Raw genomic sequence first — 1153433 nt, 5'->3', positions numbered from 1 at the left:
GGTGTTTTGCTTGGCAGTGTTTCTTAACTTCCTACCAGACTTCAGTTAGATCCTGTCCATCCAGTCAATTTTAATAAAGATTATATACTTGGCCTTTAAATCATTGGAACTTTTCAATATTTTTTTTGTCTGCTACTTGTCCTACAAAACTTGGGATTTATTACATTGGCCTGAAGAACCATACACATGGGGCAACCCAGAGAAGAGATCCTGTGTGCCATATGGCAAGTAATGTTTTCTTAGCCCTTCATTCCTCTTGGCAAAAGTAATTTTCTGGGATGAATATCCTGTACCTTGCTCATCTTGAATGTCTTCATGTACAATGAAATGTAGAACTTGACTGGCTTTTATTGTGGGGATCTTTGGGGCCTTTAGCATCAGTGCTGAACAAGAAAAATTGTTCTGAATTTGAAAGGTCTGAGGAACTGCAGCACACAGAGCGTTGCTGTTTGAGAGGCAATTGCTTGGAACAGCTTTGTTGTGATACACAAATGGATAATGGGTCTGGTAGTGCTCCAGTGCTAATGATTTATCAGTATCTGTGTGGAAAGTTTGTCTAGGCTTAGTCAGTCAGTATGGCCCAAGATACTGAGTCATAAGAGCAATGATCTGTATTTAATGACCCTGATATTGGTAGAATATCCAGTAAGGTTTATTACGGCTTATGTTAGGAAACAAAGCACTCTGATGCTTCAGTCCCTTCTGTGACCTCTGTGGGGCTCCCAGAATATGAAGAAATTGTTGCAATATAGTTCAGGCAAAGCTGTATGCAATGATTTTTGCCTTCTGACAGACTACCCGAGCTACTGTGCAGATTTTACTCTGCAAGAACTTGTCATTAAAAATGCATTTAGTAGGCTGAGACATATGGAAGCTATAATACATCTGGTCCCTAAAGCCAAATTGTGTATGAAGCACTACTGGTCTCTTTTTTTCATTCCTAAGTGTTCTCTACTCTGATGGTAGATTAAATGGTTTGTAATGCTTCCCAATATGTTGATGTTCTTGTAAATCAACACATAATCTATCAGCATTGTATCCTTTTATATAGTGATATTTCTCATTATTGATTTTAGTATAGGATTGAATGCAGACTGCTGACGAAGTGACTACTTTAGTTACACCACACATAGTTTTAAAACGTGAGATAATTTTGATGAATGTTATTTTTGGTTTAAAAACTCCATCCCCCAAAACAACAGCTGACAGTTGTCTTAATGAAGACTTAAGATTGAGGATATGAGTACTTGCACATGTGTAAAAGGTACTTGATGATGTATTATAATGTTCCTTGAGCAAAGCATTACCAAGAAGTAAAAGAGAATCATAAAGTAAGAGATAAACATGAAAGACGTTAAAGAGAATTCACAAACAATATATAGGTATACACTTCCTCCCACCCGAGGCAATCTACTAAGTGTAACACTGAGTAATTGTACTACTTCTGTTCTCAGAAAAGGTGATATTAGTAATTAGCTTACATTTCAGAAACATATTCCTACCTCTCGTCGAACTCTAGAAAGCAGACTTGAAGCAGTTTAAAACTGCAGTGGCAGATTCCTCCTGAACAAGTGAACACTTGCAGGTCTCTCCTGAGCTAACAGTAAACACCTGTAGACCTAAAATGCAGTGTGGCTGGAGCAAGAGGATGTAGCAGAAGTTCTGTCACACAATGAGAGGGCTTCTGATGCAGAAATGTAAAATGTTTCTTAGCCCTCATGACAGTGACAGATTCTGACCTTGTTAGAAATGTCTAACATTTGCCTACAGTGTCTGCTTAAGAGCAGGTGTAGCACATTAGGATCTGAGCTTGTTGTCAGTGTAGGATCTTACTGACAATATGGGTTTCCATCTCTGAAAGAGGAATTGTTTAATTCTTCTGTTAATTAAATCAAGATTAGTTATTTTAGTGAAAAGGCTGCCATTTGATGTTGTAAAATGTTCTGCAAGGATCAAATTGATGTTGCTGCTCCTTGCTGCCCATTGCTACTGTCATCAATTCAGCTATACTGGCAGAAATCCTGGTGTGGGCAGTGCAGTGACCAAATTAGGGCACTGACCTAGCTGACAAACAACCCAGTGAAATGAAACGGTGTTCCCTGTTTTTGTAATTTCTAATATCCAACAAGGCTATCTCCTCAATCTTGTGTGTCCTCATGGAAAGTTAAGAAATTACGAGAGGCAGGATGACACAGCCGGTGGAGATTTTAGGAGTAGGATTTTGTGATAACAGACCACAGCTACAGATGGCAGGGGCTACAGAGCTTTATTCCTCACTCTTCCATGAAATAGTTGAGTGACTTTGAATTTATCATTTTCCTGCTGTTTGTAACTCTTCTAAGCTTCTACTGAAAGCTGAAGGAAGTAATTTTTCATTGGAAGATGCTAGTTCAGAAGTGCAAGCATTTCAGTTCTACCAGACTAATGCCAGAGCATGTGCTTTGCTGCAGTGTCTGGTGTGCTAAATGATGACTGTGGTCTTCCTTGACTTTGCTTACTGCCTGGAAGTCATCACCACTTGATCTTAAATACAGTTCCCTCAAGCTTTTGCATCTCTCTTTGACATTGGAAGCAGCCTGAGAATGCTAGGAATTGCAAGAGTTTTTCAGAAATTCTCTGCCATTTCCCTTTTCCACCAGGGAGAGTCAAGGCTGTTTGGTGGTCTTGTCAGTCAGAGTAATTTTTTTCTTAAATTGGAGGTTTCTAGTATTCAGCTGACTAGAGAAGAGACTTCTTTCACAATATTTGACTTCTGGCAACAGAAATTCTGTATTTTGATCACCCCTTTTTATGGTTTTGCTTGAGGCATTTATCTGGTGCAAGTATGCTTTCTCAATTTTTTAGCATTCTTTCGTGGAGTTTTTTAGCATGCTTTCATATAAAAATCAGTTCTCTAGCAGTACATCTGAGCAATCTTCTTTCATCATCCTAGGAAATGGAGTCCTTTTGGGTCATCACTGGAGTCCTTCCTTTCCTTTAGATGACATTGACATGCATTAATCTCTTTACAATATATATTCGTTGCAAACAAAATAAAAATAAACAAAACAAAATAATTTTTCTCTCAGAAGCTCATTTTCATGTTTTGTGATATTCTTCTAGCTAGATTTTTTTATTGAGGAATTCTTTAATATTTTAAATAGATAACTGCAACCACATTTGACAGACAAAAGCTTTTGTATGCCGTATATTTGGAAAAAAAAAAGAATTGTATGCTCAACATAATGTTTTTAATTTTGTCTGTCTGATTTAGTGCATCTACACAGTGATTTAGTAAACTTCATATGAAAGGAAGGTTGTGAATAGGCTTTGGCTGTGCCTGTATGGAGATATTGGACCCTGTCATGCTTCGCAATGGCGTGGGGGTCACCCTGAATGTTCTTACTCTGGAGCAGAGCATTAAGATGGAGATAAAAGACCATGGAGGTAAAAGACCATGGAACTGATCTTGTGGCTGAACATACTCATGTCCAGTGCTTGTTTCTTAGCTCTGGCATCCCAGCTGAAATGTAGCATTTGATTTTGAAGCTTCTGTGGTCTGTCTTAGGCCAAGGTGAAACAAGTCCTGACTGCTGTTGTCCTGCTAGGATATTTATCAGTGTTTTGCAGCAGTCTAAAAATACTAGTCCATTTTGTGTGGTTTAAAAAGCTTCTCTTCATCATTTCTCAACTGTTGGTTGACCTTCCTGCTGAAATAAGAGGTGCTGTGGACCCATGGTACACTAGCAAGTGAACGGAAGATCGATGCAGTAGGAGTTTGCCAGGGAGAAGGCTGAGGTACAGTGTGTATTTGGGTAGGCTTACACAGAGATTTTCCTGCTTTTTAGAGCTTGTTTTTCTAGGAAAGAGCTAATATTTTTCTTGTCTGGATTTTAGTGGGTTTATCTTTGAAAAGTCTCTATATGTAACAGCTACCAGCGTAAACTTGACGTTGATTTACTCTGCTTGCTAACTGTGAGGCATGGGAAGTTCTTTCTGTGCAGAATAGGTTATGTGAAGGCTATGAAAGGGACACAGATTCTCTGTGCAAAGTGTTAGGATAATTGTCCAGGCCCTTCTGGGCAATGATTGAACCTGTGCTAGTTTCATAGAATCATAGAGTGCTTCAGTTTGGAAGGTACCTTAAAGATCATCTAGTTCCACCCCTCCCCACCATGGACAGGAACATCTCCCACTAGACCAGGTTGCTTAAAGCCCCATGCAACCTGGCCTTGAACATTTCATGGTGGGGTAGTTTATCCCTTTGGTTGGAGAAGTGGACTTTTTTTTGTTTTGGTGTGGGGTTTTTTTTAAATTTTTTTTTGGGGGGGGGGGGGGGCAGGGGGTGACGTATGTGTGGGTTTTTTTGTTTGGTTGGGTTTTGTTTGTTTTTTTTAATCCACACATAACTCAAAACTAACTCTACTGTGAATTGTCAAATGTTATAATCTTACTTCCATCAACATTACCTGGGCTGTATTGGACTCACCCTTCAATAATAAATCCTGTGTGGCCAGTTGAGCCTGACTGATGATGTCTCAACCACAACAAGAGTAATAGCTACATATAACTGCACAAGAATTTGTTCAGTGTTGAAAACAGTAAGAAGGTGGGTATGCATAGTGTATGTAGATGCTTTTCTGTGGACTGCTAATGCTGAATTTATCGCTGTTCCAGTTCACTTTATGGTATTGAAATCACAAATAAATTTGATTTACCACTTTATTATTTAGTAGAGTAGTATTTAAGATACCTGAATACACTCATGTCTGGTTTTATTACTATTACTATAGATTTTTACTTGAAGGGAAAAATTATGTTAGTAAATTCTCCTTTTCTCCCTGTTCTCCATCAGTTGACTCCACCTGTCTGTGACAGACTATTCCCAGTATTCCCTTTATGCAATTTTTCCTATTTTTACTCTTTGTTATCTAGCATCACCAGCATATGGCTTTACATTTCTGCTGAATGGCTTCCAGGTAGTCATATATATTTACAAGGAATATTTATGATGTAACTTCAATTTTAAAAAGCAATCTTACTCTGATATAAGATCCCACAAAGTACTTTATTCCCCTCTATATATGTTCATTTTGTGAAATAATGATTGTATCTGGATGCTTTAGTTTATTAAAACAAACAAACAAAGAAAACAAAACAAACGAAAAAAGAAAAACAAAACAAAACAAAAAACCCACCCCACCAAGATGAAGAACAAAGATTGTCCTGCTTTTGGCTATCCAAAACTAAGAGTGAGGCGTAACTGAAAGAAAAGAGCTGGATTTTGTTCATTTTTGGTATATTATTTTTTCATATTTATAGATGCAATTTCTCTTTGTGCAAAATCTTTGCAGAGTCTTTGATTGGGCTGGTGAAGGAGAGAATGCAGTTTGAAGATGATGAAATTGCTAGACAGCCACTCTAGAGTATCATTTTTGGAGATGTGTTTCCTTTTATTGCTAATGCTAATTAGTAATGAAAGAAAGGAACAGCCATTCTCTATAAGATACTGAGATGAACTGGAGGATCTGGTGCTTAGTTTTGAACAAATGCTGTGTTCTTAAGAGGCAGCAAACACAGAATCCCACCCCTCATGCCATTGTTTGAGACTTCATTTGGGAAGTGCACTTCTGGACATAGTACCACAAACAAAACTGGACATCCTGTAGAGATCAGTAGAAGTGTAAATTCCCTGAACTGAGGTTTAAGCACTGGAAGCTCCTCTTTGGCAGGATTCTTAACTCTGTGAGATCTTACATTGTGATTGTTCTCCTTGTTTTTAAAGGTGAGGATATTTATTTATTTGTTTTACTTGAAGCTTTGAGCTAGGCAGCCTGGTGTTTTCTCTAAGCTTCATTGCTTATAATTTTAAAGACCTTATGAGGCCTGGAACAGAGAGCTTATGTTTTCTGAAGCTAAGCATACAGCCAGTTTGTTTAATCTTTTTCGTTTTTAAGCTGCTCTGCAGTTGGACCCTTGGTTTCCCTGACTTCAAAACTTCCTGCTTTCTTCTGAGGTGAACAAGCTATCAGTGGATTGGGATAAAACTGTTCCTAGCTTTCTGTATAACTAGAATGGACTTCTAAGTTTAACTTCGATCAATTGCTTTTCTGGCATCTTGCAGGTTGCTTTTGCTTTCAGGTGATTTTTTTAGCTTCCCAGCCAAGTTAGCAATACAGCCTCAAACCTTTCTCCGCATCTGAACCCACTTGCTGCTTCTGAAGTTGTTGAATTAGTGCTCTGTACGAAAGTGTCTCTGTAGTGCTTTTAAATTTAAGTGTCAGTCTGTAACTATAAGAAAAGCACTTTTGTGCCTGCCTATGCAAAAGATGGGCAGATTTAATACTTCACTGATTGCTGTGAAAGGCTGGATAAAAAGCTTCTATTATCACAGACTGGTTTGAGGTGGAAGGGACCTTAAAGATCATCTGGTTCCAACCCCCCTGAATGAGCAGGTACAGCTCCCACCACACCAGGTTGCTCCAAGCCCCATCCAACCTGGCTGCGAACACTGCCGGGGAGGGGGCAGCCACAACTTCCCTGGGCTGTCTCTCACCTTCCCTGTGCGTCCTCACCACCCTCACACTAAGAAATTTCTTTCTAATTTCTAACGTAAGTCTCCCTTCTACCAGTTTCAAACCATTCCCCCTTGCTGTATCACTACACACCCTTGTAAAAAGTCTCTCCCTTCTATAAATTATCTTCCTTACCATTTCCCTTCTTCCCTGGCCAATGCTAACAACATAATTGCTGATCCATTGGACACAGGCTGAGATTACACCAAGTAACTGGAGTGATCTAATGGTTTGCTACTGCTGAGAGTGCCTTTCATGCATCCTGGGTCTCTTGCCAGGAGTTGTGTTCTTCCTGGCACTGGTGCTCATCTGATCCTTGATGAAATATCTCAGTTCATTGCACTGATTAGAAAATTAATCTACAGAAAGAGGGAAAAAAGGTGAATTTTTTCCCCCCCGATTTAAAAGTTTGGACCAGCTTACTCGAGAGGACTGGGCCCAGGAGAAATCCTAACTGCATGTCTGGGAACTGACGAGCACCAGGAAAGGATGCAGCACCCCTGTCAGTGACTATGAGCTATATTTGATCACCACTATAGTTTAGCCTTGCTCTTCCTCAGCAGGTGCTTAGCATGGCTGCTATGTCAAGATAGTCCAGGACATTTATCAGGCACTTGGCGGGTTTGGCACAGTACTTACAGTAGCATTCCTACTTGCCTAATTTACTCTAATTGTAGAAAAAACAGACCTATGACTGTAATTTGAGCACACAAAATCACTGTCTCCTAGCAGAGTGGGTTGGAGCCCAGAACACTGTGCTTCACCTGTTTAGTGAGAATATACTCTTTGGGGGCAAACATGCCATCTCTTTGAGATTAGCCAGTAAAAACTGGCAGCGGTCTAAAGTGCACTAGGCAATTTTTTAACAATTTTCACCCTTGGTGGTAAAAATCCAGAGTTCCGTTATGTGACAGTAAAATACCATTTTCTGTTTCACTAAAGGAACAGTGCAGGACTTCTTCCTGCTGGGAGGTGGGGGGTGGGAAAGAAAACCATCACCTGAAAACTTTAGGCCAAAAAAATTTTAAAATAAAATGTTTTGCTTCTTAATATTATGTACCAATGCTGTGGTGTAGTGTAGAACTCCCTCTACTTTCTCTCTACTTCGTTCTTTAGTTTCTCAGAAGCGCTTCCTTAATTTGTAATACTCTGGTGTTATAATCTAGGTTTAAGAATTTTTTAATGTTTTTATCATAACAGACATTATCATTCCCTCTATCTGCCTCCTCTAATAAAGAGACCAAAGACCAGTTATTTCTGTCAGCTCTGTGTAATCCTACCAGTAACTTTTCTAACAGTGTGACTTGCAGGCTGTCAACCAGATGATCATCACTGAAATCTTTGGCTCATTTTAACTCCAGGAGCTCAGTCTACTGTATTTTGATGTACTGCTGGTGTTAAACTGCTGGGATTAACCCTATTTACCCCGTGGACTGAAGCAGAGGTTTTAACATTCCTGTCTGCAGCTCTGTGATTTTGGTGTCTGTTCAGCATATGCTAGCTCCATATGTGGGAGAGAGGTGTTAGCTTTTCCTTTCCCTCTCTGCATAACCTGAGAAGCTGTGGGTGATGCCTTGCATACGTGTGAGGAGCACCGACTTCAAACCATGTTTGATCATAGCAGGCTGAAGTTTCATGCTGCAGTTTCGCAGCCGTGTAGACGGCTGGTTAAGAGTCCAGCCTTACCAGCTTCTTCCTGATTGAAGGTGGCATTTAAAAACCATTCATGCATTCAAGGGAGGTTTTCTTGGGGTTTTTAAGTTCATTAAACTGTGTGTTCGAGCTGTTTGTGTTAACTGCATGGTGCTCTTTTGTTCATATGTAAGTGGCTGAGAAATCAATCTGTAACGATTCAAAACAGGCATCCTTCAGAGTTCCTTTTATGATCCGTCATAGATGGAATTAGGGCAATAAAGAACATTTTTCTTTAACTGAGATAGTGATGTAGAAGAGAGAATGAGCTGTGGGGGTGAGAGGGGGAGAAGGATGGTGGAGGGAACGAAGCTGCTTCAGCAGGCATTGCCAAAAGAAATGTCTGTGTGCTGCTCTGAGCATCCCTGAAGTAGATCACCCATTTGCTTTGCAGGTTGCTGGCACTTAATGAAAAAAGTTGACAAAGGTGTGAAAGGGCCATTATGGTGTCATCAGCAATGAAAATCTATCACTCACAGGGGGAACAAGGAATTCAGCTTTTAAACTGGTTTTTGAAGTCTTGAAATTCTTCTCACCTCATCTCTCCCTGTTGCCACTGCTAGAGGAGCAGGGGACTTTTTAATTTTGGCCATTTGGTTGATAAGTTGTCAAAATACTTAAAGAAAAAAAAAAGATCTAACAGAAGGCATACTTTCTTTTAGCGGTTCCTTCCCTTGCTAAGATGCAGGTAGAAAAGGAAGTATGAAAGATGGCTTCTGACAGTAGAGACCAAAATGGGACTCACAAGATAGAAGAGAACACTTAGGGTATGGTGCTGTTATATGTGCGCTTATTTCTTCCCCTTGATCTTTGTGCAGGCTTTTAGGTGTAACCATAGGTACATGTAAAGTTAATGTTTGACAATCTTTGCTTGTTGTAACAGCTCTTAATTCCAGGAACTGCATAGTTGCACTGTGGTTACCCTTTTTTTTTTTTTTTTTTTTTTTTTTTTTAGCTAAACTTACATGATCTAACAGGCAAAGTATATCAAGTATTACTGTTTAAATGTCTTTGGTTTTCCTACATTACCAGGCTTAAGTGCAAATAATCCTTGGAAAAGTATGTAGTAAAGTTTCCTTCAAGTAGGCCTTATAAATGATTTGGCAAGAAAACCTCTCTCTCTGTACCATGGAAACTCTTGACTTCTTTCAGTGAAATCTGTAAAATTATTATAAATATCTGGGACATTTTGGCTGTACCATAAGTGAATGGTAGTGTCACCTCACAAGTAATTTTAATTTCAAGCTGATGGTGGTCTTTATAGACAAGAGTATATCTATACCACACAATGCATATATGTAGACATGCATATACATATATCTATTATAACTCCTAAAATCTGAAATAATTGAGAAAAGTCTGTTGTGTCTTGGGAGAAAAAAAAAACAACAAAACATGTCTGTTCTCAAGGTAACTTAGATCCCAATGAAAACATTTTTACATTCTTAACAATCCCTTTAGATTCTTAGAAGTCAAAGAAAAACTTGATAGAAATATTTTAGTGGGAGGGAGCCATGATAAAAAGAAGACAGTTTGGATAAAAAAGGCAATGGAAGTCTTATGAGAGTATAAGAATGGAAGAAACTATGAAGTCTAAGAAGAACAGAGTATCACAGCAGAAAGACTTAAAAATTTTATATTTATATATATATATATTTAAAGTGGTTTATATTTTTGAATTTTGGACCAGACTAAAGTATGAAAAGACATATCCCATGGCATTCTAAATTCTAATAAAATCTTGGAGTCATTGGGACTTCTGGAACTTTTAAAAGTTTGTTTAGATTCTAATGTGCTATATATGTAACTTGTGTGTTCTCTGGTGCTCCCATTACATCTGAAGCTGAGTGGAGGCCATTGTAGAGCAGATAATTATATTAAACCAAAACCGTTGCTGATCTAAATATGTAAAGAGCTATCTAAAAGCTTTTGAAATTAATGGGAAGATTTGCACTGGCTGTGTACTGTGGATCAGATGCTTTGGGAATTCTTCCTTTCTTATATCATTTTGTATATTTAAATAGTTACTATTCCTCAGTTATTTACCTTCCTCTTATTCATCTCCCTTAGAGGGCCAAGAATGTACTTTTTTGGCCCTTAACATGCAATAAAATGAGAGTGGTTTTTCTGAATAGGCTGTTCTTTGACACAGGTGTGTAGAAATTCATAAAGATTTTGAAAATATGGTTTAATGTGAACCTTTAAGTATCAGCAGGGATTTTATGTACTTTCTCTAGAATAGTATAAATTATTTATTAGTAAACTATAATAAAATTGCAGTCTGTAGGCTGTAAAAACAACGCTTGTCACCTGCTGGTTCTGGAAACTTTTCACTGGTAGCTATTTTTCACTTTTGTTCTTCCATCACAAGAGAAGGTCATATGAGTTACGAAGAAATGTGAGCTACATCTAAAACTCAAAAGAAGGAAAAAAATAGGGAAAATAAAACTTGTACAACTGTCTTGCTAAATCTGGGAAGTTTTCTTAAATAATGTTTCTATGAAAATTTAAAAACGATTTTGGGCTTTTCTGTTTTAATTGTGGGAGGATGTGATGTTCACACGTGGTTCCTATGGTGCGTGATCATGATTTGATTGTCTCCCTTTCATGTTTCCATTTATTTTTTCTCTACTTTTGTGAGATCTGTTTTTTTAGTAATTTATTTTTGTATCTTTTGGTAGTGTGTTCTTTTTCTCGCTTTACTTATTATTTCATTCATCTTCCCATGCAGAATGAAAAAACCTGTCAGTTTTTTAGTAGAAAAGAAAAAAAAAAGGTTCAGTTTGGGGAGATACCCTGATGATCAAGGAGAGATGGGATCTGTGAACCGTGGAAGATAAGAACTCAGAAACCTATGAAATTCATAGCCCTGTTGTATGTAGAATGAATAAGGTACCGTTAGACACATCTACTTTCCAATCAAAAGCTAAAAGTACATTTTAGCAAAACATTATTCAGCAAGTAAAAGACAATTTTAAAAGAAATAATCTATTTGGTGATAAGGAGTTAAAAATTTCTAAAGTTGATACCTTTTATGCATTTTAAGTGGGTTCAAGTGTCACATTTGTGATTCTGTAGAGTGAACATCAACAGCGTATTGTTATTCATACAGGTTTAGATATGAAATGATTTTTTTGCAGTTTATAATGTGTTCCTTATGATTCAGACTGCTTTGTAAGCAACATGAAAAGCATCCTTTTGTAGATGTCAGTCTTCAACAAAGTGTTGTTTACACCATGGATCAAATATGCAACATTAAAATGCATTATAGGCATATTACTGACTCTCATTATATGACAGAAGTGTGTCAGTGAAATTAACAGCAACAAAAAAGACAGAATTTCTTACCTCTTAGTTGGAAGGTAGCAGCTGTTTAAGCAATTCCACAGAGAGGTAACAATGACCAACTGACTTGCACGTTTTAAAGAAAAAATGATATCAAATCCTTTGAGGATGCCATATGTTCTGTGCTTTGAGGCAGGCTGCGTATGGTATCGTAGCAATTAGACAGACTGGAGCCTCCACTAAATTTCTATCTGAAATGCCAGCAGAGGAGAATATCTTGGGGCTTTTTGATTGTGAAGAGAGTCTTAACTGTGCTCCCATTATTTTTTACAAAATAAGTTAGGTAAGGTGAAGATATTTTCTCCCAGTCCTTTCCAGTACAGAGCTGGTTGGTGTGGGGTTTTTTTTGTTTGTTTTGTGTTTTTATTATTGTTGAATTTTTTGATGTTGTGTTTATCTTTTGCTTACAGAGAGACTGAAATAATGATATAAGAATGCTTAGAATAATGTTAACTTCTTTTGTCATTTGTGAATGAGGTATGAAGGATGCCAAGTATTCTAAAGCAGCATTGGTACTTGCCACTGGAACTCAGCCTCTTTGGCTTATGACTGCATCCAGCTATCTGTTCTGTAATTTGGTATTCAACATCTGTAGCTTGATATAACTTCTTGCTAGACCTGTTCTGATTCAAGGAAGCACGAATTGACTTCTTTCCCAAACTTGGCACATACAAATAATCTGTGCTGATTTTTCCGAGATCAGTCACTCACCAAACTTCAGCTGGATTAAAAGCAAGAGCCTTGTATCACAAAAGATGTATTTGGAGCCATTAGGAAGGAGAAAGGCCTATTAGCTGAAACTGCTACAAAGATGTTTTTGGTCTATGCAACCCAGACTCTAGAGACCTGCCAGGACATATAACCCCCTGTTAACAAGCTGAGAGATGGTTTGTCTGTGGATACCCATATATACTGTGAGCTATTATATCTATTTTGAAGCAAGGCCTTTTCTGCTGTGCAGGTCGTATTATTTCTTTGCCTAATAACTGACAGCAATGTCCACAGTGGTACTTGACTGTTTTTCAGTGTCTTGGCTCTGTCTGGCAGTTCACAAAGAGCATGTCTGACCCTCTAGTCATTTTGGCATTCAGCTTTTCTTTTATTTAAAGCACATTCCTTGTACCTTGCAAAAAAGGTCCCTCTCACTTTATAATTCCTGCTCGCAGGTACTGTGGTTCTCAGGCCCCCTTGTAGCTCCTCTCGTACCTTTCTTTCCCCCAAGTCCTCATCCAGAAATACATTGAATCTCCAAATTGCTCTCTGAAGTCAATTGAATTATATAGCTTTACTGTTTGATGAAATTAAGGACTAGGAGGAGAGCCATGTAGCCAAACACTTGCATAAGAGGCAGTTGCTAAACTGCAGACATGTAGTGTTGAGGGGTTTAAGGTCTGGGATTTTGTAATTTGGTAGATCTGACATCAGGAAGAGCAAAGTAAGGGATATTGTCTGCAATACAATTTGTCTGCGATACAATTAAAAAATATAAAACTTTGAATTACTATTTACCATCCAAACCTAAAGGCATTGCACTTTGATAGGTTGTATATGTATTTGAGAATAAAAAGAGATCTTTTTTCTGAATGCTTTAGCATTTGTTTTTATTTTTGTGGGGCTTTTTTCCCCATAGAGACAAATGTTTGAAGCTATGAAGCTTGCTATCACAGAACTAGTATTCATCAATATAAAACAGCATGTTATTCATAAGCAAAGTGGTCAGAGGTATGTGGTGAGTAGAGTTTTAAACATACTTTTGTATTTTATCATGCTTGGTCTGGTACATGTGCACATTTACATGGACTTCAGAAGCTGAATAAGTAATTAAAAGAAGATACATAAATGAGTTATGACCTTGGTATTGTACACCTAAGTATTTACCTGATGTAAAGGGAGGAAAGTTCTTTCCCTTTATTTTTATGTTAGGTGCTTCTGCATTTTCTTTCCTGCTTCTCAGATGTTGTGAGCATTGACATTTCTGATGGAAGCTACAAACTGACTGGGAGTCTGTGACAATCTCTGCATCTGTCTTTGTGGCTGTGCTATCAATTCTTCAGGGCTCCTAACAGCCAGTCAAGGTGAATCAAGAAATCTGCTGTTAATGGCCATTCCTTTGAAATGCCTTTCCTGCTGCTGCAGAAAAAAAAGACAGGGATGCAAGGCAGTCCTGGAGCACTGGCATTGCTGTTGCTTGCTTTAACGAGCCATGGCAACCATGAGGAGGGGATCCTGGGGCATCTCAGCTCCGAGGGTGCCATCTGCCACGTCTCAGCTGAAAAATCTCTCATCTCCAATGGGAAGGTGGCGGGTGGATGTGTTTGCTCTTGGGGAAAAATGCAGTCCCAGAGGGAAGGGGGGAATTAAGAACCTCACTGAGACAGGGGCCTCATGAAGTGGGAGGATTGTTTAACAAAGGGATTTGTTTGGTTTTAAGGAGAGAGTATTGCTGTTTGTGGCAATGATGTGGTAGTGGACTGTCTTCACTTTTTGCTTAAGGTGTTATAATGCTGTTGTCAGTCATTTGTATCTCCTGAAAATCAGTTGCTGTCACTTTCTACTCCAAGCCATAAAGCCAAAGCAATGTGGGGCAATCTGGTAAAAAGGATTAAGTACATCTATTGTAGTATCTTCTTTGTTACATTGAGAGGTCTTTCCTGCTGAAATTAAATGTCCCTTGAAGTTGCTGCCTGGATACCTTGCAAGCACTGTGAAGAAGAAATAGCCTGCAGCCTCCAGAAATAGCTGGAAGAAATAGCCTGCAGCACTCCTGTTAAAGGTGTTGCATGGAGAAGTTTTGATAGTAGGGTCTGTTCAGAGCCAGGACCTAAAGGGCTACTAGCTAACTGAATTCAGTGGGATCCTTCGCTTCATCATTGTCTACCCTCATGCTTAACTCCTGATTTGAAGGACAAAAAATAGCCCAGCATCCTTAAAAGGTGTCTGGCCTTTAAGAGACTCATCAAGTAAGCACATAAAAGGGATTATTGTCTCCCTTTTTACCCAGTGACCTAGACAGAAGCCTGAGTACCTGACAGAGTACCTGAAAAGGGCCTTCCATAGCAGGTCTAGTAAATCCAAGGGAATAGTAGATTGTTGTTGGTACAGGAGTAGGGGACAGCATGGAACTGGGCAAATGCAGAGTGAAGTGCCACCGTAGCACAGCAGCTGGTCGACTTCCAGTACTTTAAAAATGTTGCCCCTTTGTCAGTGGAGTAAAATGAACCCATAATGAATCAGATATAAGTACACAAAAAGAGTACAACATTGGTATGAGTTGTAATTGTTAATGTAGAGAGTGTTGGACCTGTACAAATTTAGGTGCAGGTGTAGTGGGTATAGTATATAGGTAATACTACTTAGGAAGCTGTGATTTTCATTACATTGTTAATGATGGTAAGGTATATACAAGAGGTAAGGTTTCAGTACAACATTGGGGGTCTTACACATTTGCAAGATTCTTCTTTTCCTTAGAATTTTTAATACTGTTTTACTCTTACTCTGTACATCTGCTGATTTAATTTCCATGGCAGTTTATGGTTTTTATAAAAGCACTAACCATTTTTTTGCTACTACAGTGTGTTTGATATTGACTTTGTACATGCTTCTCTATGTAAAAAAAAAAAATAAATCAGATATTGTAATATGTCAATAGAAAACAGTTAAAAAAGCAGACTAATTAGTAAAGGGTCTAGTGTTTTGGCATTTCTGGATACCATTTCATTTTATCTCACTGTGAATTGACAGATGTCAGGCAGCTGGGATGAGAACACAGTTCAAGTTCTTTTGTGCTCCTGAAATCTCTTTTAAGGGGTAAAATACTTTAATTAAAAAGCTGGAATATTAGCTCTAATTTTCCTTGCTTTATCAGATTTTTGTGTTGCGGTCTTAACCATAAATATTTTTCTCTTCATAGTAGATGTCTGTGTTACAAGCCAATTTTTTTCATTAAAAATATAGTTTAAAATTTTTTTCCTTGTGGAGATTAGGTTTAGCTTACTGATCTTAGGAAGCAAAATATGTCAGTACCAATTCCCTGAGTAGCTGGTTTATGTTTGAAATTGCAGCTAGCTTAAATTAGGCTTTCTGCTGCACAGACAAAGATTAAACATCACACTATTTTTGTATTGTAGCTGGATATGACTGGTGCAAGCCTTGATCAACATTTTGTAAAATTTTCATATAAAATAGAAGGTTTATTAAAGAAGTTGATTTTTTTTTTTAAGTAGGTTAAACCAATTAATTTAAAACCTATCTTTTAGTTATTCCGTGCTTGGATGTCATATTTGAATTTCTGTCTCTCAGAATATTATTTTTTAACTGTTCTTTTGTTACAGGACAGGTAGCCAGGGCACTTAGCACTATAGATCATCCTCTATGTGTAATCTACTGAGGACCATGTCAGGGCTCTTTTCTCTCAGTGTCTAGATTGATCCTTTTCTCAGGTCACCCATCATCTTTCTCTTGATGTATGTCTGAGAAACAAAAGGAGTGGGGGGAAATCCCCCCCCAGGCAAAAGAGGAGTAAAAAGTCCAACACCAAAGTGAGGGAGTGGGTGGAAGGGCAATGAGAAAAGCAGAGTAGGATTCTGATAGTCTGTCCTATGAGCTGGTCAGGACACTTGAATGCCAAAAAATTGGTGTCCAGATTTTAGTGTTTGGCTTTCCAAGTCACCATTCATTGCATAATCTCCTGCCAGGCAGTGGCCTTCTCATCCCTGTAAAGAGACCTGGGGCCATGTGCTTAGCTGCCTCCCTATCTGGACTTGGGTCCAACAACAAATAAAAAGTAGTGACCATGTGCAGACCATCACTGTTATTTTCAGTGAAGATCTTTCCTTTAACAAGGGCTGCTACTGGGTTTGTGGATCAAAGCTCAGCTACCCACGTTCTGTCATTTTGCCAGCTCTTTGTGTTGAAGGAGAGAACTGAGTCTGAAGGAGGCAGCTCAGGCATCAGAAAAAAATGACACTGGTGACAGAATTGCTTCAGCTGCATTGGAAAAGATCATTCTACTGTGTTTTGAAAGCTACAAGAACAAAGTGCTCTTTCCCTGTAATAAGGCCTGTGGCTCCTGCATTCCTCTGCACATCATCACATAAGGTCAGGCAAGACAATGCAGTGGTTACTTCTCTTGGTCTTTGATAGTTCTGTCACCTTGGTTTCTAGAAATTGATAAGTCTGTCAGCTTGTTCATTTCTGGACACTTTAAAAGACACTGAACATTTGTTTCAGTGCCCTGGACTTCAAAATCTTAGGTGACTTTTGAAGGTGACTACAAGAAAGATGAGTAGAGTTGCTTCATGCAGCAGAGTTTTTCAGCTGTTGCTGCCTTTAATAGCAAGAAGACACTGCCTTTGTACATGAATTCTTTCCTTTTGCAGGTGAGAAGACAGTAGTATTGCCAGCTTCCAGCTTCCTCTTGAACATTTGGAACTTTTTATTTTGAGCTGATAAAAGTCTGTATCCCCTGGATATTCTCTGTGCTAGTAGTCTTGCAATTAAAAAAGAATTAGAAAATAAAAAGAGAGGTTAACTTCTCAAAGCTTTCAGGGCCCTGTTTTTCATCCAGGGATGCCAGTGTGGGAGCCTTGCTTTGGTTTCAAATTCCCAGGCAACTCTCAATTGAGAATGCTCTGCAACTTTTTAAAGCAGCATAGCAACTCTAATTTTCTTGTAGCAACAGACTTAAAAACTTCAAAGCTATAGTAATTCCCCCTTTCCTTTTTCCCGAGATTATTTTCCTTTTCAAAAATTTAATGAGTAGCTTTACTTTGCTCAATAATTTTGGCCAAGATTTGCTCTGAACTTGGACCCATCTTACTCTCTTCATTCTGTGCCAGTAACTGCTGCTGCTGCTACTTCTCTTGAAGGCTTTATCTCCTGATTGTTTTCTTGGAAATATTTTTGGTTGATGGCCACAGTAAAGCTGACTCAAATGAGAAGTTACTGTTGCTAGATTATTGTGTGTACAAAGGAAGGTTGTAAAGATGTTGCTATTGGACGTCCTTTAATAACAGGCTAGATAGCCTCTGGCTGGGGAAAGGTTTGGTGTAGATAACTCTGCCTTGAGGCAAGGGAAGGACTGAATGTGCTCCCAAGACTCCTCCTTGTGACTGCCATGCCTTTCTGTGGGTTTGTCCTGTGTTGCTTGGGATCAGGCTTCCTGGGCTGTTGGCTTGTCTGCCAGCATAGTTCAGTGATAGTAATGAGCATGAAGCCTGTATCTCTAAGTTATTAACTAAATCTGATGACTTTTTATGAGCTTGAAGAGGGCTGATAAAAAGAAGCATAATCAGCAAGTCAAGGGAGGTGATTATTCTGCTCTTATGAGACCCCACCTGGAGTACCGTGTCTGTTCCAGAGCCCCAAACACAAACAGGACACGGAGCTGAACTCCAAGAGTCCACAGGAGAGCCACAGAGATGATCAGAGTGCTGGAGCACCTCTCCTATAAAGACAGGCTGAGAGAATTGGGGTTGTTCAGCCTGGAGAAGAGAAGGCTCTGGGGAGACCTTACACCAGCCTCCCAGTACCCAAAGGGGCCCTACAGGACAGCTGAGGAGGGACTTTTCACAAGGATGTGTAGTGATAAGGCAAGGGGTAATGACTTAAAACTCGAAGGTGCTAGATTTAGATTAAACATTAGGAGGAAATTCTTTCCTGTAAGGGTCGTGAGACACTGGCACAGGTTGCCCAGAGAGTCTGTGGAGGAAAGAGAGGGAGCAGAGGGCTGAGGGTGTACATGCATTAGGAAAATGATTTCAAAACTGTGTTGTCTCTGTGCTTCCTGATAGATGGCACCATATTGCTAACTCTCCGAACTGCTTGTCTTTGGGGGGGAGAAGAGCAGACTATGACAAACAACTAGTGGAAAGTAATTTTTCTTTGTGTCAGTAAAATTGAATAATAGAGCAGCGTGCAGAAGCATAGCAGCAGATCCTTTTGTAAGTGGTCAGCTTCTAATGTGTATTTGTCATTTTAATTGAGTAACGCCTTTTTTTCAGCATTAACAAAACCTGAAAGATCCTGACTATGTCCTGGAGAAGCATAAAGAGAGACAAACTGATTAATCTTAATCTTGTCCAGTGTGAAAGATTTTCTATATAGTCACTATGATCTCTACTCTGACTTTTTAATCTGGGGTCCTGGGAGCTGAATGGCAATTTTAACTGTGCCAGAATGCTTCTGCAAATCCCTATTCAGGCATCTTTTGCAAAGCTTCCTTTGGACCCCCCCCCGACAGACCTCTTTAAGTCTTTGACCTGCACAGTACCATCTCTGAGCTACCTATAGTAGATGCTGGCATTGTCTGCATTTAGAATTGTGTGATAAAAATGTAAGGAATGGGATTATGGACTCCCCTTGTGTTTTAGGGCATATGTCCTATTCCCTTGAGTTTTGTAAGCAAGGGGGGGTGTTGTTTTGGGGCTTTTAATTTATTTTTATTTTATTTTATTTAATAATTCAGTATAACTATAGAGTCTACTCAGTCTCCATTTGATGATTCCATGGAGGGCAGAATCTGTAGTTTCTGAAGTCTGTAAGTTAACCAGAAGCATCCCAATTTCCTGTGGCTGTATTAACCTAGGACCTACATGGGTTCCTTGTAAATGCTGTGTCATTTCTATTGATACAAGTCAGGGATCTGTTTCTTCTACATTCATTAGCTCCTTTTACATTAGCTTTTAAGAAACTTTACCAGATGGAAGGGAAGAAGGAAGGAAAATATGTAATATCTTTCTTGATTTATCTCACCATCTACAGGGGAAGCAGGATCATGGATTTAATTTCACCGATTCTGAATGCTTAAATCTGTGCCTTGGTTTGATTGAGATTGTTAAGATTTGTTTGCTAAGCTCTCCAGCTGAGTGCGGGGATAATTCTCATATGATACAGGAAAACAATTTGGTTCTTTTTCTAGGATAGAAAAGGGAGATATAAACATTAGAAAGCCCATGAAACAGATGGTGATTTAACTGGCAAAGTTATTACAGATAACATGGCAGTCATTCAGACAGAAGATGTGCAAATCATGATAGCTTTTCAGGTGCATATGCATGATATGAGCTGTGTTACAGAGCAGGTCAAGCAATCAGTTTTACATTCATATCCTGAGCTTCAGTCATTTTTGTTAGATCACTCCCCTGTGAGTAGCTTATTCCGTCAGGGCATGGAAATCTATTCTCAGATGAAGAATGTTTGTTTGGTGTAAAAGGCAGGGAATTCATAGTGGTTTGACCTGTTTTTAGATGACCAAGATAAAATTACTTTTAGTCTGGTTGGGATATGGTGATGACTTACTGAGTTTTTAACTTTAGGAAGGTAACAAAAATATTGTGGGTATAGAAAAGAATAGCCTTAATATTTTTCCACTGTTCTTTCATTTTTATATAGTGCTTTTCAGTAGAAAAATCCTAATTCATTTTTTAAGCTTTTCTGCATAGGTGTAGATCAGCCTATTTTGTGATCCTTTATACAAACTATTCATCAGCACGAAGTCATGCAGATGATTCTTAAAAGGTCTTTGAATAAAGAAAGAAAAGGAACATTTCCAAATATTGAGTTAAGTATAAATTAATGTACCAGAATCTCCTTGGAAGCGCAGAAAGGCTGCAACAAGAACTTTGCTCTTTTAGACTGTTCTGGTTATCTCTTTGGAGTGTCAGCATTCAGACTGTGTGATGAAAATGTCAGTGGCAATGTTACCCATTTTTGTGGTGATCACTTCCACAGACGTGTTCAGTAGCTGAGTGTATTTCTCAATTCCAAGTCATTTTTGAAACACTTTCATCCTTTTTTCCGTGCAACTGCCAAAATTTCTTCCTCCAACAATTACATTGATCATGCAATCTCAAAACAAAATATACCTATTTACCTATTTAATCTGAAATGTAAAGCAGGTGTGATTACACATTTTCATACGAAGTTCTGCCTCATTAAAAAAAAGATGATGAGAAGTGCTTTCTGTGGTGGGAGGATGGAAGGAAAGTAAATTAATATAATGGAATATTTTACTGACTGTCTCACAAACTCACATATAGTTTGTTAGTATTTGTCAGGATCTACAGAAGTACTTCCAACTGGTAAACTATGACAGTATGTCACGGTTTAGCCCAAACCAGGACACAGTAATAGAATATGTTGATGAAAAAAAAAATAAACAAATCTATGGCTGCCAATTTTGTAGCAGGAACTATTTAGCTAAGTTAAGCATCAGGACTGACAGATGGGACCATTGTCCAATCTGTTTTTTAAGTAGAGGATGATCTAGAAAACCTGAGCAAGACTGAGGAGCGGGGACACATGCACGTGCCTCTAACATAAATGCATGGCTGCTTAAATGCCAGCCTCTGGTAGCATTTTCCTAGTGCTTCTGGGTTCGACACAGTGCAGACACGTGGGAGTAATGTAACCAAGAACAGCTTCCTTGCTTGTGAAATGCCTCTGTCATATCTCAGAGGGTTGGAAGAGCAGAGCATTCAGGAGCTCCAGCACCCTTGGTTGTGCTGTGGTGCTGCTCTGGCTCCCACCTGTACCCACCTGCAGAGAGGGGAAGAGAAAGATGTGCTAAAGGAGGTGTAGGTGGGTTAGCAAAATGATGAAGACTTTAATCCCAAACAAAATAAGTAACTGTGGAGGTGGCTATATGAGCAAAAGTGACAAAGGAGATGGGACTGGTTATGTAGCTTCCTATTACATAAGTGGAAATTATCAGTCTGGGCATGTGCGTGAAAGTCAGCAGAGCCAAGGTGAAAATTAACTGGTTTTTTTCCTCAAAGATTGCAGAATTTCCATCCTAGACTTTGGAAAAGAACTAGTACATGTTATTGTAGGACCAATAAGAAAGGTATTTGGGAGCATCATGTACATTCTGAAAAAAAACCCAAACCCAATACAAAACCAAATAAAAGCTCAGCAAGACAATAAAACACATTTTCTATGAAGTATTATTATTTCAGGCTTGATGATAATGTAAAGACTAACTAATGTTGCAGGTGTTTACTAAAGTTACAATATGCCAGGCACAGAGAATTTCTTTCTTTGCTAAAAAGAATTAATTTCTAGACCAAGGACGTGTGGTTGATGTAACCTGTCTGCACTGGATACCTGGAAATTAATATCTGGATAGTAATAGTCAAAACTGGAAAACTGGGGATCAGTATAAGTAAAATACATGATTATCTAAATGAGAGACAGAACTAGGTACTGCTGAATAAGAAAGTGTGAGGTTGTGCAGGTGTCACTAAATGTTCCTGGAGTATGTGTCTTGTAGTCTGTCTTAAATTTTTCCTCAAGTGATTTAGATATTAAATATGAGAGCAAGTTGATGAAATTTACCAATTTGAAGGAAAAGGGGGTTGGGTCAATTAGGTGATCACTAAATTACGAAGTCACTATTATTATCAATCAGATGGAAAAGGAAATTAAAAAGGATGGGATAGATTTGAATTTGATTTTGTACAGAAAGAAGAAGTATTTGTTATTATTCAGCACAATGGAGGTGTCTTTTAGAAGTACTAATTAACAATTTCATCTACTTGACAGGAAAAAAAACATAAAATTGATTTAGCAAACTCTTTGAAGAACTCAAATGTTCTTTTTTTTATTATTATTCCAGGGGAAAGCATGATTCATTTAATCTAAAAATGAGACTAACACATGAACAGGTTGGTGTAACCTGAATGTGATAAATTTGGAACAAACCTGGAAATCAGGTTTCTAAAAACAAAGTAGGGAAGTTTTACCTTCTCATCAATGCAAGAGAATGAAATAGTTTGAAGGTTTTGTTGGAAGAAAAGTTTATGAAAAAAATTATGGCAAATGTTACGCCCAAAGCAGAGAACTGGCTAGGTAAAAGCCTAAGAGATTCTGGGCCACCAAGATTCATTGACCTACTTACAAAAGGTGAAAATATGAACATGGTTGGATAAGTAAATTCTTCTCTTTCAAGAAAACTGGCAGTTTCTGTTTCCCTGTTCTGCCAGAGTTATCTGGAAGGCAAGAAGAAAAGGAAGGAAGGCAACTCTCATCCATTTTTGGTTGCGATAGGTATTATAATTGAATTAGGAATTATCTAGAAGAGGTGTTTTGTTAAATGGTAAATATGGCACATATGTGTAACATTTGTCCCCTGTGATGACCCTGATTATACTGAGAGCTGGCAAACATAAATCTAGGCAGCTGGAGTCAGTGTCTTGGCCTCCTGAAGTAACATGACTAGAGTAGTTGGACTGATGTTGGAGGCCCACAGTTTGGCTTGTGTGTTGCTATGTAGTTATTAGGTATGTGACTTCTGTTAGATAAAGCACAGCTAGACAGTTGTTATGAAGAAAACCATGTAACTGGCAGAAATACCAGAACTAAACTTTCACAAGAATATTCAACTTGCTACACTAATCATGAGCTGCAGCTCAGATCAGTTACCACCCAGAAAGGTCGGCCAACCTGGGAGATGTTCTCTGTTTCATAAAACTCATCCATCTGAGCATGGTCACCTTGGGAACATCTGATCATGGAGGGTAATAACCTGCTCCTACCAACTTGTGACAGTCACTGCTTCTCCAAGCAAGGAGAGGGGACTCAGAGATACACATCTCTTAAGGTATAACAGTGGGCTGTCAATTAAATGACAGATGCTCTTCATTAAAACCTTGTCCCTTCCCAGAAAGGGAAAGGAAAGGGAGAGAGACTTACGAGTTGGAAACTAATGATGAAAAGGAAAATAATGAAGTATGTACAAATATGTACAAAACCAGTATTGTGCTCCCTCCCCTACCTTAATCCCTCTGCCCTGAATAACAAACATATTATTGTGGGAGAGTCTCAGTCTGGACTCCTGAACTCAGTGGCAGATCGCATGAAGGAAGTCACAGATTCAGGAGCACACCGATCAAGATCAAAGGCAGAAGAATGGATGGAGTCCTACCAGGATGCCAGCCATGGAAGAAAAGAAGAGGGCTTCACACTCATGATCCCTCAGATTTATACTGAGCATGATGCCTGTGGGATGGCAGTTTTGATTACCTGTCCTGTCCACCCCTACCCACAGGAAGGTGCCAGGTGTGACCTGCTTTCCTCCCTTTTGTTTCTGGTGCATAAGAAGTTTAGCAGAACTAAGCAGTGACCTTGGTTCTGCATACAGCATTCTCCAGCAGTAACTATGAACATCATCCAGCATCAAGCATTTTCACTCCTAGAAGTGGATACTGATTGGAAATATGCTGTTAATTTCAGCATGTGCAGTTACTTAGGAAAGACTTAGCTGAAAAATAAAATTACTAGAGGAAATTGATTCTGTCCTCACTCAAACCAGGATACATCATTTCTACAGTTTTATGTTGTTCTCCACATTACTAATTGGTCCACCAAAAGGACAGCAAGCATCTAAAATGTTTCATATGTATCCAGCTATTTTGTAGTAGTCAATACTTGTGTTTGGTTTGTTGTTAATCTAAACTGCAGCAGTTAGGCTCAGAGTTGTAACTGATAAAAACCTGACAGGTATGCACAGTGATAGCTCAGCTACTTGGCTGTACATGGAGATGAGCCCAATAATGCAGAAATATGAGGAAAAAAGGGCAAGAAAATTGGTGTTTTAGGATACTGCCCTGTGTGTCTGTTGGTATGAAGCAAGGATTCTTCTGCAAATTAAGCCGACTACCATTAGATTTGACAAAGTACTGAATGGTGGTTTGCAATGCAGGCTTGCACCCCTCAGCAAACTGAAGCAGAACATTCCTCCTGTAGAATCAATTTGTGAGAACAGATCAGAGAGAACTGGAAATGATACAAAGGAGAGATCAAGAGAAGGGTGGTGCAGATGAGAGAGAGAAAGCAGACTATCAGAAAGATGGGAGGAGGAAAAGGACAAAGATAAGGAAGAATAAGGGATACACAAAGTGGGGGGAGGACGTAGAGGAGAGGGATGGGGATGTGGGGGGCTGACAAAAAGAGAAGAGGATGAAGGGAAACAAGCAGCCAGAAAAGGGTGTGCACGAGTGCCTGTAGGAGTTGCTGGGAAAAGGCTCCTGTGCACAGCAGAGGCAGAGGAAGATGCAGGATGGAGACAGGCACTGGGGGAGGGGAAGAGGCAGTGAATACACACAGCAGGAGGGAGGAGAGAGATAGATGGCAAACATGCATATAGGAGTGGCGGGGAGAAATAGTGGATGTACACAGCAGGGAGAGAGCAAGTGAGAGAGGCACGCAGCAGATGCACACAGCAGGGGGGAGAAATGCATAGAATGGGGAAGGGAGAGTAGTGCAGGGCAAGTATCAAGAAGTGGCATCAAAATTAAAAGAAAATAAATTTAAAAAATTATTTCTTCAGTTTGAATTGTTCAAAAATTTGAACATTTATCATTGTTTAACACAGGAAATCAAGACAATTTACATTACTTAAAAATGTTTAGCACTTCACATTTTAGTAGTGCTTGGTTTGGAATAAGACTACTTTAGTTAATGAATTCCTCTTTGCATTTGCAGCGAAGCAGATGTCTGCTTTCTGTGTCTGACAGGAGACCAAATCTATTGCTTTTTGATGTGACGAGAACTGTGGCTTTTTCAAGGGCACGCATTTATCTTGTCGACGCAGCCAGCCTGGCTTCTCTGCACTGGTATTGCACAGGTGAGGACATGGGGTAAGAAGAGTCATCACCTAAAGTTTTTGGTATCTAACAGCTGTTGGATGCCTTTTTGTGGTCTTATGCACGTTTGGGCACTGATCCCCATTAATCAGTGCAGCACCCAGCTGTGGGGAGGCCGCAGTGATCTGCCTCAGTGTGACTTGTAGAGGTACCTGGCACCAGGTCAGTGGCATGGAGAGTGTTAGACCACCTTGATGGTAAGTATAAAGCAGCATAAATAACCGACTAGTCAAACTGTAAGGTTGGTAAAAAGACTTTATGGGCTTATGGAGGATTTCCTTTTTCTTCCCAGTTTCTGTGGAAATACACAAGAACACTGCAACAGTTTTTATGAGTGTAACATAAACTCCACTGCTATGCACAAAAAGGAAACACTGGCATTGGAGTGATTTTTTTCTTGCAACTGTTCACAAACTTGTGCCTCTGTGAGTGAGCTGAAAATTTAATAGATGATCTATAAGGGAATGAAATAGCATTGGAAAAGTGACTCCAAGAGATACACTTTGAACAGAAAATTTCAGCAAAGGCATAGAAACTGAAGACTGAAGAAGCTGTTTCTCAACAAAGTAGAGTTTCCTCAAGAGGAGAGAGGGGCTTCTGCATGGAAGAAGTAAGGTGTTGCTGGAAAACTTGGTCTCCTACCACTGTTCTTATGGGTGTAATTACAGGAATATACTAAAATTGGGCAGCAGTGTGGGCTGTTAGGAAAGTTTCTCTCTTCCAAATGCTTTATAGTTTCTAAAATAATCAATTCCCATTGGTGTATGGAAGGCTCTGCATAGAGTTGGTTGCAGGGTTTTGAAGGGAGTGTCTAAATCTGTGGGACAAAGTGAGTACAGCCAGGGTATCCATGCAGGCCTGCACCTTTGATCAGGAATGGGCATGTGAAGCTTCTACAGATTCAGAAGTGGAAAGTAGAAGTATGACAACCAGATTAGTCTAAAATGGAAATACAGCAAAAGGAAGATGAGGGAAAGACTAGGAAGGAAAAGAGTAGGGAAAATGCAGTCTTTGGAAGGAAACTAGAGACTTGCTCATGCTGGAAATGGAAAAGGCTGAAGTACTCAATGACCATTTTGCCTCAGCCTTCGCCAACAAGGGCTCTCATTACACCCCCAAGCTGCAGAAGGTAAAGGCAAGGACTGGGAAAAGGAAGATTCCCCCCCACTGTGAGAGAAAAGAAGGTTTGACACCACCTAAGGTAATCTGGGGGTTCACAAGTCCATGGGACCCAGCGGGGTGCATCTGTGGCTCTTGAAGGAAGTAGCAGATGAAGCTGCAAAGCCACTTTCCATCATATTTGAAAAGTTGTGCCTGTCAGTTCACTGACTGAAAAAGGGGAAGCGTAACCCCCTTCAAAAAGGGAAGTAAGGCAGATCCAAGAAGCCAGATCCAAGGCCAATCTGTCTCACCTCACTTCCAAGATCATGGAGCAGATCCACCTAAATGTTCTGCAAAGGCACATGTAAAATAAAGAGGTAATTGGTGGCAGCCAACATGGCTTCACAGGGAGCAAATCCTACCAGACAAACTTGGTGGCCTTTTACAATGGAGTCACTGTGTTGGAGGACAAAGGGAGAGCAACTGATGTCATCTACCTGAACTTGTGCAGAGCATTTGACACAATCCTGTTTGACATTCTGGTATCTAAACTGGAACAATATATACTTGGTAGATGGATAAGGAACTGGCTGGATGATCACACTCAAAAGATCACTGGCTGGATGATCACACTCAGGGGACCTACAGGAAAGCTGGGGAGAGACTTTTTACAAGAGTGTGTAGTAATAGGACAAGGATAATGGTTTTACATTAGAAGAGGGTAGATTTAGATTAGACATTAGAAAGAAATTCTTTCCTGTGAGGGTGTTGAGCACTGGAGCAGGTTGCCCAGAGAGGCCATGGGTGCCCACTCCCTAGAAGTGTTCAAGGTCAGGTTGGATGGGGCTTTGAGCAACCTGGTCTAGTGGGAGGTGTTCCTGCCCATGGCAGGAATGTCGGAACTAGATAACTATGAAGTCCTTTCCAACCCAAACCATTTTGTGGTTCTATAAAAGACATGCTCAAAATGCAGTTAAGTGTTCTTAATCATATTGCAGTTTTCCTCCCTTTTGAATTCTTACTTGTACTTTCTCAGAGAGAGGTTTTAAGTTCACTTTTCTTTTAACCTCTGCAATATGTTCAGTGGTTGCTGCTGTCCTTCTACAGTGTAAGGGGTTTCAGGGAGTGCTAAGCAGACTCAGCAAAAAGGAGAAAAAGTGGGTGAAATATATGGGTTTCAAGTGACAAGTCGTATACATCAGGTACTAATTTCAAGATGGCAATACTATAGGCCATACTGAGAAACTAGAAAACCCTAGAAGCAGCTGTTAGTCTCTTGTCCATACTTGGAAAGATCTCCACTTCTGTTTTCTTCTACCAGAGTGAAATCTGTATGATTTGACAAGTAATGTGGAAAAGTAAGGAGGGAGAGATTCCTGCTGTGAGAACAAACCAGAAATACATGTGGAGAAAAGTGGTGGGACTGTTTTATTCAATTAGATTTTAATGCATCTGAAAGGGTAGCTCAGAGACAAGCTGGTCCTTTTACTTTTCTACTACCTGCTGCCAGGGTCCATTATTGCTCTTAACGTAAGTGCTATATGCATTTGTTGCCTCTAAACAAGCTTCCCTCAAACCCCTCCTAGATCTGCATTGTGAGTTTCCTCTCCTTTTTTTTGAACTGGATGCCTAGGAGGATTTGCTATGACATTAATAGAGAGGGGAGAGCTTTGGTCTGAACTACAGTGATGGCCAACTCCATCCTCAGAGGCTCTGTTCTCTGGTAGCATCAGCCTGGGTTTTTGTCACTGTGCTCTTACACTGTTTGGAACACTGTGTGTGAACACATTGCTGAGTAGTTTGAATTAACAAAGCAAATGCTGATGAGGGAAAGCACTCTCTTCTGCATACGTGCAGCTGCATTTTGGGGATACTGCTGTGGTTAAGACAGAGAGATGGCTTTGCACTGCTTCCATGGGCCCTGTGCAAAGCCTCCTGAAGCTTATGTGAACATTAATCTTCAAGCTGGGCCCTGTATATAGAAAAGTAATTGCTTTTGAATGCTAATTATAGCAGAGGTATTAATATTATCACTTTCCATGTTGCTATAAGAAGTTTTGTCTCTCTTCTTTGATGCTTTAGATTTCTACATGATATTCAACAGGAAAAAACCTGTTAGTCCAGATACTTGAATAGGACTTGGAAAAAATCTCCCTTTGCATTCCGATAGTTATATTTTGTAACCAAAGGAAGCCTGGGAAAGCAAGGTTTATCTTGGACAATACAAGTGTGAAAGATGAGCCAAATGTTATTATTAGAAAGAAAAAAAGAGAGACTAAAATACAAGAAAATGAGTAAATGGTGGTGTTTTGAAAATCTGATAGTTACAGTGTCAGTGGTCCTGTTGTAAAAGAAAAAGCTTAGCTGTGAGTTTCAGATGAATTTGAGGTGATAACTCTGTGAAGCAAACATTGCTGCTGAACAGAACCCCCTCTGTATGAGTGTGGCAGTATCAAGATTGCTTTGGAGTTCCCTGGTGAAATCTTTGCTTTTCAGTCTTTTAATTTTTTAAAGATATGCTTATATGTTAATAGGACAACCATGTGTACTTTGAAATATATTTGAACGCATGCATACCCACCACCTTGTTAAAAAAAAACCCACCTTGTTTATAAGTGGCTGCTATGAAGAATCAATTCTGGAGGGACAAGCTTTAGAAACACCTATAAAATGCTAAAACCTTTCTGTTTTTCATCAGCTGCTCTACTGAAATTAATTTTACAGAATATCAAATTAGATGCTGTTTGTTTAACTACTTGAACTGTAGGGGTTACATGCCAGATAAAGAAAAATGTTTAGAATATAAAATAGTTCAAAATGAAGTCATTTTAAAATGGGAATGAATACTGTGAGAAAAGCTCAGTCCCCTTCAGCTCTGATTAGTGACTGTGTGATACTTAAAGGGATAGACTTGAATATTAATATGGGTGATATGTCCTATCTCAAATCTATTCTGTAAAAATTAGAATTAGACATAGAGCCTAAGTCACATTTCATTCTGTCTTTTCATAGCAAATTTTGGGGGGGGGGGCGTCGTGTATTTTTTGTTAGGAGGGATGTTGTTTGTTTTTAATTTCAGCACTGTCAGTGCTGTGATTTAAATTATACTTCATATTCAGAAAGAAATTAGAGGATCTTATCTGGATGTTGATTGCAATTGTGTTGATTTTTGTTCAGGACCATGTAGTCCACAGATGATATACCCTCTTTTTTTCCCATCAACAAACAGAAGGAAAAAACCCACTGAATTCTCACATGTGATGAAAGTCTGGAAGAAAGAGACAGAGAGAAAGAGAGTAAAAAGTATAAGAGCAGATAGGAGAAGAGATTGGTGAAATGCAGCTGAATTTCTCTGCATTTATGCATCACAAACTGGGACACTGCAGCAACGTGACAAAAATGTCAATTATAACCATATCACTGCATATCACTACTAAAAGGAAAGGCCTGCTCAGCTGCTATGTTTCTTGATATATAGCAATGTATTGCATGCCCAATGCCTTGATTTCAGTTGTGTTATCAAAGCTGATTTTAGTTAATGTCATAGTTGCAAATATATTACAAAGAAAAACAAAAAGTTAATATATGCTTTTAGACCTGTCTGACCTTCCACATCCCACTTGGGAATTGAAAATAGTTAAAGCATACCATGCAATTTTTAGAATTTTTAATGCTGGATACTTATTTATTTATTGTATATTCATATCAGTTAATGGTACAAGGGTGGGTTTTTTTGTTTTGTTTTTGTTATTTTTTCCCTTCCAGTATTAATATTGATTACATATTCTGAGAATTTTTCTCTGTTCTGTTTTAATTTCTTCTTCACCTAGTCATTGTATTAAATCAGTAAGAACCTTCATTTCTCATGTCTTTGTGTCTAGGGGCTTAGCATAAGAGGACATGGTGACACAATTCAGAACATCTTCTTTATTTATTATTTCTCTTATGGCAAGTCTTCATCAGAATCTAGAGATAATAAGTGTATTTGAAAAGAAAAAAAAAAAGACTTCCTTCCCCATACGATTCTTTTTAGAAAATGGTTGCAATGTTCACTTTCTGCAATACACTTAACAGGAAAAAGACATTGTTAAGCTCTAAGAATTGTATGGGATATATGTGATCTGCACTGGATTGGAGTAGTATGGTAGCAATAGGTAGTAATTTATTGCTCAATTAATTAATTACACCATATTAATAAATCATATTCAGTTCTGATAATTTCAGCTTTCCTGATTTCCTAAATATACTGCCATTCATTGAAAGAATTAAAAATAAACATTATAGTTATAGATAAAATCTGAAACTGAGTAAATTCAGAAAAGTATATTATAAAAAAACCCACAATATAGTGTTGCAAAGGCCTTATTTAAATATTTGAACATCATGTTGGTCAATTTTAGAGCTCTCTCTCTCAGAAAGAACTTTCAAATTAGAAATTTAAGGGAATATTATGTGCCAGGTTTTCCGAACAACTCTTGATTTTTCTCTTAGAAATGCTTCTAAAATTTAAGCCTTCCTTCTACAAATTGAATCTTATCCAATTGTAACTGATGAAAGTATTGATGCATTATTGGTAACTATGCATAGTCATAATTTCTTTTATATGAGGAGACAAAATATATTTGTTTTTAAAGGGGAAGTATATTCATATGCTTGAAATTGCAAAAGAGGTCAGCGCAACTGAGAAGATGTAACATAGTGTTTTGTATATTTATTTTGGTTTTATTATTGAAAGCTACAGAATGAAGGAACGGGAATCCATCTTGAGTGTTCAGTGGCCAGTTAAAACATATTTAAAAACAAACCCTCAAGACCTCATGGTATAATCCAATTAGTCAGCTAAGAAAATGATAATGGGGCAAATTGCCTCATTCCTCCTTGCAAAGTCAAGGGCCTTTGCTTCATAGTTCATGTATTTCATAATTCAGCAAGCCACTACTTTGTCTTTAGTGTCCTGTTTTGGATATATGATGTTATTCACAGCAAAATAGATGAAGATTTTTATTGGATGGCAATGAAGTAATCTGTCTGTTGAGAGAAGTTCTTTGTACCCAGTTGACAGTAACCTTCTTGCCTCCTCTCTTGAAAGACACTCTTGATGATCTGGGGAAAAAAAAAAAGGCCCAGTGAAGTTCCTGGCTTCTATAAAAAGGTGACCTGTGTAGCAGATGAGGTAAAGGCTGTGAATTTTATCTACCTAGACTTTAGTAAAACCTTTAAAACAATTTCCCACAAGATTCTTTTGGAGAAACTGGCTGCTCATGGTGTAGACAGTGATACACTTTGCTGGGGGAAATACTGGCCAGGCCCAGAGGTGTGGTGGATGTAGTTAAATCTCACTGGTGGCCAGGCACAAGTGGTGTTCTCCAGAGCTGTGGCCAGTTATGTTTAATGTCTTTATTAATGATCTGGACAAGGGGATTGAGTTCACCCTCTGTAGATCTGCAGATGACACTGGACTAGGTGGGAGTGTTTGATCTACCTGAGGATAGAAAGGCTCTGCAGGGGGACCTGGACAGTCTGGATCAATGGGCTGAGACCAATAATGTGAGTTTCAACAACCTGGCCAAGTGCCAGGTTCTGCACTTGGGTCACAACATCCCCATGCAGCTTTCCAGGCTTGCAGAAAAGTGGCTGGAAAGCTGCCCAGCAGAAAAGGACCTGGGGGTGTTGATCAGGAGCCACTGAGTATGAGCCAGCAGTATGCCCAGGTTTCCAAGAAGGCCAACAGCATCCTGGCCTATGACAGAAATAGTGTGGCCAGCAGGAGTAGGGAAATTATTATCTCTCTGTATCTGACCTGGTGAGTCAGTGTCACTGTGTTCAGTTTTGGGCCTCTAACAAGATGAAAGACATTGAGCTGCTGGACCGTGTCCAGAGAAGGGCAATGAAGGGTCTGGAGAGAACAAGTCTTACAAGGAGTGGCTGAGGGAACTGGGATTGTTTAGCTTGGAGAAAAGGAGGCTGAGGGGAGACCTGATTGCTCTCTACAACTACCTGAAAGGAGGTTGCAGTGAGGTGGCTGTTGGTGTCTTCTCCCAAGTTAAAAATGATAGAACAAGAGGAAATGGCCTCAAGTTGTGCCAGGGGAGGTTTAAACTGGGTATTAGGAAAAATGTCTTTACAGAAAGTGCCATCAGGCACTGGAACAGGTTTCCCTGTGTCAAGTCACCATCGCCAGATGTATTTATTTAAAAGACAGGTAGATGTAGTGCTTAGGGACATGGTTTAGTGGTGGACTGGGCAGTGTGCTAACTTAATGGTTGGACTTGATGATTTAAAGGTCTTCTCCAATCCAAATGATTCTGTGATGTCTTTTGGCATTCAACTCTTCAAACTAAATTTATTTGATAAAAATAAGTATTTCTTTTCAAGAGGCAAAAATGCATTAATACATTAAAATATTTTTTTGTGTGAGGGGGTGGGAAGAGTTATCCACTCATGTTTTCTCTCTTCACTCTATGTCTATTTATCTACTTACTTACTTATTTTTACATATGGAAACTCATAAGTTAGTAAGCTCCTCACCAACTGTGAGGTCTCAAGTAGAACGAATGAAAGCTTCACGTTCTGTATTCTGTGCTGTTTGCTTTTTGCTATCAGTCACTGCAGGCCCATTTTTAATTTTAGGTTTTTAGAATCTAATTCTGGGGTGAAGAGTCATAGATACAAGCGTAAGACTTAAGGAATGGGAATAAAGAAGGCAAAACCTGTTAGTATGCCTTTCTAAATGAGTGGTAGGAGTGATGTTTGAAATACTTTGCAATGCTGTATCAACGTGTTTCACATAAAGATTCTGGTAAGAATATGGAAAAATTTGAGCATGAAACCCAATTTTAAAAGGAGAAATAGAAAGACTGAAATAATCTTGTCTTCAAAAGATGATTTTGGTAGTTCTTGTTAGCCTTTTTTTTCATAATGACAGAATATTCAGTATACCAGTAATGTAATATATTACAAATTTTTTATTTTTTTTTTCTTCTGAAGTGCTGCTGTGGTATAGTACTGGAAAGAATTCAAATTAATGAAATGTGTTGTAGTGGGGAATAGCTAGCACAACTTAGCTTTTGAAGTGGGAAACAGTTCCAGTTTACTTTGAATATCAGCGCATTTTTTAAATCAAGTTCTTTCTCAAATGGTCTGAAGAAAAATCCCAAGAAAGTTTACCTACATGGCTTTCTTTATGAGGGCAAACTGAACAGGCTGGAGTTTTTAGGCATAGAAGAGGCACATATGTGGGTAGTGCCATGGTAGAGGTGACTACAAAGATGATTGCTGCAGAGAGGATAAGTAGAGACTTCCTGTTCATCATCTTTGGTAAGAACCAGGGGAATCCAGTGTAATTATGACCTACTAGGCTTAAACAAACCACACCTGACTACAGAATTTAAACTGTGAAATGCATGTTTACTCTTTTTGGAAGGTCAAATGTACAAACTGATTTAAAGTGTACAAACTGTACAAACTGGAGAATCAACAGAGAACTGGCTAATGGGTAGCCACTAAAGACAATGGTGTGGATGCAACCTGTAACTCAGGAGATATTATCCTCATTTACTTAATGACAGGTATTTTGCGCTTCCCTCCATAGTAACAGCTATGGAGATGGGCTGCATGCTATATGGATTCATGTACTGATCTACAGTTGCATTTCCTCTATTTCTAATTTGTATATGGCTATATGTACAAAAATCCTTGCTTTAATCTTTTTATCCAGAGCCTAGTAAAAATCGAAAATAATTTTCTGTATCATATTCCCATAAGATGCTCTGCATAAAGTACAGGTTGCTGTGCTGTTTATTGATACCAGTTTTCTGCTGGATAAAGGTTTATTGCAACCTCAAGATCAAAGGTGATAGGGTTTTGCTGCTAAACTGGGTAGGTACAATAATATTAAAAATTGTTCTTGCACTGAAAAATACTTTACAATGTTATGAGGAGGAATATTTTGAAAAGTCAGCTTTCTGTATCTTAAGGGGCACTTATATTAAAGTTTCTAGTGGCAATTACTCTCCTGTTACAATCTGCCTGGCTACTATTGATTGCATTACTGAGGGATGATTGAACCTCTGGAAGTGCTATAATGTATATACTGTTGGCACGAGACATGGTAGAAAGCAATATCCTTCTATATCCCAGTTCAGGACTGAGGAAATAAATGAGCAGTTTTAAGTAATTACTTGCACCCTGTTCATGTCTCTGCAATTTATTTAAACATAAACAACTCTCTGGTTGCCTCCAACACTTTGTTTTTTCTCTTTGAAATTTGTTGGCAGAAAAATGTTTCTCCTCTCTTGGAAGTGTTTAGTTGCTTGTCAGCCTATCAAGCCTGTCATTCTCTGAGACCCTGGCTCGGCAGCACTTGAAAGAGAAGCCTGCTGGTTGGAGGCTTTCTGCACATTTAGCTAGAAATGAAAGGAAGGTGCAATTTGTAGCCACTGATTATTATTTTTTTTACTAACAATATTTTGCCTTATTTGAATAAAATACTTATTAACTTATTTTTAATTTTAGCTGTTTAAATGTAAAAAGGAGGTTAATCCAACAATTCATACAGAGACTCAAATACATCTTTGTAAAAAGTAAATATTATAAAGTATAAATATTATCAAGTGTAGAAACAGTGAATAAAAAATATTTCTTAGGATATGGATCTGATCCTTCAGAAAAAAAAGACCTGCTTGGGAAATGCTAGTGAATTTATACTGGGAAATAAATGAAAAGCTTGAGAGGTTACCTGTTGGTTATGCATAACAAGTAACACAGTTGTCTGCTATGTATGACTTCAGTTTTGCAGCAGAGCTGAAGATCATGGGTTTGCCCACTTGTATCAGCAGAACACTTAGAGTTATATTGAATTTTAAGTACATACTTATATTTCATTGGCTTCTGAAGTGAAAGTGAAGTGCCTATGTGGTTTGCTGAATAGTGGTGGACCCCAGGACACTTGAGTGTTTTTTGTGTGCTTAGGCCTAATCAAGAAGTGTGTCTGGAATGCAGGATGTTTCTAGCAGAGTCTAGCAGTTTGACAGGTCTCAAATTCAGCTTCTTTTTAGCACAAAAGTGTGTTTGTGCTGGAGCAGTGTGATTTGGCTTGTAGAGTTTTATGCTTGTGTAAGGACTGTATTGTATGCTCTTTTAAAAGTAATACTAAACTAATTTAAAAAGAAAAACAACAACAAAGCCATAAGCCAAAAGAGGAACAGCTGCAGAACTCTTAAGGGAAGAGCTGTGCTTTGCTCCAAGGTTAAAAAGGGAAATTGAAACAAAAGAAGGACCAGTTAATAGTGTGCAGGCTGTTAAGGTAAAATGAAGTCAAGCTTAATCTATGATGAAGAAGGTACCTAATGTCTAGCAAGCACAGTCTGAAAAAGACATAATAACTAATAACTTATCTGTACCTGCGTTATTAGGATAAATCTGCAGATAAAGATATGTGTATAATGGAAACTTCAAAAGCTGAAAATCAGATGTGATAAATGATTCCAAGTACAACACATTAGCTTAGATTTTAATGTTTGTAAAATGAATGAAACAATACATCTATATGCCAAAGCCATATTATCATAAACATATTTGCCAAAATATAAGACATAAATTGCACTTAAATTTAGTAATCGCTGATGGTATGCTTGAATGTATCTTCATGATTAAATGTGAACAATTGCTCCTTTAAGGTAAAGGTCTGTGTATGTGCTATTAATCAGATTGAAATGACAGGGCGGACAGCTCCTGCCATGCCTAGTTATCAGAGTGATTGATTTTAGTCGATGCTGCTGGATGAAAAAATATCTGTTAATAACTACAGCTGCAAAACCCCTGATGTCACTGATAGCACAAATCGCTTCTTACATTCTGTATTATCTGGCTCATTTGCAGATACGGAGCCTACAAACTGATCGACTGGAACGCAAAATTATAACGTACAGATTTATGTAAGAGGGATGACTGCAAAATGCATTGCATGAGTAGTGTAAGAAGCTGAAAATTGCTGCTGTTGTAGCTGTCAGAGACTCGTTATTTTATTTGGTATGTGTGGAGTTTTTCCTGTCAGGCTTTTATCCTGCAGATTTTTTGTGCTGTCTCTCTCTCTGGTTAAAATAGAAAACCAGTCGCTGAACCTGGATGCTATTAAGGGTTCTTAGAATAGTTCTTAACTAAGTTGGTTGTTTTGCACTTCCTGATGAAAAAACATTTGGTTGTTTATTGCAGGCTCTGAACAAACATGTTGTTCCAAAAATGAACAAATAAGATTACAAAGTGCATTGCATCAACAGAATTGTTTGCAATAAGTATATTCGTTGCCATATAATATTTATCTGTTTAGTTCGTATGGTTTTGTTTTGAAAGACCTGTAGATTATCTTCATCAAATGTGTCTTATCTGCATTTTGCAGGGTTTAACAGGAAATGTGTGTGTCATATGAAGCCCTGAGGAGGACAACAAACAATCTTGCATGCTATGTAGGGTGCCCTGTCCTTGCATTCTCTCTATTTACTGCTGCATGTAAGAGTCTTCCCTACCCTCTTCATTTATACTGTTTCCTTTTCTCCCTTATCCCATCTGTTCCTGGTGCTTAGCACCTCAAGGGGGATGAACACAGGACTGAGAGAAGTGGAAATCCTTTTACATTAGTGTTAACTGCTTCTTCCTACCCTCCCCAACCCCTCTGAAATTCATCATCTTATGCTGACTTTAGCCCCTTATCCAGCCTTATTTTCCTCTGCCACTCCTCACTGGCCCAAACCAACACATTTCATATTCCTCCAAACACAAACATTTTTGCAGGTTCTTATAGTCTCCTGTCTCCCCAGAATTAGCAAATTCATCTGTTTCTGGAACCACATAGAATGGTGGTCAAAAATGCTGGGGTTCTTGATTTCTTGGAATAATAAAGAATTTGTCCTTTGTTCTTTCAAGCTTCTTTTTTTCTGCTTCATAGTTAAGTTCTTTAACTCTTTTATTATGTATGTTTTGTATATTCATATTTGTATACTGATATAAAAAATTCTGTACTCGTTGAATGAGTAGGCTATTTCATCATGCTGCTTTGCAATTATGGCTGGTATTCTACAGGTGACCAGAGCATGGTCATAGTGACACAAGTCAACATTTTATGAATGTAAATGATAGGGTAAAAATGTTAAGTTACAAGAAAGTAGAGATGATTCTTACTTATTAGGGTATTAAAGCATTACTGTTGTCATTATTTGTTCTTATTTCTCCAGAGGACCTTGGTCTTGATTATGATTCTGTTGTAGTAAGTGCCTCTATCAATCACAGTGATTTCAAGTTCTTGCCTGAAGGGATGCATATAAAGATATCCCATACAGAAGCATGCCCTGAAGGAGCTAGGTGGTAATTTCCTAGGTGCCAAATATACTAATGTGAGTTCAGGTAGACTGGCATGTTTTTAAAATCTGAGGTACTTAAAGATTAAAATTTTTATTTAGTTAGTTTAATTATTCCTATGATTCTTTCAGGAATAACTGTTGCAGAAACAAAAGCTGCTGCCTTTCAGATCTGCAACCTTCTGCATTTTGAATGATATATATATCTGGCATATAAAAGTATGACTTTGTTTAATAATTTTCAACATATTTTTTATAAATATTAACAACATAACCCTCAACATTAACAACATAACCCTCAACAACCCTGTTGGTATTGTCCTTTTATATGTTGAGAAGGGATGTATGGGAGTTCTCTATGAGATGCTTTCATCGAAGGAATGGAAAACTGAAGATGAATCCTTGCCACTAGTGCAATTTACTTAGGAATTTACTGAGGAAACATCCCTTAATCTAAAATTCATAACATTTTAAATAAAAGACTTTTATTATCTAGAATGGACCCAGCCACGCTCAAAGCAGCAACTAATTTTGAAATGCTGTTGGCCACTAGTACCCATAAACTACCTTCCCTCACTTTCCTTCCATACAATTAATGAACATTGCACTAAGATGCAAATATGCATTCATCTTTTTTCAAACAGAAGAGGAAGAGTTGACTTTAAGCATGCTCATGTGTGTGTGGTGTTCCTGAATTCACTGCTTGATTTGTTTGAAGATACACCAGTGAGAACTGAGATTTATTTAAAATACCTCCAGTTGGTTTTATGTGGAAAAAAAATTCCAGGCATGAAGGAATCTGAACTAGGAGCACGAGATGAGACTTCTTGGCCATGATCTTTTTCTAACATTAGTAAGCCAATGCTTTGGCCATAAGGTTGAATGAAGATGCATCACCCAAGGAATTTTAGATAGAAGATCGTAGTTTGGCAGAGTAGAGGGCATGCATATGCATCTTGCTCTGTCTCCAGGCAGGGCTGCAGGACTCTTCATGTATTAATAAATACCCTGGTGTAAAACAGATTATATTCCTCAGATATCAATCACTGGTAAATATCGTGTTTCTACTGACGGTGTAAGAATACTAAATGGAAACTCATGAAGATTTCAGATTGCCATTATATTTATAGTCCTGAGGGTTACTGCTGAGAATTATTGGATATCTTTGCCTCTGACTATGGGCTGAAAGCTGCAATGGGTTGCACATTCCCAGTTTGCCTCTTAGACTTTCAAACTGACATTAATCTTATTTCTTACAACTCTACCTCTAAATCACTGTAAATAATGCAAAAAGCTACCAGTTTGGCTCAGCAAGGAAAAAAAAAAAAAAACCAAACCCAATCTTTTCTGATTCCATGTCTGGCGGATTGTTTGGACCAAAGTGTTCTGGGTATTGTGTGATTACAGGGACTGACTGCAGTGAGGAAGAAGCAGAGGATGAAGCTTGAAGCTTTGCAGTGCCTTCTAATAGCTGCATGATGAAAGGGCAATTGTTTCAATCCCCTTCCTTCTACTTGGTCATTAGCTCTTTTCTGTCAGCAGTCAGACACCCCCCATGTCCAGCTGCAAGTAGCATCCCTCCTTGTGCTGGCATCAAGAGGCAGGGCTGCTTCAGCACTAAATTATTGCCATCATTCTGTAGCAGTGATTCCTATTGTTTGACAGTCTGTTCACATGCTTCTTTTACCAACCCCTCTTCTCCACTAGTTGAAGCAAAAGTGAGAGATTGCTTACAAAATCCAGGAGTTGCTGAGGGAGTGTGCTGGGGACTGTCAGTGTTCAGAAAGAAGCTGCTGCTGGGTGTTTTGGGTCTAGATTTTGATGTTTTTTAATATAAATGCAGCTGCTGTTTGATTCCTTATGAATTTTTGGTTATTAAAAAATAATTCAGCTATCTTATTCTAAGAGGACAAAGTACAGTCAGAATAGGGATATTTTTTTCCTCATTTAGTATATTGATAGATAAGCAGCTTGTGATCTTTTTAGATGAACTGTCAGGATAAGAAGAAACTCAAAGCTTTGTAAATGCTCTTTTAGTCATTCTTGGTAGCAGTGAATGCATAAAGCTAGATGGTTATTTGTTACCCTTTTCCTTCTGGATAAAATTGCTTGTATTTTAGGGTTGGATTTTTTGTAGATGAGCAGCGTCCTTGTTTGATAACTAAAGGACAGTCACAAACAAAAGAGTAGCCTGGCCATGGAACAGTGTCAGCAGAGTAAAAACCATCTTGGTCAACCTGGCAGCTAAGAGGAGTGCACAGCACTTCTTTGACCTGGTTTTGTTCAGGTATCCTGGAAGTAACCCCAAGGAGGCTACCTAGCCAAGCCAGGTAAGCTGGTAAGAGAATCAGAGCACCTTGGTGTAACCAGCTTCATCCTCAGTGAGTTTTGATATGGAACAATAGAATTCAGGCTGACCAAAATTTTGATCTGTGTTGAGGGATGATTATTTTCAACTGGGCTTCCTGAATTTTCTGAGAAAATGGCTTCAGCGTGGGGGAAAAATGACTATTTTGCTGTCAGTTTGTATTACAGAGTAAAAGATATCCAGGTAAGAAGTGATTTGGCTTACTACAAAAATCTAATAGCATTTTCAAATGTAGAAAATGGAAGCTTATTTTTACTAGTTCTAAAAAACACTCACCTGGAAGAAAGCCTTTTTGGATTGAGAAAGGGAGGTAAGGACATTTTAGAGGTATATTAAACCAGTTCTAATTCTCTTACATTATCTTAGGTATTTTCAAGCATTTTTTTTCAGTATATTAATATTTCAGACAGTATTTCTGACAATCTAGTTTATGCTTCATTGACAACAAGGTATGAAATTCCAGTCCATATTGATGCAGTAGTGCCAAATTTGTAGTGATAAATGGATAACTCTTTTTTTTAAGTAGGTCTCTGGTGTTTGGGAACTGCAATTTTTTTTTCAGTTCATTACTTCTGCTAATTTTCCATCTAGGAAAAAGTGATCAAAAGAGACAGAGGGTCCAACATGGAATATTGCCTTAGACTTCTTTTTCTTTGTATAAAAGAAAAAGAAGAAAGAGAATGTCCAAGGAAGGGTAGATATAGCATGTGTTAGTTTTTCTTGATCAGAATAAATTTTATAATTTTCTGACTTAATTCTTTTTGTTGACAAGTGAAAGATGATATTTTTCATGGTGACAGTTTTTTCTATCCCAATATTGCTACCCTTGGAAATGGGTTTAAAATGTGCAACTGATGAATCATAATTGGGTAACATGCTTGCTAATGCTATTTTCATAGGCAAAGATCTTTTATTTAGGTCTACTATGAATCACATTTCTTGGAGCTTCAACAGCATGGTAGTGTTGCTAAATTGCAACCTCCTATACTAAAAGCCATAATACCTCCCACCATTATTTAAGCATGTTAATACTATACAATTATAAGGAGGAGAAAGCTCAAGAGGATAGGAAGCACTGAGCAACTGCTTCTATTTTATTATGCTCTCTATTATTTTTTATCCATTCTACAACAAACTACATCTCCTCATAAGTGGATCTTGAATCCAAAGAGTCAACTTGTGTTATTTGCCTAACACTACAGAGTTTCACATTTTTAATTTCTCATGTAAGATTTTCCTGATCTCGGTCTTCAAAGCTGTGTAAATTTTTTTTTTCATGTTTTCCTCACCCTTAACTTCTCCTCATCTACAAAATGAAATATTTTGAATAAATTCTAACAAACAAACAAAATTTAATATTTCAAAACATAAAATCTTTTAGGCATCTTCCTTGAGTAGGAGATGGAAGTCTTCAGAGGACAACTAGTTCTAAATAAATATATTAATATTTTTAGAAAATTATGAGAAACTAATTGCCCAACTGCCTTGTCAGATACCTACTGTAGCATGGATATTTAAAATCTCTACGTTACTTTATTTATTCATATTTTATGTCTGATTAAATTTTTGTTGTTTTTTGTTTTTTCTTTAAATTGGCGGAAAATTTTCTTATATTCCCCTGTGCTGTAATAGCTGGCAGAGTTCACCTTTTATATAGAATACAATAAAATAGAGAGGACACCGAGTGTGATTACAGGATGTTAGGAGGGCAAGGAAGGGAGTTTCCTACCTGAGGCCAATGAATAGCTTGAGAAAACTGAACAGTATTATGCTATATCAAAGGCAATGCAGGAAAGTAACTGATCCTTATGGTGGAAAGAAAAGTGCTTTCTTAACTGGTGAGTGACAATTTAAAGGCACACTGTGCTGAGGAATAGGACTAATTTTGCTCTCCGTTATTTATTTGTGTCTGTGGCTTGTACACACTTAGATGTGTTACATTTCCATATGTATATTTTATGCTGTGAACTGTTAAAATGCCTGGGGGGGATTGTGTATATTGAACCTACATGTTTATTTTTAAGAGGAAAATCCATTATTTCCACTATTACTATAAGCTATTATTTTCACTTTTCCTGGAACCCGTGATAGTTACCTATTTTTTAAATATTTGTTGTTGTTGTCACATTTCAGCTTCCTTTTGCAGTTGTTTAAAAAATCTGATTGTTTCTAGAAATGAAGTGTTACATTACTACACAAACAGAAGATCATTTGTTTAAGAAAAGAGGAAATGTTTAAACTGGCACATATGCATGTGTGTATCTATATCTGGTTATGTATGAATATATACATATTCATACACATTCATGTATTCAGTATATTTATATATTCATTTTTTATTTATTCATTTATTCATTTTTATATATATTTTTATATATATATAAATATATATATAAATATATATATAAATATATATATTTATATATTTTTATATATTCATATATTCAGTATATTTATATGTGCAAAATTCAGTTTTATGTATATTATACTTATAACATCAATAACTCAAAAATGTAACTGTGATCATACACTAAAGCTTGAATAGAGATTTTGGAATACCCAGGTGAATTTTTGTCTTTAAAATTCTTCTCTTTATTGTTACAATTTCAGTAAAACTGCTTTCCATTAAAAGAAAGAAAGTGGTGAAAATAGAAGTTATTTCTACAGAAAACCTTAGCTTTGGGATTTTTTTGACAGGGCTTACTGTTGGATTTCAGCAGGCTGTACATTTTTTTTGGTTTGTATTCTCACGTGTGTTCACTGTGCTTACCACAGTAAGCTACAGAAATCATAAAATACTTCTAGTATTGTTTAGACTTGACATCATTATCCCACTCCCAGATATGCTGGAACTTGGCCAACAAGCTAAAAAAAAAATCACTGTATCTAGAAAAAGGATGATCTCATTGAGTGAAACTTCTTCAGAAACCAGGCCAAAATAGTGTTAAAAGAAGACAAAAAGATACAGTTCTCGTAATAAGAAAATGTAGAAATATTTTTACTATTTAGATTGGTGTTTTGAAAGGGAACAAAGACTTTTTTCTTGGGGTGGGAGTGGGGATTTGTTACTGACTGATCTCATATATAATTCATCAGTCTTCTCCATTTATTTTGATACCTGTGAATTTGTAACATGAGCGATGACTCTTTAAAATGAAACACTTCTCCTCCTCTTCTTTTCTCACTGATTTTGTTTAACTTAAACTGTGTTGACAGAAAGGAGTTGGAAGGAAGGGAGCTTGGATGAATTTATCTCTGTCAGAAGGAAAGTCACACTTCTGAAAGAGAAAAAAAATTCCAAGGAAGAATTTCTAGTGTTTTAGCATGTATCAGAATATTAATAGACAATTATTACAATTAACTTAAAAATTCTGACTTCTAAGTAATGTGCCAATTTTCAGAACCAAAGTATCTCACGTTTTCTCTTACTTTAGGGATATGAATAGAATACTCCTACTGAAACTGGGAAATGCTAAAGCACATATTCTATTGATCATGCCGTATCCATCTATTTCTCTTTTCTCTTATTGAAAATGCAGGTTAGTCTAAGACTTATAATTGTTAATTTTCTGCTCTCTGTCTTTACTTGGGTCTCCTCTGTTCTCATGTGCAGTCAAAGAAGCATTGAGTATAAGCTTCCATGCTGTGCGCGTAAATAACTCCTCTAGCAAATGGTAAGAATTAAAACATGGCATTAGCTGTGATAGCTGCATTAGCTGGAATGGTTTACCCAGAATGCATTAACTAATAAACTTGTATCTATTTAAGAAAGATATAATTAGGACACTTTTGTTACATAAACCAAACCACATTGTTTATTGTAATAAAACCTACATAAGATAATGACTAGAACATCTATTTTATAATTTTATTCAAATGAGATGACTTGGAGGTAATTTCCACTTTTTACGCATTTAGTTTCATGGCATTCCCTTGCAATTGACTGGCTATAATCCTTCAAATATTTGCCATTATTAAGAGACATATAATGCTAGATGAAATCAATCATATTTTATAAGGAAAAAATATATCCTTTCAGGTGCTTTCCAATGGCTTTATGCCTGTAATTCTGTGCTTCTTCATAAACATAAGATAGTTGTTATTAGGATATTGCACTTCTGCCACATCCTTCTGTTTTGGGAGAGTCAGTAGCAAAACACTCTAAAGATTGTTTGAATTTTTATTCCAAATTCAGCTAGGAAAATTTTAGAAGTTTCTTCTCTCTCCTTACGTCTCAGCAGCCTTTGGGGTTAAGTTATGGCTGTTCCCAAATGACTGAAGGGCTGTTCCCAAGTGTCTGAAGGACTGTCCTCGACCCTTCATAACATGCTTTGTGTCTGGCACTGGGAGAGGCAGGTCCTGCAGCCTCCTTGTTTTGTCAGGAGCAACCTGAAAACCACTGTGATGTATATCATGTTGGTTTCTTCCATAGTAAAAAACTTGTGTTATGCTGTCTAAATGATGGTGTGTGTTTTCGAGGGGATGTGGATTGGAGGTGCTTGTCCTCAGTACATGCAATCATCTTTTGAACTGTATCAGAGTTTATGGATTTAGTTTTAGGGTTTATGGTTTTATGCATTTATGGATTTAGTTTTGCCTCCTAGGGAAGATGGGGTTTGCACCATGATAGCCCCTCAAGTGTAAGGCAGATTGCTCTGCTTAAATTGAGCCAGTGGCAGGGAACTACTATAGAGATTCTAGCAGAGGCCAACTGAGATGACTAGGGGATTGGGGCATCTCATGACAAAAGACTGAGAGAGCTGAGACTCTTTAGCCTGGAGAAGAGAAGGCTGAAGGGAGACCTTTTTAGTGCCCACACTTATTTAAAGGGTGGGTGCAAGGAGGTGCAACTACTCTTCTCAGTAGTTTCTGGTGACAGGATGAGAGGCAACAGGCACAAGCAGGAACATAGGAAGTTTCTTTTAAATATGAGAAAAAACTTTACTATGAGGATGACAAAGCACTGGAACATGCTGCACAGGGAGGTTGTCCTCTTCCTTGGAAATATTCAAAACCTGTCTGGATGCAGTAAGGTGCTCTAGGTGATCCTTCTTTAGCATGAGTTGGACTCTAGGATCTCTAGAGGTCCCTTCCAACTCTGACAATTCTGTGATTATATGATTCAGTGAAGGGGAAGGGGCAGAAGAAACTGAATTTCACTTTTAAAGGACTCTAGTGGCAGGATTGCTACAAATATACATATTGTAACTTTTAAACACGTGGTTTAAGAAGAAAAAAAAGTGGACCTTTTGAAGAGATGAGCCATATTGTACAGAGTTTAGTAGTCAAGGAACTGCATACCAGCTACTGCTGGCACATTAGACCCATGTCCTTTTTGGCTAATAACCTCCTTTTATGACCAGAACAGCAGGTCCCAAAATTTCCCTCTCAGGAGCTCATGACACGTATCTTGGATTGAGATTCATTATCTCATGGGCTAGTGACCCCATTTTTAAGCACATCCTATCTTACAGCATGTGGACCCTCTCTGAGGAACTGCTGATGTGGACCATGCACAGGAGCTGGATGAGAGCAGCAGCAGCAGAAGTGGCAGCCGGGTGTGGAGCTTCATAAAGAATGGTCACAATTTTAGAAAGAAACAGCACACAGATTTTTGGTAAGGTATGTCTGCTGTGGGCTTTAAAGATGTTCTTCATGATAGAACATCAGTAAGCCTGAAGGAAGCAAAGTATCTGCTCTGTAACCTGCACAATTCATTTATTCTCTGGCTATCTGATGACAAAACAGAGCTCTGTACTTGTTCTGTTGTGATCATACATTAAGCAAATTTCTTTCAGTGACTTAAAATAGAAATAATACTAGTCAAGAGAGGAGAGGAATATTTCATGGAACCATTTAAAACTGTATAACTGAATAGAATGAGCAGTATTTTTTTTTTTTTATAACTTTATTTTCTAGTTTAGTTCAATCTGCTCTATTCCACAAAGTTTCGCACATTTGTAAATTCTGTTAAGTCTTTATTTGTTTACAGGCAATATTGTTCTTCACTTAAAAGTTTGATTTGCTTCCTATGAGATTTCTTGATATATGATATGAGTGTAATTATAACTTAAACTTGAAAAATCCCACCCTCCAAGTGCATGTATGTGAAGATGCTATAAATCAATAGGGGTATTCCTCTATATGTTGTCTATATATATGTCTATATGTTTCTGGCTTTGCAGGGGGCCAGTGCTGGTGGAACAAACATAAGTGAGAAACTTCATATAAGACAGGATCACTGAAATCTTCCTTGAAATTTGCCATTTTTCAGTGTTCAAAAAACTTATGTGTAGAAACACCTAAAATGCAACAGCTTTCCTTTTAACACAAATTTTAAGAAATATAAGGGTCTAAAATAATAAAATAAAAATATTTCTTCTTATGTTGAGCATGGGATTCTAATTCTTCTAAAGTAGTTGTAGCTGTATACTTTGCAGTTATTTTTAAAATATATTCTATTTTCAAATAGTTATGGAGTCCCCTTAGTTATGTCTACTAATACAAGCAGAAGTTGTCATTCAATGTAAAAGGCTACTATTAATTTGTATATGAAAGAACGATGACTGCTTTTTTTATTCTGCTTTTTTTGGCAAAGAGGAGTTGGAAGGAAAGACAGAACTGGGTGGCTTTTTAATGAAAAGGGTTGCTGTTTAATGAAAAACAGTTACAAAGTCAACAGTAAGACAGGATATATTTCCTTTCAGCACATACAAAAGAAATAAAAAATTGTTTACAATACCTTCCTTTTATCATTTACCAGCCCTCATTTGCTACATGACAAATACAGTATTTCTTATGTAAGAAGACAGTTTCTCTTTGTCCTACACCCTGCAAAAATAATAGAAGCAATTAGTTCCTTGGGCACTAGTACTAATGAAGTCTCTTCTACTGATTTGATCCTGTGGTTAATTTTACTTGGAGCTTTAGAAAGATGCAAAGATGGAAACTATGCACAGGTGTTGTGTGCGAGCTCTTCCCTACAGCGCATCTGTTCATTCGGGAGCGTGTGCTGGAGGTCTCTCCCTTTCACCAGAGTCTCCTTTGACAATACCTATGGGAAGAGTGTTTTTAGCCCCTCCGCCCCCAAGTTAAATATCAGCAAAAGTAACAGTTCAGAAAGTGATTAATGAGAGTGGTAAGAAGGCTGGCAGAGCGGATACCGTAGACTGTGTAACCTGTTTAGCTAGGAAACTGGGTCAAAAAGCCCATACAAAAACGAATGTAACCTATAATGCTTCCTTATCATGTGTTACAAAAAGTGGGAGTAACTCACAGGAAGTTACAGTTCCAAGGAAAATGTATGCCATTATGGTAAGTGTGCTATAAATATATAGGCACGCTGGCTTTCACTGCTGCTTACTGCTAAGTCATGGAACAGCCCCAGATTGCCTCTACTGTAGTGATTCATAGGCAATTTCTTGTAACAAAGAAGTTTCTTGCAAAACTCTGGTGGAACTTGAATTCTGATAGTATAGCTTGTTTTCAAATCACTCCTGTATTTCTTTCAGGAAGATAGTAAAAGCTGAATCTAAAGCATGAGCAGACGTTTCTTGCCTTTGTCCTTCAAATTCTTTTGGAAAGAACACATTTGATTCTCGTTTTATAGAAATATGGCAGGACAGCTGTTTTCTCTCTGGTTTCGGTCCCTATCTTAATTATTCAGAAAAACAGGGGAAATACTTCGTTTGGTATGTTCTCTGAGCCAGAAGTTGGGGTTAGCATTCTCATGTGTGGTGATGCTTGTCTGCATCATATAAGAGAAACAAATAAAATTGGGAGAGCTCATCACTTTTTGGATTAGTTTTTCTAGTACAAGTAAGGTTTTGTTGACACTCTGAAGTTAGGAAATGAAAATGTGAATGCTCTCATAATAGCACTAACTCAGATGCTTTACGCAAATATAACTTTTAAAAAATGTTTTTTGTGGATTTCTAATATTTATTATATTACCATTTGTTTTGCTCTGCATGGAAGAAATTGCCTTTCTTCCAAGGTATACATTGTCTTCTCTACACTGTCAATAACTAAACAGTACTGATAGCAATGATTAAAGGGTGGGATGTACAGTTTGGGTGAGTTTAATTAGAGGATGTAGGTTTTCATTTCCTGAGTCTTGATTGCCGATAATATTGGTGTAAACTTAATTTAATTGTGTATATGTTTTGAAATGTAAATATAAACCAGCACATCCAAAAATGTCATCAAGCATAAGTAAAATATGCTAGATGGCGTATCCCTCCAACGCAAAATACAAAAAGCAAGAGAGTAAGCATGTAAGTCATTCAATATGCTGTGCTTCACTCAGGTTTGCATCTCAGCTGTATCTTCCTCCCTCCCATCCCACACAGCTCACCTGTCTTTACCCCCCCATGCAAGTCTTTTTTTGTCACCTGCAATTTTAATTTGCCAACAAAATTAATAGAAATGACAGAGCTGAAGTTTATAAATCAAAAGTGTCACATTGCTCAACTGCTCTCGGTGCATTTCTGCTCATGAGTTGCAATGGCTGGTGCAGCTAGACAATGGGATCATGTAGCAGGGCTTTTTAAAGTGAGTCTCTATTTTTCTGCACTTTTGAGGACTAAAGAGGTAGCCTCAGCATTGAGTGTGCTGCCCTCTGCTGCTGCTTCCCCTTCTTCCTCTAGCCTCTGTTCATGGTGAACACAGCATCATAGAATCAGTTTGGTTAGAAAAGACTTTTAAAATCATCAGGTCCAACCATTAATCTAGCTCACTGTCAAGTCCACCACTAAACCATGTCCCTAAGCACTACATCTGGGTGTCTCCTAAATACATTCGGGGATGGTGAGTTGACCGCTCCTCTGGGAAACCTGTTCCAGTGCCTGATGGCACTTCTGTAAAGACATTTTTCCTAATATCCAGTTTAAACCTCCCCTGGCACAACTTGAGGCCATTTCCTCTTGTTCTATCATTTTTAACTTGGGAGAAGACACCAACAGCCACCTCACTGCAACCTCCTTTCAGGTGGTTGTAGAGAGCAATCAGGTCTCCCCTCAGCCTCCTTTTTTCCAAGCTAAACAATCCCAGTTCCCTCAGCCACTCCTTGTAAGACTTGTTCTCTCCAGACCCTTCGTTGCCCTTCTCTGGACATGGTCCAGCAGCTCAAAACTGAACACGGTACTCAAGGTGCAGCCTCACCAGGGTCAAATACAGAGGGATAATCACTGTCCTTGTCCTGCTGGCCCTACCTTGGCTATCAGTCTATTTGTCAGATCATGGCTGGTGGAGGCAAGGTCCAGCAAAGACCAGTGAGTGAGGATCAGCAAGGTGCAGGTACCTACATCAGTACCTCCTGAGCAGAGAAGCAGAGTGAGGTTTCTCACTGTCTTCTGCAACAGCAAATCCAAAGTTATCCAGCAGCAGAATTATTGGAGTTGGCCTTCTCTACAGCATCTGAAGCCCAGGAGGGGTGGGGGAAGGGCTGCAGGGTGCCTCTGCAGCTCACTTGAGGGTCTGAAATAACTTGGCTCTATGGGGAGGGTGCAACTCTGTAGAGTTTAATGGCCATCTCTGCATTCAGTGGTGATAAATGGTGTGCGAGCCAGACCAGAACACAAGGAATTGGCAGAAATGGGAAGTTCTTGCAAAGAACTTCTGACTCTATTGGCCACCTATGAAACCTGTACAGTGAGACTTCAGCAGAGAAAGTTTGGATCTGAGGACTGCAGATGATGATTCTAATCCTAGTGACTGATGCTTACAGGGGAGGTGGAGAAGCTGATACCTTATGTGGGATACTGGAAACTAGAGGTCAAGGAAAAACTGAGCAGGAAAAAAGTCTACTTCTAAGAATGCCAGAAGATACTCAAATTCTTGTCATAGACTTATTGTAACTCTAAAACTTTCACTTGATTTTCAGAAGAAAACCTCCTATCCAGTATTTGACACTTTTGCTGCTCTCTGGAACAGTGATATTTCCCTTCTGGTTTTAAGCTTCATAAACTGCAATAAAGCACTTAAATGTTTCACCTTTCTTTTGTTATCTGTTTTCTGTAGGAGTTGGGAAGATGTGTTGTTTAACATATGAAGAGTGAACAATTGAGAGACCTTGCTTCCTTCCTCATGGATGTGAAGGCCAACTGTAGGTATTGATGCATTTGTTGATTTTTGTGAAGCAACGCAAGAAAGAAAGGAGAAAAGTGCTTTTGTCTTCTGTTTCCATTGGAAAAAGAACAGCAAATAGTCTGCAATGTATCATTATTAATATTGGTTATGAGAGAGGATATTTTTCAACAAAATAATTCCAGAGGATCAAATAAGATTGGCTATCTGAAGGTCAGTTAGCTAAAAAATGTGCCCTATGGACTCTTTTTGTTACTCAGGTTCATCAGATGGAATGGTTACTTTTGGTTTTTCTCAATATGAGTAAGGTGGTCCATTTTATTTCCTAAAACTGGGTAAAAGATGGTGAACTTTCCTTTTTAAAGAGGGATACCTTTTTGTCAGCAAGAAAATAGACAAAATATTAGAAGAGGACAGGTCCAAAATTATTCCTTGGGTATCTTTCAGTCTGTGAGGAGGACCTCTTCGGTGTTACTGTTAGACACATTTATACACTGTCTTTTTCATCTTTTCTTGGATATCTAAATTTCAGTAGTTAAAACTTCTTCCTTTCAGATATAGCAATAGAGAATTTTAAAGCCAAGGAAATAATTTGGCTTGAATTTAAATGCATGTCTCCAGGGATTATAAACTCAAATCAAACTATTTTCTACCCAAAAGATTCTGCAGGCAATGCAGTATAATTTTGAAATTTTTGCAGAGTCAACCTTGCCTGATCTCCCACCCCACAGATTTGGAGTAGGGGGAGAGAAGACCTTAGTACTCCAGACAGAAAGTTACAGCTCCTTGTATTATTCCTTCTTTTTCATCCAACATCAGCTTGCCAACTGGTGCTCATTTCCATCTACCCCATACACCAGCTTGCTCATAACTGTCAAGGTTTCATGGTAAACACTTAAGCTACAACTTTCCTTCCTTTGATTTGGCTTGTGTGCTTTAGAATTCTTGAAGTGTTTTCATTTGAGAAGAAGAGGTCTCAGTAAAAACATAGACAAGTCATCCCAAATTGATGCTGCATGACTGTGTCATTGGCTATGAATCCTCTGAGTAACTCTAACACTAGGGCTGTATATGTGTTGTATATCTCTGTATATTAAGGAATACAGAGACCAATGTCCTTGTGCATTTAATTCTCATTTTGATTCTGACAGTGTTGTGCATACGTTGTGTTCCCCTCAGGAAAAAGATTTCTGTAGCATTGGCTGGTGTTAGATGTCAGACAGAAGGTGGCCCTGACAGGTGCTCCTGTTCCTCAGAAAGCTAATGTTCTGGAAGAAGTTTTGCTCAGCCTTCCAGCTGCAGCATCACAGCAGTCATGCAACACTTCCAAGGACTGGAATACTGTGGAGAGTACAAGTTAAAATGCTTATGAGATTGACATATAAACATAACTGGCTGAAAGCAATTAATAATTTCTTTTTACGTAGGCTGGAAAAAAGCAGGATAAGAGAGCAATTCAGCCCATCATGGAGAACATGACCATAATACAGCATTTTAACAACCCAGAGAACTCATCCTATCCAAATCTTCCCCTGAGCCACAGTATGCAATATTTTTTTATCCAGCACACAGATTAAAAAGGAACAGAAAGTACACAAAACCCACAAACCTTCAAGGTCAGTCAGTCCCAGTAATGACAGGCAATACAAATGCATTTTTATACATAAACAGAAAAGGAGTGGGCAAGCTCTTTCTCATTATGCCAACTAGCAGTCTGGCTATGATTTAATGCATTTGAAATTAAGTCTGTCTCTTCAGCTGTACATTTTTACTGGATCTGCAGAACAGACTGGCAGACAGTGAGAGCAGATGCTTCTGGTTGGATCAGCCATAGGAGATGAAGGATAAGTTTCTTTGTGCTGGCTTTTCAGTCTGTTATCCTTTGAATCTTTGTGCAGGACATCAGCATCAGTGAACTTTAGCTGTTTTTCAGATGAGGTGTTGGACCAAATGAGTTTACTGGTGTATCATCACAGGGAGTCTGTAAAGGCAGCTTCCTTTTAAAGACCTCTGCTTACTGTGTAAGTAAAGAACAATTATGACTCCATGTGAAACTATTATCTTTCTTCTTCTTTTTCCATCTCCTTATGGCTCCTTAAAAAATAATATTTAGAGAATTCTTGTTATATTTTCAGCAGTTAGTGCAACACCTCGTACTTCTGGTTTAGCCTGAAATAAACACATTATATCATAAGTAACCCAGGGAAAAGGAGATTGTGGTTTGGAGTTTTTTTCCTTCAGTAACAGAAGTAGTAGTAACCTACTTTTTTCCTCCTGATGCTTTATGTGCGTGGGTGTTCCTGGACGGTTCTAGTGGGACAGTGCTCATCAACAGTCAAGCTCATGGTGTCAGTTTCCAAGAGAAGGCCCTCTCTCTAGTAATCTTTTCCTGAAGAGTATGGAAAACATATCTTGCCTACCATTATGCACCACCACCGATCTTAATACAATATATACATATGAACAAGCACCTCCAGAACGATGTGAGATACAGTGTAGCTTAAAACGTCTTTGGAATTATGACTGAGTGTCATTGAAAAAAGAACAAGTATGATTTTTTTTAGGTGTGTTGCTCAATAGCTCTAAGTTTTGCTTTTAAACAGAAGATAATCTAGAGTTTCTGAAAAATGATTATGCATGCTTAAAAATAAAAATAAATTGCATTTGATGGAAAGGAACTAAAAAAAAACAAAGGAAGAGTTAAAAAATGCACTTCTTGATAGTTACCTATATTCGTTATTTCGATTTTTTGTTTTTTGTTTTTCTGGGGTTTTTTCTACTTAGAAGCTTTGTTATCTGGATCTTTAGTTCTTCCTGCTTCTTTCATATCTTAGCTGCTCTTTCAGCAAGAGTTGATGGCCTGAAAGCCAATTGCCTTTTTCTTCTTTAATTATGTAAGTTGAAGGCCACTTAGTCTGCCCTGAGTGCTTAATTGAAAGAGGACCATGCATGCCTTTTTGTTCCTGCCTAGCCTGCCAAGAGTATGGTGCACTTTATAGAAGGGACAACAGATTCTTTTCTGCTGGCATCCTGGAGCAAGGGGGGAGCCAATAAGGAGATTTTAGCACTATATCTCTTATACAGGAAGGATTGTGATGTCCTAGTCTAGATTCAGTAGGCGTGGAATGTTCAGTTTACCTTTTATGTTGGCATGAGAAATGGAAAAGTTGTTTGGTTTTTTTGTTTTGTGGGTTTGTTTTGTTTTGTTTGGGGTTTTTTGTTTGTTTTTTAAAGGATGGCATTTAACATCTCTTTCATATCTTCTCCTTACAAAAAGGGGAAAGAGTTTTTATTTACAAAGAAATGCCCTTCTTTCTACCCTTTCATCGCTATTATTTTTCTCAATAATTTATTTTGGAAGAAATGTTTGTACCATCACTGCAGGCTGGCTGCTTGGTCTTTTATGTGCCACCCCTGTGAATTAGACAGAATGTGACTTTGAACAATTATTATCTCTCTCTGAGTTTTCATCTTTATTTACCCTTGTTTAGTGTATTTGCCCAATTTGATATACAAGCGAGTCATTGTTTTGTAAGAGGCATGTCTTTAAATAAGATTGTTAAATATGCTGATAAGATTTCTAAGCAGAGAAACATATTTGATTTGTTCGTACAGTATTTATGCTAAAATGACAATCAGACACTCCAGTTCTGCCCTGAGATACTTGTTAAAATGTTAGTGGGATTGAGCTCTGACTTTTCAGAACATGCAGATCTTATGAATGAGTCATGAAGGGTGAAGTGTCATATATCAAAGCTTAATTATTGAATAAGTTTATCCTTCAACTGTTCTTCTCTGATCTTCTCATACAAAAAATCAAGTATTTCCTGTTGTGATGTATTTTATTTTCCTAGGAACAAATCTAGTGATGCCAAAGGAAGCTAAGGTTGCACTTTACTGACAGAATACAAAAAGGCATATGGTGATTAGGTTATATTATGAATATTGGTTATAAATTATGTTTTCTCATGTAAGCACTTGAGGGTTCTGTCATCTTTTTCATTCTACTGCATCATTTTTACACAATATTGGAAGCTTGTCTGTGTGCAGAGATTTTCTTATCTAAGGGTACCAGCTGTTTACTGGATGTTGAAACTAGTTGTTCCTTTCTCAATCAGTGTCTGTCACAAGGAAACAAAAATGTGTGTATGACTTTCATGATTTGGTTTCATAACAATGAATGTAGTTTAGTTGGGAAATTGATTACAAAAATAGAAACCAGCCTTTGAGAAGCAATTTCAAGATATGGTGTAAATCTGTTATGATCATTTTAAGGATAATGAGTATATTTCATTTATATAGTTTTTTACGTGTTAATGTGGGGAGCCAGTATTGAGAGTAGGATGTATACTTTGCTGATAGGCACCCAAATTATATACTATTCAATGCATTATTTCCTTGGAAGGAATACATAGAATGCAAGTGCAATATAAAGTTGAGGCAATAAGCTTTGTCAGAATGTACAAGTATCAGCATAAAAGTGCAATAAGCTCACTTAAGATTTCTTCAAATAATGTTGAGGAAGGATTTTTAATCATACTGGGTTAGAGGCATGAGCAACAGTTTGAGAGTCAGGTTCTCTCAGATTCAGGCTATCCTTGAACCATGTTTCAAATCCGAGTCTTGAAATATTAGAAAGTCTAGGCCAATAAAAATCCTCCTTGTATCAAGGCAGTATTGTCTTCAGATGACCCAGGGCCTGGGCTCTTGTGTTTTGCTGTCCCTTCATTCCTTCCAGTGATCAGTATTGCCCCCTGTTACTCTTTATTATCTCTGACCAAAATAAGGGGGCATCCTCTTTGTAGGTATGGAAGAACTTTACCCCTAGATATCAACAAACTATGTATTTATTCTACAAATTCTGTGGATGTTGCCTTGGCAGGCCAGTTAGTTCAAAAGCTGTCAAGGCTTTGATTATGTTTTCTGTGCCTTGCTGTCTTTGATAGTACTCCCACTAAATGAGGAAACAGAGCAGCTGTCATTAAGAAAAAAAAGTGTATGAAAAAAGTAAAATTTTAACATGCTAAAACTGTAAACTTTTAAGTTCAGTTGGTTCAGTCTGGCCTTTATACACACTCATCTGTGGTTATTTTTCTCTCCTGACAATTAGGGAGGCGAGAGAGACAGTGACTGTAGCCCTAAGGAGGTGGCAGGTAAACTTTATGATGATTCTTGCTTTCTCTGATTTGTTTTAATCAAAATCGGTATGGAAATGCCTGTGTTTCCACTTTGAGCTTTATTAGCCCATGATGAACTTTGCCATTTAATTTCTTTCCTTTGCCTAAAATTAATAAATGTTGTAGCAACTCAATGAAGAAGGCATAACAAATGAATCTTCATATCTTTAGCAGAAGAAGTGTAGATTCTTAAAAGATCCAATTTTTCTTTAGAAGAAAACAGGCTATGTCTTCTTGATTCTAAATCCTAAGTATATGGGAATACACTGGAAGAATTACTGTTTTACTTAGTTGACATCAATGGAATGCTTATGTGTACTTTGCAGCTTAAGACTTTCATTTTAAGAAGACCCCAAGATTTTGGTGTCTGCATTTCTTGGCTAATGCCATCTCATCCTTAAAGGCGCTTTTTTGAGATACTTTCATACAACCTGTGCAAACTGGACACGTAAGACCTGAGACACCTTGTGGCTTTGTTTTGGCTTTTTTTGTTTCCAATTCTAGTCTTGGTCCTGTTTTGCCAGGCTGAGCATAAGACTGCATTGGATGATGGGAGATGAGGGTGGCTAAAGGTAGAGTCAGAGTTGATTGTTCATGTTTTCTTAAACGCCAGTTCTTGGAGTTCTTCTACATAATGATGCCTCCAAGACATGGTGGAGAATTTAGCTAACCTTACTATGTTTAGCTTTGCATGCAGGTGGAGATCTGGTTATGTATAGAAGAACTTTCACAGAGTTGTCACACTAGCATCTAAATCTTTTCTTTCCACCACTGTGGGTGTGTTACATAAATTGCCACAATGGGGAGTGTATTTCAGATCTGTCAGCTCAGGGTCCATCTGTCACTGAAAGTTGTGCATTCCCTCTCTCTTCACTCCGGCAGCAGTGTGTGTGCTAGACGGGGAACATCCAGATGAAGTTAACAAACAGGAGGAGCTCTTCATACAGCTGAGTTTGGAAAGACTTAGTAGTCAAGTCACTCTTTCAGATGGGAGCAAACACCACAAATAGATTGCTCTTTCTATTCAAGAGAACACCGAGTGCTTTCCACTTTGCTGCAGAAAAGAGCAAACTTGTTCCCTGAAAGATATTTTTCTACTCAGTAGAATCCAGCATCACCTCTGTGGGCATTTCTCTACCATGCCTGACCTGCAGGTAAACAAAGAAATCTAATGAGAAAAATGTCCTCAAGTCCTTGGATAGATCTAAAGGGGATTCAGAATTTTTATTATTTTCAATACTTTTCTATGTCTCCCTACTTCTCTTCCACCTTTGTATTTCCTTGAATTCAGAGGAAGTGGAAGTAAGCCAAAGCATAATGTTGATGACTTGTCCTAATATTATTTGTCTGGGGTGTATTTTGGCTTGAGAATATGTTTACATTTCTCTGTCTAACTTTTCTTTGTTCCATGTTCAATTAAAAGTGTGTAATTTGTTGAAGGAAGAACTTGACAGTATGAATGTATGCTGACAATTTGCTCAAAGAATTCTAACTATGGGTCAGAGATTTTTCTTTCCAATCAGTGACAATGTACACAACATTTCTGTCTACTTTTAATGTTCCTGTCTGTAAAACGAGTTTTACTTGCCTGCCTCACAGGCATATTGAAGCTTAATTAGTGTGGGTAATAAAAGCTAAGTATTACTTTTAAAGATCTATTGCATTCTAAAATGATCAAGTTTGGATCTTAATTCACAGCTTCATGGGGTAAATTTCAGTGTTGGTTACCTTAGATTTTCACAAAGCCTCTCATGAATTTAATAAGAGATTTAACAAAATAATTCTTGAAAACATGATATGTCATAATAAAAATCTAACTTGTACTTGCAAAAAGCTAGTCAAACTTTGCAAGTAATCGGTTTTCTTGAATGACATAGTCTTTGAAATGCAAATGTTGTACAGGTCTTCCCTTTCTGAAGAATATATGCCTGTTAGTCTATTAAATAATGTAAAATCTTTTTCTTCAGATATTTTTTGAAGGTGTGTTCTTCAGGCTTCAGTATAAAGGCAGAACATAATTTAAAATCACACTCATTTGGCATTCTTTCACTATTTCATAAATAAAACCAAATTACACAGTAAAAATGAGATCCATCTTTCTCGAGTAATATGACAAAGAATAAAATGTTGGAGTTTTGAGGTGCCAGACTTTGTGCTGCATCATGTTTGATCACACAATTAGCAGTAGCAATTATGAAAGACTGTAGGTCTGAGATCCTTTTCTTAGTGTTTCTTGGAAGGTGAGTGTTGCAGTTCTTTGTTTTTCTTCTTGTTTCAGATGTGCTGCAGAGATCATATTTTTTAAAAACCAATAGTACTACTGGAAAATTCCATCAATAGGATTAAAAAAGATGCAGCATAGAAATAAAGAACAATAGATGTTCTTCAAAGTTTAGAGGACTCTAGAAGGAGCTTTCTTGGCACTAGAAAGTGCAGGTACTTCATCTATGTCTATTGTAAAGTTAGCTGTATCTTTCTGTGCGTGTTCTGAATGTGATTGTCCTTTTTCTCTAAACGCTGTTCTTCTTGTACTTCTTCTTGAGAAAACATTTTGCAATTGTGGTATATAATGAAAATTAACCTTAATTTAGTTGGGATTCCAAGCAAGTTCCTCCCATTGATTCTTTTAATCAAAAGGTTGCCTAGAGCTCCAAAATGAAGATGTGATTGAAAGCTGCTGCAATGTAAGCTTCTTTGCTATTGTGAAAAACCATCTCTGTAGAACACAGAACATTCTTGGGGGAAGTGTCAAGGTTCTGGGTTTCTCTCAGGAGCTAAGAATAAGTCTTATTTTAGTCTCTGCTTTCATTGGTAGGAATATTTTTGACCTTGCCTGTGTAAGTGCACATGAATATATAGAAAACAATAAAAAAATTTATAACAAACAAATAAAAAAGCAAAACGAAAAACAACCCAACCCGAAAGAAACAAGCAAACAAACAAAACAACAGACAAATGCCAACTGATGCCTTCATCTTAAGCCCCCAAACATTCTTCTCAGATCAAGAGGAAAAGAGTAACAAATATACCAGGTATTAATTATATTGCTGGATGCTCTTTTAAAAAGTGCTCAAGGGTTTTTAAGGCAAGGGTTTAATGTGGTTTTGCTGATGTGCCAAAATAGGTGTTTGTTGGCTTTAATGCATACACTGTAATAACTACAGATAGTTGCAGTCACAGATGTGGTAGATAGATACACATAAGTAGTAGTGCAAAAGCACATTCCCATGTAAAGTGTACATAGATATGGCTTAGAAAGGATCTATCTCTTGGTGATTAGTCGATTTCCAATGATGAGAGGGCACTCTTTTGTCCTGGTGCAGTTGTTAGGTACTCCAGTAATGGAATTCAGGTTAGTTGTCTTTTAGCAAACATTTGCAATGTCTGAAAAGAGTCTTTTTACAATGAATGGATAAACCATGTTGGGGGACTTTCTGTATAGCACGGTTACATCTCTCCATCTACGTGAAGGGAAAAATATGAGTGCAAGTTTTTTACTGAACTGGCATAAGGCAGTTAATTATGTCCTTGATTCAGAACTGGCACTCTTCTAGATAAATCTGATGCTTTCATTCATTAAGGAAGATTTCCAGCAAACAGTTTTATATCTGCATATTTTAGCAACTTGAGATGTCACTGAAAACAAAGAAGTAAAGAAATTCTTTATTCTGCAACACTAGCCCAAATAGTGTTTAACTGTTCTTTAGAAGCTTAGAACTAGCTCACAATGACTAGTCTGACACTTCAGCCTCCACCTCCTGTACTTTAGTAATTTCTTTTCCTGTTAGGAAGCAAGTGACTTCTTAGATTCCACTTACTGTACAAGAGAAATGTCTTTGTGATCCTGGAGACATATGTATTTCAGGATCTCAGTGGAGAGCTCTGGTTGTTCTGTCTTGGGAAATAGCTGATACCTTTGACAGGGTATTCTTGACTATGTGTAAGTCACTGGCTTTGGCTCCGGCTGGTAGGGAATAGACTACTGACTTCTAGAGCTGGTAGGTTCATTTGGATCCAAGGAAATGGAGTGGAGATGCCTCAAGGGAAGTTCAGATTGAACATTAAGAAAAGGTTCTTCACTAGCTGAATGGCTAACCACTGGAATAGGCTCTCTAGGGACAGTACTGACCCTGTCAGAGTTCAGGGAGTGTCTGAACTATGCTCTTAGTCATATGGTTTAGTTTTAGGTAGTCCTGTAAAGAGCAGGGAGTTGGGCTTGTATGATCCTTACAAGGATATAAGGGGTCCCTTATGGGTCCCTTCCAACTAGAGATACTCTGTGATCTAAGACTGCAGAGTTTTTGGCTGATTGAACTAGGACTGCAAATTTTAAAACATTTTGTAGCTAATGCCTCCTGATAGGTTTCAGATTTTTTGGTCTTTAAATAAACACAATTGGTATAGAGGAAGTCTACATTGGAAATCTGAGAAAGTAACAACTTTCTTTCCTGGGAAGAAAGAATTAAGAAAACACTAGGTTATTGTAAAAAGGACTTCTTTTTTTAAAGGAGAATACGTTCCCTCACTATGTGTCTAAGAATGAAACTAGAAAAGTATTATTAATTTCTTCTGTGGGGTAGTTCACAGGGTGATATGGGAAATCAGTGATAATATCGACTGTTTCTTTGGCTACCTGGGCTGTTCCCCTCTCCTCTTTCCCCTAGCATGGAGGATGAGGAGATAGATCTCATTGCTGAAAAACAGTTGAGGAAGCAGAATTCTCTTTAGGTTTTTTGTTACTGGGGTTTTTTGTTGTTGGTTAGTTTTGAGGTTTTTCCTGTTTATTTGTTTTTGTTTTTTTGTTTGTTGTTTTTTTATTATTATTGCATACTGTAATGAAAAAACCATGAGATCTAAAAGTATTAATCTCTTCTGCCTAAGCTAAAAGACAAACAGTGTCTGCATGGGGTCTACCTGTGTAGCATATAGGGGGAAGGACTGTCACACTGAGCTTGACCTATTTTTCTTATTTGGTGAAGAGAAGGAGTGGATGTCCTGGAAGCTGTCAGCTGCATGACTGAAGAAATATTTGTGTTTAAAGAGATTTAACTAAAAGTATATAGCAGCAAATATTTACTTCCTTTGTTTAGTACATTCCTGCTGTATTTAAGAATGTTCTCCAAGGAGAATATTCAAGCCGTGTGTAAAGGACCACAAAATTCTTTTTTAGCTTAGACTGTTAGTCAGCTCTTCATTTTAAATGCTCTGTTTAGTCCCTAATGGTTAAAAAATACTTGGTTTGTGTTTTGCTTCTCTAGAAGTAATTTCCTGAGGGTTCTCTGGCTTAGAGAAAGATGGTGGGTAAATTCAGCAGTTTTATACAATTCCCAGAAATGCAGTTGCCTTGTGACTCTTGCAGGAATCATTTGAACACCCTGTATATGTGAAGTTTAGAAAGAAAATCCTGTGAGAACATGATTTAGCATTCCTAGGTAGGATGAAACTGCCTTCCATGATTTTTGTATTGTAAGAGACAGATTTTTCATCCTTACTTTTCTAGGACAAAAACTTTCCATGTTTTTTTATTGATGAGATATTTTTAAGCAATGTTTTCTCATGTTGCATAGAAATTCTTCTAGAGTGATTCATGTTCATGTTGAGGTATGTGTGCATGCAGATTTTTAAAATAAATGTAATGTTTAAAAACAGGAGTGTGAAAATTCATAATCGTATTGGAAAGTCTAATCACTAATGTTTAGCATGGTGTTTTGTTTTGTTTGTTTTTTTTAGCAGTGCATGAAAAAGTGAACAAAGGCAATATTTATAATCATGTCAGATGGCGTTCATTACTTGAATACAGTGCTTAATTGGCTCATTAAATGATTCTTGAGATGGTTGTGGTGGAAAATAGGTATGAAAAGTAGGTCCAGATTGTGTCAGTTTGCTACAAGTGAATCTGGTGGCTTACTGAGGGGTAACAGGACCTTTGGAAGCTTGGCTACCCCACCCGTATTGATTCTGTCCAGGACCACTTATGGAATATGTCAGTAATCAACATGATCCCAATAACTGCCTGCTTTTTATTTTAAATCTCTGTTGGTAATCAATTTACATTTAGTTCTTCACACACGCCATTCTGCAAGCTCTTTTTTCCAATAAATATTATTGACAGTATGTATTAGTATACTTTGTGCTCACAGTTATCACGTGTTTAATGGATGTCAGTGCCTAACAGTTGATTTTAATATCCCAACAGCAAAAGCCAGTTGTAATATTCTCCCCATAAACAGATCACAATAAAATAGGGAGTCTGATCATTTTCCATAGATAATTGGTTTGGAAAGAAAAAAAATTATTTTCATATCAGATAGAAAATTGCCTGGTCTTAATATTTTTTCTTTTTCTTTTTCTGAATTAAAATATGTTTAACTGTACTATATTCTGTAGCCTTTAAAAATATTTGTTCCTGTGAACTTCGCATTAACTTTGCCAGTTTTATATGAAATGAATTTTTATAATCACCTGGAAAATCTCCAGCTCTAGGAGTTTTTGTAGTATGTTTATCACTGCCTGGTATGAATTCAGGATTTTTAAGAAGTTAGAGCATTTATGACTTAAAAGAATAGAAACTCTCATGAAACTCATGAAACTGGAGCAACTGGCTGGGGTTAACCATGCACCCACTTTCTTTTAAGCCAGTTGAAAGAAGGGAACTGTGCTTGCATTCTGCAATCTAAAGACTGCATTTCTAAAGGCATGATAACTGAATAAAAAAATGTTTACTTAGCTGAGTTCTGTTTTGTTGAGGAGGCGATGGTCTCATTTGTTTAGCAAGGGGTTAAACAAAACCTAATCCTTTGGGCTTACTTTGAAAGGTGGTTATCTTTCCAGCAAGAGAGAGCATTGTTTGCTTTGCCAGAAACAGTGTAATTGTTCCTTAAACCATTATGTTCTCTAAAAGAACAAACTTATTAGGAAGAGAAAAATACCATTGGCATAATCATTGTCTTTAAAAGATTAAAAAAAAAATTAGTGAAAGTGCTTTCAGTTATATCTAATAAGCATAGGCATTTTGCATGATCTAAGCTGTATTAAAGCTTTTGTGAAGAGATTATTTTTTGTGTGAAGAGTGCTTTAATGGAAGTATCATAGGTTATGGGAAAAGGAACAGTAGTATGGTTGGCTCAAGTTAATTATGTTTACTTAGGTGAAATACTGTTGTACTGTGCTCTTCAGGACAAGCAGAGAAAATACCAAAACCCTTTTTATCCAGCATTTATCTATTTCAATTATTTTTGACAGTGTGTGTTGCATGTGTGCTTTAGCTACAGTGCCTTTATATCGACAGTTGGTAGCACAAGCCTTTTAAAGCACAAAGGGTAGCAGTACTTCAGCCAATCTGTGATAAAGGGGAAAAAATGAAATCACTATGGAAACTGCAGGAAGAATCTAAAAGCTTTCTTTATAAAGTAAACGTCTGATGTTTGTGTCTGCGGGGGCAAAAAATTCATAAATCTGTACGATGCTATCATTTCTGATTTGTTATCGCAGCAAATGCCAAGTCTAAGCAGTCTGACCTTAGCCTTATTAAGTGCTTTCTTTTCAGATACAGTTATTATTCGACAATAGAGAGACTGCAGTGCTGCAAGGGGGAAAACTAATATATTTAAAGTGTGTGTGTGTCTGTGTGTCTGTGTGTGTGTATATATATATATATAACTATCCATCTTTTTTTCCATGCGACACGTATGGTGTTGGGAATTTGAGAACTCAGGGACTACTATTCTGAGCACAATTGAGAAAACTGTGTTTTGTCCCATTGCATGTGCCTGTCTTTGATCTCAAATTGAAAATCTCTGAGCCTGTTCCTCCAATCCAAAAGCAAGTACTGAGAGAAAGAACCCTCTCTCCTCTCAGCACACTGGGCCTCCATGACTGAAAAATGAAGGTGAATGGGAGAGCTCTGATGAACCTGTTTGGACAAGAGACAGCAACAAATGCCTGTCTTGGTGGAGGAGTTTAAGAGCACTGCAGAGATCCTCAGACAGTACAGACTATCTTGGCTCACACAGGCCACTCTCTTTATCTCAAAACAATACCAGCCAAGCTCCTCCGTACCTACAACTGAAGAGCTGCAGGAACAGGAGAACAGGAACCAATACAGCTTTTAAATTTGAATCTCCTTGTCTTATTTGGAAAAAAAAAAAAAAAAAAAAAAAAAAAAAGAGATGCATTCTAAGCAAGATGAGGTATCTGGTAAGTATTGTTATTGCATTTGATTGCTTGAAGTTGAAGATTATTTTTACTTATATATATATCTGCTATAAACAGAGCTAAGGCTTGTATGACTGAAGGTTTTTTGTTAAGTTTTTTAATTATGGAAAAATGCAATGCCTATTTCTTTGTGTTTCCAACTTTGATAGCTTTTGCAGTTCTTTGTTTTGTTGCTCTGCTGTAACTAGTGTATAAGCTTTGCAGGTCTGATGTTTCAAGATGCTCAAAAGAGCACTGTTGTTCCTAGGCTCTTTGAATACATGCTCAGAGGTAATTCATGTTATTTTATATTATATACATACAATAACAGGCTCTAATATTTGTTTTAATATAGCAATTTTAAAATATACTGATAATGACCGAGGACAGGAGGCAAGTACTTTCCAACTAAGTGTTTTAAGCTTTCATAACAGTGTGAATGTTTTAACTCTTGTTGAACAAGTTTCTAAGTGAAGTTTTAATCTATGACAGATGACAGCATGAAGTTATTTTACTGTAAGTGTGAGAGGCCAGAAAAATTCCTGATTACATTCAGATTTCATAGTTCATTGGTGTAGTGCTATACTGTGTGTTTATGTTATTAAAATGTTATGTTATTAAAAGATTTCAGGTTAGCAGTGGTAAAACAGAAACAATTCAATTCTTGCAAAAGCAGATCAGTCTTTCAGTAATAAATATAAATCCTAAAAAATATATAATTCGACATACTGGCTTCATTTCAGCTTTTTATACATATAATGAAAACGCGTTATCTGTGGAGAAAATTTGACTTTGTGGAATGGAATTAAATTGCTTTTTAAAGGCTTCCTTAAACAGTATTAGCTGGAGGGAAGTCCAGTAACATTTTTAGCTCTGAATTGTGATGACTTTGACATATTAATAAATCGTGGCATTTCTTACTTTTATCAAAAGATTCCAGGGATGAAAACTATACACAGCAGGATGAAGCTGACTGGTTTTTCTCCATCCAGCTACTTTACTTATGGCCCTTCAGAACCAGCAGTCCGTGTGGATCAGCACTTAGAGCAGTAGGTACAAATCCATTCAAGCTGAAGAAAACTATTGATAAATATAAATTCCTGCTAACAAGTGAATTGTCAGGCTGTAATGTATCCTTGCCACTGAAATCACTGTTTTTAAAGAACCAAGGGGGAAAATTCTATTCATGTTCATCACATTTTATGAAGAGAGTGTTGTTTAGAGGGGTTAGGGTGTTTTTTGTGTTTTTGTGGTTTTTGATTAATCGGTTGCTTTTAATAAGGAAAAACATTGTTCTGTTTATTCTTTTTATCTGTTGTCTTGGTATGGAACTTGTTAAAAGATTTTTACTTTTCAAAAGTAAACTTTTTGAAAAGAGAGTGTTTAATTTACTCAGCAAGGTGTGAATATGTTGCTTTAATTCGGGTACTGCCAGTTAGCTGGGTAAGTGTTTGGGCTCAGTGTTGAATGTAAGAAGGTTTAGTAAAGTATGTATTTGGGATTCACACACTGAATTTTTATAAAAAGAAAAACATTTGAACAGTGGTTTGGTCTGCCAATGTTAGTTCTAAAGTAATTGTGGAAGGAAAAAAAAGATACTGTCAAATCCTACTTATTTTTCCCAACAGATCAAGTATCAAAAGTGTAATCTGTGAGAGGAAGGTGAAGTGGTGAAATGTATCTCCTTTGCTGGTTACCTATGTTATTATGTAGAATGCTTGTAATTTCCTTGCTGAGTTGTAATCCTTGATGTTTGCTTTCACAAGGCATCTAGTGGAGAATGCAATACCCCAATTATGTTTCTGAGAGTTGAGGGGAAAAAAAGTATTGCTCTTCAGTGCAGCATTATAAAGAAAAGCTATTTCACTGACAGTACATATATCTCAAACTTTTAGAAAGCTAGGGATACTTACTCAACTGTAATTCCTGGTTGTTTTGTATGCAGTGTACAAGCATAGTTGAGGGTATGTCAATCATCCGTCCTTCTCTAAACTGCATGCTGTACTTGCCTACATCCTAAGCACAACAGGCACTGGCTCCATTCTAAACATTTTTATATCTTTATATTTGGTATCTTACATTTTTGAATATTTTATGAGATAAATAAAGCCTGTTTACCACATTTTGAATAAATATAATGTTTTTTACAGAAATGATCAGTACTTTCTTATATGATGCTTTACAGTATATTAAGAAAATGAAGATCAAGATTAACAGGAAGTTAAATTTGAATTACAGCTCCTGAAGATCTCCTCAAATTATGTTCTTTTGTGTAGGGAACTAGCCACAAATAATGTGAAGTTGTAAAACTGATTTTTGATCACAGGGAGAGTTCACTTTTTGAGGACAGGTTTGTATACAAACTGAGGCAAAAGGTTAATTGAGGTTACATCCTTGGCTACGTTATGTCCATTTCACCTCTCTAACACAGTTCCTTACTGAAAAAGTGGGTTTTTTTACATCTGCTGTGAGTAATTTCTAAATACAAAGCTATTTACTAAAGATTAATTCAGATGGAATCTCCAAAGGAAAGTGGATATGTGATACTGGCATGTGGCTTTGTTCAGCAAAGTGAGGCTCTGTGGGTTAGCTGGAAGAAATGGCTCCAGCAGTCTCTTCTCAAGCAAAATGCTCAGGTGCAGCATTATTGTACAGGACATACCTGGCTTTCTTTATGCTCTGCTTTTGGGAAGTCAGTTCAAACTGCTCAAATATCCTGTTACACAAGATGAGGTATCCAATATTGTGCCCATCATGCCTGCTGTTACTAAATGCTGTTACTACAACTGAAAAAAAAAAAAATAGCACCAGTTAGTATAAACAAACATCATCCTTTATAGAAATCCCATAATTTGTACTTCATAGGAAGGTGTCTGTTACCAGTGGTTTGCACCAGGCTTGGCTGGGGAGATGTGCAATCTTAATACTCAGAGGCCACCTTCAGAGAGTGCAGGAATTCTTTGGGTAGAATACTTTTATTCACTCTTGTCTCAAAAGCTGAAGGAAATTGTTCCCCTCATGGATGTAAGCTGGGGATTGCTCCAGTAAAAGCAGAGAGACTTTCTGAGGAGAAGATCATGCCTTCATAGTGTCAATTTCTCCATCTTCCTGCGAGGTGCTGAGATGTGTTGCGAGGTAACTGCAGAAAGTTTTCCTTTTCATTGTCCCGTAAACTCCTGGCTTTTTAAGGCTGTGTTTCTTTTTTAATGCCATGTGTGGTCGTGGAGATACCAAGCCTACTCTAGCAGAGTAGGCTTGATACTCTGATGAGAACATACCATGATTATACAGCACTGGAAGATGTGTGGGAGACTCAGCTCAGGGTTAAATATCCCAAGATATTGCACTGAGCAAGGCCTAACCAGAGACAGAAATCATATATGACCATGCTGAGAAGCTCATCGCATGGACCTCAGGTGGGCTTCAGACCTCTCTTTTCCCAGTGCGGAGCCAGTGTTCTCCGTACTGCAGTGGACCACATATGCTGGGTAGCGCAAGCATTCCCAGGTAGTCATGTCTGCTCCACTGCCCTTTGGGGTGAAGGTTGCATGGCAGATTCTCACTTGCAAGGGGCTGGCATGGTTCCTGCACACTCTACACCAGCATCAGGTCTGTCTGGTATATAATCTCCCCAGGAATTTTTAATTACATTTTTGGTTTTAGGGGCATCAGTTTTTTACCAGTTTGCTCAAAGCACAAAGGAAATGAGTGCAGAATGCTTCAGAATTTGTAGTACATTAATCTTTCTAACAACACTGTTTATTACTAAATGTATTTATAATTGGAAGCTTTTTCCTACCTAGTGCTGGGCATTACATAAGCTGATGATAGAAAAAGTACAGTCTAATGGATGACTCTGTTCTTAAAGACTGATCATTCCATTGGTGTGAACAAGGTATGCTGGAATTATACAGCAGCGTTTGTGAGTGTGGAGTCCTGGTTCTTTAAAACATGTTAGGTAGTCTAGAGGTATACACACTATAAAGTAACCATTGACAATTTTTAAAATAAATCATGTGCAGTCACTGAACATGTTGTTTTGAAGTTATTGATAAAATAATTGTTTGTGTAATGCGTAGGGAAACTTCTCTGAATTGATAGGTTCTGCCAAGTTAAAATACTGGGTTTGATGTCATGCCTCTAATTTGCACCTTAGTTAGCAGTCTGAATAACAAAAAACCCCAAATGGCCTACCCCCCTGCATTTTATAACCCCTCAACCCTTACAACTTAAAACTGTCCTAAACCAATCCAACCAACCCACGCAAAAGCAAGTATACCCAGGCACAATCACATCCTATTGTAACCTGCTTGAAATTAAGATTGTCTTCTAGGAAAACAGAGGAGGAGAGGAGAGGAAAAGAAAGAGAAAGAGAAAGAGAAAGAGAAAGAGAAAGAGAAAGAGAAAGAGAAAGAGAAAGAGAAAGAGAAAGAGAAAGAGAAAGAGAAAGAGAAAGAGAAAGAGAAAGAGAAAGAGAAAGAGAAAGAGAAAGAGAAAGAGAAAGAGAAAGGAGTGTTTTAAAGCTGAAGTATACACCTGGGCTGAACTTTTACAATATTTATACAGAATGCAAAATCATTAGCTTTTCATATAATAATGCATTACTTCCTAAAAGTCAAACACAGAGTGTAAATGTCAGGATATTTTTTCTAACAGCTTCATTGACTGCATATTCATGAATAAATTCTTAAGCTCCATGTCATAGAAAATTAAGTAAACCCCAACTTTTTGTGCAAGTAAAATCTTCTTATTGAAATATAAAACTGCTGCAAAGCTGAAATAAATATCTGCTTCTTCTTATGCCAAGTAATTAGCTAACTATCTACTTGCTTTTGCACAGTTTTTTGTCGGAGTCCTAACTTCATTTCAAGTCAACAATGAAAACTGATTTCTAGTGGAAAACTGCTGAAGCGTATACACTAAATTGCTCTCTTCCTTAGTAACTAGAATATGTGTGTAAAGATGCATGCTATCTATTCAAACTGTTTTATTTTCCTATGAATTATGAGAATTCAGAGGAAGGGAGAGCAGGAGTTATTTGCTTTACAGAACTGGAATCCTGTTTTGTGCTGATGTGTGCTGTTGCTGTGTTGTCTGACACCAGACTAGATGAGATTTCAAAATTAAAATCAATACTCCTAAATTTGTATAAGATTGTTGCCTATGTATGTGAAACCTTGAAAGATTATTCTTCACAAAATCAGAACAGTTTGCTGATTTTTGGGGGGGGTTTTTTTTGTTGTTGTTTTTTGTTTCTTTTTTTGTTGCCTGCCCCTCCCTCTCCAGAGGAAAAGGAGCTCCTTGTAAAAAGTAAAGCTCTAGTAAACAAAGAGTTAAACTGAAGGCAGGCTCACTGGTTTGTTGAGATCTGTCAGAGTCTGAGTGGCTGGCTACATATCTGTCTCCCGAACAATAGCTACCTGTATTCTGCATGGACTGCTGGGCAGGCACTAGCAATCTGGGGAAGGTCTGCCTCTGTTAGAGGCTTTTTAGTGGGAATCCCTAATGACAGCCCTACTTCTCATTGGGGGGAGGGAGGACGGGGGGTGGGGGGAGAAATCTTGTCTAGTCTGTTGATGAGGGACAGAGCTTTGATCATTTTTACTCAGCCTTGACTTGGCCTGAGGTTTAGGTTCCCAGTCCTGAAGTCAGCAGGCTCTCTTTTCTCAGGGATGCAGGCATAGACACTCACTCCTCACTCACTCACACGCAGACACACACGCACCCCTTTGCTGGTCTGTGCAGGCAGATTAGTGTCACGGCTGTAACTGAGGCACAGAGCAATAAACATAGCAGAACCAATCTCCATGGTGGCAAGAGGGGGCACTGGAGGTGACAACAATGGAGAAGGATCTTTCTTCTGACAAGTTTTAGGTAAGAGAGAATATTTATACCCTCAGCCAAGTATTTATAGCCTTCTAAATAAGTTTGAAATTGTTAGGTTGCAAACGTGCCTTGTTATAGAAATATTTTAGTTCACTGCCGTATCCAGGCTGTTACTAGCTTTAAACCTGTAATTGCCGTGCTTTGTGTTACCAGAATGTTTGCAGAAAGCAGGCAGGGTTTCTCCATGGAAGTGGTGGCTACTAATGTTACATTCTTAAAAATATTTTATTTCTGATATTTGCATTTCTAAAATTTACCAGGAAGCTTCATTTTGGCTATGTTAAAATTACGCTCAGCTATAATAAATACCCATACTCAATAAAATGTTTTGTAGCTAGCTGATAGAGCATACAAGATTAAGACAGTGCTCCCTCAACCCTAATTTGTAATTATTTTTACACTCTTAACTGCACTGGGGTCAGAGAGTTTTAAAAATTAATGAGATTCCCTGCTGAGTTCAGATAGTATAATCTACAGGAGTTGTTGCTGTGGCAGGTTGAGATTATTTCTGCATATTTTTAATTAGGCGTAGAATTTTTGTTTCTATATATTGCTTTCAAGCACTTTCCTTTAAATGTCAGTTTATGCAACCTGCAGGAAGGAAGGAATGATGATCCATTTTTAATAATGACAGTTTGAGTACGGGAGATGCAGGGCATGTGGGGAGAATGTAAAGCAAAAAATTGCTGGATATGTTTTCTGATTTCATGTGTTAGATCTGTGTTAGATTCCTGCAGCTGTGATCAGCTTCCCCTATTTACAAATAACTGCTGCTCTAGGAAGAGGAAAAACAGCAATACCTAGTGCTTTGTGTGAGATTGAAGTAATAGGTTACCCCATGTGTTTGAAATGTTAAAAAGAGCTGTTGAAGTGCTTGAAAATATTTATAAAAAGAGAATAGCAACAGTGAGGAAAGAGGCAGTAAAAATGAAATAGTGTCCTATCCCTTTTCCTGGAAGAGGTAGACAGATAATATCATCAGCACTCCTGGAAAGTAGAATTTACTGAATATCCTCAAATGGAAAGACTGGAAAGAAAAAGGGGAGGGAGCTGCTTACTATGAAATTTCCATATTGAAATAATGACAAAGTTTCATACCTCAAAATTTAAGGCATCGTTTATTATTTCTTATAAACTGAGGTATGTTATGCTTAAATAGTAAGCATTTTAAAGCTGAATATAGTTTAATCATGCTGAAGATATGTTGTACTCTGCCTTCCATTTGCAAGACCCACTCTGAGCTTCCTGTGATATATTGTTATGTAAATAAGGTGCAGCAAGGGAAAGCAGCCCTATGGAGATTCAATTTACTTTGAAAGTTGTTCATTATGGAAGGGATGAATGTTATTTATTTGATGTGAATCAAAGACTAGAAATGACTTTTTCACTGTGAAGTCTATTGTGATGGGTGCAGCGTGATCTAATCTTTTTAATTTTGGCTTTCACACCAGTGGAGATGAAAAGAGATCTCAGCTCATTTATTGGTTGCTAAGTCTTACTGGAGGCCTAAGTACCATTCTTGGTTGCTATGGCCAATCTGACCTCAATCTATGCAGTTTTAGGGACTTAAGCAATCCCTTTTTTATTTAGGAGCATGTACCTTGATTTATGTCCAAAATTGTGCCCAAATGTCTTTGTCTACCAGTGATAAATGGTGGTGTGCAATTCATCAGTTCTTACAAGTAAACACTGCTGTCCCACTAAAAATATGTTTTGTTCTGAGTTAATGGTATGGAACAAGCCAGTCTCCACAAAAAGCTATCTTTTATTGTAGAGAGCCACTGAAACTTGGAGCAAAGTGAAGGAAACTGGCATTCATCTTCTCTGCCATTAGCATCTCATTTGTGCTCTCTGGAGATGAGACTGTGTGTCTGTTGACAATGGAAGGCTAGCGTTGTCCTTCCTTGCTTGAATATGTAATTGATCAATTATGAATTTATTTATTCCATATAGATATTAAAGTCAGGAATACAATTTCTTATGTTGTTTGCCTGCCACTTCATTCTTACTAACAATACAAGTATTTGCAGTCAAGTAAACTGTGGCTTGGCTGTAGGAAATTCCCAGCTTCGTAGGTAAGTTCCCTGTATTGAAGTAATATCAGATATTTATTACGACCAGACATATACTACTGTGGTTCTTAATGGTGCTTACTCTTTCATATATGTTAGGATTTCTTCCAGTAGGAGCTGTTCTAAGAGGTAATTGAGAATATAAAGTGTTTTTAATAATATGAGCAGTAATAATTTTGCTGCGTTAAAATTGCTGGTAGTCACTCATGATGTACATACACGTGATACTGAATACACAATAGTAGAAACTGGGATTTTTTGGGATTTTTTTTGTGGGGTTTAGTTTGGTGTTGTTTTGTAATGATAGAGTAATAATAATAAAACTATATGAAGCTGAATGTCAATATGGCTTCCACTAAATTGACTACCATAGATTTACTAGTCCATAGAGAGAAAAGTCAGATCAATTTTTGATCTTAGTACTTGACAGTATGCTTGATATGTAATTAATAATTTTATACATATATAGTACTTGAATGTATTGCTTACAATCCCCTCAAACTTGCTTTTTAAAAATGTAAGGAATAGCTTGCTGTAATTAAGTTCAGAAAAGCTGAGCACATGTGGAGAAAATACAGGTTTTCAATCCTATGTGTGTTGCAGCTAGTGTACTTGAAATAAAAGTGGTATTTCCTGAAGCCTGATTTTTTCATAGCTTATTTTCAGTAATAGGCTACAGTGAGCCTTAGTGTTTTAATTGAGCCCATTGAGCCAATTTTTAGTCTTCCTGAGGTGAATTTTTAAAATTTGAATCTACAGTGGTGACAGATTCTCCCAATTATCATCTGTAGATGGTAATTGCTAGTGGAATAAATTCTCAAATAGATGGAATTTACAAAGGTTTTTGGAGCTGCTGCGCTGCTTTCAGCATCAGATTGATAGAATTTGCAGAGGCTGTTCCTTGGGGTTAGTTCACAATAGTGCTGCTGCTTCAGGGCTTTTAAAAGTAGCAGTTATTAGTAGCTATTGCTAAAAAATCATCTGAGATCCTAGTTACAGAACTAACCTGGATGTTCTTGTAAAAGTGCTTTGTTATAGTCCGATGCTATATATATAAAGTATAACTGCTTTATACAATAAGAAGCTGTTAAACCAGTCCTGCACACTTGGACGTGGACTTTTTGATATATATATTTTTTAAAAATGTAAGCACTACCAGTTAAAGTCCTTTTTTTGGTTTTTTTGTGTTTGGTTTTTTTTTTTTTTTTTTTTTGAAAGACGAATTTCTTAGAAAAACATTTAAAACTACTAATTGAAAGTAATTTATTGTGGCTATGATGGTATTTCAGGGTTCACTATTTGTTTCTACAAATGTAAGGAAAAATAGTTCTTTAATCTTATGAAAAAAAAAATGTTTGATAGCACCATGATTAGCATGATATAGCACCCTTGCTGGACGGTGCATATCTTTGTGGTTTTTTTCACACCTGTATTTAAGTTAACTGGTTTCTGCATGCAAAGGCAGAAATTGCTTTTGGAGTAATATATTATAGGATCAGGACACAGTGTATCCTTGTTCTTGTTACATGTTGTTCTTCTTAATTGCAAGTATAATAATTGGGATACTTGCCTCAGAGTTCCAGAATTATACTTAAAGGAAGAGGATACAGACATTATGTCTTTGTATTTCATTAGTGCATAATGCAACAGTGTTGACTAACTAGCAAAAATGTCACTACCACCTCAGTGAAGTACAAAAGTGAAAGAAAAAAGCATCATTGCATTTTTTGAGACTCTCTTCAACTTATGAAACCAGTTTCCTTTACTGACCTTGCAGTATTAATTTCTGTAGAAGACTTGCCATTTATGAAACCTTATATTAAATAAGGTCCATCAGTTTGCAAATTGTGCAAGAAAATAGGAAATATTTATAAGCTTATTTTAGTTAGTGGTCATCTGTGAATAGATTTTCTTTTTTTTCAAAAGCTGCCTTATTGGCTAAGCTATAGTTCAGCATTTCAAATAAAGTTATAACCTTTGAAATAAGTCTTCAAAGTATACCTCAAAAGGTGTGACAAGAGAAACCTCTATTATTGCTCTATAAAATGCATGATTTTGCATGTAGTCTTGACAATAAAATGTACATATTTTGGATATATTCACTGTGGAATCCTTTAACAGAATTAACTAATATTTTTTATCTTTTGGAAGAGAAGAGTAAATCATAGTACAGTGTGTACATTGGTGAATTGGTGCTTTATGATAAATCTTGGGTCTATCCCCTCCCTTGTGTTTTTCATGAGGCATATGCATGTTCTCTTACATGTACGCAGGGTGTGCAAGCTGAGATGTGTAAAACCAATTCCCATGACTGTTTGAATTTTGGATGAAGCCAAAATTGTGTATGAACAAATTTCTGGAAGATACATAGTTTTTACTAATTTTTTTACACCGTACCAGGTTACAGTTGGCCACACACAGGTAAAATTGAGCACAGAGAAATTTATAAAGACTTAATTTTTTTACCTTTGAATTTTCTGGCAGCTTTGGCACAGATCATGTGTCAAGGACACCAAATGAGGTAGCTCTCAGATGAGGTGTGGCTTATCCAGCTTGGTCTTGCCCCTGGTGGCATGTGGCTAGTGAGGTATCTGTGGTTCATTGGGGGAAATGTCCTTGGCTCATGTTCCTGCACCTGGGACAACTGAGTCAGCCCGTGAGCACAGGCTGGGGAAAATCCTCTCTCACAAGTGGACACCATGTATTTGTCTCTATCACTGTCATTGTTTCTCATCAGACATGCATTTGTGCTTACCTAATGCGTCTAAGGCCCAACATTTACTTGTATTCATAATTTCCTTTTATAATTTGCCCTATCTCAGTGTCTGACTGTCTGCAAGACTTTATGCTCTTGTCTCTCTCTTGAGACATCTCATTGACTAGAGCCTCCTGAAGGGTGGAAGCAGAAGAGGACTTCTAGGTTTGATGCTGATTGGTAATAGCACAAGCCCTTTTAGCATCTGATGGTTGACACAGGTATCATTAGTATGTCATCTCTATTCTTCACTGGATGTATTCCCCATCTTTTGTATTGTCTGTGTCTCCCTTTGCAGCCTGAGGAAGTTTGAGAGGAACATAATTTGGATGAAACAGTCTGGTATTCAGTAACAGCCTTCTCCCACATTTAATCAGCTAGCAGCCCTGTCAAAAAAAAAAAAAAAAAAAAAAAAAAAAAAAAAAGTTGTACAATGAAATGCAACATTATAAGCTCCAGTTTCTTAATTAATGGCAAGCCTTTATTTTGGTACCTCTTCTATTGTTTAATAAATTTGCACCCTTTGTCATAATCTTTAACATTAATCTATGTGTGTTAATATCTATGGGTAAATTGTGTGTGTGGTGTCAGTTCACAGTTTGTAAGAATTACAGTTTTGTCAACTTAAAGTGACACCGAAGATAAACTCTCGAGTTTGTCTGAATATTGTTTCCCATAATGTTTTGTTTGCTGTAAATCAGTAGATTCTGCCAGAGCCTGGCTGAGCGAGAGCAGTTTGCTTTTTGTCTCTCTCTATGAATTTCATCATCTCCAATCATCCTGGTGATACTATTGACCAATTCTATAAAATATTTTCAGGTCCCAAACATAGGCTGATATATTCTGTCTGCAGAGTAGACAAAGAAGAAGTAGTTATCATCCATTCAGCTGGAGATCTTTTGGGTCAGCTGTTTGGTAATTTGCACAAACTGGGAGCTAAGCTGCCCTCCACTAAACTAAATATGTGCTTATATAAGGGGGGGATCACTGGGTTCAGGATTTCCTGCTTAGTAGTAGGATGGTTGTGTGGATGAAGAAGAGAGCAAGAGCTTTGGAAGCATCTTAGCTGACCTGGGCCTGTGATGCCACCGAAAGCCTCCTCTTTGTGACAGAAATTACTTCGAAAGCTTCCTGATCAACTCAAAAACTGATCTTCCTTTCCTGTTCCTGGAAGGGTTAGTTTTCAGTCAGATCCCATCACCTGACCCAGCAGACTCTATGGCTGCTCAGGCACAGGTGCCAGCAGTAGAGAGGCCGCTGTCAGACGGGACGAGGCTGGGCCTGGAGGGATGCGGCCGGCCCATGCTATGGAGGCAGCGCTGGGGCTCCAGAAGGTGTATGAGGGAGTTTGTGGAAAAGCAGCTCTGGTGCACTGTTGCTGTCCCTCTTGCTTCTGAGCTTTCTGGAGCAAAAGCCACCTGCCTCGTTGATTCTGAGTGCCAAATAGTGTAGTGTTTAGGATGCTTTTCTTCTCTGCACTCGCACCTGGAAAGGGATTTGATAGCATGTTTCTTGCTCTGGGCTGGTAGCATTGTTCCTCGCAAAAAACCCAAAACATCTGAATCAGTCTATAGGTCAGTCTCTTAGACAAAGATTTGATTCCCTTAAACCTGAATGAGAATGGAGTCCTCCTTGGATTCCACAATCAATTCTCAATGCTCTCAATGTGCCATCCTGTGATTAAATTGCAAGTGCACTACAGAAATAGATAGGTTTTGTCTTCCAGTGGTGTCTCTTACCTCTGAGGGTTTTTTCTCTAGCTTGTCAAGGTGTTTTCTTTAGCTTCTTTTTCTTTTTCTTTTTCTTTTTCTTTTTCTTTTTCTTTTTCTTTTTCTTTTTCTTTTTCTTTTTCTTTTTCTTTTTCTTTTTCTTTTTTTTTTTTTTCAGTTATTGATTACATGGGTTCCATCCCTCTCCTTTAAAGAAGTAGAAGTTTGCTCTTTTCATTGCTTGCTAGTAATTCCTCAAGCTGTTCTACAAAATCTTTATCTTCAGTTGAAGTTGTCATCTTCCTCTGGGCATGCAGCACCAAAAAATGGTGGCAGTGTGTTCATTGTTGATGGCATTGACTTCAATCTGAGTAAATCAATTTTTGTAGTGTTATTCTCATCTTTTGGAATCAAATTTTTTAAGTTTTGAAATCAGCTATACTACATAGTTATACTATATATGTGATCTCTACAAATAACTTCTGTAGCAATCCTATTTTCATCTTTCATGTCTTTTTATATTCTTAAAAATCCTAATTCCTGTTACTGTAACAGGGCCTTTGCATCTGGGAATGGAGAACCGAGGCCTCTAAGACTTTTCTGTGGCCATCAGCTGAAAACTGTAGATTTTCCCAACTCATTGTTGGAAACTTAAACAGCCTTCATTTTATTGTTTAACCATAGCACTAGCCTTGGTTTCTGTCACTGCTGATCCATGGCGAAAAAAGAGAATGTGGCTGGGGCACATGTAAATCTCTCTGTCAAATGAAATGATCAGCTTGGCGTGTCTGGGTAGGGTTGTTGTATTGACCCCGATAGAAATTGTACTGTTCTGTATCAGGAATGTTGGTTTGAGCAGACTGTATTCTTCGTTCGATGATGAGAACCCAAATTCACACCATTCAGTGTAATGCAACACATACTAACACAAAAATAAAATCCGTAATACTGAGTATAATTGTCCCATAAATTATACCTTTGAAAAGTTTTATTGGAAAACAAATTATTTACTAGTAGGTTGAAGTGCACAATTTTAGAAAATTGCTTTCTGGAAGAAGTAAGTGGTTTGAGCACAAAATTCTGCAAATGTAAATAAATTTGCACTGATATTGTAGAAAATAACAGTCTTCTTCAGAAGTACCTGGAGATCATTGTGCTCTGTGTTCAGCATATTGGTTAAAAAATGTTATTGCACAAAATGGACATTTTTCCTTTCATTCATCACCTTCTGTTAAAACCTAAATATTTGTCCTAGTTATGTTCCTTATGTTTAGAAATTCTTCACAACTCTAGATGTAATAAAAGCTAAACATGCAAATGCATTCTTGCACCACTGTATGCATTTGGATTGTCAGTTTACTTTAGCATTTGATGAAAAGCAGTAGATATGGATTATCTATAACTTAAGCATCATGAGTGAATATTCATATATATTTGCATGTTCATCATGCTTATTGTATAACCCATGGACCTCCTCACACCCAACAAAACTTCAAATCTGTTCTGTAATGCATGGCTTGATTTTCATAATTTTCAAATGTTTTGTATAGAGGTTGAGTCTTTAATACACTGGAAAAATAATAATTAAAAAATCAGTTATACAGCTTCTGCATTGTAAGATCTGCCACACTGTGGGAACATCTCTTTAATAGAAACTGTTTCTGGGGCCTAATAGGTACAAAAAAGAGGAACCATGTTCAGGTATTATTGCAGTAGTTCTCAGATTTATAAGGATAGCCCTTCCTTTCTTGAGATTTCCACAAGATAGATTTTGCCACTACTTACTACGCATTGATTATCTCTCTAGGCTCCCTTGTTGGTAGTAAGTTGGTAGTAGTCTTTATGGTGTATTTGTTTCCACAGTCCATGTTCCCCTGTCATGGTGTGCCTGAGAGAAGGTGAGATTTATTTTAAGAACAATTTACTCAAACTAAAATGAGATTAACTGGGGTTGGCAGAGGAAGCCACTGGACATGCTTCGTCCTTTTGATCAGAGGAACTCACCATTCTGGGGTGTTCTGTAGTCCTCTCGGGCAGTCTGTAGAGAGTAGTACTTTTTCTTGCCTTTGACTGGTCCATTTTGATCACCTGATGACTCACGATTTTCCTCACAAAAAGTCATGTTTTGGGTGTATTTCAACTGGCATAAAGGAGATGGAGAAGCTGCAGCAGGTTAAAAAATATAATATAGCTAATTATCAATTTACAAACCATTAAAATAAATAAATAAATGAAAATTAATTGCCTGCGCCTTCTCTCTATAAAACTAATTATTGATACAACCAGGAGCATTCTTCATCCTAGATGAACTAAAGTGGACAAACGGCTTTCCAGGTGTGTTTTTCCACGTACAAGTATTGTTACAACGTGCTTCTGAATATTCAGACTGATAATATTTTTTTCTGAATCCATTTCCTGACACTGTCCACTACACTTTTCTAGATGCAGAGATAAGGGAGTAAGAATTTGAGAGGCCCCCTGCTTTGCAGCTGTGTAACTTTTGCTGTGCTGATTATGTAGATCAATACCCCTCCATTTCACTGGTTTTCCAACTTCTGTGGGCTTTCATTTATGAGGACTGAGATGTGTTTTTCATCACAGTCCATGTATGCATCTGTCTGGGGGGGATATGAAGAACAGAGAGGAGCTGGGATTTGGTTGAATCTCCTGCCCCAGTCTGCAGTGTGGTGAAGGTGGCTTCTCTGTTTTACATACATGGTCTCTGTGTGATGGGAGGCCAGGAACGTGGACCTCAGCACTGAAGGAGTGCTGCCATTAGCCTCTGGCTTGCCCAGTCAGGTTTGGCATCGACTGGATCTGAAGACTTTCAGGATGGTGAGGCAGGTGATGCAGCTGTGAGGTTTCTATGGAAACAGAAGTGGGAGATGAGAGGCAACTAATAAGAGCTCAACTCAGCCAGCTCTTGGATGCTGATTTAAAAATACAGACTTTTAAAAATAACCTTCTACCTTATTTCCCCCCACCTAATCTTTGTTTCTGAAGAAAGGGATCAGAAAGGCAGTGGGTTGCTAGCAGCAATGAATGAGAGCTCTCACTCACCACTTTCATCTGTTGGCTGTGATGTAAGAGCTGTAAGTAGCAGTTTACTAAAACTGGCTGCAGGCTTATAAAGTGTGCAATAATTGTAATTTTGGACTGGAAGAGAACATGAAATGCATTCTAAAGGTGTTCTTCCACTCCCGTTTTCATCCTTTTGAATGGCACAAAGGTGCTTTCTAAACTATAAACTTACACTAGGTATTAATTCTGTTAGAGTGTATGTGAATTTCATGTGAATGCCATGAAAAATACCATTTGGCATATTTTGCCCATATTGCAAATAGGATTTAAGTCTGTTATACATTTTAATCTATTAATTTCTCTTCATCTTTCCAGGAGTTGTCCCTGCACCGGTAAGTTCTGATTTTGTAGACCTAAAATGCTTCGAGAAAAATTTTGTGAAGTTTTTTCCAAGCAAGATAGATCCTGTGTGTTATTTAAATGGCTTAGATATTTTCTTTTTCCCCTCAAAGGATTTAGGGGGTGGAAAATTGTGATTGTACAGGTTTCTTTTATAAAATTGAAAAATTATACCTGTAGTCATTGCTGTTCAGGCTGAATTTATTCATTCTAGTTCATTCATTCATTCTAAGGCTGTCATTTTAAACCTGGATTGCTTTTTGCTGTTGTTAAGTTAATGGGATTCTTGGATGCTTGTATTAATCTTTGGAATACAGAAACTAGTTCAGATTGTGAGTCAACTACTTAGTCATTTTTTAAAAAAATCAGTTGAGTATCTATATAAAAAAAAATAAAAATAGGGACTTTCATGAGAGTTGGGACCTCCACACCTTAGTGTTACATGGTAGTTCCCATTCATGCAGATGCTAAACCAGAGTGAGAGAATCAGCTAGCTGGTGGTGTTGTGTATCTGCTTGCCTCTCCTGAGAATCAGCTATCCCGTCCTATCCGTCTGGCTGATGTCTTTGGGATACTAGGAAGCCTGGAGCAGAAGCAGCAGGACACTGCTTTCTCTGCCTTTAACCTGTGTATAGGAATATTCCTACTCTCCGTACTGTGCCCAGAGTCTGATTTGCTTCCCAAGGCCAGTTGTGCATCTTATAGGAATGTCTGCAACCTTGTGGTTGTGTGGTGCTGCTGACAAAACTCTCCAGGGAAATGAAGTAGTGATGAATACCAGAAATGAAAAGTTTGTGGAAACTGAGAGCTCTGTTGTGTGATCCAGTTCTGTGGATCAAGGGATAAACTCCTGCACTTCATGCCTCACTTAAGAGGCACTTCCAAAATTTTAAAGAAAAAAATCTACTTGTGTGGATAAATGGCTGTTTAAGTAATGGGAGAAAAGGTACTTGGCTGGAAATGGCCATATGTACAAGGGAGTCGTAATTTTTTTTTCTTTGTGCATTTTTAAAATATTTTTTCTAAACTTTCACATGGAAAATTCAATTACTTTTAGAAAAAAAGTTACCAAAACTGAAGTTCCGCTATAGAGTAAACCCAAGGAATTTTACTTTACCTATGAATGCAAATTGTTGAAGGCTGTTTAAGTTTCCATCACACTGACATTTCAGTTTTTCTCAGTCCTTTCTGGGGAGTGGGAAGAGGAAAGAGAGTAGGGAGCAGGGGAAGGAGTGGCTAAGGCTTATTTTCATTAATAGTGATTTAAATATGAGCAGTTTTCAGCATCCTAGAATTTTTTTCCAGAAGAGAGGCATTACTATCTACTATGTTTTATTTCTCCCTTTGATGTACTCTGCATTCCTCCTGTTGATTATAACATACTTAACAGTTGTGCTTGCAAACTTGCAGATGTAATGTGTTGATTTGTCCTCCCAGAGGCTTGGTATGCCATTTGGCATGCAACTTTGAAAAACTGTATTTGTCATTGTTGGAAATCTTCTAAGACTCAAAACATTATTAGTTCATAATAAAAAAACCCAAACCACATCAATTGCTATAGCTTATTGTGTTCATATATATAAACAGGTATATGATACTCAGAAAAAATATCGAGTATTGCAATGATAATATGTAAAACCACTTTTCAGTAGGTTTTTCTGCTGTAAAATAATCAGTCTGTTCATTATAGCTGTTTTCCTCATCACTGTGCTGACAAGGACTTGTTATTTTGAGTATCTCTCAGACATGCCAGGATAAAAGTAGGATTATACTGCTGGCAGGATGGAGAGCAAGCCACTTTCCAGGGACAGTCAATGAAATTTATCCTTGTGAGTGTGGAAGTTCCCCTTGGAATGTGATCAAGGTACTTAAGCACTTCTTAATTTTTACAGCAAATCATAGACTTTCCTGGATTGCCTTTTAAATCTTCTACCAAGTGACAGCAATTGAAGTGCTGCCAGCAGAACTGGTAGACATACCAATCCATTTGTGGAAAATAACTGAGACTGTATGTAAGTCTTGGTGTTCCTAGGGTAGCACCCGTCACCACAGCCTCTGAGCATGATTTGTTAAAACATTGTTTTTTCTTTTTGTCTTGTTAACTATCCCTGCTGGCATGAGTTAAGCTTATATGTAATATATTTAATAATGTTTAATAATATTTAGACTAGTCCAGCTGGCATGAGTCACACTGAGGAAAGAAAAGATAACAGTTTTGATATAATTTGCTTAGATCCTTGTTCAGGAGGTCCTAACAATCCCGTAGAAATGAACAGCAGTAACTTGTGATAGTGCTTTTGCGGTACTTTTTCAGGGTGTGGGGAGCAAATATTAGCATTTTCTCTGAATGTTTCTTTTCAAAGAAAGAGTTAGGAAGCAATTTTAGAGCCTTGGTTCTGCTTCTGTGTAGGGTTTTTGTTTAATCCACCCTTATGAGGTTTCTCTCTACTATTTTACCAGTGTCATTGTTCTTCTGGAATGTCACCTTCATGCAAGATAGTGCCTGCGGAGGCAGAGAATCAGAGAGAGAAGAGGGCTTTTAAGAAACTTGAGCTAATCCCATTCATCCCTCAAATTATCCCTGTTTCACAGGAGCCATTTACTCTATGAGTGTATGATAGCCATCCATCAGCAGTTCCAACTCTGTACAGGTTGTTTCAGGCTGAAGTCAAGTTTGTACAGCATTTGTTAAACACTGATACTGCATGTGGAAAGTAACCTGTTAGAAGGTCTATTTAAGTTTTATTTCTGTTTTTTCCTCCTTGTGTGTAATTATATCTTTACTTGTTTTTTTTATCTTTTAGCTTGCAGTGTTCTCAGAAATGTAACCTGTAGTGACAAGAGTTTCTTCGCTTAACGAATCTCATTAGCTAATGGTGTTTTCTACTTTTCAGTCCTAATTTTTTCCCTTTTAATGTCATCTCATTAAAGCTACCTCACCTCCTGCACCACACTGAGTGATTTACTGAATCTGGTGAAATACAGATTTGTTCAGGCCAAATAGCTCAGTTAACAGCAGCTCTCTCTCTGTTACAGATATTGTGTATTCTTTTTAAACTTTATTGTCCTCCATCACTCTCCGTTTCCTCCATTTTATTCTTTTTGGTAGGGCTCAGAATAAACACACTTCGCCTCTGAGGAGTTTTTTTACCACTTTTGAACAAGTCCCTGGGCCTCCGGGGCTGGTTAAACATATATTAAACTAAAGGAATCAGATGGCAGGCCAGGGGACTTTGCTGAACAGTTGTTTTAAAGCTAACAAATATTATGGCTGATTTAGGTACAGCCATAACTACATATATCTCTCAGCTCAGGAACAGAGCTACTGAAAGACTCACGGACCAGAGTTGACTGGTGGAACAGTCATGAGTCTCCTGGCAGGAGTGTGCTGGAAGAAGAAAGGGAGTTTCTTTGAAGAGGAAATTTACTGCTGGGTTCACAATAGGGTGAACAAGTTGATAGAAAAACTGGGGAAAGTGGCAGGGTGGAAAAGTCTGTCTCTCTCTCTTATGGTACAATTAGTCCAGAGCTGGCTCTGCTTCCACCAGCATGTGTGAGGACAAGGTGACCAGAGAATAACTAGTTAATGTTTCTTCTGTCTGCCCAGTAAAAGTAAGTTTTAAAACCTTTCCTGGCAGTGTGGAGCTGGGTTGTAGAACTCGGTGCCAGAGGAAATTAAGGAGGACAAAGGTATAATGAGTTAAAAATGGAATTAGGAAGGTTCATCGAAGATAGTCTCCGTGGTGGCTATAAAGCAAAACTGTCCTGATGGAGTCTGCTCATTCAGGTTCACTTTAAATCTCCAATTTAATAGAAATATGGGGAGGAATACGTCCTAGTTTAGGACTCTTCCTTAACTGCCTACTCTGAGCCCTGGTCAAGGACAGTGTTTAGGGTACTGGCAAGACTATTCTTGCAGGTTAGAGGCCTTAGATTTTTAAATCTAGAGATAGCACATATTAATTCAGTGAATATGTCTGGTTTTTAGTTTGTTTTTATTTTTTAAATGCTGCACTGAAAATACGTTTTCAAATTATATTATTCAGGCTTTGCTCTGACTTGGGAAAAGGAGGTAATACATAGATGTTCGTTAGGAACCTGAAGGGATCTGGAAGGCTGAGTCTTTTACTAGGCTCTTGTACTCTTTAAGCAACTCTGAAGGTCTTGGGTAGAAACTGAATTATGTATTTATTACTGCACACTCAGCTTACAGAATGGATCCAACTGATGTTTCATATTTCAATATTTCATATTTCTAGAAACCGCATGCTGCAGTGCTCTATACTACTTTTGTGATGGCTTGTATCCTTTAAAATTATATCACAAGCAGCTTCATTGTGTGTCAGTCAAGATAGATTTTTACATCATACACATAATTGTGTGTCAAGCAAGATAGATTTACTAGATTCCGACTCTCTGGTTATTTTTTTTTCTTTTTAATTTCATAGTGGTACAGATAGAGGACTTTGGTTGAATACAGTCTATTTGGAATTTGATTTCAGATAATTAGAGAAGAAACAAATACCAGAAATTACTTCTTACCCGAATTGTTTTATTCTGAAGCTTTTTGATATGTGGCAATCGTTGGCATTTTTTGAATCAGTTCAAAAGAGTATTTGAGACTTACATTCCAGGCTTATGGTAGCATGCTGATTATTTCTGAAAAAAATGTGTCTGGCACATAGTGAATTATACTGTTGAGTTCTTCAGGATTGAAACAAATATTTACAAGTGTATCTCAGTCCATTCTCCATGTGACTTTTCTGTTCTCTGTTCCTGTAAGATAAGACTGAGGAGCTGGTGGGGATGGGCTGGGGTGAGTGGGAGAGAGATTCTCAGTACTGAAAGGAGATAACTATTTGACTTTAGATATTTCAAATTTCTGCTTGGAAATCTAGTCTTTTTAGTAAAGAAAAAAAAAATTGCTTATGTCATTAGTATTTTCCTGTATGGATAATCTTATTTTAAGTCATCTTCCCAAGAGTAGTTTTAGTGTTGGTGGTATTAACTCCAGGAGAAGAGAAAGTAAAGATTGCTTTTAGATTGGTTGTTGAGAATTTACTTAAACATGAATCCCTGAAGAGCAGAACCACTTGAGTTCTGTTTAGCTCTACCTTAATTGTGTTGAAATGTTTCAGGAGATAGTTATTATATGAAATATCATCCATCACTTAGGAAATGATGTGAAATTATTTTAGAGTATGAATTGTCAGAGTTACTGGAGTTACTAGTACAGAATTGTGAACTGTGAAAAAAAAAAATCCATAAATTTTGGGATGAACATTAGTTCTGTTGGTAACCAGCTGAACTATATTGAAGTGTATATAGATAGTACTATATCTAAACAGTATAGCAACATTTGGTACAGTTACCCTAGGTGTGATACCTCTACCAGGAGACCATCCTGAACTGCTGGAAAACATTTTCTTGTAATGTTGAAGTGTATAGAGATACAGATTACTAAAGCCTAGGGGGGCCTGTATTATATCTTTATTGCAAAACTTGTCATGCAAGTGCATATGGCAAGACATGTATCCTTTGTTTTCTAGAAATCCAGAAACCAATGAGCACTGTTAGGTTTTGTTGTTATAATCCGCATTTTGTATCCGTTTATGAAGCAAAATTTAAATTACTGAAGTCTACATAAGGTTTCTTAAGGTATATAAGCTTATATTTAAGATTTTCTTCCTGAGAATATGTCCTTCTCTTGGAAGAAAATCTGAGAGGATGTGCATTGGTCAGAAATATGCACAAGTTTCCAAGCCCTCAAGATCTTAGTATTTCGTAGCTCTTCCCAGCTGGGTTTCAACCTAATTTGGCACATAAATCGTAGTTGACCTCAGACAGAATAATTCAGATGTTTGAACCTCTTAGATGTATAGCCAAAAGCGAATTGTCTTGTTGCATGTATTTTTAAACATCTGCAAGTGGAGCTGGAAAGCAGAGAGCAGATTGTAGGACTTGAAAATACCTGTGAAGTTACAAAAAACTCTTTGGGATTATGGGAAGTCCTGAAGCCTGCAAACCTGTGGAGTTTTTCCATGCACTGTCTATTTGAAATTTTTAATATTTGTTTTAATTTCTAGTAACTCAAGAACAAATTACAATAGAAGCTCATCAATAATTTAGTAGTAAATGTACAATCTGAGAGAATACCTTTTACTGACCCTTTTGATATTCATAGACTGGAGGATTGTTTTCTGCAGTTTGTATTTCTTCTGTATTTGAATACATTAGAAATGTGTTGTTCAGGTATGACAAAAAAGTTTTATGTTGTATCTGGTTAACACTAGCAGAACTGTTGTTTCAGTAATGCTCTTTTACTCAGGTAGATACCAGTACTTAGGCAAATGAGATTTCCAATAGACTACAGAGGATTTCCCATGCCACTTAGTGAGGAGTAGGAAGGGGCTAACTTCTCAGCTCATGATGGTTTTTGTATTTAGGTGGGGAGGTTTGAGTTAGCACTTTGAAACTGTTGACTAATATAAAGATGCAGGAATTATTTTAGCTTGATTAAATGTTTGTGCCTTAGTTTCATTATACAGTAGTTTTTACTTGAGACAGTCCATTCTCTGATCATGTTTCTTGAAGAGCAGTGTGGGAAAGCCTGCATTGCAGTAGGATGTCTTACATTCACCTGTTGGCCTCTGAGGGAGAATGGTATCTAAGCACTGATTTTTGAAGTACTTACATTTTGAAATACTTACATTTCATGATTCTAATGGTGAAATACACCATTATAAAGCCTTTAGTATGAGTTTTGTTGATATTTTTTCTGTAGAGATTGTTCTGATAAACACCTATAATCCAGGATTCTCTCAGCTACAAAAACACATCAATGCTCTTTTTTTTCTAATGGTAAGCTCCCACTTTTGGCCAAACTCCTGTTTAGTCATAAGCTTATAACTTACACCCACCTTCTTCTACCAGCCATCCTGGATGAAGCTGCATTTCAGTGGTTGGTGAAATGACTTGTCTGTCTTGTGATATATATGATGCTCTCAAGTCTTTGAAAAGTTGCAGTCTGTTTTCAGAAATACTATGAGCATTTCTTGCAGTAAGGAATGGGTAGATGACTTTGTCACATGCTCAAAACAAGACGAATTCATTAGTTACAAAATTTTCCTTAGGCTTGCTTAGTTCCATTCTGTAAAGTCTTTTGTTGTTAAATCTGTTGTTTTATGAAAGAGAAGACAACAAACTACATGTGTCATCCCCCACCCCCCTCAAGATTCTGAGTTTATTTGGCATCCCCATGCAGGATCTGATGCCAGTCTGCATCCACAGATGGGACCAAATATGCTGTCGTCTCTCCACAGCAATGCCTTTTCATCTGAAAATATTGGTTTTTAAAAATAGACAAATATGTTAGTCTGGGATAATGTTTTCTACCCTTTGAGCTTCAGTAGGAAAATGGAGCAGACTGTGTGAGAAAGCAGTAGAAATTGTGGTGTTTCATATAATATTGGAGTCGTATTTGCCTCCTCATCTTCAATAATGAGGCATACAGGAGCTGCTTTTCTGAATAGTCCCCTCACTGATCTTATTTGACTTGACAATATCTAATGTCATGGCAGTGATAACTGAGAGAGGTTTATTTTCCCTGCTGTAAGGGAAGGTGAGGAGCTGTGATTATTATCTATTTCCCATCTGTGCCATGGAAATTAGCTTTTTTTCTTGTGTACCTTAGTAAAATTTTGGTCTTGATCTTTGGAAGATTGAGGTGGTGAAAAAGGAGAGAAATAGCTGAACTCCATTCCATAAAGCAAAATATCCAGGGACAATATCCATGTGATAATTCAGTGTATTTCTCAGTACTACAGTCAACATACATAGTAACCATGATTTGGCACATCAGCAACCAAAAGTAGGAAATAGCCTTAGCTGGTATAATTTCAACTGAGGCTGATAGACTATAATAATCTTCTAACTACATATATCATATCATGTTGGTATGCAAATACATGATCCTGAAAAACATGTTAGAACTGCACTCTTATATACTAAGTGCCTTTATATGTATATATAAAAATATATATATGTAATATGTAGCATGTAACATAAACATAAAATATAACAACATAATAGATAATATGTAATGTATACTATACACTATACACTATATAATATATAAATATATAATACATAATCAATACGTAACATATATAGTAAATGAAATATGTAATATATATAATGTATATACTATATGTAATGTATATAATATAGAATATATTATATATAGATAATATATATATCTCTCTCTCTAAAAAAGACATGTTGAGCTGGGAAAAAGCTGCCTGAGCAGTTTCAGGAGAATGGAAGCAAGGAGGGACACATGCTACAGCTGGTTTGCAGAGAAAAATAGTGCACTGTGGTTTTCTTGGGCTTTCTTCATTCACAACTGTGACACTTCTGATTAACTCTGAAGTTCTTGGTGGTGTCTCATTATGAAGTAAACTGAAGTACAGAGCCTGTTAAAGAATTATGGAGTAAAAAGAGGCTTAATGTATAATGAACTTGAAAGGAAGCCCTGTTCTTTGGAAAAAAATACTCATCAGGAGGTATCAAGTCAAACCTTTATGTCACTTTAAGTGTATTTGGTAGGATGTCTTTCCTCTAGGTTTCTTTCTGTTACTCCTTAACACCAGGCTTGACAGATAGCAACTCCAACCGTGTCATTTCAAACTAGGATGTCACCTATATTGTTGAAAGCAACGTTTATTCTTTCTGTTTCTCGGGATTTGCTAACAGAGCAGCAAGGTTACCAGAAATCATCTCTGTCTCACCTTGTGCTTTCACTCCACAGATGCCAGGGGCTCACTGAGCTTTCTCCAACCCTGGGCAGTGAGGCTGTGCTGGGCAGGAGGGCTGCAGCAAATGTCTTCCCACAGCCTGGGGGAGCCGGGAGGCGACTGCGGCAAAACCCTCCGGGATAGTACCACAGGTGTGTGAGAAACATTGGGAACATGGCTCGTTATTGATTTTGCATTAATGTTTGACACACAGAGCAGGGATAATATTCCAGTGGCAATTACCCTCAAGACATTCAACATTATACAAAATAAATGTCAGCTCTTGCTTTCTGTGGTGCACACAGCCTGCTAACGCGCACACATGCACACATGCTGCTGATTTTTGAACATCTTGAATTTTTAGGTTGTCCAGTCCTCTATCCTATCAGACCACAGTTTGTCTATCCTGAAACAATTGTTAAAAAAAATAATTGCTGTTGTTCTGTGGAATCGTAGAGCTTGCCTACAAGGAGAAGTGCTCAGGTCTGATCTATCCAGTTTTCTCCTACTCTCTGCTGCACCTTTCTGTATCTCCCTCAACCTTTCTGATGCCTTAGTAAACTTCTTAGCCCAGTTTCAGTTAGTCAGTAGTGGACAGCATAGAGAAAGAGTACTAATGTTGAGTATAGATTAATTTCTGATAAGTCACAGATAAGTGTTTTATTAAAGTCAGTTTCTGATAAAACATGCATCAAGCCTTGTATTTGAAAATACAGTGGTTCGTTGGGGGTCTTAACAATTGAAATATTTTTTTCCTTGGATGTTCATTTCTAAATTATTACAATTGCACTAGGGTGAAAGCTGAAGCTTTTGTGATTTTAGGGTCAGTTAAAGGTGCATGTTTCATAGGCAAAGACTGAAATCAACTATTCTTTTAGTCAAACCATGGTGCATAAAAGAAGGGAAAGAAAGACTGCTGCACTCTGTTTTATGTGTTAACACTGCGATTTACAGGGGAAAGTTGTGTTCATTTTTTTTTGGTTCTCTGCTGAGAACGGAAACTGTAAATGTCACTGTGGAGAACACAGTCCACTGATACATGGAGAGAAACATGTAATTAATGTATTTTATTACATGATAACTAATTTTAGTAAAGTGAAATAATAATTTGCTACGCTGAACTTGAAGACAGGACTGGGAAAGTCCAGGGTGTAAGCCTTCCATGTGACTGGAATCATCCAGACTGGCAGGAGCAGTGCATCTTGAGCATGGAACTGGTACATTCTGGGATGAGAACTCGATTTTTACTTTAAATTTTCTGGAGCTATGTGCTCCTTTCGGTGGTCTCTAATCCCTTACAGGAAAAAAAAATATAATATCTCTAAATTATCATGTTTTTATGTTTTACTAAAGGATGCGTAAAAGCATACTCATAAAAACATACTTAAAAACATGCTTCATAAAAACAAGTCTTTAGAAAAAGTCTTTTCTTTTGGGAAAACAAAGGATTGTGTATTTCTCACTTTCTGTTTTCTCTGTGATTTATGAGAACAAAAAAACCCATGTTGGGCTATGATGATGTATTGCCTGTTTCATCATTAAAAGTGTAACTTTGTTAAGTTATTCAAAAGTACTAAGAGACAGTAGAGGTACCAAATTAGATGCTTAAAATAAATGAATTTTTTTTAGACAACACAGTCTTGCAGTCTCTTTCCTGGGCAGGTAATAGATTCAAAGCTTAAACAAAAAACCGCAAGCTTCAAATATCTTCTCTTTTTATATTCTTTAGACTTACTGTGCATTAATCTATGTAGTAGCTTCTGTTGCTCTCTTAATGACTACCTACTTTTCTTGCTGTTTTCTTGCATAGGATCACAGGATGACCATAAAATACCACTTTTGACTGTGTACCATATTCAGTGGTGTTTGATTCACAAATATTTTCATTTCCTCCCTAAGTAATCTGCCATATCTAGAAAAATAAATGTTATTATTCAAAATAAGTTATTGTGCATGTTTCTTATGGATATGATGATTAAAGTATTAATTCTTACTGGCAATATATTTTCCAAGGATAAATGTAAATGGTATACCAAGTTAATTGAGCAATATCTTTATATTACTTACCCTGTCAAGCACATAAGCTTCTTCCAATGAAACAGAAAATGTATTTCAACTTCCAGTTAGGCAGAAAGACTCTCATTCAATTTTTATTTAATGAATTTTCTTAAAAAAAGAAAATAAGTTTTCTTTTATTCAATGTTTTCAAAGAAAAAAGTGAGGAATATTTAATGTTTATTCACCAAAGGAAACAATACTGATAACAACAGAAACTGTTTATCTGGAGTTTAAAGCATTTCCCTGCTCTTAGGGAGATCTTTTTGAGATGCAGTGTAGACAGTAAGCCTGTAATAGTTCATTATTTTGGGAATTTCCATTGCTCGTTCCTATTGTGCAGGTAATGATTTTGGGGACGGAGAGTGAAATGAAATTCCCTTTTCCCTCTAAATTCCCATATAAACCAGTTGATAGTGAGAACCTCTCCTAGTTTTCAACCTTTGACTCAAGATGAGTGAGGTAACCACATGGCTCGCATTGCCTCCAAACAAAAAGCTCTTCTTCATAAAGAGTGGTTGAAAGACTATTGCTGCATTATTAATAAAAAAATAGAGGTGGCACAAAATCTCTGATGTCTCAGGATAATGAGTGAGACTTTGAATTGTCCCATAGGAAACAGTTTTATGTTACTTATTTTCTCCCAACAAGTTTTGCATTTCCTTTGTTGCCACAGGCAGCGGTAATGCTTTCAGGTATAGAGTGCAAAATGCAAATAGCAACTCTACAGCTGATAAAGTAGTTGGAAATGTGTAGTGCCACTGCATGGTAAACTTGCCTGGAATGTGTTATCTCATACATGTATTTCTATTTTGTAGTATATTTTCTAAGGCTTCCTGGGTACCTTTGACTAGTAAGAAACAATGCACAGGGATGCTCATGCTCTGCTAATGTTATAGTGCTGAAGATATGTTATGGTAAAATAGTTAGGGCAAGCATCTAAAGAGAATAGTATTGCTTCAGGGAAAAAGTAATCACTGTTGTTAATCACTGGTGATAGACTTTGAATTCGTTAAGGGTATGTAGTCAGAGGTTCATTGTTTCATTAGCGGCTGGTGACATCACTCAATGGTGTAATTTAAAATTAAAACTTAGCAAGGAATCAACTGTGCTTAACACGTACTATCATCACTTTTATTTTGATTATTTAGGCTCTGTGCTCCAGCAGCCCTGCCTTGGGGACACTGGTTAGCAAGTTTGGCTTGTCATGTTTAACAGGAGCCAGGGGAGCAATGACATCTCACCTGTGTGAGATACGAGGAGCAAGGGAATCCCACTGACCTAGTACATCCCTGTTGCTTACAGTTCCCCATCAGTTGTACCTCTTTCAAAAGGAACCTTTTCTCTTCATAATACATGGCACCTACTTACATTTTTTACTTAATGGAAGTAACTTTGTTCAGGTGAATGAACACATGATGTTAATTCTTCTGCTCCCTGTTTTTGAATAGGAACACAGAATAGGTGTATATGGAATGTCTATCAACCTACTAAGTACTTAGGTAATGAAACAATACATTTTAAAACCAATGCACATTGGATAAGTGATGTAATATTCAAGGACAAGTCAAACCACAAAACAGGTGCAAAATTTAAACTAATTATGTTTGAGGTTTTGCTTTCTTTTTGGTTTTGCTTTGTTCAAATGATTTTGCATTAGGCGGGTATTTGGTTTTATTGCCTATTTGACAGTTTTATTAGTAAAAGCTGCTGAGGGACAGTTTTAGTTTAAAAACAGCAGCACTTGGCAAGTGTTAATAGTAGGAGGAATGTGCCCGGTTTGGCAGTGAGGAAGAGAAGGCTGTGGAAGTTAACTGGTTGCAATTTCATATCATACTTTAGTTGGTCCATGACTTTCATGCAAGTCCAAAGAAAACTGACCATAAGAGTCATCATTGTAGAGGACTTTGGCAAAAAACAAAATTTGAAAGAGTCAGTTGAAGAAAATATTTAATATTTAAATTAAGATACATGAAAGGTTGCTGCAAAGAGGAAATTAATAAACTATTCTCTTTGCAGGAAACTGGATAAGAATCATAGTGCACTTAAATTGTAGTCAGAGAGATCAGGGAAACCTTTATAAATGTAAGATTAGTGAAGGGCAGCAGCTGATTGATTTGATATGCAGCAGCATCTCTTGGAGATTTTGGAGATGAGTTGGGCAAGCATCTGTTGGAGGCAGTTGAGTGTTCCCTGTTGGGATCTGAAGGCTGGGCAAGATGGCTCCCTGACATCACTTCCCACTTCCCATGCCTGGCCCAGGCATGGTTAATGACATTCTTGGGACCCAGTAAGGTTGGAAGCTCTGAAATAAAAAAGCTTTTTTACTCTAAACTATTTTATTGCTCTGTGTCTTATTTTGCACTTGTTAGGTTATAAGATAAAGCTTTAATATACTTTTCACCAGCAAATTTCTATAGCTTTCTTTTCCCAAGAAGGGTATCAAAAGCATAGTCAAATCCAAACAAGATTTGGTTTTGACTTGTGAAAATGCAGCATCGCTATTTAGTACTATTTGAACTCTGCCTTTGTTTTATTTGGTAGTATTCTTTGTGCATATGTTGTGAATGAAGTGTTTTTCTAATAGATTGAAACAACTCGTGTATTTTAGGTAAAACTGAACCTCAGAAATTTGTGCTTTCAATTCCCCTTTTATTTAAAGAAGATTTGATGAAAATAATTAAAAATGGGGTTGCAAAATGCCCTTCTGTTTCTTTGGATGTAGGAGCATAAAAAATAAATTCCCTTCTATTCCGAGTCTCGGTGCCATTACACGATTTTCAGGATCAGTTTAAACTTCTCTAGAGAAGTTGCTATTTACAGTAAAATCCTATGCTATACAAAGTAATATAATATAGAATCACAGAATCACAGGATACGGTGAGTTTGGAAGGGATCTATTAGGATTATCAAGCCCCAAATCTGTCCCTGTTCAGGGCACCTCCAGAAGCACACCATGTGCCTGAGAGCATCATCCAAACACTTCTTAAACTCAGGCATGTCTGGTCTCAGTTGATTGTTTTCTAGAATGGATACTAAATTTCATCAGAGGACTGAGAAGAATGTTCTTGGTATCTCATACGTGGGTACATCTAGACACTTGAATCATCAACAGATTAGAGTGGCCGCCTGTAACAATACCAGTGTTGGTGATGTGAAAATAGCAATATTTCATGCTCATCATTATCTGCCTTCCCCATTTCTCTTAGCATCTGATCTTTCTTGCTTAGGTAGTAATTTACCCTTCTTGTGGTTTGTCTTTCCATTTTGTCTTTTTGTTTCGGGTCAACAGCTAGAAGGGAGAAGTATTGGAACTCTATTGATGTATTTTCATTGAACAATAATAGATTTCAACCAACTCATATTTTGCAGTCCAAAGTAATTTTATTTACAGCATTCTAACAGAAATCAAACCATTGTTATGCACAAATGATTATTCCAGCATGCTCTTAGATTTGGAGAAAGATCAATGCAAAGTTCTATCGATATTTTTTAATTAGGAAACATTTTAATTGTTGTCTCAGACTTCAAATAGATCTGAGGTCTTTCTGAGAACAAAAATAGTAGCATATGTGGTTCCTGCTTCTCTTAAGTCTCTTCTTTGAAAAGCACAATTAAAGGTGTATTTTTTCTGCTACTGCTACATTAATTCTATAGCAATTTTAAAGGGGGAGTTTGCTTTGAGTCCAACAGGATGGGGCTGAAACGCTACACATGAGAGAGCCTATATTCTAGTGGGTTTTTAATAGATTTTATAAAAAAAGCACTGTTTGTCTTACAGAAACAAGTAAAGGGCCTCCTGTGACACATAAGATTTTGTAAGCACACTGAACTGGCAATCAGCTAATCTCCAGTGTCAGAATGATATCAGTAATTGGATCCCTTATGAAACAGCAGGAGTCAGTGGTGGGTGGATTGTTTCTTTGCAGTGCGGTGCAGGCAGCTGAGTTCTCCGTGCTCAGCTGTGAGGTTGTGGGAGCATGATTGCCACAGTACCAGGAGAATTGAGGCAGGTTTTTAATTACTGCTTTATTGAATTATTTGGTATTATTTCTTGCAAGTGCGCAATAAAGCACCATGTGAGAATTCTAATTTCTACTCGGTTAATCATGGGTGGTAGCACATCTTCTGCATGCTTGTAGCTGGCTTCTGTGGTTTGGTTTTATATTAATCATGAGAGATGCCACTTTTACATTTCTGTAGTTAACTTAGGTAATTTTTTTTGAGTCAGAAATAACATTATCAATGTGCTTCTGATATTATGATGTGAAGTCACAGGAGAGATTTCAGCTCTACATCATGGAAGTAGCTTGTTGTGAATAAAGCCAACCTGAACTGTAGAAGGCAGAAGCGAGAAAGTGTCTTCTTTTCTGTTGTTTGTAATACGTAGGCCTGTTTTGACTCAACTAATTATCAGAGGTCCCTGTTCTGCTGTATTTCCACCAAGAGCAATAACTCCTACAAGACAGATGTCCTGATATTTTGAAGGAGTAGTTTAAATATGTATGTGTATGGGGTTTTGCATCTATTTGATGATTAAATTAATTTTATAGACAGCCATGGATGTAAGATGCTCTTTCTCTTTTGACTGCCTCAGTCCATACTTCTGTGAAATAGTACAGCATATTTTTCAAGCCATTCAGGGCCCTAAAAGGCTAACTTCTTACTGACTAAAGTGCCAAATAAAGCCAAGCCTTTGAAACTGTATAAAGAACTGTTAGTGTCACATAATGTATTTAGAATGCCTTGAACAACAGCTTCAATCTTTTGAAGTTGATTTTTTTCCGTCTTTGACATACTTTTCCCTACCTCATTACCTGCAATTGTTACTCATGCTTGAATGAGTCAAAATACTTGGAATCTGTTTTCCTATCATATGCTAAATCTGGAAGACCTCAAAGTCAGTCCCTATTCAGATGATTTCCACTGAACTGGGAATACAGAATGTCACTGTGGGGAATGTATATACATGGGGAATAGGAAATATAGAGGCAGAGGAATACATGGAGGGAGGATTTTAAGTTGCATTTTATTATAATAGATGTCTCTGTTCTACGTTTGTACTGTATTTTAATAACTCTTTAAGAAGTCAGCTTAGTTTCATCCCCTATCCACAGTATAGCTTTATTTGTTACCTTGTGGATCAGAACCAGGCAAATAGGAAGAGTTTTAATAACTTCTCAGAGAAAGGCAAATTTTATCTGAGTGAATATAGAAAAGCAGGGAGTTTTTTCAAGATATCATCACAAAGAGAAATCAACAGTTGTGGTGGTTATTCAACCCCATCATTTGTCCTTTTTACTTTGTAGAGTGTATTTTTTCTCTTTCAAAGTAATTGTTTTCTCTTCCATAATATCGCAGAACTGCTTCATAAAAATTAGTTCTTTAAGTGAAAGTAATTACTAATGTTGAGCTCAAATCAGTTTTTACTTTCCTTCCCTCAGTGGCTAAATAAAAAACCTCTGCAAACCTAAAGGTATTTTGGCCTCGTTTTATTATTTGCCTAATGAATGCTGCACACAGAAGTCAATTCTCCTCTTGCAGACTTCTTAAATATCTGATTATCACCTCCTGAAATATCTAAATATTTCTTGCTAGAATATCCATAGTCTTAATGTTTTTTCCCTTCCTTACTTTAAGCAAGTTTTCTGTGAGAAGGCATTATGTGTAGGATTTTGCTGCAGCCGCTTCTCACATTTACTGAGTTCTGCTTTTCCAGCTTATTTTGGCGGATAGAGCAAAGTGATAAGATCGCTTTGTAAGAAAGCTGGACAAATACATGAACGCTGTGCTTGGCACTGGTATTTTTCTAAATACCCATTTTCTTTTTTGTCATTTTCATATTGCCTGTAATCCCAGCATCACAGTTTCAGCTTCTTAATCAGATACCAGGTTGGTGGTTAGCGCTTTGCTTTCAATACAATGTTTTTCAACAATGTTGTGCAATAGATTGTGTTCTTCCCTTTATTTTCTTTATGTGAGAAACTCCACTTAGATTTTACTTTGCTGAAATTATGCATTTTTTTGCACCTGCTGTCCCTGTGGCTCCGTGTGCAGTGAGAAAGCTTCTTGGTTTGCAGTGCTGGCTTGCTGTGACAGGCTGCGTTGACTAATTGGTCTCTGCCATTTTCTTGATCTTTGTCTTCTTTCTCTTGCTTTCCCAGTTAGAGCAGAGCCTCACTGAGAAGAGCCCACAGGAAAGCGCTGTCCCTGAGCTTCTGAAAACCACCCCATCTCTCACCTGGTGCTATTATTAACGAAACAAAATCAGAAGTTCTCATACGGGCTTCTTGCAAGTAGCGAGGTGCCAAACTGTGAATTAAACATCTTTTGCCTACTTTGTGGCTAAGAAAGAAACAGCTGAGTGATGTTTCTGAACTACAGATTGATAGGCTTTTTAAGAACACCAGAGAGACTAGCTCTGAAGTTTTTTGTATTACGTTCAGTTTCTTTTAAAAGAAAAAAAAACCACAACGTAACGGAATAGTACAATGTCACATTTAGAAGGGCAATAGTGTTAAGAACTGACTCAGAATTATAAATATAATACTCCATTCTCACACACTATATATAACTTTTAGCATCTTTCTGCTATTCAAATTGAGTAAATCCATACAGAAATGGATAGCGCTGCCAGTGTTCAGAGAAAGGAAGGAAATTAAAGCTGTGATTTAATCTTGTGTTTACCTGCTTCACTAGAATTTTAATTTGGGTTGGAAAGTGTAGAGAAGCTTTCCATTAATGGTGTTTTGTGTTATTTTAAAACATTTTCTCATGAACTGATGCCATTTTAGAGCAGAACAATCAGCTCTGGGGAATTTTCAACAAATACAGGGGTACAGAACCTTTGATGTATTCAGTTTTAAAGTTGCACTTAAAAAAAAAAAAGTGCACTTAGAAGAATACAGAAATATACAAAAATTGCAGCATCTAGACTGCCTTGATGCCTCAAAATGCCCTGTACGTATAATATGATTGTTTATAAAAAGTTCCAGCATGCGTGATTGTTGAGAAATTAATAGCAGTTCGACTGTTTTTTCACATATTTTATTTTTCCTCGCAACAGATAAGTGTTCCAAAGCTACGTCTTTTATACCATCTTATGTTTTTCCCCGTTTAACTTTAAATTCCTTAATAATTTAAAAACATTTTCTGCATTAATTATACCTCTACAAAATTATCTGTTTAATGAATGCAAATCAGAAATCCAAAAGTACAGTGTATTTTTTTATAAATGCTGGTAGACTAAATGGCTTTAAACAGCTTGTATTGGAGTAGATTACCGAAAGTAACTTCAGCATTTTGCCAGTAATATGCAATGCAAAAGTTTTCTTTCAATGAAATCTACTGTGTTGTGGCTTTCTCAGTCATCCTTGTGTTTAAGGAAAGAGATAAGACCTGAAATCACTTGCTTGGGAAAGTGAGAGATATTATCACTTATGACCTATTGCTGCACCTGTTTTTATTACCTCAGTCTTGTAGTTTCATGCTACAAGGCTGTAACACTGGGTAGAAAAAGGCTGATACTGCTGCCCCATTCCCTCCTCTTCCTCCAGTGAAACTGGAAATAGTTTATGTGCTTCCCAACACTCTGAATGTTGTGAGAGGGACATGTGGGATCCAGAGGCAAAGTAGGGAGCTCCAAGAGGACCAGCGGTGGTGTCACTCACCCATCTGTGGTTCGGAGGAGCTGAGGTCCTATTGATTCTCCTTAGTGGGCACACAGAGGGAGCGGATAAAATCTCTGCAGCTTGTCCCTTCTGTTTCCTGGGGGTGATGGTCTCTTCCTGGTGGTGTCTGGAGAGCCAGGCCCTTCACTTATTCTACTTTTGAGTTAGTGGGAGCAGAGCAGGACATGGTGTTAGGAAAAGGCAGGCCTGGACTTGGCAATAAACACCTTTTTAAGTCTTTGACTGATGAATACAAGCTTAGGGAGGAGATGGGAGTATTGCCTAGAACATTTTGGTTGATGTCAGTTGCCTCTCTGCACTTCTAACTAGTTAGTACTGGCATTTTCCTTAAAAATCAAAGTGGTCAGAATTCTGGTGTATGTGCAGCTGTCATGGCTTAACCACACAAGTTTCAGGACCCTTTGACTTGAAATCTTTTGACTGAGTTGACAATAGAAAATAAGAAGAATAAGCACACTTCATCAGGAATAGCAAAATAGACCTGGGACCACTTATTCTTTGCTAGATCTTGTCACTGCTGCCTTTAATTGCTAATAGATATGGGCACATAGAAGCATGGAATCCTTTTGGTTGGGAAAGACCTTTAAAATCATTAAATCCAACTGTTAACCCAGCACTGCCAAGCCCCCCAGCAAACTGTATCTCTAAGTGCCACATCTGCACATCTTTTAAATGCCTCCAGTGATGGTGACTCAACCACTTCCCTGGGCAACCTGTTCCAATGCCTGACAACCATTTTGTGAAGAAATTTATCCTAATCCAATCTAAATCCTCCTTGGCTCTTGGTCCTTGAGGCTATTTCTTCCTGTTCTATCAAGTCCAACCCTTGAACCACCGTTGCGGTTGCTAGACCATGGCACTGAGTGCCACATCCAGTCTCTTTTTAAATATCTCCAGGGACGGAGAATCCACTACTTCCCTGGGCAGCCCATTCCAATGGCTGATCACCCTCTCCGTAAAGAAATTCTTTTTAATATCTAACCTAAGTTTCCCCTGGCACAACTTAAGACCATGCCCTCTTGTCTTGTTGAAAGTTGTCTAGCAAAAGACTTGTTACTTGGGAGAGAATACCAACACTCACCTTGAGACAAACTCCTTCCAGGTAGCTGCAGAAAGCTAAAAAATCTTTTGTGAGACCTTACCATCCTTATGAGCAACACCAAATCCCCCAGCCATTCCTCCTAAGACTTGTGCTCTAGACCCTTCAAAGCTTTGTTGTCCTTTGGCTATGTGACCACCTTTTCTTTGCTGTTATTCTGTAGGTAACTTTAAGGTAATGATGCTCACATGGCGAAAAAAAAAAAAGAAATAGATACTAAATGAGAAAAACCTTTCGACTTTTCTGAAAACTCAATCGTGTCATTTTTAAAGCATATGTTGTGTAAAGTCCCTATCATAATTGTTGCAAATGAGGGCGAGATTGTCAAAAGGAATTAGAATATTGTTTATATTAGTTGTGGGGTTTTATTCTAGACTGTATGTACCCTTGTCTGATGATTGTTTAAGTTCATTTGCAAATATGAAGGGGAACAAGATTATTCAGAGAAAAACTATGATATAAAGCCTTCTATTACATAATAGAACTATAAATGTAAACTCAAGTAGCAGTGATTCAGGAGTTAGCTGTTTACATTTGGTCAATAGCAAAATGAGAAATCAGGATGATACCAACTGAGTATTTTTGAAGAACTCTTTTCCATCTGAAGCAAAATGTTTTTGCTGATGCTAATGGTGTTGTACAGGGAATGAAGCTGGAGGCATTTTCTAAGTCATCCTATATTTAATGGTCGCGACTGGTACTTGCTGTACCTGAGAGCAGATGTTAGAGAGAAAGTCCTCTGTTTTGGCTGCTTTTTGGTATTTTTTTTCCTAGCCTTTCTTCCTATGATGTTTGTGCCAGTATAGACTTTTTATTAACTTCAATGGCTGTGGCACCATGGCCTTACGTCATAATTTTATTGAATCTTATTGGAAAAAATGTTCTCATAGACCTGAAAATGTTTTATATTTCAGAGGAAACAGACTACATTAAGGTTGTATTCAGAGAATGAGGAGAAAACCTAAAAGTAGACTATAATTCCTTCAGATGGTACTTTCATTAATAACAAGTGCTAGAAATGCCTTTGTGGTTTAGTTCTCACTTGATGACTGAAGAGAACAGTAAAGAAGGAAAGCATTTCTTTGCCAGGGCTGTTACTTGCTGGTCTTGTTCTATGAGTACAGCAAAATTTCTGGCTGGTCCTATAGAAATGACTGAAAAATGTCTGTTAAATTAAGAAATCTAATTTTAATATAGGCTCCAGGTTCAAATTTACATTCCTTTGTCAGTAAGTTAATATGAATGAGGGAAATAGCTTTTACCCTGTTCCTCAGTGGGACTGTGCTTTCAAACCTGTTCAAATTCATCATCAGTCTTGTACAAATTATCTTAGAAAGCCCAAGGAAAAATCAATGGGAATATTTCCCTCAGGGTCCAGCATGTTGATTGTAAAAATATCCATACTTAATACTGAGTTTATGCTTATATATTCACAACTGAACATGAAACAGAATTAGTGTATGCATTCATATGGAGCTGATGATGTTGCAAATGCTTGGGGTGCTGGTAAATTTGTAGAGATTTGCATTTACACCAAACTGTGCTTTGCACTTCTGACGAAGAAAATGTATGTAACTTCCAGGGAATAGCATGTGTGCTCATTTTCTCACCACATGCAAGAAGGCTCTGGGGGAGACCTTATTGCAGCCTCTCAGTACTTAAAGGGTTGCTATAAGAGAGATGGGAACAGACTTTTTAGTAGGGTCTGTTGCAACAGGACAAGGGGTAATCGTTTTAAACTAAGAAGAAATTTGTTACACTCTCACAGGTTGACAATCTCACAGGATGCCCCATCCCTGGAAGCCTTCAAGGTCAGGTTGGATGGAGGTCTGAGCAACCTGATCTATTTGAAGATGCCCCTGCTCTCTGCAAGGGGTTGAACTGGAGGGCCTTTAAAGTTTTCTTACAACCCAAACTATTCTATGATTATATCTGTCAATCTGATGCACCAGACTGGACAGAGTCTTTTGGATCTCTTGGTTTGAACTAGCTCTACTAACACTCTCATCTACTCTAATAACCCCTTAACTTTCATAGGGTAAGTTACAAATGTTCGCAGTGATGCAAAGTATAAATTTAAATGTTGACTGTGTCATGCAACAGTGACTTCTTGTCATTTTCACCACCTGCGTGGTCTTATAATGTACAATAACAGCTGGAACTCAGTTGTGAAATAAAGACTATACAGTTGGCTTTTGTGGAGCCCTGTGTAAGTGTTGCCAAATTGTAATGTATGACATTTTACTGGCTGGGTTTTTTTCTGTTTTTTTTTTTAAAGAATGTCAAGCTTTTGCAAATAGTGTTACCATTTGCCTTCAACTAGGCTTAAAAATCGACAACGATAATGTTTCAATAGAAGTTTATTCTCCTTTAATTGTTTAACTTAAATTTTACTGTGGTGGAAACTTGGCCTGAATTATATCAGGCTGAAGGTCAAATTCTTTTACAAAGGAAGATGAAATTGGATTAAGTTCCCTATTTTTGGAGAACCTTAGTAATGTTAACAGTCCTCTGCTTCCCACAGCAATTTCTGATGGCTATAAATTTGTTCAGTCCCATCACCACTGCTGTCAGGAAGGAGTGCAGCAGTGGCAGGAGGGACTTCTAATTTGCATATGTAGTTTTAAATACATGACAGAATGGTGAAGACAGTAGAAGATACAGATTTTTCACAATGTCCACCTTGTTATAGACTTTTGTTGCCTGGTCTTATTTCAGCCTTACAGGCACAGAGGTGTTGAATTTTGTCACTTTGAACATAGGTGTTTGGTTGTTCAGAAGCTATGTAAAATTAATGACTTCTTTAGGGTCTCTTCCTTTTGGCCAAGGCTGCTATTTTGCACATGATGAAAAAACTATTTGCATTCCAAACAGCGTTCATGTAGCAGGCTCATGTGCTGAATCTTTGAAACCATAGCACAGTTGTTTTACCACAAAGCAATCAGTCGGTTGCCTTCTTAGGCTTTTAGAGACATGTTAGCTACTCTTTGACCTGCTGAGTATCTTAGGTATTAAAATTCATGCCATTAGAGCTTGGTGGGAGATGCAGACAGGTCCCTGAAAAGGATGTCCTGTTTGTATCCAACCAGAATTAGGGAAATTTCTTAGGAAGAATGCAGTTTAGAATTGGCAGCCTTGCAACAGAAATCCCAAACTGGGTGTCTTGTGCTTTTGTTGCTGTGGCCAGGGTGATGTCTCTGTGGTCGGAGGTGCTGATGCCCTCCAGAAGGGATTGGTAACTGCAACTCGCCTGTCATGGATGCTGTGTCTGTTGAGCCCTGCAACTCCAAAGCATTGTTTATCAAACCAACCAAACAAGGGAATTAAAGAGATTATAGGCTTATCGTTGAGCAAGTGAAAAGCAGAAAGAGTGTAATTGGAAAGAGGAATGTTTTGACAGCTTCTGCAGGTGGCAGCAGACAGAAGGGAGGATTCTATTCCTAAAGTGTAACTTTTTATTAATAAGGATCAAAAAATTCTAGCAGCACTTTTGAGGATTTGTCATGAGTGGTATGACTGGATTTCTTTCTAAATATTGGCTATGACAGTTTTACTTGTGGATTTTTTTTTCGTTTGTTTGGGGTTTTTTGTTTGGTTGTTTGTTTTGGTTTTTTTATGATCCAGAACACATTCTGAGCAATGCCATTGTGCAAATTATGTACTAATTTTCGAAGCAGCACTGATCTGTTTTGTAATTCTGTGTTCCTTGGAAGGATCAGGAGATTGGTATTGTCTCAGAGATTTTGCACTGTTGTATCACTCAGCAGTGTTTTCATATTCAGTATCATGTCTGAAACAAAATATTTAAATGGAAGATTGTTTTAGAAAACTTGTTTTTTAGAAACATATGTGAACATAAAAATAATACAGTGAAGAATGTATTTTTACATGCTCTTGGCTTTTGGCTTTTACAAACTAAAAGAATTTCCTTCGGGATTCGCTTGTCTAAATCCATTTTCTCTCCAGCATATGAAATGACAGGCTATACAAAATGCCCAAATATTAATTTTTGTGGCATGTTTGTATATTCATCTGTCAACCTTCAGTGAATTTTCTGGTTTTCTATTAGCTTGCCCCAAACTGCTGGCAAGCTGAATTTCTCTAACAGGCATCAATTCACTGCATTAAATGCCTGTTCTGCCCTGCAAGATATATTGATTATTTTTTTCTCAGCAAAGTGACAAATACCATTTTCATGACAATAATAGAGATTGATTACAATTTTATGGAACAGAGAAGGAGCTGATATTGCTGAGAGAACCTTGGGGCTTATAAAAAATTGAAAAAAAAATCATTTGAATTAATAAGGAAATTAATGAATTCATCTGTTGCTGATGAAGCTGAAGCATTTTTGGTACAATGAAAACTACAGTAAATGCTTTGCTGAAGTGAGGCAAGTTTAAATATATTTATGGCATCTGGTGTCTGAAATTACTTGGAGATGTGCTAGTAATCCATTTTGAAGAGCTCAGACTCTGAAGTCTGAGAATTTAAGGTAAATTTTCGATAAGCTTAGGTATGAATGATCATATACAGCTGAATATTTCAGTACTTCTCTTAATTAGTTGAAACTCTAAAATTTTCTACTGTATTCTTTTGCTGCAAAAGTTATTTCAAGAGTGTATCTAAAACTATCCAGCGGTATTTAAAGGAAGAGAAAGTGAGATTATGCCTTCATTAGAAAAAAGAATGGCTATGACCTTTTAAATGACAGCTGTAGTGCCCAAACATCTGGCAGACAGGTTGAAATTTTTCAAGGTGGCAGCTCTCTCTCTAGGGAAATGTCTTTGAAATGTCTCTATGAAAATGGTTGTGATTTTGTCTGAGGGTATTGTTATTTTCCCATGGGCAGTAAAATTTTAGTAATAGAATATCCACAAGGTAACTTGGAAGAGCAATTGGCCTACTCTGTTTACGGATCTTCTGTGAGTTTTACAGGACGTGCACCTGGGATTTGCTGGTGTCCTGATTTCACTGGCTGTTGGCTGTAAATGATGGGCTTCCTCTTGACTGATTTGTAGTGTGCTAACAAGCATGTTTCTGCTCCAAGAGGTCAGGAAATTTGTACCGCTAAAGATTTTGGGCACAGTATTGGTTTCCTTAAGTTTTCTTCTCCTAAGAACTCTGTTAAGGCTGTGATTACCCTTCGGCAGAGCTGAAGAGGACCCTGAGAGTCCTTAGACCAGCCCCAGTGTGTGGCTCTGCCACTGGTGTCTGCTTTAATCCATGAGTAGGTGGGACCACAGTTGTGGTATAGCACCAGCCTTCAGCCCTTTAGGACCCAAATTAGTGTTACATAGAAACAGTGGAGAAGCCTCAGAGCAGTAGTTCCTGAAGGAGCCAGAGTGGCAGAGGAGTAGCAGGGACACCATTGTGTCCTGCAACATACCTTGACCTTGCTACTTAAACCAGGGTCAATGTGGGCTCTGTGGTGAACGTGGGCATGGCGATCCCTCCACAGAACTAACCAGGTGGCCTTCCACAGAGTACTTTGGCATCTGATTTAGGCCATGCCCACAGCAGTGCTGTCTGGAAGCAGCATCTTCAATGATGTATGCCAATCCTGTTGTCCATTAAAAAATGTACAGAGGAGTTCCATCAGCACTCAGTGGGTCCTTAACAGTACTGTGCTTCCACACCATTTTGTAAAGTGGTAAAGTTCAGTGGGCATAAAATGGCGTCAGAAAATAAAAGTTAAAATACACTCTGTGACTTTTTGCTGAAACAGAAAATTAGCCTGATTTGTTTATAGCGTATTAATTCTGTTTGACTGCTCAAGGCTAGGCAAGTGTTTTGAAAAGTTATTTTAAATATTATCCACAGCTTGAACATATGGAATCAGGAAGTAATGTATTACAGTGTAACAACACATAAAATTCCTCAGAGAAATGCTTGCTGAATTTTGTTTTATTGTTCTCATTTTGGCTTGATGTACCGAAAGAAGTGCTGTAGAAATTCTGCTTAAAACTGTGCTACACAGATTCACATTTGCAACTAATTTGGAAATATTGTGAAAATGCTTCTTCTTCATTTTAATTTCCATTTTAAAGTATACATTCCTTTTAAATCACCAAAACTAAATATAATGATTGCATGTGATTGATAAATTAAATTATCATTGCAGTTGCTGATTTTTTAATACCTTGGGTTTGTAGTGAAGTCTTTAAGAATCTAGCCAGATTAGGAGCTGTGGGATGAAGCCCTACTTTCATGTAATAGGTGAAGGACTCTTAAATCAGTTCCTGGAGTCATTTAACGGTTACCAATTACTCCTGCATTGTAAACAATCAAAGTGCTTGTATCTGCAGGCAGTAGATAACCTGAAAATCAAATATATCAGCTCTGCCCAGATCGTTGAAGAGATTGTCCTATCAACCAAAAAAAGAATAAAAGATGTGATTATAAATAACATTCATGGGACAAGCAGGTTAGTAACATTCATTTAAAAAATAAATAAAGAGCCACCTGTAGCAGGCAGTTGACGTTAATTGAACATCTAGCAGAAAGCAAAGCCTTAAGAAACTTGCAAGCATGTACACATACAGTTGGCTTTGTTCACGGTTTCTTTTAGGTTACGGTTTGCCATCTTCTGATGCAAAGATTTCCTTTATCCATTCCTTGCAAGAGGGCATAGCCCTTAACACCAATTTTTTCGCAGGTTTTCGAAACCTCTGCAGTTCAGCTCCTTTCAGTAGTGGAATGACTCCTAGCACTTTTTTTCTTTTTTTTTTTTTTAATTTTTTTTTTATGTAGCGGTTATGTTTATGGCTAAATGCATACCATAGGGATTTTAATACAAGAACTAATTGAATTAATTACTTGAACTGAATAGTGTTTCCTACCTGTTATTAACAGCTCTTTTTCTGATGTTGTTCCTTGAAGAAACAAAAAGGAAACTGCTCCATACCTATAATTCTTGATTGTTGCAATATTTCCTTGTATATCTAAAGACTAGACAAGAAAAGTGAAGATTTATATATATAACATTATTTAAAATGGCATCAGAATACTATCAATTTTAGTCACTGTCAGACTTACTTAATTCTGCAGCACTGAAGTTGCTAGAGCTTTGACCATTTAACACCTATGCTAGAGCAGAACAACAGATTCCAAACCAGAAATATTGCAACAGATACTTTCTCTGAGAATCCTATGCTGACCCTGCTATGTATGAACGTCTGTGGTCACACTTTAAGTATGCTCTAAGCTTTTTTTCTTTTATTTCAAGGGAATGAGTCATTTTTGGTGGAAATACTTGGTAAATAAACTAAATGGAGAGGAAAGAGCAAATCTGTTTGCTGCTGTTTTCTTGTGTCGACTCTTTTTGTTATTCTCCTAAAGATAGCTATTTAGTCCATCAGTGGATTTCTTTCTCCTTCCAGGCTGGCTTCCTGGAGGTTTCACTGTGGAGTAGCAGGTGTACAATTCCAAAGTGTCTTTACAAGTGGCTCAGCAGGGCTTCCTGTGCCGTACATTCACTGGAGACAGCTCATCTGTTTAATCCTTATGTTTTAGTCAACCTTTCTTATTATGCGGACAGGGCTCCCATGCTCAGCTGGATTTTGACTCTCAGAATGAATTGATGGAGCTCTTTGATCTTCACTGTGTATTGCATCTGTTTCATCTTTCATCTTAATGCATGATCTTCCTAACTCCTAGCTAGTGCTTTATTTTATTTGTTTTATTTATTTTTTCTAGAACCCATCAATTTTACTTTGTTCATTTTGGCATGCCTTTTTATGTGCAATGAACTTGATTGCACAACTTTAGCATAATGATAATGGACTTGGTACGGGTCTTTAAAAACACAAGCAAAGACTCAGACAGCCACGTTTCCTAAGGGTTGGCACTTAGTGTTTTAAAACCTTGACCAGAATCCTTAAATGGGATCTGTGTGATTCTTTACAAACTTGCAGATTTCTGTACCTGGTGTTTGTGATAAATAGGTGAAATACCAAAGAATCACAGGATGTGACAGCTTGTATGTTTGGAGTAGCCTGCATCTGAGTATCGACACTTAGACTGCAGCCTAACACTTCAGGGGCCTAACACTGGAGCATGTATTGAAGTAAATACCTTCTAAATTCTTGTTCAAAATTAAGCACCTTAGGTGCTGTTAAGCAGCAGTACTTTTCCTTAGCTGTAGGTTTATTCTGCTATGGGCAGTTTTGATTAAAGACACTTGGAAGTTCTATGTTTTAGCTCGATTAAATAGGGAGTTAAAGTCAGGTTTTTTTGTTTTGCTTTGTTTTGTTACTAAATTTAAATATGAAAACCAGAAAGAGATGATTAGTTTTTCAAATGAGAACAACAAAGAAAAAATTTTGACTTTTTAGTTGAAACTCTGAGTAGAACATTTTATACTGGCATATTTGATTCCTGTGCTTACAAAATATAGTTTAAATTCCCCTCTCAAAGTTTTAAATCAGTGTTCAGTATTAAGTAGGAGTGGCAATTTAATTTTTCTGGTGATCATTAACACTAGTTACAAGAGCATTTTCAAGTGATCAAAGAGATTTTTGTTTGCAACTGCTAAAATCTTAAGGAGACTTTGCTCACAAAGGGTTTCACTGCAGTCCAGCATCTTTCATACATGGCATACTCAGAAAGTATTTCATATTTTGCTCCATATGCTGGTCATGTGTTTGTCTTAGAAACCCTTTTGGAATAGGTGTCATCTGGATGATTTTTGTGGGCATTTCTTTTCTTATTTCTCAGGAGAGGGGTCCTTGTGCAGAACTTGGAACTCCTGATCGGGTGTGCTGAGGCCTGGGCAAGGGGGTTGTTACATGGTGGGGAGCCCCCAAGTACAGCTGGAGAGGGATCCTTGAGTGATGCTTTGGTCAACTACATGTGATGTGTTCAGTCATATTACATTGGAATCTTTTAATATCTTCATGAAAACGCCATGTTTAAAAGAAAAAAAAAAAAGCATAAACTTCTAATTTGGGGGAAATAACATTTTTCCTTTTGAACTTGTTGGGCTTTGTTTAAAAGGAATATTTGGAAGGTTTGAGTACCCCTGTTGTTTCCATAGATTTTAAAATATATAACACATATATAATACATTACATATAAGACAGTTGTGTACTTCTCACAAGAATTTTTGATGTGCATGTTTGAAATTGGCCTCACAAAATGACTAATGTTAGGTTTGATTTCACTGTGGCGTAGGTTGATACCACTATTCCTAGCAGTAATTTCTATAATGAAAAAGTAAAAGGGGATCAATCTGATGTGATGAAATATCAGTGATACTGTTAAAAAAGGATAATTTGATAATTTATTCATGGTATAATAAATATCTCCCCCTTCCTTCCCCCAGTCAAAGCTGTGTAAGCCGTAAACCTTCCCCCAATCAAAGTAGTAAGCTTCTCTTACTGTTGGACCTCTTTTTTGGTACAACTTGACATTAGACTCTGTAAGAGCCTACTGCCCCCTCCAACACTGAAAATACTAGGTAACAGCCATTAATGTAGAATTTTAATGTATGTAATGTAGAGTTTCAGAGTATATAAAAAAAGAAATTTAGATTTGGAAAAAAAAATATTACTGGCTCGGTCTCCTTGTTCTTTTTTTTTTTTTTTTCTTTTAATTTGCCTTAGGAGCTATTGCCTTTTAACTGCTCTGAAATTAATCAGGTGTAAAGTATTATCTGTCAAGAGATTAACTAATTGTATTGAAAGAAGCTCATTAAGTCAATCTGGAAAATTATTAAAATCCTGAATGTCTGTGTTGGGCAGTTTCACAATTTGAGACCTACCTTTGGAGAATCCAGACCCAACAAAATATAACTACATTCACTCTTTTATGTTTCATTTAAAGAGTGTATTATAAGCAGATGATTTTAGTTTCTTGGGTTGCTGCTTTGGTTTTTTTTTTTCCAATTTTGTTCTGGGTTTTATTTTTGTTTGTATTTTTGTTTTTTAATTTCCTGTTAGTTAAGTCTTCGAGTTTAAGTTGCTTTGGTTGTATTGCAGTTACAACTTTAGTATTGAATCACATACCAGGGTTTGCTTCTGCCACATTTTAGTGTTTTACTTGCTTCACTCTTTTTACAGACAAAATGTATTATTTTAGGAGGGGCTGCATTAGTGCTAAGTCCTTTTTTTTGGGGGGGAGGAGTGAGGGGTGGGGGAAAGAAAGTACTATATAGTCCAAAGAGCTACTAACAGGCCAGTATATTTTCCACAACATATTTTATGATCAGTGTCTTCAGAATAAATATCTGTTTAATTCAGTTATCATTTAATTCTGTATGTGCATGTATCTGTCTGCCATTGCAGTTACAGTGATGTGCAGATAGCAACTTTCAGATAGGAGAAACCTCTGTTTGGGAATGAATTTCTGCACATTATTTTCTTGCCAAATGTTGCAAAACCTGTCTTTAGGGAAAAGCTATTGCTGGCTCCTGGAGTCACAGTTCTCAAATGTCTCACTTGACCTCGTGAGGGTCTCTCTGAGATGGTGCTTTATATAGGAAAAATGTTAAGACCATGCAAGGTTTTTATTGTCTCATTTTTGCAGAATGGTGCAAACAAAACTGAAACTCAGAATTCTAAGTAGTCTGAAAGCAACTGAAGGGCTTGCCATTTTTGTTGTTATTGTAAATTGAGATAGATTTTTTTTTTTAGATTTCAGCTAATTTTTAGTTCCCCTGTTCACGTTGAACTTAATTTATATCACAGAACCATTGTCAGTTACTTACCTGTGCAGTCTTGCTACCAATTTTTGTCATTCTGCAACACAGGAGAACTGTACTGAAAACTTGTCTAATGCATTGCATTAGGCCATCCTAACATGTCAGATACTAAGTAAACTTTCATGCCATATGAGAGCAAAGTTTAGTAGAGTATGCTAGGAAAAAATGGCTTAGTGCTTGCCCCTGTTTCTTTCCCTGGACACCTGCTACTGGACATCATTAAAGGGAGGGTGGCTGGATTTTCTGAAGCCATTGTATATATTCTTGCTGATCAGTTTAAAAAGACTTCTGTATTATGTCTAGTTATAGAGAATAACACAATACTGGTGCAAGGAAAATGGAGTGGTAAGGAAAAAAATTTTTGCCAGTTTTTCAGGCTCACCTTCAGCAATTCACAGCAGAATAGTAGAACAAAAATCCTTTAGTTCACATGTACTAACAAACAGTGTTACAGCAGGATAAACAGGAAGCTGCTTATAATGGTGCAGGAGGAAAAATGGTGTTTCTTTTTTCTTTTTTTTTTGACACTTTCTAGACTGCAAGCAACATTGGTTTCTTGCAATGCCATTAATATTTCACCTCTATTCAGTCTGTGCTAAGAATTGACGCAACATGTGGCTCTTCACATCTGCCTTGTGGCACTTCCTCCTCAAGAGCTATGGCGTGACCTTGCAGACATTGTTCTGCACTATGAAACCTTTATGGCTTCTGTCTTTTCAGTGGAGTATACATGCAGTTTATGATGCAGGCTAATTTCTCGATTTGCACTGCTAAAATAAAATCCTAAAAACCCCCACCAGCTATGACATTTTTAATGTATATGATGTGCCAGAAGGAGAAAACTATACCATAAGCTGTCTGTAGCTATGTATGCTCTTGGGACGAGAGGGGAATCAGTGAGTGAAGAGGGTCAGTGTGGTTGCCAAAGCCTTCAAAGTTCCTTATGTCAGAAGGAGGCTCATCACAGAAGGGACGGTGCTGCTCGGATCCAGGCGCTGCCACATGTGCCCCCCTAAACCTGCTGGCTGGCATCTCTGCACCATCCTGCACTGGCTCTGTGTCCTTGTGTTGCTTCCTTCCTTCTCCTTGTTTGTGTGTTGTAGCATAGTCAAACAAGGAGGCTCCTTATTAATTGGCAGCCACTGAACATTAGAAGTTAATTTAAAAGCCCACTGGATTACAAATGTGAAGAGTATTCCTTTCATTACATTCCCCATTATTTTAAATGTACAATTTACATATATTATTGCTTAATTTCACTTAGTTTTTTGTAATGAGGTACTGAATGGAAGATTTACAGGTTTTAATAGAGTACAAATGCAAGGTTTATTGAGGCAGGCATACTTAAGGTTAAGCTTATGATGAATAGGTAGGCATAATTAAAAGTAAATGCATTTGTATCAGGCTCGGGTTGTGAAATACAATTGTGGCTATTGATCAAAACGTTTTCGATTTATTTTTTTTTTTAAAACCCTTTTTATGTGCTTCCTTTAAAGGTTTGGTTTAGGGTTTTTTTGTTAGCATTTCTCTATGTCCAGTGAATACAGAAAGTATTGTGGAAATCCTGGAGTAATCTTGTCTTTACCAGAATAAACCTCTACTCTGAGCCAGGACCACCATTATTATGGTCGTGGATAGTGCTATTTTAAACTTCATGTGCTTTAGGGTAATTGTGGCCTATCCTTTGCTATGCCTCACTCCCTGTTAAGGAAGTTTTACTTTTATCTGACCCTCAGTTTACTCATCCTTTACTGCTCACTTTCCTTTTCTCTTCATATGTCAGGTGTGTTGTTTAGTTGCCTCCTCAGAGGTACTTCCTTCTTTGTGTATTCCCTTTGATACTTCCTTTTCTCTGACCCTCTTATAGAGATAATTTGGCAATTCTTCTCCTTTTGTCTCAGTGTAGGGGTGGAAAAAAGCAAAAAAATGGTTCATTTTTCAGAAGGTTAGCAAGGTGAGAGCCAGACCACCCAGAGGAGCTGCCTTACCTTACTGAAAGAATTACACATGTAATTCATGTAGCTGAGTGAATATCATGACTTTTAGTACTTTTCTTGCTGTTGCCTTAGCCAGCTCATAGATCAATGGAATAATTCAAGTTGGAAGAGATGACAGGAGGTCAGCTAGTCCAACCTCCAACTCCAAGACAGGTTAAAACTGGATTCAGACCAGTTTTGTAGTCTCCATGACAGCCAACAGACAGAGCAGTACATCCGTTGGACGAGTCATTCCACCAATATCTAACTATAGGTATAATAATTCATGCTTAGCAGATCCCTGTTGTACACTCCTTCATCCTGGTGGTGACAGAGAAGAGCATAGCAGACCAGCCTAGTTGCCTTTTTTAATAGCTGACAGTGGGTGAGATTAATTCTGTATTTTTCCACAGTGAGCTCTGAAGTAATGAAAAAGTGTGAGAGAAACACCTGACGTATTTATTGAAAATGGACAAATGCAAGTGCTTCTAGGTACCAAGTTTGATCTTTCGTTCCTTTTACTCTTGAATAACTTTTAATCTGTACCTGTCAGAGACTATCCTGTTTGTTTTCCAGGTCTGCCAGCTCAAATCTGACAGCTTAGAGACCTGGTCAGTTCTATGCTGGTGGCTGACTGGAGATGCTGTGTACATGGATAGCCATATGTATCTGATGTTTTGGTTCCCCCTTTAGAAAACTGAATCAGATGTTTCAGCAGACCCCTATTTTTGTGTCCTTCTCAAGTCCCTCAGTCGTTTTCTGTGCACAGTTATTTCCTCATCTTAAAACTGTGTTAGGATTTAGACTAGTTCTTTCATCTTAAAACTGTGTTAGGATTTAGACTAGTTCTTCATATTAATGAAAAAAAAAAAAATGTGACTCAAGTATAGTAATAGGAATGAGAAGAAAATAATGCACAAAGGCTTTCTTAACTTCCAAGTAAACTCCTCGTGCCAGCAGATGTTTTAATACAGAGAATTAGTAATTTTAGTTGGGCTAGAACTGAGTTTTCTAACAGCGTGTCTGCCACTGTGTCGGTGACAATATGGTGTGGAAGTACTTGAGCTAAGTCTCAACTTGTTAACAGTTTGGATGTGGGTAGCAGAAACTGTGCAGGACAGAACCAGTGCATTCTTCAATATCTGCCTGAGAAGCTCTGTGAATACTTGATCAGTCATCCAAAATGTCTGGTGTGATGACATTACAGGAAGTAATTTATTTTCCTGCCATCATCCTTTCCAACAAATACCAGAAAGCAATTAGTTGTGTTTTGACAACAGTGAACACCATAACGATTCCTGTATTTGGCCTTGTAACTTCCCGAAGGAGACAGTTACATAAAAGAAAAATTTGACTTCTGAAAGCAAAGCAGGTTCTTTGGTACTGTATTTTTAAGAGAGTGAGGTCAGGGTTATTTGTACTCCTCAAGGTGCTGTTTTGTAACTGCCACAGTTTTCGGTTGGATTGTGAAAATATTTTGATTGTTTGGACTTGGAAAGTGTGAAAAATTTATCTGAATTGTGTGTGAAAATTCTGAAGGAAAAAAAAGCATTAGTTTCAGTGGGCTTAGTAAGAGGGCTTATTTTATGCTACCAAGTCCAGAGCATATTTTTGTTCAAGACTGAGTATTGTTGTATGCTAACTTCAATATTAAACCAGCTTTAAATTATGTTGAAGTAAACATAAGATCACACTTTCCGAAAAGATGTGGTTTTGGAAAAGCAGTCATTACTCCAAGTGCTAAGGCAGCCAGTGTGTGAATCCATCAATCCAAAAAATGGTCTTTAATGCTTTTCCATGTATAATAAGTTAAGAGGAACTGTCAGTGGGCATTTTGAAATGTAGCAAGTTTTTGGTTGTTTGGGGTTTTTTTATTTAGTTGGTTTGGGTTTTTTCATTTTGTTTTTTGGTTTTTGTTTTTGGATTTTTTACCAGAATGAATTATTAGGATGGCATTTATTCTATTGTAACCTTTCTTTCTACTTTATATGAACTACCTTCCCGTACTTTGCAGTGTATTTGGCTTGTAAAAAAAATGTGTTATTGCAGGAGCCCAAGATTGTCCAATGCTGCCGTAAGTGAAAAGTGGTCCAATGTTGCTGTAAATGAAGGACTGCCATAAATGAAAAGCTGAAATACATTATTGGCTTCTAGGATGAGGCTAAAATTAACTATTAACTCAAATTTTGTTAGGATGCTTTTATATTGGGCTATATAATGTATTTTTGTGTTTAACCTTCTCAAAGTGTAGTCTTCACTAGTTGGGATTTATAGATGATCAGGCTAGTTGAGAGGAAGATGTATACAGAGAGAAGCCCTAATGGTAGCTAACTGCTTCTGTGGGCCCAATTAAGACTATCCAACTGTGAAACACAGTCCCCTGAGTAACAGTGAGTGAAGTCAGCTTGCCTGGGATTTTTGAGGTGGGGGGAAGTAGGCCTGAAAGAAGAGAATAGCCAGTGGAGCTGTGAAGAAATCAAATATTAAAGTACGAAATTTCTCAAATTGTGCTCATAAAAGGAAAAAAAAACAAAACAAAACAAACAAACCAAAGAAAAAGACACCCCCCCCCCAAAAAGAAGCGACCCTTAAACTTTTGGTATGCAGCATTAATAGAGGTTGAGGTCAGCTTTCGTATGCACCACTTTCTAGACTTGATACCGTAGTAGCTGTGCCTGAGATCTGGATGTGTTGTTGGTCCAAAATCAATCTTGTCTCTCCTCAGAAGGCAATGAGAGATAATAAGTACTATTCACCTGATTGCCTTCCTGTTCGGAGACAGCTGGTGACGCTTGTCTTCCTGATAACCAGGAGTTTCAGATCTAAGGCAGGGATAAAGAAAAGCTGGGAGCTTGCTGAATCTAAATTTGACAGTCGATGGCTGTGTAGAGGGTCGGAAGGGATAGAATCTGTGACACGTATAAGAAAGGAACAAAATTTATCTGCTCTGGTTTCAATGATTAGATGTCTCTTTGTCTGGCTTTCTTACAGTGGATGATTGATTGTACCCGCCAGCTGGCTAATATCATAATTAACGAAGTTGCTACCATGTCTGAGAAGTTTAATCGAAAAAATTGCTGGCAGTATGATGCCATTGTCACAGAGATCACAAGCGCTGCAGTGTCGACTTTTGTACTGGTGGAGCTGCAGAACGATGATAGTAATGTGCTGAGAAGTCGTTCGCTGGGATAACTAAAGGTATGTTTCTCTCCCCATACATTTCTCCACTGTTTGTTCTTTTGAAAAATGAACAGATGGTCCTTTGATGGTATCTTTGATTCCAGGCTGCCACGTGACAAGTGATTCTCTCGTATCTTAAAGCAGTTGCAATAGCAATCTGGAAATATGCTTTATCAATTGCATCAAAAGGTGAATAATTAAAACCGTAGTTCAGCGCTACTCACCCTTAATAAGTGGGTCTTCACTGTCTTGCCAGGTGTTTTTGTCAAAAAGTGGTGTTTTTTCATAGGTGATTTTCTCAGTTGGATGAACTGCAAACTGCTGTTGACAGTCTGTATCTAGGAACTCATAGTCAGTTTGGGTTTATGTTTTGTAAATTTTTTTTTCATTCATTACTTCAAGTTAGATGTAATTTAAAAAGGAAAACCAAAAAAACCAAGAAAGCATCCCAGGGAAAACTCCATATTCTTGCGTTCTCAATTCAGCATTAAAAATTTCTTGCTAAAATTACTTTTATGTATGCAGTATTTGTGTCTGTGTGTGTGTGAAGTGGAAGCAGCATCAGTGCTGTTAGCTGGAGAGTCACTTCCCAGCACCTTTGTAAAATATCGCCTGAGAATCTCACTTACTCCTTTTGTACGTTTACCTAGTTTTCCAAGTTAAAAATGATTCTGCTGAGCTCTTCTTCTCTGCAGTTGTATTTTTACCTGTGTGTGTGTGCTCTGTGTGCTAGTTCAGTTATGCTCTGGAGTATGTGTTGAAAATGCCAGCCTGACATATTGCTAATGAGTGTGCATATTGACAGTGACGGGGGCGTGTGTCTGTCTGTGTGCCATATATTAAAACAAAAAGAGGAGAGAGACGGAGACAGAGGGAGACAGAGAAACAGAGGAGGAAATATTGAGATGGGAAAGAACAGTTTATTTACATTACGGTATGTCAAAATGTTATTATGGCTAAAAAATCCATTTTAAATAGACATGTGATGGCAGACGGTTCCTTCTCTTTCTTTCAGGAGCTAATATGGCCATGGTAGGGGAATAAGGGATCCCCATTTATTTTGGTGGCATTAGTATTTTTCTGCCCAAGTAATTTTGACTTTTTGGTACCAGTTTCTAAAATTTGGGAAATGAATTGTTTGCATTATGCTTCTGTTCTGCAATTCTCTCCCTGGGTTTTCTGTAGCTCTTCTTCTCTGTATCTTTACAGGTAAAATAGTTCTGAGCATTCAGGTGAAATTGTTACAGTAGACTTTTGAAGGAAGGAATGTATTGCTGTATAGGTAGCACAGCTGATCTTTATTTAAAAACAACAAATTTGTGTGATGCGCTCTTTTCTACTTTACAATTTTCTGTTTAGAGTTAAATAACTGTATTGTTTTGAGCTGATATTGTTGAAATGTTAATTTGAAACTAATCCTAACTTGAATTTTTTTCAGAGAGATTTTGCAGTTCTCAGTCAGTTAAATAGCAGAAAAATTATTTTTCATTTGCAAACCAAATTGGAAGTACCAACTAAAATACTGTTTTTCTTTATATCTTGTATTTGCTAACAGACTATGCCTCAAAAGAAACTTCTGTTTTGTGAGGCCAGAAAAATATTCCTAGCATCATTATTATTCCTATTGTCAGTAACCAATTCTAGGTTTTAACATATGCTTGTAAATCTATTGCTATTCAAGGGCTGCTAAGCAAAATTAACAATCTATATTTTGTTTTGAATAGAAAATGCTGTGCAGAGGGGCAAAATAGATTAGTATTGTGATTGCAGACAATAGGGAAGATTAAGTAACTAAACCAGTATATTGTTGTTATAAACTAAACCCTGTAATATTTTGTGTAATTGAGACTTTGTGCATTGTTAGAACTCGGTTGGAGTATCAAACGGTTGTGAGGATTAGAGCAGACAACTAAAGCAATGTCACAGTAGATATGGCTGGTTTTTAACAGGATTATCTTCCGAGATGTGTAGAAACAAGCTCTTGTAATAGTTTCAGAGGAATTAATAATTTTAGTAAAATGTTAATGGCAAATGTGCTAATATAAAGAGTTACAAGATTAGTGATGCATTCTTTTGCATGGAAATAAGAATATAATAAATGTCCTGCAGGTGACTGAAGCTACTGCATTTTTATTGGAGATTAAAGTTTGATTGACCTTTGCTGAGGTGATTAACCCTTCTGAAATTAAAAGCCAGTGGTAAATTATTCTGTCCAATTTAAATGCAAACACAGAACGGTATGCTGTGTCATTCAAGTGTAAGAGGAAAAAAAAAAAAACTTTTAATTTTCCTTTTGCACTCAGTGAGATGTGATTGCAGACGGCGCAACTGGGCTCTGGTAGAACTGGCCAGTGGCAACCTGCCTTTGCTCTACTTGTCACTGCTGGAGCAGCTGTGCCAGGGGAATGCCAAACTTGGGAGCAGTAACAAGCCCTCACATGGAGGAATGTCAGCAGGAATGCACGGAGGCACATCAGCCAGGTAAGCAGTGAAAATCACGGTGGATATGCTTTGTCTGGTAGCATAGACCTTGAGTCGGCTGAAGGGTGCAGGAGCGGGCAGCATCACTCAGGTGAGGATCCCTGTTCCCCCTCGCTGGAGCTGTATTGCTTGTCTTGATCTTTTGCAGAGTTAGAAGTAAAGCTATGTGTGTTGCTCTTTCTGCTGTTTTTTCCCCTCTCCCTAACACTTAAAAAGTCAGGTTTATCAGCCTGCAGAATTGTACTTTTTGTCTGGCAGAGCACTTCCTCAGGAATGGGCTAAGTGCAGGTGTGCAAATTGTTGCTCAGCTTAAATGCTGCAATTCCAGCCCTTCCTTCTAAATGTGTGCAAGGAGCTTATTAGATTGGAGCCGGTACGTCATGCTGGATGGGTAGGATCAGGGCACAATCTTAGCAGTTGACTAAAACCCTTGGGGTTACTTGCATATGTGAAGTCATGCAGGTCGTCCTCAGAGCCACTGTGCCTGCTGTGTTACTGAGTGGCCTTTGTAAAACTAGGAAGTTAATTTCCAGTAGATTTATAATTCTGTTTCACGTTACAGTTGGTATCTGTGTGTGTAAACTTTATTTATTAATATTAAACTGGAAAGATCTCAGCGATATGGTTGCTGCATTTTTTATGAATCTTTCATTAAAAGTGGAACACTTAGATATTCCTCCCAGAGTATCTGCCTCACTCTGGGTTTTTTTAAAAGAGAAATGAATGTCAGGGCACTGGTTTATTTTGTAATGAATTACACTTAATTTTCCCAGATTTAGGAGATCAGTGTGCTCTTATAAAAGAGCATACTGTCTAAAAGCAGTTCTAGAGGAATGTAGTGACTCTGAGGGCTTAACTTTATACTGTCTAGAACCATTACAATTGATTCCATTTTAAATTCACATATTTGTTTGCTTTTCATAAAAAATGATGTATTTGTTAAAAGCCTTGCACCAAATTAGCAGTAAATTAAAAGTAGTTTAGTGACGAGATTGGTTCAGTTTGCACCAACAAGCTCTTGAAGCATTGCTGTCTCTTTCTTTCATCTGCTGGTCCAGGGAGGGGGGGCAAGTGGGTCAGTTCTGCACCCAAGGTTTTTTGGATCAAACTACCAGTTTGGGTTTTTTTCTTCCTCTCTCTGAGTCCACCTCTCTGTGACCACCCCCTGAGTCCACCTCTCAGACCACCCGAGAAGAGATAAAAAGCTATTTGCAGCTTTTTCCTTGCATGCAGCATCAGTAGTGTTGGGAACTGGGCTGAAGGGCAGAAGGGCTGCTGCAACTCTCTGGCCTTGAGTGTGCTTCCTGCTGAGAAAATTTCTTACTCTTTCATGCAGCTGCAAAGCATTAAGATGATAATGAATGTGCTATCTGCATTCCATATTCAGTTTTCCTCACTGTTCATCAAGGAAGACTTCCTATTGCATCTGTCAAGGTAGGGAAGTCCAAGGAATTGCAGTTCAGAAACTGAGGACCCTGAGGTAGTGGCTCACTTCTGTCTTGTCTATTCATTTACACATTAAACAGCCTTCAGAGAAATGGGCTGCTGCTTCTGGGACCTAGTGAAGAAAGTGAGGTAATAGATAAAAGCTAAACTTGTGGTGGAGTGACCTAAATGGAGCAGCTGGCAAAAGTATAGAGAGGATCCTCCAGGGTACTGAATTATACCTTCAGGCTTGGATTAGTAGCATGTTTAACAAAGAGATCCATTTGCCAAAAAGATCTCTGCCTGATTTTTAATTATTGGACTACCACTTCCTGCAACATTTGTAAATTACTGAGCTTTTTTTGTTCTTGTAAGGTACTTTTTCGTACACTTGTAACAGTACTAATTGTTGGCTGTGGGCTCTAGCTGCTGCTTTTCTCAAACTAAAATCTGCATGTTCTTGATGTGACCCTGTGAGTACTAGGGACATGAAACATTTCAACAGTTTATAGGCTATGAATAATGAGAGTCATGCTCTATAGATAAAATAAATACAAACTCTAAAAATCTTTTGGTTTGCTTATAATCCTAGAATGCTTTTGACTGCTTGGAATTGGATGAAACTTTAAATTGAGGAAAATTGTATTTATACAATCTTTTTAGTCATACATGTCTATGGTACTTTAGCTAACAACATGTATGTAGCACCCAACTTTCTTTTTTCTTTTTCAGTTTTACAGTGGTCTACATCCCATTGCATATTTTACATTAGAGCAATGAAAGAGAGGGAAAAATAGTGGGACTGCATATGTGAGAAATTCCTGTTGTGCCAGCCAACTTTCATATAACATTCTTTTTTGAGATTTCTGTTATGCACTTGTCTGTTATCAACCAGGATTACTGCATATTTATTAAATCTCAACACACACACAAAAAATTCCAAATTGCAAGAAATACTGATGCTCTAGCATGATGTAAGGTTTTCAAATGAGTGTTGCGTCAGGACAATTCATGTTGAAATAGTGTGTGCTATGTATGAAGAGGTGCTCTTAAATGTGTCTGTTTGTATTTAATGATATAGTCAAAACAGATAGGACAGCATAGTAAAGTCTTTCTGGAAAGTCTGTTGGAATACTTACTATATCTGACTGCTTTAGGCAAAAAAGTTCTCAGAAGGTGCATGTGTGTGTGAGGCTGGGATGTTGCCACTGTACTCACTCCCTACAGAATATAACATCTAAAATAAAGACTGCTGGTCACTATATCTTCTATTTTGCTTTGTCAAAAAAGTGTTTACCAAGCAGGAAAAATTATTTCAGACAGGTGACATAATATTGTTTTAATGATACTCACTGTAGGTTGATGTTCAGAAGCCATATGAGAGATTGGACAGCTGCTTAGTGTGTGGTGTGATGCATAGCTGAGTCTCTCTTGCAACAGAAAAATGGAAAAAAATGGAAAAAGGTGAAATTATAATGTCATTTACCACAGACCCCAGTAAGGAAGGCATAGGGAACTGCACAAAGTTGGTCTGTCAGTGTGTTAGAAATGGTCTTGTTCAGCATTCTAACATTGCACTCTGTTAGCAATGTTCATTGTGATTATTTGAACAGAAAATACTTCAAAATTTTAATTCTTCCACAAAATTTTTTTTTTTCGGAATTCTCTGCCAGTATTCTCTCAGTACTCTACTCTGTCAATAGATAAACAAAAGTTGGAGATTTGATACCCTTTAAACTACAGAATATGTTCAGCAATTTTCCTTTATTTTTTCATAATAGAACAATCACGGTTTTGTATACAAACAAAACTTTCTCAATAGTGGTACACATACTGCACTGTGTAGGACTGCAAAATCCAGTGCAGGTTCAATAGGTATAGAGAGTGAGACCTAGGAAATTTTTATTCTTTACATTTGAAGCTCTCAGCAAAATCTATGTATTCCATGTTGCAAATCTACACATGATGAAAATGCATTGTTTATCCCTCCCCAAGAGCTATCCTGAAATCAGGGCAGAAGACGCATCCTGTCTAGTCTGACTAAATGTATTATACTAGTTAGGAAGTAAAATTATCTTGTCTTACTTGTTTGCTTGTGAAGAATAAATGAACTGGAAATAGGCAAAAAGGGTAGATTCATTCTAGTCTTATGTTAAAAATCAGTAATTGCCTAGACATTTTTTTGTGTCAGTCTTACAATTTATGGAAGATTAGCTACAAGTCGATAACTGCCTTCTTCTGTCTATCATCAGACTTACGTGGTTTTTTGAAAGAGTGCATAAGAGAGAACTGAATTTGAATGACTTGAATAGCTGCATATGAAAACTCTTGGAGTATAACCTTACAATGAACATTTCTTCTTTCTGTTTCAATAGGAATGTTTTGGGGGTTTTATGAATGTGAAGCTTCTTGCACTGATTAAATGTTTTTCATAGGTTTTAGAAGGCTTCAAATTCTGTTTTGGGGATGAGGGGAAGGAAAGAAAAGGATGTGAAACTTGCAGTTCTGGTAAAACTTCACAGGTGAAGGTGGAATGTTTTTGAAATATTTACTACTTTGTATTCTCAAAATGGATGGTGGGAGAAATTTCTAGAAGCCTTTCTTTAGAGTAAACTAAAATATGCCTTCTTTAAAGAAATTAAATTGAAAATGAAGTCAGGGCATTTTCATTAAAAACTGCCTGACTGGAAATGAGAACAAACTGGACCATTATGTTCAACAGTTCAAAAAGTGCTTGAAGAAACATTAACTTTTAAAGTCCTATTTGAATAATCACTAAACCTTTAGTCAGAAATGAATCCACTTTTCCATGTGGAAACAGTGAGGAAAACATTTATATGGAAAAGTATAGTCCAATTTCTGAAAATACAGACCAATTAGTGAGACTTAATTTAGGTATTTGTCACTGAGTATGCATCATGTATATATGTTAGAGCTGATTTACCATTATTTCCTTGTCTTATTTGCAAAAAGAGACTCCTACTTATTGAAATATTACTGAAGAATCTAGCTTTCCCCACAAATTACACACTTTTTGCATAAATGTGCCTAATTACCTGAATTCAGTTTTGATTAGCAGTGTTAATTGATGCAGCTGTGGATGGGCTCTGTTTACCTAAATTACCATGTGCAAACAGCAATACGTCTGAAAGTGAATATGCTAAACTGAAAATACTAATTAGCAAAGACAGATTGTTATTCAAGTCACATCTCAGAGCTTTTTAATGAAAGCCTGAATGTGTCAGGGCTTTATGATATTCAGACAGAAATGTCTATATTACATATGATTTCTAAATTTAATTCCTGGGAACAGATGGGATGTCGGCCGGGGTTCTTCTCCATCGCTTCCAGTATTAATGTGAATATTTTACTCTACTGGAGATGTTTTTGACTGTGTGTATGTGAAAGAGAAAGTGTGTGAGAGAGAGAGGAGGGAGAAACTCATTGTATGCATTGACAATGTGCCAGCCAAGCATCTAACTGGTCTATTTTTGACCGACATATTTGCAAATTATAGCCACCTACTTTCCCAGAAGGAAGATAAACAAACTATATTGCAAATCTAATAAAGCCGGATAGTAAGTATTATAGGACCAAGTAACAGAAAGGTTAAACAGATCTCAGTAATGAAGAGATCTTTCACAACAACAGAGATTTTTTTGTTTTGCAACTAATAAAAAAATATGTCAATTTTTTATTTAAAAGGAGGATTGGGCTTCATATTTCAAATCATTGTAGAAAGGACTGTAATTACATTAAGCTGTGTTGTGAAATACAAATACAGATTACTTTTTCAGGCTTATTTAGAACATATTTAGGTTTTCAGATAGTGCACTTAATCCGTCTTTATAATTCTTTGAGGCAAAACTGTAAATAAGTTTGAAAGTAGTATAAAAGAGTATCTAGAGCATTTGCATTGACTTAAGTGTTCTTAATATAGATCAGCAGCTGTACCATATATACCCAGTGCTCAATCCATTTATTCTTTGCTTCAGAGCTTAAATATTCAGAGGTCAGCTCCCATGTGAAATTCAGTAATTCCAACAGAAGCTTTTCCCACAATGTCCTGTCAAAATGCAAAGCAAGGATTATAAGTACTGTGCCTAACTATTTATACTAAAATAAGAGTTACAGTCATAATGTTCTAATTTTCCTATTTGGACAGTTCTTGTATAGATGTTCTCAAGATATCTGTTGCAGTCTTAAGCAGCTATGGTTACATCTACATAAAGTGTCAGATCTTTTGACATAAATTCGTCAGAATCTATTTTCTTGTATGTGTGTGTGGGAGACTCCTTTGGCTCTTATTCCACAGTTATGTTGAACATGGTGAATAGAATTTGTGCTGCTTACTTCCTTTGGGGAACATAATACTAATTTTTCAAAAGGTTCAATAGATCTGTTTTCATCTAAGTTGGCATGTAGAGCTCATGCTATTTTCTGCAATTATCTAAGCTCCTAAGCTTTATACCTGAATCCTTTAGTCGTGCCCTCTTGTACTTCATTGGTGTGGGCTTTTCAGATGGAATATATTCCTAAATAAATCCACCACAGATGCCCTCATTGTTCAGCTGGCAATTAACTCAGGCAAAGGAGTAGAACAGCAGTGGTGCGAGTCAGGTTTGGACCTCTGTGGTGAAAGGATCACTTCATTCCTATTACATTTGCAAAATATGACTGATCCTGTATAATCAACTGTCTCTTCAGTCCTGACATATGACCTAGTAAAGAGCTTTTATCCTAAATAAATCCTATTTATCAGGAGTCCCGAGTCATAAAATGTTATGCTAGACCATTTAATGACAAGTACTCCACCACCCTCAATAGAGCTTGACTTCCTTATGCAAGGTGTATCTGAAAGAGTAAATGAGAAAATGAACGATCACCTTGTAGAGCACAGAAGTGGGAAAGAGGCAGACAAACAAAACCAAACTTGTTGTAAGATGGAGTTAAAAAAAATAATGAGAAATTGCATCTGATGACTGCTTTCATGAATAATATCTGGGATAAATGATTCAAATCCAAGCTCTTCTGTGAAGGTGATGCTCTTTAAGTAGACTAGTAGATGAAAGGTTAATCCATTGTTTAAAAGAATCTACCAATGCTTATTTTTCAAAAAAGATAGTGTAGCAATATCCACATAAAGGTCTCAAGAAAGCCAGCAACTGATGCACACAATCTCTCCAAAATTTGACCTTTACTCACTCATCATTTTGAGAACAAAATCAGTGAGAACCAAGTGCCTCTGTGGTATTGGCTTTTTGCTTTCAAAATAGTTCAGGCCAAAATCTTAGCGGCAACTAGCAGGTGAATAGAAAACATACAAAACCCAAATCGTCTTTCTAGCTCCCTGTAACTTTTAATTCAGTCAGATCAGCTGTTCCTTGGACCTCTACATGATACAGCTACAAAAGTTGGCTTAGCATTGCAATGGCTTCTGGTTTCCACCTAGCAGACTAAAGGTGTTCTTGACATCTTCTGTCACCTGCTGGGTCCAACTTATGCATTCTACAATTTATGCTTGTGATTGCTTAGTAAAGAAGTGTGATAACTTAAATAAGGTTGTAAGAATTTTCAGCAATAACACTGAGAGGTCATCATAATCCTATGGAAAATAGATCACTTTTGGTCTACTGGAACTGAAGTGCTTTAAACCAGAAGACATGAAAGCTACAGATGTGAGCACAATACCACGAACATCCTAAGTATACAGATTTGGTTCTGATGAAATGCATGTAACAAAAACTGCAGATGTGAACCAAGGAGGAAGAAAAGAAAAAGGAAATTCTAGCTCATCTTCACTCAGCACTACCTTTGCAGGGCTTGCATCTCCCCATCATTCAGTGACAGCAGCTCTGTTTAGGGGGAAATCTAAGAGTACAAGTGAGTTCTAGCACTCCTGTATGTATCGTTGTTTTCAACTCATCTGTGTCACTCCTTCTTCAGTTCATGTTGAATTTCATTTTACTTTTCTTCAGCAGAAAGTCCATCTCTCTCCTCATTTTCTCCTTAAATGGTTTTTTGCTGCATGTGATCTGCGTTGTTGTCATTCTTGTCATATGGAGGTGACTTAGAAGGAAAGATGAGACATTGGACTCCGTGAATGAGATGAGTGACCGTACACATTCATCCCCTCTGTTCTGATCTTTCCACTGGATTCAAGGTTCTTGCTGTTCCCAAGTCAGTGCCATGTTTCTGGTCTTCAGAGAAATTGATGTGCCAGTGTTGGCTCTCTTGGCTACTTCTTTGACTTGCCAAGGTACTTTGCAAAACAAGGAGCATATTATTGGTGAGAAATCTCTTAATAGACTGAAAGTTGAAAACCATCTTACTTCTGGTTTTTAAATAATATTTTATGGGTTTTTTTAATCTATCCTAACGTAATATGTTGAATTTCCAAGATCTGGTCTGTGTGTGCTCTGAAATAGTCTTTATTTTAATAAGTTTACAGGAATAGCTTGCAGTTCACTTACAGGAAAGCACTTGCAGTTAAGTTACTCACCTGAGCTTTTCTTTAAGTGACTTTTAGTCTACATCTGTTGCACATTTTCTTGCTGCAAAACTAAGTGAACATGTTTATTTTCTGATGATTGAATACAATTTAAATAACTTGTTTTCTATTTTGAAGTTAATTGTATAACATTATGCAGTTCACAGTCCCCCAAAATAAGACGAACATTTATAACAACTATTTTCTCTTAATAGTCACATTCTGTTTCCAAGTATCTACTGGTGTGAAAGGTCCTTTTATTAAAAACCCTTCAAGATCCTGTCGAAAGTGGAGTCCTGTAGTCTCTTCCAGGGTTTCTGTGTCCCCCTTCTCCAGGCTCCTTTTTTCTTATAGTCTTTGACTTCTTTCTGTACCATGACTAAATCTTACCTCATCATTTACCCTGATCTTCTTTTCTTTCTGTCCTTTTATCCTTATGTTACATACACAATCTGAGTAATTTTGATTTCTTCTGTTGGACGTATTTCCCTTCCTCTTTCGCATCTTTAGGCTCACCCGTTTTTTTTTGGCTAGTCTTCTATAGTAAAGTTAACTGTTTCTTTCTAAAAGCATATAAATAATGCTATGCATCAGAAAAAAAGATCTTTTACCCTTGTTTGGAAAAACAACAGTGTGTTAATCTAGTATGCTCCTGTAGACATCCAGATGTAATGTCACCAATTGTGAATAATTTATTGTAAGAGTCTTGTGTCAGCATAAAATTTAAAAAGCCTTGCAAACTCCTACTTAATCAGCTGTTTCTGTTTAATGTGTTCAATCACACTCACTTTGCATGTGAACTTTTCAAAATGGTTTTCTCTGCTAGGCACTGTCTCTTTTCTGCTTAGATTCAGCAGCTACACCTACTTGTAAACTAAATGTCCTAAATTTCTCTCTGTTCTTTAATACATTCTATATTGTTTCTGTGCATGAATTACAATACAATCTGCTTTTAATCTAAAATGACTTTCAGGTGTGTAGAACAATTTAAGGCAGTAAGAGAAGTAAAAGTAGAGTGAGTCAGTACCAACTTCTCTGTCAGAGGGAATGCTCAGAAAGGAAGTCTCAAGTTATGTAAATAACTCTATTAAGTCCCTTGTCAATCACATTAATTTGAAAGTTCTTGTCTTCACGTAGGCCTTGCATGGCTCCACTCTTTCTACATCTCCCCCAGTATTCTTTCATTTACTACTGTGTTTTCTCCATCTGCTCTGGCCATTGATAATTAAACCAATGCTGCTACAGCCTTCTCTTCTAGACAATGTTGTGAATTTGTATTTTTATGTGTGCACATATGTAAATATATGATACATCTCAGGACAGTTTCTATTTCAGAAAAAAACTGTCATTAAGTAAATAAGGCCTCAGCATAAGACAGTAAGTTTTCTTATATTTTAGTATCTATTAATGAACTATTTCAGATGTCAATTGTCAGCTGTGCAAACTGAGAAGCAGAATAACCACTATGCATATTTGCATTAAGTTTAATTCTTTCCCAAGTGTCTATAAATGCACTGGTGTCTATAAATGCACTGATGCTTGCAGGTATGGTAGCTGTGAACCAATCTGTGTGGTTCGTAAACTTTTGGCATTTCATTTGAGTGAGCATCTACTTTGAGTTACATGATTTTTGAATGATGTATTTTTCAAGCTTACAAATTCTCAGAAGGAAAATTTCATGACCCAATAATGATTGCCTAAGTGCATTTAGACTAGGGAAAAGACCTGTCTGAAAAGTTATGTTTCTATCTGTATTTGGTGTGCTAATATGCGTGGCCCATCAGAATGGCTGCAAAGAACACACAGAAAATTAATGAAAACTCTTACCAGATCACTGAGTGTCCATCGTTCCAAGATTTGGAGGTTTTTCCAACAGTTATCAGTGTCTTTTTGCATGTATCCTGCCAAAAAAGAAGAAGTTCTTTTTCTCTTAGATGCAAATTTACCATATGCTTATTAGTCTCCAGAGTATTAGCAGACCATGTTTAAATCAGAGACTATTTTTATGTTAATTTTCTCTCTGGGAATGAGAATGGAAATTGTACTTCTGGAAAGAAGGAGAAATCATCAACCAGTTCCCAGTGGAACAGAATATCTCCTTCCAGTCACATGAGCTCTCAGATGTGTAAACCAAAATCTTGATATTAGCATTATCTAGCTTTTATTTCAGTTAGATTCTGTAATTTTAAAGTGGTTTTGCCATGATTATCTTTTTTCTTTTGGAACTATTCAACTTGCATCTCCCTTACACAATGTCAGTGTGTAATAAAATGTTACATACAATCTTAATTCTTTACCCATTTCCTCATTATAGTACAAAATTTGATTCCTTCTACAATTTATTTCTCTGTAAGCTATCTTTCATCTCTTTAAAAAGGTGTGTGCCCATGCATGTGTGGAAGAGGTATATGTGGACGTTTTTAGGCTAATTACTTTGTTTCTATTTCTATTTCATTTTCAACTTCTGTTTCATCTTCCTACAAGGCCTCTGAGCATGTAAGGTGAAGAACATCATTTGTTCTGATGCTGCAATGTTGGGCTCTCAGCTGGGGGCTCCATTCACTATTGCAATGCAACTAATTAAAAATAATAATCCATTCGTACAAATAGCATGTATGCTCATGGAAGAGATGCATAAATATTAACAGTACCTTCTTATTGTTGTGCTTGTTTGTCAGCGACAAATGTACTGCAGGTGAACAAATAATGTCGCAAGATTATCACAAACATCTAAAAATAATCAAAACACCATAGTTTTGAACTTAACATAGCTGTCTTCGGGGTAACAGGCATATCCACTCTTGCTTGTAGAGTACATAGTAAAGTCACTCCTTGGTCCTGACCATTCACGCTAGGCCTTATTTGTGATTTAAATCTTGCATATTTATAGATTCCATACTTATGCACACATATTAGATAATTTAAGTGTTGGTTTCACTTGACAAAAAAAAAAAAAAAAAAAAAAAAGAAAAAGGGAACTTAACAAAAAGAAAAAGTGAATTACCAGTTGGCTGTGTAGCTCTGATGTGGCTGGGCCTGTGCTCAGTCAGCTTAGAAAGCTAAGAGCAGCTGACCCTATTTGTGCTGAGAATCCTAAAGTAACAGTAGACATTAAAGAAATGTCTAGCCTAGCCTAGCCTTAAAAAGAAGTTTTCTTATCATGGCTAGTAGGTATGAATGTTTTTAGAGCTAAATTTTTTTAGTAGAAGGCACAGACCAGGATCTTCGCTGGGAATGAAGTCTGAATCCTGAAAAAGACATGCACACTTTAGCAATAAAAAATTTGAAAAAGAAACCTGTATTGTCTATGTTGCATAACATAAACTTTACATTGCTTGATGAGATGATGAAGAGCTGAGAACCTTGGATGCATCTCCACTATATTTTTGTAGGGCAGCCAAGCAGTTTACTCACCCATATGTTCTGGGTTCCAAAATCAGTTCTAATAACAAACAACAAAAAAACCAGGTACAAAAATGAGGATTCAGTTTTCTTAAATAATTATTGATAGTGTGTGCAACTTGGAGAGGATCCAACAATACACTGCAGAAAGATTCTTTCTGGTTGTTGATATAAGTATTACTCTTTAAAAAATTCCTGAAAGGTTTAAAGTTTTAAACATAATCCCCAAATCATTAAGGACTGTGTTTTCAAGAATAATTTTAAAACCACTGCTAATTGGAACAATGTATTCACTTTTCATCTTAGACAGACAGAAGAATTCATACAATAGCAGTTTTTGATGATGCAAGTATTAGGGTTTGTGTTCTCCATGTGATCAACCAACACTGAAATGGTAGTTGAAATGCTGAGAGAAAAAATCAGTTATAAATACTTCCTGTACTTATGTGTACACACTTATATGTATTTTTAGAGATCCCTTTATCAGTGAATTTAGTAACAAGAAAATATTTTCTCCTTTCTAATATGCATATTATGTTACCTGGTTCTGCTGCAGTACATACAGCTTTTTAATTGCGTTTCATTGTTCCCAAACCTAATTTGTTGGACGTTAATTTTAATGATGTTAGAGCTGAGAGCTGAATCAGAGTTCGCATAAATGTGGCAAGATGGACTCTGATGCATAGTAAATCCACAAGTTGAGATTTTTTTGCTCATATCTTTAAGAAGATCTAATTTATTTTAATGAGTTAGTATTTGAGGAATAAACACTATATCTAATAAGTGTGCTATAGCCTTTTTTGTGAGTCTTTTAATTCTTCTGTGTAGAAAAAAGATGAAAAATTTTGTGCATCACAGACTGGCTTTTATGATGTAGAAAATGGTTAGTAAATATTTAACTGACATAGAATCATTAAGGCTAGAAAGGAGAGAAGTGTGCTTTCTGCACCTAACCAAACAACTTTTAGTTGAGCTGCAAGAATGGTGTTTAAAAATAAACCCTGATTACAACTAACTGAAAATTTCTCAACATTCTGAACAGTCGGTTTCACTGGTTAACTAATCTTATTGTTACAGTAAGAGTTAGTTTTGTAATTTTACCATCATGGCAAATAAAAGCCACACATGGGAGGAAAACAGTCATATGAAAAGGGGGATAGTGTTTATGGCAATGTGTGAGGGTTAGATAGTATCAGCTTGGCTCTCTCTGGGTGAATCATAGAATTACAGAATGTTTTAGGTTGGAAGCAACCTTAGAGATCATCTATTCCAACCTCCCTGCCATAGGGAGGGAGGGATGCCTCTCATCTAGACAAGGTTGCTCAAAGCCTCAATCAGGAAATGAAGGATCATCACGAGATGCTTGTCTAATCAAAGTCCTAGTTTCTCCCTCATGTTTTTTGGTTCAGAGAGAGTGAGAAGGATGTCACACCGAAAATCTTGGCACTCTCTCCATTCTTTAAATGGTTTTTGAATCCTGGATTTGAGAGCGAGGACAATAGGCAAGGTCATGCAGCTTCACTTCCAAAAAGCTAGATAAAATGTGCTGTGGTGGTGGTTTTTTTTTTTTCTCTCCTTGCTGATAATTTCTTAGCACTGGCATGGCTCTTCCTTTTTCCATGGGAACTAGGGCTGTTGAATCTAAAGCCAAGCCAGCATGTCCTTACTGGTGTTACTTGGGCCCTCCAGACATTGGACTCTTCTAATAGTGCAACAGAAGTGCTGTCACTCTTGCAGTCCTTCCCTTCTACATCTGGTACAATGTGTCAGGATTTCATTTTCTTGTCTAACATGTTCTGTTCTTGAGAAGACAGGGAGAAAAAAGTAGACAGGAGAGAGGGTATTGCAAAGATGGAATGAGGTGGCCTCACATTACTGTGGGTAAATGGCATAAAAATCTGTTACACTAATATTCTTTGAAAAATTAATTCTCTTAAAATAAATGTTTGTCTTGAACATTCCATATTTTCATGATGAATAACAGAATTTTCATCAAAAAGTTTCCTAGGGTTTATCAGTTCATCTTTGAGCTTAGATCAGTAGGATGATGGAAAGTCTCTATCTCTTCTTCCATTGGAAAAAAAATAGAGGAATGAAAATCACAATGTTGTCATGTTGCTACAGAAACTGGAGGGTTCCTCTGTAGTTACACATCTGTGATCTTAAAAACCTAAAATCCTGTTGTGTTTCAACATCATCCTAAAGCTGACAGTGGGAGTCTGACTTAAAAAAGAGTATTAAAGGATAAACCAATTGTTATCATCTAGTGTATGATTACCTCTCCCCACCCACCTTTGTATGTATGCAAGTGCATGTCTTCATTTAGAAGCTTCCTAATTGTTGAAGAAAATACTATGTTTAAATGGTCCACGTATCTTTTCCATTGGGCAACAGTCCCATCTTAACTAGAAGGATCAGCTTCCATTAGCAGAACAATTTCCCATTCTTTGTTCCTCTCTACTATGAAACTGTAACAATTTCCTGTCAGAGCTATAAAGTTCTAGAGGAATGGATGTATATGCAACTCTGCTGCTGCAATTTTTTGTTGCTCTGTGAATGTACAGGGCTTGATAGGAGGGAATATGACCATATGGAAACAGCTTTCTCATCCAAGTGGAAACAGTTTTTGTCAGCTTTCAGACAGGCTCCATAAACAAAATGCAGTAGAAGAACCCTGAGAGCTGTAATCTAATGGCCAATAAAATTGACTCTGTCGTGCATTCAGATCCAGAATACAGTGAATACAGATGTTTGTATTAATAATGGCAGACAAATATCTTCTGAGAAAAAAAAGAAAATTTTATATTAATTAAACTTTTCCAGGGGTTGGGGTGGATAGCTCTGCTTTTGTGTTGTTAAATCTCCTTTGATTTAATTGCATGACAAAAAAAATTGGCTTGAAGTGTAATGTTAACAAATGTTCATATTTGATTACAAGCATTTGTGTGTGCTAAGTCAAAGAATTTGATGCTTTTAATTGTGATGGGGTTAGGTTCTCAGATTTTTTGTTTGTTGTGGTTTTTGTTTTGGTGTGGTTTTGCTTTTTGTATGTTTTGTTGGTATTTTTTCCAGGACAGCTACATTGATAACAAAACTTGTACTGTAAGTGTGTTGAAGGTCATTTTTATAATCTGTTCAGTGAGAAGTGCTCCCCTTAGGTGAAAAGAAAAATCAACTGAGCATACCTGAAATTGTCTAGAAAATCCTATTACATTTACCGAATTTCAGTTATATATTTCAGATTCACATGGAATTCAATAAAGGCTCTAATATGAAAAATTGTAGCAAGTTCCCAATGATATGCACAGGTTTTTTTCCCCCTTTTGTGCTTAACTTAGAGAAACAAGGCACTTCCTTCTCAGAGATGGCAAAGGGTAAACTGAAGTGATTAACATTAAAACATACCTAATACTAAGATATGTTTTAAAACTGGAAACAAAGGTAGGATTTGTCTTCTCCATCTGTCTTACCTCCCTGTGCATCTGTCTGTCTCTGTAGAGCAAGTCAATAAAAATGATTAGAGCTGGCATCTCACAAATGTACACCCTTAAACCATGGAGCAATAATACTGTGGAGGAAATTTTTTTCCTGACCTTTTCAAATTACATCCAACTGTCTAGGGAATTTCTCAGTGACTAGAGGTAATAAGGTTCAATCCGTTTTGCTGGTTGGCTTCAAATTTAGCTCCTCAGAAGCCCTAACTTATCTATTCTTTTTATCTTGGCCTTGGCATCTATTCAGTACAGTAATCCATGCATCTAATCTTTTTTTCTATTTTTTTCTCCCCTCTCAGGTTTAGCTGGTGGATCACATTGTGAAATCTGCAGCCCTGAAAGGCCTTCCATTTACTGCACCCTTCAAAACGAAATATTAGCATGGGAGGTTAAGCTGGTATGTTGCCTTTGAGAGGCTCTTGTTGAATTTAATTAGCTTTTAGATTTCATCTCCATCTCACATCTCGGCTTTCACTATTGTATGTGATTTAGGCTTCAGTGACTTTCATTATTTAAAACTTTTCCAACTTAGCCATGCCACTTTAGAATACTGTAGGGGAAAATAAAGTTTAAAGTTCATTGTCTTAAATTGATTTTTGTTCAGTTTTTATGATGTGAGCTCAGAAAAAATTGAGACACAGCCTCCCAGTGAATCATTCAAGTGAGAAAGGCAAACGGGCATTTGTGCATGGCTTGTTTCTCGTTGTACTCCATGTAGTGAAACTGGAGGCAAGTGAAGAATATTTCTAGCAAAATACTTATTAGAGTATTTTGATGTAAAATATTTTATATCTCAGAGAAAATGCTTTCTTTTCAACTCAATTGGATGTATTGTTCCATTTTTGTGACTTATGCAGGGAATTTATGGATCAGTGGCTTCAAGTTCTGTTTCACAAGTAACTCCAGGACAACACAAGGAGAGCTGACAATAAGAAATGGTAAGCTCTCAGCTGTTAACTTTCTCCCCATATGGTTAGGACCTAGAGATTGGTTTCATTTCAAGCAGAGGAAAGTCATAAAAATTGGCTTTTGCTGCTGTTTAGTTTATTTATATCCAATGTGCTATTGAATGAACAACAGAATATTGAAAATGCATGTAAAACACATCTGTAAAATGCTTTTAATCATGCAAAAAATATATTGGAAGACATATGCAGGTAACTTACCCATAGTTTCAAGGCAAAGCAGTGGCTACCAAGAGGCTGGTAAAGATATGTAGTGGGTCTTTTTAGATTTTCCTGAAGTAATGTTTATTTTGATCTGGCCTTCTGAAGTGTAGGGAAATATAGTTAGATGGATAAGCTACAAAGCTTGGAGTTCATAGATCTTGTCACTATATCTAAGTAGACCTCTACTAGGGCTTTACCATTTGTTGAGTCACTTAGTCTTTTTATAGCCTAACCTTGGCTTCTGTGAAAAGCTGTTTGTTAGTCCTCAGAGAGGATGAACACAGGGTGCAACCTGACTATTTCATTATCTTTGATTGATTCAGCTGAAAAAAAATAAGTTCATTTTAAATAAAAATATACTGCACATCATTGCTATCAGCAACATTACAAGTGGGCTACTCAATAATCCAAGGCCAGTTATATGCCTGGATGTTGGCCACAAAATTGTTGAAACTGTCTTTAATTCTGAAATTAATCTAGGGAAAACAGGACCCCATATTGGCAAACCTCACATTTCTTTGGTGTTCTTACTTTCACATGGTGAAAAAAAGTGTTGCTATAAGGACAGAACCAGATTTTAAACAAATAAGGAATAAACACTTCAAAAATCTTATGATTTTACTACAAAAGATGACATACCTATATTGGCAGTATGCTAGACATCATCCCTGTTTCAGAGATAATATGAAAGGATAGGTATTTACTGTATATGAACACACAGGTTGGTACTCAAACAAAGTGTAATAAGTTGGATGAATATATTTGTAGATGGGTTCATTTACTCTCACATGTTTGGAGCTCCACTGATACATGTAGAGTAATTTCTTAGTTGAAGAGTTGCGCTGTTCTGAATTCTACATAAGCCATGCTGCTTCAGGCACTCTAGCATCCAGATTGTCCTCCAAATATGGAGACCAGCAACCCAAAAAGGATCTATAGTTTGCCAAATGTATCAAAGGACTGAGAAATGCCTCATGGAAGGAGAAAGATTTAGCACCTCAAAACAGTGATACTGTTGTTGGCTGTACATATATAGCTTCTTACAGTAGGTGCTTGAAACATGACGTACCCCTCTCATAATATCTCAGACAGAAATACATAGGGATGGGATTATTTTGAATGCAAGAAGGGTATTAATATGGGGGAATTGTGAGTTTTGCTTCAATTAGCAAATTAGTGTTTCCAGGATTCTTTCTAATTTGTAATCCTGAATGCTTGACAGAAGCAGTTTTGTTGAGAGGTTTTTCTACCATGCTGCATACATGCATTTTCTTCCATAGATGATTTTCAGCTCACAAGTATTGGGAGTGAATTGTAACTAATAAGAAGAAAGGATATGTTGTATTCCTTTAATTTAAATTCAGTTCATCACAATATATGTTGCATAAAAGTAACTATGTGGGCATATTTAAATGTTTACATTTTGCTTATTGGAGTGTTTGTGTACCAGTTGCTCCATGCTACGGAAAATAGTTGACCTAATGTGTTTTCCACTTGGAATGTAGTTGAGTATCTTTTCCTCTGTCAAAACCAAGCATTTTAGATCACTGAAATTCCTGAAACCTCAGATCTGGTGTTCGGTATATAGATCAAACTCTTGGCTGCAAACTAAGCCATCCTTGAAAGTAGCTGGTTAAAAAAAAAACAAAAAAACCCCCCAACATCCCAGACAACTATTTTTCAAATCTCACATGCTAAATAATGTATTATAGTGGGACAAAGTAGTGGATCCAGTTTGTTAATATCTTTCTAGCTTTACCTTCTGTTCTGTCATTCCTGATTTTTCTAAATTGAAAGTCTGACAAACATGAAAACAAAATGGGTGCCAGGGATAGGTAGATGAAAAAAGGAGTTTCAGCTTCGCTGGTTTTCCTCAGTCCTTAAAAAATATCCAGTCTAACAAGTCTGTTTTATTAGAAGAAAATTCAGAGTCAAGGTAACTCCTGTTCATGCATCAGTGGTGTTAAAATGGGTGATTGCATTGTGCACATCAAAGGGATTGTGTGAATGCTATTGATACACCATTCTTAATTGTTCTGTTATTTATATTTTCATCATTAGTCTATAAAGTCTTAATAATTAGCTTTCTAATTTTCCAGAGAGAGCATGTTAATTTATTGAACTGGCTGAAAGAAAAAAAAAACCAACAAAACAACTGATCAATCTGGCATCATTAGTTAATAGTATAGAACAAAGAGTAGTCATAATTAGTTGAGAAAAGGACTTTCCTTGTTCATTCCAGTTTATAATAAAAAGTCCCTTGCCAAAGTGACTTAGAAAATAATGCATTCAGACTGAGCAGAATTACTGCCTAGCAGATTCTATTTATCTGTAGCTTAAAAAGCAGCTGCGTTTTTGTAAAAAGCAATGAATGTGGCAGTCCTACTTAAAGGTAGAAGAAAAAGAACACCCCTTGTTTTGTAATAAGGGGATTTTCAATTTAAAAGAGAGAGAGAGCCTGTTGTGTGAAGTATGGTTATTACATTCACTGTATTCTATCTCGCCCACCAGGAGGCTAATAACGAAGGAGTCAGTGAAGGAGACCAATGCCACGAGGGTTATCTCGCAGCCCCAGATGCTGGATAAGTTGAAGGAGGCAGAATCGCTTTTGGATGACATTCAGGGAGGCCTAGAATAATTATTCAGTGAAGAAAAGACTATTCTTTCCAAGGTAAACAGTCTGTTTCATCTGTCTGCTGTCAGTGTTGGTGTAAAATGTGTTTATATAAATACCTCTAAAGTTCATTTTTTATCGTCTTTCAGGTGTTTTCTCTCAGTGCAGCAATGATCTCTCAGGAATCCTTTTTGAGACAAAGGACGCACTCCATGTCCAACCACACCTAAGGAAATGCTTTGAAGGAATTGCCAAGCTACTTTTAATCACGAGAAAGAAATTACCCACATGGAGTCAGCAGAAAATGAAAAAGTAGAGCTCGTGCTGCGAATAATTCCAGCAAGTGCCAAGGGGCTAGTTGAGAAATGGCTTCATGAGGTGAATATCTTTAGCTCTTACTTAGGGTTTAGTTACTGTATAATCATTTTCTCTTTTAGGAGCAATGAATATCATAAGCATATTTCCTAACTAAATGGTTCTCTGAATGTTTTCAAGATGTTGACAGATTTCAGCCGTATTGTTGTTATTTATTGCAGCTAATTTAGCATCTACAAACATGTGGAAATTAATTTGAATGAAAAGCTCTCAGAGTCAGGCTGTCAGCAGAAGTGAATCTGTGTCTGATACTGTATTTGTGAATATATGTTTGAGTCTACATGTATGTGTTTTTTGTGCTTTCATGGTGTAATGTCTATAGCTTAGGAGAATAACATTTCAAAAAATAATCAGAGAAATGTAAGATTTTTAATGCTTCCTACCCTGCAGAAAGTGCGTCCCATTGTGTTGGAGAGTTTTGATTTCCAATCGTTTCAAAAAAGGGAAGAGAAATTATGTCACTGATAACAACCTAACCTTTCCCCTTTGGGCCTCTCATCCAAATTCATTGCTTGCAGTATGAAATTAGTTTGGTGACCTTCTTTTGTTTGCTTTATTTACCCTTCCTCTGACAGCAGAGGAAAGGGACTGGGCCCTTTCCTTGTTTTCTGTTTCTGGGCCAAAACCCCATATCCTTCCTGCCTTTTCTCCTGGGGCAGGATGAGCTCCAGGAGCACCACATCCCCTTCACCCACTGAGGCAGGTGGTGGTCATCCTCAGTGGCTTGTCCTCAGGAACCAGCACCCCAGCCCCAGCAGGAGAGGGAAGGGGGTGCCAGGAACCACACTTTTTATACCCAGTAATCCAGTGGAGGCTGAGGGGAATCCCTGGGCAGCAAAAAACCAGAGCAGGCTGTGGGCCGGAGGCGTTTGCCCCATTTTGTGTTGAGTTTCTGCCAGTTGGATGAGCAAAGTTGAACTGCTTAAATCCTCTGGTGAGTCCTCATTACACATGCAATGGAGCCATTCAGCAGCAACACACCAGCTTCAGGCTGAGCCCCTTTTAGAAGTGACTGCACACAGTTTAAAATGGCTCCATCTGCAGCATCATTCAGGGTAGAGAAGGAGGAAAACAGGGCAGGATTTAGACAAGCCCAAACATCATCCACCCTCTCCTACCCTTTTCTTTCTGTTGAGTTGCTAGCTTGGGTTTTGTGCTACTTTTCAGCACAAAATTACCTTAGTCCAAAAACAAAACAAAACAAAACAAAACAAAACAAAACAAAAAGGCTAAGTTGCAGTCCTGATGTGTCAAAAAAAAGCTGGATTCTCAGTATGCCAAACCTTTGATTTACTTTTATACTTTTTAGTTTTCACTTTCTCCAACAAATCAAGCAGGGTTGGAGAAGGTGAGCAGCTGTGTTTATTTTAATACATCTCATTTAACTCTCACCTAAAAACAAATTGGAAGGTTTGGGAGTGCATTAATCTGGACCCAATTAGTTTCTCTTTCTCCCTCAAAAGTGCAACCTGAGATTAATGAATATAAACTAGAGTTTCATATGCAGTCTTTAAATCATTTGCATGTTTTATGCATGATAATTGAATTTATTTATGCACTTCCTTTCATTTAATGATTTCTTGCTCTTTTCTATGCTATCAACATTATATTATGCAAGAAATAGGATTTGGTAGGCAAGAGAGGATAGCAGTATATAAATCAAATCCGAGTAAATTTTTAGTTCTAGTGTCAATAGTATATTAGAATTAATATTGGTACCATTCCAGTGGGGTTACATGGCTGGAAAAATGTAAAATATTTTTTGTCAAGCGGAGGCTTTTAGCTTAACAAGACATTTCTGATGCAGCTTAGTTTGCTTGCAAGTGTACAAGCAAAATTATTTTCAAATGGCAGTTAAATTATTGTATTGACTTTTCGATGACCCTGGAGGCTTGTGTTTCGACTTGGCCAATTAGTAGTAATAAGAAGATGAATAGTAATTGCATTAATAAATAACTGTTTTCAGACCTGGACCTTGGTATCATAGTCTGTCTTAGAAAATAAGGGTACATTATAATTTGTCTCATTTGGTATTTCATCAGGAGAACTGTGGACTTTGGAACTATAGTAAATTTATCATAGCCAAGACGATAGAAGTTTTAAGGATGAGTGAGTCATATTAGGTACCAGCTCTGTGGTAGTAGCTGTTTCAGTGTCATAAGCAGGGTATTTTGCTTTGTTTCTCTAATTAAGCTCAGGTGTCTTAAAGATGTCTTAGTGATGGAGTCTGATTTTTTTTTTATAGTGCATGCCAGGAAGCCACTATGGAGAATAGTTTTTAAAAGATGCTGCTGGTGGTGCCTTCATAGCTTTTATCTATATCAGTTTCTTTGTGTCTTTTGTCTTTCCTCGTGTGTTGAAAGATGTATGTGGAAGTGATATTTTTCCGTGGTGTCCTGTCTTTTATCAGTGAATTAAATGGTTGTGTCTTGTGCTTGTTTCTCGATACTCCTAGGTAGGAATGTGTTTTTAAAGGCTATAGTTCTATTAATTTGTGATGTAACCATTGCAGTGTCTTTCTTGTCATTGAAATGTAGTTTAAAATGTTCAGTAATGTAGCATGAAATCATTGGTTAGTTTTGGAATGGTGGTGAAATCATGTGAAGAAAATAAGTATTGCATCTGATCAAGATAAATTCACTCTAGTGTTTTATGGCTTTTTATTCCTATGTGATAGTAATAAAGTCTCATGTAGGGATGGAAGCCATGAAATACATTGTGAAAAATCATCAACTCAGATGGGGCCATCAGGATAGCATGCTGTAGTTTTAGAGTTATTGAGAATGATTAGAAGATGATTTAGTATGACACCATGTTGACTACCATGTTTTTGAATTTTGTTTCTCCATTGTTCACCCACATAGTTTGATGAGAGGAAATCAGTCTGTAATGAGCTGAGCCATCTTGACATCAGTGTTCAGTGTTTAAATTGCTCATACATCTTTTAGTTTCTACCAAAGATAACACTGTATATGAAACGCTAAGCTAAGAATTTAATATACCTAATAAACACATGCCAAAATGAATAAAAAGAAAAGCCAATGAATTCTTAAATACTTGAAAATTAAGAAGGAATCAAAGCGAGGTCTACCCTCTTAGCAAGTGGTCCAGGTTCTTTATTTCCATGTTTGAGAGCAAATCTGAGAGGTGATCTGGAGATTCTTTTTCCCCCTTACATGTCTTTCTGAAAGTGCTTGATCTTTCCTCTCTCTAGAAATGAGATAAAGGCTGACAGTGTTGGGGACAGAAAACGATTTCTGACAATTCCCTTACAGTGCTGCTGTTCCACATATTGCCTTAATGCTCTGGCTGCTTTGTTCTTTGGTACCAGTTTCCTTTGGGGATATTTTGGGGAATGTTTTTTTAATTCTGCTACAACTATTTATGCTTTTCCTTCTGTATTCTTTGTCTGAAGGATATTGTTAATAAAACATGATTGATATTTTGATACTTTGACTCCTCTATTATTTCTCTCAGGTGTGAATTTTTTGTCTGCTAAAAAATACTTTCTCATTATTGTAACTAAGGGCCATCTCCTGGTGCAAAGCCCCAGAAATAATTGGGCAGGAGGTATATTTCCTGTTCTATTATAAATTTAGATTTCTGGCTTAAATAGACACAGAGAATTCAACCTTGATTAAATTTGCAGATGTTATGTAGCAATTATTTCAGTCTTACTTCAGCTTACAAAGATACCAGTTTGCACCAATGCTGCCATGTGAAGAAAAAAATTCTAAAAAATCTGTAAAGTTGCCTTCAACTTTAAAAGGCAAAGTATTTTCCTATAGTTCTACACTATTGCTCCCAAGAGTATCTACTGAACTTATTTTTTAACCGTTTGTCTAAGATAAAATTAATCTTAATCATTTGCTCCTCAATGTTTGCAATATATACTTTGGAAATTGCTCTTCAGAAACCTGGGATGGAGTTCTTGAAATAGTTCCAAATAGGCTCCTGTACTTTTTTTCCCTGCATTTCACCCAATTTAAAGTTGTTAGTCCTAAACAATATGCACTTTGTCTTTACTGCAGGCTGTACTTTGAAAAGTAGGCTAGTCCCAATTGTAGAGTGTGTTTTTAGTACTGTATTTTGTCTCCAAATTACTTCCAGAGTCAGATGTACTCCAGGTTGAAGTACTTCTGTTGAATGCCAAGCCAAATGGTGGAACGTGGGATCTTAATCCCATAGATCTATGATTCTGTGATTACAGGAAAGCAGAGCTCTTTTCATGTATGTTTGAAAGAACCAAAAATTAAGTCGTCAGTTTAAGCAGTACCGACCCATTAATCTTTCTAGATTACTTCCTTTGCAATGCCGGTGTTTTCCATAAACTTACACAGGTGTGACTGGAGCTTGTTAAATAGTTTATTAATTGTTAACCATTGAGAAGAATGCAGCTCATTCTTTTATAGTGGTTCTGGTTCTACAGTGGTCAAAGGAAGCTAACAAATACTGGGCATTTTAGTAGAAAATGCACTGAAAATGCAATGTACATAGTTCCTGAATATGTTGCTTCTCTTTTTAAGCCCTCAGGTAAGCTGTTACAGTTTGAGGCATTTTATTACCATACTTGACTGTGCAAATGATTGCCCTTGCCTTGGCTAATAGTAAGGATTAAAGGAGAGAACTCAGAATTGAGTTTTGAAGGACAGGTTTTGTCACTGGGGCCATTGTTATACCTGTATTATTTGTGGGGGACATCTAATAGTACAAAACATTTGCTCAGGGAATGATACACATGTTCTCTATAATCTGGAGGAGATTTGGCCAGTAAATAAAATTTTATCACCTCCCCCCACTAAATTATATATACTTAGTCACTGATGTAGACTTACTCTGCCTGAAAATACAAGATTTGGCTCTGTATTATCCTGATGCAGCTACTCTGCTTTGTGTTCACTGACAGGAAACATTTTTTCTTGGAGCACGAGCAGGACCAGTTCACATCTGCTGTAACAAGATCTTTCAGCACACCTGTAGGAGGTTCCATCTTGCCAACTTTACCTGTCCCATTGGCCTAATGAAATATAGGATAAGACTGAAAACTTAAGCTGGGCTTTTGATAACTGCCTAATTAAAGTCAGTGCTCTGGGTTTCCAAACAGAAGTCACAAAGTAGTGCACTAAGACACATGGAGGCAGATGCCAGGAAATTTACAATCCTCTAAAGTAATATTAGAGGTGAATATATCTCTGTATACTAAGTGCTAGAATGGAATTAAAGTGTTGTTGCACTTTAAGACCTGTCTTCATAGAATGTCTGGTGATGTAACTACTGACTTCACTTCATAACCAGCCCCAAAGTGCCATGGATGTTCAAGTCCAGGAGTTAGCAACTAATAACCTGTCCTGGAGTAGTCACACTGTTATACACATTATGTGTTTTTCTTTTTTTTTTTTTGGAAGAGAGATCGTCAGCTTATGATTTCTTTTTTCTTTGTAGTAGTGATTCACCCATGCAGATTGTAGATGCCTTCTTGAGTTGATTCTTTCCTGAACAACTATTATTTCCACCATAATTATTTTCCTTTCCTCCTGCCTCCAGGTTGAGCCTGATCTGTTTATTTACTTTTTTTTTGTTTTCTGAGCGAGGAATATGCTTTCTTATGAATTCTGCAACATGACATCAGAAATACCTCTGAATTATGAGTTATAAGAACTTGAAAATCAAAAATTTTAAGTGGCATCTTGCTGTGATGGTGAACGGAGTGTTTTTCTTGTCAGTGTCAATCTGAGTAAAAAGTGCGTGCACTTATGTTTAAAATGTAGTCACTTGTCAGAAAAAAAGCTAGGAGTTTTTACATTACATTACAAGACCATTACAAGATCTTGTCACACAGACAAAATGTTAAAGTTACCACTTTGCTTAACATTTTGTAAATGTCCATATTGTGTGCATTCTTTATTTATTAACAGCCTGAGTCATGAGCATGTCAAAACCTTACTTATGCCTTCAAAATATTGCCCTAGGTATGCCAGCTTTGAGGAGAGGCCATCTCAGATCCAAGGAGGATTTCATCAGTATTTCTAGGACAATACAAATGGCTTAAGTGTCACCTGTGAAAGGCCACGAATCTCAGAAAAGAAGTGTAATGTGTTTTCCAAGGCTGGGAATATAAAATGAAGGACAGTTGTTTTCCTCTGGAGCTGGTGCTTTAAACCAGTCTTCAAGGGCAGCATCATGGAGGATAAATAACTCTTGGGGAGGGCCACACAACTGCTGGGAGAAGAGAGGTTTGCATTAGCTATGAAAACACAACACTGGAAAGATTATTTTTGGAGACTGGCATTTACCTGTTCTTCAAATGCATACGGGGATGCATACATTTTTCCGATCAATTATTTTTCAGTATTATTTGAATTCTTCAGATTAGTTTGAAGGTTGCTTTGCCAGCCTGGTGCTTTTACTACCCTTTACAATATTTAATGTGTATTCTAATTGTCTTTTTTGATCTTGATTCCTTAAAAATAAATTATATACAGTATATTACTTTTCCATACACTTTTTAATTACAAGCTGTCACCCAGAAATCGACTGCACAATAAATATTACATGGGTTTTGGTATTTCTCTCTACATTGTCAACAGAGAGGGCATTTGTTTCTGGTTTTAGACTCTTCAACAGTTAGTCCTAATATAAGAGTAGCATTTTCTTTCCATGGAAAAAAGCACATATTACCAGAATTGTGCTAATTTTCCCATCTCAATCTGATGATATTACATATCCTTAGAAACTTAATTCTCAGTATGTCATTACCCATATTCCTGGTAGAACTCATGGTACCTGTTCCTAGGTATTTGCTTGAGCAACTGAACTTTCTGAGAGGATTTGTTTTTTCAAGTTTGAAACCAAACACTTTGGCTGGACCTAGGTTTTCAGTAGATTTGGATAACCTGAAATGGCATTTTGAATGGGTGGGGTGGTTAGTTTTGGAACCCCAGCAAGTAGGGAACCTCCAAGAATCATTACAAAAAACATAGTTATCTCATAAGCTTATTTGGATTTTTTTTTATTTCAATTATGCTTCCTTCTTCCGGAAAATTTTTTTTACTGTAAGGGTGACAGAGCCCTGGAACAGGCTGCCCAGGGGGGTCGTGGAGTCTCCTTCACTGGAGACATTCAAAACCCGCCTGGACACGTTCCTATGCGAAGTGCTCTAGGTGGCCCTGCTCTGGCAGGGGGGGTTGGACTAGATGATCTTTCGAGGTCCCTTCCAACCCCTAGGATTCTATGATTCTATGATTCTATGATTCTATGATTCTTTGTAAATTATTTTTTTTCCACTCCCAGAAAAAACAAACAAACAAACAAACAAACAAACAAACAGAAAAACAATGTGGAGGGTTTCTCCTTGGTTCTTCACATCTGGAAGTACTTGTGCTACTGAAGGACATAGGAAGGGAAGGTGTGAGGAGTCAGCCTAGTCTGATAAAATCTGGAGAATAGCAATACTCAAAGTTTGTACAAATCTGGTGCTTACTCTTGGGACAATATTCTTGAATTTTCTGAAGACGTTTTTGAGGGCAAGTTTTAGTCACACCGAAGAGCTTATGGCCCATTTCAATTATTTTCTGTAGGATACTTTTTCTAACTTCTTTGTAGTCTTTGTCCATAGGAAATGAGGCTGGTCTAGGAAACAAGATGCAGGGGGCAGGGAGAGGTAGGTAGCCAGTGGAGATGGGGAGCCAAAGAAAGGATCAGTGGGTTAGTGAAAGCTGCAGGACTCTGGATTCATTCCAGCCCTCCTCTGCACAGAGGCTTTTGTGAAGCTCTCTGTGGCTGCTGAAAGGAAGGTCCCTATTCATCCGACCACTGAAGGAGATCATGCTAATAGGCTCCAGGATCACAAAGGCTCTGACCACCTGCTGCCATGCATGCAGGTCAGGGTTTGTTTGCTGGAATAAATCCTTTTTTTCTTTAAAAAATGAAGTGAAGGTATATATTTTATAGCTTACAATTCTTTTTGTGTCAGAATTTCATTTTTTAAAAGGGGGAAAACCGGATATTGTTCATATTGTTACAGGCAGGGAGTGCATCTCTGGACACCGAGACAAGGCAGAGTTCAGAAGAAAGTCCTGGGAATCTTTATGCAAGTATGCAGTTAAGAGAACAAAATCCAAAATAACCTGATTTAAAGTTAAGGCTTATTAAATTTAAGCTGAACTTCATAACTTTTATTGAACAGAAATGAACTATTTTGACAGACAACATAAGTATTGTCAAGTTTTCTCAAGTAATGGTTTACATCTTAATCCTCCTCAAGCTTTTTACTTTAATGAAACATTTGTATTTAATTTCACATTAGCAAAACGGATCTGTAATTATATTAGGCTTATTAGAAGCAAAAATCTACATCTGTAACTAGTATATAAAATTTGTCCTTTGAGGGACATAGGAAATAGTCTAAAAATAATACTATGTAGCCTGTTTTATATTTCCAGAATTTAATTCATGAAAATCCAGAATTCTTGAGAGTATTAAACTCTGAAAGAAATCACCAAATTTGAAATGTAAACATCTTAAACAATCTGTATATGAAATTATAGAGGTTTTGGTATTTGTGTCAGAGGCATGTAATGAGTCTTACACGTGATTCAACAGACAGTGTCTTCCTTTTCTTACATGAGCTTATGAACACCCATTTTAAGAAATCAATTTGTCTGCATGTTCAGATAATAGGAACTGTTTGAAGGATATAGTGTGATAAAAATTAAATTAAAGCAGTGCTTGAAGCAACAAATGTAAACATCTCCTGAGGTATTGCATGCTGTATCCCAATAAGAGCACAGCTGCAAATAATTTGAAAACTAAATTGTATTTTTACATCAACACAGTTAGACAAAAATTACTTATTAAGTAATTGCTATTGTGACATAAGCTTTATGCAGTAGCTGAATTACTTGGCACAGCTAAAACCTCAAACTACCTTGGGAATTTACCACATTCTTTAATTTTCTGATTGATTAAATGGATTATTTGACATTTTGGCAGAGCTTTGAAATCACGGCATAACAAAGAGTCCTTTCATTGCTCATTATTTGCTCTCTTCAGGCTTAGCAGAGATTCTTTGAAATGAAAGCTTTAAGGTGCTTCTTTCTAAGGTAATTTTTGTTCCAGCTCACTTTTTTATGAGTAGTGTCATATTCCCCACTAAAATTCCTCTACTGTGTAAATGCAGTTCCTTATAATGACAGTATAGACTATGGATATGTGTAATCTTGGAAAACACTTTTGTATCCCTCGCAATAGTGTGGCTGAAGAATTCAGCATGTCTCCTTTTCTATCTTAACCCTTACAGCACTGGCATTTTCTGAAGCTCAGGAAGCTGGGTGAATTGGTGGGTGTCTTTGTTCAGGTTGTGACAATGCTCAGTTTTCTGCTACCCCAGATGGCTGCAGACAACACTGTACAGCAATCTGGGGGGACAGGTCAGAGAGATCCTGGTAGCTTGGAGGTCATTTGCCATGATGAACTTGATACCAGTGAGCAAGTGCATTAGCTGTCTGAACTTAATGTCATTAATAAGCAGTAGCCCGAAAAAAATAAGCCAATTTGCAATGTAACTTCATAGTTCTCTCTGTTGAAAAAAAGCTCATGAGAATATCTATTGTGTTGTTGGCTGTACTGCTCCACGTTTCTTCTCAAACAAAAGTCTGGTGGAGCTGGGCAGCAAGTAAATAGATGAAACGGGACCTTCAGTATCTTCTACCCATACATTTTAATGGTAGAAATCCTTGGCAGTAATGGGTAGGAGGCTCCTGATTTCAAGGCTGTGTCTTTTCTAAAACTATTAATATAATTGAGTCAAATTGCTTCAGCAGTTGCCCTCAGGGGCGTCTGTCTGTTCCCCCTCACAACTGTGGTCAACAGTATGGGGCCACACAAATGTGAGGACAAGGCTACAGCAATGTCATTGTTGTGGCAAGATTTCTATTTTTAAAAAATCCTATCCACATGACTGCAGTGGTAACAGAGCATAACTCTCTAGGCTACTTCTGACATAGTGTAAAGTATTCTAAACAGGCTTCTGTGAGCTCCAGATAGACCTTCTGAGCCTTGGTGGGTTCACCATCAGTTGGGACTGTACAAACTGCTTACTCTACTGTCCAGAGGAGAGCCACAAAGATTATCGTAGGAGTGGATCAGCTCCCCTGTGAAGATAGGCTGAGGAAGTTATGGTTGTTTAAACTGCAGGACACTCTAAGATGATCTTAAGCAGCTTTGCAATACATGAAGAGGGCCTAGAAGAAAGCTGGGGTAGGACTTTTGCATGAGTGTGTAATGAAAGGGCAAGAGTCAATGGTTTAAAACTTGAAGAAGGAAGATGTAGGTTTAGATATCAGGAGGAAATTCTTTACTATGAGGGTGGTAAGGCACTGAAACAGGTTGCCAAAGGAAGTTTTGGCTGCCTCCTTGGAAGTGTTCAAGTCCAGGTTGGATGGGGCTTTGAGCAACTTGTTCGAGTGGTAGGTGGGCAGGGGGCGGTTGGAACTTCAAGGTCCCTTCCAACCCAAACCATTCTATGAGTCTGTGTTTCTGTTCTTCAAACAAAACTTCACCTATAAACCATCATTTCTAATGCTCCATCTACATCTCTTGTGCTTTTCTAGTCAGACAAATGTCCTACATAGGGAAAACTGAGGGTTCAAAACCTTACAAAATGAAGATACCATTTTTTTCATTTTCCCATTCCAAGGGAAGAAGAAAGGCTAAGGTCCTATTCAGGCTGCAGGCACTTACAGATGTGTCTCCAAGGCATGGAGTCCTACTTGTGTGTCTAAGAATCCAAGTTTGTTTCCAGTCATTATGAGTGGTTCAGAGGTGAGTCTTTTACCTGTCACACTTCCCTTCCTGAGAATGGGAGCAGTAATTAGCAAGCTTTTTCTAAAGTTATACCTTGCATTGGAAGTTGTATGGTAGCCAAGTCTGTCCTGACTTTGACAATTTTTCTAGCTGAGGTAAAGCCAATATTTCTGATAGTCCTCTTGTCATAAGACAGTTTAAGGATGAAAAGCACTGCTTAAGTCTATATAGGATTGTAATTTTATTAATCACAAGTAGTGGTTCTTTTGCTATGTTTCAGTCTTCAATAGCTTTTCCAGGCTGGAATTTTCTATGCCTGAAGTCTTCTTCATGCAAATATATAAAAAAAACAAAAACAAAGAAAAAAAAAGAGACCTAAACCAAAACCAATGCCCCTGGACTACAAGACCTTATAGAGAAAAGAAAGTTTAAACATTGCTGTCCTAGTTTGAGTTGAAGATCTATGCACTGAATATAATCCTTCCAGCAATAGGAATGAACCATGTTTGGTTCATATAATGGAATTTGTGGTTTAAAACTTAGGAAATATAGTATGCTAAATCAAAGGAGAAAATCAATGTGTCCATTTCTACGTTTGGGAATGTAAGAACCTGCAAATCTAAAAAGAAGGGAGATTCAGTCTTTTATATTTATTTTCATCAAGTATTTATTCATACATTAATTGTACATCCCAATCTGCTTAATATACCCAGTACAAACTGGTGCTCAGATCCTAGCCTTTCCCATTGCTAAAAAGAAAGGCAATGTTTCACTTGATGTGAAACAACTTCATTTGGAAAGACTGAGGAATTCCCACTGCAGATATCCCACCTCAAATATCTGATATGGGTTCAAGAGATCTTCAGCAAAGTCGTGAGCACCTATTAACTCGTTGGCTGCATAAAAAAATATGACCACCACCTGTATCACCTCTGGGATGTATATTTTTGAAAGGTCAGAAGGGTTTAAGGCTGAAACATCTCAGAGGGAAGCAGCTAGTGCATGAAGTTAGGAATTAGTAGCCTGCTAGGGCCAGAAAAATGAAACCCATTTCCATGCCTAATTCCTGGGAAGTCATGTAAATGGAAGTAAGATTTCTGGGGGGAAAGTGTGATTGTACAACTTATAAATGGCAAGGGAGTCTGTGGATAAAGCATTGTATATCACAGAATCATAGACTCATAGAGTGCTTTGGGTTGAAAGGGACCTTAAAGATCACCTAGTTTCAACTGCTCTGCCATGGGCAAGGACACCTCAAAGACTCATCCAACCTGCACTTGAGCCCTTCCCGGGAGGGGGCATCCACAACTTTTTCACATGTTCAAACTGTTGAGGTTTTAGGTGCCCTTGAGCTGTAACTGAGGTTGCTGCAGAAGGAATGTTTGTGGTGTTCTAGCTGTCCAATCTACTTTTAGTGTGCTGCAAATAGAGGAAATATGGCTTGGTACTTACACATCTCACCTCAACCAGTTCTGTTTGCATTTACTGAGGGATGGCAGAAGTCACTGCAGCTCAGATGGGGTGTGCCAGTTGGATGATGGAGCTGAAGTGAAGTATCAAATGTGTGCATGAATCCTGCATATGGAGCAGGTTTAGCTGTGACAAAATCATTACTGACTTGATTGAAAATCACAAAAAACAAAACTCAAAAATATTTTCCATCTTACAATGTGAGATCATACAGTAGTTACATTTAGCATAAAGCTATTTAAGCCATGGCTCTAGAACTAAAGTCATATCTATATGGGGACATATGTATATGATTTATATATATTTTTATATATATATTTGGTTATATATATAACCAAAATTCAGTTTCAGAATGAACGGAGTGCAGCATGTAATTCCGGTCTTATTTTAAAATGGTGTTGTATTTTGCATTGTGTTTTTATTTAAGTGTGAAAGCTTGATGGGTTAGTTCTAGCCAAAGTAAGTGGTAGTTAATGAAACCTTTTATTAATAAAGTTTAGATGATTACCTGTGTAATTGCACAGACAAATAATTTGGTAATTTGAAATGATATATTGTGTGCATAATGGCACTTTGCTCCCTTTAAGTGTAGCTGAGCATGTTAATTACAGACACTCAAGGGACTTTAAGAAAGTTATTTATTAAGAAAATGATCACATGTTATTAATTCTCCAGGGACACTGTTTTTTTGGAACAGCACCTGCAGAGAGATTAAAGCAGAGAGCCAACAAGGATTATAGGCATTTAAAGATTTAAAAAAAAAAAAAGAAAGGAAAAAAAAAAAGAAAGAAAGAAAATCCAATCTCCGTGGTAGTTTGGGGCTCTTTTTGGTTTTGTTTTTTGGTTTTGTTTTGCTGGTTGGTTGGTTTGGTTTGGTTTTTTCATGTAGTGTTGAGGCCACTTCAGTTCTCTTTACAACAAGGTAGATGCTAAGTGTCGTTTAGGAGCACTTATCAGGACATAGTAATCCTGGTGTGAAAGTACACCATGTCGTTTGATCCTATCTTCCCTTGTAAGCTGCTGTTCTTCAAGTTCTTTTGGCTACAGCTACCTACCAAAGATAACAGATGTCTCAATTTTGCAGATCAATAATGTTAATTTGTACCACTGCTTTAGTCTCTGATGGCATCTTTTACATTTTGTCCAAATGTAGAATATAGGAGTCATGCAAGCTCTTGTTCAATGAATGCAACATAATGTATCTGTCTGATCCAGGGCTGGGTATAAGAACATCTCTCCTGTGACATCAGAACTATTGCTGTCTGACAAAAACAACAACATATTGTACTGAAGGGATTAGGTGGGAGATTTTTTGCATTTTGTTTTGTTTCGGGTTTCATTGGGGTTTTGATTTGCTGGGGGGTTTATGGTGTTTTTTTCTTATTTTGGGGTGGGCTTTATTTTGGGAGCCTTTTTGTTTGGTTAGACTTTTTTGTTTGTTTTGGGTTGTTGGTTTTGGTTTTTTGGGTTGTTTTTTTGTTTTTTTTTTTTTTTTTTTGTGATTTTATGGGTTTTTTTGAAATCTCTATTTAATGAAAAGCAGAATTTCCTTAAACCTGACTCATCCCTGATGGCATGCTGGAAATGGCACAGTTAGAAGGATTGTTGTCTCTGGCAAGGTTGGGTGCAATGGAGCTGTTGTCCAGAGGCATTCATCTCACTGGGGTAAACGTGCTTTTTCACTCTTCATATTATCACAGCATGGGTTCATCCATTTTGATGAAAATTCCAGCTCCTCTGCATAAAAATATGCAGTTCCAAAAAGGAATGTATGTTTTAAAACTTCTAAAAAGCCTGTTTGTTTTGCACTTTACACAATTGTAAAGAAGATTCAGCATAATGTAGCAAAGATGAAGGGATTCCAGAAAGTGCAGAGAAGGCAGTGACATTAGAAGACTTTTCAAAAGGTGCAGCAAGAACATTAAGCAGTAGCATAACGTGTTATTTATTAAGTAAATATATAGATCACTATTCAATGGCATTAAAAATGTGCGAAACTGAGAATGTGTGCTGTACTTACATTATTAGAGAAACTTAGTAAGCTTCTATATAGTGATTCATTCAGGATTATCCCAGGCATGTGGATATTTATCATGATATTAGAAGAGAAAGGCACACAGAAGAGATGTATATCAGATTAAGCAAGGACAGCCTTTCAAAGCTGATACTTTATCTTTAGGGCAATAACTCAAGGGAGCCTCTCTAGCCAAGCATAAAAGTCCAGACACTAGAACTTGTGCAGCAACAATATTGATCTCTCAAACTTATGTGGGGTGGGAAAAACTACAGAAAAGTAGAAAATATGCAGAGACAGGAATTTGGTCAAGTTTCCAAATTCTTGCTTACATAGACTTCCCAAATAGATCTGGTGGCATTAATTGGCAGAGTGTTAATTCCTGAATCAAATTCAACTTTCATTTGGTTTGAGAAAACAAACAGAAAAAATAACCAAAAAAAGTGAACAAAGAAAGAGTAAAATACCATTTCTAATATTTCTAAAGTGTTTCTCTGAATACAAGATCTCACTTATGGGACTATGCTACAAACTGCCAGCAGCAGAGGTTGTCCAGAGCCTGCTCCTAGACTCTCTATTCCTGTGGCTCACCTGTTTTTCCCCTCCTGGTGTTGAGGGTGCCTTCAGCAGTGGGAACTGGATACAGAGCATTGAAATAAGGAATAAATAATGATCATCGTGAACTTATGCCACAGCAGGTCACAAAATAAAAGGTGAAACTAATTCAAGAGCTTATGTGTAGAAGAGGAAAAAAAAAATCTCAAAATAAACTTGGGATGCAAAATAAGCAACATCTTCTAAAAGTTATATTATATATATATATGGGCACTTAGCATAAAGGTTTATTTAATTACTGAACTGTGGTATTTTCTCAAGAATCTTTTAGGCAATGCATATTGGATTGGAAAAGAGGAAAGAAAAAAAAAAGCAGCTTCTTTTAGGCATTTTTCTTCTCTAGACCTCATTTTGTCTCTCATAATTTTTAGTCTCCCCCTGCAATTGCTTCCAAATCAGCGACAACTTGTAGGAGATTGCTTAAAGCAGTAGAAGTGCACAGCCAAATAAAAACTCTAAAGAAAGTGTTGCTTTGGAAAATGATATTCTTATTGAAAGCCTCTCAAATTAGATTTCCTTAAAAAACAATTTTGAAAACAATAAAAATAAATAAATAAATAAAAAGAACATACCTTTTTCTCTTGTGTTTGGCAAATTACCTTCAGGCAGTCTGCTCAACAGAAAAAGAACTTTTTACTGAAAACTCAGAAGAGGAGTTACTTGCTGGCTAGTTTACCCATAAAGCTATTAGTTCTTCTGACCTTGAAGAAGAAATAAGCATCTGACATTTAAGGAACATTTCTTCTTTTAGTACATGGAAACTTAATTTTATTCTTATAAAAATTTATATCCAACTGTAACTTTTAGCTGAGTGTCTTACTGAGTGTGACCTGTGCATTAAAATGTTTTGAAAAGGGATCGAAGTGTTAGGAAGTCCTTCTGATGGGCAGCTGCAGAGTCATTCCTTGTCTGCCTTGCATGAGGCACCGTAATGCTCTTAGGGCTCCAAGAGATACAAAACAAGCACTCACAAAGCACTTCCTTTGCATCTTCCTGATAAGAATTTCTGCCAGAACAACCCATTTTTGCTGGTCACATTTATACCCAAATATTTGCATGGTGAATGCTACTTTTCTGGTCACGTATTTTCACAATTGGAGTAATTTAAAAAAGCCAGTGGCTCAGTTGGTTAATACCTTCTGTAAATGTTATTATTGAACTTGTCTGTACTTTTTTTCTTTTCTGCTATCCATGTTGGAACTTCAGTTGCTATCTCTTTTTGTAAGGCAGCTTCCCCCTCATGGGATAGTGGGGCTTTTTTGGTGAATATTACAGTCGAGTGCTAGGAAGAGGTTAATGAAAGCCAAATAATTTTTTCATAGCTATACAACCTCATTCAGCCACATCTTTAAACCAATCTGTCTCATATGAGCAGTGCTAAGGCAAAGATTTGTGAATGAAGACAGCAGCATGGACACACTGGTAGACCCCAGGCTGTTCTTGCTCCCACCTGGCTGTGCCCTGCACACTGCTCTGCCACCAGCCTTCTGGAATAGAAAAGCACAGGAAATGCACACACAGGGATGCAGCTTCTCATGTTTCTGCTCCTCTTTTGCCTGCAAGTTGCTGAGAAACCTCAGGTCTTTAGCGCAGTGGTTCTATGGTCTGATGTGTGCATCTCATTGTGTGCTTCTTCGCATCTCATTGACATTATGATGCTATTCTGCTTTTTGGTATTGGATTTAACTAATCCAGACATCATTCAAAACTATTCTGAGAAAATTGGAGATAGAACCTATGTTCTACTGTGGCAGGTTTGAGCTATTGTTTCCAACTGAGAGTACTAAATGTTCATCCTTATTTCTTTTGTCTTGTACTTAGTGAACAACAGTCTTCTCCCTGGTTCCCAGCTGACCAGCAGATTGCCATGTAGGCACTGTTTTAGAGAGTTTGTCCTGAGATAGTGGCCTTTGCTAAGGGAGAGGTTTCCCCTGAGCTTAGCTACAGAGCTAGCTGTGTTTGCAGACAGCGTGGCTCCCCTTTGGATCCAGGCAGCAACAAACAGCAGTTGCAGACCAGAGAGAAAGTCACCATCCAGGACACGCATGAAGACCTTTGCTTCTACAAATGCTTTATGCTAGTAGAAAGGCAGGAACTAATCACACAAAGTTTATATTCCAGAGATTTCTCAGCAGCAAAGATTTGTGTAGCAAAGCTGCCATCTGTGGGATCCTTCTCAATATCTCAGTCAGGAGGAGCAAGCCCACAGGAGGGACTACACTGAGCAGAGGAACAAGCTGAGGTGAAGCTTCAGCACCCATCATACTTAAAGTCCTTTTGGCTATTTAGGCTGCTTCAGGCTCTGAAACCAGTCTTGGCTTAAGATGGTAATCGAGTAGTTTAATCTGTAGCAGCGTCTACCTCATGTCTGGCATGGCATGGGATAGCATCTTGCCTCAAGACCCGTCATTGTGACTGCAGTATAAACCTGCCTGGTACCAACAGCCTGATCACAAAGAAGAAAGGCAAATGTATTTTTGAATATAGCGGCAAATGGGAATCAGAGGAAAGGTGGCCTCTTGCTCTCATTCTTGCCCTTAGACATTGCTGCCGTATGTGTTGCACACGTGTGGCAAAGCCCAGGGTAGAGGAAATAAAGCTCTTCCCACAGGTATGTGAACCCTTTTTTTCCCCATCTCTGGAAATTTTGGCATTTTCAGGTGGGGAAACATTGTAAATGGTGGGGATAGGGTGGGAGGTGAGGGGGAGTGGTGGTGGTATAGAGGGGAGTGGAGGGGATTTCCCAGCCATGATGCAAGGACTGATCTTCCTGAGTGATAATTGAATGTGGTGAAAGCTGTATTGGCTTTCTGTCATAAAGCCCAAAGGATAAAAATTACTTGCTTTCTGAAATACCTGAAAATTGAAGTTGTTCTTCCAGAGGAAGTTAGCCACATCGTGTTGTTCTTGTGAAAATACCTTAAAATAAGGTTTTAATAAACAGCAATTCTACCTGAAAAAGACCACAGACTTGAACATGGTTCGTCTCTTTGCTGCAGAAATTTAGATGAGACTTAAAAGCCACAGTAATTTATGAGCTGTACTTAGAAACCATAAAGAGATATCTCAGATTCAGAATTGTTTCATTCCTGATGTGATTTAGAAGATTAAACTGTCATACTTTAGCACAGATAGATCGCCATCATTGCTATAATTAATCAAGTACAATAAATTATATTATTTAGAAGCTACTTCATATAAAAGTTGAAAATATTTTTTATATAATGCACAGTGAAGTAGATTAGCTAAGCCTTATAATTATGTTTTGTAGATATATGTTGATTTGTTTCATATGCAGAGGCTATTTACTTCACAAAATAATCCAATATACTGAATGCATCCTGCGAAACAATACAGTAATGGAGTGTTTGCTAATGACTTCAATTTAAGGACAGCCTGCCTAATAGCTGAGATAAGATGCTACTAAAACAGTGCTAATGATTTGAAAATTACTACCAAAATTGTGTTCAGTCTACAACGGGTTGCCAGCATAATTGTGCTAATAACTATCCAAGTCAGCCTTGATTTTCAAGCTCATATCATGATTACTATGAGTTTTAGAAATCAGACGGGGCTAAATCATGCTGTTGTGCTCACATGAATAGCCTCTTTGGTGGCACCTCTTATTTGAGTAAAAAGAGCAAGCACACTCTTGCTAGACAGGAATGCATTAAACATTCATAACTGACTGGTCTCAGTTGCTTAACTCTGCATGTTCCTTGAAATTTTCTCTCTGGAAATTTGGTCTATATACTATTCTGAATATGAGTTTATATGCTGATATATAGAATTGTAAATTTTGGCAAGAGTAGGATTCCATTCCTGTCTTAACTCTAAACCATAGTGTGTGTACTGGTGTCACTGCCACCCTTTTATATGTTGCTTAGGTGTTCAAAGTGCTCACCTAGGACAAGGGAGACCTGAGTTCAGTTTTCTTCTCTGTCTGCATGGCACTAGAGTTGAATCTTCCAGCTGCTAAGAAAATCCTCTAAAAAGCACAAGGTATTCCAGATGGTAAATCATAGTTCCTTATGGAAGGTGTAAGTGTGTCAGTTTGTCCAGCAGCTTGGTGAATCTGTTTGATTTCTGATCTCTAATATGAGCTCCTTAGGTGGTTTACCTTAAATAAAAAGAGAATAAAATATATTAAATAGACCCATAATTTACTGAAATTGAACTATATTTCATTTTTTTCATTGAATCAGCTTCAGTGTGGTACTACCCCAGAGGATTCTTCAATTTGGCAATCAGCTTGTGAGAAGAGGGCTTTATGTTTGTGCCCTCTGATGAGGTATGAGCATGAGATGGGGCTAGAGCTGGACTGTCTTAGCAGTACCAAGGTATTTCTCTGAGTTGCCCAAGTGAAAACCACACAAAGCCAAAGCAGATGTTTGGGTAGCTATAGGACTATTTCACAGCAGGAACAACAGTTTATATATTAGAATTCTGAGTCTATGTGTGAAAACCTCCATGATTTTCTATTTCAGTGCTGATAAAATTTCAGTCTGTGGTCTTCCAAAAAAAAAAAAACAAAAACCCACCAAAAAAACCTGGGGCTCTGTCACACTGAATTTATTATTTTTTTTCATTCAGAAATAGAATGAAAAACCTGTGCACAGCCACTTGTAAGATGCAACACTTGTAAGTGTTAGTTGAAAACTGAAGATGTGAAAAACAGTTTGTCCTCCAGTTTTCTAATGAGGCAGGGATTGTGTGTTCCTTCCTCTGCCCGCTATAAGGTGAGGCAGCGAACCAGGTAACTCATGGCTGTGTCCCCACCCCCCATGCCCCCCTTGCTGAAAAGTGGTGGCTGAGGATGTCTCCTAAATTGCTTGATTATTATAGGCCAGATTAGGATAGTCCTGTATCTCTAGACCTCATCCCTGGAGATATTCAAGGTAAGGCTTGACAAGGCTCTGAGCAACCTGATCTGGTTGAGGATGTCCCTGCTTACTGCAGTGAGGGTTGGACTAAGTGACCTTTAGAGGTCCCTTCCAACCCAAATTATTCTATGATTCTGTGAGTGCTTTATGAGTACGGTCAGAGGTGTGCTCTGGCACGGCCTCAGAGGTGAGCTGGGAGGATGCCAGAGAAGGCAGATGCAGCTTTAAAAGAGCAGGTGAAGGGGCAGCCCCATGGTGTACCTGCCTTGGCAGTGCAAATTCCCTGCTCCCCACCAGAGGAGAGTTAAGAGGCTCCTGGCAGGCTTGGAGCCATGCAGCTGCAAGCTGTGAGGAGTCGAGGTAAAAGTCTGTATTCAGCTGTAGGTCAGGGAATGAAAAGCGAGGCTAAGCAAGGAACGTGGGAGGCTTAATTCACTTGGCTGCTTCCCTTCCCATTGCAGCTGTTCTACTTCAGGTTATTTACCAGGCCTGAATTCTTTCTTTATTCATAATTGTTGACTGTAGTTAGCTTGCTTTGGGGTTGAAAGGAGCTAAGAGTCAATTATGTGTCTGAGAGCTTCTGAATGTCTTAAGTGTGGTAGATGGCTGCAACCCCTACTGCTCACATCTAATGAGGCAAGGCAGACAGCTGCTGGCCTCCGGTCCAGTGTGGGCCCATGGAAATGTTCCAAACAGCTAGACAAAAGCAAATGGGAAGGGAGGGAACCATATCTGTGGGGGTTTGCAGGGCGTCTGCAGCTACAGCACCATTTGCTCTGGAGCTGCCCCGGTGCTCTTGGGGTGAGGGTGTTGCCCCGTTTTCAGTGCTGCCTGATGCAGGTGGACTTTCTGCAGGTGGCTTAAGGCTACTGGCAAGGTCTGTGTGAGTGACATGCTGGGCTGCAGAGATGGTGCTATGTCAGATCTCCAGCTACTGCTCATCCTGTCTGGCACTGCTGGCTACATGCTTATTCTCCAGGCTACAGCTTGCCTCTCCTCATGAACGCTTGAGCTAACACAACAGTGGTTTACTGGTGTATACTTTACAGCATCATTTACCTCACCTCTGCTTCTAGTTCCCAATCTGCTGGAGTTAGCCCAGAGAGTTCACTTCGCTGTTCACCTCCTCTGACTCCTCTGCCTTGTATCTTAGTTAATTATCTGTAGACAAAGCCATACTTGATGCCTTATCAACTGGAAAGACTGAATTAATCAGCTTTGTTAGGCAAAGGTTATAGCAAGGGGGTGACCATCCTATCCATCTGTTCACTCTTCTCCTGAAGAGTAACCATAACAGAACTCTTAAAAATCCTATTAATGGATTATAGGTCAATAGCCTAGACACTCAGATAGCACTGCAAGAAACTATGTACAAAATGTCTGGGATTAATGGATTTTCTGAAGACTTTTATAAGGTCTTTTATAGATGTTTCCCTCTCAAATGCTAATATGTTCTGCAAGTAGAAAGAAAATGGCTTTTTACCACTGTATTCCCTTGATGTGTCTAGGCAAAGCAGGGAGGTACCTTAAACTATGTAAAATGCATTGACTTGATCAATTCATATGTAAAGTTCAAGGAGGAAACTTTGGCCTTTTGCCTTCAGAAGTAATCATCCAGGTCACAGAATTATCTCATCCTGACGCAGGAGGAGTCTCAGGCATTGAAAATCAAAAGTTCACCCAATTTACTTCTGGTGATCAAATTGGCAAAATGTACTGGGGAAGCATGAGAAAATTCACTGTGCAGCATACCATGCTGTGGTGAATGCTGTCTCCCTCGAATTCTGTCTTTTGGAAAAGTATTACACAAGTAGGCTAAGAAACTCTGTCAACTTCTTTATCCTTTAATTACAGAAACTTTCATTCAGAGGGCTGTTGTAACCTATTCAAATGTTAAGGCTCTAAATACCTTGTTTGTGCTTAGTTTGCAGTAAGCATGGCTGGGGGACAGGGTGACCATTTATCTCTGTTCTTTTTTTGCCTTGACAGCAATACCTGACATCTCGAATCACTTCAGTGTACACTCACATCCAGAACCAGGCCCAAAGGGTGCAGGACTGTTTTTATCCAGTTTTTTCTTCCTTATGTCCATTAATGTGTGGTGTTTAAAGAAAATCACTCAATAAAATATGGGAAACAGAATATTTATACCATAGCTAGGCTTTTGCTACTATTATATACAGTGCTAAAATATAATTTAAGTTTTTCATCTTTTCCCTATTGTTCCTCGGGAAGGGAGGGATCTGCAAGGTCTGAGGATGATTGGGCTTTGGTCCCAAATAGTACATACAATAAATACAAAATCCACATCATTTCTGGAAGAGCTGGTAATTGCATGTGTTTAAATTATTATATTTATGGACTGGAAACAAAAAAATGGGGGGGGTTCTGTCTAAAATTTTTTATATTTGGGGGACATCAAGACTTCTGACTATAAGCAGAGCAAATTCAGCTGTTCACTAGGTCTACTAGTTTCCCAGATCTTCCTTGCATTTCTTCCAAGCTCTCAGAAAAGGATCTGGTATTATGTCATGCGCTTCGTTCTCTCCAGGTGAAGGTTTGGGCTCTGATGGAGAAATATTTTCTCCTCCTGCTGAGGCATATCCCAAAGAAAAGTGGTGCTAAGATTCTCTCCTCTCACAGGGCTCGAGCTCTACAATGAGCTAAGCTTCCAAGGTTGCTGAGATTTCTCCTGCCACCCACAGAGAAAAAGAGAGTTAACAGAACAGCCCTCTTCCCATCACTCCAAAGCAGAGAGGTCTAGAGGAGCCTGGGAAGTTGGCCAGGAAAAGCAAGCTCCTCTTCCTCACCCTGAAGCAGAAAGCCCTGAAGAGAGAGCATCAGAGAATGTATTTTCTTTTTCAGGAGTGGTCCTGAAAGAAGTTGGCAAGTGAAGCTGGAATCTGACTGAGAAAGTGGGGACGCATGCCTGAAGTGGCAAAGGTCCCACTCAATAGCAGTAGCAAAACCAGGGCAGCCACTGTCTCTCAGCACCACTCTCCCAAGGTATTTCTGAAGGTGTCTGACCCAGGAACTGATCAAGACTACTTTGAGGTGTGAAAAGCTCTCAGCATGAGCTCATAGGGCTGCACTTCAGTCAAGGTTCAAACAAGGAGCTGTACAGTGCTGGCAGGTTGTGCTTACTTACTGCCCTAGCTTAAATGACTGCTTAGTCAGATAGGCACTTAATTCTCTTCATGTCACATGTTGCTTTAAAGCAAAAAAAAAAAAAAAAAAAAAAAAAAAAAGGAACAAAAGAAAGAAAAAACCCAAAACCTCACCACAACTTGCAAATGTTTGGACATCTTTATGAAGGTCAGGATTTGCACACGAATTGACGAATTGTCTCTGGAGATCACAAATTCCTTCCTGCCTTCTCATTTCTGGGAAAGCAGATGTAAAGCCTAAGGGATGAACAATAAAGGTGTTGTCTGAAAAGTTCAATGTAAATCTTCCTTGACCAATTCCCTAAAAATTGTGTCAGTGAGATGTTTTGTTTTGTCAAGGTTTCATTTATAATGTGAACCCTCTGATCTGAACTGATGTTTTTTCTGCTTTCACATCTTTGCTATCGTCTGTCACACATTTCGTCTGGAAGCATATGAGTAACAGTTTGGCTAGAGAGTAGGACAGAGAGAGAAACCTGCTTGTAAAGAAAGATACTTGACACAGTAAAAGTTCAGGCCAAATCCCTTCCACAAACAGTCTCACCAGTCTGTGTGACTGGTTGTGTGAATAAGGCAAACAGGATTTGGCTCTTGATGCAGTCCCAGCCACCTTTTATCATTGGAGAGAGAGAAAAACACCATAAAATTAAATAGGTATCATCCTCCCCACATTCCTAGTGTAACTATTTTAACTGGAATGCCTCATAAACAGATAAAGGCACTCCTGAGCTTTGGGATGATCATTTTTTAAATGACCATTTAGGGCTGGATTATGGTTTTACATTTTCACCTTGGAGCTTTTAAGGGCTGTTTGGGACATTAAGCACTAACCTATCAAAGCCTAAACTGAAAGGCAATGTTGCTTGCGGTCATACAGCCTACTGAAATAATATAGTTTTGCTGCTGTTAATAGGTAAATACTTTCATTTGTGGAAGGAAAATGGTAATTTAAAGATGTTTGATGCCCCTAAAACTCTCACAGCAGCTGGATATTTTACATTGGTTTCTATAATATTCTTATGATAACGCTCCTGTCCTGCAGGGGTCTGCTTGAATATCAGAGCACTCATCTTTTTTAAGTTTCGCATAATGCGAGATATTAAAATTAGGGCTGTTGTTTACTGTTCAGTTCTTACACACATATTCCACATTCACAGCTAGATATTATTTCCCTTGGAAATGCTTTCTGTCCCCGCCAGTTACTGAATGCAATCAGATAGCTTTGCATGGGCCAGCATACCAATTAACTCCCAAGCCTGGGATGTGCATGGTTTCCTCCATCAACAGCTCAATGGTTCATTGGCAAGTGAGCCACGTATATTGATAAGGAGAAAGCCTGACTTCACAATGGAGGCAGAATCTATTTCTTGAAAATGCTTTCATCAGGCGGTTGGAGGAGGGAAGGGGAAAGGGGGCAGGCGACACGTAAAATGGCTGGAAAAATGAAGCAGGATGAAAGATTAATGGAAGCGGGATCAGAAAAATATTCAATTAGAACTCACAGGCCTGGACACATTATTCTGTTACTGTACATCTTGTCATTATCCAAATCTGTTGCTAAACTGTTGGCATTTGTCTTCATTATACAGTAAAATGGTATAATGAATAGGTTGCAAATATGATGGAGGAAATGCCCTGGAATTATCACAATGCCTGAAAATGAAAAATACTTTAATTTAAATTTGGTGTGCAGCATTTGAAAAGTGCACAGACAGATGTGAAGAGTGGAATGTGATTTTGTTCTGATACTGCCTTCAAAGTTTCTGTTTCACTTCAAAGGGGTTTTCAGGCTGAATCTTTCCCTGGAAGCCAATGTCAGGGATATGATACAAGACAGCAGCATTTGACAAGTTTCTTGGCTGCAAGGAACCACAGCTTGATATCTTAGGTCAGGTTTTGGAGGTTTCTGCAAGCAGCACTCCTCCCATTTCAGGTGGGGAGCTGGTTAATGTACAGGTTATGACTTTTAACAATGAAATGAAATATGAGGTGGGAAAAAAGCTACTATCTCAGCCTAATTAATTAGACATAATTTAGTCTTCAAAAATTGCACTGATTCATACCACAGTGTTACCTTTCAAGCTCGATTTTACGTTTGACTGATTATTATCTTCTAGAAAGAAGTTTTCAGGGTATTTAAATCGAACACTTGGCCTACTTCAAAACTGTCAGAGTCTGAAAATCGGTACCACTACATAATAAAGAATTTTATATTAGGATCAGGATATGAAGGAATATTTTACTAAAAGTTCAAATAAAACTTTAAATAATATTCAAGTACAAGTAGCCCAGTCTGGAGGATAGTCTTTCCCTTCCTAGAAGTTTATTAACTTTTATAGAGCTTCCTAAGAAATGCAGGACTACCCACGTAATCAGGAGTCTAAGCTTCCAAACTCTTCAGGAATTACGTGTCCTAAAAATAACGTGTACCTTCTAGGAGGGGGATGAGAAATCACATAGTCATCCATCAAGAATTTAAACCTGGAGCTGGTGGAAATCTTTCAGGTTAGCCCTGTGCTAGAGATTCTTTGTGTGATCTTCATCAGTTCTTGGTAGTTTTCTGGACTTCCTTTTACCACCTGAAAAACGGGCATAAGGAGGGAGTGAAGAATAAAGGCTGAAAGGGCTATCCTAGCAGGAAGTCCTTAATAAAGCTTTATCTTGTGTTGATCTTAGTCTCAATTTACATTTGTTACTTTGACATCAGATCAAATATTTGAATGAGATTTCACCTCTCTATGAGCATTATTTTATATTGCATTCGATTTAATGACATACAGCTGTCTGCTTCATTGTGAATGGTAGACATATTTTAAAGGCATAAAATACTGAAGCCGATAGGACTGGATCTATCATTTCGAGGATAATTCTAGTCTTAAACTTCATAAATGCTGTTAGAGTCTTCATGGTAATGTTTCAGTGCTGAATTGCACATTTAGAACCAGATGGCACAGAAAATTGATAAGATGATACCAAATCTCTCACCTCTCAGTCACTGTTGGGTTGAATCCAGCCCTGGTTCAGAGTAACCAAAAGTTGCTTCCATCTGACAGCTGTTTTGTGGCTTAGATATTTCCAAGTGGACAGGTGTCCAGAACAGATAAAAATTATTTAAAAATCACCTACATAAATAGAGAATTGCAGCAGAGGAGAGTTTATGGGCACTAAAAGCAGAGTCACTTCTCTGATCATTTGATACGTGTGTTGCAAAATGGAATCTACACCTCTTTCTGGAGATGCCTAAAATGTCTCAATTCTGCTGTACTGCACATTAGTGTCTGTCAGTAAGCTTGTGTAGCTTCTTTCATGAGTTATAAATTCACCTAAGTGCACATAAGATGAAACACTATAATGTTTTCCCTCCCTTTGAAATAAAGCTCTGATCTTTACAGCTTACAAGCAAGCTCCCTGATGAACAAACAGTTCATTACAGAACCTGTATAATGGTTACTGTGTAGAAGTATATTTATAATGATGTGGGGATGCCAGGACTAAAGATGCAAGATGATCTCCATGTTTTTTTAATCATTATTTCTTAGCATAGCGTGACTGGTACAAAAGCAAAATAATAGTCCCCATTCTACAAATAGGGCCAGAGGGGACCATCTATCATTCATAGCAATTAGATGTATATTTACAAGAAGTATGCATAGTATGAGATGTAAAACAGTGATTCTGACTACTTATCATTAATGCCAGGGGGAAACTTAATACAGTAATTCATGTTTTAGCCTGAAACACTGGAGGCACATGTCCTTTTGCTGCTTTTTCCCAGACAGTTTTTTTGTGTGTGTGTCTTTGGTCTAGTTCCTGTGTTTTCATTTCCTTAATGCAGATGAGGGAGTATATTGCTCCCATTCCTAAATGCAGCAGTGTGACTTCAGCTTATTTAGGTCTGTGTGTGAGTGCCTTGTGATGGGGACCAACAGAGACAGCTCCCATTGGACCTCTTAGGAAAGAAAAGATGAGCCTGCCTGTTTGCTTTGCATTAGTATTTTTATTTCTATTTTTCTTTCTCACATGTCTGTGTTGATCCTGCACAGCTTAACAGTGGTATTCCCAACTTGCAGGTGCAACCAGCTGTCCAAAGAAGAGCTGTGAAGCTGGTGCAGGGTCTAGAGCACAAGTATTATGAGGAGCAGCTGAGGGAAATGGAGAAAAGGAGCCTGAGATGAGACCTTATCACTCTCTACAGCTACCTGAAAGAAGCTGTAGCAAGGTATGTGGCAATCTTTTCTCCCAAGTAACAAACAGTAGAACAAGAGGAAATTACCTAAAGTTGTGCCAGGGTAGGTTTACACTGGATATTAGGAACAATTTTTTTACTGAAAGGGTTTTCAGGCACTAGGACAGGCTGTCCAGGGAAGGGGTTGAGTCCTCATCCTTGGAGGTATTAAAAAAAATGTGTAGATGTGGTGCTTAGGGACATGGTTTAGTGATGGACTTGGCTGTGTGAGGTTAACTGTTCAACTTGATAATCTTAACTATCTTTTCCAACTAAAGACATTCCATGATTTTATGATTCTGTGACCGCCATACACTGCACTGCCTCATTAGCCAGTAATGCCCCAGCCTGAGCTGGGGTCATGAGCCTCCTCTGGGGAGGAGCTATGAGCAGGGATGTGTTCTTTGGTTCCTGGTGTTGCCCTCTGTCACCTGGAGCCAGAGACATGGTAGCCAATAGACGAGGTGCTGCAACTGAGAAAAGAATGGGCATGGGCAACAGCAGCCTGATCTGCAAGTTCAACATGGCATTCTCTCTCAGAGGGAAAGCATGACTTTTGTACTCAGCACTGCCAGTGGAGTGAGTATCTGTGGTAAATGTGGCATGAAGGAAAAAGTTGCACAGTTGCCACCCATTTGAGGATAATTATGTACTGATTAGTTGAGGAAAATGGCATCTGACACTGTCAGTTTTCTGAAGTGCCACATATTAGACCCCAAAAAGCAAACGAGTCACATATTCATTTTAATTTAAATGTTATCAAGAAGTGCTGTTGACTAAGAAGCCCATTAACAATAATCTGCTTTTGGAACAAGTGAGTGAGTCAATTTATTGAACTGGACTAAAAAGCAAACCGGGTAACAACTGTCCACTGAGCAAGTATTTGATCTTTTAGCTTTCTCTGATTAGCAGAGGGAGGCATTCCCTGAATGCTTCAGACTTCTATCTCCTTTCTCACCACCTCATGGTTACTTGTAAAAACTGTCTCCATGGTGCAATCGGCATTTGCTCATCAAACTTAAAAGGGAGCTTTGCTAGCAGATTCAACTTGAAAGAAAACATTTATAGAGAGATCAGTTGCCAGGTACCATTATTTTCTTTTGTGCCTCAGCTGTTAAAATCTTTGCACAGGATGGGCTGTTTTCCTTGGAGATCTGGCTATTTTACACAAAGAGCCTACTGAGCAAGATTTGGGGGTTGCAGGACAAGCTACTTGCAATAAAAAATTACGTAGTTGCACAAATTTACCTTTTAAAGTTAAATAAATTAAATACACTCTTTTGGATGGATTGCTGTGTGCTAAGGAGCATTAAACTGTCCAGGGATTTCCTGAGAAGTATTATGCCTTTATAGGAGGTCTCAATATGGGCACAAAGCTGGCAATGACCACTTAGCTACTGCTTGTACAGGTTTGATGTGCTACATTTTGCTTTGCTCGCAGCATCAGAAATCAAACTAGCCCTGATGCAGCCCTAACCTCTCTCTGGGCTGTTTTGAGGAGCCACATCTGGCTGCACCCTGTGGCCTTGCATTGCTTTGACTGCACAATGGTGCTGATGGTCATTTAGCCTGACAGAATTTTCAAAATCCCTTCTCCTCTTCCTTTTATTATTTGCTGGTGAAAAAGGCTAAACCCTTTGCTATGTGGGTGATAGGCATGGAAATGCCTTATCATTCCAGAAAAAGACTTTTTTCTTTTTTTTTTTCTTTCTTTTTTTCTTTTTTTTTTTTCTGAAATACATTATATCACACAAATAAAACAAACTGGACTTATTCTTATACATCCAAATGACAGTACCAAAGGGATACTTGTCTTTTCCCAGTCAGGAGTGCAAAGCTTTGGTTTTCTCCTGAATCCATCAGCAAGCAAAATGTGTCTACTTTCTTGGAAGCAGAACAGCGTACCAGGTCCAGAAGCCCTCCAGATGTCTTTCTAAAAGTTCTGCTTTAACGGTTGTGATCCAAGAAGGAATTTCTATAGCAATTCTGCCAACTTCTGTCTGACAGAACATTTTAGGTGGGAAAATGAATCCTGTCAAAAAGGCACTGATGCCTTTTAAGTCCTACTGTGGACAATAGACACATCTGTCACTTACTGTTCAGGGGGCATGGCATGTTGAGCAAAACTGAAAGTCAATGAGATTTAGTGTACTTCAGTCATTCTGAAAACAATATCCAGTGACTACTGGTCCAGAAGTTCACCCATGAGTGTATTTAGGGTGGAAAGAGCAGCAGCTGCTACTGAAAGGGGAATGATTGATGCTAAAACTGTTTTCCAGGTTTTTTAATTGTTCACATTTGGTCAGTCAATATTCTTTTTAGGAATCTAAATGTTCATGAAGATTAAGTTTAATTATAAAAATATCATCCACTCTGCAAACAGAATCTGGAGGATTCTTCTTGCATTTTATTGTGAAACATTTTGGAAGATTAGGCTGGAAAGAAAGTAGTGAAAAACTAGAGGAACGACTAAAGAAAACTTTAAAATATCTTTTTAAAAACTTAACTTCAGCATAAAATTTTCTTATCTTTGGCAATTTAAAAGTACTTGTATTGGTATCAGAACATTTGTAATTATTTCCAGTGGAGGTATTGCAGTCAGTAGTGGAACTCTCAAAAGAATTAATGTAATGTAATCCCATTATGTCTTATCTGCAGTCCATCATCAGGGAAGACTGTTGACTCTTATTATAAGAGTATTTTCCCTGCTAAGTGTAACCACATCTTCAAATGTTAAATGCTATGATAAAATAGCATCTAGAAATCTATGTTACTTTCCTTACTCTCTCCTTCATTTGGTGAGACACTAGTGACTTTTCAGTTGCATGTACTGAAGTCTTTTGGTTGTCCTTTTAAAAAAGATGTGATATTTTAGTGGGTTTTAAGTGGTTGTGTTTGATTTTTGTTTTGAATTTGTGTTTCTTGATGTTAATTTCCATGGAAGTCCCAATCCAATTCCACTGACCAGTGCATTTCCTCATACATGCATCTTTTTTTTAAGACCAATGAGTGTTTTCTTGCACGGGATGCTGGAACAGCATCAACCCAGCATGCCATCACCTCCTCTTCAGCTTACAGGGATGGGGATTCAGCCCAGAACTAAAACCCTTTATCTTCACTAGAATAAGCAATAGATATGAGTGCCCAGCAGCCCTGAAAGAGGCTGATTTCTGGTGCAGTGATGCCTCCATACCCAGTCTACATGGTGATAGGGGGAAGAGTGAGATAATCTGAGTTACAGGCTGTGATCACTGCAGTCACTCCCAGCACAGGACAGGAGTTGCTTTACAGATGGGTTTTTCCTCCTGCTCTCAAGAAAGGAAGGCATGCTTAAACCTGCCTGGTTATCACTTGGAAATGATAAGCAGAAATAGAGCTCAATGAGGATGCAGATCATTTATTTATTTTTTCTGTATATTTCTGTGATAACTCAGCTAGCATTTTGCAAAAACTCATAGGAATTAATTTGGCCTGTTGCTAATAATCGATGACTGGCAACAAGAGATGCAAAACCTGCAAAATATACTGAGCACGGGAGAAGCTACAGCCTGTGATAGATAGATAGATAGATAGATAGATACAGCATTTATGGGCTAGATTTTTAAATCTTAGTAATTTCTTAGTATTGCAAGAGTGGGGAACATGGTGTCTCAGCCAGTCATTCAGAATGTAGGTGCTATAGATAGCAAACTCACAAATAGACTTTAAGGTCCAGGAAAAGATCCTGCCTTTAGAAGATCATCTAGTCCTTTTTTTTTTTTTTTTTTTTTTTTTAATATATATAGCATAATACAATTTTAATAACATGAATCAGTGTGTTTGGACTTAAGAGGAATCTTTCCCTCTTAATGCATAAGAAATTGATTAGCCATCCTAATTAAGTAGCAGGGACATCATCGAATATTATTTTCTGCTGAGTCTCTTTAGGAGGAATGTACCTCTGGAGTTCTGTTTGCTTGTTGGCTTTGGTTTGGTTTGTTTTTTAAGTGGATAAGAAAGCAAAATGCAGAGGATAAATGGACTTCAAAATGATCCTATCCCAATGAAGCTCCTAAGTGTGCATGGAGGAGGAGATGAGACCATAGAGAATGAGGACTAAAAATTTACTGGAAGGACTTTGAAGAGTGTTGCTCTTGTCCCTGCCCCCAGGCACATCATCACTGTGATAGAAACCCTATTCTTCACCTCAGTCCTGAGCACTAATTACAGCAATGTGTCTCTGGTCATGCACCTGTTTGCACTGTAGCAGCATGATGACTGGTGTTGCCACATGAAAGATTTTTTTTGGAATTGATAAAGGTGACCAGGCATGGACAAAATTTTTTTTAAATCTTGTGCTTTTTTTTTTTTTTTTTCTTTAATTCCCCCCAAAATTGAAGGTGTCAGTAAGGATAGGTAATCTGTATGTGAAGCCAGGTATAGGTTTCCAGATCCTCTCTGGGGAACCAGCTGCCCACCAGACTATAATGAATAAAACCAGCCAATACCCATAAACTCCATTTTTTTACAATAAGTTGTACCAACACCCAAAATGACAGCAAATGTAAAAGTGTCAAAATTCCCCATCATTCTTGCAGGCAGTGGCAAGAAAATATGGATTGTAACCATGATGAAATCAACATTACCAAAATAACTGGAATTTACTCATTACCTGCTTGAGTGCAGCTATTACAGTAACATACAGAGTATTACAGAGTATAGCTGGAGATGTAGACATATTTTGAATGCACAGAACAGCTTCAAGACCAAGGATCTTGCAAATATACTTCTGAAAACTGCTTCTTTTTGTTTTGTCTTGACATATGAGTACTTTAGTCTGTCCCCTTCAGAAGAACTCATTTCTTTTAGCAAAAGTAAATTTTAGGAAAAAAGAAAACAGATTCTCAACTGGATATGGCACCAGATGTGTAAATGCTGGGTTCCACCTACCTTTGGGAACAACAAGGAAAGTTAACAGTGGAAAGTGCACTTTAGAGTGTTACATTTTGCTACAGAGCATGAGAGTCAAACTATCATCTGGAGGTGAATTAAAAACTAAAGAAAACTTAACTGTGTGTCACAGAAATGTTTTCTGATGTTTCTGAAACATGAATTAAAGAGTATGCAACTTCTCCCCTTAAAAGAGAATGTATTATCTATACTTGATAGAGCAATTAGCACGATTTCATTTTCCTTTGAAAGTAAAAATTCCTTTGACTATGCTCTTTAACAAGTAGCTTTTTGTTGAATTTGATGCTATCTGTCACCAAGGTTAAAAAAGGGAAACACTCCCTACTGGTAATACAATAGAAAGCTTTAACCTAAAATCAATATTATTTTAAAGACAATTTGCTTTAATTAGACTGAGATGGTAACATGACTGATCTCTCAAGAAGTAAATTAGCCTTCTGTATATATGTAGAAGTTTAGTAAATGTTTCATTAAAACTGGGAACTCACCTCAGATCAAGCAATACAAGCTGAAAAAATTGAGTTTGCTGCTGGCTGATCTGGTGATACCAACAGTAGAGTTTCGCATTTGCAAAGAATCTCGTTCTTCCCTGGTCTTCTGTTTGTTTATGTCAGTGATTTAGCATAAAACATAATCTGATACCAAGGAAAAAGAATGAGTCAGTGCAGTGAAGTTACTGTCAATGTGTGTTTTGTCCTTGATGCATGTCTGGGCTGAAGAAGACTGTGGGGTTTTTTATGGTTGTTCAAATTAATGTGATATAAAATAACATTGGCATAGTATTGACTTTAACTTGTAGCGGTCTATCTGAAGGAGGACACTGGAATCTATCAGCAGGAGGTTTTTTTCTTTGGATATTCACTTTGGATAAAACCTTTGTATTATGGTGGAAGTAAAGTGACAGGTGAAGACATGATTTGTATGGATGAGTGATGAAGATGGAGTAAAACACATGCATTTTGTAGATGTTTCTGGTGCATTAACACAAAGATTCCTTTACTTATGTGTTTCTGGAAAAAAAAGAAGAGGGCAAGCTGCTTCAATTCAAGGACACAGATATCACCAAGATTAGTGCTTTTCTGAGGTAAACAGAATTTTTTTTTTTTTCTCTACAAGCTATTAACTCACAAGCAGAGAAAACTATCAAAAGTCCTGCCCAAAGCCTACTGGGATGATGGCATCAGAAACTGTGCTTCAAAAGAAGGACACAGTTTTCTTGTCATTTGTACTAGAGGTAACCTAGATTTATTAGCCAAAGTCATTGACTGACTTGCCAAAAATGGATCCATTTTAAATCATTCCTATGCTGACATAACTACTTATAGTACCACAGGTATGTTCTCAGTCCTCCTCTAAGGCACAGGAGTGCTTTGTGATCTAGAGTTATTTTTTTTCAGAAAAATACTTTTTGTTTTCCATGATCACATGTGGAATGTGACACTGAAAGTCATTAGTTTTAGTCAGATGTAAAAGGCAGTGCTCAAAGTTGAATGTATCTATGTATCAAACATTCAGTCAATGAAAGAAAAAGCAGTGTGTGATTGCTCACAACATGGGGGAAAGGACATGGCTGAATTTGTTGTCTGAAAGTTCTATTTGTGTTAGTGATTGAGTTTCGGTAGCCAGTGATTGTTGAGCATGCCTTAATAATCAGCTCTTGGATTTCCACAAATATACTAAAAATCATTGTCACATTTATGTATGTAGATTTTTTACTAGATAGTAAATAGGCCATGAAACTGATCAAAACAAAGGCTTGATGGAGAAAATATATGGAGGTTTTCCTGAGATTTTAGTGAACATTACATTGGAACCTAAGCATCTTTTCAGACTCCCTTGGGCCAGAGTCTGAGAATCAATATAAAATATGACTTCTGAGAAATGAGGTGAAAAGGGCAGCAATGAAACTGACTTAAAAATCAAATTGCTATAGCATTTAGAGATATCGATAGCTTGCTTGCTAATACTCCAACAATAAAAAAGCAGATAAGTGGTGCCAACCCTTCCTGTCTTTTCTGTGCCATCAAGTAAATCAAGAAATTTTGTTACCTCACTGGGTATTTAAATTGCTGAGGCATTCATGGATAAACCCAGAAACCGGTGTGTAGGTGACACTCATGGTGGAAAATAGGCAACTGAAACAAAGCTTTGGCAGGAAAAAAGATTTTGCAGGACACCCAGCTGTTTTTATTTATTTATTTATTATACTTTAATTCTTCCCAAACCTTTTTAGGTTAACAAGTATTTGCATCACTTCATGTTAATATTGTTGTGGAATTCATCTGCTTTAACATTGCTGCAGTGTAGCATTCATAAGAGTCAGCTTGGAACATCAAATGAAATGATGCCACTGAAATGTCTGATAACTCTTTCAGCATTCACTCCAGACCTGTGGGTGAGGAGGGATCACCTTCAAAACTGCAAATGGATCAGATCCTGCTCTGCTGGTTGATTTGGTTGACCTCAGGGATAACTAATCCCCAGATGGAAGTTAGATTTGTAATGCACCTTTTTTTGCTGTGCTGCCTTCAGGCTGTCTGATTTAGGAATTTTAAAATAATAGCAGCTGCCAATGTAACTCCCAGTCTTTGGGTTCAGCCTCTATGACACTTGGTCTGTGTGACCTTGGACGTTCACTTAATCTCTCTGTGCATTATCCTTTTCCTTGCTTTTCTCAGTTCTGATTGTACTGTCTCCAGGGCAGAGGACCCTGTTGCTTATCACAGTACGAGGGTATCCAGCCACTATTGTTATGCAAACTTAATTATGAAGTGAAGCTATTAACACTAAATGACTCATAATGGTGGAAATCTACTTTTAATAACTCTTCTCTGTTTAAAAATAGGCTTCCTACCCAGGCATTTCCAAGTGAAAGAGCATGGACTTGAAACTGTGTTGGGGGAAGAACAATGGCACCTGCTGGGATTTTCAGAAGGTTATAGGTTGGGTTTGTGCCCTTGTAAGATTGACCCTAAAAGTTTTGCTGCCTAAATTAGGCTTAAGTGGTGTCTCAGCTATTTACATGAAGTTACACCATGGTGATAAAACAGCCAAATGGTGCCTCCAAGTTCACCTCTCATTCTGGTAAAGAAGCAGCTCATTGGGTCATTGCCACTTTCTCAGCTATCAGAAAAAGCTGCTCTCCTCTTCCAGGTATCTTTCCCTGAACCTCTGACAAAACTTGACTCTGTTTACAAAATATGTCTCTCTGCTTGTTCTGTTTCCCTGAGCCCATATCCATAGAGACCAGAAAAAAATCTGAAAATGAAAGTACTTTTTACAGGTGCAGATTCTTGTATGGTGGTAGAGGAGAACTTCACTGGAGCTGGAGCTTGGATAAGTGACTTTTCCATGGTTGGATTTTTCCCTGCATGTCCCTGCTGTTTTCCTCATTTCCCTTTTGTACAGCAGAATATACTGCTATGCAATTATTGACAAACAAATGAGACAGATTTTAAGAAAATATCAATCTCAATATTTGATGAAGTAAATGAGCATCTAAGTGAAATTTCCTGAGGCATTAAAAAAAAATTCCTAGTGCAGTGAAAAATACAGGACACGTTACTTCTAAAGCCTACTACTGATGTTTACATCCTGTAACTACCTTGTCAGCATAAGAAATGGTGGTGGGGATGAACAACTGCTGGCCAGAGCTTCCTCTGGCATTGAGATGCACATTGAAAATCATGCACCTTTTGATATAACCCACTTAAAGTTTTCATATCTTTGATTAATAAATCTTATAAATCTGAACTCTTAATAACTTTCTCCTGCCAGTATCTCCTGGCCTGCCAGCAGATGCACACAGCAAGAAGGCCATTGTCTACTTTGCAAGTGTGATTTAGCCATGTCTTTTTGAAAGTTAGCCACAGATTTTTCTTGGGTTTTTAGTACAGGTGTTTTTAATGTGCTTTCTGCAATGTAGCCATGTCTCGCTGGCAGTCAGAAGTGTCTGTAAGCTGCTTTTTTTCCTCTTTTTGTTCAAGTATTCATTCTGCATCTGGCATCTCAGCAACAGGGACTGTCCAGTTTGCGAGTGGGCACTGTTCCATCACAACAGACGGGGAGGAGTGGAGACAGACAAAAGATCATATGGAGTAGTCAGCTAGAAAGTGAGGTGGTGAACCGGATCAAGTGGCATGGATTTTTCTTAATTGTGTTTCTGGGTTTGGTTGTTTTTTTTTTTAACAAATCCTCACAAATTCCTTTACAGGGCAGCCATTGCCATAACTGAGAGTGACACCGTACCCTGAGTGAATGTAAGGTTTGAAACTGAGTTTCACCCCCCTTCCCAGCCTCTGAATTCTTGTTACAGGGGATTAAAAAAAGACCACTCTATTTTCTGTACTTGGTTTCCATGCCCGTGTCTGCAGTGTATTCAGAAGAACTCTTTTAAGTGGTTTTGACATAAGATCTTATACATCAGTATGAAGAACTGATGTCTAACTCTGTAACTCTTCAAAGTGGTGAAAAGCTTCCAAATTTTAAGCTAGTTACATGGCTGATTAGATTGGAGTCTAACAGGTAATTTAAAAACCAACAGCCTCTGCTTATGTTACCCAAATGCCATCTGGGCACAGAGTTTGTAAAAATGTTTTGCTCTGGGCACAGAGTTTATAAAAATGTTTTATCTGGAGCTGGGTTTTTTCCTTTGTTTCACAGTATTTGTTCTGAGCTTTTCCAAAGCCCCTTCTGTTATAAGTTGCAGTGTTAAGTGTCATAGGGTACAGAAGGTTTTAAAAAATAACCCAACTTCTATTTCTTACCTTTTTCATTTCCTTGCTTTTCTTTTCAGTCCTTGCCAGTTCCATCTCCTCTTTCCTTTGCCCTTCACTAAGCAAGCACAATTTAATCAGATTTGTAGAGAGATAGGAAAGCAGAAATTGAGAAACAGAGAAGAAAAGCAATTCAGCATGCTTACAGGTTACTAGTGCACCTTACAGGCAATGTGAGCACATTTTGAGGGGCTTGTATTTCCTCTTGTAATCCAGTGGACCACTCTAAATTGTTATGTCAAGCAAAGTTTTGGGTGGACAAATATTTTCCTTCTTGGGTTTTTTTTGTTTGTTTGGTTGGTTTGGTTTGGTTTTTGGTTTTTGGTTTTTTTTTTTGTGGGTTTGTTTTGGTTTGGTTTGGTTTTTTTGTTAATTGTTTGCTCTGTCTTTGCAGAACTTTTGGAAGCTATGTGGTTCTTGATGGTCTAAAACCCCCTCCATTTTGGTAGGTTGTAATGACCTAAATTTGCATGTTTTGCAAAGAGTTTATATTCCAAACAAAAAAAAATATTAAAACCCTCTCTTCTCTAAATTTGACTACTCTATACAATTTTTGCTCCTTATCAGTGTATCCATCTGATCACTGATAAATATGACAGGCTGTGTTTTTTATTATTTTTAGCAATGCATAACTTCTATTCAGAAAGGTTGCTGGCGAAAATTACCTATCTGGGATGAAGAGAATTTATCCCCATGAAACATCCTGTCTTAGCAAGATGGATAGTAGAATTTGGAGCTGATTTTTAAGCTCCAGTATGCATTTTAAGTGCATACCAGGTAAATAGAGGGGCTCCTTTACCATCCCACAAAATTACTTTTCTTGAACCTAAACTTCAGCTTTTTATTTTACAGAGTTAATTTCTAACCTGTTATTTAGAACACACAAACAAAAAGAAAACCAAACACCCTTCAAACAAAAAATTTTAAAAAATCAAACACAACTCCCCAGCACCCCACAAAAAGAAAATAAACAAACAAAACAATAACAAAAAAATTAAAACAAAATAAAACAAAAACCAAAACAAACAAAACAAACAAAAAACCCAGTTTCAGCAGAGCTGACAATTCTTGACCCTTCCCTTCTGCTAAAGCTTTTAAACTAGGTGGATTTTGACAGCCCTGAACTGTGGAAGTGTTGCCTTACTATGCGTCTCAAATGTGGAATATTTCAAAGTTCCAGCTCTGAGCCTCTTTATTTTTTTTAAATGAGAATCCCAAATATTCTCAAATATTCAAATATATCTCAATATAATCTCATATAATTTTTTATCTCTTCCACAGGGAAAAAAAGTATAACTAGAATGCATCTTGCAGGCTTTAGAACCTGATATGCAAATAAAATAAACCTAAAAGCTTTTAAGAAACCTGACAGGCTGGTATCCATACTCTGTTGAAATCAAATCTGCCATCTACTTCTCTGAGAAAAAGTCTTCAACTCAGATGTTTAAGCTGAATTTATAACCCCAAAGATCATGAATTTGTGTGTCATTTTTGAATGCTTGGAGCTGACATGTCCATAGTTTCTCTAAAAATTTTCCTTTGTGTTTTCATCCAGCTGGAAAGAGAATTTGCCGACCATAATGGAATGTAAGAAAATATGTTACATGTAGATAGTGACCCTTAGCTTCTCCATACTCTTCTCATTTTATATGGCTTTGGGGAAGCTGTTGCAAAAGGTGGTTAAATACCTTCTTTTTTTACAGATGTAGATTGGAGAGTCTTCCTCTTGCGAGTGGAAGAAGGCTTTTTGGCTTTAGCATCTGGTGACTTTACTGAGCTCTTGAGCCTTTCATCTCAGTTTCTCAGGAGAGCTTTACAGCTGCCATTTGTAATTCTGACTGACCCTGTTTTGCATTTGGAACTCTATTGATTCCATGGCTTTTGAACAGCCACCATGAAAAGTGATATGCAGGGACCATTAATGGCATTAATGTAGGTTTGAAATCTTGAAATTATGTAGCATACCAAGCACAGCTGGTTTCAGGTTTAGACTTATTCATCTCAGCTGCTGCATCCCTCCTATCAATAACCATGTGACTTCAAGGAAGAAGTGGCTTTCTTATGTGTATCCTGGTGCATTTTTTTTCCTTCCTTGATCTTTCCAGAAGTCCTGCAGTGGTAATTTGGAGTTTATGGAGTGTGTGTTGGGTGTTTTTTCCCTCAATGGGGGAACAAAACAATGTAGTTTTCAACTTGCATGATAAACCATACAGTTCTGCAGCAGTATCTCCAGGTAACTCAGAATACATCTGGTAACAGTCTCATTTGTTAGAAATATGTGAGCTGTATCTGTTGCTATGCAGAGATATCAATAGTTTCATATATATATAACTATATATAAAAAAAAATATAGAGGCAGTTACTACAGGTGATTTTTAAAAAAACTTCGTTGTGACTTTTATTCCAGAAAGAAGTTTAGCAGAGAAGATCAAAATATTTTTGCAGCCTTACTGATACATTACCCCAGAAGTCCTGCCCCCTGAAGAGTGATTTTGATATGTTCATTGTATATGTTAATTAACATAATCTTCCAGGCCAGCAGTGACAATGGAGGAAGACAAATCCTTGGTGCCTTGGGAATTGCACAGGTACTGTCATTCTGGTGAGCACTAGGCTTGCTCTGCATGGCAGGGAATATGCTGTAGCTGCTGCTTTGTCTGGATCAGAAAGGTGCAGCTAAAATCTGTTGGTTCACAGGTATGAAAGGGTGGACTTGTAAACACCCTTCCCTTGTGTGACATTTTCTGTATCAAAACATGCTGGAGAAAAGCAGCAAGATGCTTCATTAGTTCATAATACAAACAGGATTTTTGTTTTCAGAGTACAGTACTTGTGTTTGCAGAGATGTTTTCAGAAGAGCAGGGGGTGGTTTGGGGCAAGGAGCCAGATGTTCTGGTAACTGCTTGTTTCTATGCAAAGCCACTGCCACCCTGCAGCAATATTGGGTGGATGTTCAGTAGTCAGTGGCAGTCATGGAGAAGAAACTGAGCTGAATTTGAGCTCTTTGCACACTGAGAATAGCAAGCTGAGGTGTCAGGAGTATTTCATGGGTCACAGTTGTGTACTATTTAGGGCTGTTTGTTGAGCACTGCACTTGACAGAAAGCTACTTTGGTTACTAGAGATCTGGTAGTGACTTCAGCAGCACACAGCAGTGGCCTTGGTGTGGGCTGGTATGGTTTCAGATGGTGTTTTGGATGGGGCTTCGCAGTCTTGGCAGAGGAAGGGAGAAAAAAAAACTATGTCCTAGCTGAGAGTATGTTGAAAGCAAGCTCTTCACTAAAGGAAGAGAAATAGCTACAGTAAGAAAGTTTTAGTTCATGATGATTTTGATGCATGTGAAGAGTATAGTAACTTCCATCACATGTCTTGGAATAGCAGCGATTTTATTTTCACTGTAAAAATGACCTAAAAAAGCGCTGGAGGCTCTTTGGAGGCACTAATACAATGATGTAAATATGCTTTACTTTTACTTTTATTTTACTTTTTAAATTATTATATTTATATTCCCTTTATTTGAGGGGCAAGAGATCACCAGGTCACAGGATGTCTGGGCACATCATTGTGGGGTTTACCCATTGGCCCTCAGCCTCTTTAAGTGTCAATTACAGGGTTATAGGGAAGAGCATGGTGCTGGCTCTGGATAATTTCATGTGAATGATGGGAGATTGCGTGCCATCATTGAGAAGCAGACAAGGGTGGAAGAGAGTAAGAATTTCAGACAAAGAAGAAGGTACACAAAAAGAGGGCATCCCAGGACAAAATCTGTTGCCACTGCAGAAAATGGAAGAAGCACTGCTACCCTGCACAGAGAATGCTCTTTTTAGAGTATGGTCAGTTGGATGGTGCATAAATTTTTAAAGATTTGAAAATACACTGATCTGATAATACTGCAGAAGACAGTTACTATGACTGTGATTAGAGAAGAATTAACAATATGGAAGTACCACAGGAATTATCAAAGAAAAACAAAGGGCTATGTTTAGCAGCTGGTGTATAATGCTGCTTATGGTTCAGGAGGTGATTTTGTTATCTAGTACCCTAAAATCAGATCAAGAGGAGGCATCTTCTGATAATGCTTATTGAGAAAGGAATTTCTTAGGCTTTCCCTGCTGCACCCTGGTGTTTAGCACAGTTAGTAGACAATGTTCTCTTCATTTTCTAATGGACGTTGTTGGAGACCGTCAGAGAGCTGAAACTAGGAGGTTGGAATGGAGGTTGGCAGTGGAGCTATACAGAAGAAAGATGACCTATGCAGGATAAGTTGCTGCCTACACAGCTCCCAGATACAACCCTTCCTCTAGAATCCCAGGGCAAAGTGTTCAGTCATTTAAATAGAAACATGATCTGTACACACTTTTAGTGCCTTATATATGATTTGGCTAACATTCTGTTAATGTTTCAGTCCAGCTAATAAGAGCAGCTTTGACAATAGAACTTCTGAATTGTAATCTACCTCTTTTTTATGTGCAGTAAAAAGGAGCTAGAGATTATTTAGTATTACTTGTAAATAAAACTCTTATGTTTCATCTTTGTAATCAGGGTTTGCCAGGTAATGGCGATACCTTTGAAAACATACTAGCTCCACAAACATAAGTGGTAATCATAAAAGCACTTTCAGATTCCAGTTATTCCCATTCTTACAATTTATGACCTGAAAAGGCAATTGCTGAATAGGTTGGAGAAGCAGCTGAATAACCTCTAAGTCTAGTCATGTTTCTCCTGCATATTCCTTTTTTTTTTTTCTTTTTTTTTCTTTTTTTTTTTTTTAAGGTACAGCTATTAAACAGAGCTTTATTTCCTCAAATGCTACTTTCTAGGTAATAAAAAGAATGGTATCATTTGTCCATTTGCAGAGGATAGTGTAAGCAGCAAAAGCCTGGATGCAAAACATTTTTTGAATTTATGTAAGTAGAGGTTGTGTTTTGTTTGTGAAATCTATATGGAGCAAATTGTTTCTCAGTTTGAATTAATGTACCTTATAATTCCCCACCTGCCTACACTGGATTGTCCCCTCTTCAGGACGCACAGAGAAATAAAATTGGTGCTGTTTATACTTGTTTATCTGCAGGGCTAATTCACTAATTCCTTTTTCTCTTTCAGGTTATGTTCTTTCTTGATATAGGCTCTTTTGGGTCATCCTGCCCCATACTGCAGTGTGAGCCCCATCTTGCACCTGGACTAGGAATACAAAAAGTGGAAAAATACATAGTTTCATGCTCCTATGTATACTAAATCTTTTTGCCTTTCTCAGGCACCTGAGATTATTCATTCTTCATTTTACATCTTCTGGCTACTGATTTTTTATTTTATTTTTTTCAAAGAAAAAGGAGATGTAGTCGTCTCCAGAAGAAGCAGTTTAGGAGATTTTCTATTTCTAAAAAATTTCTAAAAATTTCTAAAAGTTCTAAAAAAAAAATTAGATTTTTTTTCCTTTTTCCTTTTAAATCAAAATTCCAAACAACCCCAACTATGGTACCCAAACTGAACGAGAGATATGGCATTTTAATGACTTTTTGTGGTGAATTTCAGAAACCTTAGAGGCTTTACAAATATCTTTGCTAGCAGTTTTGACCCTTTTGACCCTCTAGTTCTGCAGAAGGAAGGTTTTGCTGCTTCCAGCTAGGCTCTATGCCTTCCTGAGGAACAGCTTCAGGCAGGTGAGTCCCTCCCTTGTTTGCTATAGAAGTGATACCAACACAGTTTCCTTTAAGCTGAGCTGGCTTACATTGCATTGAAACACCACCTGAGGACTCAAAAAGCCTAATTCAGGTTTTGCAGAGGAAGCAGGAGAGGGAAGCATCGCCTGCCAGCTGTTCCCAGAGCAGGCTGCAGCCAAGGCAAAGGTGCACTGGGAACCTCTCTGGGCAGAGCCTCAACACCTAAAGTGGGACTATACCTGCAGGATACTCCAATGAATGGTCATCCAGGAGTGAAAACCATAAGTACCTAGGCAGACTGGCAAACGTTTTCTACTACCCTGGTCTTCCTTGGCACCATTGCTTGGATGGTGGTGGCTTGAAGGTGTATATCATGCCTTAAAGCCTGTTCAAGGAAACAGTGGAAGCAGCATCAAGTGCCAAGAGGAGGCCAGTTTTACCTCGGAGCCAGAGGGTGAGAAGGGGTGCCTGTGGGGGTAGTAAATCAGAGTGCTTCAATCAGACATTCCAAATAGTACTGATGATATTCAGTCCATCTTCTGCCATTATAATGCAAAGGTTAATCATTTTGAATGTTAGAACTGTTCTTATTTTCCAGCCAATATCTTTCAAATATGTGGTGCTCTTATCATCATCCAGGGTTAACAACATGACAAGTTTGAACTTCTAAAAGCAAGACACCTTGTAGTCATTGGAGAACGGAAAAAGGTCACAATACTTTGTACAAATAAGAGCCATGTAGATTTCCAGGCCCATAATTTCCCTGCTTTTCTAAATAATTTCTAAAGAAGAGAATAAATGGGCCAAATTGGTTAGAAGAAGGCCTGTTCTGCTCGTATGAACAGCGTAAGAGGTGACCAGATAAAAAGAATTATCCATATAGGCTGACTCTTGCAGCCTTGTTCCAGTTGGCACAACATCATGATTTCATTGCTTCCTAAGAACGAAAACACACTGGGACCAATTCAACATTCTGCCTGACTCTCTCTACTCTTTTGGCTAGAAGTTATTTTTTGATTGCAAAGAATAGTTGGGAATGGGAAAATGTATTGGTGTCAGTGTTCCCTTGATCACTATACTGCAAAGGAAAACTCAAGTATTTACTTTTCTGCTGTGCCTGCTATTGTCCTTGGGGACAGCTGAAACTTTAAATCAGAGCCCTAATTGACACTTGGATAACCATGAAATACCAAAAGCTTCAAAAGGAGCTTAAGAGAGTAGTTGTTGACTTTTCCCTGCTCTGTCCTGTGCTATTCACAGCACACATATAACAAGGATTTGGGAGGTAGAATTATCAGCATTAAATCTTGGTGTGTGACTAGCTCAGACTTCATAAGACCAGGTACCCCTGAGCAGGGAGCTGACACCAAAGTCATAAACACAGAGCAAATTACAGTGTGCAAGTAAGTGATTGGAAGCGTGACAAGATTTGCCCTGACTCATCCATTGGTGTTTTTGCTTTTCTTCAGGTAAGCCTTTAGTGCTTGTGAGAGTTGTGTTGTCATTTACAGCTTTTAAAAACTAAGATAGCCTGCCAGATGTTTACCGGTTTATGGGCCCACAGCCATTGCAGTCAGAAAGAATGGAAGAGCAGCTAAATGGATGAGTGCCACTTCTGTGAGACTGGAGGCAGAGAGGGTACCAACTTGTCTGGTACTATGGCACATCTCAGAGCAATTTGGTTGACTAACAGCTGCCTCCACTGCTCCCCCCTTTCTGTACATATTTTGAACATATTCACAGAATGGTTCAGGCTGGAAGGGACCTCAAAGATCATCTAGTTCCAACGCCCTGCATGGGGAGGGACACCTCCCACTGGAGCAGGTTGCTCAAAGCCCCATCCAACCTGGCCTTGAACACTGCCTGGGGGGTGTCCACAATTCCCCTGGGGAACCTGTGCCAGTGTCTCATCACCCTCATAGTGAAGAATTTCTTCCTAATGTCCAACCTAAAACTACCCTCTTTCAGTTTTAAACTGTTCCCCCTTGCCCTATCACTAAATCCCCTTGTAAAAAGTCTCTCCCCAGCTTTCCTATAGGCCGCTTCAGGTACTGGAAAGTTGCTATAAGGTCTCCCTGGAGCCTGATCTTCTCCAGGCTGGACAAGCCCAGCTCTCTCAGACTGTCTTCATTGAAGAAGTGCTCCAGCACCCTGATCATCTTTGAGGCTCTCCTCTGGACACAACTGTTCCATGTCCTTCTCATGTTAGGTCCCCAGAAGTGGACACAGTAATCCAGTCAGGGTGTTATGTGAGCATATTGTATCATTTTGCAAGGAAAAACAATACCATTACATAGAATTATTTATATGCCATTGAACCTGGACTGAACCTATACTGTTTGGAGTGTACTGTTTGGGTTATAGGGTTGTTTTCTTATAGCTGTTTAGCTAGCCTCGTGTCCATTTAGAGAGGCTGATTCTTCAAGAGGTATGCCATTGAAAAGGTATCTATAGAGGGAGATCCATGTATTATGGAAGAGCAGGGAGTGCAGCTTTACAAGGTCATTTCCCTTCCTGTATGGGAGTGTCCATTTAGGGAGTTCCCATACCCTCCGGAAAACTACTACTCTGCAGAGCTTAGAGCAGTGCTGAGAGATCCTGCAGTCCTGCTCCCATAACACCACTGTCATGATCTGCAAGCTCTTCAGCTTTGTCTTCAAACTCTTTCTTCATCCTCTCCTGTGTCTACGTATTCAGGTACATACAGAAATAATATCAGCAAACATAAAGATAAAATAATTAACACAGCAATAGCAAAAAATAGCGGTGTGAACTACTTTCTAACATGGATTAAGTCCCTTGTGAGTTCCAAAGTATCTGTATTTTACTAACTGTATTTTAGTAACTTGTTCTCTGAAAATGTACTTGAAGTAGATTCTGGTTTGTTTGGGGGTTTTTTGCGCTTGTTTAATCTCATGTGCAATATTTTCAGCCTGTATCCATTGACAGGTATTTTTCATTTACTTTTAAGATGCAGAAATTCAGCATAAAGTTTGAGTTAGGCTCAGTTTTTCTGAGTCATGGCTGCTATCATCAGTTTGGATGACAAAGGACAGTGACAGGTGGGCAACCTCACTGGCATCCAGGGTTTGCCCAAGTCTGGAATCTGGCAAGCAATTCAGGTGGCAATGTGGTGTGTTATGGCAACTAGAAAGCCTACCCATTCCTCTATCTGTCTGTCTGTCTCTTTCCATGACGGGACTTTGAGGAAAGTGCCCTTTTAGTTTGTGTAAGTGGAAAGTGCCCGTTTTGCATAGTTATATCCTGAGAATGGCATTTTGATGACAGATTGCTTTTGATGACTGATTCCTAATCAGTGTTGTGTTTTGGGGGTAACGGGACTTAAACATTGTAGATTTATTAATTTAACTAGTTAGTTTGTTGTTGTATATCTATGTGTGTATCCATATGTTATGCAGGAGTAACTTAGGAAGTAGTGGACTCTCCGTCCCTGGAGATATTTAAAAAGAGACTGAATGTGGCACTCAGTGCCATGGTCTGGTCACCGCAGCGGTAGTGGATCAAGGGTTGGACTTGATGATCTCTGAGGTCCCTTCCAACCCAGCCAATTCTATGATTCTATGATTCTGTGATTCTATTTCCATTTTTTTTTTTAACTGAAAACTTATAAGCCACACTGTGCAGCTGGAATGAAGAGTAGCTTCAAATTATTCATTACCTTGGTAACATCAAGAAAAATATATGCCATCTTTTGTGTTAGTACAATACCTTAGAATGAGTAACAATATGACAAATATTATTATGACAAATAAAAGAAACAGCATTTTGCAACATTTATAACAAACACAAAATTTTGTATTATGTTAAAAAATATGTTTTAGACTAGCAAATGCATTCATTTACTGGAAACTTTGTTAAATACTTTGTGTTCGTTGGCACAGACTGTTGTCTGCTGCTTTGTTAGAAGATCACAGCCACTTCAACTTTTGATGCTGCTCTTCTTTTAATCCCCCAAATGTTATTGGCAGGGTTCTTTACCTTGAATCAAGGTTATTATTATAAGAATTCCACTATTCTGCAAATGAGAATGAGATAGTAAGCTATCTTGGCAGGCTAATTTAGGTAACTTTTCAGGTATGCTTATTTAAACAAGAGATGCATGAGAAATGTGAAAAATGCTAGCACTTATCGGAAATGCAAATGTGGCATTTGTTCAGCTTAATATGAATGTCTCTGCACCAGGCAACAACACCAGAAGTGCCAATTAGGATGCAGTCATGGTTCCAAAAATTCACCCTTTCTTTTCAGCTAATATGACATTTATGTGTTGGGTCTCTCTCTTTCAAAGAGTCGCTGAATTTCAACATACCTGCATAAAAATGCCAGACATGCTTGAATTTTGTTTTACCTAAAAACTTGTTATTGTGCCAGGCATCAATACAGAACTATTATGCCTGTAATGTGTTTTATTATGGCTAGAATTTAAAGAACTGTGCCATATAGGTCAATCAGTGTTACGAATGACAGCAGTTGTTATCTGCTAGTGAGGACAGCAGTATAATAATAATGTTTATTGCACATCATTTTTCAATGATTTTATGCTATCATTTAGGAGATGAATGAAATGGCTCTCTAGCAGATATGAATGTAAATAAATTAAACATTAAGAACCAGTGAGTTCTAATCATCTTTCTTTAAGATTGCACTAAATGGTTGCAATCAGTGAAATAGATGAGAGATTGCATTAAATTGCTCTTCCAGATACTATATCATGCCAGCTCAAACAAGGTTCACATGCATTACAAAACAGCTCAGGTTGAAGGAGCAGCTGGAATGCCTCATAGGCATGCATTAGCTGAGAGTAATGCACTGCTCGTATACCCCTGCTTACGGTCGTTTTTATTAACATACACGGAGTGACAAAGAGAAACTCAAACATAAACAAGGGAAAAGCTGTACTGTTTTGTTCCATGGTTTCACTCTTATTCTCTTCTTATAGATTTGTATTAATATATGACAGGGCTTAAGGGATTATGCAGGAGCATAACATAGGCTGTGGTATTCTCTCAGCTCTTTCATTCAGCCTCCGCCGGTTTTTTAGGACGTTACTGGAAATTCACAGGGCGAAAAGATGACAGGTTGGAGAATGGAGGGAGGTTTCTCACTGCTGGGAGGAGAGAATACAGGCACTGTGATACAGGTAGCAGATAGGCAATATCTGAGAAGCTGTCAACAGGATATGTTAAGGCTGGGTTTTCAGGAGCTGACCTCTTATTCTGCCGGCACAAAACCGCAAATTAAATTGTGTGAGCAGTTAGGTCACAGAGAGGGAGAGGCTTCTGTATCTGTCTGACCTAAAGTACACGCATGAAAGTGAACCTGAAATAGGGAGGGCCTCAGGGTCAACAAAGACAGATTGGAAATTCGTCTTTTCAAGTCTTTAAATCACAGCGTGGTGAGCACAATTAAAATTGTGATTATCCAGGTGCTCTGCTCCCAACAGCAGGAGTGGTGTCCCTTGTCATTTAAAGGTAATACAGACCCAAGTTGTTTTGTTACTGATGGTGTGCTAGTCCCTGGCTGTGTGACACTGCCTTGATAGGACACCCCACCACCCCTCCAGCAGCTGCTGCAGAGCCAGCCGAACCACAAGACTGTGCTGGGAAGAAAAAGAGAATATGACATTTCCCAATTTCTGAGGTTGAAGTCCTGTTGGAGAGTTGTCCTATTACATATAAAAGAACCCAATCTGTGTTACTAGATTTCCTTCCCTTCCTCCCCTGTTACCTGCTGTTGACCAAATATTACTCACTATGACCCCCTCAGCCTTCAGAGCAGGAATTTTCCCCAGCTCTGTTTAATGTCTGCTTCAAGAGGATTTTCCCATAGTACAGAAAGGAGAGCAGGAGTTAGCAATGTACTAACCACACAAGGTTTGGCATTCACCTCTTCCTCAAATCAAGCCTTGAACTTGCTCTCATGCTCTGCTGCTGTCTCTGAGGCCTATTGACTGCATCCTGGACAGAAATACTCCTTCTGGGGAGGTTAAAAGCTGGCATTTCAGGTTGTCCCATTTGCAACATCTTCACCTTGGTCTGTAGTTTCAGACCAACCTCTGAATCCAGATGACCTGGCACTCAGGTGTTTGAAAATACAACCTGAGGCTTCTTCAAGTATAGAAAAAAATTTTAATATTCCTGTAGTGTTTGTCGTAGTGTTTATTCATAGATTTGTGTTTTCCCTTTAACAAGAAAGGAGCAGAAGTCTGGGTACAAAGGAAACATTTCTTGAGACATTTTTTTGTGAATGAGATGTAAATATCTCATTCTTAAATGAGAATGGTTGGGAACACCTAAAACCTGCTTGACACCCCGCTAGAAAAACATTTTACCTTTTTTTTCATCATTGTGGTCTTTGTTTTCAATGCTTTTGCAGTTTTTACTCTAATATGTCTCACTAACATTTTGATCTATCTGGGTGAGTTTGCTTGAAACCTGTGTCATTGGGAGACGTAAAGAAATTACTGGACTATCTTGCAAGGACACATCTACTGCATTTTGTAAGTAACATCTGAACGTGTCTCCTACTGAGCAACATATACTGTCACTTCCATGTATGAGGTGAAATTTCCAGTGCTGCAGAAAGCTTCTGACTCCAGCCTCTAAAATCATAATTTTAAGACCCTGCAATTCTCACTGAGCTAAATGGAAGATGTGAGAAACCTGTACTTAAAACTATAAAAATTCTGGTACCCAAGGGCTGCTGGGACTTCTGTAACCTTTCCATTACACTTTCCTATTAACCTTTCCTATTACACTTGGGTGACCTGCTGTCCTCTAGTTTATTTAACTATTTAATATTTTAATTTACAGGCAAAAATTATGCTTGAGTCCCAAGCTTGAGAGCTGGCAACTTAACCAGTACCACTTGACTTCTGTAGACCACAGACAGCTGTCTGCTGAAGGAAGGCAGGACAAATAATCATAACTAAGGTTGTTTATTCTGGGGAATAGGAAACTGAGAGACCTTCTCACTCTCCACAATGACCTCAAAAGAGGTTGTTGAAAGGTGGGTGTTGGTCTCTTCTACCAAGTTACAAGTGATAGAACAAGAGGAAACGTGCCAGGGGAGGTTTAAATTGGATATTAGGAACAGTTTTGTTACTGAAAGGGTTGTCAGCTACCTGAGCAGGTTGGCTAGGGAAAGGGTCAAGTCACCATCTCTAGAAATATTTAAAGGACATGCAGATGGAGTGCTTAGGGGCATGGTTTAGTGGTGAACTTGGCAGAGCTAGGTTTACAGTTGGACTTAAAGATATCAAAGGCCTTTTCCAACCAAAAGTATTCTATGATTCTTAAACCTTTAATTTTTTTTTCTTCAGAATTTCACTGCAAAAGTTAGAGGCCTCATCCCAGCAGGTATAGCTAGCACTGCTCAACTATAACTTTTGCTGCTGTTTCTGAAGTAATTTCTCACAGTCTATCTAATTTCAGATGTTTATTGCTTTAATCACTGATGAGATAAATGAGCTCAAAGCTAGAACAATAGTGTGGTAATTCCAAAATTATTCAGTTCAAATTTTTAGCAAATATTTGAGATAATGGCTGTAGTCCAAAGCAGCAGGATACAACACTGAGTTGATGGATGTTGTGACAAAGACTGAGATTCAGACTCTGTGGCTGTTAAAGTTTTCAACAGACCCTGTAAAAGAAGCAAGAACTTCGGTTTCACAGCATAGTTAAGAGCATTCTGTCTTTCTTAATTTCCATGTTGCTTATTTTGGAAGTCTTATGCTTTTGTTGTTGAAGTTTGTCATTGTTTGAATGGTTATCGTTAAAACCTACCTAGGTCAACTGTGATGCTGGCCACCCAGGTTCCCAAAGTTAACAATCTGAAGTTAGTGCCTGTGGTCTGCAAGGGGAGCTTTTTTTTTTCTGAGGGAGGAGTGCACTGAAAATTATGGAGACCACCTCAGCAAGATAAGACAGGTCGTTTTTCTTTTGCCTACATAACATACAGGATGAGAGCTGGAAGAATCAATGATATTGCCAGGGTGTCATAGTGGAAGTTATTTTAAAAAGTAAACTGTGCTTAAACTACAACAGAGGAGTAGAAAAAGGGCAGGTCTATCTTGAAAGTACGTCTGAGTTTTGCTGACATATTCTAAAAGCATCCTGGTACACATCCAGGTACTTGAGACTGTACCTTAACAAGTGAAAGGAAATGTGTAAAAAGCATATACAAGATCTGTCTCCTTTTCAAAGCAGGTGTAGAGCACTGAAATGTGATGTGGTGATGAAAACATGTTTTTACTCTTAAAGAACTTGAACTTTGGTGGTGGCATGATACTTAGCGTGGAAATGGAAGTAGGTCCAAGACTGGTTGGAAAGAGAGACTAGCAATGCATTTATACAATGCATCAAAATGATGATGGGCACAAGGCAGCATCACAGCTTATTGCTTCACAGTGCAAAACTTTTGCTAACAAACTAGGATAATGCCCCTCAAAGGGACCGTTGTCCTCTCCAGCACTGCCAGCTCAATTTCTTGCATGTGACAGCTCTGTGAGTTGAGGCAAAGGACCCCACAACTTTATCTTCCTCTTCATTTCTGGGTTAATTTTTCAACCAATTAACCCTCAGGCTGGTTTGCTGTGTGGTACAGAAACAGCTGTGCTGATAATGCTTAAAATGTGCATGTGTGATTAGGCTGGGGGGTGGCCAGAAGAGCTGCCACTGTCTTTCAGGGTGTTGGCACCAGTCGTCTTCCCTTGTGCAGTCCCAGCTGTCCTGAGGTCCACAAAAGCAAAACGTCACCAGCTTTTGTCTATGTGTATTGCTTGTGTTGTTCTAGGCTTCTGCTTGATTGCAGTTTTTTAATTGCTGTAACTCTCTGATAGGAGTGTGAGATTTTTGTCTCTCAAAGTTGTAACTCCAAGCATGGAGCATAACTACTAGACCAGCACTGCAGTACCTTCTGCCAGTACAGCTTATTGCACCGTGGAAAGGAAAGCCAAAAGAATTTGTGCTGGTAAAAGCATTTTCTGTAGTTGCATATGTGTTCATGTCCAGTTTTGATTCTGGTGTACTAAGATCACACACATCAGGGCCATATCCCCAGATGACCTTCAGGTTGCCTCAGACTGATGGGAAACTGCATTAAGCATTCATGGTGAAAAGACCAGACCCTGGCAGTGGCACAAGTGGTAGATGATACCTGCTGGGAATGCTGTTTTCACAGTGAGCCTAGTGCCAATATTGAGACCCAGGTGAACTGTGACTGCTAAAGAAGATGCAATTGTAATGTTGATACCATACTCTGAGTTGACCAGTCCAGGCATATTAGAAGTGCAACTGTTGCAACTGCAACTGAGACTGATGTCCTGAGGGATAATGCCACAAGGACCATTGCCATTCCTCACAATTCATCATAGAACATCAGGAACCCTGATTTTCTAAGGTTTCTACAACCTCCTGCATCTGCAAATGCCCCATATCTGGGGCGTATCACAACAAAGGAAAGGCCTTGGAGGCTGCATACTTAACCTGAAAAAGTTTCATGTCTCAGGCTGTTTGCAGAGTAGCAGAAATCAAGGCTAAAACCAGTGAAGGATATTCTGGATGGAAAACCAGCAAGGGTTTGGTACTCTCAGTACCAAAACAATGTTACTGCTAACCCAGGTAAACTACAGTTGTAAGCACCCCAAAACCGTCATCATGGCTACTAAACATCCCCGTCATTTTTTGAAAAAACGTTATTCGAATGGGTCAAATTCAGCCCAGTGACTTCAGAACAATTTACTGATTGTAATTAACTAAAATACCAAATTTTCTTTCAGGTATCTCTTGCTTCTAAAATTTGTTTATCTTAAAAACAGAGCGAGAGCAAGAAAGAAAGAAATACTTTCCACTGTTTCATGGGATGGAGGTTCTTGCAGGTAATTGCTTCATTGACTAATTGTATATTTACCAAGGGATTTTTGTTGACAGTAATATTTTACATGCAAGGAATGTGAAATATACTGCTAAATCACTAGCTTTACTGTTGTATTGTACCAGTACTGGGAAATGATGTTGAATGGGTGTTGGAAGATATATTTTGAAGTAATCGTTCTATAAAGGAAGTGAAGCTTTAAGCTGTCAAAGGTGTTTCTCTCTACTGCTTTCTAAAGAATAAAAGGTGGGAACTGGAAGCTTGAAAAGTCAGCTGGAATTATCTTCCTGGAGATCCAGGACAAAATAGAAGTCTGTGGGCAAGACAGCTTCTAACACACCTGAATAGTAAGAGCTCAGTGAACAGGAGATTTTTCTTGCTGGTAAAAATGTTTTCTTCTAAAAGAGTTTTATTTCATCATCTCTTGTTCCTGACTTTTCCCTTGGTTGAGCAGGTATTTTTCAAGGAGCAAATGAGAATATACTGGTCTTTCACTTTGCTTTGATAATGGTTATCTTTACTGAACAATTATCTGTGTGTAGTGGTAATATAAAGGTTTTAAAACATTTTACTCCTAAATTAATAAAAAGAATAAGGAAAATTATTGGGGCAGGCAATCAAAATGACTGAAGGATTATATCCTTCAAGTTATATCCTTTCCTTCCCTATAAGCCATTGTGAGGCTTTTGAGAATATGTTGGTAAACCTCAGTTGAGGATTACAGAAATGCAATATTTTAAAGGGGGGGGGGGTATTTAAAGGGAGTACTAAAGGGGGTAATGTTTTTGGTATTTTAAATTTTTTACACAGAGTGGAAGGGCTGTGATGGTAATTTGACTTAATTTCAGTGAAATCTTGAGTGGAGTCAAGTTACATGGAGCAGATGAACAGAGGCTGATGCTGGACTGGGAGAGTTGACTCTCCTGCCCTGCTTTGGGACTACGCTTTTGGATACCAACAGCAAAAGTACTGATGCAATGAAGGATATAAGAAAATTCTTAATGGCTTGACCTTTCAGAAGACTGTATCTATGTGACTTTTGCCCTTTTCATTGTCACCATCCAATAGCTTTTCCCTAAGAAAAAAGAAAAAAAAAAAATAAAAGGAAAAAATAAACTGGGACAAAACAAACAAGCCCTGATTTAATTAATGTGAATATGTCAAGCTATAGGGTGATCTTCTGGGAGCCAGGCAGAAAGATGGCTGGGATTTTGAAGCATCTTGCTTGCATGTATAAAATGACATTTCTGCACAGCTGTCATCATTGCACATGATGGACTTTGTATCCAGGCTTAATGAGATTGTGCATTACTTTTGTGTTTGTTGGTTTCTGGTTTTTTTCGGTTTTTATTTTGCAGAAACAGTATAAGTAATAGAGGGAATAAATGAGCAACAAAGAAAGAAAAACCAGAACCCAACTCCTTAAGAAACAGAACGTGAACGGAGTCCTTACCAACTTCAGCTCTGGGCTTTTGTAATACCCAAAAGTAGACTCACATAGTCTGACTCAAATCTGTGTCTTAGGATTTCATCACACACATCATTCCTCTCTGAGCATTTGGAATGAGAACAAGCACAGCAGGACAGACTTCAGCCTAGAGCTTTTGCTAGCGTAGAAGGATAGGCCAGCCAAAACCCAACTAAATTCCTCTAAAATCTTTCCGATGTTTAGTATTATTCAGATGCTTGTAAAAAAATGTAAACCTAGTGGATCCTCTGTGGAGTTCTCTTAATAAAAGCAACCAGCAGTGAAGACATATATCCTATAAGTATATATTCTACAAAATACAGTATGGGACTCTGACGGGTGATGTAGCTAAACTCCTGAAAAATGGGCTGCAGGCTGGCAGCAGGAAAATCAGTTGTGGTACTCAGCAGGCAGCAGGACGAGAGATGTAGTGTGAGAGGTGTTGACAAGGTTTGATGTAGTACTTGGCATACCTGAGCACCAAGAGAAGGAAACAATTGATTATGACATTAAAAAAGGTCAGTAATTCTATGGAATATGGAGCTGGGAGATTCTGGCTGAGTCCTTGTAAATGCTGATTCTAGCAGCTGCATCAGATCAGGGAATGATCCTAGAAGTGTAGGATCACTGTTTTGTGGGCCATTTACAGCTACAGGCACTTGGCACTATAGAATCAAATACAGATTTCTATACAGTAGTTACCTTTTTGTTTCAGTTATTAACTCTGAGACCCAAGATTACCTACAACCTGAGCTTTTCTCTGATACTAAATCAGTTTTCCTTTGCTTTGTTGTAATCATCAGTTCTTAATAGCTTCTGAAATCTCCACTTTCAGAATGAAACTCTTGATACAAATACATATACAAGTACATGAAACAATTCCTTCATTAGTGTCGACTATCCAAAGAGACATTTTCATGGAAACTTCTACATCTTGACCGGTTATTTTTCTAGGACTGGAATAATCTTAATTATGAGCAAATGATACTATAAATAAATAATATATGTGTATATAAATAATGAGCAAAATATTCTCTTACTAGAGAGGGGGAATCATTTACCTGTAGAGTCAGCAGTGACTTTACCCCTAAGTGGTATTAAAACTGTTAAACCCAAGTATTGAGTAATTTCTCAGCTAGGAAACCTTTTCTGAACCTTTCCCTGTATTAGTTTCCATGCTTTGAATTACTGTTTGTTAAATATATTATGATATACCATTTACCACAGACCACTGCTTTGAGACCTTTGCATGGATATGTCCCCTAAGAATTTCATAAATAAATCACTAATAACTAGACATATGCTTCAATCCTTTTTGCTGTATTTTTTTGTCTTCTGCATGGTATCTTCTTTGGCTTGGATGAAACCAGGTTTATTGATGTAGCTTTATCAATTGCTAAGGGCTGTGACTTGCTGAAGGGGAATGTAGACATTGCTTCTTAGCATGTATGGTTTTAGACCATAAAGCTAATATTCCAGCTGAAGGTAAAAAGAAAAAATTTTAAAATGAGAAAATGAGGAAAAAAAAAAGAGAGGTGAAGAAAGTCACTTATTATTCAAGACAGCCAAGCAAATTGAAAACTCCTGGTTCATCTGAAAACCTCTACTGGACTTTCCTCCAGCAGGAAAATTAATGAAATTCTGCTTGACTATTTGGCTTTTTATGCATTATATTTTGACATTAATTTGATCTGAAATTTCATCTTGACTAGTAGTCAGCACCTTAATATTCATATTGCTTTGGTGGCCAGGTCTGCACACTCAAGGATTTACTGTTGAAATAGCAGTGTTTTGTAAAAGTCAGGGTTTTTCCAAGAATTGGTCCATTACTGGTTGTACATTTCATTCTGAATCAGTGAGAGCTGTAGGCGTTCAGTATTTCTCATTATTGAACTGTACAAATAAGGAGGCACCTTGGAGTGGCTCATGCAGCCTTTTGAAAAGAAAAAAAAATATCAATTTCCTCATTCTGAGCAGCTCTACTCAAATCTTTCTGCTTATCCTTCAGGCATCATCCATTCAATAATGTAGCCTTATCATACATTTAAGTGCATATCTAATGGAACCTTAATTCCCACTTTGTTGAAGTACTGCATATGGATAGGACTAAAGAATGCAGTTTTAGATCTTGTTGATGAAGCATATGAGAGTGCCATATAACTAAGGCTCAGAGCAGTGCTAACAAATATCCAGGCTTTCTTTCTTACTGTCCTGGGACCAACTGCTGTCACCCTGTCCTGTAAAATGCATTCCCTGTCCTTATTTTGTTTAAATCCAATATGAAGCCTTTGGCAAAGCTTTTGTCATATTCATTTTGTAAGCGGAACAAAAATGTTTTATCTGGGTGGGCTGTTTTTTCCTGCCCTGTTAAATAGCCAGCTGCAAAAAAAAATCACTTTAGAAATTATATTTACTTCTGTAATAAATTTAAATGTGATCCTTATCTACTATTATTGGGTTTTAGTCATGCATCATGCTACAGACCTCTTTAGCTATACCTGTGTGTAGAGTCTTTGGTTATATTTATATATATGTGTATGTGTATTTCAGCTATACTGAAGTAGAAGTTTCTAAGTTGTTCCAATTCTTGTTTCATAAAATTGACTAATTTTTGTGTGTATGTTTGGGAAGCTCACTTTGTAAACCATCTTACTGTATTGTTACCTTGTATATTTCAGCAGAAGTCATACCAAAGTACCTGGGGCTGTAGTGAACTGAGGTCAGCCATCCATTTATGAAGTCCTCTCCTGGCATTTAGGAGCAGTATCCATTCTGCAAGAGCAGCAATGTGTGAAAAACTGTAGGCAGGAACATAAACAATAGTTTATCCATTTGAAACACAGAGTCACTGATTTGTAAATAGGATGTAACTTAGATGTAACTAATGTACTACAATTTGGATGCTATTCTGCCGTAAAACCAGCTAACTTTTTCCTTGTCTGAGATGTGTCACAAAACGTGTCACCTGCTTCGTAATCTGTACATGGTGGATTATCTTTGGTGATTGTTGAGAAATTAATGATTAGATCTAAAGGGCTTTATAATATTAGATAAATTGTCAAGCTGAAATAGAACACCTCTAGTGTATCTCTCTCTGTCTTGGGCCCTCTGAGTTCCCTCTCAAACAATAAATATCCTATTTACTACTAATTACAAATAAGTGATGTGTATTTGCATCAACCTTTGTTTATTCTGTGCCACTGGAGGAAGTAAATTAGTGGCACTGAGACTATAACCTTTATTAAACAGTGTAGCTGACTTATCTGCTATAATCTTAGTTCAAAGCTGTTAAAAGGTGTTCATGGAAACTTGCTGAGATTTCGTAACTTAACAGTAGAGAATTAAGCTTTTTGTGTGCTGTGGAATAATTTGTCTTGTAATTTAGCTTTAATTCACATTTTCACAATTAATTAAACATCAACCTAATCATTATACACATAAGCATTTAAATTGATGTATGAAGAATGATGGGGAATGAATAATGCTTTGAAGATCCATTTCAAATTAGTTGTTTGATTAATGAATATTCCACAAGGGCATTTGTGTGATGACCTCTGTTGATGACTTAAGGAAAGGCATGTCTGTTTAGATAATGAGAAGACAAAGTGAGTGAGAGTTATCTCTGTGAGTAAGCAGTGTTGAATTACCAGGATTAATCTATAGGAAGCATATTACTTATTTGCATTGCTTGTAAGAGATAAAATAGAACTGTGAGTTCAGTGAACAAGTTTGGTGTTTGAAAGATGCTGCTTGATGATAAAATGCCCTAGCCATGTGTGCCAGTTGTCTTTCCCTGGTTGTGGGAGATGATAGTGGGGAGCTGCTCTCTCTTCCTAAGCCCATGACAAACCTCCACAGTACCTGACCTTTAGTTTCTTGCATGCAACAAAAGTAAAATGTTTCACACCGTAGCTCATTCACTTCCCATTGCTTCTATAGTTATAAAAATGAAATACAAATGTTTTTAGCTCGTAACCTTACTTAATAGACTTAATTGGATTTCCAGCTGGTTTACTTCCCCTGTGTACAAAATGTATGCATAAAAGTAGTGGTAGTCTTATATATCAGTAACACACCATACTTTGGCATCCAGGAGAGTTTCTGTGTTGTAGGGTTGCTGCCCTTGGCTCAGCATACTCCAAGCTGATGGCTCTTTGAGGCAGAATACAGCACTGGAGGGGCCAAGCAGGTGTACATTCTGTCCATGCCTTCATACTACATGTCTTCCCACAGCAATGATTATTCTGGGAAGAAAGTGTTGCTGGGTTTGACCCCTTCTTATGTTTATTACAAGCAATGAAACATTTCCAAATGAAACATTTTGTAAATATCTTGGGCAAGCAGTTAGATGTGTCTCTGCTCCCTGCATTCAGATTTTAGTGCTGGGCCAGTGTAGGCACAATATAGTCCTTTGGGGAACATTCTGGCAAGTGCCTGAGCCTGTGGAGCTCTTCAACAAAGCAGGGGCACATGCTGGGTACCCTGCCATGGCCACCACTTCCCAGGTGATGTTGGGGCCACTTGCTACGACTGCAGCTGCTTTTGGTGATCTTACAGTAAGTGTAATTTGGGCATAAAATCCAGTGGTTTCAGCTTTTTGCCTTACTTTCCCTTTCTCTAGGCTGTCCTAACTGTAAAAACAAGGTGCTGTTTATATGTAAAAGTTCAGCAGGGTTGAGAAAAATCCAGTCCTGCCCTTCTTGGGGATGTCTCTGAGTCCACTCAGCTGAGTAAAATGTGGGTGTTAGATCGGGTCATGAGTCTTTTGAGAAAGCACTTTCTTACTGTAAAATGCAGATGTTATTAAGTAGAAGTTGTGTGGGTTTGTTTGTTTGTTTGTTTGTTTTCTGCATGGCTAGGCAAGATTTATCAATCAAATTTATTAAGTTTTTTCAGACATATTTTTCAGGTCCAGAATGAAGCCTGTGGTCCACCCCTGACACCCTAAGAATGCCAAAAAGGACACAATGTGTGAGATCAATGTACTCCCAATCTAATAGTCTGTCTCCAGTAATGGTTAGTGAAGGATGAAGGGAATGCCAAACAAATAGCTCACACTGCCTGAGCTTCCAGTAGGCTAGAGATTTCCTTCAGCAGAGGTGATCTCTTAGTGTTTAAAAAGATACATAGTCTGCTCATTCCAGTCAGGGAGTAGGATGAGGTCTCCCATATCCCAGTCAACAGTATGTGTATCCAGACTTCCCTTTGGTTCAGGGAATATTGGGTTCAAAAGAAAGGCAGAATAATTTTCATGCAGACTGAGCTAGAACAGAGGTGTGAATGCCGGTTTCAGACACCTTCTCTGACTGTTTTTTCCCATTCCATAAGTCCCTTTCTTCTGATATTTTTTGTTCTCTTAGTTGTCGTCACAGCAAAAACTGGAAAAAAAATTATTCTTGTGTTTCATCTTAACCCAGGCAGTTGTGGAGCAGCCAGGCTTACTGTCATCTCTTTCCCCTGAAGTAGGGAGAACAGCCAGCACAACATAGCACCCGATCTGCTCTCCAGCTCATTCAAGCTTAAGCTGACAGTTTGGGGAAGTTGTTTCAAATTTGCTGTCAAACATAACACTTTTTCCTCAACCTGTCTGATTTCAAGGGCCACATCTGAGAAACTTAAGGGGGCTGTGAAGGGTGGAGACCAAGACAGACCCTGAGTGCTCATGGATTGAACATCCACAGATTTCTAAATGGTCAGAGAAAAATCCCATCTTTATCAGGTGCTTATCCTCTCTACTTCCTCAGCACAAGTGTAAACTTTTTGAATATGGACTTGTTTGGAGGTAATATTTCAAACAACAGTTAATCCTGCTTGGATGACTTCCTATATATCAGATGGGATCTAAGGTGATGCATTAAATCAAGACAGACCCCGTACCTTTTCCCTTTGCATGTCTCCTGCCTGCTGGCATCTCTGCCTTCTCAGGTCTGAGCAGGAGGAATTGCTGCAAATTCTGAGTACAGAGAGAGTAAGAATTAACATTTTCTCAGATTAAATGTTAACAAAATCACTAGAAGGTAAACTAATACAGAATTGAAATAACAGATAATGCATGGGAAATGGTGAAATAAATTTAGAAATAGAGAATATCAGCACGCAGATGTCAATCACAGCAGGATAAACTGCAGTTTACACAAGAGAAATCAGAATCATACTCACTGTCTGCCAATCTGATTCTTTGAAAAGGCATTGTCTATAGCACAGTACTTTTACCACCAATAAGAGCCCATAAATATAAGCACTTAAAATGTAGAATACTTTTGCAGTCATAAATGGATAATCATGATTTGAAGTCTAAGCCCCTAGAAGTTTTCTTTAAGCTTTGTCATTACTTGTTGCTATATTTTTAAATTTTGATGTTGATATAATTTATTCTGTCTTGTTACTGCAGTGAATAAGAGAGAATGACAGAAAAATAAACTTATTAATTAGGTCTTTTAAAATAAAATTTATAATCAATAAATGCAGATGAAGCTGAACTTCCATGTAACATTAAGCTGTTACCAGAGAAAGGTTTAAAAATAATTTTAAAAATAGTGTCACATAATTTGTTCACTGCTAATATTCACTTTGCATTGGGCAATATATATAAGGTATTCATAGAATCATAGAATCATAGAATTGGCTGGGTTGGAAGGGACCTCAGAGATCATTGAGTCCAACCCTTGAACCACCGTTGCGGTTGCTAGACCATGGCACTGAGTGCCACATCCAGTCTTTTTTTAAATATCTCCAGGGACGGAGAATCCACCACTTCAGTGGGCAGCCCATTCCAATGACGGATCACTCTTTCCGTAAAGAAATTCTTTCTAATATCTAACCTAAACTTCCCCTGGCACAACTTAAGTCCATGCCCTCTTGTCTTGTTGAAAGTCGTTTGGCAAAAGAGACCAACCCCCCCCTGGCTACCCCCTCCTTTCAGGTAGTTGTAGAGAGCGATGAGGTCTCCCCTGAGCCGCCTCTTCTTTAGGCTGAACAACCCCAGTTCTCTCAGCCTCTCCTCGTAGGGTCTATGCTCGAGTCCCTTCACCAGCCTGGTTGCCCTCCTTTGGACCTGCTCCAGGACCTCGATATCCTTCCTGAACTGGGGGGCCCAGAACTGGACACAGTACTCAAGGTGTGGCCTCACGAGGGCTGAGTACAGGGGCAGAATCACTTCCTTGGACCTGCTGGCAATGCTGTTCCGGATACAGGCCAGGATGCCATTGGCTTTCTTGGCCACCTGGGCCATTCAGATACATCTTAATCTACATTGCAATACAATGAGCACATAAAAGCTTATGACTGACTTTTGGTGAGACCTAAGGGCATACAGAATAAATGTCTTTTGAAAATGAAACCTAAAATTGTAAGTTAGTTATTAACTTTAATCTTTACATGTATTAATATAGAGTCCCTAAACAACACTTAGAAAGTTACTAAATTGTGACAATTAACAAAGGCACCTACAATGAGATGCCAGTGAGTGCATGTGTTATGCAAGGGAAATACTATTTCTTAATCCATGTTGAAGTGCTAATACCATCTAGTATAATGTATGGCCTGTCACGTGGTATTGATTAGATTAAAACTGTGTTACTAGTTAAATAAAATATCTTTAAAGCATTCTGTATAATTAGTTCATTTCTAATGATCCATGCAGCCTACAGGAAAAAACCTAGGAAAGAAATAAGGAATCTTCTCCCTCAAGAAAAGAGAAAGTGAGTGCCCTGCTCACAGTCCTCAGTGGATGTAAATCAGTGACCTCCACTGACTTCACTGCTCAGGGATTTGTCGCATTATGTATTTGTCTTTGCTTTTGGTATAGCTGAAGTGAAAAGGTGGCAATTGTTTATCTCTAAGCTTCTTATCTTGGGAACAAAATGCTTCTACGTGTGTGTGCATAGGTAGAGATTCAAAGTTACCACTGGAGCAATGAAACTACCATAAAACAGAGAAGACTGTAATATAACCTTAAGACCCCCCCTCCCTGCTAAAAAAACAGCTCAACACCCACTGTTTCTAAAGCCCCATGTTAGAAGAGGGAAAATCAATTGGAAGTTTTCACCTCCCAGTGCCCAGAAGCAGCAGCTGACTGCCCCACACAAATTACTCTTCCCATCTGCCCAAAAGAAAGTTCTACCAGGAGTGCTTGGAGTGACCTGATTTGGCTCACCTGGCATCCTGATGTAAAAGGGAACTAACATTAATATGCCTTCACTGGAGGCAGCCTCATAGTTGCTCTGTGGTTTCTTTGCCACCTGAGTACATCCTTTTTTTTTTTTTTTTTTTTTTTTTTAATCTAGTCAGGCTTCTCCTCATTATTGTTCTAGAAATAAATAGCCTTTCTGTGAAAATAAAATGTCTAAACTCTACTTCCAAGTAGGTGCCATTCCACCCTTGCATTTTCCAGCAGTGAAGACTGGTTGTTATATCTACAGCCAAACCCTTCAAAATCTTGAGCTTATTGAAAGAAAAGGGGTCAATTCTGAAATTGTGAAAGAAAAAAAACCAAAAAACAAAATGACCCCCCCCCCCAAAAAAAAACAAAACTGAGAGCAAATATTCAGTGGCAAAGTATCCAGCTGTGCAAAGATGTTTGGAGGAGAAAGCTGCTTCCTTTATTCTTGAATGGCACAATTCAGAGAGCTTTTAGAGCACTAAAATCACACCTTTGGCAATCATGGGGCATAATTTCTGCACAGAAGTGTTGCAATGTAATAGCCTAGGTGAGGGACCTTGAGCTTGTTTTCCCAGTCTTCCTTGAGGGATCTGAGCTGTTGTTTATGCATCGCTGTCCTGGTTCTCCAAATATACCCACAGCAGCCATTCATTTCCAAAGAAGAGGAAGGTTCATCACCTGCCTGGAGGTCCACTTATGATCTACTTTGCAAACTCTGGTACAAACAAATATTTAGCTTTCCAGGCAGGTGGATTCCTGAATTCTTGTCCGAACTTTCACTGTGTTTATGGGTTTAAGCAAAGAAAATATAATTCAGCAAAGCAAGGGCATTATTTTTCTGGTGTCAGTTGAAAACTGCATGGACCACAAGGCAAGAGGTCCATCAGGTACTTCTCTCTCAGAAAAAAAGAAACTGTAGTTCCTATGTAACACTGTGGCAGTTCAAGTAAAGATTAATGTTAAACTGTCCTGAGACGAGATATTGTAATTGTATTTAGCAAACTATGTAACTTCTGCAATAATAAGTTGGATAAACCCAAACTAGGCCAATCTGTTTCATTTTTATGTTCCACACTAGAAATTGAAACATGACAGAAAATTTTCAGTTCTTCAAAATTTGTTTTCTATTAAACCAAAGTCTCCCCCCACCTCTAATTCTCTAATAACGTCTCAACTGACATGTCATATTTACTTTTCCCTGCTCATGGCTGAAAGCCAACTCCAAGGTTACTGTTTGCAAAATCCTTTTGCTGGATGGAAGACATGCAAAGATCAAAGCTGTCCCTGAACTGACTGGCTTAATCGGGAAAAGGTGCCACTCCAGCTCATCAAAACATACACTGTAAAAATGGGCAAACAGCTCTAAATAAATATTATACGATGATTTCACTCAAAGGGGCAGGTTTGGGGTTGTAGCCACGCTGCCATGAACATGGACAGCTTTCAGTCAGCTTGGGCAGCAGGTTAATCATGCTTGCTTTTGTTTGCAGTGAAATGAGCTGTTCTAAAGAATCACAAGCCAGTAAATTCAACAGCAGGAAGGAGAGACTGGGAATCATGGAGTCATTGCACAAGGACCAGTAGTTGCTGCTTGCTGGTGAGAGCCATTCCAGACCTTATGCTTGTAATTGGCACTCTAAGATGCTTTTGCTTTTTATGCTTCCAAGTGAGCCATTCAGCTAACACTAATTTCATTCAATGGCAATAAAGGTGAAATCTCTCTAAAAATAATTCTCTTCCTTTGCACCAAGATAGATCCCTAAGTAAACAGGCTTTAATTAATGGCAGATAATATCCTGTCAGCAAGCAACACTCCCTTCCTCTGTGGAGCTACACTGAATTTATGGAGCTTTTAAAATGTCTCCTCAGACACAGCATCACTGTTTCTCTTTCATCCTACTGCCCAACACCCCTCTCTGCAGTGAGACACAATGGTTTTGAGCTATACAATACAAAAATAGCACCTAAGCAGCAGTACTAAGTCAGTATGCTGTGCAGTTAGAAAGGAGAAAACCTTTCAGTTTGCTTTGTGGAGGTTCATGTGGTGGCATTTCAATATTTTTTAAAAAACCTCTCACCTTCTTGTATGCCTGTGCTGGGAGGCAATAGTCTAGCGAACATGCATAGCATCAGCAGCTTTGTCTAGGAGGTATCCTTCCCAGACATCAGGGAAAAAGGTTGTTCTGATGAGCCAGATTAGATAAAATAGTGTTGTACTTTTCATCAGATGTGGGTTGCTTCTGTTTTGCCTTGGTGCTGCAGACACCAGAGAGACAGGGGAAGGGTCACCTTAGTCCTCAGAAGTATTTGGCAGCAACTTGCTCCTGCCTGAATTATCTGACTTCCAATCCCCTTTCCCTCCCTGGTGTGCCTGTGAGTTGGGTAGTGCAGACACTGGTGTTTCCAAGCATTTTCTCACCACTTGCAATTCACTCAAATCAGCTCTCTCTGCTGTCAATAATTTTAAACTGAATCCTTGGCTGCCTGCCACTTAGTGTGTTCAACTTGCCTTGCAACATGTGTCTGGACGGGTCCTTTCTGTCCATACTGAAGGAACCAATCCATGCAGCTCCTCTCTGCCATGGAGGGCCCAGGTGAAGCAAAGGAAAAGGCTTTGGGAAGCAGTGCATTGCTGAAAACTTCAACATCCCCCCTCTGTCACCTCTGTCAGGGCACCTCATTGACAACCTGCATGTGTTACCTGCTGGCAAGATTGAACCTTACCCAGTGCCAGAAGACTGCTTAATGATCATTCAGATTAATTTCCAAATGTCCTTGTGAGACCTCTCAGGGAGGAAGACAAACAGTGGGATTGTTATATTTAACTGAGTTTTGTGAGAAGTTTGTTTTGCTCGTAGATCGCATCAGTGAAGAAGAAATGTTTGCCAGAAGTTATGACCTTATTGATGCCATTGACCAGACAGAAGGACAGCTATTTCTGCTGACCAGCCTGGATGGGTGCTGGCACTTTTCCCTCTGCACAGAGAAATAGAGGCATTAGTGGGAAGTGGAGCTTAAGTCTTTACACTCTAAGAAATTGCTTGCTGAGAAATAGGAGGATGGAGACAGAACTTCAATTAGAGAGGGGATGATGACAATCAAACAGGAAGCAGGCAGGGTGCTGTGGGCACAGAGTACTGAACAGCTTTTCCATGGCCACACCAGTGCAAGCAGCAGCTGCCCCTAGTGTTGGCCCTTTCCCCACATTTCATGCTTCTCCCTTCATCTCGCAGTCCCTTCCTGGCACAGCTTGCTTTAGCTTGCTATTTTTTTTCTTTTTCTTTTTCCTTTCCAGAAAGCAGTGAAGCAGGCTGGAACATAACACTTTACTTTTACACTTTACTGGAATGTAAACACTTGCTTATTTTCTTCCAGAGATCATTTTTCAAATTCCTCCAGCCTACCTGACCACATACACAAATGCTGCATCAGGGACACCAAACACCAGACAGAAGCTTTGGGTCAGGCAGTATCATGGAAATGCTCTGTCTTTTGATTTAACATGCAAAACTTACAAAGCAGAAATTATGCCAGTTCACTCACTGGATTTCTGGACAGGAGCATCAGTTGTATTTTAGCAGCTTTAATCATACAGTCAAAGGGACATATACACATAGTTTTGTCTCTCCTGTATCTTTTTCCAGCAAAGAATCAATATGGTTGCTGCAGATTTTCAAAGAAAAAATATAAGCCTGTGGCAAATGGTTGCTTGTAAAAATGTTTTATGGTGGTTCTTGCCTTTCTTGACCATGATGAATAAGAAAGCCATAGTTCTTGCCTTTCTTGGCTATTATGAGTGAGGTAGAGATGTCTCCAACACACCCTGTTAACTGGGAAATTCTCCAGTTGCAGGCACACTCCTGGTCTGGTTCCCCCCTGCATGCTGCAGGGAGCATCCTCTCATCCCCCAGCTGCATTAGGGCTGCTGGCCAGAGGTCAGGACAGAGGGCTGTGAGGAAAAAAATGAGATCTCCTTACTCTCAAGCCAGGTTAGCAGTTGGGAAATAGGATTGTTTTAAACAAAACCTAAATATTAAATGAAAGCTAGCCATAAAAATGTCTCTTTTTCTACCTTTGTAGAGAAGACTACAAAGGAGTTTAAATGGGTCATTCACAGATGGCACAATCACAAAGTGGTAAAATAAACCAAAAATTGCAGCTTTAATATCAGAGCTATAATCAAAATTTGGCCTACTTGTTGCACATTTTGTTTTATAGGCAGAAGTTACGGGTTTATGTACTGGAACTCTCTTTATAACAGCTTATCAAAGTGCTTCACATGAACATATGTTTTCCCATGGTTGTGTTTTCTGAGCATGCTGAACGATTTAGTAATACCAGCTAATGATGCAAAATGGGTTTCAGTAGCAATTTTAGTGGCTAAATGAATCATACTTAGATAAGGGAAATCTGAAACATTCCAATTTATGCAAAATTGCTAAATGACCTACCCAACACATCTCTGAGGAGAAGTTAACACAGGGTGGTGCATGGAACTGGAAAAATACGGCAGTGTTTTCTCCTTTACAAATGAATGGCATTTTAAAGAGAACTTTAAAGTGCAATGCCAACTATTTTCTTGATGCTTGTTATCTTTAAAAAAGATTTGTGTAAGTCTTTGGAGATGGATTCTTTTCTTCCTTTTTGTATGTAATCTGCTGCAGTGGTGGTTTATTGTCTTTTTTTTTCTTTTTCCTGTGAGTTCTGTGTCATTTTCCCCTTATTCTTTCTTATTAGCTATTAATACACAGAGGAAAACAGAAAAATAGAAGTGATGTGACTAGGCAAACTAATGCCATAGTGCATATTTTATCCTACTTTATTTTATGCGCCTATCAAGTGAGGTGGTTTTCTCCAAAAAGAGTTTTTCAAATCTGCTTAGAAAATATGAGAAGATTTCTTACACAGTTTGGGACATGCCAGAACTGATTAACAAATACATTCATATTTGTGCAACTAAAATCAAATTATCATAAAAGCTACTGAAAAGAAAAATGGAATTAGCTGGGATTCATGCCATGATTTGTGTCAGAAAATTACTTGGACTATCCATCTGCTTTCTATTTTTCTTAGGTGCCTATCTAGAAGAGGTGATCTACCTGCTTGTGTGGGAAAGCAAGAAAGAAGGAAGGGACAGTAAACGAATGGAAGATTTTGGCATAATAAAAGTTAAGCTATCCAGAAAAGTAAGTGTTTCTCTTGAGACACTAATCACTAAAGATGTTCATGCTTTGTGAATTTCCTTCAGTCTTCCATATCAGTAGGTTGTATTTCTGAAAACTGTGCCTGAAAAAGTCCTTTATTAAGGAAGCATATGATATTTACTGCAGCACTGGGTAGCATTTTATATTGCAAAACACTTCTTAACTTCTAAATAAATTTTATCCCTGGTGACAAGTTAATAGATATCACACTAGGCTATTTGCTGTGAATTGATTTATGTTTGTTGTAGGCAGAAACGGTAGCCTTCTTATTCTGAGAGAAAATTGGGAGTGGGATGTGGAGGAGGAAGTAGAGGAAAAATGAATTTTATAGTGATCTTAATTAGAAAAGTATTACAGAACCAGGGTCACAAAAAGGGAGTGAAGCATTGTTTTACTTTATGGTAGAAAGATTGATAGATTCTGCCTAGGATTTGTGGCAAAAGCCCATGGTAAATTGACATAAACAACAAATAAAAATTACAGACAGAAACAATTTTTTACTCAACTGACCTGCGTAGTCAGGATTATTATTTTCTTTTTTTAAGATATGTCATACAGTCCTATCTATAAACACTCTGTATTTTCAAAACAATCTCTTTTGAGACATGAAATATCAATGGATTACAGGACTTAAAATGAGTCTATGTGGGTAAGTTATCCTCAGTGCACAAAATGAGAAAAATAGAATATTTGAAGTTGATGTTGACCATTTTTAATTATGTATCTGCTTCTCAGACACTGAAACATGAAGTTTGGGACCAGCAGCACCGAGAAGGTGTCCCTTCAATAATCTGGAAGTGTAAGTGTGTTCAGGGACTCCATTCAAGTGTAAAGGAACATTATATGGTGGCACAATAACTGATAGAAGATTACAGACTGTGATTAAATTACGGTAAGCCAAAAGAAAAGGGAAAATAGCTCAAGAAATTAATTTACAGAAAAATTGGTCTTGAAATGTTCTCAAGCAGCACTAATTTAAGCTTTTCATTGCTTTGAAGAAATGGTGTTACGTGAAACTCTGAAAATATTTCAGAGGCCTTCAAAACCCTATAGAGGCTAAAATTATTTTCAAATCACAGGCCTTCCTGTCTCTTTTTTCATATCACTAAGGAGCCTGGTGGAAAGGAGGAGGTCGGCTTCAGGAAAAGATTCAAACTCTTATTGTGCCTGGGAAACAAAAAAAAATAATTCTAGAAATCTCTGAGCCCTGGACCTAGGCATGTCAAGTAATACTGTCAATTATTAAATCTGACTGCCAGATGAGCAAACAAATGCTAGCAAATAGTTTCATGACAGGAAAATTAATCAATTTCATTATTTTTGTGGGCTTCAAGTCTTTATTTTTTTGTCAGACCTGCAACTTACATTACTTCAACCGTGACATACCCAGGCCAGATCCTTGTTTTGTTCAGTGTACCTCCAAGAGACACGCTCACACTCCTAGTCTCTTCAATTTGTCTTTAAGAAAAGGGCATCACAAATGGCAGTTAATTTAAGAGGATCATGTTCTGAGGTAGTGGATAACTTAAGTGTACTATAGATGGAAATGCAACCAGCACAAATTCAGTTTCCTGCATTTAAAGACCTAATTTTATATGGCTAATTGTTACCAGCTGCTTCTATAGGATGGGTAGGGATTACTTCCTGAGGCAGGCATGGGATATTCTGAGCTAATAATTTCCCTGCCTGCTTTCAACTGCTGTGGGCTGATTTCCACCTTGAAGCCTATTCCTTGCTTCCAAGATGCCTTTTTATTTTTCAAGTCTTCTATAGGTTAAATGTTCATTCTGTGGAAAGGATCTCTTCTTGAATTTATGATATTTGATGTTATCACAATCCCAGGCTTTCTTCTCTTTGTCACTATTTTAATACCCGAAACACAGAAGCTCACAGGTTATTTCAGTGATTCTCTATCAATATGTTTCCAGAGAAAAAGGAAACTGTTTGGCTGTCAAAACAGAATTTGAGAGACAGTAGAATATACTTCAATGTCAATCTAATGACTAGTTCTCAAGGCAGGAATTAATTATATTTCTTAAGAAACAGATTTACAATGTCATTAATAGCTAATTGTACAGTGTTTATACTCCTACTCTCTTAAAGCAAAATGTTTTCCTTAACTTTTTTTTTTTTAAGTCTCAAAGAAGCATCTGTCTAAAAACAAGGCTCACATTTCATTTGAAAATTAATTCTGGGCATAGCAAATATTAGAAAGATGATAAAAAGTAAGATCGCATCACTTTTTTTTTTCTTCTTAGTGTAAAATTATACAAATGACATTACAACATATCAGAGTGTTTTTTATAAATAATTTTCACTTACACTGAATATTTGCACATTAATAACTTGAGGATTTTGTCATTTTCAGTGTACTCTTTCATGAACACTGTGTGATTACTCATAATGAGCAGCCAGTGTCTTTGAAAGTACCGTAGACTGTGCAAGTAAGATAAAAAAAATATTATTTTTGTAGTGACTGCAAATGAAAGACCTCATTAATCAACTAGATTCCATTTAAACATTAGCATTAGAAACTTCAGTATGTCATCATTATATGTTTAACACCTTAAATGCTGTGGCCCTCAAAGTCACTCCCTGGGACAGTGATGTTCAGGGAATATGTACAGGGAGCCAAGGAAATGTGTGCTCCAGACAAAGGGCAGAGTTGAAGTGTCCTCCTGGATGCATTCTCAGGATTCCTGCTGCCTTTACTAAAAACATTATTTGAGCACTGATGGGAGAAACAGCTCCCTTTCCAAAGTATTTGAGTGGGTTAGGAAACTGCTGATTCCCCAATAAAAGGAATTTATGAAGCTAATATGGATGACTTTCTGTATTATAAAGTTAGGCCAGTAATGCTGACTGCATTTGCCTTCCTCTGTGTGTATTAACATCCCATTTTATAACCCTTTGAAGAAATATTTGAAGTATTATAGAAATGTCCCACTTTTCTCTGAGGAAGCTACTGAGGTACTTGCTGCAGTCCATGGTCAAAGCTGACATGCATATTTTATTTATTAGCCATTCAGCCCCTGTTAATTCTGAATGTATATTTTGGGACCATATTCAGAAACACTGTGAGAAAAAGGGAAAGCAGCCCTACACTGTATCTCTCAGCTCAGTTTTATCAGGAGATAGGGATATAAACCACAAAGTTTCATGTTTTCAAATTGTTACAGGATGTCAACAGATTGCTTGCTGTATTTTTTGTTTGTTTTGGTTTTTGTGGTTTGTTTTTTGTTTGATTTTTTGTTGTTGTTTGGGGGGGGGTTTGTTTTGTTTTGTTTTTTTAAAGATGAAAGTAAATGCTTCTAGGTTTGGTTTTTTTTTTTCCCATTTGTTGTCTTGTATCCGTGTACATTATACTCATCTGTTTTTTCCTGAACACTGCCCCACTGGATTCAAGGTTGGAATTTTACAGCCATTGTATCCCTACAACAGGCAGATAATTCAGGGGACCAAGGGCTCAGAGGTCATCAAGCTCATAACTTGGCTTCTGCTTGGTTAGGGCTCTTAGGAAAAGAGCGGGGACCTCAGACACTGTCAGGCTGAAGAAACATTTACTACCAGTTAGGTGGCCACTTCCAGCACTTCAGTACTGGGTTAGACTCATCCATCTGAGCAAAGTTGTGGCTTCCCTAAAGACCTGAGTACTTTTAAGCCCTGAGAATCAATGGGATGAATGGGTGGTTACTAGGACATGCACTTTATATACGCTAATATAAGATTCGTGTGGGGTTCCAAGGTGCTGTTTGTAAGCTAGATTCTCCTAAAATCTTTTATTTATAGTAACTTCTACTGGACTCCACATCAGAGAAACTGCTGGGCAGAGAAGTCCCTGGTCCCAAGGCAACCCATAAGCCATGCTACTTGCACTGGAGTAGGTGGAAGCTGGGGCAAACACTGTCTTCACGTCCTCCCCAAAGGATCACTCTTACCTGCATTGCCCATGCAGTGGCATTTCCTCCCCTGCATTAGCTTCCCGCATTATGAAACAACAGGACTGTCCATGCAGACAATCAGCTTGTGCTTGATTTATTGTCACTGATACTGACACAAGTAATAAATTCAAGGGAAGACGAAAATTGCTTAGCAAGAATCGTTCAAATAACACCTGCCTTCCTAGGCAAAGGAGCACTTATTTGCTTCTCTTCCACTAACAACATATTCAATGACCTTTACAGGAATGGTGGAAACTGCACACATGCCAAAATTTTAAAAATTAATGCCTTATTATACCTTGTCTCTAAACAAAGATAAAGGAAAGAGCAGAATCTGTACACTGGCACTTATCACAATGCAAAAATATGAAGAATAACTCTCCTACCAACAAAGGGTAGAAGTCCTACTTATTTATCAAAATATTAAAGATGTATTACAATGATGTAGAAGATGTATCAATCCTGAAAGGCTCAAGAATATTTTGAAATTAGGTGTTGAGTAAGTGTTTTTTGTAACAGCCAGCACTCTCAGAAAATGCCAATAGAAGTTTCTGCTCACATAAAGGTGCAAGTTGCGATTCTCCCAAGTGAATGAAATGAAGATGTGAAGTTGAAGAGCAATTTGCATCTTAAAACCACTACATCTCATTGAGCACAGCTGATAGTAGCATGCATTCTGCCTATTTGCATGCCTTCTGGGTTTCAAAACAAGAAATAGTTGTTGAAATGTAGCATGTCTTGCTGGATCATTATAGCAGGAGATACTCATATATAAAAAGATAGACAAATACTCTTTTACACCCAAAATGTAGAAGTATCTACATGCCAGGACTTTAAAACCCAAGTTGAGAAGGCCTTCAGTATCTGTCCCTCACTGGACCTCCTTATGAGTGGGAGGCTGTTGCAGAAGACCTCTGGAGGTCCCTTCCAGATACTTTGTCCTGTAAGTCTCCAAACCATTTTGTGCTTCCTTACAGTTCTTTCAACAGTTGCATTAAGAATCATGTGATTTCTGGAGGAGTTAAAGGACTAATAGATGATGCAAAGGAGGGGCGGGGGAAAGGTCAAAGGCAAAGATTTGTTAGGGTTAGGGCTGTCAGCACTTCTAATATCTCTCTACCCCCTTTTTTAATTAGGGCCAAATTCTGGAACTGAACATCTCCAAGAGAGTGAGGAACAGTGTTGTATAAAAAGTGTAATATGGTTATATAAAGTTCTCTTCAGGATAGTGCTGTTGGTAGGACGTGCTTATCTTCTGGTCTTCTGGACTGGTCTTACTAAAAGTCCAGTAGAGGCAAAGGAGCAGTTATCATACATCCTAGAGCCATACTTTGAGGAGTGAGATTACCAAGTATGGCTGAGAGGATGGTCTGAGAGAGTGATATGCTTCAGACATTAAAAGGTTTGTCTAGTAGTTTCATTTCCTCTTACAATGACTATGTCTCTAAGTGTGTTTTTACAACACAGATTTGTTTAAGATGGACTTTTTAAATGCAGATTGTCTGGAATTTTTCTTTCTTTTCCTGTTTTTTCACCTCCCAGGATTTAGGTCACAACAGTGATCATAATGTACAAACTTTTTAGCAATTAGCACCAAGTGCATTTTTAAAATAAGTTGGTTTATGTTGGCTTAAGATAGAAGGACCAGTGCAGAGACATTCTGGTATGGGTGGTACTAACCACAACTCAAAAGAGTTCTTGTCTATTGTATGATTAGATAATCCTATTTGAGGGAAATGTGTGTAATTTCATCTCTACCCCATTCAGCTGTGAGAGCCTGAGGTGACTAGAGCACCAAAATGGTAAGAAAAAGGCTACCATCTCTCCAGTCCCAATAGGAATGGAGATGAACAACTCTTCACAAAGCTACAGCTTCACACCAGACACATGCATTCCTTCATTGAGCACCTGAGACTGACAGAACCTGGAGTCTGATGGACGACTCTGTGTGTGAGTGTAAAAGTTCTTTATCATAATTTGCTCTGTGCTGTTTGGTCAACTTCTGTTACAGATGTCTCCTAGGAGGACAGATAACCCATAACGTTTGAGTCACCCAATATTCCTTCCCAAACTAAGTAAAGGAAGAAAAGATCTTAAAATATTAATAACAAAACCCTGCATATCAAGTTAGATAACCTCAGTTCAGAAATGAAGTCATAAATCCTCATTTTTCTTGTGTAATTTTGGACATTTTGGTATGAGTCTGGCACAGTTTATAACCCATGGGTTTCAGAGTAGGATGCTGTAAGCTGTGACTGTGGGACCAAGAGGTAGGAATAGCCTTTAGAGTGTGAGTAATAGACAGAAATGTTTTCTACAATGACCAAATATTATTTTTCATCAGCCCTCTAAAAAGTTTCAACCTGTCCTAATTTTCTCTGTTGAATCTAATAGAACTGGATTAAACTACAGGGGAGATGAGAACATAAATTTGATTCCTTTCATTCCATGTAATATTAGGGTTTGTATTCTTTCAAGCTGTAATAACCTCTAGACTCCAGCAAAATTGAAAACCTTTAAATAGCCTTTCACAACCTTTCAGCGTAGTAATGAAGTTTTAAGTGCTCACTAGGGATTTTCAGTTCAGAAAAATCCAAGCAGCAGTAGATATTAAAATCTAATGTTTACTTCAAGTCTTTTACAGCCTAATGGGTTTTTCTGACAGTGTAATTTTTAAAAGGTTGGGTTTCATTTATTAATATACTACACTCACCCTGGAAATCTTTCTTCTTTAAGGACTCTGGTGGGAGCCTTATACTAATACTTAGTTGGAGCACCTGAAAAGCCAGCTAGAACAGGGAAAAGAGAAACTTCCGAAGACTTGACTAGAACAACAAGCAAGTTAAAAAAAAAAAAAAAAAAAAAAAAAAAGAAAAAAGGAAGAAAAAAAAAAAGCCTCATGATTTAAACACCACAGGAGGCCAAAAACAAATTAAGGATGTAGATTCCCTGTGTGCACATAATTACAAGTATGTGAGTCACTGGAGTCAGCACGGTTGCTCATCTACCTAAAGACCTAGAGAGGATGTCTGGCTGCACTCAACTTGGGGAGTAGCTAAACACATTTTATTTATTTATTTATTAAGCTGCTGCTCAAGGGGGTAGCGGTGGGGAGAGAAAATTGCAGGGTGAATTTACACTGATTAAAGAAACACAGTCTGTGTATACAGGCATTTCTGAGGCACAGTATGGGATTGGAAGGATTCTGGGTTTGTGTGCTGCTAAATTAGTGGAGGAAAGAGAATCTGAATTTCATTGAGATAATAACAGTATAAGTCTCAGAGAGATATTTTTCATTGCTGTGTAAGTCTACATACAATGTTTTATAAATACAGATTTTTATTATGCATACAAACAGATTTAGTTATTTCTGGGAAAATATAGTGATGTGACTGGGAGCTTTTCTTTCTTTTATAATAATGCATTCTGACAGCACTTAGATATCTTTTGTTGATAGTTTTTCATGTTCTTAAATCATAAAATAAAAGTGGAAGGAAATCCAGAAATAAGGACACAAGGAAATTATCTAAAATTCTTGCATCTGACAGATGAAAGTCCAGAGCTTCTAAAGCAACAAATTACAGTATCTATTCATTAAGAAAATAAACATGTAGGAGAGGGAGGATTTGCTTATGAATATCTCTTAAGTACATAAACACATGCAAATGAAAAGAAACAGGTCCCAACATATCCATATATATAATAGCAAAACATCCCGGGGCTGGTTTCTAATTTCCAGCTAATTTTGACTCATCAGTGTGTGCTTAAATTTAAGAGCATGTTTCTTTCTATTGGCTAAACAAAACACTATCAGGCTAATTACCAGTGCAGTGTCCCAAGCCACCTGCTGAAATCCCTGTTATAAGTCCTCGCTTACCCATTCAGGCCAGTGCTTGGAAATGAGCTTCCTGACTGGATGCTCCACTGTTGCTCTCAGCCTGCACTTCATGGAGAAATGTGAGGAGATTCAGAGCTTGGTGGTGGAAAGTAAGACCTAAAAACTGTTCCTGAAGAACAGGACTGTCTGTACTCAGCAACTTGCTCTTCCAGTTGCTGGCAGACGTACTTCAACTGCTCAGCACTCCTTGCTCAACAGCAGCAAAGTGTTAACATCTCAGAGTATGTCAATTGTTGAGCAGTGCAAAATGGAACAGCTCTTCAACTGTCTTGAGCTAAGATACTAGGCACAGTAGTTAAAGGGAAAAACTAAGAAGCCAGAGAAGTATTCACAATACAGAGAGAAAAGTCTGAGAGAGAGAGAGAGAGAGAGAGAGAAAACATCTACTGAAAGGTTTGAGAGAGATATTACTGGTTCAGGAAATGCACTCATATGAATGTTGCAGAGAATCGTACTTCATGAGACAGTCTAAGAGACTAAAATATGGAATTTCCCATTTTGTGTGTCATATGCTGCTCAAGATTTCATACTTTGGTTGGTTTAGACATTTCCAGTGAGTCATTTGAGCCCCATCATGAGTATGGTTGGTACTGCCACTGCTGAAAATCTCTAGTCAGTTTGCTTCCCTCTCTCCAGACAGATGAAATCTCTGACCATGTGAACGCAGCTTTCCGTAGCACATACGGTATAGAAATGCAGTGCCAGTCAAGCAGATCACTTGCATTTAGTCTTAGCAGACAAAAGTCCATTCTAATAGCTTTCTCACAGATTTATTTGAATCGGTCTTGGGCAGACAGCAGAAGGAAGAAAAAGAAAAATTAGAAGCAAAGGAAAATGGTAACAGAGAAGGAAAGCAGGTTAGAAAGAATACTTGAGACCTAGAAGAGAAAATGACAAAAAGGGTTACTCATTCCTCTTTTGGCACACAGTAACAGAAGGAATCAGGGGAATGAAGAAAAGAGAAAATGCAATGCAAAGAAATGATAGATGAGGGATACAAAAAGCTCAGAACAGCTGCTAACAAATGCTGGACTACATCCCTCACATGATGTGAGGGTAACTACACTGATTTTGTAGGTATTTGGAAGTGGCTTTCCCAGCCCAGACATGTGTGTCAGACCCACAGAGGGGAGCAAACCCAGGTCTACTTCTAGAGAAGTGAAGGTGATGTCCTGGCCTTTCCCTAGGGTTAAGGGATTGATCCCCACACTTGGGAGATTCATGTACCTCTGCAGTTCACCACTGTTCTCCAGCCTTGTGCCTGATGGAGCAAAGCATGAAATACAGGCAGACCCAAATGAAAGCACCAGGCAGCACAGTGGTAAATGAAAACAGTGCTTATGAAGACAAACTAATGGACTTCAGAGAGAATAAGCTGAGGTATTCATGCACACTGCTGCTTTGAAATTAGCTGTAACCACTAATGAAAAAGACCTGAATATTACTGTGGACAGGTCACTGTAAACCTCTGCTTAATATGAAAATGGAAAGCAGTTGATTAAGAAGATACCCAGGCAAAATTATTATCTGGGGACCTGGATACAGAATAATACTGAAAACTTTGACAGTGATACGATTTTAAAAGACATCCTTTTCCTTCTAACTGTTGCTCAGCTCAATAAACTCTGTCTTGGAAAGGTTTAACAAGATGGAGGAGGATCTTCAAAAGACAAATTTCTGACACAGTTTAAGACAGTGTGAGATTTTGGGTTGACCAAATGATCCTTCAAGATCCAATTTTGAAAATTTACTTTTGAAAAGAGAAGAGGCTGAAAAATATCAGGACTGCAATATATAGATTGGGCATTGCCCAGAAATTATTTTACTCCTGTGTCTCTTTCTGCTTACCAACATATGTGAGAAGACAGCTGAAAAACCATGAGCTTAAAAAAAAATTATATGTATTTTTTAAGAAGTATATCCAGTCACTAAAGATACTGACAGGTCCCAGGAGCTGAAACAAGAACCGAGCATTTGCATGGGGAATGAAAGCCTCCATCCTATCTCCAGAAAGGATGCTCTTCTTACACAGTTCTTACTAATTTGGTTTATACAACCTGAAGTTGTTGGACACAGACCAATTGCCAGAGACATGTCTGCATTGCAGGAGGGAATGCTGTGCATATACAACAGAATTAACTGAGCAAGAGGTGGGTAGATATCTCACCCAGAATTGCACTCTCTGTCACTCCAGGCACTTGAGATTACTATGTTTATAGAGAGTTTAGGTTATGTCTTCATGGCACTGCATTTGTGTCTGCTGCCTTGGAAGTGACAATGCTAGATATAAACTTCTCTAGTAAGAGATTGCCTCGTATGTCTTGCACCCTTCTCTGGTTTTAGAATCATGTAAAAAGACAGACTGAGGAAAGAGTTCAAGATCATCCTAGGCTGTCACTCCCTGACAGAGCCATGTGTCCTCATACACATTTGCCTGTCTGTGAGACCAAAGCATGGATATTCCACAGCCTGCTTATCCATCATTCTCACAAAAATTAAAAATTATTTTCTTTGGTTTTAAAGAACCCTTTTTTTTGTTGCTTGCTGTTGTCTCTTCCAGTCTAATGAGATGTTCCACTGTATAACATTCCTATTCATATTTCCAGATGCTCTCCAAGAGTTTACAGCTTTCTTAAGTTTCCTCAAAACTCAGCATGGCATTTTAGCTGAAGATTCTTCAGTGCTGGCTGATTATTTTGTGAGCATCTCTCTGTGCTTCTTGACCTCTCATGACAGCATTTTTGAAACAGCAGGGTTTTGGTTATTCACATTAGTAAGGTGGTGTGCTTTTTAAGTTTTACACTCTGTTCCATCATGCAGGTGGCTAATGGAAATATCAGATAACAGCAGACTCAGGTGCAATGCACTGCAGAGCTCTGCTTGATGTAGCCCTCTGTTTGATAATCAGCCTCTGGAAGCTACATTTAAACTATACTTTTTCCAGCCTGAAATAATTTCCTCCAGAACAGATTTTTCCTAGCTTTCTCATGAGATGGTGTCAAAAGCCTTGCTGAGCAGAAGGTGTGTGACATCTACTCCAGCTTCAACATTCACAAGTCATTCTCCTGTCACAGGAAGAAATTAGATTGTTTTGATGTGTTTGTTCCTGAAAAATTGACTCAGACAATTGCATATCTTGTTTTCTTTACATGGCTTGTGAAAAGTCCTTTATTTAATTGTTTATTTCCACTGCTTTTGGGGGACTTGAAGTTGAGTTGGTAATTCTCTGACTCCTTTATAAATATCAGCTTTCTGTTGGACCTTCCTAGTTTTCTGATAGCTCTGTAGTCACTCATGAATCCTCAAAGATAGTGGGTAATAATTTTAACATTGCTTCAGCCAGATCTTTAAATACAATAACTGAGTTAATTACTTTTTAGCCTCTTATTTGCATGCATTTATCTGAGATATTACCCCACTGTCACTGGTTTTGCTGGCTACCATACTGTAGCTGACCTCTGTAGTAAAGATACAAAAAAAATCACAAAGCTTTGGTCTCTGAAACACTACCTGTTAATAATGTTTCCTTTGCAATTTGTATTGCAACACATTTTTTCATTTCTTGGTATTCCAACATTCTGGATGATTTCTAGTTATGCACCATGTCACTTCATAGTTGTATCTTATTTCATGCTTTTCTGAGTCAATCTCTATCATTTTTTGCTATTTCTGTAAGCCTGTATGAAAGCTGGCATAATTTTTGTCTGCTGGATGTCTTTGAGTATTCCTAGTAAGTGAAAAGATTATTGTTCACTAAACTCTGGTAGTTTGTCCTTATTATAGTATGTTCTCGTGTCCACAGTACAGTCATGTTGAGGAACAGCCATTTAGCCTTGGGTATTTTTCCCTTTCAGCTTTGATCCTCTAATGCTGAGTGGACAATTTTTTGAGGTTATCCATATCTTGAAGTCCATTGGGTTCAGTTTTGCTGTTATTTTTCCACAGTGATTCTCACTTGAGTTATTTTCTGTGTTCAGGTTTTTCAAAATACTCATGCCATTGGTATAAAATATAGAGATATTTTGTTTCTGGAGGTATCTCTGCCATCTGTATTGATTAGCAGTTGCCAAAGCATCTGAAGAAGAATGGGAATCTGTGTCCCAGTGTTTCCAGTTTCCATTAGCCACCTGTGTAGCTGAAATTCTTGAGTGCCATCAGGTCCTGTACATGATTCTGCTTATTGCTTATAAAAACCTCTTCCACAAGATCATCCTGTTTTGATGATCTTAATCATTACTTAAGAGTTCTTCAGGTGTTCAAAAGCCCTCTGCATTATGGAATCTCAGAACAAATAAACATGTCCTTAATATTTGAAATATCGGATCTTTCTTTTTTCATATACTTGTATTTCTTGAGCAATTCTCTTATCACCTTGCACACTAGTTCTTACTTTGGCCAAATAAGCAATAATTTTGATTATGTATGAAGACTTAAATCTTTTCTCTTGTTTATTCCACCTACTTGTGTATTGGTAAGCAGATGTCCAAGATAATAAATAAATTTGATCCATTATTTTCTTCCTTGCCTTGAATCAGATCCTATTTTGCATAGGTTGATCCTCCCAAAATATTGTGGCCTTACCAGATAACTCCTGGGAATACCCAGTCAAGTTGTCTAGCTTGCCTTGTCACCTCCTCCTCTCAGTCCTGAGGAAGGCTCTGGTGGGTGGCATTATTGACCTTACTGGCTCATGTGCAAAGATTGACCTCTGGTGGAACAGAAGGGCTACTAGTGTGACCCACTTGGGCTGGTTTTGTGTCTCCTACACTTCTATATTCTTCAAAGGTGAGGTTCCAAAGAATGACAGGGAAGATCCCAATTGGTGCTTTGTGCCTCTGTGTAAGATGGAGCCTGATTGTCCACAGGTGATCCATCTGTCATTCTATTTTCCTTGTCTTGAAATATAAACCTGAGAGTTTTAGATATGCTTTATTTATAAATGTATATATAGAAATATACCTATAAATGACATATATATGTGCATAGTCTGGGGACAGAAGTGCAGCAAGTAGGAAGCCATGAGAAAATAACTTCTTTGCAGTGGGTGTCCTTCTGCATTACTCATTTACCTACTCAAAAGCTGTGGTTACTTGTGGAAGAGCTTGTGAGCTGCTATCTGGAAATCACAACATGGTCTTGAATTTGTGATGCAGATTTAGAAAAAAAATTTCCTCTTAATATCCCTTTTCTGTGGAAACATTTGAGAATTCTATTCTGGACAGTATATGTCCAAGCAAATACTATGTCTTACTCTAGACTACACTGTGTGTTGTCAAATTAGCTTTGACACTGGTGGTACAGCATTCACCTTTTCACTTTCTGCACTTTTCAGCCCAGGTACAGGAGCACAACAAGTGTGTGTCCAGCACCAGTGTAAATCAACATGTTTATTTTTAGATGCTTTAATGCCTTATGTCTTTGTTTTCAAAGTTATTTTGATTTTCATAAAACATCATTGGTCGGCAGTGTTTTCTCCTGCTTGGTCTTAAGGAGATTGTGCATATTGATTTCCAGGATGGTATAAAGAACATGGAGCAAAACCAATGGCTTGCAAAATTGAGAAAAACACCTCACTTGCTATACTGCTGGTGTTTTTTTCTGAAAAAAATTAATTTTTTTTTAAAGGGATGCTGAGAAACATATTTAAGTGCAGGAGCTGGGTGGATATGAAACTGCTGTTCTTCCTCTTTTAACTTTATCTGCCTGACATTAGAGATTTATTTTTTTAAATTGTGTGTAAATGCTGCTGTGAAAGATGGAGTAAGTTAACAAGTGCATGAGTTGTTCTTATATTACAGACTTAGACTGGATAAATAAGGGAAAATTCCAGAGTTTGGGAGTAGTGGTGGGGGAGAATAAATTTTAGGCAGTACATGTTGCCAAATCCTATACTTTTTAAACAACAAAGCCCGATCTTTTCAAACTCTTTTCTTTTGGCAGTGCATTGTGTTGAACTGTTGTGATGGACGAGACTACAAAGCCATGGGGAAATTCTTCAAAGGTCTGGCACAATCTGGAGCCTTAGTGTGCCTTGATGAATTTAATCGTATAGAGCTTGAGGTAATTGTAGTTCCAGTTTCTTAGCAAAGTTGGTATTCAACGAAAGTGACAAGCTTGACAACTTCATTAACAGTACTGACATTAAACAATATTGACTGAACCTTACTCTTAAATGAAAAAAATATATACAATTTGAGTACATTTTAATCAAACTCAGCTGGTTGCCTGTGCCAAATTTGCCCTTGTGATTTTTTTTTTATGGTTCCTGCATTCTCTACTGTGAATTTAGCCGGAGAAATATTGCTGTTTCAACCTTCTGAGCACAGTGACAGAGGGAGGTTTGTGGGGAGACATTGTATTTTGCTCATGATAGATTAGCGGCGAGATTTCTCTTCTGCACTGGTATGCAACCTGCCACTCACAGTGTTTTGAAAGACAGGAGTTAACTTTCATCTACAGAAAGCTCACAGCCAGAGAGAGAGACTGCTTTAATACCGCATTTATTAGCTTGTTGGGAAGGGGGAGACAACAAAAAACAAGAAGCAACCCTGCAAAGAGGGGTCTGCAACAAATGAGTGCTCTGAGTTCTGGTCTTTTTCATTATTCATAATGGGATTTAAGAAGGTCATTTATTATACTTGCACAAAGCATAATTAAATGTCCATATAGGGAAATGCTGCATAATCTATTTTCTTGTATAAACTGAAGTGATCTGGTTGATCTTTTGTAGGTCCTGCATTTTTCTTACCTTTGTTACTTTCTTTCTTTTAAAATTACAGCTACTGGCAACCCTTGGTAGAAGGTATTGACATTGGATTAGGTTATAACCATTCATCTATATTTCTGCTTCTGAGATAGCACAGAAACAGCCTTTAAAAAACAATATGCTTGCTATATTTTCCATTACCTTGCATTAGACCATTAGAGATACATAACTATATCTGGAAGATGCTGTGGCTTTAGCATTTTCATTCATTTAGCAGCTTACCATTTGATGCATAGGGAATTTTCCAGTGCATTGGGCAATTTATTAGCTCAGGAGAGTGATGTATTTTTGGTTTTCTCACCTCTAGTAGAACATTAAAACATCATTTTTCAGTTTAAAAAAAATGTACTGGTGTTTTCAAGCTAAAAGTGTGTCCAAGAGCTTGATTTGCTCTTCACTTCAATGCTCCTTGCAGCTCTTCAGCAAATGTTAACCCTTCAAACACCAGGTCTGAGCAGGTGCAGGTATGTCTGGACTCCCCCCTCACTGTGTTTAGTATCAGCAATTTGGTCGGGCTGGAGGAGTGGAGCTATCAAAGAGTTCAAAAGGAACAATGGTATAAGAACTTTACTAGGGTGGATGAAATAATAGGATCATTTTTTCCTCATCTCTGTTTGCTCCTTTGCTAGACTTCAGAAATATTTTCTCCCTAGACTGCAGTACCATGAAGGGCTACTATGTCTGCATTGGTTCTTTTTCAATAAAAGGCAGCGTGCACATCTTTTTATGTGCAGCAGACACCAAGTAAATGCTTGAGTGAAATCTCTTTTGCCTTTGTGCACTTTTCTCCTTTGCCCACTGACAGGAGATCCCTCAAGACCAGCTCTAAGCTCCTCTTCATTAGAACCCAGTTTTCAATTTAAATTTTAATTAGAATAGATGACTGGAATACTTACCATTCGCTGTAATTTCTGCATACCACTAATCAACAACTAGAAGTATATTCTTGGTTTTATTTCTAAAAACAGAGTTCTTTTTCTATAAAAGGTTTATTGCTGGCAGTTGAAATTATTTTAGCTTATTCCATACAATTACCTTTTTGAATGGGATTCATGCTTGTGAAGGGACATTTCTTTTTCATCCTTTTACTATAAGGTCACCTGCAACCTGCATTCTTACATTAACTTAGGGGTGGGGTACAGTTAAGGTTAGGGTTAAACTGCATACATCTGCAGTCCTAAATGTGCTTTTTAGCACTTTTATGATCCATTATGATAAATTACATTATGTTGTGTTAAGATATTATCATACACTCATTGCAATGATACATAATTGATGAGACTCAGCTGGAGGATTAAACATCTGCAGTGTGGACTTTTCTTGCCTTTTTATCATTATTTTTTGTTTGTTTTTCTTCTGAGACCCAGCTTAAATTCTAGGTATCTTCAAACTGGAATATAAACCATTAAGAGTTTAAAATATCGCCTATGTGGTATTTCTGGTCCTCACATCTCTAAAGAAATGTATTTTACAATGATTTATTTTATTTTTTTTTTTAATCTAACCAAAAGGCAGTATACCTGACTAAGGAATTCTTAAGCCTCTGGCAGCCAGAGGCTGCCATACAGAATGAGCTGGTACACAATAACCTTGGAAGAGGCCACCCAGACATCTGAATGGTCTGATATCACTTGAAATCTTTTATAGCATAGTTAGATCAGTGCCTGGAAATCCAGCTGGTATCTTTTTCTGGTTCAGGTTTCTGGTCAGTCCCCACAATCCTTCCCACTGACCGCTCATTATCCCAGAAACTGCCTGGCAGTGAGATCTTTGGGTCTGTGCTGTAGCACTCACATCAGAGCTGTGAGTCAGGAAAGATTCTGGGCTTCCTGAGGTTTTTTCATGTCCTTCAAAGAGCTCAGATCTAACTCAAATCTTAGTCTGTAGACTTCAATTGCAAAAAAAGATCATCTTTACAACATGTCTGGTTTCTTCCCTCAGTCCAACACTGTGACACTGGTCTCATCTGCACAAGATCAGCTAAGCCACTGTCATCCACTCTTGAATCTAGAAATTCACAGTTATTCTTTCCTCTGTTAAGTGTCAAAATGGATGAGATAAAAGCACAGAGCCTGTATATGTCCTGTAGGGACAACTGTTGGGAATTCCACTGGGAATTTGCCATTAAAGTGAGCAGAACCAAGATTTTGGTTCATGATCTTGAATGTCCCTTCAAACTCTCTAGTCACACTCTTCATTTTGTATGAGTATTTGCAACACGAACATTCAGAATACACAGTGGTTTTTTTTAAACTTCTAAACATCTTTAGAGTCACAAAATTGAAAATATTTGTAATGACACCATGTAGTAAAGAACAAATGGCAGAAATGGGAAATAAAATATTCCCTTAGAATTTTGAGTGCATTCACCACGTATGCATTACAGGGCCTGAAACTGTGTCACAGGTGTAAGTATTTACAAGAATTTCAGGCAGTAGAAGAAACTAGCTACTAAGCCCCTGCATTAGGCCAGATATTGCATTACAACAGATCACACAATTCAAATAACTTCTCTCATTTCATAGACAGATATTATGCTGCTTCTGCTTGCTTAAAGAAAGTACACTTTGACACAGCTGTAATCACAAGAAAAGTAATACTCTAAGAGGAAAATGAAATAGGACATTATCATGCTGGTAGATAGCAAAAGAAGTGAACTCATCTTTTCTGCAAGTACAGTCCCCAAACTAGAGATAAAAATAGTGATTTAATTTATGTAATAAATATTCTAAGAGAGAAATTCAATCTCTTGCTTTCTGACCCCAACAATACTTGTTATTAATAATAAAGTGTTTGGATTACTAGCCTCAGCTATTTTTCCCTTTTTTTCTTTTATTTGGTCCTTTGTGCTCTGTCATGTTTTCGGGTTTTGTTTTGTTCTGTTTTGTTTTGTTTTGTTTTTTACAGTGCCTGAATAGGTAACAACATTCCAAGTGTGGAAACAGCAGTTATGAAGGAGCTGTAGAGAAATAAGCCATACAGCCTTATACAATGTATATCAACAGTATTTCTTTGTCACTTTCCTTCTGGAGCTCCCATAAGATGCCACCCACCCTAAGGGTGTCACCCACCCATGTGCTCACCATGAAGACAGTGCACCTGGATGAATCTGACTTTCTCCAGATAGGCAGCAGAAATAGAGAGTCTGTGAAACTCTTTCACACACACTAAAGTGCAAAGATGGTCATGTTAGAAGGTATTCTTGAAGAAGATGGCATCCATCAGTGCAAAAATTTCTTCATCGTGTCAGTCAGCTAGTGTCTGGTCTCAATTTATTGAATATATGCTTTATTATAGGAATTTATAAATAGTAGAAACTGGTGGAATTACCTTGAAGCAGGGCTTTATTCCCTATTCACATCAAGTAAACCAGGAAATAAGCCTATTTTTTTTAGCCACCCTACATCTGATTGATTTGAACCTCAGCATGTGCTTTCCCTCACTGACAATTTTTGTATCCCTATAACCAGCAGCACCTTTCTCTTCCAGCTTCCTAACCTCACCTGCCCAGTCTGTGTCTGCTTGAGTCCAGTCTGGGTTTCTTATTTTTTATTATTTTGTAGAAGCTAAAGCTTGCACACAGGTTCAGAATTACCACTGTCTTCATAGCCATGTACTCTACTCTGGGACAATGACAGAAATGTTAATTTGAAGTTTAAGTGTCTTCAGAAGACAGTTTTCACTGTTTCCTCCAACATCTGAAGACAAGGAGATTCTTCCTCCTCTCTCAGTTGCCCTGGGGAAACTGCTTTCAGGGGTGAGATTCAACCTGTCACACTGATGTCTACAAGAGTGACCTGTGTTGCATGCAAAGACTTTTGTAGTACAAGATTAACTCTCACTTCTGGAAAAAAATTAAGTTTTGGAAAAACAAATTCATTTTACTGGAAGGTGCTCTCCTGTGTCTTCCAAACTAAAATCAAGAGGAGAAACATTTCTTGTTACTTGTATTCCTTACTTTGCTGCAGCAGAGGTAAAGGAAGATCCATCCTGCTCTCAAATGTGTTTTCCTGATCTGTAACCAGTTCACTCTGGCACATTGATCTTTGTCCCTTTGAGATACTGGTACAATAGATTCCAGTAGCACCCTCAGTTTGTCCATCATCCAGAAAAGATGTGGTACCCTCCAAGTATAGGATGGGGCTAACTGGAGGCACTGAGCTGAGCAGGCAGAGGGATAAGGTGATTTTGTACCATACACATACACTTATCATTACTGGTCCTGTAAATTTTGTGCAGGAATTCTTTCAAAAATGTGCTTTTCCCACCAGTCAAACATTGTCTGCTGTGTCTTTGTATATCAGAAATGGTCGTCTATTTTTGTTTATTTTACAAAATTTGTTTCTTCTGTGTTACCTTGCAAGGCTGTTCAATTTTCACTGCTGTTATTTGACATTCTCTTGTGCTAGGTACCATTTTGCTATCATTCTTTTTTTTTTTTTTTTTTTTTTCATGCACATGTGTTCACACAGCAACCTTGAGAACAGCATGCTGTGATCATTTTTCCTTATAAATGGAGAGAATACCTGACTTTTCCTACTCCTTTTCCAAATGTCACTTCATAAATTTGGCTGATGTGTAATCACTGGAATCATTCTAGGTCAGTTCTGCTGCTTACTGATTTCTATAAACAAACTCTTCTAATAATTACAATACTCTTCCTTTGAAAGCTTCAAAGACCATGCAAGGTAATTAGTTTAAATGCTGAAATAACTTTTTGGTTTCTGTCACCAGATTGTCTTGATATTCATGATTATGGAGAGGAAACATTGGCTATTTGTAGATTTTTTTTCAAAAAAATGAAGGAAAATAGCTACTCAGTTTGGTTTATTTGACTGAGGCTTGGATTTGTGAAGGTTTCATAACGTAGAGAATATATCTGCTTTTGCATTTATTTTTCCCTTGTGACTGTACTCTATAGAACAGTGAATCTTCATTGAACAGTTTTTTTGTTTAGGACAATGGTCTTATCTTTAAGTGAACAATTTCAACATCATGGTAGTATTTTCTTCATGGATATGCTGCCAGATTTATACTCAAGTATTTACATTTCCCAAATTGATGGCCACACATCTGTGTATGTATTTCATCCTGGTGTAATGTTGCAATATTTTCCTCTAAGAAAATACATCCCATACTTACTTTCCTCATGAAGTTAATGTTGAGAGAGGTAGTGGGGTTTTTGTGTTTGTTTTGTTGGGAGTTTTTTTTCTTTGTTGTTTTTTCCCTTTTTGTGTGTGCATTTTTTTAAATTAAAGGCTCAAGTGAATGTTTATTTTCTTATTTATTTTTTTAAAAGAAGGGGTAGGTTGCTATTCCTGAGTGAATGGAAAAACAAGCTTCTTGTTAACTCGAATATTTGAAAGGATTTCTTCCGAAAAGCTGTATTCTTCTGTTGGAATTTTATATTTCCTTATCTTCAGCCAGGCCAGACTTTAAAGGCATGAAAGCAGCTCCCATTGATTTTTCTGAAAGTCCCTAATCAAGTATCCAAGAAAGAAATTTGACCCTAAATAGGGATTTCTAGGGCAAGGGGGATTTGTCTGGGCAGTCTGCTTCTGAAGGAAGAAAGCTATATTCTTTCCTCTCTTGAAAGGCAGTTGATGAAAGAAACATAAGGAACGGCCTGGAAAACAAAAAGGTTCTAAACTGCAGGTAGAAACAATATATCTTTTGATAAAGCTAATGTTGCTTTGTGTTAAAAGCAGAGTTCAGATTGCCGGGAGTCACACTCGTTGTGCAATGATTTCCTACCTCGCACCATCAAAGACTCACAAGCACCGCGTTGAATAAACTACCACTCAAAAAGAAAACCAGGGAGGGAAAAAAAAAAACACCCTGAAGGTACAAGATGATGAACAGGTGTTGCACTGTCTTTTACAGAGGGACGGCTGCAGATCTTGAAGAGTGAGGAGGTGGGGGCAGAGACATGGTGGGGTGGCCTGTCACAGCCACTGCAGCACCTTGCCTCTGAACAGAAAAACACCACACCTTTGCAATTAGAATCTGATTTTCAAGCAATAGGCCCTAAAAACATCGTTATCCCAGAGTGAAAGAAGTGTTTGGACTTGGATTTTTGTGCAGAACAAGGATGGACTTTACCCAGACCCAGCCAGAAACAGCCTCTAGAGTGGCTGTCCTGCCCCAGGGGGCTGTACCCCCCAAACCAGGCAGGGGATGAGCCCTTTTCCCCCACCTCTGGGCAGGATGGCTTTGGAGGAGACACTTTGCCCTGGTGGGTGCCTTCTCTACAGCATGGAGGCAGCCACTGTCATTAGTACCAGGTAGAGGAAAATCATCCTAAAAGCAGGGGGTGGAAAGTGTGATATTGCACTGGAGGCTGTAGAGGTGCATCTGGAGAGATACTCCAACCCTATGTCCGTTCTCTTTAATGGTTGTTTCCTGTTGGGTTTTTTGTTTTGGCTTGCTTTGTTTTTAATTTTCATCTTTTTTTTAAACCATGTTCCTAACCAAAATAGTCTGTGAGGTAAAATCAACTAAAGATATTTCAAACTTCTGAATAAATTTTCCATCTGCTACCCCCACTTCATTAAGTTAATAGTTCCATTTCAACCAAGTCATCTATTTTTGCCCATTATGGTTTTAAGGAATAAGTTATATTTAGCGTGCTTATATTAAAAAGGGGCTGTTTATCTATGTTCTTTTTAATAGAACATGGGGAAAGTGATTAAAAGTCAAAATAAAATGGAATATTTATCATTTTGCCCATCTGTTAGTTACATTTGCTTTTTACATCCCTGGACAGAGTGGAAAATAAGTGTGCATTAATTAATTAAAGCAATTCTCTGTTATACTATCTAACCTTGACGTCTAACATTTGCAGCCAATTTCAGCTTTCAAAAAGAGTGAAGGGGAAAGGTATAGATATATTTGAACAGGTATAGTGATAACTTAAAAGGAAATCCTTTAAGGGGGGCAGGTGTTGTGATTTGGGGTTGGTTTTTTGGTATCATTTTGGTGTTGGTTTTATGTTTCCTAGTGCCATTACCTTCATACATACAAACACAAAAAAATTCCTGTAAAAATAGTCACTGAACTTCCCTGTTCCTATCTGCAGTTAAGTTGGAAACAATGCATTCCCTGTACTTTTTGCCCCTGCCCTGTCTGACAGCACTATAGCTTTGATGCTAGATTTCCAGTAGGTAACCTTGTTACTTTGATGAAAAGTCTTTGAGAACTGGGTTCACAGTAGAGAGTACACTAGTCTTACTGTCATAAGATGAGAATTTTAAAAGAAACAACAGGAATGTAAGCTGCTTGCTCTTAGTGTTTAGGGAAGGCTTTTTTTGTCTCTCCCCAAAGCCTGATGTTTTCATACATAACTCAGAAAGAAATTATTTTCCCATTAACTTTTCTCCTGATTCTTTTATTATTTTATTTTATTTTATTTTATTTTATTTTATTTTATTTTATTTTATTTTATTTTATTTTTCTGGCTTGTTTAAGAGCTGTATCCAGTAGCCCAGTACAGAGAGCAAGGCAAATCACCACTTCTCTCCATGTGTTTCTGCGACTCTCTAGGTTTGAAGGAGAAAAGGACCCAGTACGGCTCCTACCAATTCCCAGTAAGATGTCAGGTTGATCTACTGGTGAGGGTCAAAGATGTGGGAGTCAGCAGCGTGCTAGCAGTTATTGGAAACAAAGCCATCACTTCATTACTGGATTTTTGGCACCCTAACAGCTTTTCTTTTTAGAAGTCAACTTTGCTATTGAACTGTGGAAAAGCAAAATCTTTCAGAAAGCAAAATTGTCATTTAAACCGAATTGTCTCTGATAAATAATTTTTTTAATGTAATTGTCTCGAGGTTTACCATTATATTCAGAAGAGATTTGTGCAACCTTTTTCTTGTTTCCATGTGTAATTTTAGAAACTTCAACCAGTGAAATATTTTTACAGCTAAATAAGTTGCTTAGCTTCACTGAAGTGTAGGGTACAGAGACTGCAAGCATTGACAGTTTTGCTGAGGCAGTTTCATGGCCCTCCAGCACAAAGTGATGAGCAATAAAAACACCAACTCTTGATTGAAAAGAAGCCCTTGATTGAAGAAGAAAGTTATTTAACATTCTTGCTTTTAATATCAATTTAGCCTTCAAGTAGCCAGCGTGAAAGCAGATGCAACTTTTCATGGCCTGGTCCTATGCATTAAGCCCTTGAATGCTTTCATTTTAATTTGGAGCTGAAGTTTGACCTAATTTAAAATTTTCTTGTCTTATAATTATAAATTGCATGTATTCCAATGGCCAGTGTTATATCAATATACTTTAAAAATAAGTAAATAAGTTCCAGATTTTTAGTTCTTGTCACAAGATCTGTCTTTGCCACCCATGGGTGACAAGAGTGAAATCTGTCTTCATCCTCACTGGAAATCTGAAAGTTAATTTCCAGGCATAGGAAGTGTTGGTTCAATGAGCAATGTCAGCTTGCAAAAATTAACTCTCATGATGGTGGCAGAGGGAATTTTTCGTGGAGATGTCCATTTTATACTAATATTCCCTATCTTCTGCTTGTTACTGGGAGGAACTGGTGGGATGACCAAGCCAACTTCCTTCTGCCCTGCTGCCGAAATGCTTTCCCGACCACTATGTTAAAAATAGCTCTGTGAAACTATTTCAGCACATTCAGTCACAGCATATCAGCTACCTCTTGACCATATTCCTTGAAAATTTATGTTGTGTTTTTCAATTGCAAACCAGCTTCCTTTTTACACATGTATTCTTCCATTTAGATTAAAACTACTCCTCTGCAGATGGTTGAGGGTTTCCAGGGTGCCTTGCTGGGAGGTGAGAAGGAAATGCCCCTCCAGCAGGAGCACTGAGCACCTCCTCACCTGCTGCTCAGGGGCAAGAAGCACTTCTTGGAACTAAGCCCCCGACACAAGCACAAAGCAATATGTATGTTTAAAATCAGAATCAAACCAAAGGCCCTGACAAAACTGAGCGCTCCACTGCACTCCCTGCTCTCCCTCCTGAGAGAAGAGCAGAAAGGAAATAAAACATAACGTGGCTGGATGGTATGCCTAAAATAGTTATATGTTTATTGATGAGTATAAATACACAGTACACAATAAAATTATATACATACATACCTATTAACAATATGTTTGATTTCTATTTATGCTATGCAGCAGTATTATTGTTAAACAACTAGACTGATGTGTTGTTTAGAAACTGAAAGTAGGCACATTTTGTCAGGATGATTTAAGACACTATACAATAAAAATAATCTATCATAGGGAGGAATTAAACTTTGTCTGAAGACTAGCATGTGATCATCAGGGGTTAAGTACTGGCAGTGTAATGTGTTACCACCTGTCAGAGGAGGTTCCCTAATTGGTCCTGGGTGCAGGGTGAGCCTGGATGAACTGGGAGGTGAAGTGGGTTAGTCCAAACCTCACTAAAATAGGCTGAGGCTAATGCAGTTAGGAAGGAGGTTCAGCCTCTGCATTTTGGCCCATGGTTGAGGAAGGCTCTGTCAAATCAAAGCTGGGGTTTGGTTGCTCAGCAGAGAGGCAGTAAATTATTTAGCTGTTGTAATTCAGTCTTGGTCACTTGAGAGCTTGCGTCTGCCAGTACCACTGGATAGGAACTGACTCGCCAGTCCTGTGGATGCTGAGCATGACACTGGTGTGCAATCCTGACATATCTTGCAGCCCACTGACTTGTATAAGTCTTCTTGTCCCTTTTTTTTCCTTTCCTTTTGTTTTGGTTTGGTTTTTTTATTTGTTTTACCAGTTTTGGTTTTCTACACAAGCTTTTCTGGGAGGAGAACCATCCTAGCAATTCACTTGGTAAAAAAGATGCCTCTTAGATGAGCCTTAGCCCAAACTGGTATTTCCACTATGCTTATACAAGCTATGGTCTCTATGTATCAGGAATAACACCTCAGGGGAGACTTTATCAGATGTACTCAGTATGGCCATTATGCCTGTCAACATGACCCTCTAAATCAAAATTATTTTAGGAGATTCTGTTGCTAGAAATGAAAAGTGATATATTCTGAATGGGCTTTTAAACTAGGGAGATAAAAAACTCATAGTTTCATTGTTGGATTTGGAAATTCTCCAAGGAAAGTTTTTTTAAAGTTTATATCTTGTTTATAGTGTGTTATGTTTTCTTAGCTTAACAATTACGGAGGAAAAAGTTTAACAAACAACCTAGCAGAGGAATTTACAAAAAACAATATCCAGGAGGACAGAGAAGCCAGTTCTATTCAAGATGAATGGTGTAGCTCATCAAAGTAGAAGCGTTTCATTTTACTTATTTTTAGTATCATTTGGGTGTAAATTCATGAAGCTCACACCAAGTTTGAATTCAGTTCATTTTGTCTTATCTTTTTTTATGACAAGAAAATGATAACAAAGCCATTAATATCTCTGGTTCATATTTTCCCCAGGTTATAATGACATACCAGGAGACTCATAAGAACTAGAAATAAATGCCTGCGAAAAAAGCACTGTGTTCTTTCTCTTCTTAGCAGGCAGTTGTACAATCAGAGTTGACTTTTAACTTCAATTGGAGTATGAAAAAAACACTGTATAAAACATTGAAGATCTGATTCTAAAATCAATCAAGCATTTTCTCTACATGAAACCCTCAGTTCAGATCCACCTTATGTTGTAAGTGATAAAGCAGGAGCAATTTCACTCTCTAGTTATAGTTTTGAAAATAAATGTGAACTGTATGCAGTAATTTTAGCACCTATATTCTGAAGGTGGAATCCTACAAAAGTAGCAATTTGCCAAGCTTGAGCAATTTTTATTTTTTTTAATACAATGGTTTTTGTTTGTTTTGCAGTCATAAAGTGAGAGATGAAAATGATGGTGGAAGCACTGTCCTTTTAATTGTAACTGTACTGTATCTACAAAGCCTTCTAAAACCAGTATGTACAGAGACATATTTTCAACCACTATTAAAAATTGCTAGTGAGTGGCCAACAACTACCACATCAACCTGCAGATTAGAAAGTAGGCAGGGACTGAAAACAAATATGGGGTTCATGGAAAAGGCAGAGAAATATCCAAAGGATTCTTATTCCTCTCACATGTCACCAGACTTGAGTGCGTGCATAATAAACTGTGTCTGGTTCTGGAATCTCTTTGGTAGTATTAATTCCTTCTTTGTAATGTGATTGCTAGGTTAAATATGGCCTTTTTTGTATCTGTTTGGTATCTATAGAACTGTAAATTCTATTTACAAATACATGGCTTCTGGATGGTTTTAGTTGGGCCAGATTTGGAAAGGTGTCTTTTTGGCCAAGGACAGCAGGCACAATATTCTCAGTAAAAGTACCTAGAAGATTTTTTGACACAATGCCTTTTTAAATCCTTGCAGATTTTTAAGGTGAGACTTTGCAAGGAGGCCCTATTTATAAACAGATTATAATAGATTAAGGGCTTCTTTTACTTAGTGGGTAAGCATATCTTACATCATACCTCATGACAGGTTACTTATGCTAATTCTGCTTACGTCCTCGTGACCATTTGTACTTTGCATCTGCCTTTTTCTTCACCTCCTAAACATGAGGGATGTGTTACAGTCATGCATCAAGTACACTGAACTGGTAAACCCTCCAGTAATCTCTTCTGATTTGTATATAAAAATGGGATCATGATAAACTCTGGATATACCAAACCCCCTGAGATTCACCCTATATTGTCCTGTGGTAATAATAGAGTTATGAATACCCTCCTATACATAATTTATAACAAAATCTCTGATTTTGAAATATACTGAAAATGCTATATTCAGTATTAGAAACATTTTAAATGAAGATAACATTTCTTTAAAAAGAAAAACTGCTTTCAAACACTATACAAATCAAGTGTCTGTTCTGTGAAATGCTCTCAAAATTTTCCATATGAGGAAATCATCATTCAGTTAACTAGACAGCAGTGTTGAAGCACAAAAATTATAAACATAAATTGTGTATGGACTTCTTAAGGAAATGGCTGTTTCTCCATTTTGAACTGTGGAAGAGAAAGAACAGTCTAGTAGCCCAGTAGGGCTTGAAAAGATGAGATCTTTTTCCCAGTACTGCTCTTAAGGTAAATCACTTAGACTGGTCTACATTCCAGATGACTCTGATCTAATATTAAGATGTCTAAGTTTGAGGTGATGACTTTGCATTGCCCTGGCAGGAGAGGTAGAGACAGGGACATTTCTAGAGGGCTATTCGGTGGATGAGCCTGGGGTGACATGAAGCTTTAGCTACTCAAATTAGGGCAGACAAACATTGTGCTTTGTTTCTCTGACTCATAGGATAATGCTATGGAGAGGCTGGGCAGTAAACATGTTTGGTGCAGAGAGATACTTGGGAAGGCTGCTGTTGCTGGCAATATCAAAATCTCAAATGGATAGACAGACAGATTTTACCAGGACATTTCCAGACAGGAGAGCACTTCCAGGGGCTCCGGGTTTTGTTTTCCTTTATTTTTAGGCTCTGTTTCTTCAAAGTATGAGTGAGGCTTTAATTGAGTGGGAACTTGGGAGAATAAAGCCCTTTGGTAAGATAATTAACATTACTGTAATTAATTTTGAGTAATTAATGTAACTTTAAACTTGAGTGAGAGAAAATAGATTTCTTTCTCATGCCCTAATTATGAATCTATCACTTTTGTGGGAACTTTAAAGAAATGTTCACAATTTCATTAACAAGGTATGTCTGAAGCTGCTGAGCTGTTGTGGACCAGGTTACCTGGAAGCAGGGGAAATAAATCAGTAGCATCGGGTTCACACTGATCTGACTCTTCTTTGTATTTCACATGCCTAATCAGTTTATGAAGTTCCCACGCTACAGTCGAAGAAAGCTCTTTAGAAGACTTGTTACCAGGTTTATAATAACTGAAAGCAGATTGCAATATTCACAGAAGGCTAGGATTTTAATTTTAGATATATATTAAATACAAATACAGAGTCTATCATTTAACCTTTCTGTTTGTATACTTTTTTCTATCACCATTTTTTCAACAGTTGTGATATCCCCATGAATCTGTTCCAAGAAAAACCTACCTTTCAGTCAAAGTTCATTTTTCTTCTTGATTTGTATAGTAAGCGGCATAGTTACTTGTATTGAACATGAGTATTCATAGCAACAGATTGCAGTTTTGCAAGGAAATTCCAAGTAGCTATAGAGAACTTTATTGTGATCTACTTTAAATTCTGAGGAGGGCACTATCTAGTCTGGAGCACAGTTTAGTTATTCTGGAAAATAAATTGATACAAATAAATTAAAAGTTAACTGACTTTTATTTAATTACCATGTCGCTAAAGTTTTAAATGGCAGATGTCACTTGGAATAGATACTATTCTCCAAAATCAAAATAATCAATAAAATATATTCGCTTCAATGCTCTCTCTGCATGTGGAAAATAGAAATTATGTCTCTAGTCTACAATGTGAAGCTTCTGATTCTTATATTAAAAGTGTTGTTTTCCATGGTGAAAATTAAGAAGAAGAGAACATTTTCTACCTAACCAGCTATTTGAGCCTGCTCCAAAGAACTGGCTAGAACCAGCATTTTCTGCATAGATGCAGATAGTGATAGTCACATGGCTCCATAAGAGCTGCTGCTCAGTTTTGGGGGCAGTTCTGGCCACACTCAGGCTGTGATTTTTTTCTGTGCAACAGCCTTGTCCTTTATCACCTATATAAATCCCAGAAGGAGTAAGAAGGGAGAGGGGCATGCACATGCAGGTTTTGATGGGAATAGCAACCATTTCTATACTATCTGTCTTAAAATGGAGACCAGTCAGGGTTTGCTCATTCTACAGAGAGGTAATTTTCTGCTTGAGATCCTGCAAATTAATTGCCAAGTGTCTCAGCTATCCCAGGAGACAGCAGTGGAAGGTGTATTGATAGCACCTGCAGATAGCCGGGAGAGACAAGCAGTTAATGGGATTCACCAAGTCCCTCCCGGGCAGGGGAACTCACTTCTGGCCTTAACTTAAAAACCAAATGCACCCACTGGAGAAGCTCTCTGGCTCTGCAGGCTGAGAGTTTCTCTCCCATCCAGGATTTTTAGGCTTAACCACTTGATTTCTGCACAAAGATGAAGTGAACGCTTGGTCAGACCTTGTCCCTGTCACCAGTGCCAGTCCCTGGAGAGTGCCCTGCTGTAGCTTCTTCCTGACCTAGTCCTGGGGATGTAGTTTGGGAAGGAGTGGGAAAGTTCCCTGTGGTGATGATACATGCTGTGAAAGATGGACTTCACCAAGTACACGTTTCAGAGCTACCTAAGCAACGTGCAGCACTGCTCCCAGCTGCACCAAAGGAAGCACTGCCCTCTCTGCCCTGTGCTGCTGCCAGGGGTGGGAGTGCTGCCTCTATTCCTCACCCAAGAATATATCAATTAAAAGTGATGAAACTACCATCTCATGAGACTTTAGTGGTGAGGCTTGCAAAGTGAATAAAGGAGCATCTCCCATTTTAAAACGCTGGTGCCTGTGAAATCTGTGACCCCTTAAGAATCAGGGTAATTCAGCTTGGCCTCTGCCCCACTAGGCTGTGGGAATAATTCCCCACATGCATAAGCCCTGTGCCACTGCAGGCTTCAGCAGATTCCAATGGCAGGGTCAGACAATTTGGGAAGGTTTGAAGAGCAGTGAAAGCATCTGCATATAGGCAGGGCCAGTGAAAATACAACAAAATAAGATGCTGAAACACCTGCAGGTTGTATTCAGCAGTACCATTCAGTAGAGAGAAGCCTGGGGAAGTTCAGCAGACCATGTAGGAAGGAAGTCTGGAGCATTCGGGTGAAGCATGTGCACCTGGGCAGGTAAGTCCATGCAGCAATGATTTAAGTGAAAATGTAAGTGTGCTACAGCTTCCTTGTTCACAGATTATACTTGTGAAACCAAGGTCACTGCCAACAGCTAATTCCAGCAGAATGTAAGTCTTAAGAATTAAGAAATCAACTTTATTTCTTGGATAACAAATAAGAGACTCTTCTCATCTTAATATTTTTATTAATGCCAATGAAATTGGATGTCTGAGGCTGAGAAAGGGGGGTGATAGGCAGTAGATTGGATCAGCTGAACATAGAGAGAGAAATGCTGCAAATCAATTTTCCTTAATACATAGGCATGTATACCAAGTACTATAAGATTGCTGCCTGAAATGAGTGCTGTAAAGCTTAGCATTCCACAGTTATCTGTGTGTGTGGATGCCCAATGTGTCTGATGAAATAAGAAATGTTACAAGCTCTAATCTGCAAGTGAAAATGAAGAAAAGTCTTTGTCAGGTTTGAAAAGTTCAGTCCTATGAATTTTTCAAGTCATCGTTGCCTTTTCAAATCATTCTGCACTGTCTGGGAAGGGGGAGTAAGAACATTTACCATCTCAAAATTAAGCCTGTTTACATGAGATTTAAGGTTGGTCTTGCAGGTCCAAGGGGCTCAACTAATCACCTGGACCATGTAGTGAAACGACCTCCAAACTGTCAGAAGTTCACTAATTGCTACTCAGCAGAGAAACTAATTGGTACAACCATGTCTTTGCTTGCAGCTGGGGACGGGGCAGCTGTAGTTGGCTCTGTGATACATTTCATACTGTGCCAGGCACAATGGGGTCCGTACATCAGACTCTCCAAATCCCCTGCTAAACTTTTCTCTCTGCTTCCAGCCACCTTCCTTGCCTGCTCTCTCAGCTCTTCCCAGTTTCTACTTCCAGTTCCGAGGCTGTTGTTACTCCCAGCTGGGGGACTCCACACCTCACGGGCCCCAGCCAGCATGTTGTAATTACTAAAACTAACAGATTATTTAACACATTTCCCAATTATGATGCCCAAAGATGTCGCACAAAATAACTCCTGAACTCTGTAAAAGTTTTGCTTTTACAGAAATAAAAGTAGAAGCAAGAAGCAGCAAAGAGGATGTAGAAAGGAGGCTGACAGGAGAGGTGTGAAGGGATGGAGCAGGACTGTACATCTGATCTGACTAGCCTTGTATCATGGCTGGGCTGTGCAAGGCGTATAAGTGCCACTTCTTTCTATCAGCCACTCCAGCAGCTGCTTCCTGGATATGTGTGTGGCTAGGAGGACATTTTAGATGTCTCAGCCTATTTCTTGCATGGAAAAGGAATATATTTTTAAAATTTAAGATCAGGTATCTGAAGAACCTTAGAATCATAGAATCATAGAATCATAGAATTAGCCGGGTTGGAAGGGACCTCAGAGATCATCTAGTCCAACCCTTGACCCACCGGAGCAGTTGCTAGACCATGGCACTGAGAGCCGCATCCAGTCTTTTTTTAAATGTCTCCAGGGACGGAGAATCTACCACCTCACTGGGCAGTCCATTCCAATGCCTGATCACCCTCTCCGTGAAGAAATTCTTTCTAATATCTAACCTAAACCTCCCCTGAACCTTGCTAGCTTCTTCCCTAATCACCTGCTTTAACACTCATCTCGTTCAGAAACCCCTTTGTATTTGGACATTCCCAGTCAAAAGGTTAAGGATGGAATTATCTATATATTTGGTAAATAAAGGCATGATTGCCATCGCATCAGGGAGCGCAGGCTGTGGCTCCAGAGAAATTTACCTGCTTGATACAAAAGGCTTGGGAGGAAACAGTGGGAAGGAGGAATTTCTGCTGGGCTTAGCCACATCTTCTGTCAAAGAGTATATAAGTATAATGAAGTACAGAAAAGGAATCTAATGCTTGGCCAATTTGAAGGTGAAGTTCCTTGGAATAATGGGAAATCAAGCAGGATGAATTTAGACAAGTAAAACAGGTCTGTACTAATGAATCCTTAATATACCTCCCCAAAAGATGAACAGGACAATCAGTTTCCTTGCTCAGACATTTATTGTCTATGTCTACGTACATATACATATAGTCAAAGCTTTATAACCTACCATACCATGGTTTCCTAATACAATTGCCTAGTACTGCCCTACCGAATTCCTTTCTCCAGCTCCTGCTCTCTTCTCTCCCTGGGAAATATGGATTTGCAATGTCTGCCAGGTCCACGTTGACCTTAATAGAATTACTTCCAATCTATGCCAGCATCGATGAGAGGGACATCTTGTCCTTTGCTGTGCCCACTGTCAGCAAAAAATCATTCTTTCATAGTTGCTACAATATGTGGATGGAGAGTGTCTATTGCAGATATTGGGAACTGAAAAAGTGAAAGTGTTTTACCTATGTGAATCCAGTTAGTCGAATCTATAAGAGAAACAGAACATAGAATTTCTTTGCTGATCAAACTTAATTACATTAGCTAATGTGTCATGGAAAAGCAATGCATCCATTTTCCTGTCTGGCCAGACAGCTCCTGCTAGGTGTTGCTGATGCCACCAAATGAAGGCGACTGCTGAGAGCACAAAACTAGTTAAAGAGGAAGTGAATACTGATGGCCTCATTGCAAATCTTGTTCTCTGTGCTGTAGACATCTGTAGCTTCTTTTTATGAAGTATGATATCTGTGCTGGGAGCCTTCTCCAGTGATAAGCCTTAATTTAAGAAGCATGCTGTCACACGAGAACGGAGTGAATAGGAAATTGCTATGGATATTCTCTTTTTCCTAAAACAAGAGGTATTCTTACTGTGAGAGAGACATAAATCACAGCAGCAAAATTGGCCAACTAAACTACCAGAGGGCTAGGTCTGGGGAAGAATTAATGTTAGTCTCTATCACATCCCTTGTGAAGATCCAACATTTGAGATGCAGCTACAAGGATGGCAACTTCACATCTCCTGCACCCAAAGCTGCAACGAGCTGCTCCTGGATCCCTTTGGAAATGCAGGCTGCCCCAAAGTCTTACTACCCCAAGGTGTGCCAGCCCACCCCCCCATCACAACACCCCCTCCTGAGGTTCCCTGCCTGCTGGGACAGAAAGTCAGGTCCCAAGGGCACCTCCAAGGCCACTTTTGCAAGGCAAAACAATTTTCCATGAATCCTGCAGCTCACAATGCCTACAGCCTGCTGCTGCCAGAGCCATGGAACAAAAAAATGGAAAAGTTTATTTTCTACACAATCAGCCAGAGTCCTAAAGAAAGATATTTTACCTTTTTGTGATCTTGCACAGAAGGAGATGACTTGCAAATATGTCCCTCTATGCTAGATTCCATATCTTTATTTCCATGGTGTTCTGCATTGTGTATTTGCCAAATAATTCCAGGTTGTAATTCATTCAAAACAAAAGGGTTTGTGTGGTGTTTATTCTTTAATGATTGGACAGTGGATTAGAGCAGACTTTTGGCAGAAATCCTTCAAACTTGTTTACACTTCCATCTGTCTCTGCATCTTCTTGAGGGTTTTCAGGTTATTGTGCATGTGCCTTATTTCATATTCCTGAGAGGAACAGGCATTTTAAAAATAGAAGTAAATTAGATATTTCAGGTTTTGAAATTTCACACTTAGGTATTCCTCAGTGTCTAACAGGCAGTTTTTTAGTTGCCTTAGAATTCTGAACACTTTTGTTTCTTCTACAACTAATTTATTATGCCTTCCTTGAGAAAACCAGATTGCTTGGGTTTTAGCCTTTAAATTCTTTGGTATAGCTTTTAGCCGTTGTCTTGCATTAATGCGGTGGATCTATAGTTAAAGAGACTAAGAAATATTTCACTTTCATGTCTTAGCTTCAACACTTTGAAAAATAGATCTTAGACCTGGTGTTTCATATTCATTTCCATTTTGCTTTTGAACACACATGGAAAAGTGACATGGTAATTTAAATTGTTTTAGGAGGGAATTTGCTAGTAGCCTTTACTCCTTGAAATGCATACAGAAATGCCTTTTTATTGTTTGAAAAATCTCAAAGTGTCATTAAAGCCATGTAGAGTTATTAAATATATATTTTAATGGAAGCTGTTTTCCCTTGGAAGCACATGTTTACGTGAGTGGGGGGATTGACAGGCTTTTCCTCTGGAAGTTTTCATTCTCCTTGTTGATCTGAATTATGTTTATGGTGTAATAAATTTCCTTTTTTTATGGTATGAAACCTCCCTTTGGTATGTTTATACTGCCTTGCAGCATCTTGAGTGTTTTAAATGTCATAGTGAGCAGTTTAGTTCAAGGTATCTATGCAACTTAATCAGAGTGTAGTTCTCAACTGTTTCTTTTGGGCATGATGGCAACCTAATCTCTGACAGGACTAAAGGTACGCTGACGAACGAGATAAGTTTTGCCTTTTGAAATCTGGATTTTAGAGACTTTTGTATCTTGAGGTAATACACTATTTGTGCTCTTAGGAATACAAGTAATGTCATTTTTGCATACTTTATCTGAAACTGTAGCATTCTTTCAAACTATCAGTTTGTGAAACCCAGTCTAACTCTGCTAGTTTAAGAGGGGAGACCGAATTAGGACATCTCAGAAAGCTAATTGTTCAAATCAGGTCTATTTAAATGACAGCAGAAACAATTGTCTGTTGAGAGCCTTAAGCATGTCTACCCAACATAAAATATGCACATTGTTTTGCTTTTTGTCCTTGCATATGAATGTACATCACATATAAGAGACACACAGCATACACATTTATATTGCAGTGAGAGAAAAAAGAGATATAAATGCCTATTCAGGCACTCCTCTGAAAACCAACAGCTTGCCCCTGCCACTCATATTCCATAGCTGCAATATCATCACTAAAGGATCCTTGGCTTGTCCAATGCTCTCAGGAGAGACCCTGCTAGGGGTCTGTGCAAGCAGCTGTCGGCAGGAGCAAGCCTCCACTCCCATTTCCCACCTTGACTTCATTCCAGTGCTGTAATGGAGGACCAAAAGAGGAGGAGGCTGGAAACCAAAGAGCAGAAACAGGCATTGTCATAGCTTAACCAAAGACGTTCTTTGCTTGGATTCAGGTATCATATCATCTGCTTTCAAAGCTACTGGGGAAATCCCTCCAAAATGCAAACAGACATTTTCTGGTTCAGTTTCAAACACACTGTTGAAGAGAGATGGGGAAGTGCTTTACTGAGTGGACTGAGCCAGAGTAGTTGTTATTTTCCTCAGTGCATACATCTATCTCTACATATACATATATATATATATATATATACACATATATATATACATATACATACACACATACATATATATCTATCTACTCTTATGTTAAAATACATGTCCTAAACATCTCAAGGTAGCACCACTGTTTAGTCTGGAGGTCATTCTGACAGAAGTATATGAAGTATATAAATATATCTTATGGAGGGGAAAAAAGACAAGCTTTTAGAAGCACAAGTTCTCTTCTGCTTCAGAAACAGAATCAGGAAAGGGTCTTTTTTACACCTATTGCTGTTGTTAAGCTCTTTGACCTGGGTTACATTTTTTAATGTATTCTCTCCAGTGGTGGAAGAGGTAGTTCTGGCTATACAGCAAATTAAAAACCACCAATCAGATCAAAAGGAGATGCATAGAGAATACTGGAAAGTATTTTCTTTCCTATGCAGGGATGCACCAGCTCCTTGGCAGGGCTTGTTCCGCTCTTCATTGCCTCACCTGGCAGCTGGGAGGGAAGAAAAAAAGTAGCGATTCAGTGATTTTCTGCTAGAACTGACTGCATTCCCTCTGCTCCCAGTTCTCTGGTTTGGGCCAGCGAGGGTCTGTGTCCCACTGATAGAGGAAAGGTACACAAGCTCTGCTTTCCTGACCACATCAGGCTCCTCTCTATGTATTAAACAGGACTTTGTTTAGCCATCCAGAGCCATTTTGTGTCAATTTCATGTGAGCATATCTCACCTGGCTCTAAAAGGATGCAAAATACATGTATGCACAGTTTCTTTGTTGTTTTGCTATTGTTGTCATTGCTGTTATGGGAGTCCATGCTTAATGTTAATTGGAGGTTTCCCTGCACATTTTACTTCCATCCTTCCATGTATCCAGCATGTCTGAAACTGCTGGATATGAGAAAGATAATCTCTGCTCTTTTAATGGATTATCTTTATTTTAAATGGAAAACTATTTTCCAAAATAGATGGGAATACGCCCTTTGATGCCAGGTCAGTATACCACCAAGTATCATCTTAGCTTATATCTTTGCTACTCTGTGGTGGAATTTTGACAATAAACTGTTCATTTTTGGCAATTTTTTAGCTTGTCACCCTCAGAGATGTTTGAAAGAGACTTTTGATTCACAAAGTTTTATATATATTTTAGATGATGAAAGGCCAGAATTTTACTTTTATGTTTCAGCAATAAATGTGAAACACTCTGAACATTTTTTAAATAGCAAATCTTATTAATTGTAGATGAAGGATTAAAGGAGACTTAAATAAGAGAAGCTGAAATGATTACGTTAGTGGTGGCTCTGGACACATTCCTTATCTCTCTGGGTTTTTTTTAATTTTCTGTGCCTGTCCCACAGCATTCTGTTCTCTGTTAACATCATTTCTGTCCTCTTCCCAGTGATTGTTTTGCCAGCCTCTGACTGTGGCATCCTGAATGTATCCATCTGTGAAACCACACAGAAAATGATTCTGCAGCTAGTTCCCTGGTTCATTGGTTAGATAATACAAACCAGGACACCTTTCTATTTAATACTTTAAAATGTAAATGCAGGATACTCTGGTTTAAGAAAGTAATGAGAAATCATTTCAGTGGAATCACACGTAGCCTTTCACATCTTAAAATGTTACTGTTTTGAGCTACGCATACATGGTGTTTCAGCAAGCTGATAAATGGACCTCCAGGGCAAAAGCTTTAGAAATGAAAAAGTGTATCTCTGGAGAAAGCCAACCTTTCCTTTAAATCCACCCACCTATCCTTCCATCTCCAATATCCCACTCTCTTTATTTAGGAAAGGTGTTATGTATTCCTTAGTGGATCTAATCCCCTTGTATATTTTTTCATAAATTGAATTGATTTTATATATTGCATGTTATAACTTTAGGACTGTAATAGCAATCCTTCTGCATCTGCCATTAGAAATCAACAAAGCAGACTTTTTTTTAGAACAGAATATAAATCTTGTATTCTTGGATGGGAAATTTAGACTATGCATGGTAACTTCTGTCACAGAAAACTGAATGATCTCTTGGCTAATGACTTCATCTCCGTAAACTAAAGTGATATTTTGTCTTTGAAAGGTCTGTGAACAAGTAGTTGTTTGGTACAGTTTTATGTTGGTGGGAAACCCTCTAGGATGTAAAAAGCTCTGTTTTGAAAGTACTTGATAAGTTCTTGAACAGTAAGGACAGGGTCTAATAAATGAACACAGAGCAAGGCACGTTTTTGTGTGCCCAAGAACTACCGCTGGAGCAGTTTATAGTGGATTGGATCCAATTTTGCATGAATGGAGCAATGGATGGTGTTTCAGACAGCAGAATAGGGCTCCAGTAGTGAAAACTACTAGCCACTTTAATTATATTTTCATGTGTGGCCCATTTTATAGCGCAATTTTCCTGAAAAGCTTACAATTTGATTTCTTACACTCAAGAGATTAGTTTGGTCAGGGTTTTCTTTGAAAACCAACGGACACCTGGCAAGCTGCTTGCTTTATTTTACTTATTTATTTATTTACCTTCCTGTGTGAACATATGTTAAAAAAAAGCCTTACAAATAAACCTCTAAAAATATTTTTAAATATGATAATGAGTAAAAGACCAGTCTTAATCAGCAGTGTTCAATAGAATCACAGAATAGAATCATTGAATCGGCTGGGTTGGAAGGGACCTCAGAGATCATCAAGTCCAACCCTTGAACCACCGCTGCAGTTACCAGACCATGGCACTGAGTGCCACATCCAATCTCTTTTTAAATATCTCCAGACACGGAGAATCCACTACTTCCCTGGGCAGCCCATTCCAATGTCTGATAACCCTCTCCGTAAAGAAATTCTTTCTAATATCCTAAACCTCCCCTGGCTCAACTTGAGACTTATGTGAATAAGTGAACTGAAAAAGACTGAGGAGTTGATTGTGATGAAGTCCATGGCTACTGTTAACCTGGCTCAGACACTGTCTTTGCAGTGCAGGACTTAAGTAGACAGCTTAAGTGGATGGCTGGAAGCATGCATATGCATCATATGCATATCTGTCTGTCTGCAGAGCAATAACCTGGCCTTTCTGGCAGGTTCCTGCTCTGACTTTTGGGCTGGCATGTCCCTGACTAATAGCACAGCTAAGAGAGCTGAAGATTTGAACAAGATTCTGCTATGGGGTAAAGAATTCATTCTAAGCTCATGTTTCTGACTATATAAATATTGGTGGAAAAACTGTTATGGACTCACTCTGTTTAGAGAACGCATCTTCCTTTGAGTAGAGTCTCTGTTAGTATTTGAAGCGAATTGGGTAGTATAAAGAGATTATTTTGCAGTATAGTTTAATCTGTTTCTGAAACAAACTGTCATGAGGGAACACAATGTAGAAGCTGTCCAGAGATATCAAAAAGAAAGACATTTAGCCAACATAATTTTCCAAAAGGAAAACAAAATTGTGTCTTGAATCAGCAGTACATAATCATGAGGTCCTTGAAACAAATCTGCTGTATGAGATTAAAATGTAACAATAACGATAGTGTGGTAAATGCAATGCAACAATCTACTTCAGTAGAACCTGGATCCAGGAACCTGAGACAAAGCTAAATAACAATATTAACATATAAAATGATATCGCTGTGAGAAAGGAGAAGGAATTAAGGACTGCAAGGAAGGGAACATGTTGCCAGCAGTGAATTGAAGTGAGATAGGAAATGGGTGAGATGGATGGTACAGGAAGAAGTTTCTCACAGATGGTGAAAGCATGGAGGGGAGAGGGTGAATGCTCCTGAGAGCAGCAGGTGTTTCAGGAAAGGGGAGATGGCAGTGCCAGCAAAACAGCAGAAAACAGTTCCATATTCTATCATATGCATGTTAACAAACTGGCTCTGGTGTAATTTTGTGGCATTCCTGTGCATTCAGTAATGAAGTTTCAGTTTTGCAGGGGCAGCTGCCCAGGCTCTCAGTAGTTCTCCCACACGTGGATTGGCTGCTCACAAAGAACTCCAGATAGTACATATATTTTGGTCATATTTTCAGGAAGATAAAAATCTATGGACAACACGTTTATTTATTTTAACGAGGTGACAGGTTTTTCCAGTGAGAATGCAATGAGACATTTCTGGCATGAAACGGTTTGTTTGGTGTGGGTCATTTTTTTCTGCCTGACTCCTTACCTGCTATTTGTTCTTCAGACAGCTAGGACTTCATTACCTACTCCCATACTGCTGGCCAAAGTGCCTAACTTTTTCTATTACTGTGTTTCAGGACACTCAACATGTCCCTTCAGCTTCAGTTTAGTGGAGCAGCCCCCATGTTTTGTGCTGCCAGCCTCTGTAGATAGGACCTGACAAAGTTACTGATGTACAGAAGCAGTCTGTCCATTGCCTGCTGCAGTTTGCTCTGGACTATCTTACCCTGCCACCATGAGCACTTCTCCCTGACAAGCAAATGGACGTATCTTAGACCTCTGGTCTTTAAGTGACTTGATTAAAGTTTACTCAAGAGTATGTATATGAAACTAAAATTGCCTTTTGTATCTCTGATCCCACCTTCAAAACTCCCACCCCCAAAAAATCCCAAAAACCCAGTAACTTGTTCTTACTTTGAGGAATCCATTCCTTTCTTCTCCTATACAATCTTCTCAACTATCATTGAGATGTGTGATTTTAGTGAATGTACAACACAGATGCAGTTGGAGTAGATATCAGCAAGAAGGTTTCAAAGAATGTTAGATTGTATATAGTGAAGTAGACACTGGAACATCTTGCCAAGGGAAGCAGTGGAAGCCCCATCCCTGGCAGTATTCATGTATTCAAAAGCCCCAGGTTGGATGGGGCTTTAAACAACCTGATCTAGTGGTAAGTGTTCCCGCCCATGGCAGGAGGGTTGGATCTAGATGATCTTTAGGGTCCCTTTCAATCCAAACCATTCTATGATTTTACGATTCTATGACACAATGAGAGAAAGAAAAGACAATTCAGAAACGGCAAGAAAAATTAAAAGCAATTCAAAGGAAGAGGAGACCCCAAAAATGAAGTGGAAGCCTCATAGCCAGTTTTTTTCATGCAAGGAAAATCTTAATAAAGAGAACTAAAATATGCAAATACTTCCATGACGTGTCTATTTTGCACACACAGTTAGTGCAAGTGCTCCAGGGATGTTGTGTAATCATGACTGGGAGGCTGAGAAGGAGGGTGATCACTCTATTAGAATGTGGCCCACACTGTGAGAAAATAATAAATGGGTTGCTGCATCTTCAACTCTTAATTTAATTTAATTTAATTGCATTTAATTAATATGATTTTTTAATCAAGAAGCAAAATCTAATGTGTGATAATAACTCTGCTCTTCAGGAGAGCCTGTGAAAATCATGCATCTTATTTGTAGATGTTACCAAAAGCTACTTAGCCTGAGGGACAGATGCCTTATATTTCAAGGATATTGAGTTCTAACCCTATGTAGTTTGTACTTTCATTAAAATTTATATTGACTTTTTCTGTTGGTATAGGACATATGATTTAATTCTTTCTATTTTTTTTCAAAGCAGAAACTGGTATATAAGCTAACTTATTTCTCATTTAAGACAGATAAATTAACTAAGAGGCAAAGTAACCGTTCATCAGCTAGTGAAGATCTTTGTGTCATTTTGGCAATTTATTCGTTTATTTTCAATATTCAGATTTCTTATAATACATAAACAATTCTTTAAACCACTCAGAAAAGCTAAGATCTGATTTACATGTAGCTCTGCTTTTTATTTTCTTATGCTATAAAGTCCACAGCTCCACATTTGTATAAATGGATGTATAACAGGCTCCCATGAGGCGTCCAATGTCTAAGCTGAAATGCTGTAACGCTGAACAAATAGCTTCACTTCATAACCTGGAACAGGATGGACTGTCAGTGAATATTCTGTCTTTTTTCCTTGAACACAGCAAAATGAGAAACCCTCTGAGTGCTAATAAAGTCTTGCTGCATTTGCTGACACCAAACTGTGACTTTTCATTACCACGGGGCAAATGCCAAGTCCACTGTTGTGAAGGTCTTTTCTGTCTGTGTAGATGAGCATTCTGGTGGGGACAATTTGGCCTACAGCACCCACAACACACTTTAGATTTCTCTTCCATATGGCCCAGTTGCCTGGAGGTAAAATATCAATATACAGCTGGATTATGTCTTGTCCAGATGAAAAGGGTGTTACTAACATATTAGAAGATTAATAATAACTAAGAACTCAGTGCTGAGACAGCTCTCCTTGTATACTATGCATAACTTTTTATTATTGTTGATATTTAAAAATGCACCTCTCAGGCTCAGTTCTCATTCCATTTGTCACACTGCTGGTTTTCAAGCTCTCTTTTTCCTACACTGATGTATTATTCTCCAGTCTGAAAAGTAATTGCAAGTCCTTGAGGCTCATAAGGGATTTGAATCCTGTGCTGACTAAGGATGCAATTTAAATAAATGCTCATCATTAGGCAGGTATGTAGAAGCTGTGTTATGCTGTAATCTCAACGTGCTCTAAGTGGATTTTGTTACTAATAAGCACAAAGATATTTTTCATAAAAAGACCCTTCCTTGAAAATTCTCACATGTAAGAATAAGAAACTGAACTTTCTGACCAATCCTCCCTCTGTCTTCTCACTCTCTTCATCTTGAAAAGAGGAGACACAATTACCATTTTATTCTACTGGAACAAAAAGAAATGGCTACACTCGTCTTGATTTCTCTGGATATGGCAGGCCAGTGGTACATGCGCCTTCAGAGCACACATATGTCTGAGGACCTGCACAGTCAGGGAGACATTTGACCACTTATTACGCCTTCAGGTCACAGTTACCTTCTCTGAATAAGTGCAGAAATGGTTTGTGGGTTGGCCAGCCTTTTCTTACTAGACATAAACAAGGGTGGTAGTGGCTGTTGTTATATTTTTTTATTATTGCTTTATTTTTTTATTTTCTGTAGTTGTTATTATTATTAAGCTTTCCACCACCCCACACCCTTCACACCTTGTTTTTTCCTCTTGCCTCTAGAGCTTTCCAAAACTGTCAGCAGCAATTTTTGGTCATCTGTGGAGAGATCACCACTTTATGTACGTCATCAGGTGAAGTAAACTGCAAAAAAAAATGTCCTTCACAACAGCTTTGTTGACAAAAAAATGTTCCTTATTGTTCTAAACACAGGAAGGGGTGTTTGGTGTGCAAAAAAAGAGGAGCCAACCATATATTCATGCACTGTATCTCTTTCTCATATTTGATGACTGGCATTGCTCCTTTCTTTTCTGTCTGCAGGGCAGAGAAGTGGCAAAGGAGTCCAGTTGCAGATTTACCAGGTCTTTCCCTCTTTGTCCCTGCAGTAGCAGCTGCTCAAAGAACTGGGTCCTCAATGTCCACAGTGCTCATCCCTCTACATCCCCTATGTTCTCCTCCTTCCCATGTTAAATCCTTGGCTCACCTCACAGTGCTCAAATCCCAACTTTGCTTTTGCTTGGAAAGACATTAACCAGCCTCTGAGCACTCACCTGATAGGTAGCCAAGCATCTGTGAAATGCAAAAAAGTGCTAAATGCTGAACCTCTATGGGAGTCATTGCTATTTCCAGTGGGCTCAGCAAAGTCAACGGAAGGACCCTGGTGGGCAAGTCCTCCTTGGTGTCAGGCTGTGGGAAGTCAAGAGGTCTGGGACTGTAATTGCCCATGTTAAACAGATTGGAGCAGAGCAATGTCCCATAGTAACTTACAGGCTCTCTGAATCGTCTCATTGTACCTTTCAGTTTTCTTTCAGATGCTTGGCTCTAAGACATTTAAATCACCTAAATGTCTTGACGTACTCTGCTGCTATAGTGCCAGCCACCACAGCTGTTGGACCCTGAGCCATTGGGTGGAAGCATGAGGTTATCAGCTGCAAGGCAGTATGGATCTCAAGTGAGGTTTCTCCATTTGGACACTAAACTGGTGCTGGTGTTTTCAGGAGTAACTGTTCAGCATGTTTAATTTTTAGATTTAATTTCAAGATGCCTGAGCTAATACAAATATCCATAATCTGAAGTAATTTCTGCTTTCCCTTCAGGGAAGTTAGTGCTGCAAGGTTATAGAGTTTTCTTTCAGTATTTAGTGCCCTCAGACTTAAAAGTTCTTGGTGATGTTCCAGTGACCAATAGCTGAAGGAGACTGTGGGACAGGCATGGACTATGTGATTTGTATCTAGATCATTAAACTATCTCCTTCCCAGTACTTTTAATGCATCCCAAAGATTCTCTAGGCCAATGATACCTTGACCCTGGTTTCCTTCAGAAACAAGATTTCTGTGATGCTCTCTGTATGTTTCTGTCTAAAGACTTGTGAACTGATCAGTCAGTGTCAATCAGATCTGCCATAGAGGCACAGGGAGCAGAGATCACATTCACAGACAGATTCACACTTCCCTGCCTACGCATGGAACAGTTTGACCTGTGATCCTAGTACAAGAATGGGAATTCAGCTTCCCTCCCTCCATACAAATTTAATTTCTGAGCCCAGGTTATGTCCTGGCAAATGGCATGCTTGTACCAGAGACCAAGAAGAGCTTCTGTATTCATAGCCCAGCTAGGTAAAAAATAATCTTAAAGTTTTATGCAAATAGAAGAAGCAGGAGTGGACCAAAATTTCTGGAGTGGTTAACACTGGAGGGAAGGCTAAAATTCATATAAGTAAGGGCCCTGGCATCATTCCATACACTTATGAGCCTCCCAGCTATAGGGGAAGCCCCACTGGCAGCTTGAGCTTTGGTGGCCACTGGGCAGACCAAGCAGAACACATGAATTAGTTGGAAACTCGTCTTTGTTAGTTCACAATATACCTGTCTGAAGGAATAAAAGGACAAAAACTGTTTCCTTCCTTGCCTCTCGAGGAAGGAATTTTACCTTCTCACTGTGCTATATTTTGCAATATTTTGTTAGAGACTGTAATTGTTTTAGAGGCTGAGAGTCAAGAGATCTGGAGATTTAATGTTAAGCAATGTTTTCTTAGGAAAGGGGAGACTGTCCAAAGGGCTGAACGAACACCAGATTTAGACCTTGGAAGTTAAATTTATTGAACTATTATATACAAAAAATCATCCTAGTAACTTCTATACATTTTCTCTCAAGGACTATAAAATAGTATTTGGAGTATTAAAACATCTTTTGTTTTATAAGTAAGCAGGTGGAAAACAGTGTATTTAAAATGCAATTATTAAAAAAAATTCTGAAACTGGTAATCTATAAAATATGTGGTGTATTTAAAAATATATTACTAACAAATGATGTGTCAGTCTAGAAACTGGCACAGCAAGCCAAGGGTACCTTAGCTGGGGCTACAACTAAGAACAGTAAGGTCAAAAGTTGGGGACACTTCAGGATAAATTTGTGCCCTGCCAGAAAGCTGCTAGGCAGACATTTTCTCTGAGTGAGTTGCTAACAACAGATTCCACCCCTTGAAATACAGAAAATTCCCAGTTTGATACTGCTGACAAAAAACCCAAACAAACAACAACAAAAAAACTCAAGCCTCCCAAAAACCCATAAAGCCCTGTCTGATATTTGCATTTTAAGTTTACCACCCAAACAAACCCCACAAGAGGAAGCTCATGAGAAAGTAAATATACAGACACCTGCAGTAGCTTTTAAACTGGCTTGAAGTCATTCTTACTCTTGTTTGCTTATGTGGACAGAAAGACCATATTCTGCTATCCCCTGTCATATGCCAATTTAAATACAGAAAACAGTAAATATATGTGTGTATAGATGTGGCAAAAAGAACATAAAAGTTTTAAAGTCCATTGAAAAGTTAGGCAATGTCAGATTGAATTTCTCAAGGCGTCCTTAATTTTGCCTCCTGGTGAATATGCATTATGATACAGTTTTAATTACAAGGTTGCATACTATTACTTTTCCCCAGGACACCTGCTTCAGCAGGGCACAGGATGGATGGTGCTCACTTAATGAGCAGCTATTCAATATGTTCTTTTATCCTCATTGCTTGGCGTTTGGCCCCAGGCCTTATTTACTGCATACTTCTCAGACACGGTTCTAAAGACAGAATTATTCATTTCCTACTCAACTGTCCCTCAGTTCTTCTCACTGTCTGAACACGTTACAAACTTTAATGAATCTTTACAATATCCTAGGAAGAGCAGAGCCAGTTGACCCCCTCTTATAGGCAGGGACCTGCAACGTTTCCACTTATCTTTGTGTCTGCATTCATTTGAATTGGTTTCACCTCACTCTTTTCAAGAGAAACCTTTATTTCAAGATGGGCAAAAAAGTCTTCTCCCCACGTCTTATTTGATGAATGTTGTGGCCAAAAAATTTAAAAAATAAAAAAGTTCAATCTGAGGTAGAAATTTCCACACGGAAAACTTTGGTCCCTTTGACAGAGCAATAAATAAGGTCTGTGAAAACATAGTGCTGTCTCTACAAGACACAAGTGTGACAGCTGCCACTCTCAGTTACAGAAACCCTGACTGACCTCTTCTATCGTATGTATACAGCTGGGAATGTATGTTCATTCGTGGGAGATGCAGGATTCCATGAAGAGGGATAGACATGGAAAACCTTATACACAGAGAAACAAAGAGAGTATTTACAAGAAAAAGGTTGAACCTTTCCTCAAGTAACCATTGCCTGGGCTTCAGAGCAGATTTGCCACATCCCTCCAGCTGAGAACCTGGTCAGTGACTTCATGGCTGCTTCCTTAACCATAAAATGAATTAATTTGCTTACAAAACCTAAACCTGGTAAATTATATTTATTTTAAACCCTGGACTTTTTTCCTGCATACTAGACTCTAAAGCCTTCTGCATCACGTCAAGTAACACATATAGTTTTAAACCATCTTTTTCTAAAAACAAAAGGAAACTGAACACAAAAATGGGATCTTCCCTTTCTTTGCTTAACCTGTCCTGTTTACCACATAAAAACAGTGAGTTAAAATAAAGACCTGGTGATCTTCTGTTCTGGGCCACTGAAATCCAATATCCAATATCTCTGGGTGGATTTTTTGCCTTAGGAAGGTGGCAGTTTGCAGGTGCTTCAGAGAGATTAGCCTGTCCAGGAATCACAAAGAAGATATGACAGAATTGATAGCAAAAAGAATCTCTTTGGTGTGCAGCTGGAAGATGATTAAAACATTGACAAATTACTAAGCACAGATCTATTTATTTTTTACTTATATATATATACCATTACAGGCCATTGAGTATGTTATTATACAAGCTTTTTTATCTGAATATGCTTGTGGAAGTTCTGCAGAAAACTCAGCCAAATTGAGATTAGCTGGTGGATTACTGACATGCTAGGTGAGAACCCCTGACCCTCAAAAAAAAAGGGTAACAAGTTTAATATTCAGGTCAACAGGCATAAGGTTCAAAGCCAGCTTCTCCTTGCCATTTTTCCATTTTCCTTTTTTGCCTTTTGGCTGCTCAGAGTATTGAAGAACTCTGAAAACTCAGATCCATCTTTTCTGTGTTCATCATGCCAGTCTGGCTCTATGCTTTCAAGTAGACCATTCTCATTTATTGTTTGCTGAATGTTATTCACTGTAAAAAATAATTACTTTTTCTAGACTGTATGAATCTACCTAGTAGGAGAGGCATATCCATGAGGTTGTGGAACAGTATCTGCAGCTAAACTTTTTCATCGTCCATGAATGCCCATATCTGATGCTGAACTTCTGAGTATCTGAGTTCAGATATGAAATAAGATCTTTCCAGGTTTTGATTTAGGGCATATGAGTTTTGGAAACCAAGATTTGTTTCAATTTCACAAAAGCATTCCTGGAGAGAGGACTTTAAAACAACCCTACCCTCCATGGCCTTTGTGCAATAATTTTGTAATCTCTTTGGTTTTCCAGTGGAAGACCTCTCCACTTCTCTTTTGGCACTGAGGATACAATGACATTTTTTTTTAGCTTTGACAACTAATGAACACTGTCTTCTGAAATGCCATAAGATCAAGGAAAGAACTCTGGGTGGACTAGATTAATCAGGATTGTGTTGTTTTTCCCTTTTCCAGTTCACAGCATATTCTCATTTAGTTCACAGTTTACAGTGCAAGATAAATGGGCAAAATACAATTACAGGAGACTGAATTTGCTTTCTTCTCCTGCCTGGTGTTTATTGTATGTACATTCTCTTCCTCTCTGTCCTGCTCCTAGGCTTAAAGAGAAATTGAATCTTTCCTGGGGGACACATGAGAAAAGGAAAATGTGTTCTTCTTCAAAAGAAATTACATTCAAAGATTTTATTGACAGATTTTTAGACTGTAATTACAATTTAAAATAATCTGTAGAATATCTAATTTGATTTTCAGATGATTTGGACTGCCAGATGGAACAAGAGTTTCAGATGTGCTCCATCATCTTCTGTTGTGTCCCATTCCATAGAAATCTTTCTTTGGTGATCTGATGGCCTACTTTTCTGAATGGTGGCCCAGACATGTTTCGCTTTTACTTGCCTGTTTTCCTTTTCCCCTTGGAATCTTAGTAGAACATTTTACTCTTTTTTAAATTATGGGGTTTGTAACTTGGTTAGAAGTTAGAACAACCCTAGTTTGGATACTAATGTAATTTGCAGAGTCTCCACCATTAATTATAATCTCACTGTAGTGAGAAAAAGGGCTTTTGCTCCATAAGACATCCTGGCTTTTCATTGTCCTTCTCCATCAAAGATCCAGTTAGTTCAGCTACCAAGGAAATGGCAAAATAGAGGAATAGTGATTGACAGGAAACTGGAAATAAAAAGGCAACTTCATTGGGCAGGTACTTCACTGCTCTGCTCTTCATGTGACAAGCCTTAGCAAGTAAGAGTCTCCAAAGGCAAGAGGTTATCGCTCCTCTACTTTTGTCACTGTTGAAATGTTTCGTATATGTGCTAAGAGAGCACAGACTTTGCCATAAGTTTTCATCAGACTCCATTGGCAAGGAACTCAAATCTGTTTTCTGTGATTAATATTATGCTTATACCAAGCATGGCTGGTTTTTTTATTTGGAAGGGGGTTACATTAATCTGTCTTAATACTTCTTTTTCACATAAGCAATGAGAAAAAGGCAGACTCTGAGAAGGAATGGGAAAAGTTCCTGTTCCTGTACCTCCCCCCCTGGGGATGCTCTAAGCAACAAGATTTAAAAGATACTCTCAAAAATCCAGCAAATTCAACATCAATTATCTTCCTTTGTTTTGTTTTGGTTTTTTTTCCCCATCCTAGTGACTGGTGGTTCCAGAAAGTCATCAGTCTGGCAGCTGGGGTGGTTTTGTTTTGTTTTGGTTTGGTTTGGTTTGTTTTGTATTGCTTTGCTTTGCTTTTCTAGCAATGATCCAGTAAATATTTGCTGGGCCATTTGTACCATCTGCCATGCAAATGTTAGTCCAAGGAAGAATGGCAGACATAAGGGAATATCTATGTTAAAGCATCATTTAAAGTGGAAATGCTGATGCCAGTGACAGAAAACTTTGCAAACAAAAAAGATGAGCAAGAAATGCATGAAAGAAGGGGACACAGCCTCTGCAGCTTTTTAGACAATCTGCTTCCCAGCACCTCTGACCAAAAGTAGGGACCAGAGATTTAACCTGATCCTCTTTCACTGGGACACTATGAACATGGAAAACCAAGGACCTGCATGTGAATGGCTTGGCAGTAGGAGAGGTCAAAGTGGTTTGGCTCAATTAGAAAACAAACTGAGCCTTTGTCCAATATCTGCAACTAAAAATACAAATTTATGTGGCTCAAAATCACTTTGGTTTCTGTCTGTTGCTCGGGGGCTGATATCTGAGTCAGAGGATGGAAGAAGTGTGATTTAAAGCCAAGTGAGGATCATCTTGAGATATGGCATTGTCGTAAGAAACAAAATGCCAAGAGATGCACTGATGTAATGAAAAGCCCATGTTGCCTCCGGCCAGAGGAGAACTTGTGATATTCTTGTGATAAGTAGCTGGGTTTTGTACCCTTCCTCAACTGTGTGAGTCAGCTCTGCATTTAATAGATTAAAAACTCACCATGTTGGTGAATGCTTTTCCTCTTAATGGAACTGGCTTCCTTTTGAGTCTCTTGGATACACGCTGGATCAGTGGAGAAGTACTCTCAAGAAGAAGAAAATACTCCTTCCCTTTGTTTGACCTGTGCTACAGAGAAAGGGGAAAGGACCATGATATCGATTTTCAGATGATGAGTACCTCACCACAGGTCAAGACAGTTTACGGTAAAACACAAGGATCTGTGTAACACAAAGGGAAACAACAAAAGGTGATTTCCTGGGCATCAGCCACTCGCTGTTATTGTTGCTGCAGCCATACAAACCTCTGTGTACTTCTGATGCTTGACCTTCAATCACTGTAACAATGACATGTGGTTATGAAAGCTCTGAATTTCACTTTCTTCCATTGTAGCGTTCTCCACTGGCATTTGTGATAGGAATGATTGCTGTCATAGAAAATGAGGTGTCAAGATGCTTGGACAAAGCCTCACAAACATCCATGGTGTTAGGAAATGACAAACAAACCAACGATGTCATGACCAGTGTACATTAATGGAAGAATGATTGTTTCAGCAGTAGGAAATAAAAACAACCTTCAAAACAGAAAACGTCTTTCTCCTTGTGATGTGTGATTGAAGTGATTACCAGTGTCATTTCTCTTATTAACGACTACTGTTTCTATATTTTCAGCTAGTGTTTGGTGCATTTTTTCAACCTGGTGCTATTTCTGGTAGAAACACAAGCATATGTCTGTCTAACAAAATGAGAAGTACCAACCTTCTAGCTCAGCTCAAGTCATGGTGAGAGTTCATACACAAAGGGAACTCAAACAAACCTGCAATTTTTTGATGTTTCAATGGAAAGTAAAACCAAAACAATCCTTCCTGGAAGGAAGAAAGTATAACAAATCAGAATTTGGAAAACTAGGATTGAATGAACTTATTTCCTTTAATTATATAAAAAGTAATATTGTTTTCCATGTGCTTGATTGCACTGAGTTGTTATTTCTCATTTTGTATGCGCACAACAATGAGATTTTTAATTTTTTCCTTCCCGTCCATTTTCTCAGTGAATTCACTGACTCTTTCAGATCTGAAAAACACAGATTATACTGTCAGGAGATAAATCAGCATGCCATTTCTTGCCTCCAGATTTACTTTGCTGCCATGGAAGTTCTGCTTGCCTGTGTTAGAATGGGGAGCTTTATACACTGCAGCGGTGATGGAGCTGTGGTTGTGGATTTGCAAAAGGACAGTGATGTGAGTGAATCTGAAATTGTCATTTTTGTATTGTTTGGTGAGACAAAAGATAAGTTTTAACTCAGTCCCATGTGTCATTCACACAAATTCAGCATTCTCTGCAGCACCATCCATCTGCCAACTCCACCCAACCTAAGGACTGGGAACCCCACCTCTAGTAAGTGGAAAGCATACATTAAAAATAATGAGCACTGTTTTTGCAGTGTTCTAGAGAATTCTTTTCACTCATGTATATGTGCAGGCTTATTCATTTCAGTTAAATTTTATTTCTGTTGTTTGAGTTTCATAAGAGATATACCAGCTATCAAGCATTAATTGGTTCATCATAGATGTATTGATTAATCACAGACACTGAAGAAGGTCAGTGCTCAGCTGGTTTGAATTTTAATTCCAAGTGATGCTTTTTACCATCTTGATTTAGTGGGCTCTCACTGTATTCAGTTCTTTGTGTCTTGCTATGAGAGGGATGCATCTTTCTTTCCTTTCAAGCTGACTGACAGGCAGGAGATAGCAGCTGCAGCAAATGCACATTCTTGTCTTCCTTGTTTGCCCCAAGTGAGATGAAACTATATAAAGGAAGTTTATTCTCTGAGATCACTAACGCTGAGACTTGGGGCACTATTCTCTCATGTGTCACATGTGCCACAGGGCTGCCATAGATAAACCCTACAGTTTTCTAAGACAAAATTCCGCATGCTTTTCTGAAAGACATTTAAAGTTTTGGAAAGATGAAATGTATTTCTAAAAGTGCCTGTCTAATGACCAGATCTAGGACGATGACTTTCATAAAGGGCATGTTGTTATGTTACGATTTGCAATGTCATTGCTACTGGGACATTATAGATACATGAAGTGTTTTAAAGGGCCCACATAGTTTGGCAGCTCACGTATATTGTATGTCTCAGAGAAATTGCCTGTTGCCTGGGGGGAGGAGAAATTTATATATTAAGAATAAATATGATCTGTAATAATGTTTAAATGTAAACTCATATTTTCATGTTACCTTTAATTTTTTTTTTTCTGAACGGGGCACCCTGAAGGTAATAATTATTTACAAAGAATGGCTGGACACCAGGAGTGACTTTATGAAATTCTAAGGCATCCTCTGACATTAAAAGTCTTCTGGTTTGTGGTGCCTAAATATACCTGGTTTTCATTTCCTCACTTCTTGTGGTTCTCTAAGTTGGGTATGAGCTGAACGATATGGTATCAGCTGCAGACACACACAAGGTGCCAGAGCATCAGAGCATTTAACCTTGTCAAAGTGAGACCTATGGTGGGAAAGAAAGCACTGTGAGGATCAGGTAGGGTGTTTAGCATTCATTCTATGCCTATGCCTGTGCCACTTCTGTGTGCTTGTTTTGCCTTTCAAACAGATGGACTTCAGCACAGCTTCATTTAGGCCAGGCTCCAAAGTTTATATTCTGCAGGTAGGTTCTCACACTCTGTAATCCTCATCTTGGGACTTGGGAAAGGTCATTGCACTACCCTTATTAGCAACAGGAATAGCTGAGGAAGCAGCAGGGTTTCCCCTGTTCTAAGAGTACCCTATCCATCAATATCATGGAGTTTCTGTAGGTGTGTATGCTCGCCTTCTCTGGTCAGGTGACGCAGCAAAGTAATCTCTTCCCAAAGGAGTGGACCTTTGGCTCAGTGCTGATCTATGACTTTTTCTGTCAATTTGAAAGGCAGAATGAGAGACGTGCAGGACTTCTGGCTCCATTCCCTAGAGGGAAAACTCAGGGACTAGGGCTGATATGCCAGAACCTGATGGGGCTTTCTATACAAGATGCTAACGCAAAAGGAAAAGATAATTAGTATTAAGTCTTCAGGAAGTAAGCTAACCCAGTTAGGTGATATAGTAGTATTTGTCAGACTGTTTTTTTTTTTCTTGATAGCAATCAAACACAATTATCATTACATAAATATTATAATTATGCAGGAAGATAAAGATACATGAATTGCATGTAACTGAAAACTTTTTTCTGAAACATTTCTTGATAAATATGTCCTTTTCCTAATGTGTTAGGTTGTGGTTTTTTTCTTGAAATCAGTTTTCATTTGTGTCCGAGAAGCATCTAAAATAATTTTTGATGGTTTTTCTTTTATTCAGTACTTTTGCCTTGATTAAGTCTAGTCAGTGAGCAAGCCACAGGTGACTCAGAGCCTGGCTGTATGGAAATGGATGCTGTTGCTGGGAGGAAGTGTTTCTGAGGCATGGGGGGATGGGAATCTCTTGTAAGTACAACCATTCACATCCTTGTGTCTTTGAAGCTCTGGGCTTCAGTCCGTTACATATTGCAACCTGCAAGGCAGATCATTTAGCAACTGATGGAATTTGTTAGAGTAGAACAATGATGACATTTGTATTGGCAGCTGTCTAGCAGCAAATATTTTAGTTTCATGCTAAGCATGATCAAGCCAAACAGGAATTGATTATAAACCCAAGTCAATATTTTGCTGGCAAAAGCAAAGTATTCAGTGAGAAAAAAAGTGGCCAGTTTTCAGAGAAACTTATTGTAATGTATTATTAATACAAAGATGATCAGATAAAAACTGGAACTTGGCAAGCTGTCAAAAACTCAGAGTGAATCAAAAATTTATAAAATGCTATTGAGTTATAACAATCCTATTATAGATCCCAGCAATCATTTTTGCTGAAGCACGCTCCTTAGATGATTTTACTGTTAAGACACTAGGATACAAGGATTTAAGGCTTTGAAGCTTCATTCTCTCATTCACTCTCTTTCCTTTTGGAATAGCATAAAGTTAAAAATGAAATTTACACAGTAAATTATTTAGCTTCTGTTCACATTTGGATTGAATAAGAACAATAGTGTTTAAAATAATGGCAGTATTTTTCCTTTATGGATTGTATTTTGCTGACTTACGTGAAAAATTACTGCTATTACATTCAAGCAGAATGAATTGCTTTATGAAATCTGTAAACTTAATTTGTGCATGCACTCAACCACTAGCTGCAGACATCAGGCTTTGGGAAAAAAAAATAACCCTGGTGAAATGCTTCTTCTTCTATGGATTTTCTCTGCCTGTGAATGTTTTAAATTTTTATTACCTCTGCCTTTCTTATATATGAGATCCATTCTTTCCAAATGCTGGGCAGTGACATTCGGTGGATATATTCTGGAATGAGTGCCAGTAACCATCCCTGTCTCTGAGTGTCTGCCCTTTTTCATACAGGGATTTCTAAAGTGCCTATATCACTCTTGTATTTAAGCTTCATTTTTCTTGCAGATGGCTCAAAGCAAGAAATGTCTTGAAACATCAGTTCTCCTGCTACATTTCAGCTTTGCCTGTGTAACTTAGGGCTACGCAATTTTTGTTCCCTAAAAGTAAGGCCCCCCCCCCGGAGGTTTGCTAGTTTAAAGCAATGTAGTTCTAAAATAAGGGTAAAACTTCATTTTCTGTCTTCACACAGGTGTCTCAGTGACTGTTCCAGCTTTCCCACACTGGACACAGGCTCCCAGCATTCCTCACTGGGTAATGCAGACCCTGCAGGCTTAGACTGCAAGCAGAGCCCACCACCATTTGTTCTGCCCACCCCCAAACCCCTGTTTTTCAGTCTATCTTGTGTTCTCTATTTAGGAACATGGGGAAAAAAGGAAGACTCTGTAGGTATTTGAATAATTAATAGTCTTAAAATGGAATAGATTAAGCTTTTCTTCACTTACCATCTCACCTGATGTCTGAATGCCAGAGCAGCTTTCATCAGCTCACAGACACAACGCACTGAAACCAGCTGATACCATGACCCATGAATTGTTATTTTTAACTTGACATTTCTTTCACGTCACTGCAGATTTTTTGAGGAATAGAAAATAAATGAAATTACTAGGTTCTTTTGAATTAACAGTCTACTGTCAGGTTTATCATGTTACAGTGGTAACAGCAATTGCCTTAAGTGATTTTTAATGGATAACAGTACATATCAAGTTATGATCTTGAAAGACTGAAAACTACCCAGGGTTACGTTTCAATATTTGAATAGGAAACTAAACAAAATGCTGAGGGATAAGGAAATCTAGGAGAACAAGAGGTTATTAGGAAAAGAAAAAAACAGAAAAGTGTAATCCAATTAATTAAAATTAATTGGCCATACTGTTTAAAAAAAAATTAATGTGATTGCAGCTGTTCATGCAAAATACAGATGATTACTTTGTAATTAAGAAGAACTGAAATTTGATAAACACAGTCACAATTACTTCATTTACATACATGTGTGTATATATATGGCTTCATAATCTCCAGTCTGACACATGCCAGGTGAAGATGTCACATTGCAATTCTTAGTGTACATACCATGAAAAGCCAAGTTCTGCTGTAACATCCTATAGGATCTAATATGTAACCAGCAGCTTAAAATCAGAATATAAACTTATATTTTGATATAGTCCTAAAAAACCCAGTTTGTTCCTGGATCCCATTATTGCTAGATTCTGGCAAATATTTTAAAAAAACAAAACACCTATCCCTAGCTTTTCCAGTCAGAGGCAAAAGGACTGGAGAGAGATGGTACAAACAAAGAAACAAGAAGCGGAATTAGCTTCTCCTAATTTAAATGAATTACTATTTTACTCATTTTTAACTAGAATGGTTAAGGGTAAGAGAAAAAGGGCAGCAACAAAGGAGAAGATAAATAGTCCCAGAGCATGACATTCAGTTTAAAATACCTAAATTTAGATGGCTAAAGTGTCTCTTCATCTGCTCTTCATGTCTAAGCTCCTGCTGTGTTCAGTGGAGATTTAGCTGAGCCAAGGGAATCAAAAGAGCCATTCAGTTCACATACCTACTGGTTTATCAACCAGATTGCTCTCAGAGACAGTGCTACAGGCATGGAAAGCAACCTACCCCTGCACCCCTGCACTGGAAGGAACATAATCTTCCAGTAAACCATTATAGTCTGTATAGTAATCACCCTTCTAGCTGAATGCATTGCTTCCTAACATTTAAAATGCCCATAATTTATTATGTTGAGGCAATTTTTTGATTTGAGGCAATACTTGTATTAGGGAATTTCTATGGTATGGCTGCAGTATCACAAAGGCTTTCCTCTGAGCTATAAGATGAAAGAGATCCAGCTCAGACGTATCAATCTTCCTGTACTCTTCCACAGCTCAGGTGTGATTTTCAGTTTTGGATGTAACTGTTCATTTTTTATTGATTTGATCTTTATTTTGTCTTATTTGAGCTGCTCACTTGAATGCCACTCCACACATGTAAATTTAAACAGGCGTTTTTTTATTTGGGCTTTTCAAAAACACTCTGCTCTCAATATTCTAACTCAGCACCCATGCAGAGCGAGTGATCAAGAAACAATCTCCTGGAGTCATTTTAAGAGCCTTTCTGTAAATGATGTTGCACCAGTTACCTAACAGTGCATGAAAGCAACATAAAACCAGAGCTGCTCTTACCAATGTTTCTGTGTAATCACAGCATTAGGACATCAACTCTTTGGGCTTGAACTTTTGAGTGGCACAGTACAGCTCAAGTATCACTTGATGCTCAGGCCTGAGTCACCTCCCTTCTACACAGTAAGTGGCTTTGAAGTCGTGGTGGGACTGTAGTTGGTGTTTTTCTCAGATGCTGTTTCAGCATCATGAGTCAGATTTTTATCAGGAGAGAGGAGCCGTAGCACAGCCAGAACCTTCTGAGGTTAATCTTGGTTCTCTCCACTTTCTATGTGCATTGTGGATAAAGTGAATTGTTCCAGAGGTACTGTCTCCACACAAGGATGCCAACAGACATGTACTTATTTCTGAGTTACATAGAACTCAATTGTAGTTTCTTGAATTACCTTGCTGGGCTTTCTGCCTTCTTTCCTGCTCTGCTCCCTTCTGTACTATTTGGATATAATTTGCTGCTCTGGGCTGTAGAAGGGGAATACCATGGGACTTATGAGTAGTTTTCAGCTTATTATTATCTCAGCCAGTAAAGCATCTGATTCCATAAGGGCTTATCAATAAAGCTAAAGGAAGGTCTTTACTGTGTTAGTTTCTGCTCAGCTATTTGTAAGTGTTGTCCAGTCTATCAGCAACAAGAACTACCAGCTGCATTTGAAGCCTCAGTACTTTACAAGTCTTCAAAATTTCTCCAACGTGTATGGTGACCTATTATCTCAAATAAGCTCATTCCAAATACAGTGTTTGGTGACTATTGCCTCAGTATGATTCACTAGAGTGCTGACTAATGTGTTACTTACTTATGTTAGTTTCAAAAGAACAACTGTAATAATCAATTATCAGCGGGCGGTGGTTTCCTCCATGTTCAGATACATCAATTGCCAGTTGCTGCCAAGCTCTGCTGGGTGCATCACAAATTGCCATAGCCTCCCAGTGCTTCTGTCTATGGTACTTTGCACAGTGGCAATGATTTCTGACCATTTTTACTGTCTGCACATTCATGTTGGCCCAATAAAGTCTGCTTGTTGCCCAGTCTTTTGCATAACACCATCTGAGATGTCCTCATGAATCTTTTTCAGACTCTCTTAGTGCATTTTAATTGGAGTCTCTGCTTTCACCTCTTCCTGCACTTTCTTATTCCCTCAGTCACCTCTGGGTTTTTTCCATTCCAAAAGTCTTTGGTAGTCAAGGGAACTAGTTTCTGTGCAGCCCAGTCTGAGCTTATTATTTCTTTTAAAGGACTCATTGCATTGTCACTCGCAGTTTCTCTCTGTTTTTCAGCTCACATGTTTTGCAGATCAGGTAGCCACTATGGCAGTGCATGAGATTTTTCTTCCAAATACTTTTCTTTGCCTTTTTGTTTAATTTTGTTTTGTTCAGCATTTTGTTCTCCTCTGAAATGAATCAGTTTTCTATTTCACATTTGAAGTGTACTTTAATAACGCTAGCACTGAGCATGAAAATCACTGTGGCACAAAAGACTAACGTTTGTCAAGAATGTCCTTGTATTCCTGTTAAATAATATGAGAGCAGCCAGACTTGATTGTGCAAAGGTCTACTCACCCTAGTATCTTACCATGGCACTGTCTCACAGCAGATGCCAAAGGATGAGTTTGAAAGAGCTATTGGATTTCTATTTTTGACTGAAATATTCTTCAAGTATCTACAAGTTGCAGGTCAGTGGTTTCCTAAACCAACATACTGGGGGGTTGGGTTGATTTATTTTACTTTTAATTACCCTCTAACATTTTTTCCTCTCTTAATTGGGCAGTTGAAGTATAAGCTATGAGAAGAACAACTAGCTTGCTTTTCTTTTTTTCCTTATAAACCTACCACCTAGCACCAGTTGATGCTTACTTGTTCTTGTTCAGGAATAGATGGCAAAAAATTCCTTCTTTACAATTTTGTAATCTTCTATTCTATGCCTCCCTGTCATTGTTTTTCAAAGTATAATGCTGTTTTCTGTTTTGTTCTGTGTGATTTTCCTGATAATTCTTTATGTTGGCTTTTAATTCTTTTTAACCATACCTCCACACCTTATCAACATTTTCAAGGAATTTTCTACTTACCTGTTTTAAGTCTAGAATCTTGGTTCTGAATGGTAATATCAGATAAAAATTCACTGTTATTTATCAGAAGCTTTTCCTCATTTTCCTCATTGTACATTTCTCTACATCGAGGTCTGATGTCCAGTCATTCAGCTTTAAGAGGTCCTCATACAGTTTCCTACTGTTGGTCTTCAACTTTCCTACCCCAAATGACCCAGTACTCTCTGTAAACTTTGTCACTTCACTGCCCACCCTCTGTTTCACAGCATTTAAAAATATGCTGAACAGCATGAATCCCGGCACAGTCCCTGTGGTACTCCATTGGTGGCCTCCCTCCACTGTGAAAATTGGCCACTTACTCTTTACCATTTCTTCCAATTGTTTAATCAATTATTTATTCATGCAATGACCTTCCTTTTTATCCTATGTCTGTTTAGTTACTTTAGGAGCCTTTGTAGAAGGACCTTGCTGAATGTCTTTTGGAAATCCATGTCGACTGTATCAGACAGATCTCTTTTATCCACATGAATGAAATAAGCAGTTTTTAAAGTGTGCATAATCGACCTATTTCCAGTCACCTACATCAGGACAAAATAAAGTAACCCTTGGAGTGTTTATTCACTCCACTGAGTTGAGAGGGAATCCAGATCTACAGCCATTGACTTCAGTGAGCTTTCCACTAGACACCAGGGGTATCCCTGCATTTCTTTATAAAATTTTTAAGGAGATATGTCTACAATTTTCTGGCCCACAAATCATTTATCCTTTTTCATTTATCCTTATCATTTATCCTTATCATTTATCCAATTTCTGAGGTAGCTTTTGCTCCATCATCCCTCTATTTGTTCTCCTCTTCCACTTGGTATACAAATTTTGCCTTTTTTCTGACATTACTTTGCTCTGAATGCTCATTAAAACGGAAAATTCAAAGTGGGACAGGGGAAAGTAATACAGAAATTTTAATAAGGATTTATTCACTCTTACCAGCTCAGATCCATGCAACTGGACATGGCTACCAAGCTGGATACCAAGACACTTCCTTTGCGCACTCCAAGGTTTCCACCTGGCAGCTTGTCACATAATGCTGCCCAAACACAAGTGCCTTCCATTATGTAATATGGTTTTATTAAAAGCTGTGGGACCTGGTTTTAAATTGTTTTTCTTTAGTTTCTTTAACTTTCCTTTTTTTGCAGTCTAATTTTCTTTCAGTTACCCTTTTCCATGAATGAAAATGTACACATTAACGTATTCAATGTCTAACTGAAATATTTCATTTGCTTATATAAATTGAGAGAAATATTGATGTATTTGACAGATATCTTTATTGTAACAGAGAAATAACCATTCAATTCATTAAAGTGCTATAGCAACTATTACTATTTAACCTTGAGAATTTGTTTCTGTCAATGCTTGTCATTTAATTCAAAGGTTTCAAATGGTATTTAGCATTAACCCAATCAGTTTTCCTTCATCTTAATGATATTAATTATTAGGACTCATATACATATGCTTTGCTATCTGTATCAGAATACCAGTTCAGATTTATGTAACAATTTGGTTGGCTGTATTTCCACAGATAATGAATTTCTGTGGAATAGCTTCTTGGTCCTTCTAGTCCAGTGTCTTTCATGTTTTCAGTTTCCTAACAGTGCCTGCTTGTTTACATTTTCTTTTCCTTAATCTGCTGAGTTTATATTATTAATTCTGAAGTAGTTTCTTCCCTATCTCAGATCATGTAGTAGTACCTATTTCAAAATCTTTCTGGCAGTTTGTGATTAAGTAATTTTAGTCTCAATGAGCTTAAAGTCTTATATGTTATTCTTTGGCAACAACTACAACTGTCTTTCTTGATTTAGAGTAAATGCCTATAATTCTATAGCTAATTAAATTAAATCTTTGAATGCCCTATCTCTAGACTTAAATATCAGACTACTTTAGAAATATGAATATTTTAGGGGGTTAAAATTAGATGATTTATACTAATGTATCTGGGGATTTTATTACGCCTCCTTTGAAATACATAACATTATTTAATTCCAGATTAATATGTCTAGCAGCAAGTCCCTTGGTATTTCTGACTTGTTCTTCACAAGCCCTTGTTCTAACATCTGGCTACTGTTGCTCCTGCCCATGCTCTCAGGCCAGGCCATTCAAGTGTCACTTACTTTTTGTCCTCAGCCTCACACTCTTTCATAGTGGTATATGTTCCTCACATATTTGAATTATAATGTTAGGGCATGTCTTCTGCTTTTTAAGCCTCAGGAAGAGGTCTGGAGCCTGTGTCTTCTGCTGAAACATGTGTGACATGGGCACCTTCTTGCAGGGACAGACATCAGCGCAGAGCTCAAGCTTCCAGCAGGACTTTCCTTGTCAGACTCAACCCTGGGGTACCTGTGAGTTTCTGCCACGTGCACTCCTACACACAGAGGACATTGTGCTCAATCCCACCACAGTGCCTCAGCTTCAGAGGGTGATTTCCCAGCTCAGGAACACTCCTCACCGACAGAAGGGCCATACTGTGATAGAAGTCTGTAGTGAAATGAGGCAACCAGGTGCCACTAATTCCCAGGGAGTGGCATGAGCTTGTGTTAAGCCCACCTGTGCCTGATTAGGGCAGGCCCTCACTGCGCATGAGCAGGATTAGGGGGCCAATAAAAGGTCACCCTGCCTCACCAAGCCTCACCCTGGGAATTAGTGGCACCTGCTTGCCTCATTTCACTACAGAAGTCTATACACGCACCCTGTCACATCCCATTTTCCACCCGTTTGACAAACTAGGCAAAGGCTGGTTGCTGCCATGTGTGTCAGGGGGCAGGCAGAGTCATGGAGAGAAGAATTTATTTCCTCACTATTGCATGGGTAGAATGTGGCCTTGTGGGGAGTTAAAACCAGAGCTCCCAGCTGCCCCAAAGTGCCTTAGCTGTAAGACTGAATGTCTCCACTGTGATGACGACCTGTTTTTCAGATGAGTTGCAAAGCAGTGAGCTTGATCTTCTGCAGTCATTAAAGATCCCAAGATTTCTTTGCATGAGTTTCCAGTAGTGTTACTTAGCAGAGTGTCCTGGCTAACTGCAGACTTCATCACTTCATCATTTCATCTGTGGAACATGAACTGTCCTAACACATCACTCAGCACTGCTGATGCTACTCAGAAGTTACACAAGCTTGCTCTGTGTCCACTATAAAGCCATGAAGTGAAGCAATCTTCTAATGTAAATGCTGTATGGAAAGCATAGTCTGTTTGTCTGTCCAAATTTCCAGTGCATGGAATTTCTCATTGGTTTTGCTGTCATAATTGTCATCAGGGAAATTCATGTGTAATCTCATGGACTAAGGAGCTCTAGGAAATGGCAATCTCTTGCCCTGAATTTCCTATATATATAGAAATCAAGGTCGTCTTACAAGAACAGGTTTTTTTTAAGCAATGGACACAAAGAGAGAGGGATGGATAACTGTGGATGCTCATCAGACTCTTGGGAAGAACCCTCAGAAACTTCTGAGCACCTCTTGGGAACTTTTTCTTCATTTTGATATTGAAACACCCATGAGGTGTGAGTTAATCTTCCTTTTCTGCCCTCTGGTCTTCTCCAGACACACAATGACAATATTAATGAAGCTCCATGGATGTGATCCTGGGACATTCAGATCCATTAGATCTGTTGTGTAGTTTCCTAGGTTTGACTGGAATGTCTAAACACAAGGTCTAGCCACATGTTCAGTGACTCTCATTTTTTCATTCTTTGCCCCTGAAACGAGACCGTTTACAACACTTTTCCTTCTTAGGGAGTTAGTGCAGTAAACCCAACACTGGGTACAAGGTCCTTGGCTATAATTAAGTGCCTAATGCCAGCACTTAAAAATTGCTTGCAAATTGTTTCCTAGAACATGTTAAAAGTTTTGCATTTGTTTGTAGTTTTATACATTTTTAAAATACATCATGCTATTTTTGTAAAAGTATTGCACTGACTCCATCCGCTTTACGTAGAATCATGGCATCAGAGAATAGTCTGCTCTTAAGAACCAGTAAGATATTTGTCAGCCATCTTCAGAATTTTTTCCCATTTTCCATAGAGACTTTTGCCTCCCTCTGCTTTAAATAGTATTCAGGTTCAGCTTGGGTTTCTTCCATGGATTTTTCCACTGTTCTATTTTTATGTACTAATTTAAAAGACGGTATAGTTCTTTTTCAGATATGTAGAGAGAGCAAAAAATTCTCCAAGCACAACAGCATCAATAGATTTCTGTTGTTTGCCTTCTTTCCAGCTAAGTATGTCTAGCATGTCAACACCAGCTTTGGATGTACAGCCCCATGCATTTCAAGTTGGTTTAGATTATCTGGTTTTATTGCCTTCATTTCTTTCAGATTCTAATCCCTTATAACAATGCTATATGATATGACTGAGATATCATGTTAACACTTGATTGGAATATTAGTTGTCCCTAAGAGTTATTTCTTTTCTGGGACAAAGATTTTTAAACTTTTCTGCGTAAGAACAGATAGTTATTTTTTCTTATTATCCTATTCCAATTGTATTTCTTACATTAGTTAGAAGTGTGAGTTAATACTTGAGACTTCTCTATTAGGTCTTTTCACTTTGTAGAACCCTAACAAAGGTTCCACAGGATTGTCAGCCTGCCTTTTTGTTACACATCCTTTGAAAATTTGCTAAAAATATCAATTCCTGCTAAATGAAATCCAACATTCATTATAGATATTCATAGAAATGTGATCTAGAAATTGAAAAATATGACCAGTGTGAGGAAATGAAATGCATCACCACCTCATCCACTAGGTTTAAAGGAAAAAAAAGCTGCTAAAAAGAAAGGCCCAGAAAATCAAAACGTAAATTTCCCCTTGTCATGTTCCTGTGTTATTGGCAGATGCCCCAGACCACTGCTTTCTCTGTGTCAGAAAGTGAAAACTATTACCCTAGAATGCAAGGTCTGAAGAGCTCTTGGAGCTCAAATAAACCCTAGGGAAGGAGACCAGGTAAACAGGGATAAGGGATGATGAGGACAAGGATTTCCAAATCCCGTCAGCTGCAGTTCTCTTTTATTGGAAGCCTGAATGCTTGGGTGCATGCTTCAGTTTCAGTATTTTCTCCCCAAAGAGGGTAATGAGCTATTCAGGGCCGTTAACACAACCAGCTCGGTCTGTCCTTTTGAGCTGTTTGTCCTCCCAGCAGAAGGAGACACTCTCAAAGCTAGGGATAAGCATGGGCCTTTGTGCCAAGTAATGGCAATAATTTGCTGTTAACACTGCATTTCTCCCATCCACTCCTTATGCTTTGTCCTTCCAAGAATACAGGCCTGCTTTCTTCAATCCATCTGCGGTAATTTGTGATGACACCAGATACCATATGGGGGGAGCAAGCGTGACCCTACCGCAGGACCCTGGCTCCTGCCTAGCAACAGCATCCATCGGTGCCCTGGTGGGGAGCTCTTCCTCCCCTCACTAGAAAAACAAATGCTAATCTTCTTCATATGTAACTCCAGAAACTGAATAATAGGAGCTGACCTGACCAGAAATGCCAGGATCACAAAGTCTCAGGAGTTTAGTTGCTAGCATAATGCATCATTACACTGGTGAACCAAACTCCTTTCTTGCTGTTTACAGCCACATTAAATATAAATAAGAGAACTAAATAAACCATTGAAAAATAGTCTAATTAAATTGTGCAGCGAGATAGGCCCGTGGCTTTTAGTGCTTTTAATTCCACATAAAAAAATAAAAGTGTATTCTCTTTCTCTCTTTTTCATGACACTTGTTCCCACGCAGAAGGATAAAAGCAGATGGTGTTGGCTTCCTTTAATAAAGGAATCTCTTCTGCAAACCCTCCTGCAAGTGACTTTACAGGGTCAAGCAAAGCATCTGCATGACCAAAACAAGACTTAAATCAACAGTGAATATGATGAAATTTTTTTTTTTTTTGCTCATTGATCTCCTCTGCAGAATAACCCAGGTGTCTGAAGAGGTCCTTTGGTTTCTATCTTGAAGAAGGAGGGGAGTCAAGGGCACAGCACATCATAGTGTGGCATGGCATGGCATGGCATGGCATGGCATGGCATGGCATGGCACACAGATAGGTTCCACATCCTCTTCTCTGCCCACTGAAAACCATGTCCATCTGTAAGCACATCCTTTGGGACTCAGCCTTACTACTCACAGGCTGAAAGATGAGCAGGTGTCTAAGTGCTGTGTAAACCAGGGTCTAATTGAGAGTACTTGTGTCTTCCCTGTATGAGGTGCTACCTTCACAAGTTGTGCAATGGTTAAAAGTGAGTCTCCTTAAGTAGCACTTAGAGCCTTGTACTTTTCAGTGCTCCTCTCTACTTGAAGTAATTGTAAAAAAACTTTCTTCACCTCTGACTGTCTGCACTTCTCCATGAAGAAGTATCTATTAAACTTTTTATTATGTGTAAACAAGTACATTTCCTTTAAAAATGACAGGGTTTTTTCTGAAACAATGCCCCAGTCCCTGGATTTACCTCCAGAGAGGTATTTAATGGAAAATACCTTCCAGTCACTCCACTTCTGACTACAATAGCAGATCTGAAAAATGGCCACTTGCCACGTAGTCCTCCAAGTACTCGTAATATCCTCCTTCTCCCAGATCAAACACATTTGAATTTCTTTGCCTTATAGAATCCAGCAGGTTTTTTGGGTGAGGAAAAACACGTATTCTGGAAAATGAGAGACAGAATATTTCCCTCTGGATTCAGGTTGATAAATATTAAAGAACAGCAGCAGCTCTGATTCGTAGAGAAGAAAAGAGACAGTACTCCAATCTCCTGAGCCATATTGGAAAGCTTATTTTATTTAGCAAAGAGTGCGATGAAAATTGCACTGGAGACGTCAACACTTTGGTAGCCCTGAAGCATTTTGGCACTCTCTGATCTCAGGAATTGAACTGAGAGAGACTGCCCCATTGCTGTGCTCGCTGCCTGTCCTAACAGGTGTATCAGGGAATGTTTGCCAAAAAGGTGGAGAATTGTGCATTTCTGATGAGCCAGTGGATGCCATTTGGCCAGAGAAGTAGCTTGATCATAATAATATGTAAAAACAGAAGCAAAACATAACCTTGTGTGAATCTGAGTGCTGGTTTATTTGTTGTTGGGTTTTTTCCCTGCAGTTTGTAGCCTGTTGAAAATACTAGGATTAGGCAATGTATTCTAAATCACATTAACAGCCATTTTTAGAAAAGAACATGCTGTCTGGGTGCTACAACTCACCCATCACATAAAATAAAATAGGCTACAAACACCCAAACTTAACCCGTCTTTTGGACCTTCATCAAAATATATAGCATTATGAAATTCTCTAGCAACAGTGTTTTAAAAATAGGCATTTAGGCTATCAGCGCAGTTTTCTTCTAACCTTTTCAAGTGTTTGCAAATGACAAAAGTCTTCCTATTGTAATTAATGGCATTATGTTGAGGAATATTGGGGAAATGTACCTAAAGGCTCTGACAATAATTTTGTTACTAATATATTCCCCTGGTTTGCCATTGAACTTTGTCATTCCTTGCCTTGCAGCTGTGTTTAATGAGTGGTGAGATTATTCAAATGAGCCCACAGCAGAACATTGTTTTCTTAGTTCCTCAATCTTGAGAAGACATCTCCTGCCACAATCACTAGGCAAAACCTGAATCACAACCTTAGCATCGAACTCAATTTTATGCTTAAGGGTTTGTAAGTACCTTTGTACCCTATAAATATAATTGTGCTCAGTTGTGATGGAGCTGATCTCTACTTACAGCAGCTGCCAATGAGCCAGCAATAAAACAAAGGGAGAAAGAGCTCAGCCTGTCATTGATGAGTGAGAAGCCAAACGTGACTCTGTTTATGCTGTGGCATACTGGCTTTCGAAAGTAGGGCTTATAGGATGCTCAGATGTGGTGGATTTGTATATGGGAGCTTGTTGCCATCTGTTATTTCCCATTCTCAGCCACTAGGTTTAGTCCCTGGGAGAGAGAGGGGAGAAAGAAATTTAATTCTGAGCAGAGATCTATTGCATGAGAGACATTTTCCAGCACGGGGAAAAAAAAATTAATAAGGTCCAATTTAAAACTGATAAATAGTCAATTCAGTGTGGTAGGATTAAGGATTTTTCCTAAGAAATTTACGGAGAGATAAGCATCTCATGAATAAATAAATTCAGCTGCAGCACTCTAATGTATTTATTGATTCGCAAGCCATTTGTTTGAGAGTTTGCCCCTGAGGAGCAGAAGCCATCCTATTATTATTGATAATATAAAAGTTACAGTTATATTCAGAAATGACAAACTGCATTTAAATGATGTCTCGGGGTTAGAACAAGAACCCACCACGGCCAGGAAATTTGAAGTTAAGTCTGATGCTATGTCAAGCTGCATGATGTCAGGAAAAATGAAGGTTGTGTCTTTGCATATCTTGGCTTCTGTGGTTTATACCTCAGTTTTAATGACATGGAAGTTATAACATTGCCCTCTAAATTAATTTTTCTTTTACTTTATCATAAATAAATAAAAAAGCAGTCCGGGACTGTGAACATGGAAAAAGGCCACAATAACTGTCCTGAGGTAATACTTGCCGGTGATAGAAATGCACCTCTTTACAGTTTGTCTAAAGACCTACTTTCCAAACTGATTATTATTTAGTTGCATGTTTGCCTGATTAAACAATTTATGGGTAACTTTTGCAGGCAAATCTAAAGACAAAATACCTGGCGAAGAAGCCTACAGAGAAGACGTGCAACAATAAAACAAGGCTTGTAGGAGGCAAGAAAATCACACCAGTGTGGCTCTGAATGGTGCTGGGATTTTGGGCTTTTTTCAAAGACAAAAAGGTGTGGAAACATACTGACCATATTCACCAAGGAGCATGGACCTTCACCTGGGAACTCTCACAGAGAAATCTTGTGGGAGATACTTCATAATCCACAACCTTGAAGGAACAGGAGGATCTCCTGCCTAAGTACTCACTAGAAGTGCCATATGTATAATTTCCTTATGGGTAGAAAAGGTTTAGCTAAAATTATGCTTTCATAGGTAGGGAAAAACCCATATGTGCCTTTATTGTACCCTGGAAGGCTGCTCACCAAACTTAAATTGTAATTTGTAGGAATATGCTATGCTTCTAATCCTCTTTATTTGTGCAGCTAACCGGGGCCTCCCAGGTTACACAAACTTTTACCCTTCTGTATCTTAGCTTCTGAATCCAAACAGGGAACCTAGAGCTGTTTAGACAGTGAACTTGCTGCATTTTGTAGAGGACACTGCATCTGTTCATGAATGGAAGGTTTATATTCACATATCAATATAGTCATAGAAATTAAATAGATTACAGTCCAGGTTAAATTCTGAGCTGCAAGTGGGGAATCCATACTTTAGGGATTATGGTTGAGGAATGCGAGATTATGGAAAGGGCTGACATTAGTGTTCCATAGACTGGTTTTCACTTCTATGACAAAACTTCAAACCTAGAACATTTCCTTATGTATTTCAGTGCAGTAAAAATATAAGGTAGACACATGAGTGAAGAGCCTATGTTTGAATATGAGGCCAAATAATTAAATATCCCCTGAGGGTATTTTGCCACCAAACCAAAAAAAATTTTCCCCCCCAGTTGGCAAACTTGTAGGCAGCATCTCTTCTGAGTTATTTATTTTGATAAAAATCCATCATAGTAATAATTAGGTTTTTCTCAAAGGTTGAATAACTAAAGCCACAGATGTGATGAATGTCAGGTGGCCACTAATAGTTTAAACTTGACTAAGTTACAAAACTGCCAGAAATTCTCACCAAGAAATAAGAAAAGCTGGTGCAAGTGAGATCTGTTTGATCCATTTATTGGAAGCAGGGTGGGAGATAATGTTCTTTGAAGACAATTTTACAAATAATTCTTACTTTCTTAGACTTGGTCAGCATTTCAACATCTGACTAATAATGAGACTCTTGGACAGGGCCTTCTTTTTCTTTATCCTTGATACCCTTACAGTAGTAGTCATGCATCTTGTCAGTTGTTAGAAAGATAAAGACAAATGTTCTCCATTGCTGTACTGTCAGCGCATTTCAGTACGAGCAGAGGAGTAGCACAGCACACCTGTAGATGCATGGAATATACCATTTGTCTTGTCACAGCCACAGAATCAGGTGTGCCCTGAGATGACAGGATCTTCTGCTCAGGAAAAATTTAGATCTGCTCTTTGCGTTGACGTTGACCATTCTGCTGCCATCTTCTCTCCTCCTCAAGGCTCTTTAATAAATTAGGAGATAAGGAGTGAGATTCTCTCCAAAACTGCTACTTTTCACATGCAGAAAAAAACCCAAACCCTTGCCTTTTAACTTGGCACAAATCATATAGAAAACCAGTGAGCTATACATTCATTATTAAATACCTACAGTGCGATTTGGAGGCAGAAGTTCATGATTGTGATCTTTCCTTCTTTATTACATTCAGCTTTTGAAGAAACAGATGGGATTTAGCTTAACTGTTATCAAAAATTGCCATATGGAACAAAACACAGCTGATTATTATATTAACACAGATTTTAATAAGTTTCATGATGTTATTTAGCTCCAGTTGTGCTATTCTGTTCAGTATATTCATTCAGGATATTTAATGTTGTATCTTACAAATTGAGATCCTATTACAAACATATGGTATATAAATAGATTTTGCCACCTGGTGACTGTTAAAAATCTGTAAGGAAGAGATTGCCACAGTGTTAACTCCTCCCTGCTGGAAGTCAATTTTCCAATGGCAGATATATCTAAAGAAATTGTAAGAGGTGGAAACTCTTGATTTGCTGCTGTGACAAAGGGTTAATTGTGCTAATTGCATTGTAATACCTGCTCAGTTTAAAGTCTTTCCCTGTTGTGATTGTCTTGGGAGTCAAATTGTTTTTAAATTGGTTTGTCACTTGAATGCATTTGGAACTTTGTGATTAAGGTTGTGGAAATGGAGATAATGTCTAAGTTATATAACAGTTCCTTCTGTAATCAATCACTGTCTCATTTTAGATCTACCTAAGAAGGTTCCTGCACACATGGGAATATGCCAATTGAGGTAATGGATGAGGTAAGCTAGCTGGTTGCTGGCTGTGAATGCTTGCATTTCTTTCCACTGGCAAGTGCTGTATGGAATATTTGTGGGCTTTCTGCTTTCTAGAGTCAGCCCCATGACCTCCATGAGTTATAGTACACCATGAAATGAGCAGTTAAAAAAAAAATCTTTGTCTAAACCTTAAGAACATTTGCTTAATAGGAGTTCCCTTGTCTGCTCTAACAAACAAAGAAATAAGGCAGCAGACTCTATTCATTGACCACTCAAGTCAAGAGACCAATTTTTATGGGCTGTGCACCAGGCCTGGAGATGTGGCGATCTGCAAAGCAGGTGAGGAGCATTGTTACTCATGACAGCCTGGTCACTTGTGAGTGGAAGCAAAGGGCTACAAATACAAGTCCCGAGGACTTGCTCCTTTGTTTATAGATTGGTAAAGGCTTTGAAATGTATCTATGAGGTAGTGAGAAAGCAATGAGGCTGCTGGTAAGAATATCTAATTAATGGGCTGAGTTTTAAGGAAGTGGCTCCAATGGTAATGGGTGATCTTGGGAAGGTAAGGGTGCCAGTGCTTTGTAATGACCTGAGCACCATAAACACTGAAGATAGATGGGTAGGTTTGATAGGAATACAGTTACTCCAATGGTGTTACAGAGGGCAAGTAAAGGGCAAGTAATTCCCTAGGGAAGAAACTGATAAAAGGCATCAGGGTAGATTGATGGAAAGAACAAGAAATGGGTTAGCTGAAATTTATTGAGAATTAAGGCAGTGCTTGCTTTGATAGAGTGGAAATATGAAAGAGAATTGAGTGGCAATAGCAGACAAAGTGGAAGCAGCTAGCAGGGAAAGGAGACTGAAGAGGGCATTCAGATACTGGATGGAGAAAGATGTATATGAGGGAGCCAGGTGCACAAAATGCATGTGTGGGAGTTTGAGACAGGGGGTGGCAGCAAAAAAGGGAATGATGATGAAAGGGAACAGTAAGCAGTACTGGGAGCAGTCTGAATATGGTAGGGGCAGAGGGGTGCACCGAAACCTGTACCATCCTTAGCTGGCTGGGGACAAGGGGTAGGAAACACTGTCTCTTAGACCTATGTGCAGATCTGAGGTGATAGGGTCTTTGCCGATGGCACTGGTGCCTAATAAAAGGTCATTGGCTTAGGTACAGACTCCTGAAAACATGGGGATTGTCAACCACAAAAGATAAAGCAGTAGCAACACCGACACAAAGAAATTAATTCTCTCCACTGCAAATCCTTGATTCACTGCACAGTCAGTCTCCTTAAGCCAGCTGTGCCAGGCAACCAACAGGAGGACTATGTAAAAATTACAGAAGTCTTTTGTATCCAAAGCAAGTATCAGAGGTGCTATCAGGGCTGGAAAAAGAAAATCAATACGACACAAAGGAATTATCAGGCCATTCATGTGTCCCACTCCAAAGCATTTGCATCCAGTTGCTGCATCACAGCAACTTCTGGTTACCCAGAGATCCTTGTTACCCAGTGATGCATGTTCACTGGGTTTATTTGGCTCTAAATCCACAAGTGAAGGGAAAACCTAAAGATGTGGTCATCACCAGAATTTTTCTTAACTTCTGAATAATCAGATCTCTGTTTATTTTCATTTTTCTATGAATATTCTAATATTCTAATTTTTACTACGGAGAGCTTTTTTATTTATTCATTTTATTACTTGCTCATTTTCCCTTGTCTTATACTTTGCTAAAAATAGGAGCAAGTTTCTGCTGTGAACTTCTGTTTTCCCTACTCGTGCTCAGTTGTTTTCCAGTAAAAATGCTCAAATCTCTACAATAACTACTAAGTTGTTAATGATGAAAATATTTACGGCATATGATATCAGAACAATCACATAGAATTTTACAGTCAACCTAAATTATTGTCAGCATTCTTTCTTATATTTTTTGTCAGATATAAAGTGCACATAGCACAACTTACTAGTGAGACAGAAATGTAGTATATCAAGCCACTGTTCTGTCGTTTCTAAATGACTTTAGATCACATTGTATCCGATAATTACTAATTCTCCATTAAAGATCGGAAAGGCAATTTATTAGGAGCTCCCAAAAGTCTTCTTTAAGCAGTGCAATCTGTGTTTGGTTAAAAGTTTACACAAAATCAATACAAAATTATAGCAGCATAAATAGTTAAATAGGTCTAAGTTAATACTCGAATACTCGAATCTGTTCTGCTCAACAACTTGGAAAACATAGAGGAAATGTATCTGACATCTCAGGGTAGGAATATGCAGATTATTTTGCTCTTCTGAATGCCATTTAGAATAGAAGAACATCAATCTATTACCTGCCACTGATATTTTTGTAGCTTATTTTTTATGTCCTGGAGGAAGCTTGAAAGTGGCATCAAAATAATAGCAAGAGGAAGTTTTTACTGCATTCTGGTTATTGCTAGCAAAATGTTTAATATGATTCTGTGGTAAGAAGTAATTCCAGTTTTAATTAAGGTCCAAATCATCTCCTCTCTACACAAAAATCAGAACCATAAAGCAGCAGGTGCTGAGGCTGGGGAATAAGTGTTTCATCCCTTAAAATAAAATTGAGGACAAAAAAACCCTCCAAAGAAACCACAAGTGAAAAATAAACTAAGGAAAATTACTTTCACCTACACCTACTCTGCCAATTTATTCACTAGGATATTCTTTACCTCTGCCTAAAAGTCTTATAACCTTAGGAGAACAAAACAAAATAAAAACCAGCTAAACCACTCAACGATTTTCCAACCATGCAAGGTAATTTCAGCTCCTTGATTATGAATTGAATGTATGTTCTACTTGCTGAACCAAAGCAATGGATTAGTCATAGCTGGTGTCCAAAGATGTTTTTGTTTACAAACTGGTGGTGTTGGGTATATCTAAAGAAAGACTCCCAAAAGTCGCATTTATACTGCAAGCTTATAGTTCAAACCTCAAGCTGGAAACATACATATCAATTCCCTTTCTCTTCTTGGCAAGTAATGTAAAAGGAATAATCTTGAAAGGGAGTTCAGGGAACTGCTGTTAAGAGGGAAATAAAAATTGCACAAAGCAGAGCAGGGGCAGAGGTGGATAGTCTGTTGATTCCCATTGTATTACTCAAGGATAAAGGAAGGCTGGTTAGAACCTGAGTTGGAAAGGCATCACTAGCAAAGCTCTTGCTTAAACAATGCTCCATTTGTATCCCATTTATTTCTCTAGCTGGGTTTTTGAAAGCTACCACTGGTTGGGCTTTGAGAAACCCAGGCAAAAGAGCTGCCATTAGGGCTTTCCATCCCAATCAAAAGCAAAGTGACCTGTGACTTTGCTCCACAGCAAGTTTCTGTAAGTATTTTCATGTGAAGAACTTCTCTTGCCTTTCAGTACTCTAGACAACCCAGACATGCAATTTTATGGCAAGTGGAAGACAGGCTGTTTGGCAAAAGTGTTGCTTTTCTGGTAAAGCAGACTGAAAGCTATGGTGTAATGAACTTGCTTGGCTTATCACACATCAGCCTTAGGAAGGAAGTTTTACATTTAGGATTCGTGGGGGGAAAAAAGCAGTCCTCCCCTACCTGAACATCTTATTTGGCTTAGACAGAAAATCTAATTTCTTAATGAGGGTATACGTGAATCTTATCAACCTGCAGTTAATGATAAAAGCAAATTTTATAAACAGGCAGACTTTAAATAACACATTAAAGCTTATCACTGATGATATCTTTAATTATAGTAAAGCAAATTGTAAGACAGTCTAATGGGAAATACAAATTACTTGTTAAAATTATTAACAGAGTTAATGTGCTTACATTTGTTTATGTGTACAGGAATCATTTCAAATATTTGACTGCAATGACAATATATGTAAAGATCAATTAAAAGTCAGGAAGATGAGATATTGGATTTTCAGACCTTAATAGGATTTCATCTGCACTTGTTATATTATGTTATCCACTTATAATTGAGCTCCCATCATATCATAGAATCTGTCACTTCACCAATTTATATTTCTAACCTCTAATGAAACTTCTATTTGCTAAGGAGAATTTTTGAAAGCCATGATCCTGGTGGAGCTGTCTGGTACAAGCATTAATCTGCCCCACTCTGAGGTTAGGGTTTCAGGCTGTTGACATGAAAAATGTAGCAGATGCAATGCCTAGGTAGTCTCCTAATTCACAAGCATTCCTGCCCTTACGAGATGATATAATAAATAGCTTAAGTGGAATAAAAGGTAGTTTCCTGCATAACAAGCAAGGTAAATTGATAAGATGAAAATTGCCAAGAGTCTGTCTAATTTTAGTTTATTGAATTCAGCAGAATGAAAATAACTACCATAAATGCAACTGAAATACTTATGTTTACTACTCTGTTGAGTCAGTCCTGGCCCAGCTGAGGCTTTGACCTAAGCTGAGGCTTTGGATGGGTATGTGATAATTTTTCAGCACCATTTTGGGGGTCCACTTGGAGCTGCTCAAACTCCCTGGTCATTTCCAGAAATGTGACCTTGATGGGCATCCCCCACAAGCCATCGCCACGGCACCATTTCATCCAGCCCTGCCTGTTCTTTGCTTAGCTCCAGTGGAGTGATCTTCTGACACACTGACTGGGGACATGTGAATGCTAGAATAAATCCCTTGTTAAATGAACACAGGCTCAAAAAAAGTGTAAAGACAGGATCTTTCACTGTTCTCAGACTGCAGCTATTGTAAACAAGAGTGATTGCTCTAAACAAATTTCATAGTAATTAATTTAGCTTACCTTTTCTTCTAGTTTCCATGCAGTATTCCAAGACAGTAATTTCTGCATAAAGTGGACCTTGGCCAAGGAATTTCTAAAGAGAGCTAATATTTTAGCAGTGCTTTATTGTAACATCAAGCTTTGCCTTGAAACCAACAGATGTTGCTTTGAAATGATCTGATGTGAGGTAGTCTGTAGAGCCAAGCTTAGATGATAATGAAGGGAAAAACACCAGACATAGAGGATAAACTGATGCTGTGTATGAAAGCACCTATCCATATTAAATTTTCTGACCAAACAATATGAATATATTTTTAAAAAACATTTAAGAGAGCAGAAGAATTTGAGATTTTCCTGACCCTTGGTTAAACTCTCCACTGCTAGTGGTTGCCTCAACTGATTACACATGGGACATTACTTAATGTGCTATAAAGATGCCACATTTCACCCTGTCTTCTCTGATATTTTATACAGCTGCTTGAAATAAATAAATACTATTGGGGAAAAAAGCAGAAGGGGGGCGAAATATAAAGGGAAAGAATATGAAAGAATATATGACAGGTTCTCTGGTGGTATAAACCAGTGTTGCTCCTAGTCTAGCCTCAGGTTTATTTACAGAGGCAAATACTGTTGCTGAGCTGATTTTTAATGACATGAGAAAAAGCTGAATAGAAATAGACTTGCAAAAATAAGCCAAGCCACATATGATTAAGACGACAACAACATTCAGGAAAACAAGTTTCAAACCATGGGTTGTCCACACTGGGCAGTGAGCACTCCCCTGGTCACCAGCTGTATTGCTGTTACCCATCAGAACAGTAACCCTATTTTAAATACTAAACATAGAGTAGAAAACACTTTTGTATGAGCACATGCAGCTGCAAGAGGCAATTGTGTGCATTAGCATCCCTTAGCAAACCAGGTCAGGGAGGGCTCTGAAAGGCAGCAGGAGCACCCAAGACCACCTGGACGCTTCACGGTGCTCTGATTTAGGCCTGTCCTCTCTGGAATACTGGCATCCCCATTCCCAGCTGAGTGTCCTGAGCACCCCAGTTGCTCTCTGGGGTTGGCGACAGCTCACTGGGATGGTTCGCACCAGCCTGGGTGGGTACCTTGCAGCAGACCAGGTCAGGAATTGTTTAAGCATCTGTGGCATAGATCCTTGTTCCAGGGATCACCCTTCTGGAAACACAATATATCCTAAACTGGAAGGCTTGGGATGTCCTCTTCTTGTCCGCCATCTTTTTCAGGCAACGCAGTCTCACCATGAAAGTTGTCACAGTTTCAGGTGTTGAATTTTCCTCAGGCACCAAATGACAGTTCATGTTTCAAGCACGGGGCTCTGATTTTCACTGATTTTCACCCCTTCTCTATTCCTTTTGTTGATTTCACCCTAAATGACTTAATTGCTTTAGAAATTCCAAGCTGTTTATCCATGTCTGTTTCCGCAAGAATCTGTTATTGAAAAGTTCCTCATTGGTTTTTTGCATTGAAATTTCCAGATTTGGTGTGTTTTGCTCTTTTGCCATAGTTCTCTTTTAATAAGGTATTTTAAGTGGAGCTCTGTAGTTTTTTAGAAAAAGAGAAAAACCATTTCCACTCATTACAGACCTAGGTTCTGGGTGATGCTCAAACACCAACCTCACATGGCATGGGGCTCACTGAGGCAATTGCTCCTATACTCTGAATGCTAAAAATAATCTCATGGGGGGGAATGAGGATCCTGAAGATCAGGTATGTTGCAGTTGTAGGCTTAACCAGAGATGCCTCAGAGTGTACAAGCTGTTGAACTTTCAGAACCAATAGGCTGAAATGTGTAGTTTCCCCCTTAAAAACAAGGAACTGCTTTCATTATTTTATTTGCTGGCTTGTTACTATGGCAACATTTATCTGAATAATTCATTCTTTCTTCAACTTTATCTTAACAAAGTCAAAGACTGCATCCTAAGTATCAAAGCAGACCAAACTCTTTTTTTTCCATCCACTTTTTCCAGCTAAAATGGCATTGCTATCCTTTAGTATCATTATGCCTGTGCCAGCTTTATTCTCAGTTATTATCATTTTATCATTCGTGGCCTGGAATTATTAAGCATTCAGTCCGTTCCATGATGCTTGTACTTAGAGATTATTTTAGTCTGTTCTTTTTCTTAATTAATCTCCCTAAGTCAAAACACTTTTTTCTAAAAATATATGTGTGCTATTAGCATTTAAAAACCCTAAATTTCTCTGAGTTGTTTTTCTTCTGCTGATATTTACTAATTTGAGGAGAAAGACTAGCCAGCCATATAGTCATTGAAAGCCTCAAATTTCATTTTGACTGTGGAAAACATCCCTGAATCTGCCCTGAAACTGCTGAAGGTGTCCGGTGGCAGCTGCTGCCTTTGATCACACCAAGCTGGCCAGGAGAGGTGCACAACAAAAAACTCCAGGTACTGCAAAAAGCTACAAGGATCTGGCCAGCAGCCAAAGAGAAAAAAATTCTGCAGCAGAAGTGAATATTTTGGCAGAGGACTTGACGGTGTGACTGGCATCAGAAAGGCAAAAGGTTTAATGAATAGCAAGAGAGTTTTCCCCAGAGACCAGTCGGTGGGTGACCACTGCAGTGAGGCCACAGCACAGAGGTAGGAGGCAGGTGATATCACAGCAGTGGTTGCAGAAATCCACTGGCCTGGTTATCCCCTTGGGTTGAGCTTTGTCAACATCCTAAATTTTCTGTTGGCTTTCATTTACTGACTGTTTTGACAATAAAACCCACAAGATTGCTATGAAAGCCCTTTGCCTCCTATTAAAATATTTCAAAGCCACTCATACCTACAGGTGGAGGAGAAATGTGAACAGTTCAGATTGCATTTTGGAGAATATTTTTACTGTTGAAGGGATGGGGCATTGTTTCAAAGATATTTTGAGTGATTTCCAGTGTCTCAAAAATTTTGTTTTAATTTAGTAGGTCTTTGAAAATAAGCAATTCACTTGATGACTCTTCAGCTGCTCCACTTTTCATCCCATTTCCTCTGCATATAGCCTGATATTGACTTAAAATCATACACACACACACAAATTATTTGCAGAACCTTCCCAGAATTGCAAATGAGAAAACCTGTCAATACTTTTCACAAGCTAGAAAAAAGCCACTTAGGGATAGCTGACTTTTTCCAAAATCAAAGCAATTGTTTTGCTATATTTTTAAAGATTTGGACAACTCCTGAAAAGAAAAATGGGAAAAAGTGCATCTGATTCTGAGTGAATACAGATTTTTTTAATGACATTCTCAGTCAATTTCCTATGTAATATGAATGATCAGCAAGCAGAGTTGTCTGATTTTTTTGTCATATTTATTAATGATGTACAATACTAGCAGGGTACCCTGGGCAAGTTATAAGCTGATTAGTTTTCAGCCATGTCAGCTAGTACTTTGATCCTATCTGAACTGATATGCTAAGCAAGGAGAAAGTAAATCATTGCTTAGGTGAGAAGCCTATATTAATACCAGAGGCTTCTTAGCAAGGCAGGAGAGGAAGAGCATATAGCTCATCTAGGCTGTCTCTTATACTCCAACCATCCCAGCCAGGGCTGGCTCAGGTACACTGAGCACTGCCAGCTTGTGCTGCATAAGCTTATACAGGAAAAGTCTCAGTGCTGCAGAAAACACTAATGAGCATTTGGTTAAGTCCAGGCCAAGTCCATACCCAGTCCAAATGGCAGCAGAGACTGTGCTGCTCAAAATCCTGTGGTTTAACTTGGCCACAAAGCTGAGGGTCTCCCCACCTCTATGCACTGCAGACAGCTTTGTCTTTAAGCCTCTGACTATTAATCCTGATGGCTTTGCCAAGTCTCCATTTGTAACTGGTTTGAATCTTGCAGCTCCCCCAGTAGCTAAGCCCCCAGTTTCTTAAAATTAATGTTCATGACTGCACGCCATTAGATAGTTGCAAGATTTCACTCTCCAAAGGTCATGTTTTATCAGTAGACAGGGCACTGCTGTTGACAGCTTGAGTTAGGCAACGTGTGTCTGCACATCTGGGCATGCATATGTCTGTGATGAAGTGCCCTGAGCAAGATGTAACCATAATGCTGGGCAAAGGTTCAAAAAGCTGCTTTTCCTCCATTAGGTCAAAGCAACACTGTCCTTCAGTGTAGCACTATAAAAGTGTGACACAGATAACTAGATTAAGAATCAGAACTTGAAGCTAACTACTGTAATTAAATATCTTTATGAATTATGATAGTGTGAAGATGCATACCATGTCTTGTGACAGAAAAGAGAAAGGCTTTAATAGTTTCTGTTTAACAGCTGCAACACATCCTACAATTTGACTCTTCTCATTGTGGCTTTTATTTCAATGCACTGTACAATATTTTACTGTGAGGGATCTGTATATCTGTGTGCATGAAGTAAGGTGATGGCTTTACAAATATCTCATTCTGGCAGCATCCTGCAAATCATTGTGCAGGGAGGGAAGAAAGAGGGAGCAGGTGAGTTGCATGGGGAATGACGGTGGAGAGTAATCTTTTAAAGCACCTTGTCACAGAGGCACAGTTAGGACCATATTGATTGCAAAACTCCCTAGCTTGTAGGAATGATGCAGGATATGCTTAGGCATTGCAAACAACGGGCAAGGAAACTTCCCATTCCTTATTAGACAAATGGATTTATTGTTCTTTAATGCCTTGTGGATAACAAATAGACCTTTTTGTCAGGGTGGAAAAAGAAGACAAAACAAAGCACATTGCATTCTCATTACCAGATTCTCAAGACCAATCTGTATTCACTCATTACCAGAGAGCATTATGTTTATTTCTTTTATTTTATGTGTTACAGTTTCAGTCTGCTGGCACTTTCTCTGCTCAGAGGGCAGATCCAAAATGAATCTGATCATGCTTGACATTAAGTATGAAAGCCTTTGATATATTTCCTTGCTGTATTGGGGGGGATTTTAAATTTTTATTATTTTTTTTTTTGCCATCTATGTTGTACACAAGACTCCAAATTCTTACTCAGAAAGTCATATAGGCATGTACCTTAATCAGCAGGATTTCAAGTAGGCTTTAAAATAAGTCTATAATAGTGTAGTCCTAGAGAGCAACATAAATGGATTTAAGTATACACTTAAATATATTCCTGAGCTAAAAATATGATTCACATGAGAAATCTCTTAGAAGACTCGTAAGCTCTCAGCTGCAGTTATGTCCTCTGTAAAATGCGAGTAATTGTACTGATAGCATGAGCCTTTTGGGAACTCTATGATATAATATTGAAACCAGCTTGCATACAGCAGCTTCCCAAGGGACATGATTGCCTCTGCTGCCAGAGTGAAAGATGTGCTTCTGAGGTACTCACAACACTGTGGGTTGCACATGAGGATATGAACATATACAATGCAGAACTGGGACACAGAGCAAAGGATCTTGGCTTTGAGAATCATCAAAAAGAAGGTAGAAATTTTTTGCCAGCAGTGGTCCCAGAGTTGCCCTCCCTGCCATTTTTAACCACGACTGCTTCCCAAGCCTCCTTATCAGACACAGCTTCCACTGAATGGAGGGAGGGCCACCAACTTTCCCTTTTGTTTGCTTGGCTTGCTTGAGGCTTGGGTTATTCACTGAGAAGTTGTGGTCGAGTAAATGGTAAAGGAGGTGTAATTACAAATTTCCTGCTCAGTGGGAGGAATCACTTCCCCAGATTCATCTCATCTTCAGCAGCTGGAGCAGGAAATATCTGCTGCAGGGATTCAGTCTCCTGGTTCCTGAATGTCATATGTACCAGCAGGAGTAGGCAGGGACACTGTGGAGGTCAAAATGAGCTGTTACATCAACCTCTTTCAAGTGGGGTGTTGCTTGCCTGGCAGGCATGTTATCTGTGAAGAAATCCATAGACTTAAAGTTTTGCTGACAGGTCTTCTTGATAACTTTGAAATTGAATCTTGAAGCTATATCTTGAATATGGATTCTGTTATTATTGTTTAGGAAATAATTAGTATCCCAGATACAATATTTTTCACAATGAGGGAACCCCTAGGTTCAAACACAATGTCGGAGGGGCCTAAATGGGATGCCCATGGGATAGGCTAGTAACAGCACTGTTGTATATATATGCATATAGAGACAAGGAAAAAAATTATACCTTTTCCAGACAATTTACACGTAATTTTCAATTCCTCCGTGACCATGCTGACTCTATCACTTTTTCTTCATAAACAAATCAAAATATATTAGTGAAAGCAGTTGCAAAGAGTTCATGTAGCTGACAGGAATCCCCAGAAATAGGTTATACAGCATTCATCTCCCAGGAGGCCTTAAATAACAATCTAAAATATATGGGACAGTGATCACTGGATTTGTTACTGCCATTTCAGCTTGATATTTTGCAATGTATGATTTCCTGATAAATTGGAATCCATTCAGCTGGTTCACATTATGCGGGACTGTAGAACTGCCTATGTTACACTGAAGGAATAAAGTGAGATGCAAATGAGCTGAAGGTGTCTAATGACTTATCTTAGCAAATTAATATAGATCTGAAATAATCCCTACCCCATTAGAAGGAATAAGAGGCTGCAAAACATCAACATGCAGACAGTGTATTAGGTCAGGGTGTCTCTCCACTCCAAGAGGACATTCCAGCCCCTATTTTAAAGATTTCCCACTTGAGTGTTTGAAATTATTGCCTTAGGCTAAAACTTGTATTTGTAAAACAAGGTTTCAGGTTGGTGATATATTATTTTCCAGTCACGTTTTTAACGTTGCAGAAGCAGGTGGGGGTTGAAAATCAAGTTGTCATTCAATTTGTAATGCTCTGGGACCATAAAAAGGAATATTTGCCATTTGAAATGTACTTTTCTCTCCTAATTAGTTTCTGGATGTTAGTAAAAATCTGATTTTTTCATTAAGGAATTCCACTGGTACAAGTGGACATACTATGAAACGTTTGCAAAATATTTTGGAAGGTTATGCTTCTCAAGCCAGAATCATTGAGACTCCTAAAAATTGAACATGGATTGATGCCTTGAGAAAAGTTTGTTAAAAAACAGGAGTGGACAAAGTCGTTCTGTCTGAAAATCAATCTACTACATCCTAGTGATAATTTTCTTCCAATATTATATACTTACGGATCCCACTTGTTCAATATGGAAGTTTTTGCAGAATGTAACTGTTTATCTGCCATCATCAAAGGGTTCACAGAGTTTCTCTCTGCAGAAAGAACTCCTTCCCTGATCCATGTTCCCTGATCCCCAGCACTCAACACTGTAGCAGTGACTTCTAGGTGTCACATTTGGGGCATCCTGCTGTTGGAGCAACTGACTGTAACTATAATTCCATTTTGTTCTCCTTTGCTCAGCCACAACATTGAAAATCCATTTGGCTGCTTTCCTGCAGAAGTCATGTGGACAAAACCCATCCAGCAGCTGGCAAGCTGTTGGCCATCATTTGCAGCAGAGGAGCATTTTCTGTAGATTTTTCTGCTTGGTTATTTTTAATTTAGATCATTTCAGTAACCTGTTTTACAACTGGCTGCAAAAAGAGTTGTGCAAAGACAGCCCTGGAGCAGGGCTGGAAGAGCTGGCTGCCTTCCTGGGAGTAGAGGGAGGGCAGCAAGAGATCTGCCTTTAGACCATGGAACTTAAGTATAGCTAAGCTAGAGCACCTTCAGTTCCCCAAACCATGTACCATGTGGAGATTTCAAATCTCCAGTACCATCCATTTTGTTCTACAGGTCTGGTTTAATTCCAAAAGTCAGCAATTTTGGGTGCAGCCAACAGCAAGTTTTAGCTGCTGTTATTGAGAAAAAAGATGAAAATGCTGAAAAAATTTACTCCTTTGAAAGGAAGTGCTATGCCACTCAGTTGAAGTGTCCAACTGGTCTTGCCATGATGCTTTTGCAGAACTGGGATATTGCTAGTGACAGCACACTACCCATGAAGCTCTGATGGAGTAAAAAGCAATGTGAGTGTTTGTTGTGAGTTGGTGAGTGTTGTTGGTGAGTGTTTTTCTTATTTAGAGATGAACTTACTAGAAACCTCCTTCAGTGCTTCTGTAATGATTCGTCTGTTTTCCTGCAGCCTCTTTATGCAGCAGTGCATTCCTGGCTAGCATCATTCAGATGACAGAGACAGGATACAGGACTTGGGATAGATGTAAAGATGCCCCACTCGCAGGACTCTCACATAAAGTAGAAGATGAGGTCAAGGCCATTTCCCTTCTTCCTGTTTTATCCGCTCCCCAGCGTGAAGGAGGTCACTCCCCCTTCATCTTCTCCATACAATTCATGTCTCCGTAGGCTTTAATCTTACCACTCCTCAGCCGACTCTCTTCCAAGCTGAGGAATTCTCATCTATTCTTCTCTTCTTGAAAGGATGCCATAGCCTGGCTCTCTGTTTTCTTCTTCCTTCTTGTGTTTGCCAGTTCTCTCACATTGCTTCTGAGGTGACTAAAATCTCACAGACTCATAAAAATTGTCTGTGTGCTCTGAATTCATAAGTGACTTAAGGTCTTTTCTGTCTTGCTCTGATAACTTTTCCAATAACGTTGAATATTTGATTTGCCTTTTTTACCCATCATTGTGTCAAGGTGCCTGCAAACCCAGTATCTCTTTCTGAGTAATAATTGCTCATCCCTTTACTTGAATAGTTTGGGTTATTTTCCACACATATACTCTGCTTCATATTTATTACCGCAGAATATAATTCAGCATTTTATCCGTTAGCCACACAATGTCAGGAGATCCTGCTCTAATTATTCACAATCAACTACAGTCTGCAAATGTGGTCTCTTCATTCCCATTTATAGCTCAGTTCTAAATAGGCTGAAGAGCACAGAAGTACCCGGGACCTTATAGTAACATTCCTACACTGTGAAAACTGGGCATCTGTACTTCCCTTTAGGAGTCTGTTTCCTCATGCTAACCTTACCTTTTAGTCTCAGATAATCATCTGCAGCAATATTAAAGCAATTTAATGGCAGAATGATCGTAGATCCTTGCTTCCAGTTTGGAAGGCTGGGTCTGGGACTTCTGCCTGTGTTTTCCTGAATTCCTCTCAAAAGTTTCAAAAGTTTCAAGAAGTTTTCAAAAGTTCAAAAGTTTTCTGGTGTTTGTTTGAAGTTCTAATGCTGAGTTGGGATTTCTTAATGCTTTCTGCCTAGCTACATTTTTATAAAAAAAAGGCAGAAAGTAGTTTTTGCACTTTTGTGATGCAATGTATAAGTATAATATTTATTGTTTTTCTAATATTATTATCATCATTATAAGTAGTTCCATGGCTTGCAGAAATCACACAGCTGCTTTTTTTGTAGATTCTCCTAGGTTTAATAAGGATTAATATTAGTCTTTTAGTGGGATCGCTGCTAACACTTCCTTCTGCATAGCTATTTATCTTCGCAAACCCTGTGGGAGATTAAAAACCTCCTCTTTCATGTCCTTGTCAAATTTGGTTGCAAGTGGGTTCGAAAGTTGCGTGGAAAAGACAGACACACGGACATGTGCATGCAGAGTAACAGCATTAGCCCTTTCCTTAGGCACCTAGGCTAAAAGCAAAGTACAGAGGGTGTACTCTGAATTCTCCTGCAGTCTTGCATGCTCACACCATTGCCATGCATCTGGTTCTTTGTGGTCGTTGTCAGAAGTCTGACATCTATGTGGATGCATAATGCATATTTTAAGAAAAGACAGAAACTACACTGCTATGTATACAGGCATATAATAACAGGGATACATTAATTGCTTTCTGAGCTTCTGGAAGTATTTCTATAATGTCAACTAATGGTGAATGGAATAATGTGAGTTTAAGCAAAAGCAGTTTCCATGGTTACACTGGAGGTATTCTAAATATAGCAGATGATGTAATCAGTTACAGGGACTAGATTCAACATTGCTGCGTATTTCAGTAAGAAGTTTCTTCTCTGGAGCTACCTGTGAGAAAGTGTCCACATTACTTGAGGATTCTATTTTTCAAATTATTTCTGTTGTCCCATGATTTTCTGCTCCTCAGAGCCTTTCCATTTCTCCATTTACAGGCTGGTAGCTTCTTTATAGTTATTATAAATCATATACATCAGATCACTCTAATGCTTTTACAGAATTTTTGACACTAAATGTAACATTCCAGAAAATAGTTGCCATGCTGGGCCAGAGGAAGATTGTAGTTTTTGTAATCTCTTCTATCCCATATATTAAAACCCTGTTATCAGCATCTGTCATATCTGCCTGTCCATCTATCTTTGCTCCTATTGCTGTCATGTCTTCGCTGATCTGATTTTATCCGCAGAAAAAAAGAATGGCTTAATGATCTGAATACTTCTCCTTTGCAAAGATGTGCAATAAAACATTCCCTTTCCTCACCCCCAAGTGAGGAATTATTTCCCAATGGAACAAAATTCACCTCTTGAAATTTGGACTAGCTACTTAGCACTCAATACACAAGAATGAGTAAATAGGTAGAATGAAAATTTGCTGTCACCCAGGGGAGGAAAACGGGTCAGGAGAAAATATTCAGGGAATTTATTCACAATTGTCTGTCCAGCTTCCCTTTGTGTTGCCTTTCTGGCCCTACTGAGCCTTGCTGAAATTCTGTTTTCTCTCTGAGAGCATAGTTCATACTAAGTGCTAAGGGAAAGTAAGTCACTTGCTATAGACAGAGAAGTTTTCTTGACAGCAAGAATTTTTAGTATACCTCTTTTCAGTCTTTTTTCTTTTAATCAAGAATTCCTTTCCACTCTGACTGTTTCTTTGACTGTTCTACTCCATTTCAACCTTAATTCATTTTTTAAATGACACACTACATTTTGGGAGTGCTAGCAAAAAATATGGTAGGTTAGATAAAATGGAAAAAAAGTTCTTCCCAGAAAGCATTGCTATACTCTAATTTAGAGTTTCTTTGCTTATTAATAGCAACAGATCAACAATTACTTGTCTTCTCAGAGCAGAGGTTTGTGAATGTGCCACGTTTCCAGTATCAGCAGAAACAGTATTCCAGCATTTCTGCAGCTAAAGAATGCCAGCGTATGTAAAATGCTGCATTGACAGCTAGAGGCTAAAAATCATGCATCCTATTGCATTTCCATCCTTTCCAATAAACCCATTATTAATCTTAGTTCCTAAACACTTTTTTTCTGGTGCAGATAGCCTGAAGATGATGATGTGACAGTGACGAAAGACTGCAATAAAGGACAACTAAAACTTTTGGGGAGAGGTTTCTACTGGCACAAGGCAACAAGCAGTGGCAGCATTCAATGAACAGAAATGAATTTTATTTTCAAAATATGAAAGTTCATAGAATTATAGAAATTATGGAAGCAAAAGATATATGGGGTCATCTTTTCCACACTGGAGGCTGCAGCAGATTTGTCCCTTCCTTATAAGGTATTTTCTAAGTCTAGGTTTAAGGTCTCAGGAGATGGGGCTTAGTGGCTTACTATGAAATACTGTTCTATATAGCAAGTTTCATTATCAAACCTTGGTTTTATATTTAGCTGTGAATGTATCATTTCTGAAAACACAGTACTACTATTGCTCCCATTTTTACCTGCAATACCATTCTAACCAATTCTTTTCCATCCTTAGTGTTCAGGTGTTTCTGATATTTCTGGAGGGTTCATATGCCCTCTCACTCCTACTTGGTGCTGGGCCAACCTGGCCATACTTAGGGTTCTCACCTTCTCATGTAATTCAGGCCCTCTGATTGTCACTTAACCTTTCTTGGCAAATGTCTCTTCTTCCACACAGGTTATTGATGCAGTTAAGTAAGATTTTTACTTGAGAGTCAAATTGTTTCTGCAATAGAGTTAACCATGTTAAAGGCTGCAGCTGGTGCCATATTCCTGACTCGAAGCTGACAATAGCAGATTTGAGGAGAATGAAATGTAAAATCCATCTGAGTATGGTAAATGTCAATTAAACTGACTCACTGACTGAAGTCCAAGTGCTCCTGAAGTCAAAGCTATGCTGCGACCAGCTGCAATGTCTTTTTGCACTTGTAATCAAAGCAGACCTGTCCCTGATGACTCTTTTTTTTTTTCCAACAAGGTTGTTTGATCAAGTCCAGATTAGTTTTGTTAGGTGAGGACCTATCTTCCACTGAAGTCTTTCAGAAATAATAATATCTTTTTCTTTTGCCTATTCTTTTGAAGGCTTCCTGATCCTGTCTCTCTGTAGGTGTCAAAATGCCCTATTTGGCACATGGGAGAGAGGGGAGGATGAACAACATGGATGGAAAACTTTCAAAGGTGGTTCTCCCTGATGGAACAAAGACTTCCTCCAGCAGCTACTAATTTGCCCTAGAAAACTCCCAATGCAAACAATCAAATTCATCCTTTTCCCTCCCCCATGGGATCTCTGTATTCCTCCTGTACCTGTGCCAGTTCAGCAGTTTATGTGATTGAACTCTGAAGGGACAAACAGAATACCTGTAATTTTTCTGTTTTGTGGGTTTTTGGTTTTTTTCAGTTGTGCCTAGCAGGCAAAATTAACAACCCTAGTGTAGGTTAACTCACTTGGTTCTCTTACAGTACATGTACTTGATTCAAAACCAGTGGGACCCATTTAGAGGCTTGTAACCTAGCAGTGATTTGTCTAAAACTTACCTATGGCTCCCACATGTGGAGTTTTGGCACTAATTTCTGTAGGGTAATCATGCACCCTACTGCGTGTCAGTTGGGTGAATTCTCTCAATCTGGAGTCTGTGTAGAGAGGGTAATCAGAGTCATTGAACAAATCTATACTAGAAATGGCCCAGGAACCCTCTAAATGGACTGGCCATATGAGAATTAGGTGAGAATGAAATTGGGTACCTCATCCTTTCTGCCCAGCCAGCACATCTTTACAACAGCCAGCAAGGAATTTCGGAACGTATTATCAGCCTTGGCAGGGAACTGAGAAACAGAATCATCCTTCCCCTCTAGGATTTTATAGTTTCGTAGTCTCAGGACAAGATGAAGATACCCATGTTTTAAGTAGGAAGTTTATTATCATCCCTCATCATCAGTAAGCAACCCAGGAATGACTCTACACTATAGGTCAGCCATCCCCCTTTATTAATTTCATCCAGTTTGAGGTCTGCTGCATTGACTCTTCAGGCATCACACAGATCTGGTTTTGTTATCCCATTTTCCTCTCTTGAATGACCTAACAAGCTGGAGAGAAGTGGTTTTCTTCTTGCTTGGAAAGCAGAGTAAAAGAGTTTAGCATGGGGCAGGAATCTACCTGTGGTGAGGCAGAGGAACAAGAAAGGAAGAGAAATCTATGTTATGCTCAGGTGAAATTCTTGAAATAGCAATGAACAGGGGTTTGCAATTGAAGCAAGCCAATGGCATTTAGAGTCATGGAGTCTCCAGAATGTCCTCCTGCTATTCACAGCAATAGGTAGGGGTCTCACCAAGCAATGGAGATATTTCTTTGCTCAGTGTGTTCCCCTAGTCCTCACCTGTATGGGGTCTCCATCAGCAAAAAGTCAACACAGACCTCAACTACCCACAGGCCAATGGTGAAGCTGTTGAACTAAAACTACTTTTATGCTACCACATGTGTGGCTTGGGATGCTCCAGAAGGCAATGCTGAGCCTCTTCTCTCTGAAGATGGGGGCATGAAACTGCTCAGAATCCTCTGAAGATGCAGAGTCATGCAAGCCGCTGCAGGTCCATAGGACTAAATACTCATCCTCCTGGCACAAAACATCCTTTCAGTATGAAGGGAATGAACTGGGCTAATACCTGAGAGCAAGGGCTGTGAGAAATACTGCTTTCCATTTCCTGCAGATCAAGGACTGAAGGTACATGAAGGCACTGGTGTGTGTGAAGACAGGCATGCTGAGAAGTCTTAGCTTGTCTCTGATCTTATGCAACATATCTATTTGCAGTCCAACCCTAACCCTGCCTAATGTACTCCTGAATGCACGCAAATTTCTAGTTCTGGGATATTGTAACCATCTCCTACATTTCCCTATCAAACATTTCCTACAGCTACCCCACCTAAACCAAACCAGTGGCTCTCATAAAAGTTCCTGTAGCTGCAGGATCATTCTCCTTCTCTTACTTTCCCATCTGCTGTGGGTTTCAACACAAGGCTTGATCTGGGAGGCATTTTTCTGTTGACAGCAAAGCCTGTGCCACAGTTTTGGAAGTCTCAAGTTGCTGTAGTTATGGTTGGGCACAACTAATAAAATATGAAGTACAGTGTTAATGTCCAAGATGGGAGCCAGATGTACAGAAGTGGAGGGCAGACCACAAGAGGCAAGGGTCTGGTCCATCCTCCTTGCTTTTGCAGAAATAAAATGTGTGAACTCAAAACAGGTGTAAGGATTTTGCATGGTTCGGTGTCCACCTGCATCTGACAGGCAAGTTATGATACTGAGAGTGTCCTTCCCATGTGTTACTACCAGATAAGCAGCCCAAACACTGCTCTTCTGGCAGCTAGGGTGAATGGAGCTCAGACAACAGCTATCCCAGTTATCTTCTGGATCAGGGCTGTGTATAAAAAGGAATGCCAGAAAGCTGGAAGGGACCTTCTTCAGAAGGAAAATAATGGGAAGGGCAGTTCATGTAAAAAATGTATTTCCAGAGGAGAAGAATGAAGTGGAAAATTCCAAGTGGTTTTACTGTTTTTACCCATCAGCTTCCTTCTTCTGTTTCATCCATGGGTTATTTTTCTTTTCTATATGCCCTTTGCTGTTTCTGACTCCTTAAAGCCTATCTCTCTGTTCTGCTGTGCAAAGTATCAGGGATGCATGGCAAGTTGATTATCCTCATGAAGCTGCAACCATAACACTGAGATTCAGGCATTTTCTTTATCATTAGCCTAACAAAGCATATAGAGTTGTAGCTAACTGGAAAGATACAGTACATTATTATTGTTATTATTTCTATTTTTGAAAACCAGGACACGGTGCTGTGAAGAAAGGGGGAGGGGGGGGGGCTGCATCAGTGCACAGACAGACAGTCATTTAATCTGAAATGGAGAGCAAAATGTAATTGGTAGGCTTAGACTCATTAGTATGCTGCAGCCTGGATCTATGATTCCTATTAGAAAAAATATTAAAGGGCCTCTGTTCAGGGAATTGGAGGTGGCACAAACAATTTAGTGGAGTTTTTCTTCAATACCTTGCAGAGGGCTTACACCTTTTTGAGTTTGAAGACTAGAATGCAATATTTAAGGAGAATGTTCTCCCATCAGCTGTACTTGCAACAGAGCACACCATGCTTTGAAATATAAATCTTTTGAAAACAGAATAATTTCTATGTTAGTCTTCAGTCCATATCGTTGGGCTTGAATTGTTATTTGGGCTTTTGGTTTTATATGGTTTCTGTGCACCAAAATAAAACACAAAATAAAAAGACAAAGGGACAATGCCATTCATGTTCTTACAATCAGACAGAAATAAACATTTAAAAATCAGGATCAGTATGTTTCTTTTACGTACTTCTAATCACAAAGCAGGGTGAATTACAATCTTTTCATTAAAATAGTGGTGCAAAGAAAACATGGTTTCAGAAAAAATGAAACATCTTTCTAAACATATTAAGTATTTATAATAATTGAATTATTTATGTGTTATTTGTAGTCAATAGTTCAATTTTTAATTGTGACTGAATTGTTAGATTTGTTGCCAAAGATAATGATGAGCCCTTTAACATGAGGTGTTTTCTCAGAGTGCTAGAAATTATTCCAAACTCCCTGCTCTAATGAAAAAAATAAGCATATACAAAACTTTACCTAGATGACAGTAGTGGAGATTTATGATACTCAAACACTTCACTGAACTGATGTTAAAAGGTAAGATTGTTTTAATACAACAGGGTATGACTTAAAAGAAAGGAAATTTTAAAATTCTCTTTTAAGTCCCCAAAGATAGAATGTACCCATGCCAAAAGTCGCAGTTCAGAAGCTCTAAAAGGATGGCATAATTTCTTCCCTATTAATTATTTACATGTTTTAATAAAGCTTTATTTGGAAGAAATCCCTTCCAGTTTTCCAAAACTACCACATACACACGTGCTAAAATATGTCTTAGAAACCCTCACACAAACAGGAACTAAAGAATCACCCTAATTCCTTTCTAATAAAGAGATGCCAGCAGAGATATTTTAATGCATTACATTTAATCACAATATTGTAATCCATTCACCTAGAAATTCATTAATCATAATTCACGCTGCAAGAAAGTATATTAAAATACAGTGACAGTGGGCAATCAGATCTGTGTTCAGAGCAGTGTTATTTATACAACTGTATACACTTGTAGTTATGCAATTAACCTGCAGTAATAATCTTTGTTATCACTATTATACACACCTCATCTGGAAGATGGCCTAAGCTGGCAGTATGAATATCACTGAACTAATGATTTTACCTCAGCTGGTACATTATTTCTCCCCTGGAAATTGAACAGACACCTTTTGGGGACTCCTGAACTCTTCATGTTTAGGCAGAGTTTTGGTCTGACACATTTCACACTGTTACCTGGAACCTGAAACAGGAGCATTTAAGGCCTATGAGTAGGAGATTCAGATTTGTTAGAACGAAGGATACTTTTGCTTCTTTTGATTTCTGTTTTCTCTTCTCTTTTTATGGTGTTTTCCATGTAGCATGGATGAAGCTTCTATCTGCCTTTTTATCTAGCAATTATGAATGGTATTGTCATGCCATTAGGAACATTATAAATTACTTATATAGCATGCACAGGGTGTAAGACATTTTACATGTGCACAATCAGACAACTCCCCATTCCTAAAGTCAGGAGTTGTTACTGAGGAGTTACTACCAATAACCAAGAGGAGTCTGGGAGAGGAGACAAGCATACAAACCCATAACTGAGCTATTTGTTGTTAATTCTGTAGTCTTTTTCCTTTTGTCTTTTACATTAGTCTCTGTCATTTCCCCATCCTGGACAATTTCACAACCAATTTCACAACAACCCCATACTCGGTAAAAGCAGCCAGTGAATCCCATAGCAGTGCATTGCTAATCCTACCTCTTTACGGGGCTTTTAAGGCAAAAAGGTTCTTCTGAGGTGTTCCGTGGGAGGAAAAGTTTTTACCAAACATAATCTTTTTGGTCAGGAGATACTGAGGTAGTTCAGATCATCGTGCTGGAGCCAGGAGTTGAGACTGTGCCTAGAGGATCCATCATCTCCTCCACTCATTTCCATCAGTGAATCCCATAGCAAAGCCTAGAGGAACACCTTTATGGAGGGTCTACCACAGCATCCAACTCACATGAGGCCTTGCTCTGCATGTCAACCACACCACTGTGGGCTGAGGCTGAAGTCCACTACAAACAGGTCCTGTGAAAAGAGGAGGCGAAGTAATGCCACTGTCACACTAAAGGTATTGGTTGATGCTCAGGTCTGGAGTCTCGAGGACCTGAGGTAGCTCCCAGCACTTAGGCAGGAGCTGGTTACTCTGAGAGAAGTGCAAAAAGCTGGTTGTCTTGGTAAGGTGAAAAATTAGGCTTGTGCCTCTCACAGAAACTGTATGCTAGTAGGGTGGTTGACATTTAGTTTATTTGCAGGGACAAACTTTTTGCTGCCGCTGGTCAATGAGACACACTTCAAATGCTGTCTGTAGACCCTGGAGCTGTTTTGTAATAGGTGACTCCTGTAAAAAAAAGTCAGAAAACTCGTTTGCTGACAGCTGTGGGAAAAGAGGTTTTAAACAGAACAGCAGTTTCCCAACACATTGCTTACCAAGTGATTCCTCTGTGATTATTATTTACAGTCAAGGAAACCAGCATTCAGCCTTTAGCTGAACATGGGAGGGGGGAAGAGCTGTCTTTTCATCAGTCTGGTTCAGCCTTGGCCATGAGGCAGCACGGCAGGCCTAAGAGTGAGGTAAACAGGAGATGCCAAAAGATTAGGGTTGGCTTTTTTGCACCAGTCATCCACAAAAAGCCTTCCACAAATATGAGTGCCAAAACTCTGTATATTATATAAAAAACAACACATTCTGGGAATGTATATGTGGGTATAGGTGTGGAGGTGACACAGGTGTGCTACCCAATGTTTTATTTGTGCAAGCTTGCAGGAAATGTCAGACCTTGTTAGGGTACAACCCTTAGAGCACTGTAAGGCCAGTCCCACCACCCCAGCCTGGAGTGGGGCAGCTGGGGGACACTGGAGCAGCCCCAACCCTGGGCATTGGGCACTGTCCTGGGGACAGGTTGAGGTCTGGCCAGGACATCAGCCTGGGTGTGTGGGTCATGGTTCTGTGCTCAGACACAGGTCCAGGATGGCTGCAGAGGACCAAAGGGAAGGGACAGGGACAGGCTGGTCAGAGCAGCGCTATGGGGAGATGAAGACCGGCAGCATTGCATCTCCCAGCAGGGGCTGATGTCCCTGGGGTGCTGAAATAGACTCCTGGAATACTGGGCAGGGTGAGAGGAATCCTGAGGATTCAGACAGGGACAGTCAGGGCTGGTTAGGAGGTACCCACAGGGTGATGGCAGTAGCCACTCGCAGGTTCTCTCTGTGTAGGCAAATGAAGGTGTGTGTGTGTGTAAGCAGCCAGTCTCTAGTTACAAACCAGACCTCAGAAGTATGAAGCACAAAGAGGTAATGATATGGTGGGGAAGTCACCATTTGCTGCTATTTAGTCCTCTCTCTCTTCCCTGGAAAGCACCTATTTGGACTGTGAGAGTAATATCTGTGCTAATGTTTGACGGAAGAGACACCTTGAGTGTACGTGTGCTGTTTAGATAGCTTATACATAAAAGCTTGTGATTCAAAGAACTGACTGTCTCGTTGAGATAGGCAGTACTAGAAGAAGCAGTATTAAACTGAGAGATGAGATAGCATGCCACAATGCAAAGGGAGACAAGCAAAATCCTCTTGGCAAGTGTATGCTGTAGGTGCAGATGCTGCAGCATTAAGCTTACACTTCCCAGGTTTCTTTACATATGGGCTGATAGATGAGTCTGGCACTGCAGTGATAGCAGAGATTGTCCAGGGAATGGGAAATTGTGCTGGCTGGAAGGACCTGAACCGTAACCACAAGACTACCGTGCCCAATGGAAAACAGAAGATATTCAGTCCACAAAAAAAAGCACTGTTAGCAGCAGCCCAGGCATCACAAATAGGAAGGTGAGTAAGAACCAATAACTGATAAAATATTATGACTGCAAAGTTGCAGAGATGGAGACAAGGGCTGTGGGCAGGGAGTAAAAATAGAGAGCCCAGAAGGGAAGGCTGAGACATCTGACGTAGAGTGATCTCTCAGGGACTGAAGCAGAAGACTGCAGTTCCCTGGATGTCTGACTTACAGACAGGAGATAGTCACTTGCAAACAGTAGATTTTGTGGTCGGCTGTCAAAATGAATATCAGCTTTGCTAAGAAAGGAAAGAAGGGTCAGTGAGAAAAAAAAAATCTGCAGCAGATGTTATTATGAGGATGACCTGGTATCTAAGTACCTGAAATAGGATACAAAGGAGGAAAAGAAAGAAAAATACATGAGGGATATAGTCTCCTTCAAAACAGGGAGAACCAGCCTGGTGGAATCTGCAGCTAAAACCAGAGAAATACACAGCAGGTCAAACAGGCTGAGAAAGCTGGCAAAAGAACACCACCATATTTAAACTTCAAAGAAAAAAAAAAAAAAACCCCAAACAGCTGTAAATGTGCTTTTGACAGTTGATTTAGATGCTCACTTTTAGTTATATTTTATCATTTGAAGTGAAATGTATTCCTTTGAAATATTCTACCCACGTAGCTTGTAGCATTTCTACCAATTACATTACAAGTTATATTACAAGTTTTAGTGAACTCTGTTGTTGCTAATTCATCTCCCTTTTATTTTGACAGTGTGACTTTTGTTTACAATTAGTACAGCTAACTTTATGCAGGGTCGTGTGGGTCAAAAGAAGAAGATTTTTATTCAACAAGGTGAGAAAACAAATGAGTCCTCCTTTCCTCTGGAGTACTTGTTAGTTTTGGTTTGTTTTGTTTTTAATGAAGAAAAATCTCCCAGAAATAGATCTTCTGGTAGGACTTAATCAAACTTGATCATCTGATTCCAAAAGATACCTCTGAAAACTCCCCTTCACTGAGACATACCTCTGGAAGTACCTAAGCTCTATAGGTACTGTGGATTTTTGTCTAATTTCTTAAAGAAGTAAGACTGATATGATCATCCAGTATACATTTGTTTTACCTACAGATTGACTTCAAGTACACTTTGAACTCATTATGTAGTTTCACCAGATCTGAAAGTGGAATGGCAGTCTTAAATATATTTAAATTCCTCACATTTGATGAAAATAAATAGCTGTGTAGAGAAGTAGGAATTTAATTAGCGTGCCGACTATGAAAAAGCCTGCAGCATGAGTGTAATCCATATCAGACACTGAAGACTATGAAAGAGAGAGGGAGGGAATAAAAAATCCAGTCTGTGGTCTCAGAAATCTCCAGTTAGAACTCATATTCTCTTAGAGAGCAGATAATCCAAGAAAGACTAGAACTAGCTTTTGGATTTATCGCTTAAAGAAATTTTCCTTTTACTCTATTATTAGTGTAATTAGTTATTTTATACATTTGATTCTGAAAATGCCTAAAACCTACTTGATCATTATCAACTTGCTCTAGTTTTGAAAGAGCTGAGCAGCCCGTCCTCATCCTGGGATCACACCCAAAGGAAATCTTCCTTCTGAAAAAGAGTCATCTACTGACCATCCTAACCAGCTTTGGAGACCATGGGCAACCAGATGAGGCTCACTGGGGAGGTGAACCCAGCTGTGTTCTCCTTCAGAACAGTTCTGAGAGGATCTCCCTCCTCTTTTCCTTAGTGTATGACCTTTGCTTGTGGTTACTGTGCTGATTTGCCAAGTGGTTGATTTACCACTGCTCATCTCTGCTTTGCCTGATGGGCCCTCCCAAATGCTTTAACCTTCAGGCTCAGGACCGGCCAGTGTGCTCTGAACAACTTCAGAGATGATGTAGTAGACAGTGTATAATGCTGTAGACTGTACTGGTTCAGAAGCTTGCTTGGGATGACAAACACTACACCTTGGTCCCTTTTTGTGGGTTGCTGGTACTGGAATACACGTCTCTTTTCACAGTGAGCATCCTTTCATGAAGCTCTGGGGTTTAGATTATCTTGAAGTTTGCTCTTTAAACATCTATCAGCCCCGTCTTCCTGGTTCCTGTGCCTGTCTTGCATTATTTTTATATATAGTGGCACACCTTCCACTCAAGGACTGCTTAGCATCGTTTCCCAAGCTTGCCTACAGCTTCCTGGCTTGTCTTTGTGTAAAGAGTAAGTAGAATAGTAAATAATAAGAATTACCTCGGCAGCAGAATCAACATCAATATCCTGCTCAGGCCTTCGGAAGAAAGAAACAGAGTGCAGATGTCAGTCTTCGAGAGAGAGTTCTGTTGGTGACTTCTGCCTGAGGGACAGAACTTAAGAAAACTTATTGCTGTCATTAGCTACATGTGTCATTTAGCTCTTGGCAGCCTCCTGCCCAGCATGCAGGGTCACTGTGAGCTCATGTTGCATATGACAATGCCTGGGTGATGCACAGTTCTGTGGTACCACTGGAGATGAGTCTGGACACACTGTCAGCTGGGGAATTGGTGATGTGTGTCATGCTGTTAGGGTGTAGTTACTGCACAGGGTGCTCCATGGCCAACTGAGTCTCCACAGTGCTGAATCAGATCTGGAACTGTTGTTCAGCCACTGTAGTGCAGAAATGGTGTAGCTTATGCCAATTTGCCTTCTTTGTTAAGGCTGCTTCTAATTCTGGAGATAGCTGGACTAAACTTTGCATGGTGTTGCCTTGCGGGGCAATGACATATAAAATCACCTATGCCAGCAACATTTTGGTTTGCATGAGGGATCAGGAATCTCAGTGGGAGAAGACAGCTAAGATATCAGCACTGTAGGATCTGGCTTTTAGCCCATTTTATTTTGAACCTAAGTTTTAGTTTTTTAGTCTGTCTTTTCATTAATTATTTTGGGTGTTATGAAACCCTATATTCTGTCTGCCTTTGTAGTTCTATAATGAATTTAAACCTCCTGTAATTCAACCTGAAGTACTATAAATAGATTTTGCTTTGGGCTGCCTTTCAATTTCAACAAACCCAGTATCTGTGGCTAAGTGATTGCTGTCTCCCTATTTGCATTTTTTACCTCTGGATATAATCAAGTAGCTACCACGTTCTCACTCCCTTATTGTTTCTGCATTCCCACAAAAGGAGAAGATTTTGCTCTAGTGCAAATTATAGCAGTGAATCTTGTTCTCTGGCATGCTGCTGCCCATTCAGAAATGCATGGGTCATAAAGACCTACAGCATCACCTCATGGGTCACGTATGTGTAGAGGCCAGGCAAGCTGCTGAGCTCCTTTAGTTTCTGCAGGAGCCCTAGTGTTAAAATGTGACTAGAATGGGGAGCTGGCACTTCAACAGAGTCCCAGGGTAAATAAAAAACACAAAGAGCACAAGTATGTGGCTTTTCAAAGCTCTTCTGGATGATGTGAGAGGCTGATGAATTTAATCTTCTTCTCTTTAATGTTCAGTTATCCTTGGCACAAAAATCTTCTCAGGCCTATGGCATCATGGAAGTGTCTGACTCAAAACAGTGAATGGCATGAAAAATGCAGTGCTCACAACTTTTTTTTTATGCATTCATGCAGAGGAGGTACCTTTAGATTCCTCTTGCGTCTGGTGAAATCTAAACGTGAAACAGTTTCTGTCTTTGATAAAGTCAAATATCAGACTCCTGAACTGAGATCAGACTCTGCAGCAGAACAATTAAATGTAGGCACACACAACTTTGTTTGTTGTATCTTCTCTCTCAGGAAAAAAGAGATGAACAGCAGTTTCAAACTGAGCATAACTTTTAATTGCTTACTTGTTTGCTAGGAGGTAGTAGTCACTAATATGTGACTGCACTGTACAAATTACTTCTGTAAAGTAAACTGGTATTTTTACAGGAACGTGAATGAGATGCTCAAGCTGTATTTGAATAGAATTTGAGCAGCTGACTCCTTAAATCCCTTGAGAAAAGCATGGGCATAGCCTATTACCACTGTACCCGTGCATGTTTGGAACTCTAAGGATTGGGATTTTTTTTAGAACCTGAATACCATTAAGTTTGAACCATTTCCCATTCTGTGGCAGCAAAACAGATTAATTGTATCTTGGGTTCCATTTTCAGTATGTTTGTCACCAGATTGGGTGAATAGGATCATAATCCTTCTATTCAGCTGAACTGCAGCTTACTGCATGACCTTTTCAACAAATGTATTTTAATTAGCTGTATGTTCACATTCTTCCTACTGCTGAAAGCAGGAAAAATGGATTATTGACAGTATGGAGTATTATATATTTAACCTTTTAGGCTGAGAATTTGGGCTGGAGTAAAACCAATCTGTAAGGACATCTACCAATGTTGTACAGGTCAAACTGTGTCTAATTCACAGCTTAATTGTATACACTCAGGTGTATACCTTGTATATCTCTGGAGTGACAAAGCATCTCTAGTAATTGAATAATTTTTGGAGTTTTCTGTTCTTCCTTGATACCTCTCTTTCCTCTATGGCAGCTTCAAGCTCTCCATTTAAAGAACACAACAAAGGGTCCCTGGTATGTGATTTGTGCGAGGGTGAGGCAACAGTGAAAATGCTTGCCCATCAGCAAGGGGCAACAACCAGGGCCAGCTTCTGATCAGGGAGGGGGCTGATTAGTGCAACAGTACTTCAGGACACCCTGAGGCCAACTGCTTCCTGTTCAAACTGCAGCTCCAAAGGTTTCTCATTAAAATAAAAAGGATATTGATAGATCCCTACCCACTGAAGTATTTTGTATATTTGGCCATGCCTCTCTGTTAATGTTATAGACATCCTCACTAGAGGGTAGTGGATGTTATCCACACTGCTGTTCATAGAATCATAGAATCATAGAATCATAGAATTGGCTGGGTCGGAAGGGACCTCAGAGATCATCAAGTCCAACCCTTGATTCACTACCACTGCAGTTACCAGACCATGGCACTGAGTGCCACATCCAGTCTCTTTTTAAATATCTCCAGGGATAGAGAATCCACTACTTCCTGGGGCAGCCCATTCCAATTCCCATTCCAGCCCACTCCCCACAGCATCCTGCTGGAAGAGACTCTGGAGCCAGATTTTTTTGTCCCAGAATCCCTATTTTGACCCTGGGACATCACTCCAACTCTCTGACTTCCCCTCCCAGCTTGCATCTGCCTTGTCTGCTCATAGCATAGGCTCATGCAGAGGGAAGGTTCCCTTTACTTCTGTGTCTGCATGCTGCCTAGCAAAATGTGGCTGCACACAACATAGCTGCTGTGGTGCAAATGCATTGCCAGTGCTAATCCAGGACAAACAAGGGAAGGTGATCAAAAAGAGACTTCACATGAAACACAGAGAACACACGAACACATTACAAGACAGGTTTGGTTTTTTTCTTCAGTCCTCTGCATTTCTACACCTTTACTTAAATTACTGTACCAGAGCCCATGGTGTCTGCTTAGAGGTTTGGTGGCTGAGGTGGGTGGAGAGCCACAGACCACATATGGGTGGGTGGTGGACTCACTGCTCTGCATGCTGCCCAAGACAGACACAGCAAATTAAGCAGTCACAGCCATGGCTGCTCAAAACACAGCTTGGACACCAGTAGAGGGGACTGTGAATAGCTTCTGGTTTTCAGGAAACATAAGTGACAAGCTATCAACCCCAGCAATTGGTTTCTATCAGTTTATATTGGTTACATTTTCAAAGCTATGTTCAAAAGGAAAAGGGCAGGAAACATAATGCTTCTATGATACTGCCATTTGCTAGATTCCCTTAATAAGCCAGCTGTGAATAGATGAAATTGCTTTGTGAACCTGCTGCATGAAGCACACGTTCCTTGTAGCTTTCTCATGCAGAGGAACAGCTGCTGAGGTTAGAAAAAGCCCCATGGGTCAGTAGAGCAATTCTGCTGCCAGTACCCCAAGTTAAGGTAACTCCTTTGGAAGGGTGCAGAGGTGGAGTGCATGCAGCAGGGTCATTCTGACCTCGCTCCAGCCAGATGCACTCACCTATAGCAGCGATGGGGCAGGAGGATAACCCAGATAAGGGGGAACAAAATAAGCGCCAGTTTGATGTACGAGTACACACCAAGCTTTAAGCCTGGCTCCTGCCCTTTTCTGTGTGTAATAAATGAAATGACCTTCCAGTTAAAGTGTAAGAGATTGGAAAAGACAAAGCAGAGCAGAGAGGCCCTTTTTCCCAGTGTATACCTGCATTAGAATTCTGCTCTCTCACTCCTGCAAAGGAAAACTGTAGCTTGAAGAGAAAACAAGGTAGCATTAAGCCATCCTGGTGTCAAATATTGTAAAAGAAACCCGTTAACGACACTGCATTCTCATTACCAGCTTTGGGTATAATAGCCTCCCTCAATACCAAACAGGATTTCTTAGTGCTCTTTTGTGCTTAAGTCTCCAACTTGGCAATTCCACCCAGCCCGCTGCTCATAAACTGTAACTCCTTTGTCATTCCCAGGTATTTTCTGTGGTTTGTGCTTTTATTGTGACTCGAGACTCTTTTTATGACCAAATTCTATAGTTGTTCTGTGTACAGTGGGTAATGAAACACCTTTATCTGCATCTTTTGGTTCTTTCTTTTATTCTCCCAGCTTAATGACATTACTGTGAGCACCACTGGGACTGTTATGCAGATGTACTGCATACTGGAGAAGATGCTGCTTCAGGATAAGCCATTACTTTTTGTTGCCCCCACAGGCCTGGGAAAGATAGCTATTACAAACAACTTCCTGCGACAGTTACCTCATGAAAAATATGTTGTATGTCAAATTAACTTCTCAGCACAGGCCTCAGCTAATCATACCCAGGACATCTTCCTAACGAAACTCGAAAGGTATGCGGAGTTTTAATTATAATCAAATATGTAATTGTGCTTGGTTTATTCTACAGAGATTATCCACAAAATAATATGAAGTGCTCTTCTTCTATTTCTGACAGAATAATGAAAGCTGATTTGTTTCTCCATGTAATGTTTATTACCAAGGAAACTATACTTTAATTGATGTTGACAAATATTCTGATTTATGGGGTATATAGAACAGCACATAGTCTGGAAAGCAAAGGAGTCACTCTATAGTCTTGCTCTAGGAGAATGAATCAGCTGCCTGTCCCTGGATATTCTTCAGTCTAAAGCATATTAAAGGGAATCACCAGATTGGGTCCCTACTAGTAAAGAGAGCCATCTGTCAGGGAAAGATCTGTGCAGTAGGGTATATATGGTACTCGCCAACACATGGAGGGCAAAAAGATCAACTGGAAGAATGGCAGCATCCAGGGGATTATATCTAGAAAATGGTTAGCTCTCCAGCATCCCAATCATGCATTTTTAATTCATCACATGGCAGGCAAACAAGTCAAACAGTAATTGGCATGATAAAAGGAGCTCATACCATATTCTACACCTTTCAATAGAGAGAACTTTGCTTGCCAGCCAGCCTAGACAAAACCTGGGACTTTTTATTTGCAAGCACCAGAAATGAGATCTGAGCAACATCCTACATCAATTCATGCAATAAATTAAGGTCAAGAGAAAGTACTGAAAGCACTCAGTGCAGGCATGAGTTATTAAGAACAATACGGGTTTTATTTTTGGTGTTAAAACTTATTGTAATAATTGCAGCTTCCCTGTGCAAAAAAACCTAAGAATTTGACTCAGCTGTAGCATAAGTAGTTCAACTATGTAAAGAATACATTTTAGTGCACACTGAAGTTTGAGTAATGCTATCATAAAACTGACAGCCTCCAGAGAATGGAGAAATATATCCTACAACTGTAAAAGTCCTAGAAAATGCCATGAAGGTATTTGCTGAGGGGCTTTCAAGTCATGATAATTTTCATCTCTAGATAGTCAAGATAAAGCAAGCTTCTCAATGGATTTTTGTTTTACATTTATATTTTTCTTTAAGCTGTGTTCTCAAACTTTGGTCATTAAGGAAAATTTTAAGGTAATCTAGGCAGAACATTTGACATAACTAGACATCCAAAAATGATCAGTCACAGTCCTGGCAACATAACCATATATTTGTCCTCTCTGAGTTAGGCAGCTGCACTGTTTTAGCCCATGCTAAAATAGGAATTTATTCTCAAATGAGGAAAATGCTCAGGAGGGGACCTTTTTCAATTTATATAAAGCACATATGCAATGCCACGAGAAAGCCAATCTAACTAGAGTTTACCTTATGTTAAATAATAGCATGCAAAAAGGATTGACAAGCTTTGAGATTTAAAAAAAAAAAAAAAAAAAGCCTAGCATGGATACATGAAAAAACGGTTTGCTTCCTTCCAGCACCTTCTCCCTTGGGTCTTGTCCTTGTGCTTCCCATTGCACACACACACTGAATGCCTTGTTCATGACCCAGCATATTCCTAAGTAAGGATGCTAATGAGATATCTTATAGGGCTCTGTATAGTCTACCCCTGTGAGATAGGTTATAAATACAATGCTTAAATACAATACTTGAGCAGACTCTAGGAAAGTGATATTTCAACACAGGGAAGGTAAAAAATTGCCAATTTTTTATTACTCATATTTTGATTTTCCAATTCAAAAAATTATTTGAAAAGTTTTATAATTTGTTTGAGTGATGAATTGCAATTAAATGAGTGAGAACATGTAGATTCTGAAAAATATGATACATGTCTGGAAAAACTTTAATATTTTGAAAAAAGTGCCTCTCGTTCTCTTATATCTACTTCTGAGCCAAACGCTGCTGATGAACCTGAAATGTGATGTTCCAAAACAATATGAAAGAAATGTACTTCTTTTGAATAAGAAACACCATCCGTCCAGCTTAGATATTTTTATGGATTAGATGAAGTTTTTTCCCTGATAATACCTGTCCAGGACCACTCCAGGAGGCCAAGATTACAGGATTACAAGGTACAACTTGCAGCATCACTTCCCAGAGTTACTTTGGCCCCTGCACTGAAGCAGACAGTGAACATTTCAGAAACATTTACCCAGAGCAAATCTTTAATGTATGCATCTATAAGCATTTCCTGGGAATGAAATCGAACTGTAGTACAGATGTTGCAGAGTTTCATTTTAATGTTTCCAGTTGATCACAGAGACTTGTAAAAGTACAGAATGGAGAAACTACTCTTGTAAGAATGGTCATTGTTTGTATTTTATTAACTTTTTAATTACTAAACATCTGCCACTAAATTGGAAGACCTAGTACAAAGCATGTTGCATTTTATGTACAAATCAACACAATCTAGCATAATAAAAGCAAGTAATGGAATGATACAGCACCAGCTTAGTCCACGTGGTATAGGTGGCTGTTGTCTGGAGGTGGGTGCTGTGAAAGTTAGGTGTGTGGAAACATGGGTATTAATGTGGGAAATGCAGCCTAGCTATTCAGAGAAGGCTGGGGGTGGTTGTGGCATCAGAGAAACCCCTGCAAAACATCGATGAAGACATTCAGAGGTAAAGACCAAGGGGAGACTGGCCAGGGTGCAAGCCTCTCCTGGGGGCACAGAGGTACTGGAGTAAGGTGAAGGAAGCCAAATGAATACAGGTCCCTTCTGACAGTCATTGGCTGAGTCTAGTGAGGAGGAAGATGATGGCTCTAGAGGAGGGAGGAGGAGAAAGTCAGTCACATGTGGTTTTCAGGCAGAGTGGAGGCAGCAGGAGGCTGTGACAGAATTGCATGGTGTACCTGCAGTGTAACAAATTCTGCCGAACTGCCTGATCAAAGAGGTGCTTAACATACATACAACATCATGCAACTTTCTGGTCTATAAAGAAATCAGTTAAAGGAGAACCCATCCTGTATCTGTCAGAGTGATTCAGACAGTGATTATTTCAGTGGAGTATTTGATCAAATGACTTAAACTTCCAAGCATTTTGTCAACTGACTGAAAATGAACACCAGACCACATACTGAAATCACGTACTGAATTAAGCAGTCAAATAAATAAGAGGGCTAACAGTTAGTGCACAGTGTGTTCTCAAAAATTTCCTTCATCCCCTGATGACAAGGTTAGGCTGCCCTTCTTTAAACTGGTGAAGGAAGAAGGACACCCTGTACTCCTTTGACTGTGTCTGCTTGGCTTGTAACTTGTCCAAACCCTCTGCTAAAGGACAGTGAGGTATAGGCAAGGGCTCAGTGTAGCCTCCTCTGTGACAGTCAAAATATTCTGGCCTGGAACATGATGTGGAGAAACAAGGTCTCCTCAGGGGATGGAGAGGCAACATCATCTTCTTCCACGGAGCTTTTCTTGCACTGCTTCTCTCTCAGAGCAAATTGCACCTGCTGGAGCAAATGTGAGTTGAGTGATTTTCATAGTTTGATTACAGCTTCTGTTTTGAAGTTTTTTCCCTGAGCTGTTTCACCTTTCCTTGATGACCACATTTAATTAATTCTTGGAAGGAAAAAAAAATAAAATAAGAAAGGGAGATCTTTGCCAAGTAACTTCTCTCACAGACAAGGTCTTTTCAGGGTGTACATTTAGGCCCCTAAATGGAAACTTATCTGCTTGCAGCAATATTTTCCATCACAGCATATATGCAGGTTGCACTGTTAAGCACATCACTTCACGCCTGCTTGGGGAATGTGAAGTGCTGTACTGAAAGGCAAGGAGTGAACTAGCACTTTTCCATGCTTGTCTGCACAGACCTCTGGTGAGCAAAGGGAACTCCAGATCTGAGTTGTCCCTGGAGAGCTAGTGATTAATGCAAACCTTTCCTGTGCTTCCTCCAGGAGAAGCATGAAGAAAAAAGTGACTGTCCTTACCAGCATCACTGGGCACATCAGGCATTGCTGGAGCTGATGCGTGCTCCTGGCCCTGAGATTCAGCCTTACAAGAGATTACAATATAGAGAGGAGCTTTGTGGAGGATGTCCCAAGATGTAAAACCCTAAAAAGGTACTTTGTGAACTGAAAATAAAACATGTCTGTATTTGGCTTTGCTTATCTAAACATATTCCTGTTAATTTGTTTTGTGCTCAGCTTCAATCAGGAAACAACTCTGAGGAGCCCTCTGAGGCTCCCAATCCCCCTGCCATCTCCTGAGAATCCATGTCTGTCCAGCATGTTCTACATGGAGGAAAAGTTACCTGCTCCAAGTACTGTAAGGGATTCCCTTCACTGCCAGAGAGAAACACTTCACAAATGGCATCCTGTTGGTATTTCTGCAGGACTCCCTCATCCAGAAAGTTTCAGAGCAGATCTTACTCATCTAGATGAGTTACCACTTCCATTTATTCCAGGCCAGAGGCCAAAGTTAAAATGGAAATAGATGTATTTGTTAACTTCTATCTCATTTATGTTTGTTAGCTTTTCTCTTATGTACCGTGTATATTACAATGAATTTAAAAATTATAATAGGTAATTGCAGGCTGGCAGGGATTTCTAATGGATTTAATTTTCCTCTGTCATGCTTACATGTAATCTCTGATATTCAGTGTTTTATGGGCTTTCTGTTCCTCTAGTAGTGCCTGCAGAGTGTGCCCGGAGTGCATGCAGAATAACTGCAAGAAATACAAGGTCCCCCAACACCAGCAGTTGCTGGTTCCCATACCCTAGCCAAGCAGCACATGTCCTGTGTCTGGGTGACTAGTGTAGTGTGATTCACATTGTAGGGGTTTTTGTCTTTCCCACAATCATTTCAAGGGAGCATTTAATGAATGACTTACACCACATAATCGGTATAATCGGTGGGTGTCCTGGAAACAGGCTCAGCCTTGGCCCTTGAACTGCCCTTGTTGTGCTGAAGCTGACAGACTCTGGGTGCTTTTCATCAAAATGAAAGGTGGCTACCTTTCATTGCATTGTGACATATTACATATGAAATTATGATATTATTACACGTGAATCAGTAGGACCTGAGCGTTGCCTACATGGGTATGAGTGATGTACATTTCAGCTGCTCAGTGGATCAGGACCGGCTGGGATTCATCACTCTCCCCACATAGGTCCTGCCACTGCCTGGAGGGGATATTTAGGTTTTGCCACTTAGCTTCTTTTTATAAGGCATGAATCCATTGTAATGCTCCAAAATAGTGAGGACTGTTGGTCCGTGCAGTGCAGGAAGAACTGTTTCTATGGTAACCAGTGCTGTATCACTTTTTTGTGTGTGTGTTTCTGTAATAAAAAACAATATATATGTGTATGTGTGTCTTACTTTTATTAGATTATTTTGCCTTCAAAAAGCATTGCTCAGCTTTTTACCTCAGATTCAACAGTTTAATTTCAGACCAGGTCGGTACCTAAATGATGATCGTTATTATTCCAGATGCTTTTTTGGTGGCCTTTGTGAATTTGCTGATGGTCCCAGCTCAATAGATAGTGACAGGTGTCTACACTATTAGTGTCTACTACAATTAGCACTAATTGGTACCTCTATTGGCAGTGGAGGTTGGATGGGGATATAATGGAGATGAGAGATGAACACTCTCTCTCTGTATTCTTCCCTCCTTTCCCCAAATACAGAGCAGAACACATCTGAAACAAGTCCTTGTGGTCAAAGTAGAGAAGAGAGAAAGTTTCAATATTTATTACTTGGTTCATTCCTGAGTTGTGGCTTAATGGAAGCATTCAATCTCTGAGAGTTCCAATTTGGCACTTTCCAGGTGAAATTTTTATTACTAGCCTAATTTTTTCCAGGTGCACTTCTGCAGCTGCGATGTATTGTGCCATAATTTAGCACCTGCAGTTCTTTCTAACAGAAAGAATTTCCAACCAGGAAAACAAAGGTTGAGTCCAGCCCTGATTTAAATAAATAAAATTTTAAAAAGCAACCCTATCATGAAAAGAGCAACAACAAGCTGTTTTTAAAGAAGGTTTAATCAAGCAAAAATGTTAGTGATACAATACTCTTTGCTGATAAGCATTAACAAAGAGAAAGGAATCTCTGCATTTTGCATTTAAAGGAATTTCTACAAGACTGTTCATTTGCTAATTGTTACTTCCCTTTGTAGAAAAAAATATCTCCCATTTGTTAATTTGTTTCTTTTCTTTTTATGCCTGACAAACAGTTCTAACCGTGTTAAATTGTTCACTTGTGATAGGGGAAAGGGCTTTTTTTATTTATGCCTGCGAAGCTAGTTGAAAGTCTTAGAAATATGAAATTTATAGCAAGTTCAAAACAGGTGAATTACACTCCAAGTAAGTGTTGGCAGCTCTTTATCTTTTCCTTGTTTTCCATTTTTAATTCCACCCTTGAAAGATGGAATATGCATCATTTCCCCATTGTCTTTCTCTGGTTCACATTGAGTGAAGTGTTTTGAATTAATTATGTTAAATTATTAATAGCTCAAGATTTGAAAACATTACGGGATTTGAGTAATGTTTCACCAGACGGTAGCTGCATGACGATTTTGATGTTTTCATGCAGTAGATTACACTTCCAACTGATAGGTAAAAAATTAAAACTATGTTGGAAACACTAAATTCAGTTCATTGTGAAGCATAATAAAGTACTGAACATTTAAGCCGCATACTGCAAAAACACTCCTGTTAATGAGTAGTCGCAGGGAGAAACAGTGAAAACAGCATTTTTTGGGTCATGTAAACTGAACCATACAGAAATATATACTGCAAAATAGCTCCATATTGGTAAGGACATAAATGACATGAGGCCTTTTCTGCCTCAATTTCTGTGATCAGAGAATCAATTTCTGTGATTCTCTGATATAAAATGCTATCTGATACATCATCTTGATCAATCAGTAATTAACTGATGGTAAACTAACAGTTCATTTATCAGGGAAAAGGAAAAAACCTGTTAACACTAGCCCCTCAAAACAAGGCATTGTACTGCTAGAATTCTTCTAGCATAAAGGGCCAAATACAAAGTTTATCTTCTGTTAAATCTCCCCAACGTTTTAACTAGCACTATTAAATAAATTATCATCTAAATCAAGCTGTATTAATTTCAAGAATTATTTTGAATCTGTTTTATGGCACTACAACCATCCAGCAGCATTTAAGGGAGAGGTGAGACAGCTGACAAAAGACTCGAGATTAGTTCTGTAATTATTTGCAGAGGGAAAATGATTCTTTACATGTTCAGCCCACAGTGTAGTTCTTGATGCATTTCATTGGCCTCCTCTAATAAACCCTGTGGAGGAATTAAAGAGTCAGGAAATACGGGTTAAACTCACAAGACAGACACTGGCACTTGCCACTCATTTCAGCTCCGTGGCATTTGCAGCCCACCCCCTGCTCTACCTCCAGCTCCGCACCTCCCTGCACTTCCCTGGGTGGAAACCAAGGACCTCTCCACCTGGGCAGGAATTGATGCCATTTCTCAGGAGAGCTGCCCTACCCAGGACAATAGCAATGTGCTAATACATATGCTGATGAGAAATGAGAGCAGAGAGATACCTAAACTCTCCTTCAAAAAGTGGGATTTCACTTTGCTCTGATGCTGGAAGTCTCCTGGTGTATAAGGTCTTTGGATGGTGGTGTTAGCAGGCAGTGGCTCTGAACATGTTCTTCTCTCAACTCAACAGAGAAACTTCAAGCGTCCAGTCTGGGGCTATGGTTTCCTTCAGAAGGCAGAGTACCTAGAAGCAACATGATCTAAATCTTTCCTGTGGATCTAGACCCATCTGAGTAACAAGCCTAGGTGTAAGAGACAAAATATGTGTATATCTGTCCTTATGTGTGTAACAATAAAGGGTTCTATTTCCTCAGGTATTTAGACATCTATTGAGTCATGTAACTGCTAGAGTGATTTTCAAATGTATCTTAGTAGGTTTGACAGCGAGTTCTTATTTCAAAGAGTTATTTAGACAGACAGCAAGATTTTCAAAGTGTTTATCTATTTCTCTGAATATTGTACATCTACTGAAAACCCAGCCCACAATCTTTTGCAAAGAGAAGCATGATGCTGTTCATATTCATCTGAAACATTAAGAAACCTATTCCTGACCATTTTATGACACATTACAAAAGCCTTGGCACCTGAATTCAGTGCTCACAAGAATTCTTTCAGGACTGGGCTTACCAAGATCATCTTCATCTTCTCCAAAAGAAGCAAATACTTTACTCCTTGTCCACCCAGGATATTTTCAGGTTGTCTCACCTCTTTCACTATTGGTAGCTGGTATCTCAACATTGTTTCCTCTCCTTGCATTGGCTGACCCTCCTGTCTCTTAGCTACGTTAGATCCCAGGGACACACCATGACAAATCCAGCTTGAGCAGAAGCAGAACTAATGTCTTATTTTTTATTACTTGTCTTTCCTAGTACCCACACTGGAGTACAGTATCCTTTTGCTGACAGTCCAGCCAGTTACTTCTAAAGGGAAAAAAAAAAAAAAAAAAAAAAGGGGAGGGGGGGGAAATTCTTGCAAGGCCTATAATTAAAATTCATTGTCATAAACATGCTGAAATGCTGGATGTCATATCTCAGCTCTCTTCCATTTATGTTGTTATTTCCCAGTGACACAAGCTCTCATGGTGTAATCAGGATACAGACTGGCAGAACCGAAGCAATCTGCTCTGTAGTTGCCTTTAGTTCAAGTTCTCATTGTCTTGTAATTAGCTGGAGTGAATGCAGCTCCCCAGCAGCACGCTGTGCAACCTGACAGGCTTTGGAATGACGTGCAGGGCTGGAAATAAAAGCGTTTCACTCAGGGTGCCAAAGTGCCTACTGTAGGTGCAACACCGAAATTTGCTTATTATAATTTGCTTGCCTAATTAATTCCATTGATAGCCATTCACGTTAATCACAGATTTGTTGACAGTCCTTAACAGGGATTCTTTTTTCTTTTTTTTTTTCTCTTTTTTTCTTTTTTTTTTTTTTTTTTTTTTGTTTAAACTGGGATAGTTTTATTAGCTTGTTTACTTCAGAACAACGTGCCACCTTTGATTAAACTCCATAGGGATTTATAACTATGTCTTCCCCATGTTTCTGTGACCTTTACGGCACATCTGATAAAAATAAAAGGTCATGGATTCCGAAAGAACTGGTTCTAATAATAATGTCAGGCAGACTCCCCTGAAAGTGTGTGATTTCCTTTCCTTCTTTCTTCTCTTCTTTTCTTCTCTTCCTCTCTCTCTCTTTTTTCTGTGGTTTCAAAGTAAGATGAAAATTAACATGAATAAAATTAATGGTTTAATTTTGCAGGAGAAAGAAGAGGGTTTATAGTGTTCCACTGGGGAAAAGGGCTTTTTTTTGTCTTTGTTGATGACCTAAACATGCCTGCCAAGGAGAAATATGGTGCCCAGCCTCCCATTGAACTGCTGCAGCAATGGATTGACCATGGCTACTGGTTTGACAGGTGCAATAAATATTAATTAGTGTGCTTGGCTACAGAGGAGTAATGATATACACTGTTTCTCTGAAGCGTTAAATTGTAGTGTTAGTCTTTTATAATTCCTCATCTTCTCAGTCACAACAGGAAAACACTCCGAGTTACATGACTCCCTGTATAGGGAAAGGAATAAAGGCTTATATGTTGCAGTGAATTACAGCATGAGAAAGGCATGCCTGAATGGGAGAGAGACACAAAATGTATTTTCCTGTTTTTGAGAAAACAGCGTAAGTATTTAAGCCAGAACAAAACAACTTCAAATAAATTTTTAGTTCTTGGTTGTTAGGGAGTAAAACAAAATCATTTGTTTTTCAGCAAATGACTTTGAGGTTAAAATGCAGTTGAAGATGCTTTTCTAAGATGCAGTCAGTGTTTAGAGGCAGAGTTTGTGATAGAAGCAGTCACTTTCCTTCATGATTCATGTTAATACTGGTTCTTAGAAAGACTTCAGATTCTCCCTTGTTTATGTCTCATATGTCTGAATCTAAAAGAAGTTTCTGGCTTTTAAGAATAAGCCTAGTTAACCTGCAACTTTAAAAAAAATCTGGATTTCGATAGGAAAAGTAAAATAGCACCTAGTTGTTGATATTACATTTCAGTGCTCCATTATTAGACTAATGTAACCATACTTTATGATACACTTAATTATATAAACGTGAGGTTTAAGCTGCACTTTTACCAAAAGAATGGGCCATTAATTAAGAACTGGTACTTTTTGTACATTTTATTATTACTATGGTTCACAATTATGCTTGAACCAATCATTACACACATTACTGTATTGAAGACCTTGTTTTCTAGTAACTCATGTTTAACAATGTATTACAACTTTACATGGCAATCTCAGCCTGTGTTCTTTCTGCACTTTTCAAAAGAGAGGCATGAAAGTTGGCAGGTAGAGTCTGCATTTCAATTGAAACTCTTACCTTTCTCTTTACTCTTAACCAAATAAAATAAAGGCTTCAGCTTTTCTGCAGTACGATATAAAAGAGCGAGGAAATAAAAGAGGAAAAATGTGGGTGTTTTCAAGTCTGATGTTTTCTGAAAACTATAGACTATTTCTTAATATTTTCAAAGTGAAATTGCACTAGAAACTTTAAGTATTTGGTAGAATCTTTTTGTCATTTTATAGTGAACTGAGGACAGAGTGATTGAAACGCCTGGAATTTTCCTGCTTCAAAATCCCTCATTTTCTACTGAATACAGCAGTTTCTTTCCATTTAGGAACAATAAGGCTTTTCATTGTCAGAAATGTTCGAACTACCCTACCCTCTGTATAAACCATGAGATGGAGGTTGGGATGAAGCAAGTGGGGACAATGAGAAAACAAACTCATGCCATTTTAAATACAAAGGTTTCGCTTCTTTATATACTCAGAATTACTTCTGCTTGTGGGTGCAGCTTGTCACTTGTCAGCCTGTCTGAACAATATACACAGAAAGAACAAGGAAGATGGTCTTCACTGGATAAACAATAAAGCATTAGTTACCTGGAAGGCAAGAAGACTGGCATGTTTTTTCCCCCAATGACAGTCTATAACAAGCAAATATTTGCTAATAATGTCTGACAATATAGCCACAGGAAGAAGCAGCTGAGGTAATTCAAGGTAGTATCCTTTACTGTCAGAGGGATCCATGGCTTTTCTAAGGTGATTAAACTGTTGGCAGCAAAGCCATTGAGGATGCTAAATAGGAAAGAAATGCTAGTAAAAGACCCACTCCTTCCTCAGAGCCTTTCTATCTGCGTGGTTATTGCGGACAACAAAATAGGTTTTTGATTTCATGCAGGTGAGAAAGCCCAAGGAAATTGTGCTCTTGTGTTTGCCTTGTCCGTCAGCCCCTGCTCCCTGTTAACTCAATTTTGACACAGATTTTGCATTCTCAGAGACATAAGAGCATCTTAAGCAGACAGGTCTGGCCCCACTGAGGAAAGGACAAGCCCAACTTGTAGTGTGTGCTGGAGTATCGGGGTGGGAGGGCTGTGAGGGACATGCTAGAGAACATGAAGCTGTAGTGCTGTGTGAGTGGGTAAAAGCTCCCTTGACTTCCCAGTCTGTGAAGCAAGTTCTTTTTTACAACAAGTAATCAGAAGAGCTTTGCAACTACTTTCTGGACAATCTGCTTTATGGCACATTTTCATTTCCCTACTGTCCAAGGGCTTCTATAAATTTCAGTCCCCTAAAGATCCTTATCCAGACTGCTGGAGCCCAACGTGGCAAGCTCTGCACTCGGACTACTTTGAACATGCCCAAATACCTGTGTTAGAGGGAAAAACAGATGGTGTTAACTCATTTATACTAAAAATTACCCCACATGAAGGCTCCTTAAAGAATTCCCAGCTGGCTGTGAGTGACTCCATTATTTTGTACTACCCAAGCAGAGTGAAGGAGCAGGAGACAGGAGCAAATATCTGGCCTCTGGAATAGCTCTATCTGGCAGAAAACCCCAGTTGAGAGTCCTTTGATGAAGTTCCCTTCACAGCACGATGAACACAGCACCCTTTAGAGCAGATCATGAACTGTCAGAAGCAGTAACAAATAAGACTCACTTTCTTACAAACAAAGCTGTTATGACTTTCAATCTCCTTCCTGGGAATTTGTTTAAAACCTTTTGTGAACCCATGAGGTATACTTCTGTTTGCTCATGTAGGTTTGTTTGCATCTGAGTGTACTGCTTTCAGATATCTTGAATATGCTAATGAACTGCTTTGAGGAACACAGAGATGTCCTGTGCAAATGATGTGTGGAAGGGGGAATAACAAGTGCACTAATGAGGAAGGAACTAAGCTGAGTTTTGGACAAGAAAGCCTCTCTGGCTGGAGCTGCATGTATCACCAGCAGAAGACAGGTGTACTCCACAGGAGAAGCAAAATAAATCTGATTGTGAGCAGTATCATCATCACTTTGTATCGACAGGATATTCATCCCTTTGTTTATTTGTACATCTGTTGTATACTTAGGTCGTTTTACTCCAACAAGCCTTAAGTTATGTAAGGAGTTGCACGTCTGCACCTAATAGACCATATGTTACAAAATGGCTCTGAGGTGGCAAAATAACGATGGGCTCACCATGAAGCAGAAAGCCTAACTGTTCTTGGAGTGGAGACACAGAAGGACATGTAGCAATAAACAGGAACAAATCCTGCCTTAAGATAGATACAGTGAGGTGAGTAGCTTTCCCCATGTTGGCATAACCCTGCTATTTTCTGATGCAAGGGAAAAAAAGTATTATCACTCATGTGCATCTCTCTCTTCCTCTCTCCATTGTCATCCTCCACAGACATGGGCATCGGCTGCTGTCCCTTTGGAAAGACTGTACTAAAACGGTTAATTTAAAATGCAGTACAACTCAGTCTGCTTTCTTTCAGAAGCAGGTCCTGCAGCCAGTGTTTGGCCAGATATTCTTCTGTCCTGGATTTACATCACTTTAAAACTATGGCTTTTCAGTGGTGCAATACTAGTGATCAATGAGAAACTTAGCAGATATGTTTTTTAGATTTATCAGTACTGATCTGGGAATTTCATCAAGCAGGACCTGACCTTTGAACTTGGTGTGAAGGAATAAATAATGGGAGAATTTTATAAAAAAGGATGAGATGTGTTCACTTGGTCCTTTGTAGATTATATGGATGGTTGAATTGCTGGGCTGTTTGACTCAACCGATCTGAGATAATCATGTTTTGCTCCAGGTAGAGTAAGAACCTCTGCTCCCTTACAGGGCAGACAAACAGATGGGCAGAAGTTCTTGCTGGGGATGAGCAAAAGGATGCATGTCAGCCAGGCAAAGACTTCCATCCAGGTATTCCATAAGACCCAGAAGATATTACACATTTAATAAAGGTCAGAAGTCTGGCACGTTTTGCGCAGTGTCTTCTGTTCCTGTAAATATCATGCATTTCCTGGTTTAATCAAGAACCAGCTGCTTCATCTGTCCACTACTTATTTCTAACCACTTTAAGGAGAAAGGCACATGTATCTCTCTCTCTATCTCTCTATCTCTCTGTCTACCTACCTACTTCTGCACCTCTATATCTGTGTTTGCATGTACATTTCTATCTATATGTATGCATATCTGGGAATATAGTTGATATAATATGGTACAGATAGTAAGTAGATCTTGTGGGTAATTATGCCATTTTATGCAGATATGAACACAATAGGGAAGCAGTCCATCAAGTTGTGCTTTCCATCATAAGACTTATGCATCAGATTAGCATATTTTCTTTAATTTACCTCATTAGGAAAAGTCTCTGCTGCCTCCATGTCCATCACTCAAGAATCCTGTGACTTGGGCTGTTTGAATTCTGAAAACTTCCATGAAGTCTACCCCAGATACCACTGTAGTCTGCTTCCTTTTGTAAGAGATGGAAAAATGCTAACACCAGCCATGCTGGATGAGGACATGAGGTCTAAAGCATTGTAGTTTTCATTACAGACTCATGCAACTGCACTCTGGAGCTTCAGGCAAGTGCTGCTCTTGCACTTGCTGCTGCCAGGGCTGATTCTAAGGGCTGACTGCCTGGGACAGCCCCACCAGTGTTCCCTTGAAGTAGCTTGAAGCTAATGGAAGGGCTATAAGGGCAACACAGGGCTTTGCATGAGCTGCAAATCCTGTCTGAAAATCTGTGCAAGTGCTCAGCTGTGTGCATTTGTTGTCTGTCTTGTTTGTCCTGTCCCAGTTAAATAGCATTACCCAAACTAACTCATTTAACAGGGTTCAAGCATAACTCTGGAGGCTGTACTCACAGCAGTGTCTGTGGAGCAGAGATATCCTAAGGATGAACACATCTGGGGTTTGGGGTTTCAGGTCTGCTAATGAACAAAAAATATCATGAAATATGGAAAACTTGGGTGGAGATTGTCTAGGTCCCCTGCAACTTTTCATCTCACATGTCCTGTCCCTATGCTCATTGCTCTTCTGTTCCTATACTGTCAGTTTGTCCCTTTCCTCCTTCCCATCCTGCATTTTTTTAAGTCAACATCCTTGAGTCACAGTTTTTCAATTTTAGATATAACATTTCATACTCTTCTATCTCAGGCAGTTCTAATAAGTCACAGAAATGTGAAACCAACAACATTTGGTACCTGCCAATTGTCCCTACCTTCTCCAGGCTGAATTCAGCCCAACGTGTTAAATCCCCAATGCGAACAGAGAAAATGAGTTGAGCTACCTGCAAAAGGACTATTGCAAAAGGTTTGGCTTCTGTGTAAGGCACAGAAGATGAGAAAACATCCTCCCCTTATTCCTCAGGTGATAAATAGTATGAAACTTGCGACTGCAATAAAATATTCTGGCAGCATCTGAAGCTGCATTGCAGAGTGTATAATTTATTGTTTCTTCATACAGTCATACTTATCATGAGATTATAAAGTTAAATTTATGTATATCATATTTTTTAAATTACCAAAGCCAACTGTGTGGGCTATTTATACTTGATCTATTAATGACAGAACTCACTTGGCAGGCACAAAATAAGAAAAGAAAAACATGTTTCAGTCCTGTAGATTTTGGGGAATATTTACATGTAGAAAAGTTTCAGAGCTTTAATGTTTTTATTTCTCCCTCAACTGAAGTGTGTACTTTAGAAGGACAGGAGGGAAGAGAATGCATTGTTCTTCTGTTAATCACCACCCTCCACCCACCACCACCCCCTTAAGAAAGATTTTCCAAACTGCCTACATGATAGGAACAAGGAAGACAAGAGTCAGCTCAGAAATGCCTTTCTATCTCTTGATGTGGACTTCACCATCACATTTACAAAGTCTTTGTGTACATCACACAGAACATGTCTGAGAGGAAACCATATAACAGAAACACATGCATCTCTGTGGATTCCCAAACTGGTGATTTACAGAAGGTTTGAATCTATTTGTCTATCACTGCCTGTCATGATAGAGTTCATATAGACCGTATAAGATTAACCCACATTTTACTTCTGCCCCTCTTTTCAGTGGCCTTAACCTACATAAACCCTTCCTAACATGATGCAAGGTGACTTCCTTTCTATGTACTGCCTTGTTTGATTCTTTAGGTCACTAACACAGATTACCAGGCAGTTACCAGCCTAAAGGGCCCCTTGGTGCTTCACACATTTGCACAAAATGCAAAACTTCCTCTGGAGCCTAGGTAAGAATCCTAGCTGTACTTCTCTCCTCTTGATCTCAAAGTTTCTGTAACATGCTACACTGACCAGTCCCTGAATGACAGTTTCTTCCTATGAATATCTTACCACCACTCCACAATTTGGAAAAGACTCCTGAGGGTCTCTGATAAATCAGAAGAATTTAGAAGTTATGTGTAAATCCAGAACTGCAGTTTTTGAAATGCAATCAAGTGTTAATCTAACACTTTGAGAGCGTTGCTATTTCTACTCCTTATATCATGGCTCTCAGAAAATAGCATATGCGTTTAACAGTTACTCCTAGAAAAGTGAGATATGCAAACAAGAACATATCTTTGGCCCTCGCACAATTATTTTAGTTCTATTACTCACATTTTGGATCAGGGCCTTGTTTACATTCTCCAGGGTGCTTTTATCTTCAGCTTGGGAAAATTTCAGAGACAAAGAATGGGAATGACTATGGAGAAATGTTGCACTCCAATAACTTTCTTTTTAAAGTAAGTATTCTTGGTCAGGGGGTTGTCAGCTTAAAAAAGCCAGATCACTTAAAGCCTCATGACATGGTGGGAGATTTGAATGAGCCTTCCTAGCAACGAAGGAGCCCAATGGTAAGCCATGAAAGACAGGTTTATTTCACATTCCAAGAAAAGCCCAAGCAGGACGAGCCCCAAAGATGGAGAAGAAGATGCCTCCTGAATATTTTAATGAGTCTGATAGTTTAGGTTGACAAGGAAACTGCATGAGACAAAAGAAGGTAAGAGTTTGTCTATTTTGCACATATTTATTTCTGGTACAGTCTTGATGTATGACAGCAGTGGTATTAGAAACCTCTGCAAACCTTATTGGACTTTCTGATTATTATGTATTTATGGACAATCAAACAGCAAAGCAAAGAGTTTCCAAGGCTTGAACAGTGAAATCTTGGGTTGAGCAGTGAAGAGGCTATCAGTGTCCCTGAGAGCACAGCACTCACATCCTGGATCCCTACCTATGCAAGCGACCCTGACAAGGAATCAGAGGACAGGGAATTGTCAAATGTAGTCAAAGCAGGAATAAACATTTCTATTCGTTTTAGTTTTAAATTCTCCCCTGCTTATAATAGTAATTTTCAGGGGAAGAATAATTGTGTGACAAACACCGAAAATTGGGACTCCTGTGTGTCAGTGAAGAAAGAAACATTGCTCTCTCACCCTCATTCAGGTTTTGCTGCCCTTCCCTCACTGCTCTCTGCCTCTTGTCCTGGCAGGCTGGGGTGACATTCAGACTGTCAGTGGCATCAGGTAGCTCGGTGCTTCAGATCACAGCAGCGACCAGCTCTGTCTTCTGCTTTTTCTGATGAGTGAATAGTGCCATGCAATTCCCTCTCAGCAAGCCATAAAGAAGCTGAACTACCAGATGGACTGATCTAGCACCAGTCACGCAGCACTTTTCTAAGGCTCAGGCTTCATCCACTTCTGCCCCCCAGCCCAATGCCCCTTGGGTTGTAGCTTTATGAACTGGAACAAAAATGTGACGAGGCTTTCAAGCCTTCTGATGCTGCACTCCAGGTTCTTTCCTTACCCTCTGCATATTTTTGGTTGAAATTTAGCAGCAGTTTTTTTGAGATGTGTGACATGGACTTGTTTCGATGACAAGGTGGGCAGCAGATTGCTACTGTGGCAGCAGGGAGAAAGGACCACAAAAAGAAAAGTTGCAGAGAGGAAAGAGACGGTGAGTTGACAGAATTACTGCCGAGGCTGTTTAAAGAAAATAAAAGAAGCAAGTAAAACAGACATAAGGCAGAAGCACTGATTTTCAAGAGTCTGTGAACTATTAGCAAACCAGGGATTATTCCTCTGTTCTGTTGGTCTGGTGTAGCTGTGGGCACCTAAGCGAAGTTCCAGAGGAAGGAGTCAATGGAGCACATAAGCAGAGGAAAGAGGGCTGCTGGGCTAGTGAAAACACTGGGGAAATACTGAATGTACAGGCTGTCCCCTGTAACCATTAATGGATGTTGCAAAAGAGAGGCCTTTTTTGGGGGGAACAGCACCCATCTTAGAGGACAAACCTGGTCCAAAGCATGTTCTCCTGGGGCATTGGGTCTGGCTGTCTGGAGGCAGGCAGGGAGACTGCAGACAGCAATTTATTCATGTAATGTTTTTCCTCTGCCTGATTGGCAGACCAAAGATTAGGCCTGTTCCAGTAATTTCTCTGAGAATGCAAATCTTAATTTGCTGTTTGTTAAATGCTTAACTAAAGTCTGAGGTCATTATTAAACTCAAACTGTTAGAGTAAACAGTCAGACATCCACTTGCTTTAGCAAATAGCTGTTTCTGACAGCAGCAGAGAGGCAGATAGTTACCTTTTAATACCAGGCTGTGAAAAGCTCGCTCCCGAGCCCAGCCCCACCACTTTCATTCTCAGTAAACAGCACAACCTGTCCTTATTTTGTGCTATGCCTCTACTCTGCTTTCTAAGGTGCACTTAATAGCAGAGAGATGGCGTGGGGTGCTTGATGCTCCCCATTAAAGAGAGTTTGTGGAGGGAGAGCAGGCAAATTCATTGGGCTTGGGCGTTTGGCAACCACATGAAAAACAAAAAATTAAGTCATTTTTGGGTTCGATGTAGGAAGTGGGGGGTGTGGTAGAGATCAAGGACATGCTTTTGGTTGCAGCTATGGCCCCTCCTGGTGGTGGAAGGCATGCGGAGAGTCCTCAGGCTCCCTGTCGTTTTTTGATGTAATCTTCACAAATTCCTTCCCTAACGAAAACAGAACAAGTATCTTTCCATGAGGAGCTGACTGAGCATTTTGATGTGGCATTTAACGCTTTTCTGAAATCATATCCAAGCTTAAAAGCTTAGTAACTATGTATCTTGCCTGCCGTGACTGTATTGACAGCACTATGAGCCAAATCCTACGTCAAGGATTTCTACCCCAAGGAAGTGAATGGGACTTTCACATTTGCCTAGAAGGGAGAAAACCACTATGATTACAACATTTTTCCAATAAAAGCAACTATAAGCCCTAGTATTCATTCATTAAAATAAATTCTCAGTGGTTTTCAGGGCTCTAAGTCATGTGTTAGCCATTTCCTACATTTGTATCAGAACCAAGGCCTGTTTAATTGCTCAGTTCCATATCCAAAAGTAACTAAGACCAAGTGTCTTGATAAAAAGGGGTAAGGCTCTCACTGTAGGGAAATGCAGTGTGTCCAGCTAAGCTCTCAGCTAACTTAATATATATCCCTGTTCACGAAAAGGGAATTGTCACTAAATTGTTGCCTTATTTTACCCTTCAGTAGGAATAAAATTGGCCTATAAGAATGAAAAATTTTAATACATCTCTATTACAATTCACTCTCTTAATTGGTATCGATCTTCCCCGTGGTACCTCAAATGCAAGAAATTATTTCAGTGAGATTTAAGCTAACACAAATGGGAAATGGAGAGGAAGATTGATACCAAAGGTGGTGGGAAAGGGTAGGGTCTAGTAGAACTTAGGTCTTAAAGCAGCAAATAAAGGAAATGCTTTGTATAAGGGGGAGAAAGTATAAAACAGCCTGAGATTGAAACTGAAATGATAAATAGCTTTACTAGGGAAGAAACAGGATAAAGTATGGAGCAAGGAAAAAAATTAAGAGTCTCTAAAGAGGAAGGACATCTTTTCAGTGAGCTAGCTAGGTGAAGAAGCTCCAGGAATGGGTTTAGTTGGGAATGTAGTGAGATAAGTGAGATGCAACAACTCCCTGTTGGCAGGTCAGAGGCTCAGGAAAGCAGCCAGAACCAGAACCCTGCCAAGAAACACGTCTGAAGGTGGCAGTGTCCTACAAAGAGGTAGGATTAAAGGAATTCCTGAGCTCAGCTGAAGCGCATACATCTTGAGATTTTTCAGTAGTTGCATCCCCTTCAGTTTACAAAGTTCAAATTATCCTAAACTCCATTGGGCCAAACAAGCAAGACTCTCCTCGAATAGAAGCAGTGTTTAGCAATCCAATGGACCACATACAAGATAACGTTGAGTGTTAACTCCAATTGTGTTTATCTTGCAACAGCGTACCAGGTAAATAATTAATTAAAAAGTTGATACATACAACTTTCTTAAAATGGAGAACAGCATTAGTTCTGAAATGTAAGATTTGTAATTTAGTGAAGATATTCAGCATTCTGTGGAAAGCCTGGTTAATCACAGTTTTCAAAAGTGTAATCCCATCCTCATAAACAAAACAGAGTAATAATGAGGCTCTCTGTCACTGTGTCATAATAGAGCAAGGAGGGCAAAACTTCATTACACTCTTTTTGACTCACCTTCCATCAACGTGAGAGAGATAAACACAGGGGCCCAAAATATTCCATCAGTTTCCAGATGTGTAATTTATATCCTTGATGGAAAGTTCTTCATTCTTCTCCCGCAAGTGTCAGGGAAACCACTGAGACAATTTAACCCTGAAGCCTGAGCAAGATGGGTAGTACGTAATTTTTCACAAAGTGCTTTTCAGCTTTGAAGTGCAGGTTTTAAACAACTTTAATGAGCTGCATTTTTTTCCTCTTTAATCTTACTTGCATGCATTCATCCATATTCTTTTGCAGTTGTGCAGTTACTTGGAAAATGATTCTCCAGCTAGAATACAGGTGCTGAGTTTTGTCTCTGAAACTTTCCCGGTTGAATTTGGGCACAGCCCAAAATTACAAGAGTAAATTCAGTTTTCAGCCTTCATTCAGTATTCAGCTGCATTACAACATGAAAGGTCTCAATTATTTCTCTTCTTTGCCAGATAAACTTCAAACACTCTCAATTATTTCTGACTGACATGAATGTAAAGGAAGGGAAAGCAATTCTGGCATGCATATTCAAAAAGGATAAATCATATTTTGCAAAGAGTTCAAAATTATACAATTCATTTTCCTGTGATGTTCAACTGTAACACTGTACTTTAGGCCATCATCTGAGAGCTAACTCTTCCCAGAGCATCTTTTTTCTTTTGTTTTTGGTCCAGTTTGGTCTTTTTTTTTTTTTTTTTTTTTTTTTTCCAAAAATCAAGGCAATCCTTGGCTTTGCAAGTCCTTGTTTTGGGGTGCTGACATCCAGCCAACAGAGGGAGCACTAGTTTAATTAACAAACCCAATTTCCAGCACTGCCAATGTTGCTGCTGGCTGCACAGATAAGGAGGTTATTATGGAAAAGCTGTGCAAGCCTTTTCCCTGAAGAATGGGTGGAGGACAAAACGATTGCCCATAGTACAAAAAGGCAACCTAGTGAGGAATCATGCTCAAGCCGTTGTGTGAATTTGACCAAAAAAAATTATGAAGCATAACCCACGAAAACAACAGGCATCTCCCAGGGTGCAACCCAGTGCTGGGGTTCAGCTGCTACCCGTGAACAAGCAGAGCCCTCTGAGCCAGTGCAACCTTGAATTGAATCTTGGGCCATCTGTCACCTCATTTATTAGAAGTGGCTAAAAAAAAGATTAAATTCTTTGCAAAGAGTCCTGCTGGTGATTTTTGGCATTTTTTTCAATGAGGACTTAGTTGAAAATCTTATTTATCCAGTATACAAATCTACTACTCTCTGTTTACATGGTAATATGGCAGAACATTGCTACTGTGAGCTGGAAAAAAATACCAAGCCAAATGAAGTTCTGCATGCTTCTTTGTTTACTTCTTTCTAAAAAAGGCTCCTGGCATTTTTTGATAGGGAGTTATATACAAAGATTTGCTCTCCCTTAATATTTTCTCATGTTAAGGGTTCATTTGCCTATATCTTTAAAGCCACGGTTATTCCTTCCAAAGCTCTGAAGAAATTAAATACATCAAATCTGTAGTAAAAAATTTATATCTATGCATACATGTGTTTATACCTGTATCTCCTAAAGACTGTGGTTGCATGAAACTGAGAACTTTTAACAAGGCAAACTCTCCGGTCCTGAATCCTACTGTGGAAATGAATAGGGAAACTTTTCACAAAGGAGCCCCAACACTTATATCAAAAGAGATTAAAGTTTCACAGAGAGAAACACACTTACATCAAAAGAGCCCTGTGGACAGTCTGCTTGCCTGGCTTTTCTTGTGGTGCAGGACACTGCACAGAATAACCCAAGTAGGAGAATAAGGCCCTGAGATAATAAGATGACTGCAAATTTCCAACCCCAAAGAACAGTTAGGTTTTATTTGGATTTTCAGTCTTTTTCTTCAGAAAAACATCCCCTCCTGCTGATTAAAGGCTTAAATCTCTGGCTTCTCCAGTATACCTTTACCAGACTTTTCTGGATGTAGAGGTTGGTAGAGCCCATAAAAATACCTGTAAAGCCTCAAATGAGAAGGAAAAAAGGGCAAGATGCAAACAGAGGCTTTGGTAATATAGGAAGCAATACCAAAGAGCAATGAAAATAGCAGAAAAAGCCAAGAATAACTTAAAAAGATAAAGTAGTCATCACATTATTTTTTTATTTCTTTTTATTATTTACTTCCTCAAACTGATTCCCTTTCTCTTGCATTCTGATTAAATCCGTGTTTAGTCCTGTTATCTGATCCAACTTACAGTTTCTCTGGCTTGATCGTCCAGAACCATGATCCAAGGGCAGATGTTTATAACTCTGGAAATTTTCTTTTCACACAAGTTTATAGATCTCCTTGGAGGCCAAGGACATGGGAAATGCAGACAACGTCCAAGCTCACTTTATCATCAAAGGTTTTCTATGAAGTGCACACGCTCACAAACAAGATTTGGCTAAACTCTTGACTGGCAGGCTAGAGCTGCTGTTTGATACCTGTGTATTCAGCTTCCTGCTGATAAACCTGAGCTCTAATGTGCTCCTTTGAAACATCAATATTGGTGCACTTTCACAAATTTTTATTTTATTTTATTTTTAAAGTTTTTTCCTATTTAATTTCTCACCTTGCCTCTACTGCACAACACTTCCAGGAAACAATATACATGAATCACCAAGCTCTGGCTAATATTTAAGTAAGTCTTCTTATACCCTCCCTAGAAGGGATTTTTAGCATACTTTCTGGGTAAAATGTTGTAAAATGTTGAAATAGCTAAATGTAATCCATGTGTTTTTGTGAATCTGTAAAGATGTAAGTAGAAATTTGTATTAAAAAAATGTGAGCATAGTTGAAAGGATGAAATTGCAGAGCAGTTTAGAGGTCCATTTTAAGTTATGCTTCACTAGCATATAAAGGACTGGGTTTCTGAGGGTGTCTTGCCATACTTAGGGTGATATTCCATACTTAGGAAATGGTCAAGGGTGAGGAAGGTCAAGGCTGTGTACCTGGTCTTTCAGGCTTATACATCAATGAAATAGAAAGTAAGAACACCAGAAACTGAGGGTGGACATGAACAAGGAGTGGTGGAATTGTAAAAACATATTTTTGTGCCAGCCACCCTTATCTCTCATAATTTCAAGCTGCAAACTTCTTGTTACTCCCTTTGTAGGAAAGAGAATGGATGTGAGCATGGAACTCAGAGTGATTGCTGAGAAAGATTTGAAGACATCCAGTCATAGCCTGCACACATCTCAGATTCAGGAAACTTCTCTATTTGAAAAAGTTGTACAGTTACATGAAAATTATTTGATATCTGGGAGACTGAAGACTACAGGCTTCTTAAAAACACATGACATCAATGTATTATTAGGAAGCAGTGCATTCCCTAGAGCACCCACCAGCCAGCTTCCTAATTCGACTGAAAAATGTTGTGAAAGAACACCCCAGCCTTTCACCTAAGGAACCAGCTCCTTGCCAAATGTGGACTTTCCAAGCTGCTTTCAGCTTGAGTTGTTGCAATCATATCTAACTAGCCTTTTGATTTTTTCTTCTGAAAGGCTGCCTTGTGAATCCTCTTTGTACCACAGAAATTGCCAGTGTGAGGGGTTAGCACTCACATACACCATTCTCTTCCTTGCCACCTTGTCTGAACTCTGCCATTTCAATAGGCTGCCAGCAGCAGAAAGTTTCTGATCAAACTGAAAATCCTTGCATTTAAGTGGAGCCTGTTTTGTGAAAGCTGAGGGAATAGGCTGAGGAGTTAATACACCCACTCATCATCTAATCTTGACATTGGCTCATACAAAAGTACAAGTGAATAACACTGCATCGTTTTCTGCTACTTTCTGGAGGTTTTGAGATCCTGGGTCTTGGGATTTGCTTTGAAACTCTGGCTGTCACTAGCATACTTTTGTAATTACTGTACATATTATTGATTTTGAAAGATTCATATTCTCTGCTTTTTCTATCGATGGGTAAGGGGTGATTTTATTGAAGGCATAACAAGTACCTCAAGCCACTGAAAAAATAGGAAAATTATACAACCAAGGGTACTGTGAGTCTGCTGGGTCCTCTGCAATGAAGTTGTAGACAGTCAAAGCTCGTAGAGAGGGAACTTTCCTTCCAACCTGTGACGGTAATGAGAAAATCAGCTAATGATTTCAGGCAATTCTTGGAAGCTTCGGAGCTTCTAAATGTAGAAATATTATGAAAGATACACTGATTCTTCTTCCTTTTGCTTGCCTGATTTTTAACTTGATGAGCCCAAAATATGTTCAGAGTAATGAAATTCTGTCCCTGGAACATACATTGTACAATTCAAAGTCAAAATTGCTAACAATAGTGTAGAAATAAGGTGTTCAGTCTAGCTGCCTGTAAGCTTAATTTCATTTCACAAGTGATTACTGTTAGTCTGCTCTCTGGTTTCTGAGACAGAAATAGTCACCCATTCATTTAGTGTATAAAAATAAGCAAAGTCTGTATTTGATGTTATTCAGAACTTGCTTTGAACTGCTAAATGGTCAACAGTTACCATGCAACTGAAAGGCGATAACTTCCCTGTTATTCCTGCTTTAAAGGAAGAGAAATTCTTTGATTTTAACTTAGTGGTGCTGCTTTTGAAACATTCAGCTAAAGGTGTGAGCTATGAAATTCCCTTCCCTGCTGAGGACAAAGAGTCAACAAACACTGCAGCCATGCAGCCTCTTTCAGTACAGTGTGAAACAAAGCCTGTCTGACTCTGTCAGGAGGATGTGTTCAGCAGTTAAAAGAGGTTAAAATAGGAGAGTTCACCTCATCTTTGGTAGTCTTTCCAGTGGAGCTTAGCATCATGCAATGATGCAGTAAGAGAATAGTAACATGAGAAAAAATATATCTGAAGAGAAGCCATGTCTTCAGGCAAGCTCACTGCCAAGAAATGAAAGCAGGCATGTGTAGTTTGTAAAGGTCCAGAGGACCCCCTTTGATGAATGAATAATGGGCAACATCAAAAGCAGATTCCTGGAAATTATGGAACACCTGATGCAGGTTCCTGCATTTTGGAGATTTTGGGATATTCAAGAGATATTTTGTATAAAAAGTGAGTTGATACTGTATTCATAACTCACTAGTGATGAGCTATGTTCTACTGAGCAAACATACTGAAGATAGGCCCTCAGGTAACCATCGAACTTGCTCCCTGGCAGATCACAGGATTACAGAATGTTTTGAGTTAGAAGTGACCTTCAAAGACCATCTAGTCCAGCACCCCTGCCGTGCAGGGACACCTTTCATCACACCAGGTTTCTCCAAGCCCCATCCAACCTGACCTTGAACACTTCCAGGGAGGGGTATCCACAACTTCTCTGGGCAACCTGTGCCAGTGTCTCACCACTGTCATCTTAAAAAAAATTCTTCCTAATATCTAAACTAAATGTACCCTTTTTCAGTTGAAAGCTGTGGTCCTTATCAAAAGTCTTTCTCCATGTTTTCTGTAAGGCCTCTCTACATACTGAAAGACAGCAATAAGGTGTCCCCCAAGTCTTCTGTTCTCCAGGCTGGACAACCCCAACTCTCCCAGTCTGTCTTCATAAACAGGTGCTGCAGCCCTCTGATCATTTTTGTGGGTCTCCTCTAGATTCACCCCCTCAGCTCCATGCCCATCCTGTATTGGGGACCCCAAAGCTGGACACCATACTCCAGGTGGGGTCTCACAAGAGCACAGGAGGAGAATAATCTCCCTTGATCTTCTTCCCAGGCATCTTTTTATGTAGCCCAGGGTACGACAGGCTTTCTGGGCTGCAAGAGCCTGTTGCCAGCTGATACCAGCAACATTAACAATAGATGAGGTGTCGTGAAGCTCTGATCCATTTTTCTGAGCTCAGATATATTTTTTTTTTCTGAGCTCAGGTCATATTCCATGAAATTACTTTTTTTGATATTTTCTTTTCTCCACTCCTTCAAATCTTGCTTGCTTTCTACCTCTGCTTTTTCCTCTTGATTCATCACCTCTTCAACAACCCAGTCTCTCTGAAAAAAAATGGGGTATCATTTCTTCTGCTTCTAAGGTGTAGCAGTGTTTTCTGGGGCTAAAAGTGAAGCATTTTACTGCAGAGGAAAGCTGACAGATACAGGCAGACCAAGCTACAGATACAGATGGGTACAGCTGTTGCTCACCCTAGTGGCTTGATGAGCTATCCTAGGTGATAGCTTGGGACTTATGTATAACTGGTGGATTTTGGCAAGTAAATTACTTAATCACAAAGATGACATTCTTCTGCTTATGTCCTTTGTCTCATCAAGGATATGGGGAAAAGAAGGTGGACCTATGACTAGAGATCACTACGGATTATGCCATAGAGGTTGAAGGTCACCACTGTTTTGCAAAAGGGCAGTCTCAGGTTAGCTGTAGTTTCAGCTGTGTTCTGGACTTGATGGCTGGGTAATAGTAACAGTGAAATTCCCTCTGAGTTCATCCCTATATTCTTGAGACCTATTGGAAGATGCTCGGTCAGCTGTCAACCACTGAAGGAGGAGGGAAACTCAGCTCATCTAGCCAAGTCACACAGGATGAAGGAGGTAAGGCATGCAGGAGGGCCTAGCAGGGAGCCTTCAGCTTTTGAAGTGCTAATGAAAAGCCAAGATAATCTTAGCTGTCCACAGGTACATATGCCTTGCATCACACAAAGCTTCTCATCCTTTTCTTTGGAGTGTACTAGGTAGGACTTAGAAACGGTGTTTGAAAAGTCCTCAGGATATGGTGACTGCCTCCAAGGGAGTACCTCAGAGTCAGAGGAATTCCCCTGCTTTTTCTCTCTTTTCTTGGGAGTAAAATAAATTAAAACTAAATTAAAAAGCAGGGGAAAGTATTCTGTAAACATCAACTAAGGAGTCTCTGAAAGGCAGTGTACAAATATGGAGAAAAAAAAAAAGAACACACCAAAGCTGAAGTTGGATACAAAACCAGTCAAGGAGAGTCAGGAGGCTCTCTCTCTCTCTCTCTCTCTCTCTCTCTCTCTGTATGCCAGCAGAGCAGAAAGAACTGGCCATGGGGCACATGGTCCTTCCAGGGCAACACCACTGATGGTGAAGAAATGCAATTACTACTCAGTGTTTATTACAGACCTAATCTTCTTTCCTCCTAGGTATGTCAACACTGCAAAATGACAAAGGGAATTACTGGAAGCTGCACTGTATTATTAATTTCTCCCAACTTAACACACTCTCTTTTTTTAGAAGCAGATGACTGTCTGGGGACGGAGTTCTCTACTTTGCACACACAGATGCACTGGAATTCACAAGTGTGAGGTTCATTTGCACGGGTTAGATGGCAATATTCACACTTCTAGTGATTAAATCTCAACTCTAAACCCCCTACAATTATAGTGCACAATTATAGAGACAAGAGCAGTCCCAGGCATGTCCATGTTCGTTTCATCCTTTTATTGATTCCTTTGCACCTAAAAAGTCACATTTCAGGAGATGATCTTTATTTAAAACAGTATGACACAGTTCAGAAGCTGGAATGTGCTGCAGAGCTGGGACTGCTAGATAGCTTGTTTTTTTTATTTTCTCCACAGGAAAGAGTAATGCGTAACTTCTCAGTAGAGTAACTGTCAAAAAGAAAGGGGATAGAATAAGAGGTGTATTTTGGATCATGTCAAGATAAATCTGAACCCCCTGGAAAAAAAAAATCTTTCTTGCAGTTGTGTCCTTGTAACTCTGAAACTACATTTATATCAAGCTTTCTGGTTCAAATGAGAAATTTGCCTTAGACACTCATTGGAGATATTAAAACAATCGAAACTTTCCAAGACTTTGTGTTGCTTTCTAGTATTTTGATTCAAACAGATGTCTAATTAAGACTGTAAAAAAAATCCTGTTAAGAAATAACTATCAGCAGAGTGCTGATGCAAGCATAGGGATGAATGGTTAATTGGGAAAAAACTTCATTACACTTACACATTTTGCAAACTACATTTCACAGATACCTGCATAGCAATCTTAGCACTTATGGACAATGTCTAGAGGGGAAGTCTGAAGTAATAGGAACTTGACCCCGTTGCTTTTGTTTGCTAAAAATGTTTAACAACTGCTCATAAATATTCTGATAGCATTGGAAGTAGTGATTTCTTTCTAATTAAAATCTCCTAAAAAGTGATGTGACAGGATTCTCTGAAAGAAAGGGAAGAAGAAAAAAAAAAAAAAAAAAGAACTGGCAAATTAATTAACTAAACTAGAAGGTCAGTTTTAAAATCGTGCTGCAGACTAATTAAAACCTAGACACTGACATTTTTGGCTAAAAATCGCAACCATAGTAATTAGTGTTGCAGGAAATTTCCATATGCCATTGTGGCAAATGAATGAGAGTATTTCATAATTGTTCCTGTAGGACTTCTTGCAAATAGCTGGGAGGGACATGATCCTATTGTAGAAAATATGCAAAGGCATCACAGTACTTTCATTCCAGTAATAGTCGCTCCCCAGGTCAGCTGTGTGAAGGAGGGAGAAGTTAGGAATATTATAAATTATTAGTGTTATAGCAGTGTCTCTTTTTTTTTGCTTAACACTTCTATAAATATTGCTGTGTAAAGGAACAGCTAATGCTTAAATAAATAGGGCAAGCTATTAGTCAAAAGGTTGTGGATAAATACATGCTGAATATGCAATTATAAATTACCACAGTGAACAGTTTTATATGATAAAACAAGGTGCTACTAACGATTTTATTTGCATATTTCTAAGTTATCAATGCAGAGTGATTTTTTAAACTTCTTTTAATCATTATCTTTTCCAGGACTGCTAAGGATCTGATAAATGTCAGGCAGTAAAATTAAAATGTCAGCATATGACATAAGGGTCAAGTAGACTTAATAAACCTGAACTAGTACATTCCACATTTATTTCCAGATTTTCTCTTTCCATTGGAAAATGTGGTAAAATGTGAAATGTTTTTGTACAGTCCTTGTGCCTTTTGGATACAATAGATCGAGTGAGTTACCCAGACCTTTCTCTTTTCAGAACATTGAGCAAGCTTTGCTCAGAGGGAGAAAGATTACACCCATCTTGAGGGGCACTGATACAAGATGATGATTTGGGTAGCTTTTTCTTTAATAAGTCTGTCTCTTCAAAGAAAATTAAAATGTCAGAATAAGAAAATTACCAATTTACCCAATAATTAAAATGAGTAAAAGATAAATGACCGATTCAGACAAGAAGCAAAAAGAGATAGAGCTGCTGTGCTGCAGGATCAATCTGAAGGACTGGGCAGCCCGGGCTGACAGTGCATATGTGCCTGAAATGGTGTTCTTAGATGGGTCAGCTTCATCCTCTTGTTCCAGGGTACTGCTTGTTCCTATTGTGTCCCTCTTTTATTCTGCACAAAAGCGTTATGATTAGTACTTGGAAAAATAGTTGACAGACTCCTCTGTGGTCAGCTAAACTGCAAAATGCTCAGCAGTGCTGCATGGGGTGAGTGGGGAGAGAAACTTTCAGAGTGTCTCTAAGCCCTGCTGGCCTAATGTCCTCAAGTCTCTGCAGTTAGTCTTCAGTTTCTTCTTTCAAAGACTAATGTGATGGTCTGGGACTGACTGCAGCAATCAAAGAGCATTCAGGTGCATGTAGAGAATGATTTTTCAGTTGATGTGTTCTTTCAGGTGGACTCATTCAGTAAAATGACGTTTCATATGTCTCTTGGAAAAAGTCAGTATTTTTTACTGTATTGCTGGTGGAGAATATATGTCTTTCAAGCTATTGTTTCAAGCTCTATGCAAACTCAAGTCCTCTCATGGTAAAATTCAGCATGAGACTGAAAAGCAGGAGTATATAGCCTGGTCTCATAATGGGAGAACTTCAGACATGCATGGTCTTACGGAATTAGTCACCTGTATGCTGGCCAGTGGGTAAAGGTGTTCCAAATCATGGATGCCCCCAAGTTTTGCACAGGAAGTTGAAGCCTTGGGGGATTCACACAAAGTCCTCTCCATAAGGTCGTCCAGACCATAGACTGGAGGTACATAAACATTCTTCCTATCCAGACAATCTTCACTGACCCTGAGTGGCTTGGCTTTGGGGATGCTCCTGATAAAGTGACAGGCTTCCTTCTCCTTGCAGAAATGTAGTTCAGGGTAGAAATAATTGTGTTCCAGCACTAAATACAGTACAAACATACATATAAATGGAAATAAAGATAGAAACACATAATTACAATATTTGTTTGAGCCCCTTCTGTACAATATGACAGGCCTGGGAAGATTTTTTTAAAAAGTAAGAGTACCTGTTTTTTCTGAGTGCCTCATTGTTGGTTTTCCCTTGGGTGAACTTACTTCAGCAATGACCTCCCCCACCACCCATGAGACACATGTCCATGTCATCCTCTGCTAGGTCAATGGGACATTATCCTTCTACAAAGGAAAAGATATGCTAAGCTGCAAGGAAATTTCAAGTGTTTTGCATTATGGCACTATCCTGAGCTACTGATCATGATAAATCATTTGGTTTCACAATAAGGCCATCGTTTTGTTTTGGTTTTTTTTATATCAGCAAGTTAACAACTTCACACCCTCTGGTGTGAAGGAGGAGGGGGATACACTTCCCCTATGCTCATCCCCAGAAATGGATTTCTTCAAGGATTTCAAAGCCTCAGCAATGGGTTTGCAGGCCTCAGGGGTACAGGAGTCCTCTATTCAGGACCAAACTTGTCATAGCAGGCATTTGTCATGGCAAATGTTGCAGTTAACTTCATTTACTGTCTGTGTAGAGGTGGTCACTGGAATGCATTTGTGTCAGCCATTTAGGAATACTTGATTAGGGCACAGAGCTAGGAACGTTTTTACAGATCTTCTGTACAACACCAGGATAGATACCTCGTATCTCTGGGTTTTATTTCCTCTGCCCTAAATGGCAATACTGATGCTAGGCCATCTTGGCATCCTACACAGAATGTGTATGACGAGAGTACCTATACTGTTTTTACAGGTTTTGAAGTTTGGGAGGAGAAGATCATAGAAGGACTTCATTAAGCACAATTTCTTCTAGTGCAGCTTTCAGAGCCCCACAGTGTATTTTCACAAATGGCCCTCTTGTATAAAACTGTCCAAAAATATTTCCTGCACAAGTGCATATGTAAGACAGGCATGGTGGTACAGTCTCTGGATTTCGGATACATAGTTAAAATTGAAACAGCCTTTCGATATCTTCAAATAGCAGCAGAGTGCTGGATAATTTATACTGTGCCTCATGCAGGCAGGCGTATAATCCAGCACCCTGAAGCTGTGCATGCCACACACTGAGTACTAAGAAGTTACTTGTGCTCATAGCATGTTTGAGAGGAGAGTGGAGCCTGGTAAACTCACTGAGAAACCTTGCTTTTCTTTAGAAAGAGTTCATCCTCTCTGAAGGCTTTGGCGCAGATGAAGCTGAGCTAATCATCAAGAAACCATCTAATCTCTATGATTACTTAGGTTTTCATGTTAGGTATTGTGACAGTTTTCCCCCCTTGTCCTCAGGAAGAGAAAGCAGTGGTTGGTGCTCTCTGGTGAGACTGGAGCCATTAATGTCAGGCTGAGCTTTTCCAAGTTAGTATTCAGGAGTCATACGCAGTCAGCGAACGGAGAGACAGTCTCAAAAAGGTGTCGAGAAGGGCCTGGCACAACAGGGGGCTTGCGTCGTGTTCCTCTCAGCTGATTGTCAAACAAAGGTAGAGCCACCCATTACTGAAAAATATTAATTTGTGGAGAAATATAAAAATAAAGCGGCTACTTAGGGCACTAACTGTTACAGGCAGAGAAATAATACGATAAATCACTGAAATGAAGAAATGCGGCAAGAGGCACTGAAAACCGAGAGATATTTTGTCACTAAATTGCAGCATTAATAGTGTTTTGAAGCCTCACATTTAAATTGCCTATTTCTGACACTCAAAATGCACATTAGGAAAATGATGCCTATTTTATAGTTACTCATTAAAAGGAAGGAAATAAATAAGATGGAGTTTTAAACTATAAATCTCTTTCGTAACAAACACCAATCAGAAAGTGCAGAGCAGACAAATAAATGGATAGTGAAAGAATGATTTCTAAAATGCTTTTGTAATCTGGTGTATAAATGAGCAACTGTCTCTTCTGATCTAGAATGAGTCATTTTTAGAAGATACGAGTATGATCCTGAATGTGGGAGATATTCATATGTTACTTCATAATGAAGAAGAACTAGAAATAATGAAAAGGTTATTTCTTCTCCCTTGCAGTAATTCAGGCATTGTCCAATTATACTATTTGTCTCTTCTTTACACGATAGCAATTCTACATATACTCCCCCACCTACAGATACATCATCTTGTTCCAACTAACAAGGCATAGACTGTATAGCCTGTATGACAAATTCAAGGGAAGAATCGGAAGGAATTTACAAACCACTGTGGCATTTAGTCTTATGGAAAGGTCTCTCATGATCACCTGTGTAACTGTTAATGGCTGCTCAGTAGCCTGCTGCTGATTGACTATTTACATAGCATCTACATTTATCTAATCTTTATTTATTTTTTAAAGACTGCAAAGTTACAGCTCATTTGCAGTGCTTCAGGATTTGAGTATTAAACAAAAATGCAAATACAGCAGTAAGCCTTTAATGAGATGTACCCAACTCATTCTTTTCAGCATTAGCTCCATTCTTTATCTTGTTTGAGCATCCACAGTATAAACCATTCATCAACTCCAAAACTTCATTTTATTGTATCATGAACCACTGTCATATATTTACAAATTTAAATTCAAACTTTACCCACAGTAAAAATAATAATGATATTTCAAACTGGCATTTATAGTCCATAGGAAAATAGCTCAGATACAGTAACAAACCACCTTTTCTTCTGCACCTTGGAGATTTACCAAGCCGAAATACAATGATACACACTTTTGGCTTGGTGGTACTTGACAGCTACTTTGCGCTGTCTTGGGAGATGATAAAGTGACAATGTAAAGGAAATTCTAGTTCCATCCACTTGTGGCTTTAAAGGAAGGCCTGCTTGAGGCAATTTAGATGCCCTTAGGGAAATTCCTATCTTTGGAAGTGTCTAAGCATACACGTTTTAACTCCTCATTTTAATCCTCTGAAGCAAGTTGTATAAACCAAACTTCTGCCTCCAAGAAAAGGAAACACAGTTCTCCTTATACCACAGTGTGGACAAAACACTCAGTCCAGTCTCCCAGATTGCTTGTGGTTCTGTGAAAAAGATCTGTGTCTCACCGCTGGTGCTCTGCTTAGCTTCCAAGTGTGGAGCATCCCTACCCCAGAGCTCTCAGAGACCTCCTTCACCTCCCTCGCTTTTGGCTGGATTGACAAAGGTAAGAATTGGGGATGAAAGGGAGCACAGCTTCCTCGCTCATCAGTGATAATATTTGTGCTTGGTCTCTCCTAAAATGGTAACTGTCCTGGAGGGAGAAGCCTGTGGTTCTGGTCACCTTTAAATATGAATTTTCTGTATTGCTATGGGTCATATTATCTCCCCAGCCCTCCCAACAGTCTTTTCTCATCCCCTAGAGAGCTGTGTGAGCGTAGTGGCACCCATAAGTTTGCTTGCTGCCACTGCTGCAGTGACCCATGCCCAGAAGGGTGATGACAAGTTTTCTGTGTGCCTTTCTCAGCATTTTCTCTATGATGATGTGGTCTGCATCAAGGACCATCAATCTCTCCACCAGCTCTGGGACATCAGGTCTGTCTCTGACCATATTCATGGTCCTTATTCTGCTGGCTTTTTCCCCCAAAATCAAAAATTTAAAATAAACTTCAGTGTTTGTTTTACAAAAAATATCTGTGTTTTACAAAAGCTTTTATTGCAGCAATGACACAAGTTAAGCTTCTATGCCAAAGTCAGCTCCACTGTGAGCTACAGAAAATGTGGCAATACTCATCAGGGTTCAATTTTATCCTTAATGTTTTAAAAACTCCATCCCCTTTTCTCCTGTTCCCCTTATGCCTTGTGCTTTAACTCATGCACTGCAGTTTTGATGAACAGGATACACAGTGCAGGGTGCATATTGCTCTGCATGCCTCATAGTAAATTTCAAAGGCTATAAAGGCTCTATAATTTTGCAATTTTAATACATTATTGAATTCTAGGCTCAGTTTGGCTTTCTTTGATAATGGGTTCATTTGGGCAGCAGAGGCCAAAACTTTGCCACTGTGACAACTTTTATATCATCTTTGATATCTTGCTTGGCCAAGAACAAGGTTTTGCAGCATCAGGTTGTTGGTCTTAAAATTCTCATGGCAAAGACTTCATCAATACATCAACTATAAAGGTGATAATATAATATATATGGTAATATAATAATACAATAAATATTGTAACATAAGTAATACAATAAAGATGGTAATATAATAAAATTCTGGGCTTTTTAATCTTCTACAAGTGCTACAATATTTCTGAATTTTCACAGTGGAAAATTTTCTAAGTGGTTTGTCTTTATTGTTAGCTCATTTGCACTAAAGAATTATCAGCTTCACAAACTTCTTTGTAGCTCCCAGTGGAACAAGTGCAATTATAAAGTTGTGCCAATTTGGCTTCTTAGCAGAAGGTATCTATTGGAAGAAAACAAATCTCTACATTAGATTCCATCATGAACAAACAAATCGTTTTAATTGGCTGCGTAATGAGATGGCCTTTTGTAAAGTACATACTTGGAAAGTTCACTGTTAAAGTGGATCTGAAGTTCTGCACAGGATAATTGTAGCAGCAAAGCTAATTGTATGAAGCACAGCACAGCTATGTTTCTGCTTTTGAAATGTAGGTAATTCACGTGTTGCTTTATATTGTCTGTTAGCTAATTTAAATAATTTCACAGGCTCTGAAATCCCACTATTTTTCAACATTATATACTTAGGGTTTACTTCTTTAAGAGAAAACAGTGCAGTGTTACCGAAGCTGGAGGTCATCTTCATTTTAAACAGATGTTATTTTTCAGTGATTCTTAAAGCATAACTGATTTTAAACAGATAATTTCATATTTTCTAAGACATTATGTTTTCATTGCTTATCTCTATCGCAACCTTCTCTTTCTGTAGATGACTGTTCTAATTGTGCAAACCAGTACCTTTCTGGCACTGGGGTCAAGGCAGCTCTTACCTTGGAGATCAGAGCATCCATGCCCACAATAACTTCATAACTCTTTGTAAAATCTTTCTTATTCCCACATGGTGCTGATGACAGCATCCAACCCACAACACAGCACAACCCAGCAGATGTGGCAAGGCACACACAATGGCAAATTCCCTGGCTATTTCCAAAGGTCACAGACATGAAGTCGTGATCCATCAAGACACTTACGCACATATATTTAGGGACACATGAATGGTTCCATTAACACCAGAGGAGGTTTATACTTAAAGCTTAGTTCGGGAGCATGTGCTGTTGAAGTCTGGGTTTTCAGCTGTAGTCTAAGTTGGTGTCAACAACAAACTGTTATTTATTGTTAATATTTTAGTATCATGTATTTAGTATTAGTATTTTAGTCAGAAATGGGATTGGTTAATTGATATTGTTGCAGGAACTGGCTTGCAGATAAAACAAAACAAAAACCAAAAACTAACAAAACCAAAAAACAAACCACTGTCACAGCCGGCATTAGTTAGTGCCTTTTTAGTAGAAAAGTCAAATATTAGAAGGGCCATAGAAACAAGCCTGTTTGGCAGCACACTGCTGGGTCAGCCTGGCTGCTGCCATTGCTGTACTCGGCTCTGCTTTGAGTCTGGGGTGAAGGGAGAGGGCACAGGGGTGGCTCCTGTGAGAAGCTTATGGAAGCTCTCCCAGCTCCAATTCTGACCCCAACCTCTGGCCAAGGCCAAGCAGATAAGCAAAGGTGGATGTGTGTCTGTGAGTAACATATTCACCAAGGGGAAAAAAAAGCCCTGAGGGGCAGCAGTGAAGGGGATGAGGTGAGAGCAATGCCTGAGCAAGAGGTACCAAGGTCAGTGAGAAAGGATGGGGAGGAGATGCCTGAGCACAGACTGTGGTGAGGCAGCAGGTTGTGCCCCTGCAACCCATGCAGGTATGATAGAGCAGATGTGGACATGCAGCCTGTGAAGGACCTCGGTGGAGCACATATGGACCTGCAGCCATGGAGGGACCGGTACCTGGGGAGGTAACTGTGCCTGAATTCTGGGCTCTGTGGGCAGCCTGTGCTGGAGCAGTCTTCTCCAGAAGGATTGCACATGGAGGGAGGGACTCGTGTCAGAGGGGTTCCTGGAGGACTCTCTCATATGGGAGGAACCCTATGCTGGAGTAGGGGAAGGCCATGAGGAGTTCTTCCCTTCAGGAGGAAGGAGAGATGGAAAAGAATTTGTGATGAATGAACCTGAAACCCCATTTCACATCCCCCCCTGAGCTACTGGGAGGAGGAGGTAGAGAAACCAGGAGTGAAGTAATATGGGCCAGGGAAGAAAGCAGAGATGGAGTAAAGTATATAAGCTCTGGGTTTTTTTGTTTTCTCTTTCTCCTGATTTGATTTGTGGTAAATGAAATTCAATTTTTCCCTAAATTGAGTCTGTTTTGCCCAGGACCATAATTGGTGAGTTAAATCCTCCTTGTTCTTGTCTCTATTCACAGGCTTTAAGTTGTATTTTCTTCTCTCTGTCCCACTGAGACATAGGGGAGGGAAGGGTGTGATTGGACAGCTGGTTACCAGCTAAGCCTAAACCTCAGCAGGCTGGTACCTCAGGTGCATTTATTCTGGGGGCTGGGGGTGAAGTCAGTGTTTCCACTGCAGTGTCTGTCAGAAGCATTGTGTTCACCAACATTAAATATCATTCCCTTTTATTTTAAAAGTACCTGTTCCTGTGGTAAGTAAATATAATACCCATTGTCATACTTAGTATTCAGCAGATGCCTGCCTTGACTTCACCTCTCCAAGCATCCGAGGCCCGTTCCTCTCCTTTGTATCCACCACGCATCTCACAGTCTTTGCAAAACCTCAGCTAAACTTCTTGATTGACAATTGCATCCAATTTCCTTCCAGTAGATGTTAGATACAGGTATGAAGTTTGCATTAAAGCTGAACGATTAGATGAACCAGACTAATATCGAGTTGCTGTACTGCTGCCAGAGATGAGGCTGTGCCCTGCCTGATGATGGCACAGAGTTGCCTGGGCCACCAAGACACTTCTTGACCTCAAAATTTCCCAATGCAGCATCGGTCCATCTTGCAGCCCCAGTGCTTCAGAAGAGGCAGAAATCTAAGAATTGGTATCCCAGTCTCGTTTTTGGATGAAATTACTCCTACAGGGCATTTGGACATGTTGTCATGAATTAGATATGTTTGAATTATTTACAGAATGTGCTAGCTTCAAAGGAACTAATTAGAGTAGAGTAGTATGTTTTAGAACCTAAAAAAGCAAGCTCTGCTCCTGTAAGTAATTACTGCTATACTGAGCAAACTCAGGAGAGTGAAATGAATAAACAGATCCTGTGGGATCAGGGCACATATTTTCAAGTCTAAGGAGTTTGTAGGTGTAATATCTATTCAATGCTACACATATTTGTGGCAAAAATAATATCAGCACTAGAACTTTATAGTGCAATATAGTCTATTCAACATCAGAGAGGCAAGGATCCTTTTTCAATGTGGATTAATGCAAAAACAGTATTTACTCACCTCCAGTGGAATTCAAATATTTGCTGAAAATACTTTATTTGAATTTTATATAAGAATGAATCATACTTAGCCTATGTGCTGCTGTCACACCTGTTATCTCAAGTTCTTTGTCTTCATTTCAGCAAAAACTCCACTATAAACCTCAAGGACTTCCATATACCATAGTACAATTTATAGCACCTTCAGTTATCATAAGAAGTGTTCTTATAATAACAACATCCAAACATTCCTAGATATTTCTGCACCATAAATTTCATATGAAATTCACTCAGTTTTAAAGTCAACTCAAGATTCTTTTATCAGGAGTAGAGATTCAGAGTGGTAGCTTCAAGTTAAACTGTGTTATTTCTGTCCCTTATGTATCTTCGCTGACTATAAAAATTGTAGAATAAGAACTTAACTGGAAATTCTCCAGGGAAGTGTTTGAGACAGAATGCAGTATGTTGATGTGTAGCTATATTGCCACCACTCTGGTGACAGAAAGAAAAATATGTTTTTTTCAGTAAGCTGAATGCATATCTCTCAAAAGTCTCAGAGGGAAAGGTTATTTATAACACTGAGCTGCCATTTTAGGGTAAGGGTTTTTTATGTTTTTACTTTTAACACACACCAATAATAAGGACTTCAGGAAGTAAATCAGATCCCATAATGACTATTTTTACCTTTTTCATTCTTGTCTGTGTTTCAGAAGGCTGAAATTCGGACCAGTTCTGGTCATTAAAAAAAATGTGGTTCTAAACATAGTTCTGTAAATATAGCCATATTGGTGATCAAAAACCCTCATCTGTGGACATTTGTAAACCTGTTTACTTACTGCTGTTCTTAAATCCCTGCAGGGTAAAAAGAAATGAAAGATGTCATAGTCTACTCCTTTTATTTGCAGCATCCCTGCCCTGTACTTCAGCCCTTCAGTTATGATTTTACTCTGCAGTCTTTGCTAAGTACAGGTAATAGCAGCCTATCTTACATGCTCCAATCAAAGTCAAAAGACCTTCTGTGGGTCTGGGATATTCTGTTATGAAACCCCAACATTATTAGTTTTTCTTTGCTTTTGACAACAGAAATAGAGACGTGTCAGTGAGAGAAACTCTTCAATTATCTGGATTCTTTCGTAGGGCAGATCTGAGTCTTCTGGACCTTATCCTAGTTTTTAACAGAGTTTGCTACAAACAGGGAAGAAGTGGCTTGGCTGTTTGCCAAATCTGCCAGATCCAACTTAAACACCCCTTCCATCACACTGGGTTTGTCTAGATGAAGATCTATTCATTTGCAAATTTGCTAACCCTTTCTAGCCCGGGTGAAAATTCAGGTGCTCTTAAGGCAGGTTGCCTTGAGCAAATACTGATCTGACCTGGATGAAACTTTCCAGAAGTCTGTGGCCACTGTGTACTGCTGTGAGGGTACCAGGCATTACTGCTGGGCAGCTGCTTGCGAGCATCATGACAGTGGATTTTTCTCAAGGTATCACCAAATGCTTTTCAAACAAGGCAGCAGATACTGTACAGAGGCAGATGAGGAGCACAGGTTTCCACTGTGCATGACTCAACCAATGAAAAAGTCTTTGTGTGCTGGCTGTTTGATCAGCCTAGCAAAATCCATAGACCTTGACAAGGGCTTTCGCTGAGATAGAACTGCAAGACTACACCAAGTATTTGGCAAAGGAAAGCCCTCAAAGAACATGCGTGCTCACATGTGCAGCTGGAGAGGGGATTCAGGAAAAGCACACATGATGTTCTGTGTTGCAATAGTCATGAGCCTCAGGAATTTGTTTAGGCACCATTCAAGCAAAGCCAGACTCTGGGTTTCATGAATGTTGTATTCAAAGCCTGCGAGTGTTCAGCTTGTAGAGACTGTGAATGTCGAGCTGAAGGTCAGTTTCTGTGTTTTACTGTGAGTTTCTGGTCTTTCTCTTGAAAATGTGTCCTAGTTATTAAATTCTTGTCACAAGTACTTGTTCCTAAATGTTAGAGAATGTTTATAGTCTCCGTTCACTACCATTGCCCTTAGGATACAGTATATAGAAACAGGCTTTGTGAGGATGGTGTAACATGTTTTTTCCTCTTTATGAAGAATCTCACTGATTTGAGTGGCGAGGTGTCTGTCATTGCCATGCAGAAACCCTCCTGCCAAAGAGAAAATTGCTTTCTGACTATTGAAGTCAGAGGAAAAGGGAGAAATGGATCCATGGAGGATCAAAGAAATGGAGAAAGAAAGGCCATCCCTGAGACAGATGTCTTTCTTTTCCATTTTGAAAGCCACGCTTGTTTTTTGGAGTCCAGTCAGTTACACAGTGGAACATTCTTGTTACCAGTGTTTACCTAATTTTTTAAATACAACTTTCATCATGTGTTACAGATCATACAATATTCATGAACACAAGTGTCTGCATTCCTTCTCCTCTTACCTAACCTTCAAGCTGCTGAAGTGGAAATTGTGTTTTCTTCTTGCTGATGTCTGTAACTTGGTATAACTTTTGCAAATATTACTTGCTGGATTTGCTGAGGCACAAAAGACTGGTTCTGCAGTTCACACTTTCACTGTAGAATGGAAAGAATGGGTCAAACAAAATCCCCTCTGATAGCAATGATTGTCAGTCAAAAATGAAACATCCTCTATTTTGGAATAGGTGGATGGGTTCTTTGAATCCCTGTTGAGAAAAAAAATTATGTTTCTAACCCCTTACCTTGTATTAAGTTTTTAAAGATGTTGGAACATAAGATTTGTGCTGCTAACTAAGACACATGGTTAAGACTTGAAATACCACACTTGTCTGCTTTGCAAATATATCTGAAAGGTTAACACCTAGTGAAGTATGCAGAGTCATCTTATAAAAAAAAAAATCTATTCGTAAAGACTTATGGCCAAATTAAGACCTATGATTCCACTGGTAGAGCTTCTGCATTGTGGGGATAGTTTGCCCTAAACTGCAGCCTAGAGTTCTCAGCATTAAAAAGCAGGTAGAATAAATTTATCCAGTTTTAATTGCACTATAATACTCTCTCATTAGCAAACAAAGCAGCTGCCTTGTCATCACAGCACAGAAATCAAAAGATCTTTCTGATGCCCAGAAAGGCTAGAAAGCTGCTTAGGTCAAATCTTTAGAACAGAAAATGCACATTGTGTTTCTGCCTCTCACAGACCTGGTGATTTTTAATACAATTTTTTCCAAGGGCTGTGAAGCCTGCGGTATTTTCTAGAAGAAAATAGAAACCTGCTCCTTTGGTGACTGCTCAGGCATGTCTGCAGCTTGTGTTGCTGTACCCAAATTAGCTTGACCTGAGATGCTGGGCAAATCCTTGAAATACCATATATTTACTCTCTCAATTATGATCCACTGGTGGTGTTTAATTTATATAGGGCTTTTTTATGTATAGATACACATATTTTTTTATACTGATGATATCTGAAAGCCAAGTAATGGTTTGAGTATGAAGAATGGGACTGAGACTCAGGGAATCTGTGTCCTCCTTCTACCCACTGCCACTCATTTCTCATCTGACTTGAGCAAGTCATTTACATCTCTGCATCAATGTCCCAGTGCACATAAAGAAGATTTTACTGCTACTTAGAAGAATTCATTAATAACACTAATATTATTCCTACCTTCACCTGTATTGTTCCACTGGGATACAGACACTGCCTGTAAAGTAAATGGCAGGAGAACCCCTGTTATAATTGAAGCTCTTTAAGTATTAAGTATGCAAGTAGTAAAAGCTGGTTTGCCTAGACTATCCTTCTGCACAGGTGGATGTGGCACATGATCTGGCAATGAGACACCTCAGAAAGATGGTGATTCTCCAGCTGTCACTCATCATTCCTCTGTCTCTGCTCCACTTTCCCCCTTCCCCTGGTAAGTAGGGAGTCAGCCCCTTCCATTTATGGCAAGTAGAGGCTACAGGCACAGAGTGGGTACATCCCCACTTTCCATGCTACAACAACAATGAATCCATTCTCCTGACCCACTATGACCCACTATGGGGTTGTGTGCTCTACTCTCCTCATGAGAACGGATAAAACTCCTTGGAGTCCTTCCACACCTTTCCGTTTTGGCCCCATGGCAATTAATGGATGGCTTGAAAGCTTGCTGGAAATTGTGGTTCTTTAGCATTGCAGCACTTCTGCATTTAGTACTTTGCAAGTGAGTTGTGAAAATTTGCCCTGGGGACAGGGAAATGCAAATATAAATTAGATGGAGCACTAATAACATTACATTACAGAACAATGCAAACCATTTTGGACACCCCACAGAGAAGAAATCCATGCATTCCTTTCTGAATCATCTTTATGGAAATTTCTGTAAGCGTGCTGTTATTAAAAGAGAGTAGCAATTATTTCCTTCTTTGGTTCATCAGTTGCAGGGAGGGGAGAATGGGCAGGGGGATTAATTTTGTTTTCTTCCTTCTTCTCCTCTGTTTCTTCCATGTGCTCATTGGAGAGTTCTTGAACAACAGGAGCTAACAACAGCATGGAAGCCTCCACTGGTAGAAGAGAGCAAGAAAGTTCGGAGTTGTGGTCAACATTGTCACAGATGGGGCTCTGCAGGTGGAAGCAGTTAAGAGAATAACAGAAGCAGACAAGGTTGCAGCTAACAAGGCTTCTCAGGAAGCCAAAGCCATTAAGATGTGTTGACATAACACTTGCAAGCTTCACAGGGGCCACCATTATGAATTAAATTTACTATTGATCAGATAGTTCAGCATCAGGGCTGGAGGAAAACTGGACACAGAGTTCTTTACAAAATCGCCTCTTCAGATTCTGCCATCTGATTAAGCTGGAAGAGCAGAACCTCCTACCCCTTCATCTCCTCAATGACTTCAAATGGTGTGGCTGCTGTCCTCTTCCTGGAGGCAGTCAGAAAGTTGCAGTCATTTTGAGTTGGTATAATCTTTCAAAATTGCAGTTGTAGTCATAACAAGGATATTTAAAACCTGCCTGTAAGATACAAGTTAAATCCAACAGGGCTGCAAAAGCTAGCAACTCCTTGCTAATGAGGTCTACTGGAGATTTGGCAAGTGTACCATTCTGGATGAAAACCGTCTGTCTGTGTGTTACAAGGGCTACCAGGAAAGGTATCTGGTGATTTAACACACAGGGAGAAATCAGCTTGTGAGGCTCATTAGATTCCAGCCTTATACCTCAAATTAAATGTCCTCTCTTCTAACATTCACCTTTTGCTGTGCAATGCCCACAAATTCCTCTTTTATTCTCTCTCTCTCTTTTTTTTTTTTTTTTTTTTTTGTCTTCTCTTGTTCCAGCAGTTCATTTCCAGAAAGCACCACCAGAGCAGAAAATACCCCAGGTTCATAAGGAAGCTACAGGTAATTCATTGCAGTTGAAAGATTATTAGTCCAAAATGAAGGTTTTGCTGTTCTCTTTCATTTGGCAGCATTTAAATTCCCAAAGAAAATTGCTGCCACCAGTTTGACACGCACATAGGGACCAGTTGCTCCCACCGTGCCAAATCCTGCATGAAATGCAGCTGGCAGGGGAGGTGATGTTGACCCACCTTGCCCTACTCCCATTACCTGGTGGCCAAATATCCCTCCTGTCATTCTTGAGACTGGCTCAGGCTTTCTGCTCTATCCTATTGCCTTGAGTTCAAGCCCCAGATCTCTGTGGCATATGCAGGAGTGTAATGGCACTCTACCTGCTTGCTTTTTCCCTGTGCAAGAAAAGAGCAATGTTGTCCCAGATACGAACTCCACTCTGCCCCCCTGCCAAAGGTGTTCTGGATGGTTTGCCTTGTCCTACCGCTCAGCCTGTAAGTCTTATTGGTTCCATGTCTGACACCCTGCAAAGCATGTTTTGGGGACCCCAGACGCCATGTTGGCTGTTTAGGGGTTGCATGTTGTGTTCACTGTGTTCCCCTGCATGTCCAGCCCTCCACAGCTTGCACTTCCCACCTCTTCCCATTCCCAGAAGTGGCACAGGGCATCTCTGACCCTGAGCAGATGTTCATGGTCCTCTGGGCAGGACTGACACCGGCTTTTCCTTATGCTCCTTCCCTCATCTTCCTGGATTTCCGCCTACAAACAAGCGTCCCATGTTCTAAAATGCTTCACGTCCATTGGTAGCCAAGAGTCTATGTTTGCTCGTAGGCAGCTGTGAGATGCTGCTGCATCCCTGAAAGCAGCTGCTGTTAAAACAGGGAAACCCCAGGTGCCATGTCAGCATTTAACAATTAAATATTAATGAAGTATAACCTCTCTTCTCCTTGCCAATGAGAGATGAAGCTCCACAAACAGTGAGGCCCTGCTGGACTTAGCCCTGGTTCTTAGACATCTTGCCAGGCCCCTGCAGCTGCCTTTCATCCCCTCGTCCAATCTCTGCCTATTGGAGAAAGTGCCTTCCTGGGGTTGCTTCCCACCTCTTGGGTCTCTGATGTAGACAGGAAAGAGAAAAGCCCTTCTGAAGGCACATGGAGGGAGCCAAGGCTTATTTGGGAGCCCAAGGGGCAGCTCAAAAGTAAATTAAACTTTTTAATCAGGAGCAATTTATTGGCTCTCTTCCAATCCCTACAGCACCAGTCTTTGATAAATCTTGCACCGTATTTTTAAGCATCCCCTTTGGCTCCAGAAAAGTGCAGGATGCGTGGCCAGCATTCTGGCAGCTGGAGCCAGAGAGGGTCCCAGTGCCAGGGTGTGTGAGCAGCCGCCTCCTCAGGGGAGCTGAGGGGCTCCCACAGTTTCTCCTGAAGTGGAGGAGATCACCTCCCTCCACCTGCAAACTCTGATGATGAATTATTGCACGGGGAAGCAGCAAGTGGGCAGAGGGCAAAGGCTGGAGGCAGGAGAGGGGCACAGGCATCCTCCCACCACAACACTGTGGTGATGTGAGCAAGGGTGTTCAAGTGCCGACCTCAGAGAGGGCTGGGAGAAAGGAGCTCTTTTAGTGAGACTACTCAGGGCTTTATGTCTCTTCTCTTCAGCTGCAGTGCACCAGTACAGAGCAGAAACTGCCCATAAATCGCAATTTAAATCCATAATACCCCCACGCTAAACTGTCATCAAATGGTTGCAGGTAAAATAACAAGACAAAAATGAAGGCTGGAGAAGGATTTTTATTGCTTTTAAAAGGTCTTTCTTGCAAGATGCTTGCCTTTTATTTCAAAGTGTGGAAGAGTATTAAGAGGGTGGGGGAAAATAGAGCCCCCGCAACTGAACTGGGGAAAAAACAATACTTTAATCACCACTCCTATTTATAATGTAATCTTTCTTACATTTGGTTTCAGGGTGTTTTATTCAGTACATCTTTTGTAACCATTTCTCTTTTCACTTTCTGGAAGATTACACTAAATGTCAAAATGTCTCCTCGGGCTCATAAAATGATGCCATAATAAAGCGTCGTTTTAACTTAGAATGGGTAAAACAACCTATAAAATAAAACTGAACATTTTGGCATTAATTGAAAAAGTTACCTTCTTTTCTAGTTTCAGCAGATTCATGTCAGTATAAAAAAAATAAATTAGGTTACAGTTTATTACAATATGTGATGACCTTTAAGTAATTTTATAGCACTTTATGGTTCTGTTGAAGCCTTCTAATAAGCATTGTGTCTGAAGGAAATGATAAGCAGACTCTCTCCTTCCTCTAAAGTTCTGTTAATGTTAATCCTTATGCACAGAGCAAGGTTCTTGTGGCAGCCAGGTGAGTCAGTTTATTTTACAGTTATTTGAGTCTTGTAATGCCCTCCTTATTGCTTTTTTTCTTTTTTTTTTCTTTTTTTTCTTTTCATTTATTAACTTTCGAGTTTCAGAGCTGTTTTACTGCCAACTAAATGTGAATAAAGCCAAGATGTGGCCACTACTGCATTCAGACCTGTTCCTCTTAACTTTGAACACCAGTAAAGAGTTTTGCCAGAAACTGTGTATAATTTTTCATCAGAAGACTTTCTTGTACTAGCTTCCATTTACACAGTGAATGTACCCTCAAGGCAAATTCATAGTGGCAGTCTTGATGCATATTTACAAAATGCAGAACACCTCACTAACATACAGAAACACACACCAGGAGGGTGTTTTAATAAGGCTAAAAATTATTTTAGAAAGTCTCTGCAGAAAGACACCCTGCATGTTTTCCTGAGCTGGTTTTGCAAAGTGTTTTGGGTTTTTGTGTTTTGGGTTTTTTAAAGGAGATAAAAATGCATTAACCAAATGCCTCTAACTGAAATTAAAATGTCTGTGTTACAATGCTTGAGGATAATAAATTTACCCCTTCTGCTTTTCCTGTGATCTAGTTATAACTGTTAGAGAATATAAGAGGAGATGCCTGCTTTAAATTGAAGAGGTCAGAAAATAACATTTTGGATAGTTCAATGAAAAGTTAAAGAAAACTGTGATGAAAGAAAGCAAAGCAAAGAAGCTACAACCAAAGAGCCAGCAAGGGACTGGTGTTGCTGCCTTCTTGATAAGGGCATGTAACATCTCCTAAACCCAGAGAAACCTCAGCTGAGTGCCTAGATCAGTTTTCTTCCCTGCATATATCTCATAATTTCTGTTCATGTGTTTCATCTGTTATTATGATGAAAATATAAAAGGATTGTAATTTCGACTGTCATTTGACTAAGATCAAATATTTCTAAGGCTTAGCAGTAAGAACACGTAATAGTTTAGATTCTATTGTCATCTTCAGTCTGCTGAAGCATTTAATTCCTTTCATTATAATGAATATACTGTATTTCTCTTAACATGTCCAGAGAATTCTGGTGGAAATTATAAGTTTTCTCAGACAAAGTTGTGTTTGACTATTTCTGTGATGAGGTTAAAGGTCAATTTGCTTATAGTTTCCATGCTTCATTAAAATTCAGCTTCTGTACTGTGTAATGTGGGTAATATTAATTTTCTAAACATTGATGTACAGCAGCTGCTAACTAATTTCCATAATGGTCGTTCTATTCTAAGGGCATTAAACCTGAAACAAGGTGGATCCAAATGGAAAAAAAATGTAGATGATTACTGGCCATCTGCCAAAAAGATGCTTGGGGACGTGAAAGTTCTGGAATCACTGAAGGTTCATTTTGATCAAATATTCATATTCTGAGCCATGTGTCAACAATTTTACTGTTTAAAGATAAGGAGGTTGTGGAGGGGAATATTGACACCATCCTTCATGTGAGAGTTTGCTTTCAGATTTCTTATCTAAAGGAGAATATGCTGTTAAGGAAAAATGGAGTTAACATTAAGAATATTAAGACATATTCAAAGGAAGGCATGAAAGTAATGGAGACACAAATTTCATCTCTTGGGAAAAGGGAGTGAGGTTATAGTAATGCACTCATCTTTGACATCAAGCACAACCATATACTTGACCATTTGGGAAATGTTTCATGTATTTTCATTTCCTCAGATTCATTATACTAATGCCAGTAGGCAGCACTGCTGCTTTTAACTGAGGGTGCCACAGTCCTACATTAAAAGACACATATGGCCATGTGGAGTCCCAAGCTCGGGGGCCTGAGCTGATAAACCAGCCAAGACCTCCTGACTGCATTTACCTTGCAATACTTTCCTGTTCTGCTCCTGAAAGGCACCTTCTCTTTCTGGGACATTTGGTCTCATTTTGCGTATTGCCAAATAGTTTACCAACATCCATCCATGATCAGCAGTGAGATTTTCCAGCAGTTTATTTCTCTAGTCCTGAGCATTTCATAAACGATCTCTCATTTTCTCAAGTGCATTTGATAAGTGATGTTACCCAAATAGACACCAGCTCTCAAACTGTGCCTGAGTGTGGTTATGAGATTCATCTTCATTACTGCTCCAGTTTGACTGCACCTCTTGGTTACCTAATGCCACACATGATGGAGCATTTCCTTCCTAGTAAGCTGAGCCAAAATCTGATAAGCCAGGGAAGCTTTGTGTGCAAATCAAATGGGGATAGGGCTGTTCTGTCAGTGAAGGTTTGGTCAGTGGTCCACTTATGGTAGCCTGGCTTTCCTATTATTTAATTTCCTTAAAGTATGTGCTATGAATATAAAAATGTGAAACGTTTAATAAAAAACAGCTACAGATGAAGGAATTCCTACCACTGGGAAATCCCTCTGTCTTTACCAAATGCCCATCTTAAATGTTATTGTCTTTGGTAAGAGCAATGAGAATGGAACAGATTCATGGTCAGGAATTTGGGGGCATTCCTGTAAGAAAACAAAGACATTCTCAGGGCTTATTGGCTTGATTTCATCACAGAGATAACCTACCTTCCATGTCAGACCATGGGTAGAAATGAAGTTTTATACCTGTCCCTGTCTGTGCAGACCCTTTTAAAACTGCTAGGGGTTTGTCTGTGGGATATGTCAAATAAAGTTTGGCAGTGGTCTATTATTTTACTTTTAATTTCCCTTCTGTCTATTCTCCCCTGATTTCATCCTTGCTCCCCCTCTCTTATCCCCAGCCCAGCAATGGTCAGCCATTGATAGGTTTTGGCAGTGTGTAACCCATGCTGAGAAAGTTTTAATGAATGCCAGAAAAAAGTACCCAACTTGTTTGGTAAATGCACTCACCACTTTGAACATTTCTGTGGCCTTCTAACTCACTTGCCATGGTCTTTCCCTGCATGTCTACAGACCTAATGAGAAGGTTTTCCATTGTCTTCTTCTCTAACCTAGACAGAGCTGCGTGTTGCAGTAAGAAACATGCACTTCATCTTCTCTGCCCTTAATGATGTATCCAGCATGGACAACCTGGCTGGTCTGATGCTACACATGCTGATGAAATCCACATGACAAATGCTTTAAAAATTTTTTTTTTTGTTCTTTGTGCTTTGCTTTTTTTTTTTTTTTTTTTGAAAAAAGAAAATGCCAAGCTGTATCCAGTGGTGCATGTAGTCCAGGTCTGTCTGGTCTAAAGCAAGATGATATGAAGGGGACAATCAAGTGATACTTCAGTTTCCAGTAGTCTTAAGTGACATAGCTTAGAGGCTTCCTAAGCTGAAAACTGAGTTTGCACCTTTGTGATTAATAGTCCCTGAAGGAAGTTTCTTTTGTTAATTTATTTAACTGTCTTTTCAAGGGCTTTATCCCTGAACCCCAGTGAAATAAAATGAGAAATGAAGACTGTCTTTATTAAAAAGAATCCTCCCTCACTTATGTTTTTATATCGATACCGTTTAAACAGGAGTGCGACACTTCTGGCTTTTTTTAATCTTTCAGAATAGCTCATTTCTAAAATTAGGAGAAACATAAGAATTCCCAACAGAAAATGTATTTTAGGAAAGGTGAATGTTGCTGTAAATTAGGGCTTGGAACAAGAGGGAAGAAAAGACTTCTTCACTTTAAATATAGCACTTTAATGAAAGATCACTATGTAGAAAATTAATGACTGCATTTTACCAAGCTGAACTGACTCTCACCTTCTGCCCCCAGTGTGCCCATTTGATTTTAACCCTCCTAAGAGTACTGCATGAATAATTAAAGCTTCCTGTTGGGATGAGCTTTAGGAAGGAGCAATGGGCAGGCAGAGCTGAGGACACTGCTCCTGCCCTGCAGAGCTGCATCTGCATCACTCACTGCAGATGCAGAGGACTTGGGGACCACTTCCCATCATCTCTCAATCCACTGCCTCTCCCCCTAGAGTGAGACAGATATGGAAATAAGTCCCCACTTTATAGGTGAGGAAAACTGAGTTTTTAGTGTTTATCACAGGAAAATAAGGACTTCAGCAGAGAATTAACAAGCTGGGAACGCCAGCACCTGTTGCAAAAGTTGTGTTCATGATCTGCTCAAAATAAAAGTGTTGTGAAGGGAAGGGGAGACCATGGCTTTGTGTTCTCCATTAAAATTGGTTTTATGGTGCTTTCTGTTCTGTTACACATTTTATTGGGATAATAATTTCAGTAAACTACATCTGGCTTTCCTGAGGGCTGTCCCCTCAGGTTAAACAGGCTGTCTAAAAATATCTTCCTTTTTTTAAAGGTTCTTCCTTTTTATCTTCCTTTTGATGTCTTTTTATTTGAATTATTTCTCTTTTTTTTTTTTTTTTTTTTTTTACGATTACATTAGCACGTTTTTCCCCTTAATTCTATAATCTTTTCAACTCTAGGCTCCTTTGTACTTTGTGCTTTATACCCTTTTCTTCTTAAGTCCTTTTCATGTTTCCTCCCTTTTGTTTTTCCCTGGGAGCCTTTATTGTCATTTTATCCTTTATTTTCAGTCCTTTGCTGTACAGTAGGAAGTAATGCTAGGAAAATTGAAAAGGAAAAAGATGCATAAGCCAAAGTGGTAAAGAACAGTCATATACTGAGCCATAGGAGAACTTACAAATGAAGGCCCAGTGGTGAAGCCCATATACTTTTGGTCTCTGTGGTGCAATACCCATGAAAAATAAAACACTGACATTTCCCTTAAAAAAAAAAGCCAAAAACCACACAAACAAACAAACAAAAAAACCAGGAAAGGCATGCCCACAAACAAATAAAAATCCCACACCTGTTTGTGTCTATTACTCTGCTATAATAATGGCCTGGAGACGGACCTCTTCATGATAAGAGTCTGAGCTAAATCCACACTTATTGAGATAAAACTATTTTAAAGCACAGATGTGTGAGAATTTGCCTATTCGAACCAAGTGAGCAGAACCTGACAATGACTGATTTTTGGCTTGTGCTGGCAGCTGACTTACTGTTTTATGAGTTAATAACTTATTGTTTAAATGCTTTAATGCTGATTTATGCCAAGATTGCCTGTGTTGTATAAAGAGGTATAAAATCAGCTATCTTTTATATAAATCACATTGCTGATAAAGCCTCTGTTCAGCTGAGGAGATAAATGTGGACAATTAATATTGGGAATTTGACAGATTATTGCCACCATTAAATCAAACTATCGCTACGTGTATCAAATTGCTTCCTCCTATTTTTCCACCTTACAACTAAAGTTAAAGAAAATCAGAAGGTACATAGCTCTAATGGATAAGTGCTGCATGGTGCCTTGTGCTCACCCAGGCTTCCAACATCACCTGCTGTGCAGATACAAAGAGGAGCTGAGGATGACATCCAGCACCTTCCCAGAGAACATGGATCGGGTTCTCATTGTCTCTCATCTTCTCACCAGGGCTAACAGAAGGACATTTTTTCCCTTGCTTGCCTATTGTTTTGATTCCCCTCCTTATGAACTTCTCCACTGGTGCTCTCAGTTTCCACCAAGCCCAGAGCCTTGGTCAGGTCCAGCTTCCACTTCCTTTGGCAGAGCTACTTCTCCATTCAACTGTTCTGTTCCTTCACTGCTGTAGCCTGTCTCTGCTGAAGGCCTTTGTACCAGAACTTATTCTTAAATATTTGCTAGCATTAGGTATCTGTAAAGTATGTGTGAAAATAACCTCACTGTTTCGATCTGGTTGGCTGTGGAGCTGTTACCTGAAATGATGAACTGAGAGGAAAGAACGCAACTGGGCTGTGCAGTGATGTCAGTTTTGTCATCAGAATATCAACCATAAAGATCAGGCAGGTTATAGATGTATGGGAAGCAATAGGCAGAGGGCCTGGGCTGGAATTCACCTTCTGCTGTCTGGAAAGTGCCAATCACCGATTCCAATATCAGCACTGGTAGCCAGCAGGACAATATCAAGGTAGAGCCATTGTCCCATCTACAGGCTTGAGCTGGAGTTCAGGGTTAGGACTGTAACCATTCCACTGCTCATCCCTTTTTGCTCCAGGCCACTGTGGGAGGCAGGAGACAAAAAAAGTCCAACAAAAGTCTATATGTCTGCAGCTATGGACGTGTGAGGCTGATGTGATTAGCCAGCTGCATGGCAATTGTTCTACAAACATGCCCGTCCCACCCAAAAATCATAAATAACCATTTAAGTTAAATTCTTCAGTCAGAATCCCTGGCAGAATGATGCTGTTGTAAATTTTTATGGAGACATAACCAGGGATGATGAGTTCTTGGGCTGAGATGTTTATTGAAGTGTTTATTGGAACCTTGCGGTACAGTAACAAATTATATCATAAAACAAATTGGGCTGATTCTAATCAGCAAAACAACATGTAACTGAGGCATTTCTTTTTTCTTTCAATTTCCATTCCATGAAAAATTCCCAATATCTCTCTGAAATCTTTTCAATCATGCTGAATTTAGGGCAGTATACTAGCAAAAGTGTCCTTTCTCCTCTCCTATATATTTCACCACCTATCCTATAATTACTTTGGTCTGCTTCAGAGGTGACACATCCCTGAAGTCAACCTCCCTGTCTTTATTTTGCAAATCAAAAATTTTCAACAGTCAAGGCTTGCAAACTCCTAAGGCACTACTGTGGTATCTTAATGTTACTGTCTTAATGTTTTATTCTGATTGTAATGTCCTAGATTATTTTTCATTTAAGCTAGGTGCTTAGAGGGTTAAATTCAACCTTTTTGAGGATCACATGGTCAATTGTAGAGTCTTTGTAACCCTGCTTTCTGTGAGTGATGGTCTCCTAACCATCCCCCGCCCTTTCTGAGATGCAGGTCCATCTTAGCACATCTAGCTCTAAAGACATTACCAATGTCCTCTGTGTTGGGCTGTCATATTTCTTCTCTCTGCTTTCCTGTTTCACTTCTCACAAGCCTCTGCTCATCCTGTCTGCTGAGACTGTATATTCTTTGTCATAGCAGCTTTCATGGCTCTTGTCACCTTGGCATGGCTGGCATCAGGGTGCTGTGGGGCTGATGCTCAGCTGACAGCTCCAGTTTGCTCCCCGTGTCTTCACAGTGGGACCTCGGGCTTGCAGCAGCCCTGACAGCACATGGGCAGGGCTAAGACACTGAGGGTGGGAAAAAAGGACTACTTTGCTCTGAGGTCAGGAATTATTGTGTCAAGTGCACATGTAGGGGTGTGTGAACCTGGAGTGAGAAAGGACAACAGGGTGCGGAGTCACTATTATGGGGAAAGGCAAGTGTTCGTTGGGGAAGGGAGGTATCAGGGACCATAAATGGGAAATTCCTGGGGAGAAGAGAGAGAAGAAAGAGATCTGAATGGTGCAGAAGGCTGCAAAGAGGTTTAGGGAGACTACAGAAGACTTCTGGTAGTGCTGGGTGACAGTGTAGATCTGCTCCCTCCTACTCCCCGTGAACCTGTGCCCTTGCAGGACTGGTGTGGAGAAGGTAAAGAGATGGAGATGGGAAGTGCAACAAGCCTGTTCCTCTCTTCCCACCCTGCAGAAATCCCATGCTCACACCCCACGCCATCCCCCAGCACCAGACCCTGACCCCAGCCAGGGAGCTGTGGCACATTCATTCATCTGTGTAGGGAGAGAGAGATGCCCACTCCCAGGAGAGCTCAGGTGGCTTAGCCAGCAAGTCCCCATCCCTTCAAGGAAAAAAAGGGCAGGCAAAAGCAGGCAAGAGTCAAAGCTGAGGCAGCCATGGCTGGTTATAATTTTACAGCCATCAACAGTTCATTGTCCAAGGGAGCTACCTGCTCAGCCTGTGCCTCAGCTTTGTCCCAGCTGATGTCAAGGTGAAAAAATTATTCAAAATTATAAACTCCGTGAGTGTATGTACTTGTAATGAGAGATACCTTTCAGTTCTGGAGACTAGTGAGTGTATTGGGAAAATCACTTTAAACAGTATGACACAGGGAAACATATTTTATCTATTTATCAGCATTTAATATAAACTTAATGGCATCTATTTCTGAATAGCTATGATGCAGAATTAAGACTTTAAATTAAGTGGTGGTTTAGGCTGAGCATATTTATCCTAAAACACCTCACACACCATCCCCCCCAGACAATCCCTTCAAAATGCAAATCTGTGGAAAGAAGGTTCATGCTCACCCCAGCATGAACGAATGCTGAAGCTGCTGTCACAACCACTGTCACATCTCCAGCCACAGTCTTGCATGGGTACACTGTTCATTTTTCAGGCACAACTTTTACAATTTCCTGCATAACACAAGCTATGAAAAGGAATATCCTCCTTTGACATTCAGATTTTCTGTTTACACTGGAAACTTCTATCTTGGAGACTGGGGGGTCCATCCTCATCAGAATTTTATAAATCTTGCTAGGATATTTTCATTCCTGTTCTGTCTAAATAGTAATACAAATAATACTTCAAACTTATTGCAACATTTAACAGTTTATAGGGTGTAATAATTATTATAGAAACTTCCATAGTTTTTCTTTTCTCTTTTATTTTTAAGAGACTGGAATGCATTAGAAGTGTCTCACAAGTTTGTGTTCTTAATTTGCTGGTTAATCCTTGCAGGGATAAACATGTGGTGACAGGGCTGAGCAAGAAAAAAAACACACTGGAGAAAGTTAAGATGTCAAAGATCTATTTTTTTCTTTTTTTCATGGCATACAACCATTTAATATTCTGATCTTGTTAGTATCACCTTGGCTATGAGTAACCTGTAGAGAATGTCTTTCAGGCACTCTGTGATAGAGTTGTCTTGAACCTCCCTTGTATTCAACATAGAGACACACACAAACTTACCAACAATTTTCTGTCACAGTCCATACCAGCTAAATGTCATCTTTGTCCACGAGTCAGCTCTGGGGACAAAGGTCAGGTTAAAACTTGAGTAGAAGGCAGCATCTTGTAACTGAACAGAGGTGCAAATGCCAGCAACCTTCCATGGGGTTTTTGTTTTATTTTTCTCAACTTTGACAATGTGGTAGTCAACCAGGAGGCTTAAAGCTGTCCCAGAGATTCCATGAGACTATGTCATTAAAAGCCAAACTTTTTATAAAACTTCTTTATAACATTGCAGATAGAAAGATTTGGGAAATCATAGCAACATTTGCACATTATTCTTTCAGTATTTCCTTGCTACCACAATACAGTCTCACATAATTTACTGCCCTCTCTAACAAAAGACAAAACCACCCATATTTAAGAAAATGGGAGCAGGGAATGGAAAGCAGGGACATAAATGACAAAAACTGAGAAAGGACAAAGTTGTCCCATCAACTCTGAAACACAAGGCAAGGCCAGAGCTTGCAGAGCACCAAAAAACTTGAGGGGGGATGTGGTACAGAGGTGGGGGGAGGCATGCAGGAGCCAGACAGGACTCAACAGTTACATTTGAAATGGTCCAGAGGGGAGGGAGTGTAATCAGTGTTAATTAATTACACTGTGTTTATTTTTATTCTGTTATTCAGTGCCCCAGGTGCTTTACTGGTGGAGAGGGAGGGCACACTAATAAATTGGTATTGCTGCTTATTATTATGTACTAATTTGTAGCAGCAGTTTGTGGGCTTTCTTTTTTTTTTTTAAAAGGAAGTCAATAAAGATAATATTCCTCAAAGGTGATTTCCAGATAAGAAGGCAGTTTATCAGTACTCCCAAATTTCAGCCAGCTGTCATTAAGTATGTCTCCTTGGCTTGTGAAGGGCTTTGTAGCTGGGTCAGGGCTGCTGGAGCCGGCTGCAGGGTTGCTAAGGGAACCGCTCTGTCCTGAGATTCTTCTTATGCATCAAACTTTCATCTTGCAAAATTTCTGTAGGCAAATCATTGTGAGATGAATGCTAATATGCTGTACAACTGGGACAAGTGGGCTGAGGTAGCTGGAAGGACTGAGTCACATTTGTTTGATTTAATTTTTTATTAGGTGTGTGCACAGATGCATATCTGAGAGAACATAAATATATGGTATCAGACATGAATTTGTGCTTCTGATCTGCTGTACTACAGGGATTTTCATTAAAAATATTTGGGTTTGGGGGGAGACATCTAGTGTTTTTTGGAAGGTCCTATGCAAAAAAAAAAAAAAAAAAATCAATATAAAGGTTATGAGATGAACCTTAATTTTGATGGGCTTTGTATCAGGCTGATGTGCAGGCAGTCTCACTGGAGAGTTTCTGTCTCTAAAACAGGAAGCAATCACCACTCAGACAAGTGGCACATATCGAACTGCACAACTCCTGGAGCTGAAAAAAATTTGGCTGAGATTTTGAAACAAACTTACCCTTAAGAAAAAGGCAATAAACTCTTTAATGTGTACAGAGAGTATATCACATCTCTTTTTGTGGTCTCACCTTATCAGAGATAGTCTAGTGCACTGCACACCATTTATCTGCCTCAAAAAGTGGAAGGGTTGAGTTAACCCTGCTGGGATTTCAACCTTTGTTTCCAGAGTGTCTGGATGTTTCAAAGCTGATACTTAGGCTACTAAGCCAACCCCCCTGGCTTAGTTCATTATACAGTAAAGCATCTTATCATGAACTCTGACCTAGAGCGAAACTGTTTTAAGTGAAAATCCAGAATAGTTCGCATAATGGTGCTGGCTTCCAACAAAAGTATAATTGGTTTATAAACAAGTATGAAAGTTACAGGTTTCACTGTAATTTAAATTCTGCCTGCTGTACTCCTTCTCTAATGCAATGAATTTCACACAAGCCTTCATCTTAAGTTAGTCTTCCACTGAAATAACATGTCTATAACATGGGATACAGTCCATCAAGAGAGGGCTGTGATTCCTTTTTGGACTCACAAGTTCCCTTGTATTTCCAGCGACTAGCCAATAGACTGATTTAAGATCAGTAGAAATTAAATGTTTGAAAAGATTCCTTGTCAACCAAGATCAATAGCCCCAAAGAATACAGTCTTGACAGACCATCTAACTACTACAAATTGCTCAGCTCTTCAATTTCCAGGAGCACAGAGGTCTGCTACAGTGTAGTCTGGTTTGTGTTTGTACTGAGGAGTCTGAGATTGATGCAGTTCATAAAGACAAACACCTAACTTCAAATGGCTGACTTCCATCAGCCTTCAGCAGACTGTAAGAAGTAAGTTTCGACCTATATCCCTATTAAGACCTGCAGCATTCCAAATTAGAGTAAATTAAACTTTTGTCATATTGTCTGGATCCACTAGAAAATTCAGTTTAAAGGCAGAGCCTGGACATGTGCCCCCATTTAAAGAAATGGGTGGAAGAGAGAATTACCTATTTTTCTTTGAAAACATCGTTCTTTGAAAAGTTGTAACTCAGAGAAGTGGAATTGTTGTTATAGAATGATAATCTATGGCTTAAAATGAGGCAAGGTTTGTAGAGGAAGATAGTATCTTTTATAAGGCTTAGCAGATTGTTGGAAAAAAACAGTGAGCCTTCCAGCTGCAAGAGCCGTTTTTCAAGGCTGAAGTAAAAGAAGCATCTTTGTTGTTAAAGGCAACTGAACAGCTGGTCTGAGCTTAACTTGATTACATTAAATAGTTAGACTATCTGGGCAAGAAAGCAGTTGGTACCTGTGGAGTGTAGGAATGTTGTGAGCAAGGAAAAAGTTGATAAGGTCATTGCCTCCTATCAGGCAAAAAAAGACAGGTAATTCACTGTCTGTGAAAAATAGAGGGGCTTGGGGAGGGAATTACAGTGTGCCATAAAACCAATCTCTCTATTTAGTCTGTAATTTTTAGTGTCCAGCAGGTCCATATTTCAGTTCTCACATTCCTCTTTGAAGGTGCTTTTATCTCTTTCTGGACGTATAGGCCTCAGCAGTCACCAGTGGAGCGCCTATTTTTCTCACTTTTGCTAAGTGAGAGCTTCTGTCCTTTACTGACAATCTCTGAGGGTTTTTCTAGTGTATGGTGATTGTTATTTTACTGCCCTGGAAACTGTGTAGGTATCTGGGATGTGCTTGTGCAGGAACCAGAGCTTTTGCTTCTGTAGCAGCGCATTTACCACAGTAGTCATGGATGGCAAGTCTTGCGTGTCTTGCTCAGTAGGGTTCACAGAGACATTGACATTTTGATTGGAAGAGTCCTCACTTAGTTCAGAGTCCTGCTTAAGCAGGTGTATGGCAAACACTACATCAGACTTTGTCTAGACAAGGCAAATACTTGCAAAGCATTGGAAAACTTGCAAAGGCAGAGATTCACCACCTCTCTGGGAAGCCTGTTCCACTGTTGCCCTATGCTTCTAGAGAATAAGTCATTCCTGAGGTCCACTCTGAACCTTCAAAGTTGTCGTATTTGGCCATTGCACATATTTAAACCTTCTGCTAGAAGACTTTGGCTCTGTTGGCTTTGTAACTCCCCTTTAAGCTGTTGTGGGCTGCTCTTAGATTCTCTCATGGATCCTCTTTTATCAGACTAAGCAAAACCATCTCCATCAATCCCTCTACATTGGCTATATGTCCCGAGCTTTAGACTGTCTTGGTGCACTCCATGAAACCTTCCACACCTTCTTGAGGGTGAATTCTTTGTCATCACCCATGTTGCTGATGAAGATACTGAACAGTCTCAGCCTCGCTATCAGACATTTTGTTGTCTCTGCCCTGACCTTGATTACAATCTTTTCAGGCTGGTGGGCCTTCCAATTTCCAGCTCATCTGGGAGTCCACTTCTTCAGTTTCCAGATGAGAACGATACAAGCCCAAATTCACCACCTTCCCCACATTCATGTCCTTTCACCACAGAAAGGAATCACATTTTCTGAACATAAAAACATAAAACCATTGAAGGGTTTTGGTTGGAAGTGAAATCAAGGTCATTTAATCCAATCTCCTGCTCAGAGATTCAAAAAACTGAGATCAGATTGGTCAGGGACTTGTCCAGCTGAGCTTTGAATATTTTGGGTGACTCCAGTGACCAAAACTTGATTTGCTATAGCATGTACTTCTGCTACTTGTCTGTCTCTGCCTTCTCTATAATTTTCCATTAGTTAGTGGAAATGAAAAATAAGCCCCTGCTGCAGCTTTCTATTCTCTGGGTTGTACTAGCCATGCTCCTCCTAGTCATCCTGGTGACTCTCCCCAAGACTCATTTTAATATGTCAGTATTTTTTTTACACAAAGGACACAGGGGAGAAATGGGGTGGTCAAGCTGCTGTTCCAGATGTGGCCTCACAAGTCTCAAAGAGAGGGAAATAATCACCAGCCCAACTCAAACTGCTGGCTGTGATCTCAGTCCAACTTCATCTCCATAAATTCAGCTTGCTTTGATAAATCTGTTAGCTGCTCCTAGTTACCACCTGTCCTCATGTGTTCAGAACTTGATGCTTTTTCTAAGGACCGAAGTGGGGCTCATCAGCTGTGGTTCCCTAAATCTTCCTTCTGGCCTTTTTTAAAGTTGGGCATAACTTCAGCCCAGCCATCAGGAACCTCCCCCAAGCACCGTGATGAGGACAGCAACCTCACAAGCAGATCAGCTCTATCTTTTAGCACCTGCTGTGGAGTCCCGTGCAGCCCTATAGATTTCAATACACTGTTAGCTGTCCTACCCATATGGCACTGGTGCATGTAGAGATCTGAGACAAAAAGGCATTGAGTACTTCAGCCTTCTCTATACTGTCCATCACTAGGTTTTTTTCCCATTCATAAATGGATGCACATTTTCTCTGAGTTTTCTTTCATTTTTGTCGTGCTTGTAAAATTGCATCTTGTTACCTTTTATGTTCCTCTGCAGTTTTAGCTCCAACTGGGCTTTGGTCTTTCTGGTTTTCTCCCAGCGTATCTGAGCAGTACTTTTATACTTTCCCTTTGTTGTCTGCCCCTGTTTCCACTTCTTATGTGCTTTGCATTTTAGTTCATTAGGAAGCTCTTTGCTTAGCCAAGTGGGCCTCCTGCCAAAACCCCAGTCTTCCTGAACAATGGCCTAAACAAGTGGTGCATGTTGATCTCCAGGAAACTTCCTTTAGGCAATGAACTTGGTGAGACTGGAGGAGGCAGAAATGTGGGAGGGAATGTGCTAACAATTTATTTTCCAAGGAAGGAAAGAAATTCCAACTTTCCTCCAGTGCGGGTGATAATCCAGTATTATTTTCAAGGCTGGGGTATTACCCAGGCAGCTGCATACAAGTGGTGTGATTTTTAAATGGAAGATGTTTTGTATGTTGTAGTGTGGTTGTTCAGTTAAAGATGGAGGTCTCTTTCCACAGAATTGCTTCACAGATGACTGTCCTCTTTTGGCAGGATGGAGAAGGGGATGAATTGAGCAGCTGTTATGAGACTTCCTCCAAGCTGATACATCAGTGTTTCAGGATCTGAGTGTATATCCCAACCTTTTTGTTTTGACTGATTAGGGATTAAATTATTGGAGAGGTAGGTGCACTGGTAGTGGCTCTGGATGTATTTATCTATTTTTAATGTTGCTGGCTGTGACTAGGAAATTAGTGTTTGAACAAAAAGTGACTAATGAAGCTGCAGTGGAAATCAATAGGGAATCTATGTTTTCAGTCTGGATAATAAAGGTTTTTTTTAGGTTTATTGGTAGTTATTTAACATTTCTTTTTCATTATGACTCCTACAGCATATTGTGGGGGCATGTTGTTCTGCTGCCTGTTGAAATGTCTGAAGAAACAAAGTTTGTGGGGGGCAGGCTAAGGGTAAAATTTATGAGCTGGCCTTGGTGTTGAATATCTTGTTCTATCCTACAGATGCTTCTGTGTTATAGTCTGGGATTCTTCTTTGCTTTGCAAGTACCTGCTACCTTTTTCCATTGCTAAATATAAACATAAAATTTAGAGCAATTGTTCTCTACTTGTTTTCAGTTTTGAAGAACACCCCTTCCCTTTCAAACCTAATTAAAGATAATTCTGTTTTTCTTTTTCAGCTGTATCAGTTGATCTAGTGTGTGTTTGGTGTTTGTAGGCTCACTGCTTACTCATGTTCAACTTCTTGCTTGGCAAAGGCCCTGAGACCTTTCCTGCAAAGTTGCTTTCTGTTCCAGTATTGGACTTGTGTGAGGAATTGCTTATTTCCAGTTGCAGGATTTGCACTTACCTATGCTGAAGTTCATGAGGTTCCCCCAAGTCCATTTCTGCAGATTTTTCAGGTATTTGAGTGTCATCCCTGCTTCCCAGCATATCAGCCACCCTCCTCCTTCTCTTTTATGGTTATCTATAAACTTGCTGAGGATGTCCTCCATCCTAGTGACAAGGTTGTTGATGGTCTTGGCACCAGTATTGATCTCTGTGGGACTCCACCAGTAAGATACCACCATTTGGACTTCGTGCTGTTGATCACAGCAGTACAATCAATTTTGTATTCACTGTACAGTATATTTATCCCATGTTTCACCAGTTTGGCTGCAAGCATACTACAGGAGACAACATAAACAGTCTCCTCTGCTTTCAGCTCACCCTCAGATCTACTCATGTCTTCATAAAAAGAATCAGGTTGGTTAGGCACATTTTTCCCTCTGTAAATCCAAGCTGTTCTCTGCCACTTTCTCATCTTGTGTGTGCTCAGAAAAGACATTTTTTTCCAGGAGAATTTGCTTCATAATCTTCCAAGGACTGATGTGAGGCTTCTTGGAGACAGGTATGACACTAGCTTTTTTTCCAATACAAGGCTCACATTTTCCTTTGCCTTTTTTTTTTTTTTTTTTTTTTTCCTACTCGAGTACATCTTTCTGCCCTTCATATCCCTTGCTAGTTTCATCTCCAGTTGAGTTTTTTTAACTCTATACCTGCAGGCTGAGACAATATCTCCATATCAGCCCTGGGTAGCTCCTCACACTTCATTCCATGCTGTTATCTGCTGCATTTGAGCTCAGTCAGGAGGTCCCTACTTATCCACCCTGGCGTTCTTCTTCCTCTGCAGGTCTTCCTGCACATCTGAGTAGCAGTTCCTGTGGTCTGCAGAGGCTGTCCCTGGAGATCAACCACCTATCCCAAGCCCCTTTGCCCTCTGAGACAAAGAAGTAGTAAGATCAACTGCTAGATTTAAAAAAACAAGCTAAATTATTTTGTTGCAGTTTCAGATGACTGGCATGCAAAAGTAAGAAAGAACTTAGATCCGTAGGGCTAGAGTCTAGAGATAAAATGTCAAAAAGGACTTCTGTTTGGAAGAGGTCTTTCTCTTGGCTTCTAAATTTGAGAAACACAGTCAGCAAGAAAGAACTGTATATTAAGAACCTCTTTTCCATTTACTTTTATCAAAATGATATTAATTATGTCTACTAAAAGAATATTTTTGTATAAAAGGGGCAGTATATAATTCACCATCAACCAAGAAGCCACAGCTAATTCTTCAGTAGAATATTTTCCAGTTAAGAAATCCTAGTTTAAAAAAAAACAAACTATATAACTTATAAAAATGTATGTGGAACAGACAGCTATGCTAAGGTTTCTTACTTAAGCAGGTTGGTTCTGGTAAGTCTGCTAAGACATGTTTTATTTGCCTTTGGAATTTTATTTCCCTTATGTTTACATATAACTTTTAAATTTTGAGTCTCAGTGGCTGGTGAAGATGTTAAAGCACATTCTATTTTTACACCTAAAATAATATTCATGCCACTATATATATGTAAGGCTTAATTTTGCAGAGCAAAGCTCCTACAAATTAAGCAATAAGAGCAAAAAAATTTAAAATATCTGGAAAATAATTTCTGAGCGTGCTTGTATCTTCAGTGAAATGTAAGGAGAATTGATCAAGTCAGTGAAAACAGCCCCTGAGATAATTCACAGGATGACAATATAGGTTTCTCATTGCATACACACATGAAAGACTGCTTTGTCTTAAATAAGTGGAAACTATTCTCTGTTATAAACCAAACTGCTTTCATTTGAATTCTTTAGCAATTTGTAAACTCTTAATTGCGGCACTGGGATTTCAAAGGAGAGGGAGAAGAGGTGCTAGGGCTTTTTTAAAGTTAATAATTTTATGTCTTTTCTAGTTTAAAGTAAACCCTATAAGGGGATTTCAACACAGGACAAAAAGGCTACAGCCAAAGAAGAAATCCATGACGTGTCTGTGGATCATTGTAGCTCCTGTTACCATGCAGAGACCTCTGGTGTAGCAAGAGCCTGGATTTTATTTCATTCTGCATTATCAGTATGTTTCTACCTCCACTGCTTTTCTGTCCTCTTTTCTTGTCCTTTCCTTATCACTAACCCTCATCTTCAGTTTGAGGGCTGCATCAATCTGCCCAATCCTGCCACAAGTTTGTGAAAGAGAAATGAATGCCCTCTCGCTGTAAGTTCAAGCACAAAGTTGCCTTCCCCCAGCTGCACCTAGACAGAACAGAGTAAAAATCTTTCATCAGGTTTCTCAAGGTTAAGCAAGTGGTGGCCTGCTGGCAAGAAATCTAAGCTCAAATATCAATGATCATTTCCTATCTGGCTTGGCTGCTAGAATTATAACTGAGCCAGAAACTTTGAAGAAGCAAAAGCCAGATGGCATATGGGCTTGCAGCCCTCTGCTATGATGCTGGTCATAGCTGATGCCAAATGGTTGTGCCCTGATTGTCTAATGTGGCTACCTTGCAGAGAGTGTGTATGCCTAGTTCCAGACATTGATGGGAACCAGAAATGAAAGCAATGTATCTCCTGAACCAGAAGCCATCTGGCTTCACTTTGCATTCTGCAATTAGCACCTCAGTGTCCATCATTCCAAGTCTGGAGGATTACTTGGTCCCATTAAAAGGTCTTCAAGGAGCTGCTGCGAGGTACAGCTGGCAGGAGTGGAAAAGTCCCTGGAATCAATTGCTTAACTCTAGAAACAGGACATTCACTCCCTTGCTGCAGGCTCTATGGATTGTCCTGCTCCCCATGCCATCCACCCACCTTTGGTCCTGCAAGCCTCATCCTGTTCATCTGCTCTGGTGCAGGGAGCTCAGGGTGGATACTAATGACTTCCTTCAGCACCACAGCCATTTGTTCAAGGAAGGGTGAGTGTCACAGGTGAGCACATTGCAGACCACTTGCAGGCAGGACAGGTGCAAGGAAGTTCTTGCTAGCAGTGGTGTAAGAGCTTCTGGGATAGATATCAGACTTTTTGACAGCCCAGCTGGCCTGTAGAGTGAATACAGACAAGGTGCCCACAAGGCACTGCAGCCTCTGCAGGAAGACCGTGAATTATCATCTCCAGTGTGCTGTGCTGGCCATCAAAAGCAAACTCACAAGTACCTTTGTACCCACACACACACTTCTGCCTGAAAACACATACCCAAGGGTGCCAAAAACATCAGTGCCTCTGTTTTAAGTCAGAGTTACCCAAGTGCCTAAGCAAAGTCTTACAAATGTACTGAAAAACACCATGTGTCAAGGGAAATAAAGCCCCACTCCAGGTGCATTGCACTTCTGAAATAATTCAGCCTGTCTTCTCAGGAAGGCTGCATCAGGTCAGCTGTGGTCTTCAGCAGTCCATGCTCATTTGGAGTGTGATGGGTTCAGTTAAATTCACAGTTGTGTCCATCTTTGGTGTAGTGGTTGGTGACGGACAACTCTCCATCTGGAGCACAGGAGAGGTCCCAGGCAGGAGCCCAGCATGTGTATTGCTCCTCTGGACAGATTATCTTCAGAGGACATTAGAAGCCACCTCTCCTCCCATCCTGCCAAAACTTTCTCTCTGGTAGCTTCTCCTGGGGCTTTGCACTCAAGACTGGTTCAGTTCATCTGGTGCTCCTCTCTCCTTCATCCTTTCATCACTGCTTCTCTTCCTCTGCTTCTCACGCAGGGGCCATTCTAGCACAGGAGGCTGCAAACCTCTCTCACCCTACAAACAAAGCATGGGTTTTTTTTTGCTTTTTTTTCTGGCTGAGGCCAAGTGCTGGTGTTTGTAGCAGAGGCTGATGGTATTTTCAGGCCCAGTTCTGCAGGACAGGTTAGCTATTTCTTACAACTCTCCTCAGTGAAGATAAGTGGTTATGCTCATAAAACTAAGCAATGACAGTCCTGTCTCTTCTCACTTCTGGCTTTAAAAAATAAAGTAATAATATCAAGTTAGTAGAAGCAAATAATGCTGCTGAAGTGTAAGACTGTGCAATTAAATTCTCAAAAAAAAGCAGAATTTAACTTTCCAGATTGACTGAGTCCTGCTACAGATCTGCTCTTCCAGTCTTTTCTGGTACTCAGTAAATATATTGACTGTAACAACTGCAATAATCTATTAAACTTTTAAGAAATGCCCATGCATTTGAGCATTCCTGTTCACCAAGTTATTGCTTATATACCTGCAGCTGTGGTACAGAACGTATCAAAATGGCACATAAAATAAAAAATTGTAACAAATGACCAGTCCTAATGCCACACTATTTAATCCTAAATTCTGACTGCAGGGGTGCTCTTCTCTAAAAGTGTATCAGATAGGCAATCCATAGTCAGACTGCTGTGTATTTCTGGATAAATTAAAGCAAACTATGATGGTTCATTTGCATCAATAAACTAATATACAAGGCAAATCAGAAGGTAAGGTAGTACCCTCTGTTAAAGACCTTGTAAATAAAAGAAGCAATAACATATTGAACAACATAGCTAAAATTCTTCAAAAAAGAAGCCAAAATTAATTTGAATAGCTTTCAGTTAAATTTTTTTTTTTTCATTTATAGTTGTATAATTACCCAATTTTCTCCAGCTTGGGTCATTCTCAAACTGTCTTTCATTTTTTGGCATTGCCTGACATGCTGGATACTGAAAAAAGAGAAAAACAGATCTTCTCCTGGAAAATCCTTTTTAATTGTTGCAAAGATAATGTAAATGCATGGCAGATTTCCAGATCTTCTACTTGTTTTTCACTGATTCTGTTTCTTTTCCAGAGGATTTTTAAAACTCAAATCCAAATACATCAATGAAGGAAATACAAAATCTCTTCTTAAGCTTGTATATCATCCTGAGCAAGAGAAAATTGCTTTCTCCATAAATTTTAAAGAGCATTGCAAAGTGACAGTACTGGAAAGTTCAGAAAAACTATCTTAAAAATTCAGATTAATTAAGCCAATGAGACACCAGTGGCACTTGTAGAGACTGAGTGGTGAAGTAGTGTCCTCCAGGCCCAGGTCTCTTAGGTCGTCTCAGAGGGAACACTGGGGCAAAACACTGAGCTGAAAAAGTAAGTGATTTACAATTTCATTCTCATGAAAATCACTCTCTTTTTTCTTGTAGGCCAAAAAAATTGTACAAGCACAACAGGCCACCAGGCTGAAAATGCAGAACAAGTAAGTTGCCGTAATCACAGCCAGAATAATCCTGTAGCTGGGAATATACAGCTTAGTCCTGCAAAGTATTAGGCTACCTTTGATAAAGGTATCATGTATTAATTGAATGAAATGGTACTGCAGAAATATCTTTTTAATTTAGAGAAACCAGTGGCAGGACTTGAAGAAAAGGGAAAGCATTAGAATTTATTTTGTGTTCATTCACCTTCATTTTGTTAGCACTTTCTTTACCATTCTCCTTCTTACTGACTTGGGCACTACGAACCAGTGTAGAAAATATTTCAGTGTGGTTTCTATAGATTTTTATTTTCCTCTATAATCTTCATGTCTCACAGACAATGCCTGAATCCAAATACTAAGAAAAATTAAAAACCAACTACTTCAATATTGCTTTATCGTATGTGTCAATAGGGTCTAATCCACTGCCATACACTGAACTGCTGAATTTGAGCATGGAAAAAAAATTGTAAAATTATCTAATGTAAAATGTGTGAATGTTACAGTAATGTTAACAGAAAAAGAGCATGGAAACCACCTCAAATAAAATAATTCTTTATGGCCCCTATGAACTTCTGCTCCTCAAGCTTCACTAGAGACTTACTGAGTCATTCCTGCCACCTATCCCAGTTTACTGTTGCAGTTCTTTCGTGTAACACATGAAGCTATTCGTGTAACTTCAGGTCCTGCTGATTTCTTATTAGTGCACCTGCAGATCTTTAAATCTGACATCACAGAGGCCCAATGAGCAACTGATTGCTTTGCAGATTTGAAGACAGCTTTTTATTCAAATGCCTAAAAATGCAGATGGGTGTCTAGTGGGATTTTCAAATGCCCATCACCACCTAGCTTCCATAGCTTTTATCATTTCTTTTCCATTTTCAGGAGATGATAGTTTTATCTCTTTGGCAGGCCTTCAAGGTCAAGCTGGCACACCAATTAAAAACACAGGGGGGAATTAAAATCCATTTCTGCAAAGCTGATGGTATTTGAACTTTGGAGCTCCTACTTAGGCATGGCTAAAAATGGAAATGCCCCACTTTATTAAGCTGTATTATTTACTTAATAAATAATCCGTGACTTTTGGTTTTGCAAAGAATTCCAATTTTCTTACAGTTTCCCTTAATATCTGACTTCCTGCAGAGCTGCTGCACTGTGCATCCAAACACAAAACCCACATAAAGTAGCAAAAGGAAATACAAGTACATGTGTAATCAGAACTGTGGGTATTAAATCACTAGAAATTATCCATCCCCTGATGACAAGGAGCTGGTGTAATTTGGAGAGCTGTGTATATATCACAGCAAGCCAGGATACCTGCCTACCTTCTGCAAATGTGTTTACATGCAACTGAAATATTTTCGAACAGCAGAAGCAAATCCATGAATGAATTTGTGCAGATTGGGATCATGTAAAATTCACAGGGTTTTGTTGAGGCTTATAAAGAGACACAGCTAACTTGTACTGCAGTCTATTGGCTACTGAAGTGGGCAGAAGGTTGAATGTGCTATGGACCACCAGACCTTTACAACAGTTATTGCTCTTTTTGTAGCATGTCATGATGGCACCTGGCAAACCCTGGTACTTAACAGCAGCCACCCCATTTAATTTTTTATAGATTCCCTGAAACATCGTGTTAGCACAGTTTCAGTTGACAGGTCTTTCCTTTAGCATCTCTGCTTTTTTTTTTTTCTCCAGCCAGCCAGTCAGTGAGTTGAGTTTGGTAGTAATTGAGCACTGAATAAGAAAGATTAATACAATTAAGTATAAAATACCAGAGCAATTGAACAGGGTGGTCTAATTTCACTCCTCTCTTCAAACATACTGAGTATATACAATATTAAAGTTCTTTTAACTTTGTTTCCACAGGAAATGAAGGTCCTTCACATACACTACACCTTCAAAAACATTTCCTCTTTCTCCAAATAGTGTTGAACCAATAGGCCCTGTTTATTTAATAATAGTAACCAGATCTAACAGAAAGACAGTAATCTCAAATCATTCAGTTTTGGTAAGAGGAGACTCCAGTATTGAGTCTTTGGGAAGGACTGCAGTGAACATGCTTCTCCCTATGGACAGGGGCAAGCCTGTGCCTGTGACTCCTTCTCTGGTTCTCTACAAATATACCACTGGGCAAGAGCTTACCTAGAAACCTCTCCTTTCTAGAGGGTTTGGATTGCCAAGAGTTATGGAGAAATATATTCCTCAGACCTACCAGGGGCGTTTTCTTTTCATCTGGACATTTCATTTGCTGGAAATTTCAAACAAGTGAAAAAAATCAGTATTGGACTATTTAATGCCAAAAGAGTGAAGATAATGTAAGCAAACAATTCAGACAGGGTAGAAAATATTTCTGTGTTAGGCCCATTGCTCCGCAGGCCTCCAGGAGTATAATTTTATTTTAAGTGTGGCATTGCAAAATAAGCGTACAGGAACTCCTTCCTGTTATTTTTTCTTTTGCCTCTTGGCTTGACTGCTCCTTTAGTTGTCCATCCGTTTCCTTCCACCTTGACAGGATGGAGGGCAGCAAATCACATCCACCAACAGAAAGTCAACTCTGGGTGCTGGCAGCAACTAAGCAATAAGGAAGGAAGAAAGGGAGAATGTTGTTTTGCTGCCTGTTGCCATAGCATTTAATACAATCTGCTCCCTCAAATCCCACTCCCCAGGTGCCATCAGTAGAGATTCCCAATCTGAGGTCTGCAGATCACAGGTGGGCTGCAAAGCCAGGCTTTGAAAGCTTTCTGAAAGGCTAGCACAAACGTATTTACCCAGCTGGAGCACAGTATTAGCACTCACTCCTGGCTGGGGGAAAGAAAGGTGTGTTCTCCTCCATGTGAAGGCTCAGGTTAGGTCAAGCTTCTATTTATTCCTCTGTGAAAATAACAGCAGAGGAGTTCAAGAGATGAAGTTCTTGTTGAGCAGTAATATGTGTCTTTAATAAAAAAGTTATATCTAGAGGCAGTACTTCAAAACTTTCCTGCTTCCTCTTATAAGCTTTCAACACTATCAAACCAAGACAAAATGTTTATGTTGTCACACGTTTTAAAAACACACTCATGGCATTTCTAAAACATCCAGTCACTGTTTGTTTGTGGGTTTGGGTTTGATTTTGTGTCTGTGTTTGCTGAACTTCTGTATGTACCCAGGGAAAGTGTTATTTATTTGTCAAAAGCTTATTGCTGATGGTAAGGGTAAACCTGCCAGATGTTGAGATTTCCAGACAGACAGGAAAGAGGTAGCTATTACTTGCTGGTCCAGCAACACCATTAAATCTTTTTTCTACAGAATTCATTTATATGGAGAAGATTTATTCACTTATGTGTTAGGAAATTCAAAGGCTGTTCTGTTTTCTATATTTATTCACCAACTCTGGTCCATGTTCTATTTTCTACCCAGAAGGTGGAACAAGCCTGTTTCAGACTGCTTATCTTAATTGTATTTGCACCAAAGCAGGAATTTTATGAGAAGGACTAGTCACAAAGAAATACTAAAGACCAGGAAATCTTTAACAACTTTTATCACCAGAAACAAATGGGCAGCATGTAACTTTATCTAATAAACCTGTTTTATTATTCTGAAGATATACCTATTACAAACACAGCTGCTATAAATGGAGTGAACTACATTCATCACTCTCTCTGAAGCAATTTGCTCCTCTAATTTTTCAATGCATCAAATGCCTAATTTTTCAGACTATATTTTTATATTCCCATGACCCAGGAAATTCTGAAGAAAAAAGTGGTTAAAAAAAACCACTAACGTAGACTAAAATTCTGCACAATTTTTCCTTCTATATTTAGTGGGTAATTAAGGTAAGAAATGGCCTTCCTCCTCATCCCTACAAGACAATTTGGACCTGTAACTCCAGCTTTCCCTGTTGCTGCAGAGACTCCGATGTTCTCGGCAGGCACATTGGAGGATGGACAGATTTCCATCTTTTTCCATCCATTCTCTACTCTGATTTTATGTCTTCAGTTCCCACTCTGTTGCACGGTGATTTCACCTACTCCCCTTTGTCTTAATTATTCCTTCATTCTCTCTTTTCCTTTCCTCCTGTTCCTCTTCACCTGAGTTCACCTTCATTCATTCACCTGCTTTTTTTAATCAAAAACCCATGGCCTTTGGGATGTTCAAGCTCCTGTCATGCCTTCTGTGGTTTCTTTGGTTTCTCAGCATACATCCATGCATCATTGAGGGCACAAATGGTCACCATGCATTGAGAGAAGCTGAACTAACAACTTTGTGACACTGGCTGACAACCCCTGCTTGCCTTCCCCAAATCTCACCCAAATGTCAGCTGTGATAATTCTGGTTTTTAGTCAGCTAACATTGCTGAAAAGAGTAGCTGAATTCAAGACAGCTGCTCAGGAGGAAAAAAACACAAATCTTACCTACCTTTATGTCTGAGTAGACAACACTGGGGTTTCAGGAGACACCTGGGCTATTAAAACTGAAAGTAAGTCCCACTCATGACAGCAGCAAAATCCATTAAAGAAAATGTTACCCCAGAGCTTTTCACTGTGTTCAAAATCTCATGTAAAAATTATGGGGTGGGATGATGAGCTGTCAAGAAAGAAGGAAGCAGTGTCAAATTTGGATCATCTCTCCAAATTCCTGTTTGCTGGCAAGCTTTTAAAGATGAAGACAAATGGCCACTCTGCACAGAAAACTAGCCTTCACCAGCATCCCAGACCCAGCTTTGGGATGAGGCACAAGAAGATAGAGAAAAGATCACCACCATAAAGCTCAAAAGCCCTTTTTTAACCCCCAAATACCTGCATTCTTGCTGAAGAGCATGGTTGCAGAATGATGCTGGCTTAGTTGGGTGTCAGTCCTGAGGGGTTTCATTCCCAGCAAGAAGCAGTCCAATGGCTGAAAACATCTACCAATTCAAAAGACAAGAGCTTTTTACTAAATCTCATCATGTAGGTACCAGGGCATAAATATTTTGGAGTCTTTCAGTAAAGCAACACCTGCTCCCACTCTCACCTGAGAGGACACTGCAGAAGGGCATCCCCCAAAATTGCAACTGCCCTATCAGTCATCCAGTCTCACAGGGGCTGTGTTTCAGTCAATAGAATTACTGTTCTCATGCCAGTAGTTTAAATCCAGGGTCCAGCTTCCTGTCTGGCAGCTGTTCTTCTGATATCCCTGCTCTGAGGTTTAAAAAGAAGGTAAGCATCCCAAGTTGAGGGAAAAAAATAATTTCTGGAGCACTGTGAGTGGATATAATATACTGACACAAAGGAACAAGAAGTCACATTCTCATAGAAGAGGAGAAAACTTTCCATCCTCTGCTGATTCAAAGGAAACATTTTCTGTTCCTTGACTTTTTTTTTTTTTAATGCTAAATATGAGAACCCAGTTTTCAATTAAAATGTTTCACTTCTACTCACTGCCTAGAAATAAAAGCAATGTCTTGTATCGATTTAAAAGGGGAAAAAAATGCTTGACAGGCACTGGACTGTTGAAATAAGTTCATTAGGCTCTGTTCAAGTGCTGTTTCTTGCTATGCTAAGCAACCAAAGTGATTTAAGGTTTTTGAAATAAAATTGTTAATTGTTTGCTTTTTTTCCCCCCTCCTTACATTCTGATATATTTTTGCTTTGATAGTTAGGGAACACAGTACTAATTGAAACCCTTTCAGAGGAACTCTGTCCTACTCTATAGCCTGCGAAGCTGAGACAGACATTTAAACAAAGTGAAATGGAACATGTCCAGTTGGGGAAAGGCTGTTATTCATTACAGCAGGGATTTCAAGCACCACATGACCACCCATCTCCAAAATCCTCATTATCTGCCTGAAGTATCTGTCAAAGTATGTTTTCTCTATACAGGTTACCAGGAAAGGAAATCACGGGGACTTATTCAGATACTGTTGCTGTTGCAAAATACTTGATGGAAGAGACAGAAACGAGAAATTACCCAGTAAAGAGGTAAAAGGAAAAAAAAGCAAAGAAAAAAAAAAGAAAGGGGAAAAAAAAAAAAAAAAAAAAAAAAAAAGATGGAGACTATTGTCTAGGAGTTACAGAAAAGGCAGAGTAGAACACCAAAGCTGAAAAGCATAATGAGGGTGGCTGTGATGGCAACAAAACAATGCACACAAAAAATATGGGAAGCAAAAGAGAAGAAATAATGTTTAGCATATAAAAGAATGCTTCAGAAAAATCATCATGGGTTCTCAGAATTAAAGACTATTGACTCCTTCCAGGAGCTAAAAGGCTGAGTTGTGCAGCAGCACTGAAAACACAGAACACTCTCGATTTTTTAACAACTGTGTGCACCCATCATGGCACTGTGCATCCACCTTGTTTATAAAATAACCCGACATGCAAGGGCAGAGAGTGTCTGTGCATAATAAGGGAGAGGGGAGGGTGTAGAGACAGAATATCTATGGTTCCTTGCCAGCCCTGGAAGCACAAATACATTCACTTCATTGCATAGCACCAGCAGCACCAAGCTTGACTGTCTCTGAAAGCATCCTGGAATTTAAAACAAAACAAAATAAAAAACAAAGAAGTAAAGGAAAAAAATAAACTGTGTATAGAAGGAAATCTCAAAAATTTGTTTCAGTTCTAATTACTTCCATCTGCTGTGACTAACCCAAGCAAATGTAATTTAGATACATTTCGCCCCTTTATCACAGTGTTTAATGTAAATCTGCTAGTCTTGTCACTATATGGCATTAATGGATACACCATCTAGTGTGTTGTATGGTACATTTAAACTAGACATCTGGAGAAATAGCCATCAGAGAACTTATCTCTAACATCTATTGTAAAAACAGACTTAATAAAATGAGAACAAATAACAGTGCTGGCAATTACCCTTATTCTGTGTATTCTGGCAAGAAAGGTCAAAAGGTTGTTTGTCTGTATATATATGAACTGATTTTCTCTAATACAGTTTCTCACCTGATTTCCCATAGGTTTTTAGAGGATTTTTGTTTGAGGGGAGAGGGGGAGGGAAAGTTGGGTTAAGCTACATTAGGCAATAATCATGTAGCTAATATGAGAACCTGGTCCCCCTACCAAACAGTCAGTTGTGTTAACAAAGAGAGATAGAAGCTGTCAAAAGTCTCAGAAGATAAAAGGTTCAGCAGTTTCACATATTTTACAGGTATGTACAGATATGGACAGGAAGTCACAGCCTCAGATGCCATGCATTACCACGACACCAAACGTCAGCTATGAGTTTAATATTGTTTTTTGTCAGAGATCTGCTCCACAGATCTTTTCCCTTAGTTCTTTTTTTTTTCTTTTGAACATCTGTGTATCATTGTTTTATGCAGCTCCAAGAATCTTGATGCTCAATAACTTCAGAAGTGTAACCAGATAGGAACTGAAGTAGTAAATACAAGGAAATAAGTCTGAATCAGTAGACAGGTAATTCTCCTATTCTTACAGTTTTAACCCAGGTTTAGAGGAACCTATGAAGTCCTTTACCTTTAAAGGATACCTGTAAGGAAATTAATCTGGATTAAATTCAGGCATAAAAAGGATGTGGTACAAGTTTGCAAGACTATTTACACTCTAATTCTGGAATAAATATGCCCTTATTTTTGTTCAGTATTAACCCAGTATCTGTGTGGAGAATTAATCCAGAATTGCTATCATAGTTAATTTCCCCTGGTAGACATGCCTCAAACAAAAGAAATTATATTTTCTTAGAAATTGGTAAAGAGGTAAAGAATGGTTGCTTTTTCTATATATTGTATCTTAGAAAACTTAAGCCCTTCATATAATTCAAGTTAATTTCTCTCTAGAACCCATCTAGAATACAAATACTTCTTTGCATTCATGCTCCTGTTTTGTTTTTAAAATAATGCTAAAAACATCACAGAGCATCTTCATATTGTAGGGGCTAAAAAATATCTTATGGCCTCAGCAAAATAGAAACCAGTTCTGAAATGCTAAATATTCCAGCACCCTGGCTCACTGGTGCATAAGATTTAATTGCAAGTTTGATGAATATATTGATGAATTAAAAAACAAACCAAAGCAAAAAGCCCTTTGCAGATGAACTTTGTCTAACATCTACACTACTCTGAACTTGGTGCCTGAAATGGGCTGAAATTTCACTTTTATATGTGAATTTTATATTATGAGAAATTTATAACATAAGTTTTTAAAATTTATAATCTATTTTAACATCCCTCTATACAAACCAAGCAAAACCTGGCTGCTAATACATAGAAGCCTTATTCAGATGATGCTCTTGTTTCACGAAGAAAGTTTTTCTTATTTTCCTTGGTTTTACAGACAAGAGGCAAAAGAACTAGATTATATTTGGAGCATACTCTCATTGTTGCAAGGAAACATCCTGGAGGACGAATGAGCTATTGACATTCTCTCCTCAAGCAAGAAGCTGTCCCAGGAGATCCATAAGAAACAAGAAATAACAACAAAGACTGAAAAACAAACTGATGCAACCAGAGATGGCTGCAGACCTGTAAATAGCTTTTCACACTGTCGTAGTTACTATTTGAATTGGATAGTTTAGATTTGCAAATTGATGGAGAAATCCACTCATTTCTTTAAAAAAAAATTCCTTGCGAAGAACATACTTCACATTTAAGACATTTTTAAAATCAATGTCGATGCTTGTATTTATTCTGCAATATCATATCTCATGTAATATTCAGGAGTGTAGAGGGGGCAGAATTTGGAACATTGCTTTAAACACTTCAGTTGGGATGCTTTGTTTCAATGCTCACAAGTTTGGTTTCCAATGTTTTGTATAGGATTAGACTGTAGGTCACTCAAGAATGTTAATTAGTTTCTCCTCTAACCTGCTTTACATCAGTTCCATGTATCAATACTCTCCACCTTGGTTTATTAATCTTGCATCAGTCCTATTTACAACAGTGAAAAGTCTAATTTGTTACATGGAGGATCAGTGACATTAAAGATCATTATACATACAGATGTATTTAAACATATGCACCCTTACAGCAAATTGGGGAAATCAAATAGCTTGTAAATATCAAAGCCTTTAGCAGACATAAAAAAGCAAATTTCAGGAAAATTATTTTTAAATCTGCAGTGATTAAGCCTTATTGGGATTTGTCCTTAGTGAAAAGCACTGTGGCAAGCACCCCCCTCTAATTCTTCCTTGCTTTGCTCACTGCAGGCTGATGTCGATGTGCAGGTTTCAGCCATAAGCTTCAGCATCACTATGAATTACTTCCCTCCTCACAAAGGACACCCTCACATAAGAAGTCTTCCCAACACCCCAAAACATTACAAAGAAACAATAATTATGGCTAATTACTCACTCCCAGTACGTTTACTTGTGGCCTAAAATTTCATAAAAGTGAACAGAAGACAGGTGCATAAATTAAGTTTAATGAGAACACAGAAAATAGTTGCTTTAGCTTTAAATTTTGCATCCTGCCTTTTATTTTTAATGGTGAATATGTTGTTCATTAAAGATATGAAATTAGTAGGGTTCTTTTATTTCACCCCAGAAATACACCAGAAAAGGCAAGCTTGCTAACGACATATTAATATTCACTAATACCTTGTGGGTTAAATTAATATTGTTTGGAATTAGCTGTAACAAGCAGTGAGTCTCACTGTCTTTCTTAAAGAGTTTCATCCACCTTCTTTATTTAGTTCTTGCTGTTATGGTGCAAACTCCACCATTCCTCCTATTATGATTATTTTTCCCTCCCTAACTGAGCAGCTCTTTCTTGATCTGTCTCTTCTTCTGGTCTTATCTTCTAAGCAGAGATACCACCCTCTTCTGTTTTCTCTTTCCAAGGAAATCCTTCATTCAATATTATATTCCTGACTTTTTCCTAGCTCAAACAAGGGGTCTCTTATTTTTTATAATATGTAATTTCTCTTCCTATTCTCTGGCCCCTATAAATATTGGACTTTTTCCTCAAGGCTCCTCCTTTTTCACCTAGCAGAGGACAAAGCCTCGGCCTGTGCTCCTGTTCCTTTCTCCTCCCCAGCACTAAGCAGAAGGCACTGATGTAGGGGGAGAAACTTCCCTCTGTCTCCTGGCTTTGTTATGCCTCATTTTGCAGGGTGTCTCTGACTGTCAGCCAGATGCTAGATCAGACACCATGAGATGAGAGACAGCAGCTGAAAGCAAAAAAGCTTCAACCTGCATTAAGGGGTTTGCCTTTTAGCTGCAGATAATTCCTCCTTCTTTTCCTGATTCTCTGTTCAAGCACTTCTGCAGCTTCAGGTCAGATCTGCAGATGCAAAAACCTAACCTTTGCCATCCAGCAAAGGCCTGAGACAACAGCATTCTCTTGCCTTCTAAGGATAAAAATGTATTTTTGATCATAGCTAAACTCAGCCAGGCTCAAAAACACTTCCCAAAAGATAAACGGTTCTTTAATTTTAACAGCTATACTGAAACTTTTTTTTGGTTTTTTTTCCTAATAAAACAGATTAAGTTTGCTGCCCTTTTCAGGAAGGTGCTAACATCTCCTGAAATTATTCCATAGCTGAGTGCATACTTAGCTTGCAGGATGTCCCAGGAAAATTCCCCTGCCCTCAGGCAAGGATGAAGGATCCTAAGATGTAAGAAATACTGTCTGAAATTCACTGGTCTATGTACGTGTGTTGGCCTGGGTGACCAGAATAACACTACACTGGTCCCCAGGTTTATGCAGGTATACAACAGTCCTTGATTAAAAACAAGCAGTGAATTACCAGGAAAATTATGATGAATTCAGCCTGGTTTACTGTCTCCAGCTGTGTCCCACACACTCCTGGTTATTTGATGTGGCTGCAAGTCTTCCCCATTAGTGTCGATGATGAATTATCAGTAAAGTTTCCTGTGTTTTCTGTGTATATGTATAAGTGCATGTGTTTTTTCCCTAAGATGATTCTCTCTAAGAACAGCAAGCACTGGAGGTTTAGTTTTATTAAAACTCTCTTCTGACTATCTGCATCACATAATGCCTCTGAACCAGTTAGATGTAGGATTGGCTTTTCTCAGTGTGCCATAGAGACATGGCATAGATTCTTCAACATTTCCATTCCTCAGCAATGAATTTTGTCCTGTTAACTGTAGGTAACTTCAGATATAAGTAAAAAAATCTTACATTTTTCTACATAACTGAAATTTCTAGTGTCTTTTAAATTGTAGTCTGTCTGGATAATTAATTGGTCCTACATTTTAAAGAGTATCTTCAACATTCAGTATTTGGTAGATCTCAAGGGTCCTGTTGCTGACAGCAAGAACTGTCTCTTTGCCTTGTATATACTCAGGCTTAAATAATATCTTTCTAATTGCCTTTTTCCTTTAACTTAACTTTGATTAGGAAAAAGTCTGAGGCATAATTTGGGAAATAATTTCCTATTCTAATTTCTAGCTGTTCTACATCTCTAATACACTCCTTGCCATAATATCTTATAACACCTATTCCCTATTGGTACCCCTTGCAAAAGCAAGCCAAATCCAAAATCTTCTGATATCATTTCAGGATGTATTTCCAGGCATCACTGTCATATGCTTCTAGTTTCTTCTATCAGCTGTCACAGAGAAAGGGGAAACCTGTCCTGTCCTGAAGGTTCCTGCACACGTGGGAAAAGTTATAAAAGTCTGAAGCATGGGCATTGTCCCAGCATGCTCCCCTTAACACCCTTCTAAATAGTCAGGTGGCTGTATTGGGATCTCAGCCCAAAAGACATTGGGTTTGAGCAGAAGGGTGAGCCAGGTCTCAGCTTCTCTGCACACTGCTGAGGTGCAGCCCATCAGGACCTCGTTGGTTGAACCATCTTCTTCCACGGCATTGTATTTTACTCTCTGATTTTCTTTACACTGCTAAAGACATTCTTATTTTTTTCTATTTTTAGTACCGATGTGACCATCAGGTGGGAGAGTTTCCTATAAGAAAGAATGAAGGTTATAGGTACAATAAAAATAAACACCAAATGCTGCATGAGGGTCTCTAATCTGTCCCTCTCTGTGTTTTGACTTATTAAATGTCACTCCAGTAGTTTGTAAAAAGCTCACAAACTCTAGCTTTACAAATCCCACAGAAAGCCATGCTGTGGATCACAGAGGAAAGAGGTCGAGAACTGAGAAGAGCAAGGATGGATTCAGAGAAAAACCTTTGTAGCTGTAGCTGAGCCGTGTCCCAGACCATAAAGGGGGCAGTGGGGGTAAGGGATGATCCCCTACTCCTCCAGCCTCCACAAAATAGTCCTTCCCAGGCTTGACCTGACCATCACAAGCACCCCTAGGAGCTGGTGGGTGCCCAGAGGGAAGCTGTGCACCCCTGCAAAGCTGCAGCCCCTCCATCCATGTCCTGTCCCCGGTGCAGCAGGGTGAATAATGAGCTGCGCTTCACTGAAAAAGGCACACCAGAAGCTAAAGAACAAAAATATTTAAAGACATCAAATGTAGCCCGATAGGAAAATGTCTTTATTTACCTTGCAGGTGAGCATCTGAACCCAAGCTTTTTTTATTTATTATTTCTGCCTGCATGTGGAGCTGGAAGAACCGGTGCCCCAAAGGCAGGGGGAAGGAACAGAAGGTCGTGTATCCACAGGATCTAAGGCCAGAATAAATACCCCCCCACCTCTGTTTCTTCATTGAAAAATCAGAGCAAGGCATTTTAAATTTGGGGTTTTATCAAATGATCAATTTTAAACAGCAGCATAAGCTCGAGGTAGTCATGTACAAAAAAAAAAAAAAAAAAAGGGAATTAATTCCTTTCTTTCTCCTCCATGTGCCACTCAGGAGTTGTTTGAAATAGGATTATTTTGTCATTCAAGTTTCAAGGTTAAGATTTGCTCCTATTTATGACTGTAACTCTAAAATCCTTCAAACCAGTAAACTATCACAGTAATTCCAGAAACAAAGGATGCATAATGAAAAAACTGAACTGAGAATTGAGAGTCCTGTGGGCCACGAGGAGTGGAATATATTAACATTCACCTCTAAATGCTTTCCTCCGTTTCTTATATATTAAAAATCTAATAATAATAAAAAAAAAATCCTTGAAGCATCTATGAGATTGCGTGTTGGTCTCCTTTTGAGAAACACAAATTTCTCTTTATATTTCTTCTCTGCAAGGGTTTGCAAGCAGAACAAAGGCCCAGTAAACAGTGATGAATGGCTCTTCCTGCTCACTGGGGGAGCAGCTTTGGAGAGCCCACATGCTAATCCTGCCCTTACCTGGCTGAAAGATAAATCATGGGGTGAAATTCTCTGACTTTCAACCCCACCGGCCTCCTCTGGCTGAATGAGCCACTTCTGTTCACATGTGAGTTGTTAAAACATTTTGTTTTCCTCTTTCATTTTTTGCCTTTGAAGAGGGAATAAATTGCAACTACCCATGCCTATTATTAAGACATGAAGAGAAAATGTTTAAATTAAAGATTGTGCAAACATTCAAGCAGCAGTGTAATAAGCTCCATTTGGGAGGCAATGTAGCAAGTTCTGTATTTTTTATTTGGTTCATTACTTAAAACTAAATAACAATTGCTAGTTTTATTGCTGCTATTTAACAATGCTGGGATTTTCTCTGTTGGTGTTGAAATGTAGTGTGATTTCAATTTTTTTCCTCCTTGACATTTTACTCTACTAGTTTAATATTGATCAGCAGATACATGTTGTAATCCCTGCTTTCTGCAAGCTGTAACAAAGAGAGAAAACAAAACAAAACAAAAAACCTTCGGAGAAAGCCTAAACACCCTGTTCTTTATCATAATACAAGGCTTACATCTGAGACTACCACATCCCTCAGGCTTTATCTCTGTTGTTACCTTGACCTAATTACTTAATGATAGCAGGAAAACCTTTGCTAAAAGGTAATGTGGTGATTAAATAGACCAAAATTCTAGCAAACTACACTTATTATTTCTGAAAAGGGTGGCAAAAGGAAGTGCCATCTTCCAAAGCTGCTTTTTTTAAGTGTTAGAAGCAGATCAGTGTAGAAGACAGATGCTGTCATCCACCCATTTGACTGTCTATATATTTCTTTCTGTTTACTTCTCAGAAGCTCATTTTATTCTAATCCTCAGAAAGAAAATAACATTTGTTCACTTAGAAGTTATTATTTTATTATTATTATTTGCATCAAGCACTTGCCATGAGCCCCAACATTTAAACACGGGCACTGACAGAGATGCAACACTCCCTTGGGTTTGAAATGGGATGCCATGATGGGCTGCCCCTCTTTTATGCAAGTGGCTGCAGGTGACCCAAAGACAATTTGTGCCTGTCAGTGCCTCTCTGAGACCTCCAGAGTCAGTTGCAATTTTATAACTTTTATGAATATTGTATAGATGGAAAAGTGAAACTTCCACACAACCTAAAGAAAAAATCTTTCTGGATTTCTTTATTGCATTCTTTTTGTCCAGACCATAGGCAAGATAGCAGGTGTGCATGAGAAATCTGGAGGATGCTTGTGTGCACCACCCAGCAGGAGAGATGGAAAGAGGGATAGTGCCAGGAGGGGGGTGTGGACTAGGTGTCCAGAAGTAGAACAAATGTAGCATAAATTACTTATCAGGAGGAAGGAAGATCTTTTGGAGCAGTTTGTTCAGAAGTCCTGAAACCTTGCAACTTTGGGCAAATATTCGAGGCCCTCTTACCATTTTAAAATGCTTTAAAGTGACAAAGTCCCTTTGCTTTTGCAAAACATTTGTTCAAATACAGCACTACCCTTACTGAAGCCTTCCACAGGAAGCACCCTAGAAAGCACTGATTAATGTGGTACAAGAGACCATGATTTGGGAACTACTAGAACAAGTGATTTCATTTAGGCAAAGAGGGAATGAATGAAAAATGGCTATAACTAAGAACTTATTCTAATTAAAGGAAGGCAGGCAGAGAGAGAAACCTAGTGCTCCTCTGCCCTTGGAACAGAAGTCATTCCTCACAGGACTTCTCTGGGCTGCAAATCACTTTATAAATGCAAAATGCCTCAGCACAGTCCCAGAACAGAACATTTCTTGCTGTGAGGAGCTATCAACTTGCTTTGTAGACAAGAAGGGGATATCTGGGATAGTTTATAAACACCAAGAAGAACAAGCTGGGAGTGCAACCAAAAGCACAAACCCATTCTTGCAAAGTACAGATGGAACCTACAGAAATATCAGACCAGAAGGACTGAATAAGTGAGTTACTCCTCTCCCCCTCTATCTTTCTCTGTTTTTAACAATCCCGAGCTTTAGAAATGCCAGCTTTTTTAATCTGTAAACCATCTGTGTAGCTTTTCTCAGTAGTATCCTTTCACTTACATCCTGTGTCACTGGTGTGTCTGTCTCTCTTGATGTTGATAATGTTGTTGGCAGCTTCTCTTGAAGCTTCCTATGAGCCTATTTTGAGTGACAAAGAGGCGCAGGGGGAAAGATGGGCAATGTGAGGCGAGTACAGAGCTGTGCACATCTAATAGATTTCGTTACATCTTGAGATCCTTTTTCCTTCAGGAGCAAAATTTTTGAACATGGAAAATTTTGCAAGAATGGGTGGCTTCTCCCCAGCCACTTCCCCTCTGCCCTGCAGCAGGCTCCTCAGGGAGGACCTTGTAGCACAGCAAAAGCCTGGCAGTCGCGATACCACTGTCAGTTGTGTGATTGTTTAACAAATAGGTCTTCACAATGCTTTCACATGCTTCTTAAGAAGAGGGCCCTTTGGCTAACCACCTGAGACACAGGATTCTTGTAGAATCAGTAGGATTTTTTTTTAATAGCATATTAACCCTTTCGTTGTCATGTGATCCTGACATTTAAAGAGTACTTCCTGAGCTGCCCCTCTCTCTGTCGAGTTTTTTTGCACAAAGTTCCTCAAAGCCACTTAAATGTAGCCCAAAGTTTTAGGTGACAACAATCCCTTTACTTCCCCCACCCTGCCAGGAATCTGCACTTGCACTTGTCATGGTTTAACCCCAGCCAGCAACTAAGCACCACATAGTCACTTGCTCACTCCCCTCCACAGCAGGATGGGGGGAAGAGAATTTGAAGGGTAAAAGCAAAGGAAGAACAGGGTTGAAGTAAGAGCAGTTTGATAACTGAAATTAAGTATTATATTAAAAAATAAAAATATTTTGCAATGAAAACAAATAAGGAGAGAGAAATAAAACCCAAGAAAGACAAGTGATAACAATGAAAACAATCACCACCAACTGACCAATGCCCAAACCTCCTCACCCCTCTACCACCTCCCCTCTGGTTTTATTGCTGAGCATGACATCATATGGTATGGATATGTCACAGTTGTGCCCCCTCACAGCTTCTTGTCCAAGAATCACCCATCCTACTTGTTGGCAGGGCAGCCTGGGGTGCAGAAAAGGCCTTCACTCTGTGTCATCACTGCTCAGCAAGAAGGAAAGCATCCCTGAATTACCAGCAGTGTTTCCAGCACAAATCCAAAACACAGCCCCATACTAGTTACTGTGAAGAAAATTAACTCTAGCTCAGTCAAAACCAGCACAGCAATTTTCCTTGAATATTGCTTGTTTGGCTGTTTATGCCTCCCTAGTGCAGAAACTGTGCTGGTTGTATGTGGAGTGGGTAATTCCACAGTTCAACTCTCTTGCCCTTTCTGCCACAGCAGAGGAGTTGGCCTCAAGACCAGGGGGCCAGGGAATAGGGTAGTCAAGCAGCTATCAGCTTTAAAAATATGTTCTATACTGCTCTGTTCTCTTCACACCGTGCCATTTCCATGCCATCCAGTCTGTATCATCAGCCCAGTGATTTAACTCTTTCTGATCAATCTGTCTTTAGCCCTTGGCAAAATTAGCAAATCAGACAACCACAGCCTCTCCAGAAACTGTGTCAGGGCTGAGCAGCATCCTCCACAGAGAGGCACTAAAATGGGAATAGTGAAGCTGCCCAGCAGAGCAGTTGTGCATCTCTAGCACTGATAACCTCATTTCAAAGGATAATAGAGATCAAGATCCTCTTCACAGTCTCTCATCCTGGCACTGGGAGGTCTGTGCACCCCTGGAGCACAACCAGGCTGCCTGGGGCACTGCCTATGGACAGGTAGCAGATGGCTGGTGCTCTACCCAACACGGATCCTGCAGGCAGCCCCTCCGTGTCCCCTCCTGGCCCTGCAGTGCCAGTGGCTGGGACAGATGTTCCCTGCTGGATGTGGATGTTGCCATCGCTCCAAGCCTATCTCCTTGCTGCTCCTGGCACGTATGGAATGTGTCTCACTGTGTCTCAGCCTGCATTTTCCCTGCCAAGAAATAGATATTTCTTTGACGAAATAATAAACTAGATGCTTTCTGTGTCCTCAGCTGACCACATGCAGATGAAAACAGAAACAAGAAAAGATTTAGCCAGTGTTTTCTCTGCCTTAGGGTATGTCCCAGTGTCCTCTGGTGTTCCCACTGGTTCTGAGGACTCTGGAGCTGAACAGATAGGCAGGAGGGCTCCTTGGTCTCTCTCCATCTCTACAGATCTTTCACCATTTCCCCCCCAAGATTTGTAATAACCTTAAGAAATTCTTTCTGCTTCATTGTCTAGGAAATAAGACCATTCTCACAGGAACAACCTACTGTAGGGTCTGCAAACTTATCAACCCAAGGAAGTCAAGATTTTCCATAGCAGGGACTCAGAAAAACTTTTCTGAGTCCCCTTCTGCAGTGGCAGAAACTTGGGAAGTGATTTGGGGGTCCTCAATCCACCCACCTCCACAGCTGTTGGTGGCCAAGAGCATGAAGGAAAGGAGAGTATCTGTGGAGTGCCTACACTTCACCAAGAAAGACAACTCACTTGCCCCACATATCCACAAATTCAGGAAACCCCAGAACTCTTCTCCAACATGCAGCAACAGCACAGCACAGACTATTATTCAAAGCTGCTGCACTGTCCTGAAGGATACACAGAGATGGATCTCGTGATGGACACAAGAGAAGGCAGACGGGTGGGATGTGTTGAACATATCTTATCCATGCATTGCCAAATTATCTACAAAAAGATCAGCAAAAGAGGTTTTGCAAATGAAGAATCATACTCCATGTTTTTTATCTCAGAAATTGCCATATAACAGGGCAGTTTAAAGGGTAAGAAGATTCTGATCATCTTCCCTGAAGAAGTCTAAAAATAGGCAACTACTCCTGAGTTGTTTACTAAGGCAATGGATGCCTGGATGCCACCTTCCTATGCCTTGACATTTAGGAACATCTAAAATACAGTGCTCTTATTTGTCCTCAGCTTGAGCGATACAAACACTTGACAATTTGCTTCCCAAGATATCTTATCTAAACAGGACTGTAAAGTTGCAATTACTGCACAGGGGCTAATACTGTCTCCACAGTATTCTATAATGAGAACAAACCCTCTTTTTCCAGACTGAGGGGCAAAACCAAGGCCCTGACACCTTGCTATCCTGGTGATTCTCCCCATTCACCCCCACAGTCTGGGTTTTTGCAGTGAAAAGACCGAGCCCTCCTCACAGACATCATAAGAGTATAGAATTTCAAACCTCAGTTTGCCTTCATGCTGTGTCTTCAAACACCTGTCTGATCTTTCCTGACAATACAACTCTCCACTTGTGTAGTCATCAACCATGTGTTTAATTGGAACATGCTGGTTTAAATCCAGCTTCTATCCCTGTGCCTGCCATCATACTTCCACAACTAATTGTGAACACAAATACTGTTGCTCAGCAGTTAACAAAACTGATTGCACCAGCACAAATCCATTTTAAAATTCATTAAAAATCAGGATCGTTAATGTGTTGAATATTTAGCAGAGCCTGGAAACCTTCTGGTCCAATGTTTTGCTGAGCAAAACAAACCCCATGCAAGACCTTCTGTAAGTTTGTTGAGTGGTCCTTCCCTTCCCCTGCAAAACTGGTCCTAGCTCTGATGTGATGTCCCTCAAAAAGAAGATCAGATGAGACACTCCATATTTGTGGGTGCAGAAAGAAGGGATATGGAGGATTTTCCTGTAAAAGGCAGATATTTGCAGCTGGTTCTTGACAATTATTTCAGCCATATTTTTATGGCAGTAATTCGTTGAGTCAAAAAAAGCTGAAAACTACAAGCACAGAAAAGCAAGAGTCTCTGGCCTGCCCATTTGTAGATAAGCAGCAAACCAGCTGTCCTGGTTTCAGCAGTGCAAACTCACCCTAATATTACAGATTGTGGGATAGAGGTTCACCTCCACTGACAGCATCCAAACTTAGAGCATTTGCTTCCCCAAAACAGTATTTTATCTGCTAAATTGAAAATCCTCCCATTTGAAAGAATTTTGCCAGCTTAATGTGACATCGCTTGTTACTCCCACAATGCTGATAAACCCAGTTAATTCCCTTTTCCTGTGGAGCAGAATGGAGGCAGATGGATGATGAAATCCAAGGAAGCAGAGTAGGGCTTTTTTTTTTCCAAAAGCTATGTTCTGTGTTTGTTTAATGATAAGTTGAGAAATTAGATGAGTTTTATGTACCATAGCAGAGGGTAAATATACTGCTCTTCAAGCGAGTACCCAAACTTTTTTTAAAAAGGGATGGAAAGAGCTCCCATCAGCACAGTGACAGTTCAGATATGGTATTAGAAGCATAAGACAGAAGCCACAGCTTGAAATAGATTTGACTCATCTTCTCATCATAGAATCACAGAAAGTCAGGGGTTGGAAGGGACCTCCAAAGATTATCAAGTCCAACCCCCCTGCCAGAGCAGGGTCACCTACAGCAGGTCACACAGGAACACGTCCAGGTGGGCTTTGAATGTCTCCAGAGAAGGAGACTCCACAGCCTCCTTGAGCAGCCTGTGCCAGTGCTCTGTCACCGTCACAGTGAAAAAATTCTTCCTTATGTTTATAAAGAACTGCCCATGTTCCAGTTTATAACCGTTGCCCCTTGTCCTGTGGTTAGTCACCCCTGAGAAAAGCTTGACTCCATCCTCCTGGCACTCACCCCTTACATATTTATACACATTAATGAGGTCACTCTTCATTCTCTTCTGCAAGCTGGAGACCCAGCTCCCTCAGTCTTTCCTCAAAAGGGAGATGTTCCACTCCCTTCATCATCATCCCCATTCTGAGCATTCCAGAAGGCAGAGGTACCTACCCAGGATACCCCAGTGTCACGCCAGCATGATACCCACTGCACCAAGTGCTCCCAAGCTTCAGGCCCACGCCACCACATCCAGGCCATATGTTTTACCAAGTACCATGTGTCCATCACGCTTTAGTCATCTCAGGAAATGCCATCCACTTTGCTGAACAAAACCTGGCTCCTCCAGCCAAGCTGGGCTCATGCAGGGGAAGCAGAGGCAGCCACTGCACAAACTCAGAGGTGGCTATAAAAGAACTGTTGGGATCTTGGTCCACCTTAAGTCCAAAAAGGCTTTTGAGGTTAGTGCCTGTGACCAAAGTGCCACTGACAAGCTTATCAGTCACTACACTGCTTGAGGGACACAAACTGTTCTCATTCTTCAAAAATAGGTTTCCTAAAAAGCAACGATCACCCTAGGAAGACAAGGGGAGGTATTGTGCCAGGATTTAATATCTTTACCTTATGTTTTCAGCTTGTATTGTTCAACACATTCAGGTTTCATCTGTCTTCTTCACTCACAGTTCCCTAACATACATACAGCTTATTGAATATTTGATATCTTCTATAAAACTTTAGTGATGTTATCCTACTGATGTCTAAATATTGCTATGATTTGTATATGTTCACTTGCAGAAGATAAAAGCATACAGGCACTTAGCAGTGAGAGACACTTGGATCTGAGAGCATCTCAACTGTTCTCTGCATTGAAATCTCAGTGCTGCAGTCCAAATGAAGTTTTAAAATACTGAACAATTTTATTATTCTTTGGTTTGTTTCATTAACAGGAAAATGCAAGTTCTTTCATGTAGAGTTACTGATAACAAAAGCTGGCTAGTACTGAATGCCCTGCTGAATTCACAGTGGGGCTTGTGGAATGGGATTGTATAGCAACAAATGCCAACTGCTTAATGTCTCACTGAATTATAGATTTTAAAAGACTGTTTAATAAGAAGGAAAATAGTTAAAATGGTTTCCACTGAATTTCACACACAAATAAAAAGCATGGGGCTGGCATTGACAATACATCTCAGGAGGATTAAGCTATTGTTTCACTCTCCTTGCAAATTTGAGCCCTTACTGATACATGCATTACCCCCACTCAGATTATGTATAGAGATATAATTAATATACAAAACATCTGGCATGCTACCTTTCTAGAAGGTCTAACATGGTTTTTTTTCTATAGGCAAATGGTTTTTTTATCTTCATGTCTCATGGTTTTTCCTCCAAAGGTGTTACCACATTTCCAAAAGAGGAAGGACTGCAGTGAGTTCCTTGTCTTTGTGCTTCAGTTGTTTGTAGTTCTGTGTTTACTATATAAACTCAATTAATTTGAATTAGGCCACAACATGAAGCTTTAAGCAATTCTGCATTGGTGAAACATGAGATGGTCTTAGCTCATTCAGGATCCCATCCATCACTGTGGTGGGAGTCACATTCTGCCACACTAGGTACGCTCAGCATGGTGCACAATTAATGCCACTGTATTCCTCTGGATTTATTCAGCATTGCCTTCTGATGAGTTCTGCTCTCACTGGCTGAAAATTTACACCAATTTTATACAAGCTCCTGCCGTTTACACCCACTCAGGATTAAAGCAAACTGTCTGCAAGACTAAGTTCCACAGAAAAAAGCAAGTGAAGTAAATGAGTTGGCATCTGGTATCCTGCAAATTATCATGCTTGAGTAGGGGCACGTAGTCTGTGTGGAGGTACATAGGTGTGTGAATATCCCTTCTTATTAGCAGCAAGGATACTATAAGAACAGCTCAGTGGTAAAGTCATCCAGGATTTCCCTGCTTCATCTGATAACAAATTTGCTAGACTTTAACCTGTTGAGCTGAAGTCTTCCAGGCAGATTTCCCTGTAGGCTATACTAGGGAAAATATATACCATGGTCTTGTCTTCTGGAACGGTTGACAGGTCACTTGTAATCCTGTGCAAATCAACTCAAATTTAATTTGACCGGGTTACCTACCTTCCTAAGATCACAGCCAGAGCACACTTAGCACAGGAAAGCAGTTAAATTCCTCAAAGAGTCCATGTGTTTTGGGCACAGACCCTGCTGGGATGCATCAGCATCATCCATCAGCTGCTGCCCAAAGGTGCTGCTGAGGGATGATCACCAGGGCTGGCAGCAGAGTCCCAGCTCGACTCAGTCGTGGTGGCATGGGGATGAAACTCTTCTCTTCAGCTGGAGGCAAGGATTGGGAGTGGGGGACCTCACTTGCCCACAGATCATGTGCTATGCAGAGGATGAGCAGAGAAGCCTGTTTCTGCCTACAGCATATTTGCTTCAGAGCATCTGGGATGTACTCTGGGCTCCAGTGCCCCCCCCATCAGCAAATAGCTGAGATGGCTGCTGGCGAGGCTTGTTAGCACTGAGCCACATAAAGGCTATTGCTAACGCTATCAGCTTTCCACAAGGGTAATTAGCAGAGATCTTTGGTGGCTGGAATCAGTGGAACCTCTGGACTTTATTCTTCCTGCATCTTTTTGTCCCACCTGAAAAATGAAGATAACGATGTCCCCTCATCTCAGAGAAAGAAAACAGAATTCACCGCTAGTCGTGAGCCACTTCAAAACAATAGCAGTGACTGCCACCTAAAAGCTGCTGATGAAATTAATAATTATGTATCCAGAGCACAGCTTGAATAGAGTGCAATAGCCGAGACACGGGGCCGCGTGCTGAACTATGAAGATAAAACAGAATATTGAAAAGGTGCCCAGCGAGTGATCCTAATCCATCCCAGGCACCTATGGGTAAAAAACATGTAGCTGTAAGATCAAGCACTCTTCATAATGCAAAACCAGAGCAGAACTCAATTAAATGTGCACAGACAAACTTGATTCTGGCACTTCCTAAGTTTTAAAGGCTTGAATTTATGAACAACCATATCCTTTGGATATGTATTTTTGAACATGATCTATTTATATGTCTTCTGGTCTGTAGAAATACAGGGATGTATGCACACTCACTTCCCTGATTTCACTTTCACCTCATTCTGGAAAAAATATTGCCTCCAAGGAAGGAAAGAAGCAAGCAGGCAAACAAGCCAGTAAGAAAGGAGGGAGTACAGGTCACTACTCAACCTGTTATAAAGGGAACAGTACAGCTAGTGATCTCCAGTGCTTTAAACAAAGTAAGGAATTAACAAGAGTGCTTGTTTGCATGTTCAGCCCACTTCCAAAGCCAGAAATATTACGTGCCTGAGCATATGCTTACTGGCCTGATTACCATAGCAATCTCAAAATCTTGATCACACACTAAATTGGTGCAACTTTCATGAATATCCTTGGGTGCATAGTTGCTTATAGTAATTTCGAAGTTCAGCACATCTGTAATTTCAGTACACTGAAGACCAATGGGATAATCACTTTCAGCCATAGAGACAGCTCATCCTCTGCAATTCAAACCATCTCAATAGATTGTGTTTGCAACCCTTCAAAAACTTTCCCATATTGGGGTGCTTGCTTTAGCTACTTGGAAAATCCATCTTGGGAGAAATTTAACTTTTCTCTGGGTTTTGCTTCAGGGCAGCAGTAGAAGATTAGCCACCTGCATCAGAAAAATTGGTAGATATTGTAGCTAAGGCAGCACTGACATGAAGGGGGACAGTTTAAAGGAAGAGTCCAAGTGTGCCTGCAGGGGTCCTGAAATATGTAGCCCCACTGACTAAAAATCAGTAAAGCATTCACTATTCGCTGTCACTGTCACAGTTTCTTTGTTGGGTTTCACAAGTTGCAGAGAAGGGATTTATTCTTGACCTGACCCCATTTCTATCAACTCCATGGAATCCTAGTTAAAGTATTGCTGAGTATCTCATCAGTGAGCATCCCATACAGCATGGGGACATGCTGGATCTTCTGTCCACAGTGTATTTGTGGAAGAGGAGGCCTACAGACACGCACCAACCTAAAGTGCAACACCTGTGGGAACTGAGAAAATATCATCCCAACACATATTTTTCCTTGATAGAATTCTCTAGCTGTCTGTAAATGAAATGGTGTTAAAACCATTTATAAAACCATTAAAAACCATTGTTAAAAAGATTCTAAAAATTCAAAGTCACTTTTTTAAACATTTTAATGATTCCAGATTACTTAGCAATTTGGATAAGTTAACTGGAGGCAATAAGTTATACACAGTTTTCTACTAATGAATCAAGCCAAGCTTTTTGGTCAGGAAGAATTCACAAATATCTGTAGCAAACATGTACCTGCCTTGCAATCCTGATATTCTTCCCAGTACTGAAATACACAGCACAGAAGTGATGTGGCAGTGTTGTACATACTGAAAATTACTGCCTGCCTAGGTCTGTCCAAAGTTTCCTAGTGAAACTGCTGTCCATCCTATTATCTAAATATGTTTGCACTAATTCCTAAAGCCACTTTCATTAGTGGAAAAAGAAGAAATCCTTCCATTTTGTTTTGGACAGGAGTTAAAGCTTCCCTTGTAAACACCCAGGAGGATTTATTATCTAAATGAGTTCTTCCTGTGGTGAACTTCTCAATGACCTGCTTGTCAATACTAATGTAATCAACCCATCATTCTTGTTTTAAGCAGTGGCTTTAAATTCCTAATTGAGTCCTTACAGCCATGTACCATGCCTGACCAGTCAAAGCTCCTACCTCTAATGAGTTTAGACCATCTCAAACTTTGAAAAAGGGCACAGTAGCCACCTCAGACCTTGATGAAAGCAATAAAATGGAAAAAAAAATCTAAAATAAGTCTGCTTACTATATGTACCTGAAACAACTCTTTTTGTTCCTAACATGAATGTCACAGATATTTCAGAGGTAAAATGTAGACAACTCATTGGAAGTTTCCTTTTCAGAAAGCAATGGAGCAATTTTTATACCTGAGTAATGAAAGTGGGCAGTGAGAACACCTACAAATCAAGAATGTTCTCTTAAGACATCTTCTGACTGAGGCAGAGTTTATATCAGTTTCTGCCTTCACTTACTATACCTAAGTATAATTGCAGTATAAGGGCACATGTTTTACAGCTATTTGGGTCTATAATTGATACCCCCTACATCAAAGGATTAATATATCAGAAGAAAATAAATGTAATTTATTTGTGATGTAGGTAATTTGAAATATAATGATTTTACTGAGTTGCCAAACTCCTTATTCTGTATGTTGCTATTACAAAAGCACGCATAATGTGTGTTAGAGGGTGGTATTCATATCCAGACTTCTAACTGTTACCTTTTAAAAGGGCTATGAAGTACCTGTAAGTACAACTTATTCTTTTTCTACCAGTGCACTTAGCAGTTTATTCATCTTGGGGAGGCTTTATTTGTTATTTTGCAGGCTAGCCTGCACTGGAACTTTGCAGGTTGCTGTTCTGAGTGGAGTTTGATTTCCTGCTGTCTCTTTTCATCACCTCTCTCCTTTTGTAGATTCCCCTGCCATTCTCTTGCTTGCATCTCTGAACAGTAGGCATGCTTTTCATTTTAAAAATTACTCCTACTGTGTGCTCACTTAACGGGATTGAACATTCATGATTTTTCTCTTCAGTGGGCCTTTCTGCCTTTGAAGAAAGAGTCCAGGGCTAGCCACTGTGTTCTGGGCATCACCACTTCCCTCCAAAATTAACTTCATTTACACTTTTTTCTCCCTGCTGCCTCTTTGTCTCATCACTTTTGAGAAGTGCCAACATTTCTGGTAAGCTCTACACACAGATATTAGTTTTGTCATTTAATTCTCATTCCCCACCTAAAGAAGTCCCATCATTTCATCAAAAACACCTGCTGGGCCTGGTTGCCAGTAGCACTGGGATGTCACTTCAGAGGTCCTGTGCAGTGGAGTCTTTTAAGGGTTAGTAGTCCCATGGATACAACGATGTAACCAGTTTTGGGTTTTCTCACTGTAGCACCTGGATGCTCCCTCTCTGAAGGAACCTGCTTCTGACAACCCCTTTGCCAGATGCTGCATTTTAACACTGCTGTACAAATGTACTTTTTTGGCCTAAAAAGTATGCAATGCTGGTCTTCAGAAGCAGAATTACTTTTAGAACCATAAAATCTTTATTTGGGAAGGAAGGGACCTTAATTCCCATGGACAGGGACATCTCCCACTAGACCAGGTTATTCAAAGCCCCATCTAACATGGCTTTAAGTGTTTCCAGGGAAGGTGCATCCGCAACTTCCCCTGGGTAACCTGTTCCAGTGTCTCCCCACCCTCACAGGAAAGAATTTTTTCCTATTATATAATCTAATCTAAACCTACCTCCTTTCACTTGTAACCATTTCCCCTTGTCCTATCACTACGTGTCCTTGCAAAAAGTCCCTCCCCAGCTTTCTTTTAGCCCTCCTTCAGGTGCTGGAAAGCTGCTATAAGGTGTTCCCAGAGCTTTCTCTTGTCCAGTCTAAACAACCCAAACTCCTAGAGACAGTCTTCATAGGAGGGTGCTTCAGCCCCCTCATCACCTTTGTAGCCCTCCTCTGGACTTGCAGCAACAGCCCATCTTTCTTGTGTTTGGAGCCTGAGAACCTGATGCAGTAGTCCAGGTAGGGTCTAATGAGAGCAGACCAGAGGGGCAGAATCACCTCCCTTGATATGATGACCACCCTTCTTCTGATGCAGCCCAGGATACCATTGGCTTTCTGGGCTGCAAGTGCACATCTCAAATCACAGTTTATGGTCAGTTTTCATTGCATTTTAACAGGGAGTGATAGCTAGCTAAATTGCTATTGTTTGGTCTACCTAACTGGACAATCAGTAGGTCATATACTCAGGAACACATTGGTGGTAACTACAACCTGGTAAAGCACATTAGTCCTCTGTGATTAACTTTTATTCTGATCTTTTGGTCCTTCCTTCATTCACTGTAAAGTCCAGCACATTCCTTAGCCAGTGCCCATTTGTCCTGCCCAGTCTAACATCCTTCCATAGGATTATGGGTTTGATGTACTACATCTCTTTTAAGAGATACTGAAGCCTTCAAGTAGAGATATTATCCTTTCATCCCACCTTTTACTTATTGCATGGCAATGCTATTTCCATGGGAGTATTGCAATGTTTAAAATTCAAAATGCAGAAATCTGGCTTTCGTTGTGGATCTTTCAGTCAAGAACCTGCTTCTGAGAAAGCAGAGGTCTCACAAAGAGTGCAATGCACAGGGGTCATTGTGATTAGGCAGGTTTCAATCCTGGGTATTGAGAGCTCTGAAATGTTATGTCCAAGTTATGAATAGGAGATTAAAATTATGGTAATGCTGTTCCAAGATGAACACTTTTATTCTCTTAAATATCCTTTAAATGTGCTTGTGCATTTCCCTTCTTTACGAAACAGATTTTTTTTCTAATAATTAGGAACGTGAAGAAAAATTAGAATGTGAGAACTGAAGGACAACAGAAGAAATCTCAAATAATATTCTATCCATTTTCATCCTCATGGACTGATGTGTTCCCTCATGATGAAGGAGGGGGATTGTTACAGACCTTGTTTGCATGAACACAGATGGAATACCATGGGCACAGCTCTTCCACAGCAATAGAGAGACACAAGTTCAGGGCTCCTTGAACCATACCTAGACAGCACCTCTCCTAAATAATGTTCTTTATGGGAAGAGAGTTGTCAGCTACATTATCAAGTACTGCACACAGTACAGTGGAAAGAAATAAACTGGAGACCATGAATTACATGTTACTTGTCACCTGTAGGCAGTTCTTTAGCTTTTTCATTAGTTACTGAAAGGTCAATATTAAGCTGGATGTTTCCACCCTTTCACAGTAATATTACAAATTTTTATGCGATTTAAAGGGATCTAGCCTTGCTCTCTGCAAGCCTGTGATGCAAAATTACAATATGTTGCATTTTATATGCCAATTGCATTGAAAGTAACATTGGTACAGCAGAAGAATTTTTTAAACCTTCTACTGGAAGATCTCAGGACTAAAGACTCAGTTATCAGGCTTTTACATTACTCAGGAGAAAGTAGCCACAAATGCAGAGATATGAGTTGTACTGGGGACAAGATAAGAAGAAAAGCCTTTACTCTTCACTGCATTCTCAGTTGCTGACTATAAGCAGCACCCACTCTCAGGGATCTCTTCCTGGGGTTCCATGGTATGTGGGAGTAAGAAAGATGTCTGAGGATACACACTCAGAGAAATAGCAAGGACGGGTTTGAAACTCCAGATATAATGAACTGAACTCACCCTTGTAACTCCAGTACATCTTCCTTGGGCCAAAACGTGTTGCACAAGTGTAACAGGCAGCTGAGAGTTGCTTTTTGTGCATTAGCACTGAAATTTGTATCTCCAAAAGAAACCTGTGGGAAGTGATGACTAGACAAGCTATAAAGCTTACTTTGAAAAGAGAGGGATTTTCAAAAGCTAGGCTAGAAGTTATGACAAATGAGAATGGTACTGAGACACAGTAAGTATAGAAAAATAAAGAAAAGCTGAAGACGTGATTAAAGAAGAGAGATGAACAGTAGAAAGCTGACTCCTAGCATAGTGCCACATGAGGCAGCTAAGAATACTTTCCTGCACAACTGAAGTTACAAAGGTTAAGGGAAAAGTAGTTTATCATGCTTCAAGTCAGGAATAAAAATGGTGTCACAAATGGTATCACTCCTTGACGAACATAAGATTTAGTTGAGATTTTTTAATGGGTCTGCTCTGGAGCATTCTGTTAAAATAAGCACAGAAAAATCAGGTTGTCCTGATTTTTCAGAGGTGCTCTTGTCTTTTTATAAAAAAGGTCTCTTTGTCCTTCCTCAAATTGTTATTGTCTGTCATTGGCCACTTCCATTTAAAAAGCAGTGTGTTTCTCTTAAGTGTTTTTTGCTTCCAAAGCATCTTGAACCTAAAAGGAATGGAAGCCTTTAGAAAGCTGGTGGAAGTTTCAGATGTTCAATACATGTGAAGAGAAGATCTGGTTTTCTAGTTTCTCTCAACTTCCCTTTCAGCTATCTTTACTGAAAACATAATGTTGAATTTTTCACACTAATGCACACAGAACAACACCCCAGCTCAGCCATGATTCTTATCTTTTGCTGCTGACGTTTGTGATACAGCCATTTATTTCTGTTTCTGAAAGCTGAGAGAAAAAAGCAAGACTTTGGGTAACAACACAGGAAAGATAGGAATGTTAAAAGCTGTAAAACAGATTCAAACAGATTCGTTCACCTCATGCCTATTCCACTCCTGGCTTTATGTTGAAATATGGGGGAGAGTGCCAGTGCATTTGTTGAATGCATAAAATCTGTGAGGCTGTTTGTCAGGTGGGAAGCAGTCAGGAAGCCTGGAGCAAGGATACCCATAATTATGCCGTCAAAAGGCTTGCAATAAGCAGTAGAATGTTTGCCATCAATCCTACAAAAAGTCTTTTATAACATCTGTGTCAGCAGATTCCAGGTCCCAAGAGGTGGATCTTTTTGAAAGCAGCAGAGAGCTCAGTAAGGGTTTGCGGTGTTTGCCAAGTACATTTAGTGAAAAAACTCACTGTCTTAATGAAGAGAACATCACAGTTTTGTCTGTGTTTGAGGCAGTGTTTCTCAAGGTGAGCTGGACTTTCAAGCTGAGTGATGCTCACTTGATTTTCAGTGTTGGTGACTCCTGTTACCTATTACTTGTGCTTCAGTAGCAGCTAAACCCTTTGGTCAGCCCTTTTCCACCACAGTGCTCTTTGGTGTGCAAAAGCCTAAGAAAAGTCACCTCCCAGCTGACATAGACATCCTGGGAAAGAATATGCTGGCAGGGCACTGCATCACATGGACTTTTCCCCCAGCTAGCAAAGATCCAAGACAAATCCTGCACACAGGGATGCTGTCAGTATAGAATCTCTATGATTCTATGATTCACAGAATCACAGAAAGTTAGAGGTTGGAAGGACCCCCCAAAGATCATTGAGTCCAACCTCCCTGCCAGAGCAGGGTCACCTACAGCAGGTCACACAGGAACACGTCCAGGTGGGCTTTGAATGTCTCCAGAGAAGGAGACTCAACAACCTTCCTAGGCAGCTGTGCCAGTGCTCTGTCACTCTCACAGTGAAAAAATTCTTCCTTATGTTTATAAAGAACTGCCTGTACTCCAGTTTATAACCATTGCCCCTTGTCCTATGGTTAGTCATCCCTGAGAAAAGCTTGACTCCATCCTCCTGGCACTCACCCCTTACATATTTATATACATTAATGAGGTCACTCTTCATTCTCTTCTGCAAGCTGGAGACCCAGCTCCCTCAGTCTTTCCTCAAAAGCGAGATGTTTCACTCTCCTAATCATCTTGGAGGCTCTGCTCTGGGCTCTTTCAAGCAATTCCCTGTCCTTCTTGAACTGTATGGGCCAGCTAAGGTTGCTCCCATGTGCTGCAAGCACCATGGTCTACCTTCATCGCCTCTGGATACAAGCCAGCTTATATTTGAAGATCATGCATCCCTCTGTACATGGCATTCTTCAGCACAGTCAATTTAGGAACTAGCCCAAAAGAAGCCAGTATTGACAAATTATCCATGCCTGCTGAAATGTTTTACCAGAGTGGAGTGCTCTGACACAGCCACAATGAAATAGCCATAAAGTCCAGTTACCAGTGTTATTTATTGGAACATTGTGTTTGGCACAGAAAAGTTTGTTCCCCATTTGCTGATATGGCAAGGTGCATACATATTAGTAATATGGCCACTGGCACAACACCACTCTCACCCAGATGGCTAAACTCCTTTTCAAACAGGGGCCCACATCTGGCCTGCTATCAGGGAGCTGCCCCTCAAGTTGTGTCTGGCACCTGGAGAGGGGGAGAGAAGGAGGGTATTGGGTTCAACTGGCACAGGCTGAAAACACGTCAGGGACCTTGCTATGCACCTTTCAGTATGGCTGATCCCAGGCCACCACACAGACCTGTGCCCTGGGCTGGCTCACTGCCACAGACAAAGCCTTATAATGTCCTTTAGTGAACCTCCTGCCTCTGCTATGCTCATACATGACAGTAGCTTGAAAGTCTGAACTTTCTGCTTTGGTGATTGTAAATCAAAGCATCCCACCTGATCTCAAACAAGCTGAAAAGAAGTTGGGAAATGCAGCTTGCTGCTTGCATTCAGCATACTTTTATCTCTTTTAATTTATTACTCTTGCCCTGATAAACCACTTCAAGGTCAATAGTATCTAATTCAGATAAATTGTGTCATAAACTATGTCTTATGACAATTTGTAGTTACGATGCAATTATCTTAATTTTGTCTGATGAATCTCTTCCATTGATAGAGATCCTAATTGACAATATCCATGCCAAAAAAGAAAAAAGTACAAAAACAAAGCACAAACATGCCTTGCTGAAGCTTTTTTCACTAGCTGTTTCATATGGTGCCTGCTCACTGGAGCTCTGTAAGTGGTATGTGAAGCAAAAGATTCTGCTTGTCAGCCTGCTTCACAGATCCACTGAAAATAAACACATCAGATGCTGAGCTGAGTTAATGGCACACTCACTTCTGGTTGCTCATTTTTGATTTGGGTTAATGTCATGCCCCTGCATGTACCATCTGGAGAGGGGAAAGAAAGATTTAATCAAAAATAAAAATAGCTGGTTTAGGTTTAAGTTTTTCTTTTGTACTATAAAGTGCAGGAAGGGAAAATGAAAGGGTGTCATTTGCTATGACCATTGAATAGAATAAGAGCTGCGAATGCCAGCAGGTCTGCTTCTCGCCCCTGGATCCAGCACTTCATTTGTATGGGGGAAAAAGCTCTGCACACCTTTCCACTGAACCACAGCAGTGCTGCTTGGTATAAACAATAGCTCATATTGTTGAGGAGGCTTATCAAGAAAGTTATGTCAGTAATGATGGGGATTTTCAGCTGGCATTCCCCAGGATTTGCGAAGCATTTGCTACCCCTAAGTGGGCTGATAAGCTGCTCGCTGATTAGAATATTCTATCTGCAGTGCAATCAGGCTCCTGTTTCTCTGACATATCTCTTCCGTGTCTTAAAAATACCACTAGCACATCAACAGCTTATCACAAGAAGCTATATGAATTCAGAACATGATTCTTCCACAAGATTGTTCAGGTTAGGTGTCAGCATAGGCTGAAAAAACAAGGAGTTAGCAAGAGGTGAACATAACAAGCATAACTCATAATCTTTCAGTGTTATAGCTCTCGCTCACTCTCTCGTTCCTGTACTTTTTGAGTATTTGTAGCCTTCACTATCCTTGTGTCTGCTTTTGACTGTAAGCTCCTCAGGGCAAGCAAGTCTTTGTGTCAGTAATACACTCTACCTACTAATGGCACTGCACAAGCAATAATGAGTGAGCCCATTACAAGCAGCTTCAAATACAAATATCTGCAACAGTCTGGATGCTCTGCTCCATATCTAGATGCTTAAAACAGGAAATGAATCACCTAATTGCTCATCTGAATAATCACACAGAGGAACTGTATGTTAAACAATGCAAATCCACCCACAGTCATGCAGAAGACTCCCACCCTGATGATGGTGTCCAATGACAGAAGAGCTGTGAATGATCACAGTGAATGACCACATCGTATCCGAGAAGTCATGGCAGTCTGGAGAAGTTCCCACAGATTGGAAAAGGGGAAACATAAGCCCCATTTTTAAAGAAGGGAGCAAAGAAAACACAAGGAAGTACAGACCAGTCAGTCTCAACTCCATGCCAGGTAAAGCCATGGAGCAGATACTCCTGGAATCTGTACTAAGGCACACAAAAACCAATAAGGTGATCAGTGACAGCCAACATGGCTTCACTAAGGGCAAATCATGATTCATGAATATGGTGGCCTTGTACAACAGTTACAGCTCTGGTAGATACAGGAAGAGCAACTGATGTCATCTGTCTGGACTTGTCCAAGGCATTTGACACTGTCCCACATGACATCTTTGTCTCTAAGATGAAGAGACTTAGATTTGATGGATGGATCACTTGATGGATAAGGAGCTGGCTAGAAGGTTGAACTCAAAGAGTTGTGATCAACAACTCGATATCCACCTGGAGACCTGTGACAAGTGGAGTTCCTCAGAGCCCTGTTCTGAGTCCAGTGCTGTTTAACATCTTTGTCAGCAGTATGGACAATGGCATTGAGTGCACCTCCAGTGAGTTTGCCAATGACACCAAGTCATGGCACTGTGTGGTGCAGTGGGTTCACTTGAGGGAAGGGATACCATCCAGAGGGGCCTTAACAGGCTTGAGAAATGGGCCAGTGTCAACTGCATGAGGTTCAACAAGTCCAGGTGCGAGGTCTTGCATCTGGGTCAGACCAACCCCAGGCACAATTACAAGATGGGTACAGAGTGGCTTGAGAGGAACCCTGAAAAGAAGGATTTGGGTGTGTTGATTGATGAGAAGCTCAACATGAGTCAGCAATGCACTCATGAAGCTCAGAAGACCAACAGCAGTGTAGGATGCATCAAGAGATGTGTGGCCAGCAGATCAAGAGAGCTCATTCTCACTCTCTACTCTGCACATGTGAGACCTCACCTCGAATACTGTGTCTAGTTCTCTGTTTCTCCCATAAGAAAGACATAGATCTGTTGGAACAAGTCCAGAGGAGGGTCAAAAACATGACCCTGGGGCTGGAGCACCTCTGCTGAAGGAGAGGCTGAAGGAGCTGGGATTGTTCAGCCTAAGGAAGAGAAGACTCCAGGGGGACTTTATAGCTGCCTTCCAGCACCTGAAGGGAACCTACAGGAAGGCTGGAGAGGGATTTTTCGTAAGAGTGTCCAGTGATGAGACAAAGGGAAATGGCTTTAAAGTTATGGATAATAGGTTTAGACTGGATATTAGGAAGAAGTTCTTCAGTATGAGGGTGGTGAGACTCTGGAGCAGACTGCCCAGAAGAGTTGTGGATACTCCCTCTCCAGAGGTGTTGAAGGCCAGGTTGGATGAGGCCTTGAGCAACCTTGTCTAGATGAGAGACATCTCTGCCCAAGGCAGGGAGGTTGGAGTAGATGGTTTATAAGGTCCCTTCCAACCCAAGCCATTCTATGATTCTATAATTCTATGATTCTCAGACAGAAAGCTGACATGCCAGAAAGAATCAGCACTCTCTGGGTTCACTCAGACGTTGTGGTAATGTTGTGGGTCTTCAAAAAACTTCACTGCTCTTAGTAGGTGTGGAGAAGGCCAAGTAGAGGAGGACATGAAGACCAACACACCCTTGGCATTTGTCAGTGTCATTTTCAGTTGCAAAGATAAAACATTGGCATACCTTGTCTCAGGAGCTAATAGCTGCTCACTGTTAGCGTTTTCATTCCTGATTTTTTAAAGCTCTTTTAAAGCTGGTAGAATTTTGCTTCAGAATTGAAACTGTCATAATATATTTGTTAAGCGAGGGGCAGTGTCTCACAACTGAGCTTTCCTGTGTTGTCTTAACAGCAAATGTCTTCTTGTACAAATTGAGTTAAAATACACTGAAAACACTTACTTTCACCACATGTATGTTTAAAAACTCTTCATTTGCCATGTGTGTGTACAGAAAAACAGATTGGCCCAGTCAGATACCTATAGTTCCATCCTCTCTGCTGTAGTTCAACTGCTATATCTATATTGTAAAGAATTTCTGCAGAATATATCCAAATTCTCTGAAGCCTGTAGGGTGAGGATTTTCATCCTCCTCTACCTCTGAGGGCACTGAAGTCCTAATTCAGGTATGTGGAATATCCATTGGGTTATGTTGTGTCTCAATAATCTGAGTTTAGGTCCCTTTTTGTCTTCTCCATCAAGCAGCAAGACCTCAGACCAGTCCTGGAAGCTGAGAAGAGGATTCCCCATGGCAGATCAGCAGAGATAGCTGTCATGTAGCAGCTGATTCAGAACAGATTCCCTTCTCTTCCCAGTCCCCGTGCAGAGCCCTGATGAGCCCTGCTCCCCTCATCCACCCAGTGACATGAGGAATCCACAGAGAAGGAGATACCCTGATATGAAGTGCCCACACAACAGAAGAACAGATACCCTGCTTCTTTCTGAGTACAAGCTAAAATTTCTTCAGGTTTTTTGTTTGTTATTTTTATGTTGCTTTGAGGGTTTGAACATCACCTTTTTCTAGTCCAGCATCTGACTCTGCCTCATCCCCTCTCACCCAGACAGAGACACAGTTGGGATCCCAAACTGTGCTTTTCTGCAGGACTTGCTGAGAAGGAAGTTCCCTGAGGTGATTTTTACCAGCACTCTGTTTCAGGGGTTCAGCTGGGTTGTTGCCATCGTTCATTTAGTTGTACCAGGAGGTATTAACCCATTGCACAATCTGACAGCCCCATGTCTGCCCTAGCCACAGGACTGTCTCCAAGCTGGGTTTGGATTAACTCTTCTCTGGCTAAGTTCTGCTCTGTATAGAATAATCAAACACCTCTTGAAAAAAAGGAGATGGAAAGCTGGCACTTGATGCTCTTTTTATGTGCTTCAGCTCTTCTTTTAAAGCAGAAAAGATGTGGTCTTAGTAATGAAGTATTTAATAGTCAGTAACCAAGAAGAGCTTGGGATCAAGCCACCCAGAACATCCTGCTATTCAGAAGCTTGAATATGACTTTTAGAAACAATCCTATCTCCAGAAAAGACGAGCACTCCTGAATGCTCAAGTCCAAGGGAGGAAAAGGCTTTAGACATTTGCATTATTTGTTAGTGTTTGCTGTTGCCTATCTTCACCTTCTCACAGCAGAACAGCTTCTTGGACTCCATCTCAAGGCAAGTATATCTATGTAGGTGCTGTACAGGGCGTCTAACACACATGGTAAGGACGCTAGAAGACGATTAGGAACAAGGTTGTGATCCCCAAGCACAGCCTTTGACACCAGAAGTGTGCCAGGCTTGTAACATTTTAAAAGTTTGCAAATGTTATGTCCATTTTCAAGGTTTTCCCAACTTCAGTAAATGCTGAATGACCATTTTTTATTTAATTCTTTCTTTCTATACAAGGTGATAATTTCTAGACTATCAGTCTAGATTGTTCGATTAATATTCATGCAATATGCATTCAGCAAGGCAGTTATCTGAGCTCTGCGACATTACTATGCACACAGCAATCATTTTTAAAAGAATAGAAGGCTTTTAGCTTGAATCTCATTGAATCAAAATTACTTATCTACAAAAATGGATACTATGTTTCAGGAAATGTAATTGCAATTGCAAAACTATTTACGAAAAATTAGAATTGGGTTTATTTTTCATAACTACATGACTTTATGTCTTGTCTTGTGAATTGCTGGCAAAAAATATGAAAGTTTTTCACCTGCATGTAATTCACTGCTAGAATTTGTCATATAACTTAAGCATATATTCTTGATTTATAGTTTGCTTAAGAGAAATTTACAGCAGCATTCAATGTTCTTTGTTAAGCTGTATTGGTTAATATTGATTGATAGTGCAGATCAGTTGATAGTTTTCTGTTCCCTGATTAGATGACACTCTCATCGTAAGTGTTTTCCAATGCCAACTCTAATGCTTTTTAATTCCAAAATTACTTGTGATGAGAATTCTCTTGCAATCATTCAAAACGTCACCTCTTTCACCTATCACTCTTGCTAGCTAATACCTATCACAGAGTATTCAAACAAGGAAAGTAAAACAGGGAGCAAGTACCTCCAAAACAAAGGCACACTAATAGAATTTGATTTTTTTTTCCTCTACTAAAAAACAAAACAAACTTATTCACATCACTGTACACACTCCTAAGGTTTCAGAATCTGTGTTAAGTAAGTCTGAAAAAAAAAAAAAAATTTAAAAATCCCTATGTGGTGAAGAACACTTGCCTCTTTAACTCTTTAAGAAAGGAGTATTTATAAGGGGAATTACTCGTAAGCATGAAGAAGTCCTTGTAAAACGGACCAAATGCTTTTCACTCGTGAGGGCAGGGTGTGAAGAGTCGCTGGATTTTAAAATGCCCGATCAAACCCTGAACCAGGACAGGGAGAGAGCTGCTGCTCTGATCTGCCCGTAGCTCTTATTCCGGTGAGCACACGTTTGCCAAGTTTTCGGCCAGTAATACGAGAGAAACGGACGGAAGACCAAGCTGAGGCGAAGCGAAACATCTTGCCGAGCGGTCCCGTAAAACCGCGGGGTCCCTAAATCCCTCCCCACCCCCGAACCTCCTCCCTGTCACCCGCCTCCCCTCCCAAACTTCGGGGGGAGAAAACCTAGGGGGCGCCGGGAGGGAGGGAGTTGGGCTTTGTGGGGATGAAGCCTTCCCTCAGCGGGATGTTTCGGTCCGGGAAGGGGAGGTGGGGATGCGGAGGGGGAGTGTGTAGGGGGGGGTGTTGGTTCCCGCTTCCTCCCTCCCCCCCCGAAGCTCCGCGCTGAGAGGTGCGGGAGGGTCCGCGCCCGGCGGCCGGGCGAGCAGCGCCCCCTAGCGGCCGATCCGCGCCCCGCAGCCCAAGGGCTCAGCGGCCCCCGAGAGAGCGGGAGGGAGCCGGGGGTAGGGTCCCCTTTTCGGGCAGCTTCTGTAGGGGCAGTCACCTGGGAAAGCATCGTTTAGGGACAAACGACATAGGAACCCTGCCGCAGGAAGGCGATGCTGCTTCTATATTGCTATAGACAGGGCTGGAGGTGAGCCTGCCCGAGTCCCGGTGCCGGGCTTTGTCAGCTAAGGATGCTCGACTGAGAGAAGGGCATCAAAATCAGGCTTTGGATGCCGAGTTCTGCCTCACCTCTTCGTAAGATGTCACAGCTCTCAGGGTGGTCCATGGGAGCATCTGGATTTCAGATCACTTTCTGAATCTGGCTGTTAACAGGCTGCTCTCATACGTACATGGGGAGCTCTTTGTTACTGTCCTGCTGCAGGACTAAAGCTTTAAACAGTGAGTGTACAACAAAACACACAGATATCCTTGGGTCCATGCAAAATAAATACAAAAAACAGGGCATTTTCACCATAACAGAACGCATGCAGATACCACTCCACAACAGGATGACTGCTGTTGGCTAAAACTTGCATTTTTCTCCCCATAATGTTATTGTAGTACTTGACAATTCATTTTGAGAGAAAAGTATATGAAGTTTACTTGGATATGTTGGGAATTTGCAGCTGATCCAAACAGGCCAGAACCTCATCAAAGCCGATTCCCTTTTTCCTTACATACACGCTTCCTCATGGATAGGTGAGCAGGGCTGAGCTCTGACAGATCCAGCAAAGGTTTTTCAGCTCCTCCAGGCTTTTTGTGATGGAGAGCACCACACAGAAACAAATTGTCCCAGCTTTTTTAGGTTTATAGTTTTGCTTGCACTGGTGGTTTCAGTTTGTGGTAATGAATGGCTTTTTAACTGCCAGCTGTGCACAGTCACACATCGATATTTTATAAATGAGAGAATCATATGGCCATCATAAACTTGACTCCAGAAGGTGATTTAATAACTCACCTGGTTTGCATGTTTCCCATTCTCAGAAGTAATATTAAATAAACAGTCTTTACAAAAAGAGGGGGAGATGGGTTTAGGGAACCCATGATCCCATCATGCAACCTAATAAACCAATCATATTGGGTCCTGAGAAGCTCATCCCACCTCTGGATCTGGGATGAAAATAGAGTTAGGGCTGATGAGGGCCACGAAGCTGCAGACAGCAGCACAGCCCAGCAAAACTGTTGTATCTCTCCCACATTTAAGTTTATTCAGAGTATTGCAATCCTCCTTGCTTACAGGCAGGACCCAATTGGAAGAGGGTAGCTTCTCTAATGACAGCCACCTCGAAAATTTTCATTTAGGGACAAATGGCTTAGGACTGCTGTCACAGAAACACGATACTATTTCTCCTCAGTGCTGGAGATGTGCCTGCCTGAGTCCAGAATGCTGGACTTTGTCAGCTAATGATGTTTCACCGAGCGTGGGGCATCAAAAAGCAAAGTGTGGGAGGAAAGCAGCCTGTGAAAGGGCAGTCATTTGTTGGACAATCAGACAGCTGAGAAGAGGGAGATGAAAGACCGCTGGAGGTTACTGTGTAGGCAGATGTTTCTCATGTTATTTGTACAGCTCAGCCATTGATTTGCTGCTGCTGTTATGTTTTGTATTTTTTTTTCCCTAAATTAATGTTCCTTTCCTCCTCCTGTTAAAATTGTTTTTCATTCAAACATGGGCTCATCGTTCACAAAGGGGAAAGCATAGTTTCTCAAGGGACACCAAAGAAATATGCTTGTTTTTCCCAGTGTCAGAATTTGTATGTCAGGCTGAGGAAAACTTAATATTTTGAGGCCAGCCCTACACTGCTACTGCATGGATTACCCTTGTCATTTAGCCAGGTCACCTTCCTAGAGGATGGACTTCTGCAGCAGATCCCTCTGAAAGGTCTGACTGGCTGTAGAAATATTGCCAATATCCAAGGATATCTTTCTGCTGTGATAGAAGCCATATGCTGTGGTTGTCTCCATGCAGCATCTCACTACCCCTTTATAGCCCTCTGGGCTTAAGAAACCTGTTGTAATGGGCTTCCTCTCCCAACCACCTTGACTGTTCTGTCAAAGCTATCCTTGTTCTTGACTCTAGGCTTTTTGCCCATCTAGCCAACTTCTGAAACAGCTCCTGATTTTCAGGCAATTTTTTTCTGCCATGGTAGCCACCCTCTGGTCAAATTCTCTTAATATGCCTTACTGATAAGTTCATCTACAAGCTGTGTAGCTACAAGCATAAATATTTCTTGTTAGGCTTGTCCACTGTTTGTAGAGAATGTAACCAGCTCCTATAAGCCTTAGGCAACCACCAACTTGGAGTGCTAGAATGAAACTATTATCTGTTAGAATGAGTCTCCAATCAGATAGCTGCCAAGTGCAATCCCCTTCTTCAGAGAAGAGAAAAATAATATAAATCACTGAAACTTGTTATATTTTACTACCAGCTACATAAGATTTTCCAGACTTACGTTTCCTATAATAATGAACTTTTCACTTTACAGTACAGACAGATGCTTTAGGAGTAATTCTGTTTGCATGTTTTCACATTCCTTCAGCTACTGATCACTTTAAAGGGGGAAGTGCAGGGTGCCATCCATCCCCCTCAGCTCTAGCTACAAGAACAACCCCCTGACACTCAAAGATTTCAGTCACATGAATCCCCACGCTAACACTCTGTGATGACAGCTACATCAGACTTCCTCTCAAAAACGAGAATTTCCAAGTCCTTTTGCACAATAACTATCCAGCTAGTATTGAAGCAAGAACTATTCAATTTCTTTCCTTCCCAGACAGCTCCAGCACTGTTCAATACAAACAAGACTTCCTGAGAACTGAACTGCACTTTCCATCCTAGTATCCTTTATCTTTCACGCCCTCCTAGTTGCTTCCTTGATTAGACTATTCCTTTCCCTTTTCTTGCTGTATTTTCTAACCTGAGGGGAAAGCAGCACAGCAGCCCTGAGGGATGATGGCTGCTGTGGGAGAGCAGCTCTATAGCTGGTGGGGAAGAGTTGGCCATGTCCCTCTTTGCAGGTTTTGGGAAATTACCCAACAGCAAAGCTAGTAAATAGTCTGCCAGAGCAGGGCAAAGCTAATATCTATGCTTTCCTGCTGAGGCTGAATGTATGTATGGCACACGTGGTATGCTGGGCTGCTCCACTGAGACTAAAGCTGTGACTGCAGTGTGGCTGGCTCTATCCTCAGAAGAGGCTCTGGTCCCAGAGGTCAGATCCTCCTTTTTGCCAGGCAGTGCATGGGAGGAAAGGAAACATCTCTCGGTGGGCTGCAGCAGCTCTTCTGTCGTGCTCCAGGACCTCAAGTCCTGCTCTGTGACACAACAGCAGTTCTCTTCAAGACCATAAACACACTTTGCTCTGCTTCCAGTATTTGCATTTTCTGCTCAGGAGCCCGTGGTGGAATTAAAGCCATTCCTAATACAGCACTGCCCAGGGCTAAGCAGCCTCTTGCAACATGATGCAAATTTATCAATTTCCAAATATACATTCAACTATAAACTGCCTGTGGTTAGAGGGGTCCTGTGAGAATCCATGGAAAGTGTGTAATGCCTTACATCCTGCATAAGCAAGTGGTGGGGGAGCTTGTAGGGAGACTCAAAGCATCTGTGTAGATCAGGGAATAATAATGAGAAGGGAAAGATGGTGGGACAGACCTGTGGGGAAGACTATGGGATTCAGTTCACTAGCCCCCTTTTGGGAGAAAAGGCCTTCCTTTCCTCTCTTTCTTGCCACCTCTTTTGTCCCTTGTGCAGAAGACAGCAGAAAGGCTGTCTCCTCTGCACTGGTACACTGAATCTTATGGCAATTAAATCTTCCAGTTGGCAGATTCCATGAGTGAATGACATTTAGCCTGAGCAGCACAAGCAGAACAAGAAAAAACATATTAGATGACAATTTGATGTCTCTACACACAGTTTATATGCTGCTGGGGTAAACAGGATCTATTTGGCTTCCTAGGAACCTGAATCATTCTGAGATCTCCAAAAAACGGTGTTTTGGAGGTTCCTGGGTAGACTACAGTGTCCTCAAAAAGGCAATTCTTCAAAGTGACATCCATGTTGTTTCCCAAACCATCCACATACTGGCTTTTAGTAGCTGGTACTCTATAGATAGGATACGACCGAGATACAGGTAGTGCCTGAGGGACATCCCTGTCTGAGCTGCAGTGCTGGCAACACAGGCTCTTGGATTCAATTTGACACTTCAGATCCTCAGTATTGTCTGGTATGCTCACAGAAAACTCCTTAAACTATCCCGAGGTATTTTAAAGTTTAGTTTAAAGGTTTGGTTTAGACTGACATTGAAAATATTTCTGCAGGCAGGGAAAAGAAATTCAGAATTCATTCATTTTCCCCGTCCTGGCTGTAAATCAGCTCTTCCACAGTGAGATTTTCAGAGTCTTACTCTGTTTCTCTCCTCTCTTCTTTGTAGCCACTTGACTAAAGCAGGTCCCCAGCTTCACTCTTTTTTTCTTTATTTTTCTTTCTTTTTTTTTTCATCTTTAAATGTAGCTCCATTTGCTTTAACAAGCTTCACAGAAACACTGGAGTCTTCTGTGAATGTACACAAGCAAGGCTATAAAGTGAACCCTCAGAAATCTTCAAGAGAAGTGAGCAGAGGCCAGTTTGGATAATGCAGACTGTGGATTTAAGGCCATGATGGATGAACACACTACAGCTGGCAGTACAGTGAATCCTCCAGCCTATCATCAAATTGTTTTGTATCCTATAATGGTTTTAGTTTTTGGCATTCTGGGTGACCAGAAGCTTGTTATGAAAAGAAGATATCTTCATTTCTTGCAGGTGTCGATACTTCTTGAAATGTTCCCAGTGAAGAAAATTAAGGCCCTAGCCTTCTCTACAGGCAGTTTTATTTATTCATCTGTTGTTTTCTGTGGTCTGACTTGGACAAGCTGAGAGGACTTCAGCAGTACATGTCTCCTAAGATTCCCGAATGGATGAAAGCAGGGTTTAGGATCAAAAGAGATTGAGAGTCAGGACTCCTGGTCTCCACTGCTTCCTGACAGAGCGGAATCACAGGGGTTGAAAAGGGAATCAAAATTACGCTTTATTTTTATATCTGCAAACAGAATAGATCTGTTGGTCTGAGTGATTGTAGCTGGTCACCCTCCCTTACTGGGCATCAAATAATGGCAATAATAAAAATACATAAGAAGACATGCTAATTAGCACATATTCATCTCCCAGCAAAGCAACCTCTTACAACCTCTGATTCAGATGCCGAATTCTACCCCACACATTCCTAAGATGTCACAGCTCTCAGGATGGTCCATGGAAGCATTTGGATTTTAGATCACTTTGAGAAAATAGCTGTTAACAGGCTACTATCACACTTAAATTTGGAGCTCTTTGTTACTGCCCTGCTGCAGGACTAAAGCTTTAAATAGTGAATGTACAACGAAATACATGGGTATATGCAAAGTAAATACAGAAGATTTCAATGGTAATATGACATTTTCATAATAAAAGGATGCATATTAATACCACTCCACAATAAGATGACTGCTGTTGGTTAAAACATGCATTTTGCCCAGTAATATTATCCTAGTGCTTGGTAATTCATTTTAAGAGAAAAATACCTGAAGCGAATTCAGATACATTGGAAATTTGCATTTGAGCAAAATTCTGCTTAAAATCCTTCCAAAGCCCTTGAATATAAAAGAATCTAAGCTATTTCTATAACACACTGAACCATTATGCCAATGAATCAAAGCTCCTCCTAATGCTGTTGATTTATCTTCCAGATTGTGGAACAGGAGAGTGATCATACTGCAAAAGTTTCTCAAACAGGAACTCATACACAGTGCTGTATGGTAGCCCTGTCTAAAATGGATTTTACTTATTCTCGTGCTGATAAAAATGCACCTTGTTGGAAATATTTCTGCAATGATGGAGAACTTCTCTTAACCACTTTATGATCAGTTATATAAGATTCAGAAGACAATTCCTGATTTCCCCCATCCAAAGCAATAATCCTGTCAGGTTTATCAGTAAATATTCTGAACATATTTTTTTTTCAGAAATTACCTGTGACATCTTGCAGTATGTTCTCACATATAAAGAGCAATAACATTGCCACCAGAAGCAACTTATTAACAGCCTTCCTGTAATGCAGAGTTATATTTATTACTGTTTTGTGATACATTCCTACCTATTAGTCTAAATATAAAATCAAGAAAGCTACTTAAAATGTAACTCTAGCTGAAATGCTCTGTATCCTGAGTTATTAAATGCAGTTTTCTAAAAAACAAGGCTAAGTCAAAGTTTGTTTTATAGCCTCTGGAGCTATTCTGTCAGAAGTTCAGCTCTGGTAAATCAGCTTAGCCTACTTGTAGGTCCTAGGGATGAAGAAAATATAGGGAACTTAAGTTTAAGTCTGCCAGCACAATGCCAGATATACTATCCTGTCCTGCAACCTCAGCTCTGCTATATAGCTTTAGAAGGTGGGATTAGGGCTTTGTGGGTGTTAGGAGACTTGGGGAAATGGCAACTTTCTAAACGTTTATTGATTAGTTCTCTTTAACCTTCCTTCCTGCAGATTCTGTTTCAGTTCCCAATATTTTTTTTTCTCTATTAAATCTTGTTCTCTGCTGAGACATCATTTCTCTTTGGAGATTTATTTCTCATTTGACTGTCATTTACCTTGTTGTTCATTCACTTTATTACACTGTTCTCCTGGTTTTTTCTATTATCATTAGGTCTGCAAAGCCTAGCACTCCAAATCCATCTTCAAGGACTCATTCCCGAGCCAAATGAGAAACTCTGTGGTTTGAAGTCATTTGATCAGGTCACTAAAACCCATTCCAAACTTTCCACTCAACATGATGTGACAAACTCTTCTAGAAAGTGACTAAGAAAATGGTTACTTCCACTTTTGGGGATCTTGGCAGCACGGTCCAAGTTAAACATCTACCATTTATTCATTTTTTGTAATTACCATACCAGATGAGGTTACTAACTTTCTAAATAATCACTGCTGGGGGCCCAAGAGGACTTTCTAGGCAAAGAGAGAAGGGTAAGAGGCTGAGGGAGAATAAAACCCGCAAGGATTCAGCAACAAAGCTTTCCCATAACACTTTTGGAGGCAGATACCCATCAGCCAAAAGGCCACTTCTTGTCTCAACACTTGTAGAGACAGAGTCAGCTGCCTCAGCAATTCTGCCCTCAGTTTGGCCATGATTCCAGTCTTCATGGCAAGAGTGCAAGTGGGGACCTCTGTTCACTCTCTCCCATCACCATTCTTCAGTTCCCACATGACCAGGAAGACATTCATCCCATAAATTTGTATGAGAACCATCTTCCATAGGTCAGATGGCTTTTACTTCAGCACTTCTGTCAACAATCTGGGGAACTGAACAGAAATTAAACTCCTCTTCACAACTCCAATCAGTTTATTTTAATGATCTACAGCTTCTAAAAAATGTTTACAATCAGGTTGAACAAGGTTGGTCAGAGTATTCCTGAAGAAAAAAAAGAGCATATTCATAAAGAGGGGAGAGGTACTTGACACCCAGACTGTGCACTATCTATCACTGATTCTGGTATGAAAGGAAGTTTAAAACAGGCTTACTTTTGCATAAAGATTTTTCAGCCAAAATCATGAATTATTCCCAGCCTAGGCCATCACCAAAAAAACAACAAAAAAACCCCCAAACAAACAAACAACAAAAAAAGTGGCTCTCATGCACACTAAGTGACTTAAATTAGGTTAAAATATCTTGAAAAAAATATTTGGTTTTCCTAACTTTAATTAGTCTGAAAGGGGCAGGTAGCAATTCTGATAGGTGCAGAAAAAAATTATGAAATCAGAGAACAAGCAGAAATTAAAGCCCTGACTACCTTAAGAAAAAGTACCCCAGGGTCTGATTTGTTAGAACCATTTAAGTTTAACACTAAATTATCTAGATTCTAAAAAGGTAATACAAATAAGAGATGATCAAAAATAATGGGAAGAATATATTTGCTCAGGATATTAATGCAGACATTTCCTGCAATTCAGCAATTTGTGAGCAACAAAATAGGTCCCATTTGCATTGAGCTTCTGACCTGCAATACAGCTATAAAGATACCTCTGAGATTTGTCTGTTCCCTTGGAGCTAATCTGCTGGCTTGATTCCTGAAGTTTGTTGAGGAACATGGTATGTATTGCATGATAAACACCACACAGAGGGTTACCTAAGAAACCTCTGTCTCAAAAATACAATAGTGACATTTTAAATGCCAAGGATTATCAACAGATGGAAAATAATAAGTTAGGATATCATTCTCTTTTGATTTCTTCAATGCCTTTAACCCAGCAATAAATACTCAGGACAGATGTGCATGGGTTAGTTAAAAATGGAGATCCTTTAGCAAAAAATCTAGGAGAATCCTTTCCACATGCCATTCTTCCTGAAGCATGTTTTATATCCATTTATTTCATGAGCACAGAGATCCTAATATACCAGGGGAAAAAAGCATTCTTATTTCTAATCTGATTGGAACTGGAATTATTAGGTATGCTACGAGAGAGCCTGTACTCAGGAGATCTGTGGACTGATGTCTTAACTGAAGAGGTCCAAAAAAGAGAATTAGAATTAGCCATGGACCTTCTGAACACCTGGCCAAATCAACCTCTACACCTTTGGAGATTTGTCTGTTCCTATTCAAATATGACAACACTTGCAATGGAAAGACAAGGGAAAAAAAAAGAAAAAGGCTACAATTAATACTAATTAACAGAACATTTAGGTATCTGAGCAGATTCATTAGATTCTGACTAATATAGGAGATTAAATTAACTTTTCACACCAAGCATACTTAACTCTGCATGGTGTGGAGAAGCCCTCAAACCCCTGCAATTTTATTCATTCTTAGTCTGGTCCAAAGGACTTAAGACAGCCAGGTGACTGTCTGGTTCCACCAAAACTGGTGACAAAGCTCTTACTGATTTCTGTGGAACCAGAATTTCAGACCAGGGATCTCTATCACCATTTACTGCTACTTACTTAAAATTATACACACACACACACGTACACACAACTGCACTGACTTTGTGTAAAGCCCTACTACAGACTGCAATACTACTGGCCAGACAGAAAAATCCTTGGGTTTGAAAGGCATCAGATTTCCTGACATCCAGCAAAAACAAGATATTGGAATCCTGAAACCACTGCTTTTGAATTGTGTTTTAGTCAAAGCTAGGAGCTGCCTTGTTTCATGGTTAGCTTTTAACATGGGAAGCTTGAGGGGCTTGCCACCGTGTGTGGGTCTATGAATGCAGGGCAGGGATTGCCACACTGTGGATGGGAGCCCTTCTGTCCCACCACAACTTCCTGTACCAGTTGGTGCTCTGATTTCAGAGATCAGCCCCATGGGCATGCATGCCACCTGTACATGTTTTATTTGTACAAGTAATGTAGAAGCAGAAAATGCATGGGTCCTGTGCCTGGGGAAAGAGGAGGTTCTGTGCTGCTCACTGCATTCCAATTAGATTGCCTTTATGGACAGCAGCTCTCCTTGGGTGATAAAAGTCAGGACATTTATCAGTGTTCCTCTTTCCTATTGCTATTCAATCCCTTATGAAACTCAGCCTGAAAACATCTGCTGAAATTTTCTTCCTGTTACAATTTACCTGGTTTAAATAAAAAGGACTTTGGATAGAGCTAAACCATTTTCTTCTTTCATTGTTAATACTGACTTGGCTTTCCAATTGCTGAAATATGTCTCAGATCACTGCTTTCCTTTCTGAACATGTAGTTCCAAGACCTCCTTTTTTAACCAAAGAAGATTCACCTGGGGACTGTCTCCTAGGAGATTTAGATGAAGATTTAAGCAGAACATCAGATTTTAATCAGACTTGTGCACTTCGCATACAAATAATTTGTCATGTAACAATGAAGGTCTTTCTATTAATAAGAAAGTGTATTAATGATAAAATGGAAAATACTAGCACAAGAGACTGGCAGACATTTAGATCTTATTAAAAATTAAAGCAATCAACAAGTTCACAGTTATTCCAGAGTGGGAATCTAATTTAAATAGTTTTGATCTAATGCGATACCATTACCATCATCAACTGCAAAGTAAGCCAGTGAAGAGGATTTATAAGGCAGTCTTATATGCAATACTTTGAGCAGGTAAATACAAAATAAACTAACTGAACAAAACCTAAAAATCCTGATTATTTAGTGGGCTTATTGCATTTACTGGGTTTTATTTCATTTTCAAATTGGCAAAAAAAATCTGTTAGTTAAGTACAGAGACCCTGCTATTGGAAAAAAACATTAAAATATATGTGAAAAGGGTTCTTAGACACTAGAGTTTATGGTTAGTATGTCAGTAATAAGATGCCATTATAGCTTTTTTAACCTTTCTTTTGTGTTTTGTGGGTTTTTAAAAATGATCTGTTTGTAGCTACAGTTTGATGAAAAATGGACTTTTCTTTGAATTGTCTGATTTTCCTCTGCAAAACTGGCTCCCTATGCCTTCTTTAGTTTGAAACAAATTCCCTTCAGAACAGGAATTCCAAATCCTCCAAATCACATTAGGAAGGAAGAACTTGGTATCAAAAGGCCAAGCTGCCACTATTTCTTCCTGATGACTCTCATTTAACAGCCATTAAAATGCAAATAGAACTATGATTTTCAGATCACAAAATTAACATTAACAGCTGGAATGATTGATTAAAGGTCATGGCAACTGTATAACTTAATTTCTTATATAATTGTGTTCAGTTTTCTGCAGATTGTTTGGATTTGTGAATTAATTTCAGCTGTTGCTGAACAGTGACAGGTGCATTTATTGGTCTCTCATTTTGGTTAATATCTTCCTGTATGAATGATTCCCTTCTTTGCAGGAACCAGAAGAGTACCCAGAGGGGACACTCCAGAATTACTATCTTCAACTAACAGGTTTTGCAGCGTATTAGCAGATCTCTCAGAAGTTTTTTATTGACCCAGACAAGACCAAAATGACAATTCATGTCTAGCTAACAAGTTACTCCTCCAGGAGGTTTCTCATGCATGTGTTTACAGAACAGAATAAAAATGGCACGTTAGGTCCCAAGAGCCTTTGAGCTAATGGCTCAGATCCTATCTGAGCAGACCATCTTAGATCTGACTTGCTTTGATGGATGAAATAGGCCACAGCTAGACCAACTTCCATGCTATTTTTGAGTCAGGACATCAATAGGATGAAAAATAGAAAAATGCAGGCAGGACTTGCTTGTACTGTTTCTTAGATGTGGGGAAATGAAAACAGCTGTAATTCTTACTCCTCAGCAAGAGTTGGTATCATTTTTCAAAAGCTCTCAGCAGAAGATCTGCAAATACTCACCACCCACAAATGCAGACAGAATTTCAGAAGATTTTGACCCAAGAGTCTGAGTTTTTTTGAAATCAACCTGCATATTTCAGAGCTCAACTGGAAGCACACCTAGTAACCAGGTTCAGTCACAGGTGCTAAGCACTTCTGAAAATATGGCCCTAGTGAATGTGCCCTGAGGCCAGAGAGAGTCTAAGCCAGCCCAATTTGAACCTGGTCTCACTCCCTCACCCCAGCAAGAACAGGACATCAGCTTCAAAACCTGCACTTCTCCCCAGTCAGAGCTCCATTCACCATCTTCAGTTGCTCACTCCCAAGTCTGCCTGCTAAGGAATGCAGTTGTGTCTATTATTACCAAAACATTTTGGCAACTGCAAAGATCGGAGGAATGTGTCATTCTGAAATCAAGGAGAGACAAAGTGGTGCAGAGATAAAACATGACACTTTTTTTTTTTTTTTTTTTTACTTCCCTTACCACTGCTCTGTGCAGACCTTTTTCAGGACCACTGAGACATTCTTGCCTGGCAAACTCCTTGTTTTTAGAAAAGCTCAAGGCAGCGTCGATGTGCCCGCTCCCCTCCTTGGGCAAAGAGCAGCTTCTGAGGCTTCTGCTCTTTCTACTGATGGTTACTATGGAGTATAGGAGAAGGTTTATGAAGTGCAGGGTAGGCAAAGAGCCTGGACTGTGCATGCCTGCATGCAGCTTCCAATCCTGTACTGGACTATTGAGTCCTATGTTTTCCTGACAAACTCCATCTCCCAGGTCTTTCAGTAGGAGATAAAGCAGATCTAGAACATGTGCATCAGAGCAGGGAGTGCTGTAACAGCAGTAAGCAAAGCAAACCCCCACATGGGGGAAGATGATGAAGTGTTTTTATTTTTGTAAGCTCCGCAGCCCTTAGATGAAAAAAATCTAAGTCACTTCGGCAATGCCCAAAGGTCTAATTTTTGTTTAAATCACAAAATAAGAGAGCCTGAAATTACCCTGCTCAGGCAAATGAGAGCAAACAGGAATTAAAACGGTTAGTTTTCCACAGGCAGACAAAAGGACTGAAATGAAATTAGCCTTCAAAGTTTTGTCACAGACAGTAGGATAATGAGTCCTTTTCTGTTTAAATGAACTGAGTGTTCCCACAGCAAAAGTCTCATCTCAGAGCCACATCACTTCTCTCGTAGTCATTATTCTCTGCTACCCACCTTGTGAGATGGCTCATACATGAGGGAGAACAGAGTATCTTGACATGTATAAGAAGAGGATTTTACCTTGTGGGTTTACAGCTAGCACTTGTAAAAACCTGAACTTTTGCCCTTGGAATTCTTTGTTTGTCAGTCAAATACAGATTGCATGAGGAGCATGACAAAAGCAGTCCCATAGCTATTGTCCACATGGCATTATCCCACTACAGAAGGACTATCTCTAGTGAAGAGAAGGTAATTATTTCCAGGCACACTAAGTCTTGATTTCTATAGTAAAATTACCAAAGGGGGGCATCAATATAGGTTATAATGGACTTGACTGCTCCCACATCCCGTCTTTTATGTATTCTATTGAACAGCTGTCAGATGGAATCCTTTTGGGTTATACAACATCATCATGGATAAGCCAACCTCTCTTCACATGAAATTCAAATAAATCAGTCACATTTTTCAGGAATTGATTAACATATAGAAAATTTATTTCTTTTAAAAAATTAAATGTTATTGTCATACATACTTTTCATTATGCAGCTGTCAGAGAATGTTAGTAAGGTACCACAGTGGCTTTACCTCACATCAGGGTAGCTTTATAGATCTATCTCACATTATCTTTTTATATATAGAAATTGTTTTTTCAATTAATTTTTTTAATATCAGTTGTTAATATATAAAAAGAAATGATCCTTATTAAAATAACTTTGAAGTTTTACAGTACTGTAGTCAGACAAAAGGACATGTACTTGTGCCTGTACAGAAATACTTGGCAAAAATATACTTGTGAAAAAGGTGCTTAGGAATATTTTGCATGTAGCAAACAAAAGACAGTGAGAGCACCTTAGAACATACCCGAAAAGAGATGGTCCAGGAACACAAAAAAACTTCAAAAACCCTGTCATTTCAGGATATGAGGTTAGTACAGGAAAAAACATTTTTTTCAAAGTGCAGAGCCATACTTTGTCCAATATCAATACCATTGAAAATATAGTTTTAAGGATCATCCCGATTCATTGAAAATGTCCTTTCAGCTTAGTTTGTCTGAGTAAATGGTTCCTCATTTGCAAAAATGATAATGTTAACAGTATGCAAAAAGTTGCAGTTATATATGTATATATATATATTTCAGGATTAATTAGCTGTTAGTAGAGCACTCTTGTGGAGCCAAAAATATGGATGATTCAGACTCAGAAAGGGAAGTTTTTAATATCCTAATATAGTATCCAATAACCTTTCAATATGCATGTTGACAAAGCTCCTTTTTCTTTAGCTATGATTTTGCTAAGCTGCACTGATACTGAGCCCTGGGCAAAAAATGGTTCTTTCATTACGTAAGTGCTAAGAAGTCATGCTATTATTCATTGAGAGTCCCTAAATTATTTTATTTTTGCAACCACCTGCTTGGTTAGAGATATGTTTCTCCCTTTGTTTTGCCAATATATTCTGTACGTGGGTCTTCTGTGTATGTGGAAAAATGTTTTCATGTGGCAGGCATTTGGACGATTTGGATGTTTTATTGCTTTTCTTCGGTACTCTTACATGTTTCATCTATATTCCTGCAAGATGTCTCTTTCTAATTGAATCTGTAAGTCAGAAGTTTAAGTGCACTTTTATTACACTTTACAAATATAATCATCTTGCTGCTACTTCTTTTAATTTAGATAAAAAGCTCATGACTTCATGTTGTTAGTATTGGTTCAAATTTCTGGAATTGCTCATAGTTTCATTAAAGATTTTGACACTCTTCTGAAACAGTAACTGAAGCCTCACAACTATTCCAGAAAGAAACAAGAGCTATAAAGTTGAAATAATGTGCCCAAAATTACAGACAAAGTGAGGATCAGGTTTGACATCAGATGCCCTGGTTTCAGTCCCACCACACTGAAGCCTGCAGATGATCTGTCATTGATTTCCTTTGGCTTTTGGCCAGGTTCTGTATCATAGGTCTTTGCTTACTCTGGTTTCATGGTGTTCATTACTGTTATCTTGCCAGGGGTTATGAATTTCACTCTTCTCTAGAACTGCTGTTAGCATGCAGTTAGTGCATGCTTATGTTATGAGAGTCTTCAACTACTAGGTAAAAAAAAAAAAACGTAAAAAAAAGAACTATATAAAAAAAAAACAAACTATAGAATTGTGCTTGCATGGATGGAATTCCCCCTGGCTTAAATGGAGAGTACTGCAGCCACATCAGGGAATGTCAGAGTGTATTTTGCCAGCCAAAGGCTGCTGAAACTTTCCTTCACTTTGCTCATAACTGTGATGTTGATCCTGCCTCTGAGTTGATCTCTGCCTCTTTACTTTATAAAGTACCAAGCTACTTTTACAAGTGGAGAAGATATATACATTTTTTTTCCTTTTTTATTTTTTGACTATGGTTTTCTTGAATGTCTCCATTATTTCAAACACTATTTTTAATACTTCCTCAAAAATAAGTTCGTGACTGCAGTTTGTGCTTGATTAGTCTATAGAAGGGATTCATTCCTTGAAATTAAATGTTCTAATTCTTTGGACTGAAATATGGTTTTCTTGGCATGTTTTTATGCCCAAATTATATATTACAACTTTTAGACTAGTGTTTCCACTTTAAAAGCTCACCATTTTTAAAATTCAATGTTTTAATTTTACTTAGCAATTTGCTAGTCAGTTTATGAAAAACTGATTTAAAATGTGAGCTTTCAGTAAGCAATCTTGCCAGGAAGTTCAGTGGGCACAGTAAATTTTGAATAATTATTCTGTCTGGAAGTTTTTTAACAGAGTCAAAAGAGCTGAATAGTAAGGCTGGTAATATGCACAGAAAAGTTTTAGGAATATTTATCTCACCCTCTTAGCTTTATAAAGTACCAAAACTACTGTTAGAGATGACAGATTTCTGTGCTAACTCTGAGAGGACATTTTTTTGCACCAGACCTCTCTGCAGAATGAATTATAGAAGCATATCAGAAATGTAACTGAATTTTTTTTTGACATCACAGAAATTTGTGTGATTTGATTCCTCTCTTCTGTCTGCAAAGCACTTGTAAAAGTTAGAGAAAGAAGAAGCTTTATGCAGCCATATCTTGGGGAATATATAGTGGTAACATTAAATAATTTTTTTCAGAGTGGTTCTTGTATCTGGGAAAGAGTATATTTGTGTGTGAGAGAGACTGAAGACAGAGAGAAACAAGGGAAAATCTGCAAATATTTGTTCCAAAGCCTGCAGATCCCCTGTGTTTAATGCTTATGTTGTAACTTGTTTGAAGTTCAGACTATCACTTGGTTTTATGTTTTCACTATATTTAGAACAGTGAAAGAATATTAAGTAATACTGTCACATAGCCAGTTATTATTAATGATAATAATATGCAAAACCAAATTTAATTCATATGATTTGCCAATTTGACATCTTTGCTGTCAGTAAATATTCATACAGTCAAGCTTCACTTCCACTGCTGTTCAAAACATTGATTTTCACCTTTGAATTCTGAGATACTCAGAAAACAAACAAAAAATCTCACATTTAAATTTGATTGTTATAATTTTCATTGACATGGCTGATTACCTAAGTCACTCACTCAGAGAGCAGAAATAATACATGCAACTTACATAATCAACATCATGCTGTAAAGCAGCAAACATTTGGGACACCTCTTTGTGAGCAAGACCAATGCAAAAAAAGACTTTGGGAAGAAATTCTTAACAATTAAAAACATTTGAAAAGTAAGCCCTCCTTAGTTCCTTTTGCTCACTCATCTGTCTCTGGATTAAAAAAAATGCTGGTAGAGCTAGGCATGAATCACAGAATCATAGAATATGAGTTGGAAGGGACCTTTAAAGGTCACATAGTCCACCCCCCTGCAACGAGCCCGGACATCTTAAACAAGATCAGATGAAGTAGTCATTCACCCTTATAATTTGCTTCCAATTCTTAAAACAACAGGGGTTCCTCCAGGTTGTTTAATAAAGACTGAGTTCCCAAAGGACCCTCTGTCTCACCCTTGCAATTGGCAGAGGCTGGGAGCCACTAAAGCTGTTTGAAAAGAGGCAGCTGCTGGATTCACATAACCTGCCATGACCAGCTGGTCCCCTTATGCAAACAAGAGTGTCCCTTGGCAAAGCAATCCAACAGGCTCCACAGTGTAGGGCTGTATTTCAGCTGGTAACTTTGAGTTTAAAAAAAAAAAAAAAAACCAGCGTTGCTTAAAGGAAAAGGTGCTTTCTGTAAGCAGCTTTCACCCATCCTCTCTCCAGTCTTGCTGGGTGAATGCTGCTTCAACTTTTTTTCTGGAAAAGATAGCTATTAATTACAGGCATGAAAGATTTGTCCCACATACAAAGCCAGCATGGACCACATACTGCTCTGAAGCTTGATCCATCCTTGGAGCACCTTTGCCATGACCATAGTCACAATTTGTTGATATTCTCGTGAGAAATACCTTAAAACCCTTAAAACCTGAAAGGGTTTTATAGAACTGCTAACAAGAATCACAAATGTGTGATGATTAAACTTCCCCACGCCAACCAAACTCCAGACAAGCTGATATAAAGGCATCATTTCCATGTGGCATTAAGACACCCACTGATCCACCTTCTCAGTTTCCAGCATAAAAATCAAGCAAATACTGAAAGTAATGGTGATCATTAACAATGCAGTTTGAATGGAAAACTCAGAAATATGAGAAAAGGAAAATCAAACTGTGGTAGAAGTTATATAGTAGACAGTCTGTAGTAGACATTACTGTCTTCTTTCTGCCAAGAATAATCTCATTTTTAATATTTCCTTAACAAGTACAACTACCAGACATGCCCTAGAGAGTGATCCCCAGTGGCTTCAGAAGACCTATTGGCAAATCCATCACCAGCATCACTTTGTACAGAAAGATGTAATTTCTATCCAGAACCAAGATGCAAATTCCTTACAGAGTAGAACTAATCAATAGAAACTTTTGCTTCTCAGTGCTTTGCCTCAGACTACTTCTCAAACAGGCTACAGCTGGTAATGCAAAAGATTTGTTCTAGCATTTCAATGTTATCAGCATTGATTATCCTGGCAGTCCTGTCCACTTTTACCTCTCACTGTACTGAGCAGGGCAGGTGTTTGTCTCTTTATACAGCAAAACAGTCATGTGGCACTTCACAGAAAAGTAGAATCAAAAGATTGAGATTCTTACTGATGGAGCTTTCAAGAACCACTGAAGCACTATCCTCTGGTTCTCCCAAGGCATCAATTCAAATTCTGTTGCCACTTAAACATCCAAACACAGGCTGTGATTCTGTACACTGAGTATGTCTAACACAAGGTTATTCACCAAGTGAATCCTCTTTGGTTTAAAAAGAAAATACTGACTATTCTGTTATGAAAATAACCAGGTGTATTGTAACAAACACATTTCTAGAGCATGATATAGTAATTTCCCCTTCTTTCATGTACAAAATAGTTCCTCAGATCCAGAAGACAGTTTTCCTAAATATACAAACCTCTTTGTTCTTTATTCTCATTATTTATAATTCATAATGCAATAGATGCTGTTCCCTTTAGCTCCAGAGTGAGAGATGTGTTTCATTACCACAACAATTTTTTAGATTCTGAAAATGATGATGCTCATGATTTTAAACCTCCTACTTATTTTCAAAGTTGCTGAGACTGCAGAATCAATCTCTGCAATGGCTACCTTCTTCAAGTTTCTCCCATATATCTGTAAAGCATATACAGTCTTCTCTTTATCCTGTTGAGTCTGGAATTAAGGTAGAAATTAGGCTTCCTCTAAGGATTTACAGCTAAAGCTTTTTTCAGTATGTTGTCGATCAAAGTTAAGAAGTAAGAAGTTAATTAAGTAAGCAAAGTAAGCAAATACCACGAGGTGTTGAAGAGAATCCACTTATTGGATTAAAATTTAAGAGATCACTTTAAAAATATGAACTGCTAAATCACATCAATGATAGACATTATGCCTCTGCTGAAGATACAGGGTAGCAAAATATGAGGGCAACTAGAAAACTTGTCTACTCTGAAAACTGGATACAAATCCAAAATCACAAGTATGAACTGCAGAGTAGCAGTGAGTGAGGAGAAACAGCCATTTGCCATTTGATTCTGTGACATTTTAGAGATAAACCACTTGGGTCACCTCCCCTTTTTAAACCTGACTATCAAAAAAAAAACCCAAAAAACAAAACATTCCTGTATGTCCATTTTGCAAAATTGGGTGCAAACAAAAATAATGAACATGGGAAACAACAAAATAAAGAGGAGTTTAATAGATACTGTTGCAAGGAAGTGAAAAGAAATGGATGAAAACATTTTGCTAAGAAATGAAGGTGTGTAAAATAGCTGTTAAGGCTTTTGTTTTCTATTAAAATATACTGTGGCTGCTGAAGAAATAATCAAACCCAAAAGTACTCACTTTCAATCTTCAAGACATTTGGTCTTTTGCTCACAAAACCCAAAAACATCCTCTTCAACTTAAAAGTTTTCTAAGGAATCCTTCTCTTTTTAATTTCCCGTGAGGACAAGCAAGATGCTGCCAAGGCATAAAATATCTGAGATTTCCCATACTTAATTTGCAGTACAACTAAGAAAAAATAGTCAGCTTCCTTGTGAGCACTTTCAAGCTTGTGGCTCTCTTTCTTCTGTTCTTGGTACAGAAGGACTGCCCTCATGGAGAATTTGCCTCTGACCTCAGTGGGCACAAGATTTCACATTCCACATCTTTTGCTCCTCTGTTCACAAGGATTTTTTTCCTTTCCATCTCTTTGCAAGGTGGTGGTCTTGTTCCTCTCACAGCTGTCACAAGGCAGGGGAGGGACGTATTTTTGACATCCTCATTACCCACGGTCTCTTTTTCTGGCCAAAGAAAAGCTGCAGAAATACTTGACTGCATCAGTGTGACTCTGAGGGTTGGATCATCCTGGCAGTCCTGTCCACCCAACTCCACAAGCATACACCACTAAACAGTTCCCTAGGTCTTATGTGTCCTCCTGTGCAGTCACCTTCTCCCTTCTCCCTCTCCACTATTTGATGAGCTCTTGGATTTGACAACTGTTATCCCTTAACAGATGCCACTAAACATAAAATTACCACATACAATATAGAGAAAGTATCAGGATATTGTTGTATTTGATGGTAAATAAATACAATCTCTCAAGCCTCTTTGATGTCTAGAATATTGGCCCTAAAAAACATTAATAGTGGCAATTTATACAATTAATTAATTGCATTTTCATATCAGTCTACCTCCCCAACAAGCAGTTGACTTCATAGGGCAATGGAAGTTACCAAACTGAAAAATTCCAGTCTCATTTTACATACTGTCTCATCACATGTTAAGCCTACTTCTGTGTTTGGCTGAGATAAACTACGCATTTCCCTTTAAGAAACTCTTACTACAGCCTCTCAGAATACTTATACTGGGACACTGATTTTCCAAACTTGTTTTAATTTTTTTATAATTCAATAGGAAATACAGTGCTCACATCCAGAAGTTTCTCATAAGTGAGTAGGAATATTTTCCAGACACTATTTTAAGTGATCTTTTTCTGTCTGTCCTACAGCCACCCCCAAATTTTACTTGTGAAAGTACTGCTCTTCATTGTTCTCTGTGTTTCCTTAATTTCAGTTTCTTGCCAAGAGCTGATTATGTGCTTCTGCAGGAAGAGTGTTTTAGAATATGAGTCCTCTGATGACTGGAGAAAATTATTGGTTTGTTTGCCTTACCACAAATAGTGTGGCAAGTCTTACACTCTTTTTTTCCAACAAAGTTTTGATTACTTCAGTCAGAGGTTTGCTAAAATGTAAAATTGAAGGTACATCACTTTGGAAGTCTCCCTGCTCTGAGTCCACCACAATATCCTGGAATCTCCAGTTTTGAGATTCAAGCTTGATGCTGAAGACTTAAGACTGCATGATTAGCTTCAAGCAGATGTAAATTCAGGTACTATTTAATACTTGAAGGGATACACTGGGACAAGTCACACTATGATTTCCACCCACGTGTGTCAATATACAGTCTGTCCTGATGTAAGGTCCAAAAATAAAATATTCAGTCCAGAGAAACAAACATTTGATGCTTTTGAGAAAGAAAAAAGTTACTTCAATCTTTTGCTGTTTCAATAGTACAGAGTATTCCCTTGTCCCCGACCTGATACTGGGCAGAGCTATTAGACCAAAATGTTAATAAGTAATCACTGCTTCCATGTTCCCCATAATCAGAATGCATCCTGTGAATTCTGGGGGCAGATCAATGTGCAAAGCTACAGCTGTATGTTAGACCTATGGCTTGAACCCACTCATTTCAACAAAACCATACACTTTAAAAAGTCAGGCCCTTTTTTGAGCAGGTTATGCAAAAAGCTGTTGAGTGCTGTTGAGATTTACCCTTTCTGCATGACTGACCTACTGCATTAGCCAAGAACCTGAGCTCCTAGGCTGTCAACAGATGCTTGTTAACAAAAACTCCTTTATGATATACCCTGTAAAACATTTTTAGGTGGTGTGCTCAGGTTGTTAACAATATGCTTTAATCGCATGAATACTTAGACTTCATTTTAAAAGGGCCCTTTTTAAATAACTGGCTTGAATATACTCAAACTGATGAAAGTCCTGTCAAAACAAATACTCACACTCAGATTATTAACACCTGAAGAGACTTAGAGACATTAAAGATATTACACCTTAGACACCTTAGAGACATTGTGACCTTAGAAGTTAATTTCAATGACGCAAATGGTATCACTGTGCTACTGCTAGGACTGGGAGACACCATTTCCTCAGCAAGGTCTAGGCAACGTAAGTCTAATTGATTTTCTGCCTTACTTCCCAGCTGTACATCAGTTTTGTGTTATATTAGTTTATGTACTTTTGAGGCATGTCATCCTTCATGATCAAAAAGGGGGAAGTGCCAAGTTTAAAATGCAAATATAGAATTTGCCTTATGAATTTAACTTTCCACAGAAACGAACAAACAAGCAAACAAACAAAAAGGTGAGGTACTTCCCAGACACAAGCTTGTATACAATGTCAGAGTGCCTGTCAGTATCAGAGACGTAAAATCTAAGAGCATTTTATTCCTCTAAGAACCATTACAAAGTTAGGAAATACCTTCTAAGACTAAACCGAGAGCACTTGACAGTGGAAATGATCTTCAGGTGTAGGTCTAACCTTAGCTCTCTTAGCAATAACAGTCTTCCAGTCCTCCTCTCTGTGTATCTGTTACCTGAAATCTGCTAGGAGCATTCTCTATGATCTTTAGAAGCAGAGGGTTCAAAGCTGTAAAAATATAGGAATGAGATTGGATTTTTTTCCATATAGAGGAATTCCAAATTCTCTGAGGACAGATATGAAAAGCTTGTTGCTCCACATCAGTGGCAGCACAGAAACTATCCATTCCTGGATGATCACAGCATCAAGAAGTATGAGACGATCAAGAGAGCAGTCAAGAGACGATCCTCCTCCAAAGGAGTTGGTTTCCCAGGACCCAGTAAACACTAGATTAAATTGGCCCAGACAGAAAGGAAAGGACTGTAGATTTGATTCCCTGAATCTGCAACCTACACTGACAGAAAAAAAAAAACAAAACAAAACAAAACCAACTTTGTTAATAGTTTCCTTTGAACAATAAGTTCCTATTTTCTTTCCTGGTTTAAGGCATATCTGTCAGGTATGTGCTGGTCAGCAACAGATAACAAGAGCAAGTATATAGGGATAGAGGAGACTTCTGTAACACACTAAATAAAACAAGATAAACAATATTATTAGTGATTGTTAGTGTTTTGCTTTTTCACAATGAATACCTCTAATCATCAGGATTCTTCAACTTTCTTATCTCACAATGCCTCCCAAAGTGATACATTGTTCTTTTTAAAAGAAAAGGGGAAAAAAAAAAAAGGGGGGGGGGGGGGGGGGATGAATGCTACCTTAGTTCTCTAAGCATTAAACAGTTCCTTCTTGAGCCATGCTGGCTGGCTGCAATTTGCCAGCCCAATCACCCGATCCATTCCGTGCTGTGATAGCTGAATCCAGGTGTGAGCATTCCCAGCATGAACACTGACGGATGGGTGTAAAAAATTGCTTCCTGAGAATACCTGCACCTGTCACCGTGCTACTTGTCACTGGTTCTTCATTTCCTGAAGATGTTCAAAAACGTTGGGTGAATTTATTTCCACTGCGGGAAAAACATCAGGACAGAAGGGTGAATTCAGCAGGAGGAATTTCACTTCCCATTTTACCCAGTGAGGATTGTCCTCGAGGTCTGGAGTTTCATAGGAAGTTTCACAGAAGAGATGCTGCAAAGTGTGGCAAAATAAGACCTATTTTAACACCTGGCTGGCCATAGACCTGAATCAAATTGGTATCTTGCATAATTTTCCTGAAATGTGAACAAAACACCTCTCTTTACTACTCATTCAGGGGCCAATATGTGTAAGAATGGTCTTTACTGAGAATTTCAGAGGTGAGGCCAAGACTGAGTTTATAATGGAAAACAAGTTTTGACCTTAGCTATGCAGAGCCAGTAGCCCCTCCATAATACAACTGTCAGTTCAATTTTTGTCAGCGATATAAACATGGAATTGAAATAAGTGTTAGACTAGGATTTGGATGAAAGTTTTAATCAGATGAGCACCTGCACTCCAACTCTTATTAAACCGTTGAGACTGAAATTGTGTGTGAAACATTGCCATCCAGTGGCTGCTTTTACAATTTCCAGCTCTAGAACAAAAATATTTGTGGGAGAGAAAAACTTTATGGACTATGGCATTCCTCCTGTTCTCCCTTATGAAAACACAGTGGTCTCTGCATTAGCACCCCAATACTAGACAGCAGTTCAAAGACCTGCAGTTCTTTCAAGCTGTGCACTTTTAAAGTACATTTTTGTTTCTTATAGCAATACATTGTATTGACAGTAAGGTCTCAAAAAAAAAAAGTATCACTTATCAATCTACCCTATCTCCGTCAAAAGAGGAGTCTGCAACTGAGGGGTGAAAGTGCAGAGAAGTGAAGTGGCCAGCCAAAGGATAGGCAGCCCAGATCCTGAAATCACGATGAAACATCATTTTTCTAGCTGAATGTCATTGCTCTTTCCCCTTTACCCCATCCTACCAGTCATGATACTGGCATTCCTAGGGTTTCCTCCATCCTGAAAGCTCCATCACTGATTTTTTCCTCCTACAGAGGACTGAAACTTCTGAAAGCTCTACTTGCTTCCCCTGGGAACTAACTATTTTGCTTTATCAAGAGCACGGGCAGATAGTGATTTTCCTTCTGCCACTTTGTCACCTGTACTGATCTGGGGTGATCACATTTGGTCTTTGCCTCTAATAAAGCCCTCTGTCCCTCTGCTGAGCTACCCTGGGATTTTCAGATGGCCAGAGAGAGCTGGAGGCACAGCTGCAGAAATTCAACCAAAGGCTTAATTTCTGTGAAGGACACTGCTGGTTCTTAATAAAAGCATCAGCAGCAATAGTAAAGTCTTTGTGATGGAAGTGCTAATCCATAGGAAATGAGGTAGAGAATAGATGTATTAATTACCATGACTCAGTTCTTTTGAATGTGTCCCTCTGTCTCCCAGATTCATAAACTACCTGGTACTACTTTTTTCTTATCACCACATTCATCTGATCTCTGCCAATTTGTGTAGATCTGTTTTTTAATCCCATGCAGACAGTCATTACATTGCTATGTCTGGAATCTCATGACAAAGAACTCCTGATCCCCATTAAGGGAAACTGATGGCCACAAGTACAGCCATCATCTCACCAAGCCAGAAAGCAGTCCTTATAGCATAAGATTTAAATCTTGTTCAGATCTATAGGGTTGCAGCATTTGGACGGGTTGATATACAACTCAAAGGCCACAAGACTTTTGAGGGTAAATGTTTTCTCTGCCTGTGGTATCAGGCTGGACTATACATGGCAGCTAAGTTACAGGTCACACATATTACTAAAGGGTTAGTGCAAAAGTAGTACAAAAATGTAGTTTACTTTGTTAAAAGTAACTATAGAACTGCAATACTCAGACAAGTAAAACATGAAAATTTAAAGCTCTGAAATAGGCATGTACTGCTAATGTGTTTCAAGATTCTCCTTTTGGAGTTCTGCCCTGGCTAGCCAAACTCAGGAGCAGTAAATGTTATCTTCATTGAATAAATCAAAAAGCCACTAAATTACATGTAGCTCTGAGGCTGATTCATGAAGCATTTACCCTGTCTTATAAGTATGTCTTACAGATCACTCAGCTATGCATCTAGAGAGTCAAATTCACCAAGCAGTAACCTGTCTCCTACAGTCTGCCATGAAGAAGAATCCATGAGTCTCACTGTAAATCTGTAAAACGTCAGAGGATAATAGTATTTAAAGAAACCATCAGAGCCTTTCAAGGCTCTCTGCTTTCTTTGCTTTGCTAATTAACTTTTATGTAGCTCATTGTCTTACCTAGTTGCAACAGGGAAACTGGCACACTAATCCATCTGCAAGGTGACCCCTGTTGTGTGTTATGCAGATTGGGATATTGATATGCTGGGGCGGACTGAAAGATGTTTCTGTTTCAGTCCCTTGTCTGTCATTAAGAGATACAAAGGCAGAAATGGCTGAGAGCCCAACAAGAGAGCTTGATCCTACAGAATCTCTAGGCTAATGCAGGGAACAATGAGACTGGGATAACCATCCTCACTTCGAAATTACAGTGATTGGCTTCATTACTGTGCCTATGACTGATCCGTGCTTTGAGAGACTTAGTCAAATCAAAGCTCTAAACAGATATAGATTTTGTGATTGTTAATTTTAAGGCAGGATTCAGTGCTTTTTAGCTTCTGGGCTTATCTTTGCTCTCTCTGCTTTTGAATCCATATAATCAAAGCCCCTTTGGGAGCTGTGACTTACTGCAGTCAGAGTCACAGCAGTAATGGAGGCCCACAGAAAAGATCAACAGTTTTTCCTAAGTCCTCTGGACTTACTGTAAAGGCATCTGAAATGATGATCACTATAAATATTTTCAGTGGGATTTACCCTGCTATGAGAAAAAAAAAAGGCAGGTGTTAAAAGTTATTAGAAGTACGTCAAAAGTCTGCCACTTAATACCAGCCTAGAGGTATGGTTACTAGTGATAACACCAAAAAATGAGAAAAAAAAAGTTCTACAGGAATTAGGATTTGTCAGGTTATTTCACCAAGTTTGGAATCGAATGGGGAAAACCAATTTTTAGAACAGAAAGCTGTAAGAAAGCAGCATTTCAGCAATCAGTCTCTCTAAATCCAAAATGTAGGAAACCTTCCTTGCATGAAATAGCGTGTTTCAGTTTTTAGCTATATCTTTTAAAGAGTCAGTCAAAGATTAGAGAGTTTACTTGCCCTGGGACCCCAGGTGACAGCAAATGTGTGGACACTAACTTTTAAAACTCATCCTTCACCTACACAGAGCCCTTGCAACAAGCCATTTAGAATATGCATCTGAACCTTCTTGCTTGTACAGCACCCTTTGTGCTTTCTTTCATGCCTGACAAAGAAATAGCAGTAATATCAGATTTAAGAATGTTTGTCATTACATAAAAATGTGGTGCTGAGTTTTCCTGCTGCAATTTCTATAACAGTCTTTTGAGCAGCCCAAATTTTGTTACCAGATGTAGGGGGAGAAGGTTAAAAGCCGGGGAGATGTAAATTAATTGCCTGTAAAGTTCCTAAGTGGGTTTCTAGGTGTAGCTTTCAAAGAAATAGCTCTTTTAGAGGAAGAAGTGATTTTTGCTGAGACCAGTGAATGTTTCTGATTTACTAATGTTGATATTGGCTAGCTGCCTGGTTAGTCCCAGGCACAGAATTATTTGCCTTTCAGGCTACCAGCACTAAGTGTACTTCAGACACGGCCCAGGAAGTAGGAAAATAGATGCAGGCTATCAAGCAGGAGTCAGTCTGCAGACAAACTGAGGAAACATTCACTGGCAGCTGCAGCTTTCCCAGGTTTATTCCAGATCCCGAAAGCCCAGGTCCTGATACTGTGATAGAGGAAGAAGAGCATTGCTGTGCCTTGGAGAGAAGAAGGGTGTCATGCAAGCAGCTCTTTGTAGGTTGAGTTTATCATGGAAATGTATGCAGTAGTCTGAAAAACCTTCACAAGTGCCAGGGATATTATTCCAGCACACAGTGCAGCAGTCCCTATCAAGATGAGGACCTGGTAACACCACGCACTGATGCAGGTTCACAGTTTGAAGCAGCTTTTGTTGCAGAGGTAAGCCTGCAGTTCTTACTGGCATTCATTCCTACTCTAGGCTTAGAAAGGATCTGATGGCATTCTCTACAGCCTCCTGTTATGAAAAGGCACACATTTACATACCCTACTCTGAAAAATTTTGGTAGAAGGTGTAACATCCCCTGATAGCATTTCCAGAACATTAGCACCTTTAGAGTTGGATTTTTTTGCCTAATATTTAGCCAAAGTAATATTTGCTGAAACTTCAGTTGTTACTTGCCTTGGTCCATGATGGTAAGCAGACAGACCAATTGATTGCTGTCCTCTTTGTAATTATCTTTTACATTTTAGAGAGTTGAAAGGCTATCAACACTTCCTCTCTCAATCCCAGTTGAAAGCAACAAACCTTTTCCTCTTTTGTCTCAAAGATGCCTCTAACTATCCTTACCTCTCTTTTTGGGAATGTCTTCCTTTAAACTGTGGTGCTTTTACCTCTCCAAATTATGCCACATCAGCACTGCAAGAGTAAATTTTGCTCAGTTGAGCAACCCTCTTGCAATATATCCCAGATGGAGATTAATTTTCTATGGAACTGTATTTTACTGACAGATTTTTTTTTTCAGTTTTGTTATCCAGTATAAGCCCTATACCCTGTTCTGCAGCTTTGCTATCATACCAGGCACCGGCCATTTTGTGCTTTATTTCACCTTATTATCAGAAGGCTGGAGTAGAGTTCTTCAGCATCAGGGTCTCTGGCTGAGACAGCCCACCATCAAAAGCATGCAGAGGAGAAATAGCAGTAATATTAGAGATGTAACACTTTGTGTCACTGTATTGGTTTTCTTCGTAGTACCTCTATCTGCAAAAAAAGTAAAAAAAAAACCAAAACAAAACCACTTCTTGCTTCTGTATGACAGATGTACTCAACACATCCCCTTAACCACACTGTCAGCAATTTGGTAGAGGCTCCATAGGAGCAAAAGGCTAGAGCTGTTGCTAGGCCAAGAACTCCTCTGGAAAACCCACAAAGAAGCAAAGTAACGCAGTGAACACACGTAAGGTGTGAGTACAAGGAGTCTTGTGCACATCTCTGCCGTTGTGTGCAATGTGACCACGAGAACACGACTTTGTCCAATAAATATGACAGCTTAAGAGAGTTTTCTTTGAGCTCTTCCTGCTAGGCAGCATGGTGATGACCTCCCCTTGAGCTAGGAGGCCTCCTAAGGGTCCTTCTCAAAGCAACAAGACCTTTTTCTGATGACAGATCACTGGATGAACCCAGTGTGTATTCTCCCTGGACAGAAACTGGGCTTCACACCAGGCAGCTCTTCTATTTAACAAGGACAGCTCACATTGCTAAACAGATACTACTTGTTTAACCTAAACAAGTATGTTTTAAATAGAATGAATCATTTAGAGTTATAATATTGAGCAATCTAGTATGTTGTTTGCTTAGCTTTACCTATCTAGCTCCAATAGCCAGATTTGCTGAAGCCTTAGACCACAAGCTGTATATTTCCTCTTAGATTTACTGGATGTGTACCTACTTAGTTAAAATAGGGCCTCCAGAGCCAGCATAAATGAGAAGATACAGAGGCTTAAAGGCTACAACCGTCAACAGCAGCTTCAACTAGACAAGAAAATGGCCTCTCTGAAGACAATGAAGGAATCCAATGAAGAAGAAAAAGCCTACAGATCCAAATGGACTGAACCATGGCGTGAGGGGTGGGTTGGTTATAGAGTATATTTGTTGTACTGTTAGTGTATATTTGCCCAGGGGTTTCTTTGTTCAGGTGAGGCCCCTCTCTGGTGGCATCCAGCCTCAGCTATACCTTATTCATTTATTTTTATAAAATCCATTGCCTCAGAGTCTGATTTGGTAAAACTGGGGTTTGAACTTCAGAGCTAACTAATAATGGATGCCCAGATGTGAGGTAAGTAAACTGGGAATAAGCATGCTAAAACTTGGAAACCTTACCTAAGTGATAGAAAGAATCAGGTATGCACAAACAATCCTTTAGCTAGAAACCCATATAGTCCCATAGCCATAAACCATTATATCAGTAACATTTTGTGCCATAAACGAACCCCTCTCCAAGACAGAATCCAGAAAGCAAGGGGATCCACTCTGAACCTCATTACTCAGTGGGAGGTTTTCTTTACCCTTTGTATCTCTTAGAAATAAACCACTGAACAAGTCTGGGACTAAGTTTGGATCCAGCTGCACTCAGACTCCTCTCTGAGAAGGGAGGATCCCTTTAGAAAGCAAAGGGGTCCACTCTGAACCTCATGTCTCAATGCAAGGGTCTCCCTTACATTCTTGCCTCTCTAGTCCCTGTTTAAATCATTCCAAATCAATCTGAACCCAATTTTCTCTCTGTATGATTCCTCAATGTAGTGAGTAATAAAGCAAACCATGCCATCAAACTCTTGTTAAGTCTCACTTTTATCTAAATACTCATTCATGACATGTTGGTAATGTCCCTTGAGTGCTTTGTTCTTTCAGATATTAGACCCTGCAAACAAAGGGCTGGGTCCCACATGTACTCAGTAGGTCACAGAAGATCTGATCCCTTCAAACTGGCAGCCTTCTGAGAGCAGTTCACACACTAATGCAAAAGAATGTCATAGTCCACAAAATTCTTTGGAACTTGATGCTCCTATCAGCTCTTGAAAGCACACTTTTTTGAACTCACAAGTATAACAGGTTGCTTTTAAAATACAACTGTTGTTAATATATGTAGATACCAAATTAGAGTTAATGTGCAATACCCTTTAAGAGGCTACAAACTGACAGATGCATAAATTAAAAGTAAAGTAGATGCCTGTACTTAGCAGATTTTTGAATTCTAGTAGAATGGAGCAACAAGAGAGGAAAGATATTCTTAGACTTTGTGAAAAGACTCAAGTTGAATAGTACTACAGTAATAGGCAGGAATCACCCTAAGCTACTGTCCCAGTGTCCAAGGGATGGCTGCTTAATCATGTGCCTGCCTAGATACCATGTCATAGAGATGACATGGATATTTCAAAGTGCTGAAAGGAATGTTCTCTTTCTCCACTTCATATAAAAAATCAATACTGCTAACTTAGGTACTTGGTATATTTGACCTATGCTCATTTAAGACTAAAGAGAAGCCTATTTCTCCTTCTAACTAATCCTAACCTCCTTTAATAATAGCTAGCTATTACATCACAGAGATCATCCCCGGGACAGGCAGGGGATTTCCAACACTATCTTTGTTCCTCATTGCTTCCTTTCATTCATGATCTAGGATAGACAGTAAAGTATCCATACATAATATTGTTCTAATACTGATTTTCTATAGCATGCTTTGGAATTTGAGTCTTGTTTGGATTACACACTGAATTTTCTGCAGCTTATAGAAACTGAAATTCCAGTGAAGCCAAAGGAAAACACTTACTTTTGCACCAGCAATGGGTTTGATATGCACCATGAAACAAGGACTCAGGCCCTTGTTGATATGCATGCTCTGCACACACACCATCAGTGCTTCTAGCTAGAATGTATATTAAGAATGGTATGAATTTTATTTTATGGATCAATCGTTATTAAAAATAATTACACAGCATTAGGCGGCAGCTATTTTCCAAAATGTCATTATCACAACTGCTGGATTCATCTAAAAGGGAATACCAAAGTGATTCATTTGCATTATCAGGGAGCTTTGCTTTCAGAAATCTTTTTTTTTTTTTTTTTTTTTTAATACAGAGAAATAAAACAAATGTATTTGAGTGCAGTGGGTTATTACAAAACGGTCTCAGAAAGTTCTGATGACACATCATTAACACCACCAATGAATGAGAAAAGTCTGGTCAGTTGTCAGCTCCAGCCATCAAGACCCATGCAGGCAGTACTCTGGGACCATCAACAGTGGCAAACATTTTCAGAAAAATCAGTGTTTAGGTTGAAATATGCCATGGGGCTCTGACTCACAGTATAAGTGGAGTTTCATTCTCACAGATCTCTGTCACATCCTCTTCTGGGAGAATTTTGCCAACAGATGAAGCAACAGAAGCAACTGTGTGATGGCTCTCAGCTATTCCACTTCAGACTCTGGTATAGCAGCTTTAAATCTTCATAACATTTAACTAAAACAATGCAAACTGATGTATTAGGCTATGAACTGATCCCACTTCATGATTTAGACTCCTGTGCTTTTATTGTGGTAAGGGCAAAAGGTCTAGGATGAATATAGTGGAAGTCAGATTAAAAGTGAGATACATCAGTGTTATTTCCCTACCTGTGGGGGATTAGCAGTTTAGTATGAAACACCATTTTTCTTGTGAAAGCACATAGACTCAAAAGACATGCAATGATACACTGCAGAATTTGAATGCTGTCCAGTTTTGATTCATAGACCAAATATACTAGAAAATACACAGAATCTGTTATACAATACTTGATACAGAACTGTTAAATTTCATGTGTTCCTTTTAGTGTAAATGTGTGAGATATTAAGAAAGACATTCCTGAACTTAGTGGGAAATTATATCAAAAGATATATACATTTGAACCATGACTGTAGAAAAGAAGTCTATTTTCTGTTGCAAATGTGATTAGACATGTACTAAATATGTGGATACTAGTAAATGTGCTCTGTATGTCAGCAAGTTGGGCAATTAGAGATGAGCAGAGAAGCTACTGTTCTCTGCAGATGCAAGAATTTTTGTTTCTTTGCAGTTTGGTCTGCTTTCACATTTGCTTTTCCAGCTCATATGGCTGCCTTTCTCATCTTGGCAAAAGACCACCTGCAAATAACTCTCATTTTGTCTTATAATGAAATATACAGTATCTCACTTTGAGGAGAAATGTATACAACCTGCTGCAGAAGCAAACTGTGTAGACTGAAACAAATTGGCTTTAAAATATAGAAACCAGAAGAAAAAAAACTTATCAGTCCTGGAATTCAAATTGTTTCTGTTCATGGACAAAAATACAGTTAGTTTTGGGAAGCCTACTGAATGATAAACAGAGGACTAGAACTGTAGTAAAGCTAAAGGGTTTGTTAATGGGATAGTATTTCCATCTGCAAATAAGAAAAAATATTCTAGTTTTTAAAACTCAACTTTAAACAATATTTAAAGATCAAAGACAAACCAACATAATGTTGCACCTCAGTGTCATATGAGTTCTAACAGTACAAACTGTGTGTAATATTTTTTAAAAAATGAAATTGGAAATAGAAGGAAACACAGTCATTAAACTAAATTGTCCCTGTTGCTGTATGCATCCCAGTAACAGAAGTAAATCTAATTTGTCTCACTTAAGCTAGTTCTACTTACTGAAACTAAATCCGGGATGGAAGTAGTTTGAGCAGAATTTTTTTTTTTCATTGGTATTATTGTGCATATTTTTCCATGCAGATTAATAACAGCTCCTACTTCTTCAGCAGCTGAGCTATATCTGTACAGAATTCTAAAGAAATGTCCAAGTTATTTTAAGCTTGCAAGGATGAAGATTTCAATGTGGTCTTCTAGGAAACAGAAACCTCTATGAGAAGACTGCTTCTGCCCACAATTCTCAGCTGCACAATGCAGCAGGAGCCAGACATGCTGCTAAGGGCACATCATGTCAGCAAAATTCATGACCACTAAATACATTACTAGTGCTACTGTAATTACTTCTGCCCTACTGCGGTAATGCGTGTAGCCTTAGGACCTCATTGTGTTAGGTAATGTACAAGAATATGAAAATTAGATGGTCAGTTGTTCACATCATGTTAATAGAGGCTGTGGCACAGGGTGGTGCAAGGGAGCTGTCAGAAGGTAATACTCACTGAAATAAAAGGCATGCACAATGCAGTGGATGTCTGCTCAATCCTGGGATTTGCAGCAAAGAATTTAAGACATGCTTGTGGGGATTAGGCAATACCTTTGTAAAACAAATGACCTGTTATAATTAACAGTCAAATATATCAAAATAGTCAAAACAGATGCTTAAAACAGTCAAGTTTGCATCTGCTTACCTCGTACACAGAATTAAACTGACATAAACCAAAATGCTCTACATTTTCTCCATGTCTGTAAGATCCATAAAAAGCAGACTTTCACTCAGCATGTCCTTTACATGGCTGATCTCACCTTTCTACATTAGTGTCTAAATGTGTCAGATGATAATTTTTAATATATTTTTAAAAACAGACACAAGATCAAAAAAAAAAAAAAAATCAGTCTTATCACTGTAGTTTGTACAAATACAATGCAGATAGTCCTTGATCTAAAAAGCATATGGAGAAGAGGGAGAAAACATACAGACAGTTAAGTGCAGATCTAGCTAATAGATTTTAAAGCAGAGTAGGTCTTGCTATGCACGGCTAAAGCCCAGCATGCTTTTCACTGCTGTCCCTTCATTTTGCTCTGTTCCTCCATCCTTCCGGAGCCCTAATTGAAACTGACAGACACCTGTGATTTCCCTATTCTCCTGTTCCCCCTGGATGTGTTTACCTGGTGAATTTTGATGATTTGCTATATTTGTCTGGGATTTCTGTGTGTCTGGGTAGAAAGAACTGATGGCACACTGCTGAACTTGGTCCAAAAGGAAAGTTGTGAGCAGAAATCTTGGTGAGTTCCCATAGTACAAGGGCACTGTCCCAGTCCTTGTGCAATGTCCGTGCAGCTCATGTTCAGCACATCTGGCCTGATTAGCAACAGCACCTCCAAACCTCTCCTGCAGAGCACATCCCAGACAGACACGACAGTCTCGCCCCTGACACATTTTCCCTGCTTTGCCTTTCCTTTTCGTGATGCTTCCAAGTGTCCAATGGATGTCTCTGTGAGGACAGCAGGATGAACACAGAAGACTGGTGACTCCATTAGCTCTGATGGGATATTGCAGCCCAGGGGACTCTCTGCCCAGCCCTCTTCAGCTGGGCCACCAGACAGTGCTGCTCTCAGTGCAATCCCTCAGCCTCCTGTCCCCATTACTCCTACACCATGTCAATGGGTTCGTTCGACCCAGCCCCCTACCAGACCAGCCCCGTTATGCAGAGTTCCTTGCCAGGCCAGTTGGGGTACGGGAGAGTGACCACGCTCTGGGTTCACAGGCATCATAATCCGACACATCAGACTCTGATTAATGAATGCCAGCAGCGCCCATCTTCGGAGGCTTTGTCGCACTCCACTACCTCAGTTACATTTTCAAGGCAGGTTTTTATCCCTGTGTCCTGATACAGGACTGTCCCTGCTGACACAAAAAAAATTTCCCACCCCTCCCGCACTGAGCGACTTCAGGACATTGCCTGCCGTTCCCTGATTGTATGTACACCAAGGAGGGCACGAATCCCCAGCTGTGAACGCCGGAGGGCAGAAAAGCGATTTTTCAGATGCCCTTCGCGCCCGCATCTCCCCTGACCTCAGCGGGGAAGGGGGGATTCCCAGCTGGCTTCCCTGACACGGTCACAATCGCCAGGTCGCTAGAAGCCTCTCCTCTCAAACACAAAGCGAGGCCCCGCCATGTGTCGGGCTGCCCGGAGGAAGGCGAGGGCCAGCTGCCAGCTGGAGGAGGGCGAGTTTTCCCGGCTGGCCACAAGATGTCCCCCCGAGCCCAAAACAGGCCCTGCCACGCTGCTCTGGAGCTCCTAGCCCGAAATGGGTTTTCACGCGGAAGCGGGGGATCGCGGAAACTGCCGTAGGCTTAGATTAACTCTTCAGTTTACCGCGATTTTATTATTTTTTTTATTTCTTTATGTGTGATTTTCGTATTTTGTCCCCTTTCATTTGTGTTTTCCTGTGGTGAAAACAGAGGAAGCCTCTAGTAGGCGGGCTGCAGGCCCCGTCACTCAGTGGGTCTGCGCTGCTCCCCAGATTTCCTCAGAGCTCGCTTACTTAAACTGTATACAGTGTGACTTCAAGCCTCAGACGAAAGAGAAACTTTAGACTAAAAAAACTAAACAGAGAGCAAATACTTTATTTGCACTGCTGTCATCTTCGCAAAATGCTAATCATATTGTCAGCTGGCTCTCATTTCCATTCATACGCAGAGTTTGCTGGTGGGGCTGGCAGGTGCCGTGCACACTGTCTCCCTGCTCCTCCATGCTGACTAACAGTGACAAAGAGGTGAACATTTCAGCATAAAACCAGAGACAACGTGTGACAGGCAGGAGGGACAGCACAGAACAAAGGCACACAACTGGTCTGTGATTGGGTGATATCACAACCACTGACAAGAAAAGTAATGAGAGCCTGCTGAAGGTTGGTGTCAACTTGGACCATCATCTGTTTTAAATTCCAGTTTTAAATTGTCACAGCTTGGCTTCTGTACTCATCAAGTAGACTTTTCTTTCTCCACAGGCAGTGGAGGTGGAGGTGTACGTCAAGTACCACAGGAGGTATAAGTAGGTGGAGGAAAGTACGTCAGTTGGGTTTGGATATGGTCCAGCAAGTCCAGGCCCAAAATGGATGATGTCCACTGACTGTGAACTGACCAATTTTATGTATTAAAACAAACAAGCAAAAAAAAAAGGTAGTTCTGCCCAAATATTTTTGGCAATTATCCCACAGCTATGGAACTGTCACAACATTAAATGTGCAGAGTTCATATGTCATTACATGATATTAATAGCGTTGGCTGTCTTTAAAAAAATTTACTTGCATTCAAGCTATAGAAAAAGGAATATAGATGATGTTAAAATAAGAAAGTATGCCCAACTGTTTTATAATGTGTGAGCCAAATTGAGGAATTGTGTGAGCCTCAATTGAAGAAAATTAAGAAACTTGTGGTTTCATTATCCTAAATTTAAACTCCAATTTGAATACAACTGATAATATTTTAGCTCTAAAAGCTCAGTAATAACAACGCTGACACAGATGCAGGAGTGTCACGGTCAATATGCAGATGAATCATTTAATTACTAGCAAGACATAAAGAAAAGTTATAAAATCTAAAATTCACTGCTCTACCAGTCTTAAATTTCATATATAATTAACTTCTAAGGACCATCAAAAGTTTCCTGAATAAGTGCTTTCCCAAAACCTGGTTGAGAGGACCTCATCGCCTGACATGGACTATGGATTTTTTGATTCCTATTAAAGAAAACCAGAAGTGAAGAATGGCTGTAATACTCCTCTGCTTGTGCAAACAGGCTTCTAGGCTTGTAAAAAGATAGTAACGTTGTTAATTTTAAACACCAGTACTATACAAATTGTGCCTTTAGACATTCATAGATTTCAGATTAGTGGATACCATGAGCATGTACTGGGAACTACAGTTCTTCATGTGTACTTTCTCACTTTCCTTACCAATTTGCCTCTGTATAAATCAGCATATTTGGGGCAATTGAATGAAAATTCACATGCTATTTCCCAGCATACTTCAAGGAACAGCTGATAATCATGGCAGGCTTTTCAATATGACCATGTGGTGACTGGGAAAGCAATATAATATTAAACTAATGGTCAGCAGCCTCAGGAAAGTGAGCAGTCTCCCTTTTGGTACTTGTTGCTCCTCTCCTGAGATTACCCACTGCAGTCTTTCTCCTGGCAACTTAGAGCATGTTCTAGATAAACTGGAGCCAGGTTCTCAAGGGTCTTTGAATGTAGACACAAATACAGCAAACTGGGCTGAACAATATGGAAAGTTCTTGTAGAGAAGAAGACTTCTGCTATATTCTAATTGATGCCTGAGAGAAGGCATCAATTTTTAATTTTACACTAATCAGAGTACCTAAATACTGGAAGTTTCATGGCCTAGCAAACACAATACTGTGGTTTAGCCAAGACTTACACCATCATATTGCTTTAAAAGAGATACTGAGCTGCAGGGGAGGAAAAAAAAAAGACACTCATCCTGAGTAGTTATGCAAGTATTATTTTAGCAGTATAATTGTGCTAGTGTAATTATCTAGACAAGTATTTAGGTTGCCTTTCTGTCTCTCTTCTTTTATAACTCCTCACTATAAAACATTATTCAAAACCAATGCTTTATGGTTTCAGAGCATGTCGAATAGTAGGAGGTTGTGGTTTGGCTGCCAAGCAAATTAGAGAGATGAGTACTCTCCCTGGTAAGAACAAAGGCATCAGTGTAATATCAAGCTTGTTCAGGGAATTGAGAGTAGTTATTTCACAGCTTCTGACCCTAGATGTTCAGGGGAACAGAGCAGATGTTCTATTTGTGCTTTGTCCAAAGGCACATACAATAAATCATACAACATATGGGTATAAAAGTCTTGCCCAAATCATACAGCTAGCTGAAATGTGCCTTGACAAGTCTTAAATGCATCAAGCCAGAGCTAGAGAGAGTAAGGCAGGGGTCTATATGTAACCCAGGATTCCTGAGAATGGCATCTACTACTGCATGCATTCTTAGGCTCATAAAGCAGTGTTACTGCTGTGCGGGATTTTTATTTATCTGGTTCATAACATGCTGCTGTCCTTAAGGATTTTCCCTTGGTGACTGCTGCTGTGTCAGAACCTGTATTGCATGTTTGAAATACATAGGGTTTAAGAAGCCCTGTGGAGATACCTTAGGAAATGGAAAGGTAATGCTGTATAATTACATTTGCAGGTATCATTGTCTAGAGACAGGAATTTTCTGCTAAGAGAATGTAGAAAAGCCTCTTCTCTTTCAGACTGAATACTCAAGTTGTCACAGCAAAGAAATTTTGAAATCACCATTTTCTAAAGTCCAGATCTCTTTGCATTTTTTACTTTTCCATGAAGTTCCCTTACATTCCCCAACCCTTGCTGTGCAACATTTGGGGTGGCTGGGAAGGTCAGGGATAAACAGTGAGGATTTCTCCATTGCTAGCTCCTGGAAGTCCTGAGGAGAGACACTTAAAAACTGAGAACAGAGCTGAGTTTGCAAGGATCCACATGCCAGGCTTCTGGGCTGCGTGCTTTCAACTTGCCATTGGCCCTTGCTTAGTCAGACTGGCAGGTTCTTAGAGTACCCCCTTAGCATACAGTTCTATTCTGTGCTAAAACATCTTCCCAGGAAACTTCAGTTTTGATAAATCAGCTCTTCCAGATGAAAAATAGTTCTACCTAAAAATAAACAACTAGCTTCAGCTTTTGAGGCATGTGGATTAGTTAATTGTATCAGTGAGTGCTGACTCTGAAGCTTAGATATAAACACGTCCTTAATACCCAACCAGCTCGACTTGAGTAGAAAGGATGATTTATAGAGCAATGCAGAAGCTGGCAGAGCCTGAGGCTTGAGATTAAGCTCTGGCTTAACACTTGTTGATATTACTGAATCCTATGCCTCCCAGAAGAGATGATAAAATACAGCAGAGAGGGACCAGCTTTTGATCATATTGTTTTCTATGCCTGTTAATTACCTCCCAGGTCAAGGTATTCATACTCTGCAGATGACTGCTAATGACAAAGGATCTGTTACCGTCTCACTAAAAACATTTTGCAATCTGTCTTGAGTAATAAGATAGAGCAATGTCTTCTTTCCCAGAGAATGCACTTCACCTTGAGTTCACTTCACAAATTATCTTTTATATTCTAAATTATTTTATCCCACTGTTTTGAGTCCTAAAAGTAAACTCACTGCATGACATAGCAGTAGCAGGGCAAGTTTACTTCAGTAGCACAAGAGCTACCCAAGGCTCAAAAAAATCACAGTTGGACATTCTGGGCAAAGGATATGAATTAGGAGAAATCTGGGAGCCTAGGTCAGCATTAGTACTAACCATTTAGCCATTTCCCATCTGAAAACTAGGCAGAGGTCAGCAGAAGAAATACTCTGTCCCAAAGAATCCTGTAGATCAGCCTACCCACAGAAGTTGCAGTAGTCTAAAGGCTAGAGCTGTCAGTTGGACATTATTTCTTTAAAAAAATCTCAAGGGACTTCAATAAGCCTCTCAGGTCCCCTTAATCCCCTTTACACCCCCCCTCCTCCACCCCTTTTCATTGTCACAAGACTGTCTTCTTCCAATACCTGTGAGCTATGACAAGGCAGTGTCCTTGGGGACTGTGCACAATAGTCTATTTTACCCTCATTGCACAGCAAAGCTCCATCACTTGCTGCACCTGATGCAGTCATAAAAAATAACTTGCCCCAAAACATACTTTGTTCTCTGGTGCTATTTTTTTCTTTCCCCTAACTTACAAATCTCTTCTAGATACTGCCTGCAAGTGCAGCTGCTGAACAACTTAACTATCCCTCTGTGACATTTTTTTTTTAGCTACTAAAGCATGCAGAGATTCAAAACAGGGAAGAAAATCTAGTCCAGGAAATGGGAGGACTGTTGGAATTACAGTGCCATATTTTGAAAATCTCCTTGGAGAAAATACGTTGTTGAGAACAGCTTATCTATGTGTTAGGTGTTTAAGAACTCCCCCTTAGATATCTTTGCCCTTGCCATTTAATACACTCAAGTTTAATTAGATTCTTTTTAAACATTGCCATTTTCTTGCCCAAATCATATTAAAACTTAATTGGCAATGCTTCTTTCCTACGTATTTTTATATACATTTTTATATATCTTGTTTTTCTCTTCCCCCAGGCCAACTGGTTTTAGCCATAGAGCCCTAGTCCCCTAACCTCACAAACAATCAATTTCTTATTGTGTCTTCATTTTTTCCTGATATTATGCACTTTTATCCTGTTGTGTTTTTATTCCTCACCAGCTACTGTGTAATTTTTTCCTGAGAACCAGCATTACACCAGCTTAATTCTTGACATAAAATTATAACTCCAGAGAGTTTGTACATGCAGATGTGGGTTCTGAGGCTTTAATCTAGAAATTAGCACTAAATTTAGAACAAATCGGTTACACAAATCAGCTGCTCCTGTAAGTTTTTCCTGGTGTCTTGAGACAGTGGTGCCATATGCAATCAATAAAAGCCAGTTATCTCTCTGATGCTCACTGCAGGTGAATGAAAAACAGAAGAAACACGCTGAGATCTCATTTTCTCATCAGCATCATCCATGTCAGTGGTGAAGAACTGGTTATAATTAGAACCCTTAGATCTTCAGAATGTAAGTGTTGAAGGACTCTTTAGAGCTTTGGAAGGCGTTGGCTGGAAGAATTTGAGAAAGAGCTGAGGAGTGAGCCTTCCTGCCTATAGCTTGTTAACTATTACCACTATAAAGGGAATGGTTTCCACACTGATAAAGATCTAAATATACCTTCTGTTCTCCCTAGAGATGGGGGTGAATATTGAAATCCTGACTCAGCCGCACAGGAGAATAGTGAAATTCTTATAACATGCATGAATCTACTGGCAGCTGATGAGTAAAAGGCTTTAAGGCAGGATTACTTTAAGAAAAGTGTTATCTAAAAAATGTAATACATAAAAAAATAATGAAATTCTAAACCTTAAGACATTTGTGATAGAAAGTAGGGACCCACCTCCCTTTACATAAGTGATATTATTATGTTTACTTGCTAAAATGCTGCAATATCATTCAATTTATTTTGGTCTTTCAGTTTCCAAATCTTGGAGTTTTTCACCAAAGAATGGTTGACAATGCTCGATCATTTATTTGCCTGTCATTAAAATTCAAGGTCAAGTGAAAAAAAATGTCTGTTTCCTCAAGTTAAAAATGAAAATTGTTCAGTCTTGGCTCTGAGAAGAATATTACTGATTTCTCATATCATGACAAGGATGCTACATGACCTCTGTCTCCTCATAACTTGGAACAGATGAAAGGAGTTTATAAGTTGACCATAGACAAACTGGTAAGTATTTGTAGGCTGAACATGTACTTGCCTTCTTAATGGCTTGAACATGGATCAGCTTCTGTATAAATTGTCTTTCTATCATTTCCATTAACATTTCTGTTTGTCGGGTATGACATTAGCATATAGTGCCCTATAACACATTTGCAGTATAATGAGGCTAATGAAAACAAAAGTATTTCAGCTTTGGGCTTCCACCCTTTGATAGATAATTGCCATAATGGAGCACTTTACTATTTTGATCTTGTAGAGCATGGAGTCCCATTACAATTTTACACTAATCAGGACCGTCTATCAGTCTCTCTATTGCTCATATGAATAACTGCTTACAGCATCTGTTTCAAAACACCTCACAGTTTGCTTTCTCTTCCTGTGGCTTCTGCTATTTAGACCTCTGTTTTCCTAATTATAAGATGCTAATGTAATTTAATGAAATAAAACATTTGTTTCCAGCTGTGCAATACCTTTCTTCTCACCCTTAAACTCTCTTGAAATCACCCAAACAAGGGAGAGGAGAGGGAAGTTTTCAGAAATAGTTTTGTAGCATAATGTAACAGACCTTCAGGAGCTCTCTAGTCCAACCTCATGATCAAACAAGCAGCAGCTATGAGATCAAACCAGGCTGCTCAGGGATTTATTCAGTCAGATCTTGAAAACCTCAAAGGATAATGACTGCACAGCCTCTCTAAGCTTCTAGCCAACTTTTTGGTTTTTCTTACAGCCAGTCTGAACTCTGAACCTCTTATATTTTGGTTTTAGAGCCCTTGTCTCCTAGCTTCCCACCAGCATTTAGAAAGCAAGGACTAGATAGTCATTTTTAGGTTCTTGAAAGCAGTCTCATCTATGAAAAGCAGTCTCATCTATAAAAACCTATTTGTACTCTTTACATTTAGTTTTACAATTTGCAAAGACAGCAAGATGCATACACCTTTCTTAGAACAGTGTAGTTCAGTGACTCTTTAGTGGGTGCTGTTAGGCATCTGCTATACAGAGGACACTATCTCTTGAACAAAGCCATCAGTCCAGCAAGCCAGAGTCTGTATGTGCTTTGGATAAGGTCTTTGATTAATAGACCCTCTTATCCGTCATTTCCAATCTATTATTAATAACATTCTCTGTGATCATCCAGACACAAAGAATTAAGACGATAACTAAGTGAATACCAGAACCTTCGCTCACCCAGTGGAATAATAGTCATTAAGTTTCCATCAAAAGACCATAGCTTCAGACATAATGATGTGCAATTACCATACAGGCTTATAAAGTGTTTATACATAGTATATTAAGCTAAAATATTCCCTTTTCTTGGGAGTTGCCTTGTGGTAGCACCAAACCTATCGATTAAATTACCTAATGAAACACATTTTAATATAAAACAATCTTTGTTCCCAGTGTAACCATCTCTTTAGTAATAAACATAAGGAATATAAATTAAAACTTTTTTGTATGACGATCTTCCTGTAGACAAACTTAATGAAAGGGGAAAAAAAAGGGTCAAGGTAGAAAGTATTTCTGTGTTGCTGAAATCAGGAAAAACTTTAGGAAGTAGCTTCCTGGGACTAGGAGAAGTATATCAAACAAGCAGGAGTTAATTTCCTGGTGAAACAAGCTTGCCTTTATCCCACCTGACTTCAGGCACTGTAGGCAGCCTGGAATAACACTCTGCTGGCCTAACACTGGAATTCTGTCTCTGTCTTCTCCTGACTGTAGAGGGAGGCAGCATCCACAATGTGGTTATTAAGTATCACAGTTAGGAGCTAGGAAATAAACAATCATGATTTGGGTATCACCTTTATGTGTACACAAAGTGAGAAGATGAATGTAGCCACAAAAGCCTGCCAAGCTGATCATATCTCTGATCAAAAGCAAAATTTTGACAACATGCATGGCACGCCTGCTGTTGCTGGACTCCATCCAGCATGCTTATCCTTTCTTTGTATTGTATCCAACCATTTAGGGCTATCCACGAAACTGCTGTTCTTGATGTGTAATTTCATGCTGGTTTCCCTTGGAGAAAGTGACCTGGCACAGGGAGAGATCATGCTGCACCATGACCACCTCTGGACTGCATAATTTGAGCACATGAAGGAAATGTTGTAGTTTACAGACTGCAGAGACTATAGTCACAGCTTTACAAATTTCATATTCTATTTCCATGAGTTCTGTGCGTATTTTCCACTCTACAGATATAGCTTTCACTACCTTGTCTTTTCAAAAGCTGGGAATTCTCATTATTTCACTCACCGAAATCTCAGGCTAAGTCATTGTTTAACCACAGAGGAAGTTTAAATATGGAATTAGCACAAGGCAACACCCAAATTGTAAATGCATCCTGAAACACAAAGGTATTTGAATGAGATACATATCTATCCACAACATCCTTCTCCCAAATATCTCAGCTGAAGTTCTGCATCCGGTCTGGAGAACTGCAATGCTCTTCTGTCCCTCTCTAAACTGCAGGCAAATTCAGATCTAAATCTGAACTTTACACATTTAGTTAAGAGAACAGGGATATTATTAATGGGCCTGGTACTGCCAATTTTTGAATACACTTGTTTTTTAACCTTCAAATGTAGGGAAAATAGATTGCTAAAGTCTAAAGTTACAGAAGGTAGCATAAGATAGAAATGTATGTTGTAACAGGGTATCCACAATCCATTTACCTAAAAAAAAAATCATATAATTTTGGTACTTTAATCTTTGATCCTTTGATCCTTGATTGATCCATTGATCTATCTTCTCATATATCTTCAATCCTCAATATATATCTTTTGGTCAGATTCCCAGATTGACCTAAATAGTCTCACAAAGCTGAATCCCATCAACTTTGAACTCTTCTGTGGAACTGTACCAGACGATGGGCACTGAAAAAGTGGGTTTGTACCAAGGCTTAGGGATTGACATAACCCTAAGAGTTGAATCCCTTGATGCTCATCAATCATCCTGAAATTAATGTAGGCCAGATTAAGACAGAAATGAACCGGAAAAGCTTGGTTTCAACATGGTATTGGAACTAAGACTCTGAAAAGTGTTTCCTTTTTTTCTCTTGTTTAAAAAAATGCCATCAGGAAAATATACACTATAAATGTATTCATAATTTATTTAACAGGGAGTTTTATTAGTAGCAATTAACTACTATTACAATATACTCATTACAATTGTTTGTTAGAAGTAAATTGTTAAACATTATGAATCTACATTTTTACATACCTATGGAAAGCAGAGTTGCTTTGTAAATAGTTAAAAAGTAAAAATTTCACCTCCTCTAGCTCCTTTTGCCTCTGATTTTATAGTTTGTGTATCTGAGTGATTTAAACGTTTTCTGGCTTCTAAATATTATCTTCACTCATCATCCCTTTTCTTGCACTATACAGGCCACATTAATATGCACCTCATCTGGAAATGTACTAACATTCAGGTTCTCTCATCAACACATATTGCTCTTGACAACACTTGGCTATAAATAGCCAAGCTCAGCTTTTAATCATATGATGTAGAGTTATGAATGACTTTCCATTCCTAATGCATAGTTCAATAATTTCTTCCTTTTAAACACAGCTGAAATTTCTCACTTTTTTTCTTGGCTCAGTAGCTAGCTTTATCTGTAAACTGGGAACTTATTAAAGGTTCAATTGATTTAAAAAACATGAAGGCCCTGTGCAAAACTAGTGGGCTTTGTAGATGTGTCACAAACACACATTGTGGAAACGTCAAGTAAAGAACATGCTAAATAATATAGGACTTCCTCATACAAAGAAACAAGACTTAGAAAATCTGAAGTTCATATTACGTGTTTTAGGATAACATGCTGACACATGTAATATATTGCTTACCTGATGGTGTGTGTGTAACAAGTTAAAAAAATATTCCAAGAATTGCAGGTGTAAAAAATTATGTAGAATGTTTAAATATACTAGGGAGTCATACAAAATTCTTCACTATGTGGGAGACCAATATATATAAATACCATTTACAGATGTATAGCTTTTATAGTATTGTTGGTTGTGGGGAATTTTTTTAAAACTTGAAATAAACTGTCTGAAACATTTTTTAAAAGTTGACATTTCAGACTCAGTAGACCAATAATTTCATTAAAAAGTTATATAATAAGCTTGTCTAAGTTCTTTTGCTTAAGCAGGAGTTTGTAGGATCAAGATTTTGCCCATGTCACACTTGGTGAATATTTGTTATCTTCAGCTGAATTTTGTCAGAAGTGCAAAATATTATTGGTATGTAGCACTGAAGTCCTTTCAGAAAGCTTATTTTTAATGCCAACTAGAAAACAATGGTTCTAAATATACCTTTAGTACTTCCCTTTTTATTTTTTTTAAACTATGTTAGAAAAAATTGTGGTCCCTCCATTTAAACAGAAAATCTTGCACCATTTCTTCCAATATGAGTAGCTAATCTACAGAAAAACTTGACTTTTTCCTGTCCTCTTCTTTTCAGTTTCTGAAGTGATAAAATTAAAAGTATATGAGTGTAGCAACCCAAGAATGTTCATACAGCAGAGTCAAAGTGAACAAAAAATACTCTTCTTCTCTGGTTCCAGGCAATAGTCCTTGAATTGTCAGTTATTATTAAGTAAAAGAAGGGGCAGGAGCATTCATTCATTTGGGAAACCTACCATGTTCAATACTGAGGACTTAGGCTCCACAGTCAGAGGACTGAGATGCAGTGACAATGCATCTTTAATAATTTTCTTCCTCTCAGTCAGTCTTGCCACACTGAGAATGGAAGACTGCAAAGTTTCCCAACACCAGGCAAAAGGAGTAATTTCATCGTTAGCAAAATCCCCAAAATGTGGGTTCTTCCCACACGCATAAATAGGGGAAATGATCTAACTGCTTTCCCATTCCCCTCTTTATCCTTTCTTTCCTCCAATTTCTCTATTCATTATTAATAGCAAATGGACAGAACCAGGCATTAACTGCACATATGGTTCAGGATGAAAGTAGGAAGAGCTGCAAAGCTCCTCATTTTCAAAATGGAAAAGCTTCTATTAAATTTTTTGTAAAAGACTGATTTATTCACAGAATCAGAGAATTATTGAGGCTGGAAAAGACCTCTGAGACGGTCAAGTCCAGCCAATGAGCTAACTCTGCCACATCAGGTAGACCATGGCACTGAGTGCCACATCCAGCTTTTCCCTAAACACCTCCAGGGACGGTGACTTCACCACTTCCCTGGGCAGCCCATTCCAAGGTCTGATCACCCTCTCCGTGAGGAAGTCCATCCTTATATCAGTGCAGCTTCAGGCCATGCCCTCTTGTCCTGTCACCAGTTGCCTGGGAGAAAAGCCCAACCCCCACCTGACTACACCCTCCCTGCAGCTGTGGAGTGACCAGGTGCCCCCTGAGTCTACTCCAGGCTAAACAACCCCAGCTCCCTCAGCCTCTCCTTATAAGACTTTCCCCTCAGTCCCTTCACCATCCTTGCTTGCTGCTCTTCCCCAGACCCGTTCCAGTACCTCAATATCTCTTGAAGTGAGGGGCCCATAACCATACACAGAACTTGAGGTGAGGCCCTGAGGCACTGAATACAAGAGGAGAATTCCATCCCTATTCCTGCTGGCTGTGCCATTCCTGATACAAGGATGCCACTGGTCTTCCAGGCCACCTGGGCACCTGCTGGCTCATGTTCAACCAGTTGTCAACCAGTGCTCCCAGGTTCCTCTCTGTGGGGCTGCTCTCCACCCACTCTTCTCCCAGTCTGTAGCGCTGCATAGGGTTACTGTCACCAAAGTGTAGGACCCTGCACTGGGTCTTGTTGCTCTTCATACCCTTGGCATCGGCCCATTGACACAGCCTGTCCAGGTCCCTCTGTAGCAGATCAATACTCGCATCCAGTTTGGTGTCATCTGCAGATTGACTATGGGTAGACTCAATCCCCTCATCCAGGTCATCAATAAAGATGTTGAACAGGACTGGGCCCAGTGCTTATCCCTAGGAGACACCACTGGTCACCAGATACCAACTGGATGCAGCACCATTCACCACCACTCTCCAGGCCCAGTTATCCAACCAGTTTTTAATCCAGCAAAGGGGGCACCAGCCCAAGCTATGGACTGCCAGCTTTTCCAGGAGGATGTTGTGAAAGACTGTATCAAAGGCTTTGCTGAAGTCCAGAGAAACCACATCCACAGCCTTCTCCTCATCCACTGGGTGGGTCACCCAGTCAGAGAAGGAGATGAGATTGGTCAGGTAGGACCTTCCTTTCCTGCCAGCAGGTCCAAGGAAGTGATTCTGCCCCTGTACTCAGCCCTAGTGAGGCCACACGTCGAGTACTGTGTCCAGTTCTGGGCCCCTCAGTTTAGGAAGGAGATTGAGGTCCTGGAGCAGGTCCAAAGGAGGGCAACCAGGCTGGTGAAGGGACTTGAGCACAAGTCCTATGAGGAGAGGCTGAGGGAGCTGGGGCTGTTCAGCCTGGAGAAGAGGAGGCTCAGAGGAGACCTCATCACTCTCTACAACTCCCTGAAAGGAGGGGGTAGCCAGGTGGGGTTGGTCTCTTTTCCCAGGCAACTCTCAGCAAGACAAGAGGGCACGGTCTTAAGTTGTGCCGGGGGAGGTTTAGGTTGGACATTAGAAAGAATTTCTTCACGGAGAGGGTGATCAAGCATTGGAATGGGCTGCCCAGGGAAGTAGTGGATTCTCCATCCCTGGAGATATTTAAAAAGAGACTGGATGTGGCACTCAGTGCCATGGTCTGGTAACTGCAGCGGTAGTGGATCAAGGGTTGGACTTGATGATCTCTGAGGTCCCTTCCAACCCAGCCAATTCTATGATTCTATGATTCTAAAGTTGTGTTGGCTGATCCCCTGGTTGTCTTCTACATTCTGCTTGATGGTACTCAGGGTGATCTGCTCCATAACCTCACCAGGCACCAAGGTCAAGTTGACAGGCCTCTAGTTTCTTGGATCATCTTGTAGATGGGTGTCAAACTGGCCAGCCTCCAACCATCTGAGATCTCCACAGTTAGCCAGGACTGGTGATAAATGATGGAGAATGGATTAGCCAGTTCTTCTGCCAGTTCCCTCAGCACTCTAGGACAAATCCCATCTGGACCCATAGACTTATTGGGATCCAAGGTCACTACTTCTTCGTGGATTACAGGAGGATTTGTACTGCCAAATGAAACAGACCAGTCCCATAGTTAAGACATTGCTGTAAGTCTTCTCCCTTCCAAGCAAAAAGATATCCATTAATTCAGTGAAAAGAATGTGAGGAAGGGGAAATGACTGAAGCTTCCTTCAGCTGTTTTGACCCAGATTGCTAGAATTTCATTTTATGAGCTGATTTTGAGTAAGCTGAATTGTATTAAAAATACATTACTGTCTGTAAAAAATACTCAAAAAAAATACACAAAAAATACACAAAATAGCAACCTCTTTTTCTACTGTTAAAGTAAATTTGAATCAGTATTTATAATCTGGGTATGCATCAAAAGAAGCATGGCCAGTAGGTCAAGAGAGGTGATTCTGCTCTTTACTCTTGCGAGACTCCACTTGGATTATTGTGTCCATTTCTGGAGGCCACAACACAAGAAGAATAATGGAGGTGTTGGAATGAGTCCAGAGGAAGGCCATGAAGATGATCAGAGGGGCTGGAGCACCTCTCCTATGAAGAGAGGCTGAGAGAGTTGGAGTCATTCAGCCTGGAGAAGAGAAGGTTCTGGGGAGACCTTGGACCCTTCTTGGAGAGGCTCCAAGAAAGCTGGGGAGGACTTTTTATGAGAGCATGTAGTGATAGGACAAGGGGTAAAGGTTTTAAACTGGAAGAGAACAGATTTAGGTGGAACATTAGGAAGAAATTCTTCACTATGACAGTGGTGAGACACTGGCACAGGTTGCCCAGGGAAGCTGTGGCTGACCCTCCCTTAAGTGTCCAAGGCCACTTGAACACTTTGAGCAACCTGGGCTAGCAGTAGCTGTCCCTGCCCACGGCAGGAAGGTTGGAACTAGTTGCTCTGTTGCTCTTGAAGGTCCCTTCCAACCCAAACCGTTCTTGCGGTTCTGACTATAAAGTACCGCTGAATGCCACCAGAGGGAGCCAGTGCAATTACAAACGACATTCTAATTTAAAAACAAAACAAAGCGAAACAAAACAGAACAAAAAAAAACGCTCAAAACTTAACGGAAAGATCATTAGCTTGCAAAATAGCAGGCAGCGAGGAAGAGGAATTATTGCTCTGAAGTACAGTGTTTGTGCCTTTTGAAGTAAAAATCTCCACATTCCAGTCACACATATGAGGAATATGAATGTAAATGAAAAAAAAACAACCTTGCTTTTATTTTTTCCCTCAGGAACAGATGCATTGTTTTGCATTGCACTATATTTTGATAATCCCTTATTTTAATTGTTTATTTTTCACCTTGGCAATGTCTCCCTTCACATTTTGCCCATACCAATTCCTCAGCCTTTTTCTCATCTCTTTAAACTGACACCTCCAACCCAGTGATTGCAGATCACCATGCACCATCCTTATCAGTTGTGAGAAAGCTGTAAAATGTCCTGTATTCTCTGAACCTAACTCTAGCCATGAATCTGATGTTTTTGGTCTTGTTTCTTTTTCTTTCATTTTATTAGAATCAGGAGTACTTTAGCAATTCTAACGCAACATATTGCAAATACACAATAGTGCCAAGCTCTTGTTTCAAGCAGCTGTGCTCTAAGCACATCACTCTCAACACTTCCTCATTTGTGGTTTTGCAATTCAACCGACTTTAAATATTCATCTCTTGTTTCAAATTTAAAGTGCACTGTGATTAATTTCTGCATCATTTTTAAGTATCAGGCTTTTACAACTGAGCAACATAGTTAACCATCCATCACCTCTTTACCAGTCTCTGGTGAACGTGCACAGTTGCTTTTCTCTGTCATGGATAACATTAGAAAGGGCAATTAATTTCTGCAAGGGCTTTTTAATGTTTTATTTTATATCATCTTCCTTTTTCCATCTGCTAAATCTAAAAACCTATCCATTACCCTTCTGTTGCTCGCCCACTCTCTGAAAATTGTCAGAAGCCAAAAAAGCCAATCCATGGATCTTCTCTGGTCATGGCTGAACACTACTTGCAGTTTCCTTCAGCCTTCAGGTCACTCATCCAATTTTTTTCTTAAAGAGACATAGTAAAAGAAAAAACAGGGGAGTGGAGGGAATAGTAAAAAGGAAAACAAAATGGTGAGGATTTCAGAGTGGAGAAACCACAAGTAACAACAACAGGACAATGCATGGCAAGGCTAGAAACCAACTACTGAAATGAGAAATAAGCCTTAGTGGGTTTTGTTAGTCATCAAAAACCACTGGGTTTCTCAAGGTTTCCCCATACACATGTATTCCAGCAATCATTGGAGTACATCCCTGAGTAAGGAAAAGAATAATATGATTTCCCTGCCATGTGGTTCTTGTATCCTAAGGAAAGGAGGAGAGAAAACTATTACCCCATCATGCCACAGTTTCATTTAGAAAAGGGAGCTATTTCTCTGTTCTCCAGACATAACAGAATAAAGTAGTGAACAGTGGTGACTGAAGGACCAGGAACACAGTGAAGCCAACAACACACCAAATTGCTAGAGATCTGGTACATCTGAGCTAGTGCTTGGTTGTCATAATAGATGACTCGTCAACTTTGTCTTCTGCTGAGATTATTGTTAGCAGTTTTCTTTTTTTAACATTTAACATATTTTTTTTCAAAGCATATATCAAGGGCTGAAGATCTCTGATAGAACTCTTAGAGAAAGACTGCTAACAGACTTCAAACAGACATTCCAAGCTGTCACTTGTTATGCTTTTTACTTAATATCAAATGCTTTCAGAGACAAAAGGCACCTTGATGATGCTCTTCGAAATTTCAACATATGCTCACAATGCTGTTTTCTCTCAGCCTCAGTATTTTCTATACTCTGAATTTTTGCTGAAGATCAATAAATTTTTCAGTGATGCATATGTTTGTCATGATGAAACTTCTCAAAACATTCACAAGAGCAGCAAAACATACATAAGTTTCCCTATATACTTCCATGACACGTTCTGATAGTGTTTTCAAGGTGAGGTCAGTTTCCCTTGTGTTAACTACTAGGTAAAAACTAAACTGACTTATATTCATCTTTAGCTCAGCACTTGGGCTTTTTTTTAACCCTCTGTTTTTTCAATACTACAACACTGCAATCTGTCAAACCTAGAGAACAACAAGTACAAACCAAGAGCTGGGCTGTTAGCAAGTTCTGTTGTGGAAATTTTTTTCAGGTCTTCTGCAGGATCTTCTGTGCATTTCTACTTTCACAGTTGGAGCAAATGCAGAAATTTGGCTCTCCTAATACCTCCTCCCTATGCTCATGTTTTGTTTCAATGTCCAGTTTCCCCATTGTAATTACTTGTCTTTCACTTGTTCATGATGTCAATGTGAGCATTAAAATGCATGAAGGAAGTTTGTGATGATCAGCCTTCTAGGATACTTAAATTTATTGCACATTCCCTCATTCATAGTTTTTTTAAAACCAATGCCTTTAAATATTTTCCCATGCACTTTACAGTGTAATTCAACTCTCTGAATGACACCTCTGTCTCCTATCTCATGTTGGATACCTAACTTGAGTCTATGGTGCTTTTTCCTGTATTACTTTCTGTGGGTTTTCTTATCCCATGTTCTTCCTGTCTCTACACTTCATTTTGCTTTATTAGGTTAATGATTCCCTTTTTGTTGTTGTTGGTTTGTTTTTGGTTTTTTGGTGTTTTGTTTGTTTGTTTGTTTGTTTGTTTTGTTTTGTTTACTCCTGGAACTGGTATGATGCCAGAGTAAGCTCTGATAGTTACAACAGTTATATTATGGCTGTATATGAAAGGATATTATCTTTTTCACATTTTTCTCTAGACTTTTCCTTCTTAGGCACTACATGATTGGTCTATTTTGAAGTAAATTATTGAAAATTTAAAGTTTCTAAGAAATGCCATATTTCAGAACAAGTCAGACCAATGCTGAAATGTTTGGATCCACTGTAGTCTTTCATCACAGTCAAGAAAGTTATGACTATGCTTATAGTCATTTGGTGTGCATATTGTAGTATCCAGAACTGCATTACACAGGAACACTTACACTATTTGTTCAGGCTTTGAAGTGTCCTGATATGTGTTTAAAGGCTTTGCTGCATGAACGCTCTCTTAAGATTACTTCAACACACTACACCTCATACACCAAAAGAGGTGCATTCTGCATACCAACTTGATCAGTCTTTGTCCTTTAAATTACCAAGTCCTATCTTCTGATTTCTGAGCTGAACATTTCTCAGTTTTTGCTATTCTTATGTTGAAACTATTAAGTACAAGCAGCCTGTGTCCACTTTTCCTGGTTTGGATTTTCCATTTTTTGTATGATATCTCTGCAGTACATTTGCTTGGCAAGCCCTTTTGAGGGGAAGAGTGATCAGAATGCAGATTCCCTCTGTAAAGGAGTTAATTCTTATTGGTCATATCCATTGTATTTTAACCATGCTACAGAAATAGAAATGTCTGGGTTCAACTATTCAACTTTTCTTTCAGAAAATGCAGTTCTGCACGGGCACTTCTTGTGTATTGTTTCACAATGCTTAGGACATAAATTTTCAAGCCCTGAGATTCCTCCAACAAGTTTTAAAAGGCCCCATTTATTAGACAATTCACGTGATGCAACATGGAGAGGAAGCTGCCCAGCTGTGTAGCTGCATTTAGTACTGTATAAACTATACCAGGCATGCTAATAAGGGAAAGCCCCTTAGGTCCCTCCTCCTACTAATCCAGTAGGCATTGACACATAATGTCACAGTCCCCTTTACCTTGAAATTCTCCAGCTCTTCAGCTGGAGATTAATCAGACACGGGATGTCTGATTAATCATTCCTTAAAGTGCTGCAAATTGATTTTTCTGATAAGTTCTAAAACTTTGGTTTATCTTATCAAAATGCATTAGCACAGGAAGAAATCTCCAAGTCATACAGACCACACAAGTCCATTTCACTGGACAGAAATTGTGTAAGGCCAAAAACTATACAAAAAAGTCCTGTAACTTAATATGCCATTTGATAACTCATAGTTACTGAAAAATGCATTAAACTCTGTGCTGTGAACTTCACAGGGTGAGGGTACAGACAAAAGTTAAATGGAAAATAGAACACAAAGAGCAGACAGAGTGTTGCATGTATATGAATGGGCAGCAATAAGAGCATACAACACAGCTATGAAGAGTAATCAGAATGAAATGTATTAAATTTGCTGCAGCTCGTCTGTATGGGGCATCCTAAAGACCACATCAGTGAAGGGCTCCACTTCTTATCTAGGATTTCTGGTTTTACAATGATTTAGAAGCATTAATTTCTGCAGGTATAGGCAGCTCTTTTTTCCCCTCACTAAATATGAAATTACAGTCATTCAGCTAACCTTATTTGTGCCAGTTCACGGTGCAGAAAGGAGATGAGGGCCTGACCTACTGCTTCCAAACATTATCTGTTAGCAGGTGCTGGTTCTGAGTACTGTCCTCATTTCTTTCAGGTCACCCACACTGTTGTGGCAACTACAGCTAAGAGGGAACTACTGGTGCAGGGAGCTGCCCTAACATCACATCCTACACTTTGCACATTCCCCCTCCTGACACTTTCCAGACAGCTCCATAAACTGCAGAAGAGGAAAAAACACTTCTGTAGCTTTTAAAAATTTTCCTCAGCTTGAACCCCTAGCATTTTTCTAATAGGGCTGTAGACCTCTGTATAACAAGTCTAAACCATATGATAATTGGTTTGCTTATCCTAGCTTCCTTCATAGACTCTGGTTTCAAAAACCCAGAAGATAACTTCAGATGTCCTGCAGAAGGCCATGGTTCTTTGGAGGTGACATGTAGCAGCTGTGAGTACTCAGCTAATCTGAGGCAAATGTATTTTTAAGTATTAATATATTTTAAACTAACCAAAAGCTACCTCAAGAAAAGTAATTATAAAATAGCTTCCTATTGGTATAAAATATGATAATCAATACAGTCATTTATGGGGAAAAGGAAGTTTAACACATTTAAGAGACATAATTTTCAGAATAGGGCTTCAACGAGAAATTTATAATGAGAGATGCCCTGGTGTAAGAAGGTTGATCTAGTTCAAGACACTGACATTAGTAATATCATAAACAGCAGATCAAGCGAACTGATTACTGCCCCCAGCCCATCTGGCATTTATGAGGCTGCCTTTGGAGGACTGTGTACAGTCTGAGGCACTGCAATAGAAGAGAGGTATCTACAAACTGCAAAGACTCCAGTGGAGGATCACCAAATAAGTAAGGAGCTGGAGCATTTGACAAATAAGGAGACTCTGAGAAAGTTGGGTTTGTTCAGCCTGAAGAGGAGGCCACTGGATGTCTTCAGCTACCTAGTTGTAAACAGAGAAGATGGAGCCAAATTCTTTTTGGAGGTGCTCAACAAAATGGCAGGAGGCAATAGATCAAGTAGCAACATGCCAAACACCAGTAGACATAAGGAAAAAACGTCCACAGTGAGAGTGGACAACCTGCTGTGTCCAATTTTGTGGAATCTCCCATCCATTATGACATTCAAATACAGCTGGACAAGTTGCCAGCTGAGCTTCAGATAAGCAAACTGAGGGAGAGGCAGCTTGCTTTCAGGTACAGTGATGCACTAAATCCCAGCTTTACTCCTACTTTGGATGATAAGGGGCCTCTTCTAGGTGGCAATTGCTCCAGGGAGCAGATCCTTAGTGATTGATGAGTACAGTGTTTGGTGCACTGATGAGGAAAGCACAGAACAAGGTGGTTGGACATATGGAAGAGCTGCATGCATATCCTGAGAAGGCAGATGCTTCACAGACCTTGGAACACGGATACTTGTTCCTAATACCTGTTCTGCTTTGCACTTACGTGTCTCTGTGACAGGAAATGCATTTGCTCTGTAACTGAATCATTGCAGCATTGTAATAGCCTATCCACAGTACTTTTGCTGAGCTGACTCATACTTCGATGGCCCTTCTTGGTCCTCTTCATAGACAGCTGTAGATGTCATGCTGGTTGGAGTACACAATGATGCCTTTGGAAATCTGGCTTCGGAAGCACATATAGACTTCACTGAGAAAACAGGTGGTCATTGTTTTCATCATAGCAGGACAATTGGTTAACCCTTCTTTAGATCTATGTAAGAGTTGCCATCACCAGCTCAAGTCGTAAAAGGTATTTTCAGTAGAGATGCTTGCTCTCCCTGGCAAATGGGGAGGAGGCTGCACAGGAGCATCAGCCAGCATATTGATTGGCACCTATAGTTCAGGGTTACCCCAGTTAGAAGAAGGTGTGTAAGATGGCTGATTCAGTCAGCAGTAGCTGTCCCAAAATTGGAGTGTGTGTGCAGAAGCAGAGCAGTGAGCTGAGGCATGACTAAGGACTCTCATTACTAAACTAGCTGCTTTCTGACAAAAACAATGTACTATTGGAAAGGGAGGTGGGTGGGAGATAAAACAAAAAGAAAATATAATGACAGAACGCCTTAAGTTGCAAACTTTGTGCCAATTGATCCTTGCAGAGGATACCTGGGAAATGAAAAGGTTGTCCTGGCTGTCAGTAGTCCTGCTTTTCTTCTTGCATTTTCTTCTTCCATTCAAGCAGAGTAACTATCATGGTTAAGTTCCTCTTGGGGTTTCTCTACAAGAGGCTTGCAGAACAAGTATTACTGCTCTGCTTTAGAATCACCATTGCAAGTTCCTCATAATATTTCAAGATGCCTCCTCCTTGGACTTCAGTGGCTGTTAGGCCACTTGCTGTTCTAGACTTTCCTCAGACTAAAAGGGGGTTGCTCTGGTCCCCCACAACATTCTTACCTCAATTTCTTTCCCCCTGGATAAGGAATTGTCTGTACCACATCCAAAGTTAGTCAAGTTAGGCTCAATGCACAAATGGAAACCACTAACAAGTGGTACCCCTCAGTGGTCTGTACTGGGACCAAGACTTTTATGCCTTCAGATGACAACAAGCTGAGTGGTGCAGATGCTAAGAGGAAAGGATGCCACCCAGAGGGACCTTGACAAGCTTCAGGAGTGGGCCCATGTAAACCTTTTTAAGTTCAACAAGGTGAAGGACAAGGTCCTGCACCTGCATCAGGACAATACCCAGAATCAGTACAGTCTGCTGGATGAAGTGATTGAGAGCAGCCCTACAGAGAAAGACCAGCACAACCAGCAGGTTGAGGGAGGTGATTCTGCCCCTCTGTTGTACTCTGGCAAGAGTTCACCTGGAGTATTGCATCCAGCTCTAGGGACCCAGTACAAGAAAGACATGGACCTGTTGGAATGAGTCCTGAGATCATTAAAATGGTCAGAGAGATGGAACACCTCTGCTAAAAGAAGGCCTGAGAGAGCTGGGGTTATATGGCATAGAGAAAGCTCTGGGGCCTTTACCAAGGACTGTAGTGACAGGACAAAGGGCAACAGTTATAAAATAATAGAGGGTAGGTTTAGACTGGATATAAAGAAGAAATTGTTTTGCAGCGAGGGTTGTGAGACACTGGAACAGGTTGCCCAGAGAAGTTGTGGATGCCCCCTACCTGGAAATGTTAAAAGCAAGATTGAAGAGGGGGGTGAGCAATGGGATCCAATGGAAGATGTTCCTTCCCATGGCAGGGTGGGTGGACTAGATGATGTTCCAAAACTGTTCTATGATTCCATGAGCCAAAGCCTTGGTTTTGGCTCTGCACAGTTAACCTGTACCTTTGTTGAAGAACCTACAGAACTCCCATAGAGATCCAGTTCTGTAATACTGGGCAAAGTCAAGAACACAAAAAAATGTCTGCACAACTTATGAGCCTGGCCTTGGTAGTTTTGGAAAGTGCTTAGCAATGGCAAGAGATATTATGGAGATGGCACAAGTCCTGTTCTAAGGAAAGCCAGCCTGAGGACTGGTCTGTGCAGAAGCCTGAGGAAAGCCAGCTCTGCGGCAGGGAGCAGCTGCTAAGCAATGTCAGACTGCAGGAAATCAGTCACAAGTGGTCACATCTCATCTACCTTACCATGGGGATCAAGGAACAAAAGGAATTGGTACAAAAGGTCTAGAACAGCTAAGCAAGAGTAGTCTTGCAAAATGCAAAGAGGGAATGTTTGATCCACCAGGAAGCCTCTCAGTTTAGATTTAATTATCAGCATCTTTCAGTTAAAGTTTCAACCTGCACAGCAAGTTTTCACCAGACTAGCAACACATTTTGATTCTGCTCTAGGTGATTCGAAACCTATCACTTGATCACAGCCCTACCAGTTCACCTCAATACCTTTAAATTAATGAAATTCTTACAAGACTTTAGTTCTTATTTTTTCATTTGTCAGGATAAAATTTGTGAAACACATTTGTATTAAAACACTAAAACGAGTAGGCCAGTTTTTAGAAATGCTTAATTTACAGCTCAATTTATATGCTTAATTTACAGTCCACATGTAGACTGCTTTTTGTTCCCTAGCTGTGCTTGTTGGAAAAGGCAAAGCTGGGGTCCTCTTGTCCAAAGAAACACTGGCAATAGCAGAGACCATCAATGGAGAACACCAGTTGTTCCAGTGGCTGGTTTATTATATGGCATTAACTCTTCATCTATCAAGCGGGCAAATTAAATATAGTTTCCTGTCTAATGCCACAGGGATGCACACTTACAACTATGTCGTTGCTGACCGAGTCAGTATCGAGCCACATGGTCAGTGTGTGTCCTTCTGCCTTTTACTCTCAAATCTCAAAGTAACTGGTTTCCATTTCTCTCGTTCCCTTTTTAGGTAGGCAAGAAGCAGGTGCTCGAGGCCCCTTCACCCCAAGGACTGCTGACTCCAGGGCTTCTCAGGTTCCCGTAAAAAGAAACCGTCTGCGTGAACTGGATGTAAAAATACAAACGCAAAGCCATCGGAGCCTCTTTGCTCCGAGCCGCCTGCAGTTTCAAGCGCTGCAGTTCTCACGCAGGTCCCCAGAGCGCTCCGTTGCGGTGCTGGAGAGAAAACAAAAGCTGTGGGTGGCGGCCACACCACCTCCCCCTCCTGCCCTCCCCTCCCCACGCCATCACACCAAACAAACACCAGCCACGTGGGAGCCCTTCTCCGTTCTCTCCCCACCGCTTCCCCGCACCGAACCGACCCCAGGACTGCGACACAGCCCCCCTCCTTTCACCGGGGTCTGCAGCGAAACACGCACCCCCTCGGGCTGCCGCACATTGTACCAGCAAAGCTCTCCCACCCTGCCGCAGCGCCCCCGAACCACGGGAGGGAGGGAGCCAAGTCGGGGCTGCAGCGCGGGCAAACCCCACCCCCGCCATGTCTGCCGCCATACCGGGGGCTGGCTCTCCCGCCGCTCCTCGTTAGTATAGTGGTGAGTATCCCCGCCTGTCACGCGGGAGACCGGGGTTCGATTCCCCGACGGGGAGGGACGCCTTTTGCCGCGCTTTTTGTTTCAACCCGTTCGTATCGCCCCCACCCCCGCGAAGCCGTTGACGCTCGGGCGGCAAAAAGCGCTCGAACTTTGGGGCGGGGCGCGCTTGCCCCAAGGATGGAAAATTTTATGCGGTCTCCCCGTCGGGGAATCGAACCCCGGTCTCCCGCGTGACAGGCGGGGATACTTACCACTATACTAACGAGGAACTACCCGTTTGTAGTATCCTACTGTACAGCTCCTATCCATAAAATACACATAACCCACATATACACCGACCGTACATCCCCGTTTCTCCTCTCCCCCTCGAGCAGGCAATGGCAACGGAAGGGTTTCGCCAGTAGAGCGGGAGGGGCGGTCTCCGGGCAGTGGGAACGGGACCCACGAGCTTTATTACACGGCAGGTGGGTTGCGCAGCGCCGGGAGAGCGGGGGGGGGAAACCTCACTAGTAGGGGCCGGTAGTGGGGGTGCGTTTGGGTTGGGGCACTTAACGTACTTACGTGAGAAGGCGGAAAACGAAGCAGTGGCGGCGGAAAGGGGCTGTCTTAGGGGGGGTGAGGCTGCCATAACGGGTGAGAAGGGACCCCGCCGGCCCCAAAGCCCCCACCGCACCCCCGGATTTGCCCCTCTAGGGGAAGAGAGAGGTCTGTGGTGGGTCAGTTCTAAGACTCGGTGTAATGGGACTCAGCAGGACCTCGTGGCGCAACGGTAGCGCGTCTGACTCCAGATCAGAAGGCTGCGTGTTCGAATCACGTCGGGGTCATCTGTTTTCGTTTTCTTCCCCTTGTTTCGTCATCCGCCCGTTACGGGCTATTTCCCGGAGGAAGCGGACGACCTGAAATGCTGTGGTTTTTTACCTCTAAAACTGAGGGTCTCCTGTTCTCGCTTTAGCCTGAGAGGGAAAGCAGAACTATGAAATGCAGGCTGTCTGAACAGTGTCACAGGCGAGGCACTCCGGGGAGTGAAAGACAAGAAGCGGTTGTTTGGAAAGCACCTGAGTTTGAATTTTCGGCAGCAGCGGTTTGAGGGGAAGCGCTGGGACGAAAGAATGAAAGAACTCAGCTTTCCTTCCTCGCCCTCGGCACCGCAGCTTCGCCCAGCCCAGGGGAGGAGGAGGAGGCCGGGGCACTCGGAGGGGCCCCGGGTTCCTCTGCTGGAAACCAGCGTGTGCGCAGCGAGAGGGGAGTCGTGACGCAGGGTGACTGCTCCATAGACATCCCGTTGGATACAATGGACGTGCCTTTGTTTCTGGTGTCTTGTGTATGCGGGACTTTATGCAATATTGGGCTTAAACACAAAAGGCAGAAACGTGTCAGAGATCGACAGGAAGTTTTACAAAGACAACCGACCGTGTAAAAATTACAAGGAAAAGTCAGAAAGTTGTATAGAAAGAGTTGCTTTAAATTTTAAAAGGGACAGATGCCCAAGATACAGCAAGTGGTTTGGAGGAGCCAAGAGCTCCGGCAGATGCTGTGTCAAGAACCCTAAGGATGAACAAAACCCTGATAGGGAGGGAGAGAAGAGCTGGGGGCCAGGGGACAAACTTCAGGGGGTGATTGTTTTAGGCTGCGGAATAGAAAAATGTTCTCAAGGGTAGCCATCACCACACACTGAGGTGCCAGTGACAGAAAAACACAGAAGGTAACTTCATTTTGCTCTAGGTATGAGATAGTGAGTCCTAGAATTAATAGTGATTTGGATGGACTGGGAAGTTTGATACTTAATGAAATTTAATTAGGAGAGAAAAAAAACAGTTTGTCAAGGATCTGAATTTGAGGGTCAGTGAGAAACATGCCAGAGTTAACATTCTGAGTTTGTAAGAATTTAGAGTTGAACCATGACAGAAAATTAATAAAGAAGTCTAAAAATTTATACTCAGCAAATACATCAAAATATGTGAGGGTTTTTAAGATAATCCTTTGGGGTTTAAAGACTAATATTTGTATCACATATCCTTAAAACCTTCAAAACACAGAAATTCTACATCGATCTTGCTCATGCATCTTGCTCTGTTCCAGTGCCTTGCTTTTATGAAGCGACTCTGTGAAGTTTAACCCTGATGTCTCTTTTGCCGTAACTTAAATCCAGCCCTCGTGCTATTGCACTGGAGAACAGTTTATTCCCTTCCTTTTTATAGCTACGTCTTACATATTTGAAATTCGTTATGCCTCTCCATAGCTGTTCTAGAGTAATACACCCTGTTTGCTGGGCCTCTGATTATTTGTATCACTTGCCTCTGGAGTCTTTCCAAATGAGTTGCATTTTTAAGTGCCCAGAACTGGTTGCAGTATTAGCTGACTCAGATTTTACCAGGTTTGAATAGAAGAGGACTGTCTCCTGTGCTGTGCTGGCTGGACTGCCTTTTATGTGGTTTGCCTTTTTTTTTTTTTTTCCTCTTTTTTTTTTTTTTTTTTTTTATGCATAATCCATTAGATAGATCCTTTTATTTTATTGGATGCATAATCTCTTAGATGCTTCCCTGGTCCCACAACATACCTTGTGTCTCTGCTTTACCACCTGTCAGAGAGCTGCATGTAAGAAGTGGTGGCAATCTGCATTCCTGTACTGCTGCCAAAGCAGGTGCACTGCTCAAAGAACTCTGGATTGTGGCCAGACAATGTCTCTGGTTTGCAGTAGGAGGTTCATCTAATGTCAGTATGGAAGATCTGTTAATAGAAGTCGAAGTTTTCAGTGTGGTTTCACACTGTACCTAACGTACTGCAAGTGCAGAGTATCAGGACTTGGTCTGTTTTGCTTTGCCCTGTCCATCACTGCCCGTGCGTTTCCCCTGTTGCACTTGGCTCACATCTTGCCATTGTGCAGCAGCAGCTGCTGGCTCAGCATGCGGACCTGGCAACACAACAGCTAGATCCAACACAAGGAAAGCATGCCAGGCCTGGGATAGCATAGGGAGAAGGATTATCCCTTTCAACAACAGCCACGAACGATTTGCTTGATTTTTTTTTTTGTCAGGTCTTCTTTGGAAGGAAGGCCTACTGTCCCCAGATCAAAACATCTAGTGATGTTTCAAAATAAAGTGAAAGAATAAAATGTGCCTGAGCTATGTGTAAACTCACCTTCTCAGTTTCCTATCACTAAAATGGGGATACTTATTCTCTTTAATCTCACAGATGTTTTGTTGAATTGACTCCACTAATTCTGAGGTACTCGTGTTCTGGCAGGTGTTTTTTTCTCACCAGTGTGTCTATAGTACATGTGCTTCTCTGCTTTTCTCCCTTTCTGACTTTCTATTACTTCATTTTGTAACCTGACTGATCTCTTAATGCCAAGGATTTTTTCTTATTAAATTTTTACTAGCTAAATATGGACAGTAACTTAAATCCACATGAGATTCAAAAATCTTGAAGTTGAATAATAGTTTACATATTGTAAATATAGCTTCTGCACTATCTCCATATATAAAAATAGATATCCAAGTAATGTTTGTTTGGAAATGATTTGGAAACCTCCCACCTGCTTACCAGCCAGACGCAGCAGCATTGCCCAGCAGATGCTGATGAGCAGGCAGGCACCTGGCTGTCTCCTGGTAAAACAACATCCACTGGCAAATTCAACAGGAGACACAACTTTTTCTGTAAGAGAAATGTCCTCCATTATAGTAATGCATGCTATTTCTTATCACTTTGCCAATTCTGCTAGGATTATGCTTAAAATAGGCATTTCTGTTAAGAAAGCTGGAGTTATTAAAAAGCCATCTAATTTTTCTAAATCAAGAATATGGATAAGAAATTAATTATTCTAGAAAATATAGTAATGTGCCATAATGATCTGGAAACTGCTTATTTTATTTCTAGTCATACTTTCCATTTTCTGTTGCCTTTCTCAGAGGGAGTATTATTTTCATTGTGAAACTCGTTGTGCTCCAAGACTAAATGAATATTCCATACAGATTTTTTACATTTCCTTTTACTGGGAAAATTTCCATATCAGTGCAATCTAAGAACAAGAACACTTCCTTAAATGCCTTTGCCACGAATGGATTTACAGCCTTCACAATTTTATTACGCATTATGAGGCAAATGTTACATGTGAATGCAGATTATACATCTATACTTCATTACATATTAAACTTCATCCAAACTTCCACTGAGCTTAGAATATTTTTTTAACACACATTTAGAAAATTAAGGTTTTTTTCAGTGTAGAGCAATGTAACCTATGTGTTTTATTTTTATGGGTGTCGTTAGAAGTTAGGAATCATAAACTCAGGGAAACTCAAAACTAGAAATCTAAGATAATGTAGAAGGTACTCACTTGTTTTCTTGTCAAAAAAGACTGTGTGACTGAAAATCTTTCTCATGCTTAAGGAAAGCCAACAAATTCCAGACAGTTGGGAGGGTCCTACAAAGGAAAAATTCTGGCTTCTGCTTCCAGTATATTTCACATTTTTAAGCAAACTTACAACAGTTTTTCAACCACAGAAAATGGCCATGGTAACAGACCATTTGCACTTTTTTTAGTTAACATCCTTTATGTCACCATTTATACTAACAAGTTAAATGTGTCTACCTGTTACTCAGGTAGAGGGAGGTGTCAGATGTTTCTGTCTTTGAAAACAATAATTTGCTGTGAGGGATAAACATTTGAGTACTGCAATGTTTTACAAAAGGCACAGCAAAACAATTTTATACTCCAGCCTTTATGATGCAAATGGTTTCAATAGGCATATAGACCACATCGTGGTTGATATTTCCCCCCCCCACCCGTAAAAACATTAGAAAGATCTTTTGAGCTTGTTCATAATGAACTCTCTCCCCTTTGACTGCCATGTTTGGCTGCAAAGTGCAGGTGTCTTCCCTTAAAAAAATGAAGGTGTAGATCTTCAGCAGCATTTAGGATCTAACTGTGGTGGTAGTTTTAGATTCCAGTATTAATTATTATGTAGTGCATATGCTGACTCTTTCTCATGTTACTATCCCTGACTTTACCTTGCCTGGAGAATGCCTGTTCCAAGAAGCAACAAAGAAAACAATAGAGGCAGGGAACAAAGGAGTGCCAAGAAGTTCTTTGTTTGTTTTGTTGTTTGGTTGTGGGGATTTTGTTGTTTGTTTGGTTTTTTGTTTGTTTGTTTGTTTTTTTATTGTCTTCCCAAAGAAGTCTACTGCTCTGAAACAGAGTGACACAAATGTGTTATATGATGTTTTTTTAGCTTTTGTCACTTTGGAGATAGCTAGAAGTAAACCAACAAGAGCTCTGTGGCCAGGAAAAGAGTGTTGTCATCATAAAATGTATTGCACAACATAATTCACAAAAGATAATACCTCTTTCTATAGTTATTATATGTATTTTTCCTATAGTTATTTATAAAGAAATACATCTCAAAACATAAATGGAATATAAATATGAATTGTAAATAATGTTAATATGAGGCTAAGGCTCCACAGTCCCCATATTGGATTTTGAACAATTAGTAAAAATGTACAGTGCTGAGTTTTTGCTCTGATTATGCTTCTATGCCAGTTCTACCTGACAGCAAAAAGACAAAAAATACAGATCCAACATGAAGCCAGTTAACCCAACCATTTGTTATGACCAAAGCTGCACCATGAGCGTAACTTCATAGGGGTTTACTATTTCATACCATCTCGCTGTTGCATTTTTTAGGTATTTTTTTACTGCCAGTGTACTTCGGTTGAAAGATATAAACTGTCTTAAACTCAGCAGTTCTCATTCCTTTCACTCCTAAGGGCCACTAGCAAGAACAGTGAATGCCAACTGTGTTGCATATTCCAAACACTACAATGAATAGCAAATGGCAGCTGCTCTCCTTTAAGAAGCAGCATCGGAAAACAAGTTTCAGGCCTACAGTATAGCACCAGGACTGTCCCTGGGGCTGTGAGATGGTGTCTGCGACCAATTTTTTAGAGTGCATTTCCACTGTTAACTTTGGGTAAAATTTCCTAGACCCAGTTCCCCCTTGCACTGCTTTAAAACATGTTTTACTTGATTCAAATGGAGACTGTTATTTTTTACCTTGGTATGATACCTGAAGGTTCTCTGCTGCTGCCTTTCTGATCCACTCTCCCTGTCCACAACTCGTTTCACATTTGAATAAGATGCAAATTCTTAAAGGTGGGGGAAGGATCTATTTTCCAAGGCACCTAGAGGCTTTTCAAGGTGAAACATACTATCTATGCTTTAAATTATTACTATCAAATTTGGAGAGGAATTACATTTCTTTTCAGTATTTCCAAAACACTTCTCATGTAATATCCACATTCCAGGAAAAAACTTTGGGTAAGATATGCTGAAAAAATAAGTAGAACCATCTAATTTGTTCTGTTCAGGCTTATAAGTAAGTGACAGTAGTCAGTCCACATTGGTATATGAATATTTGCTTTGTATGCGTAGGCTGTCATTGGAAGGAAGATGTTCCCACCCACCACTTGGCTTCATTGTCTAACAAACTGAAGAGCTAAATTATATATCACATCAATAACCAAATACTTTCAAATATAAATGATAATGAATCGCAGATGATGGCCACCTCATTCCACTACTTGCACTACAAGGTAGATTAAATTCTGCAAGTTAAGCTTCTCCCTTGTATTAATGACTTTGTTACACCATATCAGTTCCTCAGTTGGGAGCATCAGGCTTCTCGTGGATGGATCCTTGATTTGCCTGGAAATTAACTTCCACAAAAATAACCCTCAGCACCTTCACCTGGCTGATCCTGTGGTAAATGGCTAGGTAAACAGGAATGACAGCTACTGTATTTAGATGGAGCAAACACTGAGACGAAATCCCTTCACTCAACAATTTAAAACTTCCTTTAGAACATAAAGAGGACTTGGTGCAAGCACTAAAAATCCTGTTTCGTGTCCGTGACTGATGGGCAAATTAAAATCTTCACATTTCAATTCTTACCGGTGGTACGGTAACACAGTTCTCAAGAGCATAGGATGTATAGTTAGATCTAAATTGTAAACTGTTCCTATCATAAAACAAAGGAAAATGTATGACCGTGTATGATCCCACGAAGCAGTGTGTAAACACAAAGATCTGAGTCGCTTGTTCAGACTATGCACTCTTAAACTTGGCCCTGCTTTCCCAGCAAGGGGACACTTGTGAAATTATGTGCCTTTCAAATTTTGCAATATGATTTTTTTTTTTTTTAACATAGAAGTGATAGTATATAATATATAGCTATCATAGTAGCATTTACACTGGCAGATGAGTTACTAATTTCCCGGGTGGGTTTCCTCAGAACCCCGGTCGCTACAGAGCTACATGAAGTTCAGCACTGGGCTGGCGGGTCCGGTTACCCTGTGAGGAACCTCCTGAGGCGACTCGCGGGGCGGTTGCTCGAGCGAACTGAAAAAGCGCCCGCAGCGAACTCTGCGAGCCGATCGCGCCAGGGGAGCCGGTGCCTGGAGAGCCGCGGCGGGGACAGTGCCGGTGACAGGTGTCACCGCAGGTCACAGGGATCACAGCGGGTCACAGCAGCGACCTCTTTAACCGACACCCACACGCACCCGACGCCGGGCCCGAACCTCCACCTTAGCGGGGCGCTCCCACCCCTTTTCCCGCCGGCGGAAAACTGCCTGCCGCCTCCTGATCGCCAGAACGGGAGGCGGGAAGACGCTGGCAGTAGTGTCGAAGGGAGCAGCACTGCAGTGAGGGGCCCGCCGCGGCAGAAGGGGGCTGGGCGGGGGTGTTGGCTGCCACCGCCTGAGGCAGCGACGCCCCGACGCCCCCACCCCCCTCGCCTCTCCCGCCTGAGCTGAATTTAAACTGCGTTACTATCCCTCGCGCAAAGCACTAACGCTGGTGGGTCCCGCGCGCCTCTCCCCTTTCCCGCCCGGCAGCCAATAGTTGGCCCGCTTCCTTCTCCTCCCCGCCAATCGGGGCGCGGCTTATTGCTGGCTGGGAGAAGCGCTCGGTTGTGTGCGCCCGCCTGCTGAGGAGCTGGGTCTTAGGCGCGGGGCAGGCGAAGCTTCCTCCTCCTCCTTCTCCCCCTTCCCCCCCCCCGCCCCTTCTCCCCCGCTTTGTTGGTGCCTCTCCCGGGAGGGCGGCTGCGGCGGCCGGCGACCATGCCCGAGTTCCTAGCGGATCCGTCGGTGCTGACCAAGGAGAAGCTGAAGAGCGAGCTGATCGCTAACAATGTGAGCCTGCCGGGCGGCGAGCAGCGCAAGGACGTGTATGTGCAGCTCTACCTGCAGCACCTCACCGCCCGCAACCCGCCCGCTGCCGTCGCACAGCCCGACTTCTCCAGCGACGAGGAACGGGAGCCTACACCGCTCGGCGCCAGGAACCGCGGCGCTGCCTCCGGGCGGGTGAGTACCACCGCCCCTCTTCGGCGCTCCCGCTGCTTCCCGGCGGCCTCGGGCCCGCTTTCCCGCCCGAATGGGTGCGACCGCCCCCGCCTGACGGCCGCGGCTTAGGGACTGCAGTGGAGCGCCGCGGCTCCCTGCTTGTGTTCCCTCGTGGGGCCGCGGACAGCTCCGCCTTGCCTTATTTGATCCGCGGCCTGACTCCGGTGAGTGGAAAAGTGCCTGGCGGGGACGGGCCCCCCTGCCTGGGGGGAAGGGGTAGGGGCACCCTGCCTGGAGGCCGCCCCGCTGCGAAAAGCGAACTCAAAGCCGCGGTGTTCGTGCCGAGCATTCGGTACTTCGCATATGCGCTTCTCGGTGGCGGCGGGTCCGGAGGGGCTTGACCCCGGGGGGGCCACTCCAGCCGGGAAGGGGTAGCGCGGCCGCGTGTGGAGGGGGAGAAAGCCCGCGCCTCCCTCTCACCCTCCGACTTTACATTTGGGAAGCCTCTAGTTTGATAGTCTCATAAGTAAACTACTTAAGTGTTGGCGGAATAAAGCAAGAGAAACTCTGCACGAGGCTGCAACTTAACTTTGTACAGAAGCTTCCCTCCTATCCGCTTTCTCAGCTGTACTGAAACAACGCTACTCAGTGTAAATACCTCCAAATGAAAGGATGATGCCGTAAAGGAACAGCTTGTTTAATGAGGTGGACTGTGTAGTGTAAAGAGGGTCTGCTTAATGTAGCTGTCTCTCTCGTAGCTCTACGTGTATGTTTTATAGCAAAGTTACTGACTTTGCTGCATGTTCAGTTGAGCCAAAATTGCTTGCTTTCTTAGATGTGCTTTCTCTTACCGTGTAAAAATAAAAGAGGGCAGCTATTTGGACTTTTTCCCTTCGGGAAAATAAGATTTTTTTTTTTTTCAACTCTTAATAAGTGAGCTGTAATTTTCGATATTTGGAGAAAGCAATCTTTTAATTCATAATTCTCAGCTGCGTCCTGTCATGTAAAGGCTTGTACGATGGCCACCCACTACTGGAGTTGTCTGATATTTCAAGTACAAGATATTTTCAATTATTTCTTAACTATTATCTTTCAAAGCTTATTTGTAAAGAGAGTGCAGAGAAAGAGATTCCTTGGGAGGTCTTTCATGCTTTAATTAAAAAAAAAACCCAACCCAATAAGTAGTTCTTGACTTAGGAAACTGAAAACAACAAGTAAAATGGGAAGAGGTCACTAACCAGATTATTTACTTCTTTTTAACATCTGCCTGGTTTCAGTACTTAACTAGCATTGACATGATAAACCTTGTAGTGAGATAGATACTTCTTTGACTTAGGATAGCCTGCCTGTAGCATTGTAAGGTGCTTTTGAGTAAAATAGGATAAGCGTGAATCAAACGTGTTTATGCTTGTAGGAGAAGGAACAGTCTCATGACTACTGTAGTTCCTAGATCTGATTTTTCCTTTCCCTCCCACAGTACTTAACTTTAAACAATTATGGGTTGAGTTTTTTGATGTTTACAGAATGGGTCATACTGTTACAAGTAAGGTAACTATGTCTGGAAAGCTCTGTGCTATTTCTGCTAGCCTTCTGTGCTCATATCAGAGCAGTGTATCATCATAACCTACAGCTCTGTAGAGTGACTTGTCCTTAAGACAGTTGGAAGGAACAGGTGGAGTGAAGGAAGTCTGAGATCCCTGGGAGTGGGTCTGGTATGGAAGCAAAGTGAAATATCTCACTAAGGTTGAGAGGAAGCAGTCAAACCTCTGTAAGAGATAAAACTAGAAACAAGGGGCAAAGAGAGGAAGCTGTGAATACAAGGCATAATGGGAAGGAGGAATAGAAGAAAGGAATCCAGTATTTCCTGTAAGTTACTTTGTAGGTTTGGAAAAAAAAGGTGGATTCAGTATCTTCTATCTTGCACTCCTCTGTGTAAGTTCATTGTTTTGTCTAGGTGCTGGCTTTTATGTGTATATTTAAAGGACAAAAAAAGCAGGTTGCACTGGGTCCATGAGGAAATAAAAATACTTGATAACATGGCTCTTTTCTGTTGTTTGGTGGAGATGTGAGTAACAAAATTGCAGTGCTTTCTTAGTTCTGGTTTTACGTGTGTTACGAGTCTTAGAAATTGTAGTATTGGTTTATGTACATTGTGGGGGTGGGGGGGGAAGTGTGTGTAAACCAGATGTTTCAGACTTAAGCAATCAACTACTCTGTTTCTAGAGCAGCAGAGTACTTGACTGTATTGTGAAAGTATCTTCTATGGAGTTAAAGAATTTGAGCTGCTCTGTTCTGTTTCCTGTATCTCTCTAAACATTTGAATACTGCTTCATTTGAAAATTGCAAAAGTCTCCAGTCCAGGTGACTCAGTCAAGGCTAGTATTAACTTGTGGAAAAAAAAAAAAAGCACTTACACGAGTTTGTATTTTGGAGGGTTCTGTCTCACTGTTCTTTATGCTATTCCTTTTTGGTATTTCTTTAGCTACAGCTTAATATTCTACAATCCTTAAAAAAAAAAACCCGCTAGCAATGACAAACGAAAACCCAAACAAACTGATTTGGGAGTGGAGACTCACTCCCACTGCTAGGATGAATGAATGAGTGAGTGCTGGAGGCACGGAGGGAGAGGTTGTAAAGTGCTGGAATCACTCTCGGAGCAAGTTTGAGCTAAACTTTGTGTGTACCTGCCTGTTGAAGCCCTAGTGCCCCGGGTGAGCAATTCTGTGTTGCTCAAGCCCTCTGCAAGGATTTGGATCACAGTCAGAAAGCAGGCTGTCCGCACTATATGGCCATAGGCTGTCAAAGAGGTACGAGACACTATCTTTAATGCGGCTTTTAGTGTGGAAAAATTGATTGTAATCGGGATGCCATGCGGGCCTGGGGAAGGGTGGTCCTGACTTGTCTGTCACTGGAGGGCTTTACTGCTCGCTGAGCCTTCCCCCTCACACACCCCCTATCCCGCTGCGTCTCCCCCGGCGTTTCCCTTTCGGAAGCGCTCAGCGTTTCACCCCCTCCCTCCCCCTTCCCCCCGAGGCTGCCTCCAGCTGTGTGCGCGCGCTGCTCCTCTCCGCGCGGTGGGGCGCGTGCGGCTCTGCTGGCGGGGTTCTGAGTGTGCGAGTGTTGGGCGGCAGGGGGCGCTGCTGGGAGCGCGGGGGGGTGGGGGTGAGGGGGGCAGCGGCTGTGGTGCTGCTGGAGGTGCCTGTGTCGGTCTGCGGGATCAGGGATGCCGATGGGCGGCTCTGAGGGTGGAAAAGGCGTTCTGGTTATCCGTGTCGCTGTCATGGAAAAGGCAGTAACGCTGTACCGGGACTCCTGATACCGACAGTTAATGTTTTGACACTGCTGTAGGCATTAGTGATTTTAATATGTCTACACAGTCGTTTCAGTGCTCTTTTTTTAACCAAGTTCTGGGCATTTGATAATGTATTTAGGTGTACATTATTGATTGATAAGAGCTGTCCAGCAACAAGACAAAACCCCCATAGCTTTCATTCCACTAGAGATGTCTTTTCTTCTGGCACAACTCTATCAATACTGTATCCAACCTATACCTCTCTCACAATGAATGAAAATCTTAACATAGTAGTGATGTAAAGCTGGTGTATTGTGAGACAGGTGTCATGCTGTTTCACTTAAATTCATGGGTGCTTATTTTTACCTTTTTTTTTTTTTTTTTTTTTTTTTTTGTTCTGATACACGAGCATATAGGAGATTAAGATGCGTGTATGAGCAGATCAAAACTTTGTTATGATCACATTGTTCTCAGGCCCGGAGACCATGGTGCTTTGGAACAACAAACTCTTCAGGCAGTTATCATAATTTGTTTGGCACATAAAGTTAAAAACTCATCTATTTTATGTAGTAGTAAGATCTTCCTTCCCCTCAGTGAAATTCAGACAGCATATTTATACTTTGTAAGATGCAGAAAACCCCCTTCTGTCACATAAAATACAGAGCTCTGCAGAAGATAACTTAAAATGCTGTCAAATACATAAAATTCAGAATAAAATGAAAATTGTTGGCCCAAATATTTAACAGGAAAGCACTTTTAAAAATATTTCTAAGTATCACTGAACTATGTCTGCTTCTCTAGATGTACTTAAATTTTGTTTGTGTGTGTGTGTGTGTGAGAGAGAGAGAGAGAGAGAGGGGGGGGGGGGGAAACACTACTCACTTTGGCTATATACTCTTGCCAGGAGAGTAAAAGCTTTTAAAATTGTGCTGCTTTGGGCCTCTGTCTAATATTGTTGTCTGGAGGACCTAGCTTCTTCAGCTGTACTTATATTTTTGACAACTCTTCTTTCTTTTTCAAAGCTTGTTTGTCATAGTGGTATGTGAGGACAGTGACTGGTATGTAAGACACCCTTTTTGCTGGGGGGGGAACCATCTGTATCTGGATGCTCCCACTCCTAGCGAGTGCACATAGCTCAAAGGATAAGTATAGAATGGCATTTTTGCCTCTCTAGGAACATTGTTTTAAAGCACATACCAAAAATACCATCTTGACTCTGTTGCCAGACAGGACCTATTCAGAGCTCATCATGTATAGGTTTTTATGATTTAGCTTATTGATGCATTTCATGTCCTGAAATAACTTATAAAGCACTGAGTGATATTTTTGACCTTTGAAGTGGTGATTTGAAAAAAGATCAGTCAGGTGTCTCCTGACTTCTGTTAATGAAGATTTAATGAGAGCATCTGGACCTGAAAGACCTATTTGAAAGTTCATAGAAGAAAACTACCAGGAAAAGATGTTTTCGTTTCGTATTTATTTTTCTTTTATTCAAGAAGCCAAGTAAATTAAGAGCTAGCTTCAGCTCTTTAAGGTCACATTGGTGTGGTAGTGATCATATCTGTAGCTGAGCTAACTGTAGGGTTTTAACCCCTTCTCTACTGGAAAAGGGCAGGTGATAGTAAAACTGGTAGTTTCATGAAGGTTAGGATTGTGGAAGGTGAAACTGCATGCTCAGGCAGGTGAGAGAATGTAAAGCATATACACTATTCAGTAAAGGAAGAGAATCTAGTCAGTGTTTCCTTTGAAGCTGTATCTTATAATTATGATGTGCTGTACAGATTTGATTCAGAACACAGATTTAACTGCCTTTTAAATGGCACTAATTTGCTGACTGAGTGACAGCTTTTGGCAGCACGGGTGAGGTGGCTGGGGAATTTCCCACTGCAGTGAGAAGTCCTGCCATGCTCTTCTGCACATTTGGACTTTCTGCAGTTCCAGACTTGCCAGCTAGGAAGACATGCTTGTTAGGAGTGCTTGTGTAATAACAGTGGTTATAATTAAATAAAATAATCTTCTTAAAGTATTTTTCTAGCAGTGCATGTCTGTTGTTCAGCAGGTGCACAAACACAAGCCAGATCTCCAGGTCAGCATTCAGATTAAGCCATGACACCATCTGTTAGTTTTGTTTCTTGATTGGTTTTTTGTTGCTGTGAATTTTTACTCTTTCAGTTGGGTTCTTTGGAAGCAACTCTGTTATGCAGCATTCCTCTGGTTTGAGAGTGGATACGTTCCCTTTACTGAGTAACATGGAATTTAGTGTCTTGGGGAAGGAAGGAGTGGAAGGGTTAAGTACTCCTTGATAACTTGAAATTTTAATTGTTACTAAATATGAATTTTATAATTTATGACTTTTAACCACACAGGCTTGGAAATTTTAAGTTTGTCCTTATGAAGGTTAAAGGCAGAGAATTTTTGAAGTTGAGTCTATCAGTATCTGAATTACTGCTGCCTGATTTTCTTTCCATTGTTTATTTTGTCTGTACCGTAGCTTTTGTTAAATATTATCTGGAGGCGTTTGAGGTTCGAAAGTTCAATAGGACTTGGTTTTCAAAAAAAAAAATTATTGCAGGAAATGTTTGTGTATGCTAGAATAAAAAGTACAGGGGGAATAGAGACCTCTGTATTATTGCTTAGGGGAAGGGAAGATAAGGAACTGCACATACCAAGTCTCAATAATAGACTCGTACTGTGAAATACAGAGGCGCAAACTGGAGAACTGCAGTGGCACTTGGGCTTTCTTAGCCTGTCTTAATCTAATTCAGAGAAATAGTGAAGTACTCCTGGACCTTTCTGCTCCTGGTGATCAAACTGCACCTGCTTGGGATTAAAGTCCTTGAATATCCTAATGCAGATGCCATTTAACTTTGGATTTAAAAATGCTGCTTCTGTTGATGTCCAATAGCTGTCCGTTATGTTATTTCGTGGCTTCTTCAAAATGTTATGCTTGTGTTTGGTGCATTAGTGCTCGTTCTAGTAAAGGTAGCCATAAAGTTTGTCTGTGGCTGTTGGATTTAAATTCAGCAGGAATGCTGAAGATGAGGTGAGAGCTGCCAGGTCTGAATTCTCATCACTTTCATCTTTCTGCTCTTCTCAGTAGTGAAAGAAGGTGAAAGCTTTTTGCTATGGAAAGATAACACACTGAGAACATAAAATTCTTCTGCTTGTGTTTTCCTGTGGCCCTAGTACTGAGAAGGCTGTGTAGGAGCCCTATGCCTACAGTTCCCTATAGGACTTGTTTGAAGGGTTGGGGCCTCAGTTTGAGACTGAGCCACTATCAAATTCCCATCTCCTTGGTGTGAGCAACTCTTTAAAGTGAAATAAACAGACTGTCTTTCATCTTCTGTTTTCTAGACAATTTTCTAGAAAATAGGAATGACTAGAAATTTTTTAAAATGCTGATAGCTCTAGATGAAATTTTGAAGATAATGAGATAAGGATTTATCTGTCTGGGTGTAGACTTTCAGTGAATTTTTACATTATGTGTGAAGTGGTCAGATGCATCACCTTACTTCTGTGAATTCTGGTATTCACCACAATTTCATTTTAAGCACTTCACCTGTCTGCATCACAATAAGACAACTTTAATTTTACTAATGGTCAGCAGACCAGGAAAACAGGTTTGTTTTGGTTTTGTGTTTTTGTTTGTTTGTTTTTTGTTTTTTATTTTAATTTTGTAATAAATGTTAAACCTAGCTCTTCTGACCCATCTCACAGGGTCAAAACCTGTGATGGATAAGTTGTGATGGTGCACAGAATGTGTAGTGATTTTTTTCTACTATAATAGTAGTGGCAATTAAACCTAATGTTGCTGAGATTAATGCTGTAATACAACAGTCATGGTAGAGAGAAATATCTTCTCTCCTGCCTTATGCTTCTAGGGACTGATCTCAAAGTCCAGGGAATGATTAAATGTAAGCTTTATTCTTGCATAAGTGAAGTATTTTGCTTCTGCTTTAAAGAGAATAGGTATTTGAAAGTAAAAGTTGAAAGACTTCACAGAACACAAGGTAATCAATTTATCTGGCCATATTATTGAGAAAGACAGATTGCCTTCAACTTTTCATCCCCTCCCTGCCCTTTTTCTCTGCTGCAACAGAGTAGTCTAATGGGCTCTATGTATGGCAACACTGCAGGAAAAAATGCAATGGTGAAAGAAAAAATAAAAGCCGAAGATACTATATGTGAGTTTACTTGCATTAGAGGACTATAACTTGTTAGTTGCAGCTTGATTTCTGGTAGTTAAGATTCCTGTAAAACATCTAAGAGTGCTGAGTAGTTCTTGTGTATATTGTTATAGTCTCTTTAAAAGGCAGAAATATATAATTTAAGTGGCACTGGCATGTTGATTTCTTGCACCATGGTAGTTGGTTCAGTTCTTCTGAAACATGGAAGCAGCATCTTAGTTAATCTGCCTGGTGATGTGTATAAACATTAGAGCTGTCAATAGTCTAAACAGATTCCAACAAGAAAACCCAGTGTGTATTTTGGAATGCTTCTCCATTGTTTGGACAGTTCAGTAGTCCAGAAAAAAAATGCACCAAGTAAGAAATTCTTGTTAATGTGATATTTAACTTGAAATAGTGTCATGATCAACACATTCAAAAGTAAATTGAAGTGTCTTATAGCTGCAGGTTGGTTGTTTTTTAGGTACTAGATAAGTGGGCTCAGCTGCTTCAAAAATTAATTAGATTTTTATGTGGTAGGGATGATTAGAAAAAGTGATTTGTAGACCTGTCATTAGTCAGATCTTCCATTTTAGTGACCATACCTTCTTTAGACTGCTTGAAGTTTATTTCTTAGAATAAAAAAATAACATGGGCTCTTGGAGATTGTAGTGCTTTTCAGCAGCTATTTTTAAGTTCATTTTTCTGGGTTTTTAACAATTCAGGAGTGGGAGGAAAATCTGATTTAATTAGGGAGTCATTTAGATTGAGGAAATCCTTATACAGTCCTTGTTAAGCTTTAAAAATACCAAGACACTTGAAGCAAGACCAAGCTTGCATGGAAACCAATATTGAACTGGCATTAGTGGGCTAGCTAGGTACTGTTGGTTCACATCAGTCATCTTAGCCTTTTGGTGCTATCTTACTAAATAAAATAAGGAAAAATTACCCCATAACCTCTTAATTTTGACTGAGTGTTATAGTATATTTGTATTTGGAAGTTTAGTCTTTGGTAAGCATCAAAAGCCCAGGCAGGCCCTCTGGGCAACCAGGCTGAGAAAAATTCTAAGTATAGAAGTTGTATATGTTTATATCCTACAACCTTGAGATAGAAATAGGATTTGTTTCAAAGCAGTATTAAGATCTTTCTTCGCAAGCTGATTCTCAGCATATTTTTTCAGTCTCACTTGCTCACTTTTGCAGATCTTGGAGTTTGAAATGCTTATTTAGTAACAAAGGCTTCCCATGTTGAACAGATGTTATGATCACGCAGGCTGTAGTGGAAGCTTGTAATATAGGAGTAGCATCTTGGCAGATTACTTTGATAACCATCTATATGTGCTGGTGGTGTGTTGCCAGCTGTTGGAGTAGTGTTGCTGGATTTGGTTTAAGGGTTAGAGCTACACTAGCAGAGGCCTAAGGAGACAGGCAGGATTTTGAAAATTTGAGTGTGTTTCCAGCTTTGTTTCCTTCATTCATTTTGACATCATGTAATCTTACAGAAAACAATAGGATAAGTGGGAATGGGGATTTGGGGAACTTGGCTGAGGGAGTGTGGATTTTATTTTTGTTTTCCTTTACTGTAAAGAAGGCTTGTAATGGGTATTTCCTTATATATGTAGGAAAGTCATGCATGTTTGTCAAATAGGTGTAAATGTTTGAAAGTGTTTCACATAGGGTTTAATGGGAGGGGGTGTGTGTGTGTAGAATTACTTTTTCTGATTTTGGATGTGTAGGACTTTGCTCTTCTCAGTTATGTCCAATGATAGGTCAAGGGGCAACAGGTACAAGCTTGAGCATAGGCAGTTCCACAAATATAAGGAAGAACTTTTTCACTGTCAGGGTGACAGGGCACTGGAACAGGCTGTTAAAGGAGGTTGTGGAGTCTCCCCTGGAGATATTCAATTACCCACCTGGATATGTTCCTGTGTTACCTGCTGTAGGTGACCCTGCTCTGGCAGGGGGGTTGGACTTGATGATCTTTTGAAGTCCCTTCCACCCCCTAACTTGCTGTGATTCTGTGACTGTCATATATCCTTCTCTTTCTGTAGAAGAAAATTATGTATTCTCTATTAATTGGAAACACTCTACTTTTGCTCTTGCACACTTACAGAAAGCCACAAAGAAAACAGACAAACCCAGGCCAGAGGAAAAGGATGACCTAGATGTAACAGAGTTGAGTAATGAAGATCTTCAAGAGCAGCTTCTGAAGTATGGAATAAATCCCGGCCCAATTGTAGGTAGGTCAATGGAATGAGCAAATACTCATCTGTTCAACATACTTCTTACTAAACCTCAGTTCTGAGTGCTCTAAGCTTCTCTGATACAGTTGCTTATTAAGTTCAGTACTAATACTGTTGCAATCCTACTTCCCACTTAAGATACTTTCATTGAACTGCACACTTCGAGAAAATTGAAGCATTGCTGTGTAGGCAAGTCCACAGTTTGTTCCTCTTGTGCTCTAGGCCACCTGGAGATGTTCCAGTTGCTGTTCTGAAGCTGTGTAACTATTAGTTAAAGTTCAGTGCTGGGGTAATTGGGTCTTCTGATGCAGAGGTTGTGATCTGAGGCCTGCTTAAATAGAAAATACATCTTGCATAATAAGCTAATAGCATTGAGAGCAGAATGAGAACTTGGAACTTCCCTAGAGCATTTCCTATTCACTGCATTGTGCAGTAATGTTTTTGTTTGCAGATTTTTTTAATTATTTTTTTTTTCTGTCCCCTTGAGCCTAACATTCTATCATGCATACTAACCTATGGCAGGAAAAGTCATGACCGCAGCTTAATCTCCTGCCTGAGCAATGATCTGTGGTGTTGAATCAAAGCTCCTTTCCTTTCAGATTGTGCAGCCTAATGGCAAGGGACTTTGATTTCATAACTCTTAAAACAAAAACGTGTGTCTGTAGTGTGCCTAGCCTTCTGTGGAATGTTCTTGAGGTCCTGGGAGGATAGAAGTGCCAGTGGTAGTCTGGAGTCCTGTGTATATTCGAAATTTTATCCATAATATTTTCTGCTAGCTTTTAATGTATGCATTCCTATTCAACTTATTCCTATTGGATAGGACTCAAGTTTCTGAAAAAAATTCAAATACCTATAGGAAGGTGTTTCAATATCGTTTTAAGTAAATGCCTTAATTCTTATAGGAGATGAATTCTGTTTCCTGTGAGTTTATCACTTCTTTTTAAGGGTGGTTTCCCTTTTACGGGTGGTTTCCCCTTATCTGAAGTCATCTAAGGTTAGACGTTTCTGCAGCTAACAGCTCAGGCACTGGTCACTTGACAGCAGGGTCCTGACTGGAAGTACATTAGACTTGATACTTTTTAGTTTTAAACAACTGTCCTCTTAGATGAAGCAAGCCAACTTCATGGCTAGATGCAGCAAACAGAAGTTTTGCTGTTCCTGCTTACTTACATGACTTGATGCTTAATGGACTGAATTTGGGAACAGGGCAAAGGTTAATCTAAGGGAAAAGGTGTGTTTATGCCAGGGTATAAAGGAATCTGCATGAAAAGTGTTACACTTGCAGTATCAATTTCATCTCGATGAAATGGCAGCATATGAAAGAAAACATCTAAGTTCCCTTTCCAAAGACAAATGCTAGTAACTTTCAATATACTATCAGGTCTAGGTTTATCTTAACAATTCCAGAAAACCAGAAAGTTAGAAGACTTAGAGTTCTATGCCTATGGGTGTATGCTTTTGGTTGTACAGATGGATTAAAAGTAAAGAAAATGAAGTTCAGGAATTCCCAAGGAGTATGTATCAATCAAGTTCTATGAGTCAAATCAGGAAAGATGAAAACAGTACCTTTAGCATTTATTCTTCCTTGTTATAGCAACTACTAGGAAACTTTATGAGAAAAAACTGCTGAAACTGATGGAGCAGGGACAAGAACTGAAGGCACCTGAGCCTCTTCCAGCAATTTCTTCAACTGCTGAGAATACACGACAGAATGGAAGTAATGATTCTGACCAGTACAGTGACAATGAAGAAGGTAAGACTTAAGGGGAACTTGCATGTGAACTGTTACAATTGTACACCAGTAATAGTTGCAGTAGAATTATCTAAAGAGAGTGTGATCTTGCTGTTGTGAGGCTTTGAGATACTGCTATTGACCACGGGAGTCATGTACTTGATCATGCAGATCATATTAGCACAGAGATTCAAGAGCTTGTTCTGGGAAAGGAAGCCTTTTACTACTTCTATGCATTTTCCTCAGATTGGAACCTGTAAATCAGATGTGTGGGAGAACTGCATATGAAGTGTTCCAGTGTTCTTCATCTTTAAGTGCAGTTTTTGTCTTACAGTGCTTATGGTAGTTATTTATTGTGTGATAGTGTATACATGTTTGATAATGAAAACTTGTGTACTTTTTTTTAATGCCTTATGTATGACTTAATCCCTTTTATGCTTTGCTCCTTATGGAGTTAGTTTGAGGTGGTCTTGGATGTGGTTTTTGCAATTTTAATAACAAGCTTATATCAAAAATTAAGTCAATTGATTTAAACTGGTAGAACAACCAGTAGTGTTATAGAAACTAGCTATATTAAAATATATAAAAAATATATATTATTCAGTTACAGATCCGAAGACTGAGCTGAGGCTTGAGAAGAGAGAACCATTGAAAACCAGGACAAAGACTCCAGTAGCACCCAAACAAAGAAGAGTTGTTGAACACAACCAGGTATGTTGAATTTAGTGGCTACTAACTTCAGGTGATGTGCTCTCTAAACATCTTGCTACTTCTAACAGAATCACATTTGCCTACGTGAACTATGCTGTTTTTTAAAAGTTCTTTCAAAAAGCCTGTCCTAATAATGCATGAAAATTTTCTGAATTAACCATAGCTACTGATTTTAGCCTTATAACCTTCAAAATTATGGTCTGCTCGAAACTGTTTGTCTGATTTGCCAGCTGCTATAGTAACTGGTAGAGAAAAGTAACAGGCAACCTTAACATGTTTAGTTTGGAAACCTGACAGGTTTTTAAGTCATATGTGCTGATGTCATCCTGTTGGATGTTTATAAACAACTTGATTCAACAAAAGAAGCAGTTTCTCAATTTTTTTTATTTTTTGGTTTTAGAAATGTTTTTAAATACGTACATTGTATTTACCTCTGGTTTGATATCTGTAGATATCTGTAGACAAGTTCATATTTTAAATACCTCTGTTTTGTGACTAGAATACACGAAGTGATGAACTTCTGTATTATGCCTATTTTGAGATATATATATATAATATGCATTTGTGTACACACATGTGCTAGCTATCTATGCAACTTTTTTTCCTCAACTATCGTTGTAGCAGCAGCACTCGAGTAGATATCAATTAACTGGAAAACTTCTAACAAGAAAAATAAGATGCTTAGATCTTGCTTTGTGTACCACTTGTTTATAAATAACATTAGTTTTGTTGTCTTAGTGAAAGGAAGACTTCATAGAAATACCTCAGTGTTTTAAACTGCTGGCTATAAATACTGGGTTTGGTAGTTGGTGGCTGATCTGTCCTTGTGATGTGAGTGTCACTAAATACCCTGTTCCCCAGGTTAGGTTACTTGGGATCTTTACAGTGGTATTCATCAGACCAACAAGCAGTGGAATTGTGCTGCCATAAAGAATTGGTATAGAAAATACTCAGTCACTCAATCTGACCTGTTAATAGCTTTATTTATTTTACCAGATCAGTGGCTTCTCTCACTTCTTTATAGTATTGTAAATGCCCAGTTCTTCCTATTTAAGTGGTGTGTACGTACACAAACATTAGCTATGGATGCCTCTTGAATCAGGTAACACACTGCTGTGTGAATTTGGGTAATACAACATGGCTATGGAAATCTTGAAATACTACTGCTTATTTTTAATTGGATTTTTGAGGGATAAACTAGGCATATTTCAATTCTGCAAAATCAAAACCACAGTACAACACACAAAACATTTGTTAATTTAGTCAGACAACTTCTTCTCATAATGGCCTTTAAAATGGGCATCTGAATCTTGAGTTTCTTGTATCTTAAAGATTCTTTTTTATGAACCACCATTCACCCAGAAATCTGTGACATACTCAATGTAATGCAGGTATTTAAATCAGCTGTCAAGAAGCAAAGCTTTCTAGTCTCCAGGGACCCACTTACAGAATGAAAATAAGGATGATATATTTTGGATGTGTTTTGCAAGTGATGAGTGTTTACTCAGTTTTTCTCATCCAATTTCATTGTAACAACACCAGATCATTACTGTGTTTTGTCTTGCAATCTTCTGCATGCACACTATAGAGGCAATCTTTTGCAAGTTGCATATTTTATTATCAGTAGTTAATAAAAGGAGTATAATTTGATTAAACAAAAAATGATCTAATTTGAGAATGTCATTCTTCAGGAACTCTTTCTATTCAGTCAGACTTTTAACCATTCAACTCCTGGCTGCTGTGTTTAGAAAGCAAAGAAACAAACAAAAAACAAAACAAAAGAAACAAAAAAACACACCCAGAACTCCAACCCCAAGAACAAAAAATTTTAGCTGAGTGTGTTTAGAGTGTGTTGGTGTACCTAAACAATTTATTACAGTTTATTTAGTTGAGATATCTGTGGGATAAGCAGACAAGGCCTGCTCAGTTGACAATGAGGATAACTATTGTTTTTTTATTTCTTTTAATTTTCTGTCTGTTGAATGTGCTCTCTTGAACTCTGGGTGTGTCTTACACAGCAGATCATGTGTTTTGGTAGACTTTCCATGCAAGAAAAAAATTGTAACTTGGCACCTAAGCCACGTGATGGACAAGTATCTGAGAAACTTAAGGAGAGGCAGTTACTTATTAAAGTACTTCAAACTTTTCATTAAAAAACACCTAGATCCTAATCAGTCCACCTGGGGCAGAGGAGCTCTCCATTAGTAGAATAAGAATTGCCTTGCTGCTTTCTTGACTGAAGGGAGTTTCTGAGGGGAACTACCCTGAAATTAGTGGGGGTGAAGTGGGAACAGTGATTTAAGGTTCTTCCAAGCAAGAATTCTCATAATAGGGAAGAGAATACAGTGTCTAAAGTATGTATACGTGAAAGGTTGGGAATTTTTTTCATCAGAAGTCTGTTTAAATTGAAAAGAATATTGGAGACCTAGGCTCAGATCTGCAGCTACATCTTAATCTGTTTGGACGTATGTCTGTGCATAAATATAGATAATTTGGTTTTCGAAGTATTTCAGTGACTGTGAAGCAAAGCAAAACACATGCTCCCTCTGCTGGATAGGTATGAGCTGTAACACAGAATTTAGATTGAGTGTTGAAACAGCTCAGCTTCCAGTTTCTCTGGAGTAACATTGTTAGATTTTTTTTTTTTTTTTCCCCTCATGGTAAATACTTTCCAGCCTGCTCTTTTAACATTTTGTTTCAGGGCTAATACTGGTCATTAACATTTTGTTTCAGGGCTAATACTGGAAATTATTTCTGCTGTTAGAGCTGTAATTGACAGTTACAATAGTCTGTATACTTTCCATCAGCACAAAGTGTTGTTCTTCCAAAAACTTGGTAATACATCAATGCATGAGGCATATATATACAAAGATTACAGTTTTAACAAAGTATTTCTTTTTAAACTTAACCAAATAAAACCCTAAGTCTTATATATAATCTAGAAGAAACAGGACTTCATCTGACCCTTTTCCTCTGTATTTAGAATTAGTTTTGAGAAGAGGTTTTTTTTTCTGTGAGCATAAAACTTGCAATAAAGCATAGAGAGTTGCTCCGTGATTGTTAATGGTTATAAAAGTTTGGCACTTGATATTGTTTCTTAGATATGTAAAGATCTGTGTTATGCTTGATTGTTTAAACCTACTGTCATGTGAAAATTGTTTCATCATTGTATATGAAAACTTAAGTTTATAAAACATCTCCTCCTGTCCCTGGTGGCTGGATATGAGTTTCTGTTGAAGGTGGCTGTGCCTAAACTATTCCCATCTCTGCTTGAAAAAGAATAGATCTGATCTGGGTAGAGAGCAAGGTGATGCTTTTTGCTTATGTTCATAGATTATTTTTGTGTGTGTGTGTGTGTAGGCAGGTAACGTAGTGGGGCCTGAAAGCTGACATACCTGCTGTCTGACTTTATGTAACTAATTGTAAAGTTCACTCTCTTGCTGTGAGCACATAATGAATTTTTACTGTTGGGCATTATGTAGTGTACTTGAACAATGTGCTCTAACATAAGTATTGTGGTCAATACTACTAATCTAGTTAGCTGGTAAATTTTGAATGTATTAGGATCCACAGTTTGGGTGTTTCTGATTGTAGACACGCTGCTTTTGGAGTACACATGCTATTCTGGCTTTTGGTTATGAGTATCCAGTGCTGAGATCTGGCTTTCATGTATTTGATCATATGTTTTGATGCTTGAATAGACCTATTCTCAAGATGAAGTTACTGAGACTGTCTGGACAAGTGGATCTTCAAAAAGTGGACCTCTGCAGGCATTTTCTAGGGAGTCTACAAGAGTATCAAGAAGAACACCAAGGAAAAGGGTGATGAGAGGCTTATTATAATAGACAAGCTTTTTTTCTCACTGTTGGAGTCCCAGTGGCTATTTTATTCAATTGTTTTCTTTTGTTTGTTTTAAACAAACAGGTGGAAGCTACAGCACAGTTGCCTGTAGATGATGCTGTAATATCAGAGAGTACTCCCATAGCTGACACTATATTGACTGCAAGCAACGAGACCCTAGTAAATATGCTTAGTAAATATGTTTAAGTCATACAAGAGGTATTTTTCTGTAACATATCTTTACCAACAGAATCATTCTGTTTTGAACAGATAAGACTGTATGAAGGAAAGTAAGACTCTTCTGTAGTCATTGAAACCACATATTCAGTATCTGTGTTAGTACCTAATGCTGTACGCTTTGAGATGGGACTAGGTAGATGCCTAGGTCTCCTATAATATCCTTTCTGTGGGAGGGTTGAGAAGAAAAACTTGAAAAGCTTAGACTTCTTCATAATTTAAGTACGTGCAGATTACCTGCTTTTAAGTTTGGCTTTTCGTGTGAACTAAATAGCTTTTATTCTTCTAAACAGCTTAAAAGAAACTACTTGGAATGATAAGCAATGTGTTTACTGTGCTTACTTCAGAGTATGCCTTGCATAACCTCCATAAATTAACTCCTAACATGCATATATTCAGTGCATATAAGAGCTTTATTGTTTGATTATGTTCTCCCCTCCCTCCCCCTTTTTTTTAATTTTTTTATTTTTATTTTGGTTGATTCTGAGTTTGAACAATTTTGAATCTCGGCAGGTTGTCAATAGGGTGCCTGGAAATGTCAAGCATGCAGCTCCTACACTGTCAATCAGTGAACTCTCAGACATGCCCAGAAGAACACCAAAGAAACCACTGATGACAGCTGAAGTAAATAAATTATAACTTAGATTGCTATTGCTTACTCTCTGTGAACAAGATTCTTGTGTGTGTGCTTATTCCTTAGTGCTTACTCCTTCCTACAGAGGAGGTAAAAGACATTGCCCAGGTTGCATTAGTCAAAATAAAATAATGTGGTCATGTGGTACAAAAGGGAGAATATAAACTATAATTTTATCTTCCCCTTTCAGATTTGGGTGTGTGTGGAAATACTTCTCTGTTTTTTTTTCCTAAACCAGCTGTGTTTTGGTGTATTACTTCTCCTTGTGCTGTAATTTTTCTGAACAAAACATAAAATTATTTTTTTTTAAATTCTTTGAATAGCTCAAAGAGAGCAGAATTAGGTCATCTATCTTTGATAATGTAAATCAGCCTATCCTGAAAAACCATGGCATGCCTTTATTTAGGTAATAATGGCATTACTTCAGACCAAAAGCCTGAATTTAAAAAGAATGTGTAGATTCCTGGCATATCTTAAGAAAGAAAGCTATTCTTTTACTGTTACCCTGTACAGTTTGTCAAAATTATTTACCTCTTGGAGGACTTTCTAAAGCACATGCAAGTAAATGTAGTTGTATTAATATGGTAATAATATGGAATTTTATTACAAATAATACTTGGCTGAATTTAGATTGCATTCATGTAGTTACTATAGGTGAAACTTTTGTGAAGCCTACTCTTACCAGTGGATCTGGGATTTATGAAATGGGCTGCTTTGTTTATAATGTGACTGGAATGTAGATTGAGTTCTCAAATAGCTGTGGGACAATTTGACATTCTATTTCAAATTGCTTGTTTTTTTCAATTAGTATTCTCCTATATCGTGGCATTGTTTGTTACAGCAAGAAGAGATAAATTACCCACATCGGTTCTTTTTTAATCATGTTGGCCACAACCAACCCTGTGATCTGCTCAACACAGCCATGATAGAGGTGATAGTGATGGATGTTTTTTTTTTAAATCATCTACATCGTTGGCTGGCAGGTGTATTGTATTTATACAATGTTTTCATTATCTTAAAGGAAACTGAGGAAGGCACTGAATGCTTTAAGACACCAAAAGTGACCAGACAGCTGCCAGTAACAAAGGTTAAACTGTCTTTTAAAATGCAAGGAAACTTCTTGATTGTCACAGGGTGATTCATTCATTCTTACAATTTGCACATGGTTGTGGTCATGGAGATAGCTATGCAGGAGCATTTTGTTTTGTGGTCTTGTAGGCCTGTAATTGTTTTCTGTTTTCTAGGTGCTGGAGAGAAACCCTGCAGAAGAACCAAGAGTAGAAAGGGATATTCTTAAGGAAATGTTCCCTTACGAAGTATCAACACCTACAGGAATTAGGTATTACTAAAGTTTATGGGAGCGTATATCTAGGATCTTTGTATTCCTATTTAAGATGAGATGTACTTTAGATTATATAAGTAGATTTCTGAGGAATAGTTATTGCATTCTGAATCAACGATTGCTGAGATTACCACTCTTCTGTACTATGTATGCAGTTTTGTTAGCCAAAGCAGACTTGTTTAATAGAATTGGGGGTGGGAGAACAGAGTAGTACTGCAGTAGGAATTGTCATTGAAACTTCTTGATGCTGGAAGTGGCAAACACCTCTTGGTGGCTATGGATCAGAATATGTAAGATTTTGGCTATTTGCTACTGCTTTAGGCCTACTGTTAAGACCTCCCAACATACATTAGAGCTTTACTTTTAGAAGTTAAGACTTTTCAAATACTGTATTTTTTTTTTCTTGAACTAGTAATCCTGTTGTAGTCAAAGCTTACTCCTAGAATGAATAAGGATGGCCTCTAGGAAGGGGTATCAAGTTTTGCTTTGCAACTTTGTATTTAACCAAAAATTGAAACAACCCCTAGATAATTAGGGAATTCACAAACCTTTATGCTGTTTAGAGAACATGAGAAAAAGTTTCCCTATGTTAAGATACAAAATCCACTCCTGTGTCCAACATGTTAATTACAGCTTCAATTTAAATTGCAATTGTGTAAAGTCTTAGCCATAGGAGAATGCATGGTACCAGTTACTACTGCTATGGCATCACACAGCTTTCTTCTCTCATGCTTTGAGGTCTGTCAGTCTAGTTAAATCTATGCAACTTTTTTGAAATAAAAGTCATGCATGTGTACCTCTTTTAAATGAGGACTTGGCAAGGCATGTGTGTTTTGAATATTTACTGCTTTGTCTTCTGGCTTCACAAAACTAGATATATTAACAGCCAGGGACAATCTGGTTTAGAAGTCTCAGTGGGACTGTATAAGTGACCATTAAGGATGCAAGTGGAGACAGACATTTCTTATATTTTCATTGCCAGTTATGATGCACTGACTATGGGGATAAGGTGAAGTAAACTGTCTTTTAAGGTTTTTTTTAAGAGGTGTTTGAACACTGAATGATTAACTTTAAAAATAATGATAGACAAGTTAGAATCTGAAGTAGATATTTCAGACACTGCATTTGCTAGAAATAATTTCTGGTTCTTTATACTAAAACCTTGCTGTGCACCTTAGATTGTTCTTTTAAATATGCAAAATTTTCTTGTATTTTTTCTAATTAACAGTGCTAGCTGCCGTAGACCAATCAAAGGAGCTGCTAGCCGGCCTATAGAACACAGTGACTTCATAATGGACGAAAGTTTCTCTAAATATGCTCCAAAATATGGTACCTCAACTGACATCAAGTCACAGAAACCACCAGCAAAAAAAGAACGCTCCATTCCCCTGTGGATAAAAATTCTTCTCTTTGTTGTTGTTTCAGTCTTCTTGTTTTTGGTTTATCAGTCTATGGAAACTAATCAAGGAAATCCTTTCTCTAAATACATGAGTATTGTCTCTCAAGATGGTGCCAAATGAGTATCTTTCTGAAAGGCACACCTGATCTGATCTCCTGTTTTTAATTGTAGAGAACTCTTCTGCCCTCTCATCGGCTCAAGGACTTCTTACATGTAATGTGATTGGAACCTGATAAATTGGATAAATGAAGCAAGATAATATTAAATGGACATCAGTAACTTTCTGGACTTTGGACTAGTGGGAGGTTATTTTGCCATAGGAGTAACATTTTTTAGATCTTTGAACTTTTTGTAGGCTTTATTTTTTTAACGTGGACATCCTTTAAATTCATTTTTGAGAAACTGTGTATTTGATTTTGCAAGAACTTGGAAGCTGAGAAGGGCAAAAATGTAGTAAAATGTGAAGCTGTGTTCTTAAATCTTCCTTTGTACAGAAAAGAAGTTGTACTTTTATCTCTAGATTAATGTGGAGGAGGATTTTAACACAGGTGATACAGGGAGATGCATTTTTGTATGATTTTTTTTTTTAGTAACAATGTAACTGAATTTGATATATTGGGATGCAGGGAGAGTACAACCTTTTCTGTAGATTACTGTAACTTTTTAGTAAATGTAACTGTAAACCTGTTTGCATTTCTGTAAGTCTTAGTATCACACTAGTTTAAGTGTAACATCACTTAAATGTATCCTTTCATTTTAGTGCTTACAGTGTTGTAGGAGCTGAATACAGATCTAATTGGCAAGAGATGTTTTAGAGAAACTTATTTATTAGTAATATGCGTGAAAAATAAAGATTGCATCAATATCATTTGCTACACAAACTTTTTTTGGGTCAGGGTTACCTGAAGTAGTCTAAATTCTGACTTCAGTTCTGGTCTTGGTTTTTTGTTTTTTTTTTTTTTTTAAAGCGAGGTTTTTCCAACACAGCTTTTTGTGATTATCTTTGAATATTCATGTAGAGAAGTTTCTCAAAGTGTGAAAATTCCAGATGAAGTTTTATTCTTGTATGACGAGGGCATTGCTACATTTAATGCTAGTTTCATCTTCTAAGGTGAGATTTACTACTTTTATGCAGTTGAATTATTTTTCTCAGTGAAAGCATGCTGAAACACTCTATATTGTGTAACTTAGATGAGCAGGCAGCTGACTTTACTACCAATGAAGAGTGATAAGCAACAATTTTTGAAGTGAATGTACACATTTTCTTGTGCTTTAAATCCGCAGCAGTTCAGTCTCATTGCTTGGTACAAAATCGCAATAAATCATACTACTTACTCTTAAAGTGCTACTTATAAGAAGCTGAGAGCATAGTTAATAGTATATTTTTACTCTAGGTACAATAATTAGTCTAAGTGTGGGGAAACTTTCTGGGAACTTTGGGACAAACATGGTTATTGGTAGCAAAGCTATAGTTTTTTTCTGTTAAGATTAATGTGGGGTATTTTCCTTTTAATCTGCTTTTTTGAGTAATCCAAATAGCTAAACTTGTGTCCATCCTATAGAAAGTTGTAACATAAGGCATTCACTTTTGGTGTCAAAATGCAGAAAAATAAAAATGATTTTAATGTGTGTGAATTTTCCTTCTCAAAATAAATGCATTGCTAAACTGCAGCTAAAAGCAAGACAACTGATGTATTAATGGTGTCATTTTGTGCTGCTACAGTCTTCCATTTAAAAAAAAAATCCATGACTTAATCTGATAGTAAAAACAGAGCAGTTTGTGTCAGCATTTATGGGGAGGAATACTATTGCATTATAGTAAAATAACTTTGCACCATAATAATTTAGCTTATGTTAGGCTAACTTGGAAGAAGCTAGTCTTTGTTTGCTTTTCAATGCTAAAGGAGCTTCCTTTTTACTTTACATTTATTCACCTTACTTTGCTATATGTTTTAACATGAAATCTCTCCTTCTCTTCTAGTTACATGAAATACTTGACCTTCCAGGGATACTGTTAGCATTATAAAAAAACCAAAACCCCTAAACCAAACCCCCAGCTGCATGGCAGTGCAATTAAATGTCATCATTCTTTCACATATGCATTGTTTTGAAGAACCTCCAAGAATCCTCTCGGTTTCATTGTTACTTCACAGAAGGTAAAGACTTTTCTTCATTAAGTCCTCAAAGTAACTTACATGTAGCTGGCCTATCGTGGGAAGGCACAAAGAATGAAATGAACAAGCTGCTTATACTTGAGGGTGAGATAGTCCTGATGGTAATCTCTCCCTCTCCCTTTTCCGTTCTCCCCCAATTTTGGGAATTTACCACCATTCCCAAAGATATTCACAGTGAGTAACACATGGAGCAATAGTGCTGCTAGTTGAATAGTTGCATGTGCTTGAAGAATCTTCTAAATACTAGTGGTTAAGTTACTCTAAAATATACTAGAGTCTTTTTATCGAAGTACTGAATAGGAACTGGTGTTCTTTTGTAAAGAATCTCACTTTTGTTCCATTAGTCTATCTTTTGCTTCCAGACAGAGCCAGGTTAAACTTTCAAATCCAATTATAAAATAGAGCAATTTTACGGCCTAGTATTAGAATCCAAATTCCTGTTGCAAAAATTGAGTTCTGATGTAAGAAATATTACTTAAGGCATATTACTTAAGGAAATATTACTTTTAGGGCAAAGGCTGCAAAAAGTCTGAGAAAAGGCCTATGTAAGTTAACAAATATGACCAAGTCTTTTTGTTTTGATGTTGCTTTTTCTCATGATGGATCATTACAGCTCAGAATGCTGTGCTGAAAACATGGCAGATCTGGGTTTGTGTGTCTAAATTAGAGCTTTCCACCGTAGAGCTTACATTTTTCCTTTGTAAGTTGTGTGCTATTCTTTCAATATGCACTTGGTCTCGGGAGTCTGGTATCAAGCTGTGAATCACTAGAGGTTATGATTTACAGTGTTGAGATGTTAATTTTTTTGGCACCTGATCCTTGGTAAGGCTATGAGAACTTCCCTAGTGTCTAAGATGAAAAACTCTCAAGGAGGCTCTTTGAATTCTGTGTGTGTGTTTTAAATCTTTGTATTTAAATATGAAAAGGTGTGAAGGAGCTTTTTCTTCAGCAGGTTTCCTTGCTGTGATCTGTGGGCAAAATACCTATTAAAAAGTGTGGAGTAGTTTGTGCAGGGTTAAGTCAAAAGCTGAGTGTTAGAAGAATGCCTATAAATTACAGAGTTCCAAAAGGAGGCTCTTCACCAGGGGAAAAAAAAAAGTTTCCAAATGAAGCTTGTAAAATGGTGTGATAGGGCTGAAAAGTGGTTTTTCTTTCTTTTTAAATTAAAAACTTTATCTGAATCATCAAAATAGAGGCACAGGTGGGTTGTAACAATTAATTCTAAATATTGTGGTGTTTCAGCATTTACCCTTCATAGCCTGTTATTGTAGCTTTTATTTTATGTTTGGTAAATCTACCTATGTTTGTCTAAAACTTCCAAGCGCTTCTGCTTTTCTTAGGGAGTATTCCAAGCTGCTTTGCACCACTGCAACAGCAAGCTATGACAGAAATGCATACATCATATGTTCTTATAGCATAGGGTCTACAAGTTAATTCAACTTGGAAAATAGTCATAAGGTGGCATATACACTTTTAACTAGTAGGTGTGTATCAGTATCTATGAGAATAATTCCTCAAATTTTCTGTCCTTCCTCACTTTGAAATTCTTTTTCAGCATTGGTAATATGTGTTTAAGAAGTGTATCTGCATTGCCTTCTTCATTTGTTGTTTAGGGAAAAAAATGGTGGTTTATGGAGGAAAAACATGTACTGCCTGGGAGAATTTGGATAAGAAGATTATCAGATGAAGATGCCTATGGCAGTGACTTGTAAAAACAGGAGAGGTTTCTTGGCTTTCTGCTGATACAATGAGTGATTACATAAAATACATGTTTACAATAGGAGCAAATGGTACTTGTGCTGACCTCTGGTTATCAAAGGTGTGGGTGGTTGTTTTTCCATCTCACTTTTTATTTTTCCTACTCTGCAGCCAGAGTCTAGTTTACTCAAGAGGGACTTCTGTGGCAGTACTATCAGGCATGTGTCATTTTAGCCTCTGTGTGCTGGTCTCCCTGGACCAACAGTAAGTCAAATAGAGAACAAGATTTGATTTTACTTAACAGGCTTTATTAAAATGTTAGAACTGTGAGAAGTTACTGTAAGAATGCAACTATGATACAATTTCTTCTGTGCTGCAGGAAGGAGGTGGGGGATAGAGAGGGTGGGGTGGGTGTTAATTACAGGAGAGGTGTAATTAGGAAAACTTTGTAGTTGCCCAAATAATGTTTTCCTAAACTCCCAAAATTAGAAAAGCTACTGATTTAAAAAGATCTGTGATAGCATTTCTGTGAATCTGACAGAAGTGGACACCAACAAGTAACTCCTTTAGAGTCTTCATCTATAATTGGCTTCAGAGTGTGTCAGAAATTAAGATTAATCTAGATGGTTCAAATTACAGGCTATTGCTATTTGATTCTTTCACTGAAAAAAAAACGTTGAAGAGATTTTCTATGTAAAATTATATGCACTCAGTAGGAAGATAGATTATCCCTGTATTTTCATGGGGATATATTAGAATCTGGTGTTTTAATAGTACTTGTTAATAGTATAGCTGTTAGAATTGTCAGCTAAAAAGAAAAAAGCTGATTGTTCCATAGACTGTAACTCTAAATGTCACTACTAGTTGTGCACACAAATTGCCTGCAAGAATTTCAGTCCTTTATATGTAATTTCAAGGTAAGAGCCCAAGTCCTTGTCATGTATAGAGGTTGTTAGCTAATTAAAACTACATCAGCATCGGTGTTTAGCTTTTAGATAAAACATTGCCAATGATTGCTTGTATGCAAGTGAATAGAGCAGAACAAGTACTGGCAAAATGAAGAGTTCTGGCTTTTTTTTTTTTTTTTACTGCCAGTGTCAGAGAAGTGAACAGCACTTCAGGCTTTCTGCTGGTTGCTAAATGAAACTACTTAAATAATGTAAGTTTCAGCTGACCTTTTCCTACTCTGCAGCTGGAGTCGAGTTTACTCGAGAGGGACTTCTGTGACAGTACTATCAGGCGTGTCATTTTTGCCTCTGTGTGCTGGTCTCCCTGGACCGACTTTGTTGTGAAATGCAGCAAGTAGAAGCTCACAGCGTGCTGCGGCTGAGGCCTGGTGGTGACCTTTTGTCAAGTGAGCTGCGTCTTCTGTTTACCAGGGAGTGGTGAGGAAGTATTACAAGATGCCAGTGAACAGCTGGGGCGATACGGCTTTAAGTTCATCTTAGAAACTGGGTGCGATTCAGAGCGGAATGGCCGCAGAGGGGGAACGGAGCCTAACCCGTGAGCTGCTGCCGCAGAGGAACGGGTGTTTCCGCAGCGCCTCCCGAGTGGCATTGTCCGGGGACTGACCTGGCGAGCTCCCCGAGACCGGCAGCGAGAAGGAAGGATCAAGGAGTTCAGGCGCAGGGTTTAAAGCGGGAAGAAGGACACACTGATCTCCACCCTTGGCTGCCCACACCGAACCTTGTCCCTACCGGCAGCCTTCCAGACAGAAGTCGCCGCCTTCCTCTGGCCTATCGCGGCTGCAGCGCCCGCCTGACCTCTGCGAGGGCAGCCGAGATGCCGGCTGGCGGCGACTCGCAGGCAGCGCCTTCGCACTGTCCCCCGGGCTCTGCTAACCCAGTGTTGTGTTGTGCTAGCCCAGCCCTCTCCTCCCCGCCCGGGGTGCGGCTGGGCCCGGCAGCCCCACGGGGTGGGCGGTGTCGGCCGCTGCCCCAGCGCGAGGCCGCATTGCGCAGGCCTGAAGGGGAAGGGCGTTGCCCCGCTCTGCGCCTGCGCGATAATGCCGGCTGGCAGAGCGCCCCGGCCAATCGCCCCGCAGCTTCTTGCGCGGTGGCTCCGCCCTACGCGTCGGCGAAGGACAAAGTGCCGGGCCCGGGGCCGGGATCAGCCTCTGCGCCCCGCAGCGGTCTGCGCGCTGCCGCCATCTTAGGAGGTGAGTCCGGGCGGCGTGGAGGAGCTGAGTCCGCGGTGCCCGCTGCTCGCCCCGGGGCGATCGGCCCCGCTCGGATTGCGGTTCCGGCCGGGCAGGCTCATATCGGGCCGCCCTCTCTCACGCCGCTCTGCTCTTGTCCGCCGCAGGTCGCCATGTTCTCCTCTATCGCGCCGCTTGCCCGGCTCAACCCCTTCTACGCGCCGCACTTCCAGCTGGCCCAGCAGGATGGGGTGAGGAAGCGTGCGGAGCCAGCGGAGGCGCCCACCACGCGGCGGAGCTTGGCGGCCGCCTCTGCCTCTGAAGGTGAGAGAGGAGGGGAGAGAGTGAGGGGGAGGAGGCGAGGCCTGTGGGCGGTGGAGGCGCCGGTGCCCGCACGGTGCCCGTTGGGGTGACGGGGGGAGGGTTAGCGCTCGGAGGGGCTCAGGTGGGCCCGGTGGAGCCGGCGCTGGGCCTACACGCCCGCTTGGAGGACGAGGAAGGGCACGGGTGGGGGAGGCGCTGGCAGCTCCTTCCGCTGCCCCGTGCGGTGTGCGCTGGGCTGCAGCGAGGATCCGGAAAGGGCATAGTAAAGTTTAACCTCGGAGAAATTACGGACACCCTGCGTGGAGGCTCATTTTGGGAATAACGGAGGGCTTTTTCTAGTTCTGCTGGGCTTGCAGCTTCGAGGGCTGAGGCTTTAGGCCCGTACCTAAAGGAGGAGCATGGATGGATTTGAACGACTGTCTCGCCCTTCGTTTTTTCTTTCTTATTTTTTTTCCCTCCTCTCTGTTTATCAGCCGTTGGTCATCCAAACATCCAGACACATTCGAGGGGCCTGCAACTGTTTTGCTGTTCTTTTTTCTTTTTTTTTTTTTTTTTTTTTTTTTTTTTTTCTTTTGCTATGTTTTCCTTTTTGTAGTTGGGGGGGCATACCCCAGATAGCTGTGCTAAGATATAGTGATGCATTTTATGTTGAAATGCAAGTGCTTCCTATATGCTTTCCTGGTAACTGTCATGACTTCCAAAGGTCAAACCTTGGTGATAGTTCTAATGGTGGAGGTAGATGTTAAAGTTTTAATTTTTCTAAGTTATTAATAATTTAAAAGCATTTCTCTGCCTTTATTTAAAAAAATTAAGAAGTGCTTTTGGCAAGATACCTCTTTAGAAGTACTGTGATACTGAAGTATGTTAGTGCTCTTGCGTGAGCATTCATGTAATATGTGAGAGACAGAACTGGGCGTTGTATAAGTTGTCAAGAACATACTTCTGGCTTTCACTGTAGTAATCTTGTTGCTAGCTAACTAAAGCCCCCGCTTTCTCTTCAGTGTGCTAAGTATATGCAGTAGTGCACTTAATTCTTAAAAGCGGTATGCTTCATCCTTTTTGGAGGAAGATTATGTCAAACATGACCAGAATATCTCGCTCGTTTTAGTCTTTTTTTGTCTGCTCATTATTTTACATGTCAGTTGGTTCTTTGGCCTTTGTGTTGGAAGAGTAATACATTGCAGAAGATATCTGAGCTTATGCAAGGTCATTCAAAGTCAGTACAAACCACAAGGCCTTCTGAGTTCAGCCCAGGGCATCAACCATAATGCAGCTCAGGAACGAAGTGTTTTATGACTAGTTGTTGGAATTTGTCCTTGTTAATGTGTCAGATCAGAAGCAGAGAAGTGAAAGAGTTATGATGTAGCTCTCTTAACAGAGCTGCCTTGTATATTTGTGTTCTGAGTAACTTCAGGGTGATTGTCTTCAGTCAGTGTCTAGGTATGTTAGAAAAACTTTCTTGCCTATGTGCTGAATGTTTAGCCAGTTGTCTTTATAAGTAACAGTTTTTAGGAAATACTCTGAGATCCATGGCTTTTTTTTTTCCTAATACTGCTGTACTGCTGCAAACTTGGGTACCTGTGAAGAGCTCAAGCCTGATTGGTCTGGCTTGCTTAATTACTGTTTTTGAACACCTAACTGATAGGTCAGTCTGAACAGCAGATACATAAAGCTCTGCTTTTCTGTACTTCCTACAAATGTCTCTATCAGTTGAGGACTGTGACTTCTAACAGTAAATTGCTGTGAGAAAGGGAATGTGTGTGAGCAATCTGTGGTATCTGGGCAGCAAGGTAACTGCTGCAGTCCTGTTGAGCTGTAGGTCCAAGATACAGGGAGACAGAGCTGCCCTGTGCTGCAGCTTCAGAGTGTTCTGTTGATTACACCTGCATAGAAAGCCTTGTTTGTGTTTGTTTAATCAGGCATTCTGGCAAGATGTAAAAAAAATATTACTGTGTCTGCAAATCTGTTATCATAACCAAGCTAGTTTAGAGGTAGTTCAGGACCAGCATATTTACAGTCTTGAGCAGTATCTGAATTTTAAAAGTTCTCATGGATTATGTGTTGTTATGACTGTTGATTGATTTATTGCTCTAAATTCAGGCTTAATATGGTTTCTTTATTTTACAAATAAAAAATTACATTTGTTTTCTCTGTGATTAATTTTGAGTAAGATGAGAAATGTGAATGTAAAGTGTAATGTAAAATCTGGAACATCTTGGAGAAGTTCCCTCATAATAGCAAAGTTATGAGCTGGATAGACATGCTAGTGTTAACTGGTGCTCTTGTCAATCCATTTGAAATGTGTTATTTTTTGTTATGTTTATAAAAATTTATTTTCAGGAGCAGTAAGGGCAAAGAAGCTCCAAACAACATACATTTGTACTGTCTGTTGCTTTATTAGTGTTTTTCTGGAAACAACCTTTAAGTTGGTGAACAGTTTAACATCTCTTCCTTTATACTGTGCTAGATTCAGTCACAAAAGAACCTCAATTGTCCCTCTTTACTCTGGAGAGTATTTTCTGTATAGTGTACTGCTTTCTATGTGCTTATACAGTATATTAATTTTACTTTTATGTTTTAAATGCTAAGCCTAGTATCAGAAATGGGCATGATAATTATTAAAATTCTGCAGTTTCATTAGATAGAAACTGTACGAATCTGAGATTCTGTATGTAAAAGAAAAATTTAGGAATCTGAGTAACCTAAAAAATAATATGACAATATATCTGTTTAAAGAGTAATACAACACTGATCTTAGATCTGTATGGTCTCAAATACAGAAGTTGAACTAACAGGATATTTAGTGAAAGAATCTTTGTCTCTAGAATATTAGAGAAACACTCTGATCAATTTCCTGATATAAGAAAGTGTTGAATATTGTATATTTACCTAATAATTTCTACTAGAAACTTACTGGATTATTGATTTCTATGGTATAAATGTGTTGTAAACTAAAACATTACTTTTTTCCAATGCTTTTTTTAAGGAAGAAATGAAATTGTGAAGGCCTTGAATGAAATCATGTTAGTCCAAAAGGTGTTAATTTAAAACAAGGGAATTATTTTTGTGTAACACTACAGTTGAATAGTATAGCATGGGATATAATTTCAATTTAAATACTTTACAGAAGGTAGCACTCAGACCCTTCTGTTTCGTTCTGGATTTTCATTACCATTTTTGATTGATCATGTGTATTTTTTTTTTCCCCAATGAACTAGAATACAGCTGTGAATATGGCTCAGGCAGATTCTTTATGCTTTGTGGCTTTGGTGGGATTATTAGCTGTGGAACAACACATACAGCACTGGTTCCTCTAGACCTGGTTAAATGCAGAATGCAGGTTTGTTCTGCATGTTGGTATGTGGTGGCATTGACAAAGCATGTCTAGTGTGGTATAATTAATCTACTAATGAGCTGGAGGCATAAAATATCCCTGGACATCGTTGTCCAAAAATGCATGGAGTTGATGTAAAAGCATGGTGTGTCTTTATTTTTTGCTGCAGAATACAGTTGCGAATATGGCTCACTCCAGTTTTACGCTCTCTGTGGCGTTGGTGGGGTCCTAAGTTGTGGCATAACACACACTGCTGTTGTACCTCTGGATTTAGTGAAATGTCGTATGCAGGTTTGTATTAACTTAAACCTTTCTTTAACTTCTTCTCTATGAATATTAGTCAGCATAGTAGGAATTGACAGTAGTGATGCTTTCTTTTCTGGATAACAGGAGTGAGTAAAATTGAATGTTGTTTTTATCAAGTCTATTGCTGTGAGGCTGCCCATACACCACTTTCAAGAGAATCAGAAGCATTTAGGATAATCTGAATCATGTTATACTAAAGGCACGTTCAACTGACTGCATTTACCAAGAGGCACCCACCATAATGGTACTCTGGTTGGACTATCTAATAGTATTATTCTTGTGGTTTTGTAGGAAGAAAAGAGTATCTTTGCTGTTTTGAAGCAAACAGTTTTTAGCCTGGCGTGACATGCACGTGTAATTTGGTTCATTAACATTGTGGATATCAGTGCGTGGCTTATTGATTGGATACTTTTTTAGTGTTGCCACTTTGAATAAAATGGGTAAAACTTGATGTGGTATCAGTAAGTCCATCAGTGCTTGTGGCTGATTTCAGTATCAGTAAGGCCATCCATGCTTGTGGCTGGCTTCAGTGAAGTGCATCTTGATTGAACTGAAAGGAGGGTAGTGACCTTGCACTTAATTTTCAATACTATCTTCTGCATTAAAATCATCTAGTGAACAGCCATGGGTAAAGGCATACTAGTGGAATGAGGAAAGAGGAAAATTTATCTCAAGAAAAAAACAAATTGAAGTGCACATCTAAATTTCTGGATATACTGTAGTTAATGTCTTCCCTGTTGCATAGGCTGATACCCATTATGAAAGTGGCAATTTTGTAATGGTGGAACTGAATTTAGGAGGTAACCAAATTAATTAAACCTGCTAGGTATAGTAGGCACACTGCATCTGATACTCTTTAAAACTGTGTTATTCTGGAAGGCCTTTATTTAGCATTCTCTACAAGAGTGGCTTTTTCACATATAATAGTTAGGGTTGGAAGGGATCTTAAAGGTCATCAAGACCCAACCCCCCTGCATGGGCAGGGACACCTTCCACTGGATCAGGTTGCACAAGGCCTCATCCAGCCTGGCCTTGAACACTTTCAGAGAAGGGGCATCAACAGCCTCCCTATAAGTAGCCTATTTGAGTATCTTACTACCCTCATCCTAAAGAACCTAAATCTACCCTCTTTCAGTTTAAAGCCTTTGTGAGTGCACCTGAACTCTTATCTCAAACTAGCACATCAGATAAACACAGGGTGCATCAAATAAGAACAACATGCTGCTTTCTACAAAATTTACATTTACAAATCTTTGTAGAAATTGCATAGTAGGTGTTAGTTGTAGCTGACTGTTGTACTTCTGTATTTTAAGTGCACTCTTCTGTTGTTACATATTTCACAATCCAATACTGGTAGCTTGATGACCCATGCTTAAGGTTGATTTCCTGAGGAGATTGACCATAGGTAAAGAGGATGTAGCATCTCAGGTCTTAATCTGACTGCAAATTAGGTTAATGTGTAGAAGGTCTGAGAGCTGTACAGTGCTGCATATACAGCTGGGAGCAAGGACTCTACTAACCAGGCTTCAGCTGCTTGGCTCAGATATACTCAGCTCATGTGCCAGTCCTGGCGTCCTTACTTGGTAAGGATAGTGATACTCTCCCTTCTCTAGCATTTAGAGGAAGGTGCAAGAGGAGGGTTCCATATGGATTCCAGGTGTGACCTTGCAGACTTCTTAGTATTTTTCTCTTTTCAGATCCACTACAGAGTATGTTACTAATCCTTCCTAGATTCTCCAGGAAGAAACCTGTTGCCTGTCCTCTCAAATATTTTTAAAAATAGGTCACCTTTTATGTAGGTGGTAATTAAGCACAGTCTCATATGAACATAGTCTCATTTTACAGTGCCAGACTAAATACCCAGTTTTCTTAAATTCCGAGTCTTCAAAAATTTATGTGCTTCAGTGAAATAATTCTCAAGCAGATTTTTGCCAGACTGCAAGACAAATTATCAGTCACTGCAGTTTGGCATGCATGTCCCATAGCCCTTCCTGAAAGCTTTGGTTGACTTCTAATTTAATGTCTTCCTTCTTGTCCTCTGAGGAAGTGTTGAATGATGTCAAATGTGAAAAGTAACAGTGTGGTGTGACTTGAAATTTGTCATAATGACTTGTTGAAGAATTTTTTAAAAGGTTTCCTTTCATATGACACAAAATTGTTCAAGTTGGTCTCTTAATTTCTGGTAGGTTATTAACGAAATCTCACTCAAGAGTTTAGTGTGCAGAAAATAAGGTGTATTGTAGCCTTTACTGTGAAGCCAAAGTACAAGTGCAGTAGTTTTTGAGTGCTTTTTGAAACTCAAATATACATAGGTGGGCTATGTAGAGTGGATAAGATCTCTGTCAGAAGCTCTCAGATCATTATATAAACTGCTCTAAATATAGTTGTAGCAGTAAGCTACTGACAGTTTTAGAATAGTGATTTCAGTAAATCTTTTTAATTCAGAAAGTTGTATTCTTCATTTGGAGAAGCATATACAGACAGCTTGGTGGTTCCTGAGTATTGAGGAACGTACTGACTGTAAGCATAAATTAGGATTTGAGACAAGTAACATTACAAGTTGGTGTAATCTTGGGGTGAATACATCCTCTGTCCAGGGAACCTTAGGGAGCTTGCTGTCTAAGGGATTCTAAGAATTTTGCATTTCAGTTGAGAAGGGAAGCGGTGGGCTGTATCAATTAACTGTTTGTTCTGTTTAGGTTGATCCACAAAAATACAAGAGCATCTTCAATGGCTTTTCAGTGACAGTCAATGAAGATGGCGTTCGTGGTTTGGCCAAAGGATGGGCTCCAACTTTTATTGGATATTCCATGCAAGGGCTTTGTAAATTTGGTTTCTATGAAGTTTTCAAAGTCCTATATGGCAACATGCTGGGAGAGGTAAGCTGTAAGTGATGTACATAAGGCTGTATGTACACTATATATATATGGTGTAATAGTATTATTAACACAGGGTCACTCACTAATAAAAATCTGTATTTCAATTCACTTCAGGAAAATGCATATTTGTGGCGTACTTCGCTATACTTAGCGGCATCTGCCAGTGCAGAGTTTTTTGCTGACATTGCTCTGGCTCCAATGGAAGCTGCCAAAGTTCGGATTCAGACACAGCCAGGATACGCCAACACCCTGCGGCAGGCTCTGCCCAAGATGTTTGGAGAAGAAGGCATCTGGGCGTAAGTATCTCTTGATTTAAGTTTTACTTTTTATTCCAGCTTTTGGCGTAGAGTACTAATTGTTGCTTTAGCTTATAGTACTTTTTGGTCTTTAGTATTTCAAGATAACTTAGCAGACTTTAAGGAATCTGTGCTGAACTGGCTGTTAATTCTACATGCTCCTTAGATCCATCTTTGTGAGTATCTTTGTGCTGAGTTCTGCTGGACAACTTCAGTTTCTAGCAGTTCCAGTCAGAGATACTCAGCAACTTTTTGGTTGTACAGTCAAAGATGCTTGAGTCATTGGCATGTAAGAGTAATATAACTGCATGTTAGCTTTCTGTTCTGATAGAAGTGGCTGTAAATCTACAAGTCATTTATCACTATCAGGACTCAGCTGGTGTGCAGACATGAGCCTTACTGCATTTGCAGAGCATTGTAATCTGAAAAGTGACTACAGAAACATCTGTGCAGCATAGGGATTGCATAAATTTTAATTTGATTAATTTGTTGATTAATTTGTTACAAGGTGGTTCTTGGGAACTAATAAAACTTAAATTTCTGTTTGGAAGGTATTGAGATGCTTAAGCCTTACAGTTCCAATATGTAGAAGTTGTATGCTTTATAGCAAAAATAAGCTAACTAATACTTTTCAAGTTAGAAATATACATTAAATACTAGAGGAAAGTATAATGAATTGATCTCTTCTGGTTAAGTTTCTATAAAGGTGTTGCACCACTATGGATGAGACAGATTCCATACACAATGATGAAGTTTGCCTGCTTTGAACGCACTGTTGAAGCTCTGTACAAGTACGTTGTCCCCAAGCCACGAAGTGAATGTACAAAAGGAGAACAGCTGATAGTCACATTTGTTGCAGGATACATTGGTAAGGAACCCTTAAATCCTTCACTTCACTAATGCACCACCACAGCTCTAGAAGCCTGTCCTTTTTCAGAATATCAAATAGAGGCAACCAGAATGTGAGGATTTCCTTGTAACTTACCTGCCGGGGGATGAAAAATACATTTGATCTTAAAGTGGAAAATGTGTCTGAAGGAGGACAATACTCCTAATAGTTCCTCTTTATTACCACTGTTAATGTTAAAGTTCAAAACTGCAGCTGATTTAAGTGAAGAAACTCGGGTCTTTGCTAGGCTGGGAAAGAATGTAGGAAAGGGAGATAAATGTGGATGGAAGGGGCATTTTCAATATCCAGAGATTCCAGAGGTGTTTTGTTTCAGCAGAAGGGATTCTGGAAGAGCAGAACTTGAGGTATTTTGTGATATTCATGTCACATTATAAATATGTACCTGCTGATACCTGGAGGCTTTACATAACTTCTGTGCAATTTATTAGACGTTGTGGTTTCAGTTGGGCATACTTAGGGTATGTGGTAATGGTACAGCTAAAACACCACAGAATTAATGCAAAATTATTCTTTCAGCTGGTGTGTTCTGTGCAATCGTTTCCCATCCTGCTGACTCTGTGGTGTCTGTGTTGAACAAAGAAAAGGGCAGTTCTGCTTCACAAGTTCTTATGAGGCTTGGATTCAAAGGTATGTCCTTCTTGTCATTTGTTTTGGATCAACTGTTCATGATGTTCGGTCTTTTGGGCAAGGATTTCTCTCCTTTCTGGCTCCTTAAAGCTACTCATGCTTTGTGGTTTGCTCCACAGGTGTATGGAAAGGTCTCTTTGCTCGTATCATAATGATTGGTACCCTGACTGCACTACAGTGGTTCATCTATGATTCAGTGAAGGTTTATTTCAGACTTCCTCGTCCACCTCCACCTGAAATGCCAGAATCTCTGAAGAAGAAGCTTGGTCTAACTGAATAGACAACTCATGGACTGACTGTGCTGGCTGTCCCAGTGATGAGTTTCATTAAACTTTTATATATTTGACTATGTAGAAAACAAACTCTATATGATGTCATTATTGGTTTTGCCCTCATCCTACATGAGGGTTTAAATTCTACCACTGTCATTGCCTGAAATAAATGAGAAACAGAGTGCTTAGTGTCTTTTTACTACTGCATATGTAAACTTCATTTCATAGCAGCAAATACCTCAAATAATCTTCCCCCCTCAAAAAAAAACCCCAACAAAAAACAATTCTTTTGGAACTGGAGAATTATGAAACAGTTGTATCAAAACTAGGCTTTCACTATTTCCAGAGAAGTGCCAAGAACCTGTCCTTGCAGAAGTGCAGAAACTTAACTGCAGTTGTATGCACTTTGAGGCCACCATTTTGTTTGCCTGTAGTAAGTTGTTACTGTATAAGAGCAGAACTCCTTGAAGGGCTGAGATGAGACTGCAGTCTGACAGCATCCTGCTTGTAGTATCAGTGTTCTCCTTAGATTAAGGGACCCTTAGCTGTTATAGGGCCATTTCTGCTTTGGTTGGTTATCCCAACACAGTTAACTTACATATACTTGACTAATTTCTGCTTCTGTCAGCTTTGAGTCACACCAAAGAAGTCAGTCCTTTTGGTTGCACTGTGGAATTAAACAGCTGCTACCTTAACAAAAGAAAATTGTTGAACATTCTCAAAGGTATCTGACCACTAAAAGCTTATTGCAGCTTTACACTAAATAAAAGTGGCTTGCCTCTTACTTCAGCATTTGATATTCTTGCCAGCTTTTACTTCCTCTTTTAGTTTGATTTTTAGGTTTGTTTTGGGGTTTTTTCCCCCCCTGAATTATTTTCAACAGTAATCAGTAATCCTGAGTTTTGGTTGAACCGTGTGTGAAGCCATCTCAATTTTTTTTGGACCTTACTCGATACAAAGATAATAGGTTACTAGGCATGCAAGAGGAGACACACAATGTTTTGTTAAGAGAATTAATTTGATTTTTCCAGTCTTCTACAGAAAGATGAGCATGATGCCTTACTCATTTTGTAAATTCAGGAGCCTGCATTTGATTACAGTGAGAAAAATCCAGAAAATGCCTAATGGTGCATAAAGGTTTCACCAAATCCAGTACTATTTTACTCACAGCAGAGCGGGAGCTTAAGTGTCTTTTGTGCAAAACTATATGCTGCCTTTAAGTGTTTAAGCTGATGGTACAGAACTGAGCTTGGCAATCACACGTGTTTTACTGTTCCCTTGCATCCTTCAGAGCCAGAAGGGCACCACTGGAGTAGCATAAATACACTGTCCACTGCATCTTGTCTGATGTTCCTGCTGCCATTTTACATAGTGTTGAACTTCTCACCCCATGGAAGAAAACCCTCTCGGCTTCAAAAGTTTTGGGTGGTTATGCTAAACAAGCAAGCTCAGCCTTGTTTCAAATGGCTGATTTCCAAAATGAGTAAGATCTAAACCTGCTTTACTTCCTTGTGACCGTGAGAGTAAATGCATTCTTGGAGTAGGCAGTATCTTACCTGCATTATACATCAAAAGTCAAATACCGTAAGTCTAAATAAAATATTTGTACCATTCCGTTGGTGTTAATTTAAATGTATTTCATGGTGCAAGTACATACATTGTGTTGCTCCATAGTGAGTGGCAAGCTTTGAAATTATTCAACTGATTAAATGCTCTTCTCCAAGGAAGCTTTTAAAAGCATTAGCAATGACTTGATCTTGTATCAAGACTATTGATGTTAAATGAGCTTCTGAAGTTAACTTTTGTATGTTGTTGAGCTTGCTAGAAGGAAGTGTCACTTCTCTATACTGAATTTATAGGTTATTCAAAGGTATGTTTTAAGGTCTGTTGGTAGACTGCTGGAAAACATCTCAAATTCCTTCTAATCCTGGGAAAGTGAAGAAATTTTGTTAAATTTTAAGGCTGGCAGGAGAGCGAGACAAACAGCTCATGCCTAGTGTTGAGGTAGTGTGATTGGGTAACTTGACAATAACAAGCTAAAATTCAAAAGGCTCTTTCTTATTGTATACAGGGAGCCAAATTGCATTAATTTTTCTCTAGAACTGAGTCACTTGTGCAACTTTTAAATACGCACAGTAATTAGGGAATTTTAAGTCTGTTTTCTCATTGTTCAAGGGTAGACTTGAAACTATAGATGTTCAGATAATTTTATCAAGGTAAATCTGAGATAAGCCTACAAGGGGCAGCTAGTTGTTCCCCTTCTGTAACTGAGAAAGCAAAAATATACTTGATGCTCCTTGCAGTGTTGTGTTTCAATGGAAAACCTGAGAGGGGGGAGAGAATTGCCTTTCAGCTACTGCCTTTGTTGACATTCAGCTTAGGCTTGTTTGGATGCTTGAGATGAAGGGGTTGAACACAGAAAGTGCTGTTGTTTCAAGGGTCATCCACTGAAATGTTAAATGAGCTTCAGTGGTTAAAACTGTAGTATTATTATTAAACAGGTCAGCTTTGTTCCTGATAACTTCTTTACAGCATAATGTACATTTTCTGAAAGTAAGATGGGGCAGGAGAGCAGTGGTGCTTTTGTTTTCATTGCAAGGAAAGTTCAGTATCAAAAAGGAGCACTCCATTAACTGGTCACTAAACCCAAAAACCCTATTTTAAAAATAGGGATTATGTATCTGCTGCTTGTGTATATTGTTTTATGAAGGAAGAAAAAATAATAATATTTTCTTGCTATTAGTGGAGCTGAGATTAGCTTTCTGGTTTAAAGTATACTGTCTATATAGATTTGGAAGAACAACTACATTCACTCCTGTATTGTATGAGGTTGTAACAGATCAAATGTGCTTATACTTGCTGAAGTGCTTGTTGCATATCATTTTAAAATGGGCTGTAAAAACACAAACAATTGTAACTCATTTACATTTCTACATAGAAATTATGTAGTTCACAATGAAAACAATAAACATCCTGCTTTTTTATAGCAAATATGTGTACCTTGGATAGCTGAGCTTAGTAGCTACATGGTCTCATTTACAAACTGATTTTTATAACTCGGTGATGTGGGAGAAGGATTTTACTAGCAGAAACTTCTTGGCTGAACTAATGTTCTGGTGTCTAAAAGTAGATTTCAGTGTGTTCGGTTTACTTTGCTCCAACAATTTTTCAGTACTGATGACTTAAGGATGTTACTGTTTAGTTTATTTTTTCCTTGTGAGTTGCCAACAAGAATATTATTGTCCTGTTCATACCTGCATACTAAGTTAAAAGCAAAGGTGTCCTGAGGATCACTGTATCTGGGCTTCACAGGACAGTAGAGAATAGAATAATTACAGCTAGAAAGACCCTGAAGATCATCAAGTCCAATTGTAAACCTAACCCTGCCAAGTCCACCACTATTCCATGTTCCTTAAGCACCTACATTTTAAGTAGCATAGCTGTAATTTTCATTGTTGCCTGAATCTCTCAATCACTTGGTTAAATTGTTGAGGGATCCTGGAAATGAACTAAGGGGCTGTAGTTATGCTGAGCTGAGGCTTTTCCCACTGCTGACTATTAAACGAAGGAGATGAGTTTAGTAGTCTGCTTTAAATTTATGAAAAATACCTCACTGTCTGCCTCATCTTTTCCACTCTAGAAGAGCTTTGCCTCTGTCCTTGTGCCACTGTAATTAGATACTCTAAAACTTAGCTTTTTACTACAGTGGAACTCTGGGCTTGAAGGGCAAAGATTTGTAATACTGGTGAAGGTTATGGGATAATTACTCATCGCTTGTCTTCTGAGGACAACACAATGGGTGTGCTAAATTGAATTTGAGGTTGGTTTTTTTTTTTTCCTTTCCTTTACCTGTGGGACTTAAATCTTCTCTAGATTGTAGCAGCAGAGTTTTTGAAAGGATCATAATACTTTGGACTTGTACTTCCTGGAAGGAAAGGTGAGTGGTCTGCATATATCTAAAGATAAAGTGAAATTAATAGTTCTGTAACAATTTTTTTGCAAGCTTACCATGGAGACCACAAACAGGACTGCGTGGTCAGCTTTGCACTGATGGATATGTTCTGAGGTTGGGAAGTTTTTCATTTGGAGGTTAAAAGTCAAATCAGCTAGTTTTTAACCCAGGTTCATTATCTGGCCAGTGTTCCAAAGGGAGTGTACTTTTTTCGTTCAGAAAGACCTCTTTGCTGTGTCAGGTCTCCTGATTAACTGAGTGTATTTTCCACTTCACTTGTGTAGATGGTGGTCTAGTGGTTCTCCAGTTCTGCCTCTCAAGACTTTCACTGGCTACTGACCACAAATGATTAATTAAGCTGAAAAAAAAAATTACCATAGTACATAATGCAATTAATCCACTTCTGTTAATTGCATCATATGGGCCATACCGAAAGATGCAGTGGAAAGATTTCTCATGCTGTTGTATTAATGTTCTCTTGGGAGTCGTGTCTTTTGTGCTTTCCTTGGCAGGACTAACATGAGCTTCACACAACCTGCCCTCAGGATTTTTGGATTCAGTAAAATCAAGGCTTTGATATATGAATGAGATACATTTATTTATTTTGTAAGGCCCAAATTCTTATGGTGTATGCATGTACATGTATAAATGTATTTTCAGGTATGATACACAACCCACATTAGCATGGCTCATAATTCTGTACATTCTTTAATTTCTGTGACTCCTTCAAATGCCATGTGGTTATTTTAGGGGGCTTGAGAATTGTGTGAAAGAGCAAAGAGGCACTTATTGGTAAGCAGTATCTGTGGGTGCTTTTAGGAAGATTTGTTTCTTTACAGGTTTATCCTTGTGCACTTGCTCAAAGCCCAACGCAGCCTGGCTTTGAACATTTACAGTGAGGAGGCTGCCACAACTTCTCTGGGCAACCTGTGCCAGCGTCTCACCACCTTCACAGTAAAGAATTTCTTCCTAACATCTAACGTAAATTTACCCTCATTCATTTTAAAACTGTCCCCCCTTGTCCTACTGCAACATGTAAGAAGTCCCTCCCCAGCTTTCCTACAGGCCCCCTGAAGGTACTGGATTGCTGCTATGAGGTCTCCCCAGAGCCATCTCTAGGCTGAGCAACCCCAGTTCTCTCAGCCTGCCTTCCAGAAGATGTGCTCTGATCATCTTCATGGCCCTTCTCTGGACTTGCTCCAACAGCTCCATGTCCTTCCTGTGTTGGGGGCTCCAGAACTGGATATGGTACTTCAGATAGAGTCTCTCCAGAGCAGAGGGAGAGAATTACCCCCCTTGACCTGCTGGCCATAAGTCTTTTGACACAGCCCAGGACACAGCTGACTTTCTAAACTGCAAGCACACATTACCAGCTCACATTGAGCTTATCAGCAACCAACACCCCCAAGTTCTTCTCAATACTTTTCTGCCCAACCTGTAATTGTGCTTGGGATTGCCCTGACCAATGTGCATGACCATGCCCTTGGCCTTGCTGAACTTCATGAGGTTGGCATGGGCCCACTTCTCAAACCTGCTGAGGTCCCTCTGGATAACATCCCTTCCCTCCAGCGTGTGATAAGACACCACACAGCTTGGTGTTATCAGCAAACTTGCTCAGGTGCATTCAGTTTCTCTGTTGCTGACAAAGATGTTACACAGGACTGGTCCCAGTATCAACACCTGAGGAACACTCCTTGTCACTGTTCTCCATTTGGACATAAGAGATGTTGACAGGAACTCTGAATACAACCACTCAGCTAATTCCTTATCCACCAAGTGATCCATCCGTCAAATCCACATCCTTCCAGACAAGGATGTCATGGAAGGTAGTGTTTTACATGTACAAGTCCAGGTAGATTACATCAGTTGCTCTTTTCTTCCTCCCAAGAGGAAAACTTGGGAGTATGAAATAAACTATTTAACGTTGACTGAGGGCAATGAAGCAAGCAAGGTATGGAAGGCCAGCAACATGAAACAAACCAAAACCAGATAATGAATGAGGGTAAGAGTAGCGAGGGAGGGGAGTGCTGGTATCTGCCTTACAATTGATAGCCCAGTAGCTGCAAGACGGTCAGGTATGCTCACTAAACAAAAAGTTATATAGACCTTACTGAATGCTTATACTTCTTGGTATCATTTAATTGAGAGGGATTTTCATAATTACTGTATCAGTCTTAATTGGTTTCTGTAATAATTTTCATTTGTATTTAATGTACTTTCCTCCTTTTGCTTTGCTAAACCCATTTCCACCATCATTCCTTCAGCGTACTCCCAGTAGCACTCCCCGATGTCTCAGATCTCTTAAGTTCATGCTTGTCACTGAAATAGTGCCAGTGGCTTATGTGGGCTCTCTAACCTTTTGGGACCAAAGTAGCTTCTCTTTGCTAATTCTTCTGCTCACTGTATATGTTACAGGCTAACAATTAATGGATAACACTCTTAGGATTCCTGAACAGATACAGTGACACTGGGAGAAAGCCATCAGTAGGGTTAGTAGGTCTTTGAAAGCTTTGTCCAGCACTAGAATTCTACTTGCAAAAGACTTAACAGTGATGCACATTAATTATAGTTTACAATTATAAAGCCTCACAGAGAATCTTGTACCACTTATTCCATCTAAATGTGTGACAATCTTTTTGCAAGGCAAAGTCAGCAATATTTCTGGACATTTACTTACTGCTTTACTTCATTTAGCTCTTTAAATACTCATTATTAAAAAAAAAAAAAGATATATAATTTACAGAAATCATAGAGTGAAACTATTGACACAAATATTAACTATTAACTAGCTACTACAGTTGTACTAATTCTTGTTCCAGTCTATCCAGAAACCACAGTTTTATTCTCTTGAAGCAGAGAATGTAAGCTGAAGATGTTGGTCTTGGGTCCTACTTTCTTCATGAAAGCAAAGTCTTAAAGGTAAGAACAACATTTTATGCTTTGCACTGTTTTATTGTCCAAACCAAACAATTTATCAAAGATGGCATCCACAATCCTTTGGAAAGATAAATACATGCACAAGAGTTTTTACTTAGACTATAGCTTATCCCTTTAAATCAGTATGACTTTTTTCTCTGCCCTTTTCAAAGAAAGAGGACAAATATCTAAGTTTCAGAGTGCTTCTAAATGAAGCCTTTAAATATTGTCTTCTCAGTACTACACACGGAGTTCACACTCCCCAAACACTATTATTCTTTATACAGTCATATTTCACAGTGATCAGTTCATGTCTGAAATCTTGGTTATTTCATCTTTCATGCCTTTGATCTCAGTTTGAACTCTTGTTAGATTGGCCAGTTTCTCATTCAGTAATGTAATTTCCTTCTCCCGTCCTAATATATCCTCCACTAATCTTCCTACTCTCAGTGTTAGATCATTTATTAATGGCTCCAAGATGGCAAAATCCTTTTTAAGTTTGTACATCTTGGGTTTTAAATCATTTGCAAATGTAACTGTCTTCAGAACTTTTGCTCTGTCACTTTCGAGATTCAAAAGTCTATCTGAATGCTTATTAAAATCACTCCTTAACTCCGATAACGCTGTCTTTATTTGCTCCATTTTTATTGTGTTACTGGATGCCAGGCTTTGCAGTTCTGCACTCCGGTCGATGCTGCTGGTAAGTAGGTCACCTATGGTTTTTATTATCTTCTGTTCACCTTTTTCTACTTTATCTTCTAGTGTTTGCAAAGAATCTGTTAGTGCAGCCATCTCCGAGACGAGGCCTGAGATGCGCCTTATGTCAGTTTTTACTGTCACAATTGTCAGCGTTACGTTTTTTGCTACAGAAGCTGCACTCTGTTCAACACTTGAAACTGCATGAAAAAGGGTTGTTAAATTCTTCTGCAGTTCTTCTTGTTTTTTAATTATGCTGCTAGACCATGTTTTCATTGTGTAAGTATCTTCCTGCAGATGTTTGATGTGAGAAAATACTTGAAGGTCTTCCAGGTGTTTCACCGAGTTCCAAGTCTTTTCACACTGGAGGGATACAAATAAAAACATTTGACAAGATTTCCTGCTAAACAACTCGCATCAAAATCAAAGTTACACTCTAATGAAGTATCTTGCTATTCTGATACTGAAACTGAGTGCAACCCCTACATTTAGAAAATAAATTTCTTCCGCAACACAACAACAAAAAAATTTGTTTCCTTTCATTATACATAGGAAATTCAAATGTGGCTACTTTTTCTATTATAACAGAAATTACAAGGAAGGTGTTAAAAGATTTTCCAGCATGACATCTGAAAACACAAGTCATCAAATGCAGTCTTCTTCTGATGTAGTTGTACAAAGCTTATAACCTGTGTGAATATCCAGAACCTGTGAATATCCAGAGAGATATTCAGAAGCTTATAACCTGTGAATATCCAGAAAGATATTCAGAAACATTTTATAAAGATGCCTACTTGAAAATTATCTTATCCAACAATCAAGGAACACAATTAACTGATGTGGTTTTACTTTGGTAACCATAATACGTATTTTGGACAAAGTGTTGAATTTGGAGAGGAAGACAGGAAAAGACGAGTGATACTATCCTGCCCAATCCCAAATAAAGCAGAACTTTGAGACAATAAAAAACCTAAGGGACAAGCTGAAACACATTCTAAGAGACCATGTTTAGTTTCACACTAATCCTTTTAGCACTAGCATCAAGAAAAGAAGCAGCAAAGAAACAAGTATTTTTGATAGAGCTGGTCATTTTGCACTAGCACGGATATGTTTGCTTAAAACAAAACAAAATTTATGTTGTGGAGAGTTGTGCTGGTTTCCTAGGCAATACCTTCTAAGGATAAGGATTTCCTGTTCAATCCCCTTTCAACAGGGGAATGTGCCACTGGTAATTTAGCCATCCTTCCCCAAACATATGTGAAGTAGAAACACACTTGGGAACAGTATTTTAAAAACATTTCCATATGGAACAATATTTCTTAATGGACCACTTAACACTGAAGTATTTACTCCACACTGTCTTCTAGAAAAACAATTTATTTTTAATTAGATTATGCACCAGGACAGGGCAGGCAACTACAATATAATTTTCACTGAATATGACTATAAACAGACACAAATCTATATATAAGCAAAAAATATTAGAAATTGAAAGACTTTGTAACAGAGAAATATTGGTTTAATAGTCTCTTGAATAGAAAGCATTAAACTGTTTTGTGAAGATTTCAGCAGAGTTCTAGGCAAATCAATAAAACCTAAATAATTTACCTTAAGATTGATTAAGGCATCCATGTTATGGGTCCATACTATCTACTAAGCAATCTCCTTTCCCGAGTCCAGAAATAGGAAATTACCAAGACATAAGTTGGTAACACAAATTTATGAGATCCATATTTCAACAAACAGCTATCAGGCCTGGTAGGCAGTGCTACAACCTGTATAACTAGATCTATCAGACCTGTGAATAAACGAGATACTCCCTGCCCCCAGGTACATAACTCAATGGCTTTCACTAATTGCTTTTGCAGTTCTTGGTTCACCAAACTTTAGGAAACAATGTCGAGGACATTTGACTCTTTGAAATCCAATGCAATACCAGACATGTCGTGTAATGCCTAACAGAACAGTCTGCAGAAGGTTAAAACTTGTTTTTAACAGCACCAGAACAAACAAAACCACACATCCCCTCTCCCACCATCAAACTAATCAAGTGACTGGATCACACCAAACTTGCCAAATTAAATGATGGAAAATGAATCTAACAGGAGTATCTGTTAATGGGAACTTCAGTCTGTGTGTAGTCCAGAGGCCTCAATGGTGGAACCAAACTAAGCCAGTGATTTTAGGAAGTTGGAAAAGGCTGTAAATGAGGTCTAAGGAGGCTATCAGCACAGGGTCAAAGAAATCAAAGACAACACCGGCTATTATGTAATCCCCTGCTTACAAATACCAGCAACAGAGAAGGTTCACAGTAAGGGGTACTTTAACAGTGTTTTCTATAATGCTGTTGCATCTAAGCTTAGTGCTTCCCTGCATGTAATAAAATGTGTAGATCCCAGTAACAACTCTGATAAGTCTGTAGCATAAGCACAAAACATTGCAGTATACACTCTGTTAAAAGTGAGGTACAACATCTATCTGCCTAAAGGGATGAACTTTAACGGTCATTGTGTTACAGGGCCAAGGAATATAATATAAAAGTAACAATACAAACAAAAGAGTAGTGAAAACTAAATATACATTGGAATCTGATGTATCTGGCTTTGGCTTTTTTTCTTATATCTAAAGGCTTCAAATTAATTTTTAATTAAAAAACAACTTTTAATAAATAAACAAAATAATCCTTAATTTGAGAAAATATTCCTTTCCTCTTTTAACACAGTATTCTTGTTCTTTTGCCTCTTCATTACAAGTTTGCCTTCTATTCTGATCCAATGCCTATTTGATTTAATGACAATATTTCAACTATCCCTAAGGTGTTAGGGTCACATTGTTTATAATAAATTAAAGTGCTCTTTCATCAATTAAAACCCAAAGTTCAAATTCACTTATCCCCATTCTGGTCATTTTCTAAATTATAGCTTTCTGAAGTTATTTCTTTTGCTTTTGAAGATACTTTTAGGTCATGCACTACTTCATTTTGCACTTCCAGTATGCTGTCATTGTACTGTACGCCTTCAAGAACATTTTGCATCGCCATGGTATCAGAAACAGTTTTCAGCATATCCTTTTCCACAGTATACAGCTGTGTTGTCAAGTCCTCTATCTTTTTCTCCATACTTAACAATTCACTTGATAATCTAAGAATAGAGTGTATAGCATTTTCAATTTTTGGCAAATGGGTCTTGCACTCCTCAATTTTAGGTTCATAGTTTGCAAGTTTCTGATTCAGGTCTGTGTCCTTGGCTAGCAGATTATGCTGTTCTTCGTCCAGCTTTTCAACTGTCTTTGCATGTATGTCCAACTTTTGTTCAATTCTGGAGAATTCATCATCTTCTTGCCTTTTTAGTGTTTTAATATTTCTGCCTGTACTGTCTTCCAAATCTTTCACTCTTTCTGAAAGGGATTTAATTCTTTGGTCAACTTCATTAATTTGGGAAGTAATTTCTGTATGTATAAATTTCACTTCAGATTTTAAGCCACTAATGTTTGTGTTCATTTCATCCAAGCTTCTTCTCCAGGAATCTGTGACATTTTGAACCTTCTCATTAATGCTCTGCATCTTTACAGAGAAAAACTGTTGACTGTTCTGAACATCATTTATGAAGTTATGAAGAGAAGCTATTTCCCGCTCAAACTCAGTCATCATAGAGAGGGATGAGACAGCTTCTTGTAGGGCACTTTCAGAAGACTCAAGCTGCATTTATAACACAAAACAATGTCCATGTCTACTTAATGAAATTAAGAATAGAAAACCATTTGCATTTATTTAACAGAGAATAAAGTCCCTTGGAAGCCACTTCACTTGTTACAAAGCTCCTATATGAATAAGCCACAGAAAGACTGTCGAATTCAACTGTTGTTAAATTTCATTAAAAATGTGACATTTTCATTATTGTCAATCCCTTATTTTCCATGGTGGCTCTGTTTTTTTTGGTAAAATAAATCACATTGCCTAAATCATATGTAACATGTTGCAGTCTGAAGTGTAGTATATAAATATCCAAATGACATCATGTATAAATTACATCATAACGAGTGCTAAAACAGCATCACTGGCATAAGCTGTGCTACATTCTCATCGTTACCTATAAATAAAGAGGTAGCCAGCCCCAGTTTTCTACTTGGTAATGTCACAGAAAAAAATAAAGGAGCAACAAAAAACCCCATTATTATCACTTCATTATGTCTTTCACATTCTTAGAACAGGTCTACTATATAAATATGCCTCTAAGTTTTCTTCAAATCAGTGTATAGTAGAATTATACATAGAACAGTTCTTGTAGATTGAAGCATGTGCATAAATTTAAGTTTTTAGAACTAGTTTAAGAATAATATTGAGGTAAAAGCATTATATGCACATACTCAAATAATTGTATGGATTGACTCATTTAGTCACATGAAATATTCTCCAAAGGCCTATTCCCAGGCAAGTAAACCACAATCAATATTTATTCTAAAACAGTCAGTTAAGTAAATGACAACAAAGTAAAATAATGGTAAATGCCTACCAGAGATTATCTGACTAAGATGCTAATGATTACCTTCTCAGAAATGAGGTTAAATTTGTTTTCCACATCCAGGAATTTTTTAGCTTCTTGCTGTAAGAAACTGTACTTTTTTTCCATATTAGCAATTTGACCTGACTGCTGAAATAGGAACCTGCAAATTGCAAATAAATAGATAAATAGTAAACATAAGTAAATAGTTAGCATATACAGTTAGCATATACTAAGTGTTCCAAGACCTGACTGACAGCAACCTGTCAGGGGTCTGTGCTTACAGAATTTGCTAAATGAGTATACAAGCAAAAAAAAAAAAAAATTAGGATTTAATGAAGCTGATCTGTCTTCATAAGGGAGTTATCTTCCAAAAGAGGTTGTAAAAAAAAGGAAACATCCATAAATGTGCTTCGTTTTTATGCAGTATGCCGCTCAAGCAGGAAAAAATGTCAGATGAGACTACTGACATAGGGAGGGCACTACATGCTTGTAATATCTCATTTCACAAGTAAGGCAATACATTTTATCAATAAAATATTATTCAAACAATGGGAATAGAACACAAAACTAACAGAAAGTAGAGATCTCAATCCTGTACTTTTTATACATACTAGATTAATTTACTGTGAACTTGGGAGCTTTCTGAACTGTAAGTATTTTGCCCAGTGGCAAAATGGAAATGAGAAAACCAAGCAAAAAAACCCTGAATTTTGTAGGATGTTTATTAATCCCAAACCAAGGTTTATTGTAGACCATGCAGGGTATCCTTTCAGTAGTAAGAACACTTTTATCAAGAACAATAGAGTTTATTTAAAATACTGATGCTTTCGTAAACTGACATTTATTGCAGAGCAACTAGAAGTTTCAAAAGATCTATGACAGTCTGCACAAATAAAGTCAGACAATAAAAGCTAAAATTCTAGCTACTCATAGATAAATGCAAACCAGGAATAAACAGATGTAGTGTAACAAGGCAACCAGGTGCCCCTAATTGCCAGGGAGAAAAGGCCTTTCATTGGCCCCCTGGTCCTGCTCATGCGCAGTGGGGGCCTGCCCTAATCAGGCACAGGTGGGCTTAACACAAGCTCATGCCCACTACCTGGTAATTAGGGGCACCTGGTTGCCTTGTTACACTACAAACAGATATACATAAAATAGTAAATAGAGCATCACTAATAATTTTATTCTACTGTGTTCTCTTTCTCAAAGATTTAGATAATCTGGGTGATATTAAAATATGGACAAATTTTACCTTAATTTTCTATTTGACACCTAGAGTGTAATAACCTGGGACTACTTCATTGCAATGTAATATTGCTGCAAGAAGCTCAGTTTTCAGTGGAACTAAGGTACTGATGCTACTAAGATATTCTAAAACATCCTTTATAAACCTATTTGACCTTCACTTGATGATTCCACCTGAAGAACAATTTAGCACAATGCTGAGGAAATTATTTAGAGAAAACTCCACTTCTTCTGTTGATTTATTTATTACCTGCCAAATCAGCTCTGTTGTACTTATTGTCAGATTATGTTCCTCTTCACAGTTAGATGTAGTCTCCAAAGCAGGTATTTACAATTCATGAGCAAGGCACTTTTTAAACTTTAAACACAATAGAGTAGATTGGGCTTCTATAATCCCTCTCTATATAACAATAATTCCAACACTTTTGAAGACTGCTATTCTTTTCTTGACCCTTCTAGCTTTCTATAGTCACTTTAACCCACTCATATTACTCAGACAATATAGAATACAAAAGAAGGTATGAAAATCCACTTTCAAGGTTACCTACCAGGTCAGCACCAGGCAAAGAGCAAGGGACATTATACTCAAGACAGTCCATGACTCCATCCTGAAAGAGCTCAAATTGCTGCTGTTCCTGGGACTTTCCTGCTTCCCACAATTGCTGTGCTTCTCAACATTCTGTGAACCTTCTCTGGTCTTGGGTGAAGAGCTACCTTTTTTCCTCTGCTTAAATTCAGACATTTTGTTGTTTTAAAGAGCAGAAACAAGAGAGCTAGGAAACAAACCAAGAGAGTTAAAACCAAAAAGGAACAGTTAATTCTAGGCATCCCCAAATACAACCTTTTGCCCTTTAGCTACATAAATTTATTCCCAAAAATGTTTCCTTCAGTGTTTATCATGTTTTCTAGTTATGCAAACTTTTGTGAAGTGTCACAATACTTTCATAAGTCTTGCTGAATTTGTACTCATTACTATAGAGCACTGTTTTCATACTTTCCCAAAGACTGCCTTTTCAAACTTCATTTAATTTCTTTACAGAAATATTTCATCTATTGTACATTGAAAATATATTTAAAATCACATATATATTTTGAAGATATATTTAAAATCACAAGGACTGAAAGCATGATTTTTCTTTTATAGTTGATTACTGTCCCGATTTCATCTGCAATTTCAGTATACTGTTTTACTTGTAGATTAAAAAAAAATAATCTTGCCAACTCCATATTAAAGGGACAAATAAATTTCCTTTTTAAAACTGGGATTACAAATCAAGATTTAATTTAGAAACAGTTTGGTTTTAATTACTTAATGTCATGCACAGATATCAGTTAATAGAAAAATAAAGAAGATTTAAAAAATAATGCATCTAGATAATAAAAAAGCTATAATTTCCTCTTTGCTAAAATTAGGGTCCAAATAGATTCCAGCAATGTGAACCCCCAGTCTCAGAGTACAAAAGCTCATATTCAACCAACCAAATGGAAATTTAGAGTGGAATTTTTAAGCCTAATAATCTTCTGCCATGCTGCTCAAACTAGACTAGATCTTTGGTGGATCTGGTTCAGCAGTTTGAGACAAAAATGTAGTTCTTCTTTCTGAATCACTCTGTAGTCATGCAGCTTAGTCACGTATCAAAATATAAATATTTAAATAGAGATACATAGTCGCATACATGTGTAAAAGGCACTGTTTAAAACTTAAATCTGTCACAAGAGTATGAAGCTTTGAACCGTTTTTGAGTCACAGTACTAAGAAGCATGCTCAGAGTTTTATTTATTTAGGAAAAAAACCACTCTTGCTCTCCTCTCAAAATAGCAAAAATGCCATGTTATAACTTTCAAAACACCTTTGAGATTGAGAGCACGTATTATCAAGTTAAAAATGAAAGAGATCTGAGTGGTAGTTAGGGAAGCAGTTTTTAACACAGGAGCATCGATTCAGCTGTTAACAAGGACATCTACAGAGAGCATCCCCATGCGGTACAGAGGAACGAGCCGCAGCTCTCCACAGAGAGGACCTAAGACCCTTCCTCGCCCCCTCTCCCCTCAGCCTCTGCCCCAGCCCTGCCCATCGCACCTACAGTGACCGACTGCCCTCCTCCCGCTCACCCCCAAGGTACTTCCACATCCCCGCCACCCTCGGGGCTCCCAGCAAACTCCCTCAGCCCCGAAGCCCCCCACCCGCCCTCGGAGCAGGCCTGGGGACACCACCGAGCCCCGACAACCTCCCACGGCCCTCTCGCTCGCCGTGCCACCGACTCCCACCACATCGGGCCGCCTTTCCCTCCCTCCCTGCCTGGGCAGCCCAGCATCCGCTCCGACCCCCGCCACGCTCCTCCGCCGGAGCACTCGCCGTACCCTCAAAGCCTCTCCTCCAGCCTCAGTACCAAGACGGAGTGTGAGTGGGGAGAACCGTCCTGCCCCGCCGCTACCACGTTTACACACCCAGAAGCCCCACCCCGAGCCCGGGCCAGCGCCTCTCCCTTCACAGCCGTTGGCAGCCGTTGGCGGCCGTTGACAAGCCCCTGCCTCAGCCCCTGCCGCGCCACGTCACGTCAGTCGGGCGGGCGCGGCAAGCACAGCCGAGGCTCCGCGGCCTCGCGCCGGCGCGGGAGCGGCGCGCTTTGTTCCGCGCTGAGCGGAGTGCTGGCGAGCGGGCGGGGACTGGGCCGCCGTCGGGCTGGGTGGGCTGGGCCGGTCGGGCCCCGCTTGCTCTCACCCCCGGGGCCCGGAAGGAGGAAGCTCTCCGCGCTGCTCTGCTTCGCCGCCGGCCGGGAGCGGGTTCTCTCAGGGTGAGGCGAAAAGTTGTTGCCGGCGGCTCTTGACGGCTCCGCGCTGACCGCCCGGTGAGCGACCGAGGCGGGGATTGGGGCAAGGCCGTACCCGTGTGGTTTCCTCACGGCGCCCATGAGGTTGTGACTTCAGTGGCGGCTTCCACTTTTTGCCTCGGGGCGAAGTGGCGGAGGTGTCCCGGCAGAGTCCTAGGGGGAAGAGCGTCGGGGTGGAGGGTGGCGGCGGGCGGCTGATCTGAGTGCTCCGCTTTCTGTGTTGTTTTCCCCTCGGCTGAGGCGTGCCTGGGAGTGAGGTAACCCTTTGTTTGGTGTGTTTATAGCTTGTGTTTGCGAGGTGCTTTCTTCTTGTATTTGCTTCACGTGTGGATAGGTTTTATTATTTTTTTTTTCAAACCTGGACGTATTTGGACTGGTGAGCTTTCATGTCCCCTTCCTAAGCCGTGCGGTGAGGTAAAGGTAGGGAGGAAGACTTTTCCAGGCACACGATTTTCATTGAAAATAGGAAATTCTGTCAGTACTGCGGAAGAGGCACTTACTTCATCGCGGTTTTATCCAACGGCAGCTGCTCTGCATCTCCCCGGCTCCGGAAGGAGGGAGCAAAGGCAAAGGTGAACACTTGTGCAGGCAGACGTGGAGCTGCTCCGTGGAGGAACTTGCAATTGACGACGGAGCCTTTGGTCGTTGTGCAGGATGGAGTTCAGGGAGATAATTTTGATTATTTGATATTCTCGGGCAGCTGTTCGGTACTGGAAAATATTTAGATGGCAGAGAGCAGTTGTCGCCTTTTCTTGTCTCCTGGCAATTCTTTGGAGCCGTTGGAGTGAGTCCAGAGGAGCATCAGGAAGATGATCAGGGGACTAGAGTACCTTTCCTGTGAAGACAGGTTGGGAGGCTTGGGGTTGTTCAGCCTGGAAAACAGAGGGCTTCATAGAGACCCCATAGTGGCTTTCCAGTACCTGGAGGGGGCCTACAGGAAAGCTGGGGAGGGACTTTTTACAAAGGTATATAGTGATAGGATAAGGGCTAACGATTTTAAACTGGAAGAGGGTAGACTTAGGTTGGATGTTAGGAAGAAATTCTTCAGTGTGAGGGCGGTGAGACACTGGCACAGGTTGCCCAGGGAAGTTGTGGCTGCCCCCTCCCCGGCAGTGTTCAAGGCCGGGTTGGATGGGGCTTGGAGCAACCTGCTCCAGTGTGAGGTGTCCCTGCCCATGGAAGGAGGGTTGGAACCAGATGACCTTTAAGGTTCCTTCCAACTGATACCACACTGTGATTCTATGAAATGGTTAGGTGCTGAAAAGGAGGGTATACCACAGCAGTTATCTGTATTTAATGCTCCATCTTCCATCATGTGTTAAAATTGAATGTGTTTGCATGGAGTCCTGAACTTGAAGAGAACACAGAGTTTATCTCATGGGATTTGGTAAACAGGGAGTTCAGTTTCTATTGTAGTTCTGCCCGGTGCTGTCAGTCATGACCAGTGAACTTTCTCATCCTGTTGTCCCAAACACAGGATCCAATGACTTTAAAAAGTTGAGGGATGTAGTAGGTGTGGAGAAGACCTTTTAGTAGAGACAATTAGCACATCCCTAGTATACGAGCAGCTCTCACAGCCTGTGACTGTTTAATTGGCAGGTGTTCACAAACAAATTCATAGAAATGTGGAAAAGGACTTGTTTTTTGTTTGTTTGTTTTTTCAGAACTAGCAGTACATTTCTACTTTTTTAATGAATGGTTCTGTTCATGTAGTGAGCACATAAGTTTTGTGTGTAATTATGAGTCTAAATAATTGTTAAAGATTTAAATTCTTTTTAAACCTACTTTGTATGCCTCTAAGTAGAGCAAGCAGAGAAATACTGTAGTCAGGTTAACTAATAAAACTCGGATGTTTTTATTAAATGTAATAGTAAATGACATCTAAGTAATAATTAAAAAATACTGTTCATATTCACAGTACCCTGTGAACTATTACAGCTTAACTACTTATATGCCTTTTTTTTTTTACCTTGTTGAAAAGGAATATTAGGTTTCCGCAGTGATTTCTTGATGCAGCTGTACTGTCCAGCCAAGCTAGACTAGTGAATCATAAGCAGTATAATTACATTAATTTAACAGTAGTATGAAAGTGTCTATACCAAGACAGAACATAAAAAAAACAACTATTTTTTTTTTTGCGTTCTGCATTTTGTAGCATGAGTTTTCCTAAGATTCACTGTATTTTCCACCAATGCAGCTATGTTAGAACTTTTATCCTTGGACATAAATTATGTTCTCATTCTTACTTGACTTCTCCTCTCTTCTTTCACACTGAAGAAATATGGATGTCAAGAGTAGAAATTATTTACTTATGAATCGTCAAGCACTGGAAAGAGACATCAAGACCTCTTACATTATGGATCGAATGATTTCTGATGAAGTACTAACATTACAGGAGGAAGAGAGAGTAAAACAACAGGTATCATCTCTATGTGTTATTTATCTTCCTAGTCTACTCACATATTCTGTTTAAAGACAGTAATTTCTGTCTACATCATTCCTGTATTCAGCAAATTCTTAAGTGTATGCCCAGCACACCATTTTTATTGTACTTCACAATGTTTACGTGAAGGCTATTTCTGTAACTATAAGCAGTCTTCAGTTGACAGAGTAACAGACTACATGATTTTTAAGGTTTTAGTTTTGTATAACATCTCTTTTAATGTTTTTTCTAGAATACACAGAAGGAGCGAGCAGCTATGCTAATAAACATTATTCTTACAAAAGACAATAATTCATACAGATCCTTTTATAATGCACTACTTCATGAAGGTTACAGAGATCTTGCTGCTCTTCTTCAGGACGGCATCCCTGCCATCTCCTCTGGGAATGGAAAGAGTTCAGTGGATGGAATGACTTCATACGGTCAGTGTAGCTGCAGCAATTCCTATGCTTGAAAGTAAAGAAAAATTGTTATAGTGAAATGAGGCAACCAGGTGCCACTAATTACCAGGGAGTGGGCATGAGCTTGTGTTAAGCCCACCTGTGCCTTAGGGTGGGCCCCCACTGTGCATGAGCAGGATTAGGGGGCCAATAAAAGGTGAGGCTTGAAGCACAGGCTCAGCTCAGTCCTGAGCAAGCCAGTGGAGAGGTTGGTTGAATCTGTAGCAGTAGCACTGAGCCAGGCTAACCAGTCCTGAGGGCAACAGACTCAGAGCACTATTTGGTTGTCTTGCTACAAATTATATTTTTTTATTCCTAAGTTACCTCCTATAAAAAATGAGTAGATGGTGCATTCACTTGTTTTCATAGTGTAGCAGTCAGTATTTCTCTACTTAATGTATTTAAAGTGGCAGGAGAATTACAGCAGTTGTGACTGGTATAGGTCTTGAAAATGTTCATATTTAGTAATTATTTCAAAGATGGGAAACCTGAAGCTGTCAGTTTTCTCTGTAACGTTTTTATTGTATGTAAAGAGAAACTCTTTCTTATTTGAATATATTAAAGAGGTTGAATCTAACATAAGAAGTTGTAGCCTCCAAAATTTTCACATTTCACATGAAGAGTAACCTATACATTCTCAGCCTACATTCCATAGTTTTTCTAGTTGTAGTTGATTAATTCTCTTCACCATATTTTTTAACTACACAAGTTCCTAACTTACCTATAATGTCATTAGTATCATCTTTGATTGACAGAGAATAAACCAATAGTTTCTAATGGGAAGAACCTTCTAATTGGATATGACTAGATGCTGTCACTCTGGATTTTATGAAGTGTCACAGACATGAAGAATTTTGATTAACTGGGTGAAATTTCCCAAAGCCTATAAGTATAATATGACTCCGCATATCATAGAATCATGAAATGGTTTCAGTTGGAAGGAACCTCACACTGGAGGTGTGGGACACCTCACACTGGAGCAGGTTGCTCCAAGCCCCATCCAACCCGGCCTTGAACAGGGAGGGGGCAGCCACAACTTCCCTGGGCAACCTGTGCCAGTGTCTCACAGCCCTCACACTAAAGAATTTCTTCCTAAATCTACCCTCTTCCAATTTAAACCATTCACCCTTGTCCTATCACTATATACCTTTGTAAAAAGTCCCTCCACACCTTTCCTGTAGGCTCTTCAAGTACTGGAAGTCTGCTGTAAGCCTTCACCGAAGCCTTCTGTCCTTTGAACAACCCCAGCTCTTTCAGCCTGTCTTCACAGGAGAGGTGGCCACCAGTGGCCAGAAAAAGCACAGCTTTTCTCTTTGCTCCTTTTTCCCCATTTCCCTTTTTCCTCATGTTTCAATTTTCTATGTGTTTCCCTCATTCCCTTTTTCCCTTCTTCCTCTCCCCTTTTTTCCTTCTTCCCATTAGTTTTTGGAGCTTTTGTAAAGGACATGAGTTGAGACTGGGAACTCACTAGTTATTTGAGGTGGAGTAGGGAGTTATTTGTTTCGGTTTGAAGAAATATCACATTCAGAAATTCTTTTTTTTTTTCATATGTCTTGTTTTTAACTTTAGTTAAGACAGTTCTCCGTGAAGGTGGTGTGCCACAGAGACCAGTTGTGTTTGTCACTCGGCCAAAACTGGTAGATGCTATTAAAAAGAACCTCTGCTGCTTGGGAAGTGATCCAGGCTGGGTCACAGTTTATGGAATGGCAGGTTGTGGGAAGACTGTTTTAACAGCAGAAGCTCTGAGAGATCATCAGCTCTTGGAAGGTACTTCTAGAAAAACATCTGTTTTTACAGGAATTACTACAGGCATATGTATACTGGGCATATATAGCAAAGTAGCTTAAGTCATCCTGACAGTAACTGAGATTTGGGCTTCTAAATTCCTTTGGTTTTGAAATGTGTGCTTGCAGCTTACAGCTTTTATAACCATTTAGTGCTTTGGGTCCACTAAGTATTTCACTAATTTATGGGAAAATCTTTTGAATAGTTTGTCACTTTCTAATTGTTTTTGCTTATGAGAGTAGATGCATCCTTAATTAACTTGAAATTGCTGTTTCTATTAGTGCAAAACAATCACAGTTTGTTTATATTCCTTTTGGACATTGTTTTTAAAGTTCTCGTATTCTTGCCTTTGCTGTTTGAGTTTAAAAAAATCTTGCTCTGAGACTTTCACATACATTTTAATTATGGCAGGCATTTGTGGAGTGATTTCACTAATATTACTTTAGGTGATAAAAACCAACTTTTTCTTTTTTGGTTTTCCCTGCACAGGACACTTGGAGGAGAAAGTGAGACTTGAGCACTAGAAAACATGGTTTAGGGATAGAGGCTACATCATCCTTTGCTGCACCAGTGTTTTCTAGATGCCTTCTTGTTCTCTGTTTTGAGATGATTTTCACATTCTGTGAAAATTTCACATTATGTGTTCTGAACTGCAGTAGTAGAGGGTGAAAAAAACAACTGGTGAATCAAACTAGCAGGAAGATGTATGCAGAAGGGATTTTCAAGGGACAGTCAGGAAGGCATGTTGGAGAGGAGGGACAACAACATCAGTGTCAGTGTTAATTCTCTGTGGGAACTTGTTCTACAGAGTCTGTTCTTTTAATAATAAAAAGTAATGGTCTTGTAGAACCTTCCTTTTGTTTCAATGGCAGAATTGAAAGGCTGGCCTGCAATAGACTTTACACTTCTATATTTTAATTGAAATTGAGTTATTGATTGCTCTTGTAAGCTGCTATCAAAGATTTCTGATTTTAAATGTATAGCATGACTGATACTGCTTTTGTCAGATTACTTTCCAGGAGGAGTTCATTGGATTTCTGTTGGAAAACAGGACAAAGCAGGGCTCCTAATAAAACTCCAGAATCTCTGTAGCAGATTAGAACATGACTCTACTCTTTCACAAAGGCCACCACTTAACATTGAGGAGGCTAAAGATCGTCTTCGTTTGCTGATGCTACGCAAATATCCCAGGTGATGTCAGTAAAAGGAAACCCTATACTTTTAACTGAGAAAACTTGGTAGAATAACTTTTGTCTAATCATCTAAAGTGTCTGTGCTGTGGTTACATGTCTCTGTGGTATGCAATTAAAAAAAGATATGTTCCCTAACTCTTCCACTTTTTGCTTCCTGTGTTGATGTAGATAATTTTGAAGTTTTATTCAAGGGAAAGATTACAGTTCTTGTAGAATTTTAAGTCTTGTGCAGGGATTCCTTTTCATATGCTCTAAGTTAATGAGTTGCCTAATGAGTAAGTTCAAATGAGTCTACAGAAGCTAATGAGTAAATAGATGCTAGAGGCAGGTGTACGGTATACATAGTGTAACTCTGTTTAGACTGCTTTTTTCTTTATATAGAGTGACAAGTGTGGGGTTGTCCTAGATATGAATACATTTGGTAGGCTAATAAGTTCCCTACTAACAAAATATCTTAACTAGCTGTGCAGGAGTCACTGTCACCTGAAAAATTATTAGTCACTGAATAATGGAGGTTGGAACGAACAGTTGGAAATAAGAATTCATTTTAACTTCAAATGTTCTCACTGTGTATGTAGAATGCTTCAGGGATGCGAGAAGTAAAAGGGTGTCTATTGATGCAGAAAATTTTTCCTTTCGATAACAGCTGATGTCTTTTAAAGTGTTCAGTGTATAGTTATTGAAGTGAAAGCAGGTTTTCATGAAACAATCTGTTATCTTCAAGAAGCTAGTTGCTTTCAAACTCCAGGAAAAGTGACTTGATTTTATCAAGCAGCGTCTCAATTACTGCACAGATGTTTTTCCTTACACACAAGTGTTTATCATCTTTGAGCAATAGTTTTTGTTATTTGTTGAGGATTTCATTGCCCTCTGGGAAAATCTGTACTAAACTAAACAAGTCAGCACTTAAATGAGATATCTCAGGAATAGTACTCCACCCTTGTGATCTTTATAGATGACATAGAGTAGAAGAATGTTGGCATTTTTGTTCTGGAAAACAATATCTTTCTCAAGAAGAAAAGATTTAAAAAACACTGCCAGGTATATAATGTGTATGCACTTGTTTCTGAAGGATAAAATATGTATTTATAAGCATTGATGGTATAAATGTCACTTAGCTAAAGAAAAATGTGCAAGTCTTGGCATGCCTCAGTGCAAATTGGGCAGTTTAACCAGTGACTAATGTAGCTGAAAATTCCATCCCTTAAAAACCCGCAAAGCTTAGTACATTTAAACAATTTGTAGGATTTGGTATCAACAACTTCCTTTCTTCCACCAAACACACAGAATGGAAATAAGTGGTATTTGTTTTCATAAATATGTTTGCCAACCAGGCTTTTTGACTTCTTGCTTCCTTGGAACCAATCTTCTGAAAGCAGTTTTCAGGAACAACTTTGTCAGCCACAGGCAGGTGAGGGAAGTCTTGTGAGGATCCATGTAGTAACCTACAAAGGTAACTACCCATACGGTTTGAACACGTAGTCACTGTAAAATGTTCTTTATGTAAAGAGTCTCAGCATCGAAGAAATTCCTTTGGAAGATTAGTGTCATAAAACTTTCTGAAGATACAACAACAAAACTCTTTACTCTAAAGGTCACTGAAATGGTTTCTTCCAAAAAGCTTATCACTAGGCTACGTCAAGCAGAATTGTTATCTAGCCCCATACAACCTTTTTCTTCATTTATGATATCTGATGACTTGAAAAACAGATTAAATACTTGGTTTTCTTGGCATCTACTATTTTTCAAACCTTTATTGTTTATGCTCAATTTGTAGATTTCAATTTGTAAATTCTGAAAATTTTATTTGATTATTAAAATGCAATACTGTGTTTTAGCATTAATAGTTGACCTGAAATCTGCAATATTTCTTCTTGCACTAGATCTCTTTTGATCCTGGATGATGTTTGGGATTCCTGGGTATTGAAAGCATTTGACAATCAATGTCAGATTCTTATCACCAGCAGGGACAGGAGTGTAACAGATGCTGTGGCTGGTAAGGAACGGTTTAATCTCCTGCATCATAAATTGTATGTGTATATGTATGCAATTTGTTCTTGTGAACTTCTAAAGGAATCTGATAGAGTTTATTTCTATCAATTTGTACAGAAGCAGCAAAGTTGTAGAATTCTACTCTGTAAGACCTCATGATCTTTTTAAAATAAATGTTACGTGTTACCCTGAAAGTTACATTTCTACAGTAAAGAGTGCAATGATTCTCAACAGGATAGATTATCCTGTGTGATCCTACTGCTGTTAGACTGACTGTGCTTGTAAGCAGTCACTTCTGGAAGATGCCCATAATGTAATTATTGTAATTATTGTATTCTAATTTTTTTGTGTCCCTAATGCAAGCTTGATTCTGATGAGTAGCATTTATACTTTTCTTAGTACTAAGCTTATAAAATACCATGCAAAAAAACCCATGGGCCAGGTTGTTTACGCCAGATTTTTACTTGGAAATATACTAACTTCCATAGGATTTTTTTTATATATTTGAATTTTATATTCTGTGTTTAGGCAATAAATATGAGGTTCATGTGGAAAGTGGGCTAGCACATGAGAAAGGACTGGAGATTTTATCACTATTTGTGAATATGAAAATATCAGAACTGCCAGAACAAGCTAACTGCCTTGTACGGGAATGCAAAGGTATACTTGCAGCTCTTTAATGTAGTATTTACCCCTGGATGTACTTTTTTGACTTACAGATGGAAGAGAGAACATTCTTTAATGCTTTATGCCTTAAGTAAAACACAAGTGTTTATTAAATGTGTTTGTTTGTTTTAAACTAAACAGAAATGTGTTGTTGATTTTCAAGTATTTTTCTTCAGTGTATCTTCCCCCTGCTTCCCTACTACACTTAAATTTGGTGAGTTTGTAGATGTCTATAAGGATGACATGTTTTGTTTTTCACACCTCAAGAATTTAATCAAGGTATTGAGAAAATTACCCAATTTATTCAGCCACTTAACTGTTGTATTGTGTTCCTTGAAAATCTCTAAGATTAATTCCATCTTTTCCATCAGGTTCTCCTCTTGTGATATCCTTGATAGGTGCATTATTACGAGACTTCCCTAATCGTTGGGAATACTATCTCAAACAGCTGCAGAATAAGCAGTTTAAAAGAATAAGAAAATCTTCTTCTTATGATTATGAAGCCCTGGATGAAGCAATGTCCATAAGTGTTGAGCAGCTGAATGACAATTATAAAGATTACTATAAAGACCTCTCTATCTTCCCAAAAGATGTTAGAGTACCCACCAAGGTAATACCAGCAATCCATCATTTTTAGTGAGATACAAACAATAACTTATAAGAATTAATAAAATTTATAATTGCTGCATGAAGCTTACCCTGTGTGTAACTTAATGATATTTGCTAAATTGGGCAGGGCAGGTCTGTTATTTTATCATTATTTGTCTCCTTTATACAAAACATAAGATGACTATAATTCAGCACAAATAGACAAAAGATGAGATAATTTGTATTATCTTTCATAGAGTTTGGTATGGAAGAACTGGTAGCTTAATGAATTTATTACCATTTGTTATGTGCCTGTATTTGTGTGTCTATATTAGCATGTGTTTTGTTGTCAGTTAATTAGTAGACTTCTGTGACATTCATACAAGTCATATTACCCCTTAGTTCTGATTCTTTTCTGTCTTAATGTGCTTTTGTAGGTTCTCTGTATTCTTTGGGATATGGAAACCGAAGAAGTTGAAGATATACTACAGGAATTTGTGAACAAATCACTGTTGTTCTGTGATCGTAATGGGAAGTCATTCCATTATTATTTACATGATCTTCAACTTGACTTTCTTACAGAGAAGAATCGCAACCAGCTTCAGGTAGGGTATTGAGTAATTTATTTGATGCTAACTTTGCTCTCCAAAACTGGGCATTCTCAGAAAATGTTCCATTATTAAATGGTGTTCAGCATAGCTTCATAGAATAGGTCCACAATGCAGTTAAGGTTAATGCTGACTAATTAAAAACTTCTGTTTTCAACTTGAAACTGTGGAGTGGTTTCTTGATGATTCCACTGGAAGCTAAGAAACTAAACTGAGAGAAGATTCTATGTCCATTATTTCTCTGTCAAAGATCTTTCCATCTGGAGATAGAATGTCCCACTGATGATTCCAAAGGCTTTAAGACCCTACCAGAGTAGGACATTTAATACAGAGACATGCTTTTTCCCCCTTTTTTTGTTTTTCTTCAATTAGAGCTAATGCTTTAAGGGAGAGAACCTCTAAGTTGGGCCCAATAAATATATTGGTTCTGAAGGACAGGGCAGAAATAGTAGATATTAAGAAAAGGCACATTTTTAAATTTGCCTTACATCTACCTGTGTCAGGTTCGTTTTTTGATGGTTACCCACATTTAATGTGAAGAGTGTGATTTGATAGCTTTTCTCAGTCTAAAAAGGAAGGCTAGCAGCTTGCTTTTGTTTTTTAATATCCAGAGAATGTTTCTGGAGAGGTCTTAGTAAATTAGGTTAAGTGTACAGTAAGAAGAAAGTAAACTTTGCTTGCTACATTTGCTATATTATGATTGAGAGATAATTTTGTTATTACTCCTCCTCAGTTCTATGTACAATAAACTATTAATAATAATCATAATATATGAACACTGAAACTAGTCCATACCTTGCTATAATATTAACTGAAAGTGTGTTTTGACTTGCACTGCAGGAGCTACATAAAAACATTGTAAATCAGTACAAGAAATATTACAAAGTTAATACACCTGTCCCATCTCAAGAGGATTGCATGTACTGGTATAACTTTCTAGCATATCACATGGCTGGTGCCAACATGCAGAAGGTGAGTTCTGACTGGTGTTCTGTATTTCCCTTCTTGACCCACCCTTACCCCCTGCCTTTGCCTTCAGGCTTTTTCCAGCTTAAGCCTCTCTTCTCCCAGACTTTTGTACAGATAGGTAAACACTCAACTCACAGTCCTTTAGTGGCCTCGCTAGTAATTACTGCCTGTTATGAAGACTACTTTATTTCTACCCTTTGTGTCTTCTGAATCAGTTCTTGAGAAGATTTCTTATTTTGTAGCATAATAGCTTGTGGTTTTCCTTTTGAAGAAGCTTAGATAAGAAATCTTTAAATCTTTTTGAAAACCCATGCTCGCTTTATTGCGTGCTCATACAAATAAATGGGTTTATTCAGAGAATATGATGAATTAGTTACTTCTTTCTACAGAAGGCTTGTTGTTTTCCCTGGTATGTCATACTCATTTGTGTTTGAAAGTTCATCCTCTGTATGACCAGGTTTCATCAGCCACAAAAAGTCTAGTTGGACTAGATTTCCATTGTAAATCCCTTCCAACTGAAATAGTGTATTCTATTCTAATATCCTTTTTGCAGTTTCTGATTGCCTTTTAACTCAATTTTTCATTTTATTTAAATGCAGCTATAACAGACATTTTGCTTTCATTCAAATTCAGCACCTGCTAGGAAGAACAATAGATCACAAGTAGCAGAGTCATACACTGGAACAGAACCTGAGTGCTACAAAAGTCAAGACTGGCTTTGCACCCCTAGCCCTTCTCTGGCTAGCTGTATCTCAAAGAGCAGTCTTTTGCATTGAAACAACAAGCTTGGCTTTCTATATGCAGAATTTTTATACCTGATTGAGTAAGACGCAGAAAACAGGCAATTGCCTAAGTTTTTTAACTGGAGACAATTGTACTGTTGAAGCATGAGAAATACCCTGTGTATTTCCTGTGCTTTCCTTTTTCCTTTAGCAGAGATTTGTTGTCGAACTCATGATCTGAACTTAAATTTCTGTTTCTTGTAGGAACTCTGTGATCTTATGTTTTCTCTAGACTGGATTAAAGCTAAAACAGAATTGGTAGGTCCTGCTCATCTGATACACGAATACGTAGAATATAGTTCAGTCCTGGATCAAAAGGTATGATACTAAAAGGTAAATGATCAGTATGTTCCAAATATATTTTTCCATGTTAAATTAAATTTTGTTGGATGTATGTATATATGGATGGATACAGAAAGGTTAAAAAACTGAAACATAAAACCACTGCTAAATTAAACTTTAACTCAGAGAAGAGAAAAATGAAGAAAGCTCAGTTTTAGTTTTAGCTGTAACTTGTGTGCACAAATTGTAACTTGTGTATTTTGTGTGCCCAAGTAATTGACCATGGAACTCAATAGCTAAGGTGAGCAACAATACTTAGTGGTGGGTACATGTGGTATTCTCCGTTTTAGGAAGAGTAGAATTTTGTTGGCAGCTTGTAATAGTCTTTCTGATATTTCCTGTGGCCTCCTTATAGAGTAAATCACTGTTGCCAATATCCTTCATTTGAAAAGTAAGGTTTAATCCACTTTCCTGAACAGGATAATGAAATATTTCAGTCTTATCATATGTACTTGCTAAAAGAACTAAACATAAAAATAGAACTAAGTGCTTCTTTAAGAATATTAGCTGTACAGAAAATCAAAAAATCAAAACAGGCTAAGGTAACAATCCACTTTCTCCTATACAAAATATTATCTACTCTTTACATAGGGTAGCACAGTACGTGAGAACTTCCAGGAATTTTTGTCTTTAAATGGGCACCTTCTTGGACGGCAGCCATTTCCAGACATCATACAGCTGGGTCTCTGCCAACCAGAGGCATCAGAGGTGTATCAACAAGCCAAGCTACATGCTCAAAGAGAAACAGGAGCATTTTATTTGGAATGGATGTAAGTAGCTGCAGTGTATCTCCTGATATTCTGGCCCCTTGATCCAAGAAAATAATATAATGTACAACTAAATACAGTTTATGTCTAATATAAGGACCTTTTTAAGAACCGCAATGTTTTTTTCTGGGGAGAGTGACATAATTACCAACTTGTAGGAGGAGGGGAACTCTGGATATGATTAATAATTAATAATTGCATAGAAATAACTAGAGGAATATTTTTTACTTCTGTATTCAATGATTTTTCCTTTTAAATAAATATACAAAGATGAAAATACTTTGAAACATCTCTAAATAATTAAAAAACAACAAAATTGTAGTGCAAGTATTGGGTATATTAAAATACTTTTTAAAGTTTTCTAGTAAAATGTACACATCATTTTTGTTAACTTGCAAAGTATTTTAAAATAGCAAGGTGATAAATACTAAAAGGGTGATAATATCTATGCAATCTTGACCTCCTATTTAGATATCTTTAGCCTTTTTCATCTTTTTATAAGTTTTTTAAGGAAAAATATACATATCTAAATTTTTTTAGCCTAGTCTAGTAGTTATCTCTGTTAGATTCTTCTGTTGAATGTTTCTCTTCTGATCTCTGCCATAAATGGTGGTCACACATCAGAATGACTCCGTGTCAGGTACTTACAGTACTAATCCTGGCATACTTGAATTCTGGTCTCCTCTTTAGATATTTAGCTATCTCATTTTGCATAACTAACAAGATTCCAGCAAAACCACTTGGAAGTTGCAGAATTCAGAAGACTAGGTAGTTTATCTCCAGGTAGTTCAGGGCTTCCACCTTGGATGTGGGAATCTTATACTGAAGAACATGGCTGAAATCAACAGGACAGAAACTGATCAATATTTCTGTTCAATATCTTTATTGATGATTTAGATGAGGGGATTGAGTCCATCATCAGCAAATTTGCAGATGACACTAAGCTGGGGGGCACTGTGGATCAGCTGGAAGGCAGGAGGGCTCTGCAGAGGGACCTGGACAGACTGGAGAGTTGGGCTGATTCAAACGGGATGAGGTTCAACAAGGCCAAGTGCCGGGTCCTGCACTTTGGCCACAACAACCCCATGGGGAGATCCAGGCTGGGCACAGAGTGGCTGAGAGCAGCCAGGCAGAAAGGGACCTGGGAGTCTGGATTGACAGGAAGCTGAACATGAGCCAGCAGTGTGCCCAGGTAGCCAAGAAGGCCAATGGCATCCTGGGCTGGATCAGGAACAGCGTGGCCAGCAGGTCCAAGGAAGTGATTCTGACCCTGTGCTCAGCGCTGGTGAGGCCACACCTCGAGTACTGTGTCCAGTTCTGGGCCCCTCAGTTCAGGAAGGAGATTGAGGTCCTGGAGCAGGTCCAAAGGAGGGCAACCAGGCTGGTGAAGGGACTCGAGCACAGACCCTATGAGGAGAGGCTGAGGGAGCTGGGGCTGTTCAGCCTGGAGAAGAGGAGGCTCAGGGGAGACCTCATCACTCTCTACAACTCCCTGAAAGGAGGGTGTAGCCAGGGGGTGTTTGGTCTCTTTTCCCAGGCAACTCTCAGCAAGACAAGAGGGCACGGTCTTAAGTTGTGCCAGGGGAGGTTTAGGTTGGATATTAGAATTTCTTTACGGAGAGGGTGATCCGGCATTGGAATGGGCTGCCCAGGGAAGTAGTGGATTCTCCATCCCTGGAGATATTTAAAAAGAGACTGGATGTGGCACTCAGTGCCATGGTCTGGTAACTGCAGCAGTAGTGGATCAAGGGTTGGACTTGATGATCTCTGAGGTCCCTTCCAACCCAGCCAGTTCTATGATTCTATGATGGTTTTGTCTTCCATTCTAGGGTTCTAAAAATAGTTTGTAGGCTATATAGGTGAATGAACTGCTTTCTTGACCAGCAACTTTTCCTCTACTAAAATACAGAAGAAAAATATTGGCTTAGATGAATCAGTGAAAAATTTCTTTCATTCTAAACTTTGAGATCTTAGTAAAATATTTTTTTTATTTAAATGCAAAGCCTGGAGCCTATAACTGATCATGATAAAAACTTGAAGTACATTGTTTCATTTGGCTCCAGAAAAAAATTAATCTTGTTACAATCTGTTCATCACCGAAAATCATCTTATTACATCTTATTTTTGCATTAAGATCTGGCTAAATAGATGACTATGATTGCTACTAATTCTCTGTTTTTGCTAAACTGAGGCAAGAGCCATCTAAAGCGTATTAGATTCTGTGCTTAGCCTCTGGTTGACATGCAATGATAGACATGGATTTTGTTTAAATACCTAGTGTTAATATCTGAGTCATTGCTGTGAAAATTAAGTAGGTTTACTAAGTTGTAAACAAATTCACAAATGTTTTTGAGTAGGCTTGAAAAGGAATCCCACTTAATTTCTCATGTGCATTTTATCTTTCTTGATTACTAAGCTGTAACTTTTCAAGGGCAATGAAAACTCTGAGTGAATGCTGGAATTTGTGTTTCCCTTATTATTTCAGCATAGAGACTAAGAGGTAAGGCACAGTGGGTTGATTGGTTTGCTTGTTACAAAGCTTGCTGATCAAGAGGTATGTGAAAGTGTTATCTTTTCATAGAGGATCTTGAATAATAAAAAGGCACTAGGAAATCCTGCTTATATAAAATCAACTGTCTTACCCTTAGAAATAAAAAATTCTTGAAAAACCTCTACCGTCTGGTTGTTCGTCCGCATAGAGATGCAGTTTACCACGCCTGCTTTTCTAAGGATAGGCAAAGAATAGCATCATGTGGAGCTGATAAAACACTTCAGGTAAGTTACTTGTGCATGGGTGAAATGAGATGCTGTGTACCATTTTGATAACTTTTTTAACAGTCCTGTTTTTTTGCTTTTGGTGTTTTGTGGAGATAGGAGGGATCTAGAACACATTGAAGGCAAATGATTGAGAAGGACGTATTACATCAATATCAGGTTGAATGTTTGGAATAGTAAGTGTTCTAGTTCAAAAGCTAAGCTGTGTGATTTCAGGTTTTATACCCTCACTGCTGTAATATGTAAAAGTGAGGTGCCTTTTAGTGATATGGAACATCTCACAGCCTAAGTAATGCACCTCAGCATATTTAAGGTCTGCTTGCAAAAATGTTATTTCCAGTCACAGTGGACCTACAGAACTGAGAAACAAGAAGACATTTTAGTTATAGATTTACTGTTTCCATGGGATGGTAATTGACCTCTGCTACTTTGGTGCTTACTTAGTAAATTGTCTTATGAAAAGAAATGCATCTAGAAAGAAAAACAAACTCCTGAAGTTTAGGATAATGTGAGATGGAATCTCCCAAAGTGCATAGGAAGTGAATCAGGGGAGACAGAGAAGAAAGTGACTAATATAAATTTGCCAGCAGTCTGCCTGGAGGGGAGCCAGCCAGCTCTCAAGAAAACTAGCAAACAGCCAGCCAGTAACCTGGTAAAGTATCCATATTCCAGACAGCCAAAGGTAAGGGAAAAGAACAACTTTTCTGCAAGCCTTTGGTATTATTTTAGATGCTTGATCAGTTAAGTACTGAAGTCATAATATTGGTGATGCTTAGCTGCTGTTCATGTGGCTACTTAATGTGTTACTATGGTGTTATTATTTATTTATTTGCTGGCTTTTACAATTTTATGATCATGGCATCCACTTAAAGAGATGCCTGGCGGATGTGTTTGTTTTATGCTCTGCTGAAGTTACTGTGCTGGGCTTCTGCACTTAATGGTTTCATTGTTGAGACTGCCGATTGCTCTTTTGCACTTTGTTTTCTACCCAAAAAAGTAACATCTGTGGATTGCCATTACATTTAAACTAAACTTTTGTTGAAGTAATAGGAAAATTAGCAATAATCTATTTTTCATTCTTTAACTTTGAACTTAATAGTGTTTTTTCCTAATGATGGCATGGACATAAAACTAATCTTCCTGGTTTTCCAAGCTACTTCTACTGTTTTGGTAAAATAATAAAAAAAAAATGACTGCTAAATTAAGAAAAGGTATTCTGCATCATTTACTGCAAACATAGATTTCCTGTTACTTCAGTATTTGTTTCTATTTGAACAAATACCAACCATCTCATTGTCATTGGTGACCATTCAATGAAAAAGTAAAGGAACAAAGCAGGGAATTCACAGCTGTAGTATCCTAAGCATTGCTGTAAAGAATCATTAAGAATATGTAACCTATGGAGAAAAGGAGATCTGATTTTGGTTGGTTTTGTTTTGTTTTGTTTTTCCCCATCCTTGTAGAGTTCAATTCCAGAATTTTGGGAAATTGATTTATATATGCCACTTTTCCCCAGCTGTCCTTTCATTGCCTATGGCTACCTCCAGACTGAGACTCATGTCATTCTGTTCAACTTTCTACGACTCTACTTGCTTGTTCTCCAAATCATCAATTGCTGATGAAATTCTTAATTTCCACAGAGGATTATCAGATCTGTCTCTATATATACATGCCTGTATTTTATAGCTTTAAAACCAGTTTGGATTTTGTCAATAGATATTGTTGTGCAATTACTATTAAAAAATACTGAGAAAGGACATAGATTTAGGCTAAAAGAGCAATGATAAAAAATTAATGAAACGCCCATTGCATACAAAAATATTTTTAAAATCAGTTTTCACCACTTCCTTCCCTAACTTTTTCTATTGTCTTTACAAAACTGAAGCTCAAATATTTTTATAATTAATACGTTAATACCCCTGAAATTATAAATGCTTTCAAAAACTAACCAATTTGATGAAGAGCTTATGTAAAGCAGAGAGAAAACAAACTGGAATACTATGTTTTAAAATTTTATGCTAGTTATAAGATTATTGTGTATTGTTTTTAGGTGTTTAAAGCAGAAAGTGGAGAGAGACTCCTGTCAATAAGTGCACACGATGATGAAATACTTTGTTGCACTTTCTCTGCAGATGGTGAATTTGTAGCAACTTGTTCAGCTGATAAAAAAGTGAAGGTAAGGAAACTAGCACAGGGTTTTTATTGTTGTTTTCAAATTAGTAATTCTCAGAGCAAATTCATATGCTTAAAGTTTTTATTAAATTTCTTAAATCTTATGTGGATAATTCACTACTTAAGACAAACGGAAAAGCTCTACACGCTACATAACATAGAAGATGCTTTATGTTAATATAATGCTTACAGAATTATCACTTATTTAGTAGTACTATTAGATGATTCTTTTTAAGTAGAACATAATGTGTTGAGTCCAATCCTACCTATAATGAGGTGCATGTATCCATATTTTTTTCCTCTGTTATATTTGAAATATTTTGGATTTTTGATTCCTTGGTATTGTAGCAAAACCTTGGTGCAATTCCAGTACTGATCAAATTCTAATCTAAATTATGACCTTTCCCCTCATTACTTTTCTCTAAATGTAAATGTATTTGCTTTCCCTTTATCTTCAAAACATTTTTGAAGTGTTAATAATAATGGTTTAGAGCTTATCTGTATTTCAGCATAGTTGACAGTGTTTTATTATATTAAGTACTGTAGATATATTTAAAAGTCTCATCCTTCAATTCTGCCTAGATCTGGAACTCAAGAACAGGCCAGTGCAGGTGTGTATATGAAGAACACACAGAGCAGGTCAATTGCTGCCAGTTCAGTAACAGAAGTGGTCAGTATGTTTTAGCCACCTGCTCAAGTGACACTTTCATCAAAGTAAGTGGAAAAGATTGAGACTGTTCTCATGCTGCTTATCAGGACAGGACCATTATTTATTCATAAATATATTCTAACATCATCAGTTAACGTTTTGTTTTAATTGAGCCTGGTAGAAGAGAGATGGCAACAGATTGAGAGTAGTACGGACTACAGCTCTGTAATTAAATTTCAGCAAAGCAGAACAGAAACAGTGCTTATGCTTAGCAAAGGAGAATGGTCAAGTTCTCTATTGGTGGTGCATGAAGGTGACGGTTGAGAGGGAGGATGTATACACAGAGCAGAAATCAGACAATAGAAGCCAGCATCTAAGGAAGGTGAAAAACACAGGTATTAAGAAAAGACCTAGCAGACCACAGGGCAAATAAGAATGCAATTTCACAATGCAAGCTGTAACACTGGCACTGAAAATGAAAGTCCTGCTGCCCAGGTTCTCTGACCTTGCCTTTGTTGCAGCGCATGTGCTGGTGGTCTTCTGCAGTGGTATGGTTCATGAAGTGAATTCAGCAAAAACCTGTTTGATGGGATTGGTTTTCTGCTGGCTTAGTTTCCTGTGGTAGCTCAATTGCCCAGTTCCAGTGCAAGAGGACTGTGTTGAGAATACACAGTCAGGAGTGAGATTGTTAGATGGGGAGACAACTGTCTCCTCCAGCTGTAGCTAGTAGGATGTGAGGTGCTTTAGTAGTAATGTGAAGTCTCATCTTAAGGGTTTTTGCAAGAGCTTGTAAAATACAATTATTATCTGATGTCAAGGTAAAAAGAAGAGGCTGTTGTGCTGACCTCTTGAATGTCTCAGCAGATACATTTGCTGTCTGAGACTGACATCTTGGAACAGGTAGATTTAGACTTATTTAAAATGACCATCTTAATACCAGAAATGTGGTTAAGATTTCAGGCAGTGTTTGACAATTTTATGAATAATGAAAAACAACTGAAGTATGCAGGATACTTTAAAGGGCCTGGTTCTTTTTTTTTCAGATGCCTTCCAAGTGGGTAGTCTTGTTTTGAGCCCTCACTTGACCATTCATATGTATGATTTTTTTTTTTTTTTAATTTGAGAAGGACACATTTAAAAATAAGAAAGGAAGTGTGAGCTATAGGCTTGGATAACTATGTGTGAGAGGGGGGAGAGGAAGAGCCCGAAGCAGAAAAAACATACAGAACTTTCTTTTAATTATGTTAGAATGGATGTGGCAAGGATTATATTCAAACTGTCCGAGACTTAACATGAGAGATTTCAGTTTTGGTATTATGTGTAAGCTACACAATTCTGAACTTCAAAGTTGAAAGAGAATGAGTCAAGGTAAGGATTCTTCCTCAGTCTGAAGAAATTTTCCGTAACTTTATGCTGTTCAAGGGCCTTTGCACTGTGCAGACAGTTTAACCAGTTCTGTGTAGTTCTGATGGTCATAGTTTTTATGCAAGTCAACAGATGGAGGTAAAGTGTGAGCTGCATACCATCAAGTTGATGAGCATGTTGGTAAAACTAAGAAAAAAAAGTTGCGGTTTTGGTTGTCTTAGTGATTTTGAGTTAGAACATGAACAAATCTGTCTTTGAATAATTCATCAATATGATGTTTGTGTTTATTTCTAATGCAGCTTTGGGATTTAAACAAGAAATATTGTAGAAATACGATGATAGGTCATGAAAATTCCGTCATTCACTGTAGATTTTCACCAAATGATGAATGTGTTGCTAGCTGTTCAACGGATGGAACAGTAAAGGTAGACAAGTGTATTTCTAAATCTACTGTTTTGTTTTGATGTTGTATTTTTCTTGTATAAAATGCAAAATACGTGTAAGAAAGTTTTGTGTCTGTATGGTCAACTATAATGAATTAGATCCAGAAACAGTTGATTATTGGTCCCAAGATTTTGAAATGGCTTGTCCAGAACCAGTGAAAAAAAAATTGGTGCCTGAAGGTGTAAATAAATTCTAGTTAGCTTCATTTTGAATCCTCTACTTTTCACCATCTTTTTTTCTTTTTTCCCCTAAAGGAATTTAAGAAAACTTGTGGGCGAGGAGTGAAATTGGTTTGAAAAAAGAACTATTGAATTTCTAGATTAATTGAAAGTTCTGTCATCTTGGAATCATCAGCAGACATAAAAGTTGCAAGCAGTTTTTATGTACCATTTTTCATGTATGCACTAGAAGAGAATTGAGAGGTTTATGTTTTGATTTTCCTTAGAACAGAACTATGCTATTGCAGTTCTTAAAACACTGCTTTCTTTCTGTAAAGTTGCTAAATCAGGAAAGATGGGTTGCTGTAGGTGTTGTCATTCAGAAAGAAAATTATGGTGCAGAGAACAGAACTATTCAGTAGATTTTTAGCTGGTGCCACAATGAAATTAGGGTGCAAAGTTAGATGTATACCAGATACCTTATGGTGAATGGACTTCTAATAGCGTTGCAGAGCATATTTTTCTTTTATTTATTTTAAAAATTATTAATTATTATATTATATAATTATTAATTATTAATATTAAATAATTTTTAAATTTTTTTTTTTTTTTTTTTTTTTTTTTGCATTTTGTATCCACATCAGTAAAAAGGTTTTGTGTATTTCTTTTGCTTTCCTTTCCTTTGCAGCTTTGGGAATCACGCTCAGGAAATGAACTGAAAAGTATTGAGATAAAAGATTTCTTCAAAAATGCAGATGAGCAAGCAGATGAAGTGGACGTTTTTGTAAAATGTTGCTCTTGGTCTAGAAATGGTGACATGATTTTGGTGGTAGCCAAAAGTAAACTTTTGGTAAGTACCCCACTTCAGTAAGTTACTTGAAGTAGTATAGAACTATAGAATCCTAGAAGAATTTGGGTTGGAAGGGACCTTAAAGATAGAAATGATTAAAAGTAAAATTCTAGGACACTTAAGATGCTTCAGGTATAATAAGGTGCATGGTTTCAAGTGTGTGTGTAAAGTAAAAAGGTGTGGGTAGCAAACTTGTTGACTGAGAAAAATAATAGTTCTAAATTAAAGAATGTATGCTGTTGAGCATGAAAGATACTTGTCTATAGTGAAGTTGTACAAACTTGATGGTTTTCATATGTGTTCACAGCTTTTTGATGTTAAAACGTGTGATTTGTTAACACAAGTCATAAATCACCACAGTACAATCCAATACTGTGATTTCTGTCCTGGTGATGAGTTAGTAGCAGTTGCTTTGTCCCACTGTTCTGTTGAGGTAAGTGATTGTCTTTGTCTTCATAATTTCTTGTATGCAGAGGTAAAACAAATGTAGCCATTTTAGCAAGCTTTCAATGTGCTTTATTCCTTTTAATCTTTGTTCACTTCTGAAGTGTGAAAGAGAAGCTGGGAAACCCCGTATTGAAGCTACATGCTCATTTTGGAGAAAAGAACTCAGGTGTCTATAAAAAAAGACCTCAGAGTCACCTTCCCATTGCTTAAATCATACAAAATCCCCCCTTTCTGTATGCTGATATAGAATGTAGCACCTCACTAAAAAGGAATACAACAAGTAGAATGATTTTGGGACTAGCACAGCTAGAGTAAGCCTAAGCAAGTATCCATTTTAGCACTGGATTTTTTTGTTACTTGCTTTTTATTGCCATTTTTGCAATCTACGCGGTCACTTAAATTATTTCATAGTGTGAGTGATTTTTTCTTTTTTTTTTTTTTTCTCTTATCTTTTAAACTTATAGCAGTCAAAAGAGGCTGCTCATCTAATTTCCCTGACCATCAAAATGGTAGTCAGCAGGAACACTTCTACAATTCTTGTTACATCTGGTTTCAGAATAAGTTGGAAAAAAATAGAAGAAGTAGTAATTAAGTGCTCTACTTCTTATGCACTGTATTCCTTGTAAGTGCAATCTAAATACAACTGAGCTCTTTCATATTTTTCTTGTAGTTATGGAATATTAAGTCTTTATCAAAAGTAGCGGATTGCAGAGGACATATGAGCTGGGTTCACTGTGTGACATTTTCATCAGATGGATCTCTATTTCTGACATCATCTGATGACCAGACAATACGTGTAAGGTGACATCTTTACTTTTTAAAATATGTGAATTTATATAAATATATAATTATTATTTTCAGGAATAACTTATAATAAAACTATGTTGCTATATTTATATCATATACTATAAATTATAATTTATGCACTATATGTTATAAATTATATATTATATATTTAGTATTTATGTATGTTTATAGAGAATATAAATGTAAATACTTGTTATAAAATTACTTAGATGCAAAGTAAACTGAGATGGCTTTTTTACTTGGCTAACTGTATCTCTAAATTTTGTGTGTTTCAATAGGATTTTTAAGCCTGATGACTGTTCAAGAGTAATTGTAACCTTCTGTTTTGTTTTAGAGACTGTCTCAATCAAGAATTCCTAAGTTTTTTGAGTGTCCTAGCAGACTTGTTTGTACTTGTCATTGTTACATGTATTTATAAGTTAATATTTAGGATAGATTTCTATAATTGTTATGCCTCATTGAAACTTGTGAAAATAGAACTGTAGTTTACCAAAATAGCGTTTCCTTTTCTTCCAAGTTAACACTTATATTCTTGGAATTTTGAAAGCAATTAATTATATTCTAAATATAGAAATCTGTATTTGGTAATTGGATTTGTACATTGGATTTTAACAGTCTTCTTTGGATGAGAAAACTGTGGACTTTGAAGATAGGACTCTAAACATGGGGAAGTCTGCTAGTTAGTCTGGAAAAAAATACATCTGTTTCATCTGTTGGAATCTCTATATTGATTTCACAACCAAAGCATAACTTTCACTGATTTAAAGAAGTTTTGCAAGTTTGTAAGACTGCATTACAAGAAGTTTTATATCCCATCCTTTAATAAAATTAATGAAATAATGTGTTCTTCAAACAGATTTGGGAAACTAACAAGGTGTGCAAGTCTTCCAATGATGTGCTGAAAAGTGAACTAGATGTCGTATTTCACAATGGTGAAGTGATGATTTTAGCAATCTACAATCAGAAGCATTTACAAGTAAGCTGGCGTTCTCAGTATCTTAGTGCATTTGAATGCTATCTGCATGTGATTGTTAACCTACAAAACAGCCATTACCTGTCTTTGGGTAGGAGGTAGCTATTTCAGGTGTTAAGCCTAAAGCAGCATCTGAATAGGAATAAAGCTTTATTCTGGACTGTGAAAGCAGTGAGTTCTTAAACTGGATATATAGGTAGGTGGGTGCTGTAATAGAGTCTGCTGTCCTGTGCTGAGGGACATCTTCTGAGGTAATCTCCTTGTGTAAGGTCCTGTCCTTTCTCCTAATTTGTCTGGAGGCAGACATGTAAGCTATGTAATCCTGGCTAATCAGCATGACCATTGCCTTTGTTTCTAGTGCTAAGAGGTCTTTTCTAGGCTGCTACTACAGGGAGAGCAGGAACTTTTCTTCCTGTTTGCACTGTACTTCATGTGTCTCTCTTACTGGTTATTTTCTATCCTTCTCCATCTGTCCTGCCAATGAATTAGCCATTTCTTAATCTACCTAAAAATCCTATCAAAAAACCTCAAGTGAAATGGTAATGATATTTGAATAGTGGGGAATACAGGTGTGAAAATACCTAAAGTGTCTCCAGTGGGGGCCTTGGTAATAAAAAGATACTAGAGTTTGAGCCAACAGAAAGCAATCAATATTGTCACTAAAATTCATGTAAACAAATAGTATGTGGGAAAAGAGAATCTCCATCTGTTGCAGTAAAGAGAGAAGCCAGTGAAGGAAGTTACACGTATTTATATATGGTTTTTAATCTTCCTGAATTGTAAAATCTGTAGCAACTACCATGTAATGGTGCGGTCTGAGTCTCATTTGAATTACCAGACCTCATCTATTTATTTACAATTGGTATATTTCTGTTGTAACTTTATGTGAACCATTTTCTAGAGAAAGATGGTGCTTAGATTTTCTGTCCTAAATACAGTATTCTGGTTGAGGTGCAGTCATGAGAGAAGACTATTGTAGAAAAAGAACAGATTTTTTGCCATTGCACAAGAAGATAAATTGACTGAAAAGAGAAATTGCTGTTAAGCAAGTGTACTGTAATTTAACATTGTATCTCTGGTATCACATCTCTGAATGTAGTTTTTCTTCAAAATATAATGCTTTACCCTTCCTAATTTGTAACCGCTCAAAACTGGAGTCTTGGTCACCTTTTAATGTTTGGTGTGTTCATTTTTAAACACTTCACACTGGCAGCTTTTTAAACATAAACTTTGTTAATCATTGTATCCTAAAATTTCCTCCTCCACCCTCCCTAGGAGTGGATTGGAGGGGGCAGTATTGAGTAGAGATTTGATGTACTGTATGTGCTAGTAGGTTTCAAGTCCTTTTATACTCCGTTTGGCATCAGCTCTAAAATCTGGCTGGCAAGGCAAGTTTGAGTGTGAAGCTCACTATATAGCTTTTGAAATAGGGGGGTAGCATTTTGAGTTACTGCTATCTATAGCTAGGCAAACTAAAAATCCTTTTAGTAATGAGATGTGTTTCCTTCTGCAAACTTGTCTGTTCAGAGGGCATTCTATAGAGATAGTTACACTGATATTCAAAGTAATTGGTTTCTGAAAGTGACTGATCCTTGATGTCAAGGTTTGAAGCTGGTACACTGTTCTCCTTAGCATTCTTAGCTCAGCTTGTAATTTGTTTAGTTTTAATTTTTAAAGTAGTATAATAACTTGATTAATGTCCCATCTTGCAGCTTATCAGTGGAAATACAGACAGTGTTATTATGCAGACAGCAGCTCAAGAATCCCCCATTTCCTGCTGTTGCTTAAGTGAAGATCTTAAATTTGCAGCATTTGGACAGGAGAGTGGAACTCTAAAGGTATTAAATCCAAAATTTTATTTGTAAAATGGTAGGAAAGTCCTATTAGCACCTTCTTGGTGCTTTTCCTTGTTAAGGAAATGTCACTTGAATGACTTTGTACAATAATATTCCTTAACATAATACTTTAAATTTTTTACATTTGTGAGTGTTACCTAAATGGCTATAATTTAAAGGTAGTGCTAATAATGTAGCTCTGACTTTGTTTTTGTCAAAGGCTAAGCTCAACGAACTTTTGGTTTTTCCAAATCATTGATTGGCAGTAATGTATTTATAGTCTTATGTTACTTAAATAAAGAATTTGCATATTATTTTATTCATTTACTTCAAGTATATAAAATAAATAGAATTATTGCATTCTTGATTTTCAGGTATTACAGTTGTTGGATGGGAAAATTCTGAAGACCCAGGAGGCCTACAGGACATCTGTGCAACATTGTCGATTTACCTCTGACTGTCAGTCTCTCATTTCGAGTGCTCATGATTCAGTTATACAGGTTTGGAAGATATTTTTAAATATATGTTGTGACTTAGAATTTATTTAAAAGATTTTTTTAAAGCTATAGACAGTGTAAACTCAGTAAATGACTACTGTATTCGGTATTGCTCCAGCTTGGGGCAAGGGACTGTAGCCTCTATTTGTACCTTATGTGATAGGGAACATCACACAATTTTTATTTTTAATGCTTTGGATAATAGAAAGGTAGTGTACTCCTTTAAGATGGATGAAAGAAACATTCATTTTCAAACAAGATAACTCACCAGTTGTGATTGCCTAAGTGAAGGACTTTGTGTGACCCAGAACTGGTAATATATGGTAGGTCTGCCCAAGCTGTCTAAAGGAATGAGGTAGACACCTGTCTCTGAGTTGGCTGGTGGGTCCACCTAGTTCAGTACAGTGCAGAATACAGATGCTATCTAGAAACAGAATGGCTGCAGTAATGTAGTCTCAAATTAACAAACTCTGCCCCAGCAAGGTAGATTGGCTCCAGAGAATCATTCTGACTTTTCGCTACTAGTGTTTTAACTCCCCTAAGGGATGCGTGTTTGAAATGGATGTTCTGGTTGTTTACCCTTACTGTGCTTTAGTTTGCACTGCAGAGAGCACTTGCAGACATTGCTGATCTAATTCTTAAACTACACCACATGCTCCAGCTACCAATAAGCTTCCATCTAACCAAACTTGAGCTAATTTGAACTAAAATCCTCCAGTATGGGTGCTAGTCCACATCACTGTTTTGCTCACTGTACTTGTTCCAACATCCATGTTCTACCTACTTGCTGATACACATAACCTATGCACCATCCTACTTCAGTATTTGTGTAGAATCATTGAATAGAATCATAGAATTGGCTGGGTTGAAAGGGACCTCTGAGATCAAGTCCAACCCTTGATCCACTACTGCTGCAGTTACCAGACCATGGCACTGAGTGCCACATCCAGTCTCTTTTTAAATATCTCCAGGGATGGAGAATCTACTACTTCCCTGGGCAGCCCATTCCAACGCTTGATCACCCTCTCCATAAAGAAATTCTTTCTAATATCCAACCTAAACCTCCCCTGGCACAACTTAAGACTGTGCCCTCTTGTCTTGCTGAGAGTTACCTGGGAAAAGAGACCAACCCCCCCCGGCTACTCCTTCCTTTCAGGGAGTTGTAGAGAGTGATGAGGTCTCCCCTGAGCCTCCTCTTCTCCAGGCTGAACAGCCCCAGCTCCCTCAGCCTCTCCTCATAGGGTCTGTGCTCGAGTCCCTTCACCAGCCTGGTTGCCCTCCTTTGGACCTGCTCCAGGACCTCAATCTCCTTCCTGAACTGAGGGGCCCAGAACTGGACACAGTACTCGAGGTGTGGCCTCACCAGGGCTGAGTACAGGGGCAGAATCCCTTCCCCGGACCTGCTGGCCACGCTGTTCCTGATCCAGCCCAGGATACCATTGGCCTTCTTGGCTACCTGGGCACACTGCTGGCTCATGTTCAGCTTCCTGTCAATCGAGACTCCCAGGTCCCTTTCTGCCTGGCTGCTCTCAGCCATTCTGTGCCCAGCCTGGATCTTCCCATGGGGTTGTTGTGGCCGAAGTGCAGGACCCGGCACTTGGCCTTGTTGAACCTCATCCCACTGGAATCAGCCCAACTCTCCAGTCTGTCCAGGTCCCTCTGCAGAGCCCTCCTGCCTTCCAGCTGATCCACAGTGCCCCCCAGCTTAGTGTCATCTGCAAACTTGCTGATGATGGACTCAATCCCCTCATCTAAATCATCAATGAAGATATTAAACAGAACTGGGCCCAACACTGATCCCTGAGGGACACCACTGGTGAGTGGCCGCCAATTGGATCAGCACCATTCAGCACCACTCTCTGGGCCCGGCCCTCCAGCCAGTTCCTAACCCAGCACAGGGTGCTCCTGTCTGAGCCCTGGGCTGACAGCTTTTTCAGGAGGATGCTGTGGGAGACGGTGTCAAAGGCCTTGCTGAAGTCCAGGTAGACCACATCCACAGCTTTCCCCTCATCCACCAGTCGGGTCACCTGATCATAAAAGGAGATCAGGTTGGTCAGACAGGACCTGCCCTTCCTAAACCCGTGCTGGCTGGGTCTAATCCCTTGCCCATCCTGTACGTGCTGTGTGATTGCCTCCAGGATGATCTCCATAACCCTGCCAGGCACTGAGGTCAGGCTAATGGGCCTGTAGTTTTCTGGGTCCTCCTTCCGGCCCTTTTTGTGATTTGGCGTGACATTCTCCAACTTCCAATCATCTGGGATGTCCCCAGTGAGCCAGGACTGTTGGTAGATGATAGAGAGAGGCTTGGCGAGCTCTTCTGCCAGCTCCCTCATCACCCTTGGTTGAATCCCATCTGGTCCCATAGACTTGTGGGTATCCAAGCAGCTCAGTAGGTCACTGACTGTTTCCTTCTGGATTTCAGGGGGGCTGTTCAGATTCTTTTTTCTTTCTACAAGCTCCAGAAACCAGCTGTCCTGAGGACAACCTGTCTTACTGTTGAAAACTGAGTCAAAGAAGGTGTTAAATACCTCAGCCTTTTCTCCATCTTTGACAACTATATTTCCGCCCATGTCCAGTAGAGAATGGATGTTTTCCTTGCCCCTCCTTTTGCCATTGATGTATCTGTAGAAGGACTTTTTGTTATCCTTCACAGAGGTGGTGAGATTCAGTTCAAGTTGTGCCTTTGTCTCTCTAATTTTCTTTCTACACAGCCTAACTATATTCCTACATTCTTCTGGAGTAGTTAGCCCTTTTTTCCATAATCAGTAGGCTCTCTTCTTTACCCTGATTTCTTTCAAAATCTCCCTGTTCAGCCAGACCGGTCATCTTCCCTGCTGGCTCACCTTTCAGCACACCGGGACAGCTGCTCCTGTGCTTTCAAAGCTTGCTTCTTGAAGTATGTCCATCCCTCCTCCCCTTTGTTTTCAAGGGCTGTTTCCCAGGGTACACTCTGTATCAGTCTTCTGGAGAGGCTAAAATCTACCCTCTGGAAGTCCAGCGTAGAGGTTTTATTGATGGCCCTCCTTTCATCCCTGAGTGTTGAAAACTATTGTTTTTTGATCACTGTGTCCCAGATGTCCACCAGCCACCAGATCTCTCACCAGCCCCTCTCTGTTTGTGAACAGGAGGTCTAGCAGGGCTCTATCCCTGGTAGGCTCATTTACCACCTGGAGCAGGAAATTATCCTCTATACACTCTAGGAATTTCCTAGACTGCCTCCTCTCTGCTGTGTGGACTTCCCAGCAGATGTCTGGCAGGTTAGTCACCCACAGGAACAAGGGCTGAAAATTTTGAAACATCCACCAGTTGCTTGTAGAATAATTTATCAACCTCATCATCTTAATTGCTGTTGGTCTGTAACAGACTCCCCCCAGGATATCAGCCTTGTTGGTCTTCCCCCTGATTCTGATCCACAGGCACTCAACCTTATCATTACCGACTTCAAATTCTACAGAGTCAAGAGACTCTCTAACATACAGAGCTACCCCTCCACCTCTCCTACCCTTCCTGTCCCTTCTGAAGAGTCTGTAGCCACCCATGGCAGCACTCCAGTCATGGGAGTCACCCTACCACATTTTCGTGATAGCAACTACAACACAGCTTTCCTGCTGCACGATGGTTTCCAGCTCCTCCTGTTTGTTGCCCATGCTGTGTGCATTGGTGTACATGCACTTCATCTGGGCTGCTGATTTGGCTCTTAGCTTGGGCTGTCCACCCTTGGGCTCCTTTCTGGAGAGCCTGATTTTAACCCCATCCCCCTTCAAACCTAGTTTAAAGCCCTCCTTATCAGCCCTGCCAACTTATAGGCTAGAGTCCTTTTGCCTTTGCTAGATAGATGAAGCCCATCTGGTTTGAAGAGACTAGGTTTGATGAAATTCGGTCCATGCTCAAAAACCCCAAAGTTCTGCCAGTGGCACCAATCCCTTAGCCACCTGTTGATATGATAGGTTTTCCTACTCCTCATTCATCTCTGCTGCTGCAGGAATTGAGGCGAACACCACCTGTGCTCCTGACCCATCAACTAAACGACCCAATGCCTTGAAGTCTTTTTTAATTGTCTCGGTACTTCTTCCATTAATGTCATCACTGCCAGCCTGGACTACCAACAGTGGATAATAATCAGAGGGCTGAATTAGCTGGGGGAGTTTCCTACTAATATCCTTCACTCAGGCCCCAGGAAGGCAGCAGACCTCCCTGTGGGATGGGTCCGGTCGACATATAGGGCCCTCAGTTTCCCTCAGAAGGGAGTCACCAACTACAACTACCCCTCTTTTTTTCTTTGTAGCTGTAGTTGTAACACATCTGGTAGGCAGGGGGCAAACGGGAGACCTCCCCGACAGATCTTTCTCTTGTCTGTCCTCTGCCTGATTCTCTGAGTCCAGGGCCTCATATCTGTTCTTTAAGGGCACCTGGGGAGATGGTGGGGGTTGGGAGGGGATTCTTTTGCCTCTCCAATGAGGGACCTGTTTCCATTCCTTCCCATCCACCTGGTTTGCTCCAACTGCCTGATGGCAGGAGGGGCAGGGCTTCACTGTCTCCTTATGGACTTCTTTTGGGATAGAAAGGACGTGACTCCACCAGTCAATTTCCCTTTCACTGTCTCTAATACTTCTTAGTCTCTCTACCTCCTCCTTGAGCTCTGCCACTAGGCACAGCAAGTCATTCACCTGCTCGCATAGCACACAGACCCCACTCACACCATCCTCTGGTACTAACAGGAGGCTCAGACACTCTACACAGCCAGAGGCCTGAACAGCTACCTCCCTCTTGCTGTCCCTCTTAAGGGGTTCCGTCTGTGTGGACGCACCCTGCATCTTAACAGCACCAGGTTTTCCTTTATTGGAGACCATTGCTCCTTCAAGAGAGCTGGGAGGTGGCTGTGCCTCCTCCTGCTTGCCCTGCCTGCGCGAACTGCCTCGCTAACTGCTGTGCCTCATTCCTGTTTGCCTGTTCCCAGGAGAAGGTGGGGCAGCTCTTTGCAGCCCTTTGTATCTCTCTGAGCAATGCTGTGCGTTGCCTGCTTATCAGGGGATGGGCCTCACCTGAGGCCATCAGAAGAAGGTGGGGCAGCTCTTCGCAGCCCTTTATATCTGTTTCGGCTGTGCTGGGTGCCAAAGCCTTATCAGCAGATGGGCCTGACCTGAGTCCACCAGCAGAAGGCTGGGCAGCTCTTTGCAGACCCTTTATCTCCCTCTTGGCAGTTCTTGGTGCTGCCCCCTTATCAGCTGATGGACCTCACCTGATGCCACCAGTAGATGTTTGGGCAGCTCTTTGCAGCCCTTTATATCCCTCTTGGCAGTGCTGGGTGCCACCCCCTTATCAGCGGATGGGTCTCACCTGACTCTACCAGCGGAAGGCGGGGCAGCTCTTCCTAGCCCTTTGTATCCCTCTGGGCACTTCTGGATGCTGCCCCCTTATCAGCTCATAAGCCTTATCTGAGTCTATCAGTAGAAGTGTAGTTACTATGCTTAAATAAAAAGTGCAGGCAAGTCTCCAATTTGTCATCTTTTGTTTCCTTTCATGCCTAACGTGGGTATCTTCTCTTCTGGATCCAGAATGTCCCTCTTGATTAAAATGCCTCAGTTAAACCTCGAGGAGTGTCGGCTGAACATATTTGCTTTCTATTTTTTTTTTATGCAGTAAACTCTAATTTGAAAACTATTTAATCGTTGTCATTTAAGTTAAAATGATGTAATAACTTCTGTAAAATAAAATGACACGAACTTTAAGTGAAGTGTTGATTTACAAATAGAAGTCTCATCTTAGTATAAAACTGCAAAGCAAAATTGCATTTAATTAAGAATAGATTTTAAAAATACAAAGGAAAGTTAATTTAAGGCTGGAAAACATGATGTCTGACAGATGAAGGAGTTTTGTTCATTGCAGTAACTAAAGGTCTAAAACCCAGAACATCTGGGATGGCTAGAAAATTGTATTGCTTTTTGTTTTTAATTTTCCAGTAAATTTTTAGTATAAACTGCACTTTGAAAATCAGATTATGATTATTAGAGAGAAGTCTGTCCATACTCTTTACTGTTAAGTTGTGTGGCCTATTTAGTCTTCTGCCTCTCTACTATGTATATCTTCAATTTCTAACCTTTAATTAGTTGCCATCTATATAAAAATTTATGGAATGATCCTGACTTAGAAAAAATCAGTAATTTAATTCTTTTTAAAATATATTTGATTTTTTGGGGTTTGTTTCTTTTTTAAAATATTCTTTTTTGTTATTAGGTATGGAATTGGCAGTTTAGCCAATGTGTGTTTTTAAGAGGGCACAAGGAAGCAATCAAGGATTTTAGACTTCTGGAAAATTCAAAGCTTCTTTCTTGGTCATTTGATGGAACTGTTAAGGTAAATAAAAGGCTGTAACTTGACAAACCGCCTAAATACATTTTACCGTCTCTTTTATGATTTGGCATTTCCGGCACTTTGTGTTTACACACATTTTATTAGATCGATCATAAAGTGTAAGCTGACTTTCAAGACACTATTCTGCATTTTCTGTTTCTTGTAAGATTTACACTCTTCTTGTGTTTCAGTTATACCAGTAAGTCTAACAAAATATTGACCGCATTAGAACCATATAGCTGAATCTTATATATACCGTTGTACAAGATGCAGGTGTTTAAGTTGTGTTGTTTGTTAGGTTTGGAATATCACTACTGGAAACACAGAAGAGGATTTTGCTTGCCATGGAGGTGCTGTTCTTTCCTGTGCTGTTTCACCAGATGGTACTAAATTTTCATCTACTTCTGCTGACAAAACTGCAAAGGTTGGTTAGTTTCTGTACAAAAATAAAAATGATGCCTTACTTATCCTGAAATGTATGCTTTATTTTTTTTATTCTGAGGTAACTTGTGGTTATTTAAGTTACCCTGTTGAATTTCTAGTATTAACTTTCCTGTGTCTGGTGAACATGTTACTAAAGCTTACAGTATTTCACTATTGATCTTAGAAATAACTTAAGGATGTCCTGGTGACTTCTGTGAAAATAAAATGAACATTTAAGACACAGCTTTGTTCAGAACATTTTGTTTAATTCTTTCTATGTATTTTTTGATAGCCTTGCATTCTTAGTTAAGTTAAGAAAAATGTCTCGAGTCTTCCAGTGAAAGCAATGAAAGTTTGGCATTGCTGTTCAGAAGCACAGTGCAAAAAGGAGTGAACTGTTTAATATTCTGGTGCTGCTGATACAATTTTTAAAACATAGCTTTAAATTGATTAGTGAATCATTTTTGTATGAACAGCTTTAAATTTTCTTGTAAATTAATCAGCTTCATTAAGGAGTTTATTCCAAGGAAAAAAAATATACTCGCAGTTGGTTCAGTAAGTTGTAGCAAATGCACTCTTGTGTGATTCAGATAATAAAAATAGGCTACACTACATACATGCATACATGTATATAAAAAGTCTTATGTACATTTGAATATTTATGTCTGTTAAGAAAGAAGTCATAACTGTTTTGAACTTTTTTTTCACTTTTCTGTAATGTTTTCCCTTTAGATATGGAGCTTTGAAAGTTCATCTGTTCTTCATGAGCTGAAAGGTCATGAAGCCTGTGTGCGGTGCTGTGCTTTCTCTCCCAATAACAAAGTATTGGCCACTGGAGATGACAAAGGAGAAATAAGGGTACTGCTTTAATCTTGGCCTTCATTTTATAGTTCAGTTGATCACAAACAGAAGAGTTTTCATAGTCTGTGTTCTGCATGTCTGGTTTGTAAGCATTGTGGTGGACATCAGGAAGTTGAAAATAGCATTGTTTGCTATATTAAACAGTATTTTGTAACTATATCTGTAGATTTATGTTCCACGAATACTAAGGAACTAATTCACAGTATTTACTAGTAATTTTAGAGAACTGTGAATTGCATGTCTTATTATATTCTCCATATATGATACAGTTCTAAGAGGAGAATTAATTTTTTTGATTGTTTTGTCACTTCAAATAGAATGTTTGTTTACAAGGGTTTTTTTTTCTCTACTACAGAAAAACACATTTCAGATTTTTTTTTCCCATTAACTTTACTCATATACTTAATCTTATCTCCCTTTCAGATTTGGGATATTTTAACAGGTGCATTCCTTCACTTCTGCTCCCCAGTTACTGTAGATGAAGGAGAACTAACACATGGTGGCTGGGTAACAGACCTCTCGTTCTCTTCTGACAGTAAAATGCTAGTGTCATCTGGAGGCTATATTAAGGTAAGCCTTGAAATAATAAGATATCTTAGCATACCTAGTTAAATAGAAATACCGTGATAATTTTAAAAGAAAATGCAGATTAATTCAGAGAAACAAACCTGAAATATTTTACTTAACACAGAGCTGCTCCATTTTCATGACTGTCTATCACTTTCTAGTTATTTCCTTTTCAAATATGAAAACCCTCTGAAAAGGTCTCTTAAGAAGTCAGACTTTAGATTTGCAGATTTTTTGTAATTCCATATACTCTATTATATTTGATTCAGATTTTTATTAGCAGTGTCTTTCACTAACATCTTTCATATTAAAAATCCCAATTATTTTTGTCTGCAATTGTGTTCTTTATAATGAGCAGCAATTTTGTTCTTTATAGTGAGCAGAAAAATGCTCTATGCCAGGCTTTTATTTTTTTTAAAGATATCGAATTTTAATTTTTTTCACAAATAGAAATTCATAAGGTATTGCAAGGGATATCTTTTTGCCTTGAAAGAAATTCTATTAGTAACCTTTGTTAGAGGTCATGTTGACACTGAGGAAATAAGTCTTTTCGTAAATCTTTTATTGTTATAGATATCTACTGGCCATACGTGTTTTGGGAAAGAGAAAAGATGGTCTTTCAGTCTGTGAATTGGGTCTTCATAATTGCAAATGTCTCATGAGGTTGTTTGGTTGTTTTGTTGTGGGTTTTTTTTTTCCCCTGGTGCAATAGCTCATAGTTGTTAGCAGAACATGTACTTGTGAAATGACAGGTTATGGAGTTCTCATCTCACAGAGTGCTGGAGGTTAGTTGATTGTTGGTCAGTGTTTAGGGGCTGGGCATGCTACCAGACTGGTTATTTGAAGTTTGTTAGTATCCATTTAAAAAGTTAATTGAATTTTCTAATTTAGCATTGAGAACACTTTCTGACATTCATTTCCTATTAAAGAATATGACATGCATACTGTTTCTAGCTTCCTTCCCTTCCACAACTGTGTTGTGGCTACACAGTTTGGTGTTGTGAAACTGCTTAGAGTCACAGAATGGTTAACATGTTAGGGACTTCTGGACCTCGAGCAGCCCAGCCTTTTGCTAGAAGTAGTTTGCAGAGTGAGGCGTAAGGCCTTGCCTCATAAAGGTCTATCCTTCACTCCAACTCTAGGCCCTGAGAAGAGAGTCTGACTCTGTCATCTGTATGCCTCTTTTTTTTAGCTGAAGACAGCAGGTAGCCTTCTTGTATTCAAGCTAAATGGATTCAGTGTTCTGTATCTCTTGTATAACATCTGTTCTAGGTGTCCATCATCTCTTAACTCTGACTATATGGAAGCTTGAAGGCTTGGCTGAAGTCAGGGTTAATCACATCCAGTGCTTTTGCCATGCTGTTTGCAGAGCTAGCATTTATTGTCAATAGAAGTAGTTGGGTGTTTTAGCATGATTTACTTTTGGTAAATCTGTCCGGGTTGCTTATGATCCCCTTGTCCTTCACGTGACTTGAAATGACTTTCAGAAAACATTTTCCATAATAATCCCAGATTACTGACCTGTAGTTCCCAGCGTCTTTACTTTTTGTGATTTGCCTTTTTACCAGTCCTTGGGACAAGATTAAATCTCAAAGTATTGTATTTAATCTTTTCTTTCAAGATCTAGGGATGGATAGGTATGATGTGCATGAGCACACACAGACACACAAATGCACCCTTTTTGTAGGGAGATACTAGTCAGTGAAAATCTAAAACATTTCAGAAGTCTGGACCTCTAAAATTGGACTCAGCTAGATAGTAGAGTTACTTGTGTCATGGCTTAACACTGGCCTGGCAATTAAACCGAGTAACAGATGCTCTCTATTAATGGCCCTCTCCTCCCTGATAAAGAAAGGAGAGAGAATAAGGGAGAGAGACTTATGGGTTGGGAACTAAACTGCACAGCTTTAATGAAACAGTAATGATAAAAAGGAAAAAAATTACTAAATATATACAAATGTACAGGAAAATTGATACCACGTTCCTCCCCACTTTCCTCCAAGAACTCTCATGTCACCACCAAGGCTCAGGGCAGCCCTGGGAAAGTCCAGGCTGGACTCCTGGAGTCACCAGCAGAAGGGATCTGGAGGCAGGAACACACAGATTCAGGCTGGCACGGATCAGGACCACAGGCAGATGAACGTATGGAGTCCTCCCAGGATGCTGAAGCAAACAGGGACAGGCGAAGAAGGGGAAGCAGGAAGGGGTTTGACCCTCGTGATCACTCAAATTTATACTGAGTATGATGTGTATGGGATGGAATACTCTGTTTGGTCAATTTTGGCATCTATCTTGTCCGTTCCTCCCCAAAGGAGGGCTGCAGGTGGGACCTCTTTACTCCTTTTCTCCTTCCAAAGGGCAAAATGTTCCTCAGAGCTGAGCAGTGTCCTTGGCTCTGCACACCAGTCTCTAGCTGTAACTATAAACATTGAGTGTTATCAGTCCTAGAAGCACACACTGTCTGAGAAACTTGCTGTTAATTTCAGCAAGTGCAGTTACTTACAAAAGACTTAGCTGAAAGCAAAAGTACAAGTCAGAAAATCACCTTATCCTGGCCCAAACCAGGACAACATAGAAGATAAAGCTAAACAGTGAGTCTTATTCATAGATGAGGTGCATCTGGCTATGTTCTGCTGGGTGAGTGGTACCCACTGGCCCAGCACCTGATCATACATCTACCAACTAAAGTTCAAGAGCTACTTGAGATCTGTTCTTGCTTTGGTTTTTTGTTTGTTGTTTTGCTTTTTTTGTTTGTTTTCTTGTTTATTCTTTCTCTGCATCTCCATAAATCCAGACACTTTAGGAAAAGTGTTTTTAATCAGAATATTGTAGCTGTGTAGTTGCAAATCTGTTTTATGCTCACAAGTATAATGTCACATAAAAAAAGGACTACTACCACCTGCTTTTATAGAACATCAAAGCTGAAAATTATCTGTTTTGGTATTTTACTACTACATTTAAATGTTGCAAGGATAGAGGGTAGACTTATTAGAATAATCAAGTAACAACTTTGAGCTAGGTTGTCTTTGGTTCAATTTTGTACTGATTTACAGTTTTTCTGTGAAATACAAAATTTCAGTCTTCATTCTTTGGGTAAACTGATGGTCCAAGGTTCCTCTTTATCTTTGTTATTAGTGTTAGTTGCATATTCTAAACCCCACAAAATTCTAATCTCACTGTGAAAAGTCTGTCCTGCTAACAAAACTGCAAATGGTTTAAAAAGAGGATGTGATTAATTGTCTTGAGAGTCCAGCTGACTTTATTAAATCCAGCTATAATTTCAATTATGTTGTCAGGTAATGTGTTTCATGCATTCATTTGATTATATAAAAAATATGTATTTTTTAAACTTTTGAACATTACAGTTTGCATCTGTTGATAACATTTTGTGATGGGCTAAAGGACAGTACTTGAATTTATTATTTTGTAAACTTTCCCAAAATTGAAAAGGTTCAGTCTTTTTGAATTTTCTTTTAAACTTATACGTCTAGTACCTAGTTCTCAACACTTTCTACTTAAGAGTGCTTGTATTTTTATTATTTTTTTGATGCCACCTCTTTGGGGAAAGCAGTCAACTGGGCTTGTCATGCTAAGACTATATATATAAAATTTATTCTAAGCTTCCTTCAACTAACTGAAAGTGCATCATTATTTTTTGTAGTGGTGGAACGTAACTACTGGAGAATCCTTACAGACCTTCTACACAAATGGAACAAACCTCAAGTCAATACATGTGTCCCCTGATTTCAAAGTGTATGTGACTGTAGATAATCTTGGTATTCTTTACATATTACAGAAATTGTGATTAGTGTGCTAAAAATTGCAAAACAATTAATTTTTTTAACTGGGGGCAAGATTCTGATAAATGTTTATGTAGCATTTGTTAAGCTGTGAATTATATTCCATTGTTGTATTCATTATGTTTTCATGTGTATTTATGTACATTTATGCATAGCTTTTCAAATGAGCTTGCATTTAATTTTTATTTTTATTTTATAGCTTGCATTTAATCTTGTTTTTAATAAGATTATTAGAAACCTTCAGTCTTGGTTTGCATCTTAAGTATGTTTCTATTTTTTGTGAGGTAATTATATTAAGATTTATTCAAATTAATAGAAATTAATATGAATATCAGAAAAGAAATAATAGGAATATAATTCTGTAAACTGTATTTTGTGCTAAGGCTGATGGCTAAATGCTCTCTAGCCATGAACACAACTGTGTAGGATAAAAAAAATGTTTTACTGTGATACAAGGATTTTAATTTAGTACAGAATGTAAGGAGTCAAGGGCCTAGTTTCAGTTTGAAAAATTAAACTAGCTATTTTGGTGCTTGACACTCAAACCAAATCAAGTAGCTGTTCAGTTTACAGCAGCAATGTTTCCCACTTGTGGTAAGAACGTTCGTGCTTTTAACCTCATAGAGGTTAAAGGGCATTGTAACACATATGAACTGGTCTTGTTAAGGAGAGCATCTTGAGTCTTGTTTTCTCAAGGCAAAATCTGAAAGAATATTGCAACTGAAGTGGAAGAGATTGTGCCCATTTCCTGTCAAAGGATGGATAGAGCTAACCAGCTAAACTGAGAATGGAAATAGTTTAAAAATCGTGTACTGAAAAACATAAGGAGGTGGGAATTTTAGTTATTTTTCCTTTTGGAATTAGCACTGCTTATACTACAGAGACGTTTTGTCATCAACTTTGTTTACATGGGATTATATGCATGCGGGTTTCTTACCTGGTGATATGTGATTTTTCTGCTTTTTTTTTAATTCTTTTTTTTTACTTTTACAATATATTTATAGATTTAATACAAGGTTGAAATTTTGATCTTTTCTACTAATTATGCTTGACATCTTTTGTGAATAACTAGATAACAATTTCTCTTAGGTACCTAGAAAGTATTTTCTGGTAAATTGCCTCTCTATGAGTTGCTATGAGCAACTATACAAGCATTAATATAATGTTTTTCATATTTTTGTAACTTGACAGTTGAACACCTAAGTACTTGATTGTATAAAGTATATGAGCAAGTGTCTCTACTGATTATGAATAATGAAATTCTCACTTTTACTATGTTTTTTGTGCATTTCAGAACATTTAATGTACATTCTTTGTATTTTCCTGTTTTTGACAATCATCACTTTATCCTCTTTTTTTTAAGTTGGAAATTCCACCATTTATACGGTGCTATTAAATACGGGTCACTATAATCAAAGTACTGCTGGCAGAAATGTAAAGAGAAGAAATTAAATAAAAAAAGTTATTTCTATTGTGAGTATGTATAGCATTCAATAAAGATAATCCAGGCAACATTGGCCAAAGTTGTAAATTAATTTGAAGTCTTGACTGTTTTTGGGTTTTTTACAGGGTAGGAGGAAGGGGGAGTGCTGCCTCTTACTGTCTTTCATTGTTTATTTTTTTATTTTGAATCTAAACATAATGCTGCTTTACAAACTACATCAAAAGTACTTTGACAGGTAAACAACAGTATTAAACAGGAGGATGGAGGAAGAAGTGAACAAAGGTGAAGCCTGGGAAACATGACATTGCATGTTCAGCACAGAGTTGCTTTTACTGTTTATTTTGTACAGACATCATCAATACCCTCCCTGAACAGCTAAATGTTGAAGGAGCAGGAAGGTCCTCTCAGCCACTGTCCTTGGATTGCGTGGGCTGTGCTGTCCTTACTGCAGGAGCCTATGTTGATCTGCACTTAAAACCCAACTAGATAAAAAGAGAAACGTCTCAGGTGAGGAACCAGGGCAGGAAGTTATCTTTTGTCATAACACTAATGGAAATCTGATGATAGGAAAAACTGATCATGGTTTATTGAAGAAAGTGAACGGTGGATGAGTGGAATTCCCAGAAAATTCTTAGCAATTTTGAAGCGAGTAGGAAGCAACTAGTTGAATCTTGAACTTCAAGCAAACAGTGTGTTCTTGAATTATTCTGTAAGGGTGACAACACAGCAGTATTATGCTTGTTGCTGGAACAGAGGAAGCTGGTTCGTAGAAAGTGGTGTTAACAGTCAGGATGTTTGTGTTCATGTACAAATCTATGGAGTTGGCTGCAAGTCTTTGAAGCTGAGGTTGAGGAAGAGAAATAGTGATGAGAACATCTGAGGAGGCAAAGAATAGAATCATAGAATCATAGAATTGGCTGGGTTGAAAGGGACCTCTGAGATCATCAAGTCCAACCCTTGGTCCACTACTGCTGTGGTTACCAGACCATGGCACTGAGTGCCACATCCAGTCTCTTTTTAAATATCTCCAGGGACAGAGAATCCACTACTTCCCGGGGCAGCCCATTCCAATGCCTGATCACCCTCTCGGTAAAGAAATTCTTTCTAATATCCAACCTAAACCTCCCCCAGCACAACTTGAGACCGTGCCCTCTTGTCTTACTGAGAGTTGCCTGGGAGGAGAGACCAACCCCCCCCGGCTACTCCTTCCTTTCAGGGAGTTGGAGAGAGTGATGAGGTCTCCCCTGAGCCTCCTCTTCTCCAGGCTGAACAGCCCCAGCTCCCTCAGCCTCACCTCATAGGACTTGTGCTCGAGTCCCTTCACCAGCCTGGTTGCCCTCCTTTGGACCTGCTCCAGGACCTTAATCTCCTACCTAAACAGAGGGGCCCAGAACTGGACACAGGACTCGAGGTGTGGCTTCACCAGGGCTGAGCACAGGGGCAGAATCCCTTCCCCGGACCTGCTGGCCACGCTGTTCCTGATCCAGCCCAGGATGCCATTGGCCTTCTTGGTCATCTGGGCACACTGCTGGCTCATTTTCAGCTTCCTGTCAATCCAGACGCCAAGGTCCCTTTCTGCCTGGCTGCTCTCAGCCACTCTGTGCCCAGCCTGGAGCTCCCCATGGGGTTGTTGTGGCCAAAGTGCAGGTCCCGGCACTTGGCCTTGTTGAACCTCATCCCGTTTGAATCAGCCCAACTCTCCAGTCTGTCCAGGTCCCTCTGCAGAGCCCTCCTGCCTTCCAGCTGATCCACACTCCCCCCCAGCTTAGTGTCATCTGCAAACTTGCTGATGATGGACTCAATCCCTTCATCTAAATAATCAATGAAGATATTGAACAGAACTGGGCCCAACACTGATCCCTCGGGGACACCACAGCCTCCAATTGGATCAGCACCTTTCAGCACCACTCTCTGGGCCCGGCCCTCCAGCCAGTTCCTAACCCAGCACAGAGTGCTCCTGTCCAAGCTGTGGGCTGACAGCTTTTTTAGGAGGATGCTGTGGGAGACGGTGTCAAAGGCCTTGCTGAAGTCCAGGTAGACCACATCCACAGCCTTCCCCTCATCCACCCGTCGGGTCACCTGATCATAAAAGGAGATCAGGTTGGTCAGACAGGACCTGCCCTTCCTAAACCTGTGCTGGGTGGGTCTAATCCCTTGCCCATCCTGTACATGCTGTGTGATTGCACTGAGGATGATCTGTTCCATGACCCTGCCAGGCACTGAGGTCAGGCTGACAGGCCTGTAGTTTTCCGGGTCCTCTTTCCAGCCCTTTTTGTGGATTGGCGTGACATTCGCCAACTTCCAATCATCTGGGATGTCCCCCGTGAGCCAGGACTGTTGGTAGATGATAGAGAGAGGCCTGGCGAGCTCTTCTGCCAGCTCCCTCATCACCCTTGGTTGGATCCCATCTGGTCCCATAGATTTGTGGGGATCCAAGCAGTTCAGTAGGTCACTGACTGTGTTCTTTTGGATTACAGGGGGGCTGTTTAGATTCTTGTCACATTCTATATGCTCCAGAAGCCAGCTGTCCTGAGGACAACCTGTCTTACTGTTGAAAACTGAGGCAAAGAAGATGTTAAATACCTCAGCCTTTTCTCCATCTTTGACAACTATATTCCCGCCCATGTACAGTAAAGAATGGATGTTTTCCTTGCCCCTCCTTTTGCCATTGATGTATCTGTAGAAGGACTTTTTGTTATCCTTCACAGAGGTGGTGAGATTCAGTTCAAGTTGTGCCTTTGTCTCTCTAATTTTCTTTCTACACAACCTGACTCTATTCCTAAATTCCTCCTGAGTAGTTAGCCCTTTTTTCCATAATTGGTAGGCCCTCTTCTTTACCCTGATTTCTTTCAAACAGGAATAGTTTGACAAAATGCAAAAGAAAATTTTTTAAAATAGGGGCCAATCAAGACAGCAACTTCTTAAGTTTAAAATGTTTAAGAAGGTTAAGGTAGTTCACTGTCATGCTGTATGATCAGAATGAGCTTTTTTCTTTGATAGATATATTTTAAAGGAAACAAAAGTAAGTTTGGCCAGAAGCAGTGTTTATGTAGATTGAACATTATTTCTTCCATTATCTGTTGTAATGTCAGATCAAATTAAATCAGTCAGCACTAAAATTGAACTTAGGAGCACTGCCCATTTTACCTAGTTCTTTAGTTTAATTTTCTGTAAGCAATTTTTAGGTAGTTTCTAGTAATGATGCCTATTTTTGTAGTTTTTTAGTATCTTTGCTTTGGCAACGAGACCTACAGCTTCTTCATAATTCTTCTCTCTTTCATATATTAAAAAGGAATATAACCCACAAGCAGTACAGCTGCTCAAGAAGATCCTTTATCTAGCCTTGAATTGTACTGTTCCTTTCACTACAGTTTTCCCCTTTCCCCTCTCTTATCTTACACACTTGTTTAAAATGGAACTATGCAGTTATTAGCTGAGGTTTTTCCATGTTAAAGTTTATAGACCTCTCGTAGTGATGGAGTGTGTGAGTAGAGGTGGAACTGGTAATGTGTTGCCAATAGGGGAACATCCTCCACCACAAAATTATTCTGTATCCTCTTGAAAATGATGCAGTTAAACTCCTTTTGGAGAATGCTGTTCAAATGGCTGATTTTTTTTTTTTTTTCCCTGCAATTTTTAATTTAGTGAAGTCTCTGCATGGGACCCAGTTCCCCAGGTTGTAGCTAGTTACGACAGAGTCTGTGTCCATGTCTCTGCTCTCCTGAGGTGTTTTCCAGAAGCTCATGCCTTTGCAGATTTCAGGGGAAAGCCAGGCTGAGTGAGCAGCCTGACTCAGGTGCTTTCTTTCTGCTGTCCTGGAACAGCCCATTGCAGTGAGGTCACTCTGTCCTAGCTTCAAAAAGCCATTAAATCCAGAATACCAGTAGGTCACAGTGAAATCAAGTATCTTTGTCTAATTCTAATAGAACTTAACCCCCTACTCAACCGTTCGGTTGCTTCAGAGCAAGAACAGATGCCACAGCAATGCCTTGGAGTGCAAACATCAGCCTGGTGGCTGAGATACCTCCTGATACTTCCCTCTGATAGATCACACTTGGGGGTGCTAGTCCACGTTTTGCCTTCTTCCTTTTGTCTGCTATGAAAACTAAATTTATTTGGCCTCGCAGATGGTGATGATGATGATGCCTGAGAGCTCTGAGAACTTGGGACAACTTATTTCTTTCTGTTGTGCTTTCAAGAAAAGCAGGAGCTGGATGAACCTTAGTGTTCAGACAGCAGGGAGCATGCCAGCTACTCAGAACACTTTCAGTGTGATTTGCATGCTCAATTTCACTTTGCCCTTTACAGCTAGGAATGGGATGCAATTTCTCACTCTGCCAGTATGCAAGGAACTGTTAAGCTGAGATGAGGTTTGTGGCATGAACTCTGCAGTGGGTTGACCCATGCTTTTCATCACTTCCAAAGCCACTGGGCAGTGTGCTGCTATCTATATCTTTGCATACTGGTGCTGAGCTTTTTTAGGGGAAGGAATGTTGGAGGTTTTGAGGGTATTTTTTCTCTGAATTTACTGCACACCTTCTAAGCAGTCTCTTTATGTGAAACCTTGCAATTAGATACAATAAAGGCCTAAGCGAGGCTTTCAGCGTGCATCCTAGAAGACTCATTGAATATAGAAAAGTAAGATTTTCAGTTTGTACGTGTTAATGACAACCTCAGCACTTCCTCTATCATCTCCTGCAGTTAAACTTGAAAGGATATTGCACAACTGTGAGATAGTTGGACTAGCTGAACTATTGAAGTGGCATGTGTGTGTTTATCCAGAAGGATGAGAAAGCTAAAGTGTTTGAATAGGCAGTGTCTCTCTTGGGGCCTGACTGTTTACAGAACAAATTACCTTCCTCTACTTGCTTCCATTTAACAAACCTACATTTTGTGTGTAACAAGTGCTTCAAGAGCAGTTAGATTTAATTCCCTCAAGCTAGAGAAGACTCTTGTTCTGTACTCAAAAGTGATCATCTGATTCTTTACTTAGGATTCCACAATTGCACTCTGTCTGTTTGTATGTGTGGTATTTTTCGTTTCTTCTGTTTACTTCTTCCACTTGTGTCCCTCTGCAATTTATTTTTTTTAAGCTTTGTCTAGTTTCTCTAATAAAATATGAACTCAGAAGAGTTTTGAAAATCATGACATTTCAAAATGAGGCAAAGAGAAGTTAATCCAAATCACTTATGTAAGAGTAAATAAGATGCTATTTAGGTAAGGCATGTGTTATTTCCAAAATAAATGCACAAAAAGTACATTTAATATTTAAAACAACTTGAAAAAAAGTGTTTTAAATTAGTCATGTTTCTAAAGCAATGGACTCTTTGCATTATTCCCTACAAATTGTATAGCAAATTTCATTGCTATGGATAACTGGCACTTCCTGGTAAATGAGCGGAATGATTTTCTGTAGTTTTAAAAATCATAGTATTTGTAGTATTCTCCAAAGGCAATAATAACCTGTCCATACTCCTCTTCCTCATAAGAGTCAATATTCAGCTTGATGTGTGCTAAGACTTTGTAGCCTGCTGATTCCAACTCTTACTGCAGTGCTTAGTTTTGCCATGTTTTGAGAGCAAGTTTTCCAGTCCCAGAGACACAGTGACAGGGACATTTCTTTCTGCACTACCCAGTTAAACTCATCTTTTAATACTATGATCAGTAAGTATTGGCTGCTCTTTATAAACTCCCTGGCAGTAGTTTAGGAAAAAAATATAGATTAAGGAAACACTGGAAAATATACCTTTGTTTTAGCAGCACTGCAAAAATGCAGTAATAACGTTTGACTGTGGTTTTGTTGTTGTTCCTGTTTTAAATTTTCATGGAGAATAGATGAAGGAACAGACAGCCATAGGTCAGTGGAAATCTGTTTAGAAACTAATTAAATGTTTTCCTTTAAAGAATCCAACCTGACGCCATGTCATGTCTTGGCAGTTGAGCACTCAGGATCTAGGCAATAATGTAAGATACACTTAATGCAAGTTGGTAGCTCCTAAATCTCTCAGTGTATTTGTGTGACTTCTTACAATTTGTTGTTGAGTTTATTTATATTCAGCTCATGATAGCACTATGCATTTTATATTTCCAGCTGTACAAACAAGATGGAGAGGAATGTGTGGAATGGGTCTTAGCAATATGGGACCTAAACTTCAGAGCTCAGAAGGAGGAGGAACAGTTTCCTCTTAAACTTCTACTAGTTTTGGAAATCTTTACACTTTGCAGTTTCTGAGGCTGCTTAACCCATCATTACCTCTCATATTCAGTCCTTTGTAACTGGTGTTAACCTGCTTTCAGAGGTGAGGTTGCACTGTTCAGAGTTCTGAGGTTGGTGATAGAGGAAGACTTGCTGGAGCAAAGCTGTAACTTACTATATTTTATCACAAAGTGGCTCTGTGAAATGGAACATTTTCTCCTTTTGTATTTTGAGCTCTCTGGTTTCTTCAGCATGAATTAGTGAAAAAAAAAGGTACTTAACAGGCTGTTAGATAAGCGTATTATGCATCATATTGTTTTTTTTTTCTTTTTCTTTTTCTTTTTTTTTATGAAGTGTGAATCTAGGAAATTATAATCTCAAAAAATTGTAATCCTTCCTATGTTTTTTTATTTTTAGTTTGCATGCAGATGGCATCTCCTGCTTTTTGAAACCTAACAGTGCCTCCAGCTTGGGCAGCTGTACCTCCATTTTGCACTAATCTGTTCCTTATTCCTGTTCTGTCATGAGTTAGAAATAAATTAAGGATTATAATATATATCTGTCCATGTATTTTGTTAACCAGCAAGTGAGAATTTGTGAATATTTTGAGCAATCACATAATATACGATATATAGTTCATATATAATATAACATACCATATATAATTATATAATATATAACATAGATAATGTACTATATGATATAATATATATAATATATATATTATATATACAATATGTATATATACAATATACATGTATATAATGGTGGTGTTTGTACAGTGACTGACAGAAAATGTTTGTTGTTTTTTTTTTAACAGCTAAGTACTTTTTGCTTGCAATTTGAAACAGATTTGCTCTTGCAAATTTTTGGATTTTGCTTCTACTTTCTCTAAGCCGGTTTTAGAGGCCGTTGTCATAGTTTGCAATTTTGAATAGGATATTCAAATAATTCTGGCATTTTTCCTAAAGAACCGAGTAGAATTCGGAAACTGGGCACATTAATCTTTCTGTCCCTTCCAGAGTTTTTTTTTCTTGACAGATTTTTGCTATCTTAAACAAGCGAAGCCATATAACAAACATTTTGGTAATCAGGCCATCATGAAGTACTCATAAATTATCACCAGGCAGCTCTAAATATGTCATAAATTCTTACTGGCTTGTTCACAGGAATGTTTATGTAATTGGAAGAAAATATAGAGAGGAAGTTAAGCCTCCTTTTTACAAGTTAAATCAACTATAGCGAGATGAAAACCACCCACATACTTGGCTTTAGATCAGCAGAGACCTTCTTGAAAAGCAAACCTTTATGAAATCTGTTTTATGAGATCAAATCATGAAATCAAGTTCATGGTGTAAAAATCGGCAGTTTTCCAGGTCTCACAGATCGTACCCTGCTTGCATATTCTTTGTATAACAGGATATCACCTCTTTCAAGGAGGTACAGATTTGTCACCAGTTTTTGTCATAGTTGGGCACATAGATCTAATGTAGGATGTTTTAAAGCTGGGAATTATTGAAAGAGGTCACAGTTCTGCAGATGTGGAAAAAACCACCAAACTACCCAAAAGCCCAAGGAATTAGATGCTATCTTACATGGCATCCCTTAAGAAAAGGTGTAGAAACTGCAGTGAAACAAAGATAAATATATTAGATATTCATGATATGTTGGAGTGCAAATTACAAAGTAAAGTATAATAGTTAACTGACAGGGGCTTGTGCACCAGTAAATGAAATATCAATAAATAAAGGAGAGGTCATTTAGTATTACACCTATGAAATTAACAAAAGTGAAGCTTATTTCATTGATCACAGCAAGAGAGCTGTGAAATATGATGTTGGAAAGACCAAATATTTTTAATATATTAATCATAGGGGTAGGAAACTTATAATCTTAATATACTTCAACTAAAGAATTTTGAATCAGCAAGTATAAACAAAATAAATACCCATATGCCTCGGATAGATAAGCATCCTTTGAATCATGCCTGATAAAAATCATTGCATCTTGAAAAAAAGAAAAATTTCTAAAGAACTGTGAAGCATGACAATTCTGGTGTTTGGAAAGAGGTGACCAATGCTACTATTGACCTGAAGTCAGTCCTGAAATCTTGGAATACCAGATCTGAGGTGTACAGAGAAGCAGAGTCTACTCTGAAGCATTTTCCTAGGTGTTGATTATTGTTCTGGTACTATGAGACCCTGGTTTCATCAAACATTGCTGACATATATGTAGTTGTTTTGGTTTTGATTTTTTATGTTATTTTTATTTTTAACCCATCAGTGTCAATACATGAACTCTGAATTTCTTTGGGAATTTGATTTACTATCAGACAGCATTTTGATTGAAAAGAGCTTCTGTTCTGTAGCAATGGTAGGGAACATATTAGACGGATTAGAATATTGGTCACATTATTTGTACAATGTTATTTAATGTTTTTGCCCATGTTCTGTAAAACCTTTGATGATAAAACTGCAGATTATATTAATTGGCTAGTGAGTGAATTGCAAGAATAAGTAGCTATCACAATATAATGTATGTCTGCTTTCAACATTCAGTAGCATGGTTTTGGTGTTGTGGAGTGGCCTTAAAAATGCCGGTGAGACTGTCCTCAAAATGGCAGGGTGGAAATGAAAGTGGAGGTTATCATCCATACAAACTCCAAGGGGTCTACAGTGGTATGTTAAACAGATAAAAAAGATTTAACTTGAAGGAGTAAAGAAGTCATATAAGTCATTAGTAAGATCTCAGCTAGAGCAGTGCATATACCTCAGGCATTCACATTTCAGGGACAAAATGGATTCAACCAGAATTTTAGAGAAGGACCACAAAAAGTGATCCAAGGACTGGGCAGAAGTCTTGCAGTATTAAGTCGGAGCTGCATTTATTTTGTTGAATTGGAGAGGAGGCTGAGAAATAATGTAGTTGTGAGGTGTGGGAGAGAGGCAGGACATTACAGCCTTGCTGACAAAAGAGAAGCCAGTTCTGTTGACCAGAAGAAAAAAAACGACTCATAAAATCAGGCAAAGCATGGGAATTAGTTCTTAATTTCTCCTTCTTTATGCAAACCTGAGTCTAAACAGGCATTTCAGAAAAAACATTCTGTTCCTACTTAGATGCTCCCAACTGTTCTGCATGCTTCAAATGTTATGGTTTATTATAACACTAAGATCTTTATTTCCTTGCTTTGCATGTCTCACCCAAAACTATCTACAGAAAGAAACTTTAGAGAACCTTCTGATAAAGATCTTGCCTCAGGTCTTCATAGTCCACACCACAAGAGTGATTGTAGCAAAACACTAAGGTTTAGGGGTTTTGTTGGCCATCTGTAAAAATTTCATTCTTGCACTGTGTAATTTGGCCTTTAAATCTTTTAACCTTCCTTTCAGATTGGCCTCTTTTGGAAGTGCAGTATTGAACACAGAGGAGCTGTGCCTTCGGATGTAGCAGGTATTAATCTTTTTGTTTTCTGAGCAGCTTAATTTTCTAGGATTGAGGTAGTTGGCCTAAGTAATTCTTCAAGCTTGAAGCAAGTATAGCTGAATGAAATGTAACAGCTGTTATAGAGAGTTGGCCATGGTGAATGATCTAATGCATTTACACACTAATTTTTCATCATATAGAGCATTCCCAGATACTAGGAGGTTTCAGTAGATTCACGCAATCCCAGTGCAGAATTGTTCAGCTGTAATTGTTCCCTGTAACCTTCTACAGTATACAAAATGTAAGCATATAAAGTTAAATTGAAGTGAAAAATCATCTTTTATACAACATAAACTCAAGAAATAAGTAGTGTTAGCCTCAATTATATACATTAGGATATTTTTGATTATGGCATGCCCAAACCCTCAGTTCTGCAGCCTAGCAGTTATCATTATCCAATAATCAAAAGCACAAGAATGAAGATTGTACTGCATCTAATGTATCATTAAAATCAGTGTAGTCTATTTCTTTTTTCCTCATGGTGTCACTCTAGGATAAAGCTAATACTCTTTGGGTATTCTTTATGCTGGAACATATTTCCATTTCCTGAGTTTCTGGGCTAATAATTATTTAGAATAGATTATAACAAATATACTGCCTTCAAATTTGTATATCCTCTCTCAATCATTGACCCATCATTAACACTGTGCTGATTTTTTAATTTTGTTTTTATTTTTCCAAAGGATTTTAATATTAGAGTAAATTTAGCTTTTCATGAGGATCTGAAGAACATGAGTAGTTCTTAAAATTACTTGAAGGTAGGAATTGCCATGTTTAAGAAAATGAGCAAAAGGCATGTAGCTTACAATTAAATGAGTTTATGACATTAAACCTGTGATGTTTTCTATGTGTAAGGAAGAAGTCTAAGGCTCTTACTTTCTGTCTAAGCTTCACTTTTTCTTGTGTGGTTGTAAAGTGTTTTTAAATTCAGCTTATTTGACTGGTAGAAAAAGTAGATTTCCAGGTTCTTGGTGGCAAAAGAAGAAAGAGAATATTTTGCTTCATTTACATATTGAAAGCATTTTAGTCTGTTCAGTTAATATCACTTCATTCAGACCCACATTCCTAAAGAATGGCTACCTGACTTCCATAGCAGAAGAGTGAAAGACTTGTCATTAGCAAATAAATATACATGTTAAATAGGATTGAAGAGAACTTTGCTTGTAGTATTGTACAAGAGCAGGAGCCAAGAAAGGAGGTGGTTTCCCGTTCCTGCATTTGGAGTGTATCCTTGCTGAAAGGCAAGGACCAGGGGCCATTTCCCTCATCTCCATTTTTTGCCTCTTCCAAAGGACAGCAGTGTCTGTTTAGGACAGCAGGTTTGTTTAGGGATGAGTGTGACTGTCTCATCAATAGGAAGGAAATATCCCACCAATTCCACAAAATCTGCACCCTAGTGTGAACTCTGGCTGCAAGAGAATCTCATGTGTTTGCTTCAGTTATCTGAGCTTGTGAACAGCCTCTCTCTAGCTTGGGCTATCAGCTCACAGGCAGGAAAGTTAACTAGAACCAGTGTATTCAAGGCTTGACTTGATAATGGTAAGGTCAGTCTAGCAAAGAAGTTGGTTCACCCGAAGTAGTTATGGAGTGCTAAACAACTCAGGAGAAGCCTGAACTTACTAGTGAGCTGAAAAAACTGTTAATACTTTCAGCAAATTAAGAGTCCTTCCCCCCCACCCCCCTTTCTGGTCTTTTTACATGACATAACAGATACCCATCTTCCTAGACAAGTGCCCACATTTAAATACCATCTCTTATTCTCATGCCATGTCTTTCACGTTCATCACTTCTACACAGTTCCTCTGTACAGTCGATTGTTCTTTGGGCTGGTAGTTTGGAGACATTTGATGTTACTATTTCTAGATTGTTGTCTTGATGACATCTTAGATACCATCCTTCAGCAAAGTGTGAAGCAGGACAGCTGAACAGCACAAGCTGAAATAAATCTAGGGCAAAATTAAATGAGAGTTCTGCACATGGTACAAACTGCCTGTTTTACTTTAGAACGGAAGTTATCATTGATTTTCTAGCTTGCTGCTTTATTTTTTAAAGGATTGGCACAACCTTCTTGATGACCTTCCAATTCTTTTCCCAATGGTCACCATCTTATGGTAATGCCAGTTTTTTATGCTGAGATGTTGGTTTCAAAATGCAAGGCAATGGTAATGCTCTGGGTCTGCAGGAGAAGCAGCCTCTCAGAAACTTATTGTCAGAATACCAGAACCAGGTACACTGCCTCCTCTTGCCAGCTGTCAGAAGTAGCTCCTCTGGCTTTTAATAAACACCAGGTTAGAGAAAACACTATATCCAGTCTAAAATGCCCCATCTTCTTTAGGAGACCTTCCACCTCCACAACAAAGAACTCGTCTCTTGGTTCCTTCAGGAGCTGCCCCATTTTTTATCCCAGCAGCAGCTTTTTTACCTTGCATATTAGAGACCTCACTAGCCAATTAGTTCTCAAAATCCTCTGTCATCCACACTTACCTCACTTTGATGACAATTTCCTTATCTTCTGTTAAGTGCAATCGACTTGCATATCATCTCCCTTTTGCATGTTCTCCACCCTCCCACTATAAGGCAGTTACTTTAATGGTTTTGCAACATCCAAATGCTTCAGTCTCTTCATTTGCTCTACTTGATTACCTCTTCTTCCCTCTTACCTTTAGTAGAAGAAGAGCAATCACTCTCCTTTGCTGATCTTTTGCAGGTGTCTGTCTTTTTGCCTACCTTCACTTTTAAGACTGACCACTGTCCCCTTACTGCCCATACACTTCCAACATATTAGGAACTTTGATGAAAAGTCAGCTGTTCACCGTGATCAAAAAGGACAAGAGACGATGTTCTAACTTCTTTGGGTTAGTGCAGGTTTGTAGAAGTCTCTACAGATCTGAAGAAAGGAATTCTGAACCACTGTCCCATGCCAGATGTCACTGCATGGACTTCTCTCCAAATCAATTAGTGAGGGAAATGTTTCCCTCTGAAATCCCATACTTCTCCAAATACAGAAGTACCTTATGCCCGTTACTTTTCCTCTCTTCTTCCAGATCAACATCTGCCATGGGGCTCCAGTTTCCCACTTCTTCACTACGTCCCAAAACCTTTCACACTCATTCCCTGCCCCCCCCAGTCTTTCATCTGTCTCATCTTTATCAGTCTTGCTAACCATCCTCTGTCTCTTTTGCCTCACTTATCTCCCCCAAACAAGGAGCTTATTGTGCCATGCGACCTGCTTGACATCTCTTTGCTGAACTTAGACAAAATTCTTCCTGGAAGCTGCCATTCCTTCCTGTTGCTTCACTCCTTTCCCTTACATCTTTTTAGAACTGTGCTGCAGCTCCTGTCTCATCTCTTAATTTTAAGGGTCACTCAGCTACCTAAGAGGTGTCCTAGTTTTATAGCCTGAAAATCTGGCCACTTTGTGATTTGGTGCCTGAAGTGGATGTGTTTTGTTTTTACGTAAGTCCCCGTGTGAGTCTTTCCAGGGTGCAGTGAACTCTGGAAGTCAACAGTTCAGTAGTGCACCACAGAACCAGTTAATCAAGGACTTTAAAGGATGAAGTATGTACCATCTGTGAACAAAATCTGTATTTTAGAACAAAACTGTCTCCACAGCAGTGCCTGGTTAGCAAGGGACAAGCTACAAATCCCAATGATACTGGGGAAAGGGCAGGATCCTTCACTGAATTCAGTATGCCTTATATCAGGCTCCTTATTTCCTTTAGCGGTGATAAAACAATGCACAAAGCACTGGGACTGTACAACTTCATTTTATTTTGTGTGCTTTTATAGGATATAAATAAATGACAAAATTACAAAATTTATAACTGGAAGCCCAAGCATATTTACATAAGTATTTGTTGCAGTGAGGCTACTATTTACTGTTCTCCTATACAATTTTCCTTTTGGTACTGTATTTTTAGGGTTACTTTTTTTTTTTTTTTTTACTGTCAGTTGACTACATACATTATCAACAGTGAATAGGCAAAAATATGTACAAGAAACTATTTTGTTCAAGTAAATTGAATACTGTATTAAAAGTATGTCATCACTCAGCGCTATGATTAGGTTTAACTAAACCATATACAATTATCAGGTTTAAACCAAGTTCAATTATCCATTTTTTTTTTTTTTGGAATTTACCAACTGATGATTCTAACTGAAAACCTCAGCTGGATATGAAATAATAATTAAAAAAAACATTAAGACAACCACACAATTTATCAATATCTCTATAATGAACTTCAAAATGATTCACAATTTGACTGGATAGAACAATATACGTTAAAATGTCATTTTTCTCCTACAGTGATATTTGTACTGTTATAATTTCAGTTCTACATAAATATACATCATGGTATTATACAAATACTTCACAGACATTAAAAAAATTAAAACACTTCAAAGAAAATGTAAGTAAATCTTATTTAATCAAATATTAAGCAAATGCTTAACTATTTTGTTCCATGAAAATGTTTTTATTACTTTGGAATTGTTTTCTTGCTATTTTTATTTAGAAAAATGTTTTGCAGTAGAATTTTATCAACACTCTTCCAAACAAGCTTTCTGTGACAGAAATCTTGATAGCAAAATTCATGTTTTTTATTTTTTTTTAGAACCACTGAGATTATTTTTTAAAAATACTAGTAGAATTCATGGCTATAGCAATGGTGAACTGCATAAACTATATGTAGGTGTAGTAGAATGACCATGCCATTTTCAATCCAGACTGATCACACAGAACATCCAGTGCACTGATGCTACAACTCTTATAATTTTCATAATGCTGCAATAGCAGTGGTTTACTTAACTTTAAAATAAACAATATTTTTCATAATTAATCTGGCTTCCTTCCATAAATATTAATATGTTTTCCTATAGTACTTCTCTTCCATAAAAATATCTAATAAATGTTTTCTGTGCATTATTAATACCTTTTTCTAACCATTCATAAAACTCTGATCCTTTGTTACAATGCAAGAGGTTCCTATCTCTGTTGAGGATCAAAGGACATCCAGGATTACATATAAAACCAGTGCACATAGAAATCAGGTTCCCTAATTTCTTGTCACTTTAATGAGTTCTTTAGATAACACAGTAATTATTAATAAATTCAGTGGTTTCACAAATACTCTATTTATTAATTCTGGTTCTACTTCAGTTAAAAACTGCCATGATTTAAATAAAAAACCAATCAAATATTCTACTTGTAGGCAGCATTAGTGTTAGAGACCTTTTGTTGTGTGTTGTTTTTGTTTTTTTTTTAAAAAGTAGAATTCTAAAAGAAGAAGTCAAAGAAAGCACTGTGGCAGAGTCACAAGGGAGAACTGCGTGAAAAATAAGGTTTCTCACTCCTCTTGTGGACTGTAATTTTAAAAGTCTTCGTATAGTGTCATTCTTCTGTCAGTGCTGCAGGAAGAAGAACATCACCAGAAATTACTGTCAGCCTTTTTTGTTAGTTACAAGGCCACTCATACAGTGCAGTCTTCCTCTCTGCTGGGTTGAAACGTTGCCATAAATGAAAGGCTGTGCTGTGACTGCTTGGCGTGCAAGGCACAACAAGGAACAGGGGGGACAGTTTTGTATCAGAAAATTGTAGTTTCATACTTGGTATTAATGCCTCTTTTTGCTTCTTGTCCGGGTTCAACAATCCATGGGAGGTTCGCAAGAGTCTTTTGCTCAGACGGATCTATCTGCTTTAAGACAAAGACAAACACAGATGGGTTACCATCTCTGGGCATGGCATTTCTAGAATTTTCACAAACAGAACACAGAACAAATCCCCTATTGAATAAACCCTGAAGCAGCTAGTTTGATGGTCAACGCTCCTGTGTGCCCAGGGTTTTCCTCTTTTCTTTTCCTCTTTTAGGTCAGTGTCTGCTCTGGTAAGACCTCACCTGGAGCTCTGCATCCAGCTCTGTAGCCTTCAATACAGGAAGGACACAGTCCTGATGGAGCAGGTCCACAGGAGGGCCATGAAAATGATCATGGCTCTGGAACACCATTCCTACTAAGATGGGCTGAGGGAGCTGGGGTTGTTCAGCCTGGAGAAAATAAAGCTCCAGGGAGACCTAATTATGACCTTTCAGTATCTGAAGGGGGACTGCAGGAAGGCTGGAGATAGACTATTTGCAAGGGCTTGTAATGACAGGATGAGGGGCAGTGATTTTAAACTAGAGAAGAGTAGATTTAGATTGGATGTTAGGAAGAAGTTCTTTACCATGAGGGTAGTGATAAAACTGAACAGGTTGCCCAGGGAGGTGGTTGAGGCCTCATCCCTGGAGATATTCAAGGTGAGGCTGGATGAGGCTCTGAGCAACCTGATCTAGCTGATGATGTTCCTGCTTACTGCATAAGGGTTGGACTAGATGACCTTTAGAGGTCTGTTCCAACCCAAATAACTCTATGATTCTACTCCAAAGCTACACGACATCATAGATCATTAAAGCTGATCGCTTGATTTTGAGAAATCCTTTTGCTACCGAGACAAGTGATGGCATCAAGAAATACTCTTTGTTAAAATTTTATGGAGGAGGATTCTGTGGCAATGGATGACAAAGTATACAGTCATGCATTCTTCCTCCTTCCTCTCACCCAAGAATTAAACACAATAGAGTACAGCTCTCACTTTATAGTCAGTGAATATGATACAGTATGCAGTCATTTTCCCCCTTTCCTTCCCAAATCACCTTGTGTCTCTTCTCACTTGATTTAAAATAGTTTTCATAATTTTTTTAAAAGCTCCGCCATAAAAGAATACTTCTATGTTATCTATGCTCTTCAGAAGGGCATCTTAAAGACAATAAATATGTAGGCTTCTATGAGCTTGGATTCGTAGGAATTTGGGATTCCAGAGAAAATATTGAAAATATATATTGTATCCCAGTTTTGGAACAGGAGGGCAAGAAAATAAGTTGCTTGGTCTGACAAGATTATTGTAAATTGGTTTGGATTTGTGATCTGATTAGTATACACATACAGCAATCGTGTACCAAACAAATTTGGTGTGGATTATTTTTCTCAATAGATGGGAAAAGTTCATGGAACCACAAAGTTTTAGAGGCATGCATCGGCCGTGATCCTTGGCACTTAAAAAAAGGAAAATACACTAGAATTAGACTGAATGAATTAGAGTTCTGCAATTCCTGTAATGGCAATATGCACAGCACAAACCAAGCAACATCTTAAACAGCAGGAATCTGAAAGGAGCAGTTGCTCGAAGGGGCTGCCTGTGTTGCAGTGACACAACTTCACCAGCTGATGAGCAGAGGTGGCACAGATAAAATACAGAGTATTTCTGACTCAGTGGGTACCTTTACTTGTACAGCTTCTAGTACATCATCTCTTAATAGATGAATTTTGCTTTTTTTGCATGCAACACTACCTTCTACTTACCACTGACTTCCGAATACTAACACGTGGTTTGGGAATAGGCTTGGAGGGTTTATTTTCAAAGCTTTCTGGAAGGGTTGAAGAATGGCCCCCTTTTCGTGCTTGTAGTGCAAGCTGATAGGCCACCTCAAATGCTTGTCCTAGCGTAAGAATGATTTCATAAGCTAAATTCTGGAACAAAACACAAACAGCTAAAGTTGGAGTGAGGCTGAATTATTGTCAGATACATGAAGCGGTGCTGTCAACAGAAATGATTCGTGAAGTAAATAATTAACATCAGACTGGTAATAACTTCCTTAGTCTCTGTAATATTTACATCTGTCGTTTGATTTCTCATTGATTAAAACCAATCTAAATGTAAATTATTGTACATTTAGAAGCAATTACTTCTAAACCCCTAGAAAATGTTGTCTCACCAACCATGAAAATAGGAGCGGGTGAGTGTGTGTCATCTCTTTTTAGAACAAGTACATCAACCTCCCCACTCTTCCCACCTCACCCCGTATCTGCTGCTCCCACCAATCTCTCACTCCTGCACCTATGGATATACAGCCTTGCTCTGCTTCAGACCTCCTTTGCTGACCCATTATCCTCCAGAGCCTGATGTTCTGCTATCCCAGGCATGCACCTCGGGATCCTCCAGCTCTCACCGAGCAGCACGGGAAGAGGGTGAAGTGTTGGAGTGATGCTACCAAGAGGACAAAAATGTCAGAAGTGCACACTCTGCTTCACAGAGGCAACCCACCTATGCATGCATCAAGTGAGTGCTCTGCTTCAAGTGTTTTTTTTTCAAGCACGGGGGAAATTTTCTCATGGTTTTATTTTCTAGATGTAAAAATGTTTGAGCTTAACGCAGGATGTCAGAATACTCCTGTCAGCAGGGTTGGTGTGTAGGATCAAAGTAGCCAGGCTCTTTAGACCAAGATCAATTTGGGGGTATGGGTAGAATATTTCAAGTTCTTGTTGCGTAGATGGAAGAAAGCCTGTTGAAAGGTTTATAAAGCATGAATGAAGAACCAGGGGGTCTGTGTAAAAATATTTTCAGTATAGTTTTACATCAACTAAAAAGCAGCTGTGAATTTCAAATTTGACCTTGATCTAGACTGGAAGTAAAATTTTATGGTAATGCTTTTTCAGGTTTGTAGGTTTGTTTTATAGGTTTCTACTAGAGCCTATTTCTAGGCTCCTAACTTTCCAAGAATGTTTCAACCCCCTGCAGAGCAAATGCAAGCAAGCCTGCAGGCTTGCCTCCTTATGTTCTACAGTCTTAGAATAATTCATAAATCTCTGATGTAGTTCAGAAGTTTTTCTCTCTTTCCTCAACCTCTGTAGCCCATAATGGGAAGCAATCCTGCATTGCTTTAAAACTAGGTGCTCCATTAAAATTCCCACATGTTTCTGACATAATTTTAAATGAGATATCTCAAGTCTGACTCTTGAATTTGCAATAGCAAGTCAGAAGGCAATGCAAGACACTTGGAAGTACACTATCTACCCTTCAATCGTTAACAGTTAATAGGATAAGATTTGTATTTCATGCCCTGCACTGTGATTTCATTGTAGTCATGCAGAAATTCCATCTCTTTGCTATCACACATGCATACTGAGATAGCATAGGCTAATTTCAGCGTATTTAGCTCATTATAAGAGCTTCTTCTAAAGGCGCCAGCTCTGGTCTTTGTTAGGTCAGACAGAAAACAATTATCCTCCTCCACTGAGATATGCTCTCAGTTGTTAATGACTGCAGTCACAACAGCAAGCAAGCCAAAGTTTCATAGCTTCCCAAATAAAAATATCTGCCTGATTTGATAGCAGTAGTCTCCAAATTGTCTCCCCTTTAATGTATGGAAACTGGCCAGGATTGAGAAACACTGAACATGCATTTTGCCAGTGGAGTAATAAATGAAAGACTAAAAAGACTATTATAAAGTGCTCTGCCTTTTAGCAGAACGCTGGCTATGGAATTAAGGCCAACAGAGTATAACTTAAAAATTTACAGAATAATATTATTTGAAATGGAGTGTGCCTATAAGTAGGACAAAAACATTATTTTGAATACACATTAATCAGCTGTCGTGACAGTAAGGGAATGTACTATGTCATCATTCATTGTCTGGAGTGGATATAATTATCAGTAAGGAATACAATCATCTACATCAAGGACATGTAACAACAGAATTGAGGGGTAAGGGTTTAAGCTGGAAGAGGCTAGATTTAAATTAGATTCAAAGAATAAATTCTTGACTGTGAGGGTGGTGAGACACTAGAACAGGTTGCCCAAGGAAGCTGTTGCTGTTCCCTGTCTGTCAGTGTTCAAGGTCATGTTGGACGGGGCTTTGAGCAACCTGGTCTAGTGGGAGGTGTTCCTGCCCATGGCAGGGGGTTGGATGATCTTCAATCAAACCTTTCTATGACTCTATGAGCAGGACAAGGTGTAGTAATGGCTCAGAGATAAAACAAACTGTAATACTAGTGGGTCTGAAAAAGTGTGCCATGTAGTGTGGCATACAAAGAAAAGAAAAAAGTCATTGACAGACAGGCCTGAAAAACTCTGAGATAGAAGTAGAGAAAAGCAGAGAGTTTGCTATGTTGAGCCATAAATCTTGTCTGGGTCCTGTGTCTTGTCAGAAACAACTATGATTTCTTTTCTTTTGTAGTCTGTAAAATGAAAAGAAAACAGGCCTGACTGGAGCCTGAAAGCCACTTGAAACGCATGACTGGTTCTGTGATTAATAAATATTTGAAATATAGCAAAAATTCCCAAAACATTCAGTGTTCTGCTCAATATGCAAAATGTAAATTGAACCATAGCTTGTACATCCATTTCATACATTGCATACTAAACTAGGGCCTGGATGAAGAGAAGCCTGCAAATTGAGCCAAGGAGCACTTTAAAATTGTACCTTGTGAAATTTAAAGCTACCTGAAAAACTATTTGGAAAAAACCCAGAAGTAAATAAATTTGGGTTGAAGAATTTCTCACCTGCAGTCATGGGAGAGTATTATGAAGATTAGAGTTGGTACAGATGCACACAAGGACTTTACTGGGGAGGTAAGAGTAGGATTCCCTTGGGAATGGAAAGAAAACCAAACACAAAATCTATAGTGGAAATCCTTCTGCTGGAGTGAGGAGACTATGTTTTACATGTGGCACAAAAGAAGGCAACAAGTCTTCCTCTCTGAAAGATGCTTAGCACAAAAGTTGTAAACGCTCTGGTCTGGTAGAAGACATTAACCTTTACAGCACTTCATCAAGCTCCTTGGAAAGGAGGAAAAACTTTTAGGACCTCAGTGCTTCTGAGGCTGCTACAATCCTGTTCATTGCTTGGCACAGCAGAGAAGGGCAGAGGGTAAGCTAACATCTTTAAGCAATAATTTCTGGGTGGTGAGAAGCTGAGGTCAATTGCCCTGCTTGCCACATAATGGCACAATTCAATGCCCCAGTGCAAGTCTGAGTCAGGATTCTTCAGCCACTTTAATTCATCCAATCTATTACAATGGCCAATTGTTCTGCTACAATTTAACTGCCTTTTTTATACTGCCTAAGTTGAAGTAGACACTGCTTCTTCATTGTGTTCTCATTCTTCTACAAAGCTATGTCAAGGCTTGAGGAATATTTTAAGAAAGAGAGTAAGACCTGCTTTTGAGCTATAGAAACTTAAATGTCACTTGCAAAGGAATTTTTGGAAAAAACCTAACATTTTACCTTTTGGGGAAAAGACTTTTGATACAATGAGGATTTCATGGGTTTTTGCTTTTAAGTGATGATTTTTTCCCCCCTCTTAAAGATTAATGTCAAATCTGGCCTTTACTGAAGACTGAATTATGGAAGAACCTTCCTTTGGAGTCTTGTAGATGAGATACCCATCACATCAGATGAGCAGGAATGTCAGTAAGTACACCTTTTGTTCAAGGTACCAAACTTAAAATCACAGTTGGCAAAATTAAACAGAACAGAGTGTATGGAATCCTTACTTTAATAATCTGAAAAATTTTAGCCCAAGTCAAAATATTCATTCCCTGGGATGAAATCAGTTGAGTGCTGCATTCATTTTTAGGGCTACTTGGCTTCAAGGCCAAATGTAGAGGGTTTCTACTATAAAAGCCTGACAAGAAGACCACAAATGCTTTCCTTTTGGGTGGATCTGGAAAGGACATGCATTTGTCTGAACTCTCCAATGTGTTAGCCTTTTTGCACTCAAGCAGAAAAAAGCTCAGCTCACCCAAGATGGTTTGATAAGACCAGCATGGCTGGTATTTGCTTGGTACAGCTGTGAACTAGGCTGCATCAGGCTTTCATGATCAGGCACTCTTGCAACTTAAATCCTTGATACTTTCTTATTCTGGATTTAAAGGAATTGTAGAAGGCAAACCCTTCTGAATCCATCTTTCTCTTCTAATGTGTCACAATAAGATATCTTATAGGCAACAGGAGGGTGCTCTCAAAGTGGGCCTTTCAGGCCATGGCAAAAGCCATCAATGTCAGTAAGAGAGGAAACATTAATTTGCTCATGAGCTGAAAGCTCCTTTATGCCTAAATAACGGTATATATAAATCAAAGCTCCATCTCAAGAAGTTTGCCAGGAGCAACTGAAAGGGTTTGACACGTTCCACCTACTATACTCCGGAGAGGAGACCGCTTGGGCATGTTGTCTCTGGGCACTGCAAAGTAAAGATGTTTTCTACTCTGGAGACATGGGGATGCCACAATGGTTGCACCCAGATAATCATATGAACAGCAAAAAATTTGATAAATAAGTCCCCTAATCCCTTGGAAGAAGGCAAGGAGCCTAACTTTGATACCTGAATGCATGCTTTTCCTTCTCTGCTGAGCATGTATACTAGCAGTTTCCAATTCTTATCCAGCTTAAGTCTGTGCAATGAAGGACAAGAGAATAGAGAATGGAAGGACAAGAGAATAGCGAATAGAAGAAAAAAGTCTTTGTGTTACGCAGACCACCAGTCTAATCCTTGGCGTAAGCAAAAGCAGAAATTATTTGAATTTATGCCGGTTGCCTTCTGTTCATAAGAGCATTGAGTAATGAAGGAATATCTGATAGGAATTACTTTGGACATCTCCCATATAAGAACCAGTGTTTGGTACGGGAACTGTTATGAAGGTTTGTTTCTCCTGAGGTAATCATCTACTGGTGGTACTTTTGGGGTTGCTTTATAAGCAAATGAGAGTGAAGTGGATTTCAAATCCACTGAACAATAAAGCCTCTTCTTTCCCCAAACCTTGTCTCTTTCAATATTCGTTAATCAAGTCTGAAGTTTTTTTGGTTTTGATTATAGAATTTTAACTCTGAGTAAATGAGTTACAAGTACAGTCACTCCTAAATAGTACCTATCAGTAATGCTGGCAGTTGACATGTCACTAAAGTAAAATGCTTTCCTAGATGGAAAAAAAATTATTCTTGCCCCCAGTTCCTGAGGAACTGAAGGACCCAAGAGAGTGAATTTTTTTTTCATACCATTGTATGTATTGTATTAGCATAATATATGATGGTTCCGAATGCATCTTTTTTACAACTTACTGTGAATGGCTCCCATCTTATACCTTATTTTTCTTAACATGATTTGACTTGTGTACATTAACAAATGGGTAGGATTGATTCTATTAGCAAACTGGAAGATCAGGCTTTGTAACTGTTAGACTTTAAATAGAAAATTTAATTTCCTGTATGCTTCTGTTCCAATTATCTAGCTATTATTTTTATGGAGCTTGTACTTGTTTAAAAAATGCTAGATCCTGGGGAAAAAAAAAACACAAAAAGAGAATATTTAAGTAGGTAACATACCACTGAGCATTATGTTGTGGAAGAAAACTAAGTTAAGACAGTTAGACATGAAAGGTTTTCTGTATTGCTTAAAATAGCCATTTCAAGTGCTTTGGGTATTCAGTGCTCTTTCTAAGGTATGGAAAGTGAGCAAAATGTTGTTACTTTTCCTGCATTCCCTGTCTAGCAAGGAGACAATTAATTTCATCTGCTATAACAGAGTCTATGCACTTGATTATTAAACCTATAAATGAAACTGCAGTACTTTGGAACCATTAAGAAGTATTTAAATGAATCAGGAGAAATTATAACTTCCCACAATCAGTCTAATTTCAGTTGATTCACTTATCACTAAAATCTATGTAATTTAGTATCTTCTTGACCATGGTCTATCTATTTTTAACACAATTTTTGAGGGTTTTTTTTTCTGCTCTCTGTGGACACTAAACTGTCAGCAGAGAACTTAAACAACAAAAACAATGCTCCAAAATACTGAAATTGCTTCTAACCTGCCTTCCTGTACACCTTGTTATTTAAACTCTCCTACATGCTATCACTCTGCAATGTTGACTTTTTCCCATTTGCATATAAACTTCCCCAGTTCAGACATCTCTATTTTAAAAACTTATTTACATTCATGTAAGCATGTTTCACCAATTCATAAATATAACACTACATTAAAAATACCTTTTCTTAAATGCTTTATAATTTTTAATAGCATCTTACATGCTTACCCCAAAGGGTAAGTACTCCTGAAGGTTTTGGACTAAACTTAGTCTTAAAAATTAGAGCTATATGTTTCACCAACTGTAGCTGAAACTGGCATGACTGATTAATTGATATAGGTTCCTGATTTCTTGAAACACTAGTAGTCTTTGTCACCATCTGAGAACCATAAACATAAAACAACATAGTAATTTTCCACCAAAATTGAGGGAGCTGTAAGGACTTTGCTGAAATGAGATTGAGATTTTTAGGCAGGAAGATGGGAACAAGGACAGAAGAATTAAAGCATACAGTGCTCATTTCAAAAACAAAGGCAATCTTTTGAAAAGGTAAAGGTACTGCTAAAATAAAACTTCCCCAATATCTGCATTATTTGCTAAGCTAAAACTCCCACTGACAGAGAGCAGAGCAGAACAGAAGGACCATATAGTAACAACAACAACAATAATCATAATAATAATCCATTAACCGTTATAAGGGCAACCTTTAAACAGGAACACAGCAAGTATAATAATCTGCACAGATTTCTGTTATCACAGGTGTTTCCAGTCTTTCTGATTCAGTGTGGTAGTCAAATATTTCTAGGACCTCTTGAGAGATGTAATTAGCTACCTGGGTGGTCTCTCTCAGATCTGTGTTTTTGTTCTATGGCTAAATTAAATACAAAATTTTTCATACATTCTCTCCACATTTGCAGAGGAAGTGTCAGTTCTCCAGTTTATTCAAGATAATGTCAGAAAGTCTATTTACAGAGATGTTTGTGCTATTGGAACTGATTCAACTTAACACTGAAACACCAGAAGTTGTGGAACACCTGGGTAAGAAATTCTGAAGAAATCACTTATGGTGGTTAACATCTGACATCATCCCACATCTGCTTAATGAAGATGGGATGCATCCAGGGTCAGAGGGCCCCCACAACAAAGTGTCCAACTTTCTCACCTCTTGCTGGCTGGCATGGGGCCAACCCATAATGGTAAAAGCCAAAGAGCTGGACCTCACCAAACTCATCCTTCCTGAACTGCAAAGGCAGTACAAAGCAGTCAGAAGTGCAGGATGCCCCACCAACTTAGCTTAAGCTTGTTCCTGAGCCTACTGCTTACCTGGCTTGAGCACTGCATATAATGCACATTGACCCAGTTCTGATTTGGTGTGCGCCAAGATTTCAAAATGGCCAAACCTGCTTGCTACAAATGTCTTGGAAGGCTATAGCTTAGGGTAGAAGAATTATGTCAGAACATATACAAAAAGCTACTTGCTTAAGTTTATGATCAACACCTGAGATTACAGAGGAGAATTATTTCAGATGGGAAATGAGATAATATGAAAGAAAGTCATTGATCTTCTCTGGAAATTTTCTTTTAGTGTCCCATAGTAGATGAATTCTTTTCACGGGGTAAATGAACAATACCTTCTGTCAATCACCAGATATCCTGAAAATGTTTTAATAGAATTAAAGAACTATTACTATTACAATGAACCATTGAATGAAGCATCTTGTATAAACTGACCACATCAAATGCAGTGAATACATGACAGTAGTGGTGATTGGTCTTCAAGTCTTTAGTGATGTACGCAAATGTAGAAAGGTCTTCAGGGTCTTGTGCAGCACAGGAAATGTTACGGATTTCATGTTCAGCGATAATATTCTGTTTAAAAAGAAATATTTTCAATCAGCTTAGGAATTAAATGTAAAAGAGCCATAAAGACATGTTTTTTAGCTTTGCATTTATGTTCATCTGATATGTTGAAGTATTTCAGAAGTTTCTTAATGAGAAGAGATTTAATACACCCCACGTGTGATCTTACACAGGTAATTGGAATTTTGACATCTCCAACAATACATAAAATTGCCAGTAAACTGGTAGGAAAGAATTGCATTCTAGATTCTTCCCTATGAGTCTGCTTGGATTTCGTACAGTTTATTCAGTATCCTATGACAAAGAGACTTCTTTCTAGGCATACAGCTGTAAATACAGTTCCGATGCGCTATACAAGCATCTTACAATGCTTCTGGTTTTCTGCATCATGACCATTACATGACATTGTTTTAGCCTACTGATAGACAAGATCTGCTGAAACCCAGCAGGCTCCGTATCTGGTTTTTTCGCATATAGTATTTGACAAATTTCAGGTACACTTTTTCAAGAGAAAAAAACCAAACACCAAAGATCACTTATAATTTAAACCCTGAGTTGTTGAAAGGCTTCTGCTTAGGAAAAAGAAAACAAAGGAGTATCTGGCAACTTTTCTCCACTTACTGACAACAGCATCCTGTAAGAGAGACGTAGAAAAATTAAACCATTCATGCACCGAGCGACACTACTTGCAACAGCCAATGTAAGCTATAGCACACTACTGAGATAGAGGTGGGGCATGTCTGTCCAATGAAATAAAAAAAAAGCTGTCTTAAAGCTTTGATAAAAATTATGAATATTCATTACATAAATTGCTGATATGTAATTATTATGTTCAGGCCAAAGGAACCATGAAGCCAGAGAAGAAGATACTGCAGAGTGGCTTATGATTAGGCCTTGCTTCAGCAACACACACTTTTCAAATGGTTTATTTAAACAGAAGAATGATTCATTTAATATCAATTTACTCTGAACAGTGGCTCTACTGGCTGTAGCTCTGCTTTTTTTCCACAAAACCCCAAAGCAAACATTGCTAGAACTGTAGTGTCCTAGGTCCTTGCAGAGCCACCATTTGCTGCCACCTTGGTGGCATCTGTCAAAGTTAAAATGATCCCCGAGCACCTCTGTTTTCCCCCCCCCATATCTTTTCCTTCCCACCTCCTCTCCTCTCCTCCCCCTCTTTTATTTTTTTCCTTTTTTTTTTTTTTTTTTTTTTTTTTTTTTTTTTTTTTTTTTTTTTTTATAATGAGTAATAGGAGATACATGCAACTAAGTCACTTAAGATGTTTTGCCATATCTTCTTTCATTTGCTAAGTGGCAACTTTCTCCCTAGCATGTAGGTGTCAAATTTTCAAAAAGACATATTAATGTATCTCACTGAAGAAACCATGGCTTAAGAAAAATTCTTAATAAAAAGCATTCCAAGTTTCAATTATGAAAAAAGCAGAGCAAGGAAACTGTTACTGAATAAATGAAATAATCCCCTTAATCTTAAATAGTTGCAACATGCTTGATTATTTCTCTCTAATGTTTTAAACATAAAAATGACAAAAACAGTACTTATGTTTCAATATATGCCAATTTATAATGACATATGTAATCCCTGTCTTATAATCATTGGCTTTTCATGTTACTTTAAGCATTTTATTTTCTTTGTTCTCAAATTGATAACTTTTGCTCTCAAGAATGCGTTTGATAAGAATTACAATTATACCAAAACCAAGAATTAAGACATCCACAGATGTAGCTGTAATGTGCCATTGCTGTTGCAGTGGCAACATTGTAGTTTAAAAAGCAGAAAGAATTAAAGCTTGGAAGGGCTTAAAATCATGTGAAATATTTCTGCCAAATCATGAGCCACAAAGTAATCACCTGAAGTTATGCTGTGCAGATGGAAAGAACTCTGCTATACTGAAACTTTTCCTAGGTGACCTGGGGCTGACATGGGGCTTTGCACTTCAGTCCAAACTCACAGAGCTTATTCTAATGCTTTAACTTTAAACCACCTGAAGTTTGGAAACATATCCATATCACAGGAGTTCTCAATGAAAGGAGGTATACATAAACTAAATCTTCTAGATGAAAATTACTAGCGAAATTGAGCTTTAGCTCTTATTGGATATCCTCTGTGATCTCCTTTCCAAATTAAAAATGGTTTTAGTGCATGTGTTTTATGCTTCCTAGGGTCACTACTCCAGTACGCCCATCGCTTTATTCTGTAGAAATTACAAGGCTATGAGCCAGCTCACTGTCCTGGGTATGCTCCTCAGGCACTGAGCAACACTGTGCAGTCATTCGTCTAAAAACTGTCACTTGGTTTGGCAAGAGAAACCTGCGGCGCCCTCAGAAAGCAGGGAAGCTGAAAGTTGGTTCTGGTTCTGCCAAGGAAATACCTTGGAGAGATCAGGTTTTTGCTAAGCAGCCTTCCTTTCGCTTGTCTACCTCCTGCCAGCTAACCTCCCTCCAGGCAGAAGTAACCCAGCAGATAGGGTTAGCTGCCACCCATGAAAAAAAAAATACCACAAGTCTGCTTTTTCCTAAGCAGCAATTTCTCTCTGGCCTCACTTGCAAAGAAATGGTGCCATGTCAAAGTGGTGTCATGCCAAGCTTCAAGGCGCCACTGAAATAGCTGTCGTGGAATGAGGTCAGGGCCCCTTTGTCACCTGAAGCTTTGCCTGCTACGACTTGGAATACAAATTCTAAGCCTGGTGGCATAAAGGAAAAGAATGAACAGCCATGAGAGCTGAGTTTTCAAGCACATAACTGCTAGTTATTTTTGTAATTTAAAAAGTATGCATTTACTGCTAGAGTGGTGCCCAGCGCTGTCAACTAGAAGCTCATGTGGAAGCGGTACAAGTCTGAACAGGATCTCACCTTAGTGCTAATCTGTTTTGGGTCTTGAAGGAATTGGGTACAGCACACTGTGGACAAGGATGATAACAACGCTCCTGGGAGAGTTGCAGGCTATTACCTGGTTTTTACAGAAGGGAAAGGCAGTGCAGACTTTGAACTGGAGAGAAAGCAATCTACCGCTTGAGAAAAAACACAGGACTGTGCCATTATTTACCTCCATCAAATACATCTATTGCACTACTGTAAGATCTAAGTGGGACTGGTCTAGAGCCAATGCAATTTGCCAAACTTCTTCCAAGTTGCCTTCTTACGTAAGAGCATATGCACCACACCTAGAGATACTGGAAGGTCCTTTTGTTCTCCTGATCTTTTTGGTAAACCTAAGGACATTGGAGTTACAGCCTTTACACTACAGAAGAGATTTAAGAGCTGAAAACAGCCCTTACCCAAGTTAAAGTTAACAGCATTACAATGTCCTGATTAATGCCCTGTATGTCAGAGAACATGAAGGAAATGAGGGCTGCAGAATCAGTTTTTAATCAATGGAAGAACAAGGAGTTGACAGAAAACCCTGGCCTCTCCTGTCTGGCAATTATTCCAGACTTGGCATAACAGTAATTTCACCACTGTTTTTCTTTCATGCCATCTTCTAAGCCTGGAAACAGCTTCCAAATTCCAGCAGAAGTTCACAGATCTGCTTTTGTTCCTTCCCTTAAAACCCAGTTCTAGTTAAACACCTTTAAAACTGACTGACTTGGCAAGTTTAATGGATACTGGGCTAGATGTATTTTGTGATCTGAATGTTCAGCAACACAAAGCAGTTTTAGACATTATTAACCTGGTCAGGTAGCTGGGTTGTCAGATTTATTTATATTGCTTAGTGAGTTTTAGGCACATAACGGAAAAGATAATTTCTATCAATATGCAAACTTTGGTGTGGACTGGATATTCTTGTCATTTTAGACATTCAAAGAAGAGAAATTTATGGTTTACTTTACTCCTGCTTACAAAGCCTGTACATTTTACTTTAGCTAAGCAATAAACCATTGCTTTATCCATCAATGACTTCTCTGATCTTTTGCTTTTTTTCTTTTTTCTTTTAGTTTTAAAGATGCTGGATGCATTTAAAATGTAAGATACAAAGCACAGGGGCATTGCCACACAAGAAGATGAAAAAAATATGGAATAACAACTGTTAAGAAGCTGCTGCAGTTCAGGAAGTCAAATGGCTAGTATCAGAAAAACAGCTCTCAGAGACAGCTGACATGTCTCTCTGACATTTAAAAAGGACATTCAAGGCTCATATCTCTTAGTCTTACAATAGCCAGCTCTGCATAGAACCTTGCATATTTATTTTTCATTGAGATGAAAAAACATAATTTTTAATCTTTTTTCCCTCAAAAATATATTAATGAACAATATTTTAATGAAAAAAAATATAATGCACATTTAATTAAATGTATAGGGAAGAATATGTTTAAGGATTCCTTAGAGGCTTCCTGCCAAATATCTTTTGTGGTAAGCTTGCCTTTTAATGTGGCAGAAGGGTGGACACAATATTCTCCAAATGAGCCATTAAAGCTGCTAGGCTTGTCCTCCAGACTGAGTTTCTGGAGAATGACAATAAAATAACATCCATTTTGATGAGAAGAAACCACAAAGTACAACTCTGTTCTTTCTCTGGTCTGGTGTTCTTATAGAGCCAGCCTCATAGGTGTTCCTATTTGTGAGAAATAAAACCTAATATTGAATGATTGCACATACCTTATTTGTTGCATCAATAAATTTGACTCCCTTGTATGAGACAGACAGGACAATGGTTGGTACTTTCTTCATTTGTTCTGTAGACTTCTGAAACCAAAATGAAGATGTTGTTAGAGTTCTCTCACAGTGCAAGAACAGTGCTTTTTCTCTTCTTCTGACAAAATTTGTGAATTAAACAAAAGGTACTAATCCAAATATCTGACCTTTTCTTGAACTGACTTTTGAAATAGCTGCCTTGCAGTTACAAAACTAGTAGAATCATAGAATCACAGAATTGGCTGGGTTGGAAGGGACCTCAGAGATCATCAAGTCCAACCCTTGATCCACTAGTGCTGCGATTACCAGCCCATGGCACTGAGTGCCACATCCAGTCTCTTTTTAAATATCTCCAGGGACAGAGAATCCACTACTTCCCTGGGCATCCCATTCCAATGCTTGATCACCCTCTCGGTAAAGAAATTCTTTCTAATGGCCAACCTGAACCTCCCCCGGCACAACTTGAGACCGTGCCCTCTTGTCTTACTGAGAGTTGCCTGGGAAAAGAGACCAACCCCCCCCTGGCTACACCCTCCTTTCAGGGAGTTGTAGAGAGCGATGAGGTCTCCCCTGAGCCTCCTCTTCTCCAGGCTGAACAGCCCCAGCTCCCTCAGCCTCTCCTCATAGGGTCTGTGCTCAAGTCCCTTCACCAGCCTGGCCGCCCTCCTTTGGACCTGCTCCAGGACCTCGATATCCTTCCTAAACTGAGGGGCCCAGAACTGGACACAGTACTCGAGGTGTGGCCTCACCAGGGCTGAGTACAGGTAAGAATAAGAGCTTCACAGTCTGTTGTGAGCACAGTAAAAATTCTTTTTCCTAACATATGCAAACATAATGAAATAACTTGCCAGGCTTAAAAAGAACAATCATACAGTTAGGTGTTCCTCAACATTTGCCTGTTTAAGGCACCTATCTGATTTGCCCCATTCAGGGCTGTCTTCCTTCATCTTTATTCCCTGCTCAGCTATAAGAATAAACAGTGCGGTACCTTTTGTAGTAATGTTTCTTTGCTGCAATTAGTTGTTATTTAGAAATCTTTCACTCTCTTGACTTCTTGCAGTTGCATTTGTGACATGAGCTCTCCCTGCAGCCCTTAAGCCCTGCCAGTCACTCTCTCAGTCCAATGCTTTATCTCCTCACGTCTGACCCTCTGAGCTTCCTCAAGTGCAGCTGCCACTGGAAGCTGCTTTACATGTGAATTACCATGGAGGCTTATTCTCCACTTCCTCAGTGCCAGTTCCTCCTACCTAAAGTTCATGCCTTTCAATAATGCTGGGTTTTTTTTTCCTTTTATGCTAATCTACTTCTTCGTGCCTTCAATGTGATGCACACAGCAATGATATTTCCTGCCGAACAGATTGTGCAAATATCTGGGATGGATTTGAGTTCTCTGCAGAAAACCTGTTGATTAGTTTAGAGATTAAATTTACTAAAAAAAGAAAAAAAACACAACCCTCCCCAAAATGGTCTAAAAGTTGGTAGCTAATTTGAATTCTTCTTTAGTGAAGGGCAATGACCATCAGGAGTATTCTATACAAAACTAATATAGATGAATAATGCAGATAAAGCTCAGGGAACACTCACTCCTGGTAGTATCTGCAAACAGTCATAGAGATCAAGCAAACATTTTCTTGAGAGGAAAGAGTAAATGCAGCTACGGTTAAAGATGAAAAAATATCAGCACGTGGAATGGGAATGCAAACACATTGAAAGGTCTAGATTTGGCACTTAGAAAGATGATTAGAGCATCTGAATGAGTGTAAGAGTGTTGGGTTTGTATTCTTCAATAAAAATAAAGTAGCTTGAAAATGTAGACTGTATTTGAAAAAAAAAATCCGTTTGAAAAATAGGTGATGCTATCACTAAAACAAACAAAAGCTGAATAGAACAAAAAGCCTATAATCACGTCCTTATCCGACCTCCTTCATTCCAGAATCAAAAGAGACTCTACTTTTGCCAGCAAGAAATTCAAAGCTACAGATCCAGCTATATTCTGCAATTACTGTCCCATGCCATGAAGGCTGAAACCTCTAATTAAAGTCTTAAGGAGAGCCCCACCCATCCCTATAATGGAGAGCACTGTTGCATCCCTCAGTATCGAATGGCAAGAGACTCAAGATGACAATCAAGTGTCAGTTTATCCTGGAGAAAGCATCCTTCACCCAGAAGGTCAAGCATTTTTAAAAACGAAAGCTTGAAACATCCTGAAGAATCTGAAAACATCTGAAGGAAGACACTAAGCTGATTTGCCTGTCTCTGAACTGAGTAGAGAAAGAAGCAACATCCCTGCCTAAAGGAGAGCAAGTACATACCTGTGTGTATGTGTATACATGTCTCTGTAAGAGATGTCAAATAAGTCTTTTCATAAAATTCAATTTCAATGCACAGACAGCACGACAGTCACTGTACAGAAGCAGCAGTACACACACCTCACCTATCAGAATAACAAGCAATACACCCCACATATGCTCATATACAGACAAAATGTTCGCAAATATGACAACATCACTTTAGTCATCTGGCAAACCCAGCAATCATCCAACTTTTGTCCTTTCTTTCTATTCCGACAGCTACACGCAGGAGCTCTTTGTCTCCCATTTTGATTATTGTAATTATCTCCCTCATCACCTCCTTAGCAGCAAAATTCCTCTTCTTCTCCAACACGCTATACAAACACAGCTACTAAGTTAATTTATTTCAGCTTTCTAGTCTAATTTGCACTATCTTATTTGCCATAAAGGTGAAGCTTCCTGTTGGCAAGGCCATGTTGTATTAGCCACCTGAGAGTCTTCTTTGATCTAAACCAGTAGTTTGTAATTTAATCAACTTCCTTATCTGCTCTGCATTCACCTGGGTTCATCTAGAGCAGATCTGATCTTTAGTATTTAATCAAGGCTGTGATCTGCCAGAAGACTGTATCTGAGTGAAATACCTCCTCGAGATAATATTAAATTACATCTGGCAAATGAGGAAGTGAATCAGAGACTGATGGACATTTGTAATTTCTTAAGACAAACTGTCTCAGCTGGTAAGGAGCAGTGGATGTCCCTTATCACCTTGCAAACCATACAAACCCCAGGATTTGTGGGAAGCCGTTCTGTAGAGACCAGTGTAGAAACATGATTTTGGAAAACACTTTTACATTCATATCCCCACTGCAACAAACATTTGGGCAGTGGAATAACATCACTGGTTGTTATGACAGTGCTGTAATGAAAAATACACAGCTCTATTCCCCCCTCCTTCTCAACTCCCACTGACAGAGTAACTGAAGTCCACTATATAATTACTATTTCCACGCAGTTTCCAGACTTCCACAGTTCTGAGTTGTCATGGTGAGCTCTCACTACTTGCTTCTTGTTCCTTTCTTTTTAATGGAGGAGTGGCTGCCAGGATTCATGACATGAGTTTTCAGAGATACAATATGAGTATCATTCGCTCAGGCACTGTAACTGCTTTGGCTCTTGATTCTCACATGTTGATATAAAGTCCCACAGCTTTCACAGTAAGACATTTCACACCTTAGAGCAGGCCAAGTGGGCATCTCTGCCTCTGCCTGTGCTCAGAATCAGAGAAGAAGGTGGAATACAGGAGTCAGTATTCCCTTTCCTTGGTCGTCTCAGGTTCTAGCCCCTGTGAGGACATGATAAGAGATGATATTCTTGTCCATCTGGTGCCTCTATGGGAAGCATATGGACCTGAGCCAAAGTTGTAGGAGCCACAGCTGAAGGCTGCCATTGGATGTCATGTGCATGTTGACATATGGTCTGGTGCTCCAAGGCATGTTCATACCATGGTAGCAGGATTAGATTTTCTCTCATGTAGAAGCAATCGTAGTGACAGGACTCTGTCTCTGGGCAAGTGCTCACTAGCCTGGAACTGGTCACCGTTCCTATGAACTCCATAGTTTGTGACAGTAACTTTGCTCTTAGTTTTAATACCCTTCAACAGGAGAATCATCTGGATGAACAGCAAGCATATTCTAGGCTTTTTGCCACTGCCAGTCTCTGAACACCTACATAAGGACAAATGTGCATGCCCTGTCTCCTCAGGTGCACTGCTCCTGCAGCCAGAAGTTGTAAAGCTGCAGAGCCTGTGTACCAGAGATCAAACTTCAGTCCCACCTCTGAAATGCTTCCTACTGGACAGGTAGATGACTGTCTGGAAGCAGCCATGTGTAAGAACCACAATTCAAGTTTGACTGCAGATACAGGAAGATGGAAGCAAGCACTGAAATCTAATGTGACGTTTCTTCAGCTTCCTCAGACTCCATAAAAGCATGCAGCCTCTTTTTCTTCAGAATAATAAATATCAGGAGCAGAAGCCTCTCCTGTATTTTGATGCAGCTGCTGCAATGAAGCTGCTTCATGTCCTCAGCACTCAAAATGGAGATCAGACCTGTGGAAGAGTGTGGAAAGCACCTCTTCCAAAAATGTCTAGTTATGCCAATGCTTGCTCTTACAATAAAAGTCTGGATTTAAGGTGCTTCTGAGTTTGCATCAAACCCATTGCTGTTATGCAGGACAGTGCCAAAAACCTGTACAGTTTGGATAGAGCTGCTCCCAATTCCTCCTTTATAAACTGGTCATAAAGGGATGCAAGAGCAGTAGTGCCAGAGAGAGAAAAAAAGAGAATGCAAGCTTGCTTCTGACCTTGCTTATGAATTTTCTTTAGTTGCACTGAAAAAAACACCATACTCAGAAGCAGACTCTTAGTAGAGTTCCAAAGTATAGTACTACAAATTGTCTTGAGTAATGCATTTCCACCAGTATATTGATTTTGAGTTAAAGGCTGTGTAGAACTACTAGACATTTATTTAGAATATAAACTAAACTCCAAATACTTTGAGATACACCCAGCCAGAGTATCTAACAAATCAAGATAATGAATGATTAAGACACAGAGGCCTTTGTTCTAGAAATAAAGCAGTATAAACCAGCTGTTTATTTTTAAAAAGACAACACATGCAAACACAAAACTTAAAACCAAAAGAGCCTTTAATCTTTTCAAGACAGCATTGTACTGTAATAGCTTGTTCTGTGCAGAACTGAGAGCACTAATCCACCACTTTTGAATACTCCAGCAGTGCACAAAACATGGTATCTCTGTGCACATGCACACATGGACACAAAGCAGCTTAGGAAGAAATTCAGGAGCACACACAGAATGGTGTCTGAGTAAGGTGCTCACACATATAATATATGTGATATAATATAGCACATGGTGTAATCCAGCCCACTCTCTAAATGCTTTCATCTCATCTTATTATTCCTGCCAAGATGAAACAGGATACTCTGGTATTTCTGCTTTGCCACATTGACCACTTTCCTGTGTGTATACATATATATATATATATATATATATTTACAACTGGATTACTCAGCTTTCAGAGAGTGACCAAAATGAAACCATGTTCATTTTTAGGTTTTACTGCATACATAATTATACTTCATCTTGCAAATACACAGTAAAAAGACATTATTCAGCTATGCCAAGTCACTAACAATGCCATACATAAATATTGAGTACAGGTTTATGAGCCTGTAAAATCCTAAGATTTCATCTTGGCTTTTTACTTTTAAAAATGGATCTGATAATTCTGTCCTAGACTGTTTTTTAATAGCTATCTGAAGACTGTAGATGGCAATTTCACTATTCAGTCATGTACTGGAATCCACCTCACTAAAAGAATGTGAACATTTTCTCATACTGGTAGCACCTATTGATTCCAAATGGCATCAAACCACATATTTCAGAATATATATTGGTACCACCTACTATCATACCCGTATCTCTGTAACTTACCTAAGACTTACAAAGCCTCACTGAACACTTCCTTTTGAGTGAGTCACTTTGACAATATCATGCATGAGATGAAACTGAAATCAAAAGCATAAGTTCACATTTGACCCATCCGTTTTGAAGACAGTTTTGAAACCATACTCTGTCTAAACTAACTTCCCTCAGCCCAAATGGCTTAAAAAGGCATCAATGACATAATTCAATACCTCTTGGAATAAGATAGCATTTGTAATCCCTGTGGTTCAAGACTGTTTACTTCTCTACAATTACTGGATGCTTCCAAGCTACATCATCAATATGAACACTGCACCAGGGATGCACCTGCAGCTCATCTACTTGAGAATGAGAGGCTTTTGCATTTGCAATATCTGTACACACTCATCTGCTGATGAAAGGACAGCACATCCCACCTGCACCTTTGATTGCTTTCAGCCACTGCGTTCAAGGACAGATGGCATCATGTGGATGTGCAGAAGGACTGAACATCTTTAAGACCTCCCACCAATTGTTTTTTTCCATGCGATAAAGACAGAGCTGGAAGTCCCAAAAGATCAGAGACTGAAGAATCTAAATTCTCAAATACAGTGTTTGATCCTGACGTGATATTTGTCTGGCTAGTTTTCTCAGGAAACCTATGGAGATAATTCCTACTTTTGGGGGATTAATGAAATGGAGATTGAAAAATAGAAAGGGTTTACCAGAAATAAAGAGACTGCCCTCTATATTGAGGTCCTTCTTTTTTAGGTAAGGAAAAATGAGGAAGACATGTCCCAGACTCTTCCTGTGTTCAGTGAAATAATCAACTGTGCTTCATCTTTATCTTCTTCTCCAGAGATAAGAGAAGCAGATTTTGTAGCAATTTCAATTTTGACTTTTTTGGTCTTCAGTCAGCAAGATATTTTAAAATACGCTTTGTGAATAGATTTATGTTGCTGGTTTCCCAGAACTTTGACTCAAAATGTAAAAACCTCTTTTCTAACACAAAAACCTTTAAGAGAGACACGTTATGTTCAAGAAGGTGGCAGGATTCAAGAACAAATTCTAAGCTTCCTACTGCTGCAGTAAATATCTGATTGGTTCAGACTGTGCAATTGATGTATGCAACACTAGTGATTTAACATTACTGTAAGGAAAGCATCTACCTTGCTGCTGTGCTCATGCCAGTAAGTATAAAACCTTCTCCTTCATACCTGGCCAAGGAATTCAGATGTGTAAGTGCCAAATGGATTCTATTGTAGAGAACAAGTCTCCTCCTAGCTCAAATTAAACTTTATTCCTTTCCTTTATTTTGATGTAAGCAGATTTTATTCTTGCTACATGTCCCTCTAGTGATTTGAAGTAAAGGCAGTCATCTGATTGAAAACCCAACTTGCAATATTTCCTATTCCATGCTGAGGAAGATGAAAGCTCTGAAGTTCCTGAAACCATCTCTCAAATATAACTAATAAATCTATTCTGGCCAGGACACCAAGATTTAATCTCCAAGTAGCAAAGGTCAATTTACAGCAGGTGGGGAATGGAGATAAGGAGGCAGTGCTGCCAACTGCAGAGGGAGTTTGGGAGAGAAAATAGCTCAAAACAAATAGGAAACCATAAAATATAAATCCATCCTTGGAGTGCAAACATGTGAATGGAAAAATAAAGTATAATCCCTCTAATCAGTATAGTTCTTGCCAGGTATCCATAAATTTGCCATTTGGGTGGGAAAAAAAAGCATGGTATAACCTTGACCCCCATGCTGAGCTCGATCTATTGCATCTGCAAGATTTTCCCCGAACAAATCCATCATCTGCCCTGCTGGAGCACACTGCTGCACAATGTGGAGAAGCACAGAGGAGACAAGAAGAGTTATTTAGACAGAGGTTCCTCGCTTTTGGTTTTTTAATTTTTTTAATTTTTTTTTTTTTTTTTAAGATTTAGAATCTCCATTCTTCAGCTGTAAGATAAGGAGGCTGCTGTAAACCCCTCTGGAGAGAAGCGAGCTGTATCTGCATGAAACTTCCCTTGAGGACCAAAGTCATCAGTTGCAATAAATGAAAGCACAGGAAGCATCCCCAACTAGCAGGGAGGGATCTGCTGTCAGCAAACATGTCATTTTTGTTGCTTCTCTGTATCTAGGAATGATTAAGGAAGATCAAGGTACTTTTTTTCACTGATGGGCTTTTTCATCCTTGTGCATCTGCTGACAGGAAGTTACCCAGTGAATACCAACACTTTTTTTGAGCAGCATTAGGTAAAAGATGGAGAAGCTAAAGCTACATTGATGTAAAAATGAGGTACCTAATTTTCATCCACATTCCTCAAAAATCTTTATGTGGCTGACTCCAGAAAGATTAAATACTGTCGGGAAGAAGCTCAACATAGTAAAAGGCTACACTTGAGGTAGTGCCCCCCAGCATGTTTCAGATTGCAACACATTACAGATTTGAAATATATAAATAGAAAAAAAATGTTACTAACATTAAAAGATGTTGCTTTACCACAGTAGTACAACACTGTAAAAAGTCTTACAGATTCTAAAGACACTGGACAAGCAGACAGAATTAATTACCTGAGAAGCAGTCAGCTAATATATCTAGCTTTTCACTTCTTTCTTGTAAGTGAAATATCCCTTTCAGTATATTGAAAATAAAATACAACCATTAAAGAGTGCACATATTCAATGACAACCTAGTGATACTTAAATAATGAACGTATCAGCAAAAATTCAGGATGACTTAGGACAACCTGGACTCCCAGCTCTTAGACACCAACTTTCAGAAAACAATCAGAGGAAGAAAGTTTTGGGAAAACACAAATTTATCTTACTGGGAAAATTATGCTAAAATAATGATCTTTTCTCATCAAGTCAATATTTTTTTTTCCAACTTGAATATGATTAAAAGGACTTAAAGAATAGGTGAAATCCTGATTAAAAACTTTTAATCAAACCTCTTCACAACAAAAATCCCTCAAACCAGAAAATAAGCATTCTCTAAGCACAATGGTTTCAAAAGAGAATGTAAAAAGTGAATCTATGTAAACATCATCACTGTATTATATAAATGCCCTGTATGGCACTATACACTACTAGTGAAACTCCATTATTTTTCTAGAAAAATAGTATTATAAATAAAATTTTTCAGTTAATTTTTTCAGGTATAAAATTTATATTTGCCAAATGTATTATTTTAAAAAAATATTTAAATGGCTATAAATTATTTAGAGTGACTTTTTTTGATGTTAATCTTCCTAGTTCAGTCAAATAAGTTACTGCAGATGTCAAATGCTGCTAGGTGTCAGATTCTGCCCAAAGATCTGCACCAGCACATGCCTAAAAAATGAAACTTCTAAGTCTGACAGTTTGAAAACTGGACTGGAAGCTGATGTGATTGCAGCCTCCATTAATTCCCCAGAACATGTGCATACGACTGCAGATCCCACTGTGTCAAGTTCTTGGGTTTTTTGGTTTTTTTTTTTTTGGAGTTTAAGCCCAGGAAAGGAAGAATGATTAGCATGTAATTAGCTGAAAAACCAAACATCTTTAGGCAATCTAGCAGGCAAGAATTGCTGCCTGCCCTTAGCTAAAACAGCTTGTACAGAAGTCTGTGTGCTGCAGATATGGGACCAATAGGCAATGGTTGTCTGATTGCATGAATTTTACACATCTTCCAGCTCTTTAATTGATCCAAATGCCACATCCAGTGCTCAGAGCCATCTTGCAGAAAAGACTTACAGTCCACAGGATTAAGGGTTTCATTGTGTAAGGATTTTCATCTGTGTGGATCTACAGTGTTGGTAGACCACCAAACAATTATATTCTTCAACAATTATTCATGCCAGGCCATGATATGTTTGTCACCTCTATGAACAGGTGTGTTCTTATTACAACTACAAGTGGGAACAAATCATGTAGCTGGCCCGTGACTTGTGATGGGTTTCCAGCAGTGGGATGTTCCTTGGAGAAAGTCTGAGCCTCACTCTAAGTTTCTACAAACCTGTATCAAGCCAAAGAACCACAGGGAAACACATCCTTACCAGTTTGAAGGAAACCTAACTGGTTTTCCACCATTGTGTGAAGCTGAATTAGTTCCCTTTTCCTCCTTCAACCAATAACTGAGTAACTCACTCAAAATAAATGGGAATACTTGTCTGAGCATCCATAGTATTACATGACTGTAGGACTAGACCCTAAGCAAAAAAGCAATGGCTTTGGGAACACGTTAATATATTTACTAGTACATATTTTACATAGTAAATTCAATCTAGACTATCATATGCAACCTATAAATTCAGTTTATAAAAGCAAAGTGATAAGGGCACATTTAAAGTGTGTGAAAAGTACTTTGAAACAAACTTAAAAGAAGCAAGAGAAAACAAAGTATGCATTTGCTTTTTTTTTTTTTTACCTACAACATGGAAAATTAAATCTACCTTTTCATTTTGGTATTACTTGAAATTAAGATAAAAATTATTAGTAACATTAAAATTATAAAAATTAAGATTCCATCTTAATTTTTACAGACTTTCTACTGAATGTCAGTGTAAATGAAAGGGCAGTAGAAAAGAGGTAACAGAGTACTAGTAAAAGTAAGAAAGGCTCAGCACAAGTAAATTATTTAATAATTTGATCATAGAGAAAGGAATAAATTTATTAACTTACCCTCATCTTTGCACATGCATCCTGTGTTGACTCTGTTCCTCTTAACTCTTTTACCAGCATAGAACCTAAATACTAAAATAAAAATCCATTAAACTTAAATTAGCTAAAATTACAGAACAGCCAAACATCTGCAGAAATGTACTAAAAATTCCTAAAAAACCTCATCATGGTAGCAGTCAACTTAATATACACCCTTAGAGGGTTTCTTTTTCACTCTGCAGATGTCTCATAAACCATTTAAATCAGTGTTAATCACCCTATGAAAGAAGGAACGCACAGCAACAAGTGTAATGAATCAGAGCCCTCTGAATCTGTATATGAAAGTCTTTTAGCTTATCACCTCAGTCATTCAAACAACAAGCAAACACTACATATTCTATCTTAAAAATGCCATTTGATTAAAAAATGGAAAATCAGCTTTTTTTTTTAGCTGCCATCTGCCATGCTCATATTGCTCCGTGTGCAATCACGTGGACGTGAAGGGCAGCAGCGACGTTAACCTCTGTGTACTCCCTCTGTAACTAATTTATGTGCAAATAGAAGAAGCTGATGCTGGCAAACAGAGGAAATAAATCCAAACGGAAAACGGGTTTAAACCACTATTTTTTCCTAGAAAAAGGCCGACCCTGAACTATTATTTGAAGCCTACACTGAATCTGAAGGGTGGCCAGGGGAGAGGAGCAGTGTGGTGCTGATGCTGGGTCCTGGCTCAGCTGGATGAAAGCCATCATGCTCTCAGAGGAGCCTGCCCATCCCTGAGGGTTCACAAGGCAGCAAGTAACTCAGTGATGTGTCCCCTTTCCTACCTGCTCCTTTCTCACTATGCCACTCCCTGCCATGTGCAGTTTGATCCCCTCTGCACCCTGACAGCGGGCTCTGCTCCTCTTGATTTGTTCCTCTGAGGTCTCAGTACCTCTCTACACCATGTCTGAAGGACACTGCTCCTCCAGGGAAGGAGCTGGCTGCATCATCCCTGCTGTTCCTGCCTAGCAGCAAGAGGTCTTGTTACTGCTAAGAGGGCTGAGAGAGTGAGCCACGATCTGCATTCCTCCCACAGACACTATGGGCATTTGCATTTGTGGATGTGCACAGATTGCTTCTGTATTTCTATATCGTGGCACACGTGAGTCTGGCTTAACCAGGGAAAGGGGACAACAAGCTGCTCTGTCTTCTCCCCAAGCACAGAGGTGCCTCTCTTGGCATTCTCACTGCAGTGCAAAGCTGTGGCTTCTCTTAAGTCTTTGGTCCTAAGTGTGTGACACAGGGCCTGAAGAGAAGCCAGACCATGGTGAGAATGGGGTAGGTGAGCTGCAGGAAGGGAGAAAAGGCCACAGGCAAGTACCTCTTCCAAGGAGATGCTGCAGCAGCCCAGCAGGGCTGCCTGACTCATTCTATCACACTCAGTCCTCTTGAAAATAGCCTAAGCTGACCAAACCAGATAGTCCTCCGGGTTCCCCTTAAACAAGGACATTAAAAAATAAGTTCAGGTACAGCTAGAATACATTGGAACTGAACAGAAAGTGTAGTGGTGCAACTCTCTGGTGTGTTGACCTAAACTGAGATATTTTCTTTAAAGCCTTCACTTCACACTGTGTACAGCAGGAGTCTCTGACCTGCAAGAAAATGCATAAATATTTCAGTGCAGACGGTAGCCAACACAGTAATTAGTGAGAAACACTTCACAGGGCACTATAAATGGAAGGGTGAGCAACACCAACACTACCAGAAAAACACAAGCAGAAAGGAACAAATGAAGGGCATTCCTAGAGGACTGCAGATGTGAAAGATTCATAAACCAAGCAGCTGCAAGTCCAGTTGGGGGCTTGATGGTGACGTGAATAGGGCTTTGGGCATTAATTTGATGGGACGGCTTGCTATTGCCCTTGCAGAAGAACAACAAATTTAAAGCAAGCTCTGAAATTAGAAAATTAACAGAAGTGTACTGAGTTGAACTTCATCTTTCTTTGGATTCTGCTGCCTGATATATGTGGTACCCTTAGCCTTCTCTGGGAAGGATGCAATTTTTTAACATTTTTTTTAACAGACTGTGGCACAACAAATTGGTATTTCCTGGAAAGCTACTAGTTGGTCAGGCATCAGGGAAAAAAAGGCAGTGCTTTAGAGCTCTTGGCAGAACAAGAAGAAGAAACAGAAGAGTCAGGCAGCAAAAACCCTCAGCTGCAGGCATTCCAAAGTGCTTCCCAGGGTGGGCTGTGGAACAGAGAAGCAAATCACAGACGTACTGTCCAATTTAGTTGTCATAAAAAATCTGAAATTCTAGGAGGTGATTTTGTTATCCTCTGACTCTCTGTACCTATGCCTTCTCAAAGACCCAGAGCACATGGGAGCCATGCAATTAAATTGTTGGTTGCCCTTTGAGTGATGTGACAGACATTGAATGCTGCCCCTGTTATAGCCTCCAAGCCAGGGTTTTCCCCCATAAGGCTGAAGTTATTACAGCTCAGGGAGCTGAGACAAGTGCAGTAATGCACAGTCCTTAGGAAAGGAATATGTTTCCTTAACCAACAATAACTTGGGTATTTTGATTGGGTGATTCCTTAATCACCAGTAATTTGGATATACCTGGGCATTCCAACTTCATTTAATGATCCACAAGCCTTCCAATCTGCTACAAGGACTACATCTGATCATGAATTTACTGCTGGATCAAGTAATGAGATGAGGCACTCTTGAAAGAAACCTGCTCACTTTACTGAAAACTGTGAAAAATATTTAAGGAATTAGAAGTCACTAAACTTTTCTTTTCAATTTGAGTTGCAGAATAGGAGAAGAGCAAGATTAAGAGCAGGCAAGCTGGACCTTGACTTGCTGAAGAAGGCAGAAGTTCTAGTTACTTTCCAAGGAGAATGAATGCACCCATGGCAATTTCTACTCCATAAAGGTCTCATGGAAGACACAGATGTGCCCCACTGAGACAGGTTCATAACACTCCTTCTGCCCATCCTCTGTGGGAGCCAGGCTCTGACCCACATGCACTTAGTCTTTAATTCCTACCTTTCCACATAGGCTTTAAACCAGGTCCAGCAGCCTCCAGCTCTGCCCCCAACTGCTCCAGTGTTTGGTGAGCAGAGCATTACCCAAAAAAGCACTAAAGCTCCAAGCTCCTTCAAGTGAAGAGGGACTAAACCCCATAGCTTGGACAAGTGGTTAAGCCCCAGCTATTATGCTAAAGTAACTACAGCTACTGAGCTCCAGTCCTTTGTGAAATGTCACCCTGGCTTCATTAAGTGGCCACCTCTGATGAGGACACAGTGGTTTGGGAAGCACCTTCAGCACCACTAAGAGTGCTTTCCTGTAAAGCAGGAAGGGGAAATGTAAAGAATTGAAACAGGCCCATCTTCAGATCCCCAGAAGCACCAGCCCCCCTGCCCTGTTGACAGGGATCTCAAGGCTTCAGAAAAGTGTTTTTCATTTAAAAATCCGAAGCCTCTGAATATGACTTTGTATGCTTCAGGAGACCTTTCTATCTTTCATGTGCTTTTACAACAGTCAGAAAACACTAATTGTCTTTAGCTGGAGAGGAAAGCTTCGTTTCTCCAGGGGCGGGAAGTGGGAATCAGCTACAGATATCAGGAGGTGAAAATAAATACTGCCTGCCCTGAAGGAACGGACTGATACCAGTACTTCAAGTAGACATCAGTTTGGGAGAGGTCTGAATGTGCCTTTTTCTTATGGATGGAAAACACTGATTCAGGACCCTGATCTCCATCGTCCCTAGCTCCCTCCCCCAAAAACAGGTGTGTAAAAAATTCAGGCAAGGCAATATTTATTTTAACCACTAAGCCCACAGCATTAAGGTAGGTGTGTGGATCCAATATTACATTTTACTGTTTTTCCATAAGGACCAGACAGGGATTTGTGGCAGCTGAGAAGTAGGGGTGTTTTCTTTTCTCTCACTACCACACTTCCACAACAATTAGTCACTTATTCAGTGCCATTTCTCTAACACTCACGATGGCTACATGGACTGCAATATATCACAAAAGTCATAGCAAAAAATACTGTGCACCCTTGTTCCTCATTTATTACAATTACAGTGTTTGTCATTAAAAGTCAGAGAAAAAGATTGTAAATGAAAAAAAACGAATAGACTATCAAAATCTAAGATTCATATATCTACCCCAAACCAAACCACTTAATTTACCAACACTTACAAATGCCTTATAATCGCATGACTGGAAGATGAGTTTCTCTGGATGATGTTGCCAATATTGCACAGGTGTTGATGCTGTGGCTTCATTTGGAGGTCGCAAGGTAATTGAAGGCTCTCCCCAGTCTCCTGTCTGAAAATCACAGTTATGCCAGATATAAGAGAAGTTGCAGACAAATTCGTGATAAAGTACCCTTCCAATGCTGTACTCAATTCACAGTAATGTATTTTCTACACATAGAGCCATGTTACTAAAAGAAGGGAATAAAACTGCTACAATATTTTTCATGATTTAATTTATAATCCAAAGTCATCTACTGTAGTGTTTAATGAGGCTTTAATTGAACCTATTTTCTCTGAGAATAAAATAATTAGGCACTGGAAATGTTCCTTAAAAATTAACCGTTTACAATACATACATGAGGATGAGAGCTCTTGAAAAAAATTACGAGATGCACAAAAATGCCATCCACAAATTCCGCTGTGTGTTTTACAAGCTTTTCTGCACAGTTAATAACTCTTCCATTATCCAGCACACTGGATAACTGATAACTAACTTTACTAACTGGCTAAATAACTGAGTCTTTGCTTTGAACTGAGGACTTATTATACATTCTTCATATATATGAGGCATACTTTAATCTCTTTATGAATATTTACTTTGATCACCTTCTCTTGATGTCTCATTGTATAGTTACTGACATTGCCCTTCCGCATTCATCATTCTCATTGATAGAGGTGATTGCCTTCCTGAGCTGTCATTGCCCTGTTTTCTTCAAAGCCTTCAGAGAACATGGAGAGAACTGCAACTGTCTGCCAGAACCCTTTGCAGGACAGTCTGCCTCCTTCCAAAAAGAACCAGCACAGGCATCAGTACATGAATGCCCCCAGCACGGCAGTGTTGGTTTGAGTCTCACGTGCCATTGTGAGACAGACATTTTCAGACATGGCTTTATTGGACCCCCTTAGGGGCTCTCCCACCTTTCAGGCTCACAAAAAAAAAAATACTATTTTTAAGTTATTTATTGTTTTAACTGTCATCTCTCCTACTTCTGGTTCACAGGTGCTCACATTGCCTGAAAACTCGACACTAGGGATGCTGCCAGACTGAAAAAGACCCATGGATGGAGTCCTTCTCCTCTTCACATGCTCTCTGCCATCAGCCCCACTTCACCCCTACCCTGTCTGGTTTCATCTGTCTCTGAATTCTGCTCTCCTTCCCTCTTTGTCTTTTGGGCATCAGGTTTCTCATTCCTGATCCTCCCTCCTCTCATGCAGGGTCTCTCTCAAACTATTTAATCCTCTCCTACATGAATATTTCAATTTGGATTATGCTACTTCTTTCTTTACCTGCGCTTATCTCTGTATATTTTCTATGTATGCCATTCTGCTAAAATATGTGTTGAAATAGGCAAGGAATTGCCATCAGTGTTTCACACAGAGTATGGCTAGAAGTTAAGACTTTTAAAACAAGAAGTTAAGCATCAAAAACACATGAAAAAATTCATATTGAAGACATGCAAGTCTGGCAAACTCTCACATTCTACTAATTAAATCAGAACAGGGTAAACAAAACAAGTACATCATTTTCATGTGTCACAAAAGAATGAAATGACACACATTTGCACAACTCTCCAACGAAAAGCAAGATATAAATTTGGAAACATCAACATAACACTGCCAATATGGTAACTTCAAGCAAGTGAATATAATGAAACAAGTTGGACCTAGTTAATATTGGCCCTATTAGCACACCTACAAATTGTAGAGTATTATAATTTCTGTTTTGCCTAGTTAAGTTGCCTGTGTGCTGCGGATATATGACTTCAACCTCAAATTTTGAAAGGAAAGCAGCAGCAATTGCTTCAATTTTTGGCACTTGGTATCCACAGAAATGAATCCTTCTGACCACTAATGTATAAAACCCTTCATCATAATTAATCTGAAGTGGGAATTTGATTTCTTTTAAGAAGCAATTCTCCTTCTAAAATAAGGTTTCAATCATATTATGAGGGCTAAGGATCTGCATCCTTATTAGTGGAGTTTGTATTTCACCACAAGAGAAGATGGATTGCATGCATCACAAATTCTCACAGCGTTGCTCAGCTGCCTCTTATTAACTGTTCAAGGCCATAGTTAACAGACCACTTGAAACAGTCCTTCTTTTTTTTTTTTCCCCTAAGACAGACTCCTGCATTTTCTGTGTAAGGAAGCAGATCTCAGAAGGTACATCCTACCCATTTAGCAAAAGTTTATTATGGTGCAAGAGGAGTAAATCCAGGAGAGAGAAGCTATAAAAGCACATCTTTTATCCATTGGTCTTTCCACTGAGGAAGCACAGGATGGTCATGAGGTAGGGACAGAATTCCTATGGAATAAGGTAGTGCTCCAAACCCTTCCGTGTCTCTGTTCTGCAGGTGACATTCCTCACATGCAGAAAATGGACAGTACTGACATAGTAAACAGGGTACATAAAGAGTAAAATGAGTATATCAGTTTACAGTTTGACTCACAGGAAAGATATTAAAAAGGAAAGATAGGATATTAAAAGTATGGAGAATAGCATTGTTTCTGTCTGTAAATGACAGAGAGTAACAAGAGGGACAATGATTACCTCTCATATTGGTTCATATTGGTTTTATAAAGGAGCTAGGAAGTATTAATCATGAGGCAATAAGAAATAATCTTCAACCAGGTCAATAAAACTAGTGTACAAGACACGTAGAGAGGGACTGTGTGGAGACCATTCATTTGTATCATTCAAGTACCCACTCCTTTTAAATTAGACAAAACAGAATTGATGCAATTGCTGTACATGTCCCTAGAATGATCTATACACACGACACAGCTGAGGTTAGGGGCCCACAGAGACAGAGGATTTCTGCTGGTCCTGACAGCAGACCACTGCACCTGAAGACTTTTCATGTAAATCAGTGTCTTGCAGAGCTAGCAGCTACTAAGAAAAGCTGCATAAAACTAAACATCACGGGCATATTTTCTTATGATGGAGGAATAAGACGTTATATATAATAGCAGAATTTTCTTTTGTAACTGTAATCATAAGTGATTTTCAATATTCAGCAGAAGTGGCTGTGGTTTCTTTTCCTTTTGTTCCTCACCAAACTCTTTAGATTTTTAAACCATACTCTTGGCTAGTATTCAGTACCTATTTTGACTGAGTTATAACAGGGTAGTCTCCAAAGCCCACATCTATGAAGATACTTAGAAGTGCAATTCCTATTACACATTCTCCATACAATTTTATTTTCTGGTTTGTTTTTTTTGTTGTTGTTTTGTTTTGTTTTTAAGGGGTGAAAGGCTCTTAAACAAGATTTAGACAGCTAAATACTTTCATAAATCCGGGCCTAAAAACCTCTACAGGAAGAAAAGGAGCTTCTCAACTAACTGTCTGAAGTCAAATATTGGAATTCTGACATTTAGGATATAATGTTGGCAACCAACTTCAGGTAAAATAGGTAGGAACATCTTTGAACTAGAGAAGACTTGAAACAAGATGTCTCAACACTGATGTAAAAAAAATGAATTAGTAGTTGTTCTAAATCAGAGAAATTTGTGTCAAAGAAGTCATGGTGATGAAATGAGTTTCAGAACCTTCATAAGCACCTAAAACTCTTTCAAACCATGTAGAAATGTTAATAAATTACAGGACCAACTATGATTTTTAGATTTAATTTTTAAAAAGAGATATGATAGGATAAGGATTTTCTGGTTTGAATATTTAATTTGCAATTATAAGAAATAATCAAACATTTAAGCTTATGTATTTTTTATGACACAATATACGTATGGAGATTTTTCTCTGATGAAGTTGAAAGGCAGGAGATAATTTATTCGTCATCTAACTTTACAGCTCATCAGACAGCTGTGCAATTTATCACATGTTTTTTTCTCTACTGCTGGTGTTTTTTTCCTAACCTCCCCATCCCTTAGGCAGTGCCTTTCCTCTCTCTGGCCTCAGCCACCTTGCGAAAGAAGATTTTAGCTTTATTTTGCAGATAAAATATCTACATTCAGAAAACAGTCTCAAGTCAGGTGCCAGAGTGGTAAAGATTCAACTCTTTTACAGAAAAAATATTTACTGTAAAAGGCTTTAAGATAAAAGGCTTTAAAGACCCTGAAAATGGGCATTCAGTGCCCCAGAAAGGGTCAGGTGCTTGATGAAAAACACTCTATAGAAGCTGACTACTGATATTAAGTAGTGTCTTACCACTGTTGCACACTCTTCTACCTCATCCTATTAGGGGAGATCTGTATTTGACTCACATTAACCTAGCTGAAGAGGCAGTCACAGGTAAGAAATATTCTCAGAACAAATTCTATAAAACTAACACCTGCCTCATCTTTTTCTGAAAGTTTCAAGTTGAAAACTCTCCATGCTACAAACAATAATAAAAAAATCCCCCAAACAACACCAAAACACAAAACCAAGAACAAAATCCCTTGGTTTTAAGGTGCTTGAATGTATTAATTTTAACAAGGATCACATGTGATAACTTTTCACCTGTTAAAGCCTCATGCCTGGTTATGGTAACATACATTAGTCACCATGACAACAATAAATTTGAGCTCACATAGATACAACACTTCTGGTTGAAAAATTAATAATTTTCTCCCTGTAAGTACTTTAAATGTTCTGTGGAACAGCCAAATCCTCATTATTTGCTTATGTTTTCATTCCTAGAAGTGAGAGAATTTTTTTAGGTTGTTTTATCTTTGCTTTTTGATATAATGGAAGCAGCTTCATGGCATACTTACTTTTTAAAAGCTTCTAAAGCTCGGGAGCCAAAGCGGCCCCTCTCTGGCAGAAATGCTCTTAGGAGGTGTTTATATGAGAGTAATTAGGAGAAATCTGCAGCTCCTCTAACACACTATGCAGAACTACTGGCTGTCGTCCTTTAGCAGGCTGCTATAGGGATCACAAGGTTTTCTCTCATGTGCACAGCACGTGTGACTCTGCTCTGATGTGACAAGCGATGAAGCTTCAGAGCAACCATCGACGCTGCTTTTAATTCCCTGCAAGTGCCTCTGCAAACAGGGCGTGCTTCTCAGCCAGGCTACACGTCAACACAGAAATAGCAGCACAACACATTGTGGGGGTGAAACTGTGCAAACGGAGCTGTTTACACGGTTTCTCGGTTTGGAAAAGTGAACAAACAAAAACATCAGGAACAGAAGTCAAAGCTCTCGCTTGACTGAGACGGCTGCTGCTGATCCCTCTCCCTCCCTCCCCATTCTGTATGTACACCATACAGCCAACAGATGCCAACCACACGGCACAATACATGAATGCACGCACACAGAACCCCCAAAGAGAGCAGACAAGTTACAAACTTTGGTTTTGTTTGTGTTCTGTTGTTTTTTTGGTTTTTTTTTTTGGTCATTTCAGCAACATGACACCGGTAGATCACACCATGGCAACAGACGGTACACCCATAGAGTGACAACATAGCCATTTATCACTGTATCTTACATTATGAACCTGATGAATCGATGAGAAAGGATATCCTGCATTCTGGTTGCTCCAGATCTCACAGACAGAGGACTGCTAATATAAACAGAAAACTATATCTCATCTTGTTAATATTAATGCACCATAAACTGCCAAAAGGCATGAGTAGTTAAGAAAAAGGCTTGCAATAACATTAAAGAAGGAAATAAAACAGCTGTTAAAAGTAATTTTTTATTTATTTGCTGACAAAATATATTTGGACTGACTGGAAGGAAACACAGCTTATTCAGAGATTTTAGAAGAGGTTTCAAACTGTGAGTACAAGAAAACAATTTAGTCAGAAGTGCCGGTGATGTAAAGAGATAAAGTTATGCAGGCATAAACAGAAAATGCAGAGAGCAAAAGAAATACTGGCTACTTTCAGCTTTTGGCAGAAAAGATGTTTGAAATCAAGACCCCAGTGAAGTTTTGATGTTTGAATCTCTGCTGGAGCTTTTCACAGGGAGAGAGGAAGGCAAAAATCTGTCAATACAATCAACAGGAAAAATAAGTTTGCTTTGTAATGTTTACCAGAAAAGAATGCATTGCAATTAAGTGAAGCAGTTGCCCAGCATCTCCTTCCACGAAGAGTTCCCTTGCACACAAAGATACGGATATTATTACCTTTGGCATTGACCATGATTCCGCTGTATAAATTGAAGGTTTCAGTCTACCTTCTATCTTATTTTACAGCTAGTCTGTAGTAGCAAAGCAGAGTTAGCATACTGTGCCATTGCTAATGAAAGCAGCAGAACTAGGCAAGCATAGCATTCACCAGCATCTTTTACATATTTTCTTGTTTGGACACTCATCAAGAAAGCATCTGTGACACCTCAGCAAAAGCTAATATAACATGTTACAGTAGCCAGGCAACTAAAACAAAGCATCAGGCATTGGATCTGCCCACAGTATTTCTGGCAGGCAGCAACAAAAGGCAATAAACACGCATGAAAAATGCAACTGCAGCATCCAGAATAGAGAGCAATTAATATACCAGTAATTTAACAACAGTAAGAATGTGCATCGTTGATTCTTGTCAGCAGCAACAGCAGCAGGAATTTAGCACTGATGCTTAAAACAACCCAAAGAAGTGCAACTCTTCTTAGAAATATGGCTCTTGCTCTTACCTTTTGTAGCCTGAAATCTGGCCGGTGACAGACTAGGTTGTCACTTCTGGTTACTGTCAGGGCAGGCTGGCATCCTCTGGACTGACTACTGAGCACTGCCAGACAGGCTGGTGGCTGCCTAATGTTGTTAATTGTCCCTTATTTCCTTCATGATTTGAGATGCACACACACACATCCCTTTCTCCAGCTTCAGTAATTCTTAAATTTTATTGTGCCTGGTTAATTTCTTCTTCCCCATTCTTGTTTCTGAAGCTATTTGCTCCTCCTTCATGATGGGCAAGGGTCTACATTTGGTTTATCATTAGCTAATAAAAACTTTGCTTTTACTTTATCCTCTGCAACTTGCAAGAAAACTGCCTTCCTCCACATGATGAACACATATCCTCTATGCAAGGCAAACACTACTCCAGCTACATCTGCTGTGCAATTATTAGGACACTGCACTAGCTGGCACTAATGACCTTTTTTTCTGTATGCCAATCAAACTGACTTCTGGATGCTCCAGCCATGCCAATCACTGCTATGGCTACGCTTGTTTGCTTGGGGATGATTCCTGCATGAGGATCCATGACAGGAGGTTTCACCTCCACTTTTCAAGAGAGGAGTAAAAGAGAAGGCATTTCCATGCCAGGTGCAGCATCCCCAAGCATCTGGTAATCAAGAAAACATACTGCAGTGTTATTTGGACACACTTACTGAGCTCCTGGAAGCAGTAAGGGAAGGCAGCATGGTACCGTATGCTAGCAGAGGTTTTATTTCTGCCCAGCGCTGGCACTGGGTCACTGTGATGCTGTCATATTGCACAGCCAGTTCTCACCATCTTGTCATTTTGGAGACAGACGTGTATCCTGACATCCTGCTCCTCCTGAGGACTGGCTTTTATGGAGTGGTGTGCTACCTGGGATGGAGCAGCCGGTGCCTGTCCCCATGTGGCAGAGGAGCGCGGCTGCTGCGGTGCCACAGTGATGTCACGATAGGGGCCCCGCTGCCCTGCAGCAGGCAAACCCAGAAATACACCAGATCCATCTATCTGAGGCTTTGCTACTAACTCGAGAACCCCAACCTGCCCCACACTCCCCAGCTCATCTTCTCCTAAACATGAATTCCAAGGTTAGCACTCTTCCCCCCCCCCAGAGTTGGGACCTCTCATTTTGGAGGTCTTCTCTGACTGGGGGAATTCACTCCTATGTATTTCACTTCTTCTTTCAAAGCAGTAGAATACAAGCTGTCTTCAACCTCCTTAATAACTGGAGCAAAGCAAAGCAAAACTCCAATTCTTTGGAGTGAGAAGAGGGCATAAAAGTAGATGCTTGTAGCACTCACCTGTGAACACAAGGTGTGAACACAAGTTCTGAGTCCAGGCCTCTGCTCCAAGGACTGTTCAAGTGAACTGCCCCTATCACACAGACCTACCTCCAGAATTGAAGGTTTGGAAGAGCCAGGATTAAGCTAAATCATCTTTAAACACAGGTGACTTGATTTATTAAGTCTATAATGAATCAAGTGGACCAGCAGAGACTAGGAATTTCCCATGACTGTATGAATGCCCAGTCTGAAGGGCAGCAGTGCAAAACTCATTACTCAGTTTTGCCCTCATTAATATTTGAATGACTGAGGTACTGAAATGCACTGCAGAAGGAACATTAATTTTACTGAAGGTAATGAATTCAAATTCAGAAGCCAACCTTTTCTTTGTACCACTGTAAAAATATTTAGCATTTACTATATACATATTTTATGTTTTCAAAGTACTGAATTTTTTTAATGAATTATGAAATCCCCAGAAGTACTAAAAGTTGCATACCCCTGTGATGAAGAGGAAGTAATCAAGGAAAGGAAAAAGGTTAAGTGAGTATCTGAGGCCAGAAAATAGGCAGTAGGAGGGAGAACTGGGATTAAGCTTCAAACACTAATAATTTTCAGCTCCCAAAACATATGCCCTCAAAAAGAAGGAAAATAATTCAATCTCTGTATGCACGTCCACCATAATAAACATAAATACACTTGGGCAATTCATACCACTGACACAGAGGTTCTGTGAAAAAGTGAGTTTAACAAAGAGTATTTTCCTAATGATATGGTAAAGAAGAACAAAAAACTATCATCAGATATTTTCTGATGAGTATCAAACATTCTCTTATTCTTTCCAAAAGATAAATGCTTACGAGTACCTTAGCTATATATGTCCCAAACATAAAAGTTTTCCCCATCTAGTTATCTATCACTCATCTATCTTCCTTTGCTCCTCAGCAATTGCAATTCCAATATGATCACTTTATGACCGTCTATTAAAAGAATTCAGGACATTTTCACTTCTTTTATATATTAAACTTAATCTGCTTGATTTCAAGGAAATGCATCACTTAAGAAATAAGATTTCCTATTGCTATCTTCCTCTGTGACAGAAGACAATTATATGCACAATAGTGCATAATTACTTCAGACACCTGTTGTAAAGTCAGTAGCCAGTCATATTACAAAGTGTTTGTACACTTCCATCTGCTTCTGTCTAACTATTTATATATTTACTGGAAAAGCTGTAGAACAGTACACATACAGGTCTTCAAGGTTGGGGTGTGCACTGGAGGCAACTGAATGTTTCATGAGGTAAATAAAATCGTCTAGAGAGAACTTAGTTTAGGCTTCATCCCTATAGACATGGAAAATTTGGTTGATAATGTGAAGACAGAGAGTACCTGTACTAAAGCTGATCACACACCAGTAAGACTGATCATGGAAACCATATACTTTTAAAGGAGAAGAAAGGAAGAAAGCACCAGAAAAGAATAGTTGGACAGTAGATGCCGATGGAAGGCATCTGGGTGGAAGGCAGTTCTGATGCATTCAGCACAGCGCAACAAATTTCATTCAGCAGCACTTAAGGAGATGTCCAAGATTCACCTAAACTATGAGCAATTATGCTCAGAAAGTCAGAAGATACTGAAAGGACCAAAGAAGGGCTAAAAGAATACAGGAAATGGAAGAAAAAGATTTGGAATGTTATAGCCAGCCTAACTGCAAGGACCAGCAAGTTAATACACAAATTATTTAAAAATCCAGCCATCACCCTCGTCCTCCTCGTCTATAAGACCTTCTGACTTTGCTCCTGGGCACCTGAAATAAATACTTAGGAAAATTTGTACTCTGTGTGTATATTCTTACCTATGGAGGGTAACAAAGAAAAAAGCATGATCTTGCCTGCCATGATACCAGACAGAATTTTCTTCAGGTGGGCCAAGAAAAATTCAAGATGAGGTTGTTCAGTACAAATAATCTCAGATCAAATTTTCTTCCTCTGCTGGTAAACTGGCTGACTAAATCATCATCAGCAAGGAGAAACACAGCAGGACTCTGACACTGGCTGTGAGACTCCTGATGTGGTGACATATGATGTGTCTAATATACAAACTAGACTGAATCAAAATGTAGTGGTCACTCAAGAAGTTGAAATGCATGTTTAGAAAGTAACTATTAGTGCAAAACTGAACTGGAACATGCCAAGCCAATCTGCAATGATTTGCTCCATGCACTGGCTTGGAGGAGTGCTAAGGCTTTTTTAGCAAAGATACAGAGTTAAGGGACTTTCCAGGATGGAGTAAGAACTGAAAATGGATTTGATGAACTACAGAAACCAGTTAGATGAAATCCAGTAAGACAAAAGTATTCTTTGGGAATGTAAGATTAAATACACAAATAAAACAGCAAATGAATTGGCAGAGCAATTTAACTGGGAGGTGGGGAAAGCACATAAAAAGATCTAGAAGCTTTAGTATACTTCCAATTAAGCACAGTGGTTTCACAAAAAAATAAGCAAATACATCACAGGATAATTCAACGTGGAAGGAAGCTCAGGCAGCTTCCATTCCAAGTCCATCTTAAAGCAAGAACCATTGTCAGGTAACTCAGGGCTTCAGTCAAGACCTAAAACCTCCAATGTCAGAGACTGGACAGCTGTTCTGAGCAACCTCTGCCCCTGCTTGCCTGTCCTCATAGGGAGAGGATGTTTTTGTGCCATCCAACCAGCACCTCTTCTCTTCCAGTTTTTGTAACCAAAGTTGCCTTTTCTCCAACCAGCCCTGATCTCCCAGACTCTCCTCAGAGGGCAAGTGCTCCAGACCCTGACCAGCTTCGTGGCCCTGAGCCACTTTGGTGGCCCTGGTCCACTATTTTAAATAAATCCGGCATTTTTAAATAGTAGCATATTGTAAAAGATGGGAAGGAACTCCTGTGCCATATGCAGCAATGAGTGAGTTCTCATATAGGGAAGGATGCAGCTTTAGCCACTGAACTTCAAGGAGGATGGAGGCACACTGAGGGATTCAAGAGAAAGTAACAACAAACAAAAGTCTAGAAAACCCCAGGCCATGGTTAGGTAAACACGTGTCTCCAATAGTATGTTGATCCCCAGGATGATCCAATCCATTTGTTGGTGACTCCTGATTTTCTGCTCCCTTCTCCACCTCTCCTGAGCAAGACTTGTCCTCTCCTGCTCTTCCACATCATAGAGCTGGTGCACAGGAAAAAGAGGATCTACTGAACATGGCCTTGGGGTTTATTCTGCCACCACCTCTTCTGCTGCCTCACAGAAGGGCTGAGCCTTGAGAAATTGCTCCCATCCCCTGGCACTGCAGCCCCAGTGGAGTGCAGAGGGAAGGAGAGGAGCAGCAGCAAAACCTGCTCCCTCTGATGCACATTATCTAACTCGATAAATATAGTTCAGTCTAGCTCCAGAAATTATGAGAATTTTGGATCAAATCCCAGAAAAATCAACTTCGGCATGGCAAACAATCCTTCAAGGTACAACACCCGAAGGAAACAAATGAAGATCAGATGAATGGGGCTGTCTGTCCTCTTTTGTAATTGTCACTGTAAAAGTTTTAGGACTGTGGGAGAGCAGTTGTACCATCTCAATAGATGGTGCTTCCCTGAATGTTCCCAGAGCTCTGGGTAGAGCCTGTCTTACCAGCAGGAAAAAGTGCAGCTCTTCCTTCAAGAACAAGATCTTCAGACCCAGAGAGTGAGGAGAAATACAGAAATCAGTATTTCTTCTAGAGAAGCAGAAATTAGAAATAAAACTTCTTAGTAGAACAAGTATTTATGTTTTACATGGGTATATTTCTTTGACTTCTTCTGAAAATACTTTACACAGCAATTTCCAGAAAACCACTGGCCATCCCAGAACAGATTTCTTGTGGAAGGGCGATGGGTGATGGATGTGAGCAGTGACACCCTGCTCCAGGTCACAGTGCACCCTGTCAGCAGCACCTAGTGTAGTTTCCTTCACATGAACATGCATGCCATGGCCAGCACACTTCTGGAAAGAAGAAGGCTGGCCCAGGACCAGAGCGAGCCAGCAAAGACTGTCCCCTCCAGCCAGCAGCAGGGGCGAGAAGCAAAGCCAACCTCCCATGTCAGGGTTGGTGCTCTAGGTTCTGTGCATCTCCACATCTTCCTCCATTCAGAGCCAGACATCTTTTCTTTTCCTCTGATGAGAGAAGACCAGCAGCAGAGCTGTGCTTCTCTCTCACCCAGGTTACACCCTCCTTCATGCCGTCGTGATCTTCTCTAAGAGGCAGCCAGTTTTCACTTGATTTTGATTTTCACTTGATTTTGAAGGACCAACTGAGGGTCTTCCCAGTGGTTTTCTAAGGCTGCAGATGCCCTGCCCAGCTCCTGGAAGTGCAGCTTTGAAGCTTTGTAGATGGAGCTCTGACCTTGCGACCTGGGGTGAACAGCCAAGCCTCTTCTGAATGAAGTGCCCGTTCTGCTGGTGCTGCTGGCTATAAGTGAACCTCAGCATTTTAGCTTGGCATAGATGGTATAAACTTCTGGACAAATACCACCAATACAGTCTATGAGTCTTTGGCCCCTAAACATTAGATACAGGTATCCTCATTTTTAGTAAAAAAAAAAACCAACCCGAACCAAACCAAAAAACCCATGAAAAGAAACAGGCTCTTTCAGCAGAGCATGTCAAACATTAAATGCAACATTCCTCCAGCAGCTCAAAAACATAAATGGTAGATATTAAAATTCATCTTGGACTCTGAATTATTAAAGTTTTCAATAAGAATAGCTTATTTGACAGTAGAAACTATCTCATTTCCATTTTTCATATAATCTTCATCCAATTTTCATACAATTTTTCTAATGCAGAGCTTCTAGATCAAAAGAATGAGTGTGAAAAACAGTAAATTAAGAAAGAACATCTGTCCACACTTTGAAAGAACATCTGTCCCCTTCTTGGTGTAGTATTTATGGCTTCGGTTTGGATCATTAATACCCAGTATAGAAGCGGTTTCCTTAATTCCATATGCTGAAGCAGCATGTAGGTATGATCCACATCCCACGGTTTTATTTCTAAAATGCTAGCTTAGTCTTGAAAAAAAAAAAAAAAGCATCTTTTTATTCAGACAGAAATCACTTATGTTTGTATAATATCTTTATCAGTTTACTTACCCATTAAACTACAATGCTGCAAGGGCTTATGGATAAAGTTTGTTGGAATTTACAGTTCAAGATACAGCCCTCTGTGTCATTAATATCTATCTGAATTAAAAAGACAGCTGTCAGTAACAGCTATACCATGCAGCAAAAATAGATTCAGCTAAGCATTTTTCTTTTGATGTTATATTGAAGGTCTTCGTAGTTCAGTCATCTTTCCATATTAAAATGAAATGTGCCTGAAAATATGAATCTTGGAATATTTTTTTTAAATTTTACATACTTGTATTTAAAATGGCTGTCTGTTCATCCTCACAACATACACTATCTTATGCTTATTTAAAATGGAACTAAGAAACCTTAGAAACAACAACAGCATGAAATAAACTAGACAAACATATTTTTGTATATATTGCTTCTTAAATCCACTGGTAAAGAATTCTGCTATTCCACCAGTAATTGCAGCCATTCATAAAACCCATTCTTCATTGCTTCTAAGATAATCTCATTTTACACACCAATACTCTTCTGGGAATACTTTGCTTCATTCACAGTAATCTTTAAATCCTGTCAAAGCAGAAGAGACAGGAAAACAAAGAGGAATCAAGGAAATAAATAAATAAAATAAATGGTCATATGTTGGTTAAAAGTTAAAAAACTAAAGGTGGGCAAGAGTTTTTATTTTCAGCTTTTCAAGCTTTTAGTGTCACCTTAGCCAACTTGCAGCATCACTGTACCTCAGTTTTCTTACCTATGAAATGGAAAACATGACTTAAAACTCCATAGCCCCACAGTGCACTGGAAACATGAATGCATTAGCATCTGTGAAATATTTGGATTTGAAGGTATTATTTCAGAAAGCAGAAATATTTCACAGTTTTCCTAAAACCTTCCTTTCCTAACTCTGTTTCTGGTTTTATTACAATTTTCCTCTATGTTAGATAAAGGATCTCCAGTACTAACTCCATTTAAATAATCATCCCTGCATATCAGTCCTAATTCTGCAAGGAGTTATCTCACAAAATAAAGTTACAAAGCAGAATCCAAATAATCAGGGTAGCTTTACTTCAAACTTGCTACCCAGTCATTACAATGACCTTGCACTTAAACTATCTTGTCCTAAAAAAAAAAAAAAAAAAAAAAAAGAGCCCTCAGGCTATGGGACCAAAGAACCCAGAAAGGCTTTCAAAATTAAGTCTGGGTTCAGCATCTCTGAGAAAGAACTTCTCCTGCCAGCTTTTGTGAATAATTTTTCCAACCCTCTGAGATCCCTCTGTTAAGACATCCTCCCATCGCAGCCCTCTGGGGTGCCCCCCCATATGGACCATGACTAAGTTTATCCTACCAGAAAGCTTATTCTGACTCATTACTCTTTTTTTTTTTTTTTTTTTTTTTTTTCTTTTTAATCCCAGAGGCAGACACAGCCTGGAGCTCTCCCTGAAGAAGCCCCTGCCCACAAAATGACAGACACAGCGACAGATTCCATCTTGGGGCACAGAGACAGATTCCGCCCCATGGGGAGAGTATGGATCAGGATGGAGGTGATTCTTGACCCATCTCTGCTTCTGCAAGGAGCAGTGTGGGCAGAAGAGGTGCTCCTTGCTCCTCCCTGCCCATCAGCCTCCAGAAAGCTTTCAGCTTTCAGCCCCAGCTTGGTGCAGTGCTCTGAACACCACATTGAGATGCTTGATTGTGGCTCAAAACAACACATGGCACAAGCTGCTGCAGTAAACACCAACAGCCTCAGGGCTGGCAGTCTGGGCTCTGCTTGCATCTAGTACCTAAAGCTTCTCTGCTGCCTGGAGAATTATGAATCCTGGAGACTTGACATTTTAATGAACTTAGCTATGCTGCCTTTTAACCTCCAAAGCTCTTCCCTGCAAATATTTTCTGTTTTCTTCTCCATGATTTCAAGGGTGAATGAAAAGCATGATGCCTTCAACATGACTCCTCCTATTGCTTTTGGTTGGCTTTGCCCATGTGATTTCAAGTCTATTTTAAAGGTTTAAGCAATCTTAAGAGCAACCTCAGCTATTTTAAACTATGTTAATTTGTTCATATTAATCTACAGTCTGCAGCCTCAGAATTCAACATCCACAGTCAACGATGACTCAGGCTACTCAATCCTTCCTAGGGTTTTTTTTCCATTTTTTTTTTTTTTAAAAAAAAAAACCATCTCAGAATCATCCATATTATCTTTTTGGCAGCTGTGATTTATCCAACCAGATGTCAAAGACTTTCAGATTTGGATGACCAACTTGAGAGTTGGACAACCTAACCTATTCCAGTGGGGAACCTAAACTGGTTAGATTCATTGTTTATATTAGGATTTTCCCCTCTTAGGTCTCAAATAGTCTGCTAGGGACTGTGAATGAAGGTACATGCTGGCCTTGAGACAAAACCACCCACATTAAGTAAATTTAAGTAAATTTAATCAATGTTTCCCCCAGGAAACTAAGTGTTGTATTACTTACAAGCAGATTTTATTCTGGTTTAGGTAATTTTTTTAACCCACTCAGCAAATCAAAGAAAACCAGATTTAAATTGATGCACTCATTGTTTTAAGAAACACTGGTTGTTATCCAATGCAAAGATTAACATGCTTGATGATTCTCATATAAAAGTTTGGTGAAAGCATAGGCCACAGTACAGATGGAAACACCAGATCTCATCATGTTTTCACAATAGTTTCAGACTTAAGATTTTCAGTTGAGGCTAAAAATAGCCTTATCCAACACTTCTGACAAAATCAAGTTCATGAGAGCAGTACCATGAATAAACCCTCAGTACCATGTTGGACTCTCTCTTCAGGGCCATATGAACACCCATCAATCTCATAATGAAGAACACACCTGAAACCCTTTAAAATAAATTTAAAAAATGAAATAAATCGCAGCATCAAAGACGTTTTTATGAATCTCAGTCTACTGTAGCATCCCATAAACATGCACATTCATACAGCAGCATGCAAACAGCATAGCAAAGAAAGGGTTAAGAGAAAGAATATCTGCAAAGCAATTCCAGTAATCACTCTAGATTATACTTTTGTGAGAAGTATTCTTTCTGGAAAGCAGGACTGGTTTGAGCTCAGAAGTTCTTGTTGATATGACAAAAGCCAAAGGAACCTGCAAACTGCAAGGAGGGAGTTGCTGGATAAAACATGGAGCAGAAGGCTCATGTTAAAATCACTTGGATCTCCTTTGTTTCCCAGAAACAATTATTTTACCTTTAATTTCAAAGGGGCTTTAGGGAAAGAGACTGAAGGAAATATACCATATTTTATCAAAGCACATATTGCAAAAAATAAATTTAAAAATCTATTTTGGGGCCAGAATGGTTGATGAAATCCCTGATTAGCCTCTTAATGGGGTGAGTCCAATTTAGTAAGAATGATCACCAGAGGGAGTCATTGACTTTCCCATTAAAGTCAAAGGGAATTTTACATATCAGGAATGCAGAATTTGGGGGCAGAGCTGAGAAAGACTCCAAACAAACTGGAGTTCAGGGACTAACACAGAACACCATTTTATGGATTTAATCTGAATCCATTTTCCCCTTTGGAGTCCCAAAGGATGATTGCTATATTCCACAGTAAAAGTTAGAAAGAAGGCACCAAAGTAATTCATTTCGTGGGTACACATTCACACACACACATACACACAAAGAAAATCCCAGCATGTAACTGGTTTGGAGTTGTATAAATATTAACTACTCAGTTTTCTCTTTGGATATGCAACATTTCATAGTCCTTCTGGAAAAGGAATTTTTAACATCCCAAAGAAAATCTCCAGGTGCCATCCATTTATGTGCCAAGAGGTGCCAGGAGTTTATCATGTCTCTTGGGAATATCAGGACTTCAAATAGTGAAAAAATGACACAGTGAATTGATGGTATGGTTTTTGGATTCAGGTTTTTTTTTTTTTTTTTTTCCCTTCAGTTTAAGTGACTAAAAGAGGAAGTGAGAATAGGGATTTGTCAACCAAGTGATAAAATGAACTAAGTAGAACCAGTTTACTCAGCTATGAGCAAGTGTGTGTTTCACACTCAAACACCTAAATTTCGTGACCTTCAAAGAAGTATTTTCATGTTACAAACTGGGCTTTTCCTTGCTGGTCTTCAGCTCAACCTTGTTCTAGCCAAAAAAGCCCAGCAGACTTCGGTTATAAAACAATCCCATTCACTAGGCAACTTTCCCCTTAATTCTGTACAATAAAGATCATACAGCAGAAAATTAGAATATTAAACTAAGGCAAGGAACCGGCCCCACCCAAACCAAATGCAATTTCACTTCCCTAGAAATGTCCCCCGAACAAATGGAATTCAATTTGTTTCTGTGTTCCCAGGTAACAGCAGCACCTTGTTCTGCCTGTTTATTTAATTACTTCTTGTTCATGCAATTAGCTGGGAGGCTGCAGCCTTTTGCTCATTACGTTAACCTATTTGCATAGCTGCTTCCACTTCCAGGCTGAATTTTGGACAAGGGCTCTTTGCTGGGCTGGGGCAGGGGGGAACCACTGCGAAGCCTCACGCAAGGCAGCAGGCAGCAGCTCCAGGAATCAGCCACTCCAGGAATCACACGGGCTGCCCATCTGCTTCTGATGGGAAAGCAAAGCTCTGCTTCCAAAGCACTGCTTGGCTGAAGACCTGGCTGCCTTTCATTTTCAGGCACCACAAAAAACCCTAAAACAGCTGAGCTCATCCTATGGCCATCCTATGGCTTGGACGGCTGTCCAAGCTTAACTTTACTGCTCTCCGCTCTGGTCAACATATACTTGATTCAAAATTCTCAGTACCCTTATTGTGACTGGGTGCAAAAATTTAGCCATGAAGACTGCTTCAGGCTCTCTTTCATAAACAGATTAACATCCACCCGAGTCTGGTGCTTCTGCGATGCTCAAATGTGTGGTTGCAGGTTTTTTTTCAAACACTCAAGAACACCCCCAGATCACAAAGTTTAGCAGAATGCTGACCCTCTCCATTAATAAATGCAGCAATCATCACCCCTTAAGTCCTCTGGCAGTGAACTGAAGTCAGCTTGTTTTTATCTAGGTTGCTCAGAAATCTGCACTTTCTTACAAAAAGCAGAGGCAGAGTCGATGCTGGTGGGAGTCTGCATCCTCTGGTGCGCAGGACACACCTCCATCTCTGCCTCCAGGCACCTAAACACCTCCAAAATTCTGCCTCTCAGGAGAAACTGCACACCAACTCACTCCATTTGAAATACAGAGAACTGGAACAGATAGCTTGGAAAAGCTGTCAATCTTTGTGGTTTACAATTCAGCCTTCATATATGACCCACAGCTATGGTTAGGATAAGGTCTGTAAGCAACAGCAGCAAGGCACAGCCTTTCAATGGCATCGTTTTAACCCTACCTGTGCCATCTGCCTCTCCAGCTTTGACCGGGGAATATCATCAAAATAGTTTTCATTTCTTCTTCTCCTTGCATCACCCTGCATGATAATGTGGGGAACGTCCAGGGAGCCACCAGTAGTGAAAGTGCTTTGGCTAAGTGATGGAGACAACTGAGGAGGAGTGTGGTTACCACTGGGTTCCTGGACAAAGAGGAGAAAAATACATCATACTAAGAATAGCATATTGCTGACTTCAAACCATGCATTAAAAAGTGTATTTTAATTACTCATGCTAAAAAAATGTAAAGAACAGTTCCTGAAGTAAAGGTTACTGTGGATGAATTTTTGAGATTTCCTACCTGAGGTGCAGAGCCCATCTGGAAGGAAAAATAATTCACTATTTACATAAGCCAGTGGCAAAATCTCTCTCCAAAACCTCCCTGTGTAATATAGTCCTTTCTAGGACTGTTGGAGAGATAAAACAGCAAGTTGCTTCTTATCAAGGCCTAAATAAAGCCATGATTTAGAACCAGCTATTTATAAGATGAAATACAGTCTCATCACTTCTGAGCAGCCACACTGAGCAGTGGAAGTGATTTGAAAGTGGTTTGAACTTTAGTAATGTGTCTTGCTGGAAAAAAAGAAATGCACAAACATTTATAAAATACAGACACTTTGCAATTTTTATAGGTCTCACAGAACATCCCTTTAACTTGAAGAACTGGATAGCAGGAAGAAGCTAAATAACAATTCCTGGAATGCATGAAAGCACCTGAGTACAAATATTGTACCAGGCTTTTCTTGTAATTTGTGCTGAACTATGACCTTGCATCAGTCGGTGTGCAAGTACCACAGCAAATTGATACATGACCTCTACCTTATTAGATCCTCCTGCTTATACATTTTTACCAGGATCTGCCACCACGCTGCTTCCAGCCAGCCACTGCACGTATGTCTGGAAATACCTGTTCTTATGTATCACTCGTTCCAACCCCAATTACAAATGTTTGCATCCAGCTTCACTGTCTTGGAGGCTGCAGTCAGCAGGAGAGGAGCTACAGTGCACTGTCCAGCCAGGCTGGCACACACCAACCCAGTGATGACTGGAAAATACTTCTGGTAGCAACTGGATGGGGAAACACACTCCTCTCTCATGATATAGGTCACTGGGCTCAGTTCCTCTGACTCTAGAGATTTCTCTGACATGAAGTTTTCTGGAGGCTGAGAAGGTACCCAAGAGTGGGTTTGCGTAGCGCAGACCTTGTCTAAGTTATTGTTGTAATATTATATTTAATACTGAACAACAAGAAGGGGCTGAAGACATTACACACTGACAGGATGCAAGGGCTTGCTCCAGTGTGCATGAAGGGTAAAAACCCCTGCATTTTTATTGAAAGAAAGAATTAAAGAGAATATGTCACGAATGATTACACTGAAGCAAGCCTAATTCTGTAAGGCATCAAGGTACTTTACTCCGTGCTGTTAAAGGAACAAGATCTAGTGCAAGAAACCAGAGCACCATAATATCTTCCAAACAGAAAGTTGCAATTCTCTGCATGTGTTCAAGTGACAGTACCACCTGATATTAATGTTTGAAATGGAATAGTCTACATGACATTATTCCTTACATAGTAACAGGTAAGTATTTTCCATGTTGGTTGTCTAAAACCAATTGTTTAGCAAATTTTAATTAACCAAGATGTTTCTTGTTTTTTATTTCTCTAGCTTTCCTGTGATATGAGACAAACACCTGACATTTCCCAGGGCAAAGAAAGGAGTATTTTCCTCTTAGGAATAGTCTTCTTCCCTCCTTAACAGAAATCCACCTACATTTGACCCAGTTAAAAGCTTCTGAAAAGCTGGAGTCTGCACATGCTCAGAAGATCTGGTGAGGCATAATCTCTAAAAGCTACCCCTGGGTCCTTCAAAGGCCCAAACCTGAGTAGATGGTGCAGATGCCTCTGTCCTGAAAATAACATGAGGGCATCAAGAGAGATGTATTCTAATGCTTGCTGCCTGCCCCTCCAGCCAGGTAGGTAACCTCTTCCTATTCTATATCATGACTCACACTCTGTCAGCAGACTGATAGGGCCATCAGCACATCAAAGTGACAGATGCCTGGGCTATGGACATACAGATTCCAAGTCTCACAGAACTTTTCATATTTTATCAAAATGCACATAAAGAGGTAGTTCACTCAGAAATCTGTATGGAAGGACCGTTGCTAACAAGGCAATACAGACAAGAATTACACAGTCAAGAAGTAAAACAATTACAGTGCCTCTGCACTGTGGAACAGTATGTAATTGTATGATTTTATTCTATCTTCCCAAAGTCGTCCTTCACAGCACAGATGGATCCTCAACTGTGCAGCATATTGTCATATACTCAGCACTGTGTTATCATTAGTTATCATGTAGTCAGTATTTCATTCTCACCCTGTTTTGTGGCCACAAACCTCTTGCCTAAACTCTATTCAAATCCTGCTCTGAAGATAGGATGAGTAATAGCGTCATTTTCATGATGCTCGTAAGTGCTTTACAAATGCCAGTCAATTTATTTTCCCCACACCTGTGACTTCTGGCATTTTATAATCACCACTTTGGTATGGGGGACCTGAGACACACAGACAAAGGTTAAAAAACATCAGCCACTTTGGATGCCCAATTACAACATCCATTGCCTGAGTTTCATAGTGCTTATATTCAAAACTCCATTTCTTTTGGTCTAATTTGCAGTACTGTGTGCTCAGCACTTGTATAAATCAGACTCCAGACTCCAGTCAAATATGCAGAATGTCAGTTACATACAATTAGTGGCTGTTTATGAGGCAATTACCTAAGTAACTTACCAAGCATTATCCAAGGACTTTGTGGCAGAAACAGGTGTAAATCTTTATATTCATAGCTACAGCTCTTCCTCTAACCATGAGCCTCTCTCCCACCCTGTCCCTTCATTTCTCGTCATCTCTACCCATCTTCTCATCTCCTGAAGATATCTGCAGACCAGGCATGGTGCTCTCAAGCCCTCAGTACTGTGCTAGTATTATTCACCAGGTATTCTCCTCACGTTTCCACCTTGATGTGAAGGAGGTGTATTTCACTCCTTCATGTATTTCACTGTTGAAATCTGCTTCATCCCTGCCTTTCAGTCCTGCTGGTCCCATAAAGATGGAACCACAGAGGTCAGGGCTCAAACGGAGCTTAAGAAATCCTTCCCCAGGCCACCTAGGTGCACCTCATGCCCCACAGATGTTTGGCTAATCAGTTCCTAAAAACTGATTCACTATTCTCAATAGTGAGTTAATTTTTGTGTTAAACTATCATTACTGTTGTAATGTTTCCTCTCCAAGTTTTCAGCCTGAATTGTTGCTCCTTCAGTTTAAATTCCAGCCTCCAGTGCTAACTGGGTGAGGATGGGGTTCTATGAGTAACATGGAAACTGTTCCTGTAAAGACTATAATGCACTCAGAGAAGGCAAGCCAGACTGCATGGGTAACCTGAGATCTAGCATTTTCTAACTTTTGGTTATACGCCTTTGAAATCAAAATAACTTTCCTTAGTACACAGTTATTGTGGGAATATTGTGGATATTTTTTACATTTGTTGCTTTTCCTCAATATTTAATGATCTTTTTCCTTAGAAATATTTTAAAAGCTAATATAAAAAGAGTTGAAAAAGATGTGTTAGCTGTTCTTAGGTTGACCTTGGGACCTTAAAAGTAGCCTATTTAAACAGCCATCTATATTTTCTACTGAACTACAGCAACCTGATCCAGTGGGAGGTGTCCCTGCCCATCGCAGGGGAGTTGGAACTAGATGATCTTTGAGGTCCCTTTCAACCCAAGCCTTTCTACAATTCTATATAAATCCATCTTCCAGTAGCAGCAGATAGTCTATATAAACCAATTTTCAAGTTAAAAAATATTGCAAACTACAGAATAAATATTTTGTTCTCGTTTCATGTGAAATGGTATAGTACAAATGGATGGGAAAGAAAATCTTAATCCAAACTCACGTCCTTCTCCTGAGAATTCTCTGTGAAGTTTTCAGTACCATGAGGTGATAAATGATGTTTAGCACCTGTATGCATCAGTAGCTCTAGCTGTGGACTAGCAGATTACTTTTTATCATTTGGACCACAGAATCTTTTTATCATTTGTACTACAGATTGAGGACATCCAGTTTTCTCTTCACTACTAACTGAGAATATAGAGTCCTAACCAGTAACCTGGGCTGTGAAAACTTTCCCACCTGCTGAAGAAGAACTAATTCCCCTGTCCAGAGCACTGGAAGTACTGAGCAAAAATTTGTGACTTTCAAATGTTTTCTCTGTTCTGGTACTGTTTTAACACCTGCCATGCATCAGGAATCACTCATGTAATTTTAAAAAACAACATACAAGAAAAATATTCATACGTATGTGCAATGTGCCTTAGAGCAGGGTGTTACAGACTTGTCAGACCTTTTTCAACACAGCATTTGGAATTGGCTGAATTAGTAGAGGTGTCTAAAATGTCTATATGTGTCACCTGAGAATAAGCAGGGTGAAAACAGGCTGGTCACAGAAATTGTAAGTGTATGTAAAAATAAGCCCTCATTCTGTCTTTCTCTATTTCTCTTTACACCAGGAAATTTAACCTGGGAGGATGGACACTCTCTGACATTTGGAACTTTAGTCCCAAGTGAGATTGCCGTCAGAAATGCAGCCCCATGAAAATAAGCAGATCCAGGCAGATACAAAAGGTGTGACCTAAATAACCAAAATAAAAAGTGTAAATATGAATGCCCCTGGAAAGAACACAGTAGGAATGGGTCATCAGACCACAACCAGATAAGGGTAACAGACAGCAAGGTAGCAAAATCATGGGACTGGAGAAACCGAGTGAAGGTGGTGTAATGAGAGGAGATTAAATCTGGTCAAGTGTGTCAAAAACCCAGAGGCATTGCAACAAACTTTTTGAAAGAGGGAATACACCAGAAAATTAAAAATACAAAGAAAATTTTGATACAGAAACATTTACATGGCATTTGTATCTCAAAAATTTCAAGATGCATTTTAACGGATGTGTAAAGCCTCTGTCTGAAAAATAGGTGGTAGCATTTTGAAAATGTGAAAAGAAAATGGTAACTCGCCTTCCACAATATCAAGTGGCTGGGCTGGGATTCCCGTCAGCAAATGCAGATGTGCAGCTTGTACACACCTTCTCCTGTGATAGTTTCTTGAGCAAATAAGATAAGCTGGTACTTCTAAGATACTACTTATCTCATCTCAAGGCAGACAGGTCAGATGAATCACCCTGTAAAAATTTCAGTTTATCTCCACTGGCTGTAAGGACCAGGACTGAGCAGGTCAGCTCAGGATGTCTACACTGTAAACTTCTGAAGTGAGGAAAGTGGAACCCCACTCGAAGTGGACACTGCTTTCATGTGAATGTTATGAAATGTTTTCTGACTTTTCAAGAAATGCAACAAATTTTCATGGGGACTCACCCTGAGGGTTATTGACCGAGGTGGTTTCTGAGGAGGATCTTCGTGAAGCCTGTCTCCCAAAGATGCCAAAACACGTTTTCGGTGGCCAATCAGACTAATTTTTAAGACCTGAAATAACAAAAACACCTTGTTAAAAAGAAAACATTGCAATCATTAAATGAAGATCCATTCAGAGTAAAGCCATTTTCTCTTTAAGCTTTTTTATGTCAGTCTACTACGCTGTCTAAGCAGACAGGGAGTAGCACAAGGCACAGTCAGTAGAGAAAATAAGAGGAAAGATGAAACAGAGGAAAACCTCTGTAACAGGATGAAAACAAAGCAGGTATAGATGTGGGGAGAAAAAAAAATGCTCAAAAATGAGTAAAGAGGAAAGGAAAAAACAGGACAAGATGGCAGCATATTGGGCGCAAAAACAAGGGAGGGGGGAAATGTATAGATAGAGGAGAAGGAAATGTATAGGTACATGCAAGCAGCAAGTTATTAAAGGGATTCATGGTGTGGATGAGGACAAGAGTGAGGAACAGCCAGAGAATCCTTAGAGAGAAGGCAAGAAGGGAGAGAAAGGAACAAGCCAGGAAATAAATGTTATGCCTTTTAAATCTGTTTGGCATGCCTTTCATGGGTAACCTCTGAATGACTTGTACTGCTAGAGTTATCTTGTACAATTGACCTTACATAAGAATCATAGGATAGAAAACCTTTGTCCTGAAGGTCTATTACTTTTATCAGATACAATGAAAAAAACATTTTACACATAAACATGACCACCAGTGGACAGGTCCAAATACCAAGTTCCAAGACCTATGCCAAAAAGGTGTTCCAAAGTTACTGTAACTATGCCCTTCTTGTATCTCTCTGTGTCCCTGCCACCTACAAAACTACCACTGCTCTGAGAAAAAAACAGAGGGCAGAAGCAACAAATTGGAAACTTAAGCATTAGTGGGAATATAATAGTATTTCAACACTATTCTTTAAGGCCACAACAGCTTCAGCATGTAAAGCAGACCTGATTGTAAAAGCAAGCCTCTGCTCTGTCAACAGCAGTGTCCTCATGTAACTCTTTCAGACTTTATATATGGTTTCATACACCAGAGCTGCCTTCATTCCCTCTTAGAAGACTTCTCCCCACTATATTTAGGACCACCACGTGTCAACACCTTTCGTTGAGAAGCATTTCTCACTCAATCTAGAAGAAGTAATAGTCCTCAAAAAACCCTGAACATGCTACCCCTTATGTGAACAACCATTTCAGTTTAGGCAGCAGCACTAAAAGCTACCATTTGTGAGAACAAATAAAAAACAAACACCCCAAATTCTCCTACAGCATCTCTTGGATCCAGTATCTCAGGTTATGGCACAGCAACACACCATCATTATTCTGGAGGGTCAAGTCCTCCTCATCCATGTGTATGTGAATTTGTCCATACTTCCTGTTGGATGACTTTGTCCTGTCTGATATTGTTGAACATCAAGTTCAACTTTTTGGCACCTAAAAAGTGATTGGCTATGACACAGATTGAGCCCTTCCTCTCAGTGGCAGCTTGCAGGGTTATTGCAGACCCTGCACCTCAAGAGCAGACCCAAGCTGCAGAGTCCAACAGCCTGCTGTGTACTCTCCTATTTGTCTCCATCTGGAGAAGCACGAGTAGAACAGACACAGTGCAGCACACACATTGATGCCAGAGGCATGGAGACTTTGTTATGTATGCAGTTTACACTGAATGTCAAACAGAAGGGTGCAGAGTTTACCTCCATATTTAACTGTGTGAAATACGTGAATACAGCTGCTTTAAACACTGCTCAGGTAATGCATTTCAGTGATTTTCCTTCTTTCATAATGTTTCCTCCTCATCAAGAACATTTACCCAGAGATGTTTAAGTCAAGATACAGTTCTTGGGTTGTTTCAAGGTCCTCAACATTCTGACTGCCTTATTAGCTATACCAAACCCCACAAAGCAATTCTCTTTGACTTCACAGAGCTGTGAAACAACGGGAGAAAAAAAGAACGTGATCCTTGAGGGAGTTTGCTCATAAGAGATCAGCAGACAGGTGTAAATCATTATATAATTCTAAAAACTGTGCTCAGTTTGAAAGCAATAAAGATCTTTCAACACCGTAAATGCTCCTACGTTTCTTCCACAGTTTGTTGGTTTTTTATTAAATGTTGGTCACCCCACATATGATCTGGTAGAGTTTTAAAGATGCAGCCTATAGAAACATACGGTTCTCATCCAAAGGGCAGATGTAGCCCAGCCTCATCTGAACCACATATTCAGCTAAATGAAGATGACTGTGCTCTTCTGGAAGTGGAAGCCCCAGTGATTTTTCTTACTTGGAAAACCTGTTAACTCAATTTACAAATATAAAATACTGTTTTCTGAAACATTTCTGTATTTGAGTTATGAGAGTTTAACAAAACACCCTGAAACTCTGGAAACCTGTTCCATGATGGATTATCCTTGACAGTATTTATCTAAACTGTCAAGTAGTACAAATATAGGTCAGTGGTATGCAATGGTAAAGTTGCCTAAAGCAGTATCTTAGAAATATCTTCATGCTGGGTTTCAGAAAACTGTTACAAGTCTTGCAATTATTTAGCCAAGTTAGTTCCCCATTAATATCTTCTATACACCAAGTTACAGTGAACACAATAACACTGAGCTGTAGGGACAGTCAATACAATGCACCTAAGTGCTATGCAGTGAAGCATTTTGTCAAATGGATTATAGCCTACTTCATATATGACAATGAAATGAGCTTTGCATTGTGGCTGCAGGAGTCAGCTACAACATGTCATGAAACTGTTCAGAGTAGCTTAAGGCACTCCACAGCCTGTTATTTCATTAGTGGGACAAAGAAAAAACAAAGCATATGCACGACATGCCTTCTTCTACAAAAAAACAAGCCCATGTCATACATTTGCTTATATTTGATGTTGTAATATAATTAAAGGAGAATGGGGCAAGTAATTTGTCCAAAGAAATTATACAGGCACACAAATTTAATCCTATTTTTCTCCATATTCTCCAATGATTAGAGTTCAAAATGAAATTCCACTCAGAAATGTGGGAAATCCCCAAATGTCACTGATGTAACACTTTGCATTTAGATTTTCAACTTAGTTGACAGATGTTTTTAAAAACAAACACATGTAGCCCCCTAACTCCCTGATGTCTGCATACGTGCAGATGCTGGAATTAAAACTTATTACATCTAAAACCAAGCCTTTTTTCTGCCACATTCTTCTGCCAGACCTTTCCTTCTGATTGAATAATATGACCCCATATTTTATTTTTAATCCTATTCTACTTTTTAGGGTGGTTTTTTAAATGTATTATAAAGGTTACTAAAATTCAAGCCATCATCAATCACATTCATTCGGAACAATCTGAAAAGCTACTCTATGGCTGAAATTAGTACCACAAAAGAGCAAGTGGTCTGGACTAAACACGTAGCAAAAATCAAACACTAGGAAATAGCTACCAAGTGGAAAATTAGAGAGTGATCAGAACAGTGCTTGTGATCCTTTCGTGGCAGCATCAGACGCTTCAGAATTTACAAAGAAAAAAATGGTAAACACAAGCCAACAAGGTATGATCTTCTTATATCTGCAAGCAAACAGCCCAAAATGCTAGCAGAATTAACTTCATAAATCATAAATCATAAATCATTTCAGTGGTGATCATATTGGAATAATCTCCAGGCTATTCTGGAATTGTGAGTGAAGGTACATTGATTATTACCACTTTCCTACCACAATGCCACTCCACAGGGCTAATTCTGAAACATAGCAGTGCCCAGAACACCCAGGAAGTGAGCCCAGACCAACCAGTAAAGCTCATGATACTCATGACTGGTTTAACTCAAAATTCAAAAAAGGATTTGATACACTTGGTGTATGAATTCCCATCATGGACAGCTGTTCAAAATTTTACAAATCCTATCCAGCAAACTGCTGTCAGTGATTAACAGTTAAAATTAAAAAAAACCCAAAACACCCAAACCCAAGAAAATATGGTAAAAACCCCTCATATCCTACATACTGACCAAGATTACATGGTGTAATAATTGGCATATTTTGAAAGATAAATCAGCTTGAGCCAGCTGTGATACTGACTGCCCAGTGCTTTAACAATACCAGACACAGCCAAATCCAGTCCAAACCATATTAAACTTCTGTTTCATTTTTTGACAGAGATATTTCATGGTCTTTCTCATCCTGACTGCAGCTGCTGAGTCCTTCCAACCCTAAATTACCATAAACCTTTGCCATTTTAAAAAGTGCAGGGATTTTCCTGTACATTCAGCAAAGCATAGGCATGTGATAAGCGAGAGGAGATCTGAGACCCTCTGCAGCTCTGCCAGCAGCAAGACTTAATCTGGTTTCCCACCTCCGCAATGGAAGCAATTGCCTATTACACCTATGAAGAGACTTGTAAGAGACTTATGATTTCACATAAAATCATATGATAGGAAATATGCACCACTTTATTACCCAACTGGAAACAGATGTCAGTTGTCTTGGCAATAGCATTTCACAAAGACAGATGGCTGCCTATGAAGTTCCACTCCTGGACATTATCATCACAAACTATCATCTTAGGTTGTGTGTCAACCCCTCTCCTCTCCTCCACCACTCCCAAATATAAGTTGCAGATCTCCAGTTTAATGCTACTGAGAAGTCAGAGGCCAAAAGTCTTCTGCAAGTAGAGGTTATTTTGAATACTCATTTATTCCACTGCTCTGAGCTGCCATTAGTTGCTGCCAGAGCAGTGGGGTACAACACTGCTCAGCTGCTGCCATCCATCCCACCTCAGGTTCAGGCAGGTAAGGATTTATTACTTTTTGTACAAGTTCTCAGGACAGCCTTTGGTAATACAGAGGCTGTGGAAATTTTTGTCCTAACTTTGCCAGATAAGCCATTTTTCTCATTAAATTGATTTCCTAAATTTCTCGTTAGTTGAATTGGCTGACTGAAAATATCAGGTGCTAGCACTTTTGACTCAGGTAAAGATAAAAAACGTAATTGTAACTTTATGCTTGTAGCCCATAACCCCAAATATTTCAGTGGAAAAATACTAATTTCATCTTTTGCTAATAAAAACCAGGAAAATGCAACAAAAAAAAGACCTGGTCAATACTGAGACCTATACACCTTCCCTTCTGAGGATGTGTCTTAGGGTATGCACTGAACTGCTTTTTAAAAACAATTTTTAGTAAAAAAGAAGTTAAACCCATGGCCTTTAAATAAAAATAAATCACAGTTTTATGATTCCGCAAGCCTCAATTATAATAAAAAATATTACATAACTGCATTTTTATTACACGAGGCTCAAAAGCCCAGAAATCAGAAATCTTCAGTCTATCATACATACAAAGAAAAAGATTAATACAATAATGATAATCTGTTCTAAGAGACAAGGCTGAAAATAATATTTTTGTAAAAAATGGCTAGCACTAAGCAGATTTGTACAGAAAGTAAAGATATTCCTCCTGTTTTCACATGAAATAAGTGGAAAAAAGCTTGAAAGGTGGAATAAATACCCAAACTGGGTCCCAGTTCAGAGGACAGATCTCTTACACTGTTCCCTCTGCTACTGACTTGTATTTCCATCCTTGTGTTGACCTAGTGGCAGGTCCAATCACTGGTTCAGATAAAATTTGGAAAATGTGTGGCCATAGAGAGCATTCCTGGCCAACCTCTTTGAGGTCTTCAATGTTAATCCGATAGAACTATGCGAGAGCAATTGCAATACCAATATCTTATCCCATAGTATTCTGCAGGATTGCTTACATAGCAGATAAATTGTAATTAAAGTACCTAGTACTACAACACATTTCATAATGAGCTAATAATGTATTTATCTATTTTTAATATGCAATTATTAGCAAGGCACATTCATCTGTACACAAGCCTGAAATACCAAGGTAATGAGATACAGGAGATAAAATACAAATCTCTGTAGAAGATTTTAACAGCTCTAGAGCTGATCCTTTTTCTCATCTTGATTGAACTTCATCACTTAATTCCAAGCAAAAGAAAATACGCCCCACATGCGAGTCCCTTTACAGAATGGGAAATCTGTCTACTAAGTAAACAGCTTCTTTTACACACACAAGCTTTCTGATAACATGCAGGAATTAATGTTTTCATAATACCAGAAGCAGCAAACAGTCATTCACTGCTTGGATTAAGAATTCAGATTACTCTAGCTCACAGTTATAACCAAGGCAGTCATAAAAAGGTAAGCTCTGTAATACAAGAATATCAGTTAATTATTCAAGTATTAATATATTAGAATTAAAAATGGATTGTTTATTTCTATATCATGCAATTATATACTCCAATAAAAATGGCAATAAAAATAATGAAAAACCTAAGATCGCATTAAATATCTCCTTCTAACACTAGAATTTAATGGATGTCCTTAACTGCTTTTTGGGTTTTCATCAACACCTTGTACATACATAAAAACTACAGAGAGGTGGTCTTCAACGTCCAGAAAGAAAAGACAAATACAGGACAGGAAAACCTGGACCAAGGATCAAAACAAACATTGTTAAGAGATGTTATTCTGAACATTTCCAGTTTCCCAGTATATTTGCAAGTTACTAGCTGTATGCATGAAGCCCTCATTATTATTTTATTAAAGTATATATTCAGCTTAGTAAAATTGTTTTCCTGTATTGTAAGAAATTCACACCAAAAGCATGGGCTTCACCCTTGGATATCTAGTTCAAGCCAAAGTGATGCACAGAGGCGACCTAGGGCTTGCATTCAGGCTCTGCTGGAGAGCTGTTCACACCAAGCACCACACGCAGCAATCCCAAACACACTTATCCCATGAAGTGTCACATACCCCAGAGTTACAAACTTGATCATGCATTACTATCCCACTGCTAGCATTAATATTTATCCACCTTTAAGGGGAAACCTGTAAAAGAACTGTGAAGATAAAAATGTGAAAAGTATTTTGTAGCCTTTGATACAAAAGCCATCACTGGCAGCGTTAATACTCCACTATTATCAACTGATGGCATGATGCTAAGGACCCAATGCATCCCAATTCACTACCAGACTACAACTGGATTGCCCTACAGCTTTTGTGAAAACCACCTGGAAATGCTTCTTTAGCAGAAAGAAGGTCTGCAGAAGGAAACACCAGGGTTGAGTCCAAGTGGAGGGGTGCTGGGCTACAGCAGAGAACTCCCAGGGATCCCACTCCAGGGCTCCCATCTGGCTTAAAAACAGACCCAGGAGGCAGGCAAGGAGCACTTCTCTGTATAGCCAGCTCTTCATCTGCTTCCTTACTTGATCACAGAAGAGCTAACACTGGCATGAATAAAAGGGCAGGAGAGTACGCTCAGGGATGAGGGGAAGAGGAAAGGCTGGAAACCTTTCCTGTAGCTGTTTGTGCTTCCAGCAGTGCAAGCCAAACATGAGATGCATTAACCACAGTGAAAACACAGCTTCTTGCAACGGGCCATCCAAAAGCATAGGGTATCTAGCACAAAAAAATGAATCTGTAAAGAACTCCGAAGCCAATGTTTTAACAGAAACCATGGTCTACAAGCCTCTACTTTTCCACATTCAGCAGTTACTAAATTTAGTTTTCTAGTTTACCTGCCTGTCAGGTGTTTACCATTTCCCCCCTGAGGAATGGAACAAACTTGTCAGAGACAGGGTGGCCATTACAAGAAAACTGTTTTTTCTTTTCATATTTGTTTCTGTCTCATCAGTAATCAGCGTGGATTCACCCTTCTGCAGAGTGGCTGCTTAGTCTCAGTCACGCCACGTTCTTTGACAGCACTTGGCACGCTGGATGAAGGAAAACACATTTTGTGATGTGCTAGTATAGGCGGCGGCGTTGACTCTATTTTGGTTACCATGTGTTATGGTGTCCAGGGATGTCACCTCTATCAAGATCTTAATTTCATTACTTTGCAGGACATACGCACCTCCATGTACAACAGGATGTAAAGAGGGACCTGAATTTTTGTTCTACCTGCTCTGCAGCTACAGCCAGCTAAGCAATTTTATCACCTTTTTTCAGAAAGGACACTACCCAAAAGAATAAAGTTTGAGTGAGCTATAACCTAACTATAGGTTATAGGTATAGGCATGACATACAACCCTTGCATAAGAAATTAAAAGTCCTCCATCAACTTATTTCCCTGGTTGTCCTAAACTCTTCTGGTTTGCAGTCCTTGCATAGTCATTAAAAAATGCCTAGGGCTATGGAAGAAAATAATGGCAGTCCCCTTCCCCAGGTTCACCCAACATCTACCTTCATTAGTCTCATCCTTTAACACAAATTAAGATACATATGTAAATGCCACCAATTCATCTCACCTACAGCTATAGTACTCTACTGTTTTCTTTCAGGTAGTCTGTTTGGTTAGCATAATTAAAATAAATTAAGTGCAAGTTTTTCTGAACTATATTCAATCTGGATTGTGATGTCAGACAATCTGAATCCCCAAATTTTCGAAACACATGATATGATTTAAAAAAAATAAAAAAGAAAAGCTTAGTTCTTTCATATCCTTGCTTTTGTTTATAACCTTTATGCTATCACAACTGCAGCAATGCTACTACTACCTTAAAAAAAGGCAATGGCCACCATGGCAGAGCAGAATCATACATTACAGGCAGAGCTGGCATCATGCTGTACTTTGACTCCTAATCTGTGAGGAGGAAGCACTGTGGGTGGGAGAGAACAGGCTCTATGAGCACAGCAGGATGGCTGGATTAACTCTGCCAGGGGCAGCAAGGGGACGGCAAAAACATTTCTCAAAATATCTTTTTCTTTCATGCCTGGAGGTAAGAGCAGGAAGGAACACCATCAAAAAGTGGGGTTACAAAAGGATACAAATAAAGTGGCAAAAATATCCATCCATCAATAGCTCAAGGAAGTTTTTCCCTTGTGGCTTTGAGCAACAAGACAAATTCCAACATAAAAGATTATTGTCTGCATGATTTGAGATAAATCGAAACCGCAAGGCTGTTCAGATCGTACACATCTTCTTATGTAGATTCCTTCATTAAACATTCAACATTAGTCTGGCTTAAGGAAGAAACATTTTTGTATGTAACCAAATTAGAACAAAGCAAGTGGGCAAGATGTGCTGAAGAACTTTCCAAACAGGATGCTGATTTTGTACTACAGTTAAAGAAAAAAAAAAGAAAGATAAACTGAGCTTCATAGTAACAGTGAAAACCAGGAAAGCTTTGGCACTGTCAAACTTGCTGTCCTTAAAGTTAATTTATAAATTTAAGGGAATATGGATGTGTTTATCTTTTTGCATTCCACAGTTTGGGCAGATACATTATTAATGAACCACTCATGCAAAACTCACCAGTGAATCGGTTATCATGGGAAAGGCTTTCTTGCTATAAATTCTATTTGATTTTTCTCAACAAGGGCTGTACAGGACTCCCTGTACAGGCCAGTGTAGCATGTTTTCTTCACTTCTGCTCTACCTCTCTTTTTTTTTCTTCAGCCTTATCAAAAGTTCTGAAAAAGGGAAGTTCATTCTGAAGGGAGTGTCAAAAAGTGGCTAAACTTCATCTCCATGACTAAAGCTTTGTTTTCTTTATCCTGGGCCTATGCAACCTGTGCAATAAAGATAAAAGAAGAAAAGACTGGAGTTAGTTCACTCTCCACCTTTTCTATCAGTAGGAGCAACATCACCAGTCCTGATTTTGCAGAGTGTTACATGAGAGATTTTTTTAACTTGCGTGAAACCAAAAAAGCTTTGTAGACCTGTGGATGCAGCTAAGGACACGTCAGTAGCCCCATGTTTCAAGGAGTCAGAGGCCCTGAAACATGTCTATAATGATTCCCAAATCACTCAATATTGTCAAGATTCTCCCTATTGTCAAGTCATGCCTTTTTATGATTCTACATGTTGTAATTTAGCGAATACCCTTAATCCAACAATTAGTGATTCTGATTATTGATTAATCTTTTCATTAATATTTAAATTTATTGTCTCTTCTCCAGCTTTTGGTCAGTCCTCACTGATTTATGAAAAGAATTCATTATCTGCTCTATAACATTCACTTACATGTTGGCTGAAAGTTACATTTCCCCTCAGTCTTGTTCTCACAGAATGAACATGTATTGGTTACAGATTTTCCCAGTGAGACACAAGTGTGATTTCTAATGTACAACATAAGCAGAAAACCCCTTTTCCCTCTTATCTAAAGAGCAATATAAGCACATAAAGTTTTTCTTTAAAAATAAATATAAAAAAATCAAAAAAGAACACTTTTTCTTTCTTTTGCAAGTCATCTGTCATAACATCCATGCAATTTTGCAAAACCCTTCTACCAAGAATAGCTCTTGCATCTAAATTTCTTTTTAAATGGACATAAAGAATCCAATGTATAAGCACATTATCCCAGCTGCAACATAAAGGAAACCACACCAGGCAACAGAAATCTGCAAGTTTTTATACACACTTCTCTTGTTAGTATGCACAAGATTTGTATATCACTGCCCTTTTTTTTGTCTTATGCTGTTGACTGATGTTCAATCAAACATACAGCAGCTCTACTCCTCCTGCCCAGATCATTCCTGCAGTACTTCTGTTAAGTAATATACTCAAATCTTGTTAAATTTTCTCATGTGATCTGTGCTTCCAAAATAAATTGCTTTCACATCTCTTCACTTATACTTTACATAACTGATTCAGCCCATTTATGTGTTATGAAGATCATATTCTATTTTAATTCCATTTTACATGTTACTACAACATTAAACAATCACACTCCAGATCAGAAATAATGCCATAAAAATCCACATTTGTTTGGGATGACAAGTTTGCAGACCTTTATTTTTGCTAGAGCTTGAAATCTTAAAGAAGAAGAGATTAGTTTATATGTATATTTACATTTATTAATTTAGTGTATTAGGCAAAATAGCCAATGGTATTATTGTGAAGCCAACTAAGTTTCTACATCATCTCATCACAAATGGGCAGTACAGTACAGATCCCATTAACTCACTGTAACATAAGAAATCCTGTCATGAACATTTTACACCAAATCACCACATGAACTATGATTAAAAATGGATCAGAAGAGAAGACTTATATGAATAACAAGCAAAGAGAAAAATCCCACTTATTATGGATAATTAGATTATAATGTAACTTAGTTATCTGCTAGGGATTATTCCACCAGGTAGATATTGTCACATGACTTACTTAGTCTAAAGTGTCTTTCTCAGTTGTACTAAAGAATTAACTAACATTTTGGGTTTTTCAGATGAATAAGTAAGCCTAAATTTAGTCACTGTTAATTAATTATAGTTTTAGAAATGCTACTATTCAACTACACATCTTGTTTTATGTAGGGTTTTTTAATTCTTCCTGTATTTGTGATCCAGATCTGGATTTAGAAAAGTGTCAGCTTTTAAATAAGCTGACAATTAGGCTTGCTTGTTTCTGCTCTAATATGAACCCTTGAATCATAAAATCTCCATTTATAATTTCTCTTCATATTTTCTTATCAAACAGGTTTCTCCCAGATACACAACAGCGTAAATAAAAAAAATTTCTGCACAGAACTGAAAGTAAGTGATTGTGGGATTTCACTAGTAGGAATGCAATATACTTAAGGAAAAGATTAATATGTTTTTGAAATGTTGTTCTACTTCTGTATCACAAAAAATAGGTTTACTCAGGTGTGGCCAATTTCTTAATTTTCAGGAACCCATTCCATATTTCACCATAATTTGGTCAGAGATAGATACGGCTGATATTTTTCTGTATTAATACCTATCATAGGAATTACCAAGCACTGATGTTCTCACAAAGTCCCTAGGATTTGCCTTCCCTGTCAGTGAGCCCAGAGGAAACCAGCAGAGTGGTGCAGCCAGGTTTTCCCCCAGAAATGCAGAATGGAGGAACAGGAAAAATGATCCTGATTCTTCACACTTGAAGTTTAGGACAATTCGTAAAGTTAACAAAACTTTTCAAAAGAAAACACTAGAGATGCAGGTGCTTCAGAGCTGCTCAGGAGATAAAAATACATATTTCAGTTTGGAAAACAGAGGGAGCAGAGCACAGTGTGCCCCTTAGCACCCTGAAATGTCAGAATTTGCTCCCAGAAAATAGGTCTCTGCTGGCAGAGCCCTCTGGCCATTGACACAGAAGCACCAGTTCAGAACTGGCATGCTGGGAGGCTGCTGGATGGAGGATTTTGAAGCACAGTGGGATGTTTTAACACGCACATCTCCGCATCACCATCCTGGTGTCCCCTCCCCACCCAGAGCTGCTCTGCAGCCATCCCACAGACTGACTGCTGCAAACCGGTGCTCCTCAGGGGAACATCTAAGGCATCGCTGTCTGCTGCATCTCCAGGACTCTTTTAAAAAGAGTGACAGCTATATAATACTATAATCTGTGTTTGTGTTACAGAGCAGCGTGAACTAAGACCTTGCACAGGGTGGAGATTCCTCCACATCCAGGGAGTAAAGGGGAAAGCAAATAAATGACGAAACACCATGGGGAAAATCATAAACCAAAATATGGTGAGAGACAGCATGAGCTACAATTAAGTCCTAACTGTACCACGATTTATATCTGTTGCAGACTTGAAATGCAGATGTTACATCTTATTAATCCACTGCTTAGCTGCAGATACAACCAACAGCAGCTCTTGGGATAATAAGGCAGAATGGGAATTTGGAACCTAAGATTTTATAAAGTGATTGCAAGAAATTTTAAGAGGATGAATAACAAAGAAGAAGAGTAGGAAGACCATAAAATGGGTCAATATAGTAATCAGATGAGAAATAGCTAATGGAAGGATTTACATTTTAGAATAAAATCTAAATGTAGCTATTTAAAGGACACCAATAGGTGACATCTACGAGGCATTTGTGATAAACTAGAGTATATTATTTTATTTGTCTGTTCTGCTTCTTTGGGTAAGTTTCCCATTTTCTTCTTCGCAAATTCAACTTTCTTTCATCTGTCAACCTTCTGCCTCTCTCTCTCTTCACATCTTATTTTCAGCTCAACAGGCCTCAAATTCCTTTTTCCCCTGCAGTTTTGCTCCACAGGCCTCTTTATTTCTTTACCACCTCCACCCAGTGTGGCAATTTAAATTGCATTTTCAGCCCTATTCCTACCTCTTCCAGCTGACCACTATGGAGGTGACAGGGAGAACTGATAAAAGAATGAGCAAAAACTAAGGACCAATGAGTAATGTAAAAAGCCAGAGAAAAAATGGAAAGGAAGCTGTTTGATTTATAATAAAATCAGATTTGATCTAAGGGCATCTGCTCTCCTCCATAAGCACTGAAATAACCACATAACAAATATTTTAATGCATGTTTAATGTCTATATATACGTCATTTATGGGATAATGACCCAGGCTTGCAGAAGGAGACTGCCTCATTCTTCAGCAATCTCTGTCCTTATTTTGCACCTCGAGGACAGAGCTGAAATGAAGAGAACAAACACCCACATACATTTCTATTCTTTCATAGTCTGTACAGTGATTCTTCTGTACAAGTGGTGCTGCTAGGAGCACTGCAACCACCTCCCCTCACTGACTCTGACCTGGGACGACTTAGTATACTACCAGACATAGTATGATTGCATAATTCTTTATTGACATAAAATATACAGAGAAAGCAATGTTTTCCCAATAGGTAGCATTTCACAGGAAGATGGTTATTCAAACATGTCTTAAAGACAGAAGTGATTTTGCAAACATGCGCTCATGCTATCAATTTTTTTTAATTGTGCATCTACTTTTTATCTATCTTGTGAAATATCTCCACTAGGATACATTTTCTTACTGCATAAACTGAAAATTATTACAGCGACACGATGCAAGAATTACCTACAAAGTAGCAAAATTCACTTACGTATGCTACCATTGTATTATTTTTTGCTAACAAATTTTGCAAGACCACAGGAATTGGCACATATGTTAAAACCATCTAGGGTCAGCTTTAGCAATGAATTTAACTTTAGCTTCAGTGGTTCAGAATTTTATATTTTCAAGACAGCATGGCAGGTGTTTGTATCAGCAAGTTTCATCTGTCATTATCCATCTCCCTCCTACACCTTTCTAGTATAAAAAACACGTCTGCTTGCTGATAGAATACCAATTTGCCTTCATTTAAATGCTAAAGCAGCATAGTCCAGCTATCTCATTTAAAATATGTGCAAAGCTGTGAAACAACTGACAAGCACAATGAAATGTCTACCGTAAGACGCGCATGGAATTATTTTTCAATAGACACAAAAAATCCAAGTCTACAGTACCCAAATTGTTTTTCCACACATATCTCTTAAAATCAGGAAAGGGAAAAGGGTAATATTTACCTAGCAGCTCACCACTTCTTACCATCAGTTATGATTAAAGACTCCGTACTGTAGAACCCAGAAAAAAAATTAATTCTGTATAGGCTTCTGTTTGTGCAAGGGCAGTCACTCACTATCAGCACTGAGATTTATCAGCAGAGATTTATCACTAGTAAAAATAATTTGTTTCACCAATTAAACAAAACTTTTGCTGTGTAGATTGTAGGAAAACAGTAACTGTCACTGGACACCTATATTTTTAGATATAAACATCTCATTTATGGTTCAATTTTTTAAACAAACAAGAACATGGAAGATCTGATCATAGTTCTAAACATGCTCTGTGCAAGACAATGCAGGACTAAGTTAAGGAGCTGACCCACATACAGAAAAAAAGGATCTAAAATTAAATGTGAAAATGTACATCATTATTTTAACCTAGCTCAGAGTTGCACTGCTAAATCCTATGCAGCAAACTGAAAATCTATCTGTGTACTGCATATTATTATGCACTCTATGAACACACAAAATTTAAATATTTTTGCTATGTTAAGTGGTATTCCATTTTCTATCCATTTTAAAGTTGGTTAAATAGTTAGAAAAATAATTTAATAGTTTAGACATTTCTTTTATTTTAATATTAACAACAAAACCTTCCAAGCAAAGAAAAAAGCATTTTTAATTTTTTTTTAATTGCCTTGCTTATGGACCTATGTACTTCCCCAGGGCAGCAGCACCCACTGAGAATCCTTCTAAGCTTTCCAGAAGTACCATGGGGCCAGATATCAGGAGCTTCACAACCTATATTCCATGTTGAAATTGTCCCCATTTATTCATTAAGTTTCTAGCTAACACTGCCTTTCACCTAGACTTACATGTATACTCTTGGTCCAAGGTGCTTTGCTCCCTAAGGAATCTTTGCTTTGATTTCTGAATGTACAGGGAGCATCAGCTTAACACTGTTTAATAACTTAATCAAGCATACATGCATTAACCTTTGATAGTACCTAAAATATTTTCCACAAATTTATAAATTACCTGCCTGCAATGATCTAATGCCAGTCTCTTACAAATAGCACTTATTGTTCACAATGGTGAGATCTTGGTTTTCTTGATGTCACTGACAAAATACCATTGACTACAATGAAGCCAGTGCCTCACTTGGACACGCTGTATTCCAATAAAATAGGGATTACACTGCATTGCAGAACTGAAAAGGATGTACACAGTTAGAATGAAATGCCAGAATAAAAGCTTACTGTGCAAAAAATGTTATTTTCTTCTTCAGCAGACCTACCCTACAAATATATTAAATTTTACAGCTGCTTATATTCACAGATAGAAAAAAATAAAGTATTATTTTTTTTATTTCCATTTCAGAGATGGCACAGTTATGGTGAGAGCAATTGTACCTTATTTATATTGTCTCTCACTCTTGTGATTTCATCATGAATCTCACCAAAGTGTATCTTTCGCCCAAAACCACACATTTTTGAATCAGCTTTCGACAGGAAGACAAATGCTCAAGTCCCATGATTGCATAGAAAGCTTTGAATTAACTCACTGAAGCAGGGAGAAGGCACAGCAAAACACGACATCTTAACGTTGCTCTGATATTTGAAGCTCTGAGGTTGACTGGCTTTTCATACAGTGGCTAAACCATGGACAACTGCACTTTTAAATTCTACACACAGGAACCGTCTTAGACAAGTTCCTGGAGCAGCCCTACTGGAAATAGTGCCTGCAGAATCCTTATTACCATGTAAAAGTGAGAAAGAGAACCTTTCACACCCCAAATTAGACCTGCAGTCAACATTTACACCATAGTTAGGAAAAATCTTTTATTTCCAAACTTGAATATTTTTACCTTGTGGTCCTTAAGACATGGCACTTTGATACCCTGCAATAAATCTTCAGCTTTTAACAGTGCTGCTTTACAAAAGGTTTTAACTTTCATGTAGGTAAAAGGAATTTATAATCTCTCAGTGATGCAATGAAAAGCTTGAACACCACCCAAGTGTAATAAAACTACTAAACCCAAAACAAAGATGAATGGGAGAAGTTGTATGGTGGTACTTCTCCCTGGCTGTGCTCTGTAAAGGACTCTGTTGAGACCAAGGTGTGAAGGACGCTGTTGTTAGTGCTGATCCTCTTCTCCCAACCCACCAATGTAGCTTGTAAAACTGAGGCAGAGCTGAGACAAGCCTGGGGCAACCTGCAGTTTTGACATATCTCTTCTCTTTCTGACCCTACAGGAACCTCTCCCAGGCTGCTGGTGTTGGTGGTAAGCAAGAGCTCATCCCAGATCAGCTCATCCCAGTCACAACATTCGTGATATACTAGTATAGAATGCAGATGATAGCAACATTTACTAATAGCTACTCTTGACTCTGTATGGTCAAATCTCGGCCTTTCCAGCCTGCTTTGTTGACACATGGCTTTTGCTACAGCAGAAGCCCAGAAGAAACTAAAGCAGCCCAAGTCTTGAGAAAAATTCCAAAAAGTGGAATAAAGGGAACCTGATTCATCCAACTTGATAAGATCTGTCCTTGCATCTCAGGCATCCAGAATTTCTATCATTCTATGGCAAAGGATGAGAGAAGACATAGACAATATGAAATTTAAGAAGTCTGTAAATTGAACATAGTAAGAGTTTGGAACAGGAGAGAGCAGGGAGCACATGCCTTCCTTCTTCACTAAATAAGGATAGGGTTGATCAATGTTATTTAAGAAAAAAATTACATGACACAGTATGTTTTATTTCACAGAATGCTAAAAAATGATGAAAGAAATATGAATAGAAGGCTCATTTTTTTAACTTTACATTCAAATACATCAGTATAACACAGAACCAATCTGATAAGCTGGTGTATACATTGCTTCTATGCCTGTTATCCAGCTTCTTAGAAAAAAATGAAATCCAAACAGTTTATCTTATGGCAGCAGCACAGGTTTCATAGAGCGAGAGCTTATGAATGGTAAAACTGGAATTTAGCACAGTGAAAACACAACCCAAGCTCAGGGGTCTATTATCTTCTTGTTGTGTTTAGATACTTCCAGTATTCAGGAAAATTTCACAGAAGCATTAAGAGTAGAATACTCTCCTGTGAAATGAGCTCACAAATTAAATTAGGAGAGGGAGAGAGCAGTGACTAATTGAACCCCCTGAGCCAGAAGAATGCCACGCTGGAGTGTCTCAGGAGGGTAATACAACATGTGCACCCAATTTTCAGCGGACCACTGTAATTTATGAACCTGACAGCAATGCCATATGTACCCACAGGCTCTTCCCAACCTCCCTCCTGCCCATCAGCATGCTTCCACACAGAACTGTCAGCCAAGGAGACTGACACAATGAAAATACAGTGGTTTGGCTGCCTTTCAAGCTTCTATATGCCCTGGAGACATAAAGATTACTTATTATTAGCAATTAGGAAATTTAATCCACTATACTACATTGCATATGATCAAGCTTTATTGTACTCTAGTGAGCCTTGCCATAGGATAAACACCAGATTATAAACCTATTTTTTAATGCATTGACTTTAATTTCATAGAGTCAACCTGTCCTGTTGTAATGCAGTCATTCATTTGGTACTGCTCATAGAGTGTGGCTCTTGGGTCAATGACTAATATTAAGTATATGCATCTCTTGGTGCAAAGAAGAAAAAGAATATTAACTTGATTTATCTTTCCTATTTTCTTTTTAACAAATGAAAACCTGAAGCCCATGTGGATTAACTGATAAACTTAAGGCTGCAGATAAAACTTGGCATACTTATAGGAATGAAAACCACATCTACTAAATCCTAATGCTAAGCTTTAATCAAAAAATCATCCTAGCCTTGCTGCAGACACACAATCAGAATGGGTGAAGTAAGAGCCACAAAACCCAGCCATCCTATATGCAGTCTGGCCAAGCACTGCAAGAAGGGGGTTTACAGACTTCACTCTCTGTAAACCCACAATCAGATGTTCCACACTGTTTTTTTATACTGCTCTTTGTTCTCATAAATGAATGATGCTATTTATGAAAATCACAACACTCTTCCTCATGGACTGCTAGTTTAAGTGAAAAATTATTATGATTATGTAACTGACATTGCATTTACTGATCACAAATATAAAGGAAAAATATGTTATAAAAATATGTACTCTTCACCCAGCCAAGGATTAGCAAATGTTAATTCTTGTAACAAAGTAAAACATCTGATTTAAAGGAGATGAAAAAGCAAAAGTGAATATTTAACCTGTCCATCACACCACTCTGCCACCTTCCATTCCAGGTAGAAGGTACATTTATCTGTCTATCCTTTCCCTATTAAATTATATAGTAACATGTACACTGAGAAACCCTTTACCAAAACCCAAAACATCCTGCTAAATCCACATTCTTCCCCTGGGAAGAAGACAAGACTGCTGGGTGCTCCTGGCTCTTGTCTCATTGTGCTACCAGAGGGCATACAGCACTGTGAAGAGAGTGCTATGAAGAGCTACTTTCAACCAAGCACGTGCTTTTACTTAAGCCAATAAGCCACTCATCACACAGTGAATTATTTTAAAGAGGCCCGTGGTGACTGACATGTGCCACCATAAGAATAAGTAAGTGTAAATTTTCCTATGGATTTTCACTTATGTCTCCACAATCCTTCCCTTGACCCAGAGCAGAACTCCTTCTTTCTCTGTACCTCTTTCTCCTCCATATTATCTTCAGTTTCACTCATCCTTGTAGTAATTTCATCTTCTCACCATCGCTCTGCCACTCTTTACCTGAAGTTCTTATCACCCCCAGCACTGCAAGCCACAAGATCCCTGCCACAACAAGGATATTAAAAGGGCTCCCTCTGCTCACTTTCATGACAGTTGTGGAAATAACTCCACTGTGGAAATAACTCTCCACTGAAATAAACCATTCTTACAACTTAAATGCCCAGTCAGTTCAGAAGTTCAAAAGACTGACGACAAAGCTACAAAAACATACTTTTTTTCAGTTAAAAAGTATTCCCCAAAAGGAAGCTTTAATACAGTAAATCAGTCACCTAATATTCTGAAATACATCTCTGGTAATAATAATTATAGCTCAGAGCAAGTACTTCGAATCTTTTCTTATGTAACATAACTGCAGTTATTTAATCACTCTTCACCTCATAAAATAAAAGGAGCGTGATACTCTTAATACCCCTCTGCTACAAACAGAAAACTGAAAGCACCCCAAATTCAGACTCAATTCTGTCCTTCAGTAGAGATGAACACAATTCAGCAAAACAAACTTTGACTGTGCACGCATGTCTACATAAATGACAAGATATTCATGTAGAGTGAATGTCATTCCACACTTGTGCCAGAACAGTTATTAATTAAGCAACTGCCTTCAGTGATTTCTCTCACCTGAGCATGAACAGAATTTCTGTGCAGGATTCTTTCAACTGCGATTGGAAAGAGAGGTCTTCTCCTTAGGACAAGCAAGCATCAGATTGATTTCTAAGCTTATAACACACTAATCCAATTATATTAAAGCACTTTGAAATCAGAAAGAATCCAGTTATTATCCACTAAGGAAAGTATTTTTATCAAAATTACCATGCAGATAATCTTCTATTCAGGGAAGAACCAAGTTGTGAACCTGACCACTCAAATATCAAAAACATCAAGCAGGCGAAGGTTGTCCTCTGTCAGAGTCTGATTATTATGACTGGAGAATATTAAACAGCAGTGAAATGAATTGCACAAAGCTCACTAAATCCAGGGACTTAAGGAAGTCCAACAGACCAGGTTAGTATGGCTCTGTGTGATGATAATTATCCAAGGACTCTCTAGATGCTTCCACTGCAGAATAAAGCATCCAGGGCAGGTGCAGACCAAGCACTAATGAGCTGCAGCTATACCTTGTTGTGAGAGGTGAATGTTCTGAAAGTGAAGGAGAGGATGAGCAGAGGAGCACTGCCCAACCCTGGATGTATAAGCTGCTTTAATCAGCTTTCACTTGACAATACATGAAATAATAATAAAAAAATATTTCCTCTAACTTCAAGACAATAGAATTGTGCAGCCTTATCCTGCAATGGCTCCAAATACCTTCCTTTTGGTGGTTCACAGAAGAATATCATCCTCGTGTGTCCTTTTGAAGCATAATGAAGCACAGTTGCTGCTCTTTTTTACTGTAGTACCTATTTTCTCTTATCCGTTCTTTCTGTTTTCCCTTATGTCTTTTACTCTTGTGTATCTATTGTTCTGACTTTTATTCTTTTTAACTTTTATTGGGTTTTAACTATCCTGTGCTTCGGCTCTTTTTTCTTTTCTGCAACTTTTCAGGAAGCCAGATACCACTGAGAATGCTGTTTTGCCTCTTTTAATGTAATCTACTCATTTATTTTGCTTAAATGAAAGCTAAAGAATCAGGAATACTTTACCTGTTAAGATACTGAAGCTACTTACTTATTAACTGATTATGTGAATGCCTGTGTCAGAAGTCATTGGACATACGAGATAATATCGTGTACCATAGAAAATATAAGCTACAAGTAAATTTTCAAGCAGCAACTTGTTACCCACAGCTGCAAATGCTTGTTGAAACAGGTGAGAAACATCGAGACCATCTTTGCCATCCATCCTACCCTGGTTTTGCCTGCCCATCAGCTGTGGCTTGCATCTTACTTTCCATCACAAACTGATAAACATTACTTCATTCTGTTTAAATAAAGCAGAATCTTCCTTTGCTAAAAACAAACCAAAAACCCCACCAAAACCCCACAAAAAAACCACATAAAAAACCCCCCAAAAACCAAACCAAAAATAAAATTATCAAGACCATTGATCATAGCCACTAGGATGAGAAAATCAGTATGAGGACTAACTCCTGCAGGAAGAGGAACTGTAGCTTTCTGAAGCAATGTGTGAATGTCTGAAAATAAAGATCAGAGTCCAACAGGTTAGCTTGTGGGTTAAAAAGATTCACAACTGCTAAAAATGACTGATGTGGGGAAAAGGTCAATGTTTGCCTTAAAAATTGCAGAATTATACATGCGATGCAGTACTAAACCCCAGTCACTGCAAGGAGAAATGTCAAAAAAATTAGGCAAGGGTGACTTGAGTCATACTAAAAAAAATGCTCAGCATTACTACACTTACTAATTTGGCTAATGTCAAAGACAACTCTCTCCTTCTACACCTGTATGGTTTCCACTGTCCTTGAAAGAGAAACTGCTCTTCTTTGGTGTGACCACAAAATCCAACTACGTGCACTCAAACATAATCTTTCTGGATCCATGAAGAGCAACACAACCTGGTTAATACATCGCACCTAACACAGAGGGGTGGAGGTGTTATCTGGCAAAGAGTAAGCCTAAGGAAAACATCAAAGATAACGTGGAACCCACTAGGACCATAAATGCTTCCCTCTCCAAACAGCAGCAAAACTGAACAAAATGAATGGCAGTGACATTTTTTGCCAGGGATACAGCATCCAACACCACCCAGCCAGTCACTGTGCCAGCAGTGGAAGCAGGTGGCATCCGCATTTGCCCTCAAGGCAACTCTGACCATTCTGAATTTCCAGACTCGTATGAGAACAGAGGCATGGAATGGCCTGCAGACCACCTGCTGGTCTTCTTGGAAGCAGAACTGAGATGGCATCTTGCCACCAGGAACAAGCCAACTTCTGCCCTGGTGACTGACAGGTCTTGATCCCTGGAGGGAAATGTATTGCTGCTGGAATAGCAAGCCCATCCATGAAAGGCCAAAAAGAAGGTATGAATGGACAGTTTAGGAAAGTAACTACTCCTTCTAAATCACCTTTCTTCAGTAACACTTTACTTATTGTTTTATTTTTAAAATAACTCATTTTAAGACATTAAATTATACAGATTCAGCTGCTTGACTAAGTAACTGGATTTTCTTAGTAATTTAGCAGGTTTTTTGTACACAGAGTAGAAGGAAATATTCTAATGAACTGACTATATTTTTTCCATGGAATGAAGCACATAAAAATAAGGATTTCAATAACCATTATTACTGCTACTATATTAATACATTCCACATAAATCATTGTCTCTACTCTCAACTCAGTTACTGCCCTGCAAATAAAGCAATACCTTGTTACCTAGCAACTGAGCAAGTCCCTGCTACACTGCAAAAAGAAAAAAAAAAAAAGAAAAAAAAAAGAAAAAAGGAAAAAATATATTTATATATCCCCTTGGTTTCATGTTGAGAGAACATCCATAAAGAACAAAGAATAATCCACTGAAATGCCCTGAAATTCAATATTTAAATAAAATGTTTGATCCTCCACGTTTCATGAGTATCTTCAGAAGCTAGGTCTAGATTAAACATGCTTTACCTCTTACTGACAATATAATGTTCTTGCTATGCTTTTCTTGGAATATTTTATTAATGCATACATAAGTACACAGACATTACACATATAAGTCATGACAGGCTTTTAATGCTGATCTGTAATAGAATGGAAGTAGCTATCAAAAGGCTTTTTTACAGTCTGTTTGCCTATGCTAAATCAGTTCCTCTCCTGTTTTAACATAGCGATGCACAGTATCACCTCTTACTAACACAATGGCTGTTTTCAGGGTTGTCACTTATACAAATTATTCCTCACGTTGCACTTAAAAATCCAAACCCATCTGTACAACAAAAGTTGTCCTTGTCTGCTTCTGACAGATTGCCAGACACCACGTGGATCAAAAATGATCAAGGATATTTCAAGAGTCCCACTTGTGTAGATGAGCTACTGTCCCAGGCAACACACAAATTCAACAGCAGCCTCTGAACCTTCTGGTTACCAGTGTCACCAGTGTGTGTGTCTGGTCAACGCTTTCCCTGGAGCTGCAAAAGGCAGGAGAAGGATTCATGGCTCCACAACCATGCGGTATGAAGAGATACCCTTCACTGCCACTGCCAATTAGCTTCTGCAAGGGAGAGATTTGAAGTCATGATAACTCTGTCCTGAAAGCCCACAGTTTCAGTAGCAGGTGACTGTTCTCACATTCAGTACCCTCTAGGTCATCACATTGCCCTCAGATCCAATGTGAAATGCACCTGAAGACAATGCAAATTTTACTTCAAATGTAGGGGCTAATCACAAACCACAATCACAAATTCGATGATCGCTAACCATGCAAAAATTATGAATGCTGCTCCTGGTAGCAAGATTTGTAGTGAAAGTATTCCTGAAACATGCTGTTAATGTAATGTTGAAACTTTATTTAAAGTCACCTGTCTCCTAGAATACAGGGATATTGGCTCAGTTAGTCATAACACAAAAGCATGCACCATCTAGATCATGCTGCCTTGAACATCTGCTGCTGCTGTAATCCTTGATAACTCATAGCAAAAATAATCAGAAAATGGTATGTTTGCACCCAAAGGCAACTCATTTTGTGTGGCTCTTACCATTATCTCCAAGCACTATATACTAGTTTTAACTCTTTTGCAGCTTGGTTTTGCCCATTTTTTAACACTCTTTCAGCCTTTAACAACCAGACAGCATAGTTCACCTCCCAGAGGAAAGTTTTTAGTTGAGGAAAATGCATAATGCATATAGATGGGGGAGGATGAAGCATTGGCTACCATGGCATTCAGAAGCCTCTTAAAAAATTTAGAAGTCAGTGAGATGCTACAACCTATACATCTTAAAAGGATAATGCAAACATCAGAGACCATACCCTACAGGATTTGCATGTTGAAGTCTGTGCATATTGTCTCTCCCTCTGGAATGCTGTCTTCAGTGACAGATGGCACAACCACTACCTACAGATGGCTCAACTGGGGGCTCCATAACTTTGATAAATACTGCAATCAGCTCCTAGGATAGGTATGGTTCAGGCAGCAGAGCAAACACAGGGAATACATCCCTCAAAAATTTATAAACTGTAGAATAATCACATGTATAGTATTACCCCAAACAGACAGATGAAAGTCCTGTGATCTTACTGAGCTGACAAATTCAGAACTACTTTCAAGGTCAGTAGTTTAGGATAAAAGTGTATGAAATGAGCAACACTCAATTTCTTATCTACTTCATCCAGAAAACCACTTCCACTTTTATCGTAGACCAAGCGCTCCTGGTGAAAGTACTGTTGCTTTCCGGAGGGATTTGTTATACTTTGGAGGAGCAATCAACCCCACAGAACCTTGGTTTAGTTGGTAGAAAACATCCTTGCTTCAGACTGATGATTCACTATAGTAACCACAAGCATTTGAATCACTACTGTACGAAAATTAAAAACTCATGGACCGATACTGGGGCTGTTTGTAGCAGACTAGTATAATCTTTTCTAATCTGCTATAGAAAGCTGAGAATAAGAGCAACTGGAGTGATTTCATACTGGAACATTTGCTTTAGTTGAGCACACATCTTGAAGATGCTGCTGTCTCACTCCCTACTGTTGAAAAAACCCAGATATGACTTTATGTCATTTTGTGGCAACATGGAGCTAGTGATGGGCTCTATTTGCTACCTGCCTTCAGTCACTCAAACTCTGTGCCACTTACACAAAAGAGTTTTTTGCCAAACATCTATCACAATGTTCTCATTGACCAAGCACTACAATGCTATGGGTGCATATGCGATATAGAATACACCAGCTCCAGAAATTTGTGGGCTAAGTAGTATTCTTCTCCCCATTAGCAGACAATATGATGTTTCAAAGCAGCCCAAACAAAATCTAAATTTGAGGCCTACTGGATTCCTATCTGTGGATGAAGATACCACAACACAAACAAATCTGTAATAATTTAAACCCTGATTACAGTCCAATTACTACTGTATCTAGAATCTCTCTGGCAGACCTGAAGTCTTCATTCCCTTCTGCCATCATTGTCTTTTCCATAATACAAACACACATTAAAACTGCATCTTTTAAACTATTCCTGTCCATAGTTTAACAAGTTTATTGTCCCTACCTTCCCTGAAATTGTATTGGAAAGGTAGGAGGAAGTTTTTGTCAGAGCTTCAAGAAAAAGAAAAAAATGTGTAATTTTTTATTTATGATGAACTACCTCAACTTTTATCCCTCTTTATATCATAGAAAACCATGACTGACATTATTCTTTTTGAGGAACTGCCATGTAGAAAAGAAGACAGAGATTGCTATAGTGTCAATGTAATTTTTAAACGCATCACTCAGTCTTTTGTATTATGTCAACAGTATAAACAAAAACACTTGATGTGTCATAGCCTACAAAAGGTATCAGGATTTATAGCATAATAACACATGACAGCTCTCTTAATACTTCTGATAATTCACTAATTATGTAAATACCTTCAAATTTGATTACACAGACTCACAGACACCACTGAAGTTTGAGCCAAACTCTGACTGCTTTGTATGTGAACACAGCAAGATGAAAAACTCTAGACTGAACTCAGCTATGTCAGTTTTCACACTGCTGGACTAGACCTTCTGCTCACCACACCAATGTGTGACAGAGGGTGACTTGAAGTGATACTATAAACCCCCAGACCTCAGCTTGACTCTGCAGAATGTGGGGATGCCTCAACGCTGAACTTCAGCTACCCACTTCTCCCATGGGCAGGGCTACCCAGAACATCACCTCATTCTCTTCACCAGGGCCATGTGCTGAGGTGGGAGAGCAGGAACAGGAGGAATTAACAGGAAGCTGGGTGGTAAGATACACCTTGGAAACCATCAGCCAAGGGGATGCTCCACCACACCCCAGCAGGGCAACTCCACGTCTCTTTGCCCATGGAGAAGCACAAGGGCATTATGATTTCATTTTTGGAAATGGTAGATGTGAATAATCAAGTAGAAGATGCATAACATCGAAGTATAAACTTCAGACTAAAGAACCAGAGGGGAGTGTGTGGCAGAAACATCTAAGATAAACCCAAAGTGGTAAATTCTACTTAATTCACACATTTGAATCTACTTTCTTGCTATTACTACCTCTTTAGGGACATCTAACTTGTAAGGATTTCCTACATACCTATAAATTAAATACTTCAGGATTGTTACTAGTATTTAAATAGCCCCTCCACCCTCCTAGCTATGTTATCACTGCATTAGGATCAACATAACAGGGTTTTAACCAGAACAGGTTGTGGTGGCTGAAATAAGAGATTCTAAAAATAAGGTTTATAAAAATGTGACACATCACCCCTAGCAATAGCAACAATACCAGATATAGCTTCTGTATAATGCACGAACACAGCATTACTTCCATAAATCAAGTCTTGCATTGAAGTAAAAGATCATCATCACATACAGATAACTAAAAGCAAGGATTGGTTAGAAAAGCAGAAATTTTATTTTACGTGAGTATTTGTACCTCCAGTGGTATAATGAGATTATGAAGGTCAAATAACAATCCTATCACTTAAATTACATAACTTAAAATAGGGTGCATGTCAATGCAAGATCAACATGGAGAGATGACTGCTGGTTTATATTCTCTCTTTTACCGTATTTCTGTTCTAAAATGCTTTTACAAAAGAATTTTTCTTAAACAAATATCTTACACCATATGGCAAGAAAGACATTTTAAATAACAAGTTCTGTGTTATGCGATGTAGAAAAAAAGAGATTCTCCCCTTGTAGAAGTCCCAGTATAGATTATCAGCTTCAGACATGAAAAAGCAGCAAGCTTGGGAATCACCTCCCTCTCTGACCAAGCTACTGTCCTCAGCTGGTGTGGTCTGACCTCTACATCTCACTACCAAGTCCTCAGGTACCACCCATGTACAACATGGCACCACACCAATAGTTAACAGAAGTGGCACCTTTCTTCACCTATGGAAATAACCAGGAAACTCTTTGTTAAAAAATAAAGAAGCTTCTCAACTTTCTGCTAACTGGTCTCCAGTATAGATAATAAAAAAGAAAGTATAATCTTAATGCAGACCACTATTTAAACAGTAAAATAATAGTATTTTGGGGGATATGACTTGTTCTTTAGCTTCTGTTTTAAACTGCATTTATCTTTAATGAACATTACCAATGCTCTTATTACAGAAGTACAGTCCTGCAGTACTGTCCTTAAATATCAAGAACAAAGGATTTCAACAAAATATTTAGACCTAGGAAGGTCTAAATATTCCTTGTAAATATAGTAGAACATGGCATTTTTAATGAAATATAGTTCAAGGGGAAACTTAACACTGCACAAGCAAGCGTTCCACATTAGGACTACCTAATGCTGGTTTGCTATTTCCAAAACTGGGCATGTATAGTGCCTTCCTCAAAAGGCACCTTTCCCTTTGAAGACCAAATATCAAATTATAGAGTCTAATTTTTAGGCCACAAAGACAGAAAATACTAGTCTCCACCTTTACTGCTCAACATTACATTTTCTCTGTAGTTTTAGCCAATCGTTTGGTCAGTGCAAATGAATCAAGTAGTAAATAAAAATCACACGAAAAGATGGCATGTTCAGTAACAGTCCTTGGGGCTTCTATCAGTGCTGGGGCTCTGATGACCATGACAGCAATAGGGGCCTGCTTACAACCTTCAGAAAGGTATTTCAGGAGCTGCCCAAATATTGCTACACTGTATTTCCAACTGAGCACACTCTCTTGCTTGTCTTTCTTCCTAGTATCCAGGAAGATGACTCCTGAAAAAACACTGGAGACATGATCTTCAGTCTGTCCAGTCAATGGAATAAATGGTGCTATGACAATTACAGCATCTGAGAACCTTGTTCAAAAATCGCCAATATGTTTTTTTCTTTGGCCCTGTGCTTCCTTGTGCCTATCATCACTGCAGAGCTACTGTTTAGTGCAAGAAACCTCTGTAAAGAATAAAAAAAGTGACAGCAAGCCTTGGGGAAGGAGCAAGAACAGACACAGATGAACTCTAGAGGTGGATGCGGTGTATTTCACCCCGTCCAACCTCAAAGATTATCCCATGCTGCCTGGTGGATGCTTATGAAATTAACATAATGAGGACAACACTAAACAATTACTAGTTATCACTGAGTATTTAAAGGCAGTGTGTTGAGATGGTTGGGTGCAGACAGCAGTTTGGAAGTGCTCAAGTCACAGCATCACATGATCCTGTGCTTCCGAGATACCTGAGCTGGGCACAATATAGATTAGGACTAAGAAAAACTCACAAAGGTCTATGAAAATCCTTGAATTCTTGCCAGTGCTAAGAACAGCAATGGCACCACATTCAGATTTTAAAGAAAAATAGCTTGCATTCAAATTTGTAATGGCTTCAGTAAAAATACAAATGGGTCATAAAATACTTCCCTTAGGTTTTGTTAAAGCATTGTTCTATGTGACTATTCACTCCAATATCCACTTACCTCTGCGGTGGTTTATGAATATTACTATATGCTGTTGTACTTCTAGTATATAATAATGCAAGAGTTTCATAAACCAATTGGGTACCAGTTAGTAATGAGCCTTCCTGGTGACTGCACTATTAACAAAGTAACACCTTCCCTAGATTTTAGAATTACCTCTAAAAACATACCTGGAAAATAAAAGCATTAAGAAAACATGACAGTGGTATAACAGCTCTTGGATTATGGAATCCTGAAAGAGATAATTAGACAGTTTTCAGTGATCTTAAATTTTAAGTGTTTTAACTATTTGCAAACTGACATTTTTCCAGCATGTTTATTTATGCAGTAAGTGACATTATATAAGACTTTATAACAGGGTAAGGAGTTTCTAGATTATTTCTACAAGCACATTTTATGAACTCGTTTAAAATTATGAGACCCTTGTATCAATTTCAAAGGGGTAAAGATAAAGCCTAAAAACAATAAGATGACCACAAATTACAGCAGTAAAACTTTTATAATTAAAGCTGTTTCTACTAGACATGTATACACACATATATACACAGACACACACATATTTTAATATAATAAACCTTGATAAACACTGGAATAGACTTTGCATTTTCCTGTATTAGGAATAATTACAGCCAGCCATTTTTGTGGCTTATCCATTTACCAGTGGCTTTTACCATCATTAACAATACTTAGAAATAAAAAGATACTTAGTGTTACAGGGTTCTTCACTGAACAGATAACATGAAGAAGAAAGAAATCATCTTCAGTATACCCTTGGAAGAAGAGACTTATATTCTCACTGACATCTTTGCAAAACCTTTACTTCAAAAGTGTACAAAACCAGCCAAGGTGGCATACGTGCAAATTCCCAGTCTGCAGCCTGGAGGACTAGTCAACTAAACGAAGAGTTTATATGATCATCCACAGTTGGACAAGCAAAACAAGTGCTTATCACCTTTCTGCTTCGCTTTCTTCAAATGTATTAAAGAACTAAATGTTTATTTTCCCACTGTAGAGAAGCATTGCCTGGGAAAAAAAGTACTTCAGAAATTAAACAATGGACTAAAATCTGCTGTTGAACAAGAAAAATTCCCTACTGACTTCACCTGCTATTACTGCAGCTACTATTAAACTTGCCCTTTTTACAGAATCAGAACTTAAAAACATTCTAAACAATAGCCAAACCTCTTTGGATGTTTGCTGACTGCAGCAAACACCGACAGAATGAAGAAGAAAAACCAACTACATCTAACAAACCTCATACAAATAACCTTGGATTTCCAGCATCAAAAAGCTGGAAAAACATAAGTAAAGGGACACATCCCTGTTTTAACATGTCCCAGTTACTCTCGTCTAGCAAGAGCAGACTCCAAAGGAAAAGGCCTGGGAGAAAGAACTTCCATTTCAAGCCTTCTTTTTTCCCCACCATTTATTTTTGGGTACTGTTCTTAAGCACAGAACATGTGTGATACATTTAAAAAATAGGTGGCTACAATTAATTCTGGACCAGTTTCTGTTTCCTTGTTTGTTTGTTTGTTTTGTGGTGTGTCTTGGCTTTATTTTCCCCCACAAAAACTGCCCTTCTTTTTTGCTGGTTAGCAAGAGATCATGCAAGTCCTGGAAACAAAACAAGATATGAGTATCTACAAGGGGGGAAAAAAGTACAAGTATTAACCATCTGCAGTGTGAACACATCCCAGCATTGAAGACAGTATGTTAATATTAAGCAATTGCCCTTAAGTCATAGGGCAGCCAGAGACTTTGAAAGATCCTCAGATATACCGTTCTTCCTCATCATCACTTCTGATCCAGCTGCATGTGAAGGATTTGACTTTAACACAATCTCAGTTCTAAGTCCATGGATATATTGGGATGCGAGTTCTAATGAAAAAGAGACAAACGCTGGGTATCATCATTACACTGGTAACACAGCAGCCTGTAAGTTCTTGCAGTTTCTCTATAGGTATCACAAAGATACTATCCAACCCCACGTAACTTGCAAAGCAAGGACTATGCAAATATCCTCTTTCTTCAGGAAAGGCATTGCAAAACTCTCCAAGATGTTCCACAGTCAAACGAGTTACAAATACCCCACTAGTAGAACAGTGGGATATTGAAGGCAGTAAGTAAGGAATGGAGAAAGACTAGATGTGATCCTGTATTTTTTCCTTTGTTCTTGAAACATTGCCATGACAATAAGAACATTTTCCACTTTTATTCAAGGATAGAGATAGTCTCGAGGAGGTCTGCCAGCACTTCTCAACCAGAATCACTATTCTTTTACCATGGAAGAAAGGCTCTGATGATTTCTGATTAACATATTTGTTCAACACTAGTATCAACACATCTTTAGCCTGCAACTAACATGGAGTTGGGCACAAATGCCATTTGCAATGTTGCAAGGTACTTCACTTTAGACAAATTCATTGGGGGGGTGTGTGTGTGTGACAATGTCAATAAGATTCTTCCCTTTTTTAAATCTATGCTTAAGCTTGTAAGAGTGCATTCAGACCAAGCTTGAGGTTTTCAAAAATAATCCTTGGAGACAGGAAGAAATGCTTCCTAGTTGACTGAAGGGTATTTAGAAAAATTCTATTGCTTCGGAGTACGTGAATAGAAAGGCAGAAAAAAATCTCAACATCAGGAGTCTCCTCTTTTTTCTAGACTTCTGAGTAGTATATAACTCTGTGCCTAAACCAATATGACCACTGAAAATTTCCCAACAATGCCCCCCTGTCTTTACACATAATCTGTAAAACCAGATGATCTCTGAGAGCAATTCAAACAGGAGTGCAGGATGATAATGTATAAACTTTTAAGAATAAGGTCTGAGAAAACCTGCATCTTTGAATCTCACAGTTCAATTTAACTCAATTTAATGCACTCAAACATTCTACCAAGATCCTCACATTTAGAAGCTTTTCTCCTGAAAGGCAAAAAATACAGAGATTATGGATACAGGTAGCAATCAAACTATGATAACAAAATGCCTTCCCTAGCTTTATTACCTTGTCAAAGTGAGGTTTATCTAGAGCATAACCCTTTGATACTTAGAACTAAAACTACAGTCTTTTAGACAAGCTGGCATAATTGGCACATGGACTAAAAGATCAAGTATATGTAGCCCTCTGTTATTGCCCACACAATGGGAAAAATTACATTGAATTTTGAAGCCTGGTATAATTCTCAGAAGGTGTCATTCTCCAGAATTTGATTGTGATTTCTTAAAAATAAGCTTGTCGCTCACATAACTGTTAAGACAACACTGAAAATGTGGACTAGTATAAACCAGCACGTTCCCAAATGTGAAAACAATCCCAAATCATATTTCTCAGAGTAAAAACTGGCCAGTTCATCACAATTGTTGATTTGGAAGACTAATGCAATTTTTCAACATTTCGTAAGCAAACCATTGTGATAATACAACATCAGGAAAAAACCCCCAACTCTCTGGCTTTATAAATGTCATATAGTCATGTTTGGTATTTGGCAAATTAATATGACTTGACCCAGAATGATACCAATCACCCTCATCTCTGCTTTAGCTTCCAGTCTGCAGATCATATCTCTTAGAACCAACAGCCAAGAGAGCTTAAGTCCAAGGCTTACAGGCAGTTTCTCAGTGTGCTCAAAGCAAGGAAGAAGCCTACTATTTGCGAAAAATATTATTCAATATGTCCAACACTAACATTTAACAATTCAATACAAACGTCCTTACCAAAATGCCAGTTGCTCAATGTTAAAACAGCAAATTCTGCATCCTCCTGATGAGAAAAAAATAAAATGAACGTTTCCAACATGGAGTTCTGTTTCCTCAAACATTAAAATGTCTTGCTCTTGGAATGCAAGTCAAATCATGACCGACCTGGGTCACAGCTCCCTCCTCAAAATCATCAGCAGCAAAACTCTTACCTACATCCAATCTGCTTTAGTTTCTTAGTTCAGAGCAGCCTTCTTTGATGGCAGTTTCACTGACAGCTCTGTTTCCAATTTGCACATTCTCTACCCTTCCTTTTTAACTCCATGTGCTCAGTTCCAGTTAGGTGTCATTCCCTCTCTCCCCCCAGAGAAAAACGCTAAGAGGAAAAGCATCAGGCTCTCAGCTTTCTGAATTAATTTTGGGGTACTGCATTAAATGTCTTCTAAGAATGAATATGTACAGTGTAATTTAATTTGCCTTCTTACTAGACAAATTGAACTCTTCCTGACTATCAAATCTCCTTTCTCTAGAAAAAAAAAAAATATAAGGGAACTCACCAATATTACCAAAAGCAGAGCTTATTTGGAACACATGAACAAGTTCTTTCAGTTTTCATCTGTCAACCATTTGCACGAATGCTTGAAATGAAACTTCTCAGGTATGCAAGGTTAAGAGGGTCTGCAAGCGACTGCGCAACCCCACCTTGTATGAGTTATAGACACATATCAAAAAGAACACATCTCTCAGTGAACAAGTGCCACCAGACCAAAATTCATGAGCTAAAACCACTTACTCTCCATTAGTTTCAGAGTTATCACTGACATTTTTAGGATGCCATCAGAATGGAGATTAACTCGTTATGGTAATTACACATGGTGAGAACAAGGTTTCATACTTGGCAACAAATTATCAACTTTATACAAATGCTTCAGATTTGCACTCATATTTATTCAGGAAAAAATGTTCCCATTATCACACAAATATCTTCCACAGAATCTGGGGGTTTTGTGGGGTTTTTTGGCAGATTATTGTATTTTATATATTGGCATATAGAGAAGATAAACCAAACTGGTTCTTAATACACAGACAAATGAGAAGTTACTATCCATCACGTCAGGGTCTACTTTAACACTAGTTTGTGTCTCAAAAACGAAGTAAGTTTAAATGTTCTTTAAGAAACCATTAACGATACATTTTATCAGTAATCCTGCCACAGATGGACACGTTTTCTTCATTAATGCTGCTGCTGTCAGGAATGGCACGGAACACACCTTGATTTCGTGCATGTGGGCATACATTTCCACTGCTTACAGAAAGAAGGAATTTTTCAAGGCACATGGCAACATGCATTAGTCCACATGCAAAAAATCCTCAGGAAAAAACGTTACTGCACGTGTACAGCAAACCGAGCTCCAAAATAAAATCTCATGTCTCATTTTTTCTCTCCCAATACCAATGCTGCCTTCTTGCTGTAAGGTAAAATAACTGTTCATTAAGACGTATTTTTCAAACATGAGCCTTTACAGACATTGAAGCATAAACCACCGTTCTGATCTCTACACACTTCTGTTTCTCAAACCTGTTTTTTGTTGATGGGTTTTTTTTTGTCTGTTTCAATTTTCTTAGAACAGCCGCAGCACTTCGCTCAACTACCGTTCCTTAAATAACCGAAAGGACAAACAGCGGTTCCTTGAAACTGAGATCTCTCGTTTGACAAGTTTTAAGACCAGAGCACATCACAGACAAGTTCAGAGACCCCGGGAAACAGAGGTTGGCAATGCAAATGCTGCCACAGCCCCCCCCGACAGCAGCAGCTGCAGGCTCTGCGCGCCCCGGCACTGCACACCAGGTGGATGCCCACTTTCTCCCCCATCCCCGAGATGCTGGGAACGCGGGGAAGGAGCAGACCCGGGGCTTGGGAGGCTGCCCCGGGGCACCTGCCTCCTCTTAGCGCACCGGCCCGGTGAAAACTCACCAGCCAAGAGCATCGGCTCCGTCAGGCGGCTGCAACTCCGGTCGCCCCGCTGACCACCGTTGCCCCCGCCGACCCCCGCCCGCCCCGAGAGCGCGGCGCCCCGCAGCGCCGCCGGGAGGGAGCCCCCGCCCGCCCCGGCTCCGGCGGAGAGGGCACCGGAGAGGCGAGGGCTGACATAATCCTGCGAAAGCAGCAACCGCAGGAGCCGCCGACTCGCTCCCGCCCGCCCGGCCCCCGGGGTCCGCTGCCGGCGCTTCCCCTCCTCGGGGCAGGGGGCCCTCGCTATGTCCCCGTCCCCCGTCCCCCGTTCCCCGCTCCGGGGCTGCACGGCGGGGCAGGGGCGGCGCCCGATGGCCCCGTGCCCGGCCCCCCGTGCGCGCCCAGGGCTCGCCCAGCCCTCCCCTGCCCCCCGGTCTCACCTCGGAGCGACGGCGGTAGCGGGATGAGCTGCCGAGCCCGGCGGGGGCGGGGAAGGAGGGAAGGGAGAGGGGAGGGGAGGGGGCCCCGACGTCTGCTCCGCAGCCGCTACCCCTCCGCTCTCAGCATCTTCCCCGCGCCCCGCGGTGAGTCAGGCAGGGAGAGCGCCGCGGCGCCGCGCACACCGGAGCCTCCGCTGCCCTCCCCGTCCAGCCGCCGCCGCGCGCGTCCCCGCTCCCTACCCCCCGCTTGCCGCGGGGGCGCGCCCGCGCGTGCTCCGGGCCGCGCTGACCGGGGAGGCAGAATAAGGGGGGGGAAATTGGGGGAAGAAGGGAGGCGGGGCGCGGGAGCGCGCAGGGAGAGGGGAGCGCGCGGGCGCGCTCACCGCGTCTCGGTGCGGTCCCGGTGCCGCGCGGGCTGCGGCGGGCGGGGAAGTGCCGCGGCGCCTCCCCCCCCCCTCCAGCCCCCGCCGTTACTATGGATATGGGGGCCCACCCGCGCAGGCCGGGCCAGAGTGGGGCCGGGAGGAGCTGCCGGAGGCAGCCGCTGTCCCGGGCCTGCGGTGAGGGTCCGGGGCGTCCCGGGGGCCAAGGAAGCTGCCATCGAAACTCGGTCCCTGCCGCCGGTTGGCGAACACCTTCCTTGGCAGAGACACTTCTTTTTTTTTTTTTTTTTTTTTTTTTTTTTTTTTTTTTTTTAATACTAGTGTCTAAATACATCTCAGCAGAGCTCGAATTCCTGCCGTAACACGAGCAAATAAGCATCCCACAGGATTGTTGACTTCAGTAACTGCATCCCATTAAGCGGCACCCGCGCTGTCTAATAAGGGAAATAAAATACAAAAGATAACGCCTCTGTAATTTAACTTTACAAAATGTCAGAGGGGAGGGGTTGCACTTTCAGTCCCCCATGGCGGCTCTTATCTCTTTGCTTCCCCGACTAAGTTAGACGCTGAAAGGCTGAGCGCATTATCTGACAAGCTCAGCCAGTGGAAGCTGGAAGAAACATTTTACCGAGTCAAAAAAAGAGCAGGTAAAGGGATCCGGAGTGTACGGTTTCTCATGCCGGCTGCATTTCTCTGGCCTGCTCCCAGCAGACCCATCCAAGCAGCCAGCCAGTGAGGTGTCCCTGGCCCTCTCATCCTGCCTTTGGAGCTACCAAGCCTCAAGGAGGACTGTCTCTTCCATCTTCTGTGAAATAAAAAGCTTAAAAAGAAATCATAAATTAAGAGTGTCACTCTCTGGGCATGGTTTTACACAACCAGTTCACAGTGCTGAACCTCACAGTGATTTTCAGCCTCTGCAAGGAGAGGACCATGGACAAATGGATGTAGAAGCTGTAGACCCGGTAACACTGGCAAGAGAAACTTTCCAAGCACGCTTAAGTCCATGGTCTGAATTTCTCACAGAACTCATACTGACTAAATTTTGACAGACTAACTAACTAGATTGTTCAAATAATTCTCTAAAAGTTTGTGCTAATTTTTTTTTCTTTCAACAGCTCTGACAAGCTCTGCATTATAATAACTTGACTCTTTTGTTAGAGATAAGTATTTGCTAATTTGAACTGCTTTGCAGATAACCATACCCTTAGTGGTTGATACTCTATCAAGGGATCTAGAAAGTCAGCATTAGATAAAATTAATTCTTGTTTGCAAGTAGAAAAGTGATCCTTCCTAAGAGCAACATAAAGTGATTTAAAATACTTAACAGGACTGCTTTTACTAATCCTAGAGCCAAATATGTTGATTTTGAATTTCTTGAATAGGGGCCACGTGGATTTACACCCTGCCATAGGTCACTATAAGTACACATAAGACAAATAATTTTCATATACCAAGGTAAAATAATTCTTTAGGTATGTGTACTGAGCAAGCAAAGTTATATTGAGAGTGCATTATGTAAACAAAAATCTATTAGAAATGTGAATATTAAATTATTATTAGAAATATTACTAGAGATTCTTATTATACTTGCCAAAAGACCCTATAGCAGGCCAAGGGTGAGTATACAGGTGAGAAAGATAGTGGGGGAGAGTAAGAGTCACAAAAGTCTGTTATTGGAATGATGTGCTACACATAGTCCTTGAAGGAAGTTAAGCATGCAATGAAGACTAGGCACTTGGTAAAATATATGTACATAATTCTGATGATATATAACTTGGCTGAGACTGTAATACTTCCAACAGTGCTGTAACAAATTAGTACAAAGGTAATATACTAGGTGAAGATAGATGAAGAAGCTGTGCTAGCTTGAGTAAGAAGTAGGTACTTAAGTTTAAAGTGGAAAAGAGAAAGTTATCATATTTTGAATATAGACAGCTACCAGAATGCTCTTTTAAGCAAGGAAGTCTCATGAGGGGTTTACTGCCGGTCCTGCAAGCTGGCTTTATTTTCAGCTCTGGGTCAGCACTCAGAGGATGGGATCTTGCTGTATAGGACAAACACCTGATAGTTTAAATATCCTAGAGAAGAAGAGTTACAAACTAGAAAGAAATCTAGATATTATACTGAAACTGGAGTTGTCTCTACATTTCTTTTAATTCCAGTCTCATAATTAGAAGGTCAAGTGGCTATGTTTCAGAATAAGCCAGAATTAATCTTGATTTTTATTCTTAAATTTGTACTGGAGAGAAGTCCAAAGAAGCTGATAAATTTGGGCTATAGAATCTCCTTGAAGACAGCCAGTCCAAGTGAAATTGTGTGGACATGCAGTTACTGAGGGACCCATAGCCATATCCTGTATTTATGAGGACAGTGTCTCTGAGAGCAGAAGAAAGCACAGAGGAGTTCCTGAGATAGTACAGGTTTGAAGCATTTTGTCTTTCTTTATTTCACTAAAGGGACCCCAGAAGTAAGGAGGCATTACAACCCAGGTTGATAGACATAAAAATATTTTCTAAAAGACCATACAGGAGTATAGCATGGTTGCAAGTAGGTTAATGATTCTTGAAATCTTCAAAAAGAAACACACGAAAAGTACATAGATCAATTTTACTCTTGTGACCACAATGGTTACTCTACCTTTGAATGACTAGGAAAGAAAATAAAAGAGATGAATAGACAGATACAATCTAATGTGTGAGCAGAATGCAAAGCAATGAAATAGAGTGAAAATCTGCTCTTAATCTTGACTAAGAAATATACAAACTGGAATATTGCCTCACAACCCTAGAATTGCTTTCTAATATTTGCTTTCTAATAATTGGATAACTACACAGTGGGCCGTGAAGTGAGTGTATGTGAATGTTAGTGTGCATGATTTTACCAGGAAAAGCAACAACAGAGTGTTGAAATTTAGGAGACACCTGATTGGCTGGTTGGTGGCTTTCATGTAGAAAAAGAAGATGTGAAATCACAAATGTTGTTTTGTTCTATCATTTTTCCTGTAAATGTGCTATTTTTAAAAGTTGTAAGTCACAGAGAAAGGGAGGAATGGTTCACAGAGAATTAGAGATAGAAGGCTGGTTGAGAAAATTAATTTTGTTCTGGAAAGTCTAGTTAGCCCAAAAGTACCATCAGATCAGCTTTGAAGAGAAAGGAAACTTCCCTTGACTTTAGAAATTCATGTGTATGCATGCAGGGTGTATATGAACACTATATATGTGGCCTCAAATGTATTTTTAATGGTATTGTAAGATTAATATGCATATTTTGAAAAAATATGAATACTGGTAATGTGTCGAAGGCTTTGCTACAAATAATTACTGTATTGTAATGATGACCATAATATATCGGCACTATTCAAATACTGGATAAAAATTGTCTACAGCTGATACTCTGTACAATTTGTCAATATATTATGAACAGATTGATAGCAGAATTAGAAAGTAGAGTGATCAGAAAAAAGAAGGAAATAAAAAGTTACACAGTATCATTACTAGGCATCCAAATTTATGGACAGATGTAGTTTCTTCATCACTAACATGTTCTATTGAAAATACTGAATTTTTATTTGGAAAATATAGTTTGAGCATTTTTTCCTGGACTGGTATGTTTTAAATAAGGAAACCAAAATTAAATGTTCCATTTGAATAACCACTTTTTTTTTTTTTTTTTTCCCCCCCCATGTAAACCACAAATAAATTACTATCACTGTCCAAATCAGTGACTTTCTCACAGGCTCTGTAGCTAAGATTTTTTGCGTTCTCCCAGAAGGGTAGAGTCCCTCAAGGTCTGTCTTTCACTGCACTATGAGACTTCTTCGGAGCAAGAGCCATCGTGTATCAGAGAAGTCACTATACTACAAACTATTATGAAGTATGGCTATGGAGATTAATCCCATGTGAAAATGAGTGCAGTATGCTATTGAACTAGAACACTACTATCTTGTTTTGACTGAAGATTCAAAACAAACATCTGGGTGTGTCCAAGTTATACTTTTTCAGCATATTTCCATCATTAAACATTTTTGTATTTCAGTTTCTAGCCATGAATCAGAGTTAAAATACATTTCAAAGTTATGGCATATTCACTGGATGATAAAATATTTATCATTTTAAGATCTTTTCAAATAGGAAGTAATCAAACACAATATATACAATGTAAAAATGCAAAACCACATTTATGATTCAGAAAATTCCTATCCTTTAGAGCGAGAAGGGATTGCTACATAATAAATGCAAAGTAAAGGTACCATGACCTTTAATTCTCTCCCCAGGATCAAATAAAAATTGATCCTATCTTAATATTTCACACTACTGCAAAAGAGAGAAATGTGGGGTTTTTTCTATATTAAGACACCGGAATGCCATGCTGTGAGACAATTTGTGGCAAAGGGGATGATCTAAGGAACCTGCCTTAGGTCAGGAATACAGGAACACTTGTATGCAAAAAGGAGAATAACATATGCCCAACTGGGCTCACCAGAACAACACCAACTCTTGCTCTTCTCTGGTTACCCTCAAAAGACATGAGTAAATCAGGGGAGAGAACTTGAGGATTCTTCTGGTTGCTGTCCCTCTTATCATCGCTCTTAATCCCCCTTTAAATTGGCCTTTTCCTCTTCCTTGTTTTTAGGGTTCCCTTTGGGCTCCAATGTTATTTTTCATTCATGCTGACAAAGCACATGTTGAATACTGAGCAAGATGGCTCTGCAGTACTCGGCAGTGATTAAAGATCAGAGAATTGTCCAGAGACACAATATTTAGAAGGATGTGCAGTGGCCAAGGAAGCTGCGTAGACTGTAGCCAAACAGAGATGCTTGGGAAACAAGATATAAGTGGGATTATAGAATCCAGCAAGTGCCATCCAGAGGTAAATGACATAACAGGAACTGTCTACAAATAATTAAAGGCGTGTCGTAAAGTAGGACATTTTTTGGATTAATCAAAGACGACCAAGGAACTCATTTAACATGTAAAAGGGAAAATTTAGGTTACACCCTAGAAACGGCTGTATATTATCTGAAAAAAAAAAAAAGAAGAGTTCATATATGAAACAGACTGTGCCATCACTAGCTGAAAGTGAAAACTGTCCAAGAAGTCTTCTTTAAGAATCCTGTGCTCTCTAAGAGAAAGCATCAGGTGACCCCTAGAGGTCATCTCAAGCCCAAGCAACTCTGTAGCTGCAATAACCCACGGCTTTTGTTAAAAGGCAGCAAAAATATGAGACTAATTTACACCTTTGTATTGTACAAACTTATACTGCGTTTTAACCATCCCTCTAGGCACTCTAGACATTTACCACTGTGCATTCAAGCTATTTATTTTCATAAATGTTTTTCTTCAAATACTGCTAAGGATGTTAGTACAACCATATAATATAAACAGAAAATGGTGACTTGTGGGCTTGAGTGAATAAAAAGCAGGCTGAAAAGCCAAATTATAAAATAATACGTTTGGTTTTGTAAATAACACCTTTTACAAGGCTGTACAAATTAAATAAAAATTGCTGTAACATTGAATTGTACATGACAGTGACTACTCGAGTTCCCCACTCTTGCAATATGCATTGCAGTGAAACAGCCCCAGCATGCTGCAAAGCTCAGTCCCTGGCATCTGGCAGTGGATGTTGCATATTTTCATCCATTGAAAAACATTCCTTAGAAATTACCTTTTCCACTCTCCATTTCATATTCTTTTCTTTGGAGATCTTACAGATTTCTCATTTCTAATGAATATTTGTGGACAATGGGAATGCACTTATTTCATTTTAAATGCTGCCTTTTCCTCCTAAATATGCATTATTCAGTGACAATTTTAGCAATCACATTTTTGTCAAGGTAGAATCTTGTAGATGCTTCAACTAATTTTTTTTTAAATAGCATTCATAATTACACATCCAAATTATTTCTTGAATTCAGCTTAGTATTAAGCACAAAGGCCAGAAGGGCTGTTAATTATCTGCTAATTAGGTCTGAAGGTCTGATAGTTCTTATGAATATGGTTCCAGCTTTACATCAACACTCTGTGATGTGGATGGCAGTAGGAATATCGAAAGGGCCTCAAAGACAAAAATCTCTCAGAAGATGAAGATCTGACATCATTCTCTATCTGTCTATGTGTGATAGAGCAAATGGACACATTAGAGGGTGGAGTTTCTATGAAACAGATTTAACTGCCCAGAAGGAGACACAAGCAAGGCAACCAGGCCATTTCAGGATTTTTGTTGTCAAAATTCTGTCAGATGATAAAGTACCCTCCTCACAATTTGGAAGAAAACAGAGAGTTTAGCTGGCTGTACATATTAGCGTGATACACCTGTTTTATGTCAGTTTTTAATTGTACCAGTATCTATATGAATGACACAAGTACACACCAAACTGCAAACTCTAAGTATAAGTGGAGGAAAAGGTAATTCTTTGGTAATCCATCTTTCTGGACAGTTTAGTCTAAAAGACTTTTGATCCAACAGCCTGAAATCTACCCACACATGTGGGGTCCAATACAGCCTCACCTAGAGCATTCAAAGGGCTATGACCTCATTTTGGTAAGAGATTTTTTTCAGGCATTCTGTTGCCTTTGTGCTGTTTCAGGCAGAATGGGGCAAAATAACAGCAGGTTTGAGCCTGTTTATGGTGGATACCAGCTTGATTGTACTCATCTGAACCTGAACATGCTAGCAAGAGACCCTGCTTATTTTTTTTTCCTTCAGAAATGAATAATTTTGATAGTAATTTTTCACTAGAATATAGGAAGCTTCACTAGTTCCAGTTTTCATCTTCACCTACAAATCTATAATACAGATGGCAGGTGGTGATAATGAAATAAGAACTTTCAGGGTGTCAGAAAAGGTAGCTCTGGGATAAACAGCATTTTGAAGTTGTTTTTCAATCTGGAGCATGAAATCAAGCTGCTTCTGTTTACCATTGATAAAGGCAGTTTTGTTGTTGATAAATAAATAGAATGTGTATAACCTTTTGCAGCATTTAAATAATGGATAAATCAACTGGAATTTACTCAAGTAAAGCCCTGTGTCTTCTCAAATAATGGCACCATTTAGAAGCCAAATCACTAAAGCCAATTATAACATAAAATAATTTTAAAGAATATATTTAATTCTGCTAAAATAACCTAACAATCTTAAATAAACATACTGAGCTCAGATAGAAAATGTCAGCGTTTGTAATACTTTCTAATTCTAAACAATTGTTTTCCATAATACCTTGCTTTTTTATCCACATGCACACCACTACAGATCTCAGCAATTAAATAGTGGAGTTACAGAACAGAATAAAATTACTGTTTACCAATCTGGAGTGGAGTATACTGATTAAAGCAAGTGGGCCATGCCACTGCAGCAGCCTAAAAGAGTTACACAATTAATGAAAAGCAAAACACTTTTCTTAAGGCTGAGTCTAGAGAGGAACACAGCATTCCTGGATAAAAATAGAGGGGAAAATATGCTAATAGCTCAGTTAAGATGCTCAATCTTAACTGTCTGTTTTTGGTAGAGAATTAAGGTGAAGAAAATTTGTTCCTGCAAAACTTACACTGTGAAATTTTACGTTTCTGACACCAGTACGGTCAGGCCTAACTATCATAGGTTTGAGTTTCCAGAATTACAGGTCTCACATGGAAGGGTAACTTTTGCTGGTAATTTTAGAAATAAAAAATAAAGCCTATTTCCTTAGCTCTTTTAGCAGAATGGAAGCCCAATGATATTTCAACTTTGAAAAACTTATTTGCTGCTCCACATTTTTCATGTTCTAGGGCAAAAATGAAGTCCCTTCCCCACCTTTCCCCATGTTCTTTGTTATCTGCATTACGGTAATGTCTAATGGCAGACTTCAGCTATTTCTCTAGCCAAACCTATTGCCAAATATGCAATAAAACCCCCAAACCTGCAATCAAGTAAGTAGCCTTGCGAATTTCAGTGACCCCCTACTCATATTTACAGTTACACACGTATCTAAGGTACGGAATAAATAAGAAATAAAGGAAGAAAAGGATGACAGCATCAGAGTAAGAGTCTGTCTTAAAAATATGTGGTCAGCAAAGGATACTTTAAATTAGATCTTAAGCAATGACAGCAGCAGCAAAGGCTAATAACATTGCCTGACTCAGATTCGTGCAAAGATTTGCCATAAGCAAGAACTCCAGGCCAGAGCTGGAGTGGTCTTCATGAAGCAGAAGATTGCCCTTCCAGGAAGAAAATAATTCACAGAGAGAAACTATGATTCATTTTCATTGAAACACTTTGGTTTATCAGGTTTAGAAAAATGAAGGCAATCATAAATAATATTTCCTGTTCTTACTCTCCAGGCAAGACTGCTGAGGAAAAAATACTTCAGTTCATTTAACTAATTGCTGCTAAAGTTCTCTAATGAAGCCAGTTCTGAGATAAGAAAGGAAAAAAATCTTTCTTCCAGAAGGAACTTGCAGTAAGAGAAGTTTCCCTGAATAAAAAGTTCCTGATCCTGATGGAAACACTGGCTCAGTGACACAGCTTAAATACTACTGTAAGACATTCTGGGTGTGTCAAATGACAAGGAATTCCCTAGAACATCTCAATGAGTGTTGACTGAGCATCATTTTCTTACAGTCTAGTCAGCTGTTCAACACTTCTACCTGTCTGTCCTGAAAATGTCTCTTGGCTCATAAGTATCTGAACATGGTTGGGCCTGGAATCAGTGATTCCATCTGAGGCCACAGCCAGATATTTCTTAGAGCTGTGAAGCAAAGGTTTAATAACATCATAAGTGTCAGAGTGGTTAGAAAACAGCTAATGACAACTTGATACACGGCAGACTTTTTCAATATCCTCATCTCAGCTTTTATGGGATCTTTTCTTCTGAATATTAGGGAAAAGGGTTCTAAGACAGTCCAAGCATTGCAGTCTGCACATTGCTGCAGCATGCACAAAGGAATTTCACAGTGTGGAACAAAACCTTTTTTTTTTTTTAGTATTATATTTCTCCCCTCTCGGTCCCCTCCCTTAAAGAGCAACCATCCCTAACTGTGCTCTGCCAAAACCAAGGAACTGAGAAATGTATCACGTATTTTCTGGGTCATATTTGCCTTCCTGGTAGGCCTCTACAAAATGATGAAAGGATGAAAATGTTGAAGTGCTTTATATTTTTAGAGATTATCATAGGTTACAGTCAGCTGGAATCATAGTTAAACAGTGTTTCAATTTATCACTTGAATTGTGCAATTGTCGGATATTAATAATTGCAGTCTTCTTTATTGTGATGGATCTTCTGCTAGTAAAACCCAGACCAATGCATGGAATGCTTCTGGTGGTTTCATGAATGTTGCTCTTCCTTATGAGCAAATAACAAATTAGTATACAAACCACAGGCCAGATTATATAAACATTATACCTAATTACTTGCAGTTAGAAGACGAGTATTTTGCAAAAGTTTCCCAGAAAACTATTATATTTTGGTGACTAACTCTTATTTGGCTAATTTGCTTCACTTTATTTAATAGATTACCTAAACTGTGTCATTCTATACTTCTTTCATTTGATACAGCGCTAACTCTTAGATTATTACAATTTTTTGTTGCTTCCCTTCTTTTTCTGCCTATTCTACTAATAAATATTATGCATCTTACAATTCCTGATTTGCACTTAAACCTTATTTAGAAAGTTATTTTAATGTAAAATAAATCAATTTGCAGTAATGTTAACACATGTAAAGTGAGTATATCCCAAATACCTGAATGCAACACCTGATCCTAATTACAAGTCAGAATTTATGGAAGTTTCTGATGAGGTATTAAGGAGTTTGTTAAAAATCCACTAATATTTTACCTCTTCTACTAATTTACTAGAATTTTAATTATTACATCTATCTGGAAACATTTTAATAAAGGAATATGTACATGCATAAGCAGTTATTCTGTCATGTCAATCAAAGTGATTAAATTTCAGTACTGATAAAATACAAAAACACTGCAAAAAAGACTGGAGCTTCTCAATAAAATATTACAGACAAATTGTCAGCAATGAGACCCTACTCTACAGTTTTTCTGAGAATGAATACTGAAATAAACAGGACTGATTCTTTGTGTGGTTGCAGGACAGAAGCTTCAGGTTGTGAATTACCAACAGCAAAGCACAAACTGAATACAGCTGATATATTGTTGGGAATGTATTTGTCTGAAAGAAGTTTTTATTACATCTTCCAAACCATTAGAAGTTTAACCTCTTGGGAAATTTTCATTAGTTGCACAAAAATTTGCCCTTAGCCAGCTTTTTTTTTCCAGTCTTGAGATTCCTCTCAAGAAAAACTGTGTTGCTGCTGGCTTTGATCTTTGTCCCATTATTTCAGTCTCATGCTTCCTCTCAAAAAGTCTGATAATAGCCACTTATGATAAAAATAATTTAACTGCCAAATGAGAACTCCCCTGACAAATGTAGACTTTTTGGATGTTATTAAAAACAAGATAGAACACAGTAAAAATTACAATAAAACACATCCTTTTAATATCTGAAATAAGCAAGGCAGATTGTATAACAAAATAAAGGATTAAAAAGGAGGTCTGGAGAAAAAGAACAGTCATGATAAATATGAGCAAGAGTTACAGTAACATCACTATTGGTACAGTGCATCAAGAATTAGTATAAATTGAAAAGCTGAAAATCAGTTTGTTAACAGTGAGGAAGTCTGGCCTCCAGGGTGCTTCTGCATCCAAGATACAATCATTTGCTATCCTGAAGTTCATGAAGCTTTCACCCTAGAAAGGTGGTGATTCTTTCAAATGGAGACACTTAAGAGTCAATTTTTGCAAACTGGAATTGAACATGGTACATTTTTAGTATAAAAAACATAACAGGGAATCTTATTATTTTTTCTTTTTTCTAAGGAACATCAGCATAACAATGTATTTACACAGGTAAGAACTTACTCATCTTTATAAGCCTGATTTCTGTCTATAGTATAATGCCACTGGCCAAGCAAAGTGTTTCGGTGTTGTGTTTCTGGATCTTTGTGTAATATTTCTAATTGTTGCTCTTGTGGTCTGCTGACATAGCCTTGTAATTTGTTCACTTTTCCAAACACTATGAGATATTGCATGAATGGCTTTAAATTTCTGTCTAACATCAACTCTGAAATTTTTTAATAATCATCGCCCATATCTCTGACCATATGAAGAATAATCTCTTTTCTGTCTTTGACATCAGTTTTTGGACTTTCCTTCATTAAATTGATTCACAGAAGTTAGAGCTGGGGAAAATCTTTTTAATGTCCCGCTAACTCTCTGCAAATACAAGAGCATTCCACATATTTCCTGTTTTTTGTCCAGTCTAGATGAAAAGGTCCCAAAGTTTCCATTACTTCCACAAGTCTTATACACTGTCTCCTGAGTATACTTTACCTCACTGATACTTAACTCTAAGGTTTATGTGGTTTTTTTACTAATCTTATGCCTTTGCTGTAATGTATTCCTTTGTGAATACATTCACATGTATGCACAATCCAAATTTCAGATCCATTCAGCAGAATGGGCTGTCCAGGGAGGTGGTAGATTCTCCATCCCTGGACATTTTTAAAAAGAGAGTGTTGTGGCACTCAGTGCCATGATCTGGTAACCACAGTGATAGTGGACTAAAGGTTGGACTTGATCTCATCTTCAAACCCAGATGATTCTGTGATGCTTCTTAATGCTTTATAATTTATTTAGTCTCTCAAGTTTATTTGCTCCTCTATGGTTTTGGTATTACCATGACAATGTTCTCATAATAAAGCTTGGTATAATTTTTGCACCCTATTTCTATAGAATAAGGCAGCAGCCATCCTAGAGTCTAATAAAATTTTCAATTTGGTTTAAATTAAGAATTTAGAAAGATGAGTGAAACCACTTTATCAGATTGACCAACAAATACAACAATGTAAGGAATAAAAGACAAAAGCTGACACCTAGCCAACATTACAAAAGAAGAAATAGACTACAAAGTGACTATAACCAGATGCTTCCAAATCACATCATGTTACAGCTGGGAAAGAAAGAAACACAGAAAGAAGGAGGGAAAGGAGGGAAAGGAGGGAAAGGAGGGAAAGGAGGGAAAGGAGGGAAAGAGGGAAAGGAGGGAAAGGAGGGAAAGGAGGGAAAGGAGGGAAAGGAGGGAAAGGAGGGAAAGGAGGGAAAGGAGGGAAAGGAGGGAAAGGAGGGAAAGGAGGGAAAGGAGGGAAAGGAGGGAAAGGAAAACAACAACCGCTAGTACATATGCTATACGCATACTCATGGAATTGTCACAGTTGGAAAAGACCTCCAAGATCATCACATCGAACTGCCAACACCCCTTCCCTGAATAAAATTTATATCAGCCACTAGAGCATGTGCTGAAGTGCCTCATCTACATGGTTTTAAAATACTTGCAGGGATGGTGAAATTCTTCCTTGGATCTAGTCTAAATCTCCCCTGGTGCAACTTCAGGCCATTTCCTCCAGTCCTATCATTACTAGCTTAAGCAAAGAGGCCAGCACACACCTCCCTACATCTTCCTTTCAGGCAGCTGCAGAGAGCAATAAGGTCTCCCCTCAGCCTCCTCTTCTTCAAACTAAACATTCCATATTCCCTCAGCTGCTCCTCATAAGGCTTGTTCTCCAGATCCTTCACCAGCTCGGGTGCCTTTCTATGAACTTGCTCCAGTATCTCAATGTCTTTCTTGTAGTGAGGGACCCAAAGCTGAACACAGTACTTGAGGTGCAGTCTCACCAGTGTCAAGTACAGGGGCACAATCACTTCCCTTCTCCTGCTGGCCACACTATTCCTGATACAAGCCAGGCTGCTTGGCTCGTATCTTGGCCTTCTTGCCCACCTGGGCACACTGCTGGTTCATATTCAGGTAGGTGTTGACCAGCAGCCCCAGGTCCTTTTCTGCCTGGCAGCTTTTCAGGCACTCCTCTCTAAGCCTGTAGCATTGCATAGGATTATTGTGACCAAAGTGCAGGACCTGGCACTTGGCCTTGTTAAACCTCATTTTATGGACCTTGGCCAACTGTTCCAGCCTGTCCAGGCCCCTTTTCAGGCCATTCCTACCCCCACATAACTTGATGTCATCTGCAAAAATATTAAGGAAGCACTCAATCCCCTCATCTAGATGATTAATGAAGATATTGAACACACTAGGATCATATCAGTTCCTGATATTAGTCTCTACAGTACGAAAAGCAGACAAATAAATTGACATTGCACACTACTTATTGAGGGTTTCCTGAGCCTAGAATACTGAACTCTGCCATGGATGTCCCCTGTCCTCTTCCCTCTTTTCCTTCCCCTTCCCCACAAACATTCTCTTTGCTCAAGACAAACTCTGGCTGCACAAAGGGCAAAGCAGAAAATGTACGTCATGGTGAAATGGGGTGTTCTTAGTGTTCCGACAAAGAAAGCAAGAGAGCTGGCACAAATTAGCTAGCTGATGATGATAATAATAATAATGACGTTTAACAGTCTAGTCCCAATGTGACAGTTTTGACATGTAGTGGACAGTTGAGAAAACGAAAATGAGTGAGCAGACCCAGCAATTTGCTATTTTATTGGTCTTTAATAACTACCCCCAGCTTCCTTTCTGCCAGAATAGGGAGGGATCATGCTGCTACTTAGGGCAGAGGCTGTTGTTTGACAGCACCAAATGAATCGGTCACTTTTGACAGGTTCTGTAACTTCCTTCTGGGAAGTTTTATACTTCTGCCAGAGACTTTGCATAATCTGAGTAAATCACTTCAGGCCCTGTGCTTGCTACAGAAGTGAAGGAATAGTATTCACCTGTCCAACATATTAAAGAAAACACTGAAGATGACAAAGAAAGCCACAGTTAAAGTGCTGGAAGCAGTTAACAAGAAGTTACTAGATTTTTACTTAAAAAGGAATTGCATTCTGGGTTTTTGCAGACAAACCGTGACTGAATACTTACTTCCTTTCTTGAGAGAATTATTAAGATACTTGAAGTAAAAGCACAAGGGCAACAGTTTCATTGAGCCTACCTTCAAGTCATTGGAAAGACAGACACAAAAAAGAAGCTGAAAAAAAACGTGTTTGCCCTTGAAGCAGCACTGCTTCCAATACCACATCTGCTGTTCTGCGCACATTGCCACTGGGAAGGGGCTCGTACAGCCAACCAGCTATGCAAAGCACCCAGGAGCAGACTTCTGGGGTAGCCCAAAACTGACCCAAGAAAGTCTCCACCAGCACATGCCTGTGAATTCTGACCAGAGAGCAGAGCCTCTCAGCTGCAGGAGACATTGCTGAAAAGAGAGTTGCTACTCCAGCACACGCACTGTCTGGCTGAAGCTATCCAGTCAGACTACGCTTCTTTACACTGGTGTGTGGTAGCATAGTAAATAATGCAGTAAGTGCTTTTTAAATGCTCAGAAAAAAATCTGATACATTTTTGAAACTGCCCACTGGATTCATAAAGGGTCATTTTAACCTTCGTGATGAAATAAATAGTCTCTTTAATGTGAAAAGGTTTGTTTTGGTAAAAGGAGTATACCACTGCATATAAATGGTGCAATGGTGCATGAAACCTCCAGTTCTAATCCATATTCCCAGTTGCATCCAAGGACTTTAGTTTTTTAATAGCTATTTTTTCTGGTCTTGTTTCCTTCTAGGGCTCCCAACCAATGTAACTGAGAAGGAGAGAGCTGGATGTGACCACTCTTACTTGCTGTTATTAAAGCTGTATGTAAGCCCCAAGCAGTTACACTTCCACATTAATCCTCCACATGAGCAGAGGCTGTGGGAACCGGGATTGTTCAGTCCTAGGAAAAAAAGAGTATTAAGGGAGGCTATTTTTGTTTTAAGCAAACTAGTGGGAGCCTATAGAGCAGATACCTCCTGAGTCATTGGAGGTGCACAGTGACAGGATAAGGGGGTAACAGTCACAGGTCACAACACTGAAAATCCTAGATAACAGAAAAAAAGTGTTCACAAGGAAAGTAGAGAAATATTGCAATGGTTACCCAGAGAAGCTGTTGAATCTCCATCCTTGGAGATATTTACCCTTTACAGGACAAGGCCTTGAGCAGGCAGATCTAACTTGGCTCTGCTTCCAGAGGTCCCTTCCAACTTAAATTACTTGTCCTATCAAAGAGATGGGGCAACATAGGAATCAAGCCAAATAAAAACTGCAGATATTTTGTTGTAAATTCTACATCAAAAAGTAAAATCTAGCTTCAGTGTTCAGCGCTGACATGTCTCTATTTAAATGAGGAATTCATAAAAGCCAAACTCTGCCCTCAGTTACCCATGTACCTTCCCACTGATTCTCTTGGACACTGGGACTTGATCAGGCGGGACAGAAATTAGGCCTGTAAACATGGAGTGCAAGCAGGTGAATTAATTCTGGGGTGTATATATATGGTGTCTTTCAACAAATAAATGATTTGGAGTCAGACACTGATACATTTACTTGGACGGATTTCCGTGACATTACTGCTTAAAGGGAAACTCAGTTCACCATAACCATGAAAGGCAGAAGATAATGAAAAGGTTTAAGAAAAAAACTTCAGGAAAGTTGTCTTCTTTTAACTTATTGGAAAAATTCTATTCTCAAATTGCTGTTCCTTGTAATATTTGCAATTAGATGTGAGCATTACACAGTATTTTAATGTTTATTATATTATTATAATTTATATATGAACATATGAAGGTTTGCTTATCAGTAAGTTATACAAAATCTCAAGAAAACTGTAATGTGCAATAACAGCTACCCTAGTTAAATATCAAAATATTTGCCACATCGAATTGTTATTGCCAGAAATTCATGTAACTCATTTAAAATGTTATTCTTGCTCTATAAATTGCTCTGGGCATGGCTACAGCACATTTCTAATCAGGATAATTCATCTTGTGAAAAGTCTACTGAATATACTACTTGACTTGAGACATGAAGGCAGGTATTCCTCAAGGAGTCATGCCCAAATGGCCCATGGGGTATTAGGATATAAGCAGGGACCACATTCAGATCTGTTACAGAATGAAAACTCCCTGCATTCTACATGAGACACTCACAAATCCGAAGGATTTGCCTTTGCTGGTAACCTTTAGCCAAGTCCTGGATATGTCACAATAAATTATTAAAGGCCAAATGCTCCTATCTGAATAGATAACTTTTTTTTTTTTTTTTCTCATTTCAGGAATGCACATGTTTTGTATCAAATTTACTGTGATAATTCTACTAGTCTTTGTAATTAAAAATATTTTTATGGCAGAAATGAAATTTGGGGAAAATACCTTGATTCTTCCAAGCTCTCTCCATGGGGAAACAAAGTCATATAATACATTCATCAGAAAGTTAAACTTTGATCGTGCATATTCTCTATTTTCTGGCAATTAGTACTGGTCTGCCTTTTCCCCGGTGACACTCAGATGGTTTGCTGGATTTTATTCCTTTTGAGTGACAGTAAAAGGCAGAAGTAATTCCCAAGTCCAAGTATTTGTACCCACAATGAGCTGCCACTCAGGATACAGTTTGTAACCATCATATTGTGATCCTTCACTTATTTCTTCACGTGATGGACTTAAATACTCAGGTAAACTGCTATTGATAAGTCTCAAACCTTAACATTCAACTTGGAACTTGTTTTAAGTTCTTCGTGCAAACACAGGTAGACTCATTCCATCATTTTTCTTCTATTTCACACATTAATTTTTTTCTACAAAGCTTTTAGGGCTATGTTTTGTGAAATGAAATTCAAATTCTAGAAAAGAAGAGCTGTCCAGGAGAAATACTAATATACCCATTATAAGTACCTTAAAAATCAAAATGAAAAAACATCAATGCATCCAGTGTCACAAATCAAGAAGTTACGTGAAATGCAAATTCCAAGGATGCTAGAAGTTAGTTCTGACTTGTCCACTAGCATGACACAATGATTGTATTATTTGAACTACTGTACTTAAAGTATTGCTGTTTGACCCTTCAGTACATGTAGTAATGAATGAAACATCTGCCATTTGTGTTTCCAGGGGTATAGGGAGTAACCAATGCCCTTTACAACCCAACTACATTTCATAAAAAGAGAAGCAGTCAAAACACCAGGGTGCATACTAAATATAAACCATACTAAGTGCACCAGATAATTTCCTACAGTAGAAAGCATTATCATTTATTCTCCACATTATTTAGCAATCATTTTTTCTTATTATATGCCTTTTATAGTCCCAGTTTGAGCAGGGGCACAATATCTCTTTCTAGGCTTAAGCCACTGAATCTGGCGAGCCCAAGGAAGCAGCTGGGAGCCATGAGTACCTGGGAAATTGCTTAGCACTTTGCAGAACTGAAATAATAAAAGAGTTGTCAGGCAAATACTCTGACATTGTGAAATACCCAACAGATCTTCCCAACAGAGCAGCTCTGGGCTGCCAAAAGTGGTATGTGGCATGCTTAGCTGAAATCAATCTGATTTTCATCATTTGTTTTTTTGTTGTAACTGGGTTCTCACTTTCTGCCACATTCTCTACTATAGAAAAACTTCATTCTCATGTAACTGTCAAAGGAAATCAGCAACATTTTGTGGGAAAACAGTGATTTACATGCCTATAGGTTCCACCTCCCATCAGCCTTGAACGCAAGGTCCAGTCCCCTTCCATTGATATCAGTGGAGAAGCCATTGACCCTGACTTCCTCCCTTTTGGACCAAATTCCAATTACCTGCACTTAATGGATTTACTGCCTTTAAAAGGATGGTCAGTGACTTCTAATTTATTATATTTAATGACATTGTTCATACCAGGATTGGACATCCTAACAAGACTTCGCTAAAATAACTTAAATTGAGCAACAGTCTTCTAAAATATAAGATCAATGGCTCTAGCTTGGTAACAGTTTTAAACAAACAAAAATCTCTAAGCTACCATTCGCTTTTACCTGGAACACTGCACATGCCATTAAAAAAAAAAAAAAAGCTTGTTTGCTCTCACAGCCCACTCATAAGTACTTTTCTTACCTTAATAGAGGTAAGGCCATCAGCCTCATGCCTAAGTTTCTCAATTTAAAAATAAATGGGATTGCAGATGCCAAATGCTTAATCCCTACAGGTGACGAGGTGTCCATATTGCCCAGCAATAATTCCTCTGGGTAACTACATGGTGTTAATAAGTTCTCAAGAGAATCCTGTTTCCCTAGACCAGGAATTAGCGATCAACATTAAAATGTTATTATTTAGGATCTTGTCCACAAGAAAGCAAAAAAGAGCAAAGCAAGAATTTTAAATTGGGAACTTGAGAATCTCTTCTGAGGCACATTTTATTACCTATATATTCTGGAAAATACTCTGCTCAAGTTTTCCTTTAACTTCAGGTGATTACAGATAAATCATGAGGAGAACACAAAAGTTGCTTTAGCTTTTTAAAAAAATGAAAGCATAAATCAGAAGTTGTGTCTCTGAGGGAAGAGAGGAAGGGAAAGGGATGACTAAACCCTGCACTTCTGGCACATTAAGAGAAAGAGAGAACTGTCCTGAAGCAGAAAAACAATAACCTAAGAAATTATAACAAAAGTTATTAAAGCAGGTGGAAGAATTTTTCTATATTTGATTGTTACTTCAGTTCATAATATTTTTTTTCTATTTAATACTGATTTTTAATAAGAAATGTGTGATTTTAGATTTAAAATGGCCATAATACTTGAGAGGGTCATTTTTTTTAGTTCCAAGAAGAGTTCCATGTACTAGGCCGAATGGAACTACTGGAAAGAACTTCTGGAAAGAAGTTCTACCTGTTAGTTCAAGGTCCAGGCATGGCAGCCTTTTTAAATAAAATATTATGCACTACTGTGTATTTTTTTCAGAAATCTTAGCAAGAATATCTTCAAAAAGAAATATTCAGCTGCTAGCATGACAAGAGTTAGTTAGCAAGCTAACAGAGATTTGCAAAAAAAAAAAAAAAAAGGGTGCTGTACAAAGAATAACAGATCTCTTTCTTTCTACAGAAAAGCTTTTCTAATTAAAAGTAAACAAACTTACATTTGATAAAACAGACCAATTTCTTTATCAGCTATATTTATTATTACCCTTACTTCATACTTGCCACAGAAAACTCCGTAGAAAGGGCTTCAGATGTCATCTCCAAGGAGACGAATTCCACAATGAGCTGATGAGTTTCAGGAAGATATCATTACTTTTTCTTCCTGTTGCCATGGGCTTTTGATGATGCCCATACTGAATTGTAAGAAAACACACACAACAGTGATATGTACTGCTGAAAATTTTCCTATTATTTGATTAACTACTGGAATAAAGACCTTTACTCTTAACAGCTTTCTGCTAATTAGACAGTATATCCAGTGTGAGAAAGGAGGAATTATTTTAAAGTGCTCTAAAGTGAAATGTTATTTTCTATTTGGATCATGATTTGAATTGACAATTGAATTGATGTTAGTGCTTTGTCTGGCACTCTTTGATATCTAGTTCATCCAGATTTAAGACAGGCTTTTGAAGTTGTTATGGAAGTGCTTTTGTTGCCTTTTCCTGAGCAGTGTTATCAAAATTAGAAGTTTTAATGAAAACTTGAAGTCTGTTATTCACAAAAATTAAATGCATGTGCTTGATTATATGAAACTGATAGTTTGTTTTTTGTTTTGTTTTCTGAAAAGGTTAAGGTAAGCCTTTTGGCAAATGGAATCATTCTATCAAAATGCAGGTCTTGTCTATAGATTGAAGATTTTCATAAAACAAAGTTTACATTGGTCTATTTGATCCTGAGATAGGTTTTTATAAATTATAAATTGAAATTTTATTTCAATTATGTCTGTAAACAGTTTTCACCACTGTTAGCACAAACAGCTTCACATCTGGTCTGTTCTGCTTAGAGAACTATTTTCTGTCCTTTGATCCCCTTCATCCTAAGTCCCATCTCATTTATTTAAATGGAGCCATATTCAAAACTTGACAGTTGGTAATTCCAGCTCTTGACAAGGTCACTGACAGTGAATCATCTGCATTCAGAAGTCCTGTGCCTCTGAACAGCCATGACACAAGATCCTAGTGTTCCATGCCTTTGAGAAGAGGTACAGCTTTAACTTAGCATATTGCAGCTAATGGAGCAAACACAGAAATCCTGTTTCCAAGGGGCAAATTTCTTGTCAAAGTGCTCAGGGTAAATTAACAAGCACCAAAGACAAAATAACCTTTCTCAGTTCACCAGCATATTTCCATATACACTGTATAAGAAGCTGAACCAGATTTTCACCTGGCAGTCTCCAGAGAACCCTGATGTGCATTGAATATTCCGGGTCTGACTTGCAATACATCAAACATTTCTCATAGAGCACATAAGCCATCAGAGAGTCTAGCCAAGAGAAATATCTGCTTTCAGCTGTCTTTCAGCCTGCTATCTTTCCAGTGAGAGTCCTCACATCAGACAGTCTATGAGAAACCGAAGTAACAATACTGCAGAAAGTCTCTAATCCAGTATGTGCAAAGTGCTTTAAAATAATTAGGTCTCCCATTAGTGATTGTTGAATAGGATTTGAAAAATTCTGTGCTACCTCCATGTTTTGTAATTACAGGACAGAAGACAGATATATCCAAGACTTATTTTTTCTAGACATATCCAGTGCCCTTAAGTCCTCTGGCTGTTTTTTTCTCTAAAGCTATGGCACGTTCAGAGTGTTACACAAGCAAGAAAACAGAGCAGTAAAGACAGAGACATTTTTTTCCCCATTAAAAATTTTAACCCATCATCTGTAAATCCAAATTTACTACTTTTCCTTTTCTGATTTCCTTGACTATTTCCTCTGGTGCAACTGCTTCTGGTTCTCATTTTTCTACTTGGCAATGTAACACTTTCAGGAATAAATAGTAATGTCCTGGAACTTACCATGGCCATATATTAAAACAAAAGAAAAACTGTCCAAGAAATAATACCAGTAGAAAGGTCACAAATTTGGTGCTGTCCTGAACTTACAGAGATAATTGGATTTTCTTATATACAGAAAGAAATTAAACTGCATACTTGAAGTTAAATTATTTTAAACTTTCCTTTAAAAAACATGTAACTGCTATAAGATATTATTATAGCAAGGGTTATAAATGTGTTTGAGGGGGTTTTTTTGTTTTTTTTTTTCCAAAAAAACATTCACTTGTAAATAACACATTTGTGCTAGGATCATGATAAGGAAATAGTTGCTACAGATGTTACTACTTCACTTTGCTTTGGAGCTGTGGCTACAAAAGGAAAGGTCTAGCAAGGCTTGGCTGCGTGCTACATTGGTAGGCTCTCCCCTACTCCATCATCATCTGTGAGTTAAATCAGATTTAAGAGGGAGGCCAAAGTTTCATACTCCAGAGAATGCTTGTAGTCCAGACTTCCTTTTAGCAGCCACGTGTGCCCCTGTTAGCCCTCCCCTCTGAATTTATGCCTATCTTGAAAGCCAGGCCACTAAAAGAAGGCCATGTTTTTTCCAGTGCCTCAGATTTTTTTTTCCTCTGCTGACTTGTGGGCCTCTTTTGACCTTACTAAAGTCCTGTCCAGAATCCCTTTCCCTACCACCCAAAACAGATGAGGTGAGTGGAACCTCTAAGTAGAGGAAAATGTAGCATCCATTCCTTCTTCAGGTCTGCTCTCTATATGCTGCCAGTCACACTATATTTGAACCACTGTTGAATGGGTATTGAAATATTGTTCTGCCAAACTAAGCAGCTGATTTAGAAGCCAGATCTAATTAATATTGTTTTGTATAGTACAAATAGACATCCTTCAAGAACAGGAATATGTCGGAGACATGTTAACTATATTTCCACTGCTGCTGTATCAATTTAATCCAAATTCTCAGAGAAAGAAGAAGTGGTACTGTCCTACACCCTTTATCCATATCCTGACTTATCCACCCATATGATGATAGAAGATCTTTCTACAGTTGTTATAAAAAATAGGAAAATAAAATAAGAAATACAAATGTAGGTTGTTTTAGAAACTACTCTTACTCATATTATAAATTACCTCTTGATTAGCCCAAAATGTGTATTTATATCTTCTTTATGAATAGGTAGTCTTAGAAAGATAGATCATAAATAAATTGGTAGACTGATACGATAGATAGATAGAATGTGCATTATCAAAAGGATTCTATGGGAGGATAGTTTTTTGAAAAAGAGCAGCTGCTACCATAGCTAGCAAATTCCTCTAACCTTGCAGATGACAGAAGTCTTACAAAAGCTGTTGAAAACTAGGTAAATGAGCTAAAAAATAATCTACCATGTGGTCCAATGGATCCAAGCTATATCCTTGCCAAATTAGGTTCCCATGACAAACTTCATCTTTTACTGGTGTGTGCCCATTAACAAGACTTTTCATACATTTTTAAACTCTACCACATGCAAAAGCAAATTTACTGTCTGCAGAGATATAGTGTGCTGCAGCTGCTCAGTGATATTCTGACAGAAGAAAAAAATTTGTCTAGACTCTTTCAAATAGAATAAATATGTGGAAATGTCCTGGCTCTCACATGCGATCAAGATGCTGGTCTGGGTTGACTTCAAATATTGAGGCCCTGTGACATACTCCTGGAACTAATCATCCTACATCTCGAAGAGAAAGGTTTTATAAGGACCATTTAAATCCTTTATCCTCCATATAATAAGAGGCCCAGGGCAATAAATTTTCTTGTCCTGTTTATGAGCAGCACCTGGTATCACTGATACAACACTGCTGGAGAAATGAAGAAACTTCACATATCTCTGTATCTTGTTCCCAAAGAATCAATTAGTAATAGTGCAAGCTGTATCTTAATCATGTGTTTTTTTAAAAGAAAGAGGTTTTTCTGATGTGATGTATTTTTCCCCAGTTCAGAAGAATCTGATAATGGCAGCTTATCTTTGACAGTTTTGGGCTGAAGAAAAGGTTAAATATATCTCCATGAACTAGATCTCTTTCAGCCTATTCATGCATATGCACTGTTCCCTGCTGACTTGATCCTCTGTGTCATTATCCTTGTCTACAAAAAGCAGGAAAATGTTGTATAACACTCATTGGTCACTCTCAGGTTTTATGCCATTTGTTAAATCATTGTTCTCAGGACCCTGAGGAACTTTAAAGGAGGGTCTGGAAAGGATTCACAGGAACTAAAGGAGGAATTTTCAGATGGTGCATCCCATGATCATTACTGTGCAGAGGACACTCAAACAGTACAAAAGCACTGCATCTTTCCAGTTTTTGCTTTTTTGATGAAGAGAATACTTTAATTCTGGATGTACTCTGGAAAGGTACTATCTTCTGTGTAAGGACAGCCTGTCCTGTATGGGTTAAAATGAAGTTAGTTGTCACACTAATTTTGAATCCTTTGCTTCTGCTTAGGAAGATGTGTGGTAGTTATTGAAAGGCTATTGTTAAACTGCATTGCAGAGAAAACTTACTAGAATGAAAAAAAAAAAAAAAGAAAAAGCAACCTCTGAAATCTTACTTTACTTCCTGGAAAATACACCACAGAAAGGGAAAAAAAATTGTTTCCTTTTTTAGCACCAATCACAGCACAACATGAAGGGAAAAAAAATGGGATCCGTGGTTAATACCTTGCTATATCTCTAAGGGGTGAGATAGGGTATGAAGGAGGAGAATTGTTGTTTTAATGAAAAAAAAAAAAAAAGCTATGCCTCCAAGTGAGCTGCTGAACAACAGCAGAAAAAAACCAACTTAGATTAGACAAGAAGAACAAGGGAGAAGAACTAGAATGCCAGAAATAGTCAAGAAAAGAAAGTCTGGAGAGAAAAAGTTGTATTCTGGAATGGGTGCTGGGTATGATGCAGAAATATTGAGCTCACTGAAGAGCAGTGATAGATGATCCCCAAGTGTATTGGCCTATCTAACCCTGTCCTGAAGCCTATTGAGAACACAGACCACTGAAAGCCTTTTCATCCATCTAGTTGGATAGGACAGACAGACCCTCTCAACATGAGCAGCTCTTGTCTCCACTACAAATAATTTTGGTCCACAGTTGTATAAGTATACATTCATCCTGCACATTGACTATTTCTATGGGACTTTAGTTTTATAGTCTACCATGTTGTTATACATCAAAGCTATAGTTTCATTACTCTTCAGAATTGCATTTAACTGAAAAATGTCATCAAGCTGCATATCTCCTTAATAATGTATTTTACTTACAAAGTCTAAGTAGCGAGTTATAATTTGATTCACAACATTAACTACTCTCAGTGTAAAATCTACTTTCCAAATAAAGGACAGTGTTTATGTGGTCATGACACAAAAGTCCAGAAGAACATTGAAGAAACAGCTCCACAAATTATTTAAAGCATTCTGCAAGAATGCTTTCTGTATTTGGCCCCCATCCATCACCTCTGTGTAAACATCTTTCTGATGTCCAAATACTACAAATATCTACCATATGAAATGAAGATCACTCTGTAACTTGGATGCATGTAATGTCTTTCAGCATACAAATAGCAATGATTTTTTGTGAAACAGGGAAGCACAAGACCAGGCGGATATTTAAGAATATCATATGGAATTATAGCACCAGCTATACAAGGCAAGAGTTTCCTTTTTCATTGTTTGGAGCAAGGAAATTTCAAAATGTAATGGTCCAGTGGACCTTTTCAGGTCTTTATTAGCATTAATGTATGTGTCAGATCTAATCAACTTTCAGAGTCTTTTGCCCAGTGGAGAGAGGGCAAATAGTAGCTGTGTATGACTACATAATTTAGAGACTAAAACCTCTAATTTACCTTCTTTACTCCTAGTTTTACAGCCAGTTCTGATAAGTCAAAATATATCAGAATACTTGCCCCTATTAAAACACCTTCAGTGGTTGATTAACCAACAAGAAAATGGCAGATTACAGGCTGACGCAAGTGGAAAAGAGGCAGGTTTCTAGATGGCAATAGCTAAACACTTCCCACCTAAGAATACACAAATGCACTCCTATTACAGCTCAGGGTAGAGTTGGTAAGCCTGTGTTCTACCTTCAACTTTCTGTGTTTTGAAGTGTCAAAAAATTAGCCTTGTCCTACTAGCTAAAGCCACTTCACAAAAACACCCCGTAGAAGTAATATCTGGTCTTACCTCTATTCTCTTCTTGTTGCATGAAGGTTCTTGTCATCTTCCATACTTTCCAAAGTCATTAGTCATCAGGATTGCTAATCTATTCAGAGCAACCTATTCATACGAACTGCACTGTTAATCACTAGTGTTCCCACCTGCTGTTTAATGTAATTTTGAAATAATGTTTTGAAATTGGTTTTGAAATAATTTGAAAATATTGCTAACTAGAGGGAAAAGAAGGTGGAATTGGATCACAATTTCAGGTATTTCATTCAGTAGACACCTCAATATTCACCATGGAAAAAGCCCTTAATATGTCACTATCTGTTCAGTATGTTATATAATTGTTCCTAAAGCCACCCTTCAAGAGATGCCAGCTTCCTAACATCATAATTACTAATGAGGAGAAATGGTTGCAAAAGTTGAAACTTGTTAAAATCAGTTTAGTTTTTTTTCCAAAGTAATCTTGTCGAATATTCCCTGAATAAACTATTGTTTATTGTGAGTACATGCAAAAATTTTTCTTAATACAAAACTTGATTTATCTCTAATAATGAAAAAAGTTACATCCCATGCTAGGATCTTATCATTCATTATCACTTCATCTAATGACTTGATCATAAGCCTCAAAACTACATAAACTGGCTTTTGTGGACAGAAAAGATATGTTTTTTTGAATTTTTGGTTGTCACATAATATTTGGAAAGTGGAAAAAATTATCTTTAATAGTTAAAATATATTTGAAAAATATTTTGCCAGATAGTATAAAAGTGCAAAAATGATGATCCAGCTATCTAGATGTACAGTATCTGTCAGTAACTAACTTAGAGAAGAAAACAGACTCAAAAATAATCTGCTCCTAGGTGTGTAAATAGCAATCAATTATATAGTAATTTTGAGATTTTTATCCCTTTAGATCCTATTCATTATTCAATGTCCTGTGAATCATTCTTTTTAATTTTCCCTATACTAGGAATTATTCAGTTTATTACTACATTTTACATTTTAATTTGAGCACTAATTTAACTCAGCTTGTCTCTTTTAACTGCTTCCAACTGTCTGAGTATTTCTCAAGCCTTTTTTGTTCATTTTGATCACTCTTTTAAGCTTACATTACTCCACGTGATGAGCACATCAGTTCCCATTGCAAACTTCCCCACAACCCTGCCAGCCCTCTTCAAAGCATTTTTGGAAGCATCAGCTCCACAGACATGCAAATAATTTTGCCTTTGAGTACACTTAGTCTTTAACCAACAGCACTGACAATTTGTGACAAATATAGAAGCCAGAATGGCAGCTATGAAATACATTCCACGTAGTCCACTCCAAAGTCATTAAATGGCAATATCAACAATTTGGTATTAACTGCTTGTGTCAGCTTTGAATAATTTCAGACCCAAGACCAAAGCACAGGCTAGGTATGATTCTTCTAATTCCTCAGCTGATCTAGCTGCAAGTAAATGTGAATCTGTATGTATGACCTGAAAGGAGTTCACTCTCCCTTGCTACTCAAAACCCCAAAATCCTTATCAGTGTAGGCATAATATCACCATATATTACCATACTACACAACTAACAACACTCAGATTTTAAAAGGTTACAATACTAAACTGTACCAGAATTATTAGGCAGAGATATTACTGTAGGCTCATGGTGACCACAACATCAATCTTGTTCTTGGTTCTGTAGACTACTCCCTGGTCCAGTGCTGTTATCTGCGTTGCTCCCTTGTTTTAAGACATTTTTTCCTGAAAACATGAGATGCTACCTGCTGTGAGTTCAAGCCTCACCTTTGGGTGAGCTCTAGTGGCACAACCAGGTTAGCGCGGTGCTTATAGAAGCAGTACAAAGCCAAGCAATGCCGAGGTTGGGAGTTCAGGAATGAACCAAGCCTCTGCTTCAAGTCTCACCTTTTATTGGCCCCCCAGTTCTGTTCATGCACAGTTGGGGCCCACCCTAATCAGGCACAGGTGAGCTTAACACAAGCTTATGCCCACTACCTGGTAATTAGTGACACCTGGTTGCCTCATTTCACTACAGCTACCTCCATTACCTTATGTAAAGATGCCTGAAACAGATAATTCCCCCAAGCCTGAAGTGTTTCTCCCTCTCCTTCACAAATGCTGAAGAAGATAAGAGCTTTGAGATGGTGTTGAAAAGCCCCAGAAAAGACTGAGTGAGAGTTAGGGGCCCATATGCCAGGAAGATGGGCTAGGAGGAGAGTAATATCACAGCATAAAAAAATCACTACAGCCTTCACCATATGGTAAAGTTCCCCCATGATCCTCGACCATGTAGATCAGACTGGCTCAAGAGTATGAAAGAGAAAAATCCCACCTTCTGTCCAAAGATTTAATAGAACTGTGGCAAATTAATGCTACCATGAATAATTTTTTAACCACCTTTATCCAAACAGCATCAAGTTACTAATTCAATGATGCTCTTCCAAGATACTAATGCTTATCTATTGTGCTATGCTCCATAAGCCATTTTCCACAATTACATATCATATCACAAGTATCTTGCTCCAAGTCCTAAGCATTAAATAGGGAACAGAAACAGGAATAACACTGTAAAATAAATTAAGCAACACTTTTTTTACTTTTACAAGTAGATGCAGTGTAGATGAAATGGAAGAGATGAAGGTTTCACTAAGGATGTTTTGTTGAACTTCATGTTGATTCCTACCACCACGTCCTCTCTCTCTTCAAATCTTTCTTTGCTTATCTTTATGTCTATTTTTACATTCCACTCCTATTTCTCAGATGTTCAGCATACCACTGCTCTTCCTGCAACTCCTAGAGTGACAGTGAAATTGAAGCTACTTGGGCTGTACTCCTATACAACAGCACTTTCTCTCTGGCAAAGAGACAGCAGTAAGGAAAGGTTCTCATTCACATTGCAGCATTGCTCCCACGCTATCAAGTGCACCTTTGGAAGCCTGAGATGGGTTATCTCACCCAAGAGAAAAAAATATGTGTTCACCTATATACTGGACAGCATCATTCTCATTTCCTTGCTTCTTGGTTATATTTTTACTGGTGAAATTCTACACCCCTCAAAGAATGAGAATGGTATGATTCCTCCCATAAAACCAAGAAAAATATGCTCTCTCCTTCCTTTCTAATCAGCATTTTTTAGTAAGCTGGGAGTTTTATTGAACTTTTTTTTTTTTATCTATTCTTGTGTGCTCCTAAAATTATGCAACAGTGATTTATGATTTCTCTTCTTGCAGGTCCAGTCTCTAGAGGACAATGCCTTCCAGATTTGTAATTTTCAAAACTTTACTGTTTTCTGTCAGTGCAAGGAAGTATAAAGTGCAACCTTGCAATGTGAATCCATCAAAATTACTGTCACCTCAAATAAAAGTAAATGACAGAAAAATCAGAATACTTCTAAAATAATTTCAGATATATTTTTGGAGTCATCCAGGAAAAACAGAATTACAGTATGTAAAAATAGCACTTTTTACCCTGAGGCAGACTACCTATTGCAAATGAGAGACTTTTACTTTGAGAATTATCCTAAATTTTTACAGTAAATCTATTGACTAATTTTAAGTCTTATTTGAAGAGAAACAGATGGAAAAACAGGAAGGAATAACATAAACAGTCCAACTGAATAGAAGAAATCCTAAGATGAGAAAAGGAAATGTGCTCCATCTGGAAGAGAAGTTTCTAAACATAGAATATTAGGTTATATGGTTCATGATTAAGATCTGGCAAAAGCCTTCTTTTCTCTGGCAGAACAGACAGTATCTTGACTCGTGAATAATATTCATGATACTGCTGCTGAACGGAGTAGAATATTAGCTTCTAGGGATATGAAGTTCTGGATCCCCTGGGAAGAGGCCAATCTCTACTTTGAATTGAATTTATTTCACAGATGAAGAGGAGGAAGAAGAGAGAAAAAGATCTTGCTTATTTACCCTGGAGGCTATCAGTTGAGGGAAGCAGTTTAACATACCTCCCTACAGTGGGCTGACATCTCTGGGCTAGTAAATGTCAGTAATAGTTTTATTTCTTTGGTTAAAAGGAATATATTTTATTGAATATATATATTATTTGAATTTGTAATTTATCGATCTAATTAATCTGTTCTCCAAAGAGAAGCAATGAAAAGACTGCATGAAATGTATTACAAAAAATATAAGCTTAGGACCAATTTTTATTGCTTTTTTTTCTAAGCAGCTGTCCATTATGAATGAAATTAAGTGAGATAACAATGAAAAATCTAAGGTATCACAGGGGATTAGAGAGTGACAACACCTGATGAATCATTTTCCCAGACACTACACTAGAATTTCCTGCACATGAGATTGAAACCAAGGAGACTAGAATAAGGACCAGGCAATGTCACTCAGAATAATGTATGAAAGAAGAAAATCTTTTAGAATTTCTTATCTTTACATTTCTATCCATGAAGCAACCTTTTCAATCATGGATATGCAGCACAGCTTGGCACACAGCAGATCAGTGAGTAGCAGCATTACAGTCATACCAGAGTGGGGATGTGACCTGTCCAACAAACACAACTTCTGGGCCAAGCAAATTAAAGCCAGCAGAATGCAAAAATGCAACTATATTGCTTCTTGCTAGGTGAGTTGTTATTAGGGTTACCTTAGAGGTTAGGGCTTCACAAAGCTGTCTACATCAGGGATTTCAGCTCCCTCTAAGATTGCGTTCCATATTTAACTATTACCTTGATTAATCAAGTAGCAGAAGTACTGAACTTTGGAAAACGCATATTTTTTTCTAATTCATTGTTTTTATACATTTTTGTAGTAGCAATGTAAATAATTTTCTTCTATTTTTGAGAGCGTTCTCAATTCACACGTTTAAAGAATAAGATAGTCTCACTGTGATTTACACTCTCATCCTCAGATTATAAAGAAATTGCATATGGTGGTAATATTGACAGTTAAATTAATATCTTTTTTTTCCTTAATCAGTATATGAGCACAAGGGAATATGAGCATGAAGTGGATAAAAATGGTGCATGTGGGCTAGTTTATTCACCTTGGAGACATTTGGACAAGATCTCCTCTAATACTAAACTATTTACTTAGATTTCTCAGAGGCTACAGGATATTCAGGGTCACCTTGCCTTCAGAAGGAGAAGAAGCAGACTAGAATCCCCTCAAGTCAGGAACTATCACAAATGAAGGATGTCTTTCTAAAATAGATATGAAAAAAAGATAAACCACAACTAATACAACAGTATGGTAGCCTAAAGTTTCCAGCATGCAGGAATCTTCAGATCATGCATCTGATTAAGAATCAGAGGCATTAGGTCCGTGAAAGAGGTGGTTGGATAGATTAGATAGAATAACTGTTGAGAAACACTTGATGAAAAGTTTTAGAAAGATTTGGTGCCTGTGGGTCTGTTAAGAATGTCAGCAATGTTGTCTTCAGTTAGAAGAAGAAAACCTTTTCTCTTTCAAGAGATTTTTTTGGAGGTTTTTTTTTGGAGAGTTTTTTTGGAGTTTTTTGATTTACTGCAGACCAGCTTGGTGCAAGAAGCACCATCCTCTGGAAACTGCAAAAAGCCATATTTCAGTGTAGGTCTTGGGCAGCTGACTTAGCAGGGAAGTGAAGAGAATGAAGGTAAAGTGAGTTAATATAGCTAGGAAAGTAGCTTCTAGTATTTGAATGCAGAAGTACACACACTGCAGCTGTGGCATTACAGAGGCAATTAAATGGGTGTTCCATAATCTTTGCTTGACTCACAATCCAAATGGGATGTACCATTTTAAAATTCTCCCTTCATGCACTACATACATGAATAAGTGCTGTATAATAATGTTCTATCTCCAGATTAGTGGATACAACATGACTAAGCGTGCTATTTTAATCACCTTTGCAATGATGATTACTCTAAAGATTCTCAGAAGTTCTGTATAATCTAAGACTAGTCATTCATCTCCATTTCTTCTTGTCACAATCCACCCCGATGCTGTCTAACATGACCTTTCTGCTCTTATTTCACTGTGCTGTTTGCCACAAGATTATTTTTTATCTGTATGTTTCTTCATAACAAATATGTCTTGTCTCTCTATACAGACTGAAAAAGAGAGTGGCTATCTTAACATCTATGATAACCTGTTTCAAGTAGTCCAGTGAAAGTGACTGTGCAGGGAATACTTTTATGTCATTTAATTCTGCCTCCTCTATCTGCCCCACATTTGTTTTTTTTTAAAAAAGGAGAAAAGAAGAATACACAGGGTGTTATTGTGGAAGGTCAGGAATATTAGATGAAGATGCTCTATTTGTTAAAGGATTGTCAGTGGGATTCTATCTCTGCAAAGCTATTCACTGAGGAAATAACCTTTACATTCCTTTTGTGCTATCAAATTTGTATACTGGTAAATAACAACAATCTTTAGCTATTGCCTGAAGATATGAAGCGCATACACACACACACACACACCAAAAAAAAATTGTGAAGCCTACATTCATTTGATGCCATTTAGCTTGCTCCATCTTCACTACTTAATTTTTACTTAATATAATAAAGATGATCACAAACTAGTGATCTCAGAGGGTTTCAGGTAAGCCAGCAACATCCTTGTATAAGAATTATGTTAAAGGGGCTTACCCAAAATTCAAATGGAGGGCTGTGTGTTATCTTCTGTTCTTTACAGAAAGTGTAGAAGAGGTGATGGACCAAAACCTCCTATATATTTCTGAGAGCTCCCATTCTGCTATGCTCCAACAGATGGCAGGGCTTCCAGGAATTTCTAGGATTTTTTCTGCTGGGATCCTATGTAAGGTATGGTTGTCCCTCTGGGTGAAAAAAAGGCAGAAGAACAAGCCATCATAAAACATAAGGGATATCCTTGTGCTTATTTTGTAAAATGAATTTACATAGAGAAAGCTATAATTACTCTCTTTTTTTGTTGTTGTTGCTAGATATTGCTGCTGATTTTTAAAGCAAATCTCTACAAAGGGCAAAATATAAAAGTTCATCTTGTTCTAAAGATAGTGCTTGTTGTCAGAGCATTACCTATTCTAAGTGCTAGAATAGCTCTGGAAAAAGAATGTGTTTAATTGTGTCTACTGGATATTCAAGACAACAATTTATTTACTGGGAACAGTGTTATAGTTTTGTGTAAGGTTGCCAGAAGGAGCATCTGTTAACTGCTCAAATTAAAAATGAGGCAATTAAAATCTACTGATAGGAGAGGGATAGCAGTTTGTGGAAACTCTTGTCATACCCTGCCTTCAGTTACCTTCTTGCAGTTCCAGAATTACTCTTCAGAAAGTCAATAATTACTCTGAAATGAGAATATATAACTTAAAGCAGTATTTGCTGTATGTTTTGGAAGCACAGTGTTCATTTCTACCTGAGACTAAAGAACAGAATGAAAATGGAGGTTGAAATGTACCAGCTTCAGTGAACACAACTGATAGCATTTAGATGCCACTTTACTACTAATTGTCTTGCTGATAAAAATATCCCTAGAAATGCTACTTCAAAAGAGTCTTTAAGATCACTGGCAATAAAGATGCATGAAAAATTGTTTCTGATGTAGCAAACTTACAGAATATTGGATTGGGTTGAATGAACTTCGTGGAACACTTAAAGCTTGCTGTAAAACATGTCATTTCCTCTGGTTAGATCAGTGTGTGCTTGGATTTAGTAACCACAAAGCAGGAAGATCCATAGTGGAAATCAAAGAATATTTGCAATTCTTATATGTTTCAAGTCTACAAAGAATTTAAGCATATTCTGAATTTTGAATTAGTCCTACTGAAGCCTTCTTTAATAAATTTAATTACTTATGTTTCAAGTACATTATATTAAATGTTATTTTGTATGTGACCCTAATGGCATCAGGGATGAGAGCCTACACAAATTAACATATTCTCATGCATAACTTTCTTTTAAATTATACTAACCACTACACAGCTGTGGAATTTGTAATCAATAGATTTTGTTTATTTCTATCTCTTCCACAAATTATTAGAGGCAAACAGCAGGTCAAGCAAAATGAGAAAAAGTATTTCATTCCATTAGGGAGCATGTGAATTAGGTGAGTGACCGAAAATGACCATCTTAATTCAGCTTCAGCATGATGTATCAGCAAAAGAGAAAAGCTGCCTTGGAGTATTAGTGGCTCAGAACTCAATTTTTTTAGAGAGTACCTATAATTACTACCCATATGTCAGAAATACACTTCTATATAGTTAATGAACTTCGAGTAAGAGAAACTTCTACACCTCTTAACCCTATCCGAGAATCAAGTATTAGTTCAAGGGACAGTTCCTTTAGTGGTTATGAGAGTACACAAACTAAATGGAAAATCAAGTATAATAGTTGCATCCAGACTCTTTGGGCATTTATTATGAACTCAGACATTAAGGAACACTAAATACCTTCCCTTAATGGCAGCACAAATTATTTAAGATTTACAAACTACCTTCCCTAAACCTCCTCCATACTCCTCTCTCTCCCTCCCCTCTTGTGTCCCCCTCCCCAGTTTTGAAGATCTAAATACTCCAGTTATAAAGGCATTTATTATAAAGTATTTCAAAGCACACTGGAAATGGCCATAGGGTGAGAAGTACATCTACCTGAGTACCTGAGTAGAACTTTCCAAAATATTTACTTAGAAAAATGTTCACTCTACTATGGCTGTCTTTGGACTCATTTGGAGTATAATTTTGTGGGCCTATTCAGGCAAAAGAGTCAAATAGCAGAATAGCTTGCAAAAAAAGGAGTCCTTAAAACAAATATTAGAGAATAAGCACATAGCAAATTTTCAAACTAGTCATAAAAATTTATACATTTCTTTTAACCTGGAACAGAAAATTAGTATATGACTCATACACCCAAAGCTCTTTAAAACAGCTTAGATGTTGAATTTCAAATATTTGCAGTTGTGAAAAATATATACACTAGACTTACTCAGAGAAATTATCTCATGAATACATTTGAGAAAATTATAAGATGTTCATGACAAAAATCACATGCAGAAAAAGAACTAAAACTAATTAAAACCATTATTCACCATGTACTATTTGAAACTTCTAGTCATCACCAATATCAGATACCAACCTTGTAAAGCAAGAGAGAAAATGGTTTAAAGCAAGAATATTACCATCCATGGTAGCTGGTGTTCACACTTTTCCTCATCATTATATTGCTTACTTATATTTTTAGGTATGGCAGAACACAACCAGTCCTTTTTAAATAGTCCTTTTTTTTTTTTTTTTTTTTTTTTTTTAAAGAGCTCAGCATTGTTATAACTGCTGGAAGCATGCTGCATCACTTAATAAACAGAAGAAAATGAGTTTATTTTAATAATTGCTTTTGCTTTACTTTTCTGGCAATTTCTAGTCAAAAAGACAAGACAAATTTGCATATAATCAATATGCACTATATATTTGAATAAAAAATAGGATCACAGACTTCTATGAAAACAGATCATGAAGCAGCTAAAGAAAAGCTTCATTTGTTGAATATGATAATGTGCAGAAAAATTATTTGTTATCTTTGAAATAGCTAATTTAGCATGAAACTTTAGATCATAATGTAAGCCCAAAGAGATATGCCCCATCAACCCAACAGTAAGGCTTTAGACCTACAATCAGTGAAGCAGTCTGGCCATAGATCACTTAACCTCCACTATGATCTTAAAGGTCTTTTCCAGCCAGAACAATTCTGTACAACTATATCCTATTGCTGGGCAGTAACTACAGACAGAAAAAACCACAAGTGAGAAAAGCAGCCTTTAACACAGAGATGTGCTAATATTTCTGCTCTTAATCAGTAACAAATGGCTGATGTGATACTGCTCTGAGATGGAGCTGAGAACTTCCCCCCCCCAAGAGACTGAGTTAAGATGTACTCCATAGGAAGGGGGGAAGAAGCCCCAAGAGCCAGGACCTTGGTTTGAACTTTGGAGATGATAACCCACAGTAGGGCTTTTGAATGTTTTCATTCTCTACCCAAGAAACTGAGGAGACCACTCTCTTAAGTCTACAGAACACGATTACATACAGTGGCAAGGTGGAACATCTGGATTAGTAGGCATTAAAAACAATTTATTTGAGTGATCTTTACTGCAGTGCTTGCAATTTCTAAATTCACTTTCATAATTCAAGTATATGACTCTGAGGATGGCCTGAAAGACATAGAAATGCAGAAAGAAGAGACATGATATCAGGCATCTCATACAGGCAAAACCTTCTTGGAATAAAAGGTAAAGAGAGAGGGCAGTGCAGTGCACCACAAAGACAACACTTATTAATGGACCAAAGTCTTAAAATCAAAGTTGGAACAAAATGTGAAAACTTTTTATTTCTGCAGTTCAGTTCTGTCCTGTGATTCAGTCTCATGATTCACCACTGGACATAAACAGTAATGTGAAAATTTGCCAGTAGGTTACTTCTCATTCACCCTTCGTTCTGCTAGAGAAGACAGAAAGATAATATGAAGAGCAAGCAATATATGGAAATAAGTAAATGGTTTCAGAGAATAACTAACCTTCTCCTACTAGCAGCAAAACTGTGACTCTCCATGTTTTGTTACAATCTTGACATAAAAAGAGTGAGTCTTTGCTTACGTTTCCTATAGTCATAGGTGAATGAAATTATCAAGAACTGAAAGCTCAGGATATTTGAAAGATTTTCACTCCTGGAAGATAGGCCAGACACACTATGCTGGATACCTGGTAAACAGGCAGCCATATGCCCCTTCTGACTGGCTTGGTGGCACAAAAGCATAGTGTAAAGATAAACATGGATACCATTGTCTGAAGGACAAAAAGCTTGATATATTAGAGGAACCTGAATGCTTTAAAGTACAGAAACATATATTTCTGTGATAGAGAGAGAGAAAGAGAAGGTGAGAGGGAAGGAAGGAGGGAAGGAGGGAAGGAGGGAAGGAGGGAAGGAGGGAAGGAAGGAAAGAAGGAAGGAAGGAAGGAAGGAAGGAAGGAAGGAAGGAAGGAAGGAAGGAAGGAAGGAAGGAAGGAAGGAAGGAAGGAAGGAAGGAAGGAAGGAAGAAGGAAGGAAGGAAGGAAGGAAGGAAGGAAGGAAGGAAGGAAGGAAGGAAGGAAGGAAGGAAGGAAGGAAGGAAGGAAGGAAGGAAGGAAGGAAGGAAGGAAGGAAGGAAGGAAGGAAGGAAGGAAGGAAGGAAGGAAGGAAGAAGGAAGGAAGGAAGGAAGGAAGGAAGGAAGGAAAGGAAGGAAGGAAGGAAGGAAGGAAGGAAGAAGGAGAGAGAGGAAGAGAGAAAGAATTTTCTTGCTTTATATTTTGTTTGTAATGAGAAAATCCAATAAGCAGTGTTATAAGAGCTTGAGGGAACTTTGCCTTTTGGAGCGTACAGATCTGTCAGAGCTCTTTAGTCACAAAAGAAGAACCAGGATATCACATTAATCATGTTAAACATGTTATCACCATGGAATATCACATGCTGCAGAAGAAAAGACTGTTACAGATCTTATTTTTACATAGCTTGTTGGATGACAGTCACTTTGGTTTTTTCAGCTTTTTCCCTCTACCACTTTTTCAGGGGACAGACGTATTCTCTTTTTCTGCTAATTCAGATTTGATGTACAGCACACTTGACCAGGGACATTGACAATGCAAGAAAATCAACAACTTGGCTAAATATTTAGCTAAGTGCCTTCATTCATCAGAAAAACCCAAAAACCCAACACCACCAAAACCGCAAACAATCCTTGGAGATTATTTATCTTTCTATCTTACTTTTTTTTCCTGCAGTATCTCTTTTTGTTGTTATTGAGTCCCCTTTTTTCCAGTGCTGCTTTGATAAGCTAGGTATACACTGTTCATGGGAAGTCAAAGGGGTTCACATCCTATTCTTGCTTACTCTCTTCCCCTTCCTCATTCTCCCATGCTTTTGCAATTCCGGCTATCTTCAAGATTCCTTGTATAAAAGGAGGAAGATATGATCCCCTTAAGTCTTCTGTTCTTCCAAAAGTTCAGTTGCTTTGCAGCTGACCTCCCCTCTGGTTTTCTGTTGTTGTATGACATGTAATGTCTTCTAAGTTTCAATTGCAACATCTTGAAAAAAATGAAAGGTATGAGGGAGTTAGCAGTGATATTGTGTACTGCATTTCTCACCAGGTTTTAGATATGGGGTATGTGAAAGTTGGCAGTGAAGCAATGTTTCAGATCCTCTGAAGACTTCGACCTTAATATTAATAAATCATCTCTGTGGAAATTCTCCTCTTTAGGGGAAATGTTAAATCAGATTCCAGCAGTGGATACTGCAAACCTGCACATAGAGTCCTAATTCAAAAGGTCCTGTTTGCACTGATTAGCATCAGTTATAAAACGGATGGAAGCCCTTGCAAGCTTTAGCTTTCAGTATGTACTTATAGTTAAGTAGGCCACAAATAACTATGTAGCCTAGTTATTTTCTAGTAAATGGATTCAATGTTTTCTATTTCTTCTCTGAAATACACACATTCTGTGGGGCATGTATCTTTTGCAGTACCAATGAGACTCAATTTTTACTCTGGGTGCCACCATATTTCTTGCATTAGAAAATAAAAATATATTTAAAATAGCAGCTTCTTAGAGTGAAATGTAAAACTAAGAGATGGTCTATAAAGGATAATGTGATTGACTGCTACTGGTGGTTAATAGAGACATTAATGAAAAAGCAGATCGGTCCTGGATGCTGTCTTCTGAAGCTGTAGAATCTGTTCCCACAAAAAACCACACCCCCATTAGAGCTGTGACATCAAAAAGTAAAATACCTTGTCTGGTGGCTTCACTTTTTTCAATAGCTCTTTGTTTCACTTCTTAGAGTAAGCTCTCCTGCAGGTCCAGAGAGGTGCTTTGCCTTCCACAACAGGCGTGCTCTTTCTCTTGATCACCTTTTTGAATGCTTTCTTGTTATACCTGCCCTCCCCTCATTATACAGGAGATTGTTCTTTGGTGTTCAATAACAAGGCAGGCTCTGTAAATGCAAAAAACTTCACAATCTATTCCAGATCATTTAGGAAGAAGCAGAGAGTGGGCTGGGGTAGTATCTGAACAAAAGCTAAAGCCTGGGACTAAAGCTTCGTACTTTCCTGGTGTTTTTCTCTAATCTCTTATGCGAAAATCATACTTCTTGTGCATCAGGGAAAGAAGGAAAGGGAAATAAAGAATTATAGTTCTCATAAAAGCAAATACAGACTGCTGCAAATCTAATTCACCCACTGCACACAAGAGAAAGAGATCAGAGATCTGGATTTGATAAGCTGTTGTACATATATTCAAATATTTTTTTCCTTCCTGTAGAATGTGATTTGTAACAATGTACCAGGGCACCATAGACACAGAACCAGATTATTTGGGTAGCTTGCTCGGAAGTTGTATTTATTTTTGCAACAAAAATGCAGTAAGACTGTGTGGAAGAAAATGAGGTACTAGCTGATCTTTTACCTGCCATCTCAAGCCCCAGATTCTGCCAAGGCTCTAATAGAGGAGCTCCCCTCATTTTGAGTTGCAGAGCAAGAAGAGCAGACAAACAACCCACTGAATGAGACTACATCACAACTTGCCTTTGGATCAATCAGCAGTGCCTGGGAGCAATCTTGAAGCCCGCAGAGAAAACCTACCCAATCCAGAAAGGATGTATCTGTGTATGGCTAAAGTGCTCAGTGGAAAGGAGCCAGGGAGCAAGGCACCATGCTGCTCCTCATCCACATTAATTAACTGGTAGCCTTCTCCCTGGGATAGCCAATTAGCACTCTCTGAGGCATAGTTCACAGGACAGCCTGCTCCAGGGACCATTCTTGCTACCTAGTTAAGATATGATGACCTATTTTGGGAGGATAAGAATGAGGTTTTTGGTGAACAGGTACCAGTCAGGTCATGCCATTTAATTTCAGAGACCACAAGCAGTTCCAACTATGTTTAGTAAACAATTTAAGTCAGCCTATCTCAGCATCCCTCATTATCATTAGTCCTCTCAAAAATCTCCCTGTAAATAATCTCTAGCCTTACCACCTTACCTTTCCCTCAGTCCATCAGCCAAGAATGGCCTTCACTGCTTTATAATACTAATACAGTTTCATGATACACAGGACTTTACTATTTTCGTTAAATCCTTAAAAAGCTCACACAGTCTGCTAGTTTTGTAGTGTTCTTAATGCAATTGAAAATACGAAGGAACAAATGTCAAGCTTCAAAGTTGTAAATACTGCTTGATAGCAAGAAATGTTGGCGGCCAGAGGATTTCCATAAAACTCTTATCTACTGTTAATGTGGAAGGTACAGAAATATCAAAACAGTTCTGATTTTTTTGGAGTACATATCAATTTTCAAACTCAGAAATATCTCCACAACTATGTATGATGTTTTCCTGAGTAGAATTCTTTTGCTTCAGAGTAAAATATTTTCAATTTTTTTTAGAAGAAACTCCCTGCCCTCTGAATTAAGCCTCATATCAAAATTCCTGGAAAACTTGACCTCAAAAAGCATACAGATTCTGTCTCCAGTGGCTGTTATCTGCCCCTGTTAGTAAACCCATTTCTTTTTAAATATATATGGTGTATTTGATGTTGTAGAAACTTAATAACAAGAAGCTTCTTGGTCAATTCAAAGTGACTAGAGATCAGAAACATTCTGAAATGCTTTCTGACTCCTTTCCAAATCATCCCAGAGGATTTCCACACCACTCAGGTTTGGTGACTCACAGAGATCAGAAGTTTTCTGGTATATTACTCAACATTCAGTCACTGCTATGATGCAAAGATTGTTCTCATCCTCAATCACTGCAGAAGAGATCACTATTCAAAGGCAATGAGATAGTTTTTCATTGGGACAGAGCTCGGTAACATGAAATTTTGGTATTTTATTAGCATAATTTTTATTTCCCATCATGTGGCAACTTTTGAACAAAGGAGCCCAAAAGCATCATTCCAACATAAAGCAGAAGTTCAGCATAGGATAATTAGTCCTGGGAGGTGTTTATTTCCCTCCACTGACGTTGGAGAATACCTACAAAATTGCAAGGATAATAAACTAATACACTAATGTCAAAGAGTAAACTTACAAAATTATCCATCTACATTTTCATGAACTTAAATATAACAATAACTAAAAAAATCTCTTACTTTGTTAATAATAAACATAAAATGTAGTTTTTGTTCAAATTTCATTTACGTAGCTTATTTTCTCATCCTTGAAACTGAAAAAGAAATAAATGATAAAGGATGTGATATTTTGTGGAAAGTGTGAGCTTTCTACCAGCAAATATAGTCTGATCAACTTAACATCTTGAAACCTACAACTAAGTTTAAAGTGATTTACAGAAATGTAGACAAACCAAACAAGAATGAAATAACTGTGCTTCATATACATCTCGGTTTAAAAAGATAGACTTTTACTTTTTACCTGTCACACACAGGTAAGAATCAGGTATTGTAGAAATTATTCTTGAGCAGAAACACTTGAAACCACTACCTGTAGGCTGTATCACTTCCTATGTCCTAAACAGACCACCAATGAACTTGTAGAAAGATCTAAACAGTCTGGAATCACCAATACAAAATGGCATATGGGGAAATTACCTATATAGTGTAAAGTATGTAAGCAGCAAGGTTACCACATCCTGGAGGATTTTAACTGCAGCAAGAAAAGGAGCCACCATACACCATCCCATCACCATGTGGCATTCAGCTATTTCTACACCTGTGAGGCACCAAAGGATGTGCTCTAGTGCCTATGGGCTCACAGAAACCTCCAGACAGTGCTGCAGGGAGGCTTTGCACAAAACCTTCTAGGGCCATGTCTGACCCCAGTGCCCCCACCATACCTGACCCTGACAGCCACCCATGGGCTGACACCCTAGCCCAGACTGTCCCTGTCCCCATGGAGGTGCCCAGTGCCTGGGGCAAGGGCTTCCCCAGTGCCCTTCTGCTGCCCTGCTCCTGGATGGGGTGGTGGGATGGGCTTGGGCTGCCAGGACCTGCCCTAAAATCATGGGCACCCCCCGGCACCTCAGTCCCAATGAGCCCCTGGCTTTGTGGAACTGTCATACTTCCGGAGTCTTGTTAAACTTACTGTTCCATCTGTTCTTACTCTGCCTGTTTTCAAAATCCATTCTTTCCATCACTGAGGGTAAAACACTGATTTACATCTTCTGCAAAGTGACTCCATAAAGCAGTTCCTGGATCTCTGTGGCCTGCATTACATGTCAGCTTAGTCTGGCTTTGAAATACTATGATTTTAAATAACAGTGCTCAAGACTTCTGTCAGGATCTTATAGAAGAGTTGAATCATTTCTGGCTCAGGCACTGCCAGGAGAAGGGAAAGAGGCTGCAGCCACAAGTGAGGGTGAAGGCTGCACCCTCCTCACTGTCCCACCTTCCGGGCACGTCTGGCTCTCTAAGTTTTGCAGCAAAGCCACTGCAGCATCAGTGCCATCACTCCTTCTGTGCCATTTCTGCCACACCATGGGAAGTGCAAAGGATTCCTGATGGGCTGAGATGTACGGAAGCACCAACTTAAAGTTACGTGGATGTGTGACCTCAGCCTCCGCTGATGTAGCTTGGTAGCACAGTTACTGACAGCATCACACCTGTGATACCACAGATTTCAACAATATATCCCCCTGGATAGAACTTGGGATTGAACAATTCAACTCTAAAGGGTAAAACAGCTTCTGCTGGGTCAGCCAGGATGTATGAGGCCTCTGAAATCAGTCCTTTGCACTGCAATGAAGACAGTCAGAGCCACCCTACTGATGCAGGCCAGCAGGGACAGTCTGGTTCACTTGCTTTTAACCTGAACAGATGGAAATAAAATTAAAATAACCCATAATAAACTATGGATACTGCTAATTTTTCTTCTACCAGAGAGTATAGAAACAATGATTGTGAGTTGGGATGTAACTGTGCTAAATAATGTGCAGACAATAAGGTGATCTCTGCTCTGAGGAGTCTGTAATATTAATGTAGTTATGCCTCCAACATGAACAACTGAAGAAGCAGCAGGCTATAATTTACAGTTGATGTCAAAGGTAGAAAGCAATCAAAAAACCTGGATCTTGTAGAATGTGAACTTGCTGGAAAACAGAGCAAACCTATTGGAAAGAAACCAGTTGATAATGGAAGATTTATCATAGCAAATGCCTGGATTATTTTTGCCCACACTTTGTATCAGCTTTTAAAGTAATTATTTTAAAGCTGTGTATAGTTATAAAATAAGACACAGTAATAAGAACAAGCTGCCAAACAGTATTTACAACACAAATCAAAGGGGTATGCTGGAATAGACATTAATATTTAAACCTTTCATCTGCTGCTTGTATGAGAGTGTTGTGAGAAAGACAGAAATGGAGTACTTTTGGCACTAATTAAAACTCCCTGATGAGATCCAAGTCGTTAGAATTTCATATAAAGTGTTATTATAGCAGGACAATAATAAAGATGAGTTTTGGTATAACTGAGACAAAAAGCATTGGGGGTTAATTATACATGTTTGTCATTGCAGATAACACAATAGATTTTTAAGGTGGTTTAATGCATGTACATACTTATGACACCAGGGTAAAAATAATGCTGGTCACACAAAGGCTCCTGCACTTTCTGGAATACCAGGGTACAATGCAAAAAGTGGAAAACCAGAAAGAAGCAAAAAGAAATCTCCATTTTTTCAAGCAGCTCTTCTTAAAGAATATTGTAAGGAGAAATAGACTTGACAAGACTGTAAAGAGGAAAACTGTAGCTGTCTGATATCATTGTTGACCATTCCTAATATATTTCTGGTATTTAATTGCTTTTAAATACCTACTTTATGTTAGCAATTTTATGGCTTCTCTGTGTTGGTCTGAAAAATTTAGCAAAGTGTTAAAAAATGAGATAGCACAAAAAGCTAAAATTACAGTCAAAGAAACTTAAAAAAGGACATTTTTTTTTTTAAAAAAAGAAGATACTGGAAAAATATAACTTTCAGGTTGACAGTGTCCATTATGTTCATAACAGTATCAGGGCTGAGATACTCACTGAGTGTATCTGTAGCCATTTCAACAAATTAAAGATGCCAAAGAACATTTCTAGGCATCAGGAAGAAACTGAATGAAATACTTTGCACCAGCATTAGTAAGCTCTGATACTGCAAAGTTGAGGGGCAGCACAGCTGTTGGGAATGGCCTCTAAAGCATCCTAGCTCTGGATCCGTGTCTGGGAATTGTAGGGGACAATGCCAGTTGGTAAATGCCAAAAGGATCCTTCTGAATGTGTGTTCTAGTGCCTGGAAACACTTTCTAAAGGCTGTTTAATTTACTAATATAGACACAGCTGGGGAGTTAATTTTCCTAAAGTCACAAGTAATTTGGTAATGTACCAGAAGTCAGAGAGGCTATGTCAGTTGCTTGCTTATTATTGCAGCTGGTACAAATCCATCAGGAATAAGAGAAGCTCACATGGAATTTAAGAGGTAATATCCTGGGTGGTCCTGATGGAAATGAATGCAGTAATAGCCTTGCAAAGCACATGTGAAATCAGAATTCTAATAAAAAACATTCTGCAGAGTTTTCTGGCTCTATTGGTGTGCTAAGGTGTCTTGGTGTGTTAAGAACCAAGATAATTTAAAATCTGCTAGGCTGATCTGTGCCATTTCACATCTTCTGCTGAGAAACAACATACCATAGGAAGTTACTCTACAAATAAAGTGCACAAAGAGAAATACCATTTAAGATATAATGAAAATATTCTTTTGAAGTACCAAGAGAAAAGAAATATACTTTCAGGCTTCTGAGTTTGAGGTAAATTCTGGTAACACCAATTATGAACCATATGAGAAAGTTGTTTGTGCCAATATGACTCACCTCTGTGTTCTTTATCTTAAGGAGTAAAATAAGCTTGAAATGTCCAAATGTTGGCAGAAAATTATCTTGTTTTCACATAACACGTAACTTTTGTAGATCATGAGTAATTGTATATTAAAAAGTATGTACTCTTTCTTTGTTTAAGGTAGGGCTTGTGGGCAGAACTGAAACTGAGGAGTTTTGCTTCACCTATTATACTGTTTAGAAAAAAAAAAGAAAAGAAAAAGACAAAACCAAGGAGAATGCCCCTTTCTAGTTCTTCACACCCACAAATGCCTTCCGATTGGTAACAGTAATAGTCTCTGGATATGGCAAACAACAGTAGTCAAAATGTTTCAAATGTAAATTTCCACCAAGTGTTAACTCATGAGATTCTGTGTTTTTAATCAAAGATGCAGACATAAATGTTGCAAATCCACCTGTTCCTGCACCCAGAACTGGTTACTGAGAGCTTAATCATGTAACTCTAAATGCTTGGCTATAAAGAAAGAAGAATTGATTTCTCTCCTTATGCACATTTCTCTGTTGTAATATATAGTTCTAAGTAGTCTCATGTCTTTCTAGAATAACAGAGGTCAAATGGCTATTCATACATATGTCACAAGCTATTGCGTGTTTGATCTTTTATTTATATGGCATTTTTTAAGTGAGGTTTCTAGAGCTTACGAAGCATTTACATCAAAGCTTTAGTACTTCTAATAGAGATGATTGGCTGTGAAAAGATGAAAGAATGAGTATGAGTTTTAGAAAAAGTGTACCACTTTTTCAGATAAGCATTTTCTTAAGGTGCCTTAAGAATTAGAAAGATGGAACTGTGTAGAAAGATGTTTTAAAATGTTATAATGCTTTTCAAACTGGTTTACTTTTCATGATAAATGTTTTTTGGATGCTTTTTTCTGTTGTAATCTTCCAAGAGCCTTGTGCACAGGGAAATACCTCTAGTTTTCATCTTGCTTGATGGCTCAAGTAGATCTTCACTCTACACCTACCATGAAATGAATTGAGAATGTTATTCTGCTGAAGTGGGATACCAATCCAGTTTAAATTCCCTGCACAGCTTGTGCAGCATGACATCAAATGAAGACAGCTGATGAGTGGATTGCCTGCAACTTTATAATAGCAAACGCACAGCCTGATTTTACAAGCTTTCTCAACACTGGGTTAAAGAAACATAATCACCTGTAGAAAGTACCACCAGTTTTGGAGGTGATGATCATGTTAATGATGAAAGTGCTATTAAACCCTAAATACAAGCCAACACAAGGGTGAGCTCAGAGAAACCCAAGCACAAAGTAGCAGTGATTGCATTCTACACACTATTGGTAGAATGGACAATCTCTTCCAAGAGGTAGGATCCAGAACTTCAAATAATGTCTATGAAACTCATTCATTTGTGTATTAGGAAAATGTAAATGCAGCTGGAGCAAACTAAGTTCTGTATTCTTTTTGTGGAAATATTTGGAGTAGTTAGCTAGCATTAATAGTATCCCAGATTCACAGAGTTGTCATGGTTGGGAAAGACTCTAAGATCACCACATTACACCATTAACACTACCCCCCCAAAACATCCCCCACTAGAGCATGTCCTGAAGTCTCTCATCCACATGTTTTTTTAATACCTCCAGGGTGACTCCATCACCTCCCTGGGTAGCCTTTTCCAGCACCTGAATACTCCCGCGGTAAAGAAATTTTTCCTTATATCTAGTCTAAACCTCCTCTGGTGCAAGTCCAGGCCATTTCTTCCAGTCCTATCATTATTTACCTGAGAGAAGAAGCCAGCACCTACCTCCCTACAACCTCCTTTCAGGTAGCTGTAGAGAATAGTACGGTCTTCTGTCAAACTTCCTCTTCTCAAAACTAAACATTCTCTATTTCCTCAGCCTCTCCATGGTAGCAAAAATAGCCAAGTGTGTAACACGAGAAATTAGAAAAAAAATTAAATCATCCTCTATTAAAAAAACCAAACAACAATCAAACAAAAAAACAGCCCCAATACTCCAAACAAAACAAACCAAAACAAACTAACACCCAACCTACCAAAAAAAAAAACCAAACAAACCACAAAAGCCACCACTCTTTTGTAGAATCAGCAACACACTTAAACCTACTCATTTGAGCAAGATTAGTGGTATTGAATAATACCTTTTACCAGACCAGACTGACAGGCACTTGGGCACAAAGGCCTTTCTTCTGGTCTAGAAAAGCAACTGCATCCTTTAAAGATGAACAAGATGAGAATATGCAAGCTGCATATCTTAAGTTGCATTATCAGTCCATCCAAGAGATAAAGGTATTTTTGAAACAGAAGAAGTGTAAAGGGAAAATGTGATAAGTATAGGCTGATTTTAATAAAAATGCAAGAGTGGCTGCAGTGGGCCACAGCAGAGCTCCAGAGAAGAGGTGTATTCAAATCAGTGTCCTATCTTAAACAACAGCCTACAAGAAAAAATATACAAGAAAAAAAAGTCTCCTGATTGCACAGTTGTCCATGTCTGTTGCCACAAATCACCTTAGATGATTGCAGTGTTTTACATGCAATAAACATCGTCATTGAAAATTCTGCTAGATTGATGATACCTCAAATAAAACCCCAATTACAAGGCCATTGTGATTACAGTTCTAGTTTACAAGTTCAAGAAGGTAATTTTGAAGGCTAAAGCAAAACAGCTCTAGCAGTTTTAACTGATGAATACTAACTACCACTGGAATTTCACAACATTAAAATAATATTCTTTGGTCTTATTTGGCTAAGGGTATTTTATCTTTAATCAATAAACATATTATTTATACCAGAATTTAGCATATAGCTAAATGTGAGGATTCTGACATACTAAGAATAGTTAGGAAAACAATACAGCAGAAGAACAGAGCTGTGCCGTGCACCAGCAGTCTCGATCCTTGTAGGAAGAGCACCAGAACCATCTAGTGGAATTTTCATTTACTACACTGAGTCTAAAATGCTATCTTGTAAGTTGTAGAGCAATATTTGATGCTTTATGGGAAGGTTGGTACCTGGTATCATGACTGAATCATGGAAATTAAGACTAGGGAGACTACTACTAGGTTTCCAACCTGTCGGTCTGACATGCAGGGATATTACTCTATGGAACACTGATTTTCACCTACTTTACATGATGATGTTTATTTTGTTTGCCCATTCCAACAGACAAATATTCTTACTTCATATCACAAGAACATTTTTTTTAAAACTTTTATTAATTTTGGTATCTTTTTAATCTTATTTATAAATACTTCAATGAATTACTCTGCCACCTTTCTGGTTTTACACTTCAAACCTATAAAGTTGTATCATGTGTCTTCTGTATTCTATTTCAGTATTGGAAACAGTATTAAACTATTCTACTGATATCTTATAAATTGGCTTTGTTGACTATCTGGTGAGCTTTTGTTTCTTCTCTCAACTCCCAGAAACACAGTATCTTTCTGGTGATGTGTGCAAAACTGTATGAAAACAATGAACAGAAATATCAAAGGCAATTTAAAATGTTTTGATAACATGCCTTTTATAACTGTAACAGCATATCCATTTTATTTTGAATTCTGAACTAATGTCAGGAATATGGGCCAAGAGCTGGTGATTCAGAATGTATGGATCCTCTATTTTCAGTGAATAGGAAAGCATAAGGAAATTTCATTCTTTCTCTGCCACGTGTACTCATTTTCCTTTCCCCTTTCCTTTCCTTTCCTTTCCTTTCCTTTCCTTTCCTTTCCTTTCCTTTCCTTTCCTTTCCTTTCCTTTCCTTTCCTTTCCTTTCCTTTCCTTTCCTTTCCTTTCCTCTCCTTTCCTTTCCTTTCCTTCCTTTCCTTTCCTTTCCTTTCTTCCTTTCCTTTCCTTTCCTTTCCTTTCCTTTCCTTCCTTCCTTTCCTTTCCTTTCCTTTTCCTTCGCTTTCCTTTCCTTTCCCTTTCCTTCCTTTCCTTTCCTTTCCTTTCCTTTCCTTTCCTTTCCTTTCCCTTTTTCTTTTTTCCTGCTTCTTTGCCTTTCCTTGCCTTTCCCTTCCTTGGCTTTTTTCTCTTTGCCTTTCCTCCCATTCCTCCCTTCCTCATTTCCTCTCTTCCTCCCTCCCTTCATTTCTGTCTTCCTACCTTTCTTGTCCAGAATAAGACAAGATAGTAGACAAGATGTGTATGTATAAAAGAGAATTTATTGTAAGCAACAAAGGATCTTAAAAGCTAGACTCAAAAGTTATAAATATAAAATATAGAATATTTTATATTCTATTTTCTCATGTGTGATGCCATACTCAGTTTTAGCATTATATTCCTCTTATGGAATGTTAAATACTAACAATAGAGACCTGAGCACTCACACAAGGTCCCTTTAAAATAGCAGAAGGAAACAGACACCATTAAGGAATGACTCATCTGATGTAAGTTAAGCATTTGCTTTGGGACAGGATGAATCATATCAAAGAAATGTCTGCATATCTCAAATTATTACAGCAAGAATCTAGACTTGTATCTCCTATGACTGAGTCGTAAGTATGAATTTCACTGATATAGCTAGCAATTGAAATTTTATCCTTCATAGATCCCTCTTTTACTGGACAAACAATTTCCAAATGTCTGAAAATTCGAGTGATCACCTGTCTAAATTAAATCTTTTTTTCAATGTAATACTTTTCTATATATTATATTGTTTTAATGCATTTTTTTAAATTTTGTACTTTTAAAAATTTTTAAAATGTGAAAAATAAATTTAAGAAAGCTGAACTTTTTTCTTTTAATGTTATATTGTTACAAAAATAGTTCTTGAATCAATTTGTTCCTTTGCTTTAGCAGTAATAAAATAATCTGGAAAGTTTACAGTATATCCATTATTGACTATTGTAGCACCAGTCTCTGTAAGGAACTTAAAAATTAACACAGATATACGAAAAGCATGGGCTTTTCCAACAATTCAATGTATTGCTACATTTGTACCCACTCAATGAATGGAATATGTAAAAAGACTAATTAATATAATGAACAGATGAAAGACAGTTGCAAACTGTGGTCAGCATTGCCCTTTTTTGGCATCATTTAGTAAAGATGTGCCTTAAAAACCTTTTTTGTAACTTGAACCATGTAGGCAGTGACTGCACTCTAAAATACTAAACAATGCATCTGAGGTTCCCTATGTTTATCCATGGGAAGGGAGAGCCTGGTTGGGTCAAAACACTGAGAATGTAATTGCTCTTCTTTTACTTGCACATGCTCTAATACCATATGAAGGCTGGCAAAGGAAAAGTCTTAAAAATAAAAGCCAGGTGAGGGAGGAAATCAGCAAGTTAAACGTCACACAAGAAACAGACCGGCTAAGTATATTTTAAATTATAATACCCTATTCAGTGACTGCATAAGGCCTCTTTTAAAAAAATGTTATTATGTATACAGCTTTATTTATCACCTATACACCTCATGGTACCTTACTGAAAGAGTCACTTCAGCTCAAACATGTAAAATGTTCTCAAGATCCTCAAGGCAAATAATGCACTGAAGGAACACTGTGGGGTACTAAAATATCAATAAATTCCATCAGGAGATACAGAAGATTCCCAAAACTTCACACATTCGCACACATGCAATACAGAATGACATATATACCTCCAAGGAAAGTTTTCAGCTGCTTGCAAGACTTCTTCGGTGAAAAGACTGAGGTGACAAAACCTCCTGATATGTCCCAGAGTGTCCATTGTCCTGACCAGTGTTTGCTCTTTATGGAGCATTTCAGCATGTCAGTCAGCTTAATAGAGTTAGGAACTCAGGTGGGAAACTCACAGTAAGAGCAAACAAAGCTCCAAAACATTTTTATGGAAACTGCCCTTGAGATAATATTAAAAAAAAAAAAAAAAAGCAGAAAACAAAATGAGCAATAAAAAATAATTGACTCCACATGGTATTTTTCAAAGCCAAGTTCTGAAATAGCTAGCTTCTGAAATAAGTAAAGCATGATACATTCTTATTATTTTACTAAGTTGCATATAAAAACTGACCATGGATATAATTAGTAATACTCATCTGTTTTACAATTCAGTAAAATGACGTGTTATACAGAAATATCACTTTTACCACATCATTCTACACATACTTTAACAGATAAATGGGAAAGGCATTCATTTTTTAAAATAATATTGCCAATTTCAAGATATCAGTAGAACGTGACAAAGATTGAACTGGGGAACAAGATTTCAGATTTCAGATATACGGAATATATCAAATACGTGTCTGTTGTGATTCTGATGACAGATTTCTGTATAATGAGTAAACACTTTTCTGGTTTCTTATTTATTTAAACTTACCGTGACATACTCTCGTCAGAAAATTTACATTTCAGACCCTCTACATATATTTACTGTCTTGTTAATGGCTACATGCACAGTCAAATCAAGTAAGTAAGTTTCAGGACCAAATGAAATTCTTCACTGCCCTATTAGGCAGCTAAGTGCTAAGCAATATCTTTGATTCTCAGAAGAAAAATAGAATATCACATTGCATGCTTAGACAGAAAAAATACTTATGAGAACAAAAAGAAACAAAATATAACAAATAGAATAAATTGTCAGCAATACAGAAAATCTCAGCCATTTTGCTTAACAGCATCTCCCGCAAAACAGTGAAGGGGTTTTATCCTTGAAACATTTGAAAAATCTATGTTAAATCCTTGAGGAAATGCAGAGAAGGTAGCAGCCAGTTTGCTTCTCTTCCTTATCTGTATTCCAAAGAAGATTAGACATCTTATGGTGAAAAGCTGAAGTACATTATACCAAAATCTCCAGGAAAACATTTTGCCCAGAAACTTGGTTTAAATGAAACATGTTCAAATAATCTTTTTTAAACCTTTTTGTACATCAAGGTATTCTTGACACAAATCTTACCTGAAACCTATCCAATATTTTATTTCTTCTATAATATATAAGATATGGTAATCATTCACATTTTCTGTAAGTAATAATCTTTAAATCCATCTCTAGCTCTCTATCAGTCCATGGAAATGTTCCCCTGCTGCAAAGAAAAAGCAAGCTAACTAATTTGAAGGCAGAAGGAAAACAGATAAGAACCTAATTGTGACCATAATTTTGAATATTTGAAACTCTCTATGTAGCTGTGGAGTAATTTGTTTACGTTTTAGTAACATTTTAGATAGACATAAAGTAAGGACTCTAGCAATCTTTTTCTGTTTGATATGATACTTATATACTCTGTGCATGTTACTTCATTATGTATTTCTATTCTTTCTTGCAAGCCGATTAGCATGGAATGGCAGCTATTTCCCACTCTTGATATCTCATCCTTGCATGTAACTCCCTCATTTGCTACTAACTCTCCTCAGTTCCCAGTTTCCCCTTTCCCACACTTCAGTTCTAGCAAATTTCCAAAGCCAACCACTCCATATGCTTAGAGGCATACTAAACTTCTGTCATTTTTTTTCAGCTCACATTAAGTCCCATGTTTCTGCTTCCCAGGGAGTCACATATTTACAAAAAAATGTTCAAGATCAGAGTAGATAACCCAAGATAATGAACTTTTTTTTTGTGTGGATGTCATGTACTAGTGCTACTGTATACTTTGCCATTAAAAGGAGGTAAGATGAATTATTTCTGCATGCAAATTGCTGCTCAGCTTCAACGGAAGGAGCAGTATAGATCTATCACTACTCTTTAATAATGTAAATTTATGAACTAGGCTGGTGCTTTGCCATCCATCCTCCTCAGCTCTTGCTTTGATGCTTATTCTATTGCTTATATAAATCTTACATAAATTGAACCCATAAGACAGGAAGCACGAAGTACCTTGTGTTAAGTTCACAGAAAATACAGAAGAACCATATTGCATGTGGGAACACAAATGTTTAAAATACTTAGCTCTGCATAATTCTCGTTCTTTTGCTTTTGGTGTGCACGTGAGTGCATACATATTTCTTTGTGGGTTACTGAAGGGGTAAGTATTTTAAAGGAAGGTATTCTGACTATGTTTTCCATCTTCAAGTAGATCATGCATGTGGAAGAGGCAAGATGACAGAGACTGCTAAGGTTGCAGCTCACCTGCAACCACCCAATATGCTTATTATTGACTTTCTTGTTTTAAATGGTAGGATGTAAGGAGAAAATCAGGATGACTGGGAGCCTGGGCTCAAAATTGTTATTTGGAAAACTGATGTGTTTTTTCCTGTTGTGTCTTTTCCTGATGAGTGCATTGTCTCTGGCTCAGATGGGTTCTGATCCAGCTCTCAATACTTGAACAAAAGTATAAGTAAGGTCTAAATATATTTTCTTTGGTAGCTTTTGTCATTATTGCATCTGAATCAGGTGCTTAATTCATCAATGAAAAAAGAGAGATGAAACACTGAAAGGGATTTTGAAAATTACTTTCTGTTTTGAACCCCATACAACTAGAAAGCTCTCTCATTTTCTATCAATACAGTAACAAATTCGCTGCAGTTATATTGTAAGTTGTCATTTGAATACTGTTTTGAATATCACTGCACATAGAAACATCTTAAACTGCATTTTCTCAAATTCTTCTTCAAATTATGGCAGTGAATTAAAATCCACACAACATGCTACTTTTGGATGAATACCGCATTTTAAAGACCTCTACATGATATGAAGAACATTCTTTAAAACAAGCAATAAGAGAAAGTACAAACTGAGGTAGAAATATAGATCTGGAGTTGAATGTACATAACCTTGCAATGACTTGATCATTATGAAAGGATTGCAAATACCTGCCAACAACCACTTCAAGGGTGTAAACACTGGGGTTGCCAATGTGTTTTTACATCTGCAGAAAATTGATAACTTGAGATAATGGCATGTAATTTTGAAATAATTCAGACTGAGTATGAAAGGTTTCTTGGCAGCACCAACTATAAGAATTTTGAATTGCCCTTTGTGGAAAGTGACTAAAACCTTATTCCTTTGACAGCTAAGTATGAGGAAGGAAAAAAACTTTAAACTTGACTTTCAGGATTCAAGTCCTGGTGGCTGTAAGCTGCAATATTGCTTTTTATATAGCTAAGTGAATACTTCCCTTCCCCTCATCTTTATTGTGTTGAAAAATTCTGACCTTACTTCTATTAATAATCTTGGTATAATACTTTTCACTCTTTTTTAAAATCCAGGACTGCCTTTATAAGAGAGAATGCAGTGGACTGCAGGGATATTCAAGCTAGCTCTAAAAATTTGAGAAGGAAGAATCAGGTAGACGACCCAGGATAAGGCTACTGTCCTATTCCTGGCATAATAATCACTCTGATAGGTCCTTATGGCACAGCACTGCACTTGCTCTTACACCTGAGAATGTTAATAAAATGTGCTGTAGAGGGAAAATATTTCTAAAATGTTTCTGATCTTTAACAACCTTATGGCTAAGATGACTGCCATTCAGTCCTCTTCACCTTTAAGTATTGAAACCAGTTGTGAACAGAAGACAAATGATGTTAGTAAAGATCCAATATAGTCTTGGGACTCTTTATTGGAAATACCAACTCGCAATATCCTACAAATCAATGAAGAAGCAGGAAAAAAAAATATTTTAAAACATTTTATCGAGAAATTGTTTTTCCTTTTCACACTGCTGAATACAAGAGTTTGTTGAAAAAACCCACAGCTTCTTTTAATAACATCAAAATAGTGCTGCAGTCCTTGAAAACATTATGTAATAAATGTAATAAATATATTTCTTTGCAATCAGGGGATACTTCTTTATAATTTTTATCATAACAATTACTCTTCAAAGTAGAGGCAGAAATATTGCTTTTCAACGTTACCATCATTGTGTTCATTTGCTCTTATCTACCACAAACTTCAAGTATTTTACACTGACCTTCAATCAACATAATCACTTTTAAGATACCATGAGCTAGAACTATAAGAGTTAGGAGACAGCAAATGCAAACATTCCAAATAATCGATCCATTCCAGCAAAACTCCGACAAATATTGTCCAGACAACAAAAATTAAATAATGATAATGGAATTAGTTTAGAGGAACTACTTTTGTTGCCATCTATAATTAATACAGTAATAAGGGATGCTATCCTAAGACCACATTTTTAGGAGGCCAAATACTAAATATGACGTCTCTAAAATTTTAAATTATTATAAGATTAAAGGATCTGAAAAAGGACACTATTTCAAAGTAGAATTCAAATTTTCTTACAAGGTAATCAACACTGAAAATATTAAGCTGGTAAAATATAACTCTTCCAAGCTACTGAAGGCATACCAAGTTGTTTCCTAGGACAACAAAGTATTTAGTGACTATTTATTTTATCTGGTTTTGTAGAGAATTTGTGGGCTGGGAAGAGACCTTATTTTCTACCTTTTGAAAATAGAATAAAAAGTCTTGCGTTGGGCTGTTTCTGCCATACTCCCTAGAAAGGAAAGTGCATTCTGAAACTTGAAATATGAACATTCTTATAGAACACTAGGATTTTAGACAGAAAATCAGATGATAAGAAAATTTATTTGCTGCCAGAATGGAGGGAGACTTTGTTAGGATACTACAGAGACAGGACCCTCTCTAGAACAAGGCAAAGTGGGCTGCTTTAATAAAAAAATATCTTGCATTATAAATCAATCATTTGTGCTACCTAGTGTGTTACAGGACAAGAAAATGATCCTGCAGGTGGAACACAATAGGTGCTAAAATTGCTAAGCTTTGATTATTAGTGCTAAAAACTGCTGCCAATCACTACCTGATTATAATTTGTTTTGAAGAGTGCGTGGGGCGGAGGGAAAGAAAAAAAGGAAAAGGAGAGAGGGAAAAAAATCTCTGATTTTAAAAACTGTAATATAAAAACAAAGACTTCCCTCAGAAAAGAGGAAAAGTGATAGTTAGAAAATCATATCATTTTGATATGACTAAAATCCTTACATTTAAAAATAAATGCAGGAAATGGGATGCATTAAAAGCAATCTGCAGATTTCAGTGGCTAGATATAATGATCAAACGTGGTCATTTTACTACAACTTTTTAATCAGAAATCAATATTTTTTTTTTTAGTTATTGCTGTAATATGTAGAAATGTAAACATAGAATTAGGGAAATTTTTTCAAAGAACTTGCATAATCTCTTCTATTTATATAATGTCTAGTACAAAATGACACAAGATAGATTACAAAAGAATCATTATACTACCAAAAAATAAATGCTGTGAAAATGTCCACAGTGCAAACACTTTCCTTGTCTTTCTTTACCATGTTGTATTGTGAACTGAATAAAGCAGTATATTTGAACTAAAAGAAATGTTTTTCCTCCCACTTCTCCTAAGTCTGAGCACTACTGTGATCCAAGTTGGGAGTAGGAAGACGTAAACAGTAGACAGCTTGCAGAAATTGCCATGATTTTTGTCATCTCCTGATCTTTTGCAAGTAACAGCACAGAGGACAGAGGATGACGTATTTTAAAAGCAGTTTGCATTACCAGGAGGAACAGATGGAAGTTTGTATACCAAATCACTTAAAGGCTGCAAGATGGTAGCCTACAAACTACCTATGCAAAATGTTACATGCAGAAAATGTACATAAGAGGTAAACATGTTATCAAGTTACAGTACTGGCACATGGATTTGTTGAGGATAAACAAATGAGATTTCTAGAAGCAGCACATTCGTTTTTGCACGATGTCAGAGAGATTCTCAAGCATTTTATAGATATTTTATAGATTATTAGGTAAATTCTATTCTATTCTATTCTATTCTATTATATTGTATAGATAAATTCTATAGATTTATAGAATGCTACCTAGAAACACAAAACTCCTGGTTTTGCACCACTACTTCAACATGGTTGTCTCTACAGAAGTGCCATTTGAATCTGAAGTGTGATAGTCCATTATTTAGCTTGCTGGAGAATACTTTCAATTATATACATTTATATGTAAATACTTACATACACACACATATGTATGTGTGCACGCATCTTTAAATATGTATCTTATTTAACAGTATTGGATCACATAAATTAACTTTAAGTATTTTCATCAAGTACACTAGTAATATAGTCCTGAATATTTGGAAAGAGTGAACAAAGAAAAAGTCACACAAATAATTTTTGAGGAATAGGAACTGTAGATCTGCAGTTGGAGTGCCTGGTAATATGTTTTTAACCATAGAACCACATATTCATAGAATGGTTTGGAAGGGACCTCTAAAAGTCATCTAGTCAAACCCCCCTGCATAAGCAGGGATATCCTCAGCTAGATGAGGTTGCTCAGAGCTTGGTTAATCCTCACCAGTCTCTCCCTGGGCAACCTGCTCCATTTTTCCACCACCCTCACAGTAAAGAATTTATTCCTAACACTCATGTTTCATTCCTTTTCAAGAACTGTCTCTGCAGAGTGGCACACTTGGAAAATTAAGTAATAATAGGAGAAGAAAAGTCACTGAGTGATTTGTCAAGCAGAATCTGAAGGACAGCCTTCCTAAGAAAAAGCTTTCCTTTCATGCTGTAGTGCACAGGAAATTAAGCTGCCAAGTGAGCACTGTACAAAATCCATTCACTTGATGTGCATTACCCAGTCAGGCTGTGGGGTTGCTATCTGCTTTGCTGGAGTAGATGAGGAGTCTGCTAAGTCAGACAGTTACCTGGTCAAGGAATATGAACAAAGAATGTGGTCCATTTGTAAGTTCTTTAAGAAGAGACTGTGAGTTGTAGTGAGATTGAATTGGCATTAGTTGGCTAAGGCCTCATGAGAGCTTTGAGAAATAAGTTGAATACAGTGGTTGCTATTACTTAGAGCTTTAGGCTAAAGCAAAATATGTATAAAGCAGTTCTGTCTTTAAAATTAGTCATGTAGAGCTGGCACTGTGTAGATTGGAGCTGTACAGTGAAGGACCAGAAAGATACAGAGCAAAGATTTCTGGAAGTATGGGATGGTTAATGAACTAAGACACTTCAGTTTGTGAAGGAAATGGATGAAAGGAGAAATTACAGAAGTGTGCAAAATCAACCATAGCACAGAATTCAAGGATGAACTTGAGGCATCGATAGCAACATTGTGTGGCTTTTTCTTTAAAACCTTCTTGTTTTCTAGAGATTGGAGGATGGCTAAATTTGTCAGAATTTTTGAAAAGAGCTCATGCAAGATTCATGGAAATACCAGCCTCTAAGCAAGTCCCAGGAAAACTAATAGGAATTAAATACTGCATAATGGTAGTGGACACACAGATACTTATAACCAGGAAGAGTTATGTAAATAATCTATCGAAATAGAGATTGCAAATAATGCATGTAAATAATCTCTCAAAAGCCTATCGCAGTTCTTTGAAACACTTAAAATGTTTATTGATGAGGTTGATGAGCTCCTTGATCTGCTTGTTTGCTTGGAATTCTGAAGTCTTTTGATGAAGCTGGCCTTAAAAGGCAAACAACTCAGTCATGGCCTTAAGCCATAAAAGAGGTTATTTCATGGATAAATAGCTGGTTAAACATGAAAATGTAGGAGAAAATGCAGTTTTCAGAATGAAAGAAGGCTCCTAGTGAATTTCTGAAGAGACCTGTGAATGGACCTCTGCTGTTCCATACGTATACAAGTTCATAATGATTTAGATTCACAGATTCATATGATCATAATATTTCATTCAGCATAAGAAAGACAAGGGCCAATTTGCCCAGTTGCCCAATTCAGAAGTACCTGAGCTGAAAATTATTCATGACTAGGAAAATACTATGCAGATAGCTCATAATATGGTTGTCCTACCTCTGGAACCTTCCCTGGTCATCTGCCTAAGGACATTTTTATGGACAGCAAGAATGGGTTAGGTAGAGCTTCTGATCTGTTTCAGTATGGCTGTTTTCATGCTCTTTCATTCCCACTGTACAAAGCCTAGTGGGCTTCAGTGAAGCAATCAAGTAGCAGCCTTTCAAATTACTAAAGAATCACCTTTTTACACAGTATATAATTAAATAGAATTGTGGAACTTGTGAAGGGTCTAAAGAATTTAATTACAAGCCGATGGAAGGCAGTACACTGGTATCTATTTTCTCATTCTAGGATCTTTGATCTGATCCTGAACAGCAATCATTCTATCACAAAGTAAAACAGGAACGCAATTTGAGAGATGGAGTGTCAAGAACACTTTCCCAAAAGCTCAAAATCTGGAGAGTAACCGAGTTTAAGACAACATTTGATAAGCATTCATTCTACAGGAGACAAAGACTGAATAATCCATGGGAAAGACTGATGTCCGAAAATAGAAGAAGCTCACAGTGCAGGATGAACTACTTGAGAAGAAATATAAACCAGGCCACTGACATGTAACCCTCCTTGCAAGAGTTCAGCTAACTGTGAGTCAAGGCCTACTTTCAGTACAGAGCAGCTGTGAAACTGTTCTCAGTTTTTCTTCTGAGAAAATTGCCTGGGCGTGAGAAGCTGTGAGAGAGTCCACAGGCTGGAAGGAAGCCTGTGAGATAAGAAAGGTGAAGTTGCAGACGTAAGTAACATTGCTGAGACAAGGGAAACTGGCACCTCAAGGATTCAAGGATAACAGCACTCAAATAAAAAGGTATAAAACCCCAGGGAAAAAAAGGTAAATCAGAAGGCAGCAACTCAACAGCACCATAGATCAGCCTGTTCCAGGGCCCAACAGAGGCCAGCCCTCCCCTACCAGAGTGATGACTACTTGCCCAGTCGACTTAGTGACTCATTTGGTGGGAGTTGATTTAATGACTAGTTCATTAGTCCTACAATATATTGTGTGTGTTAGATGATAAATACCTTGCTTTGTGCTTTTAAGATGTTTATATCTTGCCTGAAGAATCTCTTTGATAAAAGTTCCCCGAAGAAGAGTGACTCCCCGAGGGGGAGTGTTATATAAGTAATCCAGAATAACAGACAAGAATAATATGATTAGTCATGTAGAAGAGCATTTATACTTCAAAAGCACAGGTACATATTTTATATGGGTTAGGGGCTTTCATAATACAGTGGCCTTTTTTTTTCCCCCCAGCATATTATATGTATTTCAGAAATGTTCCATGTAGCTACAGCATCAAATAAGTGATACCTGAATCTGAGTACAGAATATGACCTCTCTAATGAGCCAAAAAAACTGGGAGACAAAATCACAAGTGTTGGAAAAGCTGGGAGAAGGCATTTGTAATAGGACAGGAAAATTAGAACACTACTTTCCAAGAAACACATACCTGAGACCAACATCCACTGTGCTACAGCCTCCTTTCAGGTAGTTGTAGAGAGCAATAAGGTCTCTTCTAAGGCTCCTTTTTTTCCAGACTAAACAACCACAGTTCCCTCAAAGACTCGTCATAGGACAGGTGCTCTAGACCCTTTCCCAGCTTGGTTGCCCTACTTTGGACAAACTCTGGTACCTCAATGTCCTTCTTGTAGTGAGGGGCGTAAAACTTTTGTCAAACTCAGTGGCTGCAACTGTATAAATTGTTGGCTAAAATGAAAAAGTTATCACATTTATAGCCCCTGATACATTTCTATTGTGTATTTGGAGTAAGTGCCAATGACACCTCTTGCTCCATCTACAGCTTTAGCACTAAGAACCAACAAACCAAAGCTGCTCCAATTTCTTTTCAGGATATTCAGTCTATTTTTTTCTCTCATTTTTCAAGTGCCTGGATTCTCACCTACTCAAGTCTGGAGTCCTTTTCCAGAGTAAGTGGCTTTGAACTTCAGCAATTTCTTTGTGAAAAACTTTCTGTAATAATCTCCTGTATGCCACTGCCTGAATGGGAAGTGAGACCTTTGAAACTGATTTCAGACAGAAGGTTAGAGGTTAGAGGTAAATATCTTGGTAAATATCTTGTTCTGCCAGACTGCACAATGCTTCAAACCAATTTCTTGTCCCTTACAATTGAAACAGAAAACTAAAAGTAAATACTTTTCTGAGACACAGATTTTCTCATTGAACATTATTTAATTTTTAGTTAGCTACCACTAACTGGTGGGAATTAAATACATTCTGACTGTACTAAAACAAATTCTGAGGATGCAGAACTATTTTATGTACTATGCTGTTTACTAACACAATTCAGTAATATAATCAGGTGGGAGAAATATTTATCTCCATAGGTATCCTTATCTATATAAATATTTAAACAACTGCTTAAGAGCTTCTTGCAACTCATAGCAAAAGGAAGTGTTTCCTCAAGAAGCACAGGCCTTAAATAAGAACATGATGTTAAGCTGTGAAGTTAAAGGTGTATATGCTGGTCTGGCTCATACTAATTTTATAGAAGTGTATTCATGTTAACTTCAGTGCTTTTCATCAGTTTAAGCAGGTTTGGAATCAAACCACAAGCCTTTAATGAAGTTTTAATGATCCACTTGGGGGAGCTAAAGGGTAATTTGTTTCTGAATTGATTAAGGCAAAATGGGATGCAAAATTAAGTTGAAGAAGACAATGCGAGCAGAGACTTCCACTTTTTTTCATCTCAGTGAAACTTGTTATTCTATATTAGCTTCTGGAGCAAAGAGTCCCCAGTTCTTAGTAAAATTGCAGCTATTTACAGAAAAAAAAGACTCACAGATATAAATAGCTCAACAGCAGGCACCCATAATAGCATCAATCATGACTTCAGTTATACACCTACAACATACATTGAAGGCAACAGACAAAACACATAAAGTAGTGTTTGGTCCTTACTCTTGCTCTATGTTTTTGTGCTAGTTTACCTTAACAGTAATGTGACTACACCTGCTTGTGCCACAAGCATCAGTGACTGTGTTGAAATACAGCTTCACAACACCAGGATGTTCTCCATTTCTCCAGTCTGGAACAAAATGGGAACTGTTTTCCAATATAAAGCTGCTCTATCTTACACCTGATTGCCTTTGACTGTTCTGGGAGGCAGAGATGCAGTCTCTCCTTTACTGGAAGGAAGAACTCAGCCTTTTGTCTGTGAAGAAGCAACAAAATAAGACACTGGGCTCTTCTTCAGGTAGGGATTGCCTGCCCTAAGTTTAGGTAAACTGGCAATATGGTCAACTTCAAAAGCCACAGCAGATCCAAAGCTATAATCACCCGCCTTTCATAAAAGGAAACAACTCCAGTTCTGACACATAACGTGCATAATTCCATTCTATCAATGTCTGTACTATCAATATCTTCCCTGTAACAGTACAAATTCAGTCTCATTCCAAATTACTCTGCAGTGTAGTCCACATTAAAGCTTACGATTGCCCCTATGTGGGCAGCTAATTTAAGTGACTCTTGTCAGCAAAGTTTCAAGCAAAAGTGATAATTAAATAAAATGCTTTGTTGCTTTGGAATACCTTACTAACTATATCTAAGTTTTACTCATTTACTCATGGAAAAAGTAAACTGTAAATACCTTTACAAGAAGTACTGTTAGGCACTTTAATGGCAGAAACTTATGCTTTTCAGCTATAAACTGCCAAAATATATTTTAAATGTCATTCAGCATCCTGAAGTGGTGACATAATCATTCTGACCGAATAGCATGCTAAAGAGAATGGTAAAGGAAATGGAAGTCAAGGATAGAGTCAAAGCAGGTATAGGCATGAAAGCTGAAATAAATCAACAGTATTTGATGACAGTATTAGTACTACAATTTGCTTTTCTACTTTCTCTTTGATATGTAAGGGCAAGTACTTTAATGTATTTAAGAGGAACTACTGCTATAAACTTATCAACTTACATTAATTAATTCAATCTCCCAGATTTTTTTCACAAGGTCCATTGATGTATAGCCATTAATTAGAAAGGATTTGGTATAGTCACCCAGTTCAATGGAATCCAGCCATTCAGCTACAGAGGTGGGGTTGTAGCCATCGTGACCAATCTGCTTCATCTGTAAAACAAGAATGAGGAAGAATTACTGGTAATATTCACTGAACATCTTCCAGTTGTTATTTATATTATTTTATTTGGGTCAGAATTATCTTATTCTCTGATCAATATTCTTTTAATGAATAATAAAACATGAAACAATTTTGTGAGTAAAAGCACTAATAAAACTTAGTAGATCTCTTTTCTTCTGCCTTCTTGCATTTTATACCGGAGTATAAGACTGTAGCATGAGTTCAATTCTTACTAGCCATGAGAGAATCCATACGCAAGAGAAGTCAAAAAAGAGGGAACGAGACATTATTAATACCTGACTGCACAAAAAAGTCAGATTTCATAGAAGGGGAAGAAATAAGACCTAGGAATAGTTCTTTTGGTACCAAACTGCAAGTGAAATGTATTGCCTTGGTTATATTATTCCTAATTGATCTCTCCTAGTAGGTTATCTGATATTTTATTATAGTTGAAGCCACACTACATTTTTCTGCACCCGGGGGAGGCTTTAAAAAGTCTCTTTCCCCTACCTGGTCGCATTTTTCACAGAACTCCGTGGAATTTAATATATTTAGATTCCTCTCTTTCTGCAAAATTGCTTGAGATTGGACAATCAAACCAAATATTATTGGAACGGTATTGACAGAATTACATATACAGAAGTGCACCACCTGCATTCATATAGCAAGTCACAGAAAGCATAATCACATAAATCTTGTTTTCATAACAAACTAAGAAACACCATTGGAATCTTATTTTTCTGAATTCTGTTAAGCTACCAAGAAGTATAGAGCTGCAATTTCTCTTCTGCAATTGCCTCTAAATGTCGCAAGTGAAGATTTTCCAGCTAGCCATTAAAGATAAAAATGTATAAAGCCTCTACCTGTGCAACTCATTATGCCATACTGTTTTTATGAATTTTAAAGTAGTTTACAGTAACAGCAGAAGTAGAACGAAGTAGAAAAAAACCTGCAGTAGGCTCAATTTGCAATGGTATTGTAGGCATATTATCTTGCTATAGAAATGTAACTATTACTTACTTGATAAGACACCGAACTGGTAAACTGTTAAGAAGATTTAGTGGCTTAGAAAACTTATGTTTTGCATAGGATCTCCCAACTGTGCAAGAGTGACACGCTAAGAGTGAAATCCAGTCTTCCATTTCTGCCTGCTTATGTACATTCCTGCTGTCTCAGAAACAAGGGGAATGTGACAGAAAGGTAATGCTCTGAGCTTCAGCTTGAGGTGAGTGACAAAGTAATTTAAAAAGGAAGTAATTCTGGTCTTAATATCTTGCCTGAACAAAGTTGTTTCTCCTGGTTTAGTTGAAATACAATTTGAATTCAAAACAGAGAAAAAAAATTAAGTCTGCATTTGAATGCTTCAGTATTGTTGGTTGATCTGTCTATTCAGATGCAGAAAGCCAGCATGTCATGATCTTGATCCTGGTCTTCTGCAGTATCAGAGAGGAGAGATGCAGGCACACTGCATCATGGAAATGACAGCTTACTCTTTGGTCTTTTTCTGCAGATGTTGGAGATAAAATAGTGAAGGGAGTATTTAAATGATGTAATGAAATTATTATCTTGAATCATAAAAGAGAGACAAGAGAAATCATACTTAAAAAAGGGAATGATAGCACTTGAGGTCACTTCTATAATAAAGGAGTCATATTAGAAAGTGAGAGTACAGTTTTGTTGCTGAACATCATACTTTGGAATTTAGTTTCATTCTTATTCAGAATTAAATTCTTAGATGTCAAAAGCATGGCAAATTCTTCTTTCCTTGTCATTCAGAGTTACTTCAAATATTAGATTGACAGTAGTCTGTCCAGCAGACCACAAAAATACTGGATCCTGGCAGCTCTGACTCCTGGGAAGCTTATTTCAAGAGCTGAGTTGAAAAGAGGTAGGCTTAAACAACTGGCACCTGAAAAGAAAGGACTGGACAAACTGAAGAAGAAAAATCTAGCACAGAGAAGACATGAAGAAGATGCACATGGGGGGCCAGAGGGAACATGACTTGAAAGATAGAAGGTATTTTTGTTCTCTGTCTCTAACAACAAAAAGTGAAGCACCTTCAGAACAATTTTTAGCACATCCAGATGGGGCATGTTACGCAAATTATCTCTTGAGTTTATTATTATTATTTGATCTTTATGTTCAATAAACATTGACTTTAACATGATCTTTTTTAACCCACTGACTGAAAAAGCTCATGCACTCTGGCCCACAAGTCTGGTAACCCATCAGCCTCTATTAGAACAGAACATAGCATGGGAAGCTTCTAAATTCTGAAGTCACACTGAAAAATCTCTGTCAGCAGAGTTGTTAGAATAGCTGTCACTCTATGAAGTGTTGCAAAGGGCTGCAGGCAAGAAAACACAGGCAGACAATCCAATAAGCAAAAGACTTAGAACAACTGAAATATATGTGACAGTTTCACTCTTTGGATTTGGTGCCAATAAAGCAAAATTGTCATCAGGTCACTGGCCTTTTGATGGGCAGCAGCAGGCTCTGCAGGCATCTTCCCTCTCTCTGCCCCAGAGACTTGGCCACCTCTGTTCAAGGCCACACCAGGGACGGTGCCGCTGCTGTAGCCTTGGATCAGAACCGTGTGAGGAAAAGCAGTGAAGAGCCGGGTTGGGGTCACTCCAACTTGAGCAGGAGCTCAGGTCCATGGCCCTGACACTCTTCCAAATGATGCCCATAGTACATCTGTACCCAGTCACTCACCTTGCTGATCCTCACCCACCAACTCACTCTCCTGACTTGATCTTGTCCCATCCTCTTCCCTGTGGATTTGCCTATGGATGTAGCTGTCTGTGGTCCCTTCACTGTCCCTGCCTCTCTAGACATGTGTTGGTGCTCCTGGCTTGCCTCATTCACCCTCCTCAGCTCCCAGCCCACCTGCCCTGGCAGAGCAGATCCTTCCTGTTGTTTCTATCACAGAAAAATAATCACTGAACTAGAGCAGTCGCCACCAGTCCCAGCACAAAAGCTGTGGTTTTGTTTTCCATCAACCAATAACCAATCTCTTATCTAACACAGATTTCCTAAAATGTGAAAATTAATAAACTTCTAGTACCCATCCATCCCCTTTTATGAAAAGTTTTGTTCTCTGTGTTGATAACATCAACTAGTTTATTAACTGGCATTCATAGCTGGCTGAATGTTTTTCTTTCAAATATTTATTGTCAAGACATATGGGTTATATAGATGTGACAGTATCATTAATAGTATCTGCTTTTCATATAAAATGTTATGGAGTTTTTGAATGAAAAAACTCAATACTTTGAAATATCTTTCTGGAAGTGCTACCTCTTTGCTTTATCAGAGCTCCAGTTCAGCTGCATCTTATTCCAGTCCACATTATTGGGTTGTAGCTGTTGGATTATTTGGTTTCTTTTTTTGTTATTTTTTTTCTTTCTATACTGCACCACAATCTTAGACTCCTCTCACAGATGATTCACCACCTGTGGGTTTCCTTCCTAATGGTATCTGCTAATTGATTTTTTTTTACTTTTTGAAAGGAAGAAACGCCTCCTACCTATTGACTGTATTTCTATGTATATCTTTTCAATCATTTTGCACCAGCTACAACATATGCACCAGTGGTATCAAACTCCTAAGCAGCTATGTGCATACTGTTTGACTCAGAGAAGTATAAAAACTCTAAGCTTTCAGGCATGACAGCCTTTCAAAGATTAACTGCTCATTTATAGGGGCAGTACTGTTCTGCAGACACTGCTACCAGTTCATTTGGTTGTTATCTTTGAAGAGAAGTCTTGGTGGGAGATGTTTCATTGCAGATGATTTTTAGTATGCCAGCTATGGAAAAGGCTAGAAATGAAGCCCATAGGTTTTAGAGAAAAAGAAATGTTTAAGAGAATATGATATAAATGAAGCATGGAAGAAGACACAAAGCATAGCAGATTACTCTCTGAGGTCCTATTGATCTATCATTAGTATTGCTTCCTTTGAAATGAACAGAAAAGCAGAAGCCAGAAAAAGTAATTTCTCACAATAAAACAGCAAAGTCAAGTAGCATCCTAATGGGTTAAGAAATCCTTTAAAAGAAACTGTACCTCAGTTTTTCTACAGGTGCATCACTGATATATCAATATAGTATTTTAAGGGAGGACAGAAGGTACTTGAGCTTCTGTCTCTGAAAGGTAGCCAAATAAACACAAATGGAGCTTCAAAGTATTCACATGCTCACTAGAAGCATGAAGGTGAATTCTGTAATATGAACTATTACTGGATTTCTCTGATCTTCTCAGAAAGATGAGGACCTAATGCTATTTTCTCCACAGGTAATATCACTACTGGTTGATCTCAACACTGTCTGTATTAAAATCAAGCTTTTTATCCACTGTATAAGGAGAAAGAGGTGACTTGACTTTCACATCTTTTTAAACGATGGCTATGATTACAGTGAATTTACACTTGTGTTAGTTTGCAAGAAAGATCTTTTTAGCAATCACAGAATGCTTTCTTTTAAACTGCTGGCCTAGCTGAAACACTTTAGCAGCACTTCTAGGAACTTGTATGAAACTATCAACTACCAATCTGAGTAATTCTAGGCAACTGTAATGGGGGGAGGTATCAGTTCTTTTCTTTCCTGTTTCTGTGAGTTGTCTGCTACATATTGTGTACTTTACAAATGCGATCAGTTAGATCTATGTTTTTGGAAGAAGAGGTCATTCATCCTCTGGAGCACAGACAGAAAAGGCACAGTGTCTTCAGAGTGTCTCTTCTGAAGACAACAGGGCCAGCCTGGCAGAGGGGCACCACATGGAGCTGCTGCCTGCAGCACCTCTGCAGAAACTGAGCCAGAGGTCAGGGGCAGAGAGCCAGCTCTCACAGGGGATGGGCTCAGCTCCCTAAGGACCTGAGAAGATTTGGTGTTTGCAGCTGATAAGAAAGCCACTGAGTGAAAACAGGGACCTATGTGCAAAGACACAGTGGGTGAGAAAGAGCTGAATATAAACCTTTTGGTTTTCTATACCATCTACTGTGTCATATATTTAAAAAGCAAACTATTCAAGCTTCTGTTCCATTAATGTTTGAATTTTCTTTCTGCTAATCAAAAGCCTTTCGTATTCTTGTGGAGCTTACTATAAAAAGATACAGGCACATTCACTTCACAGCGCTACTTGATTCGGGATCCTTCTCTGATGGTAAATCCAGAGTATCATGAGTTCAGATTTTCCTAAGACTGCCAGCATTGCAATAGCCACACTTTCAATGATTTTTGCAGTTGGATTCCATTTTCTGCATTTAAAGGAAAACAGATGCACACACACTTTTTTAGTTTGGTTTTGGTTTTGGTTTTTCCCCCTGGAAAAATTTATACAGATTCAGAAGACTGCAAATACCTCCTATTTCTTCATCAGACAAAATATCTGGGGCAGGGGATGAACAGGTCTCATTCAGTATTACTAAGGATGACGTATGCAATAGTTCAGGACATTTCATCTAAATCTGGAATTTGTGGAATAAGTGGAAGCTATGACATTTGATCTCAAGAGTTTCTATGAGTAGCATTTCTTAAAGCAGTCTGATGGGCATTTGTTGGTACTTCAGTGCATCAAACTAGAGCTTTATAGGCATGCTTTCAAAAACTGGATATTAGCACAGACTGATATCTCCCAAGTCAAGTTTTCACCCTTTGCTGGACCCTGAGTAGCTCTGCCTTTTTAACTTTATAGAACATGCTATCAACAGCATCTTTAGGTTTTTTTTATCCCACTCAGAAGTTGAACTCATGGTGATCTTTTTGGGCCAATAGTACCATGGTTTGGTGCCGCAGTAGGATTTAAAAGTAATTTACTACACCTTTGCTTTTGCAGGATAATCTAGGTATGGACTATCCAGCTTTCTTTTTGGAGAAAAGTAAACCAGGTCAGAACCAGTCATGCACCAAACACATTTCAGCCTCAAATATGGGCAAAAATATCTGAATTAAGGGCTTGACAACCTTATCACCTTCAATGGGAAAATGCACATGCACTCCCAGACAAAATGGTGGACCCCGTATTTGCTGTCAACTGCCTTTAGCTCCTCATGACTCATATCCCATTCTCTGAATGAAGTGTTTCAAGCAAAGGCACAGGAACAGAGATTAATGACTTTCTTTAAGAGAGGTATGATTTTTCTTAAAAAGATGAAAAGTAGGAGAGGATCGGTAAAAAGCTCTCATACCACTGGAGAAAGGTAAGAGGACATAGAGATGGCTTTCTTGGTGAGAGGAAACATAAAAAAGTAACTAGCAGGCCTTAACTTCAGCTGGCTTCAGGTCTTACTCCTCCCTACCCTTACTCCTACCTACTTCCCCATGCAATGGCAGTCACTTACATAGGACTTGTTAGCCTTTCACTCTGGCCACCTCACCAGACACCTTCTAGCTCCTCCTACTGGAACATTTTATAGTGGAATAACCTACACAGTTTTCAGACGGAAATGGAGACAGAAGTTAACATCCACACCCGAGAAAGCATAATAACTTATCTAACAACCCAGCGCCATTGAGGAGTAGAATGGGTGAAGTGAATCACAGAAGACTCAGAGGCTGTGAAGACATTTCCAATCCCGTTGTGTGGAGGTGGCAGTGGGGATAGAAATTCAATGACACAAGGAGACAGCGATCCATTTCATTGTAGTCTTCACATTACATTTCAAATATGCAATAGATTCAGTGTTAATCATGTCTGCCTTGTCTAACTCCAGTAACTCCTGCTTGGTCTTCCCTCCAAGGGAAGGGAAGGAAGGTGCAGCAGCCTGCATGTAAGGGCTTGATGCTCGGAGATTGAAAGAGAACAGAGGTTGTGTTTACACAGGTGTTGAAGATACCGGTCTTTCCTATCTTTCCTATTTCTGACTGTTAAAAAGATGTAACGGTGCCCTCAGCAGGGGCTGTGCAGAACACAGCCCTGACCAGTTTGGGAAACACTGGAAATGTTTATGTCCAGTCTGTCATGGAACCTGCTGTCTTGCAGGTAAATATTTAAAACCAGTGTCCTTTCACACTGTATATGAATTACAGTAAAACTGGGTACTTGCTCCATTTCTGGATAAGTATGGTTTCATAACCTGGTGATGGAGCGGGTGTATAGCATTTCCCATAAGGCAGGCAGTATCCAGATGATGCTAACACTGTTGCTGCTCACAAGAAACTGCTAGTTTTCTCTTTGAATTCAGCACTGGAGCTATGAACCATATGGGTATTGGAAGTTGCTTTGATGACCTGAAAATACATTCATAAATATACCTCAACAAGTAGAGGTGTGGGACGACTAAGTAGTAGCCTCTGTGGTTTCTGCCTGCATGTGGACAGGTTGCAGATGGGAATGTGGATCCTATTACTTACTGTTATGGAGCTCACGAACACATGAAGGTCTCAGGCAGGCCATCCACACCAGCAAATACTCCCAGAAAGCAAATGCCTGTGTCTCCTTTTTGGACAAAAGGATGTGCAGAAAGTCTAAGCTCATTCAGATTGTCATCACAGTCTAGTTGCAATGGAAAGAGCACTCCCTCTCTTATAGCATATTTCCTTGCCTGCTGACTATTCTCAGAGAAAGTGGTAGGCATTGCAGAGTCAGTCACAAATAACAAAGTATAAAAGAAGCAGGAAGAGAAAAAAGACTTCTTTTATGGGCAGTGGTGGCACGGTCATGGTAGTGGCATGCTACTGTTATCTGCATGATACAGATAAATAACAGCATTTCATGTCCACAGTTATAGGCTATCATTACTCATAGGCTCCCTTAGGAAGGAAAATATGAAACTGCTTCCATTAGATAGTTCTGAAGCACATGGGAGGAGGAAACATTTGGTCTATGTGACTAGTCTAAAGCTAGTAAACAGCCTGAAATATTTATAGCATGGATGTATCTAACTGCTTTGCTTTACTGATCCATTCCTCTTTTGCTGCATAATAGCGTAGACTATGCCTTTGCATTTCAGAGTTGAAAAGTTCAGCTGTTATGCTGGATTCTAGAACTATTTCAGTCTTTACGGTTAAAGGTATTATGAGCAGTGCAATGATAAGGTGAGATGCTTCCTTTGAAATCAGGAAAGTTATTTCCAGTGGCATTAGGAGAAAAAATGGCAGAGGAGAAAGCACTTCCAAGTGATTCTGGTTTGCATCTTCACTTTCAGCAGACAGGAACAAAAGAGTCATAGCCATCACATAAATGTTATGATGTCCACTTTCCAGTGTCTCCTAGTTTGGACATTATTTTTAGGAATGGAAGTTGGAATAATCTACCTATTAGCTGGGTTGAATGGGAAAGAACTAAACACCAGGATTCAAATCAGCTTGCTATACTCTCTGATGTCAAAGGCAATATCAATATAGCAATAGCAAACATGAGATGTGATCTTTCTCTGTTACTTACACAGCACTGTGCACTGTTAATGTGCACATGAGCAGTAGTTCTGTTTTCTGAAAAGACAGATTTACTGTTCTTGTACAGAAGATTTTTACATATGAGTAATAGGTTCATCACTTTTTGGAATCACAGCTCTACTGCTCATGTAATATCACTCTGAGAGAACATGTTCTCTTAGTCTGCTCATATTGTACTTCTTGTCTGGTTCTGCAAAGCATCCAAGAAGGAGTCTGGCTGCCTGCACACCACTGCTAAAGATTTCCATGCTTGCTTTGTGATGCAACCTCTCCATGCAGGAAGGAACAAGCTGCGTACTTTAAGAAGAGCTCTGAAGCCAGGAGAAAGCTGCTTTCAGCTAACATCTTTCTTCCATCTGTCAGATGAGAGAGAATGTGTTCTCATTATGAGTGGGGAGAAGAAGCCATATACTAAGCATCCCACACAAAACCAATCCTTTTTCTTATCTAAGTGCTCAGCTATGGGACAATGATTCTTATTTTCAAAAACAGTTTAGCTTTTGAGGAACTCATTAGGAAGAACTAATTTGCACACAGGTTTCGGTTGCCAGAATAACTTTACAGTGCTCCTTAGGTTTCCTCTGTCACTTAAATATGGCTGAAATGTTATGTAATGACTGCTATTATTTTCTTAGAAAAACATACCCTGTGCAGGGTTCTTTCCCCAATGTTTTTTTCTCAAGTCCTTGTACCTGCAACTTAAGTATCTTCTCAGACATTGTGTCTACCTCTCTACATTTCTGAACTTCCTTTTAATAAAACATAGAAAACACCTTGTCAAGTATTTATTGATTTCATTATGTTCACACACAAAAAATCTTAAATGTAGTATCAAAGTCTCCTATGAAATTTGTCTAAGACTGATGTCATGTATAAAATCTTTCCATCTCAAGAATTAACTTTACAAATTATATTTCTACTGGAATGTCTTAACCTTATCTAATAATAATAAGCCATGAAGTGCTCCAGTTAATATTAATGTGAAACTTGAATAACTTAAATTACATTAGTGAAAGATGAGAATTTGAGCTACTAGCTCTAATCCAGCAAAATAAAGGGTATTTTGAAAAGCAGAAATATAAGTGAAAGATCTCAACTCTGCCTGTCTCTTACAATCATATCAGTTTATCCGCTTACAAATACAGAATCATCAGTGAAAAATATTTTGAGAAAGCTGGTTAATCATACCTTTTTATACTGGTTAAACACTGCATAAGAAACTACAATGTTTGGACATATATATTTGGACATGTATGTGTAATTTTTTTTCATTTTATAACTACTTCAAGCCATAGAAAGTGACTCCTAAACAGTTTACTGGGGTTTGAAATGTAGAAATTCATCACTCTTTAGGAATTCAGCAATTATGATTTTGAAAAAGAGTTTTCAGCCTGAATTTCAGGCTGCAGAGATGAATAGTGATGAGAGTAACAAAAGAACTTTAAAAGGAGAGTATTTTAAAACCTTGACAATAGATTTGTTGCTTGATTTGTACCCTTCAAGCCTATTCAATACTGCCTGAGTATATGGCTGTCAGGAAGTGTTATTCCATAGATGTTTTTAAATGCTAAACTTCCACATCAAAATACGAGCACAAAAGCATCACAAGACAGGAAATATTAATAGTGAAACTACAAATAATATAATCAGTAATGCCATTAAGTATTAAAACACAAGGAGTCATCAAGTTAGATACAAATTAAATGAGTAATAGAAAAGAGGTACATGATAAAAACAAACTAAAATCATTTTTACCCAATGAGATTCAAATTTGTGAGACTCCAGTTATGGTTTGAGATCTCAGAATATTTAGACATTATGAAATATTTTGACTGCATGACAACAGAGCTGAACTTAACAACAAACAAATAGATGCACAAAAATGTTTCACAGTTCCTTGAAGAACGTGAAAGTTCTTTAGATCTTCAGCAACCTGTAGTGAATGGTGGGTTTTTAAACTTACTTTAAAACTTACCATGATCCAAATTTTTAGGCCTCCTCTTTATTCTAAAACTGTGCCCTCAAAAGAACTTAATTTTGAATAGGAAATTACTTATTTTTACTCTGTAAGCTCTCTTGCGTTGCTGAATCTTTTAAGTGAAGAAATATGATGCATAGTTTCAGATGTCTGCCCTAGTTCTGTTGTAACGTTCTTGTATCAAAGACACACTAAAAAACTGGTCCTTCAGGACTGTTTTTTTCCAGCTGCACAGGGAAGCTGCTAAAGACTCCCTCACCGTTATTCAGCCCATGCTTCAAGCTGTTCTGTAGTGCTTAATTATCTTTAGTTCAGAAGATGATGATTCTTCCAAGTAACTGCATAACCATCTTGCTCTCAACTGATTTCAAGAGTATCTCTATACCTTGACTCTGTCTTCCTGTCTCACATGAAGCACATTTTCAAAAGACCTCAGTTGGAGTTTTATGACAGAATCTGGTCTCAGTATTACTATAGTCTCCAAACCTCAGCACTATTTAATGTTTTAGTTAACACCAGTTACTAAGTGCAGAAAACACTAAATGGTGGTATATTAATAATCCATTTATTAATTTTGAAAAATTTAAACAGGAATACAAGAAAGATAATCTCTCTAAGAAGCAGGAAAAATGGGGAAAAAACCCTAAAACTTCCTCACCTAAAAGCTGGGATTAAGATTATAAAATTTTGTTTGAATGACAGAATTGCTGAAAAATTCACAAATTCATAGTTAAATCTTCAATATCTATTGTAATCCATCAAATCCTACTTTATATATACCTTCTACTTTAACCATTTATCTCACTTGTCTAATAAATTCTGTAATATTATTGTCTTTATAAACTTTTGGGATTTCAGTGCACAGACACATCTTATAGCATATATAGACTGACAAAACACATCCAGATACAGAAATGGTTCACGACTTCTAATTTTTCCCCCACAAAAACCACTCTTGTTCTCTTTCACAAGTGATCCATCCAGTAAGCCATGATGCATCAAAAAGCCTCTTTCAGCAATATCAGCCTCATGCTCTAGACTGAAAAGTTCTTTACAGAATCTCAGAATCTGTAGAGTTGGAAGGGCCTTCTAGAGACCTAGTCCAACCCCTTTGCTACAGCAGGATTGCATCCACAACCTCTCTTGGACACCTGTTCCTGGGCTGCTTCTGGGCCACTTTCTTGCTCTCATAGTAAAGAAGTATTTACTCACATTTATATGAAACTTCCTCTATCCCAGCTTGTGCCCATTGACTCTAGTCCTGGTGCTGGGCACTACTGAAAAGAGCCTGGTTCTGTTGTTCTGTTCCCCTTAGAGCCACCCTTTAGAGACATTGAAAAGGTCTCCCCTCAGTCTTCTCTCCAGGCTAAACAGTCCCAGCTCTCTTAACCTTTCCTCATAAAAGAGATGCTCCAGACCCCAAATTATACTTGTTGCCCTCCACTGGGCCCCAGCAGTTCCCTGTCTCTCTTGAACTGGAGGTCCCAGAATTGAACACAGCATTCCAGATGTGGTCTCACTATGTCAGAATAAAGGGGGAGGATGACCTCCTTCCACCCACTGGCCACAGTCTTCCTAATGTATCCCAGGATAAAATTTGCCTTCTTGGCCACAAAGGCACAATGCTGGCTCATGGTTAGCTTGTTGTCTACCTGGACTTCAAGACCTTCTCCCCAGGGCTGTCTTCCAGTGGATCAGCCCCTAACCTATAGTGATGCATGGGATTGTTCTTTCCCTGATGCAGAACCTTACATTTGCCCTTACTGACCCTCATTAGGTTCCTCTCTGCCCAACTCTCCAGCCTGTCCAGGTCACACTGGATGGCAGCTCAGCCCTCTGGTGTTTTAGCCACTCCTCCCAGTTTTGTGTCATCAGTGACCTTGCCAAGGACACACTCTGTTCCCTCATGTAGGTCACTGATGAATATGTTGAATAAGACTGGACTCAGTACTGACCCCTGGGGTACACCACTGGTTAGAGTCCTCCAACTTGACCCTGCACCACTGATCACAACTCTCAGCTCTGCCACTCAACCAGCTCTCAATCTACCTCAGTGTCCACTCATCTCGCCCACATTTCCTGATTTTCTAAATGAGAATGTTACAGGAGACAGTGTTGAAAGCTTTTAAAAACTCTTTAATAACTCTTTTGAGTGTCCAGTGCAAGCAAACTAATCTGTATTTACCTCAATTATTCTACTACAACACACTGCTCCCAAAACACTACATGCACTTTACACTAGATTTTATTCCTGAGCTAGTATCTTGCATTAAGTATCTGCACCACGTGGCAGCCTCTGAGCTTTACTGATGTCTGCTTCTCATTCTTTCTCCTTATACAACTTTCCAAAATGAAACAGTAAGTTTTCATGCTTGACCCACTATCTCTCGTTTGGGATGTTAGTAAAACCCTCTATTGATATATTCTGGTATGTAAAATATGATAAAAATCCCTTTCTATCACTGATTCTTAAATCCATACTTTAAATCATCTAGCACCACAAATGATTGGAAGAATGACTGCACGTTATTCTTTCCACAGCCAAGAAGCAAAATTCATGTACAGAGCAGCAAATCAAGAATAAAGCCTGCAGGAAGTCTCTCCATCTTATATGAAAGGCAGGTATTAGGCAAACAATGTTTCATCCAAGGCTTTTAAGACTATTTATATAAGGGGCAAAACATTTCCAGGCCAGCTGTTATGTAAAGACAAACATCTGGTATTCACTGAAAGCCTTATTTACACATATGTAGTGACAGTCTATTAGCAGATTTAAAACCCAAAAATAAGCGAAGTAAATTCTTAACACTCATCTCTTCAAATGACAGATTTTCTCCTTTGCTTTGCTTGTCCATTACACTTATACAAAGTGGGTCCAACACAATGATATGATGTTATGCCACAATTGCATAAGCAAAAAGCATGTCCACAAAACCAGTAGAGTTATGTGTATAACCATCCAAAAACATTTTAAATAGTGTTAAAGCTGCAAGTTTTTATTCTGTTGCTTTGATAATAAAAGAAACTATACCTTTGGGAGAAGCTGGATTGCTTGAAGTATTCTCTGTCTGTGTCCGGAGTTAAGGATTCCTATTTCCAAGAGATCCTGGTCCTCCATTACGTTGCTTCCCTAAAAATAGAAGAAAAAAAAAAAAAGAAAAAAAAATGTAGAATAAAAAGAAAAATAGCAGATGCCTTCAATCGCCTGAAACAAGCCCTTCTGTTGTGTTTAAAAGAGAATATTTTGCTTAACTTATAGTATCCGACAAGAATCATAAATTACTGATGATCGCATTGGTTTTCATGATGACAAAATATGGTGGAAAGCACTTAAACTCATGGACAATTTCTAAACTGCTGACAGCAGAGCCAGTAGAAAAATTGTAGCTCTCATTCAAGCCAAATACCAGATGTGAACCTTCTTTCATTTGATTGAAACCAAGGATGTGTCTAGAAAAATACTCTGAAACTTAATTTTTTCATTCCCCTCCTATCTCATCCAGCTATATTTGATGTTCATTTTTCTCCATACTTAGTAAAGAGTAAGACGAGCTGAATAGATGTGGATAAAATTATTTACTTCCTTGTTAGTAAAATGGTGAATAGACCGAAGAGGGGGAGTGATATCAACTAACCCCATAGAGTTCCTTCGTGTTCTCCCTGAATTTAACTGTACCAGTGCAGTCCTAAATTTACCCATCACTGCTCTTATCTCCTTGCTTGCAGGCAGATCAAATCACTCGTAACATACAAAGACTGAAAAAGACCATCTCTTCAAACAATACACAAAATAATTTCCCCCAGAAGCTCATAAAATAAGACTCTGCAATTCAAACCTCTATTCTTCAGAGCTGCTACAAGGAGAGGACCTGTAGCTTTTCAGGCAGGATATTAGGACTCCAGACTTCCTAGAGTCTGACACCACCTGGATAGCTAGGTTTGGTATTTGAAGGTTAAGTTACTCGATTATCTGACAGTGTCCATTGGGAATCACCCGAGTCACAATAGTAATTCAAAAAGGGAACTGCAGCCAGGGGTCAGATCAAGATGGTTCAAATAAGGCTGGCAGTCTTGCATTGTATTTTCAGACTACCTAATTTTAAACAAAAACTTGGTTGATTTTTTTTTTTAAAGTTTCTATTACAGCTGTGAACAAAACATGCAAAAACCATATGACCTGTCTAAACTCTTGCACCTGGTGGAATCTCATGACAATATTTAGCTAACAGCAAGAATTCTTATTATTTGTACTTATTTAATATCATCATGAAATAGGCTTTATGCAAGCAATTCTATGAAAAACTTAATTTCCACCTTTCTATTTGGCTTGCTGCTTTTGGCTCAGTAAAGCTCTTAAGCAGCAGTAAATGGAAAGCTAATAGGCGCATAACAAAACATGATTAAATACTTTCCCAAATCAGTTTAATAATGGGTATGAATTCTTTCTGAATATCAAGTCTCCTGTCCCACAGCAAAATAGTTTTCTTTCAAAAAGCACAGTGGAATATGCAATACTTCACCCTGTTCAGCTGCTAAATCTTCATTCTTTTCAGATGGGCTGATTAGTTTACAGATGAACTCTTGAGGACTCTCAAGTGCTACTCTGCAGAGTATCCTGCAAAATCTAGGGGAGGTCTTTTTAAGGCAATCATGGAAACTTTGCAAAGCTATTACGTTTAAAATTATATTTCACAGTAAGTGGTATGATTTAAGACTACAAGTCTGCAAACCATATCCTGAAAGAATCTGTGTGCAGCATTCAGAGCAGGGGCAGGCAGAGCTCTGCTCTACAGAGAGAGTGTGGAATCATGCTGGTTTAAGAAGAGGACGTGGTGTAAGGGAGCATGCAGCACAAGCTGTGCAAACAGTGAAAGTGACCTGGTGGGGTTAATACTCCCTTCATCTCCTTGGTAAACGCATACAAAATATAATTTCCCTTTTCTTCCTTCCTTCTGTAAATAACCTAGAGGAGGCTGTAAATTTAGAGGAAGAAATGGGGAAAAAACCCCTGCATTTCTGGGCTAGATTCTCCAGCTGCTGAAAACAGCTATCATAAATGGATGTAAGAAAACTGAGCCAACTGAGGATCCAGTCTAAAACAAAGACCATGCATTTTCCTTCATTTAAAAAAATGCAGCTATTTTGTTTACAGATATTGCTTGCACTTCTATTTCACTGTTTTTCAGATTTCACCTTTCATCACTGAGCAATGTTTACACAGAATCACTGAACTACCACACATTGTTTATTGGTGTCAGTAACCTTGCCATCCAGCTTCAGATATTGCAATGTTTAAAACTCAATTCAAATGAGTCTTACACACAGGAAAAATCCTGTCTATTTGCACAAATCTGCTGCATAGCAGAGACTACATTATTTTATTCTTTACAATTATTTTTTCCTTTTATATTAGTTAGTAAATTTTGTTTCTTTGCAGTTGGTATTATTGGTTTCTTGAATTATGTAAAATTAGCAAAATATGGAATTCATGTTGCCTCCTTGTGCCCTCTCTTAGAAGGCCGCAATGTGGTCTTTCAGTGTTCTCAGGTTTTGGATCTTTTCCAGTGTATTACCATCACTGTCAATAGTATCAGACACTCATCCTGTAAAATGGGCTGTATTGTCTCCTGCCAGGGAGGTAAAATAGCTCTTTGCCTTTTCACAACAGCAAACCAGGAAACTTTAGATGTTCCTTTTATACTCACTATTGCTTAACACAGAGTAGTAAACTTATTCCTGTCCCTTATTCCTGTCTCCCTGGTTTCTGCTCCATTCTCCCCTTAATCCCAGTCCATAATTCTTTTTTTTCCCTGATTCCTTTTCTTGCACTCCTCCAATCTACTTTCATAGGCCCCTACTTTGTGAGGAAAAAATCACTCCCTTCTGCAGCAGGACAGAGACAAGAGGAGAAATTCTCTCCCCGTTCTTAGCTGCCATACACACACATAAGATGGGCCAAAATTAAACTTCAGTTGACTTTACAGAGATGACATGGCAAATGCAATTAAAATGAATGTTAATGCATGAATGTCTTTTTGCATTATTTCAGCCTTAAAAATAGCTGAGCTATGCTAGCTGAAACATTCATGAAACAGAAATTATTCTAGTAGACAGCTAGAGAATTTGAGTACAGAGATTTAACTTTGATATGCTTATATACAGAACAGGTTCTTATAACAAGAAATATGGGACAGCAATCTCTACTGGGGTTATTATGCTTTTATCACATATTAAAAGCATAAGAGGCTTTATGATACTGCAGTTTCTTAAGTCTATAGGAAAACTTAGTTGAAAGGTAAACTTTCTTCTTGGAATAAAAGCAATGACAAGATATCAAAACTGGTTATACTAGGGCAGATTCCAATCTCCCTCACTTCAGATTACACCATTGAGGTTCCTGTCTTGTTAATGGCCACAGATAGCCTTACTTATGAATTAGAAATTTCTGGTTCTGAAGTTCCAGCTAGAAAACACTGTAGGTGCCCCTCCTGGGATTTGTGGTTCTGCACAACTCTCAGGAATATCATAATTTTACCCTGTAAGCACATACAGCAAGCCAGTCTCTTGAGTAAGAAGGCAGTAGTTTCACAGAACAGTTGGGCTCAAGAAGGAAGGAAAAATGACTCTGCATGTGGGAGACTGGAGGCATATGAAAAACAGCACAACTTAAAAAACTCAGAATTTTTGCCAAAATATGAGGTAGTTGCTATAAATAAGTACAGAACAAAACACATAATGGTACATTGTGAGATGAAGATTTTACTGGCATTTATTGGGGTTGTTCCACACCCAATCACCTCTGTCACTCTCCACCTGAAATTCATATAGCATTTCACAAAAATGCCAAGGTAGGCCTTTATATCAGATTCCAAATGTATGTAAGTACAGACATATGTATACAGAATCTTCAGAAAAGAATTCAGTATGGAATATATCACATTTATAGAAAAAATGAGTAACTTCTCTATTAAAAGTAGCCTAATTTTAATACACCAAACAGCTCAAAGAATATCTAGAATCCAAGCTAAGCAAAAGATTTGTAGCTTTGTAGACAAAAGCCTTTTAAAGATTTGTCCCTGAAGATAATAAAATACGGTGATTAGAAGAACATATTTTGATAGCAGGTATGACTATGTTTTTCACTGCCCTCCTTTTGTACCTGTGTTTTTAATTTCCATATATTTTTCTGTGCACGCAACCTATAGTGAAAAAATCCAATGCCTGCTTCTATCAGCTAAGTAAAATAAAAATGGTACAAAAGATTTAAAAAAGCTGTAAGATATATCACTAGACTTATCAAACTAAACCACTGAAGTTGGAAGAGGGGGGGTTGTGAGGAACACACCACCTGCATAAGCTTTTTGATCTTATTCTTGCTCTTCACCTCGGCTAATGTATTTAAAGCCTGATAAAAGCTAGAGAGAAGTTTCACAGATTTTCACTGAAATCAAAGTTCAGGGAAAAAAAAACCAATGGGGAGATAAATGTGTATGTTTCATTTTATGTAAATTGAATAGAAACTTGCTGAAAATAAAAATAAAAAAGAAAAAAAAAACTGATTTTGCATTTGTGGTTTTTTTTTCTCCTACATATCGCTTACATAATAAAAGATTATTTAGGAAAGAAATAGAAGATTTAGGAGAGTTCTGCCTATAGACTGGCAATACCAACTAACCCAGCTTTTTCTACATTTAGCTATGTCACCTAGAGGAGAAAAAGTATTGAATCTGGTGCCTAAAGCTGTGTAAGAGCTGCTATCCAGCAGGCTGAGTTTAATTCCTTTGCTGAGCAGCCATTCTTGAGATCTAGTTCAAAGGGAGATGCCAAGTGCCATTGGAAGTGGCACCAACTTCTGATAACCCTTTAATAGTTTTGGTGTGTGGGAAATGGGTTTGTCCAGCAGCAGGGCTGGTGTGGCTAATAGAAAGATGACTTCTGAGTTTAATACAGTATTGATGGGATAACATTCATGTTGCTTAAGGAGCACTATGCACTCTCCTTTGCCCTTTCCCAGCCACCCACTAGGGAATCTGCTGCAGTGTCAATATTTTCTGTTTGCACTGAATCTCACCCTGGCTGTCTGAGAGCTGACATTGCAGGGACCTAAATGGAGCTGGGGGAACAGGCCTCATACTCAGATTGTCAGGGTTTCTGGCAACATGACCTGGCAAAAAAAGGAAAGGAGGAGAACTGAGGAGGTGCTACAGCAGGGGCAGATGGGATTGTTCTTCCTGTATACATGCTTGGAGACTGAGGTCAGAGATAGAAAGCTAGGACTGACAGCATCAAATAGCAATATTGTTCCTTATCACTTCCATTCCAAATGCATAACTGGGAAGGAAGGAACCAGCCATCTATTATCAATGGGAACAAGGGCTGTTATGAAACCCATCCTCAGTGGCTCACACTGCTCTGCTTCTCAACAAACTGTAATTGGCATTTAAAGTGTCCTTTGGCTGGGAACAAAGGCATCTCACAAAATGGTTAATGACCTGCTGAATAACCAGGATTTTTTTTTTCACTGTCTAAATCACATGCCAGGTTTATCATTTTTTGCCACAGCATAACTTTTCCACAGGGAAAAGAGTTTATTTCTTAGAAACTCACAAGAAGTAACGAGAGAAATGTAGTTTACAATAATGAAAACTGCTTCTTATTAGTGCAAAAATTTAAGGCAATGTGTCACACATTTCCTTTCCAAACAGGAACTGGCAGATTACCAGAATTTAGCAAGCTTCAGTATGAGTGAAAAGGTTGCCTCTCATAGTATTGCCACTGCTAACAAGAAAACAAGATCTATAAGAATGATTATTGAGCAAAATACTTAACTTGTACTTTGAGGTCAGAAAGATTTTTAGATTCCTGGAGATACTGAAGAAACTGTTATTTTACCTACAAACCTGACAAGATTATGTTAGAAAAATCCCCTGCAGAAGCACGACATTTTGCCCTGTGGAAAAGAGACTGATTATAGAATATGCTAGGAAGAAAGAACAGTGCATGCTGGAAAATAATTGTTTGATAACGGCCTCCCAAAATTAATTGGCCTTTAAACTACTGATACTTATGCTTAATCCTCACCTTGCTCTATTGTCAGTCTTACATTTACATTTATCAACTAAAAACCAAACAGAAAACTGAAAGAAAATTTACCATATTACTGTAATTTTGTCTGCAAGTAATAATAAATTACTAATGAAAAGCTAACTAACAAAAGCCATTTCTTCATAGATAAGATTGAGGTGATAGCAACTCAGAGCTCTAATGTACAAAGTATGCATAAAGATAGAACTGGTGATGCAAGTAAGGTGAGTTTAAAACAGAGCCCCAACAGACCCCTGGTCCCACTCTACCTATGTTTTGAAGATCCATTTCTGGTTCACATTCAGCTCTTCCAGAAATGAACTTGAAGTAACCAGTAAAATCCAAAACTTTTCAAATAGTGATATGCAAATTAACATATAGTCACAGACCTTTCACACAACAGTAATAGTTAATTAAAGTATAGTGATAATTAAAAAATTCTGATAGCTGGGGCAAGGATCCTTGTAGGAAGAATTTCTGCTATTTTTATCCCCTCTTCCTTGAAGCACTGATTCATTACAACCAACACAATTGTCACATGAAAATTAGCTGCACAGATAAGGTGGCAATTGAAAAAATTGCCTCTGATGTTGTACTTGGCCCACTTAATTACTAACACTGTTGACCCAACTCTGTCTGCCTATTTAGTCATAACAATTCAATAAAATAATTATTAATACTTACCTAAATTACATCTTAATGTTGTGAATGTATATTGCAAAGATAATTTCACTTCATTTGAGTAATGAAAATTCCAGAGAGTCTATATTGTACCATTATTCAGATTACTTGAGATAAATGCTAGTTAGCTTAGATGCTAAATTTCTCAAAGGACCCACTTTAAAAATCAATATTACTGTGAGCTAATTAACAGACTTCTACATTCTCGGAAAAATATTCCTTTCTCCAATAAGTGTGTGAGTTTAGGGAGTACAGGAAGGGGTACAGGAAGGCAATCAGACAAAACCAAGGGGTAAACGTTATATTTTCAAATATAACAAAAAATGTAGAATACCCGCTCTGCTCCTAACATGAAGTTCTGTTTAACCTTCAAGTTAACACTGATATTTTTGCAATAAATACAAAAACTCTATTCATCTCCCAGAATGTCTCATAGAAGTATTTCCTTCTTTGCGTTTTGATCAACCCTTGTCTTGCTGGTTAAAATGTGAGCCTGTCACGGTTTAACATTGGCCCGGCTAGCTCAGTCGGTAGAGCACGGGACCCTTAATCCCAGAGTTGTGGGTTCGAGTCCCACGTTGGGCACCAATAAATATGTCACAGTTTAGCACTGAACTGGCAATTAAACCAAGTAACAGACGCTCTCTATTAATCTCTCTCTCCTCCTTGTTGCATAAGGGAGAGAGACTTATGGGTTGGAAACTAAACTATACAACTTTAATGAAAGAGTAATGACAAATAGGAAAAATTACTAAAAATATATAAATACACAGGAAAATGGATACCACGTTCCTCTCCCCTTTTCCCCCAGTAACTCTCACATCACCACTGAGGTTGCAGGGCAGCCCTGGGAAGGTCCAGGCTGGACTCCTGGAGTCGGCAGCAGTCGGGAACTGGAGGCAGGAACACACAGATATGGGCTGGCATGGATCAGGACCACAGGCAAAGGAATGGACAGAATCCTTCCAGGATGCTGGGTGAAGGAGGGGAAGCAGGAAAGGCAGAAAGGGCAGGCAGACGGAAGCTGAAAGCAGGAAATCTGGCTTGGCCCTCGTGATCCCTCAAATTTATACTGAGTATGACGTATATGGGATGGAATACTCTGTTTGGTCAATTCTGGCATCTATCTTGTCTGTTCCTCCCCAAAGCAGGGCTGCAGGTGGGACCTCTTTATTCCTTCTGGAGGGTAAAAGGTTTCCTCAGAGCTGAGCAGTATCCTTGGCTCTGCATACCAGTCTCTAGCAGTAACTATAAACATCGAGTGTTATCAGTCCTAGAAGCAGACACTGTCTGAGAAACTTGCTGTTAATTTCAGCAAGTGCAACTACTTACAAGAGACTTAGCTAAAAGCAAAAGTAAAGACAGAAAATCACCTTTATCCTGGCCCAAACCAGGACAGAGCCACTCAAATGAGCCCAGAGAGTACTAAACACACAGTCAAAGACTTTGAAATTCTGGTCAAGATCCGTGTCTTAAAACTGGGTTATTGACAGAAAGAATCTGTGAAATAGCAGCAAAGAAAACAACTCAAGAAAGTACTTAAGCCTTCAGAATCTTACACCTTAAATTTATGTTTGAGGTCCTGAAAGTACCTGCTCATCTCCTGCCTGCAAATGAATCCTTCTCATATCAGTGGCTTAAAATTTGGGCAGCCTGCTGTCCAAGCTCACCATTGGGTTTCCAAGCTTGGAAACCATGTCCAACCTTCAAGTGGGTGTAGGAAGTAGGTTCTCTTCCTTGATACCAACAGACCATGATATGGTAAGAAGTCTCATGGCATGTCCAAGGCAGAAACACAGGAGCACAGCATGAATTGGCAGCTGCTCATTCTCACAAATGTGATGGAAGGAGGAAGAATTGCTTTGTATTTCCCATCACACAGATCAGCCATCAGAGGGTTCCTTCAGAAGTTGGGAGATCAGATTCACATGTCCTTCACAAAATTGAATTTCCCAAATAGTGAGGAAGCTAACCAACAATGGATAGGAAAGGGCATTCTGGGATTGAGAAGAAATTGCTCATTGGTCCTGCTGAAAGTAAATTGCTGTGAAGTTTAGTCAGTAAGCTAGAAAGAAATATTATCTTTTAGATCAGTGACAGCTGGCTGTGGTAAATCAAACTTCTTGTGCTAGAAATGTTTCTGGTTTACATCCAGTGCCTGCCAAATATAAAAAAAACTGAGAAAAAGCTAAAAACTCAAGACTTTCTGTGTCTTTCAACCAAGTATCCTAACTTCTGAGCTACAGACTCATACTTCTGGTGCACACTGTAATTCTGAAAGAAAACAGTGAACCATCTGTCCTCATCCAAAGGATAATTTGGGTGTCAAAATCCAGGGAGCAGCACAGGAAATCCATCCTCCAAATGGTATCTAGTGCAGGGCTGCAAAAGGAGGCAAAACTTTCAGATGCAACTCCTGTTTCAGAGTACCTTACTGGCTTCCTCTGCCTAGCATCTCAAACCCCTATCTTAGGTGCCTCTCTCTTCCTATTAAGGTGGGCCTTGTGTGTATGATCCAATTGTATGGATCCCTTTCCTAAAGACAGGAACTGTAAAGACAAGAGTGGTGATGCTCACCATACCTGCAGCTCACTTCAGGTCTTGGAGGCCTCAGGTGGCTGTTTGGTATCCAGTCTGCACACTGCAAACCCAAGGCACTGTCTAACATGCAGATGCTCAAACTATTTTCGGGACCTAGCTGCTAGTAATTGGAGACTGTTAGGCAATATGAACTTGCTCTTTTGCTTAATATCATATTACAAATATTACATAATAAAATATGAAGGAGCCCCCCCCCCCAAAAAATACTGAAAAATGAATGGTGTTTTCTATGTGTCACTGATTTGCTATATTTAAATGTGTCTCCTATTTCACTTTGCTCCTTTGGATCTGTAGTGGCAAAGAAAGGGTAAAAAGTAAGAAAGCTTGACAAAGAAAGAGAAACTGGAATATACTAACTTACTCCAGGTGTAAATTTAAAAGGTGCGGTGAAAATACAAACTTAGGGTTGTCTGCTAAATACAGTCATTATGCTGAGACCCATTTTAATGTATTCCTACAGATTTTGTTTGCTAAGGCAAGCACACTAAATAGCAGGATTGAATAAGGTATTGTCATCTCCCACTGCACACCAACTGAGATTTCTGTTACATGTGATTTTTCTTATACAAGCTGTTGTGATTTATTTCCATGGTCTGTACAGAGATATCACTAGCCAGACCCCTGAAGCCCGAGAGGTAAGCGGAGATGGCTTCCATTTTCTCAAACCCTTTCTAAAAATACAAGAACATTTGATTAAGGGTTGACAATTTTCTTTTCTTCCTTTGCTTGTTCTTGTAATTCATTTCGCAGGGGAAGTGGGCTGTGTTTTTCTTATCCCTTCCAATTCAGCAGCCGGGCGGCTGGCTTTGCCGACCCACTCCTGTCACCACGGCAACCAGCAGATCGCTGTAGTGTGATTCCATGCACTCTATGTCACTACATGGTGCTATTGTTCTCTGGTAATGACCTGAGAGCTACATCACCCTATTCTCATAAAGGGGGGGTTAATCATTGTCCCTCTAGATGGTCAGCCCACACGTGGACTACAGCATTGTATTAGGATGTGTTTTGTTTCACGTGCAGTGACTTCAAGAACGACCCTGGAGCCTGTGTTCAGCACCAAGCAGACACTGCTCCTCAGAAACATGCTAGAAAATCTGGATCGAGGCCATCGTACTCAAGAATCAGACAAAATGAGCACACCAGTTGAGATCAAACGTTTCTCTGACTCCTTGGCTTAGCCTCTCTGCTAGTGGTGGAAATTGCCCAGAAAAGTAAAACATATAATTCATTTTTCTTATAGGATTTTTTTCACTCTCATCTTTGGGCTAATTCAAAGTTTAGCACATGGGCATTTAGCTACACTAGTGACCAAGTGCTGGATATATAGCTGGCAGAGGACCTGATTTTGCTAAAATCCACCACAGATTTCAACAGATACATAAGGCTCAGCTACACTTAACCGTTTTGAAGATTTACCATCACTTTTCTAGATGGCAGCAAATCATCCCTGCACTGCAAAGCTTATTTCTTTTCATGCGTTGCAGAGATGGCAGGGGCCCTGGACTAGGTTTCTTACAAATTAACTTTGTGATGATATATTCCAAAAGAATCAAAATAGGAACAGTGCCTTCCAAACTGTGCTATGATAACAGGCCCAGAGTTGTAGAGATGAAAGAAAAGATACCTAGAGTCACAGAACTAGAATCACTGAATAGTTTGAGTCAGAAGGGATCTTCATCTAGTCTACCCCCAAGCCATAAGCAGGGATATCTTTCATGTTGCCCTGTCCAACCTGGCCTTGAACACTTCCAGGGGTGGGCATTCACTGCTTCTCTGGGCAGCCTGTTCCAGTTTAACATTATGCTTGCTGTAAAGAAAATTCTTCCTTATGTCCAATGTGAATCTACCCTTTTCCAGTTTAAAATTTGTCTTGCCACTTTTGTCTTGTCCTGGTAAAAAGTCTCCATTTTTCTCATAAATCCCATTTAAGTGTTGGAAGGCCATCATGAGGTCTCCCTAGAACTTTCTCTTCTCCAGGCTGAATGACCTCAATTCTCTTAGCCTGTCTTCATAGGAGAGGTGCTCCAGACCTCTGATTATCTTTGTGGCCCTCCTCCAGACTCTCTTGAACAGATCCATGTCTTCCTTGTGCTAGGGACCCAAAGGCTGGATGAAGTACTCCACGTAGGGTCTCACAGAAGCAGAATAGAAGGGGAGAATCACCTCCCCCAGCTTGCTGACCAGGCTTCTTTTCATGCAGCCGAAGATGCCCTTGGTTTTCTGGGCTATGAGTTCATGTTGCTGCTTCATATTCAATTTTTCATCCATCAGTAACCCCAAGTCCTTCTCTGCAGGGCTGTTCTAAATCAATTCATCCCCCAGCCTTTACTGATACTGAGGACTGCCCCTACCCAGGTGCAGGACCTTGCACTAGGTCTTGTTGAACTTGATGACACTTACATAGGACCATGACTCAAGCCCATAAAATTACCTTGGGTTTGCATAAATAGGATATTTCATTCTCTGTCCTTTTCTGACGCCTAAAACACTTGAACAAGGTATAAGTGAACAATGAGTCAAAGGAATGAGGGAAAGATATTCCATTTACATTAAATTTATCTAAAAATTAAAGTTTCAGTTTTGGAAAACAGCTGGGTAACCACTGATACCTAAGTGCACTCTGGAATGACTCACTGGTCACTGCATTTCTTCATGTTTCTTTGTCAGTTCATGAAAACATATTTGTAAAATTAAATAGTAGCATTTCATGTAGCAAGGTCTAACTGTTACAACAATAGTACACCCAGAACCTATAAAAAAACCTGTGTAGATATTGACTGGATCCTATATCAAATATAATATGCCACAGGCATCAAAATATTTTGCCCACATTTTTAAAGTATCTTGCCACTGAACAATAACATTTATATTTCTGAAATGTAAAAATAAACAAGCACATTCAGTAAATAAACAAACAAATGCAAAATCAGATATCTGGCTGTGTTAGCAAGATAGCAAACTGTCTACTCTCTGTTCCCTTCCTCTCTTTATAATTTTTATTTCAGGCTGTGCAACTTATTCCCTATCCACATACTGTAGGCAGATATAGTTCACATACAGACCTTTCTTCCTGGTCACATTCTCTGTTTTATTTGCACATTTTCTACTCTTTTGCAAATACTGTTGCACTGTTTACTTCAGATCCTACACAAAAGCAGTAATCAGTGTGAGTACCATAGCTCTGTGTTTTCTACCCCTAACTAAGTAGTTAGAAGTTACAAATACACATGTAATATGACATTTTTATACCAATCATTGAATTAATTGCATACATAATGACAGGCATAACCATTCATTACCACTGAATATATAAAAAAAAAGATCTACACATTTGAAGAAGTCTGTTCTCATAAGCTGAACTATCTAGCTTGACACCAGCCAAAGCAAGTACTAGCTGTGAAGTTTAAAGTCACATGTTGGTCTCATACAGGCAGTCATGGAATCTTATTATATTCCTTTGAATTATTCCTCCTGTCTAGCAAATAGTATTTGGTTTCAAGAATCTTCTATGAAGAAATAAACTTGTTCTGATATTTATCTGAGGGGCTGATTATTCTTCCTATAGACATGCTGCATTTTCTTAAAAAATATGAGTTAGCATGTTAAAGATTAATGAGACCACAACTTGATATATCCTTAAGGAAGTATTCCCTGTATGAAGACTGACCCAGTGCCGAAACTCTGGAAGAATTCTGCAATATTTTTACACAGATGATTTTCCAAGTACACATGTTGGGATGCTTACTGTCAGAGCCCAGCAATCTGACACTGCTACTTGATTTCTCTCAATCACAGAAAACCTTCATGCAAGTCAAATGACTTGTGTCAAGATGACACAAAGATGGGAGGACTGGCTGGAACCCCAGAAGGCTGTGCTGCCATTCAGAGGGACTGAGACAGGCTGGAGAGTTGGGCAAGGAGAAAGTTAATGAATTACCACAGGGGCAAGTGTAAGGTCTCACATCTGGGAAAGAACAACCCCAGTACCTGTATAGGTTGAGGACTGATGAGTCAGAAAACAGCATGGAGGAAAGGGACCTGGGGGTGCTGGTGGACAGAAGGATGACCATAAGCCAGCAATGTGGCCTTGTGGCCAAGAAGTCCAGTGGTATCCTGGGGTGCATTAGAAGGGGGATGGTTAGTAAGTTGAGAGAGGTTCTCCTCCGCCCTTTACTCTGCCCTGGTGAGGCCACATCTGTAATATTGTGTCCAGTTCTGGGACCCTCAGTTCAAGTAGGACAGGGAACTGCTTGAGAGAGTCCAATGCAGAAGCCACAAAGATGATTAAGGGAGTGGAGCATCTCCCTTCTGAGGACAGGTGAAGGAGCTGGGTCTCTTCAGCTTGCAGAAGAGAATGAAGGGTTTGTAAATATGTAAGGGGTGAGTGCCAGGCGGATGGAGTCAAGCTTTTGTCAGGGGTGACTGACATTAGGACAAGGGACAATGGTTATAAACTGGAGCACAGGCAGTTCCATATAAATATAAGGAACAATTTTTTCATTGTGAGGGTGACAGAGCACTGGCACAGGCTGCCCAGGGAGGTTTTGGAGTCTCCTTCCCTGGAGACATTCAAAACCCACCTGGACACATTCCTGTGTGACCTCCTGTAGGTGACCCTGCTCTGGCAAGGGGTTTGGATTCAATGATCTCTCAAGGTCTCTTCCAGCCCCCAGCACTCTGTGATTTCTGTGAAGTCAGTCTGACTGATGCTGCTGTGATGAGCATTTCCACCAAAGCATTTCCAATAAAAGGATACCACATCCAACAAGTAATAGACAGCCCCAGGGGGGGCCCCCATATCCAAATTCAAGCATTTTTTTACTGATGCTTTGCAGATTTCTTCGTGAGTAAGCTTTTCCTATTTTAACTTTTCTTTGCAAAAAAGAAATGCTCTTAATGATCCTGAACATCCGTGAATCTCACTGGCCCCTTCTTCTAATATTGGGTCCAAAACAGATCAGACCTACCAACAAACCAGATATAAAACTAAGCCTGATCTATTGACACTAGATTATAGGAGACTGTAATTTCACTTGCTAAAATTTCTGTATTTCAGTTCACCTTCTTAAAAGAAAACTTAGGAAGGTGTTGGCCTCTTCTCCTAAGTAAATAATGATAAGACTAGACGAAATGGCATGAAGTGGCACAAGGGAACATTTAGATCAGGTATTAGAAAGAGTTTCTTTACTGAGACAGTAGTCAGGAACTTTAAAGGGCTGCCCAGGGAGGGTGGAGTCACTATCCCTGGTGGTATTTAAAAAAAAGTGTACATGTGGCGCTTTAGTACATGCTCTTCTGGGTTGATGGTTGGACTCAGTGATCTTAGAGGTCTTTTCCAACCATAGAAAAAAATAAAAAAGAAAGAGTAAAATAAGAGCTGCCAATCCCCATTACACATTGGAGGAGTGTTACAAGGTCACTAAGCTACAAAACACCACAGTGAAAACTGTTCAATACTTCCTTACCACCCTTCACCCCAGGATACATATTCTACATGGCATCATACACTCAGTATAATTATATTTATGAATAATCTATTAATTCAGTGCAGGAGGTGGAGAATAATTACAAAATAAGATAGCTGATATTTCTTTTTTTAGCCTATCATGCTCTGTGTGGGTCCATGTCTTACATATAGTTTTCCATTGAAGACCTCACCAGTAAGAATGACTCATTTTCTTCAGACTTTTTTTAGACATTCATTAAAACAATGTTAGACAGCTCCAAAATAAGAATTAATATATCTTCATAGGACTCCCTCAATGCAAGGTAGCATTGTTATACCCATTAAACCATTAAAGAATTAGAGTAGTGCTAATTAGGGGTACTGTTAGTTCTCAGAACCGAAATGCAGGGATTGTTTTCTTCAGTTTCAATGTGCACTTTGTATTTATCTAAACATGCATTCAAAGGACAACTGTAGTCAAATTCAGATTTAGCTGTGATCACCCCCATTCCAGAAAAAACAGCTTCTGCTCCTACCTTTCCACATGTGTATTAAAGGGTTTTCAGTGACTCAGTTTCATCAGAAGAGCTTGTCACAATTTTTAGCTATTTGTCCAGCCAAATCAGAACCCTGAGACTCTTCAGAAAATGAAAAAATCTGAGTATTACAGTACTACAAAACATGCTGAGGAGCACAGTGAGCTTCCTACAGACAAACCAAGATCAGACAAACCAACTGGCAGTCACTTGGCACCAGCTCCATTGAGCCAGAGGTGTTTGCCCAAGAGAGACAAGAACACCTCTCTGAAAACCAACCAGTTAAATGTTTTAAGTCAGCACAATAACTCAGATGTGAAGCAGATCTCCTCTGTCCTTCTCTTTGTTTTCTTTTGTTTCCCCCTTTCTTTTTTTTTTTTTCCCTCTTCTTGCTTCCCTTCCTTTTTTCCTTGAAAAGTGAAATTAAGAAAAGGAGGAGATGGTGAGCATAGGGATAATGTGTTAGGAAGGGAGCTCAGAAACATAAAGGTATTCTGGGGGAGATGGTCAGACACAGAACCTCAGAAATAAAGAAGAATGAAGCTTAGTATGCAGGTAGCTCCAGGAGAGACAAAAGGAATGCTAAGAAACACTTTTTGCCATTAATTGAGATTATAGAAGCAATATAACCCCTTATTTTAAGATTTTAAGATTAATTGCATACAGCTAGCTCATACAGAGAAAATGTTACTGATTCACTGGGGGAAGGTCATAAAAATATTTAAAAATATTAAATACTTGTTTTCCTTTTCTGCACTCTTTTTAGCTTGAGTCCAATCATTGCAACTGAATTTAGAACTTAAGTGAAGGTACTCAAGTGAGATTCCTCAGGTGATCTGACTACCTCTGGCTCCCTCCTGAGTAGCTCTGCTTTCCAATGGCAGGTACTTGGAAACTTGAGAACTATCAAAGGACAGACACAAGCAGATAACTGGCCACGAGACAGCTTTTAATATACAGGATCCTCTCTTGATTTCATATATGTGGGACAGCAATATTATGTAATAACCTTGCCGGATAATTACTAGAGCAGCTTCTTCCCCAAACTCATAATCCTAATCAAAGGCTGACCTCAGAAAAGTCCCTTATATACACTCTCCTTTGCATTCTCCACAGACCAGGCTTCTGCATATGCTAATGAGTGTTTTTCTTATTCTCTTCCCCCGAGTTTCTGTTTCTTGTTCAAGAAGGAAGGAAATCAGCATGCACTTTAAACAAATACATTTATATGAAACAAGATGTTATACACAGAAGACTTATAAGACAGAGAGAAATCAAATCATACAAGCAGGAACAGCAGAATTTGCTGACAAAAAGCTTGATATTACAGGGAATAAAAGATTTGTCTGTATCTGGGTTTTCTGGCACAATATTCCCCCCTTTCTGCATGAGGTTATTTTTCTGGGCAGAAAGTGAAGATCTACTATTTCTACAGGCAATAAAACAAGTACTTAAAAAATCAGGATGTCAGGAAATACAAAGTTCATGGGCAGAATAGACACATTTCCAAATTCTAGGAGAGCTGGAAATTGAAATAAAATAACTTACATTGTCAGTTTGTAACTCCTTTCTGTCAACATGAGGGATGCCTGGAAGCTAACAGAACTGTAATACTCATACTATATTTAAAAACAGATCCAGGGTAAAAAACAATTCAGTATTGTGCAATCCTATATCCAAATGCAGCATAGCAACTAAGAACTATCACATCTTTATAAACACCATCTTGACTTCAAGATGTGGGCTTTGTGAGTAAAAGGGGAGCTGTTTGGAGAAAGCATACCTAAAGCAGTGAAAAACCTCTAAAATAGTGTGGCTAATGAAGAAAGAAGGTGTTAATTTCAGAGATTTTAAGACCTATAACCAGCTGTGCATAATTTGTTTTCAGAGTGATCTGTAAGATTCCAGTGAATAAGATGCAGAATTTTCCCCTTCCTCTTCCTAACTGCAAAAGGAGATTGTGCACAGAGGGCCACTCTCTCACAATTCACGGCTGCTAATCAAACAGTGAGAGAAAACAATTCTTGGGTTTTATATCAGAAGGGTAATTTGATAGCTGTTTATCCAGCATACTTTGATTCATGGTATTTCAGTTTTTAAAAACCTGACTGTTGGCACTTTTATCCACAATAACTTTATCCCACCACATCTGACACCTGGGCAAATATTTTGGCTTTTAAATTTCAATACTTCTGCCTAGATCTCAGATTAAAAAAAAAAAAATTAAATTATTCTCCAATCAAAGAGTTTCAATAAAAATCTAGAGCAGGTATGGTACATCTTGCAAATTTAACCCATTGTTTTTCCCATCAATAATGCTATTAAATCATTCAGTTTTCAACAATTCAATAAAATAAAATACTGCATAATACTAATAAACATTTGAAACATGAGATGTCAGTTAAGTCATGGGTTGCATGTACAATAAGTGTATTTACCATCAGTTTCATCAGTACCAGTCAGTCTAAAACATGGTGTATTGTTGCATGGAGATTTTATTCCATATGCACAGTAACTGGCGATTAATGAGGGACAACAAAATGTACAGAATTTAACACATTCCTTAGTGAATAAAATGTTTGAAATGTTTAATGTAGTGTTTTGAAGGCTACAAAAGCAATTCAGTTGGGGAGTAAAGTAGCATTGGTGTTAGTTGTTTTCCTGAAACACATTTCAGTTCAGAAGACCAGAAACCAGATGTGAATTTCATTGTGTGACCTTGTATTAATGAATAGAAGCTTACTGATAACTCAATTATGCACATGTGGAATAAAATCATAGTTAAGACAAGGCAGATAACCTGCACTGGGCCTTCACCTTACTTTAAGCAGCTGAAGAATATGTCTTTTCCCATTGTACATCAAGAACATCAAACTTTCTAAGAACTGAACCTGTGCTTAGGCCCATGTAAAACCCTTGGGCAAAGTTTTTGGAGCTGATGTCTGAATGATGAAACTGTTTCCAACTGCATAATTTCACTTTTTATTTGTCTAACGCTATAATCCAAAGTGTTATAATTTTATCTTTTTCTTTATATATGATACGTATATATGTTTCTTTATATAACTTTATAAATCAGTTACTGAAATGCAGATGCAAATGAGAAGCATGGTTGGAAGGTTTTGAAGTGTGTGCTTGTGTGTACTCAAATATTGGAACACTCAAGGAGGAAGGAATTTTGAGGGAAGATATTAGCACAGAAACCTGTGACTGAAGACTGTATCATAAGGCACATGAATATGAGGGATGAACAGCAATTGCAGAGGTACTGTAACTCTCCAGTTCTTTACTTTTGAGCATATGAAATTTCTCACCTTAGTGAATTACCTTTCTGTGTAAAGTGTGTACGTGGGTGTGTGTGTGTGTGTGTGACAAATCCATGTATGAATAGACAGAGCAGACAATATGTTATGAAGGGCAGGCAACATGTTGATTATGGCATTAAAGGTTTTCTTACTTTTGTAATTGAAAAGGTTAAAACTGATGTTTGGGTGTTGATATCATAAAAAATGTATGGGCACAGGGTATGGGCGAAGGAAACATTTTCACCAATGTGTGGGAAAACTGAAGGAGAGAAATTTTAGGTGCCCAAGAAACTGAGCAGCAGTCAAGTGAACTTTATACCATGAATGGCTTGCTTGCATGGCAATTCTGGTACATCATATTCCAGAACAGCTTTTAAAAGGTAGGTGTAGTTTTATTAGCAAAATTGAACTTGTCTCCCTTGTGCAAACTTTAATTATTTTTGATAGAAGGAAAGCTTCTCATCTATGCGACGAGAGGCACAAGGTGTTGTACAATGCATCTGTTTCTTTGCTGCTTTCCCTTAAATATTTCATTCATCTCCCAGCTGCACAGTTACTTCATTTGGCTTTATTCTCTTCTCATAACACACCACTGTGACACTCTCTTCACTCCTCACTAAACTCAGTACTGACAGCAGTAACTATCTGTTGCTAATAACATCATCATCCATTTCTTTTTGGAGTGATGCATCACTTGTATGGTGAAAGGTTGACAATGAAGTGGTCAAGAGTTTGGAAATCTATACTCTGTATGAATCCTGTGTTCTGAAATGCATATTGGTACTATATTTGTATTTTATTTGTCCTCTTATGATTCATTTATTCTCCTGGAGTTCTCAAAGATGATTGCTAAGGGTATTTCCTCTTTAGTTTCTTAAGACTTCAGCAAACATCACCTAATGATGATGATTCAGATATTTTAATTAATTAATTGAATTAATTAAATTAGGTACTCTTTCATCTGCTTGCAGTATGAACGCTCTCTCTCTCTCCTCCCCTCTCTCTAATATCTCAGTGGTCTTCATTGGCACTGCTTACCAATAATTCTCATACTTTGTTCTTTATGCTAAAACTGGAATAACTGCAATCTGTATTCTAGCACTGGTCATAATTTCTTAGTATTCCTTTTAGCTACAACATATTCACACAACTTTTTCTGAATGTGATTTACTCACATAGTTGACAAAATGTCATCTTCTCTCCTGATGTTTTCCTTATTGTATTTTTTTAATGTACCTATTCTTTCATGATGTATTCTCTCTTTATTTCAGATTGCTACAATTTTATTCATCTGCACTGATATTTGTTCATGTTACTACATGTTTTTGTACATCACCCAGTCTTTCCTCCTATAGGATAACATGTACAAGAATCTTGCACATATATCCAGTTATCTGCTAGTACCCATTAATCTTTACCTGATAACTCCTTCAGAATTCCATAATGTGATTATCTGTAATCAAGCTCCTGTGTACTGCTTTGTCTTTTAAACATCTCTAAAAATTAGTTAGGGAAGTCTGTCATTGCCTATTGGTCCAGATTCCATTTAATTGTTTCTTGTTTGACAACATTATTCCAGAACAGTAACACACACAACCTGTGTATACACCTGTACATTGTGTTGCTTTTAAAATTCTTTCTGTTGTTCTTTGTTTGAGGTTTTTAAAATTTTATTAAGAAATATTCCCATATGAAATAATTAAGAATATGCTGTAGCTTTCTATTGCATACAGGACATGGGTTTAAGTCTTCCATTGCCTTCCATTGCAAAGTTTTCTATTATTGACCTACAATGTAAATAACATTATAATCTGATTGTTATTTGAATCTTCAGTATTTCAGTCTGAAAAGTAAAACCTTTTAGACCTCTGAGATCTCTTAACCTTTTAACTTTCTGTTACTTTTAATGACCATTACATATTGTAATGTTTTCCATATCTATAATAGATTATGAAGAATAGCATTATACATATGATTCAACAGAAAACTATTTCTAATCCTTGAAGATTTAGTATTCTTTTAGATAACAAAATCAGACGGAGGGTTTTGGCCTTAAATACACAGTAGAACATTATATTGGCATTACATCTCTTACCAGTTCTTAAAATGTTATGCTTTATTATATAATTATTAGAATTTTCACCTGCATTATCAACCTAACTTTCAGAGGAAAAATTTGCTAGTAGTTTCTTATAAACTTTTATTTAAGGCCAACAGACAATTCCTCACATATATAGTCTTGGAATACAGTTCCTCAGTGTTTGCACACCAACATGAAGACCAGTCTCTGCACAAGGCAGGATTTTTCAAGCACATTAACATTTCAACATATTGTTAGAACAGATGGGATTAATTCCAGTTCTCAAGTACCATACTCATAGATATGTCCCTTGAAATAGTTTCTGTACATGCAGTGGCTTTCAACGTCTGGATTTGGCCCTTCATTCTTCATGGGGGTAAAATTGAGCCTAATACATTGATACGTACATTGGACAAGCTCTTTTTTCTCAGATTGCTGTAGAGTGTGCTTTCCAAAGAGTCAAACATACACTGCATTTCCCTATCCTCAATGGCAGAAACATTGTGTCTACAGCCTTGTGTGGTTCAAAATTTAAATAAAGATGGCAAAACATTCCATGACAACCAGAGAAACTCACATAAAGGTTAAGAGCAGAACCTACAAGACAGGCAGATGACCCATCCCTGATTATACCTTCAAGATACAACAGGCAAGACAGGTTGAGATGAAAACATAATCCCTCTGACTCTCAATGAATACACCATACCCAGGATGCCTTAATGAAATCACCAGTCTGTTTGGTGATGGGCTCCTCATGATTTAAGTGAATAGAAAAAAATCTCTCTTATTTTAATTTCCTCTATTGAGAAATATTTACTGGCAACATTTTTATACGGGCAGGATCAAGTCAACCGGCCTGCAGCACCTGTTTCACCGACAAACACACTACAAATATAGATGAGTAAACATAAAGCAGATTCCTCTAAAATCCCCTTCCATTGGGGAATGAGCACTGTCTCTCCAGATCTGTGTGCATTCACACAGGGTAATGTAGAATGGTCTGAGACCTCAAGACAGAAAGACAGTGCAGCTAAAGATGCAATATTGAGGAGTACCTTAATAAGACCTTTTGCCTTTCAACCAGCTTGAGGGATATCCTGACAGAAGCATGAACTGGAGCATGTGGAATGGGATTATTTGTTAGCCCTGCTACTGTCACAGGATGACAGGCACCATCTTAATCTCTGGCATGCACCTGAGCTCTACCTTGCAGGTTTTAGAGTAAGAATCCCTAGAAGACCTTGAAACTTCAGGGCTTGATATCCTGAGGGAGGAGAAAAAGCTTTAATAAAAATAGTTTCATGTTTCTTTTTCAATGAACCCTGGATGGATTCTATCTGAAATCGAGCCACCAAATTAATATTTTTTTTCTACATGGTTAAGGACATCTATTAAAGCAAATCAATACAGTTTAGACAGTGATTTAGCTGACCAGATGAACCTACTTTAATTTATCCTAAAATAAGTACCCCAATAGTTAGCCAGTCTGTCAGCTAAATGGCATTCTGTGCTCCACTGGCTTTAATGACTGATGATGTCCTTCACTTAGTTGCCTACAGTCAAGAATTTAGAGTAGCTTGAGGTGCTGCAAATTCACATTGCCAAGAATCCAGCTGACCCATAGGGGTTTTCCATAGATCCTGTATCATATATTCCAGGCTTACACAGATGTCTCAGACACCTCAATTGATTACAATATCTGAGCAACTATACTGAATCCCAAATGTCTACTGACTGGTACAGCTACAGATGTCAATATTTGACCTTTAACTTTGCCCCACTCTGTCCAGCTGGGTGAGAAAGAGCCACTTTGCTCAGGGAAGAAGCCAGGGCCCCATTGGCACTGAAAGGACCTCCACAGTTTCAGTGTTGAGTTCTGTAGATCTGCCATGAAACTAAAAACAAGTCCTGGCATTGAAGTGAGCTCCATAAGGGGGGACTGAAACACATGTTTCCAGGCATATAGTCCTAAGATTTTAGTAGATGAACAGAAAATCCTAAATGACAGATTATTCCAGCATCAGTGGAACTCGCTCACCAACTAAAAATGTGGCTTGCTGCTTATCCCTGACTGCCAGTTTTAAGTCAGTTTTAAGTTCTTCATTTCTGTGTAAACTACATACAGAAAGTTCCCTCTAAATCTTCTGCTCCAGGGGATGCATGAGTGCCCTGATGAGTGTCTGCAGTAGCTATTGTGGGCCTCAGAGTCTGTATGTTGCAAAGGTTGATCTGCTGTCCTAAGCATGTCATGAGTTGGCTTCTGGAAGCCACTGAAGCCACTATAGACTAGAACTCTTGTCAAATATTGGCCTCTTTTTCATCATCTGCAGCATGGCTAATTTAAGAAAGGTGTTGGCAGACTGACTCACTCTTTCAAGCTTTCATTTAATGCCCAAATCATCAAACTTTGCACCAGGCTTTTTTCGAATAAAAGCTGCAGTGGTCTCTACAAGTGCAGGACTTGGAGCCAATCCATGGAGAGATTTTCTTTCAGGTGTATTTCACTCTAATGAAACAAAATTGTTTCTGTGCTTTATACTTGATACAGAGTTTAAGATCCTCCAGAGAGATTAAAGGCAAGAAAAAATTACTGGGTATTCCAGGACAGCAAATCCCAGGAATTACACCTGAGAGAGGACCGTGCCCAGATAAACCTCCACTGACAAATAAACCTCCAGACCTAATAAAAAAGGAAAGAAAAGAAACAAAGAAAGAAAAAGGGAAAAATAAAAGTAAAAATTAACACCAAAACAGGAAGCTAAGGGGAACTGAGGAGGTAGTTCATGCCTACCACTGTGACACCAGGTAATACTTCTGCAGGTAAGTTGATAGGATGAATACAAATAGAGAAAATTTTTATAGGGAAAAGAAATGCATACTCATCTTTATTCTGTTCCTAGATATGTCACAAGCTCTGTGTGACCTACAAAATTTAAGACTCATTTCAGCTGCATAAGCATTAGGACACTACAGACACCTGAGTTGGTTGGTGGTATCCCACCTAGCCTCCAGCTGCTAATCATGAAAGGTCTGGCTGTCTTTGGTCCTTAGTAATGTCAGCCCTACCTGTATCTCCAGGATTCCCTACAGCATCTCAATTGATAGTAGATACCTATGGTTAAGAAACTGAATAGATCTCCTAGGTATTATGTCAGCTAATTTATGGACTAGTGTATCTTATCACAAATACACAACCATTTTTGAAATCCACATGGAAGTCACTATGCCTCAGTTTCCCAAGAGTGAAAATAAGAGAACTTAAAAAATACCTAGGCAGTGGGCAGGAGTACTTAGATCCTCAGGCAATGGGAGCCATTTAAATACTTGCAGGGGTAGAGGTGCATGGTTTTAAGTTAACATCAGCAGCAATTAAAGTCTAGTGTCTCATGTCAGCTCAGGTTTATAACTGTTACTAGTGACAATATTTTGGAATATCAAAAAAAATAATAAAATGCTTAGCATTTTTCTTTTAACTCATTTTGGTTGCCTGTTCCTTGTTTCTCTCATACAGTTGTCTATAGATCTTTTTAAGAGATATTATCATCATCAAACTGCAATATTAAGCAAGTGATAAAATTTCAGAAAATCTTAAACGATTAGAACAACCTATAAATAGCTATTCATATGCCATCCTTAATCAGAACTAGTCCCCACTGGGCAGTGATTTGATTGAACTGCTTTTATCTCTGTGAATCCAGAGTGGCATCTTTGATGCAGTTCCAGAGTTACAGAAAGCTGCATGCAAAGATCTAGTGACCTCGCACACTTGTGTATTTCCATCTGTTTCTCTGCAATTTAACTTTTTTTTTTCTTTTTTTTTTTTTTTCTTTTCTCAGCATACTGAGTTGTGGTAGGCCTGCAAGTCTCAAGTCTGAATAGATTATAGCTTGCATATCCACCGGACCTACACATCAAAAGGCATTAATGGTCCAGTAGGTTTCTTTATTGCTTATATCTAGTTAGTAGATATAAATTTATGCTGCAATTTATTATTGATCTAATTGTTTTCTTGTACTTCAGAATCAACTTGACTGCAAAATAGCTTTTACACTATGAAACTGCAGGATAATCAGTGTCTTCAAATATAGACTACTGCACATAGTCACTATAAATTTTCACATCTGTCTATTACACAAAAATTATAAAAGTTAATAATGATTGCATATACATATATGCACACATATTCAAGTATGTATACTCCTAAAAGCATGCATGAAGCAAGTCTTAGGACTGAATCTGACTTGGGCCTACAAATATTATGCAAGTGTCCTTCTTGCATGACACCAATAGTACGCAGGAATCACTCTGGCCATGTGTACAAATAAGCTGTATCTAGAAATAAGGGAGTTAATGAAAACTTAACTAACTCTTTAATACTGTGTTTCAACCCCTTTTAAGACATATATTGATGAACTATGGAAAAAATACACAGACTGTAAAGTTAATAGGAAACAGGATGTTTCTTACTATAAAGCCCACACCAGGCACCATAAATCTTCCCAATTCTAAGCACAGCCTAGTGAACAACTTCCCTAATGCCCAAGAGGGACTAAACACAAGGAGTTAATGTCTATGATCTAATGAATGATTAACCATGAAATCTTTTTATCTGAAAAGCTCTTTTTATCAGAATGATAATCTAATTAATAGAATTTTGATGTTGAGAGTAGTATAAATAGCATATATTTGTTCTCAGATGTATGTTATTCCATGGACATTAATTATATCATTGTTCTATTCCCTCTCCTGTTCTGAACATCTACTAAGACCTGTACTACTAAATCATACTTAATAGGAGTGTGATGGTTGTTGCTTAGGCAACAGAATGAATAAATGCAGGTCAGAATGTGCTTCCAGAAAAACAAAAGCAGGAATATCATACCGAATAAAGAGCAAATATGTCTAACTGATTTTTACTGCATTGAAGTATTAGAGTTGTCCAATGTAAAATAGCTCATCTATCTGAAACACTTAAGCTGGTAAGACATAGCTTAATGTGTAAAGCACTTCAATAAAGGTAAAGCAGTTCTCTCAAATTAAGACTACAACACAGTTAAATCTGGAGAAAACAGAATTTTTCTCTTAGCATATCAGGTCTCTCTTTTCTCTTTCCTATGCACTTTTCAAGTTTAATTTTCTCTTCTACATTTTGGCTAGAAAATAGGGAAAATATTTTAAAAATACACTTATTTAAATGTTCAAGAAAAGCTTTCCTTACATAATGGTGGCATATTCAAAAGAATAATATATAAAGAAATTCGTGTTTTCTCGTATTTTTTATTTCCAAGAAAATATGGGAACTGTTCAATACCTAGTGCTAACAAGACCTGAAATATGTACAACATATTCACAAGTGTGAAATCCATAAATTAGGAATTATTTAAATTACAGAAACAATACAGTTTTAACTACTAGGCAGTTTTCCAGCTTCTTGCTTATGATTGCATTTAAGAGTCTAATCTTCCATTCACATATGCATGCTACCCCAACTAATGCTAAGAGTAATTATATATTTTACCTGCAATGTATATTTAAAAAGAAAACACGTTAGAAAAGAATTATACTGATATGACTGAAAGCATTAGCTAACACACAAGTGTACAGGTATAACTTAATCTACCCAATACCTGAAAAGTTTAATTTGTGTATTAATTAATAGAATCTTGTATGAAATTCATATGTTTACCTAAATACACTAATGGGAGACATATAAAATGAAAGTCTTATGAATTCCCACAGAATGTCTTTCAGGCCCTTACAGAACCAGGAGATGACTGGAAAGCCCTCCAGGACAGTTTCTTTGGCTTCTTCAGTGCTCATCATACACCTGTGGTAGGTGTATCCCTTTGCATTTGTTATGCCACCTACAGCCTCTTGTGAACCATTTCCCATCCCCTGCAATCTCTTTAAAACTGAATGATCAGCTACTTATGTAACTAATGCTACAATATATATATATAAGAATATGTGATTACATTTTGAAAAACTGTAGCTTGACACACATTTTGGATTAATTTTTCTTTTTCTTTTTTTTTTTTACATTGATGAGCTAGCAGCTTTGTTTTCAAGAATATTTAAAGGTAAAGATTTTAATGATTTTTCTGATATAAGAAAAAGATCACATGGCACCCATGTAAAAACAGTAAGAAACATCCACACTGTTACAACTGTGTATATAGGGAAATGGCAGAGCTCTGTGCCTTGGTTTTCTGATCAGAAACCCATAGGAATATAATGATGTTGGCAAAAGAAATTAAATAGGAAAAATACAACTTGAGTAATTATATATATAATACTCATGCTGTTTCAATTTGATTTTTATGTGCCAGGTGTAAGTTATGAAAAGTTAGAACTGCTCCAAGACATACACAGTTAGTAAAGTATCTTAAATAGGAGTGATTAATAAAATTTTAAGCTCTAATAAATTATCAGAAATGTAGTCAGGATTTTGTTTAGGAGATTCAAGTATCTGGAATACTGTGACAGGCAGAAAAGTGATTGTATAACCACCTTACAAGTGAGCTGCTCTCTTTTCTGTCAATATTAATTTCAATAGAAAGTTTGTGCATGACAGGTCTATGTTATTTTATACCACACGGTACTACTGTAAATTCTAAAGCACATAAAATTCTATTTCATTCCTATATTCCTGAAAAATGCCTAGAGTTAATACACGAAAATGGAACTATAAAAAGGTAAGCATTACTTTTCCATATGTTCCACCAGGGCATACGTTTCAACAAGTGAATCCCACTGTCTGATCATCTAAGAAGCAAAATCATTTCACTGAGGTATTCAGAATCACTTGCACAGAGAGCACACTTTGTTATTTTTCTGGTATTAAAATAACTTTCAATGCAAAAATAGCATTGCATGTTATTTAATTATTATTTCAATTATGTTAAGGTTCAAATAAATTTAACAATGGGATGTACTGCAGATAGGGGTGCTTACAGCTTCTACATACTGTGAAAATCTTGCAATGGATTACAAGAACTGTGCATTTTTCTTTTTTAATATGAAGACAGAAGAGGGGGAGAGAGAATCTTAACATTCAGTTTTTCTTATACCATATTTCTGGCTAGAGTATTTTGTACGGTGTACATTTTGGAAGTTTATACAAGGACAGTTTATCTATTAATTTAGCTTACAAGGACAGCTTATCTATTAATTTAGCTAGACATAGAAAAGTGTAACACTAAACAGAGCTTCTTAGTGCAATGCAGAATAGCTCTAAGGTTTTTATGACCACAGAAGAGAGAGACAAAAACCACAGCTACAGTGTATATAGACACAGCTATGCACGGAAGATTTCTTACCATAAATTGCACATTGTCAAATCCATTAGCCAGCAAGTGGTTCTCATACTGAGGTAGCCCAATATTTTCCAACCATTGTCCCACTGTCTGGACAGGGCATCGGGGTCCTGTAGGAGGGTGAAGAGGGAGGCGTTTAAGCAAGGAATAACCATCCACGGGATAATAGCGGTAGTCCTGGGCTGAGAGGTGGCATTGCCACATTGTGTTCCTGGAAAAGTTGGTATCAAAGGAGCCCGCCAGCTTGACAGATTAATGTTTTCAGCAAGCAGAAAAGTCAGAAGTAAAACATAGTTTACAGGTCAGTATAAAGCGTAAGATCTGATCCCAGCTCTACATTTCTTAGTTATTAATCTTTACTACAGACCAGTACGTCATACAGTAGGGGGGAAGAAAAAAAAAAAAAGCAAAAAAAAAAAAAAAAAAAAAAGCATATCAAGCTGTCAGCTAAGCTGTTCTCCGTTATATGTGATTGTTGGAATACTCCACAATGAGCAATGCACTGCCAGCAGCAAGAATTCTTTTTATCAAGTACTCCTACACTCATCAGTATGCAGCTCCATGCCTCTTGCTCCCCCTCGCTCGCTCCCCTTCATTACCCAGCCTAGGCTACACCTCGCATTTTCAATAATAGCCATCAGATAAGGCAGATTTTTTTTTTTGTCTGCAAGCTGTAAGCCTGCTGCTGCTGCTCCCTCCTACACACCCATCCAAGCGTCAATCTTGAATGATGAGAGCAGTCAAAACAAATGCAGAAAATAGCAAGATTCAAAAGCAACCTGGAGCATTTAAATTGGAATAGAATCTTCACTGCAGTTATGCTTTACATATCTGTTTGTTGTAGATTTTTACGTTTCACAAGACCATAAGAAATGCAATACATAAACCACAGTCTATCGTAAGGTTTACTGTGCCTTCCCCTTTCTCATTTTAATACAATAAAGGTTGTGGTCTCCATCTCAGATTTTATAATAGCAAAACCCTTTAATGAATCAGTAATGAATATATTTCACAGTTTCTCTCCTGTAGCACAGCAAAAGACATAAATGGCACAACATTTTTAGTCAAAGTAATTAGATTATCTGCATGACTTCTCCAACCATAAAATATTATAAGACACAAGAAAACCTTCATGCCAACATATAATAATTCAACTTGAAAAGGTTGCCATTTCAAGTGAATAATTGAAAGAATATTTTACTAAATAAAATTTTAAGTTTACATATTTTTCTTATAAAATGTATGAATGACGGCAGACTTGCATGGTTTCTAGAGAGAATGGATATTTTACCCATTATAACTGGAAAAAAAAAAAAAAAAAAAAAAAGAGATAAATTTAAAATTAAAGCAAATTTCATTATCTGCACAAGAAAACAAATACCTAACAACATTTTTTCCCATCAATATTTCATTTTTGAGACAATGTCTTTCAAGATGGAAGTATTTTACATGTTTCCTCAGGAAGGAATGTTTACTAAATTTTCGGGTTTCATAACAGGATAAAAAGACTTAGCAAAAAAAGGCAAAAATTGGTATATTCAGGATACAAGTCTAAGAAGAATCCTGTCCAGAAGAACTTCATTTATTAAACAATTAATTTTTTCCTATAATTTTCTTGTCCATTATAATCACAAGAAATTATCATTTCTACGTTTAATTCAAGGCATAAGGAAATTATATGTCAAGGACTGACATTGAGACTGATGATTCTATGGCAGAAAATTGTCTGACCAAGTATATACTGTAATATGAAGTCTGCAAGTGACATGCAAAGGCTCTCTGAGCGGTAACAAAACAGACTCTGAACTTTGTTGGATATTTTAAATTAACATTATTGTAAGAGATTCAACTCTAGTCTTACTAGTCTTGGACTAAAACTAGATGACCTTTCACTTTGTTATTGCTGCTTGGATTTGTGGAACATCTCATGCAAACTGAAGTTCATAACAATTTTGCAGTATAATTTCAACTGAGCCATAGAATATCTTTATGAGTTTGGAAAGTTGCCTAAAACACGTCTGTTGTGAGATCTTCTTACTCATCTGACACATTACTACATAAAATATGAAAGGCTTCCTAAGTCTTTCAAAAAACTACTGAAGGCTTCACAGGTGCTGGTAAATCTGTAATTGCAAAAGAAACTTAGGAGTTTTCCCAAGTATTTAATAACAATAGCATATGAATATATGTGATTTAGTACATTTATTGTGAGAATACAGTGTGCACAAATAGAGAAATGTCATTTAAGCAGATTAATCGTTAGTTTATTTTTTTCTCAGAGAAACAGATACTCCAAACTGATAGGATTCTAGGTCTCATGCAGATACAAGCACATTTGGTCACAACTGTTTGTAAATTTTCCGTATTTTATGGATTTTCTTTCCTATTGTGGATCAGTGTCTTTGTACATAAATGGAGCATTAAAAAAATTATCTGCGCCCAGTCACTACCAAGGCTGTAAAGAGGAGAATAGGCTATGTTGAGTTGAAATGCAGTGGACTACCCTTGGATAATGAAATTTGAAAGGCTGGTTGAGCTCTTCACAAAATTATTTTAAACAAGATGAGAACTAAATTCTTCCTGAATTTTTGTTAGTTGACTAAGAAATCATAAATTTCTTTGAAAATGATTCTCAGCTTTGCTTTTCCCTTTCCCCCATAAGCAGAAAAACTGATATCAGAATGGGACCTGATAAGAATAATCTCAGTCTTTGAAAGCATTATGCATGATTGTCACCTGCATTTCTCAAGCACACATAGGCACAAATGTCTCTGCATCTTGTGTCTCCCACCAACAAAAATGTTCTGCCCACAATAAGGCACAGCCAGCAATCAATATACCAGTTTTGTGGTCCAACTGCTTTTTCTTTACCTTACAATAAGCTGCATGGAAGTTATGCTTCCAGTGCTGAGACGTGCTTGGCTCAATGCCTAGCAACAGTGTAGGCAAAATTCAGGTTTTTAGTGGCTCCCCAGACTCATGTCCTCATCTAGCTGTTGGTACTGCATTTAGCTAACTTCATGGCCCCAGCACTGGTTGATTATACCACTGCTGGTTGCACTGAGCACTCTCCTCCAACTCTGTCCTCCGACAGCATTACTATGTGTCTGAGCCCGTCAACACAACATAAGGTTGTTCAGCAAGAGGAAAGAAAATAAGGAGAAACACAGCCAACTTGCTGCCTTGGTCCCCTCCCTGACTATAGTCTCATTGATCGAGTATCTTGCCAAAGGTAAGGTAAAGGCACAGGGTAGGGTCAGGAGTGCAGGGATTAGAGTTAAGCCTTTCATTTATGGAACTTGCAGCTCTTTATATGTCCTTTTTCTTTGCCAGTCCAGGAGATTTATCTTAGGTGGGCTGCTTGGACATTTTTTGTGAGCCAATGAAAGTAGAACCTGGAGCAAGTGCTACTGCTCTGAAACTAGAAGGCTATCTCTTCGTTTTGCTTGTCTATGATTCAGTGGCAGCCCCAAGGTGCTGCCGTAGGCACTGTCTGCCTTGCCTATAACTAAAGCTGGTCCTGATATTGAAAAATGTCAGGCAGACTGTATGAGATAGTCTCACTTGCAACACACTGACATATAACTGAGCTTTTCTAGTATATCAGAGAACACAAATCCCATTATAATTCTTCTATGATACCACAATCAAAAAAAGATGTACCATTCCTGCACAATAAAACTGATGCATAAGTCTCTTACAGGGAATGCAATACTTGGTTCTCTCTTCTCCAAGGCAATAGAAGAAGCACATTGAAGAGACGTCTGCAAGAAAAATGCCATCTGGCATTCTATATGATAATTTCTACAAGACATCTCATTCCCAGTGAGACTCAGAATATCCTTATTGTGCGGTTTGGAATTCACTGAATCTGTGATATCAGAGAGCACATGATTTCAAACATTGCAAGGCAGATTTGCTCTAAATGCAGAGGAATTTAAAGTCTCCTCTATTTTATTGCCTGTGCTGTTAACAATCTGGATGCTTCTTTGATTTTTTTTTTTTTTTTTTTTTTTTTTTTTTTTTTTTTTGGTGTGTGTGTGTGTGTGTGTGTGTGAGGAAAAGACAGAAATGCAATGAGTATTGGAGATGAGGTGCTCTTCCAGTCATCAACAGTAGACTATTATAAACCATTTTCTTGGGTAGATTGATACATGTGGAACATTGCTAAACACTTCTGGTGTTAAGGAATGAAAAACTTGAGAATCTTAGTAACTACTGAGCAAGAAATTTCTGAGTGGAAATGATACCACCATATGAAAGGATGAACCTCTTAAGGAAGTTGACAGACTAGCAGAGCTGAAGAAATTGATGCTAGACTAAGTACTGTAAACTTTTTTCTTTTTTTTTAATTTGAGCTTTCAGCCTGTTCAACACTAAACAGGATATAATCTTCCTCTTTGTATTTATGATTTCAGCTGGATAGAAAAGTTATCTCTTGACACTGCAACAGAACTTGTGCTACAGCTCAGTTAGTATGACTGAGTGTTCTTGTGAATAAACTAATCCAACGTGATGTGTTCCTGGAGATGAGATAAGAATAGCTAGCAACAGGATGTTGTATGAGAAAAACTATGCTTAACATCCAGCAGACCAATATAATTAAAGAAAATTTCTTTTGGAAGAAGTATAGTAGGTTCCAAGAAGCAGATGCAAGGTTCTGCTTTACCTTATGCATTTCAGTTATATTATTAGGCTGCTCAGAATGCTTAGATTTTAAATTACCTTTTTTGTAAAACTCTAAAAAGCTGGATGCCTTACACAAAAATCTGTAACTTCTGTCAGCAACCTAACTCTGGAGGATGATTCTACTTCGGATGATCATGTCTGGTGATGCTGAATATTTTCCTGAAAGTATTTTTAGAGACATTTGGAATGGCATACAGAGAAAAGAAACAAAATCAATAGAAACAGCTTGAATTTAAATAACACCATCCAGTGTCTATAATCTAAAGGTTACATTCCATTGCTTATGTGTAGCTTGGAATGCACAATAATAATTCTCAGACCATATCTAATGCAAGGTTTTGTAACAACCTCCATTGGCTACAAAAATCACCGTCACAGTTCTTTTCTGATCTTTATACCAATATTTATTACAGCTCTGTATTACCTCCATGAAAGTAGAATAACTGTATCTATAATAACAATTACTCCACAGTCAGCAAAGACAATTCATTTTACTTGGCAGATGACTTGGTAACAGTGAACTATACTTTGTGAACTCTGTTGGCCATTCTACAAGTTTGTATTTCTGACTCCTGATATATTATTTACCGAGGAACAGCTCAAAGTACTCCACTCCATCATGAAACGTATTTATTACAGATGCTTCAAAGTCAGGATATTTTTCACGTTCAGTTGATAGCTTTGATGATTTCAATCTTGTTTCCTTCAGAACTCATCCTGTTCAGTGAATGAGGGATAAAGATCTGTTTTCCAGAGCACAGCCAGAAGGGAACCTTGTTCTGTTCAAGATTGTTATTGCTATGAGACTGAGCAGTACGGTAACATATATCACCAGACAGCAAGATTGCTTGAGATACAGTTAATCTTTCTAGATTCTGATTTTGTATTTTAAATGCAGACATTCAGGGGTGGGTAATTGTTTTCTAAAGACCACAGGAAAATTAAACAATATGGCACAGCACTGTAATAGCCATTGGTTTAGTCAGATTTCTATTCTTGGCCTACAGTACAGAAATATAAGATGCAGCCTACTGAAATGCAAGAATTAGAGAAGAACAGATGGATGTTTCACTGTGAGACCACAGGATCAACTGCCTTGGATCATACCAGAGCTTTATCTAGCTTCAGCCCTTCACCAGCTTCATTCACAGTGGATTAGCATCTAATAATATTCTAATATCTAAACATCTAATAATATTATATTAGATGCCTACAGAAGAGCACAAGAAGAAAATGTACATGCAATGATCCTTTCCTATAATTTTCCCAGTTTCCAGAAATTCACAGCTCAATGCTTTCCTGCAAGAGAAATAGTATCTTAATGGTTAATAGTCCTTCATGGATTTTTCTGTCAGTCTGGCGTTGTCGAAATAGGCTGGAAGAAAGAGGGTTACCAGGAGGGATGGATTCATCCTTCATCCTCCCTCTGTAAGTGTTCCACAGGGAATGAAGAAAATGGAGGGAATGGCTTGCTGCATTTTGGATGCCACCCCTACAGTAATAAGCTACTGTAACCTGTAACCTTGCATTGCACTTAGGAAAGATACAGTTAAGATGTAATTAGAATTTAGCTATTTTTTTACACCTTTTTATGAGCACTGAAGCAGCTCCCACTGCTGGAGGCAGTGTTGAGCAGGTGATATGAATCCAAATCTCAGTGGATAATCATTATACTGTGAAATTATTCTATCTAATATAAATTCCTTGGGTAGGACAAAGAGCTTTCAGTTGCCTGTCATTTTTTTGAGGAAACGTATTCACATCCAAGGGGAAAATTTTTTCATCCTTATTCTGGCTTCAATGAAAGTTAATAATATTTTCTGAAAAAGGAGATAGTTTCTTAGAGTAATTTCTGTGCTTGCCTTGGATACTTTTACAGGATAATAGTAACACTACACTCAATACTTAAGAGTAGTCACTTTTACTGTTTTCATCTAGCAAAAAGAAAAGACTTTACAATTTACATGACACCATGACCACTCAAAATATTTTATTTAATTCAGTTAAGATGTTTGACTAGTATTAAAAACTAGTATACTAGGTATATATATATATATATGCTAGGTATATATATATAGATATGGATATATTCTAGACAGTATTGGGGAGAAAAAAAAAAAAAAAAAGAAAGAAAAAAAAAGCTATGCAAGTGCAACCGTTTATGATATAATTCCAGGCACCATGAAAACAAATTTATGTAATTTCAAATTTGACTACATCTTTATTCAGCTCTGTGCTATTCAGTACTGGACTAGCAAACAAGCAGCACTGGGTAACAAAGAAATAGTTGAAGAAACTGTTAAAAAAGGTTTGAAAGAACACTCACTGAAAACAAATACATCAGGAAGTTAAATACAGCTATTTAATGAATGGCAGCCATAATTTCACAGGTTTGGTAACTGCTGCAAGGTCTTGTGGAGAGCTGTGGAAATGAGATGCTTGTACTGAAACTGCAGTATATCACTGTATTCAGATTATTAATCTTGAAAGTATGTAGGATGGAAGGCAAAGGATTTCTCCTGGGGCTGTTTTACAGATCAGATACAACCTGAGACACTGTGGCACTCTGTTTTATTTGTGTTCTTGTGTTCTTCTGCCTGGTTGGGATCAGAGGCTCTCTTGCCCCTACTGCACCAGATTTTACAGTGATGTCCTTTGAACAGCTTGATCAGGTGAATACCCTTCTCTCCTTCCTGTTCTTTCTAGCTTTATTTATAATTCCTTTTCTACACTCCCTATTTATCTCACTTTTACTTGTTCTCCTTGTAGGTAATGATCACTTGCTCTTTTGTCATCTGCAGCTACAACAATTGGTAGTTCTGCTGTTTCACATATGCCTCTTTCCTTTTACTTACTTTTTTTTCCCACTTCCCATTTCAAAACTTTTAAAATAAGCAAAAAAATGTCAAATTTAAAAGAAAATTACTTATCTGACATTAAATTACCCCCTGAAATTTGTCAAGAGTTGGATTTAAGTATTTAAGGTAACTAACTTCAACATTTCTATAAATTAAATGCAGGACAATATCTGCTACACGAATTAGCTCTCCAGTTCTAAACAGCAACTAATTACAAATATGGTACTCTAAATCTGTACTGGAAAAAATATCGTTAACTAGGAGAAAAGCTATCTTGAAGCTCTTTACTAAAAACCAGCACTGAACCACCCCTCACCTATTTCTTTCCTAGAACATTCAAAGTCTCAGAATATAATATATAAATCACACAACTTTCCACATTTCACTTATATGGTAAGACAAAATTATAGTAATGAATAAAAACTACAAGTGTCAGAGTCATGAGGGTACCAATGGAACATGTTATCCATGCCCAGCATCTCCTCATGCATCCTTCCACCTTGTCCCAGACACAGGACTACATTTTAGCTCCCCTTGGTGCCATCAGTCCCTGCCCCAGCTGCAGCAGGGCCAGGCTCAAGCCATTTCTCTGGTCTTACCAATTGTATGCATGCTGGACCTACACTGTGGGTAGCTTTTCTCCTGGATGGACCTCTCAGACATACAGTGGATTTTTTCCAGTCCTCTCCTCGGCCCTGCCTCCTGCATGGGTGATGAACCCGTGTTACAGCCTTGTGTCCATTTCTGTCTTTGAGTCAATCTCCTTTTACTCCTGGCTAGGTTCCCTGGATGGACCCAGGACTAAAATCCTCTGTCAGGGGGCCTCTCTAGGGTGGTCAATGGATCATGTCAGCAGTACCTGGCTCTGCCCACTGGGTACAGACCCCAGGGGACTCTGCCCTTTGGGTGAGGGCACAGCTCACCGCCATTAGGTGACAACTGGACCTATTTGCTCCCTGACAGAAAGTCAGGTTCTCAAAAGGAACCTGATTCATTACATAAATACTCTAAAAACACCTTCTATAATATTTACTCCCTGCTACCACAGGCTCTGCAACACCAAAAGCAAACTGCAGCATCTTTCAATGAATAATAAAGAGCTTACTTGAGTGGGTGGCATGCTGGCACAGCTCTGGCAACTCACTGGACTCTTTGCATATGGATGAGGTTATATAAACCCTGCTCATCCTGTCTGTGAGCTCCCCCGTGTTGACTGCTCAACTCTGACGTTTCCACCCCTCCGTATGAACTCTGAACTGGTCTCCCCTACCCACAAATGGAGTCTACAATCCTGTGTCCCGTGTTAAGGCCTACAGAGTGCAAAACACCTCTCGTGGCATCATACCAACTCCTGCATGGCTTTTTGTTTCAGAAACTGGTGTGATAGAAATGCAATTTTCCTGACAAGTTTAATAAACTCCACTCAAAGCGTCATTCCTTCCATTGCTCCTTTGTCCAGGCTAATGGATCTCAGCAAGAGATCAAATGGTCCTACAGGTACAGGAAACAGACTAATGTTTTGTAACAGGTTAATGATTGTTTCCTACTACAAACAAGATCAAAACTAGAGCTGCTTTGATAAACAAAACCAACACCTACAGTTACACTCTTAACTTCTGATCTAGAGCTGTTTAACTCCATTCCTTTCTATTCGTTGTTTGAGAAGTTTCATGATGGATTTTGGCTTGCATAAGTTTGAGAAGAATGGCTGGTGTCTATATAATTCCATATTCATATGCAAATAGGAGGATTTGTGAACTGACAAGATAATTTATTCTAAAGAATTGTGCTCTACAAAACACTTCAGACAGCTTAACAGAAAACAGAAGTAGCACTAAGCAACTAAGATGGTCAGTTACATCTAATAAATGGCCAAATTTCAGAGTTCATGATAAATACTTATCTAAACTCATATATTTGTGAAATCATGAAACAAAAATATTTAGAAACAGACACCAGAAAAATTCACGACTCTACATTAAATGCCATTGTTAGTATTCCATGTAAATTCATACTAGCAATCAATAATTTAATCTCATCCATCTCAGGTTTTTAATAATTCAATACCCTAAAATAAAGAACCAAAGGAAGCAGTGGATGAAAGTATAAAAACAGTTTTACGAAGTTTCTGGTATCATAGGATATAAAGCAGGGGTGGTAACTAGTAAATAGTAAAAATTTTTCGAAACATTTCAAGGCATTCAAGTAAAATATTTACCTGATATAGGGCAATGAAACAAGAAAATACTGATTCTAGTGTTATTATCATCAACTGATTAACAGTCTAGGCTAGAGACCAAATTAATATACATTTTAGTTAGTTCAATATTCTAAATAACTTGTTTTCCGTAGGTAGAACTTAAAATAAAATAAATTATATGTGCTATAAATTCTATAATAAGCCAAAGATTCTTAAAAAGCATGTGATGTTCTTGTGATTACTAGAAATGTGACCTTACAAATATACGTATATATTTAAATCTAAATACTACTAGATTAAGAAGAAAACATGAGTGAAGCAATGGAATTTTCAAGAAAATGTTGTTAATTCAATTTTAGAAGACTTAGATGTCTGTGTAATTTCTGAAAGTTAAACATAATTTGTAAGAGTAATGCATTCATCACCACAAATAAAAGATAATGAAAAAAGTCTTAGTGATTTATGCTTAGTGATCATTGTATGGCTTCATACACTCTATTCCAGAAGTTAGGAATATTTTGCTCTTTTTAAATTGTTTCCTGGCCACAGGCTGTGAAAGCCTCATTTTTCATCAGATACTTTTAACTCCACTGAGGTGCTAATTCTTATTCTGCATACATTTTTAACCTGAACTTGATTCTGCTTTACGGAATAAATGCTGTTCAATTTGGTGACATCCATTAAACTAAATATTAATATACGTGGGTGAAAATGATTATATAGTTACAAGGTTCAGATTAAACTGAAAGGAAAAAGCCAAATCTAAGCAAATGTATTCTAAAACTCTCAAGCAATCTGACCATTCTTTTGATGTCATTTATCATGGCTTGAAAAATACCCTCTTAATTTCTGTAATGACAGTAGGATGATTATGAGATCATTATAGAATGAGGGCACCATTGTCTGGTAACTTTAGGCACACCAACAAACACTTGGCATTAACTTTGTGAAACCCAGCCAAACTGTCCTTGTAAAGCTGGCACCAACTGGTGCTCCAGTTGTACTCCATTAGTACTCCAGTGGTTCAGTGGTGAAACAGGCAGGACCTCAGTCCTACTGGAAATAACTTTGAAATACGTTTTAATCAATTTTGTTTTCAAGTCCTGAAGTTTGCTATCTACCTTTGTTATCTTTTTTCTCCTTATCTTTTTTTCTCTATCCTTTTCCTAGATGGGCACAGCTTAACCCTGTGCTGCATAAACATGCAGAACATTCATCTCAGTGACTTCACAGATAGGTCTGACCAGGCAGAGAACTGGACAGGACAAGTAGATTCCAGCATTAACATCATCATCCTCAAAAATGTTTTCAAATAGACTTAAGCATTAGGGACTCATTTACTACCAACAGCATTCAGAAGGTTATGTGAGTAATATTATGTTTAGGTGACTTTCATAAAGGATTTATCTGAGTTCTGACAAATTTTTTTTGTATCACTGCAATTTTCAAAGGCATAGCTGTACACAAGTATATTCAGACTTTATATTCAGTGACTCTCTTAAAGTGAGAGTAACTTTTACTAATTTAATTTGATCTTCTGTATACCTTAGACAGGTATAATTCTGTATAATACCTTATACAGGTCTACATAGCATTGTCCCCAGACATGCTTAAACATCGTACTGCTTCATATTCCATTTTACTATTAGCTGTAAGTATTTCTGAGCTTCACACACATGGAAGTCAATGAAAATCTGATTTTCTGTGTTTTATATTCTGTGTATTTGCACCATTCTGCACTCTGTCTTGAAACAAATGTTATGGGAGTATATTAATATGGTATAGATGGTCCTCATGACATATTTACTTATTAACATGCATGCCTTCTTTATAACTCAGTATCTTTCCTTCGAAAGAAAATTATTTAATGTGAGAATATTTTTTAAATATTGAAACAAGGCTCTAATAACAGTTAAAAATACTCTATTTGTATTTTCATAGATTTGAGTAGTATATTCAAACTTCACACAATTTTTTCAAGTCTGTGGTCTTACAGACTTCTACCCATATGTAACAGTAGAATGGAAGTATCAGATTTCAGGTTACTATCCAATAAAAGAGGTGGTAGGCATTTGATATGAATTACCCCTCTTTCTGCCTTTCTACAAAACTTTTTTTTTAAAGCATCTTTAAGTCTGATAAACATTTTACTATATGCTGTCCAAGAAAGAACACATCTCTAGCATTAATTCTGTGAGGAAAAAAATATAGTTTGGTTACTCAGAAATAGCAGTACAACTGACCAGATTATCAAGATTCAAATTTTTTCCAAAGTAGAAAATATCAGTACCAGAATGGGTCTGAATCTCCTATGCTAATTCACTAAAACATTACATATGATGGTGGGAAATACCTCTGAAAAGTCTTAGTATATTAAACCAAAAAAAATAGCATATTAATCATCCAAGTAATAGAGAGTCTGTAGAAGTTTCCTTTGCTCAAGCAGTCCTATTGCAGAGTAACTAAATCTAGTGTGACAAGAGCTGATGGTCACAAGCAGACCACCAACAAAATTTACAAGAATTAGGCTATAAATTTACTCACTGATGAATGTCAACATTTATGATATATTACAGTTCAATTTTCTTAAGTTTCTCTGCTTGCTGTCAATTCTAGAAGACATAAGCCAGTAATGACTGAATTGCTTTGCAAGCAGTTTTCAGAAAAGAAGCTTAATATTGAACAAAAATCCATGGACAGAGATAAAAGGTATATGTTGATAGGGACTTAGAGTGAAAATGTAGAAAGAAAATGTATCAAGGTTAGAGCCTACATGGGTAAATATGGTCTGATGACTAGATTTTAGTCTATTTTCAGTTTAGCCCGTGTCTTAATTTGAAGTAGGCTGTTTCAAACACAGCTCTGATTAATTGGTGTATGAAGAGCATATAACTCAATATTACAATTATGACACTACAGGGTAAGATTGCCAATACAATGGGAATACATGAATAACAGAAAATAAAAGAAATACTTAAAGATTTTTGCATCTAATTCCCATTTTGCATGTATTATAAAACATAGCTAAAAGCTCTACAATTATCCCGCAGTTTGCCCAGTCCCTGTAAAGTTTGTTTTGGGATTCAATGGATCATTGAAATAGAAGCATCTTTATCTCTTGTTTAGGCTTTTACAATGTTAAAGTCAACAAAACATTAACCCAATTATTTGTGATTTCTCCTGTAGAATTTATATAATCTTTAGATAAGTTCAGTGGCAAGCAATGCATTATGACTATTGTGTTTTCTGCAAAGGAATGCCTCAAATATTTCTTCTACAAATTTTTCGGCTATATGGATTTTGTTCTCCACCATTTTATAATCTAGATGATTACATACATTTAAATTACCAACTTGAATAATTTAAAAAGGAGAGATTTGTAAAAGAAATCTGAAGATGAATATGAATAAAGCATTGCTAGAAATGCATGTGTGAAAACAGCAGAAGAAGCAGTGCTATAAAGGGTTAAAGGAATGATCTGTATTGATAACCAAGGACACAGCTGACAGGGGTAAAACACTAAGAAATACGTTCCTGTCAAGACAAGGAGTGTGCTCTGACAAAACAACAGCACAAATGATTTATTAGCAAGAGACCCAACACTGCACAGGAGGAGAGCAACAATACCACAGCACATGGCATGGGAGATTCACCTTCCTGTTATTCCCAAAGGAAGATAGACTCTATCCCTTAACTGTCTGATAAGAAAGCAAAAACGATGCCCACTACTGAAGTAAAGGAAATTTTGGATCTAAAGGACCAGGCCATAGAAACTGTTGATTCCTAAAGATTAACCAAAAAACTAGTTTGCTACTTCTAATCAAAAGGAATCCAACAGGTACAATGAGAACACAATGGTCAGACTTCTATACCACATACACATGACATAGACAGGCAACTTGGCCACACATGTACACAAACCTTGGTGCTTTAGGGTATCAAGCATGACAGTCTCATAAGAGAAGGGAAGTGACTGAAAACATTTTTGTCTGAAACAAGAATCACCTTCGCCTTCCGTAACATTTCATATTGACTTCAATTAGATGAATTAGCCCCAACACCCCTGCCATTGCAGCTTAAAATTCTATGTTCACTTTGCAGTTGTTAATAAGATCCGAGGAAGTGTAAAATCAAACTCAAATGTGTCGTTCTGTTCCCTACAGTGTAGTCCTAAAACTGACAGCAAAGACTTGCAGTTTAAGAATTTCAGACTTCATATGCATTTCCTCCTGAGGAGGCATCGAACAGTTTGGGAGCAGAGACCAACTCCTGGAGCTGTCTCCTTTCATTGGATTCCCTCTTCTACCAGCTACAGAGTCAGGTTCCCTCTGCTGTTTCTTTTATTTTCCTCTTTATGCTGCTATTGATATTTCAGGCTTCTTGCATAGCATATCAGCTTCAATGAAAAGGCGGGAGTTGGGAGGCAAGTGAGGTTATCCTTATTCTATAGGCTGGTTGTTGTGGTTGGCTACTGCAAAATTAGAGTTGTGCATTCAAAACTGTCAGCTTAAGAGGTGTCCCACTTTGTGAGAGGGTGCATGGCTCATTTTATTTAAATTTATGAATTAAATTCACTTTATCAAAGTGCTTAGTTCAACCACATTGAAATTTAAAAAGGGGAAGTTGCTGCTGCAAAATGGACACTAAATTACAAGTATGCACTTTCAAGTATTTAACTTACCACTGAGAAAACTGCCTTATGCCAACATGCCTACACATATCTAATTAAAATTCTGCCTTAATTAAGTACTTATATTTTATCTGTTTTCTGCCCTTGGAGGAGGGAGGATATTAACAGCTTTGGAGGAAGACCACTTTGTCAAAACTGCAACCATATGGCAGCAAACAGAAAAGAGCCTGCATAACAAGGCTTCATTTGTTAAAAGAAAGTTTGATTTCTTCTGAGTGAAATTTCACGGGCAGAACCACACTAGGGAAGATGAAGGCTTCAGGTCTGAGTAGTGGCAGTGGAACAGATGGCAGAAAAAGAGGTAACTGAGCATGTTGCTTCCAGCAGTCAAAGGTCTGCACAACTTCAATTACATGTTAAGGCTGTACAGAGCACAACATGAACTCACTTCTCTCATTGAGCTTTTTGGGTTGTGGCCCCACCTGTTTCCATCTTTTCCTAGTCTAACAAGTCATGTCTGATTTGCTTCCCCATTCTTTGTGCTCAAACTCATGTCCCTCACAAGTCTGAAGAGTAACACTTCTTGCCATTTTCTCCATACTGAGAAGGAAAAGTCATGGATAGCTACAGCCTTGGTCACAGAGTAAGCAAAATACATAAAGAAAATAACTGTTGTATGACAGCAGCCTACAACTTTCAACTTCATCTTAAAGATCAGAGAAAATACATTAGAATATGTATTCTAATACAATTTTCCGTGACCTACTGTAAATCACTGGCACCATGTAATACATGACACAGAAATGTGAGTATCGTGGGTGCATCCAGAAACAATAAAGCCTTGTTTGTGGAAAAAGTTAGGAGTTGTGGGGTTTATTCTGAATACAGCACAACCCACTGCAGTTCTGCTTCAAATGTGATATGGTTCATGTGGAGTCCTCAGGAACAGCTGTCAGTGTTCCAGAGTCCTTCTGTTTTCCAAGGAGCAACCCAACCCATGTTTTTTTCTGAAGTAGTAGACATGATAATGCATACTGCTAAAGTAAGTATTACAGAATATTTTTTAGCTTCCTTGAGAGTGATTTTTTTTTTATATGGTATAATTCTGTTACATACACCAGTAACAAGCAGCATTAAGCAGCATTAAATTTTGAAAGGCACTCAGGTAACCTCAGTGATCAAAGATGGAAGCCTTGATGTTGATATTTCACCGTTTCGCAAAAGAGCAACTAAAAAACTTCATCAAATAAATTTGCAAAACGTAATAGTAAATCTTTTTTTAACATTAAGAAAAATTCTTGCCAGTATCTTACATTCCAAACCAAGAGTACACATTAAGAAACTGACAAAAATTCAGTAATATGTACCCTGTATGTCCCTAGATGGAACAATGAGGGCACTTGAGGATAGGTACATGTTCAGCTAACCAAAGAAATCCCAACTACAGTGCACCTGCATGCACACGGCAAATATCTAGTGCATTTATGGATAGCATCCATAGAAGAATTCATGATTAGCAGAATTACAAAATTGCATGTCATCCTCTGTGTGCTAGAACATATTTGACAGAAGTGGTTCTCTCAAAAGCCCAGCACAGTCTTAAATTGATTGCAGGTGATTTTGATATGGAATGACCTTCAACAATAATTTTCCTTGGCATTATTTTAATTGCTCTGACTTGAAACAATTGCTGCTTTGATCATGATGATGATATGACATCTGTAACCTACATTTAGAAAAAAAAATCTGTGAAGTGTATTATTTCTTGATTACTCCCTTTCAAGTGACTTTTAAATGTAAGTAACCTCTGAATCACACACCTCCGAACACTGGGCTCCAACATAGAAATACCGAGCATGCCTTGGAAGACTTTTTTATTGTAGATAAATTGTTCATAATTAGGCAACGAAATACGAAATTGAAGTGTTTCTTCTTTTTACTGGAGAGATACAGATGGCTGGTATTTAAACATATTAGTTTTTCTAAATCCTTTGAGAAATATATGTTACTAATCACTGTAAGTATCCACCATGCCAAAAAAAGACAGCTGTTCCATTTATTAAAGTCTACCTTGTAGACAGGTTCCATCCAAATCGTGTTATCTCAGTAATGAAAGAATCATTACAAAACAGACTCAGGGTGACTTAAAACAGTGGCCTAATCTCTTCTACTGACACAAGCCAAAGCCAGTTATACTCCAATCATTATTTTTTAAATTGTGACAAATATCCAGACATCTCTAAGATGCTGCTGAATGTACAGAGATTATAATCTCCCTAAATAACCTGTTTGTATGCATCACTGTATTGCCTTTATATTTTTGTCCTGGGAAGAAGAGAGGAAGATTCATTTTAGCTAGGTTAGACAGGTACATCTGAGGATGTCTTCTAGGCTCTCTTTATAGATATTTCTAGTTTCATTTGCCATGCTTCAGATATTTAGATAGGAAGAAAAAGATCCAATAAGTGCCTGCTTTTCTAACTCAGTGTCAGCAGTTCTGACCTACTCAATGTAGTCTACCCTGCCAGTCTGAATTTAGACATTAGGAATAAAATTCATCTGAACAACCTATGATTATTTTCATCAACCCCTTGTTTCCTTTTTACAAGAAAAACACAAGACAATGTCTAAACCTTAACTGAAATCCAAGTATGGGCATCTACTGCTCTTTCCTTACCTCTAAAATCTGATATCGATTGCTGGCATGGAATTAGACTGATTTCCAGGACTGTTCTTGACAAGCCCATGTTGGGTTTCTCTTGCTGGTTGCAACTCACTGAGTGCTTTGGAACTTCCGACTTGAATATACATGCGTGTGTTATTCTACCATGCTTAGTACACAGAGAATTTTCCTGATGTCTAAGGTGAAAGAAAAGATGACAGTTTAGCTAAGAGAGGTTTTTACAGTTTTTTGTCTTCGTATTTGAGAAGAAACCTGCAGATTTCTCTTTAATTTGAACACTAGAAATTTAAAAAAAAAAAAATCTGGTAATCTATTGACATCTACCTTCTTGAAACTGTTTTTCCTGGACAGTCTGTCAATGCAATTTTGTTCCCAACAAGTGCTGTGGTGACTAAAATTTCACATTACTATCAAGTCGAATGGCTTTGGATATGTACCAAGAACAACCAGGTTCTTTTCTGCCTTACTGGATACCAACAGATATTTAACATCTTTAACTAATCCTATTTTTGAAATCTCAAAGCAACCATTATATTTTTGAAATGCAAGCCAATATTTCCTCTCTTCTTTGCCTCTTACTAAAGGAGTTATATCCTCTACATGGCTGGACTACTAGGATAACACATATGATAGATTCTCTACAATGCCAATGTTGTTATAATCTTCAACTAATTCTTGTCTATCCCTCATTAATTCTTCTGTTAATTCTTCTCTGTTCCTCCTTCTTCTACCATTAGTGTGAAAACAGCTAGATACTTGGAAAAAATACCTGGCAAACTGACCCATGACTTTCAGTCTAGTCATTTCTTTAATCTTGTTTTAAATAATCCTCTCTTTCTCAGAGGTTAGACCTATGTACAATTTGCACTATTTAAGATTAACATTTTTGTCCTTGCCACATGGTTCTTAATTTAAAGTTCTCCTTTCTCAGAATAGAAGCCATTTAGTTATATTTAGGGTGTATCTGAGTGATGCTTCACTTGAACATGAGAGGAGAGACAAAAAAATCTCTTGACTCTTCAATCTTTTTATCCATTGCCCCAGAGGCTTATAAGCACTTTTGATTTCTTAGGATCATTCTTGGTAGTTTCATTAGTATTCTTTATCATATGCTAATGATTGGATGAATCCTTTGTAAATTTGGGCAAATTTTTGAAGAAACAGCCATAATGGAAGTGCCAGGTGCTGCAGATGTCTCCATATCACCTTGAGTAAAAGGTCACTAGCTAGACCATCTTTTATTTCCTCTTGGTAACAGAGGTTTTGCACTCCTTAGGCTAATGGGGTTTTTGTCTGCTATAACTGACATTATTTCTCACTTGCTCCTTGGTCAGCACTCCTGCTTTTTATTTCAGTGATAAACTATTCATATGTTGAACACTATATGCCCTCAGAGGACGCTGGCAGCCATCTTCATCTCTGCAGTTTCGAATTTGCTCCTCCAGTACCTGTGCTGCTACCAAACTGAAAGCTCTGCTTTAAGTATTTTTGTTTCTGAAGGTATGCTGTTGATAAAGTCTTCCTGCTCATGCTCAACCAGTTTTGATTCTCTCCTTTCACTGCTCCTCGAATTGCTTCTTCTTAAGGAATTCCCCTGGAGATTCAAAAGAAGTCTTTCCAAATTTCACCAGGAGGAAAATAAAGGACAACGTTCCTGTAAAGCCATTTAAGGATTTCATTACAAGATGTCATCATTGTCTTATTTTAAGTATATATACTGAATTATTGAATTATTATTATGACATCTTTCTTCTCACATATTTTTCTCTAAGGAAGAGAAAAATAGGATATATAGGATAAAAAGTTTTTCAGTCCTGGTAGATTAAGAATATTTGTGCTTGCATTGAGTATATTTTTGGTTTTACTAGAAGTCTACAAAAATATTGAAATATAATATGAAGTATAGGACTAAATAAATCCCAAAATGATCCCATTTGCTCTTCAGTATTATAAAAATTCTACTGTTTGCTAAAAAGTTGTTACGTAAAGAAAATGAAGTTTCCTGAATATAGTGCTCAATAAAGTAGATGCATTCACTTTAAGACCAATCTCTTACTTGTACACTCTGAACATTAAATACATTATTTTTAATAATTTATTTTATTTTTACACATATATTCAAGTAAAACTAACAAAACTCATATATTTATGTATAAACTGATGAAGTGTTCAAAATGATATTACCTTATACCACACTAATTAATTTTTATTCCTAAGCATAGGCTAGATCTTTACACCTAGCTCTACAGAGCCAGGATGGACAAAAGAGAAGGTGAATGAGAAGTTCTGAGATGGACTTTTGTCTACTACAATGCCTGAACAGGTAAAACCCTAAGTAAAACACACTGGTCTGTAAGTAATTACACAGAAGCTAGGTGAGGCACCTCTGAGGAACACCGAGGCATTTGAGACACTTCTTGCCAACAAACTATAGAAGTTTAAGCAGAAGAAGCACACACATAAAAAGCTGATTTGCCACAGAAAAATTCAAAGCAACCCTTAGCTTGGATCAAAGTCTTATTAAAAATTCTCTTAGGTTGTATTATCAGTAAGAAAAGAACAGTGCATTGCATTTTGACAGCTGAGAAGTGATAATTAACAAAAGATAAAGTCTTAAGTCAAGCAAAATCTCTTGTTGAATACATAAATATCACTGTAATAAGGATCTACTGGATTCTGCTCTAGTCTGCTAGCGGTAGAAAATAAAGACTCATTTTCTGCTAGATAATCATATTACTATGTTAATAAAAAGACAATATACTTAAAGTATAACATGTTTGGCATCATGCATTCAATGCATTTGTTAATATAACAATTCTCTTTGCTTTTCTGCCTAACCTGTGTTTGCCTGAACCTGGAAAATGCATGGAATGAAAAGCAGAAAACGTGTACGTGAAGCTGCATAAAGCAAGCTCCATAGCAGAAAGAAATGTCTTGACTGCTGTCTGAATGTAGAGCAAAATTGACTAAACTTAAAGAAAAATAGCTATATTTTAAGAAATAGTAAATAGTTCGATTTCTTCATTAGGAGCAAAATCAAATTATCATTCTTAACTGACTTAAAACCATTAAAGAGTTGGCAGAAACAAATATTGGTTTGCAGGAAGCTGCACACCATATAGAAAAAAGCTGAGACTCAAGAGTCCCCTCTGAGAAAATAATCAGCAAAGGAAAGAGTAGATCTGCCAACTGAAAGAGCTGAAGAACCAAGTTCCACATTTGAATGCCAACAAAAATTAAGCACTCTGAAGAAGCAACAAAATGGCTGATGACAAGAGTTGTGAGATGTTTTCCAATCTTAAAAGAAAAAGTAGAAAAAGAAAAGCAATGGTCAGTCATAGGAAGGGACAAAGTAGCACTTAGACATCACTAAGCTATGCATATTTGTATAAAAAACCTGTTGCTCATGTCTCCTTTTCACAGCTCTTACTTGCTGTAGAACTTCATGGAAGCCGGACTTTGCACTTGGTGCCTGTGTATCAACCACCATGAAAAAATAATGAGCAGTAAATCCTGAATTACTTATAATAGCTTCAGACATTATTAGCTATCTCCTACTGAAAATAATTCTTCCTTTAAATGCTGCAAATTTCAGAAAGGTAAAAGGAACCTGACATGACACCATGCCTAGCACTTATCATGATATTGCCCCATACTCTTTCAGAAGAAAATAATCTGAATTTGTTTGTTTTATCTGCAACTATATTTGTATTCAAATCAGACCAGTTACTTTCTCTATTTTCCTATTTTGTCAGTTCCTAGAAGGGATGGACCAGCACAGGTGAGTTAATATAGCTTCACCTCAAGACCAACTTATTCAGACATACAAGTCAGTTTTCTTTCCACAAGGTAGGAAGAAGACATAGTAAAATACTTTCAAAATTCTTATCAGCACAGTTGCACAGCTTTATGCTGACACACCAACAGACTGGGAATGACTTGGAGTTCTTATAATTCACCATGGTAGGGAAGGTTTGGAAATTCTCCTGTCATTGCTAACACCAGTCACTGGCTGTCAGCAACATTTTCAGCCCTGTGCCAACTATTTGCTTGAAGCAACTTCAGATAATATAATGCTTTAAAAAGTGTCAGCAGCTAGTGGATTATATATATGTAAAGTACATTCATCCCAAAGAAAATTCAGATGAAAAAGATTGGAAAATACCACCCTAGTAGAAAGACTTCCAATATTAATGGAATATTTTTTCTGGTAAGATTTCAAAACAACATTAATGATTCCAATATGCTATTTAAAGCAACAGCTCCAGGATACTGGGCCTAATGCATCTCTAACAGTAAACATTTTAACAGTAAACACTGAATTCAAATACATACAAATTATTTCAACATGGGGGATTACTTAGCACTATCTCACCCAGAGTTTCCTTATAGAGAGTTAAGTAAAAATTAAAGAGTTGTTTTTCCTTACTTTTAGTGTGATCACTCATCTCCCCCAGTCCAGTATTAATTCCAGCATCTATTGAACTCATGATTTTATCAATCTAGAAAAGAGAAAAGAGTGAAAACAATTGATAGATATAATAATATAATAGGTATAATAATATAATGAAAAATTATGGGTATAATACTATAATAATTAATAGATAACAATCTTTGTTATTGTATTTTAGTTTTTCATGCATAAATTCATGGCATTATTACTCTCATTAGGAAAACAAAAGTCAAGAGCACAAAATGCTAAAATCAAAGGTAGGCAATTTCTCCACTTTGATTAATATTTTGCAACGTATGTACTCTACTAAAAGCTAAGGCTTGAGACTAGTATTTCTTTTTCTACAGTGCAGTGCCCTTCACACTGATAACTCTGGTCATCTAGGTGTAACCCCTATAGGTCTTTTAAAGCAGTAATATCAATACATAAGAATGATGTTTTGTGTGTTATGAAGTACTAAAACTATTGTTATTTCCAGAGAATTTAGCTCCCTTTTTCTCATCTGCCCCAAGGCCACTGAACAGGTATTAACAATTACAATTAACAGTTACTGGGTCCTCACAGACTGCAGAACACTATCTGCCAAACAGCACCAGAGGGATCCCAAAACTCATTCGCACATTTCTGAATTACACTGGACTTAATATGCAAAAATTATTATATTTTATTTTCTGTAAGTACCGGACAAAACATAAAGTGAAACCAAAGGCTGGTTTTATGTAAGAAGACAGACACAGAGAACCTCATTTTATTGAACTTAATAGTAGGACTATTAGGAAAAAACATCTCCTTTTTAAGACTATCTACTAGTCACTGGTGACAGGAGAAAATCGAGGAATTATGTCAGCATTTGCAGATTTAGATTTCCTAGCTTTGTTGGGACTTGGGGGTTTTTTTAGTGTTTTTTGTTTTCTTGCTTGCTTTTGTTTTTGTAAAGAAACTACACTTTTCTTACTTTCAAGAATAACCAAACCTTAATGTTCCTCTAAAGAGTCAAACTGGGACTTGACTCATATCAGGATTTCATAACAACGTATCCAAACTATCAAGATCAAAACCTGAGCCCAAGGACCTTTCCACTGAGACATTATCTTGTTTACAATAAAACCTACCTTCAGCTACCCTATCAAATCAGATATTTATATGAGCTGAGAACCTTTTCTAGAAAAATAACCAATTACACAAGCAAGCTTTGGGTTCTCTCTGAAGTAAAATAGCACTTTGGAGACATATACATGGACCTATATAGCAGTTGTTTTAAAGAGGAATGTTTGCTTCTTTGTAATACCAGGAAAGATCTAAAAATTTCCCACTCATCATTTATCTCAGTAAGACGGGAACTTCCATGCTTAAGAAGAATCATTCACATTCTTGAAATTTAACACAGGAGGAAAAAACAAAACAAAACAAAACAGAAAAAGGTGTCTAAACATTATTTTAAATCTAGTTCTAAACCTAAACTACAGTCTCTTGTATGAACAAGGATTTGCACTACAAACCCAGAGTAGACATTTCTTTTAGCAGTCTCTAATTTATGGTAGCTGTAAGTGTATTCAATAGTCAGGTCCATGCCAAGCATTCTGTAGACAGACTAAATTCCAGTTAGGGGATGTGTTATGCAGGGTAGGTTTGCATAATCAACCTAAAAACCTTAGGCTTTTCATTCCTGTCATTTTCTCTTGTCTCTTGCTGGCAGACATTGCCATGGCGGGAAATAATTAGCAAGTATGAAAATAATGGGCATGGCTACAAATAATGTTACCAATTTTATTAGTGTTAGAGGTGAGGCCTTTAGTAGAAAATAATTTCAGTGTCACAACAAATTGCAGAATTACTTCTGGTTAACTTCATTCACTATGGAAACAGTAGGCTTCACTAAGTGTGCAGCATTTTGATTAGAAATGTGTTGTATTTTGTGCCAGCTGACAAATTACCACGCATTACACTCTGACACCCCCTCTGAGGATTTGAAGTGTTGAAGATTCACTATCTATTTCACCTCTGAAACTGAAAACAATAGCAACGTTTTCACAGTACCATATATTTCCTTGCACTTAAAAATGAGCAAAACTTACTTCTTCCCATTCTGATGTGAAGGAAGGTGTTCTCTCCGAATTCCCTTTGGAGGTCTGCTGGCTTGGTGTGGGTTCACTCCAGTTGCTTCTTGCCTTTTTGTCATTTGGTGGGTGGGTGATAAGATTAGAATCAGATTTTGAAACATTTTTGCACAAATGCATTTCAAGCAAAGTCTTTGGTAAAGATCTTATTCTCCCAAGTGTGCACGCCCGCTCCACAAATCCCCCAGTGGTAATAACCCATTGTTCACTTATCCTCGCTGACGTGCCAACCAAGGTATGATTTTCTACTGGCTTAGCTTTAGTGTGAAATATGGTTCTGTTTACAACTGGTGGCTTTTTTTTCTTAACAGGAGGATCAGTGTTGCTTTCTTTCCGTAGGTGGATCTGCTGTGCTGTGCTCTTGCTCAGAATGCTTTTCTCTAGGGGAGCGCTGCACTGGCTCGCTTTGCTGTACAGCTGGAGAGGATTATCAGGTGGGTCACATGCAGGTGATGATCCGTGAAGTAAACCTGCAAACTGTTCAGTGGGGTGACCTTCAGGAAGCTCACTTTCAGTGGATGTCTCTCCCTGGCAAAGACGCTCTGAAATGAGAGAGAGACTTGTAAAAAAAGAGTCTGGTAAAATACTGCAAACGCCAAGGCCCTTATTCTCCTTCGCATGATGCTTCATTCTTTCTTATGTACAGAAACAAAAGATACTTATGTCATGAATTGATCTATTAGTCTCTCCAAGAACAATTCTCTCAAACTTGACAATTTTATCCTGACTGCTTGAAGAACAGCCAGAACTACTCAGTGCTACATGTGAATTCCAGGAAAAAAAAAAAACCCAAATTTCTAATATAAAATAGGTCATTGCTCTTCCATCAACTTTAATTTGTTATTGAGTTGAAATACGTACAAATTATACGGCTTAGTATGATGAACTAGCTAGTTAGTTTGTAGGTAGTAAAACACATGAAAAGCCAGTATTGTCAGGAGTATAGTTAGCAATTTTTCTTTTTATATTCATTATAATAATAGTGAATTTGCACGATGATGACTTTTTATTGACAGCCTCTGGAGAATAGATCTGAGTGTTGGTTTTATTTTGGGGAATTTATGAGAATAGATTCAGAGTCATTGAAAAAAAAGAATAGGAAATCAAGTCCTTTTGAAACAAGTTTTATATGCAATCTAGCATACACACACAAAAAGGAATTACATAAAAATACACTTTTTGGCACAGTTCAAAGTGGATTATTAAAAATTTATTGCTCTTTTTACTCTCATTGCTGCCAGGACTAGAAGAAAAAGAAAAAAAGAAGAGAGAACTTTTCCTACCTATGCATCTTTGCTGTGTTGAGTCACTAAGAGCACTCTGTCCACATGGCATTCAATTAGCATATTCTGCTCAGAATAGCTGCGTCCCCACTAACAGCTGCATCTCTGTAAGTACTTCATTAAAGAGAAATGCATGCATCTTATTCCTGCGAAAAATTCTGTGTTTATATGCAGACTCTAAGTGCAAGACTATATACACAGCTCTAGTCATGTACTACTTTTCTTCTTTGGGAAACAACTGACTAGAATATACACTTAAGAGATGTGGGCTGTTACGCCAAAAGGTTGAACGTGGGACGTGACAAAGCTTACGGAATCAATAACACCAGAAATGTTGGTTTGGGGAAAAACAGCAGGGAAAAAGGACAAGGGACATTTTCACTTTTTTTAAATTTATTTCTGAAAGTTGCTGAATTATCTGTAAATGAACTTAAAAATGAAGAAGAGATTGTGCAAATAATGACTTCGGTGCTTTTCCCTCACAAGAAGAACTAAGTAGTTGGGATTCAGCTCTAGATTAAGACATCTTCTTTTACCTATCTACATGGGTAAGAAGAATGCAAGCCCCCCACCAAAGTCATTGGATACTAGAGAGTGATGCTACTCGTTGTATGTTTCTATTGCTGGTCAGCTGAATCAGCACCATTATTTTGATGCCCATTACCTAAGGGGTTCACAAATACATACTCACATGTCCTTCAAGGGTGAGGCTGAAATATAATACCATTCTAATCTGATAAATGGGAGATAAGGCACAAGAAGATAATGCTGAATATATCCACAATTTTGGGGCAATCAATTTGAAATTCTTTATGATTCATTTTTTTCATAGTACTTAATGCTGTGTAAGACAGAATATTTTCAAAGCATAGCTGCTATTGACTTCAGTTGGAACACCTAGCTGACTTCAGTCAGAATCCTAATATCTCAAATTCAGTATTCAAAAAAAACCTCAAGGAGCAATGTTAATGACTACTTGGATAAAGTTTGGCCTGTCTTGATAAGCACAACAAAAGCTTCAGCAGAGATAAAGTGTTCTCTGTGCAGTGCTCAGCTGCCTCAGCCATCAGTTCTTTAATTTGATACCCTTTGCTTTAACTAATGGCCTTTTGAAGTATATGACCAGGGAGGCAAAGATCTCTTCTTCATCCCATGATATGGAATGATGCAAAACACATCTATACTGTGCATTGAAAAAGACTGGGGTTATCAGGAAAAAACAGTATGTGGTTATGGTGAAGGTAGAGTAGCAAGCAGTATTGTGTGCTGCACTGCAGCCCTAGAACAGGTTATCTGGAGGGGTGGCATCTCCATCCTTGGAAGTTTTCAAGACCTGGCTACAAAAAGTCAAATTACAGTCCTGCTGCAAAGAGGATGGACTAGATGACCTCTGTACCTACTTTGTAACCAACACTTTAAAGATCCAATTAAAATTCTGAATCTTTTGACTTTGGCAATGATAACTGTTGATTCTATTGCATTTTTAATACATATTTATATTATTATTTTAGTTTCCTAATGCAGCTGATGCTTAATCATAGAATCATAGAATAGCTAGAGTTGAAAGGGACCTTACAGATCATCTAGTTCCAAACCCCCTGCCATGGGCAGGAACAACTTCCACTACATAAGATTCCTCAAGGCCCTATTCAGCCTAGCTCTGAATACTTCCAGGGCATCCACAACTTCCTTGGGCAACTTGTTCCAGTGTTTTAGCACCCTCATATTAAAGAACTTCCTCCTAATATCTGATCTAACTTCTATCCCCCCTTCAAATTTTGAATCATTGCCCCTTGACCTCTTGCCACATACCCATGCAAAAAGTCCTACCCCAGCTTTCTTGTAGGCCCCTTTCAGGTATTGGAAGGTTACTTATAAGGTCACCTCAGAGCATGAGATATTAAACAAACTTCAAGCTGTATCATATCTAAAACTGCAACTACATGTCTTCACTGCTCATGTGAGTGTCCAAGATCCGTCTTGAGAACTTAAGGTTATCAAAAACCCTGAACAGAGTAATATAGGCAACTTTACTCAAATAAAAAAATAATAAAAAATAGTCCTTCCTCAGCTTTTAGTAATTACCCATATCAGAGATTTGAGATTTTTTGCTGTCTCATATTTCTGCCATAAATTTTAAGACATAAGTATTTCTTCCTATGCTTAGCAGTGATGCACAGAATGTGGTATTTTATGTATTATTTTCCATCTGTTTTAAACATAACAAAGTCATTCTTGTTCTTTGAATACCACTGTGCACTGAAAAAAATCTTTTCACTAAGTTGTCTGTACTGATGATCACTGTCCTTTATGGACATAATTAATCTCAAATCTACTGATGTATCTGCAAAATTCAGACTCTGCATTCCTATTGTGTTCTATGCCCTAACTTCATCATATGCTTTTAAACCTTTTAATTAGGTGTTTTATTTTTATTTGTTTCAACCAACTTAACTGGTATGAAGAACTTACAAGATATGCAATTATATTGCATTGGTCCATAGTCAGTGAACAGTAAGTTAATGATACCAGTTATGATTTCTCATGGGCTTTTGAATGCCTGCTAAGAATGGACTTTAAGAAAAGTGTGTGGAGATGCCAGGGAGAGAGAATAGGTTCCAATTGTTGGACTGAACCCCAATGGAGAGAAGTTTTCTTCTTATAATTTTTTTTTCCTTTTTGTAAGAGTATTTGTTTTTTGTAATCTAAAAAAAAAAAAAAAAAAAAGACAACAACAAGAGATCTTGCTTCCTTACCAGATACTGCTTTTCTTACCACCTTATCTTTTTACTTGTAAATAGTATCCTAAATACCAAAACATAAACAGATGTCATCTCTGTAGATCTTCAGTGTTATTACAAGTGCATGTACAGCTTGCCCATCTGAGCAGATTACTTTGAAAATCAGTTTTATTCTGCCATATCTGTGTTGCATGGAAAACATTCACATTTGGAACTACAAATAAATTCAGTTCTGCTGTAATCTCAAAGCCACAGATACATATTGCTATTATCACCAGCTATATAAATCCAAAATGGTATTTAGGCAGCAGATTGCAATTCAGTCAGCTATTTATTTATACACTGGTGCACCCCAGCACAGTTGCTTCTCGTACATATATAAAGCTCTGTGGAATACCATTTCTCACTCTCAGAATTTGAGAGTTCTAATTTACAGATGCTACATCAAACTCGTATCTATTTTCTGAATCTGACTCCCAGATTAGAGAGCACATTAAGAAAATCAGGAACATACTAAATACTGTGAACTTAGCATTCATGTAAAATTGGAAATCAGGTTATTCACATTTCTATCTCAAGAGATTTCATGTTCAAAGCTAAAGCAAATTTAGGAGAATAACAGTTCTTAATAATAGTAATGAAAAGAGCTGTAATAGATAAATTATAATGACAGTTACATCTTTAACAGGCCTTGGTGTTGCCATGGCACAGATTTCTAATGTAAAATAAAAATCCACTAGAAATTGGTTCTATAGCTATGGTAACAACTGTATTGTGACATACGTGCTATTAAACTATTCAATTTCTGTTTGCATTTGATTCAGAAAGATGTTTTTAGCAGGACGCTCTGCACATGTGTAATATCTGCCCAAACATGTTCTTAACTCCCTTTTCCACACACTCAGTTAATTGACAAAACTATCAGTCACAGAAGAGTAATATTTGGAGAATACCCTCACACAGCATGGTGGTAAGCAAATATGTCAACTTATTTTCATGATAATGATTGCTTTGGACACACTAGAATACCTTCAGTTGTGATGATATTGGTTGCATTGCCAAAGTGGTACCAAATAATGGGATGGTCAGCAAGAAAGAGTGTAAAAGAGAAAATATGAAGTATTTAAAAATTCAAGCAGGACCATTCAGGGAGGCATTATTTCACACAGCAGACAATGTGGTTCTCTAACCAAGCTCCAGCTCATTGATAAGGCAGTGCAATGTTTCTGCACTCTACTAAATGTTATAGCAAGGTAACACGGACCTGTGTGGAAACACAACAACCACATTACTAAACAACTAATGTAGAATGTGGGATTCTCCTGTCACCACCAGCAACATAGAAAAGGAGCAATAGTGTCCAGCCAGATTGTTGTTTCTCCCTCTGCTTCCTCCTAACTCTCAAGAAACCACCACAAGGGAGTTTTCAAGGTTGGTGTCAGCTGTCTCCAGGCTCTGTGGCCACATTCTGACATCACCAAAGCCACACAGTCCCCTAGAAATCACAGAGTCTCTGTGGATGATGTGTTTGCTCTTAGTGGTGCCATAACTGCCAGTTCAGTCCCTTAACATCCCAGTCTGCACTTGACTGTATTGAAGGATTTTACTGCCTCACAATTGCCATAGTAGTTTCACCATGGTAGTTTCACCATTTTACTCATTTTTTTCACAATAACCCATCAGGAACTGCAAAAAAAAAGAAAGATTTCAGGGGAAAGATAACTCCATATGGAGGTTTCTGAACATCGCTTGCCAGCCTCTAATGAAGAAAAAAGCTTTCAGTGAGGAAGGATATTAGTTTGTAATTAGTGTTAATTCTAAGCACATTATAATACCCAAATATAGTTCTTGCCCAAAATTTCAGTAATAGGATCGTGATCTGGTGCAATTATCATTAATTTTAATTCATATAGAGATGTGTTGACTCATGTACATTTTCAGAAATTTGTTTTGATAAGCATAGGGTATATTTTGCATTTGGGGGGACATAAATGCAATTTTTACATGGATCATATTAAGGGTTAATCTTGAACTGCAAAATTCAACGCAAACAAAATATAGAGCTGCAGTTGCCATCTCCATAATGCTGTTTCCATGAGAATTTATTTCTATAAACTATATAAGGCATGGTTCCTAGACATCTTCATGACAGAGAGCCTCTCATGAACCATCACATTTTTCAGCAAAACAATCTGCCTTACACCTGCTAATCAAAATAAGAATCCTCCAGAAAACTAACATGTTAACATGTTTATGGACTAAAAATTTCAGGCAGATAAAATAATGTTCAACATCCCTCAAGTGAAACACTGGATTAAATCAACATCTCTGTTCTACTAGAATATTTCAATTCTAAGATGCAGCAAAAAGAAAAACAAAAAACCACCAGTATTTCTTTTTAACGCTCAAGCAATCTTTCATAAGGAATTCTGCAAAATGAATGGAAATGGATGCAAAATGTAATTTTGCAGAAAGATCACATATAATTGCATTGAGAAATTCTGTGGTAATCTCTTCTTGCAGCAGAAAGCTAACAGTTGTGTGGGCTGGGGCTGTGCTCAGAAAGTACATGTTAATTTGACAACATAGTACAGCAGAGAAGAGTAATAGAAGAGGAAAAATGGTGACACTTAACACCCAAAATCATTGCCAAGCAATCTGATTGTGACGGATGATATCTTGAAGCCATATCCTTTTTTTTTAAGAGCCTAATGAAACCTCATTAGTTGTTCCACTCCTGATATTTCACACATCAAATGCAAAGAATGACGAAGTCCTTCACCAACTGGGAAAAAAATATACTAATCCTCAAGGCAAAAAAAGATGGAAAAATGATGGATGATATTTAAAATGCTGTTTTTAAAAGAGATGGTCCTCAACTATTTCAAAACTCGTATTTGGAACGAAGGATTTGCCTATGTAACAATATTGTTTCCCTAAAAATAAGATGAAAGCAGAAAGGATAAAATATATATGTTCTGGCGTCTGCACTGACCATACAGTTCTGTCTTTCCTAGCCTTGATAACTAACATATTTCTGATCTGAACAGTATTTTTAAGATACTTATGAGGTATGCAAAGTAGTTGTCCTCTCCTCATTTCACATACAAGCTCATCTATGCTCTGTTTCACCACAGAACTGTTTCGAAGCCAGCAAGAATTGATCAGTGCTGTTGTAAGAAACAGTGTGAAAATAACCCCCCCACCACCCCAAATGTCATAATTTAACTTATGAAAAATTTCCTTTTAGGTAGTAGAAACAAAGCTGTAATGACAGAAAGTGTATAAATATTTTATAAAATCTAGAAAATACCTCTGGCTGTAGAAATATGGTCCAGTTCTAGATGTGGATACATGTAGTCACAGAAGATTACATCCAGAACTACAAAGTTTTCCAACTCTATGTGGAACATTTACTGGAATTTTATATAATTACTTATATCTTGCTGATCTGAAACTAATCACTAAAAATTATGGTCTTTCAGATTGCTTGCAACTCACTACATATTTTTGGTTATACTGACTGGGTGGGTAAACTGAAGGAATAAAAGATAAATTATGTATATTGATTTTCCCCAGTGATTTATTTGGGGTTTCCAAATGTGAAAAGATAACCATATAAATTACTCTTAGAACTATCCAGAGAACATCAGTGATCTTTAAAATAAATCAATCTAAATAATTAGGTGCAAGAGAATTTAGCTAAGAATATTAATTTTCTAGTCCAACTGACAATCTCTGAGAAATGTTTACTTTTCACAAATAACGTCAGTTACTTGAAAAGTCACATCACACAAAAGATGCTCTAAAGCAGATTCCAGGAAAAGCGGAGAAAAGATTGGGGTGATTCCACACAGACATTGGTGAAGCTGCAACTCAAACACTGTGCTCAGTTTTGGGTGCCTCACTACAAGGAGAACATTAAGGTGCTGGGGTGAATCCACAGAAGAGCAATGAAGGTGGTGAAGGGTCTGGAGAGCAAGTCTTATGAGGAGCGGCTGAGGGAACTGGGGTTGATGAGCCCAGAGAAAAGGAGGCTGAGGGGAGACCTTATTGCTCTGTACAGCTACCTGAAAGGAGGATGTGGAGAGGTAGATGTTGGTCTCTAAAGTTAAAAGCAATAGAACAAGAGGAAATGGTCTCAAGTTACACCAAGGGAGGTTTAGATTGAGTATTAGGAAAAAATTCTTTCACTGAAAGGTTTATCAGGCACTGGAACAGGATACCCAGTGAAGTGGTAGAGTCACGATCCAGGTATTAAGAGATGTGTAGATGTGGCTCTTAGGGATATGGTTTACTGCTGGACTTGGCAGTGATGGGTTAACAGTTGGACTTAATGATTTTAGAAGTCTTTTTCAACTACAACAATTCAGTGACTCTGTATATGGGTATTTTAGACACAATAGAGTATCCAAGGTGACAGCAAGGGCTGAGAGATGTGATAAAACTTGGTGGAAACCTGGATGTCTCTGGAGAAGTAGCCAGAGGTCAGAATGGAAATCAGAGCAAACAGCACCTAAGAAACTAAAATAAACCAGTTGAAAAAAGGGAAGAGAAATTATTAAACTGAAGCTGCTTGGGACAGAAGCTGTAAACCAGCCTCTCTCAGACTATTTTCAGGATATCTTGCTTAACTGGATTTTACCAAAACTTACAGAAATTTTCTCCTTGCCTTAAAGTAGCAGATTTAGGTAAGAAAATGTCATTTAAATGCTTTTCTCTTACTGCTTTATATACTTGTGCGATTAAAAAAATAGTATCATGAGAAAACACATGAATCATCAACTAGTTGCAGGTCACAAGCTCCCATGGAGGTATTTCCTTGGTATTTCCAAATAAAACTCAGTTCTTTCGGTTAGAAGCAGAGGATCTGCCACTCATGTTTTTAAACTACAGGGTTCTATACAGAAAGACACAGTTTAATCCAACTAAAACATAAATAAAAGAATTGAAGCATCTAGGAACAGTAAGTAGGCAAACAGTGTAAGTGATCAGCAAATGCACTAGTATTAATGGGAATTGTCCCATAGGCCCATAATTGTCCATTAAAGGTCCATAACTGATAGCCCAGATTCTGCCTCCTTAACAACCTGATTAGAATATCAGGAATATTAGGCTGTAGAAAACTCTTCCCCACCATAGAGATTCATCCAGCTGCTGGCTCATCTTTAGTAAGTGCATGAAACTTCCTCACTGAGCAATAAGATAGTTTGGATTTAGGAAGCAACTTATTTTCAGCGAAAACTACTGATAGTGGCAGAGGAAGTAAATGCTTCTATATAGGTTATAACAAGTTCATCACATCCTTAAACCAGAAATATCTGCAGCAAGTCAGACCTGCAATGTCACTAATGCTTCACTCTGTTCTAATTTACCTAGGTTTTACTCAGTATGAGGAACACTGATGAACACACATCAATAATTATTTATACCTGTGAGCTAAGGACTCAGAGCAACCAGATCTTTCTATCAGACGAGCAATTCTGCTGTTGAAGCAAGTATGCATATATTTCACCTGAGGAACAGGCAAGGAGAGAATGGATCACTGTGATCCTGCTTTGTAGCTCTGCAGACGAATGGAATCTGCAGCAACAGGGAAGTCCCATGAGAACACGAGGTGAGCTGATATATGAACATGTACCTCTTACAGACAGTTGTGAATTGTGTCTTGATGCATCATTGTCACAGCTAGGGATTTCCATTTTCACTTGCAAACAACAGATGAAGGTGAGGAAGAGTTCACTTCTTTCTGGAACAAATTCTCAACAGAGAGAACTCTGACAAAGGCCAGGCAACTACAAATGCTCAAAAATTGCATGGAATAATCCATACTTATCAACTGTAATAAAAAACAGTCTGAAGTTATAGCATTTTAGAAAAAGGATTGCATATCTAAGATATCAGAGATAGAGAAGAGGCAAAAAAGCAGTACAGAGTCAATAAAAACTGCTATTCAGACAGGCTACCGTGAAGTGGACAGTTGTATGAATGCAGAGAAATAATTAGAGAGGATCATCATAATCTATGTTTTTTTATTCTCTTTTAAAAGAACCCCTTCAAAATATCTGTAGAATAAACCAATGGCTAGAAAATTTAATTTTGAAATATTGTGATAAGTTAATCCCTTTGAAAGAAAAGGGGAGCTGGGAATAGAAGTGACAGACATCATAGGTTTTTTTATTAGATAGTTCATAAACTATTGGACCTCGTTGGACCCAACATTTTATTCATAATCCATTGGATCATTAGGGCTTTCCTCTAGTGGGAGGTCCACAGGAGATAGCTGGACTTTGTACTGAAAACAAAAATTAAGTTCTTTTTAAAGCAATGCATTTATCTACTGGCCACACCAGAGCTTTATGCATGTCAAACACTGCCTACAAAGGTATCTGAGCCACAGTTTGTCTTCAAGGTATAACAGGCCCTCATGGTTCTGGTCACTTTGGTGAGTCAGGAAGTAGATGGTTTTTGCCATTCCTAGTGTGGCTCCTGACTGTGAGAATTACATGGGTAAGGTGAAATAACATGTCATGTTTCTCTCAGCATTTCTCACAGAAAACATAGAAATGTTGCTCTTCTATTTCACATGACAACAAACTTCCAGACTTCAGTATTTTTCACAGAAGAAATAACACCTAGACAATGATTTCAAAGACATCCACAGCACTGGATGGCAGAGTCAAAAGCAACAGTGTCTGCATTTCTCCTTTGAGCTTTTAGAAGATCTCTGTCTGTTGTTTCTGTTTTGGAAAGGGCCTCACTCTCAGCAGGTATAATATTAATCTTGGTGCAAGTAGCCTGCTTCAAACTGTCCCTTCTGCAATACTGGTTTTCAATCACTACAGAAAGAAGGCTTGAGCTCTTGGACTCAGCTTCCTTGCACAGAGTCCCATTCCGCTCTCTCCTCCCTTCCCCTGTTACCCAGAAAGAAAAGAGGAATTATTAAAACTGAGTGGCTCAGTTCTTCATGAGTCATACAGCACATACTGTCTTCATACACACAACACAGTAGGAAAGAGCAGACCCATTTTTTTCTCACATACATTGTTCTGTAACTGGGGTACTAAGTTGTCTCTCACTTCCATAGATCAACACATTCATTCTGTTTTTAAGCATCAGCCCATCTTTGTGAAGGATATTTCTAAAATATCTACCCAGCTAAAAAACGCCTCTTAGACCACTGTCTTGTATCTAATTAAATTTCAGGATTCTTGATCTTAGACCTATTCAAGAACTATTCTACAGAAGTTACCTTCTTGGTCCATTGCACTGAGCATGCCACATACTTTGGCTCTTACTGTTACATTTAAGGCAATTTGTGGCATAGAAATTCTTTTTTAATAAACCATCCAAAGTCATCAAATAATCAGTTCCTGCCTTTCATGTGCTGGCAATGCCCCCCTATTACTGTTCTGCTATTTTTACTTCTGCTGAGAAGTCATGAAGCAGAATTGAATTGTTTCAATATTACATGATTCAAAGGGACTGTAAACCAACTGCCTTTTTCAAATAAATTGACTGCTGTAGAAAAATTAACAATGTTATACACTATGTTCCTGAAAAAGACAATTGCCTGCATTGCCTCAAGCCCACTGTTGCTGCTATACAGACCTGTGGAGGTTCAGGATCAACTTGCTTTGAAATGACACTGATTCTTCCAGTGTTTTCTTTGATGAAGTTTTGTGCTGGCAAATTATCTAACCCACCAAACACTCTCAGGAGAACTGAGTATGCAAAATTAGTTCATGAAGTCAATCATAATTAACAAATAATTGCAGTAACAATATTACAATTGTTTTAATTAGTATATTCTTCAATTGGAATAAATTGAAAATCAAATTATCCCAGTCTCCTGAGAAATGTACAGAAGTCACTATTTCCTCTCTTTAAAAAAACAAACTAGCTGATCAATATATGAGAACACCATAACACATACCAGAGCAAAACCTATAAGATGTTGACTTTTTTCTTTGTTTTTTATTTTTTTAATATTTTTTTTATATTTTAAAAGAATGAGAATTGACAATGAAAACATTTAAATCACTTTTCTGATTAAAAGTGGACAAACACCTTATTGCTCTTCTTTTGCAACTAATATGAAAGAAAAAAGGGAAGAAAAGAAGAGAGTAAGAAAAGGAGGAAAAGAAAGGAGCCATCCTGAGGCTCAAGGACTCTATATCCAGAAACTTTTGATTAGGCTTTTAAATTACAATTGTTCCTAAAAGTTATTTTTTAATGTGCAAGGTGTTTGTATAATTATTCATTAGTTTTCAAGAAGCTCACGAAGATAGGAAGATTAAATGCCAAGTATTTAGTCAATATTTGTGCCTTGAAAGTATAATATTTTTATGTAAGCAAGAAATGCAGTAAGTAAAGTAAGTAAAGAAATGCAGTAAAAAAAAGTCAAAACGGTCACTTGTGGAATATGCTGCCTTAAACTCTTAGCACTTCAGCTTATGATATGTAATTATAATTATTCTGCCTATCTGCACCAGCATAAAAGAAAGGGCTGATGAGGTTGGTGGGAATTAGTGATATGCACTACGTATTTCCAAGGAGAACAACAGATGTGTTCTTAAGTGAACAAGGAGTGAAGCATCAACTGAGACATTTATACTCGCCTCTCTCTAGCCCAATTAGCAGGTACTTGAATTTTTTTCAAGTCTTTAGATGAAAAACAAGGCATTAAGCTGTTAAAAGCTTCTCTGCTCGGAGAATAAAGGGTTAGCCAAAATTCGAAGTAATTAGTATAGCTGCAGTACTGGCAAACAAAAAAAATGAATCTGTGGAAAGAAGAGACTTATAGGCTTTTTTAAATGACAAATTCCCTTGTTCCAGTCTTCCCTGTGTATATTTGTAAAAACTTCAAAAAACTTTAAAATTAACCCCAAACCATCTACAAATATATGGGGAAATATGCTATGTGTTTCCAAACCGAAATTAACTTCACAGATATGACATTTGATCAATGAAGTTTAAAAGTAAAGTTTAAGTGACATTTCACCTAAGTTCATCTAACCTCGCAGTTGGACAGCTAAAAGTCTGTAATTTGCAGGTAGGTACAAAATATCTCTAATCAATCTGAACTTTATTTGTCTTTCCCATTTTAAAGCAGCCCAAGATATACCATGATCATAATAGAGAAGTAGCTGCTGCTTCTGAAGTAAATGCTTGCTTCTTAAAGCTGGCATCTTCTACTGCAATTAAATCATACTTTATAAAGTCAACACAGCAATCCTTTTATTATATGAAAGAAAAAGGTTCAGCAGAAATCAGTCATTTCCAAAATTTGACACTTTTTGCTAGTTTTAGAAGTAATTTCATTGATAAAGACTGTTAAAAAAGACAGACTATCATGCTTGCACACCTTCTCAGATCTCAGATGAAGAGTTGCAGAGTAGTATGGGTTTTTCCCTACATGGTTAACCCTCAAATAATTCTTCTTGAAAAGTAATAACTATAAGACTTTTTTGGTATGAGTTCTCCTTAATTGTCTTGAGAGTTTAAGAGTCTGACTCACAGTAAGTAAAATTATTTTATCTTCATTGTAGTTTTGAAGTATCATTATACACCAAGATGTGAGAGATGTATATTGGTGAGGTGATTTTGCTCCTCTGTTGAGACCCCATCTGGTGTACATTCATCTCTGAAGTCCTCAGTAGAGGAGAGAAATGGACCTATTGGAAAGAGTCCAGAGGAGGCCCTCAAGTGTGATCAGAGGGATAGAACACATTTCCTAAGAAGACAAGGCTGAGATAGTTGTTTAGCCTAGCTTCAGGAAGACCTTATTGAGGCTTTTCAGTACTTCAAAGGGCCTACAAGAAAGCAAGGGACAGACTTTGTAGTAGGACCTGTAGTGATAGGACAAAGGGTTTTAAACTACAGTAGAGTAGATTTACACTAGATAATGTTTTTACAGTGAGGGTGGTGAAACCCTGCAACAGGCTGCCCAGAGAGATTTTGGAATCTCTGTCTCTGGAGACATTCAAAATCTGTCTGAACATGTTCCTGTGTAATCTGCTCTATATGATTCTGCTCTAGCAGGGGGGTTGGATTAGATGATCTTCAGAGGTCCCCTTTAGCCCCTACCATTCTGTGATTCTATGATCATCTCCTTGAACAATATGCACATCCAGTAGCAGATCCAAAGGAGTTAAAAAAAGATTTGTACAGATCAGATAATGCCCCTACTCCAAGGACACTAAGTATGAAACTCAGCTTTCAGTTCCAATCACAAGATCATTCTTTAACAATTTAATGTTTACTCAAGCATTTGCAAAAGCAAAACCCGTATGATTTAACTTAATTTCTATTTCATATTGCATTCTAAATGGAATATACATAAAAGCTGCTTGAATATTTTGAAGAGAAAAAAAAAAAAGAGAGCACTTTAAAGAAGAGCTAAAATGCCTGAGAAATAAAACATATTCATTAATAGCAAATCAGGAAAGGAGACTGGGAAAATACAGAAGCAGAAGCTAAGGGTGAATCTGAATTCTAATTCCAGGGAACTCTTGTATGCTACCAGAGTTGCACTGTTTGGAAAGTGCAGTCTTGCTACATCTGTATCTCCTGTCAGGAAGTTCATTTTATCAAGATAACTGAAATTAGATGTCTCTGTCTTTCATTTCTGCCATGCTACTCTCCCATATTATCACAGCTGATTTTACTGTTCTAATTAGGCCTATAGATTTGTCACTAACAATTTCTGGAATAAGTCATAATAATGTCAATATCACAATCATGACAATCATGGAAAAACTGACAAAAAAAATAAATGAAAAATTTACAGTTGCTGAAGTATCTTTGAAAGACTATATACCGACTTAAAATATATCTGCAAATACTTCTTAGTTATTCTACGATAGATAGCTTTTCTTTGCTATCATAATTACATGACAGATGTCTTTTTGTATTAAAGTTTCATCTTTCTCAGAAGCTTAGTGGTGCCAACAGCGAATTTTCTTAATATTTTCCATACTCACTGACAAACCTTTTAACTGTTCCATGTGGGAAGCCCAGCCATGCTGTTCTGAATTGTAAACTGGGTTCTAAAGACAACTTTTTGTTAAGCCAGGATAACCTTCAGTCATGAAGCCCAAATTATTTCAAAGTATCTAAGACACCTTCACAGTCTATATATACACTTATTCATTTGATGAGCAATCTTTTGTATGGCCCATGTTTTGACTCCCAAGCAAAGATAACTGTATTGACAGGCCCCAGGTCAAAATCCTCAGTCCCAAGAGCTTTCTTATCCTCCAGTCTCCAGAACCATTTGAAAGCAAACAAAGAAACAACATCCCAAACCCAAAGAAAGAGTACAAAGCTCAGGCATTAAAAGTTGGAAGCTAAAATTTCTTCAGAGTTGGAAATGGATACCAAAATCATAGCTGATTTCTGGACCAACACAAGAGAAAGTCACCATTGTGCAGCTTTGAAGAAAAATCTTCAAGAGCTCCAATAACATCTGAAAAAGTGCAGGTCAAGGAGGCAAAGCCCAACCAAGCAACAATTTGAAAAGAAGCCAGAATGGTCAAAGTGCAGGAGCAGAATATGAAAGGAATTTTTTTCTGTTTCATGAACCCATGCCTTTCTTTTGAAGATGTGGTCTATACCAGACAAAATCCCAAACACACATGCCCACTACTACATAGACTTATTTTTGGCAGCAGAAATATTGTAAATTTTAATATAATCATGTATACTCTTAGAGAATCTACTTTTCCTTATGCTAACCTTACAGAGAAAACTTCAACCTAAAAATGTATTTTCATAAACCTCATAAAGTTCCAAAAGCATTCGTGGAGGTTGCACCAAATAAACAGATGGAGTTAGAGGGGAAAAGGGAAAACAGTTTAACCAGGTAAAGGAGTCATGACCTAGATGAGGGGACAGAGTGTATCCTCGGTAAGTTTGCTGATGACACAAAACTGGGAGGAGTGGCCAACACACCAGAGGGCTGAGCTGCCATCCAGTGTGACCTAAACGGGCTGCAGATCAGGACAGAGAAGACCTTGATGAGATTCAATAAGGGCAAATGTAAGGTTCTGCATCAGGGGAAGAATAATCCCCTGCATCAGTATAGATATCTGGTGTGTCAGACTGTCTACTGTTTTGTTCTAACACAAACAGGCTCTCTAGGGTCCTTTTTAGCCATTTTTAGTGTAAGCAGAGCTACGTTCTAGCTGTACAGTGTTTCTAGTTCTACAGTGTTCATTTAAAAGTTTATTTATTGTACTTGCAGCAGCTGCTAAGAGAAAATTGGAAAAAAATTGTATCAGGAGTCTGCAATGTTTTCATGAGTCCCAAGTTCAATAAAATACCTGACCCTTTTTTGTTCTTTTCCACAGCAATCCAGTTAGCTCTTAGACTTCTACTCATCACCACATTTTTGTAATAAAAAACCCCACATTCATCTTCTTTAATACTGGCAAACAAGTCTTCCTGAACATCTCTGACTTATCTGACCATGTTTCAGAAGCTGTGGCTAGCAATATTTATCTAGAAGAGGCATTTTGAAGAAAACATAATGTTATAAATCCCTTATATACATTTCTAGGTAACCAGGCAGTTATCGACCTTATTGCTTAGAGTCTAATATAATTTGAGGTCACCTGAGCGACCAAAATAATTTCATTCCATATGAAAAGTTGCATCACTTGAAATTTAATATCTGCCTCTGTTACGAGAGCCACACAGAAAACAGGGGAATCAAAGAGCTATCAATACATCTGTGAAGCTTCCATGAAAACATTTTTCTTTTAATCTTTCCAATGCACAGCTCCAGCTTCCTAAGCAGGGCATCAACCCTGTGCGTTGCAATCTTCCCTCATTGCTCAAAATTACAATCCCAATCCATATCACCAGTCTTCTCCTGTGTCCTACACATTTCATCTTCCTAGAAAATTACTCCATCCTTATTCTAACATGTCATCTCTGCACACCAAACATCACTACTGCACAGCCATGGAATTTGTTTTATCTAACTCTAAGGAATAAACTGTAAGTCTAATATCACAGTGCGACGTCATGGCAAAACAGATGTTAAGGTCTGAAGTAGAGCCTTGTCTGTCAACATAATTTGTGTCTATATAGTGCATTATGCCTATTTATTGGTCTCTTTCAGGACTAGCTAGTCCTCACACAGGTCTACAGATGAATTGTTTCTACTTCCTGAATTTTTATATTATCTTCATATGTTCATTGTACAATACAAGACTGTTGTAAAATGGGGACAATGCTGACCCTTGTATAAGAAATAATAATACAAATATATGTTTAGACACTAGATACTGTTATCTTACTATCATTAAAAAAAAATAAGAGTATCTTACAAGCCTTTTCTTCATTGAGCAACACCTGTTTGAATAGAGGGGAAAAGGACATTTACATTAACTCTGAGTGATTGCTTTTTATTTCTAGGTCGTTGTCTTCTGTGTTTTCTGGATTCATTTTTTCTCATTCCAAGAGTGGCTAAAGCCTAGCAGAGAAGACGCTTGTGCTGTACTAAAACATGTAATTTGTATTAACAACCATCCATTAGCTTCAGTTCAGAGAGGGGAATGTGACACTAATGGAGGAATACCATCGTTAAAGGCTGTACAAAGGAACCCAGGATGTGGTCACTGCATTTAGTCCTTCATAAGAACAGGCACAGAATATCAGTACTGAAGAGTTCAGAGACCATCTGCAGGCATACAGAACTACATCCCCCAGAACAGCTTCTCAAAACAATTTAAGACATAAAGTACAAAACCCAAAATGTACGCTGCAGTAAATTGTCAAGAGAGATAAAAAGCACTTCAGTTGTCCTTGGTTCTTGCATCCCCACAGAATTCTTTGGAAGAAAATACCCAGAGGAACCTCTGATATACCGAACAGTCTGGAAGCTTTTACAATAGTTCTGCACTAATCCATATGGTGTTAACATCTGCCACTTTTCAATATAATATTCATTATTTCCAGTGACACATTTCTCACAGATAGCATGAATGGCTACAAAATAATGATTTTGTGATAATTCTGCTTCTGAGAAAACAAGAATTGGTGATAAACTGCCAGTAACTTTGGCATGTGAAGCCTTGCACAAAGCCTACTGCAGTCAACTAATATATGATGCTGCCACAGAATAAATGTAAGGACTGCTGTTTCTTAACATGACCACTTGCTTTATTTGGTTTGGGTTTTTATGTTTTAGTAATAATACTTTTTATTACAACTTAAATTTGTGGCTTTAATGAATAAAAATAAGTAAAAAATAATAAATTTGTCAAAGTATTTTTAGGAGCAATTAATTTTTCCCTAGTCATACACAATTATAACTGCCAGAATTCTCTGGCATGTTTCAGCAATAGATACATAGTAATTTAACTCTTTGCTTTGGAATCCTAGTATTATATTAAGCTACATTTTTCTATTCTGTTCACTCTATTAATATGTAGAATTTTAACAGGATGCAAAGCCTTCTGTTTAGTTATTGCATCTACTTATGTCACATTGTGAAGACACACATGTATTTAAAAAGCAAACAGTATAATGAAGCTGCTCAGAAACAGAATGCATACCTATGTATGGTTTATAAACAGATTATTAAGATTTCAAATATTGACAGCTAAATAAACCATAAATCAAATTTTGTTTGGTATTTACATTTCAGTATAGATCTTTTTTTCAATGTGGTCTGCAAGTGATTAGTCATTGTTTTCCCCTGCAGTAAGTGTATTAACATTTCTCATTAGCAATCAGGCCCACAAAACAGATTTATTCAGTCTGTATGTAGACAGAGCTAATAATATGATAAAAAAAATAAGAGCACTAATTTTGCTTTCAAATCTATATCCTGGCAGTTACATCTTAAATAGGCTGAACTTTTCTTTTTTTTTGTAATTAGTGGCATTTCAAAAAACTTGAATTGTCAAAAATATTTTATCTTGTCAACAAAAATCAATGTATTTTGACTTTTCTTTTTCTAGAAAAAGGCCAGGTTTATACCTAAATATGTATGTAAATATGAAGGTAACTTCATTCATTCGAGCTGACCAGTTAATTGCAACTTACGTGTGTGCAGGCAAAGCCATGCATATATGGAGCTGTATACATGGGTTGATATCTCTCTAAAGACTCCTCTCCTGATACTAAAATAGCCACAGGTCTCAATTTTCAGCTTAGCTTTAGATGTCTCACGAGACAAACCACTCTCATCCCCTTCCATAAAGAACAGACAGTCTATACAAGGACAAAGCAAAATCATCAGCTACTTTAGCAAAAGGGCTATTTTCAAATAATAAAGTGCAGAGAGATATTGTACAGAGACATGGCTTTTACTCCCACCCAGTCTGGTTATATAAGAAAAACTTGTAGAGAGCTCCTGTCATAGAATCATAGAATCATAGAATTGGCTGGGTTGGAAGGGACCTCAGAGATCATCGAGTCCAACCCTTGTCACTGTCACTGCATTTCAAAGTTTTGAAGACACAACATGGTCTCTGTTACACTACGGACCATTGTGGCTCATGGCTGATGGAAGAAGAGGAAAGTAAAAATAGAAACCTCAAGCCCATCATCTCTCCTTCCAGGTACCAGAGCTGTACACTCAAAGAGAGCATCAGAGTTCCTTATCCACCTGTGCAAAAAAGTTAGGCTCCATAGTTTTATTCTAAATGCACTTTTTATTTGCTTAACCACTATGAGGAATAATGAAAAGCAATAAACATTTTCATTTTCTCTTTTAGTCTGTATAAGTATCTTTTTAAGATACCTTCTTACTGTTTTAATTTTTACTAAAATGAAGTGAATGTGATAAGTTATTACAGCTCTGTGGAAAATATTAATAAAAAAATTAAAAAAACAAACTTGCATGTGAAAAATTGCTTCAAAATGAATGCGAGATATCAAACATTTAAAGCCAGGAAAGGCCATGTTAATGTAAGATTTTCAAATTTTCTCATTGTATAAACTAAAAAAAAAATAAATTAATCATTTCAGCTATCAGAACCATTGCAGCTTCTGATCTCATGAGAACTATTTAAGAATGTGACTTGGTTATTGCTGATGTTTCACATTCTTCAACATACTCCATCAACCAAATTTTGCTGTGGAATAAACAGAGGTAGGAGATTTACCTCAAACAATCTGATACTTTCAATTTGTAACCAAGCAAATCAGACTGATAAATTTTGTTGAAGCATTGGGCCTGCCATCCGCTTTCTATTTAATCTGAAAGGAGGAGAAGTTAAGTGCTTCTTTATCTAGCAACAGCTGAAACATGAAAAGCACCAACGGGACTCCTGAAAAATATCCTGCCCAGGAGCCCTGCTTCAGGGATGTGCAAGATGATCTGTCTGCAGAGAATGTAAAGCTCTAACTGGAGTGTGTGATTATCTGCACATCTCCACATTACACACATTCTGTGTGTGCATCTCCCACCAAGTCAAACCCCTTCTTGGTGCTTCAGTTTTCTTCCTGATAACACCCCAAACGAGAGCAGAATTAACAAAGCTTCATGGCATCAGGTGTGTGCCTTTGGTTCTCTGACCTTACCAAGTGCAACAGCTCCAGCCCCATATTTCCTAGGAGACACCATAAAATGAAACAGTCCAGGTTTTGCCTAGCCCAGGGGGGTTTATTAACTTTATGCTTTATAAAGTGTGATGGACAATCCTTTCCTTTCATGGGCACTTGACACTGGGAGCTCTGCACGGCAGTGACTGCGTTCAGGCTACAAGTGAGGAAGAAAGCATCAGCCATGTCCCAATCCTGGTATTTTACTGGTTGCCTAGGCAACTCAGCTCCACTGCAATGAAATAAAACATGGAAAAAAGCAATTTCACTGAATGGGAATCCACTTAATTCAAAATCAGTATCCAGTTTATGAAATAGTAAGGTTTTATGGAAGATCAGACTTCCTGCTTGGTTTTGATGAGTATTTTATGTCAACAAAATTGGAAAAGAACTGATACCAACAACCTGTATTATTTCCAAAATGCATTAATGCATTAAGGAAGTTGGATTTTAAACTCGCTGTTCAGATAAAAATACTCATTGATATTTAGCAACATGTTCATGATGAGCAAAGAATGAAAATATTTTTGATTGATTTCTGTGATACATATGCATGATTTATGGAAGCCATTTGCTTATAAATTTCACAAGTAGTTTTATATCAGTAAGAAATAATGGATAAGCTCTTCCTAACTCAATTACAAAATTGATACGAGGAATAGTAAACACCAGTACAATTTTATCAAACCAAGGTGGTCATAGCACAGTCCTTGTACCACCTTTTATTTTGCTGATATAGTTCTGGACCACTCTGTGTTAGTAATGGAATAAATAATATTTTTATAGCATTAATACTACTTCCTCCATAGTATTTTAAAAGTAGTGCTTTACAATAAAGCCAGTAGTAACGTTAGCCACCATTCTATAGCTGAATCTTAGAGTGTAGTCTTCCTGTATGCTTTTAATTTAATTTGAAAAAACAGAAATCATTTGACACAGAAGGATAGGTAGTCAGGATCTGTTAAGCTAGAAGGGCAATACAAGCAACTGCAGAGCTGACATGGGTTCGCAGCCAAGAGCTCAGTATTTAGCATTTTCAATTAGAAAAACAGCAGATACATGGTCATTTATTCTGTTTTAGAAAGGGAGGGTGTTCATCTCAATACCAGGAGATCAGTGATAAAGTTGTTAGGCAAACAGTGATTAATTCCTAGCAACTATGTCTCAGAATAAATAATTTTCAAAACATCAAATGCAGAACATTCTAAACCGTAACAATGAGACAAACAATAAAGTAGATAGTGAAGCTGCTAACAGCTCTTTACATAAGTTTAGCTTAAATGTGAAATTCTAAGAACAGGCATTTGACCCAGTTTCTCAGCTATACGCTAAAAATACATACTTGATTTATTATGTATGATTTCCACAAATAAGAAATCTGACAATAACTATGTCACCTACTATAGTGTCTGCATTTCGTATTTTATATTTAATGTAGACATGAGCTTATACATCTTTAAAAAGAAAAGAATTATTAGTTTATTGGTATCTCACAAGTCAGCTTACAGACAGACATATTGCTCTTCTGTTGGCTATATCCCTTTCTCACGCATTTAATATAAATGCTCAAGAAGTCCCTATCCATATTTCAGCTTTTAAGAGAAATAGAGATTAATACTTCTTGGGGGTTTATTTTACTTGAAAATATGGTTGCTTGGAGTAGCTCATCTTTGTCTGTTTTCTAAAATGAATTGGATCCACCCCTCCATTTTTCAGGTTTTCCTCTGGTAATTTACTGTCAGTTCTAAAAAACAAACACAACAATCTTCTTTGAACAGTACCTTCATTTCTCACTATCATAAACTGAAAGACTTCTATTGCTTTCTTTTCACAATGCTGTACTATCTATAAACAGAAATAGATGTAATGATTCTCCTTGCAAAACACACAGAAATTAATGCTTAGAAGCACAGTAATTCATTCAAATACTTTGATCCAAATATCATGAAACATTTTAACTACCACTCACAGGCAGCTACCTTTGAAGAACACAATGGAAATTATTCAGGCTTATGAGTAGCATAGCATATTTTTTACCATAGAAATTAAACAATATACTTCCCTTACTTAGCATTTTTTGACAGAAAAACTACTGTGACCTATATGGGTAAACTGTTATCACCTACTGAATGATGTATGGGCAAGTAGAGAATTAGGAACAGTCACAGAAAAAGTCCGTTTGGTCTTGTTTGAGTTTCATAAAACACTGAAATTCTGTGTTGGAAATCCTGGGAAAACAGGGCATGTCAAACCAGGATGATGTACAAGTACTTGCTTAACTTTGAAAAATCTTTCCCTGCATTGAGTTTATAGATTTTTTAATTATGGAGTTACTTAATTTTATTTTCTCAATGTAACTCACATTTTACAAACCATGTGCCAATAATTCTATGAAATATTCCTATTATCCATTAATACCAAATTTATTATGTATGTTTCAGTTCTTTAAACAAATAAGCCTTTCTTGCATTGACTCAGTTTGTATAAATAAAGAACATACAAAATTTTAGATAGAAAAAGTAATCAAAAAATGTGAAAAAAAAAAAAGCCCAGTACTTTACATAGCAAAACTATTTAAACCAGAAAGACAATTGCAATGTTAAAGAATTTCAAGAAAAAATTCTATTACATTGTTATGCTAAATTAACTTGAATATTTCCAAAACAGTAACGAATCCTTTGATTAAAATATTTTTTGGAAATGAATACTTACATCAAGAGGCTATAGGAAATCTTGCTTACACTGAAGGAAATTTCTCTGTAACTAAATTAATGCTGACAGTTGTTTCATAAGAGCATGATGTTTTACTGGTATTTCCCTGAAGAAAGCTCAGTTTCATGATAATATAGCAAAAATAGGTCAAAATTTGAAGGATGAGGATATTATACTGCAAGTTTTTTAATGCAGGGAGAGATCAAATTTCCACCTGCAATTTTTGTCTTCATTTAATCTTCCCTGTAATAAATTACAGTACAATTGGCAGTGATTAGAGTACATTGCAATTTTCTTTTTAAAGATGCAAAAGGAGCTTCATGAACACAGCAACATTTTGAGTATCAATTTAAATTCCATGGAGTGAATTTTAACCATCTGGGAAATGCTTCACACTTAACTTATTTTCAGTAACTCTTTGCAAAATATAAGGGCAGAACAGTTTTCACCAAATCTTTCTTTACCACAATTCTACAATCCCAATATGCTATCTAATTATATAAAAAAATTAAAATATGCAGAATCACACTTGAGCTGTAATTGGGACAAGTTTTGCATCCATTTTGCTTATTCAGGCTTTGAGCTTCTATCAGTTTTATTAAGCACCTCACGAGAAAGGTAAATTCCTACTGTTAACCACACTTTTCAAGAAAGCCTTCATAGTTCTATGTTCAGACAGAAGTTTGAAGTTTGAATCCCATAAAAGAATATTCTGCATACTTTCATTTGCAAATTTTGCACTTCATAGCATTAAACAATGCAAAAACCTTCCAAATTCTGGATAAGCATCTTCTATCCTATTGCACTTTTTTGTGCATGGTATTCTAGAGTATATAGCATTATGCCCAGTTAAATAATGCCAGAAATCAGGATGCTGCTCAGAAAGGAATGTCAGACTAATTTCCAGATATTAAATATACTTATTCTAAACAGTACTGCAGATATTATATCATCAAAGTCATTAATGTTTTATGCAGAGAAAAGCTCCTATGGTAGGTCATTAAAAGAAAATAAAGAAAATGTGTCCTCCCAAAATCCCCAAACTCAAGCCAGGAAGGGACTGTGGGATCTGTACTTAAACTGGGATGGTCGTGGGTAGAAGGGTGGCAAAATTAACAGCTTCAGTGATCCACTTTAGCTATTGATGAAACCCTTTTGGTATCCTGGTCAACTCTCGAACTGTTTCCAAAATGATCCAGAGACCTCATCCTCAGTGACAACATCCCTTGACTTTACTTTCTGTGAAATCCTATAATCTGTACTGTCACAGGAAGATGTAACTGACCTTCAATGTCTCAGTGATAAAGATGGTGACATAACGCTTCATTGCAATGATCTCACAATATTTCAGAATTCGGAATTCATTTCTTAATGCAGAAAAGCATTAAGAAAATGTTCGGAAAAACCACATAGTAGCGATGTGACTATAGCTGTGATGGTCTGAACTAAATGTCTCTTTTTCAAATACAACATTTTTTTTTCAATTTCTATTTATATACTGATTTGAAACTACACAGGGCCAGACTGTGTACTGCTCCTGATCTTCTGTGTATGTGTGAAAGCCTGCCATGAGAGCTTACACCAGCTAGCAAGACAGCTGTTCAAGAACAGCAGACAGAAACTCTGAACTCTTTTCGTGCTAGGGACTGGTAAGATAAACCAGTCCTTTTTTCTTTTGGCACATTATACATTACACAGCTGAGAATACCAGGCAAGGAGGTAACAGGCTCAAATTACTTTGCATGAACTGCTAGTCTTAAGAAAGGGTAAAAAATACTGGAAAATGAATGAAGTTTTCTAACACCCCCATGCTTTTCTAATAACCGCCTATCCAGCAGGGTTCAAGTCAGCCCCTGCATTGGCATAACATGCAATGGACAACACAGCCTTCTCTTTCTCCTGGTTCTCAAAGGAGCTTGTGCCTAACTGAGACAGATCATCTTTGATGTGCCTCAGTCAGAAGAGCTTGTGATGACTACATGCCAAAATTTAGTCCATAATGTTTCCTGAATGCTAATTGCTAAACATCACATTAGGAGTTTCGTGTTATTCTATTTTTTAAAATGATATTTTTCCTGAGCAGAGATTGACTCCATATCTTAGGAAGCCACAGAGAACATGTTATTTCATCTATGGGCAGAGATAATTTTGCTTCTGGCATATACTTCAAAGTAATTTTTAGAATCTGAAACAGAAATAAGTGATGTACTGTGCTAAAATGCCCCAAATTGATCTCTACCCCTAGAAAAACAGGAAGCATGCAGATTTAAATGCTTTTTTAGAGCACAGAATAATCCCAAATCTTGTCAGTTAAGTGTACCAGTCCAATTCAGATCTGTTGTAAATCACTGTTCAGTCCTATCATGCACTTGTTCTACTTTAGAATTACAGACTTAGGTCAGAATGCTATCCCACTGGTTTTGAACTAATGTATTTGCCTCCAGTGTTTTTAGTAAGAAAAAGCTCTTCCACACTTGTAATTTTTAATGTGTTGGAGTCTGATTCTATCTGAAATCTGCTGAACTCAGTACAAATGTTTCCATTAATACTGATAAGCTTTCTATCAGGATCCTAGAGAATTTTAACTGGTAATCAGCATTTTAAACACATTTGCTTGCTGAACTGTATATATTGTCAGTATCAAATATTCTATGACATCTTTTGAAGATAGTCATAACCATATTTATCTTACCAAGTATTTTATTCTGTGAAATATATTTGCAAATCTGTGTCTATACAATGACTTCAAAGAATAATGTAGAAAATGTAACTACAGCATGTAATTACAATTACTTTATTAAAAGGCTAAATTATTTTTCAGGTTATGAATGAATAAATGGTAGCATGCAGAACAATTTGCTATATGCATCATAAAACATTTACTTGATTTTACAAAAAAATAAAATTTAGGACATCTTCATAAAATTTTCTGCTCTCTTGGTGGAAAATGTTCATCTAACGAAAAATTCATGAGATGTAGTTCTTTGTTTCCATAATGCTTTCCTGATGAAAGGTTTCTCAGATGCAGAAAAGAATGTATCGATGAAACTAAAGAAGGTGTGAACCTTGAAATATTGGGAGTTCGAGGTATTCATTGATGATGTGAAAAAGAGAGGTTTAAAGCCCTGTGCAGCTGAGGGGGTTTATAGCATTGATAAATATTCTAACCACCAAGGTGGTGAATACTTCTGCTTTATCTTCCTATTCTCCCTCCTGGTTTTGACCTACCTCCTTGTTCTCTTTCTCACATAGGTTTCACAGGTGACAGTTTTCCTAAGTCAGAATACAAAAAACTATTATTTTTTTCATCAGATTTCGTATAATCATATAATTGACATTTACTTAAGAGAACCACTGGACCTACTGCCCTAACTTCAGTTTATTCCAAGCTCAGCTCTGTTTCCAGGGAATAAATGAAGAGTATAACAAATACTAAGAAAAAAATGTCTATTAGATGGAAAAGTATTTGCTAAGAAATCTTTTTTTCCTGCATCATCAGTATTAGTATCCTTGAGTTATCAAATTTAGAACTAAAATTACTAGTAGTTGGAAAATACAGCTAAAGTCCTTCTACTGCTTTGTGCACTTTTTTCCTAATACTACCTTAGTGACAGCATTTAACAATCAATTTTTTGAGCTTAATTTGCTTATAGACAGGATGCTGATCTCACAAGACCTATTATCTGTGTTGCTGAGGCAGAATTTAAGTATACACAGACTGATGAATGGGTTGGTCTTTGGTCTAAATAATTGTAGATCAGAATCAGCATGTGAATACAGTGTTTAATAACACTTGTCTGTCTTGTCTGTTGTGATGCAAAATAGCAGAACCAAAGGAAAGACCAGTCTGAATGCATTTCTGAGTGACCTGCCCTAGTTTTGGTACTGCTCTGACATATGGGTTTGGACACAGTGATCTTCAGAGGTCCCTTCCAACCCCTGACATTTTGTGATTCTGTGAAAGTTCGTACCCAGTAACGAAGATTGGTTTGTAATTCTTAGGAAGAGTGCATTTAACTCCCATAAAAACAAATAAAGTTCTCATAAGGAAAACACAACTCAGTATCTCATTATAATGAGAAAGTAAAAATTATTCAAGCCATAATAATCTTTGGTTCTTTAAATACCAAATGGTGAAAAGGGGAAACAACTATATGATACTTCCTGAAGTAATTGTGTTTATCTATGTAGTCAATAAAATTATTTAAGACAACCTAGTATCATCCATGGAGTAACAACAGACAGTGTCCAGACAAAAAAAAGTGACATTATTAGACTTAAGGAGTGATATTTAAAAACTTCAAAAAAATAAAATATGCATTAATAGTGTACACATCATCAAGATTCCAGGTAAGCAACACCATGACATATTATTGTACTACATTTTGTGGAGTGGTTTGCTTTCACTGCTGAAGAAAAAAATACTTCCCCATGGCTACTGTTGCTATAGGTGATGTTTCAATTGCTGCTATACTGTGGAAGAATGTTCTTGAAAGAAAGCATCTGTCAGATCAGAATTTTCTGAAATCCTGAAATAATTGTAAGTCTGATTATTTCCTGAAACAATCACAAGTCTGATTATGATACTTGATTGGAACTTGAAAAATGTCTGTTCCAAAATTTTTCTTCAAACTTATTCAAGGCACTTTTTACTTTGGTGCTGCTCACCTTATCTTTAACTGAGATTAGTGATATGTCCATTTCTCCCTCCCCATCCTTTTTCAAAGTATAAATACATGATAAGAGGCAACATGTCACTTGAGCACCAATGCTCTTGTAGCGACTGGCTATGAGTAAACTCTTAACACTCCTACATGGATGGTAAGGAACAGCACTACAGCTTTATTCCCCTGTGAAGTAGATTAATTCAACATTTGCTGTAGAGTAAAAGCATGAAGCAGATCAGGTGAGAACCAGCTACTTCTTAAAGCAAAAAAATGTAGCTGCCTTCCTACATTCTTGGAGTGCTTCTGAGTAAGTGATGTACTGTCCAAGGAGAACTTCCCCTGACAACACAGAGACAGACCATGAAGGCAGATACAGACTGTCAGCTCCATTGACTTGGAATGACACGCTTGGGGGTTTTTTTGCTTAGAAGAATTATCAGAGTACAGAGCACAGCAAGCTCCGAATGGGAGTTCATCACTCAGAAAGAAAAGTTGGACAGATTATGATCTTAAAATATGTGAAAATAAAACAAACAAACAAAAAAAAACCTTCAATGCATGTTTATTATTCTGTGGTCCTAATCTAAAACCACCTCATAAGTCCATGCTGTTCAAGAGAAAGAATGTATGCTTTTAGCTTTCTAAAAAATGCCTGGTAATACAGGGAAAAGCAGCTTTCCCTGTTCCCTGAACATATTTTTAACAGCATTTTTCACTTGAATTATGTTAGCTAATTTCTTTCTTTCTCACTGTTGCCTTTCTCTTGCTTATGAAAATGGCATAGGATACCTTCTACAGGAGGAGGGAGAAGACCAGTTATGAGAGTCATCACAATTTTTCAGAGGGATGTAAGTGAGCAAGGAAGCAGGTAGGGCTGTTCTAATTGCTTGAATAAACAGCAAGCAATTGGAGTAATGGAACATCTATGGTTTTAACAATGGGACTTCCTAGAATTTATCATAGAAATGCAAAATCATAAGCTTGATTTTACAAATCCTGTATCTCACAGTCAGGCTTTCTGATATCCAGCATGGTAAAAGGGTCAATAAGAGCTTTTTCTGTAGTTGAAATGTTCATAATCTCTCTCTTTTCATGGTTTTCATCCTTCTGATTCTTTCATAGTTGATAGGAGCTGATTTATGCTGCAGGTTTACAGGTGCATCTACAGTAGTGCTCTAGGTTGGCTGGGAAATCTGACAGTTCCCATTTATTCTTTTTTGATTCATATCCTGGGGCAATCTCAGAGCGCATGAGCCATATTCCTTGTGGCTGAAATTAAATGGGAAGATGGGCTTCAATGTGAGCACTATACCTTTCTTGACTTTTTTATGTAGAAAATACCCGATTTGTTCTTCCACCATTTTAGGGTGTGAGCAAACATTCTAAGACATTGTTTTAAGATCCAGCATGTACATGATCTACAGGATTCATTTGAAAGATACCTGGTTTTGTCCTTTTGCCGTAGTAACAGCCACATTAAAATGTCTCTTAGTGACTTGTTGCACAGGTAAATGTTGATTTTTCATCATTTCAATCCATTTATCACAAAAAACATCCCCAACAACAACCCCCAATATCCTGCTATGGAAAACCAAAACCATGAAGAAAAAAGGAAATTAACTTTTAATTATTTGTAATAGAATTATTTCCATAGTAATATCAAATTATGACCGAATTACAGTATTAATTTATACTATTATATGGAACCCAATAAGCATTAAACCTGAATAAACCTACATCTACCTTTTATCTCATGTGAAGCTCATGTAAGCTAAATCTAACAGTGACAAGAGTGCTCTCAAGCATGTATATATATATGATGTCTGACACCTTGATAGCTTGAAAAATGAGAAGCTGCCAGGAGAGCAATATATATGAAGAAAAACCTAAATTTAAAAAACACACATACTTGGCCCCAGATAATTAATTAAATAACTAATAATTTAGTTAATAATAACAAAATATAATTTAAGCTAAATTTTAATTAAATTTTTTTTTGTATGTGTTTGAGTTTTCGCATATAGCTTGAGGTTTTGCATAAAGATTCTTCTTTCTTGACAAGTAAGCATCTGCCAAACAATAGTGCAAGGACAAATTCTCTACAGCCACTTAAAGCCTGATTGGTACCAGAAGCCCAGATCTTACTATCAAAGCTGCAAACTACCCGATACATTAAAAAAGAGACTGCAGATAGCATTAGAAATTATTGATCACCAGAAGTGTTACACAAACTCCCTGGTAATCCTATGGAGAAGTCTATGTTTGACTTTTTGGAGGGCACAAAGTGTCTGTTTCCTCTACTGCTGCAAATACAGGTTTTGAGGAGGAAGGAGTATATGCAATCCTGCTGCTCCTACAGGAGAATGTCTGGGGAGAGCAATTCTTAAATATTTTCTTAAAAATAAAATCCTTAGGATATGAGTAATATTATTCCTTGTGAAATGTACAGTATCAATTCAGAATTCTTCCTCAACAGGAAGAGTGACTTAACTCATCATGACTTAAATATTAAGAAATAACATATACAAATAATGCCTCTACAGTGTAAGACTTCAATACTTTCATTCCTTTAAATGTCGAAAAAGTAAATAGCCTCTAATTAGCTCTACAAAATATCAGCAGTAAGGGAATAATGAGAATATGGCTTTTCCTTCAAATGATTTAATAAAAGGCTTCTCTTTATATAAGAAAAATATTTGCAACAAAACAAACCAAACAAACAAACAAAAGCCATGATTCAAAAGAAAATTATTCTATGTCTGAGGAACTAAGAATCTTAGTTTTACAAACAGTGCTGCTGAAATGCAGAAAATTGGCTGGTATCACAATCTGCTGGGTGCAAATCACACAAATGAAAGCTGTAGAACACAACAGTGGATCCACTTTTCAGCCTTCTAAATTTTTAAAAAATTGGAAACAAAATATGCAATCCCCACATGAGGATTAGGTATTTAGTTAAGTGCAGAACTCATTTCAATAATATATTGTGGATACAAAAACTATAAATGGGTTCAATGGAGAATGGATAAATCCACAGAACATAACTCTACTAAGGTTATGTAAGATATGGGAAACATCCAGGAGGACCTTGGGCTGCAAACAGTTGAAGGCAGTAAGCAATCTGGAGAGATGTCACTACGCATTTTTATTTTTATTTATTTGCAATTATTCATTTCCCAAAGGCATTTATATTCGGTCACTGTCAAATATGATACAGGGTAGATAAAACTTTAGTCTAGCTCAGGCCAAATTTTCTAATGCTCTTAATTTATGCCCTTCAGTTTTTGTTAAAATTAGGATAATTTATTCATTTGGGCCCCCAACACTTCTGAATGAATTTTCAGAGTACAGCTTTGTACCTTCCCCAGACATGACCATTTGCCCCTGTCTTCTTCATCTAAGTCCAAATGCTCCATGAATCCTCTGCTTAACTCTAAAAAAAGATACTGAGCCTCTCAATTAGAATTGACAAAAAGGTCTCCTTTTAATTTGTACAACTTTACTATTGGAGCTGCATTACAACTAGTAGTACAAAACAAACATTTATACACAGAACTTGTACATCTAAGTCCAAAATTAGGTATGATAACCAGTGTTTCTATAGATAAACCTGAAAGAACAGGTATAAATTTTTCATCTTGGCTTATAGTAAGATCTACTCAGCCATTTTGAAAACATTAATGAATTTGCCTCAGATTTATTGAGTAATTCCTGCTGAAAAACAGGTTTTCAAGGCTAGAATCAAAATTCTGGATCTCAGTGTCTTCTGCATTTTAGACAAAATGACAGCAGTTATCCTAGAATGAGGGAGATCTGGGTTCAATTTTCTCCATTCTATAAATAGCATTGAACTGTCATTTTCTGCAAGAATGTTACCAACCACAGTGATCTCTGATATGTATTACTTTTACATTCTTCAGTTAGAGGTGCTTATAAAATACCTAGTTCATTAGCTAACGAGTAACTACCACAGTTGTTCAGAATTCACCACAGGCATAGAGAGCTTGCTCTCCCACCCATACAGAGTGTTTTTTTTTTATTGTGTGAAACACTGTAAAAATAGAGATCTATTACATCCCATGATGGTAGCATTATAATTGGACAGAGAATTGCAAGAAACAGCAAATATAAAAAGATGCAGTTGAGGTACATGCACAGAGTAAGAAAGAAATAAAAATTGCCTTATTTCAGGAAGGTCTTAGGAGAAAAGAAAAGAGGAAAATTTCTTTGTTACTGGTTGATATGTAACAAAGAGAGGTGTTTGTTTTGTTTTTTTAAATGGAAGTCACAAAGTATGATCAGAGGACTAAAAGTTCTTTAAAAAAAACAGGCAATATTTTTGGCATTTCCTTCAGTTCTAATCATCTCACATAGGACTCAGAAATATAGGTACTGAATAGGAAGATTTCTAAAAGCTATAAACACCAGAAGAAGCAGAAACAGAAGAAGAAATGCATTTGAATATGCTTAAGAGAGCGTGATAACAACAAAAAGAAAAATAGATTGAAATATAAGATAGAATATTCTAAATGATGCTATAATCAGTTTAAATGGATTCACAGAGTGAAAGAAAGTTATCACAAACAATATTATGAGGAACTGAATATTGAAACAGCTTGATGCTGTTCTCCTATAGCCCTCCTCTGCAATAGCTGTTCTGACTGATGAAATCTTCATGAGTATCCCTCCAGTGCTTGGTCAATCCAATTTACAATATGTCCAAAGGAAAGGCAAGGGAACAATACAAGGCATTCTTACAGCCTAAAGACTAAAACAGGCTGTCTTTGCAAATGGTCCCACTACAAGTTAAGGAGTTATAGGAGTTATTTTGCTTCCAGCTTAGTAAAGAAAACCAAAAGAGCAAAGTAAAGAGTTGACTAAAATGACAATCTGATAATCCGAGTATTGCCTGTAGTCACTGTGCTTCTAGACATGACTAAGAAGTCTACATGAAACATTACAAAACATTCGTTTCTTTTGACCTTATATGTCAGAATAATGATTATAGCTGGAAAAATGTATATCAGACATATAGAATTAAAAATTTAGATTATATGGCTTCTAATGACCCGTTACTCCAAAGAAGCTCTTCTAAAATTCATTATAGCATTACTGCTGTAATATCTGATGTTCCTTGAGGAAAAAAATGGATGACGTGGTGAACCATTGTTCCATGTATATACTGTTATATCACAAAGAAGAGGACGTGTGCAACTAAATCATGTAGAATAGATGTTAACAGCACAAATAGACATGCACACAAACATACACATATTACTTTAAATTTACTTTACGGGCAAATAAAGAGTCAAAGAAATAGCTAACACATGAACATGATAATAGTGTTCCCAGTGTTCCTAAAGATCCTGAGGGAAAACTTTCTCAATTTTAGGACAGTCTCTAAAAATTTCTCATCTCCAGCATCATAAGAGTATTACTTTATTTCCTGCCTTGCCAGATTAAGTCCTAAGAATTCAAGCTTTCACAATTATTAAATATATTTTATATATTAAATGGGATTTTTTTTCCTGTATAGTCAACATTGGCTAATTAGTTTTATTCATAGTAAGGAAACAATGCTGGGGAAAAGAGCAAATGCTCTAAAGAACAGGCATTTGAATAAAAGATGGCCACATGCATTGCTCAACACATGTCTGTCCACATGTGGTCTAATGGCTCATAATGTAATAATTTGAGCACAGATTAGCTGTTCATGTCATGTTTCTTGTTTTATAGGAAGATTAAATACTATATCTGACAACAGGGCTTAGAGACCCATATGCAGTTTCTTGTTTCAATATGCCTGCTTCAAATTGTATTATTTTCATATTAGATTACTATTGATTTAAAAAGCAGAATACATCTTTGTTGGTGATATGGACAGCGAGATCGAGTGCGCTCCCAACCAGTTTGTTGAAAACAGCAAGCTGTGCAGTATGGTCCAGATGGACCTTGACAGGCTTGAGAGCCTCTGCCAACTTCACGAAGTTCAACAAGGCCAAGTGCAAGGTCCTGCACCTGGGTCAGGACAATCCCAAGCACAAACACAGGTTGGGCAGAAAATGGACTGAGAACAGCCCTGAAGGAAACAACTTGGAAGTGTTGGTTGATGAAAAGCTAAAGAGGAGCTGATGATGTGTACTTGCTGTACAGAATGCCAGCCGTATCCTGGGGTCATCAAGAGCAGCATGGCCAGCAAGTTGAAGGAGGTGGCCCTGCCTCTCTACTCTGCTCTTGTGAGACCCTACCTGGGTCCAGTTCTGGAATCCCCAGCATAAGAAGGACACGGGGACCTGCTGGAGCAAGTCCAGAGAGGGGCCATGAAGATGATTAGAGGGCTGGAACACCTCTCCTGTGAAGACAGGCTAAGAGAATTGAGGTTGCTCAGCCTGGAGAAGATGCTGGGGAGACCTTATTGTGGCCTTTCAGTACCTGAAGGGGTCTACAGGAAAGCTTGGGAGAGACTTTTTAAAGGGCACGTAGTGACAGGAATGAGGGGTAACAGTTTTAAACTGAAAGAGGGTACATTTAATTATTAGGAAGAAATTCTTCACTGTGAGGGAAGGTTAGACACTGGAACAGGTTGCCCAAAGAAGTTGTGGGTGCCCATTCCTGGAATTTTTGAAGGCCAGGTTGGATGGAGCTTTCAGCAACCTGATCTATCTAGTAGTAGGTGTCCCTGCCTATGCAGGAGAGTTGGGTCTAGATGATCTCTAAGGTCCCTTCCAACCCAAAGCATTCCATGATTCTCTAATTCTATGAATATCCACACAGTTAGTGACATGTGAGACAGCATGTTTGGGGAAAAGGTTCACAATAATACATACAAAGTAATTTTGGCCCAGATAATTCATTAAAGCCTGTGTCTGAAAGATAACTCTGTATAGGCTTTACTGAAGAGCTGGATAAGACTGCCATGAAGTTTAAGATGGTAAAATATAATTACTTCCAACAAGATTAGGGGCTTATTGTATCTAATGTTTCACGCAAGCACTGGTACAGAAGATCAATTTCTTGCAAAAAAAAAATTTGTTTTTTAGTGGAACTAGAGGAGTTAGTGTCATATACAGCTTTCCAGGCATTGCCTCACTTGATCCTTCTGCTATCAGACTTCGAACATTATAGAATGCATGTTGACATACTGTTAACAGGGAGCTATAATTGCAATAAGCTTTGTGAAGTATGTTGTTTTGAAACTGAAAGGTGTAAAGACAATAATAGTTAACAAATAGAAGCTTATAAGAATAACTAACCCTACACTGCAGTCTGTTTCTGTGGGACAGACTGTATCTTTGCCTTGGATAACTGCTCAGAGGCTGGAATTAGAAGCAGCAAAAAAGAAGGGCAACATAAGGAGGCCTTAACATGCCACATCTGCTAGACAACTTAATTAGAACAAAAAAAGAAATTGTTTTAGACAGTACCAAATATGATCCCGAGCAGCAGTTCCTGGAATAGCTATACTACATCTTACTTATTGCACTCAGTTGAACTTGGCTATAAATGGAAGGGAAAAAAAATATTCACAGGTGAAAAGGTTCATATCAACCTGGTGTGAAGAATGCTTTGGCAGATTTTGTTACATCATAATCAAGTAGATGATGAAGAAAATTAAAAAACAGAGACAAGAGGGCTTAAATTCAACCTTCTCAAGTATTTCATCTGGAAGAGAGATCCTCATCAATGACAGGTTGGTACAGGCTATAATAACACTTTTTTGAAATTTTCCCTCACAGGAGCTGCAGGTGTCCATACACAGGAGATAGGAATGCTTTTGCCAGCATTTATTGATTACATTTATTTTAATTACATGCCAATATTTTTCCTCCTGTCACTGGAAAGCCATATATTCTTTTGATAATTAGTAAGATATTGTTAACAGACAAAGACAGCATACTGCAAATTTTCATACAGGCACCGAAAAACACCCTCTAGCAATATTTCTGCTTTCCTTTGCACTGCTTTCATTTTGTATTTCACTTCTGGTTATTCTAAAGCTTTTTATAATTGAAGAAACAAGTCTTGAAGAGTCTACATAGATGTCACAGTTTGATCTTTTCACATCAGATCCAAATAAATTAGATACTTGAATCAGAAAAGTAACGTTGACAAATATGTGTCCTACTTCAAATAGTAGCTCTGTGAATGTCACATAAAGGAATGCTCCTGAAGTCAAATAAATTTTACTGTATCTAGGAATGTAACATAGCGAGGAATTTTAGACCAGACCTTTGAATCAAGTTTCTAATGGTTTCTAACAGCCACAGTAATATGCAGTATCTCTTGATCCTCCAGAAAGAGAAAGATACAACTGCAAGCTTATCTTTAAGTCTTTAAGGATGCTTTTGCTTAAAAAATAAAAAAAATTGGTTCGTGAGATAAATTAATTAGATCAGGTATTTACTTTAAAGAAAGATCTGAAAACAGATCTTTGTGAAGAAAAAGGTGGCTTCAGTATTGCTTTTCAATTGTAGAACAGAAAAAAAAATTATAATTCACACATTAAAGACTGAATTCTTGAATTTTACATTCTGGATTGCTCTAAGGAACAATGTAGCCTTCTTAGATGAATGAGATAGACAAGACATGTAAAAAGAGTACGAGTTACATTAAGGTTCTATAGTGAAGACAGACTTTGTACCTACCAGATTAATTCAGTAAATACCTTCAGGTACCACAAAAAGATGAGAGAAAAAAAAAATCTGTTCTTTTACTTTGAACGGTATACAGAGTTTATTGGAAATGTTAATTATTGTCAGGGACTGAAAATGAACATTGCAATCAGATTACCTATAGATGACTGATGACATTTTTGCTGTATAAATGCATCCAAGTACTGATCTATTATCTGATCTGAAAGACAGGAAGATTATCTGCAGACCCACCTTTTAAATTTGAGAGCCTAATTATACTTAATACAAGAAGACATAATGAAATTAATATGATCTAGGAAAAGATTCATTATTCTGACTGATCAAGCAGAAATGAAAAAATAAAATGAAAAAGAATGGAAATTTCATCTGTGCGTATTGATTGTGCCAAGCTGATGTAACCAAGATGGCCACGATTTTACTGCCTTCAAGCTTTCAGATTTACAGTTTCCAAAGAACCTCAGCAATGTATATATAACCAGGCACAGCCCCAGAATAAAGCATTTCCCTGAAAGCCCAGACTGCCCTCTTCTGGAATGAATGATCTAGAGGTCTTCACTGTCAAACATCTATGATGAACATCTCACAAATTAAAACCTCACCTGATTTTGAGGTCTTCATTTTTTTAATTTGTTTTGTTATACAATAGACTTAAGAAACATGTATTCAGATGACTAAGAAAATTACTAGCATCTTGCCATGACACAGATACACACAGTAAAGATTTCTTTATGCAATTAAGTGGGCTCAGTTTTATTGTAGAACGTTTAATGGTCTGAGCTATTGAATTCACCTCCTACTTGAGGTGAAATGCAATGCTATAAAAGCATGATCATTCCCTCTTAATTTGAGAATATTTCTGTGAAAGCAATGTTCTTACTGCAAATAAAACTGTAAAAATAGGCCACACCAAAGCTGCATTCACAGTCTGCCCTGTGTATACTGAAGAGTTCCTATACACTTGTTGCAGGTTCTTCCACAAGTTAAAGTTCAAAACAAATAATGGAATCTTTATACTTACATTTTAGATGCAGGCAACCAGATATTAATTATTAATATTTTTAAATTAGTATTTTATTATATTATTACTTAATTATTAGTATTTTCTGCTGTCCATATATACAATATATGGCAATATACATGGATTTGTTTAAACGACAAGGCCTTTTGATCCCAAAGCTAAAGATTCATGGACTTCTCTCCAGCTAATTGATCAGAAAATGTTGTCATATGTTGTCTGTTGCATAATAGAGCACTGCGGTAAAAGTCAGTGGTTTTCTAATTGATAGAAATGCACTTATTAAAAATTGCAGTCCCTGTTTCAAATCAGGGGATGTAGGGAATTAGCAAACACCATGAGTAAAACTGCTATTCCCTCATATAAAAGGGATTTTCTCTAATCCATCAAAAGTTTCAGAAGATTCATTCTTCTTTGGTAGCATACTATTGAGATGGAAGTGAAATGATGAAGATTTTAGAATTAGAATAATTATTTTGTTGCATTTGCCTCCAGCTCTCATCTGCATGATAATGAATCATTGCAAGTTTCCTGAAGAAAACCTAAAAGCATGAAATTGAATAGGGAAATACCTTATTTACGCTTTTTTAAACTGCAGTTCCTGTCTCAGAAATCCTGTAAAAAGCATTCTGAGTGTTTCAAAGAGGGCAACAGAAAACCACCAGCTTCAGTTCCTATGAAAATGGGTTCTTTCAGTATATTCTTTGTTTCTGGTCAACAGAAGACCCTTGGCTTCCATAAGCATGAAAAAATTATTTGTTGCTTTTTGCTAATCATGCTTTTTTTTAAAAATGAGAGATATAAATGCCCAAGAATATAATATAGATTTCAATGCACACTGAAATGCGCACTAATCCTCAATTATTACTGAATTTAACATTCTTTTAAGTGCAGATGTTCTTTACAATTTTAGAACAAGATGGAAACCAGATATTAAAATTCAGAGATTACAATTGAAATGTGATCAATTTCAATTGTCATCGTAGATCTGGAAAAGGAATAAGGAAACTTTCACTGAAACAACAGGTAGCTAAAGAAGAAAAAAAGCTGTTGTGGAAAAAAGTTGTTGTGGAAAAGCTGTTGTCTGCTTCTCCTTGCTGACCATTATTATTCAAGGTCCACCTTTTAATAAACGGGGTAAGAGACAAGCCTCAGAGACTTTTCCAAGAGAGACAATTTTGTTCTCTTCTTTCTGATCTTTTCTATTCTCTTTACACATTAGTACTCCTTGTCTCCTGCTGAATTACAGGGCATCACCTATAATTAAGGGGTGAAAAGTACCCTAATGAACAACATAAAATGTTGGGGTGTTCATTCAGACTAAGACTATGTATGTGCTATACAGTACTTAGAATATTCTAGGATAGAAAACATCTGAGAAGGGGGTGTGGAATTACACTTTTACTACAATTATTTAATTTACTTATGGTATACTGCACTCTAGAAAAAAATTGTATAAGATGTCTAAAACTTTAGAACCAATCATTTTTTGCCTTTATTGTTTTTTCTTAAATTTCTAAGCAGAGTCAGGAGGACATTCAATCCATAAGCTGAGACACCCACAAATTAGAAATGCACACTGCTAATGAGCATGAGATAGTTCCAGTTTCAGACTAAATGAAATAGTCATTAAAAGTTACTGAGTGCAGTCCCTTTTAATTTTAACCAAAGAAGATAAAAGTAAAACATATCTAGATATTATGAAGAACTGTGAAACAGCAGAAATCTGCATAAGTTAATGCCAATTAATGTTCCTTGTGTTTTCTTAGTTTTGCTTTTAAACAACCAGTATCATGTAACTACCCAGAACAAAACTGTAAACACTGAAGGGAAACTAGGGTAGAAAAAACAGTAACAACAAAAAGCCCACCCAAAACCTAAAGAATCAAGTGACCCCAAACCTAGGAACAAAAGTTATCATTCAAATGCATTTCCAGACAGGGTTGAAAATATTTGCCAGACCAACAAATATAAGCACACTGCTTTAGTTTCCAAGATAATTACACAGCCAGTCCAAGAATAACAATATTAATAAATTCTCATATTTTAACTTTTTCTTCATTAGAACAGATGCAATTTCTCACCTTTAACTTATTTCATGACCATTGTTCAGCAATAAAGTTTTCCTTCCATCTAACTATGAAGTTCATTAGTTTTTTATTATTTAAAAGCATCAGTTTTCAGAACTTTCAGACCCTACAAATCAGAAGCATACGGATTCATCTTATTGGAACACGAACATTACAAAAGCCAGCTGATAAATTTGTATGGAATTTCAACATCTATATTTTTTTATTGTAATCTACTTCTGTTTCCCAGTAAAATAAGCAATTCCATCTCTAGATCACATAAACTAGATCAAAGACATTTGTTTCAATTATTCAGCCTTCCCCTATACTATATTCCTCTGCTACAAGCCCAGCCTAAATAAACCAACTCAATTATGAGTAAATCCATGGTCTACTGACACCTTCGTGCTCCTGAAGTTTTGATCTGTCAAGAGGAAAATATTTTAATCCTTTTTATTATGTAAACGTCTATATACAGATAAAATCTTCAGAGTTACAATCACTCTATTCCCTCTATTCAGTTCTTATTTTGAGAGTAAATATATTAAAGTTTGGCTTTAATGAATCCCATTACTACTGCAGAAACAATGTCAGATTACTTATGAATCTTCCCTTGCTTATCTTTCCTGATGGTTACATGATCATTTCTAATTGCATTTTTCCAATTTAAAATTCATATTAGTATAAGCTGACTACACGATGATGAGACTAGTTGTGTACCTGAATCATTGTAATTTTGAAAAGTATGCTACCAAAATTCTAGGCATTCCTGTAAAGCAAAGTTTGGTTATTCAAAATATAACATTCAGGAAAAAGTATATTCTCATAATATTGGTCAAAAAGTATGAGTACTCTGTGTTGGGCAACTGAAAAAATAAATCAGAGATAATTCTGTGTATTTATGACAAATGTTTTTCACTACCAAAGGCAACAGCAATTGCAGTTTAAACCCACAGACCTCTAGTTTTAAAAAACTTTGTTGATAGGCTAAGATTTTTTTTCTCTACCTGGAAGTTCTCTCTCTTCAACACTGTATGCCAGAGATCCAAAGGAATAATTAGCTGGACTGATTGCAGGAGCAGAAATAAAACTTGGACAGCCAATGGATGAGTTGATTTCAAAATAATTGTGGCTGTGATTCATTCGATGAAATTCCAGAGAAGATACTATTGATGTGCGCTGCTTGGGCTACAAGAAAAAGAGAAGTTTGGAGTCAAAAATAGAGACTTTTTGTATGGTTTTCATTACTTAACATTTTATAAATTTACCTATGGATTCTCTGTTTTTATGTGACTCAAAGCCCTTTCATAAACTGTGGTGATATAGAGATAATTTCCTCTCAAAATCTGGATTAATCTTTACCAGAAAAAAATGCATGTCTTCATTCTAATCAATTTAATTCAAAACAAAATAGGGTTTTACAGCCTTGCATATAATAATTGCAATCATCTTTTGATAAGAAAGGGAACTCTTCACCAGCTGCATAACGGGGTACATCTTGCAAAGCAATTAGACCACTGATGTCTATATAATGAAATTTACAAAATAATACCAAGCACTCATCACTTGAAAGCAACCCTCTGCTAATTATTCAGTTAATGAAGGGCTGCCGCCTTAACTATTCAAGACTGAAATGCCTAAAAGCTTAGAGAACAAGTGTCACTTTAATACTATACATGACAATCCAACATTTCATGAGTTTTCACAGAACAGTGGAAAACTTGATGCTAGTTTGTATCAAAGATTTACTTTTGAAGTGAACCTCTGCACTGATCCCACTTAATGGCTGTGCTTTGGATCAGCTTCAGAGCATGAAAAACTCATTCCTTCTGGGAGCTATACCATAAGGTATGTTACAGGATCATACCAACTCCTTGTGGCCTTTTGACTATAAGACCACACTAAAGGTATCCCAAATTAAAACCAATGTAAGCAATACAGTGTGATCATTAGGTCTGTAACAACTTTTTCACAACTCAAGTAAGTTCCCCTTTCATTGCACTACTTACTAATATAGACATCAGCTTAGTGCTTGATGCACCACAGCCTTCAGAAGGTTTTCAGTGTCATGCTAAAATAGCCTGTCACAGCACTCATCTGGATTCATACTCAAAATATCCTAATGTAGTGTAACAAGGCAACCAGGTGCCCCTAATTGCCAGGGAGCGAGCATGAGCTTGTGTTAAGCCCACCTGTGCCTGATTAGGGCAGGCCCCCACTGCGCATGAGCAGGACCAGGGGGCCAATAAAAGGTGAGTCCTGAAGCACAGGCTCAGCTCAGTGCCAAGCTAGCCAGCAGAGAGGCCAGTTGCTCTTGCAGCAACAGTGCCGATCTGGGCTAGTCAACTCTGAGAGCCATGCGCTTAGAGCATTGCTCATGAGTCTCTGCTGGAACACCTGGTTGGACCTTGAAGCGCCGTTCCCTAAGAGAGGTTCGTCTTGCTACATCCTAAGCCCACGATATGCTCCTTGCTGCTTCATGACCAATCATGTGAAACATTAAATGCATCTTCCAAAATAGTGGATAGCCTGCATCCAAGTGTACTGCTGTCCGAATGTCTTTTTCATGACAGTGAAAAAAGATCACAGGAAGTACTGCCTCAGAAAAACTAAAGCTGAGAAAGGGTGTATTAACTCTTCTTGTTTTCCCATGTCAGTCTTAACAGATCAGAGGCTGTTCTCACTAAATATTCACTTTTTCGGTTGAAACATCACACAAAAAAAGATAAATAGACTTAGGTTTGTATAATATTGATTGCTAATTAAAGTTGGGCTGGGCTCCATGCGAATTATCTGTGTCCTACTAAAACTGAGAGAAATTGCAAAGGGTAAATTTGGGCATACATCTGGAACTCATCTATGGTTTGTTGTGGGGTTTTACTTTCTTAAAAAGTTAAAAATATACTCTCCTTTGAAAGGCTGAATCCTAGGACCAGTAATTTCATGGGAGAGTTCAATGAACAGAAGCAGACTCCAACATCAAAAAGTGTGGTTGAAAGTCATCATTTGGGACTTGAGCCAAAACAACATTCTGATCAGACCAAAAATATTCAGGTGTATTAATCAAGCCTAAACTGCATGCTTTTACTAGACAACAAACCCATCAATGACCTAATTATTTCTAAAACTGGAAAAGATATCCAGCCATTTAGAAATATGCTCCCAGTCCTTTCTCAAGCAATGCTGTCTTTGTGCTTTTGCATAAAGCTTCTGAATTGAAAAGGAGATGCTTCAAGTAACATCATGTTCAGGACCTCTGATTATTCTTAAAATGAGAAAGTTCCTGCCTAAAGGGGCATCTGGGACTGCCCAGCCCTGTCCTCCCCAGCAGCTCTAGAAAGAACTGCACTGGCTTTTGTCCAGTCAGGTCTCCAGCCACTGTCTGCCCCTTTCTTGCAGTAAGAATACCAGCACCTGACACATCATACTGCCTTTTACTCACTTAAGGCTGACCAGCTGTCTCACTGTACCTCACTATAGTATTACAAGCTATTTTATCATCTTTTAGAAGTTTCTCAGGAAAACACTTCCATGTTCTTGGGGAAAGGAGGGGTGGGTAGAAGGGAATGCAGGAATTGTTCCAGCTATTCTGAAGTTTCTTTCATAGATGAGTTTAGTCTGTAAATTCTCAGATTCTAAAAATATGTTCATCAATAAATAGCTATGATTTGCTCTGGAGACATGGGTTAGTGATATAAAGTAAGTCTAGAGTGATTTTCAAAGATGATTATGGAAGCTAGAAACACTTTTTCTGTTTGTTTGTGCTAACATGCAACCATCTGCTGACCTGAATGATACAAAATACCTCCTAGATTATTTTGGGCTTTGACATTATCATTAATTCAGAGAAACATATCTCACTTTAATGTGTCTTTCCAATCTCAGCATTTTGTACAGAACCTCACAGTATCTAGTGCTTCACAGCATAACACTTCTGCTATATTGTTTGGAGTTAATAAGGCCCATATGTCAACATGTGCCAGTAATTTTTCTACATAATTACACAGGAATCTAGCATCTGAGCTTTTATAGCTAACTAGAGGAGACTTCTGCACCTTTGCTGTATCCTGTAAAATGTTATGTTGTTAACGTGAGCATATATTAATGAACAAGTAGCAAACAGAGATGTAGTAAGACAGTCTGTGTTGAGTGCAACCCTCTGCCTGTGTCTCTCTAAAGTACAGTTTGCATAAAGACTCTAGCGAAAAATTGATTTTAATTTTTAATTGACTTTAGGATTAAATTCAGTTCCAGATTTAGAGAACTAAATTTACAGCACAGCTATTTACATCCACACTGGGTATCTAAGCTTCCATTACAGTCAACTGAGATCTAGTCAATACAATCAATAGTGTCCAGAAAACTCACTCACTTCACTCTAGTCACCTTGCTATTAGTTCACTTTCTTTAATACATGTATCTACCATCACTGGAGAACCCCTGGGGCACCCCACCTGGCCTCCAGCTGCCATCCAGATGAGTGTGGTTGTCACTTGTGTAGATTTTATATCATATCAGTCTTCATGTGCATGCCAAAGACATGAAACTTCAAACATTAGATGCCTATTTTTAGGCAACTGTGTTGAAATCAACACCTCTCTTGACCATGATGGCAGATTAGATATCCAAATCAGACAGAGATTTGTATATACAGAGATGAAAGCATGGATGTTTTAGACCCAGAATGAGTGCCACCTCTAGCTCACATGTAGATGCTCTGGGTCAAAATCCAGCCTTATTGGCAGAATCTTTAGCCAGAAACTAACAAATCACTTACTGAAGACTTGTACCTTGGTTTCCTGGACTGCATTTTACAAAGCTACTTTTAAATTATATTTACCAAGATCTCTCAAGATAGGTCCTGAATAATTCTAAGAGAGTTTACTACCATAAAGTCCAGGAAATGTAGCCAGGGGCCAAGGTTTTACAGCTGTGGAGATTTTACAAACACTAAACACTGTCCCAAAGAGATGATGGTTCCCTAGCCAGCTTTGCCAGTCCCTGCATGCCTGCCCCATACTACTCAACACACCTATGAACACTTAGATAAACCTTGGGAAATCAAATCATATGGTTTAACTTCACCCCTGTATGTATGCTACATAATCACATGCAAATTTGACCTTAAGTAGATGTTCTTTATTCATTACATTAACGTGTGTCATTTACTTGTTATGTGTAAATCTCTTTAATGACTGATTTTGTTTACTTTAAAATGTTTCTGCATGATTATTACTTCAATTGCCATAATACTGACCTAGAAAACCCTAGACTATACTAAACAGCTTACCAAATCAGACTAATGAATAGACCATATCATTAATGCAAAAGCAAAAACAAATCAATAAAAATCTTTAAGGTATTGCAATAACATGATTTAAATAACTTGCAAGTCAGGTCAAATGAGAAGAATATTTTCATGTTATAGTAAGTAGTGAACATATAGCACTTTAAACACTGCAAAATGGGAAAAGTCCTCAAAATACACATACTGAATTGCCTTTCTATTAAAAAGGTAAGCGAAGACATACTTAATGCTCCCATAAATGTCAGTTGTATGCAAATTCTGTAATGCTACTCTGACTCATGTGGAACACTATGAGCATGTGAGGGATCATGCAAATATTTCTCACAACATTTAGCAGAGGGAACAGGGCATAATTCCTAAATTTAGCATAAAAATATTCTTCCAGCTTTGAAATAGTCTGCAATAAAAGCTTGTGACTCCGTCTTCTCTTATCATTGGGGTTTGTATACAGCACCATCACAGCCTTTAAAGAACTTAATTCTCACAACACTCCTCTGCACTGTGACAGAACTATTAGCCCCATTTTATAGATGCTGAACTAGGGTATAGAGCCCTCTCAAGGGACAGTTGTGTGGTGCATTAAATAACGGGAAACCAATGAGAATAGAGAAAATTTTGTCAAATTCTAGCTGCCCAATATAATGTAAAAAGATGGTTTATACAGTGCCAAAAGTGAACAATTGAATAGAGAACAGGCATTCTCAAATTCGAGCTAGCATATAACATGCAGAAAGTAAGAAGCTGTAGCCCCTTTCCCAGGTCATCTCATATAGATAACACAGCCTAAGGGTAGCCAAGTGGCTGCATAAATCCCTCATTTTGGTAGCTGCCCAAACAATTCTTATTCTCTGATGAACTTTTTTCTACTTAAGAAACACCCTGTTCTATTTTTACCTACTCACATTTCCTCTCAGCTCTTTCTTTTTCCCATTTCTCCTGTCTATTGTTATATTCCATCCAAAACTACTTATTTTACTCTGGAATACCCATCACAGTATCCTAGCTGATTCTAATTCTATTTGGTCTTCCAAAATTTGCTTCTCTGCTTCCTCTGGGGCTTTGTCATCACAGTCTCTCAAATGAACTCCCTAACTTTCCGATCATACTGACTTTATCAATCACTACATTTGTAGAATCATCAAGGTAACATTCCTCTCATTGTCTTTCAATTCATCTGATTTAAACCTCTGCCCTCCATTTCAATACAACATTCACATCATTTTTATGGTTTCTTAGTCTGTCCTCTGTCTCAGCATCCAGACATACCACATCTGTTTCATTCTTTGTCACTTTTGGTCATGTATACGTACATAAAATCCCATATTATTAATGAATTTGTTGGTAAATACAGCCTCTGAGAAGACAAGCTGCCCCAGTAGCTCAATTTTTATTTGCAGAAATCAAGAGGCCTGACAGACTCCTATCAGTCAGTGCTGCTGCCCAGAGCTATGTGATTTATAGGAACTAAACTAAGATGATCAAGTAGCCTTGAAATTGCAAAAACTGGAGATTACAATGAATCTGGGTTTGATTCATCTGTGTCATCTATAAGTGAAAGATTGTGATGAACAACTACCAGACTCCTGAATCAATTATTCTGTCAAGCCTCAAAATGCAATGTTAAATAAACTGAAGACACATTATCTTTTTAGTTAGGTAATCTAATTTTCTCTTTTTTGTTGTTTTGTAGAACTTTATCTTGAATTATGACTACAATTTAAAATAATATATAGGCATTGACAGCACCCATCTTGACATTCTTGGTTTTGCTTCTCAACATCTTCGTTTAGTTTAAGAGCGGAAGGCAGAAATAACAGTGGTTGGCAACAAATATATCACAAGCAGACACAACAGTGAGCTTACAAGATCATGGGAATTTAAAAAAAAAAAACAAAACCCACAAAAACCACAAAAAAAGGATAAAGAAATGAGAAATGGTTTCACTGGTATTCAATTGTAAATCCTTTTCATTATTAAAAGCATAATATATTTTAAAAACTAAATTCATGTGTAATGGTATCACATTGCTAAAGTCCTTGGAATTTCTGTTTGACTGATTTTTAATTTAGAAAATGTGCCTCTTGCATCTTGTGTGAGCAGCAAGTGAATACATCTTTACAGCAACCTCATGGCCCATCAGCATACTTCTGTTAGAGACACACTCAAGGATAGCACAGATACGTAGCTCTTTCCTGTACCCTGTGGTTAGAAAGTCACACAATGTGAATCTATGTAAGATAAATCCATAGTTCTTTCTGTTCTCCTCCATGCATGTGACACTAGATACTCCTTTAGGAGTTCTCCTAAGTAAGTAGATAAAGGTCAGAGGGTTGCTGTCCCCTTCCATATTATGCCTCTGGTTTTATATTAGGTGACAAATTAGACTGGGAATAAATAAGGAAAAAAACAGATCTTCTCCCAGTTTCCATTTATCCTTGGCTTCTACTTTTCTTTTAATTACATTCATATTGCAGCTGTGGGTTGTGAGGTATAGCAGTCCTAAGTGCTAAAAATTGTATCACCTTTGTAGTGGTTTCCCTCCCAAACTGACGTGACCAGAATTTGAAGATACACTATTATTCCTATCTTGGAAAAACATTGCTTGAAATAAGCTCAAAATTGCAAGAGATAGTTTGGTAAAGAAGAGGAATGTGTTATTCTACATCTATAAAAAGCTTCTAACTTTCAAAGCTTAAAAAAAACAAAACAAAAACAAAAAAACAGTTGGAAAATGGATGTAAGGTCATTTTCTTAAAAAAAACCAAACAAACACCTCAGCTTCCAGCTGTTAGGAATATCCCATTTTCACCTACAGATTATGAAAATTACTTTTATTGTTCCATTTGTGTATTACAAATATTGAAGGTTTAAATTGTATGCTACAGAGAGGATGCAAGCATGAAAATGTGGTGCATTTTGGGATGATACAGGATGCTTAAATAACTAACAGGTTCAAGACCACACAGCACTACACAGAAACAAAGGAAAATGCTATGAATCTGGTGAGATACCCATCACAGCACTGTAGGTAAAGCTTTGATGCTAAGTGTGTTACTGTTTCCAAGTATTACACATCCTAGGTAGGGCAGGGCAGGGCAATTGGCATGGATTGGTTCACAATCCTACTATTAAACTTAGCCTTCAGAGTGGGGTCTTCAAAACACAACCACCTACCAGGAATGGACCTTGGCCCATTCAAATTCCAAATCAGGCCTGACAGTGGATACCTTTGAACACAGAAAGTTGTACAGGAACAAAACTATACCTAGGACTGTGTTGAACAAGTTAACAACAAGAACTTAGATACCAGCATAGTTAAAAACCTTACAGAGCTCAGAAGCTTATTTTACTAGTATAGACACACATATAGTTCAGTATCTGAACTATTTCTGTGCTCATTATTTCACCAATTTGGTCTGTTACAAATTCAGCAATAAAAAATGTTCTATTTTCCTGTAAGATGTATGCTTATGGTAAATCAGGAAACACAAGCTAGAGAATCTCTCCATGTAAGTAACCAACTTCAACCAAGAAAATTTATGCCTGTAGAAGGGATATTTTAAAAACAACAGTTCTGTCAATAATGAGTATTCTTCTGCTTTAATTTATACTTGTGCTTTAGTACCTTGTTGAACTGTAATTAATGCACTGACTTGTACTGTTTGCTATTTTCATTAGTACTATGATTATAAATGGTAGATGTGTTTATGTTTTCATATTATATCAGCTCTAATTAAAACAATCTAAACAGAATTATGTTTTATAGTTACTTGTCAAAAGAAATCTTTTTAAAAGCACCTCTTTGATAACACTGTCATTAATGTTATTAAGTAGTCACAGAGTATCCATTATGCTCTAAGAAATTTTTTTTAAATATCCTCTTCTGGAGCTGTAACATGTTTTCTAACTAATAATTCTGGGATAATACAGGGAGAGAAAAATCATTCTTGTCAGAGAATTCCAATCATGAACTTTTTTTTTTTTTTTTTTTTTTTTGTAACTGGTAATCAGTATTTCAGAATAACAGAATTTCACATCTGTCCTATTTTAAGTCACAGATAGATGACCACCACATATTAATGGCATTGACAAAATATCTGTTAGTTTGTTTTCCTTTTTTTAAAGGCTCCTTAGGAGCTTTATTTATCTGTTTGGTTCTTCATTTCAACACCATTAGAATAAGAAGATACCAAATAGCGTGCAGGAGATTTCCTCAGACACTTTAAAGGTTTAAAGCAGAAGCATGTAGAGGGAGAGTTTTCTGAAATATATCTCATACCTAGAATCAAGGTCTCTGACTGCTGTCAACTATCTTAAAGAGTCTGCAGCCCTAATGGATACATGCAACGTAAGAAACACTAGATAATACAGGAGGAATCTTGAGACCAGGCAAACTAATAATGAGGGCTAAATCTTCCCATCTGTGGCCTGTACTCTGCATCTTTATTTTAAAGGGTCTGGGGAACGCTCAGCCAGCACCTTCCCAGTGGTCAGCACTACAGCTTCATAAAACCACGTACAAATAGGTGGCTTTGACTTTGGAGATGATGGATTTGATCCCTCACAAATTTTTATCTCAGTGAAGTCTTTTTTGAAGTCTTTTATGCCCCTTGTGCTAGTGGTGGATACTGCACACAGTTGCACAAAGTCTAGCACCAAAATATACCAGAAAAAGAAACATGCACCTCAACAGGAAGCACAGTGTGCTGGCATGGTATTTCTCCATGGCAATTTTCCGGGTTATTCCCTGCCTGCCTGAGCATGTTGTAACTCGGGCTGTGAACAGAATGCATTTCACTGGAGAAAGACAGTCCTTACATCCCAGCTGTCCTGCAATCTAATTCAGAAAGTGAGCAGAGAGCATTTATTGCATAACTGTGTTCTCCAGCCCTCCTTTTTATGCTAAAATGTAAAATAGCAGGTTTTCAATCTTGCAAAACAAGTTCAGTAGATGCATCACAGAGTTCCCATGCACTTGTACCTTGCAGTGGGTATTTCAGGAAGTTTCCAGAGACAGGCATGGGCCAACATAAGTTAGTTGTGACAAGAGATGCATTTCATTTAGGAAGAACCAAAGTTATTGTAGTAGGTGTTGGCATAGGGAGGAACCAGGGCCACTTCACCAAGGGGAAATAATGACACCAATCCCCTTGAAAATCCTGTCTATTGAACAATTAGTTCTAAAAAATTATTCTCTGGAATAGAGAGCTGCCTCTAAGATGATTTTTTGTTCAAAGTAATTCCTGCACCTAACCGCAAAAAGGGTGAGATACAATTTTCTTGAACGTAAATTATTGTCATTTTTTTAGGTCTACTAGAGATGCTCTGGAGCACACATCTCCTATGGCTGGTCTGTCAATTCCTGTCCAGGCTGCTATTGAGGGTGTAATGTCATGGCCCCTTCTCTTTCCCTTTGAGCTACATCAGCACAGTTATGCCTGACTCACTGTGCATGCACAACACAGTTGCACATTAGGCAAGGTGTACCTGGTAGCCCAAATAAGTGGGACAGGTCTATCAGAGGCTGCAGATGTCCTGCAGGATTCTACTACTGCTTGCAGAAAAAATGAGAATTTCTTTTGTCCTCTTACATTTTAACTATTATATTGCTAGATGTCTTAGCTAGAGGAATGATGAACCATACATGGAATTGTAACTTTGGTCAAAGAGGTTTAAAAAGATAAATAGAAAAAATGATGACTGATGTAACAACAGCACATCCAAACCCATAAGAAGAAGAAATTATAATGAATAGATTATTGCAGGTCTTCACAATAAAATCAGGAATAAGATGATGAAATTTCATTATGTCAGAAACACTGAAATTTAAGATCCTTTGTGTTTCTACCAGAAGCCCTCTTTATGTCACTGAAAAAACATTCTGGGGGAGTTTGGTTATTCACATAAAATGGGGAAAATACTAGTTCATAATAGATAATGTCTAAGTCATTTCTAAATAATCCACACTTAGACATCAAAAGCTGTACCTACAGTTAGTAATTTGAAACACATCTGAGAAAGACAAAAGGAAAATACGTGAATGCTGGTTTACATACAATAAAGAATTTCGAAGATGAGAAGTCAGAATTCAATTTTATTAGAATTTTCCAATGACCACAAGTGAATCATTGGCAAAAGAAAGTGTCTCCTGTAAACAAAGATGATCTTTCTCCCTCTATGTATATAGTTTATTTGTTCAAATGGAGCTGAGCTGAAAATAAATAAGAAGAGGCTTACCAAACTGAGTGGCTAATAACAAGAAATATACCAAGTGGCACACACATCCTGATTTTGCTCAGGATTCATTGAGACCAAGAGCTATAGGAATTGTGGTAGAAAAAGCTCAATTTTGCTATCACTTTCTAAAATTTGACTCTGACACAGTAAGTTACATTTTATCATACGTACTAATGTAACTAAGTTAAAATGTGGAAGGGAGGCTAAACTTTCATAGGACAATATTTAACACATTAACCTACTTGGTCTCCTACCACATTCAGCTTTTTCTCCCATGTACTGTTAGTATACTTTACAGAGACATATGCCTTTAACCTGAAATCATAATACTTTGTCAAAGTCTTCACTAATTAGCAATTTGTAAGTTAAAAACTTACTAAAACTTCTCTGGAAAAAAATTACTTTTTTCTTATCTGCATCTGTACAATTTTCAACAAATTCTCTTTTTCAAAGATTGACCCTGTGAAAATTTGTAAACTAGATATGTATTTGCAACGTGCTAGATCATAGGTACAAGCCCTAGCTAAGAAGCATAGATGAAAGAGAACACAGATCCCTGAATCACTGTTACTTGTGCGAGCTTCAGGACTAGAAGCAGTAGAGGTGGGTGCACCGTGGCACTGAATGTAACACTGCTTTAAGATCTGAGTTAGTATCTCCTTAGAGTGCTGCCCTGTGCCTGGAAGATGCACCATTCCAGTTAAAATAGGGTGCAGTTGTAGTAACAGTACACTGAATTGCATGGGGCAAAGAGAATTTTAGATAGATTTTATTTATGGCTTATCTTAAGTGATGAGTGGTATAGTCACAACAAACAGCAAGTCTCTCACCTCAAAATTCATAATTAATTGAAGAAAAGATACATTTCCGGAGAAGTGGTAAAGGGTTTTTTGGAAAATAGAAATTCCCAGGCAGATTTTGTGATGGCATGTTTTTAACACAAGAAGGGGGATAATTATGTTAAGAGACAACTAGAGGGAAAAAGACAAAACAAGTTTTGAGTATACTCTGAGGAATTCCTTAACTGTCCTGGACCCTGACCTCTCTGCATTCCCACTTGTGTCTGAGGTTGTTCCTGCCTCGCACTTCCCGGCTGTGGTACTTTCACCCCACATGTTGGCAGCGCAGCACCACAGACTCCCTCTTCTTGAGGCACCCCACATAGAAGGTGTAGCTGAGAGGGTCCCCCACCAGCTGCATTTGGTGTGAGAGTAACTGGAGCTGGAGAGAGGAGAGGCCACTTTTCTGTGCTAAACCTCACATGCAAACATCTTCAAAATCTTCAGCGTGCACTGCCATCATCTGAGCTGGCACGCAGTCTTAAAAAGAAAAGGACAAAGAAAACATGAGGCAGAATGCCCCCCACTTCTGCTTTCAGAGCCAGCTCACCAAAAGGTTTCTCTTTTTCCAGGCTCTGCCAGTGCCTGCCCTCACCAGACTGGTGGGAGGAAGGAATATTTGGCCTTCTCTTCTGCTGCTTACACAGAAATACAGTGTTTCTCTTCCATGAGGGTAAACTGTTGTATGCACAACCCTCCAAGAAAAACAACTAAGGCTACAAATTAAAATAACATGAATTGTATAACAGACTTCCCTGGCAGTTTCATCCAAACTACCAAAGCCCGCCTAGTGCAAAACTGGCTGCTGAAGAGTTTCCCATTCTGCCTTTCACTGGCACCTTTCTGTGCACAAGACATATGAAAAGGTGAAAGGTGAAAAGGAGTGACAGCTGCTCAGGAAATTTATACAATCCCTGTTTTATATCTGTTTAAAATCTGTTTATTTTGCCAGAAAAGTGCAAAGGGGTCCTGGCAGAAAACAGAAAATTAATTACTTTGCATGCATTGTGTAACAGTATTCATTAGTTTTACATGAGTGGTGAGAGGTCAGTCAAGAATAGAATCCCATTGTGCCAACCCTTCAAAGAGCTTGCCATGTAATTGAATGCAGCAGGCATGGAATAAAGGAATCAAATATGCATACAGAATTAACACTAATGGTTTGCAAACACAACATTGCAAACATCTACAGCTTCTTTGTCTAAACTCTTGGGTTGAAATCTTGTGGGGGAGGTGATTAGGTAAGCAACAAAAAGAAGAGGAAGAATACTGAAACAATGGGCATATAACATACAGAAAGCACAAGCATAATGGGATCTGAATGCTTTTGCACATACAAGTGCCTGTGTATTAGTTTATAGATTTACAGCATACATTAAGCACTAGTCTACATATGCCTTTCTGCTGTTCTTTTCTGCATAGGAAGTATGCCACATGTAGGGCCACATGAGAGACATTGTAGAAAACGTGGTAAAGTTCTGACCATATATATAGCACAGCTAGATTTTGTTCTTTAGAACTATGAGAATACTGGGAATCAGTAAATGGTATGATTTAAATTTGAAAATAGCTCCCCAGAATCTGCTAAATCCATTCAGAGTTAACTAGCAGGAGAACAACACCATTCAGTGTTCTGGGTCCATCTGTTGGCAATGTCATGATGGAAACAGCTACTTCAGTGCTATTTTCAATAAGTTATCACACAACAGCTTGTTGCAACAACATTCCAATACCTTTCTGTTTGGCTTTCCACAAAAAAAACCAAAAAAACCAAAAAAACACAACAGCTTAGAGGGAAGGAGGCATTTCAGTACCACTGATGTAGGGTAGGAGGGACAGAGAAACTACAGGGAAAAGCAAAAGCAGAAACAACTATAAAAAGAGAAAAGGAGAAGCTGTTATTTTAGATCACCTGCAATCTAGATTTAAACCAAGATGTGGAACCCAAACTACTGTGCTGTCACAGAGAGCTGGGCTGAACAAGCCAGTCATTAGAATTGCTGTGCACTGACTGTGTCAGGCATAGGAAACCAGTGGCTCCTCCAGAGAAATGGCAGCTGCAGATAGGAATTACCTTTAATTCAGCAAAACCTTCTGAACCATGAGCTCCAGGGAGTACTGAAAGGAAGACCCACCTCCACCACTGTAGCACATTGACTTGGTGTGTCATTGAAACAACCTGCTTGACATAATTCTTACAAAAATATCATGTATCCATCAGCTTACTTCACAAGTAACACAAATGCCAGCAACATCCTGATGACACAAAGCCTGCACTCAATAGCACCAAAGTGGCTCAGAGATTAGCTCAGCCATGAAGAACAGATGTCTGCATTTGAACGCAGTAACTCGTAGGAGAGGAACAGAGGTTCTTTTGGTTCACACAAAACAAATGCACACTTGTTGGTTTGAAGGTGCTTTAACACACCTAATGCCACCCCTTTTTAAGCAAGGAACTAGATAATTCCCTGAGGTTTCTTCTGACCTGTGTTCCCCCATGAATCTAAAAATAACTCCTCTGTGCTGATTACCTCAATACTACTGAATCAAGTTCTAAGATTTATTTATTTAAAAGCTTTTATTTTAAAATGCTGTATTCCTTAAAGAATTACATGGGGCACTCAAGTTTTCCACATGTTAAGCATCTTGTTTAACAAACACTATTAGAAATACATATAGTTAGGAAGGATGAAAGTCAAGAAGTAATACTATATGAGAAAGTAAACTGAAGAAGGAATAAAGTTTTATGGGGTCATGTAAATGGAGGTACAGAAAGAGGAAAGGAAACTTGGAAAAGTAACATGGAATATTGATGTAAACAGAACTAAGAGTAAATAAAGATACTAAATATTACATAAAGACTTCATTCATTGTTAATGCTATAGGAAAAATGTACAGATACCTCTGTATGCGTTCATCCATAAAATATCCTATCTTCTGCTATCAAGATTGCTTCCTAAGTACAAAATACATTGTGTTCCATTTATCTGTTTTTGACCTATTCATGTGTACAGTGATAATATCCCCCTAGAATTCATGAATCATAGCCTGCTTTTGAAATGAAAAATACAACTAATAAAAGGATACTTATGGTAATCACCTACCTGAGGACGTATAACTTTCACTATGTTTTTAAGTGCAGTGTCTGGTGATGGAGGAGAGCAGTCAGGTGTTGGGCCTGTAGAGCTGTTTCTATGGTTACCAGATCCTGGTGCGGTAATTGCTACCTGAGGTGCATTATCTGTGAATAAAAATAGCATTTATGCAAGCTTACAAATACTTCATACATTTTAAAATTTTAAAAAAATCATTTTGAAAACAGAACACTACTCAGAACACTATTTCAACTTTAGAAATCTATTATTTGAATGTATTTGGTAAGGTATAGATTGCATTCATATTCACTTATAAGTTCATGTATTTGTCCTATTTTAAAGAAGGATAAAACACTCTCTAAATACCTAAATAAAATAGTGCATAAAAAACCCCACAAATATTTTACTTTTGTTACTTTGAATTACCAATTGTGAATCCAAGTATTACCACTGTAGCAGGCGTTGTTTATAAAGGGATCTTTTTAATCTAACTCATATCTCGTTTTGGAAAGTCTTAACACAAAAGACCTGGTTCAACAAGTTATATAAACACATTCTCAACTTAGAGCATGCTAAGAACCATTGGTTACAACTTTCCTGGACATTGTGAACCACCTATCAGATCAGCAAGAATTAGCTGCACAAAAATGTACTCAGCTCCTCTGATGAAACTGCCATCTCCCATAGAGCTCTGCACTGCAGTACCTACCCTGCCAGTAGTATCTCAGCTAGATAACCTAGAGCTGTCTTCAAAATTTCTACATATGTGCAGGTACATGGGAAACTTCTGTTTGGACATATTTTGTGATGATGTTTTATGGTACTGAGAAAGACCATTAAGGGCACTTAAAATACCTTTCTTACCATCTCTAAATGTTCTTGATGCTGTCTGAACAATGCAAAATAAAGTTAGTGAAAATCAGATCAGAGAATAAAGATTACAAAATAAAGCATAGCTTCTCAGCTGTGGTGGCAACCAAGCACCAGAATGAGGCCAAAAGCTCCACAATACTTCATGCTGTTAGAATTATACTCTTGAATAAATGCTTTAGTTCAGATTGCATACACATGGTTGTGGTGGCCTTTACAGCATCTGTGAATTTATAGAGTAGCTTTCTTTGTGGTTCACTAAGATGTGCTCCACGTTCCTGAATGTACTATAAAGTACATTAAGACAGTGATGACATTCCAATCTCATGTCTGTGGGCCTCAGCTGACAGCTTGCAGAGCTTACAGCAGAAACCCTGTTTATTTGTAATTGAAGTGGATCTCAAATATGTGCTTTCACTTTGTGGAGAAACCCACTCCAGAAATCCCTTGTCACAGAAGCAGACAATTTCAAGGTTCTTGAAAAGCATCTCCATCAAAACTGTCAGACCTTTAGGTATGAGGTTCTTTAAGAAACAGAAAGACCGTTCCCAAATCATTGCAACTGTGCACAGTAATCTTGGAATAGAATTAGCTTCATTTGGGAAGTAATACATGTGTATTAATACAATTAACCAGAAAAATTTTAAACTTAGAGAGGACATTAAGGTGAATCCGCACAATAACATCCCTAACACTAAAGAACTTCAGTGGCACTCCAGAAAGCTTTAACTCTCTCTTATGCCCTCCTACCTGACCTGGCATCTAATTGGAAAGCTATTTACATGTGGAATACAAAAAAGTATCCTGTGACTTGAAAGCCTGGCTCACCAAAAGGGAGTCAGGGATTTGACAAAAAGACACTCCACCAAGGCCTTTATTTTCCTCTTTTGAAATGTCATAGGAAGGATGAAGGCCCAAAAAACAAAAAAGTGTTAGGGTCATATTATTTGAGCTAAAAGTCTCATCCTCTTTTGCTGAAATATGAAATATTCTTTCTTCTTTCACTCTATGGACAGACTGATCAAAAGATAGTTACCAGTGAGCCTCCTTGACCTACTTTGAGAGAGCTTTGTGCTATAGCTGAGACACATAGTAACAAAGGCCCCATCCACAAAGCAAAGAAATAACATCTAGATTGAGAAATGTTTCACAGAAGTCTAACTGAGTGTACTTGGTGCACTTAATTAATAACTGGTGTGAGAAACAAGTAGAATCATTTTATCTGTCAACAACTAAGTAAATCTAGAAAGAACAAAGACTCCCTGGTAGCAGCAGTCCCTGTGTTTCTGCTGCTGTTTTGCTGTGAAGCCTCTGTGGCTGTGCTGAAGGCCATTGCTGCCCTTCAACTATTAACTACATGAAAGCCTTTCAAGTGGAAACAGGAAGTCTTGCAGATGCAAAAGCATCTTACAGATGTATGTCTCAAAGGCCAGACAGAAATCAAGATTGATGCTGATGGTAATGAACAGAGTTCTCTGCCCATCATTTCATTCTGTTTCAAGCTCTTGATGACAGTCACCTCTAATTAGCTTACTCACACTTCAAATACATGGAAGAGATTAACAGAAGAATCAAGCTGTATGAGCAAGATTTTGGTTTTTCTGTGGGAAAGACTTGACCCTGTTGACCTTATTCAGTGATAGGTCACTGGAGATGAGGTTTTGTCCCCAGGTAGAGCCACACCTGAGAAGTACTGAACTGACTGAGAGTAACATTCCTTCAATAAAATTTTATTGGAAGATACTAATGAGAGAATGCAGGGCTGTTATATGACCCACTAGATAGGGACAAGAAAAAGTTCTCCAGCTACAGTGTGCATACAACTATAATCAGTTCAGGAACATACATAATATGTAGCAATTTCAAAGAAGAGTAGTTACAGCATTTCCAAGCAAAATAAAGTAGTAATAAAATTTAAAAAAAAATATCCTTGAAATAAACATCACAGAAAAAAAAAACCAGCTGCTAAGTATTTAGTGCCTTCAATCTTTTCTCAAGGGAACAAAGTGTCTGACATGCAATGGTTTCTTGTAAACAATTTCTTTGTTGTGGACAGCTGTTTATTTTCACAGTAGGATCTTCCCATTAGGCAGCCAGTAATGATTTACTACCTGGGTCTGCTCCATCCGAGAGAGAATATCACCAGCAAATTAGTTCCTGAAGCCAGTCTATGAGATGTCTCTGTTTACGGATACAGTACTCATGGTTTCATTAAGAATAGATTTGAGTATATTTTCTTTTGTAATTAAATTGCATCATAATTTTTTTTTAATTTGTTTTTTCTCTGGTAACAAAACTAAACATTTTTTTTCACCTACAGGAAACCATAACAGTAATACTGTATGTTTCAGTGGAACACTTAATAGCAGAAAGAACTTGGAAACTTGAGAACCTACCAAATTTACCAAGGAAAGATTAATTCTTCTGCTGAGTTTCTGATACATGCTACAGATGAGGCCAACAGGGAAGGATCTATGGCTGTCATTCTCTTCTATTTCCTGGCTTAGTTGCAATAAGCTAAGAGATGTTTCCATAGAAGCCAGGAAAACTCCAGGCTCCAAGGATCATCTGGCAGCTAGAAATTACTCAACTGCAGCATACTCAAACAATATTCCTTTCTGCCTCCATCACACATGAGAAACTGTCACAAGGATTTTGTAACTGGAGATTACTGTGGTTTTAAAAAGGGTTACTGAGTACTTCCAATCTTCCATTTCCTTTGTTTCAGGGCCAAAGAAATAGATTAGGATAAAGAAAGTATACAATGTTTTGCATTCTATTTCCAGATGAAGCACAAGGGGGGAAAAAAGTTAGATAAACTCAGGCTTTAGACTAGCTGGACTGGACTGATCTAGTGTGTGGACTACATAAAAAGCTGATTTACATTCTGGCAAACCTTGTTCTTTGGTGACTGATTGATCGGCTCCACATACAAGGTTTTAAAGAACAGAAAGTGTTACAGTGTCATCAGAATCATGTTTATCACTAACCATCTCATGGACATATGAAATAAGATGATGCTTCTTAAATTTTTCACATGATTAGACAGGTTTCCACACCTTCATCTTAATCTTCTAATCTGACTGCCCTTTAAAATTCTATTTGCTACTTTTCCTGCTTATTTAAATACTTATAGTAGAAGCAGACTCAGTGTTTACAGCAATGGTACCACAAATGATTCATACAACCTGACTGGGCATATTGGTCTTTTCATTATGCATTGAAAGACTGTACTTACAAACTATGAACTACAAACTATTACTTGGAAGTTGAAGGTCAGGTCGTTCCCTACACGAGATACAAAACGTTTACTCTCAAGATACACCTTTTGAGTATATATAGACAGGTGGCTTAATTTTGTTGCACTTAAACCTATTAATATTGAACCAGGTCCACCAAATCCTGAAATTGAAATTAGCTTTATACTGGTCTATTCCAGTTATTCTGTATTTCACCAATGGTTATTATATACAGTTTTTCAGTAAATTGATTAAAAAATTGAATAACATTTCATAAGAAATGAATTCATAATTCACATAACTGTGGGGTGTTGTTTTATTTTTAATTTATGAATTAAAAATTCATAAAATTTCTCATGTCACATGAGAAATGTGCATTTCTTATGAGAACATTAAGTAAGGAAGGAAGCAGCAAGGCAAACACTTGAATAAAATCTGGTTTTCACCACACTGTCAAATATAACACAGTTGCAAAGAAGAGATGCTTCTTGTGCAGTGTTCACTTTTATGTATTATCCAGTTCAACATTACTGAAGCCTAATTAGTATAAGCGTAATTTTCTTGTTCATAAAAATATTTAACTATGAATGTACACTAACCTCATGGCTCACACAAAAAATACTATACAAGATTTAATATAACTTTGGAAAAAAGTTGGTGTACTATCAGTGACATTACAAGTACTCAGTGATTCATTCACAATACAGTCTTTCAGTATGAGAAGGATTTCTAAATAAAATGAAAATGACATTATATAGTGTGTTCTATATGTCTATCTACTAAGACAGATTTTTGGAACCAAATTTCAAAGTCTGAATTAAACTTCTGTATTCATATGCTAGTAACTAAATTGCTATCCAAAGAAAGGGCATTCATTTGAAGGACAAAAAATGATCTTCAGACTTGCAAGGTGAGATTTCTCTAAATACAGCTACATTTCAGTGACCATGCTAAAGTCTTTCAGTCACAGAAAACCCATTAAAATAGTATTAATTAGAATTTAGAACATATTCTATGTTTATATTATCAATTATATATTATCCTGAAGAAATATTAGGTCAGAAGAGCAAGCCTGAAAAGCTTAATTGACTATCTGAAGATATATATTAATTTTAAACAAAGCCTAGCTAGCTAGCTTGGACACTTCTATCATAGACAAATAGGACAAGACTCAACTGCAAAAGCACTGATAACTAACAATATCTCTGTGGTCCAAGGGAACTCAAGGCCTCTGCAAGACGCTTGCAGGAACTGTGGAATTTCACTGCCCATCTAAAGCCTCCACCCTAGGATGCCCAAAATCATTTCAGATGTCAACAGACATCTGTGTATGGGCAACTGAAATAAGGTCCTAAAATGATGAGGGCTGAATCCCAAGTCACACTCTTAAAAACTGTAACTAACATTTCCAAATGATCTTTGTGGAAATAATACCTAACCTTTTTTTCTACTGTCATGGTAAAAAATTACAGTAATTTTTTTCTGAAGCACGCAGGATAACAGGAAGTCAACAAAAGAGGGAGTGCAAGAAGCTCCTGTTCATGGATATAGTGACCAGCTTACATTTTTAAGGATCACTCTGATTTGAGTCTGAACAGAGCAAAATCAAAGTAAATATTGTCTTCTTTTAGTACATAGCAAACGCAAACTGTGGTGTTCTTCTACTGCTTGCTTTTACTTACACCTTCTAATAACATGTCAGATAAAGTCATAAAAATGTTAACTGTTTAACTGAAACTATAAAAAATCATGAACTGGGAACTTTGCCTTTTGCTGTGCTGTGTGACATCAGTAGTCAGGTAGTGGGTGATTGTCTTCCATGTGACACTCTGCATAGAGGAAAATACCCTTATGAATACTAATAGACCATAACACCACAGTTTAAAAAGTGTTCCATTAAAACTGTAATCTCACTACCCATTTATTGTGAGGACATAGACTGCTCACTGGACCTTTTCTAATAGATATTTCTTCTCATAATATACTCAAAGAAAAGGCACTACATGTATATAAAGTCAAAATATTAACTATCAGGCAGACACCAAGTATCCCAACCAGAACACTTCCTACCACATCTCAGCAAGCAAAATATCAAAAGCCAAAAGTCAGCCCCTATTCCAGAAACATGGTTGCAATTAGATTTTACCTTAGAAATAAAACCTCTTAATCTGTAGTTTTCCACTTTCATCACAGAAACATTCTAGTGCCCTTTTCAAAATCTACAGTTACATCTGTATTAGATATTACACTAATCATATTTAAACTTTAGGCCAATAGCAATGGATCTGAAGTCGATCCTCATGACACTTCATTTACAATACATGAAGGTGTGCATTTTAAGCACTATTTAGTGTCTTATTTATTCTACCAAACACCCACACCATAACTGTACCTCACAGCTGCCAGAAGGACCCTATATTTCTTGTCTCCACCTGAAATGGTGCTTCAGATCGAACAGGAATCTGCCTTATGTCCCCCAAAACCACCCTGAGCCTGAAGCAATGAATAGTAACTGGGAAGAATGATTTATTAAAGTTCATATCCAGTGCTTGAGCCAGAATGACAATGTTTAATTGGGTTATTTTATTTCCACATTCCAATTATTTGTGGAGTCACTTAAATACAATATGGTCATACTTACAACTTTCTGTAAGAACAGAAAAAAAACCCCAAAATTTTAGAGGTATGGACCAGTACTCATCTAGATCTAGATTATGTACTTCACATCTAATGTGTTTTTATACATACTCAACTATAAAACCTCTGAAAATATGCTAGACAAAACCAAAATACTTAAAGCACAAAGTACAATCATAACCTTGTGGAGCACTATAGTATAACCCCAGGGTCTGGGTTGATTTGGACACTGCAAGTCTAGGAGAAAGAAAAAGAAGGGTGGAAAACGAACATGCACATATATACATATGCATAATCATACAATATATGTTTGCATACACACATAGACAACCATTTCAGGGGAACCCTATTACTAATAAATAATTTCCTTTTATTCCTCAAGCTCGGTTCAGTGTGGAAAATTTCATGCAATGTTTCAAACTACTTGAAGGAAGGCCAAAATCTTCCATCTGATTTATATATCGCAGCATTAGGATATATGAAATGAAAAATGGAAAAAAAAAAAAAAAAAAAAAGAAAAAGAAAGAAAAAAAGAACTAAAGCTCTAAGTACCTTGGAGACGCTTGGGAACAAAATGCTTTTTAGTGTGGTAACAAAAGAAACCTAATTTTGATCATTTTAGCAGACTCAATTTGCTAGACTGTTAGAAAAGTGCTTCAGGAACACTGGTAATTTGTATGGCTCTGGACCCATCTTTCAAGAAAAATGCTAGAATGGCTTTGTCTGTACACATGTCCTCTTAACATCTTGACTGGCTGCGAACTGAGCAGGTTAATGTATGTCTCATCATGGATGGGATAATAAATTCTAAATGTTAGTGCCCTTAAATAATGGGCAAATCATCATCTAGTTCTTTAAAAAGCTTCATGACTGGAATGAAAGACTTGCCACTAATAGCCACACTGGAGTGACAGATAAATTAGTATTTTCTGATTCCAGAGATAATCAAAGGTGTGGAAACTTTCTCAGGGATACCAGGATATCCTCACACTGAGAAGAACACCAAGAAGTTTGCCCCGATTATGCCTCATGGAGTCTCTCCGACTGTTTCTGAGCTTTATCCAACATAAAGAATCATCTGAATCCTACTCCTAATGGTAAAGAGTATTTGGTACAATTATCTTCCTGAGGCTTACAGAGGGCTCATTAAATTCAGTTGACCCTTTCTAAGACAGAACAAGGAAAATCACACAACTGCACTGATATATACACACAGACAGATTTCAGTGCAAGCCCCAAACAAGATATTTCGAGAATTGTGTAGGGAAGGAGTCAGCACTACCTGGGATCAGTTCACTCACTGTGGGTCATCCAGGCTGCTGAATTCCATTAGCAGTAAATTTACGAGACAGGAGCTCAAGCCAAGAATAGGAAGGATAAAACAGACAAAAACTGAGCAGAGTAGGTCAGAAATTAGTATGAATTGACCTGATTTGACAGAGAGCTGCCATGTTTAAGATTTCTTGCAGTGCATGTGTGATAAAAACACAATGTCTCCTACAGGTGGATTATCCATTGCAGAGCTTCACAGCAATTGCATAGAGTAAACTAAGTCAGGCTGCAGTTCACATAGAAATACAGGAAAAATATTACAAAATCTGTTATTTTGTCAGGCAGATAAAAACCCCATTCATGTTAAAGAGAAGCCCCAGCTGAGGAACTAGGCAATTTGCCACAGGATTGAAGTTTTAAATTGTTCTAATTTGATGAGAACCCCAAAGCAAATCTTCTCTCCTATGTAAGTTTCCAGCATGCTGTAAGTCTAGGAACTACAGATAAGGACAGCCATGTATTTCAGGAATTCAAGGAGCAAACATTACAAGAGACATTTCAAAAGAGCAGATGGAATACTGAATAATGCAATCAGTAGGTAGCTGCACTGGTTGCATAGAGAGAACAGTTGGATTAAACTGTTTGAATTTGCTCTTTTGAATTTGTTTTGTTTCCTGCACACTTAAACCTGAATAACCATTGTTCTGAGTAGGATTGTAAATATATATCTGCAACTGTCTTGTTGAAAGCACTTGAAGCTATAACTGGCCAAGTCTTCGATGTGACAGCTATTTCAGGATTGTGTCGGAATTAATTACCAGGGAAATGCATTCCAGTGGCAGCAGGGGTCTGCTTAGTTGTTCCTGCATCATCCATGAGAGTTGGGTACAACTATTATCAACTTTTTATTTCCTCTAATCACCCACCTGCACAAATAGACTTTGGAACTGCTTCAAGGTTGCATAACCAATGTAATACCATGCAACTGTCTGGAAAAACATCTCTCATTAAGTACTAATGAGAGATGATGGGTGATTTCCACCATTTCCTGAATAACCTTTTGAGACTGCCTCTGCAAGCTGTTGATGTCTAATTGAGCATTCAAAAACAATGCTACATAGTTGCCATAACCTTTTTCTTGTTTTCTTTTTATTTTCTTTTTTTGTGTGTGTGAAATGTTTTTTTTCTTTTTGGAAAGGTATGTAGTGAAATGACTGCACTTGCCTATGACAGATACTTCACAGATTTCTATATTTGCCTTGTCTCAGCACATAGCCGTATCTCTGGAAGTTCAATGAAAAGCACGGGATTTAATTACAGATGCTAAAATATTTTTGTTTACTTCAGTCACTCCCTAAAAAATGGAATGCCTGATAGTCTTGTGAAAAAAAATATCATCCAAAAAGGAATGATACATATAAGGGGTCTATTTGCTGAATGCTGCCACATGCATGCCTCACTGTTTCACAAGGCTTTTCCTACAATCCAAAGAGAGTAACCAAACTTTTGTTTGGTAAGGAAACCAAACTGAACATAGCAAACCAGATTGCACATACAGATGATTAGGATACAACTTCAAATTAACTCAAAATATAAGCTGCAAAAGGTGATCAGAGTAAGTGCTCTCAGACCAATTAAATAAGACTGATGGTAGTCACACTCCCTGGGGATCAAGCTTAGTTAATAAATAATTTAAGCAGCCTTGAAGATAAACTTCCCAACATGCATCCATCATTAATTGAAGTTTATGGACAAAAGTTTATGGACAAAAATATTTTTTCATGAGCATTAGTTCTTCTGAAGTATCAATTAGTTAATACAGTTCTTTATCATGACACTAAAGTAAAAAAGCTAACCAAAACTTTTAAAGCCAGAGAACTAGAACTAATGGTTTAAAACATCTCAGTAACATCTGTGAGTAACTTCAGAGAGCTCAGTTGTAACCCTAAAATTGATTTCTGCATATATATATACATGGAAAAAATAATTTTTTTCCAAACTAGAAAAGTATATTGTATACAGTGCTACAGTATACTCATTAAGCATAAAGACCTTGTCCAGAAGATAGTGTTCACTACTAATACACGGTCAGAACGTATGGAACCTTAGAAGTGTGTGCTCTTAAATTTTAAATTAGAATTCAAATTAATTAAATTAATCAATTGCATTACAGAATTTTATATTCTGTATTAGAATAGACCAGCCACCTAGTCCAGGATGTTTCCCTGATCATGTCCAAATGATTTAAGAAAGATAAAAGAAACACTGTGGATAATTTTGGAATAACATAATCCAGTGTCAAACCATTAACAGCTATTCATGGCACTACAGCATTAGAGTGTCTAGTAACTAAAAACATCCAATCACTTGATTGTATTTTTTAATTTACAAATGATCTTTTTTATGATTAACATCCCAAAACAATTTTTCATATAGTACTTTTATGTATTTTTATTCACACTTAGATATTTTTTCTCTGCAAAATACTGAAATTCTACCTTATTTGTAAATATTCCTCCACTGATTTACTTTCTATCTGCTGCAATTTACACAAATTTATTATAACAATGGTATACATTTAAATATTATTAAGCTTATCTACAAAGCAGGGTTTATATAACTTCTGCTCTATTTAGAATCTTCTATACATTTTAGTATATCTAGCAGCTGAGCAAGAAATTTATGAAATGTACTGCTTTTTCTTTACAATGGTTTCATAGGGAATTTAAAACTTCAGATAAATTTATCAATGGAAAATTCTTTTGTATTATTACTTTGGCTGAATGAGAAAAACTCTGAAGAGAAACCATATAACTGCTCAGAAAAGAAGTATTTTTGCATATTTTACATAGTTAATGTATACTGAAAGTGTTGATATTTTTTCTTCCCAACATAAGACAGAATTAGCTGCCAAAATACTGGAAATGCTCTCTGAGAAAAATTTAGTCTCAATCCCAGCATTACTGGTAAGACACTGATTTTAATTGTGCTATATTATTTTAAGTATCTTCCAGCAGGGAGGGAATGATACCTGAAATAAAAAAGGACATAGAGCGAACAGCTGGAGCTAGAGTGGAAAGAGTATTTTTACCAGCAGCTACTTTTAATGTCTTCATGCAGGACAGATACTACAGCACAAAATGATATAACTGTATAATAGAAAGCATAATAAGCCCTGCCGGGGACTAAAAAAATATGACACGGTCGTTCTAAAGACTTTTCCAGTTTTCTGAAAATGTTCTTTTAGATGGGTTCTTCCAGTTTTCCAATACTGAAAGGCATATTGAGAAAATGGAAAAAACCTAGTTTGATGTCCTGCTGCAGCAGAAACCTTTATTGTTAGCTTCTTGTAAAGGTATACTGCATCTATGTGTCTGTGGAAGGGCAATACAAGTCCCTTCCCCACCTATTTTTGATATGTAGCAAAATCCTACATCCCTTGCACACTCCAAGTTTCCTTTTGAGGTGGTAGAAAGGAAAATGGTATAAAAAGAACGAAAATGAAATCTCTGTAATGTAATAGAAGGAAACTCTGGCAGCAAGCTCCATACTGCCATCCGGACTAGCAGATGCAGAAAGGGAAATGAAGCAGAGGAAATGGAAGTAAACCAGTGTTTTTTCATTTAACTTAAAATAGAACAGGAGGGAAAATATTTTTTACAGTGTAGCACTGATTACCTTCACTAGGAATTAATGTTTTTCTAGTTTTTTAATAATCTCTGAAACTGAACAAAACAAATAAATCTGTTCATTAGGTAAAGAAATGCTTTATTTTAGTAACTGCTTAGTATTTTCACAAATATTTTGATTTAACAAAATCTAGCTATGCCAAGACTTCTGCCTTCCAAACATACTGAAGTTAGTGGATTTTTTTTTTAAATTAATAAAACATATGCTCATGAAGAAGGGAGTTCCCAGTAGAACACAATGAAACTTATTTAAATATTAAATATAATAGCTAAAATTGGCCAAAGTTAACACAGTTGTTATTTTCTGGAGTAATAAAGACAGTAGAAAGAGGTTGTGGTATTTTTTAATCCTAAAAGATAGTATTTTGGATCAGATTCAGGAGTCAATGCTGAAATAAAATTATTAGTTCATATATTCAGTTGTCTGGTTGATATGAAGTAAAATCATGGCCAAATTTTGACGCAGTCAGTCACAAAACAATAAATTTCTCCTGCAGATAGTCAGAAGGACCAGTAGAATTTCTTATGTTTGTTTGGCCACGAGTACAGGGAAGACTTAGAACTGTAGAAAAGAATTTGGGGTTATTAATTGCATTCCTATCAAAGCCAGTGACTCCTCACTGCAATATTTGAAGCAGCACAGGAGCTGTGAGGCAGATGATCCCTACAGAGAGGAAAGGAGAAAAAGCAGGAAGGGGGGAGCAGGCAGAGTTATGAGCCATAGACCTCAGTACCTGCCTCTTTAGCAGAGCCCCCAAGCCCAAGTGTGAATGTAGTCATGAATCACCTGACAGTGGTTTTCACCATATAAGAACTGATTAATCCAAACTGATTTTCTTGATGAAATGCATCCTTTCCAGGATATTTTAATCAGAAATAATTCTTGGATTAGGATGGAAGTCCTGGTGTGTGTTTGCAAGAAAGACTAAAAAGACAAAAGATTTCCAGGCAGGTATCCCACAAAGCAGAACTTTTGATCATTCAGTTTGTGGGTCTTGCTGAAGCTCAACACTATTCTGATAGAGCAGAGCAGGGACTGAGTTCATAGATCTTGGCCTGATGTGGAGCTGGATGGGCCCAATGCTGAATAACATTCTCATGTCCTGTGACACACACATTATAGCATGGTATTTAGGGCTCTCAGCCTCATCCCCCATGTTCCAGATAAATCCCCTGACATGGGATATAGAAATATAAGGGATTGTCCAAATCACCAAATCCAACAGCTAAACTGAAAGCAAGCACATAATAATTAATGGGCTGCAAGGCACCTGTAGTCTACAGATTGTGTCACCATCTACAGCAAGCCACAAAGCACTCCCTAATAAACTGTATTACACTTGCAGCCTTTCATACAGAATAACAAAAAAGACTGGAAAAACTACATACGGAGCAGGGGAGACAGGACCTATGAGAATGTCTAGATGATGCTAAGATATGTATATTGCAGTGTCTAATGATTGATCATTCAGAGCTGAGCAGCTTTATCATCTGAAATTGGGAGATCAAACAGTGGAGAAATTAATCTTTCACAATGGACAACTGAGTTCTTTATGTCATTCAAGACATATCTGTATTGTGTTTCCTGTTACATCCACAGTGTTTCTGAAAAACAGTTTAGAATTCTTTTACAGTACTTGAAACTTTATTGCATTATAGACCAAAGCCAAGCAAAGCATTGATTCTTGAGACCTGGATCTCTAAAATTTTAGGACTCCATTTCATCCTAAAGCTAAGTAGGACAACATGCGAGGTCTTGAGTATAACAATAGAAAGCATGAAGTCAAGACAACTGGTTTCTCCCAAATTCTTATCCCAAGTAAGATTCAACCTGAAAGTTGTGTAAATAATTCAATTTAAGAATTGAAAAAATGTGTAGAAAATCCACAGGTGCAACAAGACACGTTAGCTAAATGCCTACTGAAGAGCTCCATGAAGAGCTATGCCATATACATGCTTATATACCTCTACCATATACCAGATGCATCTAAAATGTAAATAAATTAATGGTGAAACCAAGTTTTATTATTACAGCTAATATTAGTAGTATTATTCCTCATATATCTGTAACTTATTGCCACTTACAAGAGGTACCATCACATCTGCTCAATTATAAAACAATCTCAGGAGCATTTTGAAGCATAGCATTACTTACAAGAATGGAGTATTTTGTATATGATCTAGGCATATTTCATCCCTGACTCAAAAGTATTTGCTAAGGATGACACAACTAATAGTCATTTGGCAAAGAAAAACTCAAATTCTGTTAAATAATATATGCGTATTGGCTTTAAAATGAGAAAGACCTCAAAATAATTGTGTTCTTTTGAATAATTGTCTTGATTTGAAAAAAGGGGTTTTGTCTGACAGCATGCAGTCAAGTGTATAATGAGATTATTCTGGATGGTAATCACACTGGGATGGATGAAATCAAATGTTGGTCAGAATGCATGCACTTTGATGAGCACTCAATTGCAAAACTCACCCAAAACTCCCATGAAAGCTAGATTTTTTTTTCATTTGTACTTTAATGAAAAATAACAAAAAGTAGTGGATCAAAAAGAAGCTATGTCAAGCTGCAACCCTTTTCTCTCACTTTGCAGAGAAAATATAAGCTAGCAATGTAAGTGAAATTAAAGAACATAAACATATTCACTGGAACGTATTGGATGGGTGGAAACCTGCATCTATTTGATAGTGAACTGGTCACATGGTATCAGTCATTCCCATGTGCTTTAACTTCAGAAATGACAGAGTATTTTTAAGAATTATATTTCACTGTTAAAGATGTTATCAGAAAGGTTATCCAGAGAAACAAGTGACGGGGAGCAATTATCTTAATTATATATTAAAAACCTTTTATTGGAATGAATAGGTTGTAAAGGGAAGTATATCAGAGATGTGATATGTATGAATTGACATGGCTTGTGCAACCTCAATTCAGCTTCCTGTGCTTATGCATTCTGAAGAAGTCCTTAATTAGGATTATAATGCTGTTTCTCCATAGACCTCTGCAGCATCAAGGACACGGAGGAGATAAATGGACAATGGAAAAAAAAAAGAATTTGGCACATTACTCTCGAAATGTATCAAAAGAAATAACATTCTAAAACTGAGATGTGAAATATTTTTCCAAAATATCAAACAGAATCTTATGTGAAAATATGTTTATATTAAAATGTCCAAAGGGGATGTTCAATATGAGTCACTAAAGCTCAAAAAGTTTAATCAACACATCTATTGTACTAAAGAGTTTAAAGAGATCAGACAAGAAGCTATCTCAACAATGGTGCCGTTTCTTAATGGCACTTGGAATAAAGCTAAGATTTGACAAGACTTCAGTGAATGACGTAACCTCAGTAGTTACAGGCTTTCAGCCTGACATCATGGAATAGCTGATATGGGTCACCAATAATAACAAGTGAAAGGGGAATAGGTCATGAAAATAAGCATTGCTTCCAGGGAACTGGATTGTATTAGTTAACCTCCTTTTAAAAAAAAATACATTTTTTAAAAATATAAGTAAATAGAGTTAATTTGACATTAAATTTTTTAAAAAAACGTTAATATTACATCTGGGTTATTACAATTTATTTGTCTATGTTTGCAACTGGTTCCAGATGCATGTGCATGAGAACTATCTATTGTATATAACACTCACCTGCTCTTTCCAGAATACCCAAATGAGAAATAAAGTCTCCCATAACATCCTCATGAGCAAGCTCAGGAAATGCTGGGTAGAAGAATCTGCAGTGAGATGGATTAAGAATGGGCTACACAGTAGAGCCCAAAGAGTGGTGATCAATGGTGCAGAGTCCAGCTGAAGACCTATAGCTAGCAGAGTCCCCCAGGGATCAGTGCTGGGTCCAGTCCTGTTCAACATCTTTATCAATGATCTTGATGATGGGACAGAGTGTCTTCTCAGCAAGATTGCTGATGACACAAAGCTGGGAGGACTGGCTGGCACCCCAGAGGGCTGTGCTGTCATTCAGAAGAACATAGGCTGGAGAGTTGGGCAGGGAGAAATTTAGTGAATTACAACAAGGGCAAGTGTAAAGTCTTGCATCTGGGTAGGAACAACTCCGAGTACAGACTGGGGACTGAGCAGTTGGAGAACAGTACGGAGGAAAGGGACCTGTGGGTGCTGGTGGATAGGAGGATAACCATGAGCCAGCAATGTGCCCTGTGGCCAAGAAGTCCAGTGGCAGCTTGGGCTGCATTAGAAGAGGGGTGATTAGTAGGTTGAGAGAGGTTCTCCTCCCCCTCTGCTCTGCCCTGGTCAGGCTGCATCTGGAATATTGTGTCCAGTTCCGGGACCCTCACTTCAAGAGGACAGGGAACTGCTTGAAAGAGTCCAGTGCAGAGTGACCGAGATGATTAAGGGAGTGGAACATCTCCCTTGTGAGGAAAGGCTGTGGGATCTGGGACTCTTCAGCCAGGAGAAGAGAATGAGGGAGGACCTCATCAATGTTTATAAATACATAAGGGGAGAGAGCAAGGAGGATGGTGCCAGGCTCTTCTCAAGTTGTGTTGGAGGAGATTTAGGCTGTATATCAAGAGAAACGTCTTTACAGAAAGGGTTGCTAAGCACTGGAACAGGTCCCCCAGGGAAGCAGTTGAGTCTTCATCCCTGGATGTGTTTAAAAATTGCTTGGATGTGGTGCTTGGGGACATGCTGTAGTGGTGGGTCATCAGGAATGGGTTAATAGGGTTAGGACAAGGCTGGACTCAATGATCTTGAAGGTCTTTTCCACTCCAAGCACTTCTATGATTCTATGATTCCCTGTTACGTCCAATGATAGGACAAGAGGCAATGGATATAAGTTTGAGCATAGGAGGTTCCCTATAAATATAAGGAGCCTTTTTTCACTGTGAGGGTAACATAGCAGTGGATAAGGGTGCTCAGGGGGCGGTGTGGAGTCTCCTTCTCTGAAGACATTCAAAACCCACCTGGATGCAAGACCTCCTGTAGATGACCCTGCTCTGGTAGGTGGGTTGGACTCAATGATCCTTCAAGGTCCCTTCAAACCCCTAATTTTCTGAAAAAAATCTGAAACTTCTGAGACTCTTTTACACATTCTTCTCATGGCCTATGAATCTCTTTTTCTGTGCTGAAGGTGCATTAGACTGTATAAAGCACCTTAAGAGCAGGGAAATTTTACTTAATAACAAGAGCTTTTATCTAAGGCAAAAAATTGCTCAGAAGAGACACCACTTGTTGCCTAAGAAAGACTTCAACTCTTGGGTTGTTATGGAAACAGAAGCCTCTTGCCAGTTATCTGCTCCACTAAAACGATGCATGGCTCACATTATCATAACACACCTATGCTTTGTGTTCCATATTGACAAGCTCTGAGTGGCTCTTCACTTCTCACTCAACATACAGATAAATTATACTCTTCAGAAATACTGTCTCCTTGAGTGACAGACAAGAATACAGGACACTGATTATCATTCATACATTATGCCAGGGCCCTGAGGCACTAATAAGCTCTAATGGCCCTGATCAGCATTCTGAAGATCTTCATTTATATCCCCTTTCCTACAGACACCATTTCAGCTCAATCTGGGGCCTTCAGTTCCTGCCTGAGCTATGCTAAAGGAGTACCAGTCCTGCACATTCAGACCCCAATTCATGAGCTGACTTCCCAGCCTGACCTTGGGCATGGTCTTGTTATCACAAATTTCCTGGCCAGCACCAGACTTGATCCTTCCATTGACTTTCTTGCTTGACTTTAGATCTACCTCATCAGCACAAACTTGCTTGGTCATCTGGGATCTTGGTTGAACCCAGACACAGTCTCTAGGTCTGCCCTGCTCAGAGCTGGTGATAGAGGGTCTTGACTAGTGAGGCCCCTTGCTGTCCCTTGAGATATCAGGCCTGAGATGTAGTACTTTGGAAATTCAGCACTCTTGGCAAGTAGGTAGTAATGATTCCAAATATGCACTACGATACCAAAAGCTTTCAGTTACTCAGAAATACTATCTTATTCTCAGTCTGGATCATTGGAATGTCTACATATTCAGGATATGTGCTGTGAAGATTTGTTACTGAAATCAATCAGAAACTGATGACCTGGCAAACAGCACTTAATGTACCAAGCCAAGTACTTCATGATTTTGGAAACTACATAGAAGATTCATGGTTTAATTTTGATTAAAATGTTATCACAGCTACGCTATCTTTCAATTCAGGTTTCTAAAGAACTATCTCCTATATATCTGTATGAGATTGCTTGACTGGCATAGTGTTATACCGTAAATGCAAGAATGCAAGCAGGGGTGAGCTGACACACTGGCTACAAATTTTTGGTTTCATTTTCACTGTAATGACAAGAGAGGGAAGCCAGGCTGAGAAAGAAGGAAAAAACAATTTTTATCCATAGATGGACCTCCTGGGGACAGTTTGATATTTCATAATAAATCAGTGACAAACATTTTTGTTATTTTCCCTGCTGTGATTATAAAGCTATAAGAAAAAGGCACCATTAATAACATATATTCTCTTGTATGGTACCATGGCACTAACATTTAAATGCAATTTAAGTGATTTTTTCTAAATAACAAAAACATCATGAAATTCAATTTTATGAGATTGATTTATAAAACCTTAAATCCAAATTTATATTTTATTTAGCAGAGAAAATTGTCTCAAAGGATGCAGCATTTCAGAATATTCCTATCAAGTCTTAAATGTTACTTCAAAAGCAGAGATACTGAGACAGAGATGCTAACACACTTTTCCAACCTTGTCCTATCAATCTACAGAAAGATTTCTCCAAAGTACAGTTAGCTGAGTAGATGATCACCTGCTAAGATACCTCCTCCTTTATGTTTCAGCTCCTCACCTTGTATTCGCCTGATACAGAGTATGTGCTTACACACTACATATATGAGGATATTTTTCTCCCTTGACAGAAGCCATATCTTAAATGTAACTGCCTAGGCATATCAGAGTTATCTTTAAAATTTCTGGCTTAAGAACTGCTGACTGTGTGGTGGCTGAGAGCTCAGGCTAAGTGAAGCCTCTCAGTATTTCCATCTGCATTTTGGAGCCGACACTGAGTTCTGCATCACTACAGCTCAGCTGTTTCAAGTTGAAAATCACAATGACCTGCAGCCACAGTAAAGGAGCATAACTGGAAAAAAATAGGTCCTTGAACTGTAACTCTTTTATCCAAGGATGATTTTTATGCAGTTTACAGACAGCAATATCTCTTCACGATAATGAGACGCTGTATTGAAACCTTCGTTAATCAGCATGGATAAGTCAAATTTCCCAAATAGGAATTATAATTTTCACCAAATTTTGAAACAAAGTTTGAAAAGTTCTAATTCCTAATGATACCCTATGATACTATAAAAAAAAGGCCAAAATTCACTATTATTAAAAATGTAGTATGTAGGCTGCCAACTTATCTCACTCCTAGGGCGTTTCTGCAGCAGGAACTAGAAGCAGGCTGAAAGAGATATGATCTGTCTATTGTCTATATTGTCTGTACTTAGCTCCAATGAACAGAACCCCAACATTTATTACATGTCTTCTGTAACGTGTCCTAGATTTCATTCAAGGATGGAACATGGTATGACATTTCCAAACTACGAAGGATGCAAGTCTGTAAGCATCATCAGCCCAAATGCAGCAGTGATGGACCTAAGCTTCTGGTACTCTAGATTGATCAAAACTCCACTAACTTCATGAAAATATCTGGCAATGCCTACTTGAGCATTAGAATTATCAAATGCTTGGAACTTCAGCCATTTATTAAAACTATACACCTTTTCTGAGATGATTTGTTCCTAGTTCATAAAACGTAATTATATCCAATGGATCAAAAGGGCGATACTAATGTGTGCCTTTTGAGCTAATACAATTTTATCATTATTTTTCAAGGTTAAATATGTCATGTGATTTTGTTTTTTTTAATGGGAGGGCAGACTAAGAATGAAAATTACTTGTAGAAATGTCTAGTTAAAGGAATGAGGATACTGTTCTGGAGCAGCCCAATAGAATTGTTAGTAAAATTGGCTCATTAATCAATTATTAAATTAATTTTATGTGATTGATTTATGAAATCCTAAATTCAAATTAGTATTTTACCTAGCACAAAAAATTGTTTGAAAGGGTGCAGCGTTTCAGAATATTCCTCAAGTCTTAAGTGTTACTTTAAAAGCAGAGGTACAACCATTCTCTGCCTACCTTGCTCTATCAATCCACAGCAGAGACAAAGAACAACGGATCTTGAATTCTGACTCACATGCAGTTTTTTTTACTCTTAGATCAGTCCTAATTAGAGGCAATTGTTTTAATTGCCACCATATGCACTGATGTAACCATTCTTCCTACGTAAACCTTTCTTGCAAGCAGACCTAAAACTCACACAACACAGGATCTCAGAAAGGGAAGTAACAAACTTAATGACTACTTTTATTTCCTTTCTCTTCAGTTCTCCCTTATATCTAACAATCCTTTACCATTTGGTGCCTGGTGTGTCCATCCTCTGCTGTTCCCTGTGAGTTCAAGAATAAGATTCAGGAAATTAAAGACCATACAGAGAACTACATAGCAGCCTGTTTTTTTCTCAGTAGATAAGAGAACAATGACTGGCAAGGTGACTATTTGCAAACTTTTAGGAGTTTAGTAGCAAGACAGTGTCCTATCACACCCAGGGAAAGGAGATTGACAGATGCAACTTTCTGTTCAAAGTGCTGCCTCATGCTCTGAAATGAACTCTAAATATGACACAGCACAGGGATTTGAAACAGTATTCTCAAAGTCAGCACATTTCAGCAATACAAATTCAGGAAAAAAAGGCATGAATTTAGATATGTGTTTTAAATTGATCATCTCTGTAACCATACATAACTTGTTGAAGCAATAAATCTGTATGAACTGAAGATGCAGGCTGACAATACTATGCATAATTGAATGTGAATAAGTACCTTACAACTGCAAGTAACATGGTTGGTTACATTTGGGCCATTTCTAGTATAGGTAACAGTCAACGTGATTACAGACATGACTTACAAGCCAGGCCAATTAGATAACTACTACATTTATAGCTTAAAATAAAATCACATTTTGGAGTCTGCTTATTTATACAGCCAAATGTTCTTTCCAGTAAAATGCCAAGGACAAGATCATACTGGTATATGGAAAGCAAAGACAGAAAGAATTACAGTATATTTGTATTGTCAACCCACTGACCTTGCTAGATTTTTTTAAAATTATGCGTGTACTACATGTACAACAGCTTCCTTGGTTACTCTTTAGGTCTCTGATAGACACCATGTTTAAACATTCACAAAATAATGTTTTCCAGATTAAGACCCAAAAATGTCACTTTTGTTTTTCATTCTGATCTTAGCAGACTTAGTAGGCTTATGAAAAATGCCTCTGTTCAGCAGAGAGCACACATGAAAACCTGGTATCTGAGTTAGTGAAAAGTTTTTGTTTGTTTTTTTTAAATACTAATTACAATGGAAAGCTTTATAGTTGAGCCCCTTTACTATGGAGGCAGAAAATGAACTCTATTTGCCAATTTGTGGAATGGGGGTATGGCAACCTTCCCATTGCAATAAGTATGTTTATAGTGATTAATCAAGTGGAAGCCAGAAAAACAAAGCTAATTTGGAATTTTCTTCCTCTACTGGATGACAACCCCTAATATTGTCCTGCACAGTCTGCTAATTTTTTAGATTACCAGCGCCAAAAAATTATCAACAAAACATCAACAAAGTAAACCTTTAGTTACACAAGTAGTCGAGCTGATGTTTGAACCAGATTCTGGTCCACTCTGTGCAACTATAAGGGTAGCATCCCAATTTATGCCACCTCTTAGATCACTGTTCACAATACAGGTGGTTTCAAGTTTTCCTCAGCCCAAATTTCATGGAGAATTATGATCCACATGACCTCATCTCATAGTCTCCAAAGCTGTATCTTGATATCTGGCCCTTAAATAATATGGCTGATATGGCTCTGTAAGTCTTCCAACTCTAGTTCAGCTGCAAAATCAGGAAGGTGCTTCCCTTTATACAGATAGATAGGTAGCATGATGTTACTCAACAATTATCTGTCATTCTTCTGTATTTCCCAAATCATGATTCCTAATCAAGATATCACAGGTCAAAAAGTCAATTGCACATTTCAAAAAGATCTGTGCTGGTGGAAAGTGTCATTTGTCAAAGCAGATTCCCAGTCAAATAACTTAAAGTGAAATGGCTGTGTTCTGAAATTTCTGTACCAGGTGGTAACCAATGAAAGGTTCAAACAAGGAATGGTTCAACAATAGTTCAAACAATGAAAGGTTCAAACAGCATATAATTTTTGAGAATGTAAACAGACTCCATACATTTAATAAAATTCATCTGAATCAGTATTATTCTGTTGGCTTCTAACTATTTTAACTCATTGCTGTTTAAACCTACATCATAAACACAGCACTCTGCCGAACTGTCATTTAGTATTTCTAGCAATTCTTACGCACTGTTTCATTCTCTTTCACTCATCATCCTTTATGTAACATGGAAATACAGAATACTTTAAAATTTTAATTGTAACTGTAAATTAATGAAGTTGTGATGTAGCACTTCATTTAAAAACAGATAGAGGTTAGTAAATAGATAACTGCAAAAGGCTGGGCTTAAAGAAATTATATTTCTAATTTAGCTTCTTGCAATCTTCTTATATTTATCTAGGAAATTATTTACACCTCTGCTTTGTTTTCCCTTCTACAGCATTTTGATATTAATCTTTATTCTGATATAAAGCTCTTATGGAAGCTAATAAGACTGTAATCATGCTGTGATAAGTAAACAGAGTACTTTATTCTTAAATATACAATCCTCTATCTTCTATATATAATTCTATACTTTCTATAACATTACACTTACACCAAAGACTATGTAAAGGATTATTTGGTGATTTACCTGGTCTTGAGGAAGGAACTCTTGCTATCTCTAGGGAACAAGGTTTTTTGGTCACTGCTATGTCTATTGAATCACAAAGACTGCTATCATTTTCTGAAGGAACTGCATCCAGAGGTACAGAGGGTATTGCTTCCAATGCATAACCTCTCTTCTTTGAATAAGATTCCTGAAATGCAAAAATTTAAGTAGGTAAGAGATATTTTTCAAATGACACAGGAAAAGAGCCAGGTTAAAAAATTCTGGCTAGCAGGGTTTATAATTCAGCAAATCAAATAATTAATTCTGCTGAAATCTAAATAGTAACAGACCGGAATAATTACTTGCATGCTAGAAGATAACATTACTTGTTTCTTGGAATTTTTCTGTGATATAGCTCGTTTAGTTACAAAAATGGATTTATTCATCAAACATAGCTCCAACATAACTGTTCTTGCCATACCTGCTTTGCTGTTTTCTAATTCAAGGGAATGTCTCTTATTTGTTTTAATTATGTGCCTTGTTCATTTTTTTAAATTATAACTCATAAAATTGACAATAATATTAGCCGCCACGATCACTTTCTCTTTGGGGATGGTTTTAAAATATGTCTATATTACATATAAGAAAGCTAAAGATATGCCATCTACATTTTAATGACAAAATCCCAGGTTGTGAATGAAGATGTATTACTGCTTTGTATTTGAGTGAACAGCAATAAAGGTGCAAGGTCCCTTAACAGTGGTACTCAGTGAATTCCATCATTAGCAAATGGTGACAGAGGAAAAAAATGAAACAATCAGAACTTTTGCTGGTTCACTGAAGATTGTCTCTGCTCTAGAACATGAATAAGAAGATAACATACAGTTTCACCAGGGTCTCTGATTTGTGACCTTTTGTTTGTTTTTTTTTATCCCATCAGAAAGCAACTGTAGGGGAAAGAGATAAATTTGTTTTTCCTACATTGGCCATACAGATGCCTGAGAAAGTTAAACACTGCACATAAATTGAATACAATATAATAAAATGCAAAGAGCTAGAAAGTACCCTTTATTATCCTAGCACTACCCAGAATATAACTGCAGAATGTGAATTAATAATTTCTCCAACAAGGATTCACATTGCCTAAGGTAAACTATGGCTATAGGTAACAGCTCTTTTAGCTAAATGATTCGTACTGCTAGCGGATCACGACACAACTGAAGATTTTGCAGTTTTTCTTGCTTATTGTGTTGTGACCTGATATTTATGGGAGCTCATTATCTGGTAATGGATTCAAGGCCTCTCAAAGAATGGGGTTGAGACAGCAGCAACAGAAGCTCCACTTCAAAATTTCACTTGATGACTTCAGAAGAACCTATTTTTAAATGCCTGCTAGGCTAACCCACCACTAAATAACAAACATGTAAATGAATACTGGAAACAGTTAATTATAAGCCAGGGAAGAAACTCACTAAATAAACGGAACAAGCAAGCATTTGCAATAAAAAAAATAAAAAATATGTAGTAGTAAAAACCAATACAAGATTAGTGGCCAATATTAAAAAAACATACCTAAAAGAAGAATGTGATTGCACGTCTACCTCTTTTACCTTTTGCTTTTTATGTCTAGTGAGAGTATGAGCTCTCTGCTTTAGCAAACTTACTGGTATTTGCTAATAGTAACTAGTTTCAGCTAGCAGACTCTACAGACATAACAGGGAACTGAAAAAGTTTGTAAGTGGGCTTACTGAAGTCTGAATACAATTATTTAACTTAAGTTAATAGAAAATTAATAGAAATTATTAATAGAAGTAATAGAAAATTATTCCTGCAGCCCACATTCTGTAAAAAATAACCAGTGCTACTTAGCTATTTTTAAAAAATCCTGCAAATAACACTTGGATAAAATGAATCATGGAACTTAGGAAAAGTAAAACTGAAATCAAGAAGTTTACAAATACACAGTTTTGTAAATGTGCATGAGCTGGAACACTAGGTTTAAATTAGAGAAGATTTTTTTTTAAACCTTGTAATTTATAAATTACAGCACTTTTAAATCCGGAATATATCCTTGCCCTTTTCTCACAATAAATTTAGAAAATATTTCTCCCTGGACTGCACTGTGTAGTATGGAGGCATTGAATCAGCTGAAGAGCAACTGCAGAAGAGTCCTTATTCCTTCCTACCTTGAAAAAAAGCAATGTCTAGCTTGTCCATTTCAGTCTGCTGTAAAAAGACTGAGGCAAAAATTTATTTAACAAAGGAATTTAAAAAAAGTATCTCTGTGGTTACTGGAAATGGCTACATACAAGTGGAACCATATTCCATAAAATATCTCAAAACCAACATATTGGTAGGCCTTTTTTCTGTGTTTCTGCTAAGCTTCTGGCTGCTCTTGCTTCTGCCTTTTACATAGTCTTGCATTCCTCATAAGAATCAATCTGAATGATGTATGCTCAAGGACTGAGATACCAAGCAGGATATCAAAATCTGTGTTTGTATAACTTAAGAATAAAATTATAGCTGTTCAGTAGCATCTAATCTGAACGAACATACTGACGAGAAGGCAGAATTTGCATTTTACTGAAAATTTTTCACATCATTCATCTCCCTTCTTATAGAAATCAGATCGGTTGAAGTTTCATTACTTCCCTGAAACATGGCACAACATCAGTCAGACATGACTGCCAGATGACTAACAGCAGAAAAAGTGTTTTAAAGATGTACTATTGCATATCATGCATCACAGTGATAATTGATGTAGATATGTTGCATCTTACCAGGCAATTATTAATTTATTTACAACTTCTAAATTTATAACTTCTAAATTCAAGAATTCTAAAACCAAGAATGCAAGCAAGAAAGAAGCCCTGACCAGTGACTGAATATAATTCAAACAGTTTTTTGACAGGGAGCAAAGTGGTGAGGAGAATGCCCAAACTTTAAGGGTGTTCTGTGATTTTTTCACAAAAATGTACTAAGCAAAAACCAACTGAAAGTACCTCCTATCTCACTATAGCCCCAAAATACAATCAGATGGTGAAATACTTCTTTTAATTGCCTTTCCATTTAAAGAAAGCAGGAATATTATTATAATTGGATGGCTAGTAAAACCACTTTTATCTATGACTAATAATTTAACCAAAGTAGTTTTTAAAGTATCATGTAATTAGAATAATTTTTCATGAGTCAAACTATGATAAATATTCATTGTTATGACAGCTAGAAACACTTGAATATGTGATTTGTCATAGAATAGGTAGTAAAGTTCACTTCATGATATATTACAGAATCTGGAATCTCATTTAAGGGTAATGACACAGGAGGATCTACTCTGGTCTGCACAATTTATAACTTCAAAAAGGATATCCTCTTTTGCCCTCCCCCCAAGCATCTGAAACAGTGGGCTTTCTATTGTGGGAATAATACATGTACAAAGTTATCTGAAATAATTCCCTTCCTCCAGCACCTGAAACAGTCATGGTGAGTAACTTTCAGCTACACTTCCACAGAGCTGCAAAAAAACTCCATTTTAAAAACCTGTAAAAAATAATTTGTTGTCCTGTGTATTTATACTGTTAAAAATATAAAGATGAGGCATATTTTTTCAGAAACTATTAAAAAAAATAAGAGATCTGCTTTTTCAGACTCTGTGCTTGAGGAAAAATGAGCATTATTTACACAGCACCCCAGATGTAGGTTTGTCCTCCCCATTTCAAATGCGTATTTGGCAGCATCTTGTTTACAATATAAAATTACATATGAAAACATATGAAAACTCAGCTGCTATCACTCCTTGCAAGCTCAAGGTTCTACCAAAGCTAGCTATTGTATCCTGAACTATAAATGTTTGAAAACAAGGGTAAATTGTGAGCACGAGTACAGTGTCAGAGGCAGAAATATATCACTGCATTTTTGCTGAGTTTCCCTAATTCTATCTGGCAGATAATCAGAATTTCAAATGAAGTTATATTGTTGAAGTCATGTTACAAGCTTTCCCATGCATACGACATGCAGACGATGAAAAAGAGCAGATGCTTCCTCTAATGAATTACTCAGTGTGACAAAGGATATACTCCAAGTCTACATAATCTGGTTTATGCAAATGCTAATGGTTGTGTGTGGCAATGTAGCATAATACAATAACTGGTTTAACAAATGATTCTTAGTTTAGATGAACAAAATGCAATTACAAACTAGAAAGTAATTTCCAGGTTACTCCCGTTTTTTCCACTATTTTTATGAACACTGTTAAAAAAATGTCTTGTTTGAATATCAAGATACAGGAAATTTTATTTAAAGCCTTGATTGAAAATAAAAGCTATTATATTGAAAAAATATAATTTGCTGCATGGAAACAATAATTCTCTGCAAACTGCATAAACTGTAATGCCAAGGTTTTAAACACAGAAACAAAAAGCAGTTAGCTCAATACCTGGGGCAAATCTCGGTAAACTAAAAAAAAAATCTGTATTAAAACAACTAAGAATAGAATATTACGAATTACTAAGAATAGCAATAAAACCATTAATTAATCTTTGTAAAAGTATTCAAATATCAGTTCATAGCCAGAATATCATCTATGAAAGAGGGCCTGCATTAACATCTATCTTCATACAACACTTCCTCTAGTAAGACATAAAATAAGTCATTGGAAACTGAGACATTTGGGCCAGAAGATGTCTCAGAAGGTGAATCAAGATGCTCAGAAGAGTGTCACAGTTTCAAGGGTCAGCTTCAAAGACCAAAACAAACAGAACAACAGGAAGAAGGCTCTTCTGGTATCTAGTGAAGTGAAAAGAAAGAACCTACTTTCAGTCTTCCCAGAGACTGATAAATAAATGTTTACCTTGTATACTTTGGCAGGCTGCAGACTTCCTTTGGTAACAGCCCAAAGATTTGAAGAGGTTATGAAAGGACATTTTTCACAGTACCTGGTATATAATCAGACTTCTTCACTTATTTACAGGGATTCCGACAGTATGTGAGTAACAACTGACGGATTCCTACTGAGCATCACAAAATCACTCTCCCCTAAGCCAGTAAAAGAAATCCTTTTCCACTTTGCATCAGCTTTTTTGAATGTGCCTGAGGGCAGGTGTGAAATATGCAAAGACTGAATGAGATCTAATTGTTCTGCCTTTGGACCACAAGGGAATGAACCATTCATACTTCTTCTCCTCCCCATCTGAAAGACCCAAAGGCTTGGTCCAGCTCTTAAACTGGACCTCCTAATTTTTTTGTTTTGTTTCGTTTTTTTGGTCATCTACCACATTGAAACTTAGCAATCAGATTTTAAATAAAAACAGTGAACATGGAGTAATAATAATAAGTCCTCTTGTTATAAGGGCTAAAACTACAGAAAATGTTTGATACTTAGAAATCCTGTGGTGAAGTCAGTATTTATTAAAAAGTAGAAGAAAAAAAAATTATCATACTATTCTACGTTAAGCAGAGAAGCTGAAATTTTCTCACATTTTATAGCCTCATTGCTATCAATTACTGTGCTATTAAAAATATATGTGTTGCTATGGAGGGGAGAGAGGAACTGAATACACTGAAGTAGATGAGGAGGAAGAAAACCACATCATGTGTGTGAATAACAATTTTTACTATTAACATAAAGTAGAAAAGAACCCTGGAACTTCAAACTGGGTTGACTGAAGGAGAGATAACATCACTAAAAAGAGACATTATGGAAGACATTTTCTTTGAAAAGAAAGGTTTTTTGAGTTAATCCAATATCTGTTACAGATAATCTGTACACTTCTAGAAAATATTCTGTATTGTCCCATCAATTTTGTTCTAAAATAATGTAAATACTTTCACAGATTCATACAATATAAACCAATTACTTGATGCCATAGACAATGGATTGAATAAAAACTACAAATAAACATTTGTTCTTTCAGGAAACGGGATCTCCCATGTTCAAATTTTTCCAGTTTGATACTGAAGAAATAAAAATTTAATTAGTTTTCGTATAGAAGTCATTGCAGTAGTGTAAGACATGAGTTTCTTAAAAGAATCCCTTCCTACATATGATTCCACAGTAAGAACAAGAAAATGTTTTTTCAAATATTAAAGTTACTGAAAGTCATATTATAAAAAAATGAACAACTTTTTTTGTTAAATTAAATGATGGTATACAGCTGAAAAGAAAATGAGCAACAAAATCAACAGAGGAAGAACATTTTGAAATTATTCTTTAGAGGTTTTCTAATTAACTAGGACCAAAAAACCTATGTCTAGAGTAATCATGGTATTTCAGCAGAGACTACCAGTAAGAGAGAATCAGAAGGAAAATAAATTCATCCTGTACATTAGAATCAGTATTTTAAAACTGGAAAACAAATTTTGACAGCAAAACAGGAGAAATATGCACAACAGTGGTCTAAGTGGTAGACAAATGTTAATACCATGTCTGTATCTCCTGTGTTCTTAAAGAACCTAGCTACTGCCCATAGTTCAGAATGTGATGCTACAAACCCTGCTGTTTCCTTGCCAAAACCCTGCAAAACCCCACTAACACTCATAACATGGATATTCAGCTTTACAGATACTAAAAGTTCCATTCTCCAGTGCTACCTCATCAGACTGTCCACACGCTAGACACTTTTATGAGCACTGGCTCAGCAATATTGAACTCAATTAGCAAAGACTGATAAATAAGGACAATTCATCAGCATAGTTACCTAATTCACTACTCATTTCTGAAGGAGAGACATTCAGCAAAGAAACATGATACTTCTTTACGGTGCTTTAAATAAGGAATCCCATTATTTATGTCAAAGCTCTATTGCTTTAATTGTTACTATTTCATACTATAGAAATCATAATAGTATTTCTACTTATTTACTGTAAATACTCTTCCTTATTTATTGAAGAATGGAATCTGAGAAAATGGAGATTATATAAAATGAAGTTAACAAGGACTGTAAGGGAATCAATGTCATATTTTCAACGAAATTTGAACTTTGAAAACTTTCTATAGATTCACTGCAAGATTCCAGTTACATAACATCTACCAAAGAATCCTATGTATATATGACCAAAATTCCAGTATCTTGCCCAGATTTTCAGTCACACCAGTGGTATGTGTTCTATTACAGATATTATCTATTAATGCTGTGTGACCTTCCTTCATATGCAAGCAAACTATGGCAGCATTTCACACAAACAAGATAGTAAAAAAGTACACAAAACTGCCTACTGACGCTGTTCTAGGTTCTGATTCAACATACTTCTTGTATTTCAACAAAAGAATAACTCAACTCCAAAATAGCAATCCAAATGCTCAAAGTTAGCACAAACTCAAGTCCTTTATAATTTCATTATGAGGAAACAGAGTTTGTCAGAAAAGAATTTGCTACTCAGAAAGTCTGTGTGTCACTGCCTCTCCCCTGTTCCAGTAAACCTGTTCCAGTTTTAATTTCCATCTTTTAAGTCTCTTGTTCTTACTCCTCTTTATCTTCCCTTGGGAGGGTGGGTAATAAAGAACAGTCCTGTCCTCTGTTTTTTTCCAAAAGGGATTAAGTTCTTTAGTACTTATGCTTAAGTAATTTGTTGAATCAGGGTTTATCTCATTTTCAGACTCAGTATAATGGGTACTGGGAACAAAAGTTTTCAGTGAAAACTTCCAACAGCCACACTTGACATTAAACCCCAGGCAGCAAGAGAGGATTCACAATTGCAGCCTATAAAGTTGTTCATTTTAAATTCACAGTTGTCAGTCAGGTCTTTTTTCTTCAGAAAGAAATCAGGTTCTATCAATTTTACAAAATTCTCCAGCGACTTACTCTGTGAAGCCATGAATTTTCCTACAAATAAAAACTGAAATAAATAAAAAAGAAGAAAACAAAAGTCTCCCAGTTTCCAACATTAGCTTCTCAGTGGTTCTCAAAACAATTTGTATCACCATCAAAAAAAAAAAAAAAAAAAAAACCCCAAAACAAAACACCCACACAAAAAAAAAACCAAAAACCAACCAACAGGGAAAAAATGGTGCTAGGCTCAAAAAAAGGATCAAAATGCCAAGTGCCTCTAAACAGCCTTTCATAGAACTGCAGCCTTCTCACAGCATGATTTAATGGCTAATCCACTTAGTAAATCCATATAGCAATCACCACACCCAGATCTCACCACCCACCTGATCACTTAACTCCATTTAATTCAATTACCAGCCTTTTTGTCCATAGACCCTTATCTTCCTGCTACTGTCATAGAAAGAACAAATGCCAAGTATCTTTGATGGCTTTATTTTTTTCCCCACAAAATGTAATACTGAACAGTAAACTCAATTTGGCCAGACTAATCAAGAACTTGTAAATAAACTTTCAAGTTTCAACATACTGCTTTAATTTTCATGCTATGTAGCAGGAGAAACTGAAACACCAAATTTTCGATGCAAAGTTGAGCTTTTCTAATGAAGAAAACTAGAACATTAGGCTAACTAGTCACTGAGAAACCCTAAATTATTTTTTTTTCCATTTTCCCAGAATTTGTCAGGCAGTATGAAAGCAAAAACATTCCTTGAAAGTGTGCCTTCTGGTTTTCACTAAACTACAAACCACAAATTAACAAAATGGAATATACTTCTACAAAATGGAACATACTTCTACTATTTAAGATCTCCCCAGTTACTGTGCCATATTTCAGGAATGTGACAGTGTTCAATTTAACATTAATTTCTAAATGACTTTGAGTATCTCCCTTAGTAATTAAAGTCCATCTTGAAAAACAGTATGGTCATCAATACTTCAGATGATTTCTGACAAATCCATTGAAAAATCCAGTATTTTTTGGCAACTCTCTTTTTCTCTGCCTCAACCCATTTTGATTTTGCTGTTTCATGATCACACCAAGAGACAACACAGACGGATGGTACACAGACTTCCACAGTGCTGGCCAGGTATGGTTATACTTCAACAAACATGATTTACAAATGGAAGAAAATAGAGTCAGACCTCATTTTTTAAAAGAGATTACCTAACATGAGATTACTTGTCTATAATTATACAGAGAAGTATATAACAAATGGTTATACATAATTGTATGAAAGAGATGTCTGGAAGTCATCTCATCCAAACTTTCAGTCAAAGCAGAGCTATCTTAACCATTAGGTTGTTCTGGGCCTTGTCCAATCAGTTCTGAAAATACCCAAGATTAAATAGATTACAACATGTCTGGTTACATTATATATCCATATCGTAGTGTCCACATTGTACAATACTAAAAATGCATTTGCCAAAACACATCTGAAGTCACAGGTAACTTTAAAGTTACACTGGAAATTAAGAAGCTGCATAATATGTATGCAAGAACAAAATGCTTAGATTTATTCCTTAAAACAAAACTGGAAAGTGTAGCATAGCACTAATATAAGACAGGATTTTTTTCAATAATGCTTCTTTCCCATCACTGTTCAGCAGGGTATAATCATCACCTGCTGATTCTTTCTAGGCACAATACATATTGCACTTTTCAGCAGCTGCTTCTAAGTGTGGGTGGTGTGTTCCTGAAATTACCAATAAAATTTCAGCTCGCTGCAGAGGAGACAACACTGCAAAACAGAAGTTTAACAGAAATATGTCTTCATGGGTGATAGAGACCTCCATCTGAACCCTATTTAAGTTAACTCATCACTTAATCTCCTAAATTAAGAAGAATAAAAAACGCTACAAAATTTTTCACTGAAGTTTAGAAACTATAGGAAAACATCAAAGATAATACAACAATCTTACTCTGGCTAGTACATGCTCCAGGTATACTGTAAGCCCAAGGTGTCCTCCCTGGAAAATAATCCTGTCTCTACCATATCTATAGCATCAGCTAAGAAACAAGATAACTGCAACATAAAATAGATAATGCCACAAGTCTTTCTATTTCTAATTTTTGTGAATTTCAACACCAATTAATATCGGTCAAATCTAGTTCTTTACCATTCTAATTAAGTGTTCTCCCACTAAACACACTGGGAGGTAAAGTTGTTAATGAAGAAAATAGATGGCACCATTTCTTGGGTCCAAATTGTTAAAATACTTTAACCAATAGTGTATAGTTAAAATATGCTCTTTGTTTTTCTGTTTTTATTAGAGAGAAAAGAAGAAATACCCCATCTTTTATACTCCCTCCTCTGTGTCTTAGCTGTTTAAAAAGTAACTAACACACACTGAACTTAAAATGTAAGACAATTTTGAGGTAAGTCAAAATAGAAGCTCAAAGTGGAAGAATATATTACAATGAAAATAGATAATGCCCAATAAATTTCCCAATATTAGCATTTTTTAGAAAGAGACAGAGTCTTCATACTTTCTCCCCAGAGAGAGCATCAATACAGAGATTTTTTAGGAACATAATTTGTCTTTCATGTACCTAGAACTGTCGTCTTTGCAATCATAAACAGAATTGCAACATAATAATTTTCAAAGTTGGGCTTTCTATAGAATAACCTTAACCCGCTTCTACCATACAAAGACAATACAAAATTCCTTCCTATTAAAAATTAATTTTTAAAACTACATAAAAAGAAGTACAGACAGACATGATAAACTTCCAGAAGTCATACATGAAACACCTAAACCCTGTTAACTAACAAATCCAACTCCAAACTATAAATATTCCTATAAAAGCCTTTACTGATAAAGAAACAACATTTCTTTAAAATGTCATGACTCTTAAAATCGTGTCAGGAGTCCACTTTCTCTTCCCTGCTAACTAAAAGAATTTTGGGGAAGATTTGGCTTGAGAGCAGCCAGGCAGAAAGGGACCTGGGAGTCTGGATTGACAGGAAGCTGAACATGAGCCAGCAGTGTGCCCAGGTGGCCAAGAAGGCCAATGGCATCCTGGCCTGTATCAGGAACAGCGTGGCCAGCAGGTCCAGGGAAGGGATTCTGCCCCTGTGCTCAGCCCTGGTGAGGCCACACCTCGAGTACTGTGTCCAGTTCTGGGCCCCTCAGTTCAGGAAGGAGATTGAGGTGCTGGAGCAGGTCCAAAGGAGGGCAACCAGGCTGGTGAAGGGACTCGAGCTCAGACCCTATGAGGAGAGGCTGAGGGAGCTTGAGCTGTTCAGCCTAAAGAGGCGGCTCAGGGGAGACCTCATCACTCTCTACAACTCCCTGAAAGGAGGGTGTAGCCAGGTGGGGGTTGGGCTCTTTTGCCAGACGACCTTCAACAAGACAAGAGGGCACGGTCTTAAGTTGTGCCAGGGGAAGTTTAGGTTAGATATTAGAAAGAATTTCTTTACGGAGAGAGTGATCAAGCATTGGAATGGGCTGCCCAGGGAAGTAGTGGATTCTCCGTCCCTGGAGATATTTAAAAAGAGACTGGATGTGGCACTCAGTGCCATGGTCTGGTAACCGCAACGGTGGTTCAAGGGTTGGACTTGATGATCTCTGAGGTCCCTTCCAACCCAGCCAATTCTATGATTCTATGAAATTTCTCTTCCACATAAGAACCCGTAACAAAGTTGTTACAGTTCCTGCCTCTAGGAATCCTGGAGCCGTGTTAGAATATACATCAGTCTCAGAAGTAAATGTGAAGATATTCCAGAAATTCAATGTTTCTAAAAAGATTAAAATCTGCCATTAAGCTAGAAGCATGGCACTTCATTAAATATTTAAGTAAACTTTCCATATCTGATTGTATTTTTGTAAATAGACATGTTTCCTGGCAACAAGAAGGTTTGTAAGTACATCTTTTAAATTAAACTTCATTTTTTCCACAATAACTGCCCTGTTTGCTTCACAGATATTACTTTTAATTTTTAATATTTTTTTCCTGGTTGGACATCATGTCAAACACAGGGAATAATTGTTAGGATTTTTAAGCCATACATGCAGCACTTAATTCAAAAGAAAGTGCAGTCAAGCTGATCCAACACCTTCCTAAATGGGACATAGCTAAACCTACCTTATCTCTCAATTACTTTCCATCACAGCTAGGAAAATATACTGGCATGGCTGGCAAGATTAAGGTGTGCAGATTGCTTGCCTTAAACTGATAATATTGCTATGATCACCCAGGACTCTGCACCACCCATGTCTCTCACATTGCAGACAGCTCTGTAGTTATCTCTGATAAGGCTCAGTTTCCCCTCAGGAGAGAAATACTCAGAGCACACTACCCATACGAAGGAAAATGTGAGCACGTATGTTTGTATGTGGGTAATGATAAACTTTGTAAAACAGATTAGGAGCTGAATAATAAATTAACCTGCACTGCAGAATAGAATATTGAGGCCAAGAAACAATTCTATTATTGGTACACAAGATTGCTCTACACTTAATATATACCTGAAACCTTCCTTGCCTTGACCCCCTTAACCAATCAATAAAGCAAACAAATGCCCTCATCAAACTGGTCTTTGTTCAGATTGCTTCCTGTTGCTTTACCAAAGCCTACATACAGGCAAACTAGGAAAAAGCTATCCTTTGTTCAATCTTCTAAGCTTCTGCCATAAGGAAACCTTGAGGTAAAAATGGCTGAAGTATTCTAGTACCTCTACCTCCATATCTGAACTGCTTAATACTTATTTCACATTTGAATGTAATGAGAGCAGAAGTTAAGGTTCTCTCTTCCCCACAGCATGGGAGTGAGAGCCAGGAGTATAGCATGGACATATAGCACAGACCATAATTCAAACTCCTTTTACCAAAAATCTAAAGGGATAAATTCTTACTTGATGTAAATTTGCTATTCTTGCCTTTGTGATGACAAAGTGTCCATTCACTGACTAACCAAAGGCAATGTGGAAGAGTTAAGTGCCTGAGCAAGAGAACAAGGACATACAGACTGCTGTGGAGAAGATCTACATTGGAAAGGAGCACCCTGGGACAAGAGCCTTGTTGAAACTCAGACTGGAATAAAAAAAGCAGTTGAAGGTTTAATTACAGAGTAGTCATCTCCCACTAAAACCACAGGTGTGATACACATTGAAAAATAGGACCTGCAAGCACATGTACTCACTCAGTAGCTGAAGGTCTGACTGCTAGTGAGGCTACAGCTATGCAACTACAGCTACACTGCAGATATCACTACAATCTGCAAATACAAGACAACACGGTGGTACAATCTCACAATCTGTCTCTATCAGTCTCAGCAGCTTTGTAGTTAAGGTCAGTCCTTGTGCCGAAGCCCCTGTTCCTACATCTTCACTGCTGTCATTACCTGTGCTGTGATTTCTTCAAGAAAAGCAAAAACATACTGTAGTGTCAACCCAGTTACCTGCAGAATTGTACCCTGGCAGCCTGTATTTCTTTGGAAATACTCTTAAGTGCAACTACCCATACACATATTGATGTAAGGGTTAATATAAAATGCCTGCTAGTAATTGTCTAGAGGTCACATTGACCTGATAGAAACTAAGACAAAATGCTTGTTTAATAGAAGCTAAGAAAATGTTTAGGTAGTTATCAGTTTAGCACATATATTTCCCTTCTAAGGTGATAACTCTAGCAACCTTGAGATAAGAAACAGAACATGTTGTCAGCTTGGCTGAAGACTGAAGAAATGAGCATGCCCAGAGAGGAATAGGTGAAAAGTTTACCCAGAGAAAGACCTTTGCTTCATTTTTACTTCACCCCCACAAGCCCCACCAGGAAACACTATGCAAGTGCAGGAGGGAGGAGAATATGAAAATGACCTCTTTGGACTGATTTTAATACAAAGGAGTAGGTGATGCATATGTATAGGTGTATTGTGAAATCTAATGAATATGTAAAACTTCAGTGTAGATAACAAAAGCCTGACTGCAAGATTGGTGCCCACAGATTCCAGAGGAATTATCCCCTCGTGTGCCCAGCTCTGAATAAACACACCCCTCTCTAGAACTTTCCAAGTTGTAGGGTCGTTTTCTGCAAGTCAGTATGAAGTTGATTATACTATTTCTACCTCTAAACTTTCCCATTCTACATTTAGGTAAATTATCAACCTCTTGACTAATTCCTCATTCAAGATTATAATAATAACAACACCAAAAATGGTTCCATTTGTATCTTTAGAAGGCATTGCTCAAAAATACATTTTAAAGATCATACCTCAATTTTCTTTCCAATAATTACCTAAAGAAGAAAGAGAACTCTCTAGCTAAATGTTGTATTTTATCACAGTATTCCTATTTTTGTATCAACTCTGAGAGAAAAGTATATATATACAATAGCATATTCTTTTCTTCCAGCTCTTAGAGGGAAGAATGTTCATTAATAGAATATTTTTCTGATTTTATTTAAGCAGAAATTCAACCATTAAAGCATTAAAAATCTTGATAGTTACTGTAGGAAGATTTTATAAGAATTGGAGATCCATAAAAGAGGGTCTAGTAGTACATATCATGATAGCTTTTTCTCAGTTCAACAGGCACATCATTGCATAGTAAACTGTTTGCTATGAAGCCTGCAATGAAGAAAAGGTTTTCTTTCATACTCCTGACAGCCAGAGAATATTAAATGTGGAATTTTCTAAGAAAACTTGTTTGGGTTTTTTTCAGATATAAAATATTCATTTATGGAAGTCAACATTTTCAACAAAAATGTGCATCAGTTTCACAAAGGATGGAATTTCTGCCCCTCAAAAAAGATTAATGTCAGAAAACAGCAATAAGTCCACATCAGCCACAAATCATAACCTACAAATGAAATCTCTTCTAAAACAAGAGGAGGCATTTAAATTTGTCTGCCCAAATCCACCTGTGGATTTGGGTCTCTAGCTTTTTTGGTTTGTTTGGGGTTTTTTTGAGAGTGGTAAAGCTGGCTGTTAAGTCCATTTGGGCACTTTCTAAAACCCTTAAAATTTTAAGACAATGCAAAGATTTTCCATCAAGCTTTTCCAGAACTTCACCAATTGCAAGTAGTGGAAGGGTGGCTTATTCTGAGAATACCTGTATCACTTCTATGTTAGATTTTAAATTATTTCTGCAGAACTAATTCCAGAGAACTTCTTATAACAGCCATTTCTAAAATGGCATTTTCCAGCAGCATTCAGACAGAAATGACAGAGTGCAGGTCAGAAGTACCTCCAGACAAGACTTTTTCCATAACTGCAATAACGAAATCATTTGCCAAGCTCTTTGCTTTGACATGTTGAAAACTGTGAGCTCATTAGGTCACAGATGGATACTGTCATGTTCTCACCCAAAATTCACATTAATTATACCGTTGTACCAGTGACTGTGTATACAAACCAAGAACCAAGCTTTATGTTTGTTCTATTTTGAAGTGTAAACAGAGTATGTTTACATAAATATATTTTGAACAAGAAGTGGAAAAATAAACTTGTCATTTTGGTTCAAGAGTAATTGATAGACCCTTTTTACTATTTTGAGATCTTCAGTAGAATATGGATTTTAAGACATGATGTCAAATGCCTTGAACTCATTGTTTATTCATGATGGAACTCTGCCTTTTCTGATATGCTAATGGAGTGACATAAGTATCAGAAACATGTTTTTTTACTTTCACCTAAAACATGCTGTCGGAGATCATATCTATCATAACTTGTCAGATGAATTCAGGACGCTGGTCTTAGTGTAAAAATTGAAATAAGTAATTTTTGTTCTCAGTCCCCTGGAACAAGATGTTGTCTGCTGCATTCTGAAGTGAAAGATGCAATAGATCAGCTATCAGCTTGAAAGATTGTACACAGTGATGGCAACGGTTTGTAAACTGAACTCAGTGGTTTATAATTTGGAGGCACTACCTAATTTCTTTCCTGTCTTCAGTCTTCTTTCCTTTTTATGCAGAGAAACAATCTAGAAAGGCACTGTCATTTCATGATTGAACATAAAATAAATATATTATTTTTCCATAATTAAAAATCTTATTAGTTCTCAGAGCAAGAAACACAAGATACTGTAAGATTTAGTGTAAATTTATGTTGAAGGAATAAAACTAATTTGAGAGTTGCTATCTTAAAACTTTCATCACTCTTGAAATTAATCTCTCCATAAAAAGGAAGGAGATACCAAGCTAATTTTATCCTATTTTTTTTCAAATGCACTCCTCAATTTCATAACACACTTTATATTTAAAATTAGGAAATTACTCAAAAATTACATATATGATCATCATAGGAAAGTTAACAATAATTAGGTGATATATATTTAAGTCAGAGATGTTCCACTTAAGAACTTTTATTTTTAAAACAGTCTTAAAAAATGAGGGCTGTAAATGAGGACTAAAAATGAGGACTCCTACTGTGAAGCAGGATAATTCCAACAGCTCTGCACCTTGCCAAATGTCTAAAATGATAGATAGCATGAAGAAGAAAACAGCTACTGAGAGGGGAAAGGAAAATAAAATCTCCTTCTGAAAAGATCTGGCAGTGCTCAGTGTTATTTGAGGGCATTAGTTGCCACATCCTGTTTCCCTTGACTGCAGTGGAAATGTTAGCATTGACTCCAAACAGGTGCAAGTCCCCTGAGACTGAAGGGAATAAAAAGTACAGTCACAGGATGAAAGCAACAGTGTGTAAAGTGTGGTAAGACAGGATATGTAATTACAATCTGGTACACAATAATCTGACAAAGCTATTTAAGTGCAGTGCCAAGAAAGGATGCAACTGAAAAGCCAGACATTTCTAAACAGAAATTTGGCAGGTCTCAATTCAATGCTACAAGAAAAGCACAGGAAAAAATGTTAAAGAAATGAGAGTGCTTGGCTACAGTGGGGGGAAAGAACAAGGAAGACCCAGAAGCAGCAATAAGCATCGTCCTGTTCTGCAGCAATACAGCATCACTTGTTCAGGACACAGCTGTTGGGAGGCCTTGGTGGCCACTGCAGACTGGTCTACTCTGACAATTGTTGGGACCTATATTACACTTTTTTATTTATTCTTCTCAGCATTTGAAAATGTTTGGGGACTTTTTCTAACTTATATAATCTTCAAAGAGAAGTTCTAGGCTACATTCTTAGACCAGCTGAGTTATGCATGACGTCCTCAATTAATTCGATAAGGAAAGTGGCTGAGATGTCATATTAATTAGAAGCTGGTCAAAAATAGAGTACTTATCCCAAAGGAAACTATACGACTTCAAAATTTCTTTCCAGACTGAATCAGGAGAGAATGCTATGCCACACAAAAATCTACCTAAAATGGGGTAATAAACACAAAACAGTCCAAATATTAAACTTATCTGAATGAGTACTACAGCAGAATGACTGAATCTTGACACTCATTTTTAAAACTGGATTTTGAGGTTAAAGTGAAGACTGAAGGTAACAAGGAAATAAGGCAAGATTAGAAATTACTGTATGAGGTAGCATGAGATTAAGCAGCTCTTCTATAGTTAATGTTTTAAGATTAAAAGGTAAACACGTACCTGTGCAAGCATGGGAAATCCAAGGTTCCTGCATCCATTACAAGGTGTCAAGGCCTCCCATAAACCTGAAGGACCACAAGTATTTTCACCTGCATCATCATCATCTTCCTCTCTTGGGGATAAACTTGTTGATGAAGGTCTCTGTGCATAAAGAAAGAGGACTTTCAAAATTAAACACAGTGTTATGTTGCAAAAAAACATTTTACATAATGAAAGGGATTGAACAGATTACCATTTGTGAATTCCAAAATATGAATTGTTATTTTTATACAAAATAACTACTAAACTGTTAATTTCTTTATGAAAATCCCACTTTCTAAGGAAGATGCATATTGGCCTACCTGCAATTATACTTTCAACACAAGTGAATGTAATATCATATATTGAAAATATGTATTTATTTTCTTCATTATGAAGTCAATGGCAATTTCTACTTCATTTGACTTTAAAATTTGCTTTTACATCACTAAGTTCACTAAATCACAAAGAGAATAAAAACTAACATTTATTTTAAAAAAAAAGCTATCACCAAGAAGGAAACACTATAAGCCAAGGGGATGTTGCTTCATTAGTCACCTGTTGTGTTCAGCAAAGAAAATTGAAAGTGTATTATATTTTCCTAGACCAGTCCATGGTTTCTACAGAAAAAAAAATATACTGAATTTATCAAAACATGAGGTTTCAATTTTTATTTTATATTTGCCAGTAATAAAGGTGTTATTTTATTTTGTAGGGCAAAATATATTTTAAAATCACCTGTCTTATTTTGTTTCATCAACTAGAAATACTGAAAGGTACAGGAAAAAGTCATGAAGTTATGAACATTAGGGCTTCCATAATGGTGTCAGTGATAAGGGATAATATTGATTTTTGCTTAAACCAGAATCCTATTTTTTTATGACAGCTAGAAACAGAAAGAGTGGACAGTTCCCATCGGTTTACGCTATTTTACTGTCCTGCTATACAGGACAGTTCACCCCAACAGAACAAACTGCAGTAGCAACTTCCTTGATTATAGGAGGAGGAGGAGGAGGCAAGTTAAGCCAATAAGGAATGATTCTTAAAATCTCATATTAAAAAATTATGACCAAAAAAAAAGTAAACTTTACTTGTATCCTAATTCTTTGTCCATATTTAAGTTGGACTATGTAATAGGTTTTCAGCCTGCTTGACATTTGTTTGTGCAGTTTACCTGACACTCAGACACTAGATGCTCTCTTTGGGAAGACAACTTGTTTGTCTTAATCTTCCCAGCAGGATTTTTCCCTGACCAGCATAATGCTGATGGGACAATGGCTGACCACATCTGTTCATCTGGTGGTAATATTAGCTCTAAAGCACTGCTATGAGGTCCCAAGAAAATTAAATACCCTCCACAATTAACTGCAAATTGTTTTAGGCAATAGAAAAAAGAAATGTGTAGAGTTTGCTGCAAGAAAGGGAATGGAGAAGGGAAGGAAAAGTAGAGGGGAAAAGCAGCAGTTCTGAAGATGACCACAGGCTGATGTTCACTGTAAGAGAAGCACAGGCACTGCACACAGGCACCAACTCAAATAGTGTAACATCTGAGGAGCACTTAACTTTTGACTTGTGCCAGCTTCTTAAACACCAATGTGACTGGCATACCATTAATTTAAGCAGGAAAAAAATGTCTAAATTAATTTTCCCCTTACTCACAAAAGATGAAAAACATATCCATTGCCATCAGTCTGATTCCCCTCAGAAAATGGTTGTTCCCTGGTTGCAGACTTTATGAATTTAGCCTTATCATACAAAGTAGATTTATTTACTTTTATTTTAACAGTCAGTTTCTAAACCATTCTTAGCATGATATTTCATAAGGCTATTCTGACAGTGAAGTGGTACCATGGAATGTGTTGCCATAGCAACCAATACTCTTGCACAGATTATTAAAAGGATTGGGTTAACTCTGCAGAATGTGAGTCGTGAAAGACTATTATTTGTATACATTTGCATAGACAAAGGAAGCAGACTATAGGTCCTTCCTTCTTATTTATGATGCCATCTTCCATGGTGGTTGCCCTATGTTTACAATTTAAAATTCAGAATTGCCGTACCAGAGAACAAAGTGCTTCTTGCCCCCTGCAGCAAAAAACAGAGAACTGCAGCAGTGCTAAATACAGGAAAGCAGGTAGCACACATTACCTGTCCCCTTATCGGCTAACACGAGTGAATAAAGACAGAAGTCACAGAAAAATGTATAGTCAATGAACCTTCTAAAGGTAATAAAATTCACACACACGATATCAGAGAGAATTTTTAAATGCTACCAAAAAAAAAAAAAAAATATTAAGAATAAAATTCAGTACATTTGAATCATTCAAGGGAGAACATGAGAGTATTTTCCCATCACAGAAACAGCGCAGAAAAAAAATCACAGCAAACACATTATAGAACAATAGAAAAACACACAAGCAGAATGTGAATATAAATTGTATTATTTCAATGAGATTTATTTTATATGACTAGTCCAGAGTGATAGACCAGATAAAGGGGGGCTCCCCCACTAATTTAATCCCCCCCATTAATTTTAAATTAATGTCAATATGAATGAGAAGTGAGGAATATCACATAGGCAGATCTCCTGATCATTCAAAAAGAACAGTCCATATCAGAGTTCATGGCACACACTTTTGGAATAAATTGACTAGCACTTCCATACAAGGAGATAATCCAGGTAGGAATTACATGATACAGGAGGCTAATTTAGAGACTACTGCAGAGCTGGACTGGCTCTCACTATACTTAATGAGTGATTGCTATCTTCTGACCCAGACATCTGCTACTAAAAAAAAGAAGCATTAAGAGAAATGTACATGAAGGGTCAAGAAATTTTACCCAGCGAGGTGGTAGAGGCACCATCCCTGGAGATGTCCAAAAGACAGGTAGATGAGGTGATACAGAGGATGGTTTAGTGGTTGGGGTTGTAGGGCAGAGGATCGGACTTAATAATCTCAGAGATCTTTTCCCATCTTGATGATTCCATGAAACAGTTCTTGCTATTACATTCCCTGCTGCCAAAAGCCCAGTTCTTCACAGAAAACAGGCACCAAGGAGTGAGAAGTGCCTCAGGGTGAGAGCTGCATTTGCAAAGAGGACTCAGGGAGTTTATAGCTGCATGGGAGAGAGGGGAGTCAGAATCCCAAAATGGGGTAGCCCAGGTTTGCATATCCTGGGGAGAGGGGTACACCTGGAGGAGACAGGTGAGATACAGAAAGACCTGCCATCAATCCAGAGCTCAGAGTGTCACACAAACCCATAAAACTCCCAACAAAGACCACCCAGGTTACTGATGTTATCTCCCAGCCCTCATTCTCTTCCCAGAACTGCCTCATTTTTTGTTCTGTTGTATAATTCAATTTTTCCTCCTCAGAGATGCTTTGGACATGAAAATCTAATTCTGTGTGGGCTGCTGGGAAGCCTTGAAATAGCCCTGAGGGGAGAGTTTTAGTGAAACCAAAGTTATTTATGCCCACCTCTGAGGAAAAAAAAAAATAGGCACAAATGATAAACTTATATTCATGCCTGCTTTGACTCAAAAATAAAAAGTAAACGTAGTTTAAAAATGCCACCTAGATCATAGTTGCTCAGTTAATTGAATTTGATGTTATGAAATGGGGAAGTCAACATAAAATGTAATATTAAGTTTCAAATAGGCCAAGTCTGCCTAAGATAGATGAGACATGAGTATAAGTATCACACCCCTTCCAACAAAACAAACAGAAAATCTTAAACTATATTAGATATAAGAATAAAAAAATGAAATATTGGTCAGTAAACCACAGGATAGTGATAAATATTTTACATAAAAGCTCTCTTTTTCAGTCAAATTCTGAATTATGGATTTCAAATTGCACATAGCAATCGGACTAATGGTACAATTTCTCCATATCTAAAAAAGAGAATAAGAATTTAGTAGTAAAGGAGTAGTAAAATCTAGCATAAGAACACTGGACCATTACAATTAGGGGAAATTTCCTTCAAACTCTACTGGGCCTGACACATCAGCTCTGGTTTCCATTGCTGATGTGAATTTATATCATGCCTTTGAAAATCTAGGTATGGAAGTCTTCTTCTTCATGTTTCCATCTACAGTAAAAGCAAAATTTGCCCAGCAGGTTGAAGGATACTTCATTCTGCAAACAGGATACCTGTTCTCCTCATGTATGTATGTACATTGTATTTGCTGTCACAATAACTTGAAATGATTCTCTGGATCTAAGAGAGCAAGACAATATTTATCAATAAACAGAATTGTAAGTACAGACAAAAAAAAAAAAAAAAGTAAATTCTGTTCCACTCTTGTTTAAAAGTCAACAGGAAAAGAAAAAGAGAGCACTCTTAATCTTAACTATTACTTAAAGCTAAGTTCACAGCTCAAGAAGCTTTGCACCAATATATGAAACATATATAAAGTTTGGCCTTTGTTTTTATAGATGTCAGTGATTTCCTCACTACTATATGACCCGATTATATAGATGAGTTTTCTATATGAATATAGGAAGTCAGACAAAGCCTCTCATTTCCTTTTCTTTTTGTCTTGTAAATCTGTTTTTTCAAAATTATCGTCTGCTTGGAGAAGTATTACAAATACCCTTCCAGACAGTATACACCAGAACAAGATAGCACCAGCAAGACTGTAAAAGATACAGTAAGAAAATAAGCTTTTTTAAATGGAGTAGCAAAGATGAAATCCAGAAGACAATTTCATTCAGCTTCTGGAAGGCTGAAAGCAACCAAACATTTGAGAAGCTAAATGCTACCACTTCATCTGTAAAAAATCCTGTCAGTAAGAGGTTCTTCGGAAGAAATAATTTGTCAGACATGGGACCATGTAAGTATCATACCATTTCATATGATCCTAACCACTGGATTAGAGGTGTGCCTCTCCCTGTCCTTTGCCTGGCCCAAAGGATATACAATTATGTCACAAAATACAAGTTTAAAAAACACAGTTATATTGTCCAAAATTTTAAGTTTACTTTATATTAAGAATGGAGAGGAAAACTGTTCCAGAATATCATCTATAAATGAGGATGAGCAGGTTGCTCTCTGCAGCTGCTGTTCCCAACAGCAGTGGCAGCCAAGCCAGGGACAGCAGAGCTGGGATGGAGTTCCTGTGCTTTCAGTGCTCCCCCTGCTGCTGCCCAGGATGCTCCATGGAGAAAACCGATGGATGCAGAAGGGAGAAAAAGCAGCACTTGGGCATCAAATGCAACACCATCAGTTACTATTTTTCCACAGCAGGCTGCCCACATTAACCAAACATATTCTTCTGGGATTCAGTAAGAATCCTGAGAAGGAGAAGCCTCGTTTACAAGACACATCTGTGTCTTACAAACAACAGTGAAACATTTTGGGTGCCTGGGTATGCCTCTCCCACAACCCCCAAAGCAGCCTTCTCCATACTTTGTGATTTTCCATTTCCCATCCTCATTACCTTGTCCTCTGCTTTGCACTGCATGTCTGCAGCCATTCTTTCACAAATATTCCTAGTTTACATTTCTTTCATAATTTCATTTGCTATGAGTCTGGTTAGAGTTTGATTGCACCTCCTGTATTCTGCAAAGGAACAGCAGGAGAGCAAAGAGAGTGTTGTACCTAAAGTAGCTGAATATTAGCAAAGTGTACTCTGTACCTGCCTCTGCCACAATGGCTGTGGGATGCTGGGCACGTCATTGAAACTTCTCTGAGATGGTCACTAAGTTTGTGTTCCTTATTTGCTGGCTATACTGAAATGGTGAAGTTGGCAGAAGTGCCAGGCTACATCAGGAACCAGCATGAGATATTCTGTGACCATTTTCAGTGGTACATAAGACTAAGTGCTCTGAAAATCCAAGCCCAAGCAGCCTGATACAGGGAGAATCTTGATCACTGCAAATCAGTGACACTGCATGTGGTAGTATTTTTGGACTAGATCTCCATAGAAAAAAAAGAAAAATCTTGTCAGAAGCAGCCACATGCTCTGAACTGAAGCACAGTAACGTCTGAACTGGGGAAGAAATCACTGTAACCTGAAGTCAACAGAGCCATGGAAATAGATTATACGTAACAACAGTAAAATGTATTAGATTTAGACTTGACACAAACACAATTCACATACGTGATCGAAAGTACATGAATGTGTAGTTACTGCCCCTCAGTGGGCAAGTGCTATTGATGCCTATCATGATGACCACCCCAAAAACTAGTAATTTCTCTTTGGAGAAGCATCTGATAGTATGCAGTACACACACCCTGAAACCAGACAGCGAGTACAATGTACATTGAATAAGGTCAAAATTGTAAGCAAAAATGAGATTACAAAATGAATGGGTACATCTGAATGTGTATTCAAAGCGGAGATACACATTTCAATTTTTTTAGTTCATCCTTGCATGTAGCATAAATAGTAACAAGACATTCCTCAATCTTTGCACTACTCTCGTGAGAGAATGCATGCACACATATGATACTACACAAGTTTTAAGATTTGAAAAACCTAACAAGCTATTAATTATTAAGGAAATACAAGGCATAAAGGAAAAAAAGGTACATATTCTTCCGCCAATAAAGGGATTGGTGTTTTTCAAAACTTAAGATAGCTTTTAATTCAAAATTTTAAATTTAAACCATAACATTTTTAAAAAGCCCATCAATGAACTTTCATATATAAATAGAAAGGTTGATCTTGGCTAATTCATTTTTCACTAAACATAAAAGCTCTCGAACCAACTGTGGTAACATTCATATGAAAGGTATTTCATCTCTATAGTAAAGCCAGCATTAGGACTCTCATTTAGTGATTTGGTATTTTGTGTGTATATCTTAAGTGCAAAGCAAAAGAGACCTCAATGCATTTTAGTAAGAATCTTCACTCTTTTCTAAGTCCTGCTTAATGTTTCCATGTGGGTGAAGATTTTCAAACGACAGATAATTCAAGATTTCGATAAATTGAAAAATTGCAGAGAATGGAACACTTAGTGCTTTTAGTAATTATAATTTAACCAAAATAAGAAGGTAGTTGTTAAGAATGATGTAGCAGGTGGAGCCTATAGAATTTCTATCTTTAAGGTTCTTGGGAAGCATACACTGCATTTGATTTTCAGTGTGAAATTAACAGAAGAACTAGTACCTGCCTGAAGCTGCAATATGCACTGTCACGATACAAAAAAGCCCTTAGAACATCAAACTAGTTGAAAGGAATGGACTGTTTGAAAGCTAAACATTTAAATCTAAGATATTTGTTTAATCTATGGATTAAACTAATTTCTGGATCACCTCATCTATGGATTAAATTAGTTGCCATTAAAGCATGTAGGCATTTCTACAACTTACTCCATTCTAATATCTGTGGTTGGGACAAAATTGGCTTGCCTTCCAAATTAATTTCTTCCTCTTAACTTCAGGTAAAATAAAGTGAACTTGTCTTTCAAGCACTTGTCTAATTTTTAGTATGTACTGATAATAAGTATTTGTACAATTCAGTCTGTACATCGTAGTATCCGTTTCAAATATTTAACATCAAAGCACTGCAAGTTCCTTGATTGAACAAGGAAAAAAACCTCAACCCAACAAGCCACATAGACTGCAAGGACATGCTATGCTACAGAAACGCATTTCTAGGGATACCTCTCCATCCCACAGGCATATAAGTTTTGACTTAAGTTGTTATTTAGGAACCATTTGTAAGCTGTGTAAAAATGCAGGAATTTGGTAACTTTTATGTGTCTTGAAATTTAAGCAAATGAATAGTTCCAATCAAGTTAATGGGATTTCTCATGTTAATGACAGGCTTATGTGTCTCCTTGAATCAATATGCACATGACTCATTCCAAAATGTGACTCACTGTGAAAAACTAATGTACCATTTGAAAAAGAAAAGACTGACAAGGAAGGGAATAGGAGACTGAAGAGAAGCAAAAATCAAGTGTTAATATTTTTAGAAACTTTAAATAGAATTAACAACTTAAGCATATTTACATAAAGGCAAAAATAACTCGGAGACCATTTTTTTGCTTTAAATGTCATTGAAAGAAAATACTGCTTGGAGAATAACTACAGAGGCATCTCTGCATTTAACATCTCTGTGCTACCTGAATTTTATCATATAATATTTGAAAAACACTTTGCAATGTAATTGCAAAGCAAGTCAGCTGCAAAACATGCATTTTTCTCTTTTAAAGTTGTGAAAGAGAGGGTGGGTAAGTGGGTGGCAAAGTGATGAAGCTTATAGAAAATACATTTGTCATGAAGTAGAGCAGAAGGAACAGAAATTAGAGGAAAAATTAGGTGGTAAATGAGTAGGCAGAAGTCACCACTTTGTTACTCCTCCAGTGTATGTTTTTTTTATTTAGCATATATATTCTCAATAAGAGGGTGTTACTGAAAATGTAGTTATTATTCCATTAATTTCCTGTTGGCTTAATGAGCATAATGGGCATAAGAGAAAATCATATCTGAATACACAAAGCCAATCTAAAGAATAATTATGTACAGCGCTGAGTCAGTCATCTGAAGTTGAATGCTGGTTAAGATAATCAAAAGGACCTTGACTAAGTCAAAAAGACTAAATCTAATGTAGAAACAATGCAGTAGAATAGCTGACAATCAGTTGACATGTCTTAAAGAAAATGCTGTTTTGGACAGAGAAAAGTGCAAGGTAGTAAGCATTCCAATACCCAAAAAGAATCAACTACTAATAATTAAAAGAAAGATCAGCAAAGGAAAAAGAAGAATTTTTCAATTTAGTATTATTTTTGTCTAAGATTGACAGGCAGTGCTGAGGCTGCTTCTTTGCAGGCTGTGAAGAGTTCATATTCCAGAGATATTGGGCAGAGCACCAATATCAACAGAAATAATAGCTACAGTATTAATAGAAACTGCTCAGTCTCAAATAAGTGCTGCAGCAATTTGAAGAGCCTCTTTTGACATTTTTTCCTCGCGGAACTAAACTGAAACTTATCAGAAGTTTAGGCAGGACAGATGCCAAAAGATTAAAAAAACCCAAACAGATTATAAAAAAATATATAAATAATTTCATTATTACATCCTTATGGAAAAGTGGAGAAAGGGGTGTAAAACTAGATGCATTCATTGTCAAGTAACTCTGGGTTTTATTTCTAATCTGCTTGAAAACTAGTACCACTGAACTCAGTCTAGGGTTTCAGTAGAGAGTCAAGCTAAAGCAAAACTAAGGGGTGTACTCATAGCACACTGTTTTTCTGTAATAATTCCTTCGTCAATCATTTCTAATACATAGTAAATATTAGGTAGTTGCCCCTTAGCTCTGAAATGCTCCTGATCTTGTATTTTATAGAGGCATAAGTAATTGTTCTAGTGTATTCCCTGCTATTCATTTTCTACTTGCTGAGCCTGTTCACAGGGACTGACAACATCTGCTGACAAGACTGCAACAAAACTAGCTCATGAGTGGTCAAATACTTCAAGATTTGCCTTCTTAATCTTTTTTTGTATGTCAGTTATAAAATTAATGTGCTTATTGCTATTAGGATACAATAAAAATTAAATTAAGCAAGTAGTTCAAACAAGTTGTCCAATGTTCTAATTTCAGCTACTAAAAAATTTGTATAGAAAGCATTCTTTCATATTTATCATAGGAGGTCAGTTTGCTCTGTGAAATATGGCAGAATATTTACCATTAGCATAACTTGTTTACCTCCTGCTTAGATGAGAAGACAATGGGACTGCTGCTGCTCATAGTGTACCTATTTATTTAACTTAAGAAAAATCAGAGAATGCAACCCAGTGAAACCATCCATTTACACTTATCTCCACTCCTTAATGGGTCCTGTAGGGATTCACTAGCTCTAATGAGCTAGAAGGCTCCATCTTCTGTTTAAAACAAAGTTACATTGTTCCCCAAACTACAGAAAACAACTGAGGAACATATCCATATAGTTCTCTTCTCATGCATTTCCTATCAGATGGTGATCATCAGGCTTCACTGTCAGTTCCGAGTTTAATGACTTTATTCTTATACTAATAGAGTATACATTAAATATACATCTAGGTTTATACAAAAAATCTTTCCAGATATTTTTGTTTTCCTCTACTGTTTGCATCCTGTTATGTGGGTTGAACACTCATGTATTCTTAGGTCCCACAATCAAGTCTGCATTGGTACCTGCTGACAGCAGGGGTAGAGTTTCGGAAGGATTACAGAAGTACCTACCTCAGTAACATGCAGCAACTTCAAAAGCTAAAAAGTTCTAAAATGTTGTATAACTTGTTTAAGACTGCAGGATAGAAAGGAATACTTTTTAAAGCACTCTTTCTCCTTTCCTTATTAACTCAGTTATATTTCCCCTAGGGTAAATATCTACATATGACTGAAAAATAAATCTCTCACATATTCAAGCTCAGGCTTTGTACAAACTATCAAAATTCATTTTTCCAGAGAACAAAAATACATTTTCAGACATTAAAATCTAATCATACTTAAATGTTACAGAAGTCCTTATAGAGCTTATATATTGTTACATACCCCATTGCTCAAATGCAATAAAGAAAATGGATTAGTAAAGCTTCACAAACATTTTCTCAATCCTTAATGTTGAGATTTCCACTCTACTGGAGGGACATTTGGATCTTGATGAGATCTTCACTGAGGTCCAGTGTCTGTCTCTGGGTACCCTGCCTAGCCTCTAACTGCCACTCCCTACACCACAACTTTATCACATCCTTTATCATCTCTGCCAGCCCCACACAGATGTCTCAGCTGCAGTCAAGGATGGCAGTAGATGCCTGCATTTATGCAACTGACTTGAGGGCTTATGGTGGGATCAGCTGCCAAGAACAAGCATTAAGTGTCATTTTCAATACTACAGAGTAGTACTGACTCTTAATCACTTCTGAAGCCGTGAGTGAGCCCATGCCAGCCCCATGCACGTGCACTTTGACTCGATACTTAATGAAGCGTTGGAAGTTCAGTACCCTTACTGGTGGTACTCTGATCAAAGAGAGAGTAAACGAATTTTAAGAGAAGCAGATTTTTGGCAGACCTCTAGGGAAGGTCAGGGCTTGAGGGAAACATGTCCAGTGTCTGCTGTACTAGTAATAGCAAAAGTCATCGGTCTTCCTAATGATTTGGTTTATAGTGCAAAGAGAGAGCTGAGGATAATATTGCAAAATCACCTGCCTGGGTGGAAATCTCTTCACTTTCTGTTCTTCAGAGGTGATTAAAACTGTCTCTGAAGATTCCAAATGAAGTCAGAGACTTTAGCTTAAAAGTGCACCGAATGATGCACTCATGGAATGATGGTCACTGTGAGTACAGAGAAATGGAAGAGACAACTGCACAGACTGGCAATCATGTCCACAATGGCACAGGCACCCTAGGATGTTGCAACAAGAAAAAAAATAATGGCACAAGTAGAGGTGAAAAAGAAGGTTCTCTGAAGCACTAACACAAATAGAAAGCTATTTAATTAAAGCAAATATATTTCATATTGGGAAGATGATCTCAAGATCAGTGCAGATACAGTCCTCAGATCCTGGCTAATCCTGCTGAGATTAGATGTCTTTGGTATTTCTCTGAGTATAAAATAATAGAGGTTAGTCTTCAAATTACATATGTGCTCAATACTACTACATGTGACAGTCCTTGTGAGACGGTTGTTGTGAAAAAAAAAAAAATGCAAAAATCTACTGTGGTTAATTTAATAAAACACAGCAATCCTACGGGATTCCTGAGTAGATAAAATGTGAATCATTTCCATAGCACCCTGAATTTACATATAGCTTTATAGCCATAAAGACAAACAAGCTCTTTGATGTGAAAAGCTTGTATTATAATTACTTAAAATGGAAAATGTTACACCTATATCTGAGATCCTTATGTAAAAGAGATTTCGCTAAGATGAAAGAGTCCACAGCAGGGCAAGTGAAGTGGCTGTTATCATGGCAAGATTTACATACAAAATAAACTAGGATTACTTAGTCAGGAAAATGAAAGCTTTAACAAAGAACAAGCCTGAAGTACTGCAGCTTTTTGAGGGTGTGGGCAAACTATTTGTTCTTGTATAGTCTTGTCAGATTTTACTGTATAAGAATAAATGAAAACATATACTCTGCAAACGAAAGGAAATGCCTGTACATACATCACATTCAGCAAAACTATAGGGTCATTACAGTAAACAATGTGACAGATAGGAGTACAAGCATTAGATACATTTACAATTCACCAGTGCAAGCCAAACACATCACAGAATGGAAGCTATTTTGCTGCAAGTACCTGATATAATTGGACAGACTGGTTCAATATTCCAAAGAATTGTTCTGGTGGAAAAGTAGTAAGTAAGTACTTTTTAATGTAGAATAGATGAACTGATGGCTTGGCCAGCACCTTCCCCTAGTTATTCTCCATAACTAGGGAGTTACGTAGCTTAAATCATGCTAAGTGTTGTCATGTTTGGGGATTTTATATTCTTAAATAAGTGCTGACTGTCTCCCAGGGTATGTCTGTGCAGCACGCTGGAGGATTGTCTTGCAATAGTTCTACCAGGTAACTCAGCAGCAGGGAGCTGCAGGCCATTCGAGTTGGCTGTGAAGGATGCCACCAGGCAAATTCCCTGTGCTGAGTTCCACATGGCTGCTGTTAGGATCTCTCTGACACAGAAATCTTTACAATACAGTTCTGATGCATGGCATAGTCTATACATACAAGAAGTACCCTATTTTAAGAACTGTGGAAGATGGATTAGGAAACAACATGTTAAAAATGTCCAAGCTTCTCTTGGCTAGATAAATTACCTAAAGGAACAAAAATTCTTATTACCATCGTACACTTCGCTCAGCATCTTTGTAATAACCCTCTTGTGTTTATGAAGAGGTTAGAAATAATTTTGTGAATTACCTTATAGCAAATATATAATTCTATATTGACCAAGTGGATGCTTGGTACTGGATGTCACATTATGTCTAATGAAAAAACTCACAAATGCAGCAATAGTTCTTCTCAGTGGGAAATACCACTGTGTGCATTAGAAACCAGGACTTACAGATAGGTTTTAGTTGGGTGGTAGTTTTTAAAAGTAATTTTTAAAGTTGTATAACCTTGTCTTCATAGAGTGGGTAGACTTTTGCAACAAGGGAATCTTAAAACATGATGTTTATATATCCTGGGAGAGATGACCTTCATAGTTTTATTTCCTACAGAAATAAGAGTCAAATTGTAAAAATTGCTTGTAAAAATGAGATTCATAACTGAATTAGGTCTAAGACTTAAAGAGCAATTTAATACAAAGTTCCTGCAGTGTCAAAATTTGGCAATACATAATGAATTATCTCCTACAATTGCAAAAGGGGAATTAAGTAAACCAACAATATTCCTACCACTGACCTTCAGTACAAGCCTTTTTTTTTACCATCATAAATACTGCAAAATACAGCAAAGCTATATTATCAAATTAAATAAATGTTACCATATTAAGTAATTTAAAATGTATCTTCTCTCCATGAAGATGCAAACAATCAGGTCTGATTGTCTTATTATTCCCCAATGAATAAGTAATGAAATTTTTCTTGAATGTGTTTTTAATGTATCCTAATTAGTCAACCATTGTATACACTTCTGGTTTGCTCATCATTATCATGCAGAATTTTGTCTCACTCTCTGAATAATGCCTATATGCAAGTATGTGATATTGCTAAGGGCTACATTTTGATTCAAGACAGTAATCATCTTACTCTAGTATGTCTGTTCACTCTTAGCCATTATAGTATTTCAGACCAGTCATTTTCTGTTTAAATGTTACTTAAAAAAATAAAAGTTTTACTTCATAACATTACTAAATTTCTTATCTCAGTGTTCTTCAAGGAACTCTAGTTTACAATACTGTAAAATAAAAATATTTTTATATCTTTGCTTTCTATAAAAAATAATTGTTCTTTGCTCTAGACAAAGAAATGAACCAGCTTCTGAATGACCATCCTTAAAATTTATTCACCTCCAAGATAGTAATTCCTAGCCATCTTTGTTCAAAACACACAACTCTAGCCTTTCAGTTCTCCCTTCTGATAAACACCAAACATGACCATAGTTTTATTTCCTTTATATACCCTCAGATTCTTGATTTTTAGATTTAAGAGAGCAAAAAGTGATTCTCTCTGGATATGTGCCATCACTGTTTTCAACAATATTAATGCAAGTTTTTTTAAAGTTTTGTTTTGTTTTCTTCACTTTCTCCCAATGTACACAAGTATCAACTTTCCTTCTGGATGAGAGAAGTAATCAGAAATTGATTTATATGACTGTGATGAGAACCAAATCTTTTCCCCGAGACAAAACAGAACCTTTCTTCATGTTTAAAGGTAAATTACTGCTGCCACCTCTATTATCTATTATATACCCACATTAAATTTAATTAGATATACTGCTGCCACTTCTGTGAAAACCCCCTGTCGCACATCCTCTACAGTCCTCCAAGTTTTTAATATCTCCAGTCTTATTCTAAAAGCAAAAATAATAATAAAAAATAACGTCATCTTATAACTTAAGTTTCTATGTATTTATTCCAGGTAATTGAGTAAATACCTTTTACATACACTCTGCTGTTAACAACACAAAAGCACTTTCTGGAACTGCCTTCTTTCATCTAAACTCATGTCACATATCCAAAGACAGCAAGAGATTGTGCTTGCACTTGCAGATCAATAACATGGTTTTCGTATTACGTTTCTGAAGACAACAGCATAAATGGAAAAGCAAAGATTGCAAGCAGAGACTTACTACAAAAGATCACAACACTCATCTGAAGGAAACACTTCAAATTTGGAGCTTCAGTTTTCTTAGGTGGCCATGGCAGATTTATTATTTTGAAATTACTTTTAGTTCAAAAAATTCTCAATTATTTCTCAAATAATATGGAGAATAGTTATTGCTACTAAATGAAACAAATCAACACTTTCCAAATTCATTGTTAAGGACTGGAAATAGTAAACTTCTAAACCCAAAATACGACATATCTCCTAAGAGTCAGTTATAGAGAAAAAAATAATGAAAATAAAATGCCAGATTTATAAAAGGAAAATATTGATATTACAAGCAATATGGACATTTTGCAAAGAGAAACTTATATACTCATACAAACACATATGGAAAGGCTGAAGTTCATAATACCATGGGTTTTGTTTTCCAATCAGAGGCTGTACAAACCAAATAAAAAGAAACATACCATTCTCTGGTATCCAAATGAATTTTTTCTTACATGGACATAAACCCCATACTTCTCTTTTGTAACTTTTCTTTTTTTAAAGTAAAAAGACAATGAGCAAATACACTGCACCAAACACAGTGTATTTCTGGTTATAATATTACATTTAGAATAATTTGTTCTTGCATGAATACATACACAGGCACCTTAAACCTGAAAAGAAACTGGTAATGATTTAGTTATTATTCCAAGGATGGAGGAATCTAAATTAAAGCAATTTACTTGGAGGAGCTTGGAGGAATATTCCTCATGATATACAGACTGTCATTCTTCTGCTTGTTTTCCCCACACACTTGATTTTTCTAGATCTTTGCTTCTCAAGCTCTATTTAAATTTTCTTACTTCCTCTTTGAATTCACACAGATTGTTTGAATACACTTGATTTAGTTTTTATTTTAATGTATACCATGATGTTCAATAAATTTTCCTCACAGATGTTTGTTTCTAAGCAGTTTGTGTTATCAATTGTGTTAAAAATGCGTGGTTTTAATGTAGCAATGAAAAAAGTTGGAAAACTTCTATAAAATGGCTGCTTTTGTTCTTGAAATTACTGAGCCAGACTGCCATCTATTGGAAAATAAATATTTTTAAAATTATACTTAAAAGAAAAAAAAAAAAAAAGAAAACCAAAACCTGCAACTACTATAAGCTATTGTCAAAAGCTAGCAATCATACTTAAGAGAGCTCAGTTTTTGCAAACACCTAAGTTAACTAAACTGATACAATCAAGGATTTTCCTACATCTTTTTCTACCTCATATTTTCTGGAACACATTTTGAAGCACAGCTCCTTTTCTGACTCACTGAATAATCCTAGTTATTTTGACTGAAAGTTTTGTATTTAGCAAACATAGAAAAACTGCAGTATGTAAGCACTGAACCATGCACAACAATAAAGCTTTCCCAGATACAAGGTCTTTTTTTTTTTACTTTGCATACAAAGGGAAATGAAGAGTGTATTCAAATCACAATAACTGAGAGAAGGAAAAAAAGGCAGAAAGGAGCTGGTGGTAAAAATCTACAAATCCACTGTCAATCCAACCCAGTGTACAAGCCTCTGAGGAGAACAGGACATGCAAACTGAAGTGATGCCTATGAATGTAAATGTCTTTTTGGAGCTCTCTCTGAAGTAGCATAAGAAACCACATTTCCAATTTCACAATTATATTCAATCTGGCCTTTAATTTAGTGGAGACAACATTATATTAACATTATATTATCAGGCATTGCTGCCTGCTATCTTACAATATACATGTTTTAATGACAGGTGAAGATAGCCTAAGAGACATGGAATTAGTATTTTACATGACAGCACATCAGTACATCCAAACACAGCTAGCTGTAAAATCAAGCAATGAAATTATGAAGTTTTCAGTATAGATTTAAGTAATGGCTCTAGTTTATTCTCTATAATGTACTCTTCAGACAAAAGATCACTTATTATCATATGACTTTGTGAATGCTTGGCTGCTGAATAGCACACTTTTCATCCCCTGTGTTAATTGCTCTCCTCATTCAGGAAGCTAACAGCTTTTTAAGAAGGCTAAAATTTTCCAGGGTTCCTTCTAAGCATTTGGAATGCAAGTGTCCTATGAAGACATTTTTACACATCTCCAGATCTGGTCCTGTTCACATCTACATTGTGGTGTCTATTCTTATTCTCCTTACTTTTACTTACTGCTCTAACATACCCTCACCCTCCCAGATGTTAACGCCTTCCACTCTTTCACACCCTGCCTTTCCATCTTCCTATTCTGCTCTTCCACGTTCTGAGGAAACTTAAATGTAAATATAAATCTGAATAGCAATTTGGAATTCAAGTCACTAAACCCAAACTTTTCATCCAGAGAGCTCTTTCGCAGTTTCACCTAACCTGAGAGTTGTGCAAACTCTGCTTTCTGTTTGACTTTGAAATTCTAGAAGCACATAAACCTTTAGCTGTCTTAGTGCTTTACATCAAACACACACCTAGTGACCAGAAACATAGTGAGTAATAAAATGAGTAGTGTTTTCAATGCAAATTTTGATGAAAAGGAAGTCCATTCGTCAAAAACATGCATCCTAACAACATCCTAAGTGTTTGGATGACTGACAGTCAAATAACAGCAAATGGAAGAGAGGATTCAATTCTGCCCTTGGCCTAAAAGCAGTCCAACATACAACTTCCGCAAAACAAACTGTAATATTCTACAGGTGCTGCATCACTGAGCAACAAACAACACAAGACAACCGAGACAAGAAAAGGAACAGAATTTGCTAGTGATTAGAGTCCTAAATTCTACTCTCAGGATTGCACTGGTTGTCTTCCCATGGTTCTAAAATCCATAAAGAATACTGGAGGGGATCAGCAGGCTAATTCTCTGTCAGGGACGATAACTATTTGGGAAAACTATTTCAGAAAAAGCTGTAGGAATCCTTCTCTTCTTTAATACACATACAAAGGATCTATTTCCGACTCTCCATATCTTCATATGTCCCCACTTCTCTCCTTCTCTCTATATCTCAACGCTTTCACACATAAGTATTCATACATAAATTAGAGGTTTCTTCAGTCATCACCCTACTGTCACACTTCTTCCTCCACCATCATTCTTGGTCCTGCCCCCAGAGTGTTTTTGCACACTGACAGCCAGTTTCAGAGCTAAACATCTCTTTTCATCTTAGTATTTCTTCCTGATGATTCTTTGGTGGCTCCTTACAGCACATGTGGGTTTCCTATCACCCATGAGGGAGACCACACACCAGATGAAGGAAGAATGTTGCCGAAACAAAAGGCAGTGTGTCAGAACAAAAGGTACAAACCGAACATAGTGAGTGGCCTTAAAACACTAAAAAATGAAATGGTTATATTTTAGATTAAACAGGAAAATCCCACATCACAGCAAGCAGTTCTCTCCATATAGGCATGTATAGCTGCATTGACTCCAGGGGAAAACATCGTCTGCTTTTGCATGCTGGTTTGATGTTTGGAGTGTGTAATCATTCTGATTCTCATTTTCTTTGGAAGAAAAGCTGGGTGCACCAGTAAGAGAGGACCACAACACGGCTTAAACAGTCCCTGTTTCTGAAGATGTTTTCATATGTAATTCAATATACAAATAGAAGAAATCTCAAAAAACATATTGCCTAATTTACTTTTGTATTTGCTTACTGCACATAAATTACAGATTTAGTGTCTGACACTTCCTATTCACATTGTATGCCATTTAGCTCTGTAAAAATTTCAGTCTAACTAGACAGAAATATATGGATGGCATTTTCTGCAAAACAGCAGCTGAGCAGATTTAAATAGCAGTTAGCACCTAAATACAGAGAGACACTGGCAAGACGTATAAAAATGCTTAAATGCCATCAATACCTTAAGACTGACTTCAGTATGGATTAGTATGCAATCATTCAAACATTAGAAGAGCTTAACAAAAGTATAAAGTATCTACTGAATTTTAAGGCAGCTAACCATCTTTGTGAATCTCATTCTGTATACATATAGGGAATTAAATCCTTGAGAACATAAAAGTCCTTGCCATGTTTTTCCCAACATATGAGAGGATAATTTTACTCAACTTTTGAACAACATTAATTGAAATTTAGCACTTAGCATTTTCCTTCTCTTTGGTGCTTTATTCCCTGGGCAATCCCATTTACTTACTTACTGAGGAAAAAAAAATCAATTTTGCAAACAAAAGAAAAAACCACACCTGGTTAATTATCAGGAAAAAAAGAATCCTAGAGCACTTTATTTGCAGGATTGGTAGTAACGAAGTAATATTCTCAACTGTAGCTGGAAACAACTGAACTATCATAACCATGAGAATTTTCAGTATTAGAGACTCACTCTTTAATACCATAAGGCTACTGGGAAAGCTATGCAGTAATAATACATGGAAGAGTCATAATGGAAGAGTCATAACTGAATGTGCTTAGCTGTTTCTTTTAGGGACTTCAAAATTCTGAAAGCATTTAGTTTTTTGTATAGTACTGAACATACTGATTTCAACTGATTTCTCAAAAACAAACAAACAAACAAAACCCAGAAAAAAAAAACAAGCCAAAAAAACCCCACTGTTTCACTCCCCCTGCTCAAAATAACAATTAATCTGATCATGTTAGTGCTGCCATAAAAAGCTGTTCTGCGGTTTGTTAAGAAAAATCTTGGTAAAACAAGTGGAATATTAAACTCTAAATCTGTAAGGAGTACATACTTGGGTTTTGGTTGGCATGAGTTTTGGGTTGTTAGGGGTTTTTTTGTATTGTAATGTTAGACTCAAACTGTTCTCTATTTTGTACTACTTCTTACTTGAATGTGCCATAAATAAAGCAGATATAACTGAATATATTGTCTTTGTATCCCATCTTACTTACTACATTAAGCTTGGTTTGGCTTCCACTGGTCATAAGTTCTTCCTCTGATACTTTACTAAAATTGTCCAGATAATGTTCTGATATTGTATGAGACAGATCTTCAAAAGAGTATTCCTTTTCTTGACACAATTTGATTTCATCTAAGAGCTTTGATAATTCTCCAGTCACAGCTTCACCTTTAAAAACAGACACACCATTAGTCAATAATTAGAAAACCAGGGGTAGTTTATGCCTAAAAAGGAAACACACACTCTTTAAATTGTATTGAGTAACTGTTGTATTCCATGCCTTATCACCTAAACAGTGATCTCCATGCATAATTCTCCCCTCAAAAGTTACGGCATCTCATTCCAGAGGTGGAATCACTGGAGGTCATCTATATACTTCTGCATTCCCCTATACTTTGCATTTAATTAGGATGAATGGCAATATATACTTACCCTTTCTCTGTTTTTTGATTTTGAAAATCAGCTAGAGATAGCAACTATTTAAGAATGTAAAATTAATCCAGGGAAAATTTCCACACATACAAAATCAGTGTCACATAACCTGCATTGGGGTCACGTTTGCTACTACTATCAATTAATACACAGTGTAGGTTCCATAAACTGTAAGTAGGTTGAAACTGAGTTTTTGAGCATGCACATCTGCCCCACCAAATTAGCTATATTTTGTGAACAATTTCTTGCTTACTTGGCCAGGATTACATGGAAGGGTAGAAGGACATATTGGGCAAAACTGACATGTTTAAAACATTCCTCCCTACAGCTATCTGAAACTCATGCCTAGTTCAGTCATGTTTTCCTCCTTACTTTCATAAATTATCAAGATAAGAAATCTACCAAAACAGCAAGACAATGGGCTTTATATGAGTGCTAACTTCTTTTATACATAGCTCATTGGCAGCAACAAGACCTCCACAGAGTAAAAAGCTACTTCTTATGAAAATCTGCATTGGGTTCTGACAATCTGTTGCATATGAGTAACACAGCTATCTTCAGTAATAGTGATGAAAGCCAGGTTTTTCAAGGGGCAAATAAGAAAATCCTTCTCTTCACTAGGTTTACAAGAGTCACATTGTTGCAATCCACAGTCATTTAACTTGATAAATAGAGATAATTCCATTTTAGTTCATCTTTGAGAAGAAAAAATGCCTAGAAGGAAAAACTGCAAGTCAATGGTTTCTTTGCACAAAACTCATAAATTAAAGATAATCAGGTTTATGTTCTGCTTTTCATTACAAAATAGAAATTATTCCAGATTGATACTATAATCAATAAAAATTGAAAGTAAAATACTTAAATATTAAGAACTAGTCTAACTGACTGGCTGATTGCTGCCAGAACAAATACATAAAAGAGAAATTTCACCTATTACTTTCAGTGCAGGTAATAATTAAGGTCTCTGTCCTCTATCTAGCTACCTATTTCATGACATTCACAGAAAGGTAACTGATACTTCTATCCTTCTTTAAAATTTGGTTTAAATTATTTAAAATCAGATTGTCAAAGAATGGCAGACAGATGGATGCAAAACACAATCTAATACCATTTCTTTACTTTAGAATCAGATTGCAAAATAGGCAAGCAAAGGCCAGCTAGCACTTTCTACAGTATTTATACCCTGAAAGTGGAAACAAGGAATTTAAGATCATGACCTTGTGGCTACAAAACAAAACATGTTTTTAAAATATTTACTTCTCAGTTTCAAGACAGACAGTTCCATTGCATAGGGCAGATGACTTCACAATTCTACTTATCTCAGGGCAACTACTTATCTTCATATACCATATGCCTGTTAAGTACCCCAACGTGAAACATGAATGGAACAAGAACATTTGTTTACTATCACCATGAAGATCATAATGTGGTGTGCAGCAGTAAGTTTAGTTTTCTTATGAATGAGAAAAGTGCCTGTAAAAGTGTTAAAAAAAACATACAAAAAAACCCATAACCAAAACCAAACCCACAAAACAAAAACAAAGAAGAGAGGCCTAGTTATTTGCCAGCAATCAATTACATTTACTTTGAATGATTACAGAAGGTAGAAGTCATGTTTGGTTCCACGGAAGGGTGACATTCATGAATAAAGAGCTCTTCCATGATCAGGAAGCGCCCTATTTAACTGGCTGTGGTATGTAAAGTGTGAATCACAGCATAAGATGAAAGCACGTGCACGTAACAGTGATATTCACAGTACATGAAAAATACATTAGAAGCTGAATGGAAGAGCAGGACAGATATGATCATTGAAATAAGCATCCAAATGTAAACACACCTAGAACGCACTTCTTGGAAAGATACAGTAAATCCAATCTTACACATGAACAATGCCATTTTGACTTATCTAGTATCCTTTTGTTTGACTTCATTATGAAACGTGTAAATTCAGATAAATCAAAATATTTAAGGTCATATAATGTATAACATTATAATCCATCAGTGACTTCTCTTTTATGAGAGTACAGTTCTTTGCTTTCCCGTATGACATGGATTACAGTGTATGCAGTCAAGTTGGATAATAGTGAAAAAAAGTGTGAAAAAAAAAAAAGCTGCTCACTATCAGTAAGTTTCTTAACCTTTTTTTCATTTTGACTGTTTGTATTAATGTCTTAGCAATATACTTTTAATATTAAAGAGAAAGTCAGTACAGCTTCTGTATTCACAAGTATTTACTTTTAGCCTTTGGAGACGAAGGAACTTCTGGGGACAAAACACAAGACTGGTGCTCTGCGCATTCCAGTGGACGTTCCTCTGAAATACTTGCATTTCCTGTTTCCATATACTCTGCAATTTAAAGATACACATACACTTAAATTCCTGCATTTAGGGTGTTTACTCCAACAAAAAAGTAAATTTGTTACTTCATTTTTCATTAAAGCCTTTCCAGTTTTTCATATTACAGCCCAGTGATTATTCATAAACACTGCTGCAAGGCAATAATTTATTGAAATTATTATAAAATAGTCTGTTCTATAATAGCCAGTTCTCTAATCTGCTGAACCTATTACAGAAATCTCATTTTAGGAGTAATGAGTTGCATTGTTTTTCCCATCTCCTTGAAATATTTCTGCAACTGTTCCAGTATACTACTACTGTGGAAAGACTCAAAAATTTAGTTAAAAATACCTGTCTTAAAAGCAGCGTTCTAAATTTTTTTTCCTGTTTTTCCTTAAAACTTCCCTTGTACCATCTTCATGATGATGTTTACAAAACAAAACAGTGGAATTATGAGTGTTCTTAACTTTGATTACTACATTTTTTTTGTAAAAATATACATTATTTTCTTGTGTATTGGTACACAGGCTAGCTTGATAGAACACCAAGACTTTAATGAACACTACTTTGGGACAAATAATAAATTAGAAATTATTTAATGTAATAACTGTGATTTCCTTTTTGTTGTGGTTTTTTTCCAGTAGAGAGAATGGTTCTCAGTTCACACAGATATTCTGTATCAACATTTTCTTGATTGTCTGAAGTTGTTTAGAGAAGTCCTCTCTGAAACCAGAGAATAACTGCAATAGTACATGTATGTATCATAATAGTACCTACACATAGAAGCAAACTATAACCGCTTTCATTAGCATCACACTGAAGAACTACAGAGTTTCTGGGAAATGAAATCTCTCTGATTTAATTTCTACAGTCTACAAAGCAATTACTTAGCTTACTGTTGTTCCTGATTAAATTACAAAACCTGAAACCCAAATACAACCTGTGAAATAATAGACATTTGAGAAAATTATATTGGAAATGCCAGAGAAGAGCACACGGTTTCAGAATTCTTTTTAGGTTGTTTGGGTGGCTTTTTTTTTGTTTGTTTTTAAAAGAATGTATGATTTGAAAATGTCATATAAAGTTTGATGGCTGGCAATGGTCTCTTGGATAATCTGTCATACATTTCTTCATGTGGACACTTTTTTTGTGTAGTGCTGAAAGCAAAAGAGCAAAGGTGAGCTGTAAGAGACCACGAGAAAACCAGAGGCATGACAAAATTCATATAAGACTGTCATTTTAAAATAATAATCTATTTTCACTCTTTGTCAGACTCCACTTCCAGACCAATGTACTTAGCTGCTGAAGGCTACTTCTGAGGAGGAAATTCCAAGTTCAAAGTAAGTGTCCCAAATACTTACTTTAAAAGCTGTAGAGTTCCTTCCAGAAGATGCCTACAAAAGGCTCAGTGCAAGGTACGGTGTAAAGGTCTAGAATGGGCCAACAGCGTGCCAGCCTTGTAAGACTGTAGCCCATGAAACTTTGGACTTAAGGCAAACTTGGTCTTATCTTGGTTTTATACTACTGAAAATTCTACTGGATGTGTATGTGACAAATAAAACATAATTGTGAGAGGCTTATAGGTAAATGTACCATACTTACCCATATTATCATCAAAGAAACAGACACAAAACAAGTGATCTACATCAAGAGTCAAAGTACACACAAACAGTGTGGATGCTTTCACCAGCAACTGGTGAATTCAATTCTAATCCCCCACAGCTGTTAGAAATTCAGATACAAATTGAAAGATACGATCCTGTTACCATCACCTGCTCTGACTATGGTGTATTTGAGAGACAGTTCTGATTCGATCACTTTCCTCAAAAAAAAAAAAAAAAAAAGGTAATTCAAAACAAAGCCAAGCTTAATTAATTATAATACTGAATGACCAGAAGAGTTTCCCCAGCTGTGGTCTCATAGGGTTCAGAGAAAACCTGTCACTCTTCCAACAGGATATTTGGAATACCATCTGTAAGACTCATAAAGCTTCCTTCACCAGCTTACTGACATTCTCTTCCATTTTTCAAAGAGAGCTGACATGACTAGCAGGTAAGGAGTGAAGGACACATAGCTAACAGGCCCTTCAGAGATGTTTCCTTGTCATACTGCTTTGGGAAGAATGCAGCATTTTACTTCTGGTGACTTAAATAGCACATTATAGTTCAGTAAAGATTAATACTGAGAATCTCCAAAATACTGCCCAATTAGTAGCATTCTGTTCTATATTTACCTGATTTTTACATATCCCCACTCAATCTAAGTAGGGACACATGCACAAGAAAGTAAGGAATGACATAAGAAATTTCCTAAGAAAAGGAATAACATAGCTAGCAAAAATAAGATCAGTAGGAAGTATGAACCCAAGAAGGTAACAAGCACTGGAGGGTTCAAGGTACTCAGCTTCTGTAACACTGGTTAAGCCAAAGCCAAGCAGAAGGGAAAGCGTTGACACTTCAGCAGGGAAACAACAGCCTCTTCAGTGAGCCAGAAACATCAGCCATGAAGAGAACATGGGCCAGTTCAGCTGAAGCTGCTTTTAAACTTCCAGGGGCAGTAAAAACTCAGGCTCTAGAGCTAGCTTTAATTTCAGCTTCTTGAGGTTCTAATTCCTCAGCAAGGCAAGGTCAAGATTTTTGCTTTTTTAAATAAACCTTAGTTTTTAGAGCAATCACTACATTATCCTTGAGAGAACTTTACACCCTTATATTTTATACTTTTCTTTTTAATGAGGGCAACCCTACATTTTTTGGTTTTGATTTTTTGGCTTTTGTTTTACTTTGGTTTTTTAAGGAAGTACAAGTTCTATTACTTTTGTTCTGAAAGCCTTCTTTGGTCATGCCATAGGATTTTCATAGAGTTCTACCAGCAGTAACACACCCAAAAATCTTTTTAAACTCTAAAAAAATCAAATTTTATTAGAACAAAAATCTCAACACTCCCTTTTTCAAACAGAAAACTCTCTAAATAACTAGATCAGAGGAAGCTTTGACCTCAGAGGAGGTTTAGAAAACACACCATGTCCCCACAGGAGGATACTTACATGGTATTCCTGAAGGGCCACAATCTTCTCAACTCCCTCTGCTCTCCCAGCATCTGGCTGAGGATCCTGCAGCTCTACTGGGTCCTGCCTATGAACTCTCTAAAATCCCCCCCAAAAAACAGCTTACCTGGGAAGGAGTGATTCCAGCCCACTTGTGGCTTCACTACCCAATACATAAAACAGCAGCAGCTGTTACAGAAACAGGGCTGGTAATTGCTACTGAGCTGAGGTGGAGGCTGGGCTGACTTTAGTATCCAGAATTTCAGAGGACAATTCTGAATGATTCAAATCCCAGAGAAACTTGAAATCAACAGATGTGTTACAGACACATAAAGAGACTTCTGTGTGTTTTTTCAGGGGAGATAAACAGAAACAAGCACTCAAGTCCTGCTGTGATTTTGAGATAGGTGAGGGTGGAGCTAAACTTTCAGTCCCCAAAACAACAGCAGTTAAACTTATTCATAACCATAATTAATACTCTAAAGCTTTTGCAGAATAGCCTATGAAAGGAATTGAGATATGCCCAGGAAGAAAAGAAAACAAAACAAAGCAAAAAAAATGCAAATAAAACCACCAAAAAGCCAAACCAACCAACCAACCAAAAACAAAACTAACAGGAACAAAACAAACAAAATTCAAACAAAAAAACAACAGGAGAAGTGAGATCCCAGATCTTTTCACCCCACACAACTGTAATGAAATCCTCGATTGGAAACCTATTCTATCCTTCCAGAGAGGCTGGAAGAGAATGGAAGATGTACTTGTCCACAGAAAGAGAGGGAGAGAAAGAGGGAGTGAGAATACACAAAAGAAAGACTGTGCTAATGACACCAAAGCTATTTAAGCAGAGGGGAGAAGGCATCCTGGTTCTGCAGCTGCTTATGTATTTTCCATTATGAATAATTCGGTAACATGTACCAACAATGTTAGTACTTAAGCAGCTTCAGCAAAAGAGAGAGGAAACAGCTTTCTCAATCATGTATGCAGCAGAGCTTAATGTGCCTTCCCAGGGCTCATGTAATTTCTCATCTGGTTATCTACTATCTCTCTCTCTTTTTTTTTTTTTTCATAATAAGAATTCTGCTTCCAGAAATAGTAAAAGAGCGAGATGCTAATAGAGAGCATAGTGGGCTGTGGAGAAAGATTTGAAAGATGGTATAGCATGCACCTGTGTCATATTCACATGTATTAAAACTAAAACACAGCTGGTTCATTTAATTTTAGGCCTACTAGTCTTGGCAACATCCCTTTTATCTTCAATGCCTAATTATAAAGCTCTACGTGCCAATACTGTTAACTGCTTCAGCACTGAATGCTGTTGTTTCATTACATCCATGAAACACATCAAGCAGACAGGCCTTACTTGGCACAGTATCCTAATTCTCCTCCTTTGGTAAATAACGCCTAAACAGCTATTTCTTCATTAGCACACAAAGAATCCGAACTGTAGTATGTCTTTTTAATTAAGTTCAGTGCAGCTGAGACCTGAGCAAGACACAGAAAATGATGGGACATGTATGTGTGACAAAGACTCAAACTGCCATTTCTAGTAATTCCATCTATAATTAACAGGCAGTAAAAAAAAAAACAACAAAAAAAAAACCCAGGCTCAGGTGGTGTATAGTTTACTCAGCTTTTTATGCATTGCTTTTTAAAGTGAAATTTTTATTTCTTTTTCTTCTTTCAGATAATGTGGCAAAATCTCCAAAGATATCAGACTGTGCAAACACAAAAACAATATTTTTGCAGAAACTTCAATCATTGTTTTTTAGTGAGAAAAGATGTAAAGATTATGAAAACACTAGAATCACTTAAAAATACTTACTGGCAAAACCTTCTGTTTCTTTTTAACCTATAATCTCTAAAATGTAGTTTTTTTAAATAGTCTTTTAAAAGGGGAGAACACCAATAGAAACTTCTGTCCATAATTCTTAAATTCTGGAGGTCTTGTTCACACCAGGCTACTGCTGCATTTTAGTATCAGCTGAATGGAGTTAGTATTACTGCTTCCATAAACTTCTTCTAAAGTAATGAGGGCAACCCCACATTTTTTGGTTTTGATTTTTTGGCTTTTTACTTTGTTTTTTTAAGGAAGTACAAGTTCATGCTGCAGCTCACTGAGGACATAAAGGCTGAAGTTTCACCACACAGTCTGAAGCAATTTAGGAACTCTCTTGTGCTGATAGGGGGAAGTCATACTTTGCTCACTCATATATTCCCACTTTTTTAATACACATTTTGCCAGATACCTGGGAAAAACTAGCTCATGGGATATGAATCCCAAAGGATGTTAAGCTCATTAAAACAGAGACATATATATATATACATTTACAGTTATAATAGTGGGGGGGGGGGGGTTGTAACATGCTATTAAATAAAAGCACTTTACTAAATTATATATTTTATATATTATTGGTTCATGAACAGAATCATATTACTTTGCAATTTCCTGTATGCAGGAAATAGAGAAGGGAATTGTGTAGCTGGAAGCAGGAGAGGAGGAAAGGAGGGATAGGAGGAAGAGAAAAAGAATATAGAAAGGAGGGAAAGAGGAAGTCCTCAAGGCAAGCTGCTAATTCAGGTCAGTTATAATATGAATCCACTACTAAAGAGAATAGGTATCCCCCAGCATGCAAAATTTTCATTATACTTATATATGAGCTCTCCATATATCTCCAGTCCATTATCTCACTGCAAAACTTTACTGAAGCTGCCTAAAAAGTTTGGAAGTTACTTAGAAAAGAAAACCTGAAGGACACAGTATGGCCACATGACCTTTTTTTCTCTAGGAAATGTTCTTATGAAATACTGAAGCATAAGCTCATTCTTATGTAGAACCAAGACTGAACTTATTAAAATTGTTTATTTAAAGACAAGAATAATTAATACAGGCAGAGATGCAACAATGATATCTGCAGGGAACCCCTCTGTGAAACAGTTAATAAAGATTAATCAAAAATTCAGGGAAAAAAATCCATAGAAGAGAAGGAATAATGCTGAACCCTGAGTTTTGTACTAGCTCATGTTTCATAACTTTACTTCCATCTTCTAGAGTACAAAAATGGAAGTAAACAATGGAGTTCCAGTGGTACTACACCATGAAAGTAACATGAGGAATGAGAACAAACATATGTAAAACAAAATGTTATTTCTGCTATAATGAGGAGAGTTATTGCTGGTTTGTTGATGTTTTTGTTTGTTTGTTTGTTTTAATTTAAGGAAAATGAGAAAACTGTAATTACATGTTTTGAAAAATTTTCATCATATTTCAGTCATAGCTGTTATTTATAAACAAATCAAGCACTTCAAATTTGGTTTGCCATCACAGTTTCATGGAACTTCAGGGAAATATTAAAGTATGTTATTCTGTAATGAAGAACATACAAAGAACAACTGTGACACAATAAGTTAATGTCTATTGTCAGTAAAAAAGGAAGTATTTACTCTGAACTTCAGGTATTCAACCATTTATCTTTGTGTATCTAGCACATGAGAATTTTGTCACTGTTAACTTAAATGACTAGACTTCTGTATAATGACATCTTTAAAAAGTAGGTATTACAATCTACTTTAATATTACTCTGTGCTCTATCATCTCTAACAAACGTATGGCTGGATATAACTTACCTTGAAGTAGAGCTGCAATTTGGAGTGACTGCTGAGATGGATGTTCTTTAAGAATATCTAAAACCGTCCTACCCAGACTGTCCTTTATGTTGGTATCAATTCCTGAAAAAGAAGATGATCTGTGGTGGAATTTTTAACCCCAAGCACTTCTGATGACAAATGCAGTATATTAGACTCAATTACCTGGCAAATTGAAAATGCAAGTAGCAGATTAACACCTGTATAGCAGTTGAAATACAGTACCCATTTCTGTTTAAAACTTGAGTAGCCTAAAATTCACATGCTGACATGGATTGTTTTTATCTTTCTATAACTCATGTGGATATAAAGTAAGCCTCTTAAACACAACTTGGGATTATTTCATCAGACTGTTCCTAAGAAACAGCCACCCTGAAAATAGAATTTTATAAGATCAAAAATTTTCTGAAGTTTTCTCCTACATTCCTGGATTCTAATTCTCCCCAGACTGCTCTGATTCATTGGGAATTTTCTAGTTCATAGTACCACTATGTGTTTTGGGAGCAACACCGAAAGAGTTATTAACAGTAAGAGTTACTTATATGAATTTCAATCATGTCACCATTCATGTTCCAAGTAGACTGGAATACCCATATGTAGTATAAAGGCTGTGTTAATAGCCAGAGTGTTTCCTCACAGACTATGCAGACTGTTGACATATTTATTGGCTGGCTCAAACTGTAATTGTAACCATAAATAAGTTGTAGGCTGATTCTGGTTAGGTGTCCAAGAATTTGTACAAGATACTTCATGACTCTCTACCTTGTCTTGTAGGGGCTACTTCAGAAAATTTTGCCCCATAGTAGAATCTTGAAGTTATTTCTTAGTTTCCTTTGCAGTAGCTACTTATAACATCCTCTGCGTCTTTTTTGAAGCATAAGTAGAGAAAGAAATTAATATAAAAAGACCCTGCCTTCTTGAGAGCAGTTGGTTATGCCTTTCTACCTCCTTATTCATACAAACAAGTATCTTGGAAGGATCTTATTTCTGAAAAAAGATTTCAGATCAGGTACACATTGGCTGAAATTCAGATGAGACGATGACATACTTACCTTCTTTTGCAATATAACCCCACAAGCACTGATAATCAAGATCATTGAGATCCTTCAGTGTAGCAGAAGTGCACATAGAGAAGTAATTTCTAGATATTTTAATTTTCACTGGTCTTCACATTTATTTGAGAAGACACTTGTATATATAGATTAGTAATAGATTAGTAATTTACCTGCAACAATTCTGACTTTTATGGTGTGGAAGATGAATTTGCTGGGACTCTATATCCCTGTTCTCCTGTCCTTTCCAGACAGCTGCAATTCTTGGAGACACAGTGCTTTCCCCTTTCTTCACAGGCACTCAAAGCTTATCCAGGAAATGAAGGATCAAGCAGGGTGGTGTGTTTGTTAGCAATAGCTAACTGAAGGAAATAAATTTAAACATGAGTCTTCTGGCCTGTATTTTAAAGAATACTCATGGCTCTCTTTCAGAATGAATAACAAAATTTTATGCAGCCATTTTGTTCTCAGAATACGGAGGCATACACTGAGTCATATGCAGAACATCTGAGTCTCAGTGAAAATATTTCTTTTGTTCTCTGTGTATAGTAATTTTCTTATTCTAAAAGAATGCTGCTTTAAAGAAAAGGTACACGTGACCAGATCTGCAGAAGCTGAGAAAGATAACAGTAATTTGTTTAACTAAAATTTGAGGAGGCATACATCAGATTAGGAATACTAAGGATATTTGGTCAATGTTTCCTGTAAGTTAGATTTACCTGTTTCAAGCAAAATGCGTACTACCTCCACCTTTCCAAACAGGGCTGCTTCATGTAGAGCGCTCCCTTTTTCTGTCTAGAAAAAAAATTGTGACATTTAAAATGCAGATTAAGACACAAATGAATAATTTCAAAAGGAATATATTTAGAAAAGAAGTATTTGCTTTTCCCCTCTATTTTATCTGCATATAAAGAAATCTGAATGGGCAAGAAGAAATACTTCCATAATTATTATCCAGGATAGCATAAATGCTGTGAGTTCTACTAAAAAAGTAATAACTATATAAGAAAATATAGTAAGGATGTAATAGAAGTCCTAAGTAACAAGCCTATATTTGTGTAAAATTTCTAAAGCCCTATTATAGGCAGTGAAAACGTAGTTGATACCATCAGTAGAACACAGCTTTTCAGCAGACTCAGCCAGTTTACATGTAGACACCTACACTTCCTGAGCTGTTTTAATCTGAAATTGGATCACACCCTAGAAGGTCAACTCAGTCGCACTGTGAGAGATGCCCTAGGATATCCCACCTGATTTCCAGCTGCTGTTCCAGTTCATGCTGACATGTCATCTGCATCATATCTGCCTCATACAGATGTCTTGGATACCCTAGGGCACCTCCAACAGCAGTTGATGTCTTAGTATTGATGATTAAATTCTACCCTAGGTGCTGTAAACCTGATTTTGCAGATTTCTCTGACACAAAATTATTTCTGAATGGACTTTTGCTCAAATAAAATTTACAGTACTAAAAAACTACCTCTCTTAACAAGCTACTTTTCTTAGTATTTTATACTGCTGACAGTGAAAAATTTTAACAGAATACCATTCCACATAATAGCATTAGCACTAGCTAAACACAACTAGATCTCACAGAATCTCTGGCTCATTAATTTTTTTGAATAGTAAATTAGATTGTGTACTGAGGTTTGGGGCTTTTTGCAGGCAAATGCTAAAGGTTTTACTTCTTGAATTATTTTTTTCTAAGCTTTATTCAAAAGCACCATTGTCATGCTTGCTATAGTGGAAAGACTTTAAAAACACCCCACAAAATTAACTCTGAAATAAAATAGTGATTCATTATTTATTATCTGTATCAGAATGCACCAGTATTACAGTGATACAGTGAATGGATATTTAGGAGTAATCAGAGGTAATGAGATGGCATGTGAGCACACAGTAAGTGTACGTATGTCCTACCAATTGAGCCTGAAAACTCTATGTCCGTAACAGGAACACTCTTTATCTTTCTCCAAACTTAGCACATGGATGTGCAAAGCAGAGTGTGCCCACTGTTATTTACATCCATCCCATCAGGTATACTAACAGTGTAACAGAGATGAGAAGGCAATCAGTAGTAAGAGTAATAAGAGAATATACACACGAAATACATATCTCAAAACAATTACTAATCTTTCAATTTTTAAAAGCAATCCAGATAAACACTCACAGACTTATTCTGAGCAAGAAAACTAAACATTTAGATTGACTTGGAGATCCTTTATTCAAATAGTATCTACGAGAGTTTTTAGTAAATGCAACTGACTTCAACAACTGGAAAACTTTGCAATGATACAGGGAAACCAGAAAGCTACACACAGAGCTTAAGGTGCAGCTCAGAAATTTCTGGAAATGAAAACAGTTGCCAGAAAAGTAACTGGTAGCTATAGGTCTTATTACTGAAAAAAGCTTGACATAAGCAATCTTTCTGCTATTTACATAGAGTTCCCTGTCATCAAGGATGTGAAGTGCAACTTTAGTTTCTAAAATATTTGACACTGGAAAAACAGATGGTGAAATTAAAATGCCATAATGGGGATAAGTTTGGCAGGGTAACCTGCCAGAGAAGAACACTAAAATAGGGGCTCCATCAAAATTGATCACTGACTGCTGTAGAGGGAGGTGACCTTCCCTTTTCTTTACACCTGATGAGGCCACACCTGGAGTACTCTATGCAGTTCTGACCTCCTCAGTACAATAGAAATACAAAGCTACAGGAGCAAGTTACTAAAAAGACTAAGAGATGGAAGCATCTCTCCTGTGAGGAAATGCTGAGAGACCTGGGACTGTTTAGCCTAGATAAAAAGTCTTGTGGGAGATCTCATCAATGTGTATAAAAATAGCTGAAGGGATGGTGTAAAGAAGACTAGTAGAGGCTTGTTGGAGTCTAGTGGCAGAAGAGGTAATGGGGAAAACCTGAAACACGGAAGGCTCTGTCTGAAACTAAGGAAAAAATTGTTACCGTGCAGGTGACTGAGTCCTGGTACAAGTTGCCCACAAAGGTTATAGAGTTTCAATCCTTGGAGACACTTAAAATTGTGTGGACATGGTACTGGGAACCTGCCCTGTTCTAGGTGACTGTGCTTAAGCAAGGGGTTGACCTCCACAGTTTCCTTCCAACCTCAACCATCCTGTGATTCTGCTGGGGATAATAGTGTTGTGTACACCAGCAATGAAATCCTCAGAAATTCAAATACTATAGAAGGCATCAGCACTAAATGTTAGTCCTTCTTAGAATTAGCTGCAGAGATAGGAACAAGCTGCACCTTGATTAAAATTGTAAAGATCATTCTGTACAAATATTAGTAAAGAACCTTTTTAATGGAAAAAAAAATGGACAAAGTTCAGTGGCAATAGGTATCTATAATCCATTACTGTGGCAAGATCTGAGACCAAGAAAGGTTCATTTTCTGGCATGCTGAATCAGCAGCTTTGAAGACAAGGAAGAGGTTCTATTCTCAGACTCCTCCATTACGAGGCAGAAAAGATTATCAGAACTGGCAGCAGTCCTTTCAAGTGATCAAAATTCCCCACTGGAGGAAAGGCAAGTAATATTTTCCTTGGTGGGAAGCATACAACTCATAACAAATGTAAAGAAAACTAATAAGAGAAGAAATTTCTGTAGATGTCTGAGGCAAATCTATCTGGGACCAACTTCAGATCCAGAAGATAATTCTGTAACAATGAAGCTAAGCTCTTCTATGCATAAAGGGAGTAGAGACATTTAAGCCACCTACATATGTAATTCATAATGTTGTTAAAGGAATCAAAAGCCAAATGCCATTTTAAAAATTTTATACTTTCTTGCATCTTGATCTATTCTACTTGAAATGCTTTACAGGTGATCTACATTGCCCTGAATTCTGGAGTGGCCTTTGCCTAACATCTCCCAGCTATCAGACAATAAGGTCTGATATTACAGTCTGTTTGACAGAGGAGCTTGAAAGGCACACCATATAAACAGTGGACAGATCTGTCCACTCTATAGATGATTTCCTGAGCAAGAGGGCAACTATTGACACAAAACTGAAAGAAAAATCAGTCTGGGAATATGGAGATAGAAAGCACACTTGTAAGATGCAGATGTGTAATACTGCATGAGATATCAAAGATGAATGCTGACGTAAATCTTAAAAGCTCTAGGCAGGATTTCATGGTAAGAGTAAATAACTAATGAGTGAATCAGATCCCTCGACCCAAAAACTGTCCAGAAGGCAGAAATGTCCTTGTTACCAGACTTCAGTTACTGAATTCCATTTTAACATAGGGAAGATGCTGAGCCTCAGGATGAACCAGGCCAAAAGAAACTCAGATGATGGGCTGAGTAGATACGTAACTTCCCATAAATGTACATGTGGACTACTACTTGAAGACAGAAATAATGATGGTTTTGGGGTTTTTTTCTGGTGCAATAGAGGATGTTATACAAATTAGGAGGACTATACATTATTTAAGATGTGCTAGAGTTTTAAGGTAGATCTTTTTCACTTGCAATGATGCACCTATGCACTTAATGGGGTACCTAGGCACTCATATACTTTTGTTGTCTATACTACAGCAAACAAACTTAAGATTATAGACAATAATCACTGCTTTACTTCCTTAAGCTTTCATTGCTTCCGATAATATTTTCCTGGCAAAGTGAACACTAACATTATATTTGGAAATGCTTCCATTGCAATATTTAATGCAAAAAAATTTTTCATTAACATAGTGGGCTAAAGACTGCCTAAGTATGCATCAATGGATTATATATTGATTGTCTGGCATAGGTTTTCTGTATGTCAGATATAGAGATCTATAATAAAACAGTCCCTGCACCAAGTAGCTTACAGCTAAATACAAGTACAATGTCACAGCTGGACACACAGAGCAAGCAAGGATAGAAGGATACTGTCAGTAGGAACACTGGGATACACAAACCAACTTGGTGTACAATTTGCAGGCTCACAGAAAAGCATCAAGGGTTCTATCAATTAGAGATTTTTTTTTACCATGTAATTATGGAAGACCTTAGTAATCAGGTCACTTGTCAGGTCCTTATTCATAGGCAGTTTACTATAGTTTTGATATGGATTTCAGATGTGGTCTGAAAGACAGAATGGTAGCTTTGCAAATTGATTCACAGCACATCCTCCATACATAATGACAGCAAAAAGGAAGGGGCATAGCTCTTTGCACAGGAACTACAGTGATAAGCAATGTAAATTGCCACCATTATTGGAACAGACAGGGAAGGCAAACAGGGATAGATAAAAAGTTGGATAAGCAGAAGGGGCCAAGTTTTTAAGGTATTTAAAATCATGAAATTACTGTTTACATGAAATACACTGAACTGCGCAGTATCTTATTTTACTGAGGGCCCAAAATCTATCACTCACCCAAAACCTGTGTATGTTTCATATGTTTCAATTTAAATGAAAACTTCAAAGCTTAAAGAGATGAAGCAGATTTGTATTGCCCACTTCTAAATAATTTCAGATTGAAGGATATTGGGTAGACCTGGGAAATGAATGAAATGTGTGATTAATTCAATCAAAAATTAAATTCTATTATTAATCTAAATATTTGCTATGATTAAAAGTGCTCAGAGAGTACAGAAGAGAAAGATAACATGGCTAAAGTAAACTTCCCATTTAAACAAATAAATATTTACAGTTATAGAATGATAGTGAATAGCCTACTTCTATAATTGTCTCTCAATATTCTGAGAGCTCTGTACTGCTGATAAGCTGAATTTATTTAATGTGTATGAGCGCATACAATTTTATTTATCACATGGGACTATATACTTTGCATATTGTTCTTTCCCAGTCACTGATGCAGAGCAATTTAATTAATATTAAAAGAGATGAGTTCAGTTTTAAGTCATAGGCAGATACTGTATGCTCTGCTCAGTTTAATAAACTGCCAGCAATTGTCAACAAATAATTTTTCAGAGGTTTAGAATTAATGTTACCGGTGTGTACAGAGCCAACTTTGCAGTATGCTAAGATGCTGAATGAAAAGGAACATATTGATGGAGAATATCTACACCAGTGAGAAAATAAAGAAGCAATATTTCCTTATGGCAAGTAGGACAAACACAGAAGAAGCAAAAGTACTCAGTGCAAAAAAAGAAAAAATAAAATTTCCCCTGCCTAAGAATAACTAAGAAAAATAAGAATATAAACTACTTTTAAAAAATAGAATTAAAAAAAAAAAAAGAAAATAAAAGAAGTCCTATAAATATAGTGCAGATGGCAAACAGATAACCATTACTAAAAAAATCTCTCATTTCTTAAAAGAAGATGGTGCACAATTTGCAGCCCCTCTATTTTTAAAGACTAGTGAAAAACTTTTGGCATAACTATAGATAGAAATGGCTTAGGAGATTTCACAGCAGTGCTAAAATTATCTGGATTACATAAGAGGAAAAACACACTTCATAAAAGTATTGTGTGATATTCAGCTCTAACATAAGCATCAGTTTTTAAGTTGCCATGACAAAGACTATTTTTCTTCAATTATTCTATTTCTTAAACATCAATTCAGACATCACTTCAGTTTCGTTCTGATTTTTTCCTTGTTCATTTGCTAGAGATAGAAATTATACATTCAGAAACATATTTGAGGCTTCCATTTTGTGTTGCTTTAGCATTAAACTTTTCTTAATTACTGAAGATATAGTAATAGTAAAGGACACCTGAAAAAGAAGAGCTGCTTGTATATATCAGTTTCTAGTAAAGAAAATCAAAATCAAATTAAACTGGAAGCATAGTGTTAGGCAACTGTAAGCAAGCCACAGGAAAAAAAAAAAAAGATTCTGTTTGAAATAGTTTGAAGCAACTACTGCTGCTACATCAGAAGATACTACACCGAATTTTTCATTTTGAAGTCATTTAAGTATATCCATATTTAATCTTGAAACATATTAATGTTTCCTGGTTTGCTTTGTTAGGGTTTTTTAATCTAACTTTTCATTCCCATTTCCCCTTATTCTCCTAAAATGTTGAAGAATATGACCTTGATGGAAGAATCCAGAAATAAAAAAAGTTCATAGAATTCTGGTGCAATCTTTTTGTACAAAAGGGAATTATGTGTACAAAGGTGTTTGATTAAATGCACAGTAAGCTTAAAACTTTTATGAAACTTTGTCAATTTTTAGGAAGAGTCCAAATGATTTACTAAATCACTGATAGATAAAGATTGTCTGGATGTGGCTCTAAAGTAAATGTAACTATGGTTGGTTGGTTTGTCTGAAAACAGATGTGAAGCTGAGACAATCTTAATTCAAAGCATAGGATATATACTTAGACAGCAAGAAGGCTACTTTAAATCTGAAGATAAATAAACTTTAAACTCAAACTGCTGTCAATTAAATTAAGAGAAATCACAAAGACTGAGACAACACTTCACAAGTAACAGAATCAGTTTCTCTGTAGGTAAAAGGCTTTGACACTTCCCACTACAAAGACTTGGACATAAAATTTACTGCTGCTGTAATTTGTATCTGTTCTCATCTATGTCTCTTTTATTTAATGTTACCATTATAATAATTTATTGTGCATGGAACTAGATTTACCAAACAGCTAACAGCTTGGAGCCATTAGCTGAAAGAATATATTGCTACAGAATTTCTTTCAGATTTATACAACAAATACTTAGAAAAGGAGAATAATCAAAATCATTGGTTTTGAGTAACTAGGTTTAGAATGGGATAAACCCAGGAAAATGAGTTGTCAGTCAAACATTGCTTCAGACTGCTATGAGCATTAAGTGCCATAGCTTTAGCAAGTCAGCTTAGTGTCATTAAAGCCAATGTTTAAAAAAACCACAATATATATATATATACAACTGCATGAATGGCTGATATAATTTGTGTGTCTATCTGTCTTGAGAGAACATAAAAATACAGACTCAGCTTTGAAGATATGTATCTTTCTTGAGTTATCCGTTTGAACGCATTAAGGTGGAAAAAAAATCTGTATTGTATATCCTCTTGCAGCTTTACTAATTAAGTAAATGCAAGTGATTTTAATAGAAAAAAATGTAAAAAGTTATCAGTTTGAATCATACTGTAATGATAAAGGAAAGGAAGAAAGACAAAAAGGAAGAAGAGAAGTGACACACTAACTTGGCAGCTGACATCCATTCCAGCCTCCAGAAGCACCTGTACAACAGCTTTGTGGCCATTACGTGCAGCAAGATGCAAAGGAGTGTGTTTTCTTGTATTACAGTTCATCAGGTTTGGATAGGCTTTGATGATCATTTTTACAACACGCAGACGTCCATAAAGTGCTGCCAGATCCAGTGGTGTTTCTAGTTTGTTGTTCCTTATTGTAGGGTCTGTGAGCTCTTCTAATAGAACAGCGACTACTTCTGAATGACCGTATTGAGCTGCACAATGCAGTGCTGTTTCATTTTCATTGTTCTGTTAAAAACAAAACAAAACCTTCAGAAATTCACGTTAGATCACACAATAGATTGATTAATTGATAGAATAGATAGATAGATAGATAGATAGCTTGATAGAATTGATTAATTAACACAATAGAACTACTTGGCTTCTATAAACTGACTCCGTGAGATCACTACACAGGCAGAGTTTGCGATTAAATGTATGGTAATTTATGTTAAATGCTCCAGAATTACTCCACTAAAATTTTACAATACATTAATATTTCAGCTTCATGGCTCTCAAGCAGATCAGACGGCTATGTGTCCATGTTGTTCTCAATCCATTTTTAACAATATGCCCCCCCAAACCTTATAATTCATGATACACCAAAATATGTAACTGTTCTTGATTCAATTGTTCCTAAAATCATACTTGAGTCCTTCTCTGGGAAATGCTCTTTATCTAAGTCTCTTGTCACAGTATAAGTGGTTTTAAATCACAGTACTTTGTTATTAGAATACTGAAATGACAGAGAAAAACTTTGGAATGACAATGTATCAGACACAAGGGCAACAAATAAAACTTGGAAGAAGGCAAAATAGCAGCTGTAGATAATAGAAACTCTTAGCTCATCAGTAAGCAGCTATTCAGCTCAGGGCTCCTGAGGCAGATGTGCGTGTGCATTTTAAGGCGTGTGGGTATTGGGGTGCTGTGGACTGAGTAAGTTTTTGCTTTATAAATCAGTGCCCCCCAGGTCTTTCCCCAAACACCATTTAATAATCTTAATAATAAGTAAATATTGAGAATAAGTAGTACCTTCTTTAATTGTTTTTTTTTCAGTCCTGACTGCATATTTGCAAATCCCAAACAGACAAATAACTTCAGGCAAAGCGGAAGAAAATAATTTTTAGAGCTCTCTGAATTCTATATGCCACCTATATTATTAATATATCTTACATACTTTCTATGAATGCTTAAACAGACATTATATGTTTTAAAGTATGTACATTGACTGCCTCTTCTGATATATGATTTATAAAATTTTGTGACAGCTTTGAAAAGGTAGTGAAAGGGGAAACCCCAATATGTGCCATATAAAGAAAGAAAAAAAGAAAAAAAAAAGTGTAAATTCAGAAAAGATACTAGAGAAGTGTAGAAATATAATTCTAAAGATAGGCAACAAGATACATCTGAATCCATAGACTATATTTCTCACAACTTCATAACTGAAAAAAGTTCTGAGGACAGAGAATTAAAAAAAAAAAAAAAAAGGTAAAAAATATTTGTCTTAGGAAAGACAGAAACTATGAGAGAATTAGAGGCCTCTTACTCAAGAGTTAGCTAAGAAAATCATGTTACATTATCTAAAGATATGGAAAGGGGTAAAACTTTCCTTTTCATAACAGTGTTTTTAATTCTATAATCAAAACCTTAAATCTGGGTTTAACATTGCTGTCATTTTCATCTCATTTTGTAATTTAAAATGACTCAGATCAAGCTGAGAGACAGAAGAGACAGATCAATACATTTAGATGAATTACTGTTGCAGATTATTAACTCTTCAGGTGTCCGCAACACCACACAAGATCCCAGAGACTGGAATGTGTTTTCTGCAAGACAGAAGCTGGAATGTAAGAAGAGACAGACAGAAAGTGAGAAGTTTCCATTGGCAGACATGGCTTGATGGCTAGTATGCATTTGAGTCGTGCATTATTCAGACCACCACATGGTCTTTATTACACAGACCTAAATTCAGTTTGAAATATATACTATGACAATACTACATGTCTGCAGTGTGACCTATCAATTATCTGTGATATGTTTTTTCTGCTCCATTGACTTCTAGGGGTCCTTAACACAGGACTGGACAAAGCAATTTTTTAATATACAGTAGTATGCTCACAGAACACCTAGTCTATTAAAATATTTTTTTTTAGATTTTCATTATTTCATGGATGGAACTGCATAGATGAACATGAATCAGATGATCTGATTTTGTGTACCATTACCACAATTTAGTAAGCAAATCAGATAATTGAACATAAAATGGCCAATTATGGCAATTTCTACCTACAGATAGTGCATTTACATATCCAATGGAAATAGTTGCAAAAAAAAAATAAGATCTATAGCTATATTCACATTCTGTGAAGTAAATAGCAAAAACTACATTTACTATACATTTCACAAACAATTATATTTATCAATATCTGCTTATGTTTCAATTCTTTCCAAGTATTTCTGGATATTATATAAAGTATCTGGAAACTTACACCAACAGTCTCATATTGTAGTTTTAAAGTGTGCTCATTAACTTTTCAAAGAGACATGAAAATTAAATTGGCTACAGCCTTTTTTTCACAAAATGCGGCCACTGGCCTAAATTTCAGTCACAGATATAGACAAATAGAGACAAACCAGTCCAAATCACTGCTTTTGGGCAGCTAGCTGAAATTTGCTCCCTCTAAATAAAGAATATCCAGCTAAATTTTCAAGGAAGGGTGTATTTACAGAAAATTATATTGTTAAAAACCATGGTGCATAAACTCACCAGTAAATCTGAGAAAATATTCTCAGATGTTCAAAGGAACATTGCTGAGCATTTTTGTATGGGGGGTTTTTCTTTGTATTTTCCAAGTTAAAGCTGCATGTAAATTAATTACATGTAAATTAATGACAAACCAAGCTGATTTAAAATTAAAAAAAAAAATAGGTATCACTGAAATAAAATAAAGAATCCAACCTGGAAATTATAATTTAGTTGTAGAATCATAGAATGGCTTAGGTTGGAAGGGACATTAGAGATCATCTACTCCAACCTTCCTGCCATGGGCAGGGATGACTCTCAACAAGGCAACATTGCCCAAAGTCTCACCCAGTTCCAGGGAAGGAACATCCACAGCTCCTCTGGGCAGTCTGTTCCAGAGCATCATTACTCTTGTATTGAAGAACTTCTTCCTAAGATCCAGCCTAAACCTTTCCTCCTTCAGTTGAAACCATTTCCCCTCGACCTGTTGCTGGATACTCTTATGAAAAGTCCCTTTCCAGATTTCCTGTAGGTTCCCTCAGGTATTGAAAAACAGATGTAAGGTCCCCCAGGAGTCTTCTCTTCTTCAGGCTGAACAATCCCAGCTCCCTCAGCCTCTCCTCATAGCAGAAGTGCCCCTGATAATTCAATTGCCTTCACACATGTAGTTTGAACAGCCATTGTGTACATTGTGTTAATCAGAGCTGGGAGGTACTACCTAATTAAACCTTAATACAACATCCATCTCTTTTTGAAATGCAAATTAATCAACTCAATTCAGGTATAGAAGACAGAATGGTTTTTAACTTCCAAAGAGAGATTTACAACTTGTTTAACTGTCCTCCGAATTTATCCGCTTCAACAATTCAGTACTACATACAAAAAATAAATCACCTTGGAAGCAAAAGGTTTTACTGAGGAAAGAGAACAGAGTTTTTAAATAGGTTTTCTCTGAGCCTGACATCTTCAAATTTAGGAAAGGAGGGAATGCCTAGATATATTAGGTTCAACATTCCCAAAGACATCCCTAAAATGGAGGAGACTAATTTCCTCAAGTGAATGACTCTCATGAATATTACATAGGTCTTTGTAAAGGCACTATTAAACAGTGGGTATATTTAGGACTTTTACTGCATAGGTGTGTAGTTTAAAGCTAAATTAAAGTCCATGCAAATACTCTACAAGCAATAATAACTATCAAATTTTGATTTTTCAGAGCTTTGCAAAGAATGCTCAACTTCTTTACTATCTAAGCATTTTTACAATGAACTTGAAAAGGGAGACTTCCTAAATCACTGAGCCATTTCTACGTCACATAATCCCAATGTCAAGTAACTGAATACGACAATATATGCAAGACAGAGAATGATCCCAAGATCATTTTACTTCATCTATTAAAACCAGGAAGATATTTTCCTAAGTTCCACCGGTGTAAGACTTAATCACTCCAAAAAAAAAGAAAAAAAAAAAAAGGAACTTTGCCTGATTGATGATTGATTCAGTGAGTAGCATGTCACAGTGTTTAATTACAATGGGGATTAAAGTGCTTTTCTGGATGTCTAGGGCAAAACCCAAACAAAATTACAACAGAAACCCTAAACACAGCCAAGAATGAGGAGAACTCTTGGAAACAACACGACTTTATTGTCCATTCTGCTTGACCAAGGGAATGGTTTCTTACATGGTGCACAGAATTTTAAAGTTTATGTGGAAAAATTGCTAACCACATCTGAAAAATAGCTAATAACATCCTTCTTACCACACATCATCAATGAAGCTGTCCAATTTGAAAGTAATTCAAGAAAATAAAAAGTCTGTAAATTTCCTTATCAAGTACTCTCTGAAACTCAAAGCCGAGCATTAGAATTTAGGTATCTGTAATATCTCCAGATAAGTTTTCAGAATTAATTTAATAAGCAAAGTATCTAAGACAACACTAAATATTTTCCTTTCTTGTTCTGCTACAACTGCAATTGTACATAGATTAAAAATTATTCACAACTTTGCCTACACTCAAAAATTTAGAAACTTGAGTATTCATACTCACTAGGGATTTAAAAGAAGTTGTATATTGTACCATTGGTGTGTTTCTCTAACTTTGATGGGTTTTTCTTAAAGACCTACCATTCCCAATTTATTTTTTTCTTTACTGCATGCTACCTTGCTCCATTTGTCTTTTTTCCTTCTCGGCAGAGTTGAAGCCTCTGTATTCTAATTTCTAATGAATGTTCCAGTAACAAATGTTGTCCCCATATGGTATGTACTGGGTCCATCTATTTAACATCACCACCAATGACACAGTAGGGTGGAATGCTCCCTCAGGTAGCTTGTGGATGACAGCAAGCTGAGTGGGGCAGTTGATATTGCAAGGGATGCCATCCAGAGGGACCTTGAGAAATGTGGAGCTCAAGAAGTTCAATAAGGCCAAGTGCAAGGTCCAGCACCTAGGTAGGGGTGACCCCCAATATCAGTACAGACCCAGTAATGGAATTATGAGGAGCGGCTCTGCAGAGGACGTGAAGATGAAAAATTGGATACACGCCTGATAATCAGGTTGAGGGAGGTGATACTTCCCCTCTGTTCTGCTCTTGTGAGACTACGTCTGGAGCACTGCGTCCAGCTTTGGGTTCCCCAGTACAAGGCAGACATGGATCTGTTGCATGTCATGAAAATGACAGGGTCATGAATATTACAAGAGGCTTGGAACACCTCTGCTAGAATGACTGAGAAAGTTGGGGTTGTTCTGCATGGAGACGAGAAAACTCCAGGGAGACCTTATTGCAGCCTTTCAGTATAGAAAGATGGGGACTTTTTACCAGGGCCTCTAGTGACAGGACAAGGGATGATGCTTTTAAAATGAAAGATGGTAGATTTAGACTAGATATAAGGAAGACATTCTTTATGATGAGGGTGGTGAGACTTTGGAGTAGGCTGCCCAGAGAAGCTGTGGATGCTCCATCACTGGAAGCATTCAAGGTCATGTTGGGCAGGACTATGAACAAACTGATCTAGTACAAGATATCCCAGTCCACGGCAGAGCGGATGAACTAAATGGTCTTGGAAAGTCCCTTATGACAGTTCTGTGATTTTATGAACATATGCTAATTAATATATTTATCATATAGGAACAATATGACAACAAATACTTATGCCATTGTCCCATAACTTCAAAAATTCTTGGATTTTGATTTTGATAGGTTTTTTTTTTTTTAAAAAAGGCATTTTTTGTTGAAGTTATTGGGACAAATTCTGCTGCAAATTACCCAGTATGAATCAAATACACTGAATTCCTACTGAAATTCACCCTTACAAAATAAAAAGTAGCTCTGTAATTTAGCTGAATACTTGTAATAAATGTTTTCTTCAATGTTATTGCTGCAATTGCCTTAAAAAAATATTTTCTCTGCATATTTTTTCTTCTAAAAAGGATATAATGAAAGTTGCAAGGGAAATTCAGAAATTCATCCACATAATGTCTAATTTAAGGAGGGAGGAACATCAAATGCAGAACATGAATATTAGTGTTTTTGCAGGCTGAATTGTACTTCTGGAAGTCCCTCAGGTGTCACTGAGAGAAGCATATAATGCCTGCACTTCGTTTTAATGATTTGGAAAGACAGTAAATATGTTAGATGTTAGGTATTTACATATTGTGAATGCATCTTGAACGGTTTTCCTTGTCAAATGGCACTAAGGAAATGTAAATGGCTTTTATGAAAATTACATTTGATGCACAGAAAAATTCTACAGTATATATAATATAAAAATGTAAGGGAAAAGACATGTTATATGTATCAAGAAAACCAAGAAGAATCACAAAACAGAGAACATTACCAAGAAATTTCAGAAGTGTTCACACACCTTTCCTGTAAATGTTTTGCTACTCATATTTTGTAAATATATTAAATATATACTTTGAACTTGATATTTATTCCTTGTCTTACACCTTTTTTTGCATGTGATTTCCTGCACCAATACCAAACACTACACGTTAACCTATATATGGCTATTACTTATTTTTATTAGATTAGGATTTCTTATCTATTGTGTGATTTTTATGATGAGAGTTGACATAAGAAATGCTTCTGCTACCTCAGTGTCTTTATGTAAACAAACATTTAAGCAGTCTGATAACAGCATACATTTTTACTGTATTTGGTATTAATTTACTAACAGATCTTGATCTCTCACTACGTAGTTGATCTTCATTCAATTTATCATTTACATATTTTCAAGTTTTCATCAATGAAGTTTAAAAAATTACACTTTTTTTATTTTCACCCTATTTTGGAATTTAAAACACACTTCTCACACATGTTTAATACACCTGCATTAAACTGTGATAGAATTATTTTCTCACAATTGTTAGGCTGTACATTTTCTGTGTGTGGAGCTGCCACTGTACATTTCAGCCCCATAAAATTTCATTTAACTGTTTGTGGTTTTTTTCACTTTTATGTAATAGGAACAGTAGGGGGCATTCAGAGATTTAGATGCTGGATATGGCTGGATATGATCTTATGATACTAGTTAACTGTATTTTAAATTATTAATTCACAAATTAATTCACAGTATATAATACTAGATCCATGAATTCATTTAATACATATCCATGCATCATAAGTTTCTCATTTACTTCTTTGTCATGTTGTTCATTATTTTCACTTACATTTTTAGAAACATTTCTTTTACACAGAATTTTAAAAAATTAGATTAAAATCAAAGATGTATTACAAATTATTTACAACAATTTTTAAATAATGAAAAAAATTATTTTCTTAAACTGAAAGCACATACATTCTTCATGTGATCTTTATCAAAAAAATAACCAGAAAAAAAATTTACTTAATCATATTATTTATTGTGATTTTAAAACGTCAGGAAAAATGGCTATTCTTCTCCTCAAATTTCAGAAGAAAAAAGGAAGAAAAATACCAGAGGGTTTCTTGTAAACAGTAGCTTCAGCTCCTTAGAGCTGGGAGAAACTGTGAGAGCTATGAGAAGCCACTTGCCTTTTGCAGCATATCAGCAAATAAGTGTAAGCCTCACAAACCTACACACTCAGAACGTGCAATAGGTATTAGGGTGAGCATGCTACTCTGGTGTTATCTGAAGATATATGGGTGGAGATGGCTTCATATCAATATGGCATATTTTTCATTTCATCATATGGATAGTACTCTCCTGTGTATAGTAAAATTAGCAGAGGAAAGTTGGTGCCAGCTAAGAATTCCACCGAATAATACTGGCCACTCTCTAGAGGGGAGCACAGGGGGATGTACAAGGTCAGAACTGTGTATGTATGAGCTTAACTTCAAAGTCTAATATGATCAAGTCTCACTTAAAAGTCTTAGGGTCCAACATTCCTTGTGAGGATTCTTCCATTATAAAGTGTTTGGGTAAAAATGAAATAAAAGCAGATCTATCCACAAGACCTGTTTTGAGCCAGGAGGGTATAGAATCAGATGCATCCTTGCTTAATTGGTCAGGCAATCAAAACAGAGAGACTGGGTGTCACACCTAATCAAGCTTCAAAATATTCTAGAAGTTTGGATGTGTATGTGGATTGGGAAGAAGCAGGTTTTAATTTACATTTCTCTTTGTGATCTTACTGAAATATCTTTTTCACTAACCCACTTTCTGAAGTTCTTGCATACTTTCCAGTTTTCTGTCAGCAGAACACAAGGAATCTCTTCAAGCAAATGGATAGCATGCTATAAATGTTGCTGAAGAAAACAAAAACAAAAACAAAAAACCTTCTTCTTGGCAAAAAGTGATCTTACATTTCAACTGGTTTCAACCTATGTGCAACGGCTGATGAGAGTAAGAGACTCTGAGAAACTCCTAATCTGAAACTGAAACTACAGAATGCCAAGTTTTGATTTTTTTTATCTTTCCTTGGATGAACCAGGGTATTACAGGCTTTCCCAGAAGGCTGTCACATGGTAGTATTTTATTACTTTGGTTTCCTGTATTTCCCGCACAAACACTTGATACTCATATCACAGTTATTGTATGGATTCCAATGGCTAAGTGTACAACCTCAAGTATCAAATTGATTATTCAAGGAATGGCATCTCACACTGGCTAAGTGTTTGCAATTTAGATCCAACATTTCTCATTTTCTCACAGGTAGCTTTCCAGCCGCACTTAAGTAGACATTGAGGGTGCAATTCATTTGTTAGATTGTACTTTGGCATTTGAGATGCTTTAGGGTACCCTACTGGAGCCCCTCCACAAGGATATGGTAATTCTGAGCATTTTCATGTCATACCCATGCAGGTGTCTGTTACTGCAGGGCTTTAGAAGGTACTGTTTTTCTGCAGTTGTGCAAATAAATCCTGCCTTACCTTTGGTTACCTAAATAACCCTGCTGGCTCCTCTGATTACACTGAGTAGATCTCTCTGGAATAAAACAGTGCATATACAGACAACGTAGAATTTAGATCTGAATCTGGAGCTAACTCCCACCTTTATATTCCAATAACTTCCTGATTACTCTGGCAAATTCAACAGCTTATGGTTACCACTCATAATTCACAGCCTACTTCCAGTCCTCATCAGTTCATCTGACTGTAGACAGTGTCAGATTTTAATCGACGCCTTTCTTTCTAAAGACTAACCCTACAAATGGACCATATAAGTTTATACAGAATGAAAACAGAAGGTGTGCCATATGTTTGACAACCAAAGACAACATATTTATCTTGCTCTTACCCACTGTAAATCATTTTTTGCTAGTATGTGCCCTTGTGCTGCACATGCATACATGCAGTCCATCTGGTTTGTCATTTATCTCTGCATATCAGGTCACTTACAGTACATTCACAATATACCAAGAATACTAATTTTATCTCAAAGTTTTTCAGTAATTCAGTATTTAATAAAGTTACAAAGACATGGAATTTATGCAACTTTAGATCAATATATATGAGATGCCTTCATGTGATTTTTCAGAAACAAGCAGAAGGGCTTTTTCATATTTTTAAAATCTAACATCAGTGTCCACCCAGAAGAAAGGTACCAGGTATAGTTATTCTGGAAGATTTTAACAGTCTTGGAGAAGAAATTACAGGAACAATGGAGAATAGTCTTATTAATTTTCTTAGCCTGTCAGACCTAAAGAGCATGTGCTGCTCTTTTCTGACTTGTACAAAAATATTTTTTATCACTTCACCTGTTCATTCACTCTGGAGTGTGATGGTCCATGATGAATAAGAATCTTCACAATGTCTACATCTCCTCTCCAAGCAGCCAAGTGAATAGGAAAATAACCTTTATTATCTGCCACATTAGTTGATGCTTCATACTGAAGTAATTTGAGAACTATATCCCTGGAAAACAGGAAGTAAATCTAAAAATTGATAGGAATTTATTTTATTAAGTTTTCACATGAACATACACATTACCAAATTTTTTACACTTAATAACAGAAAAAAAACCCTATACTGCAAATGAAACTGCTACAAAAGAAGATCAACCATTTATAAGAATGAAACAGATATTAAAACATAACCAAAATTTTATTCATTGTAGTGATTCTTGCTTCTTGGAAAAATGCAGCAACAATATTATCATCAGTTATCTGATTCTGTTTCTTTAAACAGGACCATCTGGCCATGGAAACATTTTTAGAATTTGACAGTCAAGGCCACATTCATGTCCCCCAAGGCAAACCTTCCAGGCACTAGAGGCAGAGAAATACTCCTATCCCCATTTATTGCCGAGTTCTGAAGGCAGAGAGACAAGAGGGTACGTTTATGGACATGGTTCTGGCAGTAAGGCTTAAAAGTAACAGGTTTTCTTCTTTAAAACATTGTCTCAAAGAGTTCTTTTGGAGGAAACAATTTCATGAAGATCTAGTTACACATATACTGTCTTCTATGGAATCACTGCCTCTATTTTCATTTCTCTCTCCTGAGAAAAGTGAAGAAAAAAGTGATTTATATTATTTTTATCCTTATTATATTTCTTCCAGTATTTTCAGTGTGGCTTATCATACATTAAATGAAAGATTAGTATAAGCTGGTATATTGCCTCCCTGGTTTTTAAGCAGTCTCCTGTACTTAACTTCAAAGGTTAAACTTAAAAATCAGCTGTGGTATGATGATTGGTTATCAACTATGTCAAAAATTAAATTGATTCTCTCGTATCTCTCCATTCGTCTTCTCATAGTTTGACACAGTCAGGACTTAGTTATTAAGTTAATAGCATCTATGATCCAGTGTGGGCAGTTTCATCCACATTTTGCTGAATATGGAAACACTGACACCAATTTTGCTACAAATTTGGGGGGTGAGGGGAGGTGGAAGGAGATCAGTGTGGCCTATGTTATGACTCTAAATTAAGACCCTAACTAGAAATTAAGACAGAAGGTAAATCCCGAGGCAATAGTTCTACCAATCTTGATGGAACTTTATTTCATTGTCTACTGAAAGAAAAATGTGGCAAGACTGAACATTTCCAGGTCAAAAGAAACCCAATTTTCTCCAAAAGAAATCATAGAGATACTACAGATATCACATCAAAGTTTTGAGGGAGACTTTAAGAAGGATTTTGTTTCAACTGGCAAGCTCAAAGGATGGTAAAACAACAAAGAAAGAGAAACTCCAGAGGGAAGAACCAAAACATCCAGAAAAGTAACTCCCAAGACTTTTTAATATGAGTAAGTTTTGAGAGACTTCTCATGTTGTAGCAGATGGTCTTACAGTAGATCATCTAATGCAGGACAAAGGTACTTGAGTAGTTTGAAAGGTACACAAACCAATGGAAAGAGAAATTGAAATATGTGGGGGTAAAAAAACCAACAAAAAATCCTCCACAACTGAAATATATGGATAGTGATATACAACAATTATTAGGAAGAGTCTGTTGCAATATTCAAGCTACAAAATAGAACCTAGGTCTCCTTCATCCTTCAAGAATGCCCTTACCCATCACACTTCTCAAGGGTGAGTCTTTTTCAGTGCTCAGTCAGAACTTCTTCTTTTCACAGAAATAAATTTCAGAGAGGAGAAAACTGAGAGTCCTTAGCCCAGTTACATTACTGGGCTAAGTAAAATCACATAGGGAGACTGAGATTCAAGTCCCTGCCCCAGATATGATTTAATTACTTATATAAAGCAGAATAGTTTCAAAAGCAAAGAGAACTATCCCAGAATAACTAAGAAAAAGGGAATTCATCACACACAATGCTAAAGCAGGGACTTGAACACTGGAATTCAGCAAGTGTCCCAGTCACAAATTATTTGTCAGGTTATTAAGTTCTCACCTTTCCTGAAAATCCTTTGAATCCTTTCCTTTGAAATCTCTCAAGTTCATACTAATACAAAGTGTGAAAAATTAAACCCCCAAAAGTTTTCAAAGAACAAGAACTTCTCCTAAGTAATAAAGCTCTCATGTCAACTGATTACACCCAATATTGATTTTGAGTATCAGATTTCAAATCCAACAGAGTGTGAAGCTATTTATTGTTACTTGTAGTGACTAACAAAATTATGACCAACAAGGGTCTGTCCAATTCTCTTGCTGACAGTGCTCCCATTGTAGCAGAAGTAGTATGACAACTTGGCTAGCAGGTCCTAATCTATCATGATTTCTCATTAAATACTTCATTATGTATTTCAGTTTACTTTACTGCAGCAGGTATAAATGTAATCTCAGTAATTGCTACTTACCCTGTTGCAAGGGCAGAGAGTCACAGAAGCCATGCTATTTGGCTTTTGTGTATATTTTGTATATTTTTGGGCCTGTATAGTTTATAATGCCAGGATTCACTTGAAATCTCTAGTAGAGTCGTGTTTATACAGCAGTATTTTTACTTTGCTGAATTTACAATCCGTATTAAACACGCTAAAACTATATGTAATTCATTTAAAACCAGCAACCTTTGCAAGGGCTTGGGCTTTTGTCAGTCAAAAACGTTCAATAGCACAAAAAGCAATCCATAAACAATACAAAAGAGAAATGTGATTACCTCCCTTTCTAAAAATGGCTGTTTAATAAACTATGCAAGGGATTTGGATCTAATTTTACGGAAGCAAAGTACATGAATGAATGATACTGAATATTGCAACAGAACTAAAAGTTTGCAAAATTCACAATATCTAGTTTAACAATATTTTAATTTCTATATTCAGAAGCAGAATGTCCTACATTCACCAAAAGATTAATCTAGAACACAAATTAAGAAACATCCCAGAGAAGGCAAAAATTGAAAAATGAGGAAACCAAACGTACAATTATTACATATTCCTGTGCTCTCTTACGGACAGTCCAAAATCACATTAAAGGTAGTGTAAATCACTCGGTTTCAGATGGGATTTGATCAGTTCCTTACTGTGAACTTTCTGTGAAAATCTCGATGTTATGCTATATATTCTTTAAGTTGCACAGTTAAATACCAATCTACATAAAAACTCAACATGAGGCACTTACTTGTGTCCATTTAAAGCTGCATGATGCAGAGCAGTATAGCCTGAGCTGTCTGTGCAGTTTATATTTGGTCCTCGCCAGATGCTGTAAATAAAGCACAATTGCAAAGTTATTTCTTTTTGGCTTAGGAAGTAAAGAAATGTCAGAAATTTGATGTATAAATAACCTCAATATCACTGTAGCAAGTGAGATTAAACTTGAAGAGACAAATTATCTTGAACTTAAAATGTCATGTTGCTATCAGTATAATTTATTTATAAAAATAATTTATACATTCCAGTCATGAACTTTATGTAGGGCAATCTTGAAGACTAATAACTATTCTGTCATTTCAATTAGATCTGTCCTTCCAGTATGACTATGGTAATACTGAGGATATAATTTTTGCACTACTTTTTTCAAAAATATATAGTCATTGACTTTAGGTCAGTTACTTTAGATACCCAGAAAGGTAGTATTAGTGAGATCCAATCATGGGACAGTAAATTTATTCTTTTTACTTAGCTTTATATTTAGCTCTGATTATAACCAATTATATTGTTAAATAAACTTAAGTATATATTAAAAAAAAAAAAAGGTCAGTAAATGATGCTTCTCTTTTTCTACCATCTTTCTGTATTTTGCTGTATTTGTTTCACAGGCAGCTTCATTATAACCTGAAAGTTGGATACCAGAGACACATTGCATACTTGCATGTTTTTTGCTGACTACATTTGAAGCTAACTGTACCCTTTGTGGAAGCAATTTCCTATCTATTTTTTTTATTCTGTAACAGTTTTCAGTCATTAGTATTACTTCTAGAGCACAAACAAGATTATGAGTCCTGAGTTACAGTCTATTTTTTTTCAGCTTCTAATAGAGACTGAAACATTCACTGGCAAGCAATATTTTTATTTCACTTCATACCTTAGAATTAAGTGCTGCTGTTTAAAAAAAATAATTTGAAGCTAATAGGCAAAAAGAGTTTTTCATACTGGTATTTTTCATGTTCTACATCAATAAAATGACATGTTGTGCTTAACAAATGCTTTTTAAGAACTCTTTAATACTAAATCTGTATTTTATTACCAATGGAGTACTAATACTGCAGACTAGTCTGTTTTATTGTGTATAGTTGAATGATTAATTAGCTCATAAATTTAAACAGTTGTTTTCCCATAAGTAATACTGCATGCATAAAGTATTACCTGTGTGATACACTGCGTTCTGCAGTAAGATGGCTACCTAACAATCCCCCTGCAATTTAGTATCTTGGAAAAATAGGACTGAAATGTTTTCCTGGGTGTAAAGAAGCAAAAAATGAGGTGGTTTGTTTGGTTTTTTTATCTTCCCAAACATCTACAGATCTTTTATACAGAAGGCAACTTCCAGCTACAAATGTCACTCTAATCTTTCCAATTAAAAGAAACTGTTTAGCTTCATGAACTATTTAGCTCTTCCATAATAGACAGATGTTATTTATGTGGCAAAGACAGGCTGTCCTATCTGATGGAAGGAAAGAAGTCCTTATCTATCAATATTCTATGCTTCTACATAATACTTTATTAGTTTTTTTCTTATTTATTGGATTTTATTTTCTTCCTTTGATTTGTACCAGCTTACAGAACAAAGTAGAAAATTGAAGTTGTATAGAAAGTAATGTTTTAAATATTAAAAGAAATACATAAAGAACCAGAATATTAATTTCCTTGGTTTTGTTTGCTTGCTTGGTTTGGTTTGCAGTTGTTAGGATTCGTCTGTTGGTTGTTTTTTCTTTTAAATGCAAGGGATCCATGAGTTCATATATTATTTATGGTACATTAGGCCTTTAAAAGTAATTAAAAAACAAAAAAACATAGAAAACCACCAAACCCCTGGGTTTTTTCTCCTCTATTTTTCTCCTTTAATCCAAGCACTCTTTATTGCATTGTTGTACTTACTGACTCCAGTCTTAGGAAGCATTTGTCAACTGAAACTATACCGATTTTTTTGTTCGTTTTAACTGAAACTTGATTAATGATTGTATCAATGTACCTATGTGAAGCTTCTCAGGGCACTGACATTGGTAGATAAAGGACAAAGCAGAGCAAGTAAATCCTGATGACTCAGAAAGATGAGATAGGATGGGCAGACTGATCACTGTCAGCTACAAAACGGTACCAAAAGCCACGCTCAAAATTAGAATTTGGTTATCAAATGAAAGAACACAGAAGATATGGGCAGGCCTGGGCTGTAGGCATTTCCTTTCCCTTGAGACGGTGCAGAAATCCCTCCCTGGGAGGCCAAGCACAGCTATGGTTTTACAACATCATTTCCTACAAAATGAATGGAGGTTCAGTATATACATTGGATATTTATGCTCTAGTCTGATCAAATTTGGATTGGACAACGTGGAAATGCTCTTACACCATAAAAAAGCAACTAATTTCTTAGAAAATTGGGATAGAGAAAATCTAAAGAACTCATCTTTGGCACCATAAACACGTATAGTATATGAGGAATTATCAAACTCCTTGATTTTTCTGAGTGACACTTCAATAGTTACTGAGAAAGCAAAAGTAGGAAGAACTTGGAACAAAACAAATTACCATTCAGCCTCTGGAAAATAAGATTTTGACAGAATATTAGCAACACTTTAGAATATGAATATTGAGTGTTCTTAAAAACATGTTTCTCCTAATGCTTTGATTCAGTCAATAATCAGCTTTCTTATTTTTACATAGATTAGTAAGTTAGGATTTCCATAGGATTTTTACCCTATGTACATCAGTAAATTGGGAAGATCTTTCAATCACTTAATGAATTTTATGGATGTAATTAAACCTACTTTCTGTGCAAAAAAATCAGTATTCAGTCAATAATGAATTAGACCTCAGAACTAAAACAGGATCATCAATTAGATTTTTCCATTATAACTTGTCAAAGTGAGGCATACATAAACTGAAGTTTATTATGCTTCTTACACTGTTGCCAAAAGCTGAAAGACCTTCTTATTGCAGTTTACTCTCACTGTTGACAAAGAATATTGACCTTTTGATTCGTGTCAAATATTAATTGGAAATAGTTTTTACTTCGTAAGAAAATTAACAGTTTTTCTTTTTTATGAGATGAAGATAATCACATATAAAGAGTAGCATTTGAAAAGTGATATGCAAATGACAGACTAAAGAAAAAGATGGCTAGCTGATTGATTTCTTATTTCACTCTGCTTTTTGCTATATGCAAAACAAAAATAATTGCAAAGTGGCTATTGTTATACACATATGAACACAAAAGGAAGGAATTCTTAAGTTAATTCAGCTAATCTTCAGCACACAAGTACACTCCTTATCAACAAAACAAGAACCATGCATGATGGAATAATTTCCTACAGAGATGTACAGACAATGATGTCCTTGCCTGCATATTTTAGGGTTGAAACCCTGTTGAGTGTTGAGAGAAACTCTGAATCCCCTTACCACTCCTACTCCTCCCTCCACCTTCTTTCCCAGATCTTCAATATCTTTGGAAGCTCTTCTAGAGACCCTCTGGCTCTTCAGGACTACAGGAGTAAATCTCATCTTGCCAGGTCAGTTTTAATAGGGGAAAATACTAAACTTCACCCTTTTCCCACTGACATTGGTGGTAAAGACCAAACAACTCAGATAAATCTAATGATTTTATTGTTCCCTGATTAAAAAGAAAAAATGTATTAGAGAAACTTATGTTGTTTTGAGCCAAATTCTTCAAAAATTTCCATGTTTATTGCTGTTAATCTGACAGGAACACATTGACTAAAGTTATTAGAGCACATAGCCAAGCTCCTATTTCCATTAGTGAGCTGCTACCTTCATATAAATTTTCAGTCAGGTATACTGAGCATATAGAAAACATACAGACAATTTCACAGAGTCTTTTGAAAATGTACCTTTCACACAATAACATAGATCATCATTTATTCAGACACAAAATAATAACTTTACTTATTTTGAACAACAGCAAATCACCTCGCATTCTCTATTTTATCCACAAACACATCAAACTGTCATCTTTGTGGCTCTCCTCTGGACTTGTTCCAGCAGATCTATGTCCTTTTTATGTTGCTATAAACCACACAAATTAATAATTTTCATTCCAATAAATGCAGGGGTTTTTTGCTTTTTACAGATTTCTCTTTGATGGAATCCAATGTTAAATGAGAAATATTATCCCATAAAAAGGAGTACTTGTCTTTTTCATGTATGGTTTTACCTATTACTGACACTACTTTGCTGGATTTTAGATCTATTTTCAAATTACTTCAGGGAAAGTAAATTTAAATATTTGCCTTTAGTGACAGTGAAAAAAAAACCCAAAACTTTTAGAAAGGCATTTTAAAGCATAACAAAAATAATAATAAATAATTATATTATATTACATTATATTATATTATATTATATATGTAGTAATAATGATGTATTATGATATAATAATAAAATACCCAAAAGTTGTACATGGAAAATCAACACCAAAAAAATGCATTCTATGATTCTTTTCGAGAAAGTGCATCTGTAGCTCTTAAATTGACAAAAGTGGTGATGTCTCAAATAAATCTTTGATCTTTTCACTATTAAAACCAGCAGCTGCATGCAGCAACTGAAATTTTTAAATTCAAAATTAAAATAATCATAATATTTTTTATTTTAAAAGGGCAGAGGCATTATCCATTCAATTAATATTAACTACATTTTAAAAACTTATTGCTTATATAATTCTAATAGTTTAAGTGCTTTTGTTCTATCAAGGTGAGAGTTTACTCTACAGCGTTTCATTTTGGAATGTCTTGAATGTGCTTAGCTTGTTTTGACTCCTGATTTTTAGTTGTCAGTATAAATAATACAACAAAATTTGTGGTCAAGTAATTCATGGGATTAAGTATTGTTCAAGTTCAGTGTCTAAAGCAATTTATGCCACTTGTTTTCTTTAGCTTTGATCTTGGCCATAAATAATGCAAGCCTAGAAAACCACACAACTTCACTGAATTGCCATTTTATTTCCATACTTATTCCATTCAATTGGTGATTTTTATTTAACATGAAATATTGAATATAGTAAATATTACGAGGGGTTTTTATACATAAGCAACATGTTCTGATTCCCATGCCTAGAGTGGCTCCTATAAAAAGTAGGACAATCCTACACAGTGGTCTGCTAATGAGGTAGAGTTATGTACAAGAAACTACTTCCTCCCTCAATAGCTTACATTAAAATTTATCTACCTCAGTGAGAAACTGTAAGTCAATACGTCTCAGGACTGTTAGCTTGATGTCTCATAGCAGCTGGATATCATGAATTAATTTCATTGCAAGTGTGCATTGCCTGTTATCAAAACAGAAATGACAAACATAGATCATTCTCCCTCTTTCTAGGTGTATGACCAAGTTAATACAACCAATCTAATTTCAGAAAAAGGACAAGGTTTTACAAAATAGTTACCTGTACAAGATGTACACGTGTGGCCTATATTACGTAAGTTTATCATTGTGATATAAAATTAGATTAGAACCGAGGGCAGACAATAATTAAAGGTAAATCCAGCCTCCATCTTTCTTTGACAGTGAAGATTTCAAGAGGTAAAGGAAATGTCCCCAAGCAACATATGTGTAAGATACAAAAATCACTTCAGATATCCATTCCCTTACTATCAAGGAATTACACACTTCAACTTGGAAACTTGAAGAACAAGTTGGGATATCTAAGAAAGGAAAAGAGAGAGACACATTTGATTCCTCACTAGGGAGATACAGTAGACATTAACAAAAAATACTATACTACTGGGATGCTTCCAAGGTCTTTATCTGTTATTCCCTCTGCCTGAAATTCAGAAAAGGCTTTCTTCTTGCAGCTATTGTAGAAGCCTCCAGTCTACATACAGCCCCTTTTGAATGTTAACCAAGAACAGAAATGTTAAGACAAATTAAAGAAGAGTCATCTACTCCCATCTAGCCTATCTAAGGTATAAGCATCAACTGATCCAGAATCAAAGCATCACAGAATCATCACAGTTGGAAAAGACCTCTAACATCACTGAGTCCAACTGCCAGCCCAGAAAAAACCCCACCATGCCCACAAGGCCGTGTCCTTAAGGGCCACATCTATGTATTTTTAAATACTTCCAGGGACAGTAAATCCATCACCTCCCTGGGCTGTCCCAATGGCTGTCCGTTCCAATGGCTGTCTACACTTTCAGTAGTTTTTCCTAATACTCATTCTAAACCTTCTCTGGTGCAACTTCAGGCCATTTTCTCTAATCCTATTGTTATTTACTTGGGAAAAGAGGCCAACACAAAACTCACTACAACCTCCTTTCAGGTAGTTGTTGAGAGTGATGCATCTCCCCTCAGCCTGCTCTTCTCCAAACTAAACAATCCCAGTTTCCTCAGCCTCTCCTCATAGAACTTATTCTCTAGGCCCCTCACCAGCTTGGTTTCTCTTCTCTTCTCTGTATGCACTCCAGCAACAAAAGGTCCTTCTTGTACTGAGGGGCCCAAAACTGAACACAGAAGTCCAGGTGAGGCCTCACCAATGCTAAGTACAGGGGCACAATCACTTCCCTGTTCCTGCTGGCCACACTATTTCTGATGCAGGCCAGGATGTTGGTCTTCTTGGCTACCTCGGAATGCTGCTGCCTCATATTCAGTGAGGTGTTAACCAGGGTCCTTTCCACATGGGCAGCTTTCCAGGCCTGCATCATTATATGGGGTTGCTGTGACCCAAGTGCAGGACCCAACCCTTAGCTTTGTTGAACCTCACACAACTGGCCCCAGCCCATCACTCCAGCCTGTCCAGGTCTCTCTGCAAAGCCTTCCTACCCTACAGCAGATCAGCACTTCAAACCAACTTGGTGTGGTTTGCAAACTTACTGAGGAAGCACTTGTGGGTTTGCCTTTAAAAACCTAAGGAATGATATGTGTGGAAATAGTAATACCCATGAAGATGGACATCAACCAGTATAAAAAAGAAAAAAAATCACAAACACATAACATGAATTTAGCACTACTGTTACATTTTGTGTCTTCTATGGCTTCTTCCCTTTGTGAAAAGCTACAACAGTTGCTTAGAAAAAGATCTTTTTTAAAAATATACAAACTGTAGAATCAGGACCTAAAGTGATAACACATGCATGGGGTTAAAAAGGATAGTTTAAAAAACCATGTTGTCACAAAGGCATCACGTACAACAATGTAAGACTCAAAATACAGCATTTTACCTGTAATTATGGTTTTTCAGGTTTTGTGAAATTTCATGGCTAAATGAACATTGAGATATTTAACTGACTACATCTGCCCTAGACTAAAATTTGGAGTAGGGTGGCAGCATTTAAAAGTATACAAATAACTTTAGTGCCAAATCTAGGTAATTTAGTATAGTTGCCTATTATCATTCTTGCTATTTCCAACATTACTTATGACTGGAGAAATATAAGGCTAGTACAATCATTAATCCATCTTTCCACCCATTAATCTATAATTTCTGTAGTTGAAAGAACTAAGAAAAAGATGGTTATAAATGACAGAAGGTCAATGTGTATCTGGGAAGAGGTGTAATTCCAGATATAGAGACATACAAGTCTTGTATTTCCAGAGACCCTTAGCCATGATGAGTCTCACCAGAGTCAGTATGGCCTTATCCTTTGAATAACCTTAGGACAACAGAAGAATTGCAACTGAAAGAAATACAAAAGGCCTTCTAATAGAATATTTTGACACTTAGGGCTTAAAAAGCAACTGTAAAGAAATTTGAGAGGGAAGAAATCATAGAACCTGCATATGAGGACATTGTGATTGTGAAATACCCAAAGGACAGGCTAGAACAGTAATGAGATAGATAGAAACTACACAAAATTTCATATACATAACGTATTATGACAAACATCTCCTGTGTACATCCACAAAGGATCACAAAGCAAAATGTCAAGTGGGAGAATCAAGTAATACTCCAGCTCAGCTGCTCTCAAGCTTACCACAGAAGAACCATCAGCATATTAAAGCCACTCTAAAAGTTAGCAGAGCACAGCAGCACAACAGCAGACAGAAACCAAAATTATGGGCATAGAAGAAAGGCACCCTGTTGTGGCCCCTCCCAGGACTGTCCTGTGAGAACCTCCATCCCATTGTCCAGGAGTGACAATCATCAAGATGAGGTGATGCTGGAGCACATTTTGGTCTGAGACGAGTTATTGTCTATGGTTATGGGACACACTGGCTTGAGCAATACTTCCTGGGGGACATTTAGAGGAGGAATGAAGGGCAGGGAAAGGTGATTTGGGGAGGAAACAGTGTGAGAAAACAGAGGGATAAAGGGATGAAAATGGTGAATCAGATGTATATAGTTGGCTCTACAGAATAATTGTCTGGCAATGTCCTGCACTCAGTCGTACCAAATTCCATCTCTATTTCCCCGTTCTCTGTGGTCCAGCTACCAGCAACTGGGACAGACGATGGTTTAGCGATCCCATGTGTCTGTGTTGCCAGAAGCTGGAGCAAATGAGGGTCTGGGTACCAGAAGTTGGAGTGAAACCATGGGTCCAAAGGCCCATGGAGCTTGCAACTGTGTGCATGGCATGTAATTGCTAATGAAGATCAATCTGGACTAGTTGGCAAGGAGGTGAAGTAGCCTGGGAGCTGTGTCTCCACGTGTCTCTGAGGCTGAGATCGTTCAAGGAGTTGGCTGTCACTTGAGACATGGGAGGAAGTCAAATTTTGCAGACCAAAAGATAAGCAGCAGGCTTCTGCAGAAGCCACACAAAGTATATTGGTTTTGTAGCCAACTTTGAACATGTGCTTTAAAAATGCTAGAGAAATACAGTCTTGTATGGCAGACTTAGACCAGTGGGAGGTGTGTTCTAATCTGCAGATTAGACACACTGTGAATGTTTAAGTACATGCAAATTTAGGTACATTCAGTTTAGGAAAGAATCTACCTAGAAAAACATGTTCATGAGTAGTCAGTGTCAGCTGAGTACTCAGTTGATTACTTTGTATGGTAAAAACTAAATAAACTAAACCTGAAAAAGTCATCTGAACTAGATGTTCTACTAGAAGTAGGAATCAGTTTTCTTGAAGTTTAAATAAATTGTATTTGAAAGTATATTGTTTTATTTTGGTAGAGAACCCAGTTATATCAGTTTAAATGTTACAAAACTGAGGTAACACATAGAAATGTAAAGGAGAAAGTCTGACTTCTTGATGATGTGATGTAAAGGAATAGGGAATAAATTGGATGTGCTTCATTAAAAGAATCTGTCACATATATAACAGGCCACTTTGCATTTTACCTTTATCTAACCTGCTTTGCTTCATCATTCTTAATGGACTACTTATTTGGAAGTACACTCAATGCGTATACTGCATAATACTGTAGCTATATTCAGAGAGCAGTATGTTCCTGACTAATACTGGTTAGTTTTGGCTTATCCTTGCAGTCAGGACCAATTTTCCTGGTATGGCTAAAAAAATGAAAGCTTTCATCAGTTATGACAGCAGGCTTCCTCTGTATTCCAGTTGTCTGTAAGGACAGACTGGGGTTTTGCTTAGTTCACAGACAACCTTAGTAACTCCAGCTTGTCCATGATGAGTCAGACAGATACTTGGATCCACTCCACAGTTCTGTCCTTGAGAATCCAGTCATCCTGACAAGAAAAAATGTTAACTCTCATTTGGTAACATCCTGCACAAGAACACTGTGAGAACAGCTAATAACTGAATTATGAAAAGAGTCAGTCCAAAACCAGACCAGCAGGCAGTATCGTTAACAAGTTAAACCATTCATGTTCAAGCAATGTGAACCAGGTTTTTAAAATGCTGTAGATTATATTCCCAGGTACGATTTTATCTGATGTGAGCAATCTGCATATGGCTGATGCTGAATATCAGTACATCAGGTTAATTCTTCCTATGGAGAGCAAATCCATACCCTATGTATCATGAGTTCGGTTGCCCTACATATATGAGGTAGATGGATTCTAAACATTTATAATAAATCAGACCTGTAGGCTTTGTATAAGGTCTATAAATTGATCAAGATCAACCAGGATCAGGACTTCACTGTATTATGTAATATTAAGCCATACAAGAGACAAATAAAAATAATCAGACATACTGGGTTCTTTCAACTCTTCCCAGACAACTCCTATTTTGTGAAATTATATAAACAATAATCATTTTTCTGTAACCACAGAAATGGAAATGGATATTCTGAAGGGTTTTGAAATTCCTTGAATAGCTCATGATTGTAAGATACACTTATATGAATATACCTATGAACACTGAATTATAGTATAAATCATCAGTATTTTCTTTGGATGTTCTCAGACAGATCTCTTTGACTTTTTTAGTAAAAAAGAGATGATACTAAAACCAAAAACCCCACTCTAATATTTCCCATCTCAGAAACAAACTGAAGCAAAGACACATTCCTCTTTCTCTGAAGAATACCAATATGAAGACATAATTTGTTAGAAGTAATATTCTTTTAGTCACTCTTTTTTCTAATTCAATTGTCCTTCAATTTTTAATAAGAAAAGTCACAGAGTGTTTTTCCAGCATATATTTTTGCAGGTCCAGCATAGCATTACTACCCATCATAAATTCATGCTATTTGGAATTTTTAACACATTCTTATCACAGACAGATAAAGTCAATATTTATTATAAAAGGAGATTTTAAAACCTCTAAATGATTAATTATGCATCCTGGAACACTTACTGGCAGTTGTATAAGTGGAATAAAAGTTCCTGAAGCTCTGGCACTGGCAGCAGCACTGGTAGAGTAACAATATATACCACAAGTTTTTGAAATACGGATGCTGTTAGAACTATGATCTCATTCCAGAATTAAAGATTATTCATCCTAGAAACCAACCTGAGATGACATTCTTTGCTATACCTCCAGGAGACACAGAACAGAACTTGCCATCTACAGAATCTGCAGTTCATCTGGCTTTAATATCTTGTCCTTCCTAATCTGTGTTTCCTCAAACAGTAATTGTATCAGACACTAGAAAAACAGACATCAGAAAAAATACACTATTCCATTTCCTCTTGATTTCTGAAGGCCATATAACACCTCATTCTTAGTTTATGATGAGATTTGCAAAGGAGATTCAGGAATCAACCTGTATTAGAGTCTTAATCCCTGCATCAACAAAATCAATCACTCATATGTCACTCATTTTGATATAGGAGAATGTTAACAGATGTAAAAGTTTTACACCTTGCACTTATGTCCACGTGGCATTACAGCAACTATCTACACAATTTCACAACTTTCAGTCCAAAACTTCCATATATTCATCTCACAACAGCAGTTAGCCATCGCCAGTCCTTTCCAGCAACCTACCGTGAACTTGAACTAAACTCAGAAGAGTGAAAGAGTGCAGCTCCAGCAATTAATTTCCAAAATATGAATCCTGAGATATTAAGGCTCTTGAAGTCTATCAATGGCCTATAAGATACATACAACATGTAGACAACATTTTTGCTTTCTGCTAGTATAATTCCTCAATTATTGAGACTCCATAAGCAGACAATAAGCAAGAGAGTATCAGAAGCTTGCAACATTACATTTTTGCAAGATATAAGGTAACTGAAAGGAATCTTGATCAAAATCTGAATTTCAGTAAAAATATTCACTAAATCTGCATTGTATTGATGTTAGAAATACCTATTCAAATCCATTAGCAATCATTGTTTCTATTCTATTTAAAAATTTTATCAAATGTAGATATGAAATCCAAATCCAAGGTTTAAATGACAGAAGCTTCTACTACAAAGGAAGATCTGGGTGATGCAGAGCTTCAAACAGCTTAAAAAGTACAAAAAAACCCACTTATTTCGATATGTGTCTAAAGTGAACACCATTTCTTAACTCTACAAAAACAAATACTAACAAAGAAACTAAATATTCTTTGTACCTCAAATAGTTCTACTGGGGCATGTTTTCTAGAAAATCAACTACTCTCCTCAGTATTGCAAGTGCTCTGTTCAGTTGCAGACCCATGGATTATGAACTTTTCAGAAATCATACAATAAAAATGCTTAACTTGGGGAAAAACACTTGAGAATATTACCTGAATAATCTTGTCATTTTCATGCTCCTTAAAACAGACCTGGTAGTACACTGCACAAAATATGGTTTGGCAGATACCATTATGTAAAATATAAGATTCAGCCACTGAAGGAATAATGTAATGTTCTTTCTGAACTGCCTCTTTGGTAGGAAATATCTGGAAATCCAAATTTGGGTGCAAATACTGCTCTCAGTAACACAGCTTTTGAGAAAAACTGAAGCAGAGATCCCAGTTCCACAGTAAGACACCATGCAAAATGATTCATCCCAACTCCCTCTCCATGGAATCTACTATTAACATCATGGTACCTGCAGGGCTCAAAATAATTACTATGATTTGTTCAGCTGTGTTTAATGCAAATAGTGTTCCTAGCTCTTTATATAATACAGCAATAAAAGAACAATTTTTGACTAAATATCTTAAGTGATAAACTAAATGGAACATGTAAGGATAGACTGGCCTACAACATATAAAGGAGAAGTAATACACCACAAATGGTTACAAAATGCACTTACGAGTTGGCTGATCACATTTTGTTTTCTTTATTCATACATGTTAATCATAGTTATTTTGTTGTATTACATTAATAGTCATTAAACTTATATCATTTGCAGAGAGGAACGGATACTTGTTTGTGAAAGCTCTAGAAGGGTGTAGATTTTTAGTGAATGATGAAGATGGCTTGTGATACACATATGGGGTAAGTTCTCTGCAGACTTCTCAGTAGTAATTATTAGGAGATTCCAGACCCAAAACCCCCTGAAAAACAGACTCCTGTAGAATTTATTTATAGTGAATCCACCTGGAATTTCTATTTTCTCCAATGTTGGAAAGAAAAGTCTTTTTCTACAGCTCATCCTAAGGCACTTTCTTCAAGTAGATTTGATTGCTAGGTCAATCTTGACAGTATAATTATACTGTTAAATGAATAAATTATCATTTCACCATAGGGTGGACAATCTGATATCAAGTAGTAAACAGAGGCATGTTTTCCTTCAAGTGCTGAGGAAAAAATATTTTCCACCAGCTTGACCAGAAAAAAACCCATAGTACATGGAATTATATTCAGAAAAAAAATTATATATATATATATATATACACACATATATATATACATATAAGAAAAACCTTCTAGTGGAATTAAATTTAAAAAGTGACTGAGGCATCACCCAGGAAGGTATTTAATCAAACCAAGACTTTGTTGAAGTCAGCTTTCCTGAGTAGGAAAGCAAAAAATACAGAAATCCAGCAAAAAGTACAGAAAAAGAGACCAATTACTTAAATAGCCCTGCTCATGTAATGTCTGACTTGTTACTGGTTCATGGCTGGTGTCCCTTGGTCCCACTATCCAGGCAAAGAACTTCAGATGGTGTGTCTGACATAGCTTAAGTTAGTGCAGTTCCAGGAACATTTCTTTCCCAGTTAGAGGAGGAGGAAAGACAGGTGGAAGATAAATACTGAAAATACCCCTCATCACTAGAATATCCATCTCTTCTGGATTTTCGAGAAGCCCTCTGAAAAGAGTCTGAAGAAACCTTACATCTCAAAAGGCATGAGAGCTCATCCCAGTTTTATACAAAATACCTTCATTGATAACACACTTATTATTTAAAAAAAAAAAAATTCTAACACTGCAGTACTCCTTTAATATTGCAGAGAAATGGAATTAATTGAGGGTTCATTATTAGCATAAAGAATTGCCAGCCATGACCAAAATAATTCCACATAGACTTTCATCATGTCAGTTCAGAAGGGCTTGAATGCTCAGAAAATTAGTACATGTTTTCAATAAAAGAGTAACCAAACAAAATTCAAAGGTTAATTTTTCCTTGGGCACAGCAACAGAATACCAGGGTGCATTTAATAGTTGCAGAAATTTAAACTACACTAAATCAACAGCAAACAAACCCCAAGCAAAATTTCAGACCTTTTTGTAAAACAGAAAACTTTAACAGTTCAATAGTCAATGATGTAGTAGATCTTAATTACACTGAAAAACAAATTTTAAGCTAATTGATCATATACTCCTGTAACCTATGAGACAAAAAGTTAATAACAAATTCAGGGCATTAAATAATTTCAGAATGGCTTTGGAGGCTTTTTCAACTTACAAGATGAATTCTACAGCTTCAGTTTTGCAGCCACCATGCTGCCACAAAAATCTTCACCTAAAGATAAACTGATAATGGGTTGTCTCTAAGTTTGCAAACAGACACTGTTTTTCTGATAGGCTTTCATATATCCCCCAGTCACTCTGAACAATCTAGAATCCATTATGAATTTTCCAGGCAATCACGTTTAGGTAGTGGTGGTATGTGTATTTGTGGTCCATGGAACAGTACAATTGTTTCACTCTTAACTGTGCACATTTTGATTTACAAAATGGTAGTGGTCGATCTGGGATCTAGAATTTTCATAAACTGTTGAGACTGAAGTACAATCTGGATCATTAAAACTTTCTGTCTCTGCTTAGCTTCCAACAGTGATGTCAGGGGTCATACGCAGGTTAGGAATCCCTATTCTGCCAAACTCTGAATAACATGTTAGTTCCCTTGTCACCTCCAGTCTAAACCACCTAGGAACTTGGGCTGCATCAGCAATAGTAAATTAAACAAGTTTGGAACTATTTTCCGACACTGAGGTACTACTGGCATAGAATACTTCACACCTACACTACTCGAAACTTCCAAACAGGACAGCTGCATCCAGACTGTCTATCAGGCCCCTGGGCCCATGCTAATCCTTCAGCTGTGCCTTGGAGCTCATTCTTTAGGAGAATGCCACATGGCACATTCATCACATTCCATCACATTCCAGTGCCCAGAAACATCTCCTGGCCTCATATTCCAGTCATAGGTTTGGCAGAAGCCTGTCTCCCAACAACAGTATTTCTCAGCCTAGAGGATACAGAAACAATACTGTATGCATTCAGGATGAAATGTTTCTGATGAGTACTGTCCACAGGTCATGTTTATGCTTCAGGCTTTTGATCCTCCCAGCAGAGGCCACAGAAGAGAGGAGTGGTAAACTGACCCTGCATCTTCCTTTAACCCTTTGCCTGACTCCAGGATAGAGGATAAGAGGAAGAGAAGTTATATATGTGAATATCTCAAACACTATACTATCACTGGGAAGTCAACTTTTTTATTTCTCTTCTCCTTCACAAAAACATTTAAGAGTGATGGAAATCCCTAGCAGAGCATCCATAATTGCACACTTTACCTGCAAGGTAGTCTATCAGTCTCCTGGTATCAAGCTAAGAAAAGAAACTACAAAGGACTCAGAGCGACTTTATTCCAGGAAATATTGTATAGCAGCAAGAATATCCTCAACTTCTTAGCTGAAAAAATACTTACTAAAAATCCAACCAGTCTTTGGAGAATGGTTCCAAAAACACAAGGTAGCCATAGATCTGAAAAATTCTCACATGTTAATATCCAAATTCAGGTTCTACAGAGGAACAAGAGCTCTTGGAAAAGACTTCCACCCAAATTGTATGGGAGGAATCCAGAAGCGACTGGATAAAGAATTATTCCCACCAGCAGGAAACCAATTTAAACTAAAGACAGCAAAAGCCTTTTCTAAACTGACAGATTTCTCACTATTACTTTCTCAGTTATCACAAATCAAGGAAAAAGAAGCCCTCCTAAGTGAGAGAGACCTATTTAAACAGGAAATTTGGCCTACTTATGAGAGACAGTTATTTCTTGTGATTATATAGATGGTCTCTCCAGAAGGAAGAACAAGTCTGTGTCTTGTGGGAACAGGTCAAGGATGAAAGTGAAAGTTGTATATCCACACTAAAGATGAAGAAGGTCCTAGAACTAGGCACTTCCATAGTGCCAGCCTGTCATACTGTCTCTGAGAATCTCTGGAACAAATGGAGATGAAAGTATATATCAGGGAATATAATCAAAGAAGTAATCGATAATAGAGATTCCAAGACCTCACTGCAGTTGAAGCAGGGCAAGGAACACTTTTCTACTGATCTCTGAGACAAAAAGAACAGCTTCTAGAAGTCTCAGGTCATAAGATTAAATTTCAGAATGTTGTCCTAAATCACCTACTCACAGTTCAAAAGCTTGTTATAGGTCAAATTGTCTGACAGTGTATTCAGAGATTCTAGGAATTCATAAGGCAAATCTTACACTAGATATACCAGTCTGGAAGATTAGCCAGTTCTCAATACAGGACAAAGAATTTCATATCTCCTTTTTTGTGTATCACATTGTAGCAGTGCAGTGTGCAAGTTCCTGTATCTTTTGATTTTACAAAGAAATATTTGGCATGTACTTTAAACAGAATGTTAGTGTAGACATAAGTCTGCCATGACTACCAGAGAGTCTTAGCTGCAAGGCTTAGTGGTATCTCCAGGAAAAGAGAGAGACATGGACAGGAAATTGGAATAAAAAAACATCCTTTTAGAGCCACTGAGTGGGACATGCCACGGTTACAGAAAATTTAAATCTTACAGGAAAAAATATGGTATAAATACTGTTAAAGTAATTTTCAGGGCCACAAGCAACTGAAACCCAAGCTTATAATGCCTGTGGATTGTGAGAGAAATACATTGAATGACACCATGTAGTCTACTACACTTAGCCAATATTTTTAAGTGCTGTTGGAAGCTTTCTAATATTTAGAAATAATGAGGAATTAATTTTGTAGGAACTCTTCTATGATTTCTTCACAGCAACTCTAATCTTAGAGGAGAAATAAATGAAAACTTGGTATAGAATCACAGAATTTTCATGGTTGGAAAACACCTCTAAGATCACCACATCCAACAGTAAACACCCCCACCCCCAATAACTGTTCAAGAGAGATACCTTTCTGCACCTGATCATCATAGTTAGAACAAAAAAAGACTCCAGTCCACCTGAGAATGGGAAACTCACTGAGGACACCCAGAGTCATAAGGAGTCCAAACTAGAAAATTCTACAGTGGTCATTGCCAATGTTAAGTAAAAGGTATTTCCCACAGATAAATCATACTGTGGAAGAAAAGGATCTTACAAACCACAAGATACAAACAAACCCTATTGCTATAAACATAAAATAAAATTTTATTACTTTATATTTTATCATTTGAACTTTTCTTTAACTTTAAGGTGGTTCTCCCTTTGTTTTTTTCAAACTTGAAAGTAGCTGGTTTATTATGGGTATCCTATGTAATAAAACAGAATTGATTTCTTGGCCATGTTCACCCAAAGCTGAAAGACAATGTGAATGATTCTGTATAAGGATGGAGTAGGGAAAAGACACATTAGTGGATGTTTTAACCACACTAGTTATGTCTAGTATGAAGATATGCAACAACGTACAGTCCCCCTGTTATAAGCATAACTTTGATGAATTCAATTTTTTTTCAAATTAATTATATTATTATTTCTCCCTGTTTATGGGAGGAAAAAAAAAAAACAACTATGAGAGTCTCTCAGTATATTAGACATATAGCAGTATTTTAGGCTTCAAAGACTGTTGGCAGCTTGGCTGTACACAGAATCACAAGGGAATCTTACTCTGCAGAGTGCACCCTCATAAAGCCAAACTGCAAAGTTTGTAGCACAGAATAGCATGAAACAGTATTTTCCTGGAAAGCTGAGACAGAACCTGACCCTAAAGCAGAACCTGACTGAAAGCAACATTCTAGAGATACAAGTTCTCCTTCACCAGAGTCAAGGTAACAACGTAACAGTCAACCACAAGTTGAAAAGTAATAATAACTAAACTTAGTTACAGAATCAAAGTAATATTCATATTTCACTCTTTGTTTACACTTTCTAGTGATGTGTTTCACTGAGAATTAAAAGAATTATGAAGTTCTGAACTTAGAGTCCAACCTATGGATTTCAAATAAAATATAAAAGAATAATAATCCGTGTACATACAATCCACAATTAGAATACACATCTTTTGGCATACTGTTTAATGTAATCTTATTTTAAATTCAAATAATCTTAAATGGTTATTTCTATAAGCACAGAGAGACACCTAAAAAGACAGGACAAAATAATATTCTAAATACTATGTACTGTGCAGGGTTCTGTAAATAAGAAATATACGCATATAATATGATTATTCATTCTTGGAAGGCCATTTCCCATCTTTGTTAATCATTTCCACGCTTCAGCATTGAGCTACATCAAGTAGAACTATCTGAGTAACATATCTGAGAAAAAAAATTTTGTATTACCCAAAAGACAGTACGTGGATTTTATCCTTACAAAGGTGACATTTTAAAGCCTTATTATACTGGTCAGCCTAAGATTTGAATGAATAAGGTATTCATAATTCAACATATAAAATAATTCAGCATTGTAAAGATGGCAATATAAATTATTTTTTTTACTACATTATTTGATACTATATTATCAAACATAAGCAATGTATAGAATATTTTGAAGTTGAATGAGTGAAGTTGGTCAATAATTCAGGCAGTACAAAAGTAATAATACCCCATGTTGGAATCAGTGCCTCCAAAAGCATTTGCTTCTATTGTTATTTTTCTTGTAGTTAAGATGAAAACATAAAATAATGGTATGATATAGTTGTGATATACATAAACAAAATAATCACCCTTTTCTTGATAATTATTTTCACGTGAAGGGATCTTCTTTCATTAAAGGGAAATAAAGGTATCTTTTCAGGATAAAAGAAATAAAAATTAAAATATTTTGCAAATTTAATTCCAAACTATCAGCATAGCTACAGACTCATTCATAAAAGCAGAAGCTGAGAGTGCTGGGACTATTTAAGTCAGAGAAGGCTTGAGGAGGATCAATAAATGTCTGATGGAAAGGTGTAAAGCAGACACATACAGACTCTTCTAAGTGGTGCCCAGTGACAGGACAAGAGCCAATAGGCATAAAGTTCCACACATTAAATTCTATCTGAAATTAAGAAAACACTTTTTTACTCTTAAGGTGATTGAATGCTACAGTGGGATGCTCCAAGAGATTGTGGATTTTCCATCCTTGGAGATAATAAAAATCTCACTGGACACTGTCCTGGTCAACCTGCTCTATCTGAGCTCTGAAGATTATCTCCAGAAGTGTCTTCCAATATCAACTCTTCCATGATTCTGTAAAGGAATTCTACATGAAAATTAATTGATTAATTTATTTTTTTTAACTGAGGTCCACCTCCTGATGTCATGTATAAAAGTAAGCATAATAGAAATTGCATCTGTAATCTTTGTTTTCAAATCCAGCTAATTCAAATTCTCATCTTCAGCTATTCTGAACTTCATCTAAAAACCAGAGATGGACACCAGTAAGCAGATTAGATCAAGATTAAGTCTCACAGTATAATGATGGAGTAAATACACCCAGACATTTGAAACCAGTGAGTTTTCCCTTCTAAGACATGTAAAGCAAGTGCATCACATTTCCATTCTACACAGACTTTCTATGAAGCTTGGAGCTACTAATTCATCAATGACATCCCGGCTGCTTTTGGCTGTCCTACAGAAATGTGGGAGACACACTGAACTGCATTCAGTACTACCATAAAGTCCCCCTACTAATTACTGGATATGAATTACGAGACTAGTCAAAAGTTGGTCAAAGGACTTGTACCAAAAGTTAGAATGCAATACAGGACAATATCCAACAAAAACTGTGAATATACCTATTTCTTTTCTCATTAAAATCTAAATAACTAAAAGATAACTCACTAATTTTCAGAGGCTGAAGGAACTTCTGGGTACCAGAACTGCTCTAGTGTAGTTACTTGTGGGCAATGCCACCTTTACCAATGACTGTCATTGCAGCAGAAACCAAAGGGAACAGGCAATAATTGCTATCACCCCTGAATGAAGAATAAGAATATAATATGGACCTTTGGAACTATCTGATTTGATCACTTTATCTGAGATAGGAAAAAAAATAGAGTTGGAGCTAATGTTGGTGTTACATCAGTTTGTTTGGAAAACTGCACAGTCAAAATTAAATATCTTCATTAATGGAGATTACACAACATCTCTTGCCAGACTTCTACAATTCTTGATTACCCTAACTACGATTTTTATTCCCAGTATCTAATAGTAATTTTCCTTGTTGGGAGTTTGTATCTGTCCCCCTTTCCCTTTGCTGAGCACACCAAATGAAGTAGCTGAGGACACCTTAATGATATCCTGTTCAGTCTTCTTTTTTTAGACAGAACAAACAGGTCTTTCAACTTCTTGTATGTCAGTGCTCCCATATCCGAAAGATCTTGATGTCTGTCTCTGCTGGATTTTCCTGTTTGTCCGTACTTTCTATTCAGGAACCCAAAACTGTACACCACTCTAAACAGAGGTTAAAATGCACATCCCTCAACTTGTTGGCCATGTATTCAGTGACAGTAGGAGAGCACACTGCTGACTCATGTTCTTATCACAGATAGCAGCCAGATGAACCAAAAATAATTTAGTCTTAGTAAAACCATGCTGATTCCTTCATTCATCCTCTTGTCCTTCTAGTACTTGAACATGGCCTCCTGAAGAAAATACAGACACACTGCTGGGCTGAAGGTAATAAAAAAACCCTGAAGAATACTCAAGAAAGGAATAATAATCCTCCATTCCTTATTCTGTACATGGTTTAACAGAAGTCCATGACTATGGTGATTGGCTTTCAAACCTTGATCTTACTACCTTGATAGACTGAAGCCTAAGTACTCTCCTTTCATTCCCTTTTGCAAAGCCCTTTTATTTTCCCAGATTTCTTCTAAAAAGAAGAGCATACCGAATTGTAAGCAAATATTATCTGAAGATGAAATGGTTTTATGTTCTGTACTTTGTATTCAGATGCACATGACTGGAAATTCTTCTTCATTGATTTTGAAGTGTAGTTTTTCTATTTCCTAAGGCCTAGAATTACAAAAAGGACATGATACACGTAATGCACAGGTTGTATATATGCCATCCCAGATTGAGTTAAATACATATGTTATCCATGCATATATTGCATTGCTAGCATCAGGCACCTCAGCAACCACTTCAGCAGAGAATCATCTAAAATGAAAATGCTCAGTGTACAGTTCCCTAAAACTAGTCAATAGTAAACACTGAAGATGTGCATGCTTCTGAAAAGCCATCTTGTTGCAAGGATGAGACATGTCAAGAACAAATAAGACCCACAGTTCAGAGAGCCTTTCATCAATTTAAGCAGCACTCCTCTTTCCAAATAACTGAGAAAAGCTGACTTCATTATTTTCAGGGTGCTCAGTGACGGTGGCAGATCTTTAAAATGGGTAAAGAAATAGCCTACTCTCCAGTCCCTTATCTAGTGATTGGCTCTATAGTTTATCTGAGTAATTCTATCTAAAATACAGACACTGTTTTACAACAGAACATTTCAAAGTTAAAGAACCACAAGGATTTTCTCTCCATAACTATGACTAGTCTCTATGAGAAAGGCTACACGAAATTTCTGTATGTAGATTAATATCTTGCAGGGATGCTACAAATGGCTTGTGGTTTTAGTGGCAGTTAGTTTACAGCTAGTGGCAGTCACAACCAGTCAAAAAACATAACCAAATAAACACTTTGTGGTATCTATTAAAAAAATAACAAAACAAAATCAAACTAATCTATTGAGTCACACTAAAGGAAATTTAGAACATCACAATTTTTCCTGTAGTAGCTTTCAGAAGTTATTCCCAAAATGCACCATACTTTCATGATTGACTTCTTTCTTCAGTTTACAACTGATCCGTTATTAGGTATCAGAAAGGATAAAACAAATATGGACCTACACTCCATACAAACTGAAAACCTTCCAGACCCAAATAACAGCCAGTTATGGACTAACAGCAAATGGAAGGTGCACTTCATTTAGCTGTGTAGATTTTATCTGGGAAAAGACCAGTAGGCATCTCTCAGAAGGAAAGATGATTAAGATTTTGCTATGAGAGCACATGAGAGAAAGCTGACAACAGGTAAGGAAGATGTATTAACTTAAAATTCCAAGGACTGAGACACTTGTTTTATAATGTTAAAAGGTTAAAGCAACTGATATTCTCATTGCTCTCTGCCTGGTGTATCAAAGTTTATATTTATCACTTATCCTGAAACCAGATGCCACTACTACTCCCTTTTAAATTTAATAGTTGAGTACATGTTATCTTTCTAAACTAACATGATTTGCTAAAGACAGGGCAAACCACTGCCAAGTAAGATAAACACTTAGCCACACATATACACTCTATTCCACTCTCACTGAACAAACCTCCCTTACTTTTACTACCCCACACTGTGCACTTATTCCTGAAAAGCATCTAGAGTTTTAAAAATGGCATTTCAGTATTTTATCCTTTTCACCTTATCTCCCTTCCTTCTACTTTACTTCTCCCCATGATAAATCAATTTTCACAGTGTCATGTCCTGTGACCCGACCCAGACAACAACCAAAGGAGATTTGGACCCCCTTGCTTTCTAGTCTCCTTCTCAGAGAGGACCTTAGGTGAGCCTGGATCCAATCCTCCCCAGTCTGGGCTTCCCTTTGAGGGAACGGTTTCCATTTCAGGGTAACTGGTGATGGCCCCTTTGGACTGTTCGAACAGAGCAATTCTTCTAAGTATGTGTGTTTATATATATATAAATATATTATATTCAGCTGGAAGGCAGGAGGACTCTGCAGAGGGACCTGGACAGACTGGAGAGTTGGGCTGATTCCAATGGGATGAGGTTCAACAAGGCCAAGTGCTGGGTCCTGCACTTTGGCCACAACAACCCCATGGGGAGCTCCAGGCTGGGCACAGAGTGGCTGGAGAGCAGCCAGGCAGAGAGGGACCTGGGAGTCTGGATTGACAGGAAGCTGAACATGAGCCAGCAGTGTGCCCAGGTGGCCAAGAAGGCCAATGGCATCCTGGCCTGTATCAGGAACAGTGTGGCCAGCAGGTCCAGGGAAGTGATTCTGCCCCTGTGCTCAGCGCTGGTGAGGCCACAGCTTGAGTCCTGTGTCCAGTTCTGGGCCCCTCAGTTCAGGAAGGAGATTGAGGTGCTGGAGTGGGTCCAAAGGAGGGCAACCAGGCTGGTGAAGGGACTCGAGCACAGACGCTATGAGGAGAGGCTGAGGGAGCTGGGGCTGTTCAGCCTGGAGAAGAGGAGGCTCAGGGGAGACCTCATCACTCTCTACAACTCCCTGAAAGGAGAGGGTAGCCAGGGGGGAGTTGGTCTCTTTTCCCAGACGACTTTCAACAAGAGGACACGGTCTTAAGTTGTGCCAGGGGAAGTTTAGGTTGGACATTAGAAAGAATTTCTTTACGGAGAGGGTGATCAGCCATTGGAATGGGCTGCCCAGGGAAGTAGTGGATTCTCCGTGTCTGAAGATATTTAAAAAGAGACTGGATGTGGCAGTCAGTGCCATGGTCTGGTAACCGCAGCAGTAGTGGATCAAGGGTTGGACTTGATGATCTCTGAGGCCCCTTCCAACCCAGCCAATTCTTTGACTCTATGATATATATATATATTTATATAAAAGGGTAAAAAAAATAGAAAGGTGCTTGAGTGGAAGGGCGGGACTGGAAAAGAAACTAAAAGAGAGAGAAAGAAAATCACCAGTCCTGGATCCAAGTATTGAGCCAGGCAATGGGGAGGGTTACTGAGACTCTCCAAGTCCTCCAGTGCAGCCCCCCCATTTTATAGGCCTGTCTCCTCTGTTTCATAACATGGTAAGCACGGTTGAATCATCAGGACTGGGCAGCTAGTATGGACTTCAGTCCCTTCTGCTCCTCCATTGTTTTCCTCCTAAATGTTATTGTTTTCATGACATGCAAGACAGGCTGTATGCAGAGCTTATCACCATCTTCTTCCTCTCCAGCAATCCCTTTGGAAATGCTAATGACAATTTGCTCAGGGGTTTGCAAAGGTGAATCAGCAGCTCCCTTCGGCCTAAGTCTCTTGGAATGCTAAGTGGGTCCAATGAGGGGAATTACAACGGTTTCCCAGTCCAGTCCCTTACACATAGAAGCCTCCATTTTCCAGATGCTTATGCATAAACTTAGTTCTATGACTTTGGATGCCCACAGAAATATGAACTTTATCCATATTTAATTAAATTTTTGCTTTCCTAGTTATTTTGAATCCTCTTATTGTCAATCAACTAATGTATTTTTCATTCTGTGCTCATAAACTAGAGAATATTCTTACATTTTCATCTTTAAAATTACTGTTTTGAAGTCATTAAAAATTTGGGTTTAGGGCACAAGATCAAGAAAAATACAGAATAATTTCATAATAAAACTTGGTACAATATTATATTAATAATACAAACTAGAATACAAACATTAATAATTCTTGTCCTTACAGGAATTACTCAGATCTTAGTAAGATGTATTCATAAACAAAAACATTTGAATAGTTGATCTATTTACAGTTAAGAAATTAATGATAACTTCAGATTCTCTTCTGACAGTTGTTCAGTTTTAAGCCTGACAAAAAATGAAAGCTTTCTTTTACTTTGACCCCAGCTGCCACAAATCTTTTTAGAAGGGAAACTACATGTTTTTGGGGGATGGGTAATGGTAGATCTGTTTAAATTAAGGTTTAAGGTATTTGATTAATCTGGTATCAGTCAACTGTGTGATGCAAAGGGTTAAAACTTTGTAACACGGGAACAGGCAGGATGTTGCCAGGCAGAAGACTCCTAATAAAGAATACCTTGCTTAGTAGTCTCAGTCTCTGTGGCTATTGAGTTATACAGACTTTCTTGGCTTCAGGATGATGTTTCACTGACATTACTCTTTGTCATTTCTAATTCACTCTCTTATGCTTTCCATGAATTTTCAGTCATGCACTTCTCTAAACACCCTCATAAACACCTGAACAGAAAATACTTTCACACATCTGAAATGGAAAATGCAATACAAAACTAATATATGATGTGACCAATCCAACTGCTGAAATACAATACTCAGAATGTCCAAAGATATGCTTAAGATCCCATTGGCTTCAACAGCCTTGGTAATGTACTGAAAGTGAAACGTATTATAGGCATTTCAGTTGTCACATTCAGCCTCAAACACCCCATCTGAAGGTTGCTTTCTAAATTCATTGCAAATTTCATCTTCATTGTGGAAGGATAGGGAGGACAGTTTTCACAGATCCTGTACAAAACATCAGGATCTGTTTCAAAACATGGCCACCTGGATATCAAGTGTAAGTTTTTTATAAACATGTTAGGTGCTGCCCATAGTCACTAACTTTTAGTAGTGAGTGAAATCTGACTAATGTCAGATTAACATTAGGTTTGATAAAGCATCTGAAAATGATCTAGGAAAACTAAAGGTTCAGGTCACAATTTTACCAAGTGAAATAGCACAGATTAGATCAGAAGTCTATTATGAGAAAATTCCCACCAATCTGAGGATCTGCTTTAGCTTCAAATTATTTAAAAAATTATTGAAAAGATATCACAACTCACTACTAGTGATAATATCACAGAATCACAGAATAGTCATGGCTGGGAAGAACCTCTGGGATCACCGAGTTCCACCATACTCACAAAAAAAACCCACCAAAAACAACCCCAAACAAACACAAACACCACATACACTCCACCAAATAATGGCCACAAAAACCAAACAAACAAAAAACAAAAAATCACACAAAAAAAACCCACACACAAAGAGGCAAACAAACAAAAACCTAAACAAACATGAAAAATACAAAAAGCTCCACACACCTCAATCTTGGCCACCAGAGCATGCCTTGAAGAGCCAGTATCTCCAGGGAAGTGACTCAACCACCACCTTCCTGGGCATTCTGTTCCAGTGCCTGACCACTCTTTCAGTAAAGAAATTCTTCCCAATACCCAATCTAAACCTTCCCTGCCACAGCTTCAGACTTTCTCTAGTCCTGTCATTATTCACTTGGGAGAAGAGGCCAACACCCACCTCCCTAAAACCTCCCTTTAGATAGTTATAGAGGTCTCCCCTCAGCTTCCTCATCTACAACTAAACATTCCCAGTTCCCCCAGCCACTCCTCACAGGACTTGTTCTCTACGCCCCTCACCAGCTTGGTAGCTCTCCTATGGACACACTCCAGCACCTCAATGTCCTTCTTGTAGGGAGGGGCCCAGAACACGACACAGTATTTGAGGTGCAGCCTCACCAGTGCTGAGTGTCAAAGACAGATCCTGGCATATTGTACTAGATCAGCTACATAGCTAAATAACAGATTTTGCCCCAACTACCTGCAAGTACTGAGAGATACTAATTCCTCTGGGTATTTCAACGCAAAATGAACTAGGAACCAGAATGCCTCCCAGGCATCAACTGTGTAAGAGACATCATTTTTATTACAGACATCAAAGAAGAAGAAAACAAATACCAAATGCAACAACTCCTACAGGGAGCTAGGGGGTGGAAGACTGAAAGTAGACAAGCTAAAGTTGAAAGAAACTGAATACCAAATTGCAGACATTTGAGGAACTCAAGACTCTAAAAAGACAAGAACCACTTGTCCATGCTAAAAGATGTGAAAAGCAATCACAATTCTGGCACATCCTTCTTTTGTAGCCTTGAGGAAAAAATGAGATAAACGTCAGGCTTTATACTATGACTTTTGTTTGCCTTTGCTTTTGGGCTGCAAACTGTTTGGGACTAGAAGTATTCTTAACTTAATTAGTAACTATGTGTTACTAGAGAATTCAGGTACCCTGAGCTTCCTTGAAAACTCTCAGTTCTTTTGATAGCATTAACAGAACTATTTAAAGGATCTGATGTCAACTTCTGCATCTTCAGCATTCTTTACAAAATGTCTTCATAATTTTATTGGTATTCTTTTCAATATTTGTCCATTATCAAACTGTTTTATTGAATTCAAACCATTCACACAGATTATTCATAGAAATGTTTGCATTGGAAGGGAACTTAAAGATCATATAGTTCCAACCCCCCCTGGATGGGCAGGGGCACCTCCCACTAGAGCAGGTTGCTCAAACCCAACCTGGCCTTAAACACTTCTGAGGGGGGGGATATCCAAAAATTCCCTGGGCAACCTGTGCCAGTGTCTCACCACCCTAATGAACTTCTTCCTATCTAATGCATTGTCAAGATTTTACTACAAACTGCCCTGTCCTATGAAATAGCAGTGTTCCCATTTTTTCAGCATCTATCTATTTGACTGGTGTAATTTTGGTTTCTTCCTCAGTAGACCCAAACTTTGGCATGTCTCCAAGTGACAACTATTTTCAAGACACTGAACAAAGGAAATAAACAGGTTGGAGGAAGATGACAGCTTTCCTTTCAGATGTTCTTGAGATTATCTTGGGAGTTAGCAACATTAAATGTATCTTCATCTTTTTTTTACTGTTAGAATAAACCTATAGTTACTAACCTTAAAATTCAGTAGAATAAGATACCATTTACAGTCTCCAATTTTAAAGTCTCTGATAAAATTTTAAGCCATTGTGTCATTCATATTCAAGCTAATGTATTTTTTTCTATAAAGATTTTAAGAATCAGAGTATTATTTGGTTTACTTAAATATAGTTAAAATAAAAATGTTGCATATTCTGTATTCCTTTCATTAGCTGGTTTTATAATTCTGTCTTAAAATGTAACTCAGTTCTCCATAAACTATGAATCAGGAATCATAACTGTTTTCTGTCCAGGTTCTAGATAATCAATATTTTTATTCATATTCTACGTAAAATGATAGTAAAAGATTGTATTAGGCTTACAGAAAGAAATATTTAGTACCATATTTTTCTATCTGGAAAACTATAATCTGAGATGATTCTAGATCTTCATAATTTTATTTTTAAAAGAATTCATAGATGTAGAGTATATTTTCAAGCTAATATCCTAAATAAAATAAAACATCCACTCTATATAACAAAAAATACTGGAGTATCATGCATTCTGAAACTTGTAGAATTTTTGATAAATTTTACAAAGTCTTCTGCCACTATTTATTGGGTAAATATTCTGAGAATGTATCTTTTATAAGAAGCCTGACTTACAAAGCTGTTCAATATACTGACATCCTGAAGCTATTTCTGCAATCGGAACACGTCACCAGTACAGCAGTACTAGTGTAATAAATACAAAGTACCTGTAACCTGCTGGATGGAAGCAAAACAGTGCTTTTCTGGCACAAAGTACTTCTCCCATTCACTCTCCAGATTAACTAGATAAACCAATAAAAATAGCTTCATTTTCTGAGGTATTTAATTTTTCTGTTTATACGTATTTACACACATATAAATAAACGCCATTATTTTTTCCTTTCAACCAGCATGTTTTTAACCCACAAATTTTCATGCACTTTCATGCATGATTTTTTGAAAAGTCTTTTAAATCTTATTTTATTATTTCTCAAACTATTTCCATACTACTTGATTGCAGTATTCCATTCATTCTACTATAGTAATCAGATTTTCTTTTATAAATACTGGGTTCCTTGAATGTACTGTTTACACACTGATGCACTCTACAAATCTGTTCATCCTACCATGCACAATTTAATAAATCATGGTCTCCTGTACAAACCATCCTAAACAGTTATTGCCCATCAGTAAAAACCAGATCTGGGGATGTTTTTTCTCTACCTAGCTTTTCTTCTTTATGGATGGTAAATTTAGAAAGTGCCCTAGCAACATTGCCTATTCTTAAGCATTACCTCCAATCTCTAGTGTAAAATTACATTTTACTTTGCCTATTAATACAGCTGCTGTCAGACATCTACCTTAGACTGAAGAGTTCTAAGAAAAGAGATCTAGAATCATAGAAGAAAACACAGGATTCCTCAGGGCAGGAAATGTGAGTGAGCAGAATAAGGGAAAGTCACAGGATATTAAAATTAAATCAGAAGACAGAAAAGAGAACCAAACTGGTACAGGCAAGACCTGAATTTTGAAGTGGGGAAGTTGAAAGAATGAAAATAGCTGAGTAAAAACTCCCACAGCAACAGCCTCCAGGGTAAAATGAAGAGTTGTGAAAGGATACAAAGATGCAAAAGATATTTGAAGTAAAGGCTAAAAACTAAGTAGAAAGAAGAGCTGAACTTCCAGGGAATGAGCAGATATTGTTAGACACTGCCTGAACATATTTTCTGAACTGAATCCCAGGATAACTGAGCAAATGTCAGCAACACTATCAGCAAAATAATGCACATGACCACTGACTTGTCCTACCAAGCATTTCACTAAAGCACACAGAGCTCTGTGCAACATTTTGAAGTGCCATCTCTGTTATTTACCAACACATCCTGGTTTGGGCCAGGATAAAACTAATTTTCTGTCTTGTCATTTTGCTTTCAGCTAAGTCTCTTCTAAGTAGCCGTACTTGTTGAAATTAAGAGCAAATTCCTCAGTCAGTGTCGGCTTCTAGGACTGATAACGCTCAATGTTTATAGTTACTACGAAAGAACGGTCTGCAGAACCAAGGCCACTGCTTGGGTCTGAGGAACATCTTGTGCTCTGAAAAGAGAAATGGAGTAAAGGAGTCACACCTGCAACCCTCCTCTAGGGGGGAGTGGACAAGACAGGTGACCAAAATTAATCAAACCTAGCATTCCATTCCATATGCCTCATATTTGGTAGGAATTTGAGGGATCAAAAGGCTCAAGCCTCTTCGGCCCTTCTTCACCTCTTCCTGCTTTCATCAGCATCCTGGGAGGATTCCGTCCATTTATTTACCTGCAGTCCCAATCTGTGCCATCCTGAATCCATGTATTCCTGTCTCCAGCTCCTGACTGCTGCTGACTCCAAGAGTCCAGACTGGACTTTCCCAGGGCTGCCCTGCAGCCTCAATGGTGATATGTTATTGAGGGGAAAAGGGGAAGGAACAAGGTATAGTTTTTTGTATATTTGTATATATTTAATTTTTTTTTCCTTTTTTATCATTACTGTTTTACTAAAGCTGTGTAGTTTAGTTTTCAGTCCATAAGTCTCTCTCCCTTATTCCTTCTCCTTTCTTCATCAGGGAGGGGGATTAATAAAGAGCATCTGTCATTTGCTTTATTGCTGGTCCAGCGTTAAACTGTGACACAACATCAGATTCATCTAATTAATGGCCTGCAAACTTGATCAGGCCTGAAAGATAACTTCTTTGGCCATGAATACCCAAGTGCTTAAACCCACAAGATGTTATGATGCAGCTGGTCAACTGTGATGCAAAAATTGGACAGGCCTAATGCACTTAAGTGTCAACACCACCGACATAATTTATTAGTTTGTTTTAACAAAACAAACAAACAAACAAAATGTAAATTACATAGATACAATTGTCAAAATATTTCAAAAAGTCATACTGACAAGTGCACAAATAATATTTGTGATCTTAATTCAACACATACTTATGAATGCATAAACTTTGATTCCACAACTTATTAACTGCATGAATGTTTTTTCCTCAGCCTGTCTATGTAACCCACTCCAAAGGTCATGATTCTGTAGCAACAGAATCTGTTGAATGTTGACAGAAAGGGGAATATACTCTGAATGAACTAGAGGACTGCAAGGGGAGATCAGAATGACTTGGTATGCACAGTATTGTAGGGTTGCCCTAGAGATGTAGACTTTTTCTACCACAGAGAGGTTTTTTGACAGTAGGAATGTGTTTTAAATCTAACTTTGCAAGAATGACTACTAAGCATGCAACTTCCAGGGTACCCGACTTCATACCCTGAGTTTTGACTGTAAAAGCAGTTGGTCTGATAGTCAGAGGAAATTATACTTTGCACTTTTAAACAGTATGTGATGACAAATATTCTGCAAATCAGAAATCAGGTTTCAGGTGTTTTGAACTAGACATCCAAAATTACACAACAAGGTCGATATCTTAATGTCTCAGGCCTTGATATATCCATTTGTAAAATGGAGTAATAATACCCTGTCATAACACAAGGTTGTTTTGAAAATAAATACATTATGTTTGCAGAACTTTACTGATAAGTATGTGAGGAAAATAATTCTCTGTACATCTGCATAATGTTCACTAAAGGCATAAACTCACTTCGAGTAAATACTAAATAGCAACAAAGGGAGCACCATCCATCTTGTACTATGAAAGGAGACTGAATTTTACCTGAAGAAAACCACATAACAGTGTACGACATTCAGTGGTACATACAACACGTCATTTACACGCCACTGTTCACAGGCAGACTGTCTGCAGACAAACATGGATACAGAGGTATAGGAACTGCCTGCATAAAGCCAGTCGGGATCTAATTGCACTTCTTAGACAACCACGTGCAGTCATAATGCTTCCAGAACAAGCTAAGATCTGGAAGAACTGTAGTCACATTTCCATGCCACTAGACCAGAACTAAGTCCTGTTAGACCCAAACTTGCTGTAGATTTAGGCTGGGTGTCATCCCTCCACAAACCTGAATCTAAGCAGAAAAATGCACCTCAATCTTTGCAAGACAATTTTTTTACCTCCTTCTTAAGACAACACTAAACTAACTAAAGATCTTCCCTTCCTTGTTTTCTTTATATCTCTTCTAAATAGAATATCTATATTATGAATATCCATACTTATGTTTTAACTAACAAAATCATCTCCCTAGGCCTCTTATAAAACACTAAATTATCCTGCCACTGTACTTTTCCCCACTTCTTGTTTTTCTATACAAATCATTACATTAATTATTTTATTCTTCATGCCTATTCCAAAGTGGCTCCATTGTAAACCTGAAGCACTTGAGTGTTAAATTCTTTTGTTTCTGTAACATTTCTGAACATTTGATACTCATTCAACAAAATCTAGTTGTTCAGCCTGGAGAAAAGAAGGCTCCGGGGAAAGCTAATAGTGGCCTCCCCGTATCTAGAGGCTGAAAATGGACTGTTTGCAAGGCTCTGCAGTGATATGAAAAGGGGAATGGTTTTAAATTAGAGAAGAGCAAATTAAGACTGGGTATTAGGAAAAAGTTCTTTACTATGAGGGTAGTGGAAAAATTAGACAGGTTGCCCACGGAGGTAGTTGAGGCTTCATCCTTGGATATATTCAGAGTGAGGCTTGACAAGGCTCTGAGCAACCTGATCTAGTTGAGGATGCCCCTGTTTACTGCAGGGTGGTTGGACTACATGACCTTTAGAGGTCCCTTCCAAATTATTCTATGATTCTGTGATAGCATATTTCCATATTCTAAATAAAACATCTCTATTTCACTCTTTTCCTTTTTGATGTTGGATAGGGTTATGGGTGACTTGTCCTGGTTCAGTTTAATCATACCTGTCACTGGATCATCCTAAAGGAAGGAATATCAAGTTTTTTTCTAAATAAAGACATTGACTTTCTCTCTTTTGTCACTATACTTACACTTGCACCTAAATATTTCCAGCTCAATAACCAAGGCATTCTGATTTCTGTTTTTGTATTATCCTGTTTCAGGTGATACTCATTATGATTTAAACTGGTAGAGAAAAAGAGTAAGGCAGAGAGAGACATAGATGAAGAGAAGGGGCAGAGAGAGATATTAAAGTGGGGAAAGAGATGCAGAGAGACAGAGAGATGGCTGAAAAGAGAGGAATGGAGACTGATGGGGAGACAGGCAGACAGAGAAACAAAGATAAATGGGGTAAAAGGAAGAGAAAGAAAAGGAGTGACTTAAGAGAGATCTCTGTGCTTTAAATTGGCGTATTTCAGTGAACTAATATTTTAATGAACATATTTTTTCCCAAAACAGTTCAACTAGAAATCATGTATGAACAGGAATTACTTCAGCAGATGAAAATTATTGTACAAATTCAAAACTTCAGCATGGATACGAAATGACTTAAAATACACATCTGAAAGGGGGAGAGTTTTAAATCCTGTTCAGTTCCTAAACAAATCAAACCTCTGACTGATACATGTATAATTCTTTAGGCCTTGCTAAGTCTATAAAAACACAGCCATAATACTTTGATGTGTTCAGAGTGCCACAGAGAAAACTGCAAGTCCATTTCGAAGAGTGCTAATATTTCTGAAGCTACCACCAAAGACCTAATGCATCTTACTCATTCCAAAAAAGTCATCACACAGAAATAACGGAGTTTAGAGGTGTAATTTACAAAGGATACAATGTATTACAAACAGAACACTCCCTTACTTTGCAACATAATGCCTTTAGAAGCAGTAAAGTATTTGACTTTGACTTTTTCAGTTTTTGATAATTACACTTTCCGATGTGAGACTTAAACTAAGAATCATCCTCAAGTGGGGGGGCGTATTTTTTCACACTGGAAAATACTCAAGATTGCTGCATTATGATGGGAAAATTAAAGTCCTTCCTTAACATTGTTCTGTTTTCCAAGCAAGTTTCCTGACTAAAAATGCTTTTAAGTTCTGGTTTTAATTTTTTAAAAGCATTTCAATATATTATGCATCTATACATAATCTTTGTGCCAAGGAAAATGTGTGTGTTGGGTATATCAGTATTTAAGAACTTTCTCGGTAAAATGAAAGACCAGAGACTTGAACCTTAGTCTCCAAATGAGAGGTGGGTGTTAAGGTAGGTTATAAGCTTACTGCTGTTTAGGATTCTCTTACACTCATTGTCATTTCTGTGCTGAGAAACCTGGATCACTACAAATATAATAAAAGTTAGTGCAGTTCAAAGTTAAAAGGGTATTTATTTCTTCATTAAAGCTAATTGAAAAAGGAAGAAAAAAAAAAAAAAAAAAAAAAAAAAAAAGGCTTCCCTTCAGGGCAGAGTTACACTTTCACTCATACCTGCAGGTATTCAGACAGACACCTCTACTTTCTCAAAAAAAAGATAGGGGGTGAGGGGAAAGGTCACGTAACTTCAACGTCATCATATCATTTGAGGAATGCCTCTAGAGAAAGGAATTTGCACTTTTTACTGAAGCACAGATCTAAAAAATTGACACAGCTACCTATGACTGAGCTCATTCCAGATTTTTCAGTATTTTCTCTGTAAGCAAGGCAATATTCACTTATTTCCAAAATGTCTTCAATACATTTTCTCTTACTTCTGTTATTTTCTGGAAGATGGTGACCCCAAGCTGTATCTCATTAGCTTTTAAGTAACACCACTTAACTGGGAAAAGTGTGTAAATAAAGTGAACAATTGCTTACATTAAAGTTTTTAAGCTGTTGTGGAAAATACTGACCTATTGAGAAAACAGTAGGCCAGCTCACTATTGATTAAAACAATGAAACACATAAACACAACTTGATAGTGTTTCCAATGGAAAAGAGAATCTAATGATCTAATGTACTAACAGAATTTGAGATGCGTAAGATTTAGTGCAAACGGGACCAGTAACACTCAGTTACACAGTATCATCAGTATGTTCAGTGTCTAGTTACAAAATACATTGCTGTTAGCCACAATACTTTTTGTTAACTTTGAAGGTGAATTACTGTTTAGGTCTGCAAGTCTTCAGCTGTTACACTAAAGATAAATCCTCACAGTTTAGACTAAGAGTCACCTTTAATGGATGCATGGCAAACTACTCTTTAGGTAGAGTCATTACTACTCAGAGCATATGCTTAGTGCCCAAAAAATTCATTCAAAATCAAACAATCATTTCAACATGATGGAAAAAATCAGATACTGTATTACATATGGCCAACTTCAGCACAACAGTACTAAGTAAATAATTAAGAGACAGATTACATTTCAAATGAGGAGTTCAAGTCAGGCTGTTATTTCCTTTTCTGACAACGTGTTTACATGTTATCCAGCATTTTCAAGTCTAGCTGTTATCTCTGAATGATGACCACCAAAACTTAACCAAAAACACTTTTAGAAAGAAAATAATTCTTCATAAGTGAACCTAGAATGTTTTAAACAGTAGTTTTAAGTTAACAATAAATATTTTAATAATTTGAATTATTGTCAATTATTGTTCTGTATGCTTAGACGGACAATAATGAACTTTGCAAAGGCAAAGAGATTTGTCATCAAAACTATAGTGCATTTGCCTGTGATGATTTGAATGTTAGGCCATGTGACTAAAATTGCACATGATTAGAAGAACGCACTGAGCAGTGATAACCCAGGCAGGACAGCCCCCTTTCTGCTCTGCACACTTAACCCTGTACTCATTAATAGTAGTTCCCCATAACACTTTATGTGAGTGTTAATCCAACTGCTTGGAAAGGTAGCATCTGCCTTTTAGTTAGAGTGAAAACCAAGCAATCCTTTGCAGAGTTTCATATGCTGCATAGGAGGGTTATCTGAGGCAGTGCAACAGCCTGAAATGAATCTGGTATATAAATTGCGCTCTATGGAGGTGAGAAACAAAATGCCCAAAGATCTAAAAATAACTGAAGATAGTTTTCACATACACAATGAATTGTCAGTTTTACCAAAGGTCGAGTCTCCTCAGTAAGATCTCAGCTGTATTCTGGACTCTTCCAAGAATCCCATAAGACTGTAATGATGCATGCTGCATGATGGTCGCTGAAACTACTGATAATGCCACAGCATCTCACAAGTTAAATGAACCTTGGAGAGAGAAGTGTACTATGAGCTGACCTTCTGGAATAATTGTTCTTATTTCCTCTTCAGAGTTTATTGGGATCTCATCCAGAAATGGTGACATCTTGTGTCATTTAAGAAAGTCATATTTTCAAAAGAGATTTGAGTAATTATCTACTATGATTTGAAGACTAGCCAGAGTAGTGTATTTCCTTTCAAAGAGGTCTAGACACCCTGGCTCCATCCTCTAAAGAGTAATCCTGAGGCATGCTGTCTCATATTTTTTTTAAACTCAATAACATATTTAAACAGAAATACCACAAAGAAATACCCCTTCCTTCTGCCCTTTTTCAGAGCTGGTGAATTTGGTTTTGGCACTTTTTCTAAGTAGTTATACTGATTCACTCACATGTGCTACAGGTCTGTTGGGCAAAGACCAAGCAACATCCAACCACTTGCCTGCATTTTCTTACCACTCTTAAAATAAATCTGATACTTCTTAGTTTACACCAGTCTTTGAGGAAGGTTCTGAAACTGGATCTCTACTGCTCTACCAGGAAGTTATCATGCACAGCTCCTAAGTCAGTCCTGTAACCCAAATCTTGTCACTTTTGCCCAGCACTGAGTTTGTTCTTTCAAGTTTCCCAATTAATTCACAGAATCACAGAATGGTTTGGGTTTGACTGGACCTTAAAGATCACCAAGTTCCAGCACCCTGCATGGGCATGAACACCTCTCATTGGACCAGATCGCTCAAAGCCTCATCCAACCTGCCGTTGAATTTCTCCAGGGAGGAGGCATCCACAACTTCCCTTGGCAACCTGTTCCAGTGTCTCACCACCCTCACAAGAAAGAACTTCTTCCTAGTATCTGACCTAAATTTACTGTCTCTCACCTAAAACCATTCCCCTCATCATATCACTATATGCGCTTGTAAAAACCCCTCTCCAGCTTTCCTGTAGCTCCCATTGGGTACGGGAAAGCTGCTATAAGTTCTCTACAGAGCTTTCTCTTCTCCAGTCTGAACAACCCCAATTCTCTCAGCCTGTCTTCATAGGAGAGGTGCTCCAGGCACCTGCTCATCTTCGTGGCCCTCTTCTGGACTCACTCCAAGAGTTCCATGTCCTTCTTATGCTGTGACCCCAGAACTGGACACAGTACCCTAGGTGGGGTGCTCTCCTATGAGAGCAGAATAGAAGGGACAAATCACCTCCCTTGAGCTGCTGACCATACTTTTTTTGATGCAGCTCAGGATACAGTTCACTTTCTGGGCTGCAAGGATTCTATCCTGATTCTATTAATTTTTTAACTTAGATCTTCATTTTTCTTAATACTGGACTCCCTGGCCTTGGGGTACCTGCAGCAAGGTCTTTTTCAAAGTCAGCAAAAGGAACTTCAGGACTCTTCCTAACTTCTTCCCCCTTTTTAAGCTAGGTGTCACAGTGAAAGAAAGGAAAAGGAGAAAAACACTAGGAAAAAAGAGGTAGGGGAGAAAATACTTATATATATGAAAACAATATTCATATGCTGAGGGAAGGGAAAGAAAGCTCTGTTTGTCTCTTACCAATATTATAATTATTTGTAATTATATTCCTTCCCTCTGTCTACTGAAGTAGGCACCCTCGGCTGTTGAAAAAGCAGAGATTTCTTAGCCACTTCACTTGCTTTTCTCAAAACTTATTTCCAAAGTATGTTTACTGTTAAAACCAAGCAAGCTTTAGAGCAAGAGGAGAAGCAGCAAATGCTGCAACATTTCACTTCATGGCAAAAACTATGCCTTGGAAACACATCATAAGATTTCTGTTGCTCTTACTCCTTTTATTACATTTTTATCTCGATCACAGTTTTTGAACACTTACAGAAGAGTGTATCTTCAAGTCAACCAGTATGGTTTGAAAACTGACAATGAAAAGTCTATTTTTCCATTATACAGTGCTCACCATGAGAAAAATTAAGATTTTGTGTATCTAGCATTGTTAAAACCGACATCTCAAATCAGCCCTATTTTCTTTAGCCATGAGATGAGTATCTAGTACTTTGTAAGAAACAGTATTAAAATTCAACCAAGTAAAACTTATTCCTGACCACTAACTGAAGACGACACTGGTCTAGTTTGAGTCAATGTGAGTAATACAAGAAAAAAATTCTTCTAATTGTATAAGACATTCAACAAGGGAAAATACAGGATGAAAATAAAATGCTCTTATTTCAGCATGACTGGGTCTTTTTTCTCAAGTTAATGCCTTTGAAGTATTTCTGAAATCTAACAGATTTTTGTGGTTTGTTGCTGAGAGCCCTTTAATGATATAAATTGGCTTTCCTTTCAACAAAAATGTACTTATTTTAAACTATTATCTTTATTTAAAAGATATATTTAAATATATTTTTAAAAGAACAAAAGTTTGCAGCATTTTCAAACCTAGTGCAATATGCTTCTATCTTAATATGAAGATTCTGGCACTCTGTACTCTGGGAGTGGAAAAGCAAATATCTCAAGATAAATTACTAGATTCTTTAGGGGCAACTCTTTAAGCATTTGCTTATTACATGTAGACTGGCTTCTAAGATGTAGAAAAGATGTGCAAAAAATACACATACAGATCATTTGACAAAATATCTGGAACTTTAACCCACAAAATTTGGGTATTTGTCTAATATTTGCCATCTTAATCCTTGAACTGAAGAAAGCATTAAGCTGGGTACTTTTTAAGTACATGCTTCCATATAGTCAAAGCAAATTCACCTTTTGAATGGTATATTTTTATAAATAATAGACATACATGATGTAGGTCATAATGAGTGGTGAATAAAGGAGCCCCTACCAATCTACTTAGGTTGCAAAGGCAAGGATTTAAACACTGGTGTTAAATCATCCTGCTTACACATATGTATGAGCTTTAATAATTACATGATTCCATACTATTTTTCCCTGTGCAATGAATGCTGATCTTGGCACAGCTGAAGGCCTGTCTCCTATAACAGCAATGACCGAACAAAAACAATTTTCTTTTTTGAAAATCAAAGGTATTAAAAGGTGTGTTGGTACTTACTAAATCGATTAGCCACATTCAGAAGAGAAACAGCAGTTTAATGCTGCACCACAGAACTGGATCCCATCCATGTCTCCAGAAACAAACCTCTGAATATCTGACCAAATGTATTTTTATATGTTCAAGTCTGTAAACTACTTAATTTATAGAGAGTGTCCCTCAGATAATACTTTATTAAGATGTGAAACCCTTGATGTGAGATGCTATGAATGCTAAAAATTTGCATTGCTTGAAAGACCAATTGAACAAATGCATGGAAGAAAAGTTCACTGGAGCTATTAAACACAAAGACAAGGCATGTGTCTTGGAAAGCTGCTGTAATTCACTGGAAGCTGTGAGAGTATACTAGAGGAAATATTACTTATTGTTTGCTTGCTTTGCTACTACATTCTACTAAGATCAGCCTCTTAATTCCCAGTCACTACTGGAGAAGAGTACTTGGCTAGACAAACCTTTATTCTAACCAAGAAGAGCTATTCCCAGGTTTTTACACTAACTATTAATACTGTGAAAAATGAGATTCTTGAAGCACAAGTTAGAAGCATCAAGACAGTGGATATCATAGTCAAACTGTGCTTCAGTTAACATTTGTGAACTGCAGATATTCACAACCTTACTCAGTCAACTCAGTGCTTACTCAGTGCAATGACAGTAAACCCATTAATGCTGTGAAACAGTTAGATACTATAGTGACAAACAGCACTGACAAGCCCAAAAAGAAGAGAATACAGGATAGTGTCTAATGAAAAACTCCACCAGCAGCCTTATTTTAACCATTAATCTTTTAATTAATGGTAATTTAATGGTAATTTTTAGTTTGCTCTTTTAAGCAAACTAAAACTCCTGAAATTTCACCATGTGGAGTACCTTGGCAGAACTTTACTAGATTTTTAGGAGCCCTTTATCCATCACAACTTCTTCCACTTTAATGGAATTACTTCATTAACTACCATCCATTTTAGCACTAAAAAAAATAAGACACTTTGCAAATGCCTATCACAAATATTTGTCATGGAAAGAAAACATGAAAATGTCAGTCCTTGAATGAAAACCATATTTCAATGGATATACAATCTCTTTATTCTGCTTAATTAAGATCTGTTACTCCTTTTGTCCTGTTCTTCTCTCTTGCCTCTCCCACTCCTCACTGCTGCTAACCTTCATGGTAAACCAGTCTCAGATCTTATTCCCAGTCTCAAGTCTTATACCTATTTCCTTTACCAACCTCTTCTAGCATTCCAGCCTTTTCACATATTTTTTTACACAGCCTGCTTCCCAAAATACTCCTAGTCAGGTCTCTCCCTCCACCTGTGTTCTACCCACATCTCAGCCAAAACACATTTCTCTCACTTTCTCTTAGAGCTTTCATTTTCTGCTTATGTCCTGTCTCCTATCCTTCTGAAATCAAAACTTACATAGTATATAAGAAAGTAAAAATAGAGGGGATAGAATTAACTATTGAGACTGGCAAACAACAGATTTGTAACATATCCATATACTATATGCCATATGTTTTATTTCTACTTTTGGTATATTTGGTTCTCTGAAAAGTTACTTGTGCACATTATGTGACAAGATCCCTGGCAGATCATTGGACCACTTGGTTATGCAAGTTACTGCTCTGCAATAAATGTGCACAAAACAGGAAGCAGAGTGATTGCAAATTACTTATGAGCATAATGTGTCAAATTAGCTATACGGATGACAAGGAGGATATGGAAGTGGATAAATAATTACTCAAGAAAATTTAAAACTAAAAATAAGTGTAAATTACATTTTTAGGAAACCTCTACCAATTTCTTAATTAAGATTCTGGGGTCAAAATGCTAATGTTGATGTATTGGGTGTTTTAATCTGCAAAAATAACCTAAACACACAGATTCAGTACTCCTATCTGGTGGCATCTTAAAATAGAAAACAATGACCCTGACAAGTCAGCAAGTAAACACTTCTCATATTGTGACAACATTAATACTTTACACCTTAACCCATTTCAGCCTCTGTCTGGGCTATGAAGGGTTAGGAAAAAATCCACCCAGCAATCACACAATTCTCTCCCCAAATTCTCACAGAAGAAAGAAGTTATTAATATGTAAACTAAAAGACTAAATGTGATATTGATGTTTTTGCAATGACTAATATGACAGAAGAAGAAAACCACACAAATGTCCAAATCCAGTGTAAGAGTTTGTAGGGGAGTGAGCAATTATTCACTCCCAGCTGGACTGCACAATGGCTTCATGTCCCTCCTAATAGCAGTTTCTCCCCAATTAGGTATCATCTACATAGACTTTATATATTGTAATCAGTACTGGCCCTTGAATCCTGAGGAAACCCTCCAGCAGACACCAGCAGTTGGATTTGGTTCTGTTGATCACAACCCTTAGAGCCATGCAGCCTAGTCAAGTTTCCACCCAACTTATCATCTTCTTGTTCAGCCCATAGCTCACCATCCTGACTCAAAGAGACTGCTCCAACGTAAAGTGAAACAGCATTCACAGCAGTCCCCTTGTGCACAGAGGCAGCTATCTATTGGAAAGCAATTCAGGTTGCTCAGGAATGATTTGAGCTTAGTAAATCTACTCTGGCTGTTCCTAATCACATTCTTGTCCTTTGTGTGACTCAAAATTATTTCCGTAAGAAAATGCTTTGTAACTTTCCCTAGGACCTAGGTTAGACTGATGAGCCCCATGACCCCAGAACCTCTCTCTTGACCTTTTTGGAGGTGATGACATTTTCCTTTTCTGATCATCATACCCTTGACTTCCCTTCTACAGTAACATTGGTCCCTTGATTTTAAGCGTTTCCCTGATCTTCCTGTACTGTGGGTAATGTGGGTAAGAAACCCAAAAAAGGCAGTAAGGTTACCTGTCTTTTCGATGTGCTTTGTTACTAGGTCTCCAGTCCCACTGAGTAGTGGGTCCACATTTTCTTTTGCTGTCAACATATGTACTTCTTCCCATCTTGTTCCTTGCTAGTTTACACTCCAGCCAAGATTTTTGTCACTCCATTCCTAACCCTAACCTTTTTTGCACACTTGGCACATTTTTTTTAACAAACTTCTTTTGATACATCAAGCATTTTATATATTTTTCACATATCTCTAGCTTCAACCATCTAGGATTCTATTTCGAACCTGATAATCTATTATCTGATTTTATTGATTCAGAAGTAGTAGACATTAGGTAGTGACCACATAATTATTGCTGTCTACCAATATCTACTTCTTCTGAATTCATCCAAATCAGCTATCAAATAGGAGAGGAATTCTACCCATACTTTATTTCAACCTAGCTATTTTAATATATATTCTACATATACCTTTAAGATACCTTCAATAAGAAATGTTCTCCTGTTCTTCACTGCAGTATTTTTACCTACAAAGATATTTAAATTAGGGATCTGGTTCCATTTGGAATAAACTCATTCAAGATCTACTTTGGTGTGACCAGAATTACTCTCTAAATTGACTAAATCTCTATTGGCTATAATAGGAACTTAGACACACAGCACAGACAAGACCACTACCTGAAACATTGTTACCACTGGGTGTTTTCCAAACTGTACTCAAGATGCCATTTTTAGCTTTTCTTTTTTTTTTCTTTAGAAAACATATGTAGAGTAAGTGGGAAAGAGTGCCAAATTATCTTAATAAAAGCACAAGCTACTGGAATTAAATCTCACAGAACCTTTCTTATATTAGATATATGTGCAATATTAGAAATTCATAGATGTTTAATTAGGTACAGAAGAGCTGTTATATTAATTTTAAAATACAAATCTAACATACTGAAAATAATGGCATCAGGAAAAAGTAATTAAAAAGTAATAAAAGTTTTCCCATAAAGGCTATAAAGTTCAAACAAAATGTATTCCCTACATCCCCAAAGAATCCATGTACATGAAAATGCCATATCGGTAGGCAAGAAGTAACACTGCTTATTATGCTTTACACGTTTAACTTTAAAAGTTGTCAAAATACTTTACTTTGAAGCAAAAAAAAAAAGAATTAGGATGTTTACTCTGATTGGAAGTGGTCAGTAGAAATATTACATGGCAAAAGGGAACTCCAGCTGTGGAACTCTTCTATATGTCACCTGCCCAGGAGAGCAGGCTAAGCTTGCTGAAGGAAATGGAGTGCAACTGCATATTGTTCCCTAAGGATTATATACCAGTAGCATAAATTAAAGCAGTTTAGAGGATGTTTCAACTAGTGCCTATGTCAGCCTATAAGCAGTTTCTTAGTAGCTCATCTGTGAATGTCCATAAAAACTGAAACTGAGCCAAATACTACCTGTAGAATTTTAGAAACATACTATGTTCTTGATCACTGCAATGACTGTGAAAATGCTTGTCTTAAAAGCATCTGTATTTGCTCATCATAGAATTTCCAACCTTGACAAGTCACAAGATTGTAGACCTTTCAGATTACATCATTTTTCATTTTATTTCATTTATCCATTCTCTTAGTTCTGCTATAACACTACCACTTAAAAGCAGCAACCGTCATATATCAACTCTACAAATGTATAAAGAAGCACTAGTTCTACTGAATTACCAGACTACTAAAATCATCATTGTCAGACAAGAGGGAAAATAAGATGGTGATCAAAATACATTTATATGATCCTCTGTAGAGTTAGACACTAGGCATGTAGTAGCTAAGAATCCTAGAAGAATTCTAAGAGAATTCTTTTAAGTTACAGACCCTTCAACTGGTTTGGGGTTTTTTTTTTTTCCCCTTGCCTTCTCCTTAACATGCTTGTAAAAATTCTCATATAAGTCTTCCTGACTACATCATAAATTCCATCGGTCCTACCAGCACTGCTGCATCTCGTATCTTGATCCTGTGTATCAGAAAATATGATCTCAGTAGATTTTACACTAGATCTACGGTTCTTGAGGGTAACTTTTTTCCTTTGGTCTCATATTTTAGAAAATTGATAGAACACACACTTGAAGAATACTCAACAAACAAGATCTGGTGTAAGGAGAACTGGGAAGTTCATCCATACAGATGAAGTACTGAGCCGAGAATACAGCATCACACTGAGTTCCTAGGGAAGGATCATTACACAAACTTTGTGAATTGCCTTGCCCTCCAGCAATGAGATTTCCACCAGGATGTCCTGGACACTCTATGAATTGCTATGTATTGTAGATGGTTCAAACTTCTGAAGGAATCCAAGGAATTCCATAAGTAAAATTTTGTCTAAATCTCAACTGAAAGCATTTATCGGAAATAATAAAAATAAGTCTAAGGAAGGATGAAAAAAAAACCAAAACTGAGGTTGTTGTAAGAGGCTCATACATTTGAAAGACAGCAATCAACTAATATCAAAGAGCATTAATTGTTGTAGTGATCATTAATTTTGCATTTCATACTGAGAGACAAAAGGAAGAAAAGTTAAATATGTCCTCAAAAGACTTATGTTTCCTATTCTAACAGGACAAAGGTAACATGGGAATATGGAAATGCTGGTCTCTGTTTGGGACATAAGTAATAAAGTCTCCATGTATTAATTAATTAAAAGTCGTGTAACCAAAACTTGAAATAAACTAAACTAAAAATAAACTAAAAAACTTGAAATAAACTAAACTAGACTAAATGGATGCCCCATTTTTTTACACATAACAATCCTTGCCATAATACATTTTATTATTTGCACGGGTTGTCTGAAATAAATACCTTCTAACACAGATATAAGTAAGCTCAGAAGTACCTGAACCCAGAAACCTGCTACTAATACAATACAATCTCTTTATAAAATTGAGTTAAGAAAGTTTGTGTTACTTTAAACAACACTATTTGTGATGAAAAACAGAATTAGAGCCTTTGATTTTGTTGATAAGGTGATCCACTTGTTATTTACATTATAATGTGAAAACTATTTTGTTGAGACTTTAATTAAAGCTTCACAAATTATTTCAATATTTTAAATATTTTCTGCTCTATAAGCCATATCTGGTTTTGCACAGGAAGCTGAATGAGTTGCAGGGCTCTGCACAAGGATAGCAGTAGATGTGTGGTTCTCAGCATGCACCGAGGTGATGAGGCTAAACTGTGGCTGCGCTGCGAGCAAGACACTGCTCTGAGAAACAGATGAGCAAACAGATTGCAACTCGCAGACTAACAATCTGCTTGCTGGGTTTCTTAATCTTTAGAGGAGAAATATCTTGGGCCAGGACTATACATGGTGTAGCTGCACACAGAATAAGCAAAGAACGGAGCCATGCCCTGCCACAGTCTGCCAAGTACAGAAGGGGAAAAACACAGCTCCATGCAGGCTTCTCCACCCTCCCACGCAGTTTAACAGCAGTAGCCAACAAAGAGCAAGAAGGGGCAACTCACCCTTCTCTTCCACTCTGTGCCACTTCACATCAATTCATATTCTGTCCCACAGTCTTGCTAAAAACCCAAAGCCTTTTTAACTTGTAAAGTTGAAAAAGACTAAAAATTAGCATTTTATCAGGAACTATCAGTTTTTCTTTAAGCTGCAAAATATTAGTAGAGGAAAAAAGGTACAAGCTTGACTGCAAGTGGCAAAATGAGATAATGTCTCTGTGATACACGACAACCTTCAAAGTTATTTTTCCGAAAACACTTTGAAAGCTATTAAGCCTGTCTCTATCCAAAAATAAAAAACTGTTTAGTCAATAAAAACATGTTCTTTACATACAAAGATAATAAAATTAAGTAAATTAAAAATACTGGTTTTGTTAGAAACATTTTCTCTTAGGCGGACTGCAGGATTTCACACTTAAGTTTTCGTGTTTATACTAGAATAATACAAAAGTCAGTTGAAAGTCAGTTTAAAACTCTGCCTGTGAAAATTCTCATTGCAACTACATACCTAAAAACTATTTGTTTGTTCTTTTATGGGAAACACAATAAATATACTAATGCGTGACATTCCCAGGAAGTGCAATACCAGAAAAAACAGAAAGAAACTTCCCTTACACTTACTTCAGTCTTCTAAATTCTGAATGTTTTTTGAGATGTCTCAAAATATCCTTGCTTCATAGTAAAAGAACAGATCATATAGCCTTACACTAATGTTTTGAGTTGGAGACTGTAGGCTTAAAACACACACTTAACACAGCTTTAGATGTCCTAGTGTATCCTAGTGTCTATCTGGAATTTACTTGTATCTCCACAGGTCATGGTTCTTTGTTAAAGCCCATGCAGATGCCTCAGAAATCCATGGGCATCTAAAATGCCAATAAAAACCTAGGTTTAAGGAATTATATTGTTCTATGCCAGATGTTTACTGAGGATTATATTTGCTCTAATATGTTGCAGTGCCTCATGCTAATTTTTGCATCCGAGGAATTCACGCTCAGTACCCCCGCCCACAACCTTTATATTCCAGAGTAAAGTATGGCAATTGAAGCAGGTGGCCACAAACTGACCCACAGCCTTCCAGTGCTCCTCCTTCAGCTGAAGCAAGTTGCACCACCCACAGTCAAACAGAAACAGATTTGTTGTCACTGCTTTAGATGGATCATTAAGGGCATGAGGTCTTACACAGTATCTATTATAGATATCCGTGTGCAGATGACATTTTAATTAAGTATATATAATTTTAATGCACTTTGCACGTACTCTGCTTTAAGCATGTGTTTAAATTCTCACAGGAATTCATTCATGTATTTGTATGTATGGTTAAATAGCCTTCTGGAGCAATGTTGTTTTCCTGAGCCTTTTAAAAATTAGATCATCTACCATGTAATTAAGATCAGTGTTCAACTAATATAAACATACAAAGGCTTGCCCAAGTTCCATAAAATACAATGAGAGACAGAAAAAAGTTGTTATAAAAACAGAAATAGATCGGCGCTCCGGTAGGTTGTTCCTTGGTGCAGGTAACCATCAATGTGCATTTGTCTATTCATGAATATTAAATTTCATTCACAAAGCACACAATTACTGCAAAGCAAATGTCCACCAAAAAAAAAAAAGGCTTCAAGACACAGAGGGTTCAGCCCCGTGAACTATCTCTAGCACTTAGGAGAGATCCAAAGCCAAAGTGTACTGTTACTTAGAGGCACAGTATTAGTCCATCTGTATGCTGAGTGACTTGGACTTTTCCAGCCTAATGCTAAGAGGACCATTGCCAAAAGAAAAATGAAAAAGCAAGATGGGCCCTTCTCACCAGAACAGGACAGGTACAGCTTTGGGGCACTATTTTAGGAACTAAGCAATAATTATGATCAATGAAACACCAGGAGTTACTCTCAAACACAATGTCTCCTAAAGTTTCTATTAAAAAAAAAAAAAAATCTTACATTTTCTCTGCTGCTTTCTCCTTAACCTTCAAAAGTAGTTTTTATTCTAATAAACTGTATGCAAAAAAATACATACACAAAAAAACCCTAGTATAGCTCTACTAGTAAGCTCCGTTAATTGGTTTTCAGTTAAGAAAAACCTACAGATCACCTCAAATTCAAGTTTTTCTACTGTACTCTTCTACAACTTTGCTATTTTTGGTAAGTGCTGGTTTCCTGAACAGGATCAAAATGTTAGTAAGACTCGCTTTCAGTATTTTCCTTTATTTCCATATGTTCTATACCAAGTTATATCAAAGCTTAATCTTGCATGCTATTCCGAACTTAAGTCATAATTACTGTCAGCAGTTAGATCATGCAACTTCTCCAGATAAAGGTATGTTAACATACCTAGAACATAGAATTCTTTCTTGAAAACACTTTCTAAAATGCACAGTACCTTACACTCTGAGCATTCCTGGTGAAGCCAATTACATTCCTAAGATACTCTTTAAAAAGCATAATGTTCAATACTGTATTAGACTGTGAATGTTTATGCGTTAATCCATTATTATTTTAAAATGTATTTTTTACTTTTAATTTTGAAATTACAATTACAGAAGCCAGAGACATTCTGTATAACATTAGTAAGGAGTATCATAAATAAAGCAGTACAAGCGTTATTTTGTTTACTTCTTTTTGAGCTAAGTGCTCTTCCAGAGGAAAGAAAAAAAAAAGACCGCAGTTGAGTTTACAGCTTAAAATACTTAAATTCAGAGTAACAAACTATGACCCTCATGACACATCTGTATATACAAAACACATACTTAATGTGTTCTGTATACACAAAGTAAAACACTGTTGTTTAATAAAAAAATACAAGCAAATACACTCCCTCTGGACATAAAGAACACGGCATGAAAGTAACAGTGCAAGAACATAGCACAGGCACCAGCCCTGAAGAAAGTCACTACACAAGTGATGCAGTAGAACTGGATTGTAAATGGCTAGTCATTTGTATTGAAGTCAGCCTACTTCTGTACTTACAAAAAAAACAAGTTATCACACTTTAAGATTACTCATATTTTAAATTAAACCAATAATCTGGCATACTCCTTGCTAAGCAACCTATTCAAATACAGCACAAAAAGAAATTCAGCCGTGTGCTTTGATTTTGCTCAATGGGCTTGTAATTAAACAATAGTGCAATAACTAATTTAGCTGGGGTATCATACAACTTTATTAAAGCACTAATATCTGAACTGCTAACGTTTACAGCACTAAACCCAGCTTTAAAGTAACAATATTTTATAATAGAGCATAAACAGGTATAATTTCAGCAGTTGCACTCAGTTTTCTCTGAGAGTGAATATTGAGACAGTATAAAAATATTGATGAGGATGTGCTGGCAATAGAATCACAAATAGATTTTTATTTAGGCAATTTCGATTTCTCTAGGCCTTTTCTTTTTTTCCAGAAAAAAAAATCAACTAAGAAAAAAACAAACAGATAATTCAAGTTCTAGGTCAACAGTGTCTCAGTGTTCTTTTGCTATTCCTAGTGCATTACTGAACACTAACAGTGGACTGTGTGCTGCAGACCTCCTCTTGTTTGAATACTGTAAAATGTCATAAATGCTTGTCATAATGCTCTTACTTAAGAGCATGATGAAACTGAGCATCAAAGCCATGCTGCAGATTGCCCAAGATATGACTAATGTCTAAAGTTAAGCCCTTTTACCCAACATGATCAGTAACCCAGTTTCACTCCACTAAATCGAGGTGCCTTGAAAGTAATGCTGCTACTATCTAACCTGCTCTCTAAGTTTTACACCTCCTCTGCCACAATGATTTAAAAAAAAAAAAAAAAAGAAAAAAAAAAAAAAAAAAGAGATTCCCTTTCTCTGGTTTGTAGGCTCATTACTACAGCATGCCTAATTTCTCCTGCAAGTGAGGGTAGCAACTATGGGTGAGGGCATGGGGTAAAGCTATGGCTTTTTACACATAATTCCACAATGAAATGCCTCGTCTGTGATTAATGCTTCCACCCACGACAAAAAGTAGTGATTTGAAGATAAAATATCAAAGGAAGGGTAATTAGTTTATGGTGAATATTAGCCCAGCAATAAAAATTTAAGTTCTGCACCACAGCTAGTAACAGAATGAACAACTACCTTACTGACGCATTGAAGGCAACAAATTCAGTATCACTGTATTAAGAAAATTACTGCCTATGACTTTAAACACAGGCACACTTGCACTTGGCCAGAGAGTGAACGTTTTATTGTTACTATGAAGGATGCAGGAATGGTAATGAAGATGAGAAGGGCGATGATGATGATAGGGAAGAAGAGGTTAATATCCCCAGCATCTGATGGGGAACGATGTCCCTACCTCAGTAAGCTGGATAAGGGAATAGCTCCAGATCCACTGCCCAGGATCCCTCCTTTCCTCCCGGAGAGGAGTTTCTCCACCAGAGCCACATTGCCTGTGCGAGCAGCTTCCAGCAGTTCCTGATCCTTCCCCATGGTCAGGAACCAAGCAGCCCCTGCGCACCCCGCCGCGCACTAGGAAAGCTGCACCCCCGGGCTAAGAGCGGCCCCTCTCTCAACAGAACGATCTCCCCTCCCCAGAGCAGAACACAGATTCCTGCAGTCCCTTCCAGGCCAGCAGGAGCAGCAGCAGGAGGGAGGAGGAGAATCACCTCCTCCTAGTTTCACTGGATCATTTCTGGGTGGAGTGTGGAAGAGAAGGGGAGGGGGGGGGAGGACGAGGCCAATAAAGAACCTCCCCCCCCTCATCTCCCATGCACACACCCGGAGCCCCGGCCCGGAAGACGGGGGGCAGGAGGGAGCGGGCAGCCTGAGCCCCGTGTGGCCTGCCAAAGCTGACGGGGCTAACGACCCTCCTGGACGGGCGGACGGCACAAGGGCGGGAGGGACATGGGGAGGAGGCGCAGCCCTGACTTGCCAGGCCCGTTGCTGGGGAGACGCGGTTGGCGCTCTCTCAGTGGCTGCCCGGGCTGGCTGCCCCCCTCCGCCTGCCCCAGCCCTTCGCCGCTGCCGCCGCTGCGTTGGGCCCCGGTGCCTCCGCCCTCCCCAGCTCCGCACCGCCCAGCACCGCACCGCCCCGCACGCCCCCTGGCCAACGGCAGCCTCGCGCGCTCCACTGCGGTGCCGCGCGGAGGCGGCCGCGGCCGCGGCGCTGCGGGCTGGGGGCACGCGCGTGAGGGGAGCGGTTTCCCCCTGGCGCTTCCCCGCACCGCCCCGCACCGCCTCTCCTCCGCCAGGTGCGGCGGCCGCGCCCTGAGGGGCGACTGTGCCTAAGGAGTGGGCTGCCGGCAGGTGTTCCCGGGCAGGAGCTCCGGGGAGGTGGTGCCTCCTCGGGCTGCGGAAAGGGAAGGGAGGGACTGGGGTGGTGAGGGGATGGCGAGCCGAGTTAGGATGTGGGGAACTCGCGGTTCCTCCCGCTGCTTAGGAGGCCGAGCGCACCCCTGGGTGCGGCGAGGGGCGAGGGTGCGGTGCCCTGCGGAGGGGATGGGAGAGCCGGGCAGGGAGGGCGGGTCTCTGGGGGGGGGGGCGCGGGTTGGTCGTAGGCGGGCGCTGAGGCATCCGCGCCCTGAGGCGAATTAGCGGCGGGTAGGGGTCGGGCGGGGCTGAGGGTTCCGCGGCGTTGTGCTGCGTGTGAGGAGATCTCCCCATCGTGGAGTTAACCCCAACCCGAGGACACGCTGGCACAGAGAGGAGCCAGCTTCCTGCAGCAGACCCGTGTAGACAAAAAGGAAAATCCGGGCCCTGCTGAGGTCAGGAGCAGAACTGAGTTGCTGGCTCGGCGAATCCGGCAGGCGGGACTGTTCCTGTCCATCACACGCCAGGGTCGTGGCTTTTGAATGTTTTAAAGGATGAGGGGTATAACTCTTTGGTGTCAGATCCATTCATGCCTCGCCCGGGTACTCCTGGTCCTGTTACAGGTTTCAAACAAATAACAGTGTGATTCTTTGAATTGTATGACTTTTCCAAGAGGCAGAATTCATCATTCCTTATGGTTTTCAAGTTCTTACAAGTTATGATGAAAATATTCGGTGCCAGCCAACTCATGGGTGCATCCTGCTGTAATGCACCATTTGACACTGTGTGTACATGAGAAGCCAAATTACAGCCCCACGTTCCTGTGTTACTTGAGTAATTTGTGTTGGTGAAATCGTAGGTGCAACAGGCAAATCAGTCAAGACCCCTTACTGTTCCCCCACTGAGATCAGCATTCTGCCTTGAACTGTGCTCATGAGGTGTAAAGCACAGCAATGGCAAATTAACATTGTGGTAGGCAGGATTTTAGTGTTAAATATTCAGAGAGAGTGTTAATTACTCCAGACCTGTGATACGTTCAAGTCAATGGAAAGATCTGTGTTGATTTCGCAAATGATTTGGTTCAGACTCTGTCAGGAACAGTTTTATAAGTGTTTTTTATTATTTTTTTTTTTAAGTAATTGAACATTTTTAATCTTTTAAAATCAATGGAACTTCTTTTTGGGTCAAATTTTCTCTGAGAGGAAAAATCACCATAGAGATCTGTTGTTCCAATATAGTTGTCCACATCAACAAAACAGTATCTGTTTTTGATAGAAAATACTATTTACATAGTTTGGCCTTTTCAGGATGTGAAATGATGTCTCCTGCAATGCTGTCAACTGTAGCAAGACGAACCTTTCTTAGGGATCGGCGCTTCAAGGTCTAACCAGGTGTCGTAATAGAGACTTGCGAGCAGTGCTCTATGTCTATAGCTCACAGAGTGGAACTAGCCTAGATCGGTCCTGTGGCTCAAAGAGCTACTAGCCTCTCTGTTGCCTAGCCCAAGAGTGAGCTAACTAGTGGGTGTGAGCCTCACCTTTTATTGGCCCCCTGGTCCTGCTCATGCTCAGTAGGGGGCCTGCCCTAACCAGGCACAGGTGGGCTTGACACAAGCTCACACCCACTCTTTGGCAATTAGAGGCACCTGGTTGCCTTGTTACTCTACAGTCAACAAGACACAGAATTGAGTACTGGCATAAAATTATGAGATGGAGAGACTCTTAACCATGGCCTTTCTGATTCAAAGAGTCTGACATAAATAGCAGTTTTATGGTCTGATTCTGTGATCACAAGTGTTTCATTATAGTTTAAATAAATTGTATAATCACATGATTATACAAGTTTTCAGTGGTCACTCTTTGCATTTGTTTGCCAGTTCCGTTCGTTTGGAATTTTGGGAGCCCTATTGTGAAAGTGGAAAGTGGCTGCCGAGGGGTGGTATATTCGAGGTTTTTAGTAAAACGCAAACCCATAGCCTGATTGCTGGTGGTGCTGTGGGTAGGGTTCCATGTGAGGGTTAGGGCCAGAACAAGGTTTCAGTGGTCACTCTTTGCATTTGTTTGCCAGTCCCGTTCGTTCAGAGTTTTGGGAGCTCCATTGAGCAACAGTGGAGAGTGGCCGCCGAGGGCTGGTATATTCGAGGTTTTTGGTAAAACGCAAACCCGTAGCCCAATTGTTGATGGTGCTGTGGGTAGAGGTAAATGTGATTGATAGGTTAGGTATGTGCTTTCGCCAGTATAGCAAAGTTCCCATAATTTCATGTAATTCTTTTTTATTTGTGGGTGCCTTTATTTCTCCTGGGTGAGAGAGAGTATCACTAGGGATATTCCATGGCCCACCTTTCTATTTGATTCCTAGAAATTTTGTTTCCTGGGAGGGAGGCTGCTGTTTATCCTCAGGACTTTCTATTTGCAAGCTCGTTGAGTGCCCAGTTATGGCATCATAAGCTGCTCTCACTGCTTGCTCATTTTGACCACCTATCAGCACATCATCGATGTATTGATAGATTTTTACATTTGGGTTGTTTTTTATTTCTGGAATATTTTCCAGCTCATGTGCAAGAGCATGGTGGACAAGCGTGGGAGAATGTTTGTAGCCCTGAGGCAGCCTGGTGAAAGTATACTGTATTCCATCCCAAGTAAAAGCAAAATATTTTTGATCCTCGGAATCAATGGGAATTTGGAAAAACAGATCTTTCACATCAAGAGAAGCAAGCACTGGGTGTGCTGCCTCCTGGATTTCTAGCACCAGATCTGCAATGTTCGGGGCAGCTGCAGTTAATTTCTCAGCACCAGCATTCAATTTTCTATAATCTACAGTCATTCTCCACTTACCATTTGGTTTTCTTATGGGCCAAATTGGGGAATTGTAAGGTGAATGGCAAGGCACAATGATACCTCTTTGTTTCAGGTCAGAAATTACTTCTCTGATACCTTCTTTTGCTGCTATGGGAATAGAATACTGTTTAACATTTGTAATTGTGCTTTGGAGGAGGTGTGGGGCAGTTTTTAACAGTCTAAATTTTAGTGTGGGGGTGTGGAATTCCAAACCCAGCCATTTTCGTCTCTCCAGGACCGACCAATCAATACTTCCATTCCTAACAGATTGTAAGGAATGTCCTCTACTATCATTTGGGTTCGAATTAACTCCTCGTCTCCTGGTAACTTTAGGGAAACTTTAGCAGTTTTTTGTAAAACAGGCTTTCCCAAAGCACCATTCATGAATATTGGCTTCAGAGAAGAATCAATGACACATTTTTTGGCCGTATCAGATTTTAGTATGGAGATCTCTGCACCGCTATCTACTAAAAATGTTGCAGGGTAGCACTTTGGCCCAAGACAAGTAAGCTCTAAATCACCATTTTTATTCAAGACCATTCTTAGCACATTTTGCCAGTCTTTTAGAGGACTGGATATTTTAGGATTTGATCGTTTATCATTTTCAGACCAATCATTTTGATTTGTAAGAGTGGTTTCCCACGGTTTACTCCGGAGGTCAGTAGAATTAACTGAACTGGGATCAGGACCTGGCTCATCTCTCTGCCATCTTTTTGCTTTCTTTTTATTAGCAGAGAGAGGGCTTTTTAGTTTCCTCAATTATGGGAATTTCCAGATCTTTCCCCTGAATTTGACCTGGTGGGCCATTCCTCTACTAAGGCTTTTAGATTGCCATAAGTAAAATTGTGACTTAAGAGTGAAGGAGGGATGCCTTTTCGCTTAGCTTCCTCTTTAAGCTTCGCAAAAGGACCCAGTTCACCCCGTGATAAATTATTTCTGTCTCGGGAGGTTCTATTCTGACGATTATTATTATTTCTTTGTCTGCCTCCCCTGTTTACAACTGCCCATTCACCCCATGATGTCTCCTGCTGGTGAGGAGGAATTTGGGGAGGCATGGCAGCTGCAGGGGCGTAAGTCAATTTTTGATTATCATTATCATTTGCTGGGGTTTGAAGAATTTTTACAGATGTACAATCGGCTTCAGGTGCCACATATTTGCGTCCAAATTCTGTCAATTCTAGAAGCAGATCAGACCAAGTGTAGTCTGTTTCTAATAGCGAACTTGCATTTGAATTTTCAATTCTAGCCTTGATCTGCAGGGCTAGATTTTGCAGTTGTGCAGGTAGCCTGCGGATGAAAATATCCATTCTTTCAGGTCTTACCCTAAGCATAAGTGGATCATCCTGGTTACTTACTAGAGCCTGGTCATAAATCATCTGGATCACACTGGCTTTATGAACATTGTCCAGTAGCTGGGTGAGACCCCCTCTCAATACACGGGGTTCTCCCCTTGCTATGGGGTCAGTGAAGCCCACATTATAAGCAGCTCGTTGGGTCAGGGACCATGGAGCTCTGGGATTGCTGGTAGTTAACATAACTCCAGGACCCCAGTGGCCTGAGGCTTCTTTTTCTGATAATAATGTGGTCTCCACCAGAAGATGAAACCCTTACTACATAATCTGTATCAGTTTCCGAGGGTAGTCTGCCAAATTATCTTTTCAGTTGTGTCAGCTTCAGAGGAGAGTATGGAGTTTCTTTATGGGTAACTTGTTCTCATCCTGTTCCCAGTTCATGTGTATGTTCTGCTCTTATTACAGGACACAGGCACAGGTCTCTTCTCATCTTTTGAACTATCAGAAGAATCATGGTAGGAGGAAGACTGTGTGGAGGCCTTCTCACTCATTACAGTGAGGTGATGGACCTTTTTCCCCAATTTATCAAATCTTAGCCCCAGATTATATAAATGTGCTGACCAAATGGTGTAATTCTGCCATTTCTCCCTTGGGCAGGTTAACAGCCTGAGGGTGTGTGTGTGTCTGGGTGTTGGCAACTTTTGGCTGTGGCTTTGTTTTTAAAATAGAGGGGCATCTTTTCCCCTTTTTGTATGCAAAAGGCACCTTTTTCTTATATGGCCTTTCAGGAAAACCATACTCCCCTTCCTCTGTTGTATATTCAGACGTAGATGGGGGGTGCTCTAGGAGCAGATTAGGGTTAGAACTGATTTCAGAATTTTGCTCTCCAGATTCCTCAACTTCATCAAATTTTATGAAGTCTCCAAATTCTACTAACATGCCATTTTCAATATTTTCTATTTTTTGGTGAAATTCTTCTTTCTCCTGCCAAATTATATCAGCCAGGATAAAAAAGGCACAGGCATTGAAAAAGTCATACCGAGTTTTTTCATTTGTTTCTTGGATTCTTTGTCAAGAGACGAACGATTATCTAAAATTTTTAAAGACCTAGCGATGGCAGCAAAGTCTCCCTTCTTACAATTTTGGTAAATCCCATCATAAAGAGTTTCTTTTGGTGTATATTTATGAGCTGGGTGCTCCCAGAAGAGACAAACCAGAGCATATTCATGAAATTCTTCCTCCTTATAGAAGGAAACAGTCGGGTCTTGAGCACCACTGGTACTGGCAAAACCAGCCTTAGAATCCATTTGGGTTTATTTTTGTTTTTAAAGTAATTAGAATTTTAAACATTTAACTTTCTTTGAGTTAGTTTTACAATTCAGGTGCTGGACTAAGAGCAGGCTCTGATACTTTTGATACTCTCTCTGATACTCTGATACTTTTCCTCAATTGCCCTGCTTGCTGCGCCAATTAAAGATATTCTGATGCTATTATTTTATATTTTGATTGTGAGGGGAAAAACAGCCACTATTCATAGACATCGCATGAATTTACAAAAATAACAGGCTTTACAATTTAAGCAAATTACAAAGATTTATTTCAGGGAAAGAAGACAATAACGCCACCTTTAAAAGAAAAAGCAAGTTTACAAGAGGAGAGAATTTACATAAATTAGTCACTTTGGGGAGAGAGTTGTTAAGAAAAGGAAAGGAAAACAAGAGAGCAATTAAGTTTTATCACTGTCTGCCGGCCCTGGCCTCGGGAGGGGGATGTAGGACTCATGGTTCCTGCTTGGCTGCTGTTCTCCACTTTTCCTTTCCTCCGCTGTTGCTGTCCCGTAGCTGAAGCCGAAATGGCGAGAGAAAAGGGGTGGAAGGGAGAGAGCCGCATCTTCTTCTCTCTTGGAGTTTTTATACAGCAAAATGGGGTTCTGTCTTTTCATAAATCACTGGCACACAGACTTGCTAAAGATGATACACAGATTTTGCCATCCCAAGAACTTCTCTTTTATTTATTATTACCTTTCAGTCCTTGTTACCCTGCTAGATTTATCTTTGTCTTGACCATGTACCAGGAGGCAACCTGATTAGCAGTCTTACCTTTAGGTGCCTGTCAGGCATGATACAAAACAGAAGCTAGTTAAGTTTGGGGTAAAAATCTGTTAATTGAGAATATGTTGGGTGTATTTTTAAAAGTGCAGAAAAAATACTGATTCAAGAGACATATTTCGTATTTTCACAGTGGTTACATCAGTCACCCTTTGCATTTTTTTTTGCTAGGCCATTTTGTATGGAGTTTTGGAGAAATATTGAGCAACGGCAAGAGAGTAACCGCTGAGGGGTGGTATGGTCCAGGTTTTTGGTACTAAAGAAAACCCATAGACTTATTGTTGGTGGTGCTGTGGGTAGGGTTCCGTGTGAGGGTTAGGACCAGCAAAAGTTTTCAGTTGTAACTCCTTTGGATTTTTTTCCAGGCCTGGTTATGTGGAGCTTTCAAATTTTTATCCAGATATTCTTATGTTACATCTCTCAGTAATTACTTGCTTGGAAGTCAAAATTAATTTAAAAGCTCTGTACTTCCCTCTTACTTCATCTCTACAAGGAAAGGCTCCCAAAGCCCAGTGGCCACTTTGGAGCAGGTACCTGTCACTTCACAGGGAAGCTCAGTCTGTTAGACAAGTGTTGATGCGGCACTCGTACTCTGATAAGAAATGTTTTCTGTCTTCCTCACTACCATTTCATTACTCTCCAACCAAGACAAGAAACCAACATCCTTCTTAGCTGACGAGAGCATGCAGCCATCTTCAATCTAAACATAGAAACCACAAGAAAAGAGGACACCAAGGCCTAGAATAGATATTTTGAAACATGAAGGTTTGAGACAGCCATTTAAGAGCAGTAGAAGCCCCACCAAATCTGAAGGCATCAGGAAGAAGCAGTTGATATGCAAGTTGCATGGTTGAAGGCAGAGCCTGAATTTCTAATACTTTTAATGAACCTACTGTTTACCAGAGCCTTGATCTTGCTTTTAGTGCAAATTTAAAACTATGCTTGGCCCAGGATAACAGACTCCAGAAGTGGTAGAGGTGCTGATAGTTTAAAGGATGGCACCTCACAAGGTGAACTCCCATAATGGGAACTATGGTACTTTAAACACCTACAAAAAGGGTTTATTGTTAGACATGCAATTCTTTTTTGAAAACTTGAACACGACTCATTATTTGGACACAAACCTGGGGCAACTTTCAGCAGCATGTTCAGCCCCAGCTCTGTGGCACAGAGCACCTGGCCAACATTGGAAAGCAAGCACTCTCATCCCTTAGGCTCAGCGGAGGATTTGGAGACTGAGTAGTCAACAGTCTGGAAATACAATGGCTTTAAGAATAAGTTTTTCCTACTCCCTCTATATAAAAAAGGCTAAGAACTATCAGGAAGACAATACACAGCTTGTCAGGAATTGTATCTCATTCAGGCTGTGCAGGCCTTATGTGTGCTTAAGTTTACACTGTTCATGCTACTTTAATCCACTAGCCCACCCCAACACCCCCCTTTCCTGGGAAGGCTTTAATCTTTGGGAGAATTAGCCTAACTGCACTCTTGCAGACCATACATTGTTCTGGTGTGATTTTGGTGATGTGCAAGGTGGGACAAAGGCAGTAAGGATCCACAAACCACAGCACATGCTGTTTAACAACCTAAACTTTCTAACAGCAGGGGCAGATAAGGGCAAAAGTACCTCATTTTAAAATAAGTCTGCACTGGACAAAGATCTGTCATTTATTTTTAATGAGTTTTAAGGTGTACAGTGAGGCAAAACAAGGGGACACTTACCTTTATTGCAGCTGTGCCATGAACAGCATCCTACTCTTGGACATCTTCATTTGGATCATGAACACATCCCAACACCCATGGGGAAGTGTTTTCTGCATTTAAGGATCTGAGGATAGGTTGTTGAAATGCAAAAGCAGCACTTCTAGGAACAAGAAGGTACCAGCAACACATCCTCCCAAATCAGGGGACTACCTCCCCATGCATTACACCATGACTATACATTTGGTGGAGAGAAGTAGAGCTGGATCCGTCAGCCTCTTCCCCAGAGCTGATGGTCCATACATCTTGTTACAGACTTACCATAGAGTCACTCCAGCTCATGTTTCCAGTACAACTGGAACTCCTACCATTGCAATGGAAGGAAGACTACACCACTTTGAGGGCCCAAACTTCAGTTGTGTGCGGAGTATGGAAGTGGCCAAAGAAAGATGTTTCAAAAATGAGTTTGGTATCCCAGACCCTCCCCACCCACTAACAGACCAGACAGACTCAGTAAGGTGGTGAATTGTGTTTCTTAGAGACCATTTAAAGTACATGAGCTGATTACTATAACATGCCAGAGATTACAGTCGTGTTTATAGAGTAAGGAAATAAACCACACGTGCGTGAGTGGCTGTAATGCTGAGGACAGCAGAGTCCCTTGCTTTTACTCAGAGGACCTTGGTGACTTTTTTTTTTTTGCCCATGCAGAGACACAGGGGAGGGGAAGGGGAGCAGAAGAGGCAACATACAACATCTGAGAAAAAGAAATGGAAGAGACAGCCTAGGGGGAACCTCAGCCCCTAGAGAAAGAGGAGGAATGGGGCACCAAAGGCATGTTTAGAAGAATAAGAGAATTGCTGGTCTGGGGGCCTCGAGCTTGGATGCCCACCCCCTAAAAGGATAGCAGTAAGTAGTACAAGCAGGCCCTGGCTCCTCTTCAGTAGATGCACTTCTGACCATCCTTCACATCTCAGTTCCACAGGGAATTAGGGAAGTGCTCAGGGGACGAGGGCTGCTTCACTCCAGATCTTCATCTCTGCCCTCACCCAAGGTGGAGAGGGATGGAATTGCAGGGAGATGAACTTGGTGCAAATGAAATGCTGCAGTATGGAAGTGAGCATGCAAAACCTAGCCCCTTCCCAGATGCCCTGTGAGGATGAAAGGGACTTCCCTGGCACACAATGAAACAAAACATCTGTTTCCTCCCAGCTTTTGAACTTCACTCCCATCTGGGAACTCCAGTGATATTGCCCCCTGCCTCCATGCATCCTCTTAAGTCTAGACAGATCCCAGTGCATTCTAGAACCAAGGCCAAGCTTCCTAAATTAAAGTGCCCTTTTTCCAGCCTAAATTAAAGGCCGTAGATCAGCTTGTGAAAGACAAGATAGACATTTCTCAGAAGACTCTGCAGAAACTGAGGTACAGGGCAGCTCATTTAACTGCAGGTTTAACAATGCATTCAAGCAATTAATTTCCAGCTCTTATGTATTTTTGAAGGAGAACTGGGAGATTGCTTACAGAAAGCCATAGCATTCCATGCTGCAAATTTACTTCCAGGAGAGACCACATTGGATATAAATTCAAGAGAATTCATAGCAAGCAGAAGGATTTCAGTTTGATAGGGAAGATCTCTAGAGATCTAATCTGTCAAACTGGGATATCTGATGTCATTTTACAAGACTCACACCCATAGCAGCATTTCCCTTTGAATCCCTAGCTGACCAAAGTATTTTCTAATCCCTGCTAAAAGTTAGGGCTTTGTGGTAGGAGAAACAGAACAGGTAATCATGAAGCTGTGTGGCTCGTTCAGTCTCATCTCAAATACATTCAGCCTCCTTCACCTCCATCTGCTACAGAGTAGACTACCTCTAACATTCAACCCAGTAAAACAAAAGCAACACACCCATTCCCATTCTCCTGCTACCCCAAAGTCTTCCAGAAAGCTACAACACAGTAGAAAGCCACAGGGCCCTGGCTTGTGTCTGCATAGATGAAAAGATTGACACCCCTCCACTAGGCTCCTTATTGTCATTTTGTTCCTTCTGGAGGGAGATTTACTCCCACACATGCCTTTTTGATAGTAACAAACCTCCTTTTGCTGTTTAGTCTGTTGCACTTGACTGAGGTAATCATGTAGGCTCTCCTTTACAATAACTGAAGCAGCCATGTTCAGACAGCAGTATCAATTGTTTCTTCAAGTGCTCATCTCTCCATTACTTGAGAAATCCAGATGACTGTCTAGTTCAGTCAGATGGCTCACAGTCACTGACTAACACAAACTAGCCTTTATTTCAGAAGCTCAATGAAAAGCTTAAGTCATGCTGCCACTCTTTTTAGGCAGAACACTAAAGAATCTCACATGCTGAAGTCCTTCATTCCCAAAGGCACAGCATTAAGGCATTCTTATTTTACTAAAGTCCACACAGGCACTATTTGACAAGATCACACCCAAAAATAAACCACAAAAACTCCCTGCACAAGAGCAGGAGCAATAGCTACCCACTCCTCCTCTACTTCCCTTTCCTCTAAACTCAGATGACCCTCTCTAGTGCTGCAGCAGCTGTTGAAGAGTCTAACCATGTTCAGTAGAGCACTTCAGAGTCCTATACAGAAGACAAATTAAAACCAATAAAGAAATCAATGAAGAAGCTGGGTGGAAGGGAAGGGAAGATTCACGGGCAAGAAGAGACAGGCAAGGTGACAGGGGGCAGTAGGCTGCAGACCCAAGGAGCTACATTCAAGTAAAAAAGTAGACTGGAGACAAAGCAACAGGAAAAAGAGGGAAAGAACAAAAGGGCAAGTTACACCAAAGATCCCTGAGAGACCTCCATATTCCCCCATCAGGGAAGGGACTTGCCAACCCACCCAATTCCAGGGTATATGCCCCTCATACTTACAGTTTTACCTGACCTGGCAGACAGAATTTCCCATTTGTATAATGATGACCACCCCCAATTCCTTCCCTTACTTAGTAAAGCATACTATTTCTACTATAAGTGTGAGTTCTAGCACGGCCACCTCCCTCCCCCAAGGGCTGAAGTTAACACTTATGCAATCAAGACCCTCCAGATCTTAAAACAAAAATGAAGAGAGCTTAAAGCACTTTAGAGTTGGTTCACCTTTGATCCTGGGTTTTTGGGTACTTACTTACAATCACCACCACCACAATGGCACAAATCACTCCCATCATGATCATCATCTGGAGAGAGAGATTGTCAAAGAGTAATACTCAGAACAGACAAGTTCACATCTTCCCTGAGAGAGAATATAAGACAGACCATAAAGGTAGGACAGCCAAGGCCTACAAGTCTTTCCACACTGAAAGAATCCTATGCATCCAAAAGTTATAAAGCCCCAGCTATCCTCTCAAAGCCCTACAGAAGATGACTAATCCAATTTCTTTCTATTTAAAGAGGTGACTGTAGTAGGAAACTCACCTTGCAGTTCTTCCACCAGTACTTTCTTTTGAGTTTTGCCGCACTACTTTCAAATTGCGAGGCACCAGCCTGAAGTGCATCTGCCCGGTCATCCAGCTCTGACAGTTTCTGGTCTCGTTCCAGCACCTTGTCTACATTTACACGCATTATATCAACCACCTGCAGAAGGAAGAATAGTAGCAGCAGTTGTATTGGTAAAGGGTTAAAAAAGTAAGGAGTAACTTGGCCAATAACACTGAGATACTAACAACTGAAAACCCCAAGGAAGGCAAAAAAAGTCAAGGATAAAGAAACAGCTTTAAAGTTATTGCCTCCTTTGAAGCGAGAAAAACCTCATAGACCCCTTGTTAAAGTCCGATTCACATACATTTAAACCAGGTCCTCAGCTTCACATTTTCACCTGTTTTTAAGAGTTCTCAAATCCAGCAAGCCCAAGCAACCTCCCTCATGAGAAAAATAATCCGCCCACCCCGGTGGTAAATGCAACCGTAAACTACGTGTTGCTGCCACAGTGAGGCACAAAGGCGCTACTGCATGTCAGCATCCACGCTACAGATACTGACCCCCGAAAGTCAGACAAGGCTCCCCGCACATCCAATTGCGCCTGTACACAGTCTCTTTCCTAGAAGCAGCTGGGAGGGATTAAGAGCTGCTTCTGGATGCTGTATAGCTTTAATTCCCTAACAGCCGTAGGATGCAAGGTACCAAAAGTCTAACAGTCATGCTCCTTAGAAGTCAGATCTGGAATTAAGCAGCTTCTAAACATCAAGCAACCTCTCCTCCATCCTCTCATAGATCAGACATCATGTTTTTAATATAAAGTATCATGGATTTTCTAGCATTAGCACGATGAAAGAATCCATTCCCTCAGCAACATACATTTGCCTGGAATATTGCTGCTGCAGAGCAGCAGGAGATGAGCCCTGGCAGCCCACGGGAAACCAGTGGGGTCTGGCAGAGCTACTGACCTCCTCCACTTGGGCTTGTGTCTGCTGCAGCCGGCGGTTACTGCTCAGATTGGGGGGTGGCCCAGGGGGCCCCCCGCCAGGGGCTGCCCCTTCGGGGGCCCCAGGAGCAGGTTGCTGAGCTGGGTCAGACCTGGGGAAACACAGATAACGGAGCAAAGAAAAAACACAGTCGGGAGCTCCAGAGAGACTGCACTGCACACCATCACCCGCCCCCGAAACCAACAGAACCCCAGCGGTGCTGCCCGGCAGAGGCAGTGCCAACAGCCGTGCCCCCGGCGTTCCGGGTTCCCCCCAACAGGCGAGCTGGGAGAAGGAGCAGGTCTGGGAGGGGAGCGAGAAGGGGACAGCTCAGGGGTGCGGCCGTGGACAGGGGGAGTTGCGGCCTCCCGGGGGCCATGGACAGGGGTGAGAGCCGTCTGGCCGTGGGGAGGTGACCGGGAGGCGGCCCGCAGCGTGCCGCAAGCGCCGGGAGGTCAAAGGGGCGTGGGTGCCCCTGAAGCAGCGGAGGGGGATGGGGGCAGCCCCTGCCTGGCCACGCGCAGCCAGTTTAGGAGGGGGGGGGGGGGGGGCGATGGCCCGGCACCCCACCGATGGGGCCCAGCCCACCCGTGCACACTCCCCTTCTCTACGGGACGCCAGGCTGGGGAGAGAGGGACCGGGGGGTGGGAGGGGAGGAAGGCGGTGCGGGCAGCGCTGCCCGCGGGTGCTGCAATGCGCCACTCAGCCCCACCGCTGACCAGGGCGCAGGCTGGGCGCTTATCCCGCTCCCTCCCGCTCTACCCGCCGCCGTACGCGTCGCACCCCGCCCGCAGCCGATCAGACACTCACATCGCCGAACCGAACCAGAACCCCTGGGCACGCCGCGACCCAAAGCCACCACCCGTACCCCTCAGCTGCGCCCCAGCCCTGGTTCTGGGGTCCCACTTTTCTAGGTACAGGTGCCCCGCCCCCTAGAGCGAGCAGCAAATCAGAAGGGGGCGTAGGCGGGACTCTGCGGGAAGAGCCAATCAGTACCGCCTTTCCGTTCCTCCCAAGCCAATCAGCACCCTTCCTCTCCCCGGACATCCGAAGAGAAAAGCCCCGCCCCCTAACGTGTATCACCCAATAGGAGCAGACCCCGCCCCCCCGCACAGCATGCGGGGCCCCTGCGGTCAGCGGGATGGGGGGGGCGGGTCACGGAACGGTGCTCTCCTGGTCTCGGTTTCGTTCCCGTAGGGATCTGCCACTCGCTGGGGCTTCGCCGCTTCCCGTTTGGGGCAGGCAGGGTCTGAGCGCGGTCACCTGCCCCGTCCAGTGTTCCCCTGGCAGCCCCGCCGGTGCCGCTACGGGCGGGGGGTGCGGGGCAACTCCATCGTTCCCGCCTCCCAAGGGGTTTCCGTCGCTCTTCTGAAGCCGCTGTCCCTGCAATAATGAGATGGCGTTGCTGGCCCGCATCCACCATTTCTCTCGGTGCAAAGAGAACATTGGAGGAGCTTCGGCTGCCCGCCAGGCCCCAGCGTCCCCGAGAACTGCGACGCGTTTGGGCTTTTCCTTTCTTCAAGGCTGTGGGGTGGCTACTGGAACAGAAGGGAGGGCTCCACAGTGCGGGACAATGAAAGGAGGCGGGAGTGCGCTGGGACACGACATCACGTCCCTGTGTGCTGCAGCTAGTGTGGTAAGTAAGGTGCGGAGCAGTTGTTTCACACGTGTGCTAAGCTTCGGGTTCCTTTCATGAGGTGGGTCAGACCATTAATAAAAGGTTTGTGTAAGACCTGATGGATTAGTAGGTACGTACAGTAGACACTCAAGTTATAGCCTGGGAACCAAAAGGCTAGAAGGAAGGCTCAGGCTCTGCATGGAGTTGTGACTGGAGCCAGGTGGTTTGCAGGTAGGACTGCTGAGGGATAAGGAGCAGCCTGGAGGCTTTCAAGCTGTGGCTTCAGACAAGCTGCAAGGAGACGAGTATTGGAAGAAGCTTGGGTAGCTTGGCGACCTTCCTGCCGCAGTTTGAGGCCCGTTCCAATAACCACTGTGATAACAGAAGATGGAGCTTGTGGAGCTACAGGCCCACAAAGCTTTTGCCAAGTTGGGGCTGAAGGACTAAGGGCTGGCAAAGGATACGAGATACTTTGATGCTTTTCCGAGGAACTTCATAATGTAGCAAACCCTGGGCTGTAATTACACCTGTGGTTTATGTAATCACCTTTTGCTGCTCTCTTCCGGGTGTTGAATCCACACTCTCCCTGAATCCACAACACCTTTGGCAAGTTCTGCCACCGGGCTCCCAAGAACATGGACTTCAGCTTCACCTCCCTAAAACTAAAGGTAGTTCTACTGATTCTCCGCAGCTTTAGAGAGAGAGAAACATTGCTCTGTAACAGGATGCATCAAATCAGATCTCCCCAGTCAGCTACCAGCTGAACTAAGGGAGCAGGGACAGACAAATGTCTGTTCATCTCATATTTTTTCCTAAAGAACACAGTGGTCTTGCTGATGCTGGACTAGACGAATGCTAGCTCTGACTCACTGTAACTTCTCCTCTAAAGGAACTGTAAACAGTTATGGGAAACTAGAAGCTTTTTAAAACCAGTTAAGTGCTGGAACTACTTTTGCAAATGCTGATTAAATTATAAACAAAAGGCCACTTGCCATTAGTATGGGATTAACTCATAATGGGTGTGAAAGAGAAATTCTGTTCTTGACAGGTCTGGATGCATTTCAACTAACATTTGGATCATTTACACTTCATGACAGATAAATGAAAGGCGAAGGGGCAAGCAGGAAGCCAGAAGATGTATTGGCAGGCACTCTTAGCGGTGACTTGAGAATTTCTCCATGAAGAAAAAGCTAAGCTGGTGTGAAACTGTCGAGCAGGACATGAGAACTTGGGGCTCAAAGAGAATGAAAGGATGCTTGACACCTGGCTAAAAAGAAAGAGGACTCTGAGGTCAAGTTCAGAGGTGCAGGCTGGAAAGTACATCTGTGAGAAGCATGTCAAATGACTGTGGGGGCAGAACTTGCACAGAGGAGCTCAGGCCTAGAGCAGCAGCAGAACCTTGCAACTAGACAAGAACTACACACCAAAGGTTACAGAAAGCACTGGGAACCCAACTGTGTGAAAGCTGGCTTTATTCTGACCACAATGCCACAAAATCCATGCTCCACATGCCACAGCCCTAACTGTTCCTAGCGGTGCTTTCCGGTGCGATTGAAGCGCCTGTACAGGTACCGGATCCTCTTTTTGAGATTGTGGAGGTCATCTTCAAACATCCGATCTCCTACCACCTGCTTCTTCCGGATGCACCTCTGCAGTTCGTTCCCCCGCCAGCCTCGCAGCCACTTGGGGCCCACGATGAGGTTCTTTGGGTGGATCTGGAAGCCACCTGAGAATAGGAGAGCAGAACAGAGAGAATGAGGCTGTTCCCAGCGTGCCCGGCCCAGTTGCCCCTACCCTGTCCCTCTAGCAGCTTGGAGGAGCCACTCGCCGGAAGGTGGGTCCAGCATCCCTCTTCTCCAACTCTGGGACCACAGCGGGGAGAGTGAGGAGGCCTTACCTAGGATCCCCACGTTGTCGTAGATCCCGAACAAGGCCCGTTTTTCCGTCCACCGATCCACCTGCTTGCGCTTCGGCGGCTCCTTGATGCGGATGGGCCGAGTGAGTCCTGCCAGAGGCGAGGAAAGGGGCACAGGGAGGCCGGGCCGCACAGGCCCCCAGCTCGCCCCACCGCCGCTAATGCTCCGCTCAGTCCCGAGCAGGGGCGCGGCTCGGTTCAGCAGGGCTCGCCCCGCTGCTCGCACCAGCGCCATCGCCGCCCTAGGGGTGACCCCGCCGGCGGTGCCCCACCGCCAGGGGACGAAGAGAGGGGGGGAAGGAGAAGGAGGAGCGGGGCCGCCGGGCCGCCCACCTCCGACCCGGCCACTTCCGGCCCCAGTGGGCGTCGGGAAACGGAAAGGCGAGAGGGTGACGTCGTGCCTAACGGTCAGGGGCGGGGAAGGGGAGCGGGCGAGGATTGGGCCAGATGCTCGCGCTGCGTCTCGCTGCTGGGCGCTGATTGGCTGAGAGAGGGGGCGGGGCCGGCGAGGCCCGCGCGCGCTGGTTTGAGTGCCCGGGCTTAGGAGGGTGAGAAGGAGGTGGCGGCGGTCGCGGCCGCTTGCGGGGCTGAGTCGGGGGCCATGGACGCGACTTGGGAGTTCCAGCTGCCCCTCGCCTCCAGCGATCTGCTGGAGGACCGCGGCCCCGGGCAGTACGTGGTGCAGAAGGTGCTGCGTGTAGGCGAGCTCCTGCCCGCCCTCAAAGGTAACAACCCCCCACCCACCCATCCTCCCTCGTCCTGCCCTGGCTCCTTCCCACCGCCTGCTCACAGTTGCGACCGCTTGTTTCCATCCCGCCCCCCGTGTTTCCCCGCAGACTTCAGAGCCGCTGTCCGGACGCGGGGTGCATTGGCAGTGCTGGAGCACTTCGACCCACTCTATAGCTTGCTGCAGTAAGTACAGAGCGAGGAGCGTGGGGTCGGATCTCTCAGAGACACCGGGAGGTGATCGGGTGAAGGAGGGTTGCGGAGAGGCTGTTGCTCCCGGGTGCTCACACCTCTCCCTGGTGGTGTTTACTGGGTGTTCTCATGAGCTTTGCTGTCCCTACAGCCGCTTCCGAACTGTGGAGACTGCTGTAAAGGAGGATGCCCTGGAGCTGATGATGCACGGTGGGTATTTGCTGTTTCCAGCTGAAGCAGGAGTAATGGAGGGGTTGCTCTCCTTCGGCAGTTCAATGATGATATAAAGGCTAATGTGACTTGACCAGCTGGGTTGCACCCTCAGCCCATTCCAGTAATACGGGTCTGTAATCTTGGTGGACAACGCAGAGCTGTGCGTGTTTGCTGTAAGGGCAGGCCGACAGAAAATCCCCTTCCCTGCATTCCTGGGAAATAAATCTTAGGGATGTGTCAGCTCTTAGTGAGTGCTTCTATGAGCTGAGGGGGGGCTACGGGGATAGGATGGGATGGCACATCCGAGGTTTGGGTTGTAGGGGGCAGCCCGTGCAACAGCTGGTGGGATGTGAGCACACATCTTTGGTAATCTGATGACTGCTCTAAGTCTACCAAAGAGTGGGTGGCTGAGGGGCCTGGCAAGGAGTGCTCATGACTTTCTGCCTCTCTTCAGTGGTGTCCCATCATTCCAATGAACTTGCTACCATCTTGGGTGATTCTGGGCTGAGCCGTACGGACCATGCTGCGCACCTCAATGCCCTCAAAATGAACTGCTATTTGCTGACTGGCCTGGCGGACGCCTTTGAAATAGAAAACTGCAAGAGTGGTTTGTTGGAGGTGGATGCTAGTGGGAAGGTAGGTGAGGGTGCTGGGAAAACAAGATGACAATAGAAAATGTGTAAGCTTGCCGAACTCTGTATTACCTATTTGATGTTTATAGTCAGATTTATGTGGGGTATTGGGACCTCTGTGAAACTAGGTGCCAGAAGACTGTGAAACAGTCTTTTGTTTTGAGGGAAGCAGGGTGACGGTGGTGTTTTTTATTTTCCAAGCTGCTGATCTGTCACATCATGTAATCTCCTTTCTAGAACAAGAAGAACCGTGCCAGGATTGCTGGGTCCTTGTGGGAAGAGGAGAGGGAGCCACTCTTGCGGCTACTCACACAGTTGCTGCAGCTGGATCTCCGTCAGCTTTGGGGTGGTTTGGTGGTGGAAGAAGAGTTTGTCAGGTATGTAACGGAGTGGATGCAGAGGTGGGATGGGTAAGAGTGATTTTCTGGATCATGGGGTTAAATGTTGAATCTGCCAGCCCTCAGCAGGGTGCAGATTTCTGGGAAACTGAGGAGGCTGTCCTGAGGCAAAAGCAGTGTGTTTAGGCACCTCTTCCTTTTCTCATGCAGGCCTCTGAAGTGTTATTTGTTCAGCTAAGGATACCGGAGAACCTCTCTGGTTTGAGAGAAATGTTTGCCTAGTGCAGTGTGCTGAGAATGATATTGGTGTAAGTTGTGATAATGAGTCTGACTGTCTCCCTTCTGTGGCTTTAGCTTAATGACAGGAGCCTGTTATCGTATCCTGGAAAATCCAAGTATTGGTCATCAGAAGTACCGGGCCACACGGGAGGCTTTGACACATCTGCTTGCTGCAGCTCTGACTCACTATGATCACATGTTCAGTGAGTTCCTGCTCTTCTGCCTTTTTCCTGAAGCTGTTCCCAGTTACTTTCCCTGACCTCTTTCTCCCTCCTCATGGTCAAAAGGTGCCACTCTGAAGATCACTCAGATGCTGCAGCACTTTGAACACGTAGCCCCAGTGTTTGCGCAGGCTGTGAGCCTCTGGGCTACGGAGTATGGTCTGAAGAGCCTGGTGGGTGAATTGCTAAGGTGAGAAAAATAGCCCAAGGTTTGTCATTTTGCCTCTAGCAACTTGAGGCACCCTATTCCTTGTTCCATCTCTCTGTGCAGGGAAATTGGACAGAAATGTCCACAGGATGCGGCGCGCGATGCTTCTGGAATCAAGGGTTATGCTACTTTTATAACTGAGCTGGCTGAACAGATTCCAGCTCTGGTGTTATCCAACATAAGCGTTCTCCTGCGTCACTTGGATGGAGAGGTATGTGTCCACAATATTGCCTATCTGGAGAAGTCAAGTGGTGGAGGTGCTGCTATCCAGCTTTTCTGTCTGAATGCAGAGTCTCTCTCACAGAGATTGAGTAGCCAAAACTTGCCCTTTGGAATAGGTTCTGCCCTTACCTAAAAGATGTAAAGGAAAAAGAAACTGTGATATCTACTGCCTTGTTGTCACTGCAAGATATCAGAGAATGGGAGACTGCATACTAGACTGAGTTGTCCTTGTTCTTCAGTACTTAAGGAGTTTGTTGCTGTGTTACTTTTTCTTAAACTCCCCTTAAAAGCCCAAAGTGTTTCTCATATTGGTTGTTGGCTTCTGTGGACCCAGATGAATAGCAGGGATGGATTACTCTGTCTTGCAGGCACTGCCATGCTTACCCAAGGTTAATATGTAGCCCATAAGGGAGAAATAAGTTCACTTAAGCTTGAAGCCTGGGACTTAGAAGGTCGAAACTCTGGGAAGTGCCTGGCATATCAAGTCAGATCTGTTTGTCTTTTCCTGATTCAACAGCTCTTCTTTTTTGCAGAGTTATGTGATGCGAAATGCGATTCTAGGAGCTATGGCAGAAATCCTGGTGCAGGTCCTGAATGGTAACCAGCTGGAGGAGGCTGCCTGTGGTACTCGGGACCAGTTCCTGGGTATACTGCAGGCCCACGTCTGTGACATCCATGGCTTTGTCCGCAGTCGTGTGCTGCAGCTTTTCACTCGAATCGTTCAGTGCAAGGCAAGTCTGTGCTGGGGAAATGGTATTTCCTCAGCCATGCCTTCACCTGATGTGTTTTCTTAGGGAATTTTTGTCACCCTTGTTTGCAAAGACTGAAGTTTAACAGAGAAAGGTGCTGTCCCAGTGTACTGTGGTGTCTACAGTTCCTTTGTTCCAAGAGATTAAAGATCGCAGGGACAAGGGAACTGAGAAACAGAAACTTTATGCTGCTCTTTATTACTGGGACAGACTTAGAAGGAAGAGCACAGTAAGCAAACCCTTTCTGAACATTGGAATGGGAAAATAACCCCTGTGCGAGATAGTGTAAGACTCAGCAGGACTCCGGATAATAATGTAGTTGCTTTCAACAGTGGTTGGACCAGAAAATATCTAGAGGTCCCTGAGATTTTTCTGTAAGTTTGTAGTCTGTGCCTTTTAGTAAATTAACATGTCTGCAGCAGAATACTTTTCATGAATCTCTAGACCATCTTGATAACTTTGTCTTTGCTCTCTCATTGTGTGCTAGGCCCTGCCTTTGACTCAGTTTCAGTCTGTGGTGTCGCTGGCTGTCGAGCGTCTCAAAGACAAATCCGTGGTGGTAGTTAAAAATGCAATCCAGTTGCTGGCTGCATTTTTGTCCAACAATCCCTTCTCCTGCAAGGTAATTGCAACTCGTATGATGCATATGCTAGATGTCTATTTGCAAGCTGGCTATCTGCAGTGTGCTACAGCCAGGGCAGCAGCCTTTCTGTATCTTGTTAGAGGAGCAACGTAGCCTTTGACTACGCAGGTGAGAGTTTTCTGATTTTCCCAAGTCTGGATCTTGCCTTCCCTGGCTCTTCCCTCGCATGGCATAATTTTTAGCTGTGCTGAAGGCTAGAACGGGTGTCCTTTATGGTGGAAGAACCTGCAGCAGTTTTATTTGAATCCGTTGTGGTGCTTCTTCCCTTTGGATCAGACTTAGAACACTGCACAGGGATGCTCCACTTTCTCCCAAGCTTCTGAGCATCAGACTGGCAATTTACAGCAGTTCTCAGTGTAGGATGATGCCTACTCTACCAGTTTCCAAAACCAGAGATATCTGAGAGAACTGACAACTTCAAGCAGGGACTTGTAAAGAAAAGGGAATCCTAGCGTTTTCAGAAAAAGGAGGATAACAACATATTTCTTCTTCTCTTCCTGACATACTCAGTTAAGCTGTGCTGACTTGGCTGAGCTATTGAAGAAAGAGGTGCAGAAGCTGAAAGAAATGAAGGACCGTGACAGATCCACAGCAGGTAATTTTCCTTCTTTCTCTTTGCCCTCTCCAGGGCTTACCAGGGTTTATTTTTCCTCTTCTTAGATTTGGTTCCAGTTTGTGGTGACTTTTGTCTTGTATCTGACTCACATGAGGCAGTGAGAAGAGATAACTGGAATTAAATTCACAGCTTTCTCATACAATGCTGTTATGAAAGGACTGTCTGTATCTTGATCAACTGTCCTTTTAGCTAAATTATCCTATTTTCAGGATAATAAGAACTGAAAATACCTATGAAAAAAGCCTTCCAGGTTTCTATTTTCAACTGTTCAGGGATTTGAGCCATAATTCTCGTCAGATAACTTAAATGTGGTTAGCCTTAGACTTGGGGCTACTGACAAATCAACAAATAGTAAATTATGGTTCTCTTATCTGGTTTTTTTTTTGCCTTTAGTGGTTTGGTTTGGGTTTTTTTTCTTATGCCAGAGTTCTTGTCTGTTCTTACTGTGGTCTGTGAGATCAGCAATGGGAATAGAATTTGCCCAGTGGAGGGAGGGAGAGTAGAATTTAAAAAAAAATTAGAATTCTTAAGTTCCAGATGAGTTTCTCTTCCCATTTAGGGTGTGTATTTTTCATTCCTTTTTTTTTAGTGGGTTTTTTTTTCTTTTTTTCCTTCATAGCTCCAGTGATCACCCCAGAGGAAGAGTGGGAAGCAATGCTACCAGAAGTTAGGGCTGCCATACAGAAGCTCTTTCAACCACTGCAGGAAGGGGAAGAGGAGGTGCTGGAAGTTGAAGAAACAGTGGAGAGTACATTGAAGCAAATCACTGAGCTACTGGGGAAGCTGAATTACAAGTAAGAGAGCTCTCTACTTTGAGAGAATGTTTATTCCAAGGGATGTGTCAGTCTCTAGCTCTCTGTTCAAGAAAGGTTTGAGCTTCAGGGTAGAGGGATGATTTTCAGTACCATTACTCTGTACACAGAGACCAACATGGGGACCCTGCAGAAGATGCTTGCAGAAGATGCTTTCCCAGGTGTTTGGGGCAAAGGAGGGCTGGTTCCCCTGGTGTTCTGCCCTAATGGGTTGCTGATATTCTTCTCTTGTGTAATGTCATTGTCCAGGAGTGCAGCCTGCCTTACACAGAAGGCCCTGTGTTGCTTCCAGGGGAAGGAGCCCTTCAATGGTCCTATGGAGGAAAACGAGGAGGCAACAATCCTGGGTGTTCTGAAGAGACTTTACATAGGTAAGTATTTCAGATCACTCTCTCTTCCTTAAGTCCAAGCTGATGCCAGACTTAGACCAAAACCCACTGGAATCCCCTGTTCCTCCTGCTCTGTGGGGTTTAGTCTGGGTGTACTTGGCAGTTCCATCATCTCTGGAGCATTCACTGGCTTAGTGGCCTGACAGTTTGGCTGGATCACAGTAGTTCTGTTGTTTCATTTCTAGTCAGAATAGCTCAGCTCTGTGTTATCACTAGAAGTGCATTTCTGATGCTTTAATTCACATATTATCTGCTATGGAGAAAATGTGAGAGAAGCCAATCTTACCTTCTCACACCCTTCTGTCCTGTCTGAATTTGTCGGGAGTTCTGCTTCCTGAACAGGTGGTGGCACATAACGCTCACCCTCAGTGGCCTCGACCAAGTATCTCATTCAAGTAAAGTCTTGCCTGCCTGGAGCTCAAGCCTCTGGGCATTTTTTTTTAAGACTTCACGTGCTTTATCTTTGATTTTGTTTCAGAATAAGGTTTCCTAGCTAATCCCCTTGAGCTCATTACTGTCAAAAGGCTGCCATTTCAATAATTTAATCTGCTTAACTTTGTCACCTCTCCACACTAAGCACAAACTTTTCTAGGAAGTAGTAGTGTTTGCCTTCTCCCTACTCTGTCCTGATTCATTTTTAGGACCTCATCCATCTTTGGGAGCTGTCAAGGTCAGATTAACCCCTTCAACATTTTAATGGCACTTGTACCATCTGGACCATGCATTTCTCCACCCTATTAAGTTGGCATTTCTGTGGTGCATCACATTGTAGTACTTGAATTTGATCTACAGCATGTTGGCATTTTGGATTTCTCAAATTTCAGAATTTGGATGTTTGTCTTCTGGCTGTTGGAAGGTGTCAGTGTGGAGAGCCACTTAAGGGACATGAAGATGAGCAAGGGGGCTGGAACAAGCTCTCCTGTGAGGACAGGCTAAGAGAATCGGGGTTGTTCAGCCTGGAGAAGAGAAGGCTTCAGCCTTCCAGTATCTGAAAGGGCCTACAGGAAAGCTGGAATGGGACATGCAGTGGCATGCAGTGATAAGACAAGGGGTAGATAATGACCTTAATCTGGAAGAGGGTAGATTTAGGTTAGATGTTGGTAATAAGTTTTTTTTTAGTGTGAGGGTGGTGAAACACTGGCACAGGTTGCCCAGGCAAGTTGTGGCTGCCCCCTCTCTGGAAGTGTTCCAGGCCAGGCTGGATGGGGCTTTGAGCAACCTGGTCTGGTGGGACATGTCCCAGTCTGTTGCAGGCGGGTTAAGGGTCCCTAAGGTCTGTTCCAACCCAAACCATTCTGTGATTCTATGAGAGAAAAGGGTTGAAATGCCCTGAACTGTGCTTGTTTCTGTTGTACGTTCAATGCTGCTCATAAACAAGTGTTCATCTTCTGCAGGTTCATATCCACGTGAGAACAGTGAGGATTCTTCAAGTGACGAGAGTCTTAAGACTGCAGAAGTTGTATCAGAAGAGCAGCCTCAAACAGAACTGGCCAAACAGGAGATGCTGGTGCAATACCTTCAAGATGCTTATGACTTCTCAGTGAAAATCACAGAAGTCCTGAGCCTGATCAGCAAGATGATGTACGAAAACTGTGTTTCAGGTGTGTGAAATAGCCATGGGGCCCTTTCTGCCTCATCCAGAATTTCCAGATCTTTCCCCTTGCTGAAGAAGAGAAGATGTAGGAGTAGTGGAGCTCCAGCGAAAGGAGAAAAGATTGGAAGAGCTGCTCTTCACTGAGCAGATGTCATAGACACTTTCAGGTTGTTGGAACAGCTTGGCACCATCTAAATGGGCATCATGAAGAGATTGTGTTAGGGCATGGGTGTGCTTTCTTTTAAATACCAAGGCTGAAAATCTTTTCAAAGTCTGGTAACCAAAATTATTTAATTTATAGAGGCTCCCCCCATCCTGTGGTAGGTGATATGTCCTGGTAGACTCAATCATGAGTCAGCATTGTGTCCCTGTGGCCAGTCAGTTGAGGCAGATCATCCTTCCCCTCTATTCTGCCCTGGTGAGGCCACTTTTGGAATACTGTGTTCTGTTCTGGGATCCCCCAGTTCAAGAGAAACAGGGAACTGCTGAAGAGAGTCCAGTGGAGGGCAACAAAGATGACTGGGGGACTCGAGCACCTTTCTTATGAAGAAAGGTTGAAAGAGCTGGGACTGTTTAGCCTGGAAAGGAGAAGGAGGTTTAGAAGGTTTAGAGGAGGCCTTATAAATGTCTATGAATATCTAAAGGATGAGTGTAAGGCAGATGGAGCCTGACTCTTCGGTAGTCCCCAGCAGTATGTCAAGGGGCAATGGGCATAAACTGGAACATAGGAAGCTCCATCTGAACGTGAAGACAGCACTGGAACAGGCTGCCCAGAGAGGCTGTGGAGTCTCCTTCTCTGAAGATGTTAAAAATCTGCCTGGATGCAATCCTATGTAATGTGCTCTGGGCAGTCCTGCACTGTCAGGGGGAGTGGACTGGATGATCTCTAGAGGTCTCTTTCAACTGCAATGATTCTGTGATATTCTGTGATATTGTCAGGTTCTATGAACTGTTCATTGTACAATTCCTCTGAACATTACTGTGGCTCTCTTCTGAGTGCTGTCCAACTTAATGTTTTTTTTCTTGTCTTATGAGCAGAAGACTGGGCAGTATATTTCAGGAGTAGTCAACCTTGAATGAAGTACATTATCCCTTAACCCATTTCTACATCAAATAGCTTGGTTCCTCTGGTTACAGCATTGCACTGGGACTTATGTTCAGATGCCCTGTGACCAAGAGATACTTTTTCCAAAGCTACTGTTTCCCAGAAAGTAATTTTGTTCTTTCTTAGATACAGTTTTTGTGTTCTTTTAAATGTATCAGGTTTAACTGTAATATGGGTTAACCTGTGCCTGTTTCCTGGAGGACATGCACTTGAGCTGCCTGAGGACACTAGCAGATGCTTGTAGGGCTTGCTGTGAGAGCATTACATCTAGGAATTTGTTTATAAGACTCTTTAATGAAGATAAAGAAAGAACTTTACTAATGCAATTGTTCTCTCTGCAGTGGTGCAGGAAGCCATTGAGTTCTTTGTGACAGTGTCACAGTTCGGGGTGCCCCAGGCACTGCCTGGAGTCCGCAGGATGCTCCCCCTCATATGGTCAAAAGAGTCTGGTATTAAGGAGGCTGTGCTCAATGCTTACAGACGGCTCTATCTGAGTCCCAGCGGGGATTCAGAGAGGTAAGGGTCATCCTAATCACTTCTTTTCTTGTTTGTTTTTTCTTTCTTTCTTTTTCTCACCTGTTTCTTCTTTTGTGGAGCTGTTCAGAATGGGGCTATGGACAGGAAGAGAAATCAAAGTTGTCATGCTTCATGCTGAGCTGAAAGGTAGCACTTGTGTCCACTAGTAAGGATACTCTTTCAGCTGTTACCAACACTTGCGCAGTTCCAAGGTGTTTTTATAGATAGGAGTGTCCTGGTCATCCTGTGGGACCTACTGCTGAGCTTCTGTTCTTAGTTTGCTGTAATGTTCAAGTGTAGAAAATTCATGCAGCAAATTTCACATGAGATGTTACAGAAGGAGAAGCTGAGAATGAGTCTCAATGAAACTGGTATCAAATACTCATGCTTAACTTTCTCATAAATTCACTCTCACACAAAACTGCACCGAGATACATGTGCCCAAACAATCTGGGTAGGGCCTCTGTGACAGGGAACAAGGAAAGGTGTCAATTAGGAATGTTTGTCATGTCAGCAGGGTTCTTAATTTGTAGCAATGGACTGATTTTTGGATGGCTAGTTCAGCCCCCTTGGGAGTCAGCTGTTGTTTCCAGAGTCATCACAGGTTTAAGAGTCTTACTTCACCCTCTGTGGACAAAGTTGTTGTCCAATGTCTGTTCCTTCATTTTGGGTTTCTTATGGCTGTAGTTGGGATAATAAGAGGTGTGGAGTGCTGTATAAAGTTGGGGCTATCTTTCTGTTCCCAGAGCTCAGGACAAGTCTTACATTTTGTAACCTTATCTGAGTGTAGGCATTCTGCTTCTGATGTAAACAACATATTCCTCAGTGTTTACTGATTTTCTCGCTGTCAGTGGTGTCCTTGATTTTTCAATATACACTGTTTCTTTATCCCTCACACTATACAAGGTTATTTATTATTATTGTCTAGGTACTTTCACACACATTTCTGTTGGTATTTCATTCAGACCAATCTTAAATCTTTTTGTAACAAACCTCCACGTGACAGGTGAGAGCATATTAATAGGGTCTTTGTTGTTGATCCTTATTGAAGAGTTAGAGGTGGGAGCTGAGTACCGCTTGTGACACCTACACCAGAGAGGAGCTGTGTGTCCTCTACTGTGGCAGTTATTCTTTTTTCTCAGCACTTGCTTGAATTTAAATCCTGTAGAACACACATTCATCAGATAAGTGTGAAATGCACCATACCTCACACTCATTTGAACCATCAGGGCAGTAAAAAATGTTCACAACTTATTTCTTCTTGATAGTAGTTCCTGGAAGCAGGTCTCCTTAAGTTTGAGCCCTGGGCTTATTTGTTCATAGAGATTTTCAGTTTCTTACACTCTGGGGAATAGCACTTTGTCTTGTCTTTGTGAGCAACCTAGGAAGTGGCTGCTGAGTGCCTCTTGTTGGGCCTTTGAGCACCAGCAGGAACAGCAGTGCAGAAGGCACTTTTGTGCTCATGTCATGCTTATTGAGACTTGAGCAGGGTGACTTAGAGAATTTCAGCTTGTCCCTAGAGATGAGGTCTGTTACCTAATAGACGTCCTCAGCTCTCTGAATAGGAGAGTAATTGCGATAGTTGCTTTTTCTTTTCCTTTACCTTTTAATATGTTTTTTAATTATTTTATTTTTCTACCTTCAAAGGGACAGGGCCCAGGGCCTGGTGCATTCTCTCTCTCTCATCATGGTGGACGCATCACTAGGAATGATACAGTGCTTAGAAGAAATAGTGAGTACTTGTTTTGCCTGGGTTTAGATGGTATTTGTCATCTTTGGTGTCAGTTACATTAAAATGGTAGTCATTGCACTTAATGTCTTTGGCTTGAAGTCCCTCCTCCTCTGCCTCTCCCTACTTGTTTTATTACATTTTTTTCCCCAGATCTCAGAGTTTGTGCAGAAAGATGAAATAAAGCCTGCTGTGATCCAACTGCTTTGGGAGAGATTCACAGAAAAATCACAGTGCTCATCGCTGGAACGACGTGCTGCTGTGATGCTGCTGGGGATGATGGCACGGTGAGCCCAGGGCCTGGTCCTAACACTGCCAGGGGGAGGATGTACGGGGAGCTGATTTTTATTGAAGGACTGTGGGTGCTGCGTCAGCTCACCCTTTGTTCTGCAGCTTTGAAAATAGTAACCAGGTCACGGGGTAATGAAGCCTGGAATTAAACAGAGTTGTGCTGGGTCCCACCAGCACGGTCTTTGAGTGAGTATGATGACATTACTTTCTTTGTGTTCTGACTGTCCCTCCCCTCTCAGAGTTTACCGTGTCACAGCTCTGCAGCTTTGTCTGTGTTTGCATAAGAGCAGTGAGAAGCTGCTGAGTAGAGATGTCTGGAGTCTTTAGCATGGAAGGAAATTAATCTGCTTCCTTTTATAAGGGCAAAAAGAGTATAATTGCACTATGAAGTTCTAATTTTCTCATTTTCCTTGCCCAGTAACCTTTTGGCATTTTAACTTAACTGCTGATTTCTTGCTTTTTCTACTTAAGTCCCTCATCAGTCAAAAATAGGTCTGCATCATGATGATCTTAATGTCCTTGGTTCTAGAGTTGGAGCCATATCTGGAGCTTGCAGCCAATTCTGCAATTTAATTATTAGATATTCCTTACAAGGTATTTCTACCAATCCATCTGATGTGCTTGCAGCAAAATTATAATCTCAGAATTAATACCTTTCTCTAAAATAATATATTAAAAAGAACTGTAGGTTTCCAGGGTATGCCATGAGATGCTTCGTCAAGTCCATGGGTATGTGAGCACGTGAAATAAAACCAGTACTAACTGCTTCACGAATCTGCTAAGGGAGGTGATTTTGCTTTTTATCTTACAGATGCCTGTTATAAACTTTTTAAATTGTCTTTTTAAATTAGATTCAGTTCTTGCTGCCTTCACCCAGCGGATCATGTGTTCTTGAGAGCAGGCCTGCATAATTCTACCTTTCAGATTCAGAAAGGGAGTGGATGTGTGGGCATGGTTGTTTGTTTCCCATGGTAGGGAAGGAAGTGTCACACATCACCAGTCCTGAGCTGATGGACTCTGTTCTCCAACATTTTTCTTTATCTTACTCTTTTTAAATTTTTGCTTCTTTCTGGTAAGAAAAAAAATAGTCCAGATTCTTCTTTCTTCACAAATAGACAGCATGCCCAGTGCTGTTCACTTGGGAGAACCTCATCTCTTAGTGGAGTGTGGATTATACTGGCTTTTGTGCAATATTGTTTGCTACTGCTATAACTGTATCTTGAGTTATTGAATGGATATCCCCCTCCCCTTATGCAAATCACTGCCTTCCACAAGGTGCAAGGAATATTTCTATTGGTTATCCATGCAGGGTAATACTTCCCCATGCTTTTCTTTCCATAGAGGGAAGCCAGAGATCATAGGTAGCAACCTGGACATCTTGGTGACAGTAGGGTTGTCTGAGAAAGTATGTGAAGACTATTGCCTGGCTAAAGAAGTATGCAATGCCATCTCCAAACTTGCTACTAGCCCTAAGGTAAGAGTCTCAACTTGGTTTTGAGGTCATCCAGAAACAAAGTAGGGGGGCAAAGTAATTTGTATTGAGAAGAGAGAGAAGTGATTAAATTTTTACCGACTTACAAATTAAGTAGGTTGAGACCATTCAGCAGCACTGTCTGGAAAGCTTAGCACACATCAGTGAACATGTAATAAAAGTATTTTCATTAGGCAACAGACTGAATTCAATTAGTAAAGAGTTCAGTGCACAAGAAAATCTGTTTTCCTTTCAATTCTCTTCTTCAGACTCCCAGTTCTAAGCTGATTTGTGTTTCCTCAACCATGAAGCCCTTTCCTCTACTGATGTTTTCTGGTGTTGTGATTCTTTTGCCCTCTCTTCTAATTTATATTTGAGAGTTGTCAGCTGTACAGCTGAATATAAAACATGAAAGGTTTTCAAACCTGTCCATGTTGTACTTATGAAAATATGATGGTTGCCTATCAGATGGCTTCTTTGTCTGGGAAACATTTTATACTCTATTTTTTTGATGAGCTTGGGAAAAAAACCCTCTTTGGTTTTTGACTCACTAATTTAGGGCTTTTAAATATTTGCTTTTAAACAAGATCTCGTGGTTCTGGAGTACCCCTGGACATGGGTGTCTCATTGACTTATTGCTGCTAACTCTGGAGATGCTTGAAGGGTTTCAGTCTTCATTCATTGTGGAGAATGAGTAAATAATATCAGATACAAGAAGAGTCACTATGAGATTTCCAAAGAAGAGTTATTTTAATTTCAGGTGAAATAGTGGAAGTGGATGGGTTGGCCTGAGATCATCTTTTGGCCAAGCTTTAAATCTACCCAGTGCCTGCCTTCAGAAGTGGCAGTAATTACCCTGCTCTGTGTTCAGTTACAGAGCAGTACTGGATGTCCCTGCCACAGGCCTATCACGGGTTTAATTAGCATTGTGCACTTAGGAAGGTTAACTATTGGGAAGGGCATGGCAGGAATCTTTTAGGTGTTAAGAGTAACTCATCTGTTCTCTCTGCAGCCAGCAGCGGGGAGGAGCACTGCACCTTTTCGACTGCCACAGGACCACGTGCTCTTTGAGTGCCTTAGTGAGACTCTGAGTAAAGGTGAGCTCAAGTCAGCAGCAGGTTTGAAGGAGTTGGGCTGTGTTATCCCTGGTTTGTGTGGTACATGGCTCCCTTTCCTCATCAGGCTTTGTCCAGCCAAGTGGTCACTGGATCCCCTTCATGGAGGCAGCAGTAATGCTCGTCTACCAGCTAGCAGAAGGGGCAGAGGAGATTTGTGCTCACATCCTGCAGGTGTGCAGTCAGCGAGCTCTAGAGAAACTTCAGGAGGCTGATGGGCAGGAAGCCGGTGAGGAAAAAAGTGTCTGAAAATCTGTACCCATCATTTCTAATGCTGTGATTGGGTAGCCCAGAGTTAGCTCTAAGAGGAGAGAACAGAGCTGAAGGGCTAGTGGAGGGGTTGGCATGGATCAGTGTGAGTGCTCTGAAGGAGCCTTTGGGGCATGAAGATGGGTTATATGGTGAGACTTGGCAGTGACTGATGGAGGAAGAGGTCTAGATCAACACTGAACTGTGGTAATTTTTCTCCACTATGCCCAGGGATTTCTCCCAGCAGAGTTTCTGATGGTGCTAGCAGTCTCCCCACATTCCTGCTGATGCATCTGGTGTCACTTGTGGGACAGGTGGCACTGCAGCAGGTAGTATATTTGGAAGTGTCAGTGAGTGCAGAGCTACGCAGACATCGCACCCTCAGAGAGGAGGAGAAGGCGACCAAGAAGCTCTCTGACAGCAGCATAAAGAAGAAGAGACCCCGGGTGAGGACTGAGGGTTATTGGTTTTTTATTCCTTGGGCAGCTCTTTTAGTGTCCCAGCTACAGCCACAACAAACATGTAGAGAATGGTCTCCTGAAGATGCATGAAGTTCAGGATAATGCATGCTTTGGGAATAGAAATGGATGTGTGTTGGTCAGGATTGACAGGGAGAGCTGAGGTCTTTGAAGGACCCTGTACAATAAAACTCATACTGTTCCTGGATTTTTGAACAGAAGGAAGGGAGGGAATAAAGGTTATGTCCTGGCCATGCTTATCTGCCTGCTTCCGTCAAACATTTGTTTTCAGCTTGTCACCTCCTTTCTTACCAGTGCAGTCTTTTTCAATTACTGCTAATGATGAAGAGCATCCATTTGTGCCCTGGATTTTGAAAAAGGGCTGCTGGAACCTTGGTCCATAGGGCTGATGATCCTAGCCTCTCTCAGCTAGTAATGATGAAAGAGTAATTGTAACCTTCCTAATAGGATCTGTATGATAGAAATACCCTGTTTGGTTAGGTCTATGTCAGAACGTTTTCCTGATGTAGTGAGGCTTTCTTGGGTAAGAATAGAGAAAAATGTTGAATCCCCCTAGGTATCCAGTCTCTATTGGATGCCTACACTGCTGTGTCCAGAGAAACTTGTAGGTCATTTCCTCATTCACCCTGCTTATCAGTGTCGCTGCCATTTGAGATTGCTATGAGGTTTTCCAAGAAGCAGCAGTTGGATGCAGATTTGGTCCCTATGCAATGCTTATATCTCTTTCTTCCCTTGTGTTGCTTTTGCCTTGCTAAAGGTTACCCATAGTCTTGCTCACAAGACCAGCAATTCAAAGGACAGTGAACTTCTTGCTTTTAGGATTTGCATGTCCCTTAAGTTGTGCTAGACTGGGACACTGATGGCAGATGTGTCCTATGTTTGTCTTAGTTTAGTAGCTCCAGTAGCTTAGGTTTTCTTCTCGATGTTCTGTGGCATATGGATTGGCATATCCTGGACTACCCTTCACAGCTTCATTTATTTCTGAGGGAAAAGTGGGTTAAAGAACTCTCTGTCAGTTTGTTTTTCTCATCTTGTAGTCATGCTGTTGTTGGTAACATGCGCATCTCTCACCCAGGAGAAAGGTACTTTGTGAAGGGAGGGATTATTGCTGCCTGTCATCTTTTTTACCATCTTTTTTTCTGCACAGAGCACAGGAAATGAGACTACAGTGGAGGAGGAGCTGGGCCTCGTGGGAGCCTCAGCTGATGACACTGAGGCTGAGCTCGTCCGCAGTATTTGTGAGACAGAACTTCTAGATGGTAAGTGTGGCTGCCACTGAGAAGCACAGGCTCTGTCTGCCTGTGTGGAAGAACAGGTACTGTGGGTAACAGATCCAGGAGGAGGTCTGCTTCCTTTAGAAGGAAACACTGTCAGTTTTTGCTTGGTGTCAGTTTCTATGTAGGCTGTGTGTTTCCTTGGTCTGCCTCTCCAGAGGTGGTTTTTAAATGGTGAAAATGAGTCAACCAGTTTCTGTAGTTTGCAGGAGTTCTTGTATAAATTGAGTAATTATTCTTAAAGAGGGACACATAAACAGTGCTCTCATACTTGCTTTCTTTATCCCTGTTCCCTAGAGAACCACCTGCTCTCTGCCTTTGTTCCACTGGTGCTGACGATCTGCAACAACCCTGGCCTCTACAGTGATCCGGCACTCTCAGCTGCTGCAGCCCTGGCTCTTGGCAAATTCTGCATGATCAGGTAATGCCTCACTGTGCTGATGTTCGCTTTCCAGCCTTCCTAGTAATGAAGCACAAGCAAATGTTGTAACTCCTTTCCTGTGGAGAGAATGAAGACAAAAATAGTGTTCATAGATTTTGTGTTGGGTTTTTTTGTCTGATGGCTCTCTGAGAGATGGGATTTTGGTATCTATGCCATCTTCTCTGTACTCTGTCTTGTCAGCTCTGAGTTCTGTGACTCCCACTTGCGCCTGCTATTCACTATGATGGAGAAGTCCACTTGGCCTGGTGTGAGATCCAACCTCATCATTGCAGCAGGAGATCTGGCCATCCGTTTCCCCAACCTGGTGGAGCCTTGGACATCACATCTCTATGCTAGGTAATGCTATGTTCATTACTGGGAGAAGAGAGATGATGAGAGGTCTGTGGAAGGGTGACCACTGCTGGGCCTCCAGAGGGTGAGAATGACCAAGGAAACCAAATTTGAAGGAGCTGATACAGGGAGACAACAGCCCAGAGCCGTGGGGATAGGCTGTGAGGGATGTCAGTAACTCAGAGGTACTTACTTAGCTGTGTTCTGTGGTAACTGTATGTTTCTGTCAGGTTGCAGGACCCCTGCCCAAGCGTGAGGCATACAGCTGCACTGGTGATGACTCAACTTATCCTCAAAGACATGGTAAAGGTGAAGGGCCAAGTGAGTGAAATGGCAATGCTGCTTATAGACCCAGAATCAACAATCATGAAAGTGGCTCAAAACTTCTTCAATGAACTCTCCAACAAGGCAAGTAGATGCCTGGGGACCTTAGTTAACAAGAGTGGGGAAGGGCTGGTGTAGGTTGAGTCAGTGACTCAGGAGTTGAGTCCTGGAGAAGATGTGTCAGTGATGTAGAGTGGCTGTGTCCCTGTGTTGCATAAATGAAGGTAGATAAAGGAAGCTTTGCAATGTGAGTTTTCTTTCAGTCCTGACATTGCTGAATTTGACCTCATCTCTTCGCATTGGACGGCAGGCTCCAAACCAGTGCCTTGTCCCTTTGCTTTCCTGGGTACACCTGGCACAGAGTTGGGAACAGTTTTATGCTGTTTAGCTTTAGGCCTTGCAACAGAGTTCCCTGAGAATTTTTCAGGCAATGCACCATCTCTGAAATTGTTCAGTTTTTCTTGGCTGTGTGACATCGAGATGCTTAAATTGAAGCAGTTACAGCCCAAGCAAGTAAGAAAAGAGGCAGCGTTGCCCACTGTACACTTGATTCAATGTGAGGGCTGCTGCGGACCCTTGAGTTTGAGATTTGCTGCCTGAGAAGCTGCAGTGACACTGGGGCTGTATTGACTTGCACTGTTAAAAGCAGAGCCAGCCACCTCACTGCACTGACTTCCAATCTCTACAGTGTCTATAACAAAGCCATGTAAAAGCAGTGGGAAATAGAATCTGGACTGGGCCTTTTCAGGCAAGATGGGAGGCAATCCCTTGAGCTCAGGTGCTTCTTTTAACAGGAAGCCTTTGTGTTCCATTGCAAGGAGGTTGAAAAGCAAAGAAACTGCATCTAAGTCTGCCAAAGAGCTGAGCTGTTGCAAACTGAGGGTTGCTGCTGTTGTTATCTTGTTAACTGGTTGGATTTTTACCCCTTATCTTCAGCCAAATAGTCCTGGAGAGGTTGGTCAGGCTGTGTATATCTCATTTCAAAAGTTTCAGTCAGTAGATTTGGGATGGAGAGAAAGGAGGTGATTTTAAGCAGAGAGCCTTCCCCTCCCCTGCTGAATTTGAGTTGTTTTTCGTAATTCTGTATCTCATGTAGAACCTTGTATTCTGCACAGGGTAATGCCGTCTATAACCTGCTTCCAGACATAATCAGTCGTCTCTCAGATCCCAACTGCGGTGTAGAGGAGGAATCCTTCCGTACTATTATGAGGTATTCTGGGGTTAGAGAAATATCTTTTGACCTGGACTGTGTTTATGCAAGGGGGGGTTCCAGATCTGAGGAAGAGAAACTACAGTGACATACACAAAATGCTTTTTCAGTTGTTCTCCTTGGTCTGACCTTTTCCAGTTTGTATCTGAAACAGTCGTGCTGAGAGGAATTGATTCTAAAGCCCCAAAGTTGGAAATGAGGCGAGACTCCACAAAGAACTTCCACTAGCTCATTTAAAATTACTTTCCCTCTAGAAAAGGAACACAATTGTTTTTATGCATTGGAATGTTGACTTGCAACATTAGAACACAAAAAAATTTAAATACTTTGCTGCCTTTGTCATTTTGGTGGCTCACTATATCCTTTTTAGCAATTTACTTTTTAGCAATTGTAGTAAAGCTGTGGTTAAAGTAACAATTTTTATTTTGGAGGGTTCTTTTTTGTTTGTTTTCAGGAAAGACTTTCTCCATACTATAGAGACATATTGGAGTCTTTCAATCTGATAGTATTTGTTTCTTATAGGTGGCAGAAATTTAGTGGTAAATTCAGAAATTTTCCTCTCGTATATGAAACTGTGATGTGAAGGTTTTTCTGAGGTTCCTGAATCCATGTAGATTACAGAGGGGAGACAAAGTTTTGGTGTTGCTGAAGAGAATAGTAAAATCTCTGGTGATTTTTTTTTCAACTAGTCTTTGTGTCCATGGGACTCCACTGCATTTAGGAAGAGATACAGAATTCTACACAGGTAGGAATTGCAAGGCACAAAAGGTCTGTTAGGGAGGCTGAAATTGAGACTGATTATGGATGTTTTGCTTCAGCTTTCAGTAAGGACAGTAGTGTGAAATAATAGGAAATGCAGCATGAAATGCTGTATTTCAGTGTATTTCAGTGCTGTGACTGACAGCACAGGTAGAAGAGGAAATTTGTGTCTGAAGTGGAAGGCAAGCCATCACAGAGAAACAAGAAGGTTTGTATAAAAAGAATAGGACATAATTGTGGAATTTACAGCACAGTTTTAAATAAATGTCAAACTGGAGATGTTACCACAGACTTAAAAAATAATAAGTGTAGCACTTGCATTGAAGTGCGATTAAGACAGCTACAGATGGATTTTTCTGACTTGCAAAAACATGCAGGGAGAGAACTGCAGATGCCTAGCAAATAAAAGAAAAGGCAGTATTGATTTAATAAAGTAGATAGGTATCAAATTAGTCAAAAGCTGATTAATTTAAAGAAGGGCTGATCATCAATTAGCACACCACCTCTAAATGGGTAAAAAAGAGAATAGTATTCGAAACTGAACTGTTTTCCCATATGAAATGCTTACGTTGTGGAGAGAACCCAGTTTAACTCAAACTGGTGGGCAACAGTATGGGCTAGGAAGGAGGCAGTGGCTTGTGCTCCAGGGATACTTGCTAAATTGGAGAACAGAAGTGTAAAACAGGTAAGGGCGGTATGGGGACCCTCACTGTTAAAGGAGTAACTCATTCGGAAGGAGAGTGTTACAGTGATAACTGAGATGGAACTAGCAGAATGAAGTGTGAGGATGAATGTTCAGAAATTGTTCAATCTCTGCTGCAAAGCTATGGCTAATGTTAGAGATGCATTCCATTTGCTATTTTAGCAGACAAGTTATTTCTGATTTACATATAGGGAAGTATTGGTAGTGCTGGTGAGACCTGGCCTTGGCAGGCTGCCACAGTTTCTGTCACTTAAGTCAAAGAAAGATGAGTGGATGGATGTCAGCAGGATCTTTTTAATAAATAGTTTTCAGTGATTTCTATGAGGTTATCATGTCAGATGCACTCTGTTGCTCAAGAAGCTAAGAAAAATATGTAATCAAGTAGCATTTAAGTTAAGTTAGGCTTTGTTCCCACTTTAGTGCAAAGTAATGCTCACTTTCACATTGATCAAAAATACAGCAACACACCTTCAGCAAACTAAGAATTAAAGTCACAGTTTTGAGCTTGAGGGTAAGGGGGGAACAAAACCTGTATGGCACCCACCCCCTTTGAGGTCTGCTTGTCAAGATGTACTAGTCTTGTCAGCATAACTTCTGAAGTGAGGAGATTGTCTGGAGGTGTTGCAAGCTCTTAAAACTGGACAGAAGCAGCTGACCAGAAATTGACACTGCAGCCTTCTCAGCTTCCCTTCTACTTCAGACCCCTCACAAACATCAGTGCTTCTCACTCCAGACCTGCAAGGTCTGCGCTTTAGTCGGATTTCTTAATTTCATCCTCGGCAAGTGCCCTTACACAAACATGCAGGGTTTATTATGTGATATATCACAGCAGCTGTCCCCAGCAGGGACTGCTTGAAATATATGTATGCTTGTTCTTTCTCCTGGACCAAGTCAGAGGCATGCAAAGCTCTCTTGTTGTATTTTGGAGGACCATCCAGCTGATCACTGGGTAGGGTAGCGGCAAACATCCCATAGTGCAGGCAGAAATGGGGTTTCCTCTCTGGGTTCTCAATTTTGACATTTTTTTTCCTTTGTAGACATCTCTTCTCATATATTACTAAAGACAGACAGACAGAAAGCTTGGTGGAGAAACTTTGTCAGCGATTCCGGACTGCCAGGTAGGTTGTGATCCATTTTTTTCTTGACAAGCAAGCCTGCTTCTTAGGAATTGTTACAAGAAACTAGCTTTGTATACAATCGTTGTAACAGGTTCCCATCATGTTCTTTGTGTGGCAAAGAGACAAATGCTAACATAACCTGAAATAGGCGTCTGGCTTTATTATGCTGTGATTGTCCCCTCTCCATTCTCACCTTTCTTAGGGAGAAGGTTTTGTGACAATTTAGGTCCACGTTACAGCTGAACAAGAAGGCACCCCACGAATGGTTTTATGCATGTTTGTGGTCCTTCTCCACAGGCTATTCCCTTGCAGCTCTGCAAGGGCATGGCTGATCTCCCAACAGCCCTGTCTGGGCTGATCTCAACTAAGCAGCTGATAGAGACCTCTCCTTGTTCTGTGGTCAGTACTAACTCTGCCAGGTACTCGGTTTTCTTATTCGAGTGCTTGTGCCACTTGTATCACTTAGGCCTCTGTTCTACTCTGCTCTGTCTGCAAGATGTGTGTGCCTTGGTCATGGTGCTGATTACAGAGCAGGACCCATCCCATGGATCTGTGATACCATTTTGCTTCCTGGGTTTGGGGGGATTTTTTTGTTGCTTTTTTCCCCACGCTCTGCAAGCTGTAACTTCACAGGCCCAAACATACACATTTTTTTCTTCTCTTCATAAGGAAAAAGACACAAGTTTATCTGCTTGTTTGTCATGTACTTTCAGTGACAATCTTCACTTTACCTTCCACTGGATTTGGTGTACCCTGCCTCCCCCATTCCTGTGGTTTTCCTTTTCCTTCATTGTGGCCTTGCCCTTGAAGTTTAGGCTGTATCTGCTTATCTTGGCGAGTAGTACACAGTGCCTGGGCACATGACCAGCTCAAAGGCCTCAGGGAGTTGCACATTCCCCAGAAATATTTTGATTTCTTTTTCCTAAGCTGGAGTGGACAGGAGCCTCTCTTCCCAAAACTGCCTCCCAGGAACAGCGGTGAGCTTTTCACAGCACATTTGTAAACAACCATCTGTGCATAAGCTGTGTGTAGCCTTTACTAAAATGCCCCCCTATTTCTGTACCACAAAGATGATCAGTTTAATGCACACTAGTTGTAATGCTAGAGCAAGACTCTCACTCCAGGCTAAAAGAGGAGGTTATCAGAAAAGATTTTGCAGCCACCATCACCCCCCTGAGCATTTCTGGAACTCTAAATATAGCAACATGCCAAGTATCATTCAGACTTCACATGTGGAACCACCTGGATGCTGCAGTGTTGGCCTCCATCTGTGTGTTGGGACAGTGCATTCTGAAAGAGTATATGCGGGACAAACTTCAGCCCTCTGCTTTGTATATGTCAGTAACAGGAGTGTCAGCCCACCCCAGCTTTTTTCCCCTTCCATCACAGTGAGCTACATTAAGGATGTTCATTTGATGGGCTTTTTTTTTTAACTTTTGTTTTGTTTTCAGTAACTTTTGCTGGAATTTGAATGTAGTCCTCTTTTGTTACAGCAAAATTGATTTACTTTTCTATCTTAATGAAACGGGCCTTTTTTATGTAACTGGTTTGACAAGGGAGGGAAAGCATCAAATACAGATTCTGCTGAAGACTATTTCAAACATGTGAAAAAAGTAGCTGGGTTTTTTTTTTATCTATTTTTCAGTTGAAATAAGGCCCTTCAAGAAGAATTACCATCTCACAGTGTATTTTTTTCCTCCTAACCACCTATATTTACATATAAAACATCTGACACTTTTTAAACAAGCTACTGTGTCCATTAATAGTGAAGCCTTCATGTTTTTCTGACAGACACTAAGTTGGTTTTCTTTGGAATACAGTGGTGGTTGCATAAGGTATGGCACAGAACTCTGTTAGCAACCTGTAACAGAAAAACCTGAATCTCATGTTCAGCAGGGCAGAAACACCTTCAGGAAAAGCTTTATCCTCACATGCCTTTTAGGTAAGACATGTGCTTATCCTTACATACCACTTTTCAGCAGAGCTAATTGCAGCCTTTGTCTTTCCCAGAACTGAGCGTCAACATCGGGATCTGTCCTACTGCCTTACTCTGCTTCCTCTCACGGACCGGGGTCTTCAGAAGCTGCAGGACAACTTTGACTGCTATGCAGACAAGGTCCAAGACCCAGCTGTCTACAGTTGTTTCCAAACTGTGCTGGCTCGATTCCGCAGAACAGGCGGCAAACCTGAGACTAAAGTAAGGAATGGGGGACGAGTGTTCTGACCAGGAAAACAATTGCTTTTTACCCACAATTACTGTGGAAATCCCTGCAGTTTTCCATATGAAGTGGGCTATTCCTCACCCCCAACAATTTATCAGAGAATCTGATAGCAATTCTGCTACAGAAGTAATAATTCTCTCCTTACCACCTTCTCTTTTTTTATTTTCTTGTAATTCTTGTTTGTTTGTTTGTTTTTTCCCTTCCACCGTGTTCTGTCTCCTTCAGGCTCTGGCTGAAGAGCTGGAGCAGAAGCTGTTTGCCTCCCATAACCGAGGGCTGGATTCAGTAGAGACGTGCCAGGAAGGTAGCAGAACTCCAATGACAGAGGTGGCCAAGCAGAAACCAACAGGAAGTATGGTCTGGGGGGGGGTTTTGTGAGACTTCAGCGTTTTCCCTGATCCTGCAGTTCAGCAGAGATACCTAGGGACTTTTCTTCACTCTTAAAGACAGAATGGCTGCTACCTTTCTCTTTTTTCTCAGCAGGTTCACGCCACCAGCCCCTGAGGATGAAGAAAAGAGCTGAAGATTTTGACACACCCCAGCCTCGCACCCTCCGAAATCATAAGTATGCCCAAAAGCGCCCTCCAGCCAAGAAAGCCCTTGTGACTTTCTCCAGTGATGAGACCAGCTCTGAGGATGGTAAGCCATAGTTACATGTATGATCAAAGCGGAAAAAGACAATACATTTGGCCCACCAGGGATGTTCCTTTGGAAATGGGCAAAAGGTGTGTAGGACTTCAGAGCACTACCCAGATTGACTGTAGATTTCTCTGTTTAAGGCAGTGGAGTGCTGGTTATTGACACATTTTATTCTTTTAGACCCATCAGCAGAACCGGATGAAACCCCCACCAAAACAACTCCTATCACCAGGTCTTCAGCCCGCCGACTGCGCTGAGGGAACCGTCTGCCACTATCCTGAACTAAAAATAAAACTCATTTTGTGCAGTAGTGTTCTCGTCTCATCTGAATTACCTCATAGTATGACACTGCTTTAAACAAGGACAAAATGGAAGTTACACACCAGGCTAAAGTAATTCAAAGCCTGTATTTTGATATCTTCACAAAGAAATGCAATGATGAACATAGCTGCTGCTTTGACTAGGTTTGTCCTGGCTTTGCAGATGAAATTAAGCTGCTTTGATTAAAAGAAAAAAAACGCAACATAAAGAACTTCGGGAAGAAAGTATTTCTAAGAAGAGCCAAACTAGCCACTGAGTACAAATGCTCCATTCTCTTTTATTTTGGTATGTGTTTATAAGCATGCCATTCAGCTTCTAACACAGGCCAATATGATTTTGCTGGGGTTTAGGCCCCTTTATGTTTGGTCCTTTTTGAAGCTGTTTGCCCTACAAAGCCCAGCAGGGATTTGAAGGAACTTAGCTACATCTTCTTTCTTGTAGAGATCTTAAATAAGAGTTGAGGAATGAGTAGAAACACTGACTTAGACTATACAGATACATACTATATATGTTTTAATAGAATATGCAAAGTGAGTAGGAAAAAATGGCAACTTTTTTTTTTATAAAGGTTTAAAAAAAAAAAAAAAAAAAAAGAACTTCAGAATTAATCTTTGCCAAACTCTGATTTGCTGAAGTTACCAAGTATACTGGTAATATGGGTTGTCTCACTGCACTTTTTGGAATGTATTTGCTACAATCCAATTTTGTTTCAAGGAAGACCGGCACTTAAGCTCTTTCATTTCATGAATGCAACACATCACTGTTCGAGTCAGTCTTGGAACTCTTCGGACTTCCATGTGAACAGAGAGTGCCCTAAACTTGAATTTGTGTTAATCACATAAACAACCTTTAACCTCCTGTCTTACAGGCAAACTGGCGTGTGTCCCAGAGCTATTAGTACAGCATTATTTCCTCCTACCCTGTCAGTTGCCTAGAAAGCAGACTAGTCAGTGGCTGAGTAGGACTCGGAAGATTCCTCCTATCAGCAGGTTCCTGCAGATCTTCTGCATCTTCTCTGTCTCTGGGGTTCTATCAAATTCCTGCAGTCTTCGTGGTCACCCTTGGTTCAGCAGCAAGTGGGGCTTGCTGCTCAGTTCTCTTCTGGCCTGGCTGTGTAAGTAGTGATAAAAGACTACTGGAGCTTATTTTGATCCAAATTTAAAAACAAAAACATAGCATTAGAAATTGCATAGCTTTGCCTTGGCCCCGGGATACGTTTTTATAATGCTAATACCTGAGCAGACACAAAGACCTTAGATGCTTGTAGAAACAATTAAATGAGAGAATTATTGGATGACAGGTGTATTTACTGGGCTGTGACACGTAGACCAACCACCACCCTCTAGTCCTATGACTCACTTGCTGCCACTAGTGTAACAGCCAATACAGATAGCCTCCTGAACTCCAGAGCACACCAGTAAGAATAGGGCAATCACATGAAACACAAAGATCAGAAAACTATAGCAATATCGTCTGTCTTGCCTGTCCTTGCTGATAAAACACTCAGGGAGGGCTACAGGAGCCAGAGGCAGCAGCTGCTGTGTTAACAGTAAATACAGCACAGAGTCATGCACACTGTACGTGATTCCTCCACCGCCAGCCGCTGGGTATGTCACTCACAAGTGGGCATGAGAGATAAAGGACAGCATATAAGGATTGCTACCCAGACTCAAGACTTTACAAGTCAGTGCAGTATATCGTGTATGTTTGAGATAATACATTATGTAGTGAGGGAGGTAAGAATGGGTGGATGGAGGAATGAAGGTGGCCATAAAACTCTGAGCACTGCCGTACCTTCAGGCCATGATTTTCCACTACAAGTGGTTAAACTTTTTCTTTCTGGAATGCTGCCCAGCTGCCTTTCTGAGATGGAGAGTTTGGCAGTCTGGACTAACAGACGGGATGGTTCCTTCTTTGCTTTGGAGTCCATCTTTTGCTCTTTTCTGGGTACAGCGCTGCCTGGTCAAGTGAGAGTGGAAGGTCAGTGAATGGGAGCTCCTATTTGTCCTTTTCTGCAGGCTTTTCAGATGAAGCATCTCCCTCTCCTTACTTGCTTCTCCTGTACTTGGAGGAATTGGCAATCCTGTGTCACAAAGGAAGTCCTGCAGAAAGATAAAGCAAAAACCCAGAGGGTTTGAACAGCTACAGAGTGGCTGATGCTTTAAGCAGCTAGTTGCTGTCTTGTTCCTCACAAATAGCCATTATGGTGGCTGCTGTGATAAATAAAAATTGCTAATGAAGGAGTAATCCCACTCCCTCACTTGAAGCAGTGTGATTACTCAGTGCCAAGATCATTGGACTTTCTGTTCTGAGGGACTCCTGACCACAGTAGGCTCCAGACTCCTATACATGGTACCAACATGAGTATCACCATTGCTTCTAGAGCCTGCAGCAACCATCAGCTTTTTTTCCATCACTGTACACCAGGGGATGTTTCTTCAGGGTACTTCACCCAATTCCTACTTCACCCAAGTCCTCTCACTCTCCAGTTGCCCTTTGCTTTATAAGCAGCTGCCAAAGACTGATAAGGAGACCATTTTTCTGGTGGTCCTGCAAGCTCTAAAATCAGTGCCCCAGCATCAGAGAGCGAAGGGTTTTTATAGAGGAAACTTGTTAGTGCTAGAGAGGAAAGGACAATAACCTATTTGAGTTAGAAAACTGGGGCAACTGGGGACATTTCTGCCAAAGCCTTTTCACTTTGCAGTCATTGCCAGGACATGTCAGAGCAACTATTCAGTTCTGTTGCAGTCCCAGCAAGGATCTGGGACACAGAGCAGCTGCAACTGCACATCACCTGAGTCACTGAGCACCTGCAATTTATACAGGCTTTGCTGGATTTGCAAGAACATTTGCAAATTTTTTACAGTTCTCAGTTTACTGCGTGGTAAGGGACAGCGATGATTTTTTCCCCTACTCCTAGTCACCTGAGAAGTTAGAGCCTGTATATCCCTGCAAGGCTCAGCCTTCGTGAAAACAGGCTGGAATTCAGAACACATTTCTGGCATTCTTCTTCAAGTATGGTGGCCACCACATTGAAGGGATGCCATGTCAACCACAGCATTTTGTACCAAAAACAAGTGTTGCTCTTGTAGCCACCTTTCAATCAGGAAAGAGTTGACTCCTAGAACCTGTGTTTTCCACGTGAGATGCATCTGCCTGCAGCTGTCTTGCTGGGAGCATGAATAGCAGACTGACTCAGTGGCTTCTGGATGGCCCAATGTGACTACAAAATGCAGAATATCCTCTGAGACATCTTACATGTGGGATGAACACGTGTTCTCTTCCCATCCTCCTTCCTCTCTTTCCCAGCCTCCAAAGTTTTCACACCCCAAAGCTCCACACCCTGCTGCATCCAGCACGCAGAGGGGCTGCCTGTGTGCAAACATCCTGCACTCCCTTTGTGCACAGGCACCCCATCTGAATGCCCTCTCCAGCAGCCACCTGTGCTTTCTGGTTTAAGAGGCTGGTACAAAAATAATCTTGTTCCCCACAAAATGTCTTGGGGGAGGCCAGCAGCCCAGGGAGCCCTTCTATCTGCTGCATGACAGGGAATGTCAGACAGGATCACCAGAGCATTGCTCTGGAACCAGCTTCAACCACAATCTCAGGTCACAGGTGGAGCTAACATACTTGGATGCCAGTGCCTGTGCAAAGTCTCTGCTTCCAGAATCAGTGCTGCATACTAAAGCCCCACACTCACTTTTCATGGACTAGGTGCAAAACTGTTTGCAAAGCTTTCTGGTTCCTTGGGCAGAGCAAAAAGGGACCCATATATCTGCAAGTGAAAAATGCTTGGAAGGAAGGAAGGAAGGAAGGAAGGAAGGAAGGAAGGAAGGAAGGAAGGAAGGAAGGAAGGAAGGAAGGAAGGAAGGAAGGAAGGAAGGAAGGAAGGAAGGAAGGAAGGAAGGAAGGAAGGAAGGAAGGAAGGAAGGAAGGAAGGGAGGGAGGGAGGGAGGGAGGGAGGGAGGGAGGGAGGGAGGGAAGGAAAGATGGGGCAAATACTTGAACTGTAACTTCCGTTATAGTTGCAAAAGACTTTATTATTCTAATGTTCTTCTCTCCTTAAAAAAAAAATAAAAATATATATATATATATAGACAAAAGCAGCTAGCATAACACTGCCTGTCAAGTTTTGACCTTATTGTTTTGTGCAACTGTACTGCAGAGCGGGAATTTCTAGATGTTATTAAACTCACCCAACACACCCACTACTGATCCTGTATGGGGGTACAGTCACTCCTTTCCCTCCCAGACAAACTTTCCTGAATAGTTTCTGTCTTCACACTCCAGCTGACTTCTGCACCCTGATCTCCAAACAGTGACTTCATTGCCTTGTTCAGCTGGTGAGAAACTACAGTAAAATGGGAGAGGCAAACAAAGGTGGGGGGGAACTAAATGGCCAGAAGATTTAGGAGGGATGAACTGCTCCTCAACATCCTGCTTCCATTGTGTGCCTGAGCTTGAGAAAGTGCAAGCTGAGCCTGGATAAGCTCTTTTCTGTGCTGGTTCCTCTGGAAACTCAGCCCATCCCTCCAGACAGTGTATGTTGAGTTACTCAAGACAACCAAGTTATATGCCTGCTAGCACTAGACCCATGCTCCTGTCACCGCCACAAATCCCATAGAGTTAGTGCTGGTACTCAGACACCTTCTGCCACAAGAGCTCTTCATTTCAAGCCAACCAGCTCACCAAGATATAAATATTAAAAATGAGAGAGCCCATATTGTCACACAGCTGAATTTGTGTCAGCTCTGTGCAGCCAGCAGTGAGACTTCATTAGTTCATGCTCACAATGATAAAAGAAACAGCATTAACAGCACCCTGCCTACACGGAGCATGTTCGATATCACTGTACAATGCAGCCTTCAATAGCCTTCTTTGGGCCGTGCCTCAGTGTCAACCCATTCCTGACCCTGACAGATACCTCTAGGTCCTGGCCAGCAGCAGCTCAAGTCCCATTTGTCTTCACAGACACTCAGTAAACACCTTTGTGTCCCTTTTCTTTAGAGGAAGGGGTCTTGCTGAGCTCACCCTGAAATATATCACCCTGGACAAAAGGGCTGAAAGGTTAAGGAGCTCCGGGGGGGTTGTTCAGCTGAGAGCTGGGGGCCAGGCGACTGCCAAAACCAAAGCTATAAAGGCAAAGAGGGGTTAGAAGGCTGCATCTGACACGGATGCTGCAGGTCTGCCTTGCCTCCCACAAGCCCTGGGAAAGAAGATGATGCTGGGGCTACAGTCGTGGCTTGCTCGCTTTTCCTTCTTTAGTTCTGCTCTCCGTCAGCGTTCAGACTGTGTCCTTACCAAGGACAGAGGCTACAGGTAGGGGGGACTGGAAATAGCTGAGGGAGGCTTCAGGAGTGGAGGGGCAATCTGGGGAGGTCATGCTCGAACCTGGGATGAGTGGGGATCCCAGATTCCAGATAAGAGAGGCAGCTGGCTATTCTCACTGCTCCCTCCCCCTTCAGTACAACAGCCTCAGCTGTACAGGTGACGGCATTTTCATACCCAGCTCCTCAGGGCCGCCAGGGCAGACAGACAAAAGCTTTTTAGTGCTCTCTGGTCTGGTGCAGACTGCTTGTGGGGCTCCCCAACTGCCTGCAGAAGCTTTTAAAGGTAAAGTGCCAACTCTGCCCTGTGTCAGCTGCCACCAGAAATTGCAGTCATGCCTCTCATCATTTCAGTGTCTGGTTCTGATGTTCAGAAGGAAGTGCTCATCCATGCTCTCATCATGTTCAGTGTCCTGGTTCTGATGTTCAGAAGGAAGGCTCATCCTGTTAGGTCAGGATCTTCACTCCTAAGCTCAGTAATACCCTCAAGTAGCCCATCTTTAAGGCCAAGAGCCCCTGTCAGGATGCCAGCTAAGGGCTTCTTCACTCGAGTAAATTTTTTACCCTTGGCATTTACAGCAATAATATTTTGGCCTTCAAATTTACCCAGCTCCTTCTTGCCCAAATCCTAACGTGAGCCACAGCACTTTGCCTTCACGTAATTCTGGGAAAGCTACAGGAAAGTAGTTAGGACATGAACTAAAATCACAAGACTGATCCTGCTATGACTCACCACTTTCACTCCTTGCTGAAGATGTCCATGTATGCTTCAGTTAACTCACTGGCGAAAAGAGCTGCACAAAGGCATTTTTAGCTCAGTACCCACGTGAGGGACAGATGTGGAATGGCTACTGCAGTCTGCTTCCCTGGGCAGCCATGCCATGCACCTGCTGTGCCCACCACACTTCCTGACGCTCACCGTCTGTAGCTGGAGGCTGCTGGCAGTGCCAGGGGTGTGTGATCAGCAGATGCCTGCATAGACAACCTAGAGTATTCCCAGAAGTTGGAGAACCCCCTTTCCTCACATCTGCTCCCACAGCAGTCAGTTCTGCCTCCCCCTAATCTTTAGCAGCAGCTATTTGAGGCAGCTCTGTCCCCCCTACCTACCAGCCCTCTGGAAAACAAAAGGAAATGCCACAAAGCAGCCTGAGGACGAGAAGGTTCTCAGCATCAGCAAAAAGAGGGAGGACTGGAGCCTTCCAAGTATGGGGACACACACCGTTTGACAAGATCGGGGCAATCTGCGTGCAGGTAGAGGCTCAGAGCAGCTGCCTCCCTGCTCACTTGGGCAGCAAAGTCATTCAGACTGCAGAAGCTATTGCTCGAGCCCTTCCCTGTGTCTGGGTGAACACCACAGGCACAGTTCCTGCGTGCAGGCACCATTTTATGTCCTGCCCAAGTCCTAGTGAAGGTGTGAGGCAGAGGGGTGCAAATGGGATACAAAGCTTAATCACCAGGAGTACAGCCAATGCCACTCTCTCTCCTCTCACCTCTGTTTATCCCACCTACCCAGGTGCTCCTTTCCCAGTTGCTGCCCCTGGAGCCTGAGTCCACGCAGGCCGAAGAGGACACGAAGGAGGGGTCTGGCTTTGGCCCTCAGCTGCTCTCCACCCTCCCTTTCCTCCCGTCGGGGGCCAGAGCAGCCCGTTCCTCTCTATGGCGCAGAACCCTTGCCAGTCGCAAGTGGGCACTGCCCGGAGATTGGGCCTGGAAGGCCATGCCCAGGGGCTGCTTTGGGCTGAAACTGGACCGGATCGGGACCTTCAGTGGTTTGGGGTGTTAACCTTGGAGGGGCTCCGAGGTAAGACGGCCAGCAAGAGAAGGCTCGACCAAGTAGGCCAGGGAGAAGTAAGGGGACACATGAGAGAATGAATGGTGGGGAGGATCAGGAGCGAGGGGGCGGGGGCAGCAGGGCAGGCTGAGGGGGCACCACCAGCCGGCGGCCGGGGTGAAGGCTGGAACACGGGCCCAGCCCGTGCTACCGGGGCCGGCTGGCGTAGGAGAGCTGGCAGGCGGCACGCCGCTGCACGGCTCACCAGCCCCGCTTCTCCACAGCCGGAGGAGAGGACTCGGAAATCAACACGACGCCACAGTGGACGAAACCGGGAAGCTTCTGTTGCGAAGGAGAGCAGCGGCGAGGAAGCAGCGCGGCGGGACGAGGAGAAGCTTCCCGACTCAACGTCTGCGCTTCCTCCGCCGGACCCCTGCTCCGCCGGCAGCCCCCTCAATCCTCTCCGTGCTTGAGGACTCATTTGCTAATTAAACAGAGCTGAACTAATCGCCGCTTCCGAGCTCGGCAGCAGCGAGAAGCCGTGGCCTCCCCCAGGCCGGGGGGCCGTGTGGGGGCGGAGGTCGGTCTGGCAGCGGGGGGGCCAGGCCGGGAGATGGCAGCAGAGCCCGCCGGCCCCCGGCCCCACGCGCGGGGCCATGTTGGGTGCCCGCCGCCATTCCGGGTGGGCCGGGCAGCACGCGCGGCTGCAGCGCGCCGCTGCCGGGGCCGTGGAGGAGGCGGAAGGGGGGGGTGGAGGGGGAGGAGGACGGGCGGACAGACGGCGGGTGAGGGATCGACCTTGGGGGCAGGCGGGCTGCGTTGGCTCATCTCAGCCGCACTCTGCCCCCCGGCACAGAGCGCCCGGCGCTGCCGTGTTTGCCAAGCAAACATAGGGGGCCTCGTGATTGTGCAGAAGCTGGCCCCGAGAACCCCCCTTACACCTTCGGAGGGCTCGAACCTCTCCAGCCTCACTGCTGTACCACGGGAGGCATCGTCCCCTGGCCTTTAAGAAAAGGTTGTAACCTCGGCCAGGGCTAAACTTAGCCCCTCGGCAGCACCGTGAATAGCAGTGTAAGAGTTGAGTTACGTTCAATCTGTGTGACCCATTGCGGCCCCCAACCCGGTACCTGTGGGGCTCCTCCAGACGTCTCCTTTCTCCTTATCCTCAGGTCCCAGCTGAAGCCTGGCTCAGCCAAGCAGCCAGCTGGACAGACCTGCTCCCAGCATCCCCTGCCAGCCCAGATCTGCATCCCCACCGTTCCCACGTCTTCCTCTAGGACCCCCTCCTTAAGGGATGGAGGCTTTACAGCACGCTCTGTGTCTCCCGCATACATATGGGTTTGCCCCGCAGCACCTATGGGGCATGCCAGGGGAGGCAGCCAGACACAGTTCAGAGGAGCCCGGCATGAGGGGGTGGAGGGGTAGGGGATGTGCAGCAGGCCTGGCGGTGGCGGGTGAAGGCGGGACACGGCGGCGGACGCGGGCCCGGCGGGCGGGCAGTATTTCCGCCGTCACGTCCCGCGGGTAGCAGTAGTGCCGCAGTGCCTCATTAAGATGGTGCTCACGCTGCGGCGTATGGCCTGCCGAGGAGGAAGCAACCGGGCTGGAGGTTCCATCCGGAGCATGCCGGCTTAAACCAACGCCGGGAGGCAAAGACAGTCGAGGGGTCCTTAGCAGGAGGGGTGGAGAGTGTAGAGCTCCCAGACAGCACCTGTTGCCTCTCTGTGCTGATGAGACTGGGAGATGCTTGGGGACCCATTACTCCCTTCAGGTATTCTCACTCCAGCATCTCTGCAGCCCCCTTTGCCCTCGCTTCCATGCTAGGGGGGCAGGGTGGGCTGGGAGAGGGGCACGGGCTGCATCCAGAGCGTAGATTTCTCTTTTGACACCAGGTGAAAACAGTGCACGCCGCTCCCGGGGGCACTGGCAGCAGCGAGCCCCGGAATGGCAGCATCTCTCTGGCCATCAATCGGGGGCCCTGCCCACCTTCCCAGGTTGAGACCCAGTCACCCGTCCCCTCTCTAGGGACACTTTCCCACCTCACGGTGAGGAGCCGGCTCCCTCCAAAACCGGGCCATCTCTCACCACGCCATGGGTGGCTCGGAGGGAACGTGCTCCGCGCATCCGCCCTCCCGCGAGGACCTAAGCAGTTGACCCCACCCCCGCCCCAACGCCCGCCACGGGGCCTTTGTTAACGGAGCCGGGGGGGGGGGGCACAAGACCCAGGCAGCCGCACCCACAACACAGGCGCACGTAGCCCGGGCCGGCCCCTGCGCTCCCATTCGACGCCGGCCCGGTGGGGTGGAACCCAGTCCTCCCCCCTCCGCGTCTATAAAGGGCAGCGGAGCTGCTCTGCGCCACCTTCTCACTGAGCGCCAGGGAGGCATAGAGGCAGCAGGTAACGGGCTGGGGGCGGAGGAGGAGATGCGCAGGGGGTGGGAGAGGCGATTGGGGGAATCCCTTCACAGCTCCCTATCCGGGAGCCGATACCGGTGGGCGGGTGAGTGAGTGTGCGGGCGGGTCGGCCGGCTGGAGTGAGAGAGCCGGGCTGCAGCTCCCTGGCGGAGCGGGGCCGCGTGGCCGGCAGGCACAAAGGTGGTGCTGAACGGTGCGCCGCAAGATGGAGGCGGCAGGGGCGGAGTGAGAGGGGGCGGTGAGGAATGGGGGAGGGGGCGAGAGGGGGCATGTTGCCTGAGGGGGAGTGGGGTAGGTGGGGGAGGGGAGCGATGAGACGGCGGCGGGAGGGGGGGGATGGGACAGATTACCGGGGGGGAGGGGCGGGTTTAGAATGCGTGCGTTCGCCCACGACTGCTCCGCTCCGGTGGTGGGCGATACGTTAACGGTGCCCGGGGTGGTTAGGCGAGGCGCCGTTGCCGGGGGCGGTGGCCGGTTACCAGCGGGCGGTGCGGGCAGCTCACCGGCGTTTTCTGCCAGCAGGAACATCCCGAAGAGGCAAAGATGGTGGAAAGTCGGAGTCAACGGGTGAGTGTGGGGGCTGGGCTTCGGCTCCGGGCGGGGCCGGGGGAGTGAGGGAGAGCAAGGTCGCCTCAAGGGCGCGGGGCGATTTTTTTTTTGGGGGGGGGGGGGGAAGAGGAGGGATGTTTCTGTGTTCTGCTGATCCCGCTCCAAGCGTAGCCCCCATACTGGATTGAGAGGCTGGGGTAGGTCGGGTTGCTGAGTCACTTCCCCCCTGCAGATTCGGGGTGACTCACCACGGAAGCTAGGCTGCAGCCCGCCGGTCCCGGGAACCCCGCGGGGGGATCCCTGTACCCCACCGGCGGGCTGCAGACCCCATATAAAGGGTTGCCCGATGGATCGTGTGTCAGTGGCGGCCCGGGGGATGTGACCTTGTGCCGCCGGTCTGAGGAGTAAACCGGATCCCCGCGGCCTTCAGTAAATTTAGCGGCTTGACCTTTCCTGTGTGAGGGTCTCTCTTAATCTCTAACTGAGGTGCTTCGGCCTTTGGACACTGTGCCCTCCCACCCCGCTGGGCAGGGAGCGGCGGATGCTTCCGAGGAAAGGCAGCGCTCTCTGCCCAGCCTGGCAAGTTCTCAGTTGGCTCCTCCTTACCCATGTCTCTCTCTCCCCAGATTTGGCCGCATCGGGCCGCCTGGTCACCCGGGCTGCCGTCCTCTCTGGCAAAGTCCAAGTGGTGGCCATCAACGATCCTTCATTGATCTGAACTACATGGTGAGCTGCCTTGCAGTGCCCCCTTCAGGCCTCTTCGGAGTAGAGCTCTTCTGGCTCTGTTCTAGTAGCTTCCCAGGAAAACCTGGTGTGTGCTATGGGCACGGGGCTGGGAGGTTTGGCAGAGGCAAGTACAGGGTAGTGGTTGGACAAGGTCAGTGCAGAGGTGGGAAGCTGGGACTGTGGCAAAAGCAGAGCAAGGGTCGGGTAGATGGTAGCCAGCGTGCTTAACCTTCCTCCTTTTTTCCCCGTGTTAGGTTTACATGTTCAAATATGACTCTACTCATGGTCACTTCCGGGGCACTGTCAAGGCTGAGAATGGGAAACTCGTGATTAATGGGAATGCTATTACTATCTTCCAGGAGTAAGTATCCCTTTCTCCTTTGGAGGATGAAAGCAGGTTTTTTGCAAAGCAGCTCTTACAATTTCATCCCTTCTCAGGCGTGACCCCAGCAACATCAAGTGGGCAGATGCTGGTGCTGAATATGTTGTGGAGTCTACTGGTGTCTTCACCACCATGGAGAGGCTGGGTGAGTATGCCACAGTCACATATGGGAGGAAGGAAACTGCTGTGCCTGCTTGTATGGCATATCACCATATACAGGGTTGCTCGATGTGAGGCTGGGAGGGTGGAGAGATTGTCTGAAAAAGTGACCTGTTGGAAGGATTCCAAGTTAACTGACCCCGTTTTTCCAGGCTCACCTGAAGGGCGGTGCTAAGCGTGTTATCATCTCTGCCCCCTCAGCTGATGCTCCCATGTTTGTGATGGGTGTCAACCATGAGAAGTATGACAAGTCTCTGAAAATTGTCAGGTAAGGAGAGAGGGAGATGCTTTCTAACCTGGAGCTCTGACCAGCTCTGTGGGGTCTCATTTCACATCTGCAGAGGCATTGCCTGTGACTGATAGAACTTTTCTCTTTTCCAGCAATGCCTCTTGCACTACTAACTGCCTGGCACCCTTGGCCAAGGTCATCCATGACAACTTTGTCATTGTGGAAGGTCTTATGGTAGGTCTGGAGCTTGGTGCTCAGGAGGCTGCTCTATCTTCTCATGTGAGAGGAAAAGCATTTTTACTCCTTGAGTCCTCTGGGATGCATTTTCTGCAGAGTATCTGCTGTGTTCTCATTGCTGTTATGTCTTTCTCCAGACTACTGTCCATGCCATCACAGCCACACAGAAGACTGTGGATGGGCCCTCTGGCAAGCTGTGGAGAGATGGCAGAGGTGCTGCTCAGAACATAATCCCAGCGTCTACTGGGGCTGCTAAGGCTGTGGGAAAAGTCATCCCGAGCTCAATGGGTAAGTGGTGTGCCTCCTTGGGTGTCAGGAGGTGGCAACTGGTGCATAGCTGTTCCTGGCCTGTCCCTAGCAGAATAGAGGGTTTGGCAGAGGGGTGCGGAGTGCTATTCTTGGCTGACTCTCTGCTCTCATAGGAAACTTACTGGAATGGCTTTCCGTGTGCCAACCCCCAATGTCTCTGTTGTGGACCTGACCTGCCGTCTGGAAAACCAGTAAGTTCTTGTGGACGAGGCCCTAACAGCCTCCAGATCTTCCCTGCTTCTTCTAAACTCCTCTTGCCTAGTGTTATCTTCTCTGCATTGATCTCTCACCTAAGAAGATTTGATCTTGGTGAAAATAGCACCAGCCATGCATGACTGCTGACATGTGTTGCTTCCTTTCCCCCCAACCCCAAGAAGACATTTTGTGTGAATTGCCATCTGACTGTCTTAAATGAACCTCTCTTCTCAGGCCAAGTATGATGACATTAAGAGGGTAGTGAAAGCTGCTGCTGATGGGCCCCTGAAGGGCATCCTGGCATACACAGAGGACCAGGTAGGCAATGCCTAGTATTGTTGGCTTGTGGTTTTTGGTGATTGCTTCATTTCTGTGGCAGGCACATCCTTACTGGTGTCTTGATCTGGGCACTTCTGGTTAAGGCTGTTGGTAACCATGCATGTTAAAATTTTCTGTATTTCAGGTCGTCTCCTGCGACTTCAATGGTGACAGCCATTCCTCCACCTTTGATGCGGGTGCTGGCATTGCACTTAATGACCATTTCGTCAAGCTGGTTTCCTGGTAGGCACAGCCTGGGGGGGTAATGGGGGAGACGCAAGGGCACCACTGGGTTGTCACAGACAAGTGATAGACTGCAGCTAACCATTGCCAGGTTGGCAGTGCATGGTGAGACAGCCCCCTGCTGAGTAGGGTGGCTCCAACATTATAAAAGGAAGTCTCAGTAGAGTGAGATTACTTACCTAAAATGAATATAGCCCTCTCTCTTCCTTATTTGTGTGGGATACTTCCTGCCTCCTTCACTTAAATGGTGTAGCTGCCTGGTTCAGCTGTGTGGGATGGGGCAAGGGAGCAGGAACAACAGAGGAAGAAAATAAAATAAATGAGTCAGTCCTGACAGCACTTGTGTTTCTGTCCCCAGGTACGATAATGAGTATGGTTACAGCAACCGTGTTGTGGACTTGATGGTCCACATGGCATCCAAGGAGTGAGCCAAGCACACAGCCCCCCTGCTGCCTAGGAAGCAGGTCTCTCTTTTGTTGGAGCCCCTGCCCTTCTTCACCACCGCTTAGCTCTGCATCCTTGCAGTGAGAGGCCAGTTCTGTTCCCTTGTCTCCCCCACTCCTCCAACTTCTCCCCGAGCCTGGGGGAGGTGGAGAGGCTGATAGAAACTGATCTGTTTGTGTACCACCTTACATCAATAAAAGTGATCACCATCTGAAATGCTGTGTCTGTCTGTCAGTGGGAAATGGGGTGGGTAATAAGCCACGTTTGGACAACTTGGAGCATGCACAGGTTGGGTGCAGTCCTGGGATACCTGAATAAGTGTTGCATGCTGTGAGTGCAGCTGTGGTATGCAGACTGGTGAGCTACATGTGCCACAGGTAAGACTCCTATCTGTGAGCCAGAATAAGGTGTGGTGGAAGGGAGGGCAGTTCTGTTGCTCCATCCACTTTCTGGCTTGCTAGATTTGCTTGTCTGATGGGTGTATGCAGAATAAAGTGCTGAGCAGATGACTTTTTTGCATCTGGTTTGGCAAAGGGGCACAAGAAACTGACATGATTAGTCCCTTCTGCAGCCTTAGTATAAATGTTGCAAAGAACAATTTTGGTTTGCTTTCACTTATAAAGAATTGGTTTTTAATTATTGGTTTTAATTGATTTTTAAGAATTTTCCCCTGAGGAAATGGCTGCCTAGGGACGTGTTGGAGGACAGTGTTACCATGGTGGTAGCTAAGTCTTAATTCTGGCTTAATTCTGTGCAGAAGGAGGGGCAGTTGCAGTTAAGCTGCTGAGCAGCAAATCTCTGCAAGGTGAGTGTCAGTTCTCTGTCAGGACTGTGTTACCTCCTGGAAGCGTGAACGCTGTCAGGCAGGGGCTGAGCCTTCTATGATCAATGAGTGCTGGTGTAGATAAGCAATGCACTGTACAGGCCTGCTGTGTTTAGCCACTGTCCTAGAGGTGATGCATTGTTCTCTCCCTGGCAGGTAGAGTTGGAGCTGATGTCTGAACCCCACCTGCTTTAGACCCTGGTCTGGAGCAAGGACTTAAGATGAAGGATATAAGCTCCCAGGATCAAGGTATGTTGGACATAGTTTCCTGGAGCTGTTTATCTCCAGCGGTTGCACTGTAAAAATTCAATGTTTACTCGACCAGAGGGCAATGACTCAAAGTTGCTTTGCAAAAGAGAAAAAAGTTGAATAACCTGCCTCTGGATAGAAGGTGGGACTCTGAGCAGCTTGTTAGCCCATGGAAAACAGCAATACCTGGCTTGCCCCACCAATGTCCCTGCAGGAGCTTTAGGTAACTCTGGAGTTAAATGGGAGCTGCCTGATGCTGGATAAGTGGAGTCAGCCCTCCTGTGGAGTTGGTTTTCTGCTGGGGAGAGGTGTAGCCTGCAGGCCTGCCAGGATTACAAATGCCTTGGGTTGGTCCCATCCTGTCCTCGATTGCTGTGCTTGGGTGCCTTGAATGGCTGTCCCTCTTACTTGTGTGTGTGCCAGCAAATGCCTTGCCCGGTAATCTAGCAGTGCAGAGACTACTGAAACACCTTGGCGTGTGTGTGCCTGTTTTCCCACGTAAACCAAAGGTATTTTGAACTATGTTTGAAGTAGGAATGTTTTAAGAAGTATCTTTTTTCCTCTAAAAAGCCTTATGTTTTCTGAACGAGGCAAGGCTGCCTGAAAATTCACCTAGGGCAAAGAACTCTTACTTAACAAGAAAAAGTTCTATTCAACATGCAGTCAAATTGCTGTGGAGCAAATTCATACAGGCTGGGAGGGGGCGGGGGAGTGGAGGAAGAGTATGTGCTCTCAGACCAACAATTGCTGGGAATGTTGCAGATAAAGGTTCATTGTTTTTAAATACTATTTCAACCAGTTTACAGTCTCGCTTTAAGTTCTTGGAAAAATGATATGGTGTCTAGGTGAGACAAGCCAGGAATCATAGAATTTAAAACATGGTTGCTCTTGTGTGGAAACAGGGAGAGTGAGCATGGCAAACAAATCATGCAGCCTTTGGACTGCCTGCAGGGCTTGGTTGTCCTCTCTCGCGTAAGCTCCTGAAAAAGGTCATCTCTCCTAAATCCTCTTTTTGCATCCAGTGTGCCTGCAGATGGCACCACAGCAAGGTCCCTCCGGGCAGATGGAAGAGCTACCTCAGTAGCCAGCCTCTCTGGGAACTGCAACTCTATCCTAAAAATACATATTTGGTTTGGTTTGGTTTTGGTTTGGGGTTTTTGTTTTGTTTTTTTGTCAACTTGAGAACTTTACCTATATGACTGTGGATGTCATTGGGATAAAGACAGGACATCTGTTGTGACAACTCTCTGGAGAAGAGTTTTCTCATAAATAGGGGAGCTCTAGGTTTGCTCTTCAAGCTTTTCAAAGGAAAATTAATAGAAATGGTCAGGGAAGGCAGGTGCTCAGGCAGAAAGAGGCTCCTGATTGACAAAGGAAATAAAAAGACATCATGCTACTCTACCAGGAAAAATTGTCTCTTAAGAGTCCCTGTGATAAGGTAGGATCCACCCTGATTTATGACTACCTTGCATGGGGAAGGTATACAAAGACAATGATCCTAGCCAAAGGTTTGACTCTGCCTTCCTTGACTAGGCAGGCACCAGGGCTTGCTGTTCTGGGTCCTCATGGGAGAGAGATGTACCTGAGAATAGGGGTTCACTCCTTTGCCAGGGCTGTGCTGACACAAAGCTCTCCAGCCAACCATTTCTAGGGGTAGCAAGCTGCAGTTGTTTTCTTTTTTATGACAGAGGAAATTCAAGTGATGCTATGGTGTGGTAATTAGCAGTGCTGTTATGGGAAATTCCCTTTTATGGCAACTTTGAATATTTAGAGAAGTTATTTCATAAAATAACTCCATTGGCATTTAATAATAATTAACTTCACTGGCATTTGCACTTGCTACCATGCATGCATTACTCCCCTGAGAAATGGCGAGTTGTCCTCAGACCATCATCTTTTCAAGATGTAAACATGTGACTTCAGTGTTAAGGGAGATGCCATGTAGAGAAAATCATCTTGAGCAGATGTGGAAAGTAATTAAGCTTGCTTGAAAAAAAATCACACCACCAAAATACAAGGAAATGGTGACTGTATAAGCACAGTAAAAAAGGGAGTCTTTGAGTAAAGCAATCAACACAATCTGTGTAAGGAAGAGGAGATACAGGTCTCTGATAGGAAAGGCTAAGACACAAGACATATACTGGACAGTTGTATAAAACAAACATCTGAAGTGATAACTTTCTGAACTCCTTGGTAACAGATGCCATTCACAAAATGCAAGTTAATGACAGGGTATGTAAATACTCCCATGAACACCAGCAGTACTCACAGAAAACTGATATTACATCAAAGACAACTTGCCTACATTTGGGCAAATGTACTCCATGCATACACACTGCAAAAACAAGTAAGTTGTTACTTGCTCTTCTGAGCTGAATGTGTATTGCCTTCACCTATCTTCTTACTATAGAAGTGTCATCTTCTTGAGGGAGTTATTCACTAAATATTCCTAGAAGGAACAGTAGTAGTGGGTTATACTTTACGGCTTAGGATTTGAAAAGGCAGCTGTCAAAAAGCTGAATCTGTAGTCAAATGAATAGAAGAAAAGCTTGAATACAAGCGAATTAAACCTAAGAGCCTCAAAAAGGTAGATTTTTAAGAAACTATGTGACAAATGAAACTGTAGCATAAATACCTTTTTCAAATGCATCTTGGAGACAAAAATGTTGCTAAGAAGCCGTAAGATGGTGTGGGAGTGATTAGGGAAGCTAAGACCATGGCAGAGAAGTAAACCTAATGTTTTGCTATGAGAGGAGCTTTTGGGGGATTTTCTGAAAATTGATGTTCCTCAGCAGCTATGAGACAAAACCACTGTTGCAAACCAAGCACCAGGACCTGAGAACATGTAGCAAGTCATTAGTATCAGGAGCCAGACTCAGATGGTCTCAGATGGATCAACAAGTACCTGTGCTGTAAGTAATGTACTGCTCATATCAGCCCCCCATGTAATGAAAAGCAATTTGATTTAGTAAGACATGCTGGCAAAACCTTTCAAGAAACCTAAACTGTGGCAGGAGGGGGAAGACTCATCCTCTCCAGGCTGAAAGGTGGTGGCAAGGCTGGCAGGGACGGAGGAAGAAGGTGCAAGTGGTCAGTGTATGCCCCAGGGTAGTTTTCATTCAACACTTTCAGAGCAGCTGAGGTGCTGAAGTTTGATTATGCAAAAAATTATGCAGGGCACTCAGCACTGAATCAGCCTTTCAGTGGAAAGGTGCAGAAGAGTATTGTAACCAAATGACTGGGTTATTAAAATGGTGGGTAGAATTCAAGGGTGCTAAATGAGAAGTAATACATGTAAGGGGGGGGGGACAGCTCTGACACTGCAGGCCCCAAAGCACTCCTGTAATATTGCCCAACTCTCCACCCAACAGACAATCAACTCTTTGTTGGATCGCTCTGAGTCCTGGGCCAGAAAAAAAAATAGGTTGTTTCTAACCTCTGTAGTCTCCAGCTTTTTACTTACTTCGATGGGTATTGGTTTAGGCACTGGACCCAAAGCAGACACAGAAATCTCACCAAATGCACATAGCCTCCAGCTTCCCCTTCTCTTCAGGCTCCCAGTATGCTTTTCTCAGATGGACTAATCTTCTAGCTAGACCATCATCACAAAGTCACTTTAGGCACTGGGCAAAAATACTTTTTAAAGGAGAAAACCAACTAGACTTTTCATTCTCAAAACTTTTTTTTTTTTTTTTTTTTTTTTACAGCCTGGAATCATAGTTAGGAGTCTCTTCTCCATCTACTCCAACTTGCAGTGCAAAGCCAGGCAAAGCACACCAATGTCACACAAAAATAAAAGATGCTATCACGTTCAGCATCTGCCTGAGAATTCACAGGAGGTTACCTGTAGGCCCTTCTCTCTGAGTCTTTTTAGCCCTCCTGTTGTCCCAGAGATAGTCACTAGCATTTTTTGCTCTTAGATGTATCTATGCATAGCTTAAATATCAGCTATATATGTATGGAAACAGAACCTATATTCTGACTCTATTTAAAAATATTTTAATGCCTCTTGTCACTTTTTACTGAGATATGTACTCCTTTTGAGAGTTTATATAATTTCTATGTATCAAAAACAGTATGAGTTTTGTTTTACAGTTCCTTGTCCCTCCATAAATCTGTGCAGATTTTTTTCCTTCATGATTTCTACCCTCCTCCCTCTCCCACTGGTTTCTCATTGGTTTTCATACGCAGCATGTCAGAGTATTGACGTCATTTGCCCACCCCTCTACCTAGTCTTTTTCAAATATATTCCCCAATGCATTTAATTTTTACATCAGCAAACAACAGACTTTGGCAGCCGATGCTTTTGTATAGCCACTGAGGTCAAAACACTTTCCAAAACACCATTTGCAGGAATTAAGTGACAGCACTGTGGGTTGGTTTGCTTTTTGTTTTTTTAGTTGTGTTTGTTGTTTTTTTAATTTCCCAGGCTTTGTGTGATGGGTTGCTCACTGCTAGGGCACCCTGCGCACCTCTCCACGTTAGCATGCTCTAGATTGTCTGTGCTTGGAAATACAGAAGTGTTTATTCTGAGAAGATCTTGTCTAGGATCCTTCTGTCTTGCTAATGGCCTGGAAAGTGCTTTATCATTCCCTTCTGATCATACTCTGCTTTTTCCAAATGCGGAACATACATATATATCTGGTGAGTACTTCTCCTTTTTTGCCCCATTTTTATTTATTTTTTTTACCATTTTATAAGGGCTTATATTACTGCTAAGATTGAGGGTTTTTTTCCTTAAGTATAGCTATAACTTGTTTTCTCAGATATCCAGCTATTATTATTTTTTGAGGTGATATGAGAAGCTAAATCTTTTTTATACAGCTGGATTTTTTTTTTTCTAGATATACCTTTTCCCTGACCCACAGTTGCTGTAGTTGTTAAAAGGTCTATTTTACTAATTAAGATCAGGCTTTATTGTTAAAAATTTATACTTATTTTCAAGTACTACTGTCACATGGGTGCTTATTCAGGGAAGGAGTTTACTGAAAGCTACCTTCTTGTGTACTTAACCACTTTTTTTTTTTTTTTTTTTTTGATAATTGGAACAGCTCTCTTCTTTCCAAAGATCTCCCACTTAATCACACTTCTTAAATAATTGCTCTACACTATTTCACTGTAATAAAAGGCTGTTATACCATGCAGGTCTCTGCTATGGCATTTTTATCCTAGGTGATGTCTTGATTTGTTTCTCAGTTGATCCCTTGTTCTTAGGCAACCATCAGTCTTCATCTGTTGTAAGGACATCTAAAATTATAGCTTTACTTGGGCAGTCATAATTTGTAAACTTATAAGAAACCTTCCACAAAACAGCATATTCTTAAGTATTTCCAGCCAAAATCTCCCTTGACAACATGAGTTTCATCCAGAGCAGAGAGGTACTTACAAAACAAATCATCAGGGGTATATAAAACTAGGCTCTTGCCTGTTCCACCTGTCTTACCCAGTGGGTTAGACTGGAACTATCAATTAACAACATTTCTTCCTAATCTGAGAATTTCTGTTTCCTCTTGCACTTTGCCCAGATGCAGTCTGCTGTTGAAGCTGAAAATGCTGCCTCTTCCCTTCTGTCAGAATACTGGTTCAGCTTGATCATGATGCCTTTTGGTGGCTACTTGAGCTCCTTTTCCAGTGTTATCTTAGTACCTTCTCAGGTCTTGTAGCTATGAAACCTCTACCCAGCCTCTGCAAGAGAGCCTACAGTATCCTCTCCTTGTTCCTGTCTCAAAAGAAAGTGGCACAAGAATTTAGAAAATTCAAACTTAAAACACCTCTCATGATCTCATACAGCCACTGGAAGATTTTCAATGGTGACTGGGCTTCCCTAAAGCTATCTGTAGCCCATTCAGCTCTTCATGCTGTTTTACTATTGCTTCCAGAATTAATCAGCATGTATAGGGTCTTGTCAGATATTTTCAGAAGCCTGTCCATCCATTATCCAGGAGACAGCACTCCATTCTGTCCTGTGTTAAGTCTAACCTCTCCTCTCAAAAGGAGGTTTGTTACCAATAACCAGAATACCTGACATACTTGACCATCACATAAAAGTTCCGAGACACTCTACCACAGGCACCTGTGATAGCTACAACCATAAACATATAAAAAGTATGGGCCCCTCAACAACAAACAAAACTTCTGTAGCAGAGGTATGAGGCCAATCTCCCAGATAAAATCTAGAAAGAAGAATAACTTTTTATGCAGTTTTGATCTCTCCTACCTCTCAGCTAAGAAACAAGATAAACAGGTTATCAGAGAATCAAAAGCTGCTCTAGCAAAGGCTGTCAGTACTGCATTTAGGACCATTTAAGGGATCCTGAAATTGGGAAAAGCTAACTCAAAAATCCAAGCTGTATAGCCAGGTGACTAAACCTTCAGAGAAGGTTGCTGGGTGGAAAATACAGGACTTTGGATGGACAGAGAATTCAGACTCCTCTAGTTCTGAGATACAATCTAAACTAGGTGGAATCCAGGAATGAGTGGGCTTGCATAACAGAGAGAAAAAGATGTGAGCTACTCGGTGACTAGATTGACCGAAGCCTCTCTAGAGCAAGTAAGAACATACCACATGCATGTGGTGAGGTGCAAGGAAGATGACGTTACCCACCACCTCTCTAAGAAAATCTGGTAGTCTTCATCAAGAAACACAGTGGTCTCAGAGCTACCTTGCCAGACAGGGTCTCTGAGGATCACATCTCACCTTTCAGGTGAGTCCTAGGGAAGGGGCAGAGGAGGCCACTTTGTATACTACAGAATGGGAGGCATTCAGCTGGGAGCCAGAGCTCACATCTGCAAAATGCCTGGCACTGCCTGCTGTAATCCCTTGCCAAGAGGCTGATCTTGGCACAGGGAGCGTGGAACACAGTGACCACAGCAGAGAACTGTGTCTCACTGCAGCTGGCAGGCTGATTGTGTCCCTCAGTGCAGCAAGATGCTCACAAATGTGTCTGTTCCAGGCCAGGTAGAGCTCTTTCCTCAAGGTTTTTGGGGTTTTTTGTGCCACCCTCTCTACTAATATAAAAGTTGTGCCTATCCTCACCTAGATGCAGCAGTCCAATTGTTGGGAAAGGAGCAATCAGAGCAATAACTAGCAGATTTCCAGATCACCCAAATAAGTTTCCACCAGCATTTAGGGTAGAGAAAATGAACCACTGTGCCTAAATATTCAATGGAAGGACCTCACTGTAAAATCAGAGAGGCATGATCCTAAAAAAAGATGTTCTTAGAAAGATGTTCATGGAGGTTACCAGACAGCATCCACCTCTGAAAAGTCCTGAGCTGGATGATGATAGAGGGACTGCCAAGTTCACAGGACCCTACCCAGTAAGATGCATTCATGCCTGGACTGTAATTGGACAATAAACATTCCCATTAATGCATGGACATTAAGTGAGACCGGACATGCCAAGCTCTCCTCTAGTGCACTAGGACCACACCAGGCTCATCTACAACATGTTTATGAGGGAGCATGGTCAGCTGAAAAGAGTAACTCACATGCTCCCCTCCAAAATTAATTTAATCAACCTGTCATCAGGGTGAAGAATAAGAAAAAGACCCCCTCCACCCATGGGTAAACTGAACCTGAACCCTGCAACCAGAAAGTTTAGGCCAAAGATTTTTGAATAGGACAGAATCTAAGGGTAAAATGAGTATGTGATTATTCCCCTTGCGATCAATACTGACCAGCAGGTGTTTAGAAAGATCAAGCAGCCAAGACCTGCTTTTCACTTGACAGTTTCTTCTGATATTGCTTCTTGAGCAGACACTGCCAAGAAGGTCCTGGAAAAGGAATGTAATAGGAAACACAGTGCTGAACAGTTCTACACATCACAGTTCCCAGCAGTATTCATGGTGGAGAAAAGCAGGCTAGATAGTCCCCAAAGAACAGAAAGGAGCCCACACAGAAGATTAGATAGAAGATTCCACATCTCCAGCATCAAAGATGTGGCATCACCACTGATGGACAGGCAGACTGCAGGGGAGATGGTCCAACACTGTAAGCCTTGGGCTGTGCTTTCCATGCTGAGAAATGACAGAGGCAAAGGCTCAGCACCGTGTGTCCTGCCAGTAAGATGTCAGGGGCTGTCACAGTGCTGGGGGAACAGAGCCTACTTCTAGTGATACAGCTCACCTCAGGACAGCATCTTGCATGTATAGGTGGGAAAGATCTCAGTTTCACTGCAAACGAAATTCTGACAAGCAGGGTGGGACTAGGGTCCCCACAAGTCCTGTTATACAGACATCTGGCAGCACCAGCTGCTCCTTTGGGCAACGACTGCTCAAGGCAGAGATGTTGGTCCTTCAGTGCTTCATGCTTGAAGTTTCTCAGCATACATGCTTTACAGTCCTGTGGGTTTCTTAAGCAGTATCGAGGCCATGATATGCAAGCCATAAGCCATACTTAGCCAGCCACTCACAGAGAGTTGCACCAGAGAAAGGGTAGAAAACATTGCAAAGACATGTTCAGGTAAGAAGATTTGCATCAATCAGAAGAGCTTCCAGGCAGGACAGAAAGTGATCCCTGAGCTACTGAATGCAAGAAACCATCACTCGAAAGAAAAAGGCAGAGATTAATATATTTCCTCTCTGGCTTTTGCTCTGCTAGGAAGAAAAAATAAAGAAAGGAAAGCAGTTGGGCAAGGCAGCCGGGAGGCGAGTTCCATGATGAAGGCTTTGATGCAGGCAGGCACGGAGGCACACACTTCCCATCCACCCACACAGCCCCCCAGGGTTGGGGGAGCACACCCAGCACCCCGCTGCTCCCCTGAAACACCCTCCTGGCTTCCCCATGAGGGGCACTCACAATTCAGAGCCCAGCCACAGCAGACCAGCAGCTGAAGAAACCCAAGAACTGCCGTTTCCCTGCTCCCTGACCTGGAGGTTCCCTTCCTTGGCTGCTGCTTTCTGCCATTTGTAGGGCCTCTCCTCCCCACCGCCTCCAACCAGCCAGCTTGGCCCATGCTAGAAACACCAACACAAGCCCCAGCACGCCTGGCAGGCAGAGGCAGAGGTCTGGGCTCATCCTGCCCAAACGCCGACCCCGTGGTTTGCGGATGCACAGGCGCTCGTGGCTGAAGTGCACGGCGGTGTCAGCGCCCCATGCCAAACCTACTGCTGAGAGAAACTGCTGCGAGCTCCAGACCCCATTTTACCTACCTTACCTTTTGGATGATCCAAAAACGCTACCACAATCTATTTTCTCTTCCCTCTAGGACCTTCTGTGAGAAGTATTTTTCTGTGAAGCTTCACCTGCCTTCTCAGCAGACAGACTGCCCCCTCCTGCCACCCTGCTGGGCCCCAGCCTCCCATCCAGGGAGGAGCCCATGCAACAACCAGCCAGGAAAATGCTGCAAGAGATGGTGGGACAAAGGGACACCCACAGCCAAGGTAGGACGTGGGACTGAGGGCAGCCAAGAAGATGCCCTGGTATGGCAGAGGAGATCAGGCACCAGGGGAGGACAGCCAGCAAGTCACGAGGCATGTTCAGCTCCCTTTCCAGTGTCTCAGCCTCAGCACTGATGATACCTCAAGTTAAGAACAAGGCAACTACACAGCACTGGTTCTTCACAGGGCCTGCCCAGTGCCAGTGGCTCCCAGAACAGGGATCTCCCTGCTGTCCCACATGCCACTCCCCTCTGGCGCACCCAAGGGATGGGAGTATCCCATGGGAGGTGCCCACTGATGTGGGCTTTGGCAGAGGACACACCCCACCTCCAGCCATGTGGTAACCGCAGCAGCAGAGGGAGAGCTCACACCCAAGGAAGCTGTAGAAAAGGAAATTGTCCCATTTAATGACCCCTTGCCCCCGTAACACAGACGCCAGCGCACCGCCGGCACACGGTAAAGCAAAGTGCACAGTGAGCGGGACTCAGTCCCCAACCCAGAGGAGGGGTCTTGGGGTGCCCGGCGTGGCACAGGGACCAGCCAAGCACCCAACCAGCAGCAAGGACAGAGAGAGCCCCAGGCTCGGTCCAGTTGGCACCAGTGTCAGGTCCAGTTTGCAGGGAGGTACAGCTCTTGTTTGGCTCCACATGGTGCAGGGAGGACAGGGGGCAGGTCAAGCGTACCAGGACAGAGGACGGAGGAGGTGGGTCTGGGGGGCCCTGGGGACAGGTCCTGGAGAACGCCACCATGGCAGGTTTGGTGCCTCCCTGCCCGAACCACAGTTTAACCAAAGCAGGGAAAGGGAATAGAGAAGGGGCTGGAAGCTGAGCGGCCCCAGTGAGGGCCCTCAGGTCTATCTAGCTATTCCCATTGGCGTGATATCGGTGGTGGGGGCTGTGGGATCTGCCAAGCACCCCAAAACGGGAGCGAGCCTGGGCAATAGATGTTTACCGTTGGCTCCACATCCCTGACAGTCTCTCCCAGGTGCAGCTCAGGCACCCCCATGCCAGGAAGGGGGTCTGAGGGAGTGGGGCCTCCCCTCATTATCTGATGGAAGCATCACTGGGGGGGTCGCGGTCTGACTCCTCGCTCTCCTCGTTCGGGGCTGACTCGCTGTTGGAGGTCGGGGTGAAGGCAGGAGACTTTCTGCAGAGAAAAGGGCAGTGGTCACACAGCAGTGCCCAGGGAGAGGGAAAGGACCTGGTATGGTGTGGGCAGGAAGCACCAGAGCAAGGAGGTAAAGACGTTGAAGTGCCCCTCTCTCTCTCTTCCCTGGGCACACATGGGTCCACAGGAATTCTTGGGTGCTGGGGAGGGTGTCCTAGAGGACACCAGCTGAGAGGTTCAGAGCATGAAGCAGGGATGGGTAAAATGCCAGAGGAGCCTGCCCAGAGCACAACTCTTCCAAGGCATGCAAGGCTAGGGGTCAATGAAACCCTATCACAGAGGTCCTCATCCTGGAGCCACCCTGGCTCCAAATGCCAGTGGGGACCTGTATGATATTATTCTTACACAATCATCTCTCCATATGCAATGTTCAGCTTCATCTGTCAAAACTGACTCCTGTGTTCAGCCCACCTTCTGCAGAGGGGGCGCCATAATGTGTGTCACCTTGAGTTCAACAGCCTCTGGAAACTGCTCTCCAGGTCACACCAAGGCAGGGCAGGAGTACTGTCCTGTGGTTCAGCTTCCACTTACACCCTCCCTGGCTCCAGTCCTTGCCTGGGTATCCCAGCCCTTCTGCTGAAGTTCACCTGTCCCCAGACTGGGTGATGAGCCTCCGGCAAGTCTCCATCTGCACATCCAAGCCTCGCTTCATGCTGCACATTTCCATGTACTCGTGCAGGTGCCGGTTCATGTCATTTTTGGCTGTGGCCAGCTCCAGCTGCCACAAGGAAAATGGTGCAGAGATAAGCCTAGGGCACGGGGCAACCCAGACCCAAGGCTGCTTCCCCTCCATCACCAACTACCTGCTCCAGCATGGTGCTTCCTTCCCCCAGGGACCCACTACCCCATTTCACCCCCTTCTGTGCCATGTCCTCCCCACTTCTTCTTCACCTCTATTTGGTCAATGGTTTCCTGGTACTCCTTTTCACGGCTCTTGAAAAGCGACTCTGTGTCCTTGATCACCTTTTCCAGGCTGTCATCCTGCTGTTAGAGAGAGCAGACAGCATATTTAGAGGCAGGAAGATGTCCACCATGAGGAGTCAAAGGCAAGAGAGAGAAAAATCAGAGACAGAACTGACAGCACTGGGAAAAGAGAAAGAACCATAAGCAGTGTAGTATAAGAAGGCCCAAGTCAGTCCTGCCAACCACTGGGTAGAAAGACCCAAGACTCGACACACATGGGCATTGAGCACATCATCCCAGAACAAGCCCAGCAATGCACAGAACCTTTTGAAGGCACAAGTCATCCCCAAGCACAACACATGCCCAGGGGACTGCTGAAGGCTGAAGATGTAGGATGGTGAGGGCATTCACCAGACATTGAGGTGTCTGTTTGGGCAGTGTTGCTGCACAGTGGGCAGGGGGCTAGAAAAACCAAATAAAGGATCACCAAAGCTGAGCCCAGACCAGCCAGAGGAGGTCTACTCTTCTGGAAGGGCTGTAGCTGAAAAAGGTGCCTCTCTCCATGAGTAAGAGCTGCTCCCTCATCATGCCTTTCAAGCTAGAGGATCTTGGTCTGTCATAACAAGAAGACCTTTGGCAAGGATGCAGTAACATATTTACATAGGGATGGTTGGAGGGAAGCTTCTGTACAGGCCTGCAAGGGATGGAGGGGCTGAAGTCTGGTCTCTGAGGGAGCATCTTCCTAGGCTCAGGCCGAGTGCCCCAACCCAGGGCTGGATCCTCGAGGGGATCTGACACCACCGTTACCTCCCCCTGCACCTCTGCGGCTGCAATGGCGTATCCAGAGAAGTCCTCCCAGAGGAGCAGTGTTTCTTCTGTCTCCTCCCACGTGAGGCTGTCACAGTCATCCTCAAAGTCATATTCCCTCCTGGGGGAAAGGGAACAGCATGTCAACAGCCAGCAGGCACACCCCAGCAGAAGAGAGCAGGCAGGGGGACGTGTTAGTGATGAAAGTCTTTCCCCTGCTGCAGCAGGGCCACAGCTCTCAGGAGGTCTGGTCAGGGTGAGCTCAACTGTGCCCAAACCCAACAGCTGGTGGAGAAGAGGATGGCCTGACAGTCAGGAGCTCTGGCAAATTCTACAGTAGCTCCCAAAAAAGCAGGAAAGAAGGAAAGTGGAGGAGAGCTGGGCCAGCTCCCACCCATGGCACACAGGTGTCCTGGGGAGCAGTCCCACCACACTGCAGAACACAGGGCATAAGCACCTCGTGGCAGCACCTCCCATCTTGCCCTCTCCCAGAAAGGGGAGACGCAGCCCATCCCTGCCCTCCCCATCTTGGGTGCTGGCAGAGAGCTTGGGGCTGGAGCCTTGCTCAATGCTTGGAGGCAGAGGTGCAGAGCAGCTGCACTCACAGCTGGTTCAGCATCCTCTGCATTTCCTCGTTGATACTCATGGCCGTGGTCTCGTCCTCCTCCTCCTCTTCAGGTTTTCGGGAGGCATCGCTCTCTGACAGGGAGGTGTCTTCATCACTGACCTGCTTGCGCTCCCGCTTCCGCCCCACCGAGGCTGGGACCTTAACGGGAGACAAGTGCAGAGACTACAGAAACGAGGCCGGGTCCGAGGTTGGGAGCAGGTGGTTGGGAGGAGATGGAGGAGAAAGGAATGGTGGAGGGACAGAAAGGCAGGGGAAGAAGGAAGAAGAAGAAGGAGGAAGGAAGAAGGAAGAAGGAAGAAGGAAGAAGGAAGAAGGAGGAAGGAGGAAGGAGGAAGGAGGAAGGAGGAAGGAGGAAGGAGGAAGGAGGAAGGAGGAAGGGGAGAGGAGGAAGGAGGAAGGAGGAAGGAGGAAGGTAGGAAGGAGGGAAGGAGGAAGGAGGAAGGAGGAAGGAGGAAGGTATATGGAAGGAGGAAGGAGGAAGGAGGAAGGAGGAAGGAGGAAGGAGGAAGGAGGAAGGAGGAAGGAGGAAGGAGGAAGGGAGGAAGGAGAGGAAGGAGGAAGGAGGAAGGAGGAAGGAGGAAGGAGGAAGGAGGAAGGAGGAAGGAGGAAGGAGGAAGGAGGAAGGAGGAGGAGGAAGGAGGAAGGAGGAAGGAGGAAGGAGGAAGGAGGAAAAGAAAAAGGAAAAAGGAGAAAGGAGAAAGGGAAAAGGAAAAGAAAAGGAGAAAGGAGAAAGGAAAAAGAAGAAAGGAAAAAGAAGAAAGGAAAAGAAAAAAGGAAAAAGAAAAAAGGAAAAAGAAAAAGGAAAAGAAAAAGGAAAAAGGAAAAAGAGAGAGAGATGGGCTCATTATGATCAGGTTAAAGTGGTGCATGGATAAAATAATGGTTTTTAGCATTTTCTAAACTAAAACTAAGCAACTAAAAATGGAATCTATGAGTCTGATGAGAAAAAACAATGTGGTTTTACTGGAGAAACACTCAAGTCACCCACCACCCTGGTCCAGAGACAGGGGAACACAGTGATGGAGAAACACAGTGACAGAAACAAGAAAAAAAAAAGACAGAGTCTGAAAAAGGTGAAATGTGTCAATATTACAGTCCGACCTTATTTATAGAAGTTTAAAATTTTACACTTTCCCAATTGAATGGAACTAACCAGTTGCTTCTGTGGGGACAAAGAGTGCAAGACAGAAAGGGCAGCAACATTCAGAAAGAGAAAAGAGACAGAGACAGAGGGAGACAGAGAGAAGATGACGGAGAGGGGAAGGGGAAGGAGAGAGATGGAGTTAGAGACAGACACTCAAGTAAATTGTCTCCCTCCTGCAGCTGCTTCCCTACCACTGCGGGATCCCAGGCTCAGCAGAAACAGGTCAGCAAAAGGCTGAGGGGACTTCTGATGCCCAAAGAAACATTTGGAGCTTTTTCACCTCCTCTCTGTGCCCTTTTGCCTGGTCCTCCAGAGACAGAGAGCAAGGGACCACAAGGAGAGAGGGATACGGTGACCAAGGGTCTCCCATAGCAGGGGCTGGTGTTGTCTCTTCTACCTCCTTCAGGATCTCCCTCCCAGAGCCAGTGGTGAGCCTGGAGCCAGCAGCAGGCACTTCTCCACCTGAAACATCTTAATCATGTCCTCACAGTTCCGCTGCTGTGCCACGTCACACAGCTTGGCAGTGATGTCAATGCGCCGGCAGATGTCCATGTCCACCTTCATGGCCTTCTCCTGGATCTTGGTGTCCAGCTCTGTGATGTTCTGAAATCCACAGCACCATAGGAGGGGGGAAACCCAAGAAAGATTAAGCAAGGCAAACAGAGATGAGAGCCCCCCACGCTCCCCCCACCTTATGCTGCAAGACTGCACCCTAGACCAAATCTGTGCTGAATCCCACCAAGGAACTGCTTTTCTCCTCAGCCCCACCCACTAGGGTAGGGCACTGCTTCTGGTCAGGGAGAAGTTAGGGACTCCACATTGCTCATCAGTCCCTTGAAGACAACAAGCTCTGCCTTGAGCTGCTCCACCTTCATGGCCAGCTCCTCCTGGCAGGCTTCAGCTTCCTGGGCTTCCTGCTCCGGGCAGAGGGAGATGTGCAAATCAGCATCAACATAGGGCAGCTGGGGTGCAGGGGGAGGGGGCAGGCAGCGATGCTCACCTCCTGGCAGCTCAGTCAACTCGGTCCTGAAGGCTGGAACACGTACTGTATACTCCTCTTCCCATCTAGGGAGACAAATGCACCAGTCAGATCCCAGTGGCCTGGCCTCGGAGAGGAGGGAGCAGCAGCTGCTCAGCCCAAAGCTATCCAAGGGGTGATGACAGCACTGGAAGCAGGACAAAGAAACTTGCCAAGAATGCATCGCCCGCTTGTTTCCACCCATCATTACGAGGAGGGGATTTGGGGACACCAACCACAGGCTCCACGTGACAGCTGCTTCTGCATGCCCTGCCACACCAGGGCTGGTCCACGGTGCAACACAGCCCATCCACCTCTCTATCAACCCCTGAGCCCCTTGGCATTGGGTCACATTAGCTCATCTCCAACACTCAGTAACCAGCCTGCAGATGTTGCAGAGCTGCCCCCATCTGCATCATATTTGTGACCACATTTGTGTGTCTGCAGTGCTGAAGTTCAGAACCAAATCCAATACCAATCCACCTTGTAGCATGAGTGGCTGTGGTGTGCATCAACACGAAGGGCTGCTTTTCTGCCTTCACCAACGCAAAAGTAAAGTGCTGGGTCTCTTTACAGTGCTGGGCTGGAGTGTGCTATCCAGGCAGGGGCAGAAGTCTCCTTGCCTGTACTGCTGTGTAACAGGTTGGATTACAGAATACTGTTTCATCTTAAAAGAAGCAGGGCGGATTATTCCATATTAGTACCAGGCTGGCCGGTGGGATTGTATTGGCCCTACAGCTTTGCAAAAGGCAAGGGTGCCCGGCATTGCTATACAAAGACACATCACCAAGCAATTATTGTATTACATTTCACTGAATGAGATCATCATCTTGGGCCATTGCTGGCAGTGTTGGCCCAGTCCATGGTCTGTTGGGAGGCCACCCAGGCTGTACTGCTCTTTGCTAAATAACTATCCCATAAAGCAGATGGGTTGGCATACACTGTGGTGCGGTACAGGGGCAGGGCTGCTGCATTCTTATCTGGCTCCTGGTTTTCTGGGAGAGACAGATTTCTCTGAGAAAGCAAGATTTCTCTGGGAGAGTAACCAGAGCTGGGCCCTGCCTGGTGCTGTGATCTCTGGCTTCTATTTAATATTTGCAAGCACTAAGACAGGCACTGTTACCCTGCATGATGGATGTGAAAAATCACTCTCCTCTCACACCAAGTCTGAGAAATAAATCCTAGGGTCTAAGGGTCTAGGAGACCAGAGGATTTGAAAAGTCTTCACGCTTGTTATCTCAGGGTACCAATGATCTGATGATGTGTGAAAGTCCTGGGCAAAGAATTTCTGTGTTCTTAAGGCTGGGAACATTGCTCTTTACTCAGCAAGGAGAAAGCATGCAGTCCTCATGGTGTTGTTGGCTCCATCCTGCAGCTACAGAAGAGGAGTCAAAAGGGGGAAGAGGGAACAAAGAGAGAGGGAAGGAGGGAAGGAGTAAGTTAAAAGATAGAATTGCCCTTATATGGGACCGTTCAAACAAGGCCTCCTTCCCCAGGGAGAAAAACGCCTTCCACTGTAAGAAAAAAAATTCAGCATCTTTCTCAGCACAGCCCTTCTCTAGCTGCAAATCCTTGGAAGAATCCATTTCATTCCGGTGCTATGGAAGATGAGGATAGATCAGATAAACACCGACTTAAAGGCAGGAGGCAACAATGCAAGTGACAGATCCGCACGCCCATCCTCTCAAAACGTCTTTCCCGCTTGCCTCCGTCTGGCTCCTTCCTCTCTGCTCTCTCCTGCAATGCACCACTCCTAATAATAACCTGCCTGCAGCACTGCACCCGCAGCCCAGTGTCACCCATAGCTACTGCCAGGTCGCTGTTGGCTGTGAGCAAGGCTGCCCCACACGACCCCAGGGCCACCGGTGCATGACAAGGGGTGAGGCACATTCTTCCTGCAAGGCAGCAATCTGCACAAAGGCTGGAAGAGAGGAGAAAGCAGGAAGCGAGGGCAGGAGAGTCCCAGTTGCAGACAGACTCAGCCATCTCCTTGCCAGCTACAGGTGAGCCCTCCCACAGTAAAATGAACAGTCCTCTACATCTTTAAAAACCCTGTTCACTGCAAAAGGAACTTGAGTGCTTCACCCTGTGCTGCACAGTTAAGGCATGCTGGTGCTGTGGGTCATCCTTCTGGTTGTTCAGGGCCGGAAGTTGCACATTCTTCTTTTGCCACATTTGAGCTTCACCTTAAAAATGAATGCTCTGCAGTTTGGTGCATCTCCTTGGAGGGCAATTAAAACAACAGAAGACCTTCTTGCAGCCCTTCAATTTATAAAGGGGCTTATAAGAAGGATGGAGAAAGACTTCTTACTGGGCCTGTACTGACAAGACAGGGGGAAATGTTTTAGACTGAATGAGCCTAGGTTTAGACTGGACCTAAGGGAAGGTGTAGAGACACAGGTACATGTTGCTCAGAGAAGTTGTGGACGCCCTCTCCCTGGAAATGCTCAAGGTTAGGTTGGATGGAGCTCTGAGCAACCTGGTCTAGTAAAAGGGAGGGTATCACTAGGCTGTGGTATCACTACCCACAGCAAGGAGATAGACTAGATAAGCTTTAAGTGTCCCTTCCGGTCTAAACCATTCTGTCATCCTAGCATGCTGTGCCATAACATTACTCACCTGATTATCTCCAGTATGTGCTCACAGCATCCAAGATTAAAACTACATGAGAATATAAATACAGTGGACAGCACAAACCTGACGAGACATTCAGATCCCCAGTGCTTGGTGGCTCTGAACGATACTCACAGGCACCTTTTCCCTCTCCAGGCCACCTACCTTGTCTCCATCTGCTCCCCACAAGTGCTGCTCCTGAGAGCCTCGGCTGCTGCTGCATCTCTTTTTTTCCCTTCTTATTGCCCCCTGCTCCCCTCCTAGATCCCAGACTTGAATTTCAGGCCCTACCTATCCAGAAAGAAGCTCCTCTTGCTGCATTGCTCCAACAGGTGCATGGTGGCCAATGCTGCCCTGAAGAAAGCACAAGTTCGAGCACCTAAGCCATGGATAGTCCTGTGTTAACATGGTCTTGTTCCTCTGCCCCTGGGCAGGTGGCGAAGGGATGACTCTGGCCATAATGTCTCCACTGCAGATTAGAGCCTGCCAGCAGATCAGAGCCAGACAGGTCATCTCTGCTCCTGAGAGATGTCAGCATCAGGCCTCAGCACAGAGAAGGGTGTAGAAATAGGATCCCCCTGTCCAGGACCTGGCTGCACCCATTAGAAAGTTACCAGTGTTGGAAAGTGTCTGGGGGTGGGTCTGCTTTCCCCCAGCTCCTGGTAAACACAGTCCAAAAATAGATCCCGACCAACAACATTGGGCCCGCAGCAACTCATGGTGCCCCCCCTGCTTCCCACTAGCCCCCCTGCTCCCTTTGTCACGTCTCCCCCCTCATAGCTTTCCTCAAAACCCACTTTGCCAGAGTGGGACAACCCCAAAGAGCTCTCCTTTACCCTAAAGTTTCAGCAGCAACAACAAAAAACCCAACCCGGTGCTGGCTGACTTGCTTTGTATGGGTGAGAGTCAAGCATTCTCCCCACTACCTGAAACTCAAGGCTAGGACAGCTTCTCACCCCTGGAGAAGGAGCCCAGCACCTGGCTTAATAATAACTATAGGCACATGTGGCAACTGGTGGGAAAGAAGAGATAACAACTCTTCCTTTCATGTGCCTTGCTTAGTGCCTCCAGAGTATCCTACAGGCAAGTCTGCTCAGCCAAAGCCTTATAAAGCCAAAGACATGAGCTGTTGTCTTGGATCCCCCCCAGCCTTGGTCTTGGCACCAGAGCCCATGGCTGCAAAGCAGAGGTCAGCATCACAGCATCACTGTAGGCAGCACACCCCATTTCACTCCTTTGGGTCAGGACCAGTTAGGCTGTTACCAAGTCCTTCTAAAGCATCAGGAAGTGACTTTTCTTCCACAAAAAACCAACCAACCAAACAACCAAACAAAAAACAGGTAGTGTGAGTCACCACTGACGGCTTTGACTGGCCCTGCGATCTGATCCAGCGACAACAGCCCCGCTGCCTGATCTCATCCTACGTGCAGAGCTGAGAACAGCCTCGGAAACCGGATTGAAACAAAAGTGCTGCCGGCGCTACCCAAGAGCCCCGCACAGGAAAGAAGAACCAGCCAAGATACTAGCTTTGCATTCTGTTTCGCCCTTCTCCAAGGCACATGCCTAACCGCAGCTATTTTGGGTCGACAGGAAAGACTGTGAGGAGTGGGAAAAGGAGTGGGGTGCTCCCGCAGAGCTCGCTGCTGCTGAGACACTGACTGGGAGAGTGCTGGGAAGGGAAAGGGTCTGGGGGAGCCAACCACCCTGCTGAGGGGCTTCTCGGCACCTTCCTACATATACAGAGCACCCTCCTCCTCTCAGCAGTCTTTTCCAGTTTAAACCCGCTCACTGTTGCCCATTCACCTTCTTCACCTACTTACTAGCTGCTCTTCCTTCCCGAGTGTTTCCAGATCCACCCCCCTCCCCCCCCCAGACCATTTAAAACACCAGCTCCTGGAGTCACGTTATTTCTTCCCCGCTAGGAAAGGCATTCCTAGCCTCTCGCGATGGGTTGATAAGATCGACGAAGGCACAGCAAGCATCCCCAGAGAGTTCAAACATCAAGAGGCAAGCGAGGAGAATCCGGGCGTAGACAAAAGCTCTTAGGGGTCCATGTTTTTTGCCTTAAAACCTCACCACGCATTGCCAGGTCTGCCTTTCCCCACCACCCGCTCCTCCCGTACCGACACTGCCAGGAAGAGCCCTGTAGTCTCCCCACCGATGCCTGTGGTCCCTCGGGGGCGCCTCGCTCCCGTCGCCCCTTCTCACCTGCGCTTGTATTCGTCGCGCTCCCTCTTCACCTTGGCCAGCACGTTGTAGAGGGCCCGGATCTCCGGGGTGATGGTGTCGATCTGCACTCCCACCCCGTCTGGGTGCACCCAAGAGACGCCCGGTCCCTGCACTAGGGTAGTCTCCGGTCCTGGACCCAGCCGCCGGGCTTGCGAGAAGGACCAGATGGTGCCGGGCATGAAGCGGGAAGCGGTCGGGAAGGGAGGAGGCAGCTGTGAGGGGGCGCCGGGGCGGCAGCCGGGGGAACCCAGCGCCCGGGTCGGACCCAGCCCCAGGCCAAGCCCCAGACCCAGGGTGCGGATGGGGCCAACGAAGCCGGTCTGCACCGCCTGGTCGCGGCGCGGGGGTCCGCGGCCCCGGCTCCCCCCCTCCTCCAGCGCCTGCTGCAGCTGCTTCTCCAGCTGCCGGTTGCGCCGCTCCAACTCGTGGACCTTGGCCAGGAAGCATCGGAACCGCAGGTTCAGCGTCTTCAGGACGCTGATGTTGGAGCCCAAGTCGTTGCGGAGGGCCATGGCGGCGGGGGGCGCCGGGAAGGGGCCGGCGGTCGGCGGGGCGCCCAGGTCCCCCCCAAGGGGCTCGGCGGGCCGCGGGGAGGGCGGCGGCGGCAGCTCGGAACCCGGCAGCCCCTGCTGCTCCTGCGGCAGGAGGAAAGAGGTTGGGGCCGAAGAGCGGGTTCATGGCGGCGCGACGGGATGGGACGGGGGAGCAGGGCGCAGGGCGGGAGGGGGGGAGCTGAGGCCGCCGGCACCAATCAGGGGCACAGTGGGGGCGGGATGCGCCGGGGGGCTGAGCCCGAACGGCCCCGGAGGCGGGGGTGCGGCTTCCGCTGCGGCGGGGATGCGGCGGCGGAGCCGGAGAGGGAGGTGGGAGACGCTCGCTCGCCCAGCCCTGCGCCCCGCCGGCTGTCCAGCCACGGGAGGAGCGAGCAGAGGAGGGGACAAGGCGTAAACCTCCCTTTCTCGGCTTCCCTGCGCCCCGCTTCGGCGGGTTTCGGGGCTCCCCGGGGCAAAGGGATGCGGCTCAGGCGGCCAGGTCCGGTGGGACTCTGGCGGGCAGGGTCCGGCAGCCCCGGCGAGGGGCTTTTTCCAGCACCGCAAGCTGAGGTCCCGCTGGGCGCCTATTCCCGTCATCAACCCAGCACCGACCTAGTGTGCTTGCGCTTTTTTTTCTTTTTTAATACTTTTGCATAGCCTTTAGAGCTTTCGCCAGTACTGTCCCCTGTAAAAACGGCATAACTTTCCCCTGCACCCTCCAAGTGCCTCTCGGTATCCTCACTCGAGCCCCCCTCCAGAGACAGCTCTGCCACTGCTCCATCAGCAGCCTCCTACGGAGAGCTGCCAGCAGACAATAGCAAGCCAGAGGGCAGGGGAGGTTGTGTGGAGGCAGCCAGCTACTCAAATATCGTGCTTGGGACTGGCTTTCTCCTTCCTTGTTCACAAAGTGGCCTCGGGTCTTGCTTCCTAACCCCTATTTTAAACTTTAAGGTCTTTAAGTCCAACTGTTTGCCCAGCACTGCCAATCCACCACTGAACAATGTCTCTAAGCACCACATCTATGCATCTTTTAAATACGGTGCATCTTTTAAATATGCGTCTTTTAAATAGGGACGGTGACTCAAATGCTTCCCTGGGCAGCCTGTTCCAGTGCCTGACAAGCCCTTCAGGGACGAAATTTTTCCTAACATCCAATTTAAAACCTCCCCTGGGACTACTTGAGGCCATTTACTTTTGTTCTGTTGCTTGTTACTTGAGAGAAGAGACCAACCCCCACCTCACCTAGCTACAGCCTCCTTTCAAGTAGCTGTAAAGAGCAATAAGATCATCCCTCAGCCTACTTTTCTCAGGACTAAACCATCCCAGTTCCCTCAGCTGCTTCTCATAAGACTTGTGTGCTAGGCCCTTCATGAGCTTTGTTGCCCTTCTTTTGACATGCTGCAGTCCTTGTAGTGAGAGGCCCAAAACTGAACACTGTATTTGAGGTGCAGCCTCACCACTACAGGGGTCTTATCCTACAATTTTCACCCCAGACCTTGGCCTCAACTCCAGGCCAATGTTACAAAAAGAGCTGGCATGGTTTCTCACTCATTTTCTGGCAGGAGACTTCACACAACTCTCTCAGCGCATAAATGTTTACTGATGCAGACAGCTGCATGTGTTACTTTGCCATCTATGTGCTCATGGCCCATTCCCCCAGGACTGCCACTTTGCAGCTGAGGGTGGCAATTTCTCAGACCAGCCTCAGGCACCTCAGCTGGGATGTCAGCAAAGGATGAGCAAGTAATGGGTTTGAATAGAAAATGCCCAGCACTGTACCACATTGAACTCTGTGGCAGGAGGTGGGCAAGCTCCTATGGGGTGATATGCCCTTCCCTTGGGATCTGGGGTAAGGCTCAGTCCCCATTTGCTGAAACTTCTGAGGATGGGCAGCTTCACTAGATGGGAGTCTGCCTATTGCATTTTTCCATGCCACTTCTCCAGTCCTACAGGTCTTCCTTCATCACTCTTCTGCCTTCCCCTTGCCTGTGAGCAGACTGATTCAAACGTGTTCCCCTCTCCTGCCTTGCTTGGATTCAGCATCAGTTTTGTCCTGTGACCAGCCTTGGCTCCCCTGTCTTGCCTATGACTCTGGGCTCTCCACAGCAGTCCCCATTTGAACTTATAACACCTCTTCTCCCACCAGTAACCTGGCTGCATCCTCCATGGCACACCCATGACTGCTGGAAATCATAACAGGATTCAGTGCCTCCCATATGGACTTAGGGTGGGAAATGAAGTGTTTTTCTTTTCCCTCTGTCACCTTTTAAATGTTTTCCCTCTTTTTAAACAGCTTGCTCCACCTCTGACCATGGCAAGCAGTGATTTTGTTAGGGGAGAGGAGGGTAGAAAGGCCTTCCTCACAGACAAGTGCAGGAGATCCCTGTCTTCCAAGAAACCTCTCAGCAACAGCAGCTGGTAGGGAGCCACACACCCAACAGCAATACTACCATATAAGCAGCCAGGCAGAAGGGAAGGACAGATTGATAAGAGGGATCCTGATCAAGAAACTTCTTCTGTGGTGGCAGGTCCAGCTTGGAGACCTCCCAGCCTGTGCCCTGGGAACCATGGCTGACTCCTTCCCGCCTGCTTCTGTGTCTGTTCTCCCACCCACCACGCTGTTGCAGCCTGCCTGCATGCACAGGAACACGTGTTTTCTGCCAGCATCCTCCCCCCTCACATACACCTGATTTTACCCCCTCTGTACCTGCCAGCCTGTTCACAATCCTCTCCTCTCACAGCCAGCTGGGCAGGGCCGGGCTATGGGGTGCTCTGCTGCTGCATGCAGCCCACAGGGAGCACAGGCCAGAGCAATGCCACAAACCATGGAGCAAGCACATTCCCCAGCTCTGCTTGGCCTGCTTCTGCCCTGCGGGGGAAACCTGGCAAGCAGGGATGATTAATGGAGTGCCAATGGAGGAAGGACAAGCTTTTTCACTGGGAGGCCAGCACAGCACTGGAGCAGGTGGTGGATTCTCAATCCACAGTGGTTCTCATGGCTCAGCTACGCAAAGCCACAACGCCAGGACAGTCCTGCTTGCAAAGTGTCTCTTCCCATCATCACCTCTGCTGTCTCCTGGAGAGGACAGGGCAGTGCGGATCCTCCTTTTTTTCCTTACTTGGGATACTTACTGGGATAAACAATTCCCTCCTGACACACAGGATGGCTGGGGCAAAGGGCCAACGTCTTGTAATTAATCCTGAGGAAGCCCAGAGCCTAGAGATGATCCTTCCCAGGGGACCACAGTGCTCCTCCACTGAGCCTCAATCTCAGCCCAGCACAGCAGTCCCTCCTAGTCATCATCTTTCTTTTTTAGTTCACCAAAACCCCTGGCACTTCACCAGACCCTCTGACAGCTTCTGCCCTTGGCTTATCAGCTCAGGCTCGGCAGAGGCACTGCTTGACCCCACCTGCTGACATAGGATCACAGAATTGTTTTGGTCGGAAAAGACCTTTAAGATCATAGAAGTACCACTGTTAACCTAGCACTGCCAACTCCACCACTGAAACATGTCTCTAGGTAGCTGCTCCTTACACCTCACTACAGCTTTTAAAGTTGCACTTGTAGCCAATATAGAAATAGACACTTATTCACAAACATGCTGATATTTTTCTTACTTCCACAGAGTTTAAGGCCAAGAAAGAAGCATGGCATTTTCTGACCCTGTGCAAAACACATGGTACAAATTTCTGTAAATCAAATCCAGCACTCATGTGTGGCTGTGTCTGTAGTTGGTGACAGCATGGAAAAAGAATATTGAGCTTCAACCATTGCCCTTCATAGGCAAATCAAGGTATAACCCCAGGTGGCTAACCACCTATTAAAATCACTTACTTTCCCTCTCATGTGAATGTATCTAGCTTTGACATGCATCCATTGCCAGTTTGAGATGCTCCCCCTCTCACAGTTCACACACCCTCTTAATAGCTAACACATCCTCCTTGCAAAGGTGCTTCACAGATGAAAACTCTTCAAATTAGCTCCACAGCTTTCCTTCAAGATTGCTTTTTAAAGGCATAGCTCACATTATACCCCACATTATTTTGCCTGTACCCCACTTACCTCTCTCCTTCTCTCTGAGTACTACGGCTCTGGGTTCTCCCTTGCACCACGCTGCTGGAACATTTCACTGTAAACTCTCCAAGTCTTCCAGTTTTTTGGGATGCTTCACTATAACAGATCCATAAAATTGCTTCTGTACACATACACAGGTAGGTCTGGCAATGAACACACAACTTTTGGGTGCCTTACTGCGTGGCAAAGCCAGCAACCCAGCTGCCTAGATTTAGGTGTGAAATTGTCACAGTGGAGCAGCTGCCAACAGAAGCTACGTGGTCACCTAACCAACACACAGAAATGTGCCCATCTAACATCAAAGGAGAAAATGGATTTTCTTTTTAAAACAAAACCCAACCACCGTTCCAGGAAGGAGCTTTGTCTTGCACATGAAGGCAGTTTTAAGTACTGCAGCCAAGACCCAGGACCCAGTTGACCGTACTTTTCTCAGGAATTCCCCATTAACTACATGAGGAAGGCAGGAGTTTCAGACATCCTCTTCAGGGTCTCTTTGCATCCTCCCTATCGGAGAGAGGGACAGCTTGAGGAAGCAAAACATTAACACATTGAATTGCTGGGCCAAGTTCAGAGAAGGGCAACCAAGTTGATGGCTGGATCTGGAGAACAGGTCCTGGGAAGACAGGCTGAGGGAATTTGGATTGTTCAGGTTGGAGAAGAGGAGGAGAGACCTTATTGCTCTCTACAGCTACCTGAAAGGAGGTTGTAGGAAAGTGGGTGCCGGCCTCTTCTCTCCAGTAAATAATGATAGGACTAGAGGAAATGGCCTGAAGTTGCATAAGAGGAGGTTAAGACTAGATAATAGGAAGAATTAATTTACTGAGAGAGTAGTCAGGTGCTGGAACAGGCTGCTCAGGGAGGTGGTGGAGTCACCATCCCCTGGAGGTATTTAAAAACCCTGTAGACGAGGCACTGAAAGGACATGCTCTAGTGAGAATGGTGATATACCTATATATTTATTTTCTTTTTCTTTTTAAAATTCTTTTGGGGGGAGGTGGGCTGTTGATGGTCAGACATGGTGACCTTGGAGGACTTTACCAACCATGACAATTTTGTGAAAACCTACTGATGTGACCTTGAGTCATTTGTAGACTTGGCTGTTGTAGAATGTTGGAGAATGTTCCCAAATGCTCCCGAAAAGGTAGGGGGTGTGACCCCTTTGCCGTGCCCAACCCCATGTTTGAGGGGCCAATTAGATCGGTCCATAATCCTGTGCTACCTACACCAGGGATTCGCTGTGCTACAGGTAAACACACCGGGTGTCCAATAATATGTTATGTTGTTGTGTGGTGGCCGGGTGTGGTCACAGAAACACTATATAAGTAAAAGTTACTGTGCAATAAAGTTGAAGCTTGTTTACCAACCATATTGGTTGCATTAGTTTTTCCTCACCGTCTTCCAACACTTGGCCCTTACAAAAGCAGATATATTTGTGGGGTTATGTGCACCAGAGTGTGTGCTCAGAGATCTAAACCGTATGATTTCAAATCCTTGAAATGTACGGAGCAGGATTTCAGTCCCTTCCTCTGGATACAGCTGTACGTGAGACAACACAACCGCAGGCTGCCTGCCCATCATGGAACAAACATTACCCTGTATGATGACATCAATGGAATTAGTGACAGACCTGCACTGCTGCTGGAGTCCCTTTCCATTATACACTATTGTCCCCAGAAGTCTTTGGTTTCCTTCTGCTGTGCCAAGGATGAAGTAGCAGCACCCTACCACTCCCTCCTGGTTTGCAGAGGTGAGCTGGCAGCACTCCAGAGCCTGGCAAGCAGGAGCTGCCAGCTGGCCACCTACATCATACCCTCATAATGCTTCTCTGATACACTCTCTGTTTGTGGAGAAAGGTTTGAAGAATCCCCACCTAATTCAAGCTCTTACAATGTGTGTGACATTTATTCCACTGCACTGGCATTTATTAACACAGACCCTCACCTCTGCCATGCACCAGGTTTATTTCGCATGTTTCTGGCCTTCTTTAGGCCAAATCACTTTACAGCACTTGGCAACTCTATTACAGAACTGCTTACCCATATATTTTTTTCTCAGATCTGCTTTCAGCCCTTGCTTTGTCTCAGTTTTTGCTTTGCTCTGCCTCAGCTCTCAGAAGCCACCTCATCAGCAGTTTTCAGATATTCACATGCATTAAAGGAAGGTTCTGAAAGATGCTCTGGTAGTTACATTTTCCTAAAATCTCAGCTTTCAGGTAACAAAAGATTCCCAGAGTAAGAAGGCAGCTGCCCACACAAGTCTAGTGTGACCAGAAGCCTCATACCAGAATACATCTTCATCCCCAGCTGCTGCATCCCCAGTACTGCCTCCACAGCTCCATAGTGGCATTCTGTGTCAGTCAACATTATCTCTGAGCAGTGATAACTGCAATGGCTGGAATAAAAAGCAAGAGGGGATCAAATCACCAAAGAGTGCTAAAAGTTTCCTCTGTCTGTCTCCAGCTACAACAAAAGGCTTGCAGGTAAGCAAAGTGAATGGAGCAATGCTCAGTAAGAGAGAAAAGCTTTATTGACATGGTTAAAGCAGCACCTATTCCCACCTTTCTGAGGGCACTGATATAATTTGGAGATCCACTGGAAACGAGACAGTCACATTGGGATCCCAACCCACAACTTTCTATAGCTGCTTCTGGGATTCTGTCACGGTTTAACACTGGCCCGGCGATTAAACCGAATAACAGACGCTCTCTATTAATCTCTCTCTCCTTGATAGGGAAAGGAGAGAGAATAAGGGAGAGAGACTTATGGGTTGGAAACTAAACTACACAACTTTAATGAAACAGTAATGATAAAAAGGAAAAAATTACTAAATATATACAAATATACAGGAAAATGGAAACCACATTCCTCCCCCCTCTCCCCCAATAACTCTCATGTCACCACCGAGGCTGCAGGGCAGCCCTGGGAAAGTCCAGGCTGGACTCCTGGAGTCGGCAGCAGTTGGGAACCGGAGGCAGGAACACACAGATATGGGCTGGCACGGATCAGGACCACAGGCAGATGAACGGACAGGATCCTTCCAGGATGCCGGGTGAAGGAAGGGAAGCAGGAAATCAGGAAAAGATCCGGCTCGGCCCTCGTGATGCCTCAAATTTATACTGAGTGTGATGTATATGGGATGGAATACTCTGTTTGGTCAATTCTGGCATCTATCTTGTCTGTTCCTCCCCAAAGGAGGGCTCAGGTGGGACTTCTGTATCCTCCTGGACGGTAAAATGTTTTCCTCAGAGCTGAGCAGTGTCCTTGGCTCTGCATACCAGTCTCTAGCAGTAACTATAAACATCAAGTGTTATCAATCCTAGAAACACACACTGTCTGAGAAACTTGCTGTTAATTTCAGCAAGTGCAACTACTTACAAGAAACTTAGCTAAAAGCAAAAGTACAAGACAGAAAATCACCTTTATCCTGGCCCAAACCAGGACAGATTCTCAAGGGAAACTTTATCAGGATAGCGTAGGAACCTTGATAGGCAGCAGCAGCAAAGAGGGACAGGTTAGCATGGCTCCTGAAAGGACAAGCTCATGGCTTGCCGGAGGTAAAGCCCTTCTAGATACCAGTGACCCTGTAATTGGAAGATTATAGCTTTAGTTTTGAGATTACTGCTAAAGTCCTGTATTTCATCACTCCTGGGAAAATCTGCTTGAAGTGGAAGAAAGAAGGCTGGGGGAGCAGAAGCAGGACTCAGTCTGCCTGGAAGCTGGTGTAGCCATCAGCAACACAAGCTTCCTGCAGAGAGGACCCAGCTGAGGCAGAGCTCAGAACTCAGTCTGGGACCACTAAGGGTTAGGCAAAGCAGTGGGACCATCTCTGAGGGCTGCTAACACGTGTCAGACCAATTGTCCATCTAAGCCAGTTTCCAGTGCAGGATGAGGGGTTTGTGACCAGGGCAAGCAAGCAGCAGTCCCTCCTCACAGCACTCTCACAGACTCTAGCAGTTTGTGGCACGAGCATCTTCTTTCTGAGCCAGCTGTGCTTACCAGGCCTTACAAAAAATATTTTTCCCTTGTGCATAAAACTGGGTTTTCGATCTGTGTAAGCTTCTAGCATCCACCCTACCTCACAGAAAGGAGTTTCATAGATACCTACACTTTAAGTGGGCCTAAAGAGGTTTTTTTGTTTTCTTTATTGGAAAACACCAAGCAGTTGTTTCCTGTTCATCTTCTCCATGTCACTCACAATTTCACATGCTGTTACATCACTCCTTTCCCCTGGTGTCTTTTCCAAGCTTAAAGAGGCCATAACTCTCTGTTCCCTTCACAGAAAGCATTCCATAAATTTGGATGTGCTTGTCCTCCTCCAAACATTTCCCAGTTTTACATTTCTTATTCAGATGGAGGTCACTAGAAAGGCAGTATCGAAAAACTGCATGCACTGCCTTTTTATACAGGGAATTCATAATATTCTCCATTTTGCCATCTAATAATTCCTTTCCTAGTATCATCTAGCATTTATTTTTTCTGAAACAACCTTGAAAACTTTTCTCAGATCCTGTATGTCAGGCAACCCAGAGATCTTACCACACAAGCCTGCAGTGAGACTGATGCATTCAGAGGCTTCTCCTTGCCCTAATTCACTAGAGAGCATTTTCAAGTATAGGGATATTTGGTTCATGGCTACAAAACACAGCGTCAACCCCCTCACAAAACAAAGTTATGATAATTAAATGCACAAATACATAAGCCCTAAAGAGCAGAAGATAACAGAGGCTGTAACAAAGATGCTTTCAGATTGAACCATTACAGGAACCACTCAAGTGCAACCTTGAAGAGCTTCAGCCAAAAATTTCACAGCTGGTAAGAAAAGAAAATTACTGTGGGCTTTATGAGAAACAGAGAAGTCATTATGGGATGTTTGAGGGAAATTGTGGGACTTTGTTAATTTTTATCACACAATGCTTTAAGGAGGATTAAAGGAACAAAAATCACTATGGATTGTTTAGGGGAAGGATTGAATGAGGGGGGTGGGGGAAGCATCAACCTAGCTCAGGGTGAAGTGAGCATGGGAAAATGGAGAGGAGAAGCAAATTAAAGAGGCCAGTCAGATGGACACGGGCTGCTGGTCAGTGTGCGTGTCTAGCTGAGCCCTGCACCTCATTACCACCATCTGTCCTGGCCTCACATTAAACTAATCCTAGCTGCTTCCCCTGCATGCATGCACGTTTGTGATCTGCTAGCAAACTGCAAGCTGGGCTGGCCCCGAAGTAGAATCAGAGCCAGATACTGAACAGATCCCATCTCTGAAGACCAGAGATCCCTGAACATGTGTGCATGCAATCCACTAGCACACCCTACGTTTGATGTGCCAGCAAGCAAGAACAGAACTAGGCTGTTTTTGCCATTCATGTTTTGCAAGTGCCATTTATTTTTTCCTGGGCACCTAGCACAGCAATTTTCTCCAGTTTCTGCTGATCACCCTGCATCTGGTTGCATTGTAGTGTGCATACATTTGTCTGTAGGAGTTTTTGGAGTGCCTGCTCTGCTTTTTGAAGAACCTGGTAATGTGGGAAAGCAGAAGCCTCACAGGTAGCAGTAGGACCAAAAGGATTGCCTTGATTTTACAGCCCACTACATTCAGCTGTCTTGAACCTGAGACATGAGAATAGCACATCAAGTTCTCACGTGAACCCAAAGCTTGGCAAGGAGAACAAACCAAGGCAAAGGTTCATGTGAGCTGAGCTAGCAAGACAATTATAGAAGCTAGAGTTATGCCTCTGGTCTATCACACACCCAACTCCATGCACACATGGAACAGAAGCCAGAGAGCACTCTTCGTAGAAAAGTTATTAGTAAATAGTCTCCAGATTTATGCACTGTAGAACAGAACCAAAGAAGAGAGTATCAGCTCACACTGACAAGGGGAGGGGACCCAGGCTGATGTTTAAATTGAAATGGGGAGACTGTAGAGCAGCCCTCCAGCACAGGAAGCGGGGCCTACAAGAAAGCTAGGGAGGGACTTATGCAAGGGCAAGTAGCAAAGGGACAAGGGGTAATGGCTTTAAACTGGAAAAGCAGAGATTTACCTTAGACATAAATAAATGTTGTTAGTGTGAGGGTGGCGAGACAGTAGCACAGGCTGCCCAGGGAAATTGTGGCTGCCCCATCCCTGGAAGAGTTCAAGGTCTGGTTGGATGGGGCTTGGGGAAACCTGGTCTAGTGAGAGGTGTCTCTGCTCATGGCAGAGGGGTTGGAACTAGATGACTTTTAAGGTCTCTTCCAGCCCAAATCATTCTGTGATTCTATGAAACAGCCCAGAACACTGTTACATCTCAAGAAGCAGCAACTACATCTAGGTGCACAAAAAAAGAATGTGATTTTCCAGCAGCAATCTGTGCTGCAGTCTGGGAGAACAAGAACCAAGAGACTGCACAGTGGTGAAATGTGCACCATCACAATGGTAAACTGGACCAGCACACTGCAATGACAGAGAACTATGGCCCAGCACAGGAGCCCTGCCATGACAAAGCACTCTGCCAACAGGCACCACATGATACAACCTTTGTCCAGGAAGCCAGGATTTCAGCTCTCACTGCTTCTTCACAAACACCCATCCTGCAGAGCATTAAGAACTGACACCAGAAACGCCACAGCATCAGATCGGAGTGGAAAGGGTGTCTGAGCAAAAGGACATGGCAGAATTCTGTATTCAGTGTGCAAGGGAAAAGGACAAGACTGGAGCAAGAGTACAAAAATTTTAATGGGTCAGTGCATTAGCCCTTGATGCAGAGGAGGGAAGGGACCTAGCAGGGCTATAACTGTCCCAGGTGCTCGGTGCTGCACAGAGCAGGAAAGACAAGGTGGCACACATGCAGCTGCAGCAGACACCAGGATTTGCTTTCCAAGGAGGTGACCGATCCCTGGAAAATCAGTTCCTCTCACTGTCCATTCAGTTTCACTTTATGCTTCTTCTTGGTAGGGACTTGACGATGCATCATTTTGGGAGAAGGCCGGGCAGCCTTCAAAGGTTTCCTCTGTGCCTGCAATGAATGTTTTTTCTTCAAAGCAGGTGGTGGAGGCTTCTGCTCTTTGACAACTTTTGATCCCTCGAGTTTCTTCTTTTTTGGCTGAGGCTCTACTGTGGTATCAGGGACAACAGATGGAGTTGCTGCTTCCACAGTAGGCTCTTCATCTGAAACAAGAGAAAAAAAGCGCTGTAGGAGATCCCACATGGCTTCTGCAGAGGACGCAGTCTGTGAGAGCAGGCCCAGGAAGCTCAGCAGAAGTCAGGCACTAGATTACCTTTCTGTGTCTGGGGGATGGCATTAGAGAATTTCTTGAACTTTGCAATGAAGAACCCATCCATATTGTGTGTGTGGGGATAGAAACGCCGTGTAGACTTGAGGGAGGGGTGGAAACGACGGTCCTTGAACCTGGAGGAGGAACTGGGGTTAGAAATGATAGAATGCCTCTGCTCAAACGTGGCCACCAAGGAACCACAAGGAACCATGCAGCTTGTGACCTGACATGTACCTGGTAAAGCCTTCCTTGCCAAAGTCCAGGCCTGTGGCCACCAAACGAACGTTGCGTTTCTTCAGAGCATAATCAACAACCCACTCATTCTCCTCCACCTGCCACAGACTCAGCATTAGCATCAGTGCAGCATTAGAAGTATCCAAAGTGGGAGATGACTGTAGCAGAGCACAAAGGGGACTTACCATGATAGAGCAAGTGCAGTAGACAATGTAGCCCCCTGTCTCTGAGGCAGCATTGACTGAATCTATAGCACTGAGAATCAGTTCTTTCTGCAGGTGAGCACAGCGTAGGATGTCTTTCTCATCCTGAAGGAGAAAAATGGGTTAGGATGGCAGAGGCACAGGGAAGCATCTTAGCTGTCTATTGTGGATGAAGGGATGTCAAGAGAGCAAAGTACATGAGGTATACAAGATTCTGGAGTCTTCTGTAGAACTAACCTCAAAAATGGTACAATGAGCAGAATAGGAAAGAGAAGGAAAAATCAGTCTCTCTGTCACAGATTTTTCTCAAGAACAAAGCTGCTTCAAAGTCCCTCCTCTCACAACTCATACCTAAGTCCCCATCAGTCACTCACCTTGTTAGTTTTGACAGCAGGATCCTTGGAAATGACGCCTGTTCCACTACAAGGAGCGTCAAGCAAGACACGGTCAAATCCTCCAAGCACCTACAAGCAGGTGTGATTGGAGTTACACACATGAGACTAGAAGGGGAACTTGAAGACCAGGAAAGCAGGAAAGATGCCTCTCTTTTGACCTTCCTGTCTCTATACCAAATAGAACACTCCCCAGCAGCTCTGCTCCCCCTGCTGTGAAAAGTGGCTTTAGAGAACACACATTACTAAAGGGAGAGCACAGCAGTCCTAGGAAAGCACAGTAAAGACACACTGAAGCAGGCAGGAACATACCTTAGGAAACTGGCGTCCATCACAGTTACTCACTACAGCATTGGTGACTCCCAGACGATGCAAGTTCCCTACCACGCTACGGAGCCGCTCAGCATTGCTGTCATTGGCCAAGATTATACCTGTGTTCTTCATCAGCTGAGCTACCAGAGGGCAAAACACATCAGCAAGGGGCTGAAAACTACCTGCACTTTGCTCGTTAGGACAGCCACCCCCCTCCTTTCTCAGAATTCAGTTCTGCTCTGTTCCCTCTTTCTGTATAGACCCACTTCACAGAGCACCATCCCCCACCCAAGGCTCCTGGGTGGTACCTATGTAGCTGGTCTTGCCTCCTGGGGCACAGCACATATCCAGGATGCGTTCATTCTCCTGTGGAGCCAGAGCCATGACAGGGAGGAGACTGGAGGCTCCTTGCAGCATGTAGTGTCCAGCCAGATACTCCGGAGTGGCACCTGGGCAGGGAAGACAAAACAAAAGATGAAAGAAACAGAGCCAAGAGCACGTCAGCTCAGTCCCATGATGGGAAGAGTGATCTCACCAATAGGCACAGAGGAGTCATAAATCACAAGTCCTGTTTTTGACCACTTCCCCAAGGGGTCAAGATTCACACCACGGTTGATTAGAGCCTGCAAGACAAGGAGACAAGGACTGAGACACTGCCCTGTGTGACAGGCAGCACAGGAGACAATCACGGGTTCCTGCTCACCTGTGCCAGGTCCCGTCGCCGTGTCTTGAGTGTGTTGGTGCGAATGGTGACAGGGCGGGGAACCTCATTGGCTTCCAGGAAGTTTATCAGCTGGATGAAAGAAGGGACAGAGAACAGAGATTAAAACAAAAACCCAGGAACACAGCCAAATCCTCATCAGTCAGCAAAGATATGGGCAGGGCAGGATCTTACCTCAGGGAGTGGGAAGATGTCCATGAGCTTCATGAGCAAGAAGTCGCTGTAGGAATAGTAGGCAGCCATGTCCCGTCGCAACAAGGCGAGGTACTCCTGTCTTGTGCGTCCTTCCTCCCGCTTCACCTTGAAGTCCTGCAGCACCTCCATGTTGCCCTTGATGCGTTGGTGAATGATGTGCAGATCAGGTGGCTCCGCGGGTAGGAAGACCATTAAGGAAGCATAAATAAGCTGGCACACAGTTTCACACAGTCCGTCATGCAGGACTCCTGCATCACACACAACAGCACCTGCATCAGAAAGGCCTCATCGGAATGTGCTTTCAACAGAACTGAGCAGAGGCAGGATTGAAAGGATGGAACTAGACAAAAAAAGGTCATGTGACAGGAATGACAAGGTATTTAAAATAATTTGGTCAGTTACGTTAGATAAAACAGGAAAAAACCCCTAAAAAACCCAAAGAAAAAATCAAGGAAGACAACAAATAAAGTCTTTCAATCATGAAAACATTGCCTGTATCAGAGAGGAGACCAGAAGTTCCCCATGGACAACTAAGGGTTACGGAAGAAAATGAAAAGAGGATTAAAATCACCAAAATCCAAGAGGAAACACGTTGGATGCTGGAATCACTGTCATCAGAGGCTCTAGGAATCAGTCAGACATGCCAGGAAAACCAGGGTACAGCAGAATGAACTACACGATAAGATAACCACATGAATTTAGGACTAGAAAGGAAACTGGGGCAGGCTCCAGGTTCCATATAGACGTAATATATTTTCTAACTGTGCAGCGTCACACCATTTATCAGGGCAGCTCATCTAAAAATACCCTGTCATGCACAAAACACTCTTGCTAAGGAATACTCAGGACAGAGTCAAAACGAAGCTCTTCAGTTGTATCCAGGCCCTGTGCTGCTGCACGCCTATGGCTTATGAAAGTTACAGATAAAAAGGATATCCTCTTTCTCAATCTGTTCATTAGTAGGCAGTTTAAATTGTTCGTCTATATCCAGGTTGAGCTGCAGATCTGGGCCTTCTTCCTCCTTCTGTCCCATTTTCTGCCTGTTTGCCTCTTCTACCTCCTCCTCCTCTTCACTGTCATCTTCACTGAGGCCTCCCCTAAAAACAAAGGACAGGATAAATTTTTACACAACATGAGCACCACACAGACACTTCACAACTACAGTGTCTTGCAACGAGATTGCAGATGGAACAGAAGAACATACAACGCAGGCTCATCAACTAACTGGAAAAGGCTCCATGGACTGGATCCTCACCTGTCAGGCTTCTGCTTTAGGGCAGCTTTTTCAATAGGCAGCAACTAAACAGAGAAAAGATTAATCAAACAACAACCTCAGGTATCCCCTTACTCCCCACCATCTGAGAAATTTATGTGCTCTGTTCAAAAAGGCCAAAAATAAAACAACAAATGTTATGCTGGGAGGAGCTGTTAAAATTTAGATTGTTCTTGGGAACAGAAGAAGGGAAAATTCTCTGTCACCTCACCATCCTCCCTCCAGTAAAGACACCCATTTTCCCCAAGCCTGATGGGTCTTTTCAGACAGCAAAGTCAATAATTTAGTTTTTAATTACGGGCAATAACCTCCTACCTCTTCTTCGTCTGATGATGCAGCACCATAATCATCCACCATTTCGTCACTGCTCCCATCCTCATCCTCTTCCGTCTCCCAGCTGCCCTCTTCCACCTCACCATCACTGGATAGTTCCACATTGTTTCTTTTAGATGAGATCTTTTTGGCTTTAGCTGGAGTCAACCATTTTGAGTTGCTATCAGTGAAGCCAGACTGGCCACGAGGGGTTTGTCCTTTTGCCTTCACAGCATGTTTGTCCTCTGGGGGGATCTGTTCTTTAACTACAGTCAGAAGAAACAGTTAAAAGTCAGGCATTATTCTCAAAAGCAGATGCCCTGTTTTATTTAGTTGTCACACAAAAGAGGTCTTCACCCTAGTCCTAAACTGCCTGTCTAAGAGAGGTGACTGCTTGCTCTCCTCATTGGTTTTCTCAATAACAGAATCCTTTAAGCTGGAAAAGAATTTACGATTATCAAACCCAACAGCTAACTCTGTACTGCTCACCACTAAGCACCACATCAGGGGCACCACATTGACACCTCTTCTAAATACCTCCACTTCCCTGGGCAGCCTGTTCCAGTGCCTGACAACCCTTTCAGGGAAGAAACATTCCCTGCTGTGCGATCTAAACCTCCCATGCCACAACATGAGGCCATTTCCTCTCATCCTATCACCAGTTATTTGGGAGAAGAAACCAATCCCCACCTCACTACAACCTCCTGTCAGGCAGCTGCAGAGAGCATCGTGGCCTCCACTCAGCCTCTTTTCCTCCAGATTAAATAAACCCAGTTCCCTCAGCTACTCCTCTTATGAAATGTGCTTTAGACCTTTCACCAGCTTGGTTGCTCTTCTCTTGACACACTGCAGTCCCTCCAATGTCCTTGTAGCAGAGAGAATAAAGACATACTCTCACCCGTCTCCATGGTAAAATTTCAAAGACACCTAACTGGCACTACCACAGAGAAACACAGCTACTAAAACCTTATGGTATTTACTGCGATGCGTTACAGTGACCCACTTCCCAAACCTTTGCCTATCCTCCATTCTTCTTGCTGTGGCAGCTCCCCAAAGATGCAGGATGGAAGCATCAAGCTGAAAAGCCTCAGCAACCCACCCTGCCTGCAACATCTCCACCGCAAACCGAGAAGCAGCTTTAACAAGTGGAGGAATCATAGAATTGGCTGGGTTGGAAGGGACCTCAGAGATCATCAAGTCCAACCCTTGATTCACTACCACTGCAGTTACCAGACCATGGCACTGAGTGCCACATCCAGTCTCTTTTTAAATATCTCCAGGGACAGAGAATCCACTACTTCCCGGGGCAGCCCGTTCCAGTGTTTGATCACCCCCTCCATAAAGAAATTCTTTCTAATGTCCAACCTAAACCTCCCCTGGCACAACTTGAGACCGTGCCCTCTGGTCTTGCTGATAGCTGCCTGGGAAAAGAGACCAATCCCCCCTCTGGCTACCCCCTCCTTTCAGGGAGTTGTAGAGAGTGATGAGGTCTCCCCTGAGCCTCCTCTTCTCCAGGCTGAACAGCCCCAGCTCCCTCAGCCTCTCCTCATAGGATCTGTGCTCAAGTCCCTTCATCAGCCTGGTTGCCCTCCTTTGGACCCGCTCCAGCACCTCAATCTCCTTCCTGAACTGAGGGGCCCAGAACTGGACACAGGACTCGAGGTGTGGCGTCACCAGCACTGAGTACAGGGGCAGAATCACTTCCTTGGACCTGCTGGCCACACTGTTCCTGATACAGGCCAGGATGCCATTGGCCTTCTTGGCTACCTGGGCACACTGCTGGCTCATGTTCAGCTTCCTGTCAATCCAGACTCCCAGGTCCCTTTCTGCCTGGCTACTCTCAGCCATTCTGTGCCCAGCCTGGAGCTCCCCATGGAGTTGTTGTGGCCAAAGTGCAGGACCCGGCACTTGGCCTTGTTGAACCTCATCCCACTGGAATCAGCCCAACTCTCCAGTCTGTCCAGGTCCCTCTGCAGAGCCCTCCTGCCTTCCAGCTGATCCACACTCCCCCCAGCTTAGTGTAATCTGTGAATTTGCTGATGATGGACTCAATCCCCTCATCTAAATCATCTATGATATTGAACAGCACTGGGCCCAACACTGATCCCTGGGGGACACCACTAGTGACCAGCTGCCAACTGGATGCAGCCCCGTTCAGCACCACTCTCTGGGCCCGGCCCTCCAGCCAGTTCCTAACCCAGCACAGAGTGCCTCTGTCCAAGCTGTGAGCTGACAGCTTTTTCAGGAGGATGCTGTGGGAGACGGTGTCAAAGGCCTTACTGAAGTCCAGGTAGACCACATCCACAGCCTTCCCCTCATCCACCAGTCAGGTCATCTGATCATAAAAGGAGATCAGGCTGGTCAGACAGGACCTGCCCTTCCTAAACCCGTGCTGGGTGGGTCTGATCCCTTCCCCATCCTGTAGGTGCTGTGCGATTGCATTGAGGATGATCTGTTCCATGACCCTGCCAGGCACTGAGGTCAGGCTTATGGGCCTGTAGTTTCCCGGGTTTTCCCAGAAAGAGGAGAGACCTTGCACACGGGTTGGTTTCTCGGCAGGCACTGCCGCCCGGCACGGCGGGGACCAGGCGTCGGGGAAAACGTCTTTTAAAATAATGACGTTTCATTTCACCTTCTTTCATAACAAGAGGCTACAGCCCGGGCAGGGAGTAGGGGTGGGGCGAAAGGGATACACGCCCCAGGAGGCAGCAAGACGGGGCGGCAGCCGCTCCTCCGCCCCATCCGACACTCACCTGACGCCTCCCGCTCCCCTCCTGCTCCGTGCGGCCTCTTCCCCCCCCGGGACACCGACGGCTGCCAGGCGCCTCTTAGCGGCCCTGCGTCGGGAGGAGAAGATGCGGTCAGCCCCGGTCCGGCCCGGTCCGGTCCGGTCCGGCCAGGCCCGACCCGACCCGGCCACCCCGTCAGCCTCACCTTTTTCTCCCGTGACTGGAAAGCTTCTTCCTGCCGGTCTCCGGCTCTGAGGAAAGACACGTGGTGGTCAGGCAGCCCGCACCGGGCGCCGCGAGGCGGCAGCGGGTGGTACCGGGCCGAACTTACCTGGTGGAAGGAAGCGGGCCAGCTCCACCTCAGCCCCCCGCTGCTTGCGGGCCTTGCGCCCAGGACCGCGCTTCTCCTTCCTAGTGGGGTCCAGCTTCCGCCCCATGGCGCCCCAGCTCCCTCCGGCGGTACCGGGACCGCTGCCACACGTGCCACCGGACCTACGGCCCCACGCATGCGCCCGGTGCCGGGCCCGCCCCCTCCCCCCCAGCCCATTGGCCGCCGTCGCTGCTCCTGCTCGCCGAGTGGCTCGGCCGGCACCGCCGGAGGCCCGAAGCGGGGATAGGCGGAGCCTCCGCCCCGTGAGGCGCTTCCGTCCGGCTGCACCGGAGGGGCAGTCCCGGCCACGCTGCCGGGCAGCAGCTCCTGGAGAGCCGGGAGAGCAGTGGGCAGACCGGGGGTCTCTGCCCAAGTCGGGGGGCGCGCTTCCACAGGCAGGCAGCTACAACCGAGCAGGAGTCGGCACCGTGACACTTCGACGGCACTAAAGGACTCGAGCTAAAGGACCAACAGTAGAAAGCAGGCAGGAGAGAGAAGGGGCATTAGAAGCAAAAATTCAGAGGTAAAAGTACCTCCACAGCCCTTTTTACACAGAAAGATGGTCTTGTGTTCAAGCCCAATAGAGGTCAGGCAAGTGGTACTTCACTTGGACCCCCACCCCCTCATTCTGCTAGACACAGGCAACAGAATAAAATACAAGGAAACTTTATTTTTAAGTTTTACCAAGGTTGTGTTGTTTTCGATATTTTTTGTTTTGTTTTTTTCGGTTTTTTTTGTTTTGTTTTTTTTCTTCAAGCTGCTTATTAGTGGACAAGTCCAGTCAGTTTTTGTATTAAAAAGGATCTTGATGGAGGTAGCTTTGTCTCTGTCCTGGCTTTTGCTTGGTCTTGCCTGCACACTCATCTCAGTAAACAAACTCAAAATAAAATTAAAAATGAAATCTGGAATTCCAGGTGGAGGCAGCAAACACTGCAGCCAGGTTCTCTGTGTAACAGACATGGCGCTGCGGCCTCCAGTCACTATGTACAGAGTCCATCATACATCCCCCTCTCTTCCAAGCACACTCCTCACTCCAACAGGCTTGCTGCAGCAGAAGGAGTTTCTTCTCCTCCCAGAGACCTGCACAGCAGCTTCCATGGAGGGAAACAGCACCCAGTCAGGAATGTCAGGCAGAGGGGTAGAGTGTGAAGGGGTGGGGGGGGATCACTTCAGCTTGGCTGAGAGGTCAACAGCACTGGGCCAGGGACTCACTGCTGCTGGGCCACCTGCGGGGCAAGAGAAGGTGATGTGAGATTCGATGGCTGTCAGTGAACCCCAGCTTTCCCCAGAGCCCCCTGCTCCCCCCAGAGTTAACTCTGCATACTGACCAGAGGGGGTACGTACTTGTTGGGGAGGTGGCGGCGGAGGGGGCTCACTGCTGCGGTTGGCCAGCCGGCTGAGGATGTTGCGCTCTGACATCTGGAGACGCACTGCCACAGGTGGGATACGGGCAATGGTGGCAGGCAAACGAGTCACATCCGCCTTCATGTCACTCAAAAGCTCCTCCAACTGCTTCAGAACTGGAAGAGAAAGGGACATCTGTTCAGAGGGAAAAGGGACACCCCACAGGGAAGAAGATATCAGAGGGGATGATGCTGCTGCAACACTCGTCCTGCACTTTACACACTGCCTTACCTTTGTGCAGCACAGCATTAGCTGGTTTATTCCCAGCCATTGACTCCTTAGATAGGTGCTGGTGGCTCTCAGCCAGGCATTCCACCTCAGCAAAACGTGTATTCAGAGCCATAGATGGATGAGAGGGGTCTTCTGACATGTTCAGATAGGCAGCTCGCCGCAGCTGCTCCTCAATCACCAGTGCTTGCTCCAGAAGCTGCAAGATGGGGCAATAATGAGAAAAAGGCTTTCAGCAGTTGTCTTGAGCAGCAGCTCATTTGCATACCCAGTCTCTCCTGATCCAGTTCTCCACTGTCTCATGAGGTATAGATTAACCTCCTTTCACTAGCTTCTGCTTATATTGAGTAAAACCTAGAGTCCCAAACAATTACAGGCTCCATTTAGCAAATCCAGGCACACAAGAAAACCAGGCTACATTTAGTTCAATAAGAGACTACCACAAATCCTCTAGGCGTCTCATTCGTCCTCAGATTCTTTCGAGAGCCCAAACTTTTACATTTTATTGTTTATGGGAATAGATTTCCCTTTGATCAAGTGAGAAGCATCCAATGCTTCTTACAGGAGAAGTTAAAAGCATGTCAGGGACATTTGCAGAAATCAATTTGGACCCTGTTAGTGCAGAACTGATCAGCCAAATCACAATCAATTAATGTTTTGCTCCCAAGACTGAGAACTATTTGGTGCCTATTTGGGTTGGTCTTTAACAACTCCCAGATCTAAGCTATGTTCACTCCCAAATGGGATGAGGCAGATACTGCAGGCAACCCTTTTGCTAATCTGTACAACCTTTGAGTTATGCATAGGCACATTGAGTGGGTTGTAGCACACCAAGCAGAAGCTGCAATGGAAGAAGTCACTTGAACCTTAAGCCTCCTGCATACCAACTGTTTTAATAACCTTTTGGAGAGAGCATTGAGCCAAGCTCCCCAGTACCACTTCTAGAGTACAGGGAGTTCCTAACATACTGTTTTGTTTTTCCCCCAAAACAAAAGGCACTGCAGAAGCCTTCATTTCAACAGAAACTCAGAACACCAAGCTCATTCTCAGAAGTCCAGCTGGCTGAAAGGCCCCTATCACACTGAAGAGAAATCCTTACCTTAAATCTCCTTGCCAAGAACTTATTCTTTATTTCCAGGAAGTTACCCCTGTTCATCTCACCCTTGAAGGGTTCATTGAGGATGGCGTAACGTGGGTCATTCTGAATATCCTGCCAACGGGCATAGCCATGACTGAGATGGGATGAGCTCAGGCAAACAAAGGCAGTGAGAACAAGGGAATACACAAGCAGATACAGTTCTCAAGAGGGAGTGGGGAAAAGGGGCACAGAGGGGAGGAGCAGGAGCCAAGGAAAAGGAATGAGAACTATGTCCGGCTAAGTCTGAACTATGCTGGCAGGAAACTCCTCCTCCCACCATTGCTTTTAATGTTGTGAAAGCGGATAAAGCACTCTCTTAATATACTCCAGTCAGACCCAGGACTGTCACCTGCACCATGACAGTTCATGGACAAGGGGAGAACTGGTCCATTAGGGTAAGGATACTTGATAATCCCAGCAAGGAGCCAGTAGTCATGACGCCGATGCCAGATCTCATAGGTCTTCTTTGTGACAGTTGCAGCCCGCTCCTCATTCTGCCACAGGGAGTGTAGTTCTGGACAGGCAAAAGACACCACAACAGTTGAAAGTTGTTTTATGAACACAAACAGGGGCACATTAAGTTCAAGCACAAAGATTTCTCGTACCAGTGAAGCCACCATCTGCTATGTTGAACATAAAGCGCTGCTTTACTGCCTTCTTGTGCCTTTCATCTACTGACTCTTTCAGCATCTCTCCATTCTGCAGCATCACTACATCTTTCTTATCATCATCCTTTTTCTCATCTGTACACACAAGAAATTGTTAGAAAGAACCGGGCAGATACCACCCACAAGGAATCCTTGCAGGAGGAGTATTAAGAAAGAGAATGGAATTACCATGACTTACCTTTCTCATCCAGAGTGATTATAGGAGGTTCAGGGGGATTCTCAATAGGTGCTCTGTCTTCTGCTTTCTCCACATCAGCTGCAATAGGGAAGGAGAAACTGAGATATAGGGGAGCATGGCAAGCCCAGGGTTTTGTTTTGTTATCCAGCCTGTGAAACCTAATAAAGCTCCCTAATTCCCTGTTTCAAGTCCTGGAATAGCCCCATACACTGTCTGCATTTACACCCATTTCTTTAGGACGACATGCTGAAGCAAAAAAGATGCAACTTTAGGAAAACAGTATTTGAGGCAGAGGGATGTTTTATTCCTAGTCCGAGAGATACCTTTGCTTTCTACTTCCATTGGCTCATCTGGTCTTTCCTTCACCTCTGGTTCCTCTAGTTTTTTTTCATCTGCTTCTGTGGGGTTCACCGGGGATTTTGCTTCCTGTGGTGGTGTCTCCACAGGCTGGGCACACTGCTAAGGACAGAAATGAATGAGAAGGGGGGTAAAGCACTGCAATGGAAGACAGTCACAGCATTTTGGAAAGCAAAGATGCACAAAACTGTCAAGCCCAAGTCTGAAGACTTGAGAATTATCTTTATATATTACCAATATTTAAAGAACTCATCTCTGCCTCAGCAGCTTAATGACATAGGAGAGGGGGCAGAAGTAGATATACTCGCAACTGCAGAAGGCAAATAAGCAATCCAACACTCACCTCCATTGGGACCTCTGTTTCAGCAGCAGAGGCATTGAGATCTTTCTCTGGTTCAGATGACTCCCCTTGCTCCTTAGCACTGGCTCCTTCTTCTGCTTTTACTCCTTCTTCTGTATAATCCCCACCCAAGCACAGCACAATAAAAAAAAAAAGGAAGAGAAGCCATCAGTAAGGTCTTCCCCTCACTGTTAGCAAGCATACATCTCCTTATATGAACAGACATTAGGCCCATCAAAATGGGACCAACACCGGTCAAGATATAACCCCACCAAACCCTTCCTTCCTGCCCACTACAAATGCTGGGCTTCACTTCTGTCACTTCATCCAAGGAAAGCTAATGTCCTCTCTTGCCTTTAAGAGCTTGCACACGTCTTTGGCAGCCCTCCTAACATGAGAAGTTGATCTGTGTCCACCCCCAGACCCCACCACCACAGCTCCGGTGAGGGGAGTAGCTAGGATGAGGTCAGGACACAGGACTATGCAAAAGGGAAGCTCTCACCAGGTGGAGGGACAGGTGCAGGCGTATTTGGCTGCGTATCGCCTGGTGTTGAAGGAGTTGGAGTTTTGGGAGAGGGTGAGCTTGGCTGTGAAAGTTTCTTGTTCTCCTCTATCTCTGCCAGTTCTGGCATACTCCAGCGGCCATTCACGTGCTCAAATTCCTGCACCTGCATGAGAAGGTGAGAAAGACGTATTGCTGCAGGAGTCAAAACTCGCCCTCAAACCAGAAGACAGACCATTCAGCACACAAGGAAAACGGGTGTGAAAGGAAAGGTAACTTGCTAGCTCATCATCCCAGGGACTACAAGTCATATGGAGAGCAAAGGCTTTGCTGCTCTGCTAGGCACCTACCTTTTTGCGTATAAGTGACATGACCCCGATGCGAGTAAGGACGTGCTGTCGAGAGAGACCTTCCCGTGGGACCCCATCTGCAAAGGTCTCTGCACCATCAGCTCCAGGTTCACATAAATGGCGCATAAAGAGCGAGACGTAAGCCCTGGAGCAGTTGAGACAAACAATTAGGCTATAAACCAAGGTTATAGCTGGAGATTTATTTGCGCTAGCAGACCCCAAGACTCCTAACCCATCTTAACACAAGTTCCAGGGAGTCCAGGCTCCTTCAAGGGAGAATTTCCTGACAGAATTACTGCATACATAAAGAACACACAGCTCGCAGTCTTAAGCCAGAAACAACCATAAACCCAAAAAGGACTTGGGGAGAGAATTCATTACATGGGTTGGTGATGCTACTCCTCTAAAACCATTTGGTTTTGCTGACTGAGGAGCTGAGTCCAAGAAATAGAGAAGAACCCCCCAGCCTCTCCCCCAGCTTATTGCTCATTCCTCCAGCAAAGGATCAACTAGTACATTAGGAAGTGTAGTCTCTAAGAAATGGCCAGAAAAGGTCCAACTCTCATTCTTTGTCAAAGAGACTGGATGCTGCCAGTCTTCAATCTCTAACACACTCACTTGAACTCTTTTTCTGATTTGCCACGGAGGTCTCGAACAAGCCACTGAGTGGTGAAGGCATCCTGAGGTGGCATTCCATAGCGCATGATAGCGTTGAGAAAGGCTTTCCTCTGGCGGGCATTGAAACCCAAGACCTAGAATGGAGAAGATGGCAGATATGGAAACAGTCATACAGAAGCATCTAGATGCAAATGCTTACCCTGGTACTGCTTACCTCAATGTTGCCTCCCACACGGGCAAGTAAGGGAGGCAGAGGCTTATCCTTATCATTTCTCAGGCCTTTGCGACTAGGCCGACGAGCTGCTAAAGAGAGAAATGCAGCTGAGGAGTAGAGACAATGCACAGCATACTGTGGTGTGAATACTTCCCTTGCAGAACAGTACCATGAAGTGCTAAGTCACCCAAATCAAGTCCCAGCTGTTACCACACTCAGAGAAAGTGACCCAGTAACTCTGGCTTGACCAGAACTTACCTTCAGACCTCTCATCAAAGTCTTCATCTCCTTCTTCAGAAGCAACTGAGTAGTCTGACTGATTATCTGACTGGTCATCCTGCCAGTCTGAAAGAAAAACAGCACGTGAGCCTGAAACGCTACTCCGTTATTTCCCAGCAACATATACTTACACCCATTTCTCCCTCTGGTTCCTGTGGATTTGTACCTCTGTCCTCCTGTGAGCCATCATTGTAGTTAACTTGCTTGCGAATACGTTTGCCTTTGCCCAGATTCCTGGCCAGATCTTCCTGTTGCTGTTCATAATGGTGACGCAGCAGTTTCTCCCAGTAATCGGGATCCACTGACTCCTCCTGCTTAATGATCTCCCGTTCTACCTCCTCCTCCTCCTGCCACAGAGAGGTAACAAATTTACGGCCCTAAGCTCAAAAACACCCATCTGTCTGAGCAGATATATTCTCACTTGCCTTTAAAAGCAAGAGTTCAATTGGCCTAATCTACGTTATATCACTTAACAGAAGACATTAGCTTACATCCACCTCATACTCACCCCCATCTCCTCTTCACGAACCACATATTGGGCCACCTTGAAGGAGCTGAGATACTCATTCATGCCCTGAAGTTCTGTATCTTCTGTTTCATCCTGGTTCCGATCCAACAGACGCTCAATTGCTTTGTCATCATAGTGGATGACACTGCTGTCCTCACCTTCTTTGTTATCCCCTGAGGGAAGAGTAAGAACAGTTGTAGCATGGATCTCAAGGGACTAGGAAAGGAAAAGCCACCCTAGACCTCCACGTAGAGCTATAATTATCACTGTGCCTACAGTCACTTGCTAAATAAAGAGCCGGACCTCCCCACCTTCTTCAGTTCTGCTCCCAAGCACTCACCCCCCTCTGTAGCCTCATCCTTGAAGAGCTCTTCAGTGCCAAATTTGAGAATGTCATCAAGTTCCTGTTTGGACATGGAGCCTGTTTTGGAGCCCAACCCTGGTCTCACTACCAGATGAGTTAGCATCATTTTCTTCTTGGCCACCTGAGTGATACGCTCCTCCACTGAGGCCCTTGTCACAAAACGGTATATCATCACTTTCTTGTTCTGTCCAATTCTGTGTGCACGACTGAAGGCCTAGAAAAGAGATGTGCTCAGCATAGTCTATAGCTACACAAGCCTGATATACCCCACCTACCTCCACAAGTTTCCCAGTTGCCTTCATGTTGGCTCGTAACCTTAGTGAAGGCTGGGCTTGGAAGAACCCTTGGCTGTTTCACTTCCCATCTTTACCCATCCTCACTGCTGATTTTGTATGTTTCTAGAGGGCAAGTCTTGCATTCCTTCACTCCCCCTGATGATTTCACTTCCCCTCTTCCTCAGGATTACTCCACAGTGAGTGTCTCATTCAGACTCACCTGGATATCATTGTGGGGGTTCCAGTCTGAATCATAGATAATCACAGTATCTGCTGTGGCCAAGTTAATACCAAGACCTCCAGCTCGAGTTGAAAGCAGAAAGCAGAACTGCTGAGCACCAGGAGCTTAGATAGAAGAAAAAAAAAGTAATCAAAGGAGAGTGCATTAGTCAACTGAAGACTAGTATCTGACCCACATCACCCCAGGGGGAAATCGCTAATAATTTAAGATTCTAGGAGAGCAATGGAAGACTTGGGCCACAACAATTGCATGCTGACCACTAAGCACATGTAATAAACAGTTTTCATCTTGCTAACAGAGTATTTTCCATACCATTGAAGCGATCAATAGCCTCCTGACGCATGTTCCCTGTGATTCCTCCATCAATCCTCTCATATTTGTAACCTTCGTGTTCTAAAAAGTCTTCTAGAAGGTCCAACATTTTAGTCATCTGTGTAACAGAAAAGCACCACCACAGAAATGTGAGGGAAAAGGGGATAACAGATCAAGAGGCTCCTTTCCCAGAAAAATAATGCCCAGCCTTAAGGTTTTTTCCCCCATATTACCTGTGAGAATATGAGTACCCTGTGACCTCCTTCCTTAAGGTTCTTCAGCATCTTCTGGAGCAGCAACAGCTTTCCAGAGGCTCGAATAAGAGCACTACCATCATACATGCCATTTGGCATTTTTGGAGCTTCCTGTGAGGAACAGAATTAAAAAAAAGGCAGCAGGGGGTGGAGGAAGAAAATGGCTTGAAGGGACGTAGCTTGGTCTTAATCCTTAACTGCATTCATCAGATGCTGACTCACATCTGGTCATTCAGCTTGGCACAACCACAACATGTAGCATTATTTGTATGAAACACCAGTGCTGCCCTGTGCCTATTTCTCTTGCAATTTGACTCCTAGATGCCCTTCTCTTTTCTACTGACTTAGCCCCTACTCTTACCATCTTGCATGAGCCACAAGATAACTCTTATCTGTCATGCAAAGATACTGGAAAAGGAAAGAGCTTCCAGCATGTGGGGTCTACATAAAGACAGGATGAAAAACAGAGGCAGAAAGTTCGGAAGCTGAACCCTTTTATGTTTCACTAGGGAGCTAACTGCCTCGTTGGTAACAGCCAGCAGGGAATTTGCTGATACAGCATAAGCAAATGGACATACCATAGCAGCCACAGGAAAGAGGTAGGGGTGGTTACAGCACTTCTTCAGATCCATAACAACATTTAGTAAGGAGACTTGGTTACCACCACCCCGTGCATTCAGTGCCTCAAAGTTCCTTGTCAAAATGTATTTATAGTATTTCCTGAAAAAAAAAACCCAAACAAAAACAAAACCTCAGACACTCCTCTTGAGATTGACTAACATTCTCTTGCTAAACTCTACACAGCTCCTGGCATTACCTGCCAGTGGCATTCACTGTCTCTTTACTCCTTACATCAGAGTACAGGATTAGCCCTTCCTCTGCTATAGTGGCAGCAGGAAATATTCCTCCTATCCATTGTATAGAAAGCCCTATAGCAAGGATGAGGCTGTTCCAGCATCCTCTTTGAAACAGCTGAACAGAGCAACAGCAGTCCATCAGCAGGTACTCTCTATTTTCCCACTCACTTCTGCATGGGACTCAACTCCACTCTGACAATGAGCTCAGTTTTAGATGGCATATTCTTGAAAACATCAGCTTTGAGACGTCTCAGCATGTGTGGGCCCAGCATGTCATGCAACTTCTTGATCTGATCTTCCTTGGCAATATCTGCAAACTCTTCTAGGAAACCCTCCAAGTTACTGCAGAGAAACAGACATTTAGAAACAGCCACAGAGAAAAAAGAGCAAAAAAAACAAGGAAGGGGATAGGAGTGACATGCAGGCTGACTTGCACTGCAAAACATACTGGAATCTCTCTGGTGTCAAGAAGTTCAGTAGGTGGAACAGCTCTTCCAGGTTGTTCTGCAGGGGAGTTCCTGTAAGCAGCAGCTTGTGTTGGAGAGAGTAACCATTCAGCACACGAAAGAACTGGGAAGCAAGGAACAGGGAATAAATTATAGGAAAAAGACAAACTACGCAAACATGTGAAAGGCTTAATAAGTCATAGGCCTACAAAAAATAATTTCTCATAGGAAAAATTTGACACCAAGCTAGGGTTCAATTTACAACAGATCAGCTGCTTGGACAAGAGCTCCAAGTAGTTCACATTCCAGCCAGGGGCACTATACTGATCTCATTTGGATCACTGTTCCGTGTAACTTAGATATGACTGCAGCAAATCATACCATCTATCAGATCCTGGTAGGTTCCTTTGCTCTTTTAAGCTACAAGCTCTTTCAGACCACCAATCACTTCCAGACTGGTATTCTATGCACTTTTTTCCATATTCTTACAACTACTCTGCCTTGAGAATTCCAGAAATAGCTAAGTCACTCTACCTATTCATATCAATCCTGGCAATGTTCCAGAGCTTGGAAGAAGCAGAGAAGAAAAATAGCTAAGGGTTTGCCAATGTGTCTTTAAAGTAACTTATGCTGGTTTTCACAACAATGAAGTAATCCCAGACAGAGGCAGCGAGTTCAACTACTGAACTGAAAAGCACAAATGTACCATGTTCACCAGCACAATTGAAAAAAAAATTGTAATTATTTTATGAGCTTGACCATTATTTTGCTTATTTCACACTTAGCATGATACAAGATCACACTTAACGACAGTAGCCTGTACTAGATGGCAAAAAAAAAAGCCATGACACAAGTCCACCACAACTTACTTTCTGGTTATTAAACCAGAAGGATCCTTCCAGTGGCCTCCACAAGGATTTACCATTCTAAGTAGTTACAGCAAAAAAACACTGGAATCAAGTCACTGATTATATCTGCAAAACTTTGGTAGCTAGCCACAATCTGTTAAGAATAGTCTTACAGACTGTTTTGCAGCCGAACACCTGAAGCTGTCCTTATGGGACATCAAACTGCTGCAGAAAAAGGTAGATTCAACAGTCTCAGCGGGTAACAATTGCTATTATTACTCATAGAGTAACCCTGAGCTCTTACATCCCCTTTCAGTTAATGAATATTAATAGCAAGCATTCATTACTACTTCCAGTAATTTCAAAGGTAAGCATAGAATCGCATCCAGCCTTAGTGCCTATAGGAAACAAAAAATTATCTGGAAAATGGACTGCAAGCTCAGCTGAGACTTTAAGCTTAATCATAAAAAAAAAACAGCTGTCTTTCAACATATACCCAAGCATTTTTAACCACCTCTATTCACCACTCCCATTTCTGTAACACCTGCAAGCCTATCCTGGAATCAGGATAATTGTGCTCATGCTGCTTGCTTTATGCTTAGTATGGTAAACCTTTCCAAAACAGAGGCAGTGCAGATATATAATCTGCTTTCAGAAAAGCAAATCTGTATTAGAGTGCAGACATCAACTTCCTTTTTTTTTTTCCTGTCTTCTAGTGTACACCAATTGCCCATTCACCCAGCAAGAAAGCTGTTCTAACCACTGATACATTAAAAAATTGTTAGCAATGACAGCTGAATTCCAAAGGAGAAGATGGCTTTGTTTGGATTTTCTAAACAATGCACCAAATTTACTGTTGAATAAAGGACGAAGAGTTGGCAAACTTACAGGCTTAAGAGCAGCTATCTAATCTTCTGAACACTCTGCTCATTCCCCCCTGCAACATGTGCCATGCCCATAAACCATATAAATCACCTACTTCTCTGTACCTTAGACTGATTGTTCTTCAGTCTGTGAGCTTCATCCACAATGAGACAGGCCCAGTCAATAGAGCCTAGTATGGCCATATCAATTGTGATCAGTTCATAGGAGGTGAGAAGCACATGAAACTTCACAGCAGCCTCCTTCTGCAAAGGAAAAGGATGAACATAGTAATGGGATAGGGGAACACCCCAGGATAAAGTAGATGCAGTGTTTCTCCATCAAGTTATTCTGAGGAGTCCTGGTCAAACAGCGCCAACATTTTTCACACCCTCAGTTTCCTGTCACAAGATACACAATCTTACCCCAACAATTGCAGTCTTTTAATCCCCCACTACTTGCTTAACACACCTAAGTCTGCCTCCTAGTACCCGATACTTTGGGATAATTGCCAGATACTGTAACAGAGAAGTTTAACAAAGAAGCAGCAAATAGATCTCCTTCCTATTTCTGCCACTGAAAAAGCTTTAGCTCTCACCATGCTTTTACTAACAAGACAAGTTCCACAAAACCCAGTCACCTAGATTAGGCTCTTGTTTCCTGCCTGGGTACAGAATGCTGTTTCCCCAATGTCTAGGTATGGCCTCACTGTCAGCTAGCTCCTCAGACATATTGAAAAAACTCATTTTTTGTATGCTTGTCTATCATATAACAAATGCTTACATTAGCTTAGAACTATAGAAATTATGCACATCTTCAAAGATTAAGTAGGAGAGAGAGAAGGACTTGGCCACAATCAACTACTACCTTAGTCAACTCTATTTCTCAGTAGTGATTTAGTTCAGACTGGTAGGAGTGTTTAAACAGTATAGAAGCAGGAGTCCAAACTCCCACTAGTCATCGATTTGCAGTTATTTCCCCTTGGAAACTACAAGTACAGTGAGTTCCCAGGAACATCAGAGCACCTGATTCTCAGTTGCTGAAACCTTCTTTCAGTTCAGGCTTGCATTACAGCAGAGCTTTGTACCTTCATTCTGGATGCTTTTTTGCCTCCACGTATGGCATTATCCTCAAAAGTGAACTCATTCTCACGGATGATGGCCCTGCTGTCTTTGTCACCAACGTAGGTCACTACATACATATCTGGGGCCCACATCTCAAATTCTCGTTCCCAGTTGATGATTGTGGACAGTGGGGCACTCACCAAGAAGGGACCCTTCGAGTGGCCCTATGAGAAGGATCGGTAAGAGCATTAGATGAATGCAACCACCAATGCAGGCAGAAACTCCCTGTGCAGCCATCTCCCAGCTCTTACCTCTTTGTATAAGGAATATAAGAACACAGCTGTCTGCACAGTCTTTCCCAGGCCCATTTCATCAGCCAAGATTGTATCTGTGCCCTGGGCCCAAGAGAAGCGCAGCCAGTTCAGTCCTTCCAGTTGGTAGGGATGCAAGGTCCCCCCTGTGACATCGAGGTACTCTGGTTGCCGGTCATATTTCACTGTTGGCTACAACCAAAAGGAGGAAGAGCTGAGATCCTTTACCTTAGACTAGACAGCTACCAAGGCTCTTTTCCCAGTCACCCGTATATTTCCTAGTACAGATGAGATTTCACACATGATGACCAGACAAACATCAGAAAAAAAAAAAATTCCCGACAGTCAAAACAGATCAACCAAAAAGTCATTTGGGGTTTTTTTGCTGTTGACGTTTGAGGGGGGTTTTTTTGTTGGTTTGCTGTTTATGGTGGGTTTGTTTGTTTAAAAAAAAAACAAACCCAAAACAAAACCACCAAACTTCTCATCAAGAGGCAGTGCATGGACAAGGTGGGCCTTTATCTGAAGACTATAACCCAATTGTTCTTTGGGCCAGGAAGTAACTCTTCACTCTTCAGTTTATTATTCTTCACCTGCCTCCCACCCCCAAATAAGCAGCTATATTACATGGTTCCCTAGCAATAAACAATAACTTACATCTACTGTGGGAGTCTCAGGGGGCCTTTCCAGTTTCCGCATCTTCACTTTCTTTAACTTCTTACCAGGTCTGCCCTCTTCACCTCTCATCAGCTCCCTACACAGAGACAGTTGCATAAATAGGACAGTTTAATGACTTCTGTAACAGATCAAAGGAAAGCTATTGCAAAAGGAGAGCAATCACTCAACTCAGACAGGCACAAAACAGGGCTGAAGCCCTCCTGAGCTGGTGCAGAGGCACAAGGTCCCTACCCAACCAAATAAGGAGTCAGGAAGATGCATCTTGGCTACCTCCATAAACCTGTCAACTGCTAGAGGCTGCCATACTTCAGTATTTTCTCTTGTGGCCAGGGAAAAGAACCTCTGGAAACTTCTTACCTATGATTCCAGTATGATTGCTTAAAGAGATCATAATCTTGGATATCCACATCTTCACTTTCCCAGGATGCCTGGTCATAAGGTAGGTCTCTCCATTTAATCAAATAGTGGACATTCCCCTTCTTATCCACACTGCAGAAGAAACCAGAAGTTTTAAGCACAATGAAATGACAGTATTCACCCATTACACTCATAATGGGAAAGAAAAAGATCCCTCAAATGAACCAAAAGAGGTAAGAACATCTATCATACAGAAGTACTCCCACTGTTTCCCCGAGTCATACTGCAGTACAGCTCATACACTCTCCCCTTAGCCCTGCTTAAGGTCTTTATTGAAAATCCTCTTTGCTACCCTCCCTACCTATGATTAAGGATCCTGTGGATCATCATCCACTCAGGCTTGATCCCGTATCGATAGAAGCGCTCCTCCATCTCTGCATATTTGGGATCTTTGTTCTTTCTCTTTCGGCTTTTCTCCTCTTCCCCTCCAAAGTCTCCTGAGGGTGGCTCATCCATATCATTTTTGCGTTGGTAGTTTCGAAACATGACCTGGCAGTGTAGCTCCAGCTAGGGACAGGACAGAAACATTTAGTTAAGCATTCCTCCCCCCAGAAGTGTCCAAAACATCTTCCCCCAACTATCCACCCTTATGACACTATTTTGGTCTTCCACTCACCTGCAACTCTGACACCCAAGAGCAGTGCCAGTAGGACATGCCCTGCCATTTAACAAAGAACTGCCTTTCAGGCCGACCCTCCAGAGGCTTAGGGGGAGGAGCATTAGGGTCTGCATCAGGTGGACGTGGTGGGGGGGGGCCAACTGGAGGCTGACCCCATTTCCAGATCAAGATCTTCTGCACCTTTCCTTTCAAAGCTGGGCACTGAGGAGTTAAACAGAGCTTTTTATATCAGAGGATACATACACTAACAGACAAGTGCTGAGAAGTATAAACAGTCACATTTCTCTTCCTTAATTTTAACTTTACTACACAGATAGAATTTTGCTTTTTGGGCTTGGAAGCTTTCATCCCTGTATCTGCTACGTACCTCTGAGCTTTCTCTAACTTGCCTTTTTTTCCTAGGACTGAGAAAACCCAAACTTAATTCAGAATCAAAATTTAGTTTGTCTTGCCAAGGCCACACCAATTCAGAAAATCTCCATGAAATACAGAATTACTGGGCTTGACAAGCCTGGTGTATCCAACCACTAGTGAAAGCTAGCTGAAGAACTACCAGCCCAGCATAGGAATATGTCCTGAAGCAGATGTCTTGTTCATCTTAGTAGTCCTTATTACCTAATGAAAGCATGTAACACCATTTATAATGGTGTTAGAACTTCCTAAAAAAGTGTGACATTTATCCAAATCATATACTAAGAAAGGGCTTAATCTGTGCCAAAAAAAAAAAAAAAATCTAGTTTGGCAGAATGAGTTTAAAATACTGGTTTAAGCACTGAATTTGCCTGCACTCATTCTCCTGCTTCTACACATACAGGATCCAAGAAAGTTGAACCTTGGCATTCTGGACCCAAAACTGCCCAGCTGCTCTATGCATGGGTGAACTTCACAAGACTCAAAGGTTGTAGCCCTTGCTGCTGTCTGGAGAAAGCAGCCAATGAAGAACACACAATCCAGCTACAAAAAGACAGTCCGCAATGTCCTGTGATAAAAATGTGAGAGCAGAAGAGTTTTGGGAGGACTAAGCACTTCCAGAAAAATACAATGATCAGAAGGGATTACATCATCTCTTCTAGCAATAGGAGAGTGGTACTAGTAAAAACTCACAGTGCAGCGAGGACAAAGCCACTCTCCATTGGGAATCTCTGGCAATGGAGGATTGAGACAGTGGATGTGATAGGATGAAGGACAGGCATCACAGCACAGCAGCTCTCCTCCATCCTTGCAGACCCTACAGAACTCCATATGGTGGTCATCTTCTTCCTCAGCATCCCCCACAACATCCTCCATGATTTCCTCACCTTCAGAGTTATCTTCCTTCGCTTCCCACTGAATGCCCTCTTTTTCCTTCAGGAGAGGGAAATCATAAAACCAGAATCACACATTTGTGATTGCAGCTCCAATGCATCTGACATCCCACCTCCATGAGCTCTTGCATAGTTTGAAGGGATCCAATACTCACACAGTGTGGGCAGCTCCATTTGCCTTCTGGGGCTTTCTCCATGTCTGGGTCCAGGCAAACCATGTGGTAGGCACGAGGGCAGGTATCACACAGTATAATTTCTCCTCCCTGTTGGCACACCTCACAGTAGTCCTGGTGATCAGTCTCATAGCCATCCACAGCCACTGTAGAATCCTCCTCACCTGTAGAAGGTGGTGAAGAGTTACAACAGTATAAAACAGAGGTAGAAGCTTTCTATAGCAAGGGAATGTGCTCTTCCAACAGTCTCTGTAGAGATCCAGAACAAAATTCTTGCTCTGTCTTTGTAAGCAAAGAGGGCAGGAGGCAAGAACTGGAACAAGAGTGAAGAGCCCCTTTGTGCCTCCATCCACCCATGGAATTTAAGGTATAGTTGAGGCTAGGAAAACTTTCTTTACACCCAATCAAGGGTATAAAGAAATCCTGAGTTTCCTTTCCTTATTAGGTTAGACATTAGGAAAATATCCTTTATATAAGGATGGTGAGACACTAGCACAGGTTGCCTGAAGTAGTTGTGGCTGCCCCCTCCCTGGAAGTGTTCCAGGCTAGGTTGGATGGGGCCTTAGCAACCTGTTCCAGTGGAAGGTGTCCCTGCCCACATAGGGCATAGGGGGTTGGAACCAGATGATCTTCAAGGTCCCTTCCAACCCACTCTGATTCTATTAAAATAAAATTAGGCTCTTCCTTCACAGACAATTCTTCTCCCTCAAGTATGCTGTTAAATGCCCAAATTCCACACAGACATTCCTCTAATCTTTTACACTCTTAGCTGTGCTTCTGTTCTAAAATGACAGCAGGCATCAGTACCTTTTTTTTTCTTTTTCCCAGCTTTGAGTTTTTTACGGCTGCGGCTACTACGGCTTGTAGATCCATCTGAAACAGAGTAGCTGTTGATGCTGGCATCATCAAAGTCTGACTCCACATCCAGATCATCATCTTCACTCTGAGGTAGGTATGAAAAAAAGCTGTGCTACTCATGCACAAGTGCTGGGGAAAGCAATCAGACATGCATCCCAGCATTTCTATCACACCATCGCCTCCTCCTCCTCTGGTCAAAGGAGGAGTGTCACTTACTGATGATCTTTTACGCTTGGAACCAAATCCTCCCAGTTTGATTTTCAAAGGTGCCACCTTCTTTGTTTTAGGTTTCTTGATATCAGGAATACGAGGAGTGGCTTTTGGCTTCCGCCGGGCATTGGGTCCTGGGAAGAGAGGAGCCTGCAAGTCAGAAGGGTTACTGCCTTGACACCACTCACCCTCTACCACTCTGCCCGATGCTTCATCTCACCTTTGCCCTCCTTTGTCTTGGCTTTCCTGAGTGGCACATCTACAGGGGGCTGTGGCAGGACAGCATCCACATTTGTCACCATACTCTCCACAACTGCAACAGCTGCAGCGGCAGCAGCTGCCACAGAGGCACCCGAAATTCCCTTGAAGGGGTTGTTTGTGCTAAACTCCCTCCATTTGGCTCCCAGTACCATCATCATCTTCGACACTGCTATTTTAGGGTTCTTGGCTGCAATAAGTGGCCTGCATATAGTTAAGGAAGGAAGAGTTACTGAACTACTCTGAAATCTAGATCATTATTCCTTCCCACTGCCACCACCCCTATCAGCACCTCTATCTCAAACTACATTCCTTTCTAATCTCTGATCTTAACAGCCACTGAATCTCTCTACTCTCATCCTTCACACTGTAAGGAGGATGCAAAATGCTTAGGTGCTCAGAAATGAAACTTAGCATACTAGGAAAGAAAGGTGACTGGGAGTGAGGTCTTGCATCACCTTAATCACTGAACACAAAAGATGTGAACCAATTGTTTTACTGTTGCTTCAATTTTTGCTCTAGGTAGGATGCTAGTCTCTCTAATGTGCCCGGGGATTCCAAAACTAAGAAACCTAGTCCTTATCCCATCTGCCTTGTTCTTTCACAGCCCTTCCAAGTGCAGACTCTCAGTTCACCTGACAAACTGGCTGAAAGCTTTGTAGTTGGTGAGAGTGCGGTAATCCTCCTCAGTGAAGATATGATCAATGTCCTCCATGCCCCAGTCTTCCAGAAGCTGAGCAGATGACTTCGGCTCCTGTACAAAGACAGTTGCAGCAACTCTGAGGAAAACTTCTAGTTCTGCTGTGGGAAAGAGCTATATTTCCCCACACCTACAGGTGATACAATAGTTCAGGACTGGAGTATTCCCATCCCTCCCTCTCACCCCCTGTCCACTTATCACTGTCATAGGAGACAGTCTCATTAGATCAAAGGACATGGAAAAAGTCTTTGGATTCACCACACATTCTAGGTGTGTGTATAAGGCTGAGGAAGGGAAGGAATGCCAGGTAGAAGAGCAGTCAAGTCAAGCAGATCTAGCAGACAAAGACAACACCGAACAGCTCCATGTGCCATCACAAATGGAGAGCACAATGATCCTCAAAAATCAGACACATGGGAATGAGAAGCAAGCAGTCAGACAGCAGGGCAGCTTCTCACCTTTGAGTCATCATCTTCCTCTTCTTCTTCCTCCTCCTCCTTCCGCTTGGTTTTATTTTTCTTTTCTTTCTTGGGCCCTAATTTCTTCTTTTTCTTTTTCCCAGGAGTGTAGTCACTGCCCTCGCTGTCAGAGCGGAGAACCTCCTCTTCTTCCTCCACAAACTCATTCCCCTCGCCAGAGCTGTCCCCCAGCTGGGGAGGGAGGGAGAGAGAAGATCAGGCAGCTGTGAGAAGATACCCTGGATAAGCACTAGACACCATTCTCCCCAGGTTCTAAAGCGTCCACACAAAGGATTGCTGCCATAGGCCAACCACAACAGAAAGGACACTCACTCCATACATCTGTATTTTAGAGCGTGACCTTAGGCATCCTTTCATTTACCTCTTTCTTCTGACGCTTGCTGAGCTTGGGCACTTTGGGTTCCTTCAGTTTCTTGGGCTTTTTCTTCTTCTTGATTTTGGGTGCCTCAGCCTCTGACAGCAGCTCTTCTTCTGGCTCTTCTTCTGGCTCTGGAAGAGAAGCAGCAACACATCTTATTCAAACCCCACCTATGCACTACAACATAGCCCACTTGTCACAGAGGTAATGTTTCTATTTCTCAATACATACTTACAAATACAGAAGCCTTTAAAACATTTTACTCTGTTACTGTTCACAACAGATAATCATATGCTTGTAACAGGTAATCCCTGCACATGTTTTCCCTTTCCCCCCAGTAGCACCCATATAGCCACAATACTCCTCCAAGCAGAGATGCACTCAGATCTCGGGGACCAGAAGTTTGCCATAACCCAACAAGAAGAGGGAAAAGCATAGAACAGATGGTCACATCTAAAGGAGACAAAATGGTGAATGCATTTGAGAACCTATGATACTGTTTCAGCCCAGAGGTCTCCAGGAAAGAAACTACTACCTAGCTCTCTTTAGCAGTACAGAGCATCCTACAGCTGCATGCAAAACACAGGCCAGTAAGCCACCGCTTGCCCACCTCCACAGGAAATCTGCCACTCATCAACTCTATTCCAATTCAGATTTGATGCAACCTTGCCCCAATCCCTTCCCTCCGTGCCAACAGCTAGCAAGCTCACCGCCTGGCCAGAGGAGCACATGCCAGCTTCTCACCACTCATGCTCCCATCTGTGCACCCCCCCCTCCCCGCCTGTCCCCTGCCCGAGGGGCAGAGGCGCCCAGCCAGCCCTTCTTCCCTTTGTGGCAGGCTGCAGGAGAGCTCGGCCACCCGCCCTCCCCCACCGCCCCGCCCACTGCAAACAGCCAGAGTCACTCCTTCTGCCTCCAAGGGAAAATGGCCTCCTGACCACAGGAGCTGGGCAGGATGGAGGAAGCCACAGGTCAGAGGAGCTACCACAGCCAGGGGTGAAATGACAGAGTCGAGCTCTCAGAATCTGGGGTCTGCAGCCCTTGCCACATTCACAACTGATGGGTGTCCCTCTGCCCCCATGGCCCGGCAACAGCAGGTCCGGTCCTTCAAAGATCCCACCAGCTCTTCTCACCCAAGTGCCGATTTGGAGACAGTAGCAACCCATTCTTTCCAACTTACTACATAAAGCTCTCCAGTTTGCAGGGATTTTGTTTTTCTTTCACCACTATTTTCCTTGCAGGGCTTACTGACTGTCCCCTTGTGCCTAATATTTCTTAAGTGGCACAAAGCCCGAGAGCCAAAACTTAAGAAAAAATCCTTAACAAAAACACCACAACACCACTTTCTAGTTGCAACATTTTCTTGTACAACACTACAGCCTAAGTTAGTAGGAAAACTAAAACTTGTCTTACAATCCATCACATGAGAATACATTATTCCTTTTCACAAGGAAGCAGAGGATCCAGATGCACGCAGGTGCTCAGAGCAAGCCATCAACAAGAGCAGCAACAAAAAACCCAAACTGGAAGATTACCCAGGGCTCTAGCTCAAGTCTCACATTGGTGACAAGGATGCAAGCGCATGGGAAAAGTCAAGGTACAAAGACTAAAAGACAAGCAAAGGTGAGCAAAGCAGCACAGAGCGAGAACCACAAGAAATCTCAATAATTGGGTGTGGTGACAAAGGAAAGTGGGTCATGCAACAGCCCAGGGCAGTTTGCTCTGGACGTCGTCCGAGTTCCCAGATGAAAGAAAGCCAGGCACCTTGCCCTTTCACATACTACCCCACTCCCCATTCACAAAACATGAAACTCGAAGGCATTTTGGTACCCAATCAGAACTGGATACCTTGCATCCACTCCTTACACCTCCTCAAAGCACAGGTCCTGACAGCCTGCAATGGCTTGGAACAAAGTCAGCTCTCCACCTGATACAGAGCCACGAGCCTTGTGCTTTGAAGTAACCCTAGGACTCTGATATCAAAATCAAAAACATATGCATGACTCGTAGTTAAAAAGAAAAATTCCATTCCCCAGCACATAATGTAGTTCACATGATCAGCTTTAAACTAGCAATACACCCATCTCACATGCACACCCTGCAGGCTCTCCATACCTGGATGCTGGGGGATAGTGTTGTTCAATAGTATCTCCATCTCATCATCATCGCTGCCCCCTGAGCACGGTGACGGAGATCCAATGCCTGATGCCATGTCCTCCGAACTGGGGGAGGCCTGGACTTACACAGGATGTCGAATTTTTGCCTGTCAAGCCAGTACTTCATTGAAAAGAAGAAGAGAAAGTTACAGCAGACCCGAACTCCGTTTTTCAAAGCAATAGTGCTACCAAGAGGATCTGTGAGAAAGCTTAAGACAGCAACTTTACTGGATTTCGACCCTACAGATAATAGAAACACTGGCAGCAAGTATCACATTAAGAGTTGTGATGAAGCAGGCTTTGAAGGCACAAGATATTAAACTGAGTCAGCAACTCCTCTCTATCGAGGAAGCCAAAACAGCTGTCCTGCAGGAAAATTCTCCTGTCCTCTGCAGCAAGCTGCCCTCAGTTATTGGTACCCGGAGCTGAGAAAAGGCGGCGACGGAGGAAGGGCAGCTGTGCTTCCCAAGGAGACCGCGGTCCGGCCGGGACGCTGTCAGCGAGCCGCGGCAGGGAACCTGGTACGGAGGGCAGCGGAGGAACCGGCGCTGCCGGCAGTCCCCAACTCGCCCGCCCAAAGTTGGCGCGGCGGCCCCGGGCTGACACCGCGGCGACCGGAGAGGCAGGCCAGCGTCTTCCTCCTCCCCCTCCGCCGCCGGCCACACACAAAAGGCAGGGCAGGCTGCACGGCGCCGGCAGCCCCGCTCGGCTGCCCGCCGCACCCGCGCCCCCGCCCGGAGCGGGGCTGCGCGGCGCAGGGCGGGGGCGGCGAGAGGGGGTGGGGGGGAGGGGGGCAGCGTCTCGGCGGGGCTCGGTCTCCCGGGCGGGGGCGCGGGGCGGGGCCGGGGAAGTCCGGCTCGCGAGGGGCCGCAGCTCCCCGGGGACAGGCGCCGTAACCCTGGCGGGCGCCCCCCAAGACCACGGGGACCGGCCGCTCCCCGGCGCAGTGTCAGGTGGGGGAGGGGAGGGGGGAATACCCTGCGGCCGGCCAGGCAAGGGGACGGGACGAAACAGCCCCCGGGGGAAACTGCGGCTGGGGGAGGGGAAGGCGATGTGGGGGGGGGGGGGCCTAGCGCATAGGGGCATCCGGCGGAGAGGCGCCCAAAGAGGCGGCGGAAGGTCTTGCCCGCCACCCTCCCCTCCCGGCTCCTCACCCGGCTCCTCGCTCGCCGCCACCGCCGCTGCTCCTGCTCCTGCTCCTGCTGAAGGGAAAATGGCTCCTGCCCCGGCACCGCCTCTTAAAGGGGAAAAAACCTGGCCAGGCCCCGCCCCGCTCCCGCCTCCATCCCATAATATCCCCTGGACCCCGGCAACAGGCCCCGCCTCCGTCTCCCTAGCAACTTCCCCCCCACACCCCCCTTCCCCGCACCAAGGCATCCCATAATACTCGCCCTCCCCTCAGAACTTCCCACTCACTGCCCGGCCTGACATCCCATAATAATAACCCCTCCCGCCGGGAACATCCCATAATACGCCCTCCCCCCACCCCCCCCAACACACACACACACCCTCCGAGAAACATCCCATAATACTCTCCATGCTCGCACCCCTTTGCTCCGGCATCCCATAATACTCTGTGTGTGTGTGTGTCCGTGTGTCCCTCCTCCCTCCCCGTGCCCGGGACCACGCGCTGGAGCAAGGACCTCCCTCCCCCCCGCTGCGCTCCCACCCCATCCCAGGCGCGTCCCTCGTGCGGGGATGGGGGGGAGCGGGGCGGCGGGGGGTAGGGGGGTGTGGGGGGGGCACACCGTAGTAACCCCCAGAACATCCCATAATAGTCACACACATTTCCACCCCCACCTTCCCCCCGCCCAAGCAGGCATCCCATAATAGTCGCCGGGAGCCACCGTCCATCCCGGCATCCCATAATATTTGGCTCCGCCGCCACTCCGACATCCCTCCGCACACACGCGCACCCCCATCCCGCCGCCCAACTCCACCTGCCCGCCACCCCGGGGTCTTGCCCTCCGCCTGTCCCCCTCCCCCCGGTCTCTGTGCACCGCCGTCAAGGTCCCGGGGCACGGGGCCAGCCACGCAGCCCGAAGCGTTCTGGCATCGCCCGGCCCCTGCGCGCCGCCCGCTGACACAGGCCCCAGGCAGCTCAGCAGGTAGCACCCTCACCCGGCCGGAGGAGATGGGGTCCCCACCGGCAACCCACATCTCGGCGTGCTCACGGGGCCCCTCCGAGGCTCATGAGACCCTGCAGTGCAGTCACTGAAAAGCGTGTGGGGCACCAGCGGTGGCTTCCTCTGCCTCCCCACTGCATCTCCTGGCTGCTGGCACCTACAGAACTATCTGTACCCCAGGGACACTGGCACAGGTTGCCCAGGGAAGCTGTGGCTACCCCCTTCCTGGAAGTGTTGAAGGTTAGGTTGGATGGAGCTTGGAGCAACCTGGTCTACTGGGAAGTGTTCCTGCCCATGGCTGGTGGGGTTGGAACTAGATGATCTTTAAGGTCACTTCCGACCCAAACCATTCCGTGATTCCATGGTGCACTGCATCTCCATATATACCGCTCCTCCCTCTCACCCTCTGCTCTGCACCACATGCTGATCCCTGCTGCAGCCCTCTGCTGGGAAACTCATCATCACTTACATGGATATGAACGGTTCGTAAGTATAAATATACTCCAATTATGCATGTGCGACCATATCATTAATTTCCCATTAAGCAAAATCACAAGCCACAATACTGCCTGTCCCCTGTTTAGCATCTTCCTGACACCATTAATCTCAGCACAGAGGCACAGTCCTGTCCATCTCTCCTGGTAAACACATAGGTATCGATGACTGCACTCACTCCTCTCAGACAACTCTGCTCTCCTGCGCTCGTGGGTGCACATGAGTGTTCCGTCTCACCACAGTGAAACAACCCAGAATACAAGCGGAGGATTTACAGCTACAGACCGCAACAGGTCGTTACAGATCCTGTAACATGATACGTGCTTTGTCCACCAAACCACACCAAAAACAGGTCCACACAGGTACTCCGTAACACCATCCCATTGCCTCTGCTGCCTGACAATGTTTCACGCTTTTGCCACACTGTCCAATGTGTGCATCCCCTGACCAGCCACCCACCTCCTTAAGCAAAAGCCTCTGCTGAGGTTCCATCGAATTCCACCGTCTCCTCCACATGCCCATCACCACCGTGTGCTTCCACAGGGCAAAATAGTCACTTAAGTGCTGGGCTTCCCAACAAGCCGCTGCTTTGCCTGACATCTTTCTCTGTACAGTTTTGCAGTTTTATCACAAATGCCCCCAAGGTTCCCTGCCTCAGCTCCATCTCTTTTTTCTTTGGAACTTGAAGTTTCTGTCAGCAGAAACCATCATTTTCACTCCTTAAAAAACCAAAAACAATCCATGCAGTATGTAAATTATTATGATTAAGGTGTTTTTAGTGTTTGTGAGGGCCAAGTAGATTAAATGGATTTTTTTTTTAAATAGACTTATAAATGTTTTCCTTTGATGATAACACTGTGAGATAGATTTCCATGTTTGTCTGATTTAAACCTGGAAGTTGCCCTATCTACTTTACTGTGGTTTGATCACCTACCTGGTTTAACTGAATTGTCTGAGTTTAGAGCATTTAGCTTGGGAACAATTACAACAAGATCATCTTCCCTTCCTGCTGAAGGGCATAAAAGCCCCAAACAACCCACACTTCCCTTAGGGAAAATGCCTGTGAACATTCCCTCACTTTGGTGCTGCACCTGTGGTGGGGAAATTCCAGCCAACCAGAGGACCCTACAATGCATCCCTGCTGAGCTCTTCTTGAGGACAACAGGGTGAAGGGGGCTCTATATCTCCTCTGTTTCAATGATTTCTGTAGTTTTGTGAATGGTCTGAGTCCCTCAAAGTCCTGGGTTCCGACCTGGGAATCTAGGAGAGTCCTGCCCCACCTTCCTCCACCTCCTGCACAGCCTCCCCTGCCCAGGATTTTATCAGGCCCACAGCCCTTCCTCAGTTTCACTTTCAACAGGGACGTTTCTCCGAAGTAATAAGAAGAGCCAAGTATGACCTTGTTTCAACCTGGTACTGGTTCAGTGTTTTCACTCAGGCATGGATGGAGGCCAAAAGCCTCAGCGCAAGGAATTTTTGTGCTGCCCAGTGTGAGAAGCAAGGGTGAGGGGAAGGGACTTTCTGAGCATTTTGGAGAGGAGACTTTCCAGGCTAGTGTGAACAGCTCAGATAACAGACCACAAGCATGACTTGCTGGTGCTGCAGACAATGTGATCTTAGAAGGTCAGTTTATGGTCTCTTGGGTTATTTTTGCACTGTACTCCTTTCATGTCCAATAACAAAGCAAGGGTGTTAATGTGCTTAGATGACAGATGTTGTGATGCTGCCACAGTATTGCTTCATAAGGGTTCTCGGATACAAACATACTTCTGTTTTACTCTTCTTAATTTTTGCTGTTCCTCTGACTCAGCATTACTCTAGCCTTCTGTCATACCCGTTTTGTCAGGTTACGTACAGCTAGTAACATGAACAACATCTTTCAGTGTCTGTGTAGAACAGGTATAATTCGATGTATCCTTAAACGTGATGCTGCTCCTCAAAGGCTGCAAGCATATTTCACCTCTTCCTTTAACCTAGTTGTGACCCACTGTAGCAGATGTGAACATACTTACTTTGTGTTCTCTATTCAGCAGCCCAGTAGGCTCTCCTGATCACACTGTTGCTTGCCATGACTCTGAATTGAGGTCTTACAGCTTCTGCCAGGTAATCTTTACTCAGGATTTCTGACAAGTCTTGCCTTCTGTTATTCTTTGGTAAGGCAGACAATTTTGCTCTAGACCATTTTGAGAGGAGAGGGGTATCAAACTCCCAGATAAGTTTTACTTTTAAATGAGTAAGGAACTGGGCCAAATTTTAACTCAGTCTCCAGTTGTGGTTCAAGAGTCCCTGTTTCTCCAGCCTCTCTCCCTCCCCCCCCATTTTAAACGATCTTGTGAGAATCCTGTGTCCCCAGCAGTAGCCAAAGCAATTGTTCTGATTTCTTGCAAGTCCTCCCCAACACTGCAAAGTTCTTTCCTCTGCCCAAGATACTCTTCCATATTTCTGTAGTCTCTATATCAAGCTAAGGAAATCTAAACGATACATTTTTGTTGCTGCTCTCTTAATTGTGCTCCCACCCCGCTTCTAATGGTGTTTTGGTTTGTTGGTTTGTTTTCGTTGGTTTTATTTTCATTGAGAAGCGTGCATTTATTTTTTTAGCGCAACAGAAGTATCTTTGCTTTGGTGGTGTCAGACATGGAAGCAAATGACACAAATGACACAGTCTCCTCATCTGGTGGAGAAGCGACAAGAGCCCCTCCTGTTGTGTCAAAGAAGCTGCTCCTGCAGCAAACAAATGCTAGCGGAACAAGAGGCAGAGACAGACTTGCAGGCAGGGAATTCGCGAGTACACAGCCAGCCGAGATCCACTGAACAGACGATGTGTGCTCCTTTTTTGAGTACATGTGAGTGCCAGTGGAGGATCCAGGCTCTTTCACAGCCACCTAGGTGAGGGCTGCCCACATGCCAGCATGACTCTACATCTACTTCCCGCTAGAAGAGCAGCAGTTCAGACTTCACTCGGCGCTCGTCCGTGAGCCTTGTCTCCTGTTTTGCCAGGAGGAGGAGGGGGCAGGGTGAATGGCGCGGCCGCGCAGCCGGAGCCGCACCGCGCCAGGCAGGCGTGCTCGGTGCATGAGGCCGGGACTTGCGGCAGAGAACTGAGGCGAGGGGGAGATGAAGAGGAGATTGGGGATTGCTCAGCCCCCTGCAAATCTGAATTGGCGATCTCTATCTCTCTCTAGGGTTTGCTAGTTTGCTTGCTCTAAAAAACATCACAGACACACTTGGTACTGCCACCCAAGCTAGCTAAGGTTACTTGATATTTTCCATCACAAGTCTCTGTTCAGTTACTCAGAACTTTACCAGAGATCAGACATCCAGATTTAAATTTTCCACATTTATCTTCACTTTTTTTTTTTTTTTTTTCCTGCAGTCGGAGGCACTTGCTAAATTCTAAGAAACAAATGTTATTTTGCAATTGTAAAATTTTGACTTTGTAACATCACCGGTCTTTAAACAGAGAACATTGTATACAGTGAATACTGAAAGCTGGAAGCTATACTCAGAATGCTTATTAGTTATCATTTTTACATTCCCGTTTCTTTAAAGTGCCTTCGACAGAGATACCCTGCTCTCCTCTTCGTGAAACAAAGTTGGATCCAGTCAGAGAAGCAGCAAGTGGTCTCAAAGGGACTGCAATAACAGCCTACTGGTTCAAGTTGCCTGGATTGCAATTCTGTGATCCCTGCTCTTGCTTCCTGTATTAAAGCTGGTGTGGGTTGGCAAAAATCACTGCAACACATCTCCTCTTGAGCTCAGGTAGCAGAAATACTGAAAAAACAGGCTGGGACAGAATTCTCCTTCATCTCATAACCTCCAGCTGGATCTGTGAGAGGCGTTTCCAGTGCTGCACCCAGCAACAACTGCGCTACAGGGAACAGTGTGAATTAGCCTGGAGGTTGGATACCCCATTTGATTGGGTATGGACCCCACTTCTGCTGAGCAGAGCTGATGGAACTGGCTTTTGCTTGAAAAAGATGTAAGAGACTTAGATCTCAATGGTGATCCCTACTAAGTCACCCTCAGCTCATAATCAGCCAGATCTTTGCAAAGCTGCTAGAACCACGAGTGCCTGGAGGAGGTTTTCTCTTGTCCCGTAAGAGGCAACAATAACCAGCCAGGTAACCTTGGGGCTGTGCTTGGGGCAGAAACCAATGAAAACAGATCAGGTTCTGCTCTGAGATGAACTACTCAGAAATGAGCCTTGCTTTGTGCCACGCACTGTGTGTTTCTTGAAGTTGCCAGCTCCTAGCTTTGTGACACTAGGATTTACACGTCAAGTTTTTTCTTAAGAAAAATACATCGCAAGTCGTTGGGATGCTCTCGAGCCTCAGTTTGAAGGGCTGTGTCTATCTTTCCTTCCTCAACTAGGAAGACAACACCATTTGCTTCGAGTGCAAGCAGAAGCCCGCAGACTCCTGGTGGCGGGAGCGCCCAATGGCAGTCTCATCATCCCGGGCACTCAGACGAGGATTTCTATATAACCCACGTGAAGTGGGCAGCCGTGGCCCCCACCGCCTTTTTGTCTCTTTCTGTGCCTGCTGCTGTCCCTGCATTCACATCCTCCTGCCGTGCTTCCCCCCATCTCCTTTCCCGGAGGACACCGGGGTGAAGGCCCCGAGCAGCCCTCCTGGGCAGCCCCACCCTGCCGCATCCCATAATAGTTCACAAAGGCGAGTCCATCCCATAATAGCCACCCACGGGAAATGCTCCATGGCAACCACCCCCCACACCCCACCCCCATCCCCACACCATGGAGCAGCCATCCCATAATACCCCGCTGGCTTTATTGGTTATGACTGCTGAGAGGCAGAAGAGGGGGAGCCGGGGCGAGGGGCCCAGGGGGCAAGCGGGAGGGACGGAGGCACCGGCAGGACCTGGAGCGGGACGAAGGGAGAGCGGAGCCGCCGCGCCGAGGGGGGCGTGCCCCAGCGGGTACCGCCAGGAAGCCTGCCTGGAGCTGCAGCCTCACACCCCCGCACCCCCCTCCTCCATGCCCCAGGCTGCACCGACGTGCCATGATAACTCCCTCCTTCTCCCCCCCCTCCTCCTCTGTCCGCCGCATCCCATAATATCTCCCAAGGAGGCAGCCCGCCCTAGGTACAGCGGTATCCCATAATAGCCGCCCGGCCACAGGCGCTTGGGAACGCTGCCATCCCATAATACGCTCCCCTCACGCCGGCTGTGCCTGGCCCCTGCCATCCCATAATAGCCTCCCGCCCCTCTCCGCCCGCCTCATGGGGCATCCCCATCCCATAATACTCCCCCAGCGGCAGGAGGGGCCCGACATCCCATAATACTCCCTGCCACCCACCTGCCCCCCTCCGGTCGCGGGAGGCCTCGCCATCCCATAATAGTCGCAGCCCTCCCTCCCCCACTGCAGAAGGCCTCACCATCCCATAATACCCACCGCTTGCCTTCCCCCCATCCCCCCCTCCGCCGGCCTCGCCATCCCATAATAGTCGCGGCGGAGGCCTGACCCCAGTGGGCCGGACCCCGCCGCTCTTGTTGGGCTCCGCAGTCGGCACCCGCCCGGGCTGCCCACCGGCCCCCAGCAGCCGTTCCGCACACCGTCCCCGCCCCCGTCACCGTCCCCGTTCAACCCCCCGCCCCGCAGCAGCCGCCGGGCAGCGAGGCCAAAGCCAGAACCTAGACTGGCGGGCGGCCCTGCCAGCGCCCCCGGGGCCCTCTGCCTCCTCAAGCTCTCAGGGGCTGCCCACCTCTCTGCCCCTCACCTTCCCAACCTGTGACGGGCCCCTTGCTCTGGTCCCCTCCCTGCCAGACCGCTCGCCCAGCCTTCGGGTGAGGTGCTGCCCGCTGTCCCCCGGCCACCTTCGAGTCAGCAGAAAAGCACAAAGCCGGAGCAATGGCTCGGCAGTTGTATGCCTGTGCCTGGTCTGGATGGAGCCCCTGCTGCCATGGGGCCCAGGGCTGTGCTGGCACAGCTTTCATGGCTGCCAAGCCCTGACCTACTTTGCTGGGTGCCCTGCTGCCATCCAGAAGGCCTCCCGCACCTCGCCCTCTCGCTGCGTTTTGCTCTGCTCGCTAAAGGCGTTATCCCCTCGCATCTGCGTTATCGAGCGCCTGCTGTGGAAGATAACTCCTCATCTTGCCCTCTGCTCGCACAAGCGTGTTTCGCTTCTGAACATGGTTTTTACCATTGTCTGTGGATTTTGCTTTCAGTCCCACCGCTGCTTTTGTGCACCTTTTGAATTTCATGTGTAAGCCCCAAAAGCTCAAATAACATGGAGCAGGTTTGCATGCAGAAAGGAAGCAAAAAACCTCATAATTTCCTGCACCCGGAATGGAGCCTTCAAAATTATAGACTTTGTGTATTGCAAGTATCAAGGCGGTCTGGGAAGCAGTGGCAAGGTAGTGAAACGTTGCGGTGGTGCTGAGCAGGGTGGGACGCAGCGAAGACACCGGTGTCCGATCAGACAGATCCCCAGAGAATGAGCATAGGGATGAGGTCTTAGAGCAGCAGCAAGGTTGGATGCTTGGAAAACCTGCCACTGCTGCTACAGAGGGAAGGCCCTCCAGCTGGCCTTATTTCAGGGAAGCTGGAGAAGGGGCCTGTCAGAGCACACCTACAGCTGCACGCCCATGGACAGCCCTGGTCACCCTTGCTGGCAGTGCTGACGAGGTGTGGTCCCTTTGTCTGGTGGCTTTTCTGGCAGCAGATACAGGAGCCCCCCTTGGTAAACTCCGTGTTTCCCAGGGAGTCCCCCTGTGGCAGACCTTTTTAACAGGGAAAGCAGCAGCAGTGCAGTGAATGCAGCAGAGGATGCAGCCTGCAAAGTGCCGCGTTTTCTTCTGCCTGTCATCATTTTCTTCGTGGATGATCTTCTGGCATCATTTAGAAACAAGCAAGCAAGTGAGCTCAGGCAGTGCTCTATGGTCTTGGAGTAGGAGCTCCAGACTCAGAGACTGGGAGTACCAAGACCTTTTGACAATCCTTCCTGCTTGCTGATTTTCAAATCTCCACGCACTTGAGCACTCACTAAGTAGGGCTCAAATCTGTGTCCTCAGGAAGATGGCTGTATTCCACTTCTTTTGCTCAGAGGCTGTTATGTGAGGCTGAGCTAACAGAGAGCTTCAGTTTGCAAGGTATAGTCCATTCTGTACCATTTGCACAAGATGTGTTTACATAAATGTTACATTTGTTTACTAAACTACTGAGAACTCCTAATGCAGAGGAGGAACTGCTCCAAGCCTAGCTTTAATTGAATAGATCTGCAGTTTGGGTACACGCTCACTTAGTGGAAATTGGTCGCAGTTTAGGTGCTCCTAGGTGTCCACTGCTGACCTACTGCAGTAGAAGCTGCTACTCTTTGATGACAGAGCAGAATGTGTGCTGCTCCTGTGTCAAGTCCAGCACTTCACAACACAGCTCCAGGTGGAGGTATGAGGTAAGGAAGCTGGTCCATGCTTGGACCCCACCTGGGCATCCCACTTTTCAGAGCCTGCCTGCCTGTCCTGCCAGCAGCCCCTTTCTCCTCTCCCCTGAACACCCTCCTTCTCCTGTCCTTCTTAGCGCCCTCTGCAGGTCCTGTGCCTTGCAGCCTTCCCTCTCTTGCACCTTTCACAGAGAAACAGGGTACTTGTTGCATCCGCGCTGCTTCTCCAGGGAGCAGGAGCTGTATTTTTGCAGGGGCAATAGCTCCCGCTCAGTGCCTGTGTGTTGCAGGCCGGCACAGGAGTGGCATCAGTGTCCTGGGAAGCAAGAAGCCATGTCAGCATGCAGGCTCTCACCACTTGAACTGCGATAAGTGAACAGGTGCCTCATCCTTTAAGAACTCGCCAAACTTAATTATACCACTTTAAAATGGTCCATCTTAGGTGAGGCTTAAACATGTCCACATGGGCTGTTTTTAGAAGTATAATGAAAGTGTTTTTAAGTTGACTGATTTACACTGGTGGCACTGCTAACAGAACAACCATATTATAAAAACCCTCCAGGTTTCAGGTTTGCCCTTCTCTCTTTCCAAAGAAATATTGCAGTCTTTGTGTGTAAAGTGGCTGTTTCCAGCCATCAGACCTCACTTTGTCTGCTTTGCAATTCAGACACAGCTTCTGAGAGGCATGATCTATGGCAAAACAAGTGCAATATTCCTGCCTTATTCTGGAGTTGCTAAGGACAGCAGTGTGACTGATCCCAGAGTAACAAGGTCAAACTGCTGGTGAACCAAGGACAAAATTACCAGGCGAGGTAGAACTAGACTGTCTGGGCATTCCCACTGTAAACTGTTCAGTTGCTTGTAACTTTTACAATTGGAGCTGAAATTTTCCATTCTGGCTGTCTGCCTACATCTGATTTTTTTTTTTTTTTTTTTTTTTTTTTTTAATTTTCTCTTTAAATGTGGCTTCAGCCTGAACATTTAATTAATCATGGAAAAAAAAAAGTAAAACAAAACAGAGCAAACCATTTTGGTTTAGAGTGCTAAAGTGTTTGTTAAAAGACAAGTCCTTTATTAAGTACAACTGCAGCCCAAGCTGGAGCCTACAAAGAGTTATTCTCTCATTACAGCTATGCTGCTCACTATCCCCTGAAAAATCCATGCAAAATTGTGATAAGTGATAAGGCTTTCAGAAAAAAAAATAATCTGATTTATACAGGCTCAGTAGGTACACTTTAGACCTTTAGTGACCACTGCCTCACAAAGGTGGAATAAGCATAGGTACTGTAGGGCTGTGGGAAAAAGCCAACCATCATCTGCAACCACTGCCCAGCCTGGGTTGCCAGCGAGGACTCAGTTGCTGCTGACTGCTCTGGGTCCAAACAGGATGAAGGAAGAGCAGGTGAGTGCAAGGAGGACAGCAAGTCCCCTGGGGAAGCAAAGCATGGAGAATTGATGAGGGCAAGGAGCGTAAAGACACTAGAACTGGCATGGGGGGTTAAAACAGAAGGAGTTGTTGGAAAATGAGGGGGTGTAAAAGGGAGAAAAGAAACTTGACTGGCTGAATAATGTGACTAGTTTGAAAATCAGAGTACATAGGCTTAAAAAAAGTCAAGACTGACAGCTGTAATGGAAGCACGTCCTAGAGAAGGGAAGACTAGGACAAGCTGAACAAGCAACCTAGTCTTGAAAGCTGTGGAGAAATCAGGAGTATGGAGCCAGTGACATGAGAAGAAAAGAGGAGCTAAACATTTTGGGAAGGGAGTAACAACACAGGACTTGCAGATAGGAAAGAACAAACTGTTGTAGACTCATTAAGAAGCCAGAGGACAGGAAAAGTCCTCAGATAACAGGGCAAAAATATTATTTGAGGTGGAACGGTGGGTAAGGAGTGAGCCAAGGAAGCAACAGTGTCTACCCTGTTCTAGTGGCATAAACAAGCTCTCAGGTTCCTGCATCACATCAGTCCTGAGTCATGATTCTGGAATGCTGAGGGTGACAGCAGTGAAGTGCTAACAGAGGGGGAAAAAAAGAAAGAATAAGATGGGAGGGATTCTACAACAGCTTTTGAGTTGCCATTCTCCACATGAAAGAACACAAAGGAATTACTCCTAAAAGAGATCTGTGTCCCTTACCAACTGATAAATGACATCCTGAGAACATCTTATAGGCAAAAGCGCATCCCTCCTGGTCCCCACATCCTCATCCACCCACTTTGCAGGCTAAATGCAATTAATGAAGACTCATCTAGCTGCCAAGTCCTACACTTCAGGGGGTGAGATAGTGGGGGGTGGGATGGAAGAGAAAGGAAGCTCTCTATGCAAATAACGGTAAGGTACTCCCAAGGTCTGTGCTGTACCTCTTCCTAATTCCTACATGCTCTGCCCACATCCCCTTATGGTTACCACACCTGCCCTCCACACTGACTTACTGCCCAGGCTATAAGGAGTTTCATCATAATTGCTGATGGGGCATGTAACAGGGTGCTGGAGCTGGATGAGATCCATCCAAATTCTTCTGTAGGCTGCAATTCTTCTCCTTTACCCACCCTCTTCAAAAACTGCGATAATGTGGAGAGCAAAGTGGCACCAGCTGAGAGTGACTGAGCCCTACAAGGTGTGCCATTTCCAGACATGCTTCTTTCTCTACAACAACTGAGATGCATGCAATCACCTAAACTCAGTGTAGAAACAAGGATGGTATTAAGAAATGCCCTAGAGCTGCACATAGGAACAATGTCAGATGTTACAATTGTTCTTCAAGTCTTTGTGGTATCATTTTCTTTATAACATTTATCCAGCAGCCAAATAAACTCCACAAGCCAGAGAAAACATGGACATTGAGCCTTACCAACAAAGCTTCCAGTTTACCCTGCAGCCATGTACAGCCAAGTGGATTCTCTTTCTACAGTTTGCCCCACTATATGGATGTCCTTTCCTTTCCTTTCCTTTCCTTTCCTTTCCTTTCCTTTCCTTTCCTTTCCTTTCCTTTCCTTTCCTTTCCTTTCCTTTCCTTTCCTTTCCTTTCCTTTCCTTTCCTTTCCTTTCCTTTCCTTTCCTTTCCTTTCCCCAAAAAGCAATGGAAGCAACAAAATATAAGAAAGATATGCTGTCTTTCCTTGACCATCTCTCTCTTCAAAATTATAGCCTGGAATTCAGTCCTTAAGCTGTACAGGGAAGGCACTTGAGGTGGATTAGATGCTGGTTTCATGCAGGACAAAAAGCATCAACTGGCACTCATGAACTACATGAGATCAAGAAGCTATAAGCTCCAAGTGGCTGCAGGCTCATGCACAAGCAAAGCCCCACCTCAGATTCCAAAAAGCAACCATCACAATGGCATGAGTCCAAAGCATGGAAACAAAAGGCCATTCTAGCCATTTCCCCTGGTATTCGAACACAGAGACACAGTGCTATGAAGATCCTCTGTTCTTGGTAGGATCACTGTGTTGTCAGTGTCTCAAAATGTTCCTCTGGTGAGGAGCACAAGCATCTTCACCAGTGTCTCAGAGCTTTAGCCTGTTCCTTTCAGGCTTTGCTGCAGTGCAGTGTCTGATGTTTCACAGACAACCCTGGCAATCTGAAACATAAAGCAGGACAACTACCCTCCACAGCTGCTGACAGAAACTCTGCTTGGGAAAGGGCTGTCTGTCACATTCTAAGGTCTCTACTCAGCACTCCACTCAACCCAACTGACAGGAAAAGCACTACAAAGCTCAGTCAGATCAAACCATCAGCAATGGAGAGGTTATTTCTCATGGTCACTAACACCATCTCCATACTAAACCCAAGCCAGGAGATAACACTTTTTTCCACCCCAAATTATATTTTATTCTTTAAATTGGTGAAGACTATCCCCTATAGAAACCTACAGAAGTCAACCCAAGGACAGAAATAGAAGTGGCGGAAAAGCTAGGCACAGTCAGCTTCATCCCATGTTTTGATTGCTCTTCCATCTGAATTATGACTTTGGTGCAAAATGCCTCATGGTTTTGGAAGAGAATAGTTTTTCTTAGTATTTTCAGACTGTGTGTCTAGAAAATGAGAGGAGGAAGGACAGCATGGAGAGAACAGAGTTGCACAGGGTCAAGTTTGAAGAAAGCAAAATGGAGAATTTTGCGCACAACAGGGCACAACAGGCTTCAAAAATAGCTCAAGTAATGAGCCTGGCCATTTCCCTTAGAAGCACCAATATCACCCTGCCTGTGGCAATGATCTACTTATCAGATTGACAGTATATTGCTCCTGGCAGTTACTCTGAAACAGCTGAAGTCAATAAATATAATTTCCAAATTAAGTATCTGGACAATTTTCTTATTGCTCCTCCTGTATTTAATTCTTCCTTGTCCAATAAGTCACAATGTCTCACTCCCTGGCTTTCCCTCACTATTAGGAGGTACAAAATGCAGAAAGACAGAATGACCCACATCACCTTTTTGTCTGTCTTACCCTTTTACTTTCTAAATTTCTCATTCTTATTGCCTCTGAACTAAGATGGCATTTTCACGTTGATTATAGCCATGGACTCTGGCCACGTAATAAACTTTGCACAACCAACTGTCAGATCGCACTGGTATTTTTCTGCCTGTTTCTTTATAATTAATTCCTATATCACTTTCCTCCTCTAAAGGCAGGTCCTGTTGGAGCTCCAAGCCTGCATGTTGGTGGTTCAAGTTATGCTCTAGATGTCCAAACAAAGAAACCAGGCCATGAAGTCAACCTCTGAGTCCCAGGCCAACAATTAATGCCTCACTTCCCATTACAATCCACCCCAAAACCAAGCCAGCTTATGGCAGCACTGACCCTTTCACTGTGTGTGTCCAATAATTGCAGCAAGCACTTAATGAGACATCCTTACTATTGCTGCAGGAGCTTCCCACACATCTCCCCAATTCAGGTCTCCCAAAGCTCCTGCCTCAGTGCTCCCCTCCAACTCTCTCAGCTCTACCCCTGCCAGGCACATTCTGCATTGCTTTCACAAGCAGCTGGGCACACACAGCCTGCAATGCTTTCAGCATCTGTACAGAAGCAACTGCTGTCCCTAAAGCCACAGCATCATTCTTCCTCAGCACTTAATTTTTTATTTTTTAACCTCCCTGTCCTCTCTGAATAGGCACTAACCAGGGAACTCAAGCACTGCAATCATGCAAATCATCCCACCGGGTTTTTTGTAATGCTAATTATATCAAATACATGCTTATCAATGAGAATGTCTAATTCCCCTTGCTCATTATCTAGATGTCACAAACTGATACAGAATCATCTGAAAAATTCATCTTTGCAACACAATATTTGTGGGCCCCTTGACACCACCTTAGCAGCTCCCTGCCTCTGCCGCAGAGCTCCCAGGTGATACTGGGCATCAGCATGTGAACCCAAAAGCCACCAGTCCTGTGCTCCTTCTTGCAAAGGCTCTCTATTTGAGGCTTTGGTTTGAGTTGCACAATTGCTTAGATCTTGTATTTGTGACTGAAATCAGTACGAGTGGCATAGAGACTCTATATGTGCCATATAGCACTCCAAAAAGTGACACTCAAAGTAACCCAGAACATGTATTTTAGCTACTATGTTTCCTGTCTATAAAATAGTAATAATATCATACTGGCTTATGGGCCTCTTGTGAAAGAAGTTACTTCAAATTTATGGTGCCTTTCAATGCAGGGATGATAAACACTACAGGAAAGCATGAGATCGATAGTCCTGTTTGTAGAATGGAGTTCAGATTTGTGCAGTAAATAGCTGATGGCTTTGTATACTGTATATGTAAGGAAAAAAAAAAAAAAAAAAGAGAAAACTAGCAAATAGCTACTTTTTTTCTCTTTCTGTGAGCAGTGTTCTGCCTACCCGTGGAACAAAGGAGGGACTTCGCCGGGAAAACAATCTGTCATTGCGTAACCAAGGACAACCATGACACCTATGCACAAGGAGAAAACCGAAGTCTGGTGTTTCTGCACCCAAAGTACAAGGCTTTGAAGCCTTTTTGGGGTGTGTGTTTTCACTTATTGCAGCACTCCCTACACGTGCGAGCTTAGCATTACCCAGGCTCTGATCAAGTAAAACCCTCACGGAAGGCACTGGCCTGTGTGCTGGGCAAGATCACTTTCAAACACTTTTATTGTCGCTGCTTCTCTATTCTTCACCTCGTGCTAGGGTGTTGCACTGCGGCAACAACATTAAGTCCCCTTCTTACCCTGCTCCCGGGGAAGCAGCACTCACACCTTTACTTCCTTCTGTTTTACAGCCTCTTCATTACCTTTTCTGTTTTGTTTTGGATTGGTTTAAATAGCTTTTTCTCAAAGGCTGAGAGGAGGCGAGAACAAGAGACAGACCGCGCCCTGCCAACACGGGGCTATCAGCCTTGGTGGCTGCAGACCGGGGAAGCCCCCCCGGCTGGCAGCACGGACGCGGTGTCAATCCCCTCCGGCTCCCGCACTCCCGGGGAGGCCACGTACCCACTACCCCCGCCCCTAAAAGCCACCTTTCGCGCCCTAAGGGTCGCCTGCCGTTGTGGGCGCCGGGCTGAGCGGGGAGAGGCTGCCCCGGTAGTTCCCGCCAGGCCCGGGGAATTCGCCGACCGCGTCCTCTCGGGCACCCACAGCCGGTGGGTGACCCCTGCCCGCCGCCGCTGCCCTGCCCCGGTGCGGCCCCCGGGACACCCGGCAGGGCGCTGAGCCCCCGAGTCCTTCCCCGGCGACCGCGGTGCCTGCGGGGCGGTACTCCCTCGGCCGCGTACCGGGACTACCCCTCCGTCTGGGATCCGCGGAACGAAGCGGCGGCTGCCGCCGGCTGGGGCCGCTGTTGGCCGCGGAGAGAAGGAGCGGGGCGGGGTCTGCATCCTGCCCCGCCCGCCGGGCACCGGGAGGCCGTTCCCTCTCGTTGTCCGCTTTGTATCCGCCGCCCGACACTCCGCCCGTGTGCCTGTGAGGGGTCGGCGTGGGACGGGCTGCAGTCACGTAGGTGTGGATTTGGATTTAGAGGTCCTTTTGTTATTTCATGTGAAAAAAACCCCAACCAAGCACGAGAGCGAAAATGTAGTGTTGATCAAAATGAAATCTTTCGTCGCAAAGCATTAATTTTGGTGAGAGCACCCCCCTCCTATCAGCTAGCCCTGCCTGATTCGGTGTGGTTTTACGCATATAGGCTCCCCTGGGCTCCCGAGAGGGCAAAGAATAAGAGACTGAGAGCCTGCGGGGTAACCCTCTCAAGCTGGGACAGGCTGTTCCGGGTGTCACGCCATGCCCAGGGTTTAGTCCTCTCATCTGAGTCCATTCCTGACGCAGTGACAGCTTCCTTTATAGATACTTGCAGTGGTTGTCTCTCCCCTCCTCCCCCCTCACGTCCCCCCTTTTTTTTGTTGTTGTTGTTTTCCCTTTTTCTCTCTCCTTACCCTCCCTCCCTCCGCCCTCCTCCCCCCCCGCCCGCGTTATTTCCATCCCCCAAAGTCAGGGAAAGTCTTTTCATCATCACGTTGTAGTGAAAAGTTCGATCCTTCTTCTCCACTCCTTTCCCTCCTGGAGAAAAGTACTTTTATTTCATGGACTGGAGAGTGACTGCCTGTGCTTCAGGGGTTAGGATTTCAGGGCAGGGAGGGTTAAGAGCTAGCAGGGAAGCCTAGGTCACTGCCCTCTTGTCACCGTTGCTACCTGAGTGAAATAGGTTAAAGCAGAGAGAGCTGTGCCCAGCTTTAGCACATCCAGACTTGCAAATATCCTCCAACAAAATTAGAAGCATAGTAGGTTCTTCTTTCATAATATCACTATGTTATGCTCTTTCTTTTTGTTTTGTTTGGGAGCCCTTAGAGACCCCTCTCTTGCTGTGCAAGGTAGTACACAAGCTGAACAAAAGAACAGAGACAGAAGGTAACATGGAAATGTGGGAAACTGCAAGAAAACCCTGAGAAGAATTTGGTCAGCAGGATGTACAGAGGTATCAGTGCTGTCAGGCCTGGCTTCTGATGATTTTCTGTTATCATTGCAGAATAAAGGAGTTTGAAAAAAGGCTTTAAAGGAAACTCAGGAAATGTGAAGCTTAGACTGACCACTTGCAGACACAGGATCAAGGCTGCAGCTGGAAGGCAGGTGGGATACACAAAATGTAACCTATGCAAGAACAGCTCTGAGATGGAATGACAATGATGAAGCCAAGAAAATGCTTGGGAATCTCAGAACAGCATCTCAAACACCAGGTCAGAGAACCATACAATTATTTAGGTTGGAAGGACCTCTGGAGGACAGCTGTTTCAACTCACAGCAACTGGAGGGAGGGAGGGAACACGGGGGGTAGGGCGGTGGATAACCTCCCGGGCTCAAAGCAGGCACAACTTTAGTTGCTCAGGGCATTTGTAATACAAAATACATGTTTCGTGTGAGGCAAACATCAGGTGATGTGAGGCATTCAGCCAGTATGTGGTGGAAGGGATACAAGCAGTAACAAAAACAATTTGAAGTTTAAGTCTGACTTGTCCTGGGCCTTCTTTTTAAGCTGACTTACAGAACCCAGAGAGTCAGTAGGTTTCTAGAAAGTATAAAATACATTTAAGATCAAGATAAATAGTAATAACAATATGTTTTCATATCATCCAAATGAAGAACTGTTTCTAGAAGTGGTTAGTGTGTCTGTTCTGGAAGTCAAAAGACTTGAAATCCCAATGTATTTATGTATTTTTGCAGATACTGTGTCTGCTCCACAAAGAATAAGTATTCTGTACTCCTTTGTCATCTCTTTGACCTTCCACTTGTTTAGTCTCACTTGATAAGAGCACATTAATGTTCACATCCGCGAATGACACAAAGTGCAGGGAAGCAGCAAATGGCATCTTTTACCCATGACATACTTAACAAGAGCACTAATTCAAGAATTAGTGCAGTAGGAAGTACAGAGTCAACTATACAGGTTGAAGAGTCTTTGATGAACTTATATTCCCATTTAACTTTTTTTTCTTGAATACCATTGCTTCATGGAGTTGGCTTCTGGTGTTTCAAACACATGCTTTAAAGTGATTCCTTTTTGTAGCAATTGGTATTGTCTGCCACTACGATACACTAGGACTTTCTGATTTGTTTGTTTGGCTTTTTTTATATACTCATTAAACAGGATGTATAAAGCAAGATAGGGCAAGTGACTCATTTCACTGAGAGACAGTATATGCATGTTCTGTTCTTTATCACTGCATGACAGAACAAAAAAATCAGGCAAACAAAGGCAAAAATGCAGAAGCAGAAGACCTAGCTAACACTAATTCTCTCTGGCAGACATGAAAAATATACAAAATCCCCTCCAGAATCCAAAGTAATTAAACTTGACTAGAATCCTCAAAAATGAAACAAAACCACTGCAAGCGGAAAAAGAATGAAAACCCAAAGGACAAAATGCAACAGCCCACACTGGGCACACCATGGCCTATATATAACAATTAAGAAAAGTCCTCAGAAACTCAAAGTCAAGAACTTTCCTCCTGTATGCAGCCTGACCAGCAGCCCCCTCTGTTGTTAAACTGGTTGATGAGATCCATTAAGAGATTAAGAGATCAGCTTTTCTCTCTCTCTCTCTTTCTCTCTCTTTTTTTTTTTTTTTTTTTTTTTCTCAAAATATTTAAGATAAAAGGTCCTTTGCTGGAAGTGGAATGTTTATAAAATGCTCCAGTAAAATAGTTCCTCTATTTTCAGGGATGAACCTTTAAGAAAATATGATGGTTTCTCATGTTCTTTTTGACAAGTTATGCACTATGTTTTGGGGGGATCCTGTAACTTTGACAGAGGAGCAAGCTCTTCCAAAGGAGTGGTGTCTGCCACCTGACATTTCATTCACACATGGCAAGTTTACCAAAAGATGAGCCAATCTCTGCTCTCAGTGGCACTGAGGAAGCACAAGAAGCAACAGCAATTACTTGCAACAAGGAAGATTCCTGGTGAGTACTAGGAAAAGCCTCTCCCTAGGGCATACTTCAACATCAGTGTGGGTGCCCCGAGAGGCTGAGGATCTCCATCCTTGGAGGTGCTCAGAAGACACCTAGACAAGACTCTGAGCAACCTGAACTAACTCAGAGTCCCAAGTGCATCTTTCCTGCTCCTGTGGCTTTGCCTGTGTGAGCCTGGGGGGAGGTCAGAGATAGTACAGCTGAAGGATAGCCCTCTCCTCTGGTTACTTCAGAATTTCCAGAAAATTCTGCTGGAACCTCAGCCAGGGCTGATTCCCTGCCCCAGGAACTGCTTTTAAGCAGTTATCCTTAACTGCTTAAAAAGCAACTGCTTTGCTCTTACCCTTGGCTCCTACCTGAGACACCTTGCCTGTACCTGGCCACACAATGTGTTTATCTAGATCCATGGGCTGGCTTCCTGGCTTGACCTGAGACCTACCTTGTCACGATGGACTTGTGTGGCAAGTGCTGCTGGGGCTCTGGTTACTGCCTCCAAACCTGATCCTGTTTCTGACTTGACTTCTTAGTTTGACCTTGGACCTGCCTTGTCACCACAGGTTTGTCTGACAATCTCGATTCTCAGCTGAACCCAACTATCATCACCTTACCTGCCTTGCTTGTCTTGTTCAGGTGCTTCCCTTTGCTGGGGATGCCCCTTTCTCTACCTGCCTTGTTTCCCCTGTTGGCTTTCAGCTGCTGCTATTCCTTTGGAAACAGCCAGCCCTTACTGTCCCAAACAATTGGCTGTGAGCAGGAACTGGGGTAGAGACCTCCAGAGGTCCCTTCCCACCCAAATATTTCTATCAGTTCAGGATAGTGCTCTAGCCAAGTTAAAGGCAAATGAAAAATCAGCTTCCTTGGGCAGGGAAGAAAAGATGACATTGAGGCATTGTGCTGATGACTAGGTGCATGTGTGCTAGAGCTGGGAAGAGAGAAATGACCAGAGACACGGGGACAAGGAAAGGGGTCTAGGAAAGAGGAAGATGTAGAAAATGGACAGCTGTGTAGTTGCTGCAATATCACCCCACCACCCTGTAGCTCTCAGAACAAAAGGATAACATCAGGCCCTAGCAGAAGGTATTCACACAGCTCATGATTCCTCTCCAGCTGCACTGACAAATGATTCACATTCACATGGCAGTTCTGAATTTTCAAAATAGAAATACCTATTGCCCTGCAAACCCTCTTCCACCTCTCTCACTGCATCTCTCAGAATATGCTAAATGTCCTTCATCTACAGTTATGACTCAAGACTGTTCTTCTGGTGGTGCATGGGCTGAGAAATGGGAAAAACCTGGCCTCTCTGAGAAGTATTTGTCAAAAGCAGCCTGTGACACAAAGATCTCTCTGAAAGCAGCCAAGGATCTCTCTGTGGAGAGGCTCAGCATCTTCTACAGGTCTTCTAGAAGACCTGCTTCTACAGTCACCTGTAGTAAAAGAAGAGGTCTTAAAGAGGAAAGGCTGATATAAAACTGTGTCTCTTAAAATGTACTCTAACACAAAGCCATGATGTATTGCTATGCATTTATTCCTGCATCAATCATGAGGTAGGGACTCAAAATTAGATTAATGACTAATTTAGAAGTTCAAGAACCAGGACTTCACTCTGAACAGCATTTTTTGTGACTTTTCCTTACTGCTCCTTTAACATAATAATAAAAAAAATTAAATATATTGTGATTGACCCACCCAGGATAGCCTGAATCCTGCTGGAAGACACAGAGAGGCTGTTTTGCAGTGCAAGTGGAAAGTGGAAAGGCAACCCTTGGTCACTAACAGGAAGGAATAACTGGGGTTTCTGTCACTGCTGGTGTATAGCTGGGTCTCTTAGTTCTGGGGAGATTTATAGGGCTTTTGCACACGGTGTAGGATGAAAAAGCATGTACAAACAGTGCAGCCTCATTCCATGACATCATTTCTTTTTAACTGAAAATTACTCAGACCTGAAATCAATCACACTATGGCAGAGCAACAGGAAAGTGCACAGCACCAACATCAATGTGAGTTTCAGAAATGTCAAGACTATTGGTCTCCTCTTTTTTTCTGGGGTCACTCTTAATGCCAGTTGTATTTTTAGGTATGCTGGTGTTTTTCCAAGCCTTTTTACTTTAGGCAAATGTATAACCATTGTGCTGCATGTGGGTGTATACAGCTGCACAAGCACATTTGACATACCTCCTAAAGATTGCTTTGCTAAGGTCTGTAACTTAACATACAATTTAGAACCTATTTTCTGCAAGAGTACTAAACACTCAGCTATTCTTGATTACAGCAAGGGTTGCTAAATGCTTCAACTCCTTTGGAAAACTAAGACACTTATTTAGGTGTTCCAAGCTGTATTTAAGACTCAGATTGAAGCACCTAGTAAAAAAACAAAAACCAAAAACAAACCCCAAACTCCAAAGCTTCTCTCAGTTCTTACTACTAGATTCATTCTGTCAGCAGTGAGTACCACACCTGTGCTCTGTCCAAACCCAGAACAGCTTCATGAGCTTCATGTCATGGTCCAGTCTGGAGGTGCTCAGGAAGGATGGACTTACTACAGGAATCTATGCTGGCCGGACCTAGACACACTAGATTTGCTTCAAGTCCTTACTCTCCACTGTTTCCTGTGCCAAAAGAGTCAGGTGGGATCATGTCACCAAGACATCCCTGTTTATTCAAAACAATCTTTCATCCTTCAGCTTTATATCATCAAGTTCACCCATATACAGTCTGCTCAGTTCCCTCAAACAGTTTGCTAAGTTACCCTGAGATATTTGCCACAGTTTTGGTGTGATTGTTGACTGGGTGATGCTGCAATGGTGACCTTTTGGTGGTTATATTTCCGAGTCCTCGATAGGGCCATTCAAAAACAGAGCAGTAGGAAGTGATGGCAAAGATTCATTGGGATGGATAAAGCTTTCAGCTGGGAACTGCTTTACTTTTGTGACAGCATGGTGTCTGGCTGACTTATTCTCCCCAATGTGAGTCTTAAGGATTCCTGTGTCTGAGTCCCAAGTTTGTCCCCGCCGCAGTTTCTTAAAGGTGTTATGGAACCCCTCAGTACTAAAGTAGTAGATCAAGGGGTCCACCATGCAGTTCATGCTGGCCAAAAGCATTGTCATAATTAATACTTGGCGCACAGAGTCCTGTGTTTCTTGCTCAACCTTCAACACCCTGGCTTTTATCATTCCATAGACTGCCAGGGTAGTGTTGTAGGGAACAAAGCAGATGATGAAGATGACCAGATTGACCAAGAGGAGACGGACAGTCTTCTGCTGTCTCAGGGTTTTCGTCTGGCTGTCCTGGCAGAGCTCCTGAAAGATCCGAATTGAGCAGTATGTCACACAGCTGAGAGGCAAGAGAAACCCCAAGATTTCAGCCAGGACAACTAGGGGAAAGAGGTTATTCTGCCATATGTTGTCACGAAAGCTTTCAAAGCACAGGTAAATGGTCTGGTTATGCACCTCGCAGTGGTTTTGCTTGTGGACTATGGCTGTGGGGATGGAGCCCATGAAAATCACAACCCAGACAATCAGACAAAGGAGCCTGGCCACCTTGGGGCGCCGCAGATGCCGCCAGCGAAGTGGGTGGACAATGGCAACATAGCGATCCAGGTTGATGCACATGAGGAAGAGGCAGCTACCATACATGTTGATCTGGAAGACGGAGCCAGAGACCTGGCACAAGGTGTTACCAAAGGGCCAGTGGTGGTTGGAATAGTAATAGAGTCGCAGTGGCAGAGGGAGTGTGAAGGTGAGGTCGCTTACAGCCAGGTTGAACATGTAAATCATCACCACGGACTTCAGGCGCAGGTAGCGGATGAATATCCACAGGGCCATCACATTTAGCACTAAACCTGTAATGAATATCATGATGTAGCCAGGCAGGAGGAGGTGGTGGTTGAAGCTGTAATCCTTGCATTTCTGAGATGCATTGGAAGCTGACATGCCCAGCGAGGATCAGGGGAGGGGCTCACTGAGATGGTTGCTCTTATTGGGCTAAGGAAGCACAAAGAAAAGCACTGAGAGAAGTCATTCCCCTCTAAGAAGGTGTGGGCAGGTCATTCTCCTCAGCTGCAGCTGGAAGAGAGATGGGCACATCTCCCTCTTGACTGGTGCTGCTTGGATTGCTGTTCAGCAGTCATCTGGCAGGGATGCTACTGCAGTCAGACTCTGCCTCTAGTTCAGCAATTCTCAGTAGCTATGGGGATGCTGATGCAATGAAGGGTCACTGCCAGTTGTTGAATGTCAGCACAACTCCTGGTGAGAGTGGAAGACAAAGACAGGAAAGTTTGAGTTAAAAGTCCAAATCCCGCTATAATGGATTTTGCTGCAAGAACTCACAAAAAAACCAAAGGACTAAGAAAAATGGACAGTAGAAAAGTGAGTAATTATATGTCATCAGGAGCCAGAGCACAGAGAGAGTGATGTTTGTATGGATTAATTTATCACTCAGCCCCAGAAAATGTAAACTGCTTTGACTGCTGCTGACAACACACGTATACTAGAAAGGGACAGCAGAGGCACACACAGGGAAAGTAGTTAAGCCAGCTTCAGCCAAAAAGAGATGTAGAAAAAGAAGAGAGCAAGTGTTTTGAGGAAAAAATGCTGACTGGAAGGAACTTAAAAAAAAACAAAACCTGTGTAATTTTATTTATATCAGAGAAACTGGACTTTGTACATCCATTGCAGATAAAAAGAATTATATAGGTAGGATTGTCCCCACCTTGGAACACAAGCCTGAGTTCCATCTGGTTGGAGTTTGTTCGATTGCTTACATTCATACAGGTCCTTCTGTATTCTCTCTTGCAGGGGAACAACGATGCCTAATTGGATTGCATATCCTCAGATAATTTTCCTGCTTACAACACCATAAAGCATGAAGCAACCCACATCCCACAGACATGAAGCAGAACAGCCAGGTAAAGGAGGACACAGTAAAGAAGGAAGGTCTGTGGAATTCATGTAGACAAACCTACCTGTGACTCCAAAGTGATGTGAGGCTGGTAACCACTCTAGATAGATACCCTGTATCTGATAGAACCAGTTCTGTCTGACTCCAAGATGGACCTCTCACTGGGCAAGGCTGACCTCACCATCAATGGCAGTGGTGCCTCTGTGAGACATATTTAAGAAGGGGGGGAAAAATGTACTTATGCAAAAGCCAGAAGAGAGGAGTGAAAATATGTGACGAAAGAGGGGAGGAGGTGCTCCAGGTGCCACAGCAGAGATTGCCATGCAGCCTATGGTGAAGACCATGGCTGAAGCAGGCTGTGCCCTGCAGCCCACAGAGGTCCACAGTGGAGCAGATTTCTACCTTCAGCCCCCGGAGGATCCCACACCAGGGGTGGATCCCCAAAGGAGGCTGTGACTCCATGGGAAGCCTATGCTGGAGCTGGTTCCTGGCAGGACCTGTGGCTTTGTGGAGAGAGGAGGGCAGGCTGGAGCTGGTTCACTTGCAGGACTTGTGACCCTGTGGAAGACCCATGCTGAAGGACTGCACCCTGTGGAAAGGACCCATGCTGTATCAGTTAAGGAAGAACTGCAGCCCATAGGAAGGACTAATGTTGGAAAAGTTTGTGGAGGGCTGTGTCCCATAGCAGTGAGATATAGCTCCATGCTGGATTAGGGGAAGAGTGGGAGGAATCATCCCCTTGAAGAGGAAGAAAGGGTAGATACAACATGTGATGAATTGACCATAACACCCCTTCCCTGACACTCTGTGCTGCCACGGGTAGAGAAACTTGTAGTAAAACTGAGTCCAGGAAGAAGGAGAAGGAAGGAATGGGAAGGAAGGTGTTTTAAGATTTTATTTTATTACTTGTTATCCTACTCTGATTTGATTGGTAATAAATAAAATTAACTTCCCCGAGTCAAGTCAGGTCTGCCTGTAATGGTAATCACTGAGCGATCTCCCTGTCTTTAACTCGACCCACAAAGCTTTCATTATACTTTCTCTTCCCTGTCTAGCTGAGGAGGGGAATGATAGAGCAGCTTTGGTGGGCACTTGGCCTCCAGCCATGTCAACCCAGCACACTCCCCATACCTGCAAGGTGGCTACTGGAAGACGACAGAGTTAGCTGTTCACAGTGATGCATGGCAGAGAGACAAGAGGCAATGGGCATAAACTGAAGTAATAAATACTCAGATTGGATATAGGGAAAAATGTTTTCACTGTGAGGACAGTTATGCATTACAACAGGCTTCCTAGAGAGGCTGTGGAGTCTCCATCCTTGGGAGTTTTCAAGACCAGACTCTGTACAGTCCAGAGAAATCTCATCTGTTCTGATAGCCAACCGTCCTTAGAGTAGGAGGATGAGTTAGAGTTAGATGAGGATGAGTTAGAGACTGCCTTAATTATTCTATGATCCTAAAACTAGACATCTGCTCTCAAAGTTGTCACAGTGGAGTAGGGTTTGATAAGCATGACATGTTTCCCCTCAGCTGTTTGCAGGGGTTAGATAGAGATTCTCTCACAAAGCCCACATAGAGTGTCTCAAAAGGACAGTAAAATTTTCTTTCTAGAGGAAATCTTTACATAAGGTTGATATTACTTTAATAAGTAGATACTCAGCAACTTGACAGGCATGACAAGCATGTGAGTCCTTCTGGATGGGCTTTGTGGCAATGAACAGATCTAGAGGATGGAGCTATTAAAGACAGAAGAGGTGCATGCTGACCTCATAGGCAGGAAAAGATTAATTCTGGCAACAGTATGTTAAATGGTGAAGGTTGAAGTCTAACACAAGAGAGCAGACAGCTATCAGTTTGCCCAGATCTACCACCAAGACAGGTCCAGCTCTGGACCCTTCTACACAAAAAGGACATGAACCTGATGGAGTGGGTCCAGAGGAGAGCCACAAAAATGATCAGGGGACTGGAACACCTCTCCCATGAAGACAGGCCAGTGGAGCTGGGGTTGCTCAGCCTGGAGAAGAGAAAGCTCTGTGAAGACCTAAGAGAGACCTTCCAGTATCTGAAGAGGACTGACAGGAAAACTGGAGAGGGACTGTTTGCAAGGGCTTGTAGTGATAGGACAAGGGACAATGGTTTTAAATTAGAGAAGAGTAGATTTAGATTGGATGCAAGTAGGAAAAAATTCTTTACCATGAGGGTACTGGAAAAATGGAACAGGTTGCCCAGGGAAGTAGTTGAGGCCTCATCCCTGAAGATATTCAAGGTGAGGCTCGACAAGGCTGCAAGCGAAGTGATCAAGTTGAGGATGTCCCTGCTTACTGCAGGGGGTTGGACCACATGACCTTTAGAGGTCCCTTCCAACCCAAATTATTCTATGATTCTATGATTCTTAGAGGAAGTTCTGTGGTTTTTCAAGCTTCATCTGAGTGGCTTTCACCCGTCTCTGACAATGATGGTTGAAAACTTTTTGTGAAGACTTGTGTAAATTTAAAGTATAATATAATCCAGAAAGGCAAGGAAAATGTTTAAGAACATTGCTGATTTCAAGTGAAATTAATAGATGCCTCAAAAAAATCTCAAGGGGGGTATACCAGCTTTTGCTAGAGCCAAAACCTTGCAATGACTGCAAGTTCAACATACTGCATACTCTGAAGACTTCCTGCAGAGGGAATCTCAAATGTCCACAATATTGATGATGTGGCTGCACTGAGCTGTGTAGGTGTAGATCTCACTTGCATGTGGTCATGGTCAGTTCAGATAGGTTTTTCTCATCACTTTGTTACATGAAATTTCAGCTGTAATTTAAGGCCAGTCACTCAGTCTTGATCTCTGCATTTCTTCATAGTAAAGCCATCTTTTCTAACTTGAATAATTTTATGTCTCCAACAGATTTGTTATTATTCATACCTCATGAATAGGTCAAACAGTCCAAGCCCCAGCACTGGTGTCTTGTAACTTCACTGAGAAAACCAACCACCTACCTGCATTCTCTGTCCTGCATTTAAGCACTTTTTATCCAGGTAGGAACCTTCTTCTCTTTAAGTACCAAGAACCCTTTTAAAAGTCTTTTGGAAATTCATATGGCCATGGATCACATGTTTGTTGACTGCTTCAAAGAAGAACTGTGAGACACAGCATCCCTTTATAAAAGCCATGATGACTTTCCTCAGTAATTAGATGTGACTGAATGCCAATTGATTTTTTTCCCTTTATTATAGCTTCTACTAGTCTTTTCAGCACAGACATGAAGCTCCCTGGTCTGAAATTCCCCAAGAGACATTCCTCAATTTATGTCCTCTAGTGAGCCTTGAAAAGCAGTTTTAAGCAAATGTTTTTATGCCACAGTTGGTCAAGTCTTCCACCCTTCAGCTTTTTTCAGACCTCTGGGGTAGGAGCCAGGTGGCTTCAGACACTGCTTCAGACATCTTGCTGCTCCATGGCTGTTCCTACCAACCTATTGATCAGCAACAGTTGATCAATTTCCCCATTAAGATAGTTTCTGCTGTGGAAATCTGTCAGGTTTTCATGCCATGAACATCAGTGCAAGAAATCTGTTTATGTTTTTGCCCACAATCACCTTTTTATTTTTTCTGAGAGGTCTTTCCTCACAGAGTAGCCTGTTAGTCTTTGAGACACCAAGCAGCAGGGGTCTAAACTGGCAGGAAAGATCATTGACTACAGAAAACTGACTGGATTTTTTGAGGGGATTTTTTTATCTGTGTGTGTATGGAAACTCAGAAGCAAGAATCCATTACAGTGGTGTTACTGAAGCTAAGCTTAAAGTCTCAAATTTGATAGAACAGGTACTGTAATGAAGATCTCAGAGACTTGAAATAAGATGCTTACGTACACTGCCCTTGGAAAGATAAAGCTGTGGGAATGGGACATTTCTCTGCAGAATTCTGGTGGCACTGTTTTGCCTGTTCCTCACTGAAGAGGTAGCTATGGTTAAAGCAGGCTGGTAGCAGGGATACACAAAGCTCAAACTGGCTGGTTTATCCTATTTGACTGATGTCTAATGTCTAAGAGCCACAGGTCATGTTCTTTGTGGCTGCGGTTCTAAAAGAACCTCAATACTCATTGCTCTACACAAAAGCTGCTGAGAGGTCTCAAGTCATCAGTTGTGTAAGGAGGTAATGGTACCACAGCTGAATAATCCTCCTTCTCATGATGAGATGCTCCCTTGAAATCCTGAAGGAACTTTCTGTTTGGTGGCTGACCTAATCTTGCCCTGGGGGTGGAGGAAGCATCTTTTTACCTCACAGCAAAGACTAGTGTGAGCCCCCGGGGGCTATCTGTCCTCATCATGGCCTTTTCCTAAGCAGAGACAGGAAAGAGCAATTCAAACTACAGATGTTATCTAGGCAGAGACTTTTATTCTGCTTTCAAATGGAAAATAAACTTGTTTATAGTATTGCTTTGGAAGGGGGGCAGGGGGAAATGACATAGACATGACATATGTGCACCTGTGCATGCACAGTCACACACATGGTGAGCAACTGCTGCAGGGAAGGAGAAACTGTGGAAACAGGGAGGAAGGGAGGAAGGGAGGGAGGGAGGGAGGGAGGGAGGGAGGGAGGGAGGGAGGGAGGAAGGGAGGAAGGGAGGGAGGGAGGGAGGGAGGAAGGAAGGGAGGGAGGGAGGAAGGGAGGAAGGAAGGAAGGGAGGAAGGGAGGGAGGGAGGAAGGAAGGAAGGAAGGAAGGAAGGAAGGAAGGAAGGAAGGAGGAAGGAAGGAAGGAAGGAAGAAGGAAGGAAGGAAGGAAGGAAGGAAGGAAGGAAGGAAGGAAGGAAGGAAGGAAGGAAGGAAGGAAGGAAGGAAGGAAGGAAGGAAGGAAGGAAGGAAGGAAGGAAGGAAGGGAAGGAAGGAAGGAAGGAAGGAAGGAAGGAAGGAAGGAAGGAAGGAAGGAAGGAAGGAAGGAAGGAAGGAAGGAAGGAAGGAAGGAAGGAAGGAAGGAAGGAAGGAAGGAAGGAAGGAAGGAAGGGAGGGAGGGAGGAGGGAGGAAGGGAGGGAGGAGGAGGGAGGGAGGGAGGGAGGGAGGAGGGAGGGAGGGAGGGAGGGAGGGAGGGAGGGAGGAAAGATATAGGTGTGAGCTGGGCTAACATCAACTGTGGTTGCTGTATGTGGGTAGAGAAGAACATCATGCTGGGGGTGGGCAGTTGAAAAGAAACAGTTGAAAAGAATGCCTTGTCCTCCACTATTATACCCCCCCTCCTGTGACCACCTCACTCAGATGAGAGCCACGTGCTTCCCTCAAGTGCTTTGGAGCAGAGAAATGAGGTGGAAAAAATACAGCTAGAAAAATCTTGCCGAGCATGCTGCAGGATCAGTGTTTCTGAGACCAACTTGTCATTGAAACCTTTGAGTGCTTTAGAGATGCCCTGGGGGTGTAGACAGAGCTGCAATGGGGTTCAGAGCAGTGCAGCTAAGAAAACACAAACTGTGCCAACTCGCTTAGTAAATCTGAAACCAAGAGGAAATCACACAAAGTGCATGCACCAAACCTCAGAAAAACACTCTACTTCTGCTTTAGGTGTTTAAGGTATATTTTCCCATAAATGTAGATGCTTTTTTCCTGCATAAGTGATATTTAAGCCCCACTTATCACCTTTTTTCTAACTAAGAAATCAGATTATTGTGATGATCAGAACCGTGAAGACATTCAAGATGTAGGATGGCTTTTTTTTTTCATACATAACATCAAACCTGAGACCTCCATATTTGACTCATGAGGTCTGATCACACTGCTACTGCCTACTGTCACCCTGCTTCACCTGCTGATGGCATTGTGGAAGAGGATTTCCACTGAGGGCACCTCAGCAAAGTAAGCTGCAAGCTGCCTGTGCTTTCTGTTGAATAAATGTTAATAAATACAGAGATTTTCCTAGCACCTCTAGGTTCACTGGACAAGAGAAGAGGCATAGAGGGTTTGCCAGTGCCCTGTGGTCATGTCTGGCAGCACATGTGCAACAGCACATGGGGACTGGTGCCCAGGGCACCCAGGCCACCCAACTCTTCAGATGTTTCCATCTCACTTACCTCTCTGAAGCTGAAGAACTAAAGCTGCACAGGGGCTCGATGGCTAATACTGCTGTCACTTCAGAGGTCTCAATCCAGGCACAAAAATTCCAAACAGCTTGAATCAAAACTGAACCAAGTAGGCTCCTTGGCTACTTTGTTCATCCAAAACAGCTGCCCACTACAGCACCATGACTGGTTCTGTATCAGTCATGCTGCAGTTCATCTCCTTTCCTTTCTCACTTCCTGATGCACTTCTGGTTAGCCACAAAGCATGAACTTTGTTATCCGAAGCTGATAAGCTGAAACACATCATATGAAAGCAAATGTAATAGTGAAAGAAGCAACACCCAAGTGTTCTTGAAACTGAAGAGACCTGCCCTGGGTCATAGTGCCAAAGACTTGTTCCTCTTTGCTCCCATGCTAACTCAGCCACCCACAGGATGACAAGAGAAAATTAAAACATCCCTCTCAAGATACAGCCAAACAGGAGATTGGAAGTGAAATATGGGGAGTGACTAGCCAGCACAAAGGCTCAAAGTCCTGTCAGTCCCACAGCCTCGGGTACTCTGGGGCCAAGCCCCTGCCTGGAGGCTCAGCTGCACACCGCTGGCACATGGCAGGGACCCAAAAAGAACAAAACTCAGAAAAAGTGACAGTCAAAGATGTGTTTGCCACATACACATACATCAGTCCCCGTCATTAAAATCTGCAAGAGGCATGGCACCGAGAAAATGCAAGGGCTGATTTTGCTGGACATCTGGAACCTAGCACTGCCAAGTGCTGCTGGGAAGGGATCTGCCCTGCTGCAGAGCCCACCCAGCACCCTGTTGCTTCAAGTCCTATTTCTGCTTTGCCAGTCCCAGCACACCTAGAAGAAGACAGTCATGGAGACACTTGTATTCTTACTGTTGCCCTTCTCCAGGACCAGCTGCCCTGAGAAACTGCAGTGTCTGTGGGCACCCTCTTTCTCTGCAGCCCTTGGCTGGCTCTTCTGCCTGCTGGATGCTGCTGCTGCTGTTTGACATTCTCACTCCCTGCCCCCCCTTGTTCTGCCGGCACTGCCTCCTCATTCAGGGAATGATATGCCAAGGGATGTATGTTCCTGGTGGTTATAAATCGTTGGAGGGTACAATGGCACCTAAACTACTGATCTCACCCAGCTCCTTTTTAGTGCCTCTCCTTTTAACCAGACCCCCTTTCTCACCTCCTAGTTGCTGGGATCTTTGTTCTCACAGCTTTTTGTGTCACTTCAGTTCCCATCAAGGCTCTGGTACTGATAAAGGCTTGCAGATATTCTGGGGAGGGTGTCTTTTCTCTCTTTGCAAAAGGAATCTCTGACACCCTCTCTGGGAACTTCCCCTTCCCTGTGGCCCCTCACCCCCCCTGCACACATGTGCTGAACACAGCAGTCCTGCCTTTACTGTGTATGTTGGAAGAGGAAGACACAGTGACACTTAACCTTGCCCAAGAGCCCACAGCATCCCTCACCCAGCCAGGTTCACTCACCTCACTGGGTCTCGGTACATCAGCCTGCAGGGTCCAGATCCCCCCAGCATGGGTGGGGCTCACACCATTGCCCCTTGCTCTCTCTTGGAGGCTCCAGCTCCTGGGGAAGAGCTGTGCAACCCCCAGCATTTCCTCACTGCTCTTTGAGGCAACAGCAAGTAAAACGAGATTAGTGGCTTCTGTGTTGGAGGTTACACCCTGATGTTGCAGATCCCAACATGCCTGCCAGCCTGGAGCACTGACTCCAGGAAGCGGGATCAAGGACCCGACAGAATGAGGGGTAGGTAGGACTTGGGAAGGCAAGGAGAGAGTTGGAAAGTGTGCTACAACAGAGGGGCTACTCAGGTGTGACCAGAAAAACCCAATGCTCTTCAGACCTCTTTGTGCAAGGCTACGTGGAGGAGGACAGCAAAGGACTTAACTCAAGTGTGGGGCCATGGTGGAAGAACTGTAGCTGGGCCAGAGTAGCTGTGTTTCACTTTCTGAATGATACAGACAGAAAAAGCAGAGACCTCCAGGCTGTTGAGGAGTTTCATCTTCCAGGGCAATGGGGACAGATGGCACTTCCCAGGAACGCTGGAGGAATGGCAAATTTTTCTCCCAGGAAGTTTCAACTCCTCTGTCACACAACATACATATTCCCAGATTCCTCTAAGTTCTTAGGAAAGGGCTACCCACTGAGAAAAGGGGCAGCCACCCCATTATGCCTGCCTAGGAGAAGAGCAAGGATTGCGCCTCTTGTCATGGGGAAGGGAGTGGCTGAAGGGAGAAGTGTCAGGATAAGAGTTAAGAGATCCAGCTGTGCTGTGTCTGTTTGCTGTAGCTATGTGGGCTGCAGGGTAGAAAAGAAGAATGTCCAGCCTGAAGGAGGCAAATGATGGAGGGTTCTCAGGGAGAGCGGCTGGTGATGCAGGAGGCAGCAGATGCAGGAGGCAGCAGGTCTTCTCTGCTCCCATGAGCTGCTACTACAGGGAAACTCAGGCTCCCCAAAGATCTAGGTGACCAAGAGATGACAAGCTGGTGGGTCTAGTGACAGCTGCATGGTGCTGCCAGGTTCTTGTGTGGAAGGGCCTGTCTGCTGCTGACTGAGTCTTGAGCTGCTTCTGGCTGATGAAGAGACTTGACAAGATTGTCTGCTGACAGGACAGCAGAGACTGGCAGTGTGAAACTGATGCTGTCCCCAGCCATGTGAGTTCCCTCTGATGGATTCCTTCCCCAGAAGCTCTCCTGTGATGCTTCCTGACCTGTAGGTAGAGAGCAGCACCACTTTGGGTACCCTTGCAAGGCCAGCCCAGCAGGTTTCTGCAGGCCACCAGTTGTCTGATGCTGGCAGGTATACCAGGCACCCCATGGTCAGTTGCCCAGGGCAGGGGCTACAAGTGCTTTTGCAGTGTTAAGCTGGAGCTGCTGTGCGAGTGACTGTCTAGCACGGGCAGTGGGAGGCTACAAGAGTGGATTCACATGGCTGCTGCACCGTGGCTGAAGGTGGAGTTTTGCTGAGGACAGGATGGAGAGGGTGTGTCTGTACATCATGCTGATCCCTGTGCAGCACATCCTTGCCGTGACCTGGCTGTAAGTATTCTTTGCACTTATACTGTCTGGATTGGCTCTGTCTCCCAGGAGAATGGGCAGGTGTGTGAAAAAACATGGAAGAAGGAACCTGAGCCACCCAAAGGTAGCATGTTAGAAGGGGTATATCTGGAAGCATGAAGGGAGAGGGATGGTGAAGCTGAAGAGTCACAGACCAGGACGGGGAGCAGGATAGTCCAATTTGGCACAGACAAGAGGTAGCACATCCCCTTTACCTGCCCTGTCTCCTTTTATGATCAGGTGACCCGTCTGGTGGATGAGGGGAAGGCGGTAGATGTGGTCTACCTGGATTTCAGCAAAGCCTTTGACACCGTCCCCCATAGCATTCTCCTGAAAAGCTGTCAGCCCACAGCTTGGACAGGAGCACCCTGTGCTGGGTTAGGAACTGGCTGGAGGGCCGGGCCCAGAGAGTGGTGGTGAACGGGGCTGCATCCAGTTGGCGGCCGGTCACTAGTGGTGTCCCCCAGGGATCAGTGTTGGGCCCAGTTCTGTTTAATATCTTTATTGACGACATAGACGAAGGGATTGAGTCCATCATCAGCAAATTCGCAGATGACACCAAGCTGGGAGGAAGTGTGGACCAACTCAAAGGCAGGAGGGCTCTGCAGAGGGACCTGGACAGACTAGAGAGCTGGGCCGATTCCAACGGGATGAGCTTCAACAAGGCCAAGTGCCGGGTCCTGCACTTTGGCCACAACAACCCCATGCAGCGCTACAGGCTGGGCACAGAGTGGCTGGAGAGCAGCCAGGTGGAAAGGGACCTGGGAGTCTGCATCGACAAGAAACTGAACATGAGCCAGCAGTGTGCCCAGGTGGCCAAGAAGGCCAATGGCATCCTGGCCTGTATCAAAAACAGCGTCACCAGCAGGTCCAGGGAGGTGATTCTTCCCCTGTACTCAGCGCTGGTTAGGCCACACCTCGAGTACTGTGTCCAGTTCTGGGCCCCTCAGTTTAAGAAGGATGTAGAGGTCCTGGAGCAGGTCCAAAGGAGGGCAACCAGGCTGGTGAAGGGACTCGAGCACAGGCCCTATGAGGAGAGGCTGAGAGAGCTGGGGCTGTTCAGCCTGAAGAAGAGGAGGCTCAGGGGAGACCTCATTGCTGCCTACAACTCCCTGAAAGGAGGCTGTAGCGAGGTGGGAACTGGACTCTTTTCACAGACGACCTTCAACAAGACAAGAGGACACAGTCTTAAGTTGTGCCAGGGGAGCTTTAGGTTAGATATTAGAAAGAATTTCTTCACGGAGAGGGTGATTAGGCTATGGAATGGACTGCCTGGTGAGGTGGTAGATTCTCCGTCCCTGGAGACATTTAAAAAAAGACTAGATGTGGCACTCAGTGCCATGGTCTAGCAACTGCTCTGGTGGGTCAAGGGTTGGACTAGATAATCTCTGAGGTCCCTTCCAACCCGGCTAATTCTATGATTCTATGATTCTCTAAAACAGGACTGCAGAAGGCCAGTCCTCCACAGATGTGACTCTGTCTCTAGTCCATCTGCAGCTAAATCTCTCCTCCCCCACAAGTACCTGGCAAAGCAGCCATATCTCTGGGTGGTCCTCCAAGACCCCAGTGGCTGTGAGGGCCTGTCTGGGCTGGTAGAGGAGCAGGTCCATGTTTGCCAGAGGCAAGTGGAAGCCATGGATGCAGTGAGGTGAGTCACAGAGATGGTGGTCGAGGAGTGCCAGCACCAGTTTCACTCTCCAGTGGAATTGCCCCACGCTGCAGGGTCTGCAGGCCTTTGGCAAAGTTGTCATCCAAGATCAGTGAGGGGGAGAGGAGCTGGAAGAGTTGGCATGGGGTCCCTTCAGTATGCTGGAGGGGTCCCCTTGACACCTCAGTCTTGCATGGGCTAGCATGCAAGTGTCACACTGGGACTGGTCCCAAAGTGGCCGGTGTCTTCCCCCACACAGCTGTCAGAACAAAGAAATCTGAAAATAAATGCATGTGCTGTTATTTCTAACATTCTAACACAACTAACATTCTGGCTAAACTTCTTCCTCTTTCAGTCAGGCTTAGTTTTATGTCCCATCTTGACAACTCTAAGTCCAGCCCTGCAGACTTCTACATCTTCTCCCCCAGCCTGCCACCAGCCCCAGCCCTTAGGAGTAGCACTTCAAATCAAATATTCTGTTCTGGGGCTGCAGTCCCTTTTTGTTGCAGACCGAGGAAAATGATCTGCCCATGCACCCACAACAGCATGCATATGTTTGAATGGGAGGAGCACTGCAAGCAGCCATGAGCAGGGTCTCTCTGGCTCCTAGAGACAAGGTCCTCCCTAAACACCCCTCTGCATGGGATGCACAGCCATGGTTTCCCCACCACAGCTCCCTTTTCCCTTCCCCTGGGAGCTATTGACTTCTTTTCTGCAATGGGACACCCAGATTTGAGGCTGCCAAAGTGAGGATTTTGAGCCAGGAGGACCCAAAGATCCATCTCCCTTGCTGGCTCCAAGCTTTGGGACTGCAGCACTGGGTGAACATCCTGGCAGCAATTTCTCCTGAGAAATTCTCCATCTGAATGCATACTTCCTGCCAGCAGTCAAAGCCTCTTTCCCCCATACCATGACCCATCAGTGCCTTCCTTCTCTGTGCTGTGCCATTTCTCACCCTGCTGCAGGCACGGGGGAGTCTGCTTTCATCCATGCCATCTCTGCTGCTGGAGGTGCCTTTGATGTGACTTGTGCTTGCAGCCGTAGGGAGCTTAAAAAGTGTGGCTGCGACTGCAAGATTCAAGGAGTCAGCCCCAAAGATGGAGCAGGAGGACAACGCCAGGGAGTGAGATAGCAGAGGAGAAGAAGATCTGTGGGGGAGACCATCACCAGACGAGGAGGCATCTCCCTTCTCCTTAGCCCTTTGACAGCCAGTCCCAGGGCTTGTCCTTAATCTAGTGGCCACTTTCCCTCTGCAGGTTTCCAATGGTCAGGCTGCTCTGATAACCTGTCTTATGGGATTGCCTTCTCTCAGGCCTTCATAGACAACCCTGAGAGGAGCCATGGCATCTCCTCCAGTCGAGTGCTCATGACCCTCCACAACAATGGCTGGGAGGAAGGTAAGGGTAGGAACAAGGGCTGGGAAGCAATCCTAGCTTCAGAGGTTTCTCCCTGGCTGGGCTCTCTTATCCTGAGGAGCAGGTTCCTAGAGCGGGGCTGCACTGCTCACACCAAGCTGGCTTCTCCCTTACCCACCTCTGTGCAGAGAGACTCCTTTTTGTCACAGAGCCCAGATGTAATTAACCTTCCTTGGCCTTTTCTGTGAAGGAAATTAGTTAAACTAGTTTCTCCATTTTGCTCTGAAGCATTTCCCAGCCCCTCCAGCCCCACCTGACCAAAGTCACCATCCCTGCTGCTGTTAGATCTGGTCTCTTCAACATCCTCTGTCTCTAGGTGGATCTGTTCCCCTCTCCACATCCCTGTGGATCAGAGCAGGCCTTTGTATCTTCCCTGCCTTAGGGATTTCTCTTACAGACCTGAGCCAGCCTGTTTCCCATGGAGTGAATCCCCTTCTGTTCCATACTGGCCTGGCATAGAAAGACTTTAATACTTCCCTTCCCCAGATCCCACCCCCCAGTCCCGTGGGAGGTGTTTTTGGGGGGCAGCAGCTGCTGGGGTGCCTGCAGGCACAGGAGCTGTACAGCAGGTGAGTCCTGGATCTGGCTGTCAGCTCCCTCCTGCTCCCCAGGCTCTCCTGGCCCACAATGAAGCTGGAGTGCAAGTGCCACAGCGTGTCGGGCTCCTGCCAGGTGTGCACATGCTGGAAGGTCATGCCTCCCTTCCGCAGGGTGGGCAACATCCTCAGGGAAAAGCTTGAGGGGGCCACGGAGGTTCACTCCAAGAGGGTTGGTTCCCTCAAGCTCCTGGTGCCCAAGAGCTCTCGCTTCAAGCCCTACACAGCTCATGACCTGGTCTACCTGTTGGCCAGCCCAGATTTCTGAGACCGGGACCCCCGGCGCGGGGTCTTCGGCACCTCTGGCCACCGGTGCAACCGGACATCCCCAGCCATGGACGGCTGCGAGCTCCTGTGCTGTGGCAAGGGCTTCCACACGGCTCAGGCAGAGGTGGTGGAGCGGTGGAGCTGCAAGTTCCTCTAGTGCTGCTCTGTCAAGTGCAAGCAGTGCCGGCACCTGGTGGAGGTGCAGAGCTGCCGCTGAGGGGGGGGAGCACTGGGGTAGGGAGGGAGAGACGGGGGGAGAAGGATTTGCGAGGCAGATGAGGAGAGGACAGCTCGGGGAGAGACACAGGGAAGCAGGAGACACCCAGCCCGACAGGGAGCGGAGGAGATGTGAGATTTCTCTGCCCTGCGGAGAACATCCACTGGCTCCAGGGGTGCAATCAGCTCCTGTGTGCTCCCTGCCCTGTGCCTGCTTGCCAGCCTCGTTGTGCTTTGAATTATTTTTCTGGATGGAGTGTTGGAGGGCGCAGACCCGATAAACCCTGAAACTTTAGAAATAAATCAGCTGCACTGGAAAGCAAAGTGTGCACATCAGCTCCTTCCTCGTGCACTGCATTTAGGACCTGGAGGGTACCTGACTCTGCTTCCTCCTAAGGGCTGAGAGGGGAGGAGACCACTCTGAATTCGTCCTGCTCAGAGGCCACATGGGCTGCAGCGAGCAAGAAACACCACAGAGTGGAGCAGGGAGGAGCAGGAACCTATTTCAGATACGAGAAGGGTAACTGAGGAGTGTCGCAGAGTGGTGGCAGCAGAGAGAAAAGACCGAATTAGGTTTGTGCAGCAGAGGGGCTCTTTATAAAATAAAACATCCTTGGGAGAACTACTAACTGGTATAGGAGGCAAGAGGTGAGTGAAAACTTCAGACGTGAACACTTGGGCCGGTGGCTCTAAATCCAGGTGCCCAGGGCTGATGCCCAATTCCGATGCTCAGCTGCTCCTTTGGCTGGAGAAAATGGTTTCAGGAGTTCCAGCAGGTCTCACAGAGAAACCCTGTGGTTTTAAGCTCTGCCAGTGGTGCAGAGCAGGTGCTTGTGTGGGAAAATCTGGCCATGATGTGGTCTGGCCAGCAAGGGGTGTGGGAAGAGCTGTCCAAGTCTACCCAGACTCTTCCCCACCACAGCTACAGAGAGCCAAAGTCTGGAGGCCTGCACTTCCCAGACACCCCTCTGCTACCAGGCATCATCCCCTGGTGAGGCGGAAGAATCTCTGGCGCCACAGCCGCACCTCCTCCTCTCCCTCCTTCTCACTCAGCACCCGGTATGTCCTGTTTCTGTGGCAGCTCTGGCGAGACACCTGCAAGGAGAGCCTGAGTTTGCAGGACTGATACCACTGCAAATTCTCCCCTCCACGAAAAGAGAAGGGAAAGAGAAGCTCCACGATGGATGGCATCCAGAGTCTGGGATAATGGGGGCACCAGAGGGAAGAGGGGAGAACCAGCTTGGAAGCAGGAGGGAGAGGATCACAGATATGTGCTAGTCCTCTGTCCTGCTCTAGTGTTTCTGGTTTTTGTTACCACCTAGGAAGTATCCAGTAGGTGGCAGAAACCCTTCCCTGTGGGTATATACAAAGATACCCCAATGGGGGGGAGGCTGTACATAGCTCCTCTCCCTCAAGACAAGCAATTGTCCCTGCTGCCATCTCTTAACAGTGTCTGTGCAAATCTCACTGCCTCAGTTATGCGCCAGCTGTGCTCCAGTCAGTATTTGTCACTCCTGCCAACACACACTGTTCTGTCCTTCTGGAGGGACAAGCAATGAGCCAGTGAGCCCTGCAGGGACTCTGGGCTGGCTGTGAAGGGACCAGCCACGGAGAAGAATGCTGTGTAAAGGGCAGTGCAGGTTGCTTCTCACCTTCTGGTTGTAGAGGCTCTTCTGCAGACACTGGTGGCTCTTGAATGCACAGTAGCTGGGGTGCTGAATTCCTTCTGAGTCGCAGATCTGGGGAGATGGGAATGAAAGCCAGAGAAAAAAGAGGAGAAGGAGGGATAGGGTGCACTCACTGGGTACCCACCTGGCTTGGGTCACCTCTATCTGGGAAGTTGGTGTACTCTGCCTTCAGCCAGAGGGCCACCTGAGGGTCATCACAGCCCTGGGTGGCCATCCAGCTGCACCAGTACTCCAGCCTCATCCCATTGAAAACCTTTGTGACAAATTGTTGGGAGATCTCTGGGGAGCTGGTCTGCAGAGGGATGGGATAGTAAGAGCTGTGCTTCTTCCTGCCCTTCCCCACCACCTGGTCCACGCTCCTCCTCGGGGGCTGACTGGAGTTGCAACACAGTTGGTACCTTGTTGGCTGCAGCCTGGTATTGGGCTGAGATCTGAGGGTTGATGTAGGTGGTAAAGCTGCCTGTCTTGCAGTGAACACGGTACAGGTTTTTGATGTTCTGACACTGTTCCCTCTTCAGCGAGCAGAAAGCACAGGTAGGGCATGGGTCCATGTGACTCCGACCAAGGCTGTCACACACCTAAGGTGGATGCAGTGGGGTGGTCAGGGGGATAAAAGGAAACCAAGGAGATTCTATATCCCTGAATTGGAGCTTGCCTCCCTCACCACCCAGGTCAGCTTTTCACAGGAGGTGGCATCTGAAAGGACAGTGCTGATGAGCTCTGGACATCAGAACATTGTGGTCAGCACTGCAGGGAGCCCTGCACACAGTGGGGGTCAAAGGCAAACATCAGCATCTTTACCGAATCTCCAAACCCATGGACTCTTTCTTCAATCTCCTTCCAGAAATGGGTGACCATTGATGAGAGACAGTTTCCCTCCAGCACTGCATAGCACAGTATCATTACTGCTTCATCATTCTTCAGGGCTAGAAGGCTGACAGAGAAAGGGATGGAGAAAGTCAAGTCTTGTTTCTTGTCACAAGCTGAAGAGCTAGATATTTAGTTGAAATCTGAAAGGAGGGAAAACAGACTCAAAGCATGATTAAAAAAAACCTTTCTCAAAGGAACCTTGGACTCTTGACCAAACTGCACAGTGGAACAGGAGTGCCTGTACATGCCTGTATAACATGGAAGCTATGGGGTGGGGGGTGTGTGTGTGCATTTGGGAGCATGTGAAAGGGACTGGAGGAACTTTACCAGAGACCCTGCAGCAGCTGCTGCTTAGTTTTGTCAATCCAAGTGCACAGCAAAGGGGTGTTTGTTAGAGGTCTTCTGAGTGTTGACCATGGGGCAGTCCTATTTGGGTCTGGAGTAAATAACTTTAGACCTCCTGTCTGCTTGAGCCAGTGTATTTGATGGAAAGGGAAATAAATTGGTAACAATTAATTAAATGATCATCCAAAGCAATGTGGGAAGCTAAAGGTAGGAAATCTAAGGACAGTAGAATATGGACTATAAGACTATTTTGAAACTCTTAAGAATGGCAGAAATCATAAACATGGTATAGAACTGTTACAGATGGGGTTGGTGTCAGCTTTCAGCAATGATGCAGAAGAGGTAAAAATGCTCCTTGAGTAATATGTCTTCCATGTCTCGAAACAAAACCATTGATAAACAAGCTAACTTTGACCTGGCAGAAAGTGAAAAGAAAGGCAGCACTTGTTTATGCTAAAATGCTCTCAAAATCCATGCATGGGCTAACCTGTATGGTAAAGTCTCCCTAAGAGTAGCTGAAGCTTCTTGGAAGACTTTCAGGTTAGCACTAAAAAGTAAAAAAGAGGTAGAGAAAAAATAAAAAAGAGGTGGAAGGTAATGAAGATGAGGTTTCCTAAAGCCTTTCACCTAGAGTGAGAAGCCGAAAAATCTTTACTTGGATGATCAAAGTGGGTGGCCATTCAGCCAGTCAGTGCTATTACCAAGGTGTGGATCATCTGGAAGGCTTTCTTCATCAGCAGATGGAAGAGTAATGACTTTTGGTGACTGTAATCCGGAGACAGATCCATTCAAATCAGAAATGAACTGCGTGTTCCTGACACAAAGGATCTTTAGCATGGGACCAGCTGATGGGGTGGTTTCTTCACAGTTTGGAGACTTCAGAAAGATATCCCAGATGTCTCTCAGGGGAAGGGTCTGTGCCTCAGCCTGTTTTTCCTTCAGGACTCACTAGGCATGGATTAATGTCTTGTGCTAAGCAGGACAGCCAGGGTGTGTGATCAGAGCAATTCCCAGGCCTGAAGGCTGGAAGAGATCAGCCTCCCCACTTCTAAGCTCTTGTGATTACACGGTGTGTGAAGAAATCAAGCTGTAAGGAATGAGTTCTGTTCACGGATCCACAGGCATGTGAGAGGTGTACACCATATGCACAGAACCATGCAGATGCTTGGCATTTGCATGGGGTTTGGGTGAGTGCTCATGTGGGAGAATGTGGGTGAAGGTTAGGGTTACTAAGAGGAAGAAGTTTTGTGCATCTTCTGAAAAAAATTCCTTGGCCATGCCACACTGTGGGCAAAAGAACCTGCTGTATGGTCTCTGTACTTGGAGTGGGTCAGAAACAAGCGATCCTGTACCCAAACTGTTCCCACTAACCAGCAGCAATTCGGCTTGTCAGTATCTCTGAAAGCTTCTCTCTCACTTAGATACTACAAAAGAACCTGGATAATCTTAGTCACAGAAAATATAATAAGGGCTGATTTTTTTTGAAAAAAAGACATTACAGGGAAACTCTAGCCTACACTGAGGTAAGTGAAGGTGTTCCTTCAACACACCATCCTGGTTTGGGCTGTGCGCAGGCTGTAAAGAACACAAACTGAGGACAGCAGTGATGGATACCAACTCTTTCAGGCAAATCTGGAAAAAGCTAAAATGTGCCAGTAAAAAAACCCCAAAGCAAAGCCCACCTACCCTGCAGAGAGCACTTCCAGAACTTGTAAGATCCTTTATGTCCACTCCACCAACCCTTGGCTTCACATGATCCTATTTATTTTTGCTTGTTTGTTTGTTTGTTTGTTTCCTCTGTAAACATTCAGACCATTTAGGATACCAAGCAGAACAGGAAATTTTAAATTTAGAGCAAAATTCTGTGCTCATGCCACTTGAAAATCTTGTCTAAGGTTGTTCAGTTCAACCCTCAGCATTTTTCTGTGTCAGGGAGCTGGATTGCTCAGAGAAAAAACAGTGACAGCCCCCAAGTCACATCTAGCATTTCTCTTCTCTAAGGATTGCTCTTTGTGTGGGGATTACCAAACACTGCCAATTTCTAAGCAGTTGTAGACCAGGAGAGCAAGCGTTTGGTCCAGTGTGACAGCCAAAGGGAGTTAACCACTGCTCATATGCTTGCCTGCTTCTGCAGAGTTGGCACTGTGCGTTTGAGATTTGGCTGGGTCATCTTGATGGTACTCACAGATTTCAGTTAATGGCCCAGATATTCTCCAAATTTATCTGGAATAGTTTACCCACAGATACATAATTATCGGCTATTGTTCCACTACTTGCTTGTTATTCCAGTGTCTTATTTTGATTTGATTGCTTCTTCATGACACCAAGATGATCAAGCCATTAAAGTGAGAGGCACATTAACAGTCCCTAAAAACGATATTAATATCTCTGGTGTTTTCATCACTGAGAGAAAAAAGAAAATTGTCCAGCTTGCTGTACTTTTTTTAAAAATATCAAAAAAATAACAAGTTGATGCTTAAAATGCAACTGCTAATAAATGGGTTTAACAGCCTTTGCTTTCTCCAGCATGCATATTGGTTCAACAACTGCACCCTGAACAAGATACAAATAGAGGATTAGAGGCAAAAGGGGCAGTAGAAGGGAATTTGGCTCCAGTATTTTCTACAAAGAGTGCTTCCATCAGTAGTTCATACAAGTAGCAATAAAACATCTGCTGAGTGTTGGTGACCTACTTGTTCAGAACAAATGGCAAGTCAGATTTGGTAGGTGCCTCTTCTGCATGGCAAACTTTAGATTTAGAGATTATATTCAATGTGACTGGCTCATGAAATCAAAAAACCTCACATTCCCTATGCATCACCCACCAACACCTTGTTGCTGTCCATCTTTGCAAACACACAGGAACTGTGTTCGTAACTTCTGCTCATCCACTCAGGAAACTCAGTCAGTGCCATCAACCTAAGGTTATCAAGAAATTCTGTTGCTCTCTCTGTCACATCCATTTCCTCCTGTCTCCATTCTCCACCTCTTTATGATTATGATTTGGTTCACCATCTCTGGGTAAGTGAGGTTACAGATCCAGAGATTGGGTCCCAGACTCCTCACTTGCTTGTGGGCTCTTGCAACCCATGGTGCCATGGCATTAGGTGCACCCTGGGGCTGTCCCTACCTCCTCTCCCACTGATTCCCAGTGGCCTGGAACTGCTCTTTGGCATATCCAGACACTCTCCCACTGCTTTTGCCTCATGGCAGCACAGGAACTTTGTGTCCCATCACAGGCAAAGGGTAAAGATGTGGCACAGCACTGCTCCTGCTCTCACTGACACACTGCTGAGCTGTTTGCGGGTGTACAGAAGTTTCCACATGCTTCAAGAAAATTAATAGGTCTTTCTAAAGTGATTTTCTAAGTTCAGATCCCTCTGTACGACATTAATGTCCTAACTGCTGCCCTGGAAAAAGCCTGATAGATACTAAGAGGCAATTTTCAAAGGGAATGCAAAAAAACCCCAACAAAACAAGGAAACAAAAAAACCCAATTAAGAATCTGTGGGCCGAGAACATTAATTGCTCGAAGGCAAAAAGAGAAAACTTCAGATAAAAATCTGCCTTGCTCTAGCATCTCAAGACATGGAGCAATACACATAGGGACTACTTCAGCATTCTCTCTGAAGACTGCCCATTAACAAACATTCACCTCTCCATCGATGTAAGGACAAGGGTTTGGACCATTAACTTTCATCTGCTCTTATCTGCTCTAATCTAAACCTGTGTTCAGTATCAGCTGTCTGTGTGCAAGCGGAAAAGAAGGTAAGGAGCAAACAAAAGATTTCCAGCACTTTGTAACTTCTGATTTAGGAGGGTTGCTGCAGGAAATTAAAACCACCAAGAGAAAAGCCATTCTTAACAGCTTCGGAAAGAAAAAGAGATCTTGGCCTGCTTGCCCAGAAGGCAGGCTGGCTGGCTTGGTACCTCGCAGATCAAACCCAGTAGATAACTCAGGAGGCATTTGCAATACAGGAATGTAAACACCTTGCCAAGAGTCAGGGGGCACAAAACATGGGAAAATGTGAATTATATGAACTGGTCCTGCTGACCCATGTGATAGTTCAGCCTTTTTACCTCTGCTCCCTGAGGCACTCACACATCCCTGCTCTTAGATTTCCCAGACTCTGGGAGCACCTGAACTTCTGGCCTGGTAGTGAAAAGGCAACCTGTCTTTTTGTGACTCCCCTTTCACAGCTTGATACACACAGTAGCAATGCAGAGACACTAAATTGCACCCTGGCCTTGCTAAATGGCCATAAGATACCTCTAAATAATTTCCAAGAGACAGCTAGTTCCTAAAAGCAGCTGAAGTGTCAGAGAAACAGGTCTCTGCCCTCATGGCCAGACCCAGGGTGAAAAAAAAAAATTTAATTGCTCATGGGTGATGAGGATTCAAAGCGAGTGTTCTTCTGGGGACAGTATTTATAATGAAAGGTCTGGTTTTAAAACTGAAGTCACTGGGAAGGACATAAGTAAACACAGCAAAGAATATCGGAGGGGTAAAGCAGCAGTAGGAAGGTACAGCCACCAGGGAGGACTCAGCTCAGCCTTACTGTGGAGGATGGGCTCAGTGGAACATGAGCATCCATGCACAAATACCAACAGGACAATGCCTGTACCCGGGACAGCCACGATGCTGAAAGGGATGTAGGGGCTGTGGCAGACAAACACCACAACAGTGGGAAGCCCTGGGAAAAAGGGCAAATGCAATTCCTGTGTGCAGATGGAAGAGACGGGAAAGGAAGGGAGGCTGACCTCTTTCTGCATACCCAGATGCTCAAACCCATTGCTGAATGGTGCATGCAGAGGTGGAGCATGTGGATGTTTTAAGGTGACACCAAAAATTGCCGCAGAAAATGAGTTGCACAGGATTTATAACATGAGAACTGTTGAGCTCTGTTTAGCTTACCTCAGTCGTGAGGAAATATCAGGAAACAAATAACCCTATAATCAAGGGGGCATAAAGCACAAATAAAACCATAAAAAATAAACACAGTAAGAGACACCTTTCCCCCCCCCTTATAACTGCTAGCAGAATGACCACAAAAACGTGCTGCCAATTCTTCCTGTTATTTTGTTGCCATCCTCATGTCTGTCTCTGAAGGTCACAGCTACCCTGCTTTCATTAGGTATCATGAAAGCTGCTAGAGCTACCAGAGCCCCTGCTACAAGCAGGGGTGAATGAGAAGGCGATGGATGCCCTTCTGGACAAGATGCTCAGCCCCTGGGTTTGGTGCTTGTCACAACCATGCTCACTCACCTATGTGAAATCAGGCACCGAAGGGCACCTATGCAGACCGACCGGTCCCACCCAGCACTGCTTCTCTCGCTGGAATGGAAATACCTCAAAGCATTTCCCCCCTTTTTAAGGTCATGCTTTGAAGTCCCTTTGAGAGAAGGGGGGATGCGGTGAGCAGCAAAGCCGACAGGCACAGTCTAGCTCACATTTTTATCCTCACTCGAGTTTAAGCTTTGCTTAGCATGATTGATGGGGCTCGGCTGCCAGGCTGCAGACACAGTCAGCATGAGTGTCTCTGAGAAAGTCTGCAGAAGAATAGCGAGTGTCATCTGCAAGCACAGCAGTCCCTCAAATAATCCAAATATAACTAAATCAGAGCAAGGCTCTGTTTCGGAGGCGAGGAAAATGAACATGTCCTCAACAAAACAGAATTTTGCCCTGGGGTACATAACACCAGGAAAAATTCACAGGGCAGTAAAGGCCTCCGACAATATTAGGAGGGAGGATGACATTAGCTACAGCCTTGCAAGAGAATAGTTTTAGCTTTAACAACACAATTCATTTTTTACATGGAGAAATGGAATCTCTGGCTCAAGTGTAGTAGTATGCAGCGCTTTCAAAAGAAACCAGATGTGCAATCATCCACAAAACCCATGCACTTACAGGAACATCACTGGCCAGCTACAGAGCAAAACAAAATTACTTCTCTATGAATACATCTAGATGGTTTGTTTTGCTGTTTGTTTGTTTGTTTTCTCTTGGCAAGCAAAATAATCTTTGCATCTCAGTCAAAGCAAGTGGTTGTCAGCCACAAAGTACTAAAATGATCAAAAAGTAAATTTGAGTGGAAACAGACAACCCTTTTGCAGGTCCATTCTGTTTGGGCTCACTATCCCCATCTGCCCAAGCAGGGAGGTGAATGGATCATGCCAGGTCAGCTGAGAAATCAAGCCTCAAGAGGCTTGACAAACTTCTAAAGCCAGAGGAAGTAAGGGAATGAAAAAGGATGGAAACAAGCTGGAACTCTTGCAGGGCTCTGTGCTGAACTGGCATGCAACTGCTTTCAGAGTCAGAGCAGGGACCCAGAAACCCCTTGGGAAGTGCAGTGCTCCAGATTGCAGAGGGGCTGCATGTGCTTGAGGAGAAGTAGTGGTTCTGCACAGCAAGGAGCTGTGCCCCTGGCTCTGTTTCCCAGCCCAGGGCTGTTTTGCTCTCCCTGGGTGTGGAATGGAGCACTCCTTGGAGTGGTCTCTGGGTCAGACTGTTTAAAGAAACATCTGCCTCACACTGCATGCAGAAAGGAGAGGAGCAGGTTTTTTAGGAAACAATTCTTTACAGAGAGTGCAATCAGGAATTGGAATGGGATGAGGTGGTGGACTCTTTGTCCCTGGACATTTTTAAGAAGAGCCTGATGTGTCACTCAGTGCCATGGTCTGGTAACCACAGTGGCAGTGGATCAAGGGCTGGACTTGATGATCTCAGAGGTCCTTTCCAACCCGGCTGATTCTGTGATTCTGTGATTCACACTGAGAGACATGTATACTACAGAATCCCAAGAACCCCTGCATGCAAGGAAGCTCTTTCTGCAGGTCATCTGGACTCCTGGGAGGCCTGAGCTGGGAGAAGGGTGAGTGCAGAGGTGATTGCACACTGCAGATGGTCACGGTGTGGGGATACACGTGCACGGGATAAAGCCCTGCCTGCAGGGAAAGGCCTCACTGCACTTTGCTCAGGACTCAAGGACGTGGCCAGGCGTTAGCAGTGCTGTGTTACCCTCCCCCTTCTCAACTCTGTCCAGGAGCAGGGGAGGTCTGAGACTTCCTGCTCTGTATGGGATGGCTTGCTCCAGAAAGCCTCCCTGTGATCACCAGCTGCCAGGGCACAAGTGCCATGGGATTTCCAGCCACCTTGTGTGACGACAGCCCTGTATGGATGGTGTGCAGTAGCCCACTGTCTGGGAAGATGGGTCTTCCCCTCACCTGCCTGGTGGGACAATTTCCTGCACCTCCTCCATGCTGCCTGATGTCCCTGCGTGTGAACTGAAGCTGTGGTCCAGAGAAGAGCCCCTGTTGCCCAGGGACGTCTCCAAGGAGAAGGTCAAGTGTATCAGCTGCAAGATGCTGTCCTTTAAGTGTTGTGTCCAGTCTTGCTTAGTCTGGGCAGGAGTTTCCAGTCCAGGAGTTGAGGAAGCAGAGGTAGTTGAGACGGACATGGTTGGTGGGAGTACAGGCAGCTCCGTGTCTTTTGGGGAGCTCAGCACCTTTGGCATGGTCGGTGAGAGTGTTGGCAGCGGTTTCTGACCTGACAGTTCTTTAGAGTACCTCAGGAGAGTGTCCACGCTGGTCCTCAGCAGAGCACCAATAGGCAAAGGAGAAGTCTGCCCTAGAGCTGGGGAGAGAGCAGGATAGGGGGGCTGAGGACACCTTTCTAAGGCCAGACAGAAAGCTGCTGTGAGGGAGGGGGAAGTAGCTACAGGAGATAATCAGGTGAGCAGAGTGCAGCCATACCTTTGTCTGTAGAGGAGCTTCTGTCCTTTGCCCAGGAGTTCAAAGGATGGGGTTGCTCCATTGGGAGGAGAAGATTTTTTGGATGAAACAAACTTGGACACGGGATTCGCTGAGCAGAGAGGAGAAGAAACATGAGCCCTGCTGTGTTATCTTCCCTTCCTCCTCCCATCTTCCCCTTCCATCTCCCAAGAGCTACCGCCTGTTCTGAATCCCCTTCCCCACCTTGTTGTAGAAGTGGCGTTTCAAGCAGCGGTACTGAGCGAAATGGCAGAAGGTCTGAAACCACGGTGCCTCTGGGAAGTCAGAGCATATCGGCCCTGGAGAGGGGTGAGAGAAAGATGTAGGATGGGGGCAGGATGCAGGTTTCTGGATCTGCCCTCTTGTCCTGGGTGTGACCCCCATGGCAGATGAGGACCTCTCAGATGGCTCTTTTTGGTGAGGATTTGGGTGAAGAGCAAGTCAAAGGTGTCTGCTCTCAAGTGGAGATCACAGCCTGGTGCTGTTGTAACTCCCAATCCCAGGTGCCAGGTGCACTTTCCCTCCAAACCATCCAGGGTTTCAGTTCATCATTCTGCCCTCTTTCACAAACTTCCTGTTTCCAGGATCTGATAAGGATTTTGTTATTAGCTTCTGAAAGATATTTAAAAAATGAAATAAAATATGCAAGTAGTGGTGTGATGTCACAAACCATTCCTCTGATGAGGACAGCAACTTTTCATTTTGGGGTGTGAGGAGGAAAAAAAGTACATTTTCCAGCACCTGAGAAGTGAAGGAAAATTTTTTGCAGGTAAAGTTTCCTATGGGCTCTCTTTTCTGGTCTCCTGATTTTCACCATGGCTCAGCTCTCCCACATCCTGTTGAACACTGATGGCATGGCTTGACGAGCAGTTTGCCTCCTTTAGCAGTGAGGTTTGTCTCCCCTATGGAAATACTCATCTTTCTTTGAATTCTCTGACCTTCCTGCTGAGGGGAGCCCTTCCCAGCACCAGATAATTAGTTTGATCAGTCTGGTCTTTTGTCTCTTTGCTTTTCCTGCCCATGTGTTTGTTGCAAACAGCTTCAGATGCTGCTGAGTGCCAGGAAGCCGGCCCCTTGGGCTTTGTGGCCAGCTCCACCCACAGGAGATGGTTGGCAATAAATTAACAACTGCATCATCTCTAAAAGATGAGCCAGCAAAGGTATTTGCGTGCATTCATCAGGAAACAACCTCCTGACTCTAATCTTCCACAATAAAGAGCTTTGACAGGTTATGTGTTGGCTTCCCCTGTTTGAAACATGAGGTAACTGCTTTCCTCAGCACTCCACCTGGAGAGGGGTGATTAACGCTCATGAGCAGTTGCACGTAGACAGCACTGCCATTTATCCATGGGGACAGTAAAGGTAAAGCACGTGAAGGCATATGTTTGGCCTCTCAATTTGGCAATCAACACATGCCAAAATAGCCCCAAAACTGAAAGGAAGGGAACACTGAGGAAATAAAATCAGATGGATGGGTCTGTTGGTCTGAGATATGGAGGAATAGGAGGCAAAAAGGCCATGCTGCAAAATTGTCCCATTTCCTGGCACTCCCAGATGATCCTGCTCTTGGCAGCAGAGCCTTCAAAGGCAGCAGCAGTGGGAGCATGACTGGGAATGCCAAAGAGCAGTGCCAGGGTGTGCTGGGCATCGGCAGGAGAGGAACCAGGGACAGCCTCTGGGTGCACCTAGCACCAAGGCATTGAGTACTGCAGGTGCCCACAAATGAGTGAGGAACCCAGGACCTGTCCCTGGGTCTGGTGATTTGAGATGAGACTAGTTCTCCTGATACAGCTGCAGAGACAAGCAAGAAATCATTGCCCTCAATCTACAGACCAAATAAGCACAGTTGGCTGATAATTTAGTTCTCTGACATTTATAGACATACTTTTTATGAGAAAATTGTCCCCCTCCTTTTTTTTTTCTCTCTGAAGAAAAATACAACAGAAGTAGTCCCAAGTTTTTCAGCTGCACAGATGTAATTATGCCACTTAAATTCTCTGATGCAGGGGTGCAGGGAAAATATGACTGCAGAGATTTAAAGGATGGTGTTGCTATGGTGCTTTCTGAACTGGGATGTTTCTTGGCTCTTGAAATGTTAAACACTTAAAAAAGCAGCTTATCAGCTCAAGCTTTCTAAAAGGCCCAAGAGAGCCCACAAGGCAAGTTTCCACATTAAACCCCAGATCAAGCTGGAAGAAGCTGGTCAGGTTGTAAGATGAGCTGTTGGGAAGAGATGATGAGCTTCTGAACAGTTCAGAAAATGGTGTCCAGCTCTTTTCCCCTGCCACCCCACCAGTGGAGATGTGGAGAAACAAGAGATCAGCAAAGGGCCACAGAAATGGCCACGGCTGTGACCCACAAAGGAAGGCAGAGGCATCTGCATTTGTTCAGCTGGGCGCAGAGTAGGTGGGGAGGTGATTTAATGGTGATTTAATTGCAGCCCACAGGGACCTGAAGGAAAGCTACCAGATGACAAAGACAGATTTCCTTGGTAACACCAGAAAACATAAGAGGGTAAAACCTGCAAATTGCTGCTTGGGAGGTTAGGACTGGCTGTTAGGAAAAGATATTTCAACAGGAAAATGGAGCACTGCTGGAAAGGGCGCCCAGAGATGCCACAAAACAAAACTCCCCAGCACAAAATCACAGTACTCTGGTGCTGGGAATGTCCTGCTCAAAGCTGAACTTTGGGCTAGAGACCCCAGAGTGACCCATCCCACCTCCAGTCCTGCAGTCCTGTGGCATTTTGGGGCAGATAAACAGCCAGCACTGCTCCAGCCTCCCTCTGTCCCTGGAGGTGGGGTGATGTCCCTACCTTCAGGGATGCTTCCATGGTTCTCCTCCTGGTCTAGTTCCACTATGGAGGGGCTGAGGCAGCCACGTGTCAAACGCAGCTGGCAGGACACCTCCACCTGCCAGGAGGGCTGCAGGGTGGCAAAAAAGAGCTGGTACTCCTGGTCTGACAGGGGACTGCCCTGAGCAGGAGGCACTGGTGGAGCGACAGAGGATATCAGCAAGGTCAGCAGCCCTGTGGGGGAAGGCAGTCTGTGCTTAACCTTCCTTCGTGGGGGCAAGTGGTGGGTGGAAAGGGAAAGGGAAGAGCAGCCCATTCCCCTCCACTGGTGCTGAGCCAGGTGCAGGGATGAGCTGGCCTGTGGTCTCCCTCCACCACCCTTGCTTGCAGGGCCATGGGGGAACCAGGAACCCTGGGGTGAGAGGGGAAAGAAGAACAAAAAAGTAGTCAAAAATGTTAAGGAAAAAACCCCAACAAAACACAACAAAAACAGAGAGAGAGAAAAATAAGAAAAACATGAAAGAGAACAAAAAGTAAAAAAATAAGAAATGAAAATAGAAAAATGAAAAGAAGAAAAAAGAGTAAGGAAAAAGAAAAAATAAGGAAGGAAATACTTTAAAAAAGGAAAAATAAAACGAATTAAAAAGTTGGA

The 1153433-nt window shown here is 39.7% G+C and overlaps 14 protein-coding genes, 3 long non-coding RNA genes, 7 other non-coding genes and 1 pseudogene across 44 annotated transcripts; 13 read left to right on the top strand and 12 right to left on the bottom strand.

The window, feature by feature from the left end:
• Positions 1-462660: 462660 nt before the first annotated feature.
• Positions 462661-462732, top strand: TRNAD-GUC. The gene has a single exon. It is a non-coding gene; the product is annotated as a tRNA-Asp (tRNA).
• Positions 462733-462873: 141 nt separating this feature from the next.
• On the bottom strand, positions 462874-462945 carry TRNAD-GUC. The gene has a single exon. It is a non-coding gene; the product is annotated as a tRNA-Asp (tRNA).
• Positions 462946-463429: 484 nt separating this feature from the next.
• TRNAW-CCA lies at positions 463430-463501 on the top strand. Its single transcript has one exon. It is a non-coding gene; the product is annotated as a tRNA-Trp (tRNA).
• Positions 463502-470601: 7100 nt separating this feature from the next.
• TMPO (thymopoietin) lies at positions 470602-492297 on the top strand. Of its 7 annotated transcripts, none has more exons than XM_030452878.1 (11): positions 470602-471038; positions 480589-480715; positions 482313-482471; positions 483061-483161; positions 486863-486982; positions 487086-487181; positions 487752-487862; positions 488714-488803; positions 488894-488959; positions 489117-489211; positions 490443-492297. In XM_030452878.1, exons 1-11 carry the CDS (start codon positions 470796-470798, stop codon positions 490732-490734), a joined length of 1500 nt encoding a protein of 499 aa, XP_030308738.1. In that variant the 5' UTR covers positions 470602-470795; the 3' UTR covers positions 490735-492297. The 7 variants fall into 7 exon arrangements, with proteins under 7 accessions (XP_030308738.1, XP_030308729.1, XP_030308750.1 ...); XM_030452869.1 differs by having other exon boundaries at positions 470603-471038; positions 483055-483161; XM_030452890.1 differs by lacking the exon at positions 487086-487181 and having other exon boundaries at positions 470604-471038; positions 483055-483161.
• A 4199-nt stretch (positions 492298-496496) lies between these two features.
• On the top strand, positions 496497-505838 carry SLC25A3 (solute carrier family 25 member 3). 2 transcript variants are annotated; one of them, XM_008499142.2, is made up of 8 exons: positions 496497-496643; positions 496790-496946; positions 500450-500571; positions 503286-503465; positions 503580-503761; positions 504457-504629; positions 505188-505298; positions 505418-505838. In XM_008499142.2, exons 2-8 carry the CDS (start codon positions 496796-496798, stop codon positions 505576-505578), a joined length of 1080 nt encoding a protein of 359 aa, XP_008497364.1. In that variant the 5' UTR covers positions 496497-496643; positions 496790-496795; the 3' UTR covers positions 505579-505838. The 2 variants fall into 2 exon arrangements, with proteins under 2 accessions (XP_008497364.1, XP_030321469.1); XM_030465609.1 differs by lacking the exon at positions 500450-500571 and adding an exon at positions 500165-500286 and having other exon boundaries at positions 496538-496643.
• On the top strand, positions 503914-504153 carry LOC115600502. The gene has a single exon (XR_003989026.1). It is a non-coding gene; the product is annotated as a small nucleolar RNA SNORA53 (small nucleolar RNA).
• A 953-nt stretch (positions 505839-506791) lies between the features above and the next one.
• LOC115599725 lies at positions 506792-524656 on the bottom strand. Its single transcript, XR_003988596.1, has 3 exons — positions 524646-524656; positions 511110-511113; positions 506792-506877 (listed from the first exon to the last, which is right to left on the bottom strand). It is a non-coding gene; the product is annotated as an uncharacterized LOC115599725 (long non-coding RNA).
• Positions 513396-521898, bottom strand: IKBIP (IKBKB interacting protein). 2 transcript variants are annotated; one of them, XM_030465586.1, is made up of 5 exons: positions 521330-521553; positions 519430-519654; positions 517679-517796; positions 516023-516831; positions 513396-513497 (listed from the first exon to the last, which is right to left on the bottom strand). In XM_030465586.1, exons 2-5 carry the CDS (start codon positions 519621-519623, stop codon positions 513473-513475), a joined length of 1146 nt encoding a protein of 381 aa, XP_030321446.1. In that variant the 5' UTR covers positions 519624-519654; positions 521330-521553; the 3' UTR covers positions 513396-513472. The 2 variants fall into 2 exon arrangements, with proteins under 2 accessions (XP_030321446.1, XP_030321451.1); XM_030465591.1 differs by lacking the exons at positions 513396-513497; positions 521330-521553 and adding an exon at positions 521604-521898 and having other exon boundaries at positions 516019-516831.
• On the top strand, positions 521557-559317 carry APAF1 (apoptotic peptidase activating factor 1). The gene is made up of 27 exons (XM_030465620.1): positions 521557-521676; positions 523990-524131; positions 524388-524577; positions 526165-526362; positions 527388-527571; positions 529457-529569; positions 530094-530225; positions 530603-530841; positions 531257-531424; positions 532268-532399; positions 533383-533496; positions 534112-534290; positions 536936-537062; positions 539113-539238; positions 539817-539948; positions 541548-541673; positions 542539-542700; positions 543008-543133; positions 543818-543943; positions 544811-544930; positions 546640-546765; positions 547137-547262; positions 553494-553613; positions 553909-554034; positions 554766-554891; positions 555318-555464; positions 559123-559317. The coding sequence occupies exons 2-27, from the start codon at positions 523994-523996 to the stop codon at positions 559264-559266; spliced, it is 3747 nt and encodes a 1248-aa protein (XP_030321480.1). The 5' UTR covers positions 521557-521676; positions 523990-523993; the 3' UTR covers positions 559267-559317.
• A 16649-nt stretch (positions 559318-575966) lies between these two features.
• On the bottom strand, positions 575967-986682 carry ANKS1B (ankyrin repeat and sterile alpha motif domain containing 1B). The gene is given in 28 exon segments (XM_030447180.1): positions 575967-576077; positions 577777-577944; positions 585791-585928; positions 590534-590620; positions 591348-591355; positions 601010-601085; positions 605189-605317; positions 623638-623817; positions 629108-629215; positions 725633-725785; positions 739200-739298; positions 767224-767330; positions 788710-788782; positions 790809-791344; positions 801369-801412; positions 820909-820915; positions 831586-831742; positions 846043-846179; positions 868673-868838; positions 885945-886085; positions 905542-905717; positions 908217-908327; positions 914989-915090; positions 916778-916853; positions 924175-924471; positions 934143-934299; positions 937403-937483; positions 986549-986682. Coding segments are annotated over 28 exon segments (3759 nt in total).
• Positions 746446-746518, top strand: TRNAK-CUU. Its single transcript has one exon. It is a non-coding gene; the product is annotated as a tRNA-Lys (tRNA).
• Positions 986683-995118: 8436 nt separating the features above from the next.
• On the bottom strand, positions 995119-1000743 carry VAMP1 (vesicle associated membrane protein 1). 3 transcript variants are annotated; one of them, XM_030469228.1, is made up of 5 exons: positions 1000676-1000743; positions 999848-999977; positions 998880-999038; positions 998590-998641; positions 995119-995566 (listed from the first exon to the last, which is right to left on the bottom strand). In XM_030469228.1, coding segments are annotated over exons 1-5 (351 nt in total). In that variant the 5' UTR covers positions 1000678-1000743; the 3' UTR covers positions 995119-995558. The 3 variants fall into 3 exon arrangements, with proteins under 3 accessions (XP_030325088.1, XP_030325087.1, XP_030325086.1); XM_030469227.1 differs by lacking the exon at positions 995119-995566 and adding an exon at positions 995954-998045; XM_030469226.1 differs by lacking the exon at positions 995119-995566 and having other exon boundaries at positions 995954-998641.
• Positions 1000744-1002054: 1311 nt separating this feature from the next.
• On the top strand, positions 1002055-1027511 carry NCAPD2 (non-SMC condensin I complex subunit D2). 3 transcript variants are annotated; one of them, XR_003988030.1, is made up of 31 exons: positions 1002055-1002151; positions 1002581-1004123; positions 1004235-1004310; positions 1004468-1004526; positions 1004984-1005165; positions 1005399-1005538; positions 1005854-1005981; positions 1006066-1006189; positions 1006271-1006418; positions 1006963-1007160; positions 1007666-1007800; positions 1008332-1008416; positions 1009057-1009231; positions 1009499-1009620; positions 1011033-1011239; positions 1012679-1012853; positions 1014501-1014585; positions 1014736-1014869; positions 1016215-1016347; positions 1017357-1017441; positions 1017527-1017688; positions 1017940-1018154; positions 1019335-1019446; positions 1019759-1019882; positions 1020084-1020239; positions 1020464-1020641; positions 1021673-1021767; positions 1024267-1024347; positions 1026358-1026544; positions 1026795-1027208; positions 1027389-1027511. XR_003988030.1 is itself a non-coding variant. In XM_030457821.1 (31 exons), the coding sequence occupies exons 1-31, from the start codon at positions 1004000-1004002 to the stop codon at positions 1027463-1027465; spliced, it is 4185 nt and encodes a 1394-aa protein (XP_030313681.1). In that variant the 5' UTR covers positions 1003910-1003999; the 3' UTR covers positions 1027466-1027509. The 3 variants fall into 3 exon arrangements, 2 of the variants coding, with proteins under 2 accessions (XP_030313681.1, XP_030313677.1); XM_030457821.1 differs by lacking the exon at positions 1002055-1002151 and having other exon boundaries at positions 1003910-1004123; positions 1026795-1026921; positions 1027053-1027208; positions 1027389-1027509; XM_030457817.1 differs by lacking the exon at positions 1002055-1002151 and having other exon boundaries at positions 1003910-1004123; positions 1026795-1026921; positions 1027050-1027208; positions 1027389-1027509.
• MRPL51 (mitochondrial ribosomal protein L51) lies at positions 1002939-1003751 on the bottom strand. The gene is made up of 2 exons (XM_008499178.2): positions 1003381-1003751; positions 1002939-1003209 (listed from the first exon to the last, which is right to left on the bottom strand). The coding sequence occupies exons 1-2, from the start codon at positions 1003631-1003633 to the stop codon at positions 1003013-1003015; spliced, it is 450 nt and encodes a 149-aa protein (XP_008497400.2). The 5' UTR covers positions 1003634-1003751; the 3' UTR covers positions 1002939-1003012.
• Positions 1004587-1004909, top strand: LOC115600510. Its single transcript, XR_003989033.1, has one exon. It is a non-coding gene; the product is annotated as a small nucleolar RNA U85 (small nucleolar RNA).
• Positions 1027512-1038299: 10788 nt separating the features above from the next.
• GAPDH (glyceraldehyde-3-phosphate dehydrogenase) lies at positions 1038300-1041049 on the top strand. The gene is given in 10 exon segments (XM_030447135.1): positions 1038300-1038317; positions 1038572-1038678; positions 1038756-1038858; positions 1039011-1039126; positions 1039240-1039321; positions 1039462-1039616; positions 1039747-1039828; positions 1040063-1040146; positions 1040292-1040389; positions 1040748-1041049. Coding segments are annotated over 10 exon segments (900 nt in total). The 5' UTR covers positions 1038300-1038314; the 3' UTR covers positions 1040818-1041049.
• Positions 1041050-1041770: 721 nt separating this feature from the next.
• Positions 1041771-1047202, top strand: LOC115598030. Its single transcript, XR_003987338.1, has 4 exons — positions 1041771-1041905; positions 1044701-1044817; positions 1046335-1046549; positions 1046957-1047202. It is a non-coding gene; the product is annotated as an uncharacterized LOC115598030 (long non-coding RNA).
• Positions 1047203-1051669: 4467 nt separating this feature from the next.
• On the bottom strand, positions 1051670-1062473 carry IFFO1 (intermediate filament family orphan 1). The gene is given in 10 exon segments (XM_030447122.1): positions 1051670-1052432; positions 1053041-1053171; positions 1053345-1053437; positions 1054164-1054284; positions 1054769-1054929; positions 1056398-1056538; positions 1056754-1056897; positions 1056976-1057000; positions 1061775-1062445; positions 1062447-1062473. Coding segments are annotated over 10 exon segments (1617 nt in total). The 3' UTR covers positions 1051670-1052329.
• Positions 1062474-1073091: 10618 nt separating this feature from the next.
• On the bottom strand, positions 1073092-1080512 carry NOP2 (NOP2 nucleolar protein). The gene is given in 17 exon segments (XM_030469240.1): positions 1073092-1073547; positions 1073658-1073788; positions 1073889-1073986; positions 1074074-1074196; positions 1074466-1074555; positions 1074796-1074935; positions 1075104-1075244; positions 1075331-1075418; positions 1075499-1075588; positions 1075691-1075890; positions 1076648-1076808; positions 1076967-1077010; positions 1077300-1077562; positions 1080050-1080095; positions 1080097-1080133; positions 1080231-1080276; positions 1080357-1080512. Coding segments are annotated over 17 exon segments (2058 nt in total). The 5' UTR covers positions 1080463-1080512; the 3' UTR covers positions 1073092-1073293.
• Positions 1080513-1081123: 611 nt separating this feature from the next.
• On the bottom strand, positions 1081124-1102449 carry CHD4 (chromodomain helicase DNA binding protein 4). Of its 7 annotated transcripts, none has more exons than XM_030469355.1 (40): positions 1102377-1102449; positions 1101182-1101343; positions 1099070-1099197; positions 1098688-1098879; positions 1098165-1098283; positions 1097492-1097733; positions 1097278-1097405; positions 1097011-1097146; positions 1096186-1096367; positions 1095831-1096070; positions 1094724-1094927; positions 1094409-1094614; positions 1094048-1094179; positions 1093670-1093766; positions 1093013-1093204; positions 1092725-1092925; positions 1091766-1091903; positions 1089931-1090052; positions 1089651-1089824; positions 1089204-1089345; positions 1088605-1088736; positions 1088372-1088489; positions 1088039-1088163; positions 1087520-1087757; positions 1087180-1087352; positions 1086838-1087018; positions 1086651-1086737; positions 1086393-1086481; positions 1086179-1086312; positions 1085561-1085705; positions 1085211-1085376; positions 1084712-1084821; positions 1084335-1084470; positions 1084012-1084089; positions 1083771-1083908; positions 1083571-1083679; positions 1083127-1083259; positions 1082031-1082226; positions 1081724-1081915; positions 1081124-1081621 (listed from the first exon to the last, which is right to left on the bottom strand). In XM_030469355.1, the coding sequence occupies exons 2-40, from the start codon at positions 1101276-1101278 to the stop codon at positions 1081560-1081562; spliced, it is 5814 nt and encodes a 1937-aa protein (XP_030325215.1). In that variant the 5' UTR covers positions 1101279-1101343; positions 1102377-1102449; the 3' UTR covers positions 1081124-1081559. The 7 variants fall into 7 exon arrangements, with proteins under 7 accessions (XP_030325215.1, XP_030325248.1, XP_030325224.1 ...); XM_030469388.1 differs by having other exon boundaries at positions 1081740-1081915; XM_030469364.1 differs by having other exon boundaries at positions 1084335-1084467.
• LOC115600503 lies at positions 1085048-1085183 on the bottom strand. Its single transcript, XR_003989027.1, has one exon.
• Positions 1102450-1118084: 15635 nt separating the features above from the next.
• LOC115598647 lies at positions 1118085-1126039 on the top strand. Of its 2 annotated transcripts, none has more exons than XR_003987803.1 (3): positions 1118085-1118192; positions 1119217-1119424; positions 1125952-1126039. It is a non-coding gene; the product is annotated as an uncharacterized LOC115598647 (long non-coding RNA). The 2 variants fall into 2 exon arrangements; XR_003987802.1 differs by having other exon boundaries at positions 1118085-1118196.
• LPAR5 (lysophosphatidic acid receptor 5) lies at positions 1123733-1132215 on the bottom strand. 2 transcript variants are annotated; one of them, XM_008499134.2, is made up of 2 exons: positions 1132095-1132215; positions 1123733-1125399 (listed from the first exon to the last, which is right to left on the bottom strand). In XM_008499134.2, exon 2 carries the CDS (start codon positions 1125085-1125087, stop codon positions 1123975-1123977), a length of 1113 nt encoding a protein of 370 aa, XP_008497356.2. In that variant the 5' UTR covers positions 1125088-1125399; positions 1132095-1132215; the 3' UTR covers positions 1123733-1123974. The 2 variants fall into 2 exon arrangements, with proteins under 2 accessions (XP_008497356.2, XP_030310951.1); XM_030455091.1 differs by lacking the exon at positions 1132095-1132215 and adding an exon at positions 1126119-1126166.
• LOC103533336 lies at positions 1126204-1139315 on the top strand (annotated as a pseudogene).
• Positions 1139316-1140295: 980 nt separating this feature from the next.
• On the bottom strand, positions 1140296-1153097 carry ACRBP (acrosin binding protein). Its single transcript, XM_030453765.1, has 9 exons — positions 1152803-1153097; positions 1150192-1150286; positions 1149970-1150078; positions 1149442-1149850; positions 1141804-1141936; positions 1141401-1141580; positions 1141127-1141294; positions 1140967-1141053; positions 1140296-1140409 (listed from the first exon to the last, which is right to left on the bottom strand). Exons 1-9 carry the CDS (start codon positions 1153095-1153097, stop codon positions 1140296-1140298), a joined length of 1590 nt encoding a protein of 529 aa, XP_030309625.1.
• Between the last annotated feature and the right edge of the window lie 336 nt (positions 1153098-1153433).

Source organism: Calypte anna, chromosome 1, assembly GCF_003957555.1.
Source record: "Calypte anna isolate BGI_N300 chromosome 1, bCalAnn1_v1.p, whole genome shotgun sequence".
Lineage (NCBI taxonomy): Eukaryota > Metazoa > Chordata > Aves > Apodiformes > Trochilidae > Calypte > Calypte anna.
This window is presented reverse-complemented; position numbering and strand designations above follow the sequence as displayed.

Coding starts and splice junctions, on each gene's coding strand:
- TMPO (XM_030452869.1), top strand. CDS start 470,796: ATGCCCGAGTTCCTAGCGGATCCGTCGGTGCTGACCAAGGAGAAGCTG. Junction 487,182..487,751: donor CTGCAAGCAACGAGACCCTA/GTAAATATGCTT, acceptor GAATCTCGGCAG/GTTGTCAATAGGGTGCCTGG. Junction 488,804..488,893: donor TCAACACAGCCATGATAGAG/GTGATAGTGATG, acceptor ATTATCTTAAAG/GAAACTGAGGAAGGCACTGA.
- LPAR5 (XM_008499134.2), bottom strand. CDS start 1,125,087: ATGTCAGCTTCCAATGCATCTCAGAAATGCAAGGATTACAGCTTCAAC.
- IKBIP (XM_030465586.1), bottom strand. CDS start 519,623: ATGTCTGAATTTAAGCAGAGGAAAAAAGGTAGCTCTTCACCCAAGACC. Junction 517,797..519,429: donor CTTTGCCTGGTGCTGACCTG/GTAGGTAACCTT, acceptor TGCAATTTGCAG/GTTCCTATTTCAGCAGTCAG. Junction 513,498..516,022: donor AATGACCAGAATGGGGATAA/GTGAATTTGAAC, acceptor GTATCCCTCCAG/TGTGAAAAGACTTGGAACTC.
- NCAPD2 (XM_030457817.1), top strand. CDS start 1,004,000: ATGGACGCGACTTGGGAGTTCCAGCTGCCCCTCGCCTCCAGCGATCTG. Junction 1,004,311..1,004,467: donor CCACTCTATAGCTTGCTGCA/GTAAGTACAGAG, acceptor CTGTCCCTACAG/CCGCTTCCGAACTGTGGAGA. Junction 1,007,801..1,008,331: donor ACAATCCCTTCTCCTGCAAG/GTAATTGCAACT, acceptor TGACATACTCAG/TTAAGCTGTGCTGACTTGGC.
- APAF1 (XM_030465620.1), top strand. CDS start 523,994: ATGGATGTCAAGAGTAGAAATTATTTACTTATGAATCGTCAAGCACTG. Junction 544,931..546,639: donor ACAATCAGAAGCATTTACAA/GTAAGCTGGCGT, acceptor CCCATCTTGCAG/CTTATCAGTGGAAATACAGA. Junction 547,263..553,493: donor CTCATGATTCAGTTATACAG/GTTTGGAAGATA, acceptor TTTTGTTATTAG/GTATGGAATTGGCAGTTTAG.
- VAMP1 (XM_030469226.1), bottom strand. Junction 999,039..999,847: donor CACAAGCCCAAGTGGAGGAG/GTCAGTAGCTCT, acceptor TTCCTTCTGCAG/GTGGTTGATATAATGCGTGT. Junction 998,642..998,879: donor ACTGGTGGAAGAACTGCAAG/GTGAGTTTCCTA, acceptor CTCTCTCTCCAG/ATGATGATCATGATGGGAGT.
- CHD4 (XM_030469355.1), bottom strand. CDS start 1,101,278: ATGGCATCAGGCATTGGATCTCCGTCACCGTGCTCAGGGGGCAGCGAT. Junction 1,096,368..1,097,010: donor TGGGAAAAAGAAAAAAAAAG/GTACTGATGCCT, acceptor CACCTTCTACAG/GTGAGGAGGATTCTACAGTG. Junction 1,089,825..1,089,930: donor TTGACACCAGAGAGATTCCA/GTATGTTTTGCA, acceptor GTTTCTCTGCAG/TAACTTGGAGGGTTTCCTAG.
- ACRBP (XM_030453765.1), bottom strand. CDS start 1,153,097: ATGGGCTGCTCTTCCCTTTCCCTTTCCACCCACCACTTGCCCCCACGA. Junction 1,141,054..1,141,126: donor ATAGAGGTGACCCAAGCCAG/GTGGGTACCCAG, acceptor CCATCTCCCCAG/ATCTGCGACTCAGAAGGAAT. Junction 1,140,410..1,140,966: donor AGAGCCTCTACAACCAGAAG/GTGAGAAGCAAC, acceptor CTCTCCTTGCAG/GTGTCTCGCCAGAGCTGCCA.
- MRPL51 (XM_008499178.2), bottom strand. CDS start 1,003,633: ATGGCGCTGGTGCGAGCAGCGGGGCGAGCCCTGCTGAACCGAGCCGCG. Junction 1,003,210..1,003,380: donor CGACAACGTGGGGATCCTAG/GTAAGGCCTCCT, acceptor TCCTATTCTCAG/GTGGCTTCCAGATCCACCCA.
- SLC25A3 (XM_008499142.2), top strand. CDS start 496,796: ATGTTCTCCTCTATCGCGCCGCTTGCCCGGCTCAACCCCTTCTACGCG. Junction 500,572..503,285: donor TAGTGAAATGTCGTATGCAG/GTTTGTATTAAC, acceptor TGTTCTGTTTAG/GTTGATCCACAAAAATACAA. Junction 504,630..505,187: donor ATTTGTTGCAGGATACATTG/GTAAGGAACCCT, acceptor TTATTCTTTCAG/CTGGTGTGTTCTGTGCAATC.